At 42.5% G+C, this 982,332-nt stretch overlaps 20 protein-coding genes and 2 long non-coding RNA genes across 60 annotated transcripts in view; 9 read left to right on the top strand and 13 right to left on the bottom strand.

The window, feature by feature from the left end:
• Positions 1-103,728, bottom strand: part of FAF1 (Fas associated factor 1) — a 236,228-nt gene extending 132,500 nt beyond the window's left edge. The window contains exons 1-8 of the mRNA XM_077333794.1: positions 103,359-103,728; positions 89,965-90,033; positions 81,335-81,381; positions 75,727-75,935; positions 68,464-68,555; positions 66,839-66,930; positions 52,650-52,755; positions 5,204-5,290 (exon numbers count right to left, since the gene is read on the bottom strand). Of these exons, the coding sequence (XP_077189909.1) occupies positions 5,204-5,290; positions 52,650-52,755; positions 66,839-66,930; positions 68,464-68,555; positions 75,727-75,935; positions 81,335-81,381; positions 89,965-90,033; positions 103,359-103,403 (747 nt within the window). The 5' untranslated portion in view covers positions 103,404-103,728. The remainder of the gene's footprint in view (positions 1-5,203; positions 5,291-52,649; positions 52,756-66,838; positions 66,931-68,463; positions 68,556-75,726; positions 75,936-81,334; positions 81,382-89,964; positions 90,034-103,358) is intronic.
• Positions 103,729-122,992: 19,264 nt separating this feature from the next.
• Positions 122,993-130,336, top strand: CDKN2C (cyclin dependent kinase inhibitor 2C). The gene is made up of 2 exons (XM_077333795.1): positions 122,993-124,226; positions 128,485-130,336. The coding sequence occupies exons 1-2, from the start codon at positions 124,098-124,100 to the stop codon at positions 128,875-128,877; spliced, it is 522 nt and encodes a 173-aa protein (XP_077189910.1). The 5' UTR covers positions 122,993-124,097; the 3' UTR covers positions 128,878-130,336.
• A 31,738-nt stretch (positions 130,337-162,074) lies between these two features.
• LOC143835700 (uncharacterized) lies at positions 162,075-184,736 on the top strand. 2 transcript variants are annotated; one of them, XR_013230314.1, is made up of 7 exons: positions 162,075-162,213; positions 165,043-166,452; positions 168,654-168,759; positions 177,891-178,017; positions 179,769-179,871; positions 182,619-182,744; positions 184,031-184,736. XR_013230314.1 is itself a non-coding variant. In XM_077333781.1 (6 exons), exons 1-6 carry the CDS (start codon positions 162,117-162,119, stop codon positions 184,492-184,494), a joined length of 2,307 nt encoding a protein of 768 aa, XP_077189896.1. In that variant the 5' UTR covers positions 162,081-162,116; the 3' UTR covers positions 184,495-184,736. The 2 variants fall into 2 exon arrangements, 1 of the variants encoding a protein (XP_077189896.1); XM_077333781.1 differs by lacking the exon at positions 182,619-182,744 and having other exon boundaries at positions 162,081-162,213.
• A 12,487-nt stretch (positions 184,737-197,223) lies between these two features.
• RNF11 (ring finger protein 11) lies at positions 197,224-223,634 on the top strand. Its single transcript, XM_077333793.1, has 4 exons — positions 197,224-197,375; positions 197,546-197,763; positions 221,217-221,386; positions 223,062-223,634. The coding sequence occupies exons 2-4, from the start codon at positions 197,641-197,643 to the stop codon at positions 223,231-223,233; spliced, it is 465 nt and encodes a 154-aa protein (XP_077189908.1). The 5' UTR covers positions 197,224-197,375; positions 197,546-197,640; the 3' UTR covers positions 223,234-223,634.
• TTC39A (tetratricopeptide repeat domain 39A) lies at positions 212,375-310,857 on the bottom strand. 10 transcript variants are annotated; one of them, XM_077333785.1, is made up of 15 exons: positions 310,453-310,852; positions 291,384-291,488; positions 281,965-282,041; positions 281,235-281,302; positions 280,369-280,433; positions 278,327-278,426; positions 265,034-265,195; positions 263,902-263,993; positions 263,266-263,386; positions 250,415-250,526; positions 243,614-243,728; positions 243,038-243,154; positions 235,483-236,088; positions 230,353-231,690; positions 214,845-214,973 (listed from the first exon to the last, which is right to left on the bottom strand). In XM_077333785.1, exons 2-13 carry the CDS (start codon positions 291,446-291,448, stop codon positions 235,968-235,970), a joined length of 1,215 nt encoding a protein of 404 aa, XP_077189900.1. In that variant the 5' UTR covers positions 291,449-291,488; positions 310,453-310,852; the 3' UTR covers positions 214,845-214,973; positions 230,353-231,690; positions 235,483-235,967. The 10 variants fall into 10 exon arrangements, with proteins under 10 accessions (XP_077189906.1, XP_077189905.1, XP_077189907.1 ...); XM_077333784.1 differs by lacking the exon at positions 214,845-214,973 and having other exon boundaries at positions 221,184-230,524; positions 231,435-231,690; XM_077333789.1 differs by lacking the exon at positions 214,845-214,973 and having other exon boundaries at positions 221,184-231,690; positions 235,483-235,593; positions 310,453-310,855.
• Positions 273,128-281,271, top strand: LOC143835703 (uncharacterized). The gene is made up of 4 exons (XR_013230315.1): positions 273,128-273,250; positions 273,698-273,742; positions 280,085-280,210; positions 281,156-281,271. It is a non-coding gene; the product is annotated as an uncharacterized LOC143835703 (long non-coding RNA).
• Positions 310,858-318,641: 7,784 nt separating the features above from the next.
• On the bottom strand, positions 318,642-417,525 carry EPS15 (epidermal growth factor receptor pathway substrate 15). Of its 4 annotated transcripts, XM_077333777.1 has the most exons (26): positions 417,298-417,525; positions 393,550-393,591; positions 385,206-385,295; positions 384,495-384,542; positions 382,387-382,482; positions 364,920-364,982; positions 363,756-363,881; positions 362,857-362,916; positions 358,354-358,554; positions 358,114-358,259; positions 353,911-354,067; positions 351,020-351,105; positions 342,819-342,891; positions 339,028-339,189; positions 336,798-336,995; positions 334,246-334,440; positions 333,356-333,430; positions 333,085-333,172; positions 332,117-332,152; positions 330,439-330,569; positions 327,521-327,590; positions 324,217-324,293; positions 322,884-323,046; positions 322,228-322,406; positions 321,437-321,493; positions 318,642-320,649 (listed from the first exon to the last, which is right to left on the bottom strand). In XM_077333777.1, the coding sequence occupies exons 1-25, from the start codon at positions 417,322-417,324 to the stop codon at positions 321,479-321,481; spliced, it is 2,604 nt and encodes an 867-aa protein (XP_077189892.1). In that variant the 5' UTR covers positions 417,325-417,525; the 3' UTR covers positions 318,642-320,649; positions 321,437-321,478. The 4 variants fall into 4 exon arrangements, with proteins under 4 accessions (XP_077189892.1, XP_077189890.1, XP_077189891.1 ...); XM_077333775.1 differs by lacking the exon at positions 321,437-321,493; XM_077333776.1 differs by lacking the exons at positions 321,437-321,493; positions 382,387-382,482.
• Positions 366,293-382,378, bottom strand: LOC143835699 (uncharacterized). Its single transcript, XM_077333780.1, has 2 exons — positions 380,930-382,378; positions 366,293-380,372 (listed from the first exon to the last, which is right to left on the bottom strand). Exon 2 carries the CDS (start codon positions 373,691-373,693, stop codon positions 372,797-372,799), a length of 897 nt encoding a protein of 298 aa, XP_077189895.1. The 5' UTR covers positions 373,694-380,372; positions 380,930-382,378; the 3' UTR covers positions 366,293-372,796.
• A 9,342-nt stretch (positions 417,526-426,867) lies between the features above and the next one.
• Positions 426,868-470,988, bottom strand: LOC143835697 (calreticulin-like). Of its 3 annotated transcripts, XM_077333772.1 has the most exons (9): positions 470,797-470,951; positions 457,856-457,957; positions 450,309-450,512; positions 446,245-446,339; positions 444,559-444,768; positions 439,064-439,177; positions 432,112-432,255; positions 429,401-429,493; positions 426,868-427,119 (listed from the first exon to the last, which is right to left on the bottom strand). In XM_077333772.1, exons 1-9 carry the CDS (start codon positions 470,819-470,821, stop codon positions 426,988-426,990), a joined length of 1,119 nt encoding a protein of 372 aa, XP_077189887.1. In that variant the 5' UTR covers positions 470,822-470,951; the 3' UTR covers positions 426,868-426,987. The 3 variants fall into 3 exon arrangements, with proteins under 3 accessions (XP_077189887.1, XP_077189889.1, XP_077189888.1); XM_077333774.1 differs by lacking the exon at positions 457,856-457,957 and having other exon boundaries at positions 470,797-470,988; XM_077333773.1 differs by lacking the exon at positions 429,401-429,493.
• Positions 470,711-567,119, top strand: OSBPL9 (oxysterol binding protein like 9). Of its 5 annotated transcripts, XM_077333766.1 has the most exons (24): positions 470,711-470,918; positions 483,264-483,314; positions 491,346-491,424; positions 501,571-501,647; positions 512,401-512,496; positions 522,989-523,036; positions 528,207-528,236; positions 535,277-535,327; positions 547,194-547,232; positions 553,466-553,559; positions 553,927-554,031; positions 556,914-557,073; positions 558,061-558,173; positions 558,442-558,560; positions 558,976-559,061; positions 560,456-560,630; positions 562,398-562,482; positions 562,712-562,822; positions 564,904-564,967; positions 565,058-565,198; positions 565,358-565,436; positions 565,805-565,896; positions 566,269-566,404; positions 566,491-567,119. In XM_077333766.1, exons 1-24 carry the CDS (start codon positions 470,808-470,810, stop codon positions 566,563-566,565), a joined length of 2,217 nt encoding a protein of 738 aa, XP_077189881.1. In that variant the 5' UTR covers positions 470,711-470,807; the 3' UTR covers positions 566,566-567,119. The 5 variants fall into 5 exon arrangements, with proteins under 5 accessions (XP_077189881.1, XP_077189882.1, XP_077189883.1 ...); XM_077333767.1 differs by lacking the exon at positions 547,194-547,232; XM_077333768.1 differs by lacking the exons at positions 470,711-470,918; positions 483,264-483,314; positions 491,346-491,424; positions 501,571-501,647 and adding an exon at positions 507,630-507,689.
• On the bottom strand, positions 562,372-624,848 carry NRDC (nardilysin convertase). The gene is made up of 31 exons (XM_077333765.1): positions 624,393-624,848; positions 620,208-620,481; positions 619,987-620,068; positions 619,015-619,168; positions 616,655-616,728; positions 613,071-613,166; positions 611,255-611,377; positions 609,109-609,166; positions 606,610-606,683; positions 606,387-606,456; positions 605,979-606,056; positions 603,725-603,845; positions 603,575-603,633; positions 603,217-603,271; positions 602,171-602,275; positions 601,850-601,973; positions 600,884-600,970; positions 595,597-595,716; positions 594,371-594,422; positions 593,811-593,961; positions 593,572-593,699; positions 591,898-592,060; positions 589,356-589,387; positions 588,577-588,715; positions 587,507-587,554; positions 584,594-584,646; positions 584,064-584,147; positions 578,088-578,178; positions 573,240-573,356; positions 569,338-569,427; positions 562,372-568,961 (listed from the first exon to the last, which is right to left on the bottom strand). The coding sequence occupies exons 1-31, from the start codon at positions 624,779-624,781 to the stop codon at positions 568,767-568,769; spliced, it is 3,486 nt and encodes a 1,161-aa protein (XP_077189880.1). The 5' UTR covers positions 624,782-624,848; the 3' UTR covers positions 562,372-568,766.
• A 1,692-nt stretch (positions 624,849-626,540) lies between these two features.
• Positions 626,541-698,352, bottom strand: RAB3B (RAB3B, member RAS oncogene family). The gene is made up of 5 exons (XM_077333764.1): positions 698,174-698,352; positions 687,635-687,862; positions 654,470-654,588; positions 637,263-637,387; positions 626,541-628,830 (listed from the first exon to the last, which is right to left on the bottom strand). The coding sequence occupies exons 2-5, from the start codon at positions 687,860-687,862 to the stop codon at positions 628,643-628,645; spliced, it is 660 nt and encodes a 219-aa protein (XP_077189879.1). The 5' UTR covers positions 698,174-698,352; the 3' UTR covers positions 626,541-628,642.
• A 6,193-nt stretch (positions 698,353-704,545) lies between these two features.
• Positions 704,546-725,170, bottom strand: TXNDC12 (thioredoxin domain containing 12). Its single transcript, XM_077333762.1, has 7 exons — positions 724,996-725,170; positions 722,579-722,639; positions 710,085-710,137; positions 708,946-709,019; positions 707,499-707,568; positions 707,328-707,411; positions 704,546-705,452 (listed from the first exon to the last, which is right to left on the bottom strand). The coding sequence occupies exons 1-7, from the start codon at positions 725,090-725,092 to the stop codon at positions 705,373-705,375; spliced, it is 519 nt and encodes a 172-aa protein (XP_077189877.1). The 5' UTR covers positions 725,093-725,170; the 3' UTR covers positions 704,546-705,372.
• KTI12 (KTI12 chromatin associated homolog) lies at positions 717,115-719,009 on the bottom strand. The gene has a single exon (XM_077333760.1). It carries the CDS (start codon positions 718,603-718,605, stop codon positions 717,808-717,810), a length of 798 nt encoding a protein of 265 aa, XP_077189875.1. The 5' UTR covers positions 718,606-719,009; the 3' UTR covers positions 717,115-717,807.
• A 783-nt stretch (positions 725,171-725,953) lies between the features above and the next one.
• BTF3L4 (basic transcription factor 3 like 4) lies at positions 725,954-738,438 on the top strand. Its single transcript, XM_077333763.1, has 6 exons — positions 725,954-726,146; positions 728,245-728,307; positions 729,205-729,318; positions 732,138-732,339; positions 736,632-736,691; positions 738,022-738,438. The coding sequence occupies exons 2-6, from the start codon at positions 728,254-728,256 to the stop codon at positions 738,066-738,068; spliced, it is 477 nt and encodes a 158-aa protein (XP_077189878.1). The 5' UTR covers positions 725,954-726,146; positions 728,245-728,253; the 3' UTR covers positions 738,069-738,438.
• A 6,251-nt stretch (positions 738,439-744,689) lies between these two features.
• LOC143835690 (uncharacterized) lies at positions 744,690-752,348 on the bottom strand. The gene is made up of 3 exons (XR_013230313.1): positions 752,240-752,348; positions 746,713-746,862; positions 744,690-745,833 (listed from the first exon to the last, which is right to left on the bottom strand). It is a non-coding gene; the product is annotated as an uncharacterized LOC143835690 (long non-coding RNA).
• Positions 752,349-752,442: 94 nt separating this feature from the next.
• ZFYVE9 (zinc finger FYVE-type containing 9) lies at positions 752,443-823,815 on the top strand. 5 transcript variants are annotated; one of them, XM_077333744.1, is made up of 20 exons: positions 752,451-752,607; positions 756,928-756,980; positions 764,858-764,961; positions 771,491-771,595; positions 775,510-777,605; positions 782,895-782,994; positions 785,821-785,997; positions 786,785-786,954; positions 787,238-787,361; positions 792,548-792,670; positions 792,971-793,126; positions 799,782-800,006; positions 801,596-801,678; positions 802,982-803,086; positions 804,528-804,678; positions 805,962-806,042; positions 809,324-809,486; positions 819,337-819,442; positions 820,105-820,281; positions 821,408-823,815. In XM_077333744.1, the coding sequence occupies exons 4-20, from the start codon at positions 771,526-771,528 to the stop codon at positions 821,567-821,569; spliced, it is 4,269 nt and encodes a 1,422-aa protein (XP_077189859.1). In that variant the 5' UTR covers positions 752,451-752,607; positions 756,928-756,980; positions 764,858-764,961; positions 771,491-771,525; the 3' UTR covers positions 821,570-823,815. The 5 variants fall into 5 exon arrangements, with proteins under 5 accessions (XP_077189860.1, XP_077189862.1, XP_077189859.1 ...); XM_077333743.1 differs by lacking the exon at positions 756,928-756,980; XM_077333746.1 differs by lacking the exon at positions 771,491-771,595.
• A 771-nt stretch (positions 823,816-824,586) lies between these two features.
• CC2D1B (coiled-coil and C2 domain containing 1B) lies at positions 824,587-875,825 on the bottom strand. Of its 12 annotated transcripts, none has more exons than XR_013230312.1 (26): positions 875,542-875,824; positions 874,839-874,977; positions 874,208-874,325; positions 871,861-872,020; positions 869,723-869,835; positions 868,008-868,121; positions 864,818-864,946; positions 863,258-863,561; positions 862,844-862,968; positions 859,494-859,569; positions 855,188-855,298; positions 854,856-854,986; positions 854,329-854,401; positions 852,195-852,313; positions 851,293-851,488; positions 847,988-848,160; positions 846,703-846,828; positions 845,236-845,294; positions 841,323-841,439; positions 840,834-840,907; positions 838,270-838,328; positions 835,551-835,602; positions 832,707-832,806; positions 829,844-829,954; positions 825,467-825,597; positions 824,587-825,128 (listed from the first exon to the last, which is right to left on the bottom strand). XR_013230312.1 is itself a non-coding variant. In XM_077333749.1 (26 exons), the coding sequence occupies exons 3-25, from the start codon at positions 874,271-874,273 to the stop codon at positions 825,478-825,480; spliced, it is 2,688 nt and encodes an 895-aa protein (XP_077189864.1). In that variant the 5' UTR covers positions 874,274-874,330; positions 874,839-874,977; positions 875,542-875,823; the 3' UTR covers positions 824,587-825,128; positions 825,467-825,477. The 12 variants fall into 12 exon arrangements, 11 of the variants coding, with proteins under 11 accessions (XP_077189864.1, XP_077189863.1, XP_077189869.1 ...); XM_077333749.1 differs by having other exon boundaries at positions 829,864-829,954; positions 874,208-874,330; positions 875,542-875,823; XM_077333748.1 differs by having other exon boundaries at positions 829,864-829,954; positions 875,542-875,822.
• A 2,402-nt stretch (positions 875,826-878,227) lies between these two features.
• On the bottom strand, positions 878,228-903,980 carry ORC1 (origin recognition complex subunit 1). 3 transcript variants are annotated; one of them, XM_077333739.1, is made up of 17 exons: positions 903,844-903,980; positions 903,479-903,573; positions 901,862-901,989; positions 900,410-900,576; positions 898,200-898,569; positions 895,926-896,223; positions 893,519-893,653; positions 890,387-890,573; positions 888,909-889,015; positions 888,514-888,615; positions 887,129-887,300; positions 884,544-884,651; positions 883,836-883,985; positions 882,641-882,760; positions 882,113-882,279; positions 878,902-878,989; positions 878,228-878,622 (listed from the first exon to the last, which is right to left on the bottom strand). In XM_077333739.1, the coding sequence occupies exons 2-17, from the start codon at positions 903,565-903,567 to the stop codon at positions 878,428-878,430; spliced, it is 2,583 nt and encodes an 860-aa protein (XP_077189854.1). In that variant the 5' UTR covers positions 903,568-903,573; positions 903,844-903,980; the 3' UTR covers positions 878,228-878,427. The 3 variants fall into 3 exon arrangements, with proteins under 3 accessions (XP_077189854.1, XP_077189855.1, XP_077189856.1); XM_077333740.1 differs by lacking the exon at positions 903,844-903,980 and adding an exon at positions 903,657-903,786; XM_077333741.1 differs by lacking the exon at positions 878,902-878,989.
• Positions 903,981-904,029: 49 nt separating this feature from the next.
• Positions 904,030-908,989, top strand: PRPF38A (pre-mRNA processing factor 38A). The gene is made up of 10 exons (XM_077333742.1): positions 904,030-904,312; positions 904,481-904,640; positions 905,000-905,121; positions 906,814-906,899; positions 907,074-907,184; positions 907,339-907,451; positions 907,552-907,578; positions 907,989-908,086; positions 908,416-908,464; positions 908,676-908,989. The coding sequence occupies exons 1-10, from the start codon at positions 904,183-904,185 to the stop codon at positions 908,716-908,718; spliced, it is 939 nt and encodes a 312-aa protein (XP_077189857.1). The 5' UTR covers positions 904,030-904,182; the 3' UTR covers positions 908,719-908,989.
• TUT4 (terminal uridylyl transferase 4) lies at positions 908,950-962,055 on the bottom strand. Of its 3 annotated transcripts, none has more exons than XM_077333735.1 (30): positions 961,908-962,055; positions 946,330-947,099; positions 945,316-945,479; positions 944,593-944,709; positions 943,464-943,641; positions 942,062-942,150; positions 939,096-939,147; positions 938,829-938,898; positions 936,914-937,040; positions 935,506-935,625; positions 934,878-935,099; positions 934,516-934,690; positions 933,184-933,914; positions 931,973-932,123; positions 929,273-929,359; positions 927,825-927,928; positions 927,629-927,686; positions 927,428-927,531; positions 926,292-926,381; positions 922,627-922,740; positions 921,861-921,938; positions 921,095-921,272; positions 920,459-920,506; positions 920,293-920,375; positions 915,292-915,428; positions 914,530-914,690; positions 913,441-913,541; positions 912,463-912,985; positions 911,435-911,614; positions 908,950-910,751 (listed from the first exon to the last, which is right to left on the bottom strand). In XM_077333735.1, exons 2-30 carry the CDS (start codon positions 946,892-946,894, stop codon positions 910,660-910,662), a joined length of 4,899 nt encoding a protein of 1,632 aa, XP_077189850.1. In that variant the 5' UTR covers positions 946,895-947,099; positions 961,908-962,055; the 3' UTR covers positions 908,950-910,659. The 3 variants fall into 3 exon arrangements, with proteins under 3 accessions (XP_077189850.1, XP_077189852.1, XP_077189851.1); XM_077333737.1 differs by having other exon boundaries at positions 915,313-915,428; XM_077333736.1 differs by having other exon boundaries at positions 946,330-947,002; positions 961,908-962,044.
• Positions 962,056-966,839: 4,784 nt separating this feature from the next.
• Positions 966,840-979,957, top strand: GPX7 (glutathione peroxidase 7). The gene is made up of 3 exons (XM_077333734.1): positions 966,840-967,110; positions 976,856-977,117; positions 979,353-979,957. The coding sequence occupies exons 1-3, from the start codon at positions 966,904-966,906 to the stop codon at positions 979,514-979,516; spliced, it is 633 nt and encodes a 210-aa protein (XP_077189849.1). The 5' UTR covers positions 966,840-966,903; the 3' UTR covers positions 979,517-979,957.
• Positions 979,958-982,332: the final 2,375 nt, after the last annotated feature.

Here is a 982,332-nt window from a genome sequence, read left to right as displayed (position 1 = left end):
CAAACAGCTGCTGGCATTTGGATTAGATATCATGGTTTTCTAGGCCTTTCTGGCCTAAAGTCAACTAGCAAGAAATGACAACACACCAATATATATCAGAGGTTGCAATTAACTATGTCTATGTTTGTTTTACCTCAAGCTTCAGTTCCGCTTCTAACGCGATGACCAGCAATAATTATACAAGAAACCAGTGTTGTACTGTTCTGCGGCAACGTACAGTTACTTTTGTCACTTGAACCTAACTCAACTTTATATACTTTAAAAGCATTTTCTAATATGTAGCAGAAGAAATCTTGGGTATGGAAGAAGTTAATATTAAATCAAAATGGGATCTAATGCAGAGTGCCTTTTAGGATATCCTCATAGAACAAAATTTCCTTATACAGGAGTTAACTTTGCCCATTCTCCCCACATTACTTCACAAATTGCCTCTGGAAGTGGAGATGCAAGGGAAGAAAATCCCTCCCTTTCTTTAAACAGACTACAGAAATGCATAACACAACTCTTCATTATGTGCTTATGCATGTGTCCTTTGAATTAAAGAGACGTTCAAAATGCACAGTACTATGAGTTGTCATCTCATAAGGGTTTTGATCATAAGGTCTGCTAAAACAACAACTGAACAAAGGTGCCTTTCTCGAGGGATGGAGGCCTTAAATATAGGGATAATCTAGTTTCTTCTTCTAACAGTCTGTAAAGCAGTGGTCCCCAACCTTTTTATCACCAGGGACCGGTCAGCGCTTGACAATTTTACTGAGGCTGGGGGGGGTAGTCTTTTGCTGAGGGACGTTGCTGCCGCCTGAGCCCCTGCTCCACTTGCTTTCCCGCCGGTGCCCCTGACTTCCTGCTGACCACTGGGGGGCGCTGCCAGCAGCAGCTGTGCAGTGTCACACCAAGGGGAAACCCCAGCCATGGTGGCCGCTGGAGAGCACCAAAGGTGAGCCAGTGGCAGAGTGGCAGGGCAGCCCCCAAGGCAGCAGTCGGGGAGGAGAATGAGGAGGAGCTGCGGCCCAGTACCGACTGATCCATGGACCGGTACCGGTCCCCGGACTGGGGGTTGGGGACCACTGCTGTAAAGTATATCCCTACTAAGATTTTCAAAGATAATAGGGCTGCACTTACCTGTAATCATTGTTCATCAAGTGGTCTTCTGTGCAGGCAAACATGGGACTCCATGACTGCAGGCCAGCTGCAGAGAAGAGCTTCCAGAGAAGAGCTTCCATTATGGACCACTCGTGGTTCATATCCATGTCCCTGCCTAACCTGACTGCAACAGAATTAACTGGCTATATGGATAGCTGTCAGGTATACTTTTTTATTTATTGCCAAATTCCAAATGTTACCTCTTTACTTGTTCAGTTAAAATTTTGCCAGGAAGTTGTCTGTTGCAAGTAGAATATGCCATTGTTTGAAGAGCTCTATAAAAGAACTGCCTGACAGTTCTCAACTCTAATAAGTCAGTGTGATTAAGACCATAGGGTGCAGAAGATTGAGGGGCCCCTCCACATATGAGTACCATATATAAGAACTATAAGTAAAATCAACAGATTATAATCTATCTGTAGGAATAGTTGGCACCCCTGGGAACTTTTGCACTGAGACACTTTTTGGGGGGGATGGGGAGATTAGGATTATGGGAAGCATGGATATGGTATGGGGTTTAATTTTGTTGCTGTCAAAGTATGTTATCTTAATGTTTTAATGTTTTATTGATGTGGGAGATGACCACTGAGGTTCACTTTATGAATCCCCCTGGAGCTGTGGCCAAATCAAAAGGTAACACTGTCTCATATGCTGCCCCTCCATGCTTAAACCTGAGAAATCTTTTACAGGATTCATGGATCATGTTATAAAAATATGCACCCTTTGAGTGGGAAGTTCTCTATTTTTGCTCTTATATCTTGCAGAAGTGCTGATGATCATAGAATCATAGAATCATAGAGTTGGAAGGGGCCATACAGGCCATCTAGTCCAACCCCCTGCTCAACACAGGATCAGCCCTAAACATCCTAAAGCATCCAAGAATGATGATCACTGCCCTGAGTCCTCATTATGATTATGCTGGAAGCCATGGCCATACTGTTGCAGTCAGCTATATGCCTGGCTGTACTGAGCTGCTGTTTACCTAATTTCTGCCCTTAGCTAGTGTTTTTTTTTTATTTTTATAGTCAGGCAACATTTCTTTATACATGTATCACATAACCACATCTGATAGCAACCTATGGTTGCTTCCAAGTCCAGTCTGCACCCCTCTTTGTTGAATAGCAAAGAATGGCTGTCCACTCTTCCTCTGGCTGATAGGACTTCTGACAACAAAAAATTTGTTTACAGATGGCAGAAAAGGTAGTCATATCCATCCTCTCTGACATTGCTTAGATTTTCAAGTTTCTTTGCCAAAGCTACAGTGGAGGTGGGCTTAGGCCAAGTACTCATAAAGTTACCTTAAATTCCCTGAAACATGGGCAGTAAGACAGGCTTGGAGTCTGAGTTATACAAAACTTTCATTACTGGATCATGGATTGTGGTTCTGCAGAATGGTATTCCAATTCCAATGCCATGACCATCCACACAAGCTGTTCAGAATACAGCTTTAAATCTTGTGTAGGAGAAGGAGTCAATGGGTCTCCAGTTCCTTCATCAGGAGAAGGCATTGAAGTATCTTCAGAATCTGCCTCTTGATAGCCAGCATGGTGTAGTGCAGTGGTCCCCAACCTGCGGGCCGCGGCCCGCTGCCGGGCCGCGGTTCCCTATCCCCACCCCCACCCCCGCAGTAAAAAACTTCCCAGGCTGCAAGCTTGCGGCCCGGGAAGCTTCTTACCGCAGGAGGGGGGGAGAGGGAATCAGGGTCGCGGCTGCGCATTGTGCAGCTGAAATCGCGGCCGCACATGCACGATGCGCGGACGGGCCAGTTGCCCTGCCGGTTCCCAGCCTAAAAAAGGTTGGGTACCACTGGTGTAGTGCAGTGGTCCGCAACCTTCTTGAGGCTGCGGACCAGTGGCGGCAGGGAGGGCAATCGCCCGTCCGTGCATGCCGCACATGCACGGAATGCCGCGCATGCGTGGCCCTGCTTCCTTCTCCCCCCCTCCCCTCAAAAAGAAGCTTGCTGGGCCGCAAGCTAATTGGCTGCTTTTGCGGCCTATTTCCTTGTGGCCTGGGAAGTTTCTTATTGGGGGGGCAAGGAGAGGGAGCCGCGGCCCGGTGCCAGGGCCTTCACGGTCTGGCACTGGGCCGCGGCCCAGTGGTTGGGGACCACCGGTGTAGTGATTAAGAGAGTCGGACTCTCTTTGATTATCTACTCTTCCACATGCAGCCAGCTTGATGATCTTCAGCTAGTCACAATTCTCTCGGAGCTCTCTCAGTCTCACCTACCTCACAGGGTGTCTGTTGTGGGGCTAGGAAGGGAAGGTGATGTAAGCCCACTTTGAGACACACTTGCTGGGTGACCTTAAGCCAGTTACAGTTCTCTTAGAGCTCTCTAGGTCTCACCTACCTCACAGGGTTTCTACTGTGGGGAGAGGAAGGATAGGCTTTGAGACGCCTTTGAATAGTAAAAAAGCAGGGTACCAAAAAGAATCTTCTCTGAGGCTTGGTACAGTCCTTCCTCCAAATCAGAGCCTTGGTTAGAAAATTCTTCTCCTACTCCCATAATGCAGCTTTGAGTCTCACTGCTCTCCTGTCCTAGGCTTTACAGGGAAGCCAGCATCAGGCCAGGCAAGAGGCTGTGTTGCAGCCTTCTCCCAAACATGAGACACAATTTGTATTCATCATTCTGGGCCATTTTTGACCCACAATTTTACACTTTTAAAATACAGCCATCCAACCCATATTGTAGATCTCTTTCATTATTTTGAAAATTGTTCTTCCAAAAATCTTCCCACCAATTCAGAGAAGCTCAAGGAAGCTGGTCCTCTCCTCACAGAAGCAAAAAGAGAACTGAAGGAAGAGTGCTCTCCCTGCCTCCGTTGTATGACCCTTTGGGTAGGAAAGGGAAGTTTGCAGACAGTGGCAAGTGGGAGCACTCCTAAGGTCTAGAACATTCTTTAAAAAACTTGGAAGCTCTTGTTCATGGCTGGCCTGCAATCATGCATTCCCATGTGGGACTCCACAGAAGCCACAATAATGAACTTTTGTTCATTAATTTGGGACACCTGAACCTTATAAGTCATACAATGCCTTTGTCTAGCCCAGCCTTTCTAAACTTGTTTGTTTACTTACTTACCGCCTTCCCCGAAGGCTCAGGGCGGTTCACATAAAACAGGAACAATACAAATAACTTAGATTAAAAATAATGACGTGATAACAACAAGCAACATGGAACAATAGAAAAATATGAAAAACATTAAATTAACTCATACTGATAGCCCAGTGGGTTAGGTGGAATTATGGTGGGTGCCATAGGAGGGAGGCTCAGGGGGAGGGCCCTTGGGAAGTGGTGGTTCAGGTCGACCTCAACCAAATGCCTGGTGGAGGAGCTCTCTTTTGCAGGCTCTGCGGAATTGTTCAAGTTCCATCAGGGCCCTGATCTCCTCTGGGAGCTCGTTCTACCAGGTGGGGGCCAGGATAAAGAAAGCTCTGGCCCTGGTTAAGGTCATGTGGGATTCCCTGGGGCCAGGAATCACTAGAAAATTGGAAGTGCTGGAGCATGAGGCTCCTTAGGGGGTGTTTTATCATTGAGAAACCCCTGAAGCATTCTTTAGGCTTCGAGAAACCCCAGATGTGGTAAAATTGTGCAGAATATGGTTGGGAAGCATAGCTGTGCATGCGCTCACCTGGGGCCCCTCCCCTTCCCACCCTCTCCAGGCCCATCACTGACCTTTTGGGAGGGGGGAGGGTTGACATGACCATATTTGGTCATATAAACCAACAAATGTTTAATAACTGTAAAGTTTATATAAACATTAACTCTTCCCCCATTCGGGAAACCCTTCCAAGGCCATAAAGAAAGCATAGTCTAGCATATATTGTTCATCACCCAGAGTAGATATTAGGAATTGTAGACTGTGCTCAGTAACTGTGATCATGTTATCATTTTAAAATATATTAAACAGTTTACCAAATAATTGTTTCAGGACTGATTAAGAAAGTACTTAATATCTGCGCTGCAAATAGGAACATTTTTACCATGCAATAAGCCCTTCAAATGGAGACTGATATCCAAGTATGTTGGGGGGAAATGAGAACAGTGTTTAGTGTGGTGACTTACTGAGTCATCTGTTGCGGAAACAGGCCAGCCTTCCCATAACTGATGACGAACAGGGATACTAGTCAGGTCATATACATTCCGCTTAACCTGCAAAAAGCCAAAACAAACACAAATTTCAACTATACAGCTGTTATCCTTAAAATTTATCATTTATGCAATCAATGAATATGTGGAAATATTGTTCAGTCTATAAATAACAATGTAAGAAAATCAAGATAATTTACAAAACTGAGAAATATTGATATATTGATTTACAAAACTGAGAAATATTGAGATCCAGTTTGGTGTAGGGGTTAGGAGTGTGGACTTCTAATCTGGCATGCCAGGTTCGATTCTGCGCTCCCCCACATGCAACTAGCTGGGTGACCTTGGGCTCGCCACGGCACTGATAAAACTGTTCTGACCGAGCAGTGATATCAGGGCTCTCTCAGCCTCACCCACCCCATAGGGTGTCTGTTGTGGGGAGAGGAATGGGAAGGCGACTGTAAGCCACTTTGAGCCTCCTTCGGGTAGGGAAAAGCGGCATATAAGAACCAACTCTTCTTCTTCTTCTTCTTAACACAGAGCATCCTATAAGATTCCATCAAACTACCCACATCGAAAACTAGCAGTTTAACAGTGGAACCATTACCTTTTAAACAACCTACTTTCAACTTATGAGAGTTTTGCTAGGAAATGTCATTTTGTAAGCACCTCAACTCTAGTCTTACACGTGCACTCCTGAGTGTCCTTTTAACTTCCAAATTAATCTCAGGACACTCTAGAAAGAGATGACATGAAATCAGCTGAGAAAGGAGATAGAAAAATCATATGTTGAGCAAAACCATAGATAACTAAAACATAAATTTCACATTAATTCTAAAGATTTATATAATTGAAAACAAAAGATTTAAATCCACTCTATATTCAAACAAACATGAAAAATTCTAAGGTCAGCTCTCCAATCTGTATCAATACACAAGAACCCAACAAAAAAGTACACATTTATTTTACAATTAAATTTAGTGGTTAGTTCTTACAATAGGCAATAGGCCTTTTATTGTTTTATGCCAATAAAGGTTTGTTATTATTATTACAAATAGAATTTCCAGTGCACTAATCAATAAATGCATTCTCCATGAGAAATATGGTTGATATATAACACACTGGTGACCATCCATGGCCAGAGACCTAAGATTGTCATCGCCTATCATGAAATGGGAGCTTATCCCAGATCAGAGATAACAGTTGCATACTTTGAGTAGGCATTCTTCCACCACTGGAGCCTCCCACCCACCGTCACTTCTGTCGGAAGAACAGTGAGGGGCAGAAATTACACTGGGCTATGTGCTGAGATCACATCTGGGTCAAACCCTGGATGTGATGTCAGCATGTCTGGTGATGGTCTAGTCTGAAACTCTAGTATTAGCACAGGGTTTCTAGAGCATTCAATAACACACTGAGATGTATGGGTTTTCATCTAGACAGGCTGTCAACACAGTGCAATGCCACATCTACTCAAAGCAGGGAGCCAGTTTGGTGTAGTGGTTAGGAGTGCGGAATTCTAATCTGGCATGCCAGGTTCGATTCTGCGCTCCCCCACATGCATCCAGCTGGGTGACCTTGGGCTTGCCACGGCACTGATAAAACTGTTCTGACAGAGCAGTGATATCAGGGCTCTCTCACCCTCACCCACCCCACAGGGTGTCTGTTGTGGGGAGAGGAATGGGAAGGCTACTGTAAGCCGCTTTGAGTCTCCTTTGGGTAGAGAAAAGTGGCATATAAGAACCAACTCTTCTTCTTCTTCGTCATCATCGTCTTCATCTTCTTCTTCTTCAGGGGGTGGCCTGTCATCCCTACCCAAGAGGACCTTGAAACATTGGAACACCTGAAGGGTACATGGAAGCATGTTTGTTTTTTGGTGAAACGTTTGTATTCTGCTCCTTCCAAAACCTCTACAGATGGAAGTGGCAGGGGTCACTGAAAGACTATGGGATGTTCTTCCATATCTGCGGGAATGGTAAGAGAGGAAAGAAAGTAGTATGCAAGTCTTTTGTGCTCTTCTAAGCCCACTGATGCTGTAGTTCTAAAAGAAAGACAGAAAGATTCAAGGTTTTGCTCCCTTCAGCAGAAAATGGGAGAGCATTACAACCTCACATGACTATGCTGAAGGGGATGGATAATGAATAAGCAATGCCACTCAAGAAGAAAAATTGTAAGCATGTGTAATGTTGCCAGGCATCCTCATATAGCAGAGCACTGCCTGCTGCTATTCAACTGGGGGGAGAAGCATGATCAGACCCAGACATTATGTTATCATACTGTATGTCACTAATATTTGTCCAAAATTCTATGGGTTAGCGATCCCCAACCTGTGAGCTGCGGACCACATGTGGTCCGTCGACTAACTGGAGGTGGAGCGAAGGACGCCTTCTCCCCCCCCCCCTGGCCCTTTACTTCATCCACGATCCGGCAGGCGCACATGGGACTATCTTGTTGCAGAAAAACAAGCTCAGGGTTCCCATTGATTTGTCATTGTCATGAGTTAAAAATTCCATGAAAATAAAATGTTCCTTATGTTCATTGTTGTGGCGTGTCTGTATCTTATTTTGAAGGGATGTTTAAACATTACCATAGCGACCAGAGTCAGAGAGCGTTAGGGCAGTGGGCCTCAGTAAAATTGTCAAGTGTTGAGTGGTCCCCGGTGATAAAAAGGTTGGGGACCACCGGGTTAGACTATAGTTAAAGGGTGAATACTAGAGAGTCATTCTTGTACAATTATGTCACTTAAAGGTCATGCTGAAAGTGACAATATTGAGTGAGGAGCATCATAATCTCCCCCCAAATGTAAATTCCACATGTTCCCATCTTACGTAACTTGCCAGGAAATGCCCAGCACCCTATGCACGTGTGATGGCAGAAGCATCTTGTTTGAGGTTTCCCAAAATCTGGAATATGCCCTGATGAAATTACTATAAATAAGGTCCAGACATGAACTTCTATTTTGAAAATAACTAAATCTAAATAAAGAAAAATTACCCAAGAATTTCTGTTCCCACCATTAGGTTCTATTACTCAACTGATTTAAATTGACTATTTACTATATCATTTAGATTTAATCATAATTTCATCTGCCCTTAAATGTTCAAAGGGTCTGTATGCTCCATTTTAATGTTAGAGAGATATTTCATCAAGAACTAGTTTTTCTATTTCCAACTGAAGACTGCATTTTCTTCTTGCCAGAAGCAGATCAGTACAATCTCATTTCAGTTACATCCAGCACCTGCCTGGGCTTTGCATACAGAATAATTACATAAGAACTTAACTTAAGGACCTGAAACAGTCAGTTTCTCTCTCCTCACTCCCATTTTAAATCTCTTGTCTGTTGAAGAGCTATGGAAAACTGAAACACTGAAGGACATAAGATTCGCCCTTCCTATGCACACCATGTAAATATATCGCAACTAGTTTCAAAGCCCGTTCATAAGCCAGGCAGCTTAAGGTGGCTTTGGGTCACAGCTGCAGCAGGGTCAAGTGGGGCGGTGGGGGGAGGGGCTGGCCAGCTCGTTAGCAGGCCCTGGACAGAGCTCCTTAGCAGGCAGTCAGCAGGCCGGGAGGCTGTCATTGGGAGGCCCTGCTTAGCAGGCCCTCATTAGCAGGCCCAGCCTAGCAGGCCAAGAGGCCCTCATTATCAGGCCCTGCTTAGCAGGCCAAGAGGCCCTCGTTATTAGGCCCTCCACCACCACTACTCTTTGCCCAGGGCCCTCTCCCCTTACCTGCTGCTGGCTTCAGGCACTGAGGCATGTCTGAGAGCAAAGAGGCTAGAGTTCAGGGTCGGAGGGTGGGAGCTGCAGGGGCAGGGCCAATCAGGGTGCAGCCAGCTGCACCCTGATTGGTCCTATTCCAACTTGGACAGCCGGTCATGCTCTACCCCCCAGGTTGTTTCAAAAATATATAGAGGAAACATGGATAAGGATGTGTTGGCATATATTTGCATGGTATAGGAAAGCTAGGAACATCTACATGGACTTCATTCACTATATATGCTTTTCTCCAACTTTTGCATACCATAGAGTATGTGTTACCTTCAATCATATCTACACATGTTTATTTTGAAAATGCATAAGTATTAATACATACATAATATAATAATGTACTTGTATTTTAAATTAAGCATATAATCCCAAACATTTTTTCCTATTGACCCAATATCTTGTAAGTTACAAGATAATTCTATTACAGGCTGTTTCAGAATTAAGCATGACAGTTTTTATTTCACTTATTATTGTTTCTATACTCCCAGAATCTATCATTTTAGCTATCTAACATTACTTTTGAAAACAGGCACACAAATTAAATAAAGCTTAAAAGCAGAAAAGAAAAAAAAGCATGTGAAATAAAACTACTGAATCTGGAGTTGGATTCCATACATTCCTTTCTAATTCCAAAGTACAACACTACAGCATTATGAAATAAACAGTATTCTCCTTTTTCCATTCACTCATCTGTAACTGCACTGATTTCAATAACATTCCTTTGCTATTCTAAGCCTGAAAGGCATGCTCTGGTTATAGTGTTATGTTGGTATAAAGCACAATGCCAGACTGATGTGCTGAACAAAAGTGATCAAAGTTTCAGTAATGTTAGCCAACGCACAACTATTCTAGCTCATTATTCAACCAGAATGACATCTGTTGAGCAACTCGTCGCAGAATACACTAGTTGTTATAGACAGGCCTCAGCTGGGAGGTACCATGTAAAATGCATGAGGGTGATGTTTGGTTAAACAAACTGCTAAGGCTAAGTGCACAAATGGTTCTGAAAAGATGCCAAAATCAGGGTGCTCTCAAATTGTAATATAAAAGAAAGTCTGCTCTCTCTATAATGTACCAGCTGTAATAATATTAAAATATGCCCGTTTCAGATTTTACAATGCTTTATGTATAATATATAAAAACATACAAGAGTCTGTGCTAGCAGCATTTTAGATGGAATTAGGAATACCCATGTTCAAAATTTTGCAGCATTGGAATAGTAATTAGCAAACGTTGACTGAACTACACATTTTATCTTACTAAAGATATGAACCTATCAGCACCAGAATGTGCTCAAGAATCCAGTTACAGCATGAGAAGTAAAAGAGAGTTGGAATAGGAAAGCCTATTTACAAATCCTGTGTTTTATGACATCTATTTTATGACAGCCACTTTCCACTATATACACACACACACACACACACACACACATACATACATGCCGTTCTAAATGTTCCAGTTGATATTTTGTTGTTATTGTTATATTGTTATATTGATTTTTGATATTGATTTTGATAGTGTTCTATGTGAATGTTCAAAAATGTTTTATGTAAACCGCCCAGAGCCATAGGGAACGGCGGTATAAAAATATAAATATAAATAAATACATACATACATACATTATATTATTATATATAATACATCCTTATATATATATATATATATATATATATATATATATATATATATATATATATATATCTCCTAGGGGGTGGGACATGTCTGGCTGTCCAAGTTACAATAGGGCCAATCAGGGTGCAGCCAGCTTTGCCCTGATTGGCCCTGCCCCTGCAGCTCGCACCCTCCATCCCCAGACTCTAGCTTCTTTGCTCTCAGATGCCTCAGCACTTAAGGATAGAGGGCCCTGGGCAAAGGGTCATGGTGGAGGCCTTGCTAACGAGGGCCTTTTGGCCTGCTAGACTAGGCCTGCTTACGAGGGCCTCCTGGCCTGCTGACTGCCTGCCGAGGAGCTCTGTCCCGGCCCTGATAACGAGCTGCCCAGCCCCCGCCTGTCTCACTTGATCTGGCTGCAAGCTTGTTATGTGTTATAGAACACATATAAATAGAACAAAGTTTGAGTACAATGGCAGTACAAGAGAGGCAGCAAGGGAGGAGTCAGTCTTCAAGCAAAGGTTGGATACACACTTTTCTTGGATGCTTTAGGATGATTAGGGCTAATCCTGCGTTGAGCAGGGGGTTGGACTAGATGGCCTGTTTGGCCCCTTCCAACTCTATGATTCTATGATTCTATGCTGCTGAATGCCAAGGGAAAGCCCTTGAACTCAGCTCCCAACAGTCAAGAAATATTCAGTGGGTACAAAAAGAGATTAAATGAAGCTACCACAAGGACATAAGTTTTTCATTGCCTTTCCTCCTGTTAATGCTACATGTCTCTCCAGTAAAAGGGCGAAGGAGAAAAAGAGGAAGGTATGGGCCAAATCCCAGTTGGTTATAGGGGGCACAGGGAAGCATTCCTGTCAGAGCTGCTTCTCTTCTCAAATAGCATGCTTGCACATGACAAAATGCACATGCATGAGTAAGCCATACACAAAAGGACCACTGCTGTCATGGAACCAAGAATATGCTGGAATTCACTGGAAAGGGCTCATGCAGGCCAGGCAAATTAAGAGGTGAAGAGAAAAGGGCAAGTGGTTGCCATCTGACAGTTGATGGCAGGCAGCTTCAACCAACCTAGACAAAGCTCCCCTCTCCCTCACATTACTCAGATCCAATCCAAATATCCTATAAAAATGGGCTTGGCCCACTTTTCTCAAAACAATAGCACACAGCAGGTGGGGCTTGCAGCCAGAATTGGACATAAGCATTGCAAATAAAAGCAGCACATATACTTGCTCCTATAATGCAACTATGGCAATGTTCAAATAAATAACTCTGTTTACCAGAAGAAATGAAATTGGGGAAGAAACAGCAGTAGAGACTACACTGTGAATGGAGTAGTAACCTAATTCCTCTACTGCATAATATATTGAAGATGACAAACATATTGGCTTCAAATGAACAAAGTTTTACCTTGAAGCCAACCAGGTTTTATTCTGGGTACTATCAGGGAAGTCCATTTTAAAAATGGGTGGAGGGGGGTCTGACATCCACCCCAGCTTTTCCGAGATCAGGAAGTTGATGGGGGGGAGGGTGCAGGTTGCAATCACCTGGTTTCCTGCCCCGTTCCCTGTGAGGAATGGGAGCATAGGCTTGGGTGGAGCATGCAGCCGGGGGTCTGGCCGCCTTCCCCAGAGGCCAGGCAGGCTGCGGGCACTGTGGGGCTGGAGTGCACACTCAGCTTCCTGCTGCTTCCCACAGAAGACATGAGAACCGTGGGCAGCAAAGTGGAGCACATACCAGGCTTCCTGCTGCCTTCCCTGGTGGCCAAGAGGGCTGCAGACATGGCAGGGCTGGAGTGGAGCAGACACCCAGCTTCCCATCGTCTAGAGGCCAGGAGTGCTGCAGGCCTGGCAGGGAGGAGCACGCACCAAGCTTCCCACAGCCTTCCCCAGTGGTCAGGAGGGTGGCAGGAGTGGCAGGAAATTCCGTAGCATTTTATATTGGGGAAAATTAATCAGAAACACTGGTTCACAATCAATGACTCACTAAAACCAAAAGTAGAAATTTGCAAATATTCCAGAAAGCCAAGAGAAGAGGAAACATTTTTAAAGTGCCAATTATCTAGTTCTTATGACAGGCTGGAAAAAAAGAAAAAATATAGCAACATGAAAATAAATGCAAGCCTCCTCTTATCTTCTCAGTTAATGAAAATCAATTAAGAAAAAGAGCAAGCAAATACCTGCACAACTTTTTTATATATTGTAGCATTATAGCTGTGCTTATCCTAAATGGAATATATGAGATCCCTTGTGATGTATAACTGGTTGGCTGTCTCTTGCAAATATCACATGCCCTGCCCCCAACGGGCTTGTTGTTTAAGGGCACCTGCTGCAGCATTGGAAAACAAACAGATCAATACAACAGACAAATGGAGTGGTAAGGGGTCATTTACACAGGATTGCATTACAAAACAGGTGGGTTCCAAGGATTCTTTTTAAAAGAGAGAGCGCATACATGTAATTATTTGTATATATGTTATAATGCATTAGTCAGGTTGGTCAATAAATTGTCTAAAGCTAAAAGCGTGGTGTGGAAAAAGGCTCAACTCACACTAAAGGGGAATTGATGCAATTTTTGCCTGCAGCTCCCTTGTTTCTTGTTTATATTCCTCCCCTCTTCAAATAAAAGCTCAGAGTGAGATATAGATACACACACACATACAAAACATACAAAATGTCTCTTCCACATTTGATCCCTACAAAATTGCTGTGAAACAGTTGTGAGTGACTGCCCCAAACTCATTGTGTGAGCTTCACTGCTGAAGGAGGGATTAGAACTCAAGTCTCAGCAGATCAAGGCATTTTCTGCATATGCAGCTTTCTCCTGCTGTTCTTTACAGTTGATCCACTAGCATCAGAATCATGTTGGGCACAGGGGCTGCACGCATCTTCCCTCCCTCCCTGCACATTTTTCCAATTGCTACTTCAGTTTATTTTCTTACTGATGTGCCTCAAAATAATCACAATTTTTCAGCAAGGCTGCTGATATCAGTGACATCTTAACACCACCACAGTTTTTTTTCCTTCTCTTCTTTGTTGCATGTGCAATCTATCAATATACTGCTAGAAGTTGGGCTAGACATGTACATGCATGAGAACGGCCATACTGTACCTGTGGGAAAGTGTGGGGAAGCGCACTCAACTTAAATATCACATTTTAATATTTGGGGTTGCTAAATGGTTTGTAATATTTTGTATCAACAAACAGCAGACAAATGGAGGGGAGACACTTGTTCATAACCAGTACTTAATTTAATAATGTAAATGTCTCTAGCAGGCCAATGAAGTGGGCCAATGGAGCTGATCTATATCAGAACTGAAAGTGATAAATACCCACCAAATCCATTAAAATATTCATATAAAAATAAGCATAGTAAGCTAAAGGGTGCTGGATATTAAAATACAGACATATCTTATATAGATACATTGCTATCAGGGAGTTTAATTTTTGTTTTAAAAATCAAATATTTGCCTATGCAATGAAAAACATCCTTCTTTCAAAGCCTTGTGGGGCGGGAAGAAAGAAAAACATCCTTCTTTCAGCGGGAAAAACGGGGGATTGGGGAATATCAAGTACGAAGGCAAATAAGTAATGCTAAACAGCCATAAAGAGTAAGGAGTGCTTCTGTGCCTTCCAAATATGCAAGAAATCAAATAAGTATGGCAAAACAACAACTACAACAAAAAGATGGAAGAAAAAGGAAACGTTTGCTGCAAGCACAGGAAAAAAGCTCAAATTGCTCCTATGCCTACTTAATTGTTGTTGTCAGCCATTCAGTTGTGTCCAACCTGTTTAGAGTGATCTATGTATCACTATTATCATTATGTATCACTATTAGGCAAGGTTGATTTTGTTTTTTCTTATGCCAATATGAGGGATAAAATTCCTCATTACTGAGGCAGGGGAAGAAAGCATAGAACAGGGTTGTCCCATAGTGATTAGCCAACCATGGATAGGAAGTGGGGAAGAACCAACAAAAGTGCAGGAAACATTACACATGCAAACAAATGTGACTCCAATCTGACTAAAAAAAAGAAAAGAAAAAGAAAAGACAGGCTAAAAGTAGTTCCAGAAAAATCAGGAAGGGAAAGAAAGGAAAACTGTGATGCAAAATACTAATGGCTCAAGAGAATGTGCAGAAGACAAGATAAACAGAAGCATTAAAGGGACAGAACTGATGCAATAATGCCATGCAGAAAACCCTCTCGTCTAACCTTGTAACCGCATCACTATTGTCTATCCAACCCAGAATCAGTCTGATCTCCAATATAGTATGCTAAACTCACTTTAGGATCTTATATTGTACTAGAAATTAAACCTGCTGTAGCTAAAATACAGCGGGCACTAATGGCCACCTTATTATAGCAGTTTACAATAGCTAAAATTGCTTGAAATGTTTATGCTCATGTAGGAACAGAAGGTTTAATTTAGGCCTGGACCAGTCTGACCTCTCAGGGGGCTTTATCTAAGTTGCCGTTCCATTATATTGTTGATTAAGACTATTGAAATTGTGTTGTTCAAAACCACTGTTAAACTATTGTTGATGTATTTTGACTATATTATATGTTAGGCTGTTCTGTGTATCTCCCCGCAACATTATATGTAAACTGCTCTGAGCCGTGTGGAAGGCCGGTATAAAATTTGAATTAATTAATTAATTAATTGTGTGTGTGTGTGTGTGTGTATATCCTGTAGAACAAGACAGGTTCTGTCTAACAGATCAAATTAAATTTAATCAAAGGTTATCATAAATAAAGAGTACAATTCAATTACAGTTAGTATGACCAAGTCCCAATGAAGATGCAACTAATTTATACCAAATTGCTTTCAGCAAGTCTTTCATATTAGTTCTATTTTAGTCACTGTAATTTACTTCAAGGCAAATGTGCATCGGATAGCAGCTTTAGTCACAACATGATCCCAGATCACAGTCTTTTAAAACATTTACCAGTCATTGTAGCTATTAGAGATTAAGAGGCTTCAAATTGTTTCTCTGTGAAATTAAGTTTCTAAATTTCCTATTAAACAAAATTGATTGCTAAAATAAACCAGTACAGATAGTGTAATAATCCCAGTTGCTATCTCTTAAAAGGCTGCTGCGTTAAGTAAGATCCTCTATTTTTAGAAATAAAATGTCAAAATAGATCTTGGGGGAAAATAGTTGGGCTCCTAATTCTAGTTCATGTATCTTTACACCTTCACAAGTACATTTATACAGCTTATGAGCTCTTGTGAGACTCCCAGTATGGCCTATTTTCATCCTTTAAAGCCCTTGTGACTGCAAAACAAAGACTTAATACTATGGAAGAATAGTAGGTGCTAAGGGATCAAAGACTAGGAGGCAACTTATGTTCTGAATATCTCACAAAATTTAGAAGGATTAAAAAGGCCATATAGTTTGCTATGTCTACAGAAGATGTAGGTCTTCTGGCTGAGCCGGCACGTAGAGAAATGGTTGATAGATAAATTTACTGTTTTATCAGTGTTTCTTCTTTTATCTGAGGGGCAGCATTGTTTGCCTTTTCTTCTTGGGGTTCTGTTTCTTTTAAAAGTTGATTTTTACAGTTCTTTCTTTCAGTGTTCAGTTTTACAGTTCTTTCTTTCAATTTTTTGTTCTGGGGGGCACTGTGGCCCCCAGTTTGGTAGCTGTTGTACTTGTTGTAGTAGGTTGCCAACTTTGGGTACTATTGTTCGGCTATGGTTTGCTGGCCTGGGGGGCACTGTTTGGTTCTCCTGCCAGAGCTGTTCTCACAGAGCAGTTCTGTCAGTGCTCTCTCAGGGTGTCTGGCATCAAGAGAGGAAGGGAAGGCAATTGTAAGCCGTTTTGAGACTCCTTTGGTTTGTGAAAAGCGGGGTACAAAAACCAGCAGCTATTCATCCTCTTGACTTTTCTGTATTTGTTGGGAGGGAGGCTGGATGGGAAAGCCTGTGATGATTGGGCATGGATTAAGCACTTAGGCCACCCTGTAAATTTACCAGTAGCTGCTGCATTTCCCACCCTCGGCTTATATGCGAGTCAATAAGTTTGCCCAGATTTTGTGGTAAAATTAAGTGCCTCGGCTTATATGCGGGTCGGCTTATATGCGAGTATATACGGTAGGTATATATATGATCTAGAACAGGCTTTCTCAACCAGGGTTTCGTGAAGCCCTGGGGTTCCTTGATTGCCCTGGAGAGTTTTCTTGAATGGATAGACCCATATATGGTCATGTTGACCTGCTCTCCCCTCCCAAAATGGTCAATGATAGGTCTGGAGAATGTGGGAAGGGGAGAGGCCCTGGATGGGCATGTACTATGCTATACTTCCCAACCATTCTGCATGATCATGCCCCAAGGTTTGGTTTCTCAAAACCTAGGAATATTTCAGGGGTTTCTTAATGGTAAAAAAGTTGAGAAAGGCTGATCTAGAAAGAGCACTACTGTCTATTCACAGATATTCCATAGATCAAGCACTCAATAATTTCCACATAAAAATATTGCTTTTGAATCAAACACAGGAAGATAATCTTGCATGAAATTAAATTATAGGATAGACCTATATAAATCCCACTCATTTTGAAGTATGTGTAGAGTAGCTTCTCTGTACCCATCCTCTTTCACCCTATTCACAGACACCCACTCATACACAGTTATATTAATATATACTGTTACACTAAATGTAGCCCATGATGAAAGGGTGCCTCACACAGAGACTCCTTCATGCCCAGAGCCCCATGACTAGACTCTGAGCAGATTGGTACATGCAGAAATCAGCTTGGCAGAGTCTGACTATAGAGTCAATAGGGCCCCTTAACAAACCTATGAAGCCAGGCCAGGTCTCCATCTTGTTTGGCTTCACTAGATTTCTTTCTCTTGCCTAGAAAAGCCAGGTCAGATTTCCATCTGGTTTGAGCTGGACTAGAACCTTATCTTCCATTTCCTGCTTGTCCAACTGACTGAGCTAAATGTGCACATTATTGCAATTACCCCCTCCTACTCAAAGACCATTAGACTATCAACAGGAAAGGAATATCCCTTCCAGGTACTAACTGCAACTTCCTTTGTCTTTTTTGTCCAGTACTATTTCTGCCTAGTAGCATCTTTTACCCCCAAATGTCTCCCCATTGGACTCCCCCCAGTCCTTCCTGATTAAACAAGACAGGGCCATTAGCAAGACATTACACCTAGTCAAGGTATTGTTCCAGTTGATGAGATTACTCCATACCTTCCAATTTAGTGACCTTACAGTTCAAACTCACCTATCAGGTACTCATAATATCAGAGACAATCATCAATCACAGATATCCTAGTGGGTACTCACTGGGGCTGGCCCAAGAATTTCAAGCATCATATTAAGCCTTGTGTACACCCCAGGTGTGTGTGTGTGTTGTGCTGTTCCCTCTACACCCAGCATCCTGTCCAACCCCTGATGTTGTCAACCTTGTGTCATGGCTGCTTGGATCCAAGAAAGGTGCAGTATCTTGAACTTGTCCCCCTATAGAATTTAGGGTATGTATATTTGTTGCTTCTGTGTGTGTTTCCCCAAATAAATCCCCTGAATGTAAGCTTAATTGTCTTCTTGATAGAAAAGATCCTGCGTTCCCCAGCCTCTTACAATATTCATGATTCCCCAGCAATTTGGGTAACAATACAGTATGAAAATATATAACAGAAGTCCTTAATAATGTAAAGATTTAAAACATTTATTCCAGCATAAGCTTTTATCAGTCAGAGTCACCTAATCAGATGCATTGAATGTCCATCCAGAGCAGCCTAAGGGGGAGAGTAGAGAAAGTTGCAAAGGGAGGCCAGCATAAAACAAAAACAAAGAGTAATCAGCTCATCCAGAGTGGTGCTTAAACTGGTTAGACAGTGACTGCATAAAGAGACGATAAGATGACCAAAGTTTAGTTTGATCCCTTGTAATTTTTATATAGTTTTTGCACCTGCTAAAATTATTATTTCCTGTCCACTACATCACAACATACTGAAAAAAATATCAAAGAGTTACTACTATGATTATGATAGTACCATAAACAGTAAAAGTAAAACATGTTCACAGCACATTCTCAGGTCACTGACTTATATATATGCTTCATAAAGAACTTTAAAATATGTGCTATAGATTCTTATATTGTCCTATTATTGTTGTTGTCTTACGATTTTCATAGAGTGAACTCTCTTTAAAAATTACTTCCATTTAACTATTCACTAACAAAGCTATTCCTTAGCTCATCCCTGCCATAACCTAGTCTATTCAGAACCATATGGGAAAAGACATTAAATAACCACTGCAAACCATAGACTTCTAGTATTAGTGCTACACACTTCATACCCCTATTCATTATTCCACCATCCCTGTTTAATCTATCATTAAGATTCAGTGACCCCACACTAAATTTAAAGCAGATCCTTCCTTCCTCCCATGCTTAAATTCACATACTTTTCTAGTTGCAGATGCCCTCAAGTATTACCCACTCTACAGGGTTTCTCTAATCTCAGCTCTGAGCTATGCTGTGCTATACAAGCGAGAAATTGCTGTTGTACATCTTGAACTATGGAGGCTTGCTCTAAGAAAACACCCTATTCTGTTTAATTAATAAACTTTTTTATTTAGAATATATATTCCAAAAATTATAGAATGCACCAAACACTTGCCATGAAACCCACTACACTACAGTATTTTCAACATCATCCTCCATCATTCAAGCACTGATAATACAAGCTGTCAGATATTACAGGCTACAACTCTTCTGCTCTACCACTTTGTTCATCAATCAAAACTGCTTTGGTTTCCAATACATTTTGAGAAATGGCAGTCCCAAAATCGCAATTCTAAAATTCCACTTCTAGTGCAGATTTAGTTATGTAGACCTCCAAAACAAATGCAGCCCACTCAGGGACTCGATATCACTCCTGTATTTGCTGCCTCCCTAGGACTACAAAAACAGCCAAATTGTCAATCAGCTAGCTGACCAAGATTTTTCATTCAGCCTGCCTTCTTGATTGTGGTTGTGTGCTTTTAAAATTTGCAGTAGGTGGGCTTAAGGAATGAACATGTTTAGTTTTGTCTATAAAATATAATTTGTAAAAAAGTGTATATAAAATATGAAGGGGCAGTTCAACGCTTATACATGAAACTTACAAATGGCAACACCATTCAATACAACTTTTATGGGGTCTGAATTTTAAAGCAAAGGATTGGATTCCATGAATGGAAAGTGCCTAAGAATCTTTCCTTCCAACTTCCCGAGGGCATTTCCTTCTGGCACTAAGTCCCCTGAATCTACGGAACAAAATAATGATGTAAGGTGTTTTGGGTCCTCACTAGGAAGAAAGAATAGGTATAAATGAAACAAATAACACATACAGCTGCAGATGGAGGGGTGGACAGATAAAAATATGGTGCTGAATGAATAGGAAGGAGAGAAGGAAGCAGGGAAACATTGGGAGGAATGAGAGAGGAAATAATGTACAGAAAGAGGAATGTCATAAAGGAAGGAATGTCATAAAGGAAGTAGAGAAGGAAGCAGAGAAGAGGACATGGGTGCTGCCAGGAGGAGGGACAGAGAAAATAGTACTGGGAGGGAGATACAGAAGAAAATGTGGCCCCCTATAAGTCTTAGCAGGCACCACACCTGTGCTAGATATAAACACTGCACACATCTTGGAAATTAGTATTTAGAAAATAAGTCTTGTTTTGGAACAAGAAATCTCTTGCATTGGAACAAGAATTGCATTGTTCCAGATCTTCTAAAAGTTCAGAGAGTACTTCACTTTATGCCCTTCTCTATTAATGTGGGAACATGGAAAATAGCATTCCTCCAATCATCCATAATAAATAAATCTGTCCAATTTTTCTATTCATTTTCCTTCAGTCTGTAGAAATTCAATTTAGGACATTTCAAAAATTTAAAGATTCCTGCAATGTAAGAAACAACAACAACATTTTTATAGCTCGCCCTTCCTGGCTGGCTCAGGGGGCGAACAACAGGCAAATATAGAACACTATAGGTCAAACAAACATACCCCAATGCACCCTCTCTTTGGACTCCTTTTTGTTACAAACAAAACATAGGTTAAATAGCTTGTCCAGACTCTTCAATGAAAAAATATCATCAATTATAATGGCATTCAAGACAAAGAGCTCTTCAGAAATTACAATCACACATACAGGGAAGATGCCAGCCATATGCATATCAGAAGCAAGCATTACCTAGAATCCTCCTGATACACAATTGCCATGTTGTCTGAAATGAGCTATGTGTAGTTTTGCATGCACATACAGCCTGTATACATGCTGCCACAGACTCTGATTCTTCAGGATTCTGTTTCATGTATACTGAAGATGGAACTTTACGTAGTGCCCCTTTCACACAACGTGGCAGCCACATATTAATGGAAGGATCTCCATGCTGTTGTCAGCCTCCCAGTACATTCAGTTGTAACATCTGAAGAGCAGCAATGCAATAAAAACAGTATCATATAAACACTATGAACATGTTCTGATGTCCTCTGCAGCACACACACTGACAGACAGCATGCATCAACAGAAAAAAACAGTGATTGACATGAGCACAGGAGGTAACGGAAACCTGGAGAACCAATTAGCTCCACACTGAAAGCTTTAAGAAACTGGAAGGTTAGAGACAGTGGGGAGTCAGTGACTTTGAGGACACTATAGACACTGGTATTCTGTTTTGTTGAGGAATTCTACAGTCTCGTAGTCTTAAACAATGAAATTTTGTCCATAAGACCACCACAAGTAGCTGCAACCTTGAACACCTAACATTGTAGTTAGCTTTACAAGACAGGGAAACATGATTTTAAAGGTCAAAAATGAAATCACTGTATATCTCTCTGTTTATGCTACTGGGGATGCAGACAGTCTGTGCAGCTACAGATTATATATACAATATATTAGCTTTATACAAATCATGAAACATACACACAAAACCCTGTCAACCAATAACACACACTTTGATATGGATAATTAATCATTATTTTGAGAATGTCCAATTAAGGGCATTATTGTTGTTTTGATATAATCATTTACTCAGTTACAATTTTAGGGTACAACCCTAACGTTTATTTTCTGGAAAGTGAAAATTAAATGAAAAATGTTTGTGTCACCTTACACTAGCTTTTCTTGGTTTTTTAAGGTTGAGAAACTCCTGAAACATTCTTCAGACTTCAAGAAACCCCAGAAGTGGTATGATCATGCAGAAGATGCTTGGGAAACATAGCTGTGTATGTGTCCATTGGGAGCCTCTCCCCTTCCCACCCCCTCCAGGCCCATCATTGGCCATTTTGGGAGGGCTGAGTGGGTGACATGACCATACATGGTCATATTACCGATAAATGTTTAACCAATTGTAAAAATATCTAAAAAGTCAATTAATACTCACCCATTCAGGAAACCCTTCCAGGGCTGTCAAGAAACGCCAGGGTTTCATGAAACCCTGGCTGAGAAAGCCTGCCTTAAACAAACTGGGGGCAGGGAAAAAGAGGCAGAAAATGTACAATGTGAATCATTTCATTCATCTAGTTCAGCATCTTTTTCTCAGTAGTGGTCAGAAAGATGTGTTTTTGGAATCCTATAAGTATGGCACAAAGGCAACAAAGCATCGAAAACTGTTTCCTCTCCAGCAACTGATACTCTTCTGGACTGAACCAATTCAGTTTTACCATCATGGTAATAGCCGTGGGTCCAGTTGTGGAACTGGTGGCCTCTGGGAGCTAGTTTGGGCCCAGCCATTGCTCTGGCCTCCAAAAGCTGCTCTAGGCCCAGAGTCATTCCCACATACCATGGCAGCAGTCAGGCCAGAGCCCTAGAGCCATGGCTGGCTCAGCAACAGAGGAGGTGCTCTAATCCCTGAAAAGATAGATTCAAATGAGTAGCCATGTTGGTCTGAAGTAGCACAATAAAATCAGAGTCCAGTAGCACCTTTAAGACCAACAAAGATTTATTCAAGGTGTGAGCTTTCGAGTGCAAGTATTCTTTGTCAGACTAAGAACTGACCATCATAACAGTAGGAATATATAAGCAAAAGTTAATCTTGTTACATTCGTAAAACTGTGTCACAGCATCCAAACACAGCCACATGATAACTCTCTACCATGATAACTCTGTGGCTGTGTTTGGATAGGCCCCCAGACTGTACCTGTTCCTTCAAAGGAAGTAGCAATCAATTCCAGAACAAACAACACCTTAAATCCCAGGTCAGACCTTCTATCAATAGCCCTTCCAACTTCTTGGGATTGCTTCATTGTATTAGCTCACCTCCACTCCAAACTGTATCCAGGTACCAGTTCAGAGTTTCTCCCTGGGAATTAGCCAGAAATACTAGATACTGCTGAGTGTCATCCACATATTGACGATAAACCAGTCCAAATCTTCAGATGACCTAATCAGATGGTTCATAGCCAGTTTGGTGTAGTGGTTAGGAGTGCGGACTTCTAATCTAGCATGCCAGGTTCAATTCTGCGCTCCCCCACATGCAACCAGCTGGGTGACATTGGGCTCATCACAGCTCTGATAAACCTGTTCTGACTGAGCAGTGATATCAGGGCTCTCTCAGCCTCACCCACCTCACAGGGTGTCTGTTGTGGGGAGAGGAATGGGAAGTCGATTGTAAGCCACTTTGAGCCTCCTTCAGGTAGGGAAAAGCGGCATATAAGAACCAACTCTTCTCCTTCTCCTTCTCCTTCTCCTCCTTCTCCTCCTTCTTCTTCTACGTTAAAGAGCATAGGGGACAAGATGGAGTATTGAAGAACCCCACAAACCAAAAGCCAAGGGGCTGAGCAGAAGTCTACCAGCACCACCTTCTAAAACCTACACTCCAGGTAAAAAAAATTACTAAGAGGTCCAGGAAACTCAATACAGTCACATTCCCTCTTTCCTTCTCCAGTGCTGGCGCCCAGGGCTGTTTCAGTCCCATAATGAGGCCTACAAACAGCTGGGAAAGGATCCAAACAATTCATCCATACACATAGCTTATCCCTTATTTTCCTACAATTATTGCCACTTTTTCCCTTCTACCATTAAAGTTGGAGAGTTTCAAAAAGCTTCCCTCCTTCAGCATTTAGACTACTTCAGGACACTCCAAGAATTCAGTGGCTAGGAATACTCAGATTTTAAACTCTTATACGCTATCCCCATGTAAAACATTTTAAATCACTAATAGAAATTTTAGGCCTAATTTCATATGAAACTGAAGATGGAGTTTTTACTCATAAATGTAGATATGCTCCTAAATCAAGCTAAGTGGGAAAAAGAATCTTGTTTTGACTTGCTTTTAGCAAATTTTATCAAAAGGTTACTGACACCATACAAGTATGAAACAGCTCAATGCTAATTTTACAGAAACACTTAACTTTCATAACCATAATTAACACTTCCAAAAAGACTCTTCTATGTTTTCTTCCACTGTACCATGCTGACTCCTCTCCAAACTGACAAATAGGTCCTGAAGGAGTCATGCTGCCACTGACCCCCAGTAGTTGACTCAGATGCAAAAACAACAGGAGGCACTGCAATTAAACACAGATGGAAATTGCAGCGATACACACTCATTTTTTTCATGTGATAGATCTACGGATATGAGGTTGAGAAGAGTAGCTACGCATGGGAATGCCTTCCCACTCCCCAAACTAGAAGGCTCTAACCTGTGGAATACAGAAGTAATGTTTTAGCACTTTCCAGCCTCTGTTAATATCCACCAATTCCAGTGCCTGTATTTTGGCTTGGACAGACTAACTGTTACATTCCACATGATTATGTAATCTGTCTAAAGAGAAAAGACACCTGACTTTCCTGGAGTCACTCCTAATGAGCTCCATAACAGTGATCTGTCTAATCCCTATGAATAATTTTGGGAGAATGACATGAGGAAGGAGAGGGAGGGTCTGTGGATCAGTGGCAAAACATCTTTTAATGCCAAAGGTCCTAGGTTCCATCCCTGGCACAATGATCTGTTTCAGAATAAGGCAGCTTCATGTGAGAGAGATGATCAAGACTCTTTGCTAGCATCACTATGAAATAAGCAGAGTGGATAGTACTGAGTGGATTGAACAGTAGCAGAATCCCTAATATTCCCCCTGGATCCTACAACAGACAGAATACATCCAAAATGTTTCATTCCTACCATAAGAAACTTGAAAATAAAATAGTACAGACAACAACATTATCTCCCCAATACTCCTACTTAGTCTGGTACAAAACTGAATACTTTGCTGCAGCAAGAAATATAGAAGCATCGGCATCATTCTGCCAGACCTCAGTAAAAACATGTTTCTTCCAGAATAAAATTATGGTTCAATATATTAGTAATTATTTGTCTCAAATTCAAATAGCACTATATGAAGAGTAGATGGACAACTGACAAACATCCTGCATTCTCTTGTTCAGGGGTGGAATTAGATGACCAGCATACATTCATTTGGACCACCTCTGCAGCTGAGTTGTCCAATCCCAATGCCCTACCAATCAAGTAGAATTGCTAAATCACCTTTTGCCCCACACAAAACCAAAAGTTATTAAACAACACTTCCATAAGGTACAACTCTTTTCCAAAATACATAGTGCTCAGTCAGGCATGAAACCCTTTCCTACCAACCTAACAGAAATTAACAGCTGTCAGCAGCTAAAATAATGAAGGTGAGAAGAAAAAACAATACTATAGTCTGATGGTTTAAAAATCATGGCAAGGACTCCCAAAATAAGCCCAAAAATGACCCTGGAATTCAGAATCAGAATCATACAGAGCTGGAAGAGACCACAAAGGGCCATCCAGTCCAGCCACCCACCTTCTCAGGGCCTTAAAAAATCACACACTCCTGTGCTCATCCAATTCTCCTCCTAAAAGCTTCCAATGAAGGAGACTCCATCACCCTCTGAGGCAGCATATTCCATCTATGAACAGCCCCCACCATCAGAAAATGCTTTCTAATATTTAAGTGAAATCTATCAGCCAGAACCTCCTGTTGCAACTTCCCACGTTTGACGGCCAAAGCGGCACCCCTCAGCAACACTGCTCTTCGTGGCTTTGCCTGGTCTTATACACTAGAAATAGCAGGATATAGCAAAGTAAAGGTAAAGGTAAAGGTATCCCCTGTGCAAGCACCGAGTCATGTCTGACCCTTGGGGTGACGCCCTCTAGCGTTTTCATGGCAGACTCAATACGGGGTGGTTTGCCAGTGCCTTCCCCAGTCATGACCGTTTACCCCCCAGCAAGCTGGGTACTCATTTTACCGACCTCGGAAGGATGGAAGGCTGAGTCAACCTTGAGCCGGCTGCTGGGATTGAACTCCCAGCCTCATGGGCAAAGCTTTCAGACGGCTGCCTTACCACTCTGCGCCACAAGAGGCTCTTGCATAGCAAAGTACATAATGTTAAAATTATCAGATTATACTAGAAAATTATATAGGTAGGTGGGGAAGAAACTAAAAGGAAACTCTTCAACATTAGCAATAATTGAACTGGACATGCGGCTGGGGAGAGTGCTAAGCAACACACTCCATCTCATTCTCATTTCTATCTGTTGTTCATTTGAGCTGCTACAGCTACTTTGTTAGAAGCCCTGTTAGATCTTATAGGCAATGGAAAACCAGAAGCTTCTTTTCCAGACCACAGCTGGAGGTTGTGACAGCAAGTTCCCAGAGAAAGTTGCAGAAGCCTTAAAATCAAACATAAGAACACTTGAAGAAATTACATACTCTTACCTCCTAGCTATTAAATTGTGCTTACTGATATTCCTGCTAAATTAGAAAATGAGGACATTGCAACAGCATACTATTACTAAAAGTAGCTTTACTGATGTTGTCATTTTTCAGTTTACGTCACCGAGTAATTAGTTATAATGTATTATGAATTTAAAAAAATTTAATGTCTGAATGTTGTTTTAATATTGTTACCTGTCCTGCATGTTGTGAAAGGGTGTGATACAAATAATAATAATAATTATTATATTATTAAAGTAAAAATGATTTTATTATCAATTTTATATGCATGTAAACTTTTTACTGCAGAATATTAATTATATAAATAAAACAACTATTAAGACCTTCGTTTGGGGCACTGGTGGTAGTTTTTCACACTACTATCCTCAATAGGTTTTACCATTTTAAGCTCTGGCAGATTTAGCTATTTGCTGACAGTTACTCTTTTGACTAACTTGAAAGGAGCTAGAATTTATACTGTACACAAATAATTTGCATATGTTTTCATAGAAAAATGACTGTATATAATTATTGCTGTTACCCATTTGCAAGGTTTGTACTGCTACGAAATTATTTTACTTACCATATTACTTATTCTAGAGAAAGTCAAATTTGAAACTTTATGGCTTTGTTTCACTACTTCTAATCTTACCAGTGATACTCATGCTATGACTGAGAGGATCCACACCCATGGCTCAAGAAAAATTATTAAAAGGGGAAAAAATTGTGAATAAGACACACACTTATCAAAAACTTTTCTCACTACTGCCATCTTTTGGAAACTAAATAAACAAGCATATCTCTGATCCAAAGAAGACTCTGCTAAGATCATCTTCCACGATCTTTTATTTAAAAAAAATTGCAGGTATGCAGAGGCTGCAAATCTGATTGCAGCTGCAGTACAGTATATTTTCCACTCAAAACATTTAATCAAAATTGCCTCCACTATCTTCACTGCCACTCATGATGTGGTAGAACACACAATATACATATCTTCCTTCTGAAGGTGAAGAGGGAGCTGGACAAGTCATTGTGATCAGAAAAACTACTTGCAGAGATGAGATTAAGCATCCACCACCTCTGCTCTTATCAGATTCAGAGTCCCCCACAGTTGCATTTCATTTTTTAAAAGTCACAGAGAGACCACATCTTGTTTAATTTGGCCTGAGTATCAACTGAAAATAATATAATCCTTGGGAGGGGGGGGTGTTAAATATTTGTGAACATCTGATGTTCTAATAGAAGAATCCCAAACACCGCTAGACTAGATCAACTAGCACAACCAAATTCTGGCAGTCACATTTATACCCCTTTTTATCATACGCAGTATTCAAAACAGTTTACAGACTTACTTGGATAATTTTTAGGGACTGTAGCGTATAGTGTATTGTAAGTAGGATTCTGTTATCTAATTCTTGTACTGCTTCAAGTATCACATTAATACTTATACTATGCTTCAGTGACATCTTTTAGATTTCTAATTCATTCCAAACTTCTAAAATCCTAAGATATTGTTTAATGAATGTCCCATTTTGTCGACTGAATTGACTCACTCAGTGCAATATGTCTTGTCCAAGTGTGAAAAATGGACTATAAATGATGATACTGATAATCATCAAAGGGTTGGATTCAGATTCCCCTCCCCCCTCATGTCATGTCATTTCTCAACTGGGGAAAGTTTATTTCTGGGGTTGCAGGACTCTTGGGGGAGGGAAATCTAGGAAAGATGCTATCTACTGACAGATTGCTGGATTCAGTCCATTTTCTCATGTCATTTGTATTATCTCATAGTTTTCTTCTATGTGTATCACTTTTTATAGCTCAAAACCTATGACCTATTTTGTTCTCACAGAAATGTACTGTGAAGTGTCAACAGGAACTCTGTCAGACATCTTCCATGTCTGACATTTGTATTTAAATTACAATAATCACCTACAGCGTTATTGCCTTCACTCACCACTTTCTTTCAGACAGTGCAGCATTTTCATTTTTTGAATGCATTAATTTTAGGCTGCAGTACTAGCTAATATCTTTGAATGCATGATGCATTGCAACCAACAATTTTAAGGTTGATGATGAACACATTGAAATAATTTAAGATTTTCTATTCCTTTGCTCCATCGTAAACCAGAAGAGAACCTGCAACCAAGAAATCAGAAGGAAATTTAGATTGGAAAGGACAGCTATGAAGATCCTTAAGAGTAAGAGTAAAAGATCCTTAAGAGTAAGGGTGTGTCACCAATGAAAAAGTTAACTCCCCATTACAATGTATGAGTGTGAAAGCTTGACAATAAAGAAAGCTGACAGGAAAAAGTAGATTCCTTTGAAATGTGGAGCTGTAGGAAAGTTGTACAGATACTGTGGACTGCCAAAAGGACACTATGGCGATCCGGGTTTGATTCTGTGCTCCTCCACATGCAGCCAGCTGGGTGACCTTGGGCTCGCCACAGCACTGATAAAGCTGTTCTGATCAAGCAGTAATATCAGGACTCTCTCAGCCTTACCTACCTCACAGGGTGCCTGTTGTGGGGAGAGGAAAGGGAAGGCAATTGTAAGCTGCTTTGAGACTCCTTCAGGTAGAGAAAAGCAGCTTATAAGAATCAACTCTTCTTCAGCGTAGTTTCTATACCAAGGGGCTTTCCGCACCGGGATCTTTGTAGCAAATTGGTTGCTGAATGAAAAATCGCCATTTAAAATAGTGCAATTCGTCGTTATGCATACCTGCCTTTGTAGTGGAATCCAGTTGCGTTTTGTAGCGTTTCCCACAGGCTTCCGGTCTCGGCAAAAATCGCTAGAAAGGAAGCGCTATTGCCAAGCTCGTCCCGCCCTTGGCCGTCAAGCAGCCAATGGGCAGCCGTTAGCATGCTCCCAAACAGCCCCTTTCCCTTTAAGAAAGTTAAAAAAAAAAAAACAGACCCATTGCAACGAATCTGTGTTGATTCGTTGCAACGGAGAGACCCATCCAGCTGCCTGGTGTGTTTGAGCTGTCGTTTGATCGTTGCCACGCTCCTTCCGAGTGAAAAAAAAAAATCCCCCCCCCCCTCTCACGGGCCCGATTTTCGGCTGAATGAATGTGTAAAAAATAAAGGGAAAATACATCAGCAAACGGGCTTTTCTGTTGTTTGTGCTTAGTGACTCTGTGGAGGGACTGAAGCCGGGGAAGCCTCTAAACAGAAAGAGGCTCGCTGGTGCGTTTATCCCCGCTCGCTCGGAGAAAAAAAAAATGGCGATCGCTTCGCCGGAAGATCAGAGGAGAGAGCCAGGGGGAGGGACTTTGTAGAAACCGCAACAATGTTAACGCACAGGTCTTTTTCGCTAGTGTTGCAGATTGGTTGCAGGAGTGTATCGCTTTCCGGAGGGTGAATCCACTTTTGGGGATTTCCCTGAAAGCGCTACAAGGAAGCGCTTTTTGCAGATCGGTTTCAGGTGTGTGGCAGATTGTCAACGACGTTGTGCATAACGGCAAATCAGTAGCGTTTTCAATTGGCAACCATTGTGCGATTTTGAAGGCGTGTGAAAAGCCCCCAAATCTAGCCTGAACTCTGCCTAGAAACTAAAATTTCTATACTACGGCTATTATAGTCACATCATGCGAAGACAATGGAAAAGACAATAAAGCTAGGAAAAGTTGAAGGCGGCAGCAAATGTGGAAGACTCAATGTGAGACAAGCACTGGCAATGTTGAAGCTTTATAGTTTTCAGTAATTTTAGGGAAATTTTTTTTTTAAGATTTATATTTCAATTTGTAGATTTTAAGCTATGTTTTTTATATGCCAGTAGATCCTTCAGGGAAGGGTGGACTAAAATATAATTAATAAATATTGATCCTCTTTTTATAAATATAATATTCAATTTAAATATTCCATTATGTTCCTCAAAATAATAGAAACGGGAGAGTAAAAAAAAAAGTACAACATCATCATGTTAGGGTCAAGGCAAAATAAAAATCTAATAAATAAGATAAATAACTGCCATATTGTCTAGCCCGCCAGTAGATCCTCCAAAAAAGTCATGCTTTCTGTGCCCCCAGTATGCAAAGAGGCAGATAGTGACCAGAGGCAGGGCTTTTTTCAGTGGCACCCCACCCATGGAATGCCTTTCCCTTTGAGCCTTAACTTATTCACTGATTGTCTGATGCCCAACTTATTCTCTTTAAGGCGCCAGGTTAAAATAGGCCTTTAATGAAGGCGTAGATCTTTCAAGATTGTTTTAATAGTCTGCTTTAGCCTGAATACTGTCTTATATTGTTACTGGCTTGCTTTTATGCTCTGGTATGTGTTTAATGGCTGCATGATTTTAGTGCATTGTTTCAGATGCTTATTTATTTATTATTGTATTTTTATACTGCCAGTCCCAAAAGTTGGCTCGCGGCAATTCACAAAAGAAGAAAAATACAGCAATATCGGATAAAAGTCCAATTAAAACAACTCCAACACATACAAATACAGAATGGCAGTATACTAAACATTGTAAAAGATCCTTCCCCATACTCCAGGCATCGGTCTCAATGTAGATAAAATATAACTGGCTGGGAAAGATAAAATCAAGCTCCTAGCACAGTCTAGCACTGCAGTAGGAGCTGGGGGGAGGGGACCTGACTGAATATCCCAGGGCTCCCATTCGGCCTCAACCTAGTGGAAGAGTTCCGTTTTGCAGGCCCTGTAGAACTCAGTGAGTCCCAACAGGGTCTGCAGCTCATCTGGGAGCTCATTCCACCAGGTAGGAGCCAGGACTGAAAAGGCCCGGGCCCTGGTTGAGGCCAGGAACACCTCCCAAGGCCCTGGGACCTTCAGCAAATTCATACCTGCAGAGCGGAGTACTCTGCAGGGGACACAAGGAGGCAGGCGGTCCCATAGGTAAGTATCTATGTCACTTCTAACTGTTCTCTGAAGAGGCAACATCAAATTTTCTAAACACATACTCTTTGATAGTCCATGGTTCTCTCAGTCTGCATTTCAAGTATATTTTTAAAATTTGACATATATATTTCCTGAAGCTTTCTGGGCCAGATACTATATCCTCACAACGATTCTGTGAAGTGGTTTGAAAATCTAATTGGCCCAAGGCCACAGAACTTTACAACAGAGTAGCAGCAGCAGAACAGTTGATGTCACTTTTCTCTACCCAAGGAAGTCTCAAAGCGGCTTACAATTGCCTTCCCTTTGAACCTAGATATCCCTGCACTATCCAATACTGTCCATTATACCTCCATCTCCTACACTAGCTTTCCTGATGTATTACAACCAACCTAAGAAAACAGACATATGTTTCTGGTCATTATATTCCTTCCTGGGCCAATGTGTTTTAAATATCATAAGTCATGGATAGGTTAAAATTTGGAACTGAAGAATGCTGAAGATGTTTTACATGCTTCTAAAAAAAGTTGGATTAAAGGAATATCTTACCCCCCTCCCCCAAGGCATATAGAAAAGAAAATGTGCATGGTTAGAACAGTTCTTTTTTTAAAAAAATGAGATCAATATACACAGTTAGAAATGTTCTCTCACTGTGAAAGCTTTCATGTATGATGAAAGAGTCTCACAATTCATTAGCAAATTAAACATTTTTTCTTGCAGGCAGCCACATTTTGGCTTTGTTTCAATTACTTTGGACCAGCTGGTAGGAATTCATATAATTCTGGACATACATGGAAAATTAAAATATTCTTTCTTTTTTTAAAAGCCGCTCAAAACTTTGGTGAAAATCATATAACAATGGCAAAAGATTGCTGTGAATTGCTCAGTTGTACTTAGGCACATTAGCATACTACTTGGCTTTAACACTGATTTACTACAAAGCTATACTATTATTAAATATTAAATACTATTATTAAAATCAATCTGTTGCTTTCTTGAATCATAATCTAGGCAACTGTTAAATTCATATTTATAGGCAAATTACTTTCTCCAAGTAACGTTATTTTTGAAATACAATATTAACAACATTCCTCCTTTGAGTTTTGCTGCCATGATGGTCCAGAGCAAAGATGCTTGTTTTGGCTGTATTATCTTTGCTTTATCTACAAGGCCATGAATGGTGACAGCTGCATTTGGGACCAACTTAAAACAAATTTCATCTTGGTGGCATCTAATCCAGAGCCTGGTACAAACAGTATGGTAGAGTCAGTGTCAAAATTAAACAATGCCGGATTTTCTAAGAACAGATGCTTTTCCCTTGCAGCTGTAAAAACCTTAAAACAATCCTGTGCCACCCTGTCTGGTCACGCAACAGCCACAAAGCAAGGCATAAATTTGGCCATTTACAGCTAATGTTTGTTGAGAGCTTTAAAAACAGTAACAGGGATTTACTGTGAGTGATTATGAGGCTACATTACCCTTTAAATGAGCTTCAGGGCTGTTTAATTTACATGCATGATTTTTATATGTTAGCAAATGGAACAATTTTAATACAAAGAATTTTAAAACATTTTGTTCTTAAATATGAAAGAACATCTTGAATTGCCTATGTATATTTTTATGGCCTTTCTTTCTAGTTTAAACTATGGTTTCCATATGAAACATCCAGGCCACAAAGTGAATACAGTTTTTAAAAATCACAGTAGAAGATTCTCTTGAGCTAATAGAGAAAGTGGTATTACGATATAATATAACCATATTAGTTTGGTAGTTCAAAAGTACTTATGCTGGTACAACTGTACTGAAATGTATCTTGTCTATGGATTTCCTCACTAGGATTGAAAAACTATAGGCTGGGACACTGTAACACATCACATCACTTTTGAAGCATGTAACAATTCCCATAATATGTCCATCTAGTAAAAAGATGTTCAGATGCATTTTAAAGTCTATTATCTCATTTTAGTGTGGGAGATATTCTTTACAGTTTCATCCTCAGAATGTAACTACTTTTCTGTTGGACTAGAACATATACATTTACAATATACACATTTTCAATTAATATTTAAAGTAATTTGAAATCTGATTTTAATAAATACTTTCAAGCTGGTGATTATTTTTAACTCAGGTTTACAAAAAACTTTTACCAGAGTTAACAGTTCATTAGCACCTCCCTAGTTATCGATATAATTGGATTGTTTGATGGTACAAAGTCATCTTTTTCACAAATCTACTTTTAAAAGGCAAGGTGAAAAAATGACCAAATTAATAAGGCTAATCAATGTTACCTAAAATGGCTTAAAAGATACCAATATTACCAGAAGGAGAAGCTTGGGATTCCTCCTCCTTTGCATTTTAATTGTTCGTTAAGAATTATTAATTCTCTCTCTCTCTTTCTCTCTCTCTCTCTCCTATGCCCAACATACTATGTCTCTTCACAAGAAGAGTGTGTTTAAAAGTTATTGGAAATTATTAGTTGAAAACTCATTTAATTCCTAATGAACAGCAACCTATCACTCTTTTTGTTTCAATTCTAGGTTTTTCATTTTTACAAAAATTAAGTATCTATTGCAAAGTTTACATGGAGAGACAAAGAAAGAAACAGAAAGAGAAGGAATGTACAAAATTAATCAGAGAGACCTAAAAGTTGTTGATATCCAATTTACCCTCATTGATATTCAGTGATGTACATCTATCCAATTTGTCTGAGCACACCTCCATGTGCAGAAGAAACCGCATCAGTATTGTAAATGTAGACAGCCAATGTTTGTGAACAGCAGCTGCTTTCTTATTTTGAAGGATTTCATATCAACACTTTTTCCAAGAGTGAGCATTTATGCTAGCAAACTTAAAGAACATTTCAATTCTTTCCAAAGTTTGTGGCTATTAGTAATACTGGGTTACATTCTTAATTGCATTTCTAAAAAAATAGGGCTCTATTCTTAAAGATTGCCTTCAGAAAGATAAAACAAGAAAGTTCAGTGACTGAATTTATCTTATGTCCAAGAGACAACTCACATGACAATATATTTGTAACATCAAATTATATAACCCCAAAATATATTTTCATGTTGATATCTATATACACGGCCAAGTAAGTGGGCAAAGCTATATGTAGCTATCATTATATTGATGATTATTTATAATCTTTATAAAAGATTATTCACCTTTTATATATATTTATTATTTTATACATATACATATACATACATACATACATACATACATACATACATACATACATACATACATACATACATACATACATACATACATGGGGGGAGAGAGAGGGGGGCATACACACTACTGTTCACAAACCAAAGACTAACAGATGTGTGACTTCTAATTAGTTATAATAATCTCTGCTTCAATGCTGTTGGAAAAAGCCTCTCTTTCCTTGGAAATTAACAGCGTCCTTTTGAATTTTAAACTCTCTGCATGCTTCAAAGTCCATCTTTTTAAAAATAAAAAGTTGTCTGGTTTAGAAATTCAGACATCTACAGTGATAACTTTACATAAAGAAAATATTAAATTATAATTATCCTAAACAGACATAGTCTTGTGAAACTAACCTTACATTCATATTAAAACACAAAGAGCCAACTATAATGAATTTGATTCATCCTTGGGACACAAAGCTTCACCCACAGTAAACTCAGTCAACTGTTGCTCTTGCTTTTATATTCATGGTACTTAAATAGCGCACTTTAAAACAAAAAAACTCCAATTGGCTTTTCAGACACCCACCCTCCCCAAAAATAACGCACTTGAAAAACCCAAAATGATATGAAAAGGCTTCAAGGCCTCTTTTCTCCCTTTCAGAGCACTTTTTTTCTTTCTGTTTGCAGTAATCTGCCTTTCACTTTCTCCTTGCTACAGAACAAACGAGGAGGCTCAGGACTTTGAAAAGGGGGCTCAATGTGTAATGGGCCCACTAGAATTAATTTAGTTGCACCAAATCCATTGAGCACCGAAGGGTTTTTTTTCCACTCTTCTTCTCAAATCATTTTGAGTTGGACGCAACCCCCCAGCCTTTGTAATTCTAGTAAAGCACTTAAAGTGCACAGTAGGTGTTCATCAGGACCATCTGGTCAAAAGCAAAACAAGCTGCTGATTTTGCCTTTGAATAGAATGAAGCAAGTGTGAATTAGTCTCTTCAATTAGCACTATTACAACCTGTCAAGTGCATATTGTAAAACAGGATTATTACAGTATTGGTCACCAGTGCAATTATTTACTCTCTGCCTTTTCTTGCATATAAATATGTCCTGGTTTATTAGTTTCTGATAACTGAAAATGGTTTGTTTAAAGCTTTGCCTTTCCAAATTGCCAACGTGTATTACAGGTTATGAAAGATATTCATAACCTGCTACATCTCATAATTAGAGGAAAAATATAAAAGACCTATTCATATCAGCTTCATGTTTCAGTTATGCATAAAAAACTTCACACAGAATATTAGAAGCATTGATATGCCTGCATACATCATAAAACTACATCCCATTCAAAGGGGATGTCGCACCAAAACAGGTACACACAGTGCATTTATTTTAACTCACAGTTATCTGTGAGCTCTTCTTTCTTGCCTGCTGTGTGATGCGTTTAGTTTATAAAATATATGTATAAATATTCTCTTTCCCCTGCATATAGTATAAAGTGGAATTCCATATTTAAAAATGATTAGGAATTAATATTTTATCACTACAGGAACCGAGCAGATTTTTAGGACAACTTCGTATGTTATCGTTTAAGTTCTTCTATGCTCATACAAAATTTCAGGGTACAATTACAGATTTGAAAACAAACATATTGGGGTATTAGTAGAAAATCAACCAAAAATGGCATATAGCTAATTTGTTTCAAAAACATGTTTAAGTTCACAGTTCATTGCCCGGGGGGGGGGGGGGGTAATATGCTTTATAATGAATAAAAAAATAAATAAATATCATCTAATAAATACATTTTTCCAATAACACTGTAAATAAAATCTATTACATGTTTGACTGCTTACTTTACGCTCAACCCAGGGCCAAATTCCTTAATGAGATCTTACGGAGCTCTAACCTTCCCTCTGTTGCTGAAAAGACAATCTATCTTCTATCTGACCATGTTGATAATGTAACATATAAAACTGCTCCATTTGCTTTGGCTGCAAGGAAAATAAGGGCCAAGGTTATTACCGTTAAGGCAAGCCCCTAATACTCTTGTACTTCTGTAGTCATGCATGCTGTTTCAGTTCTTTGGTCTTAAATTTTATATTTTCATACAGTTCCTTTATTCTATTTTACTGTTTATAAATTTGTATTTTATATTTTGTAAAGGCCTATGGCTATATACAAATAAAAATTATCTATCTTATCTTATCTGTAAATAAAATCATTGTTATACCTCAGTGATGTAAATATGGGCCATGGCTTGAGTTCTAAGGACTAAATCAGAAGTCCTCACTATTCTATGTAATATGGAACCCATTTCTGATACTACTTAAGGGACTAAATATGTGCTGTGGTGAAGGAGTTTGCATTTTAAAGGGGGGAAATCCCTTTACTCTTTAGATCCTAACAACCATTACTGTCAGCATTCAATAGCAAAAGAAAAACATCTTAAATGTAAACATACAACAAATATTTAAAAAATTTAAATCATCAGTAAATACTGTCTTTAGATATACAAAACAAACTATGTAACACTTCATTTACAAATAGATCAAACAGTCATTTCATATTTAACAAAAAAAATTAAATAGTTAGAATTCATTCATCTGGGATGATACACATTTAAAACCAGGATTCTGTATGTATATCCCTGGCTGGGTAGGAGTCATTTATGTCACTTGCTGCTAATGTAATTCTTCTGCCAGATCCAGTCATGGGAACCATACATATGTGGCACTGTTTGTAAATCATAAACACTGCTGACAGTGTTTGGGACAGAGAAAGAAAAACTGGATTTTGCCCAGAATTCACCCGTTCCTGCTGAACAGCTGACTGGCAGTATATTGAGTTTCTAACTGGGACTATATGTGCAGTGTTGGAATAAATTTGGATCTCAGCCATTATCTTTACATTAAATGCACATTCACTTACCAGAAACCTGTATATTGCTTCTTAAAATCTCAATGTTGAACATATAAAATGGAAAAAAAACCTTGCTTTAATTACTTTCCATATGGATAGGTCTGCTTCCTATACGCATTTGTTTATTGCTATTATCTATAACTTTCTGTTGACTATCCCTGCCTAAATTGCACAGGGTTTTTTTTTGGCTTTCATCCATTAACAAAGGAAGTTAATAAGAGCAAGAGCAGAAATAATTTTCAACATTGGCTGCTAATCAATGTCAATAGCTTACTGTAATTTGAGACTAAGAACAATCATATTAGCATAACAGCAAAACCGAAAATATAGAATGCAAAATAGCAGAGAGGCCAGAATAAAGGACACAAAAGTAATGTACTCAAAATCAAGTTTTATAATCAAACCAAAGTATCTCGGACTCCTGAATGTTATTTGCTAGAGCAGGAGTCCTCAACCTTTCTGGAACCACAATTCATACATGGACTCAATGATCTGCAAGCACATAACATGTCAGTAATACAAATTGAAGGAATCAGTTATGACTTCATCAGTTATGACTTCACCAGGAAAGGACTGCACACTGAAACTGCACAAAGCATTGGAGTATTTGCTGGTGCTACCAACAGGTCCATTATGAGCCTGTCAACTTGATGGATTATTCATCAAGTACCAGTACCTTTTTTATGACTGTTTCAGTTTTTCCTTTTCAGCCTAAGTGTACTAGAGTTCCATGTCTCAGCTAAATGCTCAACCCAATGAATTTATCTGAATTTCTGATACTTCCCTGTAATAACTTCTCAGCAAAGATCTATATCAGTTGTGATGTGCAAACATTCAGCAATTCCTTGCTGAAGTCCAATAGGAGTAGGGCTCGTTAAACTGCATTAATCTTGAGACAACTCATGCTCATTTAAGTTGCTGTATTTTTAGCACGGGTCTTGTTTACCCAGTTTCAGCAATGAGCTTCCCACCTGCCAAAGCTGACATCTCTGATAAGTATCCTGGGTATACTCCTACTAAAAGTATTGGACTTTTAAAGTCAAACAGCTTCACTATGCATCTCCGTTGGTACGGAAACAGCTAGATCTGGAAAAAGCTGCATCCAGGCATGAATACAGAACCCTATATCAGATCCTCAAACAACTAAGTGGTAAAAGAAGACAGTACTTTTGTGAGATCTACTACTTAATGTCTGCAGCGATTGAAAGAATTCTTTAGCCAGCTATGCAACCATGATGCACCTCAGGAACCACCACCAGAAACACCACTTACTGACTTGCCAGAAAATATTTTTATCAGCAGTGAGGCAACCATCAATGAACTAAAAAGTGCAAGAAACTCATTGAAGAATGGAAAAGCACTTGGAGCAGACCAAGTTACTGCTGAAATAAATAAAGCTGGAAGAGACATTCTGATACAAAAGCTCAATACCCTCTTCACTCATATGGCAGAATCCATTCCCTCAATGTGGAAGAAAGCCATCATAGTGCCAATCCTGAAAAAAGGTGACAACAGAGAATGTAAGAATTACTGTGGCATCAGCCTCTTGTCAGTTACTAGCAAAGTGTTCATGAAGATCATACAATCAAGGCTATGTGAGCATTGTGAACAGACTAGTAGAGAAGAGCAAGCAGGATTTAGGCCACATCGGGGCTGTATTGATCAAATGTTCACCAACCATCAACTGGGAGAGGAAAGCATTAGGAGTAGAAAGAGAACTGTCATTGTCTTTATTGACTTCAAATCGACTTTTAACTATCCATTGGCCTTCTCTATGGAAGGTACCAGAAACTGAAAATGTGCCCCCCAAAATATTCACACTTTTCCAAACAGCATATGATGTTTCAATAAGCCAAGTGCAAATTCAAAATGAGTTATCAGAGAAGTTCACCATCCAGACTTGAGTGGGCCAAGGAGATGTGGCTTCTTCCCTATTTTTTAACATCACAGTTGATGCCATTATGAGAAAAGTATTCAAGAGTAGACGTTTTCAATAGGGCCAAAACAATTTCCCGACAGCTCTACTGTTTACAGATGGTAGTGCCATATTTGCCAATACAGATGTGGAAGCTACTAACATCCCCTATGACATTGCCTGCATCACCCAATCTTATGGCTTAAAAATAAATGTGGACAAAACCAGTCATAATAACAGATGGATCACCGACAAATGTATAAGTATATACTTATGGAGCCCAAATTGAGCAAGTCAAAGAATTTAAATACTTGGGCTCATTGGTAATCATTGGTAATGATTGGTAAATACTTGGGCTCATTGTAAATCATTGGTACAAAAAAAGAAAGTGTCATCTACCACTGAAGCACACAATAGAATTGGCCAAGCAACATCAGCATTTGCCACTCTCAAAATGCTGCCTTTGGAATTTAGTCAAACATCTCTCTCAAGACCAAAGTTTGTCTCTTCCAGACACTAATCCTGCCAGTCTTCCTATATAGGTAAGAAACATGAACTTTACTAAAACCTGATATAAACAAATTTGAGACCTTCCAAATGGGATGCCTGCAGCAGAATCTGGGTGCCTCTCTATGACCCATTATGCATGGCAGCAGCCACGCCGGAAGTCCCCAGAATATGGGATGCCTCGGCGTAGCACGTGCACGGGTGCAAAATGCCGGGGCTGGAAATCCCGAAACGCTGACTGGAGGCAGCAACAGCGAGGGGGAGAGCAGGGGGAGTGGAGGGGAATGGGCCCCCACCACACAATGGTGGGGAGTGGCATGCTGCTCTTCCATCAAGGTGGGGGTGGGGGGACTCCCCGGATGGTTCCACAGCTCCGCAGAGCTGACAGGGGCATGCAGTGTCCCTCCAGGGACACTGTAGGCTGAGGGAAAGGTTGGGCCAAAAGACCTGGCTCTTCTGCTTATGCACGGGACTTGCCCGACCCAGCCCTCGCTGGCAACCGCAGCATCCCAGGGATCGTGGAAGATTACGCGTTTCCTTGTTGCGGGTCTTCCGGGGCGCTGCGCCCGGCCAGGAATGGGATGGCAGCAGCAGGATGCATAATCGAGGCTGACCTGCTACCACCATCCCAGATTTCCAGCCCTGTATAATCGGTCTATGTGATCATAATCAAAAAGTGACAATTTGGGCAAAATGTGACAACCAGCTACAAATTAAAGAACGAATCCAAAAGTGCAGACTGTAATGGTATGGCCACGTCTGTAGAATGGACACCATCAGATTGCCTCATATATTCCTCTGGTGAGAACGACCAACTGAATGGAAGACTGGTGCCAAAGAAAACATGGCTTAAGCAGATCGAGGAAGACCTTAGAAACTAGTGATTAACTATCCATACGGCCAAAACTACTGCCACCAATCACCAAGAGTGAAAACATTACAGACAAGGCAAAAAATACAACAGCACCTACAGCAGTGCATTGGCTAAGAGGACAACCTTCTCTAACAATTGCCAGCTAAAGGATAAAAAGACGACGACGACAATGGAAACAGCTTCTTTTATAAAACTCTTGACATAAAACCATGATTACGAAGCCACAAAATGACATCATTCAAAGTGATTGAGCAAGGGATTCACTTCAACCTTTTCAAGCCATCTATTCCTGGCCATATTGTACCACGCTACTGATATTCCAGAGACCTAATTCACAGATCTTTCCAACATCAATTCTTCTGATAATGATCTTGAGCCAGATTTATCTGTCCAGAACTCACAGCCTTGAATGTGATGAAGCTAGAAGATCTAAAGAAGATAAGAATTTACTCAAAGAACCGGAATACCAGTTCAGTCCTGTCAGGCAAGAATCCTCTACCCACCCACCCCCAAACCATTAACTCTCTTCAGAACCCTCAAGAGAATAGAAGGTACTATGTAGTCGCATTCAGTGGTAGCATAAAGCATATTTCTGAGCAAGTTTAGTTAGTTGCCCTTCAGTTTCCTTCCCTGCCCCCCGCCCCCACACCTCTGGTAACCCAGAAAGGCACAGACTACCTCAGCCAACCAATAGGAGCCAGGAGCTTACTAGGGCAGGGCGTCCTCCTCTTGATCACCTCAAGGTAGCCCGGTAAATGTAGGGGGTGAAGGCTCACTCCCAGGCAATTCATGCATTTGAATTTGAATTAAGTTCTGACTCAAAAAAAGCTTGTGCTGAAAAAATAAATGTTATTAAAATGCCACCGGATTTCTCATTTTGCCATCTAGGTTAGTAATCACTACATTATCAGCTGTGGAAAGACCTGCAGCTCAATACAGTACTCAGAAACTGACAGCGTATTCTGGAGATTACGTCCTCCTTCCTCCAGCTCAAGTGTCATTGTAAGGTTATTGGGCAATGAAGCAACAAAGCATTCCTTGATCATGACTGGAACCAGGACAACTAAGAATTCTCCCCACAAGGAACATTTCATATTGTAGTTTAATCATCATTTAGTTCAATCTAAATAATTGTAGTTCAATCACTATTTGTGTTAGGTTCTGATACCTGATACCTGATATCACACATATATATGTATTACTATTTTCATATATACGTAGATCCTGGCATGATTAATAAAGTACGAATCCATTTAAAAGAGTTACTGATCTCATAGTAACTTTTTGTCGTTAACTATTTTTTCCGTCACTGGATTCTAATATAGCACAACAAAATCAGAGTCCAGTGGCTCCCTTTAAGACCAACAAAGATTTATTCCAGGCATGAGCAAACACTCTTCCTCAGACTATGAACTTCCATCATGACAGTGGGAATATAAAGCAAAAGTTAATTCTGTTAAATTAGTAAACTGTGTCACAACATCCAAATACAGCCATATGATAATTCTTTTGCTAAAACAGCCAATCAGAGGAGAATGGTAGACTAAGACTTGGGACAACTTGGCTCAAATCCCTGCTCCAGATACTCATTAGATGACTTTGGGCCTGTCACAATCTCTCAGCCTATCCTACTTCACAAGAAGTGTTGTGGTAAAGATAACATGGTTAAAGAGAGAACAATATAATAAACTGCCTTGTGTCCCCATTAGGGAAAAAGCAGGATATAAATAAAAATACAACAATAATAAAATAAATTTGCATAAAATGCTATTTCCTATAGAAAAATGGGGTTAGTTGGGAGTAGTCACTAGTTCTGATTACTGATGTAAAGGCCCTTCAAAAAGCACTTCTGTATACCGTTAATTTTCTAATTTCACACATTAATATAGACACACACATTTTAATCTTGTTCTACATTTTCAGTGCATCCATCTTTTACATGATCTTTTTAATAGCAATTTTTAAAAGCAGGAGAAAATCTCAAGATGAAACAATTTATTAGTTCAAATACTTAATGTATTGGTATGAAGTTGTTTCTGTTGATGTTATTTCTGACTATGTTATATGCTTAGGTCATTCCATGTATTACCCCGCAACGTTATATGTAAACCGCCCTGAGCCATATGGAAGGGCGATATAAAAATCTAATAAATAAATGCTCTCAGCCTAAGCTGCCTTACATGTTGTTGTGAGGATAAAATAGAGGACAAGAGAATGATGTAGCCTGCCTTAGGTCACCAGTGAAGAGAAAGACAGGGTATAAATGAAGTAAATAACAAATATAGGTGTAGACAAGGGACAGTTAAAAAATTGCTGAGTAGGCAGGAGAAAAGGAAGCAGGGAATAGTAAGGATATGGGGGATGCCAGGAGAAAGAAAAGAGGAAAAGAAGAAACTGTACAAGCAGGAAATATTATAGGAAGGAAAAAACAAGAAAAAGTGAGGCGCCATGTGCAAGTCCTTGTAGATTCCCACTGTATGACTGGGCCCAGCCAGGAAAACCTGCTGATAAAGGAAAGGGGAAAAATGAAGTTGGATAGCAGATAAATGGTAGTTCAGCTGGAAGGAAAGGAGGAAAAGAGGAAGATGCTATAGGACATACAAAGAAGGGGAATATGAAATATTGGGGGAAGGAGAAATGAGATAACACAATAAGTCCTTGTGACTCCTCTACTTGTTATCTATAGTGTTCATTACAGATCTGAGTTCAGTTTCTATCAAATATTTGTAACTAAACTTAAGACTGAATGCTAGACTTCCAGCACAAATGGGTGAAACAGGGTCAGAGATCATCACAGTCAGGGGTTCAGATGATATGGCTGTGGGAGAAGATTGGATAAGAGAGAGAGTGGAAGACATGCTCGTACTCTTTTTAATCCTCATCCCATCCCCAGATATGCAGGGAAGGAGGTTAAGGTGATTATCCCAACTCCAACACGGATGTTGTGCAATGCCAAGTTGATCAAAAAGTCTGTGACTCTACAAGGATTCATTGAGCAGTATGCACTAGACCTGGCTTGTGTGACCAAAACTTGGACTACCTTGCTGGTTGAATTCCAGATCCAGTTCAAGTATTGGTATTAATCTTTAAGGCCATCCAGACTGGGTCTGACATATCTGAGGGACCGACTGTCTGCCCATGCCCCCTGGAAAGCATTCTGTTCTTCAAATACCAGCAGGTTTGTTGTCCCTGGTTTGAAGGACCAGGGCCAGGGCCTTTTCAGTCCCGGCCCCTACCTGGTGGAACGAGCTAGCAGAACATCTCAGGGTCTTGTTTGAGCTAGCTCTGTTCTGCAGGGCCTGCAAGACAGAATTCTTCTGCCAGATGTTTGGTAAAGGCCAGGTTATGAACATAAATGTCATCCCGGGCCCCTCCTCAAAGCCAAGGTACCCCTTTACTGGGCAAAGAACAACATCATGGAGTTGATTGCAAAGTATTTTACTTCTATAGATGATGCTGTATCAGTTCATTTTAAAATTTTATTCCATGTCTTAATGTTGTTGTTATATACTGTTGTAAGTTGCCACAAGCCAGCAACACTGGGAGTGGTGGGATAAAAATGTATCTGAATGAATGAATGAATGAATGAATGAATGAATGAATGAATGAATGAATGAATGAATGAATGAATGAATGAATTAGGAGGGTGAATCTGTCCCTTTAAAAGAACTTGCCCCTTCCGGTTTTTTGGTCCTTCATTAGAGAGAGAGTTTATGAGATGGTGCTGAAGGTGGCAAAGAGAGAATTCTTCACCACCACTTGTGTCTGCAAGCTTATGCCTGGCACAGTTGTTTAGAGTAATTCAATCACTTACCGCTCACAAAGAAGAATGCTCAAAGGCAAAGAGATTGGCCATTAGCTGTGAGGCTTTTACAAGCCATTTTACAAATAAAATCACTCCACTGTGGCCTACCCCCAACTGTTAAACTAGAAAGGGAACTGGCAGCCCCTTGGCTGCCTTTGGAGGTACCTGTCTCAGGTTGAAGTGGATAGGTTGCTAGCTGCACTGAGGTCAACCATATGCCCTTTGGACCCCTGCCCCTCATGACTCCTATAAACAGCCATTAAGTGGGTAGACAGTCCTCTTAGAATCATAGAATCATAGAGTTGGAAGGGACCTCATGGGTCATCTAGTCCAACCCTCTGCACTATGCAGGACACTCACAGCCCTATCACTCATCCACTGTAACCTCCCACCCCCTTAAGCCTTCACAGAATGAGCCTCTCCATCAGATGGCTATCCAGCTTCTGTTTAAAAATTTCCAAAGATGGAGAACCCACCACCTCCCGAGGAAGCCTGTTCCACTGAGAAACCGCTCTGTCAGGAACTTTTTCCAGATGTTTAGATGGAATTTCTTTTGCATTAATTTCATCCCATTGGTTCTGGTCCATCCCTCTGGAGCAAGAGTGAACAACTCTGCTCCATCCTCTATATGGCAGCCTTTTAAATACCTGAAGGTGGTTATCAAATTCCCTCTCAGTCGTCTCCTCTCCAGGCTAAACAGACCAAGTTCCCCCAACCTTTCTTCATACGCCAAACCCCTCACCATCTTTCTTGCCCTCCTCTAGACATGCTCCAGTTTGTCAACATCCCTCTTCGACTAGGGTGCCCAAACCTGAACACAGTACTCCAAGTGAGGCCAAACCAGATCAGAGTAAAGCGATACCATCACCTCCTATGATCTGTACACGATACTCCATTTGATACAGCCCAAAATTCCATTTGCTTTCTTAGCCACTGAGTCACACTGTTGACTCATGTTCAATGTATGGTCTACTAAGACTCCTAGATCCTTTTCACACATGCTACTGCCAAGACAAGTCTCTCCCACCCTATATTGGTGTATTTGGTTTTTCCTACCTAAATGCAAAACTTTATATTTGTCCCGATTGAACTTCATTTTATTCAGTTTAGCCCATTTCTCGAGCCTATCAAGATCATCCTGTGTTACAATTCTGTCTTCAGTTGTGTTTACTACCCATCCCGGTTTAGTATCATCTGCAAATTTAATAAGTATCCCCTCATCCAAGTCATTTATAAGTATGTTGAACAACACAGTCCCCAAGACAGATCCCTGGGGAACTCCACTTGTCACTCTTCTCCAAGAGGATGCTGAACCATTAACAAGTACTCTTTGGGTATGATCTGTCAACCAGTTATCGATCCACCTGACAGAATAAGGATTCATACCGCATTTTAAAAACTTGTCAACAAGAATATAATGTGGAACCTTATCAAACTCTTTACTGAAATCCAGATAACTGGATTTTGAAAGATCATCAGCCTTTCCTTCTCTTTGGGGCAATTCCCAGAGGGATTAAAGGGAGCTGTCATTTGGCCTCTCCAGAAGAAACCATCACTAGACTCTTGGGACCCCATTTCACACCTGGCATTCCTGGGAAAAGTAGTTGAATGGGCCACTGCAGACTAATGTCTAATCTTCCTAGAAGAAGCTTCAATCCTGGACTCCTTTCAGTCTGGCTTTCGACTTGGCCATGGGTGGAAGTGGTGTTGGTCACCCTGATGGACTGAGGTGGATTGGCTCTGCTCCTGAGGCTAGACCTCATAACAACATCTGAGTAGATGAGTCAATATGAGTCAAAGTAGTGAGTCAATATATCTGAGGAGATACTTTCTGTCCTATAGACATACACTCTTCGTAATTTAATAGTAGCAGCACAGAACACAGTGCAGGGAATTAAGAAGTTTCTTAACTTTATCCATTGAGTAAAGACTTTGGAGTCTGTCTAGAATTAGCTATATTAAATTGCCTCTGATGGTGTTATAGATAGGACAGTGTGATAATACATGATCTAGTGTATCTATCTGGCCACTAGCACATGGACATAGTCCCTGTCCTCAGCTGAGGGCACGGCTAAATATCTAGCCTGTGAAAAGACTCTTCTCTGTTTGTTGATCTCTAAAGAAGACAAGTAAGGAGCTGTGACAAGCCTGTATTTAATCTCGTCTGGCAACAGGAAGTCAGAAACCCTTTCTAGATCCCTTTGCCAGTTAATGTCCTTAGATCTTTGTTTGAGTATAGACTTAGTTTGATCTCAGCTTAGGTTAACTTAACAGTTGTCCTGAGAACCCAAGTTGTACTAACTTAGACCTCACAGATTTCAGCCAAAGTGATTGGAAATTATCACTTAAAATAAGTGATGATAGGCTCCTTGGATTATGATTTAATTTTAACCACTGGGAGAGAAAAAGCGTGTTGATCTTGTCTTCTACACTTTGCATTCCTGCTTCCAGGTACACCTGAGTATTTGAAACACATCTAGGAAGCTGGAGAATGATCCTAAGGAATTTTGACTGAACCCTTTCCAGATGGGTGATACTTATAAACAAGGCTCCAAAAAAGGTGCCATATAAAAGTTGGTAGGGGAACTTTGCCTTAAACAGTTCTAAGGCTGCTGGAAGGAAATACCTAACCTTGGTGCAAAGAAATTTAATAATGTTATTAGCTGATCTTTGGCCGTGCTCTGCAGCATACTGAAAATGGGCATTCCTAGCTCCCGAGGAATGTATTACTACAACCGAGATATTTAAAATTGGTCAATTTTATGATTGTTCAGTTACCAGGCTTTTAACTTTGGCAGATTTCTGAACACTATTACCCAAGTCTTATGATAATTCACTTCTAACTGTTCTTCTATGCAGTAATATGTAAGCTGTCTTAACATTCTCCTAAGTCCTACCGATGTTCTGGATAGAACTACATCATCTGCATATAGTTATGGGATGGTGGGCCAAGGTTGAGGAATAGAATTCCTATGGCTGACTGGTTAAGGCAGAGTCACCTGAAGCTGAATCTTTCAAAGATGGCAGTCCTGTGACTGGGTAGGAAGGGAGCAGTGGAGAAGCATGTTTTGCTGCACAGACTGTCAGGGATCAGAGGGGGGGGGGTATTTAATACCTTCCTCTCTATGGAGGTGCAAGTAAGCAAAGTATCTCAGCAGGAGTTTTTCCATCTATGCCAGGCTAGGCTACTAGCCAGTTGGGTGTAGTGGTTAGGAGTGCGGACATCTAATCTGGCGAGCCGGGTGCAGCCCACATGCATTCCCCCACATGCAGCCAGCTGGGTGACCCTGGGCTTGCCACGGCACTGATAAAACTGTTCTGACCGAGCAGTGATATCAGGGCTCTCTCAGCCTCACCTACTTCACAGGGTGTCTGTTGTGGGGAGAGGAAAGGGAAGGCGACTGTAAGCCGCTTTGAGCCTCCTTTGGGTAGAGAAAAGCAGCATATAAGAACAAACTCTTCTTCTTCTAGTACTCTCCCTAGCTCCAGATCACTTAGCCACAGTCATCCACGCAACAACTTACCTCCAAACCTCTCTAACTTGCTCTACACAGACCTTTCCTTGTCTCAACTCCGGAAACCACAGCTACTACAGCTACTCCAAGCCTTCCATGGTGTTCTAGTGAGAGTCCTCACTAGAACACCATGGAAGGCTCACATGCTCAGGCAGCTACACTGGCTCCCAGTGGAGTACCAGGTTAGGTTCAAAGTGTTGGTTTTAAGGCCATTCATGGCCTGGGTCAGACATGCCTGAAGAGCCCCCCTCTCCGAATATGTCCCCAGGAGAGCATTATGCTCAGCCGGTTCCAAAGAGCTGGTGGTCCCTCGCAACAAGAGATGTGCCTGGGCTTGACCCCTTTTTTGGTCCTGGCCTCTACCTGGTGTGATGAACTCCTGGAGGACACACAAACCCAGTTGGAACTTACCCAGTTCCACAGACCTCCAAAACAGAGCTTTTCCACCAGGTTGAGGCTAGGCTGCCAGTAACATCTAAGACACCCCCCCCCCAAATAACTCCCCTGTAATATCTAGATTCTGGTAATCAACAGGGGAAGGTAATGTGGGAGAGGCCTGGAAGTGAAGGAGGTTGTACTGGTGTTTTGATGCTGTACTGGTGCAGCTTCTTTTCCTACAGCAAGTCTTGGGATCAGGTTGTTAAAAGCATTACTGTTACTCTGTGGAACAAAATTCCTCCATTAAAATGCCTTTTGTTTCCACTTTTCATAAAACATTTGATGTGTATGTTATATTTATTTGTTTGTTTATTTATTTATTTATATTTTGATTTATATCCCACCACTCCCACACAGTGTCTCACTGCACAATTGTGGCATCTAAATTGAACTTTGTGTGTCTGTTCCCTATTCACTATTTTGTCATGACTTAGTTGGATCAGGTTCAGAAGACCTGATAAACATTTAAAGACTTTGATGCATACTTGATTTCTAATACACAACAACATGAAATAATTAAGTTTCCAAAATAATAACTCATCCTGCTTGTACTTTCCATTCCTACACATACCTGACTGAAACTACACAATATGCTCTTGCCCTTTCTTTTTGTTTCGTCTGAATTTCAGAATGACATTTGGTTTATTTTTCAGATATTTATACCTCACCTCACATTGGTATGGTAGCATTTAGTTACAAATTGACCATGTAAAATTAATGTATCAGCAATACAATATCTCTGGACTTTAAAGACTTTTCTAAACACTATCATATCAATGTGAGGTGAGGTATAAATACCTGAAAAATACACCAAATGTTGTCATTCTGAAATCCAGAGGAAACAAGAAAGAAAGGGCAGGAGCATATTGTATAGTTACAGTCAGGTATATCCAAATAAAGGGGTCCACAGTCACTAGACTTTCCATTAACACCAGGATTTTCAGCTAGACTGACCCCCAGGTCTGACGCAGGGCATGCAGTTTATCAGTACATAATATTACTGCAAGGTTATACAATACTACATCCATTCTTTAAAATGTCTGCTTCAGCATTATAATACCAAAGTGAAAGCAGACAAATAACTTACATTTGGCATCCCCACTTTTAGTCTTATCTAGAATAGTGATCCTTTTTTAAATTCACTCTCTGTTTCAGCAGTTTTTCAATGTACATTGTGAACTATAATAAATGAATTTGGAACTACAAAAATATGCTAACATTCATCAGTTTACTTAACAGATTTTTCACCAGCTCATTGCAAAATATTCATGACACTATTATATTTGGAAAACACAAAAGAAATATTTATTGCTCCAAGTCATTGCAGCACAATATACACTTGAATAATCCAAGCAACTGGATTTGGAGAGACAGTTGCATCTGATAGTCATGTTCAGCCATGAATCATTTCTAGAATGTTAAGTATTCCTTTAATAATTGATGTAGACATTTTGAATCTTTCTGCATATGATATCAGGTGTGAGTAGATTGCATTAACACTGCTTAAACATTTCAACTTGTCAGTATGGCCATCTCGATTTCTGAAATATTTGCAGTATTTTCCCATCGAAACAGTAATAAAGGTAAAATAAATATATGCCACTGCTTTATAATCACTGAACATTAATGAATATTTTATGTCTTTTTAAATCTCCCTGTTTAATTTTAAAGGGTGAAATTAAGTCTCCTTCACGCAATATGCCAATTATCGGTAAATCAAACAATAACTCAGCCATTATACTCCTTTTTGTTAATACACCAGAACCTAATTTGAAAACACAGGATTGCATTTTTAAAGGAATAATTGAATAGTACTTCCTGCCCTCTGGTGGTTGATAGTTGCAATTTGCACATAAAGTTCAATTAGCCCTAAAGTATATAAGCTAATTTTTTAAACGAATGCCAGGTGTCAGGTACAAATATTTCATATAAGACCATGATTTATATTATTTATTTTATTTTAATGCATGTTGTTAATCTGTAATACAAAATAATAGGGCACTGTTTAGACAATTCATTTGCGTACGTATGTCCAATGTTTAAAAGCTTGAACATGACAATCAGGTTAATTTTTCTGTAAAGCATCTAGAACTGCTCTTAAAAATGAATAGCAATGATATATAAAAGAGAAAGTAATACCACATTAATAGATTCCCATTGATGTACCAAAATTAAATTAAATTAAATTAACTATATAGTATTCACACCAAAAATTACCAAGTAATTATATTGTATGTAGTAACAGCAGCTAGATTAACTTTCAAAAAATTCTGGAAACAACCCGAAAGCTCCCAACAGAAAGGTCTCTTTTGAAGAAGTGAAAGATTTCTTTTTTTTTTTTTGCAACTTACAGCTTTACAGAACAATCAAGATGTTGAAAAAATACCTTTACAATGGAAAGAGGAGTTGCAATGTATGGTATTGATCTATGTATCATAAATTTTGTTAGCAGCGATTACTGTCCAACATTTGCATTTAAAGACTGACTGTATTCTGTTTCCCTGTTTGATGGGAAAAAACACTATTTTGTAATCCCCCGCTATCAGAAACAGCTTGCATTACAACATTGGAGACGTCATTTGAAAGAGGGGGAAAAGATTCACACTAAGGACTGTAGTGCTATTTCCTGGATTGCAGCCAATAAATCCCAAAGTCCAATTACATCAGGATTTCAGCTCAGAATTTTATGCTTTCCCTATTTTTCACACATTGATTGTTCTGATAAATTTTGTCTTTAGGAAGAAATTCTGTTTGTAACTATGGCATAGTGCAAGGAGGCCTATTAGAAGCAACAGGACAAGGTGTGACAGTTTTATTATACCGAATCTCAGAGGTCTTCAAGTCTAGTAAAAAGAACTTGGTTTATTTGTTTCTAGCTTGCTAGCAAGGAAAAATAGTTACTTATTTCAATGCTACACAATTACTTTTACAATTGTCATAAATCCACAAACATATATCGTTAAAATTTAAATTGTTCTTACTCAGAAAAATCTAAAATGTTTGTATTGAAATATGAGAAGAACATCTAGGAAAGGAATTCGGTCTGTAATGTATTTCACTGGACATGACAAAAAACAATGCAATTCAAACAAATGTAGTTGATTTAGCCACAAAAAATGTTTCTAATTCAGGGTTTTCTCATATAATTTTCACTCTCTACAGTGGGAATTCCCGAGTACTACCTAAATTACAGTGTGTTCCTATGTAGAGTTCAGGCCCGTTGACATCAAAGGGTTTAAACTGGAATACCGTTGCATGGCATTGCACAGTTAATCTGCTACAGGAAAAAAAATAAAAGGAAGTCTTGCAGTACCACCAATTTGAGACCACAAAAGATTATGCTTTGGCAAATCTGTTAGTCTTCAACATACCACATGTTTTTTAGGTTTTTTACTATAATATACAGTTTTTTTACTATAACATACAGAATTTCCTTCCAGCAGCAGTTCCTCACCCCTCATGGGAAAAACCTTGTCAGCATCAAAGAGCTGGAACCAAACCTGTTTTCTCCTGGGGTGAAGTGTCAGAACAGCTCCCCATGAGGGGTGAGGAACTGCTGCTGGAAGGAAAAAAGTAATAAAGTCACATGCAGGTTACGTATGCATGGAACTCTCCCATTCAGGACCACTGTTTTTAATGACCAATGTTAAAAGTTTTTTTTTTTTTAAAGACTGTGAGAATGAGTGTGGACTCTGATTAACTAAACAGAAAAAGCAGAGGAGCTAATTGTTTTATAGGGAGAACAGACAACTGTTTTATTGGGGAGACAGGTTATGAAACAGACAAGACTTTCAACTTCTAAGCCAGAATGCTATGATTACTTTAGGAAGTACATCTGTTGCTTAGTGATGAGTTGGCAAGGAACTTATCTTTGCAACATCACCCCTTGCTGGCTGTTCTATAGAACAACAGCTATATCATTCTTGATATCATTCTCTGCTATTCTATCCATAGTCAAGACAATACAATGGCAGTTTATTTAACCCCAAAATATACTCAAGAACAACTCAATATGTATTCCAAAAAACTGGCAGAAGATTGAGAAAGAATGGAAACATTTATCTATATGACACTAGCTCATCTCTGGTGATGCATTTGAACACTAAAATGCAACATACTACCAAAAGCATCACTCCTTTTGGCAAAATTAATGCAGATTTTAAATATAGGTCACACCATCTGATGTACCTACAGTAACCTTTCATCATCTAGTTAATTAAAATCTAAAAACTGAATAACGAAAAATGAAAGGAAGTCTGCAGTCTGAATACATAAGCCCTCTTTAACAAAGCCAATATTAGTTATAATGAGCTACATTTATTCTTCAGCTGTGAGACAGAACTCACCTCCTGAATGGTACTGCTTCCTGAGAAGTTGAGGTTGTACTCCCGCTGGACTTCTCGATGGGTGACGATCAGCATGAAGTTTTGATTTAATGATTCCTGCAGGGCACTGAAAGGGTTGAAAGAAAAACAAGAAAATCAGGGGCAAGCGTGTTGTAACTTGCTTTACATTTAACTGCAAAACCCCCAGGAGTACCCTAAATTCTGCAGAGACAAGTCCAGACACAATGTTATCATCACTTTCTTTTTTGCTCCTAAAGGCAAGGAAGCATGTGGAGAATGACCAAGGGGACTAACCTGTTAACTCCTTCTCTCCTAAGGTGGCTGGAGAGTCTAAGGCTACATTTTAACTCTTCTGAATTTTCAAAACACTGAGACAGCAGCTATTGCCACAACTTTAAACTATATTTAACACATGTGAATACTAACTGATGCTGAAAATAAAAGCTCATAAATGCTTTTTTAAAATCCCAGCTTTAATAGTAAACACTAGCAGATAGGTACGGGCACAAACCTAAACATTCCAGTTCAATTTGGTATGGGGTTTGGCACAACCTCTGAACCAAACAGAGCCAAAAATGCCTGAACCAAATTGGCCAGTTTGGATCACACATGAAAGGTTAAATGACAAGCAGGTATTTAACCTGTCCCTTTTGTTTCCCCTCCACTTTGAAGCAGGGAAGGAATGAAACAGACACGTTTAATGGCTCACAGCTATTTAAACCCAACTACTGATGGGTGGACCTGCCCTGCTCTTAGGTTTAAATGGCTGGTAGCCATTTCATTGGTCAGATTTTCTTATCCTGTTTCCAAGAAGGGGAAACAAAAACTGACCAGTGAAATGGAACACATTGGTCCTGATCCCATTCCAATCCAACTTTCAGCAGGGCCACTGAGTGAAGACAGCTTTAATCACCCTCACAGATGACCTCCTAAGAGCCTCTTGTGGTGCAGAGTGGTAAGGCAGCCGTCTGGAAGCTTTGCCCATGAGGCTGGGAGTTCAATCCCAGCAGCCGGCTCAAGGTTGACTCAGCTTTCCATCCTTCCGAGGTCGGTAAAATGAGTACCCAGCTTGTTGGGGGGTAAACGGTAATGGCTGGGGAAGGCACTGGCAAACCACCCCATATTGAGTCTGCCATGAAAACGCTAGAGGGCGTCACCCCACGGGTCAGACATGACTCGGTGCTTGCACAGGGGATACCTTTACCTTTACCTTTTACAGATGACCTCCAGAAGTAGCCGCCCCAAGTCAGGTCAGCGCTGCTGGTGTTATTAGATATTATGGAAGTGTTTGACACAGTCAGCCATGAGCTTTTTGTTCACTGCCTCACCTATTTGGGGATATGGGGCTTGCCCTTATAATGGCTGACCTCTTTCCTTCAGTCAGGGATAAATGATAGTTATCAGAGGAGCAGTCCACTCCCTTGTAGAGTGTTACAGGGCATGATTCTCCCCCCCAACATTATTTAATATCTATATGTGCCCTCTGACACAGTTGGTCAGGAGGTACAGGCTCAGGTATCCCCAGTACGCAGATGACACCCAGCTCTTTCTGTTGATGGGCAGGATATTCCAGCAGAGTCACCTGAAACTCAACCTCTTGAAGATGGAAGTCTTGTGGCTGGGGAAGAAAGGGCCAGAAGAAGAAATGTTCCTCCCTGCCTCGATGGAATACAATTAACAACTTTGCGTACCATCAAGAGCTTGGAGGTGATACTCGACTCCTCCATATAAATGGAGACACAGTCGTAAATGTAGCTCACCAGAAGTTTTACCACCTGCCCCAGGCAAAGCTACTAGCACCCTGTCTGGCCCCAGAAGACCTAGCCACATATAATAGTCACCTCCAGGTTAGAATTCTGTAACTCTCCTTGGCCCTTATCTGGAAATTACAGCTGATACAAAATGCAGTAGCATGCATCCTCACAGGGACCCCATGGAGGGCTCATATTCGACCTGCCCTCCAAAAGTGTTGGCTGCTGGTAAAGTTCCAGATCAGGTTCAAGGTTCTGGTACTGATCTTTAAGACCCTTTACAGTCTGGGTCTGGCATATCTAAAGGACTGCCTCTCCCAATATGTCCTGCAGAAGCACTAGGCTTGGCAAACCTTTTTGGCCCTAGCTCCAACCTAATGGAATGAGTTGCCTGAAGAGATCTGGGCCGTGACACAGCTGACAGAGTTACACAGGGCCTGCAAAATGGCATCTTCCACCAGATCTATAGTTGAGACTAGGGCAGTCTGAAGTTTTATCAGCCTCCCTCCACCTCCTCTTTCCCCCTATTCTGGTACCATCTCCAGTCTGGGGTAGCAGACAAAGGGCGAGAAGGGGGTATATTTTATGGTATTTAATTGTAATTTTATCATTTTATTATTGTAACTGTTATTATTGAATGTTTTATTGTTATGGGCTTGGGGAGGAGCAGTATAGAAATGTTGTTGTTATTTTGCCAGTCCATTCTGTAGGGGAAAATGAAACTGATGAATGAAACAGCTCACAGCAATTTCAGCCTAACAACAAGGTGGATGCACCCATCAATCCATTTTGCTTCTCCATGCTTATATCTAGCGTGTGTGGTTTTTTGTTTGTTTGTTTTTTTGCTGGTGACTTCAGAGACTGGAAGAACACTGGGGAGAGTAAGGTCTTGGTTGAGGTGGGACCACTTTAAGAAGGAACCATAAGTTGGGTTTGAGTACTACATTGTCTGGGTGGAATTTAATAAAAGGAGGATCACAGTGCAGTGCCCATGGTTCACTTATCCTCCTAGCAGAAGCAATCACTACCAGAAAGGCAATTTTGCATGAGACAAGTCATATCTGCACTGAACATGGGTTCAAAAGATTACAAGGACTTTTCAAGGAACTGTAACATTTGTGTCCATAATAACATTTGATAAGCGTCCATGACTGCTGTGAAATTAACCACCCTTAATTCCAGAACTCCAGAGGAGTAGATCTTCCCGCCTTGTCAAAGAGATGAATGGCTTCCCAGTATTCCTTTGGCTGGTAGGTCCTATGAAACTATGGAGTTTGAATGAGGGTGTCAGAATAAAAAGTCATAGCCTTCTTCTTCAGTTCTGTAAAGGTTCTCTAATTTCTTCAGTGATGCCACTGTCAGGGCTGACTTTGCCCAAATGACTAAAGTTATGTATTGAATATCTTACAACAACAAAACCACCAGAGGACCAGAATCTGGACTGTATAGAACCTTCATTATGGGGTCCAATAGTTGTGGTTCCAAAGTAGTGAACTCTAGACCCAGAGCTTTTGCTGTTCAGACCAACTGCTCGGAATACACCTTCAGGTCCTCCTTTGTCAAGGTACTGAACAGTCAGCATCCATATCCTCAGCAGATTGCAGTGAAATACTTTCTAAGTCTGCTTCTGATATTTGATTAAGTCCTCTAAATCTGAAGCATGATGGGGTGGGGGAATTCCCATTGGGGTGATAGTGATGTCAGTCTTGTCTGGAACTCATTGGATATTTTGCAGTCTTCAGTGGAAATGGAGACTGAAAGTGTGCTTATTGTGCCCACCGCAGTGGCATCATAAACAGGCAACAGGTGCCAAGGATTTTGCTGTGGTTCCCACTGATTTGGTGATTGCAGGTCGGATTGCCCTTTCTCCTGTTTTGGGCCACCCTGTGGGAGGTACCCTGATGATCTCATCTTCTGAGGAATCTGGGGACCATAAGACTCTTGCTGATGGCTAAACGGTCTTTAGTCTCAAAAATGAGCCAACAACAAACCTCAAGGCAGGCTTTTCAGGGAGACTTTGATCTAAAGGTTGATGTTGAAGCTCGGATCCAAGGAGATACCAAAAATCAAGATTGAGGTGAGGCTTGATGATCTCGAGTAGGAGAGGGATCATTGATTCCAAAGTAGACCTGAACAATGTTGAACCAATGTTGATCGAGCCAGATTCTTGTTTCATTGCAGATATTTATCCTCTTTTCAGCCTTCTACAGAGGTGGTTCTGATGCTGACATCAGGGTTGAGGCATGGGATTGAAAGTGGCGTGCACACACACACGGGCAGCATGCGCGTGCAAGCATGTGCACGCATTCATGCAGGGGCACAATAGTTGGGGCAGCTTGGAAGCAACCATTGCAATGGCTCTGCTGCCGCCACCCCCACCCGCCGCCACCACGGTGTCTGCAAACAACCTGGGGAACCCACAGAAGGGGCCAAGTTGAGAACCACTGCCTTAAAGGTAATTACCTAATTAAACCTGATCTGGAATTCAACTGGGGACTAGTGCAGCTGCTGTGAGGACTCTAGCTGCTGCCACATTCTGGACCAGTTGCAATTTCCAGAGCAGGGATAAGAAGTTTGTGTAGAGCAAGTTTTAAGAGTACTCCATGGAAAACACCTCTTAATTTTACTCCTAAGGCCCCCACAAAGTAGCATAAAGAAGCATGTCATCTCCTCACAGCAGTAAGAAGTGAGAATTGCTCACCCCGTCTCTATCACATGACAATTTGGGATCCCTAGAAGGGAGAGGGAACACTCCTGAATCTAGAAGCTTCTTCAGAAAAGCTTGGAAGCTCCTCTCTGCAGCTAGCCTGCAATCATGCAGTCCCAAATGGGACGGCACAGAAGGCATGAAGATGAACAAGATGGATATTGACAAAAACTCTTCACTTATATTATGCTCAGTAGGGTATTCTGCCTCACAGAAACCAAAAACCAAACAAGAAGTTTTAATATGCTTTTAATCTGGAGTTAATATGAGAAGCAATGTTTGCCTTCTTCTCCAATGCATATGTAATATGTTTTTCTTTATTTTGCCAAAACTGACATAAATAAAAATCTAATACAACCTACTAACTACATAGGTGCACCTTAGTTCTGTTGTTTACCACAGTCATTTCAAATAGAGAAAGCAGAATTTAAATAAAGGACATATACATTTATTCAATCAATAATATGCATTTAAAGTATGCTGTAAGAACCATATCAGCTTCCACAAGGTTTCTGGTAATGGAAAGGAAGACAATAATTGGTCCTTTATTTAATTAGATCCACATGTATTACACTGGCTTGAGAACAAATTAGATTATACTGTCATTTATCTAAGTAAGAATTCAGCATTAGAAGAAATGCCTTGTCTAATGAAGATATAGTGAATGCCAGTGATTTATCTTCACTAAAAATAAAGCAACACATTAAAATCTTTTCAGAGAGGTAAAAACAACTCCCATTCCTTGGTTCAGGTATTGAGAGGAATTTTATAAGAAAATACTTATTATCCTAAGTGTTCCCACTTTCAAGATGCAGAGTGAAATAATGTGCATATTACTACTGCAGTTTACATATATGGTCAATTATAAACTAAGTAGCACTTCCTTTTAAATACCCACAATTTTTTTATAAGTAAGATGCTCATTTAAATCTGCAACTCCTCTTTATAAAGATTTGACAATTTTTCCATATTATAATTCTAGAGGAGTAACTGTGCTAATCTGTTTATAGCAAAATAAAACAGAAGTCCAAGCACCTTAAAGAAACATTTATTCCCTCATGAGCTCAACTGTTGGAGTAAAAGTTATTACTGTAAGGTGCCCTGGACTTCTATTTTATCTCCCTATTGTCATACACGAAGTACCCTATTTATGGAACAGTTGTGCCCTCAAATTTCATTTCCAAGACAGGTGTTTGGAACTAGGAATGCATTTGCTCATACAGAAAAAGGTAACAGCCTATTTAACAGCCTATTTAATCCATTTAGCTAAAACTTATATTTTCGAGGGGAAACAAAGGAAAATAATGCTAATACAGTGCAGGAATTAAACCAGACAAACAATAAAAATGTAGAATAATACATTTAAAATTTTTCTTTGAATGCTTGTGCTGTCTTGCTTACATGAAGTGAGTTTAATTAAAAATGGCTAAAAATGCATAGTACACACTTTGGGGAAGAAGCAGATTTCTTTAATTCATACCTGAAACCAAACTGCTTCAATTTTGTTGGATTCTTTCAAGAGCAACTGGAGGGGAGGGGATTAAAAGGGGGTGGGGCAGACTGGGAGGCCAAAACAACCCTAGAAAAAGGTGTCATCTGATGGAGGGCTGAAGAGCAGATAGGGGGAGAGGAGCTGTGTGCCTCCTCACCAGATGCATTATACCTGGGCTGACACACAGCAAAGCTCCACACTCCTCCTCACTGGTCTGGGTGAAGTGTTGCCAGAGGAGCACAGACATAATGGCACCCAGCTTCATTTTGCAAAGCTGTCTACTGCCACGACCATGCTTCTTTGCACTATCTGCACCATGTCTAGGCAGGTGCAGAACAGCTAGGCTGGCAAGGCAAAAGGGGGCACCACTGTGCTCTTCCTCCTTGACTCTCCCTCTCTCTTGGCTTGCTTCATCGCCTTGCTGGCAGCAGCAAGCAAGGCTGGCCTCACTCTCCTCCTCCATTTCATCATCCATTTGTTCCTAGGTCACCTGCTGCTCCTCCTCCTTCACTCTCCCACTCCTGGGTCTTCCTCCTCTCCTCTGGACATGGAACAACAATCAGAAAATAGCACGAGAGGGGCTGGGGGAGGGATTTGGGTTTGCTATTTTATTTTTGGTTTTAGCTAAGGATGTCGTAACGATTATTGTAAACAGGATTGAACTAAGGTGAAAGGTGGAATACAAAGGTTTTAGTCAATAAAATAATTAAATAAACACAAGTGGAAAGGGGGTGCTGTAACAAAACAAAACAAAAATCCCCCCCCCAGCCACTTCCTCTTTGTCCAGGCCCTCTGAGCTTTCCCTTCATTTCAGCTCCCATATTACCCTCCTTCTCATCCTTTGCCCCTCCCCTTCACTCCTCCACTACCTTCTAATCTCCCTTCCTGGTTTCTGATGCATTGTTCATTATTTGGGTGTAATGGATTCAGTGTAATGATTTTGACATTCAAACGTATTGTTCGTATCCAGCGACAGCAGTGTGCATGGGTAAGCAGGTCTCTATTAGGCATTTGATTCTGGCTAAATCAAAGCTGAGTATCATTTAAGTTGATTACAGATTCTCTGATCTGATCAACCACTAGTATAGTTTATAGTCTGAATAAAAGCTGGGTTTCCTGCATTTTTTCAGGGATATTCTGATCAGCTAGGGTGGCAGAACCTGAGAGCTCACACTGATCTTCTCAGGTGCGCATGCAAGAGCCCTCCCCACAGCATGCAGATCCTGGGGATAGCATCTGCTGGAGTGCAGTTTAAATCGTGCCACAGCAAAAGCCCTCCCACAGCCAGGCCTGCATGCAGCAGGAAGGTTTCTCCCAGCTGCAAGCAGATACTAGGAACTTCTCCTGCAGCATGCAGCAGAAGCCCTCCCAGCCTGGTCTGCATGTGGCAGAGAGAGACCTCCTTGCCCCATGCATATCCTCGAGACAGCTTAAACCACATTGCAGGAGAAGGCTGGGCCAATCCAGTCCCAGGTCAGGCTGGCTTAAAAAAAAAATCATTTTTTTCTTCCTAGATCTATTCTTCCCTGGAGTGTTCATAAATAGTGCCCCCCCCTTTTTTTTTGGGACACCTTTAGTCTCTTGTGGCGCAGAGTGGTAAGCGGCAGAAATGCTGTCTGAAGCTCTCTGTCCATGAGGTTGGGAGTTCGATCCCAGCAGCTGGCTCAAGGTTGACTCAGTCTTCCATCCTTACGAGGTCAGTAAAATGCGTACCCAGCTTGCTGGGGGGTAAAACAGTAATGACTGGGGAAGACACTGGCAAGGCCACCCTGTATTGAGTCTGCTATGAAAACGCTGGAGGGCGTCACCCCAAGGGTCAGACATGACTCGGTGCTTGCACAGGGGATACCTTTACCTTTTAGTCTCTATGAGCAAGCCCTACAGGATTACATTTTACAAATGAAGCCCGGTAAGAAACCTGCAGAGAGAGAGCATTTTCCTCACTGTTCTCTCCCCTCTCTCCCTATTTCTAAGCCTCTCATATTTTCTCTATCCTGTCATCCCTGCTCTTACTCTCTCTTTCACTACCACCAATCTAGCTTTCAGTTGCTCACCTCACACAACTTCAAAGAGACCAGGCCTGGCAGTAGCCTCCAAGCTTCTCCACTTCTTCAAGGTAAGTGCATTCTATGAATGTGCGCAGACAACACTTTTGGTTGGGAGGATTTGTGAGGGTTTTTTTCAATTTTTTCTGCAAACCTAAAGAGTCACCTAAAGTTTGCACGGGATAAAAGTGCCACCCATCCGTGGATTTTGTTGTTGTTGTTAGGTGCAAAGTCGTGTCTGACCTATCACACCCCCATGGACAATGATCCTCCAGGCCTTCTTGTCCTCTACCATTACCCGGAGTCCATTTAAGTTCACACCCACTGCTTCAGTGACTCCATCCAGCCAACTCATTCTCTGTCGTCCCCTTCTTCTTTTGCCCTCGATCGCTCCCAGCATTAGGCTCTTCTCCTGGGAGTCCTTCCTTCTCATTCAGGATCTGGCCTTCTAAGGAGCAGTCAGGGCTGATCTCTAGGTCTGACCAGTTTGTTCGCCTTGCAGTCCAAGGGACTCGCAAGAGTCTTCTCCAGCACCAGAGTTCAAAAGGCTCAATTCTTTGACATTCAGCCTTCCTTATGGTCAAACTTTCACAGCCATACATTGCAACTGGGAAGACCATAGCCTTGACTAGACGCACTTTCATTGGCAGGGTGGTGTCTCTACTTTTTAGGATGCTGTCTAGATTTAGGTAACACCAGGTAGAGAGCACATGTGGGAATTAGATATAAAGATACACGCAAAGATACTCTACATGTGCAGTTGTCAGTGGTGATTCTCTGTATTTCAAATACCAGACTACACATATATTCCCATCACTGAATGATAGTCATACACAGTTTAGGTAGTTTCCACCTTTAAGAGCAAGTAGGAATCACCTCTTTGGGATGCTAGGAAGTGAATCCTTCTCAACTTGCATTCCCTGTCAAGGCTTACAAAGTCAAAAATCAATTTGTAAGCTAGATACACACACACATAACTCTCTTTGGACTGAAGCCTTCAGGTTTTCTCTACAACTTTTCTAGAGTTTATTTAGGATTAAAGAACTTGCTCTATCCAGAAGTTCTTGTTGTTCTGGATTATACTCTATCAGTCCATGAAGCTATAGTAATACATTTGCAGGTACAAAGATATTTTCTGTGTAGCAAGAAGTAATTCTGCTGGTGAAGAAGCCTTGTGCATCAGCAGAAGGATTCCTGCATCAATGGAAAATGTTGCCCAAACATATTTCAAAAGAGGATTCAATATTATGCCAGAAATATAAAACATGTAAAACCAATAAATATCATAGAATCATAGAATAGAGTTGGAAGGAACCTCATGGGTCATCTAGTCCAACCCCCTCCACTATGCAGGACACTCACATCCCTATTGCTCATCTACTGTAACCTGCCACCCCTTTGCCTTCACAGAATCAGCCTCTCCGTTAGATGGCTATCTAGCCTCTGTTTAAAAATTTCCAAAGATGAAGACTCCACTACCTCTCGAGGAAGCCTATTCCACTGAGAAACCCCTCTAGCTGTCAGGAACTTCTTCCTGATGTTTAGATGGAATTTCTTTTGAATTAATTTCATTCCATTCATTCTGGTCTATCCCTCTGAGGTAAGAGAGAACAACTCTGCTCCATCCTCTATATGGCACCCTTTTAAATACTTGAAGATGGTTATCAGATCCCCTCTCAGTTGTCTCTTCTCTAAGCTAAACAGACCAAGCTCCCCCAACCTTTCTTCATACGTCTTGGTCTCCAAACCCCTCACCATCTTTGTTGCCCTCCTCTGGACATGTTCCAATTTGTCAACATCCCTCTTCAACTGGAGTGCCCAAAACTGAACACAGTACTCCAAGTGAGGCCAAACCAGAGCAGAGTAAAGTGGTACCATCACCTCCTGTAATCGGGACACAATACTCTGTTTGATACAGCCCAAAATCCCATTTGCCTTTTTAGCCATTGAATCACACTGCTGACTCATGTTTAATGTATGGTCTACTAAGACTCCTAGATCCTTTTCGCACATGCTATTGCCAAGACAAGTCTCCCCCATCTTATATTGGTGTATTTGCTTTTTCCTACCTAAATGCAGAACTTCACATTTGTCCCTACTGAATTTCATTTTATTCACTTTATCCCACTTCTCGGGCTTATCAAGATAAATCAGGATTGTTATTTAATTCTGATTGAAATATTTGAGGGAGATTCTCTCCTCTATCCATCATCATCTTCATCTATCTACCATCCACTGCCTATCATCTAATAAAGCTTAAGTTGACCACTCACTCCCTACCTGACTGGCCCTCCCTGGGTGTTGATGCCAATAAGGAGAGAGCTGTCCCAATAAGGGCTAATCAGTTCAAATTGCATGCAGACAACTCACTCCCCAACTGACTGGCCCTTGGGGTGTGCTGTCAATAGAGAGGGAGCACTGAGGGCCAATCATGGGACTTATCTGTCCTCTCTTCCTCTTCCTACTGCTTTTATATTATTTGGGTCCTCCCTTTCTCCACTGTCCTCCCATCTCCCTAGAGACCCTGGTTATTAAGTGCCCAATCTCACCCCTTCCTCCCAAGTCCCCCTCCATTTCAGTTGCTGGCAGGTTCCACCTCCATTCCAGCTGTGCCCTAATGGTGGGCTGGTCCCACCGTTCCTGCAATGTGAATCTTGGGGCTCAGGCTTGCCTCTGTTTGTTCATCACACTTTCAGCCAGCTTTGGTATCATTCAACAACCTCCCAGCTGGCCTCCTCATGTCCAGCATTTTCCTGGCGCCAGTCTTGGTGTCCCATGTCCTGCTACCACTCTATGTGTCCTCAGCCTTCTTCTCCAGCGTCTGGTTTGCTGGAGGTAGGAGTGTTAATTATGGCTGTTTTGTGGGTGGGTCTGCAGAATGTGCCAGTCACAGGGCTATTGATAAATCTGGAGCCTCTAGCCTAGAAAAGGCAGCAGAACAACATTTGAGTCCAGTAGTACATTTAAGACCAACAAAGTTTTATTCTGGATATAAGCTTTCATGTGCATGCACACTTCTTCAGATATATATCATGCATACAAGTAAAATAATGAAACTTTGTTGGTCTTAAAAGTGCCACAGGACTAAAAACGGAAAGGAAAGGAAAGTTTCAAAACGTCAACAGATACTGTGAGATGTGATCTGAAGAGAAACATGTATTTTTCAAGCGAAATGGCCAAATTCTGTGCTTATTTGTGCAGAGCCCAAAAGAAGATAACTGATGGTTATAATGGCTATGGAATACTATGTCTAATGCTTAAGTCTCATATCCTTTTATTCAGATGGCTTTTTACTATTTTTATCGGTATTTGATATTTGATGGTCTATGACTGTAATAATAAACTAATACGAATACTGTTGTGAGATGGAAGACTAGGCAGAAAAAATGGCAACAGAAGAAAGTACAGTGGGAAAAGTGATAATGAGGGCCTAGAAAGAGGGAGGAAACTGGAAACAATTTAGGGATGGGATTTTCATCCCTCCACAGTGTTGGTCCCTTTGTATCATAGAACTAAATACAGTAACTTTTATGCAAACACATTTTGTTTCCATTTTATTTAGCACGGTTCTAGTATATAATAAACAACTTAATTTGTCCTGAATTTGAGCTGTTGGGTCACGTAATTGATTACTTTAGTGTAGAACAGCAATTGAGTTGTCTTCATTCCAGTACTGCAGTCCATATATAGTTGTACTGGGACTTTTTATGTATCCTCATTGTGGTATGTTCATTATGGTAAGAGTAGCATTTGATATGCAACTCTAACAGAAAACTAAGCTGTATTTCCAAGTGTTTTATATTTTGATATTTCAATGGCAATCCCAATACTCCTTGCTCTAAAATAGAGAATCCCTCCAGTTTCTATGGTTGGGAACAGTTTCTCTGGCAGGGAACAGTATCCAGTAACAACCCCAATTTGCTTTTATTTTCTTATACAAATTTATCTTGTTATTTATCTTGTTACAATTGTAATCAGTTTGGAGATATGTTTTGCCACCTCCATAGTTTTAATTAAGCTCTTCAAAGGTGCCCTATGAATTGCAGGGTGGGGGTAACATTTATTTACCATATCTATTCATTCCCCCCCAAAAAAATCTAAATTTTAACAAAATAGCACGACATTATTATTAACATTTCCATTGAAAACATACAGATTTATATAAGCTCATGTCAACAGACATCCAAATTTGCTATAATGACAGTTTATTTACACTAAAAACATAGGAAATCAGTATGTAAATGTATTGTTTGTTGTAGCTAATGGAGCAGGCAATGACAGATTAGTCTCAAACAGCAATCAGCCAGAAGATCTTGCTAGTGCAGAAAACGAGACAGGCTTCTTTTTATTTGCTTTAATCTCACATCTTTAAACTTTGAGATTTTTTAACTGTCTCATAAAAAAGTACAGAATAAAAAACTCTAAATCTAATTGTCATTGAGATTTTGCTTGTAAATATCTGATGCTCCAGTACCTATATCATAGAATCATAGAGTTGGAAGGGGCCATACAGACCATCTAGTCCAACCCCCTGCTCAACGCAGGATCAGCCCTAACCATCCTATATATTACAGTCACTATCGTTATGTAACAAAAAAATGATACTTTGAACATTTTAAATGACTTCAAATCTTCCATTTGTAAAGTTTCTAATATGTACTGATGGTTCAATATGCCAATGCGGGTTTATTGACTGACTGACATTTCCAAGGGCATAATCTTAATTGAAAATAAAACTGAAAACTATTTCACAAAAATGAAGTTACCCACCTTTCATATATTTTCACTAGGTTGTAACAATTGCTTGGGAGTCAGAAACTTTAAGTCAACTTTATAAAATAATAATTTCTTTCATGCAGGGCAGCCATTAATGTTTGGCCGCAGTTCATTGTACAATAGCGACTAAGATCTATGGACTAGTTCTGTTCATAACTTTGGCTGTTTGAACATATGCCTTTCGCAGAAGTTAGCCCTCTAAGTTTGAAATAAAGTTTATAATACAACACAACATCTTTGAGAAGAAAATTCTAAAGGCTTCCTTGAGCCCATGGAACTATCCAAATGGGTGTTTCTTTATCTTCTTTGGCAAGAAGCACGCAGAGCCATAAAACTGTGCAAGCATGTAGCAAGCATGAAAAACTCTAAATTCAGTCAAGATTAAACTGGATCAGACTCAACAGGAATAAATGCAAGTTGTTCAGCATTACTAGAAATATGTTGTTCCCTCTTTAAGATAAGATGATGGACTCCCCCTCCCCCTTTCCCCATTTCCAGCAACCTAAGCTAGATCACTGCTATTCTCAGCAATAAAATGACAGAGCTCCTTTGTGTTTGAGCAGAGCTACCTCCCAAGGAATCTTTTTGCAATTTTTTACTCAGCCACCTTGGGAGAAGCCATTTAACCCATCCTGGATGAATCCCCACCACGACTCCTGGTCATGGGATTTATTTAAATTTGTAACCCACCCTATCTGCCAGAGGCAGACTCATGGAGGCAGACAGCATACACGATAATACAAGTTAATCGCATTAAAATCATGCCAAAAATTATACAATCTAAAAACCTAAAGCCAGCAGTCTAAGATGAGGACTGAGGACCCTGGGTAGGGTGCAATGTGGAAAGCATACTAAATCAGATGTTGGCTATTCTACTGGTGTCAATTGTAGGCCAGGTGGAAGAGCTCCATTTTACAGTGCCTGCAGAACTCAGTGAGCTCCAATAGGGCCCTAACGTTTTCGGGGAGCTCATTCTATCAGGCAGAATCCAGGACTCTGCTCTGGTTGAAGCCAGCTGAGCATCCCTGGGACCAGGGACCATCAGCCTGTTTGTACTGGCCAAGTACAAGGCTCTTCTGGGGACACATTCAGAGAGGTGATCCCTTTGGTACTCAGGAATCACATATGGCCTTAAAGGTCAAGACCAGCACTTTAAATTTGAGCCGGAATACAATCAGTAACCAGTACACTTGCCAGAGAACAGGCTGGATGTGTGCTCTCCATTGGGTCCTAGTCAGGGCCTGGGCCACTGCATCTTGTACCAATAAGAGTTTCCAGATCAGGGATAAGGGAAGACCCACATACAGCAAGTTACAGAAGTCCAATCTGGTTACCCTGCTTAGGAGCATGTGATTTTATTATTATTATGCTTTTATTATTATTATGATTTATTATGTATATTGCATAAAAAGTCTTACCCAGACAAAGTTGATGAAGATGGTGGTGGCAAATCAGGTGTTAGAACATATAGGCTGTTGTTCTTTGGCAAGTGTAGAGTTTTTAGAACAGTCTGCAGGAGAAAAGAACAAATACTTGGAAATTACAAAACATATCCATTATGCATTCTGTTATCAAATTCTGGTTTATTACAATTGAATATGGAGCAATATACTTAGTAACATATACACTGTAACATTTCTTCTGTTTAAATAATGTAATTTATTGTAACAACTATGAAGCAGAGAAAAAGGTAACAATTCTCAGAAAACACATGTAACATTACAAAATGTTGCTCTTAAAAGAGCTCAGCTAGCAATGCCAATAATAAACCTACAAACAGGCTTAGAATCTTGGTGTGCAGGGACAGTCAATACAGAGCAAGGAAATTAGGAGACAAAAGATATCAATGAAGTAGAAAAAGGTGAACTTTTGAAAAATCTAAAGAACATCCAAATCAAGACACCAGAACTGTCTACATCAGAGGTGTTAAACTTATTTGCTATGAGAGCCAGATTTGACCTAAAGGTCACTTTGTCAGGCCAGCCATATATGCCATAAAATATAATATCAGGTACAGTAGATAAAAACTTTATAAAAGACACGGGCAAACCCAATTAATGATATTATGTTTTACTCAAAATATAAATATGCTTAAAACATTAACAAACTTACAGTACTTCCTGACAGTATCTCTCAGATGCTCACCCATCCACTTACACAGCCAGTTATACATTCATAGAATCATAGAATCATAGAGTTGGAAGGGGCCACACAGGCCATCTAGTCCAACCCTCTGCTCAACACAGGATCAGCCCAAAGCATCCTAAAGCATTAGCACAGGGACAGTATAAAGGGAGATAATACACAGTCTTTGTCACCTAGCAGTAAAGGTAATCAGTTGTTTGTGAGACAGATAAGAATCCTAGATGGGCTGGTTCCATTCTATGGGACGTATTTTTGACACCCCTGATCTAGACAAACAGCAAAGGCAATCAACAGGAGATAGAGGGCAGTATAGGCTGCAGCACCATCACTCTCTTCTGCAAACAATAAGCTGAATTTATAATAGGACCCAAACTTTACTAATGACACTAGGGAGCTGAAACTGAGAAGAAATCTTAAAAGAATGTAACAGAAAACAGCTGCTGGAAAAGCCTCTTTCCAGTGAATCTTTTTAAGACTCTGAAGTTGCATTAAATAAAAGAGGCCATAGCTCACCAGCAGAACATCTGATTGGCATGCATAAGGTCCCAGGTTCAGTCCCAAGCATCTCCAGTTAAAAGGATCAGGTAGGTATGATGCCCCAGAGAGCTGCTGCTGATCTGAGCACACAATACTGACTTTGGTGGACCAAGGGTTCAATTCAGTACAAAGTAGCTTCATGTGTTTATGTGTTCTCTTATACTGAATTAATAATTAATCAACTAGATTGCACATATGTCCAAGCTAAATTATGTATCTACAGTCATGTTTTATAGATATTGATGATGATGATTACATGTCAATTGTAAAACAGATGCACCATCACACCCAGATTTCAAATGCTGCCTACATATCACCAGAACATGGTATACAAGATTCTGCAACATATACAAGAACTTACACTGTCATCTACATCTCCGGTTTTCCAGCCCTTTAGCAGCATTTTTGATGCAGGGATTTGAAGCTCATTTTCTAAAATGTGTTTGATTTCTCCTGCAAACAAAAACATATTATCATTGTTAATATTCTTCTTCCTTGTTTTTAAAAGCTAATGGTCATAATTACCTCAACAACAAAACAAAATATTTGGTCTTGAAAGACCAGAAATTTACTACTCATGCTGTACTTGACTACCAAGAGTACACTTCATGTGCTCCTCTTTCATTAAAGTGGCAACCTTTCTGGAATCATTAAACTTTTATCTTAAATTATTTGAATTTTAGGATTTTATATGACAATTTTATTGTTTATTGTTATTATTGTTGTGAGCCACCCTGAGTCCTAGACATTTCTTCAACATTAGTACTTTAAATACTTTGGTCAAGGCACAAAACTTGAAGTAAACAAACATTCTGTACATCAAACACTAAAATACTGGGTGAATGTTGAGTATAAATTTCACTCAGTGGAAGAAAAGGTTATAAAAATCTCAAATGACACAAATGGTGAACATCCCTTTTTCTTCCAAACTTTTGTAAAAATGCAGTGGCTTGTATCCAAGGCTATTTTTTTGTCTGCTTCCACCTTACCACTGCATTTCCTGCACCATATTCAACTCCATTCCTGAAAGTGCCCCAACCTCAGGAACAACTTTCTGAAGGGCAAAGAAGGGAGGAAGGAAAAGCTTTAGATGCAAGGCAACAAACTCAAAACAGCACACCGCAAAAGAAAGGGATTTGTTTTGATGGTGAGATATACATAAAACTTGGATGCAAATCTAAATGACTAAATGAATGTGTTTTTGTTTCCTAATCAATATTTCCATTCTGACTTGCAGCTCAGGGACAATTAATAAAACAAGGTAGATAAAAATATGCCCCAGAAAAATGCATAGGAATTCTAAATTCAGGTACTATATTTTCAGTATAGGAATGGACTACCTTAGACTACCCGGTTTAGAAAAAAATAATTGAGCTCAAGATGGCAGAACTGAACACAGCACCTCATCTGTGCAAGCCTCAAGTTTCTTTACCAAGTTCTGACCCCTTCAAGTCACTGATGAGTCAATTTCCCATTAATTCTTGCTAATGCTATTAACAAGACTGAACAGCTTGAAAGGTTTCTTAATCTCTGTGATCAAGCTGACTAGTACTACCACATCAGCTGCTTAAGGAATAAGAAATCCTCGTCTTAACTTTATTTTTACCTTTCTTTTTCTTTCATGATCCAGAGTCTTTACTCTAAACCCAAGCATTCCCAGACACGCTTATTTTGTTTTTCAAGCAAGCCACTCATTGTACAATTCTATGTCCAGACAGCAAATGTATCATGATTAAATCCTGAATATTTATTATTTGTGTTGCATTAGCTAAAATGCCCTGCCAGACCCTGACAAGAATTAAAACTACATCTTTATTCAATGGAGGCGTCTCATAGCTCCACCTCGTGGACATTTGCTACAAAAGCCATGAAAACTGAAAACCTTACAAACAAAACTCGAACCTAACAGTTAATCATCTCTGATTGTGTATCTTTGTTCGAAACAGTCTGTTCCAAAGATCCCTGTGTCAACCGTTTCTCCCTTTTATCTCTAGTGACACATATTTTAAATAGTGAGTAATCCTGACAATACTATGGGGGGAGCTAGCCCACAGCTAGGAATCTGCAGGCAGCTAGGATTCACCAGGCAGAATGAAATTCAATATGAGAGTAAATGTCCTCCATGGTTCAACTATTGAACTGGCTACTATAAACATATCCTAAAATTAGTACCTGCAACTCTTTTAACCACTACACCATGCTGGCTATTTAAGAATGGGTTGGATTCTGTCTAAAACTTCCATGCGTGCAAGGTGGAACTTTTGTCACCAGTTCCTCTTCCTAAAGCTCTGTCTCCTCTCCATACTATTGCTGGGAGTACCCCATCTCCCAAAGGCAGCATTTATTTTAGTAATTGATTTTAATTGTTTTAAAATTTTATCCTGTTCTGTTTTAATTAGTTAGCTGCCTTTGTGGCACCTGTGCAGGCAAAAAGGCAACACTCAAAGGTTATCGATAAATAAATTTCAGGAGGCATTTTTGCCTGTGAAGGGAGGAGGGAGATAGAAAGTCACTTTTTTTTGCAGATGAAAATCCAAACAGTCCAAAAAACAACTATTTAGCTGGTTTTTAACCACAGTTTATACTAATCATGCCAGCCATAGTACTTTGCTGATAAGCTGTGCCTCTTGCAGCAACCTGAACACAGATAACACAGAACTGGTAAGATGTCCTACCAGTTGAGAAGTGGAGACTCAACCAACCACAGTTTGTTAGTTACTTCTAGTAAGCTAAACCATACTGTACAGAAGCCATGGTTTACTGTGTTCTCTGAATTCAGCAAGCATGTTACCATAGAAGGTAGCCCCATAATGGAAGGGTGCCTCACACAGACACATGTTCACACACTGAAGCCCATGAGTGGACTTTGAGCCATTTGATGCACACAGAAACCAGCCTGACAGAGACTGATTATGGAATCAGTAGGGCCCACTACTGATAACGGTAATGACTGGGGAAGGCACTGGCAAACCACCCCGTATTGAGTCTGCCATGAAAACGCTAGAGGGCGTCACCCCATGGGTCAGACATGACTCGGTGCTTGCACAGGGGAAACCTTTACCTTTACCTTTAGGGCCCACTAGCAAGCCTAGGAAAGCCAGGCCCGGTCTCCATCTCATGTGGGCATTATTAGAAGCAAACATATCTTCTTTGTCTATCTCTTAAATCCTGAAATTTGCCCAACTGACTTAGCTAAATGTGCCCAGCCAAAACCATCAGTCTGCCATTCTCTCAGGAACTAACTAGTCCTTCTTTTGTCTAGCACCAGTCCAGTCTTCTTACCCCAAACTGTCCATTTGTTCAGTGTAACTGCTGGCTAGCAGCAACTCTCTTGCTCCAAATGATTCCTATTGTGTTCCCCAAAAACCTCTCCTGATTAGGCAATACGAGATATTAAGAGGATTTTAGTAACCACATCCCTCAGATTCCAAGGTACTCAGGACACACCTAGCTATGGTATTGTTCAGCTTAATGGACCTACATGGCACAACCCCATTCCTCCCGCTTTGGTTTAATAACATGCCAGGACACCTATCAGATTTGTCTATATCTCATAAGCCGGGGGTCCTAGGTCCGCGAAGGCCACGGTACCAGGCCGCCGGCAGCCGCGCCTGCCTCCCCCCCCACAGCGAGAAGCTCAGGGAAGAGGCAGGCCCAGCACGCCGGTGACGCAAATGCGCACACACAGTTGCCACACATGCGTGTTTGCGCCCCTGGTGGCGAAAACACGCATGCGCAGCAACTGCACTTGCGCGTTTGCACGCAGCTGCCGTGCAGCGCCCGGGCCGTCGGCTCTCCCCTCACGCCAGAGGCGGTCCCTGACCAAAGAAAGGTTGGGGACCGCTATCATAAGCAATCACCAATCACATCACATTGTACCTCCCCGTGGACAGTCCAGTGACTGGCACAGGAATTTCAAACATTATATCAATCCTTTCACAACCCCAAATGGGTGTGCTCAGTATACTGCCTTTGGTACTTTGTACCCAATGTTGTTTCTTAGAGCAGGCGCCGGTCACCATCTCCACCTCTTTCTCTGAATTCTTCTGTCTCCAGGACAGGTGTAGTATAAATTTCATTTCCTCCTTTTCTTCTTTAAAACTCCCTTGGTAAAGGTCTACATAGTAAAGGTTTGCGTATGTGTTTCTAATAAATATACTGCTGTTATTTTATTTCATTTTTATTTTACTTTCAATAAAGACTTTTTATTTTTATTTCTGGACTGGTTCTTTGTAGGGGTTTCCCCTAAGGAACTGAAATTCTATATACATACAGGAAAACATCTCGGTTACCCTCATTTCGCCCTGCTAATTCCCCCAAATTAAAAGCATTTTGGGAAACAAGCAGAGGAGCAAGATCACGTCTTCCAGACCCATTCATCCAATACATTTATTTTAAATAGTTATACACTTGCTTTTCTCCAGGACATCCCAAGATATATTTCATCTTTCTCCTGGGCATCCCATCTGCCCCACCTACAAAACCGCTGAAAGGTTTGCTAGTTTCCAGATGGTGAGAGCAAAACACCAGTAGGTTGCAATGTGTGTTGATAATGCAATAGACTAGGAATCACTGTGCTAGAGAGTCCTAAATAATCTATACACATTTGATTTTTTACAAAAATATTATATTTTTTCAAATTCTGGGTTTTTAGTCACAATGCACATAAACTTATGTGCCTTGAGATGACTTAGTGAGGCAGGAAATAAATCAACCTATCTATAAATAAATAAATAAATAAATAAATAAATAAATAAATAAATAAATAAATAAATAAATAAATAAATAAATAAATAAATAAAATTATGTCTTGTCTTAAACATCACACTGTAATATAACATTTTTATTTAAAAAGTGCTGCATGTGTATGGATTCATTATACAAAGCTCTCTAGCACAGTGATTCTTTATCTATTGTGTAGTCTCCAGATGATGGCTGAAGATTCCTCAGAATTACAATGGGTCTCCAGGTAAAAGAAATCAGTTCCCCTGGAGAAAATTGCTACTTTGGAAGGTGGTATTATACCACACTGAGGTCTCTCCCAGGCTCCACCCCCAAAATCTCCAAGAATTTTACAACACAAAGGTAGCAACCCTACTACTGGACATCTGGCTATAGGAGTAATGTTTGAATAGGCTGCATATGCTCAAAATCCAGGATCAAATCATGTGGGAGGTTCTCCCCAAAGATCTGGAATCAGAATATACAAACTGGCCTCTTGAACAGTGGAGTTTATATTTGTGTACCATATTCAAATATTATAACAATATGGATGAAAGGACAGAAAAATGATGTCACTCATATTTAAAGAGAAGGTGATAGAAAGTATCACCTGAACTAGGCTAATGGAAATTCATAAAGTACCAATTAATTTAATAATTCAAACAATCACAATCTGAACAAATGTAAGGATCTAAAATCCTCCTTACACTTTCTTCAGGGCATTTGAAACCAGTTAGCTTCTGCATCCAAATATAAAGAAAGACTATTATGCCTTGCCAATTAGCTTTTATATTCACCAATACAGGTGACAAATACAAACAAAATCTATTTTTCTGAATCCTCTGGATTATAAATGTCTGTCAGAACATTACATTCTTTATGTTATGAAGACTGTTGTAAGATTTTCCTGGGCTATATCTAGGCATCTAAAATACTGGACTATTGTCATCATAACTGGTTCAGATTATGATGACAGATTCCACATCATTTAGTCAAACACAGCCGTGCAAGTCTGATGCTGAACTAGAATGAACACACAGAGAAAATATATTAATAGTATTCTTCCCAAAATTAATTGTGGCATAAAACAGTGGATGGGGAAGGGGGATCAACAAGCTCTCTAACTAAATTTAGACACTAGGTGTCACTCTCTGATAAGTTTAGCTATTACATATTAAAACATGGTAAGAAACCAAGTAATTATTGCTAAGGAGAGGTTAAAAGATCACTAAGGACCTGGCAGGGAGGCATGGTCAGCTGACATCACTTCTGGGGCTCCTTAAAGCGTGACAACTTATTTCACTGCGTCCTCCATGATCAAAAGGTCGAAAAAGGCTACTCTAGAAGGTCAGTAGCAATACCTGTGAGGGGATGGGTTGAATGCCTCATCACAGGGAAGACTATATCTCAGGGCCGCAAGGAAGCTGCAAGCCCAATCTCCATCCATTATGAAGCAGGACAAGTCTACTTATGGGGAGGGGCAGTATAAAATCATATAAGAAATAGCCGAGATGAAAAAATAGGACTAAGCAGGGACTGTGACGATTACAACCTTAACTTATATTTTACAGATTAAGATAAGTATACATACATTTGATTTGTAGGAGGGGATCCAAATAAATGTTCTATTTAAAACTTTTTTTTTATTTTCAGGAAATCTGACTGATAGCACAGTGAAAGAAACAACGATTGGAATCTCACTGGCTTATCACATGGGCCATTTAAAAATATGCTACCCTATGAATATGAGGCTGCCCTATGCAGAGTCAGATCTATCGAGGTCAGCATTGACCACTCTGAATGGCAGCAGTGCTCCAGTATACCAGATGAATCAGAATTACACAGAGCTGGAAGAGACTACGAAAGGCTATCCAGTCCAGCCCCACACCTTCTCGGGGACTTAAAAAATCACATACTCCTGACAAGTTCTCATCCAATCTCTTCCTAAAAGCTTCCAACAAAGGAGATTCCACCACCCTCCAAGGCAGCATGTTCCATCAGAAAATGTTTTCTAATATTTAAGTGAAACTTTCCCATAATTTGAAACCATTCCTCCTAGTCCTTGACTTCAAAGCTGCAGTAAACAAATTGGTCCCTCTTCAACATCTCAACCTTTTACATAGTTAAATACAGCAATCACATCACCCCTTTCCCTCCTCTTCTCCAAGCAATATTCTCTCAACCTTTCCACATAAGGCATGGATTCTAACTCCTCCAATCATGCTAGTTATCCTTCTCTGAACCAATTAGTCAGTATCCTTCTTGAACTGTGGCACCCAGAATTTGGTGTTCAATGTTCCAAATGAGGTCTAACCAATGTGGAATAGAGTAGTATTGTAACTTCCCTTGCTCTAGATTCTGTACTCTTAGAAATGCAGCCTAATATTGAAGATGAGGAGGAGGAGGATTTATATGCTGCTTTTCTCTACCAGGCATCGCAAAGCGGCTTACAATCACCTTCCCTTTTCTCTCCCCACAACAGACACCCTGTGAGGTAGGTGAGGCTGAGAGAGCCATGATATTACTGCTTGGTGAGAACAGCTTCATCAATGCTGTGGCAAGCCCAAGATCATGCAGCTGGCTGCATGTGGGGGAGGAGTGGGGAATCAAATCCAGCTCACCAAATTAGAAGCCACCACTTTTAACCACTGCACCAAGCTGGTGTAGATTTCTTAGCTGCCGTACCACACTGTTGGCTCATACTCAAATTATTGTCCACCACAACTCCTAAATCTCCTTCACATATACTGGTATATTTCATTACCTATTACGTGGAGCTGCCATGGATTGAACTTGGGACCTTCTGCATGCAAAACATGTGCACTGCCACTGACACACGGCACGCACAGCCTACATAAAGACACACTTATTTGTGCAATTTTCTTTCTATAATCAATCTTACCAACTGTAGAGCTGTCTTCAAGTACGACATCCACATTTCGATCTCTGTACTCTACCCTGAAATCGAGCATCCGTGGTTGTCTTTCCACTATTTGTCTGGATGGCACTACATGGCGAAATGCAGATGATGAAGAAGGGGTTGAAGACGATGAGGAAGGATGAGTACTGGGACCATAGGCTGGTCCTTGTAAAGTCTCTCCACTGTATTCACTGAAAAAAATACAAATTGAATTTCAACTAAAGAAAGGCAGGATGCCATCCTCTTCAGGTACAACATATCCTTTTGGTTGTACAAACATTTCTTGCAGACTAATTCCAGGAATGTTGCAGAAGATAAGTCACATACTTGGGTTTTCCTACTGAAATTGGTGGTGGAAAGTGCTGTGGTCCCACACCCAAGTAGTAACCAGGACCAACACTGCTTAACTTCCAAGATCGGACAATATCGGGCTAGTCTGGTCCGTCCATGTCAGGGCACCTTTTGATATTACTTCTGATTAAACTGATGGGCAGTAGATTCAGGAGAGACAAAACAAAGGTGTTCTTCACATAATTTGTTCATAATTTACAAGATACAATGAAAACTACTAGCTTAGATGAACAAAGATTACCAATGACTAGCTAAGTGGAATCTTCATGTTCAAAGGCAGTATGCTTTTTAACATAACTTGCTGGAAGTAGGAGGCTGAAAAAGAGAAGAAGGGGTTATTGCCCTTATGTCCTACTTGTGGGCCTTTGGTTTGCACCTGTTAGAAACAGAATGATGGACCAGACCAAGCTTTGGTCTGATCCAAAGGAGTTTTTGTTAGGTTCTTTTATTAAACATTTTGATTCTAGGAATTATTCCCAAATTGATACCTTCAATATTTGAAATATTTTTAAATGGTCAGAATTTGACCATTCTTTTCTAGCTTGGACATCTTTAAGACTTCCAACACTAAGATTTTCAAGTGTATTGCTTTATTTCAGGGGGGGGGGAATCTCACAAATTTTGGCAGGGCAGATCTTGTTTCTTACCATTACTTTTCCCCATCAACCTGCTTCTTATCACAAAAATTCTGAGAGGGCCTCATAAAAAAAATGTAGCACAGTATAAGCAATGCAGCGAGGAAGTTTTATAAAAACATACAGGTCTATCACAATTTACACACTCTATTTCAAGAGTAAATTTATATTCATTAACACTATCTGGCATTACAGACAGCTGGGAAATTGCTGCTGATACAGAATGTAACAGCCCACCACGAAGAACGATTATAAGAAGCTCTGCAAACTAAACTGACTTTTTCTAAAGCCAATTCTGTCCAGCCATATATGGCTCATGTCTATCATATATTAGAAACTGCCTTCCTCTCAGTGTCTCACTGAAATGTCTCAGGTATGCCAAAGTAGACTTTTGAAAAACTTTTTCACCTTTTTCTCTTTTAAAAATATATAGATATGACAGAATACATTCAACTAAGTCAAGATCTCTTTTGGACAACTAATCTTAGTTCATTTTTAAGGATAATTTATGCTGACTTTCTGTATAATGGTTCTTAAAGCTTCAATATAATAATGTAATATACATTATATAATATACATTATCTTTAAACAGCCCCGCCCACGGCGAAGCGCGGCTCCCCATTGGCTGCTTCGCCCAGCCGGGGACTCAACGCTCAGACTGGACTGCCAGCCCGCACAGTGAGTCCTCCGGCCACGGTCCTCCTCCTCCTCCTGCTTTCCCCAGCCGCTACGACACGGCCAGGCCGCTCCTGCGGCCGAGAGAAGCCCCGCCCATCCTCCGCTGCCCGCCGCCCGCCTTCTCCAGCTTCTGCCGGGCCCAGGCACTCCTTTGCAGCCGCGAGGGAGCGCCTGGCCCCGCCACAAGCCTCCGCCGCCCGTCGGTCGCCTTCTCCAGCTTGTGCCAAGCCCAGGCACTCCTTCGTGGCCGCGAGGGAGCGCCTGGGCCCGGCACAAGCCTCCGCAGCCCGCCCCCGCCTTCTCCGGCTTGGGCCGGGCGACCGGCCATACTCCAGGGCCATGCTCCAGCCCCGACCATGCTCCAGGGTCGGGGGCCTGATCTCCGCCCATCCCACCCCCCCACCCACCCCTTGGGAAGCCTTCGCCCTGCGAAGGCTTCCCCGGGGAACGGGGGCCTAGCGCCCATTTTATTTCAGCATTAAATGGGCTTTATTTCTAGTATTATTATCTTAACACAGCCTGCGGTGTGGGCGCCGCGGACTAAATATAAGGATAAGGGCTTGCGAGGCGGGATGTGTCCGTGATGAGGAAGGGTGCCAATTGGCCCCTTCCTCTGGACAGACTACTGGAGGGACCAATTGGCAGGCGTGAAGCGCCTGCCGATTGGTCCCTCCGAGTCCCCGCCGGAGCAACTGCGAGCCGCGCGCGGAGTTGCTCCTTTGCCCGCGGCCTGATGCCCCAGGGAGCCCCCGGCAGTCGCGCGGAGTGCGGCTGCTGGAGGCTCCCTGCCTGGCAACCTGACGCAGCGAGAGGCACGAAGCCACCTCCCACAGCCGCCACCTCTGAGAACCGCCTCAGAACCGCCGCCGCCACCGTGAGACCGCCGCCACGAAAACCAGTGAGTTGCTAGCGCCCGCTGTATTCGTTATTACTAGTAATACATAAAGCATATTATAAACTTGAAGTTGTGCACAGACAACTAAATCCCTACCAGATTAGCCTTCCCTGGAATGTGCTACCAATAGGGAGAGGGCACTCTGCCAATAAGGGCTAATCAGATCAAATTGCATGCAGACAAGTCACTCCCTACCTGACTGGCCCTCTCTGGGGTATGCCACCAATAGGGAGAGAGCACTCTACCAATGAGGGCCAATCAGTTAAAATTGTGTGCAGACAACCCACTCCCTAACTGATTGGCCCTCCCTGGGGTATGCCACCAATAGGGATAGAGCACACTCCCAATGGAGGTCAATTATGGGGCTCATCTGTCTTCTTCTTCCTTTTCCTGCTGCTTGCTGGGTGGAAGAAATGATGGCCCTGCTGCTGGCAAGGTGCCCCATCAATTCCCACAATCCATCTCCCCCATGAAAGGGAGGGAAGCCAGTTGCTTCCTTTGCCTCCTGTGCTGGTCTCAGGTTTCAGCTCTCTGCTGGGGAGAAAGCACATACAAGTTGCCAGGAAGGCAGAAATTATCAGTATTTCAAAAGCAGAATGCCAAGGAACAGACAGAATGCAATCAATGTCTTTACTCAGTCCAGGGAGTCAAGGGTTGTTTCAGGCAGTCCAAGGGAATCAGAAGGAACAGGTCTAAAACCCAGACCTCCTAGCTGCAAGCTAATATAGGCTGTCAGCAACTTCTCAGTCCTTGCTTTGTGATGACTTGCAGTCTTCTGCAGTTAGCAACTGCCTTGCCAACATGGTGTAATACCTTTTAGACTGGATCTCTCTTCCAACATATAGCTAGCATTGCTTAATTGGCTCAGATCAGCCAGGTGGACTGACAAGGAAGGGAGCTGCAGCTGGAGGCTGAGCAGAGGAATCAGGAGCTCCTGCAACAATTTTGGAATCTAAGCTCTGGTTTGTCTGCAGCTCCATTCCCTTCCTCTGGTCAGGCTGCCTGTTGAACATATGGCTGCGCTATGCTCTCAAACCAAGCTGAGGTGAAGCTGGGAGTCCCTGCCAAGGCTTGTCCTCTGAAGAGTCCTCAGTATCAGGATCTGGGTTCACAACATCTCCCCACGGCCCTAAAGCTGGCCATTGCAGCACTCTTTGCTTTCCTCTATCCTCCCTCTCCTCAAATAGGCCGGCCCTTCCCCACCCAGCCTGGCCCTTAGGAGATGTGGGGGAATGGGAAGGAGGCAGCTACTTTACAGCCTTACCTGTCAAGCCTGTCCTTTGGGAAATGTGGGGGTGGGAAGGAGGCAGCCCCCACACAACCTTCCTTGCCTGCCCTTTGGGAGATGGGGGAGTGGGAAGGAGGCAGCCCATCCCCCATGGCCTTCCCCAAAGCGCCTGGCATTTGGGAGATGTGGAGGTAGGTGGGAAAGGGGCAGCCCACCCCTGTGGCCTTCCCAACCCATATTGGCCTTTAAGATATGTGGTAGAGGGGTTGGAAAGGAGGCAGCCCCACCATGACCTTTCCTTCCAAGCCTGCCCTTTAGGAGATGAGGATGGGTGGGAAAGAGGCAGCTCATCCCCTATAGTCTTTCCTAGACAGCTTAGCCTTTGGGAGATTCCCAAGCAGCTGTTTTCTCCAGAACTGATGCTTTCCTTCATTCCCTCCTCCCTCCCCTCCCCCTCTTTCTCTCTCTCTCTTTCATCCTGTCTTTCTCTCTTTCATCTTCCTGAAGGCTTCCGGGCACCCAGCTGGCTGCATATGGTGGAGGAGTCAAGAATTAAACCCAGCTCTTGAAATTAGAGTCTGCTATTCTTTAACCACTTCACCACACTGTGGGGAGCAGTGGGGAGGAGGGTGAGAACCCAGAAAGGTTACAATGCAGGTATATGTGCTAGCACCCATTGTATTCCTGGGTGCATCGGGCTTTGCCTCTACTAAAAACATAAAATGCTAACAAAATTTTAATTGTCAGGGTCTTCTACCATCAGCATGTTTGTCATCCCAACTGTCTACCAGGGTTAATTTCCATCACTCTGCCTCCCACAGTATGTGGGGAGGGAGGGGGTAGAGACAAATAAAGTACTATGATTCTCCTTATACAGAGACTTCTTTTCCTTCTCACTACAGAACAGAGCAAGGAACAGAAAGAACAAAGAACACTTCTCAGTTCTGAGGTCAAGAGTGGTTTCAGAGCTAGGACAAACAAACAATGGCTGGGCTTTGTTTTAAGCTCCATCAGGGCCCTGATCTCCTCCGGGAGCTCATTCCACTAGGTGGAGGCCACAACAGAGAATGTTCTGGCCCTGGTCGAGGCCAGGTGGACTTCTTTCGAGCCAGGGATTATTAGCCGGTTGGTGGCGGTGGAATGTAGGGCTCTTTTAGGGGCATAAGCAGGGAGGCGGTCCCTCAGGTACACTGGGCTCGGACTGCATATGGCCTTCACTGGAGCACTTATGTAGTTGAATGGATAAAATACAGGATGTGAGAAGCATGGTTTAACTAGCCAAGCTGCTGCTACCAAACCACTTTCCATTAGGCCAAGACCTTTGCACTCATGGCAAAGGTGCTTCAGCACATACCATAAAGGGTTACTAATTTTCCTTTCGGTACAGTTCCTTTGTTGTCATAGGACACTGTTGCCAACTATCACAAATGGTTTTAATACATACTGTAAGGGGTGAAAAACCCACTGCATAATTGGACCCTTGGAGCCTAGCCTGTAAATAATATTATATAATTTAATACCCTGTAATATATCGTTCCAAGCTAGATAAGTGTTTTTGAGCAGTTAACATGCCCTGCTGTACAATGAAATAAAAGATTAAACATAATGACATTTGTCATCTTGAAGCAATATTTCACTGTACTTTATCAGCAATGTTATCAGTACAGTATCCAGTTAACCTGGCTATAGAAAATAGCCAATATTTCTTTCTTTCATCCTTCAAAATATAACCTTTAGGTTTAAATCTTCAATACAAATATCTGCTTAAAGTAGATTTTCTTGTGAGGAAGACTATGTACTTACCTTTGTAAAATACCATTTTCCTGTGGTATGACGCCATTTATAGCTGCCTGCAAACAAAGCACAGTGTTAAGTCTGTAAAGCAAAGTTTTCCATAAAGTATGCATCTACAAATTTTGAAAACAGTTTGAAAATAGAACTGAAATTTTCCCTAAATGATGACATCTGCCAATTGTTTGATATAACTAATCACATTTCTACTATTAAAATATTTACTACAAACCTAGTAAAACCATATTTCAGATGGGTATGACTCAACCAGCATCACAGAAGCAAACATTTGGCCCATGTAAAAGTACAGAAACTGTGATATCAATTTCAGCATAGCTAGAATTCTACTTTGCTTTCTCCCAGCAAGATTACTATTTGGAACTTCACCAATGCGCATGACACTTCGGAAGTTCATATATAAAGAAATCCTTGTTGAGATTTACACTACAGATAGACGAATACCATGGGGAAGTAGACAAGAGAAGCAAAATTGTCGAATAAATTACAGAACTGATTCCTCTAAATTTGAAGGAAATGTAATCCACAAACAGACGAATGGGCAGTAGAAGATGGAAGAACTAAAGCTACTCAACCTCTTTCTCATAAACTGACCACTTACCAGATCGTCTATCAAGGTAGACAATGTTCTGATTCTTGGAAGAAGGATGCAATGCAACAGTTACAAAACAGTAAATAGGTCTCATCAAGATGAATCCTTTTTCCGCCCTAAAGATCAGATATATATTCGGATCTTACAATCTACAAAGCATTTTTTCATCTCACAGACTATTTCTTTCTGCAAGGTACAAGAGTCATTATAGAGCCAGTTTGGTGTAGTGGTTAGGAGTACAGACTTCTAATCTGGCATGCTGGATCGATTCTGCACTCCCCCACATGCAGCCAGCTGGGTGACCTTGGGCTCGCCATGGCACTGATAAAACTGTTCTGACCGAGCAGTGATATCAGCGCTCTCTCAGCCTCACCACCTCACAGGGTGTCTTTTGTGGGGAAAGGAAAGGGAAGGCAACTGTAAGCCGCTTTGAGCCTCCTTCGGGTAGAGAAAAGCGGCATATAAGAACCAACTCTTCTTCTTCTTCTACACATGGGGTACATACTTTCTAGAAGGACTAAACTCCTTCTCAGAAGGACTGTTGCTGTTCATAGGAAGATTATGCTCCAACTTCAATGCTGGTTTTGTTCAAGAAGCTGTTCCAACCATGAAGATGTCTAAAAAGATGGGGAAGTTCCAAAAACTGCCGCACCAAACCAATATCCTACCTCCACATTGTTGCATTGTTGTTTTTTCATTCATTTTGAAACTACAGGAAGTTACTATACAGATGTTTCCTGGTATAAATAATTTAAGTAAGAAAGACAGCCAAGTTACTCTGGTCAAACTAGATAGTCAAAACCCATAGTCAATTATCTGATTTAAACCCAGAAGTATCTCAGTCAAAGTCCCTAATGCACTTTTCTATCTCTACAGAAAGCTCTGACAATTTATGTTAAAATGTATATAAACAAAATAAGTCTGCCAGAAAAAGGCTTAATAATTTGGTGCTCGTCCATAGACACTGAAAACTATGGAGATGCTGTCCTATTGTTTAGACATACCACAAGCTTTTATATATAACAGAATTTTTTCTCCAGCAAAAGAATACTGAGAGAAATGGAAAAAACAATGGGGTTGGACTAGATGACCCAGGAGATCCCTTCCAACTCTATTATTCTATGATTCTATTATTCTGTTCTAGCCCTACTATGATGTGCAGGGGTTCTTATGCAATGTGGCAATGTGCATTTGTATAGAACTGTCATCACGTAGATTCTACCTTATCATGACCCTATGAATTAATGACCCTCAAAACATCCTATTGTTAACAGCTTTGCTCAGATCAAGATGGGGTTTCCTTGATGGAGCCAGCTGATCTGATGTTGGCTCTTCTTCATTCACTGCTGCCTTCAAGTTTTCCTAGAAGACCAGCAAAAAATAGGAAAGGGAGACCGGGAGTTAAAAAGTCCAACGAACCCTCCTCTTTTCATGCATCCTATAAAGTTAGGGCAGGAAACTGATATCCCCAGGTCTGAGCTTAATTCTTAACTGCCATCAAATACAGTTTGTTTTTAAAAGATGTTTATTCAAAGCAAGTCCATGGAACTGCATTAAAACAATCACATCCTTACTGCAAAAGCTAGGGCACTCCAACAGTAGCAGCTTAGATTAATAATGCTAAAGTTTATGGAGTTCAGCTGTAAAAACAGAAGACTTATTTCCATGCTGAGTAACTGAAGGTATGTAGCTTGCTTCCCAACAGGAATACAAATTCTTTTCAATGGCTCCATTGGGCAATCAACTCTCAGCAAGTTGTCTCACTTTCGGCAATTGTTACCAGCAATAGAGTTAAATTCAAAACATGAACTAATGGCTGAGAATTTGAGATCATTCCTGTTCAAAAGAACATCAAAAAAGTCAGTTGGTACTGGTACTTTTCCTGCAATAAGCTTATTATAGGACCTATACAGATCTCATCAGTCAATCCACACTGATGGTTTGTTTTGTTTTTTAATTAAGCTTTACAAATGCAAGCAAAGCACAGGCTGCCTATGCCACAACATGTTTTTCTACACACGTCTCAAGATCTCACTCCAAAATTTGCTACTAGACTGCACAAGCAAATCCATTCAGTGTATTTTCCTATGTCCTTTCCTATGCCCATCACCACAAAATTAAAAAATGGGACTTGATTCTAAGTCGTTTAAAGAACTCTACATTGAGAACATGGGATAAACACAGGTCTTGTACATAAAAAAGCCTTTCAGCCAGAGGCTAACAATCACAAACAATGTCACAGTGCTTGAAGTACAACACTGCACACTCTATCCTAATAATTTATTTGCCAGCCTGAACAAGAAATGTGTGGAAACCTCCACATCTGTATGACTGGAAAGCAAATTATATTTGGTGTAATTAATTTGGGGAAATAACAATAGAGTACCATAAACTCACAGGTAGGAAAAATCAAAAAGAATTTTACCAAAACACTCCTTGAATATGCAATAGTCACAAGCAATCAGGCCCCACCCACCCCCTCCCAGCTACCTAATAGCTTTTCTTAGGATCAGTCAAAATAACACAAAACGGTCTACAAACTTTCAAGTTTTGCCAGAACTCTTCCATTGTGCTGGATATTTAAAAACAAAATAACAACATTAAAGGGTGAGCATTTTGGAACTGAACTTATCTTGTAGTCATCATCTGATTGCAAAAATGCTACATTCCACTGCCATTCAATTCCCTTTCGCCAACAACCAAGAATCTTCTGAATAAATTTATATTTGTCCTGTAATTTTTCAGAGCACTAAATAAAGTCTAATTTTTAAAACAGTTTGTAAGCTATTTTATTTCAGACTATGTGAGACTATAAAAAGCCACATAGCTGAGGCTCAAGCCTTTATAACAAAAATATGAACTTGTGATGAGAAATGCTAAATGGGGAGGGGGAGGACTTAGTTACAGACTGCCAAGCACTTCTGTCCTTTCAGGTGCTGTCTTTTGTGTTGATCAGGAATACAAAGAACTCTCTATTACAAGAAATAGAGTAGCTTCTTCATAACAGAAGTTGACATTTATTAGCCTCTCGTTCACTTGATGACTCCACATTTCTTGCTGGCAGCTGTGCAAGGATAATAGAAGTAGAATGAGTTCATTACTGCAGTAATGAAATTTCAACTAGTATTTAGATAAGGTTGCACATGTTGCTTACATTACTTTCATAATGCTGACACCAGTTCTAACCAAAGCCTTACACTCTATATTAGATGGCACATAACTAAACAGGAAGGCAGTCAGGCTATAAGCAGGCTGATCTGCATTATACTTCTCTAGATATACTTTGGAGAAAAATTTGGAGATAAAGAAAAAAAAAAGAAAAAAGAAAAAAAGAAAAGGAGCCTCGAAATTCAAAGCCAGATTAAACAAGCATATCTAGCAACTGGCCAAGCCCCCCACCTAAATACACAGCTGTTATTTATTTGATAGAATCCCTTTTAGTCTGATTAAGTCAAGCAATACTTCCAGATGTTGACTGAAAAAAACAGCTACACAATATACTACAAGCTAATTCAATATCATTCAGTTAACACTAGCAAATTTAGGGGAAAGAAAAGTCACAGATTATTGCCAGTTCTCTGGGAGGATCCAGAAGCATAAGAATAGCCTACTTCTGACATAGCACTGGTGCCTTTAATATTTGCGTTACAAGCATGGTGTTATGCAGGACATTTAAATCAAGATCCTCAAAATCTATTCAACGCCTCGTCAGATTCACTAGAAACAAGCTTGAATGTTTGCAGATACCAGTCAAATAACCTGCTTCTAGTTTAAGATGCCCTGCCGGTCCCCAACCTCAGAAAGGTTGGGGACCACTGTTCTAGAGTATTTGACTAAGACTGGACAGACCTGGATTCAAATCCCCCTTCACCATGAAGCTCACCAGTGACCTTGGCTCAGTGACTTCCTCTCAACCTAACTGGCCTTATAGGATTGTCAAGAGGATAAAATAGAGAACAGGAGAAGGAAGCATGCCACTTAGAGCTTTCTGAAGGAAGTGCAAGGCATACATTTAACAGCTAATGTAAAATATGAGTGATCAAGTTAAGTTTCAGTATGAAACTCTCAGGAATGTTATTAAGTGCCACAGACACCTACCCATTAGTCCCCTAAGAATACCAAAGGGGGGAGGGGAATTAAAGGCTTCCCTTTTCCCCCATGGATTTTCAGTCCCTTCAATTTGTTCATTCAAATTTTTTTAGGCAGGGGCTTTTAATAGTACTTTCTTTATGTGCTGGATTTATATAACCTCCATAAGGGGCTCGTCTGCATCTCAGAAGAGTCCTCTCCACTTTTCCAGTTTAAAAAGAAATGAATATTATTATTAGGTTATCCATAAAATTATTAAAATTACGAAACCAAAGTACTGTAAAAACAGCGCACAGAGCAGTTTTTGTCTGCTGCTCCTTAAAACCAACGTACAAGAAGAGCTGCAAGCCAACACATTTTACAGGTGTGCAAAACCACTGGCTTTGCTGCAAATACACAGTTGCTTTGAACCACTGCCAACAGAAGGGATCAAGAAGTTAAATATAGCACTAAGGCAGACATTTCAGCAAACAGCAAGGTTCACATTTTCAAAAATGCACTTTAAAAATTAAAATCATAACCACTTGCAGAGTTTCTATAGTGAAAAGGCATTATCGTTGTAAATGAGAAGGTGAACACTTTACATTACAAACTGCTTTCCTATTGCAGATAAGTACAGTGAAGACAAGTATGGCAGATTATACGAAATATGATCCTCATATGACCAACACACTGGTAAAGTCCCCATAGGTATATTTTGCATGATCTGCAGCTTTATGAAAAATTTTGAGAAGTTCTTTTTTCTGAGTACCTAGTCTCTATGGTACAAAAAATATTCAAATAGCAGCAGCAACAATTTACCAAATTTCAACAGTAGATGACCAATTTTAAAAGTTGTCACACCTACTGAATTTTGAGCAGCTAAGAACATAAGAGAAGCCATGTTGGAACAGACCAATGGTCCATCTGGTCCAACACTCTGTATCACACAGACCAATTATGCATGGTGATGGCTGCACCAGGCCACCATTGGTTTCTAGCAGCAGGGCAGCATGCCCCACTGTTTCCCGTGTACTAACGGGGTACAATTCTCCCGGCATACACACTCTGCCCGGCACACACACAACTCCTGGTCAGAAATGTTCTGCTGTGCCGTACCTCATCATGGTGGCAGAGGGCGGCAGGGGGGCAGTGGGTTCCTCCCTATAGGGGGGAAACAATGCCCCATTCAGCTCTGTAGTGTCGCGAAGCACCATGGAGTCAAAAGGGGCATTTTGTGTCCCTGCTGGGATACTGTAGTGGGGGGGGGGCGGGAAGCAGGGCCTTCCAGGCCCTGCTCTTCCCTGTATGCACAGGCCTGGCCCACATTAAGTGCCAAAAGCAACCGCATTAGAAAAGGGAATGCTGAAAAATCAGCATTTCCTTACCACAGAGCCTAAATTGGGCTGGGGCCAGGCTGACAACAACGTCATGCGTCAGCGGGAATGTTACCCAGTGCCATGCAAGTGCCACCCCAGCTTATCCCTCCTGTGGATAATCGATCACAGTAGCCAAAAGGACCACTAGTGGGGCCAAAAGCCCTTCCCCTATTGCCCTCCCCAAGCACCAAGAATACAGAGCAACACTGCCCCAGACACAGAGTTCCATCTATAGCTTGTGGCTACTAGCCAGTTATGGACCTCTGCACTATAGGTTTACCTAAATCGGGGTAGTCAAACTGCGGCCCTCCAGATTTCCATGGACTACAATTCCCATGAGCCCCTGCCAGCAAACACTGGCAGGGGCTCATGGGAATTGTAGTCCATGGACATTTGGAGGGCCGTAGTTTGACTACCCCTGACCTAAATCCTTTCTTGAAATACTTCCTTTTATCTATTTTAAGCCTACTGCTCATTGAATGCTTATAAGTTCCTGTATTGTGAAAAAGGGAGAAAATTACTTCTCTACATACTTTAGTATATGCATAATTTTGTACACTTCTGTCATGTCACCCCTCAATCATCATTTCTCAGTGCTAAAAACACTAACCTCTTTAACCTTCCATCGTAGAGAAAGTGTTCCATTTCCTTAATCACTTCAGTTGTCCTTTTATCCACTTTTTCCAAGCAATAACATCTTTTTTGAAGTACAGTGATCAGAACTGAACACAGTATTCCAAATGAGGTCATATCATAGATTTATGCATGGGTCTTATTTCATTTCTTTTTTATTTATTAGATTTTTGTCCCATCCATACTGATAACCTGGCCTTGGGCATTGTACAACATGGCAAATTAACACAATTCACAATTGAAATGCATTTAAACGATAAACTACTTCAAGTTAAAAAATCTAGAACCGGCTATCTAAAAACTGGAATCTTCTGTCATATCTCAATCAAACTGGCAAAGGTCTAGATATCTAGATATCAATGATAGGTGATAACATGTGGATATCTTATTTGTTTTCAGTCCACTTCAATGTATATTTATAGTTAGGACTTTTTGACCTGATGTGCATTACTTTGCATTGGAGCTCATTGACATCCACTCCCCCAGCTTAGTGTCATCTGCAGACTTAGCCACTTCACTGCTTACTCCCAACCTCCAATGATTAAGGAACAAGTTTAAAAGCACCAGACCTAGTACTGATTCCTGTGGTACCCCTTTGCTTACCACCTTCCATTATGAAAACAGCCTATTTATACTCTGTTTCCTTTTAATTAAGCAGTTTTGAATCTGCAAGAGGACTTGTCCTTTTATCCCATGACTGCAGACTGAGCTATTGATGAGGAACTTTTTTTAAAGCTTTCTAGAAAACTGGGTACTGGGTCACCCTTGCCCACATGTTTGTACACTCGCAGGGGTAGTCAAACTGCAGCCCCCCAGATGTCCATGGACTACAATTCCCATGAGCCCTTGCCAGTGCTGGCAGGGGCTCATGGAAATTGTAGTCCATGGACATCTGGAGGGCCGCAGTTGGACTACCCCTGGGTGAGTGAGACAAAAATCCATAACTATTCTTCCTTAATAGTTTTTTGTTCATCAATGTGCATATTAATTCTAGTTACAGAATCCATATTGATTCTTCCTTAATAGTTTTTGTTCATCAATGTGCATATTAATTCTAGTTTTAATAACAGATTCCAACAATTTATCCAGTATTGACATTAGAGTGACCAGCCTGTACTTTCCTTGATCTCCTCTGGAACCTTTTTAAAAGATGGGTGTTAATTAACTAACATCCTGTTCTCAGGAATGGAGGCAGATTTTATTCACAGAGTGCTATTTTTGTCAGGCTATCCACAAGTTCACATTTGTTGCAGAATTCTTGGATATATGCCATCTTTACCTAGTGATTTGTCAGTCATAGGACCTCTTCTCTCGTCACCTCAATCTAATTCAGGTCTTTCAACATCTCTTCTTCAACAGACTGAACCTCTGAAACACTAGGGTTTTTTCCCTGCTACCTAGCCACAAACAGTTCCTGAACCTTTTCCTGGATGTGTATTCTACCATCCGACTTCTTAGTTATTGGGGCCAGCTTGTTCTAGTATAGTCATGACAATATGGAGTGTTTCTTTATGGATCATTCAACAGTGATATGCCCTCATTCTTATACACAGGAAACAAGTCATACCTTTGCGTTCTGTCTCCAGCTGAGAGACTGGTCTGGATCCTTGTGTATAGGATCCAGGAAGGGATTCAAATTTCTGAAATTTGAAGCTTCAGTGCCTAACAGTACAATCCTCAAAAAACTTTCCTTGCAATAAGATCCATCAAGTAGACTTCAATAGGATGCTTAGTGGACCTACTTAGGACTGTCCCAGCTAGATTTATTCCAATATAGGTAGCTTTAAAGTGCATGATAAATAAAATTTTGAATAAGCAACAAAAATTACACCACTTACATCTAATTAGAAAACAATGGAAGAGATGTTACCTTTTATATTCCAAATTGGTAATACTACTTCTTTTCCGTACATGCATTTTTTCTATTTTCCTATTAAAAATTAAATACTTACCACTAAATCCCAGTTATTTTGTTCAAGTAAGGTGATTGCTTCATCAATATTTTCTATACCAGTACATGCCTAAAAATGAAGAGGACAAGGGCTCAATTAATTATGTATATATAATTAAATTAAACAGGATATAGTCATACTTGGTGATATTACAGCCCATTTTTATCTAGAGGAGGAAGGAGGAGGAGGAGGAGGAGGAGGAGAACTGGAAACTTAATTTCTGCCCAACTTACAAAACCAAAAATGTTAGGCAGTTAATAATAGGCAGGAAAGTATGAGCAGACAACATACTCTCCTTGTTAATCAAAAGAATTATAAAATTAACTAAGTTTAACTAAGTTAACCTAGTATGACAGGTGGATACTGAGCATATATATGGTGCTTCTGAAATGCAAAGCATCAGAAAAAAACTCAGGTTGAAAAAAGTTTCTTGATTATCAATGACACCTTGATGGCTTCAGCAGCAAATGTAAAATTAACACTATGCTATGACCCACACAAGTAGAATGTGATTTTTTGTGAAATTCTGCCCTAGTGCTAACTGTCCTAGCTAGATAAGAAAAATCTTTATAAAACAAGAAAAATACAGGCTATAACTCAAGAGTGGGTACCTTTGGAATTTTAACATAGATTGGCAGCCACTATCATCAAATGGCTGCCCCAAGAGGAAGAGCCAGCTGCAATACCTGGAGGAATTAACTCCCAGATGAGATCAAGGCCCTGACGGAGCTGAAGCAGTTCCACAGGGCCTGCAAAGGGAGCTCTTCCACCAGGCATTTAGTTGAGGCCAAGCACAATCGATCAACAATATCAGCAGGGCCCCTGCCCCCCTCTCCCTCTTCCCCCCCCAGAAATCCACCAAGACTCCTGGACCTGTTGTATTATTGTTTGATTGTTTAATGTTATACAGTTACTTGTTATTATTAGTTAATAATATCAATGTTATAATTAATTATATGTAATCTTTCCTGTATAATTTCTTCAGTTCCATGTAAACCGCCCTGAGCCTTCAGGGAGGGCGGTATATAAATGCAATAAATAAATAAGTAAGTAAGTAAGTAAGTAAATAAATAAATAAATAAATAAATAAATAAGGCCAATGCAAGACATGAAAAACACATGCTCACACACAGAAATCCCAGGTATTGGGGAAATCAGGAGTAATAAAAAAAAAAAAAACACTGGAAAAGAAGAGCATGAGAGAAAATAACCAACACTGTGGTGGTAGCTCCCATCAGAACAATACTTTTTAATTTATTCAATTTATACTCCACCCCTCCTGGCAATGCTGGCTCGGATTGGCTTTCAACATATTATTATTAATATACTATATAAATAAAGTAATACATAAAACATAAAATCAGCAGTTAAAACACAATACAACAATCCTACCCATTGTGTGGCAAAACCAGAGGGCCTTAGTTTCCAGTTTCCAATAGAGCAGTGGTTCTCAACCAAGGGGTCGCACCCCCATTTGGGTTCGTCTGGCCTCTTTGGGGTCCCCAGGTTGATTGCCACTGGCATGCTGGCGGCGGCCGGGGGCGGCAGCTGCAAGCAGCGATGACTGGCAGGAGCAACTGCAGGCGGCTGCAAGTGGTAGCAGGGCAGCAGCAGTAGGCAGTGGCGGTGGGCACCGGCGGTGGAGCAGCAGAAGCGGGGTGGCAGTGGGGCAGCAACCGGCGGTGGCGGGGCAGCAACTGGCGACGGGGTGGCGGCAGACGGCCAGCGGCAGCAGAGCCATTTCAATGGCTGCCTCCACACTGCCTGACTGTTGCATGCCTGGCACACATGCCCGCACGCTGCCCTGCACGTGTGCACACACCGCCGCTGACCCCACCACCGTAGTTGGTGTCGCGGCGCTGGAGCAGTTGAAAACGCTGGTATAGAGGGAGCCCAAGATGTTAATCAAATTGTCCATATGTTTATTGGCCCCAACCAAATGCCTGGCAGAAGAACTCCATCTTACAGGCCCTGTGGAACTGGCTCAGTTCCGTCAGGGCCCTCAGCTCCTCTGGGAGCACATTCCACCAGGTCGGGGCCAGGACCAAAAATGTCCTGGCCCTGGTTGAGGTTAGACATACTTCTTTTGGGCCAGGGATCACAAATTTATTTTCACTGATCTTAATGTCCATTGGGTGGCATAGTTATTTTAATCTGCACCACCAACTGGATCGCCATTGGTCAATTAGAAGCCCTCCTAAGCAGAAGCCCAACCTGACCCTAGTCATTTCTATAAATACTTAGGGGTACCAGAAAAGTTATCAGCGCATTGGGGATTCCTGCTATGGTTCTAACCTTCAGCATTTGTTGTAACAATATCATATCCACTTTCCCATTTGTTTTCCTTTTAGAGAACCCATTAAACCAGATAAAACTACAGGGGCACACAGTCAAAAGACAGCAACTGCAAAAGTGTTCTAGAGGAAGAAGGAACCAATGGAACATGCACAGTTCTCCCCATGGTCTAAATGCTGGAGATAAATGTTTATTGCCTATGTTAAAAAAAAGCAATTGCACCAAACAGTTCATATGTAGGCGTAGGTTATTTATTTCCCCTGTCTCACCCAAACCTCTCCTGTCAAAGAAGGTGTTTTCAAACAGTCATGATATGGAATACTGGATGGCCATTTGACCAAGAGGCTGATTCTGTGAAGATTCAAGGGGGTGGCAGGTTACAGTGAATGAGCGATAGAGTTGTGAGCGTCCTGCATAGTGCAGGGGGTTGGAATAGATGACCCAGGAGTTCCCTTCCAACTCTATGATTCTATGTTTTTTGATTTATACTTCAGGGTCATTAGACCTCTTTGGGTGACTTTGCTACTGATGAAAATACATTTGAAAATGGTTGTTATCTGGACAGTGCTTTGATGAAGACTACAATAAATTCAAAAAAAGAATAAAACCAGAAAAGAATAATCACTTAGCACTGACTGTCCATCTCTATTTGTGTATTATTCTGCCTAGCAGTTGGCAACCCAGCCCTTAGTTATTAACTCTGATAATGACAGAATCCAAGCCTCCTCCAGGTAGGGCCCAGGGATCTCCCGGAATAACAGCTGAACTGTAAACTTCAAAGATCAGTTCCAATTGAGAAAATGTGGGGTTTGGAGGGCAGATTCTTTGGTATTATATCCCATTGAGATCGCTCCCCTCCCCAAACCTGGTCCTCATCAGACTCTACCACTAAATCTCCAGGAATTTGCCAACCTGGACTTTGAAATCCTGCATTCTGCTGGATGAATGCTAATTCAATATAAGAAAGGTTGCATTTTGTTCCAACATTTTTAAAGTTTCACAGGAAGAAAAATATAGCAAAAGTTAACAACGTTACAAAACACCTCATGTAGACATAGCCGATTAATTGCAACAAATACAGTAGAACCTAACACCAGAAAAATAATACAGAAACTGCTAGGAGGACCTCTATATAATATAGCTAGTGATATAATCAAGCCGAAAAGACTGTTTCCTGCAGAGACCATCTGCTTTCAGAAGTAGATCTGAGAAGACCCTCAGATGAAGACCCTCAGATGAAGAAATCTGCTGCTAGGCAAGTTCACCCAGAACAAAGAAGTAGTCCATATATCCTGATCCCAAAGAGCTGAGAACATTAAATGTCATGATTAGCACTTTGAATGGTACCCAGAAACATAATGAGAAGTCCTGAAGATTTTTAATTACTGGTACAATAAGCAGAATCAGTTTAGCCAGAATCAGTTTAATTTTTCAAAAACTTCCCTAAACCATCTCTACATATCACACACTGCAGTCAGTAGTCAAATGTGGATAGATTAGAACAGGGATGCTCAACTGGTGTGCCGTGGTACTTTGATGTGCCATCAGTGCACTCGAGATGTGCCACAGAGTGTTGGAATTTTTGTTTAATTATTTTTTTAAGTTAATGCCCCTACATGGGCTCTCCCACGCTCTCCCAAAGTGGCCAATGAAAAACCTTTTTCAGCCAAGGCTCCTACCACAACATCAACCTGCGTCATTGGTGGCAGCTGGAGCTGAGCAAGGTGAGTACTTCCTCAGGGCTGGGGGGGGGGGGTTAACTTGAAGTGCCAGAGGGGAATTCTGCAAGCTCCAGACCTTGGGTAGCAGGGAGAGGGGCCTTCTGTGACTCCCAAAAATCCCATCTCTACAGTGGAAGCTATTTATTAATGGGCTTCACTTGGAATGGTGATCCTAGGTGTCCTATTCTGTTGTGCCCTCATCTGCAACAGAAAACTTGCTAATGAAGAAATAGTTCCATCTGAGTGACCTCATTTCTGGGTGAGATGAAAAGGAGGAATGACCAGCTAGCATAACTTCCAGTATGCCTCAAAGCCTCACAAAAAGGTGGGTGTGCCTCCATGGTCAAAAGGTTGAGAAAGGTTGCACTAGAGCATTGATAAATGCTTGATTTGCTGCTTTCCAGGAAAGGGCACAGCCCTATTTGTAGACATCTTACAGGTGGCTAGTTTGCCATTGTGTGAACAGAATACAGAATTAGATGGATCTTAGGTCTGATCCAGCATGGCTCTTTTTACGTTCTTATGACACAGCAGGTCTACTAACTGTGCTGGGAAAGATATTACTAAACTTTACCCATGTACCTTAAGCAGTGTAGGGTTAATTAGTAACCCCAGGCTACTAATGTATTCTTTGATAGAAAAGAACAACTTCTTCCAGAACAGGTTGAATATCACCTCCACAGTTAGCTGAGCCCTCCACCGATAGCATGAGAGTCTTCTCTGATTCCACTTCAGTATACTAGACCCCATTTGGAAGAAGAGGAAAAGGAGAACCAAGAGGACTGCTCATTTATTTATCTTCTAGTAATAAATATACACCAGTTTGGATAAGCAAGTGACAGTTTGGATTAAGCAGTGCCACCTGAAATGAAACTCCTCCAAGACAGAGGTAGGAAAAACTTGATAAGAAAGGGCCAGGAGAGGAAGTGCAGCTGATGGTTGCACTATCCACTAGGAATCTGGGTGTGATTTCTATTGCCTCCCTATCTATGGAGGCTCAGGTCACTAGAGTAGCACAGCTGGTGTTCTACCATCTTTGCTCAACAAAGGTACTCACACCCAACTGGGCCCCACACCATCTGGCTAAAGTGATCTATACCAGTGGTCCCCAACCTTTTTATCACCGGGGACCACTGGTATAGTGGTCAACGCTTGACAATTTTACTGAGGCCCGGTGGGGGGAGGGGTAGTTTACTCCTCTACTCTCAACCACTGCCCTAACGCTCTCTGATTGCTATGGTAATGTTTAAACATCCCTTCAAAGATACAGACACGCCACAACAATGAACATAAGGAACATTTTATTTTCATGGAAATTTTAACTCATGACAATGACAAATCAATGGGAAGCCTGAGCCCGGGGGGGGGGGGGGAGAAGGCGTCCTTCGCGGCCCACCTCCAATTAGTGGTCTGCAGCCCACAGGTTGGGGATCGCTAATCTATACAACAGTTACCTTCAGGTTAGATTACACACTCTACACAGGCCTGCCCTTATCCCTGACCTGGAAATTGCAACTAGTCCAGAATGCAGCAGCACAGGTCCTCACTAGAATATCTTGGAGGGTCCATACCCAACCTGTTCTCAAGCAACTGCACTGGCTTACAGTTCAGTTCCGGATGAGATTCAAAATATTGTTTTTGACCTTTAATGCCATTCACCATCTCAGCCTGACATGTCAAGAGGGACTGCCTAACTATATTCTCCGAAAAGTGCTTTGCTCTGCAAATATGAACAGGCTGGTGATCTCTGGCCCAAGAGATGAACATTTGGCCTCAACCAGGGCCAGAGCTGTCTTGGTCCTGGCCTCTAGAATGAGCTCCCAAAAGATCTGCAGGCCCTGCAGGAGCTTTCAAAGTTCCAAAGGGCCTGCAAAATTAATTAAATAAATAAATATAACCACCAAATTTTGCATTGTTTGCTCCATGCCTGGAGGACGGTGCTCCTCCAAGTGTAAACAGCACATTTTGTGTGTACTGGGAGAGGCCCATGTATAAATCAGTAGCCTCTGCCACTTTGTACACAATGTGGGTTCCTCCGCATCACTGCTGTTGCGGTCCTCAGGCCCAGCCAGGTTCACGGCCTCTGTTGCTGGGCCCCACTATGGCTACGTCCTCCAATCAATGCTGATACCAACTCCAAGGCCCAACAAGGTTCAAAAACTCCATTGCTGGGCCCACTGTGGCTTTCTTCTGCCTCCTTCAACACTGCTGCTGCTGGCCCTGGGCTCAGTGAGGATCCCAGCTTCTGTGATAAACCCACTGTGGCTCCCCACCCATTTCTGCTACTATTGCTGAAGAGGAGGTATTTACATCACTTTTGTTTTTAAAAGAGATTTTCCTGAAAACGTAGAGCTTTGTAGACAAAATGGTTTAGACTAAGTGTGGCTCATATCTGTCAATGTAGGTATCTTCAGATTTGGAAAATAGTATACAGATAACAAAAACATAATATAAAAATTCCCAAATTCAAAATATGAGCCAAGCGTTGGACTAGGACCTACGAGACCCAGGCCCACACCACTATAAAGCTCACTAAGAGCCTGGGCCAGTTAGACTCTCTCAGACTAACCTATCTCACAGGACTGTAAATATAAAATGAGGAGAACTGTGAATGCTGTCCAGAAGTCTTTGGACGAAGGGCGAGATAAAAATGTATCATAGGAAACTTCATCATGAGTTAGTTTGGTGTAGTGGTTAAGAGCAGCAGACTCAAATCTGGAGACCCACTCCTCCACAAGAAGCCACCCTGGATTACTCACAGTTCTCTCAGAGCCTCACCTACCTCACAGGGTGTCTGCTGTGAGGAGAGGAAGGGATAGCAATTGTAAGCCACTTTGAGACTCCTTTCTGTAGTAAAAAAGCAGGGTACAAAAAGCCAGCTCTTCTTTATAACTGATTTAAAAAAAACCTTTTCAGAAGAACTAACACATACCACCCCACAAGGATGCTACCATAGGCAGACTTACATGCAGACCATATGTGTCACACTATTATCTTTTAAAAGGGCAAAAAAAAACCCCATGTGCAAGGACACTAAAGAAGTACATTGTACTCAGAATTTACTGCAAATAGATGAGACCAAAATAAAGGTAGGGGATGCTTCTGTTTTCTCAAGGTTGAGTGTAGGAGCAGTGCAAGAACATTGGAATGCAGCACATAAGAGGCTAGACACCTTCAGGCCCTGTCTAAAAAGTCTGGGCCCTGTACCAGTGCCTGCACTGTTATTCTATGGTTGTGGAAAAGTAGTGGAGGAGCTGCACAGGAGACATATTTTGGATCATGTCTGCTTATTGCCACAGGACTGGGCATCACTGAAGTGGAGCTAAGTGTGAAGGGGATTAATTTTTAGAACAGAAAGTTATTGGGAGGTCAATCTGGAAAATAATCTGTAAAGAAAAAAATATTTTCAGCACATATGGGACTGAGGAGAGGCAATTGTGCTTAGTTGTTGCATAAAAAGCTTATTACTGAGATGGACCAAGATTTATCAAATGCAATATTCGGTGTTCAACAGAAGGCAGCCTGATGCTTGTGGAAATGCCTAAGCAGATCATCAAAGTGCAGGCATGTTCTTTATTTGTCCCTAGCATCCAGCATTGCATATGGAAGTTCCATCATGACTAATCACTATTGATAGACCTGTCCTCCTTGATTTTGTCTACTTTTTAAAAGTCATCTTTCTAAGCTACCTCTCATTTATCTGCGCAAACATGAAAGTTATGCAGAAGAGCAAGTAACAGACAGTTAAGCATACTATGGCATTTCCACAAAATAGAATCATATATTCAAAAGAGGCCTCAAAACCACCTAGTCCAACCTAAACTATGCAGGATAATGGGTATCCATGAAAAATAAATGTCCAGTCTCCACTTAAACACCTCCAAGAAGGGAGAGCCCACAATACCCCTGGACAACCGATTCCATTGCCCTTATTGTTTAAAAGTTTTTCCTAATATCCCACTGATATCTCCCCATTCATAATTTAAACCCATTATTACAAAGCCCGTCCTTCACTACCAACTGAACTAGAGCCCTACACTTCTCTAAATGACAGCCCTTCAAATTCTTATAATGAGTAATCACATGCGTCCCCAACCTCCAAGTCAATAGGTTTTGTATTAGAAGATGCCCTGTAGATTCCACCTATAGCTTATACTTAATTTATGGTCAAGGGCAAGTCAATTGTATTAATCTATTCCAGCATTCCAAGAGCATCCACAAAAATACTCCGGAAAGCTTGTGAGCAGGAAATGATGACAACAACATTTCCATATCTGCTGAGAGCCTTCCTGGTAGGATGGCTTTCCACTAACTCTAGCAGTTAGTAAAAGTTGAGTCCTGCTGGATCAGACCAATGGCCCATCTAGTTCAGCATCCTTTCCCTAATTAGCTGCTCTGCAAAACTAACAAAAGGGTATAGGTGTCAAGGATTTCTTTTGATGCTGCCTCCTAGCAGTGCTATTAAGAGGTTTGCTGCTTCTAAATATGAAGTTTCCCTTTGGTCACCAAGGTTAGAAGGTACTGATGGATCTATCCCTCATAAATCTAATCCCCTTATAAAGCCCTCTATAATTTACAATTCTTCAATTTAAGACCTGCCTATTCTCAAATAAATATGCCCAATTACTGCAGTAATTATCTGAAGGTCTATAGCATGTGCCACCATCATCTGAAAGGTGTTGGGTAGGCCCAAAAGACAGGGTTTTTGTAGCGGCAGCTCAGTAACGAAGCAATGACCCCACAAATACTCAATTGAACCTAAAGTGCTCATTTCCAGTAACATACTAAAGACATATTTGGTTACCATATGCTGTACTGATTATGGCTTTTTCATTTTTAGTGTTTTCTGCTATTTTTAAATTGTTTATATTGATTTTTAACTGTCTGTAAGCGACCTTCAGTGGAGAGAAATTATTCATTTATACATACACACACACACAGTTCCAAATAGGGAAATAGAGATGAAAGAAAATGTGACGTGTGAGTTGGGGATGCAAAATTCCAACCTGACAGGTAGCAAGAGGAATTATTACAAGATACTTGCATATTGTAATGTTAATCCAAAACACAGTAGCATAAAGTCATCTTGTGCTACCACAGTTCCAAACTGGATGTAGCCTGCAATGAAGTGAGCAGAAACAAATGGAGATTTGAGAAATTAAAATATATCAAATATTGGCTAATATACCAAATTTACATTCTATTATTTTCAAAAGAAAAACAATGCTTGGGAATGGTACACATGTATGTTGTATGTATGTATGTTGTACTATGTAATCCATTTATGAAGTATCCCTAATTTTTCCATAAAGTAGTTACAAATAATTTTAAACATAATAATTGCAACTGCTGCAAAAGGCAACATAAATGATACAGGGATTAAAGTGCCTTCTTTGCAAGAAAATGCTTTTAAAAGGAGGCTTTTTTGTTGTAAAGAAAGATAATTAAGTGGAGAATTTTATAAAGGCAAACAAGGCATAGAAGACATGGAAGAAGAATGTTTTATCTTTCTCCCATACTACCACAGTTTGGGGCACCCAATTAAATTGATGAGCAGCAGACAACATACTTCCTCACCCAACACATAATGAATGTATTTCATTCCCATAGGATATAGTGATGGCCACTGGCATAAGTGGTTTTCAAAGAAGCCTTCACATTTTTATACATCCATCAACAGCTATTCATGAAGGTGAAATGGAATCTTCATGTTCAAAGGGAGTGTGCTGGGATACAAGAGTATGACAGGATAGATGCCTTTATGTTCTGCTTGAGAGCTTCCCAAAGAATTTATGTTGTTCACTGAAGGAAGCAGAATGTTGAACTTGATAAAAATCCAAATAAATAAATAAACTTTTTTCAGATACAGCAGCACTCATCATGTGGTTATATCAGTATGCCTTATACACAGTCTGTATGTTTTTATGGAACTGTTTAAATAGGAAAAAATGAATTTGTTCTTATAGCATAATCCCATGCAGATTTACAGAGAAATTAGACCCTCTACATTAAATTAGACTTAATGTCAAGTACAGATGCATAGGATTACATCCTTACTACTTAAACATATATTCTTCCCTCATTTGCAAATAGTAAAAACTTCAAGTTAAGAATATTTTAGAAAGCAAAACATTGTTGAAGTTTAGCGCTCATACGTAGATTTAAACATCATTATCATGCAGAATGTGAGGGACATTACTTAATCCTAGAAAGCAGATTTAAACATTCCCATGATTAAAATAATTGTACTGATCATTTGTAATGATCATTACTATAATTTTTCAACATTTCCATTTTTCCATATGAAGAAGGGTTGGTTTTAATACCATGCTTTTCACTATCTTGAGGAGTCTCAAAGCAGCTTATAATCACATTCTCTTTCCCCACAACAGACACCTTCTGAAATCAGTGCGGCTAAAAGAGCTCTGAAAGAACTGCTCTGTGAGAACAATGAATAGGACTGTGACTAGCCCATATTCACCCAGCTGGCTGCATGTGGAAGATGAGTGGGGAACCAAACCCGGCTCGCCAGATTAGAGGTGACCACTCCTAACCACTAAACCAGGGGTAGTCAGGGGTAGCCAGCATTCGCTGGCAGGGGCTCCTGGGAATTGTAGTCCATGTACATCTGGAGGGCCGCAGTTTGACTACCCCTGCACTAAACCAAGCTGGCATCCAATTGCATGAAAAGCAATTTCATCCTACATGTTCTAAATATTCCATATATATTAAAGGAATGTTTATGTTTGTTTGATATTGTTATTAAGAAGAAAAAATCAAGCTCATTTAGAATGCTGAGTGGGGGCCAACAAAATAATCTGTGTTGGTCAAACACAGGCAAAAGGCAATTTCCACAAACAACATGAAATAGAGACAGTGACAATGTGTTTCGCTTTGTGCGCATGTTTTGCAAAGGACTGCTGTACAAGCCATATCATTTTAACTCAGCACATTCCTTGTTTGTCCCTCTTGCTTAATGAAACATCTCAGGATTAATACTAGAAGGTGTAAACCCAAAATAAATGCAAGCACATTAATGCTGGTACAAACACAGCAATTTAAACATAAATCAAAGCACCCAGAGTCAGATTACATTCTGCTGTGGCCAGGAATGCACTGAGACCTGGGTTCAGCTCTCACCAGTCATTGATTCATTAAGGCTGCAGTGCTAGGTCATGTATATGTACTTCGAAATCAATGGCACTTATTTGTAAGTAAATGCCGGTCTTCACTGGCAGTCTTCAAGCAAAGGTTGGATACACACTTTTCTTGGATGCTTTAGGATGCTCTGGGCTGATCCTGCATTGAGCAGGGGGTTGGACTAGATGGCCTGTGTGGCCCCTTCCAACTCTATGATTCTGTGATTCTGTTATTTAGGACTGCAAAATAGAGGACCTTGAACACTTAGCTTTAGTTCATTACCCTCAAAAATGGAAATGATCTACCCAAATGAGTTCTAAGGATTAGCAAGATACAACACATATTACGAACAATTTAAATGTATTATAAACCTTCAAGTTATCATAAACTCCCATAAACATTACTTAAACCCTGATCCAAAACACCATATGTATGACTTAGTGGGACTCCAGTTTAAATCTTGGAGATAGATATTTCTGCACATTTAGGTGTCTGTTATATTCCTTTATCCGGTGTTTCAAAACATTTTACATAAAATGTTCTGGATAAATGAAGTATCAAATGCATTCCTATGAATAAGCCACCTCAAAAGTAGCAAGTCAAATGAGGTTTTAGATCCAACCAGACCAGAAGGTGTCTAATCAAGTAGAGTAGATACTGAAGATTTTCCAACACAATTATCAAATTTTTGATCCTATGAAGAGATTTTATCAGGCTTCTATGCTGAAACTGAACATACATGCTGTACTTTACTGCTCCACATGAATAAATTTTCTGTCAGTATATGAAGGCATTTTCTTCTAATCTAAACGGTATAAAAATATAAAAATCCTGATTTTAATCAGTTCCAATGAGACATCCAATCCAAAAGTATGCAGATTTGTTCAGAAGTGAGTTGAACAGGATCTGCACATTAGTAACCATGATTTAGGTTGTAGCCTTACATATTTCTATGTGACGAACTTCATCCATCTTTCAGAGATAAAGTGATCACAACATTACTGTTAAATTTATTTGGGACAAATGCCTATCTTAGATTTGGTGAAATGAAAATACCTTTTATGTTTTCAGTACTAGGATGCAACAAGTTGTCCAATGTAGTTTTTAAATGAAATAATTGTTTTGTAAAATCATATGCAGTCATAAATAGCAAAACAAACTTTAGCACACCTAATACCACAACTCAGTCCTAGAGAGTAAATTCTAGCTTGATATTCATAAATCCATTTGAATATAAGAGTTTAACACATGAACTGAAATATTCAGGAAAATGTTAGAATTGTGCTTATCATTTGTGCCTGAAAAATAATCAACACCCTTACATAGGCACAATATTGAAAGACACTGAATTTATTATATCTTCCCTGTTACACAGACAGAAATTATTTTATACAACAATTAAAATACAATATACAATGCTGCTAGGAGTCATCCTAGCAGGAAAAAAAATAAGATATAGGGCTTAACCTCATACTTATTTTTGGAACTCTGTGTTTAAAAATACATGCAATGATATATTCAGGGTTTGGATAGTCAGAACAAGCTCTAATGTTGGCAAATAGCTTCAAGCAGAAAGTTTATGAAAACATCACCTGACTTAAACTGAAATTCTGGAGAGACATTACTAGAACACCACAAAGCAATCCATTCTACAGATGAACTCCAACTCATACAGAAGTATTCAATATCATTCTGTTTGGGGCACCAAAACTAAAATATTTAAAATCAGTTTCAATGCAAAAGGTATTGTGAAGACTTTACACCATATCCCTCTGCCCCCCCCCCCTTTAATTTCTCTTCTTATATCATAATAATTTGAAACAAGTATTGACTCTTGGAATGTTGGCAGGTATCTTACAATGACAACACCTCCTTTCCAGCCTACTACAATAACATTAATTATTTAAAAGCTTACATAGAGGTGAAAGATACAAGTCTATGAGAACAACAACCATATATCTTTGTCTGAAATATTTTTCTTTGTGAAGCTCTAAGATAATTAAAAAACTCACTTATTAGTGAAGTAGCTTTTTATTATTTGTGCCAGTTGAAAAACTGAATGCAATTGAAAGGGTATTAATATTATTTTTAATTCCACTATCGTTTCAGAACAGTTTTCACAAATCCAATACTTAAATCTTCCCTCAAAAACACAACAGCCAAAGGGGAAAGGGAAGCAGAAAGCATATTATGGGTCTAATATGGCAGTGGTGGAGATGGGAGGGATTTAAAATTTACCTGAAAGTCAGCCAGTATCATTTCTCTATCCATGTTGGACGCCATTGCAGCCGGTAGCGTCCCCTCCTCCTGCCTGAACTGTGCACCTGGAGGTTGCTGCTGGCGAGAACTGAGCTCAAGGGAGTTGGGGGGAGGAAGGAAAAAAGAGGCTAAGATCTCATCTAAAGGTTCAAACTCAGCCAATTCCACAGAGCTGCTTCCCAGAGACACCCCTTCTACCAGAAATTGCTGTCCCAGTAGCTAGGAAAATGGACTGGGTTCTGAAGGGTACAAGGGAGCAGCTAGCCCTGCGTTAAAAAAAGGAAAGGAGGCTTTAGGACTGCTTCCTCCCTGCTTTGCAAGCGGCTGTCGCACATTTTGCCTGTCATTAAGGTCGCAAAGAGACGCTTTCCGGCCGCCACGTGACCAGTTCTTCTGTCAAATGCGTGAGAGGAGGAGGGCGAAGCTATTACTGGTCGTGCAAGATTATTGTTGTTGCGTGGAACTGGGTGCAAAGCGAACTGATTCACTGACGCATTTTCTCTGCAGCACGCAAAGTGGTTTGAAATGGGGTAGAGCCAAAAAAGAAAAAAAGAGATTACATATGGATGGAGGGGATTTGTTTCTTGCCACGAAAGGGACTACGGAGGAGCTTGTGGAGGTGGTGTCGTCCACAAAGAACTGAGGCTGGACGAGGAACCGCAGGCATGGAGAGAAGGGATTGCCGTGGGGTTTTATACAGCTCTCATAATGCTTTCTTGGTCAGTACTTCACGGCGTGAAGTTATCTCTGTGTTATACGGTCTTCCTCAGCAGGGGAGCTCCCAGTCCTGTACATGTTGATCGGAAGTAAGTAACGGTTGCAATCCTGTTCTTCAGTACTTCTGAATAAACAGGCGTTAATTCGACTAGTCATTCAGTCGGGGTTACCAAGTGAGTGTATGTGGGATTGCAGCCTTTTGGAAACGGAGGCAGTGTTCCTTTCACGAATCATTTTATTATTACTGTGTAAAGCTATGCTTCTTGTGGTGCAGATTCAGAGAATCTCTTGTTAACCACAAAGTGTCAGGGTACCACATATTTTCTAGTAGAATTCCAGTAATTAGTTAATTGTGGGCAGAATTTCAATAGGTGATCTCTTCCCCACCACCACCAGCATAGAAAGTTAATTCTATGAAGTGTAACCCCTGAATTTTTGCACCTGTGCTACTGCTAAAAGAATAGGAGACGCTACAAGAAAGTGGGATGTATTAATGCAGTGATTGTGCAATCTCCTGATGGTGAAAAGCCACACAAAAACCACTCTTATGAATGAATTCAATATGACTGGAAGTTATCTCACCAAGATGATACATCCAGCCACACTAATCCTTAGTGATGTTTGTAGCATAGATCTATATTCTCCATCCATAACTTATGCATATTAATATTAAACTTAAGCATATTTAATATTACTGAACTTGTGTTAGCTCATGATCTAAACCCCCAATGAGTATTTCACAGGATTAAAACATACTACCACAGCTTCACTGAAAAAAATCAGCTTGTCATGAACTGTCAGACATCCAACCTGGCCATAACTATTATTCCAGTGGTAAGGGAAGATTAATAGGGTTGTAACTATTAAAGAAATGTAAATGATTTGGGAGATTTGTAGTGCAATTCTAAGTACATTTATTAAGAAATAAATCAACTTGAACTCAGAAGGACTTCTGAATATATATATGCTTAGTGCTGAACTGCAAGTCAACAGCCAGTGCTTTGTCTGCTATATAACTTGCTCATCTATAGCCCAAAGACTCTGGTTGACTTCTGCAGTGATTAAAGTGATCACACACAGTATATACAAACAAGATTCAAAGGCAATATGGGAATGCCACCAAGAAGATTTAAAGTTTTTGTTTTTTGTTTTTATGTTTGGAATGGGATAAGATAGGATGTTGAATGACCATAAATAAAGGTGGGGCAATGTACCGAACATGTGAAAGTTTTTTTTACCTATGTAACCTTTCAACTTTTACATAGGCGTGCCAGACTCTATCACGATCACTGAAAGTATTACATGTCAGACAAAGCCTTCCTATTGATACTGCTATGCAGTATCTATGGTTCAGAATTGCCTCTGAATATATATGTTCCACTTAGGAACTGATGGCACCTGAGTAAAAAGGGGGGGGAAAGAATATTTTAATTCCCAGATCCTTGCAGCTCTAGCCACGTATATGGAATTATTAACATTCTTTAAAATTAAGAAGATTATTTGATAAACATCTACAAGTATTTAAAAGGTTGCCATATCAAGGCTGGAGCAGAGGGATAGAAGGATGGACCAGAACCAATGGGATAAAATGAATTCAAAAGAAATTCCTTCTAAACATCTGGGAGAAGTTCCTGACAGTTAGATTGGTTTCTCAGTGGAACAGGCTTCTTCAAGAAGTGGTGGGTTCTCCATCTTTGGAAATTTTTAAACAGAGGTTGGATAGCCATCTGACAGAGAGGATGATTCTGTGAAAGCTTAAGGGGGTGGCAGGTTACAGTGGATGAGCGATAGGGTTCTGAGTGTCCTGCATAGTGCAGGGGGTTGGACTAGATGACCCATGAGGTCCCTTCCAACTCTATTATTCTATTATTCTAATATTATTGTTTACATTTCATATTAATACTGTTGACTTTTTTTTTTCTGAAGATGAGCATACAATCTGACCTGGCTTTGACATTAGATTTTAATATAGTTGAGGTATAGAAAAATGAAGCGGGATGAGCCAGGGATTAATTTGAGCCCAATATAACCAACTCACCAGGAAGAACTCAATTTAGTACTATAATAAGAAGAACTCCTAAACTATTCCTTGTAGAGAATATCTTCCAATCCCCTCACAACCCTAGTTGCCCTCTTGTGCATAGTTTTTGAACTATACAATATCCCTTTAGCGACAAGGTAGCTATAACTGATCATAGTATCAAAATATGGCCATACTATATTATTACAGTAGTGGCCATTTTATTTTCCGTTCCTTTCCTAATAATGCTTCACATAGAATTTGCCTTTTCATACTACTGCCAGACACTGTTTTGACATTTCAGCTGTTTCCACACATTTTTTTGTTACAAGTTTGTTGATAGTAGGTAAGTAGGGTTTTTTTCCCCATTTCCCCACAGCAACATAGTACATTGTACACCTTACAGAGTTTCCCTGGCTTTCTCCTGCTCTTTCCCAAGCCTGCTTTGTTGCAAGGTTTTGGGAAAGATCTCAGCAAAGCCTGGATGGCTGTCCTGTAGATGGAAAAGTTCAGATTTTCACAGTCCCGTAGTACCTATTCAGGAGCCATTTCCTGTGGCAGCTATTTTCTTCCCCCACCACTGGAGAGCTTTTTTGTTTTTGTTGAAATTGACAATGGAATATTATATCGTTACAATGACAGCAGGTTCTTTAAATTCCACCTTTCTTTTTTCAAGAAGCAAATATCTAGCCTCTTTCATTGCAGAAATATAAGGGGAATGAAAGAAGAAGCTAATTACTTTTAAAAGCTGGGAGTTCAGAACACATGATAGGTAAAGGTAAAGGTATCCCCTGTGCAAGCACCGAGTCATGTCTGACCCTTGGGGTGACGCCCTCTAGCGTTTTCATGGCAGACTCAATACGGGGTGGTTTGCCAGTGCCTTCCCCAGTCATTACCATTTACCACCCAGCAAGCTGGGTACTCATTTTACCGACCTCGGAAGGATGGAAGGCTGAGTCAACCTTGAGCCGGCTGCTGGGATTGAACTCCCAACCTCATGGGCAAAGCTTTCAGGCGGCTGCCTTACCACTCTGCGCCACAAGAGGCTCTTAGAAAACATGATACATTCATTCAATTCAATTACCAATTTAAAAAAACCCTGAAAAGCTCTGTGAGGGGTATGGCCATTGCTGGGGAGACTGGGGCAAGGAAATTATGGAGAAAATTGACAGGAGAAGCCACATTGTTACTGTGTTATGTGTGGAAAACACCTTCATTGGGTTATCTACTATATTCCCAACATCTCTTTCCTAGTGAGTTGCTTTTAGTTTAGTATCAGTATAAATATTATGATTTTTCACCCCAGTGTACATCCCTTTACACTTAGTTACAGTTAACCTGATTTTCTCTAAGAATACCTACTTATGTAGTTGGAATAATCGCTTTACCATCTTGGTAAGTAACAGAGACAGCTTGGTGTAGTGGTTAAGAGCAGTGGCTTCTAATCTGAAGTGTTGGGTTTGATTCCCCACTCCTCCACATACAGCCAGCTGAGGGATCTTGGGCTAGTGACAGTCCTGTTAGAGCTGTTCTCAGAGTAGTTCTGTCAGAGCTCTCTCAGCCCCACTTACCTCACAGGGTGTCTGTTGTGGGGAGAGGAAGGGAAAGCAATTGAAAGCGGCTTTGAGACTCCTTCAGATAGCGATAAGTAGCATATAAAAACATCTTTTTCTTCTAAATCTTATTGATATGAAAAAATGTAGTAAATATGGAGGGATCATGTGATATATGCATCTATTTAATTGCATCCTTAGACGGTGGCCTCTCTCGGTTAAGGCAAAAGTCCTTGTTATTTCAAAAAAGTTACTTGCTAATTTGCCTCAATGAGGACTATGGGTTGTGTAAATGGGCATGCTTGTCTATATATAACTAATTCTACTTAACAGTGCCTGCATTTATCATTTTATAACTACATTTCCTGTATTTATCCTGGTATGTGAATCTGATAAACTTACTGACTGTTCCACTTTTATGTTGCGCCTGTTTTCTGACAGCCACCAATGAGACCTGGATTTTCCAGCCTAACAAACTGAACCTGTCTAGCATGACAAAGTCACATTCTTAAGTGTTTTGTTTACACTGTTATTGTGTTTGGCATGCATGGCTAAGATATGAGGATCGAGTAACAAATCACCAGAGCAAACAGGAATTTTTTTCTTGCTCATTGGCTTGATAATACACCTATTTGTGATCCCCCATCTAAACAGAAATGAAGGAAACAAGTAGAGATTTGTGCATCTTCCTAATTTTCTTCTCATTGTTATTGGCATGGAGTCCAAGTGTATGTGCTGGTGTACGCAAATATAACAGAAATTCCCAGCAGTATATAACCAGGATTGCCAGGTCTAGAATCTGAGAATTCATGTATACCTCATAAATAAACAAAAATTCCATCAAGTATAGCTTCCCACACTATAGTGCTGTAAAAAGAGAAAAGCCTTATCAGGTAGAATTGTCCCTTCTATACAGCTCTTGAAACTTTTAGTCTTCTAGGGGCAGGTTGAAATATTGTACCACCTGTATGTAAGTAGTATAATATTTGAATCAGCCTTTGAGTTCTACATGTAGCAATACTACAAATAATCAAGTATGAAATGTAATATAGTGGTGCACACCTTGTCTGCTTAAAACAACTGCCATGATGATGCATGATTTGTCTTAGACAAACAACCATTTTTTATGATGGAAGAAGGGGGAAAATGTGTTCAAAATTTGTACTCCATATATTACTGGCAGTCAACCAAAGACATTTAGCTTTGATAGGAATTATGCCCAGGCATCACATACAAATCTGCATTAATTTTACTTATGGACTTATTCTTTCATTGGTCTAGCATGCAAATTTACATTAGTAGGAATATAATCTTAATATAATTTCACTTTGGTACTCTGTCCCATATCATCAACATTCAAACAAGGCAGAATTTGTGGGGGTTTGTGTGTGTGTGTTTGTCTTTTACACATATGAAAATGTCTTTAGGAGGCGTTCTATTACAACAGCCTGGGTCTCAAATAAACTTTTTTTTTATAAATCCTTACTTCTACCATGTTTTAAACTACATTCCATTGTTTGTCTTCCTGCATTTGTGTTTAACCAGTTTGCCTCTTAGGTAGCTTTGTGAATCCTGACTGCTTCAGTCAATCTTGTGTGTGACATGAAACCCTTCAAGTTCAAAAGCAAATCAGTTACAAGCCAATTCTGCCTGTTGTAGGATTGACAACATACTGTACAAAGTTTAAATATGTGCTTGGGTGTTAATGACTTCTTGATGCTTTTGTCAAGAGATGTATACAAATCTGCCCACAATCCATATGCTTCCTGTTGAATGTCAGAGAAAGGCAGGGCTCAAAACTAAAAACAGAAGGCAAAGGAATAGAAGGTTAAAAGCTGTAAAGGTTAAAAGACAAGAACATGGATCAAAGAACTGTTGTCAAACAGATGTTTGAAGGATACAGTTATGATTTTTGATATAAGCATCTATGAAACACATTATTAGACTTGACAGATGATGTATCTGTTACCTATGGTATCTGCATTTTTAAAAAACATGTCTTCCAGCAGTATTTGGCATTAAATCCTTTGTATGATATGTACTACATGCAGTTTTATGTCAAAGATGGCATACAACGACCTGCAAACAAGTCTTATCACATACTAATAAAAGTGGCTTTTTTTAAAGTAGAAAAGCCAGTTTTGAAAATTAGGTGGAGGCCAATTGATTCCTGTCAGCGCTTCAACACTGTTGCACTGTGGACAAAAATATAATATCCTCCAGACTTCAGTTGTGCTTGAGAGAATTATAGAGAAATCCTAACTATAGATACATCATTCTAAGCCCATGGCAATTGGAGCCATTTTACACTGCCATGCAGTCCATTGACCCCAAACACAGATGATAGATAAGACTGGGGAAGCTGCATACTGAGCTATCCATTCCCCACTGCTCTCTGACCATCCTGTACAATAAAGATAATCTCAGTTCCTTGGACTCTGTCTGCATTGTACCCACCTGGGGAGAAGGGGGATTTAGTACTGAGATTGGTGTTGGCATAGGCCAGCAAATAAAGCCCAATGGAATGGGGGTAGACACAGATGGGGATGGAGGGAGGCATAGTGGTCCAATATCAGGGTCACAAGAGCCCCCATAGGGCTGGAAGAGACAGACAGGATAGTAAATCCTGAGCATTTATTTATTTTACTTATTTATATATATTTATATTCTTATACCGCCCTTCCCTACGGCTCTGGGCGGTTTACATAAAACATTTTTGAACATTCACATAGAACACTATCAAAATCAATATCAAAAATCAATATAACAATATAACAATAACAAAGAGCATCACGAGGGGCCTCACTGGAGCAGGCTGCTCATGGCCAAGGCCCATAGAGAAGAGAACCTAGTTCTGTGTGAAAAACAGTAACAGTTGTTTGGGACAGGAGTACACGGCAACAGTGCAATGATAACACAAACAACAGAGTATGTCTAACAAGTGCAAGGAGTATGCAGTCTCAGCCTTCCCAGGACTGCTCAAGGCTACTCAAACATCTGCCAGCTCGTCCAACAAGCAGCTGCACCACCATGATTGTGAACCAATGCAGATGTCCCTGTATGTCCATCATGCAGCAGTCCAGTAATGATGGAAAAAACCTGGCCAGTGTAACAGTTGTGGCTCATATCCCCAATACTTTCATCTGTCACGATAGTCCACATACTGTAGACAGCTGGCCTGCTATCACAGGTCTATCAGGAGTTGGAGGTCAATGATGATGAAATCCTGATTGGTGGCACAAGGGATGGCACCAGTGAGTCAGAAGTCTTGGTGGCCATATTGCACTCTTTGCCCCAATGGGTGGATCTGTTCCTGTTTCATGTCTTGCTCCCTGAGCATCTACTATGTCTTATGTCTGCTACAATAGACCTTGGAGTACTTCTGTCTTCTCAGACCTGGAACTCTTATCCTTCTGCACACAGACGGTGGGTAATCCAAATATTAAATTAAAAAAAAATATTGTGGGAGGGGGACTACCAGTTAACAGCAGTAGCTTCTAATCTGGCAAGTCAGGTTTGATTCCCCACTCCTCTACATGCAGCCATTGGCAGTATGATTGCCAAGATTTTTAGCCTTGTCTCCACCATCACAGCTCCATTTCAGGATAGGATACCTGCCTCCAGATGGGACCCTGTGATTACAGATGTCCCAAATTTCTCTGAAGAAAATTTAAACTTTAGACTCTATGACATTGTACCCCACTGAAGTTCCTGTCTTCTCCAGGCTCCATCCCCAAATCTACAGGAATTTCCAACCTGGAGCAGGTAGCCTTAACCCCTGTCCCATGCTGGTGGCCAGAGAGGGCCTGGCAAGTTTATTGCAGGTACTCCTGAAGTTTGATAGAGCTTCCACAAACTCTTTAGGGTACTGACAAATAGTGACTGTGCTGTTCTGCCAGCAGTTGCCTCATGGTGGGGCTGTGTATGCAGCATATGTTCTCATGCACTAAAGTCCACGTCATACCAAGAAGTGTGTCCTCAGTTGCACTGTGTATGCATATGTATAAACAGGGTAAACAATGAGGCCAAAAGGCCATGAAATGCAAGGGGAACAGTCTATGCCATTTCTTTGTAAAGATCACATGTTCACAAAATAAACACAATGAACATCCACAGTAATTGAGGGTAACTCTGTAGAGGCCCTGGTATCAATCATTCCAGAGCACTGGATTGCAGGGTGCCACTGACATAGTTAATTTTTGACAACCCCTCTTCCCTACCCTTTTCAGAGGAAACAGCCATTTGGTTTTCTGTGAAGAGATTGGGGAGATGGCTGGAGCTCCACAGATGGAAAATCAGGCCATATCAGAATGAACAACCTGAGATCCTCAGAAGGTTTCAAGTGGGCTATCATCAATATGCTAGTGACACCCAGCTTTATATCTCATTATCCAATCCTGTAAAGGCATCTGTGAAAGCATCTGCCTTGAGACCAGGATCTCAAGGCTGTGGTCAAGTGGCTGAGGGTAGATAAATTGACACTTAATCCAGACATGTAGGAGATGATGCTGGTTGGGAAAGGAGAATTTTTGTTAGTATTTAGTCTTATACAGAGTTAAGCTTTCACAAGTTAAGAGGTTGGGGTGCCTCTAGAACTGGCCTTATCAACAGAGAAGCAGGTCAAAAGTTTTTCACTCAAAGAGGGGTTCTGGCTCAGTTGTAAAGCATATGTTTGCCATGCAGAAGGTCCCAAGTTCAAGCCCCAGCATCTCCAGGCAATTTTTTAATTGTCATTCTTGTGCTAAAGCAACCTGAGTATTCCTTTAGAATAAGTGTCAACAGTGTTTTGTTTTGTCTCATACAGTTTGGACTTCTATTAAAAAGTAAATGCCATTTTATTCAATGTGATTCTACGATTACAGAGTATAGCACGTGCAACGAGGGAACATAGCAGTGGCCAAGCCACAAGTAGACTCAGGTTGGCTTAAAGGCCTTTAATCCAACAGTAACCCAGCTACATCTGGAAACCAACCCCACATCACTGCAATAGACATTAACTGTAATGAATTCTGATGCCGGGTAACTTCATTGGATAGACCTCACAGAAGATGGCACTGTAGCTCAGTGCAAATTGTTCTGTGGACAGCTAGAAATATGTTTGGATCTCCATAGTAGTTTAATGAAGGATTAATGTATAGTAAATCATTATAGGCCTGAGAGCACTGTGCAGTTCACTTGACAGTTCACTGAAAAAATTAACTTTGAGTTACTTGACTGCTACTTGCTATGGAGGGCCTGCAGAAGAAATTATATCAGAACACGCTAATTTTGAAGGGATTTATAAACCACACATGCCCTGAAAGTTGGAACCCACTACTACTACTTTGTACAACAGAACAAAGAACAAGAGTAGGCAGGTATCCAGCTTTGTGCTTCTGGAGAGTGACTTCAGCACACCCAACAATACAATTTTCTGTACTCAGTCAATGCATGCATCCAGTTTTATTGTATTAGAATTGAAAGTTTTAAAAAATAATTTCAGATAATAATTTCAGGTAAACAATACGGGTAAAGAAAAACAACAAATTTCAATAATATTATATCCTAATAATAATAAGAGTTGGTTCTTATAAGCTGCTTTTCTCTACCCGAAGAAGTCTCAAAGCGGCTTACATTTGCCTTCCCTTTCCTCTCCCCACAGCAGACTCACTCCCAACAAGGAAGAACTCTGGCCCTCTATAGTTGGACAGAGGGAGAGGGTGGGGGGGGGGTTAGAACTCTTTATCGCCATCTTTTAATGCTTAGTCTTAATGTTAATTTTAATGGGTTTTAATTGGGTTATACTGGTTTTTATCGTTTTATTGTGAACTGCTGCAAGTACAAATGGAATGCAGCGGTATATAAATACAAAAATAAATACAAATAAATAATTCAGGCACAGATCAGCTTCCTGACACTACAGTTGGCACAGCCAATAAGTTAAGGATAGGGCAGAAAGAGATGGGGGGAGAAAGAAAAACAGAGAGGGTATATTGTCAGAGAAGAGATTAAGGGTATGTAGGCAGATAAGGAGAAGGGGAAGAAAGAAGCAGAATAGTCAGAGAAAGGGGGAAACAGTGAAGGGGAAGTTAACAGAGAAGGAGGGGACAAAAGTGGGGGGGAGTTTGTTGGAGGGGGGACAGGGAAGGAATTAAAGTGTGGTATGCACCCTCCCCACAAGTGTTTTGCAGATCCCTGCTTGTATATTCTAAACGGGGGTCGTCAACCCCCAGTCTGCAGCCCGGTACCAGGCTACGAAGGCCTCAGTACCAGGCCACCAGCGGCAGCACCTGCCTCTCCCCGCCCCCCCCCCCCGCAGCGAGAAGCTTGACAGTCTGCCAGCGAGGCAAGCGCGGCCACCGGCATGCCAGTGGACACAAATGCGTATGTGCGGAGCTGCCGCGCATCCGCATTTGGACCCCAGTGGATGCAAACGCGCATGTGCAGCAGCTCTAGCATGCATGTTTGCATGGAGCTGCCACGCATGCACGTTTGTGCCTTCCAGCGGGGCGCAAACATGTATGCATGTTTGCATGGCAGTTCCACACATGTGCGTTTGCACAGCACTGCTGCACATGCGTGGTGCCCGGGCTGCTGGCTCTCCCCCACCCCCGGAAGCGGTCCTCAACCAGGAAAAGGTTAGGGACCGCTGTTCTAAACAATCTACTGACAGTCTTACTCTCAGAGGGTATGTGGGACACATACCTCCTCTAGGGCTACTGGGTCAGGTCCCTCTCCCTCCCTAGCAAACACACATAGGCAGACATACAGAGAATGCCATCCCTCCCTTTACCCCATTACCTGTTTGTCTCCCAACCTCCTCCTTGGTTCCTCTGCCCTACCTCACAAACACACACACACACACAGACATAGAGCCTTCCTTCCCTCCCCCCCCCCCATTTCCCCCCTTACATATTGGTTTCCCAACCACCTCCTTGGTTCCTACCCCCTCCCACACTCACAAACACACACAGAGTGAGCGATTCCCTTCCCTTCTCCCTCCTGTTTCCCCCCTTACCTATTGGTTTCCCAACCTCCCTCCCACCCACCCCCAGCAAACACATACACACACATTCCCTTCTCCCTGCCCCTTCCTTTTTCTGCTTACCTTTCCACCACTCTCTCGGGCCCCTGCTGGTCATGCAGTGGCTGCCTAATCCCTCGGGGCCAGCACAGCCACTGCCAGGGCATTGGGGATGGGGCAGCCACTGCTAAGGCCCCTGCTAGTTGTGCAGGATCTGCTTAGACTTCCGGGGCCAGTGCAGCCATTGGCTGGGGCCTCTTCATTTTCTGGTGCACTTCATGGGCAGCACTATGGATGTCATGTCCGTATTCATTTCCATTTGATGAAACACACCAGAAGATGTGTCCCACATCAATAATGAAGTCGGTCAAATCTGTGGATACTTAAATTCTGTGACTGGAGCTGTGAACAGACAAGACACATCTTTCTACAAACCTGAATAATACTCCATGCTTGCAGAAAAAAACTTGAAATCTTTTTTTGACTCCACTGTGGGGAAAGACAGGGTATAAATGAAGTATAGTAATAAAAGAAGAGTTGTTTTTTATACCCTTTTCTCTAAGGTGTCTCAAAGCAGTTTGCCTTCCCCCTCTCCCTACAAGAGGTGCCTGTGAAGTAGGTGGGGCTGAGAGAATTCTGAGAATTTTCTGACTGGCCCAAAGCCATCCAGTAGGCTTCATGTAGAGAACTAACCCAGTTCTCCAGATTAGAAGGAACCACTCTTAACCTCTGTATTATACTGGTAAATAAATATAGCTGAAGATAGGAAGCAGATAAAAGGAAGGTTGATGAATGGCTGAAAATATGAGAATGAAGCAGTAAAGGGGAGAGGCTATGAAAACTGACAGTAGGGAAATAGGAAATAGTGTGGAGAGGGGAATACATGAACTGGGCTTTGTCCAGTGCCTGGCACCACACAACTAAACCTAGACATGCCTACTACCTCGTACAAAATATTTTTTATTGTGAAACCAACAAGAAAAACAGAAATCATGACTATGTATATTTGGCTCCTTTCCTATGACTCCCCTGAATAAGATTGGGTCCAACCACTTGACTTCAGAAGTTACATAATTAGCTAATTAAGGTCCAACAGTATGCAATCCAAATGGCACATGATCTGCCACAGGCTGTCTATATAAATAGACCTGTTCTGAAAAGCCCCTGACTCTGCAGCACCACTAAGCGAGCAACATAAAGACCAAGAAGCATTCTAAATGTGTCAGAGACAAAGTTGTAGAGAGGTATAGATCAGGGATGGGTTATGAACAAATATCCCAAACTTTGAATGTCCCACAGAGCACCATTAAATCCATTATAACAAAATGGAAAGAATATGGCACCACTACAAACCTGCCAAGGGAAGGCAACTCTCTGAAACTCACAGACCAGGCAAGGAGGGTATTAATCAGAGATGCAATAAAGAAGGATAACACTGAAGAAGCTGCAAAGATCCACAGTGGAGGTTGCAGTATCTGTCCATAAGACCATTTTAAGTCACATAAGCCAGAGTGGGGCTTTATGGGAGGGTGGCCAGAAAAAAGCCATTGCTCAAAGAAAAGTATAAGAGAACACCTTTGGAGTTTGCCCAACTACATGTGGCAGACTCCCCAACACATGGAAGAAGGTTCTCTGGTCAGATTAAACAAAAATTGAACTTATTGGCCAACATGGGAAACGTCATCTGTGGCACAAACCCAACATTTCCCATCACCCAAAGAACTCCATTTCCACAGTGAAGCATGATTGTGGCAGCATCATACTGTGGGGATGTTTTTCATCAGCAGGGACAGGGCAACTGGTCAGGATTAAAGGAAAGATAAAAAGGTAAAGGTATCCCCTGTGCAAGCACCGAGTCATGTCTGACCCTTGGGGTGACGCCCTCTAGCGTTTTCATGGCAGACTCAATATGGGGTGGTTTGCCAGTGCCTTCCCCAGTCATTACCATTTACCCCCCAGCAAGCTGGGTACTCATTTTACCGACCTCGGAAGGATGGAAGGCTGAGTCAACCTTGAGCCGGCTGCTGGGATCGAACTCCCAACCTCATGGGCAGACAGCTCCAGACAGCATATCGCTGCCTTACCACTCTGCGCCACAAGAGGCTCATAAAAAGGAAAGATAGATGCCACTAAATAATTCTTGAGGAAATTTCTGCCAAAGATTTTAGACAGGGATGAAGGTTCCCTCACTAGCAGGACAATGGCCCTAAACATATGAGTAAAGCTACACTGGAATAGTTTAAAGCAGCGGTTCTCAACCTGGGGGTCGCAACCCCTCGGGGGGGGGGGTTGATTGATCCTTTCACGGGGGGGGGGGTGAAAGGCACTGGCCTCCTCTGCACCACCTCGGAGTTCTCCAACTCCTCGCCTTCGTGAGCTCTGAGGCGGCCAAGCCAAGACGAGATGCACATCCGGCTGCTACAAAAACACGTGCTGGACTCTAGGGATGTACACCTTGGTTCAGCCTCCTTGGAGCTCATGGAAGCCGCAGAGATCACCGAGGCTGTGCAGAGAAGGCCAGCACCACAGCACGGCAAGCAGAGACAGCGGCCACACGCAGGTGCAGATGCTCCAGTTTAGTCTTTTGTCACTACATCAGGGTGTTAGCGAGGACTCGCTGAGGTAGACTGCGAATCACAAATCAGCTTAACACATCAGCTTAAAATTGAAAGTCTAAAACTCCTCAAAAGTTTTTAAAATGTATCCGATGTAATGTAACTAAAACTGTGCTACTTGTGTATAAGACAGACCTTAAAATAAGCAGTCTTTTTCAACAGATATGATGGGGAAGCTGGATCTGGCTGTATTGTGTGAAGCTGCACTGGTCCCAGCCACCCCAAGTGATGGAGAAAGCTGGGGGACCTGGAGGTTTGGGTGGAGACAGGCACACAGGAAGCTAGCCAAGGCAGGGAGCAGGTGGAGAGATGGCCATGCAAGGCCATTTCTTGCTGCAGGAGGGATCATCAAAAGTACCGGCAAGGACATACTCTCAAAGTTTCTACAGAGACAGGAAGGTGGACCAGCCAAGGTAAACCTTCAATAGTCAGTGAAGGAAGACAGAGGCTAGGCCTGAGAGAGGCAGGGGTCTCAGAGAATAATTGGTGGGGAAGTGAAAGAGGAAATTAGAGGACAAATGAGATGCTCTCCTGCAAGTTCTTGTGGGTTCCCACTAGTTAGTGTACTGCTATTTTAAGGACAAGGGATGCTTAGTTCTTTTAAATCTGTATTGATACAGAATATTGGTTTAAAATCTGACCTTTTGCCTACCAATATGAATTTATCAAATATATTTAAACACTTTGATTAACTTTGAGTGAATATTTCTATTAGCAGGAATGGGCCATAGGAATCATACACAACAATTTTGCCACCATTATATTGGTTGCCTGTTAGTTTCTGACTCCATTTTAAGGTGCTGGTGCATACTGGGGGCCATATGCACTCCTGTACCATTTTGCTTAGCACAGCAATACATTTTTTGCTCGTCCAATCACTGTGAGGGAAGTTTTTCATAGCTACTGATTTGTACACCTTCTTCTGTAGTTAGTCCTGTGTTATGGAATAATTTTCCAGACAAAATTAGAAGATGTAGTGCAGTTTCAGAGTATTTGTAAAACATAACTCTTGGAAGTTACTCAAGACGGCTGCTACTCAAGACGGCTGCTTTGTGAGTACATTGACAAATAGTAAGCATGTCAAAGTTTATTTTTAAAATGTTTTTGCTGGTCATCTTTAAAATAATTTTGTACCATTTTTATTGTTGTTATCTATCTTGGATTCTAGTTATCTGAGGAAAAGGCAGGCTTGTAAATATCTATACACCGTTTCACAGGAGCGGTATAAATAAAACGCTGCTATGTGGGAGGGGTCGGTCCGGGATGGGGGGGGCAATGATTGGGCCCTCCACTTGTCAGCCTGTCTCCCAAACCACCTACCCCCCAACCTAGCCCGCCTTCAGATGCCAGTCACCATTTCGCGCCTGGCCGCCGACAAGGCAGGTAGCCAGCTGCCCGCCCTACCCTACCATGCGGCCTTGGGAGTGGCAGCCCTGCCACGCACCAGCCACTGGACCCTTCACCTCCCCCCACCTCCTTACCCACCCCTCCCCACTATACTCTGCCCCTGCCACTTCACTCCCGCCCTTCACCACCACTTTCCTGCCCCCCTGCCCTGCACACGCATACACACACACACACTGCGCTTCCGCCACCACCACCCCACCTGCCACTGCGCTCTGCCGCCACTCCACTGCCGCTCCACCGCGGCTTCCCCGCCCCCAACTGCTGAACCACCCACCCAGCCACCACATGCTTCTGCCACCCCATGAGTCGCCCCCCTCCCCCGGCACATTCACCCACCCCACACACCCAGCCACCCACCCGCCTCCCTCTACCACCTCCCGCCCCCACACGAGTCTCTCTCCGAACCGCGGCCGCTTCTCCCAGCCCAAACACCTACGCACCCTCCCCTCTCTATCTTACCCAGCCACCCCCCTTCCCAACTGCCCCCCCTCGTGACTCCCCCCCAACTACCCCGCGGACTCTTCATGCACCACCCTCCTTCCCCCCTTCCCCATCCTGTTCCATCTACCTCCGTCCCTGCCTTCCTTCTTCCTTCCTTCCTCACTTCCTCTATTTCATCTCCCCCAACTCCCCCTCCCAATTCGCCCTCCCCTCACAACTCCTCCCGGCCCTTCACACACACCCCTGTCCCATCACATTCCACCTACCTCCCTGCCTGCCCACATTCCTTCTTCCTTCCTGATTTCCTCTAATTCTCTATCTACTTCCTGCCTCTCTCTCTCCCTCTCACTTGCTCTCTTTGGCCCTTCCTGTCTTTCTGCCTTTTTCCCTTCCTTTCTTTCTGCCTTCTACCCATCCCTTCACCCACCCCTTGCCCTCCTTTCTCACTCCTATCCCTCCTTCCCTCTTCTATCTTCCTTTACTACATTCTTCCACCCCATCCACTAGCGCCCGCTGTATTTTGTCTACAGCGGGCTTACTTTCTAGTTTTAAATAAATAGATTGTTTGAGGTCAGTACAGCAATGTTGGGATCGTTGTTGTATTTTATGTCATTACTAATAATAAAACCCGTTGTGTACTGTAATGCAACAGGCATTAGCTCATGGTTTTGTGTGGGTTTTGTGCCTCTCTTGGAAGCTGGTAACCCTAAGAGGAGGTCTCTCAGTGCATAATAGTCCTGACCCAAGTCAGGTTAAAGCACACATAGGAAGTGTGGAATTCGAGAACATTAACCTACACCTATCTGGCAACACTACCTCCTCTCTTCAATGTTTTCTTGACCTGAAATAGGCAAGGGGGCACTATGTGGCTGGTCAGGTGGCTGCAAAGGCATTATATCCTTTTTAGGCCCCACTTTCACAGAATATTTCCAACCCAGGGGAAGCTAACCTCTAGGTGGGGCCTAGACATCTCCTGGAATCACTGCTCATCTCCAGACTATAAAGATCAGCTCCCCAGGTAGAAATGGCTGCTTTTGAATGTGGACTCTGAGACATGGTACCCTTTTGAAGCCCTACTTCCAAACTTCACTTTCACTGGGCGTAGCTAACATATTCTGTTGCTTAGCTCATGATGGCTGCCCTTCTGAAGCCTGGGACCTACTGCTAGCAACTACAGTTCCTGTTGTTGTCTGCAAAGCCAAATTGTTGCCTAATAAAACTGGAAAACCTAGTTCCCCCAAAGTCTCACTATTTTCCTGTAAACCCTTTGTATGTCAACTGCCAAGCTAACTCCACTTGAAATTCTGGGCTATATGCCTTTTATTTCATAGGACCTTTGTGGCAAATTCTGATTTTTATTTATCAGGCCAGCCTTGAGCAAAGTCACTTCAGCCCCTATCTTTCTCCAGCCAGTTGCTTCTTCACAGTTTACAATTACAGGGTCTAAATTCCTTACTTACATCTTCCTGAACTTTCCAGATTCGCAGGACTTTGCTGGTCTGTCTGTTTGTGCCAAAAATAAAAAACTGTTGCTGGTAAGGGCTGGTCAGAACACACATCCCAGGTGGGACACACCTGCAGCAGTCCATCCCAACCTCAGGCTGCAAGCCTCTACCATTGTCTCTACTATTGCTGCTCATCTCTAAACTATTATGATCAACTCTGCAGATAAAAGGCCTCCTCTGCAAGAGGGTAGGGCTCTGAGACATTGTACTGCTTTGAGATCCCACCTCCAAACCTCAAGGAATATTGAGATGTAGCCAACCTCCAGGTAGGGCCTGGAGATCTCCTGGAATTGCAACTCATCTCCAGACTATAAAGGTCAACTCTCAAGGCAGAAATGGCTGCTTTGGAGGGTGAACGGAGCTGTTGTGCAAAAGAAACATTTGAGCCTCCCACACAGGTTGTTGTGCAGATGAAACAGGAGGCAAAATAACCCCCACAACAGTATCCAGTTTCATCTGCACAACAGTCTTGCACAGTAGGCCTCAAATGTTCAGAGAGTGGTAAAGACACGCATGGCTTGGCTGTCCTCCCTCCAGCAGTGAGGCCAGCCACAGCAGTATTTTAAGCGAGATGGGGCTTTTTCTGTGGCCTCCCTATCACCCAACAGTTAGGCAGAAGGGGAAAACTTTCCCCCCTCAAAAGTAATTCATGCCCATGTCCACAAACTCCTCTGTGTTGCTCACATGCAGCCAGCTGGGTGGCCTTGGGCTCACCACAGCACTGATAAAGCTGTTCTGACCGAATAGTAATATTAGGGCTCTCTCAGCCTCGCCTGCCTGTTGTGGGGAGAGGAAAAGGAAGGAGATTGTAGGCTGCTTTGAGACTCCTTCAGGTAGAAAAAAGCGGCATATAAGAACCAACGCTACTTCTTCTGCTGCTCTTGGAAATGCTTCTCTCGTCTCAGTTAGTAGCCTTTAAAGGCTTCCTTCAGATCAGGCCTAAAGGGAAGGGGGGGTGCGGAATCCTGAGCAAGAGCAGCAATTTGCCCCGAGTGCGAGAGATTGCACCAATAAGAGTCTTTGGAACCTTCAGCATTTTGTCACAATTTTATGTATATAGAATATTTGAATTGCTATGAAATATTAAATATAAAAGGCGATATCTCTGAGCATTTACAGAGTACATTTAAGTTAGAATTGAGAACTACCCCACATACTTGTGGTTAGGTTGTGATTATATGTGATTTTGAGATCAAATGACATAATTCCAATCAGGCCAAGGCCCTTAATTTCTTAAATGTTATATTCACTCCTACTGATACACAACCTACGCCTACTTGGCAATTCTGAGGCAACTTACCTTTCAGAGATAGATTTCATCACTTTGAAACTGGATTTTATATCCCACTTTAACATGTGTGTGTGCACACACTAACACGTGCAGCATACTAGCATCTCTTCCCAAAAGCAGATTCCCTCTTGTTTCTTCTGCCCTTTAATACACAAGAGCACATCTCCTGCCCCATCCCCTCCCTTGGTAATATATTGCCATGCTGTGCCAATCTTGCTTTCCATTTTCACCAAGGTGCTGTAGACACAGAGGGTGGGAAGCAAAGGTTTCTCATTTGATACAATCTGACATTGACCCTCCATTGTGACCTTGTCTGAACCGTCCCCATAGTAACTAGAGACCGCCCCAGCAAAAACCTACATACTGCCTCCTTTAGTTACCTTTCCACCAGTCTGTCAAAGTTCTCAGGTTGGAGGGAGCTTGCGGTAAGTGTTTAGCCATTCCACTGCAGGGGAGACTGTGGCCTGGAGGGCACAGTTGCCTTACTACTTGGCCCGCCTCTCTGCTAGGCTGCTGAACTTTGAAAAGAGAATCAAGCATCCATCCTCTTGGCATGTATCAAAGGAGGAGTTCTTAAATGAAATCCCTCTCATATACAGAATATGATCCTGGACAGTTTACTTGAAAAGAGGTATGGGTATGAAGAAGATGAAAGGAAGTATGAAGATGAAAGGAAGACAGAGGCTGGGCGGGAGAGGCAGGAAGCAGTGTCCTTAGTATTCACAGGTATTCCCCTGTTGTACACCTCTGCAGCTCCTGTGGCTCCACTTTTGCTCTGGCTTTGCCGCTGGCCTAAAGGTGGGTGCCAGTGGCTCTAGGAGGGAAGAGACAGGAAGGCCTGTAGCTCCCCAAAGCAGCGGCTCCGGGGCGTGAGCTGAATGCCCGCCCATCAGAAGAGAGGCAAAGGGGAGGCGCGCTGGCTTTGACTCGCCCTCCCGCCCAGGCCTTCCTGCTTTTGCCGGCAACTCCGTGGCGCCTCCTTAAATCTCTGCCGTTAAAATGTGGGCGGGTGTTTCAAGTCAAAGAGCGCTCAAATGTTTTTCCTTTTCAAAAAAAGCTGATGCGGGCAAGGGGGGGAGAAAGGGAAGCGGCGGCGGCGGCAGGAGGAACCGGCTTTCCCGCTTGCAGCCAGCAAAAATCCGGCACGATTTCTCGCGCCAGGCAACAGCACCTAGAAGCGGAGAACTGAGTTCCAGCCGAGCAGAGAGGGGCGGTCCCGGCAGGCGGTTTGCAGACAACTGCCGTTGCCCACTTGCCGCGTTTTGGCCGGGAAAGGACTGCGCCAGCCTGCTGTCAATGCGGCGCGGCCACTCTGCGAGCGCCCCGTCCTCTGGCTCTGCGGAAGCAAGACCCGGAACCAAGCCGCGGACGGCGAGCCGCTTCAGAAAGACTAGCAGCCGCTGCAGCCGCTAGGCGACCCGCCCTTCGCAGGAAGCGGTGGCGTTTTGGGTGTGCCATGACCGGCCTGGCCCCCCAGCGCACTCAGGCGGCGGCGGCGGCGGCGGCCAACTGGCCAAGGTGGGGTCCGCCGGGCGCCCGACGCCCTCCGCTCCTGCGCTCCCCACAGCCGCCAGGGGAGTTTAGCAGCTGATCTGCTGCCGGCTACGGTTAACCCTCTCGCTGCCACACTTGGAGAAAAGGCGGGGGGGGGGTCTGACCTCCTCCCGTCAACGTTATGGATGAAAGCTGCTGCAGAAGAAAGCGTGCCCTGGATCTCGGAAAGAACTGGGAAGAATGGTGGGTCCTTGCTTTCTCCTCCTCCATCTCCTCTCCCTCCTCCGCCTCGTCTTGTGCTTTCCCCGCTTCTGGTGACGCGCTTCAGGTAGTCTGCTCAGGCTTCTGGGCGCGCGGGAGGCTCGCCGGAGGGGACGGATCCGTGTCTTTCACCCCGGCCAAGGTCCTCGGGAGACTGGTGTGCGTGTTAGAGGTGCAGAGATCTGCCTTTCAAGTGGAGCTCCAGCAGTATGAATCACGTGTGAATCAAGGGGCGGGCTTTTGGCAAGCATTTTTTTTACGAGTATTTACTACAAGGTCTACTCCAGAAGATTAACATCCGCACTCCTTCTGTCAGTTTCCGATGCCATGCCCGGTTAAGATAATAATAATCCTAATAAAAACACCCGCTCGAGTCATCCGCTCGTTACCGATCGTCACTCGCCCTAAGGAATGGCCGGATCTGGGGCGAATGAGTTGGCGTCTGCGGCTGCCAGAGGGGACCTAGTGCAAGTTACTAATTTGTTGGAAAGGATTGTAAACGTCAATGCGCGAAATGGATTTGGGAGGACTGCGCTGCAGGTTGGTATCCAGACAGAGGCAGGCAATCTTTCGCCGCTAGGTGAACTGCTCGGACGGGGGCGAGGACCGTTTTTAACCGGGGGGGGGGGGGATCAGCATTTTTTAAAAAGCTAGTTGGTTGCCATATTTTATAACTTCTGCGGCTCCAACTCCCTAAAGTGACGTCCTTTAAGTAAAACTGGCCAGGGGTGCTTTTCAAGAAGGCGGCTCCTTCCCATTAGCAACTTGTCTGCACGTTAATTCGATTAAAAAACCCCACGAAACCCTTTGGTGGGGGAGGGAAGCGAGTGGTGAAGGGGGGTCGAAACCAGCCGGGCTAGGTCGCATTTGAGGGCAGGTCGGTAAACACCTCATTCCCGGTCTCTGAAATCCCGTTTGTACTTTTTACCCTGTTTCTCAAAGCGGGAGTCCTCCAGACCCTGGCTGATGAGTCGGGGGGGGGGGGCGGGGTGTTGCATTGCCCTGGGTGGCAACCGACTCCCTCTGAATTAGGGACTGGCGCCCGAAGATGTGCGTGAAAAGTTAGGCGTCCTGAATTTCCGACTAAAAAGACGAAAGAGCCTTGTCCATTCTTTTAATAAGGTGGCAGGATTTTTTTAACGATAAGGATTTCCTTGCCGTAGGTATAACGTTGTATACGCTCATTTCCAGTGTTTAGATTTACAGTCGGCAGCTGGAGTCCTTCCAGCTCCTAAAATCCTGGACCCGCTGAAAGATGTTTTCTTTTGAGAACCTCGCATAACGGTGCTGAAAGTGTTACAATGCAAGAAAACAAGGCGACACAAGAGATGTAGAACTTAGGTGAAAGCTAGCAACCGTTTTGCAGGCGAGCCAACAGGTCAAGGGTGCAACTGGACGGTTTAATGTCGCTTTTAAAATGCAATGCTGTTTGTGAGAAACAAGGAGGGGGGAGGTTGCTTTCAGAAAGGTTATGAGAGCACACCAGGTTCTGCCAGGATGAAATCAGAGGGCAAGAGAGTGGGGTTTTTCTAATTTAAAAAGGAGATCTCAAAAACAGGAACTATTGCTTCAACCCTACAAGGTGCCCTTCCTTCAGATCAATAATCTTCTTTCACTGTCTTTTAGGAATTTTAAGACCAAGAGATATTTTGTGTAAGGAAATGGGACATGGCGGTATGAAGCCCAGAGAGACTAGACATCAATTAAAACTGACAAAAGGTGTAGCCAGACTTTCCATTCCAAAATGGGGCTTCAGTTCTAAACAGTATTAGTTGGGGGTACATTTCCTAGACAGAGGAGCAGCACCCATCTCTCTTGGCCACAGGTATCTTTTTTACGCCCACTTTATTGCAGCCTAATCATAACCTGTTTAATCACCCCAAACACACGCATGCACTACACCTCACCTCTCAAAAAAGCCAAAACAAGTCAGAAGGCTGACTGCTTATTTTCAGTATGTGTAATCTAAACAGATATGGTGAGGGATGATAGAAATTGAGAAAGTTTAGTCAACACAGTCCCCAATATTGCTTACCCTTTATTCTACTGAAGAAAGTGAAAACACACTTTGGCTTCTGTCATTTAAATATTACTTTGCTGTTATTCTCTCTGAACTTTCTTCCCCTGTTTTTTCAATCAAATGCTGTAAATCAGACCTCCTGTTGAGATCCGGTCAGCAATACAATGCTTATTGTGTAAGGCCCTTTCTTTCCTTTCCTTCTGTGTTGAAACATATTCAGTATGTGTGACCGTATTCTAAATTCAACCACTCATATTTAGTATTATGTACATTCTTTCTCCTTTATTGCAATGCCTTCCCTTTATTGAAATGCTTTCCAAAATTATAAAACCATCAGTTTTCACAGGGAATGTTGTGGGAGAGCTAAAATGCTTTAAGAAAACACCTATATTTTGGTTCTGTGACAACACAGATCATGTTACTAGTTTACAGATAGAAAGAATGAAATGTTCAACAAAACACCATCTTTCACTAACCTCACTCTGGTTGGTGCTATTTCACACATGCTGCTGCATATCCCAGCTCTTAAAGTCTCTCTCCCTCAGTCTTCCTTATTTTTATAGCTATGTCCTGTTTTGTTTACTGTAACTACTTTCCTTGTTTATGCAGCAATGTGTTTTTCCTTTCATTTCTTGAGACAACAGTATAAAGGAATATGTATATATATGTGTTCCTTCAAGAAGAGTGGGTAGAAGATGGCTGAAAATACTGAAAGCAAATAAAGATCACATCATTCTTCAAAACTGGCTGTTATAGAAAGCAGAGAGCTTGAGCAAAGCAGAACCGTCAATGTGTGATATTACAAAACAACTGATTGCATCTTTTTAAAGTCACAGAGATTAGTGGATTCAGAAAGTTGAGGGTCTCCAAACAGTCCTTTCTCTATTGCCAATATTATACATGGGCTCTGCTACAGTATTATAAAACTGGTATCAAACTACTTTTGTCGTTAACAAAACAACAGGAGCAATGCCACTAAATCTTTAATAGGCTGGCTTTGTAATGAAAAAAGAATGTTTAGGAATGCCAATAGCCTTAAAAAAAACTTCCCTGCCAGAATGTGTGTTCATACAATTATGAAAATATCAGGCAAGATTAAAGATCCAGTCCTGTGCATAGCTGCTTAGAAATAAGACCTATAAATTTCAGGGATACTTAAAGATAGAATAAAATTTTAGTGCAGTGGCACCTTTAAGATAACAAAGTTTTATTCTGGGTACAAGCCTTTGTGTGCATGCAAACTTCTTCAGAGATATGCTTAAGATCCTGCTATGAGGTTGCACACACTTGGAAGTGTCCCATGCAGTGGGATTTTCTTAGGACTGGGCTATAAACATTTATGGGGAGACCAGGAAACACACCCAGTATTCACAAGAGCAAAAGCAAGAGGTCTGGTGGCACCTTTATTCAAGACTAAGATTCTTGGTTTTTAATAGAACCTGCTAGGCTACCATTCTGGAATGGGGAGAGTCGTGATACTATATAATGGCATATCTGTCCATTTCACTATTCAAATCCCATCCTTTTTTAGAAAATGTAGACATAATGAGTTTGTTTCCTTCCTAACAGCACAAATAACTGATAGCTGTTGCTGATTGTGTTACCTTCTACCCCTCCGATGCAACTAAGGTACACTTAACTGGCATTTTCTGATGCTGGTCAGACAATCCATTTTGTTGGCGGACTTTTGTTTGCTGGCTGACCAAATTGGTTGGTTTTTCCCCCTAAGAAAGGTCCTAGTGCCTTTTATGCTTCCATTTCTACCAAGAGGTTGGTTGAGTAGAAATTCCCCCTAGCTGGGGATGTTATCTGTTTCTACACTTTTAGAATTGAATTGGAAGGATTAGTGGGAGGGGCTTTTGTACTGCTTAGAGATGCTCCACATATTGATAAAATACTCCATGGATCAACTTTATTCCCATATGTATGATATGGAACTAATATCTAGCTCTAGATAGGTTAGTGCACTGTATTCCATTTACTTTCCAAAGAAGGAAATCCCGCTTACAATCGGATTATGAATCCCAGTTACCAATAACTGGTAGGGAGAGGAGAAAGCAATTTCCAGGACATGTCTAGTAGGAGATAAACCCCCGCCGTTTAATGGGACTGACTTCCAAATAACTGGCATAGAACTGCAGCAGACTTCTAAAGACAAGGCAAGGTCGCACTGAAACCAGTGGGTCTGGTTTCCAAGCCAAGGTGGCAAGTACGGTTAATGCAGTGCCATCCACGGCGCCAGAAACTGCAGCCAAGCCCCTTGCAGTGGTACCAGACCCTGCGGCAGGGCTATTCTAGCGCGCCACGAGTGACACGGCCAGGTTGGCTTAGACGGACTCGGGGAAACCCCTCCTCCCAGCACGCTCAGCGTCCCCCACCCCACTCCCGCGGCAGCGGAGCTCGGCAGGGGGAACTGCGCCGTCCTGGGGTCTCCTTGCCCGGGAAGAAGTTGTGTACTATGATCCCGCAACGAGAGGAGCGGGTGCCCTGCGGCTGCGACCTGTTTGGGGATGCGACCTGTTTGGCGGTGCGAGAAGTTGGCCAGGGGACCATGATCCTGCCGCCTCAAAAGCCAGTCCCCGCCAGGCTCCCCCTAAGGTTGCCCATCGGTATTCAATCCGGCCAAAGGCAAGCTAACTTAAGCCAGTGCTCGCCGCCCAGAGTCCGAAGGAAAGGCCAGGCTGCTCAGACTACGGGCCTGTGCAAATCCACAGGGGTCACTTGCAAGTGTGAAGCCAACTGAGTGTGTTTGTTCCTCTCTCCCTCCCCTCCCGTCAGGTAATGAAGCTGGGGAACCCGGAGATCGCCAGGCGGCTGCTCGCGAAAGGCGCCGACCCCAACCTAAAAGACAGCGCCGGCTTTGCCGTCCTGCACGACGCCGCCCGCGCCGGCTTCCTGGACACCCTGCAGACTTTGCTCGACTCCCAGGCGGATGTGAACGTGGAGGATCAGGAGGGCAACCTGCCGCTCCACTTGGCCGCCCAGGAGGGCCACCTGCCCGTCGTGGCCTTCCTGCTGGAGCACACGGCCAGCAAAGTGGAGCACCGCAACAAGCAGGGGGCCACCGCCCACGACTTGGCCAAGCTCTACGAGCGCCACGCCGTGGCTCGGCTGCTTGAGGGCCACTGCGCCAGCAGCAGGCGGAGGGCGGGAGCCACCAGCGGGGACTAAAGCCAAGCCCCAGTGCTTGCCTGGGGGACTCGGACAGACCCTTTCAGCAGAACACCCATGGGCTCCATCACTTGCTTCTTTTCAATCAAAACACATACATATCTGCAGACAAGAGGCCGGTGGTTGTTCTTTAAATGGACATTTCTCTTTTTTTGGGGGGGGGGGTTGTTTTGCCCTGAGGAGAGGAACCCAGCCTGATGGTGGCTTTTCTTCTTTTAATACTCCTCCCCTCTCTCTCCTTGTTTGGAAAGAAACTGTGCCAGGACCTGCTGGGGTGGATGTAGTGACATCTTCGTAAAAATCACCCCCCCACACAATAAAAAAAATCAGCTTGCTTAAGAATATAATATGAAATATCACATGAAGGAGTGTAAAATGATGTGAAAGGGTTTGGTGCCCTAGACTTGGGAGAAGAAACAAACCTAGGGATGTGAAAATGAGTCATTTGAGTAGGTAGCTGAGTGATGGCACTAACAAAAGCATAGGAGAATAGATCCTGGTGATTTTTGTTACAGCTGACATGCAGATACTTTTGTGAAGTTCTGTAGAAATGTATGATATTTTCTTCTGAGTAAACATATAGGTGCAAGTTTAACTGATGAAGGGAGAAAAGAGGAGGCAAACCATTTGTTTTAATGATATTTCAGATTGTTGCTTTTCAGAGACTGGCTTGTAAATATCTATCTGTCCTACGTTCAGTTTCACAAGCATGGGGAGATCCTGAATATATGAAAAGCAACAGTGTCCTCCTCTTGCTTTTCAGCAAACCATAATAGTTGCACAAACACACCATTTTGGAATAAAGATGACTGGCAAGATTAGGTTTAATGTCTTGAATGCCTTATGACCCCTCTCACAACAGATCTTGTTAGCTAAAGTTACCAACACTGTAATTTTTTCAAAAAATCTTCTATCTGTTCCAACTGAGTTACTCCAGAGTAACAAATTCCCATTTAATTTTGAGACGTTCAGCTAAAGCTTGTTTTGCAGGATCATAGTGCACTAGACCAATTAAGTGCTTCAAATGTAGCTGTTCTAAATTATATATATAATGAAAACATATACAGTATTTGCTGGCGTATAAGACTATTTTTTCCCCCTGAAAAACATGCCTCCAAGTGGGGGGGTCGTCCTATACGCCAGGTGCACTTCAGTTGGGATAGACATAGCTGCCCATAGTGGCCCATAGTACTGTATTTTGAGTGGAAATGTTGGGGGGGGGGTCATCTTATACACCCAGTCGTCTTATACGCCGGCAAATACATTATTTTAAAAGCAAAAATGTGAATGAAAATTGGACTGCTTTGGTTCTTTTGTTTTTATTTTTTTAAGTTTTTTGGGGGGAAGAAAGGGGTTATGTCATGTGCATGCAAATAAACTACACTTATTGCTGTTTAAAATGCTTTCACCTTCCATATTGAAACAGTTTTCTGATTAAAAACTCTATATAAGTTGAAAACCTGAGCTTCTTATTCCCTTACAAATAATGTCTTCAACCACAGGGTTGGGATGTGTGGCCTTGTAGCCAATCCACACACTGAAGGAGTGCAAAAATTGAACCATGTAGATGTTGTAGAATTTTGCCTGGTTAAGATTCTCAAGCCTTAGAGGGCTCACTGTTTTGCCCAGTCTGGCTTAATGCAAGGACTGCTGAACTCAGCTGCAGGTAGAGATTAATCTGTTCTCCTGATCCATTCCTGCCCCACCCCTTCAAAAAGAAGAGTGCTAAGTGTTCTTTGCATCTTTGTGTAGTACACTGCACATCTTCCCTAAGCTGCATAAGCTTCTCCTTCACTGAGCTGAGGTTTGGGAAGGGTCAGTTCCACTGCTAAGAAAAACAGTGCCCTTTACCGCAAGGCAGAGTTTAACTGGTACATGTCCTTTAAAGGAAGGTTCATTTCAAGTCAAATGAAGCCCACATGATACAAAGCAAATAAAAAACAAAGCCTTAATTCTACACTAGAAAGAAATTGCTTTCTGTTTACCATTTTTATTGTGCATTTGAAATGTGGATGCATGCATATTTAAGAATTTTGAAGCAAAGCTAAATATATCCATGCTAGGGACATAAATTGGCTGCTGGCTAGCAGGTGGTAGGCTTGAAGCATCAAAACAAACAAACAAAATCCAGAAAGTCAAATTATGGTATTTTCATATTGTTCATCCAGAAGAAACAATGTGGTTTCAGAAATGACTTTAGTTTCCTGGCTAGGAGACCAAAAAGAACAGGGATAGTCATATTTGGACAAATTAAAAGACAGTGTTTCAGCAGTGCTTTGGACAATTAATAGAGAGTTTATTATCTGGATTTTCAGGAAAGGGTGCTCTGTCAAATAGCTGATGCAGGTCCAACAAAGCCTAGGTATGGCTCAGCATTTTGCCACCAGGCATTTGCACAGAAATACAGCTCAACTGGCAATGCTGCGATTTAAGAGCTAATGTACATGGAGCAGCACTGCCATCACATTTATTTTCTGTGGGATCTTGATATGGTGGTGTTAGAAGTAAATACCATTAATTTTTTCGCAGACTTCTTCCCAATTAAACCATTGGGACATATACCTTATGTCCAGTTTGCAAGCACCAACCCTCCCCCCCCTCCACACACACATATGCAGCGTTACAGGGTAAAACAAAACCTCTGACAGGATACAACTAGCCACCCCAGTGAGGTTCCAGCTGCGCGGGATCATAGCCATGCAGTTGGCAAGAGGAGCACATTGCTTGCCCAGTAGAAGTGCAGTTGGAAACGATAGCATCGTGTAGCCTTTTCAGTCGACCCGGCCTTTTCGCAGGCTTGGAGGGGCTGTCAAAATCTGTGTGTTCTCCTCTGGAGGGTTGAGAAGCCGCGAACAATTTCTGGCCAGCAGCTTGTCACAGGTAGGAGCCAGAGGGGAAGGGGCAGCTTGGAAGTCCCTCCCGCCCCCGTTCTTTCGGAGATCATTCAGCCGGGATGCATCCAACCGGCCACCCCCCCCTCCCGCCCGCCCGCCGAACTCCGTCTGTCCCCCGAAGCTGGGAAGGGTCAGGGGAGGCTCAAAATGTCGGCCCCGCTGGTGCCTTCGCCGCTTCAGCCTCTGCGCCAAGGCAGCAGGCGCGCTCCAAGCCCGCCCCCCCCCCCAGCAGCAGCAGCAGCAGCAGCAGCAGCAGCAGCAGCAGGCGCAACAGGGGAGGGAAGAGGCCGAGGCAGGCAGGACCGTTAGTCTCCCTCCTCGCCCTCGCCGCCGCGTCCCTCCCCTTTACGGTTTCTTTTCCTCTTCTCTTCCTGTCCAAACATTTTGAAATTTCCGCGCCTTCGCCAACAGCCTGACTTGGTTCCTTTGCTTTCCTCGGAGGACTTGGCCGGCCTTCGGCTCTGCTGTGCTCGCCGCTCTCGCCCCTGCCAGGCACCGCTGGAGCGACCCCCGCCTCCTCCTGCGCGACCTGCCGCGCTGGGCTGCCGAAGGTCTGCTCGCGGCTGGCGGATTTGTTTTGTTGCGCACGGCAAACAAAGATGCCGGAAACCCCTGCAGGGAAGAGGCTCCATCTCTCCGCACTTTCCCTTCAGCCAGAGGATGCTGGAGGGAGAAAGGCGGCCGGTGCCTGTGCGCACTTCTGGGAAGCTGCGGCTGGGGCTGCTCGACTCTTCCTCCTGGGAAAGCCAACTGTCAAAGCGACGCCAGGCTGCAGCCTCGCTTCTTTCAAGGCAGTTATCCCATAGAGAAGGAAACAACTTTGGCTGCAGGCTCCTAGCAACTGAGATATCCTACTTGTTTCCTGGTTTACTTTGCTTTCAACAAGAAAGTTGCCCTATAGAAATAATACTTCATATGTCATCAAAGGGGATGGAATTCCTCCTACACGGAAACGTCAGGTGAGGATTGCCAGTTCTGCTCCTGGGTATAATCTCCATCCCGTATTTCCTCAAGATAACAATATTCAAGTATTATGAATCAAATCTGGAAGGCTGGGGGGAAAGGAGGGCAGGAAGAGGGAGGACTTTACAAATTGGGTTTAAGCAATTTTAAAGGAAGCTCCAGTGCTTTGCCATTTGAGTCACTGGGATAAATAGAAAATTGCTAGGGTAGTGAGTTAGATTCTCTTAAGACCACCCTGAGCTTCCATTTTTGAATCACCATTTTTTAAAGCTGCAGACTGAAGGATTAAACCCAGAGAATTATCAAAACACAGTAGACAAAATTAAAATCTATATAGGTAAAGGTGAATGGGAGAGTGGCTGCTGCCAATCTGTAATCTGCAGAATCTGCTTTTATCCTTGATATAAAGATATTTTTAGATAGGCTGTGCAGAAAACGCATACTACCTTAGCATTGCAAGACACTGTAAAATATCAAAAACTTCAGGCTCCCAGTTAAATCTCAGTTTTATCCAAAAACATAATAAATAGTTGGAGTTTTTCCCTACTTCTCAGATGTTAGTTTTAAATTAAAAACAAGAATCAATCTAGTACAGAAGGTTTTTTTCACTCTCAGTGCTATATGAATAAAAGCAGGCACCAATATTTTTCTCACAACTTGATTGCTTCTCAGATTATTTTGAAAGTAAAGTTGGTCCTTTGTGTTAAGCTGCTCTACTTTTGCTATATCATCTTACTATGCTTTTAAAATGGCAAACTTCACAAGCTTGTTAAAGAGTTCCTTTTTAGAATCTAGACAGTCATGTGGTGCAATATATAATTCTGTTTCTCCCCCCTTCCAAAAACCAGACTAAAAATGTTCACCAAATTCAGCCAACAGCTATGTATTTATTTATTTGTTTGTTTATTTATTTGAGATTTTTATACCGCCCTTTCCTACAGCTCTGTGAGGTTTATATAAAACATATATAACATTTACATGGAACATTTACATTGTCTGGGCATTGACTAGGAAGTACCATTCCAGGCCTTCTATATGTATCTTCTATATGTATCTTAGTACACATGCTGATGTAGCATCACCTTGCATGGCAAAAGGCTTAATTCAGGAGCATAAAAGAAAGTAATGTAAGAAATGTAAAATAAGTTTGTGTTTAAAAAAGCAGAACTATTGGCTATTAATTAAAATCCCATTATTCTTAAATATCTCTGTAAATACTGAAAAATAAAGCTGGGGGACACATACTGGTTTAACTATACAGTATAATAGAATAATACTTAGTTATAGTTATTTATAATTATGTCCTGGGAATGCATGTGGAGAATCAAAGAAACCCGAATGAAGGAGAGGGGCCTGCTCTTGAATAAAATGCAATAAAAGGGCATTTTAAAAGCATTTCTAGTGGATACATTTCAAGGGTACCTTTCACCTTAAAGAAAAGTAATCATTTGATATCAGCCATGGGGGGGCTGACAACCTCCCCTGTTTGGACAGATGGAGTAGCAGCTCTGTTGGGCCATTATAGTCCATGCAATGTGTTTTGGCATAAGTTATAAATGGGCATTCATTCCCATCCGGCGTTTCATGCGCTGGTTTATCTGCACCCTATATGTAGTTATCTGTTTATAGTCCTAGTTACATGGAATACCTTTTTGCAAGCAAATATATATGAGTAGTAAGCACTCTCTTATCTAACATTGCTTCCTTAAAAAACACAGTATTTTGCCTTGCAGTTCTGACAAAAGCTCAAAGCCTATTTTCACTAGGTGAACCAGTAGTTTGGAATACCTCCATATCTATATTCAATGTATGTACTCCTGCATTTATTTTTCCATATAGAGGACAAAGACAGCTAGTAGTTATGATGGATGCTCATTTGAAACTCTAAGCCGTTATGTGTGCTGCAAAGCAATTTGATGTAATAAACAGGGTGTGTGTGTGTTTAAATCAGAAGCCTTCTATTACTATCAGGCAGGTCGGAACTGGGAGGATTTACAGAATACTGAATTCAGTAGTTGAAAAGGCCTGTAGTTGAAAGGTGGCTTTTTATTTTTGTCATGGAAATACCATTAATGGTACTTATTGCCATCTTCCAACCACTGTTCTCCTATTTATAAACCTGCAGATAAACATACATTGTAAGATTCCTTCCCACTATCCTCCAAAGGAAACTGACTTTAGAACAATTGCCTATCATATATTTGGTGTTCAGGAAAGAGGGGCACAAAATAAATTTTAAAATATGGTTTCTTTTTCATTCTAGAGTATTCTACAGTTGGAAATTTAATACATTTTATAAACACAAAATCAATTAAAAAAATTAAATTAAGCAGCTGCTTAAAATATAATTATTAAACTTTGAATAGTCATTGTTAGAGGTTAAACAGCAGTGGCCTGAGCTTGAGTCCCCATTCTTCTACATGCAGCCATTCGAGTGACCTTAAGCTAGTGACAGTTCTCTTAAGAGTTGTTCTTGCAGAGCAGGGTCTCTGTTGTGGGGAGATGAAGGAAAAAGTGTCAGTAAGCTTCTCTGGGACTGCTTTGGGTATTTAAAACTGCTTTGCAGTATATAAAAACAGCTATTAATGCAGATATTTGTTTGGAGTCTTGTTTCCCCTTTGACACCAAACATGGGTGAAATTGCTTAATTAAATGTTAGATAAAAATAATCTAAAACCATTCTTTATTTGAGGTTTCTGCCTCCAGACTGATACTTTAATGTTGCCTGGTACTGCTTGAAACACTCATCAGCATTTAAGAGTCTGTGTTGAATTATGTACTAGAATAGCACAATACACATTAGTGGAGCTGCAACTGAAGTTTTAAAATCTTCAAAGGCTATTTCCATTAAAAATGTCTCCTTGCATATACTGCAATTTAGCAGAGTTTCCATTATTATTTTCACAACATTTGGCACTATAAATTACTTTAAAAAAAACATTTACTCACAGTTCCTGAGCCTCACTTGAAGTACAGATTAAAGCTGTAACAGCAAGACAAACTAGGGCTTTTATGGATAACCATAAAATTGGCATTTCCTATCTTGACTCACTTTCAGCAACCTGAAATAACATTCTTTTAATGTAATTTTTGGATGCCATATGAAATGAAGGATAAACCTGGACTCTGAGCTGACCATGTACTTTGCAAGTCTTGGGTTCCCTGAGCACAATATCTTTCCATTGCTATCAGTAGTTTTCTGTCATAATCTAGCATCATCTGATAACAGACCTTACTCTGATGGTCTGCCTACATTTTGATGCAAAACTTCACCAAATTAGCAACCTATTGTTCTTCATGTAAACAGACTCAGCAAGTGGCTTGGTGTAATGCTGCTCAACCATGAAAAGGACCTAGTCTCCTCTGCTCCAGGTCCTACCCCTCCACTCACTCTTTTGCAGAGGCAAGTACTGACAATGGCACTCATCCTACACTCCTTGTCCTCCCTGGCAAAATGCCTAGGAGCCTGGATCTTTGCTACAGTGGGGGAGGGCAAAGACTGGCAATAACTCTTATTCTGTTTACAAGATTGTCTTGTGATCAGTCAGAAATAACTTGTAGTAGTGTAAACAGAAATATGCTGTTAAATTCAGTAAAAGAGGAAAACAAGAAAACTGAAAGTGCATAATTTATCCAGTACCTGCAACTAGCAGCAATGAAGATGATGTCATTCTCAGAGTGTGACAAAGGGCTAATACTATATGCAATAAAAACAATGAGTCAACAGTTTCTTTGCCCTTCAGGTCAAACTTTACTCCAAAGTAGCCTATTCTTTTTGCACACAGGATTTGCAGTTCTAAGCTACTTCTTAGTCCCAATTTATACATTGTTGAGATAACATAGCAAATCTTTATTCCAGGTTAATAGAACCAAAGAGAGAGAAAGTCTTGCCTAAACATTTTAGAAAGCAAATTCTTAGCACCCAATTAACTTCAACGTTAAGAGGTGCTGATACCTGACACATTATGTCTTAAAGATTTCAGTGGTACCAGACAAAAACTTACTCATGTTTGAAGATACCAATTGTGGTGCAAAGGTTTACCAGTGAGACGTAGTGCAGAATTAAAAATACAGTAATTTGACAAACCACTGTGCTTGCTTTGTTGTACATGCTCAATAGTAATAAAAGCAATTGGTTAAACACTATCTGTCTCCACCATTAAACAAGACTGAAAGAGACCTGAAAATTAAATTTTCCTTTCTCTCTATTTGTCAAATAACCATAAAGGAAATCTATCAATTGGGCTGCTGTCTTACTGACACGTATAATATGTCTAAACCACATTCAGCACTCTGCCACCAAATTAGGATGAAATCTCAGGCAGTTTAGTCCTGTTTTGCCTACAACACCTGTAAAGCTCCCCTGATCTACACTAGAATTTATACAATTGACAAAAATGAACAAAATCATATCCATATATGAGACTCAGTTCCATGAAATTATTTGTAAGCATCACCTCCATTAATTTCCTTAGGATGTAAGAGAACAGCACTTAATTTGATCCCACAAGCATTGTATGTTACAATATGTGTAATACCTCTGAACTATGATACATTGTATTTTCCATAATCTGTACTTCAGCTACTCGAATTTTTAAAAAATGCTGTATATTTTTCATATCTTTTTGTGTGTGTGTTTAAATTGCATGGTATTTATTTACTCAGTAATAAATTGATCTAAATAGTAATATAAAGCTGGCAGACTGTGCACCTACATGCCATGCAGCTAGCTCTATCTATCAATTTGTATCCTGCCACTCCCACGCAGTGGCTTATGGCAGGTAACATCTGTCCTCACAATAAAATTACATTAAAACAGTCTAAAATCCCATTAAAACCATCGTAGACTGCAACAAATTATCCCCCGCTCGACAGACTCCTTAAAATGCCTCGGGGGGGGGGGGTCCAAAATGTCACTGAATATGGCCTGAAAGGTGCATAGGATGTTGTAGGCAATTTGCCATCCCAATGAGCTATAAAAGAGCACCAGTGGTACTCTAGCATCAGGGTTTAAACACTTTCAGTTATGCAAACGACTATGCCCATGAATCAACTTATAAAGCTGAAATGAAAAAGATCTATTTCAACAAAAGCAATGTAAATTGAATGTGAATAAATACAGTAAAGAATTAGGCTTTCGTTTAACTGCTCAACTATGGTTTCAGGTGCCTAAGCAGGTGTTAATGTTTGCATTACATCTAAAAAGGAAAAAAAAAACAATCATAAAGATTATTTGGCAGGCAATGCTAAACACATATATCGGGAATTTAAGGCCAATTTGCACAATCCTGGCAGTTCATCACAGTTCGGGTTGACTCAAGCAGAATTACAGAGTTGCTTGAGATACATCAGAGTGCTTTACCTTGAGTTCAGATTGCCAATAAGCACGTTATACTAAGTGAATTTTTGGCTTGTGATCTGTTTGCAGTGCAGTGTCCAAAAACTATTTCATCTTTGGGAAAACACACACAAAAAGTTATATGAATTGAGTTATATTAAGGCCCCTAAGTGGGCTTAACTTGGGCAATCTGCAATTTTGACAGCATATACTCATAGTAAGTATAATTTTTTCCTCTAGTTTTCACCAATGTGAATAAACAGCTAGTAGATTATTGCACCATGTTACATGTTGCTTCCATTTTTTTCTGCATCTACATTATTGGCCACTTTGAAAATTCATTTGAATTTGTTTTGAAAAGGCAATCTTCTCTAGAGCCAACTGTAATCTATCCAAGACTTTCCCCCTCATAATATATAAATACTAGGAATAAAGCCCATTTTAAAGGACAATAAAATGGGTGCTAGGCCCAGGCCACTGGGGAAGCCTTCGCAGGGCGAGGCCGCTCCAGCGGCCGGGTGAAGGCAGCGCGGCTCCACAGAGGACTCACTGCATCGGCTGGCAGTTCAAGTCTATGCAGTGATTCCCTGGCTGGGCGAAGCAGCCAATGGGGAGCCGTGCTTTGCGCGGCTCCCCATTGGCTGCTTGGGCCGGGATGGACACTCGGAGGGGCCAATCAGGAGCCGCAAAGTTTTTATCCCGGACAGGGCCCGCCCTAACTTCTCCCAGACAGCCCTCACTCAATTATTAAGTGGTTTAAAGATTTGATCATATTGTTTGGGTTTCTTTATGTTAATAGAAATAATATAAATTTTCCTTTGGCTTTTAGCTATTTACTCACATCTTATCTATTTCAGGACATCCATCTGCTGAATAAAACAGAGAACAGTTACAGTGATTTTGACTACTGGATTGCTGCCATTGATAAGAATGAGAGACAAGAGAATAAACATGATATAATTTGGAATCTCTAGAAAGATCTGTGCTTGATCACTTTCTTTGAAGCTCATTTACCTGAATCATAACCTTTTATGTATTCCAAGGGCATTTATCATTCAACTGAAGTGGATTTGTGCTGGCAGGCCTCTATGAAGAGCTGCCTGAAGGAGTTCAAAAAATAGCAATATAACTTAGGATACCTGACTGCAAAGAGATCAAATTGACCTCAACCAGAGCCAGGGCTTTGCCAAATGAAATCAGAGCCGTGTGCAACTGCAGACATTTCCACAGGGCTTCTAAGACAGAGCTGTTCCACCAGGCCTATAGTTGGGGTCTAATAATTAACATCTGATCTCATGGACCTCTTCATCTGCACCTGCTGAACTATACTCCTTAGGGAGGTCTACTTCATCTCCCCCCCCCCCATCTCATTATAGAATTTTTTATGGGCAATATTAGCTTTAATTTATCTGGAAATTTTAATTCAAATTTCGTTTTACATTATATTTTAGAATTTTATGTGAATTAAAATTGTGTTGTGATCTGTCCTGAGTCTGGTGAGATGTGGCGGAATAAAAGTATAGACAGACAGATAGTTTAGGAAGGCTCTGGCCAAGTCCCTTTTCTTAAAGAATCTGGAGCATCCCTGTTTCATCTGTACCTTTTTACCTCTAAGATGCTCCTCCCCAGGGCAGAGACTGAAAGTACTGTACTGGTCCAAAGGGGGGGGGGAATTAAAAACTAAAAGTTGCGTAATATCTTTTGTTGGTGCAAGGTGTCATCAAGTTGCAATTAACTTATGGTGACCACTCAAGGTTTTCAAGGCAAGAGAAGAACAGAACTGATCTGCCATTGCCTACCTCTGCAGAGTGACCATGAACTTCCCTGGTGGTCTCCCATGCAAGTACTAATTAGAGACTATCCTGTTTAACTTCTGAGATCTTTTTTAAAAGATTGGGGAGATACGTTTCAGACTAAAACCTGGGACTAGAGGGGGGGGGCGAATCCCGGAACTAGAACCACAAAAACCCAACTGAAGTCAGTCAGGACCTTAAAAGGTTGAATGTCTGTATAACATCATCAGTTAATTACACATAACTTAACATGTTTTAAAAATGTAAAACATACATACACAGCCCATGGCTATTGCAAGAACAATGTTATAAAGGTAAAGGTATCCCCTGTGCAAGCACTGGGTCATGTCAGACCCCTGGAGTGACACCCTCTAGCGTTTTCATGGCAGACTCAATACGGGGTGGTTTGCCAGTACCTTCCCCAGTCATTACTGTTTTACCCCCCAGCAAGCTGGGTACTCATTTTACCAACCTCGGAAGGATGGAAGGCTGAGCCAACCTTGAACCAGCTGCTGGGATCGAACTCCCAATCTCATTGTCATCGCTTCAGACAGCATTTCTGCTGCTTACCACTCTGCGCTACATATATATATATGACAGAATTGTGCCTTACCTGCATCATTCCTTTCTCCTAGTCCGAAGTTGCCTGTAATCGCTCTCTCTGCTTGGGTGCCAACTTTTGCATTAAAGTCACCCATTAAATTAATTACACCCTTCTTGGGTACTTGAATGGCAGTATAGAAGTCTTCAATTTCTGGTTCTGTTGCATCAATTGTCAGAGCATATACTTGGACAGCTGTGATATTTCTTGGCTTGGCACAAATTTGAATTGTCATGATTTGGTAATTTATCTCAAAAAACTTCCCATTGCTCGAGAAAATTTTTTGCTTGAAATGAAAGTCATGCTGTTCCTTCTTAGGAAGTTGTGTCCTGAATACTAGATGGTAAAACCCTCCGATTGAAAGAAACCATTATCTGTCCAATGTAATTCACTGGTGCCAAGGATGTCAATGTTCAGCCTGACCATTTCTCTTTTGGAAATTTCCAATTTTCCCTGAGTCAGTCCTCTAATATTCCAAGTTCCTATTCGGTGTATCTTTGTAAAGCACAGACCATTGCTGTCACCACTGGCAGCAACAGCACCTGGGGTTCCTGCTGGATTTGCCCCAGGCATATCGTAAAATCCAGAACTACTTGCTGCAGGTCCTTGCTCCTCCCTAGTCACTTGTTGGGGACCTTCTGGCCTGAGGGGCTCACTATCAAAATTGTTTGAGAGCTGTACCATAGGATTTTCTTGGCAATATATATATTTTTACCAGGTAGGTTGCCAGGTCTTTCCTTAACCCTCCTCATTTACCCAGGCTTTGTATTAGCATTTTTAAAATCTTTGGTATGCTGATGACACTACCCTCCGGTCAGAAAGGAGGGAAGGCCTAGAACAGTGGTCCCCAACCCCCGGTCCGTGGCCTGGTGCCGGGCCGTAAAGGCCTTGGCGCTGGGCCGCGGCTCCCTCTTCCCGCCCCCCCCCCCACAGCAAGAAGCTTGCCAGGCTGCGAACAAATCGGCCGCCAAAGCGGACGATCAGCTTGCGGCCCGGCAAGCTTCTTGCTTTCGGAGGGGGCGGGAAGAGAAGCTTGCTGGGCCGCAAGCTAATCGGCCGCTTCGGCGGCCGATTTCCTTGCGGCCTGGAGGGGCAGGGAGAGGGAGCCGGCGGGGGCGCAAACATGCACGCACGGCAAGTCCGCGCATGCATGGTTGCGCCAGGGCTGCCACGCATGCGTGGGGCCCCGGGTCGCCCTCTCCCCCCACCCCGGCGCAGCGGTCCGCAGCCTGACAAAGGTTGCGGACCACTGGCCTAGAACACCTGATTACAAAGGTCAATGAAGTAAGCAAGAAATGTGGCCTTTTCTTAAACACTACATGACTGCAAAAATCCCAGACATGTCACAAGAACAATTGATGGTGAAGAGATTGAATGTGTTCAATAATTCATTTTTCTTGGATCATAAATTGATGTGAGTGGCAATTACAGTATGGAAATAGAATGTTGAACTGCTCTGGGCTGCTAAGCAATAATAAGCTTGAACCAAACGTGAAAAAGCAAGGACATCAGCCGTACTACCAAATGTAAATTAGTTAGATCTATCTTATTTCCAATAGTCATGTTTGGCTGTGAAGTTGGAAAATGAAAAAATCGAACTCTGGGGGTTCTGTCAACAGCAAACGTCACAAACAAGGAAATACTACAGTGTATAAAGTCTGATATATCATTGGTAGGCAAAATCACGAAACTACAGCTACCTTACTTTGGCCATATCATGCAATCCAAATTAATGGAGAACACAATTATGCTAGGATTGCTCAGTGAAAAAAAGGAACCCAGGCTGACAGAGTGCATAGTGGTTGGACACAATTAGGATGGACACTGGCTGACGATGGACACATGGCTGAGGGAGGTGGTGCAGGATTAAGGATTGTGACAACAGCTGTGCCATGGGTTCGCCAAGAGTCGGACATGACTGAATGGCTGACAACAACAAAAACAAAATTTAATATTTTTTCCTTTAAAAACTTTAAATAAAATAATCGTTTTAAAAAGTTTCCCATGAGTAGAAATCTTTCTATCTCAGATTCAAGATCCTTGGAAGGCAGGAAAAACATAAAGAGTAAATCACCAGTCCTAAAAACCCATATGTGGCCATGGAATTCTGTCTTATTTCAGAACAAACAGACGCAAGCCTTTTATTTTTTACATCGTCACAACTGACATGACTCCATGGGGTTTTCAACACAAGAGACTGACAGAGACTGTTTGCCATTGTCTACATGTGCATCATGGCCCTGGTATTCCTTGGTCCAAAAACTAACCAGGGTGATCCTGCTTACTTTCTGAGATCTAACAAAATCAGGTTAGCCTGGGCTATCCTTGACAGGGTATACTTTGACTAGGCATACCTTTTTGAAGTAGCATTATACCATGTGATCCTAAGATGTTTTTCAGAATGTGATCCTAGTATATTTTTCTTCCTTCTGGAACCTGCTTACCATTTCAGATTCTGATTATAGAAACACATTGTTTACTATTTTATTTCTGGTTAAATCTTGGCTAGTGTCTTCACACAGTTCTGCATTACAATGAAACTCACAGAGAGCTGCAAGGCATATGTTAGGCAAATATCAGTATCAGAAGTATGCAGAGGGTGAGCCAAGAACTCGTTACATACAACAGTGGCCCAGTAGAAGAAGTGGCATAATGTTCAATAAGGCTGATATGAGTATAAGAGATATCCATGTCACATGTGTGGCAAGAAATACCAAACCAAGTTGTTCAAGAACTGAACTTGCAACAAAAATTACAGCCTTTGAAATGGCAGTTTTTACTTTTGCCCAAGGTAATTCCTAGGATCCCATCCTCATTTATTTAAGGACCTATGTTAAGAATATTAGTGATTTATAAATAAGAGAGTACTCTGGCAGGTAATTGCAAGAACTTGTCAAGAACTTGTTGGCTTCCATGGAGGCTCAACATCATCAGGATACTATGGAGTCAGCTAATGAGGAAGATCTCTTGATGAGAATTGTACTATCCTGCCAGACCGTACACTGGTACCACGTAAGTACTCCTTCAACCAGGAAGCTGGGACCAAGTCACTAGACAAAAGAAAATTCCAGGAGCCAGGCCAAAGAGACCAGTCCAGGAGGCGTAGTCAGCGAAGAAAAGTGGAACAGGAGGGGGAGGGGATGGGGCTGAGGTTACTGGGTTGAGAGCTGGCACATCGCCCTAAGCCAAGCTGAAGCCAAGAACTGGAAAGAGGTCCAAAGCTGAGCCAAGGTCAGGAACTGAAGAAAAGTCCTTCAGAGATTCTCCAGGAAGTGCAGGAACCAGACATCCAGGTAGACAGGCAGGGAACACTAACATTGCGCCAACAGAGAAGCTTGGCTAAGCCTTCTCCTTAAGTATCTTCTTGGAGACTCTCAGTATCAGGTCCAAAGTGATTGCAGCTGGGCCATCTATTTGACAGCAAGGTGACAGCCTTGCACTTTACCAGTGAGCTGTCAAACTGGGTTGCCTTTGCTGCCTCCAGTGCTCTGGTGAACCATCCAGGCTGGACGAGGCCAACAGAATGGGTCCTGGTACATCTGGCACAAAGAACTGGGTCAGCTGTTGGTCGGAACCAGATGGTTCTTCACCCAATCGTCTGCACCCGTGCCTGACTCTGATGACCCAGGTAATTGTGTGCTAGATCTGGGCTTGGTGCTGGAGTCCAACATGGGCACCAAAGAGCCCTATGGCGGCATTTCAGGGGGTATGGGCATGACATGAATGTGGAAGGCACATGATCCTAGAAATTACATGTCACTTTCCTCTATTCTCGGTTATGAAAATTCTTTGTGGGAACTTTTAATACAGTTCCTCAATTTCAAATGCTGTGAGGAGAATCTGAAGACCTTCTGCTTTGAGAACTTTAGCTAGTTAGCTGTATTTGCCATCCTACATGAAGATAACAGCATGATCAAAATATTAATCTGCTTTGGCCAAAAGCATTGCAATTACATAGAAGGAAAGTTTGCAAATGTGGAGCAGTTTTTGCTAGTTGCATACTTCCTCCTGAACCGTCTCTTGGGATTGGGTGAAGAAGAAGAGTTGGTTCTTATATGCCACTTTTCTCTACCCAAAGGAGTCTCAATGTGGCTTACAGTTGCCTTCCCTTTCCTCTACCCACAACAGACACCTTGTGAGGTGGGTGAGGCTGAGAGAGCCCAGATATTACTGCCGGTCAGAACAGTTTTATCAGTGCAGTGGCGAGCCCAAGGTCACCCAGCTGGCGGCACGCCAGATTATAAGTCCGCATTCCTAACCACTACACCAAACTGGCTCTATGAAACTCTGAATACCAAGCAGTAACTACCTTGATCAGGGGAATGCCGTGGACATAGTTTATCTGGATTTCAGTAAAGCTTTTGATAAGGTTTCACATGATATTCTTGTTCACAAGTTGGTAAAATACGGTATGGATCCTAATTCTGTCAGGTGAATCAATAACTGGTTGGTAAATCATACCCAGAGGGTACTTGTTAATGGTTCAGCATCTTCTTGGAAAAGAGTGACAAGTGGAGTACCCCAAGGATCTGTCCTGGGGCCTGTGTTGTTCAACATATATTTATAAATGATTTGGATGAGGGATTAGAGGAGATACTTATTAAATTTGCAGATGATACTAAACTGGGAGGGGTAGCAAACACAACTGAAGACAGCAATAGAATACGGGATGATCTTGATAGGCTAGAGAAATGGGATAAACTGAATAAAATGAAGTTCAATAGGGACAAATGTAAAGTTCTGCATTTAGGTAGCGAAAACTAAATACACCAATATAAGATGGGGGAAACTTATCTTGGCAGTAGCATGTGCAAAAGGGATCTAGGAGCCTTAGAAGACCATACATTGAACATGAGTCAGCAGTGTGACTCAGTGGCTAAAAAGGCAAATGGGATTTTGGGCTGTATCAAACAGAGTATCGTGTCCAGATCACGGGAGGTGATGGTACCGCTTTACTCTGCTCTGGTTCGGCCTCACTTGGAGGATTGTGTTCAGTTTTGGGCACCCCAATTGAAGATGGATGTTGACAAACTGGAACGTGTCCAGAGGAGGGCAACAAAGATGGTGAGGAGTTTGGAGACCAAGACATATGAAGAAAGGCTGGGGGAGCTTGGTCTGTTTAGCCTAGAGAGGAGACGACTGAAGGGGATCTGATAACCATCTTCAAGTATTTAAAAGGGTGCCATATGGAGGATGGAGCAGAATTGTTCTCTCTTGCCCTGGAGAGACAGACCAGAACGAATGGGATAAAATTAATTAAAAAGAAATTCCATCTAAACATCCAGAAGAAGTTCCTGACAGTTAGAGCGGTTTCTCAGTGGAACAGGCTTCCTCAGGAGGTGGTAGGTTCTCCATCTTTGGAAATTTTTAAACAGAGGCTAGATGGCCATCTGACGGAGAGGCTGATTCTGTGAAGGCAAAGGGGTGGCAGGTTACAGTAGATGAGCGATAGGGATGTGAGTGTCCTGCATAGTGCAGGGGGTTGAACTAGATGACCCATGAGATCCCTTCCAACTTTATCTTTAACCGCTCCTAGCGGAGCGGATTAAATAAAGCAGTAAGGGCCCCGAGGGCAGGCCCTGTCCGGGATGAGGAAAGGTGCACGAAGCGCCTGCCGATTGGGTCCTTCGATTGTCAGTCCGGCGGCAAGGGACCAATTGCAAGCCGCACTGCGCGCGGCTTACAATTGGTCCCTTGCCGCCGAACTGACTAATTGGGAGGCGCAAAGCGGCGGCAGAGGCAGACGAGCTGTAAGCGGCGGTGCCGGTGGACCTGGCAGCGCTGGCAGCAGCGGAGCCGGCAGCAGCGGAGCTGGCGGCAGAGCCGCCGGCACCCGCTACTCCCGCCCCGCCCACACACAAACCCATTCGGACTCCGCTCAGACAAGTAGGCCGCGCCGCGGGGGGGGAAGGACAAACAGCTAGCGCCCGCTGTATCTAGAGTACAGCGGGCTTATTTTCTAGTTATTCTATGATTCTAGAAGACTCAAGAAGACTCACCTATCTTTAGCGAACTAGTAAATGTTGGTAAATAAAACACCATAAGAGGAGGATATAACACAACTTGAAAATAGTGCTGGCAAAAAATACAGTTGCACAACTCAACCTCCGAACCATGCTCAAAAGGATTTCTGTTCAACACATGTTATCTGTTTTTGTACGTATTCTATTTTCACATTTGTGAGTGATATAAATTTGGTAGGTACAGTGCATTAATCTAATTGTAATATCATGTAGACATTCAGCTAGTCAACACTATAAATCTGGACATAGATATTATATCTACCAATACACTTGCATTCATTTCCTATGTTTACATGAACCACCAGTAATCATAATACCACAATTACCAGAACGTATAAATGAAAGTCTGCCCCCCTATAAATCACCATGTATCAGAATGAAATATACACATCCTACAGGATACCACAACAATTCTAAATTCTTTCCTGTTAGCAGGAACTAAAATGTTTTGTGTTATACTCAGCACTGACTGTGAACAGTAGGTATAATAATTCTATCATATAATACAAACTAGAAGATAAGCCCGCTGTAGGTGAAATACAGCGGGCGCTAGCAGCCTGTCCCCCGCCCCCCGGGTTGTCGTGTTCGCAGCCTCACCTGTTGGACAGTAGGACGAAGAGAAGGAGGCCTGCAGGGAGGAGGAGGAGGTACGCAAGTGACAGCGCGGACGAATGCAGAGCAGGCGCCTCGAAGGCTGGCATGAGGGTGGTGCCGTCCGAGGCTGCGGGGAAGGCAAAGAAGCACAGCCGCGGCGCTCCGCAGCCTTGAGGACCCGGGCGGGCTTGGGCCACGTCGCAGGCTGCAAAGAAGGCCAAGGAGCACAGGCGCGGCACTGGGCAGGCTTCCCTGAAGCCTTTGGGCTCCAGATGGCTCCTAGGTCTGTCGGAAGGCTTTTGCAAAGGATGGGTGGGGCGCTCCTGTGCTGGGGCCGAATGGTTTGGGCCGTGGGGATCTCGCAGTCACGGCACAGGTGTAGCTGAAGGGCCAGGAGCAGGGAGGGGCGCGTCCCTTTGTGGCTGGCGAAGCGTTTGGGATGGGGCTGGCTCACAGCCGCAATGAAGGCAAACTGGCTTGGTGGCGATTCGCGAGGGGGGTAGGCCTCCTCCCCGTCTCTGTCGTCGTCATGCTGGCGGGCCAGGGCAAAGGGGGATTCCCTTTGGCTGGGGTGAGGCGTCCCGACGCGGCCAGCAGTTGGCGCGGCGCAGGAGAGGCAAGTGTAAGGGGGGGTGAGCGCGGGTCGCTTAGGGCGGGTGAAGAAGGCGCGCTCCCCCAGCCTCCAGCGTTCCAGGGTGTTCTGTGGCTCCCCGCAGCCAGCCAGGCGCGTCCTTCAGCCTTTTCCCGGGAGCCCCTCCGCTGGCAGGCCAGGCGAGGTGTCTTCTTCGCGGTCCTGGGCGCAGCCGCCACCAACCTGCCCTGGCCAAGGCGAAGCAGGTAATGGTGGTGGCCGGAGACATGGGCTCGACGTCGGAGGGGGGGCGGATCGGTAGGCGCTTTGCGCCTCCCTAGTGGTCAGTCCTGCGGCAAGGGAGCAATTGGGCTGGTGGCCAGGGAGTCCAGGGCGGGCCAAGTGGCTAATTGGCCACTTGGCCCCTGAGTGGCCCTCTCCGAGTTTTTATCCCGGACGGGTCCCGCCCTAACTCCTCCCCACCAGCCCTTACTGCTTTATTTAGTCCGTGGCGCCCCGTGCCGCGGGACATTTAAAAATAGCTATTAATACTGATTAACTGAAAATAATCAGATTGGATAGCTCCAGCAAAATAAAAGCTTACTTCCTCCTGCTGCCCATTCAGATCCCTGAAATACTGCTCTTGGACACTCAGTATAGAAGCAACAATGGGGAGATTCTGCTGTAAGCAGAAGGAAGCATCAAAAACCATGCCTACTTTCTATTGCCAGAAAACAACCTTTGGATCCTCCAGTTCCATAACTCATAATTGTGTGGGACGATTTAAAAACTATTAATTATAGATTTAAAAAAAAAACAGTCATCATGTCATTACTTTTGGATGGCCTGAACCTTTGACCTCTTTCTTGCACATCACCTATGGTTGGTGAAGAGTTAAATTTACCCACTCTCAGAGACTCACAGATTTTATATTGAATTTATAATTATGTCTGTAGCCTATGGAAGCAACTTGCCCTTACATTTGTAATGGCCTCAGACATTATTTGGGCAGTTCTACTCTCTTTTTATAAACCAGAACCTGTAACAAACAGGTCTGTAACAAACTGACTTAGAATGAAAATCATTTACTCTTATTTTACAGCTATGATTTGAGTGCACATGATGAGTTTGTAAGTACAGATTCTATGGCATTATACCCCACTGAGGACCCTGCCCTCATAAGGCTCCATCCACAAATCTTCAGTAGCCCACCAGTAGCCAGGGAGGACAACTCTAGCAACTCTGGCAACTCTAGCTTGTAGTCACCAGCACCTCCACAGGAAGCCAGCTCGATGCTCTTGGGCAAGTCCCAGTTCTCTCAGAGCTCTCTCAAGCTCACATAACAGGGTGTCTGTTGCAGGGGGAGGAAGGGATGGCAACTGTAAGCTACTTTGAGACTCCTTCCGGTACTGAAAGCAGGGTACAGAAAATCAGGTTTTCTTCCTTATATACTGCTCTTGTTTATGGTTCATTATTATTGATTGTTAAGTACATTTAATATTATTTTCTATAATCACTGGTATAGGTATATATCAAACTAGAGTTACAGAGAAGTTCTGTACCGGTATCTTGGTATCATTTCCCTTGTAATAGTAAATATGAAGTTATATGGGCCATTGGGCCTTTTGCAAACTCACTCAAGTTTTCTCTATTTTGGGCTGTCCTAAATTTGCTCTCTTCATCTTCTGACCTGGTTAAATTAGAACTCAAACATCTTAGGAGGGCCTTCTCATTATCAAGGGGATCAGCTTTGCTCTCTACAATTCTGGAGGGTTGTTATAAGAAACTGCCTTGAGCAGAAACCTAAAATACTGAATTATGTTAACAGAGGAGTGTTTTCCTCACGGAAACATATTGCAGAAATAGACCTGCCAATACTCCCTTATGCCTTTATATGCTCATGCCAACATGGGGATATGGGAATCAGACTTACAGTCACTGACCTCTTTACTCCAAGATCAGAGACAGAGGGTTGCTACTGGGGAAGTGCAATCACACCACTGTCCATTCCCTTGTTGGGTGACACAGGATGTAATTCTGTCCCCAATATTTTTTAAATATTTATATGCAACCTCTTACATAGCTCCCCCTTCAAGGATCGCTGCCTTGTTGTGGCAAGGGGGCTTGCGTAGTTCAGTGAAGCTATGAGCTATACCGTGCAGGGCCACCCAAGACGGACAGGTCATAGCTGAGAGCTCTGACAAAAGGTGATCCACTGGAGAAGGAAATGGCAAACCACTCCAGTATCTTTGCCATGAAAACTCTATGGACAGTTCCAATAGGCATAATGATATGACGCTGGAAGATGAGCCCCTCAGGTCGGAAGGTGTCCAATATGCTACTGGGGATGAGCAGACGGCTAGTACAAGTAGCGCCAGAATGAATGAAGCGACTGGGCCAAAGCCGAAAGGACGCTCAGTTGTGGAAGTAACTGGTGGCGAAAAGACAGTCCGATGCTGTAAAGATTTTTATTCCATAGGAACCTGGAACGTCAGATCCATGAATCAAGGCAAGCTGGACGTGGTCAAACAAGAAATGACAAGACTGAACATCGACATTTTAGGAATCAGTGAACTAAAATGGACAGGAATGGGTGAATTTAATTCAGATGACCATCAGGTATACTACTGTGGACAAGAATCTCGCAGAAGAAATGGAGTAGCCTTCATAATCAATAAGAGAGTAGGAAAAGCAGTCTTGGGATACAATCCCCAAAATGACAGAATGATCTCAGTTCGAATCCAAGGCAAACCATTCAACATCACAGTGATCCAGGTCTATGCCCCAACCACTGCTGCTGAAGAGGATGAAGTTGATCAGTTCTATGAAGCCCTACAACACCTTCTAGAAGCAACGCCAAAAAATGATGTGCTTATCATCATGGGGGATTGGAATGCTAAAGTAGGAAGCCAAAAGATAACCGGGATAACAGGCAAGTTTGGCCTTGGAGTACAAAATGAAGCAGGGCACAGGCTGGTAGAATTTTGTCAAGAGAATACAATGGTCATAGCAAACACTCTTTTCCAACAACCCAAGAGACGACTCTACACATGGACATCACCAGATGGTCAACACAGAAATCAGATTGACTATGTGCTCTGCAGCCAAAGATGGAAAAGTTCTATCCAGTCAATAAAAACAAGACCAGGAGCTGATTGTGGTTCAGATCATGAGCTTCTTGTTGCAAAATTTAGGCTTAAATTGAAGAAAGTAGGGAAAAGCACTAGGCCACTCAGGTATGAACTAAATCATATCCCCGAAGAATACACAGTAGAGGTGACAAATAGATTTAAGGAATTAGATCTGATAGATAGAGTGCCTGAAGAACTATGGACGGAGGTTCGCAATATTGTACAAGAGGTAGCAACTAAAGCCATCCCAAAGAAAAAGAAATGCAAGAAATCAAAATGGCTGTCTGAGGAAGCTTTACAAATAGCTAAGGAGAGAAGGGAAGTGAAAGGCAAGGGAGAAAGAGAAAGATACACCCAATTGAATGCAGAATTCCAGAGAAAAGCTAGAAGAGATAAGAATGCCTTCTTAAATGAACAGTGCAAACAAATAGAAGAAAACAATAGAATGGGGAGGACCAGAGATCTTTTCAAGAAAATTGGAGATATGAAGAGAACGTTTCATGCAAAGTTGGGTATGATAAGGGACCAAAATGGTAGGGACCTCACAGAAGCAAAAGAGATTAAACAAAGGTGGCAAAATTATACAGAACAACTATACAAGAGCGAGCTTAACATCCCTGATGACCACAATGGGGTAGTTACTGACCTGGAGCCAGACATCCTGGAATGTGAAGTCAAATGGGCCTTAGGAAGTCTGAGCAACAATAAAGCTAGTGGTGGTGACAGCATTCCAGTTGAACTATTCAAAATCTTAAAGGACGATGCAGTAAAAGTGCTACACTCAATATGCCAGCAAATTTGGAAAACTCAACAATGGCCACATGATTGGAAAAGGTCAGTTTACATTCCAATCCCAAAGAAGGGCAATGCCAAAGAATGTTCAAACTACCGCACCATTGTACTAATTTCTCATGCTAGCAAAGTTATGCTCAAAATCCTACAAGCTAGGCTCCAGCAATATGTGGACCGAGAACTTCCAGAAGTACAGGCAGGATTTAGAAGAGGCAGAGGAACTAGAGATCAAATTGCCAATATACGCTGGATCATGGAGAAAGCTAGGGAGTACCAGAAGAACGTATACTTCTGCTTCATCGACTATGCTAAAGCCTTTGATTGTGTGGAGCACAACAAATTGTGGCAAGTTCTTAAAGAGATGGGAATACCAGAGCATCTTATTTGTCTCTTGAGAAATTTATATGCAGGTCAAGAAGCAACAGTGAGAACTGAACATGGAATCACTGACTGGTTCAAAATTGAGAAAGGAGTTCGGCAAGGCTGTATACTGTCGCCTTGCCTATTTAACTTGTATGCGGAGCACATCATGAGAAATGCGGGATTAGAGGAGTCACAAATTGGGATCAAGATTGCAGGGAGAAATATCAACAACCTCAGATATGCAGATGATACCACTCTAATGGCAGAAAGTGAAGAGGAACTAAAGAGCCTGTTGATGCGGGTGAAGGAGGAGAGTGCAAAAGTTGGCTTGAAACTCAACATCAAGAAAACAAAGATCATGGCATCCGGCCCTCTCAATTCCTGGCAAATAGATGGGGAAGAAATGGAGATAGTGACAGATTTTATTTTCCTGGGCTCCAAGATCACTGCAGATGGGGACTGCAGCAAAGAAATTAAAAGACGCTTGCTCCTGGGGAGGAAAGCTATGGCAAATCTAGACAGCATCCTAAAAAGCAGAGACATCACCTTGCCAACAAAAGTGCGTTTAGTCAAGGCTATGGTATTCCCAGTTGCAATGTATGGCTGCGAAAGTTGGACCATAAGGAAGGTCGAGCGTCAAAGAATTGAGGCTTTTGAACTCTGGTGCTGGAGAAGACTCTTGCGAGTCCCTTGGACTGCAAGGCGAACAAACCGGTCAGTCCTAGAGGAGATCAGCCCTGACTGCTCTTTAGAAGGCCAGATCCTGAAGATGAAACTCAAATACTTTGGCCACCTCATGAGAAGGAAGGACTCCCTGGAGAAGAGCCTAATGCTGGGAGCGATCGAGGGCAAAAGAAGAAGGGGACGACAGAGAATGAGGTGGCTGGATGGAGTCACTGAAGCAGTAGGTGCAAGCTTAAATGGACTCCGGGGAATGGTAGAGGACAGGAAGGCCTGGAGGATCATTGTCCATGGGGTCGCGATGGGTCGGACACGACTTCGCACATAACAACAACAACAACAACATAGCTCATCCAGGGGTATGGCTGGCACACCACTAATATGCTGATGGCCCCATATCTGGAGGCCATGGCAGAAGAAGGACTCAGGAGAGGAAACATGGGGATTCTCCAATATCCAGGTGAGGAACAATAAATATTTGCTGGCTGAGTATTCTGCTATTATGAATACCTTGCAGGACCAGTACTAGCCAGAAAAGACTAAATATTTTTTTCACCCCGTTAAAAATTGTAAAAATGTGTTAATTATATATATGTGCATTTGCACAATTCTATTTGATCAAAATGCATTAGGTAAAAGTAAAAAAAAATTGGCAATATTGGTGTACACACTTAGATGTTTTATGTGTGCCAAACAGATATTCTTTCATGTTTTTTAAACATTTGAGCTCCTATAATAAACTCCTTATATTTTTCTAAAATTGATTTTACCCCTAAACTTTTTGGGTCTTGCCTGTATTTCAGGTTGGTCTTTTGTTTCTTTTTTTGTGACGTGTTGCAAAATATAGCTGCACAGGCCCTTACAGGAACTCCAAAGAGGACCCATATCTGACATGCTCTCCAACAGCTGGACTGGTTAACAGAGGAGTTCTGGATCAGTTCTTGGTATTGACCTTTCAGGCCACATGTAGTCTGGGCCCTGTATATCTGAGGGACTACCTCTCCCAATATGTTTCTCAGTGAGCACTGTACTCTGTCAACACCAAGTTGTTGGTAATCCCTGGTTCTATTCTGGTGGAAAGAGTTGCCAATTGAAATCTGGGCTCTAACAGAACTGCCAGAGTTCCACACAGCCTATATAATGGCAAATTTCCACCAGGCTTATATCTTGGATCATGACAGACCTAAATCAGACAGAACACCTTCCTTCTCCTCAGCTCCCTCTCTCCTCCCCCTGCATTCTGCACCATCTCCAATACGGTTAGCCAGTAGAGAATTTTAGGTGGTTTTAAATTGTGTTTTATTACAGTATTTTATCATTGTGAGCCACCTCAAGTAAGGTGACCAGATTGTCCCAGTTTTGGAGGGACATCTGGGGGCACCTTTTGCATTCTATGCATTCTATGCAACTTTTTGTTGCTCCATATACACCAAATTTTTAATCAAGACCCCCCCCCCCAGTCAATGATGTCCCACTTTACCAATGTTAAAATCTGGTCACCTTAACCTCAAGTTCACTTGTGGGGAGGGTCATTCTAAAACAAAATAAATAAATAATAACAGCAATATATAAAACCTGCAGCAGATGAAGAGCAACAGCACACTGCTAGGAGTAAGTAGTATACTAGTATCATCAGGGACTTCTATCTTAATGAATTATATATAACATGTAGGCTTTCACTGATAAAAGCTGTAAGGGCTTGCTCTCAATGCAGCCTGGAGTTTGCCTCTTCAATGAGAATAGGTAAAAGGTAAAGGTATCCCCTGTGCAAGCACCGAGTCATGTCTGACCCTTGGGGTGACGCCCTCTAGCATTTTCATGGCAGACTCAATACGGGGTGGTTTGCCAGTGTCTTCCCCAGTCATTACCGTTTACCCCCCAGCAAGCTGGGTACTCATTTTACCGACCTCGGAAGGATGGAAGGCTGAGTCAACCTTGAGCCGGCTGCTGGGATCGAACTCCCAGCCTTATGGGCAAAGCTTTCAGACAGCTGCCTTACCACTCTGCGCCACAAGAGGCTCTGAGAATAGATCTCTTCAGTGAGAATAGATCTCTTCAAGTTGCTCACTGAATGAACAATATAAGCCTACAGATGAGTGTTCTCTGTAGCAGCTCCCCACTCTCCATTTTCTGTTCCTGCCAAAGCTTACTCTATTCTCAACCCCCAAAGCAATACAACACATTTTTTTAACGATTTAGGGACAAGGAATAATTATTTTTTCCAGTTTGTAAGTTTTCAGGCTCTGTGCTTTATGTATTTTAGCAAATGTAATTTTTAAATGGTTATTTTCCATTCTAAGAGATTGGGGGCATATAGCGCTCACCCAGCACAAATGTTTAGTTTGGTCTTTTACCACCCTTGAGGATGGATGTCAAATTTCAAGTCGATTGGATTTAAGCTGTGAGGCTTTAGTGAGTTTTTTCACAGGTAAGTCTTGTTGCTCTGCTGTGATCTTTCTGCCACACTTCATACAGAAAGGGAACTAGATGCCCCGTGGCCATTGCAGGGGACAATGTTTGATGGCTTCAGGAGGCTCTCTTCTACCAAAGTGGACAAGTTGCTGAGGTCAGAGAGGTCAACCATAGAATCATAGAGTTGGAAAGGGCCTCCAGGATCACCTAGTCCAACCCCTTGCACAATGCAAAAACTGACAATTATCTGCCTACCCACAGTGACCCCAATTTCATGCCCAAGTGATCCCCCCCAAATAAAATCTTCAGAATCCAGCCTGGCCTGGAAGAAATTCACCTACCATCCCACATGGTAATCAGCAATTCCCTAGGTATGCAAGAAAGGGCCACAAGAGACAAACACTGGCATATCCCTTCCTGCCCACTCACAATCTGCCTAAGTTAATAAAATCAGCATTTCTGTCAGATGACTATCTAGCCTCTGCTTAAAACCTTCCAAAGAAGGATAACCCATTGACTCTTGAGGAAGCCTGTTCTACTGAGGAACCGCTCTGTCAGGAACTTCTTCCGGATGTTATTCAAAAATTCTTTTGAATTAATTTCAGCCCATTGGCTCTGGTCCAACCCTCTCAGGCAGCAGAAAACAACTCTGCTCCATCTTCTCTATGACAGCCCTTCAATTATTTGAAGATGGTTATCTTTTGAATTAATTTCAACCCCTTGGTTTTTGTCCCACACTCTCAGGCAGCAGAAAACAATTCTGCTCCATCTTCTCTATAACAACCCTTCAAGTATTTGAAGATGGTTATCATATCAGCTCTCAGTCGTCTTCTCTCCCGGCTAAACAGACCAAGCTCCCTAAACCTTTTCTCATACAACTGTCTCCAAACCCCTCACCATCTTCATAGCCCTTCTCTGGACACCCTCCAGTTTCTCTACTTCTTTCTTCAGTTGTGGTGCCCAAAACTGAACACAGTGAAGTCTCACCAAAACCCATTATGCACGGGGGTTTTAGCGCACATTCGGGGTGGAATGGCGGCGACTAAAATCACGGATAACGCACGGAGCCGGCTGCAACCGGCTGCAGCTTCGGTGCATGCCGCCGAAAAAGCCGCGTCAGTGAAACGCGGAAGAAAGCGCAGCTTCCGGGTGAGCGGGGCGCAACCAGAAGCGGCGCCCGGATCGGCGCGTGCATAATCGGTTACTCTGGGTTTTGCCGCCGTCACGCCCCGCCCCGTGTATAACCGGTATGCGTCGCGTCTTCCCCCTCCGCGTTTTCCATGTGACCCGAAATCGCCGTTTCGGCGGCCGTGCATAATGGGCCCAAGTGAGGTTTTACCAGAGTGAAGTGGCAACATTATGTGGCAACATCAATATGCTGATGACACCCAGCTCTATCTCTACATGGCTAGCCACCTGGACTCCTCCCCACCCCAGAACCATTTGCCAGATGTTTGGAAGCAGTGGCTGAATGGCTTGAGCAGAGTCATTTGAAACTCAACCCTTCCAAGACAGGGGGTACTGTGGCTGGGAAGTAGGAGAACAGGCCAGGAAGCGCACTTATCCATCCTGGCTGGAACACAACTTACAACCATGCCCCAAGGCCAGGAATTTGGGAGTGATCATAGATGCCTCACTAACTCAGTAGGCACAAGTCAAGAGGGTAGACTGCCAGGCAGTCTTCCACCTTCGCCAGGTTCGGCTACTAACGCCCTACCTGTCCTCTGATCACCTGGCCACAGTAATCCATGTGTTGGTCACCTCCATAATAGATTTCTACAACTTACTCTATGCGGGCTGGCCCTTGGCATTAACCTAGAAACTGCAACTCGTGCAAAATGCAGCTGCTAGGGTCCTCATGGGAACATCTTGGAGGGGCCACATCCAGCCTGTGCTGAGGCAGCTGCACTGGTTGCTGGTTGCAGCCCAGTTCTGTTTCAAGGTTTTCACTTTTAAGGCCCTTCGCAGTCTGGGACCCACGTATCTGAGGAACTGTCTGTCGCCCTATGCCCCCCAAAGGCCTTGTGCACTGTGGGAAGAAGAAGAAGAAGAGTTGGTTCTTATATGCCGCTTTTCCCTACCCGAAGGAGGCTCAAAGCGGCTTACAGTTGCCTTCCCATTCCTCTCCCCACAACAGACACCCTGTGGGGTGGTTGAGTCTGAGAGAGCGCTGATATCACTGCCTGGTCAGAACAGTTTTATCAGTGCTGTGGCGAGCCCAAGGTCACCCAGCTGGTTGCATGTGGGGGAGCGCAGAATCGAACCTGGCATGCCAGATTAGAAGTCCGCACTCCTAACCACTACACCAAACTGGGTACTGATTTATTGGTTGTTCCTGGCCCTAGAGAAGTGTAAAGGTAAAGGTAAAGGTATCCCCTGTGCAAGCACCGAGTCATGTCTGACCCTTGGGGTGACGCCCTCTAGCGTTTTCATGGCAGACTCAATACGGGGTGGTTTGCCAGTGCCTTCCCCAGTCATTACCGTTTACCCCCAGCAAGCTGGGTACTCATTTTACCGACCTCGGAAGGATGGAAGGCTGAGTCAACCTTGAGCCGGCTGCTGGGATTGAACTGAGAAGTGTGCCTGGTCTTAAACAGGGATAGGGACTTTTTGGTCCTGGCTCCCACCTTGTGGAATGAGCTCCCGGAAGAGTTGTGGGTCCTGCGGAATCTTTCTGTATTCTGCAGGGCCTGTAAGATGGAGCTCTTCCACCAGGTTTATGGTTGAGGCCACGGGCCAAGAGGAAGATCTGGTAGCCCCCTCCTCCTTCGTGTCAAAGGTAGCAATATGCCAGGGTAACCTATTGACTTTGGGTTATGGCTTCCCCTCGCAGCTCCCCTATTTGATCTTATTATGGGGAGGGGGGATAGTTGATTTATACTGCCATGTTTCTTACTTATATGTTTAATTTTTTATGTCCTATCTTAATTTTGATGGGGTTATATTGTGGTTTTTACTAACGGACTGCTGTAAGCTGCCATGAGCCGATCTCTGGAGTGGCGGGGAATATAAATCTAAAATAATAATAATTGTTCCTCTTAAATAAAACACTAAGCCCAAGCTAGGCGGGACCGGTCCAGGATTGGGGCCAACGCCGATTGGCCCCTCACCCCAAGACACAGAGGGTGGCATTGGGTGAGGAGATGTCACACCCCTTCCGGCTTCCTTGTGGACACACCCCTTCCAGCTTCCTTGTGCTCTCCCGCACCCTTTTTAACATTAACATGTGCCCTCTGGCACAGCTGGTCTGGAGTGTTGCGCTGGGCTGTCAATTAATATGTGGATGTCACCCAGCTCTATTTCCTGATGGATGGCCACCCAGACCCCCCCCCCGGAAACATTTGACAGATGTTTGGAAGCTGTAGCTGGATGGTTAAAGCTGAGTCCCCTGAAATTCAACCGCACCAAGATAGAGGTCCTGTGGCTGGGGAGGAAGTGGCAAGACCATCTGTGTGGGCTTAGACAAAATGCTGCCAAAGGGTTTTAGTGGGATTGGGATTTGTATGTGTCTTATTATGGATTTTAAAGTATTGTATCCTGCCATGAGCTAGACAGAACAAACAAACAACAAATAGATAAATAAATAAGAAGTCAAAATATATGAAACTATACATTTTTATCTTTACTTTCCTAGTTAATATATAACACTCATGATTAATAAGTCTAAGAAATAAAACAGTACAAGATGCAGATTACATTACAAAATATTAATTAGCAAATATAAATGTTTTTAACGTTAATTTTGTGTGAGTTTTAACGTTGTTACCCACTCTGAGCAACTCAGAAGGGCAGGATAACAATAACATTTTATTATTATTATAAATATTTTTTTAAGTATCAAAAATAAATTGGTAAGCTAAAGAAGGTATGATACTTCTAATATATTAACCCTCTTAATTAATTTGTTTGGCAGAGCACCATCTTGTGGACAAATAATCAACTTCAAATAATCAGCTTGCAAAGAACCTGTAGAATTCCATTAAAATAATTAGCACTGCGCAGGTGGTGTTTTAAAAAAAATCTAAAACTGTATTTTATATTATATTTATAAGATTAAGAAAAGAAAAGTAACAGCCATAGGAAGAGTCCATTTCTTGGCTGCCTGTTTTGTATTGTAAATTCCGAAGCCATAATAGTGAAAAACTGGGAAACTACTAAAAATTGAATGAGATCTGACAACAACAGATGAACTGGCTAAAGTGAAAACTTTCACTGATTAATAACATTTTGGTGTCTACACCTGAGGTTTTTACCTCAACCGATTCCTAAAAGAGACTACGGAAGAAAAACAAAAGCTATGCAATACCTTTAAGACAAACACAATGTGCAGGATTTCAGGTTCCTCAGACCTCTGCATCAGATTGGATGTTACAGAGTGGGAGGATAAGTCTGTTGTTGCCTCTGTCTGCATCTGGTGAGTTAGTGAACCTAATGGGCATATAGTGTGGCTGATGTAATATTGCACTCATGACCTTATGGGAGAATGAAGCAAAAATGGGATTAAAGCATAGTTCTTTTATTCATAAAAATCCCCACACTTGCCGAGTACACAGACTGAATTATATTTTTCTCCCCCTACCTCTTTTTTTTCTACTGTTCAACCTAACGAAGAGATATGGAGAGTTCAATACTTGTTTTCTTTTGGTACTTGTATTTTTCCTGTATTAATAAATTGTCTTTACAAGACACTCTGGATGTTATTGAATTTTTTTATATTGTAACTTTTACAGTTTAGTTGCTTTTGCTTTTCAGTAATGCCCCAAGATATCGCAGCAAGGGGCAGCATACAAATTTCATGAATAAAATAAATAATATACATTTTAAAATATGTGTAATTCTATGGGGCAAAGTGATGCTAGGGCTACAATCCTACTCATACTTATTTGTAAGTCAATTAATTTAGTGGAAAAAAGCACAGATCAAACAAAGGAGTCATAAATCTACAGAGGAAAGGAACTGAAAAGCCAGAGAATGATTATGGGCATACATTGATGGAATAATTTTTAAAAATGACAAAAAATGCTATAGCATCTGCTAAGTTATTGTATCATTAACTTTGTAACCACCTTTGGTACAATCAGTCAACTATCCTTACTCTCAGGTAAGCATTTATAAAAGTATAGCCCTAGTCCCCAGTTCACCAGTTACGCATATTTAAACTCATATGCAGGCTTAACCCTGTCTTAAATGTATAGTCTTCCCTTACAAAGTGTTTAGAACTTCGCTGTGAGAAAAACTGCTGGGGGTCAGCAGGGAAGTGGGTGGGAAAGCATTCAGCACTGTTAAAGGTAAAGGAATCCCCTGTGCAAGCACCGAGTCATGTCTGACCCTTGGGGTGACGCCCTCTAGCGTTTTCATGGCAGACTCAATACGGGGTGGTTTGCCAGTGCCTTCCCCAGTCATGACCGTTTACCCCCCAGCAGCAAGCTGGGTACTCATTTTACCGACCTCGGAAGGATGGAAGGCTGAGTCAACCTTGAGCCGGCTGCTGGGATCGAACTCCCAACCTCATGAGCAAAGCTTTCAGGCGGCTGCCTTACCACTCTGCGCCACAAGAGGCTCTTTCAGCACTGTTAACCTGCTACTATTCTGCTCCAAATCACCACACACACACATACACACGAAAGCTCATGCCTTGAATAAATCTTTGTTGGTCTTAAAGGTGCCATTGGACTCAAATTTTATTGTGCTACTTCAGACCAATATGGCTATCCATTTGCATCTTGTATGTAACATGTGAGTTTGGCCTTAAGGTATGAGGTTTAACCAATCTGCTAAGAAGTCTACATCTCTTAAAAACCTGTATCTCTTATGTTTTAAAGTCATTTATTGTGAACAGTGAGTACTTGTTAAAAGTAGAAATTTAAAAATCATTAAAAATGATGTATAAAGCATCTCAGAAATCAGGCAATGTGAGATGGATTTAAAAGGTGGATATTAGACAAAGGTCATAAGGAAAGAAGGAAGGACATAACTTTTAATTATATATCTTTTAATAGTTGGCCAATAGGTCATGGTGCTTATGTTTTTCAGTAATATTCATGTTTTGTTGTGAAAATGTTATACCTTCATGGGGTGTGGAGGAACTTAGTACTCCTATTTCCTCTACCAAATGGCACTGTATAAACAAGGTCTACTATGCTACTAAGAAGCCACACTGTACTTTCCAGGTCTACCCAGAACTGTTAGCAGGGCCTTCCCTCCCAATTTCAGATGTCAGGCTTCTCTCAGCCCTTGTTCCCTCACCTTTACTTTGCAGTACAATTATGTGCAGCATAACAGCGTTTATTCAGTTACGTGATTTTTCTCTAAGATCAACTGAATCTAACTCAGCACAGGATCAGGCTATTTCTAAGACACTTTTCTTGGCAAAAGCATGAGATTTAGCCCAGCAAAACTGCTTAAGTTTGTTCCCTCTGACTATGAAGCACAACCCACAACAACCGAATCTGATAAAATAAACTGCTTTTGATGAGACATCTTTTACTATTTTATATTGGAGACCAGCAGTTTCTGACTGTATCAGGAAAAGAAGCAGAGGTTGTGAGGGGACCATGAGACTGGCAGACTGTTTACATGGTTGGAGGAGAGACCAAATTCTATTTCTTCTATCTACTGGATTACCAGCGGGTTCTATCACTTTCTTCCAGATTAGGACTCATACCAAAGTCCTACAGTACACCTATCAACATTACAAAGAGCGAAGCACGGTAGGAGCAATGATATTATTACGTTAGTAGCAAACAACGTAAGTTTTGTGTAGTGCGTCTAAGGAAAAAAAGATACAAAATCAAAAAGTGTATAAACGTTTTGAACCTCCGAAATTCCGCACCCTTTCCATATTGTGGCGCCATCCCTGGTGGGCGATAGGAAATGACACTCCCGTCTTCCAGTCCGTTCGCGCTCTCCGTTAACGACAAGAGTTGCCAGGCCGCCAATTTCTTGGCGCGCGACGCTAGAGCAGCCACGCTCCCTCCCGCCATTTTCTATGGAGTTCGCTAGGTTCTCTCTCCTTTAGCTCGGAGGGCCGTTAGAGCCACCGCCCATGGCGGGCTAGGAGAAAGCTGTGCCCCGCGAGAAACTATGCTAAGGGCTCTAGCCTTCGCGACCACGGTGCTGGTGCTGGTCAGAGGGTTCCCCACACTGGGCCCTCCTCTTGTCCTGGGGGAACTGTCGCCGGGTAAGGATAGACCTTGGCTGATAGGGAATGGGAGTGTGGAAAGTCCCTTCCGCCTCTGATATTTGAAAGGGAAAGTTCTGCGTGCGGGTTTTAGGGAGGCTCTTCCTCCGCTGCAGCTGTTAAAGGGGGCGGGATTCTTATGTTTCAAGCCTCTGTATTTAATCTGTGCTGCCAATCCCAAACATTAAAAACAATTTTAAGATGACTTTTACAGCTGATAGAAGTGTTTTGAAACCAGAAGGGACCTTTCCATATTGGGCTCTCTGTTCATCCTAATGGAGAGAAAAGGAAACTGCTTGGGTGAAAACAGGGCTAAAATGCGGGGCGGAGGTAGTAGGAGCTATTGGGTGTGGGCTGCAAGTAGGGTTGCCAGCCCCAACCTCGGTCATTGGTGGGGAATAGGAAAGGGGGAAGGGATGCCAGACTCAAGTTGGAAAATTCCCGGAGATTTGGAAATGGACCTTGGGGAGGACATGGACTACTGTATGGAGTACAATGCCATAAATCCATCCCTCAAATCATCCATTTAATCCAGAGGAACTCATCTCTGTAGTCTGCAGATGAGCTGTATTTCCAGGGGATCTGTGGGTCCCAGCTGTAAGCTGGCATCTCTGCCAGCAAGCTCAAAGGGGACATTCAGTTTCATCATGTTTTTTTTTTTTGTTAAGTTTTACTATGTTTATGTGCATCGTATATATATATTTTTAAAGTGTTATGGCTAGCATTTAGCAAAGATGTGGGTGTGTGGGGGGTGCTGAGTGAAATTAACATATAGTTCCTCATCTGTGAAACTAATGGGAAAATATCTGTGATCATTTTGACACACTCCAAAGGAAACTTAATTAAACTTGGCAGCACTTTTTGCTTTTCTGTCAATTTACTGTCAATTCTAGTTTGTTAATTTATTATTTTAAGTATTCCTGTAGGGTCGCCTCTTTGATTTGAGTATATATTGATGGCTTTTGTGTTGGCTGATTAGAAATATAATTTATTGTGATCTTGAAAGGTAACCTGGAATTTAAATGCTACCCAAGAGCTTTTAAACTACTAGATGGTATACTTAACCATCTTGTACTCAATGGTAAGTTTTAGGAAATAGGAAAGATACTGGTAGCTTTAGTTGCACAAGGAATTCATACAGTAAGACAGCCTTTCTCAACATTTTTAACACTGAGAAACCCCTGAAACATTCTTCTGGCTTCGAGAAACCCCAGAAGTGGCACTGTTGTGCAGAATATGGTTGGGAAGCATCGCTATGTTACACCTACCTAGTCCCCTAGCTTTCCTACCCCCTCCAGGCCCATCATTGGTCATTGAGCCTTCGGGGAGGGCGGTATATAAATTTAAATCTAAATAAATAATTTGGGGAGGGGGTGGATGGTCTGACATGACCATATATGGTCATATCTCCTGATAAATGTTTAACAAATTTAAACAATATGTTAAAATTAATTAACTTCCACCCATTTAGGAAACATTTCCAGGGCCATCAAGGAACCCCCAGGGTTTCATGAAACCCTGGTTGAGAAAGCCCTGCAGTAAGAGAAGAAAGAGACGTCATTTTTCTAGCATTATTTATACAATAAATTTTTAACTTCTTATTAGAATCCAACACAGCTAAGGAAAACTTATCAGTGTCCTCAAAGCCCCAAGTCTGGCAGGGATGCAGCTCAAAGCAGAATATATGAAAGCAAAATAGTTGGGAATCAGATAGGTATGTTGTTCTGAAGCTGTAGTACATATCAGGGAAGACCCAGTTAAATTTTCTTCTTATCAACTATACTTTCTGAAGTACTGTGTAGTTAATAGAGGAGTGGAACAGAGAATAGAATCAGTGTGTATGCATTGTTAATTTCACGTTTGTTCTGAGAAGTACTAATAAAATTCCTTAAATAGTTATTTGGAAGAAAATAGGAGTTGTCCAAATTTAATTAGTGATGATTATTTTTCACTGCAATTTCTTTGTAAGAAGTGTTGCCTAAGGCAGGAGTAGTCAACCTGTGGTCCTCCAGATATTCATGGACTACAATTCCCATGAGCCCCTGCCAGCAAACACTAGCAGGGGCTCATGGGAATTGTAGTCCATGGACATCTGGAGGACCACAGGTTGACTACCCCTGGCCTAAAGGAAAGGTAGGTGTCTTTTTGATATCTGCCCCCCACCATCCCCATGCCTATGAAGACATTGGTATGCCAGGAAGCAAAATGGGGGAAAGGATGGTTGTATGTGGCCAGACTGGACGAAGTCAGCATTTGCAGCGATACCAGCATTTCAGGGATTCACCTTGGACTTGGTGGTTGTAGGTTTGAGAGATGGCTTTTTTCCTCCTACACCACTGACTCCAGCAGTGCTGCCACTGCCTTGGTAATTTTTCAAGTGATATGTCTCTAGGGGCCAAAAAATTACCTGATGTGCCAACATCGGCATGTGTCCCCAAGGGTTGCGTGCCTCTAGCCTACAGTAGAGTTGATAGTGTTTTTTGGTGAAAGTGATGCTTCTGTTGCTATGTTGATTGACTGAGAAGGGAAAGCCTCATTCTTTGTATGGCTCATACATGCATGGTTTTTGTCTCCACGTGCAGAGCTAGGGTGTGACAGAGATGGAAGCTTAAGTAGCTTTTATGATTTTAATAGTCCTAATACAAAATACATGTGGAAGTGCAATCCCTGAAATTTTCTATTTTAAAAGGTTTTTTTGGGGGGGGGCAGCTGTGTGCAGACCTGGTGATCAGTTTGGGCTCTGGGTTTTATAATAAGCAGCATTTAGAAAAAAATCATAGTAGTTTAATATCCTTTTAAGATTCACTTTTATTGTTTGCTTTATTGCAGAGCACATAGTCAAGTATCAGTTGATATCAACAGCAACCATGAAAAATGGTTTGTATAAAGCACCGCTGCATATGATCTTAAAACAGTCAATATTGAAAAGGGGCAACGGAAATTATAAAAATTTCAGAACAAACCTGGGAACACCTAGAAAAAATGCAAAGAGGAACCATCAACAAACAAGCAGGCTAAAAGATATATATCAAAGAAACCGATATCTAATTACTGATGAAAGCACCATTGTACAAGTTTTAAGAATGCATTCAAGACCAAGAGAGCTAATTTTGACAGGAAAAAAGCAGTTAACAAAAGTATCCAAGAATATTCTGAAGGATGGAAAACTTAATGTTTATGCAATGAAAATGACTGTATTCTATGATGGTAAAAAGGAATCAGAAAATAAAGAAATGGAACAATTAAAATTAATATATTTTAGGAATAGTTACAAATACATAGGAAGTTGGCTACCACTAGCTATAACACTTCAATCAGAAACAATGTTAAAAGCTGAAGAAGTATATTTAAAGAAATGTCTGGAAGACTTGGGAAGTATTGTGGTGTTAAAGATAGTAAAACATCAATCAAGAAGAAAACATACAGTAATAAGGCTGATGACAAAGAAAAAATGCCAGAACAACACTGACAGAGTGTTAGATTCTACCAAAGAAAGAGAGAACAGAAATGTTTACTATAAAGATCAGTACAAAATGTTTATAGAAGTAAACCAAATATTAAATGACAAAAGTAAAGGGCAACATAATGGATTTAAGACACATGCTCAGTTATCTTTGAATTTTCAGCAGAAATCTGATTTTCTTGTCAGACAAAAGATTTTCTTATCAGAAAAATGTAGAACAACTAAAAAAATTATTCAACATAGACATAGCTACACCACAGAGAAGATATTACTGGCACATAAAACTGTGCTGTCTTCCATTAAAAAAAATCAGCATCCTACATTTAAAAGAAAAATGGCAAGAAAGAAAGAATTGAGGAAAAAACAGTCCATAGTATTCATAACTATAAGAGAAAGTACAACTAGAGAAATGGAAATTTCAACAAAACTTTACTGCATGGAACCTTCATTTATAAATAATAACTTTCTAGCTATTATATCTGATAAGATAACGGGTGAAGTATTCAATTCAAAAATAAACCAAGTAAAGTCATCTGTCTACATGGTAGAATTGTTGAAACACCTCTTGCAACCCTTTCAGAAGACAAACATATATTTTAGGGTTGCTCAAAAGAGATTTAGAAATTCAGCTCTAAAAATACTTGTAAGAAAAAAGCATCTTGGTACAGAAAGTTCATTAAGTGTGTCACATCTTTATAAACACATTTGTCAAAGTCCATCAGTTGTTGAAAGGACTAAACGATCAACAAAAGAAGAAAATGTCCAAATATCTGTAGGTAGGTTTTTATTGATTGGTATATTTGCACTATATGTTTTCTAAGTATGTCGATATTTATATGATAGTACTAAAATATTGAACTGTACAGACTTTTCCAAAATAAATTTCCCTTTCCTGTAATAGCAAATAAGGACTTCTTATTAGCTGAGGGACAGTTTAGAGACACTGGGTGGGATCCAGCCAATGTTTTCAACTTGTAAAAGAATGGAGGAAGGGGTCTTTAGTGACATGATATTGATTTCAGTGGTTTTGTAGACTACCACAATCTGGTGGGATTTTCATATTAAGAATTTAAGATTTTCTCGCTGGTCCCACAATCTGGCAAGAGTGGGAGTACTTAATCATGAACTGATTTCCTCTTTCTCTGGTCACAGTTTTTGTAGCTTTGGTTAGACCCATTCTGTGTTTCCACTGTCAGCTTGTAGAATGGCCAATTACACATTTTGCTAAAGACATTTGGCAAAAAGGTTATATCCTTTTTCTTCAGGCTGGTTAGAGTGATTTTAGTTGTAATATACTTTTAATTTAATTTTGATTGCTTTCAATGGAATGAGGTGGTGTATAGGTTCAAGACCACAAATATTCAATCTGTAACTGGCCATGAACAGTCAATTGAAATGACCCACTACCTTCAGACCAGTCAGGTCCAGAAATATTGTAACAACCACAAAGAACAATAATTATTGTATTACATTACAGTAATGTTCTATGCAAGTAATAGTGACAAAATAGTAAGTAGTAACAAACCAAAGACATGTTATATGTAATATACTAATATATGTTTTAATAAGGAAGAGCATGATGGACACATAGTTAAGAATGTCTGTGGCTGAGGTTCCAGTTACACATACATATCCAGTGAACCCATACTTATGATACACATTTCTCTTACTTCAGTGAAAGAGAACTAGAAACCAATAGTGCAATCCTAAGAAGAGTTACAGCTTTCTAAATGTCTGTTGAAGAGTGCTTGCACTCGAAAGCTCATGCCCTGAATAAATCTTTGTTGGTCTTAAAGGTGCTACTGGACTCTGATTTTATTGAGCTTTCTAAATAATTCACAGTCAGTCAGTGTAAATGGGTATATCTCTACTCAGATTGCACTGAAAATTTTACACGTAGCTTCATTATTCTTCAGGCATGATTTTTAATGCAACACATTATTGAAGCTGCAAGACTGGCTTTTTCACTGAAAGTAACACTGAAAATACAGGAACATACTTAACTATCTTTACTGAATAAGAGCACATGTCTACTATTAATAGGGGCTTTTTTGCATGGCAATGATTTCCTTTGGAATCCCCCTTATTGCTGCACCTGCAAATACAGTCTGATCCATCTTATTGGTGCACCCGCAAATGAAATGCTGCAGCAAGACTTCAAGAAAATGGGCTTCCCCACATTTTCTCTGTCCCACTTCCCATAGGGGCCATTTTTCCCAAACAGGGAGATTTTCTGAGTATTTTTAATGGTAAGTGACATATCAATATACCATTATGACTATGTGTGTGTTGCTAATTAAAATAAAAAACTACCTCTAAATCCCCTGGGAAAGGGGAGGAAATGGCTCCACAGAAGCACCACAATACTGTGGGGAAGCAGGGGGAAACTCCATTTCCCAATAGCATCCAACCTGAGGCAAATCTCCAGTGTGGAAACAACCTACCATTGGTTCCCTGGGCTTTTAGGTAGTGAAAAGTTTTTCTTAACACTAGTTACATGAACTCTTAAACTTCTATTTGCCAAACATACATCCTACCTCTGAACCTTTCTCAACCCCTTCAGTCTGGTTTACATCTAATAGGTAAAAGTTACCAGTACTCATATTTCAGTTTCAGAGTCTAGACATGGAACATTCAGCAGGGATGGCAGGGGAGAAACAAAAGCGGCAAGTAGGGGAAGTCTTCAACATGCCTCTTTTGACCTCTGAGCCTTCACTATTTTAATTTTGGAACAATGTGTTCTGATATGTGAGTTTACTGCTCTCAGGTCTAATTAGGATCTATCATAACTAAAGAATCCAGTTTGACATCTGAGTCAAACAATGTAGATATTTCCAAAACTTTGTTGTTTAAGTAACTTTAATTTAATTTAAATTTTATTATTTATGTGTTGTTTAAATAACTAATAATAGCAAAATAATAATGGAAATGCTTTATACTTGATAATTTAATATTAACTAAAATACTTGTTTTATAGCTTTTTTGAAGCATTTAACCTCTACCCTTGTAGCATGTGCTACTATTTTTGGAATGGCTCTCTCAGTTTTGTCATTGGCAGCATGTTACTTATACTATAAAAGAAGGTAGGCTTAAAAGTTTTATTAATATTCCTCTTTGTTAAAATACCCCTCATGCTAACTTTTTAAATGTTACTCTGATGAGTATTAATATGTTGTATGTGTCAAGCGTTGAAAGAACTCACAACTAGCTTCTTAATTAAAGAAAGCGTTTATTGAGAAGTACTAAAAACTCAAGACTGGCAAAGTCAAATCTGACTTGGGTACAGATTTGCTTCTTCTTATCCACCCATTTCTCCCGCCCAAAACTTGAAAGTTCCCAAGGGAGGGGAGAAGGAGAGAAGAGAGTCATGCAATTAAAAACAGTGATACATTCTCATGACCTTGGCTGGCTGATAATACTGCTGGTCCCAGCCGAGAGGCCTCAACCGGTGATAAGAGTTACAGTAACATATAATTCACTTTTACTAGATAGCATGAATACAGGGCCTGAGGCATCCAGGCACCAAGCAATTAAAACTGTCATGGAAGAACTCAGGCTAATTTATGACAGGATTCTATCAATCCTGACAGTATGGCTCCTACATGTCCAATAGCTACTAGAGATAACAAGACCAATTTATATGTGTATTGTTAGCCTTGAAAGCAAATGAGAATAAAGCAGAATATAAATGTCAAAGTAAATAAAGAATATTGGTAATGCAATCTAGTATTTTAAAGTACAATATGGAAATCAATTAGGCCAATCTTCACCTCTGGAACTAAAATGATTTAATATAGGATTTAATATATTATATGGGAATCAGCCAGTCAAAGGAATGTGTTAGTGTCAAGTGTGAATCAAATTAGATTGTCCATGGGACTGTTGGAGAATAATGACACTCCAGGACACTATCTACGTAAATAATGCAAAACAACTTTGGCACCAGGTTAATGAGATGGCTGGTCGGGTTTGAAAACATTTCCTTTTTGGGTTCAACCACATATTTGACCTCATACTTTAAATTTTCATACAAGTAATATGAACCATTAGGACACTCATGTTTTTTTTTATATGATAGCATTTTCCTAACAATCAAACTTCAGTATTTTGTTACTGAGAAAGGGGATGCAGTATTGTTTTGCAGGTAGCACAACGATTGCAGTGTCATGGAACTGACATGGGTATCTTTTCTGTTGTGGCTACACTGATCTTACAGACATTTCTGAAAAGACACATAACAGTTGCATGTATTATTGTATTAAGTTTTTAAAGGTGCAAGTTTTAATTATTCTTTTTGTATTCCTTATTATGTGAATGAATATTTACCATTACACAAATGAAATGTACATGTACATTTTTCTAAAGTTTTTTAAAAATAATTTTATTATTTATTATTATATGAAGCATTTACAGAAAAGTAAAGAGAAAAAAGCGACCAGCTGATATGGTTTGCCATCCTTTTTTAACATACATATTCAGTTCCCATCACCTATTAATCCTAATCTAGAAGTTTTTACCATTTTTCTTAGCAAAATGATTGTTAATACATATGAGAATATGATCTATTATAAGAATATATTCTATTATTATCTTAAGTGATATACGGTCAGTCCCTTCATAAATTGGCCCTGACCTAAGAGTTACTGCTGCTGTCTTGTTAATACATATGAAGTATAGTTTGTCATCTTCTTTTAGCATACATATTGGCATACATATTCAGTTCCCATCACATATTGATCCTGATCTAGAAGTTATTACCATCTTTCTTAGCAGAGTAATTGTTGATACATATAAGAGTATAATCTATTATAAGAATATATTCTATTATTGTCTTAGATGATATAAAGTCAGTTCCCTTCATATATTGGTCCTGTCCTAAGAGTTACTGCCGCTGTCTTCCCCACAGGAAACCAGGAGAATGCTCCACTGTTCAACACATCCTTCAGGTGGTAGCAGAAAATGAAATTGTGTTTTTTTCCATAGTAGAGTATTTCTGATTGTCCTTCTGTCAGGGCCAAAGAAGTCTCTTGCTTGATTCTTGCTTGCAGTCGCCTTTAAGTAGGCTCTGTATACTTTATCAATCTGGATCTCTTCCTCTGGTCGCACAGAGATATCTCCTGATAGCTTTTTGCGTGCTGTCGCCTTTGAATAGACTCTTTTTATTTTGCTGATCCAAATAACTTCCTGCTCTAAATAGACTTCCAGGTTTTCGGTGCTTTCCTTCCTTAAATCTGTTTTCCCAAGTTCTTCCAAGGTGCTTTGGATTTTTACGTCCCTAGCTCTCTCCCCCTCCTGTTGATTAACTTCCAGACTTTGAATTCTCGTTTGTATTGTTGACTGAGCTGTGTCCTCTTCAACTGCTCTCTCCAGACCGTCGGCTCCGTCCAAAAGCTCCCCCTTAGTCCCTCGGATTTCCTTTTCCACCTTATTGACTGCTTTCAGTATCTTTGAGTTCCCTTCGCATAACAAATGGAAAAGCTGTGCCTTAGTTAATTTTTCCATGGTTCTAGGCAGTCACAAAGTATAAACAGAAAGTCTCGTGAGGTCTCGCGGGAGCACGAGCGATCCCAAATTATCAGTTTGTCGATCTCCGTATCAAGTCAGCTTCCCCCACTGAACTCTCCAGCAAAGCTTTAAAGTCTCTTTTTTCTTAAGCTCTCTCTTTGTTTGGTTAGTGGGTATAATTAGCTGGGAGCCTCACTCGACGAAAGAAGGAATTCACTTGTAAATTGGTTGAGGGGGGGGAGAGCTTGTGGGGAAAGAAAAGGAAAAGCCAGAAAGCTTTCAATCCTTACTGTTGTAGACTTCAGCTCCTGTCAGTCTAGTGAAAGATGATCTGGGAAGAATGTAGGGTCAGCTGGTCGTTTCAGGCTTAGAAAGTTATTTACGACAAGGGCGCCATCATGACCTTAAGCACATGCCACGATTGATCCGGAGAGCTTCGTCTCCCTCCCTCTCCACGGATCTGTAGGACCCTCAGGATGCCGTTCCCGGTTCCTGGGGCGACCGGCGAGCAGATTTGCGTATCTGCTCAGGTCCGCCAGGTGCGGTTGCTCCTGACCCTCAGCATGGCTTAAGAGCCGGACAGAAGCCCAGATGTTACGGCACCATCTTCAGTCGTTCTCCCCCATTTTTCTAAAAAGTTGGCAGGGAATTAGCAAAGCTAGCTTTGCCCTCCATTCTTGTGATATGCACTTCCACTTCATGAATGTTTAACTTTATGTTTTAAAGTACGCTTTTTGAAAACTATGTACTCTGCCTTCCCAGCAGAAAAATGCACATATTAATGATTTTTAAAAAGGCAAATAGGAACATGACTGTTTCTCCATGGGTATACTAACAGTGCCATTCTAAGGAGGGTTAATTGATGTCAGTGGACATAGAATGGTGTACTTCTGTTTAGGATGGCTCTGATAATCTCTTCTCCATTATTAATTAATGAATTTAAAACATTTATTAGCACCTTTCTCCCTTGCAGAATTCAAGGCAACTCACAGTATAAATAAACATCATAAAAAGCAATTAGAAAACCAATAACATCTCTTCAATTAGGACTGACAATAATACAAGCTAAACGCTCTAAATAAAAGTATCGATCCTCAGGAAACAGCTCAAGACAATGAGGGGACTGGGCATTCCACCTTGGGAAGGTTGTCCCATAATTGTGGGGCTTCCATGGAAAAAGGCCCTCTCTTGTGTACCCACCAAATAAGCATATTTAATTGGTGGGACAGTCAGGAGGGCATTTCCCCTCAATCAATTCCTGGGCAGGAACATGCACAAGAAAGCTGTTCTTCAGATACCTCCGTCCCAAGTCATGTAGGGCTTAAAAGGAAGTCAGTTATTATACTACTGTCGATTAATTACACTATCATAGACTGTCCAAATATTTTGCCTATACTGCTGTCTGCAGTCACAGGCACATAGAAATTACCAGAGATTTACCATGCTTTAATGTGCCATCATATATGACTATGGTGATGCATGTGGCTTTCTTGGTAATAAATTGATAATGTTCTCCTAGTATGAATACAGTATTAAGGGAAATTAACATTTTTATATTCTGGGATTACATTTATTTTTAAACAGTGTGAACTTTAAATAATAATTTTTAAAAGAAGAAGAGTTGGTTCTTATATGCCAATTTTCTCTATCCGAAGGAGTCTCAGAGTGGCTTACAGTCGCCTTCCCTTTCCTCTCCCCACAACCGACATCCTGTGAGGTGGGTGAGGCTGAGAGAGCCCTGATATTACTTGCTCAATCAGAGCCGTTGTCTCAGTGCTGTGGTGAACCCAAGATCCCAGCTGGCTGCATGTGGGGTAGTGCAGAACTGAACCTGGCACGCCAGATTAGAAGTCCGCACTCCTAACCACTACACCAAATCTATGTGTAACTTGATGCTGTGTACCAACCTAAATTTGCAATCCTCTGTGCAGTCCCACAATGGAACTGAGCATGTACAGGCTGGCAGCAGAGAAAGAACTTTCTAGGTAGAAAGGTGTCCCTCTCCTCAGTTGTCCAACATGACTTTTCTTGCTGAATTTGGCACACTGAGGGGAGAGGCACCATTTCCCCTCAGTTCCTTCTTAAGACACCAACAGAAAAATATGTCTCTCTATAAAGCCCATTCACTTGTCATGAGATGGATCATCTACTGATAATGTTTTTCAATTGGCATATATGTGTTGTTCCAGCAGGGTTTTTCATCTCAAGGCAGACCTTTGGGAGAAAGCCTTGACCGTCCTTGACACCCCAGCAGCATAGCAATCTGCCTTGCAGCAGTAGTTATCATCTGTATCCGCTCCGCGGGAGCAGTATAAATAAAGCAATAAGGGCCCTCAAAGAGGGCCCTGTCCGGGATGGGGAAGGGTGGCCATTGGCCCCTTCCCCTGGAGTGACAAGCAGGATGCCCAATTGGCAGGTGCAAAGCGCCTGCTGATTGGGCCTTCCGCGGGTCACTCTGGCGACAAGCCACCAATCGCCAGCCGCACACAGTACGGCTGTTGATTGGCCACTGGCCCCAGACCTGACGAGTCAGGAGGTGCAAAGTGCCTCCCGATCTGCCCACTCCCTGCTGTGCGCAGCGTTCTCCCCACCGCCGCCATTCACTGCTGGCCCGCTGACACCCCAGGTGGTCGCTGGGGAGAAAGCCCTTCCCAACTGGGGAAGAAAGCCCTTCAGAGAACCGGCTAACGCCCTGCCCGGCTGCCTGGGAAAGGTGGCTGCCCGGGGGCGGAGCCCTTCCCAGGTAGCCGGGCAGGGCGATCACCTGCTCAGAGTGCCAGCGAACACCCTGCCTGCCCGGGGGTGGAGAAAGCCCTTCCCAGCTGGCCAGCGATCGCCCTGCCCGGCCGCCTGGGAACAGCTGCAACCCGGGGGGGGGGGCTAGCGCCCGCTGTATTATATTTACAACGGGCTTAATTTCTAGTAACAGCGGGCTTAATTTCTAGTACTTAACAACTACTGTTTTGTCCTTAAGATTGGTTTCATCTCCCAATCCACCTTGGCATCAGTTCTGATCACTGATTCCATCTTCAGTCTAACAGAGTACCTCAAAACTGCCTCCATAGGAGGACAAATCCAAGTGAAATAATTCACATAAGTCTTCAGTGGTGCCTTGGGACAGATCTGGAATCCGGTCCTTCAGTTCTAGTGGCTCCTTCAGATTGGCCATGTTGGATGAGGAAGAGGGCCCTGCTCCCTTAGCTCCATCTAACACGCCCTCACCTTCATGAACAGGAAGACTATTACTCTGAAGGGGAGAAACCCTCTGCTCTGTCCTATTCTGGTACGGAAAAGGTGCTATACAACGGTGGTTCCCAACCACCGGGCCACGGCCCGGTGCCGGGCCGCAAAGGCCCTGGCACAGGGCCGTGGCTCCCTGCCTCCGTAGCGCCATGCATGTGTGTTTACGACATGCACGGCCGCAAACGTGCATGTGCGGCACTACCACGCATGTGTGGCCAAGTTGCACATGCGAGTTTGTGGCCGCGCGTGCCACAGATGCGCATGCGCGGCCGGGCACTCGCCCTCCCCGCCGCCGCTGGTCCGCAGCCTAGAAAAGGTTGTGGACCACTGCTATACAATTCCAGTACAACCTTTGCAGGTTATGCCATGGTTGGTTCCATACCCACTGAGTCTATGGCAGCTTTATCCCTATGCTCTGTCTCTAGCCTATGGGCCTGTTTGGAGAGAGGACCACCTTACTTTGGTTCTGAGTGTTCCCTCAGCTCCATTTCCCTCCATATACTTGTTCCAGGACACTCCTAATCTACATGCCTTGGACACGGAGGACAATAGGACTTCTCCATCTGAGCTTGGGTCCGATTCCATGTGGCCTGTTCCCAGATGAGGATGTGTGAACTGTTTCTTCCAGCTCATCCAACTAAGTCTTGCATCTCTACTCAACAAGTGCTCTTCATGGTTTAGTCCAGTCTTTCCCAACCCCTGGGCCGCGAACCGGTACCGGGCCGTGGATCCCTTGGTACTGGGCCGCGGCAGGGGGAGCAAGGCACGGGCGCTGGTGTGCTAACGGGCGCGCCTCTCCCCCCCGCGGCATGGAGCCCAAGCTCAAAAGCAAAACTCTTAATGCCCTGTATTCAGAAGCACCTGCATCAGTCACCTTCCCTATGTTAGAGGACTTTCTAGCAGAGGGGAGGCTCCCTGCTGTGCAACAACCTCCTTCCCCCCCACCACCATTCCAGAAACAGCACTCTGGCCCCAGGATCCCAGGAAAGAGACGGGACAGGGAGCAAAGGAAAAGGAAATCCAGTCTAACTAGACCTAGACTCCACAGCTAACTCCAGGGACCTGTGTCTGTTCTAACGGATGAGAAGGGACATAAATTAGATGCTGTTTGTCAATGTGCCCCCACCCACCAGGACACCTGGAAGGGAGGAGGAAGAGACCAAGAAAGGACTCAATTGGGCTGGCCACTGCCAGAACGGGCTGGAATTTCCAGGAGAAGCCCTCTGCCGCTCCTGCAAGAGAAAGGGGAAAAGTTAAAGGGAAAGTTGTAACCTCAGTTGTGGGCATGGCTAGGAAGGGAGCTGGGAAGTGAAGGATATAAATGTGATTCTAGCAGAAGCCAGGGGGAGGCAAGTGAGCTGAACCAGTCTCTGGGCTAGGAACTGCAGAAAGGCACTGTCAGGCCTTCCAATCCCAATTTTGAGGAGGTGCAAGACTGCAGAAGATAGCATTCCCCAGGCAGAAGCAATCAGCGTGACAAAGATCTGTTAGGAAGACTGTCTGTTCCTATTTACCCATCCACCACCCTTCTCTCTAGTTGCTGAGGAAGCTCAATCCAATCTTGGCAGGGACCTCTGTCTGCTCTAACGGATAAGAAGGGACATAAATTAGATGCTGTTGGTCAGTGGGCCTACTTTTGATCTGGACATAATATTCATATAGTCAATTACCAGACCATAATAGCCTGGTAATTGTGGGGCCATATGTCATCTTATTTGGACTTCCTTCGAGAAGATGAGAGCCTCTTGTGGCACAGAGTGGTAAGGCAGCAGACATGCAGTCTGAAAGCTCTGCCCATGAGACTGGGAATTCAATCCCAGCAGCCGGCTCAAGGTTGACTCAGGCATCCATCCTTCCGAGGTCGGTAAAATGAGTACCCAGCTTGCTGGGGGGTAAACGGTAATGACTGGGGAAGGCACTGGCAAACCACCCCGTATTGAGTCTGCCATGAAAACGCTAGAGGGCGTCACCCCAAGGGTCAGACATGACCCGGTGCTTGCACAGGGGATACCTTTACCTTTACCAGAAGATGAGTTCATTAGCCAAGTGGAAGCAGTGAAATTGTCATAACAACAGATGAATGCAGGCTACCATACCACTTATTGTTCTGCATGTGCTATGGCCTCTACCATTACACTGTGACATCATGTTTGGTTAAGGTCAACAGCATTGTCATTTGAGACCAGGGCCAAGGTTGAGAATTTGTCATTTGAGCCTCTCAATTATTCTCCACAAAGACTAAGATGACACTTTGACTCAAAAAAAAAAGAAAGAAAAAGAAATAGGCAGACAGCCAACTCATTGGGAGTGACATCTCAGGTGCCTCAGCAGTACAGGCCTCTTATCAATATCATTCTTTCCTTCTCATAGCAACTCTACTGGTACTCCAGGTACAAATCCACACATTCAAATTAGATATGTTTTGAATTTGGTTGGGGAAATTAGCAAGCTTCATTGGAGGTGGGTAATAGTGGGATCTCCACGTATGCTATAAATTAACTAGGGAAAAGCAAGGTTGAACAGGAATAGATAATAGGGGGAAGTTGCCGTCACAAAGCAAAGATGTCATTGGGTCCAACAAGAACAACCAGCATCTCTGAGAAAGAAGTAGCCTACTAGCAAGCAGGTGGTATATACAGGGTACCCAAAAGAACACACACACAAAATGGTTCTGAATGTTCTCATTTAGAGAAAATCTGTGTTGTCAGGCTATGGCTGACGTGACAGCCCCTTAAACAAAGTCATAGAAACATAAATTGGAATGCATCTCCAGGGTTATCTATTCCAACCCCAGCAGAATGCAGGAAATGGCCACAAGAGCCAAGCACCTACACAAACTGTCCACCCGCTTACAATCTGCCTAAATTCTCAGCATTAGCATTTCTGTCAGTGCTTGATGTGATTTTTGTGTATGATAAAGAAACTATGATGCATGTGATGGGTCTGGGTCTGTCCAGAGTGAAGACAATACCCGGAGAAGAGCCTCGGAAATTTCCCAGTAACCAAACAATAAATCATGATTATTCTACCAGGGTAGCCAGAGCTGTTAGCATGTCTTGACAGCCCCTAGATTTCAGGACAGGAGATGGCTAAGATGAGGTAGGCTGTTAATTGAATTCTGTGGGTGTGAAAGGGATGTTTAAATAATGTTAGAGTGTGTAAATTCCACAGAGCAAAACCTTTTTTCCTCAGTTATTCATGTCTATCATCATTTCAAAAATAATAATTTAAATGAATACAATTATTATTTGAAGTCTAAACTTGTTTTTAACCAATATATTAACATTATATAAAATGTACTAGGTGCTTTCATCCATATCCATCCATATAATAATCAATAAAATGCAGAAAACCAGCAATTTGTCTTAATGTCACATAGATAAGTCCTTTGGATTCAGAACTTGTCATAAAGGGACCATTCTTTTTTACTTATGTAATCGCATCCATATGTTAAAATGTGTTTCAGGCAATTTAAACCCTTTCTTGATGTTGTACTGAAAGGTGGAGAATCCCTACACAGATCTAAATCCAATGATCCAAATTGTTGTACTCCTATTTCTCTTTCTCAGGCTTTTCATTTTGGACAATCACAGGTAAATTATAGTATTTCTTTGATAAGGAAAAACGAACCTTAATATATGTGTCCTATAATTTCTATCACTGGATTAGGAGTAAACCAATACTGCATTGATAAAGCTGGCAAGCAGATAAAAGTCCCAATGAATATCGAGATGGGATCCGGACCCCCACAGAACCTGTAAGGGTGTTAGGACTGTACTCTTAATCATTCTCATTCATGCATATTTCATCCCAGTAGGGCCAACATCTAGCTTTGGAGCCTGGATGGAGGAAAATACATAATGTGTAATCTCTGTCATTCTAAGTAAATGTGCTTAGTATCACAGTGCTACAGGTGCTTCCAGTGAGTGTCCATGTCATAGTGTAAAGCTCTATGATATCAGTCCGAAACATTTTGCTAAAGTTTTGAAAAGCAGTATTATCAGTGACTCCAACACACTTGTATAAAAGCCTTGGTATGCAGTACTAGTAATAAAGCAGTTGTTCTGTTCTGAGTATTCTTAAATTTTGTTGCAAAAAAAATGTTATGATTAAGGAATAAACTAGTCTAAGCTCATATGAATCAGTACAATTTAAATTGTTTAAAATTATGTTTTTGGGGATTAGGTTATTAATGTACTTTAATTTTATCCAGAACTAGCCTACAAGCCTGTTGCATCCAAGAATGCAATGGGCTCTAGCAGTGCGTGCCCCCAGAGGGGCCTGCTGGTGGCTGACCTACCTGAGCAATTCTGGTGGGGTCGATGTGCGGGCGGAGGGCACGCAGCAGTTGAGCGGGGCGTCATGCCACCGGCTGGGGCAATGGCCCCGCAGCTGGTAGGGCTGGCGGATGGTGGCCGAAGTGGGAGCCCCTCTGGCAGGTGGGGTGACAGCCGCACTGCCAGTTGGCCCACCATAGCTGCTGGGTGGGCGGATCGGCCAGCAGTGAAGTCACGGCGCCATGGAAGCGCTCTCCTCGCCAGCCAGGCAGCATCTGGCATCGAGACTGGCTGAGCACCTGGATTGGCCCGTACAGGCAGAAGTGCAGGCCAGACACCCAGAGGTGTCCTGGACAGCACTCCGCCCAGAGTGGTGTTTCCAAAATATTAGAGCCACCAATGGTTAGGATGTAAACTGGACAGTTCTTTAGAAACTATATTTTAGTAATAAATTATAACAAATAAATATTATACTGTCCTGATCTGGATTTCATCCGATCTCAGAAGCTAAGGAGGGTTGGCCTTGGTTAATATTTGGATGGGAGACTACCTAAGAAGTCCAGGGTAGGTACACAAAGCCAGGCAATGGCAAATCACCTCTGTCATTTGCTTTGAAAACATCGCTGGATTGCCGTAAGTTGACTGCAAGTTTCCACCACAATATTATAGTAACTATAGAGGGTTTTTTGGGGGGGATTTATAGAAGTCAAAAAGCAGGGCTAATGGCACTTGCTTTCTTACCAGGCATTCGTAGCTTCTCCTAGGATGCTGCTTCAGTGACCAATTGGGCCTATCATACCTTGCTTAAGGAGGATGTCTAGTTGGGTGTTGTTCCTGTCTTGCATCTTTGCACCAAGCTCTTTTTTTGGGGGGGTAGGGGGGATGGGGGGGTGTCTGACTGCCACATTCAGCTGAGTAGTAGACAGTGCCAACTCAGGGTAGTATTAATATGGTACAAGCCATTTCAGTAACTAGGATTAGCAAAATTCCCTTTACAAAGTACTTTATTATATACTATTTTAAATATTATAAGTAATATTTTAATACTATTTTGTTTATTTCGGTAGGAATCAAGCAAGAACCAGACAGCAATGGCAACAGATTCTAAAACTTTTCCCAGGGAGCAAAAAGGAAGTTACACTGTTGATAGCCCAAGCAAGATAAAGAGAAGTATAATGTTGATCCTGTGGAAAATATAATTATATGAGGGATCTTCAAAAACTTTCCACACCTTTATATTTTTGTTGGAAATGGTGAGGGCGGGAGTACTAGTAATTGGTTGTGTCAGAGAGTGTCATGTGACTAGTCTGTCTGACAAACTGGCCGATCTTGCAGTGTAGTGTCGGAGTTGTCACACTGGTGAAGATGGCTGCAAAACCTATAAATTGCACCAAAGAAGAACAGTATTATGTCATACACTTTTTGTGGGCAGAAGGTATGCTGGGAGCACTAATTCATCTCTGCCTGTGTGCTCAGAATAGGGATAAAGTTCTCTCTTGTAGAGTCATCAATGAGTGGCTTGAAACATTTGAAAATCGCCGTACTAGTGTGACAGATGCAGAGTGCTCCGAACATTCACAAAAAGCATATGACAGAACACTGTTCTTCTTTGGTACAATTTATAAGTTTTGCAGCCATGTTCACCACAGAATGACAACTTATACTAAACTGCAATGTCAGCTGGCTTGCCAGACAGACTAGTCACACTCTCAGACATGACCAGTGACTACAACGAAAATATTAAAGTGTGGAAACTTTTTGAAGACCCATCGTACAAATGTAGAAATAAGAAAATGAATTTCACTCTGATTAGATTTTAAGGAATAAAGAGAAAATGTTTCTAACTAAACATTTCAGTCATATTCTTAGCTTATGTAAATGTAACAAAATTTAGGATATGTGTCTTTAAATGACTGAGTCTGATAATAACATTTTATTTTTGAAAACTAGAAAAGTCATAGATAAATACATTTTATTGAAAAACCTATTACTAGGAAAAGAATAACCTTCTGTGTACAATAATACTTTAAAATTGAAGGTTTCTGGTGGACCGAAAGGCAGGCTTCACTCATGAGGCAAGGTCTTCTGCAAGTGCCAAGTGCAAATAGACAAAATCAGCAACTTCCCATATGCAAGCTTTTTCCATTGTGGCCATCACTTGGTGGAATGGCCTTCTTGAAGACGTCTGGAAGGCTCCTACTCTTCCGACTTTCCATAAATTATGTGAAACTGAATTATTAAAGAGGGCCTTTCTATACAAGCAGTAAAATTGCACAGTACTAAATATTTCAGAGTTACTTGGATAAATTATTACGTCTTGTCAATATTACTGCATATGCCTTGATGAGACTAGGATTTTACTATGTAATTTTTGCATCATTTAGAACATGTTAGTACTTAGGTTTTGCAACAGTTTTGTTTACAGACTTCTGGTTGGTTCTGCGATCCTAATTTATATTGAACTAGCAAGAAACCCATTGCAACCAAGAATGTAATGGGTGCTTGGACCTAGGGAACACCAAGAGGTGCAGATCTTTCTCTGTTTTTCTCTCTCTCCCTCTCGCTGCGTGTCTCTCCGTGTGCCTTGCAACAGGAGGCATAGCAGGTAATTAGGGCTCGTTCTTAGGTGGGAAGCAGGGATGGTATGCAGTTTGGGACAGCTCTCTGTCTCTCCCTCCGTCGCAGCAGGAGCCATAGCAGGTAATTAGGACCCCTTCTTAGGAGGGAAGCAGGGCTGGTCTGCAGCTTGGGGCAGCTCTCTCTGTGTCTTTCTGCCTCCCTCGTAGCAGGAACGATATGAGGGAATGAAGGCTTGTGCTTAGACTGGCAGGGCTCTGTGTGTCTCTCTCTGTCACTGGCATAGCTGAGAGGAGCCAGTGTTGTTGGCTGTACCCTGATTGGCCCTATTCCAACTTGGACAGCCAAATATGTTCCACCCCCTAGGCTGCTTCACAAATATATAGAGGAACCATGGATAAGGATTGTTCATTGAATGTTGCATCCTGTCGATTGTATTGACTCAGTCTGCAATACAACTTGAGTCCAAGAGAGGAAAACGAACAGTCAGACAATCAGGCACAAGCAAACATCTGCATGCCGTGTTCAGATGATCATATAGGAGGTGTTGTTTATCCCCAGTTTTTAAAGAGATGTCTACTAAAAAGGTATAATCTTGTTTGAGTTGAACCCTTTCATAATACCCACGGCTTGTTCTTCCATAGTATTGTTTTCTAGTGCAGAGGATAATGCTTCTAGTGGGATAGGGATAAAAGCATGCATCTTTCCCCCAGCCTCTTTCACAGCTTTCAACCTCTACATCTTTATATTATGTGCCTCGCTTTGCAGATTTACAAATGTTACACCTAGGTATCTAGATTTATTAGTAGTACAAATAGTAGATTGATGAAATTGTACTGGCTTCCCACCTGTACTCACACCCCCACCCTGGGCTTGGATATTACATCTATAGGTGGAGTTTTTAGATGTGTTTTAGAAATGTTTTTAAAATGTTCAATTGTGATTTTAACTGCACTGTTTTATAGATGTTGTTCACTGTCCTGAGTCTTCTTCAGTGGAGATGATGGTCTAGAAATTCATATAAATAAATAAAATAGTACATGGCCTAAGGCAGCCTTTATATCATGTCCAAGCTTATTTAAGAGATCCTTTCAAATATGTTACAACATTTGCATTAGAGAGCTCATAATTTAGCAGGGAGAAACTTTTCTGGCCTTAATATTCCTTTTAAAATAATTTCAGTTTCTAGTATACTTCGCTGTACAACTGTACATTTTGCCTGCAATACACTGAATGTTTTGTGTATCTCTATATTATTACTACTTTTGAACAGTTTGTAAAGGCCACCCACGTAACTTCAGAATTTTCTAAATAGCATCTTGGGTTCTCTTTCCTTAAAGGTCACCGATTCCTTGAGTTCTGGCAGTGTCTGTCCACAAGAAGGGGCTATTACCACAGAGACCATAGTGTTGCAAGGACTTCTTTATGAGGAGATGCTCATTCGGATCTCTTCACATATCCATTATGTGTGTAAAGAAATAAAATATCCCCTTCTCATGCAAAATAATAGGACGAACCACTAGTACTTGTTCACATAAAAAGCTTCCTCTCCTGCTATATTCTCTTCACAGCTGAAATATTTACAGCTGAAGTATTCATAAACCTGTGGTATGGGACAGCATATAGATACTAGATAAGCATCTAATGCATTGTACATAAGCATCTTATGTATTGTAATGCTGTTACTTAATAATTATACAGAAGAAAAAAATACAGCAAAAACAAACAGAAAAGGGGAAGGAAGTTTCCTGAATGCCAAGCAGCTTATCTTTCTGCTGGCTTATACCAAGCTCCAGGCTGCACTCTTCAGGATAGAAGCCAAAGGACCTTTGGTTTGTACCTCTGGCCATGTCCAGCCCTCAAGTACCTTTGAGCATACAAGAGAACAAACATAAGATACTATTCAGCTGCTGCTAGCACACTAGCTATCAGGATCTTCCCTGCCAGTGAAAACATTTATAATTCTACACTAGTTGAAATATTTATAATTCTAGATCTTCTGAAAACTTCCAGTTCCAATTACACTTGGGTTCTTCAGCCACCCATATGAATCTGCTTTGTGCTGAATGATATCCTTGGTCTATCAAAGTCAGTATTGTTTACTCTGACTGGCAGCAGTTCTTCAGGGTCTTAGGCAGAGGTCTTCCACATCACCTGCCCCCTGGTGCCAGAGACAGAAGCTGGAACCTATTGCATGCAAAGCAGATTGCCCCTACCATTGAGCCACAGCCTCTCTGTGCTTTTTAGTATTTTTAAAAGCTTACTGTCAAGCACAGTAGTTCAATGCAAGCATCTTCAATAACTCACCTTTAATTAAAGCTTGCAATGTGGAACCAGATTTTAAAATTCCATCCTATGCATTTCTGTTCCTTCTCTGCCTCCCCCTTACTTTACCTCTCTAATTTCTCCTTAGCTTAATACAATTAAATTGTGATGCCATTAATTTGGATCAGTTTAGGCTGGGGCACAATCCACCAGTTGATAACCTACCGTTTTAAGGATATGGTTATTATATCACAGAATGTGTATATGAAATTTTAAAATGTATATTTCACAGTTAAACTCTTCAAGGCCTTCTAAGGCTGTAAACAATTACATCCTTCTAAGCCCATTGAAGTCAGTGGATTTTAGAAGGGTATAAGCCTGCTTATGATTGCAGTCCTAATTATCTGCTCTGAAATGTACATGTTATATATGGCTGTAGTTAATTTATACACATGTAACGAACAGTAGCAATCTTTTTTTCTTACAGCTACTAAATCTTGTTCCAAAGAGGGGCCTGATGTTACCATAAAAGAACTGTATGCCAGCTCAGATGCAGACCGCAGTTCAAATGGGTCACAAAGAAGTTTTACTGTAAAATCCAAAGCTTACTTATTTCCATCTTGGTCCAGTGAGAGTATGGGATCACTCTGTGATGATGATGTATGTGATGCTTCCTCTTCACAACATTCCTCATCAGATGAAATCATCATGGAACATGAGTTCTCAAACCAGCCCAGGTCCAACACCAATCAAAAAGAAAACACACCAGTTTCTGTGGCTTGTCATTCAAGTAAGAACCAAGGGCAAAGTACCTCTAGTGATGAATTGTTGCCGATAAAGGAACTAAGGATTTCCAAGTCAAAATCTGAAAATGATATCCATATATCTACTAGTAACCAATTGCGTCCAGTCCGCTCATTTACCATTTTTGACGGAAGACACAATACATGATCAGTATTTGTATATTTCACTGGATAGTTTTAACTACTAATGTTGATTATTCTAGTTTTTCTTAAAACAGGAACTTATTTAAATGAATATGCTTACCTGAAACATGAAAGAAGAAGCTGAATTTTTTCAGATAGGAAAGTCACTAGACCACAAGAATGTGCCTTAGCATTATTTCTAAAACTATAGTATATATGCCAGACAAATTCTGATTTACTTCTCAAAAAATAAATCTGGGTAAACTATTTGAAGTCATTTTAATTTGGGTGGCAGTAGGTATCTGTGTTTGTATTAAGAGGATGGATTTAGCATGGGCATAAGTTCTTCATAAAATACATTAAACAAAATTATAAAATGCCATAAAAGTTAACAGTTCCAAAATCCTAACCTTAAAACAATCCAGAACATTAAAACAAAATTTTGAGCAACAAAATGAGTCTTATAACAGTTCAGACTAGAAAATAGATCTTAGTCAAAAATAATTAAATATTGAGATTTACACTAGCTTAGATTATACAATTCTAGTCATTGAAATATCAGCTCACAAATATGGCAGCAATGAAATGGCAAAGGCTGGTGCTTCATGAAACTGTTGCTATACCAACTGTTGCACCAGTATGAGATCGTCAGCAGGCTGTGCTATTTGTTTACTGTGTTCCTTTCTAAATATTTTTCTGTCTGTTTCTTTTAATGAATCACTGGTATTTGGGTGTTGATGTGCCATTTTTCACCATGCTTCATCTTGCCAGTATATGACAGTCTTGTCACCTAGTAAAACAGAAGTTCGGCAGCACCTTAAAGATTAGCAAAATGTATTTGAGCATAAGCTTTGTGAGTCATTGTTCACTTCAGATGATTCGGAGAGTATATAATATTTTCGAATAGTCAACTTTGACCCCATTTGAAGATATATAAATATGTGGTCATAGAGAAAGAAAACTGATTTTCCTGTAAACTTTGGAGACTCCCCAGGTTGCAAATCATCATTTATCCTGATTTCAACCCAGCCAAATCTAAGGGTACTGATGGTGAATGGACAAACTTCTGCAGACCTGAAAAATGCCCCAGGATTGCAGGAAAATCATCATAACACATAAAAACCTTACTGTCCTTGCTGAGCTTTTGATTAGCCTTCACTGGGGGACATCCACCCAATAGGGGGATGGCAATCCCCAACTGAGGGCCAATCAGAGGCTCTTCCCCACTCCCCTGCTCGTCCTCCATATTACTTCCTGGCACTTGGCATGAGGAGGAAGAGCAGCCAGGAGTTGGGGATGGTCTTCCAGCCTTGCTTCTACATAGCACACCATGTTCCATAGCCTCCTGGCCACTGGGAGGGCCATCCACCCTGCTCCCCACCCTCCAGATAGCAGGGGGAGCTGGGTGCAGTCTGGCCTAGCTAGCTGCCTGGCCCTTTCTGTTCTGCAGGGCGAAGGGCAGCAGGGCTCTTGCAGAGTGTGGCAGCACAGCCAACGAACTTGGCCACACTGCTCTGCAGAGACTCTCTCGCTCTCCATCCTCCCACCTTTCTACAAACTGTTTTAAAAACAGGCTTTGCTACTAGTCTAAAAGATTACATAAGTTTTCCTAGCTTTAAGAAAAAGATGATCTTACTGGCCATTGCTAGGTAACCACAGGCCTGTTGCCAGACTTGGCTCCTTTTGGCAAAATGCAAGATCATTTCACAGCAATTTTGGCCTTTGAGAAGGACTCATTAGGACCAGGCAAGACTGGGCAACTTGCTACCATGGGACACTTATGAATCACCCAGGCTGCTTGCAACTTTTTAAAAGAAAGCACCCCAGTAAAGCCAGTGTGATGTAGTAGTATTTCAGTCTACAAATTGGAATCCTTGTTCCACTGTGGATATTCATTAGGGTAAGTTACATATTCCCAGCCTAGTTTACCTTACAAGCAAAGGCAAATTGGCCATTAAGAGCACCAGGACATCTCGCAGAGGGCCAGTGACTTCCCTCAACTTGGGCTGGACCAAACTTGTGACAGAAGGGATGAGGCCAGCCAAGGCCGATATGGGGCAGATGAGGGAAGCAGTTGCTGACTCATTTGAGCCTCACGTAGGTTAAGGGAGGCAGAACCCAGCCAACTGCTCAGGCAGGCTGCATTTCTTTTCTCCCTCTACATTTTGCCTTGACAGAACAAGATCTGGCGGACTGCCTCTTTTCTCCCTCCTTTGGGAGGGCAAGGCCAAAGTAGGCTGGAGAATAGGCTCCTCTCACGAGTCCTTGAAGGTTCCTCACTGTGAAATTAGGCCTGGCTTGGTGAACAGTACTTTGCAACTGGGCTGTGAGGGGCAGGGAAGGAAGAAAACAAGCTCAGGAGGCAGATAAATGTAGGTTGACTGGGAGGGCGGGTAAAATGGGAGAAGGCAGGGAAAAGGCAAGAGACTAAAGGATTTCAGGGAAGGGAAAGAAATTGGGGCACAAAATGAGCTATCCTTTGCAAGTCCTTGTGGGTTCCTGCTTGTGTATTTTAATAGTCAACTATGGTTTCATCTGTAGATAAATATATCTACAGATCAGGGCCATAGAGAAAGAACATTTTTTTTTAATGGAGGGGTTACATCACTCCGAAAACAAGAGCTTTGGTTGAGCAAGCACAGACAATGCAACAACACTCCTATGTTGGCTGCTGCTTGTAGGGGAGGAGCAAGAGTAATATTTCTTAAGTGGTCCAAGATGTGGTAGTCTTCACTCTTGGGAAGAAGCTCCTCCTCTTGGTGGGCAGGGTAACTAAACTTGTTTCCTGAAGGGGGAGGGACTTCTACCAACTGGCCCAGTCCTCAGTCCCACCTTAGGCAGCAGAACATGTTTTCTAGCTCTCCTGTCAGAGTGAAACAATTTGGGAAAGAGGGACCAGCAGTTTACTGCAATACCAGGGGACTACAGCTGCGGTGGGATCACTCCAACAGTGCAGTCCAAGACAGCCAGTCTCCCTGACCACGGAGCGCTCCAGGACTTGGGCTTGGAGTCTCCCCTTGCACCCCAGATCACCTGAGCCCTCTTCCTGCCATTGCCTTCACCAGGGATAATTCCATTGGAGACTGCTACCAGGTTGCTCCTGAAAACCCCAAGTGAGAAGAGACTAAGACCAGGGCCTTTTGTTTCTTTCTAGAGAGGGTGAGGCAGCCAGGCCTTCCATTTAGCGGGAAGGAGGTTTTGATGGGAAAGGAAGACAGTCTTCCTGGTCCAGGTCTCTGCATCATGCTCTCTGCAGGGATCAAAGACCACAGCCTCACCAGCTAGACCTGGGGGGAAGTGTGCTGGCTAGTTTGCTATCCTGGATCAAAGGAAGGTGACGAGGGAAATCAGTGAAACCATTGCCCACACTCTGCCCAGAGCCAAAGGCCAGCAGCTGCTCAGCATATAACTCTGCCTTGGATAGTAGGGAGGTAGAAAGGGATTTTTACTCCTTTCCCCTTGCCCCAAGAAAAGCAGCCTGGAATTTAGGGATTCCATCCCTCTGATTTGTGGGGGGGGGGGGATATCAGAACTCAGGATTCAGAGTCTTTTTCCACTAAAGAAGGGGAACTCTGATGAGGAAGAGCCCATGGTCATCATAATGCAAACAAGGCTTTTCCCACAATACGTTTTTTAGAAAATTCTCCCCCAAATGCTGCACATCTTGGAGATACCAAAAGCAGTATGGAGGCAGAAACCACAGACCCCAGTATGTCAGCAGGGTCTTATTGAGCCTTTACAAAAGAAGTGCTTTCCCCCTCTCAGGGATGCCTTTCCCTGCAATATTTATTAAAGTAGTACAAGCTGAATGGGAAAACCCAACTAGGCCAAAATCTAATCACCGCATAATTTCAAAATTTTACTCAATGGTACCAGAAGTGACTAAGCTTTTTACATTGCCTCTAGTGGACTATCCAGTAACCAGCTTACACTCCAGCTGGCTCTGCCCACTGAAGCAAATGGCCTACCTAGGGATCCTTGCAATATATAGAGCAGTTCCTTTGCAAGAGTTTGGAGGCAGCCTCCGCAGCACTAAAAGTCTCTGCAACTTCTCTCTTTGCCAGAGCAATTTTCTCCTGGGCCTTGGATCTGTCAGCAGCAGAAAGCTGAATCCCTAAGGATTTAAAAGATGAGCTAAAGAAGATTGCTCTGGCAGCTTCTTTTAACACCAGGGCTTCCCTGGATGCCATTTAGTTTTCACCTAGAACTATGGCAATGTGGAAGCAAGGAAGAAGACACAACTCAGAAACTGGGGAGTGGATCCTTCCTCTCAGGCTAAGGTGGACAGTTTCCCTTTCAAGGGAAGACTTCTGTTTGGAGAAGGTATGGACAAATACCTGATAGAAGATAAGAAAAAGAAAAAAGCCTTGCCCTCCAAAAAGGATGCCAAATCCAAGAAGCATTTCTAAACCTTTTGGAAAATCAAAAGATCTTCAGGCTTTTGCCCATCAAAATCTTCATGAGGAAGATGGCACTTCATACAATTAGGAGGAAACTCTTCATCCTCCAACAAAAATACCAACCAGGGTTCCAAAGACCTCAAAAAGCGAGCCTCATCATGACTATCTGGAAACCTCAAGCAGCCCCAAAATAGGGGGTTGATTTTCCAGCCTCTGGACCAGCATGATAGGAGACCAGTGGGTAATAGAGACTGTTTCAAAGGCTTACTAGAATTTTCTGCACTTCTGGCCAGTTGTTTTCTTCAAGTGCCCTCAAAAACAATCCTGATAAAGGCTATCTAACATTTAATGGATATAGGGGCAATAGAGCCAGCCCCAGAGGAGCAGAAGACCATTGGGGTTTATTCAGTACTGTTTGTTTTTCCAAATAAAAATGGCAATGTGAGGGCAATTCTGGACTTTGAGTGGTGGAACAAGAAATTCCAAAAGAAAAAAATTCAAGATGTAAACCCTTGCAATCAATAGTCTTTTCCATTCAGAAAGGCAAATTCCCAGCATCAATAGATCTCTCCAAGGCCTATTTACATCCTGACATGTTCATCCATCTTCCTCTGCATTTTCAAGCTTCCCCACCAACTTCTCCTGTGCACAGAAGAGAGTGCTTAGCAGCTCAAGAGAGATGTAGGAGCACCTGATTAGCTGCTCACAACAGTTAGTGTTAGTTCCTATAATGGAGTCCTTGCAGGACCAGGACTGGCAGAAAGCCAGGAAAATAATAAAAGACCCACACCTATTGGAAGTTGAACATAACTGAGGATGGATAACTGGCCATCAAGGAATGAGTTTCATCACAGAAACTTGGTGGAATGATTCTCATGACTGGAATGTAATGGTGGATGGATATGAACTGTTCAGAAAAAACAGAATAGATCGAAGAGGTGGAGGAGTGGCACTGTATGTGAGGAAAGGGCTTACCTGTCAGGAAGTTCTAGTGAAGGAGAGCATATCTACAGTGGAAAGCATCTGGGTGAAAATAAGCGAGGGGAAAACAAACAGTGTGGTGGTTGGTGTCTGCTACCGACCGCCTGACCAACGAGAGGATGTGGATGCTGCACTTTGTGAGCAGCTTGAGAAAATATCCAAGCGGCAGAACCTTGTCATCATGGGTGACTTCAATTTCCCAGATGTGTGCTGGGAAACAAACTCTGCAAAGCGTCCTCAGTCTGGCTGACAATTTCATCTATCAAATGGTAGATGAACCCACAAGAGGTTCAGCCATACTGGACTTAATACTGACCAACAGGCAAGAGTTGGTGGATGAGGTGAAGGAGCTGGGGACCCTAGGGGGAAGTGACCATGTCCTCATAGAATTCCTTTTGAGATGGGGAGCCAAGGAAGCTTGTAGCCAGATGCGGATGTTGTATTTTCGTAGGGCAAACTTTAATAAACTCAGAGACATGATGTGTGTCATACCATGGACGAGAATGCTGGAAGGGAAGGGAGCATGTGAAGGGTGGGCGCTACTCAAACAAGAGCTATTGCATGCTCAATCAATGACTATCCCAGAAAAACGAAAACACTGCAGGAGCTCTAAGAAGCTTATTTGGATGAACAGAGAACTTCAAGAAGAACTAAGAAAGAAAAGGAAAATGTTCAGGAAATGGAGGGAAGGACAGAGCTCTAAAGAAGAGTACCTACAGGTTACTAGGCACTGTAGATCAATCATCAGAAAGGCTAAAGCTGAGAGCGAGCTACGATTGGCCAGGGAAGCCCATTGTAACAAGAAAAGATTTTTCAGTTATGTGAGGACCAAACGTAAAGTAAAGGAGGCAATAGGCCCACTGTTGGGTGCGGATGGACAAACTCTAACGGAAGATGCAGAGAAAGCAGAAAGGCTTAGTGCCTATTTTACATCTGTTTTTTCCCACAGGTCAAAGTGTTTAGGCACATCTAGAGATGGCCATAGCCAAAGGATAGTGTCTGGGTGGCAGGTTAACATGGATAGAGAGGTTGTCAAGAGGCATTTAGCTGCACTGGATGAGTTCAAATCCCCTGGTCCGGATGAAATGCACCCGAGAGTGCTCAAAGAACTTTCCAGAGAACTTGCACAGCCCTTGTCCATCATCTTTGGAACCTCTTTAAGGACTGGAGATGTCCCGGAGGCCTGGAAGAGAGCAAACGTTATTCCGATCTTCAAAAAAGGGAGGAAGGATGACCCGGGAAACTACAGACCAGTGAGTCTGACCTCTGTTGTGGGGAAGATAATGGATATTAAAGGGAGTGATCTGCAAACATCTGGAGGACAATTTGGTGATCCAAGGAAGTCAGCATGGATTTGTCTCCAACAGGTCCTGCCAGACCAACCTAGTTTCCTTTTTTGACCAAGTAACAGGTTTGCTGGATCAGGGAAATTCGGTTGATGTCATTTACTTGGATTTTAGTAAAGCTTTTGACAAGGTTCCCCATGATGTTCTGATGGATAAATTGAAGGACTGCAATCTGGATTTTCAGATAGTTAGGTGGATAGGGAATTGGTTGGAGAACCGCACTCAAAGAGTTGTTGTCAATGGTGTTTCATCAGACTGGAGAGAGGTGAGTAGTGAGTATCTCAGGGCTCGGTGCTCGGCCCGGTACTTTTTAACATATTTATTAATGATCTAGATGAGGGGGTGGAGGGACTACTCATCAAGTTTGCAAATGACACCAAATTGGGAGGACTGGCAAATACTCCGGAAGATAGAGACAGAGTTCAACGAGATCTGAACACAATGGAAAAATGGGCAAATGAGAACAAGATGCAATTTAATAAAGATAAGTGTAAAGTTCTGCATCTGGGTCAGAAAAATGAAAAGCATGCCTACTGGATGGGGGATACGCTTCTAGGTAACACTGTGTGTGAACGAGACCTTGGGGTACTTGTGGATTGTAAACTAAACATGAGCAGGCAGTGTGATGCAGCGGTAAAAAAGGCAAATGCCATTTTGGGCTGTATCAACAGAGGCATCACATCAAAATCACAATATGTCATAGTCCCATTGTATACGGCACTGGTCAGACCACACTTGGAGTACTGTGTGCAGTTCTGGAGGCCTCACTTAAAGAAGGACGTAGATAAAATTGAAAGGGTACAGAGGAGAGCGACGAAGATGATCTGGGGCCAAGGGACCAAGCCCTATGAAGATAGGTTGAGGGACTTGGGAATGTTCAGCCTGGAGAAAAGGAGGTTGAGAGGGGACATGATAGCCCTCTTTAAGTATTTGAAAGGTTGTCACCTGGAGGAGGGCAGGATGCTGTTTATGTTGGCTGCAGAGGAGAGGACACGCAGTAATGGGTTTAAACTTCAAGTACAACGATATAGGCTAGATATCAGGAAAAAAAAATTCACAGTCAGAGTAGTTCAGCAGTGGAATAGGCTGCCTAAGGAGGTGGTGAGCTCCCCCTCACTGGCAGTCTTCAAGCTAAGGTTGGATACACACTTTTCTTGGATGCTTTAGGATGCTTAGGGCTAATCCTGCGTTGAGCAGGGGGTTGGACTAGATGGCCTGTATGGCCCCTTCCAACTCTATGATTCTATGAGTTGCAAACAATGCAGATAAAAGGAACATGCTGAGCAAGGCTTGGTTTGGAAGCAACCTTGTTTGTCATCCACTATGTTTTAACTTGTTTATCAAACAGAGCTATACCCTGATCCTGCTGCCTTTTATCTTTTCCCTGGTAATCTGTGCCTATCCTGAAGCCTGTGGCCCAGACTTTGTATCCTGCACCTTATTTCCAGACCTTAGAACTGAACCCTTAACCCTTATACTTTGACCCTTAGTCTGGATCTCTGGATATCTGACTCTGGACTGGCTTGTAGACCTTAGTTCTTTGGATGTCTATACCTGTTGTCATTGTACTTGTGTATCTCAGAAACCTCAGGTAAAGCAACAGCCCTGAATGCGACACTGCCTTCACAAACTTAAGTATTTTTGAGATGAAGAAGCAAATGCCTGTTTATTTAAGCAGTGGCTGCCAAGAGATCTCTCTTCACAGTTTTAAAGAATTGTCTGTAGAACCAAGCAGCTACTTTATTGTGACAAATGATCTATTGCTTATAATTAGTTACCTCATTCCTATTGCCTGTTCACGTGCCAAATTCCAAACCTGATACCTCATCATTTCTTCATCAGACTGAAATAAAGCAATTTATTTGTTTCAAATTAACATCAGCCTCTCATGTGTCATTATCAGACATTAAAATGAAGGATTTTTCCCAATTCCTCAGTTCTTTAAACTGGGTCAGCTTATAGCTACATCCATTTAAGCAACTAGATGGGACAGACAGTGAAACAAACAAAGAAAAGGCCTGTATGGATAAAGAAAAAGTTAAAGGGAGCTGGGGAATTGTTCCATTTGGTGGCAACAGTGAGGTCTGAAAATAAAGCATGCAAATAATTTGACCACAAAAATAAAGAACTTCAGAATAACTCCATAATTAACTTCATAAGATGTTAAAAGGATAAATTACCTCAGCATTCCTGTCAGCACCACCCCACAGTCCCAGAGAGGCACATGAGGATAGGGAGACCTTTTTATTAGTTTTGAATTAGCTCGTAGAGACTTTGGGATCCAAGATAAGGACAGGATGATATATTTGCACATGCAGATTTGTGGAGGATTGCATGAAGTTTATTCAGAAATGACAGATGAAGAAACCTCTGATTATCTTGTTTTCAAATAGATAGAGTTCATACCTAACTCACAGCAGAACAGAAAGCTTTCAGAGAAATTAAAAGAATACGGAGAATTATATGTACAGCTAGGATAGGATATCGCTTAGAGCCTTAAACTGATGGGTTGAAGGGAGCAAAGTAAAGAAACTTGAAGAGCTAAATAAATTAACTGATTTGAAACAGTCTTATAAACAGGTTCCCTCAATAGTTAAGATTACAAATGGATACAAACTGGGAAAATGCAGTTCAGTTTGCGACATGCTCAGTTAGTGAACTGTGAACTGTCATAAACTTTTAGCCACCAAACAAACTAATTTGGCTCATGCTGCTTGTGACATGGTAGGACACCCCTGCTCTCTATGTTAGACACACCAAAGTTAAAGGGGATTTCTAGCAGAATCTGCCTGCTCTCTACATTGAGGAGTTATGCCCCACCAAAGAAGGTTCTTTCTGGGGAAAAGAGGTACAGGCACAGGAGTGTATAGAATAGTTCCTGTGCAAGCTAGAGATATTAAAGTCACAGGTGATCTCCCCTGGATACTCTTCTACGTGCTATCCAAGTTCTACCTCCCTCCTACTTTGAAGTTACTGAGCAGAAATAGTCTGTCTGGAAATACATTCATTCAAGAGCTGCCATGAACCTCCAAGAACAGCTAGAAAGTTCATGGAAGATTTGTGCAGGTTAACCTGCCACAAATGTCACTTCACTAACCGAACAAAACTTGTCACAAACTTTGGTTTGTGAGTTAGTTTGTGCTCATCCCTAGTTAAGATTGAACATTAGAGATGAAATATTTAAAACTGTAAATAATTTGCTAGTTTATTAGAAGAGATAAAAGGAGGGTTAGGTGGATCTCTTCCAATTTATCACAAAGAAAAACAAATGTGGGAGCCACCTCAAAGAAAATTGAGCCAACAAAAACGAAGTCTGCAAAGCGGAATACTCCAGAGCCAAGTATGAGAAGGGGGCTGGTTTGTTAGAATTGCTATGAAGAGGAACAGCTTGGCTACAACTGCCCAAAATTCGAAAAAGGAAAGCAACAAATCTCTCCCCCAGCTGTTAACATAACTAAAAGGTCTAAAACTGCCCCAGAACTCAATCCAAACCTTTACTTGAAGAAGAAAACCAGACAGACCAACCAGAGTCTCACAAGTATGGATAAGGAGGATTTGAACTGCGAATATATTGAGTTGGTAGAGATTAACAGCAAAGTATTGGGTTGGAGAGACACAGGAGCAAAAAGTACATTAATAACTCCACATTGAAGAAGAATAAGAAGAGTTGGTTCTTATGTGCCACTTTTCTCTACCCGAAAGAGGATCAAAGCGGCTTATGGTTGCCTTCCCTTTCCTCTCCCCACAACAGACACCCTGTGAGGTGGGTGAGGCGGAGAGAGCTCTGATATCACTGCTCAGTCAGAACAGTTTTATCAGTGCCATGGTGAGCCCAAGGTCACCAGCGAAATGCAGGATTTACCAGTTCCTCTGGATTTGGAATTTCCAGTGGCATTCCTACAGCTTCTTGATATCTTTGCAGTATTTCTGTGGATTGTTTGTGCTTTCAAAGCATTGGAAAAAGTTTTTCTTCATACAGTACCAATTCCTTTTGTGTTGTCTTTACACGGTAGATTTTGTTATTTTGTATAACTGTTATATACTGTGTATACCATTTTGTATTTTTTGGCTCCCACCTGGAGGCTAGCAGTCCTTTATGCAACAGAGGCCTGGTAGTCCCCATCCAGTTCAAAATCTGACATGAAGATTGTGGCCTTTGATTCTTGCCTTTCATAAAACAATGTGAATAGCATATGTTTTTTTCTTACACTACAGAATTTATCAGTAGTTCACAATTCAAAATATGTTTCTCTAAACATAACTTTTAACTTCAATATATTAAAAGTTGCTGTACTTTAAATGGAAGACTTACTATCTGGCAGTTTACATTGGTATAATAAATATTTTTATGTTATCAGCACAGCATACACTTTCCCCATTTCCTTTATGCATACATAACTCATAACAGTTAATGCTGAATGCAAATCGTGAAAAGTTTTTTGTTAACAGAATTTCATTGTAGGAAAGCAGCACTAAGCCAGGTGTCCACTTGTATTGTATGACACACTTTCAATACCAAGCTGCTATATGTTGTGCATGGCCCAAATGGCTTGGTTTCTGAGTAACTAAAACTTAGAAATGCGAGGCAATTCTTCACAATCCTGAGTACTGCTAAATGTGCTAGAACTGAATTTCGTAGATCTATCTCCTAGTACAAGTACAGCAGTATGCAAAATCTGATTCTTACCCTAACAAATATGAAATAATTGTTCTTAAAATGCAAGGCATCCTCAAGTACAATTTATGTACTCATGTTTCAATCTTCAGCTAGTATTTTCTGGTTTGTTTTGCTTTGCTGTAACATCAACTTGGCTGCTTCTCCAGATTATCACTAAAGCATATTTCACGGCAAGGGAGGACCTTGGTACATCTTTTTATTTTTTGCAAGGGGTTGGTAGTATGATAAGAAAGAATCAAAGCTGGTCATGATACTATTAACATTTCCTGTACTGGAAAGGAACAAATATTTTAAGTCCTTTGGACGCAGCACTTTCACGAGATGGAGAGCGCATCCACATTTAAAAAAAAAAATTATCCAAAACCGGCTTTCTCAACCAGGGTTTCATGACAGCCCTGGAAGGGTTTCCTTAATTATTAATTTTTATATATATTTTAAATTTGTTAATTATGTAATGGTTGATATGACCATATATGATCAAATCAACCCACCCACCCCTCCCCAAATGGCCAGTGATGGGCCCAGAGGAGGTGGGAAGGGGAGGAGCTGTTTCCCAAGCATATTCTACACAATTGTGCCACTTCTGAGGTTTCTTGAAGCCTGAAGAATGTTTCAGGGGTTTCCCCAACAGTGAAAAAGTTGAGACAGGCTGATCCAGAAGAAAGAGCTACACTACAAAGAGCTCATATGCAATATAGTGTTTCTACTCTAGATTAATAATTACAGAGTAATATCCACCACTTGCTTTCACATTTGAATACCCAACCTTCACAAATACAAATTAATAATCATGTCAAATATTGTCAAATATTACAAGGAGGGAGTGATCACCGTATGATTTTAAAAGCTGTGAACCAAAGCACATTTAACCTGGAAATAAATCTTACTAAAATTAGTGGTTCTGAGTAAAGTGGCATTTTAACTAGCAGCTGCTGTTGCACTGGTTTAGCACAGTGTTCTTACGTGAAAAGTAGTCAGATGTTCATTATTTGGGGGCATGCATGCATTGTTGTTGTTGTTATGTGCGAAGTCGTGTCCGACCCATCGCGACCCCATGGACAATGATCCTCCAGGCCTTCCTGTCCTCTACCATTCCCCAAGTTTGCAAAATTACTCCTTCAGAAAACAGAAAGGTATAATTTGTCAAACTTCAGCTGGTGGACTTATTGGTAAACAAAATGCCTCCCCCGCATAAGGAAGAGATGGTGGTTTCTACAACGCATATCCTAAGGTGTATGTTTCCCTTTGGCTGAGGTGAAAGGCAGGGAGGCTGGGCAAGCTGTGAGGCCTGCCGTCCAGGCTGGCACCACCGCGAAAGGAAGGAGGAGCTATAGAGGCCAGCCTGACAAAGCTCAGTGCGCAGAAGACTGGTGACCGACCAGGAAGAAGAAATGCGCCTGGGACGGAGGGAGGGGGCAGGCGCTCTGTGGGTGCACCTGGTTGCCCTCTCCCCCTCGCCACCCGTTGTCTAAACTAGCCTGCGAGTGAGGCCCTCATGGAGGTGGGGGGCTGAACCCTTTTCCTTTCCCCCCCGCAGTTAGGCGAGTGGGTCTTTCGGCGGGCGGAAGAAGCAGCGGGTCCCTGGGGCAAGCCGGCTGAGGGCTAAGCTGCTTATGCCGGGTAGGAGGCTGGCATGAGCCTCTTCAGCCAGGCTCCTGCTGCTGTTCACAGGAGGCCGAAGGAAAGGAGGAGCAGCAGCCGCTGTCGCCAGGATCTGCCATTGTGTCTCTAAGCGGAAGGAGACTCCCCACTTCCCTTTGGGGAAGATGGGGAATTGCCTGAAATCCCCCACCTCGGATGACATTTCCCTGCTTCACGAGTCCCAGTCGGACAGGGCCAGCTTTGGGGACGGGACTGAGCCGGATCAGGAGCCGCCGCCGCCATATCAGGTACCGGTTGAGAACAGGGGGAGACATGTCGGGCCGGAGCCCGGGAAGGGGGCGGCGGAGGACGGAACACGAGAGCGGCTAAGAAGGGAGGGGAGTGGAAAGCGAAAGGACGGGAAATAATAATGACCCCCCCCCCAGCAAATTAGGGAGGCCTGTGTGGATATAAATCACTGTTTGATTGAACTGGTTGGTTTGTTTAAGTGTGAGAGGCCTTTTACTTGACCCCCTCCCCATCTCCGATAACCAAGACATTTTAGACCCTTAAAAATTAGGGGCCTCCCCCCACTCCTCACAATCCCTTCCCATCCAGTTGCTTCTACCGAGGTCCGAAAGTAGACGACAGGACAAACCTTTTGCTTCAGTCTGTTGTGGGAGGCTTTCTTTCTCTTTTTTTGGCCTCTCTTATTTTTATCTTTAAGGCAGAGAATGGAAGTGTGTTCCTGTTTGGGAAGAGAAGTGTAGGAAACTGATGTAGACAAACACCCTTCACAGGCTAAATAGGGGCTACTGTTCAAAACGCAAATAACAAAAGAGTCAAACATAACCCTACCTCAAATGAAAACAGTCAAGATTCAAACCAAGCTTCCTTGGAATGACGATTTCAATCAAGATTACCTGCAGAGATTATACCTATGAGAATATTGTATTTCTGTAGGTCTGATTATTTAACTATAGAGAAGTTAAATGCTGGATTTTGGGTGCTGTTCCTGCCATCTGAACTACAGAAAAGAGGTTGTAGTTTTTCTGCTTGTGCTGCTTCCTTTGTTTCTTTATACAGTGACATCACTGTCTACTGTTGTTCTTTTCACATCCTGTTAAACTAAGGCCACATGCACACAGTTACAGTCTTTTGTCTAAATGTATAGATTATGCTGTTGAAATTCATGGCTTGATTAATTTCCAGATATTAACATAGAACCTACATATGAAAGTACAGGAACAGAAAGCAGAGGGGTTTTTTCTTGTCATTCTCTCCTGTAATTGTTTAGTTAATTAGGAATATGATCCTTTCATTGCTTAAATTTTTTTGCTGATGTTAAATTGTATGAAAGAAGAAAATTTAATTTGTATTTCAGTTCAAGTTACTGAAAAATATACTGAGCTAGTATTTGCTTTCTGTTTATGATAAAATAGTAAAATAGATTATTTATATCTAAAATTGCACTAACCTAGATTCATGCCTGGAAGCCAGAGCATCAGTAAACAAAATTGAATTCGTTCTGGAGTTCTAAACTGTTATCCTTGCATAGTTTACTAAGGATAAATTATTTATTCTCAATGCTTGCTTATTTTTACAGGATTTTTTCTTGGGAAACTGTAGACAATCTACCAATGTTGAATGATGACTTCTACCCTATTCCTAAATATTTACCCGGAAGTCACTTTCCATTAAGTTCAGTGAGATATTTTCTTGTAAGGATGCTTAGGATTGCAGCCTTGGAATATTTTTGTGTGCCAAAACACACTAACTATAGTTTTGCTGTGGAAGGGAAGGGTCAGCTCTGGAGCGCAAAGAAATACAACACAATGTTTCATTTGGAATAAATGAGGCCACAGCATTTATTACTACAATGAGCGTAGGCAAAAACTCCCAGCGCAGGGGGCGGATCCCTTGGCTTGATCCCCTCCCCTAGTGGTCATGCCAACCATGCATCTGGGAAGGGGAAAGAACCCCCACCGGCAGGCCTGCCTGGGGTCTGAGCGACACGCCTGTCAAGCTCCCCCTCTCCATCATGCCTACTGAACCACTGGGAAGGTGCTGCTTAGTGTAAAATTACAGGAAGTATTTAACTTTGTACATAAGTCTCAATAAGCATTTTATAGGCTCATTATGTGACAGGTATGATAGGAATCTTTTGAGCTGTTCACAAGAAGGGAAGAATGTAGAGCTGTCACTGGATATACTAAGGTTAACACTTATATGGGAGTAAACCTGTTGACACTTATATAGGAGTAAATCTAACTGAACTCTGTTGGTCATGCTTTTGAAAAAAATGTTCTTAGGATTGGGTTCAAGGCTGCAGTTTTAGCCACACTTTCTTGGGGTCTCACATTTACTAATGCATACTTTTAAATACATTTTAATATTGTGTTGCAAGAGCACTGCACACTTTGAGTAATAATTTTCAGCTTGACATATGGCAGAAACTGCATGTGGCAATTTTAGAAAAAAATTGCCAAATGAGGAACACATCCAAATTTTGCTTTATCTGCCTAAATTCCATCATGTCACAATAGTCACATCAACATTATATTAATATAGTTGTATTATATTTATTACATAGTACTTGTCCAAATTAAGTTTGCTGCATTGATAGTAAAAATAAGAATTTCATAGTTTAATATTACATCTAAAATATTTCAGAGTACAATTAAAACAAAGCCAATATACCAAACCTGCAGTTATTTTAATGGATTTATTGTAGACTTCATGGATGAGTAAAACTAAGTTCTTAGGATTGTAGAGATTGCCCATAGTGTAAAGTCACAGAGGGCATTAAGGTCACATTGTAGAAAATATTAAGAATTTGTGCACCATAATTAAAAAGAGCAGTTTTAAAGTTTTTAGGCCTTAAATACACAGCAACTAGATTCAAACCTCCCTGATGTAAAGAGTATTTCTGTCCTTATGGAAGTATCCTCTTCCTGCTAATAATTCACCCTTTTTATTGTGCCTCCCTGCACTGCATCCCATACTGTTCTCAAAGATCCACCTAGCCTGGGAAATTACTTGAGGGGGCAGGGTGCAAGTTGCTGTATAAAGAAATGACAAATATTTGCTCCAAAAAGCAGCGCTTCATCATAGTTATTTCTGTTCAGTCCATTAAGTTTATACCAACTTCCATATATGCGTTTAAGACTGAAGAAGAAACTGTGAATGGACTATTAATTTTAGGAAATGGGTTAATTTATTGATGATATTTTTCATAGTAGGTGCCATTTTATATTTCAGCTGTATCTCTGATGATTTTTCTGTACTCAACTTTTACAGAATTGTGACATTGCACATCTGGCCATGTGCCTCAAAGTTTGCTATAATAAATCACAAAAGTTATTTATTGTGATTGTGAATCACCTAAGCATAATTATATAGAAGATCTTTCCCTGGCTGAATCTGAATAATAACTAGTATTATATAAGCACAGCACACAAATCATCCCAGCTAATAGTGGGCATGACACCTATAGAAGTTGCTTAAGCTCTATGACTTCTTAGTGATGCTATATTGCAGGTGAGTAGGATAAACTAATAGAAAATTTTTAAAATACTATTCCAGTACTCCTGAATAGGTAGGCTGTAACAAAATTTAGTGGACATAGTAAGGGAACAGAAGAAGGTACATGGGAAAGGAGACAATTCAGATAATGTTTGGGTTTTTGTGTATCACATTTAGCTTTCAGAAGTGTTGCAGTTTACAGAGGCTGTTTAATATCTTAATAGTATTACTATTTATCTGTTACCATTTTATGTGGTCATTCAAATATCTTTTTCCTCACTACATTTTCTTGTTTATAATAACCACTGGTAGTAATATGTTCATAGTTTTTACAACACTTCCTGTCTCTCAAGATATTTGTTGTTGTTGTTAGGTGCGAAGTCGTGTCCGACCCATCGTGACCCCATGGACAATGATCCTCCAGGCCTTCCTGTCCTCTACCATTCCCCGGAGTCCATTTAAGTTTGCATCTCAAGATACACTTGGTGGCAAACTTTTATGATATTTAATTATTACAGTACAAAAGGATGTGGGAGGGGGGGGGAGACCAGTTTTAAGGCCATGCCAATGGGATCTGAACTTACTGTGACTGAGAGGGAAAGAAAATTTGGGGTTGTAGTGGATAGCTTAGTGAAAATGTCAGCCCATTGTGCCCCAGCTGTCAAAAAGGCAAACACTATGGGATTATTAGGAAAGGAGCTGAAAAATACAGATAGATCTCTGGTGTAGTCTAATTGAAAATACTATATGCAGTTCTGGTCATCATATTAAAAATGACTCTGCAGAGATGGATGGAAAGCATAGAAGAGGATAACCAAGACAATTAAGGGGTTGGAACACATTTCCTGTGAGCACAGCTGAAGAGTCTGAGACATTGCAGTTTACAAAGGAGAGAACTAAGGGAGGCACAAAGGTTTATAAAATTATGCTCAGGGTAGAGAGATTGGACAGAGAAACCTGATAGCTGTACCCTGTCCTCGCTTGGACCTTTCCTTCCCAGCCATAGGACCTCCATCTTTGAAGTATTGAGCTTCAGTATTGCCTACACAACCTGGATGGAGTGTGACTATCAGTGTTCCACTCCGCCAGGAACCTAAGGGTGATTCTTGATGCCTCCCTCTCAATGGAGGCTTAGATCATGATGGTAGTGCAGCTGGCATTTTACCACCTTCGCCTAGGCAAACTACTAGTGCCATACTTGACCCCGGAACACCTAGCCACAGTGATCCTTGCGATGGTTACCTCTAGACTGGACTTCTGCAACTTGCTCTATGCTGGCCTGCCTTTATCCTTGATCCAGAAACTACAACTGGTCCAGAACGCAGCTGCCAGGGCCCTCACAGCAACACCTCAGAGGTCCCACATTCAGCCCATCCTCCAGCAGCTGTGCTGGCTCCCTATCAAATTCTGGATCAAGCTTAAGGATTTGGTTATCACCTTTAAGGGCACATGTGGCCTAGGCACAGTGTACCTGAGGAATCACCTCTCTGCCTACACCCCCAAAGAGTCTTACGCTCCACCACCTCCAACTTTCTGGTGATCCTTGGCCCCAAGGAAGGCCGCTTGACCTCGACAGAGCTTTCTCCATCCTGGCTCCCACCTAATGACATGAGCTTACAGAGGAGATCAGAGCCCTGACAGAACTTGAATAGTTCCGCAGGGCCTGCAAAAGGGAGCTCCTCCACCAGGCATTTAGTTGAGGTCGGCCCAGACCACCGCTTCCCACTGCATCCCCGAGCCTCCCTCCTTCAACCATCACTGCAGCCACCCATCCCACTGGCCCATCACTATGCGTTAAGTTATTGTTCTCTCCAGTGTTATCATTCCATAATGTAGTTATTGTATTATTATTAATGTTTTTATTATTGTTTTTCCTGGCAAATAGATGGGGAAGATGGGAAAGAAATAGAGGTAGTGACAGATTTTATTTTTCTGGGCTCCAAGATCACTGCAGATGGGGACTGCAGCAAAGAAAATAAAAGACACTTGCTCCTGGGGAGGAAAGCTATGGCAAATCTAGACAGCATTCTAAAAAGTACAGACATCACCCTGCCAACAAAAGTGCACCTAGTCAAGGCTATGGTCTTCCCAGTTGCAATGTATGGCTGTGAAGGTTGGACCATAAGGAAGGCCGAGCGTCAAAGAATTGAGGCTTTTGAACTCTGGTACTGGAGAAGACTCTTGCGAGTCCCTTGGACTGCAAGGCGAACAAACCGGTCAGTCCTAGAGGAGTTCAGCCCTGGCTGCTCCTTAGAAGGCCAGATCCTGAAGATGAAGCTCAAATACTTTGGCCACCTCATGAGAAGGAAGGACTCCCTGGAGAAGAGCCTAATGCTGGAAGCGATGAGTCTTGTTCAAACTCACTTTAGTCATCTTAACTACCATTTCTTCACTGTATTCCAGAGAGCCTGCTTGGGATGGGGGCAGAGAGGATATCGGGGAGCAATCTTGTCAATGGCGGCCAGCATTCTGACATGCCAGGCGCTGACCAGTCCATTTAGAGGAGTGCGGGGAGGCATCAGGTCCCATAGAGCATTCCGGAATCTATTCAGCTTCATAAGTCTCTGTGGCCGAGCTAGAATCTGCTCGGTGTCCAACTGAGGGGGAGGTGGCAGCCCTATCCAAACCTTGAGAGCATAGTGGCACAGACTAGATCCACATTCAGCTCTGCACTGAAAATGTGGTTTAGGGTGTGGCCTGTCTGATGGGAGGGTCAGTGACAAACTGTGAGAGCCCTAGTTTCACTATGGTTTACACCAGATCCAGCCCATTTCTAGAGGGTGGGAGCTTGGCATGGATGTTAAAGTTCCCCAGGATGAATAGTCTGGGGAACTGTAATGACTAGACCACTGCTGCATCCAGCAGAGCTGGTGGTGCATCTAGTTGTGCATTAGACATGCAGTATACCAATCAGATGGCCACGTTCATGGTTGTGCCCAGCCTGAGGCCAACACATTCAGTTCTTTGAGTTGATGGTGCAGGGAGTGCTCTGAAGGAAATATCCCCATGGGTTACAATTGGCACCCCTCCTCCCTGCTGTGTACTCTGTGACTGATGGAAGACGGAGAATCTGGCATGGGCTAATTCTTTAAGGGCAAATGTTTCACCCTTCCTGACACAGGCTTCTGTCACACATGCCAGGTCCGCTCCATGCTCTGCAAAGTAAGCTTGCAGAATGGAGGCTTTGTTTTTGAACGACCTGGTGGGTTTTTAACCTTAGCCTCCTTCCTAGTGACCTGAGAGAGGTGATGAAATTAGAAAGGGTTAGAACATAGCCATATCTCAAATCCCTTCTCTTTGTCCAACCTCCTCCCGCCCCCATTTCTGCCCTTTCCCCTTATAATTGGCATCCGTGACCCTCTTGGGCCCCCTGTTGTTTTTCCTCCTTCTTTTGTGTTCAGTTTTTGTGGGCCATCCGTGTCTGGTGTTAGTAGTTCTTTGTGGTTTGACTTTGTACTGGATTTTTGTAAGTTGGTTGCTTATTTGTTTCTTCAAGAGGTTTTATCTGAGCTCTGGTTCACTACTTGAGATTTGGACTTGTTTGGGTTGGATTAGTTTTATGAGGATTTGTTTCTTTCTAGAGGGATGGCCCTGATTGTCAATTATGGCATCCCATGGTTGCCCAGTCCAGTTGTGCTTTGTTATGTACTAGTTCATTTTTGTGTGCGGTGGGTGGGGACTGGGATAGGGTATGTGGGTTAGTTATATTATTTCCTTGGGTTGGTTAGAGGGGGTGGTTAATTTCATTAGTATGTCTTTTGGGTTTGATGGATTTTGTTTGGGAGGTTGGGGTTTAATTTGATTTGAGAGGGTAGGGGAGGAAGGTTGCTTCAAATTCAGGGGGTTATTATAGCCAATCAATTTTGAATTAATTAAGGAGATATTGAATTATTCAGGTTAATTAGTTTGATTGAATAGATCAGAACTGACTTGGTTTGGGGGGAGGGTTTCATGCTGGGACTTGTCAGCCCCAGGTTTTGTAGGGTGTTTTAGGATGTGGGTTTGGTGCGCAGGTTTTGTTTCTCCTGTGTGTCAGTATTTTCCCGCCAGGTTTTCCCACCTGCTCCTGTGGCCTTAATAGAGAAGGCCTGGCCTTTTTTGGGGGGTGGGCGGAGGAGGGTGTCCTTCACAGATGAAAGTCACACTGGTAATCTATTTCCATAGCTCCCCTTTGTACTTTACTGGTGCAGGTGTAATCATGAGTATTGATTAAAGCAAATATGGGATAGGATGCAGGAATTTAAACTATAACAGGAAGGAAGGAGCTGATAATATATATTTCTAAGGGTGCCTCTCATTACACAAAACACTAGTTTGCAGAAAGCCAATAGTATGTCCATACTAGGTCAGAGAAGCCAGCAGTAGTTTTAGAGAGTGATGAGAGTATTTGTTCTTTGTAATGCCAGTTTTTATTTTTCCTATTTAGAACCTGCCAAAAATTGCTTCAACTGCCCTTTCACTGTTTTGTTTACAGATTGAAGTCACAAAAAGTAGCACCTTTAGTAGCTTTCTTCTTATGTAGGCATGGAATGAAATTATGCCCTCAAGTTACTACATACCATCGATCCATGAACAGAATTATTCTTGGAATGCTTTTGACGTTTCTTAGAGCCTTCTGCATGGAAGCTTTGTGTATAGACGCACAGGGCTGACTCTTGAAAGTCATACCATAATCACAAAATATGGAAAAGCAGCTCTTTAATTTTGGTTACACTAGGTCAAAGTTCTCTATTCATCGCCAAATTGAGCTGCTGCTGTTATTCATGTGTAATGATGATAAATGGAAACCACAACCATATAGTTGATAGATATGGACTAGATTTGGGGTGTCAGTCTGTGGGGATCTATTATATTAATGATTGTGTTACTGTAAGAATTAGTCATTAGGTTCTTGTATCCTTTTTGCCCTTGTACTTCTAAGTGGCAAAAGAGATTACAGAGCTGTATTATAGCTGGTTTCTGTTGCCTGTATTTTTCCTACTGATCTCTGACAAGTATTACATAATACCCTGAAGACCTAATGAGGAATGCACAGTCTTAGCTACGTGCTGGACCAGTATGAACAATCAGCTTCCTCAGTTATTTTAAGTTTCCTTTCAATAAAATTGCAGTCAAGGTTTTGGATGTTTTCATAGTGCAGTGTTGTACCATCCTGGAATGACTAATCCAGGCAACAGGGCAATGGCCTAGGAGTCAGGAGACCTGGGTTGTGCCTTTGTGTCTGGTTTCAACAATAAAAATTTGATTGCTTTATTTCAGGGCATGTTGTTCTATTTGGCAATCTATTTTAAGGTCTCTTTTTGCTACAACAGAGTATATGCTTAGGTTTCTTTAAACAGTTTGTCCAAGTATGCAGTGTTCAAACTGGTTGACTAGTTATTGTAGTGCAGTGATAAGAGCAGCCTTTGTCAACCTTTTGACTATCATTCCTCCAATAAAAATCACATAGAGGAGGGTGGGAAGAGAGGCACAGATGGAACCCACAAGCCACCATTCACACTGCTCTATCCTAGAAAGGGGGCCATACAGATCTTCCTTGCCACACCAGCCTCAACCATAGACCTGGTGGAAGATCTCTGTTTTGCAGGCCCTGCAGAATGCTAGAAGCTCCCACAGGGCCTGCAGCTCCTCTGGGAATTCATTCCACCAGGTAGGGGCCAGGACCGAAAAGGCTATGACCCTGGTCGAGGCCACACACACTTCCCTGGGACCGGGACCGACCAACAAATTAGTGCCCGCAGAGCATAAGGCCCTGTGGGGGGCACAGAGCGATAGGAGGTCCCTCAGATATGTGGGTCACAGACCGCGTAGGGTCCTAAAGGTTATAACCAGAACTTTGAACCAGATCCGGGCAGCAACCAGCAGCCAATGCAGCTGCCTCAGCACCCACTGGATGTGGGCCCTCCAAGGTGTTCCCTTGAGGATCCTAGAAGCTGCAATTTCCAGATCAAGCCCAAGGGCAGAAATTATTCTGGAGATGACCGTTGCACGTATTACTATGGCCAGGTGTTCGGAGGACAGGTAGCGTGCTAGTAGCCGAGCCTGGAAAAAATGGAAGAAATGCCTGCCTACCTACCATTTTGATTCTTTTGATCTGATAGTTGCCCCAGAGTTAATGAGACATAATGCTCACCCCCAAATTACTGGCTCGGGGCGCGATTGTGAGTTGCATCTCTGCCAGGGTGGGTAAACACACTTCTTGATCCGTCAGCCAACTCCCCTTTGAATTGAGGGTGGAGAGGACATCTAGAGGCAATATTGTTTACAGCAGCCGCCAGGTGGGACTGCCAGTCCTCCACCAGGACGACCAACGAGATGCCAGCAGGCATCGGATCCTGCAGAGCATTCCAGGAACCAATAGGATTCATAAGTTTCCGCAGGCGGACAAAAATGTGCCCACCGCCCCAACTGGGGAGGCAGTGGCATCTTGAGCCAAGCCTGCAGGCATAGTGGTCTGACCATGGTACAGCCAAGGCTGTTTCCAGATCCACTTCTATCCCTGTGCCGCAGATCAAGTTGAGGGTGTGGCTGGCATGATGGGTGGGCCTGGAAACAAATTGTGAGAGCCCTAGTGTCACTATGGATGACACCAGGTTCGAACCAAGTCCTGGAGGCAGTATGTCTGCGTGAACATTGAAGTCCCTGAGGATTAAAAGCCTGGCAAACTGCAATGCCCAGGCTGCCGCCTCCAGCAGGTTCGATAGGGTACCCGGCGATGAGTTGGGCAGACGGTATACCAACCAGACAGCCAAGCTCTCAACCAAGTCCCAAACAATGCTGACACATTCCACTCCACTAATCTCTGGCACCAGGAGAACTCTGAAGGAGAAAGCATCCCTGACCACGATTGCCACCTCCACTCTTCTACTGTGGGTCCAAGATTGGTGCATGACTGAGAAGCCAGGTAGAGCAAGTTCTTTCAAGGTGACTGTTTCGCTGTCCCGCACCCATGTCTCAGTCAAGCAAACAAGGGTAGCCTCAGACTCCGCAAAGAACTGTTGCAGAGTTGAGGCCTTGTTGTTAATTGACCTTGTATTGCAGAGGACCAAAATCAGATCCACCCAAACCTCCACCCTCACATGTCTGGGGATGGGATGGAGGTTAAAAGAGCAGCAAGCGTGCCCTGAGCCCTGGCTGTGTCCCCATGGCTGGGCTCCAGAACAAACTCCTGTGCTCCCTGCCCTTCTGTCATCCAACCCCCTCCCCCAATCATATCACCCCGGGCCCGTAATGGTCTATATTCCGGTCCCTCTATGGGCTCCCCTAGGCAGTACCTCCTATTCACCCATGCTAGCACAGAAAGGAGAGACCCAACTCCCTGACACTCCTAACACCCTCACTGACTAATACCCTCTGAGCTGCACTAAATGCACCTTAACCCTCCCAGCCTTCTCCCTCTCCTAATAACTATGTACCCTACTCTACCCAACCTCCCCCCTCCCCAACCTCACCTACCAGCTGAAGGTAGAGAATGACAGATCCTGCCTAGCAGGGGTTCTCACGGCCCTACTATCCTCACCAGCTCCAGCAACAACCACATTAACAGAAACCTACATTAAAAAAACCTCTCCTCTCTGCAGATCAACCCAAGCACTCTCTCCCACCCTTCTCCACTACCAGACCAGTCCCAGGATCAACACGAAAAAAGTCCCAGATTTTGATGTGATGCCTCTGTTGATACAGCCCAAAATGGCATTTGCCTTTTTTACCGCTGCATCACACTGCCTGCTTATGTTTAGTTTACAATCCACAAGTACCCCAAGGTCTCGTTCACACACAGTGTTACCTAGAAGCGTATCCCCCATCCAGTAGGCATGCTTTTCATTTTTCTGACCCAGATGCAGAACTTTACATTTATCTTTATTAAATTGCATCTTGTTCTCATTTGCCCATTTTTCCATTGTGTTCAGATCTCGTTGAACTCTGTCTCTATCTTCTGGAGTATTTGCCAGTCCTCCCAATTTGGTGTCGTCTGCAAACCTGATGAGTAGTCCCTCCACCCCCTCATCTAGATCATTAATAAATATGTTAAAAAGTACTGGACCGAGCACAGAGCCCTGAGGTACCCCGCCACTCATCTCCCTCCAGTCTGATGAAACACCATTAACAACAACTCTTTGAGTGCGGTTCTCTAACCAATTCCCTATCCACCTAACTATCTGAAAATCCAGATTGCAGTCCTTCAATTTATCCATCAGAACATCATGGGGAACATTATCATCATGGGGAACCTTATCAAAAGCTTTACTAAAATCCAAGTAAACGACATCAACCGAATTTCCCCGATCCAGCAAACCTGTTACTTGGTCAAAAGAGGAAACCAGGTTGGTCTGACAGGACCTGTTGGGAGACAAATCCATGCTGACTTCCTTGGATCACCAAACTGTCCTCTAGATGTTTGCAGATCACTCCCTTTAATATAAATAAATAATTAGCATCCTTCTTCTGTCAGTTTTCAATCTTTAGAATCATGGAGTTGGAAGGGATCTCCAGGACCATTTAGTCCAACCCCCTGCACAATACAGGAAACTCACAATTGTAATCTTGTTCCAGTCTCCTCCAACTCTTTCTTTCCAACTCTCTCCTTGCATACCCACTCCTTCGTGCATTGCTTAACCACCACTTTTTAGGTATACCACATTTCATCAGGGATTAACCAGAGATGATTCTGATTACTGGGTCATTTTCTTCTCCATAAAACAAACAAGAAAACTTTCAAATTGTGCCTGCAAACTAGCCCTTCTGTTTCTGTAGCTCCATCTGATATCTCACACAACATCCTGTGATCTATTGTTGTTTGCACTCCACTTCCCCCCCACCCACCCACCTACTTTTTTTTTTTTGCAAAAATGTGTACTTCATTAAAGAGGTACAAGTTAGAGTTGTCTTTCTGGCGCACCTTGGAGGCACCTTGGGTCAAAATTATGAAGTTGATGGTGCTTTTCCAACAAGGCCTGACTTGGGCCATTTGCCAGATGAAACGGAACATATCACACTTGGTAGGAACAGGAACATATGGAGAGAAGCGCTATGAAAGTGAAAGCACATCTGGCTCAGATACACCCTAGGAGATTATCCTGCATTGAGGGGCTCATGCAGTGCAATAATTGAAGTGTAAAAATCAGTTGCTTGTGACAAGCAGCAGCATGCATCATTAAAATTAATATCATTCTCTTGACTCCTTTTTGCTGTTTTCCTGTATTTTCACTTGCATGAATGTCCAAGACAGATTTCAACCCAGCTGATTAAGTATTTGGTAACTTACATAAAAACACAGGAACTCAGTGGATTAAATTTTGCAGTAACTGTTTATATAAGAGCCTCTTGTGGCGCAGAGTGGTAAGGCAGCCGTCTGAAAGCTTTGCCCATGAGGCTGGGAGTTCAATCCCAGCAGCCGGCTCAAGGTTGACTCAGCCTTCCATCCTTCCGAGGTCGGTAAAATGAGTACCCAGCATGCTGGGGGGTAAACGGTAATGACTGGGGAAGGCACTGGCAAACCACCCCGTATTGAGTCTGCCATGAAAACGCTAGAGGGCGTCACCCCAAGGGTCAAACATGACTCGGTGCTTGCACAGGGGATACCTTTAACTGTTTATATGCCCAGGCATCAGTATGTGTGTGTGTGTGTGTGTGTGTGTGTGTGTATGCTGCCCTCCCCGAAGGCTCAGGGTGGTTTACATGAAGACAAAATGGTACAGGTAACATAATTCTGGTAACAGTAAGTTGGCAACTACAATAACATTAACATAATAACAGTAACAACAATAACAATTAAAGGACGGTGAAACTGCAAAGAGCTTTAGCTCAACTTGTGCTGAAACCCAGGGCTTGGGTGGATTTGTTAACAGTCATGGTAGGATGGGAGAGCTTGGGGGGCCATTTGGAAGTGATGGATAGGTCGACCTCAACCAAATGCCTGGTGGAGGAGCTCCATTTTGCAGGCCCTGTAGAACTGCTTTAGTTATGTCAAGGCCCTGATCTCCTCTGAGAGCTTGTTCCATCAGGTGGGGGCCAGAATGGAAAAGGCTCTGGCCCTGGTTGAGGTGAAACAGGGTTCCTTGCGGTCAGTGACCACCAGGAGGTTGGAGGAGGTCACAAAGCTTGAGGGGTGTAGGCAGAGAGGTGATCCCTTAGGTATACTGGGCCCAGACCGCATATGGCCTTGAAGGTGAAAACCAAAACCTTAAGCCTGATCCGGAATTCAGCTGCTGGAGGATGGGCTTGATGTGGGACCTCCGAGGTGTCACTGTGAGGACCCTGGCAGCTGCATTCCGGACCAATTGTAGTTTCTGGATCAAAGATAAGGGCAGGCCAGCATAGAGTTACAGAAGTCCAGTCTAGAGGTGGCCGTTGCATGGATCACTGTGGCTAGGTGTTCCGGGGCCAGGTAGGGCACTAGTAGTTTGGCTTAGCGGAGGTGGTAAAATGCCAGCTGTGCTACCGTCGTGATCTGAGCCTCCATTGCTCAGTATGCACAAGCCCTTTTAGTTGAACAGTGAAAAGGAACAGAAATCTGGAGGCATCATAGTCACATTCTACTACACTCGATAAATATTATTATTTAAATTACTGTAAATTGGTTTGTGTTTTCTGGTGTGTTTAAAAAAACATTCTCCCCCAGAGGTGGAAGACATCTTAGGTGTTTTCATTCCTTGGTTCAGGGAGGCAGGCTCACTTTTTTCCCTTTCCAAATTCCTGTGTGGATGTGCCTCTCTGTTCCAGTTCTTTCCTGCCTCTGAACCAGGAAGAGCACGTTTCTTCTAGCTCCACTAGCAGGCTTGAATTCAACCTTTATACTTTACCTTTCTTACCTTTTTCTACTCTTCCTTCCTCTGTTACTCTCCTCTACTTACGCTTCTAGCAGTTGGGATCTTTTTTGGAGTTTTTTTGTGAGTCAGTGGCTTAACGCACTGACTAAGGACCCATTGAGGCTTCCATTGGAGCACTCAACAGAGATGGCCCAGAGGAGAGAAGACTTTCTTTCTGAAGACAATGTGGCTGCCCACATTTTGGAGGGCAACGAAGAGCTCCGTGGGCCAGCGGGCGCACCTATCAAGGCTGTCCCATGTCCGGTCAGAGTGTGAGATGTGAAGCACGAATTGAAGAATGCCAAAAGGGCAGTGGTAGCAGAATGCCTTCCCCCAGTGAGGCTTGCAATGGTGGTGGCCATTTTGCATCCGTGGAGACAGTTCAACTCAGCCGAGGCTCCCGAGATGGCGACTGCGGAAGCTGGCACATCTACCCAAGGCACTGTTAAGCCTAATGGGCAAACCCTTGCATCTTCAGATTTATTGGAAATAAATCTATTTCCAACCAATTACATCCTATTTGGTGCGCTTTGGGAGACAGGAGCAGGGTTCGCTCAGACTCTTCCCCTTCGCCCCCTCCTTCTCGGAATTATGATCCAGGCAGGTCTCACCCAAGGTGGTCCTGGCCTACCAAAGCTGCCAAAAAGAGACATGCCCAAACTGAGGGTGGATCCCAACATTCATCTGACTCTGATTCAAATGCTGGCTCAAAGCATAATACTAAGTTCCTCACAGATGAAGAATTGGAAGTAGACATTGAGCTTCCTGAACCTTTTGAAAGAATTTTCAAAATGGAAGATTATTCCTCTCTTTTAGATAAAACTCTAGCTGGATTTAAAACCAGATCCCTCAGGACCCAGAGGAAGTGCCTAGCAAACAAAATCGCCCCAAGGGTAAATCTGAGTTTTTCCCACCAATAGATTATTCTCTCAAAATTTTTCCCTTCCCTGATTATTTTGAGCGACAACTCAAGAAGGAATGGATCGAGCCTATGGCCAACAAACAATTCCCTTGTTTTGCAAAGAAACTTTATTCACTACCCGATTATGCTGAACAGTTTTTACAGGTTCCAATTGTGGATGCAGCAGTGGTGGAGCTTCAAGCACCTGGACTACTGTCTGAGGATGGTGAAGACTCAATCAAGGATGCCATGGATAAGAAGGCTGATTATGCGTTACGCAAAGCACATGAAGCTGCTACTACGGCCTTGAGGGCTCCTTCAATCTCTTCAATAGTGATGAGAACAACTATTGTTTGGGCCAGGAAGTTGATTCAGCTCCCAGGTGACAAAGACAAACATCTCTTTGAGGGTGCCAACCAGATGCTGCAGAGGGTATCCTTTGCTGTGGATGTAACATTGGACTCAGCAATGTAAACCACCGCTACCACAGTTGGGAATGTCAGTTTATAACCCCCCCCCCAAAAAAAATAATAATAAAAAAATTATTTCCATGTTATAGCTTCTGTGGCAGCACATAGGGTTCTTTGGCTTTGAGCCTGGCAAACTGATATTAGGTCAGAGTCTACAGTCACCGCATACTCTTTCCGTGGGGAAAAATTGTTTGGGCAATCCCTAGACAGTGTTGACAGACTCCAAAGAGGAAAAACGAGCTATGCCAACATTTATAAGGAAGAATGACCACAGGCAATATTCTAATTTTCAAATGATTCCTTTTGTGGCAGAGGCTCCTTTTCCAAAACCAGACAAGATAGGAGACAATTCTGGTCCCAGTCACGACAACATTATCACAGAAGCCATCAAATAAGGGGAATAACTCACTTCCCTAGACCTTCAGGAGTTCTATCTGCACATACCCATAAATCCCTCTCAGAGGCAATATCTCAGATTCTGCATTGGGGGGGGGGGGTCAATGCTTCCAGTTTTGGGCCCTCTCATTCAGTCTGTTGTCTGCACCTAGGGTTTTCTCCAAGGTACTTATAAATCCAATTATCATTGTACCTGAGAGTACATGTCCATCCATATTTCGATGATCTGATAAGATCCCCATCCATGGAGAAATCAATTCACAACACATCTATCATAGTTTGAGTACTTCAGGAGTTTGGCTTTATAGTCAATTTCCTGAAAAGCTCTCTGTCACCGACCCAGAGGATAGAATATCTAGTGGCAATTATCAACACACTGACGGGTGCTCTATTTACCACAGAGAAAAAGATGCAGACATTTCAGGACCTGGTACTACAGGTACTGAACAATGACCAATCATCTCTCATGACCTGGCGAGTTTCATGGGCCTGTTCATCTCATGCCTGGATACAGTCCAGTGGGCCAGACTCTACTCATGACCTCTTTTTGCGTCCACATCACATGAGCATTGTCTACAAAAGACACATAATGCTGACTCTATCATCCCAAGTAAAGACCAGTCTCCAATGGTGGTCTTGTACAACCAATCTATCCAAAGGAAAGAAGTTCATCATTACACAGGAGGTGGAGGTTTTTATAGATGCCAGCCTGAGTGAATGGGGAGCCATGGCCAAAGGAATCTGGTCCAGGTAATCTGGTCTTCGCACAAGAGCTTGTTGCTAACATTCTAGAGATGAGGGCAGTTTTTCTAGCTCTCTTAAGACAGTATTCAAGAACAAGGCCATTTTGGTGAGGACAGACAATATTTCTACAAGAGCCTGTATCAATCACCATGGGGGTTCTTGCTTTGTCAAGATGCACATCAAAGTCCTGAAAGGTATTTCACCTTGCGGAACACCATCTGTCATCATTGAGAGTAGAACATATCCGAGGAGTGGAGAGTAGTCAGGCGGATTGGTGAGTAGATCCACGATCTCGGAAGTGGAATGGTCCGTAAAGAAGACAGCGTTCATAGAAATTACAGCCAGATTCAGAACCCCAGAGGTGGGCCTATTTGCCTCACACCTGAATCACCGAGTACCAAGATTCTTTTCCTGCTACCTTCAACATCAAACAGAAGACATGGGTGCTCCTTGGGTGGAAGGACTTCTATATGCCTTCCTGTTCTGGTGCTTCCAAAGCTCCTATGAAGAATCAAGGCACTCAGTGCAGTAGTCATCCTAGAGGCCCCAGTTTGGCCAAGAAGACTGTGGCTCTCCGCAATCCTACAGCTGGCATTCCATCTTCTGCTGGTGCCAGATCTACTTCAGTAGGGACCTGTTTGGCATCCAGAGCCAGGCTGGTTCCACCTAGCTGCCTGGAAATTGAGAGGGAGCACTTTGTGAGTAAAGGTTATAACATGAAGGTCACCAGTATAATCCTGGCTTAAAGGAGTGTGTCTACAAACCGGATCTACAAATATATACCTGGAATCTACAAATATACAAATTTATCTACAAATATACCTGGAAGGTTTTTAGAGGTTGGTGTAGGAGGGAAAAGGTTTCTCTTTGCTTACCTAAGATTGGAGAAGATTGGAGCCTTCCTACAGGATGGACTGGACCAGGGGCAGAAAAGGGCCAAGCTTTGTAGGCAAGTGGCAGCCTTTGCCACACTCATCCCCAAGATCCAAGGAAAGAGGTTATCACGTCACTCAAACTTCCACAATTCCGCAGGGCCTGCAAAAGGGAGCTCCTCCACCAGGCACTTGCGTGAGGCCAACCACTCAAATATCTGCTGGTCCCCCCCAAAGACATCCTTCCATGACTGACCAACCTAACTTGCCCAAGGATTGTCATTGTTATTGTTCTGTTAGTAATACTGTTCTGTCATGTTATGTTATAACTAGAATTAAAGCCCATTTATAAAAATGGGCGGAAGACGGGCATGGACTGGGCTGGTGGTGCGGGCCTGGGGCAGTTTAGTGGGGTGGAACTTACTTGAGGCAGGCTCCTTGTGAGGTGGAACTTACTTGGGAACCCAGGAAGCGGTGAGCGCGGTGGCTGGGCACGGCGGCGGCGAACATCGGGGAGAGGGCCAGGAACCGTGGAAGCGGTGAGCGTGGTGGCTGGGCGCGGCACCGCCGCCAAAGGTAGCTGAGAGGGCGGTGAGCTTGGTGGCTGGTCTTGGCGGTGGCAGGGAAGGTCGGTGAGGCTAAGGCTGGGTTCCGTGGGCCCGTGGCGGCGCCTGCCTGAGAGCTGTGGGAGGGAGGTTGTCCTGCAGCTCCGGGTACGGGCATGGCAATCGTGGCGGCGGCTCGGTCCACTCCCGCCGTCGGGTCTTGTTGGTGAGGTGGTGAGAGGCAGGGGAGTAGGCATGCGGCGCAGCCGGCGCATGCCTGGTGTGTAAGCAGGGCGGGGCTGGGGGCTGGCCTTGTAGGGCAAGAACCAGGCATGCGCGGTCCTCCGCACATGCGTGGTTCATAAGTGTTGAGTTGCAGCGGGCGTGCAGGCCGCTGGGAGGTGAGCGGCTGTGGGCCGCGAGCGGGCTGCGAGCAGTGAGCGGCTGCGGCCTGTGGAGCTCCCAGCTCCCCAACTCTTCTGGCTGAAGTGACTGCCACCAAGAAGAGAACATTCATCCAAAGAAACTTCAAACTTATTTCGGCTAATAATGGATCAAAAGCCTTCTTTGCTAGGGCATTGAGTACCAGGTTAAGTTTCTATGTTGGAAACCGGTGTCATATCAGAGGACCAACAAGGATGCTCCCTTTAGAAATCGTGTTATATTTAATTTATTTATTTAGATTTCTATACCGCCCTGCCCTATGGCTCTGGGCAGTTTATATTAAAAGCTGTGGAATGCTTACATAGAATATTAAAGGTAAAGGTACTCCCTGTGCAAGGATGCTCCCTTTAGAAATCAGTCAATCAAATCGATCAGGCATTGACCAGAGCCCAGGCTTTTTCCATTATGAATCCCAGGCTATGGAATGGGCCTTCTAAGGATGATTGGGGACCTCCTAGAGAGGTTAGCCTAGCACAACGCATCCTTTGAGACCTTCAGGAGGTGATTACAAGGATTTTAATGGGGTATGAACAGCAAGAATATCTTCTGTGGGGTGATTAATACAAATATAAGCCCTTGCCCCTTGTGCTAACCTGAGTATCTGTACCAGTGCTGAAGATTCAAGCAATGGGGCTAAGAGAAGATTAGCCTTTGAGAGGGGAACAATTAGTAAGTGGTAAAAATATAATGCCTTGGAGCATTATTACAATTCTGGACTACATTAAGTTCAAGCTACTTTTCTTTGTTTCTGAGTGAGGTTGTAAAAGTCCAGGGGGTGACTGGTGGTCTCCCAGAATCATAATTAATCTCTAGATGATGGAGATTAGTTATTATGGAAAAATGGCTGCCCTGGAGCCATTTATGGCATATCCCACTGAGGCCCCACCCCCAAACCCTGCCTTTCCTAGGCTCCACCCCCAAATCTCCAGGAATTTCCTAGCCCAGAGTTGTCAAGCCTACTTCTGACCTAAGGAACTAAAACAACAGGAGGGCCTGGTAGGAAGATATTCCTTATTGCTTATGCACACAAGATACAGGGAGGTCCTACAGTGGCAATACTGCTCCAAACCTATAGCAGTTATTGGAATGGGGGGAAACTATAACAGTACTTCCAGACACATAGTCCATTATGGGGAAATACGTTTTCCTCTACTGATTAGTTTTATTCCAACAGAGAATATTCACATATTTCCATGGAAGCACTAAGAAATGTTCTATGTACACAACCCAAGGCAAATCTGTAAAAAGGTTCGTTCCGCGAGTGTGGCAGAAGACTTGTGATGAGGTTACAAGAACATCTTATCGCACGCTTATGAGGGCGTATGAGATGGCGGTGAAAGTGGCTAAATGAGAGTTTTTTGCCATGGAAATCGCGCCCGCAAGCTCTCACCTGGCCCAATTATTCAGGGTAGTTAGATCACTCACCACCCTTGAGGGGCGCCAAAATACTAGACAATTGGCACTCGGCTGCGAGGCATTTGCGAGCCATTTTGCGGATAAAGTCTTGTCACTCCGTCGCGACCTTCCCGCCACAATTAATACAGTAAATGAACTGGAGACCTGCTGGCTGCCTTTGGTAGTGAGGTTTGATGGCTTCAGGTGGCTCTCTCTTCCTGAAGTGGACAAGTTGCTGAGCTCGGTCAGGGCGACCACTTGCCCCCTTGATCCCTGCCCTTCCTGGCTCTTCAAGGGAGGCGGCCAGGGGATAGGAGGCCAGCTCAGAGACATCATCAACTCCTCTCTAAGTTCGGGAGAGTTTCCTGAGCGGCTAAGGGGGCAGTGGTTCGCCCTCTCCTAAAAAAAATCAATGCTGGACCCGCAGGACCGTGCCAACTACCGCCCAGTATCGCATCTGGCGTTCCTGGGCAAGGTGGTGGAGAGGGCTGTGGCTGACCAGCTCTCGGCATTCTTGAAGGAAATTTTGGCACTCGATCCATATCAGTCGGGCTTCCGTCCTGGCCATAGGGTGGAGACGGCCCTTTTGGATGATTTCCGTGGGTTGGCCGTGTTGGTCCTTTTGGACCTATCGGCGGCCTTTGACATCGTGGATCACGACCTTCTGATCCATCGCCTCGCCGGCACGGGGATACACACCACAGCATTGCACTGGATACGCTCCTTTCTCCAGAACCGGACCCAGAGGGTTGCGGTGGGGGAAGAGTTCTCGCGTCCCTACGGACTCCCTTGTGGGGTACCGCAGGGCGCAGCCCTCTCCCCCACGTTATTCAACATCTTTATGTGCCCTCTGGCCCAACTGGTACGGAGCTTTGAGCTGGGTTGCCACCAGTACGCTGATGACACCCAGCTCTATCTCCTCATAGACGGCTGCCCGGACTCCCCCCCAGAACCATTCGCCAGATGTTTGGAAGCAGTGACTGAATGGTTCGAGCAGAGTCTGAAACTCAACCCCTCCAAGATGGAGGTCCTGTGGCTGGGAGGCAGAGGGCAGGACCAGGCAGCGCGCTTACCCACCCTGGCAGGAGCGCAACTTACCATCGTGCCCCAGGCCAGGAATCTGGGGGTGACCATCGATACCTCCCTGACTATGAAGGCTCAGGTCAAGAGAGTAGCGGGTCAGGCGTTTTTCTATCTTCGCCAGGCCCGACTACTAGTGCCCTACCTGTCCCTTGACCACTTGGCTACAGTGATCCATGCGACAGTCACCTCCAGAATAGATTTCTGTAACTTGCTCTACGCCGGTCTACCCTTGTCTCTGATCCGGAAACTCCAGCTAGTGCAAAACACAGCTTCTCGGGTCCTCACTGGTACACCTTGGAGGGCCCATATCCAGTCTGTCCTGAGGCAGCTGCATTGGTTGCCAATTGCTGCCTGGATCAGGTTCAAGGTTCTGGTTTTGACCTTTAAGGCTATACGCGGGTTGGGACCCACATACCTGAGGGACCGCCTACCGCCCTATATCCCCCGCAGGGCTTTACGCTCAGCGGGGGAGAATCTCCTGATCGTTCCTGGCCCTAGAGAAGCATGCCTTGCCTCGACCAGGGCCAGGGCCTTTTCGGTCCTGGCCCCTACCTGGTGGAATGAGCTCCCGGGTGAGCTGCGGGCCCTGCAGTACTTACCAGCTTTCCGCAGGGCCTGCAAGACGGAGCTAATAAATCTGTAGAGCATTTATATGTAATTCTTTTGATTGAAATAAAATAAAATAGATATTGAAAATTTTCTAAATATTTCTGTTGTTTTTTGCTAATTCAGTACAAGTAAAAGGTTAAATGAGACACAAGATAATAACTAAGGAGACCTGACATACAATGAATTCTGACTCTTGAGTAAGACTGCCAGAAAAATGAGCATTTGCATTTGTAAGGGGTTTTTCTTACCCATTTGGGAATTCTAGGGCAAATTTATGTGTTTAATGTAGCAAACATGTGCTTGTCATTGTTGAATTTTTAAGAAACAGTTATAAACCAGTGAAATAATTTTCCCAATACAAGATTGCTTACCTGGGATGTTTATATTACAGAATGCTAACAAAAAATATCTGCATGCTGGAAACAAATGTGCACAGATGAAATCAAACACATTAGCTTTCTCTGTTTCTTTTTTAGTGGAGGTAAAATTATGTAAATAAGTAGACACTTGTATCAATTGTTTGTGTATGCACTATTTATGCAATGCATTAAAGAAGAATTATTAGTGATGATCTGAAGACTTACTGTATGCCTGGTATGCACTCATTAGTTTGGGAATAGAAAAAATAATCAACATACACAGTCCTAATGACTCAGTCATTTTGCCCAACGAAAACTTGAAAAAATATTAATTGCCTAAGACATCTTTCAGCCTTCCTAAGATGTAGCCATTCATATTGCATTTGTGACAACACAGTGGCTTGACACTAAAAATGGGTAAAACTTCATTGCTGTAAATGCACCATTGACCAAAACAAGGAAATTTGCCCAGTAGTTGCATGCGATATAACAGGTACATGCACTATGCACGAAGGAGGGTATTTTTTAACCCATTGCTGTTTTTTAAATGTTGTCCAATATCAATATGAACATATGAAAGTTGATTTTAAATTTCCTAATACTGGTTAGTGAATCTAAATAAACACAAGATCCCTAAATTAAACACAAAACCCCAAAATTAATTTCTAGTCTCATGTCTTTTGAAACTCTACTCATGGAACTTTCCCACCCCCACTCCCCTTCTACTGCAGCTGGCAGAGCCCCTTGAAATGTTCCTTTGAAATGGGGACAAACTGAAAGCCCTGTCATAGATGGGAGGGGGGGAGCTGTGATAGCTCTTTCTGGTAGTGGATGGTACCTTATGCCAAAGTAAAGCAAAATTTTGGATCCAACCCCAAGAGTTTTATAAAGGGGGCATATTTCTTCTGTGAATTTTTAAATATTTGTAGTTGTTTATGCATGTCACTTTCAAATTCTTGAGAACTCAGAAGAATTGCCAGAAGTTGTACTGCAAAAGCTCTAAAAATGCAAATATTTGGTTGATCTGTTATCTAGTCCATTTTATTTATATCAAATGACAATGAAACTCTAAGTTAGTGATTAAACAACAGGAAATCTCCCGGAATAAATGTTGCCTGTAATACATCCAATAAAGTATTCTTTCTTAATATTAAAAGTTTATTACTTGGCCCCATTTGCACAAATGACACTTCATAAACTGTTAAGACTTTTAAAAAATATGTGTCAACTCTTCTGTCTTGGCAGGTAAGAAGTCCATCAGTTAGCCAAACCCTGTAAGCTTCATTTGCCAACTCTCATGTTGAGATTGTACGTCTGTTTAACTAATCCATGAAGAACTCCTGGAGACAAAATTAAATGGTATTTGCAGAGAACAGGCTACAACAGACCATGCCGGTTTTCCAGAAAAGTTGGCATCATTGTTTATTCCCTTCTTTATAATTAAGCCATATTACTGGGTATCGTATAACTAATCTCCCATCAAAAACAGGAACAAGAGTAAATAGTGAATTCCATACATTGCCTAATCCATTTCAGTAATGAAATTAAATTGGCAAAGCAAACTTACTTGTTTTTCCTCCCCCCCCCCCCCCAATTTCTTTTAATTTTAGGAACAGGTTCCAGTTCCAGTTTACCATCCAACTCCTAGCCAGACCCGCCTAGCAACACAGCTTACAGAAGAGGAACAAATTAGGATAGCACAACGGATAGGCCTTATACAACACCTGCCGAAAGGAGTTTATGATCCTGGTAGAGATGGCTCTGAGAAAAAGATCAGAGAGTAAGTTGCAAAAATGCCACTTTTAATGCAAATAATTTTTTTTTAAACTTGTTGTTATCCCATAAAGAGAAGAAAGAAAAATAGTAAGAACATTTTTCACATTGATACAACGTGAGCATATTGCCCTGACTTTGAGCCCCTTTGCAATTAATGAAGTGACAACAAGAAGAAGAGTTGGTTTTTATGCCCCACTTTTCATTACAAGTAGAAGCCTTACAATAGTCTTCCCTTCCTCTGCCTATAATAGACACCCTGTGAGGTAGGTGGGGCTGATGGAGCTCTGAGAACTGTCACCAGCCCAAGGTCACCCAGCTGGTTTCATGTGGAGGAGCAGGGAATCAAACCCGGCTCACCAGTTTAGAAGCCACTGCTCTTAGCCATTACACCAAGCTGGCTCTCAAGCCGGTGCCCCTGTTTCTCCATTCTCCACCTGTCATTCTTTACAAATATGAAGTAGGTAGAATTGGCTATTGTACTGCTTTGTACACATAATCTGAATAAAAGAAAAAAATGTTGTTGTAGGATTAAAGTGTAGAAATAATTCTCAGGTTTGCTTCATGCAGGAAGAAATAATTAAAGTAACTGTGTTTCTTCAGCTTTGCCTACTCAGCGTTTCTAAAGAACCTAATTGCCCCCATGTGGACTGTAGCTGCTGTCAGCCCTGGAAAGGATTTAAAATAGAGGGAGGAAAGGAAACTGGAATAAAAACATAATTGGAAAAGAATTGCCAGACTGCTTTCATTACTGGGTAGATAATATTCTGGAGTGTATTATATGTAATGTACAACAAACCTCTCCAAGCCATTCTGGCAGATGTTCTACCATTGCCTGCTGACCAACAGCACATCTATAGGGAAGGCTATGACACAAGGGAGGTCATGAATGTAGTAGATTTGTTTCCAAAAAGACCTCCCTCTTGTGGCAGTAAGCCATGTTCTCCCATAAACTTTCTTCATTCCTATATAGCATCATCATGCATATAATTAATTGGATATAATAATTTCCACTGCATCAGTTTCAATTAGTAAGAGAGGCCAATATTATGGTGCTTATAGATGGGATTTCGTCAAGTTCATAAAAATAACACAAGATACCTTGGGATACTGGTATGTGACCGTAAGAACTGCTCCCTAGAGCCTTATTTTAAAAAACGTCTGGTTCATTGCAAGAGGAAAGTCATGATCGTGAACTACATCCATAGTTGCTGGCAGGAGGAATCTTTCTAGTTTTTAGATGAGATTAGGTCAGATGTGGAAGTTGACCTTTAAAAATGTTTAGACGTGGAATTATGGTGTTATTTGATACCCTGTTTTCTTTCAGGGCTCAAGGCAGCTTAAAACTTTACATTTGACAATATAAAAATATTTTTCAAAAAGAGATGGAGTTGCAAAAACCAACCTGATAATCGATGAAAAGTTAAAATATTAAAGCCAAGGGCTGTTCACCATTTCTTGAAGTGACAGCAAATTGCATTCTCCAATTTAACACAGAATTAGGCAGCTGTGGCATAGCCTCTACTGTCATCAATAAATTATTATGCAGATTGTAGTAATAAATTATAAACATGATATATATTTGCATTCAATGAAAAAGTTTCCCATCAGATCTGTCCTCTTTCTGTCATGCTAAATAAAACTGTAATTCAATTTTTCTCTGCCTTCTTTCCCCTTTCCAGATGTGTGATCTGTATGATGGACTTTGTTTATGGGGATCCTATCAGATTCCTGCCATGCATGCATATTTACCACCTGGACTGTATAGATGACTGGCTGATGAGATCTTTCACATGCCCTTCCTGCATGGAGCCAGTGGATGCAGCACTGTTATCATCCTACGAGACTAACTGAGCCAGTGTCTCTTCTGATCTGTCAAGAAAACCAACTACTTTAATGGGTTTGATCCTTTGTCGTTCTACCCAAAGAACCAGAGATTAGGAAACACGATCATGAACAATAAAAAGCTCAAATCCTAACACTTTAAAAGAACGCTGCAGATATTGACAGGGAAAGGGGAGAAAACAAGTTTTAGAAAATACAGAAAAAGTAGGAAGTTATTTTTATGTAAAGTCTTGATCCAGTGCTTAAAATAGTTGTTTCTTAAGAAAGGCTTGTTAGCAAACCCATCCGCAGGAACTATGTGAATAGTAACTGCAGAAGTTAAAAAATTCAGTCGCATGAACTCTTTCCTCTGAGAAATTCTCCTGCTCAGGCACCACTGAAAGGAATGACAAAAACACCTAATGAGCGTGCATATGAGCATATGTGACAGAGAGATCACAGAGAGAGAAAGGGAGGCCAGGGTATTCCTCCACCAAGGGGAAATAACCATTTTTTGTTCAAATTGCTTCACAAGTTCCTGGTATTTGGGTCAAGGCTGTATTTTAAATAAAAGGCTACATTTTATAACACTGGCACAAAAATAGTTTTAAGCTTATTTGCACAGTTCTTTTTTTATCCATTGGAAATGGAATCCATTTTGCCTTAGGTCTTTTTAAAATAGTGTATTCTTATTTTTGGGCTGGCTCTATGCTTGAAAAACCAGTTTATTTATAATATATTATAAAAGTGCTATATTTTGTTTGCAGGTGGGATTATGTGGACTTCAAAAAGATCTCCTAGCTTGTAAGCAAATCTGAGATGCACTCTCTCTTTTCTATATGTGACATTTTAATGTGAGGATGTTAAAGAAAATCAAACAAACCAGTGTTTACCTTTCTAGTTTTTCTTTCATTGCTTCCTTTCTGACTGCAAAATTCAAATACTGATACTGATATTTTGTTTGTCAAGTTAAAATGGAGCATAGCAAAAATGGAGACAAGCTCAAGTTTACCACAGTCACCAAGAACCACATGTTTCAACTTCCTTCAAAAAGAGTTGTCTTTGACCATATAAAAAGGATACTGCATCTCTCATTCCTGTAGTGCTTAGGTTCCCAATATTATACTCTGTCTTAGTATCTGTATTCAATGTATCTTTTATATTCTGCTGACTGGTGTAGCCGTCTACCTGGCAAATATGAAGTAATTATCTGTTTTGTGAAAAATTTGTATTTGGCCCAGAATCACAGAGATGTGATCAAGCGACAGATAGACAGTTGATAAGAACTGTTACAATTATCAACATTTCTTAAATGAAAAGGTATGTGCTTTGTAGAGACAGTCTTCAAACAGTGTTGTATTTTTTAAATCCATGTAGCAGGTGGATTTTTGTCCTCTTAAATGTTCTTTAGCGTGACTTTGGTACATTTCACTTAAAGCCAATACACTAAAAAGTCAGTTTAGTATGAGGTGCAGTCTCCAGTTTTCAGCAAAAATCAACGACCATTTTAATTGTTCAAATACAGACTGTTAGGGTCATCTACTTAAAGCAAAAGAACTCTATTCAAGGCTGTAGCCATTCTCTATAGAACAATTACATGTCATAAATTATTCCTACAAGAATAGGTAGAATTTTTAAAAATCTACATAATAGATTATTGTCCCTACAGAAGATGCTATACAAAGCACTTCAAGTGTTTTCAAATGTTTCAATCCAGAATTTCAGTAAATCCATAGAGCTCCCATTTATATATGAGCTTCCCCTATCATTTTGCTGGATGGACTTGAATAGATTGCGATGGCAAAAGATCACAAGATACTGTGCAAACTACATAATATCAATTCTGATGAAGTCATACGTCATTGCAGTATAAATGGAATACTGATTACAGGAGACATACAATGTCAGGCTAATTTATGTTACGTTTCCAGTTTCTTTTCCCCTGAATTTATGTGTTCTTAATTACAGGAAGTAAATTTGAGAGAATAATACAAAGTTGTGCAATATTTTCAGTAGTAAATCATTGTATTTTTCAAATCATTCCATGTGTTGTTTTCCCTAAATGTTGGGTCTGTCTTGTCAAGTATTATAGCCAGACTTCTCTTCTTTTACCTTGGATTGTTAAAATGGAAAATGAACATTTTTAAAAAAAATCTTTCCTGTTCACTGTTGTTTGTTCTAAAACTTACAGGAGGGTGTGTGTGTGTGTGTGTGTGTGTGTGTGTAAAAACTAAAGAGGCTGACAACACTCCCCCTCAAAAAAGGGGCATCACATCAGCGGCCTTTGACATCGTGGACCACGAACTGTTGGTCCATCGCCTGGCCGGTACGGGGATACGGGGCACAGCTTTGTGCTGGATACGCTCATTCCTCCAGAACTGGTCCCAGAGGGTTGCTGTGGGGGAAGAGCTCTCGCGGCCCTATAGACTCCCTTGTGGGGTGCCTCAGGGTGCGGTCCTCTCCCCCACATTGTTTAACATCTTTATGCGCCCTCTGGCCCAGCTGGTACGGAGCTTTGGGCTGGGTTGCCATCAGTACGCTGATGACACCCAGCTCTATCTCCTAATGGATGGCCACCCGGACTCCCCCCTGGAACCATTTGCCAGATGTTTGGAAGCGGTAACAGAATGGTTCGAGCAGAGTCGCCTGAAACTCAACCCCTCCAAGACGGAGGTCCTGTGGCTGGGAAGAAGGGGGCGGGAACAGGCAGCGCGTTTACCCACCCTAGCAGGGGTGCAACTTACCATCGTGCCCCAAGCTAGGAATTTGGGTGTGACCATTGATGCCTCCCTGACTATGGAGGCTCAGGTCAAGAGAGTAGCGGGCCAGGAATTTTTCTACCTTCGCCAGGCCCGGCTACTAGCGCCCTACCTGTCCCCTGACCACTTTGGCCACAGTGATCCATGCGACAGTCACCTCCAGAATAGATTTCTGTAAATCGCTCTATGCAGGCCTACCCTTGTCCCTGACCCGGAAACTACAGCTGGTACAAAATGCAGCTGCCAGGGTCCTCACTGGAACATCTTGGAGGGCCCACATCCAGTCGGGGCTGAGGCATTGGCTGCCAATTGCTGCCCGGATCCGGTTCAAGGTTTTGGTTTTAACCTTCAAGGCCATACGCAGGTTGGGACCCACATACCTGAGGGACCACCTACCGCTCTATGCCCCCCGCAGGGCCTTACGCACTGCGGGTGAGAACCTGTTGGTCATCCCTGGCCCGAAGGAAGCGCGCCTAGCCTCGACCAGGGCCAGGGCTTTTCCAGTGCTGGTCCCTACCTGGTGGAAAGAGCTCCCGGGTGATCTGCGGGCCCTGCGGGATTTGTCAGCTTTCCGCAGGGCCTGTAAAATGGAGCTCTTCCACCAGGTCTATGGTTGAGGCTGGGGTCAGCAAATCAGGGACATCGCTCCCCCCCCTAGGAGTTGGAGTGTACGCTACTCCCCTATCCTTTCCTCTTCACCTCTTTGATAATTGGGGGAGGGATGGGATTTTTAGCCGTCATGTTAGTAGATTGATGTTTTAATGGGAATTTAAATGGGATTAGTTGTTGTGACCCGCCTCGAGCCTGTTGGGAGAGGCGGGAAATAAATCTAATAATAATAATAATAATAACATCAAAATCACAAGATGTCATAGTCCCATTGTATACGGCACTGGTCAGACCACACCTGGAGTACTGTGTGCAGTTCTGGAGGCCTCACTTCAAGAAGGACATAGATAAAATTGAAAGGGTACAGAGGAGAGCAACGAAGATGATCTGGGGCCAAGGGACCAAGCCCCATGAAGATAGGTTGAGGGACTTGGGAATGTTCAGCCTGGAGAAAAGGAGGTTGAGAGGGGAAATGATAGCCCGCTTTAAGTATTTGAAAGGTTGTCATTTGGAGGAGGGCAGGATGCTGTTCCCATTGGTTGCAGAGGAAAGGACACGCAGTAATGGGTATAAACTACAAGCACAACGATATAGGCTAAATATCAGGGGGGAAATTTTCACAGTCAGAGTAGTTCAGCAGTGGAATAGGCTGCCTAAGGAGGTGGTGAACTCTCCCTCACTGGCAGTCTTCAAGCAAAGGCTGGATACACACTTTTCTTGGATGCTTTAGGATGGTTAGGGCTGATCCTGCGTTGAGCAGGGGGTTGGACTAGATGGCCTGTATGGCCCCTTCCAACTCTATGTTTCTATGATTCTATGATTATACACCCAGTCTTATATGCCGGCAAATACGGTAATTCTGTCCCATCTGCTCTAAGAAATACTGAATTTGGCCAAACTGAAGATTTCTTCTAAAACACCAATTATTTTCCCAGGGCTTTCAAAGTTCAACTGCTGCTCCAGCACATTCATTATTTATTTTATTTTATTTCTATACCGCTCTTCCATATGGCTCAGGGCGGTTTACATACAACATCATAGGGGGATACATGGAACGAGTCAACATACAACATAGATACAACAATAACAACCCAACAGTGGTTCTAAACAACAACTTCAGTGATCCCAACAATAACAACATAACAAGCTAAAACCCCTAGAGAGGTCAGGCTGCTTCAGGCCATGGAGGGAATGTCAGAGATGGGGGGACCTATGGTCAGTCTCAGGCAAATGCCTGGTGGAGGAGCTCACTTTTGCAGGTCCTGCAGAACTGTGGGAGTTCGGATGGAAAAAGCTCTGCCCTCATTGAGGACCGATGTGCTTGTTTGGGGCCAGGGATCACCAGCCAGTTGGCATTGGCGGAGCGTAATGCTCTTTTGGGGGTATAGGTGGAAAAACGGTTTCTCAGATACACTGAGCCCAGACCACGTATGCCCTTGAAGGTAAGAACCAAAACCTTAAGCCTGATCCGGAAGTCAATTGAGAGCCAGTTGAGTTGTTGAAGTATAGGCCATAAATGTATTTGACTATATTTATGAAGGTCTACAGGTCTTTGATCTTGGTCAGAGCTGTGGTTAAGTATAAAAACATCTTTTGAATTATATTATCCCCATTTTCTAGGGGGACTATATAGAAATTCCTCCCCTGAAGGAGTTGGTTTAAAGAGACAGTGACTGTAAATTTCCTAATGAACTTTTTAGGCTGTTCAAGGTGGAATTTGTATATATGCATTCTCTAGTCAACAAGGTTATTAAGGAGTTAGATGTCTATATGTCCTACCTTGGTCTACGGGCAGGAAGCATGAGCTAAAGTCAATAGTTGATTAGTAGCCCTGGTAGAGGTTGCAGACTGAAGATCAGAAAGAACCAATGTTCTACCTCTTTCATCAGAAATTAGTGAGCAGAATCATTCATTAGTAAAACTAGAAATTAAGCCCGCTGTGTCATGAATACAGCGGGCGCTAGGCAGTGTACCAGGTGGGTCCGGGCGGCTCCCTGCCTAGGCATCTTTTTCTTCGCAGCGGAGGCTAGGTGGTGGGCGGTGGCTGGGCCTACATGAAAGCGTTGGTGGGCATGGTGGGCAGCGGTGCCGGGGATTCCCGGGGCAGTCGTGGTGGCGGGCGGCGTGTTGTTGCGCTCCGAGACAGTGGGGGGGGTGTTGGGTCGAGGAGGACGGGACCAGGCACGCGCAAGAATCAGCGCATGCCTGGTATGTCAGCTGGGCCGAGCAGGGGACGGTGATCTTAGAGAAGAACCAGGCATGCATGGAGTTCCGCGTGTGCATGGTTCAGAGCGAGGTAGTGGCCACAGCTGGGTGGGTTGCACAGGCTGTCCACGGCCATGTTGTTGCGAGGCCGGGAGTTGCCGCAAAGCGGTAGGCAACTGGACGGGAGTAGGGGCGAGCGGGCAGTTGGGCGAGGAGGGAGGCAGCCACAGTGAGCGGAGCATGGGGGTGCCATTAGGCGAAGCGTGGGAATGGGTGTGGGGGGGTGTTAGGAGGGTGGGAAGCGGCAGCGAGTGGGGTCGTGGGGGGGTTGGCCAGGAGTTCGGAGGGTAGGATTACCTTGAGTGTAAAGGTGTCCCTGCGAGGCTGCAGCCTGGCGGCTCCCAGCAGACAGCTGGTCGTGGTGGGCCGAGTGGGAAGCGCGGCCTGGGGAGGAGGGCTGTGGGGAGGCTCCAGAAGGGCCCCCGAGTGTTGCTGCCGAGTCAGCGAAGTGGGCTGGTTGAGCAGGGCCACAGCGTTGGCAACGCGGTGGCCTCGCTCCTGTCCCGGGCAGCCTCTCTGCAGCCAAGGGCGATGTTCAACACGGCGGCCCTGCTCCTTTCCCGGTGGCGAACCATCTGGCCAGCCAGTCCAGGGCGGGCCAAGTGGCCAATAGGGAGGCTCGGTATGCGCGCCTCCCTATTGGCCACGGCCCCTGAATGGCAGTCGGAGGGGCCCAATCAGGAGCCACAAGCGGCTCCCGATTGTGTCCCCCCAAGTTTTTATCCCGGACTGGTCCCGCCCTAACTCCTCCCCAGGAGCCCTTACCCTTTTATTTAATGCACTCCGCAGTAGCGGTTAAAGATTATGGACCAGCTAAAAGGAGAACTTGCAGTCCTTAACTTTTAACTTTTTAAAACTTTCTCAAGATCAACAGACTACACCACTGTTCATAGTAGCTAAGAAGAAAAGTTGGTTCTTATATGCTGCTTTTCTCTACCCGAAGGCATCTCAAAGCAGTTTATAATCATCTTCCCTCTCCCCACAACAGATACCCTGTGAGGTAGGTGAGGCTGAGAGAGCTCTGATATTACTGCTCGGTCAGAACAGCTTTATCAGTGCTGTGGCAAGGTCACCCAGCTGGTTGCATGCGGGGGAGCGTAAAATCAAACCTGGCTCGCCAGATTAGAACTCTGCACTCCTAACCACTACACCAAGTACAAAATAGGTGATTGGTTTACTAAATGATCTCTGTTTAAATGATTTCTGCTATATACAAGGCAGCTTGTTTTCTTTAGAGCTGTCATGTGAACCCAGACATTTCCCCTCCCTCCAAGGTACCTGCTGTGCATTGTCTGCAAGCTTGAATTTGAGGACGTTGACCAACTGATAGAATTGGTCTTACCAAGAACTCATTGTATCTTTTGGGGGAAGGGAGAATTCAAGATCTTCTGATATTTTGCAGCAAGTCCAGTTTACGGAATATTAAGGGTGTTTCCGCACAAGGACCAGTGTTGCCAATTGGTCCTGCAAAGCGGAAACGCTATTTTTAAAAGTGCAATCTTGGCGTTATGCATACCTGCATTTGTAGTGGAATCCAGTAGCGTTTCATTCGTTTCCCACAGGTTTCCGGTCTTGCAAAAATCGCTAGACATTAAGCAATTTTTCCTGTGCTTTGTCCCGCTCCTGGCCGTCAGTCAAACGAACAGCCAATGGGCGGTTGTTATCATGCTCTGGGAAAGCCCCTTTCCCTTTAAGAAAAGTAAAAAAAAAACAAAACACACGTTGCAACGAATATGCGTTGATTCTCCCTAACGAACAGACCCATCTAGCTGGCAGCTGGCGTGTGAGCTGGCGAGTCATTGTTACCATGCTCCCGAGTGAGAAAAAAAAATCCCCACCCCTGCACAGGCGTGATTTTTGGCTGAAAATAAAGGGAACTTGCAAACGGGGCTGTGTTGTGCTTGGGGACTTAGGGGAGCTTTAAAGCACTTTTGTGGAGGGACTGTAGCTAGAGAAGCCTCGCTGGGTGAATGAAGGCTCGCCGGTTCGTTGCTTTCTGCTCGCTCTGAGAAAAAAAAAATGGCGATCACTTCGCCAGAAGTTTGGAGGAGAGAGCCGGGGGGGGGGGGGACTTTGCTGCAACAAAGGGAACGCACAGGTATTTTTCACTGGTGTTGCAAATTGTTTGCAAGAGTGTAGCGCTTTTTGGAGGGTGAATCCACTTTTCCCGATTTCCCTTTAAGCGCTACAACGAATCGCTTTTTGCAGGACAGTTTCTGGAGTGTGGCAAATTGTGTGCAACGTCTTGCGGAACTGCAAATTAATAGCATTTACAATTTGCAAGCCTTCTGCTACATTGAAGTTGTGCAGAATGGACCTAAATTTAACTGCTGGTAACTGGCTATAGCAGTTCTATCCTTGAGAAAACAGTGGTCTCCTGTAAAACTTAGCAAACAATTTTTAATAAGGCCTGGCTGGCTTCCCTTCCCTTATGCCAAGTGTCCTCTCTAGAATGGTATGCCTTTTGGGTGTTTATATGTCTGTCTTTTAGTCAGTGTTCATCAGCAGTGTTGGAAGAGCAATCTAGAGATATATGAACTTCCCACTCCAATTCTAGAGCCTTAAATTTGGGGACACAGCACTAGAAAAGTCACTTACTGTTTCTTTCCGTAAAATCGAGTTATCAGTTTGTAATGATTTAGCTGACTTTATCAGAAAACATGTCTGAATTTGTTCTTATTAATTTGTTTTCCTTTCCCATCAAGAGTATTCTCCTAGATGAATTTTCTCAGTCTTCCTTAGACTTTCTTGTTAAAACTAAAAATATTCAATAAGCAGAATGTCCTTATGATACAACGTTGGTTATCCAAAATTAGTGTGTTCAAATAGCATGTAGGTTTTGATAAAGAGCAAGCTTAAATAAAAACAAAAGAAAAAGCCATGAGAACAATGCATAGCCATCAAACATCTTACCCATTCCAGAACCAGAATGGTATCCCATCGTATTTAGTTTAGCGCATCCAGCAGCTAACCCAGGCTCACCTACTTGTGAAAGAAGGCGAGACTTAATTCAGTCTCTCTGGTGCACAGTGGCAATCCTTGCAGTTGGGGCCAGTGTGTGAAATTCTTAAATGGGTGTAAGCAAAATATCAAAGATACTTCCAAGAGAAATTTATTCTGCTTTACATACTCTTATAATAGTGCAACTCCACTGAAACAAGCAGACTATTCAGGTAAATCTTATTTAGAATCAATATGAGAGTTACATAAATTTTGGAAGTAAAACATTGGATGCACAATTTAATATATCCTGTTTATAGAAAAAAAATCCCCCTGAAGATAGTTCTGGGACTGCAACAATCCATGGACCATTACTTTATTTCTGAGGGGCGTTTATGCACTGAGAACTTCACTGCCCCACCCCCCTGTCAGGAGCACAGATCGGAGGTGGATGAGGTGTACCAGGCCAAATGCTCCCCCATATGGGTGCAGGAAGAGGTGGGGCAACCTGCCACAACTAAAACTCCAGCCTGCAGCCCAGCATGAAACCTCCAGTGCATAAATGGTCAATGAGATGAAATTCATAAGATCTCTGCAGAACTGACTCCTTTTCCAAACTGGACTGCCTAGTTATTTTTGTTTTTCAGGTTACATATAGTTTAAGGAACAGAAGGGTTGACATATAGAAGATGGAGCAGAGTTTTTTTCAGTTGCCCCAGAAGGGCAGCCCAGAACCAATGGGTTGAAATTAATTCAAAAGAATTTTTGGCTAAACATCTGGAAGAAGTTCCTGACAGAGTGGTTCCTCAGTGGAACAAGCTTCTTCAGGAGGTGAAGCTTTTAAGCAGAGGCTAGATAGCCATCTGACAGAACTGCTGTTTTATGAACTTAGGCAGATTGTAGGTGAGTAGGAAGGGATATGCCAATGTGTGCCTCTTGTGGCCCTTTCTTGCATACCCAGGCAATTGCTAATTGCCACTGTGGTAGTAGGTAAATTTCCTCCAGGCCAGGCTGGATTCTGGAGATTTTTGATGTAGAGGTCACTTGGGCATGAAACTAGGGTCACTGTTGGTGGGCAGGTAGTTGTGAGTTCCTGCATTGTGCAGGGGGTTGGACTAGATGACCCTGGAGACCCTTTACAACTCTATGATTCTATACATATAGTAGAACAAAGATATTTAAATATTATAGCTAAAGCACCAAGATTGGCTAATTGTGTGCTTCTTCTCATTACGTGTATTCTGAATCTATATTCAGGACGTAATTAATTTTACTTGCCCAAGCAGAGGAGACAATCTTTCTTCTCTTTTAATTGCATTTCCCTTTCAAAACTAAGAAATGGCTGATCTTAAGGTAACACTAGTAGTTTCTATTGAGATAAATGTTTCTATGTATAATGTACACTAAATTGACCCTAGCATTCACTATATTCCAGTTTTTGATAGAAGAGTTGTTTTTTTATATCTGTGTTTTTACTACGTAAAGGAGTTTCAAATTGCCTTCCCTTTTTCTCCCCACAACAGACACCCTGTGAGGTAGGTTGGGCAAAGAGACACCTGACAGAACTGCTCTGTGAGAACAGCTCTAATGGAACTGTGACTAGCCCAAAGCCACCCAGCATGTGGAAGAGCAGGGAATCATACCCAGCTCTTCTGCCACTCTTCTGCCAGAGGAAGGTGAAACTTGAAGTGGCACAGATCCATTTGCACAATATGACCATTTATGCACTGAGAACTTCACTGCCCCACCTCTTGTGCAGCACAAATAGGGGGTGGATGAGGCACACTGGGCCAAATGTTCCCCCATGTGGGTGCAAGAAGTGGTGGGGCAACCTGCCATGACTAAAACTCCAGCCTGCAGCTTGGCATGAAACCTCTAGTGCATAAACGGTCTATGAAAGTAATGGATTCTGGAGCTACAGAAGGAACTTTCCATTTCTGCAAAATGGCTCATTTCACATAGATTGACTTCCTACTACATGGAAGGACTTTGTGCACTGACACAGCAGCTAGGAATATATGTGCAGGGTCCTCATAATAGAAACAAGAGAGAGAGAGAGAGAGAGAGAGATTCTCAAACTATTGGTTGTTCTCTGCCACCACCACAGGTCTGCCTGGAATGCTTGCATATTCCCTCTTTTCCATTGTATGCATTTTAAAAAATCAGTCACTTTCTGCTTCACTGTAAACAATAGTTTGAAGCTTCTTTCAAATTACAAATGATGGACTGTATCCAATGAACTGAAAGAAAAACAGCACTCGTGGAACCAGGCTTCACTCCTGTTATGGATGGATCTACGTTTTATGGGGGGAAACAAGTCCATAATGTTCTTTTACAGCACAGCACAAAACTCAGTTTCATTATATGGATACAAAGAGTCAGTAATATCTAGGGAGAGGGGAAAACAGCATAAAGATGTCTCATTTATGCTTCCTGTCATATATTCTGTCAACCTGAAAGGGGGGGGGGGTCAATTTCCCCAATATTTGTACTTCATATTTTGGGGCTATGTATCCTAGTATCCTAAAGGGAAACAGTGATTGATCAAAGCCTCTTTTGGCAGGAGCATTGAGTTCTGAATTGGCATCCGGTTTTAGATTGGTCCGCAACCAGAATTTCCTGCTCCTAAGAACAGAAAAATTAGTCAGAAATGTTTTGCCAATTCCAAGTGTCTTCTGGGGAAGGCTGCTCCATCTGTTAGCAGAGAGATGGCTGCAGATAAGGGATTCCCCAATGAACCCTGGGGTTATGCAAGAGCTCCCCAGGGGTAATGTAGCCTTTCCTAGAAATCCAGATGGCCACTGACATCACTAAATGTTACTGAAGCCCACTTCCCCTGTTGCTTTAAGGTATAGTCCCTTTCTCCACAGTGGAAATGCTAAATGATTGATTGGCTGGCTCCCACATCTTTCTTCTGCGCCCACTTCTCTGAAGGGACACGACACCACTTCTGGGTTCCTTAAAGCCTGAAAATATTTAAGAGGTTCTGCCATGGTCAAAAGGCTGCTATAGATTGTATAAGCATTTTGATAGCTAGAAGCATTTTGATAGCTAGAAGTTTCTATATTCTGTAGTTTACCTTTGCATCTAGTGTATACTTTGTATAATTAGGTACTCTAACTGGGAAAGACTTCCTTATCTTCCCAAAGAGCCAATTGCTTTTAAGGCCAAACTGTCGCATCTCACACACAGTTAGACATGTTGAAGGGGTTTGTTTTAAAGCCCAGTTCTCCAGGTGATGGCAACCCAGGATGCACCTCTGGGTCACAAGAGGGCTGAGTCACACAGGATACACAGCTGGTGAAAAGAATCAAAGGTAGAGTATGTCCATTATCTATAGAGTGGATCTACTATCCCACCCTTCCCACTACAACCTGTACATACAACCCAGAACACTGCACTCAGGATTAAAGAAACCTCCAGGAACACTGCAGTGTGTGCTTGCAGTGGAAGGAGGAAATCAGAAAAAGTTGTCCTCCTGTCAGATGAAAACAAGTACAGGATAAAACCTTATGGTCTGTGTTGTCATCACAAACTAGGATTCTGAACCATGGTATAATCTTTGGAATCCTGATTTATAAGAGAGCTATGGTTTGTACTCTGGATAAAACTTCCCATAATGATTTGCTGCTATGTATAAATTGTGGACAGTTCTTTTCACACATTCAGATTTATACATTATGGTACTATGGGTATTTTAACTTACTCATTGGTGTGTACTAAATCATTGCTAGCTTCCTTCAAAACAAGCATACCACTAGATTAGGCAGAGCAGTCTTTAGTCTGAATGAGCATTTTGGTAGCTCCTCAAATATCGCTGAAAAGGAAAAGTAGTAGATAAAAATAACTGATCAGAACATTTATATTCCAGTATAGATCAGTAAGGGTTTTTGGTTATTATTATTATCATTTAATTATCTAAAATATTAGTACCATAGTTTAAAAGATTAACAATATTGTTTAAAAATAAAATGTACACTTGTAACCACATCTGACTCAAAAACAGCTATCAACAATGGTCTTCATGGATTGGTCCACTGCCAACAATTTTTTTAGAAATCATTTTTAAATTAAGTAGATTATTTGCTTAAAACTTGGGTGAAAACAATAGGGAAGCATCTTAAAAGTATTACCACATATATTCTGTTGTTAAAGTTTACATACAAACAACACTTTTTTAGAAAGGTAATATTACAACTCTTTTGGAGCTACAGAATTAACTCCATTTTCTGGGGGAGATTTGGCTTGGTGAAAGGCTGCTTGAATGCGGAAATGAATTCTTGTTTCCATGGAATAATTCTTGTAATTTTGTCTAAAACAAAGCAGATACAATGTGATAGGCATACTTCAAAATCACATTCCCATCATCTTTGCTAGACTTACAAAAGCAATTTCTAGATAGCAAGAGAGAAAATGAACTTTATGTGCAAATTCCTTGACTCCATCCTTTGGAGGGAAAAGGAGAGATCATTAATAGAACACTGCAGCTCTTTGTTAGTTTATTGCAGTACTAATACCTGCCACTCACCAGGGGAAATGCATCTGAAGACCTACATCCTATCACCCACCCCCAAAACATTTTAAGCTCATGCTAGCAATTAAAAGTATCCATAATGTAAACAAGCTTTGACCTCGAAGCCTAGACCCCATGTCTGCTGTGACTAGATGCAGCTCTCCAAGATCTCAGACAGTTTATTTCTGGCCTTCCTACCCAAGATCTCTTTTTTTGGTTGGAGATGACAAGGAGTGAACTTTGGATATTCTGTACGGAAAGCATGTGGACTACCTCTGAGTGGCATGCAAGACAGATATCCCATTTCATCCTAGCCTAACATAGTATAACAAGCAAATTATTCTTATAGTTTCTTGTCTGCACTGAGATAAGAATACAGGTCTCTGATCCCTGTTCAGCATTCTGTTCCCTACACCATTGGGACCATCTATGCTGGGTTACATATTATTTGGAGCACATTTTTGGCTGTGCCCACCATGCTCTGTCAGAATTCCAAAGGTGAGTGAAGGTTCAAAAAGGTGCTAGCCCCCTGTCATAAAGCCTGCCATCCACAGCTATAATTTCCTCCATGATTCTGAGAGAGCTCCAGGCCAGTTACCATTCTCAGGACATAATGCATCATCCAAATCACCCTGCCCATAGCAGTTAATGACAGATAAATTCATAATATATTAATGATGTGGCACATCACCCTAGCCCTAGCTGTACAGAAGGCCTCACTTCAGCATTGTGGTCTGATTTCTTTATTACTTGGACCTCAAGCTATTGGGAAACATTTCTTAGGCAAGAGCCACCACAATGAGTGACAAAAGCTAGGTTCTTGCATAGGCACTGTTCATTCCAGGACAAATGCTAGAAAAACAAAGATGACCTTTAAAAAACATCAGCTCATTTACACACAGTATGTTTGCCTACATGACCTGGGTTTCAGCACTGCATGCATTTTTTTCCTTTGTCTTCAACTTCTTTATAGTTTAAAAATTAAGGACTGAGTAAACAAACAAAGAAACAAAAAAGAAAGAAAGCACTAGAAAGAATGTCAGTTTGAGAGAAATAATTCTGAGAGAAACACCAAAGAATTATTGAAGTACAGGCACATGCAGCATGGATTCACTGAAAGCACATTCATTCAAAGGACCAAACACTGAATTATAATACGAATGCTGCCAGCTAGCAAAGCCAAGAAGTTCCCAGTGGCAAATTCAGTGAAACAAAGTTATCCTGCAGATTCCTGGAATTGCATTTTCTGATATGCATTAAAGTAAACTATCTGAATAAAGCAGTACCATTATTTTTCTAGACAGGTGGGCCTGCACCCTATACATATGGCAAATGGACATACATCCCAATATAATATTTGACATAAAGGTTTATATATTGCACAGATTGAGCAAGAAAGGTAATTAAACACAAAAAGTCTCCCTCTGTATTCTCATTCTAAAATTAGGGGATATATCACAATATTGATTGGACAAATAAATGCCACTATGTTTCAACCCAGAATCACTATTAAAATGATGCATCTGAATCTCCCCTGTCACATAGAAAGAGGAGGTAGATGCATGCTGACAGCTGGCTTATTGGCTTGTCTGCTACTATGGAGTTTTGCTGGTACTGTTTGTGAATTTAGGTCACACAGAAGCAAACATCATTCAAGAGTCAGTGTGCTCACATTTCCCCAATTGCGGTTTATGTGCTTGAATCTGCAATGTTCAGTTTTCACCACCTGTTCTCCCTCTAGTGGCTAAAAGGATATTGTTTTTGTTAAACAATTCAGAATACAAGCTTAGTACAGATATCAGTATTTACCATTTTTCTTTACTGTGGAGAAAGCCCTTGGAGGAAAAGAATATGCACAGAAATAGAGAAGAGGAGGAATATTACAGCATCCACAGTACATGCTAGACTACATACTGGGAGCTGTCTTAAATTCTATCTTGCATAATGTTTTTGAAAACTATTCAGTATTAGTTCTTTGTTATACAACAATGGATTAGTAATGACTATGCTGGATAACAGCAGACACACTCCAAAATTTCCATGGATTCAGCACGATAACTAGGTACTGGCACTCCAGTTTTCTACTATAAAGTCTAGTTTTCTGTTGTCAGAGAGAGAGAGAGAGAGAGAGAGAGAGAGAGAGAGATTTGCGTTCACTGACACAAATTAACTCCATGTGCTTAATTAATTAATTAGAAAACTCTCCCAAGACATAGCCTCTCCTAATCTGTAGTAAAATATTTGGCAACTAACATTGTCCCAGTTTAAAGGTAGGATTCTGCGGGCGCGGCCGGCCCTGATTCCCTCTCCCCGCCCTCCCGCAGTAAGAAGCTTCCCGGGCTGCTAGCTTGCGGCCTGGGAAGTTTTTTACTGCGGGGGGGGGGGGGGTGGGCGGGGAGAGGGAGAGAGAGCTGCGGCCCGGCGCCACGGACTTCGCGGCCCGTCACCGGGCCGCAGCCCGCAGGTTGGGGACCAGTTAAGCCAGATGTAGCAAAGTAGCAAGAAAGAACCATTATACCAGCTGTGCAATTCACACACATAAAAATGTAGAATTACTTTTATAATTTAAACAGAATAGATGACATTCTGTATGAGACTGCTATAGCTATGATCACATGTGCTGGCTGTACAGGATGTTCGTTTTGCTCTGTATATTTCCTAGATTTTCCTTGTATCTTCTGCACTCAGTTAGGTTACTTTCCTACACTCACAACGACAAAGGTGTTTCTCACCCCTATATCATAGAACACACAAGCAAGGCAAGAGCAACAGTGACCTCTGGGAAGTTCATTATGCTTCTCTGTCCTACTGCACTGTTCCTTTACCTTCCTATAGAATATGAAACACAATTATGTAGAAGAAGAAGAGTTGGTTCTTATATGCCACTTTTCTCTACCTGAAGGAGTCTCAAAGTGGCTTACATTCATCTTCCTTTTCCTCTCCCCACAACAGACACCGTGTGAGGTAGGTGAGGCTGGGAGAGCCCTGATAGTACTGCTCAGTCAGAACAGCTTTATCAGTGCTGTGGCAAGCCTAAGGTTACTCAGCTGGTGGAGAAGGAAGAGGAGGAGGAGTGGGGAATCAAACCTGGCTTGCCAGATTAGAAATCTGCACTCCTAACCACTACACCAAGCTGGCTCTCTGAGTACTATGTAATAGTACTCAGCATGGGGATGGAGTGAGAAGAAGAAGAAGAAGAAGAAGAAGAGTTGGTTCTTATATGCCGCTTTTCTCTACCAGAAGGAGTCTCAAAGCGGCTTACAATCGCCTTCCCATTCCTCTCCCCACAACAGACACCCTGTGAGGTGGATGAGGCTGAGAGAGCCCTGATATTACTGCTCGGTCAGAACAGTTTTATCAGCGCTGTGGCCAGCCCAAGGTCACCCAGCTGGCTGCATGTGGGGGAGCGCAGATTTGAACCCGGCTCACCAGATTAGAAGTCCACACTCCTAACCACTACACCAAACTGAGGGAAAGAGATGCACCCATGACACCACTGGTCATGCAGTTGCAACATTCATCCACATCCTGAAAGTACAGAAAAGTTAGCATTCTGCCTATGTCTTACTTGAAGAACTCACTCTACCAGTGATCCTGTTTAACTAATGTGGTGCCAAATCTTTGTTCTCTTGAAGGTTTTTAGTAAAGGAATTCCTGTCTTGTTTCCCACCTCAGCAGTTTTCCTAATAGTACACTCACATAGAGGGGGCTGGGGGTTCTTCATCACAATCATGGAGTGTATATTCCGGACAGGACTTTGCTACTTAGAAGTGAGCATAAATAAAGGTGGAGAAGGAAGTCTCAACAGCTCAGTTGTCCAGTAGCGCTCTGAATGGTACAGGCATGTTACAAGCCTAAAGCATTGCTACCATAGTTTTTATGTGAGTGTATGGGGAGCTGCCCCTTCAAGGATCACTGCCTTGTTGTGGCAAAGGGGCTTGCGTAGCTCAGTGAAGCTATGAGCTATGCCGTGCAGGGCCACTCAAGACGGACAGGTCATAGCTGAGAGCTCTGACAAAAGCTGATCCACTGGAGATGTTACCCGAGAGATAGCCCATAATGGAAGGGTGCCTCACACAGAGATACCTTCATGCACAGAAGCCCATGAGTGGACTCTGAGCAGGTTGGCACACACAGAAACCAGCCTGGCAGAGACTGACTATGGAGTCAGTAGGGCCCCTTAAGAAACCTAGGAAGCCAGGCTAAGTCTCCATCTTGTTTGGGCTTCACTAGATTTCTTACATTTCCTTCTTGCCCAACTGACTGAGCTAAATGTGCACGTTATCTAAATCACCCCCCCCCCCCCAGCCAAAGACCATTAGACTATCTACAGGAAAGGAATATCCCTTCAAGGTACTAACTGCAACTTTTTTTGTCTCTCTTGTCCAGTGTAATTTCTGTCTAGCAGCATCTCTTATCCCCAAATGTCTTCCCCCCAGTCCTTCCTGATAAAACAAAGACAGGGCCATTAGCGACACATTACACCTAGCCAAGGTATTGTTCTACTTGATGAGATTACTCCACACCTCCCACTCTAGTGACATCACAGTTCAAACTCATCTATCAGGTACGCATAATATCAGAGACCAATCAACAATCATGGACCTCCCAGTGGGCAGTCTCTGGGGCTGGCCCGGGAATTTCAAACACTATATCAAGCCTTGCGCACACTCTGTGTGTGTGTTATGTTGTCCACACCCGGCATCCTGTCCACCCCTGATGTCGTCAACCCTGTGTCTGGGCTGCTTGGATCCAAGAAAGGTGCAGTATCTTGAACTTGTCCCCCTGTAGAACTTAGTGTAACTTGTCCCCCTGTAGAACTTAGTGTATGTATAGTTTTTGCTTCTGTGTGTGTTTTGAATGTAACCCTGATATTTTCCCCTAATAAATCCCCTGAGTGTAAGCTTTTGTCTTCTTCATTTAAGAAGGGTTTCTTCCAGGGAAAGGACCCCGTAAAAATTGGCAGTAAAGATCCTGTGTTACCCAGCCTCTTGCTATCCCCAGCAATTTGGGTAACAGAGAAGGAAATGTCAAACCACTCCAGTACTGTTGCCATGAAAACTCTATGGACAGTACCAAAAGGCAAAACAATATGACACCAGAAGATGAGCCCCTCAGGTCGGAAGGTATTCAATATGCTACTGGGGATGAGCAGACTGCTAGTAGGAGTAGCTCCAGAATGAATGGAGCAACTGGGCCAAAGCTGAAAGGACACTCAGTTGTGGATGGAACTGGAGTTGAAAAGACAGTCCAATGCTGTAAACTTAAAGACTTTTACAGGAAGGCCTAGAGAATCATTGTCCATGGAGTCATGATGGGTCGGACATGACTTTGCAACTAACAACAACAATAGGGAGCTGGGGTGGAGTTAACAGCACAGTCCACATACCCAGCAATTAAATGATGACTGGATGGGATGAAGAGAAAGGAGGTTAGAAAGAGAGAGGGAGGATACCAGACACTCCCCTTGTGAGATCGTAGCCATGGACTGACTTCTTGGATGCTAACTTTCCTGTTCTGTTCTACTAGTTTGACTCTAGTCTGTATAGCTATGCCCCCTAGCTGCAAGGTGCAAGGGGGAATGGGGGAAGAAGGTGTGCAATGAGTTGGGTTTCTGGAAGTCTATATCGGCCCCTGCATTATCCATCTTTCACCTGATATTTAGGGAATTTATTAATGGAGAGGGGGAAGGAGGATTTATTTCCTGGATTATCCCCCACTTTTGCATCTGACATCATTATTGCTGCTGAGGCACCTGGACATTATGCTTTGTCTTGCAGTGATGGTTCAGTGTCTTTCCAAGGCAGGGCCTTTAGCTACCGTCTCCTACTTCCCATTATATTACTCTTTTCCATTAAGTCACTAGGCATCTCCTGCTGCTTATTCCGCTGAACACAGCATCTCAATTACAAAAGGAATGTCACCTCACGTAGGCACTGATACAGTCATGCTATTGTGTAGGTGCCTATGAAAATATATATGGGAATATTATAATTAATCATTCTCCTCTGTTCTGTACAGAAACCTCTTCTTGGTAAAGCAATACTGGTTATTAGGTACCGTAACTGTAATTGCTCTCCTTTCTTTCCTGTGAGACTGTTTGCTGGACAAAATGGTGGTTGCTTGTAGTTTAGCTTTATTTGAGCTAGTAAGGAGATCCAAACTTTGGTTTGCAAAGATCCATGGAGATGGTGGGTACGTGTTGCTAATCACCTGCATGATGCAAGTGGCCTCTCCCTGCCTGCTTGTTTTGACCCATGCAGAACAACATCATGGGATCGTTATATACAATGACTGATACCAGCAGTATGTGGATAAAACAGAGTCATCTTTGCTAAGCAACCAACTATATCATTTGAATTGAATTAGTTCTTTAACGAAGTACTTTCCTACTAATTCAAATATTTGTGTATAAGACATATAAGACCTAGGACATAATTTACCTGATTTAGAAAATATAGTTTTGAAAGTACGTTCTGACCTTTGCCACACACTAATGGTGAAATTCTTGGCAAGTCACTTCATCATCCCTGTCTGCCTTCTTACCTTTAATTACTTTAAATTACAAATCCTGCAGATCCTACCTACCTTATTAGATATTTGTACAGCTTCCAGCAAACAGATCCCTTGTTTATTCTTGGACCAGCAGAGGCTTCCAAGAGATCAATAAGAATCTAGACTTTGTCTACTTCTCTATCCATTTGTCATAATCAATAGTGAGTGTGTGTGTGTATGTCAACAGGCTTACTTTGCTCTTTCCAGTAGTTTTACTGCTTCTTCTTGTCTCTCTTCATCCAAGTATAATAAAGCAATTTCAAGTAGTGCATTTGGAATTAAGTAATGGTCATATTTTATCTTCTTTTCACTGCAGGATAAAAGTAAAATAACAATGGAACTGCAATTTGTAAACAGCAACAGCAACATGTACAACCAATTCTTAAATTAAATTGGGACTGAAAATAATTAATCCATATTGTCACAGTGAACCATAAGATGGCAATCTAAATTTTTTGAACAAAAGTATATCCCATGAGCATTCTTCCATATAATTCCTGAAGTCTCACCTGGAATGTCATATCTACAAAAAACATACAGAGAGGCATGCAATTTAATGATGCATTACACATTTTGCTCAGGTACAACATTACTTCTCTGTTCACCCCAGCAGCCACACAGAAAACAATTTGAATCCCCTTTTCTTAGAAACTATGAAAACATTCTTATCATGTCAATTTACTGAGAGAAACTCTATCCAAAGTCTCCAGCATTTTGAAGCAATTATATAGCTTTTGCGTTTCTTACAGTTCCTATTTGGGACACTTACTTTAAAGGAATGTAAGCAAAAAGTTCTTCAGCTTCTGATATCTTGCCAAGATATTTTAAGCACAACCCTTTTAGCAACTTAATTACACACTGGTCATCAACAAGGAAATCTGTAACTGCAAGATAAAGCAACCAGAATTTGAAGGAATATTAGAAGTATCATCGTTTACTTTTAAAAAGTATTTTAATACAGTCAATATATATATCCATCTGGGTTATCAAATGTAATATGTTTACATAAATATAAGGTTCACAAATTGTAATAATTCTACCTCTACTATCTAAATACTTTGTACCTACATCATCACACAGACACAATTATGTGATTAATCATCACACTTCATTGTAGATAAGACAAATAAATAGATTTTTTATATAGACATGCAATCGTCACCCCCAAACTGTATTATTGCAACTTACTCTATGCAAGAGAGCCTCTTGTGGCGCAGAGTGGTAAGGCAGCGACATGTTGTCTGAAAGCTCTGCCCATGAGGCTGGGAGTTCGATCCCAGCAGCCGACTCAAGGTCGACTCAGCCTTCCATCCTTCCGAGGTCGGTAAAATGAGTACCCAGCTTGCTGGGGGGTAAACGGTAATGACTGGGGAAGGCACTGGCAAACCACCCCGTATTGAGTCTGCCATGAAAACGCTGGAGGGTGTCACCCCAAGGGTCAAACATGACCCAGTGCTTGCACAGGGGACACCTTTACCTTTACCTTTACCTTTTTTACTCTATGCAAGACAACCCAGCAATGCACACCTGAGCATGCCAGTTCCAAGCCCAGGTAAATGAGGAGGATTAAGGAAAGCCCTGGCAACCTACCTTGTAAAAAAATTTTGCTAAGAAAATCCTATGGTACATCTCTCAAGTGATTTTGATATGGTGCCCAGTAGTGAGCTCCTCAGGCCAGAAGGTCCCCAACAAGTGTCTGGGGAAGAGCAAGGACCTCCAGCAAGTAGCCCTGGTATTTATGACGTACCTGGGGCAAATCTAACAGGAACCCCGTGTGCTGATGCTTCCAATGGTGCCAAGGGTCTGCACTTCATGAAGATGCACTGAGTAGCAATGTGGAATGTCAGAGGAATGGCTCAAGGAAAACTGGAAATTGGTATTAGTGAATTACATTGGACAGATGACGGTTTCTTTCAATTGGAGGATTTTACCATCAACTATTCAAGACACAACTCCCTATGAAGAAACAATGTGGCTTTCATTGCAAGCAAAAAATTTTCTCAAGCAGTAGGAAGTTTTTGACAATCAATTATCAGATCATGACAATTCGAATTTGTGCCAAGCCAATAAATATCACAACTGTCCAAGTATACGCTCCAACAACAGATGCACCAGAGGTGGAAACTGAAGACGCCATTCAAGACACTTTAAAACAAGTACTCAAGAAGGATGTCATTTACAAAATGCATGACTTTAATGCCAAAGTTGGCACACAAGCAGAGAGAGACGTTACTGGCAACTTTGGATTTGGAGAAAGGAATGATGCAGGTGATCATCAGGCATAATTCTGTAATGAAAATTGGTTTTGCATCATGAAGTCTTGGTTCAAACAGCATAAACGTCTATATACGTGGACATCACCAAATATACATAGGTATGGCACTTGGAATGGGGGACATGGATGGCAAACTAGGAGGGTGGTGTGGTGGTGGTGGGGCTCCTGCTGCACTCTATGGTCATTGACCAGTGAGGTTCCATGGGTATTTAAGCTGCTGGGAAAGGTCATCAGGACGCTGGGCTGGTAGGTAGATAATACCCAGCTATACATTTCTTTCCCATCTAATTCCAACAATACTGCTGATGTTCTGAACTGGAGCTCGCAGTCAGTAATGTGCTGGATTACGGTGAACAAACTGAAACTTAAACCTGACAAGACAGATGTCCGGATTCCCCTGAGCTCCCAAGACAGGCATGGGAGTCCGGACTTTCCCCCACCCCAGTCCTGTGGATCTGGTGAGACCTCTGCTCACCTGATGAAGGAAGCCGCTCCCAACGACTTCACTCGGGATGTACCCCACCTGGGTGGAACTGAGTAAGCAGGCTGATGCTTGACCCAGGGTGAGCCTACCTGTGCCAATGCACGCTGTGGCCAGGGCCCCCAGAGACTACTGGGAAGATGCTGAGGGAGGCGGGTGGGGTCAATAAAAGCTCAGGAGGAGAGGCAGAAAGAGGGAAGAGGGGACTGGGCTAGAGATAAAAGGTTTGAAGTGGAGAGAGGTGGGGTGGAGAGTGAAGGAGTGGAGAAAGCGATGTAGAAGGAAGAGCTTAATTGAGACAGAAAGAGTGGAGAAGAGGAGCATAAAGGACAGTGAAGCGTGTGAGGGAGAGGAGAGACTAGAAAAAGGGGCAGACAAGAAGAGACAGGTGAGAAATAGGAGTCTCAGGAGGGAGATCAGAAAGCCCCAAAAGCCCAATGGGGAGAGAGACGCAGGGGAGGGGCCCACCAGACACTGCCAGGATCCAAGAAGATGGATTTCCCCCCCCCCCCCCCCCGCAGTGTAACTACTGGGAGTGGGTAGGACTCAAGGGGCTCCAGCAGTGGAGCAAAGTCACCTCCATCCATCTGGCAACCCCGGCCGAGTGTCTTCGCAGGTGCTGGGCACCCTACTGCAGAGGGTGCCCTACAAGTCACCCCGCTAGAGGCTCACAAGAGAGAGCTTTGGGTTAGTAGAAATGCAGGTCAGGGACAAGTTGAGATCTCTCCAACCTCTGGTGAGATTATACTTCCTTTGAAAAGCAAACTTTGTGGCTTGTGAGCGCTAATTGACACAGCAATCACCTTAAAAACCCATAAGGCTATGGTGGTTTGGAATCCTTTTGCTCAACTTCAGCTGGTGCTTCAGTGGCACTTGTTTCTGGGTCAGTAAGATCTAGCCATGATCTAAGCTTTAGTTACATCAGAATTGGACTATTGCAATGTGCTCTACTTGGGGGATACCCTTAATGAGTGTTCAGAGGCTTCAACTAGTCCAGAACGCTGTGTCTTGACTTTAGGCAGTGTCAACTATTGGAGGCATGTGACCCTAATATTACTGCAGTTACACTGGCTACCAATCCACTCCTGCGTCCAACTCAAAGTTTTGTCCCTTAAGGCCCTACATAACTTGGGAATAGGGTTGCCAGCTCTGGAATGGGAAATACCTGACAAATTTGGGACTGCGCCAGTTTTGGGGCAGGGAGCAACCTCAGTGGAGTGTAATACTATCAGGCTGGATAGTCACTGAAGCCTGAGGGATAAGTGTAGACTAAGCTGCAAATGAAACTCTTTGGGCATTTCTGCACATCCAAAAAAATAGCATTACACCAGCCAAATGGCATAATGCTAAAAATAATTGTGCCTCCCGGCCCTTCCCCACCTTTTTCCTGTACTGCTCTTCTCTGCTACCTTTTTGTGCTTCTCTCCCTCCACATCACCTGCTTGAAATGGCGGACGAGAGCAACGCAGTTTATACATGACTCTTCTGCCTGTTAATCAAGCCAGGCAACCAATCCCCTTTCTCCATGTTTTTTTTTTAATTTATAATTCTCTGTTTAAATGCCTGTGCATCTAATCATAGATGCATAGTGCTTTTTGAATGCCACCCTATATGGAATCATGAGTCAAAACTTTAAAAAATAAATCTTGTTCCTGATTTGGGGGGAGGGGCATGCTTGATGAATAAAAACTCTTTGAATAAAAAGTCCTTTATTTCTAGCATCACCTGCATAGTTTTCCGCATATTCATTACTCCAGATTGTTAACCATTAAAAAAAAGAATTTCCCTGTCTGGCCCATGTTGAGCTGCCGAGCGGGACACACCACACCGTCAGCTCTCCCTGACTTGGTTGGCAGGGCACCTGGTCCCCTCCAACCACCCAAGCCTGCCCACCACGAGCAGGCAGCCTATAGCTGGGCCACTGCCTCTCCTCCACCAGCAGCATCAGAAGGATGAGCAGCTAGCCTGGAGGCGTCTCCTGCTGCTGCCCGGGCCATAGGGACTCCCTGCAGGAGCAATGAGCAGCTCTCCAGAGAAGGAGGTGCCGTTCTCACACAAGCAGCGACTGATGGATGCCAGGAGCCTTTGGGAGCAGGCGCAGCAGGGTTGTGCTCTCCCCAGCTTGGCCAGTAGGGCACCCGGCCCCCTTCACCCACCTACCTGCCCTGAGCATGCAGCCTGCAGCCTCCTCCCTCTGCCAGCAGCACCTGCAGGATGAGCCGCCAGCCCAGGAGAGCCTCATGCTGCTGCCTGGGCTGCAGAGACTCCCAGCAAGTGCAAAGAGCTCTCCCTGGCATGGCTGGTAGGTCACCCAGCCCCCTCGGCCCATGCATACCAGCTGGCCCCGAGCATGCAAGCTGGGCCACCACCTCCCCTCCGGCAGCAGCACCCTTCTTCCCCTTCCTGCAGCACCAGGAGGCGCTCCTGGATGTCAAGAAGACATTACTGTCCCTGGGAGAGGGGGGTGGGAGCGAGGTCAGGATGAGGCAGGCGCCTTTATTGTGCTTGATCTTTCATATCTTCCCTCTGCTAGTTGCCTGCTGGTTGCTCCCCCTTAACTAGCACTACATAAGTTGGTGAATCCAATTTTTGGGATTCACCAATGAGCACTTTAAAATGGAGGATGTAGCTGGCCGGTTACTGCTCAGACGCTGCATGCTGGAGATGTCATGAGGAGGGGCCGGAATATAACAACTACATACAGTAAGTATTTCACTATATTTAAGGGGTGCGGAAATGCCCTTTGTATGTTTTGGAAAGCTCTTCTTGGAGTGCATTAAAAACTTTGTATATGAATTATCAATTGAGAAATTGACAAATTATTGTCTTGATTTTTTGTGAACACTTCAAGCAATAAATTGAAGGAAAATATTTCTTTGCGAATCCTTTTTCTTATTGTATAATGCTATGGCGTCTACCATTCAAACCAGCCATTTACTCTGGAGAAAGGGATCTCTGCTGCAAAACTGGAAGATCCCCAGTTCCCATGTTTCCTGCCTGGAAATTAAGATCACAGGAAGAGGTCCTCCTGGCAGTCCCATCAATCAAAGATCATTTGGCAGGTACATTTGGCAAATGTTGTCCCCATCTTCAAGAAAGGGAAAAAGGAGGATCCAGGTAACTACTGACCCATCAGCTTGACATCTGTAGCTGGCAAAATTTTGGAACAAATAATCAAACACTTGGTCCTTGAGCAGCTGGAACCGAGAGCTGTGATTTCTAAGACTTAGCATGGGTTTCGCAAGAACAAGTCATGTCAGACCAACCTTATCTCTTTTTTTCAAGGAAGTGACTACCTTGCTGGATCAGGGGAATGTCGTGGACATAGTTTATCTGGATTTCAGTAAAGCTTTTGATAAGGTTCCATGTGATATTCTTGTTGACAAGTTGGTAAAATGCGGTATGGATCCTAATTCTGTCAGGTGGATCAATAACTGGTTAACAGGTCGTACCCAGAGAGTACTTGTTAATGGTACAGCATGGATTTGCCCTGGGGCCTGTGTTGTTCAATATATTTATAAATGATTTGGATGAGGGATTAGAGGGGATACTTATTAAATTTGCAGAGGATACTAAACTGGGAGGGGTAGAAAACACAACAGAAGACAGAATCAGAATACAGGATGATCTTCACAGGCTCAAGAAGTGGGCTAAACTGAAGTTCAATAGGGACGAATGTAAAGTTCTGCATTTAGGTAGGAAAAACCAAACACACCAATATAGGATGGGGGAGACTTGTCTTGGCAGTAGCATGTACTAAAAGGATCTAGGAGTCTTAGTAGACCATACATTGAACATGAGTCAGCAGTGTGACTCAGTGGCTAAAAAGGCAAAAGGGATTTTGGGCTGTATCAAACGGAGTATCGTGTCCAGATCATGGGAGGCATTGCTATCACTTCATTCTTCTCTGGTTCGGCCTCATTTGGAGTACTGTGTTCAGTTTTGGGCACTCCTGCTGAACAGGGATGTAGACAAACTGGAGCGGGTCCAGAGGAGGGCAACAGAGATGGTGAGGGGTTTAGAGAGCAAGACATATAAAGAAAGGTTGGGGGAGCTTAGTCTGTTTAGCCTGGAGAGGAGATAACTGAGAGGGGATCTGATAACCATCTTGAAGTATTTAAAAGGGTGCCATACAGAGGATGGAGCAGAGTTGTTCTCTCTTGCCCCAGAGGAATGGACCAGAACCCATGGGATAAAATTAATTCAAAAGAAATTCCGTCTAAACATCAGGAAGAAGTTCCTGACAGAGTGGTTTCTCAGTGGAACAGGCTTCCTTGGGAGGTGGTGGGTTCTCCATCTTTGGAAATTTTTAAACAGAGGCTAGATAGCCATCTGACAGAGAAGCTGATTCTGTGAAGTCTCAAGAGGGTGGCAGGTTACAGTGGATGAGCAATAGGGTTGTGAGTGTCCTGCATAGTGCAGGGGGTTAAACTAGATGACCCAGGAGGTCCCTTCCAACTCTATGATTCTATGATTCTATGACAAGGTAGGGCCTTTTCTGTGGCAGCCCCCTATTATGGAATAACCAGCACAGGGAGGTGCACCTGGCTCCCTTATGTTAGACCTTTAAAAGGCATTTTAAGACAGTTTTATTTAGGATTAAATTTGGTTAAGCTTATTAGCAGTTCTGAACTGGGATTTTAAATCTTGATTTTTGTTTTAAATGTATTTTAATGCATTTTATCACTACTGTAAGCTGTCTTGAGCTCCGTAAGTAAAAAAAGATGGCTAATAAATGTTTTAAATACACCAAAATATGAATAAACAGTTATACCATCCTGGTGATGTGTTTCTTGAAATTAGATGTTATTTACCTGGTATCTTTTCCAGGACTGCTTCCGCCTCAGTTAAGGATTCCAACATGCCAGCAGTCAAATCAGGGCACATTCCAATCACAGCATAACCATTCCAGATATACATCATTTCCTACAAATTATCAGAGAGTAGAGCATATTATAACTTGAGAGTGGAAGGAGCAGGTTAACTGGAGGCTAGGGACCTATAAAGTTGACTGTAGTTAGTAGAAATATATTTGGGACCAGAATGAAAGCCCGTTGAATGTTAGAATACAACAGGTGCTAGGATCTCCTGGTGGGGGAAGGGACGGTGGAAGGCAGGAAGGCAGGATGAAAGGGGGAAAGGAGGTGGAAAGGAAGGAAAGGGGGAAAGGAAGGAGGAAGGCAAGAATGGATGGAAAGAAGAAAGGAATGAGGAAAAGGAGGGAGGAAGGAACAGCTCCCCCCCCCCTCAGGGGATCATGCTGGCACGGCTCATCAGGCCGCGCCAACCAGGCAGCCTCCCACCCCCCGCCCTTCCCTTAGTAAAAGAGCAGAGTGACTTCAAGCTGTGCCGTGTTTTTAGTTAGGGGATCATGCTGGCACAGCTCATCAGACCACACCAAAGAGGCAGCCTTCCCCCCCCCCCCGCCCTTCCCTAGCTGGACGGACTGGACGACTGGCAAACTGGCCTGGCGAGGCAGATTCAAGCCGTGCCGCCTTTTTACTTAGTTAGGGAGAGCGGGGGAGGAATATGGCTCCCTCCCAGTCCCCCTAAGAGGATCGGGCTGGCGTAGCTCATCAGGCCACACTAGCCATCCAGCCTCTCCCCACCCTCCCTAGCTAACTAAAATGGCGGTGCAGCGTGGAGGTGCCTCGGCCAGCTGGAAAATATCATTTCTACGTTTTATGTAAACTGCCCTGCTCCCCCGGGGAGGAACGCATTTAAATATAATACATTAAAAAAAATTAAGCCAATCCTTAATTCAGCTAACAGAAGCCACAGTGTATGGCTAAGTACTAAACTCACTCATTGTAGATATGCAGAATGTTCATATCACAGAAGCCTCAGCTAGTGGTACAAGAAATATGCAGACAAACAGGTAAAGAGTTTTACCAATATATAAACTCAGTGTTGCCCATTTTTGGCAACAAGCAGTTATCTCTGAGACTTTCTTCCCAATAGAACTGGTGACTGCTAATGGTGAGATCAAGAAGACTTACATGAGCTCTGCTCCTTTAGTAGCGCAGGTCAGTCAAACAAAATATGGTCTCAGAACTCAAAAAAGCTGCCATCAAGGTGGAACCAGTAAGAATAGTTGCTCCATCAGTATCCCTGTTTGTTTTCTAATTTAATGTACTATGGTGGCCCATCAATTAGTGTTGCTAAATTTCTGTACTTCCCCCCAAAATGCAGACTCAGAAGAACTTTTTATATTTAATAGGTAGGTAGGTAGGAAGGTAGATACTGAATTTATGCAAATCACTCCCACCGTTTCATGTGGATACGGAGACTCTTGAGAGGTGATCATGAAGTAGTTAGTTTCCTCTCTCATTAATTGATGGAGGGCTGAGATTATGAAACTGATTTTGGTAGAATGCAAATAATTAGATTTTTAGGTGTATATAGGGCTGCTAACTCTGAGCTGGGAAATTCCTGGATATTTGGGGATGAAGTCTGAAGGAGGCATCTTGGGAAGGGGAAGGAACTCAGTGGGGAATAACACTAGAATCCATTTTCTTGAGGAGAGTGGATCTGGGTAGCCTGGAGTTATAATTCTGGGAAGTCTCCAGGCCTCATGAGGAGTCCAAATCGCATCTGATGGGAATTATCTCAGCAGGCTTTCTTCAAAGGTCTGCAAACCTGCCTGCCTCCAGTTCCAGTCCTCCAAAATCCAAATTTTAACCATCTGTTCCTACTACACACAGATGCCTCTGGGATCAGTCTAAGGGTGGGTCTATCTCAGGTTATTAAGGACCAAGAATAGTACATCCTCTTTATTAACTATAAATTACAACTTGCAGAACAGAAGTATGCCACAGTGGAGAAGGAAGCTAAAGTTGTCAAATGGGCTGTTAGGACCATCCAGTACTATCTAACCATTAATCCTTTCAAGCTGGTGGTAGATCATGAATCTTTACTCTGGATGGCTAGAATGAAAATCATAACCTGCAGGTACTAAGGTGGTACTTATCTCTCCTTCCTTTTAGCTTTACAATACAACATTGACCAGGCTGGGCTCACATAAACACTGGTTATATGCCTTTTATCTTTGAAAACAATCTGGTGGATGCCAGTCAAAGTGGGTGTCCGGACTCTGTTGCACCTGGACCCTCCAACACCTGAAATAGAATCAATGGGGCTGTAGCCATCACAACCTCAGGCACCAGCAATAGAAGAGCCTCCACCTCCCAGGGCCCACCTGACTGGGGCTCTGAGGCAGAGTGGAGCACAGTGGAATTGGTTGATGCTGTCTGAAAGGCACCTCTGGTACTGACAGACCCCAAGCAGGTGCAGAGGCAGGGCCAGAGCTGGGCTGGATAGTTCATGGGCTTTGGAGGCCAGTGCTTCCAATGTGCAGTAAAGCCCGAGGCCCAGAAGCACCTAGTGGCTGATGCAACACAGGTAGCAGGGTGCAGGCTCTTGGAGGCCTGTACATTTGTATCTGGCTTAGCCCCTATTGGAGAAAGTCGGCAGCTAGTTCTGCTTCCGTAGGAGAGAAACGGGAACTGGGGGTGGGGGAGAGGAAACATACACCACAGCTAGGCTTCCACAGGGAGAAGTCAGCCAACCTGGAAGTAAGGTGTCAAATGATCTGGGGGGATGAAAGGGAGCAGTTAGGCAGAGGCCAAAGAGGAGAGATGCTGAGGAGTCCAGAGCTCTCAGAATTGGGGCCCAGCCAGAAGGAGGAGATGGAGCTGCTGTTCTGAGACCTCTTGCATATGTAAGCAATGGCGGAAGGAGGCAAGTCCCTGGAGAAGCAGGTGGGACCTGACTACTTTTTACCATCAGCACTTGCACAGCTATATTAGATATAGCAGGTTGATCGGGGACACCTGAGGAACTGCAGTAAGTGTTAGTAATATCTGGCTAAATTAGGTATTTTTTTTTATTTATTTATCATACTTCTATACCGCCCTCCCCGGTATAAGGTATTATTAGTATTCAGCTAGGAAATATTTAAGACTAGTAAATAAGCCCGCTGCAGTCTTAATGCAGCGGGCTCTAGCGGGTCCTCAGAGTCGGAGGGGGCTGCGGGGCCGGCGCGGTCGTGGCTGGGGGCTCCAGAGGGGCCCGGGAGTCGGCGGGCCAGCGCGGGCATGGGGCGTGTCGGGGCGGCACGGCTCAGGGCAGCGCAGGGCGGCTTGGGCGGGTCCTTGGAGTCGACGGAGGTGCAGGGCCGGCGGGGCCGTGGCTGGGGGATCCAGAGGGGCCCGGGAGTCAACGGGCTGGCACAGACATGGGGCGTGTCGGGGCGGTGCGACTCAGGGCAGCGTGGGGCGGCTCGGGCGAGTCCTCAGAGTCGGCGGGGGTGCGGGCATGGCTGGCGGCTTGAGCGGGGCCCGGGAGTAGGCAGGCCAGGGTGGGCGCAGGGCGGGGTGGCGTGACGCAGGGCAGCGCGGGACGGCTCGGGCGGGTCTCGGGAGTTGGCAGGTGCTGCGGGGCTGGCGTGGCCGTGGCTGGGGACTCAAGCGGGGCCCGGGAGTCGGTGGGGCCTGCGTGGGCGTGTGGCGGGACGACGGAGCGCAGCGCGGGGCGGCTTGGGCGGGTCTCAGGAGTCGGTGGTGAGGCTCGTCGATGGCCCCCGGCCGCGTCGGCGGCTACCTGGGGCCGTGCAGAGTGTAGTCGTGTGGCGGCAAGGAGGCGAGGGTGAGGCAGCATCCTGTCCTGGTGGAGGTGAGTGAACTTATGGCGGCAGGCGGACGGCGCTTTGCCCCTCCCGATTAGTCAGTCTGGCGGCAAGGGACCAATTGGGAGCTGCGCTGCTTTGTGCCTGCCGATTGGGTCCCCCGATTGTCATTCCAGAGGAAGGGGCCTATGGGCACCCTTCCTCATCATGGACAGGGCCCACCTTTGGTGCCCTTAACGAAATATATTATCCGCTCCACTAGGAGCGGTTAAAGATGTTGGTGTACAGGAAATGAAGGATAATAAGAAGGCATAGCTATTCGAGCTATTAATGGTACAGGATGGTACTAGAGAATCTGAACTACTAAACTTTTCAATACCTATTAAAATTTCTAATCCTATCTTCATGAGTACTTTGAAGCCAATGCTTAGATAACATACATTCTTGTAACCATAATAAATTTATTCCTGATATCATGAAACAGTCTAGATGGATTTCCTACTGTCAATCTTAGCATAAAAAAAGAAATTGTTAGAAAGTGCTTGTAACAGTCAAATGAGCACTATAATCAACTAAAGCTAGGATAAAATTGTAGCTAAGACAATGATATAATAATTGTGTCACAATTCAAATCTCAAATCAATCAGAAATCACATAAAGGGTTCTTAGACAAGCCAAGATGTCCTAGCCTCTGTCTGTACAAACATACTCCCACAGTTGCAATATGAGTATACTATTGACCTAGTTAAAAGAAGAAGACAAAGAAGAGCTGTTTTTTCGTACCCCACTTTTACTACCCAAAGGAGTCTCAATCGGCTACCCTTTCTCTCTGCACAAGACACCCTATGAGGTATGGGAAGCTGAGAGAGCTCCGAGAGAACTGTGACTGGCGCAAGGTGACCTAGCTGGCTGCAAATGGAAAAGTGCAACATTCAAGGCTGTTGTCAGAATCCTAGGTATTCTGCCATGAGTTTAATTGGTTTCAGTGATTGATGTATGAAGCAGTCCATTTTGTCTGGTCTATGCTATGCTGGGTCCTCTCACTCCTCAAGGTCATGTACCTCGTTATTGCCTCTGCTTCCCACATCATGCAGTGGGGAAGCTGAATTTGCTTCGCCTTAGTTAGCTTGTCCTGTGCCTGACACCCTGATTAGCAGAATGTTTTGTCTCATCCTGAAACCCGAGTCATCACCTTCCCATGGGAGGGAGGGGAGGGGAGAGAATGTTCTTATGTTTTATATATGTGATTCCCTGCTTGTTACCCCAGTTCTGCCTATTTCCCGATGTTGGATGCTTTTGCTTGGGAATAAAGAAACTTTCCAAAATAGAAGTTTTCTTTTCTACAAGTCTATAATTCTGACAGTTGTCAGTCTTAACCACTAAAGATAATATATACAATGTGTTTGATAAAGATAAATACAACAACCCACTTTCACTCTATTTTCAGCATCTTGTAGCTACTTTTTGGCTTAATCATTCTGTACGACTAAGTCCAATTGCAGATTGGATTAATTCTAATTCACAGATTAGAAATTCATTCAATGTAAACTGCACCAGTTTTAACTATTATGCTCTCTGAACATTGTGTAACAATAGAGAGGCTGTTGTAATGAATACCTTTGAAAGAATTGTTGGAAGAAAAAATAAAACTCTCAGTAGCAACTGCATTTTTCTTCATACTTCAAATCAAATATTCTTGGCAACAAGGACAGTTCCATCCAAACAAATGGGCCTATCATAGCTAACTATTAACAAACTGCTATAAATAGCTTAGTACAAATTTCCAGGTCCTCAGTCTAGCACTTCACTGTTAGTGTGCACCATCTGCTGTCGTGATGAATTACAGCACATAGAAGGTATTTATGCACAAGGCAGATTGCTAGAGGCATTCATTTCAACACCAGAGTCTCCTGACACACGGAAGAAACAAGGGCCATTCTGCACAAAGTAGCAGAAGGCTTGCAAATGGTAAACGCTACTAATTTGCCATTCCGCATGAGGCCGCACACAATCTGCAACAGTCCTGCTACACTAGCGCTAAAATTGCTTTGTTGTAGCGATTTCCGGTGAATCCAGAAAAGTGGATTCACCCTCAGAAAACTGCTACACTCCTGCCAGCAACCTCCAACACTAGCAAAAAAGACCTGTGCGTTCTTAATGTGGCGGCTGCAACAAAGTCCCAACCCCTGGATCTCTCCTCCGAACTTCCGGCGAAGCGATCGCCTTTTTTCCCCCCTCGGAACGAGCGGGAAAGCAACGAACCAGCGAGGCTTGATTCACCCAACGAGGCTTCTCCGGCTACAGTCCTTCCACAGAAGTGCTTTAAAGCTCCCCTAAGTCCCCAAGCACAACACAGCCCCCTGTTTGCAAGTTCCTTTTATTTTTCAGCCGAAAATTGCACCCGTGCGGGGGGGGGGATTTTTTTTTCACTCGGGGGAGCGTGGTAACGATAAATGGTCAGCTCACACGCCAGCTAGATGGGTCTTTCCGTTGCAACAAATCAACGCATATTCATTGCAACGTGTGTGTGTTTTTTAACTGTGCTTAAGGGGAAAGGGGCTTTTCCAGAGCATGATAACAACCGCCCATTGGCTGTTCGTTTGATTGACGGCCAGGGGCGGGAACAAGCACAGAAAAAATTGCTTCCTTTCTAGCAATTCCTGCGAGACCAGAAACCTGTGAGGAACGAATGAAACGCTACTGGATTCCACTACAAGTGCAGGTATACGGAACGCCGAGATTCCACTATTTAAAATAGTGTTTCTGCTTTGTGGAACCAATTGGCAACATTGGTCCTTGTGCAGAAAGGCCCCAAGTCTTGGTGCTTATTTGTTCTCAGTGGCTCATAGATACAAGCAGCTTTTGTTTGTTTTTGTTTTACAATTAAAAAAAAAAAGTAAATATATCAGTCATCACAAATTAAACACTAAAACTGTTCATGAAAAAAGGATTTCAAGTAATTTTCAGATGGTTATGGTAAAAGTTTAGCATACCTTAGAGACTGGCTCATGGACCCTATATTTTCCATATATAATGTTGACAACAATTGCTACAGATGTAAACAGTTAATGACAGGTTCACCAATTGGCCTCATTTGTAGATATTATACATGGACATATATCCAAAAGTTCTTTAGAAACTCAGAAGTGAGATGGTAAAGATATAACTTATTACTAGAGTTAGCCATGGTCAAGAACCTAAGCCTGGGTCCCCCATAGTTATTGCTCTTTGTCCCTTCAGCAATATTCGGAAGAGCTGAGGGCCCTGCGGGAATTACCAGCATTCCGCAGGGCCTGTAAGACGGAGCTCTTCCGCTAGGCTTATAACTGAGGCCGGGCGGAAAGAAGATCAGCCCCCCCCCCTCACAAACTGGCGGTAGAGAGCGTCACCCCCCACCGTAGATGAGGATGCGGAGAGCAAATGAGTAGGCTACGCCATCGCTGTTACAATTATTGTAAATCATTGGTTTTTATAGTCATTTTATGGTTTTAGGGGACGGGTTTATGTAAGCCGCCTCGAGCCTTCGGGGGGAGGCGGGGTATAAATATAATAATAATAATAATAATAATAATAATTCATCCCTCTGTCTCCCTCGTGGTTAAGTGCACACAAATAAAGCAGACCTTTAAAAATGTATTAAAGGATTTTAAAAGATTTCACTATGGAGTACAATCTCTATAGTTTAGCAGCAGAGAAAATAAAGACGTTAACTTAATCTAATACAACCTAATATATTGAATAACTGGTATCAGCAAATTTTCTTGCAGCATAAAAAAAAAACCAGTAGCCAGGCATGTGAGTTCGGTTTATCAACAAAGGCCATGTAAAAGTCTTAACGTTCGGTTTAACAACAAAAAGACAGATAAAATACTTTACCAGTATTTTTTGGTACTTATAAATAAAATTAACAGTTTCAAATCTGCTTCAGCTACTGGTATAGTTGGCCCTAATAAAAGCTGAAATGGTTGCTGGCCATTTACACTTAAGAAGCACAACAAAGAACTTCAGGGCTCTCCCTACGGCATCGATTCAGGGGATAGAATGTGTTGATCTACGGTGGGAATCGGTCGAGAATGTGGCTATATGGGTGGTGTACTGTTCACCCACTGCCCCCTCGGATTCTCAGCCAGGCCTGTTGGAGGTGGCAGCTGTCTGGACGTTGCAGTACCCAAAACCTTTGATTTTGGGAGATTTCAATGTCCATGCATATGAGCCATCTTCAGGACTTGGCCTGGATCTAATGTCTGCCATTGAGACACTAGGGTTCTTGCAATTTATTGCTGGTCCCATCCATCAGTCTGGCCATACCCTCGATCTGATCTTTGGCAAAGGTGTAGCAGTAGATCTGGTGGCAAATAACACCGTTCCATGGTCAGACCACCATACCCTGAAGGCTCGGGTGATGGGCACATTTTAGTCTACCCACAGAGTCTTATGGATTCCAAGAGATTCCTGAAGGACACGATGCCCTCTGGCATCTCGTTGGCGGCCTTGGTGGAGGACTGGCAGTCCCGCCTATTGGCTGCTATTGACAATATTGCTCCTAGGCACCGTCTCCGCCTCAAACAGGCTCGTTGGTATCCCCAGGAGCTTTGGTAGAGGAAGAAGGAAGTGAAACGGCTAGAGAAGGTATAGAGGAAGACTTGTGACGAGGCGGCTAGGAAATCCCCTCCAAAGGAGGGGGGGAGGGGGATTTACTTAAATGTAATCATAAATGTGGGAAATGCTTGGCATGCAGTTTTATGTTGGAAATAGACCACTATAACTTTCAACGTGTCAATTAGGAAGTTGATATAAATTCATTTATTAATTGCAACTCAAAAAACATTGAACACTGTGTAGCTTGTGAATGTCAAAAATTGTATATTGGAATTTCAACATGAACACTGACAACAAGAATGTTAGAATACTGCTTGCATATATCTGAAGCGCACGTCAGTAAACACTTAACTTCTCATAATCATGCACCAGACAGCCTTAAATTCTTGGGACTTAATCTGACCATTATACCAAGATTGATATTACCAAGGTTCTGTTGAGAAAACAGCCTTTTTTCATTTTAAATTGTGTACAATGTCTCCTTTTGGTCTAAATTTTCAATTCAGCTTGTGAGTCCCTCTTTGGAGGACCGATGAGCATTATGGAAAGCTAATTCCACCAGTGAAAACTTGGTCCCCAAAGGGTAGTTTATCATAACCAATGTAATTCATATGAAGTATGTATGCTTTGTAATTTACATACTCATTTTTGGTGGTTCACTTATTTTTTGTAGAATGTCTGTAAGTAGATTATGAATGGCTATGCTTGAATTTTATTATGTTAGTATAGTGAGTTGAAAATACTGTGTATGTGTATATGCATATGTAGTAATTACAAAAGAATTATCTTTACACCGCCCGTGGCGCCGCGGGCGCCACGGACTAAATAAAACAGTAAGCCCTTGGAAGGCGGGCTGTGTCCGGGATGAGGAAGGGTGCCGATTGGCCCCTTCCTCATGACAGACTATCGGAGGGACCAATCGGCAGGCGCGAAGCGCCTGCCGATTGGTCCCTCCGATTCCTTGCCGGAGCAACTGCGAGCCGCGCGTAGCGCAGCTCGCAGTTGCTCCAAGCCAGCCGGCCTCTAAGAACCTCTAAGAACCTCTAAGCTCTAAACCTCTAACCTCTAAGCCCGCGAGCCGCGCCCGCAGATCGGGCCGCGCCCGCGGGCCGCGCCCGCGGATCGGGCCGCGCCCGCGGATCGGGCCGCGCCCGCCGGCCGCGCCCACGGGCCGCGCCCGCGGATCGGGCCGCGCCCGCGGATCGGGCCGCGCCCGCGGGCCGCGCCCGCGGGCCGCGCCCGCCGCCGCCCAGGGAGCCCCCGGCCTCTAAAAACGCATCGCCGGCACACGAAGATGGCCGCCGGCAAGAAGACCGCGCCAGGGAGCCGCCCGCCGAAGGAGCTGCCCGCCGAGAAGAAGCCACCCTAGGAGCTGCCCGCCGCGAAGGAGCTGCCCGACGTCGCTACAGCCCTCTCACCGGTAAGCTACCTTTCCTCACCCTGCCCTCGCCAGTCCCTCGCTCTCCACCCCCCTGCTAGGGCCCATTGTATTTGGAATGCAATGGGCTCTTTTACTAGTATTTTATAATAGCTTTAATGAGTCTTTTCCACTGAGAAGATTTCCTTGAAAAAGATTAAAGAATCCTGAGATTGTTCTTGCTGGACCTGGCTTGACTGGAACAGAATTAATGTCTATTTGGTTAGCATAATTTATGTTGATTGTCTTTGTGCTCATGTCTCTCTGTTGGATATTTATCCATTTGAATGTAATAGCTTGTGAGCCAGGGTGATGTAATGGTTAAGAGCAGTGGCCTCTAATCTGGATAACCCGGTTTAATCCCCCACTCCACATGCAGCCAGCTGAATGACCTTGGGTCAGTCACAATTCTCTCCAAATTCTCTCAGCCTCACCTACTTTACAAGGTGTCTGTTATGGGGAGAAGAAGGGTAGGTGATTGCAAGCCACTTTGAGACCCCTTCGCAGGGTACAAAAAATCTGTTCTTCTTGATCACTCCACTGATCAGCTGTTAAGTTTAAATAGCCAGCAGTCATTTAAATCCTCCTTTTCACTCTCCCGCCTTCCAAAGGGAAGAAAATGAAATGGACTGATGGAATGGCTTGCAGTCACTGAAGCCTTACTACAGGTAGGCAATTCTTTTCACTTGTGGGGAAAGAAAGGGAACCTTGAAATGGCTGCCAGCCATTTAAATTTACCAACTTCTCTCCACAGGATCAACTGCTTGGTGGGCATTTCTTTTAAATGCCCGGGAGCCAAAAAAACAACAACAAAAAAGGCTTTCCTGAATATTTTCTGAGTCTCAGTACCACACTTGTATTGGGAATTGGGATTTGGGGATATCAGGAAATGCTAATATTTTTTGGGTCCAATATATCCAAACACAAAAAATACCAGTTTTCCCCCCACGTGCCTAGCAATAATATAAAGCATTATATGCGCTACAAAGCGCATAACATACCAAAGCATATCAGCATGGCATGAGCAAAAAGTTAGCATGGTTCCCCCTGCCCCATACTATTATAGCCTTTTGCCCTCTGGCACGAGGTAGTCTCTTGGATCCAATGAGAAATGTCTCTTGATGGAACTTTCCAGAAGATGTTAAATCTGCTCCTAATTCCTCCATCCCATCTATTTATACAACTGAGCAGTTTCTCACAATTAACTAATTACCACATTATTGGATTTGGTCTTATAAAAGATATAAGAATGGTATCTGCAATAAAGCCCAAATCATGAACAATTTTGAGTTGGACTAGGTCCTCTAATATGCACATTAACCCTTGCAGGTGCTTTGCCTCACATCTATTGTACTAGAAGACTGGATAATAGCAAATATCACACCAATATTTTTAAAAAGCTCCACATGGGAATCAGGAAATTGCAGGCCAGCTATCCTAATATCTGTCCAGGCAAGTTAATACAAACTGTAATCAAAGATAGAATTATTAGGGACAAAGCCTGCTGAAGGATAATTAATATGCCATCTGCAAAGAGAACTTGCATCACCAACCTTCTTTGAACAAGAATTAGACAGCACTGATGCAGTTGACATTAAAAACATGGGATTTCAAAAGTGTTTTGACATGATATGTCAGCAAAGACTCCAGAATAAACTTAGCAGTCATGAGACAATAAGATAGCTCCTCTTATTGATAAAACTTGGTTAAACAACAGAAACAAACAGAAAGAGCAGAAATACATAGAAAGCTCCAACAATGGAGGTAAGCAAGCCGGGGGGGAGGGGAGTACAAGGATTGGTACTGGGTGTGGTGTTGATCTTGAACTGGTGATGAGTATTATAGTGGCCAGGTTTGCAGGTACAAAAAGAAGATTCAAGATGGTGAAACCCAAGGCCAAATGTGAAGAAGCTCCAAGAGGATCTCTACAAATTGGGTGAATAGGCAACAATGTGGCAAATTAAATTCAATGTGGATAAGTGTAAAGTGACGCACATTGGAAATTCCAGTTCCAAGTCAATGCTAATAGGGTCTGAACTTGCTGGACTGAAAGGAAAAGAGACCTTAGGCGTATAGCAGATAGCTCAATGAAACTGTCAACCCCATGTGCTAGGAGTGAGGAGAAAAATCAAAAAGGTGGGGCTTATTAGGAAAAGAACTGAAAATAAAACATATTATAAAACCAAGTGTGACCTCATTTGGAATACTGTGTGAAGTTTTTGTCACTGTATTTAAAAAAAGAAAAATGAAGAGATGGAAAAGGTATGGAAGAGGGCAACTAAGATTATTAGAAGGTTGGAGCACCTTTCCTATAAGGAAAGACTGAACACTTTGGGATTTTCCAGTTTAAAAAAGATGCAACTAAGAGGGAACATGATAGAAATGTATAAAATCATGCACGGGGTAGAGATAGTGAATCACTAGAACTATTCATCTATTCCTCAAAATTCTATTACTCACGGCCATCCAATGAAACTGATGGGCAGTAGATTCAGGACAGCAAAAGAAAATACTTTATGTAACTACTGATTGAAATGTAGATATTTGCTGCCAGAGGATGTATTGATAGTCATAGGCACAGACAGATTTAAAAGGGGATTAGACAGATTCATGCAGCATAGGTCTATCATTGACTACTAGAGGCAGTAAATCTTTGAATACCAGGGGCCTCAGCCTCTATGCTATTGTTGGTTCTCCAGAGAAATTGGTTGGCCACTGTGTGAGACAGGATAGTAGGGTGAAGGCACAAGATCAAAACTTCCACTCTTCCATTTCTTCCATGTATACCACACTATATGATTGGTCTCATACATGTGTGCACTCTTACTATATGATTAATCAGCCTTGTTTTTGTGGTGTACATATTCAGGTGATCAGTGGATATGTGAAAAGGTTGTACACACAATATCTGCAATGATGGGATAATTTATTTTCATAAACATTTCCTTTAAAAATCAGAATGATTCTCTGATATACACTAGATTATCAAAGCAAAAGAATTGGGGGGTGGTATTTAAGCTTACCAAAACAGGTACTGGAAGAGGAACAGGATCTGGGGATAGGTATCGCCGAGATTTCCGAATTACAAACTTCTCTGTTGGTAGGGACTTCCCTGCTATTTTCAGTTTTAAACTAGGCACAGTTCTAGGATGGTATAGAACAAAAGACAAGTTAAAACAATTTCCCCTAAAATAAAATTATTTCCTCTAAACAAGTGGAAAGAAAATAACCCAAAACAGAACAGGAAAGTTATTTATATTTCTGTTTGCACACAAGAAGCTTTTCCTATTAAATATGCTCAAAGTCCACTCCAGAGGACAGACGTTTCTGAAGAGGTGAAATTAGCAGGTTACTTACTTCACAGAAGTATTATGAAGATAAAATGAGATAACTGCATTTAGGTATTCATACCATAGACAAACACAATTCCAGTAGTGATTTACTTAAGGCCATTTAAAAAAATCCTAAGCAGTATCAGGGAATGAAACAAAGCAGCAAGGGCTGCTCCGAACTCAACCTCCTAAATTTAGATACACACAAATCATATATGTTGTTTGTATCAAGCATCCTGGGTATACAGAATGGCAAGCCCATTGATTTATCTACTATCACCGTCTTCCAGCTTAAGACATAAGCCCATGAAGACTTAAAAATCTTACCTAAATAATGTAACTTCATCATCTCCATAAGGTTTATACTCCTTTATTTCAAGCATGCTGAGATAGGCAGCTTTCATATAGACATATGTAGCCTAAAAACAAAGCAATACTCAATTAACAGTACAGTCCTATGCAGAATTACTCCATAAATTTTACTGGGCTTAGACTGCAGTCACTCTGCAGTAGGACTTCACTACTTTACACTCGTGATGTGTCATCTTCAGCTAAAAGTCAGCCAAGGGAAACTTTTAAGGAACAAAAAGTCATATATCTGAAACAATATGTATTATTATACAATAGTTTTGCAACTTTCCTAATGGTTTGGGATTCAGATATCTCAAAAATTGTATTCTCCAGCCTAAGTAACCTGTTATTTGAATAGGGTCTGGTCCATGTCCCCTGCCTTCAGAGGTCCAGCAGGTGCTAAATAAAGCAGGGTATTGTTGGTGAAAGTGCAATGACAGTGGAAAATATTTCCTCATGAAACTTGTCTGGCATCACCCCTGATCTTCTGAAGGATGGTTCTGTCTTGGCCTGATTTGCACCCATCCTGATTATCACGTTGTATGCTGGACAGAGCTCTTCCTTTATAAACTCTGTAGGTTATACTGGTTTGTTTTTATTTGGCTAGTCTTTAATGTTTTATTAATTTTATGGTTTACGTTAAAAATGATTTAGGATGCTTTTAAAATTGGTTGTGCAGCTAAAATAGCATCAAAATATCTTTCAATTTAAATAAACCCAAAATAAAAGGGGAACACAATCAGGGACACTCCAACAGGAGATTCTTCCCCCCACTTTTTTTAAAGGAGAGAATGGGACAGCCTATGACTTCACCTGTCATTCCAAGACCTATGGATCCTTTGAGAACTGGAATCCCTATTCATTTAACTTTGATTGGCTGACATCTCTATTTCACCATAAACGTTTTGGGGCTACCTATGACAGCTTGGGGAAACCTTAACATTGATCATCCAAGTAGGGACAGAGATTAAGTATGCTATTGTATTTTTATGTTCCCAGTACTCTTTTGATGGACTTTATCATATTCAGAACAAATCTACTCAAAATTTACTTTAAAAGCACATTTAAAAATTGCTTTTCCCAACCAGAATGTCCTTCCCTGACTCACTTTTGACCAGGTGTTTTCTTTGCTGAGCAGGTCTGCATAGAAGTATGCCATCTTCCACTGACATTTGTATGTGAAGCACCACATCAGTTCCCAATAGCACATATGATGGAACTGTTTCCAGTGTTGCTGGGCTTCACAACACTCCTCAAACCTACTGATGGCCTAGACAAGCAAGAATCAACAGAAATGCTAACACAAAAAAGAACCAAAATTCAGAATCCACATTGCTGTACAGTTTCTTCACAGGCATGAGAGAGAAATAGGATGGGTTGGGAACCATATACTTTCAGCAATATGACAGCTGGCATGGCAAGATATATTATTATTATTATTATTATTATTATTATTATTATTATTATTATTATTATTATAAATTTATATCCTGCCTCCCCCCGGAGGCCTGAGGCGGATCACATAAAAACCAATCCCCTAAAACAATAAAAGCACAATAAAACATAATACAATTAATACAAAAGTTAATACAAGAATGGCGGCAAAATTCAATATAACTAATCCAATGCCACACCCACTAAGAAGGAAAAGGGAGGGGGCAGATGACAGATGCAACCGTCACATTTGTGAGGGGGGCTAAATCTTCTTGCTGCCCGGCCTCAACCGAAAGTCTGGTGGAAGAGCTCCATCTTGCAGGCCCTGCGGAATGATGACAATTCCCGCAGGGCCCGCAGCTCTTCCCGGAGCTCATTCCACCAGGTTGGGGCCAGGACTGAAAAGGCCCTGGCCCTGGTCGAGGCCAGGCGAGCTTCCTTGGGACCGGGAATGACCAATAGGTTAGCCCCCGCAGAGCGTAAGGCCCTGTGGGGGGCATAGGGCGATAGGCGGTCCCTCATATACACTGGGCCCAGACCATGGATGGCCTTGAAGGTCAAAACCAAAACCTTGGACCTGATCCGGAAGATAACCAGTAGCCAATGCAGCTGCCTCAGCACTGGCTGGATATGTGCCCTCCAAAGTGTAGCCGTGAGGACCCTAGCAGCCGCATTTTGGACCAGTTGCAGTTTCCAGATCAGGACCAAAGGCAGGCCAGTGTAGAGCGAGTTACAGAAATCTAATCTGGAGGTGACCATCGCATGGATCACTGTGGCCAAGTGTTCAGAGGACAGATAGGGCGCTAGTAGCCAAGCCTGGCAGAGATGGAAAAATGCCTGGCCAGCTACCTGTTTGACCGGTGCCTCGAGTGTTAGTGAGGCATACCAGCACGTATTTCCCTGCCTGTCAATCATGGCAGGCAGCCAGCCAATCAGCTTCCTCTTGGCTTTAAAGAGAAAGCAATTTTTTTAAAGTAGAAATTCTCCGTTGCTATGCCTATGCATTTAATTATAGATGCATTGTACATATTTTAATGCCACCCTGTTCTGGAATTATTAGGCTTGAAGATCCAGAAAAGTAATTTTTTCCCGGATTTTTTTTGGGGGGGGGGGTGGGGCGTTTTGAGAGACATGCTTTGTGTGGCAACTGGTGGGTGGAATTTTTTTTTATGTTGTCTGGCTTAAGCAACACATACTCATTGCTCAAGGCAGTTTGCTACAAAAAAAGCCCCGTTCCAGGGAGAAAGGAAAGGGAGGCAGGCACAAGGGCGGGCGCTAGAGACAGAGATCATGCTACTTCTGACACTTTGGTTATGCACAGCTATTTCTCTAGCTGTTGCTGGTTGCTCTCCTCTCACTCACACTACAAGGTTGTGGGAATCTAGTTTTGTGGATTCCCCAGCCAGGGCTTTAAAATGGAGGATGTAGCTGCCAGTTTACTGCTGGAACACTAGATGCTGACGACGTATTAGAAAACATAAAAAAAAAGAAGCGTCTGCAAGAGGTAATCTTTTCACTTCATTTTCTGGGTGCGGAATGGCCCCAAATGTATTTTGCCTGTCATTTACAAATTAACATAAATTAACATAAAGAGGGAATAAAGAGTAAATAAAGAGTGGACAATAGTTTTAAATGCTATACTATTTTAAATATCATTGAAGAAAAGGCAAGATGGAAATCTTAATATAATATTGCTATATCACGTTATACCAAGATTTTAAAAGACAACACAGGAACAATTCAGCAAATGCTAATAGATCTCTCAAACAAAGCAGCTTTATCCCGCTGCAGAATTTTTTATATTATTGGATCTGTGGGGGCAGAATAAAACCCCATTGAACTGGTAGTAATTAACAGCCCTCTTAAGTGGCAGAGTTGTTGCAGGATGTCAGATGAATTGATCCCAGTGGTTGAAAAAGCTGTTCAAGTGGCAAATCTTCAATTGTTGTTGCCCACTCTCAGCACTCCTCTTGTTTAAGCACTGATCTGCATCTATGTCACACCAAATAGGCATAGAATGAGTGTGTGAAACTCTTGATGCTAAAGTGGGAGCCAAACTAAAGGGTTTGAATCTGAGTTGTGGGTTTAAATACATATCCAATAATGGACAAAATTAAGAAAAGGTTGTTTCATAATGGGGAATTGCTACTGGGGAAAGATGATAATTTGGCCTATATCAGTCATTTTTACAAGGCTACACATGGGATATTCATGCTGTGTAGTGTAGGAATGCTTATCAAAGATAGAAGTTTTTATAAAGTGCCATTGCTGTAACAAAACTGTGGACATGGGTGGAGAGATTATATGACAGAAATTACAAACCTCCATTATGACATTGCCCTTTCCTGGATAGTCAAGGTTAACACAGTCTCAACCAGATGTTGGAAGCTAAGCAGGGCCAGCACTGCTTAGTACTTGGATGGGAGGCTATCATGCAGGTCTAGGGCTACTATGAAGAGGAAGACAATGGCAGTCTACCTCAGTTGCTGTGAAAACCTCATGGGATACCTGTAAATTGACAGCACCTTGACAACAACAACAAACCTGCGACATCACTTGTAATCACCAATTTCAAAATACTATTCAACTGGTACAACATCCCAAAGCTACATAACAATCTAAATAGAAATCAAGGGAAAGAGGGAGATAATTACATTTAACCAGAAGCCTTTCATTGCAGTTCACACCACAGCAGCATGACCTGTAAAAAAATATCTGCATTCTGACAACAAGGACTTAGACTCTCAATAACTTCTCTTGAACTAGCCTGTAAGGTGCACACCCTCACTTTAAGGAATGGCAGAATATTTGCAGGATGCTTCAGCTATACTGCTTAATTAACTATACACACAGAAGTCAAACCAGGTAATCTGTCAACAAGTTTGCCTATGGACATCACTCATTCACATCTCCACATAATTCTAAATTTATATAAAAGCACATTTAGAGAAGGAGTCCTACCTAGCACAAAGGTCATGAAGGTATGATAGCACAGCAGTAGCATAGCACACAGCACAGATCTAAAGCTGTAGGCAGATGTTCCCTCTTGAAGCTGCTGCAGACCATGTTCCTGCATCATAGTTAGATAAAGGGTTCTAAATGAATTATGTGTCTGTCTTGCTCTGTTTGTTTCACTACAATGGAGTTAAAAGATTAATAATTCCAAATATACACATATCTTGTCATCCATTTGTATCATGGAGTCAAATTGGTTCACTCAGTTAGGACAAGAGATAACACCACCAACATAAGTTGCCATAGCTCCCAATGAAGTTATCAGCTTTTAATTTTCTTTGCAAAACACCATGTGACTGAAGGAGTGACTAGGAGCTAATTACATAGCAGCTATCAAGAGACAACATAATAGTTGCTACATGTGTTTCTCTAGGAGCTGACACAGTTATGCCATCTCTATCACATAAAGCACATGAAATATTACAGTATTGCTTCAACTTGCACATAACTTCAACTACTGTTATATAAAGGTAAAGGTAAAGGTATCCCCTGTGCAAGCACCGGGTCATGTCTGACCCTTGGGGTGAAGCCCTCCAGCGTTTTCATGGCAGACTCAACATGGGATGGTTTGCCAGTACCTTCCCCAGTCATTACCATTTACCCCCCAGCAAGCTGAGTACTCATTTTACAATTTATGCCTATTAAATGTTCAGTCCATTTTTAAAGGAAAGGAGGAGGTGTTTGGGAACAGGGCTCCATTATTTCTCCTCCCCCCCCCCCTATTATTTTGTTGCCCATCTCCATTCTTTGCCTTTGCATACTCAAACCCTTTCCTGCAATCCTTCCCACAATCAGTAGCTCATTCCTGGGCCAACTACTATTCCAACATGTCAGCATTTATTCCCATGCTTTTCTCCTTTAAGACAATAGCACCATCCATGGATGGGATGACAGTGAGGATGAGGGGCTTTTCCCCAAACTTCTGACTTTCTATCCACTGTGAAAATCCCTGTCTCAGGAATAACAAGATTTCCAGTAAATCTTTAGGGGATCCCCTGGAGGTTGCCAACCCTACTGATGGTGTTACCCTAAAGGTGGCCCATAATGGAAGGGTGCCTCACACAGAGTCACCTTCATGCACAGAAGCCCATGAATGGATTTTGAGCAGGTTGGCACACACAGAAACCAGCATGGCAGAGACTGACTATGGAGTCAGTAGGGCGCCTCAAGAAACCTAGGAAGTCAGGCCAGGTCTCCATCTTGTTTGGGCTTCACTGGATCTCTTCCCTTGCCTGGAGGAGCCAGGCCAGATTTCCATCTGGTTTGAGCTGGACTAGACCCTTCCTCCTTGCCCAACTGACTGAGCTAAATGTGCACATTATCAAAATCACACCTTCCCAGATAAGCCACTAGATTGCCTCTAGGGGAGTCTAAACTAATCCAATCTTCTTCTATCTTGGCCTCCTGTCACACCCTGATACCAATGATCCTTATTGTTCTTCCCTACTCCCATATCCACCTATCAATGGGAGCCATTATGCAAATCCCAGATGAGAGCCTGACTGCATCTCCACCTGGAGTTTAGACAAAGACAAATGCTAATCCCATCAGCATGAGCCTCTTGTGGCACAGAGTGGTAAGGTGGTTAAACAGAGGCTGGAGGACATCAAGAGGTCCTTGTCAAGTAACTTTTTTTTGTCTCCTCTGGAGCATAAATAGCCCTTGGTTCCATCTTCCTATCTTACTTTTCTAGATACAAACAAATTCAGAAGAGCCTTTACTCTGGCTAGACTTGCAACCTTGCCTCTCAGCCATTATGGATGGTAAATATAATTGGATTCCATTCGCTGTGAGAATTTGCCCATGTCCCTTTGGAGAACTTGAGACCAGGGAGAATGTTTTTTCCTATTACTTTCTCTATAACAAGCTATGGCATAAGAGTATCTTGCCACTATGAAACAGACATTCAGGACTTTCTGACAGAATATATCTTGAAAAAAATTTGGTAGATGAAAACTCCTCAATTTCAAGATGTGTTACAAAGTTTTGTGCCTAAGTATATACAGTTTGTAAGGGTCCAAATATCAAATTATATGGATCTGCGATCTTCTAAATTAGCGATCCCCAACCTTTATCAGGTCAGGGACTGCCTCCGGGGTTAGGGGAGAGCCAACGACCCAGGTGCTGTGCAAACGCGCATGTGCAATTGCTGCGCATGCACGTTTTCACCACCAGGTGGTGCTAACATGCACACACGGCAATTGCGCACATGCACGTTTGCGTCGCCGGCATGCCGGCGGCTGCGCCTGCCTCTTCCCTTTCTTCTCGCTGCGGGCGGGGGGAGGCAGGCGCGGCTACCGGCAGCCCAGTACCGTGGCCTTCACGGCCTGGCGCCGGGCCGCAGACCGGGGGTTGGTGACTCCTGTTCTAAATTACTGATTTTAGTTTTATTGCTATACATTATATATTAAAATTTTTATTTTGATTCTGATGATAATTTATCTATAACTATTGATGTTATCCTTTTGTACGCTGGCCTCATTGTAAAAATATATTAATTTTGGTCTATGACTGCAAATAAAAATTGATTTGAAGTTCATGGGGGAGGGTAAATTGGGTCACCTATACATTTGGAGGCTTGTCAAATTTTCTCTTGAATATCACATAAAATGTGATAGTCAATGGATGGCAGAAAACACAATAAAATGAAATAAATAAAGAGGGCTTTGAAGTTTAAATAGAGCCTTCCATTGGAAATTAATTATTTAAGTTAAAATAGCTTAGTGATTTTGATATGTGCAAGGATTTTCTTGTATGCAAACATTTTGTTTCCATTCCTAGAATATATTCTTCCCAAACCATGTAGTGCAAATGCGTTTAGAAGTCTTGGATTTGAAAAGTGTTTATAAAAAGATATGGAAAGCAGAAGTTCTGGAATGGCAGCAAAAAGTTCTGCTATTTATGTATGAGCCTACGTACATATGTAAAGGGGTTTTCTACATTGGCTCCAATATATATTATTACTGTTCATCAGTGCCAAAAACTGCCTTAACAATTACGAAAAAGTAAAATTGAGGCTGTTTATATAAAGAAAAAAGACTTCCTGAACTCAGGGATATTGAGACTAATCAATTTAATTTTAAATACAGTATGTTTAGTAAGACCACACAATTGAAAGATAGATGTCAAAGATTTCTTATTAAAGGTGAGGAAAATTCTAGAACCTTTCCTCCTTAATGATTCATTCTATAAAAAAATTCTCAAGATCAGTAGATTTACTTATTAGATTTTTATTTTGCACTGCCTCAAGGACACCACATAATTGTTCTCCTTTCCCATCATCCTCGCATAGGATTCACACAACTGCTGGCAGTAAACAATTGCCTGTTGCTGCAAACCGTCACCCACCATCAGAAAATTTTGTGACATCAAGAAAATGGGAGACAGCTGGTGCCATGCATGTCACAATTTCTAGCCAACAAGTCAGAAGTGAGGTCATCATGACATTGCAGTGTTACATGATGCCATTTCAACCTTTTGCTTCCATGGAGCTCCTCCACCTCCCCAGTAAGCCTACCACGGGCTGCCTGTCAAAGGTTAGCAGCCCTATCACAGCAATTCTATGAGGCAGGCTAGGCTGAGCGATAGCAGCTAGGCCAAGGTCACTCAGTTAAAGTCATGGCAAATTAGTGACTCAATCTGGGTCTCCTCAGTCCCACTCTGACACTGTACCTACATGGATTCTCAATCATAATTTGCCCCCTAGATTAGTTAAGGATGATTTCTGTAAGTTCCCCAGAATGTGCTTACGTGTACACTAGTGGGAAAGCGTGTTGCACCAAGGAATACAATGGGCACTAAGACCCATGCCTGCACTGTGTCTTTCCTGGGTCCTGGTCATCCTGTCCCTGTTCCTTGCTTGAACTTGAGAGCCATATAGTGGAATGGTTAAAGAGTAGAAGATTCTAAGCAAGGGAGAAAAAGAAAGAAAAAGAAAGAGGCATGGAGGAAAAGATAAATTAAGAGAAAGAGAAGGGGAGGGAGGGAGAAAGAAAAATGACAGGAAGGAAGGAGGGAAGAAGGAGGAAGACATAAAAAGAACAATCTATAATACCGTATTTGCCGGCATATAAGACGACTGGGTGTATAAGACGACCCCCCAACATTTCCACTCTACAGTACTATGGGCCACTATGGGCAGCTATGTCTATCCCAACTGAAGTGCACCCGGCGTATAGGACGACCCCCCCCACTTGGAGGCATGTTTTTAAGGGGGGAAAAGTAGTCTTATACGCCAGCAAATACTGTACATAAAGGGAACCAATTAATAAGAGCAAGAACAAGACTGAAGAATGTTACAAATAAAATAAGCTCGTATCAAGAGTCATAAAGATTTGACTATTAAAACATACCACTCACCCATTTAAGATAAAAATTATGGAACAACAATCCAGAGTATGAAAACCGGTGAAAGAGGCACCTCTGGGGGAACACTTTATCACCAATGATCATAATTATATGGATTTGGTCTGGAGACAATTGCTCATAAACCAAACCAAAAAGTCAACATTGCTAAATGGCTAATTTTTGAAACTGATATATATTATTTTCTTCTTATAGTTTTGCCACTTTAGAAAATACTTTTGAAAATGCTTAATAACCAGTCTGCATTCTGGCATACTCTACATTTAGAATTAAAGAAGATTTTGCTTATTGACTTAACTTGTGTAGCTTGTTTGTTTGCTTCTCTGGTTGTTTGCTTACCACCAGGAGGTTGGCAGTCCTAGCAAGACCTGAGAATATATTCTTTTCTAGGGTCAGAAATGACTGCCAGGACAAGGAGAAACCTGAGAAGAAAGGAATCCTTGTGCAGGCTATGCAGTCCTTGCACTGGATCCAGTTGTAGGAGCTGTCAGCTATGGATGTCAGCCTCCAGGTGAGATCTGGGGAACCCCTGGAATAACAGCTCATCTCCAGACTACAGAGATCAGTTTCCATGGAGAAAATGGCTTATTCAGATGGTAGACTCTGTGGCTTTGGAAATAGTCCTTCCTCTCCTGCTTGAATAGATGAATCCCTTTGTTTGCAGCATTTTCTGTTGGCGAGGCTCTGAGAAGAAATTCTGAGAGTAGGGAAATGAGAAGAGCCAATGGGCAGAGTGCAGCAAATTCAGCTTTTCCCTCACATTCACTTTCCAGTGCATGCAAATTCAACAAGGCCCTCAACTGGAGTAGCCCCTCTGGGGCTCTGAAGTAACCCTGGGGTTATTAGTAACCCTGGTTGAAAATCACAGCTTGAGAAGATGGGGAGTATGTGAGGACTATGTGGGTAGATGTGTTCATCCTTGGGCAACATCAACTGCTAACCTTTCTTCTTTTTGAAGTAGAGGAAACACTTCAGGGTACTGAGATTCTCCTGACCTTTCAGAGTAAGTGGCTATTTGTTTTTACTCCAAACCCCAGGTGAGACTGAATTATGAAATAAAAGATGAATTACCCTTCTAGCTGGATCTACAGGGATCCCAGCTGGCTCATGGGGTTTTATCTGAGGTTTGATATGTTTATTACGTCCTGTGTTTGAATGTGTTAGGGAGCCACAGCCAGTTAAAGTTCTGTAACATGTAAAATGCAAGGTTATGTGCACATATTAAAAACATGATTTGCAGATAAGTACTTGGCTTCAAAGCTGTATAGATTAAAGTAACAAAAATACTCACTTTGTTTCCAGAAAACCCAACAAACTCCAGTAATCATACAATTCTCACTGGTAACATGGATAGAGTCTGTGAATGTAAAGCTAAACACTGAACTTTCTTTCTTGCAAATTTCAAATATTTTTTTTCTTTTAACAAAAGAGTAAACCAGATAAGTTACATAAATATAGTTCTCTCTGAGGGCTACAGTCAGCACTATTAGCCACACTATGTAGCTGATATATAGAAAGATCCTACCTACAGGCCATGTTTTTGCCATGCTGTCCCAACACATTTTCTATCTGGTTATCACATATGTGAGAGTTTCCAAGTCAGCATCAGGGTGGGGTGAGGGATCTGAGAGGAGTAGCCAAAATAGCTTTTTAGGGCATACATCCATCTACATGTCTTGTTTACTATGAGTGTGGCCTTATTTGTATGTTGACAACTTGTGGATAATCATTTGTATTATATAATATACACTGAGAACTACGTCACCTAGTGGTTTAAATCCAGAACGGCTTTTTTCAACCTTTTGACCATGGAGGAGCCCCTGAAATAATTTTTCAGGCTTTGAGGAACTCATATCAGCTGGCCATACCTCCCTCTCTCCTGCCCCCAGAAGTGCCATGTCACCAGGAGGGACACCGCCTGTGTTGACAGGCTTGAGTAGGATTGCGGGAGGAGAGTCAGGAGGCAGTTTAAGGGGAGAGAAGGTATGCAGGCTCTGCCCCCCTCCCAGGCACCAAACCACAAGGTGGTGAGGAGAGAGAGTAATGGAAGCATGCAGTTCTCTAGCTCAGTGGTCCCCAACCTTTTTATCACCGGGGACCACTCAACGCCGGGGACCACTCAACGCCTTTTACTGAGGCCCGGTGGGGGGGGGGTAGTTTACTCCTCTACTCTCAACCACTGCCCTAATGCTCTCTGATCGCTATGGTAATGTTTAAACATCCATTCAAAATAAGATACAGACACGCCACAACAATGAAATGTGTTGCAAAGTGCTGGGGGGGATGAAGTAAAGGGCCGGGGGGGGGGGAGAGAAGGCGTCCTTCGGGGTCCACCTCCAATTAGTCGAAGGACCACATGTGGTCCGCAGCCCACAGGTTGGGGATCGCTACTCTAGCTTGTGGCTGAGTCTATTAAGACAAGCGGGGAAAGGGCGCAGACTCCTGCCAGAGCTCCTAAGGACCCCCAGGGGAATCCCTGGTCTAGAGCCTAAATTCAAGGCTTATGTTTTTAATCTGCATTTAAAGCACACTGTACAATAAATTAATTTATTTTAATTCATTTTTACATTGTATCTGATCAGGTTTCATGGTACCTAAGTGCATAAACTCTATGCCAATTGGAATATGTCCAATAATTTCACATTTCATATTAACATAGAGATCCTAAATAGACTGAATAAATAACATGTCTCAAATGTTCCATTATTGAACAAAGTGATTGACTGGGTTTATGCCTAGTTATTGGACTGAAACAGTCTTGGTTGCCCTGGTGGGTGACTTGCATCATGAGATGAAGGAATATGACTGTTGATTCTCCTAAATCTCTCACTTACATTAGATAGCATCAGTCATAGTATTCCTCTGGACTGGGATTCAGAGACATTGTTCTGCAGTGGTTCTGATCCTACCTGGAGATTAAGTTCCAGTAGGTGGTGCTGGGCAACTGCCGTTCAGACCATAGGCCTTTCTCCTATGAGGTCCCACAAGATTTTATCTTGTCTCCTATACTCTTTAAGGGTGAGCTCATTCAGAGATTTGACCTGGGTTGTCACCAATATGCAGGTCGTTGACAATCTGCAACACTCCTGAAACTGATCCGCAAAAAGCGCTTCGTTGTAGCGCTTTCAGGGAAATCCCAAAAAGTGGATTCACCCTCCGGAAAGCGCTACACTCCTGCAACCAATCTGCAACACTAGCGGAAAAGTTCTGTGCGTTACCATTGTTGCGGTTTCTGCAAAGTCCCTCGCCCTGGCTCTCTCCTCTGATCTTCCGACGAAGCGATTGCCATTTTTTCTCTCCGAGCGAACGGAGATCAACGCGCCAGCAAGCCTTAGTTTACCCAGTGAGGCTTCCCCGGCTGCAGTCCCTCTGTTTAAAGTCACCAAGCACAAGCTTCACAGAGGCCCGTTTGCTGGTTTATTTTCACTTTATTTTTCACACTGTTTTCAGCCGAAAATCGCGCCCGTGAGGGGGGGGGGGATTTTTTTTTTCACTCGGGGGGAGCGTGGCAATGATGAAACGGCAGCTCAAACATCACCTGCTAGCTGGATGGGTCTCTCCGTTGCAACGAATCAACGCATATTTGTTGCAACGGGTGTGTTTTTTTTTTTTTTTAATCCTTCCTTAAAGGGAAAGGGGCTGTTTGGGAGCATGCTAACGGCCGCCCATTGGCTGCTTGATGGCCAGGGGAGGGACACAGCTCAGCAATAGCGCTTCCTTTCTAGCGATTTTTGCCGAGACCAGAACCCTGTGGGAAACGATAGAAACGCAACTGGATTCCACTACAAAGGCAGGTATGCATAACGATGAATTCCACTATTTAAAATGGCGATTTTTCAGCAAACAATTTGCTACATGGATCCCGGTGCGGAATGGCCCTATGTTAGGGATTATTAGGAAAAGGGCTGAGAATAAAATGACCATACTATAGTGCCCCTGTATAGATCTCATTTATTATTTATTGATTGATTGGTTTCTATACTGCCATTCTTCAATGGTATCGCGGCAATTTCCAACGTCAGTAAATACAATAAAACCCATAAAACATCCCATTAAACAATTACTATTTGGAATAGTGTGTACAGTTACTGTCACTATATACCCAACAGGTTATTGCAGACCTACAAAAAGTACAGAGTAGGGCAACCAAGATCATTAAGGGGCTGGAGCACCTTCTCTATGAGGAAGGGATGAAGAGTCTTGAACTTTTCATTGTGGAAAAGAGACAATTAAGAGGGCACATGATAGTGGATGGAGAGAGATGACAAAAAAATTTCTCTCCCCCAAAATATTAGAACTTGAAGACATTCAATGAAGATGATGGGCAGTAGGTTCAGGATAGACAAATGGAATTACTACTTAACTAGAGCGTAATTAAAATGTGGAATTTTCTGCCAAAGGATGTAGTGATGGCTACAGGATAGTTTTAAAAGGTGATTAGATATTCATGGAGTATAAATCTATCAATGGCTACTATACATGGTGACTAAAGAGAACCTCCATATTTAGAGGTATTAAGCCTTTGAATCCCAGAGCCAGGAGGCATCATATGTCTGATCCAGCAAGTCTCTTCTTATATTCTTAAAGGAAAATATTATCCATGAGATGAACTTCTATCTTTGCCTGCTTGCATTCATACTCAGAAAAACACAGAATTATTGCAGTGGCTCACAAGCGACACAGATACAAATTCTTATGTTAGAATTTTCATATGGGAAGAAGACTTCCAAAAATTGACAACTGTAGCATTAAAATAAACACATGTTTTAAAATTTACTTTGAAACTTTTGATTATTTGCAATATTCATATAGTGGAATAATTTAAGCAGCTCTAATCTGATTACTGCAACTCTAAACATGCCTTGCTGTCAAGATTTCACACATTCCTGTCCTGGAAATTGCTGTCTTTACCCCATTAATTAATATCCTAATGTACTAGCTGTTTGAACATGGTAACCAACCCAGCTTTCCAGAAATTCCACAATTCATTTGTGAACAAGTTTCACAAAAGAGAAACAGAGCAAAATTAAGGTATGATCTGATGAGCACCTGCTCTTATAATTTTGTAAGATTCTTCATTCTTTGTGCAGATACGATTCCACTTGCATGCCAAAGTGGGCCCACACTGTAAAGTATGTGGACAGTATCTGGGAGACCTTTTCTATTTTCTTTGTTTGTACACTAGTTTCACTCTTAGTTCTTTGAAATGAGGATAGCCCTTTGGTGCTTTGCACTTCTAAGAACTTCAATAAGTAGATTACTTTTCATCTACATTGAATCCACAGGAAATGCTCTCATGTGACAGAGCCTTTACACAGCAGCCACAAAGCATGAGAGCTGCTGGCCATATAAATTTCCCTTGTAATGTGGAAAGTTTCCACATCAATTTCCCCAAACCCCATAGAGTCTCACAGGTACTATTATGGGTAATCTACATGTTATGCCCACTGAATGGAACTACTATCATGCAGAAACATTTTCTGCAACTCGCATAAGGCAGCTGTTTTTAACCCCACCTTTAAATAGGTCATAATTAAAAGTCAAAATAAAAGTTTTCAGGATTGTTGAAACAAGCTGCGTTACATACCAGATTAAATGCTCCAATTCCTAGTTTTATGCCACTTTCAAAATGGAGATGATTTTCTCCTTTAACATAGTTGGGAGAATGTATTAAACTGTCCAGTTCCCTATAAAAAAACCATATTACAAATTAGCAGTAATCTAAATCTAATGCCTTTCTAATTACAGAGCAATAATGGCTGCTGCTTATACACTATGTAACTCACTTCAGCCAAAATTACTGTGGACCAGTGTAAAACATGGACAGTATTATGGAATGTTCCTTTTCTAGAAAGGGATGGGGCTAACCTGTTTTATGTTTTAAGTTGAGACAAAAACTCCATTATACAGACATGAGCCATCCATGTCCTATCACCTATGAATGCAGAGCCCAAGAAGTCATTCTTTTGCACCTATTCTTTCCTTTCTGCACCCACATTCTTTCAGGCCAAAACATTTTAGCATCCTAAGTTAACAGTTTATGGTCAAAGCATTCTTTGACAGGAAGTCTCTCTTTCTTCTGTTCTCTCATACACAAATGCATACATAACTTTAAAGGATGAAATACTGACTGGTGCACTGCAATCTAGTTTATAAATCAAAATCTCCAAGTGGTGACAGTAGGGGTGCCAGATCCCCCGGTGGATATGGGGATCCCCCGCCACAAGACCCCACCATTATACTACTGATCAGCTGGCCAGCAAGGGGAACTTACTCAGAAAATGAAAAAAAAAATTAATATTGCAGTAATATATCTACAGCATTTCTGACATGACTTAGAAGCGAAATCATCATATCAGTGACATTGGGGTGACACTCTAGTATTTGGGGGTCATCAACCCCTGGTCTGCGGCCCAGTGCCGGGCTGCGAAGGCCTCGGTACCAGACCACTGGTGGCTGCGCCTACCTCTCCCCCCCATGCAGCGAGAAGGTCGCCAGGCCGCTTTGCTCGTAGCTGCTTTGTTCGCAGCCCGGCAACCTTCTCGCTGTGAGGGGGGGAAGGGGTAGGCGCGTCCGCTGGTATGCCGGTGGACGCAAACGCACATGCGCAGAGCAGCTGCGCATGTATGTTTGCGCCCCCTGCTGGTGCAAATGTGCATGCATGGCAACTGCGCATGCACGTTTGCACGCAGCTGCCGTGCGTGCACAGTGCCTGGGCCGCCGGCTCTCCTCCACCCGTGGATGCGGTCCTCAACCGCAAAAGGTTTGGGGCCCGCTGCTCTATGGTAGAAGCCAAATTTACCAAATTTTGCCCAAATATTAGAGCAGGCATTCTCAACATGGGTTTTGTGAAATCCTGGGTTTTCGCAAGGGCTCCAGTAGGGTTTTGGTAATTTTTTCCATCCTGGAGGGGATGGAAAGGGGAAAGGCACTGGTCATAAATATCTTTGCTGGCTGAGCCTTGTTGCACATGGTAGTGACTGGAGTCTAGAAAGTTAAGTACACTCATTTTTACTTAACTGGGTGGGGCAGGGCAGGGAGTGACTGAGTGGCAGATGCCTGTCCCAGCCCTGTTCCTGGTCCAGCAGAGTAGGCTGCTGGGTTATTTCTGGCATCGTGAGGCAAATGAGCAGGAGGTCACATCCAGTGGGAGTGCCTGTGGAATGTATTTTCTGGTGATTTGTGACTTCAGGGGGCAACGCAAGGAGGTGTAGTCTGTTGACATCACTTCCAGGGTTTTTTGAAGCTTGAGGAATGTTTCAGGGGGTTCTCAATAATAAAAAGGTTGATAAAGGCTATGTTAGAATGTCATCCAAATATTGTTGCATGATGATGTTATATCCAGGTCACACTGGAAGCGATGTAGACACACCACTGCAACATCAGCTGGGTCTTCCTCTTGCTTCTGATAAGTCTCCTCTATCACCTGCTGGTTTCCAGGAGGGCATTTCTGGAATCCAAGAGGCCTGAGGTATGTACAGATGCATACCCACATGCATAGGTGCTCCAGATAGACATTAGGAACTATAACAGCATGCTATCCTTAATAAGCTATAATAAGAACTTTTAAGACATGTAAGAAATAAAACTTTCCACTCTTGAAAGATATGTATAGGAAAATCCACATACCTGTATATTTGATAACTGTTCCTTACTTTGATGCTGCCCTTGATGAAACTAACCATGTTTTCATCCTAAAGGAATTACAATACATTATCCATTTTGGTATGCAAATAAATGAAAATCCTCTTCGTTTCAGAGATAATGAATGAAAACAAAACAGCTGATAACATTCTACATGGTAAATTATTAAGTAACTTTTGTAGATCTTCCTTTTGTTGTTTCTAGAGGAAAAAGCCCCTTGCTATTGTAACTTAACCAAGAAGCATCTCCTTTAATATAAAAAAAAGTATTTGGTATAAAAACCTATGATTGCTTTGATGTTCTTGCAATTTAATTCTGACTGAGGTGAGTTTTCAGCCATCCTGCTGCTATACTTTCATGGTTTTGTCTTCCACAGGGGACTGGAGCATGTTATAAGCTCTTACCAAGCCCAAAGAAATTATATTTGGTGCCTGAGAACAAGGTGATTCAAGCTTTCTGAAATTTGGCTCTAACTTATTTTCAGTGCCAGGCTTCCTGTCTGAAACATATGAAATAATAAAGAAATGAGCACCTTGGAAAAGGAAACCAACATCTGTAACTTTGAGTAGCTTGTCATAATCTTCATATTTTCTAGGCAGACATAAGGCCTCCTATCTTGAATGCCATTAATATTAAAGTATGTATATAGTTATTTTTAAAAGACAAAACTTAAGTCACAGTGGGCAAATGAATGTGACTTAGAAGTAAACCACTGGATAATATAATGCTTTCCCAATATGGTAATATCTGTTTTTTGATATTGCATTTACAGGAAAATGTTCCCCAGAGAAGAACTTCTCACAGGAACCTTACTGGAACTAATAAAGTGTTCCAAGATGAGGTAATCTTACCTGAAGGAAAGTAAGAGCAGCTCTTTGAAGCAAACATTCAGCGTAGCAAATTTCTGCATGAATTTCCTCTAGAAGACAGGAGGGAAAGTACGAAATGGAGAGGAAAGAATCCACTACCAAACAATGGTATCATGTCCCCAATACAATTTCCCTCCTACCTCAGCTCCCTGTAAAGAAACATTCATGAAAAAACATAAATTGCATTTATTCAATATTCTCTCAGATGGGCAGCTAGCTACCATCTTACTATTTAAGCTGCAATCAAATTACTTGATACTGTAGAACCAGGGACCAGGTTTCAAAATGGTGTACCATCATAACATTTCAGCATTTCTAGCTTATCTAGCTCCTTTCTAATCACTCAAATGCTCTAAATTTGGAAGGGAATCTGTTCTTCATCCAGTGCCACCCAGTCCTTTCAGTCACTAGCTCTCCGTTCCTTCTTATCTGTTTTCTGCTCAATAATGACAGATCAGCCTGAAGCTTCAGCATGCTGTGGGCCACAAAAAACACACCTCTGAAAACTGGGACATATTGGAAGTCTCAAAAAGCAGAACCACAGTAGAGAATAACCTATTTTCTTCTGCAGCTTCAACAGATAGTGTGTTTCTAGGAGAATATTCAAATATTTATCTATTATCAATAAACCCACTACTGAATTTCTGAAATCCATAGGTTTGTATTTTTGTTAGCTATGTATACACTGCAGAAACAGGAGCATTTTTTTTACCTTCAGTGAATAGGTCCTTGTTTTGCCTGTGCACTAAATGGTTGAAAGAATCTGCTACAGAGGATTTCTTCCGAAACCTAAAGGGGAAACAAGGAGTCAGGATATTGAACAGCTTTTCAAAAATATGTAATACCATCTCTTTCTCTTCAAAGTCCTTTTCAAGAACAACTTTTCTATGGAGACATTGGTCTAAAGGTTTGGTCCTCAGCCCTAACAGAAATCAACACCTAACTGCACATATTCTTCTCTCTATTGCCCTTGTCTCCATTTTCCCTCCTCTTCCTCTGTTGTCTTTAACCTCTGCTAGCATTTAGGTCGTAACTGCCTTAAGTCACAGATCTATTTTTTTCTATTTCTGTTACTCAGTAACATAGAATGATAGGATCATGGAGTTGGAAGTCCATAGAGGTCAGTCCAAACCCCTGCTCAATGCAAGATCAGCCTAAAGCATCCATAAGTATACATTCAGTCACTGATTAAAGACCACCAGTGAGGGGGAGCTCTCCAGCTACTTAAGCAGCCTATTCCACTGCTGAACTACTCTGTGGATTTTTAATACTTATTTGATACTGCTCTACATGTAGTTTAAACACATTATTGAGGGCCATATCCTCTGCAGCCAACAGGAACTGCTCCTTGCCCTCCCAAATGACAAACTACTACAAACCACTACTGGCTTGGTGTAGTGGTTAAGAGTGGCAGCTTCTAACCAGGTGAGCCAGGTTTGATTCCCCACTCCTCCACATGCAGCCAGCTGGGTGACCTTAGGCTCCTCACAGCTCTGATAGTACAGTTCTGACAGAGCAGTCCTGTCAGAAGTTCTCTCAGTCACACTTACCTCACAACAGCGTGTCTGTTGTGGGGAGAGGAAGGGAAGGTGATCATGTCAGACTCCTCTGGGCAGTGAAAAGTGGGGTATAAAAACCTACTTCTACTTAAAGAGAGCAATCATGTCCCCTCTCAACCTCATCTTCTCTAAGATGAACGTTCCCAAATCCCTCAGCCTTTCCTTGCAGGGCTTGGTCCCCTGGCCCTGGATCATCCTTGTCACTCTCATCTGCATCTTCTCGATTTTGCACACATCCTTTTTGAAATGAAGCCTCCAGAACTGCACACAGTACTCCAGGTATGGGCTGATGAATGTGATATACAGCAGGACATCTCGCTATTTTGATGTGGTGCCTCTGTTGCTATAGCCCAAGACTGCATTCTTCTTCACCACTGCATCACATTGTCCACTCCTATTTAGCTTACCCCCCTTCAAGGATCGCTGCCTTGTTGTGGCAAGGGGGCTTGCGTAGTTCAGTGAAACTATGAGCTATGCCATGCAGGGCCACCCAAGACGGACAGGTCATAGCTGAGAGCTCTGACAAAAGGTGATCCACTGGAGAAGGAAATGGCAAACCACTCCAGTATCTTTGCCATGAAAACTCTATGGACAGTTCCAATAGGCATAACGATATGACGCTGGAAGATGAGCCCCTCAGGTCGGAAGGTGTCCAATATGCTACTGGGGATGAGCAGACGGCTAGTATGAGTAGCGCCAGAATGAATGAAGCGGCTGGGCCAAAGCCGAAAGGACGCTCAGTTGTGGAAGTAACTGGTGGCGAAAAGACAGTCCGATGCTGTAAAGATTTTTATTCCATAGGAACCTGGAATGTCAGATCCATGAATCAAGGCAAGCTGGACGTGGTTAAATAAGAAATGACAAGACTGAACATCGACATTTTAGGAATCAGTGAACTAAAATGGACAGGAATGGGTGAATTTAATTCAGATGACCATCAGGTATACTACTGTGGACAAGAATCCCGCAGAAGAAATGGAGTAGCCTTCATAATCAATAAGAGAGTAGGAAAAGCAGTCTTGGGATACAATCCCCAAAATGACAGAATGATCTCAGTTCGAATCCAAGGCAAACCATTCAACATCACAGTGATCCAGGTCTACGCCCCAACCACTGCTGCTGAAGAGGATGAAGTTGATCAGTTCTTTGAAGCCCTACAACACCTTCTAGAAGCAACACCTAAAAATGATGTGCTTATCATCATGGGGGATTGGAATGCTAAAGTAGGAAGCCAAAGATAACCGGGATAACAGGCAAGTTTGGCCTTGGAGTACAAAATGAAGCAGGGCACAGGCTGGTAGAATTTTGTCAAGAGAATACAATGGTCATAGCAAACACTCTTTTCCAGCAACCCAAGAGACGACTCTACACATGGACATCACCAGACGGTCAACACAGAAATCAGATTGACTATGTGCTCTGCAGCCAAAGATGGAAAAGTTCTATCCAGTCAGTAAAAACAAGACCAGGAGCTGATTGTGGTTCAGATCATGAGCTTCTTGTTGCAAAATTTAGGCTTAAATTGAAGAAAGTAGGGAAAAGCACTAGGCCACTCAGGTATGAACTAAATCATATCCCCGACGAATACACAGTGGAGGTGACAAATAGATTTAAGGAATTAGATCTGATAGACAGAGTGCCTGAAGAACTATGGATGGAGGTTCGCAACATTGTACAAGAGGTAGCAACTAAAACCATCCCAAAGAAAAAGAAATGCAAGAAATCAAAATGGCTGTCTGAGGAAGCTTTACAAATAGCTAAGGAGAGAAGGGAAGTGAAAGGCAAGGGAGAAAGAGAAACATACACCCAATTGAATGCAGAATTCCAGAGAAAAGCTAGAAGAGATAAGAATGCCTTCTTAAATGAACAGTGCAAACAAATAGAAGAAAACAATAGAATGGGGAGGACCAGAGATCTTTTCAAGAAAATTGGAGATATGAAGAGAACGTTTCATGCAAAGATGGGTATGATAAGGGACCAAAATGGTAGGGACATCACAGAAGCAGAAGAGATTAAACAAAGGTGGCAAAATTATACAGAAGGACTATACAAGAGCGAGCTTCACATCCCTGATGACCACAATGGGGTAGTTACTGACCTGGAGCCAGACATCCTGGAATGTGAAGTCAAATGGGCCTTAGGAAGTCTGAGCAACAATAAAGCTAGTGGTGGTGACAGCATTCCAGTTGAACTATTCAAAATCTTAAAGGACGATGCAGTAAAAGTGCTACACTCAATATGCCAGCAAATTTGGAAAACTCAACAATGGCCACAGGATTGGAAAAGGTCAGTTTACATTCCAATCCCAAAGAAGGGCAATGCCAAAGAATGTTCAAACTACCGCACCATTGCACTAATTTCTCATGCTAGCAAAGTTATGCTCAAAATCCTACAAGCTAGACTCCAGCAATATGTGGACCGAGAACTTCCAGAAGTACAGGCAGGATTTCGAAGAGGCAGAGGAACTAGAGATCAAATTGTCAACATACGCTGGATCATGGAGAAAGCTAGGGAGTACCAGAAGAACGTCTACTTCTGCTTCATTGACTATGCTAAAGCCTTTGATTGTGTGGAGCACAACAAATTGTGGCAAGTTCTTAAAGAGATGGGAATACCAGAGCATCTTATTTGTCTCTTGAGAAATTTATATGCAGGTAAAGAAGCAACAGTGAGAACTGAACATGGAATCACTGACTGGTTCAAAATTGAGAAAGGAGTTCGGCAAGGCTGTATACTGTCGCCTTGCCTATTTAACTTGTATGCAGAGCACATCATGAGAAATGCGGGATTAGAGGAGTCACAAATTGGGATCAAGATTGCAGGGAGAAATATCAACAACCTCAGATATGCAGATGATACCACTTTAATGGCAGAAAGTGAAGAGGAACTAAAGAGCCTGTTGATGCGGGTGAAGGAGGAGAGTGCAAAAGTTGGCTTGAAACTCAACATCAAGAAAACAAAGATCATGGCATCCGGCCCTCTCAATTCCTGGCAAATAGAAGGGGAAGAAATGGAGATAGTGACAGATTTTATTTTCCTGGGCTCCAAGATCACTGCAGATGGGGACTGCAGCAAAGAAATTAAAAGACGCTTGCTCCTGGGGAGGAAAGCTATGGCAAATCTAGACAGCATCCTAAAAAGCAGAGACATCACCCTGCCAACAAAAGTGCGTTTAGTCAAGGCTATGGTCTTCCCAGTTGCAATGTATGGCTGCGAAAGTTGGACCATAAGGAAGGCCGAGCGTCAAAGAATTGAGGCTTTTGAACTCTGGTGCTGGAGAAGACTCTTGCGAATCCCTTGGACTGCAAGGCGAACAAACCGGTCAGTCCTAGAGGAGATCAGCCATGACTGCTCTTTAGAAGGCCAGATCCTTATTGCAGGAAGGCTCAGATAATGTTACAAGTTATTGGCCCCAGCCAAATGCCTGGCAGAAGAACTCCATCTTGCAGGCCCTTCAAAACTGAGCCAGCCCTTGAAGGGCCCGCAGCTCTTCCATGAGTACATTCCACATGGTAGGGGCCAGGACACAATTATGTATTGAAAGGAGGGACAGTCCTACAGTCTAATTGTCTCTGACTAACATTTTGTCTGTTCACAGGGCAGGCAGGGAGGAAGTGTTTGAAGGAACATGAAGTATCCACTGAGCCAATCAGGACACTGGACTCTAAAATATCACATGGAATATTTTTCTTCTTCATTCTTCCTCCACCCAAAGGTCTTGAAACAACAAAGTTTTTTTTACTAAGGAGTTTTAAAGATTCAAGAACATATACAAAAAAAAAGTTGTCAAGTGGCAGTAACCATAAAAACATTTCAAGTAAGAAAATAGCTAGGGAAAATGCATCCAGATAAATCAACCACACTGCTTCTTATTCCTGACAAATCCTTATCCATGGTTATTCTATATATAGGTGAAACGGCCTGGAGGGGGGTGGGGAACGTGTCAGGCTGTCTGAGTTGGAATAGGGCCCTGCCCCTACAGCTCCCTCCCTCCCTCCCTGGACGCTAGCCAAGTGCCTCTCAGACATGCCAGAGACAGAGAGAGACACACAGAGCCCTGCCAGACCGAACACGAGCCCTCATTCCCTCCTATCGCTCCTGCTGCGAGGGAGGCAGAGACACACAGAAACAGCTGCCCCAAGTTGCTGATAGAGACACAGAGATAGCCGACCCTGCTGCGACGGAGGGAGAGACAGAGAGACGGAGAGACAGAGAGAGCTGCCCCAAACTGCACACCAGCCCTCCTTCCCTCCTACAAACCAGCCCTAATTACCTGCTATGCGTTCTGCTGGGAGGCATACGGAGATACATAGCCAGAGGGAAAGGGAGCGACACAGAGAGAGATCTGCACCTTCCTGTGTCCCCAGGGTCCTAGCACCCATTGTATTCCTGCTTGCAACAGGCTTTCTTGCTAGTTCTAGAATAAAACAATTTCCTTTTGTAGCAGCCAAGCTCTCCAGGAAAGCTTTCTCCTCAAACTTCTTCTGCAAAGCTTTAATATTCTTATTTTAGCTCTTTAAAAACATAAGATAAGCCATATTGGATCAGGTCAGTTGCCTGTCTGGTCCAATCACACAGTGGCCAAAATCCAGGTGCCATCAGGAGGTCTACCAGAAAGTCCAGTCAGGGTTCCAGAAGCCCTCCCACTGTTGCCCCCCCCAAACACCAAGGATATACAGCATACAGAGCATCCTTGTTCCTCTTGTAGCCTCTTCCTTAGATCTGCTGAGAGTATCTTAGATATGCTACTCTGACCCAGATCTCAGCCTAGCAGTAGGTGTATCCTCATGTTTCTCTCAAAAACATGCCTCTTAAACTTTTGTTTATCACCCAAATCAGTCCTCAAGTAAGACCTGTCACATGAACAGCATCCCCTAAACAAGAACAATCTGGTATCAACAAGAACTTAAAAAGGCAAAAACTTTAGCTCAATCAGCAACCAAGCTAAAACACAAGAGTTAAAGTCCTTCAAAACTGGATTCCTCATCATCATCTGTATGTCCAAACAGAGCTTCAGCTGTAGCTGGTGTGAGGTTATCAGCATAGACCGAATTTGCAGCCATCAGCATCACTGCTGTTGTTCTCATATAAAGCGCTGTCTTCACTCCCATCCATAGCATCCGAAAGCAGGGGGGGGGGAATGTCACATGGACACCTTCCTCCTCAACAGGATTATCATGTGAACCTACCCTACTGACCTCCAGTGGAGGAGCTCAGGGTGGCCTAAGCGCTTAATCCATGCTCAATCATCACAGGCTCTCCCATCCAGCCTCCCCCCCCCCCAACAAATGCAGAAAAGTTAAGAGGATGAATAGCTGCTGGGTTTTGTACCCCACTTTTTACTAACCAAAGGAGTCTCACAACGGCTTATAATCAATTGCCTTCCCTTCCTCTCTTCATGTCAGACACCCTGAGAGAGCTCTGACAGAACTACTCTGTGAGAACAGCTCTGGCAGGAGAACCAAACAATGCCCCCAGGCCAGCAAACCAGAGTAGAACAACAGTACCCGAAGTTGGCAACCTACTACTGTAAAATTGAACACTGAAAGAAAGAACTGTAAAAATCAACTTTTAAAAGAAATACAACCCCAAGAAGAAAAGCCAAACAATGCTGTCACTCAGATAAAAGAAGAAAGAAACACTAGAAGAAAGAAACTGTAAGTCCCAAAGCACCCCCAAAACCCACCCCACCCACAGAAACCAAAAGAATAGTTTGGAAAGAGTGATTAGGAAGAGGAAAAAGAAAAGTGAAGGTAAGAGGAAAAATAGATCAGAGTCCTTCAGTCAAACCTTTGATGTCCTACAAGCTGCCAGAGCAAGCTCAGCTTGCAATACATTTACAAAATGCATTGCAACAATTGGCTGGCATTCTACAGCCTGAGCAGGCTGTTTAAAAGAATTTATTTCAATTACCGTATATACCCAAGTATAAGCCGAGAGGAGCCTTTTCAGTGTAAAAAAATGCGCTGAAAATCTCAGCTTATACTCGAGTATATATGGTAATATTCCTTGGACATGTGAATAGGTCAGGAGTTAAATTTTCCTGCCTGACCAAATGGTTGATGGTTTTAACAGGATATGTACATCCAAATTTTGGAATTCGTCCAAAATCCAATTTGATTTAGAGGAAGAAGAAGAGTTGGTTCTTATATGCTGCTTTTCCCTGTCCAAAGTGGCCTACAGTTGCCTTCCCTTTCCTCTCCCCACAACAGACAACCTGTGAGGTGGGTGAGGCTGAGAGAGCCCTGATATCACTGCTCGGTCAGAACAGTTTTATCAGTGCTGTGGTGAGCCCAAGGTCACCCAGCTGGCTGCATGTGGGGGAGTGCAGAATCGAACCCAGCATGCCAGATTAGAAGTCTTCACTCCTAACCACTACATCAAACTGGCTCTCATTCAGAACGTTTACAATTTTCCTGTACCAAGAGGAATGGAATTGGCCTGCTAACAGGCAAGATGTCAAACTAATTGCATGCGCCCTGAAATGCAGTTGAATCCTGTATTTACTGATTGTCAGCCAGCACGCTTGTGTGGTTAACTGCGGGAACCCTGTCTCAAGAGATTGACAGGTACATTTGTCAGATCAGGTTATTAACCTTCTAACTTCATCATAGAAGACCCTGAATGTGAAGACAGGTGGCAATCTTCCACCCTGCCAGCCACAGCTGGAGTAAGGGCAAAAGGCCCTTCTCAGGATTATGATAATCATCCAATAAGGGCTTTGATTATTGTCTTGTGAATAAGGATCAGTGGCATATGGCAAAAACAAATTAGGAGCTTTGGAGGATCAAACCAAGGATCCATAATTGATGTTCTTTTGGCATATCCAGGCAGTTGACAACTTTCTTTTGAAAGTTCTTGGGAGGGACTTTCTGCCTTGATTAAGAGACACCGCTTTCATATCAAATTAACTGCTTTTTCCCTGAACCCAAAGTGTCTTCAAGCCAAAGTTCTAGGGATGCAAATGAAAGTGTTTTCAGAGTAGGGAGGCCCCCATGCAACAATTTCTCCAAGCCCTAAGAGACCTTCAGTTTGGGTTTCCACAGCCTCTGCTGATTTTATTAACTTTGTGGCCAAAATTAATTTTTTCAAAAGGATTTGAAATTCTTTTAAACATTAACCAAACAATGAACATTAAAACAATAATAACATTTAACAGTAATAACATTTAAAATTATTTAAAATTCTTACATGATATAGCTGCCAGTCTATGTCTTTAGATCAGCTTTGTTTCCCATCTTGATTCCATTGTGGGACTTCTGTGGAAGAGGGCCCATTTGAAGTTTTGTTGCTCATTAGCCCCAACCAAAGACCTGGCAGAAGAGCTCCTGTAGGACCTGCACATCTTTTGTGAGCTCATTCCACTAGTCAAGGGCCGGGACCAAGGAGGCCCCAAGCCAGGTTGAGGCAAAACATACTTCTCTCAGGCCAGGGATCACCAACCTGTTTGTGTTGGCAGAGTAAAGTTTTCTTCTGAGGAGATAGTCTGTTAGTTGGTCCCTCAGATACATTGGGCCCAGGCCACAAATGGTCTTAAAGGTCAAGACCAATAAATTGAACCTGATCTGGAATTCAACCGGAAGCCAGTGCACCACCAACGAGTTTGTACCCGCGGAGCGCAAAGCCTGGTGGGGAGCATAAGGCGACAGGCCATCCCTCAGGTTTGTGGTCCCAGACTGCGAAGGGCCTTACCAAAGGTCAATACCAAAACCTTGAACTTGATCCCGACTGAAACGGGCAACCAATGCAGCTGCCTTAGCACAGGCTGGATATGGGCCCTCCAAGGTGTTCCAGTGAGGACCATAGCAGCCACATTTTGCACCAGCTGTAATTTCTGGATCAAGGGCAAAGATAGACCATTTCCACACTGGGAAATTTACTGCTCTAGCTCCCATGCACGAGCACAAATTATGCGTGGATAAGGCGCACCAGGCCAAATGCTCCCTCGTGTGGGTGCAGGAAGAGGTGGGGCAAACTGCCATGACTAAAACCTGCAACCTGGCATGAAACCTCCAATGCGTAAACGGTCATAGAGTGAATTACAGAAATCTAATCTGGAGGTGACTGTTGCATTTGCCCACCCTGGCCGGGATGCAACTGATCATTGCGCCCCAGGCCAGAAATTTGGGAGTGACTCTGGACACCTTGCTATCCATGGAGGCACAGGTCACTAAGGTAGCCCACCAGGTGTTTTACTACCATCGCCACACAAGGCTACTAGCACCCTACATGTCTCCTGAGCATCTGACCAGAGTGATCCATGCAACATTCACCTTCAGAATTTTGTTCTACACAGGCCTGCCCTTGTCCCTGAGCTAGAAAATGCAACTGGTGCAGCATGCGGCTGCTAGGGTCCTCACTGGAACATCTTGGAGGGCCCATATTCAGCCAGTGCTGAGACAACTGCATTGGCTTCCAGTTGCGGCACAGATCCGGCTCAAGGTTTTGGTCTTAACCTTCAAGACCCTTCGCAGTCTGGGACTCAGTTCTATATCTATTTAGAAAAAATCCTTTTCTCATCAAACACATACATCAATATTAACTGAAAGATTAAAAAATGTAATCCACATACTTGGTTTGAAGAAAAACAAAAGCATCTTGGAACTTATTATTTAAAAATAAATCCATAGCTGTCATACATTCACTGAGGGCAGCATTCAAGTCCAATGCAAATGATCTGTGGAGGAAAAAGAAGTTAACTGATACTCCTTTTTCTCCTTTTCATGCCTTATCTCAAGCTTTGTTATCTCCCATCAAGGGTCAAGAAAAGTATACTGATTATATTATGCAAATATATTAAATTCAATCACATTTCTATTAGGCTGGAAAACATCAAGTGTAGTCATCTGAACATACCATAGTAAAAATTATGGACAACATTTAGTAAGTTAATATAACTAGGATAGAATATGAGAGATGGAACAAAGACTAAATTAGAATTTAACCATTTTTAACAGATTTGTGAACAAGACTCAACAGAAGTGTACATTGCTTCTTTAACCATTATTCTTTTTACAAATAAACATAATAAAATCCTCTATGCAAATTTAGATTGGAAATCTAATTGGTGATGATGTTAGTGTTATGATTACTAGGGCATGAGTTATTATGAACTACAATAGAGCAGTAAACTTACTTTGCTACAGCAATATATATACCGTATTTGCCGGCGTATAAGACGGCTTTTTTCCTCTCAAAAACATGCCTCCAAGTGGGGGGGCCGTCTTATACGCCGGGTGCACTTCAGTCTGGATGTGGCGGCGGCGGGCGGCGGGCGGCGGGCGGCTCCCCCCCCGGCACTGAGCTCACGGCGGCGGCGAGCGGCGGCGAGCGGCTCCCCCCCACTGGGCGAGCAGCGGCGGCGGTAGATCCCCCCCCCACTGGGCGAGCGGCGGCGGCGGTACCTCCCCCCCCCACTGGGCGAGCGGCGGCGGCGAGCAGCGGCGGCGGTAGATCCCCCCCCACTGGGCGAGCGGCGGCGGCGGTAGCTCCCCCCCTCCACTGGGCGAGCGGCGGCGGCGAGCGGCTCCCCCCCACTGGGCTCACTCCATATTTTGAGTGAAAATGTTGGGGGGTCGTCTTATACGCCCGGTCGCCTTATACGCCGGCAAATACGGTATATGTTGACCTCATACATTCTGTAATCAAATAATTGCTGCACACCCACCCACATGTATTTACAGAGGCTCAGTATATTTTCATAGATGCAGAATCATAGACTTGTGGAATTGAAAGGGACCTCCAGGATAATCTAGTCCAACCCCATGCACAATGCAGAAAACTCACAGCTACCTGCCCATTCACAGTGATTCCAATTTCATGCCCAGATGATGCCTACCCTGAGAAAATCAGAATCCCTGGAGGAAATTTTCCTCCTGACCCCAAGGTGGCAATTAGCATTTTTCTGGGCATGCAAGGAAGGGCCATAAGAACCAAGCACTGGCACAAACCTTCCTGACACCCACTCACAATCTGCCTATGTTTACAGAGTCAGCATTTCTGTCAATTGGCTATCTAGCCTCTGCTTAAAAAACTTCTAAAGAAGAACCCCCCACCTCACAAGGAAGTCTGTTCCACTGAGGAAACGCTCTAACTGTATATTCTAACTAACTCTAACTTCTGGATATTCAGCCAAAAATACTTTTGAATTAATTTCAACTAATTGATTCTGGCCCGACCCTGTGGGACAATAGAAAACAACCTTGCTCCATCCTCTATAATATGACAGTCTTTCAAGTATGGTTTCATGGATATGTCAGGTTGACCTTATAGAATAAATCCTCTTGAGCAGGGGTAGTCAACCTGTGGTCCTCCAGATGCTCAGTGCTCGGACCGGTACTTTTTAACATATTTATTAATGATCTAGATGAGGGGGTGGAGGGACTACTCATCAAGTTTGCAGATGACACCAAATTGGGTGGACTGGCAAATACTCCGGAAGATAGAGACAGAGTTCAACGAGATCTGAACACAATGGAAAAATGGGCAAATGAGAACAAGATGCAATTTAATAAAGATAAGTGTAAAGTTCTGCATCTGGGTCAGAAAAATGAAAAGCATGCCTACTGGATGGGGGATACGCTTCTAGGTAACACTGTGTGTGAACGAGACCTTGGGGTACTTGTGGATTGTAAACTAAACATGAGCAGGCAGTGTGATGCAGCAGTAAAAAAGGCAAATGCCATTTTGGGCTGTATCAACAGGGGCATCACATCAAAATCACAAGATGTCTTAGTCCCATTGTATATGGCTCTGGTCAGACCACACCTGGAGTACTGTGTGCAGTTCTGGAGGCCTCACTTCAAGAAGGACATAGATAAAATTGAAAGGGTACAGAGGAGAGTGACGAAGATGATCTGGGGCCAAGGGACCAAGCCCTATGAAGATAGGTTGAGGGACTTGGGAATGTTCAGCCTGGAGAAAAGGAGGTTGAGAGGGGACATGATAGCCCTCTTTAAGTATTTGAAAGGTTGTCACTTGGAGGAGGGCAGGATGCTGTTTCCGTTGGCTGCAGAGGAGAGGACACGCAGTAATGGGTTTAAACCTCAAGTACAACGATATAGGCTAGATATCAGGAAAAAAATTTTCACAGTCAGAGTAGTTCAGCAGTGGAATAGGCTGCCTAAGGAGGTGGTGAGCTCCCCCTCACTGGCAGTCTTCAAGCAAAGGTTGGATACACACTTTTCTTGGATGCTTTAGGATGCTTAGGGCTGATCCTGCGTTGAGCAGGGGGTTGGACTAGATGGCCTGTATGGCCCCTTCCAACTCTATGATTCTATGATCATGGGCTACAATTCCCATGAGCCCCTGCCAGCAAATGCTGGCAGGGGTTCATGGGAATTGTAGTCCATGAACTTCTGGAGGACCATAGGTTGACTACCCCTGCTCTTGAGGACCATACAAAATAACTTAAAGATTGCAGCTAACAGCAAAGGCACTGGTTCCAATCCAGGAACCTGTGAGTCTATCAAGCTTGGTTAACTGAATAGACTCTATCACCCACTTACCATGAACTAGCAGCAGTTAAGACCGGTTCAGTTGGAGGCAGACAGTAGGAGAGAACTATGATTGATCCTGGGCATTAAATGCCAGATACTACTAACAGCCAAGCATTGTTGTATAGCAGCAGTAGAGCAAATCTTTCTTTACAAATTAATTTCTGGTCACAAATACTATCACTATTGCAAGTGATTCTATTTTGTGCTAGGATGGAAGTAAACTGCTGCCCAGAATTAAGAGTATGCAACAAAGCTGTCTAAAATGCCGCAGTACTTCCTTTCATCATGATTCAGTGTTCCCTTGCTGAGGGCCATCAGAGGCCCTAAACTGGGCCAGGGCCAGGATGACGGCAACATCATGCATAAGCAAAGAGTAGCTCCGCTGCCATGCCGCTGCCAGCCCGGCCTTTCTGCCTCATGCATAATCAGTCTTAGAGCGACACACAAGGTTCCCGCTTCTACTGATTATTTTAATATCTCCAGTCAAGTCCTAATATATGTGTTCTTATAGGTATGGCTGCTGCTGTTCCAATGGTTCCCTTTGATGCTAGTATGAAAACAGTGAATGTGTGTTTCATTAAAGCTGGTCATTTATACATGGGTTGTTTACCCCAGTTTGCATCTTGTTGGGGAAGTGAGGGGTTTCCCACTTCCACACAACATCATGCTTCTTCAGTATACCCTTCCCCCATATTTGCTTTATCTTTCTTGAAATCTTTCCAAATCATGCTCTGCTGCTTGGTTTTCCCAATACTGTTTGCCTCGGGAAAAGGATAAGGGGCAAATTGATAGTTGGCAGCAGAACAGGCTGTTATGGAAAGAAAGACAGGTGGTGTACTTCCCTGAAAATCACTCTGATAACTGGCATTTTATTAACAGTAACTGTGGGGCAGGCAACTTGGCTACTGGAATAAGCAATAACAATACTTAACTAAGCTGTTCCCAGAATTCAAGACCAGGGTGTAATCTACACGGGGCTTTTTACCCAGACCCAGTTTGAATGAATGCCTCCCATCTACACTGAATTCAATTTGCATTTTGACTTGGGATGCTTTAAATTTTCCCTCTGCAACAAGCGTGATTAATTTGTGATGACCCTACCTTTCCCCCGTGATATCCTGGAATGGATATAAGCCTCAATATTTCAAAAACTGCCATGAGTAAATGTGCAGATCTCTGTTTTTTGCGAAATAACTCAACCTCGTGCCTCCAACGCTGTAGCAAAAAAATCTTCCCTGATTGGCCAAGGCATCAGTTCAAAGTATTCCTGGTTTCCGGTTGCAAGGCTTCCTTAAAGTGACTGTGCTCCAGAAGCCCTAACTTTTCTCAGCAGAGATTTGCCTCTTGGTTCCCCCCCCTCCTATTCTGTCTCCAATCAGCTCCCCCCCCCACACACCATTCAAGAAAATAAAGAGACTCCTGCTGCGCTTGGCTCCCCCCCCCCACCTTCTGAGCTTCCACAATTGAGTGAAGAACACTTTCTGTTTCAATGGGGGGGGGAACAGAAGAAGACCCGAGTTCAAATTGATATGAATTCAGCAAGATCCATAATGGAATAAACAAATAAAATCGAGTCCAGTAGCACCTTTAAGACCAACAAAGATTTATTCAGGGCGTGAGCTTTCGAGTGCAAGCACTCTTCGTCAGACTATGAACTACTTACATGACAGGGAATATATAGAAAAAATCAATTTTGTTACATCAGTAGACTGTGTCACACAACCAAATACAGCCAATGATAATTCTTTGTCAAAACAGCCAATCAATCCCCTGGAATTCCGGGTAGTTTACAAAAGCACATAGGAAACCAAACTGCCTGTATCAGTGATCAAAAGTTCTTACCTCACCATATGCTTCTTGCCCCATCTGTCTCCATACAACTGTGAAACATTCCTGCAAGGGAATTGCTGGTAACTATCTTATCCCAAGGCCAGGGAGTCAAACTCAAAATTCCATTACATTGACATTACCTTACAGTTGCATTATCACAAATAAAATAAATTCTGCAGAATATGGATACACGAGTTGAACAAGGTTAGCTTGAATTGTGAGATAAAAAACCTATGTCCTTATTGACTCCTGGGTATGTCATAGTTTTGAGTTCTAGCCTGTTCTTGAAGTTCCTTTGCAATAAAACAGCTACTTTCAGGTCCCTTATTGAATGTCCTGGAAGGCTGAAGTGCTCCCCTACGGGTTTTTCAATTTTGTGGTTTTTTATGTCAGACTTGTGCCCATTAATTCTTTGGCGTAGGGTTTAACCTGTTTGCCCTATGTAGAGAACAGAGGGAACTTGGAATAAACAAAGTAAGTACAGAATCAGCCCAAAGTAAGTACAGAATCCTGCTCTGGTTCTGCAGATTTTTAAGCAGGCCCTGCACTCCTGAAGGCTGTTAGCAGGGAGACTGAAAAGAGAATCACTCAATCTTTCCTGCTTGCTTTGAGGCCTATTGTAATAGCCTCTTAAAGAGGCAGTAGACAACACCCCTCTCTCCCTAGGTAGAATATTCTTAGTATAACTTGGCATCCTGCTTCTGGAATAACTACCCTGTTTACCCATAATACACAACCCTTATGAGCTGACAGTTCATACTGACAGGATGAAAATGACCTGAATATTTCTGCTAGTTTTTCTATGAGCCAACCTCTCCATACTCAGTTGAGATTGAGAACTCATGCCATGATAGGATCTTTTGTTGTCATTTCTAGCACTCAGGGCAGGCTGAAGAGGGCATACTGGCATGGGTTCCAGCATAAGGACTTCCATTGGTAGAGGAGTGGCATAGTCAGGTTTCTCCAGAGATGGTTTAGGGATCTGCACTTGCAATTTCTTTCCCTGGCTTATGCATGAGATTATTATAGGCAGTTTGAGGCTGGGTACTAATGGGATAGCCTCTTTAAAAAGCAATACACAACAGAAACTCTGGCAAAAATTGTTCCTTTCTGCTTGCAGAAATGCACACAGGATCCAAACCAAGGTACCACCTTTGAAAAGTCCCTCTCTGTGGTTGCTACCTGCTGAATCTCAGAGTGGAGGGCATTTGAATATGATCTAACAATCCATCTGATTGATTGAAGGCATTCTTTCAAGTAGTTTGCATAAAGATGCTTTCACACAAAAGAACACAGTTTGAGGCAGTACAGACCTGTGAAGCACCAATGATACCTGCCTTCCCTGTATATTTGAATAGATGCAGAGCCAGCACAACTATGGAGGGACACAAAGCAGTTACCTCAGCTACGTAATTGCCTCATAAGCAAGACAGTCAATTCATGTCTTTTGGAAGTGTTACCCAATTTGCTGGGGATAGCAAGAGGCTGGGTAACACAGGATCTTTACTACCAATTTTTATGGGATCCTTTCCCTGGAAGAAACCCTTTTTAAATGAAGAAGACAAAAGCTTACACTCAGGGGATTTATTTGGGGAAAATATCAGGGTTACATTCAAAACACACACAGAAGCAAAAACCATACATACACTAAGTTCTACAGGGGGACAAGTTACACTAAGTTCTACAGGGGAACAAGTTCAAGATACTGCACCTTTCTTGGATCCAAGCAGCCCAGACACAGGGTTGACGACATCAGGGGTGGACAGGATACCGGGTGTGGATAACACAACACACACACACACACAGGGTGTACGCAAGGCTTGATATAGTGTTTGAAATTCCCAGGCCAGCCCCAGAGACTGCCCACTGGGAGGTCCGTGATTATTGATTGGTCTCTGATATTATGCGTACCTGATAGGTGAGTTTGAACTGTGATGTCACTAGAGTGAGAGGTGTGGAGTAATCTCATATAATAGAACAATACCTTGGCTAGGTGTAATGTGTCGCTAAAGGCCCTGTCTTTGTTTTATCAGGAAGGACTGGGGGGAAGACATTTGGGGATAAGAGATGCTGCTAGACAGAAATTACACTGGACAAGAGAGACAAAAGAAGTTGCAGTTAGTACCTTGAAGGGATATTCCTTTCCTGTAGATAGTCTAATGGTCTTTGGCTGGGGGGGGGGGGTGATTTAGATAACGTGCACATTTAGCTCAGTCAGTTGGGCAAGAAGGAAATGTAAGAAATCTAGTGATGCCCAAACAAGATAGAGACTTAGCCTGGCTTCCTAGGTTTCTTAAGGGGCCCTACTGACTCCATAGTCAGTCTCTGCCAGGCTGGTTTCTGTGTGTGCCAACCTGCTCAGAGTCCAGTCATGGGCTTCTGTGCATGAAGGTATCTCTGTGTGAGGCACCCTTCCATTATGGGCTACCTCTCGGGTAACATTTCCCCCCCTTGAAGGCATGTGTCAGCCGACACATGGCTTCACCCATTAACCAAATAGAAATCAAGGATTGGTCACCCATTATGTGTCAGAAATGTTAGTAAAGAGATGGGAAGAGGGTTCAGGTACAATGGATCAAGGGACTATGGGCCATTCTATAAAAATGTGAATCCAATCAAAAATAAAACAATATTTAGTGTATGTGATGTAGGTGTCATGTTATCTGGAGAGTCTTTGGCTTCTTGGATCTACCTTACTAAAGAGAGGAGATTTCTATTATCTAAAGCTAATACAAACTAAGTATGGGGAGAATGGGAAGGGTGCATAAACATGGGAAGGAACATAGGGAAGAATAAATAAATACAATGAAATTAACTGCAATGAAAGGAACTGAAGAACATGGAGGATTGCTAAAGGTACAATGCAATAGACAATATTGGATATATGTGGCACAATGCAATTTGAAATACAGACAATTAATTGAAATAAGTGACTGGCATGGCATAGTACAACTGAGAAACAATAGCTTGAAAAACTTCCTCCCCCCCTTGTTCCATTGGTGAAGGTGGGAGACTAGTCCAGTAGTTGAAGGTTGATGAAGATGGGTGACTAGTCCAGTGTTCCTATATATATGCATATATATACTTGGTTGCTCTTATAGGACATTGTTGGGTAAAAGTTGCAAGGAGGTTGAAGGAGGTTCCTCCATGTGGGTGAAAAAGCAGCTTTGGTGAGGATCCATTTTATGAGAGCCACTGGCAAGAGGTTGTGGCAACAAGCAAATAGCTGGAGATGTGTACAGGTCTGTGTTAGCTTGCAAGTTGATCTTCTTCCCCCCCTCGTGATTAAAATGGCAGGGGAAGAGGCAGTAAAGGCACTTATCCAGGGCATCTGAAGGTATGCAGGGTCAGAGGTAGCACAAAGAAGAAGCAGCAGGCAGGGCAGTGAATATTCATAGAGCAGGAACAGCAAGCATCAGTAGTTCACCAGCAAGTAGGCTGGGGCAGAAAGCGCAGAGCAGCAGGTCATGACCACAGGCACACATCCACAGGAAATGCAGGCAGAGGGTTGCTGTCATCTTTGACCAGGTCAGGTCTGGAGGTTGGCAAGCAGGAACAGCATACAGGCAGGACCATCAGGAATTGGTTGTGATGCACAAGCCTGGAGCCTCCTTAGGGCAGACTTGGCAGACGTGGGTTGCAAGAATATTTGAGCGACCCAGAGCATCAACAGCACAGTGGAGCTGAAGAGCTCAAGGGGGAGACACCCAATTGAGAGAGAAGGATGAAGCTAGACACAAGTTTAATGGAGAAGTGTGTGCAGCTGCAAAGAGTGATGCTGCAAAGTCTGCTGAGGCTGGGCTCAAGTAGGCACCCAGCCTGATGGATATACAGATTAGGAAAAATACTCAAAAAATTTAGAGCTTTGAAGCCAATGAACTCAAATGAAAGATTGGAGCAGAGGGGTGCCCCCATAAGTGACTGTACTGAAAATAGAATTTAAGAGGAGCTAGATGCCATCTCCAGGGAGGGGGAGGGGGATTAGAGCGAAAATATAAAACAGGGGAAGGAGGATGCCAAACTCCTGGTGATTTGGGGAATTTGAGAAAAAAACTGGAAGATTACTATGGGTGACTGAAGTAAGATGCTTTGTAGAAATACACAAGAGAGAAAGTCCTGTAAGAAGGTTTTGGAGGCTAGGTCTACTGGACCTAGGTCTACTGCTGCACTGTTGTGTAAAAGGAGGCACTCGGAAAAAGATTCAAAAAGCCAAAGTTAAAAGTTCCTGCAAACATGTAGCAAATAGTTTGTGAATGAATAGATTAGCAGCTCATATACAAATATATATGGGGAATAAAAAGAAGAATTGCTAGATAGAATCTGGTCAATTGCTTTCCAGTTAATAAGCACAAAGAGAAATAGAAGCTCTGATATGCAATAGGTTAAAAGCATAAGCAGAAAACATACTACAGATTTTTCTCTATAAGGAACATAAGATAACTCAAAACACAAAGAAAGCTTCAAAAGCAAAACTTGGATTGTGATCTCTTCCTTGCTATAGAGAGCAGAAGAGAGGACTCCTAATTAAAAGAGGACTCAAAACATGGCAAAAGAATTTTTCAAAATATTGTGGATTTACATTAAAAGAATTTGGAAATAAACATAACAATCTAGAAAGTTAGAGTACATAAGAACAAATCTGGAAGCAAAGGTTTTCTTATAAAAATGAATAAAATTTGTAAAAATGAATACAATGAATAAAACAAATTGTGTAGAATAGATTAGCAAATTGTGTAGAGTCCCACTACACAATAGTGTGTCAAAAGAATTGTGTTCTTAAGGAATATAGACTGTTCCTCTGTACATGCACAGAGTGCCTTTTCATAGAAGTCAGGCTGAATGGAAGTCTGAGTACCCAAATGTAAGGTCTGTATGAAGCTGTTTAAACATATTCAAAACAAAAACAAAATTGCAAAAACAGATTTTTAAACAAAATGGTTTTATGAAAAAAGAAAAAAAGTGTTAACTGCCAATTAAAATTTGAAATAGGAAGTAAAAATGTCCGAGTGAAAGAAAAGCTATGGAGGGAATGCTTTTTCTCAAAGAGAAAATATTTCAAATACTAAAAGCAGCCAAAATTGTCTTAAAATAAAAACGAAAACAAAACATATCTTAGAACAGAACTATTACTCTTCCCCCCCTTAGATTCTCTCTGAGATAGGAGTCAGTCTTTAAAGAAACAAAACTTCTTCCATTACTGATTTGGGAAGAAAGAAAACTTTCTGTGCTGTTCCTTAGTTGTGTAAATTAGTTGCCTGGATGGGGGAGAGCAAGGCATGAGTCATGGGCCTGAGTGCCTAGGAAGGCAGTTAGACAAAGGGAGTCTGTTTTAAGATTGCAAAATAGTGGCTGTTTCAGTGTGACTGCAACTATCAGTGGAGGCTCTATCAATTGCAGCCAAATTTTAAAAATGAAAATTTAAAAGTAAAAATGGAAGCACACATGTTGAGCAATTTATTTTCCTGTGTAAATTAACTCAGTGGCACTGGAACTATTTTTGGAAGTTGAAAGATTAAGCTGATTATATCATTGAATTGGAAATCTGTTAACTTTGCTTGCAACATTAAATGGGAGGAGAGAAGCTAAGAGAAAATTGAAAAAGAATGTTGTCCTTGCAACAAATTCTTCCCTGTTAAAATAATTGTTGTCAACTTGGATTTTGGAACTCTGTACATGTTCAGAGGCAGGGTTTCCTTCCTGACTCTGAGATTGGGGAACTGAGAACATTTCCTCTTCTTTAAAGACAAGAGGTGAAGCTGGGTTACTGGATCTTCTGTATTTTCTTTTAAATTTATTATCTGTATGGCTTTGGAAATCCAGGACATTTTGCAAATGGGTTTTTACATTTAAAAGTTCACCCTGGAATTCTTTATTTTTCTTATCAAGGTCCTTAATTTCCAAATCTTGTTTCTGGGTAAGAGTTTTAAATTTCTCTATTTCCTTCTGCCAGTACTTAGAGGGTTCTGAAGAAATTTCTACGGGGCTAGTTTTCTGTAGCTCACATCTAAGTATGTCTCTGTTCCTTTTCTCTCTAATGGCCTTTACAAAACCACACATGAGTATAGATGTGGGTTGGTCATGATACTGGGACATGTCTGCTCCAGTATTTCTAACTTCCTGCCATAGAAAAGTCCTGTTACTAATTCTTTTATTGCACTGCTGATGGGCAGAATTTCTAGTCTGGAAGTATTTAGGTTTGAGATTATTTGAGGGAAAATTACTGGAAGGGAAACCATTTTGTGGCTTACTCCTTTCTCCTGGCTTTTGTTTGCTCCAGTCATTAGGTGGCTGCAGGGAGCGATTGTCTCTATTCCTATAAGAATTGGGGTGATTCTGATTAAAACAGTTCTCCCTCTTGATCCTGTACTGAGAGTGGAGACCACTGTTTGCCTGAATGTTTACATTTTTGGAGTCCTGGTTAGTGGGAAATTCAAGAGTACCTGATTCTCTAAGCTGGCCTGCAATGGGGAGCTGTTTCTGGATTTCTTGCCTCTCAGTTCTATCTGCAGGGGTTGTAACTAGAACTGGGTGGAAGGGAGCTGAATTTTCCCCTTGGGGTTCTATGAACATTTTGGGGATTATTGCTTCTGGCAGAGGCTCAGAAGGTAGAATGGGAAGAGTCTCTGGATGAATTGTGGCAACTAGAGCCCTCTGGAGCTCTAACTGTTTTTCAAGTTGCTGCATTTTTCTATGGCATGCCTCATGGCTTACTTGAGCATGCTGAACCTTAGTTTGGGAATGTAAATATTGGGCAGCATGTTGAGTTTGGGTGAGCTGGTGACTTAGGTCTCCAACCTTTTCTTCTGCCACATGAGCTCTGTAAGTGGCGGTTTCTAATTGTTCTAGGGTTTTTTGGAGCTCTGATGCAAGTTTGACCTTGTCAGCCTGGATATCTTCTTTCTCACCTTGGAGCAGGGTTATCTGTGTTTGGAACTGGGCATTTTCAGCCTTTAAGGCTTTTAATTGATCAGCAGTCCCAGTCAGAGCTACGAATAGACCCCAACTGGCATATACATTTTTCTTGGAACTTCCCAGTTTCTTTGCACTGCATACAGCAGTAAAAGTTTCTTTTAGTATTGCCAATGGGTCAGAACCCGAAAGGGAATCTTGCTTCCATGGGTTTTCCCCTTGTTTAATAATCCATTTTGTTAATTTGTCCAGGTGATCATTGGACTTAAGTTTCTTTGAGAGGTCTACCTTTTCCATTTTTGAGGTACTGCACAAACACTTGAGAATTCTGAAAAGCTCTTCTTTAACTAACAGGTCTGAGCTTTTCTTAATGAGCACTGAGAACTTTTAGTGAGCACACAAACATGGACTAGAGAATCTGGCTAGCCTTTCGGGGCGTAACCTATGAGAACCTTAGAACATAATGTGGCCTGAAGCATAACATAACAGAAGCATCATAAAAAGACTGCTTGTTGGCTAGCAGATATACACTGCATTCTATGAGTCTTTTGATAGGAATCAATTCTCCTTGACATAGTTTGGACACTATGGATAGGAAAACTGATAGACATTAAAATGAATGGGGGTAGAGAGAAAGAGTGCTCTGGGAAGTCTTGATAATTTGATGTGCATTGCTATGCTGCTCAGGATACAATAAAATACAGCAAAAAGGTGTTTTATTTTGTCTGAGACAGCAACAACTTTATCCCAGAGTCTGGTGAGAAAACCCTTGATAATTTGAACCATAGCTTCTTTATATAACTAACACTCAAAGCAACTTACGATATACCAGACATAATGATGGGCTGCTAAAAGCAGGGCAAATTCTACAATAATCATATAGGATTCTAATGATTGTGGAAAACAGAAAATTTGAACAATCAACTGATCAACTATTAACTTTGATCTTTGTATTGCTGTTGCTATTTTAGCCATTTAAAAACTTATAAATTATTCAATAATGAATACACACATCAAAGAGATAATCAATTCTGGCATATCCTGTCCTTTACCCAAGACCTGCTTAATATTTAATGCATTTGCATCCCCTCCTGTGCTTTGTAGAAAGCCAGCAACAAATACAGCTTGAGTGCTCTTTCCCCTCTCCCCCTCCCCTTATTAGTTTGACAGTGCATAAAGCAGTAAGTCTGACATTACAGAAATTAAATGGGAGAGAGAACAAGATAGATCACAGAATAATATTGCCAGTAAATCTGTCATATATCATGTGACTCAGTTTGAATTGCATTTTGTTGTTTCCTCCAAAAAGATCTTCTCTTCTCAGCAGCAGGGTTTAGAAATAGATTTAGTTGACATAAACAGCATGTGTTTGAGCACTATAGAGAACTTTCTATTCACAATCAAGCAACTAATTGCATATAATTAGTCATGTGCACTGATCCCACCACAGCCAGGAAGAAGGTCAGCATGATCCATCACAAGACAAAGAGCTGGAGGAGGTACCCTTCCTGGTCCATCACCCAAGTGTATCTTTTTGTGTCATTTGACAAAAAATTAATTATATGGTTGGTTGATGAAATTAATGTTTTTTGCCAGACACAAATAAAATACATTTATATTAACCGTCAAAAGCCAACATTACTGATTCACTTGCTGTTAGTGCTTGGGCCACCAGGATTCCATTGGATCATGATATTCCTAGACCTTTCCAGACTGCACCCATATTCATCCTTTTTCTAATTTGTGCCTCGGTGAACCTGGGAAAATATAGGAAGCTAGTGCAAATTTGGAGAACTAATAACTAGAAAAGGCTCTTGCCATCCCACTAATCATGAGGTCAGCAGCCATATTCTGCACCCAAAGAAACTTCTCAGTCTCTAGTATGACCTAGTTTCCTTGTATTTACATTTTCTATTAACCTAAGGAAGTTAAAACACTGTTGGAGCACAACCTGAAGAAAACTGGTGGTTGCTTTTAATGGCTAAGGCAGTGTTTAGATTTTTACCAATGGACTGAAATTTAATTTGTACATCTGTACCTATCATGAGGGATGAAAGTTGGCAGTAAAACAGCATTGAAAAAGTGTAAGTACATTATTCAACTTTCTCTCCCACTTTGCTGTCATTACTTAGCATTTGTAGGGATATGAATTTCCTACTTGGCGGAAGATGAAGATGCGCTGAAGTTTTGGAATGCAGCACAGAAATAAGGTATTAGTATTGTTTTGCATAACACCACAGGGAGCAAAGTGGATTCCTAGGTTGGGAGGAGGGAATTGGCAGAAATCACTGACTATCCTCCTCCTCCTTCTGTGAATAGAAATGCATTCTATGGGAGGAATTGTGCAATTGGATAGCTGCCACTGAATTAATATTTATTTTAAAGCAATCCTATAGTTGTTGATCTTATTCAATTATGTCAAATATTACAAAGAAATTTTAAAAAATCTGAGACAAATACAAACACACATACAAAGGATTCAGAAATAAAATACCAAAAGATTAACCACATGTTCCTGTTATCAGCAAACAAAGCATTAACTCTAACCATGTAATATGTGTGATGACAGCTGAGAAAAAAAATTATGCAGAGAAAGTTTTAAGTAGTCCCCCACCCACCAACATACCCAGAAATACAGGGGACAGCACATGTATCATCCTCCCCTTCTGTCCAAAAATCTTGGTGCTACTAGACAGAAATCTCACTCACTTGATTTTTAAGTTAATTTCTTTCATTGATCACTTTGGGTATGGAAGCCTTGGTTGACTTTTAATTTCCAACTGCAGCAAGTAATTTTCAACTGGAACAAGTAGTTGTGTTTGCGAGTATTCACGGGACTTTACCTGGATTACTAATGGATATTGAAAGCTAATCAGATGAATCTGATAGGGAGCTTTGAGGGCCTTTCCACACCCATTGAATGTAGCAAAATCCTTACCTTAGGTAGTCGTTATATTCCGGCTGCTCCGCATAACGTTGGCAACATCCAGTGTCCAGGCAGCAAACGGCTGGCTATATCCTCCAATTTAAAAGCACTAGTTGGGGAATTGCATAATGTGGATTCCCCAACCTAAAAAGTATGACCTACAGGAGAGCAACCAGCAGGCCACCAACAAAAGAAATGTGTGGAGGGTAACAAAGATGGTAAGGGGTCTGGAGACCAAGACGTATGAGGAAAGATTGGGGGAGCTTGGTCTGTTTAGCTGAAGAGGAGACAACTGAGAGGGGATATGATAACCATCTTCAAGTATTTAAAAGTATTTCCAGTAGGCAAAGTGAAGTGTAAGGAGCATGAAAAGGAGGCAGATAGCAGTGAGACAGCAAGAAGGTGAGGAATGGCTGGAGGTGCGATAATATTTAGTGCGATACCATTACACTGGCATAACTCTATTTTTTTCTGTGTGCGGAAGTATTCTGACTCTTGGAAGTTTATACCCTGAATCTCCACTCTGCCATAATGCAGCCAGTCACACAGTTTCGGCCTAGTCTAGCTCAAAAGGTTGTGAAGATAAAATGGAGGATAGTAAAAAGGTGTAATTTGATTTGAGTCACCTCACCAAAGGAATTAAATAAATAATACTGTAAACTGCAATGTTTATTATATGTATTATACCAGCTTCTCACTATGAGTAATGGCTTCTTTTTTCTGACGCCCTTACCAGTATGATATCTCAAACTTTAGAAAGTTTTGATGCCATCGATAGCTGTTTGCCTATATGTGTAGCTCTGACAGTTTTTGGGTCACTTGCATTGTTTTCCAGATCTCTAGTCATATCCCCACTACATTGTTTTATCAGAACTATTTGCTGTTTGAATTGTTGCTGTTTTTAATTGTAACCCACCTTTAGTGTCTGTGAGAAAAGCTAACTATAAATACTACAAATACCAAAAATTGCTCTGCATTTAATGATCCAACTTATACATACTTTCTTCAGGGTAGCATGAATGTTTGAAAAGGCTGGCAGCATATCACATAGACTCTTCCCTCCTCAATGCACACAGCAGGGAAACCAATGCACACAGCTACTGTTTGCAACATTTGCAGGTTAGTGGGGGGTTTCCTTTCTCCTCCTAGTCAAGAAGGCACCAAACAGCTATCCTTCTAGAAAACAGCCCTGCTTCTACTTCCTGAGAGACTCAGCTACCATTTCAATACTGAAGTAACAGTCTTGAGATATTCAAGATGTAAGAATAATAGGCAGAGAAGAAATTCTTTTCTCTTTCTTGAAAAACACAAAACCATACAATATACTGTGGCAAAATAAAGCTTCACGGGAGACCTAGTAAAAAAAGCAGCAAGATGGACAAAAGCACATGATATTTTGGAATAAAATGAGAGGTGCCAACAGACCCGGAGAAAAATGTTTTGTTCCTTTAATATACATTTAATATATGAAAATGGACAGCTGAAAGTTTTCATGGCACAAATATAGCATCACCAGTTAAATAACATGCCATTAAGGGTCTATTAAGGGCACGTGCCATTTTGTCTAAGCAGTTGACAATCCTAAATAAATCTATAATTCTTCTACATTCTTCTACTGTTAACTTAATTTAGTCATAGCTGGCCTTGTCTGACCTCTTCCAAGGACTGACAACTAAATGAGGGGAGGGGGTGGTAGGGAACAAACCTTGTGTGCTTTTGTGTCTTTAATAAAATAGATGTATACAGGTGAAGCTTTTCACAACCTAAAGGTAAACATCACCAGCTAATTACTCCAAACCAAACAGCTTTTAAAGGTACAACTAAAGGGCTACTTCAAAGCTGTAACTTCAATTGTCTATAGCAGTGGTTCTCAAGACTTCAGCAACTCATGGGTTCCCTCCCCACTTGATTAAAAACTTTTTGTGCATCCCTGATCCTTGCCAGAACACACCAAACACTGAACAGCCTCTTTTCAACAAGTGGGTGGCAAATTTTTGGTGCCTCTTGCCAGTATCTGTCTTTCTTCATCCTCGAAACAGCACAGCGAGATCCCTATCTATTAAACTTTACAAGCAAGTTTAAGAAGTAAAAATGTTGTTTGTACATAGCCTACAAGGTTAGGTCTCAGAGGGTAACTGATGGTGTAGAGCCACAACTTGAGAGAACCACTCTAATCAACCTCACCTCTCGTTGCAAGAGACAAGACTCTTCCTTATTGGTTAATAACTTCTACAGAGGCACTAACTAACTGAACAAGGGTGAGAAGGAATCTGAAAAAAACTTTCATATGTGCTTGTTAAAACAGAAATGTATCTTACTTACAGAACCTGAACATCCAGTATTTTGTTAAGAATTGTCTCATATTCCTCAACACAAATTCAATTTGTTGTTAGCGTTAATTGCAAAAATAATTGCAATGTTAAAGTAGAGAAGTGGCAATCACAAGGAACACTTCACTTATACAGTTGATATTGTGGGAAAATAAGCAAATAAAATAGGTGCAGGGCTCCATTAGAACATAGTAGACAGGACATGTATGCTGTGTGCTAGGCTGAAACCCCAGTGCCAGAATTGTCTTGAGCTTCAGCAAGAGCTTATCAGGGAAGGGGCAGACGGTTCTTTCTTAGAAGTTCTCAAAACCCTGCCTTCTATAACAACGTATCTCTGATGTCATCTGGAGCGTTTGCTGGCAGGGGCTCATGGGAATTGTAGTCCATGAACATCTGGAGGACCACAGGTTGACTACCCCTGATCTAGAGTAGTAAAATTTCTTTTGAGCAACTTAGACCAGACACTCCTGCAATTCATCATGGTAAACTTTCTTAGGACTCATTCTATATTCCATTGTTTTTTTTAATGACCCCACAAATTCTGTTTGGGCAATAGATTGATTCCCCTTCACACTGACTACACCAGAACAAAGTATGAGTCCAGTGGCACCTGTATGATCCAGAAAGTTTTATTCAAAGTATAAGCTTTGTGCACACACTTCTTTAGATATTACATTAAAGCTTGTACTTTGAATAAAACTTTGTTGGTCTTAAAAGTGTTACTGGACTCGATGTTCTGCTGCTTCAGACCAACATGGCTACCCACCTGAATCGGTCTATATTAGAGTTAGTGACCATATTAGAGAAGCTATCATTGAAGCTTTTGCTACTGTTTACTATGAAAATATAGATGAGCATAACATTTTTAACATTACTGGGTATTTTTAATAATCCCCAAGTGCTTTAGAAATCTCTCATTCTCTATTCAAGCACCTCTTCTCTCCTGACACACCAGAAGCAGCTATCAAAAGGTTACTGGCATTATTTCATCAACAAGTGATACCTAAAGAAGACCCACTCAAGAGTAGAACCGTCACAAGTCAGGAAATGGACAAATGAAATCTTGAGGCACATGAATCCAAATTGTACAAAATTGTTACCATATTCCAGCCTCTCTATAAAAACATCTTGACAATCTGACTACCCCCTTTTGACATCTTCAGTTATCAAGACTGCCTGCTCCAAGGAATGGACTAATCTGTAATCTTACTGAGATCTCTCTCTAAACCAGCGGTTCTCAACCCGGGGGTTGGGACCCCTTTGGGGGTTGAATGACTCTTTTCACAGGGGTTGCGGCAGGGAGAGCAGCTTGGCTGGGGAGGGGGTTCCGCCACTGTTGCCGCTTCTCCTGCAGGTGCCCACCAATTTATATACAATTTAGAACCAATTTATAGACAATCATGAACAATGGATCTTCATGCCATCGGTCAGTTTCGGTTTTATTTCTGTGGAAGCACACTTGCATAATTTTATGGTTGGGGGTCACCACAACATGAGAAACTGTATTAAAGGGTCGCAGCATTAGGACGGTTGAGGACCACTGCTCCAAACTATTTTAATCAGCAATTAACTCTCCTGCAGGCCTCTTTGTTCTACAGTCCTCCATTACAAAAATCCTGTTTCTCTTATTCCACCCACTATCTACAACACCAAGCAGTAAAGTTCAGCATCTCCTCTTGACAAGAACTCTGATGAGCGCACACAAGCCTTCAACTGTCGCACTCCAAGGAATGAGCCATGGCCACTAGGCCTTCAATTTCCTTTATTCACCAGCCTATTTTGTCTGCTTCTTTTATGTTTTTGTTTTTCTGCAAGATTCTTACTCTTTTTCTATGTACACCTTCAGCAGCTGCCTGAGACTGGCATGCAAACTATCCAACAGGTTCTCCAGAGCATTTCCAACAGCCTGGAAGTGACTGCACAGTTTTAGAGACTGAATGGTACCTTATTTACCTCCTTATCTTGGAAAGTTTCACATGGCCATTTCCTCACATATTAAAGCGGCTGCACATTTTTTTTCTCCAGACCTGCTAATAACCATAAACAATTTCTACATTACAGAACGTTTTGCGGTCGTGCAGCTTTTAAAAGCACAAGAGCCTGCCCGGGAAAAAGTGGATTTCCCTTCCCCATGCACCCTGACAGTACCTATGGTGATGATCCTTTTTCTTGCCGCTGGCTCTCCGGCTCTCTCTCTCTTGCCGCTCTCTCTCTCATCCATAGAGATGGTAGAAAGCCCCGTCAGCTCTGGGCTTCTTCTCAAAGAGTCGGAGTCTGCTGCTTTCCCCTCGCTGGAAAGCCAACCGCCCTCTCATAAAGGAAGGAGAGCAAAGGCCAAGGGGACTTCGCTGTAAACTGCCCGCTGCGCCGGGCGGGCTCCTCCTCTTGCTGCTTCCTTAGACGGGCCACTCCTACGAGTCAGTAGCTGCTCTTTCTGATTCTTCAGGAGGCAAGGCCGGCTACACAAGTAGCGGCGACTGCCATCCCTAGGTCAAAAACGCAGAGAGAAAGAAGGCGCTCCTTTGGGCTGAGGAAACTGAGGGCCGGCTAAAATTTCAAAAGCTTGCTGAGATTCAACGCGCCAGATAGATGGCGTTATTGCCCTGGAGCCACGATACTCTTGCGAAATCCAATCCGATCGAATAGAGAAACTACAAGAGCATGGAAGATTTGGGAGGTTGACCTCAGCGAGGGAATCAGGGAGTAGGGTTGCCAGCTCCAGTATAGGAAACACCCGGAGATTTGGGGAGTAGAGCCTGAGGAGGACAGGGTTTAGGGAGGGATTCCGAATTATCTGAACAGAATGGAAATCTAGGGGAACGTTAAGTTAATCAAAATAAAATTAGAAAGTTATAGGTAGAGGGGAAAAAGGGGACTCAAAGCGTATATACTTTAACTATACAGTGCTTTTCCCCAAGTCCTTCATACATGAGGTGACCAGATTGTCCCACTTTTGAGGGGACATCTGGGGGCACCTGGCCAATTATACTTATGTTGCAAGTAAAAAATATATATTACAATACTATTTTTGTGTTCTAAGTGTTCTATGAAAATTTTTGTTGCTCCATATAGATTAGCAATGCCCAATCTGTGGGCCACAGACCACATGTGGTCCGTCGACTAATTGGAGGTGGGCCGCAAAGGACGCCTTCTCCCCCCCCCCCGGCCCTTTACTTCATCCCCCCTGGCCCTTTACAACACACTTCGGGTGTCATTGTCTCCCATCACTCCCAGATGGGACTATCTCATTGCAGAGAAACAAGCTCAGGGTTCCCATTGATTTGTCATTGTCATGAGTTAAAATTTCCATGAAAATAAAATGTTCCTTATGTTCATTGTTGTCACGTATCTGTATCTTATTTTGAAGGGATGTTTAAACATTACCATAGCGTTAGGGCAGTGGTTGAGAGTAGAGGAGTAAACTACCCCCCCCCCACCGGGCCTCAGTAAAATTGTCAAGCGTTGAGTGGTCCCCGGTGATAAAAAGGTTGGGGACCACTGATATAGATCATATTTTTAATCAAGAACCCCCCCCCCCCCCGGTCAATGGTGTCCCGCTTTACCAATGTTAAAATCTGGTCACCTTATTCATACACTTAGATCCTTATGACAGCCCCCTAAAATCAGTAGTGTCTATATAAAATGAAATCACACTGCAATTCTAAGCAGACCTTCTAAAACCATGCCTTTGCCAAGGTTCAGTAGTAAATTCACCACTACGCTGAAATTTTGACTTCTAGTTTACCTGCTATTAGCCACTTAGCAGCATAAACTCTTGAGAGCATTTTCGCACCCGTTAAATGTAGTGAAATGTATGTAGTTGTTATATTCCAGTCCCCCCATATGACTTTGCCAACATCCAGCGTCTGGGCCGTAACCGGCTCACTACATCCTCCATTTTAAAGCGTGAGTTGGGGAATTGCATAAAGTGAATTCACCAACCTATTTAGCACTAGCTACCGGAGAGCAACCAGCAGAGGGAAGGTATGGAGGCTCAACACACTAAAGGCACCTGCCTCATCCCACCCTCCCATCCGCCTCACTCTCCCTTGTTCCCAGGGATGAAAATTTCTTTTTAAAAATAACTTACTGGAACAACAGAAAAGGCAGACAAGAGTGCAGGTTATGCCAGAAATAAGATTTTTTTTTCAAAGTTGTAACACAATGCATGCCTCTCTAAAGTTGTTCTCCCTCCCTCCCCAAATCAGGAATAAGATTAATTTTTATAAGTATCAATGAACATGATCCCATAAGGGGTGGTGTTCAAAAAGCACTACGCATCTATTATTCTATGCAGAGGTGTTTCAATGGAGAAGTATGAATTAAAAAAAATATTAGCGGGCATCACAGGACCTTTAAAACATGGAGAAAGGGGATTGGTTGCCTGGATTGACAGGCAGAAGTGAGTCGTGTTGATCTCTTCTGCCATTTCCGGCAGCAGATGTGGAGAGGACGATGAGTGAAAAGAAGGCAGACAAAGGCAACACAGCAAAAAGGTGAGTAGGGGCTAAGAGGCGCAATATGATTTAGCACTACGCTATTCATCTGGCGTAATACTAATTTACAATTATTAGTTATCAGTTATACATGTTACAGACTGTTTTATGTATTGTTCTCTGTTATGATGTAAACCGCCCTGAGCCTCCGGGGAGGGCGGTATATAAGTATGATAAATAAATAAATAAATAAATAAATAAATAAATAAATAAATAAATTTACTAATGTGTGGAAATTGCTGCTATCTCACTGTGCCAAGTCCCTGCCAAGTCCCACTCTGCTAATGTTGGCAGACTAACATTAACATTTTTTTTTGGTCTTCTGTACATTTCTACTCCCCCTTCAAGGATCGCTGCCTTGTTGTGGCAAGGGGGCTTGCGTAGCTCAGTGAAGCTATGAGCTATGCCGTGCAGGGCCACCCAAGACGGACAGGTCATAGCTGAGAGCTCTGACAAAAGGTGATCCACTGGAGAAGGAAATGGCAAACCACTCCAGTATCTTTGCCATGAAAACTCTATGGACAGTTCCAATAGGCATAACGATATGACGCCGGAAGATGAGCCCCTCAGGTCGGAAGGTGTCCAATATGCTACTGGGGATGAGCAGACGGCTAGTACGAGTAGCGCCAGAATGAATGAAGCGGCTGGGCCAAAGCCGAAAGGACGCTCAGTTGTGGAAGTAACTGGTGGCGAAAAGACAGTCCGATGCTGTAAAGATTTTTATTCCATAGGAACCTGGAACGTCAGATCCATGAATCAAGGCAAGCTGGACGTGGTTAAACAAGAAATGAGAAGACTGAACATCGACATTTTAGGAATCAGTGAACTAAAATGGACAGGAATGGGTGAATTTAATTCAGATGACCATCAGGTATACTACTGTGGACAAGAATCTCGCAGAAGAAATGGAGTAGCCTTCATAATCAATAAGAGAGTAGGAAAAGCAGTCTTGGGATACAATCCCCAAAATGACAGAATGATCTCAGTTCGAATCCAAGGCAAACCATTCAACATCACAGTGATCCAGGTCTATGCCCCAACCACTGCTGCTGAAGAGGATGAAGTTGATCAGTTCTATGAAGCCCTACAACACCTTATAGAAGCAACGCCAAAAAATGATGTGCTTATCATCATGGGGGATTGGAATGCTAAAGTAGGAAGCCAAAAGATAACTGGGATAACAGGCAAGTTTGGCCTTGGAGTACAAAATGAAGCAGGGCACAGGCTGGTAGAATTTTGTCAAGAGAATACAATGGTCATAGCAAACACTCTTTTCCAACAACCCAAGAGACGACTCTACACATGGACATCACCAGACGGTCAACACAGAAATCAGATTGACTATGTACTCTGCAGCCAAAGATGGAAAAGTTCTATACAGGCAATAAAAACAAGACCAGGAGCTGATTGTGGTTCAGATCATGAGCTTCTTGTTGCAAAATTTAGGCTTAAATTGAAGAAAGTAGGGAAAAGCACTAGGCCACTCAGGTACGAACTAAATCATATCCCCGACGAATATACAGTAGAGGTGACAAATAGATTTAAGGAATTAGATCTGATAGACAGAGTGCCTGAAGAACTATGGACGGAGGTTCGCGACATTGTACAAGAGGTAGCAACTAAAACCATCCCAAAGAAAAAGAAATGCAAGAAATCAAAATGGCTGTCTGAGGAAGCTTTACAAATAGCTAAGGAGAGAAGGGAAGTGAAAGGCAAGGGAGAAAGAGAAAGATACACCCAATTGAATGCAGAATTCCAGAGAAAAGCTAGAAGAGATAAGAATGCCTTCTTAAATGAACAGTGCAAACAAATAGAAGAAAACAATAGAATGGGGAGGACCAGAGATCTTTTCAAGAAAATTGGAGATATGAAGAGAACATTTCATGCAAAGATGGGTATGATAAGGGACCAAAATGGTAGGGACCTCACAGAAGCAGAAGAGATTAAGCAAAGGTGGCAAAATTATACAGAAGAACTATACAAGAGCGAGCTTAACATCCCTGATGACCACAGTGGGGTAGTTACTGACCTGGAGCCAGACATCCTGGAATGTGAAGTCAAATGGGCCTTAGGAAGTCTGAGCAACAATAAAGCTAGTGGTGGTGACAGCATTCCAGTTGAACTATTCAAAATCTTAAAGGACGATGCAGTAAAAGTGCTACACTCAATATGCCAGCAAATTTGGAAAACTCAGCAATGGCCACAGGATTGGAAAAGGTCAGTTTACATTCCAATCCCAAAGAAGGGCAATGCCAAAGAATGTTCAAACTACCGCACCATTGCACTCATTTCTCATGCTAGCAAAGTTATGCTCAAAATCCTACAAGCTAGGCTCCAGCAATATGTGGACCGAGAACTTCCAGAAGTACAGGCAGGATTTCGAAGAGGTAGAGGAACTAGAGATCAAATTGCCAACATACGCTGGATCATGGAAAAAGCTAGGGAGTTCCAGAAGAACATCTACTTCTGCTTCATTGACTATGCTAAAGCCTTTGATTGTGTGGAGCACAACAAATTGTGGCAAGTTCTTAAAGAGATGGGAATACCAGAGCATCTTATTTGTCTCTTGAGAAATTTATATGCAGGTCAAGAAGCAACAGTGAGAACTGAACATGGAATCACGGATTGGTTCAAAATTGAGAAAGGAGTTCGGCAAGGCTGTATACTGTCGCCTTGCCTATTTAACTTGTATGCGGAGCACATCATGAGAAAGGCGGGATTAGAGGAGTCACAAATTGGGATCAAGATTGCAGGGAGAAATATCAACAACCTCAGATATGCAGATGATACCACTCTAATGGCAGAAAGTGAAGAGGAACTAAAGAGCCTGTTGATGCGGGTGAAGGAGGAGAGTGCAAAAGTTGGCTTGAAACTCAACATCAAGAAAACAAAGATCATGGCAGCCGGCCCTCTCAATTCCTGGCAAATAGATGGGGAAGAAATGGAGATAGTGACAGATTTTATTTTCCTCGGCTCCAAGATCACTGCAGATGGGGACTGCAGCAAAGAAATTAAAAGACGCTTGCTCCTAGGGAGGAAAGCTATGGCAAATCTAGACAGCATCCTAAAAAGCAGAGACATCACCCTACCAACAAAAGTGCGTTTAGTCAAAGCTATGGTATTCCCAGTTGCAATGTATGGCTGCGAAAGTTGGACCATAAGGAAGGCCGAGCGTCAAAGAATTGAGGCTTTTGAACTCTGGTGCTGGAGAAGACTCTTGCGAGTCCCTTGGACTGCAAGGCGAACAAACCGGTCAGTCCTAGAGGAGATCAGCCCTGACTGCTCTTTAGAAGGCCAGATCCTGAAGATGAAACTCAAATACTTTGGCCACCTCATGAGAAGGAAGGACTCCCTGGAGAAGAGCCTAATGCTGGGAGTGATCGAGGGCAAAAGAAGAAGGGGACGACAGAGAATGAGGTGGATGGATGGAGTCACTGAAGCAGTAGGTGCAAACTTAAAAGGACTCCAGGGAATGGTAGAGGACAGGAAGGCCTGGAGGATCATTGTCCATGGGGTCGCGATGGGTCGGACACGACTTCGCACATAACAACAACAACAACATTTCTACTGATGGCAGTGAAAGAAATCTGTAGGTACTTCATGTATTAATGTATCTGTAACCCCACCCCCAGATGATCATTATAATACAGAGAGACAGTATATCATTAAGAGACTAAAGTTGTCAGGAGGAAACTGCCAAATGTCAATAGATATGATGCCCAGAAAGGGATTAATCAAGTACACCGAGTCATGTCTGACCCTTGGGGTGACGCCCTCTAGCGTTTTCATGGCAGACTCAATATGGGGTGGTTTGCCAGGGCCTTCCCCAGTCATGACCATTTACTCCCCCAGCAAGCTGGGTACTCATTTTACTGACCTCGGAAGGATGGAAGGCTGAGTCAACCTTGAGCCGGCTGCTGGGATTGAACTCCCAGCCTTATGGGCAAAGCTTTCAGATGGCTGCCTTACCACTCTGCGCCACAAGAGGCTCATTGTATGTGGTACAGCAGATTACTAAGCAAGAAACAAGATTCATATTGGGGCCTGTGGAACTGCTTGCACAATCAATACAAACTATATCCTTGGGAGACATAGCTAAGAATCAATCCTTCCAGCTCAGAAATGAGCAATATGGCAAAACAAACATATAAGAAAGTTGATCATTCTAAAAGTAATTTTTAATACATATGGTATGTACTGCTTGTCACTTTATGTGATATATATTTGCCATTCTAAAAATGACAAAATGAAATTACACTATACCTATAGTATTTGACCCAAGGGTCAGACATGACTCGGTGTACTTGATTAATCCCTTTCTGGGCATCATATCTATTGAGCCTCTTGTGGCGCAGAGTGGTAAGGAAGCCGCCTGAAAGCTCTGCCCATGATGTTGGGAGTTCAATCCCAGCAGCCGGCTTAAGGTTGACTCAGCCTTCCATCCTTCTGAGGTCGGTAAAATGAGTACCCAGCTTGCTGGGGGGTAAACGGTCATGACTGGGGAAGGCACTGGCAAACCACCCCGTGTTGAGTCTGCCATGAAAACGCTGGAGGGCGTCACCCCAAGGGTCAGACATGACTCGGTGCTTGCACAGGGGATACCTTTACCTTTATAGTATTTGAATCGTTTCCACTATTATTATTTAGTGGCGGGTTCAACAAACTCTGTTCAAGGTAAATGAACCCAAGGATTATATGCAATGGCCCTAAACATACTCACTAATAATATTAAATAATAATATTAAATAAATAATAATAAAATTGAAGCGGAATGAAATTTCCACAAGTGGGCTGTGTTCAGTGGCCCCAATATTTTCTCGGCTAGTTTAAGGCACATGAACTGCCAGTTAAAATCAACAAAAACAGCTTTCTTTTGATCCAACAGCAGATACAACATTCTTGGAAATATTCAAGAAGAGCATGAAGAAAATAGCCCTTTCTCTCAACCTCTGATAGTCAGAGGTGTGCTGCCTGTGAATATGGCTACTCAGTGTAGCCTTCATGGTTAACTACTGCCAATACTTTTTTTTCATGAATTTATATTATCTTCTAATTAAGTTAGTGGTCATCACCATTATCTCATGGTATCAGTAGTCATGTTTTGGGTGAAGTAGTACTTTTTTGTTCATTATGAATATGACCATCAGGGTGCTTCCTTCTTAAGAATATACAGGAAGAGCTCTACCAAGTCAGAATGATGCATTTAGGTGAGCAACTTATTTCCAGCAATGACCAGTCAAGATAGCTCTGCGAAGGAATACCATAAATATGGTGTGATGGCACTAGTCCTCTCCCTACTATTTGTTACTAGCAATCTGTAACCAGAGAAATACTGCATCTGAAACCAGAAATAAGAGCATGTGGGACCAGAAATTGTATTCCCTGTGCCCCTGCTTATCAACAGCTTGATAGGCAGAGGAATCTTCTATACATGGCTGATGTCTCCGGCAACTCACAGAGTAAACAATGCAGTGCTAAAATAGGTGCTTCTGTGAAGCTAGAACAGTTCAATACCTCTTTGGTCAAGGACAAATGTCAGGTTTAGCTGCAGTCTGGATAGCAATGCAGGAAATAATAGGATGGGGCTGAGAAGGTGCTAGTAGCTCAACCCAGGATGACAGTATCCCATCAGAATTGTAATTCAAGTTTAAAAAGTATTTGATATATAAGTTTTTATAAGACATATTACTGTATGTTATGAATGATCCAACTTATGTTCTTAAAGGGTTTTATTCATAATTACAAGCTATTTTTAGAATTTTAAACAAAGGTCTATAAATAGAGACTAACCCTACCTGAACAAGTTCCTGAAAGCCTTTTAAAACTTTAAAAGTCATGCCATTTAAGTTTGACACAGCAGTAATTTATTTAGACACCTTGGAGTAAAGGTTCTGTAATCAGTCAGTAACATGAAATGTAACATCAAGTGACTCAGAACTTTAAACCCTATACAGGAAAGCTTGAATATAATATATATTTATATATTTATATATACACAAATATTGTATTGGTCCACTGAGTATACTTTTAACAAAAAAGATAAGAAATCTATGCAGTCCAGTTAAACATATCATATGCACGATTAATATCATTACAAAGTTTGTGTGGACAAATTATGGATGTTTAATACTTGCAAGAGGTTTTGTTCAATCAAATTTTTGAACAGGTGTTTTCAAATGTCATTTTTCAGTGCAAAAAATAGTTTCTCAAAACAAAACTAAATTTTTAAAGGAAAACTGAATGAAAACTACCTTTAATGGACTTCCATGGCATCCACAGGTAAATGGAAAAGTTTAGCCTGAAATAGTGGCTATGCTTCCCCTTGCAGCAGAAAAAAATGAGTAATAAATTCTTTCATGTACAAATACCACAGGTTTTGAATAAAAATCAACATTTTAATGTTATAGCCTATCTGTGCATGTACTGAGGGCAGAGAGAAACGGGTCATTTAGAATAAGTTTTACATTCTGCAGAAAACATGACACAGAATAGGCAATAAATTATTTTCATTAACATTCAATCTTCATCTTATTTTGACTCAGTGACCATAAAAGATACTTTAGTTTAAGGTGCAACTATCCGTTGGCATTTAATAAATTATACATAGTGATCAACTGTTGTAAACGATGCCTTCACACAGCGTATTTTCTACTCTATTTTAAATTCAGCTGTCAACATGCCAGTTCAGTTGCATATTTTAAAGAAGCTGGCTCAATTAGCATTGGGGGGGGGGGGTCAAAATGCCTGATCGTGATCTTAGCCGGTCTCATTTTACCAATCTTCTCAGGAAAATCCTAAATATGCATTTTTAAAAAACGGATGGCAAAATACCACTTCAACATATCAGATAAAATGTCTTGATTGAAACCTTATTCTTCTATTAAATGGCCAGTCTGGCAATAGAACCTTCATTAAAAGAAAAACAATAGGCATAAAAAAGTATTTTATATGTCTAACCATCAATTCAGTAAAGGTATATCTGTAACAACCAGTCATAAACATTTCAGCAAAAGCAAAATCAGCTACTTTCTGTTCAATGAGTATTTGCAAACTACATTTTTCTAACTAAAGTAGCATTGTCAGCATGACCAGCTTTACTTATGGGTGAAAATATGTTTTTCCTGTTCAACAGGCCTGTTAGGAAAAACAAAAACAATTCAATTTAATATTGTGGGAATCAGCACAAGTGACCTTCAAAGGAAAACCACTAATCAAAACTTAAACCTAAATGTCATTAAAAATAAAATAAAAATTAGTAACACCTGACTGTCATCGTTTTAGAGAAGAGTATATAAATGTTTTCATTGTATGTAGAAACTTCTGACCTTTTAAGATTAACATCCTTAGAATTACATTGACTGACATAGAATAAACCTGCTTTTGGGGCAGAATTGCTTTTTCTATCATAAATGGATTCTGGTGCCTTGCTGATATATTTTTTTTAAGAGAATACCTTTTTGCATTATAGAAAGTTGCTTTGGTTTAATGGTTCCTAGTACAGTAGGATTGCAAGATGTGTGTGTGCTGTATTAGGAGTTGTCAGAGGAATTAGTGAATATGAAAAATTACAAACAAGATAGTGAAATCACATTTGCAGGAATTTAAAGCCTTTTGTAATTCCCTGTTTATACATAACGCCTAATTACACATAGCTTAGCTATTCAGGGAAAGGGGACAAAGTGGTTGAGGCAAGGCAGACTCTTCATGCTTCTGATATTTCAGATTTACTCAGTGCAATAGCTAGTTCCAAATCTTCTTGTTCTTGCTGTTTTAATCTTGCAAGTCGTTCTTTCTCCTCTCTCTCACTTTCTCTCTTTGCCCATTCAATCATGTCTTCTTCAGTAGGATACTACCAAAAAGGAAATAAGTTTATTAAATGGAGCAGGTGATACAAAATTGAATGTTCAAACAAGATCTGGTCTTCAATGTATTATTATAATTGTGTTGGTTGCAATTACTGTTAGCCTTGCTTACATTTACACAGGTGTTCAGTTTGTGTTGAAAAATTATTTGGTTTGTTATCCACCTTGAAGGAAGGTGGAAGGCAGTTTTGTGCACCAACCAAGGGAAAAAATTAAGTTTCTATCACATTTAGGCTAAAAGCATGTTAATTATAACTATACTGATTTATTTAAGTTACTAAGAATAATTATCTAAAAACAAAATGATTATCTAAAATTATCCACAAAAACTTAGTCACTAAGAATTCCCCAAGGCCATAAAATTTTAACAAGGAAATACTTTTAAAAAATAACTGTGTCATAGGAGGGATTAATGTTCTTCTAAATTTTTCTCCCCATGTCTTCTAAGAAAATGTTTAAGTGATTATCACGCAACTGGAGGATCCCAAGTTCAACTTACTGATTCACAGGATAGCATGATGCAACTATGAAATTTACTAAAGCCAGATATAGGTACAGCACACATTTCATAACTTTTTAAAGTTAATTCATTTTTATCCCATCCTTCCTTCAAGGAGTTCAAGGGCAGTGCACATCTTTCCCCCTTCTCCATTTTATACTCACAAGAATCCTGTGAAGTAGGTTAAATTGAGAAACAGAATGACTACCAAAGATCAATCAGTGAACTTCATGACTGAATTAGGATTTGAACCTGAATTTTCCACTTTTACATACCAGTCTTTCTTTAAGCATAAAAGGTCATGCAGGTAACCGTGCTCAACTCTGGGTTTGCTGTGAAATATTATAAAAGATTTTTTGGCTCCATACTTGCAATTTTGTGACACACAAAATTCCTAACCCTTTAAAAATTAATTATATCTGTTTTATGGGGAGGGGCTGCATGTTATGAGGCATTTAGACCTTCACTACCCTCTTCCCCTTTCCAAAGATCTTTAGTGGGACTTATTCAATGCCTTGAATCAACTGAAGTTTCCCTCCAACAGCCTGTATTCCCCACCATGACCAACAGACCCTGACATCTAACATAGCAACAGTCTCAGCTGACAAGGCATCCCTGAAGGGTAAGGGCAGATTAGCTTACCCAGGATAATCTTGAAATTAAAAGAGGGCCCAGAGAACTGATGGCCAATGACAGTGCTCAGTGACAACATTTCCCTGCCATATTAATCAATTTATATTTAGGCATATAAGATGAGATTAAATTGTTCAACAGTAGCTACAATATAAGGACTCTGCTGTTCATTTTTAAACTGCCCAAATGAGACATTAACAAAATGGAATAAAAGCTGTGTTGTAATATAACAGACATTAAACCTTTAGACACATCATGAGAACATATCAACATGCAATTCTGACTGTATTTGCTTCAAAGGCATAATATAATGTACTTCACCACCGTATGACATGTATATTGTTTAAGCCTGAGAAGTATATAGTAATAATTACAGTAGTTTACAAAATCTTTGTTAAAGACAACTCAATTTTTCCCCTGCCCTTGTACTTACATTACTGAAACTAGCAAAATTGCTGTTGTCCTTCTCTTTGCAAATCCCACTGGGAGCAAATGGGTCATGGAAGAGATGAGCTTCCTGTTCTTTGGAACCATCACAGCCTGGGAAGGGCTGGAATGGATCATTTACTTTTAAGGAATCTGAAGACTCTACTTTGTTGATAGGTCTTTTTCCTGCATCAAAACAATCACTTTAGAATAAGTCAGAAAGTGTATTTGAGCACAACCAAAACACTTAGTAGACGTAGTTTAAATGTTTCAGTGTGGGTGATATTTTGCAAATATTTCTATCTAGGAGGGAATCAATGTGGTTAATCCCTTTTATTTATATCACAGCTTTTTCTTTAAATCATCTTAAAAATTGGCTTAAATTGGCCAAAGACTGCTCTGTGAAATTTAGTTTGCTTCACAGGAACTATCTTTTTAAAACTGTACTGTTATGTAATTTAAAACCATTACTTTTTTTCCAATCTGTAGTTCCATTTAAAAAAATTATTGACTTATATTAGGAGTAAGAATTTAAATCCCTAGCAGAAGCAGCCAGTATGGTAAATTAGTCTGTTTCTAAACTACTGGGTATTTTAATGTGAAATATGAAATAAATAGAACATTGTCATAATTATGTCTTTTAAAGACAATACTTGTTCATACCAGGTGGAGGAGGACAAGGTCTGGTAGGCGTTCCAGTTTTGGGAGGTAATGCAGGAGGAATGTCTTCATTTTTGGCTGGAGCTTCCTCAAATACATTTTTAGTTATGATTACACTGTTCATTGTATCTGTTGCAGATGACCTAAATGGATCCTCATTGTTTGCCTTAATTTAAAAAAACGGTAAAAGTTATTACTGTTTGCATCACGTCTTTTTGACAGAGCACTGCCCCAGCTATAAGTCACTACCATTTTCTTTTCTTCTATAAAGCAATAAATAAACCGGAATACTATACAACTTATGCAAATATAAGTGCACACAAGAGGATCCCATGCTAAGGAAAATCCTTCATGATTCTTGCTTCGCCCCCTCCTCTAACATCCCCCGGGGAGCCCCATTGTGGAGATTTTTTGATCTGTGTGATGCAGCCATCTTGGAAATAAGATATATGACTTCATAAAACTAGGAGGAGGATGGCTCAAGGAAAGAGCCTCTCCTTTGCATGGTTTAATCCCTGGCATCTCCAGTTAAAAAGGTCAGGCAGTAGGTGATGTGAAATACCTTTACCTGAAACCCTGGAGAGTTGTTGCCAGTTGAAGTAGACAATACTGATCTTGATGGACCAATTGTCTGATTCAATTTAAGGCAACTTTATATGTGTGTCCATGTGTGATAGTATTAAGCTGCAACACAGTTGGTTATAAACCTGCACTATCTGTGAAAATTGCCACAAGCACTTCACTCATCTGGTACTGCAGCAGCTAATAGGATAGTGTCATAAATGAACTCTGCAGTAGTACAACTGCCATTGGAAAACACAGCCTTTTAGGAATGTATTTGTATGCCTTAATTTTTATAATGTTGTGGAAATTGCACCTCACATGATGTACTCCCCTGATTTCAATTGCCATCACTTGCTACAAAATCTATTAATCCAATCCAAGGCTGCAATGTAAACTATACTCCCTGTCACTGCAAAAGTATGTAACTGTTAATAGCTTCAGATGTAAATCCACTATAAAGATGATAGATCAGTTTCTGAATAGAAACAGGAGAGTGGGCATCAATAAGACTAGGCAGGCGTTTGAAATTGCAATACATATAGCTTGCTATTAATTGCAGTGCTTTCACAGCAGTTCACAAAGTCAACCATCACAACAAATGAGATATATAGCTACTCAAAATGGAGAATCAATCCAAGAAGCCATTGATCTGCTGATTTATACTGAACATTTGTTGACATTTTATTTTGCATGCCAGTAGTCCGGAGCTTCCCATGTTTCAGTTATCACAGCAGTTATGCCTTTTCAATGAACATTAATAATTTCAGATTACCTTTGACAATATGCTGAAATCAGCAAAGCCACTTGCAAATGATTCATTTCCAAACAGGGAGGCAAAAGGATCTATAGCTAAATTAAGCAAATAACAAGAGAAACCAACATATGTTAAATTCATTGAATAATAAAGTATCATGAAAGTCAAACACAGAAAGCCTATTTTTAAATAGTGAAATAAACTATCAATTTGTATGCAAGGCATGGCCAACATAAGCTTGTGCCTATATCCTTTCAGTCTGTATTGGGAGTCAGGGAAAATGCTTTTCACAAAACTTACAATTCAGAAGTAGAAGAAAGCAGGGAAGTTATCCAAGTTGATTGGCACTATATAAAATCCACATTCTAAATTGTGCCCTAAAAATCTAAAACAAACAATCTCAACTAAACCCCAGCATCTCATGGCACAGTTATTTGTACAAAATAAATACTCTGCCAAACATGTGTTTTTCACCTTTCTAAAAAGAAAAAGTCCCAAATACTATAAAAACAAAAAAAGCTGAGAAAGTAGAAAAAAGCATCTAAAATAAAGCTCATGCATGCTGTATTACTGTTATATTTCTTCTTTATGGAGGGCGACAGAACAGGAGCACCGATAATAGAGCAGCTGCAACTCTTTAATGAGCATTGGAGTCTGCAATCAATATAGTCTGCAGAATGCACAAATAGGACTCGATTCCTCCCCAAACCTCCTCTTTCTCACTTTCTGAGGACTTCCTTGAGGAACTGGTGTGTATCTGTGTCAGTGTCTCACTAGGCCTGGCTGACCACTTTGCTAGTGGTTTACCATGCTGATTCTGCTTGGCTTTCCATGGTTTCACACTGGTTCTGTTGAACTTGCTACAGTGTCCCTCAAGTTGGTTGACACTGGTTGTATTTAGTAGCGGGTCAGGCGTTTTTCTATCTTCGCCAGGCCCGACTACTAGCGCCCTACATGTCCCCTGACCACTTGGCTACAGTGATCCATGCGACAGTCACCTCCAGAATAGATTTCTGTAACTCGCTCTATGCCGACCTACCCTTGTCTCTGATCCGGAAACTCCAGCTAGTGCAAAACGCAGCTGCTCGGGTCCTCACTGGTACACCTTGGAGGGCCCATATCCAGCCTGTGCTGAGGCAGCTGCATTGGTTGCCAATTGCTGCCCGGATCAGGTTCAAGGTTCTGGTTTTGACCTTTAAGGCTATACGCGGGTTGGGACCCACATACCTGAGGGACCGCCTACCGCCCTATATCCCCCGCAGGGCTTTACGCTCAATGGGGGAGAATCTCCTGATCGTTCCTGGCCCTAGAGAAGCGCGCCTGGCCTTGACCAGGGCCAGGGCCTTTTCGGTCCTGGCCCCTACCTGGTGGAATGAGCTCCCGGGTGAGCTGCGGGCCCTGCAGGACTTACCAGCTTTCCGCAGGGCCTGCAAGACGGAGCTCGTCCGCCAGGTTTTTGGTTGAGGCCGGGGTCAGCGAATGAGTGCCAGCATTCCCCCCCCCGACTTAGTAAGTTAGATCTGCTCCCCACCCTCCCTGCCGCTCTGATAGCAGGGGATAGGAATAATGAAAGCTTCCGCCATGTTGTGATTGTTTTTAAAGTCTTTTAATGGGTATTTTAATGGGGATAGGACTATTGTGACCCGCCATGAGCCTACGGGGAGTGGCGGGAAATAAATCTAAATAATAATAATAATAATAATAATAATAATAATAATAATAATAATAATAATAATAATAATTTGTGTTTGATATACTGACCCATGGTTCTGCATGATTCTCTGTTTTGATTAAATGTGTGAGAAAACAAGAATGCTGTAATGGTTAAGAGCAGTGGCCTTTAATCTGGTGAGCCGAATTTGATTCCTTACTCCTCCACATGCAACCAACTGGGCTTGTGACAGACTTGTTAAAGCTGTTCTCACAGAGTAGCTCTGTCAGGTCTCTCTCAACCCCACCTACCTCACAAGGCGTTTGTTATGGGGAGAGGAAGGGAAGGAGATTGTAAGCTGCTTTGAGACTCCTTTGGGTAGTGAAAACCAGGGTATGTAAACCAATTCTTCTTCATTTGACTTATCCAAGCTGGAAAAATACTAAACAATACCTTATTAGCATTTTTTAGTTATTTAAATACCTCAATACTGTTATTTATGCCCTTCCCCAAATCCTAAATATCACAAGTTTTTGTTTTTTCAGGTGCACATCTCTATCCACCATTAATTGCACTGGCACTTTATAGTTTATTAATTTAGATATCACATTTGACTATTCTGATTTGCCAGCTTATCATAACCAATACCTTGTCAATTCAGAAATCAAGCCAAATTACAGTTGTTTCCTTCACCATTAGTTTCCATTAATGTTTGAATTACACTTGTAATATTTCCGCAATTTTTCTGATCCCCCCTCCCTGCCCTATTCTTTATTATACTGGCATATCTGAGAGTGAAGTGAAGTGGATAAAGTGCAGGACTAGGTTCCAGGGAGATCTGAGTTCAAATTCCCATTTCTATCATGGAAGCTTTCTGAGTGGGCCTGGATGAATCATAATCTCTCAGCCTAACCCATCTCACAAGATTGTGGTTGTGACAAAATGGAGGAGGGAAGGAAATCATTCAAGCTGTTTTGGGTCTCCATTGGGCAGAGGCTAAATAAACATACAATTGCAAATGTACGTCTCTATGTTACAAAACTAAACACCACTATATTCTTAATACACAAATATTTCACGCATCTTCAAAGTACCTGTGGCAGAAACAAAACAATCTATTTATCCAGAAGCATAAAATATCCGTGGGTCAGAGCAGATAATAATACTGCCTATCCTTTAACCCATTTTATAGGAACTTTGACAGATATAGTATCACATGCTTACTCCCCTGACTTCCTTCTGTTGCATGATTGCAGTGACACTAGCCATTGTTAGCTTATAACTGATATCTGAAATCAGAGGCTGGCTTCAAATTATGGGCTAGAAGCATGCCTGATTATATGAATCACAGTTAACATTCACACAAACATAAGGACTATCTACACTTCAGGCTGGCAAGATATGGTCAGGAAAATTCATCCATGAGGGAAGGCAACGTGTGAGTTCTTGTGAACCACTTCCCATCCATGAACAACTACAGGCAGTTCAGTGACAGATAGCATTATAACCGTGCCAGTTCTAATAAAATATTCTGAGCGCCATTGGAAACAAGTTGAATACCAATCATAACATATTACTCACTCATCACTAGATAACGCACATTAATGTGACTGAACTTAAGTTTTTACAAACTTGAACAGATATACACCCATATGAAAGTATTTTCTTTACCTGGATCACTTGGGACGGTCACAGCAGTTCCACCAGGAGCAAATGGGTCATTGTGTGTCAGTGTTTCTATCTAAAATAAAAATAAAGTAAGGTTCTGTACACTGTAAGAATATTTAACATTATTAAATAAATATATAATTCAAAAATAACAATTTCTTAATTGTCTTTAATCAGTTAGTATATCCTGGAGAATATAGAATTGGTTGGTTTAGCTCTCAGTCACACAAATCTTAAGCTACTTTTAGTGTACAGAAAGACATTTCAAAGGAAACGGAACACCTTTTAATACCAAACCTGAGTAGTCAGCTGTTGCTTTAATTCCTTGTAGCAATTTAGTACTTAAAATTTTCAAGAAGGAAATTTAAAATATATGGAGCCAAAACAACATTGTTTTTTAAAAATGTAGTCAACTAACAGTATTTAATTTTTAGGGTTCTAGGGTATTAAAATCTCAAAGATATTCTGCCTAAGCAAAGAAATGGTGACACACAACTTACTGGTACCCATTCAGATACTATTAAAACATCTACTGTCTAAGAAAAAAATGGATTTCTGAAAAACAAGTGCTGAATACATTACTATTGCATAAAATACTTAAAAAAAAAACAAATGGGAGCAATTTGGAACAGCAGTACTGATCTACTACTCCATCTACCATTTAATAGTGTACAATGTGATCTAGCATGGCGCCTTCATCATGGTGTCCATAGGTACCACCTTGCCTGTTGATACCTTTCTTGGGTCCTGCCAAGTGTTTTTTAAATTTGGTGGGGCTTTTGTCCAGTGAGACTTCTGACTGAGATTTGAAGATATGATTGGTTGTGCAGATTGTAAAAAAATTGCTTTGCATTTTGGGTCTGGCTTAGCTTCCTGAAGCAGCCATATTATGGCAGCACCCAGCACACTGTGTCAAAATTCTAAAGACGCCTACAGGTTCACAAAGGTTGGGGATGCCGGTCTAGCATTTCTAGCTATACCTCAAAGATCAAGGAAGCTAGATTTTCTAGGTATTGCATCCTAAGTGACCTTGAAGAATTATAAGAGAACTAGGGGCAAAGCCCGTTGTCTCCAAGAATACAACAGACGCTAGAGCTTGGCAGTGGGAAGAAGAAGGGGAGGAGTTGGCAAGTCTGTAAGGGCATGGGGTTGAACGTTGAGGCCTACTGCACAGGGTTGTTGTGCAGATGTAACAGGGGACAAAAATACAGTTTTATCTGCAGAATAACGCTGTGCAGTGACCTCAAACCTGCAGAGAGTTGCAAAGAAGAAAGACACATGGCTTGGCTGTGTCTGGCCAGAGCAGTATTTTAAGTGAAAAGGGGCTTTTCTGTGGCCTCCCTGTCAGCCAACTGTTTGGCAGAAGGGGAAAGTCCCCCCCCTCAAAAGGAAGGCCCTCAGGCTTCCCTGCGTTGCTCTTGGAAATGCTTCCCTCCCCTCAGTCAGGGCTGTTGGAGGCTCCTTCGCAGCAGGCCTGAAGGGAGGGAGGAGGAGGGAGCACACTCTGCAGCCTCCTGCCAGCTCTGTCAGGGTTCTGAGGCAATTTGCAGTTGGACATGACAGTTAGGACAGCCTTGGGGCAAAAAGGGCTGGGGCAAGCCTCTGTTCTCATCCCCCTTGGCAGCCCTACTGACCTCCTCTCCCTGCGGTGGTCAGGAGCAGACTGGCAGCCAGACCGGGCTGGGTGAATGGAATTTTGGTCTGTCCTGGTGAGGGTCCAATAGGAAGGCGCTAGAGCTTGGCAGTGGGAAGAGGAAGGGGAGGAGTTGTCCAGTCTGTAAGGGCATGGGGTTGAATGTGTGTGTTGTGTGGGAGGTTGTGGTGGCATGGTGGCAAATGAGGGTATGAGTGTGGAGATATGGGTGTCAAGAACCTGTGGTGTGGAATGTTCGTTGAGTGTGGGAGATGACTGACCTTTGGGAATTCTGCCATATTTGGACAGGGTTGTGGTAGAGAAGAAACATTTAAGGCTTCCCACACAGGTTGTTGTTGAATTGAAAGACTTAAGGCCTACTGCACAGGGTTGTTGTGCAGATGAAACAGGAGACAAAAGAGCCAGTTTCCTCTGAGGAATAATGCTGTGCAGTGGACTCAAATCTGCAGAGAGTTGCAAAGAAGAAAGACACATGGCTTGGCTGCGTCTAATCTCCGGGCAGAGCAGTATTTTATGTGAGAAGGGGCTTTTCTGTGGCCTCCCTGTCAGCCAACTGTTTGGCAGAAGGGAAAAGTCCCCCCACCTCAAAAGGAAGGCCTTCAGGCTCCCCTGCGTTGCTCTTGGAAAGGCCTCCTTCCCTCAGTCAGGGCCTGTCAGAGGCTCCTTCGCTCAGGCCTGAAGGGGGGGGGGCCCTCCTGCCAGCTCTGTCAGGGTTCTGAGGCAATTTACAGTTGGACATGACAGTTAGGGCAACCTTGGGGCGAAAAGGGCTGGCGCAGCCTGTCCAAGCCTCTGTTCTTATCCGCCTTGGAAGCCCTACTGACCTCCTCTCCCTACGGTGATCAGGAGCAGACTGGCAGCCAGACTGGGCTGGGTGAATGGAATTTTGGTCTGTCCTGGTGAGGGGCCAATAGGAAGGCGCTTTGCGCGCCTCCCCATTGGCTGCTTGGCCCGGGATGGACCCTCGGAGGGCCCAATCAGGAGCCGCGAAGCGGCTCCTGATTGGGCCCTCTGAGTTTTTATCCTGCACAGGGCCCGCCCTAACTCCTCCCCAGGTGGCCTTACCCTTTTATTTAATACCGCAGGAGCGGTTAAACATAACAATGCACCTGCAACAAAGATCAGTGACCAAATGCTTATTGTCTTTAACAGACATGCTGGAAGATGCAGGAAGACTAAGTTTACTAGAGTAATTTAAAGAAGCAATTCTTATTAAAATTTCAAATACACAAACTAAAAATGACACCTTCCCTTCTCTCAGACTTACTGTTGAATTACTGTTGCTGCCAGTTGTACTGAAAGGGTCGATGCTTCCAAAAGGATCTGTGGATGATTGTTTGAAAAAGCAGTCTGCAGCAAAAGGATCTGAACCTTTGAAAGGATCACCACCGAATGGATCTTTACAGAAAACATTATTAAAATATTTCAATGAACAATATATCCCTATCAGTTACAAATTTAGTGTTGGAGAAACATCCAGTGCATACCTATCTCATAAAAAGCTTTCCTATAATTTCATATACTCAGGTAGACAGTTTATGTCCAAGGTCTTCCTACAACCCACCTTATACCCCAACCTGCAATATGACTCCCATTACACAAGAACGTGTAAATGTGTTTAACACATTTCACTTTACACACAACCTTTACAATACAACACTTTACAATACACACTTTACAATACAACAAGATATAATCTTCAAGGCTACAGAACAGAAATTCATAGGGCAAAACATCACTACTCATCTATGTACCTCACCCCGAGTTGCCCAGAAGAAAGACAAAAAAAGTTAAACAATGAAAATATCACTTATCCTGCCTTCTTAAGGTAGTCCGGCAAATACTTACATTGTGTGATATCTCATAGTATCCATGCAAGGGAACATTATTAACAGAGGGTGAGGCAACCAAGACATAACAATTTGTCTATGGCTGCCCAATAAACTGGAATCTGAACTCAGACCAAAACCCAGAACCTCAGCCACTGAGCCATCATCACTCCTATATGGTATGTTTTACCATATATACTCACGTATAAGCCTACTTTTTCAGTACCTTTTTCACACTGAAAAAGCCCTCCTTGGCTTATACGCGGGTATATACAGTAATTGAAATAAAAGCTTGCTCCAGCCAGCCAATCATTGCATTGCCTTTAGCAAATGTGTACTGCAAGCTGAGCTTGCTCTGGCAGCTTGTAGGACATCAACAGTTTGACTGAGGGACTCTGATATATTTTTTTTCCATTTGCCTTCACTTCTTCCTCTTCTTAATCACTTCCTCCAAACTATTCTTTTGGTTTCTGTGGGTGGGTTTTGGCGGTGCTTTGGGATTTACTGTTTCTTTCTCCTAGTGTTTCTTCTTTTATCTAAGGGTCAGCATTGCTTGCCTTTTCTTCTTGGGGTTGTTTTTCTTTTAAAACTTAATTTTTACAGTTCTTTCTTTCAGTGTTCAATTTTATAGTTCTTTATTTCAGTGTTTTGTTCTGGGGGGCACTGCAGTTGTAGTTAGAGATGTTCTTTCTCCCAGTTTGATAGCTGCTGTACTTGTATCAGGTTGCCAACTTCAGGTACTGTTGTTCTGCTCTGGTTCGCTGGCCCGGGGGCACTGTTTGGTTCTCCTGCCAGAGCTGTTCTCATAGAGCAATTCTGTCAGAGCTCTCTCAAGATGTCTCGCATCAAGAGAGGAAGGGAAGGCAATTGTAAGCCACTTTGTGACTCCTTTGGATAGTGAAAATCAACATTTATCACAAATCCCTCTGCAGAGATTCTCTGTGTCTTTTTTCGCCTCATGTAACAACGTTATATTATGTCAACAATTACTGGTTAAAAACTTGCTAAGTTCAAGGTCAAGTGCTGATGCTTTTATGCAAAACAAAACTGACAATTCCATCGTGAAATTCCTCATATACTACTACTGGATTATTGAAAAGAAAAGGAAGTACTTACCAATCTTTCCAAATGGGTCATCTTTAAAAGGATCACCTGTTTCAAAAGAGTGAAATACTATGTGTGATATTTGAATGGTTCTATATAGTCAAAGAACAGAGAACTGAACTTGAATAGGCTAGTTTAAAAACCTTCCAGAGCTTCTCTAGTGTTTGAGGGGCCCTCCTCTTCCTCTCAATTAATGACTTTATCCCCCTTTTCCTCTAGCTGAGGAAAGAATGTTTATGTACCTCAGGTTCTTCACTGGGCCACTATGGAGGTATATATTATCCCATGTATATATCAACTGAATTATCAGACAAAGTCTGGAGGCAGAATATAAAACCTCTAATAAATAAACAAACAGTTGTAGGAGATATGGCTGCAGGCTGATCACTGGGCCTTAAGGCAAAGGATCACAGCTCTGCGCATGATACCACAGAAGCTAAGAGGACCATGTGAGTAGGTACTGGAAGCAATATCTCTGGCCAGGATGGGATGATTAAAATCAGTTCTTTGTGCTCTACTGCTATGTGAATAAACCCCAGGACAGATTTTGTGGAAGGAAATGTGCAAGTTCTTTCAACCATTCACAAATCAGGATATCTGGGCCCAAGACCTGAGAAAACAAGCACGGCTGTGAAAGAGCTCATAAGGAGCTAGAAGATTCCAGCTCTGTCCCGGAAGATTAACCTGAGATTCTCCTGCTGGCTTTTTGGTTACTGATTAAAACAAAAGAACAAACCAAAAATACCCAAGGAGGTAAAAGCAATTAAAATTAGCAGGCTTTTATTTTCATGTGGTGTAATATTCCCTCTTTGCTATAAAGTGTTATGTAACAGTGCAACACTTAAAGTTCAGTCAAAGACTGATTCCGGTGTTTGAGAACCTCAGTGTATAAGATGCATCTTACCACATATCGTCAAATTTGAGCCAGTTAGCAGTACCTACATTCTTAGCAAACAACAACCTAGACAGAGTTTACTTACTATCAAAGGGGTCAGACTCAAAGAAGTCTAAATTGGATTCTGCAGTCTGTTCAGAGAGCTCATGAGATTCTTCATCAAATGGATCTTCCTTGGAGAGGGGAAAAGGATATTTTATACAATATTTCTGTTCCATAACACTATACAAATTCTATGGGGTGCTGCAACTATTTGTACCCTTCACCTCATATGGAAGTATTTGACATTTTCAACTCACATTGAACTATTTAGATACTTTGTCATGCTGCAACTTAAAAATACTGAGCAAACTCACTTGTTTAGTAACTGCTGGTGGCAGGACCTCTTTTTCTTCTTCTGCTTCAACTGTTGTTTCTGGACTATTCCTGGCCTGGGGGTGGGGGAGAGGGAATTAAATTTGCACATGTAAATGTTCTACTATGATATAAAACATTTGAGAGAGAAAGATGTAAAACAAGTTGTTTGTACTAAGGAATAATTGTGCCAGTAAAGCAAAACTGCTGAAAAGCAATTTTTGCTGGCTTTCATTTCCCTGGGAGAGAAAAATCTTGGTGTTCATAGATATTTTCCTGCTTTTATTTCTGTTGCTTAAGAGCCAGCCTGGTGTAGTGATTAGGAGCGTGTTCTAATCTGGCAAGCCAGGTTTGATTCCCTGCTTCTCCACATGCAGCCAGCTGGGTGGTCTTGGGCTCACTACTGCACTGAAAAAGCTGTTCTGACCTAGCAGTAATATCAGGGCTCTCTCAGCCTCACCCACCTCACAGGGTGTCTGTTGTGGGGACAGGAAGGAAAGGTGAATTGTAAGCTGCTTTGAGACCTTCTGGTAGAGAAAAGTGGCCTATAAGAACCTTCTTCTTCTTATCAAGTTCAAAGAAAAACCATGTTGGCCCCTGCCATCATGAAGGCTAGATAATGACACTCTTTTTTAAAAGAGAAAGAATGGGGATCTTTAAAATGTGCATACAAAATAGCTCAAGAAGAGCTATATACCTGGATTAATTTCAAGCATAGGTTACTGCTAATTAAAAACAACCTTAATATGAAACTAATGGATGCATGTCACCTAATAAAACAATGGGATTTTCTTAGAAGAGGTACCTTATTGCCTGGGTTTGGAGAAATGCATATGTGGATTTTGCATCTTTCTCTCACACCCCCCCCCCCTCCACACCCAAACAAACTCACAGGAAATTCATGATTTAGTTGTTCGGTATCTGCTCTCTCTCTGTCAACATTCTCATTCAAGTTAGCTGTTTCACTGCTGCTGTTGCTGAGGCTAGAATGATCTGCATTCCCATTAAATAGTGTGCTGTGATGCTGAGCCTCCCAGCTAGACTGGCTGCTTTCCAATTCTTTGAGCTCATGCAATTTTTCTTGCACCTGTAGAGAGAAATCATATGTATTATCTTCAATAGTCTAGAATGCAAAAATAAAACATGTTCTCACATGTTTACATTACATGCCTATATTCATAATTTTCATTCTCACTTTCAAGTAAATGAAAATGTGGTAATAATACCGATGCTTATATACTTCCCAAGCCTCTTTGAAGGAAGTATCTCACCACCACTCTATTAACTACCCCCTTTAATCTCTAATAATGATCTACTAGGATGACCTCCCATATATCCACACCTATAATACAGGTTTCTATATTAGCTCTGGGTACTATAAACTTTGCCCCACAATAGCAGTTTTTGGCAATAATTCATTGATGCAGAAACTGAGTTATCAGAAACTTGAATCCATAGTGCTTCAAAGGAAGTGCTGGTGCTTTTATTTAAAATTTTGGAATTGATGTACTTAAAAGCTCATATTTTCCCATATGGAACTGCCTTCATGGTGACATTGTCAGAGGCCCTTGCTGTGTGCTCCCACACTGAAACCACGTGGGTACACAAAGATGGTGTATTCTTAAGAAAGGCACCTAAATCATGGGCCTTTTGTTCCACGGAGGATCACCTGATGCAGAATCTATAGTCTTCTCATTTTCTTTTAGACCAGTGGTTCTCAGCTTTCCTGATACTGTGACCCTTTAATACAGTTCCTGATGTTGTGGTGACCCCCAACCATAAAATTATGCAAGTGTTCTTTCACAATAATTAAACTGATCAATGGCGTGAAGATTTATTGTTCATGATTGTATATAAATTGTTTTTTTTCAGGGGTTTCTCAGTTCGGTTCTGCCTCTTAACCCGCCAAGCTGCGCCGCCATCTGGAGCGCCTGGTAGGAGACTGCGCTGCACTGGAGAAACTGCTAGAGCAGCTGGCAGCTGAGTGCAGGGGCCTACACGAGAAGCAGCAACAGTGGCAGTGCCCCCCGCCAAGCTGCTCGCCCTGCCATGACCCCTGTGAAAGGACCCAGGTTGAGAACCACTGTTTTAGATGTTTTAATCTACCACCTATTTTATGTATATGATGCGCTACTTTTCTAACTCCTATGCTGCTTCATTTTAGTTTGGTATGTTTTATGCTTTGATACTTTTCTTTTGGGGCATTTTCTTTTTTAGTCCAATCCACACATTTCACCATACATACATCATAAACATTTTCTGTAAGCTGCTACAATGCAATATGGCTCTCCAGGCATACTCTAAATATGTAATGTGTAAAGCAGCTGTCCCCAACCCCTGGTCCAGGGACTGGTACCGGTTCGTGGATCAGTTGGTACCGGGCTGTGGCTCCTTCTTGTTCTCCTCCCCGGCTGCTGCCTCGGGGGCTGCCCTGCCACTTTACCGTTGGCTCACCATGGCTGGGGCTTCCCCTCGGCGTGGCACTGTGCAGCTGCTGCTGGCAGCGCCCCCCAGTGGGCGGCGGGAAGTCAGGGGTGCCAGTGGGAAAGCAAGCAGAGCAGGGCCTCAGGCAGCAGTGACATCCCTCGGCAAAAGACTACCCCCCCTCCCGGGCCTCAGTAAAATTGTCAAGCGTTGACCGGTCCCTGGTGATAAAAAGGTTGGTGACCACTGATGTAAAGCCTTCATTCCATACTTTGCATTAGTTTCTCAGTCAAGTTTTCAAGAATCACGATTTGTTTTCAATGCTACTGCCTCCTTTCACCTGAAATGTAATGTAAATTAGCGATCCCCAACCTGCGGGCCGCGGACCACATGTGGTCCTTCGACTAATTGGAGGTGGGCCCCGAAGGACGCCTCCCCCCCGGTGCTTTACTTCATCCCCCCCAGCCCTTTACAACACACTTCATTGTTGTGGCGTGTCTGTATCTTATTTTGAAGGGATGTTTAAACATTACCATAGCGATCAGAGAGCGCTAGGGCAGTAGTTGAGAGTAGAGGAGTAAACTACCCCCCCCACCGGGCCTCAGTAAAAGGCGTTGAGTGGTCCCCGGTGAGTGGTCCCCGGCGTTGAGTGCTCCCCGGTGATAAAAAGGTTGGGGACCACTGATGTAAATCTAGTGTTTAGAGAAACTCAGGTTCTGAAAACCTAAGATAGTATCCACAAATCTGTTTTGGGAACACAATACAGTTCTAGGTATTTGCAGATTCTACAGCTTAGCATACCTCGAACATTCTAACGGGTGGCTTTTAAAATGTAGGTCTTTTAAAGACGGTTTGTGCTGTTTGGCATTTATTTCTGATGGATTAAAATGGAAATCTAATTACTCAGACTGAAAAACACTGATAAAGTATTTGAGCTAAATATCAGCTACAATTAAAGAAGAAAAGAAAGCTGTGTAAGAAGAAAGATGTAAATAGCAATGAGGAAAGAATTGTTCTCACTGAAGTGATCTCTTGCTGGGAGTCCTGAAGATCTTGCTGAAGAGGTCTCAGCTGTAACTTCCCTGCCTCTACACATTTTTCCAGCTCTGCAGTTTCCTGCTGTAGTTGGATAAGTTCTTCCTGAGCTTTATTTAACTCATCTTTGTATGTTGAGATTTTGGACTCCTGATCAGTTATTTCTGCCTTTAGAGATGCAACCTGTAAAATGGAGGAAGTACTTGATGAGATGAATTACCAGAACTGTATGGAGCGGCAAATATTGATATATATCCCCAAAGAACTTTTAAATATAAAATAAACTAGCAGTGGAACATGAAAAACAGATTTCACTTTAGTATTCAACACTGAACCCTACCTTAAGCCTGTTTGGGGGGCCTAAAACAGGACATGGAGCAACAGCAGGTATTTCTAGCCCACCTCTTTTCCCTTCCAAGGCAACAACCTTTGTGTGGGCTTCAGTGGGCATGCTAGGAAAAAGAAGTCATGTCTGCCTTGGCCTGTATTACAAAGGATATTTTTCTTTTGCTCAGAAGTTATGGTTTTCACTGTATATCAAAGAAAGAAAACTATACTGCATAAAAACTGAGTCTCCATTCAGAGATTTTGTTAGCCAGTTTTTTAGTGTTTAGCTGGTGCTAATGTACCAAATTCAGATGAGGCTTCTCTAGTAAATCAAGTTAAAAGCTTGCTGGTGTTCTTGGACCTGCCACTTGTCAATGGACAGATAGGTTGGTGCTGTTAGGCTTTGGGAATGTCTTCTTTCAATTACTTTTAGTTTATGAACTGACCCCATACTTAGGTTCTGTGATCTAGCCATCCAGACCCATGCCATTGTAATCTCTACATTAGAGTATTGTAATGTGGTATACAATACTCTAATGTAGAGATTACAATGGCATGAAATGTGGTCTACAGAGCCTCTTGTGGCGCAGAGTGGTAAGGCAGCGATATGCTGTCTGAATCTGTCTGCCCATGAGGTTGGGAGTTCAATCCCAGCAGCCGGCTCAAGGTTGACTCAGCCTTCCATCCTTCCGAGGTCGGTAAAATGAGTACCCAGCTTGCTGGGGGGTAAATGGTAATGACTGGGGAAGGCACTGGCAAACCACCCCATATTGAGTCTGCCAAGAAAACGCTAGAGGGCGTCACCCCAAGGGTCAGACATGACTCGGTGCTTGCACAGGGGATACCTTTACCTTTTAATGTGGTCTACATGGAGCTGCCTTTGAAGTTTCAATTAGTACAAAATGCAGCAGTGAGGCTCCTGTCATAGGTCAGTAACACCAGTGCTTGGTTAACTTTATTGGTTGCCGGTCTGCTTCTGGGTCCAATCCAAAATGCTGATTATCTTTAAAGCCCTTCATACATCTTATTTTGCATCTCTTGGTACAGTACTCAGACAGCCTTCTCCTCACCTATGAGTGTCAGTTTGGCAATAGTTAGGCATTCTTCATGGTAGTTAGGCATTCCTCTGGAATGACCTCCCAAGATCAGGTACAGTGGGTGACTTTCAAAGTGGCTTGTAGCACTGTTTTTTTAGAGGGCATTTGGTAGAGGGTAAACTGGCTTTGGTTATGTTTTTAAGGATGAATATACATTTGTAACTGTGCAGCTTAACTTGTTGCAAGACCCTCGTAATGTTGTATCCTCACAGCCCCTGCTGCTCTTTTAGCTGCCTTGAGTTTGCAGAGATCAGGTGGACTATAAATATTTTTAAATATTTAATTTAACAACAACAAAAAAGTTTGGTGGATATTTATTTACTCCTTCTAGAAATGTGATATTCTCTTTGACAATATTTGTAGATAAAGACCAAAACAATTCAGGTGTAAAAGTTAAAAAATAGATTAATCCAAATTCAGGTCAACATTTTTTCAAAAGATATCAATATATCTTGACAAACAATTTTTTTAAAGTACTAAATATAGTTCTTATGTGTTTTTCCCCAACATGGCAGTAACATGGTTTCTTAACCTGGATGCACACATGCAAGTGAAGAACAGTTTCAAAATTATGGAAAAAGCTCTCTTCACCCCAGACTACTCCCATTATGTAAGACGTTTAAATCTGCAAACAAGCAGCGGTAACTTTCATACTCTTATTTTTCCACACAAAAATGTCACATTTTCCTATACCAGCTATTTTCCTGTCCACATCAAATATGTACTACTTTTTCTCCAGTCATGCTCTAGATCCAGCATTTGTCAACCATGAATGAGCTGCTAAGACCTACCAAATCAGCCTCTTCAGCACATTTCTGTCTGATGGTGTTAAGCTGGTCTTCCAGTTTGGATTTTTCCTCATCAAGACCATTAAGAATTTCCTCTGCTTCCTCCTTCTGAGCCAGAAGCTTCTGCAAATTATTGCTCTCCCTTTTTACTTCATCCTGAAGATCCTAAGATAAGAGAAAAAAGCAAGCATTTTACATGTTTTCCTTTTTAACAGAAAGGGCCAGCTAAAGAATAAGGAAAGTAGTATGTTACTTGTCAACTGAAGCCTGGGATAGACCAATTATGCACAGGGGGAATAACGCGCATTCGGGGTGGAATGGCAGCGACTAAAATCACCGATAACGCATGGTGCCGGCTGCAACTTTGGTGCATGCCGCCAAAAAAGCCGTGTTAGCGAAACGCGGAAGAAAGCGCAGCTTCCGGGTGACCGGGGCGCAACCAGAGGCGGCCCCAGGAGCGCCACGTGCATAATCGGTTACTCTGGGTTTTGCCGTCGTTGCGCCCCGTCCCATGCATAACTGGTGTGCTTCACGTCTTCCCCTTCCGCATTTTCCATGTGACCCAAAATTGCCGTTTCGGCGGCCGTGCATAATCGGCCATACAAAGGAGAAAAATAGAAAATTAAGGTATATGTAATGAATATGAAAGAGACCCATAAGGTATGTAGTACATGATTTGAAGAAGAAAACCAAATCAACCAGAATGTAGGATTACACCCTAAATATAACATGAAAAGGAAGTGTGGCAGACAAGTTGAAGAAAGAATTAAGCAAATAATGAAGTGATCTGCAGATTTTATGAACATGTCCCATCTGTTCCACATAAGTGCCTCCTCCTCCAACCGGCTTGCCTGTCTGTCCAGCGGCCAGCCAATCACCTTCCATCCCCTACCCCTGACCACTGCCTCCTCCTTCCACTTCCCTCCAAGGCTCAGAGGCTGCAGATCCCTGCCATGTGAGCTGCCCCTGCTGGTGAGTTCTCTAACAGCTGCCTGCAGCCTTTCCAGGTTTCCTGGGGGGAAGGGGAGGCTGTCCACAGACTTTGTCCAGCTCCCACAAGCCTTTTGTATCCCTGAATGCAATGGGCTTGGCCCCTAGTTTTTTAATAATGAGCCAAAGCTGATAGCATTGTACATTTACTTCGGATGTGAGATCAATTTGTTTGGGCTTATCCAGCTCTTAGAGCTGTCTATCTAGGCCAGGCATCAGTAGTAGTTTAAGAATTTGTGGAGCCTGTAGCACCAGAACCAATTTAAGGACTCATGGGGCCCTAGTAAAGTATAATTTTGGCAGGAAAAGCCAGATTGGAGGCAGAGGGCCTCCGCACAGTGGAAAGAGGTGTCATGCTACATGTGCTCCATGGATGAACCAGCCTTGCTGGGCATGCCAGAAGGGCCTATCAAAAGCTGCTGTAATCGCAATCATTGTTTATAGACACAAATCTCTAAAATTCCAATCGGAACTCTTCCTTCGAGGGAATATACCACCCTCTTCGGAAGTTCCTTATGATTAAGATGGAGGAACTCACACATCCAGAGCTCCATACTTCTCCAATAATCTAGGAAATCTAGAGAATACTGTTTATAGAGTGCTCCTTGACATAACAGATCTGACTGCAGTGTATACATCAGATCCGTAACATCAGAGCTACAGGCTCAACATTTCTTATACCATGGACTGTTCACAAGCCAGCTAAGCTATCAAGGTTCCTATGGCAAAAGGAAACTGAAAGAATTATCTTCTTATTTGTATTTATTTCTCAGTGGGCTTCACTAGCAATAAAGATTTGCCCATTATGCAGTACACAACACAAAAATGAAACCAAGTTAGTATGGAAGAGCCTCTACTACAAAGCTCAATGAATTTCACTCTTATATTTCATAAACCACACCGTCTATATCCATGAAATGGAAGAGAACACTAATGTAATGTGTAACTGACATGCCTGCAAGAATAAAACTGAATTCAGGCATAATAAGAATTAAATAAGGGGGGGAAAACTTGCTACATAATACTCTGGAACTAATTTTAAAAATTCTATGCTGTCCTGCACCAATGGTAAAATTATTTTACCAATGGTAAAATGGTAAAAAATGGTAAAATTACAGAGAATTTGATTTAAGTAATTAAAACTTGTAAAATGTTAAAGGATTATCTGAAATATCATCTGAAGTCAGTGTACATTTACAGTGGCCATGATATTTATTTTGAACTAGAGGGCAGCAGCAGCATTTATCAATTAATTTGATAATTAATTACTACAGTTTGTAGTAAAAAGTTATGCACAAATCTGAAACAGCATGTATTTACATAAATAAGAAGCTGCTTAGTTCTTCTAAGAATTTAGACACTGTATTATCCTGACCATCCACCCCTATATTTAATACTCATGGTAGGTTTGTTTTATTGCAACATTTATCTGATTGTTTTCAGACCATTGCATTTCAGATCTTGTACTGACTATTAAAAGACCACTGCATCTTTGGTATCCTGTCACTGAAAGTTTCACCTCACCTGTGTGATAGTTACAGAAAGCTACTTAAAAATCTTGTGTATATTTTATTGTCTGCGTTAAAATTTAAAACATTCTTATAACTAGAGTCCAGTCTACCCTGTAATCCTCAAATTTGTGCTTGAAGACTATTTACATTAACAGCATTGTATAGGTAAGTGCACAACAGCTAGATGATAAATAGATAAGGAAAAAACAGCCCCTTTTAACATCTACATGACTGGACCTGATATATCATTGATGGCACCAGCCTCAGGGCATATCAACACTTTCCAGGAATGTCATTTTTTTCCTAATAAAAATGCATTGCTATAGGGCTTAAGCAGTAGTCACACACACAAAACTTCTTTAACCCAAACGATTTCTGGGCACGTATGCTATGCATGTGCATTAGAGGAAAAAAATCTTTCAGAAATTGACATTTTTAGTGAACAGTATAAGGCCTGACATTTAATGACAAATACATTTAAGTTGCTATTAAAAAGGTATACTTCTGATAATTTTGTGAACAGCATGGCTTCATCCCCACCATCCCTGGAAGACTGTTGACAAACAAAATATAAGGACTGCTTTGTGTAAGACAATGCTTCGTTTTGTTGCCTCAGAAAAAAGCACTGTTGCTTTAAAAACGAAATGGGGGAAATCTCAATCAGAATCCCAAAATGGAGTCTATATCAGGCAGATTTTTAAATTGAAAGATAAGATGCTTGTGTTGGACATTTGCTTCTTGTACTACAATATAGTCCCACCATCAGCTATGCATGGGAATCACCAATTTAAGCTGCATTTATATCTTTAAAACTAGGAAGTGGCTTTGCAGCCTTAATGGGCAGAAGGAGTGATTCAAGCCACTGATTATGAAAAATTAACAAACACAAAATAATGCATTATCATGCACAGACATTAAATTATACCAAGTATAAAAAGTGCAGTTTTTAAAGAAAATAAAATGCAACATTTCTCCTTATATAGCAAGCCTCCCCACTAAAATACTATTACAAATATTTAGCATTACTTTCATCCTTGTCTTAATATCTAAGGCAATACAAATCCTTTGTAAGCTTATGCTTGATTAATTATTTACCAATATATTAAAAGACACTATTAAAATATATGTGCATTGTTTATTGGGGATTACTGAAGACAGAAATATGAAATTATGATTTGAAGGTATTATGCTATATACAAACCCACATTCATTAGGTAGCAAAGCACAAATTTTGGTTTAAATTTTCATTTATTACACTGTTCCAAGCTCACCCCAGGCAAAAAATTCAGTTACCTGGATCTCACTTGTCCTCTGTTTGATGGCATCTTCTTTTTCCTTTAGATCTTGTTCCACATTATTCTTTTCCCTAGAAGACCAGCAAATAATGCAAGAATATTTGAGAACATCAGCTACCACAGGAACATTTATCCAGCTGCCTAAGCCTGTCTCTCTTTTTAAATACATGATGAAACATTAAATGTATAAATTTCCCCTCTTTTATTTATACAAAAATGTTCTACATAAACCAAATATTAAAACAAAGATCTCTACTCTCACAAACATTGAGAGGTAGAAATTATAGGTTAAAGGGAAAACAAGAGCAAAAAATCAATGAAATACTGTCTTCAATGATCTCACTGTTGCTATGGAGCAATTGTCTGGTGAAAAGTGGGAGGGATTGCATCAGCTATCATATATTTAACTGTTTGGGAACCAGAACTACAGTTTTGGTAAAGCAAGATCTACACATTATGAATTGGGCAAATTTTGATCCACCACATTATTTTTGACTACACAAATACTAGCAATTATTTCATTTCATAATAAGGACATAATAATGTAAAAACAGCCCTGCTGGAGCAGGCCAGTGATCCATCTAGTCTAGCATCCTATCTCACACAGTGGCCAACAAGTTCCTCTGGAGGACGCACAACAGGGCATAGAGGTAAAAGCCTTCTCCTGATGTTGCCTCATGGGCCCTGGGATTCAGAGAATTAGTGTGGAGGTTCACCTCAGTCAACCTCAGTACACTGCTCCAAGTCAGCTGGGCCAAGAGGGGAAGTCTAATAAATAAAATTATAATAAATAATTAATAGCAGCTATTGAAATACTTATCCTCCACAAATTTATTTAATCCTAGTAGACTACTGATCAATCCAAATGTCTAACCTATTTGCCTGAAAATTCAAATGGCAATACATGAACCTAATAAAATAGACAGATTTACAGTAAAAACAGGTTTGAATTGGACCTTCCTGCCCAAGTGATCTCCCCAGAAGCTTCTCCAGGGATCTGTCGAGCTGTGTAGGGGCAGTTCCAACCGGCCCTCCCAACACAGCCCAAGCCAAATTAGGTTTAGGTCAATTTGACCTGAACTCAAAATTAATCAAGTTAGGTAGAAGGAGGGGAGGATCAGGTCTTCCAGTGTATGAAAGGAAGAATTTACCTTTGGGACAAAGGCCTGGTCTGGAAAGAGCACTCATCTATCATTATGAAAGACACAGAGGTTTTTGTCCACAGAGAGAGCTCTAAGTTCTGACACTCCCCTGGCTGAGGTGATATTGACTAGAAAGATGGTTTTAAAGGTAAGCTTTTTGAGAGGACAAGCAGCCATTGGCTCAAATAGAATCTGGGACAGAGCCATGAGTCCTACATTTATGTTCTATGGAGGGAAACAATGAACTTGAGGTGAACTGATAAAGGCAGTTCCCCTTAGAAACCTCCTAGTATGGGAGATAGGATCCTCCCTTTATTAGTTCCCCTCCTACATTTGGTGAGTCTGAGCCTTTGTAGTAGTCATGCTGAAGAGTTCTTCTTGGGGCTCCATGGGCTCTTCCCTGTTGTTCTGGTAAAGGAGGATCTATTGCTACCCTGTTTGGCTGCCATCTCCCTATGAAAGGCCTAGGTGCTCAAAATTCTGGTATACACTTAGATTCTTGAAGGGAAGAGAAGCATTTCTTGGGCTTTAGCTGTCTTTCTTGCCTGAAGGCAACAACCTTTTCTTGCCTTTATCCTCCACAAGATATCTATCCATACCTCTCTAGAAGAGATGTACTCCTTTGAATAGTACGCAAGCTACTCTCGGCCTAGAATGAAGGGTCCATTTTCCAGCTGTGAAGCTAAATATTTTGTCTGGTAGTGACATTTGAAGCCACAGCACTGGCCAACAGTTGGACTGTACCCAGTAAAGTATTCACAGAGCAGCCTGCTGCGAGGGTAATCTTTTAAAGTTTTAAAGGTTGTTCTTCAATTCCTTAAGAGATTTTACTATTTACTGCTGAGGGATCTGAAGTCCAAGAGCAGACTGACCTAGCAAAAATGAGTTTGCTGTGGATACCCTGAGGGAAGTCGAGGAAACTTCAAAATTCTTATGTAGCGACCTCTGGAGAGATTGTCAGCCTCCAAAAACTAGACTGGAGACCCCATGGCTTAGGGAATCCTTCAGGGCAAAGAAGATGGGGAAAGAATCCTGACCTCTACAAATGTCTCCCTGTTCCTTCTCCTTCCAATCAAATTTGGTGGGGATTGGGAACGATGATGCCCTTCCTCCCTTCTGATTGATCTCCCCATAGAAAAAAACAGATGAAGATATACTGAATGGGAGCCATGCAGTAAATACCTTCATTCTCTCTCCCTCCTACCGGAGAGAAGACAGTGATCTCCTGAATTTTAATTTAAACAGGTTTTAATAATTTAAATGTTTTAATTTGATTGTACTGATATGTTGTGAGCCATCTTGTGCCCTCAGAGAAAGGTGGCATAGAGACTGCATAAATATAAACAAATAAACAAACAAGAGTAGGAAACAAGGCACTCTGACAAAAACAACATCTGTTTGATTTGAGGGATCCAGACCCATCCCATCCATAAACTGCACAAAAGTCAACAATCCTGCCTGCCTATATGAAGGAGCTTCTCCCAGAAGTTGAGACTGCCCCACCCCAGATCACTGGATAGAACAAAAGTAAAAAAGTCATTCTCTGCCACCTCCCCATCTTTGTTTAGCAGTCTCTTTATTCCTTTGTCACCCAAAAGCCCCAATGTTTCTCTGGCTGGTTTCCTGCTCCAGATATTTTTTTAAAAAAAATGTTAATTGTTTGTCTTGATGCTTTTCGCAATCCGCTCCTCAAAATCTTTTTGCATGCCTACTTATTGACTTACATTTCTTTTGCCACAGCAAGTGGCCCCTCCTATTCAATTCTTTGGTGCAGAGCTTCCACTTTTTAAAAGAAGACGCTTTACTTTTTGTAGCTCCCTTGAATTGAGGTATTAATCATGAAGGCCTTCTTTTAGACTTTGTGCCTTTCCTAACCTGTGGCATGTATTCTATTTGAGCTTCAATTAGTATGGTTTTAATCAGCTTCCAAGCATTCTCTAGGGATTTGACTCTCTTGCATTTCCCCTTCAGCTTTCTTTTTACTATTCCCTCATTTTTTTCAAGGTTTCCTTTTTTGAAATAAAGTGTTAGTGTTCTGAGCTTTAGGGGTAACTTTCCATTGAGCTATAATGTAATAGCAGTGTGGTCACTGTTCCCAATTGGTGTAACAATGTCTACATTGAGAGCTACATTGAGAACCAGTTTGGTGTAGTGGTTAGGAATGCGGACTTCTAATCTGGCATGCCAGGTTTGATTCTGCACTCCCCCACATGCAGCCAGCTGGGCGACCTTGAGCTTGCTACAGTGCTGATAAAACTGTTTGAGCAGTGATATCAGGGCTCTCTCAGCCTCACCCACCTCACAGGGTGTCTGTTGTGGGGAGAGAAAAGGGAAGGCGAATGTAGGCCGCTTTGAGCCTCCTTCGGGTAGAGAAAAGCAGCATATAAGAACCAACTCTTCATCTTCTACATCTCTCACATCTTGATACTCACTCAGAACCAAGTCCTACATCACTAACTCTCCAGTTGGTTCTGTAACAAACTTTTCCAGTACACAGTCATTTATGATGTCTAGGAATCTCATTTCCTCAGCATGACTTGAGGACATGTTTATCCAAGTTCACATGAGAGTAGCTGAGGTCTATCTGCTTTAGTCACCAATCTGTTTCCAGGTCAAGTTCAAGGAAATGGTACTGACCTTTAAGGCCATATATGGACTGGGTCCCACTTACCTGCGGGACTACTTGGTTGCTTATGCCCCCCGCAGGGCTCTTCACTCTGTGGGTATGAATTTATTGGAAGTCCAGGGGCCCTGGGATGTTCACTTGGCCTCGACCCAGGCCAGGGCCTTTTTGGTCCTGGCCCCAACCTGGTGGAATGAGCTCCCAGAAGAGCTGAGGGCCCTGCCGGAGTCAGCTTTCCACAGGGCCTGCAAGACGGAGCTCTTCTACCAGGCGTATGGTTGAGGCCAGGGTGGAGTCACAGCATTCTACCTGAGCATCCCCCACCAAGGTCTACCAGATCTGGCACCCACTCCCTGTGGAAGAGGACTTGGCCTCCAGCTGAACAAGGTGGGATAGGATTGGGATGAATTAGAAGAGTATCTGACTGCTTGCTGCCTGTGTCATAAGGGAGGATTTTATAGGCTTTTATTGTATTTTAATGTTTTATTCCTGTGAATTGTCGCGAAACCATTGGAGGAGCAGTGGTATGCAAACTGAAAAATAAATTAAATAAATAAATATTGATTTTATGGAACTAATTATTGAAATTAACTATCCATTATATGAATTATATGATTTTATTTAACTTAATTGCCTATGAGCATTTGCTGAATTACGCTGAAGCAAAAAAAGTGTACTGCCCCAGAACCTCCCCCAAATCATAACCACAGCTCACCTCCCAACCCAATAGGAACTATCAGCACATCCACTAAAAAATCAACCATATTTAAAATACACCACAAAACCAAACCACCACCCCCCCTTAGCCTACTTAAATTCAAACCAACAGCCTGAACTAGCTCCGAGATATCGAACCAGAAAATCGGAATTCGCTAACAAATCACCACAAACCAGTCCACTACTATCAACTGAACATACAACACTGAAAACAAGAAGGAAGGAATAAGAAAAGAGAAAACCTGAACAGACTATACAAGGAATAAGGCTGAACAGAACAATAATGCTATGAGAACAAAACAAGAACAAAACAAAAAGCAAAAAGCAAAAAGGGAGGGCCCAAGGAGATCAAGGATAGAAGCAGATATGGTGGTGGGAGAGGATACCCGAGAAGCTCGAAATACAGACACCATTGGGCCCCTCCTAATCTCCATCCCATCCCTTGGGTCACAGAGGTGGAGGCTAGGGCTAAGAAACCGCCTCCAAATCTGATGCTGTGGTTCAGTAGAAAGGATCCCAGTGAGGAAGCGTGGCTGCCCTGTCTGGATGGAGTGCAACTATCAGTTGCACACTCAGCCAGGAACCTGGGCATGACCTTTTATGCCACTCATTCAGTGGAGGAACTGGTCACAAGAGCTCTTCAACCACCAAGCAAAGCTATTATTTATATTTATTTTATTATATTTATATACCGCCCTCCCTTGAGGCTCAGGGTGGTTTACATTGGAAACTTTCGTAAAATAATACGATATAATAAACACCTTGACTTAAATATATAACGTCTTTAACAATCAGAACTTGTATCAAAATAAAACATGTTATAATTTAACATTCAACATTCAACAACTCAGTTTTTACTGCATTGTGATTCCGTTTTTTTCTTCTGTGGGTGCAGTTGATGGTAGGAGGGGCCTCTGGTTAGTGGATTGTTCACTTTTATTGACCAAAAACCTGGTGGAAGAGCTCCTTTTCACAGGCCCTGCGTAATTGCTTTAGCTCTGGCAGGGCCCTGGTGTCATCTGGGAGCTTGTTCCACCAGGTGGGGGCCAAGACCGAGAAAGCCATGGCTCTGGTAGATGAAAGGCAAGTTTCCCAGAGGCCAGGGATCACCAGTTTGTTGGTGTTGATGGAATATAGTGCTCTTTGGAGGGCATAGGTAGAGGGGCGGTTTCTCAAATACTCAGGGCCCAGATTGTGTATGGTCTGCAAGGTGATTGCCAGAACCTTATTTGGTAGTCAACTGGTAGCCAGTGCAGCTGTTGGGGTGTGGGCCAGATGTGGGCCCTCCACAGTGTTCCTGTAAGAACCCTGGCTACTGCATTCTGCACCAGTTGAAGTTTCTGGATCAGAGAAAAGGGTAGGCCAGCGTAGAATGAGTTGCAGAAATCCAGGATCACCATGGCTACATGTTCTGGGGACAGGAAGGGCACTGGAAGCTTAACTAGACGCAGATGGAAGAACGCCAGTCACGCTACTCTTGTGATCTGTTCCTCCACAGAAAGGGAGGTATCAAAGATCATGTCAAGTTCCTGGCTGACTGCAATGACTGCCAGTTGTATTTCGGATCAAGCTTAAGGTCTTGGTACTCATCTTCAATGCCATACATGGTATAAGCCCTGAGTACTTGGGACTGCCTCTCAGCTTATGCCCCCCCCCCCAAGCTCTACACTCCTCACGTGCTAATAAACTGATGATCCCTGGTCCCAAAGAGGCACGCCTGGCCTCAACCAGAACTAGGGCCTTCTCTGTCCTCGCTCCCACTTGGCGGAACGGTTCCCAAGACAAGATCACGGCCCTGTAGGAACTAAAACTGTCCTGCAGGGCTTGCAAAATGGACCTCTTCCACCAAAGCATTGTTTGAGGAAAGAAGAACAATACCAACCTAGAAGACCCCTCCCAATCACCAGCTATGCCAACAGAAACAATGCCTGACCAGCCACTGCATGTTATAAACTGTTGAATTGCAGTTAAGTTCGGAATTGTTAAGCCAAAATTGTCAATATTATCTATGTTCAAAGTGTTACAAATTCAACCGTTCTTGTGTTCTGTTTTCTATGTACTATGAGCTGCAAGCTGTAACGTGCAAGCTACTAACATTTATTGTAAACCATCCTGAGCTGTAAGGGAGGGTGGTACAGAAATATATTAAACAAACAAAGTTTCTCTAGATGGCAAACAGGCTTCTCCTGATGTTGTCTTCTAGCACTGGGATTCAGAGGATTAGTGCCTCTTAATGTGGAGCGTTCCCCTCAGTCACATGGCTAGTAGCCTTTGAAAGACTTATCCTCCACGAATCTCTCTAATCCTAGTAGAATATTGACCAATGCAAAAGTTTACTCTTTGTATGAAAATTCAAATAGTATCTAATAAAATAGACAGATTTACTGTAAAAAAAAAAAGCAAGACATGGTAGTTTTGGGTCCTCAATGAACAGGAAGTATGGTAAATAATAAATATAATGGCCATTTCTGCATGAGGAATATGTTCCTGAATAGCCTTTGAATGTTGGTGGCTTTTAGAGTCCCCTCCACATGACGTCACCTGCATCCTGAGGCTGTCCAGCAGCCGGGTCGCAATTTGACCATTTTTAATGCATAATTTCAGGAACTGCCAAAACTGGATATACCACCCTAAATCGCATGTTCCATCGGTGAGCAACCAAGAATAAGACTGTATGGAGGGGGAAATACATTATACCCTTGGCAGCTTTGTCCTGCCTTGCACCTGCCCTCTCCTCTCCATTTTCTGCTCCGAATAATATATTTTTAAATGGTACGGTCCATGTTGCAACATGACTGCAAACCTACATTGTCAAAGGTGAAATAAAATCTTCTTTAAAGTGTCCACAATCATTTTGGGATCAGGCAAGCAAAATATAACCCCTTTTCTGTTTTCTGGAAGTTGGGATTAGCTGGGAAAGCGGCGGGTGGGTGATCAGGCTGTCTTCTCCTGATTATACAGGGGTCTGAGCACCTTGTTTTAAAGCCAACCATTTATACAAAATGTCTTTTGGGCTTCAGTTACCTGTCCAGACTTCTAACAACTCAGGTAAGCAAAAACAGCCTCGTTTGTATTTTCTGGAGATGGGATATGAGCTGGGAAGGGGGGGGGGGTGATCTGCCAGCCTTCTCCCGATCATACAGACATCTGAGAGCTCTGTTTTAAAGCCATCCATTAGTACCTGAGAAGGCAGGGGGAGGGGAGAGCGCCCGCCAGACAGATGATGACAGATGCAATGCTCTCATTAAATTAATATTCGGTAGATTAAATTAACTTTAAATGCTTCCTCAACCTTTGCAGGAAGCTTTGGAGAAGGTTGAAGAAGCATGTAAACTAAGAGCAGTGCACCTAACAGCTGATAATTACAGGCGTGCCACCTTCTCCCTTGAAATCTTTTCCCAGCATTTAATTTTAAATGCCCCCCCTTCATAGGCAGATTTGCGTGTGAAGGTTGGGTAAGCATTTAAAGTGAAAGCAGCATACCAAACAGCAGATGACAGCTGATAATGACAGATGCTCCCTGCTACCTGGGAGGAGGGGGGGGAGGCATGTGCCCCCAAATCCCTGAAACTTTATATATTCAATTTTGCTTCAATTTATATATTGCTAAAAGGCTGGAAAGAACATAGCAAGCTACTACTTGCCATTAGGGTTTCAAATGGAAACTTTAGTTAAGCTAAACATTTCAAATAAACAGAAAGAGTTCTTTTTACTTACTTCTGAAGGTCCACTATTTCATTGCTTAAAGTGTCTAGCTCTTTGATTGCAGAAAAATCTGCTACAGGGCTTGGTCCTAGTGTGTTCTGCAAGATAAAGAAGGCAATATGGAGAGGCTGTATCTTACATATGTTTATATTAACAGGAATGCATTGTTGTTTTCAGATGGTGAAACCTATTACTAATCCAGAACCTGAATTTCCATAAATATCCCAGCAACTCTTAATAGCACAAAACACCTGCTCCCTTGTTTTGGTTGTACATGTTAATATAATCACAGGTATAGTAGGGTACCTCATCATATTTTTTGGCTTCTAAAACAATGGTAACAGGACCGCAGAAATGACACTCTGTGTTGTGTTACTCGAGCAACATTCAGAGAGGTCAGGATTTTGGTAATAAATGTACAAAAAATTTGTTTTGCAAGGCCTGTTAACAAGTTAGTACAGCTTCACAACTACAGACACAGTATTACAGTACAAATGATCTCATACATTTGTGTCAGCAACTGAGGTTGTTTGTGATTAAATTCATGCCAAGCCACACAAATGCTGTCTGGGGTCCTCTTATAAAAGGCTTGCATTAAGTGAGCAACAGCCTCTAAATGAGAAACCTGTGTAGGAAAATTTCTACACAAAAAGGTTGGAAAAAGGCTTGCAAATAAATTTTTAACTACATTCCTGTGCACCGTAGAAACAGCTACAACAGAGTCCAATGATACTATGGGGAATTCCAAGTCTTCCTTTCAGTGTAGCTCATAAATGCCACTGGATAAAGCCCAACAGGCTGCTGCCAAGAAAAATTAACTTATAATTTGCATTTTCATTCTTTAGGTAGTAAGGAGCTTTTATAATAATTGGCTTATCTTATTTACATTGGTTAGAATCTGAGATGAAGCTTTCCTCCCTCTAAGGGGTACTTTGCACAGTGAAGTGCAGAGTTGGATTTGAGAATGTATGAATTAATCATACAACAGATTCTAGTATGTGTGCTGTTCATCATCATTCACGTACCATATAGAGCAGTAGATACAAAATGTAACTTACAAAAATCAATTTAGAATTTTAATTTTATTCTGATGAAAATGAAAGTAGCTTAAGTTCTGAAACCACCTTTGTCCTATTAGACTTGTCATTGTTGAATTCCACACTTCATTAAATTCCGCAAATCCCAAATTATTACAGTTCTTGACTACTTTTATTCAACTCACATCATTAGTTGTTTAATTATGAACATGACACATAAGCTGTGTTACTTCACTGACTTTATTTCAAAACTAAAACCTTTAACTGTTATAAATATATCTTGTATCGGTACACATTTAAAGTTATGCATGTGATTTGGATAGAAGATAGACTTTGTATTTTAATCAATAAATAAAATATAAACTTGGAAAAGGATAACTTAACAAAAAGCTTCAAATGCTATTATACAGACAAGCACACCATGTGCTATTTTGAATATTTCCAACTAAAGCCAAGGACTTGAGATGAAAAGAGATATGTGGAAGTGGTACCATATTTTAGAAATTTGTCACTAAGCAGCATGCTGCTGTTTCAAAGAAAATGTGACATGAAAAAAGATGCTCATTATTAAACAGTCAATATTGGAAAAGTGAAGAATCTCTAACCTTGAGATGGTAGATTTAAGTAACTGACAGTATAATAAAGATGTAAAGCAGAATGGTGCAGAATGGAAAATATAGTCCAAACTAGGAAAGACAGAGAAGGAAAGCAAACATACAAAAAAAGATTAGTAAAGCAAGAAATAAAAGCAGGGTTTTTTCCCAAAATAATGCAAAAACAAACCTAATATTATTGAACAAAATGCCGAATTTTATTTCTATTTTTGCGTACAAATTCGGGAGATAGCATGGCTCAGCAGAACCAAGAGGAAAGCATATAGTGTCAATAGAACAAGGGCCCATTCCCCACCCACCCCATTAAAACACCACAAAATAAATTTTACCGTGATGTTTTTTTCACCCTAGTATATCCAGTTTCAAAATATCATATGAAAAACCAACAAAACCATATGAAAACTGCCAAAACAGAACGCTACCATTAAACTTCTTTTAATTACTATGATACGGCATTGTTAGAACAAAAAGGTTAGGACTCATGCAACTCTGATATACCGCACATTAAACTAGCTTAAATAATGAAATACGAAGGTGGTCATGGAATTCACTTGTGGGCAGCAGTTTGGAGCCAGACTAAATTTCACACTAACAGTATGGATGTTGTAATCCCCACCAATTCTGACTTCCCACTGCAGACCCCCAATTTGCTTGTCATGATGCTCCTAAATGTTACCTCTCCCTACTCACCCAGGAGCAGCATTCATGGAGATCAGTGGACTGGATGGGGGGGAGGGGAGACAAGAACATTCTATTCCACAGGCAGAAGTGCCTTGAGTGAGAAGAAATTTTGGTCCAGATTTATCCCAACAATTCCTGCCTAGAGACTCCTTGCACATGCCAGAGCTCTCAGCGATATGCAAAACGCTCCCACATGCAAAATGGGATTTTCCTCCCTTCAATACAACACTGGGAGCAATTCTATACTTAGGTCTCCATTCTACGCATGGGACTACCACCGAAATTGTTATGAATTCCCATGGGGAGCTCTGTGAGCACATTACAGTGTTGGATTAATCTAACCAGCTTTATAATTGCAGTCCTCAAATAAATTCCAAACTATTGCACATCTCTGGTTGGAAGGCCAATGAATGAAGGAGAGATATTCTAGTAAATCAAATACAAGGAATGCACCAACTGATATATCTGTTAAGCAGCATGATATCAATATACAGCCTCCCATGCAGCAAGGCCACAGGCCAAAACTATTTTATTCACCAATATGCTTTCTACAACACAAGCAAAATTTCACCTTTTGTAGAGTGCTTCTCTCTGATGGAGGGATCATATCTGGAGATAGCACTTGAGGAGGATCAACACCCTTTGTCAGCTTCTGATTGATGAAATGGAATGACAGAGCAAACTGCTCATCTGAAAGCTTCCCACTGTCTTTTGTGTCACAGAGAGCCCTGAACAAGCCAACAAAAAGATTCAAAACGTTATTTTTCTAACCAGTTTAAATATGTATGCACTCCCAATATACAGGCAGATTGTGACAGTCTAGCTCAGGGTTGCCAAACTGTGGTTCTCCAGATGTCCATGGACACCTGCAGAACCACTGTTTGGATACCTCTGGTCTAGCTAATATTGACAACATTTAAGTTACCTTATACATACAGTGCTCATCTCATTAATGCTAAGATCAGCTGCAAAAGATGCCAGAATGAGAACAAATGGGGACCACCATTATAAACCTACTCTTCTTGGGAGTTTTCTTTGGCATCTGGTTTGTGCAACACTGGAAATCATATCCCAAGATTAGATGCAGCAAAGTCTGAACCATCAGGGTAATTTAATGAGTTAAGAAATCCAGTCATACAGTTGCCTTATATTGAGTCAGACTGTTGGTCTATCATGGTTAGTATTGCTTATTCTAACTGGCAGCAGCTTTCCAAGACCTCAGTCAGAGGTTTTCAATTCAACTTCTTCCTGAACCTTTTCACTAGAGATAACACAGATTAAATCTGAGACCTTCTGCATGTAAAACAGTCTCTCTACTGCAAAGCCATGGTCCCTCCCTGATGCATAAAGATAAGCCAGAGTACATAATCGTCTTTAATTTTTACAGTGAAATCAATGTATAATCTAAAACTTCATTCTAAGTAAATTTTGAACTGCCATGCTTAACAAGGCAGATATAGATCTATGTAAGAGCTTTTAAATTAGCTTGTATAGTTAAGTAGTAAGCTTAGAAACTGTATGTACATTGAGTGCTGTAAAGCAGCGGTAGTCAACCTGTGGTCCTCCAGATGTCCATGAACTACAATTCCCATGAGCCCCTGCCAGCAAACGCAAAGGGGCTCATGGGAATTATAGTCCATGGACATCTGGAGGACCACAGGTTGACTACCCCTGCTGTAAAGTAACTATGGCTAATGACTTGCAAAATATGCTATTGTTAAAAACCTTGCTCAGGTCAGGTCTTCCTCTTTTCTTGCTGCCTTCAGCTTTTCTTAACATTATTGGCTTTTTCAGTGACTTTTGCCTTCTCCTAATGTGGCCAAAGTATGGTAGCCTCAGATTACTCATTTTAACTTCCAGAGAGTATTCAGGCTTATTTTTTTAGCAGAATAATAGTTTATTTATATTTAAAATAACAGTTGTGACAATTACGACAAGCAAACAAATATAATAGTATCACAGATACATATAGAATGAATAAGCCAACAAGAGAGAAAAAAAGGGAGGGAAGGAAAAAAGAAAGCAGAGAATAGAGAAGAACAAGGGGAAGAAAAAACAAAGGCATCTGAGAGACTTCCAGCTTGCTATACACTGTTCATTTTCACAGTTCTAAATATTATCTATAAATCTTCCAAGTTTATTTATTTATTGCACTTACAGTTTATAGCTTTGTTAATTTTTTTGTTCAAAACTTTTTTGTTATTAACTTAGCCTGTTAATTCTTCTATTACTTAGATATGGATTTTCCTTAGATTTCCTAATCCGTACACTTTTGTATAATTTAGAGTAAAATTCCTGAAGTTTAACATTAATTTTAACATTATTCTCTATTATTTCTGTCCCATCTTTAATTTTGTCTATCCTCTTCCTCTGAAATTGTTTCCTCGATTTCCATGCTATTAATTTTCCAGGTTTATCTGCTAATTCAAAATATTTTTGTTTAGCCATGATTTACTCTTATTTAGTTCTTCAGTTAATATCAAATCTACCTGATGTTTTAGTATCTTGATTTTTATAGCAGTTTCATTTAGAATTTTGCTTATTAATTCTAATTATTTTTTATTCTTATTCTGAAGTTCTTGTAATTTATCTGACCTTTCTTTTTCTCACTTGATGAGCAAACAAAATCTTTTATAAAGGCTTTACGTATTACCCAAACTATGTTGTCATCAGTTCCTCTATCTAAATTCAGTTTTTAAAAGTCCATCAGCTTTAGTGTACAATCTGTAACAACATCTTTTGTCTTGAAATAATATTTACTCTAGAGACTAAACTGTCTTTTAAATATCTCCTTCAATTCATACATTATAGGCTTATGATTTGAAACTCTGGGCAAAATTTCCATTTATTGTCCATTTAATGTAATTTGATTTGAATCTCAAATCAAGTCAATAATAGACCAAGTTTTATGCCTAGCTGGAATAAAGTAAATTTATGAGAATTTTTATTTCTATACCTCCATATATCTACCAAAGACAAATTTTCCATGTGCTCAAAGAAGGTGTGCATTTTCATTGGATTTTTCATCCCTTCAGATTTCGTATCTAAATTTGAGCCTACCACCTCATTCATATCACCTAACATGATTATCTCTGAAATGGTTGCAGTCTCATTTTAATTAGCCAGATCTTCTATTTTCCCAGGTTTCCTGTTTGTATCAATAATCATCTCTATCATTTGACTCTTGCAAGTTCTGCTTATCTGGCATCACATTCATTATCTGTGATTGGGTCTGAGATATATAGTTGCGTTTACACAGTACCATTATTTTACATTCAAGTTCCTCAGCTTTTTCACAGATGAGGATTACTTAAATTTTCCCACTTCTATTTCTTAAGGTAGCTTTGCAGAGCAATGAATTCAAATTCTCTATTCCTCTCCAGTTCTTCAGTTTGTTAATTATCTGTCACCACTTTAAAAGCTCCTGTCTTGCTTTTCCCTGCATTTGACTCAGAAAGGCAGCCTTTGGAAAGGAAAATTTCGTATGAAAGGAAGGTTCTTCAGTTTCAGTTTTCACTTGCCTCTTATTAAGTACAGCTATGAATTTAAAGAGTTCTAGGTAAGCAAAGTAAATGAGACAAGTAGCCTTTCCCAATACTGGGTATCTGAAGGGGGGTTTCCTCCCACGGCATGGGAGGAAAAAAGTTTTACCTCTTCTCCATTGCAAGGATCTCATAAAGCCGGTCTTCAGGGCTTTATGAGATGTTTGCAGCAATTCTATAACACTGAACTGCTTATGAAAGTTTGTAACAGTCCGGAGACCTTGCAGAGAAAGAAAATTCTTCTCCACTCTTCTGGAGCTCTCTTTAAGAGTGTGCAGTCTGGTCAGAAGTATCGTTGAAAGTCCATTTCTCTGAGAGAGTTCAGGCTGATTTGATCAGTCAGATTTAATCTAAGAATGACTGTTGGGAATTGACAATTGAAGTGAGAGTGTAGCACTGACTAAGGACTAGCAAGGAGGCAAAGAAGAGTGAGGGGATTACAGAAGATCCCAATTTAAGTTGAAAAGGAACAGAGCTTTTAGTGAACAGAATTCCTTCCTAATGAAAAGGGAGATAGTTCTAAAGAACAATGATATCTGTGTGTGTGTGAGAGAGTGAGAGAGAGAGAGGGTGGATTTGGGGAACTTGGTGTCTTCTAAATATGTTGGTGAAACTCAGAAACCTCCACCTACGTGTTAAACCAGAATCTGAAGTGGGGAAAAAGCTTCTCTCCTCCAAGTTTTGAAGACCTTGCTGAAAAGCATAAACACTTATTTGTTGGCAACATATCAGCTGGATTTAGCATAACAACAAAATTACCTCATTTTTTATTATCAGTCCACTTCACACATCCTATACCTGATTCCACCTGGCCTTCTCCCCTCAAAGTTAACTAAAATATTTTGTTAATTTTATACTTTCAAAAGCCTATCCTGTGCCATTACAGGAGTATATTTTTGAACAAAAATATAGTATGTCTCCCCTGTATATAGTATATGTCTCTTCCGACAAGTCCCTGGGCTGGACCAGCCTCAAAATATAATAATGTGACGGGGTGAAACAGCCATAAACCAATACAAAGGAAGAAAATAAACTAGTCTAAAAATGCAGTTTAATGAGACCATCAAGTCTTTCCATCACATCTTTTAAAAATGTAACCCATTCAGGTTTAAAAGTATGCACCCACAGCTTACAACTCTACACCAAAGAGTTGGGCTTCTATGAGTTATTTTTTATCAACAGTAGGAAGCAAGAATTTTTTTTCATACGAGGCACCTTAAAAAAAATCTTACCAGATGTGTGCAAGTAATGCAGATGGCAGGCCTGTCTTCAAGAATAATTCTCTAGCTTCCACACCAGACACAAAACCATCCATGTCTTTATCAGTTTTCAGAAATATTTCATGGTATTTTATTTTGTCTGCAGGTGATACAACCCACTAGGGGAAAATGAAACAAAAACAAAACATATTGTGCTTCTGTCACACTTCATGAATAGAGTATGAACCAAGGACAACTTTATGCTGATTGTACCTGTGTTAATGGTGCTTTGGATGGCAAGAGTCCTACTGGTGGTATGGGCTGATGAGTATCTTTGCTGGATGTTGTAGGTGGCATCAACTGCCCTGCACTGGGAATACTAAGAGCTTTTCTTTTGGAAGGTGGCACCAATGTTGGAGGTAAGGATAGTGGCACAGGTTCCTTCTCAAGAGCACAGTACACCAAGAACATGGCCTAAGCAAAAATGTTAGAAACACAGAAGATGGAAAATATAAACTTTAGAGATTTTACAGTTTTGAAGAGGCCAGACGCAACCTCTGAAATTATGGCAACTAAAACAACTCTGTTACTGCATACGGTAGATACCTTCAATTGAGTCAAGGTATAAAATTAAGGGCAGTTACACACATTGAAAAAAATAACGCACCTTCGGCCATTCCTCACCTTCTGGCTCTCTCACTTTCCTCTGCCACCTTCTTGCACTTAGTACTCTGCACACCTGCTTGAAATGGTGGAAGAGAGCAACATGCTTTACATGTGACTATCCTCCACCTGTCAATCAAGCCCGGCAGCCAATCACCTTTATAGGGCCCGCAATGCCAGCTAATTTTTTTTAAAGTAAAACTTGGTTGAGACGCCTATGGATCTTATCATAGATGCATAATGCTTTATTAATGCCAACCCTTTTAGAAATGAGCCTTGAAGCTTTTAAAAATTAATCTCATTCCTATTTTTTTGGCAGGGGAGGGGCTTTGGAGAGGCATATTATGTGCTTTAACTCGGGGGGGGGGAGTTTTTTGGTGGTTGCTTTGCCTGCGCGATTTAATGCCTATTCATTGCTCCCGGCAGTTTGCTTCAGAACAAAAAAAACAAAAATCCCATCCCCGGAAGAAGGGAGAGGGAGGTGGGCGTGAGGGCGGGCACTGGAGGCAGAGATAGCGCTTATTCAGCTCCACACATTTCCTTAGCGTGTGACTTGCTGGTTGCTCTCCTCTGGCTAATGCTAAATAGTTTGGGGAATTCACTTTATGCGATTCGCCAGGTAGCGCTTTAAAATGAAGGTTTGCTGCTTGGACACTGGATGTATGCGACGTTGTGTAAAATGCCAAAAACATGGTGTCTGCATATGGTAAGCATTTATTTTTTGGTTGCAGAATGGCCCTAAATTGTAGTTTCTGCTGTGAACCACCCTGAACCCATATGCGGAGGGACAGTATAGAAATGATTTGTTTATTATTATTATTAACTTCACAATTAGAAAAAGGCAATGCTAACAAATATGGGAATGGCACAGCTTTAATTTTATTGTGTGCTGCCTTTCAGGAAGTGTAGTCAAGATGTGCTTTAAACAAACAAGTGTGTTTAGAATTTATTCTTTCAAATAAGGAACTAGACATCCTCCAGCTGTAATAGAAAAACATTCTGAAATGTTAATGTCAAACATTCTGAAAAGCACAACCTAATTTTAAAGAATATTTAGTTATTTCTATCCTTCACTACCACTGTACAGAATACCAGAGTGGGTGTAAAATACAAAATATAACATACTAGGGGCAAAGCCCGTTGTATCCAAGAATACAACCGATACTAGAGCTTGGCAGTGGGAAGAGGAAGTGGGGGGAGATGTCCAGTCTGTAAGGGCATGGGGTTGAATGTGTGTGTTGTGTGGGAGGTTGTGGTGGCAAATGAGGGCATGGGTGTGAAGATATGGGTGTCAAGAACCTGTGGTTTGGAATGTTCATTGAGTGTGGGACAGGACTGACCTTTGGGAATTGTGGCATAGTAGTTACAGATGTGCTTTCCAGAGCCATGTCTTCAGATATGTCAAGGGAAAATCAGACTGGAGACTCTTCTTAAGGGAAGATTACAAGGCAAGCAATTCATCCCAGTTCTGCGTCATTTCCCTTCTTGTGTGAATTAGGCAACAGACACCAAAATGCCCCTCTGCCTCAATACACATGGGGTAGTCACAGTACACAGGTGTCCACCCTGTTCCTTCTTCTCCATTTTTTCACTATTGATAAAATGTTATGGGTCCACATGCTTCTTTCATGGTTGCTCCTTAGAAGAACAGATTTTTGTACCCTATTGCTTACTACCCAAAGGAGTCTCAAAATGGGCCGCAGTGACCCAACAGGCCTCAGGTGTCTCAAAGCATTTTCCAATCATCTTCCCTTCCTCTCCCTCTTCCTATTTACAGTTTCAGGCTGTAAGTATTTATTTAGATCTTCCTGCACTTTCCAGACTCACAGGAATGATGCTGGTCTGCCTGTCTGCACCCCAGAATACTAACAGTTGCTGGTAAGGGCTGGCCATAGCCCATAGCCCAGGAGGGACACACCTGCACCACTCCCTCCTAACTGCAGGCAAAAATGGCTCCTTTGAAGGCTGGACTCTGAGGCATTGTACGATTTTGAAGTTCCACTTCCAAACCTCCAGGAATATTTGTAGCCCTTGGGTAGCTAACCTCCAGGTGGGGCCTGGAGAGCTCCTGGAATTACAGCTCACCTGCAGAGTATAAAGATCAGCTCCCCAGGCAGAAAGGGCTACTTTGGAGAGGGTTGCGGTAGAGAAGAAACATTTAAGGCCTCCCACACAGGTTGTTGTTGAATTGGGACCTACTGCACAGGGTTGTTGTGCAAATGAAACAGGAGACAAAAAACCCAGTTTCATCTGCAGAATAACGCTGTGCAGTGGCCTCAAACATGCAGAGAGTTGCAAAGAAGAAAGACACATGGCTTGGCTGTGTCTAACCCCAGGCCAGAGCAGTATTTTAAATGAGAAGGGGCATTTCTGTGGCCTCCCTGTCAGCCAATTGTTTGGCAGAAGGGGATAGTCCCCCTCCCACCCTCAAAAGGAATGCCCTCAGGCTCCCCTGCGTTGCTCTTGGAAAGGCCTTCCTCCCCTCAGTCAGGGCCTGTCAGAGGCTCCTTCACAGCAGGCCTCAAGGGAGCGGGAGGGAGCACACTCTCCAGCCTCCTGCCAGCTCTGTCAGGGTTCTGAGACAATTTACAGTTGGACATGACAGTTAGGACAGCCTTGGGGTGAAAAGCGCCAGCACAGCTTGTCCAAGCCTCTGTTCTCACTCCCCTTGGCAGCCCTACTGACCTCCTCTCCCTTTGGTGATCAGGAGCAGACTGGCAGCTTCGCGCCTTCCGATTGGCCCCTCCGCTTGTCAGCCCAAGGCCATGGGACCAATTGTTGCCCTTCCTCATCATGGACTGAGCCCACCCCAACACCCCTTACTGTTTTATTAAGAGGGAAAAGATGTTTCATACAAAACAATAGAAATTTCCTCAATAACCCCTCCTTCTTAACTTTTGTTTTTATTTCTATACGTTTTTTTAAGAGTATTTAACTCTGACTTTTAAACTCTAAAAATTATTTTAATCATATGTTTGGGAAAGGATGTTAATGGATTTATAATGTAATTTATCATGTATGTTTTAAAGTATTAGCCACCTTAGTCGTAAGAATAGATACATTCAATCATTAATCATTAATTATACATCCTTAACCGCCGCGGACTAAATAAAGCGCTAAGCGCTTTGGGGGAGGAGTTAGGGCGGGCTTTGTCCGTGATGAGGAAGGGGCCTGATTGGCCCCTTCCTCCGGACAGATCATCGGCCGGGCCAATCCCCGCCCTTCCAACAAGGAAGTAACTGCGAGCCGCGCAGAGCGCGGCTCGCAGTTGCTTCCTTGCCGGTGCCCCGATGCGGCGAGGCGCTTCGCGCTTCTGGCCGCATCAGGCCGCCAGCCAAGGCAGCCCCCGGCAGTCGTGCAGAGTGTGGCTGCCGGGGGCTCCCTGCCCGGCCGCCTGATGCGGAGAGAGGCGCGAAGCGCCTCTTGCCGCATCAGGCCGCTGGCCGAGGCAGTTCCCGGCAGCTGCGCTCCGCGCAACTGCCGGGGGCTGCCTGCCCTAGAGCCCGCTGCATTAGTCGCAGCGGGCTTGATTACTAGTTAACACATAAAATACTAAAACTAACAATATACTAAATAATTTATAACACTCATTGGAATAGGTTAAAATATCACCCCCCCTTTAAAAAAAACCCATGAAAGTCCTATGTCACATATTTCATTAGAGCTTTCGTAAGTCACAGCTTACTTCCTTACATGGACTTTTATTTTGCTACGACATAGTAAGATTAACACAGATAACCCTATAATACAAACATTGACTTATCACTACTATAGAAATAAAATTGCATTTTTCTAAACATAATACAACTTTTGGGAAACAGATTGTCATGTACCAGAAGTAGGGCTCTGATGGCTTCCAGGTTCAGCATTGTCCTTTCCTAGGAATAAGAACTAGTCGTGCCTGGGTCTTACGCAATCATGAAGGAGAACCACATACTTTGTTTCCATTCTCTTTAATACTCTAGGTACTGGTCATGAGCCCAATTGCTGAATTACAAATTATGCCTGCACCCTGCAAAGTATGAACAAACTGAACATTCCATGAAAGCTTTTAACCACTGTAAACAAATTTCAAAAGAACTCTGAAAAGCTTACAGAGATCACAATACTTACAACAGCAAATTCATCTCGATCCAACATTCCATCATGGTCAATATCGCTTAGCTCCCAAACCTAACAACAAAGGGAAAAAAATAAAGACATAAAAGCAGTTTCTACCATTCACGTATGTTGTCAAACAACAATACCACTAGCCTGCTTTACAATCCTGAATTTTCGTAGTCACCTAAGCAATTCCTACCATAGCCTCTCCAAACAATTAAAATGGGGAGGGGGATTTTATAGTATCTCACATTTAGTATCTTTTTGTCATTACTGCTATTTAATACTCAGCTGTTAATACTTAACTGAATTAACGGCAACTCAAACTACAGAAAAGCAGCCCTCTCCATTATGTTATTCAGGACATACTATCTCAGAGCCATTCTGTATTTAAACAAATCCCATATAGTTTCTCTTTGCAAAATTCCACTCCCACCCAGTGAAGTAATTTATTAAATGAAAAGGAGCTGTTTAATGGGCAGGATGGCAAGGTAAGCTTGCTGCTTACCCCCTTTCTCCTCCAAATCACTCCCCTCTGTTCTTCCTCATTGCTGGAGAAAAGCACCTCAAAAGGGAACAACTATAACAGGAAAACTGATAGCAGGAGAAAAATTCAGCACCTGTCCTCCCTCCTTGGGGAAAGGTGCATAAATTCTGAATAATGTGCAGGTCGATTCTAACTCACCAGATTTCCACTGGGAGCGAGAGTGTGTTCTGTCTGAAAAAATGCATTCCTATAGTCCATGTGTATTAACAAAGGGAGACCTCAGAGGTTTAGTACACATTTTGGGAGATTTGGTTTGTCAAGAACATTCTCTACCCGTTATTAAACATCAGCCCACAGAATCCCAAAACACTGCCCACCCCAATTAAATAGATACTTGCACTACTCAAAAGCTTGCCATTCTTACCCTTCCTAAGATGTCAACTGGTAATTTAGAGTTTAGCAAAACAGGTTTCACTTTGTCACCTGACAGAAGCCCATTCACTGGGTTCAGACTGTCAAAGATAGCATCATACTTGGCTTTGTCTTCCACCTGGTTGTCAAAATAAGAGGCTAAAATTAGCTGAAGAACATCTGTATGAGCAAATGTTAATCTATGTAAGGAACATACTGCAGAATAAGTTATACAAATGAAGCATGTCTAGCCAAACCAGGCTATAATCAATAGCATAAGAAGCAACTTCAGTGGTTTTCTAGTATTCAGAATGGTGAAAGGAGGACAAAGTAGTGAAACAGTAAACAATTATTTGGGAACCAATTCTTACAAGAGTGGTATGAATTCCCAAATATAAAATAGATGTGTAAAATAGCAAGTATGGATGATGAGCAATGTTGTTGTTGTTGTTTTGCCCCATTCTGCTTTGCAATTGAAGGGATCACTTGCTGCTTAAGTGAGTTGGGGCTAAAAAGATATATCTTCCACATCTGACATGCAACAATTATATACTCCAGTGTTAATGCCCGTCAAGAAGAAACTTTATAGGAACTAGCATCACACTGTTCCATAGAAAAAAGGGTCTCAAATAAACAGGGATTCCTTCCTTCATTGTGAACCAATCTGTACCAGAAAGGCTGACAACTTCTCTGGTGGGGCCTTTTCTCTTGAGAAAAGTTCTATGCAAAACTGCTGACCTGAATCAGCAAACTACTATAGTTTAATAAGTTTTTGTTAAATTTTCCATATATGTCCAACAGAGACTAGAGGGGAAACAAAAAGAAATGGCATGTATGTATTCATCTATTGCTCCACAGAAATCTCCAGCAGTTGACTAGACTCAAGAGAAATACAGGCACCTAAATCTAGGGCAAAAGAATATATGCCTAGGGCAAATCTAGGGCAAAAGAATATATGCCTAGGGCAAATCTAGGGCAAAAGAATATATGCCAATCAACAGCAGCCAACTCAGGCCAGAACACAGCAGAATGTCTATTTTGTGATATAGGTTCTAACCTAGCATTCTGCTCAGCTAAAGACAGAGTATTCTATTATGGAGGAAGAAAGACTTAAAAATGTGAATATATCCACTAAAATAAGTATTTGGACAGTTATGCTTCTGTTCACTTCACTTACCTTGACAGCCCATGGGATATCCAATGGTGCACCACCAACTGATAAAGGACTAGTGGAATCATTCTAGTGCAGAGGAGAAAACAACTATAACTATACATGACCACCTTATACTTATCATCAATAATAGTGGTGTCCAAATGCTATTACTATCTTTCCCTTAAACCAACCTGCCCAATATGGACAAAGTCAGAGGTTGTATGATTAACACCTTCCAGGCAAACAAAAGTGAACCAGTCACATTTTCCAAAGTGGAAGGAAAAAGAACACAGCTAGGTACAAGAATCATTTCCCAGGTATGGGTTAAATTTAAGACACAGAAAGATTTATGATTCGATCTTCTGTCCATTATTTCTGTTTCTTTCCTAAAAGCAGAAAAATTATATTTCTATGCTAGCCCAATCTCATCAGATTATTTGTCAAACCAATCTCATCAGATTATTTGTCCATGCTAGCCCAATCTCATCAGATCTTGGAAGCTAAGCAGGGCTGGCTCTGGTTGGTATTTGGATGGAGAGGCAAGCAATAGCAAACCGCCTTTGAATGTCTATTGCCTTGAAAACCCTATGTGGTTGCCATAAATTGTCTATGACTTGATGACACTTTCCAGCACCATCTCCCTCTGGGGGGGGCAGTATATAATAAATATCTTTAACCCGCTCCTAGCGGAGCGGATTAAATAATCGGTTAAGGGCCCCGAGGGTGGGCCCTGTCCATGATGAGGAAGGGTGCCCATTGGCCCCTTCCCCCGGACTGACACTCGGAGGGCCCAATCGGCAGGCGATTTGCGCCTGCCGATTGGGCCCTCCGAGAGTCACTCTGGCGGCAAGGGACCAATTGCGAGCCGCGCACAGTGCGGCTCGCAATTGGTCCCTTGCCGCCGGACTCACTAATCGGGAGGCGCGAAGTGCCTCCCGCCCCGCCCCCCTTCCTGCTTGCCTACGTGCCACCGCCCACCGCCATTTCCGCGCTGCCATGCGGCCCGGACAGCCGCTCCCTCGCAGCACGCCCTGTGACCACCAGCTGCTGCGGCCCTGCCGCCACCTCCACCACGCCTGGCCCTCGCCCACACCGCCGGCTGCGCCCCGCGACGCCACCCGCTGCGCTGGCCACCAGCCGCTGCCACGCCTGTGGCGCCGCCCGCTGCCCCACAGTCCTGCGCTCCACCCAGCCTCCCACCCTCCAGCGCCGCCCCCAAGCGCCTTGACACCGACCCACCTGCCAACAGAACAGCTCGGTAGCTCGCAAGGTAGGCTGCAAGGTCGCCCACGTCCTCGGATCGTGCCGCACAGCCCAAGCTGCCCCAGCCCCAGCGCACCTCGCCAGCCCCGCTAACGCCCGCTGCATTAAGCCTGCAGCGGGCTTAGTTACTAGTAATAAATAAGAAGAAGAAGAGTTGGTTCTTATATGCCGCTTTTCCCTACCCGAAGGAGGCTCAAAGCGGCTTACAGTTGCCTTCCCTTTCCTCTCCCCACAACAGACACCCTGTGGGGTGGGTGAGGCTGAGAGAGCGCTGATATCACTGCCCGGTCAGAACAGTTTTATCAGTGCCGTGGCGAGCCCAAGGTCACCCAGCTGGTTGCATGTGGAGGAGCGCAGAATCGAACCCGGCATGCCAGATTAGAAGTCCGCACTCCTAACCACTACACCAAACTGGCTCTCAGATCAGATTGACAGAAAAGATCAGATTGACAGAAAAGGGCTTTTAAAAAGCAGCTAGCTAGCAGGACATAGATCTTATTCAATGAGAGCTATTTAGCACTTAAAATGGAACAAACAAATATGCTATGGTTGAACAGGCTATAAGTTGTTTCTATGAAAGATGACTCAGCCTTTCATGCAGTAGACAAAAATGGAAGTGGTAAAGGTCAAGGTTCAATTCCTGGCATCTCCAAATAAAAGAATGTCAGATGACTGGCAGAGGGAACCAATTTTTATATCTGAGACTCCAGCAAATTGTTGCCAGATATGACAGACAGTACTGAGGTAGAAGGAACAATATTCTGGATCTACAGGGGACATATTCATACTTGCAGCACTTTATGATAGTATCCTACTCATTCTCCCTCAACAACTGGCCAAAGGAAAGTACTGTCACTCGCAAAGCCCACCCTCAAACCCGAGGCATTTCTTTTAGCGTTCCCCTCTACCAGCTTGCACAAATCCAAGAAAAATCAGGCTAAGTAGCCTGATTCCCAGGTGAACTGAGATACGCAATAATAAAAACACTTTTTCTATATTTGACAAATATATATTTGACCTCACTGTGATAATATATGACTACTGGATACAATAAACTCATACTTTGATCTCTCCAGATATGAAGTACCCTGATTAACTCAGGAGAGACCCAGCATCCTCCCTCTCCCAGTTACCTGAAGGATCCCCCACAAGGGGCCCCAAGTCAGTGAGAGTACATAAAAAGAGCCCTGAGAGATTAAACCAGTAGTTTATCCAGTCTAACATTCTATTTTATACAGTGGCCATCTAGTTACCCAGGAGTGCCAATGAGCAGGGCACAGAGGCCAAGCCTTTTCCTGATGTTACCTCCTAGCACTTGTATTCAGAGGATTCACTACTTCTGAATGCAGAGGGTCCTTTAGTCCATTTTAGGCCAAAGCCTGAACCAAAGTTTTAAAAGCAATACTTGAAAGGTTCAGAAATTGATAGAAAGGATAGTTTCTTTATTTTATTAGACTTAAACTTGTTTCACTGTTCTGTCAGTGCCATGATTTTTTGAGAGATTATTTTATATTGATCTTTTTTGTTACAGCTAAAGTAAGTAGTCTTAACTTAACACAGAGGACTGTTTGCTGCCTGTCTTCATGAATCTGAGGGCTGTAACTCCATTTATTTAGTGCATTTTCATGCCACCTCTCCAAGGAACTTATTTGCCTGAGACGGCTTGCAAAATAAAACAACCAAAATATATCAAGGAAATGGGACTTACTGAATCAGTAATTACAATTAAAAATGGATTAGACAGTGATTATAATAGTTTGAGTATAATAGTTTTGGTTTTCACGCTAATTGTTTTTGTTCATCACAATATTTTAGAATACTTCCCTCTGATTCTCTTCCCTTCTATGCTTATCATCTGACCACACCTGGTGATCTTAGGGTTTTATTCATGCTATGAGAAGACACTTTTTGCATCTTCTGTACTCTGACAGAATTCGTTCTTGCTCCCTTGCTAAATAGATATAATCTCTCATATTTTATTGGAAAGTCTTCTATATTATAACTTAAGATGTCACTTTATTCTACCATGGTGAATTTCTATGACTGTCCTCTTTCTACTCTCAGATCAAAATCTTACTATATCTTTGGATGCTGCAAAAAATGTTTTTACTCCTTTTGTCTTTAGGGAAATACATAGAGAGTATAAATGAAATTTCAAATTGTAACACTGCTCAAAGCACGGATCCATAGAGCTTTTATATTGAACAAAGGAAAATAAAACAGTAAAACATCACTCAAGTAAAATCCAGCTTTAAAAACCAAGACAGTGTGTAAAAACATTTCCCTGCTTAAAATGAATTTTAAAAGTTTTCTAATCAGAATTGCACTGTCAATGTTCTGGCCTCATCTTTCATATGTTTCTACTAGGTGTGAGCAACTGACTCTGCTTGCTTACAACAGTATCAACATTGGTTTAAAAAATAGAATATAGTGAAACTGGCTTCTACTTGACAAAAGAACACTGTGATACTACAGTGGTGACTGCTATCACAACTATTTTGAAGACTGGTTGGTACACAGCTTTACCAACAGATATGGCTGAAGTCTGGAACAGTACTATATTAATCCAAAAGAATTCATTAATACTGTTTTCTACTCTGTATATCATTGCCCTTAAAGGTCAGTTTACATTCCAATCCCAAAGAAGGGCAATGTCAAAGAATGTTCAAATTAACGCACAATTGCACTCATTTCTCATGCTAGCAAAGTTATGCTCAAAATTGTACAAGCTAGGCTCCAGCAGTATGTGGACCAAGAACTTCCAGAAGCATAGGCAAGATTTCGAAGAGACAAGAGGAACTAGAGATTAAATTACCAACATATAAAGCATTTACAGAAAGGTAAAAGAGAAAAAAGCGACCAGCTGATAAGTAATTATTTCATTGTCTATACATCGTCTATACAAGTATACCATACGTAGTGTAGTCTAATATTATCTCAAGAAATATATAGTCAGTTCCCATTGCATATTGGTCCTAACCTAACAGTTACTGCTGTCTTTCTTAAGAAAGTCCAGATAATCACTCCACTGTTCATCATATTCTTCCGGTGGTTTCTTCATAACCATGTTAGTGAGTCTTGCCATTTTTGCTAAGTCCGCTAATTTGTCAAGCCATGTAGAGATAGTTGGAGTCTCAGTCGCCTTCCAGTGCTTCGCCCACACCAACCGTGCCGCCATAGTTGCATGGAAGAAGAGGATTCTAGAAGAATTTGATAAAGCACTTGGGTGGAAACTTAGCAACATAGATTCAGGCTTCATTGGGTATCGCATTTTAAATATTTCCTGTAACACCATATGTATTTTAGCCCAATACTTTTTTGCTTTATCACAATTCCACCACATGTGATAAAAGGAACCTATTGCTTTATTACATTTCCAACATTTATTATCTGAGATTTTTGCAATGACCTTTGGAGTAATATACCATCTATAAAACATCTTATACCAGTTTTCCCTTAAAATCTGGCTGTTGGTTTGTTTAGGAATTTTGGTCCAAACTCGTTCCCATTCCTCCATGGCAATTATGGAGCCCAGGTTTTGCATCCATTTAATCATACAATTCTTTACGTCTCGTATTTCAAAAGAAGTTTATAGATCTGGCCCTGTAGGTGTGGTTTTTTGAGCAGTAACATGTTTTCGAAATCACTAAGAGGCGAGTTTTTGTCCACTCGAATCTCAAAGTCTGTTTTTAGTCTAGCTTTCAGTTGGTTGTACTCCATCCATCGTAGCTCATATCCTTCTTTGTTTAATTCTTGCAGACTCTTGAGCTCACCTGTTCTCGTTAACAAGTCCTTGTACATTGGGCATGTTATTCTTTTTTGCTGCTGTCTGGAAAACTACGCCTCTATTGGCGATTTCAATAAATATGATGAGGAGCAAAGTCTTTTTTTGTATTTATTCAAGATCTTTAAAAGAGATCTTGTCCAAAAGTTGACCTTAGGTTTTTCCTTTCCTTTTGTTTTCAGGGAGGGCCAGAGCATTTCATGAAAGCTTTGCTTACTATCTACCTTTTCCAACACCAAGTCTCTTGTCGTTGGGTCAGTTATCCAATCTGCCACTGCTGTCAGTGTTGCCGCATGTAGGTATAATTTTAGATTTGGGACGCCCTGTCCCCCTCTCTTCTTGTCATCTTGTAAAATTTTAAAGGCAATTCTTGGCCTCTTATAGTTCCAGATGAACTTATTTATTTCAGACTGCCATTTATTTACTACAGAGTCGTTGATATCTATTGGCAGGGTTTGAAAGAGGAAGTTAAATTTTTGGTAATATTGACATTTTTACTGTGGCCATTCTTGCTGACAACGAAAGGTTCAGGCTGTTCCACTTCTTAATGTCCTGTTGGATTTGTAACCAGAGCTCCCCGTAGTTGTTTGCAAACAAGGTATCAGAGCGGTTTCCAATTTGGACTCCTAGATATTTGACCTTTTTGGTGTTGATCTAACACCTTAATGCCCTTTTGGTTATCTCTATATTCAAGTCAGACATGCCGAATAGCATAATCTTGGTTTTAGAAAGGTTTACCCTGTATCCAGAGTGTTTCCCAAAAGTGTTTATCTCTTCAAACAACAATTCTAGGGTGGAGATTGGATTGGTTAATAGACAAACAACATCATCAGCCTAGCTTTTGAGTTTAAATTCTTCTCCAGCAATCATAAGTCCCGAGAGCTTTGCGTTTGCTCGAATTTTACGAGCTAGTGACTCCAATACCAGGTTGAATAGTAGAGGGGATAGCGGACATCCTTGTCTGGTTCCGTTCCCAATTTGGATAGGGTCCTTAGTTAACATTCCATTAACCAAAATTCTTGCCTCCTGCTTTGAGTATACGTGCTTAATTAGGTTCCAGAAATTGTCCCCACATTTATTGTTGGGTAAGCGTGGCCAATAGGAACTTCCATTGCACCTTGTCAAAAGCTTTTTCAGCGTCTAAAAACACAAAAGCCGCTTGGATTCCTTTAGTATGGACCACCTCCATTGCATTAAGGACAAATCTGACATTGTTTTTCATATGCCTTTTGGGCATGAATCCTGTTTGATCTGGGTGGAGGATTTCATTAAGGCATATCTTCAGTCTTTCTGCTAAGGCCTTTGCAAAAATTTTATAATCCACGTTAAGTAGTGATATTGGTCTATAAGCATTTGGCGATAATGAGTTCATGCCTTCTTTGTATATGAGTGTTATCGACGCTTGCTGCCACGATTTGGGGAGTGATTTTCCAGAATTGTCCACTACTTCATTCAACATCTGTGTCAGAACTGGTAATAATATATGATTTAATTTCTTATAATAAGTTGCGGAAAGGCCATCTGGGCCTGGGGCCTTATTTAGTTTCATAGCTGTTACCGCTTCAGCCAGTTCCTGAGCTGAGAATCTCTGATTTAATATCTTTCGTTGCTCGTCTGTGAAAGTTAAGGATGGGGTGCCTCCAAGATATTCCATACTGTCAGGTACAGTTTCTTCGTCTGTTTGGTATAAATTTTGGAAAAAGTTTGAGAGACATTGTTGTATTTCCGGATCTGTACGGAAGTGATTGTCTCCATTTTTAAGGCTGGATATAACACTTTTGTTATGATTTCCTTTTAATTTATATGCCAGCCATCTTCCAGGTTTGTCAGCATGTTCAAAGTTCTTTTGTTTTATCCAATCCAGTTTTTTCCTCATATCTTCGGTTTCCAATGCATCTCTTTTTAGTCTTAAGAGAGTTATTTGTCTGGCTGTCTTCTTAGACAGATGGGCTTGGTGCTGGATTTCTAATTGCCGAATTGACCAGACAATTTCATTCAGCTCTTTTTCTTTCTTTTTCCTTTTGGCGGAGTTCAGGCTTATCAGTCTTCCTCGTATATACACTTTACTCGCATCCCAGACCGTGGATAATGGAATCTCTTTTGTGCAGTTAAGTTTGAAGAATTCTTTTAAGTCAGCTTCGCACAGATTCAGATTCTATTTGTCTTCTAGAATATATTCATTCATTCTCCATCTTCGCATACCAGCTCTGCAGAAGGAAAATTCTGCCCAGATTGGGTTATGATCTGCAAAGGTATTGGGGAGTATTTCCATATTTGCCACTTTTGGTAATAACGATTTTGAACACCAGCATTGGTCTATTCTGGAGTATGAGGAGTGTCGAGAAGAATAGAAGGTGTACTGTTTGCTTTTGGGATGGAGGTCTCTCCAAAGATCTATTAGTAAATTGAGGTAAATGTTGCGCTTTGCCAATTTCGGAAAATATGCTCCCTGTCGGTTATGTGATCTGTCCAGCGAGGGGTTCATTACTGCATTAAAGTCTCCGATTATAATCCAAAAAATTCTTCGAAGAACTTGTCCTTCGCATTGTTGGGAGCATATATGTTTGTCAATGTGTATTTCTGACCATCTGGTAGCTGTATTTCAAGTGTTAAAAAATGGCCATCATTATCTTGGATTTTCTGCTCAACCTTAATGTTGGGGTTCGCGATATAGATTATCACCCCTCTTTTTTTCACTGTGGCAGAAGCTGCAAATTCTCTTCCTAGTTTTCTTGTTGATAATACATTTAAATTTTTTCCCCTCACATTTGTTTCCTGTATACAGTAAATATCTGCTCTCAGTTTTTTGAGTTGATTGAAGAATTTGGTGCGTTTGGCCGGTGAATTCAGGCCATTAGCGTTTACGGATAACACCTTTAGCTTCTCCATTCTTTCGTGTTGGTGCGGTTGCTCCTTGTTCTGCTTGAGGAGGGGTGGCTTGTGTTCCCGTTGCTTGTGTTAGATGGGATGATCTATCGTCGCAGAGTTGAACTAATCGACGCGTAGTTTCCGCTCTTGTTGGGGAAGTCTTGGGTGATCCTGCCCCTGAGGTGCCTTGAGATAAGTTGTCGGCAAGCTCTTGAGCCTGTTGGAGCATTCGGATAGTTTTTCTTCCCGGTGGTAATATCACTTCCAGGGCAAATGGAATTCTCCAAAAGTATCTTATCTCTTTGGCAATTAGGATCTGTCGCAAAAAATGAAATTGTGCTCTTTTCCGTAGTGTGTCTGCTGGCAAATCTTGAAAGATTTGTATTTCTTGGTCTGCCAATTTCAGCGGCGTCTCCCGAAGCTTTTGGAGCAAGTTATTTCTTATTACTTTGCTATCGAAACTTACAAGAATATCTCTTGGTTGTTTCTTGCGTGCAGCAGCCTTTGAGTACACTCTGTATACTTTGTCGATCCGGATCTCTTCCTCCTCTAAATAATCTTCCAAGCTTTCAGTAATTTCCTTCCTCAGGTCTGTTTTCCCAAATTCTTCCGGCATGCCTTTAATTTTTATGTTCCTGGCTTTGGATTCTACTTCTAGGACTTCGAACTTGTCTTCTGCCACTCTTTCCCGCTCCTGCTGATTATCTTCCACACATTGGATTCTCGTTTGGTGTGTTGCCAGCTGATTTATGTTTTTGTCAACTACTTTTTCCAGACCATCAATTCTGTCTGAAAGTTCTTTCTTGATGTCTTGAACCTCCTTTTCAACCTTTTTAACTGCTTCTAGTATCTCTGAATTGCCCTTACATAATAGGCAGTACATCTGTGCATTGGTTAGGTTTTCAATATCACTTTCCTTCTCTTCTGCTTCTGTTCCCCCGATCTGTTTCTTTTTTTTTCTGCTTCTGCCTCCTTCCTTGCTTCAGCCATCTCCTTTCTCCTCTTCCAAAAATTGGTTATAGTAACTTCTGATTTAGGGGATCTGATTTGCTTTGGGCGAGGTCTTAATCTGTCTGTCATCAAAAATTTTGTTTTGCTCAAAAGCCCACACTGTAATTTGACTTTATGACCGCTTTCACAATGTCAGTACAGTAAACAGAGTTTTAAATACAGAGTTATAGATTAATATATATTGCTATTATTTCTTCAACTTTGAGGACTTGCTTTAACACATTGCTATAATCATTAGATCAATACTCTAGCAGATTAACAGCCTAAGCATTCATACACTCTGTTAATCTATTATCTATGAGATACTAATCTTTTGTACCAATGTGATGGGCTTAGATCGTTGATTTCTTCCAACTTCTGGTTGGTGGGACCGACTCTCTCTTTAGACCCTGCAGATAACAGAACAAAACAAAAAAAAGCATAGGAAAAAAGAAGGGAGGGGATAAGGGGGGGTAGAAAGATATCTCCTTCCAGAATCAACTGTAGCTCCAAAAATAGATTAATCCACCAGGCGTATGTTAACTTGCAGAGGAGTGTTAAAAATTTAAAAAACTATTATAAGAATAACAGCCACAAGTAAACAAGAACTTTGTCTAAAAAAGAAAAAAAAAGAAGTGACAAAAGAGGAGAGGAAGGGCCAGGACTGTAAAAATATCAGTGGAAATGTGTACAGAGTGAAAAGAAATTTTTTTTTTATTTTTATTTATTTATTTATTTTGGAATGTCCCCCAAAATAGTTCAGTGTCCCACAGATTAGTTCCTGGGATGTTATACTGAAAAGAGTGATGAAAAGGAAAAAAAATGTGAGGGCAAAAAGGGGGCAGAAAGCAACCAGGAAAAAGGAAAGCAGAGTCAACAAATTATAATCCACTCAGGCAGGCGCAAGTTAAACATCTAAGATGGGTCCTTCCTCCATTGCAATATTCATTAACTCCGCTGCACACATCCACCGCAAATCCCAGACAGACGTCTCGCGAGAGTTGAGAAGCCTGGTAGTTATCAACCAAGCGATCTCCGTGAATTGTAAACAATTCCTGCCGCGTTCTCTGTCGGTAAGAATTTAAGCTTTTCCTTCTCTCTGTTCTACCGAGTGTATTTAGCTGGTTTGACTTCCGTAGTCTTTATGCTGATGATTCCGCTCCTTTTGTCAGTTGCTTGAGCTGTGAAAGGCTAGCCGAGAGGTTGAAACAGCCGGAGGGAAGTGCAGGGTTTCATACAGCTGGTCGTCTCAAGCTTAGAATTTTACTTTCGATTTAGCTGCCGTCTGGGCCTCAGACACAAACTTCGGAGATCCGGAGAACTTATTCTCCACGGATCTGTAGGACCCTCTGGATGCCGTTCCCGGCTCCCGCAGCGACCACGAGCAAGGTTTGCGCACCTCGCTCAAGTCTGACAGGGGCTGCTGCTCCTGCCCCTCAGTTTGGTTTGAGAGCCCATTAGATACGGGCTGCTACAGCGCCATCTTCCAATCGCTTCCAGCCTCCAGGCAAGTTCTTAAACAGATGGGAATACCAGAGCATCTTATATGTCTCTTGAGAAACTTATATGCAGGTCAAGAAGCAACAGTGAGAACTGAACATGGAATCACTGATTGGTTCAAAATTGAGAAAGGAGTTCGGCAAGGCTGTATACTGTTGCCTTGCCTATTTAACTTGTATGTGGAGCACATCATGAGAAAGGCAGGATTAGAGGAGTCACAAATTGGGATCAAGATTGCAGGGAGAAATATCAACAACCTCAGATATCAGATGATACCACTCTAATGGCAGAAAGCGAAGAGGAACTAAAGAGCTTGTTGATGCGGGTGAAGGAGGAGAGTGCAAAAGTTGGCTTGAAACTCAACATCAAGAAAACGAAGATCATAGCATCCGGCCCGCTCAATTCCTGGCAAATAGATGGGGAAGAAATGGAAATAGTGACAGATTTTATTTTCCTGGGCTCCAAGATCACTGCAGATGGGGACTGCAGCAAAGAAATTAAAAGACGCTTGCTCCTGGGGAGGAAAGCTATGGCAAATCTAGATAGCATCCTAAAAAGCAGAGACATCACCCTGCCAACAAAAGGGCATTTAGTCAAGGCTATGGTATTCCCAGTTGCAATGTATGGCTGTGAAGGTTGGACCATAAGGAAGGCCGAGCGTCAAAGAATTGAGGCTTTTGAACTCTGGTGCTGGAGAAGACTCTTGCGAGTCCCTTGGACTGCAGGGCGAACAAACCGGTCAGTCCTAGAGGAGATCAGCCCTGCCTGCTCCTTAGAAGGCCAGATCCTGAAGATGAAACTCAAATACTTTGGCCACCTCATGAGAAGGAAGGACTCCTTGGAGAAGAGCCTAATGCTGGGAGCGATCGAGGGCAAAAGAAGAAGGGGACGACAGAGAATGAGGTGGCTGGATGGAGTCACTGAAGCAGTAGGTGCAAACTTAAATGGACTCCGGGGAATGGTAGAGGACAGGAAGGCCTGGAGGATCATTGTCCATGGGGTCGCGATGGGTCGGATACGACTTCGCAACTAACAACAACAATATATTTGAATGAAATGATGACCCTGTGTAAGATAATTTGGTGAAAGCATGGATATCACTAACATTCAGTACAGTGACATAGTTCATAGTACTCAGTACATATTTTGGAATATTTATTTATATATATATATATTAATTAATTATATTTATATACTGCCCTCCCCGAGGGCTCAGGGCGGTTTACAGAAAACAGGAAAAGATACAGATAACATATGGTAACAGGTGATAACAGTAATAACATTATAACAATAATAACAAGATCATAACAATAACATTATAAAATAGAAATTGCAAGAGCCTCAGCTCAACTCTTGCTAGGACCCAGTGGGTAAAGCTGATTAGTGTCAGTTGTAGTAGGGGGGGGGGGCTTGGGAGCTAATTGAAAGCAGTCGTTTGGGTCAAGCTCAACCAAATGTCTGGCAGAGGAACTCCCCTTTTGGAACTGTTTAGGTTCTGTCAGGGCCCTGATCTCCTCTGGGAGCTCATTCCACCAGGTGGGGACCAGAATGGAGAAAGCTCTTGCCCTGGTTGAGGTCAAGCGGGCTCCTTTGGGGCCAGGGACCACCAGGAGGTTGGATGCAGTAGAGCGCAAGGCTCTTTGTGAAATGTAGGTAGAGAGGCAGTCCCTCAGGTAATGGGCCCAGACTGCGTATGGCCTTAAAGGTGATAACCAACACCTTAAGAAGCATAAATAAAAATATAAGTGGTAGCGAGCAAGCTTACCATTCACCCACTTTGGGTAGAAGCCTCTTGCAGTACATTTGTTGTTGTTGTTCGAAATCCTGCTTGTACTTCTGGAAGTTCTCGCTCTTGTATAGTTGTTCTGTATAATTTTGCCACCTTTTAAAAATCTCTTCTGCTTCTGTGAGGTCCCCAACATTTTGGTCCCTTATCATACCCATCTTTGCATGAAACGTTCTCTTCATATCTCCAATTTTCTTGAAAAGATCTCTGGTCCTCCCTATTCTATTGTTTTCTTCTATTTGTTTGCGCTGTTCATTTAAGAAGGCATTATTATCTCTTCTAGCTTTTCTCTGGAATTCTGCATTCAATTGGGTGTATCTTTCTCATTTCTGCATTCAATTGGGTGTACCGTTGTTGGGTGCAGATGGACAAACTCTAATGGAAGATGCAGAGAAAGCAGAAAGGCTTAGTGCCTATTTTACATCTGTTTTTTTCCCACAGGTCAAAGGGTTTAGGCACATCTAGAGACAGCAGTAGCCAAAGGATAGTGTCTGGGTGGCAGGTTGACATGGATAGAGAGGTTGTCGAGAGGCATTTAGCTGCACTGGATGAGTTCAAATCCCTTGGGCCGGATGAAATGCACCCGAGAGTGCTCAAAGATCTTTCCGGAGAACTTGCAGAACCCTTGTCCATCATCTTCGGGACCTCTTTAAGGACTGGAGATGTCCCGGAGGACTGGAAGAGAGCAAATGTTATTCGGATCTTCAAAAAAGGGAGGAAGGAAGATCCGGGAAACTACAGACCAGTGAGTCTGACCTCTGTTGTGGGGAAGAAAATGGAGCAGATATTAATGGGAGCGATCTGCAAACATCTGGAGGACAATTTGGTGATCCAAGGAAGTCAGCATGGATTTGTCTCCAACAGGTCCTGTCAGACCAACCTGGTTTCCTTTTTTGACCAAGTAACAGGAGTTGGAGTGTACGCTACTCCCCTATCCTTTCCTCTTCACCTCTTAATAATTGGGGGAGGGATGGGATTTTTAGCCGCCATGTTAGTAGATTGATATTTTAATGGGAATTTTAATGGGATTAGTTGTTGTGACCCGCCTCGAGCCTATCGGGAGAGGCGGGAAATAAATCTAATAATAATAATAATAATAACAACAACAACAACAACAACAGGTTTGCTGAATCGTGAAAATTTGGTTGATGTCGTTTAGTTGGATTTTAGTAAAGCTTTTGATAAGGTTCCCGGTGATGTTCTGATGGATAAATTGAAGGACTGCAATCTGAATTTTCAGATACTTAGGTGGATAGGGAATTGGTTAGAGAACCACACTCAAAGAGTCGTTGTCAATGGTGTTTCATCAGACTGGAGGGAGGTGAGTAGTGGGGTACCTCAGGGCTCGGTCCGGTACTTTTTAACATATTTATTAATGATCTAGATGAGGGGGTGGAGGGACTACTCATCAAGTTTGCAGATGACACCAAATTGGGAGGACTGGCAAATACACCAGAAGATAGAGACAGAGTTCAACGAGATCTGACCAGGTAAAAATGGGCAAATCAGAACAAGTTGCAATATAATAAAGTGTAAAGTTCTGCATCTGGGTCAGAAAAATGAAAAGCATGCCTACTGGATGGGGGATACGCTTCTAGGTAACACTGTGTGTGAACGAGACCTTGGGGTACTTGTGGATTGTAAACTAAACATGAGCAGGCAATGTGATGCAGCGGTAAAAAAGGCAAATGCCATTTTGGGCTGTATCAACAGGGGCATCACATCAAAATCACAAGATGTCATAGTCCCATTGTATACAGCACTGGTCAGACCACACCTGGAGTACTGTGTGCAGTTCTGGAGGCCTCACTTCAAGAAGGACATAGATAAAATTGAAAGGGTACAGAGGAGAGCGACGAAGATGATCTGGGGCCAAGGAACCAAGCCCTCTGAAGATAGGTTGAGGGACTTGGGAATGTTCAGCCTGGAGAAAAGGAGGTTGAGAGGGGACATGATAGCCCTCTTTAAGTATTTGAAAGGTTGTCACTTGGAGGAGGGCAGGATGCTGTTTCCGTTGGCTACAGAGGAGAGGACACACAGTAATGGGTTTAAACTACAAGTACAACGATATAGGCTTGATATCAAGAAAAAAATTTTTACAGTCAGAGTAGTTCAGCAGTGGAATAGGCTGCCTAAGGAGGTGGTGAGCTCCCCCTCACTGGCAGTCTTCAAGCAAAGGTTGGATACACACTTTTCTTGGATGCTTTAGGATGGTTAGGGCTGATCCTGCGTAGAGCGGGGAGTTGGACTAGATGGCCTGTATGGCCCCTTCCAACTCTATGATTCTATGATTCTCTTTCTCCCTTGCCTTTCACTTCCCTTCTCTCCTTAGCTATTTGTAAAGCTTCCCCAGACAGCCATTTTGATTTGTTGCATTTCTTTTTCTTTGGGATGATTTTAGTTGCTACCTGTTGTACAATGTTGCGACCTCCGTCCATAGTTCTTCAGGCACTCTGTCTATCAGATCTAATTCCTTAAATCTATTTGTCTCCTCTAATGTATATTCGTCGGGGATATGATTTAGTTCATACCTGAGTGGCCTAGTGCTTTTCCCTACTTTCTTCAAATTAAGCCTAAATTTTGCAACAAGAAGCTGATGATCTGAACCACAATCAGCTCCTGGTCTTGTTTTTACTGACTGTATATAGCTCTTTGGCTGCAGATCACATAGTCAATCTGATTTCTGTGTTGACCGTCTGGTGATGTCCATGTGTAGATTTGTCTCTTGGGTTGTTGAAAAAGAGTGTTTGCTATGACCATTGTATTCTCTTGACAAAATTTTACCAGCCTGTGCCCTGCTTCATTTTGTACTCCAAGGCCAAACTTGCCTGTTATCCCGGTTATCTTTTGGCTTCCTACTTTAGCATTCCAATCCCCCATGATGATAAGCACATCATTTTTTGGCGTTGCTTCTAGAAGGTGTTGTAGGGCTTCATAGAACTGGTCAACTCCATCCTCTTCAGCAGCAGTGGTTGGGGCATAGACCTGGATTACTGTGATGTTGAATGGTTTGCCTTGGATTCAAACTGAGATCATTCTGTCATTTTGGGGATTGTATCCCAGTACTGCTTTTCCTGCTCTCTTATTGATTATGAAGGCTATTCCATTTCTTCTGCAAGATTCTTGTCCACAGTAGTATACCTGATGGTCATCTGAATTAAATTCACCCATTCCTGTCCATTTTGGTTCACTGATTCCTAAAATGTCGCTGTTTAGTCTTGTCTTGAGACAAGTGGAAACAATAATCCACCTTTGGTCTGAACAGTGGATCTTCCTTAATACCACCCTGGAATGGAAAGAGCACCCAACTATAAAACTTTACTAATTGAAGTGACAGCAACTAAAAAAAGAGTTTTGAGACTTAATTTGGATAGAGGAATTGATCTGATGTGCTCAAACACTGCTTTGGTCAGAACAGATAGAACTACATTCAGCTTCTATGTGGGGAAGTGATGCCTGGCTGAAGGCAGCACCCCTGAGGAACTGCAAAATGTGGGAGTGCCACAATAGTGGCAACCCCCATCCATGGCAGGACCATGGCTGCGAGCTATCTACAGAGAATTCCAGACCCTCTTGTGGCGCAGAGTGGTAAGGCAGCTGTCTGAAAGCTTTGCCCATGAGGCTGGGAGTTCAATCCCAGCGGCCGGCTCAAGGTTGACTCAGCCTTCCATCCTTCCGAGGTCGGTAAAATGAGTACCCAGCTTGCTGGGGGGTAAACGGTAATGACTGGGGAAGGCACTGGCAAACCACCCCGTATTGAGTCTGCCATGAAAACGCTGGAGGGCGTCACCCCAAGGGTCAGACATGACTTGGTGCTTGCACAGGGGATACCTTTACCTTTACCTTTAGTCTTGTCATCTCTTGTTTAACCACGTCCAGCTTGCCTTGATTCATGGATCTGACATTGCAGGTTCCTATGGAATAAAAATCTTTACAGCATCGGACTGTCTTTTCGCCACCAGTTATTACCACAATTGAGCGTCCTTTTGGCTTCGGTCCAGTCACTTTATTCATTCTGGCACTACTCGTACTAGCCGTCTGCTCATCCCCAGTAGCATATTGGACACCGGAGGAGCTCATCTTCCGACGTCATATCGTTTTGCCTTTTGAACTTGTCCATTGGGTTTTCATGGCAAGGATACTGGAGTGGTTTGCCATTTCCTTCTTCAGTGGATCACCTTTTGTCAGAGCTCTCTGCTATGATCTGTCCGTCTTGGGTGGCCCTGCACGGCATAGCTCATAGCTTCACTGAGCTACGCAAGCCCCTTTGCCACTGCAAGGCAGCGATCCTTGAAGGGGATTCAAATATATACTCTTGCTGAATTCTACAGCCATTACACTATTGTTATAGTTTCCCATGAAGGAGGTAGCACTATGCAAAAGCAACCAAATCTTTAAAATGAGGCCTGCTTAAGACTTCCTACCCTGAGCTCCCTGCCATCGCTACCACCCCTTGCAAGCGTTTTTGGGAAAGGGAGTTTCCACATATGCATTACGATCACAAACACTCAAAGAACTCATGAGTAAAAAGTTTTCAGAGAAAGCAGGGTAAAATCAAGCTAAAAAGAAATAAATGAGAATGTTGTTCATCACCACTCCACATGAATTCATGAAGAAAAAGCAGTAGATTAAGGGCAGTGATATACAGAGTACAAAACAGTATTAATGAATTCTTTTGGATTAATATCGTACTGTTCCAGTTTTAATTCAATAACTTTCCTAAGCTATTATATTTTAGGAAAAGTCAGTATAAAAGAAAATAGCATACTGATTTCTACATATAACAATCCATACTGTAATTAGTGCTTTATTTCTTCTCTTAAAGAATCAATGCCATCACATTATACTGGAAATGTTTTATACTAAAACCTTACCCTCATGTTCAAACAATTAAGGTACTTTCAAACATGCACATAAAAAAAGGAACACCCAAATATACTCATACTGTATCAATAATTTAGTGATAAGCATATTTCAAACTCTTGTGGCGCTGGGTGGTAAGGCAGTCGACATGCTGTCTGAAGCTCTGACCATGAGGCTGGGAGTTCAATCCCAAAAGCCATCCTTCCATCCTTCCGAGGTTGGTAAAATGAGTACCCAGCTTGCTGGGGGATAAAATGGTAACGATTGGGGAAGGGAATGGCAAACCACCCTGTATTGAGTCTGCCAAGAAAATGCTAGAAGCCGTCACCCCAAGGGTCAGACATGATTCAATGCTTGCATACGGGATACCTTTACCGTTATATTTCAAACTTAAATTTTGGGAATAAACATACAAATTGTTTTTAAAAGAGCCTTACAAATCTAGGTGGAGAAACAGGTAAGTTTAGACTACTCAGAGAAACATCCAGTCCATTTTGTGCACAGGCTACAAGCCGCAGAGCCACAAAAAATTCCTGCAGAAGAGAAAGAAGTTATTAACATAGTACAGCTGTTCAGTACATGCCACTGAACACATAGCCCTGAAGATTCAGGGAAACTTCAGGAAGAGATTCCAGTACAATACAAGATGCCGCAGTTGGAGAAGAGAGGAACTCTCACTAACAGATCTATCCCTAGGGAGCTGAAGAATCCAGAACAACCCCTCCTGCTGCCCTCTAGCCTTCTGAGACTTTCAGGTCTTGTTATCACCAATCACTTGGCATTGTATGCACTTTCAAACACAAACCAACACTAATAATCCGGATGCTGGGCCCTATACAAACTTGGCCACTCATGTGATAACTGGTGGCTCAGGGATAAAAGCACAAGACAAACTTTCAGCCTTAAGATGCAACTGACCAGGGGACTAGCCGCTTCTTCCAGAAAGCAGAGAGCCCAGGGTTGCAGAGGATCGTAAATGTGCTATCTTGCAGCCCACTACTGATCTGTTAACCACAGTTAAGAGAATGAGAACATTACACTACATAAACCTTAACAAATTCCTTTATTTTTCTTCATTTTCAGATAGTAATTAATCATAAGTTTCTGAGTTACTCTAATACACCACCAAAGATTCCCAGTTCTTAAATGTTTTCTATAAACCAGAATTTGTAAAACCATTTCAACAATGAATCAAATATGTCTCAATTTGCAATGACTGTAGGAAGGGATTGTATTAATAAATAGACCATTATCAGAGCAAAAGAGAATCATGTACCCCCTTTAACAGAAGCTTAACGTGTGGGAATGGCAGGTGAATCTTTATAGTGTAGAGCAGTGTTCCCCAATCCCCGGGCTGTGGAGCCTTCAGTACTGGGCCGTAGCGGGGGGAGGGAGGCGCGGGCATGCCAGTGAGTGCGCCTCCCGCCCCCCATGGTGCGGAATTTGCTGCGCCAGGGGGGAGGCGCAGGGGCCGGTATGCCAGCGGACACAAATGCGCAGGCATGGTAGCTCCACGCCTGCATGTTTGTGCCCACCGGCGCCCATACCTCCTTCTCCCCCCTGGTCCCCAGGCTTCCCTCTCACCACCCCTCCAGTCCCCGGCCCGAAAAAGGCTGGGGACCACTGGAAAATATTTCCTTGAAAAATCTAATCCAATTGATCTTCTATTCAAGGGACAAGATATTATTTATTTAATTTATTGTTACAAAATGATTAGAACAGGGGTAGTCAAACTGTGGCCCTCCAGATGTATTCGCTGGCAGGGGCTCATGGGAATTGTAGTCCATGGACATCTGGAAGGCCGCAGTTTGACTACCCCTGTATTAGAACAACACTGTAACAGAACATCACAGGAAGTCGCTTCTATAAGGGACAGCATTGTAGTCTGTTGTAATGTTTATTGCACTTATCATAACAATTCCATTTTATACTGTAACTAGCTTCAAAGCCTGTTCCTAAGAACGGGCTTTGAAAGGGTTCCCTCTCCTGGCCCCCGGCCAGGCAGCTTAAGGTGGCTTTGGGCCGCAGCTTGCAGCCGGATTAAGTGGGGCGGGCGGGGGCTGGCCAGCTCGTTAGCAGGCCCAGGACAGAGCTCCTTAGCAGGCTGGGAGGCCCTCGTTAGCAAGCCCTCCACCACGACCCTTTGCCCAGGGCTCTCTCCCCTTACCTGCTGCTGGCTCCAGGCACAGAGGCGCGTCTGAGAGCAAAGAGGCTAGAGTCCAGGGATGGAAGGCGGGAGCTGCAGGGGCAGGGCCAATTGGCCCTATTCCAACTTGGACAGCTGGACACATTCCACCCCTAGGCTGTTTCACAAATATATAGAGGAACCATGGATAAGGATGTCTTTGTAACTCCTTTTCTTCATTACGTTATGCCTTAGACAGTTTTTCATTTGCACTGTTCTCTTGTTATGCTTCCCATTGCATTGTTTCTTGAAGGTTCTTTAATGCTTGATTGTATCACTTCTTATATTTTGTAATTCATGTTGAGTATCAGTAAGAAAGACTGGCTACAAATGAAGGTAGCAACAGAAACACAGTTTTACCTGTTTGTTGAGAATACCTTTTCCATCTGTATCGGCCAGATCCCAAATCTAAAAGGCAGTTAGATGGAAGCAGCATGTAAAAATAGTGCCAAAGTAGTTGGCAATAAACAAGTGTCAGAAAATAATTCCAACCATATAAACATATTTTAGTAGATTAGCAAGAATCTGTCAAATACAATACACCAGATTACATAACAATACAAGCTTTTACAGGATATAACAATGTCACAGCTCTCACAACTCAACAATGTGAAGAGTAAGAAGATTACATATCCTGTCTACATAGAATATATCCATCATACATGTTACTTTTCATTGTGCATTTTGAATGACAAGACTAACAGCACAATCCGAATAAGTTACACCTGTCTAATTCTCCTTAGGATGGCACTGTAAATTCCAGTCCTCTCCTTTAACTGCCAGCTTCATGGATCATAGCATCGACATCTTTTCCCAAAACCAATCAAAGGATTTCATTGTGAGTTGACTCATATTTGAAAACACAAGCCAGAGATGCAATCAGCTGAAGCCCCTATTCAGTTCTGAGATATTAAACACACAGACCCCAATTCAACACAGAGCAAAAGGCGCTTCAGTCTCTTCCAGTGGTCTTAATCATGCCTAGTAAGCTTGAACTATGGCTACTGAATGTTACAAGAAATGCCCATTTTGTGATTCACCCAATCTAAAGCCTTAAAAAAATCATACTACCTTCCCAAGAATCAAGTCTGTCAGCCCAGATGTTTTCAGAAACACAGCTGCATCAGAAGCTAAAACTCTTCCAGTATTACCTGGATCAACCTGCCAAAAGAGAAACATCGCTGATGTTCTGACATAATGAAACTTGTTTACTAGAAGCCTTACAAAGCAAGTAGTATATTGCAAGTTATATTACTTTCTGAACCACTAAGGCTTGTTTTGCTTAAACTTGCATATGTAACTTCACCACACATTTTTTTATCTTCAACGGTAACTTCTTTTCATACATGGACTTCAAAAGTTATAAGAGGCCTAGTATAAAGAATCCCCAATATTGTTGATCTCACTGAAATGCGAACATGCAAGTGCCTGGGCTGAACAGCAAGGAGATAGAAAAATGCTCATCTTGCTAGTATCATAAACTATATTCATGCTGGGAAACACACTAGATGCATTCACTCTTCTAGAACTCAAGGGGGGGAGAATTGCAATAATGGAGACGGGGGTGGGGGGACAACAACGACTGATTGCCATTAAGGAACTGTGTTTTCCGAGTAGCTGCTATGAACCCTGACACTGTTGCCTCTTGTTCAGGTCAAAGGATTAAGTATGCCATGGGACTGCCAGCCAAGAGTAAATTGTTGCATTTTCCCTGTTAGGAAGAGAACAAGAGGCAGAAAAGGCCATCACCAAGATTTATTTGGTAACTTTTCTAAACACAATCTTATTTATATCAACTACTAACAAGAAAGCCCATTGCAAGCAGGAATACAATGGGCGCCAGGACCCAGGGGACACCGGGAGGTGCAGATCTCTCTCTTTCGCAGCAGGAGGCATAGCAGGTAATTAGGGCTCGTTCTTAGGAGGGAAGCAGGGCTGGTGTGCCGTTTGAGGCAGCTCTCTCTGTCTGTCTCTCTCTTCCTCCGTCGCAGCAGGGGCGGCTCTCTCTGTGTCTCTGTCAGCAGTTGGGGCAGCGCTCCGTGGCTCTCTCTGCCTCCCTCGCAGCAGGAGCAATAGGAGGGAATGAGGGCTCCTGTTCGGTCTGGCAGGGCTCTGTGTGTCTCTCTCTGTCTCTGGCGCATCTGAGAGGAACGTGGCTAGTGTCCAGGGAGGGAGGGAGGGAGCTGTAAGGGCAGGGCTAATCAGGGTGCAGCCAGCAAAGCCCTATTCCAACCCCAGGCTGTTTCACAAATATATAGAGGAAGCATGGATAAGGATGTCATATCGTCAGTCTCAATCCATAGAAAGTTTATTACAATAGGCAGCCATGGATCCTTTAAGTCTGTTGTCTAGTCCTTGTAACTGACAGTGGAAACTTCTCCCTCCTATTTCCCCAAGAGATGGAAAACAGTGTGGTATAATTTCACCTTTTTTGAAAAAAAAAGTTGTTTCCTTTGAAGTTTTAGGTTCACCATATGGGGTGATTCTTGGTGCTGCTTTGCTACAATAGTCAGGGAGCAACAGTTTCAGCAACTTACAGTAAGAAGTGGCTACAACTATTCCTGTTCCTCTCAGATAAGGATTTGGCCTCAATCATCCATGCTTTGGGAACCCCTGATTTGGATCATTACAACACACTCATCAGGGCTACTTATGAAGATAGCTGGAAACTATAGGTTTGATTCTGAGGCTCTCTTTGGATCAGGGAATGGATCCTTGAGCCAGAGGAAAAAGCCACTGCCAGTGGAATAGGTCTGCAAGATCCAACTCTACAGCAGGTTCACAAATTCTTAGAAGTCAACCAGTTACATTAGCTCTGTGCCAGACAGGGCAATCCTTCCGCTATGCCTGTAAGTTTCCCGCACCATTACCTGTAAGATGTAGGGCAAAATTATTTGATGTTATGTAGCAATACTGTGGTAGGTGAGCAAAGTACATTCTATTCACATTCAGAAGCAGTATCATAGAATCATAGAATCATAGAATCATAGAGTTGGAAGGGGCCATACAGGCCATCTAGTCCAACCCCCTGCTCAACGCAGGATTAGCCCTAAGCATCCTAAAGCATCCAAGAAAAGTGTGTATCCAACCTTTGCTTGAAGACTTCCAGTGAGGGGGCACTCACCACCTCCTTAGGCAGCCTATTCCACTGCTGAACGACTCTGACTGAGAAAAACTTTTTCCTGATATCTAGCCTATATCGTTGTACTTGAAGTTTAAACCCATTACTGCGTGTCCTTTCCTCTGCAGCCAGCAGAAACAGCATCCTGCCCTCCTCCAAGTGACAAGCTTTCAAATACTTAAAGAGGGCTATCATGTCCCCTCTCAACCTCCTTTTCTCCAGGCTGAACATTCCCAAGTCCCTCAACCTATCTTCATAGGGCTTGGTCCCTTGGCCCCAGATCATCTTCGTCGCTCTCCTCTGTACCCTTTCAATTTTATCGATGTCCTTCTTGAAGTGAGGCCTCCAGAACTGCACACAGTACTCCAGGTGTGGTCTGACCAGTGCCGTATACAATGGGACTATGACATCTTGTGATTTTGATGTGATGCCTCTGTTGATACAGCCCAAAATGGCATTTGCCTTTTTTACCGCTGCATCACACTGCCTGCTCATGTTTAGTTTACAATCCACAAGTACCCCAAGGTCTCGTTCACACACAGTGCTACCTAGAAGCGTATCCCCCATCCAGTAGGCATGCTTTTCATTTTTCTGACCCAGATGCAGAACTTTACACTTATCTTTATTAAATTGCATCTTGTTCTCATTTGCCCATTTTTCCATTGTGTTCAGATCTCGTTGAACTCTGTCTCTATCTTCCGGAGTATTTGCCAGTCCTCCCAATTTGGTGTCATCTGCAAACTTGATGAGTAGTCCCTCCACCCCCTCATCTATCTAGATCATTAATAAATATGTTAAAAAAAATATGTTATCTTTAGTATTAGTTCATACTCTAAAATTGAACCCTGACAATTTGTTTCACAGATGTGAAATCTTACCTTAATTAAATATTCAATATAGCATTAAGCCAAAGTAATTTGGAAACAGTTGTTCTGTCATGCCAAAAACACGCTGAAATGTGAATCCATTAGATTTAGTTTGATACCCCTCTTTTCTTTTGCTGTCTATTCCCCTCCTAAGAAAGCTCCTGAACTACTTTTAGCTCCTTTTAAGTACTTCTCTCAGCTGAGCCAGCAATCTATCATATACCTAATTAAGTTTTATTTTTGATTTGGGAAGAGTGGTACTACTTGAAGACAACTCAGAAAGTCACTTGGGTCACCCCTAGTAACAGGAAAGCATGATGCCCCCCACAGGGTTTTACGCTCTGCGGGTGTGAATTTACTGGCCATACCCAGCCAGCAATAAGTGCATCTAGCCTCGACCAGGGCCTTTTTGGTCCTGGCCCCTGCCAGGGTGCCCCTGAACTCCCAGAAGAGCTACGGGCCCTGCAGGCGCTGTCGACATTCCACAGGGCCTGCAAGACGGAGCTCTTCCGCCAGGCTGATGGTTGAGGCCGGCGCGGTGAGAAAGATCTAGACCTGCCCCCCTTGAGTTACTCGTGGCAGACTGAGATCAATTCCCTGTCCACTCTTGGGAGAGATGGGGGGGGTGGAGGTTGTGTTTTTTCCATCGCTATATCTTGGTCTTGTATGGATTGATGTGCATTTTATAAGGGGTTTTAGGAGTAATTTTATTGGGGATTTTATGCACCTGTGTAATCCACCACAAGCCTTTTCGGGAGTGGTGGGCTAGAAATCTAAATAATAACAATAACAACAACAACAACAACAACAATAATAAAAGTACAAAGATCCAGACTAGTCTGAGAAGGCAAGCTCTGTGACAACTTGTATAAAACTTAGAAACACAATTTTTAGTGTGTTTTCTTTTAACCCGATACTAGGACTAACAGATCAATTCCAGCCAAGATTTTAGGGAATATCATGGAAAACATTAGGCTTTTTGCCACTATTCTGCCTGCTTTCTTGTTGTGTTCTAAAAGTGACTTGATTTGTTAATACTCTTTCACTTGTATATTAAAACAGCATTTTGCACTTCCTTAAAATATATATACACAAAACTCAACATGGCCAAATCTGTGAACATTTAAATCTGGAGACAAACCTGAAAATTACTCTAGATTTGCAAAAGATAAAAACTGAAATGTTAAAGAAAAAACCACCATTGGGGGCCACCTCCCAAATAATAACAGCAGCACCTAACTTGTACGAATGAATGTCCTCCATAATTGTGACTATACAACCACCACAGGATTGCCAGCCTTCTAGTCTTGGTTTCTGTTTTAGCCTTTCAAGGAAGACTCACTAGGACCAGGCCTGGCAACAACCTCTGAGTGACCTGATACTATGTGACTTGCATGATTCAACCAGGGCTGGTTGCTGCTACTGCTTAACAGCATCTACCCCACTAAAGCCAGTGTGGTATACTGGTTAGAGTTTCAGGTTTAAATCACCACTCTGCCTTGGAAGGTCTCTAGGTTAGCGATCCCCAACCTGTGGGCAGCGGACCACATGTGGTCCGTCGACTAATTGGAGGTGGGCCGCGAAGGACGCCTTCTCCGTCCCCCCCCCCGGCCATTTACAACACACTTTGGGTGTCATTGTCTCCCATCACTCCCAGATGGGACTATCTCACTGCAGAGAAACAAGCTCAGGGTTCCCATTGATTTGTCATTGTCATGAATTAAAATTTCCATGAAAATAAAATGTTCCTTATGTTCATTGTTGTCGCGTGTCTGTATCTTATTTTGAAGGGATGTTTAAACATTACCATAGCGATCAGAGAGCGTTAGGGCAGTGGTTGAGAGTAAACTACCCCCCCCACCGGGCCTCAGTAAAATTGTCAAGCGTTGAGTGATCCCCAATGATAAAAAGGTTGGGGACCACTGCTCTAGGTGACTAAGCCAGTCATACATTCTCACCCTAAACTACATCACAGAGCTATTGTGAGGAAAAATGGAAGACAGGAGAATGAGGTAAGCTACTTAGAGTCATATGGAGAAAGGCAAGTTACAAGTGAAATAAATATACAGTATTTGCTGGCGTATAAGACTACTTTTTTCCTCTGAAAAACATGCCTCCAAGTGGGGGGGGGTCGTCTTATACGCCGGGTGCACTTCAGTTGGGATAGACATAGCTGCCCATAATGGCCCATAGTACTGTAATGTAATGTAACAAACTCTATATTTTGAGTGGAAATGTTGGGGGGTCGTCTTATACGCCCAGTCGTCTTATACGCCGGCAAATACGGTAGTTGAAGACTGGGAGTGCTGGTGGGTGAATAGGAAAGAATTCAGAGTTTTCTTTCTTCTGGCATGAGTGTTAGCCCAAAAAGTAGCCCTATAATTGAAGAATGCCTCACTCAGAGCCATTCTCACACACCTAGTCCATAATTTATTTTGCATAGGTTGGTGCACACAGAAATCGGCCTGGCAGAGACTGACTATGGGATCAGAAGGCTCACTAGCAAATCTAGGAAAACTAGGCCAAACCTCCATCCTGTATGGACTTGATCAGAATCAAACATCTCTTCTCTTTCTGTCTCTTCCTTCCTTAAACTTGCCCGAACTGACTCAGACAGCTTGGTGTAGTGGTTACGAGTGCAGACTTCTAATCTGGTGAGCAGGGTTTGATTCCACGCTCCCCCATATGTAACAAGCTGGGTAACCTTGGGTTAGCCACAGCACTGATAAAGCTGTTCTGGCCAAGCAGTAATATCAGGGCTCTCTCAGCCTCACCTACCTCACAGGGTATCTGTTGTGGGGATAGGAAAGGGAAGGAGAATGTAAGCTGCTTTGAGACTCCTTTGGGTTCTACTAGCTAAAATGTGCACACTGTGGACATGAACAATGGAGAACACTCCTTCCAGCCATGGTCCATGGAATGTATATAAGAAAGGAATATCCCATCAGGATAACTAGAATCTCTTTTATCTATTACCAGTCCTGCTTCCTTGCCCCCAAGCAGTCTACTTGTTCTGTGTGACTTCTGTCTAGCATAGCCATTCTCAACTTTTTTACCACTGAAAAATGCCTGAAACATTCTTCAGGCATTGAGAAATCCCAGTAGTATGATAGTCAGAATATTGTTGGGGAGCATAGCAGTGTACATTCCTACTTAGGTTCCCTCCCCTTCCCACTCTCTAAAGGCCCATCATTGGCCATTTGGAGTGAGGGGAATCAACATGACTATATATGGTCATCTATAGAAATATAAAAATATATAAATGATTAACTTCTTCCATTCGGAAAAGTTTTCCAGGGGTATCATGAAACCCCGGTTAAGAAAGCCTGCTCTAGCAGCATCTCATTTGCTTTAGCAATGCATAGTTGTGTTCTCCTGGAATGCTTCCTGGCTAGATAATGTTGTTGTTAGGTGAGAAGTTGTGTCCGACCCATCGCGACCCCATGGACAATGATCCTCCAGGCCTTCCTGTCCTCTACCATTCCCCGGAGTCCATTTAAGCTTGCACCTACTGCTTCAGTGACTCCATCCAGCCACCTCATTCTCTGTCATCCCCTTCTTCTTTTGCCCTCAATCGCTCCCAGAATTAGGCTCTTCTCCAGGGAGTCCTTCCTTCTCATGAGGTGGCCAAAGTATTTGAGTTTCATCTTCAGGATCTGGCCTTCTAAGGAGCAGTCAGGACTGATCCCTTCTAGGACTGACCAGTTTGTTTGCCTTGCAGTACATGGGACTCGCAAGAGTCTTCTCCAGGCTAGATAATATGAACCATTAAACAGACTTAGGCAGAGAACAGATAACCATGTTCCTCAGATTCCAAGGATATGCTTAGTCAAGGTATTGCTGGACTCAATGGGCTTACATGACACAGCACCAACCCTCCCACTATAGTTATTTCACATACCAGCTCAGCTATCAGATCAAATTGTCTATAATTTATAACCAGTCACCAATCACTTGCATCACATTATATCACCCTGTGGGGCAGTTTCAGTCCTGCTTCCTGTGGGGAAATTTCACACTGTATATCAACCCTTGCACAGCCCCACATAGTGTGCTTCCTTTGGTAACCTGTACATCTGATGTTGCTTCTGGAAGGAGATGCTGGACACCAACTTCATGTTTCTTTCTCTCTGGATTCATCTATCTCCAGGACCGGTGTAGTATAATTTACATTTGTCCCGTTTTCTCAGAACTCCCTTAGTGTGTGAGAAAGGTGTGGTATACGTGTTTGCAATAAATATACTGTTTTTTATTAATTTATTTTAATCTATTTTCAATAAAGTCATTTTGTTTTATTTCTGGACTGGTTCTTTACAAGGGTTTCCACTAAAGAATTGGACTCCTGTATACACACAGGAAAAGATCTTGGTTGCCCCTCTTGCACAACTAGTACCCCCACAATCACAAGCATTTTGGGTAACATGAGGAAACAGTGGAAGAGAGATAATGGGGAAAATATAGTGTCCAGTGCAAGTTCCTTGATCTTATCCACTCTGCAACTGGGCCTGGCTCAGTAGCTGGCACTATAAATCTGAACAAATTTTGAGTCCAGTGGCACCTTTAAGACCAGTAAAGTTTTATTCAAGGTATGAACTTTTGTGTGCACATATACTTCCTCATATTGGTCTACTTCCGAGCAACACAGCTACCTACTTGAATATATCTTCATAACTTAATTGAAAGGAACACCTATTCCACCAGTTCAATAAGTTAGTGCCTAGTGACTTGAAATTTCAATAAAATGACTTACAAGCAGTAAACCTTTGGGCCTAACACAGAAATTGCTAAACACTTATGAAAATAATTCAGAATAGACTTTTGCCTGCTATAACAATACTGGTGACCACCATAATACTCACGACCACAGTCTTTTATTTTTAATTCTTAAAATTTTCAAAAATTGTCCAACACAGGACATATAAACCATATGTAGTTCCACTAAACTCATAAAAGATTGCTACAAGCCATTGGATAGTGTCTGAATTGTACTCAATTTATTAAAGGTATATGATGATGATAGTTTATTCCAACAGGGAGGTATTATAATGAAGTTTACTGTATTCTTATAATGAAGTAAATCAATTATTATGTGGTGCAAGTGGGGAACAATATAAAGCATTTAGTTCTGTGATTGCCATTTGTGAGCCACAGTTGCCAGTTTGTATGGGTATAAATAATTATTTGTATAAAACATGCATGACATGAACGGAGCACACTGTATTAAAAATTGATAAAATAATATCCCATGAATCAAACTACTTAGCTGACTCAGAGCCTAAAGGCAAAAATACAGAGGGACCATTTTCTTTTCTTATTTAACATAACATAATATATTTATAACCAAAATAAGTATATAATTCAAGAAGGACATAATCGAAGTAAATAATTCTAGAAAGAAATAAGAAACACAGGATGTAATCAAACTTACCTGTCGATAGTACTTCTCATATACAGGATTTGCACTTGACAGCTGCAGAAAAAAGTAAAAAAAATGTTTTCTTAAACTTCATCTCAAGCGTTCATTAAAATCTTTAATTATCAATAAAAAATGGCTTTTCTCAACATCAAAGTCTAAGTCCCCTTCCAAAATACATACTTAAAAACATAAATTAATGATTATATTGCAAGATGGGAATGGATAAAGATTCATATACAGAAAATCACTGAGGGAATGTCAAACAAAACTGAAAAGTCTTTGCCCACTGGTAGAAGGTGCAAAGAAGGGGACAGACAAATTTCCCTTGGGAGCAAGTTCCAGAGTTTTGGTGACACTACCAAAAAGGCCTTCTCCCAAGTTGTCATCTGCCTAATCACAAAAGGCAGGGGCGCCCAAAGGAGGGCCCAAAGATGACTGTAGGGGTTTCAGTAGGTTTATATAGCAATATAACGAAAATGAAGAATGTTATGGCAGACTGAAAGATACTAGTCCCAATTCCAGTCTGGCTTCTGTTCTGACCACGGGGTCAGAATTGGATGATCTCCGGTGCCAGCTGGATCGAGGTGGCTCGTTGTGTTGTTAGATCTGTTGGCCGCATCTGATGTGGTCGATCACGAGTTGTTGATCCACCACCTTGCCGGCATGGGGATATGGGGCATAGCCTTGTGCTGGATACACTCCTTTCTCAAAGACTGGATTCAGAGGGTTGCAGTGCGGGATGAACTGTTGCGGTCTTGCCTACTCCCGTGTGGGGCTCCGCAGGGTGCAGTACTCTCCCCTACTCTTTTTAACATCTTTATGCGTCCTCTGGCCCAGCTGGTCTGGAGTTATGGACTGTTTTGCCATCAGTACGCTGATGACACCCTGTTCTATCTCCTTATGGATGTTGGCCCTGATCTTCCCCGGAACCATTTGACAGATGTTAAGAAGCCATGACTTGATGGCTTGAGCAGTCGCCTGAGACTCAATCCCTCTAAGACGGAGGTCTTGTGGCTGGGAAGAAAGAGGTCAGATCAGGCAGCGCGTTCACCCCTCCTGGCAGGGACGCAACTGTCTATAGCATTGCATGCCAGGTATTTAGGGGTGACCTTAGATGCTTCGCTAACTATGGAGGCACGTCAAGAAGGCAGCCAGCCAGACATTTTTTTCATCTTCACCAGGCTCAGCTACTAGTGCCCTACCTGTCAGCTGAACACCTAGCTAAGTGATCCATGCAACTGTCACTTCCAGAATTGATTTCTGTAATTTGCTCTATGCGGGCCTCCCCCTTCACCCTGACCCGGAAATTACAGCTGGTGCGGAATGCAGCTGCTAGGGTCCTCATATGAACACCTTGGAGGGCCCATATCTAACCTGTGCTGAGGCAGCTGCATTGGTTGCCAGTTGTGGCCCAGATTAGGTTCAAGGTCTTGGTATTGACCTTTAAGGCCCTTCACAGTCTGGGACCCACATACCTGAGGGACCGGTCTTCTGCCATATGCCCCTTTTCAGGGCCTTGCACTATGCAGGTACCAACTTGCTGATTGTTCCTGGCCCCAGGGATGCTCACCAAGCCTCGACCAGAGCCAGGTCCTTTTCGGTCCTGGCCCCTACCTGGTGGAATGAGCTCTTGGAGGAGCTGCAGGTCCTTGGAGAGTTCACTACTTTCTGTAGGGCCTGCAAAATGGAGCTCTTCCACCAGGTCTATGGTCGGGGCTAGTGCTAGAGCAGGAGATATGGGTCCCCCTTGGCACTGGTACCTGAACATCTGCTTCCCCCTTGCAAGGGCCTTCCTGTTTTAAGGAGGACCATGTAATTTTTGCCATCGATGGCTTGTTATACTTTTCTTGTTGTTTACCTAATGCACATGTTAAATTACTCCACAATACAGTTAATAAAATATAAATCAGAACCCTCCAAATATAAAACTCGTAGTATACCCATTGCTAAATTTTAAAGAAACATCTACGCAAAGATTCAACATTTCAGGATGGCTTCAGCATTTTATCACAAAGTTTTAATGCCTTTGAGATACATTTCACTACAATTTCTGAGGTCTTATAATTCCTCAAGAGAAAATTGAAAAGATGTTTGATCAACTGCGCTATCTGGAAATGTGGCCATGAAGAGGTACTATCATATCAACTCTTAGCATAAATCATGCAAGAGGACAAAAAAGAGTGTGTAATAGATCCTAAAGTCTGGATTCCACACAAACATACATTCTGCTCCCAAGGAGTACTCTAGATTAGGGTTGGGTGCTTCGCCCACTGAAGCAACCGTTCACGCCCAAAGCAGCCAGCACTGTGGCGTGGGGGGGGGGTGGTGGTGCAGGTGCAGGCGCACCAGTCAGCGCCCGCACCACCCCTCCCCCCTGCACCGCACCGCTGGCTGCCTTGGGCGCAAACGGCTGCTTAGGTGGCTGAAGCGCCCAACCCTACTCTAGATCTACCTGTTAACAACCGGCAGAACTTTACACAAGGAGTTTTCCAGGATCATTTTCTAGAACCTATCTCTCATAAAGGAGTGGAACCACTTCAAAGCAGTGTCACAAGTTGTAATCCCCAATTCTATGAGGTGATCGAGAAACATACAATGGACAGCAGTGATGCAGAACTGCTAAAATATCCGAGGAATCAATACGGTTAACATTCCTCTTATTCTTTTTTCAATGTTGTGCATCTACCAGGAAGATCAAGGCCATTTCCAACCCCTAACCCAGCTGAAAGCCAAACAGAAATGGATCAGGATGCCTGCTTCACAAAAAAGAGAGCCAGTTTGGTGTAGTAGTTAGGAGTGCGGACTTCTAATCTGGCATGCCGGGTTCGATTCTGCACTCCCCCATGTGCAGCCAGCAGGGTGATCTTAGGCTCACCACGGCACTGATAAAACTGTTCTAACCAAGCAGTGATATCAGGACCCTCTCAGCCTCAGCCACCTCACAGGGGAGAAGAAAGAGAAGGCGACCGTAAGCCACTCTGAGCCTCCTTCGAGTAGAGAAAAGCGGCATATAAGAACCAACTCTTCTTCTTCTTCTACATTATCTTGGCACAATCAGATTTAGACCTATCGTGTCAGCAGGATCCAGCACTCACTTCTGAAAGAAAAACCTAACAGGTGCTGAATTCAAAATGGCTACAGGAAACTCTCCAAAACTGATATATTTATAGTCAACCTGCCATAACTAAGGTATGATTAGTCATGATGGGCAAGAGTTGAGACCTCTCACAGTGTTTTCTTTGCATTCTCAAATGGAATCAATTTAAATTACTCTTAACAATAGTGACCAACCACCACTAAAGGGACCTCAGGAGCAGAGGTAGCAAAATGGCATTTCAATTGGACTGGTTATGTGAGCTCTTATATCTACAAAATACCTTAAGAATCCATGAATTCTGTTGTTTTTGTTGTAACAGAATTTCCTGAATTTGCTAAAGCAACATTCAAGATTTGGTTTCTAATTCTGAAGCAACCAGTTATAATGAATGTAGCCTTAGTCTAGATTAATTACTGTTCTGGCAAAGAATGAAAGTAAAAGAGACATCACGCTCAGCCAAGAAATGCAAGCTTGCCATTTGGTCTCTTCCCCCCCTATTTCATATTCATTCCAATGTTCTTGGTAGACTGGTACATCAGTCAGCTGGATACTGTGTGTCTGGCTTCAGGGATAGAGACAAAGAAGTACAGTGGGAAAGCTACATGTGGAGAATACTAACCCAGAAAGTATCTATTTGCGTTTCATGGAGAATGAACTTGTACGATGAACTTGTATACACCTTGAGGCACCCTCCAATATGACAAATCTTACATATTTTACAAAATTTTTCTGAGACATGCCCTGACCTGAATAGCCCAGCATAGCCCAACTCACTAGATCAGGGGTAGTCAAACTGCGGCCCTCCAGATGTCCATGGACTACAATTCCCATGAGCCCCCTGCCAGCATTCGCTGGCATTCGCTGGCAGGGGGCTCCTGGGAATTGTAGTCCATGGACATCTGGAGGGCCGTAGTTTGACTACCCCTGCACTAGATCTTGGAAACTAAGCATGGTTGGCACTGGTCAGTATTTGAAAGGGAGACTACCAAGGAATTAGCAGAGGCAGTCAATGGGAATTCACCTCTGAACATCTTTCGCCTTGAAAACCCCACAAGTCATCGTAAATCAGTTGTGACTTGACAGTAAAACAACAAATCTGAGACATGACTCAGATATACATGTTATTTGCTTAACATGTTATTTACTCTAGTCAAAATACTACATTAAAAGGATTTCCATATTTAGTGAATACATTAAATGTCAAAGAACATTGCAAAGGTTGTTAGGGTGACAGATAGGGCAAGACAAAACTGCTGAGAACCCCCCCAGGGTATCACTGACACTAGAATCATAGAATCATAGAGTTGGAAGGGGCCATATAGGCCATCTAGTCCAACCCCCTGCTCATTGTAGGATCAACTAGTTCCCTTAACGTCCCAGACAGCCAGAGGCCAAGTTTTTAGCCCTCCTGGATCCAATAACTAACGGTCAGCCCTGCTAGGTTGCACACTCAATGTGAATTCCAGTACAAAGTTACTTTGGCAGCTATAACCAATAGGGTGTCAGAATCACATGATTGCTGCCATGACATTTGTGAACCAGTGTGTATCCATTTTGATTCTGTATGACCAGCTTGTCTGCTTTGGCCTTTTGTATTCTGTGTATTGCTTTGTTCCCCTTTGCAACATTACCAGACAGTCTTATCTGTATAGTAGCTGTAGCAAGCAGAACCAAGGTTGGGGAGGTTTGGGTTATCATCCTGGCTGTTTTCCCAGACTGCACCCAGACATGGAGGGGGGCACCCTCAATGGGAGTGGGAACATCTTTGAGCGGGAAAACTTTGGGGTAAAAGTACTATCTTTTGAATGTACTTGCCAGTTTCAGCTTTGATAGTCCAAGGCAGTGGTCCCCAACCTTTTTCAGGCTGGGGACCAGCAACAGCAGGGAGAGCGATTGCCCGGCCGCGCATGCTGTGCATGTGCGTGCATCCCGGCCGCGCGTGTGCATTGCACGTGTGTGGCCCTGCTTCTCTCCCCCCCCCACAGTAAGAAGCTTGCCAGGCCGCAAGCTTGCAGCCCGGGAAGTTTCTTACTGCAGCGGGGGGCGGGAGGGAGCCGTGGCCCGGTGCCAGGGCCTTCGCGGCCTGGCAACGGGTTGCGGCCCGGTGGTTGGGGACCACCAGTCTAAGGTATCGATCTGCTTGGAAATTAAACGCTTTCATCCTAAGAAGTGATTGTTTCCAGTCTATCAACCTGACATAGGGGTTAAAATTGTAGATTCAGACTGAAAACCTAGAGTTCAAGAACCCCATAAAGTATAATTACAGTGATGTACTTCAAAAACAGTGCAAGAATGTGCAATAAAAGAGCAGTGAATTGTAAGGCAAAATAAGAAAGCTAAATAACAAATCTAAGCACTTGGCCCCATCTTTAGATGTTACCCTAACAAGACTGAGTCTAAGTCAGTTTCAAAATCAAGGTTAAAAAGTTGTCCACCCAATCTTGCCTACCTGAATCAAAAGGTGTCTCAAAGTTAGTTAAGATTCAGACAGAGGGCAAAACTAGAATAAAAGATTGCAACTTTATGCATGATCCGCACTGGCGTGATTTTAGTTGACCAATCAGATGTATGGACTATCTATTGGTGTTACTAACCAGGAGTTGACAATTAGCCCTGATAATCTGTGGCCATATGAGGTCCAATTAAGTAAAAACTTAACTACAGCAAAACAGAATGTGTAGGTCCACTTAGGTGGCTTCGAAAGTTCTAAGCTCCATGATCTCCCAGCACCTCTCTCTGATGCTACAGTCAGTTCAACCTTGGTTTCTCAGAAAGCAGAACATTTTCATGCTCTCTCTGCCCCCCCCCCCCAGTTTTCAGCTTTAACCATTGCTTAGATATTTGACAATAGATTACCAAAAAGGCATAGCCTCTGGACATTAACAACCACCATTTCCAGACCAGATATCCTTTCTGTCAAGAGATCCAGACTGCCATTACAGCTGTACATATTATTGTATTATTTATTTCAGTACTCTGATGACCATCCCATTTGTATCCAGTAACAACGATAAGAACTACACTCTAAAAGCTATCACCCATAGCACCCAAGCACATTTAGACCAACAATTCATATGCCTAAAGTGTGTGTACACCATGTAGGAGGCAGAGAGGAACTTTAACTGAGATGGTATGTTGACTGAAGGACATCAAACTAAGATTGAGATGGGGTAAGCAGAAACAATGCAAAGATATTAGCCAGAAGACATTGGAGAAACGGTACAGATATTTGCCATGTTCATGAAACTGGGCCAACATTGAGAAATCTATATCAACCAATCTGAGCAATTACAGCAATCCAGTAAACACTCTCCAAAGTGTCTGTTTAAATGTGAGATGTACCTTAGCATTTAGTTATCTGCTTGTCACATTCTTACATCTGAGAAAAACATTAATTCACTAAAAGATGCATCTGAATCACCCAACTTGATTGTACTAAAACAACAGTCCCTCTCACCCCTGCTTGCTTCCTATAAATTGCTTAAAACATTGGCTTTTGGGAGGTTCTATACACAATGCTGTACATTAGAAAGTTCATTTGAATATACTAAGTGTTGCTTTAACACGCAGTTTCAAAGAGAGAATAGTTTTGCTAAACCACTGCTGAGTCATCATAAATCTAAATTCACTGATCTGTAGTATTTTCCAAGGAATTACTAATCACTCATCTTGCATCAACTATAGCAATGTCATAGTTTTGTTAGCAATACATTACTGCAACCAAACTTACATTTGAATAGGAAACAGATGTTAGTTCATATCCTGCAGCTTCATAAATTTAAGAGGAATGTAGACTGTCTATTCAGCAAACATGCAAGCTATGACATTTTCTGTTCAATGAGAAGCTTGCAAAGGTATCTAAATTCTTTTCCCAACATCTAGAGATCCTACAAGGAATACTGATGGCATTGGAGAGGCTTACAGTCTTCCAATGCAGACAAGCTGTGCAGTTTGCTGTGGAACACAACTGTGTCCCCTAATTAAGGCAGTGAGCACCAGCTGTTTTAGGCCCCAGAGATTCTTGAATGTTGATAAGCCTTATGAAATAAGCCCAATACCCTCATCACTGCATCACCCACCTACTTCAGGATCTATTCAGTCCTGTTGTCCTCTAATAAAAGTACATGGAAACTAAGGCTGAATGCTCATTATCTGTCCTGATTTACATAAATGTCCCTTTCTCCACTAGGTACTCATATTCCACTTCACTCAATAAAGTCAGAAGCCTTTCTCCAGTCTAATAAGGCTTCTTCCTAAAGTGGGATGTTGCCTTTTTATCTATGAATGGTTGCCTAGGGTCCCTGTTCTACTTTAACAATACAACTTCAATACATATAACACTTAAGAATAGAAAGTTTCATGGCAAAACCTGGCAAAGAAATATTCTAATGGTTCAAGGATTTAAAATGGCCTATAAATCACTAAGCCAGGAGCATGACCAAGAGCTTTGTAGGTACTTGTACAAAATGATCCTGTGGTTTACATCCCATTTCAAACATACCCCAAAACAAATGTTTATCCTGAGTAAGTTTTATACGTACACTTTTATACGTACACCAATATATTTGCAACTGTTATCTCCTTAAAAACTTGACATTGCAAAAGGCACAAAGAACTGAATTATTTATGCAAACCAATATTTCTGTTTGGAGGCTTATTTAGCAAGGAGAGTTATGGTGCTCTCAGGGCATAATGTGCAACAGGAAGGTTTACCAACGGTTAATCTAATCTTCAATTATACAAAAAAAGAGATCAGAACAGCCATGTGAGATGTTTGGTTTAATATCACCTTTTAAAGTGGCCTGGAAGAAGCAAAGCAGATTGTTCACCATCATACAGTACACGGTCCAAAGCCAGATGAAGGCTCTAACACTAGTTCAACAACCACTGCCAAAGTGAGGCAAGGAGGGTGGGGTTGCTGCCTTCAGTAGGGAAGAGAAGAGGAAACATGGCTTGCCTATGGCTCTTGAGGAAAGTGTTACTTTGGGACCAGACATCCTCAGGGCAGCACATGCAAGGCTAGTAATGGCATGTCTATAAACCCTGGCAGGCCAGAAACCAAAGCTATGGCTCCATAGCCCATGGCTTGATAGAGGCACGTCAGAGGAGGTCACAGCCCAGTCGGCCACGAGGAGGTACAGAATGCAGATCATTTACAAATCTTTTCTGTTAGTGGCTAGTTACCTATGAAATAGAGAGCAGGGTAGGGACTTCCAGGGACAGTGAGGAATTATTTTAACTCATCCAAGCCAAAGTAAAGGAGAACGTGGCTGGGGCTATTTGTCTCTCCACACAACTAGTTCTGAGAGAAGGGCGGAAGAGTGAATGGAAAGTCCCAGGAGGAGGTGGATCAAGGTGAAGATTTAACCTCCACCCCCCTCAGTCTGAGGCCTCTGCAGGGATGGAGGGTGAACTCAGCGCACCCTCTGGGGACCTCATCTGAGGAGGCAGATATGCAACAATTTTGATCAATAACCTGCCAACCATGTTTTGTGGGATTGTCTATTGGTTAGGAATGCAGACTTCTATCTGGCAAGCCAGGTTTGATTCTGCAACCAGCTGGGTGACCTTGGGCTCGCCACAGCACTGATAAAGCTGTTCTGACTGAGCAGCAATATGGCCCATTATGCACAGCCGCCGAAACGGCGATTTCGGGTCACATGGAAAACGCGGAGGGGGAAGAAGCGAAGCAAACCGCTTATGCACGGAACGGGATGCAACGGCAGCAAAACCCAGAGTGACCGATTATGCACGCGGCGACCCCGGCGCCGCTTCTGGTTGAGCCCCGGTCACCCGGAAGCTGCGCTTTCTTCCGCGTTTTGCTAACGCAGCTTTTTTGGCGGCATGAACCGAAGCTACGGCCTGTTGCAGCCGGCACTGTGCGTTATCAGTGATTTTAGTCGCCGCCATTCCACCCCGAATGTGTGCTATTCCCCCCGTGCATAATGGACCTATCAGGGCTCTCTCAGCCTCACCCACCTCACAGGGTGTCTGTTGTGGGGAGAGGAAAGGGAAGGCGAATGTAAGTCACTTTGAGACTCCTTCGGGTAGAGAAAAGCGGCATATAAGAACCAACTCTTCTTCTATTTGCACTGCTAGCAGTAGCCGAATTCTTCACAATACCAGTCTTTGTTTTTAAACAATAAATTACTTTGTGAGAAACAGCCCTACTGTTTATTTTGCCTCAATTCACATATAAATGAGTCCTAGTGAACAATGCATCATGTTGCATTAGTCCATGAACATTTATGCTGGAATAAAATGTGGTCTGTCTTTAAATTACCAGTAGATTACTGTCTATTCTTGCTGTGTTAAGAGCCTAATACATCTATCCCTTTACAATTATTTGGAAGTCTGGTCTTGAGATTTTATACCCAGCTTTTTTGGTGTAGTAGTTAGGAGTGCGGACTTCTAATCTGGCATGCTGGGTTCGATTCTACACTCCCCCATATGCAGCCAGCTGGGTGACCTTGAGCTCGCCATGGCATTGACATAACTGTTCTGACCGAGCAGCGATATCAGGGTTCTCTCAGCCTCACCCAACTCACACCCAACCCTATACAAAAAATATGTACATAGTACATAGTACATATTTTTCAATGCAGTATATTTCTTTAAAAATCTAGATTTAAGATAGGCACATATCTGAACATGGAAATAAAATGGGAAGAGGGTGCTGTGAGGTGTTGGGACTCATCGCCTATCAATGAGGTGGCGGAAGGATGAAGGGAGTCCCTGCCAGTGCCCCCCACCCTAAGAAGGCCCACTGTGGCCAGGCCTCGACTTGCCTGCATTTTTAGGGACAACAGGCTTTTTTTGCAATCATATATATGTGTGTGTGTGTGTGTGTGTGTGTGTGTGTGTATGTATATATATGTGTATATATTATTATTATTATTATTATTATTATTATTATTATTATTTAATTTTTAGACCGCCCTTCTCCCAATAGGTCTCAGGGCGGTTTACAACATAAATAGTTAAAACACAATAAAATCCCCATAAAAACCCCAATTAAAAGTTACATATAACATATCACATAACATATAGCGGCGGTGGTCACAATTCTGATCTTAGTTCAGCCTGGTGGAGAGAATAATGTTCAGAAGAGGGTGGCACCAGTACAATACATCTAACCATGATCTCGGTGTTAGAGATCTCAATATTGGAGGGGATCCTCTGATGGATTAGTGGGAGAGCTGCCCTGGCCTCAACCATATGCCTGGCGGAAGAGCTCCGTCTTACAGGCCCTGCGGAAAGCTGGTAGATCCTGCAGGGCCCTTAGCTCTTCTGGGAGCTCGTTCCACCAGGTCTGGGCCAGGCCTGAAAAGGCCCTGGCCCGGGTCGAGGCCAGGCGAACATCCCGTGGGCCCGGGACAACCAGTAAATTCATACCCGCAGAGCGGAGTGCCCTGCGGGGGGCATAAGCAACCAAGCGGTCCCGCAGGTAGACGGGACCCAGGCCGCGTATAGCCTTAAAGGTCAATACCAATACCTTGAATCTGATTCGGAAACAGACTGGTAACCAGTGCAGATGACGAAGCACCGGCTGAATGTGGGCTCTCAAAGGTGTTCTAGTGAGGACCCTGGCAGCCGCATTTTGGACCAGCTGTAACTTCCGAGTCAAAGACAGGGGAAGGCCTGCGTAGAGCGACTTAGAGTAGTCTAATCTGGAAGTGACCATTGCATGGATCACTGTGGCCAGGTGTTCCGAGGACAGGTAGGGCGCTAGTAGCCGGGCTTGGCGAAGATGGAAAAATGCCGTCCGAGCTACATTGGTGACCTGAGCCTCCATAGAGAGGGAGGCATCAAATGTCACTCCCAAATTCCTGGCAACTGGTGCAGGTGTGTCTGTGTCTGTGAGTGTCCGTGTCCGTGTCCGTGTTTGTGTTTATGTTTATATAAAATAAATGTGCAGGGTACTTCTGATGATGTTCTGGCCCTCTGATTGGCGTTTGGGGGGAAGGGCCAGTCAGAGGGCTTGTACACCGCTGAGACCATGCCTGCCTCCTCATTGCTACAGCAGCATCAGAAGGCTCCCTGCGTTCTCTGCTGAGGCTGCGCCACTGTCACCAACCCCCTTGCCACTACTGGGGCCTGGGAAGCCTGCCTGCCACCTCTGCCCAACCCCTCGGTACTATTGGAGCTAGGAAGTCTGCAATACCACTGCTGCCTGCCCCCTCACCACGACTAGTGGCTGCAGCCCTTACCTGGACTCCTCCCCAACCCAGGAATTACTGTGCAGTGGGGGTCCTTGCAGTGTCCGCTAACAGCCTTGCTTCCCTTCCCATCCTCTGCTGGCCAGTCTCCTCTTGTTCTGCTCCTGCCAGTCAGCTGTGGGACTGCAAGCTGGCTGCCTGAACTCTGCATTGCCTCCACTACCCTCAGCTCACTCCTGCGTTGTACCATCCAAGGCCAAGACTGGCCAGTCCACTGGGGGAAGGGCTGGAGCCTGAATGGGATGTTGAGAGAGGCTGTGCCGTGCCTATGGCTTTCTTCCCTTTGACAGTGGGTGGCAGGAAGCCTTTGCTCTGCTCGCTTCCATCCTTGCTTCTTAGGCAGCTGGCAGGTGGCCATGTGTGCACTCATCTGCCATGCCCTCCTGGACTCACCCAGGCAGTAGGAACCCCACTGCGCACTCTCCCCCCACCCCCTGCCTTCGCGGACCTACTGCCTTCTCAGGTTGAGGATGCATGCTGAAGGCTGGTAGAGGGGCAGGTCCTTGCCTGCTTTTCAGCCAGACTTTGCCAACGTGTCCTCCTCCCAGCTCTTCCCGCTCTGGCAGGTGGGGGGACTTGCTGCCTCCTTCCTGACCACTTTTAAAGCAGGCTTAACTATAGTGTGCATATAAATCTCATTCCTGCACTTATGTATAAAGTCAAAATTGCGATCTACCATGAAATCATATTATCTGTATTATTTGCAGAATGATGTGATCATTGCAAAGCTTTCTCCAGGTCATTCATACTATTTATAGTACAGCTTCTGTTTTGAGTTATACGCATTCATGTAAAATTAGAACTACCCTGTGCCAGCTTAAGAGAGTGTTTAAATTCACACTGCTATTTATTAGTGTCAAAATCAATTGAATTTACCAGATGTTACAGCAATCTGTTGGGAACACTAATGCGCTCCCAATACGATCATAGGCTAACAAAAAGATCCTTGTTTGCATAAATGGGGTCGTGTTTATTTTAGATAATAGTCACTCATTTAAATTTTTTTGGAAGCACATAAATGTCTATTGGCATTTTGTCTCAGTTATTTCTTAATTTGTAATATATAACTTATTGCTGTATAAAGAAAACATGAGTTAGTCATTTCAATTTCAAATGTTTTAAGCAACATAATGTGGACAATATAAATTAATAGTAGTGATAGAATGTTCTGAATAGAAAAGATACTCATAAGATGTTCAAACATTTAATAACTAGGCTTTTTGCAACATCAGTGCTGGACTGCTGTCACATGGTATCCAAAAAGCATAATAAACGCAGAATTTAATTCTCCACTGTGCACGACTGTAAAGTTAAATGAGCCACACACAAACTGGAACAGCTGCTAAGTAGCTGAAACCTGAAATGACTTAACACTTCACAACATTATTATAATAATCTATTTTATTTACTAGATTTACTTTGAGTGAGATAATGAAGATCCACAGCACAAGAACCCTGGTCTAGCAGCTATGCACGTGAGATTTCTGATGGAAGAAGTCTGGAAAGTTCTTCCTACTTATTTCAATGTGATAGTTTTCTACGTGAGTAATTTCATGCCCCCCAAAAGGGAAATTCATGGGAAAACACAAATGTATATGGATGAAGTACACATGTGAAAGCCCTAGCATGCACAGATGTACACTGGGGATTAGATCCGTCTAAATCAGTGGTTCCCAAACATTTTGGGGTTACCGGCCCCTTGGCTCCCAAGACCACATTCCTAGCGCCTCTCCCCCCCATACACATATGAACACACACCTCTTTCCTAGTGTTAGGTCTGCTGCAAATTCAAAGCACACTATTTTGCCTACACTTCTTTTTTTGGTTGTTGTGCAACGGCCATAGTTTAGTCTTGGGGAAAAAAAGTAAAGACCTTTGTAAAAGTCACTTTGGGTCCTCATTGGGGAAAAAGACAAGACAGGCAGGGAAGGAGGGGAGGAAGGGAGGGAGAGAGAGAAGCAAGCAAGTAAGCAATGGAAAATCCCATGGCCAAGAGCAAGCAGGAAAAAGTTTTTCCTGTCTCCCAAAGATGGATACTTTTGTTTTTGTTTTTTTAATTATTATTTTTATTTTTATTGTATAGAAAGCGCTTACAAATAGATAAAAAGAAAAAGAAACAACCAGCTGGGAAAGTAATTGTTGATACATGGAAGAGTATAATCTGTTATTATCTTAAAAAAAAAAACATATTCAGTTCCCATCGCATGTTAGTCCTAATCTAAAAGTTACTGTTGTCTTTCATAGCCAAGTAATTGTTAATACTTATAAGAATACAATCTATTATTATCCCAAATAATATATAGTCAGTTCCTATCGTATGTTGGCCCTAACCTAAAGGTTGCTGCTGTCTTTCCTAAGAGAGACCAGATAATTCCTCCAATGTTCGTCACATTCTTCAGGTGGTCGCAAAAGATGGAATTGTGCTTTTTTCCATGATGTATCTGCTGGCAGGTCTTGAAGTATTTGTGCTTCTTGATCCACCGAGCTCAGCGGCGTTGCCTGAAGCTTTTTGGGTGGAATATTTTTTGCCACCTTGCTGTCAGGTCCCAGAAAGGTGTCTCTTGATTGCTTCTTGCGTGCGGTCGCCTTTGAATAGACTCTGTATATTTTGTCAATCCGAATCTTTTTCTCCTCTAAGTAGTCTTCCAGGCTTTCGGTGCTTTCCTTCCTTAAATCTGTTTTCCCAAATTCTTCCAAGACGCCTTTGATTTTTACGTTCCTAGCTCTCTCCCACTCCTGTTGATTAACTTCCAGACACTGAATTCTCGTTTGGTGTATTGCTGGCTGAGTTGTGTTTTCATCAGCTGTTTTTTTTCAAACCGTTGATTCTGTCTGAGAGCTCTTTCTTGGTGTCTTGGATTTCCTTTTCAACCTCTTTGACTGCTTTCAGTATCTCTGAGTTACCTTCACTTAATAAGTAAAGGAACTATGCCTTAGTTAATTTTTCCATAGTTCTAAACAGTCACAGATTATAAGCAGAAGGTCTCGCGAGGTCTCACGGGAGTTCAAGATGTATACTTTTGGGGAAGGGTTGCCAACCTCAAGTTAAGAAATTCCTGGAGATCTGGGATAGAGCCTGGTAAGGAAAGAGCCTGAGGTGGGAAGGAGTTCAACAGGAATGTGATCCCATCCAGCCTACCTTCTGAAGCTGTTGTTTTCTTCAGGAAGCTAAGCAGGGTTGGCCCTGATCAACAGTGGGATGGGGAAACCACTAAGGAAGTCCAGAGTCGCTACTACTCAGAGGCAGGCAATGGCAAGCCACCTTGGAATGTCTCTCAGAAAACAGAGCCACAGCAGGAAAAATTAGACTTCTGTCCCCCTACCACCCCAAAATTCCTCACCGCCCTCCTGAATCCTTCCACTGCCTACAGGGAGACATCCTGCCCACTTTGGGAACCCCTAGTCTAGACAGCATTACAGTTTTACCTACAAATGAATACTTATATATTCCTTAGCTGATAGGTGAACCCACATTTGCATAGGGGCAAATACTTAGAATCTCAAGCTCCTTTGTATAGTTTTCAGTCCTGCTACAAAGTGAAAGAAAAAAGCTGTTTTTCTGATTCCATTTGGCACTATACGGCATTTTCACACATGTAAACTGGAAAATTCAGCAAAGGGTCAGTCACCTATGATATACCATTCTATTATGTTTTTAAGGGCTGTTTTCTCAGTTCATATGACAGAATGCCCTCTACAATTTTGGGGTTCAGGATTAACTGACAAATACTGCCATTCGTATCTTGCTCATATTCCAGGGGACTCAGAGTAAATCTGGCTGAGAAACTCACATGGAGAGAGACTTGCATTCAAAGTGTGGAAACAAACACTTTCTTCCCTAAAATAAAGTGTCTCACAAACAGTGAACATGTTCAAAATGCTTCCACAATATATAGAATGCAAGTTTATTTTTCACCATTAGGAAGCTTCATGGCCAACAGTCCAAATGTGCAATTTCTATACCTAGACGCAATATTTTAAGGGCTAGTTCACATGTCACAAGGTCTGCCTGGATTAGCAGAAGATATGCAGCTTGGAGTTCTGTGCTGGGAAAATTCCTAACCATGCAAGAGCCCCATCAGGACGATGGCACAGAGATAAAAGGGGCACAAGCTCCTCACACATACACCTTTTTTCTGACCCAAAAGCATCCTGGGAGATGCTATTAGTCTCACTGGTGAAACTTACAAGTACCCACAAGGGCAAACAGGGGCTCTCAAGAGCATTTTCAGAAAGAAAAAACAATTTGTGTATGTAGGGGTATGTGTGTTCCAAGCTCCATTTTGTTGCAGTCCAGATCTGAATTACGTTCCCAATATAGAATTCCAATTTATGTCACATCCAAAGTCCTTATTGCACCCATAAGTCCGCCATGTGGACTTTGCTCACTGCACCATACAGGCTTTCTTCTACGATGCTTAAGCAAGCTCCATTTGCCAGTACTATAAACAATCCCAGAAATGTGAAATCAACTCAACTTTAAAGGAACTGTCAACTTTAAGGGAACTGCGAATTTAGCCTGCACACAATAGCAGCATTGAACCTCACTTTGTCTGCAATGTTTATATGTAGCAATGAATCCAAAACCAATTCTCTCCAGTTCAGGAAATCAACTACCACCATCTAATCTAATGCCTCGTAGAGCACATAACACTGATTTAAAAACCCTCAATTAATTCATTGGAGCAAGAGATAAAAGCATGAGAATGATGAGCATGGAAAACAAATAGATAACACCAGCATAAATCATAATGGCTGGGTTTCCTGTTAAATACGCAATTCTAATTAGCTCCAAAGAAGTTACCAGGATCTTCCATCGGCTGAAAGATGTTACACAAGACTGATTTCCACACATGCATAAAAGGCATTGCATAAATGTTGTTGTTACTTATGTATTTTTCCTGCAGAGAACTATATATGCTAGCAATTCACTAATGATCCAATTTGGGCCAACTAAAAAATTTAGAAGCCACACTCATTTGAGCCTCCAGGATTTTGTGCTACTTATTGCTATTTATTCATTTTAGTTAGAATGTTTTATTCATTATTTATTTATTTATATTTATATACTGCCCTCCCTTGTGGATCAGAACGATTTACAAAGAACATAAATTGCATGATACAACATAGTACGACAGAAGTATCATTAATGCGGTACCATCACATAACATAACAGAGGTAATGTTTACTCACAGAACATTTAATCCCAGTACCATTATGGTCACACCCTCGTAAAATTAGTATATCTGGATGGGAGGGGGTTCTTGGAGCCCAACAGGTGTTGTTATTGGTCTCAACCAAATGCCTGGTGGAAGAGCTCCATTTTGCAGACCCTGTGAAACTGTGGTAGCTCTGATATTTTAATGTCATCTCTCCAGGAACCAGACCAAGGCAGCCAACAAAACTAAAGCATTAAAGGTAAAGGTAAAGGTATCCCCTGTGCAAGCACCGAGTCATGTCTGACCCTTGGGGTGACGCCCTCCAGCGTTTTCATGGCAGACTCAATACGGGGTGGTTTGCCAGTGCCTTCCCCAGTCATTACCGTTTACCCCCCAGCAAGCTGGGTACTCATTTTACCGACCTCGGAAGGATGGAAGGCTGAGTCAACCTTGAGCCGGCTGCTGGGATTGAACTCCCAGCCTCATGGGCAAAGCTTTCAGGCGGCTGCCTTACCACTCTGCGCCACAAGAGGCTCTTAACTAAAGCATTAAAGGATATTAAAAGCCAGCACTTAAATGTCCCAACTCAGCATAAATAATAAAAGCAGCACTCACAAAAAAAAAAACAGTTTCCAGGCTAAAATAGTGTTTAAAATATCTGCCACTGAATTAAAAGCCTGGGTGAACAGAAAAGTTTTGGCCTGGTACTTAAAAGAAAGTACTGTAGATGCCATGTGAGGCTCAAGGAGAAGGGCATTCCAAAAGTGAGGTGCCACTACTGAGAAGCCCTGTCTCTGGTTCCTCCTGCCTCACCTCTGAAGGTGAAGAGAGCAGGATTGTGAGGCAGCCTGGACAATATGGGAGGAGGTAATCCTTTCTAATCCTAAACTTTTCATGGTTGATCTTAATTTTACTAAAGATACAATAAAAACATTGTAGCATATAAATAAATATGGGGTAATCCTGGTTGCCTCTTCTTTCAAGAATGTATATGTTGACTTTCTGCCCTGATAAAGGTCCTGAGATGGCTAATAGATTAAAAACATACATAATAAAATCATTGAAAACATTAAAACTAAACAAAAGCTCATCATTAACAGAATTAAAACTATATAAAATACACAAGCCATTAAAGAAAATGTTGTTATTGTTATGTGCGAAGTCGTGTCCGACCCATCGCGACCCCATGGACAATGATCCTCCAGGCCTTCCTGTCCTCCACCATTCCCCGGAGTCCATTTAAGTTTGCACCTACTGCTTCAGTGACTCCATCCAGCCACCTCATTCTCTGTCGTCCCCTTCTTCTTTTGCCCTCGATCGCTCCCAGCATTAGGTTCTTCTCCAGGGAGTCCTTCCTTCTCATGAGGTGGCCAAAGTATTTGAGTTTCATCTTCAGGATCTGGCCTTCTAAAGAGCAGTCAGGGTTGATCTCCTCTAGGACTGACCGGTTTGTTCGCCTTGCAGTCCAAGGGACTCGCAAGAGTCTTCTCCAGCACCAGAGTTCAAAAGCCTCAATTCTTTGACGCTCGGCCTTCCTTATGGTCCAACTTTCGCAGCCATACATTGCAACTGGGAATACCATAGCCTTGACTAAACGCACTTTTGTTGGCAGGGTGATGTCTCTGCTTTTTAGGATGCTGTCTAGATTTGCCATAGCTTTCCTCCCCAGGAGCAAGCGTCTTTTAATTTCTTTGCTGCAGTCCCCATCTGCAGTGATCTTGGAGCCCAGGAAAATAAAATCTGTCACTATCTCCATTTCTTCCCCATCTATTTGCCATGAATTGAGAGGGCCGGATGCCATGATCTTTGTTTTGTTGATGTTGAGTTTCAAGCCAACTTTTGCACTCTCCTCCTTCACCCGCATCAACAGGCTCTTTAGTTCCTCTTCACTTTCTGCCATTAGAGTGGTATCATCTGCATATCTAAGGTTGTTGATATTTCTCCCTGCAATCTTGATCCCAATTTGTGACTCCTCTAATCCCGCATTTCTCATGATGTGCTCTGCATACAAGTTAAATAGGCAAGGCGACAGTATACAGCCTTGCCGAACTCCTTTCTCAATTTTGAACCAGTCAGTGATTCCATGTTCAGTTCTCACTGTTGCTTCTTGACCTGCATATAAATTTCTCAAGAGACAAATAAGATGCTCTGGTATTCCCATCTCTTTAAGAACTTGCCACAATTTGTTGTGCTCCACACAATCAAAGGCTTTAGCATAGTCAATGAAGCAGAAGTAGACATTCTTCTGGTACTCCCTAGCTTTCTCCATGATCCAGCGTATGTTGGCAATTTGATCTCTAGTTCCTCTGCCTCTTCGAAATCCTGCCTGTACTTCTGGAAGTTCTCGGTCCACATATTGCTGGAGCCTAGCTTGTAGGATTTTGAGCATAACTTTGCTAGCATGAGAAATTAGTGCAATGGTGCGGTAGTTTGAACATTCTTTGGCATTGCCCTTCTTTGGGATTGGAATGTAAACTGACCTTTTCCAATCCTGTGGCCATTGTTGAGTTTTCCAAATTTGCTGGCATATTGAGTGTAGCACTTTTACTGCATCGTCTTTTAATATTTTGAATAGTTCAACTGGAATGCTGTCACCACCACTAGCTTTATTGTTGCTCAGACTTCCTAAGGCCCATTTGACTTCACATTCCAGGATGTCTGGCTCCAGGTCAGTAACTACCCCACTGTGGTCATCAGGGATGTTAAGCTCGCTCTTGTATAGTTGTTCTGTATAATTTTGCCACCTTTGTTTAATCTCTTCTGCTTCTGTGAGGTCCCTACCATTTTGGTCCCTTATCATACCCAACTTTGCATGAAACGTTCTCTTCATATCTCCAATTTTCTTGAAAAGATCTCTGGTCCTCCCCATTCTATTGTTTTCTTCTATTTGTTTGCACTGTTCATTTAAGAAGGCATTCTTATCTCTTCTAGCTTTTCTCTGAAATTCTGCATTCAATTGGGTGTATCTTTCTCTTTCTCCCTTGCCTTTCACTTCCCTTCTCTCCTTAGCTATTTGTAAAGCTTCCTCAGACAGCCATTTTGATTTCTTGCATTTCTTTTTCTTTGGGATGGTTTTAGTTGCTACCTCTTGTACAATGTTGCGAACCTCAGTCCATAGTTCTTCAGGCACTCTGTCTATCAGATCTAATTCCTGAAATCTATTTGTCACCTCTACTGTGTATTCGTCGGGGATATGATTTAGTTCATATCTGATTGGCCTAGTGCTTTTCCCTACTTTCTTCAATTTAAGCCTAAATTTTGCAACAAGAAGCTCATGATCTGAACCACAATCAGCTCCTGGTCTTGTTTTTATTGACTGGATAGAACTTTTCCATCTTTGGCTGCAGAGCACATAGTCAATCTGATTTCTGTGTTGACCGTCTGGTGATGTCCATGTGTAGAGTCGTCTCTTGGGTTGTTGGAAAAGAGTGTTTGCTATGACCATTGTATTCTCTTGACAAAATTCTACCAGCCTGTGCCCTGCTTCATTTTGTACTCCAAGGCCAAACTTGCCTGTTATCCCGGTTATCTTTTGGCTTCCTACTTTAGCATTCCAATCCCCCATGATGATAAGCACATCATTTTTGGGCGTTGCTTCTAGAAGGTGTTGTAGGGCTTCATAGAACTGATCAACTTCATCCTCTTCAGCAGCAGTGGTTGGGGCATAGACCTGGATCACTGTGATGTTGAATGGTTTGCCTTGGATTCGAACTGAGATCATTCTGTCATTTTGGGGATTGTATCCCAAGACTGCTTTTCCTACTCTCTTATTGATTATGAAGGCTACTCCATTTCTTCTGCGAGATTCTTGTCCACAGTAGTATACCTGATGGTCATCTGAATTAAATTCACCCATTCCTGTCCATTTTAGTTCACTGATTCCTAAAATGTCGATGTTCAGTCTTCTCATTTCTTGTTTGACCACGTCCAGCTTACCTTGATTCATGGATCTGACGTTCCAGGTTAAAGAAAATACACATACATAAAAACAATTAAACCACAGGGTAGGATGGATGGATCACCGAAGGAACACCAGACAAAACAAAAACAAAACAAAAACAAAAAAGGGTCTTTCCCACTGACAGAAGACAGCAACAGAAGACATCTACGGTGATGGAAAAAGTCTGTCCAAAGAGAGAGTTCCAAAGTTTTAGTGCCAGAACCAAGAAAGCCACCTTCCAGGTTGCCACCAGCCTAATCTCAGAAGGTGGGGCATTCAAAGAAATCCTTCATGTATGGTAGCTCCAAGCAATCTAGGATTTTAAAGATCAATACCAGTGTCTGAAAACTGACAGTAAGCCAGTGTAGATGAGCCAAGTATAGAGTGCTATGATCCATACAACCAACTCCAGTCAGCATCCTGCTGCAGTATTCCGCACCAACTGAAGTTTCCAGACACTTTTCAAAGTCAACCCCTTGTAGAGTACAATGCAGGAATCTAATCTAAATGTAACCAGGGCATGCACCACAATAGCCACAGCTGCCACCTGCCTACCTAGCAGTAGTCCTGTGTCCAAGAGCAGTGGTCCCCAACCTTTTTATCATCGGGGACCAGTCAACATTTGACAATTTTACTGAGGCCCCGGGGGGGGGGGTAGTCTTTTGCCGAGGGACACCACCGCATGAGCCCTTGCTCCGCTTGCTTTCCCGCCAGCACCCCTGTCTTCCTGCCGCCTGCTGAAGGGCACTGCCAGCAGCAGCTGTACAGTGCCATGCCAAAAGGGGGCCCCAGCCATGGTGGCTGCTGGAGAGCACCAAAGGTGAGCCAGCAGCAGAGTGGCAGGGCAGCCCCCGAGGCAGCAGCCAGGGAGGAGGAGATGCAGCCCGGTACCGACTGATCCACTGACTGGTACCGGTCCCTGGACTGGAGGTTGGGGACCACTGTCTAAGAGCACTCCCAAACTATAGACCTCTTCCTTCAAGTGAAGTGGCAATCCCATCTAGAACAAGTGACACCTTAGATCTTCTGCTCACCAGAGGGACTTCCATCTTGCCAGGATTAAGCTCCCGTTTACTAGCCTGTATCCACTCCAAAATTGCATCCAGGCAATGATCTTCCTAAGGATTGGCCAGAAGCATGAAGCAGGGCTGAATGTAACCTGCGTACTGGTAACAACCCCACTCAAATTTTCAGATTACCTTACCCAGCGGTCTCCTGTTCCTAATGCTTATTAGTCACAAAGGTGTCTTTAAGTGAAGTTTAAAAAAGGGCAGCTGACAAAAACTCTGCTATGTTGATGGCTAAGTTTTGAAATGGGCCATTTAAAAGAAAATGAATCCTTTCGATCTCAGATGTTTCATCTATATTCCTTATCCAAGATATAGTTCTATCTCAGTTAACAGAGGACAATATAACATTACATGAAATAATGACTCTACCTGATTTGGATCACATTCACATAAGCAATTAATAACTGACATTTTACTGTCCTGCCATTTCCAATGTCAGGAAGGCATTACAGCACGCCAATGGAAAGATTCTTCTAGACGGGGTGATAGTTACTGAGATGTCCATAATATCATCACTAAGCATAAACTAAATTGAATATTGGAAGGAGTACAGAAAGCAACTGATTTAGAAATGAATTAATCTACTATTACTGAATGATGAACAGTTAACATTTAAACACGCTTTCAGAAGAACTTAATGGATATGCATTTTTATGTCATATCACAAAGCATTCTGATGTGAAATGATAAATAAACTTTGTTCTTCACTGAGAGAAAGCACAATGAAATTATTGTTACTGAAAAAACTGGATGCCAGAACAAAATTTCTAGGTGTTATGGTGAACATGGATCAAAGATTTGTCAAGCCTTGAATTATAAACAAACAGTCTTTCTTTATTAGCATGATTCCTTGAATTATACCAAACTGACCTCCACCTTTATTTTTCTATTCAAACCTACTATGCCTAAATTGTATCAGAAAGGCCCATTATGCACGGCTGCCGAAACAGCGATTTCGGGTCACATGGAAAACACGGAGGGGGAAACCGCGACGCACACCAGTTATGCATGGGACGGGGCGCAACGACGGCAAAACCCAGAGTAACCAATTATGCACACAGCGATCCCGGGGCCACTTCTGGTTGCGCCCCGGTCACCCGGAAGCTGCGCTGTCTTCCGCATTTCGCGAACGCGGCTTTTTCGGCGGCATGCACCGAAGCTGCGGCCGGTTACAGCCGGCACCGTGCGTTATCGGTGATTTGTCGCCGCCATTCCACCCCGAATGTGCGCTAAACCCCAGTGCATAATGGGTCAAAGATAGGCATAATTTTAAAAATCAGGTGGTTGTATGGTGTTGTGGCTAAAAAGTCTACAATCTGGGAAACCAAGTCTGAATGGCTATACTGCCAAAGAAGCTTTCTCGGTGACCTTGGACCTTGCTCAGCTTAACCTACCTCACAGGGTTGTTGTTGTACACAATTTTATAAGCCATTCTGGGCCACACGGAAGATAAAACAGGGTGAATGAATATCATTTGACCAACAGGAAACCAGCATTTTTAACATCACACTACAGAAGGAGGAGTGTTGAAGAAAAGCATCTGAACTGTGCTGAGTAAAAATTTGTCCCTCACATGAAATTGAGGGAGGGCGAGAGGTAAAAAACCATGGCCTGGTAGGAATGCAAAAAGACTATACTACAAGAACTGAACAGGAAATCGGGCAGAGGGACACAGCAATAGAGCTGGTGATTAAAGGCATTCATCAAGAGCGGGGGAGCCAAATCAAACAAATGAAAAGGGAAGCCGCGGTGACACCGAGTATGGAGGAACTGCAGATGCCTGTGGCAGACTGCACAGTAGCCAATGTAGTCCTAAGCGAACTACAGCCCTTTTCGGCGGATCCTGAGAGTGGCCTGGAAGATAAATGCGCCGGGCGAGCAAGGCACGGGACTCTCCACAGAAGTGGCAGTAAAGCAGCTGTAGACCTACAACAGAAGGTGGAAGAGGGAAAGAGCACGAAAACCAAGAAGGAAGCTGCCAGGAGAGAGAAGAACCCGTGGGGAGGCGAGCCCGCCCAAAGCGTCGTCAAAGGAGAATGAAGTACACGGACGAGGCTGCGGGGCGGGCGAGAGGCCGGGCGAAGAAAGCGGCCGAAGGGGAAGCGGTGAAGTGGCGAAAGGGCCCCGAGGAAAGGAGAGGGCGAGAAGTCACGCGAGCTGGGGGGGGGGGGGCGCAGACCCGCCGCTCCTCGCGAGAAGAGGCCTGCAGCGGCTCCCAGCGAACCAGAGCGAGACCCCCTGCACGCCTCCCCACCTCCCACGGGTCTGCAGTTACCTGTGTCAAGGAGAGATGAGCAGCCATGCTGCTTCCATCATGCACCAGACGAGCAGAAAGAAGAGAAAGCGCCGCAGAGGGCCAGAGCGGGCAAGCGCTCGATCCTCCCCTCGCGACCCAACTTCAGTAACTTCCCGAGCCGCCCCAACCAGGCCCCGCCCGTCTGTCCGCCACGCCGCAAATCCCGGCGCCGGATTTCTCCCGACTGTTCTTCTGGACCGGAGCGGCCAGCCGGCCGCAAAACCCGGCCTCGGAACCCACTCTTTGGCCTGCCCCGCATTTTGAGCCAGCAAGGCTCGGCTACCACGAAAACACGTGCTGGAGTTAGATGTCGGCAGTATTTTCTTCCAGAGGTTTTGGCATTTGTAAATGCGGCGTGGTGTTAGCGACTTCTTGACAGTAAAGACTAGTGTTTTATGAGTAGCTGAGGTACGGTGCAAGCCACAAATCGTTTTCTCAAGAACACGTCTAGTTAAATTCAAGGTATGTTATAAACCTCAACTGCTCAAAACAGCGTTGTTGTTTTTTAATATATCCGAATTTTTCCTAGCACTCCGAATATAATTGTTCTCTTTTCTTCCTCACTGGACCATTCTCACTCTATTATGAAGTAAGGAACACTTTTTAATACGAACCAATTTAAAGTAACCTAGTATTAAAACACACAGAGAGACAACTACAAAGCCTACAATTCTATTATACTTAATTTGTGAGGCAGGCTCATTGAGACCTACATGCCTCCAGGTGAAGGGTAGGGCTTAGTTTTTAGGTTCTTATTTGCAATTACTGCCTCTGTTGTTTCAGAATTGCAAGGGGTGTTTAAATTAGTACCTAGAATATAAATAATTCTACTGCCAACGTAGCTTGTGAAGCTGTTTCAGATAATATGAAGAGAGTGGCGTTGCTGAACTCTGGTGGGCAGATGCAAGTCTGGAAAGTGCTTTCATGGAGAGTATTCCCCATTCCTCTGCCCCATCATAGCAGACTCATGGCAACCTTGCAGGTAGGATTTTCAGGGCAAGAAATGTTCAGAGGTGGTTTGCCATTCCCTGGCTCTGGACCCAGCTCCTGCTGGGCTTCTGAGTTCTGATGAGATTAGGCAAGCCTCATTTATTTATTTAATTAAACTTATTGCCCTCATCCTGACCAGTGGGGGGAAATACAAATAAATAACTTGGGTTTAAATAGATTTGCAACACAGAATAGTTGTTGGGTCACTGTAAATTTAATTTCCAGATCAGCAGTGGTCTGCCTCCTATAGGTAAAGATAAAGGTATCCCCTGTGCAAGCACCGGGTCATGTCTGATCCTTGGGGTGACGCCCTCTAGCGTTTTCATGGCAGACTCAATATGGGGTGGTTTGCCAGTGCCTTCCCCAGTCATTACCGTTTACCCCCCCCCCCAGCAACAAGCTGGGTACTCATTTTACCGACCTCGGAAGGATGGAAGGCTAAGTCAACCTTGAGCCGGTTGCGGGGATCGAACTCCCAGCCTCATGGGCAGAGCTTTCAGACTGCATGTCTGCTGCCTTACCACTCTGCACAACAAGAGGCTCTTAAGGAGGGCTATTATGCTGATGCCTGGAACAAAAGTCAGTTTGTGTGGAGCTGACTTTTGTGGCCCCTCAAACATGGTGTCTACATCTTGCTTATGGGACTCAAAATAATAACAGCCACAGAGACCCACTTTCTTACTCTTTTCTCCCACATTTTCTTTAGCTCAGGGGAAACCAGAAGGAAATATAGGGTTAATAGTCAATGTGAAATTTAAAACATGCATTCTCTAATTCGCATTAACCTGTATGCTGTGTCTGATGTTGAGGATTTTCCATTAAGCTTAGCATATATAATTGTCTTAATACAAATTATGCTCTCAAGAGAGCATTATGGTACCTTAAATTCCAAAAACAAAGTGACATTTCAGAGGAGTAGCTATGTTAATCTTTTGCAACAACATAATTGAAGTGGTGTATACTGTTGGATGTATACTCTGAATGCAAGAAGATCTAGGAGGGAAATGGCTAAGAATTCTCTCACTTTAATGCAGTTGGATCCACCCTCTGATTGGTTAGATGTTCATCTTCTTTGACTGTTGTTTGCCTGCTGTTTTACCTTATATAAAACCTCTCTTCTCTCTTTTACCTGGCCTTGAAGGTGTAAGTAAGCTAACTTTTTTTTGAAGTTAATCTGTTCACAATAAAATGTACCTACATGAATATGTCATATAAGATGTGCTCATTTTTGTTACCATTGGAGTCAGATCATCTTTTTATTTTGTTTGAACAGCATTTTACCCTTAACTGGGAAATGTGGGGTACTGTAAATCAAATCCTAGTATTTTTATACAAACACAGGTGAGGCTTGGAAGTGCATACAGATTGAGACCTCTCCCAGATTACATGGCTGCCCCTCTGAAGCAGGAGTAACAAAATTGGAAGGGTTATGTTTTTGGATAAACAAATTGTCAGAAACTGTTCTCTGTCAAAATTTGTTTCCTGGATCCGTATCCATTTCCCCCTTGGTGTGATGATAGCCTAAGTGGCTTGAACTTGTTACAGTTTGGAAGCTAAGCAGGGTTGGTACCTCAGTGGGAGACCTCTATGGAAGATGGGCTATTATGCAGAGAAGGGACATGGCAAACCATCTTTGCTAATCTCTTTCTTTCAAAATCCCATGAGGTAAGATATTCATAGGGTTGCCATGAGTTGGTTGTGACTCAATGGTATACTTTGCCTTGGTTAAAGTAAGAGAATGCTAAGCTAATTGTGAAATATTGCTTTTTTGAGGTCTGTATAAACACAAGAACAATAATTAAAACATAGAGCAGAGTTCCAAGTGAGAAATCAGAGGATCTTTAGGATTGATCTTCTTCTTTATATCTCAGTCTTTCTAATTTTAATAGATGAAATGGTGGATTTTAAATTTACACCCATAGGTATTATATGTAAGGATGGGCATGAGCCAGCTCATGAACTAAAGTTTGTAATGGATTTAGGCCAGTTCGTGGTTAGTGAAGTCACATTTGTGGCTGGCCAACCAGCATGAACTTTCAAGCTGTTCATTGAGGTTCCTGCTGGTTCATTTCTAGACAAACTGTCCATGCTCAATCAAAATGTTTACATAACTTCAAAGAAACAACTTGGAGTAAGTTTATAACTTTCCTTTCAATAAGTTGCTTTCTAACTATCTGTGCTTCCTGCTTAATTAGACATTTAGTTGAATATGTTTTAGCAATTGAAGTGCCTGATCTTTGGGAGAGAGGGATCTCTAAGGACTCTAACCATTTGTGTCCATAAATTGCTTCATCTACAAAACACCCAGTCCTGACAGACAGCTCCATTTCTCATGGAGTGGAGAACCCGGGGGGTGGGGAAGAGTTGGGAATAGGAAACTGATATTCTGTCTCACACAGGCGCAGTCCAGAGATAATTTCTTCCAGTAATTACCTGGGGAAATTCCAATAATTGGAAGCTTTCTTGTGATGCTATATGGTCCTGATCCAATTTGTAGGAAAGAAGGCCAAACTGTCCTTTTTGTAACTCACCCCAGGTGCAGGCAAAAGTTCTAGGGGAAACAAGAATTTTCACACAACCATAAACCATTGACTTCAATGAGTTTAGAAAGCTGAAACTCTGCTTAGGATGCCACTGTATGTCTTGGGAATTGCTCTGAGACTGATACTTCTTTGCGACTGGCCCTTCATATCTTGCTGCTTACAAAAGTGTACATTAGTAATTAAATTAGATAATACAGAACTCGTCTCCCATACTCTTCCACAAGAATCAAGAGAAGCAAGTATACAACAAATAGATACATGAATAAGATGCTGGTTATCCATACATACAAAAGGGATTATGTGTGTCAGAGAAAAATTAGAAATTTATTGTTAAGAAAAAGTATATGTCATCTCACTAGAAAGCTCAACCCTTGGGGAAGGGCAGCATAGACATTTTTTGGGGGAGGAGTGCTTGATTCAACTCACAAGGTAAAAACAATACAATAAAAAGCCCCATGAAATTGTGACAAAAAAAATTAAAACATTCAGCAGACTGAAATTGTATTGATAAAACAGGTTAGAACCATACTTGTAAGGACTGCTTAAAAGAAAAGATGGAACCCTCAGTTAAAAGCCTGGGTAAAAATAAATGTTTTGGCTTGGCGCCTAAAAAAGATTAAGGTAGGTGCCAGTGAAGCTTAAAAAGGGGAGTTAATTACAAACATTTATTTCTAAAATACATAAAAAATTAAAATATAACTATAACTCATTACAACAACTTTTTAAAGAGTATAAAACAGTTAAAATACATATAAAAGTTTAAATGCATACAAAACATAAAGCATCAGTTAGGAAGGAGGGATCATTGAGGAAACGCCAAATGAAACAAAAGAAGTCTTCATCTGCTGTTGGAAGATGGCAAAAGAATGAGACAGACAAATCTTCCTGGGTTGAGTGAGAGAACTTTGGTGCCATGACTGAGAAGACTGAGAAGACTGAGAAGACCCACTCCTTGATTGCCACCCTTCAAATTCAGAACATGGAGGACTCTGAAGATGAACATAACTGTTGGACAAGATCATAAGGAATGCTAATGAAGACAATAGAGATATATACAGTCTATAAATATCTAATTGAATGTGCCAACCTGTGACAGCTGTAAGACTAATTATTTGACGTGCCCATGATGCCTCCAGTAAACTTATTTCCCAGAGGCTGTAGATAGGCATGTTGATCCATAACAAAAGCCATGTAACTCTTGTGAGGACAACCCAAAGCTGGATGTTAGATTGGTTGAGGAAAGAAAAAAAGATGTCTCAAGCATCAATCTGAAAGCATCTTGCCTGCATTCTATACAGAATCGCGGACATATTTAAATAGATCAGGGGCTAGCCAGTAACAAAATACAAATTGAATTATAAGCCTCCATGCTGTCTGCTACAGAGGGATGTATCATACAAAACTGTTATTTTTCTCTCTAGGGCTGTCTAAGGAATGTTTTGCTTTTCCTTTATGTCTTGATATAAGTACTGCAGTCTAAAAAGATGTTGGAGAGCTTTGTAGATGAACACCAGGTCTAGTTCATCAAAAGCACAAATTACATCAAAGTTCAGCTATGTATAGAAACCTGACAGCAGTCCTAGAACAAGCCCTTACTGTGGTGTATTTAAACATTCCCCGTTTTGCCTACTACAAACTGGGGGAAAACCCTGACCATGCATTAATATCCTCATTGTCCCTCCCCCACTTTTGGACTATTTTCCTGGATTCTGTCCTGAACTGTAGTATACTAGATGCACAATGCAGTGGAGTTAAATGTGACAGCCATGATGACTTCCTCTTTGTCTGCTAATCCATATTAATACTACAGGCATCACATTAGTGCTGGCAGCTTTAATAAGTGCACCTGAATGTGCTCAGGGGTGCTTTCTAGCATATAGTTAAACATAATGAGAGTAGAGAAGATGCTGAGGAGTATTAGATGGAATGTGAAGAGTCTTGTGTGAGCAACATACCAAGATTAGGTAGTGGTTGACAGATCGTACCCAAAGGGTACTTGTTAATGGTTCAGCATCCTCTTGGAGAAGGGTGACAAGCGGAGTGCCCCAGGGATCTGTCCTGGGTCCTGTGTTGTGCAACATTTTTGTAAATGATTTGGATTTGGACGAGAGATTAGAGGGGGTACTTATTAAATTTGCAGATAATACTAAACTGGGAGGAGTATCAAACACAACAGAATCAGAATACAGAATGATCTTGATAGACTTGAGAAGTGGGCTAAACTGAATAAAATGAAGTTCAATAGGGATAAATGTAAAGTTCTGCATTTAGGTAGGAAAAACCATATACACCAATATAGGATGGGGGAGACTTGTCTTGGCAGTAGGATGTCTGAAAAGAATCTAGGAGTCTTAGTAGACCATATACTGAACATGAGTCAGCAGTGTGACTCGGTGGCTAAAAAGGCAAAATTGATTTTGGGCTGTATCAAACGGAGTATCGTGTCCATATCACGGAAGGTAACGGTACCGCTTTGCTCTGGTTCAGCCAAATTTGGAGTACTGTGTTCAGTTTTGGGCACCCCAGTTGAAGAGGGATGTCCGGAGGAGGGCAACAAAGATGGTGAGGAGTTTGGAGACCAAGACATATGAGGAAAGGTTTAACCTGATAACCATCTTCAAGTATTTAAAAGGCTGCCATGTAGACGATGGAACACAGTTGTTCTCTTTTGTCCCAAAGGGATGGACCAGGACCAGTGGGATGAAATTAATTCCAAAGAAATTCCATCTGAACATCCAGAAAAAGTTCCTGACAGAGCGATTTCTCAGTGGAACAGGTGGTTTCTCAGTGGAACGGAAGGTGGTGGGTTCTCCATCTTTGGAAATTTTTAAACAGAGGCTGGATAGCCATCAGATGGAGAGGTTGATTCTGTGAAGGTTCAAGGGACTGGCAGGTTACAGTGGATGAGCGATAGGGTTGTGAGTGTCCTGCATAGTGCAGGGGATTGGACTAGATGAATCAGGAGATCCCTTCCAACTCTATTATTCTATGATTATATTCTATGATACAATGCTAAGTTTGTGTCTTGCCTCCATTGGCATGATATCAAGAGAATGTGGAGGCATAATAGCAGCAGATTTAATTATCTTGTTTTCTGAATACTAGAGGCTAAATTGTTCTCCCAAATTATTTTTTGTAGCTGAAATTGTCTTGAATTTGAAAGCTTTATGACCTTATAATACTTCAAATAGGTTTTGGACAATGTTAACAATGCAAATCCTATGCAGAGCTACTCCAGACTACTAAATTTAATTTGGGGCTTCCCAACCAGAGATCTAAGGGAACCCTGGAGTTATGTGGCCTTTCCCAGAAGTTCAGGTGGCTTACTTCCACTGTTACTTTACAGGTAAATGATTGATTGGACTGGCTCCCATGCCCACTTCGAAGGGGCATGTCACAACTTCTGGGATTCCTCAAAGCCTGAAAAATATTTCTGGGGTTATTCTGCAGTAAAAAAGTAAAAAAAGTCTGCTATATAGAATTAAAGTATTAGTGTACTATTTTGTAGTTTTTAGTGAGCAGTGGTCTTTTAAAAACTCGAGCATATATTTTTTAAGGGATTTAACCGAGACTCAACTTAAAAACAACTTTGAAGGAAACTGAAGTAGCTCCTTGGTAGAATATGATAAGTGGAGACCCGCAATAAAGTTTGATTTATTATTTATTTATTTTTATCCTACCTTAGAAGTTTAGAGGTGGTTCAGAAGAAAGAGTTGTTTTTTATATCTGCGTTTCACTACCCAAGGGAATCTCAAAGTGGCTTACAATCACCTTCCATTTCTCTCCCAACAGCCGGCACCCTGTGAGGTAGGTGGGGTGAGAGAGGTCTGTCAGAACTGCTGTAAAAGAACAGCTCCAACAGGACTGTGACTAGGCTCAAGGTCACCCAGCTGGCTGCATATGGAGGAGCAGGGGAATCAAACCCGGCTTTCCAGATTAGAAGCTGCTGCTCATAACCACTACACCAAGCTGGCTCTTGGTGGCCCAGGGAGCACCATCTTTATGTCTGCAATGAACACCCAATTGGAAACAGCTATCACCATCATAGGAAGAATCTTGGCTTGAAGCCTCAGGAAACAGCCCTCTCTATTACCGTGTTCTCAATTCCTTTAAAAATTTTTAATGCTAATAAGTTTTAATGTCCAATCATACAAACAACCTTAAACATAATAAGAAATCTCATTGATTGCTTTGGTCCTTTCCTATGCTGCATGTATTTTGTATCACCCTGTTCCAGAGTATGTGTGCAATGAATCTTCTTCTGGTTCATTATTTACATGTGCATTCATGAGTTAGAGGTCTAATTCACTGAGAATTCTTCCAGATTCATGATCTTTCATTCTTTAAGGATGAAAAGCTAAAATAGGCCGAGGTTATGCTGAATTCGCCTAACCTAGGCTTTCCATGATTGGGCATAGTTCATTATGCCCTAGCAGACAGCTCTTGGGAGATTCAGAGTTTTAGCATTTTTATTTAAAGATCTTTATTACAGTATGCCTGCTTTACAGGCTGAATTAATGAATCCAACTGGGGTCCCAGCAAGGTGCATGAGGGTACCGTAGTCCTTGTGAACTCATTTCCTGGTGCCTCTCTATTGTTTGGGAAAGTGGTTAGGGATAGGTGGTACTTTTTCACAGCAGGGCTTCTGACTGGCCACTATGCAGATTAAAATGTTTCAGCAGCAGCTGCCACAATAGTATTGATTTTATTCTCTCCCTTTTTTCCAGTGTATTTTGAAAATTAATCTTTTTGTCCCCTATACTTGTGCTTCCTGTATATTGCCTCCTGCAGTAGACATTTCGTGATTATGTCTACCCTCTATCAGAATTCCAAAGATACCTACAGGCTCAAAAAGTTTGGGAACCTGTGTGCTCAGTGGAATACCTAGTCAGATTTGTGCCCAAGGTAAGTGTGCAGTTCACCTTTCATTCCAGGGAAATGCGCTGCTGAATTTTCTTTTTTGACCAAGCCTACAATTCTGGTGAGGAAGGAGGCCCTGGCTGGTCCAGTGTGAAGGAGACTGCTCTTCAACTTTCCCTCTCCTCATGAGACCGGCAGGGTGCAGCCCTGTGTTTGCCAGCCAGCCTGTGTAAACCACTTTAGAGTGCTGGCTTCCCAAGTGTGACCAGGAGGTGGGAGCAACCTGCATTACTTCTACAGTGCTCCTGGCCCCACCATTCCCTGGGGTGGCCAGCTGCCGCATACTGATGTTGTTGATGAGGAGTTGGTGGCAGAAGGCGGTGGGAGAATGGGTGCAGGTGGTATGGCAGGCAGCAGGCAGGTCAGTGGTCAGGGCATGGACAGTGAGGGCCAGGCTGGGGCCACTGACCTGGGAGGCTGGGTCAGAATTAGAGGGACTTAGCCAGCAGCAGCACCTTGGGTCTGCTGCTCTGCACTTGAAGCAAATACTTGTCCCGTGCACTGTCTTGACCTTGCTCACTCTCATCCCTGCTGGAAGATAAGCACGGTTTACCCAGCATCACGTGCGCCACACAGTCCAGCATGGCATGTACAATGCATAAGAAAAAACTTAGATCCTCCTGCATCTTCCCCCCCCCCCCCGCCCACACACACACCAAGTGGCATTCAGGCCACTGGTTGCTATACCCTGGATACGCTACAGCGTATGCTGCGGTGTTTCTTGGCTTCTTGAATGTAAAGTGTTTGCAAACCATGGTTTAGGGCACACCTGTTTAGTTGTAAATGTAAGTAGCTTGAATGCATCTAGTTATACTAAATTATGATTATAACAAACCATGAATAAGAAAGAAATTTGTGTCTGAGGTAGAAGAATTAAGCCCAAATAACATTAATTTGAGCTCTGGTCTAGAGATCAGGGAATGTGACTGTGGAATTGAGTTAATAGCTCTATGCTGTATTTTGTATTCTGCACTGCACAAACTGCTGACATACTAGGTTTAGACTGGAGTAATTCTTCATAGAATTGCACTTTAACAGTTTTTAGCATAACATACATAATCACCAGCCATTTACTATTTACTAGCACACCAGTATATATGCCTGAATTTTTTTATTGCCATTTAATTTATCGGATTCATTAATAGAAATTAGAAAATAAGTACAATATCAAGAAATTAAACAACAGCGTGATGAGTATGCAATAGGTTTTGGTTCATTAGAGCTCATCTTTAACATTAGGATCCTTTTGCTTTTTTTCTTTCTTATCCTCCTTTCCTTTTGGTTCCTCCTTTTCATTTATCTTTTTATATACTGTATCTTGTCTCTCTCTTCTCTTCCATTCCCTTTCCTGTTTATCAGAACAAGAGTTTTGAAAAAAGTGTGAATAGAAAACATCACTGATACAATACAAAACATCACTAATACGAAAGCTAATACAAATAAACTACAAAGTATTTAGGCAGGCTTATTCCCTCTTAGATTCAAATGAAGGTTCAGAATGATTTTTAAAATATATTTTCAAACTCTGTAAGCACCATAGCCTATCTATGAATTTAGAAATAGGTTTTTGTTTACTTTGAAAGTTTGGTTTGAGAAAAAGTCAATGACTAAGAGGAGCTGAACTTTTCCCAAGGCCTCAGGAGGATAGTCATCAAAGCCTTTAAATGTAATGCACTGTTCTCAGGAGTATTTCTTGACCTTAGTGATAAAAAGCATACTCTATTGCACATACAACCTGATTTGTTATATACAGTCTGGTTGCTGTTTTAATAAGTAACTGGCCTGCTAACCCAGTAAATAAAATCCATGGGGTTATGCATATACAATATTATTTTGTAAGGTCTACTCTGCATAACTATATGTACAGAACTCTATACATGAGCTTAAGTTGTTTGACATGTTAAACTAGTCCTGTAAACCAGTGGTCCCCAACCCCCGGTCCGGGGACCGGGACCGGTCCGTGGATCAGTCGTTACTGGGCCGCGGCTCCCCCTCGTCCTCCTCCCTGGCTGTCTTCTCAGGGGCTGCCCTGCCACTCTGCCACTGGCTCATCTTTGGTGCTCTCCAGTGGCCGCCATGGCTGGAGCTCCCCCTTGGCGTGGCACTACGCAGCTGCTGCTGGCAGCACCTCCTAGTGGGTGGTGTGAAGTCAGGGATGCCGGCGGGAAATCAAGCGGAGCAGAGGCTCAGGCGGCGGCAGCGATGTCCCTTGGCAAAAGACTATCTCCCCCGGGCCTCAGTAAAATTTTCAAGCGTTAACTGGTCCCCAGCGATAAAAAGGTTGGGGACCACTGCTGTAAACATTGTAGAACATATTGAAATAGCTGTGTCCTGAGTTAAAGCACTTGATTTATTTCTCCTTTTATTCGAAGGCTGAAGAAGAAGTAACAGTGGTATGGAAGATCAGCAATTGTATCACATTAGCTGGAAGAGGCAGGGCAAGGGGAGATAATTTATTTATTTGTTTTCTAGACCACCCATTCCTACAAGTGGACTCAGGGCAGTTCACAACCTCTTTTATTATCCTTCTCCTGCCTGACACCCGGAAAACTAATGGGAATAGCCACAAGATTATCTTAGGCAGAAGATGTCAGGTGTTTTCCACATCCATAAAAAGGGTTGTCTAAAGGCCTGGACAAAAATGTCCTGTCCCTTTAATAACTTCCAATAATTTGCAATGACCATAGTGCATGCATCAAAGCATTCCTCTTCCTTTATGAGGACTACAACCCAATCCAGAATGGGTGACATATTTAACAAAATATGATTTTTGACCAAGCGCCTTGTTTGAAAACTTTGATCATCTTCCCCTTCTTGTATAGCTTCATAAGTAGCTTCATAAATATTACAAAATTATGACATTTTCAGTTGCTATGGTAAGCAATTTATGAAAAGAAAGTATACAAAGCCAGTATCCTTATCCTTATATATTATATTTTAATTTGAGCTTTTGCAGAGAATGTGCTAGTAGTTTAATCCTAAGCAGAATTCAATTAAGTTAATGGGTTTAGAAGGGTGTACTTATATGACTATACTGTGAAGCAAAGGAGATTCTTCACCATCTAAAGCCAAGCATCATTTTTTTGTTCAATGATATTCCAGGTATGTTAACGGGTTTTTTCAAAATAAGTGAATATGCACAAAAGTTGACGCATACTGAAGCTTAGTTCCTTCTTGTGTAAAATATCTCCTGGTATTTAACTGTTTACACGAAGCTCACCATTTTGCAGTTACTATATATAACACAAATTGTTTTCAGCGATAGATTTCCAAACAGTTGGAGGAAGTATTTTGCAAAGCTGACAATGTGAATAAAAGTGATAATATGTATGCTACCTCACCTGACTTGCTGAAAAAATTAAGATTGTAAATAAAGGTCCCTTAACAAAGCTGAAGAATAATATTCCCAGTCCTATATCTATCACAGCTTGTAATATAGTTTGTTACTGTATATTTCCTGCAACCTCCTGTGTGCAATATTACAGTACATAAACAAGAGCAAAGAGAATATTTAATATTTATTTTTCTTTTAAGACTCCTACGAGAACCCAAAAAAGTATGCATGTCATGATCTGACTCAGCCATAAAGTATTATTTTTCCTTTTGTAAAATGTTATGGAGTCACTTACATATGTGGCACCCCACATTTCATTGCCAGCATCTTCAGCATACTTTTCATCATTTGTGATAAGAAAATTATCAAAGATTGTACCAGATCTACCCTATTGGAATTAAAAAGTAGAATTGTAATCAAAGCAATTTATAAGGAAAAGGATAATTATTTCAAGCAATCCAAATATATATGCTGGCTCTAAATTAATTTGGCATAATCAAGGATGACCCATTTATGCTCAGAAATGAAATTATACTGCAAAGGTGAAAAAGGTTGATATAATACAGAACTGCTACAATGAGATCAATGTGATTATAACAGAATGCAGCAAGCCCAGAGTGGGTAATGATAATTTGCAGTAATATTTCCAGTAGTTACTAATGACCTTTCTTTGGGTTTAAGAATAACATTGTGCAAGCACTAAAAACTACTAAAAGTTAAAATTATTGTTCAGAGGAAAGTCTACTAGATTACCCATGCATAATTCCTGGGAGTCTTATCTTCTTATAACTGCCACAAATGGTACAACCAAAAATCCCAAATTGTATGGCAGGAATAAAATGGGACTTATTTTGTGTAATCTCCTTAGCACCTGTGTTTATTCTATGGTTGCCAATTGGTCTGCCCTCTTTATTTTATTTATTTATGGACTTCTATACTGCTGCTCTCAAAGAGACTCACGGTGGTTTACAATAGAGTAAAACAATGCAACCCCTAAAATTTCCTTAACGCATTAAAACATTAAAAGATGGCAGTACATTAGAGTTCCATTCCTCCCCCCGCTGTCCAGCTTACAGTGAAGGAGCTCTTTCATTAGGAGCAAGGGTCCTGATTTCACCAACTCTAGAGGATCCCCAGATGGTAACTTTAATAGTAGTTTAATATATTACTTACCTAAATGCCATGAAAAGCTATAACTATCCATTAAAGAGACTGAATGCTTTTCTCAGTTCTGTTGGAACCTTAGTTTATTTTATTAAACATTTTTCCCTAGACTCTTTTGTTTCAGTTTTGTCTAATATAGACAGAAAAAAGGGACTGGAATTCAACAGTGGAAGCCAGTTAATGTACTGGAGTTAGATAATACGTTTCTGGAGAAGATTTAGAAACAAAGTCTCATTCCCAGATCACTAGAAGATCAATCCAAAATTCTGTTGTCTTCCTGCTTTTTCTTGTAACCATGGTGTCTTCAGAGACTTTAATGAGAGATGACACTAAACAGCCACAAATGTTTATCAGGATTTATTTAGGTGAAACAACTAGATTTTGCACTAAGAATAAATTCTAAGTACATTCTTGAAATGTTTAGAACATTATGAATAAAACCTGTTTTGTATAGTTTATATCTAGGGGCTTTGAAAGTCAGCACTTGAATTGTGTCCAGAAACTGAACGCTGATATAGGTGGGTAAAGACTAGAGTGATACGATCATCTCTAAAACCCACTCCAGTTAGCATACTTGCTGTAGTGTTCTGTACCAGAACACAATGCTTTTAAAGTGTAGCTCCATATAGAGCATATTAATCTAATCTAGATGTAACTAGGACATTCATCACAGTGACCAGATCTTTTTTGCAAAGAAAAGGCTAGAGCTGGCTAACCAGTTGAAACTGTCAAAAGCCACTATTGGTCACAGCTATAATCTACTTATCCAACAATAGGCATGGGTACAAGGGAAGCCCCAGCCTAAAGACCTCTTCCTTCATGAATAATACAACCCAATCCAGAATGAGTGACATCTTAAATCCCGGGTCAGACTTTCCATCCATCAGGAGTATTTCTTTTGTTGGGATTAAACCTCAGTTTATTAATCCATATCTACTCCAGAACTTCTTCCAGGCAACAATTTAGGGTTTATACAGCCTCCCTGGGATCAGCTGGAAGTGCAAGACAGAGCTGAGTATCATCCACAAACTGGTGACAATCCACCCCCAAATCTCCAGATTACCTTGCCCAGCAGATTCATGTAGATCAGTGGTTCTCAACCTGGGGGTTGAACAGCAATCCCCCCAGCACCAACTTCTGAAACCTAACCTCCATGTAGGACTGGAACCAATGCAGAATGATGGATCCCAATTCCAGTTAAGATAGGCAAACCAGAAGGATACCAAGATGAATTATATTGAAAACGGCTGAGGGGCCCAGGAGAATCAACACAGTCACACTTCCTCTGTCCATCTCCTATGCAAGTCATTCACCAGGGTGACCATGTCTGTCGCTCTAGACGTCTGTTGCTCTAGACCAGTGGTCCCCAACCACCGGTCCGGGGACCGGGACCGGTCCGTGGATCAGTCAGTACCGGTCCGTGGCTCCTCCTTGTCCTCCTCTCTGGCTGCTGCCCTGCCACTCTGCCGCTGGCCCACCTTTTGCGCTCTCCGGCAGACACCATGCCTCGGGCTCCCCCTCGGCATGGCACTGCACAGCTGCTGCTGGCAGCGCCCCCCAGTGGGCGGCGGGAAGCCAGGAGCACCAGCGGGAAAGCAAGTGGAGCAGGGGCTCAGGCAGCAGCGGTGACATCCCTCAGCAAAAGACTACCCCTCCCCCGGGCCTCAGTAAAATTGTCAAGTGTTGACCGGTCCCCGGTGATAAAAAGGTTGGGGACCACTGCTCTAGACGACCAAATGAAACTAGATCTTCTTTTGTTCCACAACAGAATAATAAACTACCATTTAAAAAATTATCTTTCCAATGGAAGTACAAGTTCTGCTTTCTGTATAATATACATACCTGTAAAATTTCCAAGCCGATAACACTAATATTGAAATATTTGTAAAGACTAGGATCTGGAGTATATTCTGGGTTATCTATTTCTGGCTGGACCCAGATGCCATTATAATAGGGATTTTTAATTATACGGGGTTTCCATATTCCCTGGAAAAAGGATATTTGAAACAAGTTTAAGATATCTTATTAAACCCATTTTAATCCAGACATAGACCAATTAGCAGTACTCTGGGATAAAATATGTAAAAATGAAAATAATTATGCAAAACACTAATGTCAGTATGATATATTATCTGCTCCTGAAAAGCAAAATTTCCAGTGATTTCCCTCACTTTACCACCTATTTTTTTCATGAGTCCAGTGACCCCACAGGGGCGGTAGTGGTGGTTGTGGTGAATAGTTTGTATAAGGAGAGGGATACAAAAAAGTCCTGTTCTGCAAATTCCACTAAGAATCTCACAAGTTACCAACTATTGTCACTATATCTAGTAACAGATTAGGTGGTCCCCATGCCAAAAAGGAAAAGAGAAATGTCAGGCCCCTGAGAAATTATAACATGCTGGAAGCAGAAACTGAGGGTAGGGAGATTTCCAAATTGTTCTGTTGACCTGGGATTCCTCGTGTACTCCTACTGCCACTCAAATTATTTACGTTGATGGTTGAATGCCTATCAGTAATACAGTTAAATGAGACTCACAAAGGCCTATTATGCACGGCCACCATAACGGCGTTTGGCAAAACGCGGAGGAAGAAGAAGCGAGGCGAAGCGAGGCAAACCGCAAACGCACGAGATGGAACGCAACAGCGGCAAAACCCAGAGCAGCTGCCAGCTGCTGACGAGGCGGCGATGCGGAGCAAACAGGAAAGGAGGCAATTGCGGTGCTGACTGAGGCTGGGCCGCCAAGCAGGGTGGCCACGGCATACGCAGGTGCAGGCCCTGCCTGCGGAACCGAAAGGCACAGAAGGGGAGAGAGCAAGCACACCCAGAAGCCCTGTACACCACGGACCTCCCCAATTATGCATGTGGCCACTCCAGCACCGCTTCTGGTTATGCCCTGGTCACCCGAGAAGCTCCACTTTCTTCCACGTTTCACTAACACAGCTTTTTCGGTGGCATACATCAACTCTGCACCCAGCTGCCGTCGTTGGCGTGCATTATTGGTGATTTTAGCTACCGCCATTCCACCTCGAATGTGCATAATAGGCCAAAGGGAGCAATCTAACAAGGTCTACTTAGAAAAAAAAATATTCAATGGTAAAAAGGTAAAGGTAAAGGTATCCCCTGTGCAAGCACCGAGTCATGTCTGACCCTTGGGGTGACGCCCTCTAGCGTTTTCATGGCAGACTCAATACGGGGTGGTTTGCCAGTGCCTTCCCCAGTCATTACCGTTTACCCCCCAGCAAGCTGGGTACTCATTTTACCGACCTCGGAAGGATGGAAGGCTGAGTCAACCTTGAGCCGGCTGCTGGGATCGAACTCCCAACCTCAATGGTATTTAGTGCCATTTCTCCAGGTTTAAAATATTATTCAGTAATAATAAGAAAGCCCTTCAAATGTTCTCCAGGTTTGGGCTTTTCAGGTAATCATCTGGCTGTGCAGAAATTAGAGGAAACTGTAGGGAGGAGGCTCCATGAAACATCTTCAATACTGCTTCATTTTTTGTAATGGCATTGTCACTATTCCTTGATAATAAAGCTGTAGAATGCAGAGCAGTCACTAGGCTTTGACCAAGAGAACTTTTAAATTCTCCATACAAGAGTCAGGAAAGGAATAGAATTTTTTAGCTATAGTAAGCAAGCTGTTGTCAGAATCAGGTACAGCCCATTCCACTTTCATAGCATACTCAAATTGCTGAAGAAAGGTGAGCCAGCATGTAGTGGTTAAGAGTAGTGGACTGTTCTCACAGACCAGTTGTGTTAGCATTCTCTCAGCTCCATCTACCTCATAGGGTATCTGTTGTAGGGAGAGGAAGGGAAAGATGTTTGTAAGCAGCTTTGGGACTCTTTCAGGTAGTGAAAAGTGAGGTATTAAAATTGGGGATTCTTAAAGCCTCATTTGTTTAGATTTGAAAAGGCACAGAGTTTAACCTGATCTATAGAAGCCTGTTTATGGTTGAATGCTTGAATGATTCTGGGTAAAAGTTTGGTAAAGTCCAGTTATGCCTGGACTAATGTACTGGAAGTTTGAGGAGTGAGGATGTCCCCCTTTGAACATTCCCTGGCTTTGTTAGAGGCTATTGACTCAGTTCTCATGACCAAGTGTTGTTCCTCAGTATATCCAGTGGGTGGCAGTGACACCTTGCTGAGCTGAAGCTGATTTTATTTGTTTGTTATATTTATATACCGCCCTCCCCGCAGGCTCAGGGCAGTTTAGATGGAACATATGAACAATACATTTAACAATCCATAACATATGAATAACCGTAACAATAATACTAGTAACTGATAGTTGTAACAATATAAACAATGTAAACAATGCAACAGTGCAAACAGGTCCAGAGCGTTGTGGTGGAGTTCTGGGAGGGAGGGAAGCAGGGGCTCCCTTCAGTCGCTGTTGGTTGTGCCTGGTCTCAACCAAATGCCTGGCAGCAGAGCTCCTTTTTGCAGGCCCTTTTAAGCTCCGTCAGGGCCCTGATCTCCTCCAAGAGCTCAGGTGGGGGCCAGAATAGAGAATACTCTGGCCCTGGTCAAGGCCAGGCGGGCTTCTTTAGGGCCAGGGACCATTAGCCGGTTGGTGGTGGCAGACCGTAGAGCTCTTTGAGGGGCATAGGCAGGGAGGTGGTCCCTCAGGTACACTGGGCCCTGACCACATATGGCCTTGAAGGTAATTACCAGAACTTTTAGTCTGATCTGGAATTCAACTGGCAACCACTGCAGTTGTTGGAGAATGGGCCAGATGTGGGACCTCCATGGTGTTGTTGTGAGGATCCTAGCCGTTGCATTTTGGACCAGCTGAGTTTCTGGGTCAAGGCTAAAGGCAGGCCTACGTAGAGTTACAGAAGTCCAGTCTAGAGGTGGCTGTCGCATGGATCACTGTGGCTAGGTGTTCCGAGGCCAGGTAGGGTGCTAGTAGCTTAGTTTGGCGGAGGTGGTAACATGCCAGCTGTGCTACCTTTACGACCTAGACTTCCATTGTGAGGGAAGCATCCAGAATCATGCCCAGATTCCTGGCGGAGTAAGCCTTAGAGAGCTGCACATCATTCATGGTAGGCAGATACGCTTCTTCAAATGGGCCCATCCTACCCAGCCACAGGACCTCCCCCTCTTTGAAGAATTGAGCTTCAGACGACTCTGCTTGAGCCATCTCATCATAGCTTCCAGGCAGCTGGCTAATATTTCTGGGGGAGATTAAGGGCGGCCATCCATGAGGAAGAGTTGGGTGTCATCTGCCAGCCCAAACTTCCGTACCAGTTGTGCAAGAGGGCGCATGAAGATGTTGAATAGGATAGGAGAGAGGACCGCTCCTTGTGGCACTCTGCAAGTAAGTTGATGGCAGTCTGATGTTCTCTCCTATTGCAACCCTCTGTCCATGATCCTGGAAGAAGGAGATCAGCCATTGAAGGGCTTTCCCTCGTATTCCAGCATCGATTGCCTGGAGACCGGTCCAGGGACCGGGACCGGTCTGTGGAACAGTCAGTACCGGGCCGCGGCTCCTCCTCTTCCTCGGCTGCTGCCTCAGGGACTGCCCTGCCACTCTGCCGCCGGCTCATCTTTGGTGCTCTGGTGGCCGCCATCGCTGGGGCTCCCCCTCGGCATGACACTGCGCAGCTGCTGCTGGCATCGCCCCCCCCAGTGGGCGGCGGGAAGACAGTGGGCGGCAGGAAAGCAAGCGGACCAGGGGCTCAGGCAGTGGCGGCAGTGTCCCTCGGCAAAAGACTACCCCCCCCCCGGGCCTCATAAAATTGTCAAGCGTTGACCGGTCCCCGGTGATAAAAAGGTTGGGGACCACTGAGATAGAGGATTCAAAAGGCCTGTAAAAGTAGGCCACTTCCTTAGCCACTGGCCTGGAATCTGAGGATTTGCCAGATGATTGGATAGAGAAATCACCACATTCTCTGGACCTGCCAGAGCATCTTTTAAATCTATAGGAAGCTCCCTGAGAAGAGGAATCCTGCTATCCATGGGCAGGCATGGCAGAAAGGGCATCTAAATGAGTCTCTGAAGTCCTGCTGTGACCAATCAAAGATGCTTAGAAATGGTAGCATCTCCATTATATTGGAAGACAACCCTGAGGGAATTACAAAGGCTGGGTTGCTTTGAGCTGTTGGCACTGGGCGTTGCAGTACCCCAGGCTTCTGATCCTGGGCGACTTCAACGTCCATGCGGATGCGCCCCCTTCAGTCCATGGCGGAGACCTGGTGTCATCCATGGCGACACTGGGGCTTTCGCAATTTGTTGCCGGGCCCACCCATCACGCCGGCCACACACTCGACTTGATTTTCGGCGCTGGGATAGAGGTGGATCTGGATACAGCTCTAGCTGTGCCGTGGTCAGACCACTATGCCCTGCGGGCCTGGCTCAGGATACCACCTCCCCCCAGTTGGGCGGCGGGCGCATTCTAGCCCGCCCGCGGAGACTTATGGATCCAATTGGATTCCGGAATGCTCTGAGGGACCCGATGCCTCCTGGCGACTCACTAGCGGCTTTGGTGGCGGACTGGCAGTCCCGCCTGACAGCTGCTATAGATGAGATCGTCCCTAAACGTCCTCTCTGCCCTCGACTCAAACGGGCTCCCTGGTACACCGGGGAGCTACGGGAGAAGAAAAGGGAAGTGAGACGACTGGAGCGAGTGTGGCGGAACACTCGCGACGAAGCTACGAGAACATCTTATCGCACGCTTATGAGGGCGTATGAGATGGTGGTGAAAGTGGCAAAACATGAATTTTTTGCCACGGAAATCGCGTCCGCAAGCTCTCACCCGGCCCAATTATTTAGGGTAGTTAGATCCCTTACTGCCCTTGAGGGCCGCCAAAATAATAGCAAATTGGAACTTGGCCGTGAGGCATTTGCGAGCTATATTGCGGACAAAATCTCGTCTTTCCGCCGCGATCTTCCCGCCACAGTTAATACAGTAAACGAACTGGAGGCCTGTTGGCCGCCTTTGGAGGTGACGTTTGATGGCTTCAGGCGGCTCTCTTTATCCGAAGTGGACAAGTTGCTAGGCCCCTTGACTCGTCCATCATGGCTTCTCAAAGGAGGCAGCCAGAAGATAGGAGGCCAGCTCAGGGACATTATCAATCTCTCTCTGGAGTCTGGGGAGTTCCCTAAGCAGCTGAAGGGGGCAGTGGTTCACCCTCTCCTGAAGAAATCTACGCTGGATCCGCAGAACCCCGCCAGCTATCGCCCAGTGTCGCACTTGGCGTTCCTGAGCAAGATGGTTGAAAGGGCCGTGGCAGACCAGCTCCTGGCATTCTTGGAAGAAACTTCGGCACTCGATCCATATCAGTCTGGCTTTCGACCTGGCCACGGGGTGGAGACGGTGCTGGTCGCCCTGTTGGATGACCTCCGTCACCAGCTGGATAAGGGCGGGTCGGCAGTGCTGGTTCTTCTGGACCTGTTGGCTGCTTTCGACATCGTGGACCACAAGCTGTTGGTCCACCGCCTTGCCGGCACGGGGATACAGGGCACAGTGTTACGCTGGATACGCTCCTTTCTCCAGGACCGGACCCAGAGGGTTGCAGTGGGGGATGAGTTCTCGCATTCCTATAGACCAGGGGTAGTCAAACTGCGGCCCTCCAGATGTCCATGGACTACAATTCCCAGAAGCCCCTGCCAGCAAATGCTGGCAGGGGCGTCTGGGAATTGTAGTCCATGGACATCTGGAGGGCCGCAGTTTGACTACCCCTGCTATAGACTCCCTTGTGGGGTCCCTCAGGGCGCGGTCCTCTCCCCCACATTATTCAACATCTTTATGCGCCCTCTGGCCCAGCTGGTACGGAGTTTTGGACTGGGTTGCCACCAGTACGCTGATGACACCCAGCTCTATCTCCTCGTGGACGGCCGCCCGGACTCCCCCCTGGAACTATTCGCCAGATGTTTGGAAGCAGTGACAGAATGGTTCGAGCAGAGTCGCCTGAAACTCAATCCCTCCAAGACGGAGGTCCTGTGGCTGGGACGTAGTTGAGCTGCCGTTCTTGCCATGCCGGTAATATTGGCAATGTTATTATTGTTTTTATGGGGTTTTAATGGGGATTTGTGATATTGTTACCCGCCACGAGCCACAAGGGAGTGACGGGATATAAATCTAATAATAATAATAATAATAACAACAACAACAATAGGCACTGTAGAGCCAAGGGTGGGGATCTCAGCCATACCATGGGGGGGGGGGGGGTCCTTCATCTGCCTCTTATGAATGCTGAAGCAGATGTGGCCTTTGTGCCCATCCCAGCTAAGAATTTGAATGTAGTGATGGAGAGGCTGGCTTGAATGCTTGAAACACAAGAAGCCAAAACTAAACACCCTCAATTGCTGTTGGGCTTGGGGACAGGTCTGGGCATTTTCCATGGGTGATCACAACCAACAGCCACAGCCCCATAACTGGGTGATGATAGCTTGACCTGGCACAATTCTGGAGTCCTGCACTGCAAAGAACCTACTGTCAAAGGGACCTTGGCCTTTTTCCTCTTGGTTGCTGCTGCAAGAAACTTTAAGGCAGCTGAAGTAGATGATTTTCTAACTGCCTCTGGCACAATAGCCGGAAACTAGCCCCCAAACCCCAGTAAACTAGTTTCTCTGCCTCCTGGGCCTGCAAGACAGTTGACTAAACAAGTCTTATCTGGAGCAGACAGAGCTTTCTGACTGGGGAAGGTCTGTCTCCTACTGGACTTCTTAGGGATCAGTTTAATTTGCATAAACCCTGCCTTGGAGTGAGTAGGAGGCATAACCCAGAGGAGGATTTCCCCCCTCTGTAGGAGACCGTATTTATTACTATGTAAACCTTTACCAATCTTACCTTATATGCAGGGTTTGGGATCAATGGAGGTCCCCACTCTCCATCCATCTCTTCATCCCAGTCACCTGGTTTTTCAAAATTTGGGTCAGGAATTCTTTCTGGCTGGTCCCAGTCCTAATACAAGGTGTATTATTCAAGATAATCAAATAAAACTGTTAGCACAAATATGTATTTTTACAGGAAGATGCAATTCAACAGTATTTTCTTAAAATACTCATTTTATTATGGTTCATTTTATTCACTGGATCATTTAACATGGAATTTATTGGGCATTCATTATAGTCTACTTTGCTATGACATTGCCTAGAATGTCATAAATTATCAATTGCAATGATGTCCTTTTAGATTATATAGCATTCAACAACAATCACTTCAACCATTACTAGACATGGGAAACACAGCAATCCAAAACAGAGTTACAACCTTCTTGTTTGAGGGGAGGAGGAGATCATGCCACACTTAGGTATAATCTCCCATAATTCCTGAAGGCAGGAAGCAGATGGAATTTTCTTTCTCTAAAAGTTGGGATTGGACACTTTTAATTATCTCAGTGACTGCATGGATTATTGGTGATGGAAACGCTTATGTTATGGCTTTCCATTTTTGTACCTTGCTTTATATGCCTTTTCAGTCTACTCATTATTCTTCAAACTTTTGTGATCTTTGTTGAAGGAAAATAAACCTCATCCGGCTCCTTTCCTTTTTGTATCTGTCCTCTGTTAACTTTATCTAGTGCCTACTCACAGCAGTATTGACAGATGGGCCAATAGATGAAGCCTGGGACACCGAGGCGTCCTCAGACGGGAAATTAAACAGTGAGGCCCCTGCATAGCTGTGTGGTAAAGAGCAGACCTCTTTGGTCTCTGAGGAAGAGGTTGCAGCAGAGCTGTGCTACATAGATGGGGTCAACAGACTGGAATGGCAGGTCCTGCTTATATAGACTGAGGTGAGAATAGAAGTTGACGTTTTGGTTGCACTCAGATGCCAAGACTAGCTTGACGAGAGTAGATAAAAAGCAGTGGAACAATCAGCACGTTGTGAAGAAAAAGCAGCATTAGTGATCTAGACCAGTGGTCCCCAACCCGCGGGCTGCGGCCCGGTGCCAGGCCGTGAAGGCCTTGGCGCCGGGCTGCGGCTCCTTCTTCCCTCCCCCCCCCCGAAGCGAGAAGCTCGCCAGGCTGCGAGCTAATCGGCCGCCAAAGCGGCCGATTAGCTCGCGGCCCGGCGAGCTTCTCGCTTCGGGGGGGGAGGGAAGAGAAGCTTGCCGAGCCGTAAGCTAATGGGCTGCTTTAGCGGCCGATTTGCTGGCGGCCCGGAGGCGCCGGGAGGGGGAGCCGCGGCCGCCGGCATGGTGGCGGCGCAAACGCGCATGCATGGACTGCCGGGCGCAAACACACGCGTGCGGCAGTCCGCGCTTGCGCTGGGGCTGCCGCGCGTGTGCGGGCCCCCTGGCCGCCCTCTCCCCGGACTCCGGAGCAGCGGTCCGCAGCGGGCGAAAGCTTGCGGACCACTGATCTAGACCTCCCTCTCCTCTGCATTTCTTCTAAATGACAAGCTGTAAAGTTTGCTGGGGATCCCCTTCTGGCCATCTATAGTTGAGTGAAGGCGTTATCTGCCTCCATTATCCATTCCTCTCTGTTTTCAGCTGGCAGAGATGAGGAAAAGGAGTATTTCATCTCAATTTAATATTCTCAGATTCAGAGGGGAAGTTCTTAGATGATACCACTCCCTCAAAAAGTATCACCAGGCTAGGTGTTTATTTGTGGGAAAGTAGTCCCGTCTACTTCTCTACAGAGTATTACAATTTTTGTAAATTTCACCTCCTCAGTATACAAATCTATAAAACAGAAGGATGAGCCACGCACACCCCCATTTTTCTATAGTACCATAGAACTGAGGTCCATGCACCCATAGCCATTCTTTTATGTAGAAGAAATCAAGGAAGTATATGTGAAGCTTACTAACCAGCACTGCATGGGAAAGAGGGTAAGCAAAAACCTTCAATCATCAGAAAGGCCAAAGCTGAGAGTCAATCATCAGAAAGGCCAAAGCTGAGAGTGAGCTAAGATTGCCCAGGAAAGCCCATTGTAACAAGAAAAGATTTTTCAGTTATGTGAGGAGCAAACTTAAAGTAAAGGAGGCAATCGGCCCACTGTTGGGTGCGGATGGATAAACTCTAACGGAAGATGCAGAGAAAGCAGAAAGGCTTAGTGCCTATTTTACATCTGTTTGTTCCCACAGATCAAAGTGTTTAGGCACATCTAGAGATGGCCATAGCCAAAGGATAGTGTCTGGGTGGCAGGTTAACATGGATAGAGAGGTTGTCGAGAGGCATTTAGCTGCACTGGATGAGTTCAAATCCCCTGGTCTGGATGAAATGCACCCGAGAGTACTCAAAGAACTTTCCAGAGAACTTGCACAGCCCTTGTCCATCATCTTCAGAATCTTTTTAAGGACTGAAGATGTCCCGAAGGACTGGCAGAGAGCAAACGTTATTCTGATCTTCAAAAAAGGGAAGGAAGGATGACCCGGGAAACTACAGACCAGTGAGTCTGACCTCTGTTGTGGGGAAGATAATGGAGCAGATATTAAAGGGAGCGATCTGCAAACATCTGGAGGACTATTTGGTGATCCAAGGAAGTCAGCATGGATTTGTCTCCAGCAGGTCCTACCAGACCAACCTAGTTTCCTTTTTTGACCAAGTAACAGGTTTGCTGGATCGGGGAAATTCGGTTGATGTCATTTACTTGGATTTTAGTAAAGCTTTTGACAAGGTTCCCCATGATGTTCTGATGGATAAGTTGAAGGACTGCAATCTGGATTTTCAGATAGTTAGGTGGCTAGGGAACTGGTTAGAGAACCGCACTCAAAGAGTTGTTGTCAATGGTGTTTCATCAGACTGGAGAGAGGTGAGTAGAGAGGTACCTCAGGGCTCAGGGCTCGGCCTGGTACTTTTTAACATATTTATTAATGATCTAGATGAGGGGGTGGAGGGACTACTCATCAAGTTTGCAGATGACACCAAATTGGGAGGACTGGCAAATACTCCGTAAGATAGAGACAGAGTTCAACGAGATCTGAACACAATGGAAAAATGGGCAAATGAGAACAAGATGCAATTTAATAAAGATAAGTGTAAAGTTCTGCATCTGGGTCAGAAAAATGAAAAGCATGCCTACTGGATGGGGGATACGCTTCTAGGTAACACTGTGTGTGAACGAGACCTTGGGGTACTTGTGGATTGTAAACTAAACATGAGCAGGCAGTGTGATGCAGCGGTAAAAAAGGCAAATGCCATTTTGGGCTGTATCAACAGGGGCATCACATCAAAATCACAAGATGTCATAGTCCCATTGTATACAGCACTGGTCAGACCACACCTGGAGTACTGTGTGCAGTTCTGGAGGCCTCACTTCAAGAAGGACATAGATAAAATTGAAAGGGTACAGAGGAGAGCGACAAAGATGATCTGGGGCCAAGGGACCAAGCCCTATGAAGATAGGTTGAGGGACTTGGGAATGTTCAGCCTGGAGAAAAGGAGGTTGAGAGGGGACATGATAGCCCTCTTTAAGTATTTGAAAGGTTGTCACTTGGAGGAGGGCAGGATGCTGTTTCTGTTGGCTGCAGAAGAGAGGACATGCAGTAATGGGTTTAAACTTCAAGTACAACGATATAGACTAGATATCAGGAAAAAAATTTTCACAGTCAGAGTAGTTCAGCAGTGGAATAGGCTGCCTAAGGAGGTGGTGAGCTCCCCCTCACTGGCAGTCTTCAAGCAAAGGTTGGATGCACACTTTTCTTGGATGCTTTAGGGTGCTTAGGGCAAATCCTGCGTTGAGCAGGGGGTTGGACTAGATGGCCAGTATGGCCCCTTCCAACTCTATGATTCTATGATATAGTATTCCCTTCATTTCAAGGCACCCAGCTTTCTCAAAGTTCCAGTAGTAGACATCCTGGTTGCTGTCATAGCTCTGGGGTAGCCCTTCCAAAGGAATACCCTAACTGCAAAAGTGATACTGCTCTATTTGAGCCCATGAGGGGGGATTATCCTTGTCTGTCAAGGCGGCTGTTGTCACCTAGCTGACTGCAGTTATGAACAACTTGTCAGTCTAAAAATCAGCAGAGAAAAAAATGACAATGGCTGTGTGATTAACTGGTTTATTCAAAGCACCAAGTCAAAATAAGTTCCTAGGTAATCACCTTGTTTTCGTATTTTCTTCCTCAGTGGTTTCAAATAAAGGAAATCTCAATCTCAAACTTTCAAAGAGAGGCCATCTAATTAACAATTAGATCTTGTCTCAATTCCTTTAGATGGGTTTCTCATGTCACCCATGTAACTATGTCCCATCAAGAACCAGTGGACAATGGATGCCATGAACTATCTGAAATTGTAACATTCCACCCAAATTCTGTAGTAGATATTCAGTTTCCTTAATGGTCCCCAGGTAAAATGAAATTTGGTGAACTACCCAACCTAAAATTCTTCATCAGATAAATCATGTAATGATGTACATGATTAGGTGAAAAAAAGATCACAAGAATTTGGGGCAGAAATGGTACCAAAGCTTTGGAGGAAAACTCTCAAAGTTTCATTGAGACTGAGCTCACTCTAACAAGTAGCCACAGAAGGAAGAAAAAAAAATACTTAGCCTTAGTTCACACACGGGAATCATGCTTAACAAACATTTTAGTGATAGTTATCATACCACATCATCACCATCATACCACATAAATGTGAAGGGTACCTCTATCAATGTGCTGGCCCTCTGATTTGCCATCGGGGAGAGGACCCTCCTCTCCCCACTGAGGGCCACTCAGAGGAGCCGGCACACTGTTGGGAAGCACTAGGGAGGTCTCTGACTGGCTCTCACTGGGAGTGCCCTCCCACAATGACAGCCACTCTCTCTGTGCTGCTCTCCAACAGTGTGGGAGCCAAAAACTTGCTCTATCGCTGTCCTACTGCTCTCCCCGCGGTGGTCCACTGGGTAGGGCCTCCCGCCCCCCCCCCGATGACAGTACCACTCTTTCGGATACAACACCTACCCATCATAGACTCCCAGCCATTCTCCTCACCAATCTCCCTGCTGTAAGCCAGGAGGGAAGCCCCCCACCCCCTTCAAAGATCCACTGCCATGATCCCCAAACCATCACCCTCTGCACACACAAGTGGCAGGGAAGGGCTCCCCTCCCCCTCCATGAGGGTACCTTTATGCTTGCGGCCCAAGTGGCTGTGATCCATGTCCCCCCCACTTCCTTTCTAGTAAGAATGTAAAATAGTTTATAAACAAAAAACACTGTTTACATTAGTAAAACAATTATAACAAAAAGTTGATATCAAGCATTTTAAAGTTTGCTGGAATCAAACAGGCAGGACTAACTGACTAGCATGAGAAACAAGACTGCAGTAGACCAAATATGAGTGAAATAGCATCCAGCTCATGATACATAATTATTATGATACATAAAGCATAAAGTAATGATACTGAATGTCTTACATCTGGTTTCTTGTCCATGGGATCTTCAATAGTTTCCCTTTCATCCCAGTAGTCAGGTTTCTGTGCATCAGGATCAATTATTTTTGGTGGAGGAAGGAAATCCCAATGTTCTTCTAAATAGCCAGCTTCAGCAACATAATTATCAATCTTCACTTCATAAGTAAGGTCTGGACGAACTATCAGAGTGTATAGATGGGTAAAATCATCCGTCTCAATGAAAGAAAGGGAATACTTTTATTAGCAGTAGAATAGACTTATTATCCAGTGTTCCAAATGAACGGGCAGTATTGCCAAATAAAGTATATGAAAACCACAATGGGAGATGGTGTTTAGTATGGAGGTGAGTAGGGTGGAGACTCCAAAAATTGGATGCATTATATTAAATGTACAATTGGGAGGGACCTGCCTTTTCTGCTGTTGCTTGTGGTGGGGTTAAAGCCAAACATGCTACCAAGGCTGCAAAGCTTGTACTAAGCTTTATGTATACATTGAGGCTTTTACTTTTGTACTTGCATTATCTTTTAAAAGTAAGGATGTACAATTTTCAGAAGCTTTGCTGGCCACACCCTGATTGGGCTGGATTTGAATTCGGACTCTCGCCAGGGGCCGGACACGTTCCACCCCCCAGCCAGTTTCTGAAATATTGAGAGGAACCCATGGATAAGGATATGCTCTTCCAGCATGTGGAAAACTGCATACAGTTCTCATTGCTGTTCTTCAAAAAAGAATATCATAGCAGTGAAAATAATTCAGAAAACAGCAACCAAACTGTGTGGCCAATCATACACTTGTCGCAGAACTTGGCCAACAGAGTCTAGAAGCCCGGGTGTGGTTTCAGTCCTTTAAATACTGGTTAAAAATTCATTTCCATGCTCAAACGGGTAGTTTGTTAATTAACCTTTTGAGTGACCCTTATTCTTTCAGCTGGCTGGGCAAAATGTCAAAAAAACTTCAAATTATGGGTTTGGACATCTCATCCCTTAGCATGCAAGACGAAAGGACGATATTAAAGCTAATATCACAGAGACTAGAAGATCAGGATACACAGATTCTGGGCTCCTCTAACAACAGTATGTCCTCCCCGCTTCTGGGATATTCCCTTATCTTACAAATCCATGCCCATGTATCTCCAAATTTTGGAGACACACCAGTTAATAAGAGCATTTCTAGTAGCTCGCTTAAACATCTTTCCCTCAAATGTCACCCGAGGTAGATTTTTGAAGATCCCTCCTCAGGAGAGATACTGTTTACATGGATGTAGTATCCATGACACGTTGTACCATATACTTCAGGTGTGTCCTACGTTTGAAGTATTTCGTCGCCCATTAGCTAATTATCTGAAGAAATTGAAATTCAGCTGTGTTAATGAGAAACACTGGATTAAAATGATACTAAATGTGAGGGACACAGCAACTATTATAAAAGTAGCAAAGTTTTTACTGGTAATTTTAAATGAAAATCATTTACGATAGATTTTATATCTGAAACTGTTTGAAATTTTCATTTTATGCTTTGCAATTTTATGCCAATAAAGGTACTCTGAATTATCAGCAACTAAAAACTGTAGGGCAGGAATGGTACAGAAATATATTGCCATCTGTCTGTCTAATTGCTATATATAAACAATTGAAAAACTAGCAGTGAACAAGACTCGTGCCTTTAATACCTGAGAAATATTAATTATACCTCACATTTGATGTCCTTATTGATCATATAGTAGTCATCTTTATAATTAAAAATAACTTGCACAATCTTTTTGTCCTCTCCGCATATATCAGGACCTATAAGGAAATAACATAAATTCAAATAACCAGTTCTAATTACCAACCTTGTCAAATGGCTTGAATTATGTTTAATACTATTTTAATTTTATACTTCTGGCAACACAGCCTTTTATTTATTCTACTTTTTAATATTCAGATCTACAATTTTTATTTATCTTTATCTTTATTTTTCCAACTGACAGCATCTACCTAGAAAAGAAATTTGAATTGTGGTTGAAATCTGACTGAAAATGCCAACTCAGTGTGCAGCAGCAGTGAGGAAATCCATCTAAGTCTGAGGATTATTTTATTTTATTACATTTTTATACCATCCTCCTTTGCGGCTCAGGGCTGTTTACAGCATGAATTAACAGTTCACACATCCCACTGTAATATGGGTACAGTATGCTATACTGTTACCCGGTTATATCAGTTAATAATATGAATGTTATAGTTAAAATATCTATGGTTTCATGTATAGTTTCAGTTATATGTAAACCACCCTGAGCCTTCGGGGAGGGCGGTATATAAATATGAATGAATAAATAAATAAATAAGTTGAACATGTGTTAACATTATAGATGTTTAAACCATTAACCATATAACTGTATAATGTAACTGTTGTTTGATGGGGTGGCCAGACTTTGGGTTGTCTTATGGGTGTATTTGGTGTTGGGGGGCCCTACTCAATAGTGTTGTTTCATTGGCCTCAACTGAAAGCTTGGCGGAAGAGCTCTGTTTTGCAGGCTTTGTAGAACTGTGCTAGTTCCAGAAGGGCCTGCTCTCTTCCGGGGACTCATTCCATCAAGTGGGGGCCAGGACAGAGAAGCCTTGGTTAAGGGCAGACGTGCTTCCTTGGGGCCAAGGATCACCCATCTGTTGTAATTCGGAAAGCATAGTACTCTCTGGGAAGCACAGGTAGAGAGGCGGTCCCTCAGGCATGCAGGGCCCAGACTACATATGGCGTTGAAGGTTATTTACCAAGACCTTAAGCCTGATCTAAGAGCCTCTTGTGGTGCAGAGTGGTAAGGCAGCAGACATGCAGTCTGAACCTCTGCCCATGAGGCTGGGAGTTCGATCCCAGCAGCTGGCTCAAGGTTGACTCAGCCTTCCATAATTCCGAGGTCGGTAAAATGAGTACCCAGCTTGCTGGGGGGTAAACGGTAATGACTAGGGAAGGCACTGGCAAACCACCCCGTTTTGAGTCTGCCATGAAAATGCTAGAGGGTGTCACCCCAAGGGTCAGACATGACACAGTGCTTGCACAGGGGATACCTTTACCTTTAAGCCTGATCTGGAATTCAATCGGTAGCCATTGGAAATGAAGGCCGAATGTGGGTACTCCAGGGCATTCCCGTGAGGACCCTGGTTGCTGTGTTCTGTACCAGTTGCAGTTTCTGGAGCAGGAATAAGGCTAGGCCTGCATAGAGTGAATTAGAGAAATCTAGTCTAGAGGTGACCGTCACATGAATCACCGTGGCTAGGTGTTCTGGGGCCAGGTAAGGCACTAGGGGCTTAGCTTGGTACAGGTAGAAGAACGCCAGCCATGTTCTTGTGATCTGTTCCTCTGTGGAGAGGGAGGCATCAAAGATAATGCCCAGATTCCTGGCAGAGTGTTCCACTGATAGCTGTATCCCATCCAAGCAGAGTAATTGCTCTTTCTCACTGGGGCCTTTCCTACACAGCCAGGTTGCATTTCAGATGGCTGCGCTTGAGCCATCCTGTCCTTGTTTCTAGACATTTGCCTAATGAGTCTGGGGGTGAATCAGGGCAGCCATCCATCAGGAGGAAGAGCAGGGTGTCATTGGCATATTGATGACATCCCAGGCCTAAAAGATATTGAACAAGACTGGGGAAAGAACTGCTCTCTGTGGCACCCCACATGTGCAGTGTGATTGGTTCTTTCCAATTTATATTAGGAAAAAAATTAGAATTAAAACTGCCAGTATTATGATGTTCTTATTTTAAAATGCAGTAGAAGCACATCTGAAACATATCATACAGTTCTCTTTGCCATTCCTCAAAAAAGAATATCATAGTACAAAAAACAGCAACTAAAAACTGGAGGCCAGGATGGAACAGAAAGAACACAAGTATTTTGGCAGTTACACTTCGTAGGCTAGAGGGCCTGTGGTTGGGTAGGAAGGGACCAGACTCAGAAGTATGCTTCCCTTGCCTAGACAGTGTGTGACTCAAGGTTGCACAATCTGCCAGGAATCTGAGTGCGACTTTCCAATGCTTCTTTTCAGTGGGAGTGCAGGTTACTAGAGTAGCCCAAACAGAGTTTTTCTACCTTCACCAGGTTAGGCTTCTAGTGCCCTATCTGGCCTCTAAGCACCTAGCCATAGTGACCTATTGTGACAGTCACCTCCAAATTATTCTATAACTTGCTCTCTGCAGGCCTAGTCTTGTCCCTGATCTGGAACTGAAGCTGGTGTAGACCTGGAATGAAAAACAGTTTTAAAAAAAGGCAGCCTGATCCTGGGGCTAGCTTGGCTTCTCCTGTGATGCAGTATAAACTATGCTGCAAGAGAAGCGGACCCCATGATCTGTCTTGTGTAAGGTGACCAGATTTTAACATTGGTAAAGTGGGACACCATTGACCGGAGGGTTTGGTCTATATGGAGCAACAAAAAGTTTCATAGAACGCATAGAACACAAAAATAGCATTGTAATATATATATTTTTTAATTTCAACATAAGTACAATTTGCTAGGTACCCCCAGATGTCCCTCCAAAAGTGGGACAATCTGGTCACCTTAGTCTTGTGGGGAGGTCTCTCCCTGCCACAAGCAGACCTGGTTGGAATGGATTCTCTTGCAGCATGGTTTAAACTATGCTGCAGGAGAAACTGCCCTCAGAATTTCTCCCTGCAGCACACAGATCTCGACTCGGATGGCTCCTCTTGCACCACGGTGTAAACCAGGCTGCAAGAGAAGCTGGCACAAGGATCTGCTGTGCCATGTCTAGCGGGTCTCTTCTGGGGCTGGTTTCTCCTGCAGCCCAGTTTACACAGGGCTGCATGAGAAGCCAGCTTCAAGGCGAACCAAGGCGAAGTCTGCTCCCACTGGCACAGGTGATCTTGGGGCTGTCTTTTGTAGTCTCATTAGACTGCAAAAGGACTACAGTTGAATCCTAACAAACAGCTGAGAGGCCGGAGCAATCTACTCCTGAGTCTCTTCTGTTTTCAGATCTACTGGCAATTCCTGAACATATCCAGGATTTTCGCCCCTGAGAAAACCTGAATACATTTCAGAAGGTGAAATATACCTATATATTTTCGGCTCAGGTAGATCCAAATGCACACCCGTACTCCTAAATTAATTTACTAGAAACCGAGTCCCACTAAGTTTATAAAAACTTAGTATTGCAGCCTTATTCAGTGCTCTGAAAATATAAGGGAATACTAATTTTCATCAATATAAAAAAGCTCTAAAAATACAAAATAATTTAATCCCTTATAGCAGTGGTCCCCAACCTTTATTAGGCTGGGGACCGGCAGGGCATTGGGTCGCGCCCGCAGGAACCGCGCCCGCGCGGGCCACGCCCATGCTTCGGGCCGCGCCCGCGAGCCGCGCCCGGCCGCGCCCCCGAACCGCACCCGCGGATCGGGCCGCGCCCACGAGCCGCGCCCGGCCGCGCCCGTGGGCCGCACCCGGCTGCGCCCGCGGGCCGCACCCACGGATCGGGCCGCACCCGCGGCCCGCGCCCGCGGATCGGGCCGAACGGGCGCGGCATGCACGGGCGCGGCCCGGCCCTGATTCCCTCCCCGCCCTCCCGCAGTAAGTACCTTCCCGGGCCGCAAGCTTGCGGCCTGGGAAGTTTTTTACTGCGGGGGGGGGGGGGGCGGGGAGAGGAAGCCGCGGCCCGGCGCCATGGCCTTCACGGCCCGGCGCCGGGCCGCGGCCCACAGGTTGGGGACCACTGCCTTATAGCACAAAGTTTATTGTTTGACCAGTGGTAATAGAGGTTTTAAAGGGAACTTACCAAACATAATGTAATACCTGGTATCTTCATTCAAAGTCTCTTGATTTACATCTTCAGGAAAAAGTTTAATGTAGGCACCACCACAGTCAACGTGTTGGTCATATTTTACTGTATATTGTACGACTAAGGTTTGACCTTCATTGTTGAATGGCCGAAACCTTGCTGACACAGCATAGTATTTTGTGTCTTCAATTGTCTGCAGGCCTGTAAAAAAGAATATGGGGACAAATGTCAATGAAAACGGCTCTTAAAATGTTTTACTGCCACTGAGATAAGTAGCTTTGTTTTGCTTAAAATTTCTCTATATAAGGGAGAAAATAAGTTCTGAGTGAGAAACAGCAAGACAAAGAAGAAATTAAAAACACTGAAAAAAAACTAACTAAAATCCAGCATAAGGAAACAGCCCAAAGTTTATATTTCTTAAAACTCCTTTAAACACTTCATGAATGTGTGAAAGGTTTTCTCAAAACTGGCCATGCATAACAATATCCACCTGAAACACTTGCTGATGCTCATTCTTCTGAAGAAATTTTAACAGTTTTTCCTTTGTAGACCAATTACAGGAACTGCATCCCTGATATCACAACCTATTAGCTGACATACTGCAAGGTAACACATTGCATTCTTTAAGGCAAACAGCAGGCAGGTAAGGCAAAAGTGAGAGGTAAGAGAAAAGCATCCCTTACTTAGTTAAGAATATAGTATATCTTTATTATTTGCTTGTAGCTCGATAGTTTCCTCCTGTGAAATCTGCTTGAAACCGAGGTACTCAGAAGTATATGAAACAAAAATATCTTTGTCTAGTAAAACAAAAAATGACTACTTTTGAACATACCTTAGATTATTACTACAGAAAGAAAGTGCAATGTTAGGAAAATGCTGTGCCTTTATGCTATTCTAATAAAACATGATACTGGATTGCAGAGCTCTATGAAAATTCAGCCTCTGCACACACAGATTAACAGATTATACAAATGTGGTAAATGATGAGCTGAAGCAGGAACTCCTTTTCAAGAAAGAAACAGTAAGTCCACTGAGTTTGTACATTCCTATGCGTGTATGTAAATGATGAGTCAATTATAACTTGAATAAAATCTGAAACCTCTTAAACTATCTAAAAGCACTGGGGCTGCTTATTTAATGCTTATATAATGCAACTTAAAACCGCATCCCAAGCCAGGAATTTGGGGGTGACCATTGATGCCTCCTTAACACTCGAGTCTCAGGTCAAGAAGGTAGCCAGCCAGGCCTTTTTCCATCTGCGCCAAAGCTTGGCTACTAGCACCCTACCTCTCCACCGAACACCTGGCCACAGTGATCCATGCAACGGTCACCTCCAGAATAGATTTCTGTAACTCGCTCTACGCTGGCCTGCCTATGGGCCTGATCCAGAAGCTTCAACTGGTAAAGAATGCAGCTGCTAGAGTCCTCACAGGCACATCTTGGAGGTCCCATATCCAGCAAGTGCTGAGGCAGCTGCACTGGTTGCCAATTATTTTCCGGATCCGGTTCTAAGTTTTGGTTCTGACCTTTAAGGCCTTATGCGGTCTGGGCCCAGCCTACCTGAGGGACCGCCTGTCGCCCTATGCCCCCTGCAGAGCTTTATGCTCTGCGGGTTTGAACTTACTAGTCATTCCCGGCCCTAGAGAAGCGCACCTAGCCTCGACCAGGGCCAGGGCCTTTTCGGTCCTGGTGGAATGAGCTCCCGGAGGAGCTACAGGCCTTGCGGGAGCTTACAGAGTTCCCCAGGGCCTGTAAAACTGAGCTTTTCCGCCCGGTCGCTGGATGAGGCTGGTCCGCAAGGAAGATCGCCCCCCCCCCCCCAAAACACCGTGGCAGCAGTAGCATAATGTAATCAGCACCCTCTGTTTCCTATTACCCACCACCCCTTTAGAATGGGTTATCTGGGGTAACTTATATAGACATTATTGGTTTGCCACATCGGTCATTATTTGATTCTGTGTATTACTGTGTATTGGGGTTTTATGGATTTTATAGTATGGTTTTATTCGGGGTTTTATGCTGTAACTCGCCTCGAGCCTCCGGGGGGAGGAGAGTAACAAATCTAAATATAATAACAATAATAATAATGATGATGATGATGATGATGACATCCTTCACACTTACGTAACAAAGAGTAAGAGAAAATTGTTAAAGTGAGTCTTTCAGAGATTGGCAGCCTATGTCCTCCGGGCTAGTTGTAGGTCATAATGAGACTCCCTTTAGCCCTCAACCTGCTAAGATGCTCACATCAAGTTCACACAAGTGCTGCCAACACCACCCACCCACCCACCCAAGCAGTTGTCTGTTAAGCCTGCTGAGGCTTTGGCTGAGCTAGCTCCATAGTCAAACTATGGAAATCAGTGTGGGTTGTAAGAGCCTGGGGTAGGCAACTTGAGGCATCCTGTCTTAGAACTGATTTTGAGTTGCTTATTTCAGATCTCATGTTTGTTAGAGCTGATATTGAATTGCTTACTGAGTCGGCACTTCCACATGAAGTTTGACTCCTGAGGCTTATCCTTCCTTCAAAAAACTCAGAGCTCTTGGCAGAGAAGTTCCTCAGTGGAACAGGCTTCCTTGGGAGGTGGTGCACTCTCCTTCTTTGGAAGTTTTTAAGCAGAGGCTAGAAAGCCATCTGGCAGAAATGCTGATTATGTGAACTTAGGCAGATTATAAGTGGGTGGGCAGAAGGGATTGTGTCTGAGCTTGGCTTTTGTGGCCCTTTCTTGCCTGCCTAGGGAAATGTTGATTGCTACTTTGGGGTCAGACGATGAATTTCCTCCAGACCACACTGCCCAGGAATTCTAGGGTTTTTGGGGGGGCATCATCTGGATATGGAATTGGCGTCTCTATGTGTGGGTAGGTTGCTGGAAATTTCCTGCATTCTGCATGGGGCTGGACTAGATAATCCTGGAGATCACTTCCAAAACTATGATTCTATGCGCATATATTCGGTTCTCCTTTCTTCCATTTTCCCCACAATAACCCTTTGAGGCAGGTTATGCTAAGTGATTAGCCCAAAATCACCCCATGAATGTCATGACTAAGTAGGAATCTGACCCAGGGTCTGGCAGGCAGAAATGTAAACTTTCCAGAAATTTTGAAGATATAAGAAAAAATGAAAAGTTGTGGAAAAATGTAAATATATGTGTTTAATTTCTAGCCAAACCCTACAATATTTTACTGATTTAAATAACACACACACACACACACATACCATGGAAATAAATAATAAACAAAAGAAGGAGGGGGAAAACTTAACCCAAAATAAATTGAGTTAAGAACTAAAAGGTTAAAGCAATCAAAACATAATGGTCCAGTAGTACTGAGTCTAAACTTGAAGCAAATATATGAATAGATGTGAAGTCAAATGGGCCTTAGGAAGCCTGAGCAACAATAAAGCTAGTGGAGGTGACAGCATTCCAGTTGAACTATTCAAAATCTTAAAAGACGATGCAGTAAAAGTGCTATACTCAATATGCCAGCAAATTTGGAAAACTCAACAGTGGCCACAGGATTGGAAAAAGTCAGTTTATATTCCAATCCCAAAGAAGGGCAACGCCAAAGAATGTTCAAACTACCGCACCATTGCACTCATTTCTCATGCTGGCAAAGTTATGCTCAAAATCCTACAAGCTAGGCTCCAGCAATATGTGGACTGAGAACTTCCAGAAATAAAAGCAGGATTTCGAAGACGCAGAAGAACTAGAGATCAAATTGCCAACATACGCTGGATCATGGAGAAAGTTCCAGAAAAAAACATCTACTTCTGCTTCATTGACTATGCTAAAGCCTTTTATTGTGTGGAGCACAACAAACTGTGGCAAGTTCTTAAAGAGATGGGAATACCAGAGCATCTTATTTGTCTCTTGAGAAACCTATATGCAGGTCAAGAAGCAACAGTGAGAATCAGGCATGGAATCACTGATTGGTTCAAAATTGAGAAAGAAGTTCGGCAAGGCTGTATACTGTCGCCTTGTCTATTTAACTTGTATGCGGAGCACATCATGAGAAAGACAAGGTTAGATGAGTCACAAATTGGGATTAAGATTGCAGGGAAAAATATCAACAACCTCAGATATGCAGGTGATACCACTCTAATGGCAGAAAGCAAAGAGGAACTAAAGAGCCTCTTGATGCGGGTAAAGGAGAAGAGTGCAAAAATTGGCTTGAAACTCAACATCAAGAAAACTAAGATCATGGCATTCGACCCTCTCAATTCCTGGCAAATAGATGGGGGAAGAAATGGAGGTAGTGACAGACTTTATTTTCCTGGGCTCTAAGATCACTGCAGATGGGGACTGCAACAAAGAAATTAAAAGACGCTTGCTCCTGGAGAAGCAAGCTATGGCAAATCTAGACAGCATCCTAAAAAGCAGAGACATCACCCTGCCAACAAAAGGCTATGGTCTTCCCAGTTGCAATGTATGGCTGTGGAAGTTGGACCATAAGGAAGGCTGAGTGTCAAAGGCACAGATATAAATTGGAGGCCTCATTTTAGATAATTTGCTGCCATGGTCAGGTACATGTTCCTTGAATAATGGTTCAATTGTGTACCTTTGTCTCTTGGTCAAAACAATCAGGAAACAACAGAAATATAATAGCAACATCCAAATTGACAGTTGGCCAGCTGCTGCACTCTACGCTACCTGAGATAAAACCTAAGATGAGAAACAAAGTGCAATATTTGGACAAAAAGTCTAATGGCAGCTTATTTCAGTATCAAATTTAACCTCCTAATGTTGAACACTGAACTTTTAATAATATTTTACCATGTTCATTATACCATAGTCATTATTGTAAAAATTATTCCACACTTAAGCAATAATCACAACTTTGGAAATATTGTCCAGTCTACAGTACATATAGTAAGGATTATTAACAAATAACTAAGTCTCTCTTCCATAAAAATGTTCATGCTGACCATTTTGAGGAAGTAAAACATGGTTTTTAAATCATTCTACTAATTATGAAAAAGGAAAATATCTCAGTTTTTTTAAAGTGCTCCTCAATACACACACCCCATACACTTTCTTTACATTGGAGAAAATGAAAACATTCACAGTAAAACAGTTTCTGTCCCTGAATGTTACAGGGCTTTACATGTCAACTCCCAGCTCCTAGTCCAATATTCAAACCACCACAGCCTCTTATGATAGTCTTGTCCATCACTGATAAAAGATTTCCAACCTTAGCTTTAATAACAGATATGTAAATACAAGTTTCAAAGATAATATTCCTGGAATTTAATGTTAGTGTAAAGTTATTACAACCAGGATATAAAAATACTTCAGTAACGTCCAGTGGGCTTTTTCTTCCCTACTTACTTCTAGATCCCAGTGCCTTAGCACAACTACTACTAAAAGCACCTTCTGTTTCAAACAATGGTTTGTCATTTGTTTTGGTTTGTTTTTCAAACATGGTTTGTCATGACTATCCCAGAAAGATGAAAACACTGCAGGAGCTCTAAGAAGCCTATTTGGATGAACAGAGAACTTCAAGAGGAACTAAGAAAGAAAAGGGAAATGTTCAGGAAATGAAGGGAAGGACAGAGCTCTAAAGAAGAGTACCTACAGGCACTGTAGATCAATCATCAGAAAGGCCAAAGCTGACAGTGAGCTAAGATTGGCCAGGGAAGCCCATTGTAACAAGAAAAGATTTTTCAGTTATGTGAGGAGCAAACGTAAAGTAAAGGAGGCAATAGGCCCACTGTTGGGTGCAGATGGACAAACTCTAACGGAAGATGCAGAGAAAGCAGAAAGGCTTAGCGCCTATTTTACATCTGTTTTTCCCCACAGGTCAAAGGGTTTAGACACATCTAGAGATGGCAGTAGCCGAAGGATAGTGTCTGGGTGGCAGGTTGACATGGATAGAGAGGTTGTCGAGAGGCATTTAGCTGCACTGGATGAGTTCAAATCCCCTGGGCCTGATGAAATGCACCCAAGAGTGCTCAAAGAACTTTCCAGAGAACTTGCAGAACCCTTGTCCATCATCTTCGGGACCTCTTTAAGGACTGGAGATGTCCCGGAGGACTGGAAGAGAGCAAACGTTATTCCAATCTTCAAAAAAGGGAGGAAGGATGACCCGGGAAACTACAGACCAGTGAGTCTGACCTCTGTTGTGGGGAAGATAATGGAGCAGATATTAAAGGGAGCGATCTGCAAATATCGGGAGGACAATTTGGTGATCCAAGGAAGTCAGCATGGATTTGTCTCCAACAGGTCCTGTCAGACCAACCTGGTTTCCTTTTTTGACCAAGTAACAGGTTTGCTGGATCGTGGAAATTCGGTTGATGTCGTTTACTTGGATTTCAGTAAAGCATTTGATAAGGTTCCCCATGATGTTCTGATGGATAAATTGAAGGACTGCAATCTGGATTTTCAGATAGTTAGGTGGATAGGCCCGGTACTTTTTAACATATTTATTAATGATCTAGACTAATGAGGGGGGTGGAGGGACTAATCAAGTTTGCAGATGACACCAAATTGGGAGGACTGGCAAATACTCCGGAAGATAGAAACAGAGTTCAATGAGATCTGAACACAAGGGAAAAATGGGCAAATGAGAACAAGAAGCAATTTAATAAAGATAAGTGTAAAGTCCTGGTCAGAAAAATGAAAAGCATGCCTACTGGATGGGGGATACGCTTCTAGGTAACACTGTGTGTGAACGAGACCTTGGGGTACTTGTGAATTGTAAACTAAACATGAGCAGGCAGTGTGATGCAGCGGTAAAAAAGGCAAATGCCATTTTGGGCTGTATCAACAGGGGCATCACATCAAAATCACAAGATGTCATAGTCCCATTGTATACGGCACTGGTCAGACCACACCTGGAGTACTGTGTGCAGTTCTGGAGGCCTCACTTCAAGAAGGATGTAGATAAAATTGAAAGGGTACAGAGGAGAGCGACGAAGATGATCTGGGGCCAAGGGACCAATCCTTATGAAGATAGGCTGAGGGACTTGGGAATGTTCAGCCTGGAGAAAAGGAGGTTGAGAGGGGACATGATAGCCCTCTATAAGTATTTGAAAGGTTGTCACTTGGAGGAGGGCAGGATGCTGTTTCCGTTGGCTGCAGAGGAGAGGACATGCAGTAATGGGTTTAAACTACAAGTACAACGATATAGGCTAGATATCAGGAAAAAAAATTCACAGTCAGAGTAGTTCAGCAGTGGAATAGGCTGCCTAAGGAGGTGGTGAGCTCCCCCTCACTGGCAGTCTTCAGGCAAAGGTTGGATACACACTTTTCTTGGATGCTTTAGGATGCTTAGGGCTGATCCTGCATTGAGCAGGGGGTTGGACTAGATGGCCTGTATGGCCCCTTCCAACTATATGATTCTATGATTCTATGTGGGACAAGGCTGGCCATTTGAGAAATGTGACCAAAAGCATGCAAGAAAGAATGGCATAGATCATTACATCTTAGACAGCATTAAAAGAGCATAAAATATATAAATAAAACAAAAAATGAAAACATGCAGAAAAATCAGTAGAGAGTATTCAAGACAAGTTGCACTTTTCATAATTGCTTGATTAGAGACGTTACCTTTATCTTTTTCTCTATCACCATAAAATCTTCCTGCAGATACTCGAAATTTACCATAATCAGTTCTGTGTTTAGACTGAACCCACCGTTTCTCCCATCCATCTGGAAAAATAAACATTTACCAATATCAAAACAAAAAAAAATACTAAAGCTAGCAAACAGTTATTTAGCAGAATGTGAAATGACAATCTTACATCATTAGCATGCAAATAAACATGGCTATAATGTGTATGAACTCATCCATGGGGAGTTTAATACTACCATGACTAGCCTAACAATGATTTGACAGATATGGCTGCTGGTTGAACTCACTAGCAAACATAACTAAGACTAGTAAATCTTTTTTTTTAATTGTCAGTAGAAACAAGACTTATGTATTAAATATTTGCATAATGAAAACTAACCCCCATTGAATGAAGTCCTGTCTTCTGTTGCTTATTTGCATATATTGATGGATATATACATTTCTGCAGGTTTCCAAAATGGCTCAAGCCATGCTTTAACATCTCTGAAGCAATGAAAATAACTGAAGCATGTATTTCTTATGATATCCTCAGAATTGTTCATATAGTCCAAGAATACATCGAGAGGACTAAAGATAGTCTTTAGCAGTCAACATTTTGATTATACAGGGAATGTTTCCTGAGTGTCTCTATTGAATCTTTCTTATTTCTAAGACTGTTTAAAGAGCTTTAAAACAATTGAAACATTACACATCATACAATGCAATGATAACCAAGCATTTCTTTTAAAGTTCCTTAAAGTCCTTGAATTACATTTAATTAAAATATGTATTTTATTTAAGAATGCTTCACTGAGTAGCAAAACCCTGCATCTGAATCTTGAGATAACTACTTCTGGGTCCCTAGGGACTATAAGTACATGTTGAATCATGTTTGGTGATTTGCCTGCTTTATAACATGTTTATGCCACTAGATCCAAGACTCAACATTAAATCAGATAAAAAGAATAGCACAACTTATTCTCACAATCTACTTTGTGAAGCAAAGAACAACATAGGACAGTGACAATTCAGTCAAAATAAGCACCTAAGAAAAATAAATCTCCTGAAGAAAGCAGGATGAAAAAACAGTGAACAATTGTAATAACTAGTACTGATCTTCCCATCGGATATATGCATCCTACTTTTCTCATAGGATATGAAGACAAGAGACTGAGAGAAGGAAGAAAATGAATGAAGGGGCAGAGAAAGAAGTATAGTATTTTCTCTCATATTTTTGTCATTCCCTGTGAAATCATGTCCCAATTCTTGAAGAAACAGCAAAGCCAAATTAAAGAGCCAAATCCTAACATCATGGTAATAGAGTACTAATCTTGCCTCCATTTTTAGAAATAATACACATAAAATTAAAGTTTGTACCGAAGTGGTTAAGTGCAGTCTCAGAGGGAAGAGACTAAAATATAATATAAATTTACTGATATATCATTTTCTCTTTTTTAGACATGACATTATTTGTAATATTCTTCCAATCAAATAATCTGATGCTTTTATATATATTCAGAATAGCCAGTGGAAAATTAATGTGCACTCTGTTGATTCTGGCTAATTGCTTTTAGAAACAAAAATAGGTGAGAACTGTAACTCCAGACACAGGACTTTTATAAATGAATTACATTTCTGGGATCCCAGATGTATCTGTCAGTAAAGACCTCATATTCCTCTATTAGCTGCAGGCATTACTTGGAATTCTTTTAATAAAACTGGCTCTATTTGTTCTCCCATCAAAAACAAATAGAACAGACTTAATAAAATCTAATTCTGTAATGTTTGTATTATTATTTTTGACAATGGTATGAAACTCTCCATGTAGGTCAACAAAGTAATCAGAACACAATGAGATACTGTGCGTATAAATCATACTTTAACTGTTAAATTACACTTTGATAAAAAGACATTTTCTACTGACTGCAAAATAAGCAAAAAGTTTTACTAAAAATATGAATGCATATCTCCATTTACATGCAATGTAAATACATTGCTATATTGTATTATGAAATCACACAAGGAAACTTTTTTTGCATAGTAGTCTATATAGAATGAATATAATATCTATAAATCAATATCTCCTTGTTTGGACAAATCCCACCATACCACTTACCCTCATCATCAAACTCTTCTCTAAAATACTCTTTTATTATTGTATGTTGAGACTCTTCTAACTGGGTAGAAGAGCTGGCACCACTGCCAACTACTGACCCAAGTACTGTCCCTATCAAAAAGATTCCGAAACACATTAGTTTCATTACTGATATCATAACAGCTGAGTAAAATTAAAGTAGCAGGAGTCTTCTTTAAACTGCAGTAGGACTTCAGAATCTTTTACTCTAAAATATCTTGCTTCTGCTTCTGAACCGCAGCCACTACTGGCACCACACTAATACCATGCTTAGCTGATGGAACCTGCTCATTGGCTGGAATCCATAAATAATTATGCTACAGGGGCCAATCAGCAGGGACCACGCAACCAAGTACACAAAATGCTATTTGGAATGCCTCAAAGGAAATGGATTTTGAAGACCCAGGTGTCCTAGCCTAATTCAGGCCAAGCCACACCTCCTAAGTAGTTTAATGTCAGCAACAGGCAATAAGTACTAACCTCCTGATGTAGAGTATCGTTTGGCAATACGATTTATCCTCTGTGGTCAGGATTTTTAACAAATTCAAACAAAATGCTCAAATCTAGATGTAAGAAATATAAAGTAACTTAGTAACAATACAGTTAATTATCAACAAACATTATTTTACCTCAGAGTAAATTAAGTATTTCATCCTCTGACTTTTCCTTTACGCGTCTACAGTTTTTCCTGTAAACTGCTGGAAGAATGGTTTTAATTAGTGTGATACAGTGTAATTGTAAGAACTTCCTAAATAATTAAAAAAATAAATTGAGTGGACTGTAAAGAACTTCCATAAAACAATAATAAAATACAGAATTGAGATTTTAGAGCACAAGAAGAGTATAACCAAGTAGGCAGGACGTGTAAAAATATAAGTGTGCCTTTAAAAAGGATATGAATGGAGCAGAAAGTGTACATTAATAGGGGAGGAATTACATCAGCACAGAGTAAGACCAAGAAATAAATTCAGTGTGTTACAGAACTATATCCATCCATCCATTATATTTATATCCCACCCTCCCTTGTGGCTCAGGGTGGTTTACATAGAATGTGGGAATAAGTATAGTATAACAACTTCAAATAACACAATAATAGCAGTAATGGTAAAGGAGTATTGGTTTTTTAATATATTTGTATTCCATTCTATTCCAAAGGATCAGTACAGTTATTTTAAAAGAAACAGTGAACCTAATTGTACAAAATATGTCATATATTCTCACATTATGCCTCTATGAAAGGAACAGGACATTCCCTGCCACCATGTCTGTTTGTAACCCAAGAGCTTACAGCCTTGACTCCCCACATCAAGGGAGCGTTTTTCGCCTAATTATATTTCAAGTGATTATCAAAAACAACAGCACGGTCAGTGAATATATTGAATTTATTTATGACAACTTTGTGGAGGACTCTTTTTGCCACTGATGAAAGCACTGTAAATGGAGAATAATCTAGAGACCGTTTTGGCAGAGTCCCGGTGGAAATAAAGAGATAACAGAGACTTTACTTTGATTAAGCCATTGGAAAGATTCTTTTTTCCTTTGTTGTAACCCTAAAAGAAGCAATTCATACAGAAAGAATGAGTCAACTTCAACTTTTTGAACTCTGATTTTTCCTTGGACTGCCCAATGTCTCCTGATTTGTTTTAATTGTAGAAAGAAAAAGGCATATAGCCATGGATAGTTTTTGAATTGGAGACCTCCAAAGATGTCTTAATAGTTAAGGCATAACTAATTTGAATTAAATTATCCTGAGTACTGTATTCTTGCTTCAAACAAAGGTTGAATACACACTTTTCTTGGATGCTTTAGGATGCTTTGGGCTGATCCTGCGTTGAGCAGGGGTTTGGACTAGATGGCCTGTGTGGCCCCTTCCAACTCTATGATTCTATCAATATAAAAACAAGTTCCAGCTAGTTCTGCTTTCTTTGTATCATAAAGTCTTCAGGCACAGTACAGTCCACCATAAATCTGAGAGTAGACCAAACTTCTGACCACCATTACCCGAGTATGTAGATATGAAGATTGAGCAATCTATAGGTCAGATCCAGTACTTTGATAAGCAATTAGAGATCTCATAAAGAGCTGATCTTATAGCACAGCTTGTCAGTGTTGAGGGGTAGCACACAAAAAATACATGCAAGAATACAGTCACTACATTAAGAAAACATGCATGTTGGTTGCTAGCACCCAGACCATTTCCACATTAGGAGACATACTTGTTTTAGCCTCACTTTGGATTTTCTTTGGATGCCACGAGTTAACTCTAGCATTAACACATTTCAGCTTTCCTCCCCTTATTTCTCAGGCTGAAATTCGCAACATGCTTTCCATACTGAGTCTGACGGAGGCAGCCCCCCATCGCGCTTTAAAACTTGACCCTTTAAAAATGCAAAGTCAAATGATATCTTTAGTGTGAAAACAGTCCCAGTCTGCCCTGACTCAGATGGCCCAGGCTAGCTTAATGACATTTGCTTTTAAAAGCTAAGCAGCCCTGGCTAGAATTTGGATGGGGGACCGCCAAAGAATAACAGGGATGCTAAGTGTAGGCAGGCAATGGCAATTAATCTCTGAATGTCTCTTGCCTTGGAAACGCTATCAAATCACAGTAAGACAGCTACCACTTAATGCCACTTATCACCACCAGCACCCAATATGACACAATCATTAACAGCCTTCTATCAAATATGGCTGGAAAAAAGCCATTCTACCTACCATTGGAACCTGATATTCTATGCAGCAGGTCCCATTAATAACCCAGTCGACCAACTTACAGACCCTTTAGAAAAGAACACCCTTTTTGATACATAGGAACCAAAAGTGTTGAGCTATTTGATGAACTGCTACTTGAGAGTCAAAGTAGAGTTTACACACAGATGTGCACAGCATCATTTATTTATTTATTTTTACATTTCTATCCCGCCGCTCCCACAACGGCTCGTGGCGGTTCACAATAAAAACCCCAATGCCTAAAACCCCAATAAAAACTTATCAAAACCAATAATTAATCTACATAGAACAATCCAAGCTCGGCAGTAAAAATGAGGGGGGGGGGAAGAATCCACTTCCTACCAACATTAACCTCGAGATGGATGGGGGCTGATGACCTCAGTCTGCCTAGTGGCCCCGCTAGATTTCAAAAAGAGGGGCAAGGCAGGGGTGGCCCAGATGTACTCTTGTACGCCGGCTTCAACTGTAGACCTGGTGGAAGAGCTCCGTCTTACAGGCCCTGCGGAATGCCGAAAGCTCCCGCAGGGCCTGCAACTCTTCCGGGAGCTCATTCCACCAGGTGGGAGCCAGAACCAAGAAGGCCCTGGCCCTGGTCGAGGCCAGGTGCGCTTCCCGGGGGCCGGGAATGACCAACAAATTAGACCCCGCAGAGCATAAAGCCCTGTGGGGGACATAGGGCGAGAGGCGGTCCCTAAGGTATCTGGGTCCCAGACCATGGAGGGCCTTGAAGATAAGAACCAGCATCTTAAACTGGATTTGAGCAGCAGCCGGCAACCAATGCAGCCACCTCAGCACCGGCTGGATATGGGTCCTCTAAGAAGTCCCAGTAAGGATCCTAGAAGCTGCATTTTGCACCAGCTGTAACTTCCGGATCAAGCCTAAGGGCAGGCCCGCATAGAGCGAGTTACAGAAATCTATTCTGGAGGTAACTGTTGCATGGTTCACAGTGGCCAGATGTTCAGAGGACAGGTAGGGTGCTAGTAGCTTTGCCTGGCGAAGATGGAAAAATGCCTGGCTGGCTACCTTCTTGACCTGGGCCTCCAATGTCAACGAGGCATCCAAGGTCACTCCCAAATTCCTGGCCTGGAGCGCGATGGTCAGTTGCGTCCCTGCCAGGGTGGGTAAGCGTGCTTCCAACCCTGCCCCTCTACCACCGAACCACAGGACCTCCATCTTGGAGGGGTTGAGTTTCAGGTGACTCTGCTCCAACCATCTAGCCACCTCTTCCAAACATCTGGCAAATGGTTCTGGGGGGGAGTCCGGGTGGCTGTCCATCAGGAGATACAGCTGGGTGTCATTAAACTGATAACGTTTAAAAATGGAAAAAGCTGATTTTACAGGGGTGATAGGAATTCAAGGAGAGCTGGTTTTTATACCCTGCTTTACACTATCTGATGTAGTCCAAAGAGGCTTACAAAACTTTTGCCTTCCACTCCCCACATCTGACACCCTATGAGATAGGTGGGGCTGAAAGAGCTCTAAGAGAACTGCTCTGCATGATCAGCCCTAAAAGAACTTTACTAGCCCAAGGTTACCCAGCTGGCTCACCTTTCCTCACTCTAAATCACTTGCCCTCTGGAGCTTTTCTACAACAGATTAATAAAGCAGAAGTCAAGTAAACTCTTAAGTTAATTATTTATTATTACATTTATATTCTACTGTTCCCAGCACAGCTGGCTCATAGCAGATTGCAACGTATTTTCCAGATTGTGTAAATCCAAAGTAATTGCCTTATCACTCAGATGTGTAGTCAAATTCTATGCATATTTATTCAGAAATAAGTATTAGGACTTCCTAATAAGTATGTTAAAGATTGCAGCTTCAGTAGGAACCAAGTTCTACTGAATCCATTTAGGAAAAAGTGCATATCAGTTATTACCAATTTCCAGAAGACTGCCTACAGTATCATATATCTAAAAGTGATGGATGGCCCCCTTGGGCACATTTCAAAAATCCACCCTGGGCTAGAATACCACCCTGAGCCTCAGGGGAGGGCAGTATACAAATATAAATAAATAAATGTCCTGTAAACCTGAAGTAATCCCATATATTTGCAGGAAAATATTAAAAGAAAAGGTTCTTCCCTGTGTTTTCCTTTTTGCCCATGTGGTTCATCCACTGCTCAAAAAACCATCTCTGGACCCACAACAGCCTTCCAAGTACTGCCCCATTTCGCATTTAGCATTCCTGGGGAAGATGCTTGAAAAGGTCTTGAACCAACTGTCAGCATACTTGGAAGAAGCTTCAGTCCTAGACTCACCCCAGTCAGGTTTCTAGCCTGGCCATGGGGTACTGATAGTGCTAGTTGCCCTAACGCATGAACATCGCCAGTTGGACCAGGGCAGTCAGCACTGCTTGTATTATTAGACATCTAAGCAGCATTCAACACAGTCGATCATGAGCTTTTAGCTCACCGCCTCGCCAAGACCGGGATTAAAGGAATTGCCCTTCAGTGGCTGATCTCCTTCCTCCAGGATTGCGAACAGAGTGTAGCACTAGGAGAGAGCACATCAAACCGTTACCAAGTGGCATGTGGAATCCCTCAAGGGGCAGTTTGCTCTCCAATTCTATTCAATATCTTTATGTGCTCTCTTGTTCAACTGGTACAGAGGTTAGGGCTGGGTTGCCATCAATATGCTGATGACGCCCATCTCTTCCTCCTAATGGACAGCCACCCTGACTCTCCGCCAGAAACATTAGCCAGCTGCCTGAAAGCAGTGACAGGGTGGCTCAAGCAGAGTCATCTGAAGCTTGTTTAATAATAATATTCTGATCATTTTGTAGCATTTTTAAGGCTTGAAATTCTGCCCTCTCAATGGAGGCTCAGATCACAACAGTAGTACGACTGGCATTCTACCACCTTCGGCAAGCCAAATTACTAGTGACCTACTTGGCCCTGGAACACCTAGCCACAGTGATCCATGTGATGGTCACCTCTAGGCTGAACTTCTGCAACTCATTCTACACAGACCTGCCCTTGACTCTGATCCAGAAACTGCAACTGGTCCAGAACGCAGCTGCCAGGGTCCTCACAGCAACACCTTGGAGGTCCCACATTTAGCTCATCCTCCAGCAGCTGCGCTGGCTCCTGGTTGAATTCTGGATCAGACTTAAGGTTTTGGTTACACGTCTCGAAGAGCCTTATGCTTCAGCACCTCCAACATTCTGGTGATCCCTGGCCTCAGGGAAGCTTGCTTGACCTCAACCAGGGTTAGAGCTTTCTCCATCCTGGTCCCCACCTGGTGGAACGAGCTCCCAGAGATCAAGGCCCTAACAGAATTTGAACTTGGAACTTTATTTTTTGGAAAGATATATCTAGGCTAGAACCTACATAATCGTTTTGTGGTGGCAACCACTATGCTCTCTTCAAATTTTTAAACTGCTTGGAGGTTCAACATGACTGAGGGCCTTTAAATTACATGGATCAGAACTCTCTCATTTGCAAGGGTTTCAGTGCTGCTCCAAAATATTTATTTACTAGGGGCAAAGCTCGTTGTATCCAAGAATACAACAGGCGCTAGAGCTTGGCAGTGGGAAGAGGAAGAGGAGGAGTTGTCCAGTCTGTAAGGGCATGGGGTTGACTGTGTGTGTTGTGTGGGAGGTTGTGGTGGCATGGTGGCAAATGAGGGTATGGGTGTGGAGATATGGGTATCAAGAACCTGTGGTGTGGAATGTCTGTTGAGTGTGGAAGAGGACAGACCTTTGGGAATTTTGGCATAGTGGTTACAGATGAGCTTTCCAGAGCCACGTTTTCAGATATGTGAAGGGAAAATCAGACTGGAGACTCTTCTTAGGGGAAGATTACATGGCAACCAATTCCTCCCAGTTCTGCGTCATTTCCCTTCTTGTGTGAATTAGACCACATTCACCGAAATGCCCCTCTGCCCTAATACACATGGGGTAGTCACAATACACAGGTGTCCACCCTGTTCCTTCTGTCTCCCATGTTTTCACTGTTGGTAAAATGTTATGTGCCCACATGCTTCTTTCATGGTTGCTCCTTAGAACGGATTTTTGTATCCTATTGCTTACTACCCAAAGGAGTCTCAAAGCGATTTACAAACACCTTTTCCATTAATCTCTCCACAATAGTCAACCTGTGAGGTATGTGGGGTTGCGAGAGATCTGAGAGAACTGGGAATGGGCCGCAGTGACCCAGCAGGCCTCAGGTGTCTCAAAGCATTTTCCAATAGTCTTCCCTTTCTCTCCCCATAGCAGACTCCACATAAAGGAGGTGGAGTAGCGAGCCTCACAGGGAAGCTGGCAACCCTAAGAGGAAGACTCTCTGTGCACAGCAGTCTTGACCTTAGTAAGGTTTTCTATGCTGTTTTTTTATTTGCCAGGCCAAGGTTATTGGCCATGCCAATAAGTCATTCAGTTACTATGTGTCTCCAGACATTTACTTGTTCTCTATTTACAGTTTCAGGCTGTAAATATTTATTTAGATCTTCCTGCACTTTCCAGACTCACAGGACTGATGCTGGTCTGCCTGTCTGTGCCCCAGAATACAAACAGTTGCTGGTAAGGGCTGGCCATAATAACCTATAGGCCAGGAGGGACACTCCTGCACCACTCCCTACAAACTGCAGGCAAAAATGGCTCATTTGAAGGCTGGACTCTGAGGCATTGTATGATTTTGAAGTCCCACCTCCAAACCTCCAGGAATATTTCCAACCAAGGGGCTGCCAACCTACAGGTGTGGCCTGGAGAGCTCCTGGAATTACAGCTCACCTGCAGAGTATAAAGATCAGCTCCCCAGGCAGAAAGGGCTACTTAGGACAGGGTTGTGGTAGAGAAAAAACATTTAAGGCTTCCCACACAGGTTGTTGTTGAATTGAAAGACTTGAGGCCTACTGCACAGGGTTGTTGTGCAGATGAAACAGGAGACAAAAGAGCCAGTTTCCTCTGCAGAATAACGCTGTGCAGTGGTCTCAAATCTGCAGAGTTGCAAAGAAGAAAGACACATGGCTTGGCTGTGTCTAACCTCCAGGCAGAGCAGTATTTTAAGTGAGAAGGGGCTTTTCTGTGGCCTCCCTGTCAGGCAACTGTTTGGCAGAAGGGGAAAGTCCCCTCCCTCAAAAGGAAGGCCCTCAGACTGCCCTGCGTTGCTCTTGGAAAGGCCTCCCTCCCCTCAGTCAGGGCCTGTCAGAGGTTCCTTCGCAGCAGGCCTGAAGTGGGGGAGGGGGAGCACTCTGCAGCCTCCTGCCAGCTCTGTCAGGGTTCTGAGGCAATTTACAGTTGGACATGACAGTTAGGACAGCCTTGGGGCCAAAAGGGCTGGCGCAGCCTGTCCAAGCCTCTGTTCTCATCCCCCTTGGCAGCCCTTCTGACCTTCTCTCCCTGCGGTGGTCAGGAGCAGACTGGCAGCCAGACTGGACTGGGTGAATGGAATTTTGGTCTGTTCTGGTGAAGGGCCAATAGGAAGGCGCTTTGTGCGCCTCCCCATTGGCTGCTTGGCCCTGGCTGGACACTCAGAGGGCCCAATCATGAGCCGCTGCGCGGCTCCTGATTTTGCCCTCTGAGTTTTTATCCTGGACAGGGCTCGCCCTAACTCCTCCCCAGGTGGCCTTACCCTTTTATTTAATCCACTCCGCAGGAGCGGTAAAAAATAAAAGATAATTGCATTTGTTTACCACCACTCTTACCACCATAGGGAAGGCTGAGCGTCAAAGAATTGAAACTTTTGAACTCGGGTGCTGGAGAAGACTCTTGTGAGTCCCTTGGACTGCAAGGCAAACAAACCAGTCAGTCCTAGAGGAGATCACCACTGACTGCTCCTTAGAAGGCCAGATCTTGAAGATGAAACTCAAATACTTTGGCCACATCATGAGAAGGAAGGACTCCCTGGAGAAGAACCTAATGCTGGGAGTGATCGAGGGCAAAAGAAGAAGGGGACGACAGAGAATGAGGTGGCTGGATGAAGTCACTGAAGCAGTCAGTGCGAACTTAAATGGATTCTGGGGAATGGTAGAGGACAGGAAGGCCTGGAGGATCATTGTCCATGGGATCGCGATGGGTCGGATATGACTTCGCACCTAACAACGACCACCACTCTTGCACCAAGCCGGCTCAGGGAGGTTTACGTAACACTTAAAACCCCACATAAAAAATTCCTACACAATATAATCCTGGATGGAAGAGACTGACCACTAATGTTCCCTCTACTCAGTTTTCACATTTTCTGATTAGATGCAATTTTAGCTCAAGTGACAGTTTTCATCCTAACCCTGCTGCCTGAAACAAAACATTCTAGTCTTGACTGTTATGAATACTGACAGAAGAGCTGCCCAGGCTTGCATGAGTGAATCACAGAATCATAGAGTTGGAAGGGGCCATAAAGGCCATCTAGACCAACCCCCTGCTCAACGCAGGTTCAGCCCAAAGCATCCTAAAGCATCCAAGAAAAGTATGTATCCAACCTTTGCTTGAAGACTGCCAGTGAGGGGGAGCTCACCACCTCCTTAGGCAGCCTATTTCACTGCTGAACTACTCTGACTGTGTAAATTTTTTTCCTGATATCTAGCCTATATCGTTGTAGTTTAAACCCATTACTGCGCGTCCTTTCCTCTGCAGCCAACGGAAACAGCATCCTGCCCTCCTCCAAGTGACAACCTTTCAAATACTTAAAGAGAGCTATCATGTCCCCTCTCAACCTCCTTTTCTCCAGGCTGAACATTCCAAAGTCCCTCAACCTATCTTCATAGGGATTGGTCCCTTGGCCCCAGATCATCCTCATCGCTCTCCTCTGTACCCTTTCAATTTTATCTACGTCCTTCTTGAAGTGAGGCCTCCAGGTGTGGTCTGACCAGTGCCGTATACAATGGGACTATGACATCTTGTGATTTTGATGTGAATGAGATGCATGCTTTTCATTCTTGTCACCCAGATGTAGAAATCTGCACTTATCTTTCCTGAACTGCTTCTTGTTTTCATTTGCCTACTTTTAGAGCATGTTCAGATTTTGTTGAACTTTATATCTTCTGGGGTGTTCGCTACTCTTCTCAATTTGGTATCATCTGCAAATTTAATGAGGCGTTCCTCTATCCCCACACCTAGAACATTAATATGCTGAAAAGTACCCAGCTCTGTGGCATCCCACCACTCACCTCCCTCCAATCTGATGAAATACCACTGACAACCACTCTTTGGGTGTGATTTTCTAGCCAGTTCCTTCCCTCTTTATTTATATACTGTCCTCCCTTGCAGCTCAGGGCAGTTTACACTGGAACTATCATGAATTATCCACCTCACCCAAAAATCCAGTCTACAGTCCCCCAGGTTCCCCATCAGAACATCATGTGGAACCCGTCATTCAGTCAAAAAAGGAAACCAGGTTGGTCTGGCAGGACCTGTTAGGAGACAAATCCATACTGACTTGCCTGGACCAACAGATTGTCAGTGAGATGTTTGCAGATCTTTAAAATCTACTCCATTATCTTCCCTGCAATTGAGGTCAGACTCGCTGGACTGTAGCTTCCCGGATCATTTCTCCTCCCTTTTTTAAAGATTGGGATAACATTCACTTTCCTTCAGCCTTCTAAGAGGTCCTAAAGATGATGGACAAGGGTTCCGCAAGCTCTCCAGAAAGTTTTCAGCACTCTTGAGAGCACACTATCCGGCCCACGAGATTCGATTATAAATGTAAACATTCACTCCATGCTTTCTGGCGGAATGAGCTCAGCTCACAAAAACTTATGGTGAAGTAACACGAGAAGCCTCTAGTCGTTAACGTTGTTGTTGCAACCTAGCACACCGCGGCCTTCCGAGGCAGTCGCTCCTTTCTTCCGTTTCTCCCCAACCCCACGACACCAGCCGTATTCACCGCGCGCGCCCTCTAACGACTCTACAGGATCCCTCAAGCCCGCCCTCCGCATACAAGCCACGCCCCCTTTCCCCGCTCGTCAGTCCCGCGGGTTGTTTTCCTGACGCGGCAACAGCCGTACCTCCTCCTTGTCTCGCGCTGCCTCATTCAAGCCTCGCCCATTTCACGGCGCTCGCGCGTCCCGCTCCTCCCTTCTTCTTCCACCCCCGCCCGCACGGCCGGCGTTCGCTCTAGTGGGCTGTTTGGCATCTTACCGGCTCTCAAGATGGCGTCCATCATGGAGGGCCCGCTGAGTAAATGGACCAACGTGATGAAAGGCTGGCAGTACCGCTGGTTCGTGCTCGACTACAACGCGGGGCTGCTCTCCTACTATACGGTGCGTGAGGGCCCGCGCTGGGACAAACGGGGGGGAGGCAGCGGTCTGTCAGGCTACCCGCTTGCTAAGGTGGGGGCTTCTGAGAGAGGGAGTGTCGTGATCTCAGGGAAGCCAATAAAGACGAGGAAGAGTCTGGTGACAGCCAATAGGGAGGTAGCCTTGCAGGGTTAATATAAAGGGGGCGTGGGGCGAGTAATATTGAAGTTACGGCGACCGAAACGGGGGGTAGGGTGGGACTGGAGAAGGTGATAGGTCTGGTCCTTAGATGGTGTCGAAAGCCACTTAGTTTATGTCAAGGATACGGATTAACCCGAACAAAATTGGAATTTTAGGCTGGAGCGTGAAAACTGGGTTTTCTGGCTTGAGAAAGTTGGTTTGGGGATAGGAGGAGTATTTGTCCCATTGTTAAGATTGGGAGAACAGTGTTGGTATGGGGTTTTGTTTGAGGTTACGGACTGATCAACAAAGAACTTTCTTTGAGAATGGGAGACACTGTAGCAGTTGAGAACCAGCCTTTCAATTTGCATCAGATTGTGGCTATAGCCTGCGTTGCCGTACTTGAGAGGAAGTCTGACTAAATTAGTTCTGAGTAAACAAGTGCAGAATTGGGTTGTCCATCAGTGTCATGTCTCTTGCATTGATGATATTCTTATCTTGTAGTCTATCCAGTAGTAATTAAAGCCAGAGAATTGTCTAGTGCACTACTCTGCAGAGATGTTGAGACAGAAACAAACAGGGAGCCCACAAACAGCGCATGATGAGGAAAGCAATGCTGGGTTGGTTCCCAGTATCTAGTGCTAAATATTTAGTTTACATTAAACCATTTACATTCTGTCTCTCCGTTGAAGGACAAGGTAAACATTAGGATACAAAGCCACAGCACTTAAAATGATAGTTGAGTATTTAAAAACAAAGCTTGAATGGTCTAGTGCAGTTTCTTAAAATTCTTTTATTTAGGGTAGTGAGAAGTTTTTTGGGGAAATGTCTCACTAATGTTGTTTAGTCTGTATTTATTGTGTGCTTTTAAACTTTAGTACAGTTAAAAAGTTTAAATAGCTGTTCTTCATTATTCAGAGGCTGCCTTAGCCTATTTGCCAGCCATAATGGCTGATGTTGCTCCCTACTATATCTTACATTGTAGGCTTCTTGAGATGAAACTGCCAGTAGTAAACATATTGTGGCAACTTTCTCTAGATAAGATCATGTATGATATGCCTAATGTTATCATATGGTTGGATTCTAGTATATGGATAGAATGCTGTTTTGAGTTTAAAGAACAGAGGGTCAGATCAGTGTTACAAGTGCCCGCCTTCTTTGAGCAGTGAGAAGTTCCAAGGATTGATAGTTATTTGATTCCCTTTGGAGGAGACAGCACTGGAAATTTGGGGTGCTTTTGTAGTCATTTTTGTATCTGCTTTATTTCAAACCATACAGGTAGAGCAGAGATAGAGGCACGTTGGCATTCCTACATGGCAACATTTCAAGTACCTTATATCCCCAGAAAGAGTTTCTGAATGAACATAGTGCTTCAACTATCCCTCAGCAGAGTCTAACTTTTGCTCTGGCTGTCCCTTTCAGCAAACTGCTCTTCTTTTTCACTACATTTTATGAGACATAGGAGCATGCACTCAGACTGAGAGAGAACTATAATAAGGGTGGAATTTTGGAGAATAAATGTTTTAACGGGGGGGCAAGAGATATATTTGGACATGTTTTATAAGCATGGGAGCATCTTCCTTTTTTTTTCCACCCTACACTCTCCATTACAACATTACATAAGTTTATTTAAATATCAGACCACCGAGGAAGACCCCAAGAGTTGAAACGTGTGGGTTTTTGTATCAGGTCATTTATCCATATGCCAATATGCTCTGGATTTGTACAATCATGTGAGAATAATGTTGATGTTTTTACATTTTTAAATGTGCACATGAATGATAATAAATATTTGTTTTTTAATATTTAGTATATTCTTCTGCTGCTCAGCCTTTAAGGCTTCTAAGCTTGTATATACAGGTTGGGTTATTTTGTTCCCTCTGCTGTTCATCATATCTTTTAAAAGCCATCTATGGTGGTAACCATCACTATATCCCATGGCAATGATAATTTGTGTGAAGAAGTACTTCCTGTTCTGTCTTGAGTTACTACCCATAACTTCATTGTCGCTAGGTTTTTGTATTTTAGGAAAAAGTTCCCACCAGTTTTTCCCCTCCGTGCACAATTTTATAAAGATCTCTCGTGTCATCTTTTCTAAACTAACTTCCTAATATTTCTAGGTTGCCTTTTTTTGTACTTTTTGCACCATTGCAATAACTTTCTTTAGATATAATATTAGAATTTGTAAAGGGCAGCAAATTAAAATGCAAATACAATAGGCTTATATGAATTTGGCTTACTTGTGTGTGTCCACTGATGTTGGGTTTTAAGTACAGAACTCTAAATACCTTGACTCTATCAGTTGTTGGAGCAGCCATGCCTCAGTATATATGGAGAACAAAGAAGCCTTACTATGAATTTCCTGCTTGTGGACAGCTCCCATAAGCAAGGACAATGATCAAAGCAGTTCCTAACCTGATTTTGAAAGCAGCTAACTGTCCTTCACTGCCTGTTTGTGCTTCTTTCTGTCCCTTGGAAATTGTAATTTCATACAAAGGTACAAATATTTGTTGTTCTTTTAAAATTAGAACTTAGAGATTCAAGAAAAGCAATTTAAACCATAACCTATATATGGATTCTAGGTGGGTAGCCATATTGATCTGAAGCAGCAAAACAAAGTTTGAGTCCAGTGGCAGCATTAAGACCAACAGGATGGAAGCTTTCATGTGAAGCACACTTCTTCAGATATAATGAAATGGAAATTACCAGTCTCATTTTCTTCACTTCCACAACCACTTCAAGTTTGGCAATAACTTGTTCCTTCAGATCAGTGGTAAAGCAACAGGCACTCACATGGCCCAACAGTATGCTGACACTTTTATGGCTGACTTGGGAGCACTACTTCCCAAATTCCCACCCACTCATACCTCTCTTGTACCTGGAATATAATGATGCAATTTTTATTGTCTGGACACATAGTACGGAAGCCCTGGCAATATTCCGCCAGGCATTCAACGACTTTCACCCGTCAATCTGACAATGACCCAATCTATGCAAGAAGTACATTTTCTGGACATTACTGCAAAAATACACAATGGACACATAGACACCACCTTATCTCAGGAACCTGCTGACTGACAAGCATACTAAACATACCAAACGATCCATTGTATACATCTGGACTCTATGCTACAGCAGCGTCTGTTCCAGTCCTATAGAAAGAGTTTCTCACCTGTGGGATCTATAATAAACATTTTGGAACTAAAATATCCACCTGATGAATAAAGTCAGAATAGTACCCAGAGAAGGCTGTTGCAAGACATAGTTCCAAAGAGACAATAATAGAACACCACTAGTGGTCATATACAGCTCTCAACTTAAAAGAGTTCAATGCATCATCAGCAACTTGCAACCTCAACTGCATAATGACAGCTGTCTTTCATAAGTACTGGGAGGCAAACCTTAAAATAATAAATGTTTTTTAAAGATATGTCACTTTATCCTGGCTATCTCAGAGCAGTTACTGGCTTTTCTTGCTCACAGACAGCCCTACAATCTCAAACAACTCCTCACCGACAATAATACAACGTCTGATTTGAACTGGTAACAGCTTACAATAAACCTAATTGCCAGCTTTGCTGCTGCACACACCCAGACAGCACAATCAGTGAACCTAACAATGTCAATGACACTATCTAAGGCTTATTCACATGCTCATCTTTGAACATTCTATACCTTTCCAAAATGTCCAGTGATGGGCCTGAAGAGGGTGGGGAGGAGCCCCGGGTGGTTGTGTACACAGCTCTGCTTCCCAACCATATTCAGCATGATCATGTCACTTCTGGGGTTTTTTGAAGCTTAAAGTATGTTTTGGGGGTTTCTCAACAGTAAAAAAAATAGAACAAAATTGCCTTACACCAAACGATAAATGGATGCAAATCGGACATCAAGAATTACAAGACTGAAAAGCCTGTAGGACAGTGATTCTCAACCTTCCTAATGCCGTTACCCTTTAATACAGTTCCTCATGTTGTGGTGACCGACCCCCAACCATAAAATTATGCAAGTGTTCTTTCACAGAAATTAAACCGAAACTGACCAATGGCGTGAGGATCCATTGTTCATGATGGTATATAATTTTTTTTCCGGGGTTTCTCAGTTCAGTTCTGCCTCTTGTCCTGCCAAGCTGCGCCGCCACCTGGAGCGGCTGGGGGGAGACTGTGCTGAGTTGGAGGCGTGGTGGAGTGGCTAGATGCTGAGCATGGACGTCTGCAGGATGAGCAGCAACAGTGGCAGAACTCCCTCCAGCCAAGCTGCTCGCCCTGCTGCGACCCCTGTGAAAAGTTTGTTCAACCCCCAAAGGGGTCTCAACCCCCAGGTTGAAAACCACGGCTGTAGGAGAACACTTCAGCCTTCCAGGTCATTCAATGGGTGACATCAAAGTAATGGTTTTATTGCAAGGTAACTTCAGGAACAAACTATAGAAAGAATAATTGCTGAGTTGCAAGTTATTACAACACTCAGAACAATTGAACCCCTGGATTTAATAGGGATATTGGTTTCTTATATCACCACATCTGCTAACTTCATTCAGGCCTTACATCTGTATTCTCACCAATCCCCCAGAAGGACCCTGTTCCCTCTCTATTTTATTTTATGCCTTATTTGGAATAATAGATTAGAATAGTAGATTGTAATTTACTGTAATGAATAGTAAAATGTAATGTTATTTGAAATGGTAGATTGGAATGTATTTATGGGGACTGGAGAGATAATTCTACACAGCCAGTCACCCCACTTCAAAGAGGAGGATACTGTAAGGTCACCTCCATGTTTGAGAGGAGATGGATAGAGCATAATGGTAGGAGTTAAATTACTGCCAGCATTTCATCATTAAGGATACATCTGTCCAGCAGTGTCCAATTTTGACATATTTCACTCTCTATGCCTTCAGAATTAAACCCAAACAAATGGCAACCATATAAACTAAGCTTCTTATTCCTTTTTGATCCTTGAATCTGTTAAACATCTTCATTACTCTGTATGCTAATTTACTGCTCACCCTCTACCTATATATATTCACTGATAATTTCCATTTCATTGTATTTGAAGAAGTATGCCTGCACATAAAAAACATCTACCTTGAAAAAAACTTTATCGGTCTTAAAGGTTTCCCTAGACTCAGAGTTTACAACCTGCATAGAACAGCAGAAATGTTTTTGCCAGAATCTTTTCTTTTTTATTGCAGATAGCTGCTCACCACTTCATTAGAACAGTTTGCTGATAAAGTTTGAGACACAATTAAAGGCTGGGATAGAGAAAACTAAACAAAGATCGTCTTACTGGGAAGTTTCTTTTGTTCGGCACATAAATGTAAAATCATAGCTGACACAATTGAAGGCTTATACATGGCTTCCTTCTATTGTTCTCCAACACTTAGCTAAGTTTTAGCAGAGCAAAAAAATAAGTATCCTTATATAAACCTTATGAATGAGGTCATTGCATTCCAGTCTCATTGGATGTGCTATGCTCTTTTTCTTGTGGTAACCTGTCACTTTGAGTGCATTCAAAACAAAGTTTTTAGTGGGTTTGATAGACAACATAATGTGTCCTAGGCGCATGGGCATGAGGTGACGACCGAAGTGTTCAGGCAGCGCGGCGGGTGGGAGAGGGGACACGGGCGCTGTAGGTGTGGGTGGTGGGGGTGGCAGGTGCTCCCGGGCGTGGGCGGCTCGTCGGAGGCCTAGGCAACAGGCACGGCTCGAGTCCGAGGGCGGCGGTGAGCGGGCCGGTGTTGGGCAAGGGAGTGAATGGCGGCGGCGAAGCAGCAGCTCTTCAACTACTGCTACACTATGCTGGTTCTTTAAACTTCTCTATTCTGGCCCCACTGGTGACAAAGTAGCCACATGGTGTGAACCTACTTTACTTCCCACACTGCATTCTACATATACATCCCTACATTTCCGCCTAAGTGTAATTTAATGCATTTATCTTGGGATTCACACAATTTTTCATTCATAGCACTGTGAAGATACATATTGGATTGGTGTTGGGTTCGTGTGAAGTAGCACTGGATGTTTCAAGCTGTGTGGGCATATCCAGTAAATTTCAGCTTTCCTTTGGATGGGGAGGTCTGTTAATTTTAGATGAGAAATACTGTTTGGTAGTTAAATGCAAGCGTAAAGGTAAAGGTATCCCCTGTGCAAGCTCCAGGTCATTTCTGACCCTTGGTGTGACGCCCTCTAGCGTTTTCATGGCAGACTCAATATGGGGTGGCCTTTCCAGTGCCTTCCCCAGTCATTACCGTTTACCCCCCAGCAAGCTGGGTACTCATTTTACCGACCTCAGAAGGATGAAAGGCTGAGTCAACCTTGAACCGGCTGCTGGGATTGAACTCCCAGCCTTGTGGGCAGAGCTTCAGATAGCATGTCTACTGCCTTACCACTCTGCACGACAAGAGGCTCAAAATGCAAGCTTAAGAGAGGATATATTTGCAATGTGTGTGAGTGTATAGGTCAGAAATAGTACACTGTTTAGAGAGCAGTGTAGTGGTTAAAAATCTTGGTTAGACTAATATCTGGTAGACCAAGGTTCAGATCCTCCCTCATGCCATGGAAGCTTGCTGGGTTACCTTGGGCCAGTCACGCTTTAAGCCTAACTTACTTTACATGGTTGTTGTGATGTTAAAATAAAATGATGTAACTCACTTCAGGTTCCCATTGGATATAGAATCAGATTGTAAATAAACTTAATTTTAAAAGCTTCCTTTGCAGATTGTTGTAGGTTTTCATGCTTTTTGAAACAGTGGCATATGGTAGACTGGCATTCAGCGGCTTAAAAATATGTGTATGAGTATACAATTATCTTCCTTTTAGAAGTTGTTACTATTTAAATGTTACTATCTAGATCCACGAGAGCCTAATAATTATCGACCTGTCTTGCATTTAGCGTTTCTGGGGAAGATAATAGAAAGGGCAGTCGCAAACCAACTGATGGAATACCTGGAAGAAGATTCGGTCCTAGACCCATCCCGGTCAGGTTTCCGGCCTGGCCATGGGATAGAGACAGTGCTAGTTGCCCTGATGGACGACCTCCGTCGCCAGTTGGACCGAGGCGGGTCAGCACTCCTGATATTACTAGACCTCTCAGCAGCATTCGACACAGTCGATCATGAGCTACTAGCTCGCCACCTCATCGATGCCGGAATACGAGGGACAGCCCTTCAGTGGCTGATCTCCTTCCTCCGGGATCGTGGACAGACAGAGCAATAGGAGAGAGAACATCAGACCGCTGACAACTTATTTGTGGAGTCCCACAGGGAGCGGTCCTCTCTCCTATTCTATTCAACATCTTCATGCGCCCTCTTGCACAACTGGTACGGAAGTTTGGGCTGGGTTGCCATCAATATTCAGATGACACCCAGCTCCTCCTCCTAATGGATGGCTGCCCTGACTCTCCCCCAGAAGCATTAGCCAGCTGCCTAGAACCAGTGATGTGATGGCTCAAGCAGAGTCGTCTGAAGCTCAATCCTTCAAAGACGGAGGTCCTGTGGCTGGGTAGGAAGAGCCCATGTGAGGAAGCACGCCTGCCTGCCCTGGATGGTGTGCAGCTCTCTATGGCTCACTCCGCCAGGAACCTAGGTGTGATTCTGGACACTTCCCTCACAATGGAAGTCCAGATCACAAAGGTAGTGCGGCTGGCATTCTACCACCTCCACCAAGCCAAGCTACTAGCGCCCTACCTGGCCCTGGAACACCTAGCCACAGTGATCCATGCGACGGTTACGTCTAGACTGGAATTTTGTAACTCGCTCTACGCAGGCCTGCCCTTAGTCTTGACCGGGAAACTACAGCTGGTTCAAGATGCAGCGGCCAGGATCCTCACTGCAACACCATGAAGGTCCCACATCCGGCCCATTCTCCATCAACTGCAATGGTTGCCAATTGAATTCTGGATCAGACTAAAGGTTCTGGTAATTACCTTCAAGGCCATATGCGGTCAGGGCCCAGTGTACCTGAGGGATCGCCTCCCTGCCTACGCCCCCAAAAGAGCCCTGTGCTCCACTGCTACCAACCAGCTAAGAGTCCCTGGCCCAAAGAAGTTTGCCTGGTCTCGACCAGAGCCAGAGCATTCTCTGTTCTGGCCCCCACCTGGTGGAACGAGCTCCTGGAGGAGGTCAGGACCCTGACGGAGCTTAAACAGTTCCGCAGGGCCTGCAAGGAGGAGCTCTTCTGCCAGGCATTTGGTTGAGACCAGATATAACTAACAGTGGCCAAAGGGCCCCTGCTCCCCCCCTCCCCCCCTCCCTCAGAACACCACCTATACACTCTGGACCTGTTTGTATGTTGCACTGTTGTATTGTTTATTGGTTATACTATTATAATGTTATCTGTTTATAATTATCAGTTATTATTGCACGGTTATTCAGATGTTTTATAGACTGTTCCATGTATTGTTCCTATGTTATTATGTAAACCGTCCTGAGCCCCCGGGGAGGGCGATATATAAATATAATAAATAATAATAATAAAATAATAAAAGCAAGATCTTGAGATGACTGGGGAATGACAAAAAAGTGATAAAAGTTCTGCTATTGCTTTCAGCATCCACAAGAGGGTGCCAAATTCCTATTCGTCGTAATTCTTGAAACAACATGAACAAATCCCTGTAATAACTTTTATTGGCTTGACCAAATTACCATATATACTCGCATATAAGCCGAGGCACCTAATTATACCACAAAATGCTGGAAAAACTTATTGACTCACATATAAGTTGAAGTTGGTTTTTGGATAGTGGCTTTTTCTCCTTTCCCCCCTCCCATTTTGGGCAGAATCTTTTTTTTCTTTTTCTTCCCACCCTCATCGCCCTCCTCTTTCCCTTCTCCCCCTCTTGCCTTTTTATATCCATTCCTGTGCTCCTTCTGTTCCCTCTCTCTCTCCCCCTCTCACTTGCGCTTTTTCGCCCTTCCTGTCTTTCTGCCTTCCTTTCTTTCTCCCTTCTATCCATCCCTTCACCCACCCCTTGCCCTCCTTTCTCCCTCCCATCCCTCCTTCCCTTTTCTACCTTCCTTTCCTTTCCTTTATTCTTCCTCCCAATCCCCTAGCGCCCGCTGTATTTTTTCTACAGTTGGTTTAATTTCTAGTGTCCTTATAATACAAGTTACAAAGCTGCAATTCTTGTGTGTAGATTTTTTGCAGGAGTAAGTGCCAGTAGTACCATCCTATGAAAGTAAGTTTTACTGACTTCAGCACCGCTTGCTCCCAAAGAAAGCTACTCATAATAATTATCTTTATTTATTTTTTGGATTTTCATACCACCCATTCTTTATGGCTCTCGGCAGTTTATATGGAACATTGCATAAATTTACATGGAACATTATAACAATCTATGACATTATACAAATTTCAATAGAACATAACAACAATCTATCAAGTAACAATTCACAACACAACATGAATAACAACAACACTGGGGAGATCAAATTATTCAGTCATGTAAGGATGTCTGAGGGGGGCCCAGCAAATGTTCCGAGTCAGTCAGCCTCTAGCGAATGCCTGGTGGAGGAGCTCCCTTTTGCAGGCCCTGCGGAATTGTGGAAGTTCGGGCAGGGCCTGCAAAATATTATATTAAAATAAAAAGTTACATTTTATTTTTAAAACTATCAACATTTATTCCAGCATGAGCTTTCTTGAGTCTCTCAGAGCTACCCTTTTGGAACTCTTGCCTCCTGAAAAAGGTATACAAGCATATCTGTAAATCTGTATCAAATCATGTACAGGGAATAGTGGAGTTACATATATGCTCATGGAGTACAGGATGGTAAAAACTCCCTGTTAGCATTAGCCAGGGCTGATCCTCTGCCACTCTTGCTGTAGACCTGCTGCTGAGAATTCCCCCTATGCAAGACTACCACAATGACTACTAATAACCTGTTCCACAGTACAGTACTGCTGTTCTAAAGTTTATTTGCACTGCTCTGAATAGATGTGTTGACTGATTATCCCTTAGAATAAATATCACAAAGCTGTGTATTTTATTGTTAAAGTCTCCAGCCCAGTTTGATTTGTAGGTTTAACAGAAAAAATTATGTTTGACCAGTAGGAAGTTTTTAGCAAACAAAAACATGTCTGGAAGTGAACCTTCAGTTTTGTGTCTCAGTTTGTACAGCTTCTGCTATAGTTGATCTTTTCATGCTTTTATCTGGCTTCAATAATCTAATTTGTGCACTATCTTCTTAATCACAAACAGTTGAAGCTTTCTTTAATCATTACTTGATTATCTCTTATACCTGTGATTTATTGATGACATGTTGATTGGCTGGACACATGGTAAAAAGCCATACATGACTTTCACCCCACTATCAATCTGACAATGAACTCTAAACAAGAAATACATTTTTGGACACTACTGTAAAAATAAACAAATGAATGCCTAGAGACCGCCTTATATCGAAAACCTACTAACTGACAAATATACCTACATGCCTCTAGCTACCATTCTTAAAATATCAAACAATCCATTATATACAGCCAGGCTCTACATTGCAACCACATCTGTTCCAGTCCCACAGACAGAGATTCTCACCTGAAGGATCTACAACAACTAAAGTGCCCACCCAATGAGGTTAAGAAACAGATTGACAAAGCCAGAAGGATACCTAGAGAAAACCTATTGGAAGACGGCCCAAAACGGTCAATAACATTACACCACTAGTGGTTACATATAGCTCTCAACTCAGAACAGTTTGATGCATCATCAGTGACTTACAGTCTCTACTGGAAAACGACAGTTCTCTTTTCCAATTTCTGAGGTGCAAATCTCTTCTTGCACGCAGACAGCCTCCCAATCTCAAACAACTCCTCACCCATAACAATGTAACATCTAATTTTAACATGGACACTGGCTTGCAACAAGCCCAGATGCCAATTTTGCTGCCACATAAATTCCAATAACACAGTCACTAGACCTAACAACATCACCTAAAGCATCAAAGGCTTATTCACATGCTCAACTTCTAACATTGTATATGCCGTTAAATGCCGACAATTCCCCTCTGTTCTCGAAATACGACAAACAAGTCAAACCCTCCACCAAAAAATAAATGGACAGAAGTCTGACATAAAATCTTACAGGACTGAGGAACACTTCAGCCTTCTAGATCATTCCATAATGAACCTGAAAGTAGCTGCTTTATTGCAAAGGAACTTCAAGAACAGACTAGAAAGGGAGATTGCAGAAATACAAGTTACTACAACACTCAAAACAATGTAGTCCCCAGGACTCAACAAGGATATACATTTCTTATCTCACTACGTATGCTAACCACATTCAACTCTTATATACACATTCCTTATAATCCCCCCTTTTTATTTTATTTTGGACAATGAAACTGTTACGTGATATAAGTATATTATGCTATTTAGAATCTAACTCTGTTCCCAGGACGGAATAACAAACTCAGCATGGCTTGTAATTTGTGGGGATCCATCCATGCTTGGGTGGAGATGGATGGGACTAGCAACAAGTTGCTTTTAATTACTTCTTTTCACAACATGGAAAGTGTCAATCATTAACCACTAACCTTGATATTTTTATTGCCCCAATGTTTTTGTGAACAACCATTGAGCCCAGAGTACTGATTTGCTTTTCTAGCAAAGAATTATTATGCTGCATATTTTGGACTTTATTTGCAACTAATTTACATTCTCTTTATATCTGCACTCTTATGATCCCTATTCCATTGTCTGAGTAAGTGTGCATGCACATGAAAACTCATGTGAATAAATCTTTGTTGGTCTCAAATGTTCTGTCAGACTCAAATCTTGTTGTGTTACTTCAGACCACCATGGCTACCCACTTGAATCTATCATTACTAGTGAGTTTGCCATCTTCTATATAATCAGTGGAACATATTGTCCTATACAGCTTAGGTGCAATGTAGAAATAGCGTCTGAATTTTGTGTCTTAACTTATTTTTCCAAGGAAGAACTAGATTTTGTTTGTTTAACCTTTGAATATTATGAGACTGAGTTTGTTCTTAGGGATGGTTATTATGGTAATATTTTTCTTCTGTTTGCTAGATCTTTTTGTTATGGATTGTTACAATATCACTCAAACACTCTGTATAGCCTGCATTTTCTATATAATACATATTGCAAGAAATTGTAGGTTTTTTGGTGTTAATCTCTTTCAACAAAAAGTTTTATAGTGAATTTCATTAAGCTGATAATTATTTTTCTGTTTCAGTCAAAAGACAAAATGATGCGGGGATCACGCCGTGGCTGTGTTAGACTGAGAGTAAGTATTTGTTTTCATACTTTTGCAGTTTTTGATACAATACAGCTGACAAGTCACTTGATTGTCTGGGCATTTGAAATGTTGCTGTTTTATTGAAGATCAAAACACAGTAACTTAATGACGACATTCATCTTACTACTGTAAAATAGAAACCAGGGAATGGGGAAAGTAGGTGCATTTATAAAAGTAACAGGAATATAATTATTAAAGTTTTAAGAAATGTGAATTGATTAAAGTGTCAAATGTATTTGCCCTTCTCTTTATCTCAAGGCAACACTTTACATGATACTAGAGGCAACGCCCATTGTACTCAGGAATACAATAAACGCTAGGATGCATGCCTCCACTGTGGCCTTCCTGGCAGGTGGCTAAATGGCAAAAGCTCCTGCCCACCCTTGGACTCTTGAGGCCCTGCCTCCAAACCTCAAGGAACGTTCCTGACCCTGGGGTCAGCAGTGTCCAGCTGCGGCCTGGAAATCTGGAATTAGACTGTAGAAATCAGCTCCCCAGGGAAAAATGGCCGTTTTGGAGGGGGGACAATGATAAGTCGGTTCCAGGCTCCTGGAGATGAAAGGGCTTGCTTGGGAGGGGGGAATTGTGTAGAAGAGAGGTTGTAAGATGGGAGAGGTTGGGATCTGGGGATTTCCTGGAATTGCAGGTCATTTCCAGGCAACAGAGATCAGTCCCCCTGGAGAAAAGCCCTGGCTTTGGATCCCATGGAGGTGCAGGGATGCCAGGCTCCAGGTGGGAAACAAAGAAAAATGCTGGGTGGCAGTAATTGCTAATAATAATAATAAACAAATAATTAATAAACTTGTCTTCCTTTAATGAAAACGCTTAATTGATAGCAAAATTTGCTTAAGGAACTGAATATAGTTCAGTCAGTATGTTCTTCAGTTCAGTTCAATATCATCAGAGTAAATAAAAAACAGTATGTTACAATCAAACATGATTCAAACATGAAAACATTGGATGACAAAGAACTTACAGAGAGTTTCTCAATTACTGCCTCTATGTCAGCTTTTCTCAACAATTTTACCATTGAAAAACCCTTGAAATATTCTTCAGGCTTTGGGAAACCCCAGAAGTGGGATCTCCCGGTCTCAGCTAGAGGCTGGTATCCCTGCCATTGGTCAGGGGTGCCAGCCTCCAGGTGAGACCTGGTGAACCCACAGAATGAAAGCACCTGTCCAGACAGCAGAGATCAGTTTCCCTGGAGGAAAGGTGGTGGGGAGAGAGAGAGAGAAAGAGAAAGGGAGAAAAATACTTCTCTCTCTACCATCTCTATTCCATGCCTCACCTACCAAGGGGGCTGTTGTGGGGAGAGGAAGGGAAGACTATTATAAGCCACTTTGAGTCTCGGAAAGACTATGTTGCTGATGGCAGTAACTTCGGCACACTGTCTCTGAGCTGGGGGTCTTGTTTATCAAACAGGGTCTTTGTGTCTTTCACAATACAAAGTGATGTTGAGAATGGACCCAACATTTAAAGTCAAGATATACACTTTTTGTATGTCCCAGGAAATAATCAGTTTACCATTTTTTTCCAAACCCATATCATCTAAGTGAAAGATTGTGGCCGCCTGGTCACCAATATGCGGATGACACCCAGCTCTATCTCCTGATGGATGGCTAGCCGATCATCCCCCCAGATACATTTACCAGCTGTTTGGAAACTATAGTTGGTTGGATCAGAAAGAGTTGCCTGAAACTCAACCCCTCCAAGACGGAGGTCCTCTGGCTGGGTAGGAAGGGGCAAGACCAGGAAGCGCACCTTCCCTGCCTGGATGGGGTGCAACTCTAATCTGTATCGCAAGCCAGGAATTTGGGAGTGATTTTCGATACCTCCCTGTCTGTGGATGCTCAGATCACTAAAGTAGCTTGGATGGCGTTTTTCCATCTGCGCCAAGCCCAGCTACTAGCTCCCTACTTGTCCCCAGAACACCTGGCCACTGTGATCCATGCAACAGTCACTTCCAGGCTGGATTTCTGTTACTTGGTCTATGGGGGCCTACCCCTGTCTCTGACCCGGAAATTGCAGTTGGTACAAAATGCAGCAGCATAGGTCCTGACCAGGTCTTCCTGGAGAAATCATGTTCAGCAGCTACTGAAACAAATTCATTGGTTACCAATTTGCTTCCAGATCTGGTTCAAGGTACTGTGCTTGACCTTTCAGGCCTTACACGGCTTGGGCCCTACTTACCTTCAGGACTTTCTGCCTCCTTATATCCCCTGCAGAACACTTCACTCTGTGGATATGAATCTGCTGAAGGTCCTGGGGCCTCCGGAAGCACACCTGGCCAGGGCCTTTTTGGTCCTAGCCCCTACATGGTGGAATGAACTTCTGGATGATTTGGAGGCCCATGCCCACAGGGCATGCAAAATGGAGCTTTTCCACCAGGCATTTGGTTGAGGCTATGTGGGAACCCTGGGGTATTAGATGTGGTCCTCCCCCCCCCCACACTCCTACTGTGGTGGTAGACTGTACTAGGGGCCTGTTTCCATCTTCCAGCTGCTACATATAAAGATCAATGCCAGGACACCTTGGCCCATCCTGGATCTGTTGTCTGATGGCATAATTGCTCAATCAGACTTGCATATAGGTTTTTGAAAATAGAATTGTTAGGTTTCGTTAAGCACACATAGGAATAGACGTAGCTTTTCCCCTCTGCTACCTTTCTGTCTTCATTTTCTTATGTAACTATCAAAGTTTTTTAAAGATATATTGTTGAGCATCCCAGTGTTGATTAAGGTTTAGTTAGTTCAAGTCTGTGGTCAGGACGGAACACATAGCAGGAGGCAAGAAGTGGAGAAAAAACCCTGGTTTTGCCTCCCTAAGAATGAGTGGGAAGAACACCTTGCAAGATGTCCTCTGTTACTTCAAGGGAGAAGGACCCTTCATGGTAGACAACCAATGGTTGATTTCCCCCAACCACAGTAACCCCTCTGGGGCTCTGGAGTAACCCTGGGGTTCTACATAACCCTGGTTGGGAATGCCTGGTTTAGAAATTTAAGCCTATTTATACATGCATGGCAGCCATTACATTGGTGGACAACTGCAGAATTCATATCTAGTACAAGAAACAGCATACTACATTCAGTGTTACTTTGAAAAATCTAACAGTGAGTTTTGTACTGGAGCAGTATTGCCCTACAGATAGTTATTATTATTTTAGTATTTGTTTGATTTTTATACCGCCGCTCCCATAGGTGGCGGTTAACACAACAGAAGCATCCATACAATTTAAAATCCCCATAAAACGATTAAAACAGTTTACACATATGGCAATGCTATAGTTATGCTCTATATATTGACTTTCAATCCAGTATTACTAAACAATGCTGGCAAGAATGACTACAAGTATAGTGAATTTTGAACAACTAAATCCTGTGTATGCTTACTGTATTGACTGTTGCTCACTTCTGAGTATGCATAGGAATAGCTTAGGCATAAGTCTCTTTAAGCAAAATCTAACTTTAACGCAAAATATTAGTTTTCGCCTGTTATGGCATATCCTAATAGTCAGTTTGGCCATGATCTTTCTACAAACCAGAAATGTCCCCATTCTTTAGGAAAATCTGGAAAAAGTATATTTTTAAAATTTAAAAAAATGATAAAAAGGAATGCCTGTAGTTTTAAGAAATGGATGCTTTCAGTACTTATTGTTAGGCAACCACAACATTTTTGCAAGCATTCCATGTTGATGAATGAGTAGAGAATGAGTCAGGGAAAGAGAAGAAGATATGGGCCATTGCCAGGAGGAAGGAAATAGTGTGAGGAGGGCGGTAAAGGGGAAAGTGAGGTGTCCCCTACAAGTCCTTGCTGGTTTCCTACCATGCAAACGGGCCAGGGCCACACAACTAGGCTGTTGTTTTCCCAGGTAGAGGCTGCTGGAAGAGAGAAGGAAGGAAAACTGAAAATGTGGGTTAGGGGCAGACAAAGGTAGGTTAAGTTTCAGGACCTGTTTTTCATTCACCTATCCTTATCCAGCCTAGGGGGTGGGACGTGTCCAGCTGTCCAAGTTGGAATAGAGCCAATCAGGGTGCAGCCAGCTTTGCCCTGATTGGCCCTGCCCCTGCAGCTCCCGCCCTCTGTCCTTGGACTCTAGCCTCTTTGCTCTCAGACGCCTCAGTGCCTGGAGCCAGCAGCAGGTAAGGGGAGAGGCCCCAGGCAAAGGATTGTGGTGGAGGGCCTCCTAACGAAGGCCTCTTGGCCTGCTAGGCTGGGCCTACTGGCCTGTTGATTGTTCGTTAAGGACTGCTAAGGAGCTGACTAGCTGACTGCTAAGTAGCTTTGTCGGCCCTGCTAATGAGCTGCCCAGCTCCCGCCCACCCCACTTGATCTGGCTGCAAGCTGCCGCCCAAGGCCACCTTAAGCTGTCTGGATGGGGTCCAGGGGAGGGTACCCTTTCAAGGCCTGTTCTTAGGAACGGGCTTTGAAGCTAGTCTTAAATAATCAAGAACTGCCAATTTTAATTTATGCTGAAGATACAGCATTATCCCACTCAGCAATTAGCCTGAAACATATGCTGACCTCAGAGAACATTGATTCATGTCTTTTAAGATTTTTTAAGTAAAATAACTAGGTTACCAAAATGTGTATCTGGTATAACCATCCATCAAGAATTCACAATTCCCTCATTGGAATCAGCAGTTTGGCTATATGCCTTTAGACTCAGGATCAACATTCTCTTCAACATAGTAAAAGATGATCCCTTTTAAAGTAAATGGGAAAAAACTGAACTAAATTGGTTTTTCTCCAAGTTTACTATCTTCAACAGAGAATGAAAGAACAGCATTTCTAAAGGTCAAAAAAGAACTATTGATATTGAATTTTAAGAGTACAAATCAACAGGCACTGTTGCTATACCCAGATATCAAGAATTTTTTTGGCAGCCTGATGGTTATCAGATAAATGCTAATATGACATCAGAAATGAAATATCGGGAAATCCCTTTTTCATAATGGAGTTGTTTTTGTAATACAGGAAAGATAGGTATTCTGGTTCACCTAGTCTTCGAATGCTCAAAACTTCAACGGGAAGAGAGATGGATTAAACTGCTGTGGGAGAAGAATCTTTAAACCTCCCCCCGCTCCAGAGGAGCGGGAGGAATAAAGGAGTAAGGGCAAGTGGGGAGGAGTTAGGACGGGCCCTGTCCGTGATAAAAACTCGGAGGGCCCAATCAGGAGCCGCTTTGCGAGTGTCACTCGGGGGCCAAGAGTGTCACTCGGGGGCCAAGCAGCCAATGGGGAGCCGCCTAAAGCCCGGCTGGAGAGTCGCCGCTCAGAGGAAGAAGCCTTCCCGAGTGGTAAGTCCGGCCGACTTCCCCTCGCCCAGGGAGCCTTCTGCCGGGACCTGGGGCAGCCGAGACTGCTCCTGGGCCCGGCAGTAGGCCGTAGAGCCCAACGCCCCCGTCTGGAGCCTTCTGCCAGGCCCTGGGGCAGCCGAGACTGCTCCTGGGCCCAGCAGAAGGTCCCAAGGCTACCTACCTTACTCTGTTCCTCCCAGCATTCCCTTTGTTTTTCCCTTTCTCCCTTCCTCTCTTCCATCTGCCTCTTTCTGGCTACCTGTTTCTCTCCCTCTTCTTCTGTCTCTATCTTCCTCCCTTTCTTTCTGTCTTTCTGTCTCTCTTTCTCCTTTTCCTCCTTCCTTCGCCCCATCCCTCCACCCACCCATCATGCTAGGGCCCGCTGTATTTTGGCCACAGCGGGCTTAATATCTAGTAAACTTATAAATGTAAATCAAGACCTATCTTTTCAATTATGGGATGTGGACCCATATACCACAAGGTCATTAGCATCTTATCTCTTAGCAACTCAATATAAAATTTAAAAACTTTCATGATTAACTCATGTGTTAACATATAATGGCTTAAGGCTTAAAGCCAAAGAGAAATATAAAGGAAAGGAAAGCTGTGTGATGGGTGGGAAGGAAAGATGGAAGCAAGGAGAGGTTATGGTGGCTTTCAGAGAAAGAAAGGAGAAAACAGTGCAGGAGGAGAAAATCCGGCCCCACAAGTTCTTATGGGTCCCATGCTCGTAATATGAGGCTCAGGATTCTTCCTAGAAAAGAGCTTGGCAACAAACTATTAATAGCTTGTAATATATCAAATGATGGTTTATTTTATCTATATGATTGTCTTGTAACTGGAGCAGTTTCTCAGTGGAACAGGCTTGCTCGGGAGATGGTGGGTTCTCTATCTTTGGAAATTTTTAAACAGAGGCTGGATAGACAGAGAGGCTGATTCTGTGAAGGTTCAAGGAGGTGGCAGGTTACAGTGGATGAATGATAGGGTTGTGAGTGTCCTGCATAGTGCAGGGAGTTGGGTTATGTCATATTCCTATAGATTAGCTTGCTATCATAACCCTTAAAGTGTGATGGCATAAGCATACTGTCTGCAATGAAGTATCCAGTTTAATGATTCACCCTGTGCATAGATAAGAGATTAATTTTCCTTTGGAGGTTGAACAGCCTTGAAACGGAAAGTACAGTCACCTGTTTTTTCCCATGTCTTCACACTGACTTTAACTGCTCAGTATGGTTGCTGCTGCTTTTTGGCCCAGAAAGGATCTTGTGTGCTAAAAAGGGGAGGGGAAAGTTTGGTTACAATATGGAATTTCGTCAACACCAAAAATAGAAGTAAGTTGTATGTTTTCATGAACCTTGGGTAGCATTGAGTAGGCAGGAATTCCTACAACTTAAGATGATGTAACTCATAAGCAAACTTTTGACAGCCTCTGCCATGCATATAGTTAATTTGCAATATTGGACAACAAACTCTGCAGAAACAAATTTAACGGACTGTGTGGTTGCCGTTGGCTAAATAATAGAAAGTGGAATTTGTAAGGGATATTAAAAAGCAACATATTTCTGTAATGCATATGAGAGATATAGTGATCTAAAAACTTCTGGAGACCTGTTGTTGAAATGTAGCAGTGCTGAGAACAGGTGGGTAGGCGGGAAACAGTTTGCCATTTCATGTATTTTCCAAGGGCAATTATTACATTCCCTCGATAATTCACGAAGTATATAGTTACATAAGAGGTGCAATTAGTTGAGTGTACTCCATAGGTTCTACTGTTTTAATTCTGATGATAGCCTCTGCATTAATATTTCACCTTGAAAAAACTGTATCTTCTATCAGTCACTTATTGAGAGAAGTGAAGAAATAGACTTGTCTAAGCTATAACCAGGGCTTAACATCTTTCATGTGAGTGTGGTGTAAATAGTTTATTTGACAACTAATAGGTACTGACTTTTGGAATATTTGACTGATGGTAAGCTGTTGGGTTTCCACTGTTTTGGGACGAGGGCAGGAGCTACTGACTGCTGTGCTTTTCGGGAGCTTGTGGGTACAGATCTCCCCCCCCCTTCCGTATTGATATTTCTAGATATAGCTGTAGGTAGAATTCTATTGTTGTCCTGAGAATATAATTGAACACTGTATGCAGAACACAAACAAAACTGTTAGCATACTGTTGGGGAACAAATTTAGTTCCTGATAAGCAAAGAAATTGGTGCAGAAAGTACAGGTTAAAAATACAGCCCCAAACCATGATGTAGTTACTATTTCATGAAAAACATTGTCCTCTTGAATTATCAGATTTTCTACTGCAAACCCTAGAGTTCATATGTTGGTGTATCAAAATGCCATTGTCTTTTAAAGCATGTATGACTTGCAATATAGCTTTATTTAGAAGAGTAGACTATCTTTAGAAGATTAAAGATTTTCAGCAATTTTTTCCTTATCCATTTTTTAAAGCCAAGTGTATGATTTCTATTTTGAAAAAGAGCTAAAAAGCTTTGGCTGGATTTTGCAGTAACAATATCTGTTTCAAATTTAGGAAAAATACATGGCATCCTTAATCCTCAGAAATCAAACTGGTTTGATTTTCAGGTACTGCCTGTTTACAGTATGAGATTTGCTTCCAAATTTGCCCATGTATTTTGTATTCCAGTCATGTAGCGGTAGGCTGCTGCTGATGTCACAGTTTCCTTATCAGGATTTTTTTTTTGCTCTTTGTTTCACAGGGAGCTGTGATTGGTATAGATGATGAGGACGACAGCACCTTCACAATAACTGTTGATCAGAAAACCTTCCATTTCCAGGGTGAGCTGAAAGAAGAGGTTCTTTCTTATAATAGATCATTACTGATAATTCTTTTGCTTTACTGTTTAATGGACTAATTTTAAGCATTTGAGATAATGAACTGCATGAGAAATATGCACAGAATATTCTGGAGTCAGAAGCACTGGGGGTTAGGCAGGGATTTATATCTGCATTGTATACACATGTGCTAGAAAGGGCTGTAGCTTTGGCAGGATCTGGAGATTAAAAATTTAAAGGATATATCAGTCAAGGGAAAAAGAATAATGGGCGTTTGTTGATGGGTTTTGCTTGCAAAAAAATCCTTTACCACCAGTCTGCCTTATCAAGATGTGCTGTTATGTTTTTCTGCATGAAGATAGCCACGAGATCGCATGGAGGTTGCAGCTTTTGTTGATATAGAATTCAAATATGCAAGGAGACCAGAGACAACATTTGATTTAAAGGTGGACTTTGCTTCAGGATCTACAAGTCCTCACTCATTTCATCTATATTTCTTTGTTCTTCCCTGCTAATCACCATTTTCCTGCTCTTATCCTTTTTCATATTTACTAACTCCAATGCCATCTGTTACTGCTATGTTTCGTCATTGCATGTTGTGGTTCACCAGTAGAAAGGGTAAGGTAATGAGCTTTTCATTTGTTCTTCCAAATACCTTTTAACAAGATTGGTAAATATTGTAATTTTTCCATTTTCATGGTTATAGCCTGTGTTTTATATCATGGCTTTCTCTGTTGTTAGTATTTGGTAATTTTTTTCCCTTTCTCATTTCCAGATAAGCTGCAAAGTAAATGTTTGGCTTGAGACATACATAATTATGTGTAAAAATTAGAGACTGACTTAAGTCTTGTTTTTAATACTGCTAAATTTGCCATGCAACAGTCCACTATTTTGTCTTATACTGTTTAATAAAGAAAACACTGCTGGGTTATTATATTGTCAAATACCTTGAATTATAAATGCTAGGCTCCTTATTGTATTCACTTGTAGTTTGTTGCTGTCTCTTCTCAGTGACTCGGCTATCCTATAGCTTTTATCTGGCTAGTTAAGGCATCACAAAAATTCTTTGTATTACACCAGATAGACAAAGTATAAATATTTAATTCCTTTGCTCTAAAGAATAAGCTGCTAATAGACCATAGCTAGAGCTATCCTTCAAAAGCTAGGAACTATATTGTATAAGTTGATGCAGTTGAAAACTGCAGTTTTTCACTGCAGGTATTAAAGGAATGCCTTCTGCAGTTCTCAGTTTGCAGCAATTCTGTAGCTGCTGGGTTGCCTACTTGAAGGTAAAGCCTCTGAAAAGAGAAGTATAGCAGAACAAAGTAATTCAAAATAATGTGATTTAGGTATTTGATATATTTCCTTTCCTATAAGAATCCTTATTCTAGTTTTCTTTAAAAAAAATAACTCTTTTTGTTCTACTGCTTCTTGCATGCCATGAAATTTCAGTACTTAAAATTAGGAGATTGAATTATTTAAATGCGTACTCATAGCTAACTTCTCAAGACAGTTCTTGGCTACTAATCTTTAATAAACTATCTTAGTGATGCAACATTGGTTCTAGATTGCTTCATTAATTGCAGTCCTAAGTAACATATTTATTAATAATGACATTGTAAGTACAGATTACTGTTGAGTGCTGATAGAATTTAGCCAGTACTTATGATTCTTATGTGCCTATAAATGTAATAACCTTGTTCAGACCCCTCCACATGCATGTTAACATAAAGGCTTTGCTTTCCATGAAATGAATGGCTGAAGACTTTGACAGTGGGATAATTACATGAGAGCATTATTACTCCTGTATCAGTAAGAAAGTGCTGTGGATCAAGATTCTTGTTCTTTTACGGACAAGTCTAATATTATAAACTGCTTTAGGTTATTATAAAACTGCCTTACTGTTTCAGACAATACATTGAATCCTATCATTCTTGTCAGAATTTCTAAACCAGATTAGATTTACATACAATTTGTCAGTGTTAAGGACATACTAAAGACTTCATGCATGGTTCTTTCCCATAGTCTCAGAGTTGATCTTAAGATGGGAGGAAAGAATGTTATTCCTGTGGAATTACCAGTTGTGGTGTTGGGATCATTGAAATTAATTGGACATGGGAGAAAGCTTGGGGACAATCCTAGTAGGTGAGCACTGGGAACAAAAGCGTTTGAAGTTTGCTCTTTTCTATAACTAAAGATAACTAACATGGCTACCCTTCATCTAATTACATGTACGTGCCTGTGTTTGTGTAATGCCATCAAGTAGCTTTGACTTTTATTATTACTATTATTATTACTATTATTATTATTATTTGATTTATTCCCCACCACTCCTGAAGCCGGCTCATGGCAGTTAAGGAAACCTTATGCAGTGGTGTGTGAAGGGGTGGGATGGGGTTCTGCTCTCAGTGCAGCATGAGGAAGGCCCTTGAAGCCAGTGTCATGTTGAGTCCAGATGAAGGAGGAAAGTCTTTGTTTTTATTTTTTTTATGCAGTTTGGGCTTCAGCCACTAGGGGCACAGGGAAGTATGAGCACCGCAAAAAGCTTTCCAATTGGCTACACTTCATTTTCTCCAAGACTGAAGCAAACTTGCTTAACAACACTAATTGTTAGTATGCAGGTAATTCTTTCCAGTAATGCAGCATTTCTCTTTTTTTCCTTGCACCCAACTCATCCAGATCATGCAAAGCAGTTATTAGGATGCTGCAGCAAGATAAAACAGCCTTCCCTCTCTTAATTTTATCCTTCTCTTCCACATTTGTCTCATTCATTTCTGTTGTCCTTTACCTAATTTTTCTGTCTCCCTTTATTCTGTGCTTAACATTAGTTTATTATGCAAGATCTGCAGTATGCATAATTGAGCAGAATATAAAGGGTGTCCTGCACAGATATGTTTAGCATAAATTGGATAGGAACTTCCTGATGATTTTCAAATGATCTTCTCCAGTGTCCTGATAAATAAGAAAGGAGACTTTCTTATTTATGAGCATACTTCTTGCCTGCTTGCCTCTAGAACAGCTGTTGAATAGAGTAACTGCAGACAACAGCCAGCTCTCCTCTTTCTATAAATAGTTGTTTCTTTTCTGAATAAAAACGATTTGATTATTAAGCAGCCTAATGCTTCACTCTCTGTATATGCAAACTCTGCTAACATAACTGGCATTGCTACAATAGCATTGTGTTCTGCTGGACACTCAGTGATTGCACTAGTACTACTGGGTACTCTGGATATTGCACTGGTTCTGCCGTGCTTACAATAATGCCATCAATTAGTACTGCAAAGATTCTCTGTTTAACTTTAGACCTTTGAAAACAAAGGAGGATGGGGACACCTTTTTTTGGGGGGGGGGTAGTGTATATCTTAACATCCAGCTTGGTGAAGCTTGCGGTCACTATTTTGTGATGTTTTGGCCAATGTTAGTAAGTAAAAGTTGATACACAGAGAGATACCTTGCTCTTAAAAATATCTTCATGTGTTTGGGATGGTCATCTCCTGAGCTTCAAAATGAAGAACAGAAACACTCCTAAGTGCCTGCTCAGAACACAAATGGTATGGTGGAATTTTTTAACACCTCCCTCCTCGTTTTTTGTTTGTTTGTTTTTTGGCTGTCAAATCACAGCTGACTTATATTGACCCTGTAGTATTTTCAAGGGAAAGGACATTTGCAGTTGGTTTGCCATTGCCTGCCTCCACATCAGCCCTGCTAAACCTCTGACATGTAATGAAATCAGGTTTTCCTGGAGCTATCCAGACCAGGGCCAGGCTGAAAGCGATGTGACTGCCCCAAGATTACCCAGCAAGCTTCCATGTCATGAGTGGTGATTTGAGTTTGGATTTCCCAAATCAGAGTCCAGCGCTTTAAGCACTACATTATGCTGATGAAATAGCTTGTTGGGATTTGGATTTTTTTTGCTGGCATTATTATATATACAGAATTAAATAAAAGAATTTTTCACTGTCTGCATTTCTTTTCTGGCCATTGAAAAAAAGCCTTGGGTCCAGTGGCACCTTTAAAAACTTTGTTCTGCTGCTTCAGACCAACACCACTACCCACCTGAATATATTTTCTGGTCATTATTATTATTCATTTTATTTCATAATTATTACTGAAGATAATTTTGTTATATAGAGGAGGGGCCCTAACCTATAGATCTGTCTCTTGTGTGTATTTTTTCTCTCTCATCAGGCCAGTTTTTAATTTACAAAATAATGTTTTCCTGGATACTTGGACTGTATGTGCATGCATACACACCCCCATGAATATATCTCACCACAGAGTTTTGTTGGATTCAGTTTTCTGTTTGGAAATTAAGGATCATTTTGTATTTTAAGTACATTACTACTATCTTTCATCTTGACTTATTAAAATGGTATTCTGTTGTTACTGCATGTTCCACATTATTCGTTAAAGGCTTTTCCATTCTTTTTTTCTCTGGCATCAGAATAACAGCTGTTTGCAGCAGGCTACTGATTTCTTATAGTCTGTAGGGATAGGCAATATTAAAGTTTTCCTTGCATTTTTTTTGGCCTTTCATGCCCTCCATCCATTTGTCTTACACTCTCCCATCAGTGAAGAACTGGGATGGAAGATTTTTGTTGCTTAAACTCATGTTATGAATTTGGCTGTGTAGGTCAAATCAAAATAAAAGCCAAAATTCATATTTCATTTGACTATGACAGCAAAACAAAAATTGTGATGTATTTTGGTTTCACTTTCAGTGATCGCAGAAGACAATGTTTTGTCTCTTCCATGAGCTGGGGAAGCTGGAAGTGTTAGCTTAAGATACTTGTGAATGGAATGGGAAAGACACTCAGCTCAGTCCAGACATAGTAACAGAATAACAAATGTTTATACTGCTAAATTGGCCTTTATTTCTCAAAAGTATCAGTTACAGGCACAAAAGATGAAGTATGATAAATTGTCGGCCATAGATTCATTGGTAAAATCATCTTTTAGCAGAGCAGAATGCAACTCAAGTAATTTTGAATCAGATTTACCTCAAGGTGATAGGGAATTTGCAAGGGAATGCTACGCAGAGTGACAGAGAAACTGAGATGCTGCAATGACTTCTGTGGATGAGAATGAGGACAACAAGGCCTATGTTCTTTGGGTGTGTTAAAATCAGTGTATCAATAAGTTAGTGGGCAATTTATGAAATGCAAACAAATACAAGAGAACTAGTAGCAAAGCCCATTTTTTTAAACGGGATGTAGAAGAGCAGGAGGACAGAAGAGCCACTGTAGACCAGACCAGCTGAGCTCACCAGATAGGCCACTGCGCTATGCAAGAGCCCTGCCACCCTTGGCTCTCTAGCATTGTGCCCATGCTCCTGCTGAGCAGGGGAGAGCAGGTGATAGGTCAGATATCCCCCCCTCCGAGCTCTTCCCATGGCCAGGTGGGCAGGGAGCACAGGGTGGCCACAGTGGAGCATGGCTGGACAGCCATCTCCAGCTCCTGGGCTTACCTCATGCCAACTGCCAGGAAGCAGCACAGAGGAGCAGGGTGTCACGGCCCCTCCTGTCAGCTCTGAGAGCTCCTCTGAGGAAGAGGTGGATATGTCTGCAGAGACAGTCCATGCTCCTGAAATGAATCAGCATCCAGCCCAGCCATCAGGGCATCAGGCCTGAGCCTTCGGGGAGGATGGTATATAAATATAATAAATAAATAGATAAAATTTGGGCTAGAGAATGCTCAGCTAGAGGAAATTAGTCAAGCTTCAGACACTGACAGTTCTGACTCCCCTCCTCCAGCTTATAGGTGCAGAGGGAAACTCAGGGCAGAACTATAGAACAGGCAGAAATTTGCTTATCTGCAAAGCCAGTGTTGTTGCAGGAAATAAGCTCTGAGTAGTTGCAGAAACAATTCCCAGGCAAATGGCACACTGGATTTAAGGCATGCCCAGGAAGAAAGCAGTGTGGAAGCAAACATACATCAACATGTGACAGCCTGATTCCACCTGCTTCCCTTGAATCTCCTGATGTCCCTGGATTGGAGCCCTGATGTTCTATTTGGAAACTTCCTGACTGGCACCTTGATTCTGTGGCTCTGACATCTTGGCTTGCTTTTGAGCACTCCTGGCTTTGGTAATCCCCTGGTGTTACTTCCTGGCTTGTTTATGACTCTGCTAATTGGGACCGTCCTTTCAGTACAGCCCATGGCTGCAGGAACTCTAGTTCCAATTCAGACTGTGTTCAGCAGCTGCTCCAGTTCAAGGTAACTCCTCTGAACCAGCACTGCTGCTATGTTAGCAGCACACTTGACCTGCCAGGCCAACACACAGGGGAGCTAGGAAGAGCCTCTGATTGGCCCTCAGTTGGGGATTGCCATCATCCTATTGGGAGGAATCAGAAGCTCAGCACGTCGTCAGCAAGATGCTAAGTTTTTATATGGTGTGATGATGATTACATGCTATATAGTCTTTAGAAGTATTATCTGCAATAAACATTTCCACAAAATTTTGGATTTGTTTGAATCTACTATTAAACACTTGATTATTTAAAAAGTAATTAGTTATTTCAGTTGAACTATTTGTAGTTGGGATATAAAATTGACATGGATGCTTATAAAAAAATCTATTGAATATAAGACAAAATAGAGCATGATCAAATTTAGTATATTTATTTAGGGCATAAAAAATTCTCTAGTTCAAGAGTTTTCCAGAAAAACCACATTGCTGGTGGTCAGTGTGAATGACTTTCATAGTGCTTATCAGGATGCTTCATAAACAGAGCCCTCACTTAGTTACTGCAAGACTGACATTGCGTCAATGTCACAGAGTACCATAGAACGAAAGTTTTGAGCATATTCTCCCCTGGTTCTAGGACTCCATCCCTGATGGGTGGTTATCACGGCTGTTGCTAGGGAGGCAGGACCAAAAACTACTTTCAGCTGTCTTTAGCCTTTGGCCTATTGTGTATTAAATATTCTTTCCCTGAACCTATGCTGTATACACTTAACAGTATGGAAGGCCACCATGCATGTGATGAAATGGCTGTAGCCCACAAGAAACATGGTACACTGAAACTGTTAATCTTCAAGGTACCACATGATACTTAGTTGTAACAATTAATGATATAATAGTTGAACTCTACAATAATTCCCAAAAAGGTATGTGCAGTTGGTATGAGTTAACAAAAATCCTTCCTGGCCCAAAGGCCAAATGCTGCCATTGCCCATGTCTAGGCATAGCCATAAGGTAGATTATTAACCTATTTTACCACTAAAACAGATAGTCTGTGGATTGGGTGGAAGAAATCAATGCAGCAATTCTTGCATCTTTGCTGATAATTTTTGGTGGTAATTGGAGATTCTGCTCTTGAGATCCCAGTGCTTCAATAAACTATTTTGACTGTATTACTTATGTGTTTGGTTCCTTATGATGGGAAAGAAGATATATTATTTAGGGTTTTTTGTCTACCAGTGGTTGCTTGCACTTCGGCATAATGAATATATAACCTAGTATTATCTGATAGTTACTCAAAAACACTTCTTTAGAAAAAATTGGGAGACCTTCTCCCCCTCCAAAAAAATGTATTTAGAAGTGTGTGAGAAAGGGAAACTGGGAAAGGAAAACTGGAGCTCAGTCCTTCAAAGACAGACCTCCTGTGGCTGGGTAGGAAGGGTCCATGTGAGGAAGTGCCTCTGTCCACCCTGGATGGTGTGCAGCTCTCAGTGATTCACTCTGAGAGGAATCTGGGCATGATCTTGGATTCTTCCCTCACAATGGAAGCCCAGGTCACAAAGGTAGCATGGCTGGCATTTTATCACCTCTGCCAATCCAAACTTATAGTGCCCTATTTGGCCCCGGAACACCTAGCCACAGTGATCCATGTGATGGTCACCTATAGACAAGACTCTATGCAGGCCTGCCCTTAACCTTGATCCAGAAACTACAACTGGTCCAAAATGCAGCAGCCTCACAAGAACACCATGGAACCCACAGGAACCCACATACGGCCCATCCATCAGCTGCAATGGCTACCAGTCAAATTCCGGATCAGGCTAAGGGTTCTGGTAATTACCTTTAAGGCCATACGCTGTCAAGGCCCAGTGTACCTGAGGGACTGCCTTTGCCTATGCCCTTCAAAGAGCCCTATGCTCTACCAACAACAACTGGTTAAGGATCCTTGGCCCAAAAGAAGCTCGCTTGGCCTGAACCAGGGCCAGAGCCTTCTCTGTCCTGGCCCCCACCTGGTGGAATGAGCTCCTGGAGGAGATCAGGGCCTTGACAGAATTAAAGCAATTCTCCAGGGCCTGCAAAAAGGAGCTGTTTCACCAGATATATGGTTGAGGCCGACCAAAATCAGCAACATCTACAAGGCCCCTTACCTCCCTCCCAGGAATCCATATACCCATTCTGAACCACGGACTTGTTGGAACTGTTATTTCGTATAGAAATAACCTTGAGTGTTGTGGTTTTATCACCTCTGCCAATCCAAATTTATAGTGCCCTATTTGGCCCCGGAACACCTAGCCACAGTGATCCATGTGATGGTCACCTATAGACAAGACTCTACGCAGGCCTGCCCTTAACCTTGATCCAGAAACTACAACTGGTCCAAAATGCAGTCCATTTATATATTATGTAGAGCTAGGTAATTATATGTAAAATATACAAAGCTCCATGTACTGTTTTTCCATTCTATGTGAACCACCCTGAGCCTCAGGGGAGAGCATTATATAAATATAATAAAATAAATAAAAGTACCTATATTTCAAGAATCAACAGTAAACTGAAGAGGAAAAAACATATTAACATAATGACATGCCAGTAATCAGAATGAGGATTGGGATTGCTTTGGGATTTCGTCTTTCCCGCTTTTAATGTGACAGCCATGTAAGAGCAGATGCCTTATGACAGAGTGTGAAGCAAGCCAAGCAAAAACACTAAGCACACCTTTTCCTAGACCAGATGTATGAGGACAGGTGTCCAGTGACAGAAAGCCAAGAGAGAGGTGACATCAGCAGGCAAAGAAACACACTGTTTCCCAGTTCAGTTGGATTGATCCCCAAATTGAGATGTGATTTTACTTTTTTGTAATATGCCTGCTTTCGCTAGATATTTTGAATTGCTTTAGGGGTTCAGGCAAAAAAAGTGAGATACAAATTCAATAATTAAGTAAATGCTGTCATAAACTATTGTTTATTTAGTTTTCATCTGCCCCTCTTACCTGTGTAATTTTGACCAAATCCCTTGTTTTATTCTGTAATTTCATGCATACTTCCCTAGAAGATCATTTGAACACAATGGAATCTGTGTCTGAGTAGACATGCATAGGACTGGTACATTAATTATTTCTGATGTGACTGGAATCACAAATTTTACTTTTTTCATATAGGATATTCTATTAAAATAAACCTGTTGAAGTTACAGTATTATGTAGGACTGGCTTCACAGACTGGGAGCATGAATTATGGGGGTGAGGGTATAGGTGTGACAACAGGTTTGATGTCTGCCATACCACTTTATAGAGACTTCTCAGTTGATTCACTTTTCCTAGGTGTCTCTTCCCTCTAAAAACATTGTAAGCACAAATTGATGGCTACAGTTTGGTATATATGCTAATGAAAAATTAGAAAATGTCACAATTTAGCTAACACGGTAGAGTATTTGTATCATATTTGCCATAAAGACTGCAGATGTGAATGTTAGTTGTATTACTACTACTGATTTGTATTTCCCAGCACTACCTCCTTTTGTCAAACCATATTAGCCATTAAATAAACCATTCATTTATGTATCACCCTCCCCAAAGGCTCAGGAACAATACAGATAACTCAATTTATAATAATAATAATAATAATACAGTGGTAACAGTAGACGCCATAGTAGAACAGTAGAACAATGGGGAGAGCACATACTGATGGCCCTGTAGGTTGGACGAATTGGCAGTGGTTACCATAGAAGGAAGGCTCGGAGGCCAGTGGAAAGTAGTTGGTTCAGGTCAACCTCCACCAAATGCTGGTGGATGAGCTCCCTTTTGCTGGCCCTGCGGAACTAAGCTATCCTATTACCGGTCAATTTAATTAGGAGCAAAATCAACATACTAAAATGCAACATACTAAAACAGCTGGCTTTCAGAAGATGGGCCAATTGGCTATCTGTTGTCTTAAGGCCACTTAAGTATATTTTTAATACTTCCCCAGCTCGAGATGCTGATGAGAGAGAGAAATGGATTCATGCTTTAGAGGAAACCATCCTTCGTCATACCCTTCAGCTTCAAGTAAGTTTATTTGCAGTCTGTTATGGATCATTTTTAGAATGTTTATCTAAGATAACCTTATCAAAATTATGAATGCATGATGATAATGTAGGATATGTTATACATGTTATAAAATATGGAAAAATGCCAGGTGATGGATGTTTGATTTATTATGCATTTGCTGTGGACAGTTCCAGCACCAGTTCAGTGTTCTGATGACCACTAATTAAGCCTGCATGGATAATAAATCATTATCACCAAGCATTTTTTCCTTTTTTGTTTCATTGATCCATTGCTGGGTACAGGCCATTTTATCTTTATTCTTACAAAATTGGGCCATAGTAGTCTTGAGTCTGTCCACAGCATGGATTTTATGATGTTTGTAGAACAATGCCATCTGTTCCACAATATATTTCTGGTAAGGCCTTGGAGGAGGAACATGGCTTATGGCTTAAGTGCCACTCAGTGCTTAACACCCACTCAGGGCAGCTGGCCCACCCCTGAGTGCCTCCTTCTCCAACCAGCTTGCCTGTCTGTCCAGGAGCCAGCCAATTGCCTTCTGTTACCTCTGACCCCCCTCTCCTCCTTCCACTTCCCTCAGAGGCTGCTGATCCCTGCTGCATAAGGGAACTGCCAGTGAGTTCCCTAATAGCTGCCTGCAGCCTTTCTGGGTCTTGTGGGGAGAGTCAACAGCCATTCACAGAGTTCTTCCACCCCATCCCTCCCCAGTCTAGTGCCCTTTGTATTCCTGGATGCAACGGGGTTGGGTCCCTAGTCTGTAACCGCTCCACGGGAGCGGTATAAATAAAACAGTAAGGGCAAGGGGGGGGGGTCTGAGTGCCCCGGACTGACAAGCAGAGGGCCCAATCGGCAGGCGCCTCCTGGCCCGCCCACCCCCCTTCCTTGCCTATCTTCGACCTACTGCCGCCATTACGAAGCTGCCCGCCGACACGCCCGGTAGGCAGCCAGCCGGGGCAGCCTTCCAAGTCGGGTGGGAGGGGGCCGGGGGGGAAGGCTTTGGGGCAGCCAAAGAGGCAGCCCTGCCGCGTTGCTGACACAGCGGGGCTGCTCCTTTGCCCACCACAAAGCCGTGGAGTTGGGCGTGAGGGGGGCGGGGGGAAACCTTCTAGCGCTCATTGTGTCCCCAAATACAATGGGCTTTACATCTATTTTAACATAAATCTCATAAACCTAGAAAGGTATTCATTTGAGAGCTGATCGTTTGAGTGGCAATTTATTACACTGATGCTGAATTACTAGTCTACCATTAACAAATGTTTCTAATTCAGTTGAAGAACCAAGTACTGCATGAATGGAGGATCTCTGTGGACATGTTTTTGGCTTTGTTCAGTAAAGTTTGTGGAAAAGAAATGTTCGTATTTACAAGGTTATGACACCATCCTCAAAGAGATGATAAGAGATATGTGGGAAGATCCATACATGACTTAAAACAGTGCTTTGTGAAAGGTCACTCCAGAGTGACACCACTTTCCAAGCAATTAAAAATGGTTCTTTTCCCATTCTCCAGGGCTGCTATAGTCATGCATTCTTTCCCTTTAAAGCTCCCACAACGCCTTCTCTTGCTCATGTGAAGGACACATTGTACAGTTCTGATCACTGTATCTGAAAAGGACAAAGCTGAGCTAGATAAAGTACAGACGAAGGAAGCCAAAATAATTAACAGAGCACTTTTCCTATGAAGCTGAAAAGCCTGTAACATAGTTTAGAAAAGGGATGATTAATGGAGTGGGGCATGATATAAGTTTATAAAATTATGCACAGGATACTAAGAGTAGACTGGGAGATTTTTTTTGCTCTCTAAATTGTCTAACTCAAGGGCATCCAATGAAGTTGAAGGGGTGTGGATTCAGGATGAACAAAAGGAAATGCTTCTTTACACAGCAGAGGATTAAAATGTGGCATTCACTGCCAGAGGATTTAGTGGTGGCAATTGGGGATTAGATAGATTCATAGAAGACATGTCTATCAGTGGCATGGTAACTAAAAGGAACTCCACTTTGACCCATTATGCACGGGGGTTTTAGCGCACATTCGGGGTGGAATGGCGGCGACTAAAATCACCGATAACGCATGGAGCCGACTGCAACCGGCCGCAGCTTCGGTGCATGCCGCTGAAAAAGCCGCGTCAGTGAAACGCGGAAGAAAGCGCAGCTTCCGGGTGACCGGGGCGCAACCAGAAGCGGCGCCTGGATCGTCGCGTGCATAATCGGTTACTCTGGGTTTTGCCGCCGTCGCGCCCCGCCCCGTACATAACCGGTATGCGTCGCGTCTTCCCCCTCCGCGTTTTCCATGTGACCCGAAATCGCCGTTTGGCGGCCGTGCATAATGGGCCTTTGAGAGGCAGTAAACCTCTGAATATGTCTATACACATCTATACCTTGTTGTTGGCTCTTTATAGTAACTGTTTGGCTACTGTGTGAGATACTGGAGAAGACGGACCAGTAGCCTGATCCAGGAGAGTGGTTCTTTTGTTCTTATGCACTGGATAGAGTAACAGTAACTCCAGCAATTTCTCACATCTGGTTCTGCTCCTCTTCCTTCATGCATTTAGCCTTGATCTGAAGAATAGAATAGAATATGCTAATTAATTGGGCTTATTGCCCCCCCCCATCAAAGTTTCTTTTTGCTTCTTGCAGGGGACTGGATTTTTTCCCCACTTCAGGGTATTTCAGTTTAAGGTGGTGAAACTTTTCTGCACTTGAATACTTCTAGAATTGCCAGCAGGCCTGAAGAAAAATCAGTTATCCCTTTAATAGAGGATTAATTAGTAGTAATGGGTAACAGAAGTTTTTAATGACATGGAGATAAATAATGATGTTATCCGTTAAGTCGTGTCCGACCCTTGGCAATTCTATAGGAAAGTCTTCACCATGCACCCCTGTCTCTGAGTGCTTCTTTTAGTTTGTTCATAGTCATCCCTGTATTGACTTTGATCCAGCGGATCCTTTGCAGACCACATTTCCTTTTGCTGCTGGCCATGTCGAGCATTAATGATTTTTCTCGTTATCAGTCGTGAGTTTGGTGCTACTGCCAGTAATTATCATGATCTTGGTCTTTTTGATATTTAGGTATAGTCCCATCTTGCTGTGATTGCTGCTGGTGGAAGAGATCTGAGTAGTTCCACTGGAATGTTATCTATGCCAGGAGCCTTATTATTTGGGAGCTGTTTCAGAGCCCAGACCATTTCTTCTTCCAGTATAGGTGGTTCCAATTCGTGTCGAGTGTTTTGGGCTGGTGACTGAGGCACCTTGGTGTTTGCATATAATTCTTCTGCATATTGTCGCCATCGATCCTTGATGTTGGTATGGTCAGTCAAGTCTTTTCCATGTTTGTCTTTGATGGTCACTTTACGAGCAGTGAAAGTGCTCCAAACTTGTTTCACCTGACCAAAGAGGCTTCTGGTGTGGCCTCTAGTACACTCCTCTTCCAGTCGCTTGCATCATTGCGCCCAATACGCTTCCTTATCTTGTCTAGTAGCACATTGAAAATCTGCATTTAGCCTCCTGAATTCATCTCTCATGCCAGCAACTTTTGCGGCTCTTCGCTTTTCAGCAATTTTGATGATTTCAGATGTTAACCAATTGCATCTTCTTTCCGGCTTTTTGTACGTTATGTGTTGTGAAGCAGCTTCTATGATATTAGAATGAAATTCTTGCCACAGTTCCTCAGGTAGCTTCTCATTAGTATCAAGCAGTTTGAATTTGTTCTTCACTTCTATGGCATATGTTGGTGGAATCTTGGTGACATCAAACTTTTTGGGGGTACATATTTCTTGATATTATGTAATCTGACTTTCAATTTGGCCACCAACAGTTCATAATTAGAGCCACAATCTACTCCATGAAATGTTTTTACTGCTAGAACAGAGCTCTGCCATCTCTGACTGCAAAGAGTAAAATCGATCTGATTACATGGTATGCCATCTGGAGATATCCAAGTGTTTAAACGGTGTTTCGGCTGTTCATAGAGGGTGTTAGCGATATTTTTATTTTTATTTTATTTCTATATACCGCCCTTCCATATGGCTCAGGGCGGATATTTTGTTTTCTTGACGGAACTGGATAAGTCTGTCACCAGCTTCATTTCGCTCACCTAGTCCAAAGCTACCGCAGATGCCCTATTCTTGTTGATTTCCAACTTTGGCATTGAAATCCCTAATAATGTATATCATGTCCTTTTGAGGCACCTGTTGAATTGTTTCATGCATTTTTGCATAGAAATCTTCAATTTCATTTTCATCAGCAGCCGTGGTTGGTGCGTACACTTGCACAACAGTTGTGTTTATTGGCTTTCCCCAAATTCAGATGGACATAATTGTGTCATTTACTGCTGTGTAACTTTCCACTGCATGACCTGTTATCTTATCCGCAATAAAGGCCACGCCATTTTTTCTGATATTGTTGTGACCAGAAGACTAGGCTGTGAAGTCTTTGGGTGGAAAGTGGCCATTGTCTGTCCAGTGTAGTTCACTGATGCTTAGCAAACTGATGTTGAGTCGGGTCATTTCTGATTTCACAATATCCAATTTTCCTTGCAACATTCCACGTACATTCCATGTTGCAGTCCTTCTGGTTTTCTTTTGGCTCAGGCTTCTGCGTTCTCCGTGGGCTGCATCGCAGCTAGGTGTCCATAAATGCCCAGTTTACTGGCAGAGAGCTGTCGCCCTTCCCCAGTGGCTTGTTCAATACTTTGTGGCCTGGGGGGCCAGCACTCCATACCATAGTTGGCGCACTTTCCATAGAATTTTCTTGGCCAGAAAAACGGGGTGGTTTGCCTGTACCTCTGCAATTGGCCTGCAGGCTGTGAGCTCCGCAGTTCACCCCCTCACCATGTTGAGGAATACAGTAGGATTTCAAGGGCGGGGGAGAGATTAAAAATACAATTTGTTAAATAAGACTCTATTAAATATATTTTTCCCCAGGCTGTTGGCAATCCTAACTCTGAAGACCAGCTCACATTAGGTTTCATACATGGGGGGAGGGGAAGCTCCTAGAAATATAGTCTGCCCTCAGCTGATATTGGCACTACTGTAGCGTAACTCCATGGGAAAATACAATTTAGTGACAATAGTGTCTTCATATGTCACTGTGTTCTTGCATCCTTCCCAAACTCCTCTCATGATGGTATGGAAGCTTGTACGTGTAACTATAGCATTTGCCCAAGATCAACAAATGTTTCTTTTTAATTTAACAACCATACTGCTCTTAATATTTATTTCATAGAAATATGAATGTGTGAGTTTAAATGCTGTTTCACATTGCATGTTAACAGGAGAGGAATTTTAAAAATTAAAAAGTAACATCTGATTAAAATTACATACTCCTTTTATCTTCCTGGTGTTTTTCTTTGGAAACCAGCATTTTCTACTTGATTGCCCAGTTGCTGAGCTAATATTGGGGAAGTGAAATTGCATCTTTGTGTAAACAAGCAATGGACATATGAAGCAACTTTCCCGTCTGTTTAAAATTGCAGTGTTGCACTAAACACACAGTTTCATCCTAACTTTGTTTAGAAACAGTTGATTTCAATTAAATTTTTTTCTAGATAAACTAGTTTACGATTGCAGATTTACAAGTACAAGAATCGTTACGTTTTGTCTTAGTAGTGGTGAGAGTTCTGCCTGTAGTCCTATGGCTTCCTGTATGACCAGCGATGTGAAACCCTATGGAGGAGGGGGGAGAGTAGGGGGAGGTTAGACTAAACCGAAACCAGCCAGGCACGCTGTAGCCAGCCAATTACAAGGCAGTTTCTGGAGGCCTTTCAAATAAACAAGGGGGCGGATGAAATCTATGAATGAACGTGGCCGCTATGGCATTGTTTGACGTTCCAAGGAGATCACTGTTGCTGTAGATGGCGGCGTCAGTAATGGCTCGGGCGCCGGGCTACTGCTGCATGCGATGCCTTGTTTGCCGACAAGGTTTGCCCTTCCGCTCCTGAGCTGCTGGTGTAGCTCGGCCCGATTAATCGGCATCCGTGAGGACAGAATTGTTTCAGCTCTTGACGGAAGTGTCCATTATGTCGTGTTGGAAGGAAGCAGTTTGGGTTTGTTTTGTGTCTCTGAGCCCCCTTCCTCGCGCGACCCACCCTTCTCACCGCTACTCGGATTGGGAAGGGTGACGATTGGGCGGGGAGGCACCTGACCCATAGCCAATAGGAAGTCACCTCGGTGTTGAGGCGAGCTCTGTGTGAGCGGCGAATCTGCGGCGCGGCGTCCCTGCGGGCAGGGGGCCCGATTTTAGGACAGACCTCTCCTGGCTCCGTGATGGGCAGGGGGAAGCATGGCTAGCGTGAGTAGGACCAGTCTTGGGTTGGCGTAGCGTCGAAAGTGGCAGAATGGGGCGCGCTCCACATTCGGCGGCCTGTTGTGTGAAGGCCAGCCCGGACTCCTGGGTTTCACGTCAGGCGAAGGGGGAGCGATGCAGTTGACACCCCGCGCCTCGCAGTGGCGTCAGGCGGGTGGCTGAACCTTCGGAAATAATGCCCACATAGATCCGAGTTGGTGCCTGGTTCACTTATCTAGCAGTTTAAGAAGTCAGCGCGTGATGGCTGAAGAGCGGGTGCGTGTGCGCGCGGCACCGAGGTTGGGGTAATGGCGCGGGGGGGGGGGGACTTATATTCAGACGTAGGAAGGTTTCAATTACTTGTTAGTAGTGAACAAGCTCATTGCTGATTTTGGTTTGTCTGTAGAAATTAGTTTGTTGAAGGAGTCCTGAACTGATTTAAGCACCCCGAGCGCTATAAAAAGCACTGATTTGTTAGGGAAGCCCTCTTATTTAAGTGATGATGGGAAAGTTAAGTTCCTCTAAAGACATATTACTAATGTTTATAGCACTGTGTTACACGGAGTGGTGCTGGCAGAAAAATTAAGATCCCAAAGAGCCCAGTGATCCAAACTATGAGAAAGCATTGATTGCTGCTAAGTGACCCAAGGAATTAGGGTTACAGAACAATCATCACTACAATGATTGTTAAATACCTGATTAAGGAGAGAGATGCGGTGGGATCCATGCTTCCCCAGTAACTATGAATCACACATCTGTATGGCCAGTGATGCTCTGATTTTGTAGAGAATCTTCATCTGTACCAGCATATTCCGGTATGTTAGTGCATTTCTGTGAAGATTGAAAATATGGACTTAGTGAGAAGTAAGGCTGTATAGCAGGGGTCATCAACTTGTGGTCTTCCAGATGTCCATGGACTACAATTCCCATGAGCTCCTGCCAGCAAACTCTGGCAGGGGCTCATGGGAATTGTAGTCCATGGACATCTGGAGGCACACAGGTTGACTACCCCTGCATAGCAACTATAGGATATCTGATGTATCTTGAAGATTGGTTAGATTGAAATATGTTTTTGATAGCTTGCATTACATTTGTTTGTGTGTGGTAGCCAAAAGAGTATATAGAACACATCACAATAATTTCTTTGACATAGGGGGATAATGCTGTGTCAATTGATGGGAGAGAAACAGTTGAGACATTTGGGATAAATTGATAGTCTTTTCTAATCATTTATTGACTTAAAATTTATGCTACCTTTATTCAATTAAAAAATTTGCCACTTCAGGTACCTGCTCGAGGAGGCTTACAAGACTGTAATCATGGAATCATCCTAAGCTATTCACTGCATCTTGCTAGCACTTCAGAACATACATGGCATTCTGGCAGCTGTTCTATGTCCTGATATTTATGGTGTTAATTAATTTGTGACCTTGAACTGAAATACCATAGTATATCTTTAGATCTATGGTTTTAAAAGTCTTCTAATATACATAGGTAAAGGTAAAGGTATCCCCTGTGCAAGCACCGAGTCATGTCTGACCCTTGGGGTGACGCCCTCTAGCGTTTTCATGGCAGACTCAATACGGGGTGGTTTGCCAGTGCCTTCCCCAGTCATTACCGTTTTACCCCCCAGCAAGCAAGCTGGGTACTCATTTTACCGACCTCGGAAGGATGGAAGGCTGAGTCAACCTTGAGCTGGCTGCTGGGATTGAACTCCCAGCCTCATGGGCAAAGCTTTCAGACGGCTGCCTTACCACTCTGCGCCACAAGAGGCTCAATAGCCTAATATACATAGCACTATGCAAATGCTAGATTTTTTTTTTAAGCCATGATTAAGTCCAAATAAATTGAAGCACTTTTAAGTCTCCCTGCTTCAGTGGAAAAATTTCAAGAGTAACTGTACCATTAAAACTAATGGAACTTAACGTTTGTTTGGATTATAAATCCTTTATAAAATAATAACCATTTGCAAAAAAAAAATAGCTATAGCATAATATAGTAAACTGTGTAACCATAATTATTTATTACATTGAGTCTATGAATGTTTATAGTGTTCCTCTCACCAGCTGTCCCAAACCATGGGAAGTTGATTCCTAAGATCATGACACCTACTTGTGGAACAGCTGGGAAGGGTGGCTTCTCCCACCCTATAACCTCAATTATTAACCCATATGGGTCACACAGCAGAAGTAGGGAAGTTCATGGCAAAGATCTGTGTTCCTTCCATTAGTGAATTCAGTTCAATGAACTTGTCTCGGGGCAGGTATGGCAAATTAAGTATTTAAGGATTGTTTGGAACTATCCATCAGGAACATGTTTTGTTTTTTCAAAATATCTACTTGGATGCCAATTTGCTTGATGCTTAAGACACTGGTTATGAATGTTTAAATCCTACATTATCTAAGACCTACGTATCAGAGGGAACATCTCTCCCATATGTCCATGTGCACAATATGATCCTTTAGCTGCTCTCTCCCCCACCCCCCGGTAAAGTTATCTACCTGGTATGTGCCAGATCTTGTTCCTCTTTAGTAGTGGTTCCCACTTAGTGGAACTGAGGTGAGGAAGTTTATAGGAGATGCTTTGGGGCTATTTATTTGTTTGAACTTCAAGTACTGGGGGGAAGCTGATGGAATCTTATTATTGATTGATGGTGGTTTTGCATGGAACAGTAAGCCACCATGAGCAGCAAGGGAAAAAAGATATCAATAGGTTACTATAATTTAGCATATTATGCGCTAGAATCAGTTGAAGCCATCTGAATTCATTGAATATAGTGTGTGGCAAATATATTAAAACATTTTGATACTGCCTCTCCACCTAAGTCAGGATCCCCAAGGCAACAAATATTAAAACATTTTTAAAGTGTACAAAATATAAAATATTTAAAACCGTTGTTATGTTGTTATGTGCGAAGTCGTGTCCGACCCATCGCGACCCCATGGACAATGATCCTCCAGGCCTTCCTGTCCTCTACCATTCCCCAGAGTCCATTTACGTTTGCACCTACTGCTTCGGTGACTCCATCCAGCCACCTCATTCTCTGTCGTCCCCTTCTTCTGTCGTCCCCATTCTCTGTCGTCCCCTCGATCGATCCAAGCATTAGGCTCTTCTCCAGGGAGTCCTTCCTTCTCATGAGGTGGCCAAAGTATTTGAGTTTCATCTTCAGGATCTGGCCTTCTAAAGAGCAGTCAGGGTTGATCTCCTCTAGGACTGACCGGTTTGTTCGCCTTGCAGTCCAAGGGACTCGCAAGAGTCTTCTATAGCACCAGAGTTCATATAGCACCAGAGTTCATATAGCACCAGAGTTAAAACCATTACAACACACAAAACTATGATAGGAAGGCTGTTAAGAATTGGTGAGGGAATCCCAAACAAACATGCAAACAAGTCTTTATTTACACTGGAAGACGACAATAGGAGGAGACAGACAAACCTCCCTCGGAAAAGAGTTCCGAAGTTCTGACATGACCAAGAAGGCCTTTTCTTGGATCAGTACACATTTAGCCTCAGATGGTAGAGAAACCTGAAGCAAGGCCTCCAGATATGACCAGAGTGGCAGGCTAGGTTTATATTCAAGTAGGGGATCCTCCTAAATATGATGGTCCTAATTGGTATATGGCTTTTCAATAACTGCACCTTGAATTAGGCCTGGAAGCAAATATACTTGATAAACATTATTACTATGAAAAAGGCACTTAAATATAATGAAAACTAATTGCTGTTTAGTTTTTTATGCCCTCCAAAATTATGAAATCAGATCAGTTAGCTTTCTGAGCTTCTCCTTGATTATGCATTAATTTATAATCTTTGTGCTTTTCTAATTTCGTAATTTACAAATATATTAAGAGCCTCTTGTGGCGCAGAGTGGTAAGGCAGCCGTCTGAAAGCTTTGCCCATGAGGCTGGGAGTTCAATCCCAGCAGCCGGCTCAAGGTTGACTCAGCCTTCCATCCTTCCGAGGTCGGTAAAATGAGTACCCAGCTTGCTGGGGGGGGTAAATGGTAATGACTGGGGAAGGCACTGGCAAACCACCCCGTATTGAGTCTGCCAAGAAAACACTAGAGGGTGTCACCCCAGGGGTCAGACATGACTCGGTGCTTGCACAGGGGATACCTTTACCTTACAAATATATTATGTAAATTCATATAGTTTTAAAGTTGTTATATTATTATGTTCCATGTATTGTTTATATGTTTAATGTAAACCGTCCTGAGCCTCCAGGTAGGGCGGTATAGAAATATAATAAATAAATAAATAATATCATACACACTCATGTTTAGAATAAAAGATTTGTAACCTTTCCCTAATGTAATTAAAAAGTATATGTGGGCTGATAATTTGATCACTTGAATTCTTAAGTATTGTGGTCCGTACTGACCAGTTTCAATTGAGGAATAAATTGCAATAAATGGCTTGTGAAAAAAAAACTTGTTCAGATTTTATACATATGTTTTTTTTCATGCTGTACAGGGTGTGGATTCTGGATTTGTTCCAAGTGTCCAGGATTTTGACAAAAAACTGACAGAAGCTGATGCTTACCTACAGATTTTGATAGACCAATTGAAGGTATGTCTCCCCCTGAATGGAAATTCAGTTATGAAGTACTAGAATCATAGAATCATAGAATCATAGAGTTGGAAGGGGCCATACAGGCCATCTAGTCCAACCCCCTGCTCAACGCAGGATTAGCCCTAAGCATCCTAAAGCATCCAAGAAAAGTGTGTATCCAACCTTTGCTTGAAGATTTCCAGTGAGGGGGCGCTCACCACCTCCTTAGGCAGCCTATTCCACTGCTGAACTACTCTGACTGTGGAAAACTTTTTCCTGATATCTAGCCTATATCGTTGTACTTGAAGTTTAAACCCATTACTGCGTGTCCTTTCCTCTGCAGCCAGCAGAAACAGCATCCTGCCCTCCTCCAAGTGACAACCTTTCAAATACTTAAAGAGGGCTATCATGTCCCCTCTCAACCTCCTTTTCTCCAGGCTGAACATTCCCAAGTCCCTCAACCTATCTTCATAGGGCTTGGTCCCTTAGCCCCAGATCATCTTCGTCGCTGTCCTCTGTACCCTTTCAATTTTATCGATGTCCTTCTTGAAGTGAGGCCTCCAGAACTGCACACAGTACTCCAGGTGTGGTCTGACCAGTGCCGTATACAATGGGACTATGACATCTTGTGATTTTGATGTGATGCCTCTGTTGATACAGCCCAAAATGGCATTTGCCTTTTTTACCGCTGCATCACACTGCCTGCTCATGTTTAGTTTACAATCCACAAGTACCCCAAGGTCTCGTTCACACACAGTGTTACCTAGAAGCGTATCCCCCATCCAGTAGGCATGCTTTTCATTTTTCTGACCCAGATGCAGAACTTTACACTTATCTTTATTAAATTGCATCTTGTTCTCATTTGCCCCTTTTTCCCTTGTGTTCAGATCTCGTTGAACTCTGTCTCTATCTTCCGGAGTATTTGCCAGTCCTCCCAATTTGGTGTCATCTGCAAACTTGATGAGTAGTCCCTCCACCCCCTCATCTAGATCATTAATAAATATGTTAAAAAGTACCGGGCCGAGCACCGAACCCTGAGGTACCCCGCTACTCACCTCTCTCCAGTCTGATGAAACACCATTGACAACAACTCTTTGAGTGCGGTTCTCTAACCAATTCCCTATCCACCTAACGATCTAACTACTAACTACTGATCCTGTAGTTTAGTGGTGGGTCATCTTGATCCTTACTATTTATTAAATTTGTATTCTTCCCTGTCTCAAGTGACTTAAGATGGATCACATCATTTTAAAATTTATACAGTATAAAATAAAACACTTAAAAAAAACCTAATTTACATTAAAATTCAGATACAATCTATATTGATATTGCCGATAATATCCTGGTTTGAGATAGGGGGGATGGGGTGGGAGGGGTGATGTAAGTTTGCCAACAAATTGGCTGATTGATAAAGATGTAGATATAGGCAGGGAGGTCTAGACATCAGATGTTAACTCTTATTGGACCTAATGGAACAGCTTTGTCTTGCAAATCCTGTGGAACTGTTGTAGGTTCTGCAGGGCTCTGGTCTCTTTTGCCAGAATGTTTGAGCAGGCTGGGGCCAGTTGGAGTTTCCAAGTCCAATTTAACGTTAGCCTTACGTAAAGCGATTTACAGTAATCCAGTCTGGAGATGACCATTGCATGCATCACAATGGCTAGGTCTGGGGTTGACAGGTAAGGCACCAGTTGTCCTGCTTGGTGAAGGTGGTAAAAAGCCTGGCTGGTGGCATTTGTGACTTGGACCTCCATCGATAGTCAGGAATCCAGTATCACACCCAGGCTCTTGAGGCTGAATATAGGAGTTAGTTGGACCCTGTCAAGAACTAGGAGTTGTAGTGGCTCATCTGGGACACAGTGGCCAACCCAAGGACCTCTAGCATGCCTGGATTTTACTTCAGGGATCTGTCCTGGGGCCTGTGTTGTTCAACATATTTATAAATGATTTGGATGAGGGATTAGAGTGAGTACTTATTAAATTTGCAGATGATAGTAAACTGGGAGGGGTAGCAAACGGTACAAAAGACAAAATCAGAATACAGGATGATCTTGATAGGCTCGAGAAGTGGGCTAAACTAAATAAAATGAAATTCAATAGAGACAAATGTAAAGTTCTGCATTTAGGTTGAAAAACCTTTTACACCAATATAGGTTGGGGGAGACTTGTCTTGGTAGTAGTATGTACAAAGAGGATCTAGGAGTCTTAGTAGACCATATACTGAACATGAGTCAGCAGTGTAACTCAGTGGCTAAAAAGGCAAATGGGATTTTGGGCTGTATCAAACGGAGTATTATGTCCAGATCACAGTGTCCAGTGATGGTACTGCTTTACTCTGCTCTAGCTTGGCCTCACTTGGAGTACTGTGTTCAGTTTCGGGCACCACAGTTGAAGTAGGATGTAGACAAACTGGAACATGTTGAGAGGAGGGCGACAAGGATGGTGAGGGGTTTGGAGACCAAGACATATGAAGAAAAGTTGGGGGAGCTTGGTCTGTTTAGCCTGAAGAGGAGACGACTAAGAGGGGATCTGATAACTATCCAAGTATTTAAAAGGCTGCCAGTAGAGAATGTAGCAGAGTTGTTCTCTCTTGCTCTGGAGGAACAGACTAGAACCAATGGGATGAAATTAATTCAGAAGAAATGCCATCTAAACATCTGGAAGAAGTTACTGACAGAGCCGTTTCTCAATGGAACAGGCTTCCTCAGGGGGTGGGGGGTTCTCCATTTTTTGAAATTTTTAATCAGAGACTAGATAGCCATCTGACAGAAAGGCTGATTCTGTGAAGGTTCAAGGGGGTGGCAGGTTACAGTGGATGAGCTATAGCCGTGGTCCCCAATCTTTTTATCACCAGGGACAGGTCAACGCTTGACAATTTTACTGAGGCCCGGGAGGGGGGGTAGTCTTTTGCCGAGAGACATTGCCGCCTGAGCCTCTGCTCCACTTGCTTTCCCGCTGACACCCCTTACTTCCTGCCTCCCACTACGCAGTGCCACACCGAGGGGGAGGCCACTGGAGAGCACCAAAGGTGAGCCAGCGGCAGAGTGGCAGGGCAGCTCCCGAGACAGTAGTCCAACCCCCTGCTCAATGCAGGATCAGCCCTAAGCATACTAAAGCATCCAAGAAAAGTGTGTATCCAACCTTTGCTTGAAGACTGCCAGTGAGGGGGAGTTCACCACCTCCTTAGGCAGCCTATTCCACTGCTGAACTACTCTGACTGTGAAAAATTTTTTCCTGATATCTAGCCTATATCGTTGTACTTGAAGTTTAAACCCTTTACTGCGTGTCCTCTCCTCTGCAGCCAACAGAAACAGCATCCTGCCCTCCTCCAAGTGCCAACCTTTCAAATACTTAAAGAGGGCTATCATGTCCCCTCTCAACCTCCTTTTCTCCAGGCTGAACTTTCCCAAGTCCCTCAACCTATCTTCATAGGGCTTGGTCCCTTGGCCCCAGATCATCTTCGTCACTCTCCTCTGTACGTCCTTCTTGAAGTGAGGCCTCCAGAACTGCACACAGTACTCCAGGTGTGGTCTGACCAGTGTCGTATACAATGGGACTATGACATCTTGTGATTTTGATGTGATGCCCCTGTTGATATAGCCCAAAATGGCATTTGCCTTTTTTACCGCTGCATCACACTGCCTGCTCATGTTTAGTTTACAATCCACAAGTACCCCAAGGTCTCGTTCACACACAGTGTTACCTAGAAGCGTATCCCCCATCCAGTAGGCATGCTTTTCATTTTTCTGACCCAGATGCAGAACTTTACACTTATCTTTATTAAATTGCATCTTGTTCTCATTTGCCCCTTTTTCCCTTGTGTTCAGATCTCGTTGAACTCTGTCTCTATCTTCCGGAGTATTTGCCAGTCCTCCCAATTTGGTGTCATCTGCAAACTTGATGAGTAGTCCCTCCACCCCCTCATCTAGATCATTAATAAATATGTTAAAAAGTACCGGGCCGAGCACCGAGCCCTGAGGTACCCCTCTACTCACCTCTCTCCAGTCTGATGAAACACCATTGACAACAACTCTTAGAGTGCGGTTCTCTAACCAATTCCCTATCCACTTAACTATCTGAAAATCCAGATTGCAGTCCTTCAACTTATTCATCAGAATATCATGGGGAACCTTGTCAAAAGCTTTACTAAAATCCAAGTAAATGACATCAACCGCATTTCCCCGATCCAGCAAACCTGTTACTTGGTCAAAAAAGGAAACCAGGTTGATCTGGCAGGACCTGTTGGAGACAAATCCATGCTGACTTCCTTGGATCACCAAATTGTCCTCCAGATGTTTGCAGATCGCTCCCTTTAATATCTGCTCTGTTATCTTCCCCACAACGGTCAAACTCACTGATCTGTAGTTTCCCGGGTCATCCTTCCTCCCTTTTTTGAAGATTGGAATAGCGTTTGCTCTCTTCCAGTCCTCCGGGACGTCTTCAGTCCTTAAAGAGGTCCCGAAGATGATGGACAAGGGCTGTGCAAGTCCTCTGGAAAGTTCTTTGAGCACTCTCGGGTGCATTTCATCCGGCCCAGGGGATTTGAACTCATCCAGCGCAGCTAAATGCCTCTCGACAACCTCTCTATCCATGTTAACCTGCCACCCAGACATTAACCTTTGGCTGTGACCATCTCTAGATGTGCCTAAACACTTTGACCTGTGGGAAAAAACAGATGTAAATTAGGCACTAAGCCTTTCTGCTTTCTCTGCATCTTCCTTTAGAGTTTGTCCATCCGCACCCAACAGTGGGCCTATTGCCTCCTTTACTTTACGTTTGCTCCTCACATAACTGAAAAATCTTTTCTTGTTACAATGGGCTTCCCTGGCCAGTCTTAGCTCACTCTCAGCTATGGCCTTCCTGATGATTGATCTACAGTGCCTAGTAACCTGTAGGTACTCTTCTTTAGAGCTCTGTCCTTCCCTCCATTTCCTGAACATTTTCCTTTTCTTTCTTAGTTCCTCTTGAAGTTCTCTGTTCATCCAAATAGGCTTCTTAGAGCTCCTGCAGTGTTTTTGTCTTTCTGGGATAGTCATTGATTGAGCATGCAATAGCTCTTGTTTGAGTAGCGCCCACCCTTCACATGCTCCCTTCCCTTCCAGCATTCTCGTCCATGGTATGACACTCATTATGTCTCTGAGTTTATTAAAGTTTGCCCTACGAAAATCCAACATCCGCGACTGGCTACAAGCTTCCTTGGCTCTCCATCTCAAAAGGAATTCTATGTGGACATGGTCACTTCCCCCTAGGGTCCATACCTCCTTCACCTCATCCACCAACTCTTGCCTGTTGGTCAGTATTAAGTCCAGTATGGCTGAACCTCTTGTGGGTTCATCTACCATTTGATAAATGAAATTGTCAGCCAGGCAGGTCAGAAAGTTGCATTACTGAGGACGCTTCGCAGAGTTTGTTTCCCAGCACACATCTGGGAAATTGAAGTCACCCATGATGATAAGGTCCTGCCGCTTGGATATTTTCTCAAGCTGCTCACAAAGTGCAGCATCCACATCCTCTCGTTGGTCAGGCGGTCGGTAGCAGACACCAACCACCACACTGTTTGTTTACCCCTCTCTTATTTTCACCCAAATGCTTTCCACTGTAGATATGCTCTCCTTCACTAGAATTTCCTGACAGGTAAGCCCTTTCCTCACGTACAGTGCCACTCCTCCACCTCTTCGATCTATTCTGTTTTTTCTGAACAGTTCATATCCATCCACCATTACATTCCAGTCATGAGAATCATTCCACCAAGTTTCTGTAATGCCTACTAGATCATACCTTTCCATCAGCATGAGAAGTTCCATCTCTTCCTTCTTATTGCCCATGCTTCAGGCGTTAGTATAAAGACATCTGAATCCTTTTACTTTTGGTTCCCTATGAGCTGGCCTTGCCAGTTGGGCTGCCCCCTATTGTTCTCCTTCCTTACACTCCCTATGTCGATTGTCTCTTTCCCCTTGTGGCTTCAGTTTAAAGCTCTCCTGATGAATCTCCCCAGGTTCCTGCCAAACACATTCTTCCCCAGTTTCGATAAGTGCAGTCCATCAGATGCTAGTAGGCCTTCCTCAAGAAAGCCTATCTCATGGTCCCAGAAACCAAATCTCTCCTGCCGGCACCAACTACGCAGCCACTGATTCACCTCCATTATCTTCCTCTCCCGATGCATTCCTCTTCCCTTGACAGGCAAGATTGAAGAGAATACCACTTGTGCCCCCATTTGCTTGAGCTTCCTCCCCAGATCTTGATAGTCTTTTATAATAGGAGCGATGGTATTCAGGGACATGTCATTCGTTCCCACATGGACCATCACAAATGGGTAGTGATCCGTAGATTTGAGGAGTTTGGGCAGCCGTTCTGAAACGTCTTTAATTTTCGCCCCTGGCAAGCAACACACCTCTCGGGTTAGGGGGTCGGGCCCAGCCACATGGCGATCCATTCCTCTTAGCAGGGAGTCTCCAATTACCAGTACTCTCCTTTTTTTTCCTTCTCAACTCCATTTCCTTCTGTCCCCGTGGCCTCTTCCCTTTGTCTTAGACTTTGTTTTGGGACCTCTTCCCTCGTTGACCCTTGCACCTCCTATGCAAGGGCCTGAAATCTATTCTGGAGCTCCAAAGGCCCCGAGAACTGTCTCGCTCTTCGCCGTTGAGTCTTTTTCCGAACTGTCTGCAGAGGCTCCATAGTGAGGTCAATCTCTTTATCCTCTTCAGGACTGGTTGTATCCTCTTTATTCCGAGTTGCATGGCTCTGGTCTATGAACTCCTCCCCTTTCTTACTTTGGGTCAGAGTAATAATGCTGTCTTCTAATCCCCTAATCCTTTCCTCCAAAAGTCTTACCAGTTTACACTTGGGGCAGATGTAGTCTATCTTGTCTTCTGGGAGGAAGGCAATCATGTCACACTCACTGCAGATGATGGGATGAGTGTCCTGGAGGTCCATTGTAATTTCTAGGCAGTGCAAGTACTGGTCAGCAGCAACTCTCCTCAGTAGCTCTCTCCACGTGCTCTCAGTTGTCTGAGCCATTAAACAACATCAGGGAGAGATCAGTTCCTGCAGGATCCTACATAACAGGGAATGCTACGGGGATGTGCTCTCCTCTAGTGCTACCCTCTGTTCATGGCCTTGTGTAGAAAAGATTTTAGCCATTGAAGAGTCACACTTTGAACCCCCATGCTAGCTAGGTATTGGGTTAGCAACCCATGCTCGACCATGTCAAATACCACTGTTAGATTTAATACCAACAGCAGTGCCAACTCACCTGGATGCAGCTGCTTCAAGAGATCATCTGTGAGGGCTGTCGCTGTCCTGTGGCCAGGTTGGAAGCTGGACTTGAATGCATCAAGAGCTGATGTTTTGTCCAAAAAGCTCTGGAACTATTCCCTGACTGCATGATCAACTTCGATTCAGAAGTTTTATTAAATTACTGGAATCAACCTATTTGTAATGAAGAATAGAGAAATTTCACTATAATAGTATGCTCATTGTGTGTTTTTGATTATTACTAACATATGATTTTAAAGCATAATGAAATCTAACTAACTAATGTGCATTATATGAACTTTGACTATAATTAAAGAGTGTGTTAATTATGTTTTATTCCTGTATAATCTGTTACTATAAACTTCTAAGAATAGATTGTCATCAGGATATTTGGTCTATATGGAAATTTTCATATGAACAACAGTGCATCCTGCTAACAGGAGTAACAGATGAACTCTGGCCATAATGAAACTCCTTGCTTTGACTGTATCCATTTCATCCTTGTATTCTACATGGACTACCTTTGAGACAACTAAAAAACCCTATTTAGTCAGAATTTGCTGATGCAGATAGAAGCTAGGAGATCTGGCCACATTACTGAGATTATGAAACATCTACATTGGATGCCAAATCTGCTTTCAAATTTAATTCAGAGTGCTTTTAACCTTGAAAATTCTGTAGTGTAGTGCTTAATATTGAATCTGGGAATTCCAAGTTTGATTCCCAACACTACAATGGAAGCTTGTTGGGTGATCTTGGGCCTGTCACACACACTCAGCCTAACCTACCTCACAGGGTTATTACTAGGGTAAAATGGACTGAAGAACATTTGAAGCCACTTCAGGTTCCCTTGGTGAGAAAGTCAAGGTAACAAATCAGCTACACAAATTAAGTAAATAAATAATGCCCTGGAGCTTGCATACTGGTTGGATTGTCTCTCCGGTATATGTTGAGTGCTATGCTTGTCGCAATAGGGTGGCAGTCTGAAAACTGAATGAGGTTAGGAAAGCTTCAGCTCACACTCGGGCTTTTGCATTAGCAGCCTCAGCCCTTTGGACTCAGAAAAGTATGTCAAGTTCAGGAAAAAATAAGGTTGAATTATTTAAAGGGAACTTTGGAAATTGAACTGATGATTGACTGAATTGATTGTTGGTATTAATATTTATGATTCTGTCTATATATCTGGAAATTTTTGAGTGTTTGTCAGAAAAATATATAAATGTAAACAGACAGTGTGGGGAAAATTTAGATGTTATGGTTGATTAGTACAAATTTTTATCTAGTATCATAGGACTAAGAATTGTTATTTTTCTTGTCATGGGTAGTTTTTCTACTAAGTTTACATTTGAAATTAATTGAGGCTTTGATATAATAAAAAGGTGCTTAACATTCATTGCACTTATGTTCTTAAATATTTTGGTTTCAAATTTTGTAGAAACTACTTCAGTACTGAGGGTGCTTGAGTGTTGTGTGAAGAAATGTATCTTCAGGGTTACAGAGCAATGATATGCAGTGGCTCAGGAGCCACATGAGATTCATCTGAACACCATTCCCAATGGCATTCACTCCATGTTCCACAAAAATTGGCAATTTCTTCAGGAATCAGAATTTCATAATTACTGTGGTCCCAAGATAAAAACTACAGCTTGATAGCCACAGAAGTCTGAGGGATAAATGTAGGCTAAGCTGCCAATGAAACTCTTTGTATATTTTGGAAAACTCTTCTTGGGGTATATGAAAAACTTTGTTTTTGTATGAATTATCAATTGAGAAAAGTCATATTGACAGAAATCGTCTTGATGACTTGTTGTGAACTCTTCAAGCAGTAAATTGAAGGATAAGACTTTGAACAACAACTCTTGCAGAAATGGTTTATTATACTTTAAGCCATTATTTGCATAGGCATTTCTTTTAGTGTTTAAATATCTGTGTGCAACCCCTTTTTTCTTATTAATGCCAAGTTAAATACCAAGGATGTGGAGATATAGGGGTTCTTTGTACAAGGCTGGCTCAACATATGCAGCTGATTGGGGCATATCACTGTTGAATGCAATCCCGTAAAACAAAACTTGCAAGAATAAAACATAGCATGAAGAGAGGTTGTAACTACCCTGTTTCCTGGAATGCTGGAGTTCACTTTGAAGGAAAATTTTAATGTAACATCCAGCCTAACAGCATTCTGGATAACTTGGAAGTTGGCACACTGCTGTGTGCTATAACTCTGACTTTCTCCATCCCAAAGGACTGGCTAAGAGTCCGCAACCCTACATACTCAGAGGTAATGTGGTAATTAAAGTGGTTATATTGGACTTACTGTGTTTGAGATTGTCTACAGGCTATACAGTGGCCATGTAGGTCTTTTGTTTGATAGAAAGGGCAAATTTGGTTCTCCATAATCTTTAGAGTGACTACCACTGTTACAGAGCATCTGTTGATGTAAATTAAATAGGTATTATAGAAGCAGGCTGCATTTTCCCATGACTGGAAGAATTACAGTTGGCATATTTTAAAAAATATTTCAGAAGTAGTTCTCTTTGTTGGAAGAAAGGAATGTTCCAAAGATAACTAACAAGCATATTAGCTTGTCTTGGAATAGATAATTAAGAAGGAGATCAAAGAGCGGTAGATAATGCTAATAATTTATATTACTCTGTTGTTTCCCTGTTATTGCAACTGTTGTCTTAAAGAATGTAAGAAACAAAAATCCTGATATTACATAATCTTCTACCTAAAAATACAATGATCATAGCTGTAATGTTCAAATCTCCAGGAGGCTTAATGGATTGTATCCAACAACATAGTTATGAAGATTAAAGGCTTGTTAAATTTTCTTAAGAGAGGGTGGTGATTTCTGCCAATTCTCCTTCCTGTTGTAGCTTGCTGAGCCCCCTGAAATTTTGCTTCATGGGATTCAGATTCTCAGGAATAGCATAGGGGGCAAAGTGGGGCTCTGCTGTGGGAAGGAGGAATCAGCAGAAATCTCTGCCCCTTATTAGAAAACGTGATTTTAAGTCTTCAGAATGTGTGGTTGGATATAGACTGCTGTGTTTGGCTAAGAGCAGTGTGTCCTCCTGGCACAAGAGCCCCTTGTGTCAACTAGAATGCACCTTGCACGGACAAAGCTCAGTTAAGTGAAGTGTTGTGTGGCAACCCACATCAGGAGACTTTCAAGTAATGTATTTGGCAATTCTATTTGTATTACTTTGTGTATGCTAACCAAAAGGTCCACAAACAATATTTATTACTATATTCTTTTCAGCTATTTGATGAAAAGCTTCAGCACTGCAAAGATGATGAACAAAGAAAAGCAAGTATACTTAATCTGCTGCTTCTTTTCTGTTGAAATTTATTTTATTTATTTAAAAATTTGTTTCAGTCATTAAATTTATTTATTTTGTTTAGATATTTGTTTCAGTCAAGCATGTTTCATTGTAGATGTTAAGTTACTTGAATGGAAAACAACTCTAGCAGTTCTCAGTTGCTTCTTCGCAGTGAAATGTAGTTAAAAACAGTAATGAAACAAAGCTTGGAGAGCACTACAAAGACATTAAAAGGCTCTTGTCTTTTTAAAACATAGAAGTAGGGCAGTTTAAATGACTTGTATTGTACCCTTCTTTCATGAGCTGCTCCAACAGTGTGCCATTTTCACAATGTATCTCAAGTGTAATGAAAACATACACTTAACCGCCCCTCAACTGATTCTTTCATCTTCCACATATAGTTTTGTCACTAAAAAAACAAAGCCCTACTTGTATAATTTTTTTGCAGATGGAGAATAATTATATCACAGTTACCAGGTGGCATTAAATAACATGGTATTTCCTGCCTAAGAAACAACTTTAGATCAGAAGCATGTTGACTTATGTAAATTTCAATAGAGACTTGGTTATTTTTAGGAGTAGTTTGCAGCACTGATGCGAAATCTGTTACAAGTTTGGCTGAAGTTATAAATGTTGGTTTCAATAAGCAGTTTTTGACTTTGTTCACAGTAGAATAATTAGCTGGTGTATGGTACTTTAGAGCAGTGGTCCCCAACCTTTTTTCGGCTGGGGACCGACAGGGCAATTGCACAATCTTGCCAAAGGTATGCAGTCTTGTTCTTGTTTGCTTTCCAGTCTCAGTATAGATGAACAGAATAATGTTTAAGGGATGACTTGTTTTCTTCCTAATTTGTTGTGGTGTGCAATATTTTAAAGGTTTCTTGTTCCCAGACAGGCAAAAGAGAATTGGGTTGTCCTTGCTTGCTTTTACATTGTGTTTGTAACACACATTTCCTGTGGGGTTTCTTGAAGAGTTGTTTTTTTTTAGGGAAGTCACTACTGCCACATTTTTTAACAATCCAACTGGAATAGCAAGATCTACAAATGCATCTTGTGGAAGTAAAGTTGTTTTTTAGGAGGGGGATTACTGAAAATCATGACATCACTTCTGTTTTCCAATTTGAATCAATGGAAAGCTGACAACTTCTAAATGGATATATTTCCAGTGGAGATTCTTGTATTTTCCTACACGTAAGCTCAGAATATTTGCACATACAAGATCGGGATTTACAAACATAAGATCAGAAATAAAAAGGTAATGTGACTGTAGATGCATATTTTCAGTATTAGATATCTGTAGAGAGACCTGTGGGGCACTTTTAGCTAACATTTCTTTCTAGTTCTTTAAATAATTTTAAAATCATATTTGACCTATCAGAGCCTCTTGAATCCATCATACTTCTGAACTTGTGTTTTCAGACAAGATAGAAATAATGCTGCCTGGTAAGGGTGATATTCTAGGGAGACTGAATCTATCAGTTCTAGATGAGAAGCAAGTTAAGATTTTTTTGGGTGGGGGTGGGACTCATGGACCCTGCCTTGCTGTTTGAAAAACATTGTCCAGGAGCACCTTCTATCAGTTGCATCTAGTTCACCAACTTTCTCATTAGAATCAGCTAATCTGGCCCTGCTGATCCATGCTTCTGTATCCTCCTATATATATATATATATATATATATATATATATATATATATATATATATATATATATATATATATATATATATATATATATATATATATATATATATATATATATATATATATATATATATATATATATATATATATATATATATATATATACAAGTTTTTTTATTTTCATAAAGATAGAAATATAGGATGCAATACAAGTTATTAGTACAAAGAACAGTAAAATATAAAATATAATCATCATTTGAAAATGTACGACCCCACATTAACTACACAATGATATAAACTTTTGCCCCAAACTGAGTCTAAGAGCCATCCACATTTCCACTACATTAAAAAAAGGCCTATTTAGATATACAAAAGAGAAGTTGTTAATAATCAACCTACTTGAGAGATCATAGACCTCACGTTAACTGCTTGATACAATCTTAGAGCTATCCTGACAGATATTTCTAGGTTTAAGTTAGATGCTTAACATTAAACATTTCTTGTAAAACAGTATGAGTTTTAGCCCTGTATCAATACTCTAAAAGAAAGCAGGCCTTTGCCATAAAAATGTACAAAAAAAAATTACAAGAGGATTTCATAGCTTCTCCTTATCCTTAATACAAATACATCTACAACACAATTTATACTTGACCCATTCTAAGAGCCCTCCTGACAGGTATATTTTCAAATTTAAGTTGAGAGCTTAACATTAAACGTTTTCTACAGATCAGTGTGAGCTTTGGCCCTATAAGAATACACTAATAAAGAAAAAATAAAAAATAAGGGGGGAAAACCCCGTTTTATATTTCCAACACTAACGATTATATTACCTATATGCCTACAAAAGAAAAGAGACAAGAGAGAAAAAAACACTGCTTCCCCTTTTTCATAAAAATAGAAATATAGAATACAGTATATGTTATTAATACAGAGAATAGTAAGTTTCCAGGGTTAGATTAAATGCTTAACATTAAACATAGAACAATATGAGCTTTCGGTCTTCTCAAGGGGGTCTCATCTCGAGGCTTGCTACATCTTGTCGTTCCCGTAGACTTATATTCTGTCCCATTGGCCTTTGGCGTAGAAAGTGCAGTTGTACTCTTTCCTGCAGAATATGCATCGATAAATCTTGAGGCCGTTGCACCTCCTGGACTCCAGTATCAATACAATTTTTTTCCCAAAGAGCTCCTTTAAATCGGTTACTTTCACTACAGATCCATATATCTTTTGATTGATTTTTGTACACTGTTGCTTTGAGATGGCTGTAGGTCTTTTTAAAAAGGGTTTCCTTATCTGGGTTGCAGAACTCTGACATCCCCTTTTCCGTCTCCAGAATTTCAGATTTCTCTTCTACTGTTGGTTTTCCACCTTGTTTAGAGCTGTTATCAGCCACTGTTATTGATCCATCATTCCTGTTGGAGACTTCTTCCTTGCCATCTTGGATCTCCTTGAAGATATTTTTGACCAATCCTTCTGTAAATGCTTTAAAATCTTGGGTTTGTTTCTCTATTAGATGAGCCAATCTTTTTAACATAGACATGTTTTTGACTTAAAAGACAACAGCAGCCTCAAACAATTTTACAAGTGGCCAGTAGAGGTCCTCTGTTTTATCCTCTAACGCAGCGGTCCCCAACCTGCGGGCCGCGGCCCGGTGCCGGGCCGCGAAGGCCATGGCGCAGGGCCGCGGCTCCCTCTCCCCGCCCCCCCCCCGCAGTAAAAAACTTCCCAGGCCGCAAGCTTGCGGCCCGGGAAGCTTCTTACTGCGGGAGGGCGGGGAGAGGGAATCAGGGCCGGGTTGTGCGGGCGCAGCCCGATGCGCGGGCGTGGCCCGTGTGGGCGTGGCCCACGGGTACGGCCCGATGAGCGGGCGTGGCCCGATGAGCGGGCGCGGCCCGATGCCCTGCCGGTCCCCAGCCTCAGAAAGGTTGGGGACCACTGCTCTAACATTCCGGCACAGGCAATGTGACGTATTGAAGTCAGTAAGTCGATATTCTTGTTCTGGAACAGAGTTCTCGTGAGATCTTCCCATTCACAGCTCTTATCTCTTATCTCCGAAAACCAAAACAATTGCAATAAGAGCTTTTGCCAATTAATTTGAGTTGATTTGAGTCCTTCTTCTGCTTAGTTAGGAGAATTAGCCTGCCTCATAACAAGGTGGCTTCGGGCAGAGCAGAGTAAAAGGAGGGGGGAAACAAAGGGCTTTGATGCAGGAAGAGAGACGGAGAAAAAAACCCCGAGAGATACTTGCAGTAAATGATGTTTTGGAACTCAGCCGATGTCCTCCCCTCAGTTCACAACGTTCATTTGTAGTAAATCGTCGTGTAGGGTTGAACATGCTTCTGTATCCTCTTGATGATTTGATTACTGCAACATGATGTACGGCTGCTCTCAACGACAACCCAGAAAATACAACTGATCCAGAATGCAGTAACCTGACTATACCTAGGGGCTAACCACCAGGAACATACGTTGGCCATTTTGAAACAGCAACATTGGCTGCTAGTCTGCTTCCAAGTTTAATTCAAGGTTCTGGTTATGACCTTTAAAGTCCTTCACAACCTTGGACCCACATATTTTGAAGGACTGTATCTTTCGACATGACTCTGTCCGATGACAGTGGTCATCAGGAAGCCATCTGTTAACTAACCCACCACTTTGGGCTCTGGCATTGACCAGTGCCCAAGCTTTTCCCATTGTGTCTCCTGGTCTGTGGAATGGTCTCTGTAGAGGTAAGGCCTCTCCCTCCCTCCTCCCACCCGAGTTCAGGAGATGTTGCAAGGCCTGCCTGTTTGCCTGAATTTCTGTGGGAGTCTGAATTAGTAGGCATCTTTTAAGAGGGGGAATGGAGAGAGATTTAGGGGTAGTTATTTTAGCTTTTAAACATAAAATGTTTTTAAGTACTATTATAAGCCAACTTTGAACTGTAACAAAAGGCATGATACAGATATTTAAATAAATAAATATTGATCAGCCTGTGTCACTTCAAAGGTACAAATACAGTGTAGGTAAGAAAAACATGGAATTAGTTCTTTATTGTAGACAGGTGTATGTTGAGAAAAGTGGTGTGGGCAGGGGGGAAACAAACTTGCCTACACAGCTAGCAAAACATGCTTTGCAGAAAGTCTGCTTCTAATATTGTTGAACAATAACTTTTTGCTAGGTGTTCCGTATTAACAGCTTCCAGGTGATCAGAATCAGTATATAATTAGGCTAACTCAGTCATCCATTTTGATAATACAGCTCGCGGTTCGCTTGGCATCTTAATAGGAATTCTTGAAACTGGGATGGAAAAGACTGATGCCTGAGATCTGAAAGCATTTCTGCCAATTAAAATACACACCACTTAAGTTAGCTGATCTTAGAATTGATCTGATTCAACATAATGAAGTTTCATATTCTTGTTCAAAATTGCTTGTTCTATTCTGCTTTAGATCAACAGCTTTCAAAAATCTGTTTAAATACTACCAAGTCTAATTCTTGCATTGTCAGTAATTTTTGTGGGTTTTCCCCTTGCAGAAAATTGAAAACCTCAAAGAAACAACCAATGTAAGTGTGCTTAACTACTGTGCATTTTAAAGTATTTAACTCATGGACTGTTTTGTGTTAAAAGTTTTGTTTTAATAGCAGTCGACTATGAATAGTCTGATGAAAGGGTGCCAATATAAAAAGCCCCAAATGACTTGGTAGCAAATGTGGATGCCATGCTTCTTTATTACACTTTCTGCATGGAGAAAGGTGGTGGTAAAGAATAGACTGGAACTATCACTAGTACCAGGGATCATTCTCCCATTGGTGCAGACTAAAGTATCTGCATTTCTGAGGAAGGTGAGCCAAATGGCAGATTGTGAGGATATCTCTGAGAAGTTGGTTCTCTTCTTGTTCATGACAATATATAAATTAAGTGAAATTTTATATAGAAATTATGAAAAACTGGAGCAAAGTTAGGTTAGGGTAAAATATTAGCTTTTTGTTTTGAGGCTGACAATCAACATGTCACATTTATTCATATGCTACAACACTTGTCATAGCTTTAATGTTTTGAGAAACTGAGGAATTTAGGATTGGGTTCTGTGGAAGAAAGAACTAGAAGTGGGAAGACCTGGGGGGGAAATGAAAGAACTTATACACATTTACTATTGTTGTTGTTGTTGCTTCTTTTGATTTTTTTTCCAGCGGAAAAAATCAGAAAACGGGGGGGGGGGGAGCTTATGAAATACTTTTTCATTCATTGTGTGTGAAATACTTTTTATGTCAAGGTTTTACTCATCTTAAAACTGCCCGTGGCGCCGCCACGGACTATATAAATCGCTAAGCAGTGGTGGGGAGGAGTTAGGGCGGGCTGTGTCCGGGATAAAAACTCGGAGGAGCGAATCAGGAGCCGCGAAGCGGCTCCTGATTTGCTCCTCCGAGTGTCAATCCTGGACCAAGGAGGCGCGCCTCCCCTCCCCAAGCGCGCCTCCCCATTGCCTACTTGGCCGCCATTGCCTCCACTGCCTTGCCTCCATTGCCTTCCCACCACGACCACGCTGCTCCGCCGCCGGCCATCCCCTTCCCAGCCCGCCCCCAAGCCCCAGCGCCCGACTTGCTGCTCGTGAAACGCCAGGACAGCAGGCTTGCGAGCGGCAGGACACCGACGATGCGGCGGCCAACTGAAACACCCGGCCCAGACTTGCTGCCCACACTTCGTCCCCACATGGTTCGCAGCCGGGAAAGGAGCAAGGCTGCCGCGTCAAAGACGCAGCGGCCCTGCTCCTTTCCCGGCTGCGAACCATCGCCCTTCTCTACCTGTCCACACTCCCCCCAGCCCTGCTGCCGCGGTGGCGACAAGGCCCGACGAGGCCCTTCTGCGACCTTCCCACCCCCACCACGACCATGCTGCTCCGCTGCCGGCCGTCCCCTTCCCAGCCCGCCCCCAAGCCCCAGCGCCCGACTTGCCGCTCCAGCGCCTGACTTGCCGCTCGCGAAACGCCAGCACAGCAGGCTTGCGAGCGGCAGGACACTGACGATGCGGCCGACAACCGAGACACCGCCGTCAAGCGCCTCCGCCCCCAGCTCAGAGCCTGCCCCGGCGACCTCGCTAACGCGCCACCGGACATGACCGCCCTCCGCTGCGGCTGCGGCCTCCATCTTTCCGCCGCCGCCGCCCGCCCACGAAGATGGCCGGCCGACGCCAGCCCCGCCCCCACCGCGCCCTCCGCAGCCGCGAGGTAAGACCCTCTCAAGCCCGGCCCCGCTGAAGCCTACCGGCATCGGGAGCCCAACATTCTTCTGCAGCCCCATCCACACCCTCGCCTGCCTCTCACAGCCGCTCCAAGCCGTCCCCACCCACTCTGCAAACTTTCCCTCTCGCCGTGGGGGGGGGACTTCTAGCGCCCATTTTATTAATGGCATAAAATGGGCTTTAAATCTAGTTTAAAATAACATGATAAGGTTTGAAGACTTTTTCTGATGTTTGTTCCTGGTGGAACCAGCTCCCTGAAGAGATCGGCCCTGCCTGAACTTCCACAATTCCACAAGGCTTTTGCAAAAGGGAGCTCTTCCACCAGGCATTCACTTGAGGCTGACTGACTCAAAGCATCTACAGCAGTGGTCCCCAACCTTTTTATCACCGGGGACCACTCAACGCCTTTTACTGAGGCCCGGTGTGGGGGGGTAATGACACCCGAAGTGTGTTGTAAAGGGCCGGGGGGGATGAAGTAAAGGGCCGGGGGGGGGGAGAAGGCGTCCTTCGGGGCCCACCTCCAATTAGTCGAAGGACCACATGTGATCCGCAGCCCACAGGTTGGGGATCACTAATCTACAGGTCTCTCCCCCCCCCCTTTGACTGAGAGGTCAAACCTACCTAGGGATTGTCAGTGTTATTGTTTTGTTGAAATGCTGTTCTAGTTGATATGTTATATCATGATGGTTATCCGTTATACTGTTATATGTTTTACAAAGTTTTATGTAAACCACCCAGAGCCGTATGGAAAGGGGTTATAAAAATCTAAATAAATAAAGAGTAAAAGTTTGTAATGAGAACTTCTTTCATTTTTTTTAAATGTAAAATGGACTACAGCATTAAACAGTTCCTTAGTTCTGTAATAATGCACACTTTCAGCAATATGTATGTTGCCAAAATTATTTAATCAATAATGTAAAGAATTTAATTATTTATAATGGAGTTCATTGGTTTTAATGTGATTAACTTAATTTCTAAATATATATGCTGGTAGCTGTCTGTACTGTGAACATGGGAAAGTTGCCATCTGAATAATACACTGGGCTTCTAGCTTCCATTTTATTTTTCCTGTCTCTCAGATAGTAAAAATTAAGATACATGTGTTAAGATAGCAAGATGCAGTAGTTTGGAACTTTTTCTGTATTGAGAATATTTGTTTATACTGTTTATATTTATACTGTTGCATTTCATCAATAAACCAAAAATACTTTTATTTTCTAAGTTCTAAATTATGCACTTGCACTGTTAAAGCAGTAAAATGTTTCAGCTTGTTACACAAAGAAATACAGCATATGTTTCAGATTTCCTCAAAATTTCTAAATTTTGTATTATTAAAATGCAAACCCCCAAAGGCTGAAAAATTAATCTGGTTCCCATAGGTTTGATTTGGCATCTAGAATCAAGTATGTTTTGACAGGCCCAAGATTTGTCCACATTTCAAATTTCCTGCACAATTCTGTTCCATATGAAGTTTATTATTTATTAATTGGATTTATATACTGCCACTTTTATTATTATTATTATTATTATTATTATTATTATTATTATTATTATTATTATTATTATTATGCGATTTATTCCCCGCCACTCCCTTGCGGCTCGTGGCGGGTTACAACATCTTAAAACCCATTAAAAGTCCATTAAAACAATAATTACAATTTTAACATTACTAACTAACTCACTAACATGGCAAGATCGGCTAATCAACTTCCCCCCTCCCACTACTGGCGGGTGGAGAGGGGGTCTTGATGGTTCCTAGTCCCAAATCCCGGGGGGGGGGCATAGCTGTCAGCCTTGGCCTCAACCATAAACCTGGCGGAAGAGCTCCGTTTTGCAGGCCCTGCGGAACGATGGAAGGGCCTGCAGGGCCCGCAGCTCTCCTGGGAGCTCATTCCACCAGGCAGGGGCCAGGACCGAAAAGGCCCAGATAGAGGCCAGGCGTGCTTCCCTAGGGCCGGGAATGACCAACAGATTTTCACCCGCAGAACGCCAGGCCCTGCGGGGGGCATAGGGCGATAGGCGGTCCCTCAGGTATGTGGGTCCCAACTCGCGTAAAGCCTTGAAGGTTAGAACCAAAACCTTGAACCAGATCCGGGCAGCAATTGGCAACCAGTGCAGCTGCCTCAGCACTGGCTGAATGTGGGCCCTCCAAGGTGTATCAGTGAGGACCCTAGCAGCTGCGTTTTGCACTAGCTGAAGTTTCTGGATCAAGTACGAGGGAAGGCCCACGTAGAGTGAGTTACAGAAATCTATTCTGGAGGTGACCGTTGCATGGATCACTGTGGCTAAGTGTTCGGGGGACAGGCAGGGCGCTAGTAGTCGGGCCTGGCGCAGGTGGAAAAATGCCTGGCCCGCTACTTTTTTGACCTGCGCCTCCAAGGTCAGGGAGGCGTCAATGACCACACCCAGATTCCTGGCCTGGGACGCGATGGTAAGTTGCTTCCCTCCCAGGGTGGGTAAGCGCGCTTCCTGGTCCCGCCCCCTATGTCCCAGCCACAGGACCTCCATCTGGGAGGGGTTGAGTTTCAGGTGACTCTGCCCGTAACCATTCTGTCACCGCTTCCAAACATCTGGCAAATGGTTCCGGGGGAGAGTCCGGGCGGCCGTCCATGAGGAGAAAGAGCTGGGTGTCATCATTCTAGCAAGCTGGTTTGCAGCGGTTTACATAAATAATATCCAATTCCATAAATACCACACACGATATATATACAACTAGATTTTAAGCCCATTGTACAGCGTAATGCAATGGGCGCTAGCAGGCTTTGCAGGGTGGGGGAGCCCCGCGCAGACGTCGGGGGGCCCCCCTCACCCTCAGGGGCCGCCGCAGTGGGCGGTCTTTGGGGGGGTGGGAAACGAGCAGGGTGCTCCCTTCCTCTCTCCAGGCAGTCTCGTGGGGGGGGGGAAGTCGCAGGCTGGCGCAAAGGGCGCTGCGTGTGGCGGCAGGTAAGCAGCCGTGCAGCGACCAGTGCAGGCGTCCCGGTGGTGTACGGGCCCATCTTCGGCCCCGGCAGTGGCGGGGTGGCTTGTAGGGGTAGCGGTAGGGGAGGCTAGCAGTTTAGCATGGCAATGTGAGGCTCGGGGGAACGAGGGCCGGCTGCATCCCCCCGTGGAGGGGTTCCATCAGTGGTCAGACAGTGCGGGTCGCCACCTGGCCGCTATCCTCAGCCGAGGTGTTGGCGTCCTGTAGGCAGGCGGCGGTCATGGCAGGCCCATCCTGTGGTGGGGGAGCGGCTTTGGGGTGGCCTTGGCGGTAGAGTGCGGGGAGCGGCGGGCAGGCGGCCAATGGTGATGGCCGGGCGGTGTTGGGGAGTGGGCGGTTTGCGCCTCCCGACTTGTCAGGCTGTGGCCTACGGGCCAACAGGCCAAGTCTAACCTGGAAGTGACCGTTGCAAGGATCACAGTGGCCAAGTGTTCTGGGGACAGGTAGGGTATGATTAGCTGTGCCTGGCATAGATAGAAGAACGGCGTCCAGGCTACTTTAGTAACCTGAGCCTTCATGGAAAGTGAGGCATCCAAGATCACTCCCAAATTGCTTGCTTGAGGTGTAGGTGACAATTTCACCCTTTGTCCCAGCCTCCATTTTGGAGGGGTTGAGTTTCAGGCAACTCTTCCTGATCCATCCAGCCACCACTTCCAAAAAGCTGGCAAATGTTTTTTTGGGGGGGATATCTAGCCAGCTGTCCAAAAAGAAAAAGAGCTGAGTGTCATCCGCATACTGATGGCACTCAAGCCCATAATTCCAGGTCAGCTGGGCAAGAGGACACATGTAGATGTTAAATAAAGGGGAGAGTACTGCCCCTGTGGCACCCCACACGGTAGTGCAAAGGGGACAGATCCTCTACCACAACTCTGAACCTGTTCTCCATAAAGGAGGCTAGCCACTTATATTTATATATATTTATATTTATTATATTTATATACTGCCCTCCCCAAAAGCTCAGGGTGGTTTACAGGGAACAGGAAAAAGATACAGCCTCACAGTCTAATTCCAATTTACTACTATTTAAGCACCCTTCCTCAAGGGCAGTAAGAGTCCAAACTACCCTAAACAACTGGGCCAGGCGAGAGCTAGCGGACACGATTTCCACCCCAAAGTAATCACACTTCACCACTTTCACCGCTATGGCCCATTATGGAAGGTCCGCATTCTGGGTGGAATGGTGGTGGCTATAATCACCAATTATGCACGCTGCAGGTGGCAACTGGGCGCAGAGTCAAAGTATGCTGTTGAAAAAGCCACTTTAGTGAGATGTGGAAGAAAGTGGAGCTTCCCGGGACCAGGCCGCAACCACAAGTGGCTTCGGAGTAGCCGCGTGCATAATCGGATACTCTGGGTTTTGCCGCCATTGCGTTCTGTCCTGTGCGTAAGCGGTTTGCTTCTTCCTCCTCCGCGTTCTCCATGCCGCCATTTCAGCAGCCGTATATAACAGGCCTATCTCATTCACCCTCATAAGCATGCAATGAGATGTTCTTGCTGCTTCATCGCAAGTCTTCTGCCACACTCACTCTAGCCATCTAACTTCCCTCTTCCTCTCCCTAAGCTCCGGGGAAAACCAAGGAGCCTGCTCAAGGTGAGGATGGAGAGGACGCTCAGGAGCTTGTTAATGGCGGCCAACAGGAGGAACTGCCAGTCATTCACCAAGGCCTCGAAAGGGACACCAGAGGGCATCCGGTCCTGCAGAATATTCAGGAATCCTTCAGATTCCATAAGTCTCCATGGGTGGACTAAAATACTTCCATCACCCAAACAGGGAGAGGGTGGCATCCATAGACGAGACAAAGTTAAACTTATCACGTTGAATTCTTTCAATATAGCATATTTTAAGTGCGCACACTTAGATTTTAGTGATAGGTCTATGAAATTTCAATAGCTTGACTTCTTTACTAGTCCCTATTGGTAAGTAGGGCAGATGCCATGTTGCCAACAGGAACAAAGTTAGGGATTTCTCTTTGTTTACATGTAACATGTATAGCTTGAGTTTTAAAAGAACTATAATGTATGACTTATGGTATGAGAATTTTGTTAAGCTGTTTCTTGAAATGAGTTCCAATTTTTTCCTAGATCGTTGTTCGCAAGGAACCTTTAAAGTGTGTAAAACTTTCCCTTGTGCTTAAAGTTATGACATTTGGAGCAAAATCATTGTCCTATTTCAGTGAATGACAAAATACTATGATTTTTTAAAATCTACATTGCACAAGTCATACATCTAAATAGAGATTTAGCTGCATGATTATAAATGAGACAGCCATGGTAGATAATAATCCAATAACGAATCTAAATAACTTGTGTTATTTAATGTTTTATTTTTACAAACAGTGAAATGTTCATGTAGAGATAATAACATGTTTCTTTTATCCCCTACAGAGCATGGTTGAGTCAATAAAACATTGCATCGTGTTGCTGCAGATTGCTAAAGTAAGTACCTTGAAATGAAAATTAAGTAGAATGTTTGGACAGCATAATATTAAACTCTTTTAAGTAAACTGTTCTATGCTGTTGTCGTGTGGCTGGGTTGAAACAATCCAAGAATTGGAAGGGATGTATAGGTGCATCCAGTTGTATATTACTTTGTTATTGCTTCCCACATATGATTGCTATTGAAGAAAATCTCATTTTGGTTTTAATTTTTAAAACCCGCAACTTGAATAACTAGCTTTTCCAAGGCATTCTTGAGAATTTTATAGGGGTATTTCCAATCAGCTTTTTGGCTTGTGAAAAGGGAAGGAAGCTGTGCTGGAGCACTGAAAGCTGTCCTCGAGATCATGAGACCTATATGGACAAAAGCTATGTTGGACAGGGCCTATAATAACAGGGAATTGGATGAGATTGTGCGAAAAAAACTGACTGAATCTAGTACATAGCCTTTTGTCTGCTAGTGTTGGCATGCTTAGACATCCTCCAGTTCTTCATACTAAACTGATCCTTCAGCTATGTCAACAGCATTTATTGGCATGCATCAATTGTGTTGTGACAGATGGTATAGTGTTGAACATCTTAAATTCTAATAGCAAGTTGGTCAGTCTTTGGATGCTTATATCCCGTGACTATAGCTGTGGATCAGCAAGACAGATCTTTCTACAAACCTGAAAAGGGCCCCAGGTTTGCAGAAAAAGTGAAACCTTGAAGGGCGGGAGGTTTAAAAAGCCAAAAAATAAAAGGAGCATATAGCTTTAGGCCATAGATTCCTGTAGCCATTGTTGCTAGGTGACAATTGTATTTCATGCTGGGTGTCAGAGTGTAAAAGTCAGGGAGAAGGGGCAGGGCTCTTTCCAGGTCTGTTTTGTGAGTTCTTAGGGCCAGACCTAGCTTAAGGTTGCCAACTCCCAAGTTCAGAAATCTTTGGAGTTCTTGTGATGGAGTCTGAGGATAGCAGGGTTTGATGTAGGAAGAGACCTCAACAGGATATTATGCCATAGAATTGATCCTCCAAAGCACTCATTTTCTCCAGTGGGACAGATCTGTGCATCAGATGTAATTCAGGGAGATTTCCAGGTCCAGCCTGGAAGTTGGAAATCCTAGGCTTGGAAGCAATAACTGGTGACTTGATACCACCTCACATGCATGACTCAGCTAGGCCTGGCTGCTTGCTAATGGTCAACAGCAGCCACCTTATGGAAGCCAGTGTGGTGTAGCAGTTAGAGCTCTAGAGCAGGTTTAGGACATCCAAATTCAGATCCGCATCTTCCTGTGAAAGCCCACTGGGTGATTTTGGAGCAATCAACATCATGGGGTTGTGAGGATAAAAAAGAGGACAGGAGAATAATATAAGCTGCTTTGGTTCCCACTGTGGAGAATGGTGGGATGTAAATAAAGTAAATAAATAATAAATATGGCTAATGGCAGGCAGATAAAAGGTAGATTGGTGAATGGCTGAGAAGGAGGCAGAGTAAAGGTCAGAAAATATAAGGGGAGGCCTGGAAGATTGAAAGAGGAAAGAATGTGGGGAGGGGAAGATACAGGAGAAAGTGATATGCAACCCCACAAGTCCTTGAGGTTTTCTCCCATGCAAATGAGCGTAAGCCAGTAGCTGGCACCATGCAACTGGGCTAGTTTTCCTAGATAAAGGCTGGTGGGGGGAATGCAGACAGAACAGCAGATAAAGATAGCTTGACTGTTGGATGGGAAGGAGATAGGGTTGCCGATTTTAGGTGGGGGATGGAGCCTGGAAAGGGTGGGATTTGAGGAAGAAGGGAAACTCAGGGATATAATACCGTTGAGTCTACCACCCAAAGCAGCCAACCTGGGTGGGGGGTGGGGCAGAAATCACCCAGAATTACAGCTCCTCTCCAGATGATGGTAATCAGTTCCCCTGGAGAAAATGGCTGCTTTGAAGGGTAGACTCTCCAGCATTGTTGCTTGCTAAAGCCGCTTCTTTCTCCAAACCTCATAATTCCAAGGGTTCTACTCACAAATTGTCAGGAATTTCCCCACCTAATGGGGAACTGATGTCTGCAGTTGGGAGGACCTACCGGGAGACTGAAAACCCTAGGAGATAAGGAACCATGAATAGGGGAGAGACTATGGAGAGACTATGGAGCTTTAAGGAAAAGAGAAAGAGGAAATAGAGGGGGAGAGGAAAGTGAGATGCCTCCTGCAAGTCCTTTCAAGTTCCCACTTGGCAAATATAGTCACATAATGTTTGTTTTGAGAATGCAAGTGAATAGATTCTTGTCTGCAGTACCTTCTTAGGTTTTCATTTGTCTTCAATGTGCAGTTCTTTCCAAAGAACTGCTTTTGATTCCTTAAACATTCACATGAGCTTCCTCTTGTCTAAGTGACAATAGAAAGATACAAATGTTAATGTTTGTCTATTGTATCAATCATTTATAGAAAACAGCTAAATTGGGCAGTAATAAAGAGTAAACTTGAATCTTGGCATTGCTTGCACCATTTAGGGTCTACCTCATAAACTGGAGTTCTAATAAATAGATTATTGTGTCAAAGAGATTTTTCTTTTAGTAGAGCTCTGGGCAAAGAGAATCGATATGATGGGGCACTCAGTGGCATGGGAAAAGATTATATATGCATACTAGAAGCACTTGGTCATTAATGTGGGTTTGTCTGTAATAGGTCACTCTAAAACTTTTCATATATTAACGAACTTAAGAATGCCTAGTAATTAATAGCATATGGAAGTGAAGTTTCGGGTTTGCAAAAAACCCCAAAAAACAGCACAACATTTTGTTAGGGAATATCAGATTGTCACGCCTGGTCTGCCCTCTCCCTGTGCTGGCTCAATCCACCATGGTGAACTCCTGGAGAAGATTCCTCAAACCTAGAGAAAAGGAGCAGGATGTTTCAGCACCTTGATGCTTCTCCCTGCTTCCCAGTTGTCAGCTCCAAATTTCAGCAAACTGGCTGCATTCCTCCCTTGCTGTTACTGGAACCTCCTCTTATATTCCCCAGTCTCCTCCCATTCTGTTCCCTCCCTTCATCCATACTGGGCAGCTTCCTAGTCCATCTAGACTAAGCAGCATGGGATTGACAGATATCACCATCTGTCCACCCTAGCTTGGCTTGACTCTTAAGCTGGGTTGAGCCTGCCCCCTTGCTGCACCCTCTGTCAGCTATGCCTTGGGCAGCCCCTTGTGCCCACCCTGGTTTAGAGTTTCTGGCTGGGGAGGGCCGCCTACTTCCTGTGCTTCTCCACTCCTTGCATCTGACAAGCCTCAGCCTCCCAGCCCTGTTTGGCAGGCAAGAGCAGAGGCTGCAGGTGCTGTCACTCCACTGGTGTCCCACCTATCAAGACTCCAGCATTTTTTTCTGTGTCCTTCAGCTGTTTCCTTTGCCTGCTCTGGCAGCTGGTCAGGTAAGCTGCTGGCAGTGGTTGTGTGGACAGCCTGGAGCAAGGGAAAGGAGTTGGTTGCAGACTCCCAGCCTAACAGGCTGGCTAGGACATGTATTCATGATCAGTATTATATCATTCTCAGTATGGCTCCATCTATGGTTACTTAAATAGAGAGCTACAGACAAACAAAACAAGTCTTCCTAAAAACCTGAGAAAAGTTCCAACTTTACAGAAAAATCTGAAATCTAAAAAATAAATTGGGGGATAACCCATCCAGGTGATGGAAGAACTTGTAACTGTAAGAAACAAATGCTCTTAAGAGTTGTTGCTTGGATACCATTACTGTATTCCCAGAGCTGAAGCCTTGGTTTCTGTCAGGGGGAGAGGCAGGAACCTTTCCAGGACTGTTTTGGCATTACCAGCATCAGGCCCAGCAGCAACCACCAGGTACACTGATTCCCAGACGAGACATGCAGGGCTAGCCTTGCTGCTGCCACTCATGAGCTGTCATCTTCATGAGAGTCCAGGAAGGCTGGCCAGACATCCGTGGAGGAGATGGGCAAGCCTCGCAGACTTGCCAATGGCATGGAGGTGGAAGAGGCAAGCAGAGTTCCAAGGCTCTGCAGGTGGGGAGGAGGCAGCAGACAACGGCTTGAGCTCCAGAGAGGAAGCAGCCAGTCTACACAGCCCTACTGCCAGTGAGGAGGCATGCTGGTGGTTCATGGAGCTGCAGAGCTTACCTTCTGCTGGCTCTGCATGATTGAAGTGGGAGAAGAAGGGAGGCAATCAGAAGAGCCTCTGACTGCACCACAGTGGAGGATGGTCCTTCCAGTGAGGGCCAATCCGAGGTCCCTGGTGCTTCTCATTGGCATGCCAGTCCCTCTGAGTGGCTGTCTGTGGAGAATGCAGCTGTACTGATGGAAGACTAATTCTATCTCCTTTTTCTTAAGTATAGCCATATGACTTGGTTGGTCACTTGTCTATATGGGTCCTGTCACTCTGGAAATCAACTTTCCCAGAGTCAGAAGGGACTGGTGTGTGGGGAGGAGGGGGAGCACTGGAAAGATCCACAGTGTTTGCATGCAGTGATTGCTAGGTATAGACTTTAGTGTGCATGATATAATTTGCCTTTTTAAATGGTGAAACAAGAACTTGATTAGCTTATGCATGTTCTACACAGTTCCCAGGAAAGCAAGATAAATTTTTTATTATAATTATTATAATTTAAATGGTTGAGCCCATACTTTGGATTCTGGGGATTCTAGGCTCAACCTTTAATATCTGCAGTTAAAGAACATCAAATAAAAGGGTGGAAAATACTGCTACTTAGGCCAAGAAAAGTTACTTATTTTGAATTGGCAGCTGTAATAATATAGTAGCACATGCAATTATCACTTAGACTTCTTTTCCATCCTGGTTTGTGTGTGTATATTGTGCTGTCAAGTCACTTCCAACATACAGTTACCCTGTGAATTACTGTCCTCCCAAACATCCTACTATTAACAGCCATTCCTAGGTCTTGCAAATTAAAGGCCATGGATCCCTTTATTGATTCAATCCATCTCATGTTGGGTCTTCCTCTTTTCCTGAGAAGGAAGAATACTACTCCCCTGTGATAATCTGTAGATCGGGGGCAGTTACATATGTACTATTATATATATCTTCCTCCTCTCCGTCCTCTGCAGTGATATAGTAGCATATATAAGGCCTAGTTTAGAGGGCTTTAGAAAATATCTAATGTGAGGTAAAATGTCTACATTTCTGCCAGGACATTGCGCTTAAAAAAACTAAAAATATTAAATTATTAAGCAGTTGGAAGCACAATGAACAGGATGTGCACATTGAAATCCAGGTCAAATTTAAGGTGTTGGTTTTTACCCATAAGGCCATCTGTGGTCCAGGTCCAATGTATCTAAGAAACCACCTTTCTATCTATACTCCCTTGAAGAACATTATACTCTGCTAACTCCAACCAATTAGTGGTCCCTGGCCCCAAGGAGATATATCTGGACTCAACCCTACTGGCCCCTACCTGGTGAAATGAGCTCCAAGAGCATCTGTGAGCCCTCTCAAGAGCTGGCACAGTTCTGCAGGGCCTGCAAGACAGAGATTTTCTGCTAGGCCTTTGGTTGGGACCAATGAAATGAAAACATCTAACTTCTATTGGGCCTTGCCTATCAATATTCCTACCACTTACCATCGACTGTGAGAGTTCCAGACTTAACTTAGACAGCAAGAGGCTTAAAGAATCAGACTGCTGATGCAGAATATTTTTAAACTGTACGTTGTTATGGCTTATTAATTGTTTTAATCTAGTTTTAAAAATGTAACTCTTTGTATATGCATGTGTAATCTACACCATTCAGACCCAGCTATCAAGATGAGTGGTTTAAAAATCAAATCAATAAATACTTCAGCTCTGGCTCAGATAAAAACACTATTTTTATAAATTATAGTGAGAGAATGTTGTGTATAACAATAATTCACGGGGACATTAGAGCCAGTTTCACACTTATTTGAAGGGATGACTTAAATCGGATTGGAGCCTATAACATTTGGTGCTTCTACTCTACTGCCCTGGAGACAGAGTCCATTTTAACTGTGTTTGATTTCCAAGAGTCACACTGAGATCACTCCTGGACGTCCTGTCCACCCCCACAAAAAAAAACAGCCCCCCGGTATCCAGTGGAGCTGTATGACAAAAAGAGGGAGCTGAGACAACTAGAGCAAGTTTGGAGAAAGATTCATCAGAACGCATCAAAAACATCCTATAGGATGTTTATGACAGCCTATGAGATGGTAGTGAAATCTGCAAAATGTGCTTAGTATACAGCTTCCGCTGCATTTGCTAGCTCACGTTCAGTACAATTGTTCAAAATTATCCGTTTTCTGAAGGGTGCCAAATTAGCAAGGTCGAGATTGACAGCCTGCTAACTCCAGTGCGGCCCACTGCTTGTCCTCTAGACCAGTGGTCCCCAACCTTTTTATCACAGGGGACCACTCAACGCCGGGGACCACTCACCGGGGACCACTCAACGCCTTTTACTGAGGCCCAGTGGGGGGGGTAGTTTACTCCTCTACTCTCAACCACTGCCCTAACGCTCTCTGATCACTATGGTAATGTTTAAACATCCCTTCAAAATAAGATACAAAATAAGATACACAACAATGAACATAAGGAACATTTTATTTTCATGGAAATTTTTACTCATGACAATGACAAATCAATGGGAACCCTGAGCTTGTTTCTCTGCAATGAGATAGTCCCATCTGGGAGTGATGGGAGACAATGGCGGGAAAGCAAGTACAGCAGAGGCTTAGGCAGCGGCAACATCCCTCGGCAAAAGTCTACCCCCCCCGGGCCTTAGTAAAATTGTCAAGCGTTGATCAGTCCCTGCCTCCACTGTTCTAGACCCCTGCCAATCATGGCTCCTCAAAATGATCCATGAGAAAGTAGAAGGCCCACACTCGAACATTATCAAGCTCTCCCTATCATCAGGGATCTTCCTGAGTGGGCTGAAGGAGGCAGTGGTATGTCCCCTATTGAAGAAACCATCACTGGACCTGTAAGACCTTGCTAGCTACCACCCCATCTCTCACCTAGTATTTCTGGGGAAGGTGGTGGACTGTGTAGCAGCAGACCAGTTACTAGCATACCTGAATGAAGCTTCAATCCTCAAGCCCTTCCAGTCCAGCTTCTGACCTGGCCATGGGGTAGAAACAGCACTGGGTGATCTGATGGATAACCTGTGGCACCAAGTGGACTGGGGTGGCTGGGTGCTGCTAATATTAATAGATCTGACAGTAGAGATACTGTCGACCACAAGCTCCTTGCTCACTACCTCATCAACAAGGGGATTCAGGGGACAAAGAGTCATGGTTGAGGACAAAGAATAGTAATTGGGGAGAGCCAATTGCACCACTGTGAACTCTCTCCCCAACACTATTCAACATCTTTATGCATCCTCTTGCCCATTTGGTCCGAAACTATTGCCTGGGCTGTCACCAGTATGCTGATGACACCCAGATCTGCCTCCTGATAACCCTCAGATTCCTTGACCAGATGCCTGAAGTCTGAGGTGGAATGGTTTCAGTGTAGTCTCATGAAACTCAACCCCTCAAAGACAGAGATCCTTTGGATAGGTAGGAAAAGGTCAAATCATAAAGCGTGCCTCCCCAGCCTGAGCAGTGTGCAACTTAAAACAACACAAACATCCTTGGGTGTGATCCTTGATGCTTCCTTAACTATGGAAGCTCAAGTCACAAGGGTAGTGCAGCTTTCATTCTGCTACCTCCACCAAGCTACTAGTGCCGTATCTGATCCTGGAACACCTTGCCACAGTGATCCATGCAACAGTCACCTCTTGGCTGGATTACTGCAACTTGCTCTATGCAGGCTTGTCCTTATCCCTGCTTTGGATCAGATCAGATCAGATTTAAGGTGCTGATACTTCAGGGCCATACGTGTCCTCAAGGACAATCTGCCTCCCTTTATTCCCCAAAGACTAACACGTTCTATCAATTCCCAACAATCTGGTGATCCCCGGCCCCAAAGAAATCTGCCTAGCTTCAACCAGAGCCTTATCTATGACTCCAACCTGGTGGAATGAGCTCTCAAACAAAATCAAGGCCCAATAAGAACTCAGTGAGTTCCATAGGGCCTGCCAAACAGAGCTCTTCCTCCATGCTTTCAGATGAGGCTGATGATGGGAACTCCCTACAGCTTTCGTCCCATCACAGGCAACTTAACACTCAGAATGTCCCCAACCATTGCTGCTATTGCTATTATCCCTTCTTAACTGTTGTTAAATGGCCATCCAAAGGGTCAAACCACGCTTCGAACATCCTGCTTTGGCTCTGTTTTTCTATGAGATTTTTGCTTCTGACTGTATTTGGCTGATTTTTCAGCTGGAGTGGTCTGAAGCACACATGCCTAAATCTAATGTTTTTCCAGTAACATTGCCAAGCTGAAATTCCCATCTTGCTGTGTCCTACCTCTAAATTGCCAGCCACAGTTACTGTCAGGGACTAAAACTATCAGACCACAACCACACAACCCAGAAAACCCACAACAGCCAGCACATACCTGTTGTATGTAAAGAGCATCCACAGGATGAGACTCTGGTTCAGTGGCAGAACATTTGTGTTACATGAAGGGCCACCATTAAGTCCCTGGCATCTCTGATTAAAAGGTTTGGGTAGTTATTGATGTGAGAGACCTGAGACCCTGGAGAACTGCAAGTTGTACTTCTAACCTTTGTAAACCAGTAGTCTGAATATAGGGCAGCTGCTTGTGTGAGTCTCTGAAGCCCCTACATCTGCTTGGTACTGAAATGGATGTGGGTTTATGCCAGCACAGCTATTTACTTTTTGTGTAGGCATTTTGTTGAGTGTGTTTTCTATGCAGGCACACCTATACAATCTTGAGCCTGGCTTGAGTATTGTTTGGAACTTCCATAGCTAAACCATATTATATTGGTACTAGCTTCACCCAGTTCAAGAATGGAGATGCTTAATGCATGTGCTTTGAGCAGGCAGAATTACACCTTCCAGCTTGATTTTTCTTTGTCTACATCAGCAGTATCATCATAAAGAAGCTTCTGTCACAGAGACATTGTGAGTTAGGTCTTTTGTCCTTTCATAATTGTATCCTTTTCTTTATTATTATTATTATTATTATTATTATTATTATTATTATTATTATTATTATTATTATTAATGTATTACCCACCGCTTCCAGCAATCCAGGTCGTGGCGGGTTACAACAGTGCGAAACCATAACAATCCCCGATTAAAACCCCATTAAAATCTCCATAAGCACCCCCAACATGAAAGGGCTACCGGCCAGAGTGTTAGAAGGTATGACAGCTAGTCACATCTAACCTGGAACTGGTGTGATCTCAGATCTTCCTGGGGGGGAGGGTCTGCTCTTCTTCTAGCACTGGCCTCAACCATAAACTGTTTTTTTCATTCTTCTTTGTAATGGCCCATACATCTGTGGTCCATGGTCCACTTTTTGAAAGTGTTGACAACATTATACTGAATTACCCATCAGGGGCAATCACAATCAGTTGTTGCTTTTTCTTGCTTAAGGAGTATTCAACAGACTCTAGGTCAGTGGTTCTCAACCTAGGGGTCAGGACCCCTTTGGGGGTCAAACGACCCTTTCACAGGGGTCGCAGCAGGGTAAATAGCTGGGGGGGGGCTCTGCCACTGTTGCTGCTCTTCCTGCAGGTGCCTGCGCTCGGCCACCAGCCACTCCAGCAGTGCCTCCAGCGCAGTGCAGTCTCCCATCAAGCGCTCCAGGTGGCAGCGCAGCTTGGCGGGACAAGAGGCAGAACTGAACTGACAAACCCTGGGGAAAAAACAATGTATATACAATCATGAACAGTGGATCTTCATGCCATTTGGTCAGTTTCGGTTTAATTTCTGTGAAAGAACACTTGCGTAATTTTATGGTTGGGGGTCACCACAACATGAGGAACTGTATTAAAGGGTCGTGTCATTAGGAAGGTTGAGAACCACTGCTCTCGGTCAACCTGAGAGACCAGGATGCCATACATTCACCAAGGAAACACTGTTCAATTATTCCACTTCGCTGAGAATAGTTCTTCAGGACTGTGTCTTGACAAAACCTCCTGAGCTATGCTTGACTCCTCTAGTACTCTGTCTTTTACTTGATGTGCTGGTTACCTAGGAACCTTTGTTTTTAACAACAGTTGAGGCAAGATAGAGAGCAGTAGTGTTTAAGTGTTGAGCCCATTCTTTCTCTTCTGAACCAAAGAAGATACAAGGAAACAAGAAGAAATACCGGTTGCTTCTACTATACAGCTGCTGAACCTACAAAATAACCACAGTACTGAAGCCAAGGATGACCCAGAGACTGTCCTGCAGTCAATTCAAAACAAACTTGAAGGGATCTTCAGTTTATTGGATGCCCTCACCAGAATGTAGCACATCTTCAGAGGTGCTGTTGAACTCAGCTTTGTATTGTCCAAAAAAAGATACATCCCAGGAGGCCCATGTGACCTTACCATGTTGTTTTCATCACTTACCTTAAAATTATTCACCTTGGTATACTAGAGATTTCTATACCATTAAAGGTATCATGGTTCCTCCTGCCTCTTATCATCGAAAAGTGCCTTGGACTATTATTAGCTACCAATACTTTGAATATGAGTAGAGCCACTACTCAGTAGTCTCATGCAGATCTTGGTCTCTGATAAGTGTTATAGGATTGGCATTTGGACTGTCTGGTTCCATCACCAGGTTACGGCATAGCCATGTTTGCCAAGACCATAAACCCCTACTCCTCAGCTGAGCAGATCAAACAAAACCCAGTTAGAACCTCCATACCATCACAATTTTCTGAACAACTAGCCCAAATTACTTCACTTTGGAAGAGATCGTATCTTTACAGAAGAATGCTACAGAATCCATTCTTCCACCCCCACTCCAAAGAACAATTTTTAATCCCATTACCTTACAACCACCCCAAACTAGGTGGGGTTGTATGTTAAGATTAAACTTCAGTGTATGAAAAGCTTTATACTTTCCCTAAATTTTGAATGGTCTCTGTCTCCTCTCTCCTTTTTCTAACCAAAGGGATATGATTGTATCTGTGCATTCCAGAGAAATTTATGTTCATATCTCCATCTGACCCTAGTGTTGAAAGTTCTTCTAATTTGCTGTTTGGTATGTTATCAATTCAGTACAGAGTCCTACCCTTTCACTTATCAGCAGTGGAAGCCATAAAGTGCATGGCTATAGTAATGGCATGGCTATGCTATTTAAAAGTATGTATTTTTCCCTGCATAGACCATTTGCTGCTCATGTCAGACACATACCTTTCTTTATAGTATATACATCATGGTTTGTGTTTTGTCAGAAGTGGGGCTCCAGAACACTGACCTACCATATATGTTCAATTTGTAGTACTTCTGGACTGTATTCATGCATATGTCTTTCTGGTCCTTGACAGCACACACTCTTACACATTGTCAGGAAAAAAGCATACACACAGTCAGATGTAAATTGTAATGTAAGTATATTTTGTTCTCAATCATATATTAAGCAGGTTAAGTATGCATCAATGGTAAAATGAACTTCTGAATGGAGTGATTTTTACATCATAACTGTTTAGAAGACAGTTGAAATGGTGATTTTCTTTTGAACCAGTATGGAATATGATTTTCCTTGGAGCTGTCTGAGCATTTACAGTAGTTTCTTCTTGGTTTTCTGCAATGCTTGTTCTAATAGCTATTTTGTGGAGTGCTTGTTTGAGGACTTATCTATATTTTTTAAGTAAAGGCTTTTGGTATTAATAAGAACAGTTCATTATTTTAAGCAATTACAAAAAGGACAAGGTTTCATGCAGTTATGTGATTTCTTTCTTGTGAGAACTAATTTCTCAAGAGAAAGACTTCATTGCCATTTAAACAGTGATACTTATAATTAATTTATATGTTAATATTTTTAACATTTTTCCTTAAGGACCAAAGTAATGAGGAGAAGCACGCAGATGGACTTATAGTAAGTTTAAACCTAATCTTTTATTTCCCTTTATTTCTACAGAATATTAACACTACAGTCATGTGAGCACATGGACTTGAATTTCCACTGTCCTCTGACATTTCTCTTCCTTCTTGTCACTTCGTTTGTCTTTGAATATATTTGTTACTTTTTTAAAGATTCAAAAATGGATGGCCACTTTGATAATCAAGAATAATAAATTCCAAGTTTTTCTTGTTTTATAACACTGTTGTTAGCATAAAAATTTAAATAACCAATATGAATATAAAGAACATTGATTACTTGAATTGCACTTTTTGTCAGAATGACAGCCATTTTCTCTAGAACCTGGCTTGTGATGTGCAGGAGGAAAAAGGTTCTATGACGTTCCTTTCTTGGGCATAATTTCCATGTAACTTCTGTATCTCTTCCATTTGTACATATCTCCTTGACTTCTTCTGAGTATAAATTCAAATACTATAATAGAACTTTCAGTACAGCTCAGTTTTTTATTTCTGTAGTTTTCAAGCCTGAAAAACTTTGGGACGAAAGCCCTTTGAAGTATAATAAAATTAATACAGAGCTGCTGTATAATAGTGCTTATCATGTTAAGCGTATTGTGTGTGTGTGAAGTTAAAGTAACTTAATGTGTTAGTGCCTATACAGCACAGTAACAGATATTCTGAAAATTCAGCCGTTCGGGAAATGAGTAGTAGCAGAGCTAGCTTTTATTGTGGGGTTGAAAAAATTGTTCCTTCTTAATTGTATAACTTCAGATGCATTTAATAATTATTGCCAGAGATTATGTACTTTGATCTTGGATCAGTCTTTGTAAATGAAGTATGAAAGAAAGATGTGTATCCATATACGGTCAGATAGATAGGTACATCTGAATACTGCTGAGTTGGGTGCTCTGCATTATGGGTGGTACGTTGGCAGCTCATGAGGTCATTGCTTTGACACAGTGTATCTGGGTTCAGTGAGCTTTACTACCAAATTCTCTGTGATAAGTGGTAAAAGAGATCTTGGTCTCTTGAAGCTTTTAAAGTTTTCAGTTTATAATGCTAGGCCCCTACCAGCTCTCAAACACCTATGTATTTATTTATTTTCTATTTACTTGGACCTTTCTGTTCATAGTGTGAGTTTTGGTAATGCAATCACATGTAAATTGGCTGCAAGTGTAAAGTGAGGGACAAGATTCAGACATTTATATAATAGAAGTAGAATTTATCATGTTGTATGGACAGGAAGTCTCAGGACAGTGTTTCCATGTACCTTTAGAATGATTCGTTTGGATAGTTTTTATAGCAAGTGGTTGGAGGGAAGTGCAATTAATACCCTTGGTCATTTAAGTGCATCAGTGCAATAGGCTACCTATAATGTCAGTGTAGGGCTGGTTTCAGAGGATACTGTCATGTAGCAGTTTTGAACTACATGTAGTCAAAGGAGGATTATTCTCTAGTAACCATGGCACATGATTTTCCTTCTGATAAGCTTGAAATTCAAGTAACATCAGTACCCCCCCCCCCAAAAAAAAATAAAGACATGAGCATTTTGCTTCATTCTGAAAACTTTAGCATGTTATGGTTCAATTTCATTTTGCTAATATAAACTCTTGCCTCTGGCAGATGGAGATGCTGAAGTATCCTAGCTCTTAAGCAAGACATGTTTTCATAGCAACTTAATAACTGAATCTGTTTAGTTACATTTTCTTTTTGCATTGGTGTTAGTCACTGGTACATTTTTCTCTTACAGCACTTTATACCAGCATTTTTGAATGAGTTATTAGGATGAGCTAACTCAGTCCATTACTTTTGTAATGAAGCATGTGCTTGATCAGAATTATCCCTGTTCTTTGTCCTTACTTCTGTTCTTCCTTGGGTTCACAAATTACAATTGTTCTGGTGAGGTTAACCAGAGGAAGTATCCACTACAATGGGACTCCAAGTAATCAATTTCACCTCCACTGTGAAACAGTTAAGACTGTTATGTCTGACAGTATTAACAAACTATCTTACAGCAGTTGAGAGTCCCTGAGTAAAAATAAAGAAGAGCTAGAAATAATAATGATATTATAGTGGGAGTCTGTTGTAGACTGCTGAATGGTGCAGTTAGCATGGATGATACATTCCTACACCAAATTACAGAATTATCAAAAAGATGAGACATGGTGCTCATGGGATATTTCAGTTACCTAGATACCTGTTGGAAGTTGATTAAATTAAAAGGCCTAATAAATTCCTGACTTGTGTTGCTAACAGCTTCATTTTCCAGAAGGTGGAGAAGGAAACAAGGGGGTTTGCTATCTTGGACTTGATCCTCACCATTGCTGGGAAGAACTGGTTGATGAGGTGAAAGTAGTGAGCACTCTGTGTAGTAGTAACCTTGTAATTGTTGAATTTAGAATCTTGAAGACAGGAAAAGGTGTACATAACCAGGTTGGACTTTTAGTTAATTTTAACAAAAGGTAATTTTAACAAATTCAAAGTTAATCTGGGTAGAATCCCATGGTCAGAAATAGGGAAAAGGATCCAGGGTTTCTAGTAGATAATATACTGAACGTGAGTCAGCAGTGTAAAATGGTAGGCAAATGCGATTTTGGGCTGGATCAGCAGTAGTTTAGTGTCGAGATCACTTAATCTACCCTAGTTAGACCTCAGAGTAATGGGTCCAATTTCAGGCACCACAGTTTCAGAAGGATGTTGATAAACTGGAACATGTCCAGAGGAGGGCAACAAAGATGGTGAGGGATCTGAAGATCAAGTCCTATGAGGAAAGACTGAAGGAGCTGGATAATTTTTTTTCCTGAAGAGGAAATGAGTAAGAAGAGGAGTTGATTTTTATACCCTGCTTTTCTGTGCCTTGAGTCTCAGGGCAGCTTATAATTGCTTTACCTTCATTTTCCCACAGTAGACACTTGTGAGATAGGTGGGGCTGAGAGAGCTCTGAGAGAGCTATGACTGACCCCAGGTTACCCAGCAGGCTTCATGCAAAAGAATGGGGAATCAAAGCTGGTGCTCCAGATTAGAGACCACTGTGACATGAGGTAATATAGTAGCCATTTTCTAGTATTTGAAGGGCTGCCATATAGAGGATGGAGTGAAGCTGTTTTCTTTTGCCTCAGAAGGTCATACCAGAACCAGCAGATTGAAAATAAGAGGTTTTGGCTAAATATTAAGAAGAACTTCCTGGCAGTTAGTGCTGTTCCTTTGCAGTGGTTAAGAGTGATGATCTCTAAATCTAGATAATCAGGTTTGATTCTCTACTCCTCCACCGCCCTGAGCCATAGGGGAGGGTGGTATACAATTTTAATTAATGCAGCTAGCTGGATAACCTTGAGCCTGTCTCAGTTCTCCCAAGAGCTCTCTCATCCTCACCTACCACACTGAGTATCTCTTTTGGGGAGATGAAGGGTAGATGATAGTAAGCTGCTTTGAGATACCTTTGGGTGGTACAAAAAACAGCTTTTTTTCTTTTCAGTGGAACAGGCTTCCTTGGGAGTTCATGGGCTCACATTTGGAGGTTTTTAAGCAGAACCTAGATGGCCATCTGAAAGCAATTTGGTTCTATGACTCATGCATTTAGGCACTATGAGAGGGAGGGCAGGAAGGAATGAGCCAGTGCTAAGAGCTCTTTCTTACATGCCTAGGGTAATGCTAATCACTACTTTGGGGTCAGGAAGGAATTTTCTGCCAAGCCAGATGGGCTCAGGAATCCTGGAGTTTTTTTTTTACTTTCTCAGGGCATAGAGCAGGGATCACTGGGGAATGGGAGGGACAGCTGTGAATTTCCTGTATTGTGTAAGCAGTTGGCTAAATGACCCTTAGGTTACCTTCCAGCTCTGTGTTTCTTTTGCTTTGCCAGTTAGCCAATGTGCACATTCCGTCAATCTTCTATTGATTAGATTACATTAGACTGCTTTCTCAGTCTCATTCAAATATTATTCACTTATAAAAGAAAAAAAAATTCTGCTAATTTTTTCGCATTTACAATAATGCATTTCATTTTTTTCCAGATTGTAATTGCTCATCTGAATTTATGCCTAGGCTGGAGCTTTTCAATAACTGTTGTTTGATTTTCTCAAACTGTAGTTTTTAAATGAGAGAGACTCAGTAGTCTCTTACTTGCCTACTTTAAGAAATATTTAAATTGCATTTAAATCTATTCCCTTATGCCCCCTTCATTTTCTCAACAAATCTTTTACAATTTGTTGAAAATCAAACAGTGTTTTGTTTAGAAATAAAAGTATCTTCTGGTTACTCTACCTGACCACTTTCCCCTTCCATCTGACCCTGAAGATTCCCGTGCTTTTCTTTTTACTCTCTTAATGGATTTAATATTCACTTGTCAGTCTATGCTGTGGTTAATCTTCAGTTACTCTTTTTCCTGGTTTATTTTTTGTATGACCTGACACAGTAACTTGATTTTAAATGGACCATATTGTACTAAGTGCAGTTTGCTGTTTTTCAGTTCTTGTTCTTTTTTAAAATCATTAGAAGTGCTGTACAAACAGGGAAAGGACTGTGAAAGATTCATTCTTTCCAGAGCCTTGAGTGACAGGCTCCTCCAAGCGATATGATTGGTTAGCATCAGCCAAGCAGAGAAACTTTAGAGCTGAATGCTTAGGAGAATTAATTTGGAATTTAGCCCTGACTGATAGCAGTTCAACACAGACAGGAAAACTAGGAAAAGTTGGCAAGAACAAATGGATAATTAGATGAGACTCCATTCAAACCAAAGAAAAAGGGATGGATTTTCTATAGGAAGGAGGAGTTTCCCTAGCCAATCTAAACAGGGTGATAGCTCTGATGAGTATAGAGTATACACTGGTCTGGTGTGGTTAGAAATTGCCTTAGAAGTCAATAACTCAAGACTGTATTTCAAGAGAAGGGAAATGGGTACTAGAAAGAGTGTACCAGCCTTCTTAAAACCAAAAGAATCATTGACTATTCAAAGAAAATGTATTAAGTATTTGGAAAACACTGGAACAAAACCTTGTAACTTTGATATTCCTGAGTCACTGCAAAAAGCTTAGAAACTCTCAGTAGCCCCAAAAGCATATGTACTAAATTCATATGCTGTTTTAGAGTTATTTATTTGAGTTACCTCAAAAATTGTAACCCCTGATTTCTCCTTATCTTTCCCTGCTATGTTAAATAAAATCTTTTATTATTTTTTAATTTTAATTTTTAAATTTTAAAATACCTTGAGTGTCATTTTAGGGTGTAAAGAAAAGGGGGGCTTTTCGACCCTTCCCTCATATTCCTGTGACAGGGTGGGACAGCCAGAATTCTTCTGGAAAGAAGAAAATACATGACTAGGTCAGCTTATTCAGAAAGAGATAGAAAAACAGAGGGAAAATCTTGCCTCTGAGGAAGGGTAGCAGACAGGGGCCATGATAACAGGTTTGTAAAAATAAGATGGCTGCTTTCCAAAAGGATGAAACTTGCTACTTATTAGATACAGCCAAGTGTTGACCTGCTAGTACCTGTACACATAATTTTTCACATCCCAAAATCTTTCTACCTTTTAAAAATTACAGAAGATCATGAAATAACTAACCTGTTGCTTGTAACATGTATGACAAAGGGCCCAATACCACTGCAGTCCTTGGTATGTATAGTGGATTTTCAATTTGCCATTGTGCAAGCTAACCCAGATCATTAGAGACTTTGTTTTTTAAAGGGTCATGTCTTGTGCTGGTGTTATGGCTTTGATTAGAGGCGTTGAAAGATTGGGAAGTGAGTTGGTTTGTGAGCTGAATTTTTAAAATATTATTGACAGTGTCAGAGGAAAGGGGTAGAGCTGTCTAAATGTTCTATGAACTAACATAGAGCAAGGGCAAAGAAAACCTTTTGCCTTTACCTAGCCTGCAAACCCTTCTATGATTGGGTTGAAGAAACCTGACTAGTCTGACTCACATTGTTGGTGTTGGGCTTTGGTTTTTTTAAGTCGCTTGATGAAATGTATTCAGTAATATTTTTAGAAATGCGGTGGCCCTAGGTCTCTTTTTTAGTGAGGGACACTGAGGGATAATAATGAAAAAATAATCCTAAGGTTTTTTAAGGTGCATTAATGTTGCATCAAAGCTGTAACAATAATTTTTCTGTTTAGACTGATTAATACTTGAGGGAATCGTTTTACGCTTCTTTCACTTTGCCTTTCTCTCAGGTTTTGCTGCTGCATTTGAAAAGTTCTTACATAAAACATCACTGTGTTTCTCAAAAAAAGTTTGCCCTTTTTTAAAATTACAGAGCACTATTAATCCTGTTGATGCAATCTATCAGCCTAGTCCATTGGAAACTTCTGTGATCAGCACAATGCCCACACAGACTGTCTTGCCTCCAGGTACAATATTTGAAGAACTACTAGCAAGTGATTATTTAATTGTTACTTGCTTAACAATTTACTTGTTTAGTCAATAGATTCTGTTGTTTTAATTAATCTGTTTGTATTTCCTTCCCTGAAACCTCACTTTCTTATTATAACAGGTCAGGGTTTTAGCTTGGTTTATGTAATTAGTTTATAAGCTCTTAGAGTCAATCTTTTGCTTTTCACGAAGTTCGCTGATATAGTGTGTGTGTGTGCGTGTGCGTGCGCACACACGCATTTTAAAGACAATAGCTAAAACTAGGGATAGGGAAGGAGCTCTGCATAGAGGATGTAATAGCAACATGGATAGTAAACCATCTAATCTGTCTTTAATACCTTTTAGAGCCAGCTCAGCTTTGCAAATCAGAACAACGACCTTCGTCCTTGCCAGTTGGACCTGTTGTAGCATTACTGGGAAATCACCAGACTCCAACACCTAACAGTACAGGTATAGTACCACTGCTTTCTCTTTTGAAACATGAAAATTATACTGGAGCTTTATATTTGTGATGATATAAAAGGGTATACTTTGTCATTTACTGGAAGACCCCCTGTACCAGGCAATGGAGTATTATACCTTACTGGAAAATAACTTAGGCCACTTGTTCTCCTCAGTAGGAAGGAATGAAAATAAGGATACCTGGTCTTCTGCTTTGATGGGATACCTCCCATAGCTGCTCAGCAGGGCAGTGGGAGAAAAATGGAAGGTGATCACCAGTGACGCAGTGGTATCACCTCAAGCATGGCCAGAAGTATCATCATTGCTTTGCTAGCAACACTCTAGCATCTGGATTAAAAAATGTTTTTTATATGCCACTTTTCTCTGCCAGGAGTTTCAAAGTGGCTTACAGTCGCCTTCCCTTTCCTCTCCCTGCAACAGACACCCTGTGAAAGAGGTGAGGCTGAGAGAGCCCTGATATTACTGCTCAGTCAGAACAGCTCTATCAGTGCCGTGATGAGCACAAGGTCACCCAGCTGGCTGCTTGCAGAGGAGCAAGGAGTCAAACTTAGCTCGCCAGATTAGAAACCACCACTCTTAATTGCTACACCAAGCTGGCTCTGTAGTTGTCATGAGAGCATCTTCCCACTAGTTACCAACTTTGTTCTGGCAACTTTAAATGAAAACCATAACAACTGTCTAGCCACTGGTCATGCATCCAGCTCCTCTTCTAAGAAACTTCCAGTTACATTTAAATTCTTAATCACTAGGTGACATAATGATGTTGGACCACACTTGCACATATCCCAGGGAACAGCTAGACAGTTTTTGGCTACCTTCATCACATACAGATTGTATTGCATTATATGATGGCTTAGAGAGTAGGTGGTGGAGATGCTGACTACACAGGCAACTCTAAAATGATGGTAGCTTGCAAAAATAACACCCAAGAGGAAAGCCTGAGAGATTCTCTGAATTCTTTCTCTGAAAGATCAGAATGGACTAAACCCATAGGTTAGAGTGTGGTGTATGAAAATGTTGATACTGCTACAAGACTTATGGAATTCTCAGTAATAATCATCTATCTATTAAAAAAATAATCTGCTTTTTTAAAACTCTCCCTTAGAAAATTATTTCATTTTGTTCACTTTAATTGCACCAACACTGGTGACTTTGTCCTTGACTTTCTGAGTATCATCATGTATCCATTTGCTATCATTCATTCTGGACCCCATCTTTCATATCAATTCCAAATAACTGAGTGAAGTTCCCCGGCCATTTTGAACCTGCAAGCACCTTTTGAATTGTGTCACAGGGACCGATTATGCACGGTGGCAGCTACACCGAGCTGCCGCTGTGCCATTGCGCCGAGACCAAAAGCCCCGCCGTCTCCCGATTATACACAGGGGCAGAGCTTCCTGGGCACACCCTGGCTGCCCCGGTGCAACTGCCCCGCGCAGGCAACACAGAGCCGGAATTGCTGGGCGCGCGCTGAAGCGCCGAATTGGGGACATAGCCCCCCCTGCTGCATGATGGTGGGGAGCAGCATGCTGCTCTCCCACCATGGGGGGGTGGAGGAATGCCCGTCAGCTCCGCGGAGCTGGCAGGAGCGAGAGGTGCCCCTGCAGGGATGCTGTAGGTTGGGTCAAGAGCCGAGGGTAAAGGCCCAACTCCTCCAATTATGCACAGGGCTGGCCTGACCCAGCCCTTGCCTGTGCCCATTGTGCTCCCCAGTCTGCAGAAGAACCCGCATTCCTTTAACGCGAGTCTTCCAACAGCTTGGGTCGGGCGAGGCCTCGGATGGCAGCAACGTCAGGCATAATCGTGGATTTTCCCCGAAGCCCTGTCGCTGCCACGTAAGGCATTCCGGTCCGTGCATAATTGGTCAGTGTGGTGGATACAGGTACAAAATGACTGTTGCAGGAGGCAGAGCCAGTTACTAAATGGCTGCTGGCAAACCATGGTTTTTAAATATCTTTAAAATCAGAAGCCTTGCTGAGCAAAAGCCATATCTGACACTTTCTAAAAGAACTTGGCGGACACTAGGAAAGGCATTGGTGGGTGCCTTGGCATCCACTGGCATCATGTTGGGGTTCCTGCAACTAAGTAGTCATCAGTGCTTGTTGGTGGCAACTTGTATGTTAGTATGAAGGTCTCTGGTTTGTAGTTGATCAACACTTCTTTTAAAATCAGAGTTCAGTAGCACTTTTCAGACCAACAAAGATTTATTCAAGGTGTGAGCTTTCGAGCATGCCTTGAATAAATCTTTGTTGGTCTTAAAGGTGCTACTGGACTCTGATTTTATTGTGCTACTTCAGACCCACACAGCTACTCATTTGAATCAACACTTCTTTTTTTGCCTTCATAAATCTAACTTAGCATGATTGGCCAAGCAATCTAAAAGCTAAAATATTTTTCCATTGTGTTTCAAAACTAAATTGCAATAGGATGATCCCAGTCTAATTCAGTCCTGCTTGGTGCAGGTGAGTATGGATGTCAATCCTACAACCCTTGCATACTTTCATTAACCGAAACCAAGCTCTCTAAGTAAGCTCCGGAAGAGGGAGACACACCCTGTTTGTTGTTGTTGATGATGATTTGTATTTTCACCTTCCAGTGGCTCAGGAAGCTCAGTTTCCATAAGTCAAACTATGCGGGGTTGAAAAAATTAAACTTCCCTTCCCCTTTAAATGTCTCCAATGCACATTAGTCCCACACAGAGCTGTAGCTTATTTTTTTCAAAATGCTTAGAAGATCAACTCACAAACCTCTTAGTATCTCATCTTGTTTGACCCATACTCTAATCTGAATTAGGGAGATTTGAGTTAGGAAGAAATGTAATTGTTATTTCAAATAATGATCAATTCAGTATGTATTCAATGTCTTTATAGGTAGTGGGCAGTCAGCTCCAAGCAGCAGTTTAACTTCTCCAAGCCATGTCAACCATTCTCCAAATACAGTTCCAGACTTCTCTTATTCCAGCAGTGAAGATGAATTTTATGATGCTGATGAATTCTATCAGAGCAGTTCATCTCCAAAGAGGTGCTTAGAGTAAGTGATGGAAAAACTTAAACACTTGAGAATAATTGTGAAAAGCTGTATGTCTTGTTGACTTATTAATCTCTTCAGTTATCATATATTGCAGAAATGGTTGACTATATTTTTGCCCAATTTTCTAAATTTTTATCTCTAAAGTGTAATATATCAGAAATAGTTTTTATTCAGAAGTATTTCACTGATCAAGTTAAATCCCTAATTAGGGTTACGTAACTGCACAATAGCCATTTAACCTAACAATATGCATGTAGAAACTATTAATTAATTTTTGATAATCTAAATAGAGGTTGGATTTTCATCCATGAGAACTGGAATGAGTGAGTTGTAAGTCCTCAATTCTTACCTCTGCTATGAATTTGCCAGATTGGCTTAGGAGGGAAACCATTATTCTCTTAGCCTCTGCTCCACATCTGAAGAATGGAGATAATTCTGGCCTCCTTAAAGGGTTATTGAAAAAATTCAGAACATTGTTACTGACACCTGAAACTCCTTCAGATGGCAACGCAAGGTCAGCATGTGCATCTATGGTGTAAGCCAGCTAGTGGGAGGATGGCTACTGTGGCTGCTGCATCTCCATCATTGTGTGGACTGGAAGTCTCAGGACTGTAGTAAGGATGGCCTTAGGTCTGCATCCTGGCTGGTGGTTGCCCTACTCTTCTGCTGCATCTCCACCATTGCCCCTTGTGTGGCAGAGAAGAGAGAAGCCTCAGACAGGAAAAGGCCACTTCCTTTGGAGTTGGCCTTCCCTTACGACTTTAGGATGTCAGAAGCCGTGTTGCTGAACTTCCTATCTTCTCTAACAAATGGAGTAGGGAGAAGGAAGACGAGACCAGTGTTTGCCTTGTTTCCATCAGAGCTGCAGTTGTTGTTTCTAAGTTTTATTCATATGCTTTTCTTAATTCTCAGTGTGAATCCTACTTAATCTGAATTTTTTAAATGTCTAAATGTATTTTATTAAAATAGTTCTGTATCTTTCTCCAGTTCTTCAGGGTCAGGTGCAGTCCTAACTCGTAGCAGCACAGGAAGTAGTATGAAACGCCCGGATACAGCAGAATCCCTCAATTCTTCCTTGTCTAATGGGACAAATGATGCTGGTAAGAGATTCACAAAAAATCCTACATATCATGTACATATTCCAGTACACTTAAACTTTTCAGTACACTTCATGCAGTTCACCCACTTGCATATCAAGTATGAGTTGCAGTAGTGGAAAAACTTCTAGTCTGTATTTGCATTCTGCTTTGGAAGACAGCTACTTAAAAAAAACTATGGTCGATAATATGCTTAAATCCCATTTTAGAGATGTATATTGGTTTATTACATATTTCTAAAAGAATTGTTGAATGTGATTCATTTTTCTAGATCTTTTTGATCAGCATGACGAGAGAGATGATGATGCAGAAGGAGAGTCAGTAGAAGAACACAAGAGTGTCATCATGCACCTTTTATCTCAAGTTAGGTTAGGAATGGACCTAACGAAGGTAACAGTCCAACTTATGGAGTGTATTAATTTTACAGTGAATAAATTCAACCCTTGTATCAAAATTCTGAAAATAACAGATGGATGCCCCTTTTATAAAGAATATTAGACTCTTCTCAGACTTCCTGTTATGAGATACTGAATTTGTTTTCTCTGAAAGAGAGAATCCAAACCATTTTTCTTCTTTAAGTTTTATTCTTTGATGGATTATATAAGAAAGAACTTCCATGGTAGAAATCTAGAAGAGGCAACTGCTTTTTATCCAATATCTGCCAAATACAATAATGTCTTCAGTGGTGGTAGCAGTATTTATGAACCAAAAATTATTTAACTCAAATAAAACAGTGTTGTGAGCTCTGCCTTACAGTACACCATTTATTTACTTGTCTGTTAAAAAATCTCTTTTGTTTCTGCAGGTAGTTCTTCCTACTTTTATTCTGGAAAGGAGATCTCTCTTAGAAATGTATGCTGACTTCTTTGCGCATCCTGACTTATTTGTGAGGTATTCAGGTTTTTTATTAAGTACTAGGGGTAAAGCCCGTTGTATCCAGGAATAAAACGGGCGCTAGAGCCTGGGGGTGGGAAGTGGAAAGCAGGGACTCTCCCCTTTGAGAAGATGTGCACTGCTTATGATCCAAAGTCTAGTATTGGGTCAGCTGCTCTAAGTGGGCCACTCCTGCGTCTAGAGAACACTGGGGCAAGGATGCACCCCAAAATAATCTTAGGACAGACTTCAACCTAGAGAATTCACCCTTCAAAACATCCATTTTCTCTAAGGGAACTGATCTCTTTAGTCTGGAGCTGTAATTCTAGGGGATCCCCAGGTCCCGCTTGGAGACTGGCATCCTCAATTACAGTACCAGAGAGCTCACTCTTCAAAACATCTATTTTCTCTAGGGGAACTGATCTCTTTAGTCTGGAGCTGGGAGGCCTCCCTGATCTGTGGCAATCCCCCCTGGCCCTCCCCTCTGTTTGCTGTTTAGGCCAGGGCCGTCGGGCTTTTCTTGACCTGCAGGCATGCCTCAGAGTTGGTGGGAGGCGGTGTGGAGGCACATGCTGGCTGCCTTCATGTCATGCGGGTGGAAGGGACTGTCTAGTGGCTAGTGTGCCCCAGGACCTGTAAGAGGGGGAAGGTGGCGGTTGGGGAGAGGCGGGCGCTCTCCCTCAGAGAAGACACAGGCTAGCTTCTCTAAGCTCTGTAGGCAGGAAACATTGCCTCAGGAAGGCGAAGACGAAGACCCCCCATGCACCCCTGGCAGCTCACTCACCTCAGGAGAGGTGTCTGAGGGGCCAGAGACTGTGAAGAAGTGGCAAAATTGTGGGAAGATGGTTAAGGGCGGGAGTTCTAACCTGATTGGGCAGCCAGTGAATGGATGGTCAATCAGAGGCATACAGGTGCCAATGATGGGCATGAATGGCCCATAACCCTTAACACCAAACTCCTCCCATGAACCCTTAAACCTTTTATGGTTACAGAAGATCAGCCTTGTCTGCTTGCCACTGACTGCATTCAATCCAAATCCACAGAAATCCATCAGATTTCTGTTATTCATGTAAAATATGTCATATCTTTCGGTTTACTTGTGACAGTGTTTTTGCCAATATAGAGCTACACCATTTTAAATGTGCTGCCAGTCCTGAAAATCTCCCCCCCCCCATGTAAAATATGTCATATCTTTCAGTTTGTTGTTGTTTTTGGCAATATTTTAAATGTGCTACTAGTCCTGAAAACCTTCTCCCTATTGTTTATGAAGAAGGGTTTCTTTCAGATAGGAAATGCAGTGTCCTATGAGTATAGTTGAGTCACCAGTCTATTATCAGTCTGGTTTTAAACTAGAATTTCATATTTCATTTGGTTCCAGTATAAGGTTTACTAACTTCTTGTGTTTTCATTAGTATTAGTGACCAAAAAGATCCAAAGGACCGAATGGTTCAAGTGGTAAAGTGGTACCTTTCAGCTTTCCATGCAGGAAGAAAAGGTTCTGTTGCTAAAAAGCCTTACAATCCCATCTTGGGAGAAATTTTCCGGTGTCACTGGGTGCTGCCAAATATTGAACAAGAAGATAATATGGTTAGTAGAATTATCTAGGTGACTTGTATTTGATAGTGAGTATTCTCCAATAATCTCAGAACAATTTTATTCAATTTTTGTTACGCTGGCAAGAAAAGATTCACTTCATTTTAAATTCAGGATGCCTTGAGGCATGCATCCTCTGATACATGTTTTTATGTGTTCAGTGTTCACTTGTCATGCCATCTTTTGCAAGTAGGTTGATGGTTTAATATTGTCTATAGGATCTTTTTAGGATCATTGCCTGGAAACCTTGCCAGTAGTAATCTGACTCACTCAAAGATTGTTTTATCTCTTTTGGTTGTCTTCCTTTACACGTGCACTTTAATCTTTGACCAATTAAATCTCAGAGTATCCTTCTAAGCCTGTAATTTTCCATGCAGTAAATGTATATTTGTTGATTTGTATATAGAGAATAGTTTCCCACAATTTTTGTACCTGTGAGCCATCTGCATTGTTTCTAACTAGCACATCCATTCTGATAGTGAGGGTCATTTGGATTGTAGTGGTGTGGCACACTCACTGGGTAATGCCTATAGCCCTGTGTGGGATTTTATTTGGATTGCATAGGTCCATCCCCCATGGTATTGCCAGCTTTGTTTTCATTTGACTCCAAAACATTAAGACTTAACTTGACAGTTCTGCACGCTCTGTCTACATAATCTCTCTCTTCTTGTGATGAGTATTGTTCATGAACAGGATTTGTACACAGTGTATCAATCATACATCATAAATAAGTGGATGGCAGCCAGAAAGGCAATTCTCATCACAGTAAATTGAGGTGCTCTGATGTCAGCATTTCATCCATTTCCCCTTCCTTCCCACCAGCATTTTTGAAGGCTCCTTTCTACAACAGTACGCCCTTACACTTTGTTTCTGTGCAGTAAATAAGTAGCTAATGTTGTATACTAATATAATTAATCTGAAAGGAGAACTACATTTTAATTCTTGAATTCAGAAAGGCTGGTTAGATGTTTCCTCATGCCAGACTCTGTAGTTGATTATCATGCAGATAATACTATGGCTCTAGCATGAAGATTATCTGCAGAACTACTGTTTAGTTGAGCAATTATGTTCCTGTTCTTTGCTATATTCATAAAATTTGTATATTTTAATAGTTTTCTGCCTCCTTTCTTCTAGTGTGTGAGTAAACATAGGAAAACATTAAAAATAAACATTGCAGAGAAAGTCGAAACTTACATCACTTTGTTAATTCTAATAAAAAAGATATCTCATTATGTCATACTAAAACCAAGTGACTGGTGTATGTGTACTGCATTAAAAACAAAGCATTATTGTGGCATAAATGCAATAAATATGTTTGATTTAGAAAAGCATGTATATATTGTTCTGGAGCCTTCAGTTGACATTAGCCTAATACTCTGAAGATTTTTGGTAAGCCATACTGTGCTTACATTGCTTTATTCACAGGAAACTCCAGGTTGAATAGTGGGGTTTAGTAGGGGATCTTCTGCTTCCTTGTGTTTCTTGTCTGAAGAGCTGGGACTGGATTTCACCCATCTCCACTCTGTGGTGGTAAATATGTTAAACCTGTATTAGCCTTCCAACAGACAACTAATGGCTTCCATTTATTCAGAGGGGCTATTTTGTTAGTCTTTTATAGCAGTGTCATGTCCTTGTGTAGTTAGAAGGTATTAAGCTTTTATTCTGTCCTGTATTCAGGGTTTCCAAAATTTCTAAACACTGTGCAGTATACGTGTAAAAAGAAAGCCATGTCAAATTGAAATTTTTATTTTTTATTTGCAGGAGACTGTTTCAGATGGACCAATTCCATGGATTACCAAAAACAGTGTGACATTTGTAGCAGAACAAGTTTCTCACCACCCTCCAAGTATGTTATTAATCATTTTGAGTTTTTTTTCCTTCAATAGTATAGTATTTGTAAACTGATTGTAAACTTTGCTCACCAATTTTGAAAGTACATTCTGGCTTTTTATTATTTTTTTAATTTATTAATAAATTTATTATTTATTTCTTCTTTGGAAGTAAATATCTGTGTCCTGAATGTTGTATGGTGAATTAATTGCTTTGTAGTCTACTTTTACCTATTTCTTCTCAAGTTTCAGCATTTTATGCAGAATGCTTTAGCAAAAAAATTCAATTCAATGCTCACATTTGGACCAAGTCAAAGTTCCTGGGAATGTCTATTGGTGTTCATAATATAGGTCAAGGTATGTCCCAGAGACATGTAAGTTATTTGCTTCCTCTTCATTTTAGAACAGTAGAAATGTTTGTACCAAGATATAACCATTGCAGTAATATGTTGGGGAAAACATGGGAAAAGGTAGGTGGTTTCATTGTCTTAGGGTGCAAGTTTTCTGATCACTCTTGTCACTCCTCTCTTGTCTCCTCTCAAGAGATCACTCTTGTCTCCTCTCATCCAGGAGGTCAACCATCATTGCTGCTGCCTTCCTCAGAGGATGTAATATTTAGATGGGATGATTTTGTTCCCCAGATTGTGCATGGGGGGGGGGGTTGCATCCAGTCTATGCTGGCTCCTTCTTTGCCTATTGACTTTAAGTCAAGAAGACACCAACTGAACCCTGAGGGCTTATTACATGGGTTAGAGTTAACTAATAATGTGCCCTGATCTGGCTAGCTCAATCTTGGAAGCTTAAGTGAGTTGGCCCAGGTTAGTTGAATAGATTACCAAGTAGATTACCAGTTGCTTTATTTTGACTTCATAGCAAAATAAATAAGGTGTTACCGAAGGAAGGGCACGGTGGCTCAGTAGTAGCATATGTGCTTGGCATGCATGAGGTCCCAAGTTCAGTCCCTGATAGTTCAATGATCTGGCAATAGATGGCGTGAAAGACCTCTGCCTGAGACAGTACTGGCTTTGATGGAATAATGGTCTGACTTAGTATAAGGCAGTTTTGTTTGTATGCTGTAGAGCAGTGGTCCCCAACCCCTGGTCCAGGGACCAGGACCAGTCCGTGGATCAGTCAGTACCAGGCCACGGCTCCTCCTCATCCTCTTCCCCAGCTGCTGCCTCGGGGGCTGCCCTGCCACCGGCTCCCCCTTGGTGCTCTCCAGCGGCCGCCGTGGCTGTGGCTCCCCCTTGCCGTGACACTGCGCAGCCTCGGTGGGCGGGGGAAGTCAGGGGAAAGCAAACGGAGCAGGGGCTTAGGTGGTGGCGGCGACGTCCCTCAGCAGAAAACTACCCCCCCCCCCGGGCCTCAGTAAAATTGTCAAGCATTGACCAGTCCCCGGTGATAAAAAGGTTGGGGACCACTGCTGTAGAGTATATGTGCTCAGTCCTTAGTATTTCCAATTTAAAAGAACAAGACCCACAAGCAAGTACGGGGGAAGGGACTCTGCCTTGAAATTTTGAAGAGCTGACTCATTTAAAATGGCACAGTATTCGAGGGACCACCCTTAAGTGGGTGACCTTCTTTCTCCATGGTCTGGATCAGAGGGCCACCATCAGGGAGGTGCAATCACACTATTGCCAGCTCCCTTCTGGGGTTCCTCAAGGGGCTATCCTCTCCCTGACATCATTTAACATTGTTATGCATCCTCACACCCAGCTAGTTCAGAGCTTTGGGCTTGGATGCCACCAATATGCAGATGATCCCCAGCTCTATATCCTGATGGATAATCTACCAGATGCCCCTCCGACTACATTGGTCCAGTGTCTGAAGGCTTAAAGCAAGCCATCTCAAACTGAACCCTTCAAATTTGGAGGCCCTTCAGCTGGGTAGGAAGCGACCAGAACAGGAAGCGTGCCTACCCAGGCTGCATGGGGTGTGGATCACAACTGTACACTCAGCCAGGAACCTGAGAGTAATTTTTGATATTTCCTTGACAATGGTGGCTCAAGTCCTTCACCAGGCTAGGCTACTAGCACCCTACCTGGCTCCAGAGCATCTAGCCACTGTGATCCACACAATGGTCACCTCTAGACTTCATTACTATAACTTGCTCTACACTGGCCTATGCTTGAACCTGATCTGGAAACAACAGCTGGTGCAAAATATGGCTGCTGAGGTTCTTTCACGGACACTGGAGAATCCACATAAGACCAGTGCTGCAGGGTTTAAGTTGACTTAGGATAGTGCTGTTAATTTGTTTGTCAAAGATCTTTCTGTGGTACACGATTATGATTCCACAGTCCTACATTTTCTGCAGAAATGTAGCTTTCATTTACAAGATGACAGATCTGTTGTTGGTTTTTACTTCTATGTTTTGTGGTGTCTGTATTATTAAAATGATATGTCTGATTCTTATACTGTTCTGTTCTCTTTTGCAGGGTGTGTATCATGCCTGGACTATGATGAGCACTATATTCTGACTTTTCCCAATGGTTATGGAAGGCAAGTGAAACTTTACAATGTTCAGCATTTTTGCAAGCGGTGGTAAGCTTTGTTTCATAGCCTTTGAAGTGTCTTGTGTTCCCTTGACAGATCTATTCTCACAGTGCCATGGATAGAGCTGGGAGGAGAATGCAACATTAGTTGCTCCAAGACAGGCTATAATGCTAGCATAATCTTCCATACAAAGCCTTTTTATGGTGGAAAAAAACACAGAGTTACAGCAGAAATCTTGTAAGTATATGCCAGCATTTTACTCAGACTCATTCTGAGCTGCAGCAAAAGATATCACATGTGGGGGAGAGATGATCTAAAGAGTTTTGGGCAAATATGTGTTACAAACTTCAAGTTAGGCTAAAATGGTAGTGATCCCTTTTTTCCCCTCTCGACTAGTTCTCCAAATGACAAGAAATCCTTCTACTCAATCGAAGGAGAATGGAATGGTGTCATGTATGCAAAATATGCAACAGGGGTAAAGCGCCTTATTTTTCCTTCTTTGGCTTTGGTGAACAGGCTACAACAGGTTGATTTATTTATTTTTTCTGTATAAGAAAATGATATTACTGGAGAGTTGTTCTTTCTGTGATCACTAAAGCTTCAGCTAAAAGGCTTTTAATGAAGAGAATAAATCACCATTGGGGTCCATTTGAGAATGTTGAAAGAGGCTTAATAACTGCTATGAAACATTCTGTACTGCTGGGGGAGGGGTATTATTTATATTAGCCTACACTAAATTTACTTTAAAGAAGTCTTGAAGGAATGAAAAATATTGATATCAATTGAAACTAAATAAAGAATTAACTGTTACATTTTAAAATGTGAAATGTCTTCCTCCTCTAGGAGAATGTAGTCTTTATAGATACCAAGAAAATGCCTATCATTAAGAAGAAAGTAAGAAAGCTTGAAGATCAAGAAGAATATGAATCCCGCTGGTAAAAACTTAAAGCTCTTTATCTGGCTGTCCCACTAGTTTAGTCACTTGCATTGTCTTATAATTTCCTGAACAGAATCATAATGCACATTTCCTGTATTTTATATCTTTCTATGCTTAATATCTTTATTTTATATGTGAAATTTTACAACACATGAACAGTGAACATATGATAAGGCAGTTTAACATTTATAGATGGTTGGAAACTTCAAGAACCAACTTGGCAAACTAACCAACCACCTTTTATCCTCATCTTGCTTATTGGCTGAGTCATTTAACATGTTTTGAAGAGAATAGTCAAGTTACAGTATGAACCTGCAGCCTCTTATACTTTTTTTCCTGCCATTTTATCTAAATGTTTTTTTCTCTGTAGCCTATGGAAAGATGTAACTTACAACTTAAAAATCAGAGACATTGATGCAGCTACTGAAGCTAAGCACAGGCTTGAGGAAAGACAAAGAGCTGAAGCCCGAGCCAGGAAAGAGAAAGAAATTCCATGGGAGACAAGGGTAAGAAGGATTAAGTAAATTATTCATTTGTAACTTTGTTTGTAACTCTTCCTGCTACTCACACTGGTTACACTTTTCTCTTACAGCTGTTCCATGAAGATGGAGAATGCTGGGTTTATGATGAACCACTACTGAAGCGCCTTGCTGCCAGTAAATATTAAAGAGGCCATGCCTGTGAAGTTCGAGCCTTGACTTAGTGGTTGTAGTTGTAACTTTCAAGTACTCTTCTTTTGGAGGGCCTGTCTTCTCCAGTTACAGTTGTTCCTCTCTCAGGGATACTGGATTTACTGATGCAGTGAACAATTAAAGCAGGAAGAGCCTTGACTGTGTAGCAGTAATTTATATTGGCCTTTCCTGTCTGACCTCCCATGCTTTTAGGAGAATGAATAAAACCTGGGCTCAAGCCCCATCATGATCATTCTAACTGCTGCAAAAGGGCATTGGATGCCAGATATGTATGACTCTGGCATACTCTATAATGGCTTCATTTCATTAGAGCCAGCTAATTTCTATGTATATATGAAAATGTGTTCTGGCAGGTTAGAACATGCTATGTGCTAATTACCAATTACTATTTTACAAAGAAAACCCTTTTGGCATTTCAGTGTTTCCCTAAATAACTTGGGTATTTTTAGAGACGAAAATGTAAATGATAGGCAAACATTGGTTCTAGCTGGTGCATATATAATGCTTCATAAAATAATTTTCAAATGTATGCATTGTTTTATTTCGGAGTGAACATTTTACAGCAAGAATGCTTTGAAATAATAGTTGAGCTACACTAAGATGATATTCTGGTATTTATAGGATTTATTCAGCTAAATAGGGAGAATATTTATTTGATAATGAAGACCATTTGCTTCTGATGCATAAAGAAGCAAAAAGAAATGTTCGGTCTTATAGCTGTTATTTTCAGTGCAAGCTTCCAAATGTCACTATTTTAAAAACAGCTAGAGTACTAATGAACTCACATCATTGTCACACAGTGAGAACGCATTAATTCTTACATCTATTTTATTGTAGCTGAAATGTTTCTAGTTTGACACCTTAAACCAACTTTTGTGCTCTTCTCTCTCTTTAGGTTAGTCATATGGTGACACCAAAATCAGACTAACGGACAGTGATAAAAAATTAACTGCGTGAAGTTGTACTTGAGGTGACCAGTCTAGCCTACAGCCTGTTAGGAATTAAGCAGCACACACTAAAGCAAAGCATTTTTGAAATCCCCCCCAAATAACCCGTGATGTGGTTCATGCATAATTCTCGTTGCAGAATCATGTCAAAGATAAATACAAAGAGATATGTGACTACAAAAGGGTTATAATTATGTTCTGTGGACTGCCTTATAAATAGGACAAATGTCAAGCTCTGAAGTTTCCTATCATTATTGTATCTACAAATTAAATACATGTACACTAAGTTAAATCACTGGTTTTCTAATAGAGAGTAGACTCAATAGCTGAGGTATGTTGATACAGGTATATGAAAACTTTGGGACATCCCCTACCCCAGCAAAACTAATTCCATATTTTGATCAAAATCATATGATGGATGGTATGTTCTGATTGCCCAGATTCTCCTCCAAGCAAAAGGCTGCAGAAATTGGGAAACATGTTGTTTTGATTTGAGTCTAGTTGTGCTTTAAAAGGGAAGCATGTAGCTGTGAATCTCAATGCAAGGCTTGCTAAAAGTAGCATTTAATTCCCTGCTCTAGCAGATATAACACATGAGGTTCTTCTAAACTACCAAAAGCTACAACCATGGGAGCGAAAGGTATTTAGGAGGTAGATTTCTTTTATAGTCTCTCTAGTGTAAGATGTTGCTTTATAACAACCTCAGAAAAAGGTAAACAGCTCTTCATTTATTGCACATGATAGCTCTTGGAGTGCAGATGATGCCGATGAGAATCTCAGGGCACCCTTTCTATCACCTATAATGTAGTAAATTATTACACACAGCCAGTAAATCAATTTTTTAGTTCAATAACATTTTCTGGAGAGAAGTTTAAAAAGCTGTCAATCTAAAATGACACAAATAAGCTGAATTCCCAAGATAGTCTTGTCCACCCAAGCCAGGTTGCTGGCAGATTTAGTTCTTTATACAGTTTTTAAATCCTCTGTTGCATCTTTCTACTATTTACCAAGAACACTCCTACTTATGCATCTTCTTCAAAAAGATGCTTATGTTTGATTATTTAATGTAAGATATTCAGTTAAACAGTTTTTAGTAAGCATAGTAAATTAGATCCTTTATAGTAAAGCAGATACCTATACCAAGCAGTGGTTAGGGTTTTTTTTTTTAAGTTGTTTCATTGAACCACTCCAAGTATGCTGCAGAGAACCTTCTATGGCAGCCTGAAGTATTACTTTAATATCTTATGGTATGGAAGAACATTGAGACCTGATATATACACTTTGATGTCCTTGATACAAGTCACATCAGTCAAAGAGGCAGCATCCAAGAAAGTAAGGTGAGGTATTTCATTGCATGAGGGACTGTGAATATTTGAGGGGGCTGAAGTGTCTGTATCTCCTTCATGTTTTCCAAATCCAACCACCTGCAATGTCAAAACAAAGTCATCAAGATGTAACCTTGCAATAAACTGGTAACTTTTAGCCCCTTCACACTATTAATCATTCCAAATCCATACCCTAAATCATGATGTAGATGTGATACTAGTAATAGATTCTTCTCTAAACTGAACATACTTGAAGTCTTTTCCCCCATTAACAGTGCAAACCTAAGAAGAGTTACATCCTTCTAAGCTCATTACATCAAAAACGTATAACCTTGCTTAGGATGAGGCATGATCTTAGTAACTGTCAGACCAGCATATTTCTGTAATACAGGAATGCATATTAGGCTCAAGTTTAAGGATAACGGAAATAAACACAGAAATTTAAGCTGAATGTCCTTTTCCCATAAATACTTACATGTACACTTAGTATTTTTTTCTCTTTGCCTCTGTGCATTTGGAACCAATCAAGTAGTTCTGATCGAGACAGGGATTTTAGAGCTTCAATCTAAAAACAAAAGTATTATTTAGCAGCTGAAAAATTCACAGGCCAGTAATATGGGAATTAGCTCCCAGACTATTTCCTCCCTTTAATGTATGTGCTATGAGAACATTTGACCTCAAATAATATCAGTTGTAACAATAGCCCTGCTAAAATATACAATTCAAGTAATAGCACAAAGATTTTTTCAATAGTTAATTAAAGGGAACGACAACAGTGCAAATAGGAGTTCATCTACAAGACTCTACAAAAGATCGATTATGTGAGTCTAATCAGAAAATTATACCAGGGATAAGCAATAGGATTCTATGGCTTGAAACAGATTATAGTACAAGTTGTATGTATAATTTGATAAATCATTAGTAGAGCAGATGACACTTTGGTAAACAATATGCTCTTTTCTCAGATACTGTGAGACTGACTATAAGGTAAACCTGACCGTGCAAGCACCAAGTCATGTCTGACCCTTGGGGTAACACCCTCGAGAGCAGTGGTCCCCAACCTTTTTATCACCGGGGTCCATTCAACACCGGGGACCACTCAACGCCTTTTACTGAGGCCCAGTGGGGGGGGGTAGTTTACTCCTCTACTCTCAACCACTGCCCTAGCGCTCTCTGATTGCTATGGTAATGTTTAAACATCCCTTCAAAATAAGATACAGACACACCACAACAATGAAGTGTGTTGTAAAGGGCTGGGGGGGATGAAGTAAAGGGCCGGGGGGAGGGAGAAGGCGTCTTTCGGGGCCCACCTCCAATTAGTCGAGGAACCACATGTGGTCCGCGGCCCACAGGTTGGGGATCGCTACTCTAGAGTTTTCTTGGCAGACTCAATACAGGGTGGTTTGCCATTCCCTTCCCCAGTCATTACCATTTTACCCCCCAGCAAGCTGGATACTCATTTTACCGACCTCGGAAGGATAGAAGGCTGAGTCAACCTTGAGCCAGCTGCTGGGATTGAACTCCCAGCCTCATAATCAGAGTTTCAGACAGCATGTTGGCTGCTTTACCACCCTGCGCCACAAGGGGCTCTTAAACCTGACTATAAGTGAGGCAAATAAAAGAAACATAACATGGCAAGTCAGAAAGGCAGCATAGTGCAGAGATTAGAGTACTTGTTGAAGTTGTGGGAATAAAATTATGGAGAGCAGTATGATTAAGCTATTTTGGGTCCCCATTGCAGAGATATGCAGGACATAAATGGAGTAAATGCAATTACATTAGTAATTCCTAAATCTACCTTGGCCAATGGAAATGTTCCCATTATGTAGGCAAAATGACAAGATTGGTTTATGACACACACGTTATTCTGGACCAATGCTCTCAAAGTTAGGAGCAGATTAATTTTGATTAGTAAACACATCATTTCCTCTGTATAGATCTGCCATACTGACCAACAAATGGGTTGTATACTGGATTTTTTGGTCACTGAACTTTAGAAAGTTATGTTAATCCCATTTAGTCAAGTCCAACTCTTGGTGGTCCCATGGCACAGCTGACACCACAATCCCCGATCCTGCACCAACTCCCTCAGCCACGCAATGTTCTGGCTAACGTCCACCCCGATCACGTCCAACCACCGTTCCCTTTGTCAGTCTGGTTTCCATTGAGTTGGATCACATAATGTGTCCTAAGTAAGTGAGCCAGAGTTTCTTGATTTTGCCTAACAATGATATATCACACTTTGTACACTTTTGCTATCCATAGAACCTGCAGAAACCTTCTCCAACACCAGAGTTCGAATGAATCTTCTTTTTGCCCGATTTTTTAATCATCCAACTTTCACAGCTATAAATGGCTATTGGAAATCTGATAGATCTAACCAATTACATTTGGTAGTTAGGCTTATATGTCCTTGTTTTTCCATATTTGGTTCAAGCTAATAATTGCTGAGTGACCCAGAGCAATTCGACGTTCTATTTCCCTACTGTAATTGCCACTCACATCAATTTGTGATTCAAGAAAAATGAATTCTTGAACAACTTTGATCTCTTCATCAAATGTTACTGTGACATGTCAGTTTTTTGCAGTGGTCATTATTTTTTGTTTTTTTAGTGCTTAAGGCTAAATTTCTTTCTTACTTCAATGTCCTCTGTAGACAGCTGTTCTAGGCCTTCCTTAGTTTCTGACAGGAGGGTCATGTCATCAGCATACCAAAGATGATTTATATTCCTTCCTCCAATCTTAATTCCAGAGTTTGATTCTTAGAGTTCAATTTCTCTCATAATGATCTCAGCATACAAGTTAAACAGGAAGGGGGGAAGAATACAACCTTGGTGCACTCCTTTCTCTATTCTGAACCAGTCAGTGACACCAAATGGTGTACATACAATGGCTTCTTGGTTTGCATAGAGCAACTGCATCAGTTTGATCAAATACAATGGCATCCCCACATTTTGCAGAATTTCCCACAATTTGTTGTGATCCACATAACCAAATACTTTCTTGTAGTCAATAAAGCAGATGTAGATATCCTTCTGATATTCCCATGATTTTTTCCCAAATCCAGCACAGGTTTGCTATGTGATCACAAGTGCTATACCCCCATCAAAAGCCAGCTTGAACATCTGTTAACTCTCTTTCAATGGTTGTTGCTATGTGTTGTATGATTTTGAGCAGGATTTTACTAGCATGAGAAATGGGGGCTATTGTACATTAATTGGAATAGTTTTTTGAGTCACCCTTTTTTCGTAGTGGGATGAACACAGATCATTTCCAGTACTCTGAACAGTTATTAGTTTCCAGGTTTTCTGGGACAAAGCTGTAATGGTTTCAATTGGTACGCTGCAGTTTCACAGGTACGATGTCAATGCCTGGGGCCTTGTTACGTAACTGACTCAAGGCTCATTCAACGTCCTTAAGAATCGCCGGTTCAAGTTCTGTTTCTATTTCTTTAACATTTTTGAGAGAGCGAACTTCCATTCTGCATCTGTACAGCTCTTCTGTGCATTCCTACCACCAGTTCTTGATGCTTGGTTGGTCAGTCAGTTCCTTCCCTTGTTTATCTTCATTTTGATTCCAGTAAGCTTCACTGTCTAATCTTGCTGAGCTTTGAAAATACACATTTAATTTTCTTGCTTCCTCCCTTTTGCCTGCAGCTTTTGCTGTTTTTCTATATTCAGCTATTATAGTTTCATCTGAGAGCCATTTTTCTGGCTTCTTGTGCAGTATGTGTTTAACTGCTATTTCAACAACAGTTGATTGAATTTCCTGCCACAGTTTATCAGGCATCTTCTCTGCTGTGTCCAATAGTTGAAATCGATTTGCACCTCTACTGCATGTGTGAGTGTAATTTTATTTACATCGAACTTCCTTAACCCTGAAATTCTCTTGATGCTGCGGAGTTCTGTTTTGATTTTAGCCAGTAACAGTTCATAATCTGGACCACAATTAGCACCTGGGCATGTTTTGACAGCAAGGATTGAAGTGGACCATCATCGGCTGCATAAACTGTAGTCATTTGGTTCCTGTGTAGTCCATTTAGTGATGTCCAAATGTACAGTGAAATTTATGTTGCTTGAACCACATGTTCATGATGTGAAACCCATTTTCATGAAAGAATTATGCCAGACAATCACCTGCATCATTCCTTTCTCCAAGTCCTAAGTTGCCAATAATGTCTCTCTTTGCTTGTATGCCACCTTTTGCATTAAATTCATGCATAACATATTGTTCCCTTATTTCTCTACCGTACGTTTCTTCTGGAAATTAGTAGTATTAAATCTGATCATTTATGAACAGATCTTATATTTCTAGAACATCAGGGATTTTATGTCAGGACACAGCATTCTACACTACCACTTTTACATTCTTTCTTACCTCTCGGAATAGTCTGTCGAACAAATACTGTTGAGTCACCACTTCTGTCCAGTTTCTATCCACCTCCTCACCCAGATGGGAATCTTCACATTCTTTTAATTTAATAAGAGCTGTGACCTGAGGGGAGAAAATATAATTTGCCACTCTCAGTGACTTCATTCATAATATGAAACCATGGCTAGATTCATGCTTGTCTCTAGAAAACAGAGTTGCAATTGCCTGTAACTTGTTCATCAACATCTGTACAGACACACAGTGGGACTGTACTTGCACAGCCAGCTATGGGTAGATTTTTCACCAACTAAAACTCCATTGTAAGCAGCTTTTACTGCCTAAACTATCACATGTTCTTGAGACAGGGTGTCCCCTTATCCTCAGTTCAGCCTCTGCGAGTTAAGCACAGGAAGTGAGAACTCACAGTGGGGCAGGAGAGAGGCAACGTGTGTCTATACAGAAGATGTCAGCGAACAACAGTAAGGGCAACTCTGTTTTCGTCTTCCGTGCAGCCTTACGCTGGGACATCAGGCAGCTACTCATCAAAGAAAGTGGAGTGAGACTCTTATTAGAAAAATGGTAGAACTGCTTTGCAACCTCAGCATCCTTCCCCACTTGCAGGTCCAGTGCATAATGCTTGACAAACTTTTTTGGACTGCCTCCCCCTTGGCTCCGACACACGAAGACACACCTCCTTCCTTATGTTGGGTCTACTGCAAATTCAAAACACACTATATTGCCTATACTTTTTTTTTTTTTTGGTGTTGTGCAGAGGCTGTATTTTAGTCTGGGAAAAATATGTAAGTTCTTTGTCCTCACTGGAAAGAAAGAGAGGCAAACAATAGAAAATCCCATGGCCTGGAACACGGAGAAGACTTTTCCAGCCTCCCAAAGATAGAGATTTGTTGGGAACGATTGCTAACAAGGAGAGGAAGGAGCTCAGCAGGAACATGATCCCATCCAGCCCACCTTCTGAAGCTGTTTTCTTCAGTCAGCACTGGGATGGAAAACTACCAAGGAAGTCCAGGGTCACTACTACCCAGAGGCAGGCAATGGTAAGCACCTTGGAACACCTCTCACTAGGAAAACAGCCACAGCACCAACCCTACTGCCCCTGCTGTAAAGGAACTCTCCTGTGGCATGCACCTGAAGAACCCTGCACTCTCATAGAATGTACTTTGATCTCCAATGGATACCATTGGCCAGGGACCTCACAAGAATGGATGGCGGCTACAGCCCACCTAGAGAGGAACTGGGAAGAGGCAGCCCACCCTTTCCAGGCCTTATCTATCTGGAACAGCCTTGTCCTCTTAATGTAGTATAACAAAACCCTCCTGACATTTAGAGCGTGAAGAATTTCCTCAGCCCTAGATTCTGGAGGTGGAAAAAAATCCTGGCAGCACTATCTGCTGCACCAGGTGAAACTTCAAAACCATTTTTGGAACAAAGCACAAACAAGGGCAAAGTACTGACCTCTCTTTAAGAGCTTAAAAGAACATGGCGGCTAACTCATTCACTCTCCTGGCTGACGTATAAGGAAAGCTACCTTCCTAGAGGGCAAGGTCAGCGGGAACAAAGCCACAGACTCAAAGGCTGCTTCATTAATTGGGCTAAAACCACATAGATGGACCACTGAGGCACAATCTAACATGTCTGGGGGGAACACATAAAGTAGACCCTTGAAGAAACTGACAGCTGAAGTGCAAACAGGAAAAACTGCCCTACCTTCCTGATTAGCAGATGGCTGCCAAGTGCACCTTACTTAAGGATACAGCTAGCCCTCAGAGGTTCAATAGGGACAAATGTAAAGTTCTGCATTTAAGTAGGAAAAACCAAACACACCAATATAGGATGGGAGAGACTTGTCTTGGGAGTAGCATGTGCAAAAAGGATCTAGGAGTCTTAGTAGACCATACATTGTACATGAGTCAGCAGTGTGACTCAGTGGCTAAAAAGGCAAATGGGATTTTGGGCTGTATCAAACGAAGTGTCGTGTCCAGATCACGGGAGGTGATGGTACCGCTTTGCTCTGGGTCAGCCTCACTTGGAGTACTGTGTTCAGTTTTGGGCACCTCAGTTGGAAGAGGGGTGTCCAGAGGAGGACAACAAAGAGTTTGGAGACCAAGATGTATGAAGAAAGGTTGGGGGAGCTTGGTCTGTTTAGTCTGGAGAGGAGACAACTGAGAGGGGATTTGATAACCATCTTCAAGTATTTAAAAGGCTGCCATATGGAGGATGGAGCAAAGTTGTTCTCTCTTGCCTCGGAGGGATGGACCAAGCCCTATGAAGATAGGTTGAGGGACTTGGGAATGTTCAGCCTGGAGAAAAGGAGGTTGAGAGGGGACATGATAGCCCTCTTTAAGTATTTGAAAGGTTGTCACTTGGAGGAGGGCAGGATGCTGTTTCTGCTGGCTGCAGAGGAAAGGACACGCAGTAATGGGTTTAAACTTCAAGTACAACGATATAGGCTAGATATCAGGAAAAAGTTTTTCACAGTCAGAGTAGTTCAGCAGTGGAATAGGCTACCTAAGGAGGTGGTGAGCTCCCCCTCACTGGAAGTCTTCAAGCAAAGGTTGGATACACACTTTTCTTGGATGCTTAGGGCTGATCCTGCGTAGAGCAGGGGGTTGGACTAGATGGCCTGTATGGCCCCTTCCAACTCTATGATTCTATGATTCTATGATTCAATGGGATGAAATTAATGCAAAAGAAATTCCGTCTAAACATCAGGAAGAAGTTCCTGACAGAGCGGTTTCTCAGTGGAACAGGCTTCTTCAGGTGGTGGGTTTTTAAGCAGAGGCTAGATAGCCATCTGACAGAGAGGCTGATTATGTGAAGGCTTAAGGGGGGTGGCAGGTTACAGTGGATGAGTGATAGGGTTGTGAGTGTCCTGCTTGGTGCAGGGGGTTGGACTAGATGACCCATGCGGTCCCTTCCAAGTCTATGATTCTATGATAGGGAAAGCAGATATTCCAACTACAGATAAGAGGCATGTAAAGAGTGGTAACCCTTTAGACTGGACTCAGGCTTTGACTAGAACCCGCTTCCTTTAGTAGGAATACCTAGTAAAGGACTTTCTAGCCTGAATTAGGATATCACACATTTCATAGAAGAAAGGAGAACCTATGGCAGCCTCTTTCAACCTTTTGAACATGGAGGAGCCCCTGAAATAATTTTTCAGATTTTGAGGAGCCCCAGAAGTGGTGTTAATTGGCCACACCTCCCTGCCATACTCTCAGAAGTAACATGTCACCAGAAGCGACGTCACTATCCAAGTTAACAGACTTGAGGGGGGGGAGGCAGTTTAAGGTCGGAGTAGGTGTGCAGGCTCTGCCCCCTCCCAGGCATAGAAACTAAAAAAGAACTCACTCCTGCTTGTGAGGGGGAGCAATAGAAGCGGCCAGTTCTGTGGCTTGTGTTCAAGTCCATTAAAGCAGGAGAGGAAAGGATGTGGACCCCCTCCAAAGCTCCAGTGGACATCCAGAGGTCCACAGACCCCAAGTTGGGAATCCCTGACCTATGGACATATCTTCCACACTGTATGATGCAGGTGGGCCACATTATGGTACAGTATAGGTTTTGCACTAACAAATCCAAGACAGGTAAGAAGGGAATACGGTCTGACCCCAACAAACAGGAGTTCAGAGAACCACATCTGGCATGGCCAAAAGGGGATTATTAGGATGCCACCTGAACCTTCTGCTGTCAACTTCCCTATGAGGGAGGGAAAGTATAAAACACAGTTCCCAACTGCAGGATCTGAAAGGCATCCCTTTGTGAAGCTGGATCACTGGCCACAATAAAGCAAAATTGTCTTTCAGCAAAATTTTGGTGCCCTTCTTGTCTCGGACATGGCAAACATTTCCTCTGTTCTCAAAGAGGACACAGAGACTTATTACAATAGAAAACTTAATAGAAACAAACTTATCCATAGAATTCTTATAACGTAACTTAATTCTGTGGATGTACATATTACTATGCAAACTTAAATGGACTCCAGGGAATGGTAGAGGACAGGAAGGCCTGGAGGATCATTGTCCATGGGGTCGCGATTGGTCGGACACGACTTCGCACATAACAACAACAACAACAACATATTACTAATATCATCAGAACTCTTTGAGGATGATCTTGAGCTCGAGAACAAAAGAGGTAAGGGAGGTAACTGAACAAAAAAGTGGTGTAACAGAGGATATCATCAACTATTACTAAGTGTTCAAGCCTGAACATACATTTCTAGGTAACTGTGCTTTGGAAGAAGTTCTAGAACAACTCAAGGGGAGGTTATCCTGGATTTGATCCTGAGTAGATCTCTCAAGACCTAAAGTGAGATGCAAGTGCTATTAAGATGGAAAAATTGTCCCAAAGTCCAACACGCTGACATTAAACTTCAGAAAACTTCTCTGACATTAAACTTCAGAAAACTTCTCTAAAATGAAGGGTTTAGTCAGGAAGAAGTTTGAAGGGAGATTAAAGAAGGACCAGATCTCATTATAAGCATCAATTATTTAATCTACAATAATTGCAGCTCAAACAGAATATGGAATTCTTATCTGCTACCTTGTTCATCCAAACACTATTCATATTGACTGGCAGAAGAAGGCACTGATAGGGCTCCTGCGATTTTATTCATTGTACATAAACAAGCAATCTGTGTGACTTTTCGTACCCCAACAAGACACTGAGTGTAAAAGTCATACAACGCAATTCTAGTCTCCATGAAGTTCAAATCAAAAACTATAAAATTACTGGTTTCAGGATTAGTAATTCTAACATAGCATTCTTTCCTTACTGGTGTACTTCACACACTTCCAATAAGCTAATAATGATAGTCTTTCTTTGAAATTTCCTTACCTGTGTATTGAAAGCGTCCTCTGTCAGTTGCTTCAGTTTTTCCTCAAAGCATAAAAGAAATTCTTCTATCTTCCTATCCACTAGTTCAGAGCTGGAAAAAAATTACCGAATTATATTCCAACTTTTATTTCTGATTTCTACAACTGTCTAGGGTTAAGAAAACAGGGTTGCACTTACCTGTAACTGTTGTTCATCAAGTGGTCTTCTGTACACGCATGGAATCTGCACCTTTGCAGAGCCTGCCGCAGAGAAGAACTCGCAAGCTATATATATAAAGTTCTAGAAGCTCCCAAGAGTGCTCCCCTCTCCCTTCACAGAGAGTGACTTTCATGCCAAAAGTCATATGATGTGAGAGAGGTGAGCACTCACCCCTCAGTTCTTTTTCTGCCACTGCTGAGAGAGGACTGTTTAGCAAGCTGAGAATTTTTAACTCAGATTCAAAAGGAAAGGCGAATAACTCAGAATTCTGATATTATTGGACACTGATTTAGGGCAAGGCCTTGTTTAAATAAGTAAATATATATAGCTTGTGAGTTCTTTTCTGTGACAGGCTCTGCAAAGGTGCAGATCCCGTGTGGGACTGTGCAGAAGCCATGAAGATGAAACAGTAATTTAATTTCTAAAAATATAAGCCCAGTAGAAAGAAGTCCTCAGGTATTAATTTGAGCTCAATTTTGTCATCATCAGAGGTCTAACTTAAGTATTTGTTCTATAACAGAAAACTAATCTGTAAGTCTCCATGCAAGCTAAGAACAACCCTTTATTAACAAATTAAATGAGCTCACTAATGTACCATATCCAGATCTCCTCTGGTAGTGCAAACTCTATTATTATTACGTTCAATTTATATCCCACTGCTCTCAGCAAGCCGTCTCACAGCAAGTTACAAGTAAAATACCCTACATAAAACATTAAGACAGTAATATAACTCCATTAAAACTGCATTCCAGTGTCCAAGGGCAGCGGTCCCCAACCTTCTAGTAGTCGGGGACCGCCTCCGAGGGTGGGAGAGAGCCGGCGACCCGGCCGCCACCGCTGCTCGCAAACGCGCACGCGCAGTTGTCGCACATGCGCATTTTCGCCATTAGGTGGCGCTAACGCGCCTGCGCAGAGCTGCCGTGGTGCGCGTTTTTGCCAGCAGGGGGCACAACACGCATGCGCAGCAGCTCCGTGCGCGCGCATTTGCGTCACTGGCGTGCCGGCGGCCGTGCCTGCTTCTTCCCCCCTCTCGCTGCGGGGGGGGAGGGCGCGGCCACTGGCGGCCCGCTACCGGGCCGCAGACCGGGAGTTGAGGACCCCTGTCCAAGGGGACCTCAAGTTGTACTACTATGTACAGTACTATTTGTGCTTGCTGGAAAAGTTAATTTTTCAGACTGATGTACTGAAAACAGAACATGTCTCTATAAGTATTTCAAAGCAAGTACTCAAGCAGATACTTACAAGTGCAATTGTATGTACTTTAAGCCTACTAATTTCATTGGACTTGGGAGCAGTTGCATAGATAAGTCACCATCAATGCAATCCTATCAATTTTCTTTAGCACTAAAGTATTAGGAACTCATGGCTGACTATTGCAGAAGATACATGGAGGCTGCCATGTAAGAGAATATTTTGGAGGCATACAAAGGAGGATGAGAGATCAGCACTGAAGAATCACTGAGTTCCCATAATGGAAACCTTGACCTTTCCCAATAAACATGGTTTGGCCATGTCTGCAGAATGAACACCAGCAGACTGCTTCAATCTCCTCTGGTGAGAACAACCAACAGAATGGAAGATCCAACAACCGGCACCAAAGAAAACATGAAACATAGAATCATAGAGTTGGAAGGGGCCATACAGGCCATCTAGTCCAACTCCCTGCTCAACGCAGGATTAGCCCTAAGCATCCTAAAGCATCCAAGAAAAGTGTGTATCCAACCTTTGCTTGAAGACTGCCAGTGAGGGGGAGCTCACCACCTCCTTAGGCAGCCTATTCCACTGCTGAACTACTCTGACTGTGAAAAACTTTTTCCTGATATCTAGCCTATATCGTTGTACTTGAAGTTTAAACCCCTTACTGCGTGTCCTCTCCTCTGCAGCCAGCAGAAACAGCATCCTGCCCTCCTCCAAGTGACAACCTTTCAAATACTTAAAGAGGGCTATCATGTCCCCTCTCAACCTCCTTTTCTCCAGGCTGAACATTCCCAAGTCCCTCAACCTATCTCCATAGGGCTTGGTCCCTTGTCCCCAGATCATCTTCGTCGCTCTCCTCTGTACCCTTTCAATTTTATCGACGTCCTTCTTGAAGTGAGGCCTCCAGAACTGCACACAGTACTCCAGATGTGGTCTGACCAGTGCCGTATACAATGGGACTATGACATCTTGTGATTTTGATGTGATGCCCCTGTTGATACAGCCCAAAATGGCATTTGCCTTTTTTACCGCTGCATCACACTGCCTGCTCATGTTTAGTTTACAATCCACAAGTACCCCAAGGTCTCATTCACACACAGTGCTACCTAGAAGCGTATCCCCCATCCAGTAGGCATGCTTTTCATTTTTCTGACTCAGATGCAGAACTTTACACTTATCTTTATTAAATTGCATCTTGTTCTCATTTGCCCATTTTTCCCTTGTGTTCAGATCTCGTTGAACTCTGTCTCTATCTTCCGGAGTATTTGCCAGTCCTCCCAATTTGGTGTCATCTGCAAACTTGATGAGTAGTCCCTCCACCTCCTCATCTAGATCATTAATAAATATGTTAAAAAGTACCGGGCCGAGCACCGAGCCCTGAGGTACCCCGCTACTCACCTCTCTCCAGTCTGATGAAACACCATTGACAACAACTCTTTGAGTGCGGTTCTCTAACCAATTCCCTATCCACCTAACTGTCTGAAAATCCAGATTGCAGTCCTTCAACTTATCCATCAGAACATCATGGGGAACCTTGTCAAAAGCTTTACTAAAATCCAAGTAAATGACATCAACCGAATTTCCCCGATCCAGCAAACCTGTTACTTGGTCAAAAAAGGAAACTAGGTTGGTCTGGCAGGACCTGTTGGAGACAAATCCATGCTGACTTCCTTGGATCACCAAATTGTCCTCCAGATGTTTGCAGATCGCTCCCTTTAATATCTGCTCCATTATCTTCCCCACAACAGAGGTCAGACTCACTGGTCTGTAGTTTCCCGGGTCATCCTTCATTCCTTTTTTGAAGATCGGAATAACGTTTGCTCTCTTCCAGTCCTCCGGGACATCTCCAGTCCTTAAAGAGGTTCCGAAGATGATAGACAAGGGCTGTGCAAGTTCTCTGGAAAGTTCTTTGAGTACTCTCGGGTGCATTTCATCCGGACCAGGGGATTTGAACTCATCCAGTGCAGCTAAATGCCTCTCGACAACCTCTCTATCCATGTTAACCTGCCACCCAGACACTATCCTTTGGCTATGGCCATCTCTAGATGTGCCTAAACACTTTGATCTGTGGGAAAAAACAGATGTAAAATAGGCACTAAGCCTTTCTGCTTTCTCTGCATCTTTCGTTAGAGTTTGTCCATCCGCACCCAACAGTGGGCCTATTGCCTCCTTTACTTTACATTTGCTCCTCACATAACTGAAAAATCTTTTCTTGTTACAATGGGCTTCCCTGGCCAATCTTAGCTCACTCTCAGCTTTGGCCTTTCTGATGATTGATCTACAGTGCCTAGTAACCTGTAGGTACTCTTCTTTAGAGCTCTGTCCTTCCCTCCATTTCCTGAAAATATTCCTTTTCTTTCTTAGTTCCTCTTGAAGTTCTCTGTTCATCCAAATAGGCTTCTTAGAGCGCCTGCAGTGTTTTCGTCTTTCTGGGATAGTCATTGATTGAGCATGCAGTAGCTCTTGTTTGAGTAGTGCCCACCCTTCACATGCTCCCTTCCAGCATTCTCGTCCATGGTATGACACTCATCATGTCTCTGAGTTTATTGAAGTTTGCCCTACGAAAATCCAACATCCGCATCTGGCTACAAGCTTCCTTGGCTCTCCATCTCAAAAGGAATTCTATGAGGACATGGTCACTTCCCCCTAGGGTTCCCACCTCCTTCACCTCATCCATCAACTCTTGCCTGTTGGTCAGTATTAAGTCCAGTGTGGCTGAACCTCTTGTGGGTTCATCTACCATTTGATAAATGAAATTGTCAGCCAGGCAAGTATCAGAAAGTTGCAAGACTGAGGACGCTTCGCAGAGTTTGTTTCCCAGCACACATCTGGGAAATTGAAGTCACCCATGATGACAAGGTCCTGCCGCTTGGATATTTTCTCAAGCTGCTCACAAAGTGCAGCATCCACATCCTCTCGTTGGTCAGGCGGTCGGTAGCAGACACCAACCACCACACTGTTTGTTTTCCCCTCGCTTATTTTCACCCAGATGCTTTCCACTGTAGATATGCTCTCCTTCACTAGAATTTCCTGACAGGTAAGCCCTTTCCTCACATACAGTGCCACTCCTCCACCTCTTCGATCTATTCTGTTTTTTCTGAACAGTTCATATCTATCCACCATTACATTCCAGTCATGAGAATAATTCCACCAAGTTTCTGTAATGCCTACTAGATCATACCTTTCCATCAGCATGAGAAGTTCCAGCTCTTCCTTTTTATTGCCCATGCTTCGGGCGTTAGTATAAAGACATCTGAATCCTTTTACTTTGGGTTCCCTATGAGCTGGCCTTGCCAGTTGGGCTGCCCCCTATTGTTCTCCTTCCTTACACTCCCTATGTTGATTGTCTCCTTCCCCTTGTGGCTTCAGTTTAAAGCTCTCCTGATGAATCTCCCCAGGTTCCTGCCAAACACATTCTTCCCCAGTTTCGATAAGTGCAGTCCATCAGGTGCTAGTAGGCCTTCCTCAAGAAAGCCTATCCCATGGTCCCAGAAACCAAATCTCTCCTGCCGGCACCAACTACGCAGCCACTGATTCACCTCCATTATCTTCCTCTCCCGACGCATTCCTCTTCCCTTGACAGGCAAGATTGAAGAGAATACCACTTGTGCCCCCATTTGCTTGAGTTTCCTCCCCAGATCTTGATAGTCTTTTTTAATAGGAGCGATGGTATTCAGGGACATGTCATTCGTTCCCACATGGACCATCACAAATGGGTAGCGATCCGTAGATTTGAGGAGTTTGGGCAGCCTTTCTGAAACATCTTTAATTTTCGCCCCTGGCAAGCAACACACCTCCCGGGTTAGGGGGTTGGGCCCAGCCACATGGCGATCCATTCCTCTTAGCAGGGAGTCTCCAATTACCAGTACTCTCCTTTTTTTTCCTTCTCAACTCCATTTTCTTCTGTCCCCGTGGCCTCTTCCCTTTGTCTTAGAGTTTGTTTTGGGACCTCTTCCCTCGTTGACCCTTGCACCTCCTCTGCAAGGGCCTGAAATCTATTCTGGAGCTCCAAAGGCCCCGAGAACTGTCTCGCCCTTCGCCGTTGAGTCTTTTTCTGAACTGCCTGCAAAGGCTCCCTATTGTGGTCAATATCCTCTTCAGGACTGGTTTTATTCTCTTTATTCCAAGTTGCAGAGCTCTGGACTATGAACTCCTCCCCTTTCTTACTTTGGGTCAGAGTAATAATTCTGTTTTCTAATCCCCTAATCTTTTCCTCCAAAAGTCTTACCAGCTTACACTTGGGGCAGCTGTAGCCCTGTCTTAAACCTGTCATGCAAGGAGTCCATAGTCTGATGAAGAGTGCTTGCACTCAAAAGCTCACGCCCTGAATAAATCTTTGTTGGTCTTAAAGGTGCTATTGGACTCTTAATTTATATGGCTTAAACAGATCAAGGAAGACCGTAGAAACCAGTGTTTGGCTATCCACATGGCCAAAACTACTGCCACCAGTTGCCAAGAGTTGGAAACATAAACAAGGCAAAAATCCAGCAGCACCTACAGCAGCATATTGGCTGAAAGGACAACATGCTCCACCAATTGCCAGTTAAAGAATAAAAAGAAAGAAGAAAACACGTCACTCACTTGTATTTGGTCGCCTGTGTTGCTACAGTAACAGAGAAGCCAAGAATCCCAGATGTATTCCTGCAAGTTGGATACACATGGTATCTAAAAACCAAGAAAGGAAACAGAGGTCACTTCAGATCAGATCAGAAGACCTTTAATTGGCATATAGAGGTCACTCCATAAATACTGAACTAGTTTCATGCTGATGCTATTGGCTAAGAATGTATCTTTCTATGTAGATTCTCAATGGTCTGCTGATAAAAAGCTAGACCATCCCCTCCAGAAATTCGTCAGCTGAAGGTCACATTTACAAATATCTTAAAATTCTTTGTTACAAAATATGGCTTCCATTTCAGGATAAGACCAAACAAAAATCACCTAGCTATTTTGGACATTTTGAGAGGGTAACAGGAACAGTGATGAAAGATGCTGCTGACTGTTTCAACTGTAGTGTGTGAATTCCACGAGTGCTTACCAACAGGGAGCTTCTGCATTAAAAGCACATAAGTTTTCTTTGCTTCTAGCATGGCAGCTGAATGGGAACTTACCCTAAGGTTTGCTTGGTTCGCAGAAAGTCAAAACAAGGTTCTTCCATGTACATCTGAAATTCAGCAGGATTTTTCAATCAAGAAAAGGCTCTTAGCTTCAGGAGGGAGAGAAGAGGGAACTGATCTTTGACCTGCTGTATCCCCAAAGGCTCAGGGTAAAAAGCTTATTTGACAAGCAAGCAATACCTTTTTTTTTAAAAGGTAGCCCTCAGAAGAACCTCCTGTTAATCCTCAGATATAAAATACTTGCCCAAGTATCCTCCTTTAATTTAATCTGTAGAATGACTAATCCAACTCAATTCAAAAGCCATGGGGAGCATTTATGTCAGCTCTCCATAAAATACAGTACTGGACAGAGTATCGTACATATTCCACATAGTCATATGTGCAGGATAGCACATCACCATGTATACTAGTTGATTCTCTACAAATCACAGCAGCCATTGGATTGAGCAGAAATATTTCTGCTAACCAAAGGGGAAGAGATTTTTCACCACCTTCTCCCCAATGCTGTCCCTGGAATTCCCTTATCTCCCAGGAGCACCATTTCAGGGGTATTTTGGACAGTAGCGAGAAGGGGAGGTGGAAAGGTTTCAATCCAATCAACAGAGATTTTACGCTGGATCCAAACCACAACACCCCTTCCCTGTCTTCAACAAAAATCAGGATTCTAGAGCAGTGGTCCCCAACCTGCGGGCCGCGGCCCGGTGGCGGGCCGCAAAGGCCATGGCGCCGGGCCGCGGCTCCCTCTCCCCGCCCCGCCCCCGCAGTAAAAAACTTCCCAGGCCGCAAGCTTGCGGCCCGGGAAGCTTCTTACTGCGGGAGGCGGGGAGAGGGAATCAGGGCCGGGCCGCGCCTGTGCGGGCCACGCCCGCTCGGCCCGATCCGCGGGTGCGGCCCGTGGGCGCGGCCCGATCCGTGGGCACGGCCCGGGCGCGGCTCGCGGGCGCGGCTCGGGTGCGGCCCGACCTGCGGGCACGGCGTGGGCACGGCCCACGGGCGCGGCGTGGGCGCGGCCCGTGGGCGCGGCCCGATCCGCGGGCGTGGCCCGCACGGGCGCGGTCCGCGGGGGCGCGGCCCGATGCCCTGCCGGTCCCCAGCCTCGGAAAGGTTGGGGACCACTGTTCTAGAGTTTGACAAACAGATTATATCAAATAGCACAAAAAGCTAGAAATATTAGCTGAAGTCAAGCTAGAAGCATGGAAGCTTTTACATGACATTTTCCCATCTCTTCAAGTACAATTACACATCCCATTAACACACTAGATTGGTTGTGGGTAGGAAGAAGAGAGGAAGACCATTGTTTCAGAGATAGTCATTCTGCTGTACAATTCCCACGACACAATAATCACTGTATTAATGAATGCACCCAGCTATTTTGGCAGGGGCGCAACTTACTATCACAACTTACTACCTGGCAGGGGCGCAACTTACTATCGCATCCCAGGCCAGGAATCTGGGTGTGACCATTGACACCTCCCTGACTATGGAGACGCAGGTCAAGAGAGTAGCCGGCCAGGCATTTCTCCGCCTTTGCCAGGCCCAACTACTAGCGCCCTACCTGTCCCCCAAACAGTGGGCCACGGTAATCCAGGCAACAGTCACCTCTATGCAGGCCTACCCTTGTCCTTGATCCGGAAACTTCAGCTAGTGCAAAATGCAGCTGCTAGGGTCCTCACTGGCACACCTTAGAGGGCCCACATCCAGCCTGTGCTGAGGCAGCTGCATTGGTTGCCAATTGCTGTCCAAATCTAGTTCAAGGTTCTGGTTTTAACCTTTAAGGCCTTACGCGGGTTGGGACCCACATACTTGAGGGACCGTCTATCGCCCTATGCCCTCCCCGCAGGGCCTTACGCTCTGCGGGTGAAAATTTACTGGTCTTTCCCAGCCCCAGGGAAGCGCACCTAGCCTCAACCAGGGCCAGGCCTGTTCGGTCCTGACCCCGACCTGGTGGAATGAGCTCCCGGGAGAGCTGCAGGCCCTGTGGGATCTTTCGGCGTTCTACAGGGCCTGTAAAATGGAGCTCTTCCGACAGGTATATGGTTGAGGCTAGGGTAAGGTAACCAGATTTTAACATTGGTGAAGTGGGACACCATTGACCGGCGGGGTTCTTGATTAAAAATTTGGTCTATATGTTTCATAGAAGTTTCATAGAATGCATAGAACACAAAAATAGTATTGTAATATATATTTTTAAATTTCAACGTAAGTACAATTTGCCAGGTTCCCCCAGATGTCCCTCCAGAAGTGGGACAATCTGGTCACCTTAGGCTAGGGACGGTGAGGCAGATCTACCTCCCCCCCCCCCCGGGGTTTTGAAGCGAATATCATCGGGACCTCCTTCTCTAGCAGTGGGGGTGAGAGTGGAGTATTTCTTTTCCGTCATGTTGGGGTATTTTTATGTCTTTTAATGGGGTTTTAAGACACTGTGACCTGCCACGAACTGCAAGGGAGTGGCAGGAAATACATTTCATAATAATAATAATCAGAAGAAGAAGAAGAAGCAGCAGCAGCAGATTTGCATGCTCCCCAGCATATTGCAGTTTCAGTGTTGGGGACATATGGAAAATCTTCACGACAGAGAAAACCCTTGCAGGCCGTGTACAAAAAATGAATGCTTATTTATGCAGAAAGCTTCTTAGGATGGGTCTTAAGGACAACAGGTAGGACTGCTGATCTCTGCTCAAATATGCCCATGCTGATCCTCATCCCAAAATCCCCTTGTTTCCAGATCATCTGTTACTAAAGCAATTTTTTCACAAGCCTCTGGAATATCGTATTTCATAGGTAATTTTGTGCATGGTTCATCTGTTTTACCTAACTGACTCTACGTTCAAGTGTCTTGATCATTACTATTAAGGCTATATGGAAAATAAAAAAATCTGCTTGTTTCATGAGAGCATCTAAACTTACCACAAGCAATTCCATGAGAGAATATTCTCTTAAACTTCTGGCTCCAGACTAAACAAAAAAACAGATTCAAATGAGTAGCCGTGTTGGTCTGAAGTAGCACAATAAAATCAGAGTCCAGTACCACCTTTAAGACCAACAAAGATTTATTCAAGATGTGAGCTTTCGAGTGCAAGCACCCTTCGTCAGATTATGATGTAAGAAGATCATAGTCTGACGGAGGGTGCTTGCACTCGAAACTCACGCCTTGAATAAATCTTTGTTGGTCTTAAAGGTGTTACTGTACTCTGATTTTATTGTGCAAAAAACAGAGTTCATTTATTACAAAATGTATGCATTTGCATTAACTAAACCTGATCTATGATATCTTGAGTTCACTTACAGATGAAAAACAGGACATACATGTACTGAAATCCATTGCCCACATGTACCTGAAATGAATCAGGATGTGCAGGATGGAAACAGATGAACACATGGTAGTGCTACTACATGAAAAGATATTTGCAACTAGGCTTCTGGCTGCCCAGTTAAGAAGAGGTTATTGAGCTTGAGCCACTCTGGAACCTACTCTGAAAGCAGTTCACTTGTCCCTTTTATGTGGTTAAAATTGCCATATGCTAAATTTTTACATGATAGTATTCTGGTTAGTGCTAGTCTTTTGTGCATCTAGGGTTCAATGGCAGGTTTGTTTATGCTGAAAAGACAGACCTACATTATATACAAATTGTATAAAAAGATTCGCAACTTGGATTATACTTTTATAAAAACTATAGGCTGAATCTACAAAGTCTTGTCAAACAGACTACCAATTTAACAGGCTGACTGAATAGTAAAAATTTTACTGGACTATACCACCAAGGAGAAAAGAGGAGGGATGCATCATTAAAAAAATATTTGATACACAAAATTGCTATGTTAGGAAAAAATGGTTCAGAGTTATCTTTTCCCCAATCAATCAGTTTTCTGTTAAAAACATTTAAAATACTGTCTCCAAATCAGACATGAGAAAACCACTATGATCACCCAAAGCACCATGACATGATAAATATACCATCCCTTTAGACCCACGCTACCTGGTAATAGACAGTCACTTCTGAATTTGCATCCCCTTTGTTAAGGGTTTTCACTTTGCACAGCAGATGAGCACTTGGCAAGTCTGTCACTTGGAACTGTACTGGACATGGGTGCACCTGAGGAAGGAACTGCAGTTTTCTGAAAGAAGTTCAAAGATTAGAAAATGTCAGCCACCAAGTCACTCCTTAAGCCCATGGTCCCCGAGGTTTTTGAGCCCATGTGCCCTTTTGGAGTTCTGCCACAGGATAGAGGGTATAACTAGAAAATGGCTGCCAAGGAAAGCAGAGTCAACCACATACCCATAAATCCAAGTCTAGGAAGGAAAATGGTTATTTTAAAAATACACTGGGAAAGAAGAACAAAACAGAGAATAAAATCAACTCTATGGAGGTAGCTGCCATTGAAGCAATGTCATTTTAATCAGTACAGATAATCAGAAACGTTCCCACCCTTTTTCTGAAAACATCTGACAGACACCAAATAATGTGCCATTGGGCACCACAGTGGGGACTTCTGCCTGAAGCCAACATCAATGATGTTGTCTTTTCACACAAGATGTCCACAAGCATTCATGCCAGTTTCAGTCTGTGTCACTTTAACAAAAAAGTAAAATCTGCAATAATGACAAAAAAGAAAGGCCTGCGTCATGCACAACAGGGAATTGTATTTAGTTTAGAATGAACTTTTATGTTTTATGCTAGGTATCTTCCTAATTCTCAAGAAGTAGCTAGATTTGTAGTCTTAACCATTTTTCCATGCAAAGGATGAATATACTCACTCAACAACATAATCCAGAAATTCTTTTGATTCCTAAAACAGACAAAAACAGATATTTCTTCTCTTACTGAACACACAGCCACAATGTAATCATAGGCATTCTGTTACGAGGAAATAAAATAGCAAGCTGAGCATTCTCCTGGAAATTCCTAGCCATTGGCGGGCTTACACACTAGCCAGATCTCCACTTTGCCACCTGTGCTGTTAGAGGGTAAATTTAAGAAAATACCTAGAGAGGAGAGACTTTGTCCCTCAAAGTCAGGGGAGATAAAAACAATCATGTTTTCTTTAGGTGCCCCTATTATATCTCTGTCCACCAAAAGATTCAGAAGCAGTCTGTCTGAGGAAATTTCTTTCTGGGATTAGCCCCCAACTGACACAATAGCAATTAAATTATGTCAAATAAATACAAAATCCTTAATAATTTAAAACAAATTTAACTCTTAACTAATTTTATTCATTTTTGTTTAATATTATTCTCCAATCATGTCATTTTTTTTCTTTTTAGCTGTTTTTAAACAATTTTTTCCCTTAATCTGTTTAAAGGTTGTATCCTATTCTCAGTTATTTTCAGGGCTATTGTTTTTAACCTCTGTTTACAAGTGGTTATTGGATTATAATTTTTTGAAACTATTTGAAATTTTAATTACGGTGGTGAACAAACATTTTGTAGCCATAAGTGAAATAAACAATAGACAAGCAAGCTGGGCATAGAGCGCTTGTAACATTTATTTAAAAAGCGCCCTGCTGTGCACAAACCACTCAGAACGTCTGAGCCCACCGCCCTTCGCTCCCCACAAGGCTACAATCACAAAGCAGCTTAAATTTTTAAGGCATTTCCTATTATTACAGCAAAGATTTTGCACAAAGTCTCAAAAGCTCAGATGCAAACCAATGCAGAGCCCTTGAGGCCTTTGTGTGGAAAGAGAGGATACTGAGGGCCTTTTCGCACAGGGATCTTTGTTGCAAATTGTTTGCGGAATGAAAAATCGCCATTTAAAATAGTGGAATTCGTCGTTATGCATACCTGCCTTTGTAGTGGAATCAGTTGCGTTTTTTAGCGTTTCCCACAGGCTTCCGGTCTCGGCAGAAATCGCTAGAAAGGAAGCGCTATTGCCAAGCTCGTCCCGCCCCTGGCCGTCAAGCAGCCAATGGGCAGCCGTTAGCATGCTCCCAAACAGCCCCTTTCCCTTTAAGAAAGGTTTTTTAAAAAAAAAAAAAACGACCCATAGCAATGAATCTAGGTAGATTCGTTGCTACGGAGAGACCCATCCAGCTGCCTAATGTGAGCTGTCGTTTGATTGTATGATCATTTGCACGCTGCCTCGAGTGATAAAAAAAAAAATCCCCCCCCCCTCTCACGGGCACGATTTTCGGCTGAATTTATTTGTAAAAAATAAAGGGACTTTATTTCAGCAAACGGGCTTTTCAGTTGTTTGTGCTTAGTGACTAAAGGTGAAGGACTGAAGCCAGGGAAGCCTCTAAACAGAAAGAGGCTCGCCGGTGCGTTTATCCCCGCTCGCTCGGAGAAAAAAAAATGGCGATCGCTTCGCCGGAAGTTTGGAGGAGAGAGCCAGGGGGAGGGACTTTGAAGAACCAGCAACAATGGTAACGCACAGATCTTTAGCGCTACTGTTGCAGATTGGTTGCAGGAGTGTATCGCTATCCGGAGGGTGAATCCACTTTTCTGGATTCCCGTGAAAGCGCCACAACGAAGCGCTTTTTGCTGATTGGTTTCAGGATTGTTGCAGATTGTCTACGACGTCGTGGGTTATGTCAAATTAGTAGCGTTTCCAAATAGCAACCATTCTGCTACTTTGAAGCCGTGCGAAATGGCCCTGAGTTTTAAAATATAATAAATAAAAGTAAAATACAAGCACTACTGGTTTTTCCACAACTGCATAACAGGAAATAAGACGGTTCTGCTGCAGCAAACTAGAAATAGCTTACGTTTGCAATACAGGAATCTAATGATCAAGTTTAGATTAGTCACTACCTGAATACAGTGGGGGGTGGGGGGAAACCCTTTCCCATCCCCTGTGGCTCATCCATGTTTAAACATCTCTTTTGCATGTGCAAATCTAACCATGTGGAACACATTAGCCCTACATAGTCCTGAAACAGGTGACAATAGTGTGAAAATGTTCCAATAATCCTGGCCAGTGCATTTGAAAGACATATTTCAGTTCTAATCTCTAATGCATAAAGACATTTGCACAGAACAATGTTGTGGGGCATCAGCTACTGGGAGTGCACAATCCCTTGCAGGTGCATAATATGTCTCCTATGTTCTATTTTAGTAGGTTTAGATAAGCCATAAATGGCTTAACATGGAAGACTTGTCAAGAGTTTGCACACTGCAAGTACTATTATTATTTAAAATATTTCTAGGCCACCTTCCCACCCAAATAGGGTCCCCAAGGTGGCTACCTAGCCTAGGAGAACTGTTTGTAGGTTTGTGCATATTTATTACAAAGATATACATTTTGCAGAGACAGGGTTGCTCCAAAGGGAAATGAAGCAGAGATCAGAGCTGCACTCACACTGCTTGTGAAATTTCCTTGGACGAGGCCCTCTGCAAAGAGCTGAGATTTGAAAGCCTTCACAAACAGCAAGAGAGAATCAATGGAAAGGCCCTTCATTAGTGTCTCATATTTGTCCGTCATAGACCACCTGCCGTGTTCCAGTATTAAGAGGCGAATATCTCTATAACAAAAGAAGAAATACTGATGAGTGCCCATTACCTGAAAACAGTGCCTTTGAAACTGCTCCTGTACCCTGTATGATCAATCCAAAAATAAGCCACATATCGGCAATGCCACCCGTTTGCTATGGGACTGTTTCTCTTATCTCATTCCTTATTTTTATTAATCCAAGACCAAAATCTGCTCAGACTACAATACTTTTACTTCCACAGGCTGTAATTATCACTAAGCATAACAAAGAGTAACTAAGTAACAAGGCTGGAACTCTGCAAAGTTCACAAGGTGAAAAAGGAAATGTGGCTAATAAATACCACATGGCTAAGGCCTGCCTTCCCCCTCTGGGGAAAAAGTAGATGGACAGATGCCAAGCTTCCTTCTGCCTTGAGGTAGCTGAGGATGGTGATGTGAGTTCCCCCTCAATTATTTCAGATTGGAAAGTGTGGCTCCATCTATTTTGGGGTGGGGGCACATCACCACAGCCATCACTGGGAGGAGGCATTTGCTGCACCCTGAGTTGTCAGCAGGACATAAGCAGTGGTAGTTTACCTCAGCCAAAACAACTCAAGTCCCCTTTCACTCTTCAGGGCTATACAGCCCACAGACAATCCTCTGCTGCTAGAATATGCTTCAGTGGCAAAAGGAAGAGCAAATAGAGCTAGTCTGGGAGAAGGGTGAGGACTGTTCAATTCCTTAGTATTTCTCAGAAAGGGTATGGGGCAGATCAACAATCAACCGAGATAGGAGACTAACTTTATTTAAAAATAAGGCAAATTCTGCTCTTATACTACTTGGCACAGGTTATTTTCAAAACAACTAAGTGAAGAACCAGACTGAACTGCACTCTGCTTTTAAACCTACTATGCACACCCTCTACTCCCTTTCAAAGGCAGTTTGTCATGCAGTCTAGGGATCTTCAGTTTGAGCAGCAGAGGACCAGAGAAAAGAACAGCTCTAGTGCATGCATGGAGCAGGTCACAGCCATATTGCTGTAAATACAAAGTACCTGGTTTTCAGGTACAAGCAATATATTTAACAATCGGTCATTTAGAAAATGAAGCCAGAAATATGTGAAAAACTATTTACAGACGCTAGTTCTACAACCAAGACTGCATGCAAATTGCACGCTGGACGTGTGATCTTAAAGGCACTTTCAAAGTGCGTACCCAGCTATCAAATGTGGCTTAGAAATACTAGAAAGATAAGCACAACACGTGCTCTCAATGCTCATTCCCTCTGGCACCCAGACTCTGTCTTTACTCCCTGTCCATAAACACTATTCTTCTAGTTTCCGTCTTGCTCCATCACCCAAGTGCCAAAAATATTTTTCTCTTTCAGTGCAAAACCTCTGAAATCAGACTAAAACTAAGGCAAGCCCATTGAACCACATTTCCATGCTGAGCACAGGATGAGGGGGTTTCCCTTCCAAAGAGTATACCCAGGCTTACAGGCAAGTACAATCTGCTCCCTCAGGCTAGAGATTCAACACTGATCCACTGGACTCCTGTCACTCACTTGGCCAGTGTCTCTGGTTTGATGAGGATATTGAAGTAAGTCTTTTTCAGCTGTTCAGTTATCATTTCAAAAACCTCTGGAGTAAAACTGAAGTCAGCTAAGTAGTCGATGATGAGTTGAAACAGCAGCTAAAACAGAAAATCAAACTCTAGAGCAAATTCTCAACAGTCTGATGGAGCAAGATCATAACTACTTTGTATACACGGAAGCCTAAAGTTTAACAGTCTGTTAACACTTACAGGTAGCTTATGATTGAACCCTTTTACACGAATGACCAATCCATGCTCTCCTGCTACCAGCTTGTATTCCAACTGGGCAACGTCTGCTTCATAAGCAGGTTCAGCAAGGTTGTGCGCGAAGATGTTCACAAACGTATCAAAAAGCACTACACTGCACACAATAAATTGTGATGGTGAGAAAAAGAAAAGGTAAAATTTTGAACCACAGAGGAAACATGACACAATGATACTCTGGTATATCAAATGTCAATTAAGATTATCATTTCACTTGACAATCCACTGCTGATATTAAGCAGGTGGCAGACAGAATTCAAGGACTACCCTTGCAAGACAGACCATAATGCTTGGATGACAAATGAAACAGCACTTCACCACCCACACATACAATTTAATTTAACTCAGCAGTAAGCATTCCAGAGGCATACAATTCTGAAACACAGTTAATTATTCAGAGTGTTGACACACTGCATAGAGTCCAGTAGCGGCTAGAGGCATTTAAATGTTTTTGGTGCAAGGAAAATGTTAACCAAGTAGAGGAAAGAAAGACTTTGATTCCTTACTTCTCAGCAGACTGCTGGATCAGTGGTGAGATTAGATGAAAACGGATATAAGCTGAAATAAATTTATTATCATGAGCAACAGCAAACAATGAGGAACTTCTTTCAGTAGTTATTTCTTACTGAGACCTCTAGACCCAAACATTACATAGATGAAAATTAGAGGTTAAGGAGAACCCTTCAAGCCCAGACACAATGTCGGGATGACAACTGATATGTTCCAAATTTTCTTTTTCTAAAACCATCATATCTAAAGGTAAAGGTAAAGGTATCCCCTGTGCAAGCACCGAGTCATGTCTGACCCTTGGGGTGACGCCCTCCAGCGTTTTCATGGCAGACTCAATACGGGGTGGTTTGCCAGTGCCTTCCCCAGTCATTACCGTTTACCTCCCAGCAAGCTGGGTACTCATTTTACCGACCTCGGAAGGATGGAAGGCTGAGTCAACCTTGAGCCGGCTGCTGGGATTGAACTCCCAGCCTCATGGGCAAAGCTTTCAGACAGCTGCCTTAACACTCTGTGCCACAAGAGGCTCTGCGCCATCATATCTACATAGTTCAATTATGCATGACAGATACTATTAGCCACTCCCCCCCACAGACAGCTAAATCTACAGATCCGAGCTACACGGAGATTAAATAGATTTTGTCACAAACTTGGGGCACTTCCCAGATTTGCAGAACAAATTGAAAACTAAACAAAAAAGGACATGAACATTTAAATCCCCTGAAAAATCTAGCAGCCCAGTGGGGCCTCGGGGTCACCTCTGAGTAGTCCAGGAGCCATGCAGGGCACACCAAGAACAGTGGCACAAGCTGGAAGTCATGCTGGGCCCGCTGCCAGCAGCTACATATCCCCTGAGTCCAGGACAGCACCTGGGCCTGGGGAGGGGGGAGGAATCCACACACTTGTTCTATTTAATTCTTTAAAAAACACATCTCAGGACATGGATACTGAGGAGCGCGGAAATGTCATTTAATTGCATCTATTCTACTAATAAATCACATTCTTCAAAACAAACCCCACCAACACCACTGAAGATGGAAGGCTAAATGCTGATCAACAGATATGCAAACAACCATTTTTAACTTGTAGGTGAATATACCACAAGACACCAGAACTAAGATAACTATTTATAAACAAAAACAAGTAAAAAACTATCTTGAATGCTACTTTTTATAGGATAGAAATGTATTAAAGTTTAGAAAGATGTATACATAAAGGAGCTTACCTTTAGGGATTTTGAATTTATCATCCTTCTTGTACCACAAACAACCTTGCTGGGTACTTAGTATATTGATTGGATATTCTGTCTGTGGACAGTCGGGGACCTTCAAAGCAAAATCTGTTGCTAAAATGGCAAATAAAGAAGGCATTAATATTGTAGATCCATGAGCAAAAGACCAAATACATATGTCACTGAAATGAATGATCCAGCCTGACATGAGCTGCATAATCAGCATAATTTAGAAGCTCAGAAGCCGAAATCAGTGATGCCATTCCATGTTTACACATTATTCTTGAACACTTAGAGTGGCTTGATCAGTGTTCTCTTTTATTTCAAATACTCCGATGACCCAAAGGACTTGGACAACATAAATCATTCTCTAGATTCACCTGTTGCATTAAAAAAGGCAGTGTGGTGTAGTGGTTAAGAGCAGCAGCTTCTAATCTGGTGAGCCAGGTTTGATTCCCTGCTCCTCCACATGCAGCCAGCTGGGTGACCTTGGGGTGATCACAGCCCTGTTAGCAGCTCACAGAGCAGTCTCTCTCAGATCACTCTCAGCCTCACCTACCTCACAGGGTGTCTGTTGTGGGGAGAGGAAGGCAATTGTAAAGCACTTTGAGACTCCATCAGGCAATGAAAAGTGAGGTATAAAAACCAACTCTTCCTTAACATTTCTAAAACTACTGTAGTGAAAGTTTTGTCACAGCCAGAGTTATACCAAAATCAGTATTAGCTAGCAGAAAAGCTGGGAAAGTGGAAGAAGCACCAGACAATATTCTTGGCTAAGTCCAGAGCTCTCTCAATGAGGTCATCAATATACAGCCAAAGAGAGCCAGTTTGATGTAGTGGTTAGGAGTGCCAACTTCTAATCTGGTCAGATGGGTTGGATTCTGAGCTCCCCCACATGCAGCCAGCTGGGTGACCTTGGGCTTGCCACAGCACTGATAAAGCTGTTCTGACCAAGCAGTGATACCAGGGCTCTCTCAGCCTCACCTCCCTCACAGGGTGTCTGTTGTGGGGAGAGGAAAGGTAAGAGGATTGTAAGCCGCTTTGAGACTCCTTCAGGCAGAGAAAAGCAGCATCTAAGAACCAATTTTTCTTCTTCAAAATATGGAGTTCAGATACGAGACTGAATCTCCATTGCTAATGTAGCAATCTGTAACAGCTTTTGCTGTTAACATATGAGCAGAGGCCTCCTGGGCAAAGACTATCCAGCCTTCACTTGCCAGCAATAGGCTTCAGAAGGGCATACATCACCAGCCAAGCAACAGTCTGTGCTAGCCAAGGGGTGAATGGGGCCATGTGCATTCCTTTTGAAGTGATTCATACAAGTTTTCCCTTCAGCCTAACTGCCTGGAGATGAGCTGTACCTTCCAGAGGATTCTCAGACCCCACCTGGAGGCTGGCATCCCTAAACCTCAGTGGGATACAATGCTGCACAGTCACCCCTCCAAAGCAGCCATTTTTGCCTGGGGAGCTGATATCTATAGTTTGGAGATGAGCAGCAATTCCAAGAGATCTGCAGTCCCCACCTGGAGGTTGGTTGTCCCTGGTCTGAACATATTCCTTGAATTCTGGAAGTGGGGTCTCAAAAGTGTGTAATGCCCCTGCAGCCACCTAGCACCTCCTGACCTATTCTGGTCAAGAAAACATTGAAGAAAAAACATTGCAGAGAGGAGGTAAGGTTGCCAGATTGGTGTAGGTTCATCTTCTGGAATTTCACACTACCTAAGTGTGCCTAAACCCGACTAAGGTCAAGAATGCTGTGCACAGAGAGACCTCCTCTTGGGGTTGCCAGGTTCCAAGTGAGGCTCCCAACCCCACCTCCCTCACGGGGACTCTGCTATGGGGAGAGGAATGGAAGGCGATTGGAAACTGTTTTGAGACACCTGGGTCACTGCAGACCATTTCCAGTTCTCTCAGACTTCTCATAGGCCCACATCCCTCACAGGTTATCTATTGTAGAGAGATGAAGGGAAAAGGTGTTTGCCAACCACTTTGAGACTCCTTTGGGTAGTATAACAGCAGGGTACAAAAATCCAACTCTTCTTCTTCTAAAGAGCAACCATGAAAGAAGCATGTGGGCACATAACATTTTATCAACAGTAAAAAAACGGAGACAGAAGGAGCAGGGCGGACACCTGTGTATTGTGACTATCCCATGTGGGTTATGGCAGGGGGACGTTTCGGTCTCTGTACCCTAATTTACACAAAAAGGGAAATGATGTTTAACGCTGAACTGGGAGGAATTGGTTGCCATGTAATCTCCCCACTAAGAAGAGTCTCCCAACTGATTTTCCCTTCAACTTATCTGAAGACATGGCTCTTGAAACCTCATCTGTAACCACTATGCCACAATTCCCAAAGGCCAGTCCTCTCCCACACTAAATGAACATTCCAAACTACAGGCTCTTAACACCCATCTCTCCACACCCATGCCCTCATTTGTCACCATGCCACTACAGCCTCCAAGACAACACACACATTCAACCCCATGCCCTTACAGACTGGACAACTCCTCCCCTTCCTCTTCCTACCACCACGTTCTAGCACCTGTTGTATTCCTGGATACAACGGGCTTTGCCCCTAGTCAAACTTTGAAAAAAGGAAACATACTAGAAACCTCCCTTGAAAACAAACCTACAAGTAAAGGTGAAAAGACAACTTCCAAGCTTGGCATTCAAGTATCCAAGACACAATTCCAGCTGGAGAACTAGAGAGGCTTAATCTGACATTAAGAAAACCATCACTTTAGATTTTTCCCCTATTAATGGCGAGACCTTTCCAATTACAGTAGTTCTGAAATTGCCTTCAGCAGCTTACACAGACCCACCAGGCTATTAGGTAAAAGAATAGCACCATCTACATCAAGAAGTATTAAAATCTGACAGATAATTAGAATAGGGACATGGAAATTCACCTCTGATAATACCCCAGTGAGGTCATAGAGGTTGAAAAAGTCTTAGTCCCGTTCCCCCCAAAGGGATGTACTTTGTCAATTGTCCCTTGAGACCCAATTAATGGGCAGTAGGATTGTTATATAGTTGCTCTATTAGATATTAAAGTCTATGATCCATGGAAGACACATACAGTTCCAGTCCACAGGCTCTCTCTATGCACAGAATCATAGCCTTTAAATCCATATAGCCTACAAAGAGGGAGGTAAATACTTCTCTGCCAGATGGGAAAGAACTAGATGGTGATTTAACATGGAAAACCCTCTTTTTCTCCTCCTCAAATTTTCTCCTCCTCAAATTCCTTCAGTCTGAAGCCACGAGACTGTGTTGTAGTGGTTAAAGAATGACAAACTGGGTTTGATTCCCCCATAGGATGGCCAGTCTTGACAAGACTTCCAAACAACATTTCTCTTTGGTTTGCTTCAAAGGACTTTGCAAGCTGATACTGTTTTGTTTTGTTTTGGGGAGAGTATTCAGACTGAAATAACGTAGAACTTTAAAACCAGTCTTGGCCAATATCATACTAAGACATGCACACTGTTCTAAGCAGGAAGGACAAAAAAAATTAACACCAAAACTGACTAACCAAGTTCACGTGCAAGGCTCTCGTGTGTACTTTTTCTTCCAGAAAGATTCAATATATACAATAAAGGGCCCTGATGCAAGGAAGCTTAAGTAGGCTGATGAATGTTTAGTGAATAAAAACATCAATATGATTAGTCTTGTCTGTTGTGGAGACAGGAAAGAGGGCCTTCTTCTCTTCTATAATTAGCCAGTATAGAGTTCAGATATGAACAATTCACCCTTTGTATTGTTAACAATACCTTGGCTATTTCTCGGATAATCTCCGGATCACTTCCACCTAGAATTTTATGCATGGTGTCCTTCTTGTCTGCACTAGTAGATTTGAATTTTCTCCAATATGTAACTAGTGATTTTTGCAAGTGGAGAAATCTAGTGCACTCCATCAATAGGGGATATAAAGTGTCACTTACACCACAGCCATGAAGAGACAACCTTTCTGCAAAGGGAATGTCCAAAAAGGCAGCCTCTGGATACAACTGGAGGGAAAGATATTTAGCCGCACCAGAATAAATGCTCTTCTGAGACCCATTATGCACGGCAGCAGCAATGGTGGGCTGCTGCCGGGCATTGCGTACCAGTGCTGCCAGTGTACTCACAGGGAGGAATCCCCTGGAGTATGCCAGCTGCCCAGGCATAGCGTGGACACAACGCCGGGGCTGGAAAGCCCAACTCGCTGCCTGGAGGCAGCAACAGTGAAAACATGAGTGTGGGGAGGGAGTGGGGGGAATGGGGTCCCCAATGCACAATGGCGGGGAGCGGCATGCTGCTCTCCCACCAAGGTGCGGGTGAGGGGACTCTCTGGTCAGCTCTGCGCAGCCAACTTGGGTGTTGTCATGAACACCCATGCCTGCTTAGTTTCGTTTCCTAAAGCCTGGCAAGGTCGGGGGTTTTAAACCTGTAAATCTGTCCTCAGGCTCCAGGACTCCCCTGCTTTCCCAGCGGGAGTTTTCTTCCGTTGCTTTATCAATCTCCTCTAGCAACCTTGTATAGACAGCCTAGTCTCAACAAGGCTGTAACTATTAGATTCCGGCCATCTGGCAATCCTGTGAACTTTAGCACCTTTGCTGCCCTCTTGCTCTCCTGCCGAAAGGAGCCCTCCCCTATTGAGAGAACCCTATATCTGTTTTGACCTATTGTTCCCTGTTACTATCAAGAACTTTGCTTAGGAAGATCTTGGCTTGTTTTAGCATTTATGTAGACTCTATTCAATAAAGCTCTCTTTGGATTGCAACTGACTGTTGGATCTTGGATGTGTCTTTATCACGGACTCTACTGGCTGGGCTCAGCCTGATTCCAGGCAGGTGTGCAGTGTCTCTCCAGGGACACTGTAGGCTGAGGGAAGGGCCAGGCCAAAAGGCCTGGCTCTTCCGCTTATGCACGGGGCTGGCCCAACCCAGTCCCCGCTGGCACCCGCGGCATCCGGCTGGTACCTGCAGCATCTTGTTGCGGGTCTTCTGGGGCACTGCGCCAGGCCAGGGCTGGGATGACGGCAGAAGGGTACATAATCGGGGCTGCCCTGTTGCTGCCATCCCATCAGCCCCATGCATAATCGGTCTAACAGAACTATCATCCAATATTCCTAAATATGCAGATAAAGATCTATATAGGGGGAGGATTCCCCAGTGTTGAGGGGAACAGGTGCTTTTAGATGTTGAGCTCAGAAATGGATGTTCAGTTACATTTTGAAAAAGGAACCCAAATCACATTCAGATTTATGCTCCAGGCATAGGTAATTGTGTGTTACTCACCAATATATCTGTTTTCTTCAGGCATGTGCAAGTCAGGATTTAACATGAAGTCACTAGCCCACATATCACTCCAGTGTTTCTCTATATCTATAATAAATAGAATATTGACATTTTTGGAAGTTCATAGCTGAACAGCACTGTCAAGAAACTAGTCACTTTAAGCAGTTTCTTGTTCAATTCAAACAATGGTTCAGGCTGAGTCCTAGAAAAGACGGAAGCCCCTTTCTCTGAAAAATTAGGCCAAGCTACTTGTAGCTTCAAAGACTCAGATAACCCCCCTCCCCAATCCAATTCAATATCTTTAGGTGCCCTCTTGCCCAGCTGGTATGGATGTTCAGACTGGGATGTCATCAGTACACTGATGACACACAGCTCTTCCTCTTGATGGATAGCCACCCTGATTCACCCCCATACTCATTAGCCTGATGTTTGGAAGCAGTGATGGGTTGGCTCAAGCAAAGCCATCTGAAACTCCTTCAAAGATGGGAGTCCTGTGGTTCAGCAGGAAGGGACCTGGCAAGGAAGCACAACTGTCCTACCTGGACGGGGTGCAACTACTAGAAGCACACTCTGCCAGGAACCTGGACATCATCTTCAACCCCTCCCTTTCCATGGAGGAATAGGTCACAAGAGTAGTATGGCTAGCGTTCTTCCACTTGTGCCAAGCCAAACTACTAGAATCCTGTCTGTCCCCAGAAACCTAGCCAGAGTGATCCAGGCAATGGTCACATTTAGGCTGGGTTTCTGCAACTCACTCTACACAGGACTACCCTTATCCCTGATATGAAAACTACAACTGGTGCAGCTTCCTTTGCAGCTTATGAGATCCAAATCGCGGCCTTTTGCTAACCATGCTTCTTTCAACAGCATAACTTGGAAGATTCTACCTACCAGAGCTTCAACCCCTGCTGTGCCAGAAATAGCCCCTCTCTACACTTCAACTCTTTTCCCAGGATCCAAAATTACCTTCAACACTGTATTGTGTGCCAAACCACTTTTCCTTCAGATGACACTGGCCTTCATGGGAAGCAGATAACAGAATAAGGTTGGCTCGCTGGGGACACAGCTGTTTAAGAGCCTCAGCAATTATCTGCAAAGAGAAAGGACTGAAAGCCATCTCCTTTTTCACACAAAACTGCAGGGTTTCATTCCACTGCTTGACTTGGAGAACACAGAGCATGAAGGACTGTAACCCCCCCACACACACACACACAACCTCACCAATGAAACGTCAGTAACCAGGCTTATCTGTCCTAACAAGAAACAAGACTTATGAAGTTCACTTACCTCTGGCTTGTATTCAAACAGAAGTTGGTCTCCAGTCAGAATGTCCTCTCTTGGAAACAACTGCATATTTTCACAAAGGCTTTCCACATACTCAACAGGATCAGTCTATAAACAAACAATTCTATTTTACTATCTAACAATGGGGAAACATTTTTCTCCACCTTGCCCCTGGTTGAATCTATAAATGGATTCAACTGTTAATTTTTATCCTCCAGTATACAGTGTAGTTGCCATGTAGAAGAAGAAGAAGAGTTGGTTTTCATAGTCTGCTTTTTACTATCTGTAGGAGTCTCAAAGCAGCTGAAGGAGCTCTAAGAACTGCCAAGGTCAGAGACAGGGCCTTTTCGGTCCTGGCCTTCACTTGGTGGAATGAGCTCCCAGAAGAGATCAGGGCCCTGCCAGAGCTGAAACAATACTGCAGAGCCTGTAAAATGGAGCTCTTCCACCTATGGTCGGGGCCAATGAAAACAAAACTACAGACCCAGGGGGCCCTCCCACCACCAAACTCCCAAAGTCTGGTAAACTTCAGTTACTGCAGCTAATTGTTATACAGATGCAGAATCTGTAATGTTATGTCTTTAATGTCAAAACAGTTATAGGTTGCAAGTTCTGTATATGTTGTGGGTTCATGAATGCTCATGTATTATGCCAAGAACCTGTATTGTATTGCCGTTCTTTATTTCACTGTAAACCGCCCTGACCCAAAAGGGAGGGCAGTATCTAATAATAAATATAATAACATAAAAATAAATAAGTATATAAAAATGAAATAAATCAAAGTTTTTATTACAGAACTGTATATGTAAAGGGAAAAATCCACCTTTAATTCAGCAAGGCAGTAAAATGAAAAACAAAAGAAGAAAATATTTGAGACTGGAGACCAAGCCACATATTGAACAAATATGTAAAGATAAGCATAACAATTCTCTATTTCTGCTAAATTTCATGAGCATAGAGCATAGCTTAAAGTAAACCCTAATGTAAATATATCATAACAGTTGAAAAAAGTTATGCCACTACTTACAGAGGTTTATGGGAAAACATACCTGTTCTTGATAATGAAATTCATTTGCTTCAATCTTCTGGATTTCTTCCCATATTCTGTAGATGACAAAGCATCCTCTCATTATTCAGCTATACTTGCCAAGAAATGAACAAAGCAGATTCCTAAAATCTAATTTCTCAAGAGAAATTATACTATATATAGATAAACAGCAAACATTGGAGAAGTGAAAATTCTGGTACTACTTTAAATGTATTCTGTAGTCTCCAAGTTTTTAATAACTTTCATTGTTTTTTCCCCTAGAAATGACTTCTTAGGGTAATCTACTCAATAGTGCTTTGTTGTTTCTGATCAAATATAATAACAGAAATCAATAACTTCTGAGGCAGTGCTAGGGGTACCTTTGATCCGGTCCTGTTTTCTGCAACATTTTCAAATACTGGAATACAACATGAGCAACCTGAAAACAGGAAAGAAAAAAAAAACATGCAATTTTTTTAGCAAATACAATAAGCAAGTCATAAAATAATCCAAGCTGTAGCTGCAGTTACCTCATAGAAATGCTTGTAACCTTCATCGGTCAGAGTCACACAGATGCTGAAAACTGAATACGTGGAATTCTGCTCAAATCCTGTCTCACCATTTCCTCCATATAATGCAAGTGCCCAGAATCTGATGGAAATGATAACACTTCTTACAAAAATAACAACCAGTTGACATTGGAAGTATTTACACAAATTCCCAATAAACTTTGTAATCAGCTGCAAAATAAAATGGCCAGTTGAAATTATTCCTAAAGAAAATGAACCTGGCCATAGACACACTCCAGGTTGGAGTGCTATACTACATGGGGTTGCCCTCAAAAACAATCCAGAAAGCAGTTCTGCAGGGCCAGCAAAATAGAGCTCTTCCACCAAGCTTTCAGTTGGGGCCAATGAGCTAACGTCTACCAAGCCCCCCAGAGCCCCTCCCCATCAGATAAACCCGCTAGATACATCACAAGGCACTCTCCAGTGCAGTCAATCCATCAAAAAAAAGTTTATGTAAAATGGTTATATGGCTACCAGTTTAAACATTTATAATGTTGATACAAGCTACTGAGTTTAATTTCTGGAGTACTGTATGTCATATTATAATAGAACTTGTGAATCTATGCTGTGAACTGCCCTGAGCCGCAAGGGCGGGTGGTATAAAAATGTAATAAATAATAAAAATAAAGTTACACTGGTAGAAAATGCAGCACAGAAAATACTGACCAAGGTCTACTATAATTAATATATAAAGCCAATATCTCTACCAACTGCCCTGGTTAGATTTTTACCTTTATAGCCTAAGTAGATTAGGTCTTGGGTATCTGTAAGGCCATCACTGCCCATTCAACCTGCCAAAAGTCTGCTGAATGAGGCCTGCTGATCTCTTATAGCTGAGAACTGGCTGGTAGAGATTCAAAAGAACGCTATTCCAATTGCTGCCCCTAGATGGTGAGGCTGGTACCTTTACTGCAGGCTTTTCAAGGCTGATTTGAGATATTAAAAGGCCTTTATGTGAATGGACTGGATATATCCATGTTCTTGTTTTACCTATATCTTCCTATGTTTGATGCTGTTTTAAATTCTTACTATGTTCTAAACACTTATTGGATGATATGCTTCTCTACTTAGCTGCCTTGATTTATAAACAAATAAAACTACACATTGTCTTTGGAAACACCAGTAAAATGCCCTAGAAATATAAACGCAAATAAGTTATTTTATTATTTATTTATTTATTTATTACATGTATATATTGTCCTCTCCTTGCAGTTCAGGGCAGTTTACAGAAAACATGGAAGCCATAAGATAGGTACAATATAGGTAATAATAGCAACAATGACAGTAATAACAATATCCAGTAATAACAATAACATCACTAATAATTAAAACATTAATGTATCAACTATGATAGGTTAGTCATTGTAGGACTGCCCTTGATGTACTCGATGGGCATAACTGGGGATGAATCCGGGTGGCTCTCCATCAGGAGGAAGAGCTGGGTGTCACCTGAATATTGATGGCACCCAAGCCCAAACTGCCAGCGATTGTAAGCTGTTTTGAGACTCCTTTGGGTAGAGAAAAGCAACATATAAACACAACTATTCCAATTTTGATTATTTAATGTTCTGAATGTCTAAAGCTCGCAGTGTAGAAACACTGTTCAAGAAGCTAGACACTGGTAAAAAAACCTCATTGTGTGTTCTTGGCTCACAGGAAAGATTTATTCTACGTAGAAGCCATTACACATGGATATATGATGATGAACATTCTGATTAATACTTTCTATTGAAACCAGGCAATTACTGGATGCCGACTGGCTAATGTTTATTTGCACATTTCTGACCCACTCAGAACAACATTAAATAATCAAGATTGATTTTACTATTTTTTAATATCTTTATTGCCTATTACAGTTTTTTGCATTACTTACTTCCCAGAATGTATGGCATTGATGGTCACTGGTATTTATTCATATTACTTTTAACATTTTCTTTAAATGTTAAATCAAGGGATAAATAAGGTAGCAGCATATTTCAATTATTTGGCTTGCGTTTGCTGCCCAATGTGTAGGTTGCTCAGAAATAAATCCAATTGAGTTCAATGGTCTTTACTCCCAAATAAGCATGCATAAGGCTGCAGATTCAATGACATACTAAGCTAATTTTTTTGGATACTGCATAAGCCTCATGGAACCAAATACTGTTCTTAAATTGAGCAATTATTATTAATTCTTTCATTCTGCAACATTAATCTGCACTGTCAGAGCACATACTTTTTTCTAAGAAATGAAAGAACACTGCCTTTGCCTTCATGTCCAACCAGCCAGGAAATATAATGAAGTGGCTTTACTCTAGAAAAGAAAAGAGGTAATTAGATGGTTGCTTGAAAATCACAGCTATTACAGCAATACAAAAGTAAAATTGGAATATCTAGAGTTCTGGGATTCAGTGAGCAGCGAATTACAAACAAGACCTCATCTACTATAAGTAGTAACTTTAGAACAGTTAACTAGAAAGAGAGGTCAACTGAAAATATAGATCGTTGATACACAATACAACTGAACAAATGATAGTGATTGCTGTGATTACCAGACAGTTTATTCTATTTCAGCATTTAATCTGAACTTCATTCAATTGCACTCACATTAGGGTTTCCCCATAAGGTGAGTTTAAAAGTTCACCTGTAATACTGTTCTTGTGGAAGAAGGGCCCAAGTGATGTTCAAAGAGTGTGTCTTTCTGATTGGAACAACTGAGGGAATAGAAACACATTAAGTGTTCATTTAAAAACATGGTAATTCCTTGATTCATCATAACCACTCAAAATACAGTGTGTGGAAAAGGTCAAGCTCAAAAAGTATTATTTGTGTCAGCACTGCAGGAGCTGCCTATCTTAAACACTAACCTCTGTAAAGTTTGTGAAAATCCGGTGTGTCAAAAGGCTCTGTCAAGTGGCTAAACTCTGGTCTGGATAAATCACTTTAAAAAGAAAAGAAAAAAAGTTACAGAGGATCGCTGCAGTCCCACAAGTGATCCACACAACAGATAAAAGAATCATCCTTTTGGACAGAGATCCCCATATCTAGCACCTGTCAATGACATGTTTGGAGAAGCAGACTTGGTTTTTATAACCCACTTTTCTCTACCTGAAGGAGTCTCAAAGTGGCTTACAAACGCCTTCCCTTTCTCTCCCCACAGCAGACACCCTGTGAGAGCCAGTTTGGTGTAGTGGTTAGGAGTGCGGACTTCTAATCTGGCATGCCAGTTTTGATTCCGTGCTCCCCCACATGCAACCAGCTGGGTGACCTTGGGCTTGCCACAGCACTGATAAAGCTGTTCTGACCAAGCAATGATATCGGGGCTCTCTCAGCCTCACCCACCTCACAGGGTGACTGTTGTGGGGAGAAGAAAGGGAAGGCGACTGTAAGCCGCTTTGAGCCTCCTTCGGGGAGAGAAAAGTGGCATATAAGAACCAACTCTTCTTCTTCTTCTAGGTGAGGCACAGAGAGCTCTGACAGGACTGCTCTGTGACAAAAGCTCTATCAGGACTGTGACTAGCCCAAAACCACCATGCTGGCTGCAGGTAGAGTTGCAGGGAATCAAATCCGGCTCACCACTTTAGAAGCCACTGCTCTTAACCACTACACCAAGCTGGTTTGGAGTGGAAGTATCCTCTTCTGAATCTGAGAGGTTACATTTCTGTATAGCAGCATAGCTATAGTTCATTGCAGTGAGCAAGGGTCTCTGTGTGCTCTACATGCTCATTCAGAATCACCCAAAATTTGAAAAAAAAAAAAACTGCTTTCTGCCCACATTTCCTAGAAAAGGACTTCAGTTTCACTGACCTTGTATTTTAAAAGAAACTGTAGGACAGAAACCCAGGGTTTCTGCATACTATTAGCTATACAAATGTTTTCAGGCACCATACAATACAAACTAGATTACAACCATCTGTCCAAGTGGGCGGAGATTGGGCAGGGCCAGTCAGGGTGAGGAGCCAATCGGAAGGCACTTCAAAGCCTGTCCTTAGGGACGGGCTTTGATCTAGTGAAGCAAATAAAACGAAAAATGAGCTAATAAATTGGCTGTATTCAGAGACACATCTGATTGTGACTAGGGTTAGGCGTCCGAAGTGTTCGAAGTGTCCACCTGCTCCCAAAGCAGCCAGCACCGCATCGCGTGGGGGGAGGGGAGGCGTGGGCGGCACGTGACACACTCTCCTTTCCTCCACTTGTATGCACAGAACAAAGATTTCCTGATTTTGGAAGCTTTCAGGCCGAACTTTAATTTGCCATCATATCTGAATGGAGGCACCTAGGCTGAAGGAGTGCATCCCTTCAATCCCAGTTTGTTGGAAAGAAAACTCCAGTCTGCCCAGGCTGAATGTTTCTACAACCAAGAATAGTTCCATCAGACTCTACTAATGGAGTGGGGAGGAGGAAGAGAGCACATAAGTATGGTAACAATCCAGGATTGTGGCCATCAAAAATAAGCCCATACCTTTGTAATATCACAATGCACTGTCCTTGGAATTCCTGCCATCTGTGCAGATTATTTCAATAATTCCAACACATACTAGTTTATGTTGCTGCACCTCATAGCAAAACTTCACATAAGCATAATTAGGAACATCTGACAAGTACGAAAAACTGAAAGCACAACCAGGTATGATGGAATGGCTATAGCTTTAGGGAAAACGCTGAATACCTCAGTATCTTCTTTTGAAGTCAACATGCTTATTAAGAGTTTTTAATATGAAAAATATATGCAAAGCATACCTTTTATTTTAATAGAGTACTTCCAAGGAGTAAATTGTATTTACCTGTGAAATATTATCTTGTGTCACAAAGCTAATGGATATCCAGTATGGGGGGGGGGTCAGCGCCCAGACAATATGCACGCACTCATATCCAAGACTCTATCACACAGCAACATGTACTGCAGCTACGATAAAGGCTTGCTGCAACTACAATAAAGTTATGCCATAGTTGCCGACTGCCTCCCAATTGAAGCACTCCCTCATTTTAACAATGAAAAACTACCAGTAATAACAGGTAGGCAGGAACTGTTTACAACTGACAATGAATAGCAGGTTTCCTCCAACTTTTGCATCACATTTCTTCACTCTTCCCCCAAACCTCTGTGCCCTTCTGTATCAGTTGGGGAAATTCAACAATGTAATCTTTTTCCCCCCTGATCTCATCCCCCCTCCCCACCATTGTTAAGGGAATTTGGGAGAAAGGAAGAAAAGCAGCAGTGAGGATACATGCCAGCTAGGAAGCAGAAAAACTAGGGATGAGCCAAGCAGAATGAGAACAGGTTTGGGAAGCTGATTTTGTCGCATTATCTGCATTTAAAATGGTACATACATCTTTTGACAAAAATTATAGATAAAGAATCTTACTTATTTGGGATTTCGGAGAAGATTTCGGTCACCCATTTTTCCAAAATATCCAAAGTTTCTAGCAAGGGGGGAAAAAATTCAACAACTTGATATGGCAAATTGTTAGAACAAGAGTAAGGTGAAGATCCTGTCTGAAGTCTAGTCATTTTGTTGGAGGAGAATCAATTGCTCAACTGGGTAGAGCAGAAGAGAAAACATTAGCAAGCCTGTAGGCTCAATTCATGACATGTACCCCCAATTACACATACATCCAAGACTGGATCACATCCAGGGGCGTGGCTGTACCTGGTACATTTTATGTTTCACACAAAACCACAATTGCCATACAAGGCCAAGAGCCCTGTAATAGAAAGGAGAGGCAGCCAAGCAAAGACACCCTCATACACTTGCTCCTGGGAACTGCTCCCACTAGCTCCTATTACTTCTTTCCTCAGAGGTGCTATTTTGCTTGCTTGCTTGGATTTTGCTCCTGAAGACTTTATCTTGTTTTGAGGTCAATACTTTAAAACTATGTTTCCCCCTCTACCCACATCTCTTCTCATAGGTTCATTTTATGTTATGGATTGAATTTTTAAACTGAAATTTTAAGGTAGGCTTAGAATGGAATTTGGTGCACTGGTCAAAGAGCAGGATTCAATCCAATAAGTAAACAGAAATAACAATAGCATTTGCTATAAAAGCAATCCTTCCAGTTTTTTAGAAGCAGAATCAGTGAAAGTCCCAAAGCAAGTGTGCATCTTAAATGATATTCCAGCAATTTCCTTATCATAAGACTTTAAGGTCAGAAAACACCATAATTAGTTCAAAGCAGCTTTATGTGTCTTCATAACCAAATTACCAGGTATCACTAGGAAGATAGGTAGGTAAAATTTTATTGTATGAGGGCAACCAAAGGCCATAACAATATAATAAGAACTGCTTGAGCAGTAACAAATATTACAGTAAAAAAAGAAGGGTAAAAAATGTTAACATTGTCAGGATCAGGACTTAACAACAGGGCAAAAGTTTTGAATGAATGTTCTTGGCAGCCAATGCATACAGGGAAATCATACAGAAGAGAACAGGAAATCAAACAGAGCAGAAGTGAGGACTTCTTTGCATGCACTAATTCTCCTGAGTTTAATGTACCCACTCTAATCAGTTTTCTGTCCTGTTTCTCCAAACTGAGGCTCCTTCAGTTAACATCCCAACATCTGGATCAAGGAGTGAGTCAGCCTGCTTCAGTGCAGGAAGAGTGGGAAAGGAGGTGGTCAATGTAACAGCAGAGCTCTCTTGTCTGACAGTTAAAACAGTGGGAATTATCGTTGGCTAGCTGAACTTAATGCTTTCAAAACTGGATAACCTATTTAGTGTAAGACTGGAAACTAACCACAGTAGTGCCCTGCCACCTACATTCTTGCACTGTTACCAGAAGTACCTCAGTTTGACTGCCTTCATACGAAATAATTAAAATACAGTCACTTGATCTTGGGTCCATTTCAGAACTGGAAATCCTTTATATTGTCTAGAGGCTTTGCTGTTGAAAAAAATCTTTGATGAAACAAGGGTGTACCAGAACCTTGTCCAGTACTTCCTGGTGGATATATTTGTGCAGTATTACTTGGTGGAAATAGTTTTCTCTGAATATTTTCCTCTGTATTATTTTCATTGCGCATCAAGATTTAAACAGGAAATAAAGAGGACTTTGATTATACATAGATATTGGTCATCATGGATTGTTGGTTCTTTTCTACCTCTGAAGATGTAAGCTACAGTTACTAGAGAAACATCAGGGACTACCAGATCACGGCCACTCAGTCTGGAAAACCCACAACCACCAGATGCTAAGTAGCATAATTAATGAAGCTTTTTATAAATGACAGAAGCCAAACAGAAGGCTCTGCTTTAAAGGTAACTGGAAAAACCTCATCATCTAAAGGGAACACCTGCTTCACTGAGATTAACCACAAACAAAACAGACATATTACACAGATAAAAAATGGAGAGCTTTTAACCAGATAATCAAAATACTAATGGATTAAAATAGCTCTGCCATTTTGTACTGTACAAGCCAATGAAGAACTTCTGCAATCTGCACCAGTGCCAAGCACCACCCAATTCACAGTATAGCAATATGCTTCTTTAATGTAAATGGAAGAGACATTACCTTTGGACTGCACAACTAAAGTCATATAGTGAGCCGAGTAATAGCGCTGCCAGAATTCCCTCAGCCTGGTGTAGGTATCAATGCCATTTTGTTTGGGGTTATGTTTGAGAGTTTCTGCATTACCTGCAAATTAAAAAAATAAAAGTTGGGCAAACTACTGAAAAGTAGTATGTGTTGAAAATACTATACAAGTATTTTGTCCACAAGGTCATCTGAGCAAGACCTATCCCCACTGTCTCATACCCTACCTGACGCCAACCCAGTCCCCTTTTCTATGCCTCTATCTGAGAGAAAGAGATTTCAGAGAGAAAGAGGTCACCCCCCTTATCTCACAGCTTCCCTTGCCTGCATGCTTGCTGTGTGCTTTCCTTCCTCTCTACTCTGCAGCCTGGAAAAAACTACAGAGCACCATCACACAGCAGCTAGATTGCAAGAGCAGTCCAAGAGATACTTTGGGAAGGAACAGGAACAATGCCCATGTACTAATGCACAAGAATTATATGTGTGTTTTGTATGATAAACTAGTAACCTATCATCTGACATTATTGTCCATATTAACTTGCTGGACTTTTTTTTTTTTTCCACCACCCTTGCTCTAGAAAGCCAAGCAGACTTGTATAATGACATAAAATGATTTTCTGAACTACTACAAAAAGAAACTCAAATCTGTGGAAAGTGTTCTAAGAGCTCACAAGTAGCATCTGCTTTTTTGTTCAAAATGGAATATCAAGGATTATGATATTATATATATTATATAAAACTACATGAATATGAGATATGCTAGATCAAACCGTTCAACACCAATCAAAGATAGGTTGAGATACAAACTGACAACATCTTTAACCGCTCCTAGCGGAGCGGATTAAATAAAAGAGTAAGGACTCCAAGGGCCCTGTCCGGAATGAGGAAGGGTGCCGATAGGCCCCTTCTCCCGGACTGACAATCGGAGGGACCAATCGGCATGCGCGAAGCGACATTTGGCTCGCAATTGGCAGCATTTGGCTCGCAATTGGTCCCTTGCCGCCGGACTGACGATTCGGGAGGCGCACCCCCCTCCCAGTTCGCTGCCATTACCTCGCTTCCTCTCCACATGCGAGGTCGCCGCCTGGCCGCATGCCAAGGAGGACCCAGCAACCGCCGCCCTGGCAGCGGCACCACCGCTGCGGCATCCACCAACGTCATGCCTCGCCACAGGATGCCTCACCCGAGAGCGGGCCGGGCCGGGCCGCGCCACCACCCGCCGCCAACAGAAATGGCGCCGGCGCCACAGCCACCGCCTGCCTCGCCCGCACCCACCACAGACCAATGGAGCCATCCGGCAGCCGCGGCCCCGCCCCAACCCGCCGCAAGCAGCCACCCCGGACCGCTGCTTTGCCTCGCCGACCCGTTGGACTCGCTGCCACCGGCCACGGCCACTACCGCGCCCCCAGCACCACTGCATGCTCCAGCCTGGCCCGGACACCTCGCTCCTGCACTCCAGGCCCCCCACCGCCACTGCCAGCCGTCACCACGCAAATGCAGGTAGGCCGCGGAGCGCGGGGCCCACTCCACCACTCGGGGCCCACTCACAGGTCGCTCTGCGCCTGGCCTTGGGTTCAGGGCCTGGCCCCAGAGAGCCACACCACCCAACTTGCAAGCCCTGCTAGCGCCCGCTGTATTTCAGGGACAGCGGGCTTATTTTCTAGTAAGTAATAATTTTCCATTTAAAATATCTGCCCAAGTTTTCAAACCAGCTCTTGCATTAGTGATGTCAAGAATTTCACTTTTAAAATTGTAAACACATCACTTAAATACGACACATTATGACACAACTTACCCCAGAAGAATTTCTTCATAGGATGGTCAATTTTGGCAAGGCTTCCAAACAACATTTCTCTTCGGTTTGTATCAGAGGGCCTTGCAAGCTGGTATTCTGTTGTTGTTGGATTTTGGGGGGAGAAAAAGGGGTTTTAAATTAAAATAATGTTGAACTTCAAAACCAAGCTTGGCTAGTAAAATATTGAGGCGTGCACATGAGCATCCTTGCCCAAAGGAGGAAGAAAGGATCAAAAAATTAATAACAAAACTGACTAACCAAGCTCATGTACATGGCTATCATATGTACAATTTCTTCCAGAAAGACTCAGTATACAAAATAAAGGGTCCTGATGCAAAGAAAATTTATCTAGGCTGATTAATGTTTAATGAATAAAACATGTATGATTAACCCTGACTACCTGTATTCACTTATGTGCACAGAACCAATGCAGCATCAATTACACAACAAGTAGCCCCTAGTTGCCTGGCTTATTTATTTATATTTATTTTCCATCCTCTCTTCAAGGACTCAAAGCAGATTACAACAGAAATAAAACTACATAAAAAGAATTACAGCTACAAGAATAGGAATTTAAATTAAATTAGATTTTAAAACACTAAAAGCAGAAAAATTAGTAACTGAATTGCACAAAATCTTTCTATTTTGTGGGAAATTAGTAACTGACTGCCCCAACTCTATTATATGTCATGCAAATCATCCTTTAATTTGAGTTAGGTTTGATGCATTCTGACAGGGAGGCCAGCAGATTTAGATGTTATTTCACGCCTCAACCATAAACCTGTCCAAACAGCTGTTTTAAAGTCCCTGAAGAACTGTTTTAGTTTCTACTGGGTTCTGATCTCATTTGGCAGAGTGTTCCACCAGGCAGAACTGGTTGAGGCCAATTTAATTTCCTTGGGCTAGGGATCCTGAGCAGATATTGCTCATTAGATCTTAATGTACTCTGGGGGACATAGTGGGAGAGGTGGTCCTGGAGATACAATGGCCCAAGAGCTTTTAGAGCTTTGAAGGAGAAAACCAAAAACTTGAACCTGATCTGGTCCTCAATCTAAAGCCAGTGCAGCTGGGAGAGCACAGGTCACATACGGGCCCTCCATTGGATCTCAGTGAGGATCTGCACAGCTGCATACTATACCAGTTGAAGTTTCTGGAGCATCTACAAGAGTAGCACTGCATAGAACTAGTTACAACAATCTAGTATGGAGGTGACTGCTGCATGAGTCACAGTGACTAGGTCAGAAAAGGAGAGACATAGTTCTAATTGTCATGTCTGGTAAAGATGACAAAAACCCTGGTGAGCAACATTTGTGACCCAGGCCTCTATGAGTAGTGAGAGATCTAGAGTCAGTCCCAGACTTTTGATTGTTACTATATTAGTTGGATTCCATCAAGAATTGGGATTTCTAGCCAGAGAACCACAATCTTAACTGGATTTTACTTTGGCTGGCTCTGCTTGAGCCAGTCTGCCACAGCTTCCGGACATCTGACCAGATTTAGATGGAAGGCCAACCATCAACAGATATAGTTGGTTGTCATCAGTCTATTGATGATATCCTAGTCCAAAACGCCAGAACAGTTGAATGAGGGGGCACATATAGATGTTAAACAACGGAGAGTGCGGTGATTAAGTGTGGCGGCTTCCAATTAGGGTGGGCGCTTTTGCGTCCGAAGCGGCTGCTTGCACCCGAAGCAGCCAGTGCCATGGGGGGGGGAGGCACAGTCGTTAACGTACTGACTGGCACGTCAATGCCTGTGCCTCCCCACCCCCAGTCATGACGTGGTGCTGGCTGATTCGGGCGCAAGTGGTTGCTTTGGATGCCTAAGTGCCCAACCCTACTTCCAATCTGATGAGCCATGCTGGATTCCTCACTCCTCAACATGCAGCCACCTGGGTAACCTTGGGCTTATCACAGCCCTAACAAAGCTGTTCTCACAGAGCAGGCCTGGTCAGAGCTGTCACAGCCTCACCTATCTCACAGGGTGCTTGCTGTGGGGAGAGGAAAGGAAGATGATTGTAACCCGCTTTGAGACTCCTTCAGATAGAAAAAAGCAGAGTATAAAAAGCCACTCTTCTTCTTCAACATCAGGGAGAGAATACCTCCCTACTGGTCCTCATATACTAGGGCATGCCACTGGGTGGTTCTGTCCCCTAGCATCATCTTGGAGGAAAGATTGTAATTATTTAAGGACAGCACCTTGAACCCTATGTCATCTAGGCACTGGGCTAATAGCCCATAATCAACCATGTTGAACTTGGCTGCTAGATCTAGTAAAAACAGTAGTGCCAACCTGCCTAGATCAATCTATTTTCAAAGGGCAACCAGAGTAATCTCTACCCAATGGCCCGGTCAGAAGCCAAACTAGAATGGATCAAGAGCTGATGTTTTAAGTAGGAAACTCTGTAGCAATGGGACTTAATCCCTATTAATCCCTATCAGGATTCCAGTCCCTTTTAATCCCAGAAGCACGCACAGGGCCCAGCCCGCAGAACAATCTGAGCGCAGAATAAAATTTGTGGATCTCTTGCTGGATTAGGATGCAGGCCTTCACGACATCCACTTCCAGTTAATGTCCCACAAAGGGAAGAGATAATATATTTTTTTCTTTATGACATTCCTGAAAGATCTAAATATCCTTATAATACACACACAATATCATACATACCTGATAGTCTCTCTGCCTATAATTCCCAAAGAACTCTATGCTCTGCAACTGCCAACTGGCTGGTGATCCCTGACCCCAAAGAAGCATGCTGGACCTCAACCAGGGCCAGAGCCTTTTTTGTCCTGACCCCTACCTGATAAAAAGAGCTCTCCAAAGAGATCAAGGCCTGCCTGAACTACCACAATTCTGAAGGGCCTGTATAAAGGAGCTCCTCCACCAGGCATTTGGTTGAGGCCAGCCAACTCAACATCATGTTGGTCCCTCAAACACCCTCCATGATCTGAGCCATGCTGATCTCCTATAGGTTCATGTTAAAAGTTGAGAATTGTGAATCTGTTACAGTGTTTTGTTATAATCTGTTGTTTAATTTTGGAACCACTGTTACGTTACTATCACTATATTTCAATGTATAGCCATGATGTTTTATGTAAACCACCCTGAGTCTTATGTGAGGGTGTTATAGAAATTCAATAAATAAATACACTCTTTTCCCTTTTGGCTGATTTAATGGGGTTCAATTTAACATGTTTCACTGATGGAGGTGGGAAGCAACTGTTATCAACTCCTCCTCCTGAAGACCCCCAAACCACACACGATGCTTGAGGTACTGTGCTCGAGGAATCCAGTGAGAAGCAGGAAAGCTCTATACCCAAGCAAAGTTCCATAGAATCTTCTTTCATTATACATAACACTCCAAAGGATTTGATGGGAAAAAAATGTACATGCTTATTGAAAATGTAATTTGCATAAAGTTTCTTTTAACACACACTTTAGAAAGCACTAATAGTTAAGTTTGTTCTGAAGCCATATATTAACTGTATTGCTTCCTTATAGGATATTGCCAGTACTTTTAGACCAGCAAAGAATTTTTTTAGAAAACTTAATCATAAAATAACAAAAGGAGTCAGAATTCTTACCACTGTCTACAGCCTCAACTTCCCGGTCAATTGCATCCTGAATCATTAAAGGGTGAATAAAAAATTGTGCCCATCTGAAACAGAAAAGGTCCTGTAAACATGCATGCTCTACCAATCGGAAACAATGCTAGAAATCTTATTTTGTAATGCCAAGTATTGATATTCAAATGTACATCTTATGACTTAAAATATTCTCTGTATTAAAGTTCACCAAACAAGCAAACAACAGTTTCTTCTCCTCCTCACTCCTATCAATGTGTCTTGTTTATATAGAAAAATGCACAAGTATCTCAGTGATTAACAGTACAATCCTATGCAGGCTTACTCTAGTTTAGGCTTTTCAACCAGGATTTCATAAAAACCTGGGGTTTCTTGACGGCTCTAGAAAGGTTTCCCAAATGGGTGTAAGTTAATTAAATTTGTATATATATATTTTTAAAATTAAGCATTTATATGGTCATGTTGATCAACCCATCCCTCCACAAATGGCCAATGATGGGCCTGGAGAGGGCGGGAAGGGGAGGGACCATGGGTGAGTGTGTACACAGCTATGCTTCCCAACCATATTCTGGACAAGTGCACCACTCCTGGGGGTTCTCGAAGCTTGAAGAATGTTTCAGGGGTTTCTCAACAGTAGAAAAGTTCAGAAAGGCTGCTTTAGTCTAAGCCTTTGGGTTTTAATTGTCTCAAGAAGCATTCCTAAATAAACCTACTAAAAAGTAAATGGTCTCATTCTCACAAAATTGGCCCTAGGCTTGAATCCTTGGACTGGAGCAGGTCTGCACTGTATACTTTTCCCTATATCCTAGTCCTAGATAAAATATAAAAATAACTACATTACGTTCCAGCATCACTGATGTTAAACCATTTGCTAATTCCCTCTGTATTTAAATCAGCAGGCACATATTTTGATAAATGTTTCCTATGGAAATACAGATAGCTGTCAAGAATGGCCTTGTTTTAGATTTTTTTTAGATTAAGCACACTTTTACTAGCTCTATTCACAACAGTAAAATTAAATCACACCTTCGGTATGATTTTGAAAACTTTAGTAAGATGACAGCAATTCCATTCATGTAAGGGGAAAGGAAGTGACCGATTTCCATTTCTCCCTCCACTGCAGTCCCACAACCCACACTGCCCACTATACAAGAAACCTACCAGAGGCTCAGCAGGTTTGGCAAAAATGAGGTGGGAAAGATCCACTACGTGAACGGAATTTTGCTTGTGCTTCTCTAGACCAAACCTAACAATATTTATAGCATTAACTGGTCAGGCTTAATACAACCCTTTCTTCTGAGTTTATAAGTGAAATAAAATAGAAGGTCACCTATATTAGCGATCCCCAACCTGTGGGCCGTGGACCACATGTGGTCCTTCGACTAATTGGAGGTGGGCCCCAAAGGACGCCTTCTCCCCCCCCCGGCCCTGTACTTCATCCCCCCCAGCCCTTTACAACACACTTCATTGTTGTGGCGTGTCTGTATCTTATTTTGAAGGGATGTTTAAACATTACCATAGTGATCAGAGAGCGCTAGGGCAGTGGTTGAGAGTAAACTACCCCCCCCCACCGGGCCTCAGTAAAAGGCGTTGAGTGGTCCCCGGTGAGTGGTCCCCGGCGATAAAAAGGTTGGGTACCACTGCCCTATACAAAAAATGCCATAAACAATTAAATGTTTACAATTGCTTTATCTGTTACTTAAGATAGCGGTCCGCAATCTGTGTCAGGCCGCGGACCGCTGCGCCAGAGTGCGGGGAGAGGGCGACCCGGGGCCCTGTGCACGCGCGGCAGCCCCGGCACAAACGCGCATGTGTTGAATGCCGCGTGTGCGCGTTTGCGTCCGGCAAGGGTGCAAACACGCATGCGTGGGAGCACTGCGCACATGCGGACTTGCTGCGCGTGTGCGTTTGCGCCCCCGGCTGCTGCAAACGAGCATGCGCGGCAAGCCCGTGCATGCGCATTTGCACTGCAGGCATGCCGGCAGCTGCGGCTGCCTCTCCCCGCCCCTCCAGATCGCAAGGAAATCGGCCGCCAAAGTGGCCGATTAGCTTGCGGCCCGGCAAGCTTCTCTTCCCGCCCCCTCCCAAAGCAAGAAGCTTGCTGGGCTGCAAGCTAATCGGCCGCTTCAGCGGCCAATTTGCTCGCGGCCTGGCGAGCTTCTCGCTGTGGGGTGGGTGGGAAGAGGGAGCCGCGGCCCGGCGCCGAGGCCTTCACGGCCCGGCACCAGGCCGCAGCCCACGGGTTGGAGACCACTGACTTAAGAGATGAAAAGAACTAAAACAGCAGTAATGGCTTACAAATGAAACATAGTATTATCACTACAATAAAACCAACTCATTATGTAGCTTCCTCATGCTACCTGTCAAGGGCTTCCTTGAAATATTTCCTCTGTACATCAAACTGGAAAACTGTTCGCTCACAATCTGTTGATGCATTGTCACTGCCCCCATGTTTCTTCAGAAATGCATCAAACCCATTCTCATCCGGATATTTTGAGCTGCCCATAAAAACCACTAGGAAAAAAAATTGACATTAACAAGACAGCTGTTAGTACTAAGTGCAAAAAAATATTACTGCCACAGGAAGGTATACCAGTTAGCACACATACTCCATAATTTTTCACCACAAGATGAACAGAATATGTAAAATCAAAGTATACTTGGACAACTACATTGTTATGAAAAGATGTTAAATATTAGGCAACAGAATAGCAAATTAAAACCATAGTCACTGTGCGTTCACTGACATAGCTAATAGAGGATCTCCTAGGTCAGTTTTAATCTAAAGAGCAAGGCATGACAAGTCGACACTGCATAGGTTTCAGTGAAAAATTCAGAGAAAAATCACATATACTCAGATGGTTTGAGAGTTAACATTTTGCCCCATGCTTTTACAGCATATAAAAGATGACAGCCATTATTATCAGAAAATAATTTATAATTATTTTTACAATTATGCTATTGTAAAAGAAAAGTGATTTTGGAATATGTGCAAACACAATGAAAAAAAGGATATTCCCTGCTTTGTGGAGATAACACAAAGAAGTATAATGAGAATACCTTCATTCACACTTCGGCAAACAACTTTATCAAACTCAGTGGAGTTAAAGAGACTGAGTAGGGACTTGACAGCCTCTGCTGTTATTTCTTTGTTAATTAGTATTCTGCAAATTTACCATCTTTTGTTTTCTAAATACTGCAGTGGGAAAACAAATCTGAATTGCACAGTTCTGATTACTGACTTTCTGCATTTAAAACTCAACTTGGGGGCGGGGGGGAGACCCCTTAGAATTTCAACTGTTGCTAAAGAGGACATTGAAGCAAAAACATACTATGTTCCAGAAAATGTGCCAACCCAGGCAGATCTTCAGGGTCACAGAAACTTCCAATACCAACACAGAGTGCAGCTGCAGACTAGAAGAAAGAATATACAAAATATTTAGGAAAAATGTTTCAGTCTTATACATAAAACTACCAAAGTCCAACACTGCTTAGATATTTAATACCTAGCCAGCCAAATCAATCAACACCAGCCCCAAACACTCTCACATACCTGCTTTTCTGTGCAGTTTCTTTTCCTGGTCTCTTCTTTATCTGCTAGCTCTTCCAATTCACTCTCAGAGTCATCAAGATCATCATCATATTCACCACCATCATCATCATATCCTTCCTGATCATCTTCTATTTCTGCTCCAGAATCATCATCATCAGTGCATTCCTCAGACAGCTCCTCTTCTCCCTCTGAAGATGCGGCACAAGGGCTACCGTCTGGGTTATTCAAATCCGAAATCAGCAGAGCACGTAAGCCATTTTGGAGCTTGATGTATCTAGGAAATAACATCCATAGCATCATCATCCTAACCCTTCCAGATGAATCCCAATACCACCTGAAAAACTAAGACATATAACACATGAAGCAGTTTAACAGTATTGTCCATTCAGACTGGCAGCAGCTCTCCAGGGCCTCAAGCAGTGGTCTTTCAAATCACCTACTACCTGACCCTTTCAACTGGAGATGCCAGGGATTGAATCTGGGACCTCCTGCATTAAAAAAAAAAGAAGATGCTCTACCACAGAGCCATGACTAGCAACACAAACATGGTAAAAGTAATTCATGAATGATTTGTACAAATATCATGGGGTTGATTAATATATGGTAGAAGAAGAAGAAGAAGAGTTGGTTCTTATATGCCGCTTTTCCCTACCCGAAGGAGGCTTAAAGCGGCTTACAGTCGCCTTCCCATTCCTCTCCCCACAACAGACACCCTGTGGGGTGGGTGAGGCTGAGAGAGCGCTGATATCACTGCCCGGTCAGAACAGTTTTATCAGTGCCGTGGCGAGCCCAAGGTCACCCAGCTGGCTGCATGTGGGGGAGCGCAGAATCGAACCCGGCATGCCAGATTAGAATTCCGCACTCCTAACCACTACACCAAACTGGCTCTCCATTCCTTTACTTTTGAATAGACAAGAAGGTAGAAGTAGCTACTCCCTGGCAGAAAAACAGCAGTATGGCATTTTGTTATCACACAGTAGGGTAGTAGAGAACCACATAGTGCTTCTTTCTTGCAGATGTTAAGAGGGTACAATCCTAACACAGCCATTATTGGCTAGCCATTATTAAACTGAATGTCTGCCATTAAAATTGCAAATGAAAAACGTGCATAGCTTTCATCAGAGCATATAGGGACAGAGAAATGTCTCAGTTTTTCTAGCAAACAAAGGCCACTGCAGCTTTCAACCAGAAATTCAGGTTGTGCATTCTTATCAGCTTGGCAGGAGCTTCACTCATCAGTGAAGAAGCCCTCTCAGAGTTTTTTGTGACGATGCAAGGCCTCCAAGGCCTAGGATGACCTATCATTTGATGAGGAGAGAAGCACCTTCTGGTTTTTCAATGATATACAGCTCTCATGTTCATGCTTTGAGAGTAATATCAGCAATGTGGTGCTGCTGTCAAGAGTCCCCCAAGCTGAATTTTGCATTTCTTTAATTCACACAGGTGCCCTTTTCTTTCTCAAATAATAGGCTACCATGAAGGCATCTATCTGCATCATCACAGAGAAAAGAAAACTAACTCCTGCAAATAAGAAATGTATGACTCTTGCCTACAACCAGACTACCTTCTCTGCTGCAGATTGAAAGATGCCGACCAGATTGAAAGATCTTGCAGATACTCCTCCCAGGAAATGGCAGAAGCACCTGCCTGGTAAGAAATGGTGACATGTATTTCACAAGGGAGAGCCTCTTGAACACTGCAACTGAGGGTATGGGACAGACAATACTGTAAGGGCTAGAGAAAATTCATTTTCTCTGCAATAGAGTCCATCCACATTGGCTCAAGAAACCCAGCCAAAAACAAAAAAGATGTTTAAATTAAAGATGGGGAAATGCTGTTACCTATCTTTTAAAAATGTAGAGACCATACACTCCCACCCTTCAGGGATGAACGAAAAAAGAAGGAAATGTATGGTTTTAAGCAACCTCCCCATTTTCAGTGGCTACTGACACACAGCAGAAGACAGTTATTCTATGTATCTTGCCTCATCCTTTGAATAAATTCCAAGGTCTCTCCCACAGGTCCTTTAAAAAGTAGGACACAGCAAATAGGAATAAGCAAAAATACCTTGAGTAGGTGGGGGATAGATGAGGAAGGAAAGATAATATTTCTCCATCCATGAGACTAGGTATGTGTGATGAGCTTCCAAAAAGAAAATAATGGGAGGTAGGGGCACTACAAGAGCAGCAAATGCAAAATGAATAAGAAAGCAAAATTAAATTTGGCAATTTTTGAAAGATTCTCTTTTCCCTTATCTTCATAGCTCATTACTGTTACCTCATCTGGTGTTCAGCTTTTAATGACCTAATTTTTCACTTGTGGCTTGGGGAGGTCACTCAGTTATAATGTTGCAGATGCGATGCAAGGTTAAGAACATCTTGTATCAATAAATACCTCACTGGTTTGATTTTTAAAAAAATGAGAGCAATACTTCCTACAACAGCTTAATCCCACTAAAGCTGACTGGTTGTAGGCATTCTCACCATCACTTCATTTTAGTCACTCAAAGTATCATATTTAACCCCACAAAAAAACCTAGTATTTAAAGATAAAACCTCTTTTACAAAATTGAACTGGAAAGAATATTATTTCCTTAGCCTTAAAATTTTCTGAGATGTATTTCAAGGCGGATATTTAACACAAAGAATTATATAACCTACATATACTGCCTTCCCACCTTCAAATTAGAAATCAGCCATTAGAAATCAGCCATTAAAAGAAAATCAACTATCATCTTTTACAATGCCATCTGTATAATCCTTTCTTTTTTCATATCACCAAGAAGTACATATTTTCAGCAACAAATCAATATATATTTCAATATACAAATCAATAGACAATCAATAAAGCAAGAAATGCTAAACATAACAAAAAAGGCTTCTTTAAGTTATATTTCAAGCAAGAAAAAGAATAGGGACACCACTGCATGGACAAGGAAGTGAAATTATAGCAGATGATGATGATGATGATGAAGAGAGGGCTGAACTGCTTAACTCCTATTTCTCCTCAGTCTTCTCTTGTGAGGGAAATAGTGAGCAATGTGGCAAAAACGTAACACAACATGGGGGACGGGAATGGTGGCCTAGGATCACTGCTAGAGCAGTCCACAAACACCTAGTTTCTTTAAATGAAACAGTCTTCTGGGCCAGATGAACTGCATCCAAGGGTACTAAAAGAATTTGCAGATGTCATCTCTGAACCTCTGTCCATTATTTTTGACACTTCCTGGAGAACAGGTGAGGTGCCAGATGATTGGAGGCAGGCAAATGTTGTCCCCATCTTCAAGAAAGGGAAAAAGGAGGATCCAGGTAATTATCAACCTGTCAGCTTGACATCTGTAGCTGGTAAAATTTTGGAACAAATAATTTAACACTCGGTCCTTGAGCAGCTGGAACTGAGAGCTGTGATTTCGAAGACTCAGCATGGGTTTTGCAAGAACAAGTCATGTCAGACCAACCTTATCTCTTTTTTCGAGAAAGTGACTACCTTGCTGGATCAGGGGAATGCCATGGACATAGTTTATCTAGATTTCAGTAAAGCTTTTGATAAGGTTGATCACAGGAGGTGATGCTACCGCTGTACTCTGCTCTGGTTCGGCCTCACTTGGAGTACTGCCCTGGAGAACTACAAGCGCAGGCTTCACACTGGTTACTGGTTTCCAATAGCAACTCTTTGATTCTGATTCATGAAGAATTATTTGAATCAGCTAAGCATGCATCCCCTGATACCTACTTCTTCCCCCAAGCACTTCAATAAGATGGTATGATCTACTGAATGAGATAAGTCCAAAAAGCGCAATAAAGAGGCATAGCCTTTGTCTACACTCTTTTCCACACACTGAGTTATTCTCATGTTATATAGCCAATACACATGCAGCTGGATATATGTGAATTAAACCACATTTAAACTGGTCCTGTAAACACACATTGGCCTTTTCTTAAAAACAGATGTACACATGTACATACGGAATGTGTAGGCATTCTCTGTAACACCTGAACTGGACAAGAAGGTAGAAGCAGCACACATCACATTTTGGAGAGATAATATAATGTAGAGCTAGGCCCGCCAGAGGCTCTTCTCCCTCAGAGAAGCCACATCGTTTCACTTAATGTAGAGTGCAAACCTGAGTCTGAGGATCTCACCTGGTTCCATCCATTCCCCCCCCCCCCATGATTATCAGCTCACCTGTACTGTTTGGGATCACTGGGAGACTTGACAATCTCCGGGTCCCCCAGACTAGGACTATTTCCGCAGTCCGCGACAGCAGCAGCGCCTCCTTCTCCTCCCCCCTCAGGCTCTTCCTGGACGGCGCCGGCTTTAGCCCCACGGGAGCTGCCCTCCAAGTCCTGCGGCTGGTCGGGGCCGCAGACGGGCGAGGCTTTGGCCCTACCAGGCATGTCTGTGGAAGGCAGAACGGCAGAGCGGCACAGAAGGTGTTCGGGGGCGGTCCGAAGGAAACTGGCTTTGGGGGGACCTGCACCGTTACCACGACGATGACTACCAATGACTCGGCGCGCTTGGAGCTGCTTCACCCCCGACGTCGCGCGCGACGAGACGAGGACGAGCCTCCGCATCCACCGTGGGCCAAACCCGGCCCGGCACTCCAACTCCAACCCCCGGCCACAGAGGCCGACGCTAGGAGCCCATCGTCCAATCAGAGGCAAGATGGACGTTCACGTGGCATCTACCAACAAATCCTAAACTCCAACGGGCCAGCTTGATTCTGATACGTGCTGAGACCGGGGGGGGGGGGGAGAGACTGGAGAGAAAGGGATTAAATTCTTCAGTGAGGAGAAATACGCTGTTGGGTTATGACGTTTTCCTCTTATATAATCAATGGGTTTTTCTCGTCTTTCAAACCTAGAGTTTTCTTTTGTTGATAAATGGCTTCTGGAGACCGTCTTGGTTTGGGCTGGGAGTTATCGTTATAGAACGATAGACCAATAATATGATATGGACGGGAGGCACCTGATAAGCAGAGCGTCATGGTGGTGGGAAGTACTTATTTCCGCCCTCAAACTGGAGTGTTTAACTTAAGATGAGTTATATATTGAGCTTTAACGTTTTTAAAGTTCGTTACTAGTCAGTAGCAGTTTTAAGGTTTGTTTTTAAATGCTTGTTTTTGACATCATGCGTCTTTTAAATTATTTTAGTTAGGATAAAGGTTACCAATTCTGGTTTGAGAAATGTTTTGGAGATTTTTGGGATGGAACCAGCGGAAGGCAGAGTTTGGAAAGAGATGGTACTCAGCAAGAATGTGATAAGAGTATGTTCTCCAGGATAGCCAATTGATAGTTTTGGGATAATTTATAATAGGGGAAATCTCCAGACCCCACCTGGAGGCTGGCAACCTTAGGAGGAAGTGGGGGGTTAGTTGAAGCTGCAAGCTATCTAGAAAACTGGAAAGTCTTTATTCTCAGAAGTCACTGAATTGCTGAGATCAAGATGGCCCAGCTTGGTGTAGTGGTTAGGAGTGCGGACTTCTAATCTGGCTAGCCAGGTTTGAGTCCCTGCTTCTCCTCCTCCACATGCAGCCATCTGGGTGAAATTCGGCTTGCCATAGCACTGGTAAGGCTGTTCTTACCTAGCAGTAATATCAGGGCTCTTTCAGCCTCACCTACCTCATGTCTTTTGGAGGGAGAGGAAACGGACGGCGATTGTATACCGCTTTGAGACTCCTCCTGATAGAAAAAAATGTTGTAATCATGAACATTTGTGATTATTTCTGTACTTAATGTCTGATTAGTTGTTTTTGTTAGAAAGCAGTGCAGAAAGTATGTAATTCAAATAATATATTCTTCTGCCCTACCTAAATATCACCTCAACTACTTACTCCCAATATTACTGAACCTATGATACAAAATAACAATGTCTTTAGATAGCAAAATATGTAAATCTTGGACTAGAACTGGCGTTTAGATGGACTAGAAAGGTGGGTGCAGCACCCTATGCTAAATCACTTTTCAGGTGGTATTTGAATTGCTTTGAATGATTTGTTCTGCAGATTGTGGGTGGGGGTTAAATAGAAATTGCATATTTGGCGTTTGATTTACTAGAGACATCTAGGATATATTGTTCAGAGGTTTTGAAGAAGTATGCTACAGACTTATGAAAACTAAGTTAATTCTTTAAGCATTTCTCTCCTTGGTGTGTCTGAGGAAGTTAGCTCTAGTCCCTAAATGTTATGATGGAATAAAAGCATGTTAATCTTTAATGAGCCAAAAGACTTCTATTTTTGCTGTAACAGCTGTCTTTCTAGAATGCTTCTTCTATTTCTGACTTTTTACTCTTGAGCTTCATTGATAAAAATGAACATTCACAGACATTACACAGTTATTAAAGAACAGATCCTTTTATTTTGACAACATTGCAGAGTCTGACATATGTATACTTCAAGCACTACACAACTGGTGCCTTGTAGCCACTAAATTGTCAAGAAAATAGAACTTTCTCTTCATCATTAAGACAAAAGCTAGGGCAGTTCAAATTCTACTGAAAGCATTTTATCTTGCTATCAAAATATTCCTAAGTTAAAGGAGATAATGAAGGTTCACCTATTTCTAACAAAAGCATACACCTTCCTTAATGTCTTATCTAACACAGTTTGAAGAGCTGCACCCTGAGAGCTTAAATTACTTTAGTGAGGAAAGGGAATATTGTAAAGAAAATATGTACCATTTTTTCCAGTGGCTAGTTTGATGGTTCTTATTTAAACATATTCATAGAATACTAACTCAATAACCACTCTACCCTTTTCAGTAATACTTGGGTTTTTTTGCTCTTGTATGTAATTATGAATCTTCCTTGAAAGCCTGTCATTTAGTGGCAGACTAGGCGGAGGAGACCCAGCTACAAATACCCATTCAGTTGTGAAGATCTCTTTAGGTATCTCACTATCTACCTTACATATCTCAAGACTTAATATGAGGTAAACTGTAGTGGAGATAAATATTCTGCCTAAACTTAATGGAGGAAAGCAGAATTAAAACTGATAATTAAAGTGAGGTTTTTAAAATTAGAGTAGCCAGCTTCAGGTTGAGAGTGTCTTGAAATTTGAGGGTACAGTCTGGGAGGGTGGGTTTTGGAGAAGGACTAGACCTTAGTGGAGCATAATGCCATAGAGTCCACCTTCCAAAGTAGCCATTTTCTCCAGGGTAACAGATCTCTGTGGCCTGGAAATCGGTAGTAATTCTAGAGAATCTTCAGGCTCTACCTGGAGGTTGACAAATCCATTTGTATAAGCATTCCTTCCTCTAAAACATACTGTGATCAAACTGATCACCAAATGGTTGGACACTCACTGCAGTAAGATATTTTCCTCTGGACTATGTATTATGAGAATAAACTTAAATTCTCAACCCTCGAATATTTATAGTAGAAGCCCATGCAACATAAGACTCACAGACTAATGATGATTCCCTCCCCGAGTATCTGAAATCCCAGGACCAATTTAGAAATCCATTGTCTGAAGTCCTTTTCCTTGTGGGAATTGGAAGATTATAAAATTGTGTTGCCACCTCCCCTTTGTTCCAGTTCAACTTGTGATACAGAAAAAGAAAGACTAGTGAGTGGCACAGTGACAAAAACAAGTGTTATGAAGTAGAGAGATAAATATGCAGAGATACAAGTAATTGTATTGATCAAGAATTCAAGCATGCTATGGGGCACAGAGATAACAGGTAAAAAAATACTGACATAAATCTAATACAGAAATGCTTTTTTTGTGGAATGCAGCTACAAAAAATGTAAAAGTGGCCTTTGGAATAATTTGGGGAAAAAAAAAACAGCACTCCTCCTGACTTCAGTTGCTCTTTGCTGTCTCATGGGCACATTAGCAATGTGTCCCTTTGTTCCTACTGCTATTTACTTTTGGCAAAGGTAGTCTGGATGGCAAAGACTAATTGATATGAGCTGACTGACAATGAAGGGCTTTTCCTTAGTGCTTTTAAAAATCACTCTCTGGTATACAGTAGCTATACAATTTCTTATTAAATAAAAATAAAAGTGGTTTAAAGGAAACTACATATTCTCCTGAAGAAAATGAAAGTGTCCTTCCTTCTTCTTGAGCTTTAACTCAACTTTTCAGGAGACTCACACTACCCTATACTTGAAGGTCAATGTGTCTGGCAAGACAGCATCATTTAAAATTTACTCAAATGTGACTTTCGGCAGTTTCTTCTCATTAACGGACATTTAAATATATTGGTAAGGGTAGCAGCAAATCTATAGCAGCATGAAGAACCCAGATACATAACATGCTTAAACTGCAGCATAATCTTTCACTGGAACACCATCTACATTTACACTGTTTTTGTGTTAGACATTAAATATTTCACAATAGACATGGGGGCACTGAGGAAATACATCCAGCTCTACTTCCACTAAAACATTTCTTTTTAAGATGATCTGATAAGCGACCAGGTAATTTTGAGTCACTAACAGGAACAGTTCTGTTGCAATGGAGGTGGGTTGTAAGTGAGATGCACATTCTTCCCAGCAGCTGTTCTAGAAGCATCTGAATCCATGCTCTCTGACATCTTCTCACAAATTATATCCACAAGACGTTCAAACACTTGCCTCACGTTGATGTTCTCTTTGGCACTAGCTTCAAAGTAGTCAAATCCTGGTTTTTGTTTTTCAAGAAAAGTACACGGATCAGTATTTTATTTCAAAATTGCTTCTTTCTGTTACTCTGTGATTAACTTATTCAACTCATAAATGGTTTCCTTTTTTCAGGAATACAAATGTGCTTCAGAATTCATGTATTATCCCGGGATCAGGTGATGAATGTACTGTCAGTTTCAAAAACTATACTGCTTAGCAATAAGGCAGAAATAATCAATCTGTATTGAGTGATTCTCCCCGAGTGGGGGACATTGTGCTGGATTTTATCCTGCTCTTGGTTAGGGAGGCAACTGTTACTTGGTGAACATTATGTCTCGAGCTCAATCTTGTCTTAACTACAGCATCACAATATTAGTCTGTCACAATTTACAACAGTAAACTATATCATAATATAACACAAAATAACAGGTAGGAAATAGAGGTGAAAAAGAACCTGTGTTTGGCCTATCTGACTTGGAAATCCCTTAACTTACTATCTTCTGTACCTATGATAACCAACTGTGTTTAAAAAGCAAACCTGACAACACAACCAGGGTGGGGCAAGACGTCCTCTGTAATCTCAGGGGAGAATGATCCTTCATGGTAAGTGAACAATAGCCATTCTCCTCCTGAGCAGAGGACATCTTGCTGGAACCTACTAAAGCAGTCCCTGCAACCTGGATTGCGATAGAGCATTGTCATTCAGTACTTGCTGTAACAACATTGGCTGAGCTAAACAAAATCAGAGTCCAGTAGCACCTTTTAAGACCAACAAAGATTTATTCAAGGCATGAGCTTAATTTAGCTGAGCTAAATTTGTGGTAAATTCCACAAAAGTGGAAATGTTAGAAGAAGAAGAGTTGATTCTTATATGCTGCTTTTCTCTACCCAAAGGAGTCTCAAAAGCGGCTTATAATCATCTTCCCTTTCCTCTCCCCACAACAGACACCGTGTGAGGTTGGTGAGGCTGAGAGAGCCCTGATATCACTGCTCCGTCAGAACAGCTTTATCAGTGCTGTGGTGAGTCCAAGGTCACCCAGCTGGTTGCATGTGGGGAAATGCAGATTCAAACCCAGCTTGCCAGATTAGCTTGCATTCTTAACCACTACACCAAGCTGGCGCAGGTGCTGCTCTGCATACCTGTTCTACCTTAGCCGAATTTGAGAAAGCTGCATTTGTGGAACCAGTATGCATAGAGTGTGCAATAATTCCTGTTGGGGACCTATTTGCCTAGGGATTTATATGCCTCTGAAATACAATCCCTTAGACACTTGCCTATAGATGCCTTTGATAAGGCTCTCCCCTTGTTGTACTGGGAGTAAGAAATGAAAAGGGACTCTATCCTTCTTGATCCTTGAGTTCTAAGTAAATATGCCTTTAAAGCCCTGCACACATTCAAATTGTATCATGCCCTTTCAGTTGCATGTTTAGACTGAGGACAAGAATTTGGAAGACAGATCTCCTGTGACATGTGGAACCTTATTGAGACCTTTGGCAAAAGGTTGGATCTATTCAGAGAATAACCCAGCAAGGGAGCATGCTGCAGAGAAAGAAGGCTTGCTGGCCAAAGAATTATTAGTTTTTACCAAGCTGTTGTGATGACTAGGCAATCTTTTGGACATATGAGGAAGCATTAGTGAAACGGGAAATATCTGGAATTCCTGTCATGTCCTGCAAGTTTTTTGCAAGTTAAAGAATATTAGCAAGTTTCTGCAAGTCTACCATGCAACAAGAGCCTCTTGTGGCGCAGAGTGGTAAGGCAGCAGAAATGCTGTCTGAAGCTGTCTGCCCATGAGGCTGCCCAGCAGCCGGCTCAAGGTTGACTCAGCCTTCCATCCTTCCGAGGTCGGTGAAATGAGTACCCAGCTTGCTGGGGGGTAAACAGTAATGACTGGGGAAGGCACTGGCAAACCACCCCGTATTGAGTCTGCCAAGAAAATGCTAGAGGGCATCACCCCAAGGCTCAGACATGACTCGGTGCTTGCACAGGGGATACCTTTACCTTTACCAGTTTGTAAAAGCCAGGGTCAGTATTGTCTTCTTAGACTGGCAGGATCTCAGAGATTTTCACATCACCTACTACTTGGTATTTTTAACTGGAGATACCAGGGACCGAAATTGGGAACCACTTATTTCTTTTGCAGCCATTTACAAGGCTGAAGAAAGGGATTGCTAAAGTACCATGGCTGATACTGATAGTCAGGAAGACAAGGGGAAAACCTATTATACTCTGTTTCCATGTGGAGCTTTTGCTCCAGTTTGTCATCCAAACAAGAGTGGGTTTGTTTTTAAAGATCCATAGGACTCCCATCCCCTAATTGTCCACCTCTTTGTATTTCTCCCTCTTTGCAGTGTTCTTTCCCAAACTGGTTTGGTATGATCCTTTTGGAAAGATCATAGTTAAGTGTATTTGTATGCCATATGGATGGGAAAGTGCATTTTTGCAGGCCCCATCTACAATGGCATAATTTTCTTGCTTCAGCCACCTTCCTCTGTAGCCACCATCCCTCCCCTTCCACTACAGTTCATTTTCAGTCTTAAAAAACTCCACAGCTTTGCCAATTAGCATATCACTAGAGCATTACATGGGGAAGGCACTGGCAAACCACCCCGTATTGAGTCTGCCATGAAAACGCTAGAGGGCGTCACCCCAAGGGTCAGACATGACTCGGTGCTTGCACAGGGGATACCTTTACCTTTACCTTTAGAGCATTACAAAGATCGACTAGGTCCTCTGGATTCCCAGCTTTCAACCTCAATGTCCTTTTCATTGCAGAGATATGCCTAGTTGGTTATCTCTCTTTAATTAAAGGAGTCGGTGAGGCTTACTAAAAAAACAAAAAAACCCCTGCAAATTCAAGAGAATTTAGGTTGTGCCTGGCAACTGGTGGGAGTTCGGAGTCATGGGGGGGGGGCAGAGAGTTTCTGGCAATTCCTGCAGGGAGGCCAAACTGTGGCTCTCCACATATTCATAGACTACAATTCCCATGAGCCCCTGCAAGCATGCTGCTGGCAGGGGCTCATGGGAATTGTACTCCATGGACTCTGGCAAGCCACAGTTTGGCCACCCCTGTATGGTTTTACATGTTTTATGTGGTTTCTACAAATATAAGCTGGCAGCCCTAGTATAGTGACAAATCAATTGCCATTTATTTTTTTAAAGTCCTTAAGGCATTGCAGTTCTGGAGAAGAAGCATGTTAACAGCAAAAAAGATTTAAATGTTACAGATAATTTTTTTAATGTAGCTATATTAGAACCCATATATCCTCCCTCCTGCCAAGTTAATTGTATTCCAGAGGATATCTGGAAGGGTCATATTATGAAATGGGCAAATGTCCCTCCCCCAATTTTCTTCTCTAATTTTAAAAGCAGCAAAGTATAGTTGCTGCTTATCTAGGAAGGTATCTAGGAGGGAAGGGTGGATGTCCTAATCATAGATTTTTCACATTATGAGTACTGTGACTTCTGTAATGCTTTGGTCTGGGTAGAGAAAGAAAGATACATGTGTGGGGTATAAAAGCATCAATCCAGAAACTCAGCCAACTAGAATTTTCTAACTGAGTAATCATAACTGTTGGTTTTCATTGTCATACAATGACTATTGTAGTTAGGAACCAAGTGTGATTCTAGTCTCTTGCAGTGCAATCAGTAAAGAATGTAGCATCTGAATGTTGACATCTGTGTTTGGTATAAGATTGTAATAAAACCAAGAATTAATTCTCATAAACACATTGAAGGCTCTCCTGACAAAAAAGCAAATATTTACACATCAAAGTTGTCTGGAAAAAGTTTAATTAGGCCACTGAATAAATAGCACGATGTCCTCAAAAATCTGAGAGGATACTGAGAGTCAGACAAAGACACTGCAGATAAGTGATGCAGACCAGTAGCTGTTGTAGCAAGTTAAATGTTGGACATCAGACTGATTAGCATTCTGAATGCTGAAGGAGAAAACACTGACAGAATTGGAAATATTCTATAAAATAATAATTATCATAGCTGCTTCAGGACAGATTTTCCAAATGGGCAATTAAGTGATAACATAAAGGTAAAGGTAAAGGTATCCCCTGTGCAAGCACCCGGTCATGTCTGACCCTTGGGATGACGCCCTCCAGCGTTTTCATGGCAGACTCAATACGGGGTGGTTTGCCAGTGCCTTCCCCAGTCATTACCATTTACCCCCCAGCAAGCTGGGTACTCATTTTACCGACCTCTGAAGGATGGAAGGCTGAGTCAACCTTGAGCCGGCTGCTGGGATTGAACTCCCAGCCTCATGGGCAAAGCTTTCAGACGGCTGCCTTACCACTCTGCGCCACAAGAGGCTCTTAGTGATAACATATTAACCAGTGAAAAAGCTAAGTAGGAAAACAATATTTATGTAAGCCACAGATCTGCTATTCCTGACTGCTGGGGAGCTCAACTTCCCCAAGCTGTTGGATTGACCGTGGACGGAGTCTGTTGTAAAGAGGAACCAGGTGTAAAAAGTAGAATAGACATGAAAAGATGGTCTGGATGTGAAAATATTCAGTTCTAATGTTTAGTGCTAGGCAGTGTACAAATACAGAAATTACACAATATATTTTCAGAATGTTTACTTTACTAGGAAAATAAACAAGACTTAGAGAGTAAGGCAATCATGGCAATTGTGGCGTAAGTTAGAGGGGTTCACTAATGGCTGCGATCAAGAAATGTATTTCCATGAAGACGGATTTAGGATGCTTAGGGCTGATCCTGCGTTGAGCAGGGGGTTGGACTAGATGGCCTGTATGGCCCCTTCCAACTCTATGATTCTGTGATTCTATGATTTGAAGAACAAAACACTACAGGCATTGGGGCTATGTGAAACACAAGTAGGAGAAAGTTGGCTGAGCTGAGGTTGCAAGAAAGGATACCAGAAGAGACAAAGGAGTCAAGATAGAAAAAGACATGCATCTTCAAAGGCAAGAATGATATCTTGAGTTATGAACAAACTGAAGCATGGATTTTAGGAAAGATGCTGTCTCTCTCTGCCACACAGTCAGGATGGAATAATGTGTCAAAAGTGTTTTGAGCAGTTAGGAAAAGCACCACATAAATACTAAGGCTCTAACAACTTATTTATTTATGAACTTTAGAGCAGTTGACATAATCACAGTGATGGCTGACAAAGCTGAATTTAACATAGGTGTCCTGAGAAATGCCAACAAGAAGGAAGTTGTATTCCTTTGGATGGGAAATTCCAAAGCATGGGCAAAGAGTAGGCACGTGGTTCTCAAGAAAGGGAAGTATTAAGAAGAAATGAAGTTTCAGGAAAGGGCATGCTGCACACCCAATGCCTTTTTATCCTATCCTTGCTTGTAGGAACTCAGGGCAGCTCCCCTCACCATTTGTCTTCACAACAAAAGAGAGACTTGGCTCAGGTAACTTTCATGCTAGATTGGGGATATGAACTCAGATCCTACTCTGATGTTCTAACAGCTGCACTACATTGTGTATCAATGGAACAGGACTCAAAATGTTTACATGTCTTTCTTGACTTCAAACCAAAAAAGGAACCCTTTCTTCACTGACTGTTCTAGAATTGCAATGTGTCACAAAGGATTGTGAACCATATTCACTGAATGCAATATGAAAATGGCTGCTGTAAGCCCTTTAAAATCTCAGGCTTTATCCTGTAACAAGCAATCATGTAGATGTCTCCAAACTATAGTTGAAACAGTGAAAATGCCGCTAACAGGGCCACCAGCAAGACAGAGTCTAGAAAGCCAAGTATTGGGGATGTTCTGTAGGAGCAGGGCAGTATAACATAAATTTCGTCTAGAGAATGTATGAGCAGCTTTGAAGTCCTTGGTCCAAATATCAGGATGGAATAATAATGTGTCAAAAGTGTTTTGAGCAGTTAGGAAAAGCACCACATAAATACTAAGGCTCTAACAACTTATTTATTTAATGGAACTTCTGAATAATACATAGGACTGAGCTACAAATAAAGGTCTGTATCCACTGGTAAGGCAGAAAGGATATCTGTACGTGGAGCACAACCTCCCTGCCTTTTGCTCCTGCTGCAGTTCAAAATAGCCAAGAAATACAGCTCTGAGCAGACAGGAACCACTCCCTCCAGGAACTGTATGAAGGGGAATTTGAAAGTCTGCTGTGAGGAGTCAGAATAATAATTTTTAAAAATCTTCCTGAAGGGCAAATATTCTCCAGTGAATTCAAGCCATTATTATTCTCTCACCCAGATATATTCTTCCTTGTGCCTTGGTAAGCAAGGCCCTCCTCAGTAATGGGGAAAGTAGTTCTGCTTATGTGTGTGTACACACACAAAGGGATGTGCCAATACAAGAACTAACCCTCCCTTCTCCATCCTGGAAATCAATATGCACTCTAAGCCCAAACATTTGATTATGATATTAGGCACAATTATCCTGTTGTATATACACCCTTAAGCACAAATCAATTCATTCAACAGAATGGGACATAACAAGCATTTGCAAGGTTGGACATAAGGTCTTTTCAACCTTAATGTTTTGTTTTTTGCTACCGTAATGCTATTTGTATTTGATCTGAAAACAACTTTAATAGAGCTAAAGATGTTGTGCCTGATTAATGAGAAATTATGATTGAAAATATTCAGTAGGCAATTATAAATCTTTATTCTGAACTCAGCTTATGTCAAAAGAAGCAATTCTGTGCATTATCAACCACAGAAGAACTTGGGTTGCCCACCAAGTAATTGCTTGCCCTTTCACTCCATCCTTATGATAAAAATATTATTTCTGTGCCCTCTGCCACTGCTCATCTCTTATTAATCAGTAATTCTATCCACTGTAACAATACATATATTGGAGAAGGGGGAAGAGTAAAAGGCAATTCTTTGGAATTAGGGATGACCTGTACACAGTACATTGTTTCCAGCCATTTCATTCCAGTGTGATTTTAAAAACCTAATGTGATTGATGACAACCAACATGTGGTAGGACTAACTACTACATGACCCATCCACAAATTGGGGGCTTAACTATGCTATTCTTGGAGCCAGTTTGGTGTAGTGGTTAGGAGTGTGGACTTCTAATCTGGCATGCTGGGTTCGATTCTGCACTTTGCCACATGCAGCCAGCTGGGTGACCTCGAGCTCACCACGGCACTGATAAAACTGTTCGGACCGATCAGTGATATCAGGGCTCTCTCAGCTTCACCCACCTTACAGGGGGACTTGGTAACTCTACCTTTGGCCTACCCTTGTCCCTGACTTGAAAACTACAACTTGTCCAGAATGCAGTGGCACGGGTGCTTACTAGAACACCTTGGAGGGCCCATATCCAGCCTGCACTTAGCCAGCTTCCAGTTGAATTCTGGCTTCCAGTTGAATTCTGGAGCAGGTTCAAGTCTACTTGGTACTAACCTTTAAGGCCATCAACATTCTGGATCTAACGTACCTGAGGAACCACCTAACTGAATGCCCAGAAGTGGGCTCCACTCTGCCAATGCGAACAGGCTGGTGATCCCTGACCCAAGACATGTATATTTGTCTTCAACTAGGGCTAGGGACTTCTTGGTCCTGGCCCTGACCTGGTGAAATGAGCTCCTGGAAGAGCTGTGGGCTCTACATGAATTGTCAGAGTTCGGACCTGCTAGATGGAGCTCTTCTGCCAGGCATCTGGTTGGGGCCAATGAATCTACCAAACATCATTAATAGGGGCTCTTCTCTGTACCTTTCTCCCATCCTGGACTGAGTAGTGAGCAGACTGACTAATTGCTACATTTGGCAGCTATAGTGCACATAACCATTTTTAAGGTTTGAATCTTTTAAATGTTTATATTGTTTTATTGTTACTATTGAAATGCATTGTTTTTATGAATTACTGTAAATCGCCCCAAGACAGCTGTGATGAGATGGGTGGTTACAGAAATTGAATAATAAATAAATAAATAAATGGATTTTTAAATGAATATTATCTTAGAGCCATGCTCCAACCAGTTGTTATCCTTCACCAGTTGTGAAAAGTGGCTGTGTTGTCGTTCACAACTTTTAATAGGCTATCCCTATTGACTTTATAGACAATAAACAAACACCCCTCATGACATTAGCACAAATGCATTCTACACAACAATGAAAACATCAGCTGCAGATGAATTGCTTTCTACAACCCCACCCCACCAACAAACCATCCGTTGCTGGGCCAGTGGGACAGTAGAAATCCGTTGCTGGGATAGTAGAAAATGAGAGTGTAGTGAGATAGTATGTAATGGAAAAACTAGTGGACCTGGATTCTGACATCAGAAAGTTCTTAGGCCAGTTGCTTGAATCTAGTCTACTTCATAGGATTGTTGTAATTATAAACTTGGGATAAATTGTATGTACACTCCATTCATTCAACTAAAATTGTATCATCTGGGAAGGCCTGAAGAAAGGAAAGGGACTGTAACTGGATGGAGACAGGGAGAAAGAGAGAAATTTTAACATGTACCCAACTGATCAGCCAGATGTTTTCCCTTTTCAAAACAAACTATTCTTTCATCTTCCATATCGCACTTGTTTCCAACGAGGATAACTTGGGCATTATCCCAGGAGTACGTCTTTATCTGAGTGGCCCTGTGAGAGAAGAAAGATTACGTGCTGTGTGTTGTAATACAATACAGTGTGAACTGTGAAGAGAGAAAAACTGAAATACATTTTTAAAACCTTGTAAACAGACATATCGGCATGAACACACACTACAACCTTCCTAGTTCTATGAATTGTGGTTACTTTTTTTTAAGCCAAAATCTTACCTGGTAAAATTCCCTATGTAAAAGAATTAACTACAGAAAAAATTACTGATTGCAAGATGTCTATGAATTGCCTTCAGTTATTCCATCAGTTTCACTACTGACCTGAAGAAGCAGGTTATAGTTTATGACAGCATTTCCCAACCATGGTACCAGGAAAGCCCCTCAATGGTACTGCTGCATGAGAGAGCCTTCCCACCCTGTGTCTGCCATTTCTGAGTGAAGAGGAAAGAAAAAACTTTTAAAACATTTCTCCCTGTATTTGAGCAGGTTGACCTGCGCCCTCCCAAAGTGACCAATGATGGGCCTGGAGGGGGTTTGAAGGGGAGGGTCCCCTTTGTTGGCTGAGGATCCTCTCACCTCCAGGGGGTGGGGAGAATGGCAGGGCAGGGAGTCATGGCCAACTGACATCACTTCTGGTACCTTGAAACCTGAAAAATATTTCAACAGTACCTCTACTGTCAAAAAGTTGTAAAAGGCTGGCCTTTGACAACTTATGTTCTGTGAATGAAATTAGCCAGTCTTAACAGTGCTATCCTGAATTCAGAATGCCAGCCCCTGTTCTAGAATTTCACAGATGGGTAAATTGGGAATGGGGTTGGTCATGTTCAGAAGTGCTTGTTACTCAGTGGCTTTTTTGTGCACATTCATACATACCAATTTGCTGATTACTACTTGATAAATCTGTTGATTCTGATATGCATTTATTGGCTCATTTCCTTATGCCAGTATCTTCCAAATGCCACCATACTCTGTCTCTGCAGTGGTGGGGTGTTTTCTTCAGGTGCAGAAAAACAGATTTATGACTGCTACATAACAGCGGTTTGGTTGAGGAGCAGCTCCCTCCCTGTACGGGCCTATGGAAATCTGTTGGGCCAAATACTCTCTGAAGCTACCTCCTGGAGGGTTGACAGCTGTGCACATGGGCGTTGGGGGAGTGGGAATGGAGTGCGTATCCTGCAGATAGTGATTTTACCACCATCTGGATTGTGGGCATTCCTTTTATGTGGCTTTTTTTAATGCTATGAAAACTGCCACGAGCTGGCTGGGTCTGAGAGTGGCGATTAACAAATACAACAACAACAATAATAATAATAATGACAACAAGCTTTTAGCCCTGTTTACATGACTTAAATTAACAACAAATGTTGCTGATTAATTAGAAGGACTGCTAGTTATATACCTGCGTATTTTTGAAGCTACTGTTTCTACTGCAACAAACATTAAAAACTGGAAAATGGCTTCTTTTTCTAACGGCATTGGTAGGCTTTTTATTACATTATAATAATGTTATGCTTCCTTTAATATTTCAGAAAGACACCTATTTAAAGCTTTGGTAGCATACAACATTTATTTAAATTTAATCAATTAATGATTGGCTAGAATGTAGGTGATTATCCAAATTCAAATTCATCAGTCTGCAAGGAACCTGACCGTAATGGTTCAGCTTTCAACTCTGGAAGACATGAATGTCCAAGAACATATTACACACATCCCAATCCAGCAGAGGGAGCCAAAAGATACAAAATGATTAGTTATCTTGGCTCATAATTTAGTGCTTTCAGCCCAGAATATATACAGACAATATAACCAGTCTATATTCTGGCATAAATTCTGCTTCAATAAACAGTTGCTGTTTCATTGTACTTCATAGCTTATTTGTTAGTGTTCTTCTCAGTTTCTGCTATCCACAACTGGTAGCAGTCACTTTCTCCAAAGTATTCTTAGAACTGCAGTCTAAGATTGTTGTTGTTGTTAGGTGCGAAGTCGTGTCCGACCCATTGTGACCCCATGGACAATGATCCTCCAGGCCTTCCTGTCCTCTACCGTTCCCCTGAGTCCATTTAAATTTGCACCTACTGCTTCAGTGACTCCATCCAGCCACCTCATTCTCTGTCATCCCCTTCTTCTTTTGCCCTCGATCGCTCCCAGCATTAGTCTAAGATACTTACTCATAAATATTTATATCAGGTTCATCTTCAGTAGACTGATCTGTCAGAACAGTTTACTGTTATCAGTTCTTTTTGCACATATCAAACAGACGCTTAATTACTAGTAATGCATTTTTACTCCTGATAAAGGAGAGTCAGGATTTTTGATGTGGGACATATCTTCTGGTGCACCTCATCAAACGGAAATGAATATGGATATGACATTAGTAGTCCCACCCATGGAGTGCGCCAGAAGATGTAGGGGGCCGAGGCAGTAGCTGCACTGGGCCCAGGGGCTTAGGCAGCAGCTGCACATGCAGTGGGGTAGCACTAAGGTAGCAGCTGCCCTGCCCCCAAGGCCTTGGCAGTGGCCATGACAGATCCAGAGGCCTAGCCAGCTGCTGCACACCCAGCGGGAGCCAAGGCAGCAGCTGCCCCGGCCCTGAAGCCTTGGCAGTGGCTGTGCTAACCCAAGGGGTCTAGCCAGCACTGTGCACCCAGCATGGGCTGAGGCAGCAGAGGCCTGAGGACAAGGTAAGCAGAAAGAGGGAGGCAGAGGTGGAAAGGTGTGTGTGTGTGCATGTTTGCTTGGGAGGGAGGGAGGTTGGGAACCAACAGGTAAAGTGGAAAATGGGAGGGGGAAAGGAAGTGTGTGTATGTGTGTGTGTTTGCAAGGGAGGGAGAGAGGAGGAACCAAGAAGGCTGGGAAACCAACAGGTAAGGGGGGAAATGGGGGAGTGAGTCTCTGTGTGTTTGTGTGTTTGTGTTTGCGAAGGAGGGAGGGGGACGGAACCAAGGAGGAGGTCGGGAAACCTACAGGTAAATGGGGAAAAGGGGGGGAAGGGCACCTCTGTATGTCTTTCTGTGTGTGTGTGTGTGTTTGCAAGGAAGGAAGGAAGGGGGACCTGACCAAGTAGCCCCAGAGCAGGTATGTGTCCCAAAAACCATCTGAGAGTCAGACTGTCAGTAGATTTTTTTAATCAATTCATTATTTTCACTGACCTCTCTAATTACAAGGGGACACACATTTCTCTTCTGCACCTTTGCTCCCATTAACTTGTTCCAGAGAGGATTCTGATGGACTGAGTCTGTGGAGCTTTGAGTTCCGATTCAGAAGCAACCTTCAGTGCTGATTCATTGCTCACAATTTGTAATTAATTAAGTGGACAGCCCACATCATACCTCCCATACTGAAAAGCAATGTCAGTTAGACAACTCATTAATATTTACAAGACAAGCTTTTCTGTACCTGTGAGGTTTTTCTTAAATAAAATCTGATATGCAACTAAGTCTGTGGTAACTAATTGAAACACAGTCAGCTGCTATAGCTTGAAGAACTAAAGACAGAACTTTCCTCTCATTCTCACACTTCCAAAAGGTGGCATGAACACCTGATGATTGTGGGGTTTTTAATCATAACACATTTTCATGGCACACTTAGACTTCTGTTTTTATACCATTTGCTTGTATTTAATCTGTAGCTAATGTCTGATCTATAGTTAATGTATTTAATGTATTTAATACATGTAAAAAAATTACCAAGTCATAATAGTGAGTTTAGAGTTCTAAGCTAATAGGTTTAGCATGCTTTGCTGACATTTGTTTTGCTTTTAAAATTAGATTCCCATCCCACCTTTCTAATATAACTGGCATAGATTCTGCATTTAAACACATAGCACTAATGCATCACAGAATAGTCTGTTTCCTAGGGCATTGGTCCAGACATGAAGCAGAGATCATTCTGAAATGGAATGCTGTATGTTTCTAAACATCATAAACAGTCTGTATTGATGGTTGAGTGAAAACCAAACGGCTATAATAGCTAATATTCAGTGTATATGGTGTCTGTCATCAAAAATGCAAAGGAAATTTTTTTCTCTTGGATTTTGGATCAAGAGATAGACTTTAATTGGAATATTGAGTTTAAAAACCATATAGTCAATAATGAATATCTTTTTCATGTGTATATCTGGAATGCCTATATGGATTGAACAATTAGGGCCATTACGCACGACTTTAATATAGCACTAGTCTTACATTTTGTTTTCGCCACTAAAACTACGTTCCGCATGATGTCGTGAGCAATCTGCAACACTCCTGCAACACTAGCACCAAAATCGCTTCATTGTAGGAGAATCGGAAAAAGTGGATTCACCCTCAGAAAATCACTACACTCTTGCCCACAACCTGCAACACTTGCAAAAAAAACATGTGCGTTCTCAATGTAGCGGTTGCAACAAAGTCCCTCCCCCTGGCTTTCTCCTCCGAACTTCCGGCAAAGTGATCGCCATTTTCTTTCCTCGGAGTGGGGAAAGCAACGAACCTTCTCTGGCTACAGTCCCTCCACAGAAGTGCTTTAAAGCTCCCCTAAGTCCCCAAGCACAACACAGCCCCCTGTTCACCAGTTCCCTTTAATTTCGGCCAAAAATCGTACCCGTGCAGGGAGGGGGGAATTTTTTTCCCCACTTGGGGGAGCGTGGTAACGATGAATTGCCAACTCACACGCCAGCTAGATGTGTCTCTACGTTGCGAAGAATCAAGGCATATCCATTGAAACGTGCGTGTGTGTTTTTTTTTACTGTGCTTAAAGGGAAGGAGGCTTTTCGGGAGCATGATAACAACCGCCCATTGGTTGTTCTGTTGACACCAGGGGTGGGAACAAGCACAGAAAAAAATTGCTTCCTTTCTAGCGATTCCTGTGAGACTGGAAACCTGTGGGGAACGAATGAAACCCTACTGGATTCCACTACAAATGAAGGTATGCGGAACGCCAAGATTCCACTATTTAAAATAGCGTTTCCACTTTGTGAAAGCAATTGGCAACATTGGTCCATGTGCGGAATGGCCCTTATTATTTTCTAATGGATAACTGCATCCTCTTGAGGCTAACCATTTAGTCTGGAAATGCAGTGAGTCATTGACTCAGTTTTAATGAAAGATTCAGGTGGCAAATCTTTACAGTTCAGTGCTGTTTTGTTTTGTTTTCCTTGCTTAATTCTTAATCTGTTATGTTTTAAGAATAACAGTGCCAGACTGTCTTGTGCAGACAACTAATGTTCCTTAGAAGCACTGATCCATGAAATTTCCAGTCTTCCTTTTTTGTCCAACAAAATTATTTCCTGTTCAACTCCATATCCACCTGGTTTTCTTTTAATCACAAATCAATTGTAAATGATCTACTTTTGTGTATATGGACAGGGGAGAGACTGCAAGAAGCAAAAAGGTTCTTTTCCACTATGGGATTCAAAGGCAAAAAGCATATTAATGGTAAAGGAAATTTTTAAAATTAAAATCTCTATAATAATGAGATATCAGTAAGTCGCAAAGAATAAAACAGAATATTTTCTGCTACAGGAACCCCAAAGATTGACAGCAGGGAGACTCCAGGTGTTGAACTTCCAGCTGGACTACTGAGTGGCTTTGAGCACACTGACCAACACCTGGACTCCGCCCACAGAAATACTTCAGGATTCCTGTAGCAGAAGGTGAATGGGCATATTCAGTTTTGTTCTCTGCTTATTCTTGTGGCTTTTTGATCTGTCATTATTACAGAGATTTCAATAGAACTCTTTTCCTTTACTACCAATGTGCTTCATTGCCTTCGAATCCTACACTGGAAAAGAACTTTTTTGCCCCTTGGTCATACTGGGGGGGGGGGGGGAACTCTTTGTAATTTGCCAAATTGTTTATGGTTACTGTGATCGTAATGCCACTATGACGATAATAAGCAATTCAAATACTGATTAGTAACTTTGGCTGGTTATGGTAAAAATATACATAAGTTTATTACCTACTCTGGGGAACAAAACATAACTAACCACTGGTTTACAATTGCTGGGTGAGAACTAGCCCATCTAGAAAGAACAGGGAATAATTAGGGCCATTTCGCACGGCTTCAAAATAGCACAATGGTTGCTAATTGGAAACGCTACTAATTTGCCATAACCCACGACGTCGTAGACAATCTGCAACAATCCTGAAACCGACCCGCAAAAAGCGCTTCGTTGTAGCGCTTTCAGGGGAATCCAGAAAAGTGGATTCACCCTCCGGATAGCGATACGCTCCTGCAACCAATCTGCAACAGTAGCGCTAAAGACCTGTGCGTTACCATTGTTGCTGGTTCTTCAAAGTCCCTCCCCCTGGCTCTCTCCTCCAAACTTCCGGCAAAGCGATCGCCATTTTTTTTTCTCCGAGCGAGCGGGGATAAACGCACCAGCGAGCCTCTTTCTGTTTAGAGGCTTCCCTGGCTTCAGTCCTTCACCTTTAGTCACTAAGCACAAACCACATAAAAGCCTGTTTGCTGAAATAAAGTCCCTTTATTTTTTACACATAAATTCAGCCGAAAATCGGGCCCGTGAGAGGGGGGGGGGATTTTTTTTTTATCACTCGAGGCAGCGTGCAAACGATCATACAATCAAACGACAGCTCACATTAGGCAGCTGGATGGGTCTCTCCGTAGCAACGAATCTACCTAGATTCGTTGCTATGGGTCTGTTTTTTTTTTTAAAAAACCTTTCTTAAAGGGAAAGGGGCTGTTTGGGAGCATGCTAACGGCTGCCCATTGGCTGCTTGACGGCCAGGGGCGGGACGAGCTTGGCAATAGCGCTTCCTTTCTAGCGATTTCTGCCGAGACCGGAAGCCTGTGGGAAACGCTAAAAAACGCAACTGATTCCACTACAAAGGCAGGTATGCATAACGACGAATTCCACTATTTTAAATGGCGATTTTTCATTCCGCAAACAATTTGCAACAAAGATCCCCGTGTGAAAAGGCCCTTAGTCTGAAAACAACAGAACAGAAGGAAAATCACAGGGAGTAGTGACTTACTTCAAAGTAGACCTGCAATAGAATCTGAGCCATGAGGATAGGTTATAAAGGAAACATGCTGCTGTATCAATTGCCAAGTAGAAGCCCAGTTTCAGTTTTGCATCCAGGTAAATGTGGAAGAGTAATCATTCAGCAGTACCAAGCAACCCTGTGTGGGTAGGCCCTAGATCAGAAAGTCTTTCAACATGTCAGCTATAATCTTTTGTTTCCTTTTGTACAAACACAGATTCCATCACAAGATGTCACATGATAACACTGCATGCAAGCTTCTCTAAAATTCTTTGCCAGTATTCAGTACAATAATAGTTTTTAAATAAACAAGTTAAATCAGATGAGAGCACACCAACTAATTTACAAGCTGAACAGATTTTGAGGCCAGTGGCAGCTCTAAGACCAACAAAGTTTTATTCAAGGTATGAGTTTTCGTGTGCACACACACGGCCTCAGATACAATGTCATGGGATAGAAGTAATCAGTTTCTTTTAAAAACATTTGGAGAACTCTTTGGAAAGCCACAAAAAAAAACTCAGCCACATTTGATACGGCTGACCACGAGTTGTTGGCCTGCCGCCTCACTGGGGCTGGGATACATGGGACAACCTTCAGTGGCTGATGTCCTCCCTTCAGAACCGGACACAGAGGGTTGCGGTGGGGAGAGAGCTGTCCTGCCCCTTTCAACTCCCCAGTGCCCCCCCCCACATTGTTTAACATCTTTATATGCCCTTTGGCCCAGCTGGTTCGGAGTTTCGGGCTGGGTTGTCTCCAATATGTGGATGACACCCAACTCTATATCCTGATGGATGGCTGCCTGGGCTCTCCCCTGGATACATTCACCAGATGTTTTAAAGCCGTAACTGGATGGTTAGAGCAGCATTGCCTGAAACTCAACCCCTCCAAGACGGAGGTCCTGTGACTGGGTAGGAAGGGACTGGATCAGGAAGTGTGATTGCTCACCCTGGCCATGGTACAACTCACCATCTCGATCCCAAAACTTTTCTATGGCATACCAGTATGGGGTATAGACCTCCCTGTAGGAGTAGACAGGCTGCAATCAGCCTTCTTCGTTGATTATTTGGTCACCCAAATGCATTTCTGCCCCCACAATATACTTAGAGACCGGCGTCACCCAATAGGCTACAACTTTAGAGCCCAAGCTGGCTGGTTTGTGAAGATTAACAACAAACTACAGTCTATTGAACTCTTGGAAAACCTTGAAGAGAACCAAGCTTACAACACCATCAGGCAACAAATCTTGGATATTGACTATCAGAACACTATCGCCGGAGCATGCAGAACATGCTCTCCCATCTTTTTGATGTCTTATCCCCCAGCAAGAAGCATCCCAGAGTACTTTACATCTTTAAAATCATCTTCCCTGAAGTGATTTTTTATGCTAGCAAGGCTACACCTCCTACCAGCAACAGTAACTACAGGTCGATATGCTAAAATCCGATATGCCAACAGACTCTGCTCATGTCCCGCCAAGAAACCTGAGTCAGTGGAGCACATTCTCTTCCTCTGTGAGCAACACAACCATCTTAGAGAAGGCTACATATATGTGGGCGAGCAAGATTCAGGTCCCTCAACAGTAGCGCACTCTCTTTTACTGGATCACAGTCCTCAAGTAACCAAAGGCATTGCAAAATTCCTCCACGGGATTTTCTCCAAATGATCTGGGATTTGAATTGCTTTGTCTTTTATATAGATGTTTTGCTATTATTATGCCAAGAAAGGTATTTGACTTGACTTGAACTCAGCATCTTACCCTAGGCCAGGAATTTGGGTGTGATTCTGGATGCCTCCCAATCAGTGGAGGCCCAGGTCATGAGTGTAGCTCGCCTGGCATTTTTCCATCTTCTCCAGGCAAGGCTACTAGAAGAAGAAGAAGAGTTGGTTCTTATATGCCGCTTTTCCCTACCCGAAGGAGGCTCAAAGCGGCTTACAGTCGCCTTCCCATTCCTTTCCCCACAACAGACACCCTGTGGGGTGGGTGAGGCTGAGAGAGCCCTGATATCACTGCCTGGTCAGAACAGTTTTATCAGTGCCGTGGCGAGCCCAAGGTCACCCAGCTGGTTGCATGTGGGGGAGCGCAGAATCGAACCCGGCATGCCAGATTAGAAGTCCGCACTCCTAACCACTACACCAAACTGGCTACTAGTGCCCTTTCTGTCTTCAGATCACTTGGCCACAGTGATCCATGCAAACGTCACCTCCAGAATTGACTCCTGTAACTCACTATACACTGGCCTTCCATAGGCCTTGACCCGGAAATAGCAGTTAGTGCAAAATGCAGCTGCTAAAGTCCTCACAGGTACACCGTGGAGGGCTCATATCCAGCCAGTGCTGAGCCAGCTGCATTGGTTGCCAGTTGCGGCCCGGATCAGGTTCAAGGTTTTGATCTTACCCTTTAAGGCCATCTGTGGTCTGGGCCACATATCTATGGAACAACCTACCCTCCTATGCCCCCTTAGGGCTCTTTGCTCTGCGGATGGAAACTTGTTGGTGATCCCTGGCCCACGAGAGGTACACTTGGCCTTGACATAGGCCAGGGCCTTTTCGGTCCTGACCCCCACCTGGTGGTATGAACTCCCGGGATAGCTGAGGGCCCTGTCGGAGCTTTCTCAGTTCTGCAGGGCCTTCAAGATGGAGTTCTTCCACCAGGTCTTTAGGCGAGGCCAGGGTAATTAGACCTAACCCCCCATGGGCTAGAACAGCTGCTACTCCCTGATTACCATCTGTCACCATCTATTCCTGAGACAGGGGGTTGGGAAGTTGCAGAATTGGGGAGGGAGGTTATTTTTCATCGGCAGAGTAGGATGGATTATTTCACTGGGGTTTTAGTGTGAGGTTTTTATATGTGTAACCTGCCACAAGCCAGCTTGGCTGAGAGTGGTGGCCTATAAATCAAATAAAGAATAATAAAAACACAAGCAATAACAAATTGTATGGGTTTTCTCAGCAGCTTGCAGGGTTGTGAAAGAGGAAATGTGCTGCAATCTTGTACATAGTTTCCAAAGGGACTTCGAATGCTTTCTTTTCAAAATCAATTTAATAGAATCCCTGGTGTCTTTACAGCACACAGGCTGGTAAAGAGTCCTCTAATGTTTTTTATTTATTCCCTGTGTCTTGTGTGTCAGCCAGGTTTCTGTTCTACATGGGATATGCAACAGGCCTCCTATTTACACTTGGCTGTACTTACTGCATTGAAAACAGAACAGCTGCATCACCAGCCAAGCAAAGGAAGTTGGCACTTACAACCTTCAACTAATTGCTATTTGCTACCTTCATTTGCACAATCTCTAGTCACTTCCACAGAGGTGACAAGAGGATAAAACTGAGAGGCAAATCTGGCTTTTGGTTTTAATTTTTATAATGCGTTTTCCTAGCTTCAGATAGGAGTTTATCACTTCATTGGCGCTGACTACATTTTTAACATATAAGATGTTGTGTATGTGTATGTGTGGTTAAGTGCCTTCAAGTCACTTCTGTGTGTGTTGTATGCCATCAAGCCATTTTTTATTTACAGTGACCCTACAAATGAATTACTTCCAAAATGTTGTATTATTAACAGCCTTGCTGAGGTCTTGCAAACTGAAGGCTGTGGCTTCCTTTAGTGAGTCAATCCATCTCATGCTAGGTCTTCCTCTTTTTGTGCTGCCTTTAACATTTTCTAATATGATTGTCTTTTCCAGTGACTTTTGCCTTCTCATAATGTGACCAAACTATCATTTTAGATTCTAGGGAGAAGGACAGTCATGAAATGCCTGTCCTATATGTTTCTATAGGTGCCACTAGACTCTGATTTTGTTCTATATGTTTCTGTCAGGTCATATTGTTGCTTTTTAAATTATTAATTATTTCCTTATTTCTTGGTCAGTTCCATATAAACGGAAATCTGTTTGCCTACAGATTTCCGTTTATACAGGCTACTGGTGTTTTCGCAGCCCCTTTACTGAATGAAATATACCTTCGAAACAGCACCAAAACATGGTAAAGAATCAAAACTAAAATGTTAGTTCTAAGTTAAAAGGAATTGGTAAACCATTTGGATCACGTCACGTGATATTAGGAATTTTGTTCCTTGTATTTGATGAACAGCTAGCAGCAGCAGTAAGGGACTTTTAACTCCTTCATAAGTAAACAGTTGAAGACCCTCAAGGACATTTCCCAGATATGGCACTTCCTTTCCGTACAAAAGACTCTAAGGAATCGCTCACAGAAACATATCTGAAGTGACATCTCCATAAAATTACTTCTCTTACTTACTTACTCAAGCATACCATTTTCATACTGGAAAGGTCTGCTGAAACTTAATGTTGGAAGGAGCACTTTTCATGATGTGATCATGGGATTTTAACTATACAAGACTCAGAGCACTGCTCAGGTGAAAAAATAATGGAGAAGACATCTTGTGAGCACTTCCTGCTTCAAACCCATATTTCCCATCTGCTATACAGGTGCCTTTTATTAGAGAGTTAATACATGTAGTATGTTTCCTTATAACTGCACCACAACCTGCATTACCCTTCCCTGATACTACCATCTCCCACCCTGGATGGGATAGAACCATAAAATTATAGAGTTGGAAGGGAACCTACAGGTCCTCTGCTCAGTGCAGGATCATTGCAGGGCAGGATTTCAAACTTTGGCCAAAGACATCATGTGAGATCCATCACGTGAGACCATCATGGTTGCCTTTGAGTGAGCAATGAGAGTATGGGAATGCTGAGACCAGATTGGCCATATTTCTTGGCAAAAAAAGAACTCATCTGCAGGCAAGGATCTGAGCCTGCATCTGAAGTGCTTGCTGCAATATGTTGATTCTAATCTCCTGCTGCTTCTGCCACATCCTTGGAAGTCAATGAAGCCAAACTACTTTTTTCTTCTTGCCTTCCTACGTTCTACTGAAATGTGGGGAACATTTCCATAGCATCCGGAGGCTGTGCCCACTTTGGCAGGGGCAGTTGGGTGTATCCATATGTTAGGTTAGCAGTAGTAACATATGACTCCATGACCAGTGGATGCTGATGGGGTTGCTAGGTGTTCCAGTGTGATCAGTGACACTGGGCCTGTAACACTCTTTCAGCCTAACTGAACTCACTGAACTGCTGTAAGGATAAAATAGAGGGGGAAATTATGTACAGTTCCCTGAACTCTTTGCTATCTTTAGTAGAGAAGTGTGTGTGTGTGTGAGGGGGGGAAATATACTAAATAAGGAAAAAATTGTACAGGACTCATGTACCCACAGATCTTTAGGCACTGGTATTGAAAGGTTTCTTGCCAAATGGTTCAACTAGCTGGCTACCCATTTTTGTGACTCTGTGACTGATTCCACACCAGCAGCGCCACTCTGAGTTGCCAGCGGTGCACTGCAGTAGAGCAGCATGCTACACTGCTTCCTGTGTCCCGAGGGACATATTTTGTTGGTGTACATTGTCCACTCCAGATTTCTGTGTCCCAGCAGACGCAGCCAGCACTAAAAGGTTCCGCCACATGGGGGAGCGGGGGCGGCGGTGCAGGATTGTCACACAATCCCACCTTCCTGCAAAAAAATGCCCCATTTGGCCTTGCAGTGCCGCAAAGTGCTGCAGAGCCAAGTGGGGCATTTTCTGTCCCCTCTGGGCCTCCGTAAAAGTAGGAGGAGCCAGGACTGAAAGGTCCAACTCTTATACATCCACATGGGTTTGTGGATGGACAGGCCCCATTTGCTCCTGCAGCAAAAAACAGAATGCGGATATTTCCATGTTGCCTTCCCTCAGGGCACTGGAGGGCCTGATCCATGCCCAGCCCAGGATGGGGCTGGGATGGCAGTGACATCATGTGGCTGCAGGATTTAGCCCCACAGCCATACAGGCACCAGCCCAGACTTTTCCACCTGCGCGGAATCGGCCTGTGTGATACTAGAAGGAAAAATCTGCACAGTCTGCAATAGATGTTACTGCAAGTAACAACAATATGTCTGTTTTAATTCTAAGGGCGTATTTCTCTATATACAGTGATTTTCCCTAGCTGTCATGTGATGGGAAATATGGTCAAATAAATACACCATAAACACTTTGAATTTAACTAGACACAATTCTGTTTGGTATCTTAACCAAACAGACTGTTTAGATAACTTTGTGTGTGGTGTTTCTGACCCTATTAGGCTTACTAATGAGAAAGGGTAGACTGGTCTGTGTGCAATATAGAGGGCAGTGAGCACATAATCCCAATTGACATAGTACAACTGTGCTACAAGAAAATATTTCTCATTTAATGAAACCATAGCTCTAATTAGACCTGCTGTCTTGAGGTGCAAAATAATTACTGTTGTTGTTGTTGTTATGTGCGAAGTCGTGTCCGACCCATCGCGACCCCATGGACAATGATCCTCCAGGCCTTCCTGTCCTCTACCATTCCCTGGAGTCCTTTTAAGTTTGCACCTACTGCTTCAGTGACTCCATCCATCCACCTCATTCTCTGTCGTCCCCTTCTTCTTTTGCCCTCGATCACTCCCAGCATTAGGCTCTTCTCCAGGGAGTCCTTCCTTCTCATGAGGTGGCCAAAGTATTTGAGTTTCATCTTCAGGATCTGGCCTTCTAAAGAACAGTCAGGGCTGATCTCCTCTAGGACTGACCGGTTTGTTCGCCTTGCAGTCCAAGGGACTCGCAAGAGTCTTCTCCAGCACCAGAGTTCAAAAGCCTCAATTCTTTGACGCTCGGCCTTCCTTATGGTCCAACTTTCGCAGCCATACATTGCAACTGGGAATACCATAGCCTTGACTAAACACACTTTTGTTGGCAGGGTGATGTCTCTGCTTTTTAGGATGCTGTCTAGATTTGCCATAACTTTCTTCCCCAGGAGCAAGCGTCTTTTAATTTCTTGGCTGCAGTCCCCATCTGCAGTGATCTTGGAGCCCAGGAAAATAAAATCTGTCACTACCTCCATTTCTTCCCCATCTATTTGCCAGGAATTGAGAGGGCTGGCTGCCATGATCTTTGTTTTCTTGATGTTGAGTTTCAAGCCAACTTTTGCACTCTCCTCCTTCACCCGCATCAACAGGCTCTTTAGTTCCTCTTTACTTTCTGCCATTAGAGTGGTATCATCTGTAAGGAGGTATTATAATTACTGTAAGGAGGTATTATTTAAAGGGGATAAGGCTGTCAGCTTCTTGGGAAGTGCTATAGTGTCATGGAGACAGGGCTGCCTCTTTTATTCTGGCAGATCTCTTCTGTATTTAAGAGCCACACAGCAGTAAACAATTCTTCAGGTTAATTCAATTGTTTGCCTTACTTAACTATCACAGAAGCTTTTTTAGAGCCTCTTGTGGCGCAGAGTGGTAAGGCAGCTGTCTGAAAGCTTTGTCCATGAGGCTGGGAGTTCAATCCCAGCATCCGGCTGAAGCTTGACTCAGCCTTCCATCCTTCCAAGGTCGGTAAAATGAGTACCCAGCTTGCTGGGGGGTAAACGGTAATGACTGGGGAAGGCACTGGCAAACCACCCCGTATTGAGTCTGCCATGAAAACGCTAGAGGGCGTCACCCCAAGGGTCAGACATGACTCGGTGCTTGCACAGGGGATATCTTTACATACATAAACATTAGATGTGATGTTATTCTCTTAAATTGTGAAGTGAACTTGAAGCTGACAGTTAATGCCATAACAGAATATTTTGGCTGCATTTTTTAAAATAAAAAAACTGCCCTGGCATTTATTAAGGGACAACCTTTGAAGGTAAAGCCTTAATCATATGCACACATATTTAGAACCAAGTCTTTACAGAACACACGTGGGGGCTATTTCTAAGTAAATGTGCATAGCATTAGGTTGGTGGATTGTTTCCTTTATGTTATCACTGGGATAGCAAAAAAAAAAAAATACAGTATCTTTATTGGGAGAGGGTGAAGATATAGAAGATATGGGAAGGAAAGAAAAGACTGGACTCCACTGAATGTGTGTGAGTTAAAGAACTTAACAGATCCTGTCCTATCAGACTAAGCTCCCTTTGCTACTTAACCAGCCACTTGGGGTTGTCTTAAGAAATATAGTAGGACCCTGTCAAGTCCCCCCAGGGCAACTTGAACATGTGATTGTGACTGTGTATCTGAGGAATTCTGTGTCTCCTTGGGGCAAGTCCCTTCTTCTCTTTGAGAAACAGGCATCTCCAATTTGCTCAGTTTGTGGTGGGGAACATAACCTAATCTAGCCTTTTAGTAAGAATAGAGTCATTCTGACTTATTTTCTCAGCACTCATAAAAAGCAAGATAGGGATTCAGGAATGGACACTAAAAATAACAGAAAATAAAACAGAAGTTACAGCTTCTGGCTAGTTCACATTTATAATATTGCCCCTCCCTTCTCTGTGACAGAATAGGCAGTCCATTCATATGTTCAGGCTCTAGCTGTTGATGGATGTGTAACAGGCAACTAACTGCTGATATAGCTGTCTGCGAACTCTTGATTTTCAAGGGGTTCAAATGGGTTCAAAAGTGGTGAATCGACTTTTGTCGATTACCTGAAAATCGCTATATCGAAGCACTTTTGGCGACAGTTTTGCAGGAGAGCTGCGAATTGTGTACGATGTTGTGCATAACGATAAATAAATAGCAATACAAAACAGTAAGACTACAGCAACAATGATGCTGTGCGGAATGAGCCCTAGAGTTGACCTGCAGGAGTGGCAGCTGAAAGCGGTAGTTAGGAAGGGATTGAGGAGGATCCTGAAATGGCAAAGTGGAACCAGTAGTTCTTCCCTAGGGAAACAGTTTCTAGGAAACCAGGGTGATCTCTTATCAAGTGCTAAAAAGGAAAATTGGAACCTGTGTGTATGTTCCTTTCTCCACATACATTAGGAATTTTGTGACAAAGAACCTTACACCTGTTTATCTAAGAAGTGATAGCCAGATTATTTCTCTCCACAGTTACAACTACATTTGTAATAAACTATTCTATATAGGTATACAAAGTTTCCCTCATTCATATTGCCTTTTCATTTGCCAAGTTTAAAAATGAAACCTACCTGACCATCTAAATTGACCATTTCCCTGAAAAACTAAATCAGTGTCGGTGCTATGAATCAGCCTCTCGTGTACCATAATCAGATAAATACCAAAAAAGGGTTTGGTTCCTCAGATGTGTTTGAATATATTTACATATATTTTAAACATCTTGAGGGACCGAGAGAAACAAAGAAGAAAAAGGAGCTACATAGTTAAAGAAAAAAATCCAGCTGATTCTGAAGTAGAATCCTACTTTGCTATGAAACAAGGTGAGACACCCAACTTTCCTAAAGTTCATGCCAACACAAATCTGGGCAATGACATCCCACAGGAAGTTTTGCACTCAAAACTTTTTGGATCTGGGTGCTAAGCTTATGGGCCAATTGCAAGAGGGGAATATAAAAAATTGCAGACAGGAAAAGACTCTCCTTTGTTTTCCTCTAGACTGAAGGACTATTTTCTACAAGCCAAACTGGCTTTTTCAAATATCTATGGCTCACAATGTTATATGCGTTCTGAATGTCTTTTTCTAAGAATTAAAACTATAACAAAATGGTTGAAATGAACTTATAGTGGAATCTCTCTGGCTTATTTGACATAAGCTGCTGCCAAATTTGTTGCTGAAAGCCGAGAAGCACAGTGGTTCCAGGTCACCATTTATCCCATTCCATCTCTGTCCAAACATGCACATGATACTTCCTCTTGTCCTCTTCTTTTTGCCTTTTTGCATGTTCATACCAAAGAGCAACACTAGAATCTTACATGACAGAAGCTTAACAGAATTCTGTTAGAATACAGCATCCTTGTACTGTATCAAATTTGCTTTTTGCAGTTATGGTGCCTCTTTTTCTGAACTCCACAGATTAGGAACAGTTGTTTGAAATAAGGAACTAGTAGTATGATTAGTGTCAAGCAATACTCTGGGGTGCCTTGAGATCTGCTTTGGAAGGTCTTCCCAAAAAAATCTGCTCTTGAAGAAGTGGACAATATGACATCTACACAGAACATGATAATTTCTTCAAAGAGAGATTCATTTTCTTGGAGCAATACCTGGAAATGGAACATTAATCAGTTATTTTGATCCAGGTGTAGAGCAGGTTGATCACTGATTGTATTATCTGACAATTGGCCTGAAAGGTAATTATAGAAGTAGCAATTATATGTTCCCTACCAGTCCTGAACAGCGTTGAAGGACTCTTCACAAGTAATATCATACATAAGAATAAATCCCATGGCTCCTCGGTAATAGGCAGTGGTAATGGTTCTGTATCTTTCTTGTCCCGCAGTATCCTACAAGAAAACAAAAACTGGATTTACGAATTATATGTGTGTCCCTAACCTAAAAGCACTGCAAGCCCATTGCGATGAGCATAAGGACCATTTTACATGCTAAGTATTCCTTGTGCAGATGAACTCTTGTAGTAAATTATGCACATCTATGCATTTCTTGATTGTTAGCTTTCTTAAGTTTGTATTGAGCAGGAAGTTGGCATTAGTCAGATTGGCTTTTCCGCAGGCCACGTCTCCTATGCTCCTGTGACAGTATGATTCATTCCACTCCCCTTAGGAGTGCATACCTTTTGCAAATAAATTCCAGAGTGGTAGCCACATAAGCTTGTAAGTGGAGGACAGGACAGGACCACTCCTGCTTTGGGCTCCCATTAGGGAGAAAGGCAGAGTATAAATGAAGTAAATAAATAAACTTCCTACAGCAAAATATGAATCTGTCCGGAACGCCTCCAAACGCCAACATCAACTGCCACCCCACCCACAGAGGGGGACAGATAAACCCAGCTTACCTGGGAGCCAGAGAAAGGTGACCAGGAGGGCTATCAGGTGAAGGCCCTGAAGCAGGAACCAGGGCATCAGAACTGAGCCATGGCAGGCTGACCCTGCCCCAACTGGTGCAGCAAACACCAAGGCCAGCTTCCTGAGGCAGGGAGAAGTTCAGGGAATCAGCAACATGGCCCCATCATCCTGCACAGAGCCCCAGGGGAGCAGAGAATGCCCAGAGACCAAAGGAGACTGTTGCAACCCAGGCAACTCCTGAACCAAGTCAGCAGTAGTTGGCACACGGACCCAACACCCCTGCTGCCCAGGCAAAGCGGGCAAAGGGGAAGGGCAGCTGCATGTTGGAGATGAGGGTGGGACAAGCAGAAATCTTTTTGAGAGCTGGGAGGGAGGAAACTGAGAGGAGTGCCCTGGAATTGCTAATGGCATAAAAGGAGCAAGGAAACTCACTGTACATACTCTGAAAGATGTTAATTTAAGGTAAGTTATTTATTCTGGGAATTGCAAGTAGCCAGAAGTAGTTCAGTACCTTAGTTCTTGGAAATGAGACTTCTTCCATTGCCTCTCAGTATAGGACAAAGACCAACAAAGTTTTATTCTTAAAGTTGCCACTGGACTCAAGCTTTATTCTGCTGCTTCAGGCCAATATAGCTATCCACCTGAGTACATAGAACAGTGAAATGGGAACTTCCACATACAAGGAAGTTATTTTTTCCTCATTAGTATTCCTCACACAGTGACTGAAGTGTATTGGCTTGTCCTGGCTTTTACACAGGAGCTCCTCTTCCCCTCTCTTCTTGGTCTCACCTCTTTAATTCAAGGACCTCCTATATTATAGATGAGATGCTGGAAGATCTGTGAATTGAGCTTACCAACTTTTTTAAACAAATAAAAGGATAGAAGCTGTGCAAGAACAGATTCAGACTGAGGCCACCTTTCCCTCTGCAATTTTGTCAATCAAAATTAACCTCCTCCTCCTCTTCTGCTAGGACTTGCTAGCCTCAGAAGGGGGGGGGGACAACAGATTGTAAAGTTGTAGAGACTGCAAAGTCATATCTGAATTTTTATACAATGAATTGTTATTTTAGGAGTTTTAAAAACTGGGTTGGATAGGATCACTCTCATTTTATGAAAGGTGATATGAAAGGTGATGCTTCTTCCATTGAAACAATTCCTTGCCTCAGAGCAAGACTCACCACTTAGTGGAAAGGAGTCATCAAATCCAACCTACTGTTACTAATTCTGCTCTTGCATTAGTCAAATTATATTCTAGTCTGACATGTGTGTTGTTTCATATACAAACACATTTCAATTAACATACTCACGAGAGGGGTGGAGTATACTACCTTCATCCCCTGTTGCAAGTTCATTAAATGCTCTAAGAATGCCTGGAAAGGGCTTTTGTCCGAGATAAATATCTCACTACAATGTGATCATGGTTTTTTGGAAAACAGTTCTTGCCAGACTGAATTGTAGGGCAAAATTTCACAGTTTGTTATGTAAAAGCTGACGACACATTTCATAGGCTGCCAGCTTAGTCTGACTGCCTCTAAGCATGACAGGCTTAATTTAAGGGAGCACAATGTGGAACAGTATATTGGAGGATCAGGCTGCCTGCGGTGGGGACATCTGAAGGGCATTTGAAGATCTGGGTAAGTCTCATAAGCCTGGAGAGGATCTCAGACTGCAGTGATTCCGGGGTTTTGCTGTTTTAGCCTAACTTTGCTAGGTGGTCTCCAAAAGATTAAAAACACAAAGTTCTACCTACCGGCATATAGTACTAAACACCATAAATGATAGTAAAGACATGAAAAGGCACAAAGGAGGAGGCAATGGCAAGAGAAGATAAAAGAATAATTGAGGATTATTATATTATATTGAGGAATAAAGAAATCAATCCAGGATCTTGCTTTAAAACAAAGTTTTAGTTTTATTTTGTTTTTAAAGAAATGCAGCAAGGGCAGAAGGGATAATTCTAGCAACCATGACCTATGACAAGGCAATTACAGAAGGAAGGGGCAATGGTGTCTTTTGTTTCTGGGAAACTCCTCTAGACCAAAAGTTCCCCAGAAACTAGTTGCCACCATTCAGGGATCTCCTGAGACCATCTTCTTATATGTACTTATATTGCACTCTGTTACACAATTCATGTTCTCTGTAAACCGCCCTGAGCCGCAAGGGAGGGCGATATATAGATGCAATGCAAATATAAATGAATAAAATAAAATCTAGACTGATCTGCTGACAAAGTATTCTTTTAGCACAGTACTACAATAATAAAGTAACTTGGTAGAAACCCTGGGAAATACTTCATAACAAACGATGTAGCTCTGTGAGATCTAGCACACAGGGAAAAGATTCAGAGAAATCTATTGCATTAAACAAAGACCCCAATGTTTTATAATACGGGGGAGTGGCTGAATTAAAAAAAGAAGTCGGAAGGGGCAGAACAAAATACAAGGAAAAAAACACTTAAGAACAAAGTGCACAGACTTCCAGATAAAAATACAGTTGTTCTAACTCAGCTAAGTGTGTAGCAAGTTGTTCAGACCATGCACAAACCTCCTTACTTTAACAAGAAGTTGAAGGAATCCTTAACCCTTATCCAACCTCTTGTGGATTCCCTTTTCCACTGAAGAAGACGGAAGAGAAAATCCTGCTGGAATCTGACCTAAGCCAGCCTCCTTTCGATGGGTGTTGAGCCGCTTTAGCAAATCCCATACAAATCCTCAACTCTAATGTCAGAGCTTACTGTTATCAATCAGAAACTATACTCCCACACACACTTCAAGCACCTGGTAATGACTCAGAAGTTTTATGTACAAAATGGATTGTCTGGCAGAAGGGTCTAAGATAGAATGGAAATGAAGGGGTTATTATTCAAATTTAAATATCAGGAATGCAAGATCCCAGATTCTTTAGGCAGCACTTGTGAGACCTAGTAAGACTGTAGGGTTTCTGTCGCAAAGCCACTTCCTAGCTCCTCACCTATTCATGTGCTTCCTTGTAGCTCTGTACCTCTGCCAAAGTTACCCAGTTTGGAAGGTATCACAGGCGGGATCCACAGCTTAGTGAGAAAACACAGACTACATATCAAAAGCCCAAAGGACCCTACCATTGCTAGAGTGCAAATTAGAGGAAGGGGTTTATGTATTTAATCATTTATACCCAACCTTTCTCCTCAATGGGGACTCAAAGCTGCTTACATGATTTTCCTCACAACCCTGTGAAATAGGCTAGATTGAGGCCTGTCACTCAGCAAGCTTCCATGACACACATGGAAATTCAAACTTGAGTCCCCCAGATACTAGTCTAACACTTAACCACTGTACCACACTGACTTTCAGTCTGCCAGAAATTAAATAATAAGTGGTTAAAAATTAGGATTAGCACAACCAAGATAATAATATTCAGTATGGGTGTGCATAAACATTTTATTCCAGTTCAGATGTATTCATAATTTTCAAATGTTTATTATAGCTATTACATGTCAAGACAACTGTTCTATAGCCTCAGACCAGGATCTGGCCCTTTAAACCTGGGCTTTACTTTCAACGGTACTGTGTTCCTCTCCCAGGCCTTCTCACCTGAGCTGTCTCTAAGACCTCAGTCCCCAGAGCCTGTGCTTGCCTCACCTTCTCTCAGTGAGCTCTTCACCATCAGCAGAAAGTGCAGCCTCCTCTTGCCCTTCCAGCTGTCGCTGCCTCCACAGCCTGCAGCCAAGAGCCGCTTTACCATTCCCAGCTGCTTCTCTGTCCTTCTAGCCACTGCAGGCTCTCAGACATCCGCTATTATCCTTCAGCCTGGCTGACTTGTCTTCCAGTCTGGCTGTTTGATGCTGCTCAGGTCTCAAGGGCTTGCTCTGATAGCCACACATGTATTACATATTCTTTATTAGTTTTCATTGACTTCTATGGGAAATGTCTTCTGGATGTAACTTTTTTTTCCTCCCAACTAGTTGGGATGAAAATCCTTAGGAGGTGTACTGCTCATAAGAACGACTATCTGTGTCATATTTCAGGCCAATAAGAGAAAGCAAGGTCATAATGACATAATGAAAATTCTCACAGAGGTCATTTGGAAGCTTGAAAAGCATTTCTGTCCTGTCCCAACAAAATTTGAGCCCAGTGGCACCTTTAAGACCAACAGAGATTTATTCAAGGCAGGAGCTTTCATGTACATGCACACTTCCTCAGACAATAGAACAGGGATCATAAGAGTACAGATATAAGGAGAAAGTAAATTAGTAGTAAATTAACAAACAGCATCACAAGATTCAAAATATGCAGTATGATAATTCCTTGCTAGAAAAGCAAATCAGTTCTTTGGGTTCAATTGTAGTTCACAAAAACATGGGGGGAATAAAAATGTTAAGGTTAGTGATTAACAGCAGAAATTTTACCAGTTCTGGAAGAAAGTAATCAATCTGCATTTGATTTAACTGATTTTTAAAACCCTGATTATCTCAATGTGCATTTTAGATGAAGTATTTGTCTTGCAACCCCAAAGTCTGCTAATATTGAATTGTGAAACTCTGGTCAACATTCCAGTTGTCCTGATCCATTCTACTCATTAAAAAATTCAGAAGTGTTTATAATCCAGGCCTATGTCCTGTGACTTTCTGAAGTCTATCTGTAGGAGACAGTAAAGCTATAAAGCAATTGGGTGATAACCAGTATGAAACACCCGAGTCTGCTCCAGAAAAGTATGGGAGAATACTGGAACCATTTGCATTGCCAGCTGAATAACTGGGATGCTTCATTAGTCAGTTGGGGGAGGTTTGCTTTAAAAAAAATAGCTCAGTGGACCTTTTAATCTGAAAGGTAATACTTTAACATTTAGTACTTGAAGTAAGGCCAAGTGGTGAACTCTCATTCCAATGAGATGCTCTCCCAGGTAGTGTGAAAGCTATATGGCAATGCTCTATGGACACGACTATGGAAAGCTCGATTACTGAGAAGTTGCCACCCAGGTAATTAATCACTGCAAAGTGTGGCAGCTGACCAGGCAATGCTGAATTTCAGGCTTTGAGACCCAAGACAAATTCAGATTCTCTCAGAACTAACTGCATGAATTCTGTATTCCAGATTGTCTCTGGGGGTGTTCAAAAAAAGTCCTTGGTGGGCTCTGAGCTGCTCTTATTGAAACAATAACGGACAAGAAAGCCCCAGTGCCTCTTCATTGTCTGGTATTTTTGGTACATTTTGTATTTTTCCTTCCTGTCCAACAGCCTGGACAAATAATCCTTCCCTTCAGTGTTCTGATAAAGAAATTAAATTGACACATGTCATTCACAGAACTGCTAGAAAAGCAAAAGTGACCTCATCCCCTGCAGCACCAAAGGGTAGCTTGACAGTCCTGCTTTTCAAATGGCCACAGAAATAGAGGGTCAAAACAAACCCAGTGAGTGATTAGTAGATCTTCCCAATGTCTTTGGTAGTTTAAGTTTTAACTGCTTGGAGCCTTGAGTCACAGCAGCGCTTTATGCAGTTTTGTTAATACACATACACATGCATTCTAGGAAGCATAAAAGAATGTGCAGAGAGGGGAGTGTAATTAATCCCATGAATTTCACAGATTGATTATGAATTTGCCCAATTTTTCCGCAGTTTTCTCATTTGCCAGACGGTTTTATTTATTTATTTAACAAACTCCTCAGACATTTAACCCTTGTCTGGCTTTTGACTCTGAACCAGGGACCTTGTAACTCAGAGATTTTACCTTTCTCTTCAGACAGAGATATTAATCCTTTCCATTCTGATTGTTCCAGGGCACCACACAAACTTTGTTCACATACCAAAGGAATAGAAACATGCATACCTTCTCCCTGCTCTTGCTTCTCCAGCTGGTCTTTCCCACTATTTGTTCTGGTTTCCAAGGCAGCACGGGGAGGTGGAAGAGGCTTCCTGGCAGACCAATGGCAGAAGTGGAAGCCTTCTAGTGGAAGCTGAAGCCAATCATTGCAATGCAATTTGCAAATGCAATGACAATGAAGTTGGGAAGCTTGAAAAGCTGTTGGCAGGCTTCAGCCATGTTGACAGGGGGAAGGGAAGGAAGCAGGTTTAGGGAAAGGAGCCAAGAAGGAAGCGGGTTTGGGAAAACTTATTTTCTGAAATTGTTCTGTGTGTGGTCAGAGGATGTAAAAGTACTGGTCTGATTTAACTGTTTTGTTGAATTTTCTGGGGAGGAGATGTGTGGCTGACTGAATCCTTGGCTCCACCTCAACCCTTCTCCCCCAACCACTGAATAGACAAGCTAGGGAAAATTTCCCATTGACTTTAATGGCCCCATAGGTTATAATGGAGCTGAACTGATTCAGCTGTACTCAAATCACCTGAATAAAAATCCCTATATAAAAATGGGATTCAGGTATACCCAAATCAATTTGGGCTGAATCCAAAGAGTACTGAACTTTTTTTGGTATACGTCCCTAAGCAACACACACACCAGGGTGTAAGCTGCACAGAGCTTTTATTCCAATCCCAGGTCGATTCAGTCCCTCCCATCTCCACTGAATGCGATTTCCATTTTGATTTTGTCCGGTTTAAAATTTTCCTCTGCAACAAGCATGATTGATCCGGAGTGACCCTACCTTTATCCTGGAATATCTTAGAGTGCTTTTAGCCCTCGGTATTTTCAGAATCGGATTGAGAATGCATGAGCTCCATGGTAGAGAAGCCCTGATTGGCCAGGGCTGACTTCCTGGTAGAGAAGCCCTGATTGGCCAAGGCTGCTCAGGTGACAAGCTTGCTTTAAAGGGGAAGCCCCTAATTTATCAGCAGAAACCTAACTTCTGTCATAGAGATTTGTGTCTTTGATTTTTTTCTCCCTTCCCTGCTGTCTGCAGTCCTCCCCCCCCCCCCTTCAAGAAAACAAAAAAAGAGGCTCAGCTGTGCTTGGCTCCTCCAATCCTCTCCCCCCCTTTAACAAAACAAAGAAAGAGGCTGTGCTTGCTTCCCCCCCCCCTTCTGAGCCTCCCTAAGCACGTGCAGAACACTTTTCTGTTTCAATGGGGGGGGAGGAAGACCCGAATTCAAATTGATCTGAATTCAAGAGTATTGACAATGGAATAAACAAAGTAAGTGCAGATTCAGCCCAGGATATATTGGTATGTATTATTAGCAGGATTTCTATTTGGCAGCCTAGAATGTACTTGTTCTTGCCACATGCAATGTTTAGTAGACATGTATAATTTTGTCAGAGTTTTCTGTTTATCTGTTCCACATAATATATTTCTGGTAAGGCCTTGGAGGAGAAGTGTGTCTCATGGCTTAAATGCCACTCAGTGCTTAACACCCACTCCGGGTGTCTTCCCCTAAGTGCCTCCTCCTCCAACTGCCTCTCTGTCCACCAGTGAGCCAATCACCTTCCATCCCCCACCCCTAGCCACCCCCTCCCTCCGAGGCTCAGAAGCTGCATAAGAACTGCCCCTGCCAGTGAGTTCCCTAATGGCTGCCTGCAGCCTTTCCAGGTTCTGGGGGGGAGGGAGAGGCCATCCACAGAGTTCGTCCACCACCACCCCCAATCTAGTGCCTGTTGTATTCCTAAATGCAATGGGCTTGGACTATAGTAATTATATAGCAGTTTGACACTCAAGTCTAACAGTTCACAACCATTTCTTCTTTGCTGTCTCCTCTGTAATGCCTTGAACCATCTATGACAAATCAATAAATATCTTTTGTATTTTCTTGAATTTCTTCCTCTCCTGAGAGAAATTAATGCACATTAGCATATATTGATTAATTTTAAAATAATGAGAATTGACCAGCCATTTCTCATGTTTTATCCCCATCCTTTCTCCAAGGATCTAAGGAAGGCATCCATAAGATACCCACCCCTCCTTCTTAACAGAGATCCTCTGAGGTTTATTGGGTATTCAGTCTCTATCCTTTGTTTGTGAGCAAGATGTCCTATATTGCCCTTACGAATGCTACCAAATTAAGAGCAAAAAAGTGCTGACAAGAATTGATCAGCTATTGTTCCTGCTAAATCTAGAAATAGAACTGTACAGGAGAGGATGATGAGTCAGTGGCTACTATGGGAAAAGAATAATGTTATGAAAAGCTTTTGAATCTACTTTCCAATTTTACCTGCTGGTAGTGGTGAATTAAAAACCTTCCCTCTGTGATCACTACCATGAAAAGTAGACTTGCTTACAGAGTTCAGATCTCCTGAAAACACTTTATTTTCAAACAGCTATGTGATTTCTTGCTTTTTACCTGCTAATTACTCCTTTTGTTAACTACCCAACCTGCAGTAAATTCCTCCTATATTTGTGCAAATTCATTTTGTCCTGGATAAATGCTGGTTTATGTAGTACTTTAATGACAAGTTGCTGTTTTATCATGGCTGCTTTCCATTATGATAGATTCATATGAGTACCTGTGTTAGTCTCAAGTAGCACCATTAAGACCAACAAAGATTTATTCCATTATGACAGTCATTTGGCAGAGGTTTTTAATTCTATTTCTTTGCATGCAGCACCACAGGTCCAAGGAAGAGTGGTGCGGCATTCCATGACATACATGCTATCAGAACGGTATGTAGAAAGTTGTCTCTTGGAGCCAACAACCATACAGCTAAAGGAATTTATAGCTTCCATAGGACTACTTTATACAGGACTTCACATTAGCAATCAATGTACCCATAGTCCTTTTCCAGCTTTATGCCCACATGTGCTGGAAGCCTAGTAACCGCATGAAGAACTTAATATGCATAGTTGCCATGTTGTCTGTATAGGGGCTGGGATTGGTATACATATTTTTCATGCAAGTATAGGTTTGGTGTGTACTAATCCGGTGGTCCCCAACCACCGGGTTGCGGCCCGGTGCCTGGCACCGGGCCGCAGCTCCCTGCCTCCGCCGGGCCACACATGCGTGTTTGCGCCATGCGCGGGAGTGCAGCACATGTGCATTTGCGGTTGAGCATGGTGCAAACATGCATGCGTGATCCAGCAGCGCATGCATGCATGCACAGGAGTGCAGAACACGTGTGTTTGTGGCCATGCATGGCGCAAACACGCACGTGAGCCCGGGCTGTTCATGTGCGCATGCATGGGAGTGCCGCACATGCATGTGCGGCCAGGCGATCGCCCTCCCTGCCACGCTGGTCCGCAGCCTGAAAAAGGTTGCAGACCACTGTACTAATCAATTAAAAAGTTTTCAAGGGTTCTGGTTCACACAGCAAAACTGTTAAGCACAAGGAAAATACATGCATCCTCCCAGTTCAGAGGATGACTGCTAGTAGGAATGTTGCATATACTCCAGATATGTGCAAGTAGACAGGCTTCTGGTACATTTGCACATATGAAAAGGACTAAATTATATTATAAATTAACACAGTGCACAACTGTCACATTGTTATTCTGCCTTCCCTCAAGGGGATCAGAGTGCCACCAAGTTCTTCACTCCCCTATTTTATCCACACAACAATCCTGGAATAGAGTGACTGTCCCAAGGTCAGCCAATGAGCTTCATGGTTGAGTAGGGATTTGTGAATCTGGGTCCCTGCTCCTGTTTCTCTTCATTCACAAACACTGCAGCAGGAATAAGCATGTTTTGTGTACAGCAAGTACCCTGCTGAATCAGACCTGTGGTCCATGTAGCATCCTGTTCAACACAGTGAACAACAAGATCTAAGTGACATGACTATTTGAAGAATATGGTAGATTTATTATAAGGTTATGGAATCTTTTTGTTGCCTACCCCATTTTACTTCAATTTCATTATTAGTAATATGCACAACATGCATTTTGCTTATGATCTTCATTTAATTCATGCTATCTGTGAGGTATGTCATGATCTATCCCCATTATTCAGCTCAACTATAAAAATGGCAATATGTTACAGCTAAGTAGCCAGCATGGAAGCTCATCAAAAAAGATTAGGACTAAATCTGATGACATATCCAATAGGCTTCTGCTGGCAATTTATCAACAAATACAGTCAGTTTTTAGTCCCACTTTGAATCTTTTGCCCCAGATTTGGGATGCAGGACAATTATGGCACAGAAGAATTTAATGTCACAATTTGATGTGAGAGGGGTATAAATAATTTAGTTAATAAACCATTTTGTTATATAGAAAGGAAAAAAAAACAGAACAAAATGCTATTTCAGTTACAAAATTGGTATAACTTGGTAAGCTAGTGAGGTGTAATGGTTTAGAGTGTCTGAGCAGTCTTTTTCAACCTTTTTACCAATGAGAAACCCCTGAAAACTTATTTAGGTTTCAAGAAACCCCGGAAGTGATGTCAGCAGGCTATACATCCCTGCCACACCCCCAGAAGTGACATCTTTCTGCCACTCCATCACCCCTCCCTCTCTTGTCCCAGTATCAGGCTGGGAACAGAGTAGGCCTTCAATACTACATACCCCCCACACACACCAGAAACGGCCCAGCAGCCCACCATAGTGGTCTGGGAACAGGGCAGACCTCCAATGCTCCATCGCCCCCTCAATGCCAGAAACAGCCCAGTGGCCCACCCTGCCAGGCTAGGAACAGGGCAGACCTCGGCTGCTTCTTTACCATGCCAGAAATGGCCCAGTGGCCTACCCCACTGCGTCAGGAACAGGGCAGGCCTCCGCCACTCTGTTGCTCCCTGCCACCACTCCCAATGCAATTAAGTTAAAATGACTTACCTCTCTGGACTCCAGTCCAGAGAGAGACTTCAGGGGAGTATAATGCCATAGAGCCCAACTTCCACAATGGCCATTTTCTTCTGGTGGTCTGTTATCTGGAGATCATGTGTAATCCCAGGAGACCTTCAGCCACCATCAGCTACTCTACCAGGGATGGTTTAGTGGTTTGTGAATATAAAGAACCTAAATTGTCTCATTACAGAACTGGCTTATGAAAGTCTGATTAACTATCTCAAGAAATGGTTTTGCTTTCTACTGCTGCTTTCTGGATTGACTGATTTAATATATTTCTTGCCCGCCACTCCCAAACGGCTCATGGCAGGTCACAAAATCTTAACCCCCGCCCGCAGCGCAACAGGCGCCGCAGACTAAATAAAGCCGTAAGGGCTTGGGGGGAGGAGTTAGGGTGGGCTCTGTCCGGGATGAGGAAGGGTGCCGATTGGCCCCTTCCTCCGGACAGACCATCGGCGGGGCCTCTCCAATTGCCGCCCTGCCGCCAAGGGAGCAATTGCGAGCCGCGCACAGCGCGGCTCACAGTTGCTCCCTTGCCGGCGGCCTGACGCGTCGGGAGGCGCAAAGCACCTCCGACGCGTCAGGCCGCCATGTCCTGCGTGCCGGCGGCCTGCCGACTCGCTGGCCGCAAGCTCCTGATCTAGCGCCCGCTGTATTGTAAATACAGCGGGCTTGATTACTAGTGTCTGTATAAAATCCTCATAAAATTCCCTTAAACCACAGACATAAAAGATACATTTAGCAGGGACTTGACTACTGCTAAGTTTATGAAATTGTAAGAGGAATAGAAATAAAGCTGCTACATTCTCAAACATCTTCTACCACCAATTATCACTTTAGTGGTTTGTTGTTGGTTTCTTGCAATTTATGAAATGGTGCTGTAGAACAAATTAAATCTAAATACCTGTTTATAAAAAGATTTAGGACCAGAGGACAGGTATATTTGAAATTATGTTTCATACCCTTCACTGGAGAGGGGGCTTGTGTATGTCAGCAAAGCCAAAAGCAACACTATAAGGGAGCTAAACTCCTGGCAGCCATTCAGGGAAGAATGGTCATAGTGGAGACACCAGACTAAGATGCATCCACCCACTTCAGGGATTAACCGTCACATCAGCAGAAGAGAGATGATAGTTGAGGAGTGGAAGAATCCTTGAAGGGTAGCTACTGGACAGCAGCAGTAGTGGAAAGTGGCACTGGTGGAGGATAAACCCTGGCAGCCATTCAGGGAAGAATGGTCATAGTGGAGACACCAGACTAAGATGCATCCACCCACTTCAGGGATTAACCGTCACATCAGCAGAAGAGAGATGATAGTTGAGGAGTGTATGACCAACTCTTACCTTGAAAGTCCTATGATGTGACAATTCAAAATGAAAAGAGATCTAGTGCTAGAAGATATATCTTCTCAGTTGGTTGGCACTAAAGCAGCTACTGGGGAAGAGCTGAGGACAACTATGATTACTATTATTAATGACATAACTGGACTGAATGTTCAATTGTTGATGTGAATAGATGCAGAAGGAAAGTCCAAAGCTGTTCTACACATAGGAACATGGAACATTAAAAGTAAAGGTAATCTCAAAATTGTACAACAAAAGTGGAAAATCCAAACATTGCAATTCTGGGAGTGAGCAAACTAAAGTGGACTGGATGAGACAGTCAGAATATTACAAAGTGTTTTTCTCAGGAATGATGAGTGCAGAATGAATAGATATAAATCAAGATGGGTAGCTGTGTTACTGTCTGGAAAAATAGACAAGAGTACAGTAGCACCTTAAAAACTAACTTAGCTGTGGTAGCTTTCATAAATCACTACTCACCAAATACCTTCTGATTAGATGACCTGTTAAATGCAAATTGGACTGGGCAGACACATGGAATTTTCTGCTAGCAAAAGCATGTCAGATGGAAGGAGGGAATGATGAAGTCCTTCCTGCAGCTATGTTGTGCTCAGGAGCCAATCCCCTCCCTGACACACGCTATTTTTACTATAAGTGCCAGGTCAGACATTAAAGGTGAGTTCTGTTGAGGTTTCCCTAACCCAACCCATGTTTAACATCTTGTCAAATGAGACCCTTTTTAAAATTGTACTATAAGCAAAGGAAAGTCTAAGGTTAGAATGCCTCTGACTTAAAACAGCTTTTTATTAACACCAATGTTTTCACCTAACAGAAACATAAACCCAAGGACCAGATCGTGTCATAACATTCCCAAGGTATTATCAGGTCAACCACAGATTAATCTAGATGTTTTTCAGTGGATACTATTCTTTTATGGGTGTCCATTCCTCAAGCTATAAAGAGAGATTCTACATGACTGAGATTCTGCAAGTGGTATGAAGTAATAGTGTTCAGGAAAACCTTTGATGCTACCATCTTATTTTTGATGACAGGTGAATCTCCAAGTTCCAGAGAAAGGTAGGTTAAACATGCTTGAAATGTTTTTAGGCGTGATACTTATTTGAGACAAATGCATTTAAATTGTCATGCTTACATCCTGCTCGATAAGGAAAACACTTTTATTGACATTAATATTTAACACCCCACCATCATCACTATCACCAGCATATATAAATACTAAACAATGGAATTTCAGGTTCAGGTTAGGAACAATTCAACTCATCTATTTCTATTTATGAATTAGAAATATTTATAAATGCAGATGCAGTTATTACAATATGTTAACTTTAGACTCTGGATAATAAACAACACAACATGTTATATAACATATGGTATTAACAGCTGCTGCTTTTGCCCTCCTGACAACTCCTATCTGAGGTTACATTTCAGCTTGCCATGCGGCTTTTCCTGCCTGTGGGTATTTGGGGCAGAACTGTCCTTTTGGTGGCTATTTTTATACTGTTCACCTTTATGTCAGTGTAATTTTTGTCCTTCTGTTTTAAAATGCCTTTGAGAAAACTTTTCCATACATTTTAGAGCTTTCCTATTTCAACCAGCTATATGTCCAACGGCCGGGGGTGTTGGAATTAGGTTGTATTGGTTTTGTTCTATTTTAATCTTAATATTCGTACGGCTTTTTATTGAGTGACATAAGCTGCCTCAAGACCATCTGGAGAGGGGCGGCATATAAATTAAAATATCAATCAATAAAAATATTGTCCCAGAAAACTGTTCTTTAAGCCAGTATATGGTACTTAGCAAATATTATAACTCTCAATGTTTTGGATTTCCCCAAGGAACCTGTATACATCTGAAACCTTGGATCATTTATTTACTGTGAATTCTACATTAGTAAGATTCGCATTTGTCAAGGAGAGCCAAATTCTGGGGTGAAAAGTCTCAGATTTTCTGTAGATTTGGTTATTTTATAACCACCACTATTAATCATCATACATCAAAGGTACTAGATGACATTTTTGTTACAATTTTTGAATTTGTGAAAAGGTCAAGAAATAGATCTTGGCTGAAATCTGTTACTATGCATTGTTTCATTTTCTTCCTCTTCTCCCATGAATTCTCATTCGCCTAAATCCCTTCTTTCTGTTCTTCTGGGGCCTGACTCATTTTATGCGGCTTTGGCCTTATTCTCCCTGGAGCTACATCCCCGCCCCTTTCTTCCCTTGCTCCAGTACTTCACTTCATGCTGTGTAGCTCTTTATATATACCCAATCACCACAATTGTTTTCCACAGCTGAAGAAAGGAAGGAATTGTGCATTCTACTCTGATTCTTTCTCTGCTGAATTCAGAGAGTCCTGAAATAAGGCTAAGTTATTTTCTGTCTCCACTTTATTCTTCCTAATAGGATGGAAAGGAGAAAAAGCTCCAGCCAGCAAGTTTGAATTCCCCACTCTGGACAAGTGGCATGTTGATTAATGTCTCTTGAAAAGTCTTGCATTTAGTCACTTGAGGCACAGAGAATGACTCCTGACTATGACAAATCATAAGCAACAATGCCCAAGCCTGGAGCCCAACTAGACTAGGGTTTTTAAAAAGTATTCTTCTCAGCCAGAGCCTCCTTCTTACTAAAGTAATTTAAGATGTACATTTGCTTCTGCAAGGCCCAAATAAATCTAATGCAGAAAAAATCTGTATATTTCCAGTTTAGCAGTTCACAACATAAAGTCGTGACACATCTGCTGCCTAGGATTCAGTCATTTTCTGGCCAGACAATGCTCTTTTTTTAGCACTATCCTGTTGAGCTACAGTGTTTTGCTACCCAGAATATGCAGCTCTTCCACCGAGTATCTCTTGCACTTTAGTGAGAGTTGTTTGGTTGCACAAGTCTGAAGTGTAACACAGACATCACTAGCATCTATATAGCCACCTTTTTGATGGCAGCCCCATAATTATGAAACAACCTTTCTAGGGAGATATGCCTGGCACCCTCATTTTCAATCTTCACAAGGCAGTTGAAAATGGTTTTAGTAAGGACTGTGTTTGATTAATTTACTGGCAGTCTAGTAGCACCTTTAAGACCAGAGTTTCATTCTGGGTATAAGATTTCTGATGAAGTACGCACAAACACAAAGGTTGGAGGTTCCGTTCAACTGCCTTAGCTAATAGTTAATGATAGTTCTATCCTCCACTCATCTCCCCAAACCTCTTTTAAATTCTTCTTAGCCTTCGGCTATCATCACACCTCATGGCAGTTCCACAAGTCAACTATCTGTTATTGTAGTAATACATGGGAACAAGACAGTATATCAATCCATCCCCAATTGCATCCATTGGGTGAGACTAATATGAGAATAGCATTGAAGATGATCACGTAGTTGTGTGTTTTTTCATATTGGATGAAAAGACATAAACCCCAGTCCTACGGACAGTGACCCCTAACTTAAGTACATTGAAACCAAAGGGTTTCTGGATTAATTTTATATAGGTTTGTACTGCATAAACAAATTTTAGTGGATGTCACACACCCAAACAGATGTGAAACAGAACCAGCAGCTTAAATGAAGGAAAAATATATCTTATTGATTATGCTGAAGCCAATCTACTCTGGATATCATTTCATAGCTAAAGTTCTTTAATAAGTTCAACAACCCACGCTACCATGTTCGTGTTTACCTAACTTCAATTTTAATTAAACAGCAGGGTTGCTGAGAGAAATTTTTCCATCACAGGAAATGTGTTGTGAAACACAAGCCACATTCACATCTGGGCTCGCTTCATAATCGAGCTTCCTGATTTGAGTCGAGGGCATTCACCCTAATATATATAATGATTACTACTATTCAGCTAGGTAAAAACTATTGTTCTGAAAAAATAATTGTTCTTTTTAAAAGGACAGCAGAAAGCAGACAGAGAATAAAGCAAGCAGCAGAAATCAATACTAAGTTGGCAAATAATGCAGGTTCATCATACTCTCTGTTCCTTTCTAATTAACACAGAAATGCTAACACTAGAAAGTGATTAAGCACATCATTAACTAGAAAATTAATCCCTCCATGGATCACTGTACTGACTTCTCATCCCTATCTATAACAGCACAGTATTCTAGACCTTACCTTCAAACTTCCCTATATATTTTCCCCATCCTATCTTTCTATTCTGATTTCCCATCCAAAGCAGTCACAGCTTCAGCTCTGCTACCCACAGCCAACCTCCTGCTCTCCCAAAACCTCTTTAATCTCTGATGCCACTACAGCTGGAACTCCATCTCAGAACACTAGTGTGACCTTTCTATTTTCGTGTTGCGAGGATAAAATATAGGACAGGAAAACAATTAAACCATTTTGGGTCCCTTTTGTGGAGAAAGGTGGAATAAAGGAGTATAAAAGATATGAATGTTTTCCTACTCTTTATATTACTGCTGCAAGAATAAAAGATGCAAAGGTTTGGAGGAGTTGAAAAACAAAAACAAATATTGATTGATGTTATGTGGATGAATATTCTTTTGTGGATGGAAGAGTTTCTATAAATATATATATATATATATATATATATATATATATATATATATATATATATATATATATATATATATATATATATATATATATATATATATATATATATATATATATATATATATATATATACCTATTTTTAAAATAAATATAAATTAAGATAGATGTGTATAGATATATAAACATATATTTTTATCAAGACCTATGATTAAAAGTATTCAACCATTTAGAATGTTATCCTCCCTGCCAAAGAAAAATGAAATTCTATAGGTAAAGATTTGCTTTTGTTCCTGTCTCTAAGTACTACTGACATGGCAAATGAACTCTTTCCCTTAAATAACTTACAGAGCTACTATTCTGAGCACTTCTCATTATCTCACTTTATGTTTACATTTCTTAATTCTAAGCAGTATTTATTGTTAATAACAATACTTGTTAATAACAATAAATTAATTATAATTAACTGTATTTGTTAATAAACAGCAACACAAATATGTTTAGATATATTTGATTAAAACGAACAAAATGATAAATGATTTTTCCAAGGGATAAGAAGACATCTTAGTCACAGAATCAACAAACTGACTAATAAGGTCTGCATTTAATAACAGACCCTCTGTCCGTTACCACATGATGATCAGACAGACTGTATCTTTATAGAAAGATATATGAATAAGTGGCAAAGACATGTATTGTTGAGGAATCCAAGCCTACCCTTCAGTATTGAAAAAGATTGCTGAGAATAAACTATTTTCTGTGGGCTTAACAAGACCTTCAGATGTCAGCAGATCTGGGACACAGTCTATCTTCAGGCATTATATGGGAGCTGTTTGCCACCAATGGTGCTGAATATTCAGAGCAGAAGTAGCCTGCATTGCACCCTTTCGAGTCTGTTTTATTTTCATTAGTGGCACGAAAGTTCACAACAGGAAGTAATAGCATCCACTCAGCCAGAAAACATTGTGGGGCTTTTTGCACGCCTTCAAAATCGCACAATGGTTGCCAATTGGAAACGCTATTGATTTGCCATAACGCACGACGTCGTAGACAATCTGCCACACACCTGAAACCAATCTGCAAAAAGTGCTTCCTTGTAGCGCTTTCAGGGGAATCCCAAAAAGTGGATTCACCCTCTGGAAAGCGCTACACTCTTGCAACCAATCTGCAACACTAGCGAAAAAGACCTGTGCGTTAACATTGTTGTGGTTTCTTCAAAGTCCCTCCTCCTGAGCCTGTCCTCCAAACTTCCGGCGAAGCGATCGCCATTTTTTTTGCTCCGAGCGAGCGGGGATAAACGTACCAGCGAGCCTCTTTCTGTTTAGAGGCTTCCCTGGCTTCAGTCCTTCACCTTTAGTCACTAAGCACAAACCACAGAAAAGCCCGTTTGCTGAAGTATTTTCCCTTTATTTTTTTACACATTCATTCAGCCGAAAATCGGGCCCGTGAGGGGGGGGGGGATTTTTTTTTTTCACTCGAGGCAGCGTGGCAACGATCATACGATCAAACGACAGCTCACATTAGGCAGCTGGATGGGTCTCTCCGTTGCAACGAATCTACACAGATTCGTTACAATGGGTCTGTTTTTTTTTTAAAAAAAACCTTTCTTAAAGGGAAAGGGGCTGTTTGGGAGCATGCTAACGGCTGCCCATTGGCTGCTTGACGGCCAGGGGCGGGACGAGCTTGGCAATAGCGCTTCCTTTCTAGCGATTTCTGCCGAGACCGGAAGCTGTGGGAAACGCTACAAAACGCAACTGGATTCCACTACAAAGGCAGGTATGCATAACGACGAATTCCACTATTTTAAATGGCGATTTTTCATTCAGTGACCAATTTGCAACAAAGATCCCGGTGCGTAAAGCCCCTGTGACTTGTTCCTATTGAAGACTGGTCTGAAGTCACACAAAGATGTTCTGCTGCTGAAGCAAAGCAAATCTGCAGTCTGTGAGCACTCGGAACAGTTGTGTTCTTCCCATTTCCTCAAACAGCTCCACAGACAATGCTATATTAAGAATGAATTAATTTCCTTTGTTGGAGCATTGGAAACTTATGGTGTTACTGTATATTTGCAGCACTTAGAAAGTATGCCAATGCAACACATAAGTAAACAGTTTCCTGAATAAAAACCTGCGCAATCTTCTCCATCCCCAAGCCTATACCATCAGTTTCAGTTAACTCCAGATAAAAACCTTCAGCTCTTGCATGCTCTCTACCCACCCCCGCATCCCCACAGCTGTAGAGGTGTCTTCTGCTTCAAGCTCATTTTAAACACCAGAGAGGGACTCCCAGCTAGCAGATGTCTATTTCCTGTCATTGATTCCTACTGATTAAATATCAACAGATCATCCTGGATTATTAGGCAGCAATAAGTCTAACATGGGAATGGTCAAATATAACTATATCTAAGTTGCAGTACAGGGAAGTGGAAAGATGTAATTAATAAAAGTTCTTTCCTTCCTTTCCTCTTCTAGGTTGGTCTCCTAGATTGGACTCACCCAGTTTTTTTTATTTTTGAAATTCCTTTTGGACCTATCCACTCCACTTATTTAGTGTGAAAGTCTGATATTTTTTCAAATAATTTAATATCCTGATACACTTATCTTATTTAATCTCCAAATTTAAATGTGGCTCTCATTTTGTTAATTATTATTAATATTATTAATGCTGTAGTTACATTGATACCCCACCACAGAAATCCTAGCAAAGTATGCTATATTCCCAGGAGATCTCCTACCCAGGCCTTGACCACATATATACACCTCCTTAGCTTCAGCAAGGTGTGCCCTGCAATCATCCTCTGAAACTTATATAAACCTCTTAAATATATAAAAAGCATTTTCCCCTTTGCTGAAAAAAGCAAAATGAGTTGTACAAATCCCTTCATCCCTTTCTGCCAATAGTACAAAACTCTCAAATTGACAATTGGCTCTTCAGTTTAATCAAAAATTTAATAAATGCAAATGCTTTGAGAATTTATGTAGAGAATTAACCTGATCTCTAGTGAGTTATAATTCTGACTAGGCTGAAGATTATAGTCCTTTGGAAGATAATTTTTAATAGAAATGTTTATTGGGAAAAATTGACAATATGTACAGCCCAGGCAGGCTATGAAAAAAGACAATGAAATCTTTTCATAAAACTTCAAGGGTACATATAAGAGCCACTAAAATTAGTTCTGAAAATTCCCCAAACTGCCTGATACAATAAGAAATTGTTTATGAAATTATATTGTTTGGGTCTATTTTTCTTGCTACTGCCAACAGAAGTACTTTGGCTAACACTATCCTCTGCAAACTATATCATTATCCTCTGCAAACCATATCATTAAAAAAACCCCAAAATATAAAGATTAAAAATGGTTTGGATCCAGACTAACAATTCCTGGACAAAGTCTAACGGAAGATGCAGAGAAAGCAGAAAGGCTTAGTGCCTATTTTACATCTGTTTTTTCCCACAGGTCAAAGGGTTTAGGCACATCTAGAGATGGCAGTAGCCAACGGATAGTGTCTGGGTGGCAGGTTAACATGGATAGAGAGGTTGTCGAGAGGCATTTAGCTGCACTGGATGAGTTCAAATCCCCTGGTCCAGATGAAATGCACCCGAGAGTGCTCAAAGAACTTTCCAGAGAACTTGCACAGCCCTTGTCCATCATCTTCGGGACCTCTTTAAGGACTGAAGATGTCCCGGAGGACTGGAAGAGAGCAAACGTTATTCCGATCTTCAAAAAAGGGAGGAAGGATGACCCGGGAAACTACAGACTAGTGAGTCTGACCTCTGTTGTGGGGAAGATAATGGAGCAGATATTGAAGGGAGCGATCTGCAAACATCTGGAGGACAATTTGGTGATTCAAGGAAGTCAGCATGGATTTGTCTCCAACAGGTCCTGCCAGACCAACCTGGTTTCCTTTTTTGACCAAGTAACAGGTTTGCTGGATCGTGGAAATTCGGTTGATGTCGTTTACTTGGATTTTAGTAAAGCTTTTGACAAGGTTCCCCATGATGTTCTGATGGATAAATTGAAGGACTGCAATCTGGATTTTCAGATAGTTAAGTGGATAGGGAATTGGTTAGAGAACCGCACTCAAAGAGTTGTTGTCAATGGTGTTTCATCAGACTGGAGAGAGGTGAGTAGCGGGGTACCTCAGGGCCCGGTGCTCGGCCCGGTACTTTTTAACATATTTATTAATGATCTAGATGAGGGGGTGGAAGGACTACTCATCAAGTTTGCAGATGACACCAAATTGAGAGGACTGGCAAATACTCCGGAAGATAGAGACAGAGTTCAACGAGACCTGAACACAAGGGAAAAATGGGCAAATGAGAACAAGATGCAATTTAATATGGATAAGTGTAAAGTTCTGCATCTGGGTCAGAAAAATGAAAAACATGCCTACTGGATGGGGGATACGCTTCTAGGTAACACTGTGTGTGATCGAGACCTTGGGGTACTTGTGGATTGTAAATTAAATATGAGCAGGCAGTGTGATGCAGCGGTAAAAAAGGCAAATGCCATTTTGGGCTGTATCAACTGGGGCATCACATCAAAATCACAAGATGTCATAGTCCCATTGTATACGGCACTGGTCAAACCACACCTGGAGTACTATGTACAGTTCTGGAGGCCTCACTTCAAGAAGGACGTAGATAAAATTGAAAGGGTACAGAGGAGAGCGACGAAGATTATCTGGGGCCAAGGAACCACCCCTCTGAAGATAGGTTGAGGGACTTGGGAATGTTCAGGCTGGAGAAAAGGAGGTTAAGAGGGGACATGATAGCCCTCTTTAAGTATTTGAAAGGTTGTCACTTGGAGGAGGGCAGGATGCTGTTTCCGTTGGCTGCAGAGGAGAGGACATGCAGTAATGGGTTTAAACTTCAAGTACAACGATATAAGCTAGATATCAGGAAAACATTTTTCACAGTCAGAGTAGTTCAGCAGTGGAATAGGCTGCCTAAGGAGGTGGTGAACTCCCCCTCACTGGCAGTCTTCAAGCAAAGGTTGGATGCACACTTTTCTTGGATGCTTTAGGATGTTTAGGGCTGATCCTGCGTTGAGCAGGGGGTTGGACTAGATGGCCTGTATGGCCCCTTCCAACTCTATGATTCTATGATTTCTCAAATGCAGGGATTTCCACCATGGAGAGTGATATTCTAGCTTCCTCCTTACTTCTTCAGCACCCTAAAATGTCCTCTGAAATCTTGTTCTACCACACCTACTTTTGGTTTGTTACTTAAACTTTTCCCTAGTCCTCCACCTCTGACCTGCACCACAGCAGTTGACTCCAAACCTCCTGAAGCTCCTTCAGCACAAGAGTGAGGTACTTCAACTTCTTTCACAGTAGCTTTGTATTAGTACACTTGCCCTGTTTTATTCTCTCAACAACCCTATGAAGTAATTAAGACTGAGGTAGTGACTGCTCTGAATTTACCCGATAGTTTTCATGGCAGAATGTGGATTTGAACTCAGGCTTCTCTGTACTTTGTCTGACATTCTAATTACTACATTACATGGGCTGATGAAGGAAGGTGGTTTTTTAAAGTTTGGTTTAATAAATTAGATTGTTTATATGAAATGAGAAATAATATAAGTGTCTTCTTTATTTCACTGTCCCTAAAATTTATGAATATAATTGTAAGTAGTTAAATATGCTTACACTTTTCATCTGGTGAGACAGTGAGCAGCTGATTGTTATAACAATGAGCTCGGCTCTATGAAGCTTTCCCTTTTGGTCCATCAATTAATCTCTTTGACAGTAATAATCTTGACCTTTATAATTCATCTTTTTTGACAGATTGATTGTGAGCCCATTTCCCTCTGCACCTCAGGCTACATTCTCTCCTTGGTGATCTAAGAAAAGATGACATGATTCTTCTCTGATCTTTACTTGCTATGAAAAACGCCATAGCAGTACCACAAATACAAGTTTCATTTTCATAGAGTTTAGTCCCTGTCCTCTGATGATTGCTCATCTGATAAGAAGTCAGCATGGCTGAAAAATTGAGATATGAATAGAGGGCAGATTTCAAAGCTTCTGTTTCCACAAAAAGGTGTTTGACAAGTGCAACCCTCAGCCTTATTCTAGTGATTGGAACTGACGTTGCAGTTCAGCTGTAATGGAGAGCAATATAAGGTTTGTCAGGAAAGTCTGACAAGCAACAGTGTATCTTAAAACCAGTTTATAATCTGCAAGGTATTAAGATACACAACTCTAGAATTAAAATTAATATGATTTGCATAGAAACAATGCTTGGTGGAGACTTCAAGTCAATAGTTTCACTTCTTAGCAAAGTAATGATATTCATAGCACAGTGTTCAATTAATATATCACATTCTTTATAGAAGTTGTTCAGGGTAGTTGTTCAATATTGCACTAACAACATGGCCTTTTGTCAGCCAAAATAGAAAGCCTGAACCAATATGAGTTACACCACCTGACTCACTAACCATTGTTGCAGATACCAGTTAAAAGAAGCCAGATCAAATATACATAAAATATACCTTTCATATTGATAAAACTACCCCAATACTTCACTGCAAAGCATCAGTTGAAGCAGATGAGTGTTTGTTTTGTTTTCTATTGTGAAAATTTTATGCCATCTCTCCAGAAAACCTGCTTGAGGAGACTTACAAAGTAAAACATAACAAAAACATAGCACACCATAAACTATTAAAAACCCAGCAGTAAAAACTCACCCACAGCATAAACATGTAAGCTACCTTGAACCACAAGGAAAAGAAGAATATTTATATATTAATAAATAAATAGCTGAATAAAGGTTAATCAAGTCTCATAAAAACAATTAGACTAGGAGCAAACTTGATAAAAATATTGCAAGAGACCTTTTATAATAAAAAGCCTGAATAAAATGAAATGTGTTGTCCTGCTACCTAAAAAAAAAGAGTAGGGTAGGCACCAAGTGAGTCTAAAGGGGGAAAACATTCCACAGGTAAGGTTCCAGCACTGTCCCTGGTTACCACTTGGCTCATTTCTAGAGATGGGTGGAAGGGCATGGCAGCATTAATCCATGTTTCCAAGATATATTTTAAATTTATTGATAATATTTCTATGACATCTTTCTAAATAAGTCATCCAAGGTGACAAATGTTAAAACATTCAGCTAATTTTTTTAAAATAAAGTATAAATACAATTCAATAAAAAGATAATAATTCAATAAAAACATATAAATACACACTACACTATATACCAGGAGTCTCCAATGTGGTGCCTATGGGCCACCAAGTATTTTTAGAAAGTGGGTAGGGCCATGTGGCATTCTTGCCCACCAGGGCTGATTGGTCACAATTTCTATGCAAATTAAAACAATGGCATCTCAGCTGCAGCAGCTTCCACAGTATTGTTTTTTCCCCTACTGTCTCACTCCTATGGCTTGCAGTTCTACACTGGGAAATACTTAGAGGGGGCAAAATCTGGGAAGGGAGAGGGAGAGGAGGAGAGGAGGGGAGAGGAGGGACTCAGTTGGATGTAATGCAACCTTCCACAGCAGCCATTTTCTCCAAGGAAATGGACTGTTTTGAGATCAACTGTAATAGCAGAAGAGCTCATGTAGGTTGTCAACCCTACTCATGTCTCTTTACTAGTGTATTTTTTAAAATGACTCCTCTTTTCTCCTGTACTTTTGCCTCAAATGTGTGTATGGATTTGTTATCTGTGGCAGCCATTGGCTCTGCCTCCTGTGGTAGCCATTTTGCAGCTGTGCCCACCACCCTGCATCAGCATTCCAAAGGTGCCTGCAGAGCCAAAAGGGTTCAGGATCTCTTCTATATATGACTCAGTCATGTCTCATGGCTCTGGTGGGATTTGGATGGCATGACAAATATAGTGTGCAATCCAAAAGGCAACACAATGAAAAACATAGTGTTACGCCAGCATAATGGCGTAGTGCTAAACATTATTGTGCCTCCAGCCATTCCTTAACTTCTGGCTCTCTCGCTTTCATCTGCCGCCTTCTCACTCTCCTTACACTCTGCATGCCTGTCTGAATAGGCGGAAGAGAGCAATATGCACTAGACGTGACTCTCTTCAACTTGTCAATCAAGCCAGGCAGCCAATCCCCTTTCTCCATGCTTTAAAGGGCCCACAGTGCAAGCTAATTTTTTTAAAGGAAGACTTCTGCATTGAAACGCCTAATAAATCTAATAATAATAATAGTAATAATAATAATAATAATAATATGCATCTAATAATAGATGCATAGTGCTTTTTATAATGCCATCCCTTATGGAATCACAAGTCTGCAATCTGTAAAAAATATAATTCCTGATTTTTTTTGGGGGGGGGGGACTTTAGAGAGGCATGATTTGTGTTTAAACTGTGTTTGTGTGTGGGGGGGTGTTGTTTTGCCTGCATGATTGAATGCCTATTTGTTACTCCAGGCAGTTTGCTTTAAAATATATATATATCCCGGGGAGACGGGAGAGGGAGGCAGGTGCGAGGATGGGACATTGGAGGCAGAGGTAGTGCTACTTCACCTCCATACATTTCCTTAGCATGTGACTTGCTGGTTGTTGTCCTCTAGCTTGTGCTTTTTAGTCTGGGAAATCCACTTGATGCAATTCCCCAGCTAGCGCTTTAAAATGGAGGATGTAGCTACCGGTTTGCTGCTTGGTTGCTGCATGTTGGTGACATTGTGCAAAATTCCCAAAATATGGTGCCTTCATAAGGTAAGGATTTCACTATATTTATCGGGTGTGGAATGGCCCGTGATTTTCAGAGTGCTGAAATATATTTCAAGATTGCATATGTTGCTGTGGCAAAGATTCACAACAGCAGAATTTCATCCAAATCCAGAAATAATTGAAAGGAATGTTTAAATAGGATCATTTCACTAGCAACTCTGTTGGCTCCACTTTCTTCACACATCTGCCAGTTTGGATATACTAGAAACACTTTCAACATTTCCCCTATTAGCAGTTGTGCATCTTTGTTACAGCTAACTTAGTATATTAGGATGCCTTCATGCTGTCTGTTCTGACTGGCAGCAACTCTGCAGAGAATGTTTTTTCTCACCTGCTACATGGCCAGTAATCTTCTGCATGCAAAGGAGATATTTTCCACTGAGCCACTAACCTCCCCTTAAAACTTTGCTTTCAGCGTAGGTTTTCATGAGGACTCTTTCACAGCTGCAATAAAAACTGCCAAACAAGTATAATTGTTCCACTTGTAATCCATTTTCCCCTTAATGTTTTACAATTCAGCTATATAAACAACCACCAAGTTCTATTTCTATCTTTTTGAAAAGAGAGGGGGAAAGTCCTTGCTTAGCAATTGCCATTATACCACTTGTTAATTGGCAAGATGCTAACATGTGATACCTAAGTGGCTTTTAAAAAATGTTAACGTATTTTGCTTGTAGGCAGCTGCAACCAAACCATTTTTAAAAAATAAAAAACAGTCATTCAATATAATTAGTGGTTGTCAAGTTTCAATTTGCTTGAATCATCTCCACAGAAATAGGATGATGTTATGTGTTTCTGCTTGCAGCTGTGCATGATTATGTTGGAATGATATATCTTCCATTCATCAAAACTATTAATATCCTCCAGGAGTTTATATAAAACACAATGCAAAAATGTATTTTAAAAATGTTAATCATACACAACTATAGATTTTCAGTGGTTCGGTTAAATCTGGAAACTTTTCTTCTAGCAAAATCTAAGAGTTGTATTTTGATATTAAAGATCTCAAAGAGAAGAAAAAAAAGATTAATGTGAGTGGCAGTCAGAATAGAGCTCAGGAAGAAGAGCAAAAATCCTGATGATCAGCTGTACAACGGGATATGGAGGGGAGCATCTAAATCTATCCCAACTTCCTCTCCTGAACAGCTGCTCAACCCATCTGCCAATTTTCTATTAGGCCTTCACTTAAACAGCCTTGGAGCTGTATAAGAGTGGAAATAAATAGTGTAGGGGGCACTTTTTTGCATATGTATCTCCTCATTTAATTAAGATTTCATGTTTGTGAACCTGCTTTGATGTGTATGGTTTCTAGCTGTATCAGAGCAATGATTTGTTTTATAGCTTCACATTAATAATTTTTAGGACTCTCACAATGACTTGTCTCTTTTGAGCCTGTTTTCCTCTCTTGTTGATCCTTGAAAAGTTTGTGTAAATAGCAGGGAAAATTTACTGGCTTACTGTTGCATACTGTAATTCTGCATGCAGGAGGATCTAGGAGGGAAAGGGTTAAGAAAATTCTTTCACTCTGGTGCAGTTGGCCCTAGTTGTTGAGCCTCTATGGTAAGGTGACCAGATTGTCCCACTTTTGGAGGGACATGTGGGGGCACCTGGCAAATTGTACTTATGTTGAAATTAAAATATATATATTACAATACTATTTTTGTGTTCTATGCGTTCTATGAAAATTTTTGTTGCTCCACATAGACCAAATTTTTTATCAAGAACCCCCCTGGTCAATGGTGTCCCGCTTTACCAATGTTAAAATCTGGTCACCTTACTCTATGGCCATTGATTGCCTTCTGTTTCCTGTCTCTCTCTTACCTGTAGTACTTTTTTGAAGTTAATTGTACACAGTAAGTTAAATATGCCTACATAATTGTGTCATGTAAGATGTGGTACTATCTTTGTAATTTGTTTCAACAGCATTTTCTCAACCGGGAAACACAGAGAATTAGGGATGCTGTAGTAAAGCTTCTGTGCTTCCAATACTTAATTAGCCAAAGTTGAAGAAAATTCCCTATGATGTATCAGGCCACAGCTATTGGTTTCTGATCCTGCTCTCAAGATAACCAGGGTAAAAGCTAAGCTGCCTTGCAACTGTTCCATTTATGCCATTCCCCTCACTATTTTATACTGCTCTGAAAACCTTGCCCTGTAACAGTTAAAAGCAGTGAACAAGATTTTAGAGCAGGGTTTCTTGAATGCTGGGGTTTCTTGACGGCTCGGGAGGGTCATGTTGACCCACCCCCCCTCTCAAAACGGCCATGATTGGCCTAGAGGGGGTGGGAAGGGGAGGGGCTTTGGGCTGGCATATATACAGCTATGCTTACTAACCATATTCTGCACGGTCGTGCCACTTCTAGGGTTTCTTGAAGCCTGAAGAATGTTTCAGGGGTTTCTCAATGGTAAAAAAGTTGAGAAAGACTGTTCTCTAGTCACAGAAACATAAGGAGCTGATCACCAAGTTTCCTGGCCACATGACTATTCATCCGCTATTATCAAATCCCTGGCAATTCCCTGACTTCTAAACCGAACCCTCCTCCCACTTTCCCGTTGAATTCTGTGTCAAAGCCTAGGCTTAGACTACTTACCCACTGAAAAATATACCGAATGAGATAATACAAGTCATTAACTCGAATAATTTCTTAGCAATAGTTATTATTTAATATTTACTTCATTTATATCACACTTTTCTCTCCAATTGGGGCCCAAAGTGGCTTGCAGTATTCTTTTCTCCTCCCTTTTAACCTCACAACAATGGGGTTAGGCTGAGAGTGTGCAACTAGCCCAGTGGTAGCCTCAGAGAAGCAAGAGGGCTGTAAAATAGATTTCGGTACTTAAATATAAATCACTGAGATTGAACGACATCAGCAATACAATTGTGGGGAATTTACTATATATGATCCTACAACTAAAACCTTAACTGGATCACTCCAGCTTCAGAAACAGCTCTTGCACTATGCATATTCAGTGAGCAAGAACCAAGGTGGTCCTGGATGGTGATGTTCACATGGCCTACATTATTTCGCATAAAGCAACATGACATAGTTATATGCTCCGTTAAACTGGGTTGCAGTCTGGTTGTGTGAAACAAGGGTCAGCAAGAGCCAGCATGGTGCAGTGGTTAAGAGCAGCAGACTCTAATCTTGAGAAATGAGTTTGATTCCCTATTTCTCCTTCACATGCAGCCAGCTGGGTGCCCTTGGACTAGTTCCAATTCTTTTAGAGCTGTTCTTGCAGAGTAGTTCTGTTAGAGCTCTCAAAGCCCCACCTACCAGGGTGTCTTGTGGGGATAGGAAGGGAAAGGTGTTGATAAGTTGCTTTGGGATTCCTTCAGGTACTGAAAAGGAGGGTATAAAAACCCAGCTCTTCTTCTTCACATTTACAAGACTCTTTTCCTATTTCTGAGCCTGTGTTTCTTAATGTCAAGACTAAGCAACCATGTTTATTTATTCATTTCTCCCTCATGGGAATCCAAACCAGCTCACATCTTTCTCCCTTCCTCCCTTTATCCTCATAACAGCAACACTATGATATAAGTTACCCCGAGAGGGAGTGATTTTTGGGAACAGCAAGCTTCCATGGTGGGTGGGGGTGGGGTGGGGGCGGGGGCGGGAGGGTGCAACCCTGCATCTCCCAGAACCATACTCAGATAACTACAACCATACTCTGCCATGGTGGCTTGCTACGTTAGAAGGAACTAGTTTTGTTTCTCATGTGGCATTTGTGTTACTGTCCCTTTCTTGATTTCCATTGATTCATTCTGATTCACTCTATTTTTTTAAGCATTTTCTTTTGGTTGCTATGCAACCCAGTGTACAGGAACACTATTGCAATCTGGTGTACCTTTTGCTAAGTTACCCTTTTGATTATTTTAAATGAGAAAACACCTTTATCTGCTGATCAGTAATTAACATCTTTGAGAGTTCAAAATGGGGTGTTAAAAGACTTAGGCTGGGAGACAAAGGAAGATTATAAATTAGCTTCTTAAACATACTAGTCAGATGCACACAGTCACCAGGCATTTGTGCAGCCTGACTTTCCTTTCCTTTCTACAGCTGACCCCCTCCTCCCAATGCCACATCATAAGCTGCTTTTAAAATTCCCTTCCATTTTGAAAGCCGTTTTCTGTGTGTCAGAGGGAGCACTACTGAGTGATGCTGAAAAATGATGAACACCCTTTCGGACTCATAGAATTTGTTTCATTGCATCCTTCCTACAGTGACAAAGGTTAGGTAAAATAGCTTTTTAAAAGTCAAATGTTAGAAAGAGTGCCACAGGGTACTTCTAAAAACAGTGCTTAAGAAACACTTCAAATGATGATAATCTGGTTTCATGACCTAAATTGAAATAGCCAGTTTAGAAATAGATTCAGAGACTGAATGAGTGGATCCATGAGCAGAATGCAGTTCTACTCACATAATGGAGATCTGTTACTTTTACAGATTTTCTAGCCTCTGCAGCCCACACTGCAGCTCTACATTCCTCCAAGGGTCCTGAAACCCTCAGGTACTGCTTTTGGCATTTCATGTGTTACCATGTGTAGTCTATACTCACTCATTAGTAAGACATGCATCTCAAACTGGAATTGAAATTTCACAAAACAGCCCAGCATAGGGAAATAAAAAATCATCTCCATTGTGCCCCTCTCCTTTCTTAGCTGACTTTGAATATTCTGTTTGTTTAAATGTTCTGTTTGTTTAAATGTTCATATTTCTCCTTTCTTTGTAGCTCAAAGTGGTTTACATGTCTCAGTAATGAGTTTATATTTCTAACTGAGTGTTCAATAAACAAGATTTTTAAATTCATTTTAAAAGCAAGGTTTTTAATACCTTTGATACCTATTTTATGGATTTTGAGCTACCTTTTTGATTTCGATTTGTGAAACAAGCAATAAATTCACACTGGCATCACCCTACGGTTGCTAGGTGCTTGCATGAGGCTCTTGTTTATAAATAATGTTTCATATAAGTACTGTAACGCTGCCTAGGTCAAAAATACAAAAAAAAATAATGCCTAATATATGCACCCCACCTTAAAATTATTGTTTAGTGTGTTTGGAGGTTTTGTTATTGTTGTTGCTACCTCTCAGAATATACAAATCTATCTTGAACTTTTTCCCCAGACAGCTTCTTCTTTCTGAAATCTTCAGCTTCAGGGGTTATTTTTGTTTGTTTTGTTTGTTTTGTATTACACTGTAATAACTTGTTTTGTATTACAATGTAATAACTAGGAAACCAGTAATAACTAGGAAACCAGATCCTACTGCTAATTTTGGTTACTAAACTACTGAGGAATTATATGTTAAAACATAATGTTAATATTATGTTTAAACATTTTTGATTCCTAACATGGTAGCCTGAAATGTTTAAAAACACTACTTTGTTTTTCCACAGTTGTGATCTGCCAGTGCGTTCTCATCACACTGAATTCTGAATGCAGACTCCGAATGTACACCTGGCATTCTGCCGTTGTGGTTTTCTCTGTCACCAGTCAGAACTCCATTCATGGCATGTATCAGTCAGTTATCAATTTATTTACGGATCATTAAGCAGTGAATTCCAGCAAACAAATGGAATACCGCAATAACCCATAGAAATTATAACAATGTGGCATGTGATATGCATTTCTGTCAGGTGAGAGGGCAGTCTCACCTCCCATCCAGCCTCCCGCCCTTTTGGGGGGGGTCTGACCATGGGCAATAACACAATTGCATCCTAATGCAATCAAAATAAGGAAAATGCCTCCACCTTCACCCCCCACTTCAAGAAGGGTTGCCGGGGATAGGGGAGCAAATACGGGAGCCCCAAATATCTGCCTGTCCAGGCAAGTGTGGCCAGGCATCAGAATGTGCCTCCTGTTGGCTTGTTCTTGCATCTCCTGGGTGCCACAAGGGGAAAGTCTAAGCAGGTGCCTGGGGCTCAGGCAAGGGCAGTAAAGGGTGGCAGAGTTGAGTGGCATGCCACGTCCCTCAATGTGGCTCTTCACCTGCAGCCCATCATTCAGACCAGGCTAGTGGGGCAGCATGGCAGCAATAATGAGCTATGCTGTAATGCAATCAAAATAAAGGAACATTTAAAATTGCACTCCCCATCACTCAATTGCAATGGCACTCATATCACCCAAGCAAGGGGGAGGGTTCTTGCATTGATGTGCACTCAGTGCATGCAGGAAGACAATGCATATTGGTCACCACTACACAGATTTTTTCCTGCACAAAATTTATGAAGTGCCCCATTGCTCCTTAAATCGTAAAGTGTGTTTAGATGCTGGGGGGAGGGCGGTTATGGAGTCAACCAACTTTCCAGGGAGTCCCCGAAAGCCAGTGTTTATGCTATTGCAGATTAGTGTTGTAACGCAATCATGTTCAAGATAAAAAAAAATAGGGAGGGGAGATTGGGAGGAGAGGTAGACTATTGCTCAGAGTTGATATATTATCATTTGAGGCTGAAAACAGAGGAGGAAGCCATCTCGACTATCGAGTTTCCTCACTAGGTAAACATGAATGATGAATAATATAGTTTCATGAAAAAAATTCTGGTGGTGAATTAACACTATCACACTTGTCCCTTGAGGATCTCCACATTGGCTACAATACTGAAGAGTCTTAATTGATGCCACAATATGCCACTCTGATATCTTACAACCATTTTTGCAAGCACAGCAATTTTCTTACTACAACAGAAAATGAGCAATGGGCTTCTCTAAAAGGTGCCTCTGCATTGCATATAGAATAAAATTGTTCACCATCAGGACCAGGTTGCCTACAAAAGAGGAATATCTTCCCTTACAGTTTCCCCCCCCCCAAAGAGTCAGGAATTATAGACATTATTTAAATACATTGAATCTTTCCTACTGTGGGATATCATACAAATGGACATCTGAATTTACAGTCCATTCTACAGTTCTGTTGCAAGGGTCCACAACATTGTGGAAGCTTTTGGGATTTTTGAAAAATAGTAGCAGATGGAGCCACAAAATGACTGCCGTGGAAGGGGAAGCAATAATAAACTGTGTTAAGTGGAGGAAAATGTGGAGAGGTTTCAAAATGTCACAAAATGTGGGGAGGTTTCAAATCTAGGATCCTCCTATAATTGGGACAGATATTTCCAGGCAATATCTTCTACAAAATATAAATAAGTGACAAAAATACTCAATAGCTAAAAGCCCAGTAACAGTAGATTAAAATGCAGGCAGTTTAAATAAAATGCAAATTAAAAAATGATCAAGGAACAATAAACATACAGTAATACAGGATCATTAAGCCAGCTACCTCCCACTATATTTTTGTACAAGCTTAATAATTTTGGAATCACTGGTACTTACCCAAATCTGTAGTTTCACTCTCTTGTCATTCCTGTAAACAGTTTTTACTTTGAAGTCAATTCCCACTGTACTGACAAAGGCTGGTGTGAAAGTGTCATCAGCATATCTAAAGAGGAAGGACGTCTTGCCCACGCTGCTGTTGCCAATAATCAGGAGTTTGAACATATAGTCAAAGTTCTGGTCAGAAGCATCCTTGTGCCCATATCTGGCATCTGTTATGGAAGCCATCTAAGAAAACAATAGCACCATTTTTCCCTCTGTGATTTAATTTATTCATTCAGAGAATAGTTACGGTCATAATCTCTAATACAAATCTGGCCCCTGCCTCATCCTGTCTTAACAGGCCATCAGGATGGACAACACTATGGCCGCAGTCCTGCAACAGGAGCTATTTTATATATTAATACATGTGATTTTATTTTACTGGTTATATAACTGCATGCATAAACACAAGTGGGAACCTGCAAAGATTTGCAGGGAGCATCTCATTTTCCCCACCTCTACTATTTCCTCTTTCCTTCCCCTAGCCACCCACATAGCCTCTCCCCTTTTCCTGCTTACTTTTCTCCTTCTTTCCCACCAGAAAACCTACCTTTATCTGCCCCCATCCTCAGTTTTCCTTACTTCTCTTTCCTTGGCAGCTACTCACAGGGAAAACTCTGCCCAAGCTGCACAATGCTGGCTGAGCCAGGTCAAGTTGCCTGATGGGGTGCCTGCAAAGAGGACCTCGCTTTCCTCTATATCCATTCCCAGTACTACATCCTCTTCCCTTCTTCCTCACAACACCCATTCTCATCTTTCCTCTCTCTTTCCCACCCACCCATCAACCTTCCTTTTATCTACTCTCCTTCTTCAGCTATATTCATTACTTATTTCATGTATACCCTGTATTTCTCCCCAATGGGAACTCAAAGCTGCTTACATCATTCTCCTCTTTTCCGTTTTATCTTATAACAGCCCTGTTAGGCTGAAAATGTGTAACTGACCCAATGTCACCAAGCTTTGACATCAGAGTGAAGATTCAAGCCTGGGTCTCCCAGATCCAAATCTTGTGTGAGACAACTGTTGTTGAACAGTAGCAACCAGTGGGCATGGGTGAATCATGCAAGTCACTTAATAGCAAGTTGCCAAATAGTTGCTGCCAGGCCTAGCCCAGATTAATTTTCATTAAAGACCAAAACAGCTCTAAAAAGGGCCCTGACTCTTCTACTACATTTTACTGACAGAAACCAAGGCTTGAAGTCTGACAGTACTGTTGTGGTTACTTTGGAACCCACATTGTGCAAAGATTAGATACACTTGGCTTCCAGATTGTGTTAATTATTGTATTGTTTCCTGAACAGTGGCTAAAGTGACAGATGTCAACTTTAGTGGCAATCATGGGTGGAGGAGAAACTTCACTGGTGACATTTTAAGTGAAGAGAGATTCTGACCCAATTGTTGGTTGTCCCAAAATGAATTAGACAAATGCTTTGCTCACATTGACGTAAGAAGAAAGAATCTCTAGTAAGGTTTTGATTGTAGAGGTCTTAAAAACAATTGAAATTACTTATAGGAGACTATCCCAAGAAACCTCTGTGACTGAGAAAAATGTTTACTACTAAAAACAGCACTGCCAATTACCTAGTCAATTTAATTCTGGCACTTATTTTCATTTTGTTTTTTGTACCGTTCCCTAAGGAATTCATTCTTGACAATATAGCCTTTCCCATTTACCTTGTGGATTTCACTCTAAATGGCTAGGGAAAAGAAAACTGTAAGAAATGGCAGCACCTTATCAATATAACAATGTAAACAAAGAACAAGACCATTTAGTGAGGCAATCGTTTAATCAACCAATTGTACAGATAACATCACAGACCCATAGAAATATTACATGATTGGAACCTGAAATGTTTAAACTGAAGGTAATTAGAGCAGAAGCAGTCAATTTAGAATATTCAAAATAAGTATTTGGACATAAATTCCACTGAAAGCAGGGAACATAAGTCATAGCTCATAAGCTTATGTGTGCTTATAAAATGTTCACAATGCAAAGTATGTGCACATCTATACGTTGCATATAAGTAGCTATGCAAAGAGCTAGAATCAACTGATTCACTCTTAAAATATGAATTTTAAGTGGCCCTTGCATCAGATCCTAAATTATATTTTGAGAGATTGAGTAGCAAATTAAACACCTTCACAATAAAAGTTAACTGCAAGTAAACCACAACCAATGCACAGAATGAAGACATAAGTAGTTCCAATTTGGGGAGTGTATGGTCATATGAAGGTCATGAGCACATGGTCTCCTGCTTCCAGATTCAGTGTATATTAGCGATCCCCAACCTGTGGGCCGCAGACCACATGTGGTCCTTCGACTAATTGGAGGTGGGCCCCGAAGGACGCCTTCTTCCCCCCCTCCCTGGCCCTTTACTACATCCCCCCCCCAGCCCTTTACAACACACTTCATTGTTGTGGCATGTCTGTATCTTATTTTGAAGGGATGTTTAAACACTACCATAGCGATCAGAGAGCGCTAGGGCAGTGGTTGAGCGTAGATGAGTAAACTACCCCCCCACCGGGCCTCAGTAAAAGGCGTTGAGTGGTTCCCGGTGATAAAAAGGTTGGGGACCACTGGTGTATAGCATCCTCTTCAAAATACTTCACTTCAATTAATGCTAATGAAAACTGATGTAGAAAATAAATTAAACATTCAGTCTCCTGGCATCACTGTTTAAAATGTGGTACATTTAAGGCTTTACAGTATGATTTTTTGAGGATTCAAAGTATTTGCTGACTCAAATAAGATTTGGCATAACCCTATTAAGTAAAACTATTCACAGGGTTCAAGATCATTATAATTAGGTCACCAGGCCTGGAGAATGCAAGATTGAAAAGGATGACTAGAAATACTGCACTCAAATCTTCTTTTAAAATGTGACAGCTTGTGTTTGAGTCAGTTTTTTACTCTCCAACAACAAAAACGTAGGAGTCAGTGATTTTTTAAAGGACATGTGATTGCTGCCACAGATGACTGGTGGCTTTCATAGTTTGAGGTGCAGTTCAGCACCTGGGAAGAGGAGATAAGTTAATGGGACAATGGAAACAGTATCCAGAGGTTTGAAATACACATAATGTGCAGATGGCCTTAACAGAACTGAGCAAATCCTACCCAGGACTATAGATAGTTGCTGGATTTAGAAGTGGATTAAGAAATCTTAGGCTAGGAATAAGCACTCTGCAGACTAAACACAGCCTGAAACTTGTTCCTGGGACCACATGTGACTGGCAGAGAGAAGTTGGTCATGGTCTCAACTGTATAGCTCGTCTAATATTTCTTGGTCCTTTCAGTTGCCTGAATACGTTTCATTTCTATGGGATTTTCTGCACACTTGATTTACTCCTGATTTTCTTTGTACTTGATCCACAAGACCTGGAATTGGTTTGAACACGTTTCTTCTGCACATCTGCCCTCCCTCTGCATTTTTACAGTAGCAGAGTCAGTTTAATTTCTTCTGTACGTGCCTTCAATAATAATGATTTTCAAGGTTAGGGTGTTGTTTTAATCAGTGGCATCTCAGCATCCCCCCTTTTTTTACAGGCACTAAAATATTTATATATTACTAGAGTATTGTAACAATAGGCTTAGCATGTTCTCTGAAATCCCAGATTTCACTTGTTTTAAGTCAATCTCTATCTGCTTTCCTTCCAGAGATATAGGGGGAAAGGAATACATTTCCATGAAGGGTGCGCTAGAGTAGGATCCCCAACCTGTGGCCCGCAGACCACATGTGGTCCGTCGACTAATTGGAGGTGGACCGCGAAGGATGCCTTCTCCCCCCCCCCCCCGGCCCTTTACTTCCCCCTGGCCCTTTACAACACACTTCAGGTGTCATTGTCTCCCATCACTCCCAGATGGGGCTATCTCGTTGCAAAGAAACAAGCTCAGGGTTCCCATTGATTTGTCATTGTCATGAGTTAAAATTTCCATGTAAAATGTTCCTTATGTTCATTGTTGTGGTGTGTCTGTATCTTATTTTGAAGGGATGTTTAAACATTACCATAGCAATCATAGAGCGTTAGGGCAGTGGTTAAGAGTACAGGAGTAAACTACCCCCCCCCCACCGGACCTCAGTAAAATTGTCAAGCATTGAGTGGCCCCCGGTGGCAAAAAGGTTGGGGACCACTGCACTAGAGACTTTGTAAAAGATGAAAGCTGGGACTTCAGAAAACCCGCTAAATCAATTATTTCAATGCTCTGGTAATATATCAATATTAGGGATAAAGCCTGTTTCATTTAGGAATACAACAGGCACTATATTTGGAGTGGTGGGGTGGAAGAACTCTGCAGATGGCATCTCCCTCCCCCCAGGACCTGGGCAGGAGCACCCCCCCCCAAGGGAACTCGCCGGCAGGGGCAGTTTTTACACAGCAGGGATTGCTAGCCTCAGAGGGAAGGAGAAAGAGGAGGGGATGGTCAGAGGTGGGGGACAGAAGGCGATTGGCTGGCCACTGGACAGACAGGCAAGCTGGTTGGAGGAGCAGGTACTCAGGGGCAGGATAGCAGCCCTGAATGAGCGTTAAGCTTAAGTGGAACAGATTTTAATACTAATTTTCAGAGTGGGGAGAGAAGAGGGAGTGTTTTGACCATAATGGTCCAATCATAAAAAGTGGGCTAGAGGTGGGATGGGAGCACGCAAGACAAAGAAAAGGGGGGGAATGCACAAGGAAAAAAAATACTCAGAATTGGCTTTAAAAAAATATATTAGGGTAAAAGTGGTCTCAAAAGAACCAGAAAACTACAGCCTCTCTCTCTCTCTCTCTCTCTGTGTGTGTCTGTCTGAGAAAGAGAGCAGAAATAAGGAGATAAACCAAAGCAGTATGGGGATAGAGCCAAGGGCAGGTTCATCAAGGAGCACCCTTTAGACAGGTTGTTTTTGACCATTCAAATCTTCTGAAAAAAGTTTCCTGCACAGAATTCTGTCCAAAGGTGCTGAGTCCCACCCATGTGACACTTTGATTGTATGAACAGCAGACCTTGGGATACCTTGTTAAATACCTTTATTATTTATTCTTCTGTACTGTGAGAATTCAGTGGGAGACAGAAAGAACCCTGTATATTGCCCTCGATAGCTTCAAGTATGGAACAAATGCATCCAAAGGAAGGCAGGATAAAATGTATTAAATAAAATTATAGGACAGGTAGCATATACAGGTAGCATCCTATAAAATTATAGGATTGGTGTGAATGTGTGTTTGGGAGCAGTAACCTTGTGTACTGCAGTTGTTCTCCATAAATTTATGAGACCCACCTGTTAAAGATTCAGTACAGAAACTAGACCCTAATTACCAGCACACAGAGGCTGCTTAAGAGAACATAAATTCTAGCTTGAGAAATGCTCTGGGAGATAAATTACTGCTCAGAATATTCTGTAGTGCATCAGTGAGTCATAAGATGCATTTGACATCCTGCGTTTCTGTACAAGAGGGCAGATGATAAAAACAAATTAGACTGAGGATACAGTCTCCAATGTATCAACATATTTCTTTCAGGAGAACAAATACAGTGCTTCTGCAGTCAACATTGCCCTAACCACACAAAAGCAAGGTTGGAGCTGGAAAAGAGCCAGGAATGAAACCATAAATCCTACTTGCGTCTTATTTACCTTATTGAAGCAATTATGATGATTCTTACAAGCATGAACATATCTGAATGGATTACTTCATGTGCATATATTCTGCACATTAAACAGTCTGCATGGATTAAAGAGAAAGCCTCCAGGCTGGCTATGAATTAATATGTAATGGGCATAAGTGTGTGTCAGGATATAATTCTTGGGGCTTGCTATTTTAAGCTATTGCCTGTGGGTTGGATCCAGAGAAGCCCTTCGGCTCACATGAATCTTCTATTAATGGAAAGAATTCTTGCATCAATAGAAGGCTTCTATCTTAAGGACACCTTTGGGTCCAACCCACTTGTTTTATTGCATTTTGCCCTTTTGGAACATTTTTGCAGAATTTGGAAGTTACTGCAGAATTATGCTGGAAACATCCATGGCTGTCAAGGACCCAGCAACCACATGCAAAGGAGGAACAGGTGCTTCAAGAATTTTGATTTCCTTGAGAATGTTCTTCACTAAAGGAACAATCTTCTTAGGTACTTCATTTTGGCTGCTAGGTTCAGCATCCATCTTCACACCCGGAGGAATTTGGTAATCCAGTCTGGAAAATCCTTGAAAGACTTTTGTGCACAATGTGTGTCTAAACTCACACTTCCTTCTGCACATTCTCAAACTATGCACCCAGCTGTGTCTGGTTTCATTTAAAAAAAAATAATTATTTGAATGCAGTTGGATTTTTCCCACTCAGGGTTGTGGTATAAACTACACTAGAAAAATGGGTGTTCTAAATGCACTCTGAATTGGTTCTTTGAATACTAACCCCTTTCATGGATTTTGTCTACAGTTAGGATTAGAGGAACAGGGAGTTTCTTGCAAGCCAGAAAATATAATTATATTTATTAAAGCCCCAAAATCCTTATGTAGTTGTTACAGATCCAAAGCATTTTGAAATAGAAAGCTTCCAGCCTTGTTAGAATTACCAGACAAACTTGATTACAAAATTGGATTACCTGCCATTTAGAGTAATCTAGTTTAAATCTGTATTATAAATTACTCTAGTCTAACAGCTTTTTGAAGAGAGGGTTGTTCCAAGGTCAGTGTGAGCAAAAATGATTTCCCATGCAGGTTAAGTAAATTCTATTTTAGCCATAACTATGTCCAAGTCCTAGCAGATTTTTTAACCCACATTCTAACCATATAATTTACCTGATCATACACAGTAGGAGGCTACAGTTTTTCATGCTCATCAAGCATCCCAGATACAGGACAGCTTTGCACAAACAACAAATAGAATAGGCTTTGTCACCTCAATCTGCAGTTCAGAAATTGCATATTTTATTTTCTTCAAAGTAAATAACTCCTTAACTACAAAAACACTAGCACTATTAAAAAGGCTTTGTTATGATTGCATTCTGCAAACAGAAAGCTGTTTTCTTCCCTTGGTAGAACACTCTAACATGTTAACCTCACCACATTCTGCAGTGGTACAATCCAGGAAGTGCTACATTTTATGCTGTTTCTGTAATTTGAATAAATCCTAAAGTACTCATAAAAGACACAATGGAAGCTGTAGCACAGCAAACTGCTTTGGTTGAAGTTCAATACTGTCAGCCTTATGTTTGGGAACTGACTTAATTAAATTAAAATTCAAAGATACAAAATTGCCAAAAGGATACCAAAATTGCCAAAGCCTATGGGAACGATCTCTAATGTACCTGACAAAGCATAATTTAACACAGAAATCTGGTCTGGATGCCTTGTTGTTCAGTCTTGATTCACACAGCCATACCACTCAGCTACTTAACATTTATCCTAAGTACTCTTTGTGGAATAATGTATGGGATACAGTACAGATAGGTAACTAGAAGCCAAAAGCCTCAGTCAAACCAGAGCTTTCCTATGCAGCCCATAGCATAACTTCAATTTACCTACCTAGCTGCTCCCTTCAATATAAACTGAGATACTGGGAAAGAGTTATTTCAGCATTTCTCTACCCCAGCTGCCTGCAAAGTAACACAGACTCTGTCCAAGTTCTCCCCAAATGCACAAATTTGGTCTACTGCTTCCCAAACTGCATCTACCAGCAGCCATTATAGTGTATATACATCAGAAGGAGAAGTGATGCCCTCTCTATGGGCCTGGATGAATCAACAGTTAAGAGCCAACCAAGGAGGACTCAAAATTATACATAGGAGGGAGAGAGTTGACCAAGTTAAAAATTTCTCCCTTTTCCAAAATACTATAACTTGATGGTATCCAATGAAGCTGATTGGCAGTAAATTCAGGAAGGACAAATTAAATACTTTTTTACATGGAGCATAATTAAAATGTAGAATTCACTGCCAGAGGATGTAGTGATAGCCATAAAAATAAACAGTTTTTAAAAGGGATTCGATAATATACACATTCTCTTTCTCCTTCCCCTTTCTCCATGGATCTTTACCAGATGCTTCAAGGCTTCCACTGTTCAATGTGTCCCTGTTTTCTCAGTGCTATTTTAGCCCCTATAAAGAAATCCCAGTCATAAATATGCAAATCAATTACTTACATAGTATAATACTTAACAAACAAATTATTTCATTTGCAACAAATTTCATCATCATTATGATATATTCTGAAAATGTAACCTGGACTTCTGGGCTGGAAATTTTGTTTCTACATTTCACAAAATCCCTGTGCTTTGGCGTAATAGTAATAAAACCCCACACACAAAGCTTTAAGTTATCCTTTATTTTACCGAGTGAAGGTGGATACTACCTGTGTGATCTGAATATATCTGTGCATTCAAAGATGCATATGAAATCATGATCACTGACAGCCAGTTGAAATTTTATATGTCTGTTCTTAATTTCAGTACCCAGAAGCTTCACAAAACAGTCTTCCCTGTTCTATGTAACTTGTTCTGTAAAAATTTAGTATAGCACTCCTGTGATGCTCCATAATACCTACATTCCCTTTTAGCAGGATAACTCAACATTAGGGCTGCATTGATGTTGTTTAGCATACACGCATAATGCTTGCTCTTCTTTCTTTCCATTCATAATTTGCTGTTGTGCAAGGCACAAAACTCAGGGGCTTTCCGCACTCCTCCAAAATTGCACAATGGTTACTAATTGAAAACGCTACAGTTTTGCCGTTATGCACAACGTCGTTGACAATCTGCAACACTCCTGAAACCAATCTGCAAAAAGCACTTCGTTGTAGCGCTTTCAGGGAAATCCCAAAAAGTGGATTCACCCTCCGGAAGGCGCTACACTCCTGCAACCAATCTGCAACACTAGCGGGAAAGTGTTACCATTGTTGTGGTTTCTACAAAGTCCCTCCCCCTGGCTCTCTTCTCTGATCTTCCGGCGAAGCGATCGCCATTTTTTTTTCTCCGAGCGAGCGGAGATCAACACACTGGCGAGCCTCCGTTTAGCCAGTGAGGCTTCCCCGTCTGCAGTCCCTCTGTTTACAGTCACTAAGCACAAGCAACACAGAAGCCCGTTTGCTGATTTATTTTCCCTTTATTTATCACACTGTTTTCGGCCAAAAATCGCGCCCGTGAGGGGGGGGGATTTTTTTTTTCACTTGGGAGGAGCGTGGCAACGATGAAACGGCAGCTCAAACACCACCTGCTAGTTGGATGGGCCTCCCCGTTGCAACGAATCAACGCATATTCATTGCAACGGTGTGTTTTTTTTTAAAAAGAAAAAAACCTTTCTTAAACGGAAAGGGGCTGTTTGGGAGCATGCTAACGGCCGCCCATTGGCTGCTTGACGGCCAGGGGCAGGACGAGCTTAGCAATAGCGCTTCCTGGCTAGCGATTTTTGCCGAGACCGGAAGCCTGTGGGAAACGATAGAAACGCAACTGGATTCCACCACAAAGGCAGGTATGCATAACGACGAATTCCACTATTTTAAATGGCGATTTTTCGTTCAGCAAACAATTTGCTACATGGATCCCGGTGCAGAAAGCCCCTCATATTTTTATTGTACAGAGTTAAAGTCTGCACATAGTTAATTACCCTCTAACTAACTTTAACCTGTGAGAGAGATTATTAACGTAAAATACTGGAGATGCAACTTGCTGCACCCTTACATCACCATTGATGGAAAATAGGAAAGTTTGTTTTGATGCTTTTCAAAACATTTAACCCGTTGTATTTTAAATGACCATTTAGAACAAGCAAAAATGGAAGAAAACTAAAGCCTGTCCTATTCTGTACTGGTATTTCAGTTTCACAGGGAACCCTGATATTTCTGACCCTGGCATGGTGCTAGGCAGGAGAAAAACCGGAGTAACCTCTCCCAATCCACCCCCACCCCACCCCCCTCTTCAGAGGCACGAATTGTGCGCACCAAAAGTACCATCAAGTATTAACCGACTTAGGGCGATCCCGGGAAGCGGCTTTCAAGGCGCATTCTCAACTGAGACGCAGAAGTGGTTTGCCATCGGCTGCCTCCGCGGAGTCTTCCTTGGGGTCTCAAGTACTGGCCCTGCTTAGCTTCCGAGATCTGACACGCTCGGGCTACACCGTGCCAGCTTCCTTCAATGCGCACAGTGCCAACTTCAAACAAGAAACGTACCAGGGAGGAAACAAACCTTTTCAACTAGAAGGGGCTGGCTATAATTAGTCAGCGGCAAGGAAAATACATTATGCGTATTACTCAGAGGCGCTCTCATTTCCGTACAGGTTCCGGGACTGCACCAGAAAGAGCTTTCCCGGCGAAATCCTGGGTGAAGTTTAGCTCCGAAAAAGCCCTTCCGTTCCTTTTGTTTCCCTGTCATACGCAAGCGCTAGGAGACTCGCTTGGCTTTCCTCAGGATTTATTGGCTTGCCGGGATGCGACCACGATCCCGAAGAGGAGACCGAGGCCGGAGGCACAGCCGGGGCCACCTGCTGGCTAGGGAAAGTTGGGTGGAAGCCCGCCTCACCCATTGCGCTCTTACCTGAGACGCAGGTAACGGTGCCGCTCGCAATACAGGGAGAATAAAGGAGAGACGAGGCGCGAAGGGAGGCTGCCGCTGCCTAGTTGGAGATTCCCAAGTGGGGCTGCCGGCTGCACAGACCTGGGCGGAAAAGAGAGCCTGTCCAGTTGCACTGACTACATCCTTTCCGCCCGGCACAGAGGACAGCCCCCGGGGCGGAGCCCAGCAGACCAGGGGAAAGAGCCCCACCCCCTTACAGGTTTTAATCATCGCGGGGTGGGGTGGGGGAGGCAAGGGCTTCAGTCTGAGCCCAGCCCCCACGGCGGAGCCCCTTCCTCTCTCCTGTGAAGCCCTCCTTCTCACATCTTACTCTTCCTTCCCCATCAACAGATACAACCTCATGGAATTCTCCACCCTTGCCATTCAGTTGGCCCATTTCTGACAGCTCCAACAAAAGCAGGCACTGTTTCTTTTAAAGGTTAAGACTTTAAAGAAGGTCAGAAAAACTAATTAGAAAGGTATAAGTAGGAGCTTGCCCTTCAGATATAATGCATAATCAGTCCACGACCAGGACTCCCACCATGATCTTCCAGGCACACATACACTTGCACCTAGCATGAGATTTATTTATCACATGGCAGAGTTACACACAGGCAACCCTGTAGCTGCCGCCCTCCATGGCCAGCTGCTCGCTGCTCTGCCCGCAGATGCACCTGGCTGCCAGAGCCATCACGTCTGCTATGGTCCACCACTCCACCCAGGTGGACAGCGGAGCACAGTGTCCGGCCGCGAAGAGGGGCCACCTGCAGCAGTGCTGCCAAAGAGGCAGTTGCACTGCCGTGGACAATGTTCACGGCTTCCACAATGTTCACTTTCCTGTCAAAGACAGAAAATAGTATGGCAGCTGCACCATAATCACATTCAGGACCTGCTATTTTGTCCAGTTTAAACAGCAGGTCTACGCCACTGCCAAAGCCTATTCATATTCTATTTGTCCTCCATACTTTACATCAAATCCTGGAACTGATTTCATCCGTGTTAGCAAACATTCCATTCCCTAGGATGAATTTTTGTGATTGCAGGATCTGCGCAGATCTTATTGAAGAAGAGAAGAAGAGTTGGTTCTTATATGCCGCTTTTCCCTACCCGAAGGAGGCTCAAAGCGGCTTACAGTCGCCTTCCCATTCCTCTCCCCACAACAGACACCCTGTGGGGTGGGTGAGGCTGAGAGAGCGCTGATATCACTGCTCAGTCAGAACAGTTTTATCAGTGCCGTGGCGAGCCCAAGGTCACTCAGCTGGTTGCATGTGGGGGAGTGCAGAATCGAACCCGGCATGCCAGATTAGAAGTCTGCACTCCTAACCACTACACCAAATTTGCCGGGAGTTAGGACTTTAAGTCAGAACAGGTCCATGTCTATGTGGATAGGCAAATCTATATTCAATGTATATGCAGCAAAAATGCTATTAGGTCTGTTATGCCAGCATTATGGCAGTCCTTAAATACTCAGTGCATACTCAGTAACATATCCCACACTAAATGCTGAATTTCATTATATAATATCTAGTGACAGGGGTGTGCACATTTCCCTCCCAACAATGCTATTATGTGAGCTATGATAGATTTCAGCATATAAATTCACCCCGTCAGTCTTTCCCCTACAACAAATGCAGCTGCAAGTATGTGACTAGAGCTCCCCTGCAGTCAAATTTGGTTCTATCACAAACTACGAACGTACTTCCACAGGACCTCTTTAAGGACTGGAGATGTCCCAGAGGACTGGAAGAGAGCAAAAGTTATCCCGAACTTCAAAAAAGGGAGGAAGGATGACCCGGGAAACTACAGACCAGTGAGTCTGACCTCTGTTGTGGGGAAGATAATGGAGCAGATATTGAAGGGAGCGATCTGCAAACATCTGGAGGACAATTTGGTGATTCAAGGAAGTCAGCATGGATTTGTCTCCAACAGGTCCTGTCAGACCAACCTGGTTTCCTTTTTTGACCAAGTAACAGGTTTGCTGGATCGTGGAAATTCGGTTGATGTCGTTTACTTGGATTTTAGTAAAGCTTTTGATAAGGTTCCCCATGATGTTTTGATGGATACATTGAAGGACTGCAATCTGGATTTTCAGATAGTTAGGTGGATAGGGAATTGGTTAGAGAACCACACGCAAAGAGTTGTCGTTAATGGTGTTTCATCAGACTGGAGGGGGGTGAGTAGCGGGGTACCTCAGGGGCTTGGTCCAGTACTTTTTAACAAGGATAAGTGTAAAGTTCTGCATCTGGGTCAGAAAAATGAAAAGCATGCTGACTGGATGGGGGATACGCTTCTAGGTAACACTGTGTGTGAACAAGACCTTGGGGTACTTGTGGATTGTAAACTAAATATGAGCAGGCAGTGTGATGCAGCGGTAAAAAAGGCAAATGCCATTTTGGGCTGTATCAACAGGGGCATCACATCAAAATCACAAGATGTCATAGTCCCATTGTATACGGCACTGGTCAGACCACACTTGGAGTATTGTGTGCAGTTGTGGAGGCCTCACTTCAAGAAGGACGTAGATAAAATTGAAAGGGTACAGAGGAGAGCAACGAGCATGATCTGGGGCCAAGGGACCAAACCCTATGAAGATAGGTTGAGGGACTTGGGAATGTTCAGCCTGGAGAAAAGGAGGTTGAGAGGGGACATGATAGCCCTCTTTAAGTATTTGAAAGGTTGTCATTTGGAGGAGGGCAGGATGCTGTTCCCATTGGCTGCAGAGGAAAGGACACGCAGTAATGGGTTTAAACTACAAGTACAACGATATCAGGAAAAAAAATTTCACAGTCAGAGTAGTTCAGCACTGGAATAGGCTGCCTAAGGAGGTGGAGAGTTTCCCCTCACTGGCAGTCTTCAAGCGAAGGTTGGATGCACACTTTTCTTGGATGCTTTAGGATGCTTTGGGCTGATCCTGCGTTGAGCAGGGGGTTGGACTAGATGGCCTGTATGGCCCCTTCCAACTCTATGATTCTATGATTCTAAATATATTTTTCATATTCACCCACTCTATTACTGAATTTGCAAGACTCTGAAACCTATAACCTACTCTTGCACAAAAAAAGTTGCCCTTTGAATTCAAATATAATCCATCAACATATAAACTGCAATATTATTGGGTTCAGTTGAAGGGGTCCAAATAAATAAAATTATATGCAGAAGTAAAGCCTTTATTCATTGATACAAAACCACAGTGACTCTTTGTGCAATGGAAGGTTATAGGTATGAGGTATTCCTTTTGTCAACAACTGTTCCTTACTTACAGGAAAATGTAGTTGGAAAATTGTGACAACTTTTCTAGAAATGAAAAGCTCAACATTCAGGTATTACAGATGGTCCCATGGATTATTTTAAAAATTAGATTTTTAAAATAAAAAAAGAGGCTCCAGCTGTGCTTGGCTCTCCCCTCCCCTTCTGAACTTCCCTGACCATGTGCAGAACACTTTTCTGTTTCAATGGGGGGGGGGGGGAGAGGAAGACCCGAGTTCGAATCAATCTGGATTCAGCAGGATCCACAACAGAATAAACAAAGTAAGTGCAGATTCCGCCCTGGGTGGAGCCAGTCCAGCATCTGCCCAGAGCATTGCTGTGCACATCCTGATTGGCCCAGCCCCACTTGCACCTATCCCCAACAAACTGAGCAAGGAGCACTCTGGTGCACTCACCACCATTCAAAGCCTGAACACCACCAGGAAAGGTGGTCATAATCTACACCCCCAAGCATGAATACCCCAGAAGACAGACCTTGCCAGCAAGGGTGCTTACTGCCCTCCTAGCGCAACCCCCACCCACCCTCTCCAAACTACCATTCCCTATCTTACACACGCTGTGTCTCCCTCACCTCTGTTTTCTCCAGCCACAGTCTTCTCCCCATTTCCCATACGACTTGGCACTCCTTTCTCCCTTCACAGACCCTCCCTCACTTGCTTGCCTCACTTCCTGTCATACCAGATTGGACACTCTGGAGACAACATCTTCTACACTCTTCCGACTGCCCTGTGAGACAACATCTACCACTGCTCGCTGCTATCAGGTAGGTTCTCCACCCACCCATCCCCATGCTAGTGCCTGTTGTGTTTGCAGCACCAACGGGCTTTAATTCTAGTTAAATTACATATTGTAGCTAGTGATCAGACAGGCTACTCCACCTGGTGGTAAATAGAAGTGTATGCACTTTAAACAATTTTCAAACTTAAGCACTTATGCAGTGTATTTTTATAATGTAGTATTTTTTACAATGCAAATATATCCATATATTTCTTTCTTTCAAAGCAGAATTTCAATTTTAAAAGGCATGCAGGAAGAACTAGAGTTAAAACATACTGCAGCAAATGCAAAAGCTGGCATTAGTATGTTATACATGCTGAACCCAGTAACAACTACAGACTGGGGGCCTTTTCCTCTAGCCCCCAAAGAACTATATTGGGTCAAGCTCACAGGGAGGTACATTTGTGGGTACCAGCCCTTTAGAGAGTGAAGCTATAGGCAACTATTCCAATATAGACTGCAACACTTGCAACTCATGGCCTGTGTGTGTATTACCAAACTCATGTGCACCTAGTAGTTTACATAAACAGCCCCACTGTTATTACGAAACTGCAAAGGGTGACAGCACTCATGCATAAACTAACCCTAATTGCAGGACATATTTTATTTGTTTATTTATTAGGCCGTATACCACCCCTCCTGGACCAGCCAGCTCAAGGCAGTTCACAATAAAACATATCTTTAAGTGATCAAGATTAATAATAATATTAGATAGTATCAAGAGGGACACTGAACAGCAAAAATTACAGCAGAACACACATTTTTCAAAAATGATTGTCATGACTTCATTTGGCCAGTATATAGTATAGCTTGTCTTTGTGCGCAATAAATATATTAGGTGTTCCATGTACAATTGTTATTTTGTTTAAGAGGTGAAAGTTTCTTTGGAACCATAAATTATTTTATTTAAAATGAGAATGAATAAAGTTAAGTTTGCCATAGTAGAACTTCAGAACAGATGAATAGTCATAAATGCCTAGCCAACACTGGGATTAGACAGTCTTGAAATGGCTGGAGTCCTCTCTCTAGTTGGGGACAGAAGTTGGCAGTAGTGGGGAGTATATCCCAGTGCAAGACCCTCAATTGTGGGGTCTCATAGGGAGCCATACTCTCCCTAATGATATTTAATATCTATATGAGCCCCCTCACCCAGCTGATCCAGTTTTGGGGTGGCTGATGACATCCAGCTATTTCAGTGAATGGACAATCATCTCTCAACACCAATGAACAACCTGGCTGGTTGTCTGAAGACTGTGGTGGATTGGCTCAAGCAGAGACAGAGGTCCTCTGGTTGGGCTGACATGCAGAGAGACAGGTGATGCAGCTTCCAATGCTTGACAGAGTGCAGTTAACACCAATTAGCATGATTTTGGATCCCTCCTTGTTAATGGAGGCCCAAATCATGAAGACAGCTCGCCTGGCATTCTTCCATGTGTGCCAGTCAAGAGACCTTGCACCTTATCTCTTAGAGCCAGATCTAGCCAGAGTGATCCATGTGACAGTCACTAGACTAGACTTCTACAACACTCTTTATGCTGGGCTGCCCTTAAGACTGCTTTGGAAACTCCACCTGGTCCAAAATGCAATGGCCTGAGTCCTCAGTGTGACTCAATGGAGGGCACATATAATACTAGCGCTCTCCCAGCTGCACTGCCTCCAGATTGTAGACCAAATCAGGTTCAAGGTTCTGGTGTTAACCTTCAAAGTCCTAAACGGTCTTGGATTGGCATATCAATGGAATTGTCTTTTCCCTTCTATTCCCTTAACAGCATTAAAATCTATGGGAAAACACCTGCTCAGGATGCCTAGCCCAAGGGAGGTGAGATTGGCCTTTCGACCCTGGCCCCAGCCAGGTGGAATGTGCTTCCGAGGGAGATCAGGGCTCCGTGGGACTTTAACCAGTAACCTGTAAGACCGAGCTATTCCACCAAGCTTACGGTCAAGGCCTGAAACAACACGCACCAATGAATTCTGTCCTCACCACTGAAAGAAAGAAAGACCAGCTCCTGATGCCAAACTCTTTCTGACTGGAAATACCAATGTTTAACCTATTTTTATATGATGTTTTTATGAATTCTGTTACCCACCCTGAGCAATTCTGGAAGAGTCAATAGTCCAGGAATGTGTTCTTTGGACTACAACTATGGTCTCTTAATGCATGGTACTGGACATTAAGACTACAGATATCCTATATATAAACTTTGTAAAGGAGAAGATACATTCAATAAGAAATACACAATTTCAACACCAAACTTATGGTTCCCAAAAAGAGATATTATTTGAGAGAAAATTGAAAAATAAGAAAAAAAATCAAAAAAACAATTTTATTGTATTTTTTTTACCCTGGTACAAAAATACAGAACAATGTGATGAGAAAAGAACATTCCACAAATAAGAGTAGATTAATGCACAAAATACTTGAATATGTTATCTCTCTTCTGCTTACAAAATATATGAATATACAATGTAAGAGTTATGTTTCTGGCCAAACACAGGCAAGAGGGCAGGTAGTTCTATTAGAAGAGAGATACATTTATACATCCAATATTCTTCATGCTTTTTCTAAAAGGGACCAGAAAACTACTTTATGAACTGTCCATGGCAAATTCATTTGGCTTTGTACAAAGGTTCACATATGTGGTTATAATTCATAAGGAAGGAATTAAACCCAAGAGTAGAATCCTAAAATTCGTACTTGGAAGTCTTTACTGAAGTGAGGACTTCATAGGAAGTTTGTTCAGGAGAAAAGTCAAGGCGATTATCCTGCAAGACTAATGTCCTCACTACAAATCATGCATATTCTAATATTTTTAAAATGCAATTTAAAAAGAATAGTTACACCTTAAATACCTGTGAAATTTTTTAAAAATTTGTCAGGATCAAGGGATTGTTTTGTTAAATAATACAAGTAATTTAGCTTTATTTCTCCTATAAATAGGCATCTCGGTGTAAACAAGAGAGAAAATAATGCTTTACTTGATTTTATTTTATGACAAAAATTAGAAAGTATTTGATCTAAGAAGTTATCAATAGGAAAAGATCTTTCCAGTACAGCTACAATTTCTTAAGTATTTAGTAAGGATAAACAATCATACTATCTTGGATTTCAAATTTATATAAAACACATCTCTGCTGGATTATAACTCATCTCCAAGATGTTTGTTCTTGAAAGCATCACCTGTCAGCTTTGTTTCAGCCTCTTTCATTCCTTGGATAACTGTAATATATTTAGAATAAAAGATCATACTTGTTTCATTTCATATAATAGATTAACTACAGAAAATATTAATAACACTAAGTACTAAGAAGTTTATAGAGCAAATGCACCCATGAAAAGTAAACAGTAATTTATATACCAATACAATCCTTTTCTTTTTCCCCTTCATTATTCATATTATTTAAATTCAACCATTGTCTGTTCTTTTACACCTGACAGCAGTGTTGAGAACAGGAGGTGGGGGTGCTGATGCAGGATCCGCATTCTCAACTACCCCTTGCAGGTGGGCCTCCAGGACCTCATTGGTGAACCTTCTGTTGGACATGGCTAGGCTGAGTGGGGACAAATCAGGTTTCTAAGTCCTACCGGGGGGGGGGGGACTTTGCCAAGGGTTTCCCTGACTGTCCACTCACCTGCGTACCTTCCTGGTCTCTCTGTATCCTTGTCTCTGTATCCTTGCCTTTCTCTCTCCTGGGGTCTTCCACTCTCCTCCTCCACTCCCCAGTATCTGGCCCTGCTTTTCATCACCCCTCCTATCCTAGCATCCTCCTTCTCTCTTCCCCCTCCCTCTGAGCTTTGATTAACCCTGCCCTTCAGTCTAGTGTCTTCCTGGTATCCTCTGCCCCCTTTCATGGTGAATGGAAGCTGTCCAAGCTGCCTCTCCTGGCCTGGAAGCCCCACCGGCTGACCCCCAAGAAGAGGGCTGCTTCCCTGCCAGGGATCTTCATTGCTGTTGGGCTGGCATTGCCACAGCTCTCACATGGTGTCCTTGTTGGGCTCCTTACTCCCTAGAGCCAATGGTCCACCTTGAACAGCATGCAGGTGGGTCTGGGCAGTGTCAGCATTGGGCAGGGGTGGGGTGGCAAAGTCCACACTCCTATGTGGGGGGGATCCAGACAAGTAAACAAGAGAATAGGATTGGAAACTCGCTGACTACTGTCAACCCTTTAGTGAAAGACTTCTAAAATTCTCATTGTGTGTCGCCCCCTCCCCCCCAAAAAACCTAGTAATAGAAACAGTCTTTTAAGTACGTCATAGTTCTAATAGTTCAAAGTGAGATGATATACAACATGGATCCCAAATTCTTCTTCATTCAAACAGGTTCGTCAATCTGTTAATTCAAAACCACCTCCATAAAAATACAATGTTATATATTTGAACATTGTTAAGCATATATTGACATTGCTATGCCAATTCATCACCAACAGTCTCAATTTTATCTTCCTAAGAAATGGCTGTAAATAATGCACATGAAATTGATTAATACTTTTTATATTCACCTTAGCAGGAGAGATCTAAAGCCTAGGTAACTGTAACAGAACATTATCTCAAGGGAACCAGCTCAACTACATCTGCAGTAGACCTTACTGATGGTACAGATTTACTAAAGCAGATAAGTGGCGTTTCAGATTGCCTTTTCTGAGCATCTCAAAGAGTACATTCAAGTTTGTGGCCAGCTGGGATCCAAAGAGCCCCATGCATCTATCCACTGGCAAGGAGGCTTTAGTGATGTTTAATTTGGGTTCCAATCTCTCATTGCTGAACTAGAAACCTCTTACAAGATTCCCCTATGCCTCCATGTATGTTTATTCTGGATACTGATAACCTTGTGGTGAGACTCTGAAGATCTGCAATATGCCTGATTGCTCACATGTGGCCCTTTAGATTCCAGTTATACTGCAGAAACCAAAAGCAACATCAGTGTATGATCATTTCCGCTGCCCCTCCATAGCAATCTCTCATCATTAGCCTTAGAAGGTACAATCTGTGTCTCCACCTTCCTTGTTAAAGGTAAAATTGGCAAAATTCATCAGAATGTTTACCATGCTCTAGTCAAGTGATCTGGAATGCCATTTGGACCCAATCCATTCCTACCTTGTTCAGCATTTGTATAGAAATACTTATAACTTGGGTTTCCTCTCTCATTTATGATTTCTGGATGGATATTTCCACTGGGATCTGTGGAATGGAGAGAACAGGTAAATATCCCTGCACTAGTAACAAAGGAAACCCAAGAGCAAAAAGCAATTATTCTGATATGCTTACCCATGAAAAGGATTCTAGGAATGTAACCACCATCAGGACTAAAAGCTTCATCCTTTGGTTCTTCTTCATCCTGCAAATAGATGGTGACAATAAAAGAACAATAACACTGTTTTTGTATACATAATCCATCTTAAAAGTTTACTTCAAGCTGTCAAAAGTTGCTTAGTTTTAGAAAGTATAAATGCTTGAAAAGAAGACAAATTACCGTACTTGCTTCTACTTGTGACAGTGTTCTTTTGCAAAAAAATAGCAAAACACAGCTCTGACAACAGTTCAAAATATACAAAATCAACAAACAAGAGTTCTTTCTTTAGAAATATAAAAATAAATTTTAATTTCTGTACTGTCCCTCCCCATATGGACTTGTGGTAGTTCACAACAATAAAACATCCAATAAAGTAAGTTACAATAATAATATTACAATAAAATACAATTTAAAATCCCACACCCTGCTACCCCAGACTGGAGATGACATAAAAATAGGGGGAGCAATGAAAGAGAAAGTGGAAAGAGGTCAATAAAACTTCAGACTCTTTTGGTCTCAGTCATCCTGGAAGAGTGCTGGCCTGGTAGAAGAGTGCCATCTTGTTGGCCCTGTGGAATTTCAACAGTTTTGCCAGGGCCTGGATCTTAACAAGCAACTCATTCCACCAAGTTGGAATCAGAATTGAGACCAAGCGCACATCCTTGGGGCTAAGGATCACCAGCAAGTTTTTGTTTGCCAAGCATAGTTCCCTCCAGGGGACATATTGGGACATATGAACAGTATTTTATATCTACACTAGCAAAAAAGCCCATTGTACCTAAAAATACAAGGAGCACTAGGGACCCCCCCCCCAGCCAGGGGGAGGGTGGGGGGTAGCACTGGCAGGGATTCCACTCCTCCCCCCACTACCCCAAAAAGGCTCACTAAGGCCTCTCTAGGGCAGGGGTGGGAGAGTGCTGGTGGAGAGAGGCCTTGGGGGGGGGGTAAGCAATGGCAAGGACTCCGCTCCTCCCCCTGCTGCCCCAGGCAGCCCTGATGAGGTCTGGCAAGGCTGCAAACGGAGCTGCGTAGGGCAGCGGAAGCACTAGTGTGGACTGGCTTGCCTTCTCTCCCTCAGCAGTGCCACTGAAGCCTGGCGAGGCCATGGCCACTCAGGGCAGGGGTAAGCACTGGCGGGGGTAAGCACCTCCCTCCTTCCCCCACTCCCACTATGCTGCCAGGGGTGGGACATCCCTCCTGATTGGCCGTTTGTTGGATGGACGGCCGATCAGGGAAGGGACAGCTAGGACAGCCTTCCTGATTGGTTGGTGATGAGTTCCAACTCCTCCCAGCTCCCTCTTCCTGTTTTATTTATATGTTCAGATTCAGATTATGAATGTATGTGAATGTCAGAAAGAAAAAAAAATGAAAAACCATTCCAATCTAGTATCACAGAAAAGACTTAACCTAAACTGACTTTACCTCAAGGTTGACCATCACAAAGTTATGGGCAAGTTCTGAGATTTCCTTAGATTCGGCAAACTTTGGTTTTAAAGCTATGAGAATTAAAGATATACAATTAGGTAAAAGTGGAAACAATGACCAAATCAATGATATAATTTCTACACACATCTTTAACACAACAGCTCTGATCTCACTACAATTACCTGTGCTCCAATCCTACTAAAATCGACTGAGCATAAACTAGTCGTGACTGACTTGTCTTCATTGTTATCACAGGACATAAGCATATCTAATTGTCACTCATTTTTCCAATAAATTCAATTCTTGTTTGATCATCTCTTCCTGAATTAATGTGTAAGACAATTCTACTTGGAAGATCAGTTCTCACTCACTGTTCCTTCTTTGTATTCAGTGCAAATGTCAGCTGCTGTTAGTATGGCACTGTTTATTTTTAATAGGTTGAGGGAAACAGAATCTGTGACAAGATCTCCTTTCTGGGAGGCCAAAGCTGATTAATTTCAGAGGGCAGCACGCAAAGGTTTCGGTTTGACTTTCTGAGGTTTGATTTTCCCTTCATTGGCAATGGACTTTTACTGTGAGCTGCTTTGAGCTTTTTAGGGAAAGCAGTTTTCTAAATAATGATTTCAAAAGTATTATAAATATACTCCTGTAATACTTTAGAATGTGTGTTATATGTGGATACACACATATATATACAATCACATATCCTCTCATGGTTACAGTGTTTAGAAAAGCCAGACACGCAAATAGCACCGCTCCAAAACTGTATAATTTGAACAAAACAGGACAATGCTCTCTGCAAAATGCCTTCAAACAAATCCAGAGGGATAAACACTAACCAATATTTCTAGTGAAAAATGTCTATTCTCAATGAAAAAACCCTATTTGAATCCACTACATAGGAATAAGAGACTGCCTTCAATTTCACCACCATATTGGGGTGAGGAGAGACTTTACCAAGTTAAACTATTCAGGACATACCAAATGTTAATACTTAAGCACGAGTTAACTCTGAACTTTTAAAAAGAGACAATATTAACTAAAAAATCTTGTTCAGACTTTTCACTTAGGATCATACCCTATGAACTGAAAGTGTAATAAGGTCTTGGCTATCATGGAGAGATAGTTTATCTTACCTTTACAAGCACCACACCAAGATTTGTGAATGATTATCATGATAGGCAATCCACTAAAAAAGACCAAGAAAACACATACAGAGAGAAAGAGTTAGTATATTTCAGCTCCCTTGATATGATTTCTAAATGTGTTTTCTATAAGGAAAATCTTGTTGACACTTTATTTCCAGATGAGGACATCTAGACCTAACAACAGACCTGCAGTGTACTTTGCATTTTTACTAGGAATTAAGTCTCATGGATTGCAATAGGATTTTTTCAAACCTAATCTATTTACTTTAGGTCAGCAGTAAGTAGAGAGGTAAATTGAAGTGGGAATTGTACAATACGGACCCTGTCTAAGTCTCCCTCCATGAACAAAAGTATCCAATTTACCAGCAACTATATAATGAAATGTATCTTCCTATACCAGTCCACCTTATAAATACTTTGACTTACTGTTGAAGACAGATTGGGGGGGGGGGTTCAAACTGAAGCAGGAGAACAAAATTTGAGTTCAGTGGCACCCTTAAGACCAACTATATTTTATTCTGGGTATAAGCTTTTAGGTGCATGCACAAAAAAGCATATACCCAGAATAAAATATAGTTGGTCTTAAAGGTGCTATTGAACTCAAACTTTGTTGTGTTGAAGATAATTCTGTATGTCCGAATAAGCAGATGTTAACTGATTTCTAACTAATACCTAGTTAACATGCAGATATTTTCAATTAATTCTTCAGAACACTGCAGCCATCCGCTGCAGTTTCCACAATAAGCATTGTACTGAATTATTTATTATTATTATTTAATTTGTTACCTGCCACTCCCAAGAGGCTTGTGGTGGGTTACAGAAAGTCCAGCTAAAACCCCATTAAAATGGACAATCAACAATACAATAACAACATAAGAACATAATGACATTAATAAATCATATGTTTTGTGCCCATGTATGAATCCCCTCTCTTCCAAGGAACCTTGGTATAGTGGTTAAGAGACAGCTTGGTGTACTAGTTGAGTTTTGGCTTGTCCCCTGTACTCCAAACCCAGGGGCAAATTCCTTGCCAAGTTATTACCAAACTCTCACCCTATTTCTGATTTTAATAAAGTCACCTATCTGTTATCAGATGTCGACCCATATATCTCTTATAGGGTGGCACTTTTTGCTCTGGCTGCCAGGAAGATTCGAGCTAATGCATTTTTACAGGAGCCTCCACCTTGATACACCATTTTATTCCTTTTATTGTAACTAAGTTGTCCATGTTGTCAATCATCAGAAAGGCCAAAGCTGAGAGTGAGCTAAGATTGGCCAGGGAAGCCCAATGTAACAAGAAAAGATTTTTCAGTTATGTGAGGACCAAACGTAAAGTAAAGGAGGCAATAGGCCCACTGTTGGGTGCGGATGGACAAACTCTAACGGAAGATGCAGAGAAAGCAGAAAGGCTTAGTGCCTATTTTACATCTGTTTTTTCCCAAAGGTCAAAGTGTTTATGCACATCTAGTGATGGCCATAGCCAAAGGACAGTGTCTGGGTGGCAGGTTAACATGGATAGAGAGGTTGTCGAGAGGCATTTAGCTGCACTGAATGAGTTCAAATCCCCTGGTCCGGATGAAATGCACCCGAGAGTACTCAAAGAACTTTCCAGAGAACTTGCACAGCCCTTGTCCATCATCTTCGGAACCTCTTTAAGGACTGGAGATGTCCCGGAGGACTGGAAGAGAGCAAATGTTATTCCAATTCTGCAAACATCTGGAGGACAATTTGGTGATCCAAGGAAGTCAGCATGGATTTGTCTCCAACAGGTCCTGCCAGACCAACCTAGTTTCCTTTTTTGACCAAGTAACAGGTTTGCTGGATCGGGGAAATTTGGTTGATGTCATTTACTTGGATTTTAGTAAAGCTTTTGACAAGGTTCCCCATGATGTTCTGATGGATAAGTTGAAGGACTGCAATCTGGATTTTCAGATCGTTAGGTGGATAGGGAATTGGTTAGAGAACCGCACTCAAAGAGTTGTTGTCAATGGTGTTTCATCAGACTGGAGAGAGGTGAGTAGCGGGGTACCTCAGGGTTCGGTGCTCGGCCCGGTACTTTTTAACATATTTATTAATGATCTAGATGAGGGAGTGGAGGGACTACTCATCAAGTTTGCCGATGACACCAAATTGGGAGGACTGGCAAATACTCCGGAAGATAGAGACAGATTTCAACGAGATCTGAACACAATGGAAAAATGGGCAAATGAGAACAAGATGCAATTTAATAAAGATAAGTGTAAAGTTCTGCATCTGGGTCAGAAAAATGAAAAGCATGCCTACTGGATGGGGGATACGCTTCTAGGTAGCACTGTGTGTGAACGAGACCTTGGGGTACTTGTGGATTGTAAACTAAACATGAGCAGGCAGTGTGATGCAGCGGTAAAAAAGGCAAATGCCATTTTGGGCTGTATCAACAGAGGCATCACATCAAAATCACAAGATGTCATAGTCCCATTGTATACGGCACTGGTAAGACCACACCTGGAGTACTGTGTGCAGTTCTGGAGGCCTCACTTCAAGAAGGACGTAGATAAAATTGAAAGGGTACAGAGGAGAGCGACGAAGATGATCTGGGGCCAAGGGACCAAGCCCTATGAAGATAGGTTGAGGGACTTGGGAATGTTCAGCCTGGAGAAAAGGAGGTTGAGAGGGGACATGATAGCCCTCTTTAAGTATTTGAAAGGTTGTCACTTGGAGGAGGGCAGGATGCTGTTTCTGCTGGCTGCAGAGGAAAGGACACGGAGTAATGGGTTTAAACTTCAAGTACAACGATATAGGCTAGATATCAGGAAAAAGTTTTTCTCAGTCAGAGTCGTTCAGCAGTGGAATAAGCTGCCTAAGGAGGTGGTGAGCGCCCCCTCACTGGCAGTCTTCAAGCAAAGGTTGGATACACACTTTTCTTGGATGCTTTGGGATGCTTAGGGCTAATCCTGCGTTGAGCAGGGGGTTGGACTAGATGGCCTGTATGGCCCCTTCCAACTCTATGATTCTATGATTCTATGATTCAATCTTCAAAAAAGGGAGGAAGGATGACCCGGGAAACTACAGACCAGTGAGTCTGACCTCTGTTGTGGGGAAGATAATGGAGCAGATATTAAAGGGAGCGATCTGCAAACATCTGGAGGACAATTTGGTGATCCAAGGAAGTCAGCATGGATTTGTCTCCAACAGGTCCTGCCAGACCAACCTGGTTTCCTTTTTTGACCAAGTAACAGGTTTGCTGGATCGGGGAAATTTGGTTGATGTCATTTACTTGGATTTTAGTAAAGCTTTTGACAAGGTGCCCCATGATGTTCTGATGGATAAATTGAAGGACTGCAATCTGGATTTTCAGATAGGTGGATAGGGAATTGGTTAGAGAACCGCACTCAAAGAGTTGTTGTCAAAGGTGTTTCATCAGACTGGAGAGAGGTGAGTAGCGGGGTACCTCAGGGCTCGGTGCTTGGCCCGGTACTTTTTAACATATTTATTAATGATCTAGATGAGGGGGTGGAGGGACTACTCATCAAGTTTGCAGATGACACCAAATTGGGAGGACTGGCAAATACTCCGGAAGATAGAGACAGAGTTCAACGAGATCTGAACACAATGGAAAAATGGGCAAATGAGAACAAGATGCAATTTAATAAAGTGTAAAGTTCTGCATCTGGGTCAGAAAAATGAAAAGCATGCCTACTGGATGGGGGATACGCTTCTAGGTAACACTGTATGTGAACGAGACCTTGGGGTACTTGTGGATTGTAAACTAAACATGAGCAGGCAGTGTGATGCAGCGGTAAAAAAGGCAAATGCCATTTTGGGCTGTATCAACAGAGGCATCACATCAAAATCACAAGATGTCATAGTCCCATTGTATACGGCACTGGTAAGACCACACCTGGAGTACTGTGTGCAGTTCTGGAGGCCTCACTTCAAGAAGGACGTAGATAAAATTGAAAGGGTACAGAGGAGAGCGACGAAGATGATCTGGGGCCAAGGGACCAAGCCCTATGAAGATAGGTTGAGGGACTTGGGAATGTTCAGCTTGGAGAAAAGGAGGTTGAGAGGGGACATGATAGCCCTCTTTAAGTATTTGAAAGGTTGTCACTTGGAGGAGGGCAGGATGCTGTTTCTGTTGGCTGCAGAGGAAAGGACACGCAGTAATGGGTTTAAACTTCAAGTACAACGATATAGGCTAGATATCAGGAAAAAGTTTTTCACAGTCAGAGTAGTTCAGCAGTGGAATAGGCTACCTAAGGAGGTGGTGAGCTCCCCCTCACTGGCAGTCTTCAAGCAAAGGTTGGATACACACTTTTCTTGGATGCTTTAGGATGCTTAGGGCTAATCCTGCGTTGAGCAGGGGGTTGGACTAGATGGCCTGTATGGCCCCTTCCAACTCTATGATTCTATGTTTACATTTTTAGGTACACAATATTGGAGAAATATTGTTTTATTTATTTATATTTGTGCCATATTGTTTTAATTGTGTTTTGTAATCGCCTTTGGCTACATACAATAAATGTTATCGTATCGTACTAGTTGAGTTGGGACTTCTAATCAACCAACCCCCTCCTCCTCTTCTTCCTAGGTGACCTTGGGCACACACTCTCAATCTAACCTACCTTACAGAGTTGCTTTGAGGATAAAATAAATAATGATATAGGTTAGCCTATTTGGTTCCCTAATGGGTGAAAATGAAATCACATAAATAAAATTGCTTTTATTTTACTTTCTAGTATGGAGATGGAAAAGCTAATTAAATTTTAAAGTATGAAACTGCAAGACTTTTTGTTGAATATACAGCCACTATAAATACAAACTATTTCCAATTGTTTACTTTCTGCCACTGTTTAAAAACTCCTTTGCAGCTTAAGAAGGCGTTCTGCAGCACAATCCCATATAGTTATACCAGTCTAAACCTAATGGGATCTATGAGCATAAACTGAAGTAACTCTGCAAGGGATTTGTACTGCTATTAAACAATCCCATACACCTTTTCCCTTTCATGAGGTACATTTCTGTATAATACCAATAAGTATTGGGGTAAGCAATAGTTGTTAAGAAGCAATCTTTTAATTACTACAAAAATAGTCAGAAAATTGGCAAGAGCTGGTATTAATATTAGAGCTGTATCTCTACCAACTAGGTCCTGAATGCATAAGAACAGTTTTCTATTAATCAGGCTCTAGATGTGCAAGTGACTAGTAGGGTCATGACTATGATTTACAAATATAATGTAAGAGCCATCCCTAGTCACAAAATCTGGGTGGATTTAAGGGGCTAATAAAAAATGTATATTTTGTGACTAGGGATTTTGTGACTAGGAATTGGAGGTGGGCCCCGAAGGATGCCTTCTCCCCCCCCCCCCCGCCCTTTACAACACACTTCATTGTTGTGGCGTGTCTGTATCTTATTTTGAAGGGATGTTTAAACACTACCATAGCGATCAGAGAGCGCTAGGGCAGTGGTTGAGAGTAGAGGAATAAACTACCCCCCCCACACCGGGCCTCAGTAGAAGGCGTTAAGTGGTCCCCGGTGATAAAAAGGTTGGGGACCACTGCTGTATGGGACACGTCCTGGTGTCCAGCCTGTGCTCCTGCCTGCACGGGCCAAGCTGGGCACAAAGCTGGGCATGGCCAAATTGGGCCAGCTCCTGGAGCACCAACCTCCAGAAGCTGGCCGCGAGGCGGTCAGCCAGCCTCATGGCCAGACGCCGCAATACCATGCCTTCACTGCCAATCAATCTGGCCACCAGCAGCTGCGGTAGGCCAACCGGCAGCGCAGCTTTTGCCCCAGCTGGCAGCGGGGCTACCGGCTTGGCTGCCACATGCCAGCACGACACCCAGCTCAATTGTTGCACGCCCCACCACCTGCCTGCCAAGGCATTGGCCCTGCCACGAGCCACAATGGTAGGTCGGGCAGTGGCAGGCCCCCCTGGGGGAACCCACCGCTACCGCCAATTGCAATCCTGGATGTAACGGACTTTCAGGCAACAGGCTAATCTTAAATCAGCTTTTCTCAACTTTTTTTTTACTGTTGATAAGCTCCTGAACCATTCTTCAGGCCTCAAGAAACCCCAGAAGTGACGCAATCATTCAGAACATGGTTGGGAGACATCGCTGTGTACATGCCCAACCAGCCCCCCCCTTCCCACCCTTCCCAAGCCCATAACTGGCCATTTTGTGAGAGGGAACGGGTCAACATGGCCATGTATCGTCACATTGCACAATAAGTGTTTAACATTTTTTTCAAAAATTAATTAACTCTCACCCATTCCAGAAACCTTTCCAGGGCTGTCAAGAAACTCTAGGATTTCAGATTAAATTTCCATTGGAGCCAAAATTTATGTTGTTAAGAATACTGCCTTCTAATTTGCTTATAAAAGCTGGGAAAAATTTTTTCATGCGAATGCAACAGCAAAAATCATTATAGCATTAAGATGAAGCAACAAGAGCTGCCCGGAGTAGATCCTTGGTTGGAGCATATGAGAAATCTTGCAGCCATGACTAACCTGGTAAATAGAAAGCCACCAGAGGAATGTACAGATTGTGGGGACTCCTCGGTGGCTGGGCTTTAACAAAGATTATCTAGAATGTGATTATCAGTAATAAATTTACTTTGGGGAGTTTGTTGGTGCAGGATATACTATTTGTTTATTATATTGCAAACTGAATATTGTTATATATAATCATCTATATTTCTGTGTTTTTTCTTGTTTCTGAAAATAAAGTGCTTTTTTTTAAAGAAACGCCAAGTTTTCATGAAACCCTCGTTCAGAAAGCCCATCTTAAACCCTACCTACAACTGAAAGATTATTTCTCTTATTCCATGTAAATGTTTGACCCTTTACTATACTGATGAGGGAAAGGATTGCATCTTATATGTTTTCCCATGAAAGTTCACAGAACATATTAAAATGATTCTAAGAAAAAACATCACTAGCAGAGGTATTATAATACAGCTCAGCTTCTTTGTCTAAGACTGTTCACTGGTAATATTAGTGCCCAATAAATGTATCTTGGAAAGAAAAGCAGAATTGTATTTTAAAAGTTTTATTCAATGAACCACAATACTGAATAAAGGAAAAATGTAAAATAGAACACATCTATTTAAAATTTGGGATCCATTTCTTGTGGGAAGAAAAATTCAGTACCATGTAATTCAATTCTGTGTTTCTTTGTTCTAACTTATGTAACCATTAGAAAAAGTATTTTGCGGGTTGAGGAATTATGTAATAGCTGTGCTCCAGATGCTCAACAGCATGTTGATATAGTTGTTTCCTAAAGTAACAGTACTCCATAGTTTCCTCTATTTAATACCTTGCTTCAGTGAAAAAGGTGGGCTATAAATAAAGAAAATTCAGAGAAGTATGTTTCTTTCAAACCACTATGTTCAGAGCAGTAATTTACCAGACTCTCCATTGATAAGTCAAACATCAACCAAGCCAAAAACCATTGGGGGGGGGGGGAGAGAAGAGGCCAGAGTCACATATTTGGATATGTGTAGGTTCCTGCTATCAATGGCTATCCTCCATTAGGCAACTTCCCTCATTAAACCAGTGCAGCAGTTTACAAAGAAGCTGATAAATCCACTGATCCAGGCGCCTAAATTTGTGCTTGCTAGCTGATGAATGGCTCAGGAGCTCCATGTGCACAGATCAATTAGCAAGACAACAGAGCAGCCCTCGGGTTCGGGGGGGGGGGGCAAGGCAAGGGTCCCAACCCCAACATCACTGCAAGTTGCTGCTCAGGTACTGTAAGAACATGCCGCCCAGCTGGGGCAGATTCTCTTCTCCTTCTCCAGGATGCATCTTGGCATAGCTGAGAAACTGTCTGCGGAGCCTGCTGAGCTCGGCGAGGCCGACAGGCCGGCTGAGCAGCAACCCCTGAGAGGCCTGGCCTAGTCCGGCCGCGGCCAAGGGGACGAACTGACCGGGCTGGACGCCGTCCCTCTGCGCGGCCATGAGAGCGGCCACCATGTCCTGCGTGAGGCGGTCGAGCTGGTGGAGGAAGCCGGCGGCCTGCAGGGGCTGGGAGCGCGTGGACCTGTTGGGCGGCGGCGGGCGGCGCTCAAAGAGGGCGGCGCGGATCTCAGGCAGCGGCAGCGGCTCGCCGGGCTCCTCGGGCGCCGCGAAGAGAGGCCAGTCCCAGCGGTGGCGCGAGTCGGGCGCCTCCAGGGGCGGCCGGTCGGAGGACGGAGCGCCGCCGGGGCAGAAGACGAGGCAGTGCGGGGTCCCCGCGTGCTTGCTGAGGCAGTAGAGCTCGTAGCGGAAGCTCTTCAGCTCATTGCCCGCGTCTACGATCACCACGTCCCGCCGGCTCAGCAGCCGCTCGGCCTCCGCTCGTAACGCGGCCCTGCCGCCGCCGCCCCCCGTCGTCCCCGCTTCGGCCACCACGAAAACCCGCCGCTCGCCGCCTGCCCCCTCCTGGGCCTCGGCCTCCTCCTCGGCGCTCAGGGCCGCCCGCAGCTCTTCAGCCCGCCTGCTCTTGCCGCTCCCCGGCAGGCCGCACAGCATGAGCAGCGGCATCGCGCCCTCCGGACGGCAGCAGCCAGCCGCGGGCGTCGCAAGTTGCCGCCGTCTCTTCCGGGGGGGGGGGGGAGGGAGGGGAGAGGAGAGGAGGCGAAAGTGAGCGGGCGACTGCGGCGAGGCCGAGAGAAGCGCAAAGGAGTCAGCGACGGAGGGCCCAGCCCAACGCCTGGCAGTGGCTTCGGAAGCGACTGGCTGCCCTAAAGGGCAGGACTTCCGCACGGCACCGGCACCACAGAGCACCTTTCAAGAGGTGACCCCTTCCCCTTGTGCGCGCCTGGGAGGTTGAACAGAAAAGTCTCCCACAGAATCCCAGGCAACTACATGGAATCCGGTAGTAAATGGCAGGCCAAGAGGGGCTGAAGAGCTGGCCGGGCAGAGGGGAAAAAAAGAGGCAGCGTCCTGCTGTAGACCTCATGGCTCTGGGCCAAGCCAGGTGCCTGTATCTCTGGGCAGATGTAAGGTACCTACCATACTAGACCCCCACAGGCTGCACTGTGAGCATATCCTTGTGTTTATGCTCCTTCTTACTGGTTGCACCTACCTGCCAGCCCATACTTCACATCACTGATGAGGAGAAGCACGAGAACACCTGGCTGGCTTGAGCACAGCATACAAGGAGGAACAGAGTGGTAATTGTACATCTCCTTGTCAAGTACCACTGTGCTCAGAGCTCTGTAGGGCCAGCAAGGTGCAGATGGAACCTCTCTTTCCAGCTGGCCCTTTGACCCTTCATCAGTTGTGTTTTGGCTTTTCAGTTCACCTTTGTGATTCATGCTGTTATTAAAAAGAAGTTCAATCCTGCATCATTGGAAGGTACTTGCCATACAGCTCAGCCTGTTTCCCCTAGCCATGGTCTGTGAACTCGTTACATTTTCAAGTTCTTAATCCTGCAATATGCTTTCTTTCCTCTCATAAAATACTTTCTGCTCCATTGTACTTGTCACCCAGCCCCATAAATAAATGCTAAAAGCAGTTTTGCCAGTGATACCAGTCCAGACTCGCCCACAATAGATGCCAAGCTAAAAAATGAAATTACCAAATGCTACCATTAAAAAAACTGAAAGGCAGTATGTGAGTCTCACAGCTTGCAACTCAGTCATGTGCATAGGATTGGAACCCCCTTAATTATCTGATTATTTTAAAAGTACACATAATAATCCAGGTATATTAATTATCTTTACAGCATTTATGTATCTAAACAATGCTATCCTTTTAAAAATGATGCACAAAATTTGGGCGATGGGCATATTTTAGTCTGCCTGCGGAAACTTATAGAGCCTGAGAAATTCCTGAATGCTCTTGCAGGACCCTATGCCCTCCAGTGACTCATTGGCGGCCTTGGTGGACTGGCAATCCCACCCAATGGCTGCTATTGACAAGATCACTCCTTGGTGCCCTCTCCGCCCTTGCCTCAAGCAGGCTCCTTGGTATACTCAGGAGTTTCGTGAGAGGAAGAAGGTAGTGAGACGAATAGAGCAAGTGTGGAGGAAATCTCACAATGAAGCTGCAAGAATATCTTATTGCATGCTTATGAAGGCTTGGGTGAAGGCGAAGGTGGCAAAGCGTGAGGTTTTTGGCATTGAAAATGTATCAGCTAGCTCTTGCCCAGCACAGTTATTTAGGGCAGTTCAGACTCTTACTGCCTTCAAGGAGGGGTGCCAAAATAGTAGTAAATTGGACTTGGGCTGTGAGGCATTAGCAAGCTTTTTCATGGATAAAGTCCTGTCACTCTGCCGTGACCTTCCTGCCACAATTGATACAGAACATGAACTGGAAGCTCTGGCCATCGTGGGGGTTGATGTTTGATGGCTTCAGACGGCTCTCATTAAACAAAGTGGACAAGTTGCTGTGGTCAATGAGGGTGACTACTTGCCACCTGGATCCCCACCTTTCATGGCTGCTCAAATTAGGCAACCACCGGATAGGAGGCCTTTTGAGGGATATTGTCAACCGCTCGACTTTGGGAGAGTTCCCTGAAGGGCTGAGGGAGGCACTGGTTCAGCCCTTCCTGAGAAAACCATTGCTGGACCCCTATGGCCCCACCAGCTCCCACCCAGTCTTGCATCTTGTGCTTCTGGGTAAGGTTGAAAGGGCTGCTGTGGACCAGCTCCTGGCATTCTTGGAGGAAACTTCGGCCCTTGATCCATACCAGTCCTGGCCATGGGGTGGAGGCTGTGCTGGTTGCCAGCTGGATCAGGGCGGTTCAACTATCCTCATGCTGTCAGCTGCGTTTGATGTGGTTGACGACAAGTTGTTAGCCTGCCTCTGCCAGGACAGGGATTATGGGGACAGCCTTACAGTGGCTGATCTCCTTTCACCAGAAACAGGCAGACAGGGTGCCAGTGGGGGAAGAGATGTCTTGCCCCTTCTTGCTCCCTTGTGGGGTGCCTCAGGGTGATTCTTTCCCCCATGCTTTTTAACATCAATATGTGCCTTCTGGCACAGCTGGTAGGGCATTTGGGACTGGATTGTCACCAATATATGGATGACACCCAGCTCTATCTCCTGATGGATGAATGACTGGACTCCCCCCTGGAAACATTTGCTAGTTATTTGGAAGCAGTGTCTGGATGGCTCAGGCTGAGTCACCTGAAACTCAACCACTCCAAGTTGAGTAGAAGGGGACACAAACAGGAAGCGCATCTCCCCTGCCTGGATGGGGTGCAGTTTACGACTGTATCCTCCATCAGGAATTTGGAGGTGATCTTCGATGCCTCCTTATTTATGGAGGCACAGGTCACTAAGGTAGCTCAAGTGGCATTTTTCCATCTCCGCCAAGCTAGGCTACTAGCGTCCTACCTGTCCTCCGAACACCTGGCTACAGTGATCTACAAAACGGTCACTTCCAGACGGGCCTTCCTTTGTCTCTGACCTGGAAATTGCAGTTGGCACAAAATACAGCTGCTAGCATCCTCTCCAGGTCATATTGGAGGCCCATATCCATCCTGTGCTGAAGCAGCTGCATTGGCTACCAATTAGCTTTGGGATCAGGTTCAAGGTTATCTGCAGCCTGGGCTCCACATATCTGAGGGGCCGCTTATCTCCTTATGCCCTCCACAGGGCTCTTTGCTCTGTAGGTTTGAATCTGTTGGTCATCCCCAGTCCCCGGGAGATACATCTGGCCTCAACCAGGGTCAGGGCCTTTTTGGTCCTGGCTCTGACCTGGTGGAATGAGCTCCGAGAAGAGCTGAGGGCCCTGACAGAGCTGACAGTTCCGTAGGGCCTGTAATACTGCCGGGCGTTTTGTTGAAGCTGGGCTGAGGAAGATCGGGTCCCTGAGGGCGGTGGTGTGTTGCTGCTTACCAGACATGGAGGGGGCAGGGGTATTATAGAATTGGATTGGGTTGCCATCATCACTGTTGTATTTTATTGTTGTAATTCTTATTGTTTCATGGATTTTAATTGTAAACCGCCACAAGCCGGCAGGGTCCGGGAGTGGTGGTTAATAAATGCTAATATAAATAAATAAATACATTATAAAGCTATACATTAACTGCAAAGCAAAATAAAAGCTCAGTCTTATTGTGAGATTTAAGTACACTCAATTTCAAAAATGTTGTAAATGTGAAAACTATTTGTGCAAAATTACAATACTATTAAAAGCTCCAAACCCTTTAGGTCTTTTTTATTTAGAATTGTGGTGGGATTCTCATAAAAAGTGTGCTACCTGATTCTGTGCAGAGCACAGAATGGACTGGATTTTTTTCTCTCAGAACTGCCCTCATGTAAGTTGAAAGGCAGGGGAAAGGAGGACTCAGAACCAGAAATACTCTGCTATGCCAAAGTCTATGATATACTTAATTAGATCACTAATTTGAATATTAGTGCCGAATGTTGGTTAGCAGTAAGACCAGCCTTCTGAGTTTTGTCCTGCACTTATATTTATGTAGAAGCAAATCTCACCACGAACAATGACATTTTCTAAAGGAGCAAGCCTACTTACAATTGCAACCATTATTGCAAAACATACCTGGCTGCTGCCTCTTTTTTCCCATCTTCTAATGTTCTCCAGTTAATGTGATCACCAAAACCTTGAAAGGAAAAATGTGGTAAACAATAACATTAATCACAGGAAGTACAAATAATTACTCAGATTAAGGCACACCAGCTATAATAGAATAAATTATCTAAATGAGTAATCAGATAGTGTTCTTTAGACATCTGAATTAGCATGATATAGCACTCAGGTCTTACTCAAACACTCTAAAGAGAACAAACTTTGAGTCCAATGGCACCATGAGAATTGGACCAATAGGACTGATGTGTGATTCTAGCAAGGAATGATCATACTGCATTCTTCCCCCCCCCCTTTTTTTTTTCTTTTTTTAGTATTCAGTACTACTTATTTGTGGATATTATGCTTTTTACTAATTTGCTAATAATTTACTGTCTTATATCTGTACTCTTATGATCCCTGTTCCATTATCTGAGGAAGTGTCCATGAATAAATCTTTGTTTTTCTGCTACTTCAGACCAACATGGCTACCCACCTGAATCTAAGTCTAAGGAGAGTTATGCCTTCGAACCCCACTGACTCAGAAGGATACAACTTAAGGCAGTACTGTGAGAGACCTAGGTTCAGATTCCCTTTCTTATCATGAATCTCATTCCAGTCTATTCGAGTCTACTTAGTAGTATGCCCCATTTTGTTCATGAGAAAGCATCCTTAGGATTGCAGTCTAAGTGACTTTGGGCCAATCATTCTCTCTCAGCCTAATATATCAAACAGGATTGTTTCAAGAGAAAGAGAGAAAAGAGGGGGAGAGAAAACTGCCCTGAGCTCCTTGGAAGAAGGGCAGGATAAAAACATATTTCCTTTCCTCTCCCGATAACAAACACCCTATTGAAATGGTTTGCAAGGATAACCCTAAAAGAACAGGCCCAAGATCACCAGCAGGCAGCATGTGGAGGAGTGGGGGGGGGGTCAAACCTGGTTCTCCAGATTCGTTATTGCCACTCTTACCACTACACCATGCTGGCAGTTTAGATATTAGATATCTAATTAGATATCATCTTGTACCTGTATGTTCAAGAGAAATACTGATTATAGTCACAGATAACATTTAAATGACCAAACAATATTGATTAAATGATGCAATCCTGTTATAAAGTATGTAAAAGAAATATAAATAACTTCGTATACAAGTCGCAATATTTATTTTTCACTTCCACTTTTAAACACTAGATCCCTGTTGAATAATTGCAGGTAGAGAAACAGAACAGCATTTCGCTAATAGACATAACTTGAGTTTAATAGACATTACTTGAGTTTAGACATTACATAAATAAGGGAAATTATGGCACACTGTTCTCTGTTATAAGGAGTTAGCCTGAAACTAGGGACCCCTTCAAAAAATAAAAATTCTGTTTTTCAGGAGCCTCAAGCAGCTGTGACAGTTAGAATAACATATGTAACCAAACCCTATGCATATGTTGGGTTGCAGCAATGTGTAATGAAAAAATGTGACAAACTAAAAGCAGAAGCAATTGAAAAGGTGCAATCCTGATCCTAAAATTTAAGAAAATAGGAGAGTTTGAGACTCTTTTTATCAGGGGTCTCCAACGTGGTGCCCATGGGCGGCATAGTGCCCACTAACACCTTTCCTGGCACTTGCCAAGGGCTACCAGAAAGCAAGCAAGGCTAGATTGGGCTTTTGCCCAGTGGTACTTCTGCAGATTAAAAAGCATCCTGCTAATCAGAGCTCCTATCTGAAACTTTAGAAAGTTATTTATTAAAGTTATATAAAATAGCACAATTTCCTGACATTTTGTGTTGTTGGCTCCGCCTCCTAAGGCAGCCATTTTGTGATTGTGTCCACTGCCCTTTATTAGTAGTCCAGAAGTGTAGACAAGGTTTTTAAGTTCTCTAGAACTTTTAATCTAGCCAAATATAAACAAAATGGAATGGGGTTCAAATCCTGATTTTAAGACTTTGTTATGCCTGCATATGGTGGATCATACAGTTAAACATGATGGTATTTAAATTTATTCTAAAATGAAATATATCTAATTTCAGTTTCATCATGAGATCAGTTACAAAATTAATAAATAGATAACAGGTTCTTTTTTTCTCAGATGTATTTATAATAAATATTAATTTCATTTGCTCTCCATGTTTAAGTCCGTCTCTAGCTTTTATTTCTACAAAGTGAACGCACTTCTTCTGTTGCTCATTATTAGCTGATGGCCTACAGTACCTATTCTTTTGAAACCGATCGTCTCTCGGATAGCTAACTGAAGTAACAAGATCATATACTTGCAAAGGCTTAAAAGATTCGTTTTAAAAAATACAATTGATGGCTGTCCGAATGTTGCCGCTGATCGATTTTTTTTAACGTAACATAAAACACAAGTAAAAATAAAAAGGACAGAAAATTGATGGCTAACCCTTTCCAAGCCCTTCTCCAGCCGAAACTGTAACAAACCACTGACAGAAGAAGCAAAGAAAAAAAGTAGAGAATGCAGCTAAGGGAACCTTCATCATGCCAACCGATTAGCTACTCCGATCAGCACAGCCGACCTCTGAGCAATATCCGATTCATTTAAATCCGCTTGCTATTTCAAAGGAAGTGATGTTTTCGGGCGGAGGCGAGGAGTGCGCCAGTGATTAGGGCCCGGGGTGATACTACTTACACACTCGGGTGGGAGTTCTTAGGTGTGTGTGTTGTTGTTGTTGTTGTTTTTTACCTCCCCGGAATTTAAAATTTTTTCAACCTATTAAAAGAAGGAGATAAAAATAGTTCGCATTCTCGAAGAAGTATGACAAGCTCTTTGGCAATGGTTCATAAGAGCAACCATAATCTCTGCCTATCAAACTCTTCCACGGCGATACCAACTCTCAAGAAAACAATAACTGAACATGTCCTTTCAGTTGGAGTCTCACAAAATTAATGTGCCGAATCGTTAACTGGGAAATCGTACGAGACCACAGGGGGCAAAGCAAAATCCTTATGTATTTTTGCTCTGACCGTTTGCAAACAGTCTAGTCTAAGGAAGAGTGCATGCACTCGAAAGCTCGCGCTTTGTTGCTCTTAAAGGTGCCATTGGACTCAATTTTTGTTGAGCTTACAAATAGGACTGTCAACAGACCTGGAGAAAAACATCCTGCCCCTTTAAGAGAGTCTTAATGCGGGGAAGTGGGCACCAAAAGCTTTGGCCACCATGAAAGAAAATAATATCGCTTAGCAGTAAATAAGGGACAAGGTATTATCTCCAGGCTCTCGAGCACCACGGCCCGCTTTCCAGCCTCCCACCGACTACAATTCCCGGTATGCCTTATTGCCCCGGCGTGACCACAGCGCTCCAAGGCGAGGCCAGCAGTTGCATTGTCTGAGCCAGGGCAAGCGGAAGAAAGAGCGACCGCGGCAGGTGACCCTGGTGTTATGCAAAGACGGCCTATTCTCTTCCAATCGGGAGCGAGGGGGCGGGGCGAGCATCCCGTGGTCCGAGGACTCTTTTCTCTGGGTGCCTCTTTTTCCCTAGCTAGACGCCATCTTGTTCTTGCCGCGTGTTGCCTTTGGAGGGTTCGTCGGACTTAGGTGAAAACTTCTTGCTTGACCCTTCTTGCCTTCGTGACCCTCATGACTCCCCCCCCCACCGGTCAACCCCGCAGTTTCCTCTCGCGCGCGGAGAGCTGTGCCTGGGGGGAGGGGCCGCGGGTGGACCGAGGAGCGAGGGGGAGGAGAATGGGCCTGCAGCTCGGCGCTTGTGGGCGGAGGGGGGAAGAGGCTTTGGTCTGATATTAATGTGGCCGTTAAAACTGTGCGGCCCGAGCTGTGTCCAGAGTCTTCCCCTCAAGACCCCCTTCCTAGCAAGGGGTCCTGTCCCTCTTTGCTAGTTCCAGCTCTTTCTTAAAACGGCGATCGAAGATGCTGTTCCCCTTGCCAGAACTCTTGCGGTTGTTGTCTTCCCTTTTCCCAGAACATTTTGTTAGGTTTTACCGCATCCTTCAGTTGAGGTGATTGTTTTCGCCGGGGGAGTTCTTTCAGCGCTAGATACTGAAGGCGTTCCCCGAAAGTACTTGGGGGTGCCCCGCATGCCACGCTGAGCATTGATTGGCACCCTGTCTTTGCTCTAGAAATCTCTGTCTGGTATATATGGTTTCCCTCTACAACAGAGTGGGGCAGGTTAAACAGTTTGTGACTGAGTGATGATTTACACCTTGTCTCAAGTCTGCGCTCTAGTCATTGCAGGACTGCACCCTCTTAGTAATGAGGAGTTTCTTCACTTCACAACGTACAATTCTGCCTGCTTATTTAAGATTTTATATTCATTTTATGCACAGAACGATCAGAGAAGTTTACAAGACCTCTAAAACTAAGTTATTCATAAAATATATAACTGAGGGACACTGGATGATACTTATGCAAACCTTGACCGAAAATTAATTTGCATTTTATAATAAAATTATTTTTATTATATGCAGACATGTTTTGGGGATGTATTGTGTGATTGTTTTTTAGTGTGGCAACTGTTCTTTAATTTTGTTTACCCCCTTCTCTTAGCATGCTTTGTTTGCATGCTTATATAGGGAATGTACTCATCTATGTGTGTGTTTATCAGAATATGTGCATTATAAAACTTGATGATTAGCCTCCAAAGATATGGCAAATGCAATACAAAAAGTATGTTTAGACTATTATACATGAGCATAAACTGCTGCTTTTGATTTTTGCATGACAGTATCTTTTACGATTGGTATTTTGTATGTTTAAGTTGGCTTGCAGCTTGTATGTTAACTTGGTCACATTTTAAATGGAAGTTAACATGTTTAGGATTATGCTGCACAAATGAATCTTTGTGTTGGTTACAGTACTGGACTGGGACATAGGAACTTCCAGTTAAAAGACTACCATGTATCCTTCAGTAAATCACTCTTGCTCAGTATAGCCTACATTGCAGAAGTATTATGAGGCTAAGTTGCCTGTTAGCTGCTTAGAAATTGGTCAAGTGTGATCAATCTTAAGTATTACACCAGTCTCTAAAATTCTTTGTTTTTGTCACACACATTCTCAGCATTCTGACATACAGCTTGACTAAAATGGTACATGAGGCAGAGCTGTACAGATGCATATTGGTTGGTTAAACTCTCACTGACTTCCATTGAATTCTGTGATACGTTAAATGAATTTCAATGTAGGATATGGTCAAAGGGGAAGAAAACGTTCTGATTTTAGACAGTCAGGTCATTAAACAGATTTATTCTACTCTCTTTGTGCATAGTTTTATTTCTCTCTGTTCTATCACTGATGGCTGCTTTTTCCTATGGGGAAAAGTAAGTATGGAAGTTAGGTATGATGCAATAGAGGCCCAACCAGCCAGTGGCATTTTAATGGCAAGGAGTAATAGCCCCTCTTTCCTTCCTGAAGGCATTCTAGAACTAAAGGAAAGGAGAGGTAAGATTATTATGTTTTGCAAAAATCTAGGAACTGGGTTCCAGAATAGGAATAGATACTATTATTTTTAATTGATTATTTGAGTTCCAGCATTTAGAACATTGTTGCAGCTTGACTTGGTCAGGAGAATAACAGGCATATAAGTTTTTTAAATAAATTATAATGTGTGTACTTGATACATTGACAACATAGAAAAACAGTTTTTAATGAATGTGTTTTAATCCTACTTTTGCTCTTTCAGGATAGCAAGATGAATCAAGAAAAGCTGGCCAAACTTCAGGCTCAGGTCCGAATAGGTGGAAAGGTACGAATAGAGGGATGTATGATTTTGCATTTACATACTTGCAAGTTTTGATGAACAATACTGTTTTCAACAGGCTACTGTCCATTCTGATGCAGACATGCCTTATAATATGCCTGTACCCAGCATAGTCACAATAAATGTCCCACCAATTGAGATCTTTGTTTGAGATCCTTCTGCGGGAAGTGGGGGGTGCTTTTGGAAATAACAGAAGTACCTGTCAGAGCAGACATTTCCTGTGGTGGTGTCCTGCTTGATAATTCCCTGCTGAGGGAGATGTGCTTGGAACCATCTTCATTATCTTTCAAGGGCAAGTTGAAAACCATTTTGTTTTCCCTAGTCTTTAATGGTAAGTGATATTCATCTGAGTGCTTTTTTTTTACTTGGTAATCTTTTAACAATATGGTGATATGCATTTATTTGTGTGGATTTGTATGCTATGAAGCCTGTTTTACAGGAAAAGCAGGATACAGTTCTTAAAAATAAATACATATAATCGTTTTAGGCAATCCTTCGGTCTTACCTTTCCATGTCCTGCTTAAATAACGGATGGCAGAAATGCAGTTGGTAGTGTAGACATCCTAACAGCTGTAGATACATTGAGACATGATCATCTTCACTTGGCTTCCATTCTCTCACATGGAACTTATGCAATGAAGACATATTGTCAGTTAGTGGACATGATAGGTAGTTGAATTCACCTGCAGTTCCCTGCTGTATCATGTAAATTTGATGCCATTAAAAACATATGTTGATATATAGTCTTACTAAATGTCATACCACACTAAATATGATAGCTTTAAGATGCCACAGGACTGTTATACTGTTTTTGATAAGTTGATGGGACAGACTTAACTTCATTTCAAGTGATGATACTTTTTCTCATGTTGTATGTCTCAGGGTACAGCTCGTAGAAAGAAGAAGGTAGTTCATAGAACAGCAACAGCTGATGACAAAAAACTTCAAAGTTCCCTCAAAAAGTTGGCAGTAAACAATATCGCTGGCATTGAAGAGGTACATCAATGTAAACCATTTACCAAAAGCTTTGTTTTTTTTAATTTACACAGCAGTCATATGAAATGCAATGCTTCATTAAACATAGACTACGGTTGTTCAAACTGTCTCATATTAGTCCCTCCCCCCAGCTATTTCATCTGGTCCACTCTTAGCTGCTTTAGTGTTATTTAATCCAAATGTGGTTCAAACTGTGCCAATAGGTACACTTATAATTTAATATGTTTTTAAGTATTGTAGGGTTGGTCTTAAGTGTTACCAAGTCATGAACCACTTTAGAAGTTGAGCTGGGCAAGATTCAGTGGACAAAGTGGTGGCAGAGAAAAAAAACCCATTCGCTAATATTGTTACTATCTCATAGGCATGAAAATGGTTCTGGGCATGCTGTGTCTGGTTTATCCTGAGTCTTCCACCTGTGTTGCTTTAGTTATCTCCCAGTCTGCTTCATGCCACTGTGCTGTAGAGACTCAGTGTGGTGTACTGGTTAGGGTACATAAGATCTGGAGGGCCCAGGTTTGAATCCTTGCTGTGCCATGGAAATTTTCTTTGGGTTATCTTTGGGCCAGTCACAGACTCTCAAACTAACCTGCCTCATAAGGTTGTTATGAAGATAAAATGGACAGTAGGACAGGATATAAGCTGCTTTGAGAGAAAGGTGGTATATAAATGAAGTACATTTATTGTATTTAATTTTTCCATCGTTTACCAGGGATTTGGGGGGGGGGGCTATGAGAGTGTGGGAAAGGCTATCCAGGAGCAATCCTGTTTTGTCCTCAGTCGGCCCGTAATTGCATGCAGCTATGGAGCTTCCACAGTTAACAGAGAGCTCTTAAAATTCCCCAGATCTTTCTACAAAGTGACAGGATCCATTAATTCGTAAGGATGGACCATTCATTTATTTCACAACTCCTATGGAGAGAATACATTAAGCTCAGCTGTGTCTTTGACAAGGGTAGAACTCACAGTCCCCTTAATGATGTCACCAGCAAGCTGCCTAGTACAGGTGTTCTGGAGTATATTCTTTTAATGTTTGGAGCCCAGTACAGTGTAAGGCAGCTCTATGGTAGGTGAAGGACCTTATACTCAGATGATGCCAGTTGTGCCAAGCTGATGATATCACATTTAGCCACCAAGATTTCAGTCAAGCAAACCAGGCCCACCTATTCTACATGGTAGCTGTTAAATGTATCTTATTTTTCATGGACCTGGTATTGCACAACAACAAAGTCAAAGGACTTGCATATAGGATTCTGGAAGTTCAGCAGCCATTAAATATCAAAGCTTTCCTGTCAGATTTTGTAAGATTCAGATAGGGAGTTTGAATATATTATCTCAGTAAGGTTTATACAGCTGCAAAAAAAAACACTTGTTGCACAAAAGACAGGGGGAAAAATCATGTAGAAACAACATTTAAAGAAATATAGACAATGATTTAGCTACAGACCAGTGTTGGGGATTCTCAGCCTATTCACTTGGGAACAAGTTACTTTATAACAACTATACACTTCTTTCCTAAGAGTAATTGTTATGCTTGAAAATTACTGGAGTAATTAGAAATGAATGTGCATACAACTCTGAATGTAGGAATGGAGAGTAGCTATCCACTCTGCTTGGTAATTTATAGAGCCATCCTAAGCCTGTTTACTCAGAATTCTATTGGAAGTCTATTTAAGAGGATTTATTGCAAGGAAAGTGTTTGCAACATTGTGGTGTGACAGTGCAGCTCTAAGAAAAACAACACCCTTACTGACTTCAATGGACTTTAGAAGGGTGTAAATCTGTTTAAGATTGAATTTGCAAGCAGTTGCTTATATCAACTCTTGGAGAAAACTGAAAAGGTACATCAGCCTTGCGGGATCATGTCTGTTGCTAAGCTGTATACTTTGGCTTACCACCAGAGGAGTATGTGATACTGGTGCCAGAGGTGTGCCAGAGTAATATTATGGGTCACTTTGACATTGTGATCCTTTGTATTCAGGAAATCCAAAAAACAGACATTCTACCAGGTTTGATTGCAATCTAAAAAAAAAATCCAAATTACACAATTTAAACCAATTAAAATTAGTTCAGAACCTGGATGTGCAAGTGTTGAGAATTCTTTGTTAAACCTGTTTTGTTTTGCTTTTTTACACAACAGGCTGCAGCAGGAAGGGGGATATAAGAAAGTCCATGCGTGCTGGGATTAATAAACAGTCCTTTGCTTAAATTTTAGCTGTGTTAAAATCATCTGCAGCTTTGGTTATGTGTTAAACTGAATACTGATTGCATTGAAAAATCTTATATTCATAGCTTATCTGTTAAACACACATATTTTGTGTGTTTAACAATCTGTTTCACTTAATATTACTGGAAAGGGCTAGGAGGAGGAGCTGGTCTCATGGCTTAAGTGCCACTCAGCGCTTAAGACCCACTCAGGGTGGCTGTCCCACCCCTGAGTGCCTCCTCCTCCAACTGGCATGCCTGTCTAACAGCCAGCCAATGGCCTTCCATCCCCCACCCCTGACCACCCCCTCTTTCTTCCACTTCCCTCAGAGGCTGCAGATCCCTGCAGTGAGTTCGCTGCCTGGGGCTTCCAACCTGCAGCTTTTCCAAGAGGGAGGGAGAGACCATCCACAGATTTCCTCCACCCTAATCCCCCAATATAGCACCCATTGTATTCCTGAATGCAGTGGGCTTTCTCCCTAGTAATATATATACATTACATTTATTTTTATTTTATATGAATGCTTGCTATTACAAAATGAATCCTTGATAGTACATTCTGATATATGCTAATTAATTTGGGTATTATAAATACTAATAGATCTATGTTTAAACAGGTGAATATGATCAAAGATGATGGAACAGTTATTCATTTCAACAATCCTAAGGTCCAGGCTTCACTCTCTGCAAACACATTTGCGATTACTGGTCATGCTGAAGCCAAACCAATCACAGAAATGCTACCCGGCATCTTAAGCCAGCTGGGTGCAGACAGCTTAACAAGTCTCAGAAAGTTAGCTGAACAGTTCCCAAGGCAAGGTAGGTACCTCTGTCTGAAAACACTGACCACTGCAAATTTTGAAGCACATAATTTCTGTTGTTTATTTCATACATTCCTCCTTGTTCATCTTCCAGAAAATTATTCTGGTCTAGCCAGTTCCCAAGTTTCCACTGAAGGTGTTTTGCCTAGAGTCTGCTTATTATGCTTAGTAGACTTATCGATTTATATTTGGCTGTGTCATTCAGATTCCCGTTTTTATGTATGGGTACCATGATTGCCACCTCCCAACCCCTTGGAATTCAGTTTTATCAATTATCGTGAATAAATTAGCCAATACCAGTGCCCACCATTCTGTATTTCTTTTAATTGATTGTAAGCTGTGACTTCTTCTGGTAGTATATAGTTAACTCTATAACTATGTAACTGTTTACTGTACAGTGGTTCAGCTCTTTCATCTGCAGTGCATAGCTGGTAGTGGAAGAGGCGTCTGGGGCTCTGGTTGGTTTCATTGGCCTCGATTGAAATCTTGGTGGAAGAGCTCCCTTTTGCAGGCCCTGTGGAACTGTTTTAGCTCTGGCAGAGACCTGATCTTTTGTGGAAGCTCATTCCACCAAGTGGGGACCAGGAAAGAGAAAGCCCACATACAGCGAGTTGCAGAAATCCAGCCTAGAGGTGAGCATTGCCTGAATCACTGTGGTCAAGTGTTCTGGGGTCAGGTAGGGTGCTAGTAGCTTAGTTTGTTCAGGTGGAAGAACACTAGCCATGCTACTGTTGTGACCTGTTCCTCCATGGAGAGGGAGGTTCCAGGCTGAGTATGCTACTATTAGTTGCACCCCATCCAGGTAGGGCAGTCATGCCTCCTCATTGGGACCCTTCCTACCGAACCACAGGACCTCCGTTTTTGAAGGATTGAGTTGCAGATGAGTTGGAGAGCTCTATGAACAGCATATTGCAATTAAAATAGGGTTTTTGTTATTTATTTTGCCTTTTTACTTCTACCTTATTAGGAATAGTTGCCTTTAGTTATTAGAAATGTATAATGTTTTTATTCTACACTATCCTGTTTAAGACAGAGCCTCTTGTGGCGCAGGGTGGTAAGGCAGCAGACATGCAGTCTGAAAGCTCTGCCCATGAGGCTGGGAATTCAATCCCAGCAGTCAGCTCAAGCCTTCCATCCTTGCGAGGTCAGTAAAATGAGTACCCAGCTTGCTGGGGGGGTAAACGGTAATGACTGGGGAAGGCACTGGCAAACCACCCCGTATTGAGTCTGCCATGAAAACGCTAGAGGGCATCATCCCAAGGGTCAGACATGACCCAGTGCTTACAGAAGGGATACCTTTACCTTTATCCTGTTTAACCCTTGCAAGATGTCTGTTAAGGAAGCTAGATAGAAGAGTTGGTGACTGGACTTTAAACTTCAATCCTCTGTATCTGCTTTTCATTAGGCATTCGCATTGGGAAATAGAACTAAATCCAGTCCAAAATTCCTCAAGTATTGAGTGTAACTAAAACATCTCCATTATTTAATGTAACTTAAATAGTAATTAATGCTAATGACAATTGTTAATCTCCCCAAATTTTTGGAACAGGTTGTTTTGACATCTTCCTGTCTACTTTCCCCAGTTTCAGGTATAGGAAGCAGAAGAAGCAACAAGGAGAGAAGGTGACTCTAGATAATCTAGATCAGTGGTTCCCCAACCTTTTTATCACTGGGGACCGGTCAACGCTTGACAATTTTACTGAGGTCCGGGGGGGGGGTAGTCTTTAGCCAAGGGACGTTTGCACCGCTTGAGCCCCTGCTCCACTTGCTTTCCCGCCGATACCTCTGACTTCCCGCTGCCTGCTGGGGGGTGCTGCCAACAGCAGCTGTGCAGTGCCACACCGAGGGGGAGCCCCAGCCATGGCATCCGCTGGAGAGCACCAAAGGTGAGCTGGCGGCAGAGAGGCAGGGCAGCCCCAGAGGCAGCAGCTGGGGAGGAGGATGAGGAGGAGCTGCAGCCCGGTACCGACTGATCCAAGGACCGGGACTGGTCCCCGGACTGGAGGTTGAGGACCACTGATCTCGATGACATGGTTATCTTCCAGCCAGAACAGCTAGCATATGTTCCCACCATATACACTGTTTTGGGGTGTGGGCATTCTTGATTCTGTGTAAGGTGTGGACCAGTTGTTTCCAATTCCTTGCTCCATTGTAGTGCTGTGCTGCCTACTAGAGGCTAGTGTTTTGCTTGTACTCTCTGAAGACTTTCCTTCTGAGATCAGCAAGGATCAAGATTGAGATCACAAAGTCTTTCATTTCAGCTTTGTAGTTTCCTAATACAAATTTCACTATGCCCCCCAGCTCAGTGAACCCAATAGTAGAAATTGAAAAGAAATAAGGACAAAAAGATGCAGCACCAGAAATAATAGAAGTGAGAGACGGAGCTGTCTTTTTAAAACAAAAGTAGAGTACATGAAAAAATAATTCATTATTGCCCTATCCCACGCTTTATTCCAGTGCTAGAAATATTTTTCTCCCTGTCCAGCTCATTTCTAGGATTAGAGAAAAATGTTTCAAGCCGTAGTGAGGATTGAAAGAGTGGCATTTAACTCCCCTCTGTCCACTTGTTCAGGTTTTCTTTAAAAGAGGACATTCATACTTAACTTGAGGATCTCAGAAAAGGAGGATAAAACTAGCACAAAAATTCAGGCAAAATTTGTAAGATAAAAGGAAACTCATGCTGTTTGAATGAACTGGAGAAATTATTTTTTGTACTTAAAATATTTATCTGTAGATAAGAGATGGCAGGCTTGGGGTGGGGAAAGCAGAAAGATTTTTTTGGGAAAACATATTGGGGGGGCTTTTTCTGTTAAGAAAGTTTTGGGGAGCACTGGAAAACTGCATTCTCTGTGTGTGTGTGTGTGTGTGTGTGTGTGTGTGTGTGTGTTTGTTTGTGTGTGTGTGTTTGTGTGTATATACACACACATACACACACACACACACACACTGCTTAGAGACACCTGAGGCCTGCTGGGTGACTGTGGGCCATTCCCTGTTCCCTCAGAGCTCTCAGCCCCATTTCCCGCACAGGGTGTCTGTTATGGGGAGAGGAAGGGAAGGTGCTTTTAAACCGCTTAGAGACACCTGAGGCCTGCTGGGGTGACTGTGGGCTATTCACATTTCTCTCAGCTTTCAGCCCCATTTCCCTCACAGGGTGACTGTTATGAGGAGAGGAAGGGAAGGTGCTTTTAAACTGCTCAGAGACACCTAAGGCCTGCTGGGTGTCTGCGGGCCATTCTCAGTTCCCTCAGAGCTCCCAGCTCCATTTTCCTCACAGGGTGTCTGTTGTTGTTGTTGTTATATAAAAGCGCTGAGCCCTCCTGGGCGGAGTGTCTGTCCAGCCTCTGGGCCAGTCAGGAGAAGCACACAGCTTCCCGATTGGCCCCGGCCCCACTACTGCCTGTTCCCAACAGCCCCGGCCAGGAGCACTCTGGTTAACTTGTGGCCATTGCGCTCCTGGCCACAGCATGGAGAGCCCACTGGAGGACTGGTTAGTGCAGAGGATAGGGCTGGCTGCACTCTCCTCTGGGCTGTAAAGACCTCCCGTGGCCTCGTAGAGGGAGGGCTTTCCAGCCCACTAGAGAGTCTATCTTGTCTTTTTCTCTCTTTTCCCCTCTCTTCATTTACTTCTCTCCCTCTTCTAATTTCTTTATTTTCTCTCTGTACTCTTCACTCTGTCTTTTTCCCCCTCTCTTACTCTCTATATTTGTCTCTCTGTTCTTTTTCTCTCACTTTCTTTCCTTCTACGTTTATTTCTTCCTATCATTCTACTTTCCCTCTCTCTTTAGCTCTTCATTAATCTTTTTTTATCCTCTTTCCCTTTCTCTTTCTATCCCTCTTAATCATTTTTCTTTCTACCTCTCTCTCTTTGCTGTTTTACCCCTCCTCCCATGCTAGTGCCCATTGTATCAGCTACAACGGGCTTTAATTCTGGTCTATATATAACGACAGTCTACACTACAGCATTAGATAATTCATTTCTATTTGTGTAGAACATTTTCAAAAATACTCTTGTTTAAATAATTTTGTCCACAATTAATATGCTATATGCTATAAGTATTATTCTGGATATTGTGTGCACTCGTATGCCCAGAATAAACCTTTGTTAGTCTTAAAAGTATTACCGGACTCTAACTTTATTCTTCTGCTACCTGAATCTATCTTCCACTTTGCAAGGTTGCCCTTACGTATTGGATTATAATCCATAATCTTCTGGGTGGTCTATTCTTTCACAATGAAATAATTATATTAATTCCATATATCATTAATTAAAATAATTTTATTTTACAGTGTTGGATAGTAAAGTACCAAAATCAGAAGATATTGATGAAGAAGATGACGACGTTCCAGGTAGGATTCTTTTGCTTAATTTGAAAATTTAAAATAAACATCACAGGAAAGATATTTGCAGACAGTAACACAGTATGTGTCTTGGAGTTCTTCACTTAAATTGTTAGAAGGCAGATCACAGAGAACCTCAAGCTCAGGCTGTGCACATGCTGCCATGGCAACACTTCTAATGAGTAATTAGTGCAGCAGGACAGAAGCCTCTGTAGGGTGGAATCATAGGATGAGTTCACAAGACTCAGTCTGTCCCTTCCTACCTTTCTGGTCCCCTTGCTAAGGTATGCTTCACTTGAATATCATGGAAGCTGCTTAGAATTGCATCCAAATGGTACCTTGTGTCAAACTGTTCATATTCAGAATCATGCCATGCAGATCAGCCCCTACTATAGTTTTGTGCTGTTGCAAAACATTGATCTTGCTGGCTTGAAGTATTGTGGGGAAAATTATCTGTGGGAAATAACAGACAGTTTCTGTCAATCACTTCAGGCAAGAATTTGTACTCTTGACCTCATAAATTGATGTTTAATATAAACCATTTATTCCCTGCTAGAATTATCCTTTAAGAACAAAGAAGTTCTGGGAGCAATGGTATTTAAGTAATTATTAAAACTAGGAGTGAATGATTGTCTTTCTTAGAAAATCTTTACTTATTCAATGGCATTGGCTTTAGTTGGATCTTTGAATAAGTGGTTTGGATCAATGTTGAGCCATTTAACCCATTCACAAACACACTGCTGCTGGAATGTTTTTAAGATGTCCAAAAATGTCATTTGTTTTGTGCATTGTCAATGAACAAGAAATTAGTTTTGGAAATATACAGGATCCTGTAGAAAGGACCTACTCTTGTAAGAGGAAGGGCAATTTCTCAGTCCTGCCGCAGCCCTTCAACTCCTTCGTCATGTTGCTCCTCTCTGTCCCTCTGGGCTACTCTTTCAGGGGGCAAGGAAGTTGTGTTCCGTTCTCTGAATTTAGATAGGATCCAATCCACTGATAGTACTTGCTAACTGCTATGCAGAAATCTGCTATGGTTGCTATACTGAGTTGCTTAAATAATTTTTAAAAAATATTTGAACATAATTTGCCTAACAAACGTCCCATTGTCGGATGCCAATAACTGAGGGGCTACGGCTGTGTTCCAGTGCTATGGTGGCACAGTTGCTGATTATAAAACCATCAATTAAAATGTTAGGCCCTCATAAACAAAATTATACTTTTGAATAAAAGTAATCATTCTGGGATTATATTTATCCTATTATAGGCTTCAAAGAGAAATATGATTATATATATTGACTGAGCTGATGAATGCTAACTATTAAACATTTCTGTCTTTCAGATCTTGTAGAAAACTTCGATGAAGCATCAAAAAATGAAGCTAATTAATTCAGTAATAGTTCTGGAAGTTGACATGGACTAGATTTAAGAAATCAGCTGTGTGGTTCCAAAGTTTTACAAAAACAGCGAACATTACCCGTTTAATAGTACAACAATATAAAATACTTTGTATTTTAATTATGCTGTTTATTCAGCATTTCCTGTCAGTTTATTTTTGCAATTTGCACTTACACCCAGGAACAGCCTTTTTGGTAAAAAGGAAAGGAAAAAAAAGATTTTCAGTACACATTAAAGGAGATGTGCATGTGTGTGGATGTATGTTTGTGGCTTTACGTACAGTGGAAGGGAAACTGGAGAACAGTTCTATTTGACTTTCCCCTCTCCCTCTAAAACTGAAATAAAAGAAGTCTTTAACTTGGTTAAAGTAATTTTTCTTATTCCAATCAAACAGTTCATATAAAGTAGTTAAAAGTGAGACTTGTTCACATTTCATGAACTCCAGATATTGCTTATTCATTGGGTTTCATTTTCTGTGTTAACTATTGTACTTGCAAATATTTTTCTCTTCCATATTGACGTATATACATGCGGCTTCCCTGCGGCCTCCTTTTGGTTTCAAATTGTACCAAAGACAGGATATTAACAAGCCTGTTTGTGACAGAAATTCCTTTTTTTCCTTTTTAAAGCTCCACTCTTATTTACCGTTAATACTGAACTTAGGTTGCATTCTTAGATAAAGCACTCCCCATGAAATCCTGTGTTTTGACCTAAGTGAGTGTTGCCCTGTACCTGTGTCATGACTTCTCTCTTAATCTCTGTAAGAGACTACTGTCATGCTTGTACAGTGTTGCTCAAAAAAGACCACACTACCAGTAACTGAGAAACAATTGCCTTTAGTTTCTGCCAGCTAAAAATTGTGTGGATGTTAATGCATAATGCTGGATCCTACTACTTTGTAGAGTGAATCCCACAAACTCATCAGAAAGTACTGACATCAGAGATTTTTCCAGCATTCTTCCTGACCCCCCCCCCCGACCTTGGTAAAGTTTTCCTAGGTCATGGGAACCACTTGGGCAAGCACATGGATGGGGAGGGGGGCCTGCAATGTGAAGGAGGGGTGAAATCATGCTTTCTGTTGCTTCTGTAAGGTGAGAGGGCAACTTCACCCCCCCCCCCCATTTCCCCTCCTCACTTCATCCTCCCAGGCTGCATGGCTAGTAGATCATATGGGTCCTGCAGCTACAGGAATACATTTTCCTAGCATCAGAAAGGACTGCTTGGGGACAGAGAACACAGGAAAGATCCATGATCTCTGTGTGATGTTTGGTATAATTAGTCATATTTCAAGTTAGGTCCTCTTCAGATTGTTGAATACTAGTTGATTCTTTCTAACTCAGTTCAGCAAAGAGTTCTTTTGACCTGTGGATACATTTTCCAGCAGTATTTCACTTTGAGAGGACAGTAGCATACTGACAGATTTTCACTATGAAAGAACGTATCCATTTGTTAAAAACCATAACAATTCTAGTATTTTAAATCAGCTCCTAAAGCATGCGAGTTTATTCCAGGATACCAGTATCTGGAAGGTTAATTTGGATAATATAGAATGAACAAGGAAAAGGCAGTTGGCTGTGTTTGCACGAGCTGCTTTAAGAGGCATACAGTGCAGTCCTATGTGGGGTTGCTCCTGTCTGAACCTTCAGTCAAAGACTTCAGGGAGTTTAGAGTAAATCTGCATAGGATTACATAGTTAGAACATAAATTGTGAGAATCTTGTTTTACTTGCAACTGCACCAGGTAGGTTATAATGGTTACAGTGACGCATACATAGAAGCCCCACTCTCAAATACAGAGGATACTGATAGTGTCACAGGGTCAAGTGCAGTATTTTCGGAACCTTCAAAAGAATCGGAGGTTCTTCAAAGGTGCCTGAGATGGTTTTTGCAATTGAGCTTCATTGCTAACTTTGTCAAAGGCAATTATGGCTTCGGAAAGCCATCTTATCAAGTTGCTTTTGCTCCCTCTGAAACAGATCCACTTTCTCTGTAGATATATACAGTCATTGACTAAATGTGAGGCCATCGATATGTCAGCATTCTAATGACATCAGTCTGAACCATGAAAGCAGGGCTTGTAGTGGTCTTTCCTCCAGACTGCTCACTTGATTCTATGGACTTGTTAAGCTTTCTTGTTCTATTTTATATAATACATGGGTCTTAATAAAATAATGGAAAAGAGGCAACACTCCCTCTTGTGTATTGTTTCCTTCTCCCCAGATTACTAAACAAAATGTGAATGCAGGTGATGAACAGTGTAAATGGTCTACCAAATCAATACATAGAGTCTTTGTAATCCCACATTGTTTTATTCATCCCAGTTTTCTTTTTGATTTTGGGGCAAGTATTTGGGAATGGTTTTCTCTTCCATACTGCTAAAGCTACTGAAATGTCAATTTGATTAATGATATATTTCTTTTCTATTTGTCCATTCAATTGCTGGACTTATTGCTGTACCATGAGACATCAAACTAACCTTTACAAACCTTGCATTCATTTAATAACAGAACTTGCCTTAATAACAGTAACATGTTAATTAGGCTTGAATGCTGTTCTCCAAAAGATGGGAAAAGCAGTTTTTACTGATAGCACCCTTTCATCTCCATCATGTTCCTGGGAGCATAGAAGACTGCAGCAGCAGGAAGGAGTAAGCGGAAAAGTTACCATTTAGATACTTTAGCTTTGCTTACAATGCATAACATTTAGGCTGTATCTCCAAAAATACAGAAACTTCCATTTCCTGTCTAATAAGTCTAAAATTAATTATTTCAGGATACTGAAGGATAAGAATCTGAATAAATATAACTGTTTGAGAAACACTTCCCAAAATTTCAGATACATTTGGAAATTAACAAGCTAATTAGCATAGTTGTGTTTGTATGTGCATTGTATGCAAAGAACTGGTTACCTCTTTTTATGATAGCTTACAGAAATCCATTCAACTGTTGGTAACTTACATCATTTTTGGCCCATTCTTTAAAAAGACACAATGTGGGTTACAATGACTTTTAAAATATACCAGAGGAAACTAAAATCTTTATATAGAATTAAAACAACAGATTATCAGGAAACCTTTATCAATTGGAATGTTTTACTTCTGTCAGAGTGCTGTTAATCTGTAGATTTTCTTTAGCTGCAGAAGAAGGCCCTTCCACTACTCAGGAACCACTGCTGAGAAAGCTCTGGAACAGGCAGATGCTGCCTGGATGTTGGTACACAAAACAGAGCTTAGTCTGATGAGTCAAAGTAGAGCGGGAGAGACTGCCCTGAAATTATATGAGTTCTAAGCCATAAGGGCTTCATCGGCCATAATCAATGCCCTGAGTTGTCCTTAGAAGGTGTACACCATTAAGGCTGCAGTAAAATTTCCTAGTCTTCTATTGGTGATTGTCTGTGACCAATAGTCTGGGGCATATTGCTGAAACAGTTCCTACAATAGTTGTTAAATCTGTACTAGATGGTAAATTCAGAGTTCAGTATGCAGTACTGGTATTTTTTTTTTTCATGTCAAAGATTTGAAGAAATAGAATTTGTAAACCACATCTAATTATCACATAGCAATGTATTGGCTTTGATACTATGTAGCATCTAGAGGTTAAACATTAAAATTATTCATTACAATATAAATTATGTAGCACTGGCAGCTTTATTTATTTAAAAAATATATCCTGCCTACATTCTTTAGACCTAAGATAGCTTCTAGCTTCAAGGATCCAAAAGCAGTGTTTACCCACCAAATGCCCTTTGAATTAAGACTGTATCTTCTAAGTTCTGCATCTTCTTAAATGTAAGTGAGCACCTTTCACACTTATTTAGGTAGGCCATAACAGAAGGCTGTAAAAATAAATATCCCCTCACCTAACTTATCAAAGGACTATCCTAAGAGATACTAGTAAAATAAGGGGGTTTAGCACACTGTTCAAAAAGTATAAGGGCCCTAGGCCATGAAGGGTTCTAAAGGCAATAACTGGCCTGGATGCTTCCCAGAGCGAGTATGTGCAGTTGACATGGCACTGGGGTTGTATGTTCTGAATGGCTGACTCAGAAAGGAGTTTCTGCTGCATTTGATATCAGTTTGATCTTCAAAAGCAGCCCCAATAGGTGGTGGTACAGTAGTCCAATATAGAGATCACACTAGTGTAGTTCACTATATAAGGGGATAGCCTATGAGCAAAAGTAATTAAAATAAGGTGCTGCTAACATTACCGGCTTGTTGATCCATTGGCGAGAACATAACCCCAATTGTGTCTGATAGTTCCTAGCAATATCATGTCTATATTCAGCTTCAGTTTATCTTCAATGATTTGGTCACAGCCTCAGGCTCAGGTAATGAAATGTAGTGCTGGATGTTATTTGCCTATTGATAACAACCCAGTCTAGATTATCATTGCTAAAGGTTTGAAATCCATCTTACAGCCTTAATCTCTTGGAGCATCTGGTATATCAGGTCTTACCTAACTGATACTGTTATGGAAAACAATTGTTTCCTGCTAACAAGAAAAGCTGCCAGGTTACTGACAGGAACAAAATGGCCATCAGAACATGAGAGAAGCTATGTTGAATTTAGCCAATGGTCCATCTAGTCCAATACTCTGTTATACAGTGGCCAAAACCCAGGTACTATCAGGAAGTTAACCAGCAGGGCTAAAACTCTCAAACTGTTGCCCCCCCCCCCCAAGCCTCAAGAATACCGAGCATCACTGACCTAGATTTTGTTGTTGTTAGTTATGAAATCGTGTCCGACCCATTGAGACCCCATGGACAATGATCCTCCAAGCCTTCTTGTCCTCTACCATTCCCCAAAGTCCATTTAAGTTCACACCGACTGCTTCAGTGACTCCATCCAGCCCCCTCATTCTCTGTCGTCCCCTCCTTTTGCCCTCAATTGCTCCCAGCATTAGGCTCTTCTCCAGGGAGTCCTTCCTTCTCATAAGGTGGCCAAAGTATTTGAGTTATACCTAACAGCCACTGATGGACTTCTGTTTCATGGTCTATCCAATCTCCTCTTGATGCTGTCTATGCATGTAACTGCCTCCATTCCCTTGATCATTCTAGTTGCCCTTCTGTGCACTTGATCCAAGACTATATCTTTTTTGAGTGTGGTGACCAAAGCTGTACACAATGTTCCAAATTAGATTTATATAGAGGCATTATGATACTGGCTAGTTTGTTTTTAATTCCCTTCCCAATAATTCCCAGTATCGCATTTGCCTTTTTAATATAGCAGTGACACACTGTTCACATTTTCAAGATCTCTACCAGTTTGGACCCCATCAATATGTATTTATAATTAGGATTCTTTTGCTCCAATGTGCATTACCTTGCATTTTCCCATATTGAATGTCATTTGCCACACAGTCTTGACCGATCTGGAGTACTTCACAGTCCTCTGCAGTTATTTCCACCCTGAACAGCTTAGTGTCTTCTGCAAACTTAGCCACTTTACTGCTTACTCCAACTCTAAATATTTAACATGTTAAATAAGCACTAGACCTAGAAGCCGTGAAAACTGCTCATTAATATCACTGTTTCCTGTTAATTAACTTGTTTTTAATCCACAAGAGAAGTCCTCTTATCCCATGACTGCTGAGTTTACTTCAGAGTTTTTGCTGAGGAGCTTTATCAAAAGCATATATTACTCCAATTCTGTGACAGCTGCATTGGCTATCAACTAGTCTCTGTATCTAAATTAAAGTATTGATATTACTTCAAAGCCCTTAGCAGTCTGGGACCCTTCTCACATTACAATCCACTGCACATCTTTCAGTTATTGGGAACCTTTTGCAGGCACTTGGTCCAAGGATGGCTTGGTTAACTGCCAGCAGGGGAAGGGCCTTCTTAGTTTCTACAGGATATGCAAAGCTTAATTATTTAGATTGGCTTTGGAAAGTAACCATGTGTTTAGGCTGTTTTAATAGTGGCATGGTGTAAACTATGTATTTTAATTTTTTTTTTTGCTATTTGTGTTTACTTTATTAGTTTTAATGTCGTAAGTCACCACAAGATCTTTCAGGTGAGTGGTGGCTCATAAATAGATTTATTTATAATAAATAAATAAATAGAAATAGCAAAAACAATGGAGGTTTTTTTCCTTTTGTCCCAAAGACTGATTGTACTTGATCTGCTGGCTATATCAAATGCTGCTGATTGATTAAACTTTCATCAGCAACAAATTGCCCTTATGTGATTGTGACTGGAGATCAGCAACCAAAAGCAATAGTGCCATTTCAGTCCTGAATCCTGGAACCTAATTAGACATTACAAATTGCACAAATTCTCCATAGTCGGTTGCAGCTACTCTGTAGCTGCTACTTATCAGGAGCAGCTCATGAGTCAATGCACAGCATGATTCATTTGGGATCAGGACTGCTGCATAGGAGAAGGATAAATTCCTTTTTGTTTCTGATCTGGCTTATTGGTTGAAACAACCCAAGGAAGTGTTATTTTCTTTGGTGAGCAAGCATGCACAGATAAGTATTCAGAATACATGGCAACTCTGAACATAGCAAGTAACCTCCAATGGCTCCTTGTCTGTTTTAGCCACCAAAACAGCACAAGGAAAAGGGCAGACATTCTTTTCCTAAGCAGCAGTCCAAACTGGGCTTGCTGCATATTTACAAATTACCACCAGGAGCTAGCCATACATAAACACTTTAAAAGTAGCAATTTTTTCCAGGGGAACTGATCTCTTCTGTTTGGAGATTGACTGTAATTCCAGGAGATTTCCAGCCACCACTTAGATATTGGCAACCCAGTATAATTTCTTGTTATGCTAAATTATTTTAAATAACTATTATCCCTGCCCTGTCAGTTGTTTTGTCTGTATCCCAGGTAACTGGAGATGTAGTGCAGATGTACATGCTTGTGGAGCATCAGAAGTTAACATGACAAAAGTTCAGCAAGTTTTGAGGGATGCACAGGATAGTATGAAATTGACAGGGTGGCAAACCTGTTCTCTATTAACTACATGTTTATTTTGTAATTGCTAATAACTATCAACATTTGAAAACATAATCAGTCAGTTGACCCACATGTTAATCATGGGTCCCATAAATTTAATTCACTTTTATTGAAATTGTTAACATTAATAATATACGATTCACTTTGTTGCAGTCCCTTTTGTGGAGGAACATTATGGCAACAGCACAGTCCCAATATTCAGGCATTGTTGCAACAATATATCATTTAGATCAGAGATTCTAAACCCATATCACCCTAAAGTCAATGAGTGCTTTGATTCAGTTTGGTGCCAAAGCTCTTTATCCCCGCTAATAAATCCAATACAGGAAGCTTCATTCAACATTTGTTGGCACTTGTTGAGAGGTAATAGATAAAATTTAATAGATCCCCCCCCCCACAATGATTCTTCCCAAGGAGCTTTAATACACATTTGGGAGACATGAGGTATCGCTTTACTCCATTCACTCTGCTTTCCTCTGGACTGAAGATACGTATGCTAGATGAGTCTGATACACTTAGAAAAGCTAAATAGCTGATGTCCTGATTTCGCAATATCCTGGCATTAGGTGGATGAGTCAGAGTACTGAAATTCAAATTCTATTATGATGCTGCCAGTCCTGCCCTGTATCCTCCTGTCCTACATGGGACATACCAGGACAACATCCTGCTGAAATACTCTGCATACCCAGGAGGTGAAACAATGTATTGACTGAAATTGTCCTAATAAGTTTGGAAATCGAGTTATGTGCTTAATCTTCCTCTGCCAAGCTGGAGACATGTGATGCCTATAGTTCAACCTAGAAAATAAGATAACATATTTGATATATAATGCATCTTGAGTTACTATATTACTAGTATCAAAGCTCATTTTAAAAAATGGTCTTTGAAAGTGGCAGCAGGCAGGAGGGCATGAGAAGGTGGCCACAGCTCCTTTTGGCCCGCAAAGCTGTCTAAAGGGAGTGGAAAGCCTCAACCCCCGCCAGCAGTGACAGGGCTTTGTGGCCCATAGGGAGGCTGCAAACTCCCCCCCCCCCACCACCTGGTTCCCTCCCAGCGGGAGCATACCTCTGGGCCACAAAGCCCTGTTGCTGCCTCTCTCCTTGTGGGTGACAATGGAGGACACAGCCACAAGGCTTCTAGCAGGCAAGGAGGGAGGGTGGAAGCTGGAGTGGGACGGCCAATCAGGGTGGACCTGGACAGACAGGGCCCTGGACAGTCTCCTCCCAGGAGGCTGTTTCCCAAATATATAAGGGAGCAAAATAGTGTTAAGGATAGATTGTATGTAAGGCATTTATGGATATATGAATGTCCACTATACAAAGATTAATTGTGGAAAGTAACTATATAGTAGGCAGTCCTGCATTATTTGTGTCTCTGTTTTGCATAATATCAAAATTAGTTGTACTGATAGCAGTGGCTTGCATTGAGTGAAGCACAATGCATTATCTTTTAATTTTCTTTAACCATAATAAAGATAAAGTTACATGGAGATAACTAACTTCCTACCTGATTGGCCTCCCTGGGAGTGTGCCACAATAGGTAGAGAGTACTCACACAATGAGGGGCAATTTGCAGACATCTCACTCATTACCTGATTGGTCCTCCCTGGGGGTGTGCCATTCACCCAATAAGGGCCAATTGTGGGGCTTAAATGTCCTCTTCCTCTTTTTGCTTACCGGGTGGAAGAGCGGCTATTCTATTTGAAAGGCCCTGCTGCTGGTAGGTTGCCCCATCCTCAGCCTCTTCGAACCCTTAATTCCCCCCAGGCAAGGGAGGGACGCCAGCTGCTTCCTTTGTTTCCTGTGTTGGTCTCAGGTTTCAGCTTTCTGCTGGAAGGAAGCACAGACAAACTGAGAAGAAGGCAGAGAGAATCAATATTTCAAAAACAATGCCAGTGGACAGACAGAATCCAATGAATGTCTTGACTCAGTCCATTGTGTCAAGGGTCCATTCTGGCAGTCCAAGGGCAGAAGGAGCAGGTCACAGGTAGCTGCAAAGTCGTGTCCACAACCCAGGCAATCTGGCTTTTACCCTTTCCCCTGTAATGCCTGTAATATCAGAAGTGTCTTAAGACATCAACAGTTTTTGATTGCCGCTTATGACACATCTGGAGGCATGCACAAGTTTTTACAGGTTTTCCTCTGCAGAACATTATTTTGACTCCTAAATACCATACTGAGCGGTAGGACTTTCCAAATTATCGAGTAGAAGATCAATTGGCAAGAAGAAAAAAACTGAATTGTCTCCCCCATGGCTTGGTCCTTGCTCCAGTCCTTTTCAGTCTATATATTTCTGATGTGCCTGAGATGATATCAAGGAAGCTTGCTTACATCAATTATATGGTGATTGCAGTAAGGCACAAATCGATTGAAAGGACTAAAGAAATACCTAGGTACCTCAAAGGTTTATCCAACTACTACCATAAATGGTGGCTCATTCCAAGTACAGGAAAAACATAATGCTCCTATTTTCATATCAGTAACTATATTGCCAACCATGCACATGTCTCACTAACTTTTTAGAGTTCTTTGAGGAGGTGAACAAACATGTGGACAAGGGTGACTAGTAGTTGTATATCTAGGCTTCCAGATAAAGTTCCTCATCAAAGGTCCTCAAGTAAACTCAGCAGTCATGGGATAAGAGGACAAGTCCTTTTGTGGATTAAAAACTGGTTATTTAACAGGAAATAGAGAATGGACAGTTCCCCCCAGAAGCATTAGCCAGCTTCCTGGAAGCAGTGACTAAATGGCTCAAGCCGATTTGTCTGAAGCTCAGTCCTTCGAAGACGGAGGTTCTGTGGCTAGGCAGGAAGGGTCTTGTGAGGAAGTGTGCATGCCCAATCTGGATGGTGTGCAGCTATCAGTGGCTGACTCTGCCAGGAACCTGGGCATGATCCTGAATGCTTTCCTGTCAAGCGAGGTTCAGGTCACAAGAGTAGTGCAGCTGGTATTCTACCACCTTCACCAAGCCAAACCAGTAGTGCCCTACTTGGCCCTGGAACATGTAGTCACAGTGATCCATGCAATGGTCACATCTAGACTGGACTTCTTGCTCTGTGCAGGCCTGCTCTTAGCCTTGATCTGGAAGTTACAGCTGGTCCAAAATGCAGCAGCCAGGATCTTCACAGCAACACCGTGGAGGTCCTCCAACAACTGAAGTGGCTACCAGATGACTTGGACAACCATGGACCTGTGTGATTATTGTTCGGTTAAATTGTTATACTATTGTTACTATTAGCATTACCATTGTTGTTATTTGTTCTATTCAATATTTAAAAAATGAGTTTGATGTACAGTTATTTCATATTCCATGTAAACTGTCCTGAGCCTCAGGGGAGGGCAGTATATAAATGTAATTAAGTAACTAAAGGCTGTAAGTGGTGGCGTACTGCAGAGCTTGGTACTAGGTATGATACTTTTTAACTTGTTAATTAATTAATTGGACATTGGACATAATGATCATGCTCTGTTCCTTGTGACTGTAATTCATCCCACTGTTTTGGGTGGTACTCTTGTTTAATGCCTGTTCCAAGTGTTCCAGAGGCATTTTGACCCGGAACAGGTTAATAAAGGGGTGAGAGTTCTACATTTTACATTTCTAAAATATTTGTCCCAAGTGTCTGCATCCCACTGTTTTTTTGTTTTGTTTTTGGTTGTTTAATACCAGCTGTAAGCTACTTTGGGGAGAAAGGCAGAGTTTAAATGAACTAAACAAATGGGAATTATTTCAGGAGGTGTACAAGGTGTAATAATAATAATTATGGAGGAGTACAAGGTGTAATAATTTAATCGCCAGTGGAGTCCTCTTTTGACTTCCAGCGCCATCTTTGCTTCCCGTGCTTGCTTGGCAGCTCTTTCCAAACAGCTGAGCTACGGGTGTTATATAGCAAGCATCCATCCTTATATAGCAAGCATACTTGTTTAGACCCCTGTATTTGTATTTCCCCCCTTCAAGGATCGCTGCCTTGTTGTGGCAAGGGGGCTTGCGTAGTTCAGTGAAGCTATGAGCTATACCGTGCAGGGCCACCCAAGACGGACAGGTCATAGCTGAGAGCTCTGACAAAAGGTGATCCACTGGAGAAGGAAATGGCAAACCACTCCAGTATCTTTGCCATGAAAACTCTATGGACAGTTCCAATAGGCATAACGATATGACGCCAGAAGATGAGCCCCTCAGGTTGGAAGGTGTCCAATATGCTACTGGGGATGAGCAGACGGCTAGTATGAGTAGCGCCAGAATGAATGAAGCGACTGGGCCAAAGCCAAAAGGACGCTCAGTTGTGGAAGTAACTGGTGGCGAAAAGACAGTCCAATGCTGTAAAGATTTTTATTCCATAGGAACCTGGAACGTCAGATCCATGAATCAAGGTAAGCTGGACATGGTCAAACAAGAAATGACAAGACTGAACATCGACATTTTAGGAATCAGTGAACTAAAATGGACAGGAATGGGTGAATTTAATTCAGATGACCATCAGGTTCTGTGGACAAGAATCTTGCAGAAGAAATGGAGTAGCCTTCATAATCAATAAGAGAGTAGGAAAAGCAGTCTTGGGATACAATCCCCAAAATGACAGAATGATCTCAGTTCAAATCCAAGGCAAACCATTCAACATCACAGTGATCCAGGTCTATGCCCCAACCACTGCTGCTGAAGAGGATGAAGTTGATCAGTTCTATGAAGCCCTACAACACCTTATAGAAGCAACGCCAAAAAATGATGTGCTTATCATCATGGGGGATTGGAATGCTAAAGTAGGAAGCCAAAAGATAACCGGGATAACAGGCAAGTTTGGCCTTGGAGTACAAAATGAAGCAGGGCACAGGCTGGTAGAATTTTGTCAAGAGAATACAATGGTCATAGCAAACACTCTTTTCCAACAACCCAAGAGACGACTCTACACATGGACATCACCAGACGGTCAACACAGAAATCAGATTGACTATGTGCTCTGCAGCCAAAGATGGAAAAGTTCTATCCAGTCAATAAAAACAAGACCAGGAGCTGATTGTGGTTCAGATCATGAGCTTCTTGTTGCAAAATTTAGGCTTAAATTGAAGAAAGTAGGGAAAAGCACTAGGCCACTCAGGTATGAACTAAATCATATCCCCGACGAATACACAGTAGAGGTGACAAATAGATTTAAAGAATTAGATCTGATAGACAGAGTGCCTGAAGAACTATGGACGGAGGTTCGCAACATTGTACAAGAGGTAGCAACTAAAACCATCCCAAAGAAAAAGAAATGCAAGAAATCAAAATGGCTGTCTGAGGAAGCTTTACAAATAGCTAAGGAGAGAAGGGAAGTGAAAGGCAAGGGAGAAAGAGAAAGATACATCCAATTGAATGCAGAATTCCAGAGAAAAGCTAGAAGAGATAAGAATGTTTTCTTAAATGAACAGTGCAAACAAATAGAAGAAAACAATAAAATGGGGAGGACAAGAGATCTTTTCAAGAAAATTGGAGATATGAAGAGAACGTTTCATGCAAAGTTGGGTATGATAAGGGACCAAAATGGTAGGGACCTCACAGAAGCAGAAGAGATTTTAAAAAGGTGGCAAAATTATACAGAACAACTATACAAGAGCGAGCTTAACATCCCTGATGACCACAGTGGGGTAGTTACTGGCCTGGAGCCAGACATCCTGGAATGTGAAGTCAAATGAGCCTTAGGAAGTCTGAGCAACAATAAAGCTAGTGGTGGTGACAGCATTCCAGTTGAACTATTCAAAATCTTAAAGGATGATGCAGTAAAAGTGCTACACTCAATATGCCAGCAAATTTGGAAAACTCAACAATGGCCACAGGATTGGAAAAGGTCAGTTTACATTCCAATCCCAAAGAAGGGCAATGCCAAAGAATGTTCAAACTAACGCACCATTGCACTAATTTCTCATGCTAGCAAAGTTATGCTCAAAATCCTACAAGCTAGGCTCCAGCAATATGTGGACCAAGAACTTCCAGAAGTACAGGCAGGATTTCGAAGAGGCAGAGGAACTAGAGATCAAATTGCCAACATACGCTGGATCATGGAGAAAGCTAGGGAGTACCAGAAGAACGTCTACTTTTGCTTCATTGACTATGCTAAAGCCTTTGATTGTGTGGAGCACAACAAATTGTGGCAAGTTCTTAAAGAGATGGGAATACCAGAGCATCTTATTTGTCTCTTGAGAAACTTATATGCAGATCAAGAAGCAACAGTGAGAATTGAATGTGGAATCATTGATTGGTTCAAAATTGAGAGAGGATTTCGGCAAGGCTGTATACTGTCGCCTTGTCTATTTAACTTGTATGCGGAGCACATCATGACAAAGGCGAGATTAGAGGAGTCACAAATTAGGATCAAGATTGCAGGGAGAAATATCAACAACCTCAGATATGCAGATGATACCACTCTAATGGCAGAAAGTGAAGAGGAACTAAAGAGCCTGTTGATGTGGGTGAAGGAGGAGAGTGCAAAAGTTGGCTTGAAACTCAACATCAAGAAAAAAAAAATCATGGCATCCGGCCCTCTCATTTCCTGGCAAATAGATGGGGAAGAAATGGAGGTAGTGACAGATTTTATTTTCCTGGGCTTCAAGATCACTGCAGGTGGGGACTGCAGCAAAGAAATTAAAAGACGCTTGCTGCTGGGGAGGAAAGCTATGGCAAATCTAGACAGCATCCTAAAAAGCAGAGATATCTCCCTGCCAACAAAAGTGAGTTTAGTCAAGGCTATGGTATTCTCAGTTGCAATGTATGGCTGCGAAGGTTGAACCATAAGGAAGGCTGAGCGTCAAAGAATTGAGGCTTTTGAACTCTGGTGCTGGAGAAGACTCTTGCGAGTCCCTTGGACTGCAAGGCGAACAAACCGGTCAGTCCTAGAGGAGATCAGCCCTGACTGCTCCTTAGAAGGCCAGATCCTGAAGATGAAACTCAAATACTTTGGCCACCTCATGAGAAGGAAGGACTCCCTGGAGAAGAGCCTAATGCTGGGAGGGATCGAGGGCAAAAGAAGAAGGGGACGACAGAGAATGAGGTGGCTGGATGGAGTCACTGAAGCAGTAGGTGCAAACTTAAATGGACTCCGGGGAATGGTAGAGGGCAGGAAGGCCTGGAGGATCATTGTCCATGGGGCCGCGATGGGTCGGACACGACTTCGCACATAACAACATTCGTATTTCAATTTCCCCACACTACTCAAGTCCCCAGACGCTTGCGTACCAGCTCCCAGGCCCAGCCCGACCACTGTCGCCAAGCAGGCAGTCCACCTCGCCCGCCGACAGGGGAGCTTGTCTACCCGGGCCGGGCCGGGCCGGCCTCGAGGCTGGACAGGATTTTCATTTGTGCCGCAGTGCTGTGCGCTGCCGGTCGGCTCGGTTAGGGGGCGCTGGTTGTTGAGAGCGAGGGAGGGCGGCCCTCCGAGTAAGCGAGCGAGCGAGCGAGCGAGAGAAGCAGCAGCCTCGGGAGCCGAGAGAGGCGACCTGGACCGTCCTGCGAGGCCCGCCCGGGAGCGGCGGGTCCGGCACTCAGGGGGCCCTTCCGCGATGCAGGCCCGGGGGCGCTTCCTCCTGCTGCCGCCGCCTTCTGAGGTGAGTGTGCGCCGGCCTCGCTCCCCCTCGGGCCCGGGCCGCAAAGGCCGGGGCATCCCTCTTTGCAGGCCCCTGTCGGCAGGCGGTGTGAGGCGCCGCCGGGCTCCGCTGTTTGGGAAGGGGGTGGGCGGGGGACCCTCTTAGGGGACAACGGGCGGCTGCATTTGAAAGCTGAATGAGGACGCTCGGGAAGGGGAGAGGGGCCGCCGACGCGGGCGCGAAAAGCGACTTATTTGCTTCCGAGGGAGGGGGAGACACCTCGGCGCTTATCCCACCGGGGGGTGGGGGGAGTGGGGGGGGGGAGCCTTGCTCGGAGGGCTACGCGCCTCGGCTCCTTGTTCACACGGGAGACTGAAGGAAAAGAGGCAGGCTGCTTTATGCCTCTGCTTGTTTTGTTTGTTTTCCCTGGGGTCGCTGGCTCTGATGGAGCACGCTCTCTGAGCCCCCGGCCTGCCTGGCTGCCTTCTCATAATGTATGGTTCCTCGCCCTGTTCTTTGCCCCTGATCGTTGGAGGCCTCAGAGAAGACGTGGCAGAAGCCCAACTGCTCCCCCCCCCGCTAATTACCAGAAAGGCCCCCCCCCCACCCTAACTAGGCCTGAGAGTTATGCCACTTCTTCAGTGCTCCTGGCGTATTTGTAGTTGTATTTACGCATCCATGCATCCCTTTCTTCCTTGCCAGTTTATAAGCCCCATTTGTTTACAACATAGAGCTTCCCTGATGTTCTGACCGAATTCCTGTTAGCTGCTAAGGTGCCCTATCTGTGCCGACAGTACCTTGTGTTCATTTGTCTTTCTGTTTTGTGCTAGTCGTCTGGTCCCTATTAAAATAATAACCTAAAGAGTAACATTTGCTATGAGGCCAAGATGTGTGGCTATGCTTGTTTAGACAATGTGCAACTTGGTGATGAGTTATTATTCAGGTTTTCCAGAGCTCTTGTAAATATGGGTAAGTAGGTCCAGATGATGGATTGCAGTGGAGCAACTTAAAAACACCACCCCTTAATAGTTTGAATTTCAGATAGAAATTAGTTTGGTAGGATAGGAGATCTAGATATTTAGTATCTATAGAAGCACATTATAATTAAATGTGCTAGTCTGGAGGATTACATGTTGTTTAGCTGAAGAATATTTAATTAAATATTTAAATGATGTTACACATTTGCATTTTCAGGGTACTATTGATTATTTAAAATAACAAAGCCTGTTTGGAACTGGTTTTAGCATTGCCTAGGATAGTGTGAAAGAAAACAGTTTTATTGATTAGCAGCACTAAAGAGCACTAACAAAACAGTATTTATTTTCTGAATCAGATTTAATATCTCAAATATTTTAAATATTGTGATAATAACTGAAAATTAATAGTGCAATCTTATGTATGGTTACTCTAGACTGGAGTGATATTGCATAGAATGGCACTGGAAATCTGGTGGATGGAGACTTTCAAATGTTGTCATCTGGTAAATGCTGTCACAATTAAGGGTGATCTCAAATGTCATAGGATCTTTTAAAAGTTAAACTTGCTGTGTTGGTAATAAGCTGTATAGGATCCAAATTGGAATTGCTCCCATGTGACTGGAGTGACATTTAAATAACTGCCATCCTAAATTACTAAGTTGCACACTTCTACCTGAAAAAACAAAGTATAACTTTGCTTAAAATAGTACTATTAACCACAGTGGTGGCAACTGAATTAAAGATCCATGCAATAAATGGCCCAAGCCCTGCCCATGTAAATATTAACTAGTCACATGAAAAAGTAGTTGTCATGTTGTTATGGTAAACATTAAAGATACCATAGTAATTTGTTTGTATGTGTTGTTTAAGTGTTTCATATTATTTAATATTTATTATTAATAATATTATTATTTAATAAATTCTTGTGACATCTAATCTGGCCTTTCAATCAAGTTAATGTATAGTCTTAGCTTTACCGTTAATCTACATTTACCATTTAATGTGTTTATACTGACATTCAGAAACAGTTTACAAGTTAAAATTGTAACAAAGTACATTTAACATTTAACAATCACTTCATTACTAAGAGCTGTAAAATATTACAATAAATATATGGTTTTGCACCTTTAGAAGTTAAATGTTAAAATTAAATTTGCAGATTAGAATCCCAAGAATTATGGACATTTCATATCATAGTTTTAAACAAATGTCCTTGCACCAGAGTATGTACAACCAACTTACCTCCCTCCCTACTCACTTGGATTGTTTTAGTAATTGTTTTAGTGGCCACATAGACTGTAAACAAAAGGAGAGTCTTGTGACATCTTAAAGTCTAACTGATCTGTTTTGGGATAAGAATAAATGTGTTTGTATTTAAAGTGCAAAATACTTTTTATTTTTGCTATAGAACAAAATGTGAGTCCAAAGGCACCTTTAAGACCAACATGCACATGAAAGCTCACACCTTGAATAAAACTTTTTTGGTCTTAAAAGTGCCTTTGGATTTGCATTTTATTCTACTACTTCAGACCAACATGGCTATCCACCTGAATCTATTTTTGTTATAGCAGACTAACACTTTTTCACATCTGGAATTTGAATGGATTTCAACATTCTGTAAATCAGACTTTGATTTCTGTCCAAAGAACTGATTTTAAAGAATTAAAATAAAACAGCAGTTCTTCCATAAATTTGGTGCTCTAAGCATAAATATGTTAAAATGTGTATGCCACTCCTCTAGAGAATCTGCTTTTCCAAAACCCATTGTGCATAATGAAAAAGTAGGAGCTCAGTTTGTGCACTTCTAGTTGTTTAATAGGTGTTTACAGCAGATTCCCCCCATCCCCAATGTGTGAGAATACTTTAGCATGTTTATGCTTCTCATTGTCTGTTACTTTCTCATTTGTCCTTCTAGACTGGTTTGTTACTGTGGGGGTGGGTGGATAAAGAATGTAAACTGATACAGAGAAATTTAAGTTATGAAGGTGTTGTTTACATCTCCATCTCAAGGTTTGTTATTTAGGATTTAATGCAACATTATTTGCCAATATAGGTGGGATAGTAGAAGGCTTATTCTATTGTAGATATATTTTTGTAGTTATGAATGGTTCTTCATGAAGAATTATTCTTTTAACTACTGCTAAAAAGAATGTCAATAGAATTAGACTTGTAAAACCTAAACTATTTAGTTCTGTCTGTTGCTGGAAGCTTAGTCCACATTTAAGGGTCCTGTGCATAAAATTCCATCCTCCAAAGCATCTATTTCCTCCATGGACAATAGGGTGGCCAACCTCCAGGTGAGGCCTGGGGATAACGCAGAATTAAAACTGCTTTCCAGATGACAGAGATCAGTTCCCCTGGAGAAAATGGCTGCTTTGGAGGGTGAAGTATATGGCATTATATTTTGCTGAGGTTGCTTCTCTCCCCAAACCTTGCTCAAATCTCAGGGATTTCTCAACCTTGATCTGTCAATCTTAAGGAGAATTGATTTCTATAGCTAGGAAATCGGTTGGGATTCCAGGAGATATTCTGCGCCCACCTGGACATTGACAACCTTAGAAGGAGGGAAGAGAGCCTATAGTGTCTTTCAGGAAAGGGAAAGGAGAAATAGCGGGAGGGAGGAAGTGAGATGCCTCCTGCAAGGTTTTGTGGGTCCCCACTTGTATATCTAGTTTAGCTCTAGTTTAGCTAGTTCCTATCAATAAGGCTTGTTCATATGTTTAGGATCGCAGCTCATTTTCTTGTCAAGGAGTGGGTGTTTGTAAATCAAGTATATAGGTAAAATGCCTTTGTTAATCTGTAAAATGAGAGTCTAGTAGCACCTTTAAGACCAACAAAGTTTTAATCAAGGCGTGAGCTTTCGAGTGCAAGCACCCTTTGTCAGACTATGATCTTCTTACATGACAGGAAATATATAGCAAAAATCAGTTCTGTTACATCTGTGTCACAACCAGAAACAGCCAATGATAATCCATTGTCAAAACAGCCAATGAATCCCCTAGAATTCGAAAGCTCACACCTTGATTAAAACTTTGTTGGTCTTAAAGGTGCTACTGGACTCTGATTTTATTGTGCTACTTCAGACCAACATGGCTACTCATTTGATTCTTTGTTAATCTGTGTGAGCAAAAGTATGTCTCATTCAACTCTTTAAAGCAACTCATGCCTCTGACCCAGGCTCAGCATTCTTGTTCTTGGGGCCAGCTGTTTCCCTACAGTAACTGCCCTAGCCATTCACAGGAAAATTTTATGAGATCTTGCCCACCCCCCTCCCCCACCATTTTTCAGTTTTTGGCTAAACCTATCCTAGCACTGCTACTTCTCTCATTCATGCTAATATATTCATTTTGAATCCATTTGCTAGGTCCTGTGGAAAGATTCTACTAGAATGTAAAGTATATATTTTTTAACTTACAGGTTAGTATCTGTACAGGAATAAACTTGCATTCCTGTAATATAATGAAAAGAGTGTTTTTTAATGTCTCATGTCAAGAAGTTGACACATACATCTGCTTTCTAATTAGTTTACTCAAGGCAAGCAAATGCTCATGCAACAACTGTTGCATAGTATGAAAAGAAATGGAAGGTATCTTTCACGTTTGGAGGACAACTGGTACAGAAGTTCAGTTTTTACTATGTGCTTTTAAGCTATATGATAGGTTTTTGTGAAGGATAAAAGGATTAGAACATGTTTTTCTTAATGATACTAGAGATTTTGTTTTTGTTTTTTAAATGGAAACCACTCCTGTTTGCAAACTAATGACTTCCCAGATCAGTCCTGTTTAGTTCTACACTGTTCATTATCTAAAACAGTATAGGTGCATATCTGGGCCAGCACATAGGGGCAAAGGTTAAATGTGTTTCTGAAGTATAATAGCTACTGTTTTGTCACTAGAATGGCAGATGGGAAATCAAACATTCTTATGTTCCCGCATGCATTGACTACAGAGGCATTTACCGTCAGCTGATGGTCTTTAAATTAGGCTTCATTTGTGCCAGTGCTTTTTGAGTGCTCTATAATAAAAAGAATGTTTAATGTGTTAATAAAACTTTGCAAATGTGCTAAAAAATTGATATTGACTTAGTTTTATGTAGAGCACATTTTGAACTAACAGTCTAAAATGCTTATGCATGTAGTAGTGAAATTATAACTTGTTTGTGTTTTCTTTTAATGTACAGTGTTCAAATATATACATTTTCAGAAAATAGTATAAACATTTTGGGGATAAATGAATTGTTTTAGAAATTCTGTAGCATTCTGTTAAAAGCCTGTTCTGATTTATTTTTAACTGATTTTATTTTTTAATTTATTTTTTAACCTATAATATGAAAAATATATGAACATCGACATTTTAGGAATCAGTGAACTAAAATGGACAGGAATGGGTGAATTTAATTCAGATGACCATCAAGTATACTACTGTGGATAAGAATCTCGCAGAAGAAATGGAGTAGCCTTCATAATAAGAGAGTAGGAAAAGCAGTCTTGGGATACAATCTCCAAAATGACAGAATGATCTCAGTTCGAATCCAAGGCAAACCATTCAACATCACAGTAATCCAGGTCTATGCCCCAACCACTACTGCTGAAGAGGATGAAGTTGACCAGTTCTATGAAGCCCTACAACACCTTCTAGAAGCAACGCCAAAAAATGATGTGCTTATCATCATGGGGGATTGGAATGCTAAAGTAGGAAACCAAAAGATAACCGGGATAACAGGCAAGTTTGGCCTTGGAGTACAAAATGAAGCAGGGCACAGGCTGGTAGAATTTTGTCAAGAGAATACAGTGGTCATAGCAAACACTCTTTTCCAACAATCCAAGAGACTCTACACATGGACATCACCAGACGGTCAACACAGAAATCAGATTGACTATGTGCTCTGCAGATGGGTCGGACACGACTTCGCATCTAACAACAACAACAATGAAAAACTTAAGATCCGTAAAGTTTGGTGGAAAGGCAACATCAGACAGCTTTCCAAATCCTCTGTTCCAGTTAATAATGACACTAGAAACAGTTCTATATTTTCTGACTTAATTTTACTGTTTCAGTTCTACTATGAACTTAGTTCAGAATATGTTCACATAGGTATTTATACACTGCACTTAAACAGTTGTAGGATAAAAGCTAAGTCAGATATATTGGGGCCTTGCATTAGCTGTTACTATTCATATATCATTATAAAGTTCATAATGCTGAAGTTTTGGTATAATACTAGTGTCCTTAGGTTATTCCCTTTCTCCTTCATTTCTTGCCAATTTTCTCTTGGGCATTGGGTAGATTTGCAATTCTGCTTTTACAAAACTAAGATTTTTATAACTTTTAAATTCCATAAATATGTCAAGTATCTATCTATGAAACACATATGTGAGTCAGCCAGGTGTTACCTGAGGGGTTTGTGGCCATGTTTTATAAAGTGCATTCATTCTCTCACTGTTAGAATAAGAGAAAGAAAAAGAAGCATTGGTCAGCCGACTGAAAGAGTCACCAGAGTGAAATTGATGCTGTCACGAACCTTAGGCGAGTACAGCTGTTAAGTCCTTTCTCAAATCTCCAGCATGGCCAATACCACAACTCAGGATTTAACCAAAAGTTAGTTTATTGAAGAAAAGACATACAGATGGATTACCTTACCAAGGTTACAGATAGAACAGAAGAATTGACTGCGACAAAATGCTGAGGTCAGACCTAGGCTTTATAGACACACAAGTAGGCTTCTCCCACCTTTTCCAGGAGTGCGGGAGAACCCATTCCCATGGGGGAAATGTTTGATCCTAGCTGGGTGCAAACACTGGAGACAAGCAGGCTGGGAGCGCCTGGCCATATGGCAGCATCAGAGCTACACAAATCTACTAGTTTACCATTTCAAGGAGACAGGGAAGGAGAGCACAAATTCCCACTTCCAGGAGGAAAGGGGGGTTTGAAAGGCAGCCAGTGACCTCGGGAGATCAAAGGGGGATGGATTAAGTACCTGACATCATCCCACCACTAAGAGCCCCCTCCCTCTCTTCATGGCGGCTTGGGATGGGGCTTCATGGGCTACGCCACGTGGAATCTACGCACTAACCTAGGCACGGACACATCTTCAGCATCTACCCATTTGTTTGCGGCATCAGGAAAACCTTTTCAGGGGACAAAATACCACAACCTCCCCTGGTGTTCATGAGAGTCCAAAATGGCAGAGAGTTTGTAGTGAGTTTCTTTCCTGACCATCACCGGGGCTGGTGGTGGAACATCTGGGTGCCGTTTGTCAGGCTTCAGGAGGCTGATGTGAAAAACTGGGTGCACCTTGCAGAAGGGGGGAGATCCACCCTAGCCGCTACAGCGTTCACCATTTCCAGGATCTTAAATGGCCCCACATAGCAATAGTTCAGCTTCCTACATGGGCACCAGTTCTTCAGATGCTTAATAGAGATTAACACAGAATCCCCTGCCTTAAATCCAGGACCCGGAGACCTCTTTAAATTGGCCCACTTCTTGTAGTACTGTTTGGCCCCCTCAAGGGATTCCAGCACCTCCCCCCAGAAATCACGGATACATGAAGCCTACTCTTCCACTTCCGGTGGGATGGCCTCCCGATCCCCTGGGTGGGGCTTCATATCCGGGAAGGGGTGTGGGGTATACCCATACACTACCACGAATGGGAAGCGCCCCGTGCTGAAATTGCATTGTTAAATGCAAATTCTGCCAGGGGCAGGAGCGACACCCAGTCATTCTGTTGGTAGTTTATAAAGCATCGCATGTACTGCTCCAAGGTCTCTGTCTGGCCGTTTGTCACCGAGTGGTAGGCTGAACTGAGCCCCTGCTCCACCCCTGCCAACTTCAGCCGGGCCCTCCAGAACCGGGCAGTTAACTGCGTACCCCTGTTTGAAAAAATCTTACTCGGGAAGGAGTGTTCATTGTGCAATAAGCTCTCTTTAAAGACATTTTCTGCTTTAAAGGCCACATGGCCAAACTTGTCCTATAAACCTGGATATGACTGATATATGCATGGGTGGAAAGTCCGGGGTGGCAGTGGCAGGGCAGTGGGGCAAATACCTGATTGCGCGGGACACTGACGCCATCCTGGCCCCCTCCCAAGTCTGGCCTGACTCAGGCCCTCGGATGGGTCGCAGTAAAGGGAACGCGGATTCATCGGAAGCTAGGCTGGGACAGCCCCTCCCCCAATCTACAGGTTCCCTGCAGGGGCACCAAACACCCTGGGCAGTTCCGTGGAGCCGAGGAGCTGAACAGGGCATTTCCCCACCCCCACGATAGTGGGATAGTGGCATGCCGCTCTCCTGCCAATGTGCGGTCTGGCCCTGTGCCCTCTGCTCTTCCCTTGCTGCTGCAGCTGCAGCGCAATGGACTCTTCCTGTCCTGGTGTTGTCTGTGTGCACGCACAAGGTCGGGGCAGTCTGCGTGTGCTGGGGAATTCCTTCCCTCATGTGTTCTCAGAAGCGGCAGGACATACTACCCTGCTGCTAGAAACCAGCAGCCGCTGCCATGCATAATCAAGAACATTCAGAGAAGAGCCCAGCAACAGATAGGGCATGAATAGTCAGGCACTACAAAGCAACCAGAGTTTCTGCTTTAAATGCAAGGCAACAGTAGGTTCCAGAAAATGGTTAGTTTTGAACAGATTTTATCCAGATTTTACTTTCTGTGAATATGAGTCTGGGAATAATGTTGTGTTTTTTAGAGTTTTGTAGGCATACAGATTTTGGCATGTGTTGCTGCGATGGGCTAAACTTCTAAAAATTCAGAAGTGTTGTGTAAACAGATAAAATACTGTGAAGAGTTAATTCTCTCAGTGTTAGAATAAGAGAAAGAAAAAGAAGCATTGGTCAGCCTACTGAAAGAGTTAATTTTTCACAGAGCCAGAGAGCCTTGAGTGACAGGCTGCTCCAAGCAATCTTCTGCACACAGATGATTTCTATGTTTCTGCAAAGGTTCCATCTACAATTCAGAGCCCACCTGTTTAGATTTTCCACTGCCCCAAGAGTTTTTTCAAAGATGTTGATTTATCCGGTTGTTCACTTAAAGGAACAAAGCATTTACATCCACCTTTTCTTAGACGACTTTTTGGTCAGATTGAGCTTTAACATCAAATCACATCAGGAATAGAAACAACAATCCATTGCTTGGAAGTTTATGGATTAATTATCAGCCTATTAAAAATTTCCTGGAACTGGTTCAGCAGTTAGAACATCTAAGTGTCATGATTGACACAATGAACTGCTGTTTCTCAAAGAAAAGAAATCAAGATGAAAGAGATTTCAGAACTTCATTGATGATGCTCTCTCAACTAAGGGGCCTGTTGATTTCAAGCATTGGTGTGGCCCTTTGGGGATTTCTTCGCCCAAAGCCCTTAAAGTTACTTCTGAGGCCCTTTCAGCTTCAGATTATGAGGTAAGAAGATTTTTCCAGATGTGTCCAATTTTCAGTAAAATCCAGTCTGTCCAATCTGCTGAGGGGGGGTGGGGGATATTTCATCCCAGAAGTGAAGCAAATCTTTATAGAGGCCAGCATGTCAAGATGGAAGCAGTGTTAGATGAGATACCAGTCCTGGGTCACTGATCCAGGAACAAGACAAATTTACCCATCAGTTACTTGGTGCTCTGAGTCATATGCTTCACCATGCTCAGCTCATAGGTAGTTGGTCAGCATATTTTGATAAGAACAGACAGCATCTCCAAAGCTTGCCTCAACCAAGAAGGGGGACCCAGATCAGCAGTCTTTCACAAGGAGATGATGAGGATCCTGAGGTTTGAAATGTACATTGTTCCGTCTCCATTTTCTCTGTCACTTTGGCAGTGGGCATGGGAATGGGATGTTTTCTGCCATGCTGGGAGTTTTTAAAGTCTTTTAGTGGGAGTTTTAATGGGGTTTTAAAACTGTTGTTACCCACCACTAGCCTGTCAGGGAGTGGTGGGAAATAAATCTAATAATAATAGTACTAATAATAGCATGATCACAAAGAAATCTGGCACTAAGAAAAGCAGGCCATATCAAGGGCTTTATAAACATTAAGGTGGTTTGGCTCAGCAGGGAGACCATCTAGGAGAGAGAATAGTCCTCAAGAAAGACCTGTAATCACGTTTCGCTTTAGACATCCACTATGGATCTGTTTGCATCACTATCCAATCGTCAACTTGATCAATATTTCACCAGATTCTTCAATCCTAAAGCCGAAGCAACAGATCCTCTAACATTGCAATGGCCAGAAGGACCCCTCTTTGCCTTCTTGCCTGTACTGTTCCTTCCCAAGTTGATCAGAAAAATCAAGGAACCGAAGGCGGAATAAATTATAGTGGCACTGTTATGGCCTTGCCATCCATGGTTCTCAGCTCTTCAGGAAATGGTATCTCCAAACATGCTCCAACAGGCACCCACTTCCAGAATGTTTGCATCTGACGACCTGGAGATTGAGAGGAGCAGTTGCTTTGGTTAGGGTGCTCTTCTTGTGTGATAGGTACACTGTAGCTTCCAGGAAATAATCAACTAATAGAATTCACAAAGCCTCCTGGAAAGCCTTTGTTAGATAGAGTAGGAGGGAAGAGGTCAATCCACTAAACCTTCAAATCAAGTCAGTATTGGCTTTTTTTACAAAAGGGACTGGCCACTAGTTTCAAATTGTCAACATTTAAGAGGCAGGTAGTGGCAGCAGCTACAAGTTTACCACAATTTAAAGATATCAGTCTTCCAAACCACCCACATATAAATCACTTCCTTGATGGTGCAACTCTCAAAAGATCCTCGGTAGATACATAGATTTCCTATGTGGAAGTTGCACACAGTCCTAGATGCATTCACCATATTTCCATTTGAGCTGATCAGGGAGATACCTTTCAAATGGTTGATGAAGACCCCCTTCCTCATGGCAGTAATTTTGGCCAGGAAGCTTTGCACTTCCTGTTAAACCAGAGTCATGCATTTTTCATAAAGATAAAATTGTCATGCGAACTGATGCAAGCTTTCAGCCAAAGGTCAACTCATCTTTCCACATGTATCAGGAAATCTTGTCCTCCAAGCATCTAAGAGAAAGATTGTTGTACATATTTGACATGCTTTTTTATACTCAACTACCCAACCTGGATGGAGTGCAACTATCAGTGACCCATTCTGCCAGGAACCTGGGTCTGATCCTAGATGCCCCCCTTTCTATGAAGGCACAGGTCACAAGAGTACAGCAGCTGGGATTTCTCCATCTGTGCCAAGTCAAAGTATTAGCACCCTGCTTGGCCCTGGAACACCTAGCCCCAGTGATCCATGTGACGGTCACCTCTAGAGTGGACTTCTGCAATTCACTCTCGCAGGCCTATCCTTATCTTTGATCTGGAAACTACAACTGATCTAGAATGCAGTAGCCAGGGTTCTCATGGGAACACATTGGAGGGCCCACATCTAGCCCATGCTCCCAACAGCTGTAATGGTTAAATACCAGATTAAGCTTTAAGGCTGTATGTGGTTTGGTTCCAGTGTACCTGAGAAACTGCCTCTCTGCCCATGCCCCCCAAAGAGCACTGTGCTTGGCCAACACCAACTGGCTAATTATTCCTGGCCCCAAAGAAGCATGTTTGGCCTCAACCAGGGCTATGTCATTCTCTGTCCTGGTCCCCATCTAGTAGAATGAGCTCCCAGAAGAGATCCGGGACCTGCCAGAGCTGCCACAATTCCTCAGGGACTGCAAAATGGAGCTCTTCTATCAGGCTTGAGGTTGAGGTCAATTACAACACCATTGGGTTCTCAGAACCTCCTCCTATTCTGATATGCTAATTCTTTGGGGGAGCAACTGTAATGTTACTGTGACTAAACAGTTACCTATGTTATGTTATGATTGTTGAAGCTGCCGCATTGTTAATGGCACTGTTACCAAACTATAGTGTACTGTATTTTGCACTACTCTGAGCAGTAAGGGAAGGTGGTATATAAATATAAATAAATAAATAAATGAAATTAACTGAATGCTGAATATAAACTGAATTTAAGCCGGCTGCACTTATGAAAATCAAATGTTTTAATACTGTATGGATGTGTCAGAAAGAGGTACTTAGTGGCTTTTCTGGGAAATTCTGTGCTGGGCTGTCTTCTAGTTTGTTAGAGGTAATTAATGGTCTTTTCCTTGGGCTTGATTTTGGTGACCAATGGAAAGATGATGTATTTATAAATTATTTCAGCAAGATTTAGAGAAAGAAATATTACATGATCTTGTATTTTGTGATAGGACAAGGAAAAAAAAAATTCGCTACAGTATGTTTTATGGCAGTGTTAATGAATCTAATGTACGATATATTTGTTTTGTTTTAGAGCCTAGTAGAACATACAGATTCAACTCAACTGGCTGACTGTGCAGAGTATATCATGGATAGGTGTTGGCTCTCCTGTTTCTTAATGCATGTATAAGAAAAAAGGTAAGAAGGGGTCAAGTGATATTATACATCTGGAAGATTTGGATTGAGATGAATAATTTTAGTTCGGTATTCCTGTCTCCTTAAAGCTTTAAACTATTAAGAGTCCTTATGATTTTTTTGTAGCCAGCATTTTCTTTTAATTTTGTTGAGGGCAGATGTATCCGAGATTTATCAAGATGGTTCTCATCCTGTAGCAGAGTGTAACTCCTTCTCCTACCTAGGAGCAAAGTGAAAAAGACACTTTGGTGTGCTGGAGGGGAATTCAGACTTGCTTGGCTCAGCACTACTGGATGCTGGAAAAAGGCATTGAGTATTTCGCATTACTTGTGATGATGTGTTGTCCTCTGTAATCATTCTGTTGATGAAGGTGCCTGGAATCTGAAATGGATGAAAGCATAAAAAGGTTTATTTAAAAAAAACTGATAACATCAGTTCTGTTTTTTACCCCAGGAGTTTTTCATTTGGGTTTGTGATAACTATTGTGAAGTAGTCTATGTTCTGGTGACACTGTTCATTTCCTTTAGTTATATGGCCACTGTTCAAGAGTAATTTGTTGCTAAGTACCCCTCCCCTTGCAACATTGCATTTGAAATTCTTTATGGGGTCTGTTCTCCCTGAACTATTCTGTTTATCCCCAAACTATGTTTTTTTTTAAGTCCCTGCTATTTTATGTGTTTATCCAGTCTGTTTCAGCATTTTAAAATGTTCTGATGATTGCTTATATAGCTTAAGGTGAAGGAAGGGGGAGTATCTTTCCTGCCTTGGGGACCTTTACTGGAAACTTGGTAATCTGACCCAATTTATTTTGATAGAAACTGAGAAGATGACCCAGTCATTTGCCCATCCCTCCCTTCCTTCCTGTTGGAGTTCTGTTCATTCTTCATTGGAGACCTAGTAATATACATTAGAACAAGAGGAGTTGGTTCTTATATGCCGCTTTTCTCTACCAAAAGGAATCTCAAAGTGGCTTACAATCACATTTCCATTTTTCTTCCTACAACAGACACCCTGTGAGGTAGGTGGGGCTGGGAGAGCCCTGATATTACTGCTCAGTTAGAACAGCTTTATCAGTGCTATGGTAAGCCCAAGGTCACCCAGCTGGCTGCATGTGGAGGAGCGGGGAATCAAACCCGGCTTGCCAGATTAGAAGTCTGCGTTCCTAATCACTTTACCAAGGGGCTGAATCAGGCAATTAGTGGTTGCATTATATTGTTAGCATCTATAGTTAATACATTTAATATTCATTTAAAATAAAAATTTAGCCCACATGTAGCAATGTTTTGCCTATAGAAGCTCATGTGTTCTTATTTTCATTGTTGTTCAAGTGTATGCACTAACCACGGCTGCTGATGAAAATGAAATCTAAGATTTCTATGCGAAAGTGCATGAAACAGTTAAACAGTTGCCTCAAAAGGACATGATATACATTATTGGGGGTTTCAATGCCAAAGCTGGAAATCAACAAGAACAGGACATCTGCGGTAGGTTTGGACTAGGTGAGCGAAATGAAGCTGGTGACAGATTTATCCAGTTCTGTCAAGAAAACAAACTATCACTAACACCTTCTATGAACAACCGTAATGCTGTTTATACACTTGGACATCTCCAGATGGCATACACCATAATCAGATCGATTTTATCCTTTGCAGTCAGAGATGGTGGAGCTCTGTTCTAGCAGTAAAAACATTTCCTGGAGCAGATTGTGGCTCTGTTCATGAACTGTTGGTAGCCAAGTTGAAAGTCAGATTACGTAATATTAAGAAAAATGTACCCCCAAAGAAGTTTGATGTCACCAGGATTCCACCAACATATGCCATAGAAGTGAAGCACAAATTCGAACTGCTTGATACTACTGAGAAGCCACTGGAGGAATTGTGGCAAGAATTTCAGTCTATTATCATAGAAGCTGCTTCACAACACATAACGTACAAAAAGCCGGAAAGAAGATGCAATTGGTTAACATCTGAAACCATCAAAATTGCTGAAAAGCGAAGAGCTGCAAAAGTTGCTGGCATGAGAGATGAATTCAGGAGGCTAAATGCAGATTTTCAATGTGCTGCTAGACAAGATAAGGAAGCGTATTGGGCGCAATGATGCAAGCGACTGGAAGAGGAGTGTACTAGAGGCCACACCAGAAGCCTCGTTGCTCAGGTGAAACAAGTTTGGAGCACTTTCACTGCTCGTAAAGTGACCATCAAAGACAAACATGGAAAAGACTTGACTGACCATACCAACATCAAGGATCGATGGCGACAATATGCAGAAGAATTATATGCAAACACCAATGTGCCTCAGTCACCAGCCAAAAACACCCGACACGAATTGGAACCACCTATACTGGAAGAAGAAATGGTCTGGGCTCTGAAACAGCTCCCAAATAATAAGGCTCCTGGCATAGATAACATTCCAGTGGAACTACTCAGATCTCTTCCACCAGCAGCAATCACAGCATTATGCCAAAAAAGTCTGGGAAACTGGCACATGGTAAATAGACTAGAAAAGGTCCGTTTTTATCCCATTATTAAAGAAAGGTGATGCTCGCATCTGCTCAAACTATAGAACTATAGCCCTGATGTCCCACATAAGTAAAATCTTATTGAAGATCATCCAGAACCGTCTCAAATCAACCACTGATGCTCAGCTACCAGATTTCCAGGCTGGTTTTCGACATGGTCGACATTGCAAATTTGTACTGGATTCTTGAAAAAACACATGAATATCAAAATGCCATTTATGCTTTATTGATTATTCCAAAGCGTTTGACTGTGTTAATCGCAAGAGGCTATGGGATGCCTTACATGAATTGGGAGTGTCGTCCCACTTAACCCACCTCATCAGTTCATTGTACACCAACCAGGAAGCCACAGTATGAACAGTATATGGAAACACTGATTGGTTCAAGTTCAGCCAAGGAGTGAGACAAGGGTGTATCTTATCACCCTTTCTTTTTATCCTTTATGCAGAGGTAATTATGTGGAAACTTAATCTGGAAGAATCTACGATTGGAGTCAAAATTGGAGGTCATAACATCAAAGATCTCCGCTTATGCAGATGATACAACACCCCTTGCTGAATTGGAGTGTGATCTCAGGACCTTGATAAAGAGACTAAAAGAAGAAAGTGAAAAGATGGGACTATACCTAAATATCAAAAAGACCAAGATCATGACAACTACTGGCAGTAGCACCAAACTCACGATTGACAATGAGAACATTGAATGTATTGATGATTTCATCTTTCTTGGCTCAATGATCAAAGTGGTGGATGCAGCCGTGAAATCAAACGGCAAATAACACTGGGCTGGAATGCAATGTTAGGTATGAACCGAATATGGAAGAGTAAGGATATCAGCCTTAATATCAGAGTAAGGATATCAGCCAAGTGCCAGCTAGTCAACGCCCTTGTCTTGCCCATAACAACCTATGGATGTGAAAACTGGACCCTGAAAAAGGAAGACAGAAGGAGAATAGATGCTTTCGAATTATGGTGTTGGAGACGAATGCTCAGCATGGTCAAAGGCAAAAGGAAATGTGGTTGCCAAAGGCTCTAATGGCTCGACACGATCAAAGCTGATACAGGGATGACCATGAACCAATTAAAAGAAGCAATCAGATAGAGATGCATGGTGAACACTTTCTTATAGAATCGCTGAGGGTCGAACACGACTGAACGGATAACATCATCATCACTTATTCAGCTGCTCATTGAGTTTGAGTTATGTAGGAGTCAGTTTCACTAAAACCTTGATTATGTAGTATTTGGGTGCTACTTCCCCTAGCAGGAATGTCTGTATGTAATTTACATGCTAGAATGTTTTGTAGAAATCTGCTGAAACATTTATTACACTTAAACAGGATCTATATGTATTACTAGCTTCCTATGGGCAGTTCTTCTTTCGTTCTGCTCGTGGCTGTGGACATCTTCTTTATAGAAGAAGAAGAAGAAGAGTTGGTTCTTATATGCCGCTTTTCCCTACCAGAAGGAGGCTCAAAGCGGCTTACAGTCGCCTTCCCATTCCTCTCCCCACAACAGACACCCTGTGGGGTGGGTGAGGCTGAGAGAGCCCTGATATCACTGCTCAGTCAGAACAGTTTTATCAGTGCCGTGGCAAGCCCAAGGCCACCCAGCTGGTTGCATGTGGGGGAGCGCAGAATCAAACCTGGCAAACCTGGCATGCCAGATTAGAAGTCCGCACTCCTAACCACTACACCAAACTGCATGAAAACCTTACCATCCTTCTGATGTGCACCTCTGATGGGCCCTCAATGGAGTACCATAACCCCTATGGGGCAGTAGTTTTCAACCTGGGGGTCGGGACCCCATTTGGGATCCTCTGGCTCCTTCCCCGGGGTCACTAGGCTGGTGGCCACCACAGCAGCGGCGGCGGAAGCCATCGGAGCCATGACACTGGCCACCTCCACGCTGCCTCCAGATTGTGCACCAGCAATTTCCTTCTCAGCCATTGGTTTTTGCAGAGGTGAGGGCAGCAGTGGAATGGTCAATGGTGCCGGCCTGCAAGGAGCTCAGAGCAACCCCAAAAGAACTTTTACTCACGAGTAGCTTGGGTGTGTGCTGCGTCTTCTCCTCTTCTTCCCCCCACCCCCCACCCTGGGGAAGCTAAGCAGCTCCCTTCCCAGATGGCACAGCCGGCAAGGAGCTCAAAGCAACCCCAAAAGCACTTTTACTCACAAGTAGCACTGCACTTTCTTATCCTATTCCCCCCCCCCTGCAGCCTCTGGTTATGCACCTTCTCCTCCCCTTCCCCCCCCCCCCACCAGCCGGAGTTGTGTGAAGGGGGAAAGTGTGAGCCTTACAACAGATGAATGACACCCCAGAAGACAAACCTCAGCTAGCCTGGGAGAGGGGAGAAGGGCGGGGGAACCCGGCGTTCTCCGAAGGAGGGGTTGTGGCCACCAGTGGCAGCGGCAGCGAGGGTTGCAGCATTAGGAAGGTTGAGAACCACTGGTATAGGGTGAGAGTGCTCCCCCACTGATGGCCAGTCACAGGCTCTTCCCCACCCCCAACCTCGTCCTCCTCTGTACTTCTTCCTGGCATTTACCAGAAGGAGGAAGAGCCGCCTCCAAGTAATCCATAGACCTGTTGGCAGCCATCCAAATATCCTCCTCCCTGCTCCACCTTTGCTGTGTCCCCCTCCCTGCCCTCCTGCTGGCAAGAGTGGAAGGAAAGCCAAGTTGGCACACTCCATGACAGCCCCACTACTCTTCCCTCCCTCCTACTGGTAAGAATGGGGGGAGAGCTGAGCGGGCATGCTCCACACCAATTCTGCCACTCTCCCTGCCCTTATGCTGGCAAAAGCAGGGATAGAGCCAAGCAGCCATGCATGTCTGCCCCATCACTCTCCCCACCCTCCTGCTTCTCTCTTTCCTTTTTAAATAGTTTGTGTCTTTCATTTGGAAAGTCCAAGTTAAATAACATCAGAAAGACAAAATATACTTGGCCTCAGCAGTCCATTCCAGGTGCCACCCTGTTTCTGTTACCTGCAAACTTTTTCTGATTAAAATATTTTTTGTTCCTGCAAGCTAAAGTATATTACTAGGAGAGTACTAGGATATGCAATATGCACAGTCCATTTAAGGTAAAAGGTAAAGGTAAAGGTATCCCCTGTGCAAGCACCGAGTCATGTCTGACCCTTGGGGTGACGCCCTCCAGCGTTTTCATGGCAGACTCAATACGGGGTGGTTTGCCAGTGCCTTCCCCAGTCATGACCGTTTACCCCCCAGCAGCAAGCTGGGTACTCATTTTACCGACCTCGGAAAGATGGAAGGCTGAGTCAACCTTGAGCCGGCTGCTGGGATCGAACTCCCAACCTCATGAGCAAAGCTTTCAGGCGGCTGCCTTACCACTCTGCGCCACAAGAGGCTCTTCCATTTAAGGTAGTTATGACAAAATCCTACTGAAAGTGGTAGAATGGGATTTTGTTGTGACTGTTGCTTTGTAATCATGGCATGCACTTGTGTATCCAGTCCAGCTATTAACATAATTGACTAAATTGAAGTTAATTTTTTGTTGTAACTTTACAAAGTTAGAGTCCAGTGACACCTTTAAGAGAAAAAAGGTTTTATTCCATGTGAATCTATTGTAATTTTGCTATGATTCGTCACAAAAAGAACATTATACAAATAAACCCATATGATGATAGCTACTTTCCCCAAACTGTTGCAAATTCCTTCTCTTAATTTTACTACTTTTCACATGTAGTTACACTTAGGCATTTATTTAATGCTGTTGTCCAGTTTATTTTAAACCTTGAGTTGTATCAATAAGGGATCAGTTAGGACTCTGATTTTATTGTGCTACTTCAGATCAACACGGCTGCTCATTTGGATCAGTTAGGAAGTAGATTTAAGAAAATTAATCTGCTAAAAACTTTTTAATATGGGAAAATGCTCTTGATTTTTGGAAGACATGTTGACTTGGTGTAAATTTTAAACTCATAATTATTCTTTCAGTCTTGCATTTGAATGCTGGAATATTATTAGAGGTTCATAATTGGCTATCTGTTCAACAGGTTCAAACTAGGATCTGGGTGGCATTTCCTGACAAATGGAGAACTATTTCCAAGCAGAAGCATATAACCTTGATAAGGTTTTAGATGAATTTGAGCAAAATGAAGGTGAGTAACTTTGTTAGGATAGAAAATGCAAACTAGCTCCTAGATCTGTATGGGCTTTTTTTTTTTTTTTTGCTTCCATTTCATCTTCTCTTTTGCCCTTACTGTAGAAATATTTGAAAAGAACACTAGAATTTATTTACAAATTTTGACTTGATAAGATACTAATATAATCATTTTAAGATAGATTTAGAGTTGCTGCATTGGCCTGAAGCAGCAGAACAAATTTTGAAGCCAGTGGCACCCTTAGGACAAAGTTCTTTTCAAGACATAAGCTTCACTTCACTGTATTTGAAGAATCCCAGAGATTCACTTTTGTAATGTGTGTGTGTGAGGAGGAATAGATCTACGTGCTCACAGGAGCTGCAGAATGTATTTTATTGCAACCCAATGCCAACAAACATAGGAACTGAAAACTAAGAAAAAAGAACAAATTCATGGCGGTGAAGTTTCTCTCCACTTCTAATCAGGTTTCATTTCACTCTTTGCTATCCCTTTCACTATGTTCACATACACAGGCACAAAGTAAAACAGGAGAAAAGGGCAGGGAATACTTTGGCGGCGGCATGTGCTGCATTTGGTGGCCTCCACTGCAGCCTGCCAAGTGACAAGGCAACCCATCCTCAAAGAAACAGACTCCCCTGCAAAAAAACCTTTGAAGAGAATGCCAGAGGGTGCCCTCCCCAGTCTGGAATAGCTGCTGAAGGCAGGAGGGGGGGCGGGGCTGTGGGCAGCTTGGAGCTGCTGGTGTCATCTAGCAGGAGAGCAGCCTCTGAACTGCAGTGAGTAGCTGGCACATATAAAATGATCCTTGGGAGAGATATTAATGCTCTAAAACTGGAATTACAGCCCTCAAAGAGGATGGCAGTCCCCGAGTGTACTCAGAAAAAATTAGATTGTTTTCTTTTTTATGTTAAGTTAGTTTAGAATTCAGGATGATACTAGTAAATGTTTTTAGCAAATTGAAGGCATCAATTGTTTCCAAAGTTCCAAACTCTCCCTGGGAAGGGTGCCCCACTGTTACTTGTGCAGCACAAATAACAGTGCCAATTGTGCTCTGCTAGGGCCCCACTGGCTCTGGTGCTATGGGCCCCTCCAATCTTTAGAGCCAGCTTGGTGTAGCGGTTAGGAGCATGGACTTCTAATCCGTCAAGCTGGGTTTGATTCCCCACTCCTCCACATGCAGCCAGTTGGATGACCTTGGGCTTGCCACAGCACTGATAAATCCATTCTGATTGACCAGTAATACCAGTCTTTCCTCTCCCAGCCTCACCTACCTCACAGGGTGTCTGTTGTGGGGAGAAGAAAGGGAAGGCGATTGTAAGCCTCTTAGAGATTCCTTCTGGTAGAGAAAGGTGGCATATAAGAATCAACTCTTCTTCTCTTTTTAAACCGGGCCTGTTAGTGTGAACACATTCATCGTCTTTTTCTATGATGTTATATCTGACTATTAAATGCCATTAAGACACTCTGCAATTAGCATTCAGAATCTTTGATTTAATTGACACATCCATATGCCTGCTAGCATATTTGCACTAGTCCTTATTATGAAATTCTAAATGAAGCAGTCATTGACAGAAATGTATGACGAAAACTTTCCTATAGAATTGCCGAGGGTCGGACGCGACTTAACGGATATCATCATCAAAAGAAATTTTTAAAAACCCTAAGTATTTAGGCTTCAAAACTTAAATAACAGTTTGTATGTCTGTTTTGATCTTGTATTTCTCAAAAGTCTGGCAGGGGGCAGAGAAACATACAGGAAAAATAAAAGTAACTATACTGCTAATCTCTGTACATAGCTTTAAAAAAGGGAAATTGCATCTCGCAAAAATGTGTGTGTGTGTGTGTGTGTGTGTATCTTTACCACAGTTCCTCCATATATTTTCAAAAGGGTCATCTGGGCGGCGCTTTCCGGTTCTCGGGACTGCTGTCCGGGCCTGTCCGGCCCTCTGAAACCACAGGCAGTGGGCCAATCCCTCCAGATTGGGATGGCTCCTAGAGAATGTCTGAGGGGGGACCTGTTGTCGGTCTCAGGCAAATGCCTGGTGGAGGAGTTCTCTTTTGCAGGCCCTGCGGAATTTTGGGAGTTTGGACAGGGCCCTGATCTCTTCAGGGAGCTTGTTCCACCAGGTGGGGGCCAGGACAACAAAAGCCCTGGCCCTTGTTGAGGACCAACGTACTTCTTTGGAGCCAGGGAACACTAGCCAGTTGGCAGTGGCAGAGCGTAATGCTCTTTTGGGGGTATAGGCGGAGAGACAGTCTCTTAGGTACACTGTACTGTTTCAACAGTTTGCATAAATCCTATGGTGACATGTAGTTTGGCTTTTGCTTATCCATCATCCATTACAACAGTTTTTGTATTATCTCCTTTGTACACAGAACATATCAATCAAAATGTTAAAAATTGCTATTCCAGTCAGAATAATATTACTAGAAAATATTTAGGTTCTAGGCTTTAGACATCTAAACTGATTTCAATCTGGGTATCTGTAATAAAGGTAAAGGTGCAAGCACCGAGTCATGTCTGAGCCTTGGGGTGACGCCCTTTAGCGTTTTCATGGCAGACTCAGTACGGGGTGGTTTGCCATTGCCTTCCCCAGTCATTACCGTTTACCCCCCAGCAATCTGGGTACTCATTTTACCGACCTCGGAAGGATGGAAGGGCTGAGTCAACCTTGAGCCGCCTGCTGAAATTGAACTCCCAGCCTCATGGGCAAAGCTTTCAGTCGGCTGCCTTACCATTCTGCGCCACTAGAGGCTCTGGGTATCTGTAATAATGTTCTCCAAAGTAGGGTGGGAATTGATGATCTGTCATTTCCTCACAAACCTATAGTATTCAGAGTTCTTGGAGAAGAAACCACAGTACTGATATTAGTGTACTAGTAAATAAGCCCGCTGCAGGCTGAATGCAGCGGGCGCTAGCGGGGCGAGGGAGTCTTGCAGGGCGTGGCGGGACAGGGGCAAGAGGCGAGGGTGGGTGAGGGGAGGGAAGCGATTGCGCGGCGGCGCGGCCTGTGGTGTCCGGTGGCGCGGCGTGGCCTACCGTGGCATTGGCGGAGGAGGCGAAGACGCAGGCGAGGGGCCCATCGTTTGGCGTTGGGCGCAGGTGGGGAAGCTCCAAGGCGCCATGTTGTGGACGGTCGGAGGACGGCCGCGGCATGTTTGCGCGGCTGCGGGGTGCACGGTCGTGGGGAGCGCCGGCAGGTGGCGGTGCGGGCCAGTCCCGGCCGTGTTGGCCGGGGCCAGGCATTGTAGAGGCTGGCGGGGCTGGAGGAGTGGCAAGGATGACAGCGGGCGGCCTTTCCTCGGCCGTTGTCGATCAGGAGGAGGCGCGATTTGGCGGGATGAGGATGGCGGGCGGCCTTTCTGAATCGGGAGGTGGCGGGATTCGGCATGAGGACGATGGCAGCCGGGCTTTGGTGGGCGGGCGGCGCTGCAGCGACCGGCCGGTCTGAGAGCAAAGTAGGTCATGGTGGCTGCGCGCCTCCCAATTAGTCAGTCCGTCAGCAAGGGACCAATTGCGAGGCGCACTTTGCACGCCTTGCAATTGGTCCCTTGCCGGCAGACTGACAATGGGAGGGCCCTCCCATTGTCAGTCCAGGGGAAGGGGCCTATCGGCACCCTTCCTCATCACAGACAGGGCCCGCCCTCGGAGCCCTTACCAAATTATTTAATCCGCTCCGCTAGGAGCGGGTTAAAGATATTTGTTGTGCAAGATACCTTCCTTTTAGCAGCTGATAAAAAAAACCCGGGTCTCAGGTAAGGCAATTTTCGTCAGTATTGTTGGGCATTGTGGATTTCTCTTCCACAGGTAGCTTAGTTGTAGAAAAACATTTTTAAAAATATAAAAGAGAAGTTTCATAGTTGTGCAGAATTTACTGTGTACTTATTTAAGAATTGTATTCTTTTTTCAGATGAGGTTGTTTCGCCTACATTGTTGGAAGCAAAGTGGAATCAGATATTGGATCCTTCTTCTCATCGGTTGTCTTTTAATCCATCTTTGGCCAATGTGAATGAATCAATTCCTGATGAATGTCCACATAAATTAAAGACTTTATCCCTGACTCATTTAGCTGCTGAATCAATAGGAGAAGGGAATTTTTGTACTAATGGAAATAAGCTTGATATAAGCTCAGAGAGTCCAAACGTATGGATTGATGATCAAGTGACAGCAGATGATCAGTTTATTAAGAGAAATAGCAACCAAAATGCTCAGTGTAATTCCATGAATGAAGAAGAAAACAAATGTGGTGAAACACCTTGTTTACAAGAGGAGAAAAATGCTCTAGTTGTAGCAGTCATGCATAACTGTGACAAAAAGACACTGCAAAGTGGTAATTTATTGGACTGTAAAAACTACAGTAGTCCCTCCCTGATGGATACTGTTAGCTTTACACTGGACAATGAAGCCCAAAAAACTGATCACATTGATGTTACTGTAAATGGAATAACTGAGAAAGATACAGATACTGAAAAGGAAACAGTGCAAGAAAACAAGCTGTATACAGATGATTTAGTTAATCATTGTAGTGTTGTTGCTGCAACTTCTAATTGCTTATCCAGTGGTCATTCTTCTCATTTAAAGGAGGAAGAGAATACAAATGAAGACTTTCAAGTCTTAGGGTCTGCAGCAGCAAATATAGTTACCTTACATAGGCTACCTGACAGTACCAGGAAAATGCAAAAGGGTTGTTCATCAGGTGAAAATTTTGATATCTCTGATGTTGACCAGAAAACTGAGCTAAAAACAAGAAACAATTCACCTGGTTCATGCCATGGGGCTTTCTCCCAAGAGATTTCTACAGTAGATCAAACAACCCAAAAGTTTAAATCGGGGATACCTGAGATCTCTGAAACTTACCAGTGTGATGCATTTAAAAATGACAATCACTGTGAGCATTTTGACAGACATTCCACAAGTCAGGATGGAAATGCATTAAAAAACCCCCCAGACAAATTAGAAAAAATTCTCAGCACGACTGAATTTATTAGTGTGGCAGAGTGCTTATCAGAATCTCAGGAGATGACTAATGGGGAACTGCTTAAACAAAATGAGATAAGTAGTAAACAAACATGTAGAGAGAATGAAACACTATTTCATATAGTCACGCATGAGGAGGTATGTAGTAATGGTGATAACTGCAACGGTATGACTGAAGGAGATACTGATATAAAAGGAATGTGTCTAGATGAGCTTGAAGACTCCAGTTCTGCTGGAATCATGAGTATGTCAGTGTCGAGTACTCTGCCCAGTAGTTCTGATTCATCTGGAATCCAGAATCCAGTTTTTACTCATATTCCAAAGACTTTACCTTCTAAGGAAGACTCTGTTACTGAGGAAAAAGAGATAGAGGAGAGCAAGTCAGAATGCTACAGTAGTATTTATGAACAAAGAAGCAATGAGACCACAGACAAGAGTGGCCTCATTTTGAATTGCACTGGAGACCAAATTATAAAAAAAAATTTACATAATTTCTGCAGTCCAGCATCATCTGAACCAAGTGAAACATCACCAAAACCAACAGCTAGCCTGCAAGCTCTCAGTGTTCCTTTTGGTGGAGCCCGACCCAAACAGCCTGCAAATCTTAAACTGCAAATTCCAAAGCCCTTATTGGACCATTTACAAAATGATCTGGTTCCCCCAAATTGTGGAGGTAACAGTAAAAACAAAAATGAGATATCTGGAAAAGGAAAACTAAATGAAAACTTAACACCAAATTCATTTTCTGATGAAATGTCACTGTGTGCGTCTGTCATGGAGACTGGTGGGGAGCATTCAGTTGAGTATGAGTCTGTGGTTTCTAGTAGTTTGTGCCTTGCAGCAGCCTCAGATAGTCCAGATAATGATCTTGGAGCTGGCCAGTTCGGTATCCCTACAAGAAAGCCATTTACTACTTTGGGTGAAGTAGCTCCAGTTTGGGTTCCAGATTCCCAAGCACCAAACTGCATGAAATGTGAAGCAAGGTTTACATTTACAAAACGCCGGCACCACTGCAGAGCCTGTGGAAAAGTAAGTTGCTATGAATGGTAGAAAATGTAAGGTCTAAACTAGACAAATTACTGCTAGTTCTCCCATCTCTTGACAACTCAACATCAACTAAAAATTAATTAACTTTTATAATTCCTCACTTGATAAGATATAATGCCTTAAGGAGCATTATAAAGCCAAGGAGCATTATAAAAAAACGAAATTGAAATTTTTCATTAATTTTTGGGTAAGCATATTATGCTATTCTTATTCATTTTTAATTGTTACTGAGAATAGTTGGTGATTATTAATGGTCTATTTGTTACTCTTTTTAGAACAGATACAAGAATTTCTTAAATGATTTTCATGGAAAGACTTAACTATATAGCATCCTCAAATTCATTTTACTTGCACCCCCTAGTTTAGAGTAAATATAGTTGTGTTGTTGATATCATATAATTTTTGTATATATTTTCTTGGAGTATATAAATCAAATACTTCCTTTAATTTCTATCAACATAACAATTGACTTGTTTTTTCAGTGTATATAATTATGCCTTAGTTAAGTAAAGATTAAGATCATAGTTTAAGATTTGTACTTCTGTATTCTGCAGGATAAATATATCAAATTAGCTACATGTTACGTTGCAATTTCTCTGTTTCTTGAAGAAAAGTATAGATTTTCTTCTAGTGAGATTGCCATTCTTACCAAAATAACTCTTTTAAAAATTATGTGTTAAAGATTTTATTTTGCAGATGTTTTAGTTTGAATATCAACTTTTAATATTTAAACTATTACTTAAGGTATATAATATATTCATCACAAAGTCAGATCAGAGCGACTACCTTCTTATTATCCATTAGGGATTTCATGCTTATGTACTACTTAGTAAACATGTGGGTCCCCCCTAGCTCCCCTGGTGGCCAGGATGCTGGGAAGAGTGGCATGGAGCCTACCCACTGAGCTTTTCCCCTGGTCTCTCTGGCAGGAGACTAAGGACAGTGGTGGGGCTTGTGTGGAGCATGCTTGCTTGACTCTCCCCTCACTCTCAATGGCAGGAGGGAGGAGAGAGCAGTAGGGTTGATGGGGAGCATGCCCAGTCAGCTCTGTCCCCGTTGTCAGTGGCCAGGAAGCTGGGGAAAGCAGCACACCTGGGTGGAGTGGGGCGGAGAATGCTTGGATGGCTGCCCACAGCTCCCTGGCTTACCTGGTTCTGGCTTTTTCTCCTCCTGGTAAGCGCTGGGAAGCAGCATAGAGGAGGAGGATGTGGGCGAGGAAGAGCCTTTGATTGGCCCTCAGTGGGCAAGTGCCCTCACTTTATTGGGGGAATGCTGCATAGTGAGGATGTCGTTTGAAGAATCCGGCATGTCGTTTGAAGAACCCAAATATTTTTATGTGGGATGATGATGATGATGATGTGTTTGATCATTGATTAAAAAATATAGTAGTATTTTGGATTCGAGCACATCAAATGTATAAATGTGTGACTGCTCAGTTGCAGTTGCTCAGTCTCTGTTAGAGTAGGAACATTCAAACCTGAAACTAAAGTCCTCTAATTTGGTTCTTGAGATGGTGTTCATTATGTACATATTGTTGCATCATTAAGGAACAGTGATCATAATACTACTGTTCAGCATTCATGTAAATGGAAAGTTTCCCCCAAAAGTCCAAAACAATCACATTTCTCTTCAAAAGAGAGAGTTTTACATAAATGAGGAAACTAGACTGAAGGAACATGAAAGGGAAATTGTCAGACTCCTCCAAGATGCTTGGAAGCTATTTAAAACCACACTAAATGAAGCCTAAATAGAATACATACCTCAGGTCAGGATAGGTAGCACCAGGTCTTACAGGATCCTTGTATGGCTAACAACCTGAGCCTTTGGGGAGGGCGGTATATAAATGTGATAAATAAATAATAAATGAAGCCGTCAAAGAAACAGTAGAAGGGAAAAGGCTTTAAAGTAGATGGTTTACCTGAATAAGATGAAAAAAAGGAACAAAAGAAGTGTGAGATGACAGGGAAGACAGAAAAATAGAATTAATTTGTTTCTCTTCTTTCTATCTTCATTGTGGGAAATATGGGGAATTTACCTATGCTGCAGATGCAGTTTTTAGAAAGGGTGTTTCAAGAATTGAGTTAAATATAGGCACTGAAGAATTAATTTCTAGGACTCCAGGTCTGGATGGCATTCATCCAGGATTTCTTAAGGTACTCTGATGTGGGGCTGTTTAATAACCAGCATTTTACTAAAAATTGCCTCTATACTAGAAGATGAAAGTAGCAAATAGTATGATTTTTAAAAAAGGATTCAGGATGCAGGAAATGGCAGGCCAGTTGGCCTAACATATGCTCCAGGTAAATGAGTAGAAGCTTATTAAAAATAGAATTATTAATCACGTAGAGGAGAAAAAGTTCTGCATTTTCAAGTTTTGGTGGGCTGAGAAGGTTAATGAGTGTATAAATAAGGGTAATTCAGCACACTGGATATAGTTGGATTTCCAAATATTCTCTTATAGATTAAAATCTGTTCACTGATAGGATACAGAGACTAGGAATAAATAGATCTTGTAATGGAGGAAAGTGAACAGTTGAGTTCCACAAGATATCAGAACTATTCTATTTGTTCACAAAGGATCTGAAATGCTGGGTGAGCAGTCATGTATGTATGTATGTATGTATGTATGTATGTATGTATGTATGTATGTATGTATGTATGTATGTTAGCACATTTTTGGCATGCTGAAATCCAAGCTGGATTGTGAAGAGTTCCATGATTATCTGTCTAAATTTGGTGAATGGGCAGAAATGTGGCAAATGATATTCAGTGTAGGTAATTGTCAGGGGATGCACATTTGAACAAAATATCGTAAGCTTGGGGAATATGTAAGATCTGATTCAACAGTTTATGAGAAATACCGTACAGGGGACATCAGAGGAGATGTAGCTAGCACATTAAATCAGAAATTTCCTGTTGTTTTTCAAATAATCTCTTCCTGTGTCCTGATTGGCTCAGTTAGAGACTTCTTCATCTTTGGGCACATTTGCCCTGAGTGCCTTCAGCTGAAGAACAACAGTTAGCCAGTTAGACTGTTAGGTCTTCCTCCCTCCCTCTCCAAAGTTGTTTCTCTTCAGTGAAAGTTTTAAATTGATGTATGGCAGTAGTAAAAAAGTAAAATAAAAATGCAAACATTATGTTTGGGATTATTAAGAAAAGGATTTTTAAAAGGGTTCTTTTTAACATTCCTGTATAAAGGCATGGTGCAGCCACATTTGGATAGCCCTGACCTGGATGGCCCAGACTACCTATAGCTATAGATATAGCTATAGATATAATAAATATAGCCTGATCTCATAAGAGTGAGTATGTGTGTAGCTAGCTGTAGCTATGTAGCAGATCTGAGGGCAAGCAGGATGATTAAAAGGTAGTTGATTAAATTATTTGAGTACTTTTCTTGTGAATAAATGCTAGTCTGGGTTTTTTTAGTTTTGAAAAATTGACTAAGAAGAGACACTATAGAGATTAATAAAATTGCATGGATCAATGATACTAGAACTGGAGAGCACCCAATGAAGTTCATGGATGACAGAAAGATGAAAAAAGGAAGGAAATAATTATTTTGTGGCCTTCACTACCAGTTGACATAGTGATGGCCACAAGCCATCACAAGTATGTCTTTAAAAAGGGATTAGGCAGATTCATGGACAATAGGCTGGCCAGTGGCTACTAGCCAAGATGGCAGCAAGGAGTCTCCATGATGCAAGGCAACAAATCTCTGAATACCAATTCCTAGGAGGCAGCCTCTGGTGGAGGCCCTGGTTCCTATGTCCTATTAGTTGGTCTTCTAGGGCAACTGGTTGTCCACTGTATGAAACAATGCGAGATCAGCCTTTCACAACTTTTATACCATTGAGAAGTGGGCGAACATGCAGAATATGGTTGGGAAGCACAGCTGTGTAGACACCTACCTGAGGCCCCTCCCCTTCCCTCTCCCTCCAGGTCCATCATTGGTATTTTGGGGAGTGGGGCGGTCAACATGACCATATATAATCATATCACCTGATAAACATTTAACACTTAAAAATATATATTAAAAATTAATTAACTCCCACCCATTTGGGAAACCCTTGCAGGGTTGTCAAGACACCCTACAGTTTCACAAAACACTAGTTGAGAAAGCCTGTGCTAGATGGATGAGTGATCTGACCTTGCATAGATGCCAGTATATGCCAATAAATGGACTCCGGGGAATGGTAGAGGACAGGAAGGCCTGGAGGATCATTGTCCATGGGGTCACGATGGGTCGGACACGACTTCGCACCTAACAACAACAACAACAAGATGCCAGTATGTTGTAGTTGTTCAAGAGTGGCAAATTGTAATCTGGAGAACTGGGTTTGATTTCCTCACTCCTCCACATGCATCCAGTTGGGTGACCTTGGGCTAATCACAATTCCCTGACGACTGTTCTTGCAGAACAGTTCTTTTAGAGGTCTCTCATCCCTACCTACCTCATAGGGTGTCTTTTGTAGGGAGTGGAGGGGACAGGTGTTTGCTTTGGGACTTCTTCAGGTACTGAAAAGCAGGGTATTAAAAACAGCTTTTCTTGTTCTTATGTCACTTGCATGCTGCTGTTATAATCTTTTTTAATGTGAAAAAGTAATTAAGACATATGGTGTAAGATTTTAATCTTGCATACATGTGAATACCTAATTTGGGTTTATACATAATTTAATGTTTTTCAGTATAATTTAGAAGGGGTGTAATATATAGCCTCTAATGGCATCAAATGCATTGATCTGCTGTTTGCCTGAGAATGATTTTATGCCCCACCTTTCTTTTTCTACCCCTTCTGGTTGCTAATCTAGTGGGGTGAAAAGAGGAAGGATCTCCACTTAATTGTTTCGGAGAAAACATTATGAATTGCAGTTTGACTGTTCTTGTGACCTGATAGTTCAGGACAAATGCAGAATTTTAGATTAGTTAAGGGATTCATCTTAAAGTATATCAATTATTTTAGTGTAGAGTTCTGTTCTTTGGTGAATATTTCCTTATGTCAATTCAGCTTCAACTGTAAACATTAGTGACATTCATACTTTTATGTTTAGTTTATAATAATATTCTGAAATTGAATGCCAACTCCACAATGACTGGATTTGTTTTGTATAATATGTTTCTATGCTTGAATAGAACCCCTCTGAAACATTTTTCCTCTAGCATTACAAAAGGAGAAGAAATTAGACTTGACTTCACAGGTAACTTGCACAGAACTCTCTTAGTCATAGGAGACTGGTAAGTGACTAAGTGTGTTTCTCTTATTTATTTAAGGTCTTCTGTGCAGCCTGCTGCAGTCTGAAGTGCAAACTGCTGTATATGGACAGAAAGGAAGCCAGAGTGTGTGTAATTTGCCATTCAGTACTAATGAATGGTAAGTAATCAAGGAGGAACTAAATAATACATTCTGTTAATTTATGCTAGATAGAAACCATCCATGTGCATGAGTAAAGCTGATACTGTCTTCTAGTATATTTTATGATCCTGTTGGAACTGAATATAATTTGGAAAATTATTCAGTACATTCAGTGTTTGGTGTATGCTAGGTCTAAAAAGTCAGGAATTTGTCATTTCTTGGCTTATTTTTATTGCACCGTTTAAAAGGGCTATCCCAGTTGCTATTTAAAATATTAAATATTAATCTCTTCCCTTGAATGCTGATAAAAATATGTCAAGAAATGAATTACAGTATTTGCTGGCGTATAAGACTACTTTTCCCCCCTGAAAAACATGCCTCCAAGTGGGGGGGTCGTCCTATACGCCGGGTGCACTTCAGTTGGGATAGACATAGCTGCCCATAGTGGCCCATAGTACTGTATTTTGAGTGGAAATGTTGGGGGGTCGTCTTATACGCCCAGTCGTCTTATACGCCGGCAAATACGGGTAAAAATAGTGACTAAGATTGATTTTTTTTTCAGAACAAGAAATATTGAAGAAGGAAACATGCATATTAAAAATATATACTATGAAAGGGTCATGATTCTGTAGGAAAGAAGAATGTGACATGGGATCATTGGAATGTTTTTGTTAGTGTAATAAAATTGACTGCTTTTATAATGTTTTAATTAGAAGAAGAAGAAGAGTTGGTTCTTATATGGCACTTTTCTCTAGCAGAAGGAGTCTCAAAGCGGCTTACAGTCGCCTACCCTTTCCTCTCCCCACAACAGACATCCTGTGAGGTAGGTCAGGCTGAGAGAGCCGATATTCCTGCTCAGTCAGAACAGTTTTATCACTGCTGTGGTGAGGCCAAGGTCACCCAGCTGGCTGCATGGGGGAGCCCAGAATCAAACCTGGCTCGCCAGATTAGAAGTCTGCATTCCTAGCTACTATACCAAGCTGAAGAAGAACAAAAGTATTCGTTAACTTTACAAGTTGAGCCTATATTTCTTCATCTTCAATGTCTTTTATCTGAAATCTAACTTTTGTATATCTGCATCTGATGTTGTCCTGAGGCTTTCTTTCTGCTTGTCAGATCATCTCTATCATTTGCCCATGTTTAGGAGACACTTAGAACAAGGTCTCCAATAACTTGCTATTTTAACTTGTTCCATACAGGCAGATATGTGGGCCAGAAGCGCTAAAACCCTTGGTTAGGATCAAGCTGTCCAGTAACAGTACAAAGGCTTTGCGTGTGAACAGGTTCTGATACGGAAGCAAAGAGCTACTAATGCAAATGCAGCAATGAAAAAAAATCTATCATAATGGTCAGTTGCATGTAGCTCTATCCCTCCTCCCAGGATGACAGTATTGGTTTTGAACAGCCTTTCTCAGCTTTTTTACCATTGAAAAACCTCTGAAACATTCTTCAGGCTTTGAGAAACCCTGAAGTGGCACAATTGTGCCAAAAATGGTTGGAAAGCATAGCTGTGTACATACCAATTTGGGGCCCCTCCCCTTCCCATCCCCTCCAGGGATATCATTGGCCATTTTGGGAGATGGGGGTGGGTTGACATGACCATATATGGTCATCTCACCCGATAAATGTTTAACAAAATAAAAAATGTATTAAAAAATTAGCGCCCACCCATTTGGGAAACCCTTCCAGAGCCATAAAGAAATCCCAGGGTTTTACAAAACCCTGGTTGAGAAAGCCTGGTTTTGAAGTTTACATAAGATAAATCATTAATCCAGTCATCTTATATGCATGTATGTTCAAGGGATACATCACAAATTTCAGTTGGTGCATTGTGGGCACAAATTTGGTTTACATACTCATCTGCGTTTTCTCCTTGTACAACGAAAATAAAAAAAGAAGTCCTCAATCTTAACTCCAGTTAATTATGACATCTGAATATGGGTACTTTCATTAACTAAGGTTTGTATATTTCCCAATAACTGGGGTTCTTAACCATGGTCTGATCCTGGTTAGAGCTGTAGATTTTATTTGAACCATTCCTGTTAGGGATGAGCAAGAACCTGAACATTCTGGTTTGGCTCGGTATTTGAGGTGTTTCCAAACCAAATCCAAAATCCTGAACTGAACTTGGGCCAGTCCATTTTACTTCTCTCCACTTAGAAGCGGGGGGAAGTGAAAGGGACCACTGAAATGATTGGCAGGCATTTAAACCTAACAGCTTGACATATCCGCCTATCAGCTGTTACATTTAAATGTCTGGCAGCCATTTAGACCATCCATTTTGCTCCCCCCTTTTATAAGAGGGGGGGGGAAGCGAAACAGACTGTTTAAATGACTGCAAGCCATTTCAAATGGCTGCAAGCCATTTCTCTGATTTCATTTATTTGTTTGTTTGTTTATTTGTTTGTTTATTTACTTATTTATTGCATTTTGCTTCCCCCTGCTTTGAAGTGGGAAGGAGTAAAATCAGTTGCTGATATGGTTGCCAGTCATTTCAGGCTTACAGTGGGGCTATCACAAACTGGGCCAAATTCATGACAAATTTTGGCTTGTGAACCAGCTCATGCCGATCCCTAATTCCTGTGCTACTTCCACTTTGACGCTTCCCACCCCCAATCAGCCAGTTCTTCCAATTTGCAAAATTCTCTCTGCTTTCATTGCCTAAATATGATTCTTTTTTATCAGAGGAAATAGGATTTATTTTCTGTTGGACTCAAAGTTGTGTTTTCTAATTAAGAGGGAAAGCACCTGGCCAGATAGGCAGAAATCCTAGAGTTGCTTGTAATTGTAAATTTATTATTTCTTTGACTCAGTGCTTTCCCTTGTGTTTTTGTATTTCCTTAGCTCAAGCCTGGGAGAACATGATGAGTGCCTCAAGCCAGAGCCCTAATCCTAACAATCCTGCTGAGTACTGTTCTACCATTCCTCCCCTGCAGCAAGCCCAGGCTTCTGGAGCCCTGAACTCTCCTCCACCTACTGTTATGGTACCTGTGGGGGTCCTAAAGCATCCAGGTGCTGAAGGTATGGAACTTCTACCTTTCCCCTTCCATAAACAACTTATCTTTTTATTCATATGCATTTCTGAGCTAGAATGTTCCAGTGAATAGTACATTAGGCTTGGACTGAGAAAATTTGATATGAAATCTCCAATCAGTGATGAATTTTCTGAGCAAGTAAGTATGCTGCAGCTTTTTTAAATCCACAAAATCAGAATTGTGACTAATCCCATGGAGGAGTTGTATATATTTGTGTAATGACAAGTATGCAGTGCTTCTATACACTCTGCTGTAAAAATTATGATCTGCTTTGTTGACCTGAGCTGCAATCTAAAATAGTGATATGCGCATGTGGAAGATAACTGTTTCTCATGCAGCAATTCTTTTATTAGAGAGATGTAGCTTTTTTAACTGCAGTTTTAAGATTTGGTCTGTTAGAATTATTATTGCATCAAAAAAAGTAGCAGCCCTGGTTTGGATCATGGCCTTGGGCGGCATTCAAGCTCCAATCAATGCATTTAGTTTGCATTTTACAAAACCCTGTTTTGCATTTAAAGTTTTTTTTTTTTTACCATCTCAAAGAGGCGCTGTGTGTGCTTCACGGCCCGGCCTGCGGGGAAGCTGCAGGGTCGTGGGGGGGGGGGGCAGGGAGCTGAGGATCGCTTTGGGCGCGCTTGGCTCGCCATGGAGAAGCAGCCGCGGTGGGGGGGGGGGAGGGCTTTGAAGCTAGTTGTTTTATAAGTTGTAGTCACTTATTTTCACTCTGCTTGATTCATCCACTTTTGTTAAACTATTCCCACTTCTCTCCCTAGTGGCTCAGCCCAGAGAACAAAGACGTGTTTGGTTTGCAGATGGCATATTACCCAATGGAGAAGTAGCTGATGCAGCAAAATTGACAGTGGCTGGAACAACCTCAGCAGGAACACTAGCAGTGTCACATGATCCAAGCAAGCCTATAAACAACAGTACTTCACCAGCAGAGGTGAGAAATAACTTGATTTGTTGCATGGTATGTTGGGCATTACAAATATTATTAGTTCTTTAAATGTTTGTGATACAGTATACATTGGGGGAGAATAGGTCTTTGTATCTAGTTGCATGAGAGGAATGGTTTTTATCCATTGCCATGTACTTCTGCAAATGAGCTAGCTGTCAGTATATTTCTTTTGCATAAAATGCTATGGAACAAATTGTTCTTTTATCTTTGTTAGTGGAAGTTATCCAAATTTACACTTTATGCTGTATTTGTTTGTCACCTCTTATAGACTGAAAACACACTGACATTATCAAGAAGTATAACTCAGGTTGGAAGTCCAGTTGGCAGTGCAATGAACCTTATTCCAGAAGATGGTCTTCCTCCAATTCTTATCTCTACTGGGGTAAAAGGAGGTGAGAGCATAATAGACTGTAATTGGGATTAATCAATTTACTTTAGAGCAGCCCATATTGCAACCTTAACCTGCCCTGGATAAGGGAAAAATAGACTTTTACTGAGTTAATCATTGAGCAAAACCAGGCATACAAAGTGATATCTATTTATTATTGTGGCATTTTATATACAGAATTGCATGACATTTGGATTTACTGGAGAGGTAGGGAGAACAGAAGGTTGAGTTTGGATGTCAGACAAATGGGAAATCAAATGTTAAACATTTTTTTCTGATCTGTGCTAGAAACTCTCATTGTTAGTGTGAGCCTGGTAGCCATATTTGCTGCAAATATTCAAGGTCCACTGACTGGCTGGCAGACATACATCTCTCTTGCCCTTATCTTTCATATTAGGGTCATAATGAAAGCACTGGAAAGGAACTGGGATGAAATCAAGAAACCATTTATCAGTAACTGAGTTATCCCCGTAATAGTAATGATGTACAAAAATAAATTATTACCTATGAAGCTGTCATCTATATAAAGTAATTGTTCCTGGCTATAGTACTGTACCCCCTTCAAGGATCGCTGCCTTGTTGTGGCAAGGGGGCTTGCGTAGTTCAGTGAAGCTATGAGCTATGCCGTGCAGGGCCACCCAAGACGGACAGGTCATAGCTGAGAGCTCTGACAAAAGGTGATCCACTGGAGAAGGCAATGGCAAACCACTCCAGTATCTTTGCCATGAAAACTCTATGGACAGTTCCAATAGGCATAACGATATGACGCTGGAAGATGAGCCCCTCAGGTCGGAAGGTGTCCAATATGCTACTGGGGATGAGCAGACGGCTAGTACGAGTAGCGCCAGAATGAATGAAGCGGCTGGGCCAAAGCCGAAAGGACGCTCAGTTGTGGAAGTAACTGGTGGCGAAAAGACAGTCCGATGCTGTAAAGATTTTTATTCCATAGGAACCTGGAACGTCAGATCCATGAATCAAGGCAAGCTGGACGTGGTTAAACAAGAAATGAGAAGACTGAACATTGACATTTTAGGAATCAGTGAACTAAAATGGACAGGAATGGGTGAATTTAATTCAGATGACCATCAGGTATACTACTGTGGACAAGAATCTCGCAGAAGAAATGGAGTAGCATTCATAATCAATAAGAGAGTAGGAAAAGCAGTCTTGGGATACAATCCCCAAAATGACAGAATGATCTCAGTTCGAATCCAAGGCAAACCATTCAACATCACAGTGATCCAGGTCTACGCCCCAACCACTGCTGCTGAAGAGGATGAAGTTGATCAGTTCTATGAAGCCCTACAACACCTTCTAGAAGCAACGCCCAAAAATGATGTGCTTATCATCATGGGGGATTGGAATGCTAAAGTAGGAAGCCAAAAGATAACTGGGATAACAGGCAAGTTTGGCCTTGGAGTACAAAATGAAGCAGGGCACAGGCTGGTAGAATTTTGTCAAGAGAATACAATGGTCATAGCAAACACTCTTTTCCAGCAACCCAAGAGACGACTCTACACATGGACATCACCAGACGGTCAACACAGAAATCAGATTGACTATGTGCTCTGCAGCCAAAGATGGAAAAGTTCTATCCAGTCAATAAAAACAAGACCAGGAGCTGATTGTGGTTCAGATCATGAGCTTCTTGTTGCAAAATTTAGGCTTAAATTGAAGAAAGTAGGGAAAAGCACTAGGCCACTCAGGTATGAACTAAATCATATCCCTGACGAATACACAGTGGAGGTGACAAATAGATTTAAGGAATTAGATCTGATAGACAGAGTGCCTGAAGAACTATGGACGGAGGTTCACAACATTGTACAAGAGGTAGCAACTAAAACCATCCCAAAGAAAAAGAAATGCAAGAAATCAAAATGGCTGTCTGAGGAAGCTTTACAAATAGCTAAGGAGAGAAGGGAAGTGAAAGGCAAGGGAGAAAGAGAAAGATACACCCAATTGAATGCAGAATTCCAGAGAAAAGCTAGAAGAGATAAGAATGCCTTCTTAAATGAACAGTGCAAACAAATAGAAGAAAACAATAGAATGGGGAGGACCAGAGATCTTTTCAAGAAAATTGGAGATATGAAGAGAACGTTTCATGCAAAGATGGGTATGATAAGGGACCAAAATGGTAGGGACCTCACAGAAGCAGAAGAGATCAAACAAAGGTGGCAAAAGTATACAGAAGAACTATACAAGAGCGAGCTTAATATCCCTGATGACCACAATGGGGTAGTTACTGACCTGGAGCCAGACATCCTGGAATGTGAAGTCAAATGGGCCTTAGGAAGTCTGAGCAACAATAAAGCTAGTGGTAGTGACAGCATTCCAGTTGAACTATTCAAAATCTTAAAGGACGAAGCAGTAAAAGTGCTACACTCAATATGCCAGCAAATTTGGAAAACTCAACAATGGCCACAGGATTGGAAAAGGTCAGTTTACATTCCAATCCCAAAGAAGGGCAATGCCAAAGAATGTTCAAACTACCGCACCATCGCACTAATTTCTCATGCTAGCAAAGTTATGCTCAAAATCCTACAAGCTAGGCTCCAGCAATATGTGGACCGAGAACTTCCAGAAGTACAGGCAGGATTTCGAAGAGGCAGAGGAACTAGAGATCAAATTGCCAACATACGCTGGATCATGGAGAAAGCTAGGGAGTACCAGAAGAACGTCTACTTCTGCTTCATTGACTATGCTAAAGCCTTTGATTGTGTGGAGCACAACAAATTGTGGCAAGTTCTTAAAGAGATGGGAATACCAGAGCATCTTATTTGTCTCTTGAGAAATTTATATGCAGGTCAAGAAGCAACAGTGAGAACTGAACATGGAATCACTGACTGGTTCAAAATTGAGAAAGGAGTTCGGCAAGGCTGTATACTGTCGCCTTGCCTATTTAACTTGTATGCAGAGCACATCATGAGAAATGCGGGATTAGAGGAGTCACAAATTGGGATCAAGATTGCAGGGAGAAATATCAACAACCTCAGATATGCAGATGATACCACTCTAATGGCAGAAAGTGAAGAGGAACTAAAGAGCCTGTTGATGCGAGTGAAGGAGGAGAGTGCCAAAGTTGGCTTGAAACTCAACATCAAGAAAACAAAGATCATGGCATCCGGCCCTCTCAATTCCTGGCAAATAGAAGGGGAAGAAATGGAGATAGTGACAGATTTTATTTTCCTGGGCTCCAAGATCACTGCAGATGGGGACTGCAGCAAAGAAATTAAAAGACGCTTGCTCCTGGGGAGGAAAGCTATGGCAAATCTAGACAGCATCCTAAAAAGCAGAGACATCACCCTGCCAACAAAAGTGCGTTTAGTCAAGGCTATGGTCTTCCCAGTTGCAATGTATGGCTGCGAAAGTTGGACCATAAGGAAGGCCGAGCGTCAAAGAATTGAGGCTTTTGAACTCTGGTGCTGGAGAAGACTCTTGCGAGTCCCTTGGACTGCAAGGCGAACAAACCAGTCAGTCCTAGAGGAGATCAGCCCTGACTGCTCTTTAGAAGGCCAGATCCTGAAGATGAAACTCAAATATTTTGGCCACCTCATGAGAAGGAAGGACTCCCTGGAGAAGAGCCTAATGCTGGGAGAGATTGAGGGCAAAAGAAGAAGGGGACGACAGAGAATGAGGTGGATGGATGGAGTCACTGAAGCAGTCGGTGCAAACTTAAATGGACACCGGGGAATGGTAGAGGACAGGAAGGCCTGGAGGATCATTGTCCATGGGGTCGCGATGGGTCGGACACGACTTCGCACATAACAACAACAAATAGTACTGTATTTATCGCTTAATCAAAATACAAAATAACTAGCCAATTAAGTGCTAAAAGATAAAGGTATCCCCTGTTCAAGCACTGAGTCATGTCTGACCCTTGGGGTGATGCCCTCTAGCGTTTTCATGGCAGACTCAATACAGAGTGGTTTGCCAGTGCCTTCCCCAGTTATTACTGTTTACCCCCCAGCAGCAAGCTGGGTACTCATTTTACTGACCTCGGAAGGATGGAAGGCTGCGTCAACCTTGAGCCGGCTGCTGGGATTGAACTCCCAGCCTCATGGGTAAAGCTTTCAGACTGCATGTCTGCTGCCTTACCACTCTGTGCCACAAGAGGCTCAATTAAGTGCTAAGGCTTAACAATTAAAAAAACCCACAAAACGATTATTATGACCATATTTCAGGTATGTTATTGTTAGTTGGTTTTTACATTACACTGCCTTTCTGACAAGCACTTTATCTTATCGGTAGACTGATATTAAAAGAAAGAGAAAAACGAGACATGTCTCTTCCATTTGTCTTTTTCTTATATTTTTGCAGAATCATAAACTCATGATACAATATTGGGTTCCAACATTCTGTTGTATTCTAGCATGACTATAAAATAAAAGCAAGAGTTGGGTTATGCAAAGAGGAGCAGAGTAGGTTCTTAGTGGCTGGAGCAAGGGACAGATTTAGACTGGCTCCAGCGGCTCCATGTTTTAAGTGTCCCTACTTTGTACTTATTACACTTATATCCTGCTTTTCTTCTTTAGTTGTACAGCTCTTTGTTTGTTAGTTTTTGGCAGTTATTTTACCAATAGAAAAGCAAAATAGAGACAACAAATGACCAATAGTGCTTTCTGGGCAGAGCCATGTCAACCAGGGACCCATGGGATGGTACTCTGTAGTCAGCATCCTGCGCTCTTCCACCCCTTTGGACACGGCTGCAGTAGTGGGGAGGACAGTTGATTTTATACGGTTGACGCCTATGGGCTTTGCCATGTTTTCTGTTGACATGACAGGGGCATTTCCAGGCTAAAAGCTGAGGGAAGCCAACTAACTCCATCCATAGCCCCAGAACCACCCACAGCCATGCCTGTGCAGGGGCCTACAAACCAGATGTGCTGACAGGCAGCTATTGCAGGACTGCACTGACACCTGAGAGTGGTAGAGCTGTGCTGGGGCCTTGCTCCAGCATAATTACTCCTTATGCTGGAGTATTTTGGAGATATGCTAGTGTAAAAGTCAGTTGGTTCCCTGACTGCACCCCCCCCCTATGATTGAATTGTAAGACATTGAAATTTTGGAAGCTTTACTATTAACTTTTAAAATTCTACACTTCTGTTTTTAAAAAGTTAGTTTACCCATGCTTAAATGTTAAAGGTGAATAAAGCATTTTACAGTAATTGACTGCTAAATCTTCTTTAATAGATTATGCCGTGGAAGAAAAACCATCTCACATCTCAGTGATGCAGCAGCTAGAAGATGGTGGCCCAGACCCTCTGGTGTTTGTTTTAAATGCAAATCTGCTGTCCATGGTTAAAATTGTGAATTGTAAGTCCTGTTTAAGTTAATAATACAGCAACAGTGAACACACTTTTTGCTTTATAAAACATGTGTCTGTGAATAACACACAATCAGAAATGGAGAAGAGAAACTTTAATGCTCTTCTTTGGAGGAAGGGTAGGCTGAAAATATAGTAGAAATATGTTTCCCATAATGATGGTGAATGGATTCTCCTCCCATGTTTCAGTCAAGGGCCATTAGTAAATTGTAAGCTTTCAATAATGTTTGCTTACACTTTTCAAATGTTTATTTACTGTTCTAAATCTGTACCATGCTTTTTGTCTGCAGATGTGAACCGGAAATGTTGGTGCTTTACTACAAAGGGAATGCATGCAGTAGGACAGTCAGAAATAGTCATTCTTCTCCAGTGTTTACCTGATGAGAAGTCTTTGCCCAAGGATATCTTCAGCCACTTTGTGCAGCTTTATCGAGATGCCTTGGCAGGTGAGAGAATTGCCTGTTTAAAAATGGTAATGACTGATGATAGGTAGTTATTTTATCACCAGAGGTGTGCAGCAGTGACTCTTTTCTCTTCATTTGGCCTTCTTCACGGAATGCAGCAGAATTTCAGATCTGTAGCATTCTCTTGGCTGTCTTTACTCCTAGGGAAATGGCACAGCATATATTACATGCAGGTGTGTTTGATTTCCCTTCAAACCTATGATATTGAAGCAAATTACATATCATGTAATGAAAGACTTAGTATTTTAGAATCGTATAAATCCGTGAATACATTTCTCAACCAGATTTTTAACTCAGGAAAATGCTTTCCACTTTGTCCTTTGATTGCACTACAGTTATGCTAAATGCAGTTGTGTTGTGGTATTACATAATTTATGATTGCTACATAATGTATTTTTGAATTATATTTTTGATACTCTGAAATACTATCTTGTAGTTTTTTGAGAGGAATATAGCACTGTGGCTATACAAATTATCACGAGTAGATTGATTCAGATGGGTAGCCATGTTGGTCTGAAGCAGCAGAACAGCATTTGAGCTGTGGCACACTTAAGACGAACAAAGTTTTCTTGAATAAAAATTTGTAGGTCTTCAAGGTGCCTCTGGAATAAAAATTTGTTCTCATTGATAGATTACTGTGCTGGTAGCCATTGTTAAGCAGTAAATAAGACTACTTGTACAGGAAAAAATGTCTTTATGTTTATTATATTGCATAAATGTCCCAAATGTTTGAGATATGTATGCATGGGCCTCAGCAGTTGCATGTGCTTGGGTTGCATATGACATTTTTGCAATTCACAAAGAAGTGAAATTTCAATACTTTCAAGGTCCCATCCTGTCTTTCTGCAGGTGGGCTGAATACTTAAATTTTCATCCAAGATGCAGTGACATTACAATGCCTGTTTTGAAATCAAGAGAAGTGGCCATACAGATGCTCTTTTAATAGGTAGCTTGCTACTAGGTAACAACCATACAAGTTTCATAAGTATTTATCTGTGGCGTTGTTTATTTATTTAATTAATTATTAGATTTCTTACCCATCGCTCTCATAATTGACTTGCGGCAGGCTACAACTAGAATAAAACCCCAATACATGAAAACATAAAAACCATAACCAGATCACAACCTACTCCAGCAACGAGAAGAATAAAAAACCCTCCTCCACCTCCCATGTTCCCCACTCTGTCAGCATCTCCGGGCCCCAGTTTCCAGGGATGCCAATAGTTCTTTGTTGTGGAGGGGCCCCTACAATCTTCTGCGCCCTGGTCTCAACCAAAGACCTGTCGGAAAAGCTCCGTTTTACGCTCTCTGCAAAACTGTGGAAGCTCCTGCAGGGCTCGTAACTCTTCTGAGAGCTCATTCCACTTGGTCGGGGCCAGGAACGAAAGGCAAAACTCTTGTGGACCAGGAATCACGAACAGGTTAGTACCCACAGAATGCACAGCCCTGTAAGGAGCATAAGGCATTAGGCAGTCCTTCAGATATATGGGGTCCAGATCATGAAAGGGCTTAAAGGTCAAAACCAGAACCTTGACCTTGATTCGGGATACAACTGGCAACCAATGCAACTGCCTCAACACCAGATGGATATGGGCCCTCCAAGGTGTTCCAGTGAGGACCCTGGCTGCTGCATTTTGCACCAATTTCCAGGTCAAGGACAAGGATAGACCCACGTAGAATGAGTTACAAAAGTCAAGTTACAAAAGTTAAGACTATCTCATGGATCACTGTAGCCAGGTGTTCCGAGGACAGGTAGGGCACTAGTAGCCTCACCTGGCGAAGATGAAAAAGCACTGGGGGTGCTACTCTTGTGATCTGTGCCTCCATAGTAAGTGAGTTATCTAAAAATCACGCCCAGATTCCTAGCAGAGGATGCAGTGTTGAGTTGCACCCCGGCCAGGTCAGGTAAACATACTTCCTGATCTGCCCCCTTCCTTCCCAGCCACAGAACCTCTGTTTTAGAGGAGTTAAGTTTCAGGCGAATCTGCTCTAACCATCCAGCTATGGCTTCCAAACAACTGGAAAATGTATCGGGGGGGGAACCTATGCAGCAGTCTATGAGGAGATAGAGATGGGTGTCATTAGCATACTAATGACAGCCCAGCCCCAAACTCTGGGCCAGCTGGGCCTGGGGGTGCATAAAGATGTTAAAAAGTGTGGAGGAGAGGACTGACCCCTGCAGAACTCCACATGGGAATCAAAAGGGGCTTGACAACTCATCCCCCACAGTGACCTTCTGTGTCTGGTTCTGTAGGAAGGAAAGCAGCCATCGAAGGGCTGTCCTACAGATTTATTTTATTTATTTTTATTTTATTTATTGTATTTATATACTGCCCTCCCCGAAGGCTCAGGGTGGTTTACATGAAACAACAAAATGGTACGGATAACATCATTCTCGTAACAATAAGGTGATAACAACAATAACATTAACATAATAACAATAACAACAATCGCATTAAAGGAAGGTGAAACTGCAAAGAGCCTTAGCTCAACTCGTACTGAGACCCAGGGGTTAGGTGGATTTGTTAACAGTCATGGTAGTTGGATGGGTTCTGCAGATCAAGTGATGGTTTCTTCAGCAAGTGTTAGACGATTGCCCCCTTTAAAGCCTCAGGGAACTCCCCAGTAGTCAGGGAGAGTTTGATAATGTCCCTGAGCAGGCCTCCTATCTGCTGTTCGGCCCTGCGGAGCAGCCAAGATGGACAGGGATCAAGGGGGCAGATATTTGCCCTTATTTAGCCTAGTAACTTGTCCACTTTGGTCAAAGAGAGCTGTCGTTACCAATATAATTATCAGTCTGCAATGTAGGTTTATAAAAATTAAGGAAATACTGTAAAACCTCCTAGTAATACAGTTTTACAGCTACAATAAAAGATTTATCTTACATTTCTTGGGGAATGAGGGTTGCTATTAATCAAATCAAGCTCATTAAGAACATAAGACCTCTGTTGGATCAGACCAGCGGTCCATGTAGTCCAACATCCTGTTTCACACTGGCCAAACAGTTCCTCTGGGGGGTCCGTAGCAGCACATAGAGGCCAAGGTCTTCCCCTGAGGTTGCCTTTTCCTGGCACTGGTGCTCAAAAGATTTTCTGCCTTTGAACTTGGTGGTTCTCTTTTCTTACCATGTCTAATAGCGACTGAATCTATTTAATCCCCTTTTAAAAGCTATCTATGCTTGTGGGAGTGAATTCCACATTATAATCACTCTTGTGTATAACAAAGTGTTTCAGTTTGCCTGTCCAAAGTCTACTACCCATCTGCGTCATTAAATGCCAACAGATTCTAGTATTTTGGAAGATAAAAAGTTTTCTTTGTATAATTTTATAAAAGTCTCTCATGTCCCCCTTCCTTCAGCCTTTCCTCAGAGGAACGATGCACCAGCCCCCTGACCCCCTAATCTGCTTGGTTGCCCTCTTCTGTACTTTTTCCAGCTCTGTGATGTTCTGTTCTTGATCCATTTCCTAATAACTCCCAACATACAGTTTGCCTTTTTCACTGTTGCAGCACACTTTGTTGACACATTCACTGAGTAACCTACTATGACTCCAGAAGCTTTTCCCTTCTCATTCTCAGCAAGTTCAGACCCCATTAGCCTATATTTAAAAATGGAATTTTTTGTTTCTGTGTACATTACCTTACTTCATCTGCCACATTGTGTTGGCCACTGACCATGACCATTACCCCAACATAGGAATACATAATGAACAAACACTGCACTGTTGGGAATGTCTTCACAACAGCCTCCATGTCTGGGATCACTCCTCATCCCAAGCCACAAAACTGTTTTACACAGTAGGTAGGCAAGCAAGCCCAGCTGCCCAGGAGTTCTTTGACAGCTCAAACTAGGCTAAGACCGAAGGAAATGTTCAAGGATGATATTGGTTGGCAGCACTGGCTGTTAGAAGTCCAGCAGTAGCCAGAAGCTGCAAGTTGTCATGACTGAAGAAGTAGTTAGGGGGGGATGTACATACCCAAAGGCACAGGGGTATGGTGACTGAGGTGGAGAAACCTGTCCTCTGGCCATTGCTGGCATAATAAATGTATTGTTCCATTTTACTGTCAGAATTTTTCTAGTCTGGCATTATTGAATACCCATAATTGTACATTGTAATTGAAAATACAAATTTAAGACCAAGTCTACCATACCTGTTATCATAGGAGAAGGGAGCAGCTAGTTTCTGGTTACAAAAAAGAAGGAAAAGCAGCAAATATATATGTGTGCCATGCACCTGGAGGCTGCTAAGACACCTACACTGAGTTAACTGCATTTCTTAGTATTGCGGGGGTCATCAACCCCTGGTCTGCGGCTCGGTGTCGGGCCGTGAGAGCCTTGGCAGCGGGCTGCGGCTCCTTCTCCCCACCCCACCCACGCAGCGAGAAGCTTGCCAGGCCGTGAGCAAATAGGCTGCCAAAGCGGCCGATTAGCTCGCAGCCCGCCAAGCTTCTTGCTGCGGGGGGGGGGAGAAGGAAGCGCGGCATGCCGCAGACGCAAACGTTTATGCACAGACCTGCCACGCATGCGCATCTGCACCCGGAGGGGCACAAACGCACACACCCGGCAGTCTCATGCATGCGCAGACAGAGCAGCTGCACATGCGCATTTGCACCCCCGCCAGGAGCGCAAATGCACATACGCTGTAGCCCCGTGTATGCACGCATGTGCAAAACTGGTAGGTTCGCGCATGCATGTTTGCTCAGGGCTGTCACACATACGCAGGGCCCGGGTCGCCTTGTCCCACCACTCCTTGGCAATGGGCCGCAACCTCAAAAAGGTTGCGGACTGCTGTAGTATTGGACTAGAAATTTGTCAGTCTTGTGTGTTCTCATGTGATCTTTACAGAAGAAATACAGGAATCACTGCAGAAAGAATATACAGGGTATATTAGGGGTGTGCAAGATTTTTTTTAAAAATTCAGGTATATTAGACCTGAAAAATATCAGTATTTCCCAATGTTCCTGAATGTCAGTACCAGTATGGTATTTAGATTCGGTAAATACTATGAAATCCCTTGATTTTTCAGGTCTGTTATGGGGGGGGGGGGACGACGACATTAAAGTCAGTGGCAGTATATCCAGCATTCTGGGATGGGAGTGGGGTGAGATAGACTGACCAAATTTGCAGTATAGCTCCTGGACCCTCAAAAGAACCCTGAAGTTTCAAATAGGTTGAAACAGGGGCTCCAATTCTATGGGTACCCAAAGAAGGTGCCCCCATCCATTTTTTCCAATGGGGAAAGAATAGCAAAGCAATACAAGCCCAACAGAAAGTTCCAGAGAATCTCTGCAGTAGAAAATGAAGTGTGTGTGTGTGTGGGGGGGGGGGGGGGCTTTTTTTTGCAAGACCAGCAGCAGAACCAGTGCAATGTTCCTAGCAGAACTAGTGCAACTGTGGCAGTGCCAAAACTCAACATAACTAAGGTAAAAACTGAGAATCTCTGAAGTTCAAAATAAGAATCTCTGAAGTAGAAACATGGGTGGTGGTGGGAGGAAAGAGATTTCTGCAAGGACATCAGAATCAGTGCTAACCTCCTAGGGCAAACAGCTGAACTCAGTGCCAATGTGGCAGCAAACTCAACAGAACTAACCTATCACCTTAATTGTCACAGCATATTTTGCCCATCTGTCCCTCACCTACAACAAACAGATCCATTGCTATATATTTTAATACCATTTATTATGTGAGTAGTTAGTTTTTATGTATGCCTGTCTTTTTTTAAACCTTTTTAAATCAGAAGAAACACTGGGAAAATGCAGATGTGCACACACCATTGGAAGAGAAATTCTTTGAAGCAACTTTATTAACACGTATTGTGCCCATTACACCTAAGACATACTTCTAAAAACTGTCAATTAACAAATGACTAAGCTGAAGTCATCTTTTGTACATGTACAAAGCTTTCATTTTGCAACCTACTAGACCTGTTGGCTTGCATCCAAACACACAATAATTGCGGTATTAAAGCACACTCCTCCAGTTAAAAATAAGAAAAGTGGTGCTGTGGTTGAGAACATGACTAATCTAGCTTGAGTTTATGAGTTGTTTTATCAAGAGCCTGAATGTGGCTTTAAGAAAGAACTGAAAGCAGATATTTTAGTGTACATTGTGTGAATAAAACAATCAGCAATAATATGCTATTTTCCCCCTTTATAACACTACAGAGATAACATAGAATATAACACCTAATTTCCCCTGGAAAGCTATCTTAAAAAAAAAAACAAGAGAAAGGGTAGATCAGTTACCTCTTTGAATAGGTGCAGTCAAGTGTAGTAGTCCACACAGCCAAGTGCAGAAGTAAATGACACAGTGGGTGCAAGTTTATATGCATGCACATGTTCCTCTCTTTCCTTCCCGCTGTTTCCACCCAAGAGGCCAAGGAAAATATTTTTGCATGAAAGAGCAGTTCTTACCCTAGCCCTCCCTTCTCACTATCTTTTTTTGGTAGCTACCACCACCATAGTTCTACCCTTCTATCCACAATTTGAGGCACAGATAATGGCTAATGTGCAATTTCAGTATAACATTGAAATATTCTATGAATATTTGTGTAATTGCAAATAGGGACAGAGTGCCATTTTAATACAATTGCTGATATCTATATTCTTTAAAACAACTAGGCTTTTTTTGATTTTATAGGTAATGTTGTGGGAAATTTGGGACACTCATTTTTCAGCCAGAGTTTCCTAAACAGTAAGGAACATGGTGGCTTCTTGTATGTTACACCTGCATACCAGTCACTGCAGGACTTGGTACTCCCGACTCCACCATACTTATTTGGGATTCTTATCCAGAAATGGGAGACTCCATGGGCCAAAGTGTTTCCCATCCGATTAATGCTGAGACTTGGAGCTGAATACAGGTGTAAGTATCATGCGTTCTCTCTATGACGCTATTGTTGGATCATGTGAATTTTCCATGTTAAAATAATCACATTAAACCACAGTCATTCCTTGATTTACATGTGTAATGTTGGAACTGCAGAATGTTGCTTTTGTATACATAGCCTTTCAGAAGTATTTGCAGCCTAAATACATTTGAAAGTACAAGTTAAAAGCCGGTACAATGGCTTGCATCCTGCAGACAAAAAGGCAATTCCATCTTCAGAAGAGGGGCTGGTATTTTCTGCAGGTTCACTGCCCCCATTTCAGGATTCCACTGTGTACACAAAAGCCATTTCTAGGAATCCACTCATCAGCAAGGGCAAAAATTCAGGGGCAGCTATTCCACAAGGTCCACTTTATGAGTGGCTCTCATTAGATATGGTCTCATTAGACACAAGGCAGTAACTAGTCTTTAAGCTGAGTTGCTCACGTGTCCATAATGATTGTAAGCTACAGTTGATTGTCATCCGTTAAGAGTGGTATGTCACATCCACACAGTGGCTTCTGTGTACTATTTATTTGGTTTTGGTATATGAAAATAGGAATGCAAGAATTGTTGATGGAGTAGGAAACATCTTCCCTAGAATACTACTGTGCTCCAAGTAAAAAGCTGAAGGATCCTATCATTCCTGTGTGTGAAGGTTGGATGTGCTGAAGCGGCCATCTTTCCCTTAATTGTGAGCTGATATGCTCCACTTACTGCAACAAGTGCTCGATTTCCCAAACCTTTAAGCTAGCATGTCAGAAATCTTGTTGTTTTTCTTTCTTTTGTGATAATTTTTAAAATATATGGAAGATGAAAGAGATGATTTTTCTCTCCCTGGCACAGCAGTGTGTTGATGACAAAGTGCATGCTCTGCCAGTATAAATTTTGCATTTAGAAAACACTTCAAATTCTTCTGTGGTTTTATCTAAAGTACAATGAACGATTCTCACATGGATATTTGTGTTGTGCAGCTGATACTATTGACTAAAAACTGAACATCTAGGGTCAGTTCTAAAAAGTGTGTGGATCTTTACTTTCCTTCCTGTTCCCCCAGCAGCTCTTTTGAGACCTCTGAAAAGCTTATACTGGAGTAAGTAGAACCCATACGCAAAGGTCACATGGCCCCAGGGTAGGGCTGCAGTGATGGGGGTGAGCTTGTAGAAGTCACTCAGTCAAGCAGTTCTGCCTGTGATAGTTCTGTTGGCCCAAATAAGATTTTGTCAGTTCCCCTCCTCACTGCAGCCCCTCTGGCTGTGTGGTGTGTGTCCATTCACCTTCAATATTCATTTTAAAAATCTCAGGGGGCTGTTGACAGAAGCAGAGATTATAAATTTTGTATTCAGAGTACTTGCATTTGTGTTCATTGAGTAAGTTAAAGTTCAAGTCACTTGTGTGTGGTTTTATATTGACATTGTTAAAAATGCAATAGTAACAGGTTGTCAGTTCTGTTATTTTGATCACCTTCCTGTTAATACTTTTCTATAGCTGGCTTTCCAGCAGCCAAGTGCATGTTTTTTTAAAATTGAATAACCATTTCAGAAGATAAATCTGAATAATTTCTCAATTTTTTAACATTTTCTTAGTGTATCCCTGCCCGCTTTTCAGTGTCAGGTTTCGGAAGCCATTGTTTGGAGAGACTGGACACACAATTATGAACCTCCTTGCAGTAAGTGATTATTATGAAATTACTTTTTCCAAAGAGATGATAAAGGGAATGGATATGATATCTGGGGCTTGGATCCACTGGAGCATTTCTATGGACAAAATGTTTTCTATGCATGGAGCGTGACTGTCTCTCCCGAAATGCCTCCTTAAATGTTGCTACTTAGGAACTGCATTGGGAGAAAAAGGTGAGAATGTCAGGCTCCAACAGGGCAGAAATCTTTCAATTTGCACAAACATTCTTGCAGATTCAAACCTTGGTGATCCATGTCATAGACTATGATTCTGTAAATATGGTTATAGCTAAGGATGGGCTTAAACTGGCTAATGAGCCAAAATTTGGGCTGAACTTGGGCCAGTTTAGAGCTCCAAAACCAATGTTTTGGCCAAGTTGCATTCCCTGAAGATTTACTGGATTTTTTGGCCAGTTTGGTTTGGCTGTTTGGAAACAGTCATTTAAACCTGACAACTGAGCAGTAAGGGGTCTGTTTGAAGGTGGGGGATAAAAAAACCCAAATGGTTGAGTGGTCCGCAACCATTTAAACCTTTCGTTTTGCTCTCCACTGCTTCAAAGGGGGGAAACAAGATCAAAGGATTAAATGAAGCTCCTTCCCAGGTTGTCCCCGCCCCCCTGGATGACATCCCATTTCTCCTGGCTTGGGGAAAGGGGGAACCAAACTGGTTCAGTTTGTGTGGGACCCACTTGACTCAGCTTGAGATTTGCTTCATGGACTACCCCAAACTACTGTTTTTTAGATTCCTGCCTGTCCCTAGTTAAATATCCATATTGCTTAGCTTAGATATTCATTTATAAATGCTAGATCTTTGTGCATCTAATTACCTTTTCACACATAAAAATAAAACCTCAAAAACCTTTAACATTTCTGGAGATTTGAACTACCTCTGCATACCACTTGATACCAGTCAAGTCTTGTAAATTAATCATTAAAGGTTCTTCATGTTTTTAAAGAGTCCTGTGGTACTCTTTTACCCTGGATTTAAGGGACTGTTCTCTGGAATACTGATGCAGCTGTATGTCTTGGTATGAAAAAGCATAAATATGTAGCCATACCAAATCTGTAGTGTACTTTCAGGAAAGAGTGTTGCAGCATCAGGATGATATAAAAAGCTGTGGCATTGAGGAATGTTTTGTTGCTGTATTTGCTAATTCCCCTTTGATTTTTTTTCACATTGTGTATAAAACAAAAGAATTTTGCTTTTTGCAGATGCATACAATATGCAATATTTTAATACCAGATCATAGTGCTTGTCCTGTTCAATTATTTTATTGTTCTGTACATTGACAGGATTTCAGAAACTACCAGTATACATTGCCAGTTGTCCAAGGTTTAGTGGTTGATATGGAAGTGAGGAAAACTAGCATAAAAATTCCCAGCAACAGATACAATGAGGTATGTATTATGAATATGTTATATGACACTTTAGTTTTAGAAAAACTGCTGTGATTGAACAAAATAAACAATTTATTAAGAAGAATAAAAGTTTATTTTTATATCCAGCTTTTTCACTACCTGAAGGAGTTTTAAGGCAGCTTACGATCACCTTCCTTTCCTCTCCCCACAACCGACACCCTATGAGGTAGGTGGGGCTGAGGGAGCTCTGAGAACTGTGACTAGCTCAAGGTCACCCAGCTGCCTGCATGTGGAAGAGTGGGGAATCAAACCTGGTTCTCCAGATTAGAGGCTGCCACTCTTACCCACTACACCACACTGCCTTTCATTCCAAAGCTAGGTAACAGTAAAAATTCGATTACAATAATTAGAACCCAGATATCAAGCAGGACACATCTTTAAACAGCCCGTGGCGCCACGGGCGCCACGGACTAAATAATTCGTTAAGCCCCCTAGAGGTGGGCTTTGTCCGTGATGAGGAAGGGTCCGGGTTGGACCCTTCCTCATGACAGACAATCGGAGGGACCAATCGGCAGGCGCGAAGCGCCTGCCGATTGGTCCCTCCGATTCCCAGGCTGAGCAACTGCGAGCCGCGTGCAGCGCGGCTCGCAGTTGCTCCCGGACTGACGCGGTGAGAGGCGCGAAGCGCCTCTCGCCGCGTCAGACCGCCGCCCGAGGGAACCCCCAGCAGTCGCGCGAAGCACGGCTGCTGGGGGTTCCCTCCCTGCCGGTCTGACGCGCCTTTCAAAACCCCTTTTTATAAAGGGGCTTTGAAACTAGTTAAATATAAAAGCACAAAGGAATGATATAGATGTAGCTGCCAGAATGTCTCCTGAAGCAACTGTGTGCTTGTTATTCACTGAATGGCAAGTGGTGATGAAGCCAGGCAGACCTCTCTCAGGAGGGTAGTCCGCTAATTGAGGGGCAAATGTAAGTGATCCTTGGGACTGATGAAAATGGCTTCCAACGTAGTTTGCAAAAATAAAAGAAGAAGAAGAGTTGGTTCTTATATGCTGCTTTTCTCTACCCAAAGGAGGCTGAAAGCGGCTTACAGTTGCCTTCCCTTTCCTCTCCCTACAACAGACATCCTGTGAGGTGGGTGAGGCTGAGAGAGCCCTGAGATCACTGCTCGGTCAGAACAGCTTTATCAGTGCTGTGGTGAGCCCAAGGTCACCCAGCTGGCTGCATGTGGGGGAGCGCGGAATCAAACCCAGCTCGCCAGATTAGAAGTCCGCACTCCTACCCACTACACCAAACTGGGTCTCTGGAAGAGGATTTTCAGCTGGAACAGGAAAGCATGGAGGGATACTTGGATGTTTCCTGCCCTTGTTCAACAATAACAATCTCAGCTGTGTCTCTGTCCAGGAACAATGCAAAATGTTTTCCTTTTATGTTAGCTGATGATACAGAAAGGCCAATTCTGTTTGTAATTGGGTTGCAGATGATGAAAGCCATGAATAAATCCAATGAACATGTTCTAGCAGGTGGAGCATGCTTTAACGAGAGGGCAGACTCTCACCTAGTGTGTGTACAGAATGATGATGGGAACTACCAGACACAGGCCATCAGTATTCATAATCAACCGCGGAAGGGTAAGTTTAGAGGCCTTTTCTCCATAAATAGCCTGTTGCTGCACCATTTTATACTGTTGTTATTAAGCTCTTTTACAAGGTAAACACACAATCAGAAAACTGAGTTTTCATACTCAATATCTCCTGAAACAAATGTTCATATGCTATGTAGTGGACAAATTGGCATGGAGTTCAGCTCAGTTGGAGTACTTAGTGCTCACTTGCCAATCCTGTGGTTGGATCTTATGTCATTTTTTGTTGTTTGCTCAAATATTTCTGGGCAGCAGTAGTTGTGCTATACCTGTCTCACCCAGTGGGGATCAACATTTACTCATTGTAACTTTACTTTGGCAAATTGGCACCTGACATCAACAAATTATATTACTGTGATGAGAAGTGCACTTGTAGAGAGAAGAATTCTTGATAATATTTATTGGAATCTGGCTGTGCTAGAGTTGGAGTCATGTTTTTAACAAATGGGTCTATCAGCAGAAGCTTCTAGACAGTCTTCAAAAGCAGTCCCATGTACCCCACTTGCAACAATCCAATTTTAGGGTTACTACAGTTTGAATTATAATCACCAGGTTCTGGCGATTAGGTTATGGGACATAGTAGTTCATTCACCAGATACAGCAAATTTTAAAAATCTAGTACTGCAACTAACTAGGATTCCAGGAGCAAAGTAGAATCCAGCAGTTTCCCCAGGCTGCACACTGATCTTTCAAAGACTGACACTTTGGCTGGCTACTCACATGGGGAGTACGGGATTTTCTTCAATAGTGCAAGATGTTGGGAGTATCATAGTTTGGGTCTCAGACTGTTGGATTCTGGAGATTATGTTGATTGGGTTTGCTTAGCTTTTTGCTTCACTTGTAATATATAGATTTTCACAAAGAGAGCACAAGTCTGTAGTACCTGCTGTGTCCAGTGAAAACTATACTTTCAGAAGGAGTCTGGAACCATCTATTGCTTGGACAAGAAGGAATGAAAAATACGATCCATTAAGAAATGGGACTCTGATCAGAAGTCATAATTCCTGTGACTGTAGGATGACCTTTTAAATAGAAATAGTGCAGTGGTAAACTTGTGTTTTAAATAAAAGCTGGTGAAATATGTTAATAGTAATAAGCTTTGCTCTTAATAACTGAACTTGTGTTTAGAAAACTATTGCCTCAAGCTTTGATCAAGCATCAGAAATACAGTTTGCATAAATCTGTGCTGCATTATCCTGTCCTGGATTGTTTTTGAGTGATCTTTCCTTGAAATCCATCTTGTATATATGTGATATGAATCTTTTGTTGCAGTGACTGGAGCAAGCTTTTTTGTGTTCAGTGGAGCTTTAAAATCTTCATCTGGCTATCTTGCAAAGTCCAGTATTGTAGAAGGTAAGATAAGGTCTGAGCTATTGCAAGGTACACACAATTAGTCTGTGGCAGATCAACATTAGTGTAAATAGAACTCCTGTTATTTACAGTAGCGATCCCCAACCTGTGGGCCGCGGACCACATGTGATCCTTCGACTAATTGGAAGTGGGCCCCGAAGGATGCCTTCTCCCCCCCCCCCCGCCCTTCACAACACACTTCATTGTTGTGGCGTGTCTGTATCTTATTTTGAAGGGATGTTTAAACATTACCATAGCGATCAAAGAGCATTAGGGCAGTGGTTGAGAGTAGAGGAGTAAACTTCCCCCCCCCCCACTGGGCCTCAGTAAAAGGCGTTGAGTGGTCCCCGGTGATAAAAAGGTTGGGGACCACTGATTTACAGAACATGTTTTATTACTGTTTTAAAATTAAACAGTTGGTTTGCTGAGGATTTTTTAAATGATGGCGAGTTCCAAGGCACTAGTCTATTTTTAACGTATAAAGGAGAACATGGCTTCCATGATAATAGTACCTGGTAGTGTTTTTTTTTAAACTGTATGCATGGAAATGTGATTGTTTTTTTTTAAGGGATGAATGCCTCAGGGGCATAATTTTAATGTAATTGATTGTCAGTTTATACTTCTGCATGTATGATTGTTTGACTGTGAATATGGGAAGATCCACACTCAGGTGAACTTTAGAAGATCACTGAAGCAGCATCACTTTTTTCAATTTAGTATGATTATTATCTATAATAATAAGAATACATTTTCAGAGGTGGGTTTTACTTACTACTATGCTGAAGTATTTCTTACACAGGACCTTTATGTTGACATTCAAGAAGAACACTTAGTGGGGTACCTGTATCATTTAACCCCAACTTTATTTCTTGAGTCATTCTTTGGACTTTTATGCCGCCACTCCTGGGGTTGCTGGCTTGGGGTGGCTCACAACATTAAAATATACAATAAAGTTAAAAATACATTAAAACCACCCATAAAATAACCCAGCAGCAACATAATACACAATATAATAGCAACAGGATAACAGTTATCCAATCTGTGTCTTTCAGTAGCATGAAGTGTCCAGATTTCAAGGCTTCAGGGGGGCCCAAGCTGGAATGTGTCAGTGTACTGGCCTAAACCAGTCAGTTCATCAGGGCCCTCAGCTCTTTCAGGAGCTCATTCCACCAGGTAGAGACCAAGACTGAAAAGGCCCTAGTTGAGGCCAAGCGGACTTCTCTCAGGCTGGGGACGATCAATCTATTGCTGTTAGAAGAGTGAAGAACTCTCTGGGGGCATAGGCAGAAAGCCTATGATACACTGGATCCAGACCACATATGTTTTTAAAGGTCAAAACCAGTACCTTGAACCAGATCCAGAATTCAACCGGTTGGATGTGGGCCCTCCAACATGTCCTAGTGAGAACCTTAGCAGCTGCATTATGCACCAGTTGCAGTTTCTAGGTCAGGGACAAGGGTAGGCCTGTATAGAGTGAGTTACAGAAGTCTAATCTAGAGGTGACTGTCGTGCGAGTTGCTGTGACTAGATGCTCCTGGGTTAGCTAAGGCACTAGTAGCCTTGCCGGGCAAAGATGGATGAGCTACTCTGGTGGTCTGAGCCTCCATAGAAAAGGAGATATCAAAGATCACGCCCAGGTTCCTGGCTGACTGTGCAACCTGAAGCTGCATGCTGTCCTGTCTGGGTAGGCGCGCTTCTTGATCTGAACTTTTCCTACCCAACCACTCAGTCTTGGAAGGATTGAGTTTCAGGTGACTCTGCAAGCCAAACATCACTGTTTCCAAACATCTGGCAAATGTTTCTGTTGGGTAGCCATTCATCAGGAGGTAGAGTTGGGTGTTGGTTCACACCAGCCCTTTCAGTTACCTTTCCCAGAAATGTCAGATGGGAAACAGGGTGATAATTGGCCAGGTCCCAGGAATTCTATATTTTTTTCAGCAGTGGACATGCCACCACCTCTTCCAACACATCTGGGAATTCCTGTCGAAAGAGACTAGTTTATTATTTCCCTGAGGGGGCTTGCAATCATCCTGTTGCTTGATTTTAGGAGCCAAGAAGGACAGGGAACCAGAGGGCAGGTGGTCACCCTCATAGAGTTCAGCAGCTTATATACTTCGGTTAATGAGAGCCACTTGAAGCCATCAGACATATTCTCCCAAGATGGCCAAGGGGTCTCCAGTTCCCTTTCTGTATCAAGTGTGGGTGATAGGTCTCGGCGGTCGAGACTTTGTCCTCAAAACAGATCACAGAGGCCTCATAACTAAGATTGAGTTGTCTAAAATGTTGGCACCCCTCCTCCAGGGTGGTAAGTGACTGAACTTCCCTTAATAATTGAGCTGGTTGTGAGCTAGCAGACATGATGGAGGCCACGAAAAAGTCCCTTTTCGCAGCTTTCACCTCCATCTCATATGCCCATATAAGCATGCGATAGGATGTTCTCGATGCTTCGCTGTGAGACATCTTCCGCACTCACTCTAGCCATCTTAGTTCCCTCTTCCTTTCCCTTGGCTCCCCAGTAAAGGGAGTTTGCTTGATCTCCTTAATGGCAGCCAACATCCAGCCTTGCCAGTCATCAACCAACTCTTCCCAGGAGGTATGGAGACTTCAGGTCCTGCAGAGCATTCAGGAATCCAACTGGATACATTAGCCTCTGTGGGTAGGCTACCATCTGTCCACTGCCCGTGCAGGCAGGAGGTCGCATCCAGAGCCGGGCTTTCAGGGCATAGTGGTCTGACAATGGGACGGGGTTAGGCACCGTCACATCCACTCCTATTCCGGTGCCAAGGATCAGGTCTAGTGTGTGGCAACTTGGTGTGTGGGACTGGCAACAAATTGCGAGAACTCTAGTGGCTGACATTCGGTGCGAGCCAAGTCCTGGGGACAACAAATCAGCATGAACATTGAAATCCCTTAGAATCAAAAGCCTAGGGGACTGCAACACCCACACAGGGTTCGTCAGGATAGTTGGTAGTGCAGGTAATATGCATAACATGCATTTGCATGTTATAGTTTATAGTTGCATAAGGGCTGCATTTCATAGAATGTGTCAGCTTTGTGACCTTTGTATTTTGATTTTATGAGTGCAGATTGGTCCTAAACAAATGTGACAATGGTATGCAAAACTCAGTTTCTCCCTATCTCCCATCTCCCACCATATATAAATTCCAAAGGCTTTATTTTAGGATTTAAATATTTGTTGCATTGATCTAGTCAAATTCATGTCATGCATTTTTTAGGAACATAACTGTCATTATTTTAAGTTACTGAGTTGTGTCGTTTCTCAGATGGTGTCATGGTCCAGATAACAGCTGAAAATATGGACAACCTGAGGCAGGCTCTGAGGGAGATGAAAGACTTCACTGTCCCTTGTGGTAAAATAGATGCTGAAGAGCCACAAGAGCATGTGCACATTCAGTGGGTGGATGATGACAAAAACTTCAACAAGGGGTAAGTACTGCAGTAGTTTCCTAATTTATAACTGTGTCTGCTGATAGCATGTGCCATTTAGAAAAGAGAGGTCTGAACTGGTCTGCCTATGTTAATCTTAGGAGCTGATCATTGTAATGGGCATGGGCTAGCATTTGCAAACCAGTTAGATGCTGTGTGGGTTAATTGGACTCTATTGAAGTTTGTGATAATGCGAAGCAGTATGTGATGGGTATCCCATCACAGGAAGTATTACAAGGGTTTCCTCTTTTAAATAGAAAATGGTGTAGGGAAGGAGCTAAAACTTCTCTGTATCCTAGAACCCCCAATATTCTACCTTTCTGTCATTGATTGCCAGCTAGGCTTTAATACGAGAACTGATTTGGTAATAAGAAAAATGCTTTCAATAATGAATACTGTGTGTGGGTAAGGTGAGTCACTCTAAAGCTCATGGCAATGGTGTAGACTTTCATGTAGAGAAAATCTCTGCTCTTTACTGCATTAGATGTGTGATGCCCTCTATATTACATTTTAAAATATTTGCATCCAATCTTTCTCTTAAGTATGCACTGAGTGGTATGTTTTCCTTTTATCCTCTGTCCTATGAAGTAGATTAAGAAATGGGGAATGTCTCACCATCAGTCAGTGAACATCACATTTGAACTGTCTTTTTAGTTAACAGATGACACTGTGTACATATTGATCACCCTGGAGGAGGCCAAAATCAGATTACAGGTGTCAGTTTAGTTCTATAGGGGACGAGCTGATTCAAACATCCATTTTCTTTCAGTATATTAAACTACACATCAAGTGCAGACACTGTGTGTGTTCTGTGGGAAGTTATCACTAACTGTTTCTTCCACACATTTATGTTGCTTACATGGCTATTTTATTTGTGTGCAGACACGACACTACAAACCTGTTAGGAAGCTTCTGATTGAGCTTTTAGTATCTTTAGTAACTAACTAAAGATAGAGCCATAGTTAGTTACAGTAATATAGGTGGCATTTATAAATCTTTATATTTATTTTCATATTTCTTCCTTCCCCTAAGGCTCAGTTTTATTCACAACACAGTAATACAGTGGATTAAAACATTTAAATTATAAAAATCAATCTATTTAAAACAGATTATATTAAAACCCCAGGAGCTACTATCCTGTATTCAGTTGGTGGGGGTGGGGAGTGCAGTGCTAATGTAAATGTCTGGCATCTAGTTGTTATTTCCTACTAGTAGCAAAGCCCATTTTGAAAACAGGCCATAGAAAGGCATGAGAGTAAAGGGCAGGAGAACTCCTTGAGGGTAGAATGGTCCAGCTGGCAAGCTGGAGTGCCGCCCGAAGGAGAGCAAAAGTGGGAGTGGGGAGGGTGAAGGTTGGGAGGGCTCCTTGAGAGTAGGGTGGCTCAGTCAGCAAGCTGGGCCACCTGTAGTAGAGCAAAGACAGGATTTAGGAGGGTGAAGGGCAGGAAGGCTCCTTTAGAGGGTAGCCCAGGTGGTAGGCTGGTGGAGTGCTGCCAGGTGGGCTGCCACGCTCCCTGGAGGGCAGAAGAGTACAGAACAAAGCAGATCAGTCAGGCAATCTGGGCTGCTAGGCCTGGCAGTGTAGCAGAATGTGGCTGGCCACTTCTACCTCCCTAGGTCACCTTATGCCAACTCTTCCTCCTTCTAGCAAGTGCTGGGAAGCAGCATGGAGGAAGAGGAGGAGGAGCAGACAAGGCTCATGATTGGCCCTCAGTGGATAATGCCTTCTTCCTATTGTGGGCATGTTTCCCAGTGAGCGTCAGTTGGAGGGCTTGGAACGTTTAACACATATTCAGAAGGATGATAATCTTTTTATATATAAGATATGATACAATTTTATATTTATGGTATGATGATAATATATAGTATGATGGTATTACATGATACAATGCGATTTATTTGTAAGGAGGCCAGTTTTGCTGGTATTCTATAGGCCCACACCATAGGCTTTGTAGGCAATGTGGAATTGTTTTATATCCTGCAGGGCTCTGATCTCTTCCAGAATAGCCAGTGCCAGGGCAACTTTGCCAGTAAGACCCATTGCAAGATCTAGTCAGTGTCTGCAATTACAGCTGGCATGTGAAATTCCTGGAATATTCTGTGGATTAATACAGAGAGGGAATTTGAGGCCTGTTGGCTGCCAAGGGGGGGATGTTTGATGGCTTCAGACAACTCTCAGAAACTGCAGTGGACAAGTTGCTGAGGTCAGTAAGGGCGACCACTTGCCCCCTTGATCCCTGTCCATTCTGGTTACTCAAAACAAGTGACTGACAGATAGGAGGCCCTCTGGGAGAGATTATCAACCTCTCCCTGGCTTCAGGGAAATTCCCAGAGGTGCTAAAGGAGGCAGTGATTTGTCTCTTGCTGAAAACACCATTGCTGGACCTGGCCAGCTACCATCCAGTTTCACATCTTGCATTTCTGGGAAAGGTAGTTGAAAGGGCTGCAGCTCCTTGCATACCTGGAGGATATTTCAGTGCTCCATCCATACTAGTTGGGCTTTCGTCCTGGCCATGGGGTGGAGACAGCGTTGGTCACCTTGGTGGATGATCTCTGGCGCCAGCTGGATCGGCCATACTAGTACTACTTGATCTGTCAGACGCGGTGGACGTGGTTCACCATGAGTTATTGGACTACTGCCTGGCCAGGGCTGGGATTCAGGGAGCAGCCCTTTAATGGCTGTGCTCCTTTTTCTGGAACTGGACTCAGAGCGTGGCATTGAGGGAGAATTTATTGTGCCCATGTGGACTCCCTTGTGAGGTGCCACAGGGTACGATACTCTCCCCCACATTATTTAACATCTTTATGTGCCCTCTAGGCCAGCTGGTCCAGAGCTATAGGCTGGGTTGCCATCAAAATGCAGATGACACCCAGCTCTGTCTCCTCATGGCTGGCCACCTGGATTCCCCTCTGCAGATACATTTGCCAGATATTTGGAAGCCATTGCTGAGTGGTTAGGGCTGCCTGTAACTCAACCCCGCCAAGATGGAGGTTCAAGTGGGAGAGCAGGAAACAGGCAGGACAGGAAGTGCATCTCCTCACCTTTGCGGGGGTGCAACTTAACATCTTGCCCAAGGAATTTGGGAGTGATTCTAGATGCCTCCCTATTAATGGAGGCACAGGTCACAGGTAGCACACACAGCGTTTTCCATCCTTGCCAGGCATGGCTACTAGCGTCCTACTTGCCTCCGGACTTTGGCCGCAATGATCCATGCGATGGTCACCTCTAGATTGGATTACTGTAACTCACTGTAGGATGGCCTACACTTGTCCTTGACCTGGAAACTCCAGCTGGTGCAGAATGCAGCTGGTTCATCTTAGAGGATCCACATCCAGCCTATGCTGAGGCAGCTGCATTGGTTACCAGTTATGGCCCAGATCAAGCTCAAAGTTTTGGTTCTGACCTCTAAGGCCATACGTGGCATGGGCCCTGCCTAAGGGACCACTTATCTACTTATGCTTCCCACAGGGCTTTTTGCTCTGTGGGTACTAATCTGTTAGTGGTCTCTGGCCCCAACCAAATGGAATGAGCTCCCGGGAGAGCCAAGGGCTCTGAGGTTTTTGCTTTCTACCATCTTGACTTGGTGATTTTTATCATTTCAAAGTTTTAAAGGCGATTTTATGGGGTGTTATTATGTGATCTTCAAGGATCAAGGATAATCCCCTTCAAGGATCGCTGCCTTGTTGTGGCAAGGGGGCTTGCGTAGTTCAGTGAAGCTATGAGCTATGCCGTGCAGGGCCACCCAAGATGGACAGGTCATAGCTGAGAGCTCTGACAAAAGGTGATCCACTGGAGAAGGCAATGGCAAACCACTCCAGTATCTTTGCCATGAAAACTCTATGGACAGTTCCAATAGGCATAACGATATGACGCTGGAAGATGAGCCCCTCAGGTCGGAAGGTGTCCAATATGCTACTGGGGATGAGCAGACGGCTAGTACGAGTAGCGCCAGAATGAATGAAGCGGCTGGGCCAAAGCCGAAAGGACGCTCAGTTGTGGAAGTAACTGGTGGCGAAAAGACAGTCCGATGCTGTAAAGATTTTTATTCCATAGGAACCTGGAATGTCAGATCCATGAATCAAGGCAAGCTGGACGTGGTTAAACAAGAAATGACAAGACTGAACATCGACATTTTAGGAATCAGTGAACTAAAATGGACAGGAATGGGTGAATTTAATTCAGATGACCATCAGGTATACTACTGTGGACAAGAATCTCGCAGAAGAAATGGAGTAGCCTTCATAATCAATAAGAGAGTAGGAAAAGCAGTCTTGGGATACAATCCCCAAAATGACAGAATGATCTCAGTTCGAATCCAAGGCAAACCATTCAACATCACAGTGATCCAGGTCTACGCCCCAACCACTGCTGCTGAAGAGGATGAAGTTGATCAGTTCTATGAAGCCCTACAACACCTTCTAGAAGCAACGCCCAAAAATGATGTGCTTATCATCATGGGGGATTGGAATGCTAAAGTAGGAAGCCAAAAGATAACCGGGATAACAGGTAAGTTTGGCCTTGGAGTACAAAATGAAGCAGGGCACAGGCTGGTAGAATTTTGTCAAGAGAATACAATGGTCATAGCAAACACTCTTTTCCAGCAACCCAAGAGACGACTCTACACATGGACATCACCAGACGGTCAACACAGAAATCAGATTGACTATGTGCTCTGCAGCCAAAGATGGAAAAGTTCTATCCAGTCAATAAAAACAAGACCAGGAGCTGATTGTGGTTCAGATCATGAGCTTCTTATTGCAAAATTTAGGCTTAAATTGAAGAAAGTAGGGAAAAGCACTAGGCCACTCAGGTATGAACTAAATCATATCCCTGACGAATACACAGTGGAGGTGACAAATAGATTTAAGGAATTAGATCTGATAGACAGAGTGCCTGAAGAACTATGGACGGAGGTTCGCAACATTGTACAAGAGGTAGCAACTAAAACCATCCCAAAGAAAAAGAAATGCAAGAAATCAAAATGGCTGTCTGAGGAAGCTTTACAAATAGCTAAGGAGAGAAGGGAAGTGAAAGGCAAGGGAGAAAGATACACCCAATTGAATGCAGAATTCCAGAGAAAAGCTAGAAGAGATAAGAATGCCTTCTTAAATGAACAGTGCAAACAAATAGAAGAAAACAATAGAATGGGGAGGACCAGAGATCTTTTCAAGAAAATTGGAGATATGAAGAGAACGTTTCATGCAAAGATGGGTATGATAAGGGACCAAAATGGTAGGGACCTCACAGAAGCAGAAGAGATCAAACAAAGGTGGCAAAATTATACAGAAGAACTATACAAGAGCGAGCTTAACATCCCTGATGACCACAATGGGGTAGTTACTGACCTGGAGCCAGACATCCTGGAATGTGAAGTCAAATGGGCCTTAGGAAGTCTGAGCAACAATAAAGCTAGTGGTAGTGACAGCATTCCAGTTGAACTATTCAAAATCTTAAAGGACGATGCAGTAAAAGTGCTACACTCAATATGCCAGCAAATTTGGAAAACTCAACAATGGCCACAGGATTGGAAAAGGTCAGTTTACATTCCAATCCCAAAGAAGGGCAATGCCAAAGAATGTTCAAACTACCGCACCATCGCACTAATTTCTCATGCTAGCAAAGTTATGCTCAAAATCCTACAAGCTAGGCTCCAGCAATATGTGGACCGAGAACTTCCAGAAGTACAGGCAGGATTTCGAAGAGGCAGAGGAACTAGAGATCAAATTGCCAACATACGCTGGATCATGGAGAAAGCTAGGGAGTACCAGAAGAACGTCTACTTCTGCTTCATTGACTATGCTAAAGCCTTTGATTGTGTGGAGCACAACAAATTGTGGCAAGTTCTTAAAGAGATGGGAATACCAGAGCATCTTATTTGTCTCTTGAGAAATTTATATGCAGGTCAAGAAGCAACAGTGAGAACTGAACATGGAATCACTGACTGGTTCAAAATTGAGAAAGGAGTTCGGCAAGGCTGTATACTGTCGCCTTGCCTATTTAACTTGTATGCAGAGCACATCATGAGAAATGCGGGATTAGAGGAGTCACAAATTGGGATCAAGATTGCAGGGAGAAATATCAACAACCTCAGATATGCAGATGATACCACTCTAATGGCAGAAAGTGAAGAGGAACTAAAGAGCCTGTTGATGCGGGTGAAGGAGGAGAGTGCCAAAGTTGGCTTGAAACTCAACATCAAGAAAACAAAGATCATGGCATCCGGCCCTCTCAATTCCTGGCAAATAGAAGGGGAAGAAATGGAGATAGTGACAGATTTTATTTTCCTGGGCTCCAAGATCACTGCAGATGGGGACTGCAGCAAAGAAATTAAAAGACGCTTGCTCCTGGGGAGGAAAGCTATGGCAAATCTAGACAGCATCCTAAAAAGCAGAGACATCACCCTGCCAACAAAAGTGCGTTTAGTCAAGGCTATGGTCTTCCCAGTTGCAATGTATGGCTGGACCATAAGGAAGGCCGAGCGTCAAAGAATTGAGGCTTTTGAACTCTGGTGCTGGAGAAGACTCTTGCGAGTCCCTTGGACTGCAAGGCGAACAAACCAGTCAGTCCTAGAGGAGATCAGCCCTGACTGTTCCTTAGAAGGCCAGATCCTGAAGATGAAACTCAAATATTTTGGCCACCTCATGAGAAGGAAGGACTCCCTGGAGAAGAGCCTAATGCTGGGAGAGATCGAGGGCAAAAGAAGAAGGGGACGACAGAGAATGAGGTGGATGGATGGAGTCACTGAAGCAGTAGGTGCAAACTTAAATGGACTCCGGGGAATGGTAGAGGACAGGAAGGCCTGGAGGATCATTGTCCATGGGGTCGCGATGGGTCGGACACGACTTCGCACATAACAACAACAACAATTATGTGATCTGCCTTGAGTCTAAGGAATAAGGTGGTCTATAAATTGAATGAATGCATAAATAAATGAACAGTATCCTCCTTGCCTTTGCAGTAGCTTGGAATGTGGAGCTTTTTTGTTTGCAGCACTGGGGCGAGGAACTTGTTCCGTCCATTAAAAACATTCTCTTCTCTTAAAGCAATGTTTCTAGTATATTGTCCAAAGAAAATTTGGTTGTAACAAAGTGTTCTTTCAGCATCAAGAGTACTATTGTGGAGAGCTTTTGAGATTTTTCTTTTAAAAAGTTCCATATTTAATATGGAAAAGTCATCGTTTGTCCCATTTGAAAAACCAAAATCAAGCAAAACAATTATAAAAGGTGTTAAAGTATACATATATCAATATATTTAATTCCCAGCGTAGACCCATCTGCGGCTGTTTCAATCTAGAGATTGGGGCCCTGAACAGACGTTCAGATGTTTCTGAGAAAAGCCTCAGGTCTACAGAGTAATTTGAAAAAAGAATATGTTGGGGCATCAAAACTGCTAAAAATGATAGTAGCTTTAAGAAGTGGATGTCCCCAGTGGCAATAGATAGGACTGCTAGGTAACTGCAACAATAACATAAACCTTCTGGTTTCAGTCAGTAAAAGGCAAGGGGAAGAGTCCTTTCTGGAGCTATCAGACTTGCAGGCCACTGCTGCTCCCCACCCTCTCATAGCGAAGGACAAGATACACTGCTACAGAGTCTTGCCTCAAAAGCAGTAATTTGCCTGGGGAGCTCATCTTTGTAGTCTGGAGACGAGTAGTAATTCCTGGAACTCTCCAGGTTCCACTTGGAGGATGGCTACTTCTGGGTTGGAAGTATTCCTTGAAGTTTGAAAGTGGGGCCTCAAAAGGGCATAATGTCTCCGCAACCCAGCCAGCCACATAGCACCCTCTGGCCTATTTGAGGTCACAAATACATTGCAGAGAGGAGGTAAGATTGCCAGATATGTGTAGATTCATGTTCTGGATTCCACACTTTCTAGGTGTGCTTGAACCAGACATGAGCCAGGAGTATTGTGCACAAAACCCACTCCAAACAATGAGCTCGTGCCCTTTGATTACAGTATGCAATGGGCTTTATTACTGGTATAATAAAAAAAATCTACTGACAGTCAGTCTCAGAGGGTATGTGGAATACAAACGTGCTCTGGGGCTATTTGGTCAGGGCTGCCTTGTAAACACATGTACACATACACATACAAAAGGACTCCCTTTCCTTACCCCCTCCTCCCTTACCTGTTGGTTTCCCAATCACCTTCTTGGTTCTTCCCCCCACCCTTGCAAACACACGTACACAGAGACCTCCCCCACCATTTCCTCCCTTACCTGCTTGTTTCCCTACCTCCTCCTTGGTTCCTCTCCCCTCCCTCATTCACACACACAGACTCCATTCCCCCTCCCATTTCTCCTTACTTTTTGGTTTTCCAGCCTCCTCCCCTCCCTCCCACCCAAACGAACACACAAACACACACACTTCCCCCCCCCCATGTTTACCTTCTCCTCAGGCCTCCCCCAGTTTGGCCTCCACTGGTGCGACAGGCACTGGCTAGGCTCCCAGAGCTGGCATGGCTGCTGCCAAGGCTTTGTGGGTGGGGTAGCTGCCAAGGCCCTCGCTAGTGGTGCAGGAGTCTGGAGGTGGCATGGCCACTGCCCAAGGCCTCGTGGGCATGGCAACTGTGATCAAGGGCCCCAATAGTGGTGTGGCTGCTGGCTCTACATCTTCTGCCACACTCCGTGGGCAGATCTACAGATGTCAGGTCCTTGTATCTGTTTGATGGGGCATGCTAGAAGATGTATTCCACATCAATAAGGCTGAAGATGGTCGCAGATAGGGAAAGCAGAGAAGGAAGCTGGAAAAAGTGGGAGTATGCAGGCTGCCAGGAGAAGGAAATTAAATAACATGGGGTGAAAGAATAAGGGAGAGAAATCAGGTGCTGCCCCCTTCCCCCATAAATCTTCATAGGTTTCCAGATTGCTACAGATCCTTGATTTAACCTGCACTAATCCCTTGGACTGCAAGGTGAACAAACCGGTCAGTCCTAGAGGAGATCAGCCCTGCCTGCTCCCTGGAAGGCCAGATCCCGAAGATGAAACTCAAATACTTTGGCCACCTCATGAGTAGAAAGGACTCGCTGGAGAAGAGCCTAATGCTCGGAGCAATTGAGGGCAAAAGAAGAAGGGGACGACAGAGAATGAGGTGGCTGGATGGAGTCACTGAAGCAGTCGGTGCAAACTTAAATGGACTCTGGGGAATGGTAGAGGACAGGAAGGCCTGGAGGATCATTGTCCATGGGGTCGCGATGGGTCGGACATGACTTCGCACCTGACAACAACAACAACAATCAGTATGTAGCATGAATGACTTTACTGTTCTGGAATGCTGCTTGAAACATATTAACCCATTAAACTAGTTTGATTAAAATATGTATGGAAGTATTTCTGTGCAAAATTTCCACAGATCTTGCTGTGCACATATTTTGCCATGTGGAAAATCGCAAAGACCTGCTTCTTTCTGCACAAATGCCCATGCCAGATGAGGTCCTCCAATAATGCCAGATTCTGAATTAAGAGTACAAGAACCTTTTCATTTGTGGCTCTGGCTCTTTGGAACTGGCTCCTTATTCAGTGCGTAGGGTTTCACTTTGGATTTTAGGAGTCAGTATAAAGCTGTGCAGTTCTTTCAGTGAGCCTTTTAAGAAGTATGATGATGCTGTCAGTGGCAATATTTGGACATTTGATCAGTTTTTATTTTTTTTAATTTATTAGCCACCTCAAATACACAGGGAGTAATTGATACATTTTAAAATAAATATAGCCCTTTGCTATAACATAAAGTTGTCTTAATGATGAAATATTGCTTTCATGTTGGCTTCTGAGCTATGTCTGTTTAGCCACAACTTCAAAAGTGTAGCATTTAAGAATCATTCTGCTAACAGAGAGCCTTTTCTCTCTTTCTAGTGTTGTAAGCCCCATTGATGGGAAATCCATGGAGTCTATCACAAGTGTGAAGATATTCCATGGTTCAGAGTATAAAGCAAATGGGAAGGTCATTAGATGGACAGAGGTGAGGAAATAAAACTGCTCTGTGTCTTGTTCTAGTATGAGTGTGACTTTGTATGATATAGGTTTTTTTATCTGTTAATCAGAAATTTTTTCCCTAACAACTTCATGAGGTTAATTGTGTATTATATACAAGAATTGAATATAATTGTATTCCTAATTAATATACACTATAGAGAGAGTGCCGTGTGCAGCTCCTATACATACTAACATATCTGTATATCCCATGCTGATTTCCAGGGGATGTTTTAAAACACCTCTGTCTTCCTTGCCCTACCTACATTATTCTGACAAATATCTCTGCCTCTTTTGATACTAGTGGCAGGAGTTTTCAGTTTTTTTTAACTGTAATGTTTCATCGTGAACAAAATCTTGAGCAGGCTGGAGTTGTCTGCTAAATACTGAGATGACAGAATGGATTTCTTTGTAATATTTGGTCTCGCTGCAGGATGCCTAGTTACCTTCCATTTCCTTTTTATTTTGTGTTTCTCAAAGCCTGCTTCTTTGCTTAATAAGCACAACCCCTCCTACCCTAACAGGTTTTAACTGAATAATAAAAATTGCCTAGATCATGTCTATAAATGTAAAAGCAAGTGCATTTTTAGTATAGAAATTCAGAAAGTTATGAGTTGTTTGTGCTGAGTCTAGAGTAATCTTTTCCTTCAGGTTTTTTTTTTGGAAAATGATGAGCAGCATAATGGCTTAAGTGACCCAGCAGACCACAGTAGGTTGACTGAGAATGTGGCCAAGGCTTTCTGCTTAGCCTTGTGCCCTCACCTGAAGCTGTTGAAGGAAGATGGAATGACCAAATTGGGCCTACGGGTTACACTTGATGCTGATCAAGTAAGTCAAATCAACTCGTTGTAGAGGAAAAACACTTATTCCGCCAAGGGAAGGGATGGTTAAAAAGGTTAAAAGGAACACTGGTAGCATGATTTTTTTTCTTTTTGGTTGGTAGTTGAAGTGGAGCTTCATCAGTTTTAGGCTGTAAGCACCTTTTACTGTATGTTTCTTCCCCATAGTATCCATGCATCAGTTTTAAAAGGTGGACAGTTTTACAATTCTAATAGTTTAATAGTAATAGTTTAAAAAACCTAAGACCCATTTTGTTACTATATAGACTTCACAGGACAAATTTGTAGTCAGTTTTCCCAAAGTTTCTTCTGAAACTCTTGAAAGATTATTCCTGAGGTCACCAGAACCATGTGGAGAAAAAGCTAGATGGGTCAAGGGACAAAAGAAGTATAAAAACAATTTTCTTTCTTTTTTCTGCCAATGTGGCTCCGCTGAGGGGAGAGGAAAATGTCATTGGCCCTTCCCACTTCAGCAGCCTAGTGCGAATGGAAATGTTCTTTCTAAATATGGGAAGGGCTGCAGGAATTGAGAGCAACCTGAAAAAAAATCAGGAGGATCTTGTGCCTCATAGCAATTATTCACCATCTAGAATTGGTAACCTTTAAAGCTAATAGGGTTGTAAACTTCAGAGTCTGCATGTATTCATGCTAAGATCTTAGCTGTTATATAAAATACGGAGCATATTTTTCTACTGAAGAGAGACCTAAGCACTGTTGTTTATGTCCCTGTCACAATGTTTGATTTCTTTTTAAATGCTGGATATGAAACAGGGAGATAGGACTTACTGCCCATTGTAATGTAATCATAAACACTTGCCCATAATCTTTTCACCTCAGAAGCTGTAAATTTAAGACATTACATATATGTGCATGAAAACACATTGAAATTTTCATCACACTTTTTGTGTTTGGTTTTTTATCTGTAATCCTGAACGATGATGTCTGAAAAGAATTTTCTGGGGTATCCCTCAGGCCTGCTTTGATTGGCATTACTTCATGGAAAATAAGTGTTCTTATGCAGTGTGAGAGATTGAATGACCTTGCTTCAACCTTAGCAATATTGCAGTCTGCCTTTTGCTGTTCCCAACCTGAATCATATTTTGTCTGTGTTGTAGGTTGGCTACCAGGCTGGGAGTAATGGCCAACCGCTGCCCTCTCAGTATATGAATGACCTGGACAGTGCCTTAGTTCCAGTGATTCATGGAGGGGCATGTCAGCTGAGTGAAGGCCCAGTGATCATGGAGCTCATCTTCTATATTCTGGAAAACATCTCATAGGAGGACTTCATTTTCTGTTCAGACCTGTTCCAGCAGCAGTTGTATCTGAATCATTTGCACTTTAAAAAACTGGAAAATTAAGCTTTTTGTTAACACTATTATGAGAGGGTGAGAACAGTTGTTCCATAATTCTGAATCGTCTATGCATTTGTCAATGAACAGGATCAGGGCAGCTTCTATACTATAAAATTGCTATGCTATCTTTGCAGCTAATATACTTCTGTTACAGATTAAAAACCAACGGTCATGTTTTAAGACAATTATGGTCATGTATTCAATGCTCAGATGGGTGCAGAGAGCACTAGGACATAAATAAAAGAAAAGGAATTGTACACATTTGTAATGTTTGTAGATGAAATTATTATGAAGAAACAATCAAGACCTCCATTCTGACCTCATTATACTGCCGTTTGTGATTAATTTCTCTAGACACTTAAATAGTATTGTTTACATTTATTTTTGACCAGATTATTGGTCAAAAAACCTCTGAGACACCGTGGGATATTCTGTTGACATGTACAGAACAAGCAGTATGTCCGAGGGTCTACCCCAAGTCTGTTCAAGGAAAACAGAAGTATCTCTCTCTAGAAGCAGTATGTAAATTAAAGCTTGCATTTGTGTGTGTGCGTGTGTATGTGTCTAAATAGGATCATTTTACCTTGTTTTTCTTCAAACTGTCCCTTCAGATTGACAATTTAGCAAACAACTGCTTCAAAGTTACCTTTTCTGCAAATTGCAAAAGAATCTATCACAGGGATGAGCCCTGTTAACTTTCAAGAGCAGTTAACATGATATGCCTGTTTTTTTTCCAGTTGGTCTTGCTTTCTTTTTTTCTTTACAAAAAGGTAACATCCTCCCTTGAGTGGTGTGTATTGTATGTATATTATCCCTAGCATTAAGCCTGCACTTACCTAACACTTGATAGTAGCAGCACCATGTAAAGCTAGCCTGTGAGAACTAGAATAGTTTGGCTGCTATTGCATGTCTGGCTTGCACTCTGCTCCACCTAGGAGGAGCAGTTTGAACCCTCTTGCTGCAGCATACAAAAACTGGTAATGAGCATAAACGTTAAATCTAGTCTTCATCCCTGAGAAACTGTTATTGAGTGGGAAAAGCTGGACAGGAGAGAAGGCAAGTTTAGCCTTTCTTGAAACAGCAGTTACTGTTCTGATTAATTACCATCCAGCTACAAGAAAATAACGAACAAAGAAACTAGGGCTAGGACCCCAAGGTCAAACAGATCTGAAACTGGAGCAGCAACTGTGATTGTCCTTCTAGCAGCAAGTAGACAATAATTGCTGCAGGTCTACTTCTGATGGCACCTGGTTTTCAGCCACTGGACAAGTGTTGGGCTGGATGGGCATCTGGCCTGATCCAGTATGGCATCTCCTATGTTTTTAGTCTTAGGAAAATTGCATTTGTATAGAACAATACCAGCTATGGTAAATTGCAAAGTATAGTTTAATATACATACAGCTCCTTTTGTGAGTGAGTTGCTACCGCTTGCCTAAGATTAATAAAACCTTGCTAAAAGCCTATGCCAAACTGCAGCTAAGACACTGAGGGGAGTCAAGTATGTTAGAACTGGGCCCAAGAATAAAGGGCAGGATAAATTAATCCCATTAAAATGAATTCTTTTGAATGGCTGGGCACATGTTATTAATATGATTCTTAGACTGCTCTATTGACACAAATTCAGGTGCTCAAACCTGTCACTCATTAGTAAGCACCTTGGAAATCCTCTACAGAACAAAGGCCCTGCAGATTAAAGCCTTCTTACGTGGCCTGGTTTTGTTTTTCTTTATAAAAATGCAAGTAGATTTTTACAATTTTTTGCAACAGTCAGCACTCTGTTTTACTTATGGAATATCAAAAAGAACTACATAGCTGCTAAGCTTAACAACAAGAGATGGTATTCCAGTTTTTCCACAGAAGCAGTTACTTCAGTACCTTTAGGCTTGATTTAAGTTACAGATAGTGGGGAAAAATGACTGAAGTTTTCCTCCTTTCCCCTACCAAAAATAATTTAAAAAATCACTTGTTTGAGTTATGTTTGTGCAAAATAGTATTGACTGGTTTGCTTCAACCATAGCCTTTAAATGACCTTAATGACAATATTGTTAAAAAATGAGTACTTGTTTAAAGAAAAAATGTACTTTTAAAATTCAGTTAACACTGCAAAAGACTGCATATTATATTTTTATTTTCAACATGTAGTTTTGTATATTAAATTTATTAAAATTAAAGTCTGAATACTGTATTGTCTCCATCCTCTTAGGAAGACAGAAGCCGAAATGATAGTTCCAGAGTAGACCTCTATGTCTTGGAAGGGAGCCTGTGCGTGGGGGGAGTTTTGCTGCCGTAGGCTTATTCTCTTACATAAAGGCAAAGGTAAAGGTATCCCCTGTGCAAGCACCGAGTCATGTCTGACCCTTGGGGTGACGCCCTCTAGCGTTTTCATGGCAGACTCAATACGGGGTGGTTTGCCAGTGCCTTCCCCAGTCATTACCGTTTACCCCCCAGCAAGCTGAGTACTCATTTTACCGACCTCGGAAGGATGGAAGGCTGAGTCAACCTTCAGCTGGATGCTGGGATTGAACTCCCAGCCTCATGGGCAAAGCTTTCAGACGGCTGCCTTACCACTCTGCGCCACAAGAGGCTCTTCTATCCCACCTCTAAGGGCCTGCCTGACGATGGGGAAAACACAGGCAATTTTAGATCCCCAGGATTATACCTTATAACCATTCTAGAAAACTTAAGAGCACTAGCCTCCTAAAGCTCTAAAAAACTAGTGCTGTCTCATGCATTTCAAGGGGTAGAGGCAGATGGCTCCTAGTTAAAAGTTGTTCATAGGGTCCTTTTAGAATGTTCATTAAGTAGTTACTCTAAACAAGGTGGTGCTTGTGCATATACAGAAAAGGTGAGAGATGTAGCAGTAGCTTGAAGAACTCCTCATTGCAGGCAATTAAGAAAAGAGCAATTTACAGGCATTTTGAGCAGCAGCTGCTTGACTGAAATTTCCTGTATGCAAGAACAGAATTTATTCCAGGGCAAACACCACAAGATATTTTAGTTTATATACCACCCATCTATTAAAATAAAATTTACCTCTGAAAACATGCCCTTCCTTTGCATAAGAGAACATTAAATACACCTTAAATAACATTCATGTAGTAGTAACAATATTAGTCTCAACAAGGCTTTAAGGCAGGACAGTCTGTCAGTGGGTTAGTCCAAGAGAAGGTGGTGTGCATTTTGTTCACTAGAGTTCTTCGGCTTTCAGAAGATTTTTGGAACAAACAGCAGTTCTTGGGAGAAGGGGGCAGTCGGAATGAATCTAGTGTGCCCACTCCTCCAGAATGCTTTCCCACTAGCTCCAGCCCATTATTTCTAGTACCTTTTTTCCATGTAATAGACTTACAAAGCTTACCAACTCATACTATATGATAGTTATGAAAAATAGATGTTATGTTCAGTAGTGCATTCATTGAACATCTTTGGTGCTTGTAGAAGCTCTATGTATATTCAGTCCATTCTGTAGTTTTTAACCTTTCTGAACCTATAGTAAGGAAGGGAAAATTCCAGAAGTAAAAATTCATAGATGCGTCCAGCAAAGCTTGTCATGAATGAAAGTTTAGAATCAACTTCAACTATTCCACCCTATAAACAAACAGCACTTCCAAACCATAGGCTGACAGTTTCAGTGCATCCTACATGTAAAACGAAGGAGCAACAGCCTTGCTGTAATTGTGGTCGGAGTGACTTTTGAGCTGCAACACAGAAAGCCAAGATATGATGGAAACTTATGTAACTAATTCACTTGTAACTATAAACATATACTCACTATATGTTCATAGCCCTAGTAGCAGTATACACAGGAAATAAAGATATTCCTACCTTAGATGCAACTAGTGTTCAAGGACTAGCCAGTTTTCTGTAATTGTTTGAAGATCTTGTCCACTGAGTGGCTCTCTGAGTCGCACTTTCACTTCTAGTTTTCCTCCAGTAGATTTCCTGCCATCCAAAACCTACATGCAAAAGAAGCTTAATTACAAAGCCTGAAACCCAACAAACTGTAATTGGTTCTGCCTGTTCTGTAGCTGGATGAATTTCCAGAGCCTTCAATCCTAGACTATCATGTGAAAAAATTCAACCCCCCCCTCCACCAGAGAAAGGGACAGGGAGAAGCTCCCTTTCACTCCCAGTGAAAATACCTACCTGTAGCAGCCCCAACCATTTAACTGGCACAAAAACATCAAGAGCCGTCTTTTGTGAGACTGGAGAATCCTGTTGGCTCTGCTGCCACTTCCCTCTCCCCAGGGAAGGTTCAGTGGAGTTAGTAAGCGGCAACTAGCCTTCCCTCTGCACTGAACCTCCAAATGTTAGTCAGGCCTGAAGCAAAAATGGAAGCTTTCCCATTCTTGGGCACCCTCCAGGCATCAGCCACCAGTGAACACTAACTGCTCTGCAGCTGCTGTCCCTTCCTCACCTCACCCAAGAGCCAGCAGGGACAGTGAGTGGGCAGCAGAACCACCCTCACAGCAAAGTTCTGCTATTTCAACACCCTCCCACAGCTCTTGGGCCAAGATATCCCAGCCAAAGCATCAACGCTGCCTACGTGTCCCGTCTCCCCACCCTCACTGCCATAACCTCCATCCAGGAAAGCAGCACAGTCCTCATTCCACAGTATGGCAGTGGGGGGGGGGTCTCCACGGAAACAGCTGGCAAATGCAGCTTGCTCCCCCCTAACAAAGTTCCAGTGTAGAAAGGGCTTTCCTTCACTCAGAACAACTGGCTTAACCATTCAGTGGTGAGAAATCTCCAGTGATAAAAAGGCAAGGCATAAAAAAAAGGTTCCACAGTCACAGGTATTAAGGTTCCCTCTTTCTTTTCTCCCTACCTTCCCAGAAGCAACTGTAGGATCTCGCAGCCATCAGCAGTCCTCCTCAGAGGACTCTTATACTCCTATGGCACCAGAGCTTTTCCTGACAGGCCTAGGCACACTCCAAGCTCTTCTAGACCCAACTGAACAGGGAGCCTCCATTCAGCCCCACCTTTTGTCTCCTGATCCAAGTTCACTGCCCCTTTGGTCACCAAGCCACTGCACTCTTAACTCAGGCTTCAAGCATAGGAGTAGGGGAATTGAGGAGTAGGGGTATATCATTTTCTTGGCAATCTAGCATCTCAAAATACCTACTATAGGGAACATGCCAGTATACAACCCCCTTTCCAGATTCTTTTGGCAAGGCTTTTCTGGATAAGGGGAGGGACCTGACCTCCCTTGCAAAAGATGTACTCTCCCCCCTCCATGAAAACCCTGAATTTGCCAGTGGTGGATATTTGGCAACTGGCCTTACTTTTGTTGTTGTTGTTAGGTGTGAAGTCGTGTCCGACCCATCGCGACCCCATGGACAATGATCCTCCAGGCCTTCCTGTCCTCTACCATTCCCCCGAGTCCATTTAAGTTTGCACCTACTGCTTCAGTGACTCCATCCAGCCACCTCATTCTCTGTCATCCCCTTCTTCTTTTGCCCTCAATCGCTCCCGGCATTAGGCTCTTCTCCATGGAGTCCTTCCTTCTCATGAGGTGGCCAAAGTATTTGAGTTTCATCTTCAGGATCTGGCCTTCTAAGGAGCAGTCAGGGCTGATCTCCTCTAGGACTGACCGGTTTGTTCGCCTTGCAGTCCTCGCAGGAGTCTTCTCCAGCACCAGAGTTCAAAAGCCTCAATTCTTTGACGCTCAGCCTTCCTTATGGTCCAACTTTCACAGCCATACATTGCAACTGGGAAGACCATAGCCTTGACTAGATGCACTTTAGTTGGCAGGGCGATGTCTCTGCTTTTTAGGATGCTGTCTAGATTTGCCATAGTTTTCCTCCCCGGGAGCAAGTGTCTTTTAATTTCTTTGCTGCAGTCCCCATCTGCAGTGATCTTGGAGCCCAGGAAAATAAAATCTGTCACTACCTCCATTTCTTCCCCATCTATTTGCCAAGAATTGAGAGGGCCGGATGCCATGATCTTTGTTTTCTTGATGTTGAGTTTCAAGCCAACTTTTGCACTCTCCTCCTTTACCCGCATCAAAAGGCTCTTTAGTTCCTCTTTGCTTTCTGCCATTAGAGTGGTATCATCTGCATATTTGAGGTTGTTGATATTTCTCCCTGCAATCTTGATCCCAATTTGTGACTCCTCTAACCCCGCCTTTCTCATGATGTGCTCCACATACAAGTTAAATAGGCAAGGTGACAGTATACAGCCTTGCCGAACTCCTCTCTCAATTTTGAACCAATCAGTGATTCCATGCCCAGTTCTCACTGTTGCTTCTTGACCTGCATACAGGTTTCTCAAGAGACAGATAAGATGCTCTGGTATTCCCATCTCTTTAAGAACTTGCCACAATTTGTTGTACTCCACACAATCAAAGGCTTTAGTATAGTCAATGAAGCAGAAGTAAATGTTCTTCTGGAAATCCCTAGCTTTCTCCATGATCCAGCGTATGTTGGCAATTTGATCTCTAGTTCCTCTGCCTTGTCGAAATCCTACCTGTACTTCTGGAAGTTCTCGGTCCACATATTGCTGGAGGCTAGCTTGTAGGATTTTGATCATAACTTTGCTAGCATGAGAAATGAGTGCAATGGTACGGTACATTCTTTGAACATTCTTTGGCATTGCCCTTCTTTGGGATAGGAATGTAAACTGACCTTTTCCAATCCTGTGGCCACTGTTGAGTTTTCCAAAGACACTATTTAATCCAAGGACAGATTCTGAGGCTGAAGGAAGAGCATATTCTCCCTCAGACAGGCCAACAAGGCTCTTCCTTTTCTGCTTTCTCTTCTGAGGAACTTCTACAAGAACCTGTGTTCCTGATTAGGTTAATCTTGGGAAGAATAATCTCAAAACTAAGGCAGCTTCTAAATTCTCAGCAGATGGCAGCCTCGATGTTATGTAGTCTTCAGCCCAATCTCTAGCTCCCAACACTGTCAACCACTGTAACTTGTGGTTGAAGTATCAGTAGGTGCATCACTGTGATTCCCTATCACAGAGAAAAACTCTTTGGCCCCTTATGAGGTCGCAACAGAGACAGAAGATGAAAGCTACGTCCTTCCAATAAAGAGAATGACAGGTCTCTGATCCTTAGCATTGCAAAGCCTTAGGCCACAGCGGTCTTCCTCAGAAAAGTGTGGAAAATACTCCCAGTGGAGAATTCTAGTAGAGGTTAGGCCAGAAGGGACACATTCTCCTGACCATGCACTCTCTTCCTAAACTGAATTCATAGATTCTGAAGCAGGTGGAGTGCAGTGACTCAGAATGGCCACAGGGGACAGGGCATCTAGCTCTGGAGACAAATGGCAGACCTGTGTGCCGGCCTCATGGTCTACTGGCATGGCTCTTCCAAGAGCTCATTCCACCAGGTCGGGGCCAGGACCAAGAAGGCCCTGGTTGAGGTCAAATGTACACCTCTTGGGTCAGGGATCACCAAGCCTGTTCACATTGGCAGAGCAAAGCACTCTTGGTGGGAGGATATAATCAGTTAGGTGGTCCCTCAGGTAAATCGGCCCCAGACCACAAATGATCTTAAAGGCCATTTACCTTGAACTTGATCTGGAATTCAGCTGGATGCCAGTGCAGCTGCCTGGGTACAGGCCAGATACGGGCCCTCCAGTGTTGTCTAGTGAGGACTTTTGCCACTGTATTCTGAATTAGTTGCAATTTCCAGGCCAGAGACAAGGGTAGGCCCACAATCACCTCTAATCTGCAGGTGACCATTGAATGAATTATTGTAGCCAGGTGTTCCAGGGCCAGGTAGGGCACTAGTAGCTTAGTTTGGCAAAGGTGGTAAAATCCCAGCTGTCTTACTCTGATGACTTGAGTCTCTGTAGATAGGGAGGCATCAGAAACCATTCCCAAGTTCCTAGCAGTTGGGAGATTTCCTGCTCCTTTGAGCACACTTCCTCCCTGCTTTCCTCCAGAACAAATTGTATGAAGACAACATAACAGTTAGGTCTCTTTTCTGCCCTCTTTTTATACAAAGTTTTTCTTTCTTCGCTATACAGCTATTTTATTCTTCTAAGCAGCTTGATGTTTCATCCTCCTTGCATACTGAAATTCCGCCAACTGCAGCCTAACCTATTCTGAAAACACACTGAACCATAGCTAAACAGATATACATACTCAAACAAGCAAATATATATATATATAAATAATAAAAACAAAACTTAGACAGTGCTTCCCCTTCGGTCACTAAAAACCCCTTCTCATTCCTTCAACATTGCTTACTTTTAAACAAAACAGGGTACCTCAATTATTTCTCTGATTTCACATTCAGATTCAAGTTTGTCTAGTTTCAAGTGTGCAATTCCAACTTGTTTGTCACTCCTGAAAAAGGACCTGGGGAGAAGGCAGTGCATCAATGGAAGAATTAGATTCTTCTCTTACAACTGTAACTGAAAACAGCACGGTAGTCATTGTACGTAGTCATAAAGCTATGTAGTCGTTCAAGATTTCAAACTAACAAAGATAATTTCTGGCTTATTTATTCCTTTGTAGCTGAGAAATTATGATAAAGCCTGTATTTTAAACAAAAGATTCATATGGGAGCTATTAACTCACCCAATCTATATGACATAGAAAAAGAAGAGTAAATAAATTATATACTGCATAGATATACTATCATACACATTATCATGCCAGTATGTGTGCCTGGTGCTCATGGGCAAACTAACAGAGGTGAGCAAGGCATTTCCTAAAGAACAGTTAAGGGCTATTTATGGACCATAAGAAATTTAAAATGGTGAACGTGCACAAAAAGTTTTCATGCTCCCTGTGAACTGCCCTGAGCCAAGATAATTAATATCTAATTCCCACCATGGCCCTATGTCTGGACTGGAGCCATGCAGAGCTACAAAACATGTTCCTGCAGTCATGTGGGACCTCCCAAAGTTTGGGGAAAAACATTAAAGGTAAAGGTATCCCCTGTGCAAGCACCAAGTCATGTCTGACCCTTGGGGTGACGCCCTCCAGCGTTTTCATGGCAGACTCAATACGGGGTGGTTTGCCAGTGCCTTCCCCAGTTATTACCGTTTACCCCCAGCAAGCTGGGTACTCATTTTACCGACCTCAAAAGGATGGAAGGCTGAATCAACCTTGAACTCCCAGCCTCATGGGCAGAGCTTTCAGACGGCTGCCTTACCACTCTGCGCCACAAAAGGCTCTGGTGGAAAACATTAAATTCCCCCAAACAGAAGAACATTATCTGCACATGTGCTGAGCAGTGAGGGGAGGAGGACATAAGCTGGGGCACTAGTTTAGACACTATCGCCTCTCCTCAAGGGTGGGTGCAGGCAGGGGAAGAAGACTAGGAGCATCCTTCACCACACACCATGAGGGAGGCAGGGAGGCAAGCTTGGGGCAAAAAAAGGCAGTAGCAACATAGGTAGGCAACCAGTGCAGCAATTGAGATAGGAGGGTATGGATGCCTAGCCATGGCAGGGGGGGAGCCAGCAGAGTGTCGTTTGTGGAAAAGGGGGCACAAAAGGTGAGCAAATGAGCAGAGAGGTTTAGGCTGGACAATGAGGGAGATAGCAAAAATGCAGGTAAAGGGAAAGGCAGCAGCCAGTGGGGAAGGGAAGGTGAAGAAAAGTCAGTGGCAGAGGAAGCAAGAATCACTAGAGGGGGAGGGATTTTCTTCTCCTACAGGGGTCCCTGCTTGTACCTCTAGCTGTTCTACAGCCTGATCAGTCACAATTCTATCAAATGATTTAGTTTACCAGAAATTCTGAATTCATACAACAAGGAAGAAGGCAATTCTCTAGATCAGTGGTCCCCAACCTGCGGGCCGCGGCCCGGTGCCGGGCCGCAAAGGCCATGGCGCCGGGCCGCAGCTCCCTCTCCCCGCCCCCCCCCAGTAAAAAACTTCTCAGGCCGCAAGCTTGCAGCCCGGGAAGCTACTTACTGCGGGAGGGCGGGGAGAGGAAATCAGGGCCGGGCCGCGCCCGCGCGGCCCGATCCGCGGGTGCGGCCCGCGGGTGCGGCCCGCGGGTGCGGCCCGCGGGTGCGGCCCGCGGGCGCGTCCGGAAGCGTGGGCGTGGCCTGCGCGGTCCCTGCGGGCGCGGCCCAATGCCCTGCCGGTCCCCAGCCTAATAAAGGTTGGGGACCACTGCCCTAGATGGTTAATGTAATTAATGTAATTAGTGTAATTCTTCACATCAGTTGTTTTCTATCCCAAGCAGTTAGGTGTCCCAACCCAGAGTCCTTGTGATGTTTAGATTAATATTAAAATAACTGATATAGAAAGGTTCACCCTGTCACCTCAGTATAACGTGTTGTAAGACTGGGCTGTAAAACCTTACGGTGGACACTAAAACTGTTCATTTTGTATGTCAGCTACACATCATCCCTTACTGAGCAATTTGTTTTACCCAAGACACTTTCTATGATAATGACCATATTACAAATAAGGCCTTTTCTCCTTACTGCTTAGCCAGTGGACTACCAAATGATCATTGTGAGACAGTGATGAAGTTTTGATGGCTGCAGTGTAACAGGCAGGGTCCTCCGCCCCCCCCCCTCCCCGAGCCCAGCCAGTGTTTAGAACAGGACATAGCACAGTACCTTTCAGTTTATGGGGCCAAATGCATGGAATTAACATGACTGGTAAGGAAGACTGTGTTCTTTAATTGAAGTATTCCTACACAAGCTGAAGAAAGTCTTAAGATACAGAAGCTGAACAGTCCTGAATTTCAGTGAAATACCGACAATTATACCCAGCCTGGGCACCAAGAATACTTCATTCTTGGAACTTTGCAGCCCCAAATCACCTCCCTCCAACCCATGCAAATCTGCCATTGGATTCGAGACACTGCGCATATTCAAAAGAATTATTCACTGTAGCCAAGAAATTGCTTTTGCCTTAACACTTCCTCCCAGATTGTGCATCATGCATACAGCCTACCAAAAAATCCCAGAGTCCTCAAAAAATAATAAAATATTGATTAGCCAGAAGCATGTGAAGGTTATAGTAATGATTTTTATCCCCTGCCCCCTAAAAAAAAAAAATCTTGGGTCACAGAACTAACAACTTTCCTCAAAATCTAGAATTTATGAGAGAAGTGACCAACTTTCATCAGGTATAAGTACTTACCCTTTGTGAAAAATTTCAAATTTAATGCCTTTGGCCTGAATTGCTCTTCGGAAACCTCTGTGATTTCGGTTAATGTTCAACTTGAACAGCTGATTATATTCTAGATAATGAAGGCAAGATGGACACAGGTATTAAAGGGCATTTCCAACCAATTTAAACACTGAATAGGGAAGCTGGTGCTGCTGTAGGGGGACTTTACCATATCAAACTGCACTCTGCAGGGATATTTTGACAAGGGGTATTTTCAGTAGGTGCATGTTTGAGATAGTATAGATTGCATCAGCCACACTGCTTAACATCTAAATTAGACCTCACTCTCTGAACAAAATTCAGCCACCAGATCTCAGTCACACAAAGAGCTCCCACTTTGCAGCAAGCTACCTGCTCCACTCATCTCTCTACCCAATTTGAGTAGGGAGAATAGCAGAAAAGGCTACATGGCTCAACATTTGATTGTAGGTTGTGTTTTCTTGCCTACATGTTTCCACTGCCTGTCAGGTTCACCAGTCCTTAACCAAGATCCTAGTAGCTGAACTACAGCCAGCAAAAATATTTATTAGAATATTTGCAATTATGCTCTTTCACAAATGGCTATTTTCTGGCTAAACTATCAGTTTCACTTATTTTTCCCTTTCTGCTTAGTTTTGCAAGAGAATCAGGAGCATGACCTATCAGCTTAGTTTTTATAGAGAGTCTAGTGCCTGACAAACTGTGAAGGAAGGAAAAACAATGTAAAACAACTTATAAGAGGAGTTGTATCCAAAGTGGTTGTATCCCACTTTGCTCTAAGAGTCTAAGAGTCTCAAAATGTCTTACAATTGCCTGCCCTTCCTCTCCCAACAACAGGCACCCTGTGAGTTATGTGGGGATGAGAGAAGTCTGAGAGAATGCTGACTGGCCCAGGGATTAAGAATTTTGCCGAAGTTCATCCACTAGGGCAGGGGTAGTCAAACTACGGCCCTCCAGATATCCATGGACTACAATTCCAGCAAATGCTGGCAGGGGCTCATGGGAATTGTAGTCCATGGATATCTGGAAGGCCGCAATTTGACCACCCCTGTATTAGGCACTAAAACCCGAATCCAAGGAGGATTATGCATCCAACCACCAGCACCTAGAAATTAAAAGTATGTGCAGCTGAGTTTATGCAAAGGCACTTGAAAAACAGGGGGAGTTTAATACTAATGGAACAACAAAAAAGAAAAATACCAAATACCAGTATTATGATATTACAGCACACATGACTACTTTAGAATTTGTCACAGTGTGACAGTTTGGTGCAATGAAAAGTGGGGTATAAAAAACAACACCTTCTTCTGAACCATTGAGAGGCATTCAATGTATACTGGTTTTTAGCCTGCATGTGTCTCCTTAAGGGAGTGATCTATAGCTGATTTGCCTGCTCATTGTGACAGATTCAGTCCTAGACTTTGAGTATGCTCAGCTAGCTGAAGTAAAAGCAAAGTTATCCATGTTGCAGCCTTTCTCAACCTTTTTACTATTGAGAAACTCCTGAAACATACTTCAGTGATGTCAGCAGGCCACACCTCCCTGCCATGTTCCCACAAGCCACGTCTCCAGAAGTGACATCACCCAGACACTCCCACCAGATGTGACATCTCGCTCCATCACTACTGTCCCCCCAATGCCAGAAATGGCTCAGCAGCGTACTCTGCTGGGGCAGGAACAGGGCTGCGGCAGGTCTCTGCCCCCCCCCCCCTGACACTGGGCATCTCTCTGGAGTGGCCTTCCTGTCATTGGTGTTTGCTTCTATGTTTGCCCCCTTCATCAAGCTCCAGGCCTGCAAGCAAGAAACGGGGCTCTTGCATGTGGCTCAACTAGCTGCTGTGGTCGTAGGGCTTAGTTGGGCTGGCTATGACCCAGTGCTCTGCCTCCCTCAACTTGCCTGGGGTTGGCTGGCTTCAGCCCAGAGGGACAAGCAGAAATCAAGCTGTGGGGGTGGGGATTTGGACCCCCTTTCTCGCATACTGCAGGGAGCTTCCCCCATTTTGGGACAACAGCTACAGAGATGCCCGTCCAAAAAGAAACACGTGTGCTGCACCCATGCTTAGCTTTTCTTCCCTGCAACAAATGAAAACAGTAGGGCCAGGCTCATCACAAACTTCCCACCCCTGCATGGCTCTCTCTCTTTAAATGCAGGATCACAATGGGTTGCCTGGGCACACAAGTGAAGGCAAGTGCCTCACCTGTCCATCCCTTCTCCTCCCATGGCCATCCCAGCAGGGGGGCAGCTTCAGCACTTTCCCTTTAACGTCCCCAAGAGTGGCTGGAAGGGGTGGATTGTGCCCAAGAAGGCACAGCACAACTCTCTGTCCTCACCCAAAGGTGGAATTGGCTGCAGTGTAGGAGGGACTGGGGGGAGAGAGCACTCTGTTGCCCCCCCCCACACCCCAAATGGCTCAGCAGCCTACTCCAATGGGCCAGGAACAGGTCTGGGGTAGGCATCTGCCCCTCTAGTGCCTCCCACCTTCCAGCACAGTTAAGTTAAAATAAGAGTACTTACTTTTCCAGACTCCATTCACTACCATATACAATGAGCCTCAGCCAGCAAGGATTGTTATGACTGGGGCCCCTCCCCTTCTCACTCCTTCAGGCCTATCACTGGCCATTTTGGGAGGAGGTCAATATAGCCATATATGGTCATATAATCTTTTTAAAAAAATTAAAAACATATTAAAAATTAATTAACTCCCACTCCATCGGAAAAGCCTTCCAGGGCCATGACGAAGCCCCAGGGTTTCACAAGACCCCTGTGGAGAAAGCCCAGTCTAGATCTGATAGCCCAACTGAGGAGGACAAAGAAAAAGCCAGAAGGCCACACACCTGGACAGTTGGTGTTTTTAATCACAGACGTTTTACTTTTCTGAGCTTGCTCCTGTTTTAAGAAAAGCATAAAAACAGAAAATATTTATGTAAAAAACACACCCCTGTGTCTTTGTTAAGATTCAGCAGGTGATTTAAGTTTTCATTTGCTTTTTGTCTGAGTGAAATATCTGAGACTATCTGCAGCCCATTTAAGATGCAATGAAATGCAAATATTTGAAATGCAAACACTACTATTAAACATACTGGAGAAAAGGGAAATCTACACAGCATGGGAAACCATGCTAACACCAGAAATCTTCTCAGTGGTTTGGCTTTGATGCAGGACAGAAGCTGATGGGATTGCAACATCCTGTGTCTTTTATATGACTATCTTATCCCCAAGAAGGAAAAAGGAACTTGGATAGTGCACTATAAGGGTTCCGAAGAGACTATCTAGCCAACAACATTACAGCTATTTTTGTGACAATCAGGTTATACACAAAACTAAATTAACACATAGCACAGTACAACATATCTTTAGGGAGTGAGCAAGGACAATGTGACCTCATTAAACATACCCTATTTATTAAGCAAGACAGGCAGCCTGTTCTCCAGAGGCAACTATTTTCCCAGCTGCCAGTAGAACAAGTATACTCCAAAGGCCTCTGGTGTTGTTTGCTCACATTAATTTTTTCTAATACCTTCTGTGGTAAGGAATCACCAGAGTTGTTACTGCCAACAGTGACACTAGGAAAAGAAAGAAAAGTTCTTGGTGTTTGCCCTTCCTATGGAGATGAGGTCCCATCCACCATTAGTTGATGGCTTCTTGTAACCAATTCAAATCAACCTGAAGGCCCCTTTTCTCTATTTGCCAAGTCAACTGTGGTGAGTTATGCGATTCTTTCTGATACAATTCTTTTTTTAGGCCACTGTTTATCCCTTCCCCTTTTCTCTGTACCTTACAAGACATTCTTTTCTTGAACTAATTTCTGTTTGTCCATTCTTTTCTTTGCATCAGTCCTTTCAACTCTCCTAGTGGCTACATCTCTATACCACAAGCCTGCTTGCATCCCGTCTTTGCCATTTTTCTTTATTTTCTTGCTCTCTGCAACCCATTCCCTCCTCTTCAGAATCTTAAGTTTCCATTCTGTCTCCCATCTTCTGATCTCTATTCTAAGGTTTTCATTTATCTTTATTTATTCATTATTTACATTTATAGATTGCCCCTATCTAACTGGTCATCTCAAGGTGGTTGACATCCATTTGTATAAAATACAATTAAAACCAACCATTCATTTATTATTATAGCTACAATAAAACTATACACATCTAATTGACAGGACCAGTTGGTAGACATGGGACTGGATATACATTGTTCTTCTAATCTGAAGGATAAGTGAGCAGGAACAGAGAGCAGATCCATCAGTGTTCAATTTATGTGATTGTCTGAACTGGCCGCAATCATAAGCCCGGTGGAAGAGATCCATCTTGCAGGAGTATATATGCACACATCCAGGAGTGCCTTTCCACATATTATTTATGTCCTCTATAGTCTTTCTCATTGGGACTCAAAGGGGAGTACACAGCATGAAGCAACATAATCAACAGTATAGGGCATTCAGTAAACAATTATTTGGGTTGTAGAACTAATCAGGAGTCTAAAAAGCAAGCATGAAGCAAAGCATAAGGGTTACACATGGTACGTTAAATTATGCAAAATTACATAGTAGGAACCAAATTACAGCATAGGATACACAAGTATGGACCACAGTCCCTAATAATTTATCCAAGTAGCTTTGTGAAGCATTTCATACAGTGCAAGTCGATAGCCTGCATTGAAAAGCCCTCTTGAATAATTCAGTTCTGTATAGTTTACAGAAAGCCAGGAGAGGGGGAGCCTTCCCGACCTCCTCAGGCAGGCCATTTCATTGGGGGAGGGAGACAACAGAGAATTCACTGTACAGGCAGCTGCAGATTTTGCCAATTTGCAGGTCGGCACCTGTAGAAGGCCCTGCTCAGATAAGCGAAGCTGCTGTGGCATAGCGAGGCAGGCAGAGACAGTCTTGAAGACATGAGGGTCCAAGGCCATGAAGGGCTTTGTATGTGACAGGCAATACGTACTTTAAATGGAGCCCAGTAACTGATGGGCAGACAGTGGAGTGACTGCAGAAGGGGAGTAATACGCACGTTCCATGTTTGTAGGGTAAATTCACGGTTGCAACTGAGTTCCTAAACTGGCTCTCTGATGCATGCATTAGTATGATATGGGCATTTCCAAAAGGTGATTCTTGCACTCATCCATAACACTGTTAGATGTAAACTTGAAAAATTTTGAGAATCAGCCATATTGTACAGTATAAATATCTGAAGAAGTATCAGAGGGAACATAGCTGGGTAATATGGCTGTCCCAAAAAAAATGGTGTCAGTTCTGTCTTAGGCTTCTAAAGCCAGGGAATGATGAAGTAACATACTCTAGTTGCCTTGATCATTCTCTATGCACTCTGAATAACCCCCATGAGGTTGCAAATAGTGGAGAAGGGGTCTCTATGGGCCTTATCTTGTACAGATATGTCTTAGATAACTTCTCCAATTACTTAATATAGCCAAGTGTACACTCCAAGGCAGGGGTAGTCAAACTGCGGCCCTATACAATTCCCATGAGCCCATGCCAGCCTTTGCTGAGGAGGTGTGATACTGTTCAGACATAAGAGAAAAGCAAAGGCCTCGTATACTTACTGTGTTGGGATAGTGAAATTCAAATTTTACAAATGCATCCAAGTCATTTGGTGCCACACCTGAACAAAGAGAGGAGTTTTATTAAGTAAACAGTTCTTGTGAAATGAAGCACAAGGTTCCTCATTAAATTCAATGCTAATTCTGGATTTAGTTCAAATATTAGTATTCAGCTACAGTAAATGCTTTGAACTGCTGCAAAGAATGGACCAAAGAACCATTTTATTAACTATTTTATTTTATGAGCACAATGCTATAAACCTAATCTTCTGGTAAAGGGAAAATAGTGAACTGCGCTTAGAAGTGTTCTAGTTTGCCACCCAAAAGCTTGATAAAACGACAGCATCAGATTTATTATTTGACAACTGGATCTCTTAAATAAAGATATGGCTGCAAGGAAAGTTAAAACTTTACCATGAACACACATGCCAGATATAACAGATGTGAACCAGATTTAGAGTTGAAAGCTCTGATCCATTCAGTTAAGGCTTCCAATGATCAATTTAGTGTAATTTTAAAACATACATGAAAAAATTCCCAAAGCTAACTAGAGCTGCATTACTGAGGCCAGAAAGGGAACATAAAATAGGAACTAAACAGGGGGAACATCTCAAAGAGTTAAGTGTGCCATAATGCATCTTGACTGGAGCTATGTAATTAATCTCAAGATATTACCTGGCTCCATTATGGCCCACTGAACTGTTTATTCCCACCCTTGAGAGATCGGTGGGAAGGTCTAGAAAGCCACCTCTCTGACTGCTAAGTCCATCCAACCCCTGGGTAGGAAGTTTCACCACTGTACCACCAGAGGCTAGGTTTCAATCAATAGAAAAACAAGCCTCTAGGGAAATTTCCTATGGGAGGTATCTGAGAGGCAGTATTCTGACCTATTCCTTCCCACTAATTTAGCCACTGCATCTCATTGCTCCTCTCCTCTCATTGCTCAAAACTTCTCAGTGCCTGTGTCCAGCCCCTAAGAGACCTCATTCAACATACTTCTTGCCTGTCCTGAGTTAGGAGCCAGCATGACAATTCTGACTTATTTCCCATTCTTAACCCACATATCAGAACTACCAGACATGGTGACCCTAGATTAATCCATACATTGTAATGTCCTCTTGACAGTTACTCCAGGTGGATGAGTATTAGTGAGCAGCAGTTCCCTTGCTATTAATGTGTCGTGTGAAAGCACAGTTTAATTGAGCACAGGAGTCCACTAACTACACCCAATTATGGAAAATCAAGTCAGGATCTGAAATCAAGTACAAAATATGGACATTTTGGAATAATTTTGGCTTGTTCTCTAGGTGCGAATCTCACCATAACATAGGCTACAACACAAGACAGGTTTCTGCAGGGCACGGAATCTTTCTCCATGGTTCCTATATATATTTGTGAAACAGCCTGGGGGGACGAACGATCTGGCTGTCTGAGTTGGAATAGGGACAATAATTGGCCATGCCCCTACGGCTCCCGCTCTCCCTCACCGAGCCCTCACCCCTCGCCTCACAGACGTGCTTGGCTGTTAGAGCTCCACGGCTTTGCAGGGTCCCAGGTAAAAGGCTGCGAGGGGGGGGGGAGAGGCATCCCTTCCCTAGGCCGCCAACTGCCTTGCCAGGAAGTGTTCCGGCCACCGTGGCCTGGCATGCTTGGCGGCTGTGGAGAAGCGTTCCGGACGCTGGGGGGGAGAGATTGCTTTCCCGTGGCTGGCCAAGCACACCTGACGCCTCTTGCCGGGCCACGGAGAAGCAATCTCTTCCCCCTCCCCACCCCAGCTGGAACGCTTCCATGCAGCCCGGCCACCACTTCCCGCGCCACGGGAAAGCGACCAGGCCGGGGAGGGGAAGGTCCCTTTTAAATACAGTTCTTATGAACGTGCTTTGGAGTTAGTGAAGTTATGCCACTTCAATTGGAGTTAGTGAAATCCACAATTTGTTAATGCAAACCAGGATGCGAATGATGGATTGCAAACCAAATCCTGATTCCACAAACTAAGTACCACAAACTAAATACTACACTGCTGTGTTAAGTTCTGAACAGAGTCTATATTTCAAATAAATTCAGGTGAAAGTGAAGCATTCATTTAAATGATTTCATTCTATTTAATTCGAGCATATTCTCTAGCTACAGAGTTGCTCTGGTCTATGTACTTATCAGCTGAATTCTCATGCTACTTGATTACTGACTCATCAACACCCAAGAGCTGAACATGTCCAGCAACAAGAGACATAAAGTAACACAGGCCTATACTTTTGTGCTGGACCCTAATTTTCTAAGGATGAAATTTCAGATTCACTTCTAATAAAAACACAAATTTGCACCAATATTGCAGAGAGATATACTATTGAGGTGGTTTAACACTAAAGCACCAGATATCTCAGCAAATGAATATTATAAAACAAGAAGCTATGCAAAACAATTAAATATTCAACACTTTAAACAACTGCTTTCCGTTTTGGTGTCTTCTGATGTGGAAAGATACACACTTTGAGGCTCAAGCCTCCTCCTTTAATTAGAAATTATACCATTATCAGGGGGGAAATTCGCTTTATGACAATCAAAATTACCTGATGGAGCTGGTAGATTTATTCCTCTGACAATTATAAGATGCATCTCTGTGCTGTTAAGTTCAGAAAATATCCTACAACACAAACAAAACACTTAAAGATTCACTTCAGACATCTGGTCCACTCCTCTTTCCGAGACACTGCAGCACCACACTTGCCATATGTGCAAAAATAAGAATCAAGGAGAAAATATGGCATGACACTATCAAGTGTTAGTGGCCAATGGAGAGACTTGATACGGGGGTATCTGTGGTGACAACCCTGTGTTTCTTGTAGTGCTCTGTTTCACTTTAAAATAAGGCACTTTTAGGAAAAAGTAATCAGAAGAATTCTGCTCTGTAGGAATTTTGGTTCTGATGTTGGGATGTCCTAGGCTGCTGACAGCCAAAGAACTCAGAAGTGATATGCAGATTTCAGCTATTTTTGGGAACAAGCAATGTGCAACTCCTTCTATGCTGGTTTACATATAATTAGCCTGGCTTGCCATACCTGACAATTTTAAAGGTCTTCTCTTCAAAGTGATGGGTTGGGGGATCCAATCCCTGGGCTTGAGCAAGCTGTAAGATGTCCAGATCTTTTTTACAACTCTGAGCCAGCTTTTCAAATCTGTAATATAGTGCAGGAAACATGATATGTTGGGAAAGGGGAAAATCAGCAGTACTGCTAGAACCTCTTTCGGTTCCAAGTATGAGTGGGTGAGCAAGATGTGCTCACGAGAAGCAAACCAGAGACGGTGAGTTCTATTCAAATCAAATAATGCCTGGGTTCTGATGCAAGACTAGAGTTGGCTCATGCTAGAGAGTAGCAGTGATGAAAGAGTACCAAGCGGAGGTGCTTAGGGACAGACTGTTTTACTGATGGCACTGTGAATCACAGCAATGGGTAATGCATTTCAATATTCTGGAAAAAGCAGACTCCAACATAATGGAAAAATTAAGTCTTAAAGCAGTGCAAAGAATAAGATTGTGCAGTTTTGCTGAGCTACCTGCACCATTCCCAAGCGTGGATTACAGGTAGGAGGGAAGACCTGGAAACAGCTGCACCATTGAATGACAGACAGGCAGAAGTGGAGCTGAGAAGTGGGGAGGGGGGAGCTGCTGTTGATACTGCATTTTTGATGAAAGTAGTGGCTCTTGGAAGGGGGATAAGTGGATGGACCAATAAGGAGGAGGGACAAAATGATGGGATACCCGCCAATAATTTTGCTGAGTCACATGAACAATGTATGCTGCACTCCTGAGTAAATACCACCAAATCAAGAGAGCGAAATTGAACAGATTAATAAAATCATGCATGGTGTTGAGTGGATAGCCAGACTTTTTTCTCCCTTTTCCAAAGCACTTTAACTCAAGGCCATCCAATGAAGTTGATAGACCACAGATTCAGGATAGACAAAAGGAAATATCTCTTTACACCAATGATTAAAATGTGGAATTTGGTGCCACACACATAAATGTTTTCAAAAGGAGATCCAATACATTCTTGGAGAATTAGTCTATCAGTGTTTATTACTGTCATTTTCTGCCCCATTTCCTGAAACTTGGGTGGATTACATCATAATAACATAACAATCTTATACAGAAAATGTGATTCATACTTCTGACAACATACTGAAAGTCCCAAAGACCCCTACTGGTGGAATCTTTCCTCCCCAGGGCCAATTGCTGCTTTTGCTCAGGATTCTGCACTTTCTCCCTTCCCTCCAGGCCTGCTGTGAAGGAAGCCTCTACAGCTCCTGACTGAGGGGAGGGAGGTGTCTCCAAAAGCAATGCAGTGGACTCTGTGGACATGGGCGTGCATCCCTTTTTTTTTGGGGGGGGAAGCTCTCCCCTTCTGTCCAATGGTGGGCTGACAGGAAGGCCATAGAAAAGTTCCTTCTCACTTAAAATATTGCTGTGGCCAGACTTGCTGCTTGAGGGCAGATGCAACCAAGCTATAAATGTCTCTTCTCTGCAACTCTCTGAACATTTGAGGCCTACTGCACAAGGATGTTGTGGAGATGAAACTGGATGCTGTTGCAGAGGGTTTTTTTGCCTCCTGGGAAGCTGTTCTTTATAATCTGGAGGTGATCTGTAATTCCAGGAGCTCTCCAGACCCCACCTGGAGGTTGGCTAATCCCATGGGTTGGAAATATTCCTGGAAATATTCCTTTGGAAGAGATTCTTAAAATGGTACAATGCCTCAGAGTCCACCCTCCAAAGTAGCCATTTTTGCCCACAGAGCTGATCATTATAATCTAGAGATGAGCAGTGATACCAGAGAAGAGGGTAGAGGCTTGCAGGATAAGGTTGGGGTGGAGTGGTATGGGTGTGTCTTGCCTGGGCTATGAGCTTGGGCCAGTCCTTACCAGTAACCATTTGTATTTTGGGGTGCAGACAGACCAGCATGGTTCCTGTGAGTCTGGAAAGTGCAGGAAGATCTAAATAAATAATATTTACAGCCTGAAACTGTAAATGGTGAACAAGTAAATGGCTGGAGAGATATAGGAACTGAAGTGATTTTTCTCAAGTTTGGTCTGGTAAATAAAAATCAGTATTTGCCAGGAAGGTCCTAAGAAATCAAGGGCATAAGTGGCCCAAAATTTCAAGTGGAGCTAGCTGTACAGGAAAGTGGACAGCGAGACTTTGGGGGGAACTTGCAGACAACAACAGGGACTTCAGTTGCCAGCAGTAGGCCTCAGGCTTCAGAAGGGCAGACTTCACGAGCCAAGCAACAGACTGTGCTAGCCAAGGGGTTTCTGTGGCCACATGCATTCCTTTTGAAGGGGTACATATGTGGGGGTAGAGCTTTTCCTTCAACCCTTCAAGCAATTCCAGGAGATTTCCAGGCCCCACCTAAAGGTTGGCTGTCTCTGGTCTGGAAATATTCCTTGAAGTTTGAAAGTGGGGCCTCAAAAGGGTATAATGCCTCCACAGCCATCTAATCAGCCACCTAGCACCCCCAGACCTATTTCAGGTCAGGAAAACATTGCAGAGAGGAGGTAAGGTTGCCAGATTGCTGTAGGTTCATGTTCTGGAATGCGGCACTTCCTAGGTGTGCATAAATCTGACAAGAGTCAAGACTGCTCTGCACAGAGAGACCTCTTACGGTTGCCAAGTTAGGCACTAAACCCACACCAAACCATGAGCTAGCGCCCATTGTATTAAAGAACATAACGGGCTTTACTACTAGTCACATTACATATAAAATAAATATAAAAATCCTAACCATATTTAAAATTTAAAAACATGTCTATTAGTCATGGTGACAAAGGAAACCTCCCGATATAGAGGCAGTAAACCTCTGAATACCAGTGTCAGAAAGCAACATCAGGGGAAAGTCTCTGCCTCTTGCTGCTCTGTCACATTAATGGACCTCCAGGGCAACTGGTTGGCTACCAAGTGAAACAGGATGCTGCAATAGATGAACCACTGGTCTGATCCAGCAGGGCTGTTATGATGTTCTTACACTCAACAGAAAAGGAGAAGAAACATTTCATGGATCAATTATTAATCCAATAGGATAAAATATTACATCCAAAAATAAAGATCCTTTTGCCCATATTGATCTATTAACCATCAACTTCATTGGATGTTTCTAATATTATGGGACAGAAAGAAAAAGTTTTCTTACCCACTTTTTCCACTTCATGTATAATTTTAAGAACGACTACTACCATGCCCTACCCCCCCCCCCCCCGGTAATACTTTTCTACACTGAAAACCCACATACTCTTTGGCCTTTCCTCTTCTGCACTTTGAGATGAAGGAACCAGGAAGGTGGAGAGGAAAGGCAGCATGGTATAACACAGTCTTGTCAGATCATGGAAGTTAAGCAGGGTTGGTACTTAGAAGGGAGACCACTTAAGAAGACACTGCAGATGAAAGGCAATGGCAAACCACTTCTGCTTCTCACTTGCTTTAAAAGCTCCTTGCTGGGGTCGCCTTACATTAGATGCGACCTGATGGCACTTTACATATGCACAAGCTGAAATGTACACAGTATTCTAGATGAGGAAGCAGATAACTGCCGAGCTTATGGAAAACAAGTCCAGCAATACCTAAGGTCCTCCCTTCTTTGAAAGAAAGGGGATGCTGATTTGGCACTCTATATCTCCTGGCTTCACTTCCATCAAGAGATGCCCACATATATCCTGATCCTATGACTGACAGAACCAATTCCCATGATTGAGACTATAGCCTGAATTAAGTTATATTACCTGATATAATTCAAAGCAGCCTGTAACAGCCTGTCCTGGATACTCATCTGTGCCTCCCAAATGATACAACTCTCAATGAAACCTGGAGCATGAAAGCCAAATCAATTCACAGAGCATCCCCATAATAAAATCTGTCCTAGTCTGCTTAATGCTACATGGAAGATACAAGTGGGGACACCAAGGTATGGCAAAACTTAAACCTACCGTGAAGTTTCTGTTACATTTCCCAGATGCATGAACTGCTTGGAATACTGAAGACATTTCTATTAGAAGAGAAAAATAATTTAACTATGCTCCATTTTCAGAAACAGATTTCAGTGACAGGCATTTTACATTACGTGGGCTCTTTTACAGCTTCCCTAGTGCAAAAACTGTAATCAAAGCATTATTTTATCTATACAGCTGGAAAAGATTTAGAAACATGGGATGTTAGGACATAAAAAAGCAGATCAAGAATTCTGAACAGTGAAAATGTTCTGTAGAAAAAAGTAAGCAATAAATGTGGCAGATCTAGAACGGCAGCTATTTCTTCCATGCTGCTCAAGTACCTTGCACTCTTTGTGAAACACTGTAGATATGGGAAGTACATTAAGACTAAGGTAAGGTTACTTGAAGCTTACTGGACTTGAGCCCCATTCTTAAGGTCACATCCAATCATCAACAGCCTTCTTTGCTTCCCTTACCCACTGCAGTCTATTGAGCTCCCAAGTTCTTGTTTCAGGCAGACGCTTACTAACAGAATCAAGGGAAATTAGGGGTCTGCATTAGAGTGTGTATGTGGGGAAATCAATTAAAAATCACTGTCTATTCTTCAAAAGATTTAAGTGTCAATAAATCTTTGTAACTGTCTGGCTGAATTCACACTCTTTTCTGCATTCCTCCACCAGATATTGTTCCAAAGATGAATAAGCAAAGATTCTTGCATGCACACATTTTGCTGCTGTGTTTTAAGATTTTCAGGTAGGGTGCTAACTCCAACACTGGCATAAAACAGCCTCCTATAACCGCACACAAAACATAGTTGACGGCAGTACTTCCTCAGCATCCTCACTTTTAGGATGATGAGGCACTGACCCCCAAATCCAGCGTGGATCAGTTATGAGTGACCCCGCCTAAACATTTTCCAAGGTAAAAAATGCCAACCAACAAATTAAGTTGGGGAATGGGGACAGGACAGTGTTAAAAATCATCAATATTTTGAAATGGGCTGAAATCTTGCAACAGAATTCGAATCACAGATTACCAGTTTAAAAGGCAAGCAGCTTATTCCACTACACAATTGTTTAAATGGAACCACAGAGTACATGGAGCCTTAGACAGATACATAGGCAATTCCAGACAGACACCTGTCCTCAAGGAACTTACCATCTAAATGAAAGCAACAGAGGGAAAGATGTGAAAGAAAGGGAGAGATCAAAGTGGGAAATGCTGCTATATGTATTTCAAAACTTGCTTACAAGCAGGAATGAAAATTAAGGGGCATGAAAAACGACATGTGGAAAAGTTCCAAGTATAGAGTTAACAATATAAAATGGGCAGAATCACTTACATGAACAGGAGAATCAGCTGAGGGTGGCAGAATGGAGAAGTGGAGGTCAAAAGCAGGGACATATAATGAGAAATAAGAGCCAAGTGGTGATGCTATGGAAGCTGGCAGGAAGAATAATGTACCTCATGCTGGTCTTTCAGCAGCTTGATGAGCTGAATGTACACTTCTTCAGCTTTCTGAGAGAGTCTGATGTCCTCATGATGTATGAAAATAAAGTCACCCTCATCATCTGTGGGAGGGGAAGGCAGCTGTAGATGAACAGACAAAGAAGCCAGAAATTAATATAAAATATAAAATATAAAATATAAAATATAAAATATAAAATATAAAATATAAAATATAAAATATAAAATATAAAATATAAAATATAAAATATAAAATATAAAATATAAAATATAAAATATAAAATATAAAATATAAAATATAAAATATAAAATATAAAATATAAAATATAAAATATAAAATATAAAATATATATAATATATAATATATAACATATAACATATAACATATAACATATAACATATAACATAATATATAATAAATAGGTGAAGATTTCCAGTCCTCAGATATACTATAAAGAAAAAAGCAAGACAAAATCACAAGTCAGAGAAGAGGCGGCCTACAAGCTTGAGCAGGTGGCTCGTTAACTTGGACCCTGAGGTGCTCTTCTTAAGACCCTTCCAACGGAAAGGCTTTTCCATCTGCAGAGAAGGGGAGGGAGGTTTTGGGCCCATTCTCCCTTCTGCTACAGACTCACAATTTCCCCTGATCCTTCAGGTTCACAGACCCACAGAAACATAACTTTGGAGGGCACAGGAGAGAGTGGTGAGAGGAGGAAGGTTTGCTCTCAAGCTTAACCTACCTCATAGGACTGTTATAATAAGGATATATAACTGGAGAAGGATAAAACCATGTACATGTGCAACTCTTGGGAGGAAGGGTGGAATAAATGTAAGGGACAGATAAGCCAACCTTACTGTGAATTCATACCAACACCTTCACAGCATTTTATTTGGTTTTTCAGGAATATTGCTATTCCTCAAGCAAAGTGTAGAAATGTAACAAATCTTCACATATGCTACATACATCAATCCTGCTTTCCACACATGCTCTTTTAAAAAGATTTATACATGCTAAAATAACCCTGAATTTGAGCAAGTGTTCAGTTTGCCCTTTGCCCTCTCCCAAGGTGTATGCCCTTAAACAAGACAGAATGAGAGGTGGGATGGGAAGCCAAAGTGTTTCACGGGTGTTTAATACACAAGAGAAGCAACTTCTCTAAAGTGAAGACGTGCAACCGAGCTTTAAAATTAGCAACAGTGGGTATCTGATGATGCAAGGTGAGGTGGATGCCTTCTCCAAAATTCACCAGCCTTGATACCCCTTTAGAGTTTCTCTGCTAACCTTGGAAATGTCGACCAACTTGCCATTTTTTGCCAGCTCAATCTTTGGGTCAAAGCTCTTTGCTATTTTCAGATACGCCTTGGCTTGTTCAAGTTCATTCCTCTTCTTTGCTTGAATTGCAGCTTTTAAGTATTGCTTCTTTCTACTCTCTAGAAATTCAATGTGCTCCCTAGCTGCAAAGGAACAATTAAAAAAAAACAGTCTTTGCAGACCCACGATGATATAACCACAATGTTTTTATGCTTTTAAAAATTTAATCCGAAGGAAGAAAGGTGAAATCCCATGAGATCTGACACTGAATATCCAATAGATGATTTTACTTTACACTGTTGTAGGATCAGGAACAGATTAGGAAGATGTTCACAAAAATCTGAATGGCATGAGTTCTGGCATCCTTAAGCATGAGGCAAGTTCATATAAAACTAGTAATACCTGAACTTTCATTGCTGTAGTCTGAATAATGGCTATCAAGGAGCTATCAAGGTTCCACAGGGGCTGTAAAATGGAGCTTTTCCACAAGACATTTGGTTGAGGCCAGGGGTGGTGGTGGTGCCCAGAGTTATGAACTGGGGTCCCGCCCAAGGCCCAACGCCAAGTGCTGTACATCTACTGTGGAAGATTTGAGGCCTGAATGAGATTGATTATGTAGCTGCAGCAGAAGGTTACGATAGCTGACTGGAATAGATGGCAATTGTTGATTTTTACCACCGTCTGCTGAACTATGGTTATGACATATGTCAGTTGTATGTAAAATGTGGGTTTGAATATTTAATGGAGTTTTTATGAGGTACATTGTTATTGTTTGTAAGCCACCTTGAGATGACCTATTCATGGGAGGCGGGCTATAAATTAAATTATAACTAACCAACTAACCAACATGTCCTCAATATACCTCTAATCTTAAATGAGTACAACACAGATAAACCAGATGGCTCAATACTATCAAGTTTCATTTTAAAATTAAGAGGAAATGTATTGCATTCAGAGAAAACCTGAAATATGCTTGTTATTTTGCTGAAATCTCAATTACTAGAGTAGATCTGGGTTGGGGCATATTCAACACGAAATGTCTTCTATGATATACCAAGCATCTACTCTATTCATATCATCCTTGTTCCCCATGCTGCAGACCTTAACAGCCCAGTTCCATTACATTTCACTCTCATCTTCCTACAGTAGGGGAGCAATGATCCTTGTTTCTTCCAACCAAAATTAAAACTTGCAGATTAAAGACAAGCATGCAGTTTAATCTGATTTCTGGGCAACATTCTAAGGCCTTCAAATACATGTCTGAAAGGGTCTCCCTGAAAAAATTGTGGGAATCAAGAACATTACTGGGATCAAGATGGACCTGGATAAACTTATAATGGATGACATGGAATCTTCATGTTATGATGTTCTCCTGTCCAGAAAACTATAATATTTATAGCTTATGTGCAGATCTGCCACCTTTGTTATTATATTCTGTCTTGTCCTTATGTCTATCTTTCTCGTTTTTAAAATCCGTATTTAGTTACTGGATTCCCCCCCGTTTCCCCCTTTTTGAAAAAAAGAAAAGAAAAATGGTCCTATGCTGTCCCTCTCTTTATCTATAACCTTATATTTTGTTTCCCTCTTCCTCTAGATTTTAGTTCAGAGTACGTTGAAATTTTCAAATAGTTTCCACTGAGATTGTCAGTAAATGAGTTATTAAAATTATATTCAGAATAAAACAGACATGATTTGGGGGCTGGGAAAGATTCTTCCCCAAGTTAGAGTAAACCCTCTCCCTGCAACATGCAAACTAATCTTGTCTGAAGAGACTTTCTGTTAATCACTGGTTCGCATTATATCTGACATCTACATTTGTGCTTTGTGAAGAGGATTGTGTCAGACCAATACCTGCATGAAGGTGGCAGGAGAATTAATGAGATGACCCATTTATTTCACTCCAGAATTCATCCCCCCCCCCAAAAAGGTACCAGAGTCCCTTTATGCAGCACCGAAAAACACTAACAAGGTGAGAGTTAATTGTTCATACTGAACATACTAATAGAGGAAGAGAGAATATACAAGCTGTTTTTTTGAATTCTGATTTTTATTCCCAATTTGTACATGTGCACCCTATGGTGATGGTGTGCAACTTCACAAACACAAAAAAAACCCCAACTGGGGGAAGCTTTTTTCATCACAGATGCTCAGGAGGGACTGTCAACAATACAGGGAAATGTACAATGATGGCTCCTACTGATTCCCATCATCATAACATTACTGTCAGGACTCTGTTGTGTGCAGTATTCCCAAATCAACTACATAAGACTTGTTTCCCAGGCCCTGACTCAGTCAGAGCAACTGAACTTCATGTGGAAGCTCAACAGAGTGGGGCAGAGAAAGACATGGAGGAATGGGAGGTGGGGTAGACACACACTCTTCAGAGACACAAGCGCTTGCAGTAAACCCTACGCAGCTGCCAGATGTACACTTCACTTTCAAGTGCAGTCCTCAGTTGTACGCACTGAGGTTTGCTTTCTTCATTCATACATTTAAAAATCAACCACATGTGCAACATGCCTCTGTAGAACACTGACAAATAAGTCACTGACTTATTGATTAGTTTGCACTAGCACAGAGGCCAATTCAACTGCAATCACCATCAGAGCAAGACGAAAGAATTCAACTTAGAAGCACACATTTGAATAGCTTCTAAAAGGTCCTTCTGTTTCAACTTCAATCCTCAGTCCCCTCTGCTCAATTTCCTTTCCAACATCCCTTAAATATCTAAACACTAGCAGACATATTCTCCCACTTGAAGCCAGCTTGGTATAGCAGTTAAGAGCAGCAGCTTCTAATCTGGCAAGCCAGGTTTGATTCCCTGCTCCTTCACGTGCAGCCTGCTGGGTGACCTTGGGCTTGTCACAGTCCTGTTAGAACAGTTCCGTCAGAGCTCTCAATCCCACCTACCTCACAGGGTGTCTGTTTTGGGGAGAGGAAGGGAAAGCGATTGTGTAAGCTGCTTTGAGATTCCTTCAGGTAGTGAAAAATGAAGTATAAAAATCAATTCTTCTTCTTTCCTTTTTCGACAGCCTGAGGTGTTGGGTGGGAAGTTTGCGAGGGGTGGGAGGTGGGTTTTTTAGCTTGCCACAGGATTATCATGGGTTTTAAAAACTGTTTTATTTTTATGTTGGGTTTCATTGTTGCAACCCACTGTGAGACAATTTCCGATAGCAGCGGGCAATAAATCCAAATAATAAATTAATAAAACAAATAGTTATTTAACTTACTCAAGGCATCCTAATACAAATAGACTAGCAGTTGCAAGTCCTTACCGACAGGAGGGAGATGCTCAATGGGTGCAGACTTCTCTGGTGCTGTTATAGGGGAAGGTTGAGAAATGTCTTTCTCCTGAGAAGTCTCCTCCTGGATTATAGCAGATGGCACCATTAGTGGCTGAACAACCAGTACTGGTTTCTTAGGCACCTGAGTGGGCTTCTTGGCAGCTGGTGCCTGCGTGGAAAGCTCACCCTAGTGGGATCAAAAAGGAACGGAATGTCAAGTGCTTGAAATTCACATGTGAAGCCTAGAACGATTAGAGTATATGACTCGGACTACATTCCACCAAAAGAAACCTTATGCTTATGTTCTATGCACAGAAATAATATAGGTTTGTAAAGACATGGCGAAACAATGAGGTAGGATCTGGAGACCAAGTACTGAAAAACCTCTTAACAATTAAACTGACTACTGCTACTCAGTAGCCTTTAAGTAAACATGGTGGTGCATTCCATAGCATAAGATGAGGGGTTTTTTTTTTGTATTCCACATTTTACTACTTGAAGGAGTCTTAAAGTAACTTATATTCTCCTAACCTTCCTTTGTCCACAACAAACACTCTGTGAGGTAGGTGAGGCTGAGAGAGCTCCGAGATCTGTAACTGGCCCAAGGTCACTCAGTTGGCTGCATGTAGGGGACTCAGGAATCAAAAGCAATTGTGCAGATTAGAGGCCACAGCTTTTAACCACTGCACCAAGCTGGCTCTACATGACTTCACAGGTATTTGTACCACAATATGTGAGTTACAGTGAGTTAAAGTGAAGTGGACTAGCTATCGGTTTTAAAGAGCCCACGAGCAACAGCCAGTCGCTTCGGCATCAAGAGTTATGTGGAAAAACAAACCTGTATCTGTAAATCTTAAAAGCAAGGTTTAAGGAATCAACTTAGATCAACAGACCTCATCATCATCCTTGTCCTCTTCCTCCTCCTCTGTTTTAACCAGTCTATTTGCACTTTCCAGCACTGCAGCCACTGTACTATCATTTTCAGAAACCACTCCAGGAATTGGAGGGAATCCTACAAGAGAAAAGAAAAAACAGGCTTTGTAAGAGCTAAATTTCTTTTTAAATCTTCTATTTATCACAGCATAAGAACCACTGGCTGAATCAAATCCAAAGACCCATGTAAGTCCAGCATCTTTTCTTTCTCCCGCTGCCCTGTCATGATCAGCCAGATGCCGGTAGGTCACCTACAGGCAGGCTACAAAGGGAATGTTAGATGGTACTGCTTTACTCTGCTCTGGTTGACCTCACTTAGAATACTGTGAGCCATTTTGGGTACCATAACTGAAGTAGGATGCTGACAAACTGGAGCACATCCAGTGGAGGGCAAAGAAAATGGTGAGGGGTTTGGAGACCAAGGCGTATGAAGAAAGGTTGAGAGCGCTTGTTCTGTTTAGAGAGAAGATGACCAAGAGGTGGTATGATAGCCATCTTCAAATTCTTGAAGGGCTGTCACAGAGGATGGAACAGAGCTGTTTTCTGTTGCCCCAGAGGGTCAGACCAGAATTAATGGGATGAAATTAATCCAAAATAATTTTTGGCTAAATATCTGGAAGAAGTTCCTGACAGAGCGGTTCCTCAGTGGGACAGGGCTTCTTTGGGAGGTGGTGGGTATCCTTCCTTGGAAGTTTCTAAGCAGAGGCTAGATAGCCAGCCACCTCACAGAAATGCTGATTCTGTGAATTTAGGCAGATTGAAAGTGGGTGGGCAGAACGCTTTGTGTCAGTGCTTGGCTCTTGTGGCCCTTTCTTGCATGCCCAGGGAAATGCTGATCGCCATTTTGGGGTTGGGGGATGAATGTCTTCCAGGCCATTCTGGCCATGGATTCTGTTTTTTTTTTTGGGGGGGGGAGGATCATCTGGGCATGGAATTGGGGTCACTGTGGGTGGGCAGGTAGTTGTGAATTTCCTGCATTCTGTAGGGCATTGGACTCGATGACCTTGGATGTCCCTTCCAACTCCATATTCTATGAACTGGTACTTAAGCACACACTGCCTTGGGACAGCCTCTGAACATAAGGAATTCAGGTATCAAACTGAGCAAGTTATGGTTGCATTCAAAGTACCAATACCTGATAGCTCTCTTGCCACAGGTGGCTGTCCACAAAACTGGCAATGTGATAGAGCTGTGGTCTTTTAAACTAAGTAAGTACACTGTCGTTCCTCTATGCATCCATGAATACAGACTCCGGTTGAGGCCTGCAGCTGCTCTTTCTCTCACTTATATAAAAATCAATTGAATAAAAAATATTGACAGTGAGTCAGGAATTGTGCCATGTATCCATGACTTCATACAAGTACAGCTGATAATGAGTGGGAAACTTTCTTGAATTCTAATTTTCACTTCCAGATTCTATGTTGTTTTTGACATAAATGGCTCACTTTAATTTTCCTCTTTAAAAAAAAAGGCATTTCTTTAAAATTCTCCTTTTTAGAAATACCAATTTTGCAAGCACATCTTTGAAATTTGAGATAAATGAAATATTCAAGTAAATTTCAAAATTTGTTTTGCAACATTTATTTCAACAGTATAATGTGAGGAGAATTTGAAGGCAAAGAATTTACATTTTCACCCTCATAAAGACCTAATTATGTATACATCATTGCTAGAAGGTGAACTTACAGAGGTCTATAAGTTTCAGAATTCCTGCCAATAAATTAAAAACAAATGTTTCCTTCCCTGGGCAGGCAGGAGTTTTAAGAATTCACTTTCCATTACAAGACTTCAGTCACTCTCCCTACTTTATTTATTGTATTTATTTATATTTATATTTATTATATTATATTTATATATTTATTATATTATATTTATTATATTTATATACCGCCCTCCCCGAAGGCTCAGGGTAACAACTTTAAACTGCAATCAAGAGACTAACAATAGATGGTTGTAAAGCAATTTTTGTAGTGCTGTCACAGGAACAGACCAGCTTCTAACAAAGAAGAGAAGTAACTCTGTTGATGTATTTCTGGCAAAAGTATCAGGAAAAGTATTATACTAAGTATTTCAGATCACACACCACCAACTTACCAGGAGGAACTGGTAGTTCAGAAAAATTCACTTTTCTTCCTGCCTTATGAGCTTTTATGGCATCTTGGTATTGCTGTAATAAGGCATGTCCATTAGAATAAGACCTGGCTGCACAGCTTTTTGAAGCGAAATAAATACATATGTTTATCTCCCCGACCCCTCATCACACCATCCTGAGTTGTCATTGCAAAGAAGATACTGCACTTTATGAGCAATTTTATAGTAGAGAAAATGCAAAATTGCCTTTAAAGATTGCATCTATTGTCATAATTTTGGCACAACACAGCTTATAAAACTTTATGCAAAAAGTTGTAGAAACCTACCCACATTATTTGTAAATTTAAATGGTACAAACACACATTCAGATCTAAAGGATGTAGCACCCGTAATGGAGAAAGACACAAATCCATAACATTTAATGTTCTCCTGTTCCTGTGACAGCTTATGCTGTCACATTATTAACTTATAACAGGATTAATAAACAACAATGGCATTTTACTGGCAACTAAATCAACTTCTTTCTTTACCTTAGCTATTCTCTCATGCATCCTGCTTTTCCGATCAGCTCCACTTGCTTTGGCTTGAGCTGCTGCTGCTTTGTATTTTTCCAACCTCTGCTGCAAAGCTTCTAGGATTGTTTTTGGCTGCTGCACAAAACCTTTGAAAAAGATACAGAAAATGTATCACATGAGCGTATCCAACCACATTCACCAAGACATAATTCAGCTGAACCTAATCAACCCAGCAAGCTGACTTCTAAACAAAAACCAAAGCAAAAACACAAATTCCCATCAACACTTGAACTTTTAATCTATACAACATTGCTTATGATAGAGACTCTGCTTCAAACTCCTCTCACCTGAAGCTTCCTTATTTTGGAGCTCTTGTGTTCTAAGAGGCTGGGAAGTTTCCACAGGTATAGATGGTCCTGGTTTAGGGGGAACGTGAATTTTTGCTGCACTTTCAAGTTCTGAAAAAAACCCCGACACAGATTGGGTTTTAAGAAATAAATGCCACTTAGCAGCTACTGAGGGGAGTTAATTGGGCAACCAAAACAGTATTGCAAACCTTCAAGCCCTGGTTTCTGTCAATAAGAGTCAGGCGAATGGGGCATGGTTCTTTCCATGGCTGTTTTTGCCTTTGAGGGAGAACTCATGAGGGCCAGGCCAAGCAGTAACCCCCAGGTGACTTGCATGACTCACCCAGGCCCAGCTGTTTGCTACCATTTAACAGCAGCCTCTCCATGAAAGCCTGTTGCTTTAAAGATATAAACCAAAATCTTGAACTTGATCCAGGCCATAACTGGCAACCAATGCAGCTGCCTCCAAGATGAACCAGTAAGGACTTTAGCAGCTGCATTCTGCACCAGCTGCAATTTCTGGGTCAGGGACAAGGGCAGGCCAGTGCAGAGTGACTTACAGAAGTCTAACCTGGAGATGACCATTGCATGGATCACTATGGCTAGATGCTCTGGGGCCAGATAGGGTGCTAGAAGCCTCGCCTGGCGTGGATGGTAAAATGCCAGTAGGGCTACAATGGTGACTTGTGCTTCCATAGAAAGGGAGGTATCAAAGATCATGCCCAGATTCCTGGCTGAGTGTGAGGCCTTCAAATGGCAGTCTATCCAGGCAGGGCAGGCTCGCTTCCTATTCCGGTCCTTTTCATCTTGGAAGGGTTGAGTTCCAGGCAACTTTGCTTGAGCCAGACTGTTACCACTTCCAAACATCTGGCAAATGTTTCTGGGGGACTTGGGGAGGCTGTCCATTAGGAGATAGAGCTGGTGTCATCAGTGTACTGATGGCAATCCAGCCCAAAACTCCAGTCCAGCTGGGGGAGAATATCTTGTTTTGTGGAACTTGACAAGGGAGTTGGTAACACTTCAATTGATTCTCCCTCACTGCTACCCTTGACTCTGCTTCTGAAGAAAGGAAGCCAGTGAAGGGTTGTCCCACGGATTCCAGCCCTAGCAAGGTGGTAGGCTAAAAGCTTGTGGTCGCCAACATCAAATGTTGCAGACAGATCTAACAGCACGAGTGCCAAACCACCTCTATCCAGCTGGCACCTAAGATTGTCCATCTGGGCAACCAGGATCATTTCCACCCCTTGGCTAGAATGGAAGCCCGACTCTAATGGGTCAAGAGCTGAAGTTTTTTCCAACTCTGCTAGGAGCCGATCCAATGTGGCCCTTACAATCACCTTCCCCAGAAATGCGAGATGAGAGATGGGGCAGTAATTGTCTGGCCCCCGAAGATCAAGAGATGCCATTTTTTAGTATGGGGTGAACCACTTCATCTTTAAGCCCCTCCAGGAACTCCCATGAAGTAAGGTAAGATAATCATCTTATACCTAATGGTCTTGAGTGACCCTACTATAAAGATGGAAAAAATCTACAAAGGAGACTACTCAGGTGAGCATGCATCTTCCTGCAGATATGGAATAATCTCAAGGTTTGGACACACACACACAAAATGAATTCAGATTTTGCCCCACCCCCACCCCCCGCCTCCGGTAGCCTGCCATCTGGGTATGCAAAAAATCCTGGCTAACATTTTGGGTTGTCTAGGAATATTTAATGGCAGAGATTAGCCTGATGAAGAAGAGCATGAATAGAGGAAAGAAAAAAAACTAAACTGGAGGGTTGGGCAAGGGAAACAGAGGTGGGGGGGATGAGGAAACAGGATTTCTCTGCCTCATGAGTCCCTGTGGATATCCCTCTAGTTGTACCTAATAATACACTGGCTGACTGGTGCATCTATCATGCCACATGCAAATGAGTTACAGGTCTCCAGGCACTCAATGCACTTCAAGGATGCAGAAACATTACTGTTAATCAGAAATACCTCCTATAACCCTAAAACACAGCCTGAGGAGTTCCAAATATACATAATGAATGTAGAATATTGTGAGAAGTTGAGAGTCACTTGCAGAGGAAGAGGGAGATTAGCCTGCTCAAGACTTCAGGAGCTTATAGAATTTTGAAGGAGATTTGGGTATGTTGTGGGATTTCCAACTATGTCTAATTCTAAAGAAGGTGGGTTGTACCAACCATGAAAGAAGCTAAACCTGTTTACTCACAGACAAGGCAGCAGTGTCGGCATGCCTGATGAACTCCCCAAACTAACTTTTTAGATAGGTAAAACTATAAAGAAAAATAATCTAATGACTTGAAGAAGACTGGGCATGCTGTAAGGCAGTGGTCCCCAACCCCCGGTCCAGGGACCGGTCCCGGTCCGTAGATCAGTTGGTACCGGGCCGCGGCTCCTCCTCCCTGGCTGCTGCCTTGGGAGCTTCCCTGCCACTCTGCCTCCAGCTCAACTTTGGTGCTCTCCAGCGGCCGCCATGGCTGGGGCTCCCCCTCGGCGTGGCACTGCGCAGCTGCAGCTGGCAGTGCCCCCCAGTGGGCGGTGGGAAGTCAGTGGTGCCGGCGGGAAAGCAAGTGGAGCAGGGGCTCAGGTGGTGGTGACATCCCTCAGCAAAAGACTAACTCCCCTGGGCCTCAGTAAAATTGTCAAGCATTGACCGGTCTCCGGTGATAAAAAGGTTGATAAGCATCACTTAAGAAAAATAAGGAGGAAATTGGAAAATGCAAGGCCTTGAGAATCCAGAATGGAGAACTTGCAGAGTATGGGGGGGGGGGAACTATTTTGCTGCTTGCTGATAGAATGGCAGGGAGGGAGGGTGGCTGCAAGTGCCATCTATTCATTGTTTCTGGTCCATCAACTTTCTGCCATGCTGATCCATGTTTCTGTAAGTGACTGGCTCATTGTAATGTATGTAACATTAGCTTGCCATTAGAGACAACCCAGAAACTGCAGCTGGTTCAGTCTGTGGCAGCCCAACTACTCCCAATGGCTAGAATGGGAATGCATCCAGCCCACCTAAAAACATCTACACTGGTTGCCAGCTTGCTAAGAATTCACGTTGGTGGTTATAATCATTTATTTATTGTATTTATATACCTCCCCTCCCATATATCTAAGAACATTCTCCTGCCAGCACCACATATACTCCTCAAGCTCCCACCTACTGGCTGTACCCCTACTCAAGGTGGTCCCACGTGGCACCATGAGGAGTTTGTATTCTATTATAACTCCCACTCTGTGGAGTGGGTTCCATGGGGTAGGAGGCAGCACTGCAAGGCCATTTTATTTACCAGGACTTTTAAGAGTGTTTAGACTGCAGGTATTTAGACTGCAGTTATTACTACTTTTTGATTCAGGTGGGTAGCCGTGTTGGTTTGAAGCGGTGGAACAAATTTAGAGTCCACTGGCACCTTGAAGATCAACTAAGTTTTATTCAAGGTATGAGCTTCCGTGTGAACACACACTTCCTCAGATACAATGTCATGGAATGGAAGTAATCAGTTCAAACACTCTACCTATAAGTTTGAACTGATAACTTCCATTCCATGACATTGTATCTGAGGAAATGTGTGTGTACACTAAAGCTCATACCTTGAATAAAACTTGGTTGGTCTTAAGACTGCCACTGAACTCTAAATTTGTTCTATTACTTTTAGATATGAATTGCAACTGATAAGCTACCTTGAGCTTCGAGGAAAAATGGGATGTGAGTATTTTACATTAACAGGTATGGCGAAACATATTTTTTAAATTTAAAGACACTTTGAACCACGAGGTGGAATATATTTTAATATATATTTAATAATACCTGGAAACCCACTGCTTTCAGAATACTTACTAAAAGGAAGAAGAAAAGCAGGTATGTGCTTGCCCTGACCAATTAAGAGTTTATAGCAGTGGTCCCCAACCCCTGGGCCAGGGACCAGTACCGGTCCATGGATCAGGTCAGTACCGGGCCGCAGCTCCTCCTCATCCTCCTCCCTGGCTGCTGCCTTGGGGGCTGCCCTGCCACTCTGCTGCCGGCTCACCTTTGGACTCCCCCTCGGCGTGGCACTGTGCAGCTGCTGCTTGCTGCACCCCCCAGTGGGCGGCGGGAAGTCAGGGACGCTGGCGGGAAAGCAAGCAGAGCAGGGGCTCAGGCGGTGGCAGCAACGTCCGCCCCCCCCCCCCAGGCCTCAGTAAAATTGTCAAGCGTTGACTGATAAAAAGGTTGGGGACCACTGGTTTATAGTGTTTGTACAGATGGGGATTAGAATATTCCTCACTAGCACCTGAACTTTTAAAAATCACCACTGGTCTTACCATCTGGAGCTGAAGGCATATCCTTGAGATCTATAGGATGTCCACTGTCCAATGCTTCTAGAACCATGCTGAATTTCTGAAATATGGCACAGTCAACCAATAAAATTATTGCCAGATGACTTAGATCTGCCCTGCCCTGCTTTCAACATGATTTCTCAGTTGTGACCATTCTGTCTTTGATGACTCTGCTAGGAGTTTAACCACTTGACAGAACCTGAACACCTTAGGGCATTGCTCTCAGCTTCACTGACATACACAAACCCCATCACCATGTAAAGATGTGCATTCAAGAGGAGGAGTTCATCTATACTCAATACATTCTAATGAGCAATTCTCCTCCCGGTCTCCTCTCTTGTGTAGAAATGTAGTGCATACCTTGGGGCCATCTATGGTGAGCAAGGCTCAACAACTATGGAACAAAATGCCAGGGTACTTTAAAGCTTCTCCAGTCAGCTATCAAGTACAGGTGCTTTTCGAGCTCTTGGTGACTATCTGGCTTAGCAAGTCACAAGTTTTGTAGAACTAAGAACCACTACCTAATCACCAACTTGCAAATTTGAAATATAATTCCATTTAAAAATCATTTCCAACCACCGTTAAAGGGGGCAGCTGTACTACATGCATAAAGTACAATCCCTTTACACTTTATTTAATTTATAATTAGATTTATAGCCTGCTGCTCTCGGAAACCGGCTTGCGGCGGGTCACAACAAACAATCCAAACGATAAAAGGCCAATAAAATACCCATTAAACCCCCCCCATTAACAATATTACAAAACCCCAACAAATGGCAAAAACTTCCTATGGGAAAAACCTTACGTGGATGGCACAGGGAGAGGCCAAACTGTGTCAAAATACCCAGCACCAATATCAAGGGGGACCCATATCATCTGCTTACTACTTTTCCACTTTCCCAAGCTAAGAAGAAAAACTTGACATCATGCCTTTGAATTTCAAGATGATCTGACTAAGCTATTCTCAGAGACGTCAGGTGAAGGTGGGCAAGAAATCTTGCTTCTCTTCAAGAATCATCTTTTGGATCATGTTCTTGATAAATTCATACTGGTTAGAGGGTCAGTAGTCCTATTTCCTATAGTTAGCCTATAACCAGCTGCCACAATATGTAATAACACAGTACGTAATAACATCCAGTGTACCCCACACTGAGGGGGGGGTGTTTTGTTTTGTTACGAGATGGGGTTTTAACATGTTTTAGGGGGGGGGGTTATATTGTACCCCACCATGAATCCCCAGAAAGTGGCAGGGTAAAAATCTAAATAAATAAAGCAAACAAGTCTCCATGCATGGTGCAATAATACCATCAGGACCAATGATGGCCGGGGACCATCTTGCTGCTTTGTTACTTATGCTGACTTGAAGATGCTGTAACTTGCTTGCTTTCAGCCTTGCAAAGATGTGGTGGGTCAGAAATACTAATCTTTTACAACTGTATTTTATTGCTGTGATTTCATACAACTACTTGAATGGAACTGTTTCAAAGACTTTTAAAGCAGCCATTTTACAATGAATTCTTCTAAAATCTGGCCAGATTATGTAAAACTTCACTCAAATGGGATAAATGGCCAGTTTCCTCCCCAGGAGCAAGAAACATAAAATCTGTCACTACCGCCATTTCTTCCCCATCTATTTGTCAGGACTTGATATGGCCGGATGCCATGATCTTTGTTTTCTTGATGTTGAGTTTCAAGCCAACTTTTGCACTCTCCTCCTTCACCCGTATCAAAAGGCTCTTTAGTTCCTCTTTGCTTTCTACCATTAGAGTGGTATCATCTGCATATCTGAGGTTGTTGATATTTCTTCCTGCAATCTTGATCCCAATTTGTGACTCATCTAACCCTGCCTTTCTCATGATGTGCTCCGCATACAAGTTAAATAGGCAAGGTGACAGTATACAGCCTTGGCTAATTCCTTTCTCAATTTTGGACCAATCAGTGATTCCATGCTCGGTTCTCATTGTTGCTTCTTGACCTGCATATAGGTTTCTCAAGAGACAGGTAAAATGCTCTGGTATTTCCATCTCTTTAAGAACTTGCCACAATTTGTTGTGCTCCACACAATCAAAGGCTTTAGCATAGTCAATGAAGCAGAAGTAAATGTTCTTCTGGAACTCCCTAGCTTTCTCCATGATCCAGCGTATGTTGGCAATTTGATATCTAGTTCCTCTGCCTTGTCGAAATCCTACCTGTACTTCTGGAAGTTCTTGGTCCACATATTGCTGGAGCCTAGCTTGTAGGATTTTGAGCATCACTTTGCTAGCATGAGAAATGAGTGCAATGGTACGGTAGTTTGAACATTCTTTGGCGTTGCCCTTCTTTGGGATTGGAATGAAAACTGACCTTTTCCAATCCCGGTGGCCACTGTTGAGTTTTCCGAATTTGCTGGCATACTGAATGTAGCACTTTTACTGCATCGTCTATTAAGATTTTGAATAGTTCAACTGGAATGCTGTCACCTCCACTAGCTTTATTGTTGCTCAGACTTCCTAGAGCCCATTTGATTTCACATTCCAGGATGTCTGGCTCCAGGTCAGTGACTACCCCCTCATGGTTATCAGGGAAGGCCAGTGTAGAAACAGAATTTTCAAACATCTGTACACCGCCCGTGGCGCCACGGACTAAATAAAACAGTAAGGCGTTCTGGGGCGGGATGTGTCTGGGATGAGGAAGGGTCCGGATTGGACCCTTCCTCAGGACAGACAATTGGAGGGATCAATCGGCAGACGCTTCACGCCTGCCGATTGGTCCCTCTGATTCCCAGCCCCAGCAACTGCGAGCCGCATGCAGCGCGGCTCACAGTTGCTCCTGGCCTGACACGGCGAGAGGCGCTTTGCGCCTCTCGCCGCGTCAGGCCGCCACCTCAGACAGCAGCCACCCAAGAGAGCCGCCGCCACCGTGAGCCCCGCCGCCCGACAAGGTCAGTTTCTAGCGCCCGCTGTATTCGCCATACAGCGGGCTTTATTACTAGTTAGTGATATAATGCTATATAGCAATGATGTATGTTAGGGCACGTAGCCATACAAAAGAACTTATCTCTATTGTGCTTGGGAACCAGTATCCTCATGGTGGGTTTTCTACTCTCAGTATTACCACAAACACCAGTTCATCACATGAGTCAGAGCTGAGAGATTATAATACAATAACCTCTTTTTATACAATGAATGTAACTTTAAATGATTGGGGTGGGAAATCAGCTATCTCCTATGAAGAAAGTAACACACTGGATCCTAAACTTATACCCTGAAGATGGAATGTTTAGGGCAAACCAATTTCCTAGAAAAAAACTTGGTTCCTGCAAAGCTGCATGGGCTTGTGAATCAAAGAAGTCTTACCTTTCCAGTTCTCATGTATTCTTTAGCCTTCTCAAGATCACCTTCCTGCTTGGCTTTCAGTGCTGCTAATTTATATTCCTTCTCTCTTGTCACAAGTAGTTCTTTCATACAAAGGTTGGGGGAAACTGAATAAGAGAGCAAGACATCTACTAAACAAAATGAAGAAATCTTCTCTCTTAGTTCATCCCCCTGCACCCCAGAAGACAGAAACAGCAAGGAGTGTATTATTCCATACATATCCAAAACAGAGATGACTTACCCCAGGGGTGGCCAAACTGTGGCTCTCCAGATGCCCATGGACTACAATTACCATAAGCCCCTGCCAGGCTCATGGTAATTGTGGCCCATGGACATCTGGAGAGCCACAGTTTGGCCACCCCTCACATGAGAAAGGACCAGAGCAAAACTACTTACAGTTTTCAAAAGTGGTATCTGTTCCTGTATCACCTCCATCTTCATCCTCGTCCTGGAGAGAAGTTTTGCTCACAGACAATCCATCATCACTGGAGTTCTTTAATTCATGGTCCACACCAGAGACTTGTTCCTTCTCTTTCTTCCCAGGGATTGTTACTTTCTCTTGCTCATCTGAGCTTTTAGACAAATCATGCATGGCTTGTGGCATGGCTGCAGAGCTCTTCCCTGATGCTACTGGTGGTGGCATCTCTTCCTCATTCACTTTGCGGCCCTTCTTCACAGCAGTTAGCATAGTTTCCAAAGTCTAGCAGTAATGAAGGGAAAAAGGCACCGGGTAAAAGCAGCACCTGCCACTTATCCCAATCAAGCCCCTTCATTACACTGGAAACAGAATGCACAACACAGGTACTGGAAGCAAAAGGGCATAAACATTTTTATAGGTGTGTCTCATTTTCCTGGGTCAATTTATTTTTTTATTAATCTGCTTGTGGTCTCTCAGACTGGCAGGAAGGTGGTTGCTTATTGCAAGCATCACAGATACTAATTTTAGAAAGTTCATTCTACATGGTGCAAGGTGACCTGGCAAATATATACAATTGTTTTAGAATTGCTTCTAATCTGAATCTTAACTACTCAATTCTTCATCAGACCAGTACACAGAAAGTACACACATTTCTGGATGACTCCTACACAAAATAAGAACCTTAAATAATTTCATATCAAGAATCAGGCTAATGTAACAAGGGAAGCACATGCCCACAAACATGAATTTGGCTGGAAGTTGTTTTCAAGGAGCAGACTTATCAATAGCTATCACCTTAATTCATGCTTGAATGACTGCATGGACAGAACCCCACAATGTTCCTGAGTTTAACAGAACCTTTTCAGTGCTACATGAACATGGGAAAACTATCTTAACATATTTTGCAAAACATTAATGCAAAACAATCTGTATCAAAAGCAAATGTACAGTCACTGGATAGTGCAGACACCTAACATCACACCTCTAGAATATAACAGCCTTCTGACACCTCTTGTAATGGTCCTTTCAATTAATTTTTTCCTCTTTATTTCATACAAAAATATTTCAATGGAGCTACTTCATTTATCCTAGACAGTTCTGCTTACACACACATTTAGGTCAGAACTAAACATACAGTTAGAACTACAATGAAAATATTACCTTTCTGCATTTCTTTGCACTATATACATGACTGACATTCTTGGCATACTGCCCCAAGCGTACGGTTGAGGCCAGGAAATAAACACCAGGAAAACACTGGCCTCTACACACAAAAAACCTAGACCATCTCCAAATACACCAACATGCCAGATAGGATCAGGATTCCTTTAAAAGTTATTAAGAAGGCAGTTCAATAATATAAGTTCACATAATTTAATTAATATACTTTAGTTTGAAACATTCAGGAACTGTTTCTAAAAGTAAAAGTTAATTGTATATGTCTTGTTGCCACTTGCCCTGAGCCAACTGGGAAGGGTAGGCTATACAAATAAAGCAATTATTATTAATATAAACAAAGTTTCTCTTTCTCCACATACCTTAAGGCCTCGCTCATACCGTCGTACTTTGGCACTTTCCCCTGCCTTCTTTGCGTTCATTATTGCTGCCTTATAGCTAGTTACCCTTTCTTCTATTGTTTGCTGCAGTTCACTGGAAGCAGAAGACATCTCAAAAGAGCAAAAAATAAAGAATATAAAAAGCAAAAGTATTTCTACAGAATGACATGCACTCTCATACCACACTGATTACCTGAAGAAAACTGCTCTCTAAGACAGGCACAGCATAGGGAGCCTTCTTTTGAACAGAGTGGTGCTTGTCCTTCAGCAAACACTCCATGTGTCCACCCTGGGCTTCCCCATCAAAGCAGCAATAGAGAAATGGGTGGAGTACCTCAGGAAAATTTACAGCCACAGAATAACTAGAGATATTTGGTCAACAGAGAAGATGAGGGAACAGAGTCAAAACTGTTTAGTCACCGCTAGTGAAGACTGACTACATAATATTTTGCTGACATGGAAAAAGCTCTCTTGACCTTTTGCTATGAGTGTTCAAAATGGTCTTCTTCACTGGGCCTGCTTGCAAAATTCTGCCCTTTCATTCTAAGGAGAAAACTCAGCAACACAAATGTCCCCCAAAAGATATAAGGAGAGAAGCCGGAAATTATTTGCTTTGAAAAATTATGTGAAGAGGGTGCTAATTAAGGCACAAGATTCAAAGAGCCTGTTCAAAAGGAAGGCATATTATTGCCAGTCTAACTACCCTAATACTACTCAAATTGGGCTCTTCAAATCAGATACCTAGGAGGATTTAGGACATGCTCAGCTGCAAACATGAAAGAAGAAAAATGCAAGTATTGTAAACAAATATATGATCCCAATGCAAGATTCATTTTTGCCCCAACAGAAAGAGAGCCAGCTTGGTATAGTTATTTGTTAACCACTGGAAGCCAGCTATGGGAGGGGCAGTCTAAAAATAAAAAATAATAATAAAAAGTAATTAGCGCAGATGTCTAATCTGGCGAGCTGGGTTTGATTCTGCACACCCCCACATGCAGTCAGTTAGGTGACCCTGGGCTTGCCACAGCACTGATAAAGCTGCTCTTACCGAGCAATAATATCAGGGCTCTCTGAGCCTCACCCACCTCACAGGGTGTCTGTTGTGGGGAGAGGAAAGGGAAGGCGACTGTAAGCCACTTTGAGCGGGTAGAGAAAGGCACCATATAAGAACCAGCTCTTCTTCTTCTTCTTCCTCATTCCATGTACACCACAACATATACAAAGAAGAAAAGTTGGTTCTTATATGCTACTTTTCTCCACCAGAAGGAGTCTCAAAGTAGCTTACAATTGCCTTCCCTTTCCTCTCCCTACAACAGATACCCAGTAAGGTTGGTGAGGCTCAGAGAGCCCTGATATTACTGCTTGATCAGAATGAAACGTTGGACTTACCTGAAGATAAGGTTTTGTAAATCCTTGGCGTCAAGATTGGTAGATGCTACATAACTTGGCTTGTCCTGAACATCCCTCGTATAGTTCAAGGCCTCAATGACTTCAGTGAGAACGTGCTCCAAATCCTCAGTTTGGAACAGTCTAGTGGATGAGTCTGTACTTACTGCCTCCTTGCCTGACATTTCCCCAACTTTGCTTTTAGATACGATATCTGCATGCAAAGCAGTGGATGGTTGTGCTCTCTCCTAGCAGGGAGAGCGGTGCATGATCCCAGGCTGTCTATAGCCACCAGATCCATGAGCCCTCAGCAGCCCTCATTGCTAGATCCACGTTTGGCTTCCTTCCCCTCCTGAATTGGAGCACTCAGATTTCCCTTCTGTATTTCGCCTATGTCCCTTATGGTGGGCAAGCAATCCCTAGAAGTACAGGACTCCAAATATTCCCAAGTAGAGTAAGGAGGCCTGGCATAAAGGCCCTAAGTCTCCTCCAGCAGAGGAATTGTCGAAAACTTTCTTCTGCATCCTCCCTTCAATAAACCCCATGGTCCAAGAGGTCTGGACCTGCCCTCTGGGACCCGATAGGCCCAGAGGCCACCCTGTGGTAATGCCACAGGTCCCAGTCCCTGCAGTCCAAGCCCAGAGCTCTCATTTGGGTGGGGGAACATGCTGGGCACCATATTGCCTGGCTGCATGGCACCCTTCTTGGGGCTCCAAGCTCCGCTAGGGTCAGATGCATAGAGAATGCCCTGGTCCCAGGACTCTGGGACATTTTCACTGCTGCCCCCTGCAGACTCACAGGGAGAGCGAGCTGAGTGGCCGCTACTGGGTAAAGGGACGTTTTTGCTACTTTCCTCTGCTGATCCGCAGGGGGAGTGGGCTGAGTGGCTGCTAGCAGGCAAGGGGGCTCACTGTTGTGGTCTCCCGACCCCTGGAGTCTCCCACAATGTTCTGACATGCTGTGGCTCAGCACTGCAGGAGTACGTTCCTTCCTGTGGCTGGTGTTGCGGAGCTCCGGAACACACACTGCCATTGGCGGTCAGGCAACTGTCTGTCCCTGTCTTCATCTTGGCGGATTTGTTCCACATAGTGAAGCCAGAGGAGCAGCTATCTTGTGGCACTGCTCTACTCCACTTCTTGGCCCCAGTCCACTTCTTCTTCTGGCCTGCCATGTGGGCACTGGAGGGGCAAGGGCTGAACATCTTCTGGCTGCTACCACCATGTTAGAGGAGTTGAGGACTGGAGCTCCAGACGGCTCATCGGGGGTCTCTGCAGCCACAGTGACCCCCCTTCCTGGTGGTTTTGCTCACTTGCTGGCAGCCTGAAGGTTTTTGAATCTGCTCCTGGCTGCAATTGATGTTCCAGATATTACTGCTCAGTCAGAACAGTTTTATCAGTGCTGTGGCGAGCCAAATGTCACCCAGCTGGCTGCAAGTGCAGGAGGAGTGAGGAATCAAACCCGGCTCTCCAGATTAGAAGTCCATGCTCCCATCCACTACACCAAGCTGGAACTTTGTGAGTCTGTGCTCAGAGACAAAAGAAGCTTTTGCTATATACATGCCTAAACATACATTCTTGCCTTTATAATCTCTTCATTTTCAAAATGATTAATATGCCTCAAGTGATTTACAAAGTAAAAACAAAGCACAGACCTATCTCCAATACAGAAGGCAGAAGTCTTTTCAACAATGAGAAAATATACTGGGAGACGTGGAGATAGAATGGTGACCTACACGGCTTTTAACTCCTTTCTATCATTTAAAATGTAGACAGAAACCTTCACCTACCTGTGTCTGTGGTTCAGTAAGCTGATCTGTGGCCACAGGAGACACATCTATGGTTTCTCTCTCATGTTCTGCACTTCCTCCTCCACCCTCTCCCAGAACCTCCTGCAACTCTGCCTAGAGAAAGAACCAGGGCAAGGGGGTGCCATGTTAGAATAAACTAGAATAAAATACTTAGCACTGTTCCATCGTCACTATTCCAAAACATGGCCTGAAATTGCTCATTTAGAATCACTGAGGCATTCTTATTGCACCAGGCAAGGCTGATCTCATCACACCTCAGAAGCTAAGGATCAACCCTGGCTAGTATTCGGATGGGAGACCTCCAAGGAATTCTATTCGGATGGGAGACCTCCAAGGATGCAGAAACAGGCAATGGCAAACCATCTCCAAACATCTCTTGCCTGGCTGCCAGACAATCCTCGGATCTCCTGCTATACTGCACATGTGCAATATGATATAAATAAAATCCTCTTACATCAAGCCAATGCCACTTTATTTTTAAAATGCAGCATTATTTTTGAATGATCTCCGAACTGTTTAATTTTATCTATAGAAGTTTTAAAGAGTGGCCATGGTTCAATGGTGTGTGCCAAAAGTTCCAGTCTCACCTCCTGGATAGTCAGCTGAAGGATAATAGGTTATAGGTGTTGGGGAAAAACGCTTTCTATTGAAGAGCCGTTTTTTTGTACCCCACTTTTTATTACTCAAAGGACTCTCAAAGTGGGTTACAATTGCCTACCTTTCCTCTCCCCATAACAGACAGAGCTCTGGGATAACTGTGACTGGCCCAAGATCACTCAGTTTGGAAGCATATGGAGGACTGGGGAATCAAATTCACTTCTCCATATTGGAGGCCACTTCTCTTAACCATTAGACCAAGCTGGGTCTCAGGACCCCAGAGGACTACTGCTGCTGAGCTAGATGGACCAATTGATTCAGTTTAAGGCACTTTCATATATTTAGTCTGTTCTGGTGTTTATAACTTTCTTGCCTGGTGGATCCATCATTTGAGTGCCTTTAACACAACCAAGAACACATGAAGAAACTATACTTCTTCACAATGTCTATTACTAAGGAAGTTTACCTTACACAGCTGTCTTTCACAAAATTAAAAGACCCAATTATACCACTGCCAGGTTTACAGCAATGGCAGCTGAACCTCTCCCTTTCAGCTTCAAATATCACAGACCTCATGATCTTGTGCAACATGACAGTTCGTTTACATGTAAGGAACACATGGGACGGTTAGTTTAGAAAAAGGATGCACTGCAAAGCTTTTTTCTCCTACTGTGAGAAGGGCCTAAACAATTGATAGCCCAGAAAAAGAACATTCTCCCCCTCAAAAAAAATCACTTTGAAAAATTGGTATACCTATAGCATTGTCACAATTCAGAAATCACACTATTTCTTTACTACCACCCCTTACACGTGCAGGGTATGTTTTAACCCTCATTTCTATGTAATGTATTTTCTTCATTCATGTCACTTCAATTCCAGCTTCAGTAAACAGGGCTGCCAGAAATCACTGATGATGATCGTGTTCATCTCTTCAAGTGAAATCCTAAGCTTATTAGCATAAACCTCTGTAGAACTGCAAATAATTTCTTTGCCAGTAGTCCTTTCCAGAGTGTGGAACATGCCAAGTGCAGTCTTCCATGCTTAACTATGATGGTTATTTCTTGACAAATAGCCTGCCAACAAAAATCTACGCATACCAAAAGATCATTGTCTTCCTCTAACTCTTCCTCCTCCTCCTCCTCCTCCTCTTGGTCCAGGTCCTTCATACAATCTGCAGCCATCTTTTCAATATGATCCAAAGGCAGAGGAGCTGGAGAACAAAATTAAAATGGAATAAAACCTGATAATGTTGAAGTTCAGACATTTGGTGTTATCATAGACCCACAGCAAAGAGTTACCTGAAGGACCTGTCTCCAGTAAGGAGCCCATGTACCATCTTCATTCTAACAACTTCTGCCCTGTGCCAACTTTTAGGGAAATGAGAAGAGCCACGTCCCCTAATTGGGCTTCTTCACTGGTGGTTCCACTTAAATGGAATGGAAGCAGTGAGGTGAAATGGCTATACCATCTTTATTTCTCCTTTAAGACAGCCTGAAATATGGCGTTATGTTGAAAGGTATCTCACTGATGCTTGGATTTTTAGATTTTTGTAGGCTGTGATGTTGGATTAATGGATTACAAATATTATTGATTTTAAATTAATTTTACTGCTTATGTATACCTGCACATTTTATGGAAACAGGAAAGGCAGTCTATAGCTAAAGGTAGAAATAAAGGTAAAAAAAAATAGCTGCTAATCTGGACTAACCTTATTCCCTAAGGACCTATTACTTACTCTCCTGGAGAGTTTAGGAGCTAAAGATGAAACATAGGGACCAACATACAGCCTTGCCCACACAGGGTCATATTGTCAGGGTCAATGAGTATCCTCATTGGACTGTAGTTGTTGAACAGAGGTTGAATGCTTTCAGCCACACATTTTATCCACACTGTACAACTGATCGTCCAGTACAGCAAAGGCAAAAACCTGCAAGTGTAAGTTCATACTGATGTCTATTATTTCCTCACTCTGACCCTCTGGGCAGGAAGTAAGTCTTCCAAGCGGCTCAGGCCACCCATACTGCATCTGATACCGGCAGCAATGGCAATATGCAACAGTGGGGATAAGGAAAAACCATTGTGGCCCTTACCTTAGGAACTCTGTCCTTCATACCTCCACCTGCCACCCCTTTGCTTGTAGTGAAAACTGCTACAACAGCTTTGAAGGTATTGATCATGTATGATATGAAGAGTGCTTTACATACTAGCCTCTTGCTTCAAACCCTGAGGGACAGGGCACTTTATTTTGCTTCACAGGCCAATAAGGAACTAGCAACAGGGACAAAAAAACCGAGCCTCTCAGCTTCAGCCTCAACAATCTATTCTCCAGAGCACTAGCTCTGGTGAACTATCATTGTTAAATTATATTCCTCTCAGCTGACTCCACTTCTATTGTCTTTGTAAGTGTACACTCATGAGACTTAAGGTTTGTATATGTAGCTCACCCCCTCCTAATTTTGTATCATCTCTTCCTTCCTCATGTTTTGCCATCTGTCCAACCTCCCCTGTCATTTTCTCTGTTTGATTCCTATTGCTGACTTCAGAGCTTGTTCTTGTAGACTCCATTAAGCATGCCTAATTCTTACCATTGCAGAAAGGAGAAGAGCACAACACAGGATCCACTTAGAAAGGCAAGGGAAGAGATACACAATCTCAAAACCTCCTAGTCTCAGTGCACATAAGGAGCATGTATGCATACACGTGCATTAACAAATCTGAAAAAAACCACGAAAATCTGACGTGTGTGTTACTGTGAAAATCCAGATTTGGAGAATGTAAATATTAACCACAGATTAAAAGCTTTAATTTTGGAGCTTCATTGTCACATATGCAGCACATTCTGCAGAAAACTGGTCAAATTATTAATACGAAACAGATATCAATTGACACCTTACACTAACAATATGTATTCCAATATAAGCCTTCATGAGCTTATACTCAGAGCTCACTTCCTTCAGATGCATAAACTCTCTTGCTGCTATAGACTAATATGGCTTTACTATGATGTTAGGACTAAACTATTGTTTTCCACCATGGATGAAAAAGATTACCTTTATTTCTAGCCTGGATTGACCTACCTTCAGCTTTGACATAATGAATCCAGTTGCTAAATTAAAATTTCTTTCTGCAAATGAGCTCTCGATTAACTTCTGCATTACAAAATCAAAAATCCCCAACAAAAAGCTAATGTCCTTTTAATCTGAAACAATTCCTCTTTTCTTTTGAACAAACTTACTCTTTTCTTTATGTTTTATCTTCCCAGTTGACAGATTCTCTCCTGTGATAGCAGCCAGTTCTGCTTCGAGGTCTCCATCATCACCATCATCCTCCATTTCTCGCATCATCTCTTCGTGACTGAACTCTAGAAAAAGTCCCAGCTTTTGCCAGGATAGAAACTGCTCTGGTGAGTACAGCAGGCTTACCATGGCCACAGCAATATTTGTGTTGTGTGAGCATATCTACCCATTACAAAGTAAAATGGCAAACTGGCTTTATCTGCCAAACAGCCTAGAGAGCAAACAGTTTGTGAGAAGATGGGTCCCTGCTTGTATATGCTAATTTCAGATAAAAGAATCTAAACAATTTAGTTCTCAAAGTTTCATTCAAGATGTACTATCTTGAAAACAAATTTCATTCAAGATACACAGGACAGAGTTAAATTATCTTAAAGGTATTGATTTCAATGAGCTTCAGTATAAATAAATATATAATAAATAAACGTGTGCTGGATTATCTTCTGTTACCCTTTTATGGATGTAATAACTTTTAAATAAATCCCCAGCCTCATTTTTAAGTTTTAATATCTACAGCATTTTCCCTTTATAATTCAAACTAAAGTTCCTCAAGTTGTAAATAACTCAGATTTCTCCGGTCTTTGAAAGTTGTCCAGCATGCTGTAGCCAGACTACAGAGACGGAGTTCCAAATCTCCACTACACTTTAGACCTTACCGTTGTATGAAATAACTCAAGAGAGCTAAAGTATTTATTTATTTAGATTTATATACCACCCGTCCTTGTGACTCAGGGCAGTTTACAAAGAACATAAATTGCATGATACAAAGTAGCATAGTAAAATAGTGTCATTAATATGGTATCATCAACACAGGTAACATTTAATCACGGTAACATTAGTTACACTTCCATAATGTGAGTGTATCTTGATGGGAGGGGGTTCTGGCAGCCCAATAGGTGTTGTTATTGGCCTCAACCAAATGCTTGGTGGAAGAGCTCCATTTTGCAGACCCTGCAAAACTGTGGTAGCTCCAACAGAGCCCAGGTCTCTTCTGGGAGTTCCTTGTACCACGTGGGGGCCAGGACAGAGGACAACCTGACCCTGGTTGAGGCCAAATGTGCTTCTTTAGGGCCAAGAATCATTAGCCGGTTGGTGTTAGCTGAACATAGTGCTCTTTGGGGGCATGGGCAGAAAGGTGGTCTCTCAGGTATACTGGACTAAAATCCTAATTACCAGGACCTTAAGCTTGATTAAGTATTCAACTGGTAACCATTGCAGCTGTTGGAGCACAGGCTGGATGTGGGCCCTCCAAGGTGTTCTCATGAGAAACCTGGCTGCTGCATTCTGGACCAGCTGTAGTTTCCAGATTGAGGATAAGGGTAGGCCCGCATAGAGTGAATTGCATAAGTCAATTCTAGAGGGTACTTTCACATGGATCACTGTGACTAGGTATTCCAGGACCAAGTAGGGTGCTAGTAGTTTGGCTTGATGAAGAAGGAAAAATGCCAGCTGCACTACTCGTTACCTGTGCCTCCAGAGAAAAGGAGGCATCTACAAACACTGGTGGAGTGGGTCACTGATACTTGTACTCCATCCAGGTTGGGTAATTATGCTTCCTTGCTTGGACCCTTTCTACCTAGCCATAGGACCTCCATCTTTTAAGGGTCGAGCTTCAGATGGCTCTCCTTGAGCCATCCCATCACTGCTTCCAGACATCTGGCTAAGGCTTATGGGGGAGAATTAGGGTGGCCATCCATCAGGAGGAAAAGCTGGGTGTCATCTGCATATTGATGACTACCCTGTTACATGCCCACTTCAGAATGTGACAGTAAACAGTCAATCTGGCATTTCTTCTAGCACTTTGACAATGAAAAGACTATGACAACAACAAAAAAAAGCTGATTGAAACAACCAAGTTAAAGGCATTCTGGCTCTTTCTTCTTTTTCTCAAGCAATAGCTTTCTGAAGATTCCAAGTATCAGGAGTTTTTCTAGGCATTCAAGAACTGGCAAAAATTCTGATAGGTACCTAGAATTCTCATCAGGTCACAATACAAAGATTTCAAGGATCAAACAAGGGTCTAGATAGGCATTTGTAAAGGCTTGTTTAAATCTAAGATAACCTGCCATGCAGAAAACATACTGCTTGAGATACATGCATAATTCAAAACTGGAATAAAGTTTATGAGTGAATGCCTAATGCATATAAAATATAGGTTCTCAAATGCACAAATTATAAAGAATCTTGAGAGTTACAGCAACACAATGTAAAGTTGCATAAACAATATAGGCTTACTGCTAGAACATTCTAACAGGGTACACATACTGTAGTAGAAATATTTATGTATACCTGCTTTGCAGCAGCAGCTCCCTGACCCTTTTGTTGGGGGGTTTTCCTGGGTCTTCTACCAAGCATTTTGGCTCAAAACCACCAATTGCTGCCTCTCTGATGAGTCCACAAGAATTACCTACACTTAAATATAATAAACAGTTACTTCCTGTTAAAACATACAAATCATTCCTATTGGAAACTTGGCCTGAAACAACCCAGTCTACCACCTCCTGGGTAAATCTAAGTAGGTAGGCAACAGAGTTTATCCCCCTACTCTTCAACATCAGGCAATGAATGAACTGAGTATAGTTTCCTGAATTACCTAAAACAGCAATTTCACAGAACCCTATTAATTTCTGTGCTTCTTTATTTCTTCACAGAAAGTACAGGCCACAACCAGCCTTTTCACTCCTGACTTTACAACCATTAACTAATCATTTAAAACTATTTAAAAGAGACATCCTGGAACTGATAACTGGATAAAGTCTATACAGTTGGAATGAAAAGGCATGTTGCTAGCCCAGTCTTAAGGTAGAAGTGGGGAAGAACACTGGTGTAGCCTATTCCTCGACTGAGTAGGAACACAGGCTGAGATCTAACATTCCCATCATTAAAGAAATTTGGGATTATACTCCATTATCTGACTCACTTGTGCCTTAATGCCAACTCTGTGGTGGGAAACAGACCCTCTAGATCTGCTGAAAGGTTCTCTTTGTTATTATTTCCCATATAGCATAGCTGATGCCTTGGTGATCAGATTCTGAGGCTCACTGATCTCAAATTGACACCTGCAAACCAAGCAAAAATGAGCATTACTGCCATTTCCCTGCAGTGTTGTTTCCTCAGGACAAATAGCTGGACTCAGAATTTAAAACTGATATCCCCTGTATTCAACTATCATTAACTCCCGAGGAGCCCTGAATGACGTCCATACACGAGGACCTGTATGTGCAACGACAGCAATGCACCTTTCATAGCGACTGCTACCAACTGGAACCCAAGACTTTGTCCTCACGTTCAGGTACTAAGCGACCGAGGACCATGCAACATGTGAATCAGCACAGTCCCCAGGCCCTGGGAAACAGAGCAGCCAGCCGCCGCCTCCAAAAGGGCTTCCCTCTGCCAGAGAAGGCTGAGAAAGAGCTGCGAAAACAGGTTATGCTCCGGGCTCAGTTAACAACAAACCGCCTCCCCGGACGGAGGGAGCAGCGGGAGGCACAGGAAGAGGGAAGGAGTCCGGCAGAACATGAGCAGCTGCCGCTCCCTTGCCAGCCACAGGAGTGCAGGGCTGAGGGACGCTAGCCTGCCACGACCCCGTCAAGAACAGGCGGCGGCCGAAAGCACCAACTCACCCCCTGCAGCAGCCGAAGCGCTCCGGCGCAGCACTCAGGAAGCGCGTTCTTTCCACACCCACTCCGCCTCAGAAAGGCCTGCACCAAGAGGCCCAGCAACGCACATGCGCAGATTGAGAGAGAGCGGGGCGACGGGGGCGGAGCTGCCAGGCAAGGCAAGGCAAGGCAGGCGGGTGAAGGGGTGGGCAGGGCGAGCAGGTCGCGAGAGCGTCCCTGTTGCCGAAGGGCAGCTACTCTGCCTGGCGACCTCGAGAGAAAAGCTGGGCGCCGCTTGCACAGCGAGAGGTGGAAGAAGAGCGGGGAAAACACTGACTCGCCAGAACGAGCAAAGAAGGGGGAACAAACGCCTCCTCCAATCGCTGGAAAGAGGAGACGCTTGCTCACTGGCCGTTTCACTCAGCGGAGCAGTTTATGGTGTGATGATACTCTCTTGAAATCAGCTCGGATTCAGTGGCCTCATAAGAGCCCTGCTTGACCAGACCAGATCTGGTCCCGCATCTTGTCTCACCCAGTGGCCACCCTGTTCACCTGGAGGGCCAGCAACATGGCATAGAGGTGGAGACTTTCCACTGGTGGTGCCTCCTGGCTCTGGGATGCTGAGGATGAGTGCTTCTGAAGGCAGAGATTGTCCTCAGTCCCCATGGCTGGGAGCCACTGATAGACTTAATCTCCATGAATCTAATCCCCTTTTAAAAAGTGTTTATTCCTGTGCACATCACTAAAATCTCTGGCAGCAAATTCCACATTTTAATCTCTCTGTGTAAAATCTGTATTTCCTTTTGTCTGTCCTGAAACTACTGCCCATCAGTTTCATCGGAAGCCCTTGAGTTCTAGTGTTTTGGGAGAGGGAGAAAAAATATTGCCAACTCTCTCTACCCCATTCAGAATTTTATAACCTCTATTATGCCCCCCCATCATCTTTTTTCTGGACTGGACAGTGCCAGACTCTTCAACCTTTCCTCACAGGAAAGAGAGCTAATAAAGGTCAGCGCAAAGATTCCTTTTATCCAGAGTTTCGCTTTGCCCTGGCTGCCATTCGCAGTTGACTTTTTGGCTGAAATTATAAGCTGTCTGTTGCATTTACAGTTTGTTTCTTGTTGTTACACCCTTAATTTTAAGATCAAAGGACAGAAAACTGCACTGAGCTTTTATTACTCTCTTTCCCTCTGTTCTGTTTGTTTATCCTGTCCTTAGACAGTTCTTTTGTTTGTGACTACAACAGCCTTCACTTGTGAGCTTTATAGTCTAGTATAGCGATCCCCAACCTGTGGGTGCGTGATGGTGATGATGTAACCCCATCCCATTTACAAGCAATCAAAAATAGATGATTTTATTACAGCAGGCGGCATTTCAAAATATGCTGTCTCAATCGCTTCACTGATTTGCTTCACTGAACGATTGTATCTTTGAGACTCAGTGCGATGAGAGAAGTGAGGAAGTGGTCTCAATTGCTTGTCTGCAAGGACAGACACAAGCCAAATGCAGAGCTTCCAGTAACATCCTTATAGCCTCCTTGATTTGCAGTGTTAACCATGCAGGCCTTTAGGCTTAGCGGTGCCTTTTCTCCCCTATGGAATTCACTGTATTTGTCCTTCCATTAACGTCATTTCAAATAGTTTCCAAGTATCCTTGTGTTTCCCCTTTAGCTTCCTTTTTACTATTCTCATTTTTGTAAATGCTAACAAAATAATGTTGCTATTTTGGGCTTTAGGGGTAACTTTCCATTGACAGGAATGTTGAACTTAATAGCACTGTGGCCACTGTTCCCAGCTTGTTGCAACAGGGTCTTGACATCTGCTCAGAACCAAGCCCAAGACCACTACCCCTCTCGTTAGCTCTGTGACCAACAGTTCCAGTGCACAGTCATTTATAATGTCTAGGAATCTTATTTCTATGGCTTGACTCAAGTCCATGTTTACGTAGTCAATGTGAGGGTAGTTGACATAAGCCTTGTGACACTGAATGTTAAAATGGCAACAACAGGCAGGTCCTTTATTGACTTCAGCAACTCTTGTCATTGCTTCTTTCCAGCATTATAGGAAGTACATGTTATTTTATATCTTCTATTGAATGTTTTAGTAGATTCTGTATCAGAAATACTTAGGAATCTCATTTGGAAAGTTGGATTAAATTCACTCTGAAGTTTTGGTTAATAGTAGACGAGCACACTTGTAGACCATGTGTAGACTGATACGACACATATTTATAAAATATTCTCCCCGTTTAAGAACCACAAACAATTAAATGTAAGCATCTCAGACATATTCCCACTACACATAGCTACAAGAAGACTAATGTCCTTAACTCCTAGAGGGAAGCCAATATGAACTTCATATTTTGTGAGTTAAGTAAATCTTTAGGCATAACAGTGTCATTTTAAAGCTGAGAGCTGAAGATTTTGACAAACAAGAAGCAATCTTCTGAAAGTAGTTAACTTGTAAACGTTCATATTTCTTTAACCCTCAAGAAAGAATGGGAAGAATAGTGCCACCCACTGACCATGTACTGCACATGCAACACCTTCAGACCACAGTTATATCCAGCAACCGGAGACTGATAGGGAGCACCAGTGTAGGCTCATGTGCTTCATCTTCTACTTGCCCAACTGCCACTGAGAGGCTGTGCCTGATCACCAAAACAGGGACTGAATTAAATCTTAGAATGGTGGAGAAGACAAACAGAGAAATTGAACATTTTATGTAAAAGATTTTATAAAAGTGAAATCAAAACTAAATAAAAGCACTTTGAAAAATCATAATAAATTGGTATGAACTTGAAAATACAAACTGTAATTCATATTCAATCAGCACCATTATTTAAAATTACCTCTTTAAAATTTAAGATTAACCTTCCCACCCAATACATATGTTATCTATAAAATTGGCTTTAGCCTTCCTTGAGTGCATACATAACATCTTCTTGACTAATGTTAAGTCGAATTCGGCTGTGTAGATATTTATTATTAGATTCTGCCAACATGAGTCTACAGGCACTAAGCCGAGAGGAAATTGCCATTATTTCTGATACGGTAGGAGTTTTCAGGCCTTCAATCCTGCAAAGTGCAACATGCTGGTGATATATCTAAAGAAAAATAAAACACAGTGAAATTTTTCAACAACTCAATAGAAGAAAACAGATCTATCCACTTATATGGACAATCCTTAAACCAAGTATATTCTTTTCCAAACAATGCTGCTGTATATTCTAAACCACAGGGAACCTAAGAAGAAAATGATATAACTGGGATACAAGTAAAATTCTAGTTCATGCATGCTTGATATATATTTGGCAGTCCAGGGTCTATATCCTATCACTTTCAACAATGTTCAAAGCCTTCCTCCAGAATTCTGTAAAGAATACCTGCTGAACTGTAGCCTCTTCTAGTCCTGACCTGTGAAATTCTGCTATAGTTGCTTTCAGGAATATTTGCTCCTGCAAGGACACATTCCTGAAAGAGAACAAAAAAGTCCCAAAGGTGAAACAGTCAGGTCAAGGAGTTTGTGGTTTTGTTGACTGAACAAGTAGTGTCTAAGACTTTCGGTAAACTACTATGTGTTTTTCAAAACAGCCACCCCAGAAAGGTGAATTAACCATAACTTTGAATGAGTGTATTTTATCCATTTGTTAAATGCTGCAATTTCTGGAAATTGTGAAGTTATAAATGATATTACTCAAATCTTATTCTTATTTATTTTGTGGTATTGATTACTGAGCTGACTTGCTGGGAAGTCAGCACATAAATGAACAAACAAACAAATGGAAACGTGCCACGGAAACGGCAATTGAGGCAGGGGGACCTAAAATATCTGTAATTTTTCTATCAAATCTAATCTTATTTTTACAGCTTTAACAATGTTTTTATAGTATAACTAGGGGCAAAGCCCGTTGTATCCAAGAATACAACGGGCACTAGAGCTTGGCAGTGGGAAGAGGAAGGGGAGGAGTTGTCCAGTCTGTAAGGGCATGGGGTTGAATGTGTGTGTTGTGTGGGAGGTTGTAGTGGCGTAGTGGCAAATGAGGCCATGGGTGTGGAGATATGGGTGTCAAGAACCTGTGGTTTGGAAAGTTCGTTGAGTGTAGGAGAGGACTGACCTTTGGGAAATTGTGGCATAGTGGTTATAGATGAGCTTTCCAGAGCCATGTCTTCAGATATGTGAAGGGAAAATCAGACTGGAGATTCTTCTTAGGGGAAGATTACATGGCAACCAATTCCCCTCAGTTCTGCGTCATTTTCCTTCTTGTGGGAATTAGGCCACAGACACCGAAATGCCCCTATGCCCTAATACACATGGGCTAGTCACAGGTGTCCACCCTGATCCTTCTTCTCTATTTTTTTCACTGTTGATAAAATGTTATGTGCCCACATGCTTCTTTCATGGTTGCTCGTTAGAATGGATTTTTGTACCCTGTTGTTTACTACCCAAAGGAGTCTCAGTTTACAAACACCTTTTCCATTTGTCTCCCCCACAATCGTCAACCTGTGAGGTATGTGGGGCTGTGAGAGGTCTGAGAGAATTGGGAATGGGCCGCAGTGACCCAGCAGACCTAAGGTGTCTCAAACCATTTTCCAATCATCTTCCCTTCCTCTCCCTCTCACTATTTACAGTTTCAGGCTGTAAGTATTTATTTAGATCTTCCTGCACTTTCCAGACTCATAGGACTGATGCTGGTCTGCCTGTCTGTGCCCCAGAATACTAACAGTTGCTGGTAAGGGCTGGCCATAACCCATAGCCCAGGAGGGACACACCTGCACCACTCCCTACCAACTGCAGGCAAAAATGGCTCCTTTGAAAGCTGGACTCTGAGGCATTGTATGATTTTGAAGTCCCACCTCCAAACCTCCAGGAATATTTCCAACCCAGGGGTAGCTAACCTCCAGGTGGAGCCTGGAGAGCTCCTGGAATTACAGCTCACCTGCAGAGTATAAAGATCAGCTCCCCAGGCAGAAAGGGCTACTTTGGAGAGGGTTGTGGTAGAGAAGAAACATTTAAGGCCTCCTACACAGGTTGCTGTTGTTGAATTGAAAGACTTGAGGCCTACTGCACAGGGTTGTTGTGCAGATGAAACAGGAGACAAAAAACCCAGTTTCATCTGCCGAATAACGCTGCGCAGTGGCCTCAAATCTGCAGAGAGTTGCAAAGAAGAAAGACACATGGCTTGGCTGTGTCTAACCCCCACCCAGAGCAGTATTTTAAGTGAGAAGGAGCTTTTCTGTGGCCTCCCTGTCAGGCAACTGTTTGGCAGAAGGGGAACGTCCCCCCCCTCAAAAGGAAGGCCCCCAGACTGCCCTGCGTTGCTCTTGGAAAGGCCTCCTTCCCTCAGTCAGGGCCTGTCAGAGGCTCCTTCGCAGCAGGCCTGAAGGGGGGGAGGGGAGCACTCTGCAGCCTCCTGCCAGCTCTGTCAGGGTTCTGAGGCAATTTACAGTTGGACATGGCAGTTAGGACAGCCTTGGGGTGAAAAGGGCTGGCACAGCCTGTCCAAGCCTCTGTTCTCATCCCCCTTGGCAGCCCTGCTGACCTCCTCTCCCTCTGGTGGTCAGGAGCAGACTGGCAGCCATTTCTCCAGATTGCCCCTGGCTGGATGGAATTTTTGGTCTGTCCTGGTGAGGGGCCAATCAGAAGGTGCTTCATGCCTTCCGACTGGCCCCTCCGCTTGTCAGTCCGGGGCTAAGGGACCAATTGTTGCCCCTCCCCATCACGGACTGAGCATACCACAACACCCCTTACTGTTTTATTAAGAGGGAAAAGATGGCCTAGATCCCATTCAAAACATCTATGCAAGTAAGAGTTGCATGGGTGAATTTTACCCAGGTCTCTCTAGGGGCAGACCAACTGCCTCTCATGCATCTTCCACATGCAGCATTTCAGGGGGCATTTTGAGCTGCTACAGGAGGAAAGAGGCAGGGAAGTCAGGGATTTTATAGATAGAACTGTACTGTTTAGCATTTTAATGGAATTTAAGTTATAAATATGCCTTAGTTTTTTTACCAGTCAAACTGCATGTATGGAAGTAATAAAATCCATGGGTATCTTATTTCCCCCCTTGCAAGTAGGAAGATAGCATATTGCTCTCCAACCCACCCAGCATGGATTGCAAGGAAGAAATCAGCACCTTATCACCTCTGTTTCAAGTGGGGAAGGTGGGGGGGGGGAAGGGATTGTCTTATCTCTCTGCTTGCAAGGGTGAGATAAACTGAATATGACTTTTCTTCCCCTCTAAGCATGGGTGTGTATATATACGTGTACTATGGGGTAACAGAAGCAATCAGCTTGTTCTCGCCCCAAGCTGGCAGATCAGAAGCTGATTGGTTACACTCCCAACTAGAAGGCAGAACAGATGCAATTAGCTGCTGTTTTACCCATCCTAAGCATTTCCTGTGTTCCTGCAAGACAGAGAAGTTGGAGGGCGGGAAAACTGATAATCAAAGTGTCAGTTATCTTCTCCCCCAAGTGTCTGCCAGCTAGGGCAGATGAAGTCGCACATAGGGAGCTCATAGCATAGTAGTCATCAGAATTCATCACAATAGACTGAATTAAACTAAGAAAACTACAGGCCCAAATTCTGGTATTACCTAATTATATGTATATAGGGTGATGAGAACATTTCCTCCATGGCTTGCATGACATGTGTCATGGTGACCAGTCCAGAGCTACTCTTCTGACTAGAGAGTTCACAGATCTCAGTAGATCTTCTACAAATATCAAGGCAACGTCTTGCATCACCAGACAGAGCAGCCACCTAAAACAAAAATAATGAAAGAATAAGAGCCATTCTTGATAAAAACAAAATTACTTTAAAATATACCATTTGCTCTTTATAAAATCAAAAACTAAAACTGCTCTTTATAAAATCAAAAACTAAAACTGGTAACTTTGACATGCTTTAAAAATTCAAATCAAGTAAATTTAAGTGGGTTATATTAGAAAACCACACAAATTAGTTTTCCCTCAGATGCCAGCGGAGAAAATGAAATCAACAGTTATGGGATTAGTTGAATTAACATGGACTGCGGTAAGAGGTTATAAATATTATAGAAAGTCTCTCTTAATTCTTAGGACCAGTGCTTTCAAGCCTGACGTATCAGTGTAACTAAGTTTACCTTTCTAGAAACTAACTGAATAGCATCCTCTTCAAATGCTTTTACTTGGGCCATCCTGGAAGACACAATCTGCTGTAACTGACTGTGGTTATATGGCTGGAAGGACATTCTGGTAAGGCCCTAGAACAAAGAAAATGTTGGACTTTTAGTTGCCAGTATGTCTCAAGAATTGCTCAATACAGAGAAATATGCCACTTTTGTCCGCCTGAAACAACTTTTCTGGTTACTATTATTCCACAGCAGTCTTCCTTTAATTATATTCTTAGCCTATAGTTTACAAACTATATTGCAACCCACTTACTCAATGCATGCAAAGTGACCATCTAGGCATGAGGGAATTCGATGTTTATGAAAACAATTTCAGCTGACAGCAAGTTTTACAGTTTGCAGAAAACCCAGGCATCTACAGAAGACTGATGAACTATCAGGCTCCCTCAACACTGAATAATTTTATGACATATCTTATTCTCAGAGATAAGTAGTGTTGTACAAATACAGCTTTTCTATCGAGTTGTTTAGAAGAAAATTTCCCCTATATAGAAGGGACAGTTGCCTCAAGTCTAACATTTTGTAGTTACCCCCCCAAAAAAAAAAAAACACCACCAACAACACACTAGTTGTAAGCTAGATGCACTTTATTTGTAAGCTATTGAAATGGTAGCTTTTAGAATTAACTTTGCAATAATATTCTGTTTTAGGACTCTCTCGTATTTATGCTGCAAATGTGTGTTGATGGTAGAGGAATTCCTTTATTTGGGATCTACTTCCATCTGTTATCTTTCAGAGCACCTTAACACATCAGAAAAATAAAGTCAGTCAATTGCATAGCAGTATGATAAAGATGAGTGAGGAGCGTTTGTCTGTATACGATTTGCCATTAGATCATTTTCTGTAGTGACATGTACATCAAATTATCCAAGATGGTTGCCACAGTTACTTTTATCATACTGATAAGAACTGATAGCCTAAGCAATAGGTTTTTCATTCTTGATTGTCCAACAGATACGAGTTACAAACAACCTCAATAATAATAATAATAATAATAATAATAATAATAATAATAATAATAATAATAATAATAATAAACTGAAAGTTATAACACCACAATTAGTTTTGAATAAAGGTGACAAGTGAACAGACTCATGGAATATTCAGAATTGTTGATAGCCACAGCAATAAAGCCGCAAGGACATACCAATCTGCTAGCTACTCGGTTCATCATGATTCTCTCTGGCAAATCCATAGTGTTAGCAATGGCTAAAACAATCAACCTGGAACCCTTCTGGGTTGGCCAGTTAAAGAGATTGTACATCACATTTTGTTTTTGGGTCCACAGGAGATCAAGCTACATCAAGGAAACAAGACAAAAGATTACAAAACAGGAAAATGCTCTAGAAAGATTTGGATTGCAGTTCAATTGCAGTTATGTATACCGACACCTATAACCTTGTACAAGTAATTGCTCTCTTGATAGTAATCCAAACTAACACACAAGGATATATGGAGCTGTTACAGAAATCTCTACTGTGATACTTCCTCACAATATCCTTACCACTGGTTTAATAAAATAAAGCTTAATATTAAAAAATAAAACTACATTGCATCTACATGTGTATTAGAGGTTCTTTCCCATGCAGGTAAGTATACAAACTAGGTATTCTTCCTTCATACCTCAGTAAAATCCTTGCAAAACAGGCAACCTTTTAAGGAGCTGAATATCTTTAATTTTATTTAGTAATTTTATTTACAGTTAATACCTAAAATGCATCTGGATACTATAAAACTACATCTTGTCACTTCAATTTCTTATTTACATTTCTCATGGTTTAGCAAGTTTCAAAATATTTATACAAGGTACACCCATAATCACTTCCTTCTAACAATGTAAAAACTCCTACATTACCTCATCCACAACAAGTACTGTAGTTTTCCTTTTAGAACTAGGTTTGCAGAACATCTTCTCTAGCAGCTCTGCAGCATGCGTAGCAGTTGCCCTCTGATCTGTCAGTAACTGAATGGGATTAAAACAAGTCACAAATTAAGATCTGGAAAATAAAAAAACAGAATATTCTCTGCCAAGGTTACCTGTTTATTTTACAACAGACTTATAAACTGAATGCAAAGATTTTGAAAATACTATACACACAAACGCATATGTATATACACAGTTCCGATCCAGACAAGGCAAAATATGAGAGCTGCAAGCAAACTAAGTATTGAGTTGTCAGCTCTGAGTAGGGAGATACCTGGAGATTTTGTGCATGGAGCTTGGAAAAAAGGAAGACCTCAGCAGGGCATAATGCCAAAGAGTCAGTAAAAAGCAGCCTTTCTTTCCCAAGGGAACCCATCTCTCATCTGGAAATCAGTTGTAACAGCAAGAGAGCTCCAAACTGTGCCTAGAGACTGGCAATGCTTGTTAGGAGCCTTATCTCCCTTTTGCAGATACCACAGCCAGGCCAAGTATCTTGATATTCCCCATTAACAAACTCTTGCAATTAGAAAAAATTAGGTGTGCCTGCAAAAGGTTCCTCCACGGCTACAACATTATTCTTTGTTTATCCACTTAGAGGACTTCTAATTTGTTACCCTTTAACTTCACATAAGCTTATAGATGTAAATGGAGTATGGCTGGATATAAATTACCTATGTTAATATATGATAAAAAGAAAAGGCATTTTCTAAAGCTACTATTATTCCATGGAAAGGACATATGCACGTGATTATTTTGTCTCTCTTAGCACTCTTCTGGATAGCCATACATTTAATCTTCCTGCAAAGTATGACCTTTGAGACAAGGCCAAGCATGGACCTAGATTTGGTGACAACTCACCTTGGCCTAAATTTGAGTTACTGCTAGTCAACACTGTCTCCAAACAGACCAATGCTTCAACTAAAGCTATCTTGAGGATCGTTTTATTATCTTTAAACGTCCCGCGGCGCCGCGGGCACTGCGGACTAAATAAAAGAGTAAGAGGTGGTGGGGAGGAGTTAGGGCGGGACCGGTCTGGGATAAAAACTCGGAGGGCCAAGTGGCCAATTGGGAGGCGCGCATAGCGCTCCTCCCTATTGGCCACTTGGCCCGCCCTGGACTGGCCGCCCACATCCGCCATTTCCCCACTTGCCGCCGAGCTGGACACATCTCCAACAGGAGCAGTGCCTCCTCCTGTCGCCAGCAGGCCACCTACGGCCGCCAGCAGCCCGCCTTGCCGCCGTCCCAACCGGCTTCTTCTCACCCGCCGACACACTCGCCCGCCGCCCACCCGCCGCGCTTTCACCTGCCCTGCTGGCCCAGTGCCAGCCGCACCGCCGCCAGAGCCGCGAAGCGCCTTCCGACGCCTCAGCCCGCCGCACAAGCCGCCACCGCCGCCCGAACCCCGGGAGACGCCCGGCAGCCTCGCTCCCGTCGCCAGGGCGGGAATCGCGGCCAGAAGCCGCCGCCGCCACCGCCCAAGCCCCAGGAGCCGCCCAGCAGGCCTTGCTCCCTTCGACAGGCCAGGAATTGGCCCCAAAAGCCGCCGCCGCCGCCACCCGAGGCCCGGGAGACACCCGGCAGCCTCACTCCCTTCACTAGCCCGGGAATAGGCCCCAGAAGCCGTCGCAGCCGCCGGAGGCCCAGGAGCTGCCCGGCAGCTGCGGCCAAAACACCAACCAGCGCCATGCCCTGAAACGACTCATCACCGACCTGCAGCAGCCCCAGCTCGATGCCAGGCGCCCGGTGAGTGAGCTGGGGCCAGCAGCGCGGCTGCCAGGGCCTCCCTGCGGCGACAGGCTAGCACCCATTGTATTTAGACATACAATGGGCTTTTTTACTAGTCATTAATAATGTGGACCACTCTTCAGCTGTACCATGTGCCACATACAGCCACTTCAACTAATGCTGATCACTGTATCTGAAAAAGTGTGCCTGCACACAAAAGCTGACACCTTGAATAAAACTTTGTTGGCCCTAAAGGTGCAACTGGACTCAAACTTTGTACTACTGCTAATGATGTAACTGAATACATTTCAGACTGCGTATCATTCCAGTATTGCTTGAAAGAGTACACAAGAAACAATACAGCCCCTACAAGGACCCCTTGGAAGACATCCTCTAAGAATCATGAAGCAACTGTGAGCAGCACTCTCAAATATCCCATCATAGAATCATAGAATCATAGAGTTGGAAGGGGCCATACAGGCCATCTAGTCCAACCCCCTGCTCAACGCAGGATTAGCCCTAAGCATCCTAAGCATCCTAAATCAATTTTTCAGGGATGTTGTTACATCTATTAGTTAGATGTTTCCAGCAATACTGGCAGCTTATTAGCCTACCGAGCAATCAGTGTCCTAATTTGAGCAGGCACTTCATATTTAGTGAGCTGGAAATATTTCATTTCTAGATGGCAGATGACCCGTCTGTTAAAGCTATCTTAGGTAGTTATTAGTATAAAGCACCTCAAAGGTTTCTACCCAATGCTATATCAAGCACAAAATAAAACTGTCACTTACTTTTAGGATCTGCACATAGGCTTGTTGGGGCTCTGTCAGCTTCATGCCATTGATCTCTATGAACTGGAAAGATGGTATCTCATTATTTTCTGCTGCTTGTTGGAGACAATGAATGACCTCATGAACGGTGGCTGTTTTTCCTGTTCCAGGAACTCCAGAAATGTACATGCACCTTAAGTAGCAAAAAGACACTGATGTAAATATGCAGTACAAACAGGGGCCCCCTAAGGATTCTTAGGAATGGGAAATACCACCCTGACCACCTACTTTCTCCTCTTTCTCCATTTCAATAACCAGATTTTGTCCCTCTTCTTCTCCTGCCTGTTTGATCTTATTTCTCTCCCTTCCCCTGCCTGTTCTTTTCTTCCAGCCCCCTAAGTTTCCTTCTTTCTTTTCTTCCCTTGTTGTCACTTTCCTCCTCTTCTCGACTTAGTGATTTTGCAGCTTCAAATTTTGCTACCCAAAGTTCTTTTGCTGTTTTTTAAAAGTTTTTCTATTTTAGTAGAAATATGTTTTAGCCCTGGGTTGTCCTTCCCTTGCAGATTCTTCTGATCTGCCTGGCTGGGAGGGCAAACTTGCTTGATATATCTATGGTATTTAATTCATGCACAGGGTGAATTGCAAGCCTCTAAAGAGTTGTGCCTTCTTGAAAGGATCTGCTGACAATGTGTGTGTGAAAAGTGCAGGGTCACCACATCTCCTGCCTCACTGCATGTAAGCTGAAAAGAGTAGTAGGATTGCGATGTAACAGTGGAGAGGATTCCTTAATATTTCAAACCCTTTAGTTATTCCTCAGTATAGTAGATCTGCCGTAGCCTGGCTGCTTTGTGTTCCTGATGAGACTTGATCTGTCGATTAATGTTCTATCCTTAACACTGGTAAGATCCTAACTTGCCCTCCTGTCCTGCCATGTGACTATGATATCAAATGCTTGCAGCTTATTGGGGTCCTATGCTGTCAATAAGACGTTAAAGATGACTGTGATGCCAGATGGTGGAATTAAAGGCTTTTATGTGTTATTTGCGTTTTCAAAAACCTCCCAGTATTACCTGTTTTCTTATATGCAGTGCAGATCGCATGACTCACCAAGCAACTAAGAATTAGCTAATGCTGCTGAAGAACTACATTATGGTTCTGATATGGTAGGTTCTAAAAGCATTTTCACAAAGGCAAAATTATATGCCTCTGCTTGAATCTGTTGATAAGAAAACCACTTAATTGTGCTGTAAGAACAATGATCACTGGCAGTGAGTTTAGAATGACCTTATTACTGTTTAGTCAGATATATATGTACAGATTTCCTCACTTTCTTCCTCTTCAGTGAAATCTAGCATGTGCAAGCAATTTTTCACTGATTCCTAGAAAGTGGCTAAGAGCACACTCACCCTCCTGTCCCATCAATGAGTTTGCTTTCTATGAAGTTATAGACATCCTGGAATTCCTTTTCACGGCAAGGCAAGGACTCTGGGACAGCGGAGACATGCAGCCTTTGATTAAAACCAAAAAGGAAACATTATAAAAGGTAGTTATAAAAGATGCACGAGGTGCAGAGCAGATAGCAGAAGCTGTCCTCTGAAGAATTTGTTAGGGCTGCAAGAATGCAGTTGAAATGCTGACATTAAGCCTGATTTTTAAAGTGCTCTCAATGCAAAACCAAACCATAAGAAAATGTGATATACATGACTTTTTAAAGGCGCACTGAGCTTCACAGAACACAGGTCCAACAACTTTTATTTTGAAAATAAATTGTGCCTCTCACTTCAGGAGCCGGTCACTTTACCTTATCCTAGCCTCTTCTAGCATATTTGCTGGCTGTTGCATCATTTGATTTCGGCTGCGAATTTTGGGAGTAGCGTTACGTGGAGTCTTGGGGGTTCTTGGTTGAGACTGGAGAGAAAAATCAAACCCTCAAAACAAGCATTGCACTGAACCAAACTAACAGCACAACTAGCTTTAAAAAGCTTAGACATAAAGTCTTTAAAGATCCCAAGTTTTAACAGAAACAGTAAAAACCTGATTATTTGCTTCTTTCCTGAAGCTCGTGCAAGTTAAATAGGGGAAGCAAGATGGTACCATCCAGTAAATATTAGAAAATGTGGACCAAATCTTTTTAGAACACTAAACACAGGAGTTGTATGACCCTAGCATCTGGACATTCTTTATCTAGAGATCTAAAGCTTCAGCCTTATAAAGGCAAAGGGTATGATCTGCCATTAAGCCATAACTCCATTCTCAAGTAAATGATGCTCAGGGTACACATTATTTATTTGAAATGCGAAGTTTTTTCCCTAAGGTTTTTCTTAAAGCTATTCCTTAACCTATTTAAAAATTACATACTTCTTTAGTTTAAGATACATGTAAGTTATTATTGGTTTAAGTTTTGTTTTTGCCATCAAGTCACAGCTGACTTATAGTGACCCAATAGGGCTTTCAAAGTAAAAGACATTCACAGGTGGTTTACCTTTACTTGCCTCCACATCACAACCTTGTTATGACTTGGGGGACTCCCATTAGCCAAGGCCAATCCTTATTAGCTTCTGAGATTTGACGAGATTAAGCCAACGTGTGTTATCCAGTGCTGGGGCACCATGATTATATTTAAATGTTTATGAATTTTGAAGAATCCTAAAAGTAGCTCTCAAATGATATCATTATGCAAGTGTAAGAGTATCTCACAATTATCTACAATTTAGATTTTAGAAATGTACAAGTGGCAAAGAAAAGGGGGGTTTGTAGAGAAGCATTTGTAAATTAACCTAACCATTAGTGGCTCCTAATATTTCTAAAGAGCCACTATGGGCGGAGCACTGTCTGGGACATGTCCGGTGTCCAGCCTGTGCTTCCACCTGCACGTGCCAATCCGGGCATGGCACCAGGCCAGCCCTTGGAGCACCCACCTCCAGAAGCCGGCCATGAAGTGCTCACGCAGCCTCGCAGCCAAATGCTGAATAGCCTCTGCCTCAACCACTGATTGGCCCAGCTGCCTGCAGGGCCATTGTCCCGCCACACACCGGTACTGGCTGCTTGGCCACGGCACAGCATGGCAACTGGCTCCGGAGTCATTGGCCCCGCATCCAGCAGAAGCATCAGGTAAGGTGGCAGTGGCACCATCATGGGGGGGCTGCCGCTAGCGCCCGTTGCATTTGTGAATGCAATGGGCGTTCAGTCTAGTTCTGTTATAAGATTTTTTTTTTTGACATAACTTAAAAAATAATGATTCCAGTTTCCCAGGCCAACAGATGTAATAACAAAACATACTGGTTTTCTTGGGGTTTTGGCAGGAGTCCGAGAAGATTCTTTTTTTGTAATATTTCGAGTAGACCTCGTTTGCCTTTTGGGTGTTTTAAACACCTTTATGTCTTCATCAGCAGTGCTACTGGAATCAGAACCTTTCGCTAGAGGTAAGTATTCTTCTTCATCTTCCTCTACAGATGAACCTAAAATACTAACAGAAAAACAGATGTATTTTGTAATGCTTAATAGATGAATTGCAATATCAAGTACTACCATACAGGAGATCCACTGCTATATGGATGTTACCACTTCATCTTTAACCCGCTCCTAGCAGAGCGGATTAAATAATTCGGTAAGGGCCTCGAGGGAGGGCCCTGTCCGTGATGAGGAAGGGTGCCAATTGGCCCCTTCCCCTGGACTGACAATTGGAGGGCCTTCGCGCCTGCCGATTGGGCCCTCCGATTGTCAGTCCGGCGGCAAGGGACCAATTGCGCTCCACGCAAAGCACGTCACACAATTGGTCCCTTGCCACGGTGCTGCCTAATTGGGAGGCGCGAGCCTCACTCACATGGAGCCTGCGAGCATTAGGGCCTATGCCAGGCGCGAAACACCCGGCCCCTCGCCTGCGCCGTCGCCTCCTCCTCCACCACCACCAAGGTAGGACACGCCGCGGGATGGACTGCCACAGGACGAGCCGCCGCCCAGTCACATGCCGCTCCTCGCACACCCTTGCCTCCCGGACCTCTCACAGCATGACCCGACAGACTCCCTCGTCTCGCTAGCGCCCGCTGCATTCAGACTGCAGCGGACTTATTTACTAGTTTATTAATAAGCAAATAGAAACTTCATATAGTTTAAGACAGACACCAGTACCTAGAATAAATTTCAGTGATAATTTTGTTAAGTATTGGTATAAAGGTGAAGCCTTCAAATATTTGGTTCACTAGGCATACAATATTTGTCTTGATAGCTAAGCACCAAATCAGAACTTTCAAGCCATATGAAATGGGGCTTCTGTTTACACCAAGGGGAGCCAAACTGTGGCTCTTCAAATGATCAATTACCATGAGTCCCTACCATGCTAGGGTCCGTAGACCTCTGGAGAGCTAAAGTTTGGCCACCCCTAGTTTACACAGTCAGAATCAGACCTTTATTGGCATACCAAAAAAAGAAAAGAAAAAAAAAGAAAAAGAAAAAAATACATCATAAAACATTACTTTTACAGTCATTTGGAAGCACAAATCTAATCATTAAAAATACTACCATTGGAAAAATCATTTATTTATATATTTTTAATTTTGGGATTTATACTGTGTCCTTCCCTGGAGGCTCAGGGCAGCTAACAGAAAAGTTAAAGACACACAGTAAATTAAATATTAATTTAAGTTTTAAAATTCTAAAATTAAAAATGTCAAAACTAAATAATTAATCCAATTGATTCAAAACAGCTGGCTCCTCTTTATGATTAACTTTTAGATGGTAAATTACTGAAATGGGGGATCCATATAGAGTTCTTGGTCCCCAACCTTTTTATCACTGGGGACTGGTCAACGCTTGACAATTTTACTGAGGCTGGGGGGGGGGTGTAGTCTTTTGCCAAGGGACACTGCCGCCGCCTGAGCCCCTGCTCCGCTTGCTTTCCCGCCAGCGTCCCTAACTTCCTGCTGCTCACTGGGGGGCGCTGCCAGCAGCAGCTGTGCAGTGCCACGCCGAGCCAATGCCACGCCCCAGCCATGGTGGCCGCTGGAAAGCACCTAAGGTAAGCTGGTGGCAAAGTGGCAAGACAGCCCCTGAGGCAGCAGCTGGGGAAGAGGACAAGGAGGAGCCGCGGCCCGGTACCGACTGATCCATGGACCGGTACCAGTCCCCGGACTGAGGGTTGAGGAGGGTGGACTTTCAAGCAGGGAGACCAGCATATTCTTGGTGTTATTTCAAGGCCTCAGCTCCGTCTTACTGGCCCTGCAGCACAGGTTGTCTTACAGGGTCCTAATCTCATTGGCTGGTTGTTAGTATATTGTCAGGAATATGGCCAGCAATGCAAGGGAACAGTTGCTGGATTTGACCAGAAAATTCATGGAAGATATTTCTGAGGACCAGAAAAAGATGACCTAGTCTCTCAGCTAAGCTTGCCCAATAGGGAGTCTAGAGACCTAGAATAGAATAACCATGAAGAAAAAGAAACAAAGAAGTAACACAATAACAGGAATGCAAGCTGCCTGTGAATGTAGCCTGTGTGTTCCCAAAGTTTATCAGTGGAAAAACTAGTATGGTGGTAGGTATGTTTGACCTCATGCTACATATATCCCTGAATTAATCATCTCAGTCCCATTTTTACTGTATTTTGTTTTATCTATAGTGCCCTGAGGTGACAGGTTCAAGAGGGGTGGTCTATCAATATAAATAATAAATATGTTGAGATGTTAAGTGAGTTCAACATTTGGAGTTAGGAGCAGATGTTCTCTCAACAGTGCCCTAGACTGTAAGAACCAAGCCATTTCTTATCATATTTACATTATATCCTGCCTTTCTTCCATCATGGGATTTAGTATTTCTCATACAACTTCCAACTATACTAGACTAACCTCACAGACCCACCTCTTTATCCACATTGCCCTACATTGGTCTGATAACTACAACTGGCTTTTATATATACAATTGGATTGGATATTAGGCAGCACCAGCATAACTTTCTGGTAGAAGCTGGTTTTTCTTGCATTCCTCATTCCCAAATAGACCATTCTGAGCACAAAAGATACTGTGTTGGAAGGCTGGTGACTGATGTGGACAAACCACCAGCAAGATAAGCAGTTGCACTATGGAGGAAGAAGAAGTGGGCATAATCATCCCTTGCCATCCTATACCAGCGATAGATGCCTCCCATGTAATGCACAAAGCGTTCCTAAGATAGCATTAATTTACACACAGAGAGATGTGATTATACACTTCTAATTCTACCATGCTCCTCACCTCAAGAAATAAAGCACACACAAACTTCTGGCTTTAATTTGCTAAGATAGGAAAACAATTTTAAACTCCCTGAAGCTATTAGTATTAACCATTACTCAATGCAAAAATATAAAAACATTCCTTACCAGCATTTCTGCATAATCTGAAAAATGAATGGACAGCAGTAGATACAATGCTATAATCACTCACTTGAGATGATTTGCAATGCGAACAGCAGTCCTCTGTGAACATTTCCTTTGAGAAAGAAGAGACTTTTGTGTACAGTTCCTCTGGGAAGAATTCATCACTTTACTCCTGGCATCTGATTCTTGCTCTTCATCCACACTGTAATTAAAGAATGACACAGGTTTTTCTAACTTCCTTAAATGATACTATGACTAATACTGTGAATATTCCACAAAAGATGCTCATGGTTGCATATCGTCCTCACTCTCAACCCCCAGCAGTTACTTTCAACCTGGGGAAAGTTTTCCTAGGGTTTCCAGACTCAAATGGATCAACAGTCATCTGGGCTGGTGGGCTCCAGAGAGAAGCAGTTATCACTCTCCTTGCTTATTCTTTCAGTGGAGATTGTTCTTGTAGTGCAGGAAGCAATCTCACCCCTTTCTTCTTCCTCAGTGCTGCCTATTTTGATGGAACCCAAATGAGTTCCATAAGGGTCCTGCCAGCCCAGAAATCAGATTTCCTGTCATTAGAAATGGCTGCTGGATGGAGAAGGGAAGACCCACAGTTGTCCTGCAACTCCCTTAAATATATTGGCCTTGTAATTTCCTAGAAACTTTGTACTTACTATGAGGGTTTCTTCTCATCAGTGGATTGGAAGGCATCCTTGTCTAAGTTGTGCCTTCTTCTTGCTCCATAGGCAGGGCACATGAAACATTTTTGCAAAAGCTTCCCTTATCTTGAGATGGTGCTAAGTGCCCCCCCTCCACCAGTTCATGTTTGGTTTTTGAGGAAGACAAATCTACCTCTAACACAGAATTTACAGATTAAAAACAACTCCTCCCTGAAGATCTGCAACTGGAAATACTCAGTCTCTGTGTTAACCTAGGAAGTTCCTCTTCAGTTCATCCTCTGCCAACTAGGGAAGAGAAGGATATCTTCCAATCCACTGATGAAGAGAAGACCTCATTGTAACTTCAATGTTTGGTTCACCATCAGTGGAGAAAAAACAGAGAGGAATTATTCAGGAACTACCCTTTGGAGGACTCTCTTCTGGAGGACTCTTCTGCCAAGCACTGCTTTGGCTGAGACAAACATGTCTGTTCTGATGCCCAAGTATCTGTCCTACGGATTTTGAGGGGCCTAAAGAGCGATTTGTCTTGCAAACCTTAATCCTGATGTACTCTTTGCCAGAAGGCATGGAAAATCCTCCTGTTGGAACAGCGTGATGGAAGCTTGTCCAGAAAAGATTGTTTTTCTCTAACCACTCCCTCTCATCTTTGTCTAAAGCCATGGAATCTGAAGCCAAATTAGAGTGCAGTGACTATGAGAGGTCAGAGTGTGGAGTTGGGTGCTGGCCTCGTGTACTGTTGGACTTAGAAGAAGGGCTGCAATGGCTGACCTTAATGGAAATTCTGAGATCTGGGGAATAACAGCTAAGTTCCTCCTAAGAGCGGTTTTGGGATCTCCTAGATCCTTTTTTGTCTCTTCCTGGCAGAGGAGGAGGAGGAAGAGTCAAGACAGGAGAAATCCTTGTCTCTCTATGACAGGCTTTCTCAACAGGGGTTTCATGAAAACCTGGGGTTTCTCAACAACCCCAAAAGAGATCCTCTGATTGGGTGGAAATATTTCTTTATTAAAATGTATTGGATGATATGACCATATATGGTCCAAAAATGGCCAATATAAGCCTGGAGGGGGTGGAAAGGGGATGAGTCCTGGTCATAACAATCCTTGCTGTCTGAATGTTGCATGTGGTAGCGACTGGAATCCAGAGTGGTAAGTAACTTAACTAACTTAACTGTACTGGGAGGTGGGTGGCAGGGGGTGATGGAGCAGCGGACGCCTGCCCCAGCCCTGTTCCTGGCATTGGGGGCCGGCAGTGATGGAACATGTCACACCTGATGGGAGTCTCTGGATGATGTCACTTCTGGGGTCATGTGACTTCCAGGGACAAGGCAGGAAGGTGTAGCCTGCTGACATCATTTTTGAGGTTAACATACTACAACTTAAGTTTTACACCAGGCATGTAACATAACCTCGTAAAACTACATTTGCTCACTGTAACTTAAGAGTTTATCAGTACAGAATTTACAAACACAGTTCAGTTACCTCTAAGGATAACTGACACTTGCTGGTTAGGATTGCTCTTGAGTGTTGCAGCTTGTTTCACTGAGTTTTTTGATGTCCTGCAAATTTTATCTTTGTCATCTGTACCCCTTGAATTAATAGGGGGGGGGAGAGATAGAATAAAAAGAAGTGTGGTCATAAAATGGCTTTTTTTTCACTATCTGGATGTTTTATTGGGGTGTTGATTTTAGGGGAGGGGGTTTTATGTTGGGGTAACCGACCTTGAGCTTCAGAATAAGGTGGGCTATAAATCGAATAATAAAGATAAATTCATACGCAATATTTATATTAGACTATCACTCACTCTCTGGCACTGTTCTTCACAGCAAAACTCCTGGTTTTCCAAGTGGTATCTTGGTTCCTCTTGGAAGAAGATAACTTAAATGCATTAGATCCCTCTGATGTGTCTCCTAGTAGCTCAATGTCCTGAAACTGATCATCTTCATCAGTAGGACAAGATATTTTGGGAGGCGAGCCTTTAATGCCAGTGAATATGACTTTGTGTTTAAGTGGTGAATGATGCAGAGGCTCAATGAAGCTGGAGTCTAGAAGCTCAATAACATCTTGTTGGTTGAACATACTTCTTGGAATTTTGGTAGGACCTAAAAGCCAAAAACATCAAAAGCTTTTTAGTAAGGTTCATTTGGTAAGAATCAGTTTTGAATACATGCACGGAGGGTGCTAAATCTAATCCGAGACAGATTCTGAGACAATGCATTTAGATATATTGACAGTTTTATTAATAAACGCAACACAACTGGAACTTTAAACAAAGAGAACACCACTATTCTTTACCCCACCATATTAAAATAGTTATGTATATTACTCTTACAAAAAAGGATTTAGGAATGAATTATTTCCCTCCAACAATGGTAAATTTATAATGGTAAAAAGAGGTCAAAATTTAGCAGCTAAGCGACATGCTAGATTTGAAACCAGGAGCCCTCCCTCATGCTTATTCTTTTACATCTTAATAACTGAGTCATCCCAGGATTGAATTTAGGTAGTATACTCTGAAAGTAGTAATACTCATGCTCAGGATCACAGTAGATGAATGACATGAAGATACAAATGGATGATCTCACCACTGTTCAAGGAATTCAAGTATCCCGATTCGCAATAATTCTTTATTCACAGAACCATGTTCATGTTTATTCCACGCAGCCAGCCAAAAAAAAATTCCTACTGTATCTATCCCCAAAGAGTTAGGATGGCACCTAATCTAGTAGTATAGCATTTTAAAACATGCATTCCTCCATGAGAATTATTCCAAGGTACTTAGCTGAGGGATTGTAGAAACATGCTCTCAATTACAAATTTGCGCTCTGAAGTGCAAAACACAACCTTGTTTTGAAATTACAGCATCCATTACCTGCAGAATATCCCTATAACAAGGTTCACAGAACAACATCATAAAATTCTGAATCAGAAATATCTGATGCAATGGCAGTGATGAAATTTGGCAAAGCACCGGGTCCAGGTGAATTATCAGCTGAATATTATAAGGCAATGACTCATGTAATAACACCTGTTTCTCCGATTTATTGATAGAATAACAAATAACTATGATATGGGGATTCCAGAGTCTTGGGAGCAAGCATCTATAAATCTTTTACAAAAAGAAGCAATGGATCCTGGCCTTCCACAATCATACAGATCCATCTCCTTGTTAAATGTGGATTATAAAATATTCGTCAGAATCTTGGCAGAGCGACTGAAAAAATGTATTGGAGATGTGGTGCATGAAGACCAAACAAGTTTTATGCCAAAGAGACAAATGAAAAATAATATTCATTTGGTGCTTAATGTGATGGACTATGTTCAGAAGAAACAACAGCATTCTGCTTTTCTTCTTCTAGATGTTTTATAGATGGTATACGTGACTCCTAAGCTGTTAGGTAAAATTTCTGGAAACTCCGATATAAAATGTTGGAAATGTAGGGAAAAGGTTGGTTCCTTTTACTATATGCAGTGGAGATGTTAAAAAAATGCAAACATTCAGGAAAATAATTCATGATATTTTAGAAGGAATGTTGAAAGTTAAGATTTCCATTTTGTTCCGAATTTATGTTACTGAGTGTGTTACTGGTTAGTGTTCCTCAAAAAGCTGGTGATTTCTTATTTCATGCAACAACAGCAACATGACTGGTAGTGGCTAAGATGTAGAAGCATCAGGACACACCCAAAGTTGCAGATTGGCTTGAGAAACTGGGAGAGTTGGCCAGAATGGCAAAGCTTACAAGCCTAATGAACCACCACTCTGCAGATGAATTCCAGGAACTCTGGAGCTATTATATCAACTATCTAGGTAGTTAGTTAAGGAATAGATTAGAAGATGGCATGGCATAATGGATTGTAATCTATATTTTATGTATCTTTTCTTATTTTCTCTTTTTTCTGCTCTATGCAAACTTCAATAAAAGCTGGTTTACCAGCACCTTAAAAAAAAATTAGGGCATCCAAGAAAGTCCTGCAAGAGTTATTCATAAAGTACCCTTTTCAGATAACCCATTTCCAGCTTCTGATGTCATAAGACCCCCCTATCAGACAAGACCTGTACAATTCATGGCATACATACTGTTTAGCTGTAATTTTTTCTTTGCTGATGGGGTATGAGTTTGATTGGCCACTCTTTGGGAACATCTTTCCTTAGACAGGGATGACTTAGCATTTGAATGTTTTGATTCTGCTTCCATCTCATTCTTGCTACTTCGAGTCACTCTCCTGATTTCTGCTTCTACAGAGCAAGCAGTCCGTGAGGGGGTCACTTGGTCTTCAGTTGTAAAGTTCGTGGCATTATTCTTCAATTTCACAGAGTCTTTCAGCTCTGTCAACAACTCAGGCAACAAAGGTTTAAACTTTTTGCCATTCCAAGATGCCCTCACAAAGAGCATCTCTTCATCTTGTAGCACAATGGGAAGCACTTCATTAGGGGACAGTGGGATAACCTGAAAAGAAAGCAAGACACCAGATGACTGTACTTTATATTAGAATGTGCTATTTATATAGTCCTCCAGCGTTCTTATCAAATATCAGGCTTCAGGCTAGCCTTCAATATTATGTTGAACCTGTGTAGTTTTAGTTTCTCAGGCATCACCAAGGCAAGAACTCTCTTAAAACATAATTCAAACTGTTAATCCTCTAAATGTTCAACAAAACAACTGAAAACTGAAACTCAATGTTTTAAATTTTTTAATTTAACTTTAAATTTAACAAATTTAAACTTTTTAAATTTGATACCAGCTGTCCACAGTTCTCATACTGTATATCTAAGAGTAATACTCAAATGCATAAACCTTAATTAGGTCTGCATACATTTTCATACAAATGGAGAAAAACATAATTGCAACAGGCCACATACTAGAAGAGATATCCATGGCTATGTAAAAGAGGAATATTTCCTCTGGTCTAGATAGTGTCTGCAATCTGCAGTTTCCGTAATGATTACAAATAACTAAATCAAGATATTTTAAATAAAAAATTGCTACTGAAAAAAATGGAAATGTCTGATTGAACATTCTTCATATGTCAGCTATTGTTCAGCAAGTAAGTACTGAATGAACTTATTTATACAGCTCAGAAGGCATTCCAGTAGGGTGGTTTTATGCAGTTAATCCAGTCCCTAACTGTAAGCCCAGCACATAAGACTAATATCCTTAGAACAGAAAAGTGTCTAACTCACAGTTGCACTGTTTTAGCTCAAGTACAAATCTATTTATACGTTCACAGACCAGAATACAGATAAAACTTAAAATACTTTTAGGCAACATAAAAATTAAAAAAATTCAATTAAATTAACTAGAAGGACATGATAGTGGTTGCATTTTATGCTTTTCTGGCAGGCTTGAATCATGCGAGTGCTGAATTTCGCTATCTGGGATGAATGTGGCTCTGAGTTCTGCAGGTGAGAATCTACTGGTTGTTCCCTGCCGTAGGGGAGCACGCCTAGCCTCAACCAGAGCCAGGGCCTTTTCGGTCCTGGCCCCTACCTGGTGGAATGAGCTCCTGGGTGAGCTGCAGGCCCTGCGGAATCTTTCAGCGTTCCGCAGGGCCTGCAAAATGGAGCTCTTCCACCAGGCCCATGGTTGAGGCTGGGGTCTGTGAGGTACATCTACTGCTCCCACTGGGCTTTTGAACATTATTGACCTCCTCCTTCTCCGCCCCCCCTAGTAATGGGGGTAGGATGGGGATTTTCTGTTTTCGCCATGTTGTGATGGATTTTAAGTCTTTTAATAGGAGTTTTAATGGGGTTTTAAGACATCGTGACCCGCCACGTGCTGCTTAGGAAGTGGTGGGAAATAAATTGAAAAATAAATAAATCAATAAATAAACTTGAGGCTATAGCTCTTGAATTTCCCAAAGAACACTGAATCAACACTGCCTATGTTATTCAAGCACCCCATACACTGCTACGGTGCCACAACAGAGAACTGGTATTTCCTGCAGTGAAGTCAAATGTTTGATTGCCGTGGATACTAATTATAGGGATATTTAAATCTATTTCTGTAAGTGTCCATGTATGCAACAAGTTCATAGTTTTCATTCTTCAAATAAGTTGAATATCTAGTGTGGTGCTGCATACAGAGACTCAAGTCAGTCTTTCAAAAGACAGTTTAAGATCTTTCTTAAGACCATTGAAGGATCACAAGCATCCTTATAATCTTTCAAAAGTCAGTATAAGGATCACAATTATCCAGCATCACCATAGATATGCATTAAGCAACTTCAGAAAAAAGAAACTCTCTTCTGTTCTCTCATTCTGTTCTTCTGCAAATGTAAAATACACACCGTAACGTTACTAATGATGGATGTAATGAGTATGTCAGTATCCCACTCAGCATTTTCAACTAGAAATATCTCCTGAGAATTCTCCTCTTCTAAAGTTAAGCGTTGATTGAGAGGTATTTCTACAATACGAGAAAACCACTGAACAACTGCATGTTTTTCCTTGTAACCTGAAGCAGACCAAAAAACACACACAAAATTAAATTCTGCATAGGAGTAAAAACACTAAAAGCATATTAGCTTTGCAACGATTTCTTCATTTCACAAAATCTGGATTGTCAATAGCAGCATTTTATATTTTTCATTTTCAGGGAACTTTTCCCACATCTACTCATCTGCTAAGGAACCACTATGCATTTGGCACAGCACTCCTGTGGGTGCAGAGAATTATGAGATGTTTTCTTAGGATACACAGTCTTCTCAAAGTGAAGGGCTAGCCAGATCTTTTGAAATTAACCACTACCCTGTGTGGCCCAGGACTGCATGACAGGACACTCTATAGATTTGTATTTGATGGGATAATTAGTTATGGTGGACATGCTATCTTCCCACCATTACCAGGCATCAACACCCTCCAAGTAAGCTTATCTAAAATGGCCTTGAAACTACAGCAGGCAAAAAAATGTGGTCAGACTGTTAAGAAGCACCAACTTAAATAAACAAAGCCAATCCAACTGCTGTTTTGGGGTTGGAAACCACACATTTTGAAAACCACTGGGCTATGAACCAGACTAAACCATGCTTCATTCAAACCCCACCTGTCACTGAACACTCAGAGGGCTGACTGATTACATGAGTTTGTCTTCTGCAAAAGCAAGCTTAAGTAAACAGCACAAGAATCTTGTGGTGCCCTAGAGACAAAGGTCCAGTGATAGACTACAACTGCACCAACGCATTGAAAAATGGCATCATCTACGACAGCCAAATTAGCAGTTGAAAGCAACCCCTTAAAAAGCCATACCCATAAGACACAGAAACAAGCTTATGTCACCCAGAACATGACTTACATATCATATAATAAATATGCATTACCAGTAAAATAAAACAATAATTTAAGCTCCTTGTTAATGCTCTTCATTCTACCTGAAAGACTTCTACATTACAAAAAAGGAATAAGAATATCTACTGACCATTTTAGGAGAGGTAGAAAACACAGATTGTATTGGTTTTGTAAGGAAAAAACACACTGAAAATGTTTTTAAGCATAAATCTATAATTATACTGTACAGAGTTTTCCTGTAATTATTATTTTGCTTGGGGTCCTACAGCCTTGTGACATTTGTTCAGAACTATAGCCTCAATAAGTATCGAAAATGCATAGTCCAGAAGTATTGCATGGTTTGGCTATGTCTCAGATCTCTTTTTAGAACAGCTAATAAAGAGTGTTCTTGATCAGAATGGGACAAATTAACAGGCAACACACAGCACAGCAATTGAAAGGGTCAGAAAACTTACCATCTTCATATAACTTTAGGAGTCTTGCCACGAGATTCTGATCTGTATTCTCATCTTCTATTAAAATAAACTCTCCAGGGAAAATGTATGTTTCACTTTTATTTTTTCCTGATTTAACAGACAATCCCCTAGAAAGGGATGATTAGAAATTTCTTGCAATTAAGGTACATTGATAATGTTGTATAATCTTGGCTTCAGTTCCTTTCCTTGTTTCTTTGTCTTTCATTGTGAAATCTGGACATACACAAACACTCCCGAGGCCAATCATAGCCCCACCCCCTGGTTTACATCTATTTAGATACACAACTGGGAATAGATGAGCTGAGGAGTAAGTGTCTATAAAGGTGGTTACTGTCACCATCTATGCTAATTTTTATCCTTCCTTTTCTTTATTTTGTCGGCAAGCTGGTATTGCTTGCCGTCTTACAGGGTTTCAGTGTTTTATTATTATGCTTGTAAATCGCCATGAGCCAGCTGGTCCGGGAGTGGCAGCATAGAAATTCAATGAATGAACGAATTAATCCACATCCTTCTTTAAAATTAACCCATTAACATGAATCAGATTACTGGTCCATCAAGGTCAGTACTGTCTACTCAGACAGGCAGCTCTTCAGAGTCTCAAGCAAAGGTGTTTCATATTAACTATCTGATTCTTCTAACTGGAGATGCCAAGAATTGCACCTGGGACCATCTGCATGCCAACAGATGATCCTACCACAAAGCCACAGCCTCTCCCTAGGTGATCCAGTTTGCTTCCCACAGCAATTAACTATGAGTAGGTCAAGTAGCTAATTCTATTTGAGTTATAAGCACAGACAATAACTAATACACTTGTAATTTTTAGAACTTTGGTGAACTCATTATCTATGCAATGATAATTTTAGAGGCTGTTGAATAAGAATCTGTACAACTCTATTTAACAAAACAAGTCAATACTAGTGAACAGTTTAAGGTAAAAAACAAACACCAAAATATAACACTGAGGTATTAATGTTTCATCCTTTCCCCCATCTCGGCTATGACTATGACTCCTCCACACTTGAAACTCAAAATTCATCAGAGTCACTTAAATTACTACATCACCTCTTACTCCTGGAACTCTCTTGAAGAACGGCTACATGATGCTACTACTCTCTTTAAAACCCTTCTCAAAAGTCATCTTTGCTATAAAGCCTTTGGCTTAATCCTAGGCCTGATTCTCCACTGAAACTATGGCTCAGTTCATGCAAACCAGGAGGGCAGAAAAGCCACATTTTAGAATGCTCTCTTAAGTTACACCCTCCCAGCAAATAGAAAAGCAGTACATCAAGTAAAGAAAGGGAATAATTCTTTTATCCTTCCTGTGCCAGTTTTCAGCCTATGTAGTTTTTCATCAGCATAAATAATAATTCAAATTGAGAATCCATGTGCAATCCAAAGAAATGCAGTCCATTCTACCACCTCATTTTATACATAAAACCTGAGATTCTTATTATCTTCATCTCACCTGCCTCCTCTGTACCATATTATACAGATCTTTTTCATTTATTGTGTGATAATTAGCTCTATTAATATATCACCTATATAAAAACGAGATTTCCTTCATTATTCATGTATCTGTGCTATTTAGATACAAACCTATAATATGAGATCTGTAGCTGTTTATCAAAACTGATGGCTTTTTCAAACCAAGAATAAATACGTTTACTCGAATCCCTTGTGTTCATGTTTTCCTGTGAAGAAATACAAACAATTTTTTTTTGCTATGCAGATATACAAACTGTTGAAAAAAAAAACCACACACACACACACACACAATGCGAAAGTAGCCCCTTTCGTGAATGCTCCGTCCATCTATCGCCCACTGGTGAACCAGGGAAAGCGCAGAGGAGCGGGGAACGCTCCAAAGTCCCACTTGCAGAATCCTGGGGAAAGTTCGCCCTCCCCTTTTTCTGTGTGTTTCCTGATCGCAAACACAACTTCGGCCGCTGCACACCACCCACCAGCAACAACAATCCGCTCCCCAGTCTGAAGACTCCTGACAAGGAACAGGAAGCTCCTCCCGCAGGATGAAATTTCGCGCCGAACTGAACTCGCCCCACCCCGGAACTAAAAGGGGAAGCATAGCCGGGGGAAATCACTTCCGGTCTCTTTGAAGCCTGAAATAAGATATTCGTGTGCCCGGCGCTAAGATGGCCCTTCAGAAGCGTTAACCTGGAAGGAATTGTTCCCTGAAAAGGAAGCGGAAAGCAGTGGCTTTGTCCGACGCTAAAGGCGTCTGCTTGTTCCGTTATATTTGCTTTCCTCTCCGTCCCCGCCCGGTACCGGTTCTCGGCCAGGCAATGGCAAACCGGACCGTAAAGGATGCGCATAGCATCCACGGCACTAACCCGCAATACCTGGTGGAGAAGATTATCCGCACTCGCATCTATGAGTCCAAGTACTGGAAGGAAGAATGCTTTGGTCTGACTGGTACGGTTTGCGGAGCTCTGAGGGCAACGGGGTCGGGGAAGGACCGTGTGGGGCAGCATGCCGGGAGAGGGAACTTGAAAGCAGGATGGGGAGATAAAGGACCTGCTGTTCGTATTTTAGGCTGTTAACGGCAAATGTATACCCCGCTTTCTGTCATTTGTATGTTAGCTGAACTGGTCGTGGATAAAGCTATGGAACTGAGGTACACTGGTGGAGTTTATGGTGGAAACATCAAGCCCACACCATTCTTATGTTTGACTCTAAAGATGTTACAGATACAGCCTGAAAAAGACATCATTGTGGAATTTATAAAGAATGAAGATTTCAAGTAAGTCAGCCTGAACACAAAGTTCAAGGTTATTAGTGAAGCTATCTTGTCCTGTACTTGAAAATAACTAGTAGCATTTCATCCATATTCAGATTTACATTACAGAATCTGTACAAATCTACATTTAGTAATTTATCTTGTTTCTAACACCATGTATTGTGACTGAAATCAGAATTTTATAGATACATTCTTTGTTTTCATTAATATGTGCAGTCTGATCTGCAGAAGCAGCAAATGAAGATTCCAGTAATCATGAATGTTTCAAACTGATCTCATGTGTGAAGATTTCTATTTTTAGATTACCAAACCTTGAAAGAATAATGCAATTCCAATCTCTTTTTGTGCTTGCTAATTTACAGGTATGTGAGATTGCTGGGTGCGTTATATATGAGACTAACTGGCACTGCCATAGACTGCTACAAGTACCTTGAACCCCTGTACAATGATTATCGAAAAATAAAAAGCCAAAATAGAAATGGAGGTAAGTGGCCTACCTTTATAATTCAGAAAGCAAATATCCTCCAGACATGACTGGCAAGGGATTCTGGTATTGGGGGGCATAAGCTGGACATAGAATTGGGGTCACTGTGGGTGGGCAGGTAGTTGTGAATTTCTTACAATATGCAGGGGGTTGGACTAGATGGCCCTGGAGATCCCTTTCAACTCTTTGATTCTATATCCCTAAAACAAGGAGACATTTATCAAGTCCCACTTATGGATAAAGCCAATACTCTTATTAATTTTAATAAGCAGCCTGAATAGCAAAGCATAACCTGAGTCTCAGCTCATCAGAACTTGAATGCTAAGCAGGATCAACCATGGTCAATACTTGTGTGAAAGAACACCAAGGAAGACTGGGATTGCAACACAGAGGAAGACAGTGGCAACCCACCTCTGCTTGTCACTTGCCTGGAATACCCCATAGATGGGTTTACCATGAGTAGGTTCTAACTTGATGACATCTTTGAATGTTGATGCTATATATATGGATTTATTTATTTAGATTTTTATACTGCGCTTCCATACGGTTCTGGGTGGTTTACATAGAACGTCACAGGGTAATTACATAGAACATTGTAACAAATATAGCAATCATAGTGTAACATATCAACCAGAATATTTTTAACAGGAATCCTTGGGTAGGTCAGATTGTACAGTCATGGAAGGGGTGACCAGAGAATGTTTTTGGGTAGGTCGGCCTCAAGCAAATGCCTGGTGGAGGAGCTCCCTTTTGCAGGCCCTGCAGAATTTGGGAAGTTTGGGCAGGGCCCTAATCTCTTCATGGAGCTTGTTCCACCAGATGGGGGCCAGGACCAAAAAGGTTCCAGTCCTTGTTGAGGTCCAATGTGCTCCTTTGGGGCCAGGGATCCGCAGCCAGTTGGAAGTGGTGGAGCGTAAGGCTCTTTTAGCGGTGTAGGCTGGGAGGCAGGGAGGTGATTACCAAGCTTAATCCGTAATGCAACTGGGAGCCAGCCAAGTTGTAGTACAGGCCGGATGTGGGATCTCCATGATGTATTAGTGAGAATCCAGGCCGCGTTGTTCTGCACCTGTTGTAGTTTTTGGATCAAGGCTAAGGGTAGGCCTGCATAGAGCGAGTTGCAGAAGTCCAGTCTAGAGGTGACTGTTGCATGAATCACTGTGGCTAGGCAGTCTGGGTCTAAGTAGGGTGGTAGTAGCTTGGCTTGGCAGAGGTGGTGAAATACCAGCCATACTACCTTTGTGATCTGGGCTTCCATTTTAAGGGAAGCATTCAGGATCACGCCCAGGTTCCTGGTAGAGTGAGCCAGTGATAGCTGCACTCCATCCAGGGTGGGCAGACGTGCTTTCTGACATGATCCCTTCCTGTCCAGCCACAGGACCTCCGTCTTTGAAGGGTTGAGCTTAAGATAACTTTGCTTGAGCCATTTCGTTACTGCTTTCAGGCAGCTGGCTAATGCTTCTGGGGGAGAGTCAGGGTGGTCATCTATTTAGTCTTTACCAAGTGTCAAATAAGGTGTTGCTTGCTCTGATGTTACCCCGTTATTTGAAGATAAACTGCAGTGTACTGTTTTCTTGGAGGTATCAGCAAGGTATCTGCAGACTGCTAAAACAGAATTCTTTCAATTTTATTTGGAAAACATCTATAAAGAGTGGCTATTTGCATTCAAAATAAACTTTATTTTTTTTCTTCCAGAGTTTGAATTAATGCACGTGGATGAGTTTATTGACCAACTGCTCCATGATGAGCGTGTGTGTGATATTATTTTGCCTAGACTACAGGTGTGTAATGACTAATAATTATTGATAAAAACAAGAGAAGTCTATATGACAAGTAATGACAAGATTTGGCAAGGCTCTTGCCATGTTTGCAAGTTAGTCTACAAACGCATGGGCTGTTGCTTCACCCTTCTGTCCATTAAACATTACCTACACTGAAAAGCTGTTTATTTTTAGAAACGGTATGTCTTAGAAGAAGCTGAACAGCTGGAGCCACGCATCAGTGCCTTGGAGGAAGATATGGATGATGTGGAGTCCAGTGAAGATGAAGAAGAAGAGGATGAGAAGGTTTAAGTATTTGTGTTGTCTCTCTTGCTCTGGGATCCTTCTATACCTCTCTACTCATATTGAGTTTGCATGACAAAATCCTTGTTACCTTGACTTTCTTTAGAGGTGCATTCTACTCAAGGTGTTTTAACAGAATGGTTTATTTGTAATACAGATGGAAAGGGCTCCCACACCTGATCACAGGAGAAGAGGTTACAGGGATCTAGACAAACCCCGGCGATCTCCAACTCTGCGGTATAGGAGAAGCCGAAGCAGATCTCCCAGAAGGTACCTTTTTGGAAAATCCTTTTAATCAACAAAACTTGTCCTAAAAAGATATAAGGCTAATACACTTACCTTCATTGCCTTTCTCCCCCCTCTATTGCAGACGAAGTCGATCTCCAAAGAGAAGAAGGTAGGAGAACTACTGAACTGTCTTAACAATTAAATTAAATTTGTCATCACACAGTCATCTGCTGGCTATACCAGCACTTAAGATGGCCGATCTGGCATCAACCAAAGCCCATGCCTTTTCCATCATGGCTCTAGCTGTGTGGAATGGGCTCCCTGAAGAGATGGTGGGGGATCACCTCCTTAGATATCTTCAGGAGGCACTGGGAGGCCTTCCTGTTTGCCAGTCTTGAATAGGCAAGCATCTCTGAAGGGGGGAGGAAGATTTGGCATTTGTTATTTTTGCCTTTAAACTGAAAATGTTTGTAGCTATTATGGTAAGGTAACTTGAACCACAAAGAAAGGCAGATGTTATATTCAATAATTAAATGAATTAAGTATAACACTAATAATAAATATCCTCTGTTCTATTAGTCCTTCACCACGGCGGGAAAGGCACCGTAGTAAAAGCCCAAGGCGGCATCGAAGCAGATCCAGGGAAAGACGACACAGATCAAGATCTAAATCTCCAGGTAACTGAGTTTATTATCTTTGGCATGTGACTCAAGAAAACTCATACTCCCCCACAAATTTTTGTTAGTCTAAGGTGCCACGGGACTCTCACTGTTTTCTGCTGCTCCAGACAGACTAACATGGCTACCCATCTTGATCTGCCTGGCATATCAGTAGCTAATAGTTTCAGCTTCAGTTTCAACCTGTTTGTTTCACTGAACTGTTTGTTTTTATCATCCGTATCCCCATAAGGCACCATCCTTAACAATTCTGTATTATGTGAACTGGAACTTAGAAGAAAGGAAGTAGATGATTATTCAAAATAAGGGTTTTTCTTTTTTTTTTACAGGACACCATCGTAGCCACAGACATCGCAGTCATTCCAAGTCCCCAGAAAGGTATAGAACATATTTTGCTGCTAAATAATGTTCTGGCAATGACAATTCTTGGCTTCCTTTCTATCTAATGTTTAGTTTCAGTTTGTGCTTATTTGGAAGAATTTGTTTTAAATGTCGTAACTAACCCATAATGGAAATACTGGTCCTGAATGTGCAATTCACATCTACTCACTGGAATCAGACAAGTGAGAAAACTTTGTTGTACTTTCAGATCTAAAAAAAGCCATAAGAAGAGTCGCCGGGGGAACGAATGACTTGGACAGTGTAGCTGAGCAGACCTTGCTTGTAGACATGCATTCACAAGATGGGTAGCAGCTGCTCTGGTAGCCAGTTTTTTGTATTACTTTTAGTATCTCAGATGTGTTAGTATTCTTTGTCTGATACAAGGAAAAGATTTTCAATGTACACTCTGCTTAAATTCTTTTGAAAGCCAGTAAAAAACACCCCAGCATAAGATAAAGGAACTGTGTAAATTCATTACAAGATCTGTTAATAAAGCATTGTTTATTTGGCGTTTTTACAATGTCTGATTGTTATGCAACTACTCATTTTTACAAAGCCCAACAAACCATCAAAACACTAATAAGACTACAGGGACTGGTAAGTGAAAAAGCAGATTATTGTAATTTCTGTATGAAAACCATGATATTGATATACCATTCTACATATGTCCTGCATATGATTATACTTAGGCATTTTCTACCAGAGGTGATGAACTTACTCCATTTTCAGAAAGTTGGTATGAATTGCAATTTATGGGAACCTTGCAAGTTTAAAAAAACTGTTTAATGCACTCCTTTATAATACAATGATGATGATTGGTAATGTAAATCGACAAAGCTTCTGGGCATATTTTCCCCTCCTTTCTAAAAGGTAGTGTGTGATATTGCATTCAGTATGTATGCTTCTCAAAAACAATTTATACAAACTTGTAATTCTCCTAAATATTTCAAACATTCTCTCATGGATGTCATAGGCCTAAATTCATTAGCAGGAAGTTTCAATACAAACAGAAAGTAACAACTTTTCATCTCTGAGTTCTGAACAACTCAACATTAATAGGTTACCATAGTAGGAACCTATGCAAATTTAGTCATAATCCAGTCATACTGAATTATATTGCAATCCTAGTTTGTAGGCACATGTCGGAGTATATTGCTTTATAATGTTGTCTAACATTTTGGTTAGTCTCAATGACAGAAGTTCAGGACAGAAAGCTGCTGTTATCTAGACTGCATAAACTGGGGTCTTCAACAGGCTGTTTGTGAGCTACCAGCAGCTCACCAGCTGTAATAAAAGTAGCATGTGCATCCCTAGAAAAACCAGAAAAAGATTGCAAAAAGATCTGCTCTAGGTATTTGTTCTTTAAGCTTTATGATATCTACATTTCTAGTCTATGTAAATTTCTACGACAGAACAAAACTTGGCAACATGTCCAGAGCAGGAGAATACCTTAGGATATTTTTCATTATTCAGAAAAAGTTCTTGCAAACAATCTGTCTTTAATCTGAAGCATCAAACAGACTTATTCATCAATGTATAGAACAAGAGCTAGAAGGACTTCAAGAGGGAAAAATGGGCTGGTCTTCAGAAGCCCACAGTCTTCGCCTCTACTTTCACCTCTGAAATCTGGCTGAACAATTTGCAAAGGGTTTTGTAAATTTTGAATTTATGTAGTCTGATACTAACTGAAATTGGTTCTGAAATGATATTTAACCTAGCCTGTAATCTTAAAGACTAATATTATAGCCAGATGCACCCAAATTATATACAGAAGAACATTCTGGTTGTGATTTCTAATTTTGCAATTTTATTTTTTATTTAAAAAATTTTTGGCACTACATTGTTCTGTAAAGAAGTGACAATCTTTAACACAAGAAATCCCTTTCTAATTTCTTTTTAGAACAATAGATATAAAGTTGGAACCAAGGTATGAATAAAGCGAATAGAAAATAAACAACTTAATTTTAAAAACTCTCTTTACATTTTATCAAGATAAAATAAAACACAGTTGCCCTTAAAAATAGGGTAATAAAATAGATGACATTTGTATCGGTTGTGATACTGGTAAAAACTATATTTTATATCTATGTACAAATGATACAGTTAAAATTTTTAAATAATCTCTTATCTAAACATGTTGCAATTAGATTTTAATCCAGAACCTGATTTCTTCCCATCTTCTTAATTAAACTTCATTTTTTCTGTTGAATAAAATTCATGTTCAAGTGTGGGTGTCCTTGAGACAGAAGAGAAAAGCGCTGGTTGTTCTGCATCAGTAAGCCAGCTAAAAGAAAATAAATTACAGTAACTATAATGGACACATAAATCTACTGTACTTAATACACAGGTTAAACACCAGTTGTAAACAACTCCCTGTGGCTTTGCAGGGGAAATAGTTAGATGGACCAGAAAAAGACAGTAATACCCAAATGGATCAGTAGACTATAGTTTACCTATACAAGAAATACCCCTTACTAAATCTGAATCTTGAGAAGTCCACCTAGAACAGTTAGTGGTTTAACAGACAACCCTGAACTTTGAAACTATTCAGGAAACTTCAATATAAAAAGCACTTGCAAAAGTAATTTCATATTACATAGTTCAGACTTTCTCAACCAGGGTTTTGTGAAACCCTGGAATTTCTTGATGGCCCTGGAAGGGTTTCCTGAAAAGGGTGTGAGTTAATTAATCGAATACATATATTTAATTTGTTAAATATTTACTGGGTGATATTACCATATATGGTCATATTGACTCCCCTCCCAAAATGGCCATTGATGGGCCTGAAGGGACTGGGAAGGGGAGGGTCTCCAGGTGGGCATGTACACAACTATGCTTCCCAAACATATTCTGCACAATTGTGCCACTTCTGAGGTTTCTCGAAGTCCGAAGAATGTTTCAGGAGGGCTGCAGACAAATACCAGTGAAAAAAGAAGTAGCAAGTGCTTCAAGTATCTTCTCTGGTACCTTGAGGGTAGAAAGATTTGTTCAGTGGATAGCTGGCATTTCCCTGTTGCATGTAGTTTGGAGACATATTGTAAGGCCACGTCCCTCGAAGGAGAGGAAAATGGGCAGGGGCACCATGATCCCAAGGAACAGGAGGAGGGGGAGGGTTCACTTTACCAAACTGTCCTTGGAAGCCCTGATCTGGAATTCATTAAAAAGGGAAATGGAGGCATTGTTTATCATGAAACATTAGACAAAGTGTATTAGTAATTGTCAAGCAATTTTTTTACTAAATAAATATTAAACATCTTTTAAAAACTTACTAGTGCTTCTGCTTAACTTTGCATAACATTTTTTCTTTTTCAACACACTTTAATGCTGCTTCCAGAATAATCAACATGCATTATAATATACTCATATCAACTAGAAAAAGGTTTGTGTATTAAAAGCATAATTTTTATAAAAAGTAATAAAAATATCTGCTTTCCTGACTACATAAAATAGTGCAGTTTGTAAGTAGTGTAAGAACATTCATTTTTGGGTAGTCTGACACTGACAACTAATTTAGTAAATAAACCACAATATTTGGAAGCCAATTTCACTATTCAAAAATTAATGATAATTATAACAACAATGAATACTTTAGTAGGCTGGTATTAACAGTGACTGCGATAGAATTACTAGAGCCTGTGTTTATGTTCTAAGAACAAAAGTAAACCAACCCAGAAACCAATTCTTCTGACTTGAATGTCCTCCTTTCAGCCAAGATGCAAGGAGTATGCTTATGGCTTTTTGGATTTAAGTTTCTCAAACAGAAAACCCAAACTCTTTTCCCTTTAAATAACATAGCATGGTCTATAAAACACCTTTCAAAAACCATTCCACATATCTGGAATCTCTTTTCAGGTAGATAACCCTTTTTGAAGTTCACAAATTTCTAGACAGCCCATCTCTTTAAAAAATTATCATAAGCACTATGGCAGCAAATAGGTTCAGAAATATTTAGTAAAAGAATCATCACTACAAAAAAGAAGGAAAAATAGAATTACCTGAATTCCCCACAGTGCCATTGTTCACCAGTGAGTTAAGAGTCACAGGGTTGTGCCAGTGTCCCTCATGAGAATTGCTGGGGATTCCTACAGGCCTGGCAGCAGGCTGTGCAAAGATGATACTGGGATCATTCAAGTTTACGCTGTTTGGATTATTGGGCGGATTGCTACTGCCAGCCCTCACAGAAAACGGAACACTTGTAGAATGAGCAGGATTACCCGGTGCAGAGTGAATAACAGGCCACGAGGTGTTAGGAAGTTGAATTTGGTGATGATGTTGGTGATGGTGCATCTGAAATAGTCCCAGGTTATGCAAGGTAGAATACTGACCTGGGGGAGATTGGGGAAAGTTAAACAAAGGCAGCTGGACCTGGTGGGGTGGCTGTGCCCCTTGTTGGGGCTGCAGAGCATGCTTGGACTGGGAAATTGGTTGTGGCTGAGTCTGGTTAATGGAGGTTGGTGGAGAGGAATTCTGGGTAAACTGCTGAGGCTGTGGAGAGTAAGATGACTGACGCGAATCAGACTAGAAGGGAAAAAAAGGATGTAGTTTGGATTAGTTCACTAAAAAGTGTCTCCTTTGTTCTGATACATAAGGCAGCCTCTCCTCCTTTACTATACTGAAACAGTAAACTGAATTCTTTAGTTCTTTGAACTCAGCAAGTTTTCATTAACAAAGAATTTGACATGTTCATTCTATAGAATAAGTTCTACCATTGAAATTGTCTGCTGGGTATACTGGAACATAGCATTATATAATCAGAAATATGTCTCCCTTCACTCATTAATGGTATCTTAATTCATTCTCTGTTTCAATTACTTCATGCATTTTTCAGACAGACCTCTTGATATTAAAATATTTGAGCAGCGTAGCAGGAAGTTTCACAAGCAATTAAGTATTGCAGCTATATCGCCACCGCCAACTCTCACTGGTTTCACAGACAGAATTAACCACTGAAATATTAAATACATGGAACTTACACATTCTGATGGCTGTCTGGTGCGCAAGGGTCTTTCCCCTTGCTGCTGAATCGTTCCGGTTACTTGTGGGGAGTTTACAAGACTTCGGACTAATTGAGCAGCTGAATGACAAAACGTAATGAATGTACAAGTTCACACAGACGGTGATCCAAAGCAGTAGTCTCCATTGCAAGCAAAAGCCCCATGTGTAGCCAAAACTTTATTTGCTGCAGGGCTTGACAAATCCTAGGTGCCAGTGTTCCTAGAAATTTCAATATAGTGCCAAATATTTTCAGCATTCATTTACTGTAAATGCCTTGTGATTTTCTGGAGAACTGTTGTTCTAATCTGGAGAACTTGTTTGATTCCCCACTCCTCCACATGCAGCCCACTGGGTGACCTTGAAGCCAGTCACACTTCTCCCAGTCTCACCTACCTCACAAAGTGTCTGTTGTAGGGAGAGGAAGGGAAGGCAATTGTAAGTTGGTTTGAGACTCCTGTGGGTCTCAAAGTAAAAAACCGCTCTTCTCTCTCTCTCTTTTAAGTAGAGGTACAAAGCTTATTTAGGTAAGGGACAGAAGTTAGCTTTTTGTTGTGGTAACCAGCCAGGGTTACCTTATATTTATTTATATGCTACAACACTTTTGTTATCGCTTTAAAAATAACACAAGAGCCTAGTATTAGGTTATGTGGTGGCAAAAACTATGATGTAAACTTCCCTGAACTCCGGGGAAGAACAGGATAAAAATATATTAAATGAACAACACTCTGGCAAAACAAAAGAGTACAGAAAAGCCAGAAGAGAAGAGTGCTACTGTAGACATCCTTGCTGTTTGATAAATGGCTGACAGTTAAATTGAAGGTAGCCAACTCATATCAGAATAATCATGTAAAATAGGAGGAAGCAATCCCACAAAGTATTTAGACCCAGGGCCTGGGACAGTGTTTTAGAGCAGTGCCAGTTTTCTCTTTCGAAATAAGTTATCGACAGACAAGATAATATAAAAGAGCATATAGTGCTGAAAATAGGTAATAGTTACACAATGTTTTCTAAAGAACTGAGAAACATTAACATGCAAAATTGGGGGAAGTGAGGTAATTCTGTTTTACCTGCAACACCGTTGCTTCTTTGTCTTGTTTGTTTGAATTCAGGACAATCCCTTCTAACATGTCCAATATCTCCACAGATAAAACATCTCTTTTCTCTTGTCTCTCTGTCTTCCTCCTTTACCTCCTTTTCATCCTCTCTCTCATTCTCCTTTTTCTTTAACCTAAAAGGGGAAAAGTACTAATATTTTGGAATAGCACTAAAATGTACAACTGTGATACAGAAAAGGGCTGCAGAAAGAAGACAAGCAGAGAAGTTAAACTCAACTAAGAATAGATAACAATTGAAATCTACAACATTCAGGTGGCACTGCAGACATCATACCAGTTCCAAATCAGGTTTTGCTCCTTTGTCTGAGGTAACTGGGGGTTGAAAAGGGGAGATCAAAGTTTAAGTGGCAGGGGAAAGTTCCCTGAAATCATGCAATATATTGCTTATATTTTCTGCATCTGCTCACTTCCTTTACCCTTCAAGGCAAAGGGCACGTGTAGTAGTATACAGAAAAGCATATCAAGATTACACAGCAAGTACCATGCAATTCAGCTACAGTATTTAGAGCTGTTTTATGCCACCTGATACTCAGGGAAAAAGCTGTGTCGAGGAAGGAACTGAACATATGATTTCAAAACAAACAGGTAAAAGGATAGAATCCAGCATTTGAGGTAAGCAAAATGAGTATGAGAATAAGAAGTAAGGAGGGGATGCCCAGCTTTACTCTTCAAAATATACTCCTTTATATTCAACATAAAATGGTTTTAAATTACAGGTGTGCACATTCTCCCAACCTCCTCCGTTTTGGGCAGTCTTTCATATAGTGGCCAATTTTGCCACAGACACGGCAGCATCTGTCGTTGGGTGCCAGTTCTCCATCTGTTAATACCTTCGAGTTGAAAAAGTATTCCTAGAGAGAAAAGGTACACTATTAATCTACAAAAGCTTCCTGTCATCACTTTCTACAAAGAAAGAATAAAAGAAAGCAAAGAGGTACCAGAAGAAACAAGGCATGCATTAAGGAGGAAATATGCAAATTATCACCTCCAATCACTTGAATTATATAATTGAAATTTCAAAATCACAAATGTATTTCTCACGTTTATATCCCACCATTCTCTGGGGGCTCAGGGCAGCTTACAACAGTTACAATTTACAATAGATTAAAATTCCAAAAATGTACATTTATAATTTACATTTAAACCCATCTAAAAATTCAGAATTCACTGCCATTCCTCTATTCAGAGAGAAAAGTGAATAGAGTGCTTTGTTAGACATCAAGTAAATGCTGAGTTCTGTCCAGGCATTCTTCATTTTTTGTAGGGAGGCCAGTTCCTTGATGGTATATGTTTAAACCTCAACCATAGGTCTGTCAGAACAGCTGTTTTACAGACCTTACAGAAAAGCACTTGTTCAGAAGAGTATTCTACCAGTCCAGCACTACGGCTGAGAACGACCTGGATCTGGTGGATTTTATTTCTCTGGGGCCAGGGACCTTGAGCAGGTTCTGAGTGCTAAAGGGTTGTACATTCATTCAGCACATATATCGGTAATAAAGGCAAGTTCAGTGACAAAGGATGTTTATTTTTGCAAGAAATGCAAAATTATGAAACCATGGCTTAACTACTGGAGTGTGCCTACCTACACACAGAAGTATTTCTGCAGAAAGGATGTCTCCCTCACAGCCCAAAAATGTCCCTCCATGCTGCCCTTAGGAGATCTCACAGGAACAAATAATAAAACAAAATGCAGCTAGGTATAACTTAAATACAGTTATGGCTTTAAAAACAGGGGATCCAATCTAAGTCTTTAAAGAAGGGTTTTTTCTTCTACAAGAAAGCAAGAAGTTACATACTTCCTGTAACTGCTCAGGCTATTCAGTTCCCTTTAATCCAAGCCTAGAAGGTATAAATTAACATTTGAAATTAAATTCGCATTTAAATTAAAAGGCAGCCTGAGAAGAAAAGGAATTCTTATCTGAGCAGTTCTCTTTTAGCAATAGCTGCTGTTAAAGAACCAGGGGCTGATTCACTCAACTTCTTTTATTAGTTAGCTCCCAATCAGTGTGATTGACCAGTGGGGGATGGGGGATGGATTTTTGGCCCAAGCTATTTATTTAGGCTTCCTATAAGCAGCCCCTGTTCTAGTGACAAAATGTCTGGAACAAGGGAATTAACAGGTGAGTTTAGTAGAGGTCCAAGTTCAGCAGCAGGGTCAGGAAGCCAGGGTACTAGTTTCTCCACATCCCTGAATAGGGTAAGCACACTTTCTACAAACAAATCTACATGAAGGAATCTATTAAAAATGTGTCAAGGAGTCTAAGCCCCATGGGTTTCATGGTTTCTTGGTACACAATGAATAAGACTGATTAAATATATGAAGTTTAAATACTTAAATTTATTTCTATGCAACACAAATTCTTAAATCCATACAGCTGAAAATACAAATAAGCTATTTTTTCTATCCAACAAAATTAATACCTGGTATTAGATATCACAATCTTAAAGTCTCAGAGACTAAGACAACCTTTGCTGTCTTTGTTGCAATACAAGCCCAACAAAGTCCAGGCCTCAGTCCACCAAAATCATTAAGTCAGAATGGTCTCTTTGGCTTCTATAAAATTTAGAATCTCAAGCTGTCTGGAGTCAAGTGATGTTCCAAATCCAATCAGGGTATATTTTCACTGGAACCCTCTAGAAATATTTCACCACTCCTGCTCCTGCCTCCCCCCCTCCCATCCAGCAGACCACAGATTCTCAATAAGAGCTAATTACCACATTCATGACTCAGCCTTGAAGATAAGAGGCATGTAGGCAGGAAGGCCCAATCACTAATACCTGCAAGCTGGAATAGGCCAATTCCTATTCACATTAACCCTTGGGAGGAAACAGGAGTGCTCTGCTGAGCACAAAGGAGATTTGAGAGAAGTTATACCTTCTAAAATTAAATATGAATGTGTTGGTCCTTGGGGCAACTTAATAACATTATAGTCACTATTCCCATTACATCTCAACATGTCATGAACATTATTTAGCACCGGGTCCATGATTGCCTCTCCCTTGGTAGGTTCTGTGACTATCTGCTCCATGGCTCAATCACTGAGAGTATCTAGAAACACAATCTGTACATATATTGACCCAATCAATATATGGGTGGTTAAAATAAACCTATTGTCAGATGCACACTACTTAGGCACGGCAATTGTACTTCCTTGCATGGTCCTTTCCTACCCAACCACAGGACCTCCCCATCTCAGAGGGACTGAATTTCAGACGACTCTGCCTCAACCAGCCCACCACTGCTTCCAAGTAGGCTTGTGCACTAAGGGCCCAATCTGGCTGATTTGGCTTCGGTGCCCATTTAAGTCAGTGGCGCAATTGACTATAATGGGAATTTCAGCTGTTCTGCATTTCCTGGGGCCTGGAGTGGGTGGGGGTTTAAGTTACAGCCCCCAAACTTTTAGGGTAACTCCTAAAGGCTATTCCCTGACTCCCTTCGGAATTTCAAAATGACTGGTCCAAGGGGTCCCAAAGAGGGTGCCCCCATCTGCTCCATTATATCCTGTGGGACAGACTCTCCATTAGGGTTGTGCACTTTATTATTATTATTATTATTTATTTGATTTGTATGACCGCCGCTCTCGGAAACCGGCTCGCGGCGGTTCACAACATTTTAATACAGATACAATATATTAACCATTAAAATTCCCCATTAAAACCCCATTAAAACAATGACTAAGTCACAATGATGGCGATTAAAACTATTCCCGTACAGGCCCACTGGATGAGCAGAAGGGAACGGAGGATAATTGGGCATAGGATGGAACACTCTGGGGAACCAGGTCAGTCTAGTACTGGCCTCCCCCCTCCGGAGAGAGGGTCCGATCTTAGCCCCGGGCCATCACCCGGCCTTAGACAAACGCCTGGCGGAAGAGCTCCGTTTTGCAGGCTCTGCGGAACTCAGAGAGCTCCGACAGGGCCCGCAGCTCTTCAGGGAGCTCATTCCACCAGGTAGGGGCCAGGACCGAAAAGGCCCTGGCCCTTGTCGAGGCCAGGCGTGCCTCCCGGGGTCCTGGGATCATCAGCAGATTCTTACCCGCAGAGCGAAGTGCCCTGCGGGGGGCATAAGGAGATAGGCGGTCCCTCAAGTATGCAGGACCCAAGCCGCGTATAGTCTTAAAGGTTAATACCAAAACCTTGAACCTGATCCGGAAACAAACTGGCAACCAGTGCAGCTGCTTCAGCAGAGGCTGAACATGGGACCTCCAAGATGATTTAGTGAGGACCCGTGCAGCTGCATTCTGTACCAGCTGTAACTTCCGGGTTAGAGACAAGGGTAGGCCCGCGTAGAGCGAGTTACAGAAGTCTAATCTAGAAGTAACCGTTGCATGGATCACAGTGGCCAGGTGTTCCGGGGGCAGGTAGGGCGCTAGTAGCCGAGCTTGGCGTAGATGGAGAAACGCCGTCCGGGCTACCTTAGTGACCTGGGCCTCCATGGAAAGTGAGGCATCCAGAATCACTCCCAAATTCCTGGCTTGGGGCACAGATGACAATTGTACCCCGTCCAGGCAGGGAAGACGCGCTTCCTGTTCCTGCTCCCTTCGGCCTAGCCAAAGGACCTCCGTCTTAGAGGGGTTGAGTCTCAGGCGGCTCTTCCTGATCCATCCAGCCACTGCTTCCAAACAACTTCAGCTGCCGAAGCGGCAGTTCCAGCCCAAAGCAGAGTACGCCTGTGTATGTGCCAGCACCAGCACCATACCACCACCACCCCCCACGCCGCTGCCTGCTTCAAGCTAGAATGGCTGATTCAGCGGCCAGAGCACCCAACCCTACTCTCCATTGGATATAACTGAGGGATGGGTCACCCTCTTTGGGATCCCCTAGAAGTGGACCCCTTGGACCAATCATTTTGATGTTTGGAGGAGAGTCAGAGCTTCCTGCAGCTACCCAGAACGTTTGGAGACTGTAACTTAAACCCCCACCCCCAGGCCCCAGGAAAGGTGAAAAAGCCGATATTCCCATTATAGTCAATGGCGCCATTGACTTTAACGGGCCCCTAAACTGAATCGGCCATATTGGGCACAATCTAAGCATCTGGCAAATGTTTTTTTTTTGGGGGGGGGGTCTGTTAGGCTGTCCATCAGGAGGAAGAGCTCGGTATTACTGTACTAGTGGTATCTCAACTCAAACCCTCAGACCAGCTGGGCTAGAGAGTGCATAGAGATGCTAAATAAGGTGGGAGAGAGGGCCATGCCCTGTGGAACTCCACAAGGAAGCTGGCAATAGTGTAACTGATTCTCTTCCACTGCAACCTTCTGTACCCAAACCTGGAGTAAGAAGCACAGCCATTGAAGGGCTGTCACTCAGATTCCAGCATCGGCAAAGTGGTGAGCAAGAAGCTCAGGGTCAACCACATCGAATGCTGCCATGATTCAACATTGCTTTTCTTACATATTGATGTTCTCACAGCATTTTGAGTGCAGGGGTGAAAGAACGTCAGAAAATCATATTCCATATGCAGAAATCATTCCATTAATGCATATTTACCTGTGGATCCATGCCAATAAACAGGCAACTGTAATCAACAACAGTGTTTTTCTAAAAAGAGAGCTTTTAGACAAAACTATTATTTGGTTCTTTTGGCTACATGCATGTGAAATAAAGTGGCCAACAGTTATGCAAGACCTCAAATATGGATTTGAAATACAGATGGAGTATGTAAGCACTGGAACAAACATCGAAAACTATATCCTTTGACAGGGTGAGAAAACTTACAGCTTCTCTTCCCAGTACTGGATAGAAAGGGGTACCAAATAGTTTTCTCCCATTGATTAACGCTTTCATTATGAAGTTGGTCACTGCGAAAGAAAAAATAATTAAAGAAATCATATTTCTTTAGGTATTCAATTTTGAATATTAAGGTTTTTTCTCCTCGTCTTACTTTTTCTGGAAACTCCTGCACCCAAGTTATGGTTCAAGTCAAAAGGATCTAAGCAAAGGAAATAAAAGAACAGGTAAAGGATACCGCTAGCAGTATAATTTTCTCTCGGAATTATTAATTTCTAGGTTTAGAGTCCTTTAACATAGAGCTCTATTTTAATAAAATACAATATTATGGGTTAAATTAAAAGGCACCCTTCTGTATGCAAAAGGTAAATTCCACATACAAAATGGTTGTTTAACTAACTAACTGGAACACAGAATAAGAACTAAATACAAAAATTATGTTCTGCTCACACTAGTTTTGTCAACCTCTTACACAAGCAGAAGCATGAAAACCGGTGTGGAAGCCATTTATGAATTCTTGTGCAAATGTCTATGAAACAGTGCTAGCTGATCTTTTTGTTTTGCTTACTGTTCTTTAGATTCTCTGAAGAGACTTTAATGAGCTTTATACCAGTTCAGAAATAATTATTTAATAAGTAATGTTTCCTATTAATGACTATTTTAATTGTCAGTTTATCTACAGTCAATTTCTCACTGTGTTAAGGGTGTAATACATAAACATCCTATGTTACTATGAAAGTTCCTCTAGGAGATGTATTCTTTTTACTGATAACTAACATTCCATAAGTACCTTCAATAGCAATGCATTTGGATGTCCATTGTTTCTCAAAGGTGGTTAACAGCTTTTTCTGTCGAATGCTAATGACATATTCCTTGAAGTCAAACTCTTCAGTGTAAAATCGCAGTAACCCTAACCAGAGTTCTCCCAGTGACTCTGTATTTTTCCCAAGAGAAGGTAAACGTTTTTTCTGTATAAAATTTAGAGCAGACTGAATTAACAAAAGCACTTTGGTCTGAACATACTACTTTGGAATGGTATGTGAATCTTTTGTGAAATTGGGTTTTCATAGTTTAAGATGACACATAGTAACAGGGAAAGGGAATAAAGTCCTACAGTCGTGGGAAATGCTCTGAGTAGACTCCAGATAAAGGCATCTTCCTGTCTCCTTCCTCCAGTCCCCAGTTCTGAGACAGTTCCCAAGCTAAAGGAATCAGTGATGTTTAGAAGGGAAACTCTACCTTAATGATGTTACAAGTCTATCCATTACCTTCTTGCTCTACAGGCTGACTGGGTTCATGAGTTTTTTAAATCAAAAAGCTAAGACAAGGAAGAATATTGCCCCCCTGGGGGGTTTGAAGTAGTCATCATCACCCTAACCCTAACCCTAACTTTTTCTGGTTTGCAGGAAGTTCTGTCTTGCCTGTTTACAGCTCTAGTCACTGGATTTAATTATCCAAAGATTGGACAACTTCGCTATTAGAACAGAAGATGTAGATTGTGTTATAATAAACCTATTCCAAAGAATTCATTGTTTATTACAGAATCAGAACATTACCAGTTCTTCAGTATCATCAAAGAAGAAAGCATTCCACCCATCAACCATTCTCTGAGGGATCTGTTGTCCATCAAATATCTAAAACATCATCAAGAATAAAGTCAATAAATAAGAAAAAGTACTAAACAGATACAGGATAAAAACCCACACACACTGACTTATCCTGATTCTTTATATCAGATATGGTTATTTGTATGGTGGGGTGAGACAGATAATACTTGTAATTGCTTATTGGTAAGGGCAAAGCAGTCTACATTTGCTCAGAAAGAGACTTACTCTAAAAAACTGACATTTTAGATAAATCAGTTTGGCTAAGGATAAACAAATTAAAAACAATAGTTCACCCTTTTTGCTTAAAAATGAAATAAAAAATTTAGAGTCATTTGAAGTCACAAATTCTTCTTGACTAAATCTATCTGGATTTAGACATAACAATATTCCCGTATACTAATGAGTCTATGAAGGAATTAATGCGTTATATCATGCATATGACAACTATACATACAGATATGTGAAGCAAAAGTCTGCACATGCAGTTGTCATACATGATGATACCCATCAATTCCAATGAATTTTGGTCTGAATGATTGTAAAATAAAGATGGATACATATCAATTCCAGCAATAAAAAAGCTCATATTGACAAATTAAGTGAGCTAGGAAAAGATACATGTTACATCAACAGCTAAACATCAAATAATAGCTAAAACCAGAAAAAAACAGATTTCTCAAAACTACTGTTCACCTGCCTTTTCCTGATAACATACCTCTTGAAGAACTGGGATAACTGGTGGATTTCTCTGTTGTAGGAAGTATAACACCATAAGAATATAGGCATATGAAGACAGACTCCCTCTGGATGCATCTCCAATGTCACAGCGCTGGTCAACAAAATACATAAGAAAACAGAACACAAAATTTAGCTCTAATAATTATGACACAAACATTATTGGTTTCATAATTCAAATATCTGTTAAAAATAAATTGTGTTTTGTGACACAGCCAAATTTAAATACTGTACTTTTAGCCTTTGTAAGCAGTAAAGTAATAATTGAAGTTAAATGCACTCAGGGACAATTTATTACTGAAAGCTCTCATTTACGCAAAATATGCATTCAAATATGCATAGGTATGCATGCAAAAACCTGTGCAATTGTGTCTAAATGCCTGTGAGGAATTCACATGCATTGCCTATGCATAAGTTCCTCATTTTTCTGATTTATTTTATTACATTTTACATTTTCACGAGAATCATTTGAGTTAGGTTAAGGTGATTGTGAGCTCCATGGGCAGTAGGGATCTTTATGTCTTCAGTAACAATGAGATCAACTTTATAACCACTACACCACACTAGCTCTCTTATTTACATCACAACCTCTTTCTTAACTAATGAGAAGTCCAAAAATTGTTTGTGATACAACATGAGAATTTGTTTTTCAAAGTAAAAAATTAAAAATAAAAATCCTGACATTCGCCTTCCCTTTCCTCTCCCCACAACAGACACCCTGTGAGGTAGGGGAGGCTAAGAGAGCCCTGATATTATTGCTCTGTCATAACAACTTTATCAGTGCTATACCGAGCCCAAGGTCACCCAGATGGTTGCATGTGGGGGAGCATGGAATCATACCCGGCTCGCCAGATTAGAAGTCCGCACTCCTAACCACTACACCAAGCTGGGTCTTGTTTAGGAATAACAGTAATATCTTCTGTTATACCACAGAACTAAAGTCAGAACAAATTTCCTATTAAATTTTCTCAGGGAGGCTATCATGCTGCAGAGTGAAAGGACAGCTAACAATACTGTCTCCTGCCATCTGTCTGTAAGATTATAATTAGAAGACCCAGCGTAGCAATTTTAGACTTACAAGAAAGTGATTCTGCTGTACTCTATTAGAAGTGCATATTAGAATTCTATTGCTGCATCCAGGTCAGTCATATAGACATTCAAAAGCCAATAATTATTGTGGAACAATTTTCTGTTGACTAATTTGCTTACATAGCTGGTAGACTCACTCACAACACCAGAGAAACTGTCCCAGAAATACATTTTCCTAGGGTTGGAAATGGCTGCCAGGACAAGGAGAAACATGGGAAGAAAGGAATTCTTGTGCAGTCTATGCACAGTCCTTATCCTGGATCCAGGTGTAGTAGTTCTTACCTAGGTATGCCAGCCTCCAAGGTGGGGACTGGAGAGCTAATGGAATTAAAACTACAGAGATCAGTTTCCTGGAGAAAATGGCTGTTTTGGAGGGTAGACTCTATGGTAGCGATCCCCAACCCGTGGGCCGCGGACCACCAGTGGTCCTTCAACTAATTGGAGGTGGGCCCCGAAGGATGCCTTCCCCCCCCCCCCCCCCCGGCCCTTTACAACACACTTTGGGTGTCACTGTCTCCCATCACTCCCAGATGGGACTATCTCGTTGCAGAGAAACAAGCTCAGGGTTCCCACTGAATTGTCATTGTCATGAGTTAAAATTTCCATGAAAATAAAATGTTCCTTATGTTCATTGTTGTGGCGTGTCTGTATCTTATTTTGAAGGGATGTTTAAACATGACCATAGCGATCAGAGAGTGTTAGGGCAGTGGTTGAGAGTAGAGGAGTAAACTACACCCCCCATGGGCCTCAGTAAAAGGTGTTGAGTGGTCCCCGGTGATAAAAAGGTTGGGGACCACTGCTCTATGGCACTGGACACAGTCCTTTCCTGCTTGAATATTTGAACCCCTTTGCTTGCAACAGCCTTCCTCTAGCCATTTCCCCCCGACTGTACTCTGAGAAGAAATCCTGGGGGAAGGGGGGAATTGGAAGAGCCAATGGGGGAGTGCAACAGATCCAGCTTGTCCCTCCTACTGATTTTCCACTGTATGTAAATTCAACAAGGCCACTGCAGATATCCCCAAAGACCCCAAACCATCATTGGCTACTTTGGGGTCAAAGAAAGTCAACCTACCCAAATATGGAGAAAATCACCCTGGTAAATTTAAAAAATTTAAAAATTAAATCTCCCCCAACCAGAGGAACCCCTCTGAGGATGGATTCATTCATTCATTCATTCATTCATTCATTCATTCATTCATTCATTCATTCATTCATTCATTCATTCATTCATTCATTCATTCATTCATTCATTCATTCATTCATTCATTCATTCATTCATTCATCCATTCATTCATCCATCCATCCATCCATCCATCCATCCATCCATCCATCCATCCATCCATCCATCCATCCATCCATCCATCCATCCATCCATCCATCCATCCTTTAATTACATAACACTAAAATATAACACTAAAATATATACCCTGGGGTTACAACATAGCCCTGGCTGGTAATGGCTGCTCTAACCAACATGTAAGAGTTGGGAGCACTTTGTTTCAATGCATCTGAGGCACAAGTTGGAAGAAACCAGAGGCAAGCTCAGAGGCCATCAGTCTCCGGGGAAAGTCCTCCTTCCCATCTTGTCAAGTTTACACTGGTTGTTTGCAGCATAGTATCCATATGACGCTTTCTATGGACACTGGGAAAGTAAAGTCTTCACTGAGCCTATGTATTTGGTAGGCCAAGCAACGTTAACTGGTTAGGCAACTTTTATTAAGCCTGGTACTTGCAGAGTACCTTTCCTTTTCAGATTGGTGATCTAACCAATCCAGGACAGCCCCTGCAGAAAATAAAATGGCTGGCGCAATGTAAAAAAATCAATTATCCCTATGAAACGCAGAAACATATACTCTGCATTCTCACTGGATACCACTAGAAACCCCATGGAGAGTTATAAAATGCAGAAAGCATTCAGATCCTACAGATTACTTGACAATGAATCCATTCAAAATCTGAAGCAAGCAGTTTATGCATAATCAGCCCTCATAACAGACAATAGTAATTCTAAAGGAAGGCATCATTCACACATCTTAAGGCTCAGTGAGTCGATATGGGAGGAGATGATCCTTCAGGTATTTTGGACCTTGCATAAAACATAGAAGCAAACTGGAAGCCAGTGCAATTGGAACAGCACAGATTGGATATATACACTGTGTGAAGTTCCAGTCAAGTCTCTAGGTGCTGCATTTTGCACCATCTGAAGCTTACAAGCCATCTTCAAAGACAGCCACACATGGAGTGTTCAGGATTCCAATCTAGATGTTACCAAGGCATGTGTGACAACAGCCAGGTTGGCTTTCTGCAGGAATTCTTTAAGTTGGCAAACTGGCGTCAACTGGAAAAATGTACCTCTCAGCAATATTCAGAAGTATTCCCAAACTCTACACCTAATCATCATGAGGTTTAGTATTTCTACAACCTCACTGGATTTATATGGAAAAGACTGGAGTTCAATCGCACTAGTTCAGTGTATAATTTCCAAACAGTTACTGGGTACAGAAATGGTCTAGCACATCAACCTATACACTAAAAGTTATACTTGCTATATATTACCTTTGCAAAAACTTTCATTGTATATCCCAAATATTGCACTCTTGGATCAATGGCTGCATAGGTTGCTAGCATTCTTGTGTTGTGCTGCGCCTGAAAAACAAGTCAAGGATGTAGAGGCTGGACTGGAATTCAAAACATTACCATATGCAATCCAATTCTATAAATACTATCCAACAGTAGCCTGTTAACATTTACATTGCAAAATTTGGGGTTGGTCACAGGATATCATGTAGATAATTCAAAATACAAGGTGATAAGGAAATATCACAGTTGCTTATGAATGACTAGCTGCATGATTTTGTTTAGCTGCATGACTGTCATCTTAATAAGATGAGTAAGTTGGGCTCAGTATTTTGGCCAACATGTACAAAAATGGTATGGAAAATGCACCCCTGCAATCAATGAGGTGGCTCAAGCAGAGTTGTCTGAAGCTTAATCCTTCAAAGATGGAGGTCCTGTGGCTGGGTAGGAAGGGACCATGAGAGGAAGTGCATCTGGATGGTATGCAGCTTTCAGTGGCTTATTCAACCTGGGTGAGATCCTGGATGCTTCCCTCTCAATGGAAGCTCAGGTCATGAAGAAAGCGTGGCTAGCATTTTACCACCTTCGCCAAGCCAAAATACTAGCGCCCTACTTGGCCCCAGAACACCTAGCCACAGTGATCCATGTAACAATCACCTCTAGACTGCACTTCTACAACTCGTTCTATGTAGGCCTGCCCTTAACCTTGATCCGGAAACTAAAGCTGGTCCAAAACGCAGCAGCCAAGGTCCTCACAGCAACAACAATGGAAGTCCCACATCCGGCCCATCCTCCATCAACTGCAGTGGCTACCAGTCAAATTCTAGATCAGGTTAAAGGTTCTGGTAATCACCTTTAAGGCCATACATCATCAGGCCCAGTGTACCTGAGGGACTACCTTTCTGCTTACACCCCTCACACAGCTTTGCGCTCTGCCACTGCCAATTGGCCAGTGATCCCTGGCCCAAAAGAAGCCTGCTTGATCTCAACCAGGGACAGAGCCTTCTCTGTCCTGACCCCCATCTGATGGAATGAGCTCCCAGAGGAACTAATGCAGTTCCGCAGGGCCTGTGAAAGGGAATTTCATCTCTCACTAGTAACAGTACTATACTTGCCAGTGTATTGTATAAGCTGATGTCTCCTTCTAAGCCACTTCTTCTGTGCTCAAATTTTACTATAGGCACTTTGGCTGTGGTTATAGGCAAAATGTTTCTTAAACCTGAGAAGGAAAGGTTTCAGCATGTAATTTATTTCTTATAAAATAAAAAATTCACATAAATGCAAATTGCCAAACAATGCAAAATCAGTACACATACCTGGGTGCTTCTTAAGAACTTTTGCCAAATTTTCAATGATTTCCTTACAATTTAACTTCTAGGTAAAATAAATAAAAGCCCAAGTTAGTGTTTATATAGACTTTCTTTAAACAATTCAGATACAAGCAAACACTTTGAATAAGCATATGATATTATTATACTTCCTTTAATTCAGCTTCAAAAGCAGAACTCCTACCTCTGCATTTTCATGTCCTTCAAGTGTCATGCAAATATCCAAGTCACTGTCACGGAATCCAAATCCATTCTTTGAAGAGCCGAACAGACATAACCTGGCTTTGTCTGACCAAAAGAACAAGTTGCATAGATTTTGTACTACCATTAGACTTACTAAAAATGGAAAGTTATTAACTGACATTTGAGGTCAGAATCATTTCACAGACACAACAGCATTTAAATCCATATTTCTGTTGAATATATGTAGCTACTGAAAGCTATCTTGCTACGTTAAAAAATCATATTACCATTTCAAATGCAAAAAGAAAAAAAGAATGACCTTTAATCAGTGTCATGATAAATAAAATACAAATAATTGATACTTTAAAAAATTGTGTTTGTCGAAGAGGCACATATTTAACACAGTACAATAAGTCTCAGGAGTAATTGTATGAAACACAAGCATAATTTCCCCCCCAAGATACAAAATACACAAACCCTACTTAGTGTTTTAAATTATTTACTTCATTTATACCCCCATCTTTCTTATCAGTGAGTATTCAAAACAACTTATTCCCCTTTTTCCATTTTATCCTCACAACAACCCTGTGAGTAACATTAAGCTGAGAGTATGTGACAGGTCCAAAGCAACTCTGCTAGCGGAGAGGGGTTTAAAGCACTGGGTTCCCAGCTCCTAATCCAATACTTTTTTTTTTAAGGTGAGGATTTAAAAATTCTTAAAAATAAAAGAATAGCACATTTTTCCAGATAGAACAAATTGCTATTTTAAGGTTGCTTAGCACCCTCTAAGATCCATTGGAAGGGGTAGGGGAACACAGCTGGGAGGAAAAGGTGGCAGCAGCAACAGGGGATAATTGGGGCTTAATGCTCCAAGTATTTGGAATGGGACTGGAGGGATACTCCCAAGCTGCCAGCCATCTTCAATAGTGTGTGTAAAGGACACTTCCAACAGAAGGCAGTAAGCAGCACTGGCCTACATCCACACAGGATATAAAGTAAACAAGGCCAGTGCTCCTTTCTCTTTCTCGGGGGGGGGGGGGACTTCCAGCTGCTGGAGTTTGGAGGCAGCCACCAGAGAAGGTAATAAGCAGCAAAACTGCTGTGGCTTCTTATATACTTCCCTACACTGGAGAGAAGATGAGCAATGGCAACTCTCTTTCTCTGTCTTTCCTTCCCAACTTGTTGCTGTAGCTAACCCCTGCCAGGCAAAGAAGGTAAGAAAGCAGGAGAGAAGTAGGGAGAGGCAACAGCTGCTTCTAATCCCCCATCTACAGTGAGTACAAATATGATCAGAATGCAGTACCCACCTCCTCCGGCTGCCAACTTCTTTCCTTCTAGTGACCACGAGGAGGTAGCAAGGAAGGCAAAACTTTAGAACAGTATATCTTATTAAATATACACCATCTTTAAAGAAAACCAAATATACTTTAAAATGTTTCTATTACACACCATTATACTCTTTTCGAATAAATCTTTCCAAACTTGCCAGAATCTGCTCTCTGTTTTGTTGTTCTGAGAAAGGAGGTGACAATTCATCTAAACAAAGAAAAAATGAGGCTTAACAATATATTCATCAAATGAAAGTATTTTAACACAGATCTCATTGATTACTTTTATTAATTTCTAAGACCTCCCCAGAGCTTTCCAGCAATGACATTTTATATTTATTTTACAAATCTGTCCAAACTTTAAAGGCCTGTTTGCCCACTATGGTGGGCTGCCTCCCAGGCTATCACCGGCACAGGAATGTACATTCCCCACAGGGCCCTCTTGACCCTCTCTTGGTGGTGGGGGCCCCATATAGGGATCTTCTGGCTTGCCACATCAGCCCTGGTCCTTTTACTGGTGAGGGCCAGTGGCAGCTGCTATGGCAGCATGATTCCCTGTGGTTTGGGGAGCAGCAAGGCATCCTTCTCATGCCAGTGGCAGCTTGCCCTGGCCAGCAGGGCTCATTCCAGGGCTCTCCATTTTCCTCATGTGAGTTGTGGTGTCCCTGTCCTCTCTGTGGGGATCAGTAGTGAGTGGGGCCTCCCAGGGTGGCCGGGAGGGCATCCAAGAATGGTCCTGGACACCTTGATTACCAAAATCACTTTTCTCATCACCTTGGACTATACCCACTGCCTTGGAAGTCTTACCTTAAAACAGCCCCGCGGTGCTGCGGCGCGCAGACTAAATAAAAGAGTAAGGGCCCCGAAGGTGGGCGCTGTCCGGGATGAGGAAGGGTTGTTGGGCCCCTTCCCCTGGACTGACCAGGCCCCTTCCCCTGGACTGACCAGCGGAGGGCCCAATCGGGAGGTGCGAAGCACCTCCCAATTGGCCCCTCCGCTGGTCAGTCCACCCCCAAGCTGCCAATCAGCAGCCTCGTGCAGCACGGCTTCTGATTGGCTACCTGCCCGGCTAACAACCAATTGGGAGGCGCAAAGCGCCTCCCAACCCGCCCCACCCCCCACCAGAGCTTTCCTTCACTCCACGTCGGACATTACTTTGCTGGCCGCCGAGAGTGAAGGTAGGCTCCCTGGCCCCGCCCCTTAAAACGCTCCCCAAGCCCCGGGGAAGGCGATCCGTGGCTCCTGGAGCTGCGGATCGCCTTCCCCAGGGCTTGGAGAGCGTTTTAAAACCTGCACGCTGCCTAAAAACGCTCCCCAAGCCCCGGGGGAGGCGATCCGCGGCTTCTGATTGGCTGCTTGCCCGGCCAACAACCAATTGGGAGGCGCAAGATCTCGATGTTAGAGATCTCAATATTGGAGGAGATCCTCTGATGGATTTGTGGGAGAGCTGCCCTGGCCTCAACCATATGCCTGGCGGAAGAGCTCCGTCTTACAGGCCCTGCGGAAAGCTGGTAGATCCCGCAGGGCCCTTAGCTCTTCTGGGAGCCATTCCATCAGGTTGGGGCCAGGACTGAAAAGGCCCTGGCCCGGGTCGAGGCCAGGCGAACATCCCGTGGGCCCGGGACAACCAGTAAATTCATACCCGCAGAACGGAGTGCCCTGCGGGGGGCATAAGCAACCAAGCGGTCCCGCAGGTAGATGGGACCCAGGCCACGTATAGCCTTAAAGGTCAATACCAATACCTTGAATCTGATTCGGAAACAGACTGGTAACCAGTACAGATAACGAAGCACCGGCTGAATGTGGGCCCTCAAAGGTGTTCTAGTGAGGACCCTGGCAGCCACATTTTGGACCAGCTGTAACTTCCGAGTCAAAGACAAGGGAAGGCCCACGTAGAGTGAGTTACAGAAGTCTGATCTGGAAGTGACCGTTGCATGGATCACTGTGGCCAGGTGTTCCAAGGACAGGTAGGGCCGCTAGTAGCTGTGCTTGGCGAAGATGGAAAAATGCCGTCCGAGCTACATTGGTGACCTGAGCCTCCATAGAGAGGGAGGTATCAAATGTCACCCCCAAATTCCTGGCAACTGGTGCAGGTGTTAATTGCACCCCGTTCAGGCATGGGAGGCGCGCTTCCTGGTCCTGCCCTCTTCTGCCCAGCCACAGGACCACCGTCTTGGAGGGGTTGAGTTTCAGGCGACTCTGCCTGAGCCATCCAGCTACCACTTCCAAACAGCTGGCAAATGTATCCGGGATGGAGTCCGGCCGGCCGTCCATTAGGAAGTAGAGCTGGGTGTCATCCGCATATTGGTGGCATCCCAGCCCATAGCCCCGGACCAGCTGGGCTAGAGGGCGCATATAGATGTTAAAAAGTGTGGGGGAGAGTATCGCCCCCTGCGGAACCCCACAAGGAAGCTTACAAGGGCTTGACATACTCTCCCCCATCGCAACCCTCTGCATCCAGTTCTGGAGAAAGGAGACCAGCCATTGAAGTGCAGTCCCCCTTGTTCCAGCTCCGGCGAGGCGGTGTACCAATAACTCATGGTCGACCACATCAAATGCGGCCGACAGGTCTAGAAGCATGAGAATGGCGGAGCCGCCCCGATCCAGCTGGCGCCGGATATCATCCATGAGGGCGACCAGCACGGTCTCCACCCCGTGGCCAGGGCGGAAGCCAGACTGGTATGGGTCGAGGGCCATCTATCTCTATCTCATCAAAGGAACTTTCTCCCATTCAATATGGAAAACGTTTAGGTTATAAGTAAACCAATATTAAATTTTAAAATAGAATGCACAATTTGACTGGCAGCAAAACCTTACTTACCAAAGCATCTTTTACAGACTAGATCAAGTATTTCTCTAAATCTACTAGTCATTGGTGGTAGAGGTTTCAGATCAATTTTTTTAAAATCTTCTGGGCAGTCACTTTTGGAATGGCCATCTCTTTTGCAGATACTGCATACTATTGTTGGAGGCTATGGAAGAATTAAAACAAAATTATTTCTTTTTGAACTATTTAACTGACTTTTTCTATGGATATCTGATGTGTTTCAAGTAGTAAATGGGTTCAACTCAACTTACTGGGTAGCTTTCAAGCCTCTTTTTATATAAGAAATTGGGAGAAACACATGACTGTGCACTGTACATAACCAATGAAGTCTCCACTGGAAGCCCTCTATCTAACCCTCCATCTCCTGCCATGACAAAGTTTAACTCAAGTGACACATATCCAAAGAATGCAAGATGCAGAGAAAAAGTAAAGAAGGTAAAAAGGAGAATGAGGAACATCCATAGTGAGATTTAATTATACATCAATTTGAACTTTCGTTCTTTACTAAATAAGAAAACAGAAAACAGCATCTGAGCTTAACTCAAATTTATACATATGCTTTAATTACTATCATTCTCATTACTTAATATTTAACAGTAAAGTGAGTGGTTGATACTAATAATGAAAGCAGCAAAACCATTCTAGGTAGGGAAGTCCAAGCCCCTGCAGAATGTATTCTTCAGATACATTGTCAAAATGCATAATTAACTGAATAAGCAGTTGGTAAGATCTGTGAAGAGTAGCAAATTAGCATACAGATAATTAAAAAGTTAACAAACAGGAAAGAGTTAACAAAAAGAAATGTTCACATTCTGGGGCAAATTATATCCCCTGATGATTTACAGGATCCTCCCTACTGAAGGAGACAACTGCTAGAGGGCATGTGTCTGCAGCATCTCATAAAAAATATAGTTTGTGGTTGCAGTTTTCCAGGCATTGCTGCTGGCAAGTCAGTTAGAATGGTCACCCTGAGCTGAAGTACATGGACTACCTAAGAAAGGAAAAGAAAGAACTGAAACTGGCTGGGCTTCCAACAGAACACTTATGAGCTATAGAAACCTGTTCTCTTTTATGGACAGATGTCATGTTTGCCAGGCTTTGATCAAAGAATTTATCCTTCGTTATCCTACTAGCTGAATGACAAAAACATATAGTACATTAACTTCTGTAATAAACCATACAATAAGGTTTTGTGCAGACATTACCTTTCCAGAAGTCAGAATAAATTTATCAAATACATAATGCATATCTTCTGTGATGACTTCATCTTTAGTATTTTGAATTTCTCTTACTGCTTGGCAGTTGTGCGAGGTAGTTGATGTGGTAGTGCCTGAGCACATACTCTTCTGTGAATGCTCCATTTCTGAAATCTGTCTACTTTTAGTGTTGGATAATTCATCAACAGTATCTGTGTTGTGGGACTTACGTTCACTAAAAATGCAATGGTGGCTTAGTTCCTCTTCAACTGAAGGCTCTTGATCAACTTTTACTTTGAGTGATTTTTGTTTTAATTCACAGCATTCACTAGTTATAAGGGATACAGTTTCTTCTTGGTCTTCAGATTTTGTATTTAAAATTTCTGGCTTCTTTATCAGAAAACTATCTAAGTTGCTGGAAGTACATCTCCTGGACGTAGGTTCCATTTCACTACATTCATTAAACTCACATGCTTGTATAACACACCCATTATCTGTGTTCTGTTTCTCTGCAATGATGACCTGCTGCTGAAGGCAACAATTGGTTACAAATTCTCCATTTTTTTTGTTACCAATTTTTCCCTTTTCTTTTTTCTTGGTATCGAGTTTTGACTTAATTCCATCTTTATTCTGTGGACATGCAAAATACTTATATGCTGTCCTGAACCTCTCCAGGATGTACTCAAAGACCATCTGGCTGTTCAGGCTCCGTGCAACATTTCTTTTTAGTGCAAAAGGATCTAGAAAAAAGACAAGTTAGTTCCCAGTTAGTACACTATGAACACATTGTTTTTAAAATAATACAAATTGTTATGCAAGAAAGCATCTTCCCTTGAATATGATTATTCTTATTACAAGGCTGAACAATAATATAAAGAGCAGGGCTGTGCTTCCCATACCAGTCAGTATGGTTATCCAAATATAATTTTTCTCCTTACTTTATCAGTTAGTTGTCTAGACTGTTAGAGACAAGGAAACACTGCAGTACATGATTTTAACATGGTATTAATACAGCCAAACCTCAGTGCTATCCCCACAGCAGCCTTCTGGGGAAAAGTCATAAAAAATGTAAAAGTACATTTTTTGGTTTGATATTAAATTGTTAAAAATGTGAACCCAATAATTTGCGTCATAATTATCTAGTGATATGAAAGATTCTACAAAAGTAATATTAAAAATAATACTTTCAAATAGTTATGGGCGCATGAAAATTACTTGCAAGGCTGAAACATACAATTTCCTCCATAATTTCAAATATAAGACACACGTAATTTACAGAGATAGGCAAGTAAGGCAAACATAAAAAGAGTTCTCTAATTCTATCATGTGTAGTACACCCACCTTCAATGGCTATTCGCCTTTTAGGCCAATTTTTGTTCTCTCTGGTTAAAAGTTCTTGTACCCGTATACTGATAACGTATTCTTCCAAAGCAAATTCCAGTGTATAAAATTTCAACAATTCTAACCACAGTTGCCCTAGAGATATCTGGTTTGGCGTTTCCAATGCTAATGGAGACTGAAAAAAGGGAAAAAAAGGAAAACTTAAATTTCTCATTCCTTGGTTTTAAAATTTTATGAGTCCAAGAATACTAAAGGTAAAATTTACATTCAGTGGACTCTATCTGAACCCAGGTATTAATGTGAAGTACGTGTTAAAATCCTACATCAATTTGGTCAATTTACATTACAATAAAATTATGTACCTTGTCATTTTTCTCCTTTGGATGACTCTGGGTGTCTGTTTCTACAGTTGCTGCTTTCTTGTTACCACCTTTTTGCTGGTCAGCTTTAGCTTTGCCTTCCACACCTGCTCTGTTTTTCCCTGCTCCATTATATGATGGTTTGTATTCCCACACCACAAACTTTTCATCTTCAATGCCTTTCAGCTGGTAATCATCAGCCTTCTTAGAATCAAAGCCATCGATCTAAATCCAAACAAGGCATCCAGAGAACCAATTCATGTGCAAGAAACAAAAACTGTCTCAGTGGGCTATTTATTTTAAATCAAAAACTATTCTTAAACATAAACTCCATCGTTAAGTAGCACTATGATTAGGGACAGACCACTTGTCTGGTTATTGACAGAATTCTTCAGGGCTATAAAACTGTTAATTTCAATAGCCTTTTAATAATAGGAGTAACCAATAGCCAAAGTGCTGTTTCAAACATTGCTAAGGCAAATTGATTTTATTCTTTGAATGTAAAACTACCATGCCATAAACAGCTTATAAATCTGCCTTTATTCTCAAAGAGACTTGCTGTACATTGTAGAAAGTTCTTCTTGGCTCTACCTGAACTAATTTACAGTTGCTTGGAATATTTTTAACTCACCCAGTTGCCTAAATATGATGGTAATATACGTGGTTGTCTTTGTTGAAGGAAAAATATCACCATTAAGGCAAAAGAATATGAGGGGATTCCACCTTCAGCCTGACAATCAATATGGCACAACTAGAAAGAAAAAGAAGACAGGTTAGAATACTGCAATGAACTTCTATTTTTTTAAAAAGACAAAGAAAAAAACATTCCGATATTACAACCCTTCAGCTTTGCCAACAGTTTCCAGTCACTGGAGAAAGACCTGTATACATCTGAAATTATTTCAACAACCAATAACAAAATGACCAGTGACACCAAGCACGCAAAAAAAAAAAAAAAAAACCCAGAGTATAGCAAATGGAGCAGTAATGATCAATGGTTCTTAAATTAGGAGTCACAGTGTAAAACCACGTCATGGCTTTCTCAAATGTAGTCTGTGCAGCTCAAACGCCTAAGCTGACTAAGCATCCCTCTCCTTCCTCCCAGGTCCAATAAAACTAAAAAGGAGGACAGAGTTGTCACATTCCATCTTTCCCACAGAAACACTGTTCATTGCCGAGGGCTCAGATTCCTCTCAATCACCAGCAGTATGTGAGGTGTTAAGGGTACCTGATGCCTTCTGAGTTGGTATTGTTAGTGACAAGATCCAAGCCAAGCCCTAACCTGCATTTGACCACATGCCAGTAACATGGCTTGGAAAAACTTTTGTAGCTAAAAGATTTGCAGCAAAAAGGGACAAGTGATGAAAGAATGAATCAAGAGATTTCATTTTTCTGCATTTATCCCTTCCATTTGTCAATTATCATATCATATCATATGGCTATTTAGGAATCTCTAGCTCAATGATTTTTAATGGAAACCATACAGGGTCTACAATCTTAGGCAACATTCTACAAATCTTAGGCAACTACAAATCTTAGGCAACATTTTGAGAAGAAAATACTGTGCATGTAAGATTTTCAGCAGTTTCTCCCCCCCCCCCCCCTGCAATGGCTTCTAACAGCCAGCTGAGGAAGATTGAACCCACTCTGGTTAAGAAAAATGCTTGTGTGCCCAAGTGTTTCAGAACATATAGTGAACCTTCTCTGATTTTGATTTAAAAGTACTGTACTGAAGGCTGCTATGAAATCTCATCTGACTATCTAATGCATTTGTTCAGTTAGTGCAAGTATCTTTAATGGGGAAAGGGGACACAGAAGTCTCAACACAAAAGCATATGCTTCCCCTGAAACAGCAGCTCTGTACTCAGCCATCTGAATGTCATTTGATCCAATATGACAAATGCATAACTGTATATATAACTAAAGAGACTACTCTTCATATTGCCAGTACTATGAGCATACCCAGTGTAATGCTTCAAAGTATATTTACATATTAAGTGCACATTCAACAAACAAATTCATGTATTTTATAAACTTACTCTAGCCCAGTAGCGAAAAGCCAAAACCAAAGGAACAAGGACTGGCTCTAGTTTGCCGAGTGCAGCCAGCAGGTCGGTTGTAAGGCAGGCCACATCATTTCCAGCACTTACTTTACAAGTTAAACCACTGATGTTGAAAAAAAAATGTAAGAAAAGCTGTAAATCATATGATTGTTAACTAGTGAATAAAATTTGATAACACAACAAACCACACAATTCTTGTCATATAAAAGCAGTCTATGCTTTTCGGAATGATCACAGTAAAACCATGATAGCCACTCTGACCCATTATGCACAGTGGTGGCTACACCTGTGTATGAACAGGGAAAGATTTATCTCGCTAGACACACATTCTCAGCCCGGGTGGAAAGGTTCCACCGCATTTCGCAGCAGCAGTGGCGGGGGGTTACTTTCAAGAAGGTGGGATTGCACCACGACACAATCCCAGCCTTGTGGAAGTAAAAAACCCAGTGCGTTTGGCTCCTGAATGGGGTGTTTTCTGACCCTACCAGGACACCATGTGTGGGGGGAGGAGCCTGGAATAGCCCAACATGTGCACATGGGCCTGGCCCAACATAGCTGCCCATGGTGCCCACAGAAAAACAAAACAAAAAAAGGATGGTGGAAACATCTACAATCCCTTGCTGCAGAGCAATGGATACCCTAAAATGGGCCAGGGCTGGGCCAATGACATCATGCATAACCGGGGATTAGCACCACTGCCATGCATAGAATCATAGTTGGAAGGGACCTCATGGGTCGTCTAGTCCCCAACCCCCGGGCTGTGGACCGGTACTGGGCCGTAGAGCCCTTGGCTGTAGCAGGGGGAGGGAGGCAGGGGCGCTAGTAGGCAGTAGCTCCCTCCCCCTCCATGGTGCGGCGCTTGCTCTCAGGCCCCGATGCAGCGAGCACCCCGCTGCGGGGGGGGGGTGCGGGTGCCAGAGGGTGCAAATGCGCAGGTGCAGATCAGCTGCACCTGCGCATTTGCGCCTGCCTGCATGCTGGCGACTGCACCTCCTCCCCCCTGGTCCCTGGACCTCCCTCTCCCCCCCTCATGGTCCCTGGCCCAAAAAAGGTTGGGGACCACTGATCTAGTCCATGGGTTATCTAGCCGGCATATGCCAGCCTGGCATTTTCCCCCATATGGAATCAGTCTCTATGGGTGGATAAGTTTTTTCTCTGATTCTGTCCCTGCAATGACTATTTCCACACATAGAGAGACATATACATCAGGAGGCCTTTTAAATACAAACAAAGGATGATGTCATATTGTTATATCGACACATTGTTACATCAGTAAGTGCAGTAGGTCCTGCAAATTCCCTTTCATTTTCTTTAAAAAGTCTCTAGCCCCTTGTGTTGTGGCTATATGAGAGAAAAGGCATATCATTGCAAAGGAAAGTGCTAGACAGTTTAAAAAAATGAAAGCTGATAATTTGGAAAACCTGTTGCACTTACTGATGTAATGGTACAGCAATGTAACAATATGAAATTGCTGAAATTGCTGCCATGTGGAGACCATGCTACCACTTAATTGTATCAGCAGCTACACCACAAGCAATAGTGAAACCACACAAGCCATGAGAAAACCACTTTAACCTTTTTTTTTAACCTGAGCACAATCCAGCCAAACTACTGAGCACTTTCATGTTGTAGTGATTTCACTAAATATGCTTAAATTTTTCCCACTGAAATAAATGGGATTTAATATTGCTTCACTTTGGCTACATTATGCCTTTTGCAGGTTTGTAAGGCATCTGTGACAATATTTACTCTTTCCCCATCTGAGGTTTTGCTTTAGAGCTTTTTCCTCAAAGATCTACATTTTTCAATTTGCAAAGGTTTTTAAAATAATAAATTTAAGTTTAATTAATTTAAATTAATTTAGCATAATCACAACACAAATTTCACAAACCTTTTAACATCTTTACAAAAAACAACGGGAACTTTGGCATGGAAATCTGATTCCACATCAGAGTAAGAAGCTGAAGGAGAACAAAAAAGAATAAGAGTATATCAAGAAATAGAAGCGCCTTCCATAGATATCTCATTTTTTTACATATACAATCTAGGTAATATAACAGGTTAAAATTATCAGCTCCCAGCTATAAGCTCCCCTTTCTACTGCCATCATCAAACTATAAAGAATGTAAGTGAAAAATAAAGAAAAAAACAAACTTACCGCTGTTTTTTAAAATATCAAGCACCTGTATCAAAACATCTGGATGACTCATCTAAAAAAAATAAGAAAGAATGTATCTTACCCTCATTCTGTACTGTGAAAATTAACATGACAATCATATTTCAAAAGTCATAGGATCTAATTCAGGCCTGTTTGCTTGTGTAAAAGGCAGCCTATAGGGCCTCTACATGTCCAAAGAGATCCCAGTGTATTTGCTTCTGGAATATGAAGACAATTTCTCAGAGGTATGAAGTCCTAGCACACTATGGTACAACTATACTGAGTATGTACCTGCAAAGGCAGCTATGGTATTGAAATACATTCAGGGTTTCCAACTGGGACTGAGTATACCTGCTTGGTACCCTCATATGGACACACTGCTGTCTGGCTTGGGCAGGGTTTATCCCATGGCAGAATGTGTCCTGCAGCCATTACTGAAGTATCTGCAATTTACTACATCATATCTCAAGGCTTTACCAAACCTCAAGCCTGTACCTTCTAATGTTAATAATCTCTGTTCTCTTAAAAACTATCCATTCCTTTATCCAAACCAGACTACATGCATCAAAATACATCCTTAAATTTGGTAATGCCTGTCCTCCCCTCTTTTTCTTGTAATGGATTATAAATAAAATTTGAAATTATTAAAAAAATAAAATAAAATAAAATATCTCAAGGCTTTAAATGAGTTGGAATGGGCCAGGTTTACAGGCAAGATAAATTCCTGCATTTTACAGCTACATCCAGATTGTTGGACTAGGGGCAGATACTTGGTGCCTGTTAATCTGGCTCCTTCCAGAAATACCCAGAATGTGACATGATACATTACAATGGCATCCTGTAATTTTCCTCCCTTGCAACAGGTGTGATAAGAATAAAGTACAATTTGCAGGTAGCCTTTTTTTGAGATTTTATGTGCTGCCTCTCCAATGACTTGGCTGAGAGTTCAGAATAAAATAAAATAATAAAAATGACAACATCAGAATTATTAATATTAAAACAAACCATTGAAAACAACAAACAGGCCTAAGAATAACACACAAACTATGCATCACGGATGTAGCCAGAAATATAGGAGAACAGTTGCTGGTCTTAACCAAAGACCACGGAGACTTTGGTCAGAATCATAGCAGGCTATATCTCTCAGCTAAATATGCAAAACAGAGAATCCAGAAACCCAGACTATAATAGCCTTAGAACAAAGGAGTAACAGGAAAATATGGCCTCTAGGAGATTAGAAACAGTCTAACCTACATCAATGAATAGCATGTGCTAGGTCAAAGAGGGAGAAGTATCTCAGAAATAAGATGTTCAACTAAAAACAGAAGCGATATTGGATATTCTTGGTTATGATTTAAACCTGTAAAGACAGAAGCCTAAACTGATTATCAGCTCCTTCTTTGACTGGGCTCCTTGCCTTGTGAAACTTGGTAAAAATAATTGCTCTCCTTTAGCAATCTGTGTAAAATCAACAGATGGTATTACCATGTTCTTTTGAGTCAGTCAATGTGGAAAGTGTAAATAATTATGCTGTAATAAAAAGATAAGATGGAACCAAAGATTCTCTAACAGTATTACTGTCACTCAGAAGTCCATCCAATCTCTTTGTTCCACAAAACCTCTTTAGGACTATGGCAGACCTGCATGTTCCAACTGCTTTCTTGGGATTATCCTCTTCCCTTACTGCTGTTATTGCACACACTTATTGAACACCCAAATAAAAGGATGTTAATTCGATAGTAACCCCCAATTAGTTTCAATTTCGACAAGTGTTTACCTTCAAGTAATTATGCAACTTCTCCCCACCCCTTTCTTTATTGCACGATTTATATACCGGTCTTCTCAGTTACCTGTCTCGGTGTGGTTTACACAGTATAAAATTAAATAAAACAATTTCATCAATAAAACCATATTAAAAGTTGTATAAAAACAACAGTGTTGCAGTGATCCTGAATTTCTAAGGTCAGTTATAGCCTATTAGAAGGAGGATGGAGGGAAAATGCAGAGGGGGCAGGAGGGAGGCCCGGGATATGCTATAGATATTATCTAGCTGAATATCATTATGTGTAGCTGGCTTCAACTGTAGGCCCAGCAGAAGAGCTCTATCTTAGAGGCCGTTTGGAATTCAGAGAATTCCAACAGGACCCCGATCCTGCCCAGGAACTCATTCTACTAGGCAGGAGCCAAGGCTGAGAAAGCTCTGGTTGAGGCCAGCTATATTTCCTTGGGACCAGGGATCCTCAGTTAATTAGCATTGTTCGATTGACGAGCCCTCTGGGGAAAATATTCAGAGAAGTGGTCCCTCATATATGCAGGGCCCAGGCCACCCAAGGCCTTTTGGTATGACCTAGTCATACATTACAGTGTTGTTCTTGGGTATGTTTAAGTTTGCCAAGCAGCCATGCATTCAAATCTCCTTGCTGAAACTTAATTCTGGAATGCACTGGGCCTGATTTGAACTGATACTATAGACAAGAGGAAAGGGGGCTTAAGTATCTTCCATCCGGCACTGCTGTTCAACCAGAGATGCTGTGGCTATCCAGGAACATTTCAGTTTGGGAACATTGTGCAAGGAGGCTTAAGTTCCCTTTCCCCACATTACCAATCCAAACTGAACTCCAATGCCCCTGAGAGGTAAGTGACAAACAGGAACTCCCAGCAGATGACTGGTTAATTGTTATGTTAAATATTATGATTAAGGACATAGATTGTACTGGAATTAGGATGAAGTTTCAATATATTTACCCTCAAATTTTAGAAACTACAGATGAAGCTAAATTGCATAGCTGGTCAATTTTTTTTTAAGTACCATAATAACACTTTTAGTGGAACTTGCTGGGAATACTTGTATAATGTATTCTCAGGTCAAGAACATTGTTCCTATTACAGAAACCTAGTGGGGAAATCTGAGACACTAGACACCAAATATTTGTAATTCGTTTACATCACTTTTTTAAAAAACTTACCTTGGAGGGAAATTTTATATCAATATTTACATCACTGGTCTTAAAAGCAAATCTAGTTAGACAAGACCCATACATCCTCAATGAGCACTCTGAAAATAAAGAAAAGAGTCTGTAAGCTGACATACAGTTTTCATTACCCTTTTCAAAACTGATGCTATTATGGTTACAGTCCAAAATGTCAATGTATTAGCAAGGAACTTCCAAATTTTGGAGTATATCAAATTGCATTATTTTACCTTCCTGTTAGAAGGTATTTTAAGGTTTAAAAAAATCACAAATTGTGAACAATGTGTTAGTGAAAAACTATATAGGTTTTTCAGCAGTTCAGATTATTTATAATATACAACTGACAAGGGCACAAGCCTTTGTCTCTTTGTGATGTAATTACCACGTAGGATGGTGAAAGCTTTTGATACAGAGCCATTATATGTTCCTGAGACCAGTCCAAGAAAATACAGTCATATTTATCATCTCCAAGCAACTTAGCAACACATACACCCTAGGTTTATAGTCATGTATGATAAATGCACAATTATCCATTTGTGACACCAACATCCCTTGAAAAACACATGATAAAGAACTTCAACATTTCTACTCATAAGTAAAATCCACGAAAGACATTTGTTCTATACAAAGTCCCTCAGAGAGGTATTAATAACATGATTGAAAACAATGACTAAGAGAGCATGGTAACATTCAGTATTTGCCATTTATCTTTCTAGTACGCTTGTGATTTTCCCCACCAGTAATATCTTAAATATCACTATTTGACAATGTCATGACAAGAGGCAGGCTACACAATACACAATGAAAGCAGAATGATAAAGATTTTATCCACTAACAGCTTAGTTTCCATGAACAAAATGTTCATATATCCAAATGTAGCAAACAACTTTCTTATTTTATTGGGTAAAGAAATAATGTAAAATCTATCCTCTCAGTTGTAGCCTTGAACTGGAAGGGATCTACAAATGCAAGTGAGTTGTGCTATGTTCCTCCAATATGAGAAGCATAACATTTTCTTATTGAAGGGAAGAACTCTTAATATATTCAGAAGCAACCAACTCAGGCACAGTTGCAAAAGCATAGATCAGATTGGACTTCATATTCCTGAATGATTATAGTTAAACTAATGTTTCAAAATAAAACTAGATAATTGGACCTTTTAAACCCACCAAGACAACAGAGTCCAAAGAAACATCTTTTCAATGAATATCTCACAAATCGATGAGGCATGCTAAAACTAAGCTAACATCATCCTATCTTGTAGCCTTCCCAAATGGCATTTTGTGCACCATTTGAACACATGCAAGTCACACTGTATGAAGAGCCCAATTGTACTGGGGAGGGAATATGATAAAAAATGATTTGCTTCAAAGAACACTGATGAATCTACTGTTACCTGGTAAGGACTGCTGAATTATCTTCTCCATTTCATATACCATTTTTTGGCGGATCTGGAAATCATTATCAGATATGCCTTGTTCTTTTGCTGCCTCCATCAATGTAAAACTCAAGGCAGTTACTTGTGCAGGTGAAGGGGGAGGGAGAGCACGTAATTCATTCTCTTCTTGCTTTTCCTGAAGAATATTATGAGTGAAAAATGCAAGTGTTACTGTTATGTTTCAAAATGTATCTGATCTAATTTTTATTTATTTTATTATGACCTTAGAAGTCAAATGCTAACCAGGAGAATAAGCATGGAATATTCTGTTAACAGCAGCTAAATAACATATGAGGGTTTTTTCTCCTTTATTTGTAGGCACTTAGTTTGGGAGTAGCCAGAGACACAATCTCTTGGTCAATGTCTGTTTCTGTTATCTTTGTTTAAATTTTGTAATTTTTCATAAATTGCTTTGGGTGTCTTTGGGAGAAAACCAAGATAGAAATGTCCAAGTAAATACATAAAGAAATAACTTTTCAGGGGAGGGGAAGTTCATGAAAATGACATTAAACAGCAATGGATCCTCTCATGCTAGGCAGTAAAGATGTCTGAGAATCCTTGCATGGCTGTGAAAACTCCAGTCATCTCACAATACAATACCAGAATATGGTTTTGCATTTTTTCTCTTTCAAAGAAAATTATCCTGTAGAAGCACTGCAACATTCAGTCTTGTAACCTATTTTTGTCTCTCTCTATAAAACTTCCCAGAGATTCTCAATTAGACAGTATTGATACACCAATGACTCACAGATCAATTTCCTCCCTCCAATTTAGAAACAGCAGTGTTGTTTATGAACATGTCTCAGGAATCACAAAGCCTAGTATTTCAGTTATATGCAGAATTTTCCTAAAGGACACCTGCCCAACCCAATTAAAATTTTTATTTGTTTTCTAAGCTGCCCTGAGTTCCATAGATATATAAGAGGGAAGGCATGAACAACACTGGCATATTACAGTTCTGTTATTGTTTTAATCTTGATTTCAGCCAGATTTCATAGGCTGACCCATGATAATTTTACAAGTTAGATCATGTGCTCAAAAACACATTACTTATAAGAAACTCCAAACCTTATTCTAAGACACTTACCATGATATTCTTTTTATGGCGTTTTTCTTTAATATGTTTGTGAGCTCCCTGGATATTTTCAATGTGAACTAAGCACAGCTTGCATAGGTACTGGCAATTAGAATACTCAGGAGATCTCTGTGGTGAAAAAACATTTAAAATTTAGCAGATACTTATGTTGTGTTTTCCATGATGACTAAGGAAATAATTGTGAGCACATGCATAACAGGTTGAAAGTCAGGGAAGTATAATGGTTAGAGTATCAGAGACCCAGATTTCAATTTCCACTCTGCCATGGAAGCTTGGCTGGGTGACCCTGAATCAGTAACTCTTTCTCAGACTAATTACTTCACAAGATTGTGTGAGGAAAACATGGACGAAAGAAGAACGAGATAGGCTACTTTGGCTCCCCACTGGAAAGAAAGAAAGGAAAGAAAGACTACTTTGGCTGAAAGCTGGGTGGGGGCAGACAAAAGAAAGGGTGGTGGGTGAGGGGAGAAGCAAGAAAGGAAAGAGGATAGGATATGGAGCTGCCAGGAGAAGACAAAGAAGAATCAGTGTGGGGGAAGGAATTCAGGGGAAAATAATAGACCTCCCTCCAAACCCTTGCGAATTCTCTAACTAAATTCCAGTACTTCTATCACAACTTTATAGAAGTCCAGTAACTAGTTTAATTCTTCTTTAGAATTGTGCCAGAAGAGAACTATTCAGAAACAAAGCCAAGAAAACATATTCACTACTAACTTTTTCCAAGCGGATGATATAATCTCTTTGCAGTCGTTCTTCAGCTTGTTTCAAGCCTAGCTGCTGTTCTGCCATCAATGTAGATTCATCAATGACTGTGACACTTTCTAAATAATCACCCTCAGAATTAGTTTCTTTAGCAGAATCAGTATTCTTCATTTTACCTAGTGAGATGAGGGAAATGAAACTGATTAACATTTATTTCTAGACGAATTTAAACATAAAGTGAAACAAGCAAAATTATCATTATTATTTTATTATTTATTTTTATACTACCTTCCTGTGCAGGCTCAGGACAGTGTATACACAAATACTTTCATTTTTTAATACATAAGTATACCTAAGCACAGAAATGTGCAAAGATTGAAATACATACAGAGTTCCTGTTATCATTTTAAAAGTTTAATAATATTAGGGTTGCAGATGATGACATATACAGACATCCCTATTCTCTCCAGCCCAGGCTTCTAAGTTTCAAGTCTTCCCACCAAAGTTGTTGCTGTATTTGTTTATGTTATGTATTATGTATTAATTCGTTCCATGTATCCCCCATGTTGTATGTAAACCGCCCTGAGCCATATGGAAGAGCAGTATAGAAATCAAATGAATGAATGAATGAATAAAACTACTGCAGCAATATAGATGAGGAAGAATGGACTGTTCCACTCCAGACTGCCAATGGAGAAATCCCCTTTTGCAATAGCTCACTTAAAAACAACACTGCTTTAATTGAAATGGATAATTGAAACACCACAGAAAGACATTTTCCTCTTGCCTGCTGTGTTGGTTTTTTATTTGTAGACTTTTCTGAATACGTGAACTGAGATATTTCTTATAGCATTATTTGAGAATAGTAATAGGAGTCATAATTTGCACTAATATGCAGAGAAATAGTATTTTAATGGTCTTGCAGTTAGTTGAAACCTATAAAAACTAATATTGTTCCTATGCTTTTGCTAGTATATAACTGAGCATAGTTCAGACTTCATTTAAAAAGCTGAATTCAGTACTCACATGAGTCTTCAGACTTGTGCTCCTTTGGTTTCTGATCCAAAACTCTCTTTCCTGAGTCACTAGGCCAATTCATAATAATTTTGGATGTATCATCTCCTGAAGGATTTCCCAGTTCAGAAGTTTCTCTTTCTGCAGTTGCTGATATTTCACTGCTGGCATCATTCCCTAAAAGATGGGAGCTCAGGGAATTTTCATCCATGTGCTGATCTCTTGACTCAGGTTCCAGGTTTTCCTCTTCTGCTGGTAAATTTGGTAAACTTTTTGTTTTGCTGTATCTTTGATCCTGAGGGTCTAACCCCAAGTCTTTACATCCATCAATACCACTATTTGTCTTACATGATTTGTTTCCCCCTGACTTTTCAGTACAAACTTCATTTTGCTTATACTTTTTATTACTGTTTCCACTCAAAGCATTTTTAACGGCTTCTTTTATAGATTTGTCATTTTTGTTATGTTTAGAATTCTGATTGGTTGCAAGTCTGGTTGTTTTACTTTCCTCACAGACAATGTGGACAGCTATTCTTGATTCATGATTTCCACTTTTTGAGCTCTTGCCCTCTTCCATTATTGAAAAGACCCGCTTCACCTATCACTTGAAACCGCTTGAAATGTAATTTTGCTACAATTTGACAGTGCTAAATCCTCTGTTTAAGCAGGGAATCTGGCTGATTGTCTGAGAAGACAAAAACATCACATGTAGAAATGTCACAGTAGTATCAAACCATTTAGTTGATCATCATCCGCAGAACTGCAGTATCTTTAAGTTTCACCTGCAAGACAAAGGATCACTCTGTTCCATTATATTAGATATATGTTGGTACAGTAAATTTATACAGATATGGGAAGATAGGCTATCAAGGAACTCTACAGTCATTCAATATATAAGCTGTGGACAAGAAACACACATCTCAGATATCAGAGTACATGGCATAGACATAGATCCCTTAGCCCTAAAATTTAGAGGTGCCTATGCCACTTTAAGGTTGATTCAGCCTTCCATCCTTCCGAGGTCGGTAAAATGAGTACCCAGCTTGCTGGAGGGTAAACGGTAATGACTGGGGAAGGCACTGGCAAACCACCCTGTATTGAGTCTGCCATGAAAACGCTAGAGGGCATCACCCCAAGGGTCAGACATGATCCAGTGCTTGCACAGGGGATGCTTTTACCTTTACTATGCCGCTTTACTCTGCTCTGGTTTGGCCTCACTTGAAGTACTGTGTTTTTGGGCACCCCAGTTGAAGAGGGATGTAGACAAACTACATCCAGAGGAAGGCAACAAAGATGGTGAGGGGTTTGGACACTAAGACATATTAGGAAAGGTTGGGAAAGCTTGGTCTGTTTAGCCTGGAGAGGAGACAAGTAAGAGTTGTTCTCTCTTGCCCCAGAGGAACGGACCAGAACCAATTGGATGAAATTAATGCAAAAGAAATTCGGTCTAAACATCCAGAAGAAGTTCCTGACAGAAGTAGTCCTGGAAGCCTGGTACCTCTCAGAGGAGGTCCCATGGTTGGATACTTCAGCTGTCATGACTGAAAAAACAGACAAAAGACAAATGACCTCAGGAAAGGCAAGGCCAGAAGAATGAACAAAGTATGTTTTTTAAACAAAGGGGAAAGTACACAAAAAGGTACACATGTAAAAAGAGAAAAACAAAGTGCAACCAAAGGAGCTCCTTAAAGGGAAATCTCAAGAGCTCTCAGGCAGAGGCAGGAAAAAGACTAGGGTTGGGTTCTTCCTTCCCCCAGAGATAGAAAGTGTAATCAATTTCCTGCCTCCAGGGATTGTGCGAAGAAAAAACCCAAGAATATGAGAGTGTCTTCCTCCCCTGTGTGCCTGGTGTAGGATTCAGAGGAGAATTTGGCCATTAGGTTGATGTATAAATTACCTAATGCCTCAGCAGATGCCCTGCTGAACCTTTAAAGCTGGTAGCCGGGTGAGTCTTGCAGTTCCCCAAAGATGATTGTCCTGAGGGATTTCAATGTCCACATGGGAAAAAAAAACAGCTCCCAGCAGGTTTCATACCTAGTATCAACCATGGCACCACTGAGGCTCATCCAACTTGTTACTGGTCTTACATATCAAGCAGGCTACAGCCTGGACTTGATCTTTGAAGTGGATACATATTGGTCCGATACAGTCCACTAGGGTGCCATGGTCAGACCATGGTCAGTTAGTGGAAGTTTAGCACAGCTGTCTTTCCGAAGCCATCTATGATGCTGTCCACCGATGCTCTCTTTACTCTCATCCCAAGCTCTAAGGTACACCCAAGAGCTGCACAAACAAGAACTGAGATGGCTACAGCGAGTTTGGCAGAAAACATGCAAAGAAGCTGCAAGAACATCTTATAAGACATTTATGAATGCTTATGAGATAGCAGTAAAGACCACAAAAATAGAATATTTTGTGGCCTCTACTGCGTCTGCTAACGCATGCCCCCCGTTATTTCAAATGATTAATCATTAATGTCCTTAGTGGCAGGACAATCCAAAATATACAATTGGATGTCAACTCTGAGGCTTTTGCCACCTTTTTAATGGAGAAAATCTTGTCATTTTGCCACAATTTGCCTACCTAGGTTGATGCAGCTGTTTGGCCTGCCACATGTCCCCTGGAACCATGTCCCTCACAGTTAGTGAAAGTTGGCGGTGAAGAGATTCAGGTCCCTCTCCAGAAGATTATTAACTTGTCCCTGAGGTCAGGGACCTTCCTAGATAGACTAAAGGAGGCTGTGGTTAGGCCACTTTTGAAGAAAATATCGCTACATCCATCCAACCCAGCCAACTACCACCCAGTTTCACATTTGGCATTTCTGGGGAAGGTGGTCGCAGAACAGTGACAGTTTCCTGGAAGAAACATTGGCTCTTGATCCATTTCAATCCAGCTTTTGGCCTGGCCATGGGTTAGAGATGGCTCTGGTCACTTTCACAGATTATCTCTATGAGCAGTTGGATCTGGGTGAGTTGGCAGTACTGTTATTGCTAGGTCTGACAGCAGTGTTCAACATGGTGAACCATGGGCTATTATAGCATATTACCTAGCCAACGTGTCTTGTCAGCTGAAAATGGGTGGGGAGAGACTGTCACCTGTTATGCCTGAGAAAGTCTAACTCATTGAAACTGTTTCTGTTGCATTGCATGTGCTGCTTTTGTGTAGTCAAATTGCTAATGTTTACTTCAGAAGATGGAAGATGAGCCCCCAAGGTAAGGCTGGCATATCCTATTCCATCCATGGTTCCTCTATATATTTGTGAAACAGCCTGGGGGGGTGGGATGTGTCCGGCTGTCCAAGTTGGAATAGGGCCCTGCCCCTACACCTCCCGTCCTCCCTCCCTGGATGCTAGCCACATTCCTCTCAGACGCGCCAGAGACAGAGAGAAGACACACAGAGCCCTGCCAGACCAAACACGAGCCCACATTCCCTCCTATCGCTCCTGCTGCGATGGAGGCAGAGAGCGACAGAGAGACAGAGCCACCCCTGCTGCGACAGAGGAAAAGAGAGACAGAGAGCTCCCCCAAACTGCACACCAGCCCTTCTTCCCTCCTAAGAATAAGCCCTCATTACTTGCTAGGCCTCCTGCTGCGAGGCACACCAAGAGACACACAGCTAGAGGGACACACAGAGAGACCTGCACCGCCCGGTGTCCTCTGGGTCCTAGTGCCCATTACATTCCAGCTTGCAACGGGCTTTCTTGCTAGTAAATAGAATAATAAATAAATCACCCCAGAACTCCTCTTTTGAACTTTAAAAGGTATTATTGTCAACCATGCATGTTTTCAAAGCCATATAGACTTTCAGATCTTCTGTGTGTATTGATACCAAATTGCCTTTGTTTTTTATTTTTGCTTCCATTTGTTTGTTTACAGTATCTCATTCCATAGAATAGGGCAGAGGTGGCCAAACTGTGACTCTCCAGATGTCCGTGGACTATAATTCCCATGAGTCCCTGCCAGATGCCCTTTCTATAGGCATCTGAAAAGCCACATTTTGGTCACAGTTTGCTCAGGGCTCCTGAGCAAACTGGAATAAGGAAAAGTCAAAACACTGTCTCAAACCAATTTGTATGAGGGCTCATTCATACCTCTGAAGGAGTGTGAAAAGATATGAGACTCCTGGTCCTTGGCCTACACTCTCGGATAAACTTGCTCTCAGCAGCCATGCCAAAATTTTGCAGACATTTTCACAATGTAAATTTTCTGATATTACTATTGTACAAATCAGTGTTACATAAATTTTGGAAGCAATGCTTCTTCAAGAGTCTATGCCATAATCCAGACAGTTATAACTTGTTTATTTAACCAAAAATAGAATGGTGCATGCCCAACAGAAATCCTGCCTCACCAACCTTTTGGAGTTCTTTGAGAAAGTGAATAAGCATGTAGACAATGGTGACTTGGTAGACATAATATACCTGGACTTTTAAGAAAGTACTTCCCAAAGATTCCTGAGTAAATTTAGTAGTCATGGATTAAAAACTGTTTGGGACAGGAATCAAAGTATAGGAATCAAATGATAGTTCTCACAATGAGGGAAGTAAGCAGTGGGGTCTCACAAGGATTCGTATTGGGGCTGGTACTCTTTTATTCATAAACTAGATTTCAAGCCCATTTTAAACTGTTATAAAATGGGCGCTAGACAACTCCCCCCGAGAATGGAGAATGACGTTCTCTCGCCCTGCGGAGCACCCTCGCTGCAGCGAGGGGGCTCCGGAGGCCGAGAGAAGGCCGGCTCCCACCACCCCCACCCTCCCCAAACGGCAAACGGCGTTCTCCCGGCTTCTGGAGTGCCCTCGCTGCAGCGAGGGCGCTCCGGAGGCCGAGAGAAGCCCGGCTCCCACCACCCCCACCCTCCCCAAACGGCGAACGGCGTTCTCTCGGCTTCCGGAGCGCCCTCGCTGCAGCGAGGGCGCTTCAGAGGCGGAGAGAAGGCCGGCTCCCACCACCCCCACCCTCCCCAAACGAACGGCGAACGGCCCCCGAAGCTCTCCCCAGCCTTCTCTCCGCCGGCAGAGCGGCCTCGCGGCGTCATAGACGCCGCGAAGCCGCTCCGCCGGCGGAGAGAAGGCGGCCAGGCCCACCCGCCCAGGCCCATCTGCCCCCGAGGCTGTCCGAAGCCTTCTCCCAGCCGGCGGAGCGGCCTCGCGGCGTCTATGACACCTGTCGCTGTGCGGGTGAAGCAGGAAATGGGGAGCCGCGCTTCGCGTGGCTCCCCATTGCCTGCTTCGGGCGGGATGGACACTTGGAGGGGCCAATCAGGAGCCGCTTCGCGGCTCCTGATTGGCCCCTCCGAGTTTTTATCCCGGACCAGTCCCGCCCTAACTCCTCCCCACTACCCCTTAGTCTTTTATACAGTCCGTGGCGCCCGTGGCGCCACGGGCTGTGTACAGATGATCTGGAAATAGGACTGAGTAGTGTAGTAGCCGGGTTTGCAGTGGATACAAAATTATTCAGGACGGTGAAAACTAAGGCTGATTGTGAAGAGCTCCAAGATGATTTCCACAAACTGGATGAGTGGGTAACAAAGTGGCATATGAAGTTCAATGTTGGGAAGCGTATGCGCACTGGGACAAAAACTCACAAAAGAATAATAGGAGCTGAACTTGGTGAGAATGAGAGGGGAAAAGATCCTGGGGTTGTAGTGGATAGCTCAATGAATTTGTCAACCCAGTGTGCTGAAGTGGTGAACAAGGCAAACTCTGTTAGGGGTTACTAGGAAAGGAGCTGCAAATAAAATGGTCAATATTGTAATACCCCTCTATAGTTCTGTAGCAGCCTTTCTAATCATTTTTAACATTGAGAAACCTCTGAAACATTCTTCAGCCTTTGAGAAACACCCAGAAGTGCTGCATTTGTAGAGAATATGGTTGGTAAGCATAGTTGCATACATGCCCACCTGGGGCCCCTCCCCTTCCCATCACTGACCATTTTGGGAGGGGGTCCACATGATCATATATAGTCATATCACCTGATAAATGTTTAACAAATTTTTAAAATACACACAGAATTAATCAATTCCCACCCATTCAGGAAATTCTTGCAGGGCCGTCAAGAAACCTCAGGGTTTCATGAAACCCTGATTGAGAAAGCCTGCTCTACTGTGTAGACATCATAGAGGTGTATAAAAATATGCATAGGGTGGAAGCAACTGAGAAGGAGAAATTTCTTCCCCTCTAGAACTTGAAGGCATCTAATGAAACTGAAAGGCAATCGTTTCTCGATGGAGAAAAGGAAATACACAGAGAGTATAAAAGGGAGATAGATTCAAGGTTATAATTTAAAGTTGTCAAATAGTATTATTCTGTTCAAGGCCAAGGTTCTATCCTGAGTGTTCATCCTCATGTGAAAATCACTTTTGTTTTACACATGAGGATGCACTCTCAGGATGGTTCTTGACAACTTTGATTTTTAATTGGGAGCACCACATCTGGAATTATTTTATGTTGTTGGGAACCTCACATTTTATGATTCTTGTTGTAATACTGTATCATATGTGTGCACAGAATATTATTTGACCACCAATGAAGACTCTCGGGGTTGAAACACATTTGGTCTATGATCATACCATGTGTAACCATTGAGACTATATGTGCAATATTGCACAGTTTCTAATTCTTTGGCTTTAATGTTGGTTTTAATCTTCTTAATGTACACTTTATAATAAATATTTGTATTTTAATGTTAATCTATTTTTTTGTTCAACCTTGGGTTCCTGCCTTGCTCTCAGGTTGGTTTTTTTGTTCCCTTTTTGTTTTTCATTCAGGGGTTGGCCACTGAGTGAGACAGGATGCTGGACTAGATAGACCATTGGTCTGATCCAACAGGGCTCCTTCTTACGTTCTTAACGTAAGATCCCTAGTCATTTTTCTTCCCTTCCCAAATTACTTCCCACTTGAAAGCACTTTTCAAGGTGATATATAAACTGCTGTTCCAATTTATATGCCACAAAGCTTCACTGAAACCTTTAATTTTCAGCCACAATGATCACCATTCTCTATAGTAGGCAAGTGGAATGTATATGTGCAAGAGCCTCATGGAGGGAAAGTTGGCGCAGGGTTTCTCTTTCACACAGAAAGAAGAAAGATCCCAGTCACAATCAAATGCATGAAGAATTTACAGTACGGGGAGGGACATGCAAGTGAAAAAAGAACTGGGTTCCAAAGGCATGTATCCTCTGACATAACTTTTCCTTACTCAAACTAATGCTTTAAGCAATGGTGGCTTAGCTCAGAAAATGATACACAGCTGGGTACCAACACCCTGTCCTTCAAACAGTAACTGGGGATAGAAATTAGCATGGGTCAAGTATTACACTTGCATGCTGAATTTATGATACCAGAGAATAGCAAAATAACTTGTTTAAGCTGTAATCCCAAGGTCACTTTCCTAAGAGTAAGTGTCAATGACAGACATGAGACCTACTCCTCAGTAGGCCTGTTTAGGATTGCTCCCTAAATACCATGTATGTGCATGAACATGTCCTCATATACAGCCTAAACATTCTTGTACATTTTCTTGGTTCAGCATAAAGACTCTTCACATTGCAAGCTCTCATGCTTGTACAATAAAACAAAAAAAATCACAAGTTACAATTAATGTCTAAAATGGGAATGCAGTGAATAACTACAAAACAGTTATGCCTTTACATGCTATGTTTTCAAAACATCTTACCAGAAGCTGTTTTTTTAACATATGAAATTCACAACCTTCATCATCCTAGTTTCAGGGGGGAGCCAAACTGTTCTGCAACAGAAGACCAATATTCAAATCCAGTAGCACCTTAAATATCTGATAGAGGGTATTGCTGACTCCTGAAAGCTTATACCCTGGAAATCTTGTTGGTCTTCAGGGTTATACAGGATTTGAATCTTGTTTCATCATCCTAGATGCCTAGAAAACTCAGCTATTAGTTTAGGTTTAGTCTCATTTTCTGATATGGGAATATCTACTTTCTGAAAATGGATAGTTGGCTTACCTGAAGAATCCTTCTCTGCAGTTGGGTAAAGTCCTCCAGAAATGGTTAGGTCATGCCTCCACTCGCTCCAGGCAGGGCTAAGCAAATTAGTATGCCTTTACTGGACTATAGTGGGCTGACCTTCTCCAGGCATACAACAGCCCAAAAGCTCCACAATAAACTTGTTTAAGGTACGTAAGTTCATAACAATAGTAGCACTTTTGTTCCTTCATACAACTCTGCAACATAACATGCAAATATATGAACTAATACCAGTGGTGGGAAAATATGCTGGAGGACTTCACCCCACTGAAGAGAACGATTCTTCAGGTAAGCCAATTGTCCGTTTTCCTTCAGTGAGGAAAGTCCTCCAGGAATGATTATGTAGAACAGCTTAACCTCGGGTGGGTAACATATACTGATCATTCTTATTCAATGTTACATCTTTTGGTTTGCACCTGATTCAAGACACTCCTGCCAAACAACATTCCTTCTGATACCTGTGTATCAATTTTGTAATGCTTAACAAACGTTAAGTGAGAAGACCAGGTAGCCATTCTGCATATCTCTTCAAGTGCTTGTCTCTTCTGCATATCTCTTCAAGCTCTTGTCTGAAAGGCTGCAGACGTAGCTGCTAACCTGATAGAAAGTGCAGCAATGCCTGTGGGCTTTTTCAGTACTAAAGTCCATAGGCCTGTTTTATGCACCACCTAATTGCAAAAGAGCCTCTTGTGGCACAGAGTGGTAAGGCAGCCGTCTGAGAGCTTTGCCCATGAAGGTGGGAGTTCAATCCCAGCAGCCGGCTCAAGGTTGACTCAGCCTTCCATCCTTCCGAGGTTGGTAAAATGAGTACCCAGCTTGCTGGGGGGTAAACGGTAATGACTGGGGAAGGCACTGGCAAACCACCCCGTATTGAGTCTGCCATGAAAACGCTAGAGGGCGTCACCCCAAGGGTCAGACATGACTCGGTGCTTTAATCCAGCTTGCAGTGATACTCTTAAACACCTTATTCCCTAAATTTGTACTGTCATGATCAACAAACACAGCATCTGACAAACGAAACTCTTTAGTTCTGTACAGATATATCTTTAATGCCCTCCTCACACCCAGCTTGTGCCATTCCCTTGGCACTGAAGCCTTAGGAAAAAAGGGAATTATAATCAGTATGAAACCTTGAGTTAATCTTTGGTATGAATCAGGGGTCCACCCTGAGTACAACTGAATTCTTATGGAACATGCATGGGAAGCTCTAATTTGATAGAGCTTCCCATTCTGACACCTCTCTAGCTGTAGTAATTGCAATCAGAATGCTGCCTTCCATGATAGGTATTTTAGTTCCACTCTTTTAAGTGGTTCAAAAGGATGTTTTAAAAGTGCCAACAGCACTTTGGATAAGACTCCACATAGGAAATCTGTGTTAGACAGGAAGTGTTAACTGCGTGGCAACTTTCAAGTATTTACAAATTAGTTCATTATTTGTAATTTGTAATGCCCGTAACTTCTAAGATTGCCTCTAGGGCAGACACCTGGTGTTTTAGGATGTTTGATCTAAGACCTTCACCTCTTCCATCATGTAGAAACCCCAAATGTCCTTAGAAGAAGGATTGTTGAGACAGACTCTGCAATTTCTAGACCATTTCCTCAATGTCAATCAAGTATAATTATAAATACATCTGGTTGTTGTTCATCTGGCCTCAAAATGATGTCAACAATATCATTAGGAATTCCAGCATTCATTAGTGTTTTCCTCTCAGTCTCCAGACGGTCAGCTTTAGCCACTGAGGGTCTGGATGCCACAGTGAACCCTGATTTTGCCCGTGCTCCTAGCAAGCCAAGGCTGCCCCACCTTGGTCCAAGGACCAAGAACTTCTTGGTCAACAAGGTGCTACTAGTAGCAGAAATGCTCGCATTTCCCTGACATTGCTGAGCACCCTGCTCAATTTTGGTATCAGGAGAAAAGCATACAGTAGGCCCTGAGGCCACACTTGAGTCAATGAATCTGTCATCTCTGCTTTGTTGTCCTTGTATCTGGACATAAACCAGTCCACCAGACAATTCTCTGATGTGTCAGATAAGTCCATCATTGTGATTCCAATCTGGAATCTGCTGATTGAATTTCCACTCTGAGTGGTCTACTCTACGTCTCTTCGATTTAGCCAGTCCGCTGCCCCATTTGCTGTTCCTTTTACATGTTGTTCATTTAATCCCAGGATTTGATGCACTGCCTATTAAAGTATTAGAACTACTTCCTCGTGTAGAGACAGAGCACTCTTTAAGTATTTGAAAGGTTGTCTCTTGAAGGAGGGCAGGATGCTGTTTCTGTTGGCTGCAGAGGAGAGGACACGCAGTAATGGGTTTAAACTTCAAGTACAACGATATAGGCTAGATATCAGGAAAAAATTTTCATAGTCAGAGTAGTTCAGCAGTGGAATAGGCTGCCTAAGGAGGTGGTGAACTCCCCCTCACTGGCAGTCTTCAAGCAAAGATTGGATACACATTTTTCTTGGATGCAGCCTATTCCACTGCTGAACTACTCTGACTGTGAAAAACTTTTTCCTGATATCTAGCCTATATCGTTGTACTTGAAGTTTAAACCCATTACTGCGTGTCCTCTCCTCTGCAGCCAGCAGAAACAGCATCCTGCCCTCCTCCAAGTGACAACCTTTCAAATACTTAAAGAGGGCTATCATGTCCCCTCTCAACCTCCTTTTCTCCAGGCTGAACACTCCCAAGTCCCTCAACCTATCTTCATAGGGCTTGGTCCCTTGGCCCCAGATCATCTTCGTCGCTCTCCTCTGTACCCTTTCAATTTTATCTACGTCCTTCTCGAAGTGAGGCCTCCAGAACTGCACACAGTACTCCAGGTGTGGTCTGACCAGTGCCGTATACAATGGGACTATGACATCTTGTGATTTTGATGTGATGCCTCTGTTGATACAGCCCAAAATGGCATTTGCCTTTTTTACCGCTGCATCACACTGCCTGCTCATGTTTAGTTTACAATCCACAAGTACCCCAAGGTCTCGTTCACACACAGTGCTACCTAGAAGCGTATCCTCCATCCAGTAGGCATGCTTTTCATTTTTCTGACCCAGATGCAGAACTTTACACTTATCTTTATTAAATTGCATCTTGTTCTCATTTGCCCATTTTTCCATTGTGTTCAGATCTCGTTGAACTCTGTCTCTATCTTCCGGAGTATTTGCCAGTCCTCCCAATTTGGTGTCATCTGCAAACTTGATGAGTAGTCCCTCCACCCCCTCATCTAGATCATTAATAAATATGTTAAAAAGTACCGGGCCGAGCACCGAGCCCTGAGGTACCCCGCTACTCACCTCTCTCCAGTCTGATGAAACACCATTGACAACAACTCTTGAGTGCGGTTCTCTAACCAATTCCCTATCCACCTAACTATCTGAAAATCCAGATTGCAGTCCTTCAACTTATCCATCAGAACATCATGGGGAACCTTGTCAAAAGCTTTACTAAAATCCAAGTAAATGACATCAACCGAATTTCCCCGATCCAGCAAACCTGTTACTTGGTCAAAAAAAGAAACTAGGTTGGTCTGGCAGGACCTGTTGGAGACAAATCCATCCTGACTTCCTTGGATCACCAAATTGTCCTCCAGATGTTTGCAGATCGCTCCCTTTAATATCTGCTCCATTATCTTCCCCACAACAGAGGTCAGACTCACTGGTCTGTAGTTTCCCGGGTCATCCTTCCTCCCTTTTTTGAAGATCGGAATAACGTTTGCTCTTTTCCAGTCCTCCGGGACATCTCCAGTCCTTAAAGAGGTTCCGAAGATGATGGACAAGGGCTGTGCAAGTTCTCTGGAAAGTTCTTTGAGTACTCTCGGGTGCATTTCATCTGGACCAGGGGATTTGAACTCATCCAGTGCAGCTAAATGCCTCTCGACAACCTCTCTATCCATGTTAACCTGCCACCCAGACACTATCCTTTGGCTACAGCCATCTCTAGATGTGCCTAAACACTTTGATCTGTGGGAAAAAACTGATGTAAAATAGGCACTAAGCCTTTCTGCTTTCTCTGCATCTTTCGTTAGAGTTTGTCCATCTGCACCCAACAGTGGGCCTATTGCCTCCTTGACTTTACGTTTGCTCCTCACATAACTGAAAAATCTTTTCTTGTTACAATGGGCTTCCCTGGCCAATCGTAGCTCACTCTCAGCTTTGGCCTTTCTGATGATTGATCTACAGTGCCTAGTAACCTGTAGGTACTCTTCTTTAGAGCTCTGTCCTTCCTTCCATTTCCTGAACATTTTCCTTTTCTTTTTTAGTTCCTCTTGAAGTTCTCTGTTCATCCAAATAGGCTTCTTAGAGCTCCTGCAGTGTTTTCGTATTTCTGGAATAGTCATTGATTGAGCATGCAATAGCTCTTGTTTGAGTAGCGCCCACCCTTCACATGCTCCCTTCGCTTCCAGCATTCTCGTCCATGGTATGACACTCATCATGTCTCTGAGTTTATTAAAGTTTGCCCTACGAAAATCCAACATCCGCGTCTGGCTACAAGCTTCCTTGGCTCCCCATCTCAAAAGGAATTCAATGAGGACATGGTCACTTCCCCCTAGGGTCCCCACCTCCTTCACCTCATCCACCAACTCTTGCCTGTTGGTCAGTATTAAGTCCAGTATGGCTGAACCTCTTGTGGGTTCATCTACCATTTGATAAATGAAATTGTCAGCCAGGCAGGTCAGAAACTTGCATGACTGAGGACGCTTCGCAGAGTTAGTTTCCCAGCACACATCTGGGAAATTGAAGTCACCCATGATGACAAGGTCCTGGATATTTTCTCAAGCTGCTCACAAAGTGCAGCATCCACATCCTCTCGTTGGTCAGGCGGTCGGTAGCAGACACCAACCACCACACTGTTTGTTTTCCCCTCGCTTATTTTCACCCAGATGCTTTCCACTGCAGATATGCTCTCCTTCACTAGCATTTCCTGACAGGTAAGCCCTTTCCTCACATACAGTGCCACTCCTCCACCTCTTCGATCTATTCTGTTTTTTCTGAACAGTTCATATCCATCCACCATTACATTCCAGTCATGAGAATCATTCCACCAAGTTTCTGTGATGCCTACTAGATCATACCTTTCCATCAGCATGAGAAGTTCCAGCTCTTCCTTTTTATTGCCCATGCTTCGGGCGTTAGTATAAAGACAACTGAATCCTTTTACTTTTGGTTCCCTATGAGCTGGCCTTGCCGGTTGGGCTGCCTCCGATCGTTTTCCTTCCATACACTCCCTATGTTGATCGTCTCCTTCCCCTAGTGGCTTTAGTTTAAAGCTCTCCTGATGAATCTCCCCAGGTTCCTGCCGAACACATTCTTCCCCAGTTTCGATAAGTGCAGTCCATCAGGTGCTAGTAGGCCTTCCTCAAGAAAGCCTATCCCATGGTCCCAGAAACCAAATCTCTCCTGCCGGCACCAACTACGCAGCCAGTGATTCACCTCCATTATCTTCCTCTCCCAATGCATTCCTCTTCCCTTGACAGGCAAGATTGAAGAGAATACCACTTCTGCCCCCCATTTGCTTGAGCTATACCACTTGTGCCCCCATTTGCTTGAGCTAATAGTTAACTAACAAAACAACAATGGCGGCATAGAATCTCCTCGTGAATTCCCACTCTACACGCCCAATCAGCTAGCCCATAACTTGTGGTTGGTGGCTGATGTCAGTCACAATAATCACTTCCTAAAAGGGGGGAGACTGGGGGGGGAGCAGGATATTCCAGCTCTTGCCTCAATCAAAGGCCTGATAAAAGAACTCCATCTTGCAGCCCTGTGGAACTGTGATAGCTCCAACGGTTATCCAAAAATTATTAAGATGTTATAATAAGATCAAACATGGACACAAGGAAAAGCAAAAAACTATAATCATTCAAGGATCAAAAATGATCCTGCTTCTAATTTGACAACAAAATTGGTCAGGGCACCCTCACAAGTTTCACACAACTATACAATGTATCAACTTCCTTCTTGCAATAAGCAAAGTAGTCACTTTGAACACCATACAGCATGCTTCCATGGTGTATACACTGGACTTCTGTGATGTACACAGCAGGCTAATGTACAAACAAGCTGTATGTTTAACATGTGCTCTGGTGAAGAGCAAAGCTATTCTGAAGCCCAGCAACAGAGTGTAAATAATGATTAGCCCTGTAATCACTCAAAAACTAGAAACCAATTTATCCTGGAGATCTCCTGAAGCGGCGGTTTTGCTTTCTCCCCCCCCCCCCATGGCACCACCATACCAAAATACTGGGGGAGCAGCAGGGCACACACACACACATACCATTCTTTTGTATTTAAGTTCCTTGGGGAAGGGATCTAATTTTTTCCCCATAAGAGACACTCTACATTAGCGATCCCCAACCTGTGGGCTGCGGACCACATGTGGTCTGTCGACTAATTGGAGGTGGGCCGCGAAGGACGCCTTCTCCCCCTCCCCCCCCGGCCCTTTACAACGCACTTCGGGTGTCATTGTCTCCCATCACTCCCAGATGGGACTATCTCGTTGCAGAGAAACAAGCTCAGGGTTCCCATTGATTTGTCATTGTCATGAGTTAAAATTTCCATGAAAATAAAATGTTCCTTATGTTCATTGTTGTGGTGTGTCTATATCTTATTTTGAAGGGATGTTTAAACATTACCATAGCGATCAGAGAGCGTTAGGGCAGTGGTTGAGAGTAGAGGAGTAAACTACCCCCCCCCGGCCTCAGTAAAATTGTCAATCGTTGAGTGGTCCCCGGTGATAAAAAGGTTGGGGACCACTGCTCTACATAATTTGCACTGACAGAACTCTATAAATAAAAAAATGTTGACTTCTCATATTGACTCCACTAGACTGTCATAGGCAATTCTTTGAGGCTGGCAGGGGCACTGAAGTCAGTAACCTCAGAGTCCAAAAGACAAATCACTAAGGATTCAGGGAGGCAGTTCCAAGTATTCTTGTCAAGCCTCTCAGCGCAAGAACTTCCCCAGCTATCAAATGACTCTGGTATCAAGGCATCACAACTCCGCCAGAGCACTACGTTTCCGGCAACGAACCCTACATGTTTCGAGAAAGCCGAAAAACAAATAGCCATCGTCTCCAGCCGCCCAGCAGTGGCCGGGGGTGCTTTATTGATTTGTCTTTTAATCTTCGAATGAGCAGATCTTCACCCTCGGAACAACTCCGCCCTCCCAAATATGTGGTCGCTCGCGGCAGAGTCCTCAAAGGCCCTTTTATCTTCACACTTCCCGTTTTCGCCACACAGAGCGCCTCAAAAGCAGGGAACCGAAAGTGAAGCCGCCGGTCCCAAGACCCGAACTGGGACGACGCTTGACAATACGGGGGGATCCAGCAGCCGCCCCCTTCGCTGAAAACTCTGGAGAGAGCGTGTGTGGGACGGGGAGGGACGGAGGGAGGGAGGGGAAGAGGGAAGGAGAAGGCGCCCGGCGGCCAGCGAAGGCCCTCGACGCAGACCAGCCAGCCAGCCAGCCCCCGGCCGCGCCGCCTTCTGGTGATCCCCTCACCCCCAGGGAGCGGGCAGCAGAGACCGGGGAGGGGAGGCGCAAAGGAGCGGGAGTGGAAATCTCCCCGGTCCCTTTCCCCACGGGCACAAGTACCTGGCTGTCACCCCAGGGATGTTCCGGCCGCGTCCCCTTCCATATCCTGCTCCGGCAGTTGGAGGCCCCGATGCGAGCGCCTCAGTCTGGGCCGGCCGCCATGTCAGCCGCGGCGCGCACTGCATTGTGGGGGAGGGGAAAGGAGAAGCGAGGGGGGGGGCGGACGCGGAGAGGCAGCCTCAGCCATTCCCCCCCCTCCTCCTCCCCCTCCCCCTCCCCCTCCCCGGGCCCGACGCGGCCGGTACAGCTGAGGGCGCCCCTCCCCTGCCAAGGCTCCTTCGGTCATATTCCCTCCCCCGACCGGAGCCCGCAACATAAACAGAAACTCTTCCTCGTCTGATCGCACAGGGCCCGAAAGAGGGTGCAGGGACTGGAGCGCGGCTTCAAGCAACCCCCGCTCCCGCGCGTGACCTCGGGGCATCATCCTACAACCGAGAGTTGGCTCCGCGGCTGAATTTCCAGTGGGGCTTAACTGAGGAACGCGTTTTCTATGCCAGGGCTGAGCCCCGAAATGCATCTGAAGTAACGTCAGCTGTACGCAGATACTATGGAAGCCACACAAACGCGAGAGCAAAACATGTCTTGCGCGAGCCCATTCGGCATCTGTTGTTTTATTGTTAATGGTTATTATTAATTTTTATTCCGACTCTAGAGATGTGCAGAGCTGCGCAGAAACCTGACTCAAATATAGAAGCTTTCATTGCCAATTCACCAGAAAGAACTATTTGAGCACAGTTGTCGTCCATTTCATGACTCTTATCCGAAGGTTTCTTTACAAAAATCATGGATCTAGTCACAGTTACATTTTCCAAATTAAGTGGTTGTGAAATACAATGTCCTAACTGATTCATTTAATCTGCTGCATAAGAATTAGGAAACATTTTGAGGATCCAAGCCCTGCAAAGGAAGCAGGAAGGTTTGATGGCAGGAATAATGTAGTTTATGATGTTGCCAATAGGGAGAGATGTAGTTTATGATTAGATAATGGATCAGTAGGTTCAGTATGTGAACCCACTGAACAGTTTTCATCTATTGAAGCACCAACCAAAACAATTTCCAACACTTCTCACAGGTCTTCTCTATGGATTAGTACGTGAAAACTAAGTCCCAGTCAATTCAATTAAGGTTTATGGTCTTTGGCGCTGTTGTTTGCATCCATACTATGCAACCATCAGGATCAAGTAGGCAAGTGTGGAGACTCTCTTTACAACCGAATCAATGCAAACATTTTTTTTTAAACTTCAGATGTTAGCCATACATGCAGAAGTGAGTTTCAGTAGCTTCCATAAGTGGAAACTACTCTATTACTAACATTTATACTTTCTACAGAGCCTCTTGTGGCACTGGGTGGTAAGGCAGCCAACATGCTGTCTTAAACTCTGACCATGAGTCTGGGAGTTCAATCCCAGCAGCCGACTCAAGGTTGACTCAGCCTTCCATCCTTCCAAGGTCTGTAAAATGGTAATGACTGGGGAAGGGAATGGCAAATCACCCTGTATTGAGTCTGCCAAGAAAACGCTAGAGGGCATCACCCCAAGGGTCAGACATGACTCGGTGCTTGCACAGGGGATATCTTTATACTTTCTATACTTCCTCCAAATACATTATACATACACAGGGCTATCTCAAGCTTCACAAAACATTAGAATGAGATATATTTGGGTTCACATAAAGATATTTTGTGTAGCTACTATGGAATGTTTGTATTTTTGTTGTTATTTTTAATGGCAATAAAGGAGGATTTAGGTTATATTTAGGATGGGTGGATTTTTGGATACTGCACTTAATTATGCATGACATGCCTGCAAATTATGGGGAAGCTGCAAACCCAGCCATATACACCAAATCCACATACACTAAATCAATATATACCAAATATCCTATTTTTGTTATTGTTTGTTATGCAGAATTTATTGTGCACCCTAATTTATAGTTATACATATCCTAATATATAATATTTGAAAATTTACATTTGGGGAGTGTAAAATTAAGGATGGGGAGGTGGCTTTCCAAACTAGTTTAGGGCCAATCTACATGTTCAAGTTTTGAAAGAGTTGGGTACAGTTTCCCCAGATTCAACTGTTTCCTACAGCCACAGAGCAGCTGCAGGGAATTACTTTTTTTAAAAACAAAGGAGAGCACAAATGGGTTCAGAACACCACTGTGTGGGGAGGAATGGCTCCTCCCCCAACACACAAAGTTTTTTCCCACTCAGAAATAGTACTGTGGGAGAGTACTGTTTGGCATGGGAAAATGGCTGGTGGGGGGCAGTGTTTACATCCTCCCCTCCCCACAGCAGGGTGCTAATATTGACCCATTTAGTTTCTCCTTTGTTTTTAAAAAGCCGTTCCCTTCAGCTGGTGTATGGCTCCGAGGAAGTGGAACTGGATCTTGAAAACCTGGAACTCTAAAAACACAAGTGTGTAGTTTGGCCATTGAATAAGCAGGCTGCCCAAGCATCTCAGTGCAACTGCATTTACTACAGTCTCACTAATTTCAATGGGGTAGTCATGTTGGTCTGAAGCAATAGAAGAAAGATTAAATACAAAAGCTTATATCCAGCATTAAACTTTGTTGGTCTTAAAGGTGTCACTGAACTGAAATTCTGTTCTGATTTCAGTGGATTTAAGGTGAAGCTAAAGGTATCCCCTGTGCAAGCACCGAGTCTGTCCCTTGGGGTGATGCCCTCTAGCGTTTTCATGGTAGACTCAATATGGGGTGGTTTGCCAGTGCCTTCCCCAGTCATCACCATTTACCCCCCAGCCTCGTGGGCAGAGCTTTCAGACAACATTTCTGCTGCCTTACCACTCTGCACCACAAGAGGCTCCTTCAATGCATTTAGGCTGGAGAAAATCAGTACAGGATTGGATTGTTTTCCATGTAATTTAATATTATGGAGGGTTGAGTCCTTGATGTATCTGTGATTCCAGATTTTTGTCCAAGAACTAGGGTGATGATTTCAATGTGACAAAAAAAAATCCATGGCAAATAAGTGAGCATATATTGTAGAGGTTGTTTGAAAGCCTATGCGGTGGCAATGACAGTAGCATAGCAAGTGTATGTCTACCCTTGCTTTGACTGATTCCCTTCCAGATCAGTTGTTTAGGGCAGTGGTCCCCAACCTGCGGGCCGCGGCCCGGTGCCGGGCAGCGAAGGCCATAACGCCGGGCAGCGGCTCCCTCTCCCCGCCCCCCCGCAGTAAAAAACTTCCCAGGCCGCAAGCTTGCTTCTTACTGTGGGAAGCTTCTTACTGTGGGAGGGCGAGGAGAGGGAATCAGGGCCGGGCCGTGCATTTGCGCGGGCGTGGCCCGTGGGCGCGGCACGATGTAGGGCGTGGCCAGTGCGGGCGCGGCCCGATGCATGGGCGTGGTGCGCGGGCGTGGTCAGCGCGGGCGCGGCCCGATGTGCAGCCGAGGTCCGCGCGGGCGCGGGCCGATGCCCTGCCGGTCCCCAGCCTCAGAAAGGTGGGGGACCACTGGTTTAGGGTAATCTGGACATTAATCATTCCTAAAATGGTGTCCCAAACAGATAAGAATTTGGCTTTTAGTTATGATGTTTTTGTGTGAGTCTTTGCTGATAAAATCTTTCACATCCATTCTGACATGGATGCCTGTTTATCAATTACAGCATAAACCCTCAGGAATATGACCTCCCCCACCTTGGGTCCCACTTAATTTGGGAGAAATACACTTGAATCATAGAATCATAGAGTTGGAAGGGGCCATACAGGCCATCTAGTCCAATCCCCTGCTCAACGCAGGATCAGCCTAAAGCATCCAAGAAAAGTGTGTATCCAACCTTTGCTTGAAGACTGCCAGTGAGGGGGAGCTCACCACCTCCTTAGGCAGCCTATTCCACTGCTGAACTACTCTGACTGTGAAATTTCCCCCCCTGATATCTAGCCTATATATCTTGCAAGCTCTGCTAAAAAAAAATACGAAAGTGAGGGTTGACTGCCAATCTGAAGCATGGAGTAGGATGCAAGGCAGATAAGATGATTCAATCAGATTTGCTGATCAGCACTTCGTTCAAAAACACTGCAAAAACAAAGAGATGCTGGGTCTTCTCCATGAGCAAAAATGCTACAATGACTTCTCTTTTGAAGGTTCATTGATATGTAACTTGATATGACCTGAGAGAAAAATGTTCTTTGGCCACACACATTAATACACGTGTATCATCGAAAGAAAATTAGGATTCAAACAGTAACAGTAATACAAATGCTGACCATAACATACATATATGTAAGCTATGTATGCATATATTTACATGAAATATCTTTGACATGGATGTGTGCTTTAAATTAATTTAGCAGGACTGCTTAAGTGCTCCAGTCCAGGCTGAAGGAGTATGATAACAATTCACAACTGAAGCCAGACAGGAAGTCAGATTGCTGTTCATGGTCCACAGATTCCACTTTTGCATTTGGTCAAACTAGCATGACACAGTGTTTAATACCAAGGTTCTACAGGTTTCCCCCCCTTTCATCATCTTATCAAGATTATTTATCATTTATTTATGGTTGCCATTAAAAGAATTTAAGAGATGGACGTGTGTGTGACAGAGTGCCTTGAGGATGGAGCAAAACATGTAATTAACCCAAAGACCTAAAAACATTTTAAAACTATTTCAAAACCCAGATTGTGCAAGTTTTCTTGGTGGGTGGTGGGTGGGTGCGTCTTGTTTTAAAACCCCACAACCCAATTTGAAGAGGTGACAACAATTTTTTGGGTGGGGGAGGGGTGTCTTGGTTTAAAACCCTGCAATTCTGCTTGATGATATGTGACAACGAGACAAAAGAACTAACCACTGGTATCTGGGTTACGACCTTCAAATGATGCGCGTGACGCTTCATTTGCGGCCTTATTGTTACGCAGTTTGTTGTATTGAGGAGGGGAAGAAACTGTTGCAAGAATCCCTTTTCAGCAGCCACTTCTTTCCGGCATCGCAAAGCGGGGTTGGAGGCGGGCCCAGCCGAGCCGAGCGCCTGTGCAGCATGTTAGACCCTGAGGGCAGTGCGGAGCAGAAAGTTAATTCTTCTTTCCCTAAAGTTTTTCTCCTCTTCGGAGCCATGCTCATTGTTGTAGCAGCGTGGCTCTTGCTAGCCTTTCTCGGCACCGAGCAGAAAGAGACCGACTTTTACTCCTTTAAAGTGGTGAATATCAGAGGGAAGCTGGTCTCTCTGGAGAAATACAGAGGCTCGGTAAGTTTGTCAGCCTCTGCTCCCACACTGGACGGCACGTCCTCTCAGCATGCCTGCATGAAAGACGGGGAGGAGGGGAAGGCAAGGCCGGAGCGGTCTCTTCTTGGGCACCTTGTCTGGCGATATCTGCGGCTCTGCGCCCTTGACGTTGTAAAGTCCCTCTATTAAAAAGCTCCCTTCCTGCATGCGCGCCTTTTGGATGCTGAGATGCTGAGCCGGCTGTTCGGCGTATACGTGGCAACCGGGCGAGAAGGAGCCCTTGCCTGCGCGTGAGGCTGCTCCTTTACCGCTGTCTATATGAAGGCGCGTTTCTCACGGATGGCCCTTTCTGCACGTTCCAAGATCTACATTACAAGATGTTGGTTTTCACCGCGGGGGGGGGGGGGTCGGGACATTTTGCTTATCCCTGAAGGGTGTGGATATCCCTTGTCGCGTACAAAGAAATACGATACGACGACTGAAAAGTTACAGAGCTTTTTTTATTCAGATACGGGAGTGCCTTTTAAATTTTCCATGCAAGATATGAAGAGATTTGTTATTTTCCTATCTGTAAGAAATTAACCCATGTACAGTTGTTCACTGGAGTTTATGCAGGAAAACCTCTTGGCAGATTACCTCCACACCTCTATACTGACCTTTGGTATTAATGTGTAGCAGAGATGGGTCCTTATAATGTTTATGACAGTAAATAGGCACAGTGCTATTATATCACAGTGCAATCTTATTCATGCATACTCAGAAATCCTACTTTGCACAACAGGATTGGCAGTGCAATCCTAAGCAGGTCTACTCAGAATCTACTGAAGTCTGCTCAATGGGACTTACTCCCAGGAAAGTGTACATATGATTACATCACTAATGGATCAGCAGATAAACTACGAGAGCCTCACAATTTCAACTACTATTGTAAAGTAAAAAGGTAAAGGTAAAGGTATCCCCTGTGCAAGCACCGAGTCATGTCTGACCCTTGGGGTGACGCCCTCTAGCGTTTTCATGGCAGACTCAATACAGGGTGGTTTGCCAGTGCCTTCCCCAGTCATTACTGTTTACCCCCCAGCAAGCTGGGTACTCATTTCACCGACCTCGGAAGGATGGAAGGCTGAGTCAACCTTGAGCCGGCTGCTGGGATCGAACTCCCAACCTCATGGGCAAAGCTTTCAGACAGCTGCCTTACCACTCTGCGCCACAAGAGGCTCATTATTGTAAAGTATTTCATATTAATAGGCATATGTGTTTGCATAGTAGAATGTATCAAGCGGTTTTCAAGAATATTTTAAAAATTAGGTACAGCTATAGTTAGAAAAATTACTTAGTTGCATATTATTAGCAAATAATTTTATATTAATGTTTAAGATAATAATGATACCAATTTCTCTATAGTGTTTATACATTAGGCTACATTTCTGAGAGTTAGCCCTACTGAACAATTACCACTGCATAAATGTTAGTAGGAGGATTGGACTGTGATATAACAATAATGTAGTTATTTGGTTTTGATTATGGTTATTTAATCATTAAATTCCCAAAAATATAAAACTGTGTTATGCTTTAGTGGAGTGCTGCATGCACACAGCAAGGATTCTTAATTTTCCCTGTCATCATTTCCACAGACGCAGAAGTATTCAAACTGGCAATAGATTATTTACATGGGAAGTTTTGCATGCTTTCTTACATCAGTCACTTCCCCTGATACTTTTGAGAGCTTTTTTCATAACTGATAATTGCTAGTGGGCTTTAACATTATAACATTACAAACAGAAGACCATCAAGGACTTGAAATGATTCTTTCATCTTACTACTTTACTAGTTTCTCTTTCCCTCCCCTTTTTCTGCTTCCTTTCTTCTTCCCATCAGCCAGCAAACCTACCTTTATCTGTACCTGACTTTTTCTCCTTCATTCCCTCTAACAGCTTCTCCTTGGGATAAGTCTGGCCAGTGGGCGAGAGCAGTTGTGTGAATTTTCATTTCCCCCTACATCCCCCTCCATACACTATTTTCTTGTCTCCTCCTGGCAGCTCCCATACCTTTAGTTTTCCATGTCTCTTTCCCCTCTACCAGTGGGAATCCAAAGCATTCTCCTCACCTCCCCACCACCATCTTATCCTTACAACACTACTGTGCAGTAGGTGAGCTAAGACACTGTGTCAGGCCCAAAGTCACCCAGTAAGCTTATGCAACAAAGGGGGTATTCAAATTTAGGTCTCCCAGGTCCTAATCCGATAATCTGATCATTGTACCACACCAGTTTTTGTGAGGTGGCTGCTGTTGAACAGTAGCTGAGCCTGGATAATTCATGGTAGCAAGTTGCCCTGTTGCTGCCAATGGGTCTTCCTTCAAAGGTTAAGTAGCTCCTCAAAGGGCCCCCCTGCCTTTTACTGACAGAAATCTGGAAGGCTGACAGTTGTGATTGCCTTGCAATGGCCACTGAGAGCATTCGTTTATACTTTTGTCTTGGCTTTACATAGCCTCAGTCTGTGGATTTAATTACCCAAAGAGTTGGAAGGGTCATCTAGTTCAACCCCCTGCACTATGCAGGGACTCACAACTGTTGCCCCTCTGGGAGAACAGAAAACAACTCTGTTCTATCTTCTATATCAGGGGTAGTCAACCTGTGGTCCTCCAGATGTCCATGGACTACAATTCCCATGAGCCCCTGCCATCGTTTGCTGGCAGGGGGCTCATGGGAATTGTAGTCCATGGACATCTGGAGGACCACAGGTTGACTACCCCTGTTCTATATGATAGCCCTTCAAGTATTTAAAGATAGTTTTCATATCACTGCTTAGTAGTCTTCTCTTCAGGTGAAACAGTTGTCTTCTCTCGATCTATTTAGGATTGCCTTCCTAAACAATCATGGGGGACTCTCCCTGTTATCTTGATTCCTGGGCAGAAATGTAAGGGAAGGTGATGGTCCTTCAGATACTCTGGTCCCAAACCAATCCCGGTAGCCACTGTAATTGTAATTTTGGGCTCACATGATCCCAGTAGCTGGTCTTATCCAGCAGTCTAGTTGCAGCATTCTGTTCTAGCTGCAACTTCCAAATACTCTTCAGGGGTAGACACAAGTGGAATGCATTGCAATAGCACAGCCCAAATGTAATTAAGCCTTGGATCACTAGATTTGACTGTCATTAATCTCCATTTAGCTCCATCAGTCTCTTCCATGCCTCAGCCAGATCTAGCCAAGGGAAAGTCTGAAAATGACTCAGAAGCAGGTGTTGAATGTCTTGACTTTTGATCAGGGAAATGCCTAGGTTGTGTACAGCTGCAGTCACTCTATATGATTTACAGCCACTTATAAGCACAAGTTGTCTCCCCAGAATTACAGTGCCACTCTGAGGAGGAGAATATTACACCATGCATACTTTTTGAGCACATGAGGGAGAGAGAGCACAACAGAAGCAGAAGAAAAACTGTCTGTACATGTTCATGGCTGAAGAAACTGATGGCTCCTTTCAAGAACAAGCAACATCATGGGTGGTGATGGGGGAGGTGGTACAGTTCCATAAATGCCAAGCATTTGCAGGCAACAGTGTTTGTACTAGTTTCCCTGTGTGAGCTTAGGCTAGTAAGAAAAAAAGAACAAAAAAGAGTTATTTAGTAAGAAAAATAGGACATGGTAGGACCATTGTGGGGACGAGAAAGTGAAATTGTAATGTGATGAAGAGAGTGCTGAACTGCTCAATTCTTACTTCTCAGTCTTCTCTTGCAAGAGAAATAGTGCTCAACATGGCAAAATCATATCATGTGATGAGGGATGGGAGTTGCAGCCTAGGATCACACCTAATTCTTAGCCAAGATAAGAACATTGTCATAGTGTAGGGTCCATTTCAGACTGAATTGGAAAAGAACACAAAGATATCTGAAACTTTTGACCTGTTTGATTTCTCTCCCCTCAATCTTCCATGAAAAAGAAAAAGAGTTAGTTCTAATATGCCACTTTTCTCTACCAGAGGAGTCTCAAAGCGGCTTACAATTGCCTTCCATTTCCTCTCCCCACAACAGACGCCCTGTGGGGTAGGTGAGGCTGAGAGAGCCCTGATATCACTGCTCGGTCAGAATAGCTTTATCAGTGTTGTGATGAGCCCAGGGCCACCCAGCTGGCTGCATGTGGAGGAGGAGCAGGGAGTCAGTGTCCCTAACCACTACACCAAGCTTACTCCAAGATTTAAAAAAAACATAATTTTGGTCGTGTCGAATTTAATAGAGACAAAATTATGATCACAGGAGATAATAAATTTATGTAAAGAATGCTTAATCTTCAAAAACGATAAAAGAGTTCAATTTAGGAACATGACCAACTATTGAGGACAGAAACAAAGGAAGATCAGAAAGAAAAATCAAACAAACAAGGGACTAGGACACATGCTTGCTTTGCACCCTTAGACATGGGGATTTTATGTGACAGAGGACCCGATGCATCAAGTCTAATCTGGCAAGTATTTGATAGGTGCATTTCTGAACAAAGAAATGCCTAGTTTCTTGAACTAGGTCCTCTGGGACCATTGCATCCAATGGTACTAAAAGAATCTGCAGATATAATTTCTGAACATTTGCCTGTTATTTTTGACAATTCTTGGAGAACATGTGAAGTACCAGGAGATTGGAGGTGGGCAAATGTTGTGCCCATCTTCAAGAAGTGAAAAAAGAGGATCCAGATGACTGCTAACCTGTCAGCTTGATCTCTATAGCTGGCAAAATTTTAGAACAGATTATCAAGCAGTTGGTCTTTGAGCAGCTAAAGCAGATGGCTGTGTTTACTAAAAGTCAGCACAGCTTTCTCAAGAACAAGTCATGTTAGACTAACATCTTTTTTTTTTTGAGAAAATTACTACCTTGCTGGATCAGAGAAATGCTGTGGATCTAGTTTATCTTCATTTCAGTAAAGCTTTACATTAGATTCTTGCTGAAAAGTTGGTAAGATGTGGTATGTATTCTATTACTGTTAGATGGATCAATAACTGGTTGACAGATCACCCCCCCCCCAAAGAGTGCTTGTTAACAGTTTGTCATCTTAGAGAGTAGGGACAAGTAGAGTGTCTCGGGGATCTATCCTGGGCCCTGTGTTGTTCAACATATTTATAAATGATTTAGATTTGGATGGAATAGAGGGGGTGCTTATTAAATTTGCAGCTGTTGCTAAATTGGGAGGGGCAGCAAACACAGCAGAAGACAGAATCAGGATACAGGATGATTCTGACAGGCTGGAAAACTGGGCTAAAATGAATTTCACTAGTGATAAATGTAAAGCTGCATTCAGGAAGAAAAAATCAAATGCATAATTATAGGATGGGGGAGACTTGTCTTGTCAGTAGTATGTGCAAAAAGGATCTAGGGGGTCTTAATGGACCTTACACTGAACATGAGCCAGCAGTGCAACTTGGTGGTTAAAAAGACATATAAGATTTTATACTGTATCAAAAGTATAGTGTCCAGATTGCACAAGGTGATGGTACCGGTTTACTGTGCTCTGGTTAGATCTCACTCAGAGTACTGTGTTTAGTTTTGGGCATCACATATGAAGAAGGGTGTAGACAAACTGGAGCATGTCCAGAGGAGAGCAATGAAAATGGTGAGGGTTTGAAGACCAAGACGTATAAGGTAAGGTTGAGGGAGCTTGGTCTGCTTAGCCTGCAGAGAAGATGACTAAGAGATAATATGATAGCCATCTTCAAGTACTTGAAGGGCTGTCAATAGAGGTTGGAGCAGAGTTGTTTTCTGTTGCCCAGAGGGCCAGACCAGAATCAAATGGTTGAAATTAATTCAAAAGAATATTCAGCTAAACATCTGGAAGAAGTTCTTGACAGAGCAGTTCCTCAGTGGAACAGGCTTCTTCAGGAGGTGGTTGGTTCACCTTCTTTGGAAGTTTTTGAGCAGCAGCTAGATAGTCATCTGACAGGAATGCTGATTCTGTGAACTTAGGCAGATTGTGAGTGGGTGAGAAGAAGGATTGTGTCAGTTCTTGGCTCTTGTGTTCCTTTCTTGCATGCCCAGGGAAATGCTGAACACTACTTTGGGATCAGGAGGCAAATTTCTTCAAGGCCAAACAGGCTAGGGATTCTGGTGGTGGGGGGACATCATCTGGGCATAGAATTGGGGGGGGGTCACTGTGGTAAGTAAAGGTATCCCCTGTGCAAGCACCGAGTCATGTCTGACCCTTGGGGTGACGGCCTCCAGCGTTTTCATGGCAGACTCAATACGGGGTGGTTTGCCAGTGCCTTCCCCAGTCATTACCATTTACCCCCCAGCAAGCTGGGTACTCATTTTACCAACCTCGGAAGGATGGAAGGCTGAGTCAACCATGAGCCGGCTGCTGGGATTGAACTCCCAGCCTCATGGGCAGAGCTTTCAGACTGTATTTCTGCTGCCTTACCACTCTGTGTCACAAGAGGCTCTATCACTGTGGGTGGGTAGGTAATTCTGAATGTATTGCATACTGCAGGGGGCTGGATTAGACGACCCTAGAGATCCCTTCCAACTCTGTGATTCTATATCTCCTGTGATCAGCCAGTTTGGTGTAGTGGTTAAAGAGTGGTGGACTCTAATTTTGAGAACTAAGTTTGGTTCCCTATTCCTCCTCCACATAAAGCTGGATGGCTGACCTTGGGTCAATCACAATTCTGTCACTCCAAACTATCTCATAGGGTCTCTGTTGAGGGGAGAGAAAGGGAAGGTGACTGTAAATTGCTTTGAGAATCCTTCTGGTAGTGTAATGTGGGGTATCAAAGCCAACTCTTCTTGCTTCTGGGTGCTTCAACCTCCATTCTGGACCTCACCACACCTCTTGGACTTTGCCTTGTATCCTGACTCCATGGGCAGTGGCTTCTGTTCTGGACCGGACCACACCTCTTGGGCTCTGACTAGTAACGTGACCGCTGTTCCGAACCTGACTATGTCCTGTGGATCCACAGTTCCTTTGTGCCTTGACCTTAGACCAGACCAGATCTCACCTCAGCTGTTGTGCCTTGCCTTGCTACCTAACCTTGTTGTCTGGATCTCTTGCGTTAGGCTGGATCTATCTCTTGGAATGCAGGTGCCAGGGACTTCCTGTGACTCACTGGCACCAATCCTTTGCCCTTGACCATGGGGCGAGCCCAAGCAGCACAAAAACACTCCAGACTACTGTAACCACCTGATTTTCTAAGGTGACTGCTATGTCAAGTGGCACTTCTAGGCTGTGAACCTCGCTTTTCAAGGGAAGTATAATCCCCTCAAATACAGTAGAGATCTCAAGTCCCTGTTTTGCCTTTCTACTAACCCAGAGAATCTCTGTCATGTCAGGATTAAGCTTCAATTTGTTCTCCTTCATCCAGTCCATTAGATAGAAAAGAAGGGTAGAGCTGGATATCATCCACACATTTGTGACCTATTAGGTTTGATTCTTAGGTGTCATCTTAAGATGGTTTTATCTAGGACTGCATTTTATTAAAGCAGTCCTACACTGAGATTTTAAATTTTAGTTTTATTATTATATGTAATATAGTTTATTAATATTGTTAACTGCTTTCAGCTCTGTAAAAAGATGACTAATAAATATTGTAAAAAGAGCAATGAACAAATACTGTTATTTAAATCAGCAGAATAATTTTCTGTACTTTTAGTAGTTGTTAGTTTAACAATTCTGCTGCTTTTTGTCCCAATATTTCAGACATTACAAACATTAAATAAACAACAGGTTCTCTGGTTATATCATCCCCTCAAATGTTACAGACCTTACAAAATTTTGGTCTTACAACAAAAGGAATAATATATTCAGTTTTATTGATACCCCCTAAATATAAAGTTTGACACCAATATGAGCATCCTACAAGAATGAGAAAAAAATATGCCATCTTGCAAAATGATGACTAAAGGAAAATGGCTGTCTCTGCAACAAATATAATAGTACATTTGGCTTCATCAACTTTAAAAACTATTTTGACACCACGATCAGCATCCTAGGTGAATTTTAAATATAAAAATAACTATGCCATCTTGGAAAATGGTGGCTACTGGGAAAAAATTGAATGTTTACCCAAGAGAATTATAAAGCAATAGTGTCTGGTAATTAACACAAACATTAAAATTCTATGTATACTTTTTGTGGAGGTCTGTTGTGGATTCAGGACTACTTACCATTTTTCTGAAAGAAGAAAGTGTGACGTGCTTACAATGTACACTAGATGGCAAGCTTGGTTCACATATTTCTTAATTTGATGTGACAGGTACATTGCTGGATAATTGTTTTGGCTCTTACTTGGTGATACTAGACACTAGAAAAGGCCCAAGTGGTCAATCATCCCAACCTGATTTTTTTAAGACATAAGGATCTAAACAAATTGCATAATTCATCAAAAGGAGAAGGACTTGGGTTTTCAGTTCTGAACTGAATGCCTACTTTGTTCAGTACAACAACTGTTTTGCTAATTTGAACTGGATTGGAATAAATCTAGTAGAAGTAAGAGCCTACATATTCAGAAACTCTAAGCTAAATACTGTTCATTTTGTCTCTAGAGAATAAAATGTGGTCAAGTATATGTAGTCTTACAAAATAGTGACTAGTTTTAGGCCAAGTGTGAGTGTCTGGGCCAGTCACTCTCTCAGGAGATACTAACCATTCCATTATGAAAACATTTAGGCAGAAATTATGCAGGTTTTGCCCCCTTCAAGGATCGCTGCCTTGTTGTGGCAAGGGGGCTTGCGTTTTGACATATTTAGATACTGCAAGGATTTATATTGGCATTAGGATCAAGAAATTTCTAGTTTAATTAACTTCTGGCAATGGCAAGAATTTGCACAAGGATAACTCTAGGGGAATACCTTGACTTACAGCAAATTGCTTGTTAAACTGTGATAAGCCATATTTTTATATTGTCCTTTGCTTAACCTCCCTAAACTGACTGGAAATAGGGCTGTCAAATGCCCAAAGCAGAAATGCCCTGTCTCTTTTACAAAGGTTTAATGGGGTGTCATTGATCAGGTGTCATTTTTTAAAACTCTGTACCATGACAAACTTCAGCTACTCAAGTCTATTACTTAAGATTCTATTAAAGGAGCTACATATTTTACTCCAGGCCTGTTAGCAACTTGGAAAACACTTTCCTTCTATGGAAGAAAAGGCTCCAGGCACTTAAATAGAATTTTGGGGGTGGGGGAGGAGTGGAATTGCAGGCTTCATCTGTATTAAACAGCTGACAGATCTGTGGGTAGTGGGGTTGCCAACTGTCTTAGGAAACTCCTGAAGATCTAGAGGCAGAGCCTGGGGAGGGTGAGGCTTCGGGGGCGGGGGGGGGGAGGTTAAGGATATGATGTCCGCCCTCCTGAACTGTCATTTTCTCCATGGGAACTGATCGTTGTCATCTGGAAATCTAATTCCAAGAGAATTCCAGGCCTCACCTGGAGGATGGCAATTTTAGTTGGTAGCAGTAGTGGGGTGAGGCTTAAATGGCCTAGAGTGTCATTGTCATTGTCATTGTCATTGAGTTGTCATTGTCGTGGCAGGTTTCTGTGTTGTGGGCGGGTGGGTTTTCTGAGTGACCATTCTCTGGCTCCTGGGCAAATCTTGTGAGTAACTCTGATGCCGGGGGTGGGCCCATTACTGAACAGTCTGTTAACCAAGTTAAGCACAGTATTCTTTAAAAAGGAACCATTCAATAATCTTGAATATCACACATATATTTTATTTTATGGTACTTTATCAGTTAAAAGCAAGATGTGTTGATGAAAGAAATAGCACAAAACAGTAACTCAAATTTCTTTCCTTTAGGTGTCCTTAGTTGTTAATGTTGCAAGTGAGTGTGGCTATACCGACAGCCATTACAAAGCTCTACAGCAGCTACAGCGAGAATTGGGCCCATATCATTTTAATGTCCTTGCATTCCCATGTAATCAGTTTGGGCAGCAAGAACCAGACAGCAACAAAGAAATTGAGAGCTTTGCTCGAAAAACATATGGAGTCTCCTTCCCCATGTTTAGCAAGATTGCAGTGAAGGGCACTGGTGCAAATCCAGCCTTCAAACATCTAATTGGTGAGTACAGCAAAAATAGTAATAGTAAATAGTAAATCGCTGTAAATATGATTTAGGATAAATATGATTCCCATAATAAAGTGTATGTGTGTATAGGGTTGGGTCTAGGATCCAAATCTTCGACCCAGTCAGCATTAAATTATGAAAAAGAAACCTCTTTTAGGGATATCTGTTATGATTTTTTTCTGTCTCTGTGAAACTCAATAGGGGTAATAGGAGTTAAGTGAATGTTTAATTGTCTTGCCATCAAAAACAAAATGCCAGGTAAATTTCTGCTTAGCAGAAGGCAAACAGAAGATAGGTTCTCTATAGGTTCTACTTCTGAGTGTTCTTATTTTGGAACATGAACAGTAGGTGAAACAAACTGGGAGTTGCAAGGTAGGGATGCCTGTATTTCTCCTAGTAAAAGCAACTCACAAATAGCCCTTTCTCGGGGAAGGAAAAAGCATGGGAAAAGAGACCGTGGCCACTACTGCCATCAACCCCTCCATAGAAATCAAAGTTCCAGCATAAATTTAATGGAACTGCATGTAACATGTTGTTTCACTCTGAGAGAAGCCTTTGAAAAAAGATTGCGATTGATTTCCAAAAGAGAAAGCTGGGGGCCATTCCGCACCTGTTAAATGTAGTGAAATGCTTACCTTATGAACAGCTACATTTTGGTGTTTTGCACGACATTGCCAACATCCAGCGTCCAAGTAGCAAACCAGTAGCTACATCCTAAATTTTAAAGTGCAAGCTAGAGCAGAGCAACCAGCAGGCCACATGCTAAAGAAATGTGTGGAGGCAAAGAAGCACTATCTCCGCCTTCAATGTTCCGCCCTTGCACACGTCTCCCTCTCCCTTCTCCTGGGGACATTTTTTGTTTGTTTGTTTTTAAAAGCAAACTGCCTGGATCAACGAATAGGCATTCATTCATGCAGGCAAAAAAAAAAAGTCTTCTCCTTCACCAATCAGGAATGATTCTTCCCTCGCCCCCCACAAATCAAAGGACTTGAATCACTAGGGGCCTGATCCGGCCGCCTGAGCTTCAGGGCCCATGAACGTCTATGGCAACCATAGACTATAATCGGAATTTTGGCATTTCCTGGGGCCTGGGGGTGGAGTTTGAGGTAGAGCTTCCAAACTTTAAGGGTAGCTCTGCAAATCTCTTCCCTGACTCACCTCCAAATTTCAGAATTATTGTTCTAAGGGGTCCTAGGGGCTCCCAAATATATCCAATTATATCCAATGGAGAGTCCATCCCATAGCATATAATTGAGGGATGAGGGCAGCCTCTTTGGGAGTCCCTAGACGTGGACCCACTTGGACCAATAATTCTGAAATTTGGAGGCAAGTCAGGGAAGAGCTCTACCTCAAACCCTAACCCTCGCCCCCCAGGCCCCATGAAAGGTGGGAATGCTGAAATTCCCATTATAGAATATGGAGGAAGGGGATTGGCTTCCTGGATTGATTGACAGGCAGAAGAGGGTCGTGTATAAAGCGTGTAGCTCTCTTCCGCCATTTCCAGCAGTACATGTTAAGGGTAAGGAGTGAGAAATGGCAGCAGACAAGGCGAGACAGCAGAAAAGGTGAGGAATGGCTGGGAAGCAAGATAACATTTAGCACTTTGTCATTCAGCTGGCATATCACTATTATTACTGAGCTGCACAATTCTCTGCCCTAGGAATTCTCTGGGAGTAGCCTCTGTTCAGCGATAGGGAAAGGGTTACCCATACTTATATCTGTTGACTTTCCAAACATATCAAAACTAGACTAGCTATTGGGAATAAAACTGGCATGCCACAATGTTCTGTTCCCCCTCCAAATCCATCTTGAGTCTATTTCTTGAAGAGAGTCAAGTCCATCTCCTTTATTCAAAGAATCTGGAGCTTACTGTCAGAAACCGAAGTGGCCAAGCATCACCATTCTGCCCTGGGCTGAAGTTAAATTCTCAGTGTGTGTTCTCATGTTTTAATGACTACCTGCCAGACCTTAATTTATCTCCCTAATCTCTTCAGTCTATATGGAGAATAAATCATGAGGAACAATGATTTAGATTTGTTTATTTCCAGTATTGTTTTTGTGAATTTAATAAAGTCTTATTTCAGCATTTTCTTATATCAGAGCTCTGCATGTTATAATCTGAGCTGGTCTTAAACTGACTTCCTTCTTTAAGAACTGGATAGTCATAGAATTATAAAATTCTATGCAACTTTACCCTCTATCTAAGGTTTTTTTCCTTTTTCTGTGTAGAATCCACTGGTGAAGAGCCAACCTGGAACTTCTGGAAGTACTTGGTGGATCCCAGTGGAAATGTGGTAAAGGCTTGGGATTCTACTGTCACTATTGAAGAAATAAAACCTTCTGTTACTGAGCTTGTCAGGAATATCATCCTGAAGAAAAAAGATGAACTGTGATTTTTTTTAAAAAAGAAAGAAAACATCTGCTATTTTTACACTTTCAAGAATCACATGTACAATTTTGTATTCCTAAGAGAAAATGTAGTGAAGAGAATACGAAAAGAGAATTCCTAGGCGGTAGGGAGGTGGCTTGAGACAGGCACATGGTACTGGACTAGAAAGGACTGCTGTTCCATTTTCAGCAGATTTCACTGAACAAGGCTGATAAAAAAATAAAATCACTTCTTTGTTGTTGTTTGGAAGAATTTATGATGTTCCTCTGCAATAAACATGTTGCTGTAATGAAGTGATTTTACTGATGACTGCAACTATCTCTGATTATGACCAGTGCACTTTTCTCTGATTGACCCAAAATAAAAGAAGTTACCTACAAAATTTCACCAAATTGTATGAACTTCATTTATGGTTTCAAACCAAAATAAATGTGTAGTTAAAAGATTGCTGAGTGAATTAGTCCACTACTGTTTACCTAAAAATGATAAACAACTGTCTTCAAGAAAAGTTATGCTATCAAAAGAGGATGATTCCTGCATTTTACTTTACTTTAAATTGAAAAATGAAATGCACTCTTGGGCCCACATCTTCTAAAGTAGCAATCCCCAACCTGTGGGCTGCGGACCACAGGTGGCCCTTCGACTAATTGGAGGTGGGCCCTAAAGGACGCCTTCTCCCCCCCCCCCCAGCCCTTTACAACACACTTCATTGTTGTGGCGTGTCTGTATCTTATTTTGAAGGGATGTTTAAACATTACCATAGCGATCAGAGAGCGTTAGGGCAGTGTTTGAGAGGAGATGAGTAAACTACCCCCCCTACCGGGCCTCAGTAAAAGGCGTTGAGTGGTCCCCGGTGAGTGGTCCCTGGCATTGAGTGGTCCCCGGTGATAAAAAGGTTGGGGACCACTGTTCTAAAGTAAGCAATAGCAATGGGAAAGATAAAGAATGGACAGATTCTTTGTGGCTACATGAGAAAAGGGGAAATTTTCCTGATCAAGTGTATACAAAGATTTAACCAGACGTAAAGTTGCTGTAAACTTCCTATAATTGAGAGCCATAGCTCTTTGCTCATTATCCATTAATTTCAGTAAGCAACCTTTTCCTGTAATTATTTAGTTATTATTGCATTTTTATTTCACCCTTCCCCCAAGGAACTGTGGGTGGTATATACCATTCTTATCTTTTATGCTCACAACACAACTGTGAAGTAAGTTTGGTTTTCTGGGAAGTAGAACCCTACAGTGTTCATATATTCATTTTTTATTTTAAAAATTCATGTGACTTAGGTTTGCACAGAATCTCAACCTATGTGTGACTCTATAGGGGAGGGGGGCTAATGGTTTAAGTGGGAGAGCAAGCAGTACTCAGAGCTGCAAAGTTTCCCAGCCAGGCCAGATGGCTCGGCTTTGATCCTAACAGTTACATTTCTGTTTAGTCTCCGCCGGCCCAGCAAGGTCGTTCGAATCAGACAGATAAGGGGGCCCCGTTGGGAACATCAGCAGAATGCACAGGAGGCTAGAAGTCAGGAAAGGATTTACAGGATTATGACACTAGGCCCTGAGAGGCCACAGCAAGGGAACAGGCATGAAACGGGGTTCATGGCACTATCCAAAGTGCTGTGTTGGTCCATTTTCCTCCACAGCTACAACTACATGCTCTGGCACCGCCTCTGAAAAAGCATGGGTAATGCCAACACCCACAGCTGCCTACCACTGCTGAGCATTGACACAGATCTGTCGCTAGCTTCTGGGGTCCTGCTCGTGGAGACTCTTTCACAACTGCCTCTCCATGCTTCAGTCATCACCGCCCAATTGTCTAAGGATCAGGTTATCTAATGCAACTGGGTCTGGAGGGTTATGGCCCGAAGGGCATCAAGACTCTGTATTCTTGCCCTTTGTATCCTGGCAGCATGAAATGACCATTCATAAAGGCTGCCTCTGTGGGGTAATTGTGTGGATGTCCTGACCAAGCTGCAATTCTAGGTGCTGGATTTCGTGCACAAAAGTCATCCCAGGCATTATTCCCACGAAAGTCTTGACCAGGAGCTATGTATGGTGGTAAAGCATCAAAGTTGAAGTCGAGGCATGGCATCTGGAAATGCCACAAGCCCCAGTCCAGCATTGGGAAACAAGACACACTTTGTGGTTGCAACTGCATATAAAGTTTACCGTCCCATTCCATGGCCAAACTTTCCTGATCATAGCAGACTCATATTCAAAGTGGCTAGAAGTTGTGCCAGTCTCATCCATGACTTCAAAGGTCATTATCAAGGCTCTGAGTCGAGTCTTTGCCACCAATGATCTCCCAGACACCATCATCCTTCCCTGGATCATAAAGCAGGCTATGTGCAGCTTGGGAAAGCAGCACTAATGTAACATATGCCACTTTTCTCTACCTGAAGGAGTCTCAAAGCAGCTTCCTCTCGCCACAACAGAACCTGTGAGGTAGGTGAGACTGGGAGAGCCCTGATATTACTGCTCAGTCAGAGAAGCTTTATCAGTGCTATAAAGGTCCCAAGGTCACCCAGCTGGTTGCATGTGGGGAAGTGCAGAATCAAACCCAGCTCGCCTAACCACTACACCAAGCTAGGTCATTTTTTTGAGAATTCTTCTAATTTGTTATTTATTCCCTTGAGGAACTTGTTAATACTATTACTTTTGTTAGACCCTCTGTAGAAGCCATGTTGCGAAATGGGACTATACGATCTTCGTTTGGACTTCATTTGGAACTAACCTGTTGCCTGAATTACTTGTTGAATTGCTGTATTATTATACACTCATTATTATACACATTGTTTGGTTGTCTTCATGATGACTATTT

This window comes from Paroedura picta, chromosome 4, assembly GCF_049243985.1.
Source record: "Paroedura picta isolate Pp20150507F chromosome 4, Ppicta_v3.0, whole genome shotgun sequence".
Classification (NCBI taxonomy): Eukaryota; Metazoa; Chordata; class Lepidosauria; order Squamata; family Gekkonidae; genus Paroedura; species Paroedura picta.
The sequence above is the reverse complement of the archived record's forward strand: the minus strand, read 5'-3'. Positions and strand labels throughout refer to the sequence as shown.

Coding starts and splice junctions, on each gene's coding strand:
- ZFYVE9 (XM_077333743.1), top strand. CDS start 771,526: ATGGAGAACTATTTCCAAGCAGAAGCATATAACCTTGATAAGGTTTTA. Junction 801,679..802,981: donor CAATTATGAACCTCCTTGCA/GTAAGTGATTAT, acceptor GTACATTGACAG/GATTTCAGAAACTACCAGTA. Junction 820,282..821,407: donor TTACACTTGATGCTGATCAA/GTAAGTCAAATC, acceptor TCTGTGTTGTAG/GTTGGCTACCAGGCTGGGAG.
- RNF11 (XM_077333793.1), top strand. CDS start 197,641: ATGGGGAATTGCCTGAAATCCCCCACCTCGGATGACATTTCCCTGCTT. Junction 197,764..221,216: donor AGCCGCCGCCGCCATATCAG/GTACCGGTTGAG, acceptor TTTTAATTTTAG/GAACAGGTTCCAGTTCCAGT. Junction 221,387..223,061: donor TCTGAGAAAAAGATCAGAGA/GTAAGTTGCAAA, acceptor TCCCCTTTCCAG/ATGTGTGATCTGTATGATGG.
- BTF3L4 (XM_077333763.1), top strand. CDS start 728,254: ATGAATCAAGAAAAGCTGGCCAAACTTCAGGCTCAGGTCCGAATAGGT. Junction 729,319..732,137: donor ATATCGCTGGCATTGAAGAG/GTACATCAATGT, acceptor ATGTTTAAACAG/GTGAATATGATCAAAGATGA. Junction 732,340..736,631: donor TGAACAGTTCCCAAGGCAAG/GTAGGTACCTCT, acceptor TTTATTTTACAG/TGTTGGATAGTAAAGTACCA.
- OSBPL9 (XM_077333766.1), top strand. CDS start 470,808: ATGGCGTCCATCATGGAGGGCCCGCTGAGTAAATGGACCAACGTGATG. Junction 559,062..560,455: donor CATCCTGACTTATTTGTGAG/GTATTCAGGTTT, acceptor TGTTTTCATTAG/TATTAGTGACCAAAAAGATC. Junction 562,823..564,903: donor TGTTCATAATATAGGTCAAG/GTATGTCCCAGA, acceptor TCTCTTTTGCAG/GGTGTGTATCATGCCTGGAC.
- ORC1 (XM_077333739.1), bottom strand. CDS start 903,567: ATGAACACAAGGGATTCGAGTAAACGTATTTATTCTTGGTTTGAAAAA. Junction 898,570..900,409: donor CCATCATTAGTAACGTTACG/GTGTGTATTTTA, acceptor CTTTCTTTTCAG/GTTATCCCACTGTCCCCTAA. Junction 893,654..895,925: donor GTGAAGAACAGTGCCAGAGA/GTGAGTGATAGT, acceptor CTTTAATTACAG/TGTGGATGAAGAGCAAGAAT.
- NRDC (XM_077333765.1), bottom strand. CDS start 624,781: ATGCGGAGGCTCGTCCTCGTCTCGTCGCGCGCGACGTCGGGGGTGAAG. Junction 620,482..624,392: donor AGTGATCCCAAACAGTACAG/GTGAGCTGATAA, acceptor GTTATTTCCTAG/ATACATCAAGCTCCAAAATG. Junction 588,716..589,355: donor TTTCTGGATTATGTTGTTGA/GTGAGTATATTC, acceptor AACTTCTTTCAG/AAAACTGCAGTTCCTTCCTC.
- KTI12 (XM_077333760.1), bottom strand. CDS start 718,605: ATGCCGCTGCTCATGCTGTGCGGCCTGCCGGGGAGCGGCAAGAGCAGG.
- LOC143835700 (XM_077333781.1), top strand. CDS start 162,117: ATGCTAAGGGCTCTAGCCTTCGCGACCACGGTGCTGGTGCTGGTCAGA. Junction 168,760..177,890: donor TACTTATACTATAAAAGAAG/GTAGGCTTAAAA, acceptor AATGTGTTTCAG/GCAATTTAAACCCTTTCTTG. Junction 179,872..184,030: donor CCCAAGCAAGATAAAGAGAA/GTATAATGTTGA, acceptor TTTTTCTTACAG/CTACTAAATCTTGTTCCAAA.
- CC2D1B (XM_077333749.1), bottom strand. CDS start 874,273: ATGCTTGGTAGAAGACCCAGGAAAACCCCCCAACAAAAGGGTCAGGGA. Junction 862,969..863,257: donor AGATACCACTTTTGAAAACT/GTAAGTAGTTTT, acceptor TCTCTTATTCAG/TTTCCCCCAACCTTTGTATG. Junction 854,987..855,187: donor CCAAAATAAGGAAGCTTCAG/GTGAGAGGAGTT, acceptor TCTTTTTCAAAG/GTTTTGTGCAGCAGCCAAAA.
- EPS15 (XM_077333775.1), bottom strand. CDS start 417,324: ATGGCTGCTCATCTCTCCTTGACACAG. Junction 393,592..417,297: donor CTCATCTCTCCTTGACACAG/GTAACTGCAGAC, acceptor TTTTTTCTGCAG/CTGTCAAGTGCAAATCCTGT. Junction 342,892..351,019: donor GAAATAGTGGACCTTCAGAA/GTAAGTAAAAAG, acceptor CTGGTCTTCTAG/GGAAAAGAATAATGTGGAAC.
- LOC143835697 (XM_077333772.1), bottom strand. CDS start 470,821: ATGATGGACGCCATCTTGAGAGCCG. Junction 429,494..432,111: donor TCGGCTTGGAAATTTTACAG/GTATGTATATTA, acceptor TAATTCCAATAG/GGTAGATCTGGTACAATCTT. Junction 427,120..429,400: donor AAATGTGGGGTGCCACATAT/GTAAGTGACTCC, acceptor TCTGATAAACAG/GAAAGGGAATGGAAGAGAAG.
- RAB3B (XM_077333764.1), bottom strand. CDS start 687,862: ATGGCTTCCATAACAGATGCCAGATATGGGCACAAGGATGCTTCTGAC. Junction 654,589..687,634: donor GAGTGAAACTACAGATTTGG/GTAAGTACCAGT, acceptor GTTTTCTTGTAG/GATACTGCGGGACAAGAAAG. Junction 628,831..637,262: donor ACATCTGGCTGATCAGTTGG/GTACATGTTAAA, acceptor AACAAAAACCAG/GATTTGACTACTTTGAAGCT.
- TTC39A (XM_077333782.1), bottom strand. CDS start 291,448: ATGACAGCTATGGATTTATTTTTAAATAATAAGTTCCAAGATGCTTTT. Junction 280,434..281,234: donor CTGCTCTTACTTTCCTTCAG/GTAAGATTACCT, acceptor TAATTCCTTTAG/GATGAAAACATGGTTAGTTT. Junction 243,155..243,613: donor TTTGCTTACATTCCTTTAAA/GTAAGTGTCCCA, acceptor TTTATCCTGCAG/TGAAAAGAAGATAAAATATG.
- PRPF38A (XM_077333742.1), top strand. CDS start 904,183: ATGGCAAACCGGACCGTAAAGGATGCGCATAGCATCCACGGCACTAAC. Junction 907,452..907,551: donor CGAAGCAGATCTCCCAGAAG/GTACCTTTTTGG, acceptor CCTCTATTGCAG/ACGAAGTCGATCTCCAAAGA. Junction 908,087..908,415: donor ATCAAGATCTAAATCTCCAG/GTAACTGAGTTT, acceptor TTTTTTTTACAG/GACACCATCGTAGCCACAGA.
- TXNDC12 (XM_077333762.1), bottom strand. CDS start 725,092: ATGATGAAGGTTCCCTTAGCTGCATTCTCTACTTTTTTTCTTTGCTTC. Junction 722,640..724,995: donor TGGAGAAGGGCTTGGAAAGG/GTTAGCCATCAA, acceptor TTTCCTTTCAAG/GTTTTGGTGATCACATTAAC. Junction 705,453..707,327: donor CTATACAAATGCTGAACAAG/GTAGGAATGGAT, acceptor AATATATTACAG/TTATCCAAGGAATGAAAGAG.
- TUT4 (XM_077333735.1), bottom strand. CDS start 946,894: ATGGAAGAGGGCAAGAGCTCAAAAAGTGGAAATCATGAATCAAGAATA. Junction 937,041..938,828: donor TTTTGTAAAGATGTTAAAAG/GTTTGTGAAATT, acceptor TTTCAACATCAG/TGGTTTAACTTGTAAAGTAA. Junction 911,615..912,462: donor TGGCACTGTGGGGAATTCAG/GTAATTCTATTT, acceptor AATGAATTCCAG/ATCAGGGCTTCCAAGGACAG.
- LOC143835699 (XM_077333780.1), bottom strand. CDS start 373,693: ATGTACTGCCTATTATGTAAGGGCAATTCAGAGATACTAGAAGCAGTT.
- CDKN2C (XM_077333795.1), top strand. CDS start 124,098: ATGGCCGGATCTGGGGCGAATGAGTTGGCGTCTGCGGCTGCCAGAGGG. Junction 124,227..128,484: donor TTGGGAGGACTGCGCTGCAG/GTTGGTATCCAG, acceptor CCCTCCCGTCAG/GTAATGAAGCTGGGGAACCC.
- GPX7 (XM_077333734.1), top strand. CDS start 966,904: ATGTTAGACCCTGAGGGCAGTGCGGAGCAGAAAGTTAATTCTTCTTTC. Junction 967,111..976,855: donor TGGAGAAATACAGAGGCTCG/GTAAGTTTGTCA, acceptor TCTTTCCTTTAG/GTGTCCTTAGTTGTTAATGT. Junction 977,118..979,352: donor AGCCTTCAAACATCTAATTG/GTGAGTACAGCA, acceptor TTTTCTGTGTAG/AATCCACTGGTGAAGAGCCA.